Source organism: Pholis gunnellus, assembly GCF_910591455.1.
Source record: "Pholis gunnellus genome assembly, chromosome: 7".
Classification (NCBI taxonomy): Eukaryota; Metazoa; Chordata; class Actinopteri; order Perciformes; family Pholidae; genus Pholis; species Pholis gunnellus.
In genome coordinates, this window is record NC_136533.1 from 9,416,688 (window position 1) to 10,557,012 (window position 1,140,325).

At 41.4% G+C, this 1,140,325-nt stretch overlaps 84 protein-coding genes and 1 long non-coding RNA gene across 123 annotated transcripts in view; 40 read left to right on the forward strand and 45 right to left on the reverse strand.

Moving 5' to 3' along the window:
- Positions 1-47,939, reverse strand: part of reln (reelin) — a gene marked incomplete at its 5' end in the record, with an annotated part of 88,407 nt that extends 40,468 nt beyond the window's left edge. The window contains 4 exons of the mRNA XM_079162364.1: positions 3,264-3,334; positions 14,127-14,265; positions 29,564-29,671; positions 47,690-47,939. Of these exons, the coding sequence (XP_079018490.1) occupies positions 3,264-3,334; positions 14,127-14,265; positions 29,564-29,671; positions 47,690-47,939 (568 nt within the window). The remainder of the gene's footprint in view (positions 1-3,263; positions 3,335-14,126; positions 14,266-29,563; positions 29,672-47,689) is intronic.
- A 26,950-nt stretch (positions 47,940-74,889) lies between these two features.
- On the forward strand, positions 74,890-93,847 carry LOC306698990 (LHFPL tetraspan subfamily member 3 protein-like; the record flags this gene model as incomplete). The annotated part of the gene is made up of 3 exons (XM_079163491.1): positions 74,890-75,316; positions 92,172-92,408; positions 93,831-93,847. 3 exons carry the CDS (start codon positions 74,890-74,892, stop codon positions 93,845-93,847), a joined length of 681 nt encoding a protein of 226 aa, XP_079019617.1.
- Positions 93,848-98,557: 4,710 nt separating this feature from the next.
- Positions 98,558-103,782, forward strand: LOC306699210 (tripartite motif-containing protein 14; the record flags this gene model as incomplete). Its single annotated transcript, XM_079163752.1, has 7 exons — positions 98,558-98,801; positions 99,378-100,342; positions 100,469-100,564; positions 101,099-101,347; positions 101,463-101,485; positions 102,438-102,592; positions 102,755-103,782. 7 exons carry the CDS (start codon positions 98,558-98,560, stop codon positions 103,297-103,299), a joined length of 2,277 nt encoding a protein of 758 aa, XP_079019878.1. The 3' UTR covers positions 103,300-103,782.
- Positions 103,783-121,238: 17,456 nt separating this feature from the next.
- Positions 121,239-149,841, forward strand: tp53i11b (tumor protein p53 inducible protein 11b). Of its 2 annotated transcripts, XM_079163346.1 has the most exons (9): positions 121,239-121,327; positions 124,530-124,589; positions 139,256-139,395; positions 143,538-143,596; positions 143,761-143,809; positions 144,474-144,570; positions 146,416-146,517; positions 147,226-147,406; positions 149,324-149,841. In XM_079163346.1, the coding sequence occupies exons 3-8, from the start codon at positions 139,267-139,269 to the stop codon at positions 147,357-147,359; spliced, it is 570 nt and encodes a 189-aa protein (XP_079019472.1). In that variant the 5' UTR covers positions 121,239-121,327; positions 124,530-124,589; positions 139,256-139,266; the 3' UTR covers positions 147,360-147,406; positions 149,324-149,841. The 2 variants fall into 2 exon arrangements, with proteins under 2 accessions (XP_079019472.1, XP_079019471.1); XM_079163345.1 differs by having other exon boundaries at positions 147,226-149,841.
- A 1,881-nt stretch (positions 149,842-151,722) lies between these two features.
- On the forward strand, positions 151,723-170,681 carry cd82b (CD82 molecule b). Its single transcript, XM_079162401.1, has 9 exons — positions 151,723-151,784; positions 157,112-157,184; positions 158,318-158,390; positions 163,386-163,510; positions 164,767-164,841; positions 166,484-166,582; positions 167,787-167,960; positions 169,049-169,132; positions 170,259-170,681. Exons 2-9 carry the CDS (start codon positions 157,122-157,124, stop codon positions 170,334-170,336), a joined length of 771 nt encoding a protein of 256 aa, XP_079018527.1. The 5' UTR covers positions 151,723-151,784; positions 157,112-157,121; the 3' UTR covers positions 170,337-170,681.
- Positions 170,682-204,566: 33,885 nt separating this feature from the next.
- tspan18b (tetraspanin 18b) lies at positions 204,567-235,386 on the forward strand. Its single transcript, XM_079162503.1, has 9 exons — positions 204,567-204,846; positions 222,550-222,621; positions 230,458-230,553; positions 231,632-231,826; positions 232,122-232,196; positions 232,326-232,424; positions 232,665-232,841; positions 233,529-233,612; positions 234,491-235,386. Exons 2-9 carry the CDS (start codon positions 222,619-222,621, stop codon positions 234,536-234,538), a joined length of 777 nt encoding a protein of 258 aa, XP_079018629.1. The 5' UTR covers positions 204,567-204,846; positions 222,550-222,618; the 3' UTR covers positions 234,539-235,386.
- A 13,885-nt stretch (positions 235,387-249,271) lies between these two features.
- Positions 249,272-265,666, reverse strand: LOC306699198 (homeobox protein aristaless-like 4). The gene is made up of 4 exons (XM_079163729.1): positions 265,231-265,666; positions 256,429-256,742; positions 250,690-250,818; positions 249,272-250,099 (listed from the first exon to the last, which is right to left on the reverse strand). Exons 1-4 carry the CDS (start codon positions 265,568-265,570, stop codon positions 249,779-249,781), a joined length of 1,104 nt encoding a protein of 367 aa, XP_079019855.1. The 5' UTR covers positions 265,571-265,666; the 3' UTR covers positions 249,272-249,778.
- A 21,887-nt stretch (positions 265,667-287,553) lies between these two features.
- Positions 287,554-291,302, reverse strand: lmo2 (LIM domain only 2 (rhombotin-like 1)). Its single transcript, XM_079162522.1, has 3 exons — positions 290,840-291,302; positions 289,712-289,927; positions 287,554-288,800 (listed from the first exon to the last, which is right to left on the reverse strand). The coding sequence occupies exons 1-3, from the start codon at positions 290,878-290,880 to the stop codon at positions 288,575-288,577; spliced, it is 483 nt and encodes a 160-aa protein (XP_079018648.1). The 5' UTR covers positions 290,881-291,302; the 3' UTR covers positions 287,554-288,574.
- A 5,650-nt stretch (positions 291,303-296,952) lies between these two features.
- caprin1b (cell cycle associated protein 1b) lies at positions 296,953-306,813 on the forward strand. 3 transcript variants are annotated; one of them, XM_079163180.1, is made up of 18 exons: positions 296,953-297,082; positions 298,554-298,712; positions 298,904-298,966; positions 299,075-299,161; positions 299,264-299,502; positions 299,602-299,684; positions 301,923-302,153; positions 302,270-302,322; positions 302,404-302,487; positions 303,431-303,610; positions 303,686-303,794; positions 303,874-303,935; positions 304,026-304,118; positions 304,566-304,712; positions 305,054-305,207; positions 305,363-305,542; positions 306,039-306,145; positions 306,257-306,813. In XM_079163180.1, the coding sequence occupies exons 2-18, from the start codon at positions 298,554-298,556 to the stop codon at positions 306,341-306,343; spliced, it is 2,118 nt and encodes a 705-aa protein (XP_079019306.1). In that variant the 5' UTR covers positions 296,953-297,082; the 3' UTR covers positions 306,344-306,813. The 3 variants fall into 3 exon arrangements, with proteins under 3 accessions (XP_079019306.1, XP_079019307.1, XP_079019308.1); XM_079163181.1 differs by having other exon boundaries at positions 305,366-305,542; XM_079163182.1 differs by having other exon boundaries at positions 303,883-303,935.
- A 901-nt stretch (positions 306,814-307,714) lies between these two features.
- On the forward strand, positions 307,715-315,622 carry nat10 (N-acetyltransferase 10). Its single transcript, XM_079163178.1, has 29 exons — positions 307,715-307,801; positions 308,035-308,160; positions 308,282-308,373; positions 308,502-308,673; positions 308,764-308,886; positions 308,970-309,031; positions 309,121-309,235; positions 309,902-310,009; positions 310,162-310,295; positions 310,391-310,484; positions 310,571-310,669; positions 310,764-310,900; positions 311,336-311,460; positions 311,642-311,792; positions 312,588-312,684; positions 312,800-312,916; positions 313,129-313,230; positions 313,320-313,394; positions 313,485-313,601; positions 313,717-313,850; positions 313,936-313,984; positions 314,079-314,175; positions 314,271-314,378; positions 314,462-314,634; positions 314,725-314,844; positions 314,950-315,048; positions 315,152-315,225; positions 315,309-315,389; positions 315,469-315,622. The coding sequence occupies exons 2-29, from the start codon at positions 308,047-308,049 to the stop codon at positions 315,611-315,613; spliced, it is 3,114 nt and encodes a 1,037-aa protein (XP_079019304.1). The 5' UTR covers positions 307,715-307,801; positions 308,035-308,046; the 3' UTR covers positions 315,614-315,622.
- Positions 315,623-315,950: 328 nt separating this feature from the next.
- On the reverse strand, positions 315,951-318,620 carry mapda (N6-Methyl-AMP deaminase). Its single transcript, XM_079163189.1, has 10 exons — positions 318,534-318,620; positions 318,270-318,400; positions 317,964-318,024; positions 317,748-317,835; positions 317,569-317,650; positions 317,307-317,433; positions 317,079-317,159; positions 316,868-317,006; positions 316,698-316,798; positions 315,951-316,145 (listed from the first exon to the last, which is right to left on the reverse strand). The coding sequence occupies exons 1-10, from the start codon at positions 318,576-318,578 to the stop codon at positions 315,954-315,956; spliced, it is 1,047 nt and encodes a 348-aa protein (XP_079019315.1). The 5' UTR covers positions 318,579-318,620; the 3' UTR covers positions 315,951-315,953.
- Positions 318,621-319,492: 872 nt separating this feature from the next.
- LOC306698729 (tyrosine-protein kinase CSK-like) lies at positions 319,493-331,878 on the reverse strand. Its single transcript, XM_079163188.1, has 13 exons — positions 331,449-331,878; positions 325,823-325,920; positions 325,629-325,742; positions 325,349-325,461; positions 323,497-323,716; positions 322,837-322,930; positions 322,661-322,726; positions 322,129-322,228; positions 321,957-322,047; positions 321,800-321,873; positions 321,054-321,249; positions 320,857-320,943; positions 319,493-320,614 (listed from the first exon to the last, which is right to left on the reverse strand). The coding sequence occupies exons 2-13, from the start codon at positions 325,835-325,837 to the stop codon at positions 320,429-320,431; spliced, it is 1,356 nt and encodes a 451-aa protein (XP_079019314.1). The 5' UTR covers positions 325,838-325,920; positions 331,449-331,878; the 3' UTR covers positions 319,493-320,428.
- Positions 331,879-332,124: 246 nt separating this feature from the next.
- Positions 332,125-336,689, reverse strand: edc3 (enhancer of mRNA decapping 3 homolog). Of its 3 annotated transcripts, none has more exons than XM_079163187.1 (7): positions 336,558-336,689; positions 336,139-336,304; positions 335,822-336,048; positions 335,401-335,733; positions 335,138-335,291; positions 334,830-335,047; positions 332,125-334,716 (listed from the first exon to the last, which is right to left on the reverse strand). In XM_079163187.1, exons 2-7 carry the CDS (start codon positions 336,300-336,302, stop codon positions 334,382-334,384), a joined length of 1,431 nt encoding a protein of 476 aa, XP_079019313.1. In that variant the 5' UTR covers positions 336,303-336,304; positions 336,558-336,689; the 3' UTR covers positions 332,125-334,381. The 3 variants fall into 3 exon arrangements, with proteins under 3 accessions (XP_079019313.1, XP_079019311.1, XP_079019312.1); XM_079163185.1 differs by having other exon boundaries at positions 336,139-336,357; positions 336,558-336,676; XM_079163186.1 differs by having other exon boundaries at positions 336,139-336,661.
- A 6,041-nt stretch (positions 336,690-342,730) lies between these two features.
- On the forward strand, positions 342,731-344,531 carry LOC306698732. Its single transcript, XR_013767154.1, has 3 exons — positions 342,731-342,811; positions 342,912-343,067; positions 344,333-344,531. It is a non-coding gene; the product is annotated as an uncharacterized lncRNA (long non-coding RNA).
- Positions 344,532-351,199: 6,668 nt separating this feature from the next.
- Positions 351,200-361,797, reverse strand: LOC306698726 (AT-rich interactive domain-containing protein 3B-like; the record flags this gene model as incomplete). The annotated part of the gene is made up of 9 exons (XM_079163183.1): positions 351,200-351,339; positions 352,210-352,299; positions 352,396-352,665; positions 353,261-353,511; positions 354,229-354,412; positions 355,126-355,198; positions 355,288-355,362; positions 360,443-361,066; positions 361,771-361,797. 9 exons carry the CDS (start codon positions 361,795-361,797, stop codon positions 351,200-351,202), a joined length of 1,734 nt encoding a protein of 577 aa, XP_079019309.1.
- A 2,023-nt stretch (positions 361,798-363,820) lies between these two features.
- On the reverse strand, positions 363,821-366,895 carry LOC306698731 (cytochrome c oxidase subunit 5A, mitochondrial-like). Its single transcript, XM_079163190.1, has 5 exons — positions 366,762-366,895; positions 365,772-365,888; positions 364,734-364,855; positions 364,479-364,600; positions 363,821-364,383 (listed from the first exon to the last, which is right to left on the reverse strand). The coding sequence occupies exons 1-4, from the start codon at positions 366,832-366,834 to the stop codon at positions 364,487-364,489; spliced, it is 426 nt and encodes a 141-aa protein (XP_079019316.1). The 5' UTR covers positions 366,835-366,895; the 3' UTR covers positions 363,821-364,383; positions 364,479-364,486.
- A 1,232-nt stretch (positions 366,896-368,127) lies between these two features.
- Positions 368,128-368,790, reverse strand: LOC306698991 (ribonuclease P protein subunit p25-like protein; the record flags this gene model as incomplete). Its single annotated transcript, XM_079163492.1, has 1 exon — positions 368,128-368,790. The coding sequence occupies one exon, from the start codon at positions 368,788-368,790 to the stop codon at positions 368,128-368,130; it is 663 nt and encodes a 220-aa protein (XP_079019618.1).
- Positions 368,791-370,830: 2,040 nt separating this feature from the next.
- Positions 370,831-376,795, reverse strand: LOC306698992 (protein mono-ADP-ribosyltransferase PARP6-like; the record flags this gene model as incomplete). Its single annotated transcript, XM_079163493.1, has 23 exons — positions 370,831-370,948; positions 371,072-371,156; positions 371,266-371,329; positions 371,432-371,511; positions 371,617-371,686; positions 371,902-371,974; positions 372,080-372,192; positions 372,357-372,405; positions 372,484-372,551; positions 372,689-372,754; positions 372,859-372,980; positions 373,069-373,165; positions 373,249-373,344; positions 373,481-373,612; positions 373,766-373,901; positions 373,989-374,138; positions 374,308-374,374; positions 374,465-374,555; positions 374,929-374,989; positions 375,079-375,173; positions 376,092-376,169; positions 376,264-376,282; positions 376,767-376,795. The coding sequence occupies 23 exons, from the start codon at positions 376,793-376,795 to the stop codon at positions 370,831-370,833; spliced, it is 1,959 nt and encodes a 652-aa protein (XP_079019619.1).
- Positions 376,796-381,038: 4,243 nt separating this feature from the next.
- On the forward strand, positions 381,039-387,952 carry LOC306698727 (pyruvate kinase PKM-like). The gene is made up of 11 exons (XM_079163184.1): positions 381,039-381,142; positions 382,442-382,620; positions 382,737-382,828; positions 384,101-384,232; positions 384,368-384,554; positions 384,673-384,943; positions 385,029-385,179; positions 385,262-385,414; positions 386,307-386,473; positions 387,086-387,267; positions 387,425-387,952. The coding sequence occupies exons 2-11, from the start codon at positions 382,470-382,472 to the stop codon at positions 387,529-387,531; spliced, it is 1,593 nt and encodes a 530-aa protein (XP_079019310.1). The 5' UTR covers positions 381,039-381,142; positions 382,442-382,469; the 3' UTR covers positions 387,532-387,952.
- A 2,503-nt stretch (positions 387,953-390,455) lies between these two features.
- On the reverse strand, positions 390,456-404,130 carry LOC306698722 (potassium/sodium hyperpolarization-activated cyclic nucleotide-gated channel 2-like; the record flags this gene model as incomplete). Its single annotated transcript, XM_079163177.1, has 8 exons — positions 390,456-392,014; positions 392,941-393,105; positions 394,150-394,390; positions 395,105-395,251; positions 397,053-397,271; positions 398,217-398,378; positions 399,012-399,435; positions 403,481-404,130. 8 exons carry the CDS (start codon positions 404,128-404,130, stop codon positions 390,456-390,458), a joined length of 3,567 nt encoding a protein of 1,188 aa, XP_079019303.1.
- A 4,926-nt stretch (positions 404,131-409,056) lies between these two features.
- On the reverse strand, positions 409,057-419,188 carry LOC306698892 (neuroplastin-like; the record flags this gene model as incomplete). Its single annotated transcript, XM_079163387.1, has 8 exons — positions 409,057-409,117; positions 410,132-410,153; positions 411,728-412,001; positions 412,225-412,358; positions 413,466-413,560; positions 413,681-413,849; positions 414,798-415,145; positions 419,098-419,188. 8 exons carry the CDS (start codon positions 419,186-419,188, stop codon positions 409,057-409,059), a joined length of 1,194 nt encoding a protein of 397 aa, XP_079019513.1.
- A 6,539-nt stretch (positions 419,189-425,727) lies between these two features.
- Positions 425,728-428,804, reverse strand: LOC306698690 (UDP-glucuronosyltransferase 2A1-like). Its single transcript, XM_079163130.1, has 2 exons — positions 428,664-428,804; positions 425,728-428,282 (listed from the first exon to the last, which is right to left on the reverse strand). Exon 2 carries the CDS (start codon positions 428,261-428,263, stop codon positions 426,659-426,661), a length of 1,605 nt encoding a protein of 534 aa, XP_079019256.1. The 5' UTR covers positions 428,264-428,282; positions 428,664-428,804; the 3' UTR covers positions 425,728-426,658.
- A 2,625-nt stretch (positions 428,805-431,429) lies between these two features.
- On the forward strand, positions 431,430-439,591 carry LOC306698035 (ubiquitin-conjugating enzyme E2 Q2-like). 2 transcript variants are annotated; one of them, XM_079162181.1, is made up of 13 exons: positions 431,430-431,658; positions 433,790-433,894; positions 434,014-434,136; positions 434,232-434,288; positions 434,376-434,528; positions 435,186-435,270; positions 435,370-435,430; positions 435,523-435,613; positions 435,705-435,763; positions 436,092-436,140; positions 436,226-436,321; positions 436,971-437,037; positions 437,125-439,591. In XM_079162181.1, exons 1-13 carry the CDS (start codon positions 431,500-431,502, stop codon positions 437,154-437,156), a joined length of 1,137 nt encoding a protein of 378 aa, XP_079018307.1. In that variant the 5' UTR covers positions 431,430-431,499; the 3' UTR covers positions 437,157-439,591. The 2 variants fall into 2 exon arrangements, with proteins under 2 accessions (XP_079018307.1, XP_079018308.1); XM_079162182.1 differs by lacking the exon at positions 431,430-431,658 and adding an exon at positions 433,311-433,413.
- A 3,485-nt stretch (positions 439,592-443,076) lies between these two features.
- scamp5a (secretory carrier membrane protein 5a) lies at positions 443,077-446,085 on the reverse strand (the record flags this gene model as incomplete). Its single annotated transcript, XM_079163268.1, has 6 exons — positions 446,071-446,085; positions 445,795-445,914; positions 444,662-444,818; positions 444,466-444,567; positions 443,862-443,979; positions 443,077-443,265 (listed from the first exon to the last, which is right to left on the reverse strand). Exons 1-6 carry the CDS (start codon positions 446,075-446,077, stop codon positions 443,077-443,079), a joined length of 693 nt encoding a protein of 230 aa, XP_079019394.1. The 5' UTR covers positions 446,078-446,085.
- A 2,337-nt stretch (positions 446,086-448,422) lies between these two features.
- On the forward strand, positions 448,423-452,626 carry parp16 (poly (ADP-ribose) polymerase family, member 16). The gene is made up of 7 exons (XM_079162417.1): positions 448,423-448,474; positions 449,284-449,480; positions 449,913-450,050; positions 450,130-450,336; positions 450,419-450,590; positions 450,698-450,842; positions 451,372-452,626. The coding sequence occupies exons 2-7, from the start codon at positions 449,292-449,294 to the stop codon at positions 451,505-451,507; spliced, it is 987 nt and encodes a 328-aa protein (XP_079018543.1). The 5' UTR covers positions 448,423-448,474; positions 449,284-449,291; the 3' UTR covers positions 451,508-452,626.
- A 1,814-nt stretch (positions 452,627-454,440) lies between these two features.
- Positions 454,441-456,319, reverse strand: LOC306698672 (insulin-like growth factor-binding protein 4). Its single transcript, XM_079163103.1, has 4 exons — positions 455,885-456,319; positions 455,034-455,121; positions 454,745-454,940; positions 454,441-454,619 (listed from the first exon to the last, which is right to left on the reverse strand). The coding sequence occupies exons 1-4, from the start codon at positions 456,216-456,218 to the stop codon at positions 454,560-454,562; spliced, it is 678 nt and encodes a 225-aa protein (XP_079019229.1). The 5' UTR covers positions 456,219-456,319; the 3' UTR covers positions 454,441-454,559.
- Positions 456,320-457,417: 1,098 nt separating this feature from the next.
- ctdspl2a (CTD (carboxy-terminal domain, RNA polymerase II, polypeptide A) small phosphatase like 2a) lies at positions 457,418-463,913 on the reverse strand. The gene is made up of 13 exons (XM_079163724.1): positions 463,689-463,913; positions 462,294-462,505; positions 461,720-461,855; positions 461,441-461,587; positions 461,136-461,348; positions 460,636-460,714; positions 460,144-460,255; positions 459,959-460,045; positions 459,808-459,870; positions 459,620-459,699; positions 459,009-459,135; positions 458,818-458,913; positions 457,418-458,586 (listed from the first exon to the last, which is right to left on the reverse strand). Exons 2-13 carry the CDS (start codon positions 462,480-462,482, stop codon positions 458,521-458,523), a joined length of 1,395 nt encoding a protein of 464 aa, XP_079019850.1. The 5' UTR covers positions 462,483-462,505; positions 463,689-463,913; the 3' UTR covers positions 457,418-458,520.
- An 802-nt stretch (positions 463,914-464,715) lies between these two features.
- Positions 464,716-468,861, reverse strand: LOC306698445 (sulfide:quinone oxidoreductase, mitochondrial-like; the record flags this gene model as incomplete). Its single annotated transcript, XM_079162746.1, has 10 exons — positions 464,716-465,432; positions 466,119-466,237; positions 466,329-466,507; positions 466,597-466,664; positions 466,888-467,071; positions 467,337-467,546; positions 467,639-467,833; positions 468,119-468,172; positions 468,324-468,494; positions 468,667-468,861. 9 exons carry the CDS (start codon positions 468,859-468,861, stop codon positions 466,180-466,182), a joined length of 1,314 nt encoding a protein of 437 aa, XP_079018872.1. The 3' UTR covers positions 464,716-465,432; positions 466,119-466,179.
- A 1,147-nt stretch (positions 468,862-470,008) lies between these two features.
- Positions 470,009-476,863, reverse strand: LOC306698444 (sulfide:quinone oxidoreductase, mitochondrial-like). Its single transcript, XM_079162745.1, has 10 exons — positions 476,675-476,863; positions 476,078-476,276; positions 475,723-475,893; positions 475,518-475,571; positions 475,038-475,232; positions 474,737-474,946; positions 474,300-474,483; positions 472,250-472,317; positions 471,982-472,160; positions 470,009-471,890 (listed from the first exon to the last, which is right to left on the reverse strand). The coding sequence occupies exons 2-10, from the start codon at positions 476,273-476,275 to the stop codon at positions 471,833-471,835; spliced, it is 1,317 nt and encodes a 438-aa protein (XP_079018871.1). The 5' UTR covers position 476,276; positions 476,675-476,863; the 3' UTR covers positions 470,009-471,832.
- A 4,594-nt stretch (positions 476,864-481,457) lies between these two features.
- atp8b4 (ATPase phospholipid transporting 8B4) lies at positions 481,458-491,117 on the forward strand (the record flags this gene model as incomplete). The annotated part of the gene is made up of 25 exons (XM_079163494.1): positions 481,458-481,535; positions 481,633-481,746; positions 481,835-481,933; positions 482,026-482,087; positions 482,231-482,303; positions 482,538-482,608; positions 482,802-482,881; positions 484,052-484,210; positions 484,331-484,419; positions 484,504-484,700; positions 484,792-485,031; positions 485,539-485,714; positions 485,812-486,000; positions 486,272-486,387; positions 486,551-486,715; positions 486,801-486,912; positions 487,004-487,109; positions 487,264-487,393; positions 487,778-487,961; positions 488,167-488,390; positions 488,774-488,857; positions 489,234-489,479; positions 489,560-489,698; positions 489,784-489,914; positions 490,806-491,117. 25 exons carry the CDS (start codon positions 481,458-481,460, stop codon positions 491,115-491,117), a joined length of 3,576 nt encoding a protein of 1,191 aa, XP_079019620.1.
- A 528-nt stretch (positions 491,118-491,645) lies between these two features.
- galk2 (galactokinase 2) lies at positions 491,646-496,059 on the reverse strand. Its single transcript, XM_079163032.1, has 10 exons — positions 495,929-496,059; positions 495,752-495,840; positions 495,352-495,475; positions 495,146-495,239; positions 494,894-495,040; positions 494,577-494,675; positions 494,176-494,328; positions 493,329-493,539; positions 492,987-493,188; positions 491,646-492,754 (listed from the first exon to the last, which is right to left on the reverse strand). The coding sequence occupies exons 1-10, from the start codon at positions 495,976-495,978 to the stop codon at positions 492,547-492,549; spliced, it is 1,377 nt and encodes a 458-aa protein (XP_079019158.1). The 5' UTR covers positions 495,979-496,059; the 3' UTR covers positions 491,646-492,546.
- Positions 496,060-497,503: 1,444 nt separating this feature from the next.
- cep152 (centrosomal protein 152) lies at positions 497,504-510,182 on the forward strand. Of its 4 annotated transcripts, none has more exons than XM_079163581.1 (29): positions 497,504-497,599; positions 497,765-497,879; positions 499,399-499,508; positions 499,633-499,693; positions 499,779-500,084; positions 500,350-500,509; positions 501,116-501,256; positions 501,746-501,885; positions 502,248-502,448; positions 502,536-502,683; positions 502,854-502,945; positions 503,050-503,213; positions 503,377-503,578; positions 503,931-504,035; positions 504,117-504,247; positions 504,338-504,466; positions 504,553-504,667; positions 504,919-505,104; positions 505,205-505,465; positions 505,716-505,847; positions 505,934-506,584; positions 506,852-506,927; positions 507,080-507,139; positions 507,339-507,446; positions 507,525-507,609; positions 508,219-508,301; positions 508,488-508,644; positions 508,732-508,835; positions 508,914-510,182. In XM_079163581.1, exons 2-29 carry the CDS (start codon positions 497,793-497,795, stop codon positions 509,732-509,734), a joined length of 5,016 nt encoding a protein of 1,671 aa, XP_079019707.1. In that variant the 5' UTR covers positions 497,504-497,599; positions 497,765-497,792; the 3' UTR covers positions 509,735-510,182. The 4 variants fall into 4 exon arrangements, with proteins under 4 accessions (XP_079019707.1, XP_079019708.1, XP_079019705.1 ...); XM_079163582.1 differs by having other exon boundaries at positions 508,732-508,805; XM_079163579.1 differs by having other exon boundaries at positions 508,732-510,182.
- An 800-nt stretch (positions 510,183-510,982) lies between these two features.
- On the forward strand, positions 510,983-527,420 carry slc27a2 (solute carrier family 27 member 2). Its single transcript, XM_079163496.1, is given in 21 exon segments — positions 510,983-511,471; positions 512,938-513,138; positions 513,230-513,385; positions 514,044-514,168; positions 514,252-514,446; positions 514,538-514,628; positions 515,051-515,249; positions 515,331-515,428; positions 516,924-517,054; positions 517,154-517,325; positions 519,530-519,711; positions 519,713-520,190; positions 522,223-522,432; positions 523,779-523,937; positions 524,054-524,178; positions 524,282-524,476; positions 524,724-524,814; positions 525,032-525,230; positions 525,564-525,661; positions 525,762-525,892; positions 526,595-527,420. Coding segments are annotated over 21 exon segments (3,873 nt in total). The 5' UTR covers positions 510,983-511,011; the 3' UTR covers positions 526,772-527,420.
- Positions 527,421-529,519: 2,099 nt separating this feature from the next.
- Positions 529,520-559,276, reverse strand: tjp1b (tight junction protein 1b). 9 transcript variants are annotated; one of them, XM_079163211.1, is made up of 28 exons: positions 559,190-559,276; positions 547,707-547,763; positions 547,000-547,124; positions 546,780-546,882; positions 546,266-546,584; positions 545,792-545,895; positions 544,978-545,146; positions 544,740-544,884; positions 542,429-542,562; positions 541,665-541,770; positions 540,932-541,082; positions 540,310-540,418; positions 540,000-540,219; positions 539,428-539,612; positions 539,252-539,347; positions 539,055-539,137; positions 538,738-538,948; positions 538,552-538,652; positions 538,119-538,469; positions 537,594-537,821; positions 535,640-536,512; positions 535,121-535,212; positions 534,463-534,678; positions 534,212-534,348; positions 533,658-534,123; positions 533,250-533,467; positions 532,557-532,700; positions 529,520-531,287 (listed from the first exon to the last, which is right to left on the reverse strand). In XM_079163211.1, the coding sequence occupies exons 2-28, from the start codon at positions 547,752-547,754 to the stop codon at positions 531,193-531,195; spliced, it is 5,229 nt and encodes a 1,742-aa protein (XP_079019337.1). In that variant the 5' UTR covers positions 547,755-547,763; positions 559,190-559,276; the 3' UTR covers positions 529,520-531,192. The 9 variants fall into 9 exon arrangements, with proteins under 9 accessions (XP_079019337.1, XP_079019339.1, XP_079019338.1 ...); XM_079163213.1 differs by having other exon boundaries at positions 532,617-532,700; positions 545,792-545,898; XM_079163212.1 differs by having other exon boundaries at positions 532,596-532,700; positions 545,792-545,898.
- A 35,464-nt stretch (positions 559,277-594,740) lies between these two features.
- On the reverse strand, positions 594,741-606,660 carry duox (dual oxidase; the record flags this gene model as incomplete). Its single annotated transcript, XM_079163334.1, has 33 exons — positions 594,741-594,863; positions 594,957-595,085; positions 595,675-595,830; positions 595,952-596,110; positions 596,200-596,432; positions 596,574-596,727; positions 596,815-596,942; positions 597,039-597,088; positions 597,180-597,279; positions 597,390-597,620; positions 597,732-597,910; positions 598,350-598,391; positions 598,563-598,632; positions 598,729-598,904; positions 598,994-599,087; positions 599,457-599,682; positions 599,911-600,096; positions 600,390-600,592; positions 600,989-601,098; positions 601,206-601,347; positions 601,445-601,563; positions 601,691-601,866; positions 601,941-602,113; positions 602,354-602,459; positions 602,937-603,027; positions 603,250-603,346; positions 603,722-603,785; positions 604,061-604,227; positions 605,285-605,486; positions 605,636-605,823; positions 606,194-606,352; positions 606,426-606,509; positions 606,594-606,660. The coding sequence occupies 33 exons, from the start codon at positions 606,658-606,660 to the stop codon at positions 594,741-594,743; spliced, it is 4,584 nt and encodes a 1,527-aa protein (XP_079019460.1).
- A 438-nt stretch (positions 606,661-607,098) lies between these two features.
- Positions 607,099-609,584, forward strand: duox2 (dual oxidase 2; the record flags this gene model as incomplete). Its single annotated transcript, XM_079163497.1, is given in 11 exon segments — positions 607,099-607,130; positions 607,132-607,225; positions 607,231-607,270; positions 607,657-607,662; positions 607,665-607,822; positions 607,934-607,991; positions 608,080-608,214; positions 608,419-608,626; positions 608,731-608,945; positions 609,038-609,228; positions 609,573-609,584. Coding segments are annotated over 11 exon segments (1,149 nt in total).
- Positions 609,585-610,892: 1,308 nt separating this feature from the next.
- apba2a (amyloid beta (A4) precursor protein-binding, family A, member 2a) lies at positions 610,893-616,252 on the reverse strand (the record flags this gene model as incomplete). Of its 2 annotated transcripts, none has more annotated exons than XM_079162180.1 (11): positions 610,893-610,964; positions 611,786-611,926; positions 612,073-612,192; positions 612,523-612,735; positions 612,894-613,073; positions 613,231-613,416; positions 613,513-613,599; positions 614,158-614,303; positions 614,395-614,434; positions 614,694-614,798; positions 615,035-616,252. In XM_079162180.1, 11 exons carry the CDS (start codon positions 616,250-616,252, stop codon positions 610,893-610,895), a joined length of 2,508 nt encoding a protein of 835 aa, XP_079018306.1. The 2 variants fall into 2 exon arrangements, with proteins under 2 accessions (XP_079018306.1, XP_079018305.1); XM_079162179.1 differs by having other exon boundaries at positions 615,032-616,252.
- A 2,951-nt stretch (positions 616,253-619,203) lies between these two features.
- fan1 (FANCD2 and FANCI associated nuclease 1) lies at positions 619,204-624,780 on the forward strand (the record flags this gene model as incomplete). Its single annotated transcript, XM_079163598.1, has 13 exons — positions 619,204-620,350; positions 620,426-620,566; positions 621,256-621,457; positions 621,541-621,774; positions 621,852-621,983; positions 622,069-622,177; positions 622,289-622,408; positions 622,532-622,696; positions 622,807-622,969; positions 623,040-623,143; positions 623,233-623,427; positions 623,683-623,811; positions 623,959-624,780. The coding sequence occupies 13 exons, from the start codon at positions 619,204-619,206 to the stop codon at positions 624,094-624,096; spliced, it is 2,979 nt and encodes a 992-aa protein (XP_079019724.1). The 3' UTR covers positions 624,097-624,780.
- A 382-nt stretch (positions 624,781-625,162) lies between these two features.
- LOC306698446 (disintegrin and metalloproteinase domain-containing protein 10-like) lies at positions 625,163-638,317 on the forward strand. The gene is made up of 16 exons (XM_079162747.1): positions 625,163-625,293; positions 627,406-627,556; positions 628,888-629,006; positions 629,110-629,268; positions 629,787-629,881; positions 630,968-631,117; positions 631,218-631,310; positions 631,393-631,576; positions 632,254-632,417; positions 632,531-632,714; positions 633,336-633,486; positions 633,604-633,787; positions 633,886-633,994; positions 634,126-634,346; positions 634,443-634,569; positions 635,369-638,317. Exons 1-16 carry the CDS (start codon positions 625,227-625,229, stop codon positions 635,554-635,556), a joined length of 2,346 nt encoding a protein of 781 aa, XP_079018873.1. The 5' UTR covers positions 625,163-625,226; the 3' UTR covers positions 635,557-638,317.
- A 3,850-nt stretch (positions 638,318-642,167) lies between these two features.
- aqp9a (aquaporin 9a) lies at positions 642,168-646,126 on the reverse strand (the record flags this gene model as incomplete). The annotated part of the gene is made up of 6 exons (XM_079162321.1): positions 642,168-642,628; positions 643,386-643,603; positions 644,390-644,508; positions 644,621-644,758; positions 645,670-645,796; positions 646,025-646,126. 6 exons carry the CDS (start codon positions 646,124-646,126, stop codon positions 642,424-642,426), a joined length of 909 nt encoding a protein of 302 aa, XP_079018447.1. The 3' UTR covers positions 642,168-642,423.
- Positions 646,127-646,309: 183 nt separating this feature from the next.
- LOC306699201 (cingulin-like protein 1) lies at positions 646,310-658,381 on the reverse strand. 3 transcript variants are annotated; one of them, XM_079163739.1, is made up of 19 exons: positions 658,280-658,381; positions 655,540-656,538; positions 655,371-655,438; positions 654,411-654,468; positions 654,179-654,274; positions 653,949-654,097; positions 653,077-653,218; positions 652,761-652,973; positions 652,461-652,667; positions 652,259-652,363; positions 651,906-652,058; positions 651,571-651,741; positions 651,115-651,267; positions 649,678-649,767; positions 648,290-648,373; positions 647,528-647,652; positions 647,163-647,271; positions 646,891-647,054; positions 646,310-646,785 (listed from the first exon to the last, which is right to left on the reverse strand). In XM_079163739.1, exons 2-19 carry the CDS (start codon positions 656,509-656,511, stop codon positions 646,707-646,709), a joined length of 3,138 nt encoding a protein of 1,045 aa, XP_079019865.1. In that variant the 5' UTR covers positions 656,512-656,538; positions 658,280-658,381; the 3' UTR covers positions 646,310-646,706. The 3 variants fall into 3 exon arrangements, with proteins under 3 accessions (XP_079019865.1, XP_079019863.1, XP_079019864.1); XM_079163737.1 differs by having other exon boundaries at positions 655,371-655,465; XM_079163738.1 differs by lacking the exon at positions 658,280-658,381 and adding an exon at positions 658,179-658,273 and having other exon boundaries at positions 655,371-655,465.
- A 1,245-nt stretch (positions 658,382-659,626) lies between these two features.
- LOC306698657 (transcription factor 12-like) lies at positions 659,627-669,683 on the reverse strand. The gene is made up of 13 exons (XM_079163076.1): positions 669,545-669,683; positions 667,053-667,152; positions 666,414-666,559; positions 666,194-666,317; positions 666,028-666,098; positions 665,537-665,633; positions 665,345-665,418; positions 664,296-664,472; positions 663,418-663,529; positions 663,108-663,255; positions 661,656-661,891; positions 660,805-660,986; positions 659,627-660,600 (listed from the first exon to the last, which is right to left on the reverse strand). The coding sequence occupies exons 1-12, from the start codon at positions 669,608-669,610 to the stop codon at positions 660,844-660,846; spliced, it is 1,494 nt and encodes a 497-aa protein (XP_079019202.1). The 5' UTR covers positions 669,611-669,683; the 3' UTR covers positions 659,627-660,600; positions 660,805-660,843.
- rfx7b (regulatory factor X7b) lies at positions 661,806-691,709 on the forward strand. 2 transcript variants are annotated; one of them, XM_079163075.1, is made up of 11 exons: positions 661,806-661,927; positions 678,639-678,913; positions 681,019-681,052; positions 683,246-683,330; positions 683,719-683,758; positions 683,849-683,971; positions 684,058-684,174; positions 684,501-684,585; positions 684,674-684,881; positions 685,264-685,559; positions 685,657-691,709. In XM_079163075.1, the coding sequence occupies exons 2-11, from the start codon at positions 678,786-678,788 to the stop codon at positions 688,987-688,989; spliced, it is 4,449 nt and encodes a 1,482-aa protein (XP_079019201.1). In that variant the 5' UTR covers positions 661,806-661,927; positions 678,639-678,785; the 3' UTR covers positions 688,990-691,709. The 2 variants fall into 2 exon arrangements, with proteins under 2 accessions (XP_079019201.1, XP_079019200.1); XM_079163074.1 differs by lacking the exon at positions 661,806-661,927 and having other exon boundaries at positions 678,589-678,913.
- A 2,621-nt stretch (positions 691,710-694,330) lies between these two features.
- On the forward strand, positions 694,331-707,405 carry LOC306698785 (protogenin B-like; the record flags this gene model as incomplete). Its single annotated transcript, XM_079163260.1, has 19 exons — positions 694,331-694,397; positions 694,969-695,268; positions 698,230-698,374; positions 698,535-698,668; positions 698,765-699,061; positions 699,303-699,462; positions 699,561-699,808; positions 700,428-700,592; positions 700,873-701,178; positions 701,959-702,144; positions 703,962-704,057; positions 704,173-704,359; positions 704,624-704,751; positions 704,912-705,082; positions 705,492-705,674; positions 706,213-706,336; positions 706,453-706,591; positions 706,785-706,892; positions 706,992-707,405. 19 exons carry the CDS (start codon positions 694,331-694,333, stop codon positions 707,403-707,405), a joined length of 3,558 nt encoding a protein of 1,185 aa, XP_079019386.1.
- A 2,994-nt stretch (positions 707,406-710,399) lies between these two features.
- On the forward strand, positions 710,400-712,707 carry rsl24d1 (ribosomal L24 domain containing 1). The gene is made up of 6 exons (XM_079162748.1): positions 710,400-710,534; positions 711,502-711,615; positions 711,700-711,772; positions 711,873-711,936; positions 712,072-712,157; positions 712,286-712,707. The coding sequence occupies exons 1-6, from the start codon at positions 710,454-710,456 to the stop codon at positions 712,360-712,362; spliced, it is 495 nt and encodes a 164-aa protein (XP_079018874.1). The 5' UTR covers positions 710,400-710,453; the 3' UTR covers positions 712,363-712,707.
- A 1,168-nt stretch (positions 712,708-713,875) lies between these two features.
- On the forward strand, positions 713,876-715,888 carry arpp19b (cAMP-regulated phosphoprotein 19b). The gene is made up of 3 exons (XM_079162685.1): positions 713,876-714,009; positions 714,583-714,705; positions 714,796-715,888. The coding sequence occupies exons 1-3, from the start codon at positions 713,965-713,967 to the stop codon at positions 714,964-714,966; spliced, it is 339 nt and encodes a 112-aa protein (XP_079018811.1). The 5' UTR covers positions 713,876-713,964; the 3' UTR covers positions 714,967-715,888.
- An 822-nt stretch (positions 715,889-716,710) lies between these two features.
- LOC306698643 (unconventional myosin-Va-like) lies at positions 716,711-731,272 on the forward strand. Of its 2 annotated transcripts, XM_079163040.1 has the most exons (40): positions 716,711-716,870; positions 717,243-717,353; positions 717,915-718,086; positions 718,296-718,440; positions 718,562-718,718; positions 718,801-718,944; positions 719,359-719,440; positions 719,548-719,655; positions 719,786-719,892; positions 719,994-720,259; positions 720,344-720,425; positions 720,511-720,651; positions 720,778-720,903; positions 721,178-721,261; positions 721,516-721,644; positions 721,809-721,906; positions 722,025-722,111; positions 722,231-722,339; positions 722,425-722,636; positions 722,734-722,890; positions 723,590-723,829; positions 723,980-724,228; positions 725,165-725,258; positions 725,347-725,489; positions 725,691-725,801; positions 726,665-726,799; positions 726,878-726,934; positions 727,023-727,250; positions 727,370-727,437; positions 727,516-727,590; positions 727,677-727,875; positions 728,064-728,157; positions 728,261-728,404; positions 728,532-728,686; positions 728,772-728,861; positions 728,950-729,100; positions 729,212-729,491; positions 729,875-730,049; positions 730,135-730,215; positions 730,311-731,272. In XM_079163040.1, the coding sequence occupies exons 1-40, from the start codon at positions 716,844-716,846 to the stop codon at positions 730,461-730,463; spliced, it is 5,466 nt and encodes a 1,821-aa protein (XP_079019166.1). In that variant the 5' UTR covers positions 716,711-716,843; the 3' UTR covers positions 730,464-731,272. The 2 variants fall into 2 exon arrangements, with proteins under 2 accessions (XP_079019166.1, XP_079019167.1); XM_079163041.1 differs by lacking the exons at positions 716,711-716,870; positions 717,243-717,353; positions 717,915-718,086; ... (1 more) ...; positions 718,562-718,718; positions 718,801-718,944 and having other exon boundaries at positions 719,376-719,440; positions 719,580-719,655.
- Positions 731,273-732,126: 854 nt separating this feature from the next.
- On the forward strand, positions 732,127-742,151 carry myo5c (myosin VC). 2 transcript variants are annotated; one of them, XM_079163048.1, is made up of 40 exons: positions 732,127-732,246; positions 732,641-732,751; positions 732,860-733,031; positions 733,135-733,279; positions 733,351-733,507; positions 733,710-733,853; positions 733,935-734,016; positions 734,160-734,267; positions 734,352-734,458; positions 734,561-734,826; positions 734,926-735,007; positions 735,101-735,241; positions 735,325-735,447; positions 735,584-735,667; positions 735,842-735,973; positions 736,129-736,226; positions 736,329-736,415; positions 736,508-736,619; positions 736,719-736,930; positions 737,012-737,177; positions 737,276-737,422; positions 737,498-737,662; positions 737,779-737,872; positions 737,954-738,017; positions 738,118-738,392; positions 738,493-738,556; positions 738,643-738,723; positions 738,850-739,030; positions 739,134-739,227; positions 739,333-739,396; positions 739,481-739,649; positions 739,750-739,834; positions 739,915-740,013; positions 740,129-740,283; positions 740,610-740,699; positions 740,818-740,968; positions 741,064-741,349; positions 741,428-741,602; positions 741,679-741,759; positions 741,894-742,151. In XM_079163048.1, exons 1-40 carry the CDS (start codon positions 732,220-732,222, stop codon positions 742,047-742,049), a joined length of 5,232 nt encoding a protein of 1,743 aa, XP_079019174.1. In that variant the 5' UTR covers positions 732,127-732,219; the 3' UTR covers positions 742,050-742,151. The 2 variants fall into 2 exon arrangements, with proteins under 2 accessions (XP_079019174.1, XP_079019173.1); XM_079163047.1 differs by having other exon boundaries at positions 734,561-735,007.
- Positions 742,152-743,471: 1,320 nt separating this feature from the next.
- On the forward strand, positions 743,472-746,695 carry gnb5a (guanine nucleotide binding protein (G protein), beta 5a; the record flags this gene model as incomplete). The annotated part of the gene is made up of 10 exons (XM_079163029.1): positions 743,472-743,591; positions 744,166-744,302; positions 744,412-744,453; positions 744,975-745,051; positions 745,151-745,283; positions 745,599-745,742; positions 745,840-745,931; positions 746,188-746,236; positions 746,324-746,420; positions 746,523-746,695. The coding sequence occupies exons 1-10, from the start codon at positions 743,480-743,482 to the stop codon at positions 746,693-746,695; spliced, it is 1,056 nt and encodes a 351-aa protein (XP_079019155.1). The 5' UTR covers positions 743,472-743,479.
- Positions 746,696-747,979: 1,284 nt separating this feature from the next.
- ap4e1 (adaptor related protein complex 4 subunit epsilon 1) lies at positions 747,980-757,952 on the forward strand. The gene is made up of 21 exons (XM_079162256.1): positions 747,980-748,286; positions 749,345-749,416; positions 749,536-749,659; positions 749,860-749,933; positions 750,015-750,136; positions 750,230-750,389; positions 750,479-750,645; positions 750,727-750,800; positions 750,891-751,013; positions 751,117-751,226; positions 751,315-751,454; positions 752,131-752,243; positions 752,373-752,491; positions 753,013-753,315; positions 753,948-754,059; positions 754,139-754,277; positions 754,376-754,631; positions 754,884-755,441; positions 755,542-755,732; positions 755,813-755,973; positions 756,268-757,952. The coding sequence occupies exons 1-21, from the start codon at positions 748,146-748,148 to the stop codon at positions 756,426-756,428; spliced, it is 3,420 nt and encodes a 1,139-aa protein (XP_079018382.1). The 5' UTR covers positions 747,980-748,145; the 3' UTR covers positions 756,429-757,952.
- Positions 757,953-759,144: 1,192 nt separating this feature from the next.
- Positions 759,145-761,523, reverse strand: cyp19a1b (cytochrome P450, family 19, subfamily A, polypeptide 1b; the record flags this gene model as incomplete). Its single annotated transcript, XM_079163498.1, has 9 exons — positions 759,145-759,396; positions 759,475-759,713; positions 759,802-759,964; positions 760,040-760,154; positions 760,238-760,352; positions 760,482-760,658; positions 760,831-760,985; positions 761,066-761,216; positions 761,436-761,523. 9 exons carry the CDS (start codon positions 761,521-761,523, stop codon positions 759,145-759,147), a joined length of 1,455 nt encoding a protein of 484 aa, XP_079019624.1.
- Positions 761,524-763,470: 1,947 nt separating this feature from the next.
- On the forward strand, positions 763,471-772,632 carry LOC306698123 (uncharacterized protein). Its single transcript, XM_079162301.1, has 30 exons — positions 763,471-763,898; positions 764,676-764,727; positions 764,845-764,862; positions 764,947-765,018; positions 765,342-765,395; positions 765,835-765,954; positions 766,825-766,881; positions 766,991-767,074; positions 767,472-767,561; positions 767,727-767,813; positions 767,901-767,975; positions 768,124-768,204; positions 768,296-768,388; positions 768,475-768,549; positions 768,699-768,779; positions 768,869-768,961; positions 769,048-769,122; positions 769,272-769,352; positions 769,442-769,534; positions 769,622-769,696; positions 769,845-769,925; positions 770,019-770,111; positions 770,198-770,272; positions 770,421-770,501; positions 770,595-770,687; positions 770,770-770,841; positions 770,981-771,055; positions 771,349-771,474; positions 771,570-771,723; positions 771,816-772,632. The coding sequence occupies exons 1-30, from the start codon at positions 763,578-763,580 to the stop codon at positions 772,276-772,278; spliced, it is 3,090 nt and encodes a 1,029-aa protein (XP_079018427.1). The 5' UTR covers positions 763,471-763,577; the 3' UTR covers positions 772,279-772,632.
- Positions 772,633-774,398: 1,766 nt separating this feature from the next.
- On the forward strand, positions 774,399-783,880 carry clpxb (caseinolytic mitochondrial matrix peptidase chaperone subunit Xb). 2 transcript variants are annotated; one of them, XM_079163660.1, is made up of 15 exons: positions 774,399-774,604; positions 775,182-775,259; positions 775,969-776,129; positions 776,260-776,374; positions 777,631-777,785; positions 777,900-778,059; positions 779,078-779,119; positions 779,603-779,779; positions 779,913-780,077; positions 780,969-781,057; positions 781,229-781,393; positions 781,506-781,805; positions 782,119-782,211; positions 782,303-782,409; positions 782,544-783,880. In XM_079163660.1, exons 2-15 carry the CDS (start codon positions 775,205-775,207, stop codon positions 782,632-782,634), a joined length of 1,875 nt encoding a protein of 624 aa, XP_079019786.1. In that variant the 5' UTR covers positions 774,399-774,604; positions 775,182-775,204; the 3' UTR covers positions 782,635-783,880. The 2 variants fall into 2 exon arrangements, with proteins under 2 accessions (XP_079019786.1, XP_079019787.1); XM_079163661.1 differs by lacking the exon at positions 779,078-779,119.
- Positions 783,881-784,770: 890 nt separating this feature from the next.
- Positions 784,771-787,310, forward strand: LOC306698128 (uncharacterized protein; the record flags this gene model as incomplete). The annotated part of the gene is made up of 5 exons (XM_079162307.1): positions 784,771-784,893; positions 785,688-786,341; positions 786,431-786,601; positions 786,972-787,073; positions 787,176-787,310. 5 exons carry the CDS (start codon positions 784,771-784,773, stop codon positions 787,308-787,310), a joined length of 1,185 nt encoding a protein of 394 aa, XP_079018433.1.
- A 1,314-nt stretch (positions 787,311-788,624) lies between these two features.
- LOC306699252 (protein regulator of cytokinesis 1-like) lies at positions 788,625-793,830 on the reverse strand. Of its 3 annotated transcripts, none has more exons than XM_079163811.1 (14): positions 793,698-793,830; positions 793,116-793,248; positions 792,895-793,017; positions 792,567-792,800; positions 792,314-792,484; positions 792,057-792,206; positions 791,797-791,944; positions 791,569-791,705; positions 791,384-791,479; positions 790,865-791,011; positions 790,655-790,765; positions 790,424-790,531; positions 789,787-789,890; positions 788,625-789,118 (listed from the first exon to the last, which is right to left on the reverse strand). In XM_079163811.1, exons 1-14 carry the CDS (start codon positions 793,706-793,708, stop codon positions 789,070-789,072), a joined length of 1,722 nt encoding a protein of 573 aa, XP_079019937.1. In that variant the 5' UTR covers positions 793,709-793,830; the 3' UTR covers positions 788,625-789,069. The 3 variants fall into 3 exon arrangements, with proteins under 3 accessions (XP_079019937.1, XP_079019936.1, XP_079019938.1); XM_079163810.1 differs by having other exon boundaries at positions 789,720-789,890; XM_079163812.1 differs by having other exon boundaries at positions 789,720-789,890; positions 793,703-793,822.
- Positions 793,831-795,232: 1,402 nt separating this feature from the next.
- Positions 795,233-796,666, reverse strand: LOC306698823 (protein regulator of cytokinesis 1-like). The gene is made up of 5 exons (XM_079163304.1): positions 796,542-796,666; positions 796,298-796,415; positions 796,089-796,211; positions 795,756-795,989; positions 795,233-795,663 (listed from the first exon to the last, which is right to left on the reverse strand). The coding sequence occupies exons 1-5, from the start codon at positions 796,550-796,552 to the stop codon at positions 795,604-795,606; spliced, it is 546 nt and encodes a 181-aa protein (XP_079019430.1). The 5' UTR covers positions 796,553-796,666; the 3' UTR covers positions 795,233-795,603.
- Positions 796,667-797,391: 725 nt separating this feature from the next.
- Positions 797,392-800,142, reverse strand: spi1a (Spi-1 proto-oncogene a). Its single transcript, XM_079163407.1, has 5 exons — positions 800,009-800,142; positions 799,418-799,511; positions 799,146-799,333; positions 798,058-798,217; positions 797,392-797,952 (listed from the first exon to the last, which is right to left on the reverse strand). Exons 1-5 carry the CDS (start codon positions 800,033-800,035, stop codon positions 797,642-797,644), a joined length of 780 nt encoding a protein of 259 aa, XP_079019533.1. The 5' UTR covers positions 800,036-800,142; the 3' UTR covers positions 797,392-797,641.
- Positions 800,143-801,703: 1,561 nt separating this feature from the next.
- tmem276a (transmembrane protein 276a) lies at positions 801,704-803,260 on the forward strand (the record flags this gene model as incomplete). Its single annotated transcript, XM_079162263.1, has 4 exons — positions 801,704-802,094; positions 802,501-802,614; positions 802,726-802,863; positions 803,013-803,260. The coding sequence occupies 4 exons, from the start codon at positions 801,704-801,706 to the stop codon at positions 803,258-803,260; spliced, it is 891 nt and encodes a 296-aa protein (XP_079018389.1).
- Positions 803,261-806,910: 3,650 nt separating this feature from the next.
- fibina (fin bud initiation factor a) lies at positions 806,911-808,526 on the reverse strand. The gene has a single exon (XM_079163394.1). It carries the CDS (start codon positions 808,502-808,504, stop codon positions 807,875-807,877), a length of 630 nt encoding a protein of 209 aa, XP_079019520.1. The 5' UTR covers positions 808,505-808,526; the 3' UTR covers positions 806,911-807,874.
- Positions 808,527-817,717: 9,191 nt separating this feature from the next.
- On the reverse strand, positions 817,718-844,954 carry ano3 (anoctamin 3; the record flags this gene model as incomplete). The annotated part of the gene is made up of 25 exons (XM_079162875.1): positions 817,718-818,528; positions 819,037-819,254; positions 819,343-819,462; positions 820,043-820,195; positions 820,306-820,460; positions 820,743-820,840; positions 821,014-821,071; positions 821,343-821,454; positions 821,566-821,602; positions 821,828-821,992; positions 822,306-822,446; positions 822,608-822,690; positions 824,497-824,557; positions 825,595-825,691; positions 825,821-825,955; positions 827,289-827,410; positions 827,512-827,567; positions 828,342-828,448; positions 828,994-829,128; positions 831,634-831,678; positions 831,787-831,887; positions 831,978-832,133; positions 832,283-832,413; positions 835,112-835,318; positions 844,909-844,954. 25 exons carry the CDS (start codon positions 844,952-844,954, stop codon positions 818,346-818,348), a joined length of 2,922 nt encoding a protein of 973 aa, XP_079019001.1. The 3' UTR covers positions 817,718-818,345.
- An 8,249-nt stretch (positions 844,955-853,203) lies between these two features.
- Positions 853,204-856,619, forward strand: svip (small VCP interacting protein). The gene is made up of 4 exons (XM_079162880.1): positions 853,204-853,696; positions 854,010-854,060; positions 854,986-855,102; positions 855,282-856,619. The coding sequence occupies exons 1-4, from the start codon at positions 853,634-853,636 to the stop codon at positions 855,294-855,296; spliced, it is 246 nt and encodes an 81-aa protein (XP_079019006.1). The 5' UTR covers positions 853,204-853,633; the 3' UTR covers positions 855,297-856,619.
- A 337-nt stretch (positions 856,620-856,956) lies between these two features.
- On the reverse strand, positions 856,957-873,670 carry gas2a (growth arrest-specific 2a). Of its 2 annotated transcripts, none has more exons than XM_079162879.1 (8): positions 873,591-873,670; positions 869,813-869,974; positions 867,421-867,551; positions 864,104-864,245; positions 862,838-862,901; positions 862,493-862,703; positions 862,303-862,410; positions 856,957-857,991 (listed from the first exon to the last, which is right to left on the reverse strand). In XM_079162879.1, exons 2-8 carry the CDS (start codon positions 869,955-869,957, stop codon positions 857,782-857,784), a joined length of 1,011 nt encoding a protein of 336 aa, XP_079019005.1. In that variant the 5' UTR covers positions 869,958-869,974; positions 873,591-873,670; the 3' UTR covers positions 856,957-857,781. The 2 variants fall into 2 exon arrangements, with proteins under 2 accessions (XP_079019005.1, XP_079019004.1); XM_079162878.1 differs by having other exon boundaries at positions 864,104-864,248.
- Positions 873,671-874,359: 689 nt separating this feature from the next.
- fancf (FA complementation group F) lies at positions 874,360-876,039 on the forward strand. The gene is made up of 2 exons (XM_079162877.1): positions 874,360-874,407; positions 874,697-876,039. The coding sequence occupies exon 2, from the start codon at positions 874,751-874,753 to the stop codon at positions 875,780-875,782; it is 1,032 nt and encodes a 343-aa protein (XP_079019003.1). The 5' UTR covers positions 874,360-874,407; positions 874,697-874,750; the 3' UTR covers positions 875,783-876,039.
- A 7,366-nt stretch (positions 876,040-883,405) lies between these two features.
- slc17a6a (solute carrier family 17 member 6a) lies at positions 883,406-893,318 on the reverse strand (the record flags this gene model as incomplete). The annotated part of the gene is made up of 12 exons (XM_079162876.1): positions 883,406-883,735; positions 884,738-884,865; positions 884,957-885,067; positions 885,153-885,285; positions 887,523-887,672; positions 887,756-887,898; positions 888,515-888,601; positions 888,839-888,926; positions 889,906-890,020; positions 890,937-891,055; positions 891,497-891,752; positions 893,233-893,318. 12 exons carry the CDS (start codon positions 893,316-893,318, stop codon positions 883,406-883,408), a joined length of 1,746 nt encoding a protein of 581 aa, XP_079019002.1.
- Positions 893,319-894,427: 1,109 nt separating this feature from the next.
- On the reverse strand, positions 894,428-895,483 carry LOC306698998 (uracil nucleotide/cysteinyl leukotriene receptor-like; the record flags this gene model as incomplete). Its single annotated transcript, XM_079163499.1, has 1 exon — positions 894,428-895,483. Exon 1 carries the CDS (start codon positions 895,424-895,426, stop codon positions 894,428-894,430), a length of 999 nt encoding a protein of 332 aa, XP_079019625.1. The 5' UTR covers positions 895,427-895,483.
- Positions 895,484-895,962: 479 nt separating this feature from the next.
- Positions 895,963-914,808, reverse strand: ano5a (anoctamin 5a). Of its 5 annotated transcripts, none has more exons than XM_079162870.1 (22): positions 914,574-914,808; positions 911,700-911,767; positions 910,906-911,043; positions 910,591-910,632; positions 907,249-907,356; positions 905,581-905,649; positions 905,044-905,328; positions 904,620-904,739; positions 904,327-904,442; positions 903,840-903,974; positions 903,625-903,730; positions 903,416-903,476; positions 903,003-903,154; positions 902,125-902,199; positions 901,289-901,517; positions 900,976-901,148; positions 900,779-900,876; positions 900,104-900,234; positions 899,588-899,793; positions 899,294-899,493; positions 898,211-898,316; positions 895,963-897,984 (listed from the first exon to the last, which is right to left on the reverse strand). In XM_079162870.1, the coding sequence occupies exons 1-22, from the start codon at positions 914,641-914,643 to the stop codon at positions 897,754-897,756; spliced, it is 2,919 nt and encodes a 972-aa protein (XP_079018996.1). In that variant the 5' UTR covers positions 914,644-914,808; the 3' UTR covers positions 895,963-897,753. The 5 variants fall into 5 exon arrangements, with proteins under 5 accessions (XP_079018996.1, XP_079018995.1, XP_079018998.1 ...); XM_079162869.1 differs by lacking the exon at positions 902,125-902,199 and adding an exon at positions 902,572-902,652; XM_079162872.1 differs by lacking the exons at positions 910,591-910,632; positions 910,906-911,043.
- A 2,669-nt stretch (positions 914,809-917,477) lies between these two features.
- Positions 917,478-928,472, forward strand: LOC306698085 (anoctamin-9). Its single transcript, XM_079162254.1, has 25 exons — positions 917,478-917,615; positions 917,729-917,858; positions 918,941-919,015; positions 919,140-919,262; positions 919,352-919,488; positions 919,698-919,747; positions 919,836-919,894; positions 920,642-920,721; positions 921,438-921,572; positions 921,659-921,752; positions 921,836-921,896; positions 922,593-922,675; positions 922,771-922,875; positions 923,426-923,590; positions 923,672-923,708; positions 924,741-924,852; positions 925,094-925,151; positions 925,277-925,374; positions 925,470-925,666; positions 925,766-925,918; positions 926,011-926,158; positions 926,249-926,371; positions 926,757-926,850; positions 927,098-927,210; positions 927,930-928,472. Exons 2-25 carry the CDS (start codon positions 917,838-917,840, stop codon positions 927,943-927,945), a joined length of 2,337 nt encoding a protein of 778 aa, XP_079018380.1. The 5' UTR covers positions 917,478-917,615; positions 917,729-917,837; the 3' UTR covers positions 927,946-928,472.
- Positions 928,473-929,537: 1,065 nt separating this feature from the next.
- On the forward strand, positions 929,538-935,554 carry sigirr (single immunoglobulin and toll-interleukin 1 receptor (TIR) domain). The gene is made up of 10 exons (XM_079162629.1): positions 929,538-929,748; positions 930,397-930,666; positions 930,940-931,147; positions 931,240-931,367; positions 931,955-932,113; positions 932,212-932,355; positions 932,729-932,831; positions 933,010-933,160; positions 933,612-933,789; positions 934,785-935,554. The coding sequence occupies exons 1-10, from the start codon at positions 929,679-929,681 to the stop codon at positions 934,952-934,954; spliced, it is 1,581 nt and encodes a 526-aa protein (XP_079018755.1). The 5' UTR covers positions 929,538-929,678; the 3' UTR covers positions 934,955-935,554.
- A 250-nt stretch (positions 935,555-935,804) lies between these two features.
- On the reverse strand, positions 935,805-952,674 carry pkp3a (plakophilin 3a). Of its 2 annotated transcripts, XM_079162628.1 has the most exons (14): positions 952,520-952,674; positions 950,258-950,435; positions 946,118-946,209; positions 944,741-945,570; positions 943,530-943,653; positions 942,409-942,613; positions 940,790-940,964; positions 940,224-940,341; positions 939,974-940,138; positions 939,694-939,876; positions 939,439-939,592; positions 938,657-938,852; positions 938,384-938,471; positions 935,805-936,987 (listed from the first exon to the last, which is right to left on the reverse strand). In XM_079162628.1, exons 1-14 carry the CDS (start codon positions 952,520-952,522, stop codon positions 936,946-936,948), a joined length of 2,553 nt encoding a protein of 850 aa, XP_079018754.1. In that variant the 5' UTR covers positions 952,523-952,674; the 3' UTR covers positions 935,805-936,945. The 2 variants fall into 2 exon arrangements, with proteins under 2 accessions (XP_079018754.1, XP_079018753.1); XM_079162627.1 differs by lacking the exon at positions 952,520-952,674 and having other exon boundaries at positions 950,258-950,568.
- A 2,839-nt stretch (positions 952,675-955,513) lies between these two features.
- Positions 955,514-964,775, reverse strand: LOC306699191 (CD81 antigen-like). The gene is made up of 8 exons (XM_079163722.1): positions 964,623-964,775; positions 962,888-963,002; positions 958,303-958,400; positions 958,143-958,217; positions 957,928-958,041; positions 957,722-957,820; positions 956,514-956,597; positions 955,514-956,371 (listed from the first exon to the last, which is right to left on the reverse strand). Exons 1-8 carry the CDS (start codon positions 964,686-964,688, stop codon positions 956,306-956,308), a joined length of 717 nt encoding a protein of 238 aa, XP_079019848.1. The 5' UTR covers positions 964,689-964,775; the 3' UTR covers positions 955,514-956,305.
- A 1,966-nt stretch (positions 964,776-966,741) lies between these two features.
- Positions 966,742-973,988, forward strand: kcnc1b (potassium voltage-gated channel, Shaw-related subfamily, member 1b; the record flags this gene model as incomplete). Its single annotated transcript, XM_079163653.1, has 4 exons — positions 966,742-967,308; positions 970,622-971,537; positions 972,591-972,764; positions 973,849-973,988. 4 exons carry the CDS (start codon positions 966,742-966,744, stop codon positions 973,986-973,988), a joined length of 1,797 nt encoding a protein of 598 aa, XP_079019779.1.
- Positions 973,989-977,139: 3,151 nt separating this feature from the next.
- sergef (secretion regulating guanine nucleotide exchange factor) lies at positions 977,140-985,862 on the reverse strand (the record flags this gene model as incomplete). Its single annotated transcript, XM_079163719.1, has 11 exons — positions 977,140-979,162; positions 981,506-981,542; positions 982,583-982,749; positions 982,850-983,008; positions 983,564-983,626; positions 983,717-983,830; positions 983,913-983,973; positions 984,160-984,254; positions 984,659-984,811; positions 985,548-985,680; positions 985,779-985,862. The coding sequence occupies 11 exons, from the start codon at positions 985,860-985,862 to the stop codon at positions 978,969-978,971; spliced, it is 1,260 nt and encodes a 419-aa protein (XP_079019845.1). The 3' UTR covers positions 977,140-978,968.
- A 1,392-nt stretch (positions 985,863-987,254) lies between these two features.
- tph1a (tryptophan hydroxylase 1 (tryptophan 5-monooxygenase) a) lies at positions 987,255-992,363 on the reverse strand (the record flags this gene model as incomplete). Its single annotated transcript, XM_079162255.1, has 11 exons — positions 987,255-987,499; positions 987,606-987,739; positions 988,137-988,232; positions 988,327-988,453; positions 988,547-988,682; positions 988,799-988,995; positions 989,085-989,152; positions 989,247-989,347; positions 989,439-989,622; positions 990,052-990,186; positions 992,274-992,363. The coding sequence occupies 11 exons, from the start codon at positions 992,361-992,363 to the stop codon at positions 987,325-987,327; spliced, it is 1,443 nt and encodes a 480-aa protein (XP_079018381.1). The 3' UTR covers positions 987,255-987,324.
- Positions 992,364-1,001,134: 8,771 nt separating this feature from the next.
- saal1 (serum amyloid A-like 1) lies at positions 1,001,135-1,005,895 on the reverse strand. Its single transcript, XM_079162415.1, has 13 exons — positions 1,005,755-1,005,895; positions 1,005,443-1,005,645; positions 1,005,130-1,005,231; positions 1,004,660-1,004,743; positions 1,004,459-1,004,538; positions 1,004,304-1,004,363; positions 1,004,104-1,004,219; positions 1,003,604-1,003,778; positions 1,003,442-1,003,524; positions 1,003,101-1,003,286; positions 1,002,232-1,002,389; positions 1,002,044-1,002,136; positions 1,001,135-1,001,454 (listed from the first exon to the last, which is right to left on the reverse strand). The coding sequence occupies exons 1-13, from the start codon at positions 1,005,837-1,005,839 to the stop codon at positions 1,001,377-1,001,379; spliced, it is 1,503 nt and encodes a 500-aa protein (XP_079018541.1). The 5' UTR covers positions 1,005,840-1,005,895; the 3' UTR covers positions 1,001,135-1,001,376.
- Positions 1,005,896-1,009,276: 3,381 nt separating this feature from the next.
- On the forward strand, positions 1,009,277-1,028,888 carry muc2.1 (mucin 2.1; the record flags this gene model as incomplete). The annotated part of the gene is made up of 47 exons (XM_079163500.1): positions 1,009,277-1,009,352; positions 1,009,496-1,009,751; positions 1,009,849-1,009,963; positions 1,010,471-1,010,561; positions 1,010,655-1,010,782; positions 1,010,876-1,011,092; positions 1,011,537-1,011,662; positions 1,011,751-1,011,865; positions 1,011,958-1,012,108; positions 1,012,223-1,012,336; positions 1,012,436-1,012,505; positions 1,012,619-1,012,756; positions 1,013,241-1,013,405; positions 1,013,545-1,013,639; positions 1,013,728-1,013,854; positions 1,013,992-1,014,247; positions 1,014,388-1,014,440; positions 1,014,548-1,014,651; positions 1,014,813-1,014,964; positions 1,015,050-1,015,188; positions 1,015,823-1,015,933; positions 1,016,069-1,016,248; positions 1,016,612-1,016,851; positions 1,016,955-1,017,111; positions 1,017,530-1,017,658; positions 1,017,860-1,018,286; positions 1,018,464-1,018,746; positions 1,020,694-1,021,470; positions 1,023,505-1,024,138; positions 1,024,254-1,024,423; positions 1,024,517-1,024,694; positions 1,024,801-1,025,048; positions 1,025,219-1,025,405; positions 1,025,495-1,025,705; positions 1,025,800-1,025,975; positions 1,026,168-1,026,237; positions 1,026,418-1,026,518; positions 1,026,601-1,026,632; positions 1,026,725-1,026,902; positions 1,027,019-1,027,123; positions 1,027,217-1,027,257; positions 1,027,366-1,027,488; positions 1,027,618-1,027,716; positions 1,027,948-1,028,076; positions 1,028,165-1,028,204; positions 1,028,284-1,028,407; positions 1,028,542-1,028,888. The coding sequence occupies 47 exons, from the start codon at positions 1,009,277-1,009,279 to the stop codon at positions 1,028,750-1,028,752; spliced, it is 8,049 nt and encodes a 2,682-aa protein (XP_079019626.1). The 3' UTR covers positions 1,028,753-1,028,888.
- A 5,035-nt stretch (positions 1,028,889-1,033,923) lies between these two features.
- LOC306698384 (uncharacterized protein) lies at positions 1,033,924-1,057,953 on the forward strand. Of its 2 annotated transcripts, XM_079162667.1 has the most exons (41): positions 1,033,924-1,034,035; positions 1,034,169-1,034,207; positions 1,034,300-1,034,561; positions 1,035,861-1,035,975; positions 1,036,238-1,036,328; positions 1,036,415-1,036,521; positions 1,036,612-1,036,822; positions 1,036,915-1,037,040; positions 1,037,714-1,037,831; positions 1,037,915-1,038,053; positions 1,038,167-1,038,271; positions 1,038,400-1,038,469; positions 1,038,577-1,038,714; positions 1,038,806-1,038,970; positions 1,039,054-1,039,148; positions 1,039,271-1,039,397; positions 1,039,492-1,039,747; positions 1,040,500-1,040,549; positions 1,040,661-1,040,761; positions 1,040,856-1,041,007; positions 1,041,123-1,041,261; positions 1,041,337-1,041,444; positions 1,041,538-1,041,717; positions 1,041,802-1,042,041; positions 1,042,148-1,042,304; positions 1,042,501-1,042,629; positions 1,042,859-1,043,009; positions 1,043,571-1,043,614; positions 1,043,727-1,043,918; positions 1,044,012-1,049,522; positions 1,049,637-1,051,859; positions 1,052,506-1,052,735; positions 1,053,509-1,053,677; positions 1,054,704-1,054,796; positions 1,054,912-1,054,952; positions 1,055,194-1,055,316; positions 1,055,943-1,056,044; positions 1,056,149-1,056,277; positions 1,056,674-1,056,713; positions 1,057,055-1,057,178; positions 1,057,330-1,057,953. In XM_079162667.1, the coding sequence occupies exons 1-41, from the start codon at positions 1,033,957-1,033,959 to the stop codon at positions 1,057,502-1,057,504; spliced, it is 12,846 nt and encodes a 4,281-aa protein (XP_079018793.1). In that variant the 5' UTR covers positions 1,033,924-1,033,956; the 3' UTR covers positions 1,057,505-1,057,953. The 2 variants fall into 2 exon arrangements, with proteins under 2 accessions (XP_079018793.1, XP_079018792.1); XM_079162666.1 differs by having other exon boundaries at positions 1,044,012-1,051,859.
- A 1,637-nt stretch (positions 1,057,954-1,059,590) lies between these two features.
- gtf2h1 (general transcription factor IIH, polypeptide 1) lies at positions 1,059,591-1,067,245 on the forward strand. The gene is made up of 15 exons (XM_079162742.1): positions 1,059,591-1,059,739; positions 1,060,141-1,060,302; positions 1,060,396-1,060,588; positions 1,061,572-1,061,737; positions 1,061,892-1,061,985; positions 1,063,092-1,063,241; positions 1,063,343-1,063,422; positions 1,063,544-1,063,677; positions 1,063,754-1,063,841; positions 1,063,936-1,064,024; positions 1,064,658-1,064,775; positions 1,065,402-1,065,492; positions 1,065,733-1,065,848; positions 1,066,397-1,066,489; positions 1,066,588-1,067,245. The coding sequence occupies exons 2-15, from the start codon at positions 1,060,149-1,060,151 to the stop codon at positions 1,066,672-1,066,674; spliced, it is 1,653 nt and encodes a 550-aa protein (XP_079018868.1). The 5' UTR covers positions 1,059,591-1,059,739; positions 1,060,141-1,060,148; the 3' UTR covers positions 1,066,675-1,067,245.
- Positions 1,067,246-1,067,479: 234 nt separating this feature from the next.
- hps5 (HPS5 biogenesis of lysosomal organelles complex 2 subunit 2) lies at positions 1,067,480-1,079,103 on the forward strand. The gene is made up of 23 exons (XM_079163571.1): positions 1,067,480-1,067,608; positions 1,069,335-1,069,464; positions 1,069,582-1,069,692; positions 1,069,774-1,069,838; positions 1,069,924-1,070,116; positions 1,070,250-1,070,380; positions 1,070,706-1,070,924; positions 1,071,022-1,071,096; positions 1,071,294-1,071,382; positions 1,071,609-1,071,787; positions 1,072,225-1,072,383; positions 1,072,548-1,072,707; positions 1,073,726-1,073,843; positions 1,074,249-1,074,392; positions 1,074,521-1,074,589; positions 1,074,694-1,075,268; positions 1,075,648-1,075,768; positions 1,075,863-1,076,012; positions 1,076,105-1,076,224; positions 1,076,475-1,076,588; positions 1,076,677-1,076,783; positions 1,077,153-1,077,444; positions 1,077,840-1,079,103. Exons 2-23 carry the CDS (start codon positions 1,069,357-1,069,359, stop codon positions 1,077,898-1,077,900), a joined length of 3,360 nt encoding a protein of 1,119 aa, XP_079019697.1. The 5' UTR covers positions 1,067,480-1,067,608; positions 1,069,335-1,069,356; the 3' UTR covers positions 1,077,901-1,079,103.
- Positions 1,079,104-1,079,542: 439 nt separating this feature from the next.
- epx (eosinophil peroxidase) lies at positions 1,079,543-1,085,448 on the forward strand (the record flags this gene model as incomplete). The annotated part of the gene is made up of 17 exons (XM_079162756.1): positions 1,079,543-1,079,560; positions 1,079,647-1,079,734; positions 1,079,821-1,079,911; positions 1,080,021-1,080,196; positions 1,080,644-1,080,776; positions 1,080,884-1,081,013; positions 1,081,100-1,081,306; positions 1,081,650-1,082,016; positions 1,082,095-1,082,255; positions 1,082,338-1,082,596; positions 1,082,686-1,082,856; positions 1,083,176-1,083,413; positions 1,083,495-1,083,706; positions 1,083,787-1,083,951; positions 1,084,550-1,084,633; positions 1,084,772-1,084,868; positions 1,085,391-1,085,448. 17 exons carry the CDS (start codon positions 1,079,543-1,079,545, stop codon positions 1,085,446-1,085,448), a joined length of 2,655 nt encoding a protein of 884 aa, XP_079018882.1.
- Positions 1,085,449-1,086,213: 765 nt separating this feature from the next.
- On the reverse strand, positions 1,086,214-1,095,965 carry rab3il1 (RAB3A interacting protein (rabin3)-like 1). Of its 2 annotated transcripts, XM_079163337.1 has the most exons (12): positions 1,095,834-1,095,965; positions 1,095,164-1,095,489; positions 1,092,109-1,092,292; positions 1,091,885-1,091,980; positions 1,091,094-1,091,171; positions 1,090,635-1,090,853; positions 1,089,208-1,089,336; positions 1,088,557-1,088,669; positions 1,088,311-1,088,334; positions 1,087,821-1,087,920; positions 1,087,664-1,087,730; positions 1,086,214-1,087,517 (listed from the first exon to the last, which is right to left on the reverse strand). In XM_079163337.1, exons 2-12 carry the CDS (start codon positions 1,095,394-1,095,396, stop codon positions 1,087,432-1,087,434), a joined length of 1,329 nt encoding a protein of 442 aa, XP_079019463.1. In that variant the 5' UTR covers positions 1,095,397-1,095,489; positions 1,095,834-1,095,965; the 3' UTR covers positions 1,086,214-1,087,431. The 2 variants fall into 2 exon arrangements, with proteins under 2 accessions (XP_079019463.1, XP_079019464.1); XM_079163338.1 differs by lacking the exon at positions 1,088,311-1,088,334.
- Positions 1,095,966-1,096,913: 948 nt separating this feature from the next.
- best1 (bestrophin 1) lies at positions 1,096,914-1,101,070 on the forward strand (the record flags this gene model as incomplete). Its single annotated transcript, XM_079163618.1, has 9 exons — positions 1,096,914-1,097,068; positions 1,097,906-1,098,000; positions 1,098,122-1,098,355; positions 1,098,667-1,098,821; positions 1,098,933-1,099,010; positions 1,099,330-1,099,482; positions 1,099,576-1,099,656; positions 1,099,747-1,099,898; positions 1,099,993-1,101,070. The coding sequence occupies exons 1-9, from the start codon at positions 1,096,917-1,096,919 to the stop codon at positions 1,101,068-1,101,070; spliced, it is 2,178 nt and encodes a 725-aa protein (XP_079019744.1). The 5' UTR covers positions 1,096,914-1,096,916.
- Positions 1,101,071-1,102,819: 1,749 nt separating this feature from the next.
- incenp (inner centromere protein) lies at positions 1,102,820-1,110,616 on the reverse strand. Its single transcript, XM_079163679.1, has 20 exons — positions 1,110,457-1,110,616; positions 1,109,735-1,109,882; positions 1,109,493-1,109,603; positions 1,108,794-1,109,398; positions 1,108,644-1,108,686; positions 1,108,409-1,108,478; positions 1,108,204-1,108,318; positions 1,108,072-1,108,102; positions 1,107,869-1,107,956; positions 1,107,637-1,107,777; positions 1,106,009-1,106,118; positions 1,105,805-1,105,925; positions 1,105,607-1,105,717; positions 1,105,143-1,105,300; positions 1,104,843-1,104,957; positions 1,104,259-1,104,339; positions 1,104,134-1,104,169; positions 1,103,939-1,104,001; positions 1,103,673-1,103,820; positions 1,102,820-1,103,346 (listed from the first exon to the last, which is right to left on the reverse strand). Exons 2-20 carry the CDS (start codon positions 1,109,872-1,109,874, stop codon positions 1,103,171-1,103,173), a joined length of 2,463 nt encoding a protein of 820 aa, XP_079019805.1. The 5' UTR covers positions 1,109,875-1,109,882; positions 1,110,457-1,110,616; the 3' UTR covers positions 1,102,820-1,103,170.
- Positions 1,110,617-1,111,204: 588 nt separating this feature from the next.
- Positions 1,111,205-1,116,666, reverse strand: pgghg (protein-glucosylgalactosylhydroxylysine glucosidase). 3 transcript variants are annotated; one of them, XM_079163141.1, is made up of 14 exons: positions 1,116,559-1,116,666; positions 1,115,647-1,115,963; positions 1,115,349-1,115,559; positions 1,114,822-1,115,257; positions 1,114,603-1,114,722; positions 1,113,654-1,113,785; positions 1,113,464-1,113,575; positions 1,113,194-1,113,266; positions 1,112,980-1,113,116; positions 1,112,758-1,112,891; positions 1,112,501-1,112,596; positions 1,112,315-1,112,412; positions 1,112,006-1,112,229; positions 1,111,205-1,111,489 (listed from the first exon to the last, which is right to left on the reverse strand). In XM_079163141.1, the coding sequence occupies exons 2-14, from the start codon at positions 1,115,888-1,115,890 to the stop codon at positions 1,111,413-1,111,415; spliced, it is 2,094 nt and encodes a 697-aa protein (XP_079019267.1). In that variant the 5' UTR covers positions 1,115,891-1,115,963; positions 1,116,559-1,116,666; the 3' UTR covers positions 1,111,205-1,111,412. The 3 variants fall into 3 exon arrangements, with proteins under 3 accessions (XP_079019267.1, XP_079019266.1, XP_079019265.1); XM_079163140.1 differs by having other exon boundaries at positions 1,116,490-1,116,639; XM_079163139.1 differs by having other exon boundaries at positions 1,115,647-1,116,639.
- A 2,299-nt stretch (positions 1,116,667-1,118,965) lies between these two features.
- Positions 1,118,966-1,134,163, reverse strand: LOC306698695 (protein phosphatase 1 regulatory subunit 12A). 3 transcript variants are annotated; one of them, XM_079163137.1, is made up of 25 exons: positions 1,133,855-1,134,163; positions 1,130,660-1,130,790; positions 1,129,480-1,129,598; positions 1,128,613-1,128,769; positions 1,128,336-1,128,480; positions 1,128,159-1,128,233; positions 1,127,956-1,128,035; positions 1,126,461-1,126,642; positions 1,126,238-1,126,347; positions 1,125,940-1,126,137; positions 1,125,661-1,125,743; positions 1,125,417-1,125,506; positions 1,125,119-1,125,205; positions 1,124,938-1,125,042; positions 1,124,753-1,124,843; positions 1,124,518-1,124,652; positions 1,124,323-1,124,425; positions 1,124,106-1,124,209; positions 1,123,922-1,123,981; positions 1,123,793-1,123,815; positions 1,123,640-1,123,694; positions 1,123,435-1,123,539; positions 1,122,423-1,122,473; positions 1,121,259-1,121,309; positions 1,118,966-1,120,194 (listed from the first exon to the last, which is right to left on the reverse strand). In XM_079163137.1, the coding sequence occupies exons 1-25, from the start codon at positions 1,134,131-1,134,133 to the stop codon at positions 1,120,108-1,120,110; spliced, it is 2,706 nt and encodes a 901-aa protein (XP_079019263.1). In that variant the 5' UTR covers positions 1,134,134-1,134,163; the 3' UTR covers positions 1,118,966-1,120,107. The 3 variants fall into 3 exon arrangements, with proteins under 3 accessions (XP_079019263.1, XP_079019262.1, XP_079019264.1); XM_079163136.1 differs by having other exon boundaries at positions 1,126,461-1,126,666; XM_079163138.1 differs by lacking the exon at positions 1,125,417-1,125,506 and having other exon boundaries at positions 1,126,461-1,126,666.
- A 1,314-nt stretch (positions 1,134,164-1,135,477) lies between these two features.
- The window catches only part of pnpla2 (patatin-like phospholipase domain containing 2), a 6,504-nt gene continuing 1,656 nt past the window's right edge, over positions 1,135,478-1,140,325 (reverse strand). Inside the window, exons 3-9 of the mRNA XM_079163597.1 lie at positions 1,139,739-1,139,804; positions 1,138,698-1,138,907; positions 1,138,519-1,138,579; positions 1,137,887-1,138,114; positions 1,137,397-1,137,529; positions 1,137,083-1,137,205; positions 1,135,478-1,136,788 (exon numbers count right to left, since the gene is read on the reverse strand). Coding sequence (XP_079019723.1) covers positions 1,136,476-1,136,788; positions 1,137,083-1,137,205; positions 1,137,397-1,137,529; positions 1,137,887-1,138,114; positions 1,138,519-1,138,579; positions 1,138,698-1,138,907; positions 1,139,739-1,139,804 — 1,134 coding nt within the window. The 3' untranslated portion in view covers positions 1,135,478-1,136,475. The remainder of the gene's footprint in view (positions 1,136,789-1,137,082; positions 1,137,206-1,137,396; positions 1,137,530-1,137,886; positions 1,138,115-1,138,518; positions 1,138,580-1,138,697; positions 1,138,908-1,139,738; positions 1,139,805-1,140,325) is intronic.

A 1,140,325-nucleotide genomic window follows, 5' to 3' on the forward strand; every position in this document is an offset into this window, starting at 1 on the left:
TGGGTATTTTTCCGTGCTGGTTGTAGAATAAAGTAATAGGGTGTCGATCACAGCAGACTGGGAGAGAAGCTGGAGGGATGAATCGAACATTGAATGAAGGAATGGGGTGAAGAAGAGAACAGCAGAAAGGGGCTGTTAGAGCAGTGTGTCTGGGACCAGGCAACCCCCAACACCGCTAGAGAGATCATTTGACTTACACACACACACACACACACACACACACACACACACATCCAGCCTTTGCTTGTGTCTCAGCAGGATTTTAGGGGCACCAGCGTGGAAACATTACTACAAACACCTGTCTCTGTTAACACTCAGGGAGGCTTTCTGTTACTGAGAGGCAAAGTGCGGCATGTCAGACGTACCACAGTGAGTTAAAGGCTTATACTTCTCCTCTTCTTTCCTTATCCTTAAATCTCCTATTTACATTAGAATTCATATCTCCATCTCTTTATCATGCTAAGCTCAAATTCACACTCCAATGTCACCTTCTATTTCTATCTGCATGGCTAATGTGCCCATTTGTTCTTAAAAGTCTTGATCACCCCTGATTGCCTTCTTATTTGAGCAGCCTGCCCTGTTTCTCTCCATCCCTTCCTTTCTCTTCTCCTCCTTCCCTCCCTCCCTCTACTCCATGGATCATAACCCTGCTTTAGATAGCTTTCATTTCTCCAGCTTTTCAAAGCTTGAGTCTTAAGCATATGAACTTCTGAAGTGGCTTGAGCTGGCCCCCGTATATCTTTTATTCCACTTTGAATGCTAATGCCTAGATTTGAAGTAACTTTGCTCAAAGCAGCTTGCACTCTCTTTGCCACTCTGCTGCTGAATTTGGGACGGTAGCCTATTTGATCCCGCCGGAAGAGAGAAGTCTACAGGCCTCTGCCTCACCCGCCTGCAAGACTGCCTTTGCTGAGGGAACTAATACATATACTATACATGGTTTATGTATAGTTTGTCATCCTTGGCAGTTTCTACTGAGTTGGTTTCTGCATTATCTTCTGAGTTATACAGTTTGGGCTGCACCACACCACAATTTCAAGTTTCATTTTTATGTCAACAGCCCTACACATTCCAGTTGCATGACTGTTGTTATCGGCACAGCTCTTTTGAAGTTGCAGGTTTGGGTTTGGAAAGAGGAAGAGGAACTGACTACGGTGAATTAAGAGTAGAGTGGAGAAAAATGATGCTCGTCCCTGTTTGGAAAATCCACAACAGACCAGAAATAATCAGGCCCATTTCTGTTTACTCCTTTCTCTCATCTCTCCTCTGTCTACCTTCGTCTTCTGCTGCCCATGGCATGTTCATTTCTCATTTGTAATTCAGATTTCCTGGTGTAGTTCAGCAACAGACAGAGCAGAGCCTTATTGGCCGTCAGAGGACTACAAGATCAGCCACCCGCTCACGTCTACTCTTTCCCCACGTTTCTTTTATTAATGATGTTTAATCACCCCATTTCTCCCCCCAACCCTCAAATCACCTGCAATTTATGACCTTTAACTTTCTCATTATATACATATTATATTATACAATATCTTTTCATCTCTTTATCTTTGTCCTTCTATCCTCCCATCTGTCCTTCACCAATTAGACATAAATTGTCATTACCATAATTTTTGGTTTAATATTTTATTGCTCGGCTTTTGCTCAATTTTGTTTTATCTATCTAACCTTTATTTATCCGGGATAGTCCCATTAAGATTACAATCTGTTTTCTGCGGGCGTCCTGGCCAAACAGCAGCAGAAAAGTTTCACGCAGAAAAGTAATAAGAATAACCGACTGACAACAAACAGCAAATTGCATCGAACAATGAATTAGCAGTGTAGTTCAGTAACAGGATATTCAATGTTCAAATAGTCCTTAATCCTGTTTCTTAAATCTTGCATGACTATAAAATTATCTAGTTTAACGTGCCTTTGTAGATAACACAAAGATGAGGGTGCAAAAACTTAAAAAAGCACTTTCACCAAAAATAGTGCAGGTTTTAGGAATGTTTCCATTATCACTGTCACCACTGTCTCTCCCACCTGTCCTACCTCTCACACCTGCACTTTGTCTCTGGAGATTACATTTTTTTCTACATTACCTCACTGTTAGTTTCTCTGTTTGCTCCCATTCACAACGTGTCACCTCCAAGGCCTTGTAAGGTCTAAATCTCTGTTTTCCAGCTCGTCTGCTGTGACTAGTTGTGTGTTCGTGTGATACTGCAGGGCCTTGGCACTGAACAACTAAGTGACTGTTGCAGGCTACAGCTAATTCATTTGCAGAGGGAGAAGACTGGGGCAGTGTGTCAGCGGTGGTGAGAGGATGAGCTCTCGGGCAAGGAGACAGAGGAGAAGAGCCATGTCGCTCTCTCTCTCTGTCACTCTTCCAGGCCTGACTGAGGGCTCTGTGTGCCGTCTTTTCTAAGTGGCATTAGGCCATGAAGTTGAGCACTCTCTTCCTTCCATGTGCTACAGTCAGCGGTCCTGTCTCCAATGACCTGCTGAGGGACATACTTGAAATGAAGAGTCCTCAGAGACACGCCACAGAGGTTATTGTTTTTTTTTCTAAATGAAGACTAAGTATGTCTTCAAGCTGAAATGTTGTCGTTTTCCCCCTGAAACAGTTAGCGAAAAGACCCCGGCAGCAGTTGGTGTACTTCTCCACTTTCAGCATTAAAGTCACTCTTGATCTACAAGGAGGAGTTCTCGAGTGAGGTGGAGGCTTCTTTCCTGTAAACAAGCAATTATACACACTCAGCATGCAGAGTGGGACTACACTGTCTGTCAATAGCTACTTAAGGCTGTCACAGAAAGTGGATGTAAGAAGTGTCTGCCATAAAGCGTAAATCTCCAGCAGAGAGAGAGAGAGAGAGAGAGAGAGACAGAGAGAGAGAGAGAGAGAGGAGTAAAAAAGATGAGTTTAGCATAAGCTGAAATTAAGCTGGCAATATAGGACATCCAAATATCTCTGGCTCTGGCTGCATCATTAGGCAGAAAGAGAGCCAGGAAGTGCAGCAATGCCACTGTCGAGAAGAAGCAGCATATCGACCATAATGTGATAATGTGTCATCCATATTCTGACAATCTGCGCGTATGATGAACAGTAATGAGAGGTGAGAAGGGTGTTCGGAATGTATATATGTCGGTGCACATGTGTGCTTCAACATATATGTCTATCCACATATGAATATCTTCCTGCAAGTGCAGCATCTGAACACGTTTCTTTCATAAAGGGGGAAGAGGGGTGTATACTGTATGTATTCCCTGCTGATGCTACTCACCTCCTTGCTCACAGAGCTGTTGGGCCAGAGCATCCTTGAAAATGATCTGTCCCCGGTGTGTTGCTGTGGCTCTGAGAGAAACAAGAGAGAGGAAGAGAAGGAGAAAAAGAGCATTAACACAAACAGCACTTATGGGAAAGTTAACTAGTCTGTTCTAAATATGTGAAGATCAATCCAGCACAGATGGCGTCATTTCCCACGAAACCAAAATGTGTTAAGGCATCCTCCATAAAAGAGGACATGATGTGACTTTGAGGTAAAAAAAAACAACAAGAAAAAACAATCTGTCAATGCAGATGAGGCAAGGGACCGGCAAACCTGTTGATATGAAGTGCCATTTTTTAAGTTTCTTGTTAATCAGTGCGCCACATCAACGTGAAGATTAAAATTAAGATTAACTGTGATACCACGTCATGCAGCCCTCTCCAACGAATCTGTCATTTGATTCCATCCATATAGGTAACGTGCAACATTATTTATTAAAAGCATTTTCCTCTCCTAACAGGACATTGTAATTTGTATATAGCAGCACTATACAAGACGGTTGTCAGCCTTATGAAAACATCCACATCTGAGTTGAAATTATTGACCCTACCAACCTTTCGCCAATCCCAGATCATCTGGTTTTTATTATATTTATTATTATACAAGCATTGACAGGCACATTTCCTCAACAACATCATTTTGTGTGCTCATATGGTATCAAATAGAGTCTGGGTTATCAAATATCTTCCAATATCATCAGTTCCCTGCACTTCCATACTGCACTCTTGCATGCCAGTGTAAGTCTAACTGTACGTTGCGTGCTGAATGTATGGAATGCAATATGAACTTCCTTCCGGTGGCCATGAAATGAATTATTCATTTGAAAATGGAGAGATCTTTAACAATCTGAGAGGGTGAAATAGCAGGTGCAGTGGTATCTTTTACACAGACACTGAGACATGCTCTGCTGTACTGTGGCCATGTAGAAAGAGATCTACTTTTGCATTAGCCGATTCTAGTAAAGATGGACACTAACAAAGCAGCTCTCAAGACAGAACTGTCGTCCCTAACTATGATAATGATAAAACAACCACAATACTACAACTACTACTAATACTACTATCACTACCACTAATAATAATAATACTAATAACAGCAATAATATAGTAATAATAAGTTGTTATAATGTCAAAAACAGTAGATAATAGTAATAGTTTGAAGTGTGAACAACATGAAAATAAAATCCCATAACTCGGACACAGGGGGGAGATTGAGGTGGAAAGAGTATGGCATAAGCTGCAATTTTCAGAGAGTCCTTGAAATGAGTTATTGGAAGAAAAAAAAACGAAAGTTTTACAGCCCAGAGCCCTTGTAGCTCCTTCTAGTCAGTGGCAGCAGCAAAATGGGTTTTGTAGAGGCCCCATGGAGGAAGGTTCTGTGCAAGGGGAGACAACACTACGTTTTAAGATGGCTAGTAAAATCAGTATTACACAGTCCGACAGTATAACCTGCATTTTCCCCACATGATACACAGAGGGACACAGTGGGTTTGAGGTCAAAAACATAAAGCAGACATGACGTGTTTCCTCACTGACTGCTTGCACTGTTGTCCATAAAGGAGAGGAGAGCAGTTGGAGTCTTGTCTCATCTGTCTGGCTCCCTGACAAAATTCTAATGTTGTAATTTGGCTTTGCTATTAATTATGAACATCATCTGTGGCTTGTAAATCTGAGCAGGCTCATGCTAAAACACACACTGACACAGAGCTATGAGTGCCACCCACATCCAGTGAGAAAGTCCCTTTAAGGAGCACTTGTGGAAATTAAAGGCCTCTTTTCTTGGCCTCTGCCATGTAAGGACACACTTGTGAGACTCACACTGTTGTGTCAGTGCTCAGGGTAGTCCCTGGATCCAGAGGCATTACACAACATTTCCTTTTATCGAAGTCAAACCAATGAAATACAGCTCTGAATAACCTCATTGGGATTTCAAATTCACTGTACGTCAAGCTCTATGGAAGCAATCCAGACAGTTGTATGTGTGCTGTGCCACACCCAGTCAGTATATTTCACGTTACAACACGGACCAAGAAGATGATGAGAAGATTAAAAATGAGCGAAACTTTATACGCAACGTAGTGTGTGCCCGAGTCACTGAGTCCCACATCCATTTTGCAGACTTTCTCCTCCTCCTGCTGCTTCAGTCCTCTTTCCTTCTCTACAGTCTCATGTGGCTTTTGCCTCGTGCCTCCCAACTCCACCCCACCCTGGCCCACCATGCAGACTCAGGCCTTTTATGGGTGCCAAGGCATTTACACGTTCATCCCAGCCCATGAATAATGAATAGGCCACTCATCAATTAGTAAGGAGCTCTTGTGCCTTTGCAGCGCTGGGGAGAAAACATACTTAATTACGCTCATATTTCAGAATTGGGTGAAAACTAATTTGAGTTTGGTATTTATGAATAAAAGATGGCGCGTAACGAACAGCGGGTGGGGATGTAGGAACAAGGCTTTTAAATATTTACCAAACACAGTCTCAGCTCAAGTTCACTAAACAGATTCTGTTAAGTGCCAGGGGACAGGGGGCTCTGTCAAAGAGCACATTTGACCGAACACACATGTTTCTCACACACTAAATACACACACACATCTGTGACACTAAACTTTAATGGCGCAGAGACTCCAGTAAAAGTCCTGCATTCCATTACTTAAGTAATATCAACAAAATGTACTTATTACTCAGAATGGCTCGTCAAAATTATTTTATTAAATATTAGATTTTGGGATTTTCTCATCACTGATGCATAAAGACATTTGAATGTTGTAGCTGGTTGTGGTGGAGCTAGTTTGAACTGTTGGGTAGTTTAATCTGTAACAATGTATCAAATTTGATAAATAAAAAGTTTTGTTGGTAAAATCTTAATCTGAAAAGCAACTGTCTGATAAATGTAGAGGAATAAAAAAGAATACTCAAGTAAAGTAAAGGTACCTCAAAATTATATATAAGTAGAGTACTTCAGTGAATGTACTTAGTTACTATAACACACTATGCAAAAGCTGTGTTGTATTTTTGAGAGAGGTCTTTTTAAAATGCAATTATGCAGAATGAAAATACCAGAAGCACTTGTCTGTTTCTAATTATGTTGTTTTCTTTCCCTCCAATAAATACAAAGGCATCTTCTACACAATGACAGCAGAGATAATTTGAGTGGGAAAGAATGCTTTTCCTTTGAAAGTGTGTGTTTGTGTTTGAGTGGTTTGACTGCGTGTGACTTAATAACGTGTATGTCGTTAAAACAGTAGCCAGGAGAGGGCATTTAGTCTGAGCCGGAGTGTGTGTGATCATCGTAGCGCGACGCCAGCGTCTGTACTGCCATCACACTCCAGTGGCTTCTCAGCGTGTGTCTCTCATTACCGCCTCCACTCTGGGAGCCGCACGCGCCCACGCACACACACACACACACAGACGCACACACACACACACAGACGCACACACATACACACACACACACACACACTACCTGACGCACTCACATGACGAACAGCACTGATACACACACAACATTTATCGAACATCTAAATGTTAATTTGACTTTCTTTGGGGGGGAAAAAAGCAATTAAGGCCCTTAACGTGTTGGTGTTTTTTTTTTTCTTTTTCTCCTCTCTCCAATACTCTGAATCAAACGAGGGATCATTCATCTTGTGAAAATAAGTGTCATCCTCTACCCTCTCATTAGTCTAGAGGAGCAAATCTGAGAGATGGGAAAGAGGGAGGGATTGAGGAAGATGAAGAAAAAGAGGAGGATTGAGTGAGAGGTATGGATACATTGAGGGGGAAGGGAGAGGAGGGGGGTGGGGATTTGGTCAGTGGAGATAGAGATGGGGGTTAGATGGCCTTGTCTTTCAAAGTCCATAATCTGCTGTCAAATAGCGAGGCATACGAGATCCAGTCCACACGGACACAAACGCACACACACACACACACACACACTCCAAGCCACATATGAGCTTTAACATGTATGCAGATGGACAGGCTGTCACTCAAAGAGCTCCCGAAAGGCCCTGGAGTGGGTAATTACCAAGCATGTCTTCCATGTTAGATTACATGTTGCTGTCGGCCATAAGTATCCCTCAGGAGCAAGCTTGATAGTTTCCTGCTAACCACACACACATGCACACACAGCGGGGATGGTTGATTTACCCCAGAGCTGTATACATGCAGATAAATATAGAGACTGCTATCTTAAAGACACAAATATGCACTGAATACTGACCACACAGACCAACCTTTTTTAACTGATTTTATCCAAAGGGTGGTGAAAAATATAATTTCCTCGCTCCACACAAACCACTGCATCTGAGGTTTCTTGGAACACACACATTGCCTCGCTGTTTTTCCCTCGTTAGACAACTCTCTCCCATCCCGGTCTCCTCAAATCCCAATTAAAAGCCAATTTTCCCTCCCAGCTCACTAGGCTTGTTGGTAATCATGATTAATATGAGGAGCTTCAATGGGGTGCAGATCCAGTAGCCAGCACTGATTTGGTGCATTTGGACCTAGCCCTTAAAATAATACACCCTAATTGGTTGATTTATCTTCCGCGTTGAGGACCAGCTGTGGTTATGGCACAGCAATCAAGGACAACGGGTAAAAGAATGGAGCGGCGGGGAAGATGCAGAAGTGAAGACAGGACAATGAGAGTCAGAGGGAAGAATTCACTGCTGAAGAAAATCACTGAGGAGCTTCGATGAAATGTAAAGTAGTTTCTTGATTTCGACCTAGCCTTGATATTTTCACACCAATCAGTGCCTGAAAAGGCGTGGCTGGCTTCTTGGAATCACATTACTCTGTCCCCCTCCCCCCCCCCCCCCCTGACCCTAAATTAATTAATTGAAAAAGGCTCTTGGAGAACATGCAAATTTAATGAAGCTCCACAGAGGAGGGATTTGGGAGTTGTTTGGCAAATTACCTGCTTGTTAGCACAGGGTCATGGAGAGTTATTAGAGAGCTCCAAATACAGCCAGAAGAAGCGCAGTGACTGCTCAGTATACAGCCAGCAGAAGAGCAATTGACCTTGACTACTGTTATAGTTAGTAATAATTAGGGGATTAGGAAAACAACAGCAGATAGGAGTAAATATGTGAGGAAGGAAAGCTGTTAATTTTCTGTTCATTTAGCCCTCAACAACGACTACAAAAATTGATATCTGAGAAAATCAGCCCCTTCAAAACCTTTGTCTTCCTTCCTCACTTTGTCAGCGAGGGTCAGACTAGGACAAGAGGGGGAGAAAGAGAATAATCTACCATATTGACACAGAGTCAACAACAGAGAGATGAATCCCTATAACAAGTCATGTCTGTAATTTATCAGTCATATTTGCAGGAACAGACAGCGCAGAATGTGAACAAATTATTTCTCAAAGAATACATCTGGAGAAGACCCCCTCTCCCCTGAGTATGGTTCATTTTGCTGCATTCATAATCAAGCACCTTCTTTTTCAATCTCCACGCTCTATTTCATCTTAAATTGATAAGGAGGTCAACGTCCCAGCAGGTGGGATGGTGACCTCCTGATGAGAGTCTGCGGTGGTGGTGCAGCGCAGATGTGATGGGAGACAATTTGTGGCAGTATTGATCAGAGCGCTGGTGTGTAATATGGATATATATATATGTGTGTGTGCATGTGTGTCTCTGTGTACACAGGTGTATGTATTTCATTACAGGGGTCATGGACCGTCCCTGGGGAAATAAGACAATATCATGGATGCGGAGACCTTTAGGGTGAACAGCAACAGGAGTCTGTGTTGCGATCTGTTGAGCAGCGCACGGGGTTGCCTCTAAAAGTTAGATTTACTGTTAAATTCTGAAAAAAATGAAACATTTTAAAAGTTTAGGAGAAGTTAAAAAAGCGGGGGAATATGAGAGATATAAGAGTTGCTGTCTATGAACGTGTGATATATGAAAATTGGAATTATATGGGTGGGCCGTGTCATATTTGTAGCTCTGGTCGGTTTGTGGAGAAAAAAAGTGGACTGGATTTATGTGCTCTGTCATGCTTCACATTTCTACCTCATATTTCTATATCTACAATGCCAAAATGCGATCACCTTGAACCAATCATTCATGTTCCCTGGCCCGCTGTCTCCAGTGAATATGTCCCACAGCCACAGGCTACTGTGGAGCTTTAATGATGAGGGGAGCTCATTAACCAGTGATTTTATGTTAAAACGGAGAAGATTGACTTGAAAAATAGGAAATCAATGGAGAAGACTAATGCTCGGAGAATTGAGGCGCCGGGGGAGATAGGTCATCTGTCAGCCTGATGTCTGAACTCTGACCTTTCACCTCTGATTAATATAACAAGCTGTCTGTCAGAATCACCAGCCTGCATGGGCATAAGGACACATTATTGTCATGAAATGCAAAGGTCAAAAGGTCCAAGTTTAATTAATCACTTTATTTATGATTGAATTGTCATATTTCCAAAAAGGACACATACACCTGAAGCTATTGTGAGAGAATACATATTAACTGTTCTCATGGCCCTGAATGCTCTCTAGTTGGTGGGCTGTGACTCCTTAGCAGCATGGATGACGGCTGCCTGCTACGAGTTGTCAACGCACACGGAGTCATATTGACTGAGAGCGATGCGCTCTGTACAAAAGCAGCCAAACCGGGCTGTGTTCACATGCAGCAGTGGACTGTAGGAAGCCACGTACTATGCATTACCGTAGTGTGCATCTCACAAACGTCATGCTCACACAGACCTGCCGACTTTGAACAGATGGCAGTATCAACAACACAACAACAGTCGGCATAATTACGGCACAGGAACCATTCCTTTTTAATTACAGCTAACAAGACAAGAGAGTGTTTGAGTGCCAACCTCCTCTTCCTCACTCTATTTGGATTTCTCCTCCTAATTGCTCCTACAAGTGGCTTCAAACGGTCTAGGACTCCACACAGGAACCAAAGGTAGCAGAGACGTAGACAAAGAACAAATAGTAATAGTAGTAGTAAATAAGTATTTGCAAACAAATGCACATAAACACACTAAAGCATGGCATGCAATGACATAAAGGAACAGTGTGCCATTAGATACGCAGACAGATGTCTCCTCAGGGGAACATTTGGGGAAGGAGAATCACATTAATTAAAGCAATCTCCAACCAGGCAACTTTCTTAGTCTCACAGGGGGACAGTACAAAACACTAGAGCTCAAAAACACATCACACACACACAGACACACACACACATGCATGTGTGTATGCAAATACACCCATATAAACCCAGGTAGCACCCATCCACAAGAAAGACTTTTATACAGTGCTAAGAGTTGTTGAATATGTTTCTCTGAAGGTAGCTGTTGTAACAAATAAAATCCCATGGACGCATGGACCCAGACACACTCGCACACACACTCGCACACACACACACACACACACACACACTACGCTGACTGCCTTGGGGCTGTAAGTGAAGCAGAATAAAGGCAAAGAAAGGACGAGACACACCAGTGCATCTGTGCATTCGCCAGAGGAAGCTATTAACCATTCTCACCTCTGCTAAGTGCAGCAAAGCATTCAGTAGATTGTGTAGTGGCGTGGACTGTCTGTCTGAGCAGGAAGAATAAAAAGTGGGGCACAACTGTGTTTTATGCAATCATTAAAGCCTGAGTTAGTTTTTTAAAATGTTGTATGTAAGAAAAGGTTTGATCCGGGCCCACAGCTTCACTGTGATAGCTGCAGGTTTAACTTCTGAGTGTATCAAATTAGGGCAGCAACTAATGATCACTTTTATTACAGATTAATTCATTGGCTGTTATTCTTTAATTAATCATTTAATTCATTGTTAAGTTTGTAAAATGTCAGAAAATATCAATAAAATTGCTCATTACAATCTCCGATCTAAAGGCAACATGTTCATGTTGTTCAATATCTTTGAACAACAACTAACATCTTCAATTAACAGTGATATGAAACAGAGAAACAGCTTGTTGGTGTATTTAAGCGGATGGAACCTTGCTGATTCATTTTCTGTTGATCGCTTAGGTTGAGTTTGAATTGTTTTGTTGGTGTTTACTTATGTATGTACGTGTGTGTGTGTGTGTGTGTGTGTGTGTGTGTGTGTGTGTGTGTGTGTGTGTGTGTCCTCCCCGTTCCTTCGCTTCCTCTGCTCTCCTCGTCTTCCAAGGCCTCCCCTTCTCTTTAGGTGGCAATTTACAGCCCCCCAGAAAATGAGTTCTTCTGGATGCCAACGCCACTGCACTCTATCACACTCCCGCTAGTGATCTGTTACCAGGAACACTCCCACAATATCGCCCATAAAACTCCTCACAGGCCCTATATTAATGCAGTGGCGGACCAGCTCCAGCCCGGTGAAGGACATAGGATGTCTGCGCCGCCTTTAATTTAAACACTCATGGACACTGCCCGTGGAAAATGGTCCGTGTATCAATCAGGGCAGGAATACTATGAGCAAGGGCAGGACAATACATTTGCATTTTGTATGGTCAAGACGAATGTCCTTTCACTTACACCGATATTTTTAATACCTTAATAACTTCTTAGGTGATAATTTATAATAAAAAAAACAAACAAGAAGAAAATATGACAGGGAACAAAATTGAGAGTTGTCTGATCACATGTCGACCTCAAGAGGAATAATACTGAGATATCAGCGCTGGAAAAAAATAATATAGCACCCAACGTGGCCCTGGCTTTGGTCACAAGGGCCTCTCCTGTTGAATTCCTCCCGGTGTCAGGTCACTGAACCCTACTAGTGGAGACGGGAGCTGTGAACTGGAACAGGGTGCAGTAAGTGTGTTTGGGGGTGTTTGAAAGGAGCAGTCTCCCGCCAGCTGGAGTGTGACTGGCTGACTTTGATAAGGTCAGCCGCAGGGGCCCCTATTGTCATACAGTCGTGGCCCCCTGCCAGCCACACTGTCACCAGCACTGGCACACTGCCGCTCCATGGTTTACACTCGCAAGCAAACACACAGCACACGCATGGACGGCACACAAATACTGAGGAAACACACAATCCTCGTAAGCTGACACACGCTCAACAGTAAATGTGTTTGCTGGCAGACAAAAAAGCCAGTAAATCTGTTTGGCTCTGTGGATATTGTGTAAATGGCAGCTCCACTTCAACAAATTCCCCAGCTGAATCCCTTTCTGTCAGTCTGTCCATAAAAGTCTTTGTCTGATAGTCTATCGTTTCCCTCCAGAAATTCATTGAGGAATTTTTACGAGTACTGCCAAAATGTTGAGTTTAGTTGTTTTATTTTTATGAAACATTGATGTGCAATTTGCAACGTCTTTCAAATCTTGAAAGAGGATGACTGGTAATACAAAAAAAATAATAAATAAGGGATTAGTTTGCAGTCTGATTTGGCTATCCAAGCATTACAATTATATGATGATAACAATGATTCATTTCAGATTTCATTTTAAAAACACACTTATACTTAAATACGATACGTATGTGGGGGAATTTCTCAAAGAGTTTTGTAATGTGCTGCTGTGCTGCTGTGCTGCTGTGACTTTGCATGGGCAGAGTTACTGGAGTCCTCCCTTTTCCTCTACACTTCTCCAGCAACAGCTGCTAATTGCATTTTGACTAATTATCAGCTTGAGGCTGTAAATCACCAGCAAAGAGAACTAGAGGGAAAGACAGTTAGAGGATGTTTCCAACAGATAGAGATGGAGAAAATGATGAACAGCACGAAAAAAACGAAGGGGGGGATGAAAATGAAAAAAAGGGAAAGACCGAGGCTGTTCTCAAATGTGTGAAGCTCGATCTTTTCCAACTTGGGCCCATCAAACAACATGTAAGCTTCAGGTGAACACAGCAAGTCAATCCCCACTTATGCTTTTCTCTCGGATGGTGGCACTTTGATATTAGCTGAGCTGTGGAATTATGACAAGGAAACGTTTGGAGCTTTTATACTTTGTGTGGGGTTTCTCCTCGTGGCAATCAAATAATTCTCCCAAACTGTAGGGGGCAGTGTATCGAAAACGCATGTCTACAGGATGGTTCCCACCCACCCGTGGTTAGAAAATGACACTTATAGATGCATCAAGCATGAATCAGGCATACCGTGTGCACAAACAGACAGATAGAAAGCATATTAACCTCTGCAGTATCCCTTTAGTTTGATGCAATCTGCAACTTGACCTCTAGATGCCACTAAATCCTACACACTGCTCCTTTAAGACCCTAAAAGAAGGCATTGCTCCTAACTAATGCGTATGTGTAATGCCACAGAAGAAGAGCATCATGTGAACCAAAGTTTTTCTATAAAGTGAGTGTGTGTGTGTGTGTGTGTGTGTGTGTGTGTGTGTGTGTGTGTGTGTGTGTGTGTTTGTATCACACCCATCCTCAGGGAATGGGTGGATCTGTTCAACCACTCACATATTTTCCAATGAGATGAGGAACCAAGCCCATTGAATGAGAGGATGGGGATATTTCCCTTAATTGTCAGCAGGGTAAACACACACGCATTCACACCTACCACCGCACAGGCCATGTCACGCAAGGTAGTACTATCACACACATGTGTGTCCCCAGTTTAACCTCTTTCCAGTCATTATGCATGCTTTGTCTGCATGAGAGGATGGCCTTTTCACATTCTTTCCGTGGCTCTGACAGAGAAAACAACGCCCATGATGTCAGCTGATAAACCTCACTCAGGCTTACTGGGTCAATATGCAGCCACACAACATTAACGGATATTTTCATAACAGTTAACGACTTCCATGTCTGAGTAAGGCACGGGACAGCTGTTAAGGTCCTAGCCGGCATCTCATCTACTCATCTGTGTTATTCTCCCTTAGCCATTCTCTTATACACATATACACTCACACATGACTTACAGAAAGTTGACACAGCCGGTGCCAGGTGGCGGGGCGATCCAGACAAAGCTGAAGCTGGTGGAGGGCTGGTGGCTGACATGTGAAGCGACCACACTGCAAACAAACTGGGTTCCACCAAACTGGCGCTCTGGCATCACACCTGGAGGAGGGAGGAGAAGAAGACCAGATAGATTAATTGAGAGGGACAGAGAAAGTTACCTGGCGCAAATTTAAAATGTTTGTGAAGGGGATAAATGTAATGTAATTAGTACTAAACATTTGTATTATCACGTTTATTATTAGATACATTTTACATTATTTTAGTTTTTCTTGAAGTAGCAGCTCGTTTCCATTTGTTTTATTGTGTGTTATAGGTTAGAGTCATTAATCATAGTACATGTCATGTCTGCTATTTATCCATCTGCTTTAAATGTTACATTATCATTATTTGGTAAGCCCATCTAAGAGATTATTTTTATAGCCTGTGGTGTGGGTTAATCGGCCTTCCGAACAACATTTCCTTCATAAAAAGCATTTTCAGAAAGCCACACCCAACGGCAAACAATTAATAAAGCATGGGTGTAAAGTCTTATATTTAATTCATGGTCTCCTCTTTTTGGTTGCCAACTGTCATCGGTTTCCAATCAGCAGATTTAAATGTACCCACGCTCCACTACATTACTGCACACTCAGCAATACTTTCACAAAATGAAAACACAACAATGATGTTCACTGTGATGGATTACCAAAAGTATCTCAAGTAAGTCTGTTCGGGTTGGTGATGAAATGAAAGTCGTATAAAAAAAAAAAGAAAATGGTATTCTGTGAAAGGTGATTTGCAGCAAAGTAAAACAGCTTGTATGCAATTAAAATACTGCAATAATATTTGTTATGACACAGAGCACGAAAAGGGAAATACATCATAAAGTAACACCTCTTATAGACAAATCAGCATAAGTCTGAAACTAATGCATACAGTGACGAGCCAATCGATTTCAGATGTAAGATGTAAGTAAGAAAGAGCCACAAGGACCTGCATGATATAAGAGTATTGATATCTGTACCAATGTCTTGTTTCTTTCTCATTTCTTCCCTCACTCGTTTGATCTCGTGTCATTCTACTGATATTTGTTTCCCTCCACCGGCATCATACTTTTCTTTTCCTTCTTCATTGCTTCCTGCCTGACGCTCATCCATCGTTTCTACTTTTCTCTTTCTCCGTCTCTCCTGCTCTCCTTTCATTAGTTATTTTTTTCTTGACCCTCTCTTTCTTCTCTCACTCCCCGTGAGCTGATACTACATAGCGGTGCTCTTATTAATGACGGTCTGTGTCCGGCTATGATTGCACCGACGGAATGACATCATGTCACATAATCTTTTCTTCATCTCACAGAGGGCAAGGGCAGGACGTCGCCAGGCTCATCAATCACTGCGCAGACACGCAGGGCAGTTAAATAATTGACTGTAGCTAAACAGCAGTGTAGTGTTGGCAAAAACTGAGCGGTAACTATCACAAATGAAAACACAGCTCAACTATGAATTTGCAAAAACATGTGTGCATCTCCCAGACAGCAATCTGAGCATTTGTAATCATTTTAAAGCACTAAGTTAACATAGTGTGGTCCAGTGCTCATGGAGCAAACACATTCAGCCGGTTTAAAAATGTATGTGACGTCCCATCTGTGCATGAAGATGTGCTCTGAGCTGCAGCGCTCTGGTGGCTGGCCTCTGCTCTATACAACCTGCGAACACAATACTCTCCTCTCCTCTCCTCAATCATAACTCAGCTCACTGAAAACCTAATCAGCAATGATTAATAACATCGGAGCTTTAATATCCCCTGAATCAATGTGCAAATCAATATGTAAAGATTGTGTGTGCGCGCGTGCGGTTCAAAACTAATTATTTAAAGATAAATAATTCCGCCCATTTTCTGACAGTAATGAATTTGACCGCACAGATTGCATCCATAAATACACACAACGTCGACAGCACCATAAATGTTTCTGTTAAACTCTGCCAGCTGCTTGTGTGTATTTGTGTGTGTGCTCGTTTGTACCGTTAAATTAAATTTATGTTGATGTGTGTATGTGTGTGCCACGGGACAAACAAACCAAGTTATCATTGCTGTCGGACAAAAAACTACACGAAAAACAAGCTTGTTTTTTAAATTGAGCACCATGCATTTATGTGTTTATCCTGTGGGCTTTGCAAAGGTTTTCTTGTTCTCATCATGGGGAGACACATGAAACTCTTTAACTGGAGTTCAAACCGAATAATCATCAAAGCTACATGATTTAACAAAAGGTTTCGCATGACAAAAAACGTATTGTATCATTATGTTTGAGTGCATGCAGCGTGTGGGCCTCGTGTGTCAGATTTACGAGGTGTCGAGCAGAGCAGCCTTTTACATTGCTAAGGAGCTGCTGGTGTGCAACAACAGACCGAGATGTAATCACCCACTAATAGTGCTCCTGTTCTCCAATCACCTCTCGGCTACAACCTCTCCGTGTAATGACCACGATTTACTCTTAAGCAAACACATACACACAGACAAACATGCACAAACACACATAACTGTCTTGGGTTATTGCAATGTTGTTAGCCTGGGAAAGATCTCCTCAGCACCCTATCTTTACCGCCGACAGACAGGAAAGCAGAAATTGCTTCTGTGCTGTTCATACATAGCAGTCAGGCTAGCATGCATTGACATACCCATACTTCTTTCTCTTGCTTTAAGCCCCTCTGACACAAAAAAAGTGCCATTTCCAGAACAATTTCCTGGCTGTTATGTGCCACCCATTTACTGTCGCAACCAAGGATCTCAAGACGACAGATTTGGCACTAAATGTCCAATTTTGTGGCAGAAGAAGAGAAGGAGAAGCACTGTGAATCCTTCTCACCAAATTACCAAGGCAATCTGAGAATCCCTGCAGATGTGCATAATACAAGCTTAGCTCTCGTGACAATGGAAACACGATCTGGAAAGGCTGCGAGGACAAACAGAAAGAGAGTGTGGTGATGGAGTTGAGCAGGAGAATGAGCAGAGGGGATAGCAGACGCGAGACAGTAAACGGGTTGTGGCCGGTTAAACTCATTTAAAAAGGGATTCAGCGCTCATCATTGAGTAAAAGAGAAAGGTGGGCAGGGCACCAACAACACCTTCGGTGTTGGACAGGAGTGTTTTTTTCATTTACAATGATGAAACACTCTTGTAATACAACCCTAATCAATTCACCACAAGCTACTGTAACTTGAATAGGAAAATGAACTAATGCCGGATGAAGTGAAACCAAACACAGAATTCAATGTTTGAAACGAGAAAGATGTGCATAGCACTGTGAGAAAATTAGGAAAAGAAAAGAAAATAGCAGCAGACAGTGGGAGAGGTAGAGAGAGGGAGGAACTGAGGATATGGCTAAAGAGAAGCAGAGAGCAGTTAGACTAGGGTGAAGATGAAAAGGCAGACTGATGCACTCCAGGACACAGCAGCGCTGGGAATCGACACCGCTCACAGAATTTCTATTCCCACTTGAAAAATACACTCAGGCGTAAAAATGCAAATAACGAAACTATTCCCTTTCATGTCCGGGTGTGGAGAGAGAGAGAGAGAGAGAGAGAGAGAAAAAATATCACTATTATTCAACGAGATCCAAATCCCAAATGTTCCAGTGAAGCAACAAGCTGTAGTGAACCTGGGCAGAAGAAAAGAGACAACTCTAACATTCCTGGTTCTGTCCAGGGAGATGAGCAGAGAAATAAAAAGACATGCTCTTTCGTCATTGTGAAATCAAAATATATAACAAAGCCCTTCCTGTGTCCTTATTCACTGGGGTCACGCCAACTTAAAAAAAAACTGTTCATTCATTTATTCTTCATTCTGTCGACCTCTGAGTTATGTTTTTCGCGACATCTCTCACTGACTTCATCTTTGCTTTAAATGCTTGTTTTGTTTTCTGTCAATATAGTTTGTGCTTCCTTCTTCTCCTCTTTTACAATCTCGATCCCCCGACATTTTCTTACTCGAATTACAGTACTTGATGTGGTCTGTTAAAACACACAGCAACTAGGTGATCGATAGGAAGAACTTGCTACATTTTGGCGTGTTAACCTCTTTCCACAAAATGAAAGAAACGTTTAATTTTAGTGGGCACATTTTATGCTTCATCAACTGTGATTAGCAAACAATCAGCTGCATGCAGAACTTACCTAATGAGCTGACAATGACAGAAGTTGGGGGGGGGACTTGGAGGACTATTGCAACCACACATCCACAGTCACATGCACACATGCAAATACATGCAGGTCTTTCACATGCAGATTGGGCACTTATGAGCTGTCGGCAGTGATTAATGGCAATGGAAGATGACCTGCTAACTCCCACGGTGTGACTGGGCAGAGCATGTTTCATAAATACAACCCCACACAATACACACACACACACACACACACACACACACACACACACACACACACACATATGCACGCACACACACACACACACATGCACTCCACACACAAAACACAGACACACAGGAAATGGGTGTGTCAGGATTTTAGGGGTCATCTGTTGGTTGTAGGGCTGTCAACCTGACATCAAGCTCTGCTGTCAATTGTAGAGAATTTTTTAAGCACCCCAAAAAAAGGAAGTGCGAAGTTGTCGCCTCTCATGTATTCATATTCAGTCCATCTAGTAACAAAGACTTCTCCCCTCCGTCTGGTTTTCCTTCTTTTAAATATGTAAACACTTCAATTCACATCTGTCTGTGTCCTCTTTAACATCTCTCTGTTTGAACACAACATTTTTTTTTTTATCTGTCTTTGTATCTCACTTTGCAAAGCTAATGAGCTTTTCCACAGCCAAGCTCAAAACAAGTCAAATAGATGGAGTGAGAATTCTCCCCCGATGGAGCAGATGGGCAATCGGTGGCTCAGCCTGGCAGCGACTTCACACTGCAGGACCAGCAGGAGCCGGTCTAACTGGCATTAGAGCTGATAGTTAGGTTTGGTGGCAGAGTTGCGAGGATCCGAGAGGCACCATTCAAATTGATATGCACATTTACGAGAGTTATACACACCATTTGACATCTGGTCTAACAAACAGCTACTGGATTTGTCCCTCATTCCCCAATTGTCCTTCAGCCATGTCTGGCTTGAAGAGCAACAGAAAACTATTAGTTTGACTGATCTGTGTGTGTGTCTGTGATTCGACTGTATTCATTTCTGTTAAATGGTTTCTAGGATACATTCAGGGCAAACATGTTTTTCATGCGAGAGTTCTGATTGACAGGTAGGCAGTAGGATAATGCACTTCAGTCCTAAAGGTTATAAGGAATCTGGATGCTTGTTGCTTTTTTTCTACCAAAAGTTCGAATAAACTGGTCCAATTGTTGTTAATGAATTCATGTTCAATAAATTCCACTTCATTGCTAAAGCACATAAACCAGCACAAATGCACTTTCATGACCCTGCACGTCTGCACACACATACACATAATCAACCACAAACAGAATATTAAAATGCATGTGTATGCATGGCAGTTTGCCCGGAGCGTTAAAGAAATAAATCCCTATGAAGTAGCGTAATGTGCTGTAAGCAAATGAGGAATTTGTCACTGCTCACTATATAGTTTTTGATTAAACGCAGAAATGTGCTTCTCATTTAAAGAGCACAGATTAATGCTTATGATGCATATCTTTGCTTGTGGTGTGCATGTGTGTCTTCACTATGTGCACACTCAGATAGACAGATAACGGCCTTATAAGCAGTGATCATTCTCCCACTTGCTCAGACTTAGAAATCCAATGTCTACCACCCCAGATAATTTGGAGGGCAGGCACATTTTAGGCTCATATTTCATTTGGTAATTCTTAAAACCTGTCATAAACCTACTGGAGCATTAACATGTGTTATTAAAAGCCTGTGAATGTATGGGAATCTGTCAAAGGCCAGAATAATGCCTCCGTCAACACGTTTCAAGAAAAGGCCGCACAATGGCGACATAAATGATACATCACAACAGTACTGACAGCCTGAGTAGGGACCCCATACGCTTTGTGCTGCTGAATGATCCCATGCTACGTGTGTGTGCGTTTGTGTGCGACTGTTGTGTAGCATTCATCGCCTCTTCTCAACACCATCCTCAGCTGGTCAGCTGGGCCACTGCAGGGTCTCACGGCGCATGACAACCTGACTCTGATCTGCTACTGGCTCAAACGAGCATCCATCTCAGCATCTGCCAATCACGCTACCATGGAGACGGGTTGGCAGCGTTGGGGTGATGGCAGGGGTCCGGCACAGTGTTGCCAGAAGGAAGCTGTGTGTTAATATGGGTGGTGAAAGATGCCTGTGGCCAGGGGGGAAATGGGGTAAGAGACTCTGTGGGAAAATGTGTGGGGGAGAGGTTTTGCCATATGAATGAAGGAGAGATTAAAGGACACCTGGAGGTCTGTTGAGCCGTGTGTGTGTGTGTGTAGGTGAGCATGCACAAGCGTGTATATGAGAGACTTACTGTGCATATGTATATGTTTACATTATTATGTTTTTCCATGTGCGCACAGTACGGTCAATTGAATGTTCTGTGAAAGAAGCCATTTGTGTAGAGATAAAACGTTGGAATACATGCCCTGGCTCTCAGCACCAGACCAATTTTTGACCATATGCATACATTTACAGAACAACTGCTCTTTCATTTCGGCCTCCATTGTATCTCACAGCATCCACCATCTATTATCCATAAACTTCTGAAGGCCAGGCCACACACACAAACACACCCACACAACACACAGAGCCAAGGCTTATTGTAAGAGCTGCCACTATAGCTATAGCTAGCTGAAAGAGAAACCGCACTGTACACATCAACATATGGTCATACGTGAACAATTATTAAATACCCTTCAAATGTAATAATTGCTTATTCTTCTGTGATGAGTCCTATACATTATTGCATCTATCAAAACCAATAACTGAATAATACAAATAATAAAAGTATGAAGAAAATAAGCATTTAGCTCATTGCTTGAGGCTGTGTTCGGCTTCCTTTCAATGATCAAGAGCTACAAGCCACACAAGCGTAAATGATGAATGGAATACAGGAGCACCACCGGAGCATAATATACCCCCCTGAACTAATGTGTCATAATTGAAATGAATGTTGTTCTGAATCAAACAAGTGTTGTGTGTTTTGGAGCCCCACCCTGTATGATAAATGAGACTTCTACGTCTCTGCACAGCCCTGTAATCCATCTCAAAAGGCACACTCACATACTCGCAAACACACATATAGTGTACCCGAATGCATGTATACATGCATGTGCATGCTCATAATACATTGTGACGGTTAAAGGAAAATTCCAGTTTGTTACGAATTGTGTGTGGATTTCATTGTGTTGGCCTTCATTAAGTAATTGGTGAGAATACCACAACAAAGCATTACTTGACTGATCTGGGGGTATGTTTAAAACATATTTGATCATCAGACTTTTCAAGTTTTTGGCTGGGGAGGATTTCTTTTCAGTGATGGTGTCTCAGAAATCAACAATCAATTTGCTGAGCACAATATTATGGTTAATCATGGTACCGATGGCCAAAACTGCGAAAATGAGACCAAAGTTGTGTAAGAAATGTATTTTGGTTTATGTTTCTGATAGAGCTAAGCTGAGAAACAGGGGCCTGTATAAAACTGGGTTCAGTCCCAGGCTCAAGATGTGTGTGTGTGTGTGTTATGCAAACCATCAGGGTGAAATGTTGCTGAAAGGCCTAACTCGAGTGAGTGCTAGCGGTGTGAGGACTGTGGAGCAGCGCCCAGTGGAGGACAGCCAGCTCCGTGCCCCTGGATATGCTTACCACACTGGGTGGCAAAGTCACCAAACTCCCCTTCCCCCACACCTCCAGTCCTCCAGCACCCATTTCTTCTTCATCCCCTCCATCCATCCATCCATCCATACGTCCATCCATCAGTGAAGCCCATGAGCGGCTGGCTCCTGTGGGTGTGTGTCATTGTAGCTTGGCAGGCACACACCACAGCTTTAACGGCAGGCGCCAGGGCTAATTTGATTTTTAATTCAACACGACTCCTCGGCTAATAGTTTGAGCTGGGGATTAATTAATCTGATTTGACTTGTGCTAATTTCTTGCACCCACGTCCCTGCTCCCCACCCGTCAATGCAGCAAACAAACAAACTGGTAAGGCCGGGGTCTCGCAGGCTCTGTCCTGACACACATGTTGAGTGTGAGAGATAGAGACCTGGGGCGACAGGTGAGGAGCCAGTGGAAAGCCTGGGGAAGCTAGGCATGGTGCATGCGCAGCAAGTGCATGTGTGTGTGTGTGTGTGTGTGTGTGTACCTAGATGTGTTTATGGAGGAGGCTGGGGCTGAGCCTGGTCTGACAGAGGAGTGCTGGGAGGCAGTGAACTAATCACGGCAACAGCCTGGCTCTCGTAAGGAGGGCGAAACACTGAGAAGGTCACCAACTACTTTTGCTGCCAAAATATGGGTCAGATTGGATCTGGGTGAGTTGTTCACAGATAACTTGTATGTAATGTACAAAAATGGGTGAGGCGGTGGAGCATTCCTGTTCTTCTCTGAGGCTTTTAGAGGGTGTAGGTACAGATCCAGGCAGGAACCTACAGGGAGAAACCGGAGGAACCACTAAGCTTCCTCGTCTCACAGAGTCAGAGAGAGCACTTCCACTTTTTTCTAATACTCTCTGCAAGGGAACTTTAAAAATGAATAGACCTCAGAGTGCAGCCTGGATGGTATGCACTTTGTGGAGAAGGCTTTGTAATATCACTTTCTTGCAGTTTGCACACGAAACCCACAGATGCCCACACACTTGCAAGGTGCATGTGGAGGTATAGAGTATAAGGAGTTTTACATCACAACCCAACAAAGATACATTTCAAAGTCAGCTTGCCTCTTTGTTGAAATGATGCAAACCCACTAGTGTTCACAGAAATGTGTCAAACTGAGCAGTCTTCTAGTCAAAGCTCCTTCTGTCTTTATTCTATCTTTATTTCTCTCTCCTCTCTCGTTCTCTCTGGCATGTAACCAACCTCTCTGCATGGCAGAAAATAACATTGCTCTGCTCAAGAGAGACCACACATGGGAGGAACAGCCTACGCCTGCTGCTCTCTCCTGCAGGATAAAAAAATAAAATGATATTTAAAAAAAAAAAAAACTGGCCAACATCTCACACAACACTTTGAAATCTCTATCAGTCAGTCCAGCTCCTGCCTTCCGCTTTTTCTACTCTCCTGGTCACCCTGGACCTTTCTTACCATACATTTGGATGCAGCAAATACAGCGAAGAAAGGAAAAAGCACTCAAATGCTCAGCATGTACATACAAATACATGTGAGCTCCCACAAAAAGCAAATATAAACACACACACACACACACACACACACACACACACACACACACACTCACCGACACAAATAGATGCACATATGCATGAGCATAGGCACACATACTGAATACCACATACAAACGTAAGCACACCTAGTGAAGCCATGGGAGTTCAAAGAAGGGACGATGTTTTCCAAGAGAGCTAGCGGGCACTTAGTTAACCAGTAATTCCCAGCAGTAGTGCTCCAGAAGGTCTACTGTACCATCACACCTGAGACACAAGACCTGCACAGTTGGGATGTATGGCAAACACAAATGCACTCGTCCACAGTCTGCTGTGGGTTCACCTTAAATTAATAATGGATTATGTGGTATTCTGTTTGAATTCTTTTCAAATTGCGGTTGCTTTTCGCCTCTCAAGAGGCTTTGTGCGTGGAAAGAAGCTACATAACTTGTGATGCATAATCACCCAAGCATTCCTCTGGACTCTGAGAGCACCCAAATGCTTAGCCACCTGTTAGCAGCTCCGAGGCATTGTGAGATTGGTGGGGGAGGACTTGCCGGACAGTGTGAGGTTACAGAACAGAGGCTCAATCTGGGCGTGAATAGTGGGAAAGCCCAGTGCCAGCAAAGCAGTGAGATTTACAGCGAGCCGACCCAGCCGATCTCCAGCCTGATCTAACACCGTGCCGCAGAGAACACAAATCACCTCCCATCCATAACCCTGCCCCCGACAACTCATTTCATCTTCTGTACTAATGAATTCATCATCAGGAGGGATCTGCCTGTGGGTGCCTTTAGCTCTGAGCAGAGAAGGAGTAATGGCTTAGATAAGTCATCATCATCATTATCAACATCATCACCGCCAGCATCACCTTGCCTCTGTTCAGCCCACAGATCCGGAGCAACAGTTTGGGACAGTGCAATGTCCTTGACAGAGTGGCAAGAGGGGAACTTTGGGAGTGTCCAAGGTTATTACAAGGCTGGATGTCAGAGCAAATGCGTCACGGAAGTGCATCTTACATGAGAGAATCGGCATGATTGCGTGTATGTCAATGGAATTTGAATGTGTTGTGGAATGAGTGGATAAATCAGCGAGTGTGAGCGCTCTTATGGTAGCAAGTGTGTGTCTCTGTGTATCTGTGTGTATATGTGTGTATATGTGTGCGTGCATGAAGGAGTCTAAGCGGCGCAGTCAGGGAGCTGTCAGCAACGAGCCAGGGAGCAGGTTGATCACAGGGCTTCAGTGCGTTTGAAGTCTCCGAGGGACTGACAGCTTCTCTCCCCATGGGAACCCCTTCCCTCCTCCTAGCACCACCCTTTCTCTATATCATTCCTCTTTATCCTCCATCTCTCCCTACACAGTATCTCCAGCTCAGTTTTTTTCTCCCCATGCCATTGATGGAAGAGGTATGCGGAAGCACACTTGTGCTCCCCCGGGACCGTTGTTGCTTCCAAAGCAAGGCTTTGTTCAGCAGGAATCACACCTGTGAGTGTGTCTCTGTAAATACTGACATGATGAGCTGCCATCTCTCGTAGTCTGACATTCTGACTGACATTCAGTCTGGCTCAGTGGCAGCGGGGCACAGACAGCCGACCTTCAGCCTTGAGATGGATGAGTGTGTGGCTATCAGGATTTGAATGCATAATTGTGCACGATGAGAAGGAAAGATCATTCGTGATTGTGTGTTGTATTTCCATATGTTTTCTATTTCTGCATGAGTCCTGTTAAATATGTGTATGGTGTGATTACACTTTTGGCGGCGCCCTCTCTGGCCCCTCCTCCACAGGTCAAGGTGCAGCAGGATTTCATCTCTAATCGTGCTGTGTGTTAGCATGAGCCCATCCGTCATGGGGACGGAGTGTCGGCTGGATGTCCCTGTCACTAAGCTGTCCATTTTGTCAGACAGCCAGATCCATCATATTGAGATGGGGACTGATCCTTGCTAGCAGAAGCCAACCACCCGCAAATACATACAAATATGCAAATTAACGACAAAATAAACATCACCCGGCAAACGAGCCATCCATCAATGACCAGTTTCTCAGCAGCTCAGCATTGGCACAGCAACACCAATCAGCGACTTCATCAGAGGGAGTGATGGAACGCCATCTTCTCATCGTCTCTCCCTCCTTCCCCCTCCTTATATTATTCACATACTGTCTCCTTTTCATTGGTCCCGCTTTGCCATTTTTCATTCACACTTTCTCCAATTTTCTCTTCTCACTCACAACTCACACTCATTCCCTAAATTAATCTCAAACACTTTGTTAGCCCCATGTTGGCATTGTCGCCCATCCATTTCCCTCTCCTGTCCATTTTCAAAGCTCTCTCCTTCCTTTAAGTGCCTTTTCCCCATCATCGTAATTATAAAATATCTGGAGACATTAAGAATGAATACTTGTACTGCCTTAGTGTTTGAATGGATAATGATGTGATGGGAAACGTTTTGCCATTAAGGGAGCAATACAAATCAGACCACATGTGACAATTCTTTCCATACAGGCCCCCGGCCTGTGGAGTCCAATACGTCACCTCATTTTTGCTGTGCGACATACAACAGCAAACTGTTCTTTTTTTAAACCCCAACCAAATAAATCAAAATTATTATGACATCTTACAAAAGTCATTGTGTTCATCATAAAAAGTTTGAAATCTGTGTGAGTTCCTGGCAGAAAGGCTAGAGGCCGGAATGGAAAGAAAGTGCTCTTAATGGAATAAAAGTCAAAGGAGGGAAAAACACGAAGCAGAAGTTGGAAATCTCCAGCAGCTGAGTCAGTTCAGACTCATGTTCCTTTTCTGGCAATGTGTATATACATCCCCTTGCGCATGTTACATACACACACACACACACACGCGGAGTCTAAAACATGTTGCAAAGGTCTCTGGTGAGCAATTAGGTTGTCAAACTATGCTAGACAATGTAATGAAATGAATCACCTTACACACTCTACCTCACGCATTAACTGTATATTGTGACTGAGTGAATCCCACAATGACGTGTTTGTCCTTTCCCGCCAGCGCCTCACACTTTGAAACAGAATAATTGTTGTGACTGTGCCCCAGCCAGACTGGTTCATTGGGCCCCTTAAGGTCAGATTTATAAAAAACCACACTGAATTTACACTCCTGTGTTCTGCCTCTCTAAAGTGGGCCTGGCTCCCAAACATAACATTGTTTTTAGCTCCAGTTTGTCTGATTTTGCACTAGCCATAGCAAAGCAATTACAGCATCATAAAGGTTTGTGGTTAGCCACCCGGCGGCTAGTGGGGGATCCCCAGCCTTTAGGTAGTGGAGGAATGAGCCTTGAGCAACCGGAGCCACAGCTCAGCCCAGAAGCCAAAGATACGGCATTCCTTCGACTACACTGATAACCACCCTAATTGCTCCATTACACTTTGGTTAACTCGACAATGTGTGGGTGTTCTGGCGACGCAGTAAAAAGTCTGTCCCTCAAAGCTTCACATTTTTATTACTAATGTAGTGTAAAGTGTATTGTTATTCAGAGGGAGTGGAAGCCAATAAAATGCTCACTTCCCTGTCTCAATGTCGTGGTGTCTGTGTGTGTCTGTGTACATGTGAAGATATCTACATTAGTGCATGGGGCAGACCAAAAACAGAAGAAAACAAAAGACAAAGAAAGAGGGGGAACAGTGATAGAGCATGTGCATTTGCATGCGGTGTGGTCATGCACCGGTTTTATGAGTTTTCTGTAAAAAGCAATGAAGGGTGAAACGGAAGGCCGTGGGGAATTCTCTCTTTGGAGGCCGGCGTGCAGTCGTCCTGTCTGCAATAGCTCTGACCACACCAACCACTAGACATCCCCACAAAGAGTGTGCAAACACTAACCTCTCTGTCTCCTCTGTGCCCTGCCTTTACCTGTTTATTCTTCATTTTTCATACCATTTATGTTCACGATATGTCCGTCTTTGTCTTTCTCTACACTGACGTCAACTCAGCAGAAATAAAAGATCTACAAACTTAAAAGTCTTCCCGCTCTTCTTGCTAAGCATTATCCTGTGATTTCAATACTCAACGACATTCGGCAATCTCGATTTACCACTAATCTTCTCCCTGTGTGCGAGATCCTGTGGTGGCGGTGCAGTGAGGTATTTCCCCTGCTGGAGTTCATGTTGGTTCCCGCACTGACACATCTGTCATCCACATGTTACCCCAACCAGCCGCTGCTCTAGCAGCTTTATGCAGCTGGAGTGTGTGTATGTGCTTTTGAGTTAGAAGAGATGAGTATCTCTTTTTTTTTAATTCCCTGTGTGTATATGTCCATGTGTAGCTGTGTCCCCTACATGCCTCCAATAAGAAGGGGATTAGAGCCGCACCCTATGTAAGGCCCTCTACACTAAACACTGGGCTCGTGAAACTCCCTTATGGAGTTACATGACCCTCTTGTCCTCACAGATCTTTTTTATATTCGTCACAACACCAATGGACATCAAGCAGTGTCTCGTTCCATTGTTGTTCCACTACATTATCTTCAAAGCATTTTGCTTTGGCTCTCTTATGCACAGCATAGCCGGGTTTCCATGAGCTCATTAATGAAGCTCTTTTACTCTCCCTCTCTGTGAGCATCATTCCTCAGCCCTCCCAAGGCTGAAGAATCCTTCTCTCCACAGGTGTGACACCCTGCCATGGACCATGGTGTGCAGAACCAGCCAGGCTGCGTAGGGTAGCTTAAGGAAATACCATCTACCTTGAAGAGACCGTGCAGAGAGATAAAGTAAAGGAAAAGTAAAACTGTAATTGAGACAGCAGTCCCATCATGGGTGCTAAGAAGAGGACTTTGCTGGCACTAATGAATCACCCCACTGTTTCGCCTTTATGACAACATTGATTCTGTGACGCTCCATTGAGCCCTGCAGCCCACACTGGGAGAGGATGCAGCAGAATCAGAGCAGAGAGACACAGCGCAGCGAGCTCTTCGGCTGAGGACTAACTGACGCTGTGAAACCTGGACGGCATCGCGGCTCAGCAGATTACACATACTGTAACGGAAGGCTTTGCAGACTTATTTAAAAACATACAACATGGACTGCACACACTGATGGGCAGCAGCTCGTGAAACTGTAAGCTGCTGCCCATCAGTGTGTGCAGTCCCCTTCTCTTTGAAACTTTTCAAATGAATGAGAGTGTAGCAAAGGTGACGCAATCCTTGCTTGGATGCCTCCCCAGTAAGCAGGGCTGCCCAGAGAGAAGAGCTGCTCTGGCCAGGGTGAAGTCAGCGTCTGAAGAACAGTGGAGTTAGTCAGGATAAGTGAGCCCGCTGGGCAGCAGTTCTGGGCCAGTAGCCCTGTTCTCACAGGAGTTCTTTACGGCCGATCCATCACCCGAGAGAGGCCCCCACCCCTGCACACAGGGACTCCATCCGCACGCTCTTCATCAGAGTCCAAAAATCCTCATTGTACTGTACTGTAAGGTGTAAATTTAACTTTTGAGATAACACACAGCTATGCATGCAGGTGATGCAAAGACAAAATACTGATCATGTTGAGAAAAATAACAATAGCACTAAATAGTCCTCAATTCCCTAATTGTTTTCCAAATTCTTACTATTGTACTGATACAGTACGTAATCCAAATGCAATGCAACTGGACCACTGCACCTTTTCTTCAACTCAACATCTGACCAGCTGACCTAATGATCATTAATATTCTCTCCTTTGTTATTTGAAGTTTGGTTTTGTCTCTCAGAGGGCTCACATACTTTTGCTGATTTGTTCTCCAATGTCCTTTCCTCATCTCATATTCACGTTTCTGTTTTTCTTCCCTCAAGCATCAATGAAAACGCATCTGGCCGAAACCATGGTTACATCATCCCCACTCCTCATCCATCACGGCCTGTCACAACAGGAGAGGGGAAGTGGTCTTTTGCTCATTCTGGACACGGATGTGGATAACTGAGCTGGGTCGCGCTCACAGTGATACTCCACAATCTCGGCACTAAGATGCTATTTACATTATCTCAGAGTTTGTCGTTTGTGCTAAAATGCAAAAACTAAGTTGAGCATTTAAAGAGGGGTTTGTATTGGCACAAAGAGCATGGGTGGGGGAAAGCACTCTAAAAAGCCTACAGTGATATCTTAAGAAGACTTACCGAAGCCAAAGGCCGCTGGAGCAGGAATGGGAGCCGACTGGACTGGCGTGGAGGTGTAGAGGCCAGTCACCAGCAGACCATCAAAAGATACACTGGTAGAGATGGTTACTGAAGAGACAGAAAAAAGGAAAACATTAAACATTGGTGTTAACGTCAAGCTGCAATGTTACTGTTATTACACATACAGTTGGTTACGCCATAAAGCAATTGTTTTACAAATGTAAATTATGAAATATAATACACTATCCTCACATCTTTTAGAGACCTTTTATTGATAACTCAAAAGAGGACAGTGAGATAAACTGTAATTTAATTGCTGATAAGGTGTCAGAGATCGCAAGTACAAAGTTATGTTCACACTTCGTTTGCGAGCTACGCAGATAATTAGTTGGTGTGATGAACATTCGTGTGGACAGGAAGTCTGGAAGTGAATACACACTACAGCTCCCTGACATACTGCTGCTAATGAGCACAGAGATCAGGTGTTAACAAATGAAAATGTAAAGCGAGCATTTACTGGCAGGCCAATGAGACCAAACGCCCTGCAGGAGCAGAGGAGAGCGCACAAATGTGCAAGCAGGTGTTGAAGCAACAACGTCACACACGCCCACACACACCCACACAAAAACACACTGGAGCCGGCTAAATGGAGGTTTGAGTCACTTTCAAGTAATTGAACAAAAAGCAATGCAAAAACCTCACTGTTTGTCTCATGGCCATCAGCTCAAGAATGTAAACTAACTCATCCTGAACAGATCACTGTGCTTTAATCAAAGCCTGTTGACAACCATATTAGAAGAGACTGGTGAGCTAATCGGCTGTAACCTTGATAGCCTAAGTCTCCATTTATCACAGGTCATCACAAACAGCAGCAGAGTAGAAAACTGCCAGAGGTCTATTATCCAGCTGTACAGATCTACAGCTTAGTGTATCCAGCGGCAAGTTAACTATTGATCTACCCAGTAAACAAAGGCCCTGAGTGACGGGACCACAGAGCCAGCTACATCACTGGAGGAAAAGAGCTCAGCCACTGGACTCCTTCCAGCCAGACAGATCAGAGCACAGGGGAACAGACTGCGGCTCAAAGGAGAAAAGGAGAACACACTCCCACAAAAATACGCTTTTGCACTTTGAGGAAAACAATCCTTTCCAGTGGGGAAAGATGAAGGCATTGTTATTTCCTGATCCTGGAACCCCCCCCCCCCCCCCCCCCCCTTGCTTTTGGGGGGAAAAGTGGATGAGAAAAATGGAGGAGACACCCGCGGCGTTGGCGTGTTTTTCGTAAGAATAGCAACATGTCGGTTTGGTCTCGGGGCGTTCTTTCTTCTGGGCTTGGTGTGTTTCAGTGTGGGAATCTGGGCAGAGCAGACTCCTGTGTGGCCCAGTCTTCCTGCCTGTCTGTCTGTCTCGGCGACTCCATTAACACGTCCTCACACAAGGCGCCCAGCATTTGTGTGTTTGAATGTGTGTGTTCTGCATGCGTCGGTGTATATTGGATGTGCTACACCCTGTCATAAGTGCACAGTTCAGCCCATCTCTCCCCGCCCGTCTCTCCTCCATATCAAATCCTCAATAATTCATCCCACAGCTCTCGTTATTACTTCTCCTGACGCGGTTCTTACACAGAAATCCGGCTATATAGCGCTAATGCTGTATTTAACATGCTCGTTGCGCCACAAATCGTTGCGTAAATTACATATTCGTTCAGGCGGCTCTCTCTGAATATCTTAAAACTGCCCACTTAGGCCATGTGATCCAAGCAAAATGAGACCTGTTGAACAGGGTAAACAGGAGCTAATTGAACTCTCAGTTGACTTACTATTGTAAATTGTAAGTCAACCTAAATCTAAATGTCAACCAATCAAAAGGAGGAGCTGTTTGCAGTTGACTTTGGTGAATACAAAATATTCTACAACTGAATTAATATTAATATAAATTCTTAATTATTTGCAAATATTTCTCTTTTGTATGAATGGCTCTGTGAGAGCAACACGTGATCTATTCCTTTTGTTATCAGCTGTGTGCACTGCAATAGTGTCCCAGCATGAGAAGCGTGCACAAGAAGCTGTATTGTGAGAAAGAGATATTTTGCTTGGCAACCGATACATTATCATATTCAATCCATGTTCCCCAGTGCACCTCTAACACTGCAATACCAACAGAATGCAGAGAAAAGGCCTTTCCATTCAAACAAGCAATTATCATGCTCATGCTGGGCATACATGTGCTCCTCTTTTATGCGATTTCTGCTTCCCTGAAGTGAATACATTACCTATTCAACAAATCCATTCCACAGTGAGGTGACCCAGGTTATCAGTGTTTGCATGATGTCGTATTGATCCAAGGCCATGGCATGATACAGTAGTAATGGAGTAATGGACTGGATTTAATGTAGTAAGTTGGACCAGGCTTCACCAGCTTCCATACACACATTACTCTCATTTCTGCATTTCCACTCAGCTGCAAGGTTGCACACACTCCATTACTCTCCGCAGACACTTGCATATGAGCTACACACACACATACACACACACAAAAGATATTTTTCTGCCTCCACCATGGTATTTCTCTCTTTATCCACCGCTTACACCTCTCTCCAAGCCTCTTTCCCTCAGCCTCACTCCCGTATGAGGAATCATGGTAAAAATGCTCTCTCCTGCATTTCCCCCGCATCTTCTCCCTTCTCCTGCATTTTCTGCTCCCTCGGAGCAGTTTTCCTGCACTCTGTTTGATGTGGGAGTTGGGGGAAGAAAGCGTGGAGGGGAGGCAAAGCTAAGGGCACAAGGTTACAATCAAAAAACAAGAACAGGGGCGAAGAGGAATGGAGAGAGTAGTCGTAGTGGAGTGGCTCACGGAGAGCGGCGCTACCTGATCAATACAAATGCAAGATCTAAATTATTTAGACAGGCCTCTAACACCCCTCTCTCCCTCGCTTGCCGAACGCAACAGACAGATGAGCCAATCAGATGAGATGAGATCAGATAAGATCAGATCCAATCACCTGTGGGGGTACTTCACACACACATACACACACAAAAACACACACACACACACACAGATCTAAAGGAGGAGGCTGGCGGCCTTTGATGGTAGCCTTTAAAATTCTTGTCCATACTTCATTTCTGAGTACTGTTCACTTGGCTGAGGGGATGAGAAGCCACGAGGAGGGAACGGGGGTGAACTTTATTACCAACGCTCTCATCCAACACATTAGCAGGTTCTCTGTGTGTGTGAGCATATGCGTACACACACTGTGTGTGCACCTGTGTATAATCTGTTCACGTGTAAACACCACCAGGTGTTCCTCCAAACACCTGGACTGAATTTGAGCCTTTTCCTCAATAAGACTTACAAGAGGCCAATAGCTTTACATTGAAACATGATTTTTAGATAAGGACATACATAAAACTCTTCAAGTAACAGGAGGCTTTGACTAACAATAACTGTATGTGTCTCTGGAATGAGGTATTCTGGATATAATGCACTCTCTGGTTTGTGAATCAAGTACATGCACAAATGCAGCCAACTTTAATTTAGTGAAAATATCTAATATCATAATATGTTAACTCTGTCTATTTTGATTGCCAGGTTAGTATTGGGTGGTGGCAGAGTAAAATGTGCAGTTTGCAGCTGTTTGTGATACGTTGAGGAGCCAGAGCACTCTCTAGCAGTAAGGTGCATCTCGGCTGACCTACAGGTACCCTTTGCTCTGGATCCCTTCCTCCCTTCAACTCCACATCAGAACATCGACATGCTCCTGGACAAGTCTGGTGTCAGTAGTTGCAAGTTCACCTAGGTTAGAAAAAAACACACATTTCACTTGCACATGCACACGCTCATACTTTATACTTGAACACACCACAGAGCACCTCCCTTGGCCCTCAGTCGACATGTAATATTGATGATGCGATGTGGTATGCCTCATTACAGACACACACAACCGTGCTCCTACTCAACTATTGATGGGCTTTGGGCTTTCTTCACTTCCTTGGATCCACCAGGAGTGATATTAAGGCACAAAGTACCAGCCCACCACACAAGCCAACAAAACACACACTCTTTTGCTTATGCAGACACACAGTGAATATACACGGTGACGACTAATCAGTGATGGGAAATCAATCTTCCGTGACAATCTATTGAGCAAATGTAAATGTGATGTAAATAATTGCTGGCAAATTAGAAAGGTTTTCCATCCAGCTTTATCAATGAGCAGAACGGCATGCTACTTTTTTTGTCCCCCAAACTCATTTGAATTTGTTTGATTAATATTTCAGCTCGGATTTCCAAACTTCTTCTTACCACCTGTCAATCAGGATTCCTGCTATTACCAGAGTGGATCACCTCACCTTGAATGCTGTAAAAGCATCCTCGATATGAGACAAACAAGGTACTATAGGAGGTTAGGGAATAGATGTTTAACATTTTATAAGATACTATAGTACGGTTTTACACTAGTCCCAAAGAGGTATGCTGTTGCCTGTAGAAATGAATGCACCTGAGGTAGACAGAGAATCATTTTTTTACCCTGGTTGTTTGTTTCTTTCTTTCTAGTACACGCAGTGAAGGATCAGCCATGATTGATAGATGGTTTTGGCTCAAACAAGAAGCAGATCTATTAAACAGTGAAAAAAAAGACCAAAGTGTTGCGCACTGTGTGCTGGGTAAGCAATCTAATTAGGGACTTGAAAAATAGGGCCCAGTGGTATCCTAAAGGCATTGGTAATGTCTCGCTTCAGGTACAGCAAAGCATGGTCGGCACTGTGGTTGGCAATGCTTAGCGGCATGAGCTCATTCTTAAAAAATAGCATGACGAGGGACTAGGCTGGAGCTGGACAGGAAGTCTGGGAGCTATGAGGGAAGACCTGATTTAGACAACTTGCATTTTAAGTCCCTGTATGGTTGGCATGGCCTGAACAGCTCCTTTCTGCTCTTTGTGTACAAACACACCTGCCAGTTTTCACCACACCCACATTCATAACCTTTACTTTACTAAAACAAGTCTCAGAAAACATTTGGAAAGTCCCCAAGACTGAAAAGACATGGCTGCTACACAAAGAGGTTCTGACAAGATTGGATTTGGTAGCACTCACTTCGCACTCACTTAGCACTCACAAACAAAACAAGCATAGTCTGCAATGTTGCATGATTACAGCATACGGTAGAACGAGCCACATAGTGAGTCAAATTACTTGAACTGCAAGGGATGCTGTAACGGAAAGTATTATCAATGAAATCCCCGTTTTTTTTACAAGGACACCCTTTTTGTTTCCAAATGGATGGAGATTTTCCTGGCAACAATCTGGATAAAGATAGCCGACCATCTGACCCATATCCCACTGGCAGACACGCACGTGCCGCAGAGAGGACCAGGAAATGGAGACCAGACCATGGGGAAGCTATAGTTCCATCTGTTTCCGTGGCCATGCCAGTCTCGGGGTGCCACTTCACTCTGAGCTTCCTGAAATGGTCCAAACCATCAGTCACCTGAGCTTGACACCTTGAAGAATAGGCCGTTACGTCCTCCGATAGAAAGAAGGGAAAGACAGTCCCTTTAAAGTACAGGCAGCTGCAGAGAAACTGCAAGTATGAATGTCTCTCTACAGTTTCAAAAGATTGTGTGGGAAGTGTGTTTCTGCACATATATGTGTCATGTGGTGTTCTAGTCAGGTCTTAGAGGCATCATTCCATTGCGTAACCTTCTGGCACCATCCTGGCCTGCTGGCACTGCCATCTGCTGCTGACACTAGATCACAGACAACCTATCAGCCACTGAGCATCTACAGGTCTGCTTAACTGCAACATCTCTAAAAAATGTTTTTGCATCAATTCATCTCTGGGGACCAGTTTACCGTTCCTCTCATGATCACTGCCAGAGATCATAATGTGCAGCCTATTCTTGTTGTTGGTCCAATTTGATGAGGTTCTCCACTGTTTACCAAGGAGGGGAGTCGAAGCCTTACTGCCTGCCTAACTTGGCTTCACCCCTGCAACAGCCGTGGAGAAAAACAGGAGTGAAGAGGCAGTTCTGTCACAAACATCCTGTTCCTCACACATAATCTGCTTCAGAATCACACTTCATTGTGCGGCTCTCAAACCATGCAATGTATGCGTGTGTCTGTTTCCATTCATATGAGCGTGCGTGTCACATGCTTGAGCACAAACAAGCACAGGTGTGTGAGTTATTCTACACAAAAAGAAGCATCGGTTTATATTTTCCGAAAGTCTCCAGAGTATTTTAATCCTCATGCTTTGTGGAAATGTTCTTTCCTTTTGTTATGATTTCTGGGGTATATCACCATACGCATATAATCTGCAGGTAATATAAAAGTTAGATTATTCCGCACACATTCTCTGTGATGTGTCAAAAGGTCGACACTTGATTTACAAGGAAGGTCCCACCCCATTATGAAGGCACATCCACTAATCGACAAGGCCAAATCAGTTACGACAGAACATTTCTTCATAGTTCCTAACTGAACATTGCATGTTCAGAAGAAGCACATCCCGTTGGGACAACTCAAAGGCTATTCTCTTTACCGGTGAGTGGCTTTGATAGCAAATCATCTCTCTGGGCTTTTAACATTATTCATTGGTTCATTGTACAGAGGCCTCAAACAGCATGCCAATCCCATCCCATCATAGTACTGATCTCTGCTATGAGACTCTAAATGGGTTTTGATAATCTACAGTTCTGCTATCTGAACCATGTCTTCATCAATCTTGATGAAATCTTGATAGAAGAGACAGGGTAAGAATATCTACCGTACGTATAAGTCTAAAAGACACCTGGATAAGAAAAGAACCGAGGCCCAAAGCAGCAAGCAACAGCATCCTGAATTACGTATGAAAGACACCTTATAAAGCATTAGGTTTACAGAGCAGTCAGCCTAAAGGGAATATCATTCAGAATAAGATGCATAATTGGTGGTTGCTGTAAAGGGTTACATTGTAATAAGGTTCAGGAACACCATGATTCTTTCCCTCTGTCGCTTGGTGACTGCCAGGACTGGGGAGTGAGCTGTCCTTATGATCAACACCATGTGTTCTGTAGACAGAGAAAAGGCTTCAGCCATCCAGCCCTGACAAGCAAAGCATCTTCCTTTACTTATCAGTGCCATTCTGAACATGACAACACACAATGAGACCAGGTGTTTAACATGAGAATATAAACAATTACATTCTAAACGCAGGTTACGGAGGAAAGCCACTGTGTACGGCTTTGCCTTTCGAGACAGAATCAAAGGAATGTAGGAAAACACTAAAAGCCCAGTCAGCCTCAAAAACCGGGGTAAGAACCAAACCACAACTCGTTACACAGACGCACACATTTTTTTATATATATGGCAAGCTCAATGACACTAAACACATCCATCCACATGTGTAAAGAGACACTTCAACATCCCATGCAATTTCACAGAAACACACTCAAACAGACAGCTGTGAAAGTACGCACAGACAGAATCCAGACATTGGACCTGGACCAACACTGTTGCATAATTCTCTTTCCTTCTCACCTGCTCCATTGGGAGCTGTCCTGATAGGAAACAGGAAGGAGGTAATGAGGGCCTAGTTGTCAACCACAGCCTATATAACCCCACTGGCTTCTATGTCTCTGTCAGGGACACCAGCCTACTTAGCCTAAGTGACCTTCACCCCCCCCCCCCCCCCCCCCCCCTTTCTCACAGCTGGTCTGTCCCCCACAAACTGCTTCACAACTGAGCGAGCCATGACCGGAAGGCATCTGTCAAAGCAGGGCCTTGAGACTTTGGACAAGGCCCCCGAGAAGGCCACAGACACTGAGGGACGGAAGATCATGTCAACAAAAGTGACACTACCTGGCCAACGAAGTCATATATTTTGAACAACCAAACAATACATCACTTTGAACTAAAGAAAGCAGTTATTTCACATGGCAAGTGGAGCGGGGATCTCAGTTAGCCAATTCCAACCCAAACCTGATTGTTGGAGGTCTGTAGCACAATGGCTCACGTGCTATGAAATTAAAGAACCAAAACGCTCCCATCTTATGTTTTGGAAACTTGTCCCACAGGTCATCATATACTGCAGTTTTTATCCAGTGCTGATACTTCAATAAAAGAAGCAATGTCATTGATCCAAGGAAGGAGGGAAGATAGTAGGTTTGATAAGAAAAGATTTTCTTCTCTGCGTAATTAATTCTTAGTGAAGTCCTTTACATATCAAAAGCACAACACAATCTTTAATCACTTCCTGTGTAAAGCTAACATTCTCCTGAAGAAGAATGCCATTGAAATTAGGTGTTTCCAATTTGAGTCATTTTAACAGACTGCCAATTGGCCATTTGATGGCATTTAGTGACTTTACATATATGTTAAGAAACAAGTGGTCAATATCATAGATGAATTTGTAGCCACTGCAGAGATGTCACGTGTACAGTACAGGAGAAAACAAAGCACATACAGTGCTTCTATTGAATTATTTCCAACAGCGATCAAATATCCTTAAAAAGTTAATACTTTATTTTCATATTGTACTTACATTTATTTTTAAAACTCCTGCTTTTTTTGTGCTGATTTTCCACCTCTTTATTTCAAACATTGCATATTCCAGGCTCACTAAGGTCTATGAGATGAAAGAGAATAAGTGAGTAAGTTAGCACCAGGTGCACCTGCCCTCATCTTAGCCATCCTCATGGGCTGACACTTCAAACTGCAGTTTTTATCAGAGTATCAACCTGGACTTTTGAACTGTTTCAGCCTCGTGAAAAGTAAAAGACATGCTTCTCATTTTATGTTGGACAGCAACTATTGTTAGTGTTCCAAAAACAAGTCAGCTTTTCTGACATGCAGTATGCATGGCTTTTTTTAACAAATCAGAGAGTTTTTAACGTAAGGCAGTCATGGCTTCTAGGGGCCACACTTAAAAATAAATCCATCTACCTGTGCCTGTAACATGGTAACATCTGAGCCTAGTTTGGACCTGTCCACAAACATCTGGACACATCTGGACACATCTCCCTTTTCCAAAACCAGAGAGCTGCTGTGCCTATTAGCGCCTACTACTGTACACACATGCATATGTGCACATAGGAGCACATACACACAGCACAATCTCAGGCTCAAGCTGCCTACAGTGTTTCAGACTGACAGCAGTCCCCAACACGCTCCCACTATCATAGATATAATAGCTCTAATATGAATAATGGAATTGTCACTTTACACAGGGGTGTACTTTACATCCCCACTCTGTCCGTCCTTTTCAGCATTACTTCCGCACCTTCTTTATTCTCTCCTTCCTGCTCAGACAATGTTTTCATCATGACAGCACTTCTGCATAGGAGACTAGGAGACTATGTGCTGTAATGTGAGACTTTATTAAAAATAAATTAGGTACAATGTAATGCATTACATATTAATAAATGGCGTCAATAGATCAACTTTCAAAACTATTAAATTCATGTAAAAGTATGTAAAATAACAATAAGCCTTTAAAGATGAATGACCCATGGATCATGCCATTCGGTAACATTTAGTTTTCCACAGAAAACATCTGCAGGTCTCTCACTGATCCTAAAAATCACACAATTGCACACAGATGTAGTTGAAAGACAACATGATAATTGTTATTCAGCAAGTACATTTGATTTCAGTCCTCAATCTTCAAGCAATCTAGAGTTTGGCAAATTCTTTAAAGAAGTGAAAGACGTCCTGGGAGTTGGAAAGGAAGGCAGGATATTGTGCCTCACTATTTTTCTCTCCGCTCCCTGCTCTTTCTTGGCGTGAAAATTACAGATTATGGCCAACTAAGTGAAAAAGTACTGACATTAGTCAAAGTCAGACATGCCTCCATAGCTTTTGGGTATGAATGTTTGGGTGGAAGGAAATTGACACAGTGTTGTGGGGGGGGGGGGGGTTCATAGAGCAGAGGGGAAAGATTGATTTCTAATTAACAAACTGGTTGCAGTAATGAAAAACTAGATGGTCTCTACTGGCAGTGGATCAATGGGGAGCATTTCCCTTGACGTCCAGTCTTAATCACACCAGCTCAGCTTGGTAAGAATGCTCTCATTGCTGTAATTAACACTGTCACGCTCGCTCCATCACCCATCTCTCATCACCACCTCTTTTCTGTCTTAACCTCTACCTCAGACCTCTGCTTTCACTCGATAGCAAGGATCACTCAATGACTATCACTCTGTATCCTCTGCTGTCAAGACAAAGTGATATGTGCGCATAAAAAACTGTGTTGAGTCACTGTCACAGAATTGTGTTGTTGTAACTTAAACCTTGGCCGCGCCTCATTCATAGTCCTAAGTACACAAAAATGCCCCAGTAGTTGTTAGAGGTATACCAGTTTTAGGGTTTCTTAATTACTTTTTTGTTCTTCTGATACCTACCTTATCTAAACAAAAGGTTGAGTATACTCTCCTTTACATGTGACTTATTTAAATCAGGCTCTCTACAGTATAGTGAGGCACAAAGCAGAAGTCTCACTTCTTCTTGTTCTGAATTTCTGTTGTAAATCCCTCCCTGACACGCAATCAAACACCTGGTCCACTGAGGTGTAAGACATGCTGCTACAACTTAGTAGAAACAGACATTTTATATTCATTGATGACATATGAAAGGTAATGGTAAGCTTGCCTTTCAAAAATCTTTCTGATAAAGCCTCAAAAGCAAGATAAATGTACTAATCTTTATTTTACTGTGAGAATCTCTGGATTTTCTAATCCCGAGTCAGAGCTCACTGGTGTCACGTAGACCCGCGGGGGCTGGAGGTTTGATATGTGGGGTTTTACAACAGCGCATTAGGGGAATGAGGTATTTTCAGGGGCCCTGTTAACGCTAACCCCCTCACCCATGCTGTCACTTTCGGCAGCAATACGTGCGAGTTTGTGCATGTGTGCGGATGTGTAATCTGCCTCTGCCAGCCTGCCGTGCCTCTGTGGGCAGAGTGGGCCTGGTTGTTTGAAGGAGGCTGGAGCTGAATGGGGGGTAGTAGCTGGGGCTAATCCGCCCCAGCCACGCGACGTGTGCCCAGCACCCAGCCAGTTGCACCATGCTGCCTCCTCTGTAGTGGGTCCATTGGAGCGCTACAAGGCCCTCTGAATGCTATCAGCACAGACGACACACTGCCCCCCAAGCAGGGATTACAGCTCTCTCAACGAAGCCTCCAGGAGGAGGATCCAGAGCAAGAGGAGGAGAAGAAGGAGGAGGAGGTACACAATCCTCCAACAGGAGCTCCATTCTCTAAAAGGAAGAGGCCATAGGCAAAGCTGACACGCTAATCAACAGCGGCTGGGAAACCACCCTATGAGAACAACACATCCAGCACGAAGGATGGGGAGCAGGGAAGAAAGGTTTAAAAAGGATCCATCACTTTTCAAAATCCGGCTTAGAGCTACTTGGTACTCCTTAAGGAGAATGAACACTGGTCCATTGTTACGAGGTAGATTGGGATGGGGACATTAGCATGAGTTTGCATAGACACAAGGAGCTCTTAATGTTATATGTGGATCTGGTATTTGGGCTTTCTGTGATTAAAAAAAACTAAAAACCTTTGTAATTACATTTACAACCTGTTTGTAAATTGAAAGTAAACATCAAAGGGGCAGAGGAAAGGTAATGTGCCAATAAAATTGAAATAGACTGTAGAACGGTGCTTCCCTTGTGCTTTCTATTGAAAAACTTCGGAATACACTGTGGCTGGGATTCATCCTCACACCCTCAGGGTCTAGAGCATGTTGTGTGGGCTTTGTGAGCTGGGGTTGTTTCTCGCTATGCTTTACCATAGGGAGTGGTACAAATACAATGTGTTTTAAATACAGAATTCCTCACCAAACTTAATCTTCAGCAACAACAGGAATGTGAGTGAGTAACCCACGGAAATGCTACCAAATGCTTTGTGCTTCAGGCGTGGAAAAACAAAACCTAATAATGCCACCATATTTTGGGCGGTTTTCATATTGCTAAAGTTATGCCAGGAGTGGAATCTCTGTTGGTGCTTCTGCTGTCTAAAACTTAAACCTCCAGACACAAGGGAAACACAGCAAGCGAGTACATAGTAGGACAGCAGGAGCCCAGCATCTGCACACCCCAGCTTGTATTATCAACAGAGAGGCACTCCAAATCAGGCAAACCCCCAAAAGGCAAGCACTCACTCCAACATCCTGAAAATACTTACGCCCACTCGTCTGCCCACTCATAAAAGTTACTGAAAACACAGCTCACAATTGCTTGTTAAGAGCTTTCTTGTTTTGGCTGGAATATGAATCCGCTGAGGAAATTGAAAATAAAAAATGTAAGCGCTCATTGCCGCTTGCCCAGATAAGACTGGCACAGGCACACACCTCTGCTTGGCAGGCTTCCACTCACTGCCTTCATTTTTAGCTCTTTCTAGCACACCTGGCACCATGCTGGCATCACTCTGGCACCAGCCTGGCAAAGGCTAACAACGTCACCGTCATCGGAGTTGATTCTCCGTTCTCTGATGCAGTAAATCAATTTTCCACAAATGTGGCGCACAGGTGACATCTGGGCCGTCTCAACTATCTCGGCTTCAAATTCTCCAAAGCTGCTGCAGCTCACTGCCTCTTTATGAGGAAACACAAAGGCAGAGACACAACGCATCATTACAATGTCATAGGTTTATGCAGTATGCTATAATAGCGAGGGCATGTTCCTGTGACACAGCCATTTAGCTCCTGACAGGAGGAAAATAGTAACTTCCTGTTCACGTTATCATGTCATATTCTGTTGTAACATCGAAACAAAGAATCGTAATAGCCCCGCTGATCATGACATTTGTGGTTAGCCAGCGTAACATCTGACCTGTCTCAATGTCATGATGGATCACCCACTAAGAGCTGAGTGCTGTGTGCATGGCCGAGCGTGCATTTGTGACAAAGAGAAGATTCCCAATGAATATCTATTCTCATTTCTCGCCCATCTGCTCCTTCTTATAAAAGGAAACTGGCATATCTCGCTGGATACAATGCTCTTTAAATTGTTCATCATTCAACGTCCACAAAGACAGAACACCCAAACACACCCAGCAAGCCCATACAAACAGTAACACACTTGACACACTTCTCTGTACTCAGTGAAGTGACCTATTCAGACAGAGCAGCAGGAGGCAGAGAGGCTGAAGAGCTGGGAAGCTAATGAATGCACAGGTTTGGACCACTTGAGAGTGCTCGTGCTGTCTGCATGTTGCCTTTCCTTTGCTCACAAGAGATACATATTAAACCATTAGCCTCTATCCCTGTACTCCTCATTCACTCTTACCTCCTTTTCTTCCAGTGTCCCTACTCCCCTAAACTGGATGTCTGCATGAAAACTAGGCCAGTCTTTTCATGGTTCACTGTCCAATGCTTGCTGCACCGTAAGAAATACTTAAGAGTTTCCTTGGTCTTTTAAATAGATAAATATGAAATGCTACAGTTTAAGCTGCACAGATACACGAGGAGAACTAGATTGGTGGGACAGGAAAAGTAGGGACACCAGCCAAATCTAATCACTCGGTAGGAGCAGAGCTCCAAGCAATGCAGCACTGACAAGAAGCGGTCAGAGGTCAGAAAGCAGACCCGCAACGGTCCCCTCAGAGGTTAAGTGCTGCAGAAGGCGATGATGACATCCGACGGGCTGCTGAAGTCGCAGCAGATTGATGCCATTTTGGTATTCAATCTGGACGACTGTGAGTTTGCGAAGACTCTAAGATGGGCCCTGTGTTTCCATGGTGTCTCACTGTGGTGACCCTGTATATAGCGAGATAATACCTGCTTTCCTACAGCCTTACCGGGGCCACGCGTCTGTGACCTTCACTTTGACATGACTGTCTTGTTGTTCTACAGACATCGGTCAACAGCACACTCAGAGAAAAAAAAAAACCTCCCCCAACCACGACAAGCAATCAACTTTGCAGATAGATAATGGCCGCATTCCCATTGTAAGCCACATTGAGTTGTTTCTGGTGGTTGGCAGGAGAGCAGCTGAAGTAATTCACAATGTCTAATCTGATAGGTTATCCTGGGAAGAGCTGATGGCATTTTGTGGGGATGAATTTATCTCCGAGTTCCCATTAAGAATGTCATTTAGTGGCACCGTCCAAATCTCCTTGAAATGTTGATTGTTTCTCGGGCCTCTTCAATCATTTGCACATGAAAAGGTCCATGGAACCCGGACTGCTGTAGAGACCATTGACAGATTAGCAATGTCCATTTCAGCCTGTACTGTCAACTAGTTCTCTCAGCAGCTCTGTTGTTTTACCCTCTGTCCCTTTCCCTCGCACCGCTGTTTCTCCTCCTGTTTTTCTAATGTGGCACTGCTGCAGCCTACTGAATATTGCTTGGCTTTCAATAGTGCAAATATAGTGAGAGGGAGAGCCATGCTGCCTACCTGAACCTCCATGCCTCAGCATGGGGCTTGCGTTAGTGGCTCATTCAGTGCTTTACACTGACATCAATAACCTTGCACATAGAAACACACACAAAAAACAAACATACTGCCAGCCCAAGCACTCACTATGGTCAAATACCATAAAGATGAAAATCGACAGACAGCTGACATAACAATGGGTTCCATACAAACAAAAATGCAGTGTACTTGAAACCACTGCCATAAAAAATGGTTCAAATTCCTCGACACACAAAGGCACTCAATCAACCTCACTGGCCCAATTTCTGCTCATGCACCTCCATTTCTCCGGCTATTCTCTACGGACTTGCAGAGGACACCGCGCTGCCATTCCATTCCTTCACCAATCTTTTCTATCGTACTTTCTAATCATACTGCATAACACAGTCGATTGATGTCCCCTCTGCTCATGATTTGAATCAAATGTGCTTTACTGGAAAAGGCCATGTTTTCTGATACTAAAACAGTCTATTTGGAGGAATTTTGCCTCTTTCCTGTTTTCCCACTGCTGTGTAACCCTCTCTCCTTGAACACCGTTGTTCATCTGTAAAAATGAACATGCAACGTTTCCAAAGAAGAGGGACCAGAAACAACCAGAATGGAAAACAGCACTCGCTGATTGACTGTGTTTAGAAACAGAGCTCTGGGGTTTGTGCTCCTATAAACACGCGGCCGCTGTGTGGAGAACATCTCGCATTCCCACAGCAGTTAAAAGAGGTAAAGACTAAATTTATAAAAAAAATGCTTTGACATTGTTGAAATAAAGAACGGCTTCCTGAGTGTAGAAAAAGTGGTTCAAAGGGGTTGTTTGATTATTCAGAGGACAGGCTCAAATCCCAGTGTGACCTCAGTTCATTTTGCTGCTCTCGCTCCTCTGAAAGATAAGGCTGTATGTGGGCAGTATGTGAGTGTGTGTGTGGGTGACACTTGGTCTGCATTTGTCTGGTACAAGGATTGACCCTAGAGTCTGAATGGAAGCACACAAATCTTTTCATTTCCCCTCGTTCGGTTTCCCAGCAGTTCAGAGTGTCTCTACAGTATTTCTGTTTCCATTTTGTCCACTATGGCCCTGCCAATACACCCACCCTCTCAAACATGTTACACAGAGAGCAGCGCAACCTCTCTTGGTCATTTCATTCTGATAGCTAAACACAGTAATCTTGTCTACAACACACAACCACACACACACACACACACACACACAGAGTATGCTACCCACACATGGTCTTATCACTCAAAAGCAACAGAGAAGCGAGAGGCAGTGAGGTCAGGTCAGAAACCCAATTACTGTACGACAATTCTGCCACACAGAATCTTCCTCTGGCTCGGCACCGGATACCGAGGTGGGTCTTGGAGACACTCACCTCCCGTCTCCTAAAGAAGGGGTCATTTATCTCTTTTCTTTTTCCTGACTTCCCCTCCCTCCACTGACAACCTCTCTCCTTTGCGCTCTTTCTTCAGTTTGCTTTTCTACAGCCCCTCAACAACCACACGGCCAGCATCTCTAATGCCTTCCGCCCACCATTTCCACATGCAGCTCTTTCAGTGGTTAGATCACACGTTGCTTTTAGAAGATTAAACCAAATGTAATCCAGAACTAAAGCCCAGAGAGCATGTCGGAAACAATGAAAAAAAAACAAAAAAAACAACTGAGCGCAAACCAAATAGAAGAAGCATAGACAAAAAAAAATGGCACAAACACTTCCCTTGCCTTTTCCTTCACACCACCAGAATATGTGATTTACTGTTTCTTTGTATCTTTTTCTCTCATTCTGCTTTCAGCAGGCGGAGCAGGCAGATACATGTCCACCCTAAATTTAACACCTGTACATATATAGCCCTGAAAAACACCCAATTCTTGTCACAATGAACCTGGCAGTGGTAAGAACATGTAAAGATGGATATAATTATGAAGGTTTGAAAAGATGAGAGAGAGGTGGATAAGAGAGACAGGGACCGGGATTGCTCCTGATTGCACAACTAAGCACACAGCCAGCCACGTTTCTCTTGCTCACTTGCCATTCATCCTTCAATCTCCATACAAACTCATTCAAAACCCTAGAAATGTAACAATGAGGTGCCATCATGTGCCAAAACATGGGGACAGAGGGAAAAAAAAGTGAGCAGCTTGGAACCCTGTCATTTTTTCCGTGCAAGCCCCGCTGCTGGTATCTTATCAGCTCAATCCTCTCATCGTCATTTAAATCTCCCCCAACTCCATCCGATCCCAGCCGTGGCCCTATTTAAATCTCTCCCTCCTCCCAGTCCACCACATTTCTAATGCTAATTATTTAAACCTCTCCGTGCGCTCTATCCCTCCCATCCACCAGCTAGTTATTCAAATCTCTCTCCCCACCCACCCGCTCTCCTTACAAGCCCGGCCCCAGTTAAAAGGTGCTTGACTGAAGGGTTGATCCGGGCTGTTATTTTGAGACGGAGGATAATACTGCTTCTTCCAGACTTCTCTCCTTTCCTGCTCTTTTTTTCCTGGCCTTCTCATATCCTTTCCTTTCTATATACAATTACACAAACTCTGCTGCACAGATCGTTTTTGAAATGAAGAGGTTTATTTTCCATGATAATGGATCGCAGTTGTTAACAGCGCAAGAACATTGTATTACATTGTATCCACCGGCATATCAAATGAGATGAAAAACAACAAAGACAGGGTTAGGAAAAGATACGGGCAATGTAAACACAATGTGTTTGTATCTAGGAAGTTAGATAATATCAGTAATATACATAAAATGTGTATATATTTAACTCTAAGTGAAGAAGATAGCTGCATGGGAATGTGACCTCAGTCGGTCTGTGGTGGCCTGTGCGGGTCACTGTCCCCGGTGTTAAGTGAGTGGCGAGAGTGAGTGACTGAGCGATGAAGACACAGTTTGGGAGGTCAGAGGGGATCATTTTTCCAGGACCAGGTGCCAGCACATCAGTGTGGGGAAGGGGGATATTAATCTCTGTCCCCCTCTTACATGCTACGCATGGTTTACTAATTTCTAAGTCTTTATTTCAGAGCTTTCTATGGTGCTCCGTTTGTCCATTCGCACTTGTCGTTTTCCCACTCTCATTCTCTCGCTCTCTCTCTCTCTCTCTCTCTCTCTCTCTCTCATTCAGTTGGAGGGAACTCGCTGTTAGTCCTGTAGAGAAGCCACCTACACATGGAGCATCAGGATCACAGCTCAGTGAAACACCAAAGCTGCTCACGGCACTGAACAGGAGTCCCACTCAGCATCACTACTTATTACAGTTACATAAATGCTGGTTTCCAACAACAGCCACCCCACACAAACTGCACCCTCCCAAATGCACACGCCACAGCGGTACCTCGTGTGCGAAGCAAAACACCTGCAAGTAAAATGCATTTACTGTACTCGCGTGTGTGCCATTTTTGATCATGAAGTTGTTTTTTTTATATCTTTAATGTGAAAATGTACTTTAGGCATAATAACAATTTTAGCACATTTCAGTGATGTCTATTCATCAAGAAAATATAGAGAATTGTAAAGTGAATTTCTTTCACAAGAGGAAAACTATTTTCAATAACAGTAAAATGCATTGTATTTTCACAACCAATGAAATTTACAATCAGATCAATTGAACACATTTATTCTGTGTGTGATTCAACACTTATATTTACAAATTGCTAAAACAACAGATCTCATTCTCTTCAACATGCAGCAAAAGAAAAGAAAAAAAAAGTGGCCGCCGAAGGGGGTTTGCTCACCTTGGTACTCCTGTCCAGGGGTGTAGGCGATGGGGTTGCCTGTGATTTGGAGGGTGAGTAGCACCTCTCCCCCACCTTCTGCCACCCCGGTTCCTTCCAGCTCCCCATGGTGGGTGCACAGGAAGAAGAAGGGGTTGAAACGGGGGTAGAAGCTCGCGGGGGGCGCCCCGAAATCCATGCTGCTCCCCAAGACTAGGGCCAGCAGGGCACAGCCTAAGGCACCCCCGAGAGAGGCCCGCGCCATGGCCATCTGCCCTCACCAAGCGAGGGGCTGAGGGAGTGACGCTGGGCGGAGAGTTAAGGAGAGTGATGAGTGGGAGCGAGGAAGGCACAGGTAGAGTTCCAGAGGACAGCTTTTGGAGTCCACAGATGAGTCGAAAGTCCAAAAGCACGTGCGTGAGAATAAGTGCGTCTGTTGTGTGTTTGTATGTGCAATATTTATGTGCGTGAGTGTGTGGGCTTGGCCGTCAGGAAAACTGTGCAGCTCTGTTCTTCTGCTTCCTCTCCCTGTCCTACCTTCACTCTCGGGGAGTTCAGAGCTTCGCCTGTGCTGTCCTGCTCCGCCGTTTAAATACCTCACCCCCTCCCTCTGTTTCCCTCTCTCCTCCCACCCTCCCTCCCTCCCTCCCTTTCGCTCTGTCTCTCTTTCGCTCTAACACCAGCTCCACGCGTGCTGTATGCGCTCTATGAGACGGCCTCCCTCCTCTCTCTCATCCAGCTCTTCTCTCCTCCCTCTTCTCGGCCAGTCTATCACTCTGCTTTTTTTTCTTAATCTTTTCCTCCCCCCCCCTCTCTTCTCTCCCCTTCTCCTTTACCTCTCACTAAACCACTGTGTTACTCCACATTGCACTTCTGTATCCCTCTCCTGAGACCTTGGCTGTCTTATCTCTATGCATCTGTTAGTTTCTTCATCCCTAACCAGCTCGCTGACATATCCCTTTCACTCTCCTCTCTTTCCTTTGTCTTTTTGCCCGTCCACCAGACTGTCTCCTCCTCTCCCACCCACTATCACACCTCCTTTCTCCCTCCCTCTTCCGCTCTCTTCACCTCCCTCTCCTTCCCTGTCTCTCTGCTGCTCTCCCACTTAGTCCCCCTCCCCTCTCCCAATCTCCCTCTTTTTCCAACCCTGTACCTCGCCGTCTCTCCTCTCGTCCTCAGCAGCACTCAGATTTGTTTTTCTTCTTCTCCACTGTTGCTTTTTTCATGGGTTTTCCATCAGAATCTTCTTTTCCACAGGATTCTCCAACTTTTTTCTCCCTGTCAGAGCGGCGTGCGCTGCCTCTCTGCTCTAGATCAACCCACCACTACAGTGCAGACACCAGCCATAATGCTGCCCCCCCCCACACCCCCCCATCCCCCAGCCTCTGCTCCAGCTCAACAGATGATGGATAAGTATATCTCTCTAACACCCTGTGCACACACACCCTTCTCGCTCTCTCCTATCAAGGAATAAATACAAACAACATGGATCTGCACCCCTCACACTTTTCAGCCATACATTCCCTTCATGTCTCTCTCTCATCCATCTCTTGCTCTGTGTGTAAGTGATACACTATATTCTCTCAGCAGAGAAGGTCTGCTATATAATGTGGTTCTGCGGAGAAAACCACATTAGATAAATTATCACGGTAGAGGGGGGAACTTAAAGAACTTGCTGTTAACACCGCTGAGCATCTCCTCTGGCGTTTCTCTTTAGCTGCCTGCTGGGTTTGTGTGGTTAAGTGCCTATTACAGACATAAACACTCCCAAGCCAGCAAGCTGCACACACACACTCACAGCCACTTCACGTCCAAACAGCCTGACTGACCCACAGCAGGAGCACACAGCCAGGCCGGCAGGGCCAGATGCTCTCTCAGTCTAAACCCTGAATCTCTCTCACACACACACACACACACACACACACACACACACACACACACACATACACACACACACACACACACACACACACACAGACGTCCGTTCATGGATGAATAGGAAGATACACGCAGGAGTAAAATGCATGAGAACCATACTGTATCTCCGCCTATTACTTGTTCCTCTCTGCTTTAGTATTTAGTATGATTTATATATTTTTTCATACACCATTCACCTGCCAGGCCAGCTGCTGCACCTAGACCAGCTCAAATCAGGATGTGTATCCACAGAGCAGTCCAGACGTCCAAGAATGCTGGACAAAAAAGGGAAATGTTATGCAACTTTAAAGAGCTTCACAGCCTCACTTTGTGGATTTGTTTTATGGTGGTCAGACTGATTTATATGAACTTACAAAGCCAGAAAAGTCAGAAAAACCTACACAGCCTAGAAACTCTTCAAATACAGTAACTTAGAAGAAAAATTGAGCTCAACCATCTCTAATCCGCCGGTCTAAAAAAAAAAAATGCTCTGCCTTTCTCCAGTAAATGCCTGCTCAGCGCTCTCTTTGACATATGTCTCCACTGAGTACACTTTATGCCTGATGAGATCATGTGTTTGAGTTTTAGTTCAGTTTTTCACCAACGATCCTCCTCCGCAACATAAAAACCTTAAAGAATTAAGTCATCCCAGTTGCTCAAAAGAGAAAGCAATTATTTTCCTCAAATAGAGTCCACGGTAATACTGTGACCAGACCCCTGCTGCTTCGGTTGCCCATGGGACAACACAACATCCGAGAGCGGAATGAAGTGATGTGGAAAGCGTGACAGGGGCTTCACAAGGACCAGGTGTGTTATAATGTTAGCTTTAGTATGCCGATTTAAGACAATGTCGACGGTGTGCACTATAGCACGAAGAGAAAAGAACTGCAGAAGAAAGTACAGTAAAGAAACAGAGTAAGATCCAACTGAGGCAGTAACTTTTCAGAAACACTGAGCGTCCTCCCCAGTCGCTCTACGCGGTCACCTCGGTGGACCGTTCTGCTGAGACTGGAGAGTGAGGTCAGAGGTTATCGCAGTCCTCCTCTGTTGTTCTTCTCGACCAGTCCACAGCCACCCTCCAGCTCCTCAATGCCTTAATTAAGCACTTTTAATTAATCTAACTGCATTAACTCACCGGTGAGACTTCTTAAAGAGCTTAAGTCCTTACAGTATGTGCAGCTTTGATTGCATTCTACTCTGTAAATGTGGCCAGATTGTAGTTTAAGCCGTGGACCTCTTAACTTTTAAGTTTTCACTTGAATCCAGCATTAAACTTAAACAAGTGAACAAGACATTCCTTTTTGAGAAAAGGCATCTAAGACACTAGGAGGAACTTGTTTCAGGGTGGCAAATGTAGAATATGTCCATACTTCAAGGCTAAGCTCTGTTCCAACAGCGCTTTTTCTATTTTGAGTTGTCTTGTAAAATGTTCACACAAACAGATGGATGGAAATACACACAAATTGTTCCTTGTTCCTCTGCAATAAGAGGAGAAGGTGAGGCTGAGCACTGCGATGCCCCATTATTCAGAGCACAAACCACAGTTCTCTTCTTAAAAATGTAAACCACAATCCCTTTTTGCCTGTTAATTGGCACGGTCCTCCATGCAGCATGGAAGAGGCGTTATATCCAAAACATTGTTTTAACATTTTAGGGCAAATCTCCACCACCACTGGTCTGTTGCCACTTTCGAGGTTCTTTAACAACATCTGCCGCGAACCCCCGCGTCTCAAAGCGTCCTGTGCGAACAGCACAATTGGTTTACAAGGGCACCAATAGGAAGCAGGCAGCACTTCTCCAACATCTTAGTCTGAATTACTGAGTTGGCACAACACTGTTTGCAGACCCATGGAACTCAAGCAAAAAACTCAGGACTGTCTGGCAAAAAGCTGATCCTGACTCAGCTTTTGGCACAATGCGGCCCGTGGATGGATTGAACTGGTCCATTGAATACAACATAACATATTTAGAATAAACAATTTCACAAACTAACTGCATTTAATCCTACTGAGCAGGGACATAAGATGGGATCAAATTAGTAAGAATGTGTCACACAAAACTCCGGTCTAGTAACGGCAAAGAAAGTGACATCTAAAAAGGTCTGCAAAGATGGTAATTGTGTAATAGTTCATCATTACAAAATGTGTGTGTGTGTCTGCATAAGTGCACGCAAAAAATGTGTGTTTGTGTGTGACCTTCTGCAGCCTTCTCTGACCGGAGCTGCTGACAGAGATCGGTCACATCACAGTGTTTCGCCGTCTGTTCCACACACCGCTGCTGAATACATGCACCCACAGCGTTCAAACACACACACACACACACACACACACACGCTCGTGCAAAAATGCATGTGCCCAAAATGAGGACCCTTGACAAGGTGAGCAAAGTCAGCGTGAACGCCAGCACAAATGTTTCTGATGCAGAACAGGGAGAAAGAGAGAGAAACGGTGCGAGCCATCTGTGTTACCTGTAGCTGTCTTTAGTAACGGCAACACACCTCCCTGTACCATGATGGCCTCGGTGTTTTCTTCTTGTAGGCCCTTGTCCTACATCCATCCCTACAACACCATGGCCGTTCTGCAGCCCCTTCCCTTATGTGCACACACACAGAGACACTAACACACACTTAAACACACACACACACACACACACACACAGAACACATAGTGTGCGACTGGGGGCTATCGTTCTCCATTATGAAAACTAGGTCGGGGAGGCGTGGGTGAGGGGAGTGGGGCAGTAATTATTTTTATCATTATTAATTTCTACCTCAAGGTTGCGCCAGGGCTTTTTTGTCCGCTTCAATCTTCATTTCAGACCCCCTGCATCCACACACACACACACACACACACACACACACAACACCATCACTACCACTGTCTTTGAAAAGGCTGCGTGCCAAACAAGGCAGAACAGAGGGTGGGGGCACAAAAGAGGAAAGAGCTCAAAGGGACGGAAAGAGTGTGATGGCAAGGGAGAGAGGGGGAAAGCAGAGGCAGGAGGGGTTGGATGTGTCGCTTCATCACTCACTGGACCCTAATTTACACTAACAGGTTGTTTACTCGATATGGCAAATGATAATAAAAGCCCGGGTGTTGGAGGAGGAGGGGAGAAGGCAAGAAAAGAGAGAAAAAAGAAAGAGAGGCCCTGCGGGAGCACTTCAGCTGTGATGGCTTGCACACTCCAATTAGTCCCATGAAAAGCTTGTCCCCCCCCCCCCCCCCTGAAAGAAGTCAAAAGGAGGGGTGCATTACTCAAAGTGTAAATAAAACCAGCCAGGATCACCCCAAAAACTCAATGCCCTGACACAGAGGGAGGGCCGCAGTCACAAACATCGAGGCTCACAAGGAACAACTCCGATGGTAGTTGGGTCTCAGAAGTGGGCAAACACAGTGACTTGAAAGAAGACACTTGAACGTCTTGAGATCATAAATGACACAGACATTTAGTTATTTTTGTATGAGCTGGTTTAGTTACGAACACTGAACGCATTTCTACAGTACACATTAAGATTTTCAGACTTTTCAGAATAGGAGATTTTACTGAACACATCGGGACCCAAGAAAAGTAAGATGTAGTTATTATGAGTGAGTTTGCTGAGACACACGTCCACATCTGTGTTTTTCCATTGTACCCTAGCCCCAGTTGAAGCCACTTCACGTTTTTTCCATGTGCACTGCAGCCACAGTGTAAAAGATGAAATGCCAATATTCCAAAAGACAAACTGTATTTTGACTCCTGAACTACAGAAACAGTGGAAACAAAGTGCTGAATGGCACCAGTTATCTGTATGTTTTTAAGAAGAAGTTCTCTGTACAATGATTCTATGTCAGATAAAGAGAAGTTAATGATACAAGTTGTCCACAGTGATTGAAACATTATTCCACTTCTGATCCACCTGTACATACAAATATTGACTTGTAGATAAAAAAAGAAAACTGTGTGGGTCCATGAATGTGAACATGGCCCTTTTCTTTGGGTCCATTTAAGTTCTGCTCCAGTTGCTGCTGTGTCTCGTCGGGGGTTGGGTCTATGTTTATGTCTTCTATGGTTAGTCTTGTGATAATGTCGAGCCAAAACCACCTGACGTTTTCAAAAATGTTTCACTTCATTTTGTATAATGTTATCAGACTTCTTTGTCTTTGGTGCAACCGCTGAAATAATTATAATTGTTAATCACGTGATGAATTCTAATTGTTCAGTAATCTAGGGACTGATTCATGATTGCAGTTGGAACGGGTGATCTAATTGTACTTAACAGTTCCTAAAAACAGTGAAATGTTTACGTGACAAAGTGATCACAGAACGCTGTTGTACTGTTTGTTGTGCTCTCTCAGTGAGCAGCAGGTTGGTTCTCGATGTTTTGAGTTAATATATTTGATGTTTTTACGTTTTTCAGCTCCTTTCCTCTTTAAATGCGGTGCCTCTAAACGTGAGCATGTGATAAGAACCCTTTGTCTCCCATACCTTCAGGATTAGGCCAACAGCCTCTGGAAGTGGCCCCACTGACACCTTGACAAATGAAAATGTCCTCTAGACCAAGTGGAGTATCATCCTCTGAAAAACAGTAGGATCAACATTCCCCACATACTGTGGTCCTCGTCTCTCACATTAACGACTGAACACCAGACCCAAATCTGTTGTTTGGACAAGGCGATATAAACTGTCTTAGCGCTAAGTTGATGGGTAGTAAGTTGTCTAAGTGAAATTGTGTATGCTGGAAAACTTGGCAGACACATCTAGGTAAATGCTTCACAGTGCAGTATCTGTGACTGTGCGTCTGAGAATTTAGCCGAACAGAATTAATCTGGACGAGTGAGTCGGCTGTTTTCACCTTTCAGTTTTAGGCTACTGGAGACCATCGACATGTAAACTGAAAAAAAGCCTCTTAAAAGGTAACCAAAATAGTTAGGTTGTTTCATTGCTCAATAAAGAGATGACGCTGTCGCTCAAAAGATTCATATATTTTGAAGTTGTAAGGAAGACATTCATCAGGATATGCAACTACTATGAATTGTGTCTTTCAGTGGAGTTTTTTGCTGTGTTTTTTCCCCCCAAACTAATTATGTCTGATAAAAATGTCCCTAAAACTGGTCATGAGTACTGTTTAGCTACTGCTAGGAGGAAAACTGAAGAGTTGTTGCCTTTGCAATTGGCCTGTGAGACCAGCAGCGTGCCAAGACCATTTGTTACTCAGATGAGTTATACTCCTGAGCTATGGCTGTTTGGCACGGATCGTTCCTTTTTGCTTTGCACGACTAAAAACATGTTGATAAAACACAGGTATCGTTTTGAAGCAGAAAGAAATGTGTTGGATGATGATGCTTTGTCTAACATGCCTTTCATTCTTTTGCTGCCCATCATTTTGAGGGAACACCTGTCATGGCCGATCAGAATTCAACATTGGCCTTTGCGACCCCCCAGGCCCATTTCTCAGTTCCGGCTTTTATTGGGCATCAACCTCACATTTACACGTGTATTGTCGGGAAAAAAAAGACCTGAAGCCTAAACAAAAGGTTCAAGTTGCAGTCAACGCCCGGTAGACGAAGCTGAGAAGTCGTTGCAGACATCGGCACGGATCACGGAGCCAACTGTGAGTTATCTTCATTCAACCAAACATTACAGCAGTGGTCGTTGCAGACACACCTGGTGGAGATCTGCACTCTACTGAGTGCACCTTTGCCATGATAAGTGTAAGGTAAAGAATTGGGACAGTGCTACAGTATGTAATTAATGTGTAGTACTCAATTAAGAATAGTGTATGTACAAATATCCTTCTCCTGCTGTCTTCCTTGTATTCAGCATTCACTGCGGGGGGGCTCTGTTCCACTGAACACACGCAGAAATAAGTAGAGGTTAAACAAGTACAGGTGCACATTGTTGTCCGTCTGCCTTGTCACTCAATTTCACTTTGCACCAGGGAATTACAAGTGGGGTTCAAACAGACATCATTGTCTGCAGTGGCTACAACAAATGTGTGTGTCTGTATACAGTATGTGTGTGGAAGTGTAAATGGTGGAGGCACTTCATGGCCTGGAACAATTTAAGTGTGCTGCATTTTTCAATAGTGTGAGTCATAGTTCTTTCTTAGTTCAGACCCTGGCAAAGTGCGTTGCTCAGAGCTTACTGCGTCCACAGACTGTTGGCCTCGTACTGCTTGCATTTGCGAGACATTAAATCTGTTCTCCAAACTCCCCGTTTTCAGTTCAGCTCCCGGTTCACTGTCATGACAGCAACCCCCCCCCCCCCCCCCCCACCCCCCCACCCCACCATCCTGCAGTCATGGTAACGGAGCTGTGAAAGAACAAGCTGAGGAGTATGAGACATGGGAGATGACAGACACATGGCCACATTGTGACAGAGACAGACGGAGTGAACGCTGAGTGGTTTGACACCACAGACAGCCATTTCCCCATTCTAACATCCAGCACGCAGGCAATTAGAAAGGGCAGAAGTTATGTGGGACACGGCAGAGTCAAGACAAACAGGAATGCTAGTGTTTGAGTGGCATTCAAGAGCCGAGTGAGTGGAAGTAACCGCTGAAAACACATCTTATTGTTTAGAGGCACATCCATGTATTTGTGGTCCCGAGGTTTAATTTTCTCCGCTGACATGGGACTAGCTTTCTATACAAAATGAATCATGGGCTGACCTACTGACATGAACTTTTCAGTATTCTAGCTCCAAATCCCCTATGCTACTCTTTCTGCATTCAAGAGAATATAAGCTATCAGCGTGGCTGAAAATCAATGAGATAAATGATAGAGAAATGTCCTAACATCTGAAACCCTGCACGCACACTCACAAAAAATGTTCTGCGTTCACGAATAAAACTCTTATAGCCTAATAGATACAATATTGATTTTAGTGTGGTTGGTGCAAATGTCTATGAACTTGTAAAAAAAAAAAAAAAAAAAAAACAAAGACAAAAAGCTCTTGTTCTCACTCTGCTGTGTCCTGCATAATCTGAGCTGTTTTCAGGCATTGTGCTCAGCAACAGCTCGGGAGAGGTTGCTTCTCTTGTGTGTGCAATAGATGCCCAGCATGTCTGGCACACACATAATAAAACAAATCTATCCCAAAAGATACCATTCATCCCTAGACACCAGCTCAGGCTCTCACTTCATACAAGATAGATGGTGCATAAACACACATGCAGTGATAAAATGCTCATACACACTCATGAACACTTCGATACACACGAACCCTCACTCACACAACGCTAACACACATAGACACACTTGTAAAAAAAAAAAAAAAAAAGCAGGCAGTAGCAGTAGAGGTGTAAATGTGCATGCACACACACATATTTGCACTTGCAGATACGCAGAGGGAGGAGGGGGAAGGGGGCACTGAGGCCATGGAACATACAACAAAAAGCAAGCAGACAGCCTTGAGCTATGAGCTCAGCTAAATAAATAAATAAATAAGTGAAAATCTCATTTTAAACCAGTAGCTTCACACCCGTCGTGGAGCCCACTCCTCCTCCCTGCTCTCCTCCTTTTCCTCCTCCTCTTCATATCCCTGATGAAGGTTTCATTCTGGAGAAGCACAAAGACTGCCTACCCAGCATTCATCTCCTCAACTATCCATCCATCCCACCTATCGCGTGGCCTCCAGAGGCATGCACCAGCAGCACTACACTTGACTGTGTTTTCGAGGTCCACATTGTATGGGTTTGTGTTAATCTACAGTAACAAATTCAATTGGCTCCATTTCATATTCCATAGTTTTATTATGTTGAACTTCGTGGGTCGGTAGGATGGCGCCAATTAAAGGAAGACATGTCATGGATGTCATGGGAGCTTATGAATTCCACACCGAAGACCACAGCAAGCACACAACCTTCTTATTTATCATCTAGGTTTAGCCTGCTGTAACTCCACAGGCTAAACGCTGCAACCCACCACCTCATTTAAGCCGAGTTGTAGCCGAATCCATATTGTGCTACATTGTGTAAACAAGCAGAAATAAGTAGTGGCTGTGGGCATGCGGATTCTGTGGGTGTGGATGCTGGAGAGACACAACGGATCACGGCTGTTTTGGCATGTAAACCCCACACAGATGGATGAACATCCTGCCCTGGGCTGGGTAAAACCAAATGGATTTGGTCAGACATTACACAACATCTCTTAAACGGAGCACAAGATCGTACTCTCAAAAACCACCAATAGAGGAAGAAAAGGTACAGACAAGGAGAGGGGTCTAAGTGAAGACCAAGTGAGACAGATGACACAGATGATAATGTGCCCTTCATCTTTGGGGCTACAAATAGAAGGAGGGAGGCCTTTGCCCTTAATCATATGGGTCAGCGGACCAGGAGCTGGTGGTCCCACATGGTGGGGATCAACAAGTCAAACAAAAGCACAGACACACACACACACACACACACACGCAGACATCCAGTTGATTTTAAAAGGAAGTCAATCAAATATGAGGCCCTGCTTAATAAAGTGGCATCTACCAAAATGCTAAAAAAGTTGTATTCAGTGATATTTTTGACTGCCAAGAGAAAACCAAAACGTGAAAAGGAAATGCGATGAGAGTATAAAAGGACATCTAAGTGGAATCGGTTTCCCGACTTTATATTCAGTTGTAAATAAAAAGGACGCTGTGCACTTGCATGTTCAATCATAAAAACCAAGGACAATAGCTGTTCCACTACAGTGTCCCAATGACAAAGAGTCCCATGCACACCTGCTCCACCATCATCATGATGGTTAGAGACTGTAATTAACAGCTAGGTGCAGACACACACAGACACACCTTTACACAAAATAAAACGGCCGGCTGAATCCTTCACTGTAGGTCCTTCAGCACAGTGCTCCACACACTCATTTATTCAATTACAGGTCAAAGGTCACAAGACAGTCCCATCCTACCACAATATACAATAGGACCTCCCCCACTCACTTCTCCCCATCCTCCCACTATGTCCCTCATTTATTTATCCTCCTCTCTTCACACCCTTCTGCTCAGCTGTCATCTCTCACTTCGTCTCCTCTAAATGGCTATTGACTGTGCACACAGAGCTTTCCTTCTTTGTCTGTGTCCATCACAAATGTGTCTGCCAATCACAGGCTTATGCTCTTTGTATATTCACTTCCCTGCTCTGACCAATCATATGTCTCAGAGAAACAGCAAAGTAGTGTGCAATCTTTTTAAAAATCCAAAACCTCTTTCCATTAATTTGCTCTCCTCTTCTAATATTCCCTACCGTTCCAAGTGTTGCTGCAGTTGCTCGACTAATCTATTTTCTCTGTGGTTGCCCTTTTCTCAATCATTGCCCTCTCTCCAAGCTTTCTCTCCTACGCTTATCCACCGTTACTCACTCAGCCTCTCCTACTCTCTCCTTTATTCTCTCCTTATTCCCTCTCCCCTTCACACCGAAGTCTCTAGCTCTCGCCCTGAGGGAAGTTCTCCCTTTCAACTTGCTGGACCTGGAGAGAAGACAAATCTATTCCTCTCCCTCTGTGTCACTGCACTGTTTGTCTCTGGTTACTAGCCAGGGAAGTCGATCCTGCGTGTGGCAGTCACTGTGTAACTGTGTCACTGTGTCAACATATGGCTGCTTTTGTGATGCGGGGCTCAGTAAAATTACTCATCTTCACTCAAGTATTTGGTGGTCATTCACTAGTGCTGTTTATAATGGTGTGGGGCAAAGGGTACACAAAATATACTGTACTAAATGCAAACTGTAAAACCTAACATTAGAAAGAAAGCGATATATACAATACTTACACATATATATATATATATATATATATATACACACACACACCCCATATATATATATACACATACAAATACACATAATCCATATACATACATACATATAAATATAAACACATGTATAAACACATATATACACATACATTTATAACAACATACACATACACATATATGAATATATATACATAGATATATACACACAAACATATATATGTGTATATATATATATATATATATATATATATACACATATATATACTCCATACAGACAAGGCCATGCCTCATTAATCTATCACTCCAACAAGCACCTCCTCATAACCTTCTCCTCTCCCCCACTATGCGTTTGGAACTTGTCCTGCATGAGCCTGCCAGATTTACTACCTCTGTGTTCACCGGCAGAGGTTAGATTGATATACAGTGAGCAGTAAAAGAGGAAAAAGAAGAGAAGAAAGAAAAAGAGGAAGAGATTGGAACTGAGATTTTAGCACTCCGTGCCCTCAGCACCTCTGCTGATGAGTTTTGTTCTCCTGGCATCAGTCTAGTAAGAGAGCGGAAAACTCATCACCTCTCTGGGCAACAGCAAAGGTAATTATGACTAATGAAGTGCAGACTTTTACGGCCGTACATGGGCCTAGCTGCATTTCGTGGTCATAATAGTAAACAAAGAGACACACTCTGCTGCACTGCATAAACATTACCCAGACGCGGAATCAAGGTCACCTCAGCAGATTAGCACAGCCTGTAAATGAGTTCAATTAAACAAGTTGCTAATGACTGTCAGCTAATGACCAAGTCCTACAGTAGCAGCTTACACAAAGCAAAGCCTCTGTATAACCGACACTGTCACAATCCGATCACTTACAGGTGCGGATGGTTAGTGTTGCTAAAAATGTACTATAAATGTCTATCTGCTTTGAGATTTTATCCATTCAAATATTTCAAACGAATCATTTCTTTGACATGCTTTGTAGTGCTGGACTAATCCTAGGGGATTAATGAGAAGAGATTTTGTGAAAGAAAGTAATATTCAGCTAAAATGAAATCAGTCATATAAGTGGTAAATCACACAATGGAGTAATTTCACTCTCCACAATGAAGAGAAGAAGACATGTTTTGATCAGCTAAAAATCTAGTTGCAATAATTAAACATGAGTAATGAGCTCCCCCATAATTAACCTGCTCCCCAAGCTACGTTCTTCTCTATTAGAGAGAAGATCAAGAGAGCACCAGAGACAGAGAGATAAGAGTGGGATAGGAAATGTTCACACAACAGTGAGTGAGATCAAACCCCATTTGCTTGGACCAGGGTGGAAACTTTCCGCGCAATTAAATGGCAATTCCAATCATGAATTGGGAGAGGGGATCTCATCATCGGCAGAAGCTGATGGATTATGGTTATGAGTGTCTCTGTCACAGGGCCAGGCGAGGCTCACTCACCCCCACCGCCCCTCATGCTCATGTGTTTTGTTTTAGGAGGGATAAGAAAGCGAAATGTGTTTCGACATTCATCTGCAAGGCCCTTCACAACAAGCAATAAAACTCCAAATGCACAAGGGAAGCAACCATTAAATGAGAGGCTAAAGGTCAATCCAGACCCTAGACAATTGTGGCTCCTCTGCAATCTGGTCCTGTGCCGGGTTAAATGTTATATCTTCTTATCATATATTTCCCTTATTGGGCCACATTAAAGAAAACTAAGAATTGTTGTGTTTTGGTTGCCTTAGAATAAGCCATTTACATGTACATACGGAGTGGATCCTTATAACGTAGTCCGCCATGTTGCACCGTCATGTTTCTACAGTAGCCCAGAAAGGACAAACCAAGCACTTGCTCTAGATATGGCCATTTGTTTTTTTCCAAGTTTTCACATCAGCGACCTACTACCTGAAGTAGAAGTTTATGTTGGTTGCAATCTGCAACCTCACCACTAAATGCCGCCAAATATAATAAATTGAACGGGCTACCGAACAGTCGGGAACCTGCAGTGGAGCTATGCCAAGAAGAAGCCAGCACTTTTATAACCCCAGATATTTTGTTTCCAAACACATTTTAAAAGCATCAGTAGAAATGAAATTATTCAAGACATACAAGCCTGCTTCTTGACTATACCTGTATACACAATGAAAGAAAAATGGTAAAAGACAAACATCCTGACTGATGCCCCTTGTCCTATAAAACATCATGACGTGTTTGGCATCTCTTCCTCCCAGTCAATTCATTGTAGTAGCAGACAAACTTATCCACACAGTTTCGGTTTCATGGCTGTGGTGGTGCCAGGTTTCAATAATAAACTCCTTCAGGGAGATAAAAAGTAGTCCAGTGGCTCAGTGAGGCGGCTCTTTATGTGGAGTTTTGGGTCTCAGCCAACACCATACCGCTACCAGAGGTCTAACTCTATAAACAGCTGCCCTCCTTCCCTCAACCCACAAACCGCCATGGTCTCAAAGTCCCTCGCAGGGGGGAAATGTTTAGTGTGAATACGAATAAAAACCACAATCCCAACTTATTGTATCTGCACACGACATGTGAATACTGTAGAAGTGATTGAGCACAGAAAACTCAAATATAAAGTTGAGATTTTTCAGTGAACTTTCAATGACTGAAGCAGAAATGGACAGTATTTGGAGGAACAGGAAGAGTCACCCTGTGCTCTTGTCCTCTATGCTTTCTTCCTTGGTTGCTGATTGAGGCCAAGGCAGGGTTGCTGTACACTGGCTTAGCGGCGAGCCTCTCTGAAGGAGCAGTAAAACTAACCACCAGTGGGAGGTTAAGCTACTCCAGTGTCACTTTGACAACCCACAGTGATGCCGACACACTTCCTCTGCCAAGTTCTGCGGCTGGATCCTGACAAGGACAAAAATGTTTCCCGACTCGTCCATTGGGGTCCGAGTCTCACGCCATGGATGAACAAGCTGAATAAATCATACAAGTATGACTGAGAATGTAAAGCCAGAAAGCCTGAAGGAACAACAGAGTGGATTCTGAGCTTCTTTCATATTAGCAGACTGCCGGCCGCATGGCTGGGGGAGCTGAGCCCTTCGAAGCGCAGGCTGTTGTGAGAGAAACACTGAATTATGCATCTGAGAAGGGAGGGGAGATTGGCTGCTGGCTCCAATACCACCCCCTCCTTCTTCACCTCCTTTCCCCATTCACTGACAGATAGATGAGGGCATCTAGATGAAGTTTCACAGGAGGTCAGCGCCGCACACTCAGGATTGATAGACACTGTGGGGCGTGTCCCTCTTTCTCCTGTTTTCTGCACCATTTCACAGAATTGGGGGAAACGCCACTCTCCGCCCTCTCATCCAACAGGGTGGGGGGTGGGGGGTGGGGAAGGTCCTGTCGCCTCTGGCGCGGACGTATGCTTGATGACACATTGATGACACATTTGGGCCTCTGAAATCGGCAGAGGAGGGCTATGAGGCCTGCTGCATCGATTCTCAGGGATGAACACCATTCCTTGCCACACCGTCAATGAGCATTGGGGTCAGAAGGTCACAATCTTAACTGCCTTGCCTCTCCCTTAAAAAAAAAATCAATTCCTTATTAGAACTTCATCACTATCAGAGAGGGAATGGAACAGCGTTACAATGAAGACAGAATACATTCACCTTTGTCACATATGATTATAGATGCTCTCCGGTTTCCCTCTTGTTGTTACGGAGGATTTTCTGTGGTACACTCCTTCTTTCATTAGCTGGGCCTGTACTGTTCCTCCTCCTCATTTCAACCTTTTTGCTCCTTGTCTCTTGACAGTTTATTGCCAGGCTGTTGGTTCTATTTCTGTCCATGGCCACAGGCTATACATTCTGCATATTGTGCATGTACAGATGAAACCCGCATATGAAACACCTGCTTTTGACGCACACTATAAAACATTACATTCAGCATACAGTTGTGGTTTCTTGGCAATGCAGAGAAGAAATCTCTTCTAAAGTCTGGTGAATTATTGAGAAGCTAAAGTTCCCTGCTTGTGTAGCTCAAACACACCTGTGATTGCCTCCCTGTCTTAATTGATCTTTGTTTGTCTAACCAGATGCCTTGTAAAAACGGTGTAAATCACATTCCTGGTGTCCTTCAGTGCTGCTGCTTGTGAAAAGAGTACCTCTGGCTAAATGGGGTTCACAGAGAGACGATGTTATAGATGAGGGCAGGTCCCTTAATGGATCCTCCAGACTGTCATAACCACCCAAGGCCTGTGGCAGAAACATCGTCCTGCTGTCAATTTGACTCCTGAAACTGGAGCAGTGGGCCCCTCCCCGTCCCTGTCCTCCAGACTACCTCGCTCCCCCTGACAAATGGCTGTCAGTCAGTGATAAACTGGCCAAGGCTACTAGAGACAGCAAACACGCAATAAAAGCAAGCAACATTAGAGAGACAAATAAGAGGATGATACCCTCCGTCGCAGCCAACGCATAGCTCAATATACAAAGATACAAACTTTTCTAAACAATTCACACGATTGACAAGACAATTGCCTAAAAGGCCTCCCATAGCATTAACATGCCAAATATAACTATGACTGATCACACATTAATTCATCACTCTCTTGATCCATCAATTCATTCATTTGTATATGTGTTTGTAGGCATAAACCTAATTTGAGATTATGCAAGGTCGTAAAAGGGGGGGCATAGGGGTACTATTACATCAATTTTCCAGATTATTTATGAGCTACTACAAACTGTGGCCAATCTGCAGACACAAACAACTAAATGAGTGCATAAATATAGATGACATGCTCCAGGCTTATGGCAGGAATATACGACCCCCTCAGGCTATTGGTCCGTTTCTGTTTCTTCCCCCACCTTGAGCTCTGAGATGCATTTATGTATGGAACAGGGATGGAGGGGGACGACAGTGAAGCTCTTTCCAGAGTTAGATTTATGATCTGGATAACTAGATGAGGGCAGACCAGCCTGTCGCATCCACAGTGGTACGGTATATTTCTCAGAAAGCTTACAGAACCATATAGGCGTTGAATCCATTGCCTGAATTCTACTTCCCTTGCTTCAGGTAGCTCATCTCTTGTCTGACATACAATAGCGTCAGCTATTTACGCATCTTGCTAAGGCATGAATCACCTTCTGTAGTTCATGTTACGAAACATTAAAGAAAGGGTGCAAAATAGAGAGAAAGATGATGTAATGTGTACGCATGTAACATGCACACAGACACAACATTAATATCCCACCATATGCAGGGATATGTGGTCCAGACTTAATTTGTGGCAGTGTGTCTTTCTTGACAAAGGTTGTTACCATTTCACTGACCTTGACCTGGCTGCTGTTTGAAGAGATTTGGAGCATGCTCTGTGGCTGAGGTGAGGGGAGACTCGCCGGTGGGTTGGATGACTGGAGGGGGTTCTAACAGGTTTTCCTGATGCATAACTAACTCCCGCAAGGCAAGAGACTACAAAGTACCGTCCACCTTTGGTATTCAAATCATTGTAGGTGTTCACTGAATATGATTATCTCCTTTTTCTTGAGATGAAACTTCTCCAGTAAACATTTGAATCCACCTGACTTGCTCATTCTGACCACCTTCTTCTTTTGTGCTCCTTGTGCCTTTCTTGGCCGGGTTTGTCCAAAGTAGGAATGTGTGTATTTCTGAGACGGTTGTGGTCGACGATGAAATCAATCGGCACCTCAGCTTTTACTCCATATTTATCCATCTCATTTGATCCTCCACCCATGCCCTTCCCAAGCTCTCCACATCAGAGGCCAAGGGGCTTTTCTCCCCCTTTCCTCTCCTTGTGTCGCATCATCTCGTGACTCGGGGTGTTGTGTCCTGCTAAAAGTTTACCAGTTCGTATCGTTGAGAAATGACTGATGCTACATTTTTCATGTGGGGCATTAAAAATTCAAAAGATCCGTTCCCCTTCTTCATTCTGAGACTCAAGGAAAAAAAACAAGTCTCAATAATGTATGAAAGAAAGGTTTGCTAAGAAAAGAGAGCCGGTGTGGTGCGATTGAGCTGAGGGAAGAGGGGGTGGGGTGGGGGGGGTGGGGGGGGGTGGGGGGGGGGGGGGGGGGGGGGGATGGATGATGTACGGATGGACGCAGCGAGATAGATGGAGACGGACTGAGGGAAAAAGAAGTTGTTGACCAGTGTTTTTTGATTGAGACAGGGAGAGGAAGAAGGCGTGTTTAAGTTTCGGGATCTGACCTGGTGTGGTGAAATGTTTCTCTTCCTCGTGCAGCCTTTGTCCATGGGTGTACACAGCTGGCTGCTCCTGGTGCTCTGCTCTTAGTCAGTCACGCACAGCAAACGCAGCCTGTTCCGTCTCACAATGACAAACATTCAATATACACACATATGTACAAACACACACACACAGCAGAGAAACACACAGAGCTCTCATCAGCTGATTGCCACAGGGCATATATTTGTTACTATAAAACAACATTCATCACTCAAGAGCCTGTTTGTCACAGAAAAATGTTAAACTAGCTGAAATTCCTCATTTTTAACATTCCTGAAGGCTCAACGCAGCTATTGTGAGAGCCTTGTTGGATCGCGGTAACAAGTCATGGTTGGATACACTTTACTACACAAAATGCAGAGGACTGACAAACCATAGAAGTTGTTTCACAGGAATTCATGTACGTAGAAGCACAAATTATCACAGGTAATAAAACATCAGTAGTCTCAAAGCAAAAAACATCTCAAATAAAGGTTTGAAGTGCAATTTCCAATTCCCTTCACTGTCAAAAAGGAAATGCACAAGTAGGATTCCTGAGCAGGCATTCAGTTTTAAAAAGACTGCATCAGACTTCCCTCGACATTATCATGGTTGCATCAATAGCAAAAGAATAACTCCCAATCATGTTGCACATTAAAGGACAAAATAAAAAATGCTGCACAGGTTCAGAGGCGCAGAAACGGAGAATCAATATTAGACTCCATACATTAAACTGTCACAAAAACAGCTTGAAGTGCATCAAATACATTCAGACTGTTTGAGGCACATAGGCACACATAAAATGAATGAGATAAGCATTATAAAATATAATGTTCGTCTTGTACTCTGCCAACAAAAAGGAGCCGCTGGGGTGACAAGGCCTCTCTCAGGATGCCATCTAGTGGTGCATCATAAGACATACAGGGCACAGAGGAGGTCTGCACACTGTACAGCTCCAAATGAACAGTTTATTTCTCTTTTTCTTATTTCATGGCAACATTTCGATCGACAAGATCTTCTTCAGGCAAGTGTGAAAGTGAAAAACTATGTTTGCTTGGATGTGTGCACACCCGGTCATCCCACCATAAACACATTGTACATATTCATTTAGACTATAAGAATGTTGGGGACATACCAAACAAGCTTCACTGAGAGGATATGTCATAGATTTAGGTAAAACGGTAGAATATTTAAATTTTGGCTACAATATACGCTCACAGAGGTTAAAAACTGCCACATTAGCTTCGTGATGCTGATTTTCTGTGCCACTTGAAAGCTCTCAGCGTGTGATAAATGACATCAAACGCCTCAGGGTAGGTCAATTAAAAACCAGGTCATTGTGCATATATTTGTGTGCGATACAAAGACACGCCTTTGTACATCTCTAGTGATCAGGACCAGTAAAGAATGGACGACTACCCTTATCCTTTTTCAAGACATACAAATACATGCTTCATATTCAAATCTGCAAATATATTATCACACTCACACTTTATAACCAAACGGCACAGTCACGGACGTGCACAAACTCACAGATGTTACAAAGCTCATTAGTATGGTGCGAGGCGCTATCAGTCTAATGAGTGCAGTATAAACACTTCGATCAGAGGGAGACAGCAGAGCGTCAGAACTGGGAAGGCAGAGAATGAACAGATTTCCTGCCAAAAACTTCCCAGAAGAGAATGTAGAAGATTGCAGACCCATCAACACATCGTACAGCTGGTACATGTCATGATATGAAGATAGTCAGTCTAGTAGTCCCATGTAAGGAACAAAACCAACAATGTATTAGTCATGTCCCTCAATACAGTCCGACCTTTCCTGTCTGTGGCCCTCAGGCCCAACAGAAGATCCTTAAAAATGGGTGACAAACATAAATCTTTTTTTAAAAGGCTAAATAATTCCCTAAAACAGATTGTCACTGTAATTTATTCAATCAGGAGTAAATTGTGTATTTGTTGGAGCTACTAAAAATAAACGACAGTGCCTCTGTTCATCGTAATGAAGGGCCATGTCAGCCAGGTGATGGTCTTTTCATGGAATATCTCGGCAATGCAAAACATATGGAGTCACACCAGACACTAATATCTTTTGTGGCAAAATGATAATGTTCTAAGAGTCTTTGACTGAATTTCTATGGTTACCGATAAATGCCAAGACTTTTCCAGGAACCTTGTTTTCTAAAATAGACGCTAACTAGACTATTTGCCAGTTTAGGCTCTCAAAACATTGCAGATAATTCTACTGAATCGTAGACACAAAAACACATTGAGAGACACACACACACACACACCAACACACATTTCCACTCTGTAATCAACAAATTCCGACACCAGCCAACACACACACACACACACACACACACACTCCCGCCACTATTCAACAACCCCTCTCATTGTGTTGATTTTGCTCCCTCTCCAGCTTTCATTTGGGTGTTTTATCTTTTGTTTACTGGTGGGTTTTATTCTCAGCGGCTCAGGGAGGCAAAGTGTTGGCAGAAGCTCAGTTTGATCTGCGGTCGTGGTTGAAAAGCGCCACTGGGGGAAAACGAGGGCATTTTGGAAACATAAAAACACACTGCCATGTAATTACAATGAAAATACATAAATATGAGTCCTCTTGTCAGCGAGGGAAAGTGCCAGTGTCAGCATTGTGATGGTAAACAGTCTGCGAGGGAGTGTTTGTATGCCTCAGTGGGGGTCACCTCTACAATAGACAAGCCTGAGTTTCAACTGGGAAATAAAAAGTCCGGAAACTTCCTGACAATCCAACCAGCCCTTTCAGGCATTGAGGCTGTGAGTGTGAACACAGCAGGCTGGTGGTGATTTAGCATTAACAACACCACAAGACAGATTTCATGTTTAGAGGAAAAATAAATAAAGTACAGACGACAAAGAATATCAATTAACGGTTATACTCGTATAGAGCAGATAACATCTGATTTGATTACTATTAGAAGAAATAAAAGAGAAAATTACCATCGGCACTTTGTATATTTGCCAGATTTCACCATTTATGTTCTTTGGAAGTCATACAAATGAATAACATTTGATTTTAAATTAGGGCTGGGATGAAAATTCTACACAATGATAAATTCACATTTATCTCAATAACAACACATCTAGAGATGATCTCGAGAAATACATAATGACATTGTTCCAAAATCTCAGATTGGTGGTCATTGCCTCTTAAATGTGGGGATTTGTTTCTTTTCTTAATTAACTACTCAGAAAAACGATTAATAAATGAATTAATAATGAAAATAATGTGTAGTTGAGCCAGTTGGATCAGACACATGTATATTCAAAGATACAGCAACAAAATATGCAGTATATTTCCTTGATATTCCTTTTTTTACATATCTGTTGGCATGAACCTCTGGTTAAACATCACTGGTTGTTTTGGTTGTTCTTATTTGAATTATATGGGATTCCAACAATTCACTCAACATTGTAGAATGGTTAACTTTACTTTTCCAATTCAAAAGATTTGATTTTACTGTCTGGAGTGTACATTTTAGTCCGGCATAGTGAAATATATTTGATGTCCTCCTAGTGAATGAAATACAAATCAACAGATGGTCAAACCCACATAGTTCTGCCATCCACCATCACAGAAAAACAAATCTCAGCACAGGGTGCATGTGGTAAGAGTGAGTTGTGACTGCATGGCAGCAAGACATCATAAACAGGCACCATTCCCAGCACCAAGAAGATAAGAGACACTTTAGGCCACATTAAAAAACAACAACGTTGAAACACATAATCGCTCAATTCTGATGGAGGAAATGGCATTTAGGAAAAAGAGAACCAAGGAAAGGAAAGGAGACGCTTATCGAGAGTGGCGCCATTTAAGGTCAATATATATATTTGTATTGTGTTTAGTCCCAAATATCTACTCAACTACTAGTCACAACCATTATGTGCACACATAAAAACAATCCTTTACACACACTCACACACACACACACACACACACACACAGTGTGCCCGGAAAACACTAACCTCCCAACAACCCATGCTTATCTCAACACACCCAGGCTTTCTCTCTTTGGCATTCACTCAGTCTCTCTCTCTCAAACATATACACACTGACACACACACACACACACACACACTACGCACACAAGCCTATCTTTCATCCCAAAATTCATGGAGGCAGATTTCTCTCATCCTCTACCAACCATTCTTTCTCCACAACTCTCGCAAAGCACTGTTCCCTCTCCTGTCCCAGCATTGCCTCTAAAACCTCCTTGTTTTTCGAGAAAACATCGACCAATCCACTGTCACAGCACACAATGTGGCTGCATCCTTTCTTTTCTCTCGTCTCATCTCAGTACAGTGGCTTATTTCTCCTGAAATAATCTAGTTCAACTGAGGAAGCCCCAAGCAAGTGGGACAATACTTTTCTCCTCAGCCAAAACCAGCCAAAGCTAACTCCATATGTATCCTGCGTCACAGGTTTGCAAGGTTACAGCTTAGACATATGTTCTGAATGATGTTAAATAATGGTACATAGCGACTTAGTAATAACTTCAATTGGTTATACCATCTCTATCCACTCTGTGCCACTGGTCATCATCATGCAATACAACAGGAAAGCTAAAGCTGACTCCCAAATACTTTCTTTATTGCTTTATTTCTAATAAACTGGACCTCAACTCTCACAGGGATCAGACAATAGATTACAAGAGATTTGTAACATAACAAATTATCTTTCAGAGCATTTTGGGGTCTTTTGTACAACAGCAAAAACATTGTAACATAATGTGACACAACAGGACATTTCTTGTACATTATATTTATAGCGCAAGGAATATTACATGATGGCTTTGGTGCAGCACTATATATTTGTGAGTCATCCTTAGATCCTATCCCCTGGCCAGCCTGTGCCACAGTCTAATGCTAGGCTACACTGACCCTTGGTGGTCAGATTGAAGTACTACAATCACTGTGAATCAAGCAGGGATTCTGAGTTTAGGTATTGTTTCCAAGAAAAGCCTGTTGAAACACTCGCTCAAAATTCAAAAGAAAATCTAGAATCTACCAAAAAGAAAATGCGGCCATATGCACATTATATCTCTTCTGAAATGTGATGTAAGTTTATCACAAAATAATGAGATAGCACCATCTCCAGGTACACGAGAACTATCATTTCCACAAAATGACAAAAACATGTTTTTCTCCATCTCATTTTGCAGCATGCAAGTACAAATAAGCCGATGTACTAGATAGGCCTACAGTCAAAGACTTGACATTTAACTATTTTGGAGAATAATATAAAAAGCACAGATGAGAAGAAAATGATTGGGGTCATGAAACAGAAATGCGCAAGAACGAGTTTTACAACAGTATAACAAAAATGTGATACTAGGGAGTGCAACTTCCCACAGGAGCCGTCAGAGAGTTTCTAGAAGGAGGTAAAAGAGGAGCGCTGCAAGAAACTCCCTCGCAGTCTACAAGTCAAACTTTACACCGTAAAGGTTCAACACTTACCTCCGTTTTGAAAACATTTTTGGATTCCTAAAAGAATCCCCTTTACGTGGCTGGAACAAAAATTGACCCTTATGCTGCATTATTAAGAAATAAATTAGTTTCGCGTCGTTAATGTTAGTTTTCTTCCCAAGCTGCTACTGGTTGTAGCCAGAGCCGTACAAAGAGAGAGTTGCGTCAACGCATTTTCAAAGCTCTTGAACGTCATGTGATTCTTGTAGACTTCAGATAGTTACAGGAAGTACTTGGCGGGCAAAAAGCATGGAGAGATAGGCCACTTGATTTCTAAATGGCTTTTTAAAAATATACATATTTTCTATTTTTAGGAACAACGATATCACTGAAACCTTCCTTCTGAAAAATCTGCACTGCCCAGTGTTGGTAAATTCAGATTGTGACAGTAGTGAGGACAAGATGTCACACAAGTAAGGTTGTGATCGTTGACTTTGGAGGCCGGTTTGAAAAGACAAGATCTGCTGAGTAAAGAGCTGGATCTGTCAGAATGACCATGAATGAAGCCATGAAGTCCTTGATGATGACCTGAGGCCTAGTGGAAAACCGGTGGATATAAAGAACTTGTATATGATGGTACAACATTGTGGCAATAAATGATAAAAAGAAAAATATATGAGTAGAAATGGGTACAAAACGTAGACTGTACAAACCGAGAGACAGAATTGCAATTGTAAAAAAAAGAATCGATTCACAATATTTGTCTCACTATGAGCCAGCAGCAGCTGGCACCACCAGCCTCCTCCCTTTTTTTCATGACAATTTTTACAAATTAAAACCAAATCATTATTTACCTGGTAAAACCAAAAAAAGACAATCGTTATTACATTTCAAACCATCTATTTCAAATGAACATCGTGACCACGGCACAGTCTAAACAACTGACTAACAAACTATTCATACAAAGTATAAATATTATTTTTCACCTTGTGGTTTGTGAAACATCTCACTTCCTGGGAAAGCTGACCTGAGGCCAGGCGCATAAAACCCTCAAAACACAGCAGAAACGCTGCCTGATATTACCACATCAGGACAAGAGGCTGGACAGGAACTAGCCATCTGGAATTCACTTCTTGCAAGTGAAGTTGGGATAGATAAGGGGACTGGACCACTATGAACCGGTTAAAGCATAGAGCGATCAACATGACTTATGCCAGCCTTTATTGTGGCAGCGACTGCTTTTCCTGCACTTCCTGCTTCTGGGGGTCTCACAACCTAGTTGACTTCATGGGGCCTTCGCATCTTTGAAGAAGATCCAGAAAGATGCAGAGTTGTGCTATACAAGACCTGTGGGAGATACTCGGGCCATTGGTTCTTCTGCTCAGCTGATGAGATGAGTACAAGGTCGTGGCAGGTTCTATTAAAGCGCTCACACTGGTGGTTACCTCTGCGGATGACCAAGGAAAGAGTAGCTTTTTAAAGGGATATAAGGGTTCATCCATAATAATACATCATAATTTATAAAATGGTTTATATTTTGTCGTAATAATCTAAATCTGCAAAGTAATTAATGTTGTTGAATAAATGTAATGAGTAAAAAGACTGACATTGGCTTCTAAAATATAGTGGAGTAGAAGTAGCATAAAATGACACACACCATAATACTGAATGGCCTTCAAGTAACCATGGAGTGGAATCAACACCTCTCTGACCAACAAAGCTGGACACAAGTTTCATGAAAAGTAATTGCAGAGCTGTTGTATTGGATTGCATGGATTGAATGAGATAGTAAAGGAATAATTTAAACACTGATAGTGTCAGTTTGTATTATTTTTTTAATCAAATATAGGGATATTAAAATTTCAAAGCATCATCATGATGCCTGTTTCAACACATCAAAATGATTAAATTGTTATCAAATGTCTCTTGCGTCCATATAAATATCTGGATTACACTCATACATCTGTGTGGTATGATGTATAGTGTATTGCCGCTTCTCACGATGAATAGACTCAAATCCATCTGTGCTTCAAAAATCAGTGTTGAGCTCCAACAGTAAATCCTCTGTGCAAATCCACGAGCATGGGATCATGCAGAGTAGCCAGCCGACGGATGGGGCAAAAATAAGGTCAATGCATCTGACACAGAAATAAGACCATAGATTCATTTGAAGTGCTGGAGCAGCATCTTAGTTGAATAGTCCTGATTATCCTGCAATGTGGGGAGAAATAATGCGGATTCAACACATTTAACCCACGATAAGTCATATTTTGCTCCAAAAGTGGAAAATGTAGTTTGGTTTGTTTTACAAGCAACCAAAAGTCAAAAGTTATGTGCACAGTTCCATTGGCTATATAATACGTGTAATGGTGTGCTTTAGGAGGACTATAGGCTTTGTTTGTAATGTCATTTATACAACCATAATGTTAATGTTTATTGCTCATATGATGAGCTGAGGGTGATATTCTAAAATATCTCTGCTGACCTCTTCTGGTTGCATGACAAAAATAGTTCAATTGTGCTTGTAGTGGCAGAATATAAATGTGAAGTTTGGGTAAGGAGACAAAGATTGAATATTAAAATGTTTTATGCAAGATACCATATATTCTTTGCACCGCTGTAACAATAATTGGTGTCTTATGTCCAGGCTGAGCAATTGTGTGTGCATGACAGAAAATAAACAACAATCGCTGTTACTAGAACTGGAAATGGTGGCAGAAGAAGCATTCTTCATATGATGACTGTTTCCCTTCTTGCTCCTGAGAAGCGAGAGGAAGGAGGTTTTTTTGATAACGCCTTTGTTAAGACAGTACTCATCTATTTACGTCTGCAAAAAAAAAACAAGTATTCACTGGCCAGCGTATTCATCCTGTGCCTTTTGAGGTCAGCATGAGCAGTTTCGTTTAGTGTTACATAACCTCCTGGCAGCACAGCAGCGCGCTCCGTCGTGAAGCCGAGCACAGTGTGGGCTGCGCGTCTTTAACACGTCAGGTAACAGTGACACGGGGACGACACAGATTTGCCCTGCTGAACGCCCCACGATTTGACAGACATGTAACCTCTTTGTTTGTTTTCTCTTCAGCATATTTAAGATATTTTGTCACTTTCGTCGTCGTTGTTGTTGACGCAGCGTTACCCAGAGGGTGTGCGCCTCTGTGTGCACGAATAGACACGCGCATCACGGGCTGCCTCTGCGTCTACACCGTCACTGCCCCTCCCTCACTGACTGCCGGCATCACCAGCAGCCCGGAGGGTGCTGTAATAAACCGGAGAATAAATTCCCGTTTAATGATCGTGAAAGGGGGGCGCGCGTCGTCTTTTGTGTTAATGGTAATTCTTGTTATTATGGTTGGCTGCATTCATTTGTAAGTACATGCCTATAATGTTCCGTTTGGACACGACCCCATTCAGAGACGTGGCACAAACCGCTTCTTAGTCTGTTGCTATTTTTGTATTTGTATTTGGGCTTGGGAGGATACGTGCGTATCTTATATTCTGTGGCCGCAGTCGAGGGGTGAATAATACATCTCTCTCTCTTTCGCTCGGTTTTCCAAGGGCATCCGCGAGCGGCACGGTGCGGCAGCGATGTGCACGTCTGACGGCTAGACGGAGCCAGAGGGAGGGAGCTTGTTTTCTGCCGCTGTAGTCGTTGAGTTTCCAGAGTCCTCGGTCACATCCAGGGGTTCGAGTGCTCCGCTCAAGCTGTGCCTCCTCTCGGTTCACCGCCTGCCATTTAGGATGCGACGTCAAGAGTTGATCGCGCCTGACAGATGTTGCTGTGTTGCAGTTGCACGGGCATAGTTTCTCCGCGCTTGTTCTCGTTGTGTATCTATTTTTTTCGGGGGGTTATGATTCTGTAAAACGGTTCGTGCGATAAACGCCAAGTCCTCGCTCTGTGCTCGGACAGATCGCGACGCTCATTTAAATCTTCGGGATTCCATAAAATGATACCTGGATCCACCGCATCAATGCTACCGTCTGCAGAAGCTGCGAAATTGTACCAGACCAATTACGTCCGCAACTCCAGTGTCATCGGACTTTTGTGGGCCATCTTCACCATCCTGTTCGGCATCGTTAACGTGATCATCTTCTCGCAGCCTTACTGGATCGGGGATGGCGTGGATACGCCGCAGGCCGGCTACTTCGGCCTTTTTCACTTTTGCGTCGGGGACGGCATCGCCAGGGAACTGGCCTGCCAGGGTACCTTCACTGAGTTCGCCGAAATCCCCTCCACCGCGTTCAAGGCCGCCTCCTTCTTAGTTGGAATGTCCATGATGCTGATTGTCGGCTGCATCGGCTGCTTCAGTCTCTTCTTCCTCCTCGGCACCTCCACCGTGTACAAGATCTGCGGCTGGATGCAAGCGGCATCAGGTACGTGCCTTTCAGTAGCACCTACAGCGGGATACAAGGGGCTGGAGGGGACCTTGAGAGGAGGATTTATTTATTGTCACCGTATTCACAACATGTAGGGGGGGAGCATGCCATCTACACTAAACCCAGCTAAAAGCTAATATTATCTCAAATTAAATGTTGGGTCCAAGACACACTATCTGAAGTAAGGGGCCTAATTTCTTTCTGATAAGGTCCTTGGTATGAAACGTTTTGGAAAGCCTTAAACTGGTTGATTGATCAGTTGATTAGATAAATGAATTGTCAGTGCGGGGCAGCCAAAGATAAGCAGACAGTGTCCAGGATCTCTCCTGGTGCTGTCAGCCACCACTGCTGAACAGACAGTGCTGTCCATGGTGCTGAAGTGTTGCTGAGGACATTGCTCATGACAGGTGACGTTTCTCAGCTTAATTTCCTGTATTTCAAATATCTCAATCAAATCCTGTCATATAGCATTTACAAAAATGACTGATATAAATAAACCATCTGCAACTGAAAACATTGATTATTTTTCACTTTTGAGAGCGATAGCAGCTTCCACTTAGGCCGGATACTGACTTTAATAACCAGAGCAGGTGGTGGCCATGAAGTGACCAATCCACATTAACTATAGTTTATTTGTCAATGTCATTATTCAAATCAGTTACATTGTTACATTTATTTGCAGTTTTCACTGACCTCGCAATCCTAAGTGTAATGTTTCCACATGAAAATGATCCTAGTGACTTTCACACAGTACTGTATTCCATCGGCATACTTCACTAACCAATCACACTGGCATTGGATTGATATTTGCAGATTCACTGAGTGAAGGTTTGGGACTTGGTATCAGGAGAATAAAAAGTTGTACGGGTGCATTTATTGTTCCAGTCCTGTGTTTTGAATTTTGGTGGGCAGTGGTCCACTTGTTTACATTAGGAACATGTATTGTGCCTTTTAACCAGTCTGTGCTTCATATATCGATACAGAGACGTTGGTATCTTGATGTTTATTTATCACCATGCTTCTTTGTTTGTCACCATAACCTTTTCTCCTAATAAATCACAACAACATTAGTGCACAGATGAAACCTCTGAAAAGTGCACATTTCTTTTCATTATTGGTCAAAAATGATGCTCCTGCGCATTTTTATAATATAATGCAGAATTTACAATTGCGTGACCACATCAGATATGCACTTAATGCATGACATAAGGCTGGTTTTATAGCACCTAAGAGGTTTAGCTACAATACAGCCAATTAAAATGTGAACTGTTTCGTGAATGACCTGCAGTCTATCTGCTGCCAGCAGCTGTGTGTGTGTTTGTGTGTATAGAGTTAGGGGTGTTGAGGGTGTTGAAATACTGTCGAGGTCAGCGGTTCAGCGGATGGCAGCATTTTGTCACTGCAACTGTGAGCTGATGTCATCCAGGGTGAGCGGAGGCCTCCGTCATCTGAAGGTAGTCCAGACGTTGCCAAATATCGCATCTGCTCAGCTGAACCCAGTGGTCGAAGCAGTCGGCTTCCTATTCGCAATGATCACAAATGAGGGGGGATTATTTGGACCCGCTCCAGCTCAGTGTGTTATGCTGGGCTGAATTAATGCAATAAGCCTGTTTAATGAGGAGACCGCCAGGCTTTGTGCTTCTGTAGCTAAGAGATGAAAGAGAAAGCCGAGAGGAGAGACCCTGACCACAGCAAGCTGGCGGAGATGCCTAATGAGGGAGCCTTGCTGCTTAGCACTTTCAAACTTCATCACGCTTATAGCTGAAGGTTAAACTCCCGCTGCCTTCACTGGGGAGGACAGGTGGCCCAATGGCATCTGTAATGGGCCCCTTACTGTCAGCTGATGTTTTGATAGGGAGATACAAATCATCAATATTATAGTGATAAATGACAGGCGCGTGTGTGTGTGTGTGTGCAAGACAAAAAGAAAAAGGGAATGAGAAACCACTTATTTCTGTATTGCTCCCTTTACTTAGCAACACGAGGGTATGCCACATCTCATGTCGTTTTCTCATAGAAAGGCTGCATTTCTTTCCATATATGGTTCTTTCCTCGTCTTTATTGCAAAAGTGTATGGTATGAAAAAACAGCATATAACAACACCATGCCTCACTGAGTAAAGTGCTTTTTTCCGATACATTAACTCAATATCAAGGTCATATCTGTCGGCCATGTGTAAGGATGCACCGATCCGACTTTTTCAGTCCCGAGACAAAGAGCAATACCTGGGCTTTGGGTATCAGCCGATACTTGAGCACCGATTTGATACTTGTGTTTAATTAATAAGCTGTAGGCCTCACTCAGTATCATTCCTTTATGTGTAAGGCTACAGGCCTCAATTTAATACATCTTTACAAACTTTGTAAAACAAAATGTAACAGATAAATATACAGATATGAATTAACTGATTGTTATTTCTTATTGAATAATAAATCATACACCAGCAACTTGGTAAAGAATTTAAAGTGTATACCTTTTTAATGCAGCAACAAAATGGTAAAAACTTAAACAGGAATTTAGATTCCAGTATGTAATGTATATAGTATATAAACATAATTTAATTGAATAGTTCGGCCCCATTGTCTCCGATACCCAATCCAGCTATTGGAAGTGTTGGCCCAATATCCGATATCGGTATTTGTGCATGCCCAGCAAAATATATGTAATTTAAGTGATGCCACACTCGCAGCCGCTTTCACAAATCCCCTTGGGCTGAGGTCAGAAGGTTGTGTATAAACACTTAACAACATAAAACCAATTCACACCGTCAGAGAGAGCTCCTCTCCACTGAATCAGCCTGTGAGAGCATGTGGAGCCATCTCCAGGAAAAGGTTTCCTATGAAGCTCAGGTGAAAGAAAAAAAGCTGAATGTTTGATGAGAAAGCAAACCACCAGAAAATGTTTGAACTCTTGAAATGTCTACCACAGCCAAAGAAAGCTGAGTGCAAAAATGCTCCTGTGTCCATCCTGCCCTAGATGGACTTGTATCCAATTCTTTTACCTCACCAGAGCTATTTCCGTCTGTGCATCTGTTCATGGCATGCAGATGTAAGCATTTGTTTGTTTCCCGCTTAACCGAGCTCAGCGAGATGCATGACGCACCAGCTCCTTTACCTTATCTCTTTCTGTTACTTCCACACAATTTCCCCCTTCTGTGCATCTCATCTATAGTTTCTCCTGCTCATTTTGACCTCGCCGTATTTCCAATTCCACTCTCTTTTCATACCTTTTCTTTCCCTCAACTCCCCTCTCCGCCCCGTCTTTTCTCTTAATGACCCTGTTCCAGTGGGTACAGTATGTGCTGTCCATTTCTGTCTCCATCCTCTCTGTCCTGTAGCTGCAGTTTTTCAGGGGTCTGCACGCCAATTAACTAAGAAGACTTTGAGGTCAATGATAATTACTTCTCAGTCTTATACCCCGTCTGCATACTCTATAATGTCGTCTGCCAGCCTTTTTCTATATTCGTAGGATTCTGTTTCTTCTCAAAAACACATTAGTCATACCTGTGAAAAAGCAAGATTTAGGCTTTTAAAGTCAGTTTTAGAATCCTCTACATCCTCTGCTTCTTTGTTGATGATTTTGGTTGATACTTTAGAACATTTAGAACATTTGCATGGGTTTCTCTGATATATTTAAACATAAACATCCGTCTGATGGGCTGCTCTTGGCAAGTCTATTTCCGATTAACCCTTTGATGCAAAACTGATGGTAGTTTTTAAATAGATACACTTATGTGATTCATTTCATGGCGTGAGGGTCTAATGCTTTAACTCATTGTATTGTACAAGTATAAGATTCATTAGTATGGTCAATTAAATGACAATTGGTTTGTCAGAAAGTGCTGAAAATTCAAATTCAAATTACGCGTTTTGTCCGACAAACAGTTTGAAACCAAAAGATATTCTGTTTACTCTCACATAAGACAAATCCTTCACAATTGAGAAGCTGTAGTTAGAGAGTATTTGGCATTTTTGCTTTAAAAATGTATCAATTAAGACCAGTAATCACTGCTCTGACCTACTGACATTGGACTAATCTTGTGAATTGAGCTACTAGGCTGCTCTCAGTCAACGTTCAAACTGCATCCATTTTTTTTAAAGTAAAGAAAAAGTACAATTACACTATAAGTTCTTTTCATTGCATGTGTATGAAATAAATGAGTGAATATATACGTGTGTGTGTGTGTACCAGTATGCTAAGACGGCAAATAGAGCCTTCAGTTAAAATTGTCATTAGATAAAGGTGGATCAAACAGTAGGGATCAACAGAACACAACCTTGAACCTGAATTGCCTGACAGTGGTGAGAAAGGACATGTGGGGAGATAAAGGGAAAAACAGAGATGACAATACAGAGAAAAAGAACTGTGAGATAACATATGAGACAGAAGTACAAGGTCTGTGGGCACACAGACAGAGTAGATCAGATAAAAGAGCTCAGAGAAGACTTTGGATGACCTCTTTCTTTCTCTTTGTTTTGTTATCGCTGTTTCTGTAGCTGGCTATCACTCCCATGGTCCATTAGCCCCATTGAGAGGCTTGTTCTGAGAGGACCATTAAAGCCTAGTTGAATGCAGAGGTGGAAAGTGGTGGAGCTCAGCACGGAGCCGCTGTCATAGAGCTGCACTTCTCACTGCAGCAGGTTACCAGAAAAGTGTGTTTCGGCTCTCCAGAGTTCATGCTGCAAGTGAGCACTTTTGTCTGGAAACCCTATCTGACCCTTAAAAGCAGATTAGTGCTTGTCTGAGGAGAGTCTTGCTTTGCTTTGTGTGTATGTGTGCCTGCTTCAAATAGCAACATTCAGTTTTTTCGGGAGAGATAGTAGATGCACATCCTTTGTCTGCATGCTAATACGTGACCATCAGTGCCCAGGGCTTAATTAACTTTTTTGACAACGTGCATTTTTGTTGAATTACTTCCTCAAGTTAGCAATCCCAAACAACTTTATGCTACAGTAAAAATTAGCATATACATTAAACACATTTCTAATGAAATGCATAAAAAAAGTTGACTTCAATTTAATTAAGTGCTGTTAAGCTTTGCCCATAGTTGCTATAATCCCAAAGTAGTGAACAAAGAAAATATTTGTCCAAAACAAATATATATTAACTCGGAGCACAATAGGTCATCTGCAGCTTTTTTGTCATTCATCCTTGAATGAGCTTCTGCATCTTAACTGCATCGAGTTTACTCACTTGATCTCAGTGTGACCGATCGCAGCTGTACCTCAACTGTTTACCCGTAAGATTTAAATTCACACTGCGCTGCTCCATCAATGCCAGAATTATTATCTATCCATAGTTCAAAGGTTTGACTTTGTGGAGTAATTTGAGGGACAAAGCTGAATTCATAATATTAGTAACTTAAGAAAGCAATGTAATGGAAATAAGGTTAAGTGAATGGATAATGGGAGAAATAAACCAGTGACTACCGATCAACACTGCTGAAAATTTTCTATTTTCAGCAAATGAAAAAATAATGGTCAGATTTTGCTCTTTGAGGCCTACCCCCATCCCTGATTTTATCAATAAATTAGGTGTGGTTTTTCAAATTAACTTCATACGTGCGCTCTCTACAGTCTGTGTAGTGTGAATATGTCCAATTGTATGAATGGACGATGTCCTGAAACCTTCATGAATGCTACACTGGAACGTCTAAACCGCAGCCTGTGACGGGAGGAACGTCTTGTTATTCTAAAGCAGTCTGTGAAAGTTCGGGGGCTGCCAGTTACCAACATCAAGTTTGATGGATGCAGTCACTCGTGTTGCTGCAGCTGCGTAGAGTAAGGAGTAATGTCTCTCTGCAGCAGATCAAGTCAGATTCCCAGTAGGGGCAGAAATATGTAACGCCAGATAGTGAAACAACATGGGAGAGTGTTGTGCTGTTATTGAGGTCATCAGTGCTTTTAATACTAAGAAAGAAACCTGGTTCTGTGCCTCTTTTTGTCTATGAGAGAATTAGAAACCGGGCTCATATTGATGTGAGTGACACAACAAACAAGAATGATTTTAAAGCAACACAAATATGAATACTCTGCAGTTACTCTCAGGGAGAGGGATAGACTGCGGAAGGAGGTTGAGGGAGGAAGGGATGGAGGTCGTTGGATGAAGGGGGTATAGGGTAAGGGACGAGGCGATGCGGGTTGTGGTTGGAAGGATGGGGAGGAGAAAGGGACGTTGAAACTGAGTCAATGAGGAAGTAAGTGGGTCGGTTGTGCTTAAATATATTTGTGCGTATAGGAAATTAGATGTGTTAGGGGCGTGGTCTTTGTTGCCAAAATTCAGAAATCTTTGGCTGAAATCCACACTGGTCGTCTGGGGTGTACACATGGAAGTGGAAGTCAGATGGTAAAGAGAAGTGATGGCAACTGGTCCGGGATAATTGCAGAGCCGATCTGTATTCTCGCTGGGTCTTTTCAGAGCTGGAACTGAATGTGCTGACCCGCAACCTTTTCTCAATCAAATCAACCGAATGCACAACACTCGCCTTGTGCACTAATCCACACATGGGCACCTTCGCCCAGATAGGCGAGATAGTGATGATCTGTCGAGTACACACTCATCGCTGCGACTCTCTTTGACTCTATTTATCCCGTCTCACCTGATCCGCGGTCTCATTTGCAATCACGAAACGGAGAACGATCAATCACGCTTACTTGCCAGTTTTTCCTCGTGTCCACACAGGTAATGTGTTTTCAAATCACCCGCATTAACAGCCTTCCACTGCTGCGTTTTTGTAATTAGAAAAACATACAGCATGTTGAACCATCTAATTATAGCCAGCGGGAGGCATCGGGGAAACATCACCCATGAAGCTCACAGTCGCTGCTGATGGTGGACAGCAGGAGGAGAGGATGGATGATGGATCTCTACACACACACACACACACACACACACACACACGCCGCACCATCATACATATTGCACCCACACAAGCACAAGTCCATTTACATGCATGTACTCTCCATGTTTTTCTTTCCAGTAATCACATACCATAGCTTTCTAACACAGCAAGAGATTCCGCTGGATGGCAATGTGCTGCTGCTTTAAGAAGCCTGAGATCGCGTTTTTTGGACATTAAACCGTACAAATCAATGCTAATTAATGAGCCCGCACTTTGTGAGTTTGGGTGTAGCGCGGTGGAATACAAACTCTAAATGCCAGCCAACCCGTCACCGTGACTCCCCTGTGTTTTGTGTCCCTGTAGCCCTGCAGGGTGTGCACTATAGATTTGAGTTAATCCCTGTGATCTCAGAAGTGGCCTGCATGGCTCGGGCCAGAGCTCCGGCTGGGGAGGCTGTTGATTTATTCCACAGGCGGGAGGGATGAGATGGGGAGCCAAGGACACTGTGACCCACGAAAAAAAAAAAACTTGTTTAATGCTGCAGTGACAGTAATGCACATGTTCCTGTATGCACAGATTTGAAAAGTAACTACATTTAACTACGAAGTATAGTCCTACTTCCCTACATTTCAGAGGGCAATGTATTTTTCATCCCCATTTATTTAACACAGCTTACTGCTCATTTCAAAGATTTTAAATATAACACATGTGATCAGTTTATAGAACATTACATTGTTGATTAAACCTGCCAAAAGTATATGAAACATTTCAACGACAACAACGTACTGTTTACATTTCAATGTGTCAACGATAATGATCCAATAATATCACTGACAGGGGCCATTCTGCTTAATGAGTACTTGAACTTTTGCTACTTAAAGTCAATTTGGTTGCTAATACTATAATATCTACTAATAATAATTATTATAACACTACATTTCATTTAAGTAAACGTCTGTATTTTTAGGGGGGTGTTGCTACTTTTACTTGAATAATGTGAATACTTCTTCTACATTCATTTCTGTCAGCTACAGTAGTTTGTAGTCAGTCATTCCTCCTGATGCAACTTAAAGAAATGCACAGGAATGCACCACTGTTTTTGTTTTGTTGTTTGTCATTTCTATCTTCTGCAGCAAATTGTTCACAACTGCATGTGTTGCACAATGACAACAAATTATCCTTGAATCGTTATGTTAGAAAGTGTTTTCTGGAGGGAGCATTTATGAAATCTTGCATTTGAACTACATTTCTTCATTTTGTATTTTTATACATATTCACTGAAAATGTTGCTCCATCGTTGGTGCTTTGCCGCAGCCTTGCAGTACGTCCTAAGAGAGAACTGCCCAAGCCGCGGCTGTTTCCCTCCATCTTCCCTAAACCGGTTGCCAAGCCAGTATTTTCATAGATAATTCAAAGATCTCTTTTGATCCCCATTGCCCTTGCCAATCTTTATCCTCTGTGGAGGTATACGCTGCATCTAGACCTGTTACATAAGCCCCCCCCCCCCCCCCCAGTCTGCTCACTGCGGTTTACGCTGCACTCCTCCCTCAAATCCTCTCCCCCTTCCTCCACCCTTCGCATCCCCACCTCTGCTTTAACCTGAAGTGCTACATTTATTGAAGAGGCACATGTCTCACTCTTGTGTCGGCCTTATATCACTTGAGATGTAGTCACTCGATAATTTCAGAGCACACCGTGTCCCTCCTACTACATGTCCCGCTCCTCCTGGAGACATTTGCAGCTTGTTCTCCTTTCTAGCGCCAACTTCAATCAATGTGTAACAGCGAGGCGCCGTCTCACCGGATGGTCTGTGTGGACATTAAGAGTCGGAGCACACACACGCTGTCTATACTGAATATACACCATTTGGCCAAAGTCGGCATGATTTTAAAAAGAAAGAAACAAAGCTTCTACTGTAAAGATGACACGTCAAGGAAGATGAGATAGACCAATAGATGAGGCAAACAGACAGACAGATGGCGTTAGAGATGTATCCTAGCAACTACTTTTCTCTTTTTTTTGGATCAGGACACTTGTTCTGAAGAAAATTACATTTCTAAAGATTTCCTTCTTGCTGTGTTTTATTCCCTATTGTAAACAGTGAGAGCGCTTCACGCAGCCTACAGGTACGCTAAGACATGCAACACGTGCATGTGGGAAGAATATTTGCAGCAATGCAAGATGGTTTAAAAGTTTTTACAAGACTTGTCCCGGCAAAGAACACGGATGATTTGATGAAATAAGCCTTTTTGTTGCTCCTCCTAATCCTTTCAACTGAATTGATAGGTAAGCTGTGGGCATTATGTGCTCGTTGTGCAGAAAATTGCTGAAGATGTTGACAGCGCGGGATGCAGAGGATGCCCGGAAGCTTCTTGCTCCCCTCCAGCTAACACCGAGTTTTGCCAGCAACTGAAGCAGAAATAGATTTGGACTGCGGACAGCTCATCTCAAGAAGCATGATCCTCATCTCAGGGGAGATAGTTGGAGTCAGTTTTAAAAGTTGATCTTCCTCCACTTTCCACCGTATTGCTGACACTTAGAAAATATTCTTTTTAGAGAACTGTTTTAAATTTGTGGCCAGTCAGCTGTCCAAACAAACGTTTTTCTCCTGTCTATGCTGTGTGAAACTATGAAACTAACTTGTATATATTTCTCATTATTATTATCATTTTAATTTGTGTGTGTTACAACACTAACAAAGTAACACAGGAGACGGTTTCTATAGCTCACATGCACAACCCTCTTTCTTTCTTTTCTTACAACCCCATACACCCGGGAGAAGCAGACTTCAGTGGTGACACATTTTCACACTCCATTTAGTTCCACTATATAGATCATACCCTCTTAATTGCCCCATTTATCTGAATGCAATTACGATACATCACTGTCATTGTCTTTGGCCGTCTTCCTTTGGTCCTCATTGACTTGGCTTTGGAGCCAGTGTGAAGAAGAGGAGGTTGATGCTGCCCACGCTTCATTAGAGTCTGTACTGGCCATGGGAAAGATCAGATTAATCAGTCTCATTTTACGCCCTCTCCCATGACTACGTAAACCTAACAGAAGTAGCTCTCTAGCTGAAGCAGGAACCTTATTTGCTACATTGAGTTATGAGACTTATATAAGGAAGGGCAATCGTAGGCATGATTATGGAAGCCAACATAATACACAGCCTGCAAAATGCAAACAGAAGAATACCAGAAACACTGGGGAGCCTATAGAGCGTGAAGCACGTTGAAATGAGGATGGAAAAGGACAGGCTCCCTTGGTAGCAGAGAAAGATGAAAAGAATGCAGTCACTCCTAAATTGGGTGAAAAGTAATTTGTTATGTACGGACAGTATAGCAAAAACCTAAAGTTTGATATGAAACTGCGATAAAACGTCCAACTAGCTCAGGTCCTTTGGAGATAGTCCTTTGACTTTAGGCTTTTTCTCCCGCTCCCACCTTCCTCTCACAGTGTGGCGTTTGGGCTGCCTGTCTCCCGTCTCAGCAACATGAGTCATCCAAGCACCTAGCCAGGCTGTCACACTGTGCCTCAGCACTGGCAGGAGTCTCACTCTGCCTGGAGCTCAATGCTGGTGAGAGCAACGCAGACAACAGGCTCATCGGGGATGAACCGTGTCTTTAGGGGTTGCAGATTACATTACTAACTAATGAAGAACAGCCACAAGCTGTTATTTTGTTCTGTTTGGATGTGAGTCATAATAATTTATTTTTGTGTCTCATGAAAGATACATAAAAGACTGCACAAGGAACCCTTTGGACTGAGCAAGTAAGACTTCGCCCACATTCAGATCACTATTTCACCTGTGGGAGTGTAACATTAGCTCTTACATTAAAGCAAACTTTTGCATATTCATGGGTAAACCCCAATGGGATAAACACTCTAAGATGTTCCCAGAGCGTCTGTGCCGATTTTCTTTTCTGAGCCGACTTTTAGTTTTTACCTTAAATGCTACTTTGCCAGCCGTGGGCTCATTCACCAAAGAGCCTGACAGTTCAGTAAACACACTCTTTTGTTCACCAGCACCGATATTTGTCACTCTGAGCAGTGACAAATGATCCTCAGCACTTGAGTCACTGAGTGAATTTTACTCAGAGGGGCATGTTTACCAGTATATCTGTGCATGTGTGTGTGTGTGTCTGTGTGTGTGTGTGTGTGTGTGTGTGTGTGTGCAAGACACATTGTGAGATAGAGCAGTTTGGGATGTGTAATTCAGTTTGCCACAGCTAGAGAAGAGAATATGCGATCCACAAAGGACTGTGGGAGTTAAAAAAGAGCAAATCCCTTTTCATGGCTGCTTAGATGCACTGCAGATGTGTAAGTGATAGAAATAACTGTGTATTTCCATCTACCACCCAGTGCAATCAATGACATGCTGAAACACACTCAGCAGAATTGCAACTGCATTGACAGTGTTGTTGTAAAACATGAGCCAGATGCTATGGAGATAGATTAAACCCTTGTATTTCAAATGCAGTGTACAGTATATGTGATTCATTTCTCTTTGTCTGCAAAGAAGAAATGCAAATCCTATCAAGCTGCTGCTTTGGTGGTCACATTGGACCTCCGGTCACCAACACTACTTGCAAATGACACGCAGAGATTATAGGAGGCAATGGGATTCATTCGGCATCGATGGGATTTAGTTGTCTCTTTGGGAAAAAGCTAATGAGGCTTCTGACAGATCTGCTGCCAACGTACCATTCTGTACCATCTGCTGGTCTGCCCTCAGACTCTCCTGTAGAGCTGTTTGCACCTAATCTGCCCTACCTACAGTCCCCTTACAAAAGAGTTTCCACTCACATGGTCCCAGTGTTCCCAAGGAGAGAAAGAGACAAACGCAGAGAGGTGCGCGGCAAAGAGAAACGCTCAGTAAATGTGGAGAATAGCTTCGCTGAGGGGCTCCAGCCTATAGCCACTGCTCCTGACGTTAGCTCGGTGCCGGGTGCTTGCTGGCGGCCACACACGGGGCTGGAGCACGGCACCCTACATGGGCACCACCTCTCTCTTCTCTCTCCGTATCTCTGGCTCATCATAATCTGTCTCTCCTCTCGCTGCGCCTGTCTGCTGATCTCCAGAGAGAGAGAGCAGGAAAGAGACGGAGAGAAGGGCAAAGCCGAAAGGGTAGGATGATGCCGTCAGTTATTGTCTCGTCTCGGCTCCGACTGACAGCTGCGTTCTGTCAGGTGTGCTGCTATTTCTGTTGCCAGGATTTGGAGCACACCATTTATGACTGCAGCATGAAGTTCTGCTCCTCTGCAGTGTGAGTGGGTGAGCCCACTCACCCACAATTCATTTTCCGTTGATCACTTTATCGACTAATCATTTCTGATGAGCACAGAGGACATATGCACACACTCCCTCCGCCTGACTAATGTACTTTCATGTCGGGCACTGATTTGTTACAATTACCAGAATGACTTGTATGAGGTGCAACAAGGGTACAAGCAAAATCTGTTATTTACTGCGTTATGACGAGAGCTCTTTCATTTATTACAACTGGTTTTGGTACGAAATCAATGATTTTTAAAGAAGCCAAACGTCCTGACTCTGAGGAGCTAACAACATGATGTTGTTTACAAATGTTCTGTAGTGGTTTTTTTGATGACTGATGACACAAAGCCATATTTGGCTTGTTAACTGTGGTAATAAGAAAAACACCATGCAAGAAAATTGGCCCATCAATGCTGCTTATAACAGATATGTGTAATTTGCTGAATATGTTCTTTAATGTATTTATTTAGTATTGATTGGCAATTTGCATCTATGTTGATTTTTCTACTTTCGCTATACAGTAGTATATCCCTACTGGTATTTTAATTTCTGCCCCAGAGGATATTTAATATACTATCTCGATGCTATTTATGTATTCAGAATTCCCATATGCAGAAGAGTATTTTAAATATTTAAACACATAGGAATGCCATGCTGCTTGAACTAGAATATGATATTAAATTAAAGGTTTTTTGATTCCCTCTGTAAGTGTGAAAACCTAATGTGAACCATTCTTCCTTCTATAGTTTTGAATTTTCATTATGCTCCTCATTATGTAAGTGGATGCTGGAACCGGCCTGCTGGGCTGCGTTGTGTGGTTATGGATTAGTTGACTCCAGGCTTACTGTAACAGTGTTTAGAGGGGACATGTGCTCCTCCTCTACCCACGAGCTGTTTCTGGGAACAGGAGCAGCATATGTGGCATAATCCTGGCCTGTGCATTCCTCAGAGATGTCCGTCTGCAGAAACAGGCGTAGATGATTTATAGCATTCGTGACTGTGACAGATTTTTCTTCGACTCTCGTATCTCTTGCTCTCCGTCCCCTGATGCTATCAGCATTCGTCGGTGCACAACTGTTTTATTCTTCTTTATCCAGCACTCTCAGTCTCTTTCTCTTTCACCTGCCCCAGAGCAGTGTGCGCCTCTTCTCTCTCCTCCTGAGTGTCAATGTAATATTCATGACGGCGCTGAACCGAGCCGAATGCGTGCCGGAGATATACCCAGAAGGATCTGGAAAAGCTTTTGTTACCTTTGTAGTAAATGCTTCATGAGGGAGAGAGAAAATAATTGTGTATCGACAATATATAAATATCAAATGGCATTTGGTCTGCCATGGCACTCTTTCTGTTCAGTGAAAGCTGTTACATAAAACCCCATGATCTGCTTAGCATGTATGCTGTAAGGGAGAAGCACGGTTGGTAGAATCTCATTCGTCCGAGTTGAAATAGTTATTTGTTATCAACTCACCACTATTCAAGATTGCCCATTCCCCAAATTGCCACTGGAGGACAGCTTCACCCTTAGGTCACCCGATGACATAACAGATGACTGATGAGTTCAGCTTTTCAGAACCACCTCAGGCTGGACAGCTCCCCCCCAAAGAGCTATATCACAGTCAGTTCTATTATAATGTTATCTTTGTTAAAAACGTGTTATTGTTTTACTTGATCTCATATTCATATTAGTGTATTTGCATAGATTTTATTTAGCAGGTGTAGTTATTTTGTTTGAACCTGGCATTTCGGCATAGTTGCAGATCAAGATTAAGGTGAAGTGAAGATGAAGTTATCGGTAGTGAATAATATTATACTATTTGATTTAGATTCCAGCAGTGGCTGCGTAGGATTGTTTCTGACTCATGTGATCCAAACATTTCCAACAACAATACAACAACTATGCAGTTAAAGTGAAAAAGTCAAAATTTGAAAAAATATAGATTTAATCATTTCCTAAATTCATATATTTTTTATCTAACAAAATATTTTTGGTTCAATCCATATTTGTTGGCATTTAGCCTTTAAATAAAAACATTTTCACTGCACACAACGGGAGGAACGCACAATAAATCAACGTTATATTCATATTCACTACAAGTAATGCAGGTTTAGACAGAAAACTTTTAGTATGAAATTAAACAATAGAATCCTAAAACCAAAACTACATCAGTGCAGATTTGCAGATTTGTTTCTACTTGCAGCTATGGTGGACGTTAAAAATGTTGGTTTGTAGGTTACAGAGAGTCATAATTCAAGGACAAACCAAGGCAGCTTTGTTTCCTTTCACACTGAAGTTGAGCACAGCTATTGTTATAGTGTTAACTGTTTGTCAAATGCCTTCTATTGCTGAATAAACCAGGGTCAGACATTGAGGAAAAACACAAGGGCTTTCTCTTGAATATATTCTGGTTTTACAGAGAAGATTATTAAAAGGTGACACATTTTTGTAAATGTATTGTCAAATCAGGACCTGCTCTGCAGTCAACTGCTGTTTATGTCAGTGGAGACTTGTTAGCGAGATGTGGACAGGCAAACAGATTTGGTTTCATTTGATGCAGGTAGAAGTGGACCTGTTCGCTGTCACTTGTCACAATGTGCGTCACAGCCTCAGTGACACTCACACAGGAGCTGAATCATGTACTGGACTCTGGAGGACGTTTCACAGGCTGTGGCGCTATAAAGCGCTTGGCTGGGCTGAGTGACATCAGGCGAAGCCCTATCAGAACCTGTCAACGCCAAGTTCATTCTTTCTTGAGTGAAAAGGGTCTGTCGTTTGACTCAATGGAGACGGCAACAACTCTAGTCCTGTCATAAAACCAGGGCTGTAGTTCAACCTTAATGTTACTGTGACAGGAGATGACAATGATTTATGTTTCTTACTCACATGCTGTTTGCTCTCATAGCGACGTAAAAGAACATTTTCTGTTCCAAATGGCAAAGAAATTAGGAGTGTAAGAAAATATTGATTTACTTCAAATGTCACGGTATGGTTTTTTTGTGGTACTGTATCGATGCTGAACTCAATTTTTGCGATTAGCTATAGAGAATGAAGGCTTCTGTAACATGGTGAAAGCAATGCAGCGTCATCTTCATACGATCCTAAAATTAGATTTAAAAACTTGCACACAGTATCGCAATATATGGAAATATATTGAAGCATAACTCCCATTTCATCCTACGTATTGTATCGCCAGATTCTTGCCAATACACAGCCCTAATGGAAATGCTTGAAGTGGAATATTTCACTGCAGTACTCTTCCCTCTGTCCATCTGAGCCTGAATAAGTCGTTGCTTTCTGAACCTCTGTGTGCATATGAATTTGCTACGACAGTTAGAGCCATGGGGGGAAGGTAGAGGAGGAGTCGAGAGGATACTCTGCTCTGTTAGGTATGCAGTTTGTCTGCCGCATGTATTGCTCTGTAATTTCCCTCTTACTTACTTTCGCTCACTGAAATGTCTCTCAACACCTCCTGACGTCTTTCGGCACGATTAAAGACTGCAGCGTTACTGTAACAAACTGCAGTGTGTGAGCGCTTTCATGCGTATGTGTGGGCTGCTTGTGTATGCATACAAAAAGAGAGAATATGGTTCTCGGTTTTGGTTGTAAGACTGTGCTGAAGCCAGAAAGAAGATACAAATGAGGTCAATAATACGCAAGTTAAATACACACACATTTCTGTTTCAAAACGTATGCCAAGATGAGCAACATGCGGGTCCTTAAAAATGCAGATTACATGATTAGTAGACTAGAATAAAGTACAAAAGCCAAAATCCAGTATGCAAACAAGCACCATTCAGGGAGGAAACATTGCAAGCAAGTGTTTGGGGGGGATAAAGAAGTGGGAAGTGTTGCTCTATTAATAATGTGCAATGCACTGGGGATAATTGTGCAGTCAGCTTCTTTTTCCAGGTCATCTGCTGTTCTGCTGCAACATCACCTCAAAGGAGAACCTAATCCAAATTGAAGATGAGAGAGATTTTACCCCTCGGGCAAAAACTGAGAATGAGGAGAGCTTAGTTGAAAATCTAAAGAGTAAGAGAAAAGGCTGCAAGAGCTTTCGGGGGCTTTCATTTTTTCTTGCGCTATTCTGCCGCAGCATCACCTCAGAGAAGAATCTCTTTTAAACAGAAGACCCAAATTGCAGATGAGAGAGATTGTGCCCTTTGGGCAAATACTGAGAATGAGAAGCAGCGAGTTAAATCTAATATTACCACTATTTATAATACAGGAGGTGGAGAGACATCCGTGAGATGTTGTAATAAAACAAGTAAACTATGTGAATGTGAGTAAATCCCAGGCAGTTTTTCAGGACATTTCATATAATCAGAACAGCTACACGTTCTTATAATCTCTTGCTGCTTTTGTGTCCAGCTTTGACTGTTGCTGCAGTTGTTTACTGCTGTTTTTTACGGCTCTTCCACTTGCACTCATTGTGTCTAGACACCTCCCACCTAAGGGAGGGAATGAAAATGAATGTGATAAATGCAATAGAAACGCAGCAAAATTGCCAGAGAGGAGAATATTCGGCCATATACTTCTTTATTTCTCATTTCCCCTCAAAATCTCATTATCCTTGATTATCCACTTATTAAACTGCACTTTCCTCCCCAAACTCATTTTTGTTCTGCTCATACCTTTTGTTCCTCCTCCCTCTCTTTCATCCACCTTTCCTCCTGATGTTGCCCACTCTCTTGTCCTTCTTTAACCCTTTCTTCCCCCTCTCTGTCTCTCACTAGGTGTCTGTCTGGTGCTGGGTTGCATGATCTACCCTGATGGTTGGGACAGTGACGAGGTTCGGCGAATGTGCGGAGAGCAGACAGACAAGTACAGCCTGGGGGCCTGCTCAGTGCGTTGGGCCTACATCTTGGCTATTATGGGCATCCTGGACGCTCTCATCCTCTCCTTCCTGGCCTTTGTCCTGGGGAACCGGCAAGACGGACTCATGACAGAAGAGCTGCTGGCTGAGAGCAAGGGTGAGAATATCTAATCTGATCAAATGTGATATTTTATTGATCTCTTTTGGGAAATTCACTCTTCGCCCGTGCACCGTGCTGGAAGTCAGAGCTGAGTTCACAGTAGCACTCCAGGAGTATGTTGGGATGTAATAAATCATTTATTTTGGGTGTAGGACAGCTTCTTTAATCATTAGGTTACCTTTCTCATAAAAGTTAATTAAGTGAAATCATAAATATATCTCCACAATTATCACACACACAGTAAATGTATCTAGAGTGTTCACACACAGATAGTGAAAAAACATATACTAGTCTGGCAAACTTTATTATATGAGGTTTGTTTATGAGATCTGAAAGTAAAGTGTTGATGTAATGAGCTTTTGATAGAACCTCTATAAAAGCAAACTAAATTCAGGAGGCTATAAATGAATTTCAATATAACCAAGAGGACTGCATCTTCAACTAGATGCCATCCCAAATAAGTTAACAAACTGCCTTCCTGGTCTTTTGTTTAACACCCTTAAAATTACATTAGTTTATGTTATCTCTAACCATAACTCTTGCAAGTCACATATTTGCTCCTTGACTATGACTGCACAATGATCCAAATACTATCTGAGACTCCCTACCACCCTCACGCCTCACTTTCCCACCAAAGGTCTACCATACACTCAGGGGATGTGATGATTTAGTCATGGTAATGGACTGGCCTATACGCTGGTGTCCATGCATACGTAATGTCTGCATTACTATCAAGCATGAGTCCAGGTATGTCTCCCAGTGGGAAATGGGATTAGTTTGTCTGTGCACTGTAGTTAGTAAAGGAACCAGACAGGCATGGCCAACCAACAAGCCATTAAACAATTATATGGAAAAGAATGAAAATGAAGGAGAGAGAAGGGAAAAAAAGCCGATATTTTAAAGCGGCAGAAGACGCTTTGAATACCACTTTCTTATTATGATAGAAGTAACCATGTCACATGATCATGGTGTTATGTTTAATCATCTGTGCATGTAGCTGGCAATATCAGTCACACAAGCAGCAGATGAGATAAGTGCAATTTTTATTTTCTTGTCTCAAACTACCTTCAAATGACAAATATGAGCTAGGGAGACAAGATGAAAGATCTCAAGACAATCTCGCAGTAAAAGAACACTTGAATGGGATTATCTGTAGCTTTACCTTTCAATAAACAGCCTCACTTTGTACTGATGTAGCACTCCTACCATTTATGAATAATTCATAGCAGCTCAATAGTCTTTTATCTATCAGCTCATCCCTGGTGCCATCTACTGGTGTTTGTGTGCAATATAACCATATAAGTCATTGTGAGGGATGCATGAGTTTGGCATGTGTGAACGTGGGAGTCTAATAATAGCATGACCTTGAGAAACTGTTGTGGCAGTTTTATGTTTTACTCAGTGTTTTTGTTTTTGCAGAGGGAGGCAACGCCTAACCAAATCTTTCGGTAAGTATCTTGAACATCTATGTACAACAATCATTGTATGGCATTATGTAAGCCATCATGCACATTGTGATTGTACATCCGTGTAATGCAAATACATTTTACAATCTACGCTAGTCCTCATTCTTTGCCTCCTGTAGCCCCCATTAGCAAGCAGTGATGATACATTATTTAAGTAAAAGCAGCAATACCACAATGAAAAAAAACCTCTGTTACAAATAAAGGTCCTTAATTCTAAATCTTAGTGAAGTAAAAGTACAGTATGAGATATGTGCAATTTCCTTTGGTACTTAAAGTACTTAAAGGCCCGTTTCTGTGTCATATTATATCATTATTGTTGATGTATTACTTTGTAGGAGGCATTTTAATGTCTTAGCTGGTTGATGTTGAGTTAATTTTATTAACTTTAAACTGTTGGTTTGCTTAATCTAAAATAATCTAAATAAACAATGTCAAATTACAGTGTATGAGCTCATCACGAATTTAGTCTGTAAAAAATAGCCTTTGTGACATTATATTACAATATTTATTACATTATTACATTATTAGATTGTTTATAGTAGAAGTTTGAAGTAGCATGACGTAAAGTACAAGGACTTTAAAATTGTACTGAATTGCTTTATACTATACTTAAACTTTCCACCACTGCCTTCAGGACATACAAACACACTCTCTCTCTCTCTCTCTCTCTCTCTCTCTCTCTCTCTCTCTCTCTCTCTCTCTCTCTCTCTCTCTCTCTCTCTCTCTCTCTCTCTCTCTCTCTCTCTCTAAGGTTCCTACATTTCTGTTTTCATGAAGTACCAGTCAACCCTCAACATCAGCTTGGAGGAGGGAGGCCATCCAGGTCTGCGAAGGAGAGGAATACTATGGAAACAGCCAGCCTGCCTTTCACATTTTCCTGCCAAAACCCCCAGTGTAGCCTACCATCAATGCCCATCCATTTTGCTTGCAGTCCCCAAATCCTCCCAGCATTAAGATGGAGACCAATCATCCCAATGTGTCTACAGACCTCACCCTTCAACAACATTGAATAGACCATGGCAGGGGCAGAGACTGTTATTCCGTTGAGAAATGTATGGACTACCCACTACCTACCCGAGAAGGCACAGGGTTGACATTGTACACCTGCAGTATATGAGCACAGACACAAACACACACACGCACGCACGCACGCACCAACTCTCTCATATGCACAAACACGACTCAACACACAGATATTCAAACAAAACATTTACATACTCTGTAATTACAAGTATTAAACTATGTTAACACTTAGCTGTGTGTACCACCGTCAGAATGTGTGTCATGTTTTATTTGTGAAAAGAAGAAACTGCTCACTTTTAGATTATATCGGGTTGACGTAAATCTGTTGTGTTTCATTTGTAAAAGTTTGACAATGAAATGAAAAGTTTTAGTTTCTTTCTTTGCTCACACACCCCTTTGTTCCTCTTCATTTACTAGAATAAAAAAAGATATTTAAGATATTTTATAAGAATATTGTCATCCAAAAGAGAAAAATACTTAAAAAGTATGTACAGTGAATATTAAAGATGTTTTAACTAAATTCATTCAATATCCTGCTAGCTAACTTTGCACAGCGCTTCAGTTTGAGAAGAAATCTAATATTTTATAGTCTGTGGTATCTACACTGTGATGGAGGCTGAGGACTGTGTGCTGCAGGACTCATAGCTGCTGTGTGTGTGTGCGTGTGCGTGTGTGTGTGTGTGTGTGTGAGAGTAGGGAGGTCTGTGGTGTCTGAGTGAGTGTGAGTGCATGCACATCTGTGAGTGTTGGTGTGAATGTGTTGTGTGCAACAGTTGGCCTAAAGAACCAATATGCCAGCCTGACACACAACGGTCCTGCTGTTTAGCTAAATCTGTCCATCTCTGTCTTTGTCTCCAGCTCTCTCTTTCTGTTTTTCTCTCTTTGACTCTCTTTCTTCGCTTTGTTTTGTTGGGACATACAGGGTAACATGATGGAGATGGAGTATTATGTATAGTGACTGGTGTGCCTGAGGAGTGAACTTAAATGGTAATGGATTCGTAAAGCCTGTCCCAGCGTCACCTGTGGATATGTTCCTGTGTAAATAGATATTCTATAGATACCAAACAATTATCAAATATTGAGGCGGTTAACTTAGACCAATTAATGAGATTCCTTTAAGAATATATCAACACTTAATAAAGGTTTTCACTGTAAAACGTTGTTGTGTTTTTTTCTTCGTTTTGACAAAAGTACATTTTTGTTAAAGTGTCACTCTACTGATTGTTCACATGAAGATTAGATCACTGGTTATGGTTAGCAGCACTCAGCCTGTGAAAACAGCAGGATAATGTATTATCTACTATCTTCTATTGAGTTGCATTCTGGGATATGTGGGTTTTTGGAGTTTGACCTGTGACTAAACGTCAGAATATCTCAGCCTCTGCCATTGCCATTGAGTGGGAAATTTATACAATTATGACTTTGGTCTGTTGTAATATTGTAGAGAAGGTATCTGCAAAGGGACATCATTATGTTTTAGAAGGTTTATAGCAGGAAGTAGAATAAGATACAAATGGTGACAACACACAAAATACCTGCATATTTACCATATTTATGAATATTGATTTCAAAAGGACCACACATGCCCACACTGAAGAGTTTAGTTTTATTTAAAGAAAGCATACATTCTGTTGAGGATTTTGGTAAATCTCCAATATTATTACCAAAAGTTATGCAACCATATCACACAGACTTTATCAATGGGGGGAGTTTGCTGATGGATCTGTTGCAAGCTCGTTCGTCTGCTGATGAAGACTGTATTACACATTTGAAAGTTCCAGAAAAGGCTACTATGTGGACCTTGAGTTGGTTTTGTCAAACTGCTGTTTTCAAGGTCAGGGATAGATAAACTTTCATACTCCACAATAGTCACGTTTTGGTGAATAAATGTATTTGTTGGTTAAAGCATTGTTAGTATGATTGTGTAAAATATATGTCGCCACATTTAGTTGCATTACAACACCAACATTTACTCACAATGTTTGAGGGGGAAAAAAGAAGAAGGAAGTAAAAGAGAGCCACAAACTATTACTTAATGTGCTCCTCATTTATGCAAGACAGGCCCCTTAATGTTCAACACAGTCTGAAAACTTTGAAAAAGTTACATTTAAAATTGTGTCTTTGAGAGGAAGAGAAGAGTCTGCTGGGTTTAAAAGTAATCAAGAGTTTTATCAATTAATTTCAATGTTACATGTTATTTTAATGCTAGACTTCAATGAGCACACAATTTAGATACCGCTGTCAGGTGATAGGCAAAAACTCTCACCTTGTATTTCCAGGCAACACTAAGACGGAAACACAGACTCCTTGAGAGATAAAACTTATTTGAGATTATGAAAGATTAACCTCTCACTCACAAGACACAATAGCCTTTTGTATCCGAGTCACATGTCTAGACAACCATAAAGACAAGAATGTTGGGGGGGGGGCATGAGAGAAATAAGAAAATACCACATTTGGCCGTTATTAATTGCAGCTGATGCTTTAAGGTATAACAGCAACAAGCCACTTCTTGCAGCTCACAAAGCTTTTGTCATCGTGAATAGAAAATAATAATTAGAAGCTTAATACTCTGATTCAAAGCACTAAATAGGCTGCTGTCGAGACGGCTTCATGGCTCATTGGTTGTGTGTGGTTCATGGTCCTCATGGGAGTAGTTTGGGGTATCGTGAGATGAGGAATAACTTATTTAACTTAATTGCATTTCTTGGCAAAACAATGAGTGAGTGGATAAAATATTTGTAGCATTTTGACTTAAGATTCCATCAGCTAAATGTTTGTTATCAGCCCTTTTATGGTAAAACAGTTATGCAATTCTGTTCTAAACCACAATTACTAAATGTAAAATAGGGTGTCTCAGGGCAAACCCAAAGCTCTGGTACAGAAAAAAAGAGGAGGAAAATTCCAGAGCTCTTGAATTTTTGTGAAAAACAACTTTATTGTGAAGACACCAATGGAGTTCATCACAGTGTCCTCGCGCAACGCTGAAAGTAAAAGTCAACCAATCACATAGCGAAACCTTTGACGGATGAAAGTGAGTGACTGGAGTGTACCATTGATGTGATATAAAATACATGTACTCTGTACTGAACGGGCAATTTTAAATACTTTACTTGAGTTACTTCCACTTTGTGTGACTTTGTACTACTTTTTAAAAGGTACACATTGTACTTTTTATTCATGCATGCAATACAATTGACAATGAAGTAAGTCTGTAATTATTGATAAATTGATTTGTGGATTGACTATAAGTGTCTACGAGTGTTTTTAAATTGTGGTTTTGCTGATTTTACTTTATTGTGGGTTCATATTATCAACAGAGTAACCAAGTAGTATATCAAAAGTACAATACTTAGATATCTAAGTATTGTACTTTTGATATACTTTATTTGTGCATTTCCATTTTAATGTAACTTCAACTTGACTACATTTCAGAGCTAAATGATATGCTCCTACTTTACATACAGCCTATGGCTCCTACATTATGCTCTATTAAAATCAAATGCATGTAGAGTACTGCCGGCTTGGCGTGACTGTACCTTTAAAACACGCACTACCGGGGGTGGGGATTAGGGGGGCGGAGCTTGATTCAAACATGTAGCCCCGCCCCTTGCTGCTTGACTTTGCGGAAACAAATAAACGTAAGCCAAAAACAAAATGGGAGCCACGTTGGACACCCCTGCGAGGTGTCCCCTCTGCAACGAGCTGACCCGGGACCCCGTCACTCTCAAATGTAACCACCATTTCTGCCAACGGTGTATCGGGGACCTGTGGAGTATTTCCCCGAGCGGCCCGTACCACTGTCCGGAGTGGAGGTGTAAAACAGTGTACCAGACTCTGCCGTTTGACAGCAGACTGTCGCCCGCCAGCAGTCGATGGGCTCCGCCTCGGAGCGCTGCAGGTAGCGTGAAAGTTACAGCAACGTTGATGCTTATTTCTTGTGCAGTGGTCTTTTAAGTTGGTAGCTAATGTTAACGTTTACTAATGTTATCCCACTGCTAGCATTAGCTAGCTACTTTAATATTAGCCTTAGCAATTCTGGCACCCTAAACCTATCATAGTTTTGACTTCCCCACCGGAAAAACGCCATTCGATCCACATCCTTAACGGTTTACGCAAAAGAGCAAGTTAAAATCTTTACAGTGCATACGCTTTTGTGTAATTTAGTTAATAGTTATTTAGTTAGCAAATAGTCAGCGAGGGTAAAGTTTTAAGGATCCGTAATAAGTGCATCAGGAATCTGCCATGACGTGAACAAACCACAGTGAATCACAAACATGTGAGTCAGTTATGGTAGACTTAGTGACAGCTTTCCTGAGTGAACAAGTTAACTAGATCACTGCTTGAGTTGACTAAAGTGGAACTGCTCAGTTGTGCAGAAGGCAACTAGCAGGTGTTTTTGTGAAGTATTGCTCTAAAAGTGCTGAGTCAACCCTCCCTCTAACCAGTTTTGCTTTGTTTGTATTCTATTTTACAGGCACATCGGGTGATGATGAACAAAATACTTCTAATCCCACATTGGGGAGGCCCTCACTCACCGGCCGACTTCTCGGGAAGAGAAAAGCCAGCACACCTGTATCAGAGCAACCTGACACAAAACGAGCAACTGGGGAGTCTCCCCGCGAGCGCTTCAGCGACCCCGAGACTCCCACCACTTCCTTCTCGTTTAAACCCTTGCAGCCTACGGGTGTGGAGACATCCAAGAAAGCGGGGCACCCAGAATCCACAAAGTCTGAGCGCGGCGATGGCACGTCCTCCAGTGACACCTCTGCAAGCAAGGCAGTGCCTGCAAGTGATGTGCCTCCAAACATCTCAATCCAGCAGAACCAGCCTAAATCGGTAGACATGATCTCATTGGATGACTCTGACACCTCCAATGAAGTAGATCTATGTGATGCACCTGCTCTTGCAACTCCAAAGAAGGACGCACAAGTGACAGGAGTTCTTGCATCGCCAATGAAACCTGTCACATCTGCCAACTCTGATTCCTTTCCTGGAGTTTCAACTCCAGGTAAAGGTACGTCTCCGCTACACCATGGCAGCAAGTCTCCCCTGACACCCAGCAAACATCCTGCCGATGCCCCAAGATTTCCAAGTCATGGTGGCATCTTCCCCGGGTCAGAGAACAAAAATGCCAGCCCTGTGCCCTGCCATTATTGCCCTAAAACTAGGTGTCAGTCCGCCGTCAAGACCTGTCTGGTGTGCGGCGCTTCCATGTGTACGGAGCACCTGCGTCCCCACCTGGACTCCCCCGTCTTCCAGAATCATACCTTGGTTCCTCCCATGGAGGACTTTTCTCCCTGGAGGTGTCAGGAGCACCAGGAGATAAACCGCATCTACTGTCGGCAGTGTGCCGTGTGTGTGTGCACGGTGTGCACCGTCATTGGCTCGCACCGCGACCACATCTGCATCAGCATCCGGGAGGCAGAGAGAGAGTTCAGGGTAAGTGGGGGACCTTACAGCACCACATATAATATAAAATACACAGTGATCGTGGTCAAAGGTGAGATGGATGTTAATATTGCCATAACAAATATTAAGTCATTCCCTCCCCCTCTTCCCACTCAGGTGAACCTAAAAGAAGAAATCAAGCAACTGCAGGAGGCTGAACAGGAAGTGAAGAACAGGGTGACTGACCTCACTCAGAGGAAAGAGACCTTCGGTGTAAGAGATTTCGTTCTATATAGTGTCTGACCCAACATGATGTATATGTTTTCTACAGATCCTGAGACTTATCCACATGTTTTGAATGGGTTGATATTTCAGTATATATAATGTAGTTAATTATTGTTTTGTGGGTAAAGGGATATGATTAAGTTACTCAAATGAAGCATCGGTAGACTTGTCCTCGTCATGCGATGAATCTTTATTTACAAGTTTATACATGGTGGTCTCCTTAGTGCATCTTAAATTGTATTATGAGTTGAGGATATGGTTACACATGAAGTTAATTATACACTCCAGATTTATTAAATTCAGATTCATAAAATACTTTAGCGGTGTTTTAAATGTTTTATACTATTTAAAGTTGGTTTGATGCTCATATTGCTTGAGAAAACCTCTTCAATCTTCAATTCAGATATTCACATTTCTTTTCCGTTGGTGGAGTCAGAGTTCTCTGACTGCAATGAGAAGAGCCTTACTGGAATTGAGAGTGTTGCGTTGGATGACGTTTATTCACATTGTGTGTCTGTCCAGGTGGTTTTAAGCGAGGCTCGAGCAGGAGTGCAGCAGCAGTACAGAGCCATCAGAGAGGCCCTGGAGCAGGAGGAGCAATCGGCTCTCCAGTGCGTGACGAAGGAGGAAGGCAGAGTTGTGGGGGGACTAGAGGAGGAACTCGGCCACCTCCGGAGCTCCCTGCAATCCATGCAACAGGGCCTCCACACCCTGGAGGGGTTGGCTGATGCCAAAGGAGACAAACGCATTCAGGACCAGCTCTTCATTATGGTGCGTTGGATGTTAGAGAACTATAAGTAAAACATAAGATCAACCTACTTTTGGCTTTAATGATCTATGAACACTAACACAAGGAATCTTCTTTTTCTTCTTTCTGACATGACAGGAATACAGCAAGGTAGCCCAACTGTAAGTGATTTCCTTCTCAACTTGTACCTGGTTGCATGTAAAGAGTTTATTTGTTGAACATGTCAATAGCTCAGTGTTCTACCAACAAAGCATAGCTTCAGTAAACAGCCTGCGTTCCAACGGTTGTCGGTTCAACCTTATTCTCTCACTTCCCTTTAGCTATGCAGAAGTAAGTGTCAAGGTTTTGAGATCGTTCTCTGCTTCCAATCTCAATATTTGCTTGAATTTGAATTTAATTTGGTTTTGGGTGCTGACCAACAGTTACATTAAAAAAAATCAACAGCAATTCACCTACAAAGAATCAGTGCACCTGTAGAGCTGGATATCCACAGACAGGGTTCCCACGCCTCCTGGAACACCTGGAATACATTTGACTCATTTTCAAGTCACATTGAAAATCTGTGAAAAAAGCTAAATGTCCTGGGAAATCTTGTGGTGTTCTGGAAAAATGTTTCACATACATTCTCAGATTTTAGCTGAGAATGAACTACTAGTCTAACTACCAGAGCTCCCAAAAAATGGATAACTTTGCCATCTGAAAGGGAAAAGTTATGTTCAAAATAAAACAAAACCATCTGCATGGCTGGATACCACAAGAGGATAGTGAGGAACAATGTTCTGTTTTTATTTTTTATTGTTGGGAACCAACCCTTTAATGGTTTCAACACTGTATGAAACTACTCAAATACAAGTATGAGAATAAGTCAATAACATTGTTATTAACAAGATGTATTTTCTGCTACATTTATATTATAAACAAATGGAAATTGTTTGACAGGCATATTGTCTTATTGGGTCTTCTTTCACAGAAGCTTTAGCCAATCTCACTAGGTTTGCTAAAATGCTAATTGATAACTTTGTTTCTTCTTTTTTTCTGTGTAACTGTTCATATGCCTCCTCTAGAGAATAATAAAGTGTAATAGTCTTACATCTTTATGCTTTTCCTCACCAGGACTAGTAACATTGGGAGCTGTGTGGACCAGTTCAAGGCTCCAGAGGAAGTGGATCGGGCCCGGCTCAAATGTCTGCAGAGTTGTACTGAGAAACGTCTGGACTCAGTCGTCATCACTGTGCCAGGCAAATCCAGAGACCTCTACAGACTGCTCCGTAAGACATGTGTTGTTTTTTTTTGTACCAACACCTGTTCACTTGCCACTCACTGATGAATCACAGCTAATTAAACCAATGGACAAAATGCATCCAACAGGCCCAACTGTGATATATTCAATTAGTCTAAATTCTTCTTTAATTTCCCTTTTCTGTGTACAGATGGTATCGCCCTCTTCTTGGATGCAGATACTTCCCATCCCAAGCTGCAGCTGTCTGATAACAACAGGAGGGTGACCTACAGCGAAGCCCAGCAGGCCTACACGGATCACGAGGCTCGATTCAGCTCCTTTCCACAGGTCCTGGCCTCCCGTTCCCTGGAGAAGGGGTGCTGGTACTGGGAGGTGGACGTGCCTGTGGATGAGGGCCGCTGGAAGGTGGGGCTGTGTGAGGGTCAGATAGAGAGGAAGGGCCAAAAGGACAACTCTCGTCTGGGCTTCAACTCGCATTCCTGGTGCCTGGCCTGTGACCGAAAGAAGGTGGAAGCTCTGCATAACAAGGTGGCGGTTCCTGTGGATGGCGACGGGCTGCAGAGGGTGGGAGTGTTCCTCGAATTTGAGGAGGGCATTTTATCATTCTTTAATGTGACACCAGGGGGCAGTCTAGCTTTAATGCATTCCTACAAGCACAGGTTTACTGACCCACTGTACCCAGCGTTCTCTGTGTCGAAAACACACCTGGCCATCTGTGATCTGTTTGAGTCATAAACCACGCAATACTCGCACGTCACTTGTGATGGAAATGTACAGGGATACATGAAAGTGCTGTGCCTTTTTTATATGTGAAAAGCATTTGATCATTAAAAAAAATATATAATCCTTAAATTGTTAGGAGATGATAGGTATGCACTGCATATAATGCTCTACTTTTACAAAAATCCTCAAATGTGATTTTATATCATTATAATACTGGGCCCTACAAGGTCCATTCGTTGTACTCATTACATGCAGCATTCCAAAAAGTAGCAGCATAGTTTTTGTCACTGGATTTTAGATTTCATTTAAGATTGTCGATAAACAAATGTGTAAGTTTTTACATGAGATTGTGTAATCAGTGTGGACCAATACAAAAAAGAAAGTTGTCTTGGATAATGTTTCCATTTTCAAAATGTTTTAAAAATTCACCAAATCTTCTTTTGTCTTGTCTGATGTCTTTTTTTCAGTAATAAAAGTCAGAGTTTTGAAAGCAAAGTAAAACCTGCATCACGTCTTGCCTTTCTAACACCTGTTTGCGTTTAAATGGAAACACCTGTGTGTCAGGTGACAGTTGTTGTGCTAACTTTGAACTCTCGCTGCCCCCGCAGCCTTTGAGCTTTACTGACAACAAACACTGCTCTTGCCACAAACTACTTACAGCCCCACAGTTTGCAAACTAAGGCTCATTTATTCTGACTGGGGGTCTGTGTGGTTGACGTCATTGAGAGGGATCAAAGTGGTGTTTACATAAACCCCTTCTGGATGATTGGTAGAGCACCCGCATGCCAGTGGTTCAGGGACAGCTGGCCACCGATCAAGGTGGATCCAAACTTGTTGGTTAATTCAGTAGCTTAAAGTCCTCGGGATCGACGGTGGCAAATGTAATCTAACTGAAAAGGACTGAATAAAGGAAAGCTCAGGGGGTAGAGCTTTGTAAAGAGCAAGGTCTAATCAACGCACAATTTAAAAGCTACTTTCATCAAAATATCTGCTTCCTATTCTGAGAGACGAGATTTGAATCCACGCAGGTGCACCAGTTAACCATGGCAACAATTTCACACCATCAGCCACACGATCCAAAGGTAGTCAGACTTTTTTTTTGCTTTCTTTTTCTTTTCCCCAGCTGGCACAAGAAGGCAGATTACGAGACATGTCTGAGAGGGTAGAGGGGGAGAGGGAGGGGGCTTTAACGTCAGGATAATTAAATTCTCCTCTCCCTGTCCATCCAGTGGTCTCTCAAACTCAGCCTGTGTCTTACAAGCTTCTCCAGACTACAATTAAATTTAATGAGCTATGGGCTTATTCTATGTTGGCATGGAACAACGTGTCAGATAGTTATTTTGAAATCAAATGTATGCGATGGAAGTAGTGAAGGCACTGGACGGCTACATTGGCTAAAAATGGAGCATCACTGAGTCAAGCGACAGGGTCTTCTCTTTATTAGGGATCAAGTTAACAGCTCAAATGTCTACTTGTCAAAGCGTCCTCAGATAAGAGGATAGCTGCACTTAGGCATTTGCGTCTCGGAGGGATATGCAAAGAATCAAATCCCGAATGACAACGTGGCGGTGTACAGTGATACATTACTCACAGGATGCGGGCTTGTCTTGCAGCTGAAAAGCCTTTGAATTACAATGACAGCAAGCCTCTTATAATCCGTTGATTTACGGTAATATATTGTTCCTTTCCACTGGCGCTCTCGAAGGCATATAAACAGACAGAGTACAAAGGATTATAAAAGTCAGGTTATAGAGGGTGCTATTTGCTTTTGAAATCAATACTTAATTAAAAGGAATATAGACTTATCCAACTGTTGAGACTAGTCTTACATGAACCACATTTGTTCATGCAGGAAACGTCTTCCTCCTCCAGTCAATTCATACGGAACAATACAGTAAATTGGGTCAATGTGGGTGTCATTTGCAGCACTCTCCTTAAGAGTGCATGCTTTTACCTCTCCGTGTTGTCTGGATGGAAAGTGGAATGGCATGAAATGACCAAGGTCAGAGATTTTAAAACAGCAAGCCTTCCACTTAAACAGCCTTCTTAATGCCACAAAATGTCACTCTTCTTAAGTGCCAGCTTTTTGACTGGTCATTGACCTCGTGTGAGGTTGCTCAGACATTGCCGCCTTTTGATGTAGGCCACTGAACATCAAAGCCTCTCTGTCTTCTTCTTTTCTTGTGGAAGTAATAGTGGCTGTGCAGCACAGATTGCTGTTGCTCCTGTGCTGGGAACGGTAGCCAATTTCATTTGCATTCTTCCATTGGAAAACCCTGGAACAACCATTACCTTCTGGGTCAAGGTCAGTTGGAGCCACTGATTTGAGTCACTCAGCATGTAAAATGTTACATTTATATTCAATCAGCGAGACAATCAGTTGTCTCTATAGCCTCAATGTGTCCCTCTCACGTATTATTGCCTTTGCATTTGCGTCACAATGTCCGGATATTCTGGAAGATATTCACCCTGCAATCTTTCGTGCAACACTTGTAGCTGTTCTGAAGGCACTGGTTTTTCCAGAGTCCAACATATTCTGTCTTTTGCATGCAACCAATTTAACCTGTTCACCAAATTGCGACTGTATTTCCCAATCCAGGTAGCTGCAAATTGTCTTTGCTCTTTTTTGTTAAACACAAGTATAATATCAACACATTATTTAAATAATAATGGAAAGAAACATCAAAATGGGCCAATGTAATACCATTTTTGATTTTGGTTCATGTAATTTCTGTCTACAGGCTTTAATTGGATTAAAAAAAGTTGTAAAATAGGTTAAAAATCGTTTTTATCCTGCTGTGGGCATGATTTGTTTCTTTATTTTTGAATCCAGATGGTTAGAAAGAAAATACAAGGATTTTGTAAATGCCGTCAGAACAGCGTTTTCAAAGATTGCAGAGTGCATATATTTTTGAGAATTGTCTTTGTATTGTTCGAGATGACAGCTAACGTTGCTAACGGTGCTAACAGTGTAAACAACAGCAACAGAGCTAACAGTGTTTATCTGTGGGGACCAGAAGTTTGGATGCATGCAATAAAAAGCATGCGCGGCCGGCCGGCTATGTCAACTTAGCACAGAGACGTTCGGATTTTTGTAATTTTTTAATAGTTTTGGAAGTTAGCATTGCGCTGGTTTCTTCTACAAAAAGCCAATGGGATTTTTTCTATTGACATGGTTTCTTGTTTCCAAACATTACTGAGAGTGCACACATTGAGGGGGCATAACCACTTTGGCAGCCTTCTGTGGGTTTCCCCGGTAGATTTAGCCCAGTCCTAGTTGACAGTGAGTCGATGGGTTGACTGATTGCCACCGTGGTGCTCTCGACAGCTTCTCAACGGGTGCCGAACGAGTGCCGCTCACTTGCCGCTGTCCTCACGGCTGCCTGAGGCTTGGCCCCAGGCTTGCCAGTGGGATGCGACTCGCTTGCCACTGTCAGTAATTGCACTGGCTGGGCCAAGCTCCAAAGCCGAGATGACACAGAGTTGTTGGGCAGTAAACTGCGCCAACCACAGAAAAGATAGATGGAAAATGGTTAATATTCAAGGGGATCACGGGCCTTTGCTAAAAATAGAAGAAGATTATGGATCCAGGCCATTAAAAGGGCAGATTGGGGTTCCAGTGGTTCTATTATCCATCCAAAAAGTAATACTGGCTGTCATTACTTATACTTTTGTATTATCAACAATTTCAATTAGAAAAACTAATTTAACCAACGATTACTGTCTGTGTAGATGTTAGATCTTTATTGTTGTCACAAAATGAGTAATCACACCTAAAAGAGTCATTATCTTAATTTTGCTACAGATGAAGAGTCATTTATTGCTGAAAAGATTTTTTGTTGTTGTAAATGATCACTTTCATTTCATTAAAGAGTCATTCATAACCCCCCCAAACGTTTATGTCCATTTGAATGATAAAAAAGCTCCTTTAAATCTGAGAAGTTAATGATTTCTAATCTAAAGCATGAGATTATATGTGCATGTGTCATTCTTTGTCATCTTGGAACAACCAAAGATTGCCAAAACAGATCTGGTTGGATCACAAAACCAAAACCAAAAATAGTAAATGATACGAATACGTCAATCCAATAATCACTTATGATGGGCCAAAGCCAAAATAAAGCACATAATGGAGATACTGTGGGTAGATTTTGTTCTGTTCAGCCTACAGTTGTCTTTTTGAGGATGCAGCACAGTATGTATTTAACTCTATAAGAGTGACACTACACAAGCATAGCCAAGTATTGCCAGGGGTCGGCACAAATGCATACACACACACACACACACCCGTTGCGTCTTGAGGCCACATCTTCTGTTGGCATGGCAACAGTTGGTGAGCTCAGGTGAGCGGGGAGTCTCACATGTCTCACCCAATCACCTGCCATGCTTGACAGGGTCCTTGGAAATCGGAGACAGAAGTAGTGATGGGCCTATTGTTGAGTGACATGCCTATATTTTTTCCCTCACCTTTCCCCAGGAAAATTAATTTTCCCTCCACTGTTCCACATAAAAACAAAGGCCTCATGACTTTCACGAGCGACTCTATCTCTGTATCTGTCCAGCCAGCGCTGATAAAACCCAAAGTGATGAAAACCAAATCTCACATCTGTGTGTGTGTGTGTGTGTGTGTGTGTGTGTGTGTGTGTGTGTGTGTGTGTGTGTGTGTGTGTGTGTGTGTGTGTGTGTCTGTGTGAGGCTGCTCAGTGTCATTGGATTAAAGGGTATCATGGAAATGTATTATTTCTAAAGGAATTCTTAAAGCACCCTGAATGCATCATGCACAGTGTAGATTAAAGCATTTGAATGGCACACAGTTATACCTTACATCTATTTGTGTCTAATTGTCTGGTATTTAGTAGTGTTGCCCTTCAACTATTAACAAGTCAGCACATTAAGATTAGGAGCATCTGTTTCACACGATTGTCAGCTGTCTGGTGCCTGCCTGTCTCATCCCACATACTGCACCCCCACCACCAACCTCCCTCCGTCTCTTAGAATATCTGCAGTATCTTTAACATTATTTATTTATTTGTCTGTCCTGCTCTTTTCATTTGGCCCCTCTGCAGTTACGGTCAGAGTACAGGGTCAGGGTCAGACAGGGAATCAGTGTCCAGTTCACAGACTTTGAGAGTCAACACAGACAGATGCAAAGCAATGTGAATGCAATGCAAAAATAAAACACATTTCACAACTCTTTTCTACAACCATGAAAGAAAAACATACTCGCAGAGATAATTTGTCATCTCAACCCCGGGTAGCGGATAAACGGTTGACGCCCAGTTTTTTGTAACAATGCAGCAAATTATGAACACATTCAAACTCATTTTTAGACTATTGTGTTAAAACGGTCTCAAATCGCTTCCGTCTCTTAACATTTCACAGTCATTTCAAAAGGCAATATCTATTGTGCTCAACAGATTCCTGCTCTTTGAGAACAAAGCTGTGGATTCAAGAAAAATGTCTTCACAGCCTCATGTAACCATCTCATGCTCAAAGAAATCCAAAAAGCAACATCCCTTAATCTCTCCCTCTCGTTGTGAAAAAACACCTTTTCAATTCCTATATATTTAGGGACAAGATCTGTAAGTCACATGACTGATCAGTGAACTGTATATAAGGAACCCCAAAACAACCTCAGACACATAGCTGAAACGGTTTGGTGAGTATAGCCTCTGACAGAACGCAGTGAGGAAAACACCAGCTTCCAAGTTGAACACTTTTCTTTTGAAATTGGGTAAAACTATTCAGTGACAAGCCCCAACATTACTTGGAAGTTTGAGCTTACAAAGTTTCCCCTTCCACTGCTGGAGTTATAGATCTACATAGCAATGCAGCTTCACAAGTTGTTTTTTTTGTCACATCCTGTGATTGCATCTTTTCTTTCTGTGGCTTTATTCCCTCACACAATCCCTAAATGATGCTCAGATGATCTAGAGTGACTATTACTTCCAAATGATTCCTGTTATGATTGAATGATTCTTTGTTGGAGTGCCAAATGTGTTGGAGTTATTCCATGAGGCATGTTCAGATACACTTCATTAAATTGTCAAGTCTCAATAAAGAGACTTTTCATTTTTGTGAGCATTTATTTCTTAACTTTCAGCTGTCACTTGGGACTCCCTTACGGCCTCAGTAGGAGTAAATGAACTAAACTCGTCCTTGGCTCTATTCATCCTTCAACTTCCCTTTCCAGACAGACACAGCTGGGGCTTCTGATCTCTGACATTGTGCCTTGTTCTGGTGTTTCAGGTTGCTCACTGCTCACCAGAGAAACAGAGCTCTCTTTTTTAAAATCTTTTAACTTCACTGCATTTTCCCCCTTATTATTGTGTTTAAATGCAGAGCACGATAAGCCATTAACGTGATGGCCAAGGAAACGGTGTTTCTGCGTGTATCATATGAGCTTATTCATGCTGTAAGGGTTAGTTGCGTTTCACTCATTTTGTTCATGACTCCTGTGACCCTCATCATATGTAGCTTCTCCTAAACATGTCCGGTATTAAGAATCAGACCATGGAGGGATAGTTATTGGCATAACAGGCACAGACAGTCTCTCCTGGAAGGCGTTCATATTGTTCTACTCAGAAGAATTGCCTCAAATAGTTGTATAACGAATGAAAAAAAAGAGAGCTCAAACCCAGCTAACTTTCTCGCCTCTGCACAGCTGGCTGCTTGCTGCGTGTAGTGGGTGAGAATGTCAGATTGTCAGTATCAGAAAGTATCAGAAAGTCACAGGAATTATTGGACACAGCCCCCCGAATCAGACACACAGAAAACTGAGCTCACTGGCTGTAACTTCATGTTTAGTAGACGGGTGACGGCGGTATGAATCTTCTCACCTGTCTCTCAGAGGAGAGAAAGCAAATAATCCCCAACATTTGACACTGTTCTTTAAAAAGTGGGTTAAATTAAACCCTGAAAATGTGTTGCTGCATGACAAAATACAAGTTAAAAATACTGAAAAACTTAAAAATACTAAAATCATAAATGATAATCGGGGAAAATGAAACTCGTGAGAGTCAACAAGCCAACATCTCTTGAGGAGAGCGATGACTGGAAGTCAAACTGCCGACATTGTGGGCATTGATTTGCACAGTGTGGCATGAACAGTCAGTCACGGGTTATTTTGCATTTGGTTCAACCAGAGTGACAAAAGGAAAACCATGCAGTCATTATAATCCATTTGCAAGGATCAGTGCAACAACCTGCCTCACCGTGTAGATTTCATTGTTGCTCGTGACAAATGAAGTAGTGCAAATGAAATAATCAAGGCAATTAACATTGTTTTTTAATATGACTACACAAATGTTAATGGTGAAACCGGGAGATGTGTCATCAAATTTATCTTCCACCTACACCACCAAAATGTCAGCCAGGAGAGTTCTTGACCCCGAGCGGATACACAGGCGCTGAACTATTGTGAACGAGGAATCGTTTGGCATTTCTACTCGCAGCAGTTTTGACCTGGAGGACCTGGAGATGACGCGACCCGGCCAGAGACCATGAATACTGTCTAGCAATCAGGCCCTTCTGGAAGTGTGTTGAAATGCATCCTCAGTGTATTCCTCCAACATTTTCATTTCCCCTGCCTTCCTCCTGGGCCTACTTTCAGCTGTCTGTAATGTTTCTCTATCACTGAGGGAGACCGTGGCTTTACGGTTTTCAAGGTAATTGGTATGTGGCTGTTTGAGTCCGTGGATGGAAATATTCGGAATGAATCATAATGTTATTGCTGTCTTTATGAACACTTATCTCAATGCGCATCTTTGGTCCACACAACAAATCATTATTGCATTGGGTATTTTCATCGTCTTTGTAATGAGCAGGTTGTTATTTATGGCAGATGTTATTTCTATATGAAATATGATCTGCGCTGTTTTCTGATGAGTCCCCAAATCCCACAAATGAAGCATGCTCATTAAAAATAAATCTTCACCGTTCTCGATATTTCTCGTCTTTTTATTTGAACTTCCTTTTGGCCCATTATGTTTTCCCGCAGTTCACTCTCTTTATCTTCCTCCGAGTTTTTGTTGACTTGAGTGATTTATTCACAGCTCAGATTCAGTCTTATGTGGAAATGTGAATAACCCTGAGGCAGCAGACTGGTCATACCCAAATACACTTCGCTCCATCTCTGCCTACCATTTACATCCTTATTTCACATGGACATGGCTAAAGATTACCTCACTGGATGATCTACAGACAATAAGAGGGGCCTGACTAATGTTAAAATAAAATGTTCCAGGATTTCACTTAGTTTAGTTTTGCAGGAATATCAAAATGTTTTTGATTCAGCCTACTGTGTTTGACGCAATGGTCCATTGATATACCTTGAGTGGCAGGAAATGCATTAGGCAGGATATTTCAAGTAAAAAAGCACTTTGTAGCACTTACACAGCACTGTAATAGAGGGCTGTACACGCTGTAATAGAGATGAGTGTTCTTTCTTCCAGTGTAGGTGCTGTAAATGTGTTACATACTGTGTACTCAAATTAAATAGAGGTGTCACATATGGATTCTGCTTTGCACAAATAATAAAAGAAAAGAAAGCAGCTATTTTGTAAAAATGAATAAATTGTGACTCACCATTTTGTCTTTTTGGTAAATTTCCGTATAAAACAAGACCATGGCCGTGCCAGGCTGTACTTAGCTAAATGCTAACATCAGCATGTTAACATTCGCACAACGACACCTAGCTAGTGTGTCTGTAGCAACATCCGGCCGATCCAAAGACAAGGGTTGTAACCAATTAGATTTAATGATATGGTGACTAGGTCCGCCCACTTACTATCGAAAAGAAAAAGCAGGGGAAAGCTTTGTGAGAAGAAGAGCAGTGTGAGAAGGGCTCGCTAATCGTGCTCAAAGCATGGTTTTCTCCTTGCAGGCTACAATTTTGCTCACTTGAGCAGAGATATTCTGTGCGGAGTGATGTGAAAGCACTCGTGGAACTCATTTGTGCTCTGACATTGATGACATTGATTTGTCTCATACATGTCGCCTTTTACAGGCAGAGGCTCATGGACTGGAGTTCACTTTTGCTGATGATACCTTGATATATAACGTTATGCCAAACTGCTCCTATATGGAGTCAACGTGTGATGAGCGGTTCTCGGCAACCCTGCACTTCCTGCGGCCAATCGATTGGCACACTTCTAACGGCAGCACGTTCCAGATGGACAATGCACTAGAGTCATTCATTTGCAGGAATTTGGTCATAAAGCAAAGTGTTGGACACATTAAAATGATTACCTGATTATGTATATGAAATGTTGAGGGATCACCAACGTTATTACAATTCCTCCAACGGGGAACATAAATACCTGTACCAAATTTTTTGGCAATCCATCCAATAATTATGGAGGTATTTCACCTCATGGTGCTTCTATTGAAGACTCATCCTCTTGGGAACATGAAGGTCTGGACAATATCTCAGCAGCAGTCGAGATATTTCACTCTGGATGAAAGCGGAGGCCCGCCCACCAACTGACCATCAACATTGTCATCCCTAGAGCTGAAATACTGGTAAACACGAGTATGTTGTGTGCTTTTAACTACATGCCACATTGCTACCCGAAGCAGAGAGGTCTGAGTTTTCCAGCAGTTACTTTATGTCTCACTGCCAGTTTCCTAGCGTTAAATCTAGAAGTCAGAAAAAAGAACTTAAAAATGTACTGAGCAGCCTAGGAAATATTCCTCTGAAGATTTATTCAAAGACATGGCTGGTATGAAATAACTGCAGTAACGTTTTGAAGCAGCTGATCACATTGATTTTGCCTTTTGTTTTTAATGAAAGCACTGGAGGGAAGTGTAAGAGGAGTTGGCTATCCTTCTTTATCCCCACTGAGCAAAATCTTCTGTAAGAGACCAGAATCGGCAGGTCGGCTTGGCTCCTTATATGGGCAGACTTACACAATCTTGAAGTAGCTGATTGTCTCACGGTCAGTCTAGCTCCTGCTTGTATCAAAATAGGCACACGCCTGTAAAAAAAAGTCTGCATAGTTGTTTTATAAAAACACTCAAAAGCTATGTATTTCTGTTTAACCAGCAGCTAAATGTTGGATGTCAAGTATAACACAGAACAAAAAGTATTAGGACCCAGCATCAGCGTACAGCCACACAGGAAATAAGCTATAGACTGAGTGAAACTCAGTCTATAGCTATTTACACTGACAAACACCAGTCTTCTAGCAAATTGCTTTTTTCAGGCTCTGGTGATGTGTCTGCTCCTTACAAATATATAATGAAGCAAATGTCCTTATTTCATGTATGGGGCAGAGACTTCAAGAGCGTCAGCCGGGTCTCATTTTGTCCCCTGTTGGAGAGGAAGATACTCTCTGTCCTCTCTCTTCTCATCAATGCAACAACGGGCATGTCAGCAGGATACAGGACAAATCAATGTGTGCCTTTACATGAGAACATCTCTGATGAGTTCAGGTTGTCTATACCTCTCAGCTGGATATTGAGGCAAGAGACGAGCCTGATGCAGAATTAAAATTACTTCAATTTCACCTGCTCTTAAAATAGCCTGCTTTTGAGTTTTTTTATAGATATAAAAAAGCACAGCACAGCCTTCACGGAGCAAAGCAACAGAATTTGGAAGGAGGAAACTGGTTGTAGATGAGATTCAGAGGCAAACTGGAGGGAAGCGTGGATCCTGCACTCAACCGGGATTAGATTCATACTCAAAGCAATGTATGATGTCAATCTCCCCAAAATCTTATTAAATGGACTGATGAGGATCCAACATGTCCTTGGCTTGATATTCAGATACAACTTCACTTCGGCTCATGCTGTCAGAATGTAAAATAAAGCCAGTCTCAAGGGCAATGCACCTGGACACATAAACAAATGTCTAGTGGCATCCATTGAGAGCAAGCACTTACACTGAATGCAAAAAGGAAACAAGGTGGGATTTAGTTTGTTGGTGAGGCTGAACAAGGCAGCAAGCAATTTTGAACAGGCCAGGTTACAAGGTTCATTTATTGTCACTGTACAACAGGGTTGCGCAACGAAATGCAGTTTGTAATCCCATTTTACTACATAAGAAAATACACACAAAAATACACCAAAATAAATGATATCTGGAGGGTGGAGGATGAATTGAGGAGTCTCACAGCCTGAGGAAAGAAACTGCTCGGAAGTCTTGTGGTACGGCAGCTGATACTTCTGTACCTCGTGTTAGACAGAAGCAGGGTGAACAGGATGTGGCTCGGGCGGGCATTGACTTTTTATACCATGTTGGCTCTTCGCAGGCACCTCTTACAGTCCCTCAGGAGATAGTTAGCTCTAATCTAAGACCAGATCTTGGGTTGTGTGTCATTTTATTTTAAAAGGTAAGAATGGAAGGAGTGGATCTGGTTCGGCTGCCTTTGTCAAGTTTGACATGAATAATAAAGTTTGCTCTCTTGGCTCCGACTACAGAGCCTCTGTGTTAAATACATACAGTCGCAACTCAACGCGTTCCTGAGTGAATCGTTCGAACATGCTCACAATATGCTGCCAGAGTGGCTAAAAAGATTAGTGGCATTTTGGTACACACCGTTTTGTTTCAGCCTTTCTTTATGCTGTGAATACATACAGTTAATATACTTACTAATATATTAGCTTTTTTTAATTCAAGCCTTTTTTATTGTGAGGTGTTACATATAGAATAACCACTGTAGTGATACTACTGTCAACTCAAGCCAATTGCTGTGGTGATATCATGATCTACCCTGTGATTCATTCTTGGCCACAGGCACACTTGGAAGTCATATTGTGAGTACATGCTGTTCTAAAAAAGTTTCCTGCTACTAAACATTATAAATATCTCGTTAGATGCTCCAAGTCTGTGTTCCACCAGTAAAACAAAAGTGTCCTCATAAAATATTTAAATAGTGTTTCGGTGCTTGTTGCAGTGCTCATGGATGGAGGGTAAGCTCTCCCAAATCAGCCATGAAATCATTCACCTCGTACACTGAGCAGTTTTATTCCTTAAAGATGAAATATCATGTACATTGTGCAACCGTGTGCAAGAAGTCCTATATCTATCCCAGAGGGTGAAGAATGTTTTGATCCGGAGGGAAATATTGAACACTCCTGGATTTATGCCATCTGTTATGCAACACAAACATGTTGGTGTAATATGAAAGCCTTTGATCAATTATACTTTCATTTATTGGTTTAAAAAGGTTGAAACACTGTTGGTGTTTTCCAAGCGCACAGTCTTGTTTGTGCATCAAGTCTTTTAATTTCAAACCTGAATTCATTGTAATTAATCTTTTTTTATAAAACTATTAGCAATTCTTCAAGCTGAGACCTGTTGGCACCTTATAATAAACTACCATTTTCCTATATGTTTTTATTTCTTCTATGATACCCCTGGGACATCATTCAGCTTGTGAAACATTCAAGTTTCGTACATCATGCTAAATCTGATTTGGCTCCTTTTGAGTCAACTACTCAGCCTCTGTTGTCAAAACTGGAAGGTAAATTGCACTCAAATCTGATTTAAGGCTATGTTTGGGTTAATGCTTTTCTCCTGCATGGAGCAAATAAGGGCCAGGTTCCCAAAATAACTCTTGGGTGAGGCAAAGAGGAAATTTAATTATACTAGAAAGAGGGGGCACACCATTGTTTCTATAAGAGCTCAGGTGCTAAATATTTAGTTGGATCTCACAAAAAAGCACAATGTGCCAAAGCCTTGAAGAGCTCCTTCATATCAAAAGACTATTTCAATTTACTTAATTATTTTAAATTTATGCGGTCTGTATGCAGTGTTTAGGACGCAGATCTCCAGTGCTTTTTCTAACAGACAACACCTCGATTGTGTTCCACAAAGACATTGCCCTGCTCCTGTTTTCTTGTCTCTCATCGTTGACTTTTTGTACAAGTTCTTCGGTGGAAAGGTAATTCGGTTTGTGTCGTGATTATTATTGGATTAATGGGTTCAGTAATTCATTTTAGGATCGGACAGAGAAAATAAAGATTAATCTCAAAGTAAAGGATGAGCCAAGGAAATGATTAACTGGCTTGGCATTTGTCCGGTCTGGTGGAGGCCAGGTCAATAAAACCTGCATGCATACACGGTTGAGGGCAGACAGAGACCGCATTTAGCTAATACTTGACCTTTGCCTCATTTTGAGCAACTGTTGGGAGATTCCTCTGATAAATAAACAACCAAACCACAGCTGGCTACTGCTCAACGTGCACCCTCCGCCCCGCTCCACCTCGCCAACCCCTATCTTTGTGTTTTCATGTGACAGAAGGGGCGGCCACCGGGACAGTGGTACTCTAAACTAACCGCCATTTTGGACAATGTTTCCTGTAGAGGACGGAAAGCTTTATCTCACGGGGTAATACACACCCAACCTCCCCTATCCATTTGCTCAACAAAAATAAATTCACCCCTCTCCAGAAAACACCCCTCTTCTTCCTATTGTATAGTGTCTGCTTCAACACACCTGGCATTATTGGCTGTGGTCAGTATTGGCTGATTCTTGCTCTCTTCCAGGAAGCCACTGACCTCTTTGATTTCCCACAGCCTTCCTGTTGTGATGACTGGTTCCAGTTTTCTCAGCCCGCTGGCAACACGCCTAAATAATCCTTTCCTTCAGATGAAACAAATATCCCAGTCTTACTCATAAACAGCATATCCTGCTTTCTTAATGCAAGGGAGGATTATAAGAGATATGCTTTCTTAATACATTTTTAATGCCATATGTTTACCATATGCCAGAGATATCTCACGCTCTGGAAACATCCTGGAATCTGAGGATGTGAGGTGAGATGATGCACAGCAGGAGAATTTAAGACTAATGCCTGAAGGGCTGTCTAACACGATTAGCTGAAGTGGTGGGATGTCTGTAAGACAGCTGATAACAAGAGTATGAGGATTGATCTGAGGCTTCTCTTAAGTGATATTAAAGAAAGCTTTGTATTCTTTTGGAAAAGGGCAACCAGACTAAATTCATTTGGATCTCAGTCAGCCTGTTGAAATAAATGGCCAAGAAATCTTGATTTTCCTGCATTACGGCGGGGAAATGTTTTTTTTAGCTTCACATGGAGTAAACGTATTTGTTGCACTTTCATATTGCCTTGTTGACTTGACACCTTACATAATCCTATGAGAGTACAAAAGGTGTTCTAATGCTTCCCTCTCTTCATCCACAACAATCAAACACCTGGTTGGTTGCTGCAGGATGTGGGTGTAAGAAGAGTATTGTTCGTTTGACAGGTTTGAGTGTGGGTGTAGACAATATGCCTCCCACAAACCAGCCCCTTTCTTAGAGCCCATACTTTCTTGCTCATTGCTCAAATCTCATACAGCACATGTCAACGTCTCTGTGTCTGCAGGCTAAAAATGGTACAAATGGAAAAATGTCATAATAAACAAAATAAAAGTGAAAAAATAACCTCCTCAATCCCCCATGTCTTTCAACCCAATTCCATCTGCAATCTTGTCAGTATTGGATGTTGGCGATATGATTTGCATCCACACTCCACCACCTCTATGTTTTGCATCACAGCGCTCATCACTGTGACTTGTACAGGAATGTAGGTTGGCCCCTCTCTGTTAGTTAGAAGAGACCTGCACTCCTCAGAATACATTTATAAAGGGCTACCAGGAAAACAGGCAATTTACTTTCTACAGCACAGAGAGCGGCTTATTCTGGAGGTTCACACATGGACACCCATGCAAAACACAGTGGGCTTCTCTCACTTGACCACTCTGTATGAGTAAATGTTGAATGAATGAATGTCTTCTCCCTAATTATGTGCCCACACATCTCTTCTCACACCAGTTGACCAAACCTCCAACCCATGCCCATCTTACGAAATTGCCCCTTGCCTGGCAATCACCTGTAACATTCAACCACTGCGATCATGGCTCCCTCTCAAATGTCACTGTTTCTTTTGAATGTCCGACGACCTGATAAACCACCGACGAGTGGATGTCATAATCATGCAGGTGGGTGAAAATGTAACCAATACAAACGCAAACGGCCATGTGCACAAGGGCTAATCAACAGAAACATACCAGACAAACCAACAACATGCAGACAAAAGACAGGACTATAAATACACAAGAAACTAATCAGACAACAAGACACAGGTGGGCAGACAGGAGGGCAGACAGGAGGGCAGCCTGAAAGCTGATTGGTGGAAGAAACACAAGGGACCAGAGCAAGGCTGAGACTAATAATGCAGCGCAGGGATTACAGGAAAAAGGAGGGAAAAAAATCACAAGGACAGAAAGTCAAACTACCACAGGACACAGGAGGCAGGGAATTTCAAAATAAAACAGGAAATAAACTAAATCTGAAGTCTGAAGCCACTTTTTTTACAGACCTATATAAGAATAAGAATACTACCAAAGAAGTGATGCTCAAATGAAATAAAATGTTGAGCATGGATCATGTTGACATGTTCCTCAACAGGCTCGTAGCTGGATTTTGTGTACAAAATATTGTCTAAGTCAATATAAAATTCACATTTCATCTAGCCACTTTGTTTTTTCAAGTCTTAAGCTATTTTACTGATGCAGCAGCCACATTCACCAGCCATCTTGCTAGTTTTTCCTGCAATGAAGCAACTTTCCTAATAATAATAATACATCTCACTGTCCCTCCACTGAACACCTTCATCACAGTTCACCTCAGTCTGAGCAAAGAGTCATATCAAAATTCTGACATTCAAATTAGAAATGTGACACTGTTGCTGTCTGACTGTCTCAATATATAGGACTATATGAATGAAGCCTAAACCAGAACACAAAATTATGATTTAGTCATGGTGTCAAAATAGATCAGAGTCACATAGTATTTGGTTTGAACCTTCAGTTGGAGTATACAGTGCCGTATGATGTTTTTCAGAAAACTGTGTGTACAGTGAGTTATCGCCGTGTACCTTTACCCTCCCACATCTTCAATTTCGCTTCTGCTAGAAAACCCACAGAGTACCTTTTCTCCAACACCAACTCAGCACCTCTGTTCAAAGCTGGGGAGCTTGTTCTATTAGCACCTACATGAGCATCCTTGATGCTGTTACAAAAGCAATTAAAGACAAGTAACCCTGCCTTATCCACTCGCACTCTGAAGACAAAGTGTGGAAATGGAAGGCTGCAAATTATAACTGTGCAATATTAAGAAAGGCTTGATGTTGAAACACATAATAAGGAAGTAGGAGCCACTTATTCCACCAACTGTTCATTTGTTTTCTGAAAAGATAAACGGATGGAAAAAAATGAACTAGGACCATATTCTCTTACTCTATATACATACAACAAACGTACAGCAGCATGTATGCATTATTACCAGGGAAAGGTGCTTCATTTGAATAGCTTAACTGAGGAACATTATTAAGAATATATGCAATGAATCCAAATATGCACACATTTTTGCAAAGGCAAACACTGGTATGTACATGATGGTTTGCACCTCAGAGCTATTGTATGTTTGTGAAAGGGAGTGAGTAACACATTCAAGCCATTACCATAGAAGCAAATTGCTTAGTGATTGATGCCCGCAGTGAATACGACAGTTTTTCTCAGTTGCTTTGGCACAATTGAACAAAGATTATGATTCTCAAACTATTGTGTTGAATTCTTAAATACACAGCTCATTTTCTCACAAGAGTAATCTTTTTCATTATGTCTGCAATCTGGTGTCGGTTTTAGTTCAGGTGCCACTCATCAAGTGTGAGTTCTCTGCAGAAATGTGGACCCTTTGACTGAGATATTATTATATATTATGATAGTAGTTTGTTATTGCATCAGTGAGTGAGTATTTTTTTGCAGCCATGTTATTTAGTTTATTTCAGTGGTTCCCAACACAGGGAGGGGTCAAGTCCCTGCCACAGGGTCACAAGATAAATAGGGGATTTGTGCGATGATTATGGTACAAACAAAAAAAATAAATGATGTTACACACATTTACATTTGTTTTACAACTTTTCTATCGTCTTGGACTTATGTGAAATATTGTATTTTTTCCCACTTTTGTGAGCCTCCAACAGTTTTGTAAAATGGGACCATCTGGAAGGTTCAGAGGGGATATCACTCGTTAAACTTCCCAGAACTCATTCACCTGTTCACCTGTGCATCATGGGTGTGTTTGATTTAGGTCACTTAGCATGCTGGACAGGTCGTGCTTTCAAACAGGGATTAATTAAGGTAGATGTAGCCTTTTTTTTACCTTCACCATTACCCATAATGATCCTTAATTGTATTTCATTGGAGTGTATTTAGTTATTCCAGTATGTTACAGGGCTGATACAGCAAGGTTTTTTACTGTGAATACAGGGATACAACAGTGACAGTGAGAAACCTTGTCAGTGGCGGAATGTAGCAAAGTACATTTATTTACGTAGCTTACTGTACTTAAGTACAAAATTTGAGGTACCTGTGTTTCCATTTTATGCTACTTTATACATCTAGTATACTATCAGAACGTTTTGCTCTATTACATTTATTTGACATCATTAGTAGTAACTTTGCAGATTCAGATTATTAATATAACTAATAATATATGAATCCACTCATAATTTATGATGCATTATTATGGATTATTAAGATACCTGGCTGAATATAAAGCAGTAGAAATCAGCCCACCTTTAACAACATTAGAGTGATATAGCCTACATTAATGCATCAATAATCATACTCCAGTGCTTTTGTATACATTAATCTACAATTGGGCCGTCCTGCATAATGAGTAGGTTTACTTTTACTTTTGGTACTTTGAATATGTTGATGCTAATAACTATCATAGCTGCTTTTACTTAAGTAGGATTTCGAATGCAGGACTTTTACTTGTAACAGGGTATTTCTGCAGTGTGGAAAATAATGCCATGTATTACGGTATATATAATCCAATGTGCGCTTTTGTGAGAGCGCCGGTTATTACGGTAATGCCCAGCTCTTAAATTGTTTGCTGCTCCGGGGTTTGTGAAAAGCACGGAGCGCAGCGATGAGTCGCCACCCTATCCACGCTGCTCAACCACTGTAATATCGGCTAACGTTACTCTGAAGCAGACTCTGGAGACTGCTCCACGTCTATCTGTAAGTTACCCGCGCTTTGTGTGCTTTTAAAATATACCTACCGTTGTCTGTAACAACAATGTTACTTTAACACGCTTCAAGCAGTGTTTTGTATCTTGTCTTGGGAGGGAGCACATAAGTCATGTCAAAGCTGCGTTCTTAAAGATATATTGTTTTATTATCAAATCCGGCTGTTAAGTTTCTTTGTTCTCGTACTAGTTTATGTGAATTGTCGGTCACATATACAACAAACTGGAGAAGCGAAGTTGAGCGCGTGGTGGACAGCTCTGTCAAATTATGAAATTATTTCCCTTCTTGTCAACAGTATGTAGCGTTAAAAACGCGTGTTTTAAATAGAAGCCCCTTCATTTTTTAAGAAATGGTTTAGCTCTATAACCGTTTTAACGGCTGAGCTGCTCCACCCTGTAGCTGTGAAGTTATTTAATTGTGAAAGGTTAACATGAGTGATTACCATGCTTAAGTATCTAAATGACAGAGCTGAGCTAATGTGTCTTTATTTCATTAGTACATTTCTAGTTTCTATGTTTAAAAACAAATGGGTTAACACGTTGAATGAATGTTAGTTTTCAAAAGGGGGCGGCACAGTGGACTGGTTTATCGGTGAAAGTGGATTAACCAGTGTGGGAGCCAGACTGTCTGTGTATTTCAGTGATAGAATTTACCCAATTAGGGCAGCACCTGATGATGATGATGATGATGATGATGATGATGATTCCATTAAAAAAAAAAAATGACAAGAAATAGAGAACCTACACGGTAGTGTGCTGTAATATTTATGTAAATATGAAAGTAGGTTGTGTTATTGTACACTGTTTAATTTGTAATTGGGATTAAGTGATCAAATGCAGCGATCTGCTGGTCTTTCCTGGGAGAGATTGGTCTCAGGGTGTGAAAGTTGTCTTAACGCCTCACAGTTCAGGTGAGTGTTTGGTGTGTTAAGACTTGTCCCAAGTGGCGTTGAGCAATGCTGCAGCACTGCCATGTTGTCAGTGCTGTGAACGACCTACATCTCACTGTTGAGCAGTCTGCAGGGAAAGTCTCAATCCTATTTCCTATGATTCATCGGATTAGTGAAATGTCAGCTTAACTTCACTTTTTCACCTCCTATTTGTTGAGTGTTGTAGAAGGACAGACATGACGAGTTTTATTTTTCCTTTTTAAAATGACACCGCTGCATATCTCATGCTTGTGGCCCATGTTTTGTAAAGCTTAAAACCATTTCAACATAAAACAAAAGCCAATCCAAGATGCTGGCTTGGGGTCAGACCGAAGCCCACAACATGAGGGATGGGACACTGTGGCTCTTACATTCCTTCTATCTCTAAATGAAAGATAAAAACTGGAGTTGCAGGAGACGGATGAGAGCTATTATTGCCCCCCCAGCATGAAGCCTTTTAAATGGCTTATTTGTTCTTTTTCATGAATCGAGCCATATTCCCATGCCAGCAGTCGCACATTTTTCTTTTTCTTCTAATTGCCTTGCGAACAGGAATCAACATGTCATCCAGGCTCTCTGGGCGGGTGGGGGGGATTCTAACTGGCCGAGGAAACAGGACAGATGAAACAAGGCTTCCTTCTGTTTTTTTTTTGTGACTAGGTTTATTTTTTATTTTTTTAACCAAAGCAAGTAATTGAGATATTTTCGTTGTTAACATGGTTGAACTGTACTTTGTGAGTGCAGCGGTGTCTCTGGTAAATAGGTCAGATCTGGCCCGATGATGACCTTTTCAGACTGCTTGTGACTGCAGGATATCGTCACCTCAGCCGACTCTCAAGCTGCAGGTTTCTCTCGCTACGCAGAACAAAAGCACCAGTCTCGCTGTTGCCTAGAGGTGGTACGCATTGTCTTACGAGAATGGAAATATTACCCTCCTCCTCAAGGGCACAGATTCACTGTTGGCTGAAATAGTATACTGTACTATATTTACCAAAAAAAAAATGGTTGAAATGAACAATTGTTTCTCTTTGCGAGTTTAGAATGTGTCCCTGTGCACACCACCAGACTGCATAGAGAGCCTGGTCTCAATGGAGCTGAAATTATTCCCAGAGTCCAGCAGCAGCAGCAGCAGTAGCATATGTATATGCGTTTGTCTCAATGGAGTTTACATGAAGAGGCAGTGAGGCGGGCAGCAGCATCAGAGTACAGTCCCACAGGTCCCTCACACACTCTGGGCATGCTGTGTAGCCAAAGCAGATGGTGACCCCCTTTTTATTTTTTAACCCCTCAGTGATTTATTAATTCTTACATTCACATTACAGTCTACCAATTATACAACAAACTGTAAATATTGTAATTTGAATGGTTATTTTTAGCATGTGAAACTGTGCATTTGTAAGCCGCTGAAAGTGCGAGGGTGGAATGTCTACCGCCTGAGGCTCGGATGAGATACTGTAGCACAAAGTGATTTCTCTCTTAACAGTGGCTGTAAAGGCTATTTACCTCACGACTTAATCTTTATTATTTTTTTACAATCACAGCTCACAATGCGTATCTGTTCTTCTAGTGTTGTCTTGGTAGTTGTCGCTTAGATGTATTCTTAAAATAGCCATGAATATGATTTACCTCAGCAAAATGGTGGGAGCTATATTTAGTTTGGTATTTCTTCGCTGACTACTGATCCGTCTCCAGGGACTGCAGTGAACCAGCAATATTCCTCTGACAATGAGGATGGCTTTCTTTCCTGGCGTCATTGCTTTTAATTTCCCTCTACCTGGTGAGATGGTGGGGTTGCCAAATGCCTCATTAATGAGACCACAGCTGATGTGCCTCCTGTTGTTTCCAGTGGACGAGGTTAGAGAAGCTAAGAAGACCATATGTGGCTTTTCAGACTTTGATTGATAGGTTGCTGGAAGTCATTGATTACATCTGGGGAGACGGAAAAGCAATTCAGTTGTTGAGTGGTGTCAACACACTGTGGACTATTTCTGTGTATATTTGGCAAGTCATTTCCCTCAGGCGCTTCCAGCTGTCTGCATAAACTGAGCAGAATCTCATTTTGGATTCATTAGCTTTGGTAATCTCTTTACGTCATATTTGAATGTACAACGTGTGGCGCTATATTTTGTTTGACTTGCTTGCATCCTCTTTTGTTTCTGTGGCTTTTATGAGACTACTTTAGTCTTTGTAATTTGCTATCGTCCATTTTAAAGAATTCTCTTTTTGTTTCTTGTTTTTAAAACGTGTGCGCTTTTCAATCGACAGGTACGTTTGAGGGGACCCCACAGGACATTTGGAAAAGCCGGCAGCAGCATCATCATCCAGGTGTGAACTCCCCATCTAATAGTATCTGTTTGTAATCATTTTTGTTTCACTGGTTTTTGTATTGTTTAGCAGTTGGTCTGTGTGTGGTAAAAGCCCTGCAGTCACCCGAAATGAGGACTATGCCAGTGTGTGTGTGCTGGTCAGCTGTCCAGAGAGCGGTGTTGTTTTGGAGTCTGCATGTATTCACGCTCACAGTAGAGCACGAGCGCGCTTTGAGTTCTTTTGTTTTTCTAGTTTCACATTTCCCCGTTGACATTTGGACAAAGTCACCTTTCAGTTCTCGTCGGCAGCGCTCGTACATCACATCTAACGTTTCCTACCCTTGCATAGTATGTCTGCTTAGCTGACCTCCCTGCAACCTTCCACTATAAGGACTCGACTCTTGCAGTGTGATGGATGAAATGGAAATATTCCAGCTCCTAAATGTTACAGCGTACTCGTTCCTTAGGTTCACATAATCGCCTCAGAGCCCTATGCAGGTTGCTCTATCTAGTAGAAGAACAAAGCACAACCATATTTTCTCAGAGATGTCTAGATTGAAATGGATAGTTGTATAATAATCTTTACTTCCCAAAATACATGTGATAAGGCAGATACTGTTGCTTTTGGAGGAGCCTATATTTTGACTGTTTTGGTGAGGATCCAAATAAACTAATTTTGCAGTAAAATATTTTTATACAACCATGCATTTAACAAAACTAAAGATAATAAAGTTATGAATTGGGCTTATGTTCCTCTACTGATCCTACAGGTTGGTTTTTCTTTTTTTTTTCACTCACTGATTCCATTAAACAGTTAATCACTGATTATTTGAGTAATGTTGAGCTACATCTAATTTACAATTATGTTGATTATTTGCTTGATTAATCAGGTTTTTTTTTTTTTTTGCCTGACCAACAATGAAATATAATCAATTTGCTCTCATAGAAAACTAGCAGACAAGTTGAACCCAGAGCTGCTTTGTCAGCTGCTACTAGTCCAACTTAGTTTTGTTCAACATTCTGCAGCAATACTTCACAAAAACAATTTATAATGAAGGAGCCACACGTTTAATGAGTGAAACGGTTGTGTAAACCGTTATTTAGTAACAACATTGATAATCAGATAGTCTGTCTAATTCAGCTGATTCATCTCAGCATGTTATTGATCAATCGGATCGCATGAAAGCCCAATTGGTCACAATCGGGTGCATATGTGAGGAACACTCCTGCAGTGCAGATAAGACGCCGGGCTGAAGTTTGCTCACGTGTCCATCGCATAGTGTTATTTGTGTTAAAAATGTGTTATTGTTACCTGTAAAGGATGCTTGCTGCTCTGTTGATTGTTATTCTGCGTGACTACTTTTTTGGCAATTTAATGTTAGGCCAAGGCATACAGTTTGTATATTTCACTTCTTTAGGTTTACAATTTTACAAAATTGTATTTTCCAAATTACTTATTCTTAGCTAATTGCAATTAAAATCTTAGAAGCTGATTTAGGGCCCATCTATAGATTATTAAATTTTATATATATATATATATATATATATATTTTTTTTCTATATCATATTTTATTTTTGCTACAAAGTTTATTTATTTATTTATTTTTCTCTTTTTTTTTTTAAAAATTTCTATTGAAAATGTTTGCTTTATTTAATGCACTGGGGAGAATTAACATATATTTGTCATTTTGCTAACATTTGCCATAAATGAGTAAATATTGTATTAATACAATTATTTTCAGAACTATATTGCCAATCCTCAATAGTAGTTTGTATCTGGATGTTTTATTTGGATGCTTTGTTGTTGTTGTTGTTAAATTTTCTTTTAAATGTCTAAAAGATGAAGCGGTCACAACTAGGCTCTTGCTGAGGGAATAAACTGACGCTAATGGGGTCGTAGAGACGAATGCAATCGTTTGCCCCCGATTGGATATTTACCTCATCATGCTGGATCATCAGCCATCCTCTGCAGGCATTGATTTGCCGCTGGCTACGGGTGATTCCCTCATTTGTTTCTGTGTAAACTCAGCTGAGCCCTCATGGCATTTGTGGTGCTTGGGTTAAAAACCTGATTAGCAAGCTGCGTGGGTGTTTTCACATTTACCAAGAGGTGGCTTTGGCATATGTGGAGATAAGTAAACAATATTAAGGTTGACAGAAATGTGCAGTAATGGCCTTTTTCTGGACGTAAGTTTGAAATGTCAGGGTTTCGTCTGTGCAAACGTCAAGTGAATGACCACAAACGCATTCATGAGCAACTCTTTTGTTTACTTGCCATGGCCTTTCTTATCTTTTAATTTTTTTTAACCCACTGTGAAAATGAAATGCGATCCAATTAGCTTCAGGACTTGTCAGATTGCTGCTGCTGGGCTCATTTGGCCCACAACTTTAGTGATTCGCTGTCTGACCTTTTTTATTCTGGTTTTCTAATATGGCTCGAATGCTCTTGGGGCAAAAATGTGATCGCCCTACATAAAACCTGACAAACAAAGACTTTACTTGGGCCGGCCTGGCTACTTGATAAGTGGGCTGTGTTTACTGCTCCTGCTGCGCTGCGTGCCACATTCCACCTCCTGAACGAGGACATAACATTTCTAGAAAGATATGACTTCTACTGCACATTACGTTTCTGTCCAACAACAAACTATAGACTGCTTCTGCTGATGTTGAATGGCATGCTGTTTTAGATGGATTTTGCAATTTGAAAGTGACTGCCTTTTATTTTCTCCAGACGAGAAGGTTAAACTTTTAGTGGAACTCTACCATGCAATTTTCTGTCACAGGGAACCTTTTCATTATTTGTGCTCTGTCTGCGGTGTGGGAGACTCGTAGATAAACCAATCATAGTCTGAATAGTAACAAGAATGGTGCGTGTTGGTTTGGGTGCAGCTGTGTGTATTGCACTGTTTGAGGAAGATGCCCTGCTTACTGATGGGAGGAATTGATTAAAGTGTTTGTCATTGCGTCAGAGCTGAGCTAACACAGAAACTATGACAGTCTGAGGAAATGCTGGAATTAGATTCACTGTTTCAGACGGTGTGTTGGTTATAATCTTGAAAACGAGGGTCGTCTCTTATAGAAAAGGACTCGTGAGGGAAAGGGAGGGGAGAAATCGGCAAGAGACTGCTTGATTTTTAAAATGATCCAACCGAAAAGCCCGGCCCAGTGCTGCCAACTCTTTTCAAAGAAAGTAGCTAGCTAGCAGCACTGGCTCCAAAAACTCACTAAATCTAACGAATAAGTCCTCAAATCTGCAACACAGACATGTGTCCCTTCAGGTCTCCCTCCAATTTATCATTATGAACATAAACTTAATGACCGTAAACAACAAATGGCTGTTATTAGTACTCGCAGCTGGCAACCTGGCAGATTGTGTCTAAAGTACACAACCTACACTCTAATTTGATTATATTTTTGTACAATGTGAAAGTATTCAATCTAGCTAACTATTTAGCAATCGTGTCTGACTGTTTGAACAAGATCTAAGGCTGGTTTGTCAAATTTCTTTTTTTTTTTTTTTTTTTTTAAATCTAAAGACCATATCTTATTTAGGCAAGGTTCTATATTTAACAATGATGCATTGAGCAGTTTGGCATCTTTGGATAAACAAAGAAATAGGATGAATACATGTTTATATTTCCCAAACTAAAGCATGGAAAAGTATTTGTTCAGTGTCGGCACCGAAAGTCGGGTATAGTAATGGCGCTGATATCAGCACATTTCAACCGATGCCTAGCTACAGGTCATGAGGTCTCCGTGGAGTCTGTTAGTCTGGAGTCAGTAGAGGAGGAAAAGCAGATATGTCACAGAATGATGGCTAAAAAGCTCTCATTTGTATTTATCTTTCCTCCAGGCTATTGCTCTGTATTCTACACCCTTTTGTCTCTTAAGCCATTACAGTTTAGATTATAGTGTATAAGATCACAGATGATTCAGTTGCCACAGTCATTTCTGTCTCTTTGCTGCTTGAGAAGTCTTGACGGAGGTACCTTATCCATGATGATTATTGTTCCTTTGTTTGTTTATCTTTTCCTTGTTGCGCTTGTAGAACAAGGTGATTTGTCACACTGGCCAACCAGCAAATGAAATGTCAACATCATCAATCTGTTGTTCTTGGAACAAAACTTTAAATTAATTCAGTAAGCAGAAAGTTTAAATTGCTTAATCATTAAACACGGTGGAAAGCGGTGTTTGGATCAATAACACTAATCTAACCTGTGAAAGTCTGTCTGTCCAAGATTACAACATAAACTACAGGTTTGTTTCTTTTCTAAGTGAAGATCCCCTTCACTTATGTAGAGAGTGAGTCCATGTTGTTGCCCAATCTTAAAGTGTGTGTGACAACAAGATGGAAGTTGTTGTTCTTAATGTGGTGTGCCTCTGGCCTAATGCGTTAAACCTGACCAGCACTGACATACACACACGATGTTTCAGGCCGTTGCTGTAGAACCCTCTTGTTTGCTCATTTGCACTTTATAGCTAGTAGAAGTGTGCTCATTGCTGTGAACGTGTGTGACCATTACCGCTCTCGTGCCTGGAATAATGAGCACATGATTAGCGGTATACGATGAGCGCTCTTACATGTTAGAGGAGGACATGAGATAACGGATGATATTAACTACATCCTACTAGATGGCATTATTAATGACATCATGTAGGATTTTTAAGGCTCTCTTTTTCACCTTTTTATCTAGAAATTACTTCCAGCTGAAGAAATCCTGAAGTGACGCAGATTGAGTGCTCTTCGTCATCCAGCGGGGCTGCCTAGCAACCAGGTAGCGCTTCAACAAGGAAGACGAGCTGTGCCATCAGGGAACAAGTGGAAGGCTTGAAAGAGTCTTAATGAGACGCCTCTAGAATCAATAATCCGTGCAATTTAACATTGATTTGTTTACTGTGACAGACGGGGAAAACGCTTTTCCTTGGTAGCACATAATGAAGTATTTCGTTACTTTAACATTTTAATTAAGAGAAGGTATTTGTCCGCTGTTTCTGTTCAGTCGGGGGTCTCCAGGAGGTGGGCAGCCAGAAAGCCGTTTCGTTTGATTTAACACTCATTGACCGGGAGAGAAGGTAATTGTCTCCAGCCCTGTGGGTTTCCCCCTAAGAACACAAAAAACATGTCTGCTCCACTTTTACAAATTGCTGATTATCACATTTCCTTTTTAGTTCTTCAGCACAATGATCGACAAGATCAGAGAGGCAGAAGAATACAAACAGGAAGGTTAGAAAGATGGCGTACTGTTAAAAAAAGATAATGGGCTTTTATTGCGAACCAACATGGTTTTGCTTAAATTTACTGCTCTAAAAGAAATGTGTAGTGGTTTGAGTCGTATAGTACTGGAGGATCAGCATGCTTCAATCCCTGAGGCCCAGATTTAAACACCAGAAACCCGGACCAAGTGTGTACTACTGCACACAGCCGCAGCCCCAAGCTGTTGTGCAGTGCTTTTTTTAATATATTCTTTCAATCATTCCTGAAAATGTCCCTTTTTTATCTACAGGCCGCAGTGGCATGTAAGTCAAACTGGAATTGATACGATCTCCAAATGATTGTTAGTTTTAAAATGAACGTGCGGTTTCCCAGGGATCTACACAATAAGAATTTATTTTGTATGAAACTGAAAAGTGCCTATTTTTGATTCCACCATTTAGACTCACTCTACCACCTGCTTTACAGAGTTTCCCTGAGGATTTTTTTTTTTTTTTTCCAGCAGCTTTCCTTTCCTCACTAACCAGTTTACCAAACTCGTCTGAAAATTCCAAAATATATAATTTGACTCACAAGTATACAGAAATGTACATTGACTGCATTGTGGGAAAAAAAGTGTTATGTAGCTCTGGCAACATTGGTCAAAAATTACATTCAAATAAAGATTCTAAAATAAACAAACCAGTTGAAATATACTGGCATGTGGAGAAAACTATTAAACATTTATTTATTATAAGAAATTGAAGATTACTTTGATGTCCCTAATGTTAATTGTTGAACTAGCAATACATATTTTGAGATGCACCCACACGGGGTATCGGGTTATTAAACCATGAATTTGATCCGATCCGCCTGCTGCGATTTTGAACGACCAATAACTCTCTGCTAAAGGGTGTTCTCGCTATCCTGGCTCGTCCCCGACTCTGGCTGCTTAAAGTCGAGATAGCTAGCTCATGTTCGGGGATATTTTCATTTAGCAGCTGTGCTGTTTAATGCATGTAGGGGAAACACTGCGGGGATTTCAAAATGTCCACATTACTGATCATTACCCGTTGCAGTCTACTTATTAATCAGCTACTCGGCTTGTAGATCCAAAACAACCCCATAACAATAATACAAATGCTGTTCTCCAAAGCACTTTAAAAGACTCCACTGTGTCTTTTACGGTCTGCATTTTAAGCAAGTAATGATGCTCATTGTTCCCCACATGCGAAAAAGTACAGCATTCTTGCAGTATACGATGATTTTGTAGTGAAATATATTCTACAGAGTGCAGTTGAACAACCAGTTTTACTGTGATGGTGTTTTGTGTGGTGAAGGGTCCCTACTAATACTGAATGGTATTAAAAAATCTCCTCTAATATGCCAGCAGCCTTGATGGAAAAATATTTTTTTCACTAATAAGCATTAATTCTGCGTCATTAAAGCCTGCCTCAATGATCTTCATTAGTCTTGGCTCAGAATGACCTGGTACAGCAAGTGTTGGACATCTGGTATTTCCAGCTCTACGTCATTTAGGAGGCTGCAGTTTGTGATGCTGCTGGAATTGTAGTGAGTTCTACTGACGGGTGGATATCATTGTATATCTCTCTGTATAAAGCAACACTACAGCCTCTAGAATGATCATACAGTTGTATGATTCTGAAATTTCATGGCTTTGACACAACTTTAAATCCTTATTTGATGTTTCATAACAACAATTCCTCCGCTTTCTAACCTAAGAAATATTTACTGCATACCCTAAAATCATATTGACTGTGCAATAATATGCTGCTGCTGTAGCCACAATAACCCAAATTGTTAGTCACTGCATAATCGTAATTATAATGATTATATACCTGTAGTCCTGATTGCTGTTTACCGTTGTCCTACAGTGCACAGAGACTGAGCTTTGAACCTGTTGTGTACGGTCAAAGGAGAGGCCTCATTCTCGTCATGTGTGATGGATCCCTGCTGAGCTCTGATGGTTTTGCTCCTTCGAAGAGAGCGTTCACCGCCCAGCTGCGCTTGTGCACTAAGTGTCAGCGCTGGTTTACCTCACCACCTCTTTGCTCCTCCTGAGTTTGCTTCACAGTGAGCCTGCAAGTGTCAAGATGGCTCCATAGATGAAAAAACCAAACAATCACTAGCATGCCCCAGTGATTTCATACCCCCCCCCCCCCCCCCCCCACCCCTCAATAGCATGGCCCGATGTAACAGATGGTAACAATAAGCCACCCTCAAGCCATTAGGTTACACGCTGTCTACATCTCTACTCCAGTAGCGTGTACCAAACTTTCCCGTTTCATTCCCATCTATATTCTGAAGGGTTTGTTCATATATATATATATAATTCATAGTCTTGGTTTATAGGACTTTTCTCATTCCTCACAACGTGGCCAAAATGGATTTATGGCTGACAGTATTTTGTGATTTATGGAGTGATACAAAATTCCCTCTGTAAAAACCTTTGACTCTAATATGTTAACAAAATGAAATGAGAATTCTGAACCTGCCGTCATCCATGGTTATGATTTATGTTCAGGAAATGTGTATATGTGATACGATAATGCATATTTAAACATTTTCAGAAAACTTGTAATACATTTTCAACAGTGCTCAAACCAGGCACTGCTGGTGTAATGTATTGGAGTCCTTTATTTTCTTGTAATTGACTCATGGAGTAGTTGTAGTGCACTGGGGGGGGTGGAGGGCCGCCTCTGCTGGGACTCAGCTGGACTATAATTTGAACTCTGTCATTATCCACAATCCCTAGAGCTGAGTTCATAGGACAATGCTTGAAATTGTTGTTCAGAAATTCACATTCTTGAGCAGTATCTCACTTTATGAGGACTGTAGCTCTGATTCATATATTTTGAAACTGGGTTTTTCCTTCTCCTAATAGATGTAGTATTAACATCTTAGTACAATGCCTACTGGGATACTTTACTACTGGACTTTGTATGTAATTGTGACTCCCAAAAGATCTTCAGTAAACACTCTAGGCTAACTCACATAATCGTGTTGGAGTCAGTCCGTCAACAAGAGGTTCGTTTCCCCTCCTGCAGTGTGATGTAATAACCGAATATTAGGCCGGGAAACTCCAAATCCCAGGACTCATTGAGTTCATCCCATGGTGACCGTCCCCTGATTAAAGAGCATTAATCTGTTGGATTTAGCCCAATAATCCATTGATGGTAGCTGACGGAGCAGCAGTTCTCCCCTCAGACGGAGTGCGTGTACATATCTTCTCTGAGTTGTACAGTTTCCAGGGTATGCATTGGTGGCCTGTTCTGACTCGAGATAGGAATTCACTGCCTTCGCCATTGTCCTTTGTTTACCAGCAGCTGTCATGAGCGGCGCTTTTTGTGTTCATCCGTTTTCTCTGCCCTGTCGCCACAACTGAACCTCATTTGTCATTTCCACCACAGTGGGCAGCCGTTAGCCAGGGAAACTATTACTTAAGGTGGTTTGAATAAAATGCTCTTTCAACACCCCTGGATGGCTGGATACTTACAAAGGATCAATCTCTCCACTTGCACGATATAATGTGCTGATCGCGGGAATCCGTACCTACAGTCGCCTGAGCTCTACCGATGTCAGTCTATTAAATGTGTGATCGCACAGGCCACATGAAGAGAAAAGGCCCAATCTAAGACTCGTCATGCGTCGGTCGTTTTGTTGCCCCTGCATAACATCTCCTGTTTTCTATTTCTGATCTTGCAATTCAATATTTTGAACACTTGCACAATCTAATGTTCATGATAGTATAATTGGTTACAGTATATAGTAATGGTGTTTATTTTTGTTCAGTGGGGTGTGGGTTGATCAAATTTGAGGTTACTTTTTCGGATGTTGTATTGTAAATACTGTTATCCACTCTTGCAGGGAGACAATTATGTTTTTTTTTTTTTTTATGAAATGCTAACTAATAAAATATACTCTTAGACGCCAGCGCAAGGGTTTTCAGGTTATAACAGCCCAGATGTCAACACCTTGTATGAGTTTTAATCTACTTAGCAGTGTTTGGTTGGCGCTGTAATGACTTTGTGGAAGCTATAATGAGGTCCTAGTCTAAGTTGACTGTTCATTCACACCAGCACACAATAATAGCCTTTCATTAGTGCCTCCTAACACCTTTTTGTGGACTGGATATATACAATAATGACAGCACCATACAATGGTTTTATCCAAGTGAATGAACTGCTTTGACATTACATCAAAGAAATGTTTCATTTGTCACCAAGTTTTCGTACAGCTGACTGGCACCCGGTAAAACACTCGCTGTAATGCGCAAGTTGTATTTTGTGTAATTCTATATTTATTTTCTGTTTCATATCATAAGCGTGCAACTGGGGTATGAACCAAACTGACTCGTGTGTACTGTTACACTCCTATTCTCTAAGCAGTTTGCTGTTCAGTGGTGTTTTTTTTTTTTTTTTTTTTTTTTATGAGAAAGTGTAAGCTCACAGATTGGGACAAAACCTTGAATGCCAAACACAATGTCTAAATAAGCGAGGCCAATGTCTCACGCTGTTCTCGCTCTGTCGAAACAGCGTTGACACTTTCGCTTCTGATCACACTTGCTCATGGCGACGCAAATATCTATCCAAAAACAGATCTTGTGAACATTTCCTGGAGGGAATCAATTTGTCACGGAGTACTGTAGGTATCTGAGGTTGTTGTGGAAATGCTGAGCACTCGCAGACTTCAAAGTGAAGTCCTGCAGTATCTAACTCACTTGCCCTGAACACTAGACGGTCATGTTGGCCTGAGTCAAGGAAAACGTGTGCCTCAGTCTTCCCCAGTAATTGGATGTGGTCCTCTGGGCGCCATAGACACTTGTGCCAAATTAAATGTTGCTAAAAAGTACTTCTCCACACTTCATGGTTTACAACTCGAGCCTCAGCAGCAGTGGTGGAGGCTTAGTCTGTTTCACCAGTAAGACGACACAAACGAGTGATTGTTTTGGCACCATTTTGAAACATCTGGAATCCATAAAGGTCAATGATGCTTGAGCTTACTCCATCAGATCACAGAAGACTGGCTCTTCCTGTCCTCAGCTTAAAGTTGTACTGTGCCGAAGCTCCAGTATTTCTCAGGGCAGAAATCCAAACCATTACCACTAACTGAGAGGTAATGCATTAACGAAGGTCAGTGTTGAGTGGGCTCAAGGGACAGGCTTTTCATTGAGCATGAACTGCTCACGCTTGTTTCTAGAGTCTGAGGTGTTATCCGTGTTATGATGCTGCTAGATAGCCCAGACATGGCGGTGAGGGAAGACTACTGGGCAACTGTGTCTCATGTTAATTATAGAAAAGAGGAGTTGAGCAAGCTGTAGAGTCTGCTTTCTTATTTTGAGTAACACATTTGTTCACAGTTGCTCCTCATCACCCACACACTGCTTTGTTGACAATTATTTATTTTACAAAATGTCTTGTCATTTACCAGAGATCTCTCGGCGAGTTTGCACCTTTCCCACAATAGCTTCCTACTATGTTTAGCAGCTTTTCATTTCCACAGCACATATTTTGTTACAAAACCTTGACAAATAATCAAATAATATTGTTTGTTACTCATTTGATTGCTTGTGCTCTCAGGTTACAATTAATTCTTCAGTCCAGGTGGACTAACCTGTTCTCTTCCCCACACGCACAATTCATTGATATTTTGTTCTGTGATAAGACTATTTTCCCTCTTCCAGTTGGAGACACACACTCACTCACTCACTCACTCACTCACTCACTCACTCACTCACTCACTCCAACTGGAAGGTAAATGCATTGATATTCTGCAGAGATGATTACAAAGTGAAGAAAACCACCCCATCTCTCCAGACTGCATCAATGGCAGGCTTTCCAGCATACATCTCTGATACACCTCCCTCTTGAGGCTTCCTTGAGGGCATTATATGCCTGTTCATTATCACACATGCATGCCTTTTGATGAATCCGCGGATACAGCTTTTTAATGATTGTCTTCTTAATCGTCCTATTTTGTTGTCGGGGTGTCTTTAGTTTATCTCTTTATAATAGTTTCAGCTAATATAGCCTTACAATGGGAATTAGATTTTCCTGTGTAGAAATAGCCTATCTTCATTAAACAATTACTGCAGACCTGTTTACTTGAAATGATCCATTACAACATGGCACTGATGCTGCGGTAAGAGGTCTTCTGGCAGCATTTTTCACATTATTGCGTCTTAAATTATGATTTCGCCTTTTCTCATCAGTCGTGACAATAGTTTGTGTTTTTTACACTAATTTAATTTAATGCATCTTAATTAAATGGTTCCACAGAGGCACTGGAACACATGCGTTTGTATTTAAAATGTTTTTGTACAGAAAGACGTTCACGTCACCCAGATGAACAGAAACCCGCGCTCTATAATATAGCAACAACCTCACTGTGCTCTCACTGGGGAAAAAACTTGTTGGAGTTTGTGTAGAGATGGCAAGATGTTTAGCCATTTATAGCTGCACTGTAATAACAAACTAAACCACCACTGTATACAGCTCCTAGTCTATATATCTACTCTATCTGTACAGCATCTCCATACATCTTCTGTGAATGTTGACATTGTACACTGAGGGGCCTAGAAACGGACTGCTGTCTGTTGATCTGCTGTTAAATTCAGCTCCTTAAATATTTGTTTTACACAACTCGTAGCTTGTTGTTTTTACATTTGACCCCGCTATTGTCGTCCAGGCGAGATGTGGTTTGATTTACTAATATGTACGTTGCCCTTCTTAAGGGGAGATATTACATACAGCATATGCTCCTAGTCTTTTATGCCGACAAGAAGCCGCTCATTAGGAAAGCATGTCTTCTCTCCAGTTGACTGAACAGACTGACAGCGGAATCACTGGCGGCTCTCAGCAGTCTTCATCATCGAAGGTGCTTTCAATTGTAAAGGTGCTTTCAATAATTAAGAAGTGATTGGCCCATCAGTTGCTAGGCAACTGCATCAGCATTACTCTGGCAAGTCGAGGAGCTCTGGTAATGAGATTGAAGTGGAGACATGCTATGGGATTTTATGTGTGGAGAAATGTGTGATGTACCATGCAGTGTGCTCAGTCTTATTTACTGCTTTATCAGATTTTGATGGTGAACGCAGATCAACAATCAGGGGGCCAAAATGCCTTTGCTGTTAGTTTTTTCCAGCAATATAATTATTTTAGCGTCAACTTGGTCCTATTACGTGGCGACGAAAGCAGGGAGGATGATTAAGCTGTTTACTCCTCTGGGAGTGGAGAGGCTGGAGAAGTGGTCGCTTTTTATATCCATGAAATGAAGGTAGACGGTAGGGCTGGAGAAAATATCGTCTGTCTTGATCTAGATGCAAAGGCAATGAATGAACGCATCAAAAATGATAACCCGATTCACTTTATTGCAGTGTGTGTGAAGATTTAGTGAAGAGGAAAGAATACTGTACGTCTGGTCAAATTAGGTAACTTCTTTAGAAAACAGAATGCAAACTTTTTTTTTTTAACTGTATTTACAAGCCTATCAAAAGATGCCCTGTCCCAGTTGTGAGAACGAAGTCGGCCTGCACGAGTGCCAAAGTTTCCCTTCTACTTTCTTAATTATTCTGGTGGTGCTTCTTCTTGTTGGGTAGAGGAAAGGGAAAGTTTAGTGCCTCATGCATTGTGTGGGAGGTTTGAAAACATGCTGTGTAACCTCCACTGACCGCTCCAAGCCTATGTACGCATGTCAATACTGGGGATGTTGTTGAGCCTTGATGCATGTATAGCAGACAGAAATGGGCTCGGTTTAGAACGCTTTCTAGTTCCCACCGGTCTGTTCCAGCCAAACGCATAATAAAGAAGGGAGTGGGAGTTTAGAGCAAAGTTTTAGCAATATAATGCTGTGCAAGTATCACTGCAGCATGTGTTTGTTGACATTCTAAATTAAGCCAATTTTCACTTCATGATTGAGCAACGGCGTTGCTTCATATTGCACAATGATAAGCGGCAAATAATCACATTTGAGACACTCGAACCAGCAAGTGCTTAATATTTTTATTTAAATAGTAATTTACTGAATTGTTTATTCGGTTGGAAAAGTTATGAGTAAAACTATGACAATCAACTAATTGGTTTAGCAGAAGATCCAATAGAGCATCCACTAAAACTGTACAGCCTCATAAATTATATTGTATTTTCAATCAATAGCTCTCTGACTGAGCATCACTAAAATGGAATATAGCTCGCATCATTTTTATTGGAGAGCTTTAGTATGTTGGATGTTTTTACTTTCCTGCTCTAGCTGTGCAGTTTGTCCTCTGTAAGCAAACTAACACTTTGTTTATTTACTTGATGCCTTATGTGCTTCTAACTGTGATGACACACTATTTAATTAGTGGAAAACAGAGAGCTTTGTGTTTTCCTGTTAGTATTGATGTTCATTTTTTTTGTCCTTTCCTGAGGACAATGTCTGTTCACGGTGCTGTCCCCTTTTTTTACTTCTTTAGAGAATTGCCCCATGGAGTAGCCATGACTTTTTAGAAGAGCTGTCCCATTGTGTGTTTTTGCCTCCAGTTGAACCATGGAGGAGGTTACACTACTACACACTTGCACTACTGAGTCGATGATTATCTCTTCCTTTTGACTATTGCTTGTCCCCAGTGAATCCACAGGCACTATTCATTAACGCAGATCAATAGGACCACAGTGGATCCTGCTGACGGTTATCAGCCAACAAAGGCAGGAAAATAAAAGGCATGTGAATGTTTGTCATTTGTTCTCTTCATTAAAGAAGAGGTTGTCTGAATATATGGATCAGACATTTTGAATTGATGGGCTGTATTAACCAAACTAATAGCCCAGATGTCTACTGTTGATACCATTTCTACTAAAACAGATGCAGGAGTCACAGCTTTATTGTTACATTTTGTGAAATACATTTTATATTACTTGAAAAACAAACAAAGCTGGCTCTGCAGCAGTGTAGCTTTAGTCTGTTTTTAATCAAAGCAGCATGTGGGGATACAAATAAGTCATGCTGAGAGCTTAAAGCAGGAAACAGCCAAATTATAGAAAATGAGATTGTTGGAATACGTTGTTGAGTAATCATTTCAAATGAGACATAAATGTATCTGTAGCGAAGGTTGGGGCATATTGCTGTGTAGACGATACAATATGGAAACTGTGGCACTCTGGCCTAAAGGTCCAGCTCCGTGTGCCTGTGGTGCCTGTGTCACTATCGGATCCATTGGCTCTTTGAGTGGGGCAGATCTTTGATGTCTGACTTGAGCAAATGCAGGCAACCCATAAAACCTTCCTCTTGACTCATGTTATGTAATTATGTTGCATAAGTCAAGTCCTCATGGGGATTATTTGTATGTTGGTACCTCTTCCTGCCTGTGCCCTAGAGAGATGTGTTCTTCAGAGCGAGGGGTAATACCAGAGGGAAAAGCTCCACCGATGTTTCTATATATACATTTATATTTTTGTATTCTCTAAATCTGTTTATTTAATTTTCCACTTTGTCAGGTGTGTACACCATGGCGTCTAAGTCTCACCCTCCTCTGATGAAGAAGCACAGTCAGACAGACCTGATAAGCCGCCTGAAGAGCCGGAAGATCCTCGGCGTCGGCGGCGAGGATGATGATGGCGAAGTGCACCGCTCAAAGGTCAGATTAAGCTGCATGATTTTATATTCGTGTCATTTTTTTTTTTTTATTCAATATGTGCAGTGACTGTAGACGAGAGGCAAATAGCCAGTGCATTAGCCTGACAATCAACTCTGTTATAAATGCAGTAAGTGTTAAGCCACCATCAGTCAAATGGATATTGCAGCAGTGCGCAAACAAAAATTGACTCAACCACAGATGCATGCAAGTTACCTGGAGCAGAGCTATGGATTCCTTTTTAAAAGCCACAATCTGCTGCTAATTCTCTCATCACTCCCTTGTGCACTTGCTGCGTATGCATCAATGAATCTAGATTACGTAATCCCATGAGCTCCACTGAGATGTGACTGGCTCCCCCTGAGAGACTCCCTGCTGCTTGCATATCATGTATTATATTCCTGCCTCACATGTATTTGCACACTCTCATAGACGGTGCACAACGATGTGTATCCCAAAACACAACGGCACATATGCAGGTTCATGCCAGGAGACACAACATGTCTGTAGTCGTGCATGTCGAGCGGCACAGTTGCAGACTGACAGTAATGTCTTGTTCTGTTTCAGAGGACTCTAATATCAAGATTCCAATGATTTTTTTAATATATATATTTTTTTTATTAGATTGCATTTGAATGAGCATAGGCAGAGCTGACTGTTCCTCACTGAAATATTAATCAGGCAAGTGGGAGAAGGGAGCAGAAGAGTAGGGAGCGGGCATACGGTGGTGGCTGATAGAAGGGCGACATCTCATCACAAGCTGAGTGTTTGTTTTCTCTCTCAATGATTTAGCAAGGAGCCTAACCCAGACATCTGCCACTCAGATCCCTTTCACAAGGCGTACTGATGGAGAACATCATCTATGCCAATAAAACGTATTTTATTTGAGAATGATCATCTAGGTTTGCTACAGGATGTAATGATTGCAAGGGGATCCAGCAGTGGCAGGTGTCCCTATTTAGCCGTGGCATTGACCCTAATTTGGAAATGTAATTGTTGCTTTTACAATGTGCTCCATTGAGTCGTTGTATGTATCCTTGCCACAAGTGTTTGGTAAGAGACCCATGGGATCCAACATTTAACTGCATAGCAAGAGTTGGTTTGGAAGGGAAACTTTATCCTTGTGGTCCCTCCAAACAAAGGAGGGAAGTGTCTCTTCCTGTCTCTTTTACTGCTCGCAGATAAGAATAATGTTCCTATTACTTATACTTCAGTGAGAGGTGAGTGCAACTGTGCTGTTTTTTTTAACCCACTGGTACACTACTTGAGCGTTAAAGCCATGAAACAACAACCGAGCTTGAGCCCAGGCCTTCATAGATGAGACATCCCACGATGTTTTATGTACATTTGTTTTGTATCCCAGAGGATTACTACTGAGACGTCTGAATTTGGTGATCACTAGCTAACGTGACTGCACAAACTGACAACATGTTTAGTTTGGTGAGGAGATTCTTCTTCCTCTACGGCTCCTGAATACTTTTCACACCCTGTAGCTGATAAGCTGCCCTTTCTTTCCTGAATGTAGCTGCCTGATTGAGTGACGACGAGGTCGGACCATAGCGGCTGTGATTAAGCGTCTCTCTCCCCAAACGGCATTGTGCATTTCTTCCTGTTTCTCCCTCTCTCCCCAACTCCCTTCCGCTCTATTCCACCACAAGCCAAGTCTTTGCCATCAGTTGATGCTCATTTCCCTTTGAGTATTTCTCATGCCAGTCATGAATATTTATGTGTTCCTGTCAAAAACAGCCCCTGAAACCCTGGCACAGGAAGGCTGATTCACCTGGTCATGTGATCACAGCTGGCAGAGACCGATTCATGTACAGGCACTTCAATCTCAGAGTAAGGGGAGATGTAATGGGTGTAGACGGTAACTCTTTAGCTACCTTTTTTTTTTTTTTAAAGTTTAACTTCAAGGGTATGATTTTTTAAGGCCTCTGCTCTGATATGAAAGCTAGCAGCAGCCATGAGACTGTTGAAGAAAAATCAGGAACACTGATTACTTTTTTTCCCCCCCATTTAATTTTGAACACGATTAACCTTTTCATATCTTCACTTCTATTTTTGACATCATAAAATGCTAGTTCTACAAAGCTACCAAAGAGGTCATTGGTATCACTCAATTTGTGATTGGAATATGTAAAGTGGATATCAGAAATATGCAAAACGGTACCATGGAAGTTTCAGGTCTCATTGATACGATAATATTTTAGACCTTAAATGCTCTTGAACTCGTGAAGATATTGCTCATGATATGATTTGATGGAACACTGTTGTTCCTGATGCAGTGCTCAGTAATAAAAAGATTTGTATTCCAGGTTGTGATGCAACAAAATATGAAAAACGCCGGGGGGGGGGGGGGGGGGGGGGGGAGACTTTTGCAAGGCACTGCACAGTACCCGGAACTCATTGATATTATGGAAGTGATGAGACCTGAAGGCTTTTGATGAAGGAATAAAACCAACCATTGTAATTTCTCTGTGGCTTACTGTCTGTTCAGGCAAAACAAAAACCGGTTTGTTGTTTCTCTTGCCCTCTGTGTGCTTATCTGGGACAGTTTGTTTACCTCCGTGTCCTTAGGTATTTTAAGAAAAAACAACTGAATTATTTCTTTTTTCAGCAACATTTCTGACATCCTCCTCACATGCAAAAAGCATCAGTGCTCCTTCTCTCCAAACCACATCCTTTGTTTTCTATAAATTTACAGACCTTTTCATTGTAGATCATTTTCAGTATACACATTTCATACTATTTGCACTATAACAGACTGATTTGTGTCTAGAGATCTTGCTCATTTGCATTTTGCTCATTTTTTTTTTAGTCTACACAGTATCAGAAAATTGTGAAACTGACCATAGTTTTTAAAAGCTTAAGGCGATGTTTACAAATTGCTTGTTTTGTCTGGCTGATATTTAAGTTGACAAAACTCGCAAAAGAAAATCTACAATTCTAGAGGCTGGAACCAGCAAAGTGTCAGTTAATACACAAAAAATGTATCACTAATTATGAAATTAACTAATTTCATACTACATCAGACGTGCCCTTAGATAGTTGTAGACTATTGGGACGCTAGTAATATCAGACTAACAAATGGAGCCACAGATTATGACTGCATGCTTCATATTAGTTTTTTTCTGAGAGGTTCACATGAATCTATTGGTGCCTGATGGAGCAGAGTTGGAAAAACAAGTTGCCATTTACTAGCATCTGTGATGAGAGATTTAGAATGAGTATTGCGTGGTACTTGTGTTACTAGGCTTATGTTAGTTTTAGCTGGCAGAGACTTGGCAGTTGGTTATTCACCCAGAATTCACAGCAAGATATTGTGATGACTTAAGAGGGGTTTATACTTGCCGTAGTGAAACTGGTACGAGGTTCGTGCGCTTGGCCGTGCACCGCTGAATCTTTGTCACTAGGATTTTCAGAGATGGCTGACAATAATAGTTGATGTTAAGAGCACTATTAACTTTGAAAATGAATTGGCTGTCTTTGTAAAATCCTCAAATGCTTTCAAACGGGGGTCCTTTAAAATCTTGTTTGAGTAAAGATTTTGCCAATCAAATTGAATAGTTTGCAGGATATTCATCCTTTTCATTATACATGATTTAATACTCTGGTTTCTTTCTTTACAGAGCTTGTATAAAGGTGATAAAATGTGTCCATGAATATGAGATATGAGTCTAAACTTAACTACAATTCCTCCTCGACATCCTGTTGATGGCGTTTTGCCAGTAACACTTGTTGTTGTTCTTGCTTCCTCGCAGTAAATACTCTGGTTCGTTGTATTGTTCTCTGAAACACCACACATTGAGCGTAAGCGCCATCTGTGGAGGTCGCCCAAGTATAAATAAAGTTAAACCCTCTTAATCTTAATGGGGTATTTAAGGAAGTGAAGAAATGTACAGTTTAATTTGCAACTTCATCTTATTGACACTCGGCCTCTCTTCTTTTCTCTCCACTTTGTTTAATGTGCTTCTTTCCAATAACTGTGTCCAGATGTGTTGGCAACATGAAATACACCTGACTGGAGAGCACTTTATTCTTGGCTTTGTTGCAGGCTGTCATAATATGCATCCGTTGAGATGACATGATTGCTTTTATATTTCCCTTCTCATAACTCATTTCGTTTTGCCTTGTTCGCTTCACAGATCAGCCAGATGCTCGGAAATGAGATGAAGTTTGCAGTGCGAGAGCCCGTCGGGCTGAGGTGAGCTTTCAGCTGTTCAGACCAGCTCACAGTTAACACAGCAGACTGTGTGAGGTCATCCGTGTGTCTCTTCCTGTAAAGTTCAACATCTTGTAAAAACAAATGCTCAATCAGAATTGCTTACATAAAGGCTACAATAGGTCATGTAATGTCTCTCTTCTTAGGATGTGGATACTCATCTCTGCAGTGGGTTTCACAGTTATGGCCGTGATGGTAAGTGTTGCTTAAATCGTTTGATAGTCTCTAGCTAGAGTTGGCTGATATGTAGAGGACAGTGAAGTTGTAAATCCAGAGCAGGAGGAGGCTCATCCTTCATTTGAAAATTGCATGTCATATCACAAGGTAAACAGTAAGCAGATGTCTGGTAATTATGTAACCAGAGTTCTTCCCATTCTTGGGCTGGTTGGGATGCAAATCCTGCAGGAAAATCCAAGCCCGTTTTGCAAATGTGATGAAGTACGGTATGGTTATTTTAAAACATTTCTTAATTGACTTAACAGTATCACAATACAGTAATTGTTCCGTTAACGTGGTGTACATATACCATGATGGAAGATCCCATCTCTATCAATAAAGAGACTTCTGTGGAATTATTGAAGGAGAAAAAGCACTCCTGTCAAAATAGGAGATATGTCTTGCGAACCCAGCAGAGGTTCTTTCCCAACTCATCAGTCAGGGACATCTGGAGATACAGCTCCGTCTTTGTCAGCTATAGTTCCTAAATGCTCAATGTCCTCAGTGTTGAGGTCATACGCGGCGAGTCTAACTCGCAGACAGGGAGACTTTGTCAATGCTGCTGTATTTTGGGGGTTTGAGGGGAGGACCGAATGCTGTGGATATGACAGAGTTGTATTGTGCTTGTATTTTTCCTACACAGGCCCTAGTGTTTCCCAACCAGCTATATGAGGTTGCTTTTGAGGAGGAGCTCTCCACGACTAGCATCTCTGTTCGCCTTTACGGAGGGGCACTGCTTAGTAAGTCTTCATTCCTATTCATGCATAACTGCAGTACAGTGAATATACTGCAACTATGCATGTGGGAGTTCGTTCACTGTACTGCAATGATGCTGACACGCGGCCTTTTTAAGATTTATTTATACCCGCTCACAAAAATGTACACTGCTCCAACTGCACATGGTCTTTTGTGATAATGCACACATCACAGTTCACACGCACATTCAGATGATGTACAAAAAGCTCTCATGCTGCAAAATCATCCCTGTAGGGTACAAACGGAGGCTGTGCATTTTGATTCAGTTAGAGTACAGAGACTATTTCTCCAGAATGCTCTCAGCAAAGCCTCCAGTCTCCTCTGTTGCCGCTTATATGAGATGTAAATACAGTGGGAACAAAGTGAGGGATGGCAGGGCACTGTATGAATGTGTGTGTTGGTCTGGAACTCCAAAAGAGTTAGTGAATTGCTCTATATTAAAATGTTGCAGCTCACTCAAACGTTAAAGTTCAGTGTGGCTGTGCTACAGCACAATAACTATAATCCTGTTGGCGTAATCATCTTATTCTTCATCTTCCGTACAAAAGTTTGGCGCGCTTCTCCTCCCACAGCGTTGCAAAAAAATACATCAAAACGTGCAGCCTGATCGGGAATGGTGTGCTATGACTTTAGCCAGAGGTTCGCCCAGACGTTTCCACGAAAATCACGAACAACGAGAAATTTTCCACATAACGCACACATGGGATTTTGGCGTAAAGAGTTTAAACACAAGTTTAACCCATACTGACTCTCCATACTTTTACGAATGTAGTGCTTACTTACCACTGGTAATATTGGCGAATATATTGCAACGCATTGCAAAGTGTTTTTTTTTTTTAACCACCGGAGAGAACCGATGCTAGATATACCACTTAATTATGGTAGTTGCATAATTTCAGTGGCCTTATTGAAACAAGGATTTCAGCTAAATCTGTGAGTCAGTTAGTGAAGTTGCGATGGCTCTGTGGAGAGGCACAATGTGACCGTGGTAGAGAGGCAGGTGACTTAATGGGAAAGTAAGCAGGGAAAAGAAGAAGGGTGCGAGCAAATGCTTAGCTTAAAGTGACAACCTGTCAAAACCTAGTCAATGTATGTTAAGCCAGGCCATAGTATACGTCACAACGTCAGCTCCGGGACGTTATATAGACATGGGACCAGGACATATATCATCTAATGTGTTCCCTCCTCCACAAGATAATGTGAATACTAAAGAGAAACCTCATGCTGCACTCTTCAAGCATTGTACTCATTTCTCGATAAATCTGAACAAATCAAATATAACCCTCTGGAGGATTACCACATTGCCCGAGGAGAGATAAAACCTTAAACAAATGCCACTGTGAAGGAAGATATGAATGAACTAGCTCTCAATCTCACAAAGCCAATAAAAGGAGGACTTATGTATTTTAAATATCAGCAGGGCTGTGGGGGATTAGCAAAGAAAGAGGGTGATTTCTTCCAAGACAAGGAGCGGTGAAGAGGGTGAAGGATGGGGTCTCGTCTGCCACACTGATGGAACCTGGCAGGGAGAGGAAACAGTCCATCGACCCTCCCACCTTTCTGCCCACCCGTATCTTCCATTGACAACGTGTGTGAAATGATTAAACACAGAATCAATGAGTCGTAACATTCAACGGATCACCAATAGGCCAATTATCACAGTGTGCATGTTGCATCACAGATTAAACCTGCAATACAGCTACAAGTAAATGGTTCTCATACGTTGTAGTTGTTAGTTGAATCGCTCTTAGACATTTAGGAGTACTTTTTCTGTTTTCATTCCCATCCTTCTCAACCTATAAATTTCTTTTTATCACATCCTTTTCCAGGCCTGGCCCTTATCTTGTGGAATGGTCTGTACACAGTAGAGAAGACCGTCATCCAGTGGACTCTGCTCAGTGAAGCCTGCTACTTTGCTGTCCAGTTTCTTGGTGATTTGATTCCTCCAATACATTATCTTACAGTTTGTTTTTTGTCCCTAGTTGTTTATATTCATGATCTCACTTAGAGTTGAGACAAACTATACTTGTGTTGATACTGCCCTCTTGTGGTTGGAGTGTGGAGTCGCAGCCTTCATTATATTGAAGGATTGGTCACACTTAAGTCTTACACTTGCATGTCTACATGTACATTGTGGTCTTTATAACCATTGCTCAGTCTATACTGGACCCAAAGAGACCTTTACTAAAACAATTTCAATGCAAGTGATGGGGGGACAAATTCCTTTTTGTAGTTAAAAATACTTCTAAAGGTTAGCCGACACTAATGTGAGGCTTCAGCAGTCAGTTACACAAATCAAGTTGGTTTCTTTCAAAGTTGCAGCACAAAAGCCGTTCTTTGTGTTACTATCCCGCCAGCTCTGCATGGAAGCGCTGCCCGGGGAAACTCATAAAGGCACATTTTGTACCAAGGATTCATTTGAAATGATATCCACTTGATTTGTGTAACACAGACTGACAATTGCAGCAACAGAACTCTTTCAATGTATGTATGGGCATGCGAGTATTGTTGTTGTTTTTTTTAACAAACTTGAAAAAAATAGGAACCTATCCTTTTAAATCCACGTTCCAGAGACTAATGTCAGAAAAACATGTGCAATGAGCCTGTTCTGAGTACTAAATGTGGCTCTGTGGTTTCAGTGACGTCCTTCACCTTAATGGAGATTGGCATCCTGCCCAACGCTGCCATCCTCCTGCTCGTCAGTCGGGTGCTCTTCCTGGTGGTCACCATGGCGTACTACTACCACCTGGGCCGTAAGCTGAAGAAGATCTGAGCTGTCTGGTTGATGCTTCCAGCTGAGCACAAACAAGGGGTCAGAAGGTTTGGCATAATATTTGATTGGGACTCGGGAGCATTACTTTGCCAGTGGATGCCCCCTGCCCCCTTCCATGGGACCTAGCCTATTGTAACCCCCAGTGTTCAACAGATGAGCACAGTCTCACATTCCAGACTCTACAACAAGAACAAGAAATCTCTTAGTGAAAGTGAATTACTCTTTCTCTGGGCTGTGAGGTCAAGCCCCTCTTGACACACATCCCTCCTTTGTGCAATTCTGAGCTGTTTATAAAGCAGGAGCTAGCAGTTTGTAGTGCATTGCTTTCTTGTGTCGCCTAGTAGTTCTATGATTTGATTTGTACAGTGCATCAAATTTGTTCATGTACTGCCACGTGATTTCCTGATTCAGTATTTTGTGTTATATGAAGTTGCATCTTTACACCACTTAATTAATCACACTCGAGGACCAAAATGTGTGATCTGATCTGATTCCTGGTTGTTGATGTTAACTCATACTGTACGTTTGCTTAGTGAAGCTTGAATGTCTGTGCTCTTGCAGGCTTCTCTGACGACTCTTCATTGACACATTAAATGGGAAAAGCATCAACTTAGTGTAAATTCAGGGGCGATCAGATAAGCTAAATGCTGGATGAGTGACGAACCTTTTCTTGTAGTGCTGAAAGCTTTCTTGGTCAGCACACAGAGTAAACATTAACCTTTTTTTTAGGAGTTTCCTCAATCAACCATATTCAGATTTAGACTACCCAAAACAAAACGCTGAATCTAAACATTTTTCAGGGATGAAGTGATTGATACTTCAGGGAACCCAACAAAAAAAACAGTCAGTCAAGAAGTTTTACTAAAGTGAATAGCAATTGGATAGAATATTTACACTCCTGAGATTAACAGTAAATGGAATGGAATGTTGACAAATTGTCATGTGATCTGACTGTTAGAAGAGAAGGGATGTAGTTCTCTCCTTGGTGTGTGTGTGATGGTAGGCAGGACTTTAGCCTGAGTGATCTTACAAAAACATTCTGACCTGTAATGTCACAAGCCAAGCATGTCCATGTGCAGAGCAAACAAACCTGAGCTGGTTCCTCTTCGGTGATGTAGCAGTGTTTTTTACATACTCGTTAGCCTTAAAACTACTTAAAGAACAGTCAACACTGCATCCTATTTCTTGTATATATGTAAATTAAAGTATTGGCTATTTTGTGTTGTTCTTGTTCCAAACAGGGAACTTAAGTATTAGTTAAATGACTTTCAAAGATTGCTCTTTCTCTTGGCGGGTCTTATTTTCAGCTTATTTAATTGACATTTCCATTTTTTTTTTTGCCTGCAATATGATCCACAAAAGAAATGGCTCAAACTGTGTAGCAAGCTGCCACCAACTACAGCGTAAAGCTGATGAATGAAGCCGTTAATGGCGGTGAATGGATGGATGCGTTAGCTAAATATGGCCAAAAAGCCTAAGAAGAAACATTTGTGCATTAAAACGGATACAAGACACTTGACGGTTTCCACCCAATCGATATGTTCGATACATTTCTACCTCCCACTAGTTGGCACGCCCTCAGGTACGCAACATCCCAGCTTTGGAGCCGTGCCAGCAATGCTAATTTCTCAACTCAAACAGGCCAGTCAAAAAGAAACACTCACGCGGAAATGGTGGACTCACTTTTTAAATGTATTTTGAGTCGAACAAGAAACAGTCTGTCGGTCTCCTCTAAAGGTGGTCCATATTGTTGCAAATGACCACGTTCAGTCCTGCCCTAGAAGGGAGTGGTCCTGAGGTCGGGGTGATTGTGGGTTTGCAGTTGCGAGTCCAGCGCTGAAGGCAGATGTGCTTGTTACTTGGGTGAGCTTTCAGTTCAGATATGGGAAACATGAAACATGGGTGAGGTCTCCCTACTCCTGAAAAGTTGTAATTATACTTTTTTTTTTTTTTTTTTTCTCCAGTGTTTAATTAGATGCAGCTCTCCTGAGTGACATTGTGTGCCCCAACCTACTGCTCTGTCCTGACTAGCATGGTAATTATGGAGTTTGAGAGAAATGTCATTCCATTTCCGTCGCTACTGCCGGCCTCAAATCATCAGCCCTGTGGAATGTTCAAAGGTCTGTGAAGCAGTTATTTTAGGAGAGATGGGCAGGGGGGGGGGGGGGGCAGAAAAAGGGAGGCAAAGAAATGTCTTTCATCCTCCTGGTTCTGACGTAAATTAGACAAAATATTACATTGATTAGTTGTCCTTGACGTTTTAGAGGAATGGTAATTTAAACTGTTCATTCCCTCTGATGTAGATCCAACATACAATGTACTGTTGTGAATGGCATACCAGGTCAAACTGTTTAAAGTTGTAGCATTGTGTTTCTATGTGTGTGTGTGTATATATGTGCTATATTGTACCTCAAAAATGAATTGTTATGGATTTCCACGATTTAGTTTCAAATAAAGGACACTGCTGTATATTTTGAAGACTTCAAAAGCGATAATCCTTTGTTCCTTGTCCTTTCTAGTAGAGATATATATATATATATATATGTGTGTATATAGGTGTGACAAACTATTTTATTATTGAATGATGTGCAGATTATTTTATTGATTATTCATTTGTTTGGTTTATAAAAGTTTCTTCTTACCAACAGTCTAAAACCCAAAGCTATTTAATTTACTGTCACATATGGTAACGCTTAGACTATTTTTGTTAGATTACGCTGCAACTATTTTGATGATTGATATTAAGTACATTTTCAGTCAATTAATCGACTAATCATTTTAGCTTTCCTGCTACACAAGATCATCAAAATATAATGGCAATGGAAGCATGCAGGGATTTCTGATGTAAATTGTATCACTTATTTTGCAGCTAGGAACCTTAATTGTCTGCTGATATATACTTCTTATTTAAAAGGTTTACACTTAAAAAGATGTCAATGCCTAACTTACACATTGGAAATGTTGAGGTTCACGAAAGCCTTCCACTTAACGTCACTCATGTGCTCTTATGAGATAAGTTGGAGTATGCCTTCAACTTCCTGATGCCCAGCAGCATGAGAGGATGAGACACAGATATACATACTGAACAATCGGTAGTTTCATAGAGCTGTCTCAAACAGGATACTTTCAATCTACCTGCGGTAACCTGAAAGTGGAGAGCCTTCAACAAAATGCATCAAAAGAGCCAACTACTTTTATTCAAACCTGTCTCAACAAAGCAAACTACAGAGCTGTTGTGTAATCTCACGCTTTGTTTAGTGGTTCACTTGGAAGGTCAAACATGTCACAACATGATCAACATCAGGTCTGCATAAAGAGCTTATGTGACTGTAATTTATCTGACTGCAGCCTTCCACATATTCCTGCTTAACCGCCTCCCCAGTGCTCTCTCCTCTTGACGTTTGGCAAAAGGTGAAAAGAGGTATTGTGTCGCACAGGATGTGTGTGTGTGTGTGTGTGACTTGTTTATAGGCAAAAAGCTCCCATGTGTCCCTGTGTATGCATTCTCCCCATACTTTCCACTTAAAATACTGAGTCCTGGTTCTTGGGGCGTGGTGGTAAACAGTAATAGTGTTTTGCAATGGATCATTTAAAAGGCCGTTCACAGCATTTTTGTTTCCCAGCAACGGCTTGTTAGCGGCACATATGTAAAACTGGTTTATCATATTCTGGTATGATTTGCATTATGTTACAGTTGATGGGACAGCCATTGGATGTTTTTAACAAAACACTTTGGATAATGTCAACATAACTCAAACTGTTTTTTGTGATCATCAAATTAAAAGAGCACAAGTACTAGCATATAAATATATTTAAAGGACAAATAGTAAAAGTACTTATTGTGCAGACTGGCCAATTTCTTAATGTATATTATAGGATTCTAAATATTGAAGCATTGTGTACAATTTATGATTAAAGGTGGGGATAATTTTAAACTACTTTATACTTTATCTGCCGGGTACCTTGTGAATTTACCCCCAAGGTCTATAAAGTTATCTTAATCTATAATGCATAGTTTGCATTATAAATCTGATAATTCAATATAAAGTACATTGGTATAAAGAAGCAGAAAATACAAATACTGCCAAGTGCTCCACTTCAGAATTAAACTTGCTTTCCACGAATGACACATATTTATTACAATTTATAATAGTCTTGTAAAAGCTGCGAATTACTTGGTTATTAGACAATGCACCCGTGTGGCCTTTTAAGACCTGTGCATGTTTTTAACTTTTTTCCGGGCAGGAGAGGGTTAATGGAGCAGCACGGTAGGGGTGGGAACACACACACACACAAACGCGCACGCGCGGATAGACATACACAAGTCTGGTTTCTCACCAGAGACAGTTTAGTCATCCAGTGAGCGAGACCGAAGACTGTCGACCACTCCGCCAACTGTCGTCCACGTTTGGAGAAGAAGTCAAAGTAAGTTTTAGCCTTCACGTGTTTTACGTTGCGTGTAACTTGTGTCGTCATAATATAAGAGTATCTTGCACGAGAATCCGTGTCGGTTAGCTGCCACTTTGCCTTAAGAAAACTTTGTCTAGCTCCTAAAACAGCCTTTCATGACAAACTGTCTACTAAACTAACATGTATTCGCTGTGTGGACTGAAGACACGTTTAAGTTTAACGTTAATATAACAGCAGCCTGACGTTATGTTGACGTTCGTTAAAAGTCCACCTTAACCGAACTGATTACGTTTAACGTTAGATAAGGCAAAGTGTCGAAGTCCCCTGACACTAATGGACCACATGAGTTTCAATGTAACGTGTAAAAGTGTGACATTGTGTCAATCTTAGTGTTATGGCGTCCTCGTGGGTCAGTGAAAGAAGGACTAAGCTGTTACAGTAGCAACCGGCCTGCCACGGTCACGTCCATCACGTCTCAACTCTTTATTTGCCATCTGTATGTTTCGTGGCATGATCTATTGAGATATGTATATGCTGCTGGTCTTTAAAGAGTCTCATAGGTAAGACTGACGTTGAAGCAGGTGTCGAGTGGTCCCCCAGGACACTCTTTACTTCCACGGGGAAAGTGTTTCACTTAATATAAGTGTTAACCCTCGTAGAGACTGCAGCCCGCAGTCAGGATGACTGTCATCACGTGGACATTCGTCTCAACTTTGATGAGTGTTTAAGCCTCCCTAGAAAGTTTGTTTTAACTGTTTGATGGCGGCATTAAGTGTATTATCAAAAAAGTGTAAATGAGCATCAAACCACTTATTTTGGACGAGGTTTGATGAAGCCCCATTATTGCATGCTTTCAGCAAATGCCCTGGTTATGTGCATTGACTGTACAGCTATCTTCTGCACAATTATACTTCTGTTATTATTTTACATCAAAGCTGTCGGAAAGGATTAAGAGATTTAAAGTTATTTGTATTAGGAAGTGTGTGTGTATAAGAGGGCTTGACAAGAAAAAGGATGTAAGCTGTGCGGAGGCCTTCCTAAAACTGAGTAAGATGCCTACCCGCCACATGCGAGGCAACATCAGGTTGCAACAGTGCTCTTGCTTTATGTGTGAGGTTTTTCTGCAATATTGAGGTTTTACAAGCAGAGTTTCCTATCGGAGGGGACAGACCTACTCTTACCGCCCTTGTGCCATTTTCTCTATCTATCTATTTAGTTTCCTTTTAGTTTTAATGCAGAAATTCTAAGTAGATTCATCCATTCTTCAGTGGCACAGTTTGAAATGCTCATTTGGCAGCTGTGTCACGCTTCTAAACTGCAGTATACCTCTGGATTACGACGGTTTTTAAACTGCTCATATACCCACATGATGTGTCTTCACAACCCCACGGTAGAGCAGAGGTGTTTGGTGCGGTGTAGGACACCACAGCCTGAGGCTGTTGGTCAATGAATCCTCATATTGCTGGTTCCAGTTGATTGGGCTTTAAGAGGTTGATAAAGTGGTGTTTCCATCACATCTGAAGCTGGCTGTGAGGGAAACGCTGTTTATTTGAGCAATTTAAATCAGCCAAAAGATTCACCGTGTTGTTGATAGCCGATGCCTTCATTAAGCCACATCCTTATTACTCTTCTCTTTCATAAGATCAAATATTGATGTGCTTGGTTTAAGCTAATCGCACCAAGAAAGCAACTTTAAATAGTTTTTGCCTGTGGGAACATGTTGAGGAAGTCCTTATTTTGAAGGTGATCAGTAAGTATTTTTTTTTTTGTCTTGTTGCCACAGGTGCTTCATATTTTCCACTGGGTAGTGGGACATTACCCGGTGCTGAACCCCTTTAATGTGACGGTGAGCCGATCGATTGTAAATGGGGAAAATCCCCTTCATCCCACATAATGCGTTTAGCCTCGTCAACTGTTGAAGCAACCCAAGTAATGAAACATAATCTAGATTACAGATTTTGAATGACCCAGAGAAATAAAAGCCTTCTTAAAAACGATATGTTGATCATGAAAAATATCATTACAAAGCAGTCCTCCCCCTCGCAAACTGCAGTATTACGCACAGAACAGAACGTACACCACTAGCTGCGTAGAAACGTATACCTGCCGAAGCCGTTTCCTCCTACTCGAAACAAAAAATGCAAATGTTTCAGTTTAGTCACCGAAATGCCGCTGAGATAATGAGCGACATCCTGTGTCTGTACACACGGGGACAAACAACTTTGTTACAGATGTTAAAGCAGGATTCTGGCCTGGTATTAAGGGCTTAAGACCAGGCATGTTCGTGCCAGCGGGGTGGCCTCAGAGATGTGTTAATGGGTCATACATGAATGCAGGAAGGGGAGGTTGGCACATTGGCTTGTTTTGGGGCTGTAGTTGATCCATGCTGGGTCCATTACTGACACAGTCGATGCCATCTGCCACTAATGCTGCCTTCATAATGTCCTCCGGATCCCATGCTTGTGTATTTTTTTTTTTTTAAATAAACTCTAATTTCAATTTGGTGCACACCACTGTGTGATGATGATGACACATTATGGCTGTTGGAGGTAAATGGGGGCTACGATAGGGAAAGAAATGGCTGAATGAGGTCACAGAGTTTGGAAAGTTCAGGTGACTCATTTGCAGCTTTCTTTGAAAGAGTAATTTCTTTTTCTGCACATGGTTTTTGCACCATGAGCCTGAGCTTTAGAGGTTTCGCAGAATAGTCGACTATCGCAACCGCTAGTCGACACTTTGCCTTCACCTGTGGTTTTAGCGCGGCACAGTAATAAAGCAGTGACAGTACATCTGCAGTACAGCAGGTATATGCAGCTGTGTCGTCGTGCTCGGGGACTCTAACACCGTGCGGTGTGTGTGAGGCTAAAGCAGCAGACACGAAGAGGCAGACAGAAACGTAGCAGGACGTCCCGATGAGTCTGAGTCTTTTTCTTCTGTCCTATTTCAGTCAAACTACATTGTCCTATGATTTCTGCAGCATATTGAATACCAGCTGTTATATAACGTTACTGTTTCTTGGAATTGCCGCTTGGCTCCGCTTTGTATTTCCATTGCACTTTCCAGTTCTTATTCTGTGCCTCGGAACAGATTTGTCATTGACTTTCAGGGAGTCCAGTGTGATCGGGTTGGTCTAGGTACGCTCAGCAAAAATAAACCTTTTTAAATTTGCCCCAAAGTTTACAGTATCTGCTGCTAATGTGTGAGCTTGCGTGGAAGTTCTGCAAAAGAGTGTATTTATGGTTTTGGTTTGGCTTCGCTGCTAACCTCAATATGCTCAGTCAGCTGCTTCAGCATGAATAGGGCTGGTCCTGTTAGCCTACTTCATTTGTTGTTTGAAAAAAATATATAATAAGTAGCATTTAGGCATTGTTGGGAATTGTTTTCAGATGGACGGGGCTCAGTCAACAAACAACGGTTGTCATAACTAAGCCGTTATTTAATCTGCTCTGCTGCTCACCATCTAGACATAAAGACCAGCAATCTCCTTTAAGGATTATCTGCTCTGCAGGGGTATCTGCTGTGGGCTTTGCGCTGTGTACAGTGTTGTAAACATGAATTGTGTTGGCATTTAGGTTATCAAGTACATTAATAGCCGAGTATCTGTGGTGACTGATAGCAATATCACCCCCAGCCATCTTTCGACAGGCCTTCTCTACAGATTGTGTCTTCCAGCCAAGCATGTTGGATCAGATAGATATCATTATGTAATAACGAGTGCTTTCTGTGATGGTTCCCAGTCGCTCAAATTGTATTGCTGAGGGAAACTCAAACCCTCAGCGTTTTATTTATCCTACTGACCCCTGCACCTTGAAGATTAGATCAGTCAAAGAATTCTGTGAGAAGAAAATTGTAACAATGTGTTCCAATTAATAATTATTAATAGTACGTTGCCACTTAAATCCGCCGGCAGAGATAAAAAGAAGACACTAGTTCTAGATAAGGAAGTCTAAATAAGGAAGTCACCAGTATGGCATTATTTCTAGATGGGTGTTGAATACTGTTTAATATTTAAAGGAAGCTCTAACTAATGTCCTGTTGTTGTGATGCATGTATTAGAAAGAGATGGCAGCTTGGATGTGATTGCTTTTCTTTTCACTTGCATGTATATGAAGACACACCAATAAGCAACTGAAGGGGAAGATAAAAGTCACGTAGGCGTATGTGACTGATAGATGTCGGCAAAGTTATAATATGTTCCAATGTAACTGAAGTAATTTAAGAGGTAATGCAGCACATTAGTCTTTGTAGAAAGGGATTCTTCGCCATGATTTTCAGTCAATATACATCAAGTCATGGGTTTCTGCCTCCAGAAGTAGTACACTGTTTAAAATACAACTAAGTACACACTATTATAGTCCCAGGCATTGGGAAGAACCTACAGTTTTGATGTAAAAGAGAACAGCTTGTCATCTGATACACGGGGAGTTGTCTCCGTAGGGTATTTTCAGACTCAAATAACCACAATGGCCGGTTATATTTGCAGTGCTGCCAGTAAAGGAGGAGGTCTGGTTGTGGTAAATATATGTTCTTTCGACTGGTGGAGCCCAGGCCGAATGGTGCTGCTACAGACTTCCATAAAGTGTCCCCATACTGAGCCGCATGTGTTGTGCTTGCCGGGCCCACAGGTGTTTCCTCGTAGGAAAATGTTACTCACTGAAAAGTGAGTTACGCTGAAAATATGTGTAGGCTGTGTACATGGGAAACACACACATATCGTTGAGTGAGAGGTAAACTGATTGTAAAACAATGCAGACATCAGTGTAACGCGCCCAAAGCTAGAATATCACACCGGTCACTGCTAGTAAACACCGCCGTAGATTGGTTTGGTTCCTCTTTGCTCGAAATGACAATAGCATGTCTAACCACATGCTGTCATGGCCTCCACACAGTCATCATGACTTCACCACTCTAGACTTTGTGGTGGTCTTTCCTCCCATCCGTCTCACCAGGGTTTTTCCTCTTGTTTGTCAAGAATTAAACTATGTTGTTTTTTTTTGCTTTCAAAAGCTTACTCTACTGTTGTAAAAACCCAATATTGTAAGAAAATGGGCCAATTGTTGTCTTATAAAAACAGCTGAGCTTTTTAAGACTGGAGCGACATGGCCGTTGAAAATGCATTAGACCCAATGTTGTTGCTTTGAACATTAGAACCGTGTTTAACCAGTTAGTGTTTTGTGGCATGCTAGGCTATCTCAAGCCTATCTGTCTTTGTTTTATAATTGTATCTTTTCTCCATCTCTGTGTCTGTCTTCTCTTTTTATCTCACACGCCCACAGTGGAACGCAACATCTCCTTCTGATGTTTAACTTGACTAACACATTCTGTTTATTTCTGTCTTCTAGAAGCGCAGCCATGGGGAAAGGATGCATCACAGTCACCAAGTACTTTCTATTTCTCTTCAACCTCCTATTCTTCGTAAGTAATCCCATTTCTTTAATCACTGCCACATAAACTGTCAGGCGTGTCACATGACTTCCACTTTGTCGGCAGCTGTTATTTACCTAAAGATGGAAAGATAGCTATGCTGCGCTCCTTTCAGCTCAATCAGACACTCGTGACGCATTTGGAGCTGCCTGATGCCTTTTAAGCAGGACTTTTTATTTGACTAAGCCTCCTTATTCAAATAGCAGCGGAGATACAGGGGGAGATGTCGCTGAAAACTCTGCCTGTAGTGAGAGACTTTACGGAGTACCTCAGCACAGCAGATGGTTTCCGTTTGTTTCCTCCTCTCTCACACCGGCCACAACGTAAAGTCCAGAGGTTGATAAAACTCCAGACTCCTAAAACCAGCTCGGCGAGGATGTCCAGGCCTTTCCAATGAAACTGTGGCTGTAAACCTGACTTTGATGTGAACACTCAACTGGTGTCTAATGGGAAGCGTGTGTGTGTTTGTCCCTGTAGACGGACTACTGCAGGCTAGGGGAAGCCAGGAAGTGGTGGGCTAATGATGGCTGCCGGGAGCTCAACAGTACCTTTTAAATGAACAGCTCTTAAGCAGGGCTCTAATGACTGTTGTGGGGTTGGAGGAGGGGGGAGGGGGGGGGGGGGGGGGTTTCCCCCACTACTGTGTCCCGCAACTTCTAAACAAGTGCCCTCTTATTTACATAGAAGTTAATTTCCTCCTTACAAGGGTGTGCAGGGTGAAACTGATCATTTTCTGAGGCTTTCAGTCGCCAGTGACAAAAATGTTCTTGTCTACAGGTGATGATTCGTCTAATTTCTTCTTGTCTTGACCCCTTTAGCCGTACTTAACACTATTCAGTTTGCAGTTCTGATATGGGTGAGTATGATTTGTGGCTGGCTGGCTGTTAAATGTGAGGAGAAATCAGCAGAGTGGGTCTCTTGATCCTCCCCACATCCCCTTGCTCTCTGCACATTGCTGTGAGAGGAAGAGACAAGCAGACAGAGTGAAGAGTTAGGTCCTGATGAGTTCCAGATGTGACTGACTGATATACGGCACTCACTTTATGACACACCAGCACAGATTCTGTGTTTTATTTTCTCAGATAAGATCTGGCGCCTGATTCTTTTCTCTTTCCTCTCCACAGATCTTCGGAGCGTTGATCATGGGCTTTGGCCTGTGGGTCCTCTTTGATAACCAGAGCTTCATTGCTGTTCTACGTAAGTGTTGAAACACTCACACACACACAAACGCACAGTCCTGCTGCCACGTCCTTAAGTTTCGTGAAAACCCTCACGTCAGCAAACACTCAGTTCTTTTGACCCTTGTCAGTTCAGCTGGTCTGAACGCAGCATGTTTGGAAACGGAGATTGAAGAGTGTTCTTGTCAAATCCTAAAACCTCTGGCCTCCTCTGCAGAGCTTATGGTGCATGTATCCCCAAAGGACGCCTTCCCAAGTAACTATGGAGGCATTCTCGCAAACAAACCAAAAACACTACGCACAAATGAAACTTTATGACTTCCTGAGCGATTCAAAAGCTTCCCTGTCGACTCACACTGATAGACACATCTGTGGAGATCCAGGGGAGTAGGTGAGTCAGGGAAAGGTGCCAGGCTCACAATAACCGAGGCATGTCAAGTTGATTAATCATATGTCTGTAAATAGCAGGTTTATTTTCCCCACAGTTTCCACAGTTCTTTGAACTTGCCGACTCTCTCAGCTCCCCAGATAGCAGAAGTGCACAGATAGAATGTCCCACCTTCACAGATGTTGTCACAGATCTATTTGTAGACACTGCATAGTGAAAAAGAAACCAAGTCTCTGAATGGTATTCTCCCTAAGAGGCAAAGTTATCTGCTTTGTCATAGACAACAATATGTCTAACTTGGGTTATCTGCTGCGACGACTCTAGAGAATGCACAATGAAATCCAGTTCCAGCTGAAAAGAACAAGGAACCATGGATGGAAACTCTTAGTTGCTATGAATCTTGTTCTAAATGCTTTCATTGTGTTCATCCCACATGGAGCTTTGCCGAGAGCAGCGTTGAGGTTTTCTCCCAATCTAAAAAGAAAGAATTCTTACAATTTATTACCTGGCACCTGTTTGAAGTTAAAATATAGCGTTTCTTTCAATGGCACTGTGATAGCCCTTTCCTGTAGGAGATGCGTATATGATGCAGTGTGTACTACATATTATGGTACAATTTTCTAACATTTTATAAACATACTGATCAAGACAAGACGTTGCAGATTAATCAATGGTGAAAATAATCATAAGTTGCTGCCATAACTGGTATTAGCTTCTGTTTGCAGTCCGTGACTATGTAAAGTTTTCTGATGAGAAAGGCCAGTCCCTGAGGACCGAGCAGAGAATTCTATATTTAGGCAGGAGGTCTGTGCTGCTTTCACTAATGAGTTGTGAAGAAGCTGAAGTTATGCCGAAGACCAGCCAGAACTGACCTTGTGTCCCGAACTCGTCAGACGGACTCTTGTCTTCCTCTGGCTCATTTTTCATCTCTTGCGGTCACTTCAGAGGTATCACTCCAAGGTTATTACTGAGCCGAGTTCGCTTATCTCCAGAATGTAAAGGCAGTACAGTATCCATCATCCCCGCCAACCCCAGTCCTGTTGTTATGATAATCCAGCTGTTCCTCCCGAGATAGCAGAGATTTTGCTTCACTGATTCACCCTGAGGATATCCCTTCCTATGTGGGGCTTGATGACCTTCTCTCCTCCATATATTTTCGTTCCATGTACCCTGGGGGGGGGTCAACTTCAACTCCGAACTAAAGGATTTCTAACCTCACTGGAAACCTCTTACCACTCTGTAGAGGAAAAAAAACAAAGCAAAGCTGCAGGCAATGCTGTTTATTGACTCTGTGTTTTCCCCTCAGAAGTTGTACCATTGCCTGACCATAAACAGGATCTCTGTGTTTTCAGTTTCCATTCTTTATGAGTTATATTAATAGAGGCCTCTGCAGCTGAATGGCTTCAGGGAGGGTAACTTTTGGGAATGTTTTGGTTTCAGGACCCCTATTCCTCAGTTAAACGGGCATCTTCCCTCTCAGTGTACACCCCTCTGTATCGATACAGTGCTGTTAAGGGTTTACCTCAGGTACACGATGCCTTCAGTTCATCTTGCTGGCACTTAGCTTGTCTTATGTTTAAACAAAAGTCAGCTTTGGAAAGGAGGTCTGTGAGCCAGAGAGTGCGCCAAAGCACAGTTTGGAAATATGCTGCAGATTAATTCAGAAACTTTCCAAAGTCATGAACATAAAAAAAAAAAGAGAGAACTTGTTTGGAAAATGATTTTTCTTTGGGCCGCTTAAACTCTAGAAAATGAAGCGCAAAGATGATCTACTGCTGTTTACATTTTGAATCTGTACATAAAGTCAACCGAGCTGAATGTGTGGCCCTGCTCGTGTTTACAGAGGCACATACAATACCAGAGCAGTCCCCCATCCTCTCTCAGAAGCTTTCTCGAAGGGCATCCCAGCTCTGCCTCTTTAAGTGGAAAGTTCCATGGAAACCGCCCGAGTGACTATTTTAGAATATCTAGCAGAGACCTACATGGAAACGTGCCATAGACAGAGCAGCCAGGCGAACACATGCTGACTGCATGTGAAATTACCACAGAACACAGATGCTATAGCTTCACAGCAGGAAGGTAAACAAAGTACAGTTTCTGTTGCTCTGCGACTTTGATACACCGGACAGAGGGTCTGACTGGAAACACTGTTTTTAGTTTAAAAGACTTAGAAATAATAACTGAAATATAATGGTTAGCCAGAATATGTTTCATTGGTAGCTACTGATTCTACATGGTGTAGGAGGAGAAAGTCAATCCACAGATATAAAGATTACAAAACGGCTTCAGTTCATTACATTACTGTCGTTTAGCAGTTCAGATTCTACCACATTTCTACACCGTAGGCACAGCTATGGGAGCAATATTTTGGGGTTAAGTGTCTCGCTCAAGGACACATCGACATGCAAGTAGTGGAGTCAGAGCCGGGGATCGAACCGCCGATCCTCTGATTGAAGGACGGCCCCGCGCTCCACTTAGACACAGTCGCCCCAATTCACACTTTAGATGTGGTCATGGGGAGAATCGTTTTGAGGTTGCATTAGTGTTGCATGACATTTACTCTAACTCCAGGGTGTATGTTTTTACTGGAACAAGTGTTCATTTAATCACTGGGCTGAAGGGGAAACTACAAACAACATCTTTCTTTTCATCTTTCAATTATAATTCCTACTTGTAATAACCATAGAAAACTGTCTTGTGGAAAAATATTTTTAACATCCACAGACTAATTTAACAGTGAAATACTTTTGCTCCACATTGAGGCTAATAACTGTCAAGGAAATCATAGCATCTAGAAAAAACCCATGACCATGTATTATGCAGTACCAGCTCACACTGAAAGTTGCGTTACGGCTTCCTCTGCTCTAGATATCGATCTGTAACTAGACACTCTTCAGTGGATCTCGATAGTCTCGCTCAATCTCTCGACAGTCATTTAGGCCTATGCTTAAATGCATCTTCCCAAAATCTTCAGGTAGTGTAATTACGTTTTTTAAGGAACCTGCTGACATCTGTTGCTTTAGCAGCCACTGGTTGTGTGTGAGTGTGTGTGTGTGTGTGTCTGTGTTAGTGAGAGAGTATGAAATAACATGGTTCAACAGAGTGCTGGATATAGAACATACATCAGGCTTGTCTGCCTTCCTTTAAATGCTACCCTGTCGCCATACAAACAGTCCGCATATGTCGACTGATGTACTTTTAGCTTTCAATTATTCTTAAACCACAACATGTGTTGCTCTGGTAACCCATATAGAGTCAGCGATGTACATGCATGTAATCATTACATTGTAATGACGTCTTTGTGCCACGGCGTCTGTATTGTAAACTGGTAACCTAGTGTCTTAGTACACGGCACCATCTATGCACAAACTGTATGAGGCCGTAACAGGTTTCCCGTCTTGATTTATAAATCTCATTTGTGTTTACGTCTGTAGTCTAATGTCGCGGTTTATTCCCAAGAATTAGAGCATGGTAGAAGAAATGCACCGCCTCCCTACAGATTGCTTATTTATCTTTGGAAGAAACGCGCAGCTTGCATCCTGTGATAATGAGTGTACGTGATGGAATATAAAGACTGAGCCCGTCTGCAAAGTAAGGTGGTGCTATTATCATGAAGCAACTCAAGTCAGACTTGGATGTCAGTGTGGACAAATGTTGGCTCAGTATGTGTACATTAGGTTTTACATAGTGGAGTTGACAACTTGTTTTTACAGTATGTGGGCTAATTCATATTCACTGTGCATGAGTGTGTATACTGCATAGGATTATTGCTCCATGAAGCATCAGCAGCTAATGTGATAAGGGAAGCCAAGAGGCAACATCGCATTGTATTCATTGAACAGTGGTGGATGAGCTGCCGTGTCTGTCAGCTTCTTCCCCAAACGGATGGGAGGGAGTAATGTGATCGCTCTTTCTAGTTCGCTTGGCCCAGGAATCTGTCGGAGTTGGAGCCATTTCACAGAGCGCACAGATTCTGGCTTCATCTGCAGACCGAGCTCCGACTCTCTGGAGCTCCTCCAGCCCAGATAACACACAGACACATGGCTGCAGTTTATCTCCTCTCCAACCTTCCAATCTTCCATTTTAGTACCCCTCCCCCCACCTTCCTCCTGGAGCTCTCCCGCTCTACATACCAAAGAGGGAAATCAATTAATCTTGCTACACATTGTTCAGACTCTCTCTGGTGGCCTATTAAAATAATCTGTGGGAGAAAAGCACCCGCATGCTCTGAATTCACAGAGGTAGAGGGGTTTGCATTGTGAATCATTTTTGGCCATCTGTACCAAAATGACTTTGCATGTGAACGAGGCCTTCCTCTTGAGCTTTATTTGCTTGCCGACACACTGTGGTTAAAGTAGAAAAATAAGAGCAGAGATCTGGGCCCTGTTGCTGTTGTTCCATCGAGAGAAAAAACATGTGCGAGTGCATTTTGTGTGCTAGCTGATTCCGTTTTTTTGCTTAAAACAAGGAGTTGCATTCACAAAAAAAAAATAATTTATCTGCGAACTGTTGCTGTAAAAGATATTGCAGCAGGTGTTTAGTTTGTAGCACCCATGTAGGTTTCAGTGGTTGCGTGTACGTCTAACTCTTCCTGTGGTGTCTGTCTGTCTGCATCTGTTTCTCCAGAGGAATCATCAGACACGGTGAAAGTGGCGTCTTACATTCTCATCGGAGTGGGTTCCTTGTCAATGGCCATGGGCTTCTTCGGCTGCATAGGAGCGATCTACGAAGTTCGTTGTCTGCTGGGTCTGGTGAGGAAAGATATTCACTTTTAGCACCAATGCTAACGTGCTACAGCTCGGCCTCATTTTCTAAGAGGCGGTCACCCTAACCATGGCAGTGTACATGTGAAACTTATGTAAGAACTTACATCTGACCACAGTCATTACCACACAGGTAACTAAATGTTCTGTTATATGAAAAATAATTCTTAGTAGAGGATTCAGCACTCGATGGGTTCAATGTGCTGACCTCCAACATCACCCGTTACAGTCTGGCCCGGGACCGTTCTTTATCTCCCTCTCTCTCTTCCCACTCATTGCCTGTTATCTCACTAATGTTGAGTTTCTCAATAACGTCATTAAATACCTCAAAATAATACTTAAAAAACATCAGTTTAGCTCTATATTTTCAACCAGATCTGTATCTACAAGGTCTGTCAACTTTAAATGATTACTCATGAAATATTCACCTAAATGCACCTGCTTGAGATTTCAAGCTTGGCTAAGAACTCGAGATAGATTCCTGCTGACAGTAAAGCCCTTTCGCATTTGTGCTTATGTGTGGGCCGGGGCCTCGCAGCATGTGTGGATTTACAGAGGGGAGAGGGTGACAGGGATAAAGCCCGTGAGATGTAGGGGGTACAACTGAGGTGGGGATGGGTGCATAACCTCTACAGCGTTAAACCTGCTAGGGGTTAACTGAAGAACTGCTGTGACCTACTTCTCCCAGAGACCAGCTGGCAAAAGACCCCCCCCCCCCCCCCCCCCCCCCCCTCTCACACACACACACACACACACCACTTTTTCACTCAGGATCTTTAATGGCTTACATTATTCTTGCAGAAGGCTTTGGAGATTAGAGACTCTAAACACAGATTATCAACAGTTTAAATGAAAGGTAAAAATTGTTTTTTTCTGCTTGTTTTGTTATATAGTGTGGGGGTTTTAACTGATTTTTCTGGTCCAGAAACAACTTGTGAACTCTACATTGACATATCATTTTTTAAGATGTGCAACATTCAGCAGTTATGCTGAATTATTATCATTTATTTGGAATTTCAGGCCACCTGATGAATGCAAGTCCAATATTCGGTCTCCTTTTAACTCTGTTTTTGTTCTCTACCAACTCCTGAGGAAAAGTCTCTTTACCTTATTATAGCCACTTAAAATGTTTGTTTTTTTAAATAAATTGTTAAGGAGATAATTGATTTCCTGCAGTATTGACATTGCATTTTATTTTTGCTCATAAATGTTGTTATAGTGACATTTCCCTTCATCCCCCACAGTACTTCACCTGCCTCCTGCTCATCCTCATCGCCCAGGTCACTGCTGGAGTTCTCATCTACTTCCAGAGAGATCTGGTAAGACACTAGCTCCCGAATGTACTTTATTAATCTACTTTCATTTCTCAACTTCACCTCTTCAAAATGTCCCCTCCTGTCTTTACAGTATTTGTTGTCTTTATTGTCTTTTTTTTCCCTTCTCCATTGTTCTCTGTCCTAATTTGATCTTCTTTTGCCCTTTAACAACCCCCACTCTTCTTGCCGCTGGTAAAACTGGGGCCTGCTGGGTATTAGTGCTTTCCCCCCACACAGCTGTGACTGGCATTTAGGTCTTAGCTAAAGCTGTTAGGGATTCCCCTCCATCCTGTGATGAAACACAGTATTGTACCTCAACGGATGGAAAGTGACGTGGTGTCGGTTTGTGACTTATGTGACGATGAAGCGAGTGGAGTGAGGGAGATGTGTGACAACCGTAGAGGAAGTAGCCAGCAGGCTCTCAAACTGAATGTTTCCATCGTCGTCGTTCTTCGTTTTCCCTCCGTGTGTTTTTGTGTTTTGTGTTCATGGTGTGTATTGTTGCCATCATATGATGCTGCATTTAATTGGTATTTCTAATACTACCTCATCTAAAACAGTAATTATCACCCCAGGGACAGAAACCATTTTCTACTGGAGTATTTGATGAAACAGTGCCCTCTCCAGGCAAGATCACTACGTCACCATTTGTTTTAAGTGAGACCGGTCACAACAAACTAGATACCGTCACTGCTCAGTAAAACCATGTGATTTTTTTCATTTGGAGTATTTCATTTACACTGAAGTGTTCCTTGTGTTCTACTTCCTAAGATAAATAAATGATTTAAAAACTCACTGGATTATCTAAATATGAACTCATTATCAGACAAAGCTGAAAACCAGGATGTTATTCTGAACTCATTGTAAAGTTGACATTTTGGAAAGTTTTACAATTTCGCAAGTATGTGTTCCTAAAACCAGACCGATAGAACAGCCGCTACATATGAAGCCAACACAAACAACATCACAGCCGGAAGTACAAGCCTTAATAATAGAGCCTGAACCAGTGTGTTTGCACTGTGCACGTGAAGGGAGTGTTTTGTTTGAACACACAGACCTCTCTGACCGGTTTCATGCTCTGAACTTGGCCGTTATTTCCCAAAACATAAGTCTTTCCTTTCATAAGTCTCACACCTGTAGGGACTCAGTGTAGGCGCAGGCTGTCGTGGCCCTTTCAGCTGTCAGCCCTCCAGCATGTATGTATGTGTGTGTGTGTGCGCGCACATGTGTGTGTGCATCTCCGAGAGCGCGCGCCCTGTGTTTAAGGCTCACCACAGGGCAGGGTGGTGCCGTTTCCCAGAATAGGGAGAGGCCGTCCCTCGTCTCCTGCAGAGCTCTGAAGATACATCGCTGGCCACGCTCTGTGGTCTAACACACATAAACACAGCGTTGTGCTCCTACTATTTGCGCACTGCTTCAGCCCGGCATGGGACTTCACGGGGCAATACCACCCGAGGTGTTGCCCTAAGAAACATTAAGTTCAGATGTTGCCAGTACATTTTAGAGCGATTTAGCGTGGGCGTGTTTTTCTTTTTCTTTTCTTCAACACTGTCTCTCTACTCTGCACCAAAGATTGTGTTTTTTAATGTAGTATTCATGTGAAGCATAACTCTGTCTGATAATGTATTTCTTATCTCATCTGCAGTTAAAATATGAAATGTCCAGCATCATAAAGGGCATGATAATCAACTACACTGGGCAGAACAGGACCACAGAGCAGACCTGGGACTACATTCAGAAGTCGGTGAGTTCAACTCTTCAACCTGGTTCGAACAAGACACGCCCCAAAAGTCTAATTTAAGAGTAATAAACTAAAATGCACCAAACAAGTCTGTTGTGATAAAGTGTCAGTTTGAATTGCTGCTGCCATTGATACCGCTTTGGTTTGACACCATGATAATATTGTCATAAGAATATAATATGCTGCAGAGACCCAAGAACAGCAGCAGGTCGGAGTAACGGATGTGAACATAAGTGTCTCTTACAGTATGAGTGCATGTTTTGAGAGAAACAGTGTTTCCTGTGTGAATTGAACTCTTAACCTTTCAGTAAGAGTCTCATGTTCTTCTCATCGTAATGCTGTGTCCACACTTTACCATTTACCACACGTTGTGTTCGCACTTTTTTTATTATCCCGAGTGGTTACTATCTAGACATGCAGATAGTTTTGTGCCCAGGTTTTGAAATTAGTCTCTCAAGTTTTCTGCCTCCATCCCAGCATTTTGATTGCCTCTCAACCTGTCGACGGCGGGCCAGCTTTTTTGAAGGGCTGCTCAAAACATTAGAAAATGGCATTTACATGTCACTCACTCTGAGAACCTGCAGACCTCACAGTGAACAGTTTTAAATGGAACATTTTTACTGCAATCTGATTTGTGTGTTTTAAATGCTTCAAGGAGAACAAACAAAGAATTCCATTCACTTCTATTGTTTCGAGCTGGCAGCAGAAGTTTCAAAGGATATCTCAAAACCAGGGCACATAAAACTGAAACTATTTGCACAATCAAACCCTTCACGGGTAAATGAGTAATGTTTTGTTTATTTCTTTTGTACTTTGGATAGAATGAGTCATTAAACTAATCTGCCCGTTGCAAATAAAAAAAACATTTTGAATCAGGCTGAAGTCAGAGTGTTCCATGCTCTGATGAAGTTTATGTTTTCTTCACTATCTCCTTCCTCCTTCCCTCTCTCACTTTCCTGCCAAGCCTCTTTTCCCCTGATCTTTCTGAAAACAGCAGCCAAGAACTGATCGGTCTCAAACACCACCATAGAAATGCTCATTCATTGAACCAATGCATTTGCTAGTTTTTCCTTCGTCTTATTTATTCTATTAACATTCCTTTCCTTCTCTCCTCTCATTCCTCTGCCATTTTTTTCTTACGATTTCAATCCTTCTGCTTTATCTCCTAATAATGTATTCATATCCTCCCTTTCTTCCTTGCCACCAGATGGAGTGCTGTGGATGGACCGGTCCAGGCAACTGGTCTGAGAACATCTTGATCAAGAACAGCTCCCAGAACCTCTACTCATGTTCCTGTCGCAACGCATCCATGCCTGGCACGGACATCAGAGACGTAGGCCTGTGTGAGCAACTGTCCGCAGTAACACCCATCTATGAAACGGTACACGACACTAAAACCTGCTACGATTGAAAATGATTTAGAAATCGTGAATTTACTAAAGAAGCCAACAATTTGTGTGTCCAATTTTCAATGTGTCAATGCTGGCCCGGAAAACACGACTAAACAATGTGAGGGAATACATTTTTGTTATCGAGTAGCATAACTCTGTGATGGGTTGTAAAATCTTTACTGCGCCTCCTTGGTTCATTGGTTTTGGAGTCACTCACTCACTCAGGCACCGTGTGAAACTTCTGTTTAGAGCAGCTGCAACTCCGGCCGGCAGTCTGCCCGACTATTCTCACTACTTTATTTGAGATGGGACTATTTCCAATATTGCAGGTTTTTACTCCGCCACGATTCATTCACTGCACAGACGTGTTGGATATCACTCAGTTCTGCTGTTTTTGCTTTGATTCACAATATCTTTAAGTGATACCTCAATGGCGAATATAACATTCATTTGAGTGTATTTTAATCTTTTCCCATTTAATTGGCATAATTACGTCTTTTTGATGGGTTTTCTACCCAGTGTGACTGAGACTTACATGAAAGGTAACATTTGGGAAAGGTAACGGAAGTCTAAACTCTGCTCAGTGTTATTTCAGCTGGGTGACGTGTGCTGCAGCACGCCAGCCTGCATTGTTCTGACAGACCGTACACTTTTACTCATTACTTAAGTCGGTTTGACTGGTGTTGTGTAACTCCGGCTGCCGACTTAATCAGCGCAGTGAATACCAACAGCTGAGGCTTGTTGTTTGTGCTGTGTGATTTGATCAAACACCGGGAAACCTCTAACGTTCTGTTGTTTGGACTGCGTGTTGTCAGTAACTTTACTCTCTCTGTCTCTCTCTCTGTCTCTCTCTCTCTCTCTCTCTCTCTGTCTCTCTGTCTCTCTCAGCTAAGCCGTGTTATTCTTCCCCTCACTGACTCAGTCCAAACACAACAGTTGTGCTTTGTAAAGGCTCTGTTCATGTCCGGCTCAGATCACGTAGCCATTCATCTCTCCTCCACACTTTGGCCTGCAACCCCCCCTCTTTCCATGTCTTTTTTAACCTCCCTCTCTGCCTCCCTCTTGTTCTCTCCTCCAGGGCTGTGTAACCAGTGTGGAGAAATGGCTCCTGGACAACTGTGGAGTTATTCTGGGAATCTGTGTCGGTGTGGCAGTCATCGAGGTATCTATCTCTCCCCCAGACGAACGTTAAAGAATGAGTTCTGTGCCATATGCACCATACGATGAAACTGTCTCGTCATTGTTATCATCTCTCCTGCCCTGAATCTGGATCTAAAACTTAAGTCAGTTCTTACACACTTTTACTGTAATGCCTAATTTATATATATAAGTAGCGCAAAACAACATGGTTGCTAGTTTCATCGTATTTTTGCGAATTAGAAGCTGGCATCTTTACATTACCGTGTATACGTCACACACACACACTCGCCCACTCATTGTTATGAGACGGAGAGAGCCATAAGAGAGCGAGAGAAGCAAAACGCCAGGGTGTTGGCGGCTTTAAATAAATGATGAGACAGTTTGTGCTTGATGTTCGCGATATAGTCATTTACTACATCTCACGTAGAACAAGCAGCAATATATATCGAGTGTGTTTGATACACACCGACCCTCACGATTAAATAAAAGGGATAATAACATGTTAATTAGTCATCTATAGAGGTGCTGGTAGACAGATTCCAGTCCTCAAGTCTTTATGCTAAGCTAAGCTAAGCGTCTCCAGCTTCATATTTAAGCTAAAGACATGATCTTGGGTTTCTTGCCAAGAGGTTTTAAGAAGTTGAATAAGCGGATTTCCCACAATGTCTATTTATTCTTCAACAAAATCAAAACGGTGCCTTCCAGAGTGTAATGTAAGGAAAAGACTTAAACGCCAAAGAAGCAGCTTCCGCTCCGCTGAAGATAAAACATTTTGCAGATGAAAACGTCAGATCTGTTTGGAGCGATGAGGAGACTGTAACCTTCCTCAAATGTATACACAAGATGTTTAACCGTAACCTTCATAATCTTGTTGCGCCCTCTCCTCCTGCTCTGGTTTAATAGCACTTGTCTGAAGATGTAGCTCCACCTACTCTTTATCTCCTAATACTCGTATAACCACAGTGGATGGAATCCCACATTGGTTCAAATTTTCGTTGCTGATTTTCTTAAAGTTTGGTTACAATTTGCCTTAGATATGGATGAAAACCTGGCTGCTCTGTGTTTTAATTCTTTGGCTTTATGTTTGAGTGAGCGCTCCGCTGGTCAATTTCAACTGATAACCAAGTTGACAACTCCATTTCCTCCAGCTCCTTGGGATGATCCTCTCCATGTGTCTTTGCAAGAGTGTCGTCCAGGAGGATTATACCAAAGTACCGAAGTACTGAGCTGAAGACAGAGCCAGCTTCACACCACACACAGATGAATGGTCTCTTTCCCCTTCTCTCTCTCTCTCTCTCCCTCTCTCTCTCTCTCTCTCTCTCTCTCTCTCCTAGTCTCACATTCTCATGAACACACACACACACACACACAAATTCACTCAGCTGTCTCCACCATTTCAGCTTCTCCTGCCTTGACAGCTGCGCAATATTCTCACGCCTCATATGACACACACACACACACACACACACACACACACACACACACACACACACACACACACAGACACACACAGACACACACACACACACACAGACACACCTCTCAATCAAGTTTTGACATGCGTCCACAAGTTACCATTCTTGTCTTATCGTTTTGTGTGTTTTAAGGAGACATTTATAATGTTTTGGTGGAAGCCTGAGAATTTTGCGGTTTTGATACTATGCAAATGTTCATGTATGAGTTGTTTTGTTTTCCATGGCTGACCTCAATGAATCGCTTAACGTAGTTGGTAGAGAGAGCACTTTAGTGACATTTGGTGAGTTGAGAGCCGGAGCATCTTCTGACTCTGGGGCACGGAGATGAGAGGGAGACGGGAGGCTGTGGGTGGTGGACGTTCTCGAGGATTAATGACACTTTGTGATCGTGCAGCTGGTATTTTTGGTGCGGAGGGTGGAGGAGAGGCCCAGGGCTGAGCCGGGGCAGGGCTGCTGTGGTGGAGGTTTTGGCTTCTGTCATCAGCCCCTTGTACCCAGAAGCCCTGATATTAACCTCCATTTACACCCACCGCCATCGCCTCCTCCTTCCTCCATCCATCCGTCATCTGTTAGCGTCTCTGTCCTCCTCTCGGGTGTGTCTGACTGGTAACCAGTAGCTTTCCAAAATGACTAGTTTTGCATGAAGTAAGTGTGTATGTGTTGACTTGAGTTTTTTTTTTTCTTCTAATTTTATAGTCTCATGTCATCATGTTTTGTTTTTTTACACTTGTATATATGACTGGTAAGGGATTATGGCACTTCAGTGCTCGGTCAGCGTTTTACATGAGAAGGCTGTCACCCACATGCTCTTGTTTTAAGAGTCCTATTGTTCTTTGTTTCCTCTCTATTGTTTATGATGTACAGAATGTGGCTGCCACAGCGGCTCGTCAGCACTATTTTGGTCTGAATCAGAGAAATTGGATCCTTAGAGTGAATCTGTCTTCACTCTTGAAGCTGTATTTTCATTTCTTTAACATTGCATGAGTTTGTGAACAGACAACATAGCTTGCAGTGATTATATATATATATATATATATATATATATATATATATATATATATATATATATATATATAATACAGGCAGCTATGAACAGACATTTTTTTATCAACTCCTGCTCTTTGCCATAAATTCCCACTTCTCGTCATCTCAGTTCCTCCACTTCATTTTAAACACGCTATTATTGCTGAATTTATGGTTAATTTAGTTGATAGATTGCACTTTTATGTGGTTTATATCTGACAAGAGTCATTTCAAATTATCTTCAGTATGCTGCAATGACACGAGGGCAGAAAGTGTTCATAAAAGAAAATTGTGTGTCAGAATTACAGTCAGCCTCTATTTCATGACCTGCCAAATTGAAACGTTAACTTATCTTAATGAGAGATGAAGGCTTTTTATTGTGTGTTTAAGATATTTTTACACTTTTACAAAAAAAATGAATATTGTTTAAAATAAATATAGTAAGACATGTTTAAAAAGAAATGTTTCTTTTTGTTATTGAGGATTATTAATAAACCTGAACCCAATAGAATCCAGTGTGCATTTCTTTCATTTTGTGTTTTTTAGAACCAAGTTCTGTCAGACATGTTCCTGTTAGATCTTTCTCTTGGTCAGTCAGATGTTTTGCCTAAATCAGCCAGAAGATGGCAGTACATATTACTCAGAGCCACAAGCTCGGACAGCAATGCATTTGGACAAGCTGAGCAAAATGAGTACGTTCTAGTGTTTTAAGTGTAAAGGGAAATTCTTGGTCAGTGGATTAATTATGTTTTAAAAAGCTTGATTTGTAGAAGCTGCAGGTTTAATTATAAGCATAACTCTAAAGAAATTACTTATTTCATTACCTTCCTAGTTTTACACCAATCGCCTTATTCAGATATGTTGTTTGTGGTTTATTTCCCAGTGTAGTCTCGTCTTGATTGTATGTTCTTGTTCATTTAGTTTGACTTCCCTGTGGCTGAACAGAACAAAGAGCTCCACATCCATTAATTTCACTACGCTAACTGTATTTGTTTTTTTACAAAAGAGCTCCTCCCATAAGGTTTAAGTTCAATGACTCATATCAAGGAAAGGGAGTCTCGTGATGTCATGTCATGCCAGAAGCTATACCTCACCGCTGACCCATCAGCACTGCTTTTAAGTAAAAATAACACAATCACGGCACCGACCTTGCTGCTCTAACCCACTATTGTCTGAGACACTTAACCTCGGTGTAATAAATACAGCTTAGTGTTCTCTCAGGAGACTGTTTTCAAATAACTCAACAGATTCATATCTCATCAGGCAGCTCTGGTCATGCTGAGGGCTTCAAGCGGCAAATATCAGCTTCTCATTTAAACACAATATTGGACTTCAGAACAACAACTGTGGGCTCCAGGAAAAGATTATCCACAGTCTGGATTAAAGCTCCCAAAATGTTAAGGATCTTCATCTGGCAAATGGACAACTTGACAAAGAACAAGGTTTATTTAGGCACAACATTGATTACATCCCGTTGACATCATAGTCATGTCATGGTTAAGTGTAGTCATAGTCAACAACAATTACAATATGACCCTCAAGACGTCTTGTCAAAAAATCTAAATAGCTGCAAAATCACAAAATAAGTAATTGAGGGAGAAAACATGGTGAAGAATAAAATGGATCATTTTTTATATACCTTCTTGTTTTTTTGTTTCTGGATGAGTCAACGAGACAAAAGTTTACCAAGCAAATATGTCAATCATTCGCTGGCTCCAATATATAATATCAGTGTAAAATGAACACTTTTGGAGTTTGGATTGTTGGTAGAACAAAACAAACAACCTGAGAAATTAGGAAACTGTGATGGGCAATTATAATTTTAGTCTTTTTTTTTTATGCAAAATGTGCTCTTTCCAGTTTCTCAAATGTGATATTTTATGCTTTGTTTGTCATACATGATAGTAAACTGAATATGTTTGTATTTTGGACAAAGCAATTTCACTCTGACCCTAAGATATTTGTTTTTAGTATTTTTTGTCATCTTATAGACAAAAGTATAAATCAAGAGAATAATCTGCAGCTGAATCAGTGAGGAAACAAGTTGCTGCCTCAGTGCACGTGATATATTTGAATGGAGGCTGTGGAAAACTTAAGTAGGACTAAAGGCAGGATGCAGTGCTGCTGGGCTCATCACACACACACACACACACACACACACACACACACACACGCACACACGCACACACACACATCATCCAGTCCAAACGCAATGAGGAAGGAAAGCTTCCTGTGTTTTTTTCCACACAACTGTCAGTCAGTGAGTCCAGGGCAGAGGAAGTGGGACAGATGATGTTCCCTCTGAGACCGAATGAAATAAAAGGATGAATAATAAAGATGTCAGGTTCGCGTGTTCAGTAAAAGTAACCCGCAGTGAAACCAACATGCGGATTTGAAAAATATGACTCTTGTAAAACTTTCTTTTCTCAATGTATATACATGCATTGTATACCACTGCGCATAGCTCATGCATACAAATGAGATATATGTTTACCAGCATGTCCTCTCTGTAAGTATTTGTCTCCCTACCAGTGTGTTTTTGTTTCTGCTCCACTGGTGCTCATCCAACACAGATGATGGTGGGGGGTCTCTCTAACGGCTGCTGGCTGTGCTCTTCCTCTCAGCATCCTGTTCACATTGTGTCATGACTCATGAACATGTTCAGGCAGCACCCCCACATGCCCCTCAGTCACCCCACAATGGACGCCACCTCCACCTGCAGACTGACCCGTCTGCCTGGTCCCCTTCCTCCCGCACAGGCTTTCCTGTTTTTAATCTCTCTCAGGGATCATACATAAACAAACTGCGCGCACTCACTCACTCGCTCACACAAATCCGCCTGATAGATATGTATAATAACATACCTTTCAGGGTCTATCCCTTGTCTGGTGCAGATTACTTTAAGCCTGAGGAGCTCTAATCAGAAATGAGCAGTGTGAGTCACAGTGCCCCTGTATGAGATGGAAAGACAATCAGCCGAGTTCCATTAGCTGTTCAAATTGTTTCTGTGATAGGCTGAGAGGCGGCAAGTGGCTGCAGGTCAGTGGGTGTCCTCCGCCTCATTTCCTGCCCAGCGGCTTGTAGGGCTTCAGCACCAGAGAAGAATTATACCCTGGATCACACTCACCCACCTTCCTTTCTCTCTCTTCCTCTTCATACCTCTCTCTCCCTCTCTTTCCTCTTCTGGGCTAATCCAGTGTGATAAGCACAAGCTCTTCTCTCCATGTGGCCTCTTTGGCCCGCGGAGAGTGAAGACCTCTGAAATCACTCTGCTGCAGCTGCACTGCCCTGTCAAACGCCGGTGAACATCGGCAATATGAGTTTGTGAAAACACACTGTTTCCACTCCAGCCCGGAGAGATGAGAAGAGACTCTCTGTGCCAAGTGTGGACCGAGCCAGAAAAGTGCTGGGTGCCAGTTTCCTACAAATTCCACAAAACACCACACAAGCTGCAGCTTGCAAAGAAAGCCTATTTCCATTGGTAGAAGTATAATAAATACTCTACTTGAGTAAAATATTAAGGAACTTGTACTTCACTGATTTAACTTTTTTACGCCACATTACATTCATCACACAGCTTTCTATGATCGTAAAATGTATTCAGGACTGTTGATCTGACAAAACAAGACATTTGAATGTGTCACTGTTAGTTCTGGGAACCTGTGAAGGACATTTTTGACTATTTTCAGACATCTTACTGAAACTTGAATCAGATTAATTGATAATAAAAGTCATTAGTTACAGCCCTAGAATTTAGAAAAAGCATGCTAAGTTAATTAAAACCTCAGCTATCATCTTCATCAGGACTGTGTGGATGTGGCTTGATCAGATTTGATTGACAGTTGTGCGTCTCCCTGGCAACATAGTGCATGACATCTTTTTTTTTTTCTCCTGCTGACTTCAAAGCTGACCAAAGAGCACAGAAAAAACACAAATCTCTCCTGGGAGAACCAATCGTTTGGCTAAAGAAAGACACGCCTGTTACCCCATAAGAAGAGTCTGATTTTCAGGGCAATTCAAATAAAAGGTCTGAATCTGCTCCACCGTCTATTTCTCAGAGCGAACACAGACTCTACCAGCTGTAGTTAACATCTTTTGCGTATCACACCTGAAGGCTGTGCTTGAGGTGCTAATTATCTGTCATTGTGTCCATAAATACCTCATAATCAGACTGTAATCTTTTGCACCAAATTGAGACCATAATATTGTTGTATCAGTGTATCCCATAAGCTATGATGAGCTATCTCTGCGTTGAATACTCCGGGGTGTTTGTGTGTGTGCCTGTGTGTGTTGGTTTAGGCCCACTGTAACTTTGTGTGCTCGGTGCTTGAGTGGGAGTTTATGTCTGATCTGATTGATGGGGGTGGTAGTGGAAGGCAGGGCTGCCCCGACTGGAGCTGCAGGCAGCACTAGGCTTCTCATTAACCTATGATAATGCACCTGTCACCTTGATACAAAAGCCTCGCAGCACATTTGTTGCGGATGGCTGTTCTCGCCTCTTCTTCGCTTTTTTTTTTTTCTTCCTTCGCCTCCCTGCTCCATCCATCTCCTTCTCTTTCTATCTTCTCTCTCAATGTCTTCTGCACTCTGGTACACTAACACACACATAAAGTAAGCTCTATCGTTTGGAGAGTCTCGCTGACACCGTGCCAAGGCTGCCTGTAGCAGATGGAGGTTTGTGCATGTGTGTTTCCCCCCTCTTACCTCTACTGAACGCAGCAGCTACTGTATTTAATAGGATCTGTGTTCACTAATGCGCCGGGACCTCGACTGTTCCAGATTTCATGGGTTCATGGGCCTTGGGTTTTCAACAAGGCTAGCAGTCTGTGCGTTCCAATACCCATTCTACCATACTAATTATTATCCCATAAAAAGATTTAATATGTCCGAATTCATATGTCAAATGCAGTACGCCAGAAATACCAGGATCTCCACACTCAAAGACTCTCAGACTTTTGATGCGCGCTCCCGCAAAGTGTGTGAGGGTTTAGGATTGCCCCGCTGTCAAATGGTCGAGTGTTTGAGGGCTCTCACGCAGGCATTTTGAGCCCTTTATGAACCTTTTTCGTAAGTCCGCATTCCTGCAGACTTTGCCCAAGGGAATTACCCACAATTCATAGCAATGTGACGTTAAACACGGGGGTCACCAGTGGAAGCATGGAGACGTTAAAAAAAGCTAAACAAAGAGGACGGTTCATGGGTGTTCAGCCTTGCAAATTAAATTGACTTTGAAACATTACGGATTAAAGATGGAACATAAAAACACATGAAATCAGAGGAATGGAAGCAGAGATAATATTACACAGATTCATTCATCAAACATTTTGTCATTGAAGCTGTTTTGACAAAAAAATGAGTCAATAGAATATTTTAAGTTACCGCTCATCTTGGGAAGGAAAGAGCCTGGAAGACGTTCAAATTAGGGAGTGAATAGTTCAAATATATACCCACAATTGTATATAATATTTTTTGACGTTGTCATGGTAACGTGATATGTTGCAGCAAAGTGTTGTCCCTTTCGTATTGAGGCCACTTCAAGCCCTCACAGACTCTCACACTCAACCCTTTACAAGTAGCCCTGAAGGCCGCATGGGGACATTGGGATTGGGACTATGAAAGCCAGCATGCTTTTCTGGCTATTCTGACCAACAATCCATTGCACAGCAAATATATCAGCAAGAAGGTCAAAGCTCAAGGTGTCACCATGTCCCCATTGAATTTATACTGCATGCAACAGTACAAGGGCAGTACAAGAGCAGCTGCAGTAGAAAAAGTATACGATTCTCTCCGGTCAGTGTTTCATTTTATCATTTTAACGATTTGGTTGCACCAGCTACATCATTAGTGCGTAAAGTCCTTGCTGAATTATTTATTGTTTGTCTGAGCTAATAGAGACTATAGTAATGTGTAAATTAATTGCTAGCATATATTCATAGCTTGGTGTCGTCTAATGAAAAGCTGTGTAAACATGAAGTCAGTGTAGCATCACAGGTTTTAGCATGATATATTAATCTTCACTACCAATCCTTTGTTTTATGTATATATACTGTATGCAAACATGGAGAAATGTTTGCTAACAAGTCTACTTCTGGACATTACCACAATCTACTCAAATGAAAGTAGTACTACAATGCGAAAGTAAGAGTTTTGTATTAAATACAGTACTTAAGTTGAAGTAGGTAAGTATTATTAGGAAAAGGTAATTATGTATATGAACTAGTACTCATAATGCAGCCAAAATACTTATGTTGTTGTACTATACAATACATATTGTACTACTGCAATAACTTTACATTTTTGGATTGTTGTTCTGCTGATGCATTAAAGTCTAAGTAGTATTTTATTGCTGTAGCTGGTCTAGGTTGTGCTAAATATAGCTATTTGATATACTGTTAGGTTCAACTTCCCCTTAAGTACAGTACCTAAGTGAATGTATTTTCACCCCTGGCAGTTACTTGGTGTAAATATTTAGTAACAGCTAATCTTGGCAAACACATTTGAAAGGTTGAACTTTTGAAGAGCTGGTGTTACTGGCTCCAGTAGTCTGTGTCCTTTCATAATATCGTTCTATAAGTAATTTTCTCCTCACAAGAAAGGCTCCAGCTCGTCCACCAGATGTCTACTTTATTCCCCGTAGCTCGTTCCAGTCCGTTTCTCTGCTCTCCAGAGGGCCTGTGTGTGATTTATTTATCCTATCTGCACATTCAGTGCCAGGAACACACCCTGAGAGCACACAGGACTATGGGAACACTGCCTTGAGCCGCTGGAGAGTGTCGAGAAAGGGAGAGGACTTGGAGGACGGATAGTAAATCAGTCTGGACCTCAAGATATGTGTACGAACTGTAGAATGTAAAGTCGAGACGGCTTCAGAGGACGTAAAGCGAGAGAGCCTATGAGGGTGTTTAGTTTTGGGGTTTTTTGGGGGGGAGTGAAGCTTCAGTAGCCCCCATTAGTCACTCTGTCAGATGTTAGAGAGAAAGATGAGGCTGGCCTCGTCCCATTTGATGCCGAACAGCCTTTGGAATTCAGATTTCCCAATATTGGCAGGACTTGATCATGATTAAAGAATGAGCCTATGTGGTGTTATGAATGTCTCTGGCGTGAGTCTTCGCCTCTAACCTCTAATCTCCTCAGTTTCATCTTATGCCATGCAGAATTCTCCAAGGAGAATCAAATGTTACTGTTTTGATATCTCTGGACAATAGCCGGAGTTTGTTTACGAGCTGCTCTCATTAAGGAAAAGCACAGGACAAATAAAAGAGAGGAACACCCCTTCATGGGGTCAGACCTTCCTGTTTAACAACCAGCCAGCTTCCTGTTGGGGCCCCATCATGTGAAAACGTGTGACCGACACACCATTGACACCTCTTTGTCTGTGGGCGCTCCTCCTCGACCTTCACGGGGGAAACCTGCACTACATCCTGCCGCCCTTTTCCATCTCAGCCGCACATATATACAGATCACATCATGTGAAAGAATTCACAATTAAATGAAGTGATGTCAACAAATCTCAAAAGATAAAAGCAAGAGGACTCGTGTCAGCGTCTTTGAAATTACTGTTACCGTCTTCAAGCTACCTTCAAGTTTTCCCTGTCACCGTGACCAACGATTGGAAGTAATTTGGCTGTATTTAATGAGCTGTCAGTCGGAAAGGACTGGCTTTCAGCATGAGTGCCCATTTATTTCCACTGCTTATTGAGCGGGACTGAAATGGTGGAAAACAAGCCTCTCCTGATGTGACGAGCACAGAGTGGATATCCCTAACATGGCAGCCCGCTGTGTTTCACATGTAGGGACAGACCAATGGACGTACTGGAAGCCGAGGACAGCAGATGCCTCTTTGTCGGGGAGTTTCAATTAGGCTCCTTTAATGGAAAGGAAAAGAAAGTTATGATAAATTTATGCGTCAGTGTAATCAGAATGAGAGGATGGATGTGGGGAGCAGAGCGGATGGCCTTCAGTGGAATATTCTCGGGTTGCTGATTAGAGAAGCCATGTTAATGAGATTCATTGACGGTCTAATACGGAGAACAGCATGCCCCCTGCTGTGTCTGTCTGTGCCGTCACTTTCCTCGTCTCATCTTCTGCTCTTTTTCGCACTTCCTCTTCCAGTCGGTCCGTCCCTTCTCCACAGAGGGAACCATGTTTACACAGACGTGGGATCTCGCCCCTTTCCACCAAACTCTGACATCACACGCTTTGCACCGCCGTGTTGTCTCTTCTTCTTGAGGTGATTTAAGCAGGAGGAGCAGCCAGCCAACACACTCACACACAAAGCACCTTGGGATTCAGGGACGGGTGGCGCCGCCATGTGACAGGCAGGCAGCTGGGCCACATTAACAGGAGTCACGACAAGCGGGCCACTGCTGTTGTTTTTTTCCGCCTATAAGCAATGCATCACATCCTGTCAAGTGCTGTCACTCAACAGAGCGCTTCGGTATGTGTGTGTGGACACTGTATATGTGTGTTGCCCACCAGCCGAGTCCTGAAGGATCCAACTCTGGGCTCAGTGGAGAGCTGTGTATGGAAAGTAAGGGGCCCAGATGTTTTAGCTCAATAAGCTTAAGGATGAGTTCATGGGGAGAACATCTGAGGCTTTCAGCTCTGTTGACCCTAGGAAGAAACTTAATCCAGCCAGTTTGAGGACATATGTGTACATATCCTTTTCTCAAGAGAAAAAGCTGGAGATGTAACTTTTGTGCAAGTGCTTTCGTTCAGATAAACTGTGACCTCATTACTTTTTTTGGAATAAGAGCACTTAGGAACAAATATGGAAAGAGTAAAACATTGGCCAGATGCAGAAGCAGAAACAAATGTGTTGCAATGCCTGTTGGTGTGTAAGCAAGAGATTGTGAGAGAGAGGAAGAGATAAAGAGGCAGAATCAGTGCGAGGAAATAGTTGAGACTGTGATTGTGGACAGCAGCAAGGGGGGCTCGGGGTGTTTGCACCCAGACTAAAGTGGCCCCCGTTAAGTAGAAGTGTGTCTGTGTGTGTAGGTGATCCTGTTTCAGAACAAACAAAAAAAGTCAGGCCGGTTCTAATGGCTTCCCCCCAGGCCACACACTTCTTCTGCCCTGTTAGATGAGCGGCTGCAGCCTCAGCGTCGTGACGAAAAGGAAGAGGTCGGCAGGAGTCAGATGGAGGGATGGATCCCAGGGTGCTGCGTCTGCACTCTGGTCACAACACACAACTTCCCCCAGCAGAGGATAAACAAAGCCCGACCACAGACGTCCAGGGAAGTGTCCCCACATGTCGCTGTACACAACTTCTGTCCAGACTGGACTGCTACAGACTGATTATTCCATAACCATGGATATATACCATAATTTAGCCCTTTGTAATTATACTAACCTTTCTATTACAAACCATTACAGAATAAGACAGTCTATGTGTTGATTTGCGTTTATTGTTACTTATTCATTTGTTTAAAGTTTTTGTTGTTTGGTAAATGTTTTTCTGTCCACATGTCTGATGACTTTTTAGATGCACCTCTTTTTGCAATGCTGCATGCCAGATTTTCCACAAGGACAAAAAAGAACTGAACTTGACTGAACTGAAATGCCCTTAACTCAGCTCACAGTATGTAATTGTTTGTTGTTCCCAGATGGTGTGAGTGTTTGCCTGTGTACACTTAGGTGTGACACTACATAAGACTACGGTCATTAAAAATGGTCCAGGTATTAGCAGCATAGTGGAGAGAATTAAAGGGACTGTACTAGTCTCTAAACATCTCATTGTGGAGTACTTCTGCATATGTGGAGAAAAAATTATAAAACCTTTTGTGCCTCAAGTGAGCCGCACGAAATCTGATAAATTGCCTCAAGTGGTGTCTCTTGAGTAAAGAAAATTGAAAATGTAAAGGAAATCTGGAGGTGTGAAGTCAGAAAGAAGTGTTCTTACAGACCCCCGTGGCCTGCTAGTCATCTACATTAGCTACTAAATCAGCGGTTGAGTTGCATTATGGGTAATGTAGGCACCAAGTTTTGACAATGAAGACGAATGTGTGGTGTGAAAAAGATATCTCTGATTCTGCTGCATCACTTTTTATTTTTTTAATAGTTAGTTATTAATTGACATTATTATAGGAGTAGAATGCTACATTTGTGGAGTAATACTTTTTGAGTCTGTGTATTTAAACATTTCTTATTTCTTAATATTTTCAACCTTTGTCTCCTACGGCTCAGGCCCAGTTAATGTTTGCCGTCACGGAGGAAGGTTCCCTCTTCAGACTGAGCAGACAGCAGCAGGGTAGGATGAGCTCAGCAGTGGTCCACCTTGTCCTTTCCAGTCCAAATCCGTCCAATCACAAACCCTTGCTTCCGAGGATCCAGCCAATCACTGCACCAGTGGACAGAGGGGTCATGTGAGACCAGTCAAGTCTTTTATGAGGCCATGCCAGACAGACAGGGGAAAATGCGGCAGAGGAACACTGTCTTTTATGGGCTACTGGGGATAGTGTGCTTCCATCTCAAGGCTATTAAAGGTCTCCCCAGTATGTAGACTCTCACAGCCGGGGGGCGGGACATGGTGCACCTGGGCTCTGGATGGAGACCGAAGCTTAACCCCTTCTCTCCACAACCCTGCTTTTCACATACATGTGTCCACCTCACCTCATATCCCAGTAAGCTTTCACAGTGCCCAGAGACCCCAGTATTCTTTGGACCAAAGGTTTTCAAACTATGAGGCTGGAGGCGTGAAGGGAAGGACTTTGCCTTGTCAGAGTCATAACGTAAACATAATACACTTAGTTTTAGATTCAGAGTGACTCCCATTTTGATTATATCCGAAGTGCAACGTGAATACACTTCCCTAAATCATTAAGTCCAGTGTTTTCTTTACATCGATGGGTTAATAGTATTCAGACAAATACAGGCTAAAAAACAGGGCTCGATGTAGCCCACAGCTAACTAACCGACTCCATGGCATCATTATTCTTTCTGTTTACATCCCCAAAGCCTCCAAGTTGTCTTTATTTTGACTGCCTTAATGCTTATGATAGTTCATAGTGGCAGCAGAACTCAACAGTGAAGGCGAGCAGTATATATAGAGGACACTGTACCCTCTTGAGGTTAGCTTGTGGCTCTGGTTAGTTTTATACTCAACAGGCAGCTGCAGGGATAAGTGAACTCACTCGACTTTTACTGACCTTCCCTTCTCCGCTGACAGGCCTTTATGTGCACCCACAAGAAGTAAAAGCCTGTATCGGGGGAGAATACCAGGCCAATAATCTAGGATGTGATTAACTCCACCGCCAGGAGAGAGAGGTGGGGTTGTCGAAGCTGCACAACTAAATTAATTTTATTTTTTAAATTGAACTCACAATTCTCCCCGCTTGCACTCCTGTATCCACCCATCCAGAGAGTCAAGCAGTTTACTGCCAGCGAGAGAGAATTTTTCGCTAGATTGGCTTTGTCATTTTGATTCATGTGGGGCTCGCTAGTGAGTGTGTTATTGTGCGATCCTGAGCCTGTCCTCCTGCCACGGCGTGCTCTCCCCTCGGTGTTATTAACTTAGCATCTTTTGTGCCCTGTAAGAGATGAGTAGTCACAGGGGGTAACTTGGAAAATGATCAATGGTTAGAGGAAAGTTTCTTTTTGCTGATTGAAATCTCACCATCTTCTCTTATAGTATCCTCTGCTGTGAACTGTTGGGTGGGTGAAGTGGGTAACACAAGGGAGGGGGAAGAAGAAAGAGTGTGAGGGAGACGGTAGAAGGGAGGATATCGAAAAGGCTTGATTTGGTATGCAGTGCAAGACAGCCGTGAGCAGCCCATGATTGTGGATGTAACAGCCTCTTTTTCACCTCTCGACCTTCTCTAAAGTTCGATCATCGGCTGCCACTTGGGTTCTTCTCACCCAACACAGAGTTCACACAAAATCTGCTGAAAAATACGATGTCTGATTCATGAGAAACATGGTAAAACATGTCGTACAATAACATTAAAAGCGACTGGTTAGTTTAGCTTAGCATCTAGACTTGAGGTAAGGGGAAACAGCGAGCCTGGCTCTGATAAATAACCACCTGAAAACATTTTTTGATACACTTTTTGCACAGATTGAACAAACATATAACGTGTTATTAGTGAGCTTGTAGAACCCCGACAATGAATTATATTCATTTAACTCGAGTGCTGTAACAATTGGTCAATTAAAATGACTTGTCAACCAACAAAAGATGTATAAATATTTGAGAGTGAACTGGTTTGGTCATTTATCCAGCAAAAATACCAAACTTTCATTAATTTCAGCCTCTCAAATGTGAGGTTTTATATAAATATAAATGTAATATCTTTGGGTTTTGGGATTTTAGGTATAAAAATCATGCGATTGAAGACCACATGTGAAGGTTTAAGAACCGTTTTATTGTTTGACCAGATAATAATGAAAAATAACTGATCATTAATCGGCTTATAGATACAATCATTAATTGAAACAGACTTCATATTTTTTCATATTTTTGTTATTTATATTTGCCAAAGCATTTTCAAATAGCAATCCAGCATATTTAATAAAAGGAACAGTACACTAAACATCATCCGCTCTGCTGAGAGGGTGAAGCGGGCAAGAAAGATTGTAGCCGACCCCTCTCACCCGGGACCAAAACTATTCGAATCCCTTCCCTCAGGCAGGAGGCTGCGGTCCATCAGGTCCAAGACCTCACACCACAAGAACAGTTTATTCCCGTCTGCAGTTGGGTTAAATCAATAAAGCCCGGGACCCCCGGGACAATTTCTTACTTTCTTACTTTCTTTTGCACATTTTTTCCCTTTTAATATACACTTGACACTTTATAATATACTTGTTTTACCATACTCTTATTTGTTTGTTTGTTTACCATATTTTATTGTACATTTTCATATTATCTATTTTAAATGATGTCAAACGATTGCACTGTGTTTTACTGTAGCACCAATCACCAAGCCAAATTCCTTGTAACGTAATAAACAATTTCTGATTCTGATTCTGATTCTGAGATACAGCAGCCGGTAAACGTAGCTTAGCATAAAGGCTGGAAACCCTAACTCTAAGCCTTAACTCTTGCAAGACAGCAAATAAGTCAGATAAATGTTGAGTCAAAAAATCTCAGCTGTCTCCAGCCTTCTGCCAAGAGTCCAGCTTATCTTTTTCTCTTTCTTTCCCTCTCTGCCTCACTGCAGTCTGCACTTGTATGCCACGAGCTTTTGTGGCCTGTGGATCAGAGAGTGAAAGTGACAGGACGGGACGGCAACTGTCCCCAGAGAGACATGATGTCCTTCTGCCTCAGCGGCGAGCGAGAGCCAGCCGGTCCTAAATGAAAGCCTCAGCCCAAACTCACCGTGACAGAAGGCACGGAGCCTCAGCCCAACCCTGATGGCGACTGGACGCTCAGTCCGGTCTGATCGAGAGCCACGTTTATATCCAACACTGCAACCATATGTTTAGAACAAAGTACTGTTAGGATCCTGAATATGGGAATCCAAACCTATCCATAAAAAGAGAACATTATGTAAAACTGCTGTGATACTGCCGTATTCTCAACAGGTGCCACAAGTCTGGCTACAAGCCACTGCCCAATAGTCTGTGGTGAGGAGATAGAAGATGGCAGCAGCCATGGAGTGTCGTTGTAAATCACTCATAGAGGAGTTTTACTGGCTCGTCTGCTGTAGTGCATATGCAGACGTGCTGGTAAACCTCAGAAGTCTACGCTGTGATTGGAGAGAGAAATGACGGGCCTCTTGGTTAATGGGGAAAGCAACCGGCGGAGGAAGCCAGTGTTTTTCTAGCTCATCTGGCTTAGATTAGAGCACGCCTGCACTCCACTGTCACAGTGAGAATGGAGCGGAGATAGAGGCATTAGGAGACGAAGTGAGCAAAGCGTGAGGGAGGGAGGGAGAGAGAGAGAGAGAGAGAGAGAGAGAGAGAGAGAGAGGTGGGGGAAGTAAAAAACAATAATAAAGACAGAAAGCAGCCTGGGAGGAGAAAAGGCATTTGCAGAGGGTTTTAGGATTTGTGATGAGCTCTGACTCTGTCACCCCGAGTGCTTAGCACAAGTCAGAGGCATAAACCCTTTAGATAGGCTTTGTGGAACAATGCAGGAGGAAAAAGCTCTTAAGAGCATGAATGAAAGCAGAGGGTCTGGGCTCAGGGAACAGAGCCAGCACGCGACTGCTTGCCCCTGGCACGTCCTTGCCCGCTAACTGAGAGCCTGGCACAGGAGGACCACTTTCACCCTTCTCCACGCTCAGAACATCCCTCTGCCTCAACAACCGCCCCCTCCTCCTCTGCTAATGCACTCAGACGAGACCCCTAAGACTCAGTTCCTCCCTGCACTCTAAATGAAGTTCGGAAAAACACGGAGACTCAAAGATGAGGGTATCCATATCACTCACGGCAGGTCAGTGTTGTTTACAGGGTTTGCCAGCTTCCTCACAGCATGCAGTACCTGCAGAGTCAAAGAAAACAAGTTGCAGACATGCTGGAACTAATTGTCTCTTCTGCTGACAGCTGCACAGAAATCATTTTTCATCAAAGGCTTTATATTAGTTGGCTAATTGTGTTGGAACTCCTCCTTGTCTGTTATTTTTTTTGTCTCAACATGCAATCTATATGTGCCTCTCTGCAAGTTACTGCATCTGTAAATCAGTCTTGGGTTTGAAGAGGGTGTTTTTTTTTTTTTAAAGTGGCATTTTCTGTTTGGACGTGTGTGATTATGTTTGTGTGAGTTAATCCAGGCTTTTAGACAGTGAGCTGAGTGGAGGGATTTGGAGTGTTTTGAGTCTGTTTCAGCTTGTTTTGTAGCCTTCGTGCAGACAGGCTTTCTAGGTCAGGCCTAATTGACGACCTGTATTAATAACAGTAAGTGGCGTGTGTGTGTGTGTGTGTGTTCCTGTCCTGGATTTTGCTGTCTCACTGTCCTTAGGCACAGCTGAGAGTCCCCACCACACAGCCCCCACCCCTCCCAAAAAAAACACACACCCTTGTCTCACGCTATCTGGGGTTCCTGCTGCTTTTGGGGATATCAGTGGGACGCAGAGGGTGTGTGTGTGTGTGTGTGGTTGTGTGTGTGCATATGTGAACGTCCTGCTGTCACTGCAGGCAGGCCAGTCTCCCGCCCACACCCTTGTCTATTTTACCTCTACATGGGGTCTCTCTCTCTCTCTCTCCCACTCAGATAGGAGTGGGGGATGTTGGGGGTCGCAGTCTGAACAAATAACATCACCTCTAATGGGTAGACAGTACAAAGCAGTGTCAAATAGCAGGCATGTTTTGCAATGGACACTGGTTATGAATATAATAATCATAACTTTATTCATATAGCACCTTTCAAAACAAAGTTACAAAGTGGTTCAAAATAAAACATAAAAGCAAATAAGAAACAATCAAACAGGTAAAACAATTCATTTAAAATTAGATAAATAAATAAAATCTGAACAGATAGATGGAGCCTCTAATTATAACAAGAATTAACTTGTGCCCTCATCTCCAGCCGGGTGGACAACTGCAAGTGCAATGGAGTTTGCAGTTGAAATAAAAACATTAGACAATTTAATCACATTAACAATTTAACAAGAACCAGCAGAATTGAGCTCAACAGTAGTAATACAATTGTTCTCACCAGAGATCTGAAAAAGAAGTCAAATTAACTTATTTAGAAGACAAAACAAAGGCGACCTGTGACATTATCAACCCAAGCTGCCTGTAATGAACATTCATCACAGTTCCTGCTTCATCTATGACCTACTGTAATTGTGGGTGCACATAACAGCTGCCCTTTGAGTTCACTTTTCAAATAAAGTGGTTTGGATAATCCGTCCAACCTGTTAGTTTGAGTGATTGTCTGACTGCTTGTGTTTCTTCCCCAGGTCAACTGTATTGTAGTGATGTGGTTGCGAATCCTGATCTCTGCAATTACTTTGGTGAGTACAATCTTCATAAAACATCACAATAAATGGCCCAAACTGTGAAAATACAACCTAATGAGTGTTCTTGTTAGAGCTTTGGTTGCTGCCTTCTGAATGTGCTGCAGCTGTCTGATGGTCATTTTAGTGGACACCGTTTTGGGAAAGATGTAAGAAACCAGAAACAGACTTTAAATCTTTACACCGGCGTCAATGTAGTCTATAGAACAAATCATAACAAACTGCTCATTTATAAACCACTTTGTTGGTCTTGGGCCAAAATGGATTTCTAATTTGATTGAAGAATGTATACCTTGTATACACTACAGTCATTTAGCAGACGCTTTTATCCAAAGCAACTTACAATTCAGATTCTATCACACCTGTGCCTACGGGAGCAATTTAGGAATTAAGTGTCTCGCTCAAGGACACATCGACATGCGACTAGCAGAGCCGGAGCCGGGAATCGAGCCGCCGATCCTCTGATTGAAGGACGGCCCTGTTCACCACTTAGCCACAATCGCCCACAGTATTGCTCAAGTAGGACTATAGTCACTTTAAATGTTTAGGAAGCAGTCAAGAGCTTCAGGTTTAAACCAAAAACACAACAAAGCTGCATTTACACCACACACAAATGGAATACACTTCCTAATGATATTAAATACACCCAGACTTTAAAACGTTAATAAAAATGTATTTTGTTTCCTGTATAGATTGACTTTTTCAATTTCCTTTTTATTGTGTTTTTCATTTAATCTCTTTGCCGCATGTAAAGCAAATGCACTTGCCTCTGTGTAGGAAAGGTGCTATACTGTACAAATAGACTCATCTCATGTCTAGGCTGGAAAGTGAAAGTCTTTGAGGACAGCATGAGGGACAGACCGGCGTCATTACAAAGGAACTCTCATCGTGGGGAAAATGATTAACCGTATGATGCAAACCACCACCTCACAAGCTTTTTTCATCAAACTCAACTTTTCCAGCTCATTATGTCTTTTCTCCACACAATGACCAAACTTCCTTGTTATCAGGGACCAAGAGCCTGCGTGCGCATGCATGCTGATTCTGGAAGTGAAAGGTGTTTTACCTTGAAACGCGGGAGTCAGTAAGTTGTACTCTCAGAAGCAAGTCGCTCCTGTTGCTCGTCCTCCTAATCCCTCACGGAGCTGCTGTGTTCAACACACACTCTGATTACCCTCTGCTTCTGTTTTCTGACACACGCCTCAGCTTCATGTGCTTCCTGTCTTTCATTTATCTCCCATCTACCAGCTGTAGCTGAAAAAGACCCCCGTTCATTCCACATCCATCTTCCATCCCAGAACCGTCGCTGCTCCCAGAGGGGATGTCAGTGCAAAGAGAAATCACGTCCATGATCACAAAACCTCAGTTCTCTGACAGGCTAAAGCCCAGAGCAACAAGAGCAGCATGTGTGTGGGATGCAAATGAGTGAAGTAAGGGTGAAATTATTTGTTTGTTTATATGAGTGATAGTGTTCACATGTATGATTCTTTCAAAATTCCCCCTTCGACTAGCATCTGACAGCAGCAGGACAATAAATCTTCTGCTCCTTGTTAAGACAATGTTTTGGACTTGGACTCAGGCGCACATTGGCTTGTGGAATGTGAATGTGATAGCTTGTAATTCCTCACATCTGCTTTGCTCATAAGCGTCCACATCTTTATATGGTCAAAGTATTCTTCGGCTCCTGCTATTCGGTAACAATGTCTTAAAATGGCCTGAGATCATCATCTAATCATGTCCATATCCACATTTTGACATCTGTGGTGTAAGCCTATTCACAGAGGTAGCGTTGAAGCGTGTTGTGCACACGCGCTCTTGCTAGAAACTCGTGTCCTTGTGATGTTTAAGTAACTACAAGTTAACATTAACATGCATATTGCTGCCGGAGCGCACTTAACACGCACATTGGTTCCCCCTCTCTATGAGATCCATGCTACTTTTGTCTCAGCAGACTGATGGCGGTGTGGGGGGGGTTTGGGGGGGGGGGGGGGGCAAGTCCTGCATGGCTCGCTGAACTCTGTTGTCATGGAGACAGAGACATCGTGGCATTTGGAGTGCATCTCCTTCGAAAAATAAGACCAGCAGAGCATTATGCATCTACCCGTGCTGCCTCTTTACTATTAATGGACATAAATATTTATGTGGTTTGGAAGATATTTTTCACGGTGGAGGAGAGCCGGTGGCCTGTGGTGAGCGGAGACATGAGCTGATGAAGTGCTCCGTGTCACACATCTGTGACTTTGTGCTCATGCTCAGCACCCTTTAATCTCAAATGGTTATAAGAATAGTAGCGGAGGGTTTTAATGTAACACAGAAACTGTTTTTTTTTTTATTGTGTCGTACGTTTAAATCTCACTCCGGTGATCCTCTAAATTAGAATCATTAATCTCCTTTACAGAGGCCTGATACTGCAGGATATTATCAGCATTGTGCTGTAACAATTTGTAGATTATAGTGAGAAGTCAACCAAGATTCTTTTATTTGTTACAATTATTTTTTGAAGAAGTCGGTTTCACGGTTGATACACAGGCGAACAGGGACTGGACCCAAATGCAGACAGTTGTAGGCAGCAGGATAAAGGCAGAGCAAATGGCAAATGGCGGGCAGGTAACTCTTACAGGCAGACAGAACATAGCGTTGCAACTATCATGAGGATTACAACGGAGCAAAGGAAGTGGACTTAGATAAGGGAATGAGATGCAAGTGAGGAGGTGGGCGGGGAAGGCCAGGCAGAGCTGGTATGGGAAGTGGTAACAGGCGTATGGATGGGTGTGTGCAGTCAGGTGATGGGCAAATGAGGGAAAGTCCGCGGGCATCTATCTGCCAGACGGATGGAAAATATGTCAATGGTTTGATTTGGGGAACTAAAAACATGTCTGGAGAGGAAGGATGAAAAAACAAAGTGTGACAGTTAGGTAATGTGTCCAGGAAGAATACAAAATAGTCAATGACTCAAGCTTCTCAAATGTAAGCATTTGCTGTTGCTTTTACACTACTGTAAACTGGATATTTGTGGTAAAAGTCAGACAAATCAAGCATGTGGAAATGCCACTTTAGGGTATAAGAACTTGTAACTTGTAATGTAAGAACTTGTAACTTGTAATGTATAAGAACTTGTAATGTAAGCGGCTGTGGCTCAGGGGTTAGAGTGGGTCGTCTTTTAATTAAGCTGTATTCAACATTGTGACCATTAATAAAACATCAAACAGCTATTAGCTATGTAAAGATATAGTGTATTAATGTGTACCTGAGCAGAGAAGGAAGTCACTCTCTCTCTCTCTGTGTTGTTATCCGAGCTTCTTGTATGCTTTGAGTGCATGATGGTTCATGTGAGCGTGACCTTTTGTTGACCTCACGGCCGCCGCTCTGCACTACGCTCATGCGACGGTTACAGCTGATAATGCCGTCCTGACCAGCAGCGTCGTCATGGAAGAGTAAAATGCGAAAAATCAAAAATAATTGATGTATACCATGCGTGTGACAATTTCAATTCAAGAGTAACAGAGTTACAGACTCAAATGTTTTATAACTATAAAATATGAAGCTGGAGTCAAGAGATGGACAGCTTATCTCAGCATTAATACTGGAATCAAACGATCCCGATGAGGAAACCTGAGGAAGTCACAGAAATAGTCCTGCACGCAATCCCTCAAATGCCTTATAAAATCCCAGCACATTGTTTTTAAACAATAAGCATGTTAACAAGTGAGTTTTAGAGGTGCTGGTTATTTGTTAATTGTTTGTTACCTTTGGACAGGGCCAGGCTAGCTGTTTCCCCCTGCTTCCAGTCTTTAAGCTAAGCTAATTGCCTGCTGGCTCTCGCTGCATATTTATCGCACATGAGTATCAATCTTTACATCTAAGTCTTGGCATGGAAGTAAAGCTTATTTCCCAAAACGTTAACCTATTCCTTTCACAAAAAACCTGGATGATACACTTCTGACGTTTCTTACACTGCCACTAAAAGCCTACATACATTCACAACCAGACAGGAAAGTCATTTTGCTCTTGTTGTGACAGAAATTTCAGAGTCTGGAAAAACTAACTTGCAAAATGCTAAAACCAAACAATGTAGAGACACAGAGAGAGAGAGAGCAGGAAGAGTAATGTAGGCTGACATTAAATAAATAGTCCAAACGGACTGTATTCGCTTTTCCTTTTTATTCGTTTTTCATAAATGGTTCTCTCTGGCTACAAGGTCACCCTGTCACTTCAACGTGATGTCTGAGATCTATATTTTATTGGCCTCTGTGCCGTTTTTCATGCTCTTCGCTCTGCTCCTTCATTTTTCCCTCTCAAGCTTTGTTCTCTAACACACACATCTTCTTTTGTCTCTGCTCTTTCTCTGACGATTCTCTTGACGTTGTAACATTATTTCTGGTAAAGGTATAGGATAGGCGCTCCTCCTCGAGGGCTTGCCACAGTGGGCTCAGCTTTATAGCAGATTAAATCTTAAGTAGAGCCCGTGGAATCTGCTGGGAGAGAAGGAAAATCATCCTTTTTTGTATTTCATTTGCATGCTCTCCTCATCTTTCCTCCAGGCCTTTTGGTTAACATGACCCACCTCCCATGGCTGTCTCACAATCTATCCTCTCCATAATGACTAATTTAAATGGCTTTGATAATCCGTTAGTACTATGAATTAAATAGCCATTAGATGAGAGTTCACAGGGAATGACGTGAATGGAAGCCGTGGCCTGAGTCTCCTCTCCGTCTGCAGAGAAGTATATTTCTTTTATTTAAAGCATTAGTAAAAAACAAAAGGAGCTCTGCCAAAAAGCTCAAATAGTGTTTTATCATCCAAAGCTGGACTCATCCTGAATTTTCTTCTTTCTTTTTTTTTCTGTGAAGACAGAGTTCAGAGTATTTCACTATTTCAAACAATCAGTGGTATTGAGCAGCGAGTTAATAACACCACAATCAGACTTTAAGTGTTTCGTTCACTTCATGATTAAACATTTTTCTGTTTTTTAACAACCAGTAAGAGTACTTGTAAAACATATATTTGGTCTGCAATGTTTACATCTTCAGGTATTCCTCAAGTAGGATTTCCATTATTTTTTAGCTTCCTCTTTCCCTCAAAACTGGACAACCTGTGAAGATATAAGATAAGAATAGTCTCCTGTCATTCCACGCTTCCTCCAACATGCTCTAAAGACCTTATTAAATGTTTTAAAAAATTGCAGATAAGTCTATAGTTCCCACTTTTCATTCACATGTAAGTGTCTTTGGCTATATCAGCTAACACATCTTTATATAAATGGAAATTTCATGTTTCAATCATTTTTAAGTAAGGTGTTCTTATTTTATTTACTTTGTTGCCAAGAGTTTGATGAGACAATCATTACCACAATTATCTCAAATGATTATGCTATCACTTAATCTCATCCAGCATCCGTAGCTATACCTACAAAAAATACTGCTGCTAAACCTAACTAAGTAGGTTTGTTGTCTAAAACTACCTGAGTTGTTTCCTGGGAAGACAAAAGTTTATTTTGAAAAGACTGTAGCGAGCAGAAATTGACACATGTTGCTTGCTTTCATAGGAAAACAAAAAGTGAGGAGTAACTTTTTGTAAGATATCATACGAACCGTTGTGGACACGCTGACCACCGGCAGAACCAGGCTAGCTGTTTCCCTCTGTTTTCAGTCTTTGTGCTAAACTAAGCTAACCGACTTATCTTCTCATCTCACTCACGCCAAATAAGAGTATAAGCACTTTCAAAAATGCTTGGAAAGTCCCCCCCTCCCCTCCTCCTGTGCTTAAAGCTGCCAGAGCTATTTTCCCCTATAGCTGAATGCTAAGAGATCATTCTTTAGAGCTCACACAGTGCTGTGGAGATATCTGGTTATGCATGTACTCTATTCAGAATATTTCTTTTCACTCCTGAGTTTGACGTGTGGGTGGTATCCTTTGACCAGCGTTGCCCTACAAGAAAACATGCAGTAATCTGTTCCAGCTTAATGGTAGTGTGCAGTTCATCACATGAACATGCCGTTATTATTAAACAAGGCCCTCCGGCGCCGGACATTTGTATCGTTGGCGGTAATTAATGCACTTCCCTTCAGGGTAAACAGTTTGATAAAGAAACAGATAGCAGCTAAAGAGTTGGAAACTCTTGACACAAGGCGAGTGGTCTGAGCAGATTTACACGTCTTCCTGTAAAGCTCAAATGAGAAAAACTGATGGAGGAGGCTGTATATTAGCTGTATTCCCTGAATTCCCATCTCACGTTAAAATTTCATGTATCTGTCACTTTTGGAGCGGTATCACGGAGTCAGAGCAAATTGAACATTCATCCTGAGGGAATATAAATATCACATCAAAGAATCCTATCTCTTTTATTAAGAAAATGTACAATGCCAACTGACAAAGGCATCAATTCTCCCCTGATGGACTTGGCTCATGGATTTATGATTTAAAAATGAGCTTTTGAAACTCGGCAGTCTGGTGTTTCCCCTGAAATTGAAACCGCATGCTGAGTTTTGACACGAGGAAGAAAATAAGAGTCAACCTGTTCTGCTCTGCTTTTGCTATTTGCTTCCTGTCCCCTTGTTGCTTTCCCTATTCATTAAGTCCTCCATCTCCTATGATACGTGGCACTTATTCTCTGATGCTGCAACAAACGGATCTTGACGTAGGACTTTGATGTGACTATATTCCACAGCTCATTGGCTGAGCTTCGAATCACCACTGACGGTGATCCAAGGTTAAATGTTCGGTCAGACTCCCCGCCGTCACCTTGTCTTGTCCTTCAGTTGAATTAATTACACCATTGTGCCTCCATTTCTGCAGATAGACCGTTCCTATCCATCACCTGGATTATTCTCGTACACCAATCACATCACAATAAGAGTGAGATCGATCGGTAAAGTGATGTGTCATATCACTCAGACATGATGGGGATCATCTTTGCCCTGCGAACATATAATTGTCCATTTCTTATCCACACAGACTCATGGTGACATGATCTTCCCGTTTAAAGTAGGTGACCAAGCCATAACTACTATCTTAAATTAATTTCAATAATCTTAAAATGATTATTTATTATAGATATATATTTTAAATGTTTTATTTATTGGTCATAAAGAACGGTGTGCAGAGTACTGGTTCTACTCCTAGTGGCAATCTTCTGGAGGATGAAATGTTTGAATCTTCCGGTAAAATCAGCAAACAATTAAATTGAATTAATTTACTTTAAGTCCTGGCTGCAAATATTCACACTTCTGTTTTTTTGGCCCATTGATTGCAGCAGAAACCAGCTGTAATTGTATATTATCAGCTTTTAGCAGAATGTAGGATTTATAAAGGAAATATCTGTCTCTTTAGCTGCTACGTGCTCAACTATGTTCACCAGCTATAGTTGATTACTGTGTCTGTAGTTTTGGTGCTGAGCTGGTATTGCAGTGAACGTTAACTCAACAGTAATGTTTTAAACCCAAACAATTAGCTGAAAGATGCTAAAATGATCTGTCGGGTTTTAGAGTTTGGCGTTAATTCCCTGTTGATTTATTACGAGCGAGCCCTTTACAGTAAACATATGAAAACATACAAAGCAGTATAGTTTGGTGGGGTTTTTTCTGCATCAACCTGTTTAGCTGATTCCAGATGGCACCATGTTACTGAAGGCTGCTTTTGAATATAGGGACTTTCAGTAATTGAAAGCTTGTGCTGCTGACCTTGTGTGACCATTAGAGGCTGGTAGTGGAGCCCACTTACAGGAAGTTCTGTATGGCAAGAGGGAATCAATAAAGAAATACAGTGATTATATTGCTTTCTCCTCTAAGATCACCAGTGACCTTATAGGCATCCTCTGATGTTGAAGAACTGCAACTTGTTGTCCGTCGAACGGATATGTCCAACATAAAATGTCAACCTGTCTTTTTAAGCATGGCATCACCTTTTCTCCAGCCTGAGGTGTTTATTGATCTTTCCATAGAAACAGGGCCAAAATAAACATCCATTCAGTGCAGTAGGTTTTGTTTTGGACACAGATTTTGTCTTATTATCGGTCTTATGTGTTAGTCAATGGGAGCATGGCTGCAGCCCCTGTGCATGTAGAAACAGGTTAGCAAACACTGCTGTCACGGGAGGAGCACCTGATTCGTGTTTTATCATCTCAAATGAAATTATGCATGCGAGTTCTGGCACTTTGAACATGTTTGAACAATTTTCAATTTTTGTCATGGAGTTGTGTTTACATCCATATCTGATGACATCTGGAGTGCGATGAGAAAAAGATCCTTTGTTTGTATGCTCAGATTTCTGTTCGGAGTATATTGGACAGGTGTTTCCAAGGAGCTCCTTATTGGCCACACTGTGCACACACACTCGTAAGTCCCTGATGGTTGTCTCTGGGCCTGGTGAATCTCACTTGGAGCAGACAGTAATGAGAAAAGGGATAACTGTGTTCCATCAACAGCTGAGCCCTGCAGATACTGTCAGCATTAAATGCACACATATAGCCACTGGCCATTCAGTTGCCAAGGAAGTGTTGGTATCCAAGCAGGAGTTGGCAGGGAAACATCCCCAAAGTTGATTCAAGAGATTGGACGCCGCTGGAGTTGATTTCGAGCTGCATCCATATTTCATTTATGTATAGTAGCTCTCCGAAGGGAAAGAGGAAAATTACCTGGGCATCTGTAAAAAAGCTGCAGCGTAAAGTGTAGCAGGTCCAAAATAAACTCTGGCAACGTCATTATCGGCTTGTGGACATGAAGAAAAAATGTTAGTGGTGGAATAGGGCAGAGTAGACAGAGCTGTGGTTCTGAAAGTCCCCAGCTCAAAGTGTATTAACAGGTTTCCATATTAATTTTGGTCAGTGGGTCTCCAGCCGGCCAGAGATGGAAAAAATAGTGACCACCATGATAGCGTTGTTTCCACACCTGGTTACTGATCTCCAGTTAAAAGCCGTCAAAACCATCCAGGCCTCCGCAGATGTGCCGCAGAAGTGCACTGTAAAACATCAGACAGGAATAGGCTACTTAAAACCAAAAACTCCTCTTACTTGAGGTATTGTGACATAAAATGATGACTTAAATGAATGTACAGCTGAACAACTGAGAGCTCATTCAACTCATCTAATTAAGTGTCTAATGAGACATGATATGCATATTAGCAGACTTCCCCGTATGTATTTTTTTGTGGATTAACACTTCTGAGACAAATAAAAGTGATGTTTTACAATGCTGTAGATGTCTCAAGAATAAGGATCTACTTTTGGACCAATTCTGTTTTTGTGGCTTATTCAATATGCTTTACTCTCTTAAAGTTTTAAGAAATACAATCACTTATTGTTAACCTATAGTTTGATCTTTTTTCTAATAACAGTGTCTGTCCTGAGGTTATAGTTTTGTTTTGTGTTGTGTTTTATCTTGTTGTCTATTAGTTCTTGTCAGTGTATATTTTAAGACCTTCTTAAAAATAAAAAATAAATGTCCTGATATAATACATTTTACAGTTAGAGACCTTTCTTTCTTGTAATTTTCTGATAATGCTGAAACCAATAGTAACCTTGGCGAGAGTATGTATTCACTTCAAGTCTCTAAACCCATGTACTTCTTGGTAACAAACACTTGTCTTTATTCTAGCACTGGTACAATAGTTGGCTCCAACAGGAACAGCCAAAGCTCTAAGGACTTTGTGAGAAATGAAGAAAAGACACTTTGTATGGAGTATGTAATTGGAAAGCAAACATTGCTGTAATGTACGTCAGTGTGACAAAACAAATGTGGACTGAACTAAACATGTTAAACTCATTGTAGCTTTCTGAAATTGTAAATTACACATCACTTAACTGATTTGAAATGTTTCGTTCAGCACGGTAAAAATATCCAGTCACAGACTTTGTAGTATATTCAGTTTCTATGCTAACTGAATACATTACCAAATGCACTTTATGTCAGTAAGTGAACACATCACTGTTCATACGACTGCCACGTTCAGCACTGATTCTGACTGTCTTCAGTTCAGTAGTCATGTTCAGTATGTGGCTGGTTCAAGCTGTTAACGTTCAGTTCAGTACAAAACTAGGCCTGTAAAACCACTGTTTACAAAGGGGGGGGGTTCAGGCAGTAAGCAGTTCGCAGCAGGTCGTAATACCACCAATGCAGCGCCCAGCTGCCTCTGATAGCTGCTGCTATCCACATCGTATAATCCCATCACAGAGCTAAATAGAGTGGGTTGTATAGCCTAAAATAGAGGAAATGGCTAGCAATATGTCATGATATGGCAAGTTTTGCTAACTAATATCATGAACATTGTTACTGGCCCTGACCAGATTAACAATCTCACTAGTATAGGCCTAAATTACTCCAATACTATTTCTCTTAATTGGTCTGTTTGTTCTTAGCTCTTGTTTTGTGGTGTTTTCGGTTGCAATGGACACACAGCACGCTAGCTTGGCGCTGTGTAAATTATCCCCCAAGAAAATAGGCTTCTGGTTGTCCTGATGAGTGGCTAGCGCGACGTTGTACAACTCCGGGTATACAGACACCGGCAGTCTCACTCTTCTTTTCCGCCTCCTTCTATTTCGGTTAGCTCCAGAACTCAGAGGCAGAGCTAAATCTGTGCATGGTCACGTGGCAGCAACAACTTCACACTCAGCGTGATCAAAACCTTTTTGCCTCTGCCACCTTCCCCTCATTAAAATGACTCCAGGCAGCGCTGTAAAAGCCTTTTTACCACCTTCTGCTATTGTGATTACACTGTAAACAATGGAGGCGGCAGTTGAAACCACTCGCTGTCTGAAAGCACCTGTAGGTTGCAACAGAGTAGTTGAGCTTTTAGCCAGGAGGCTACTTTGTATAACTGCCGAGTTATCAACAATGCTTTCGTCCACCAGTGAGGGAGCTCCAGTGCTAAAAGCTACTGATTCACTAAAGCCAGTTCAGTTTGAAGATTTATTGTTAAAGACTCGGAACGCCTCTGTTCAGTTAAACAGCACGCAATATTTTACAGTGCACCAGGCCACAACACCTCAATCCACAAGTCATAATTCATTTTAAAAAAATCTTTTCAATCCCACATTTCCACCTTCCGAGCCTCCCAGACCAGAAAATGTGTCTCGGCTGGACCAACAACCACAGACCTCCATACTTGTGCTGCACACACAACCACAGTCCTCTGACAGAAGAAGTGGCTAAATTGAATTTGAATTGAAATAAACAGTGATGTCTTGTCAAAACACACGCTGAATGGAAAGTACACCTACAGCAACTGAGTGCATATGAGAAATAAATCTACAGAAGTTAAAAATGCATGTTTTCTCTGAGGTAAACGAAATCCCAGAATGAAACACAGGAGGAGAGAAATTGTGTGTGACAGACAAATGGATCTTTCCCTCTTGGTGAATCAGATTTCTGGAGGAGGAGGGGAAGCAGTGGTGGCTCCCCTGGCCTACTTTCCTCCATTCACCAGTTAGTACATCCTCCTGGGAACACTGGAGGTACAATATATGGAGGGAGTTAAGCACGCTTGGCTTGTCACCGCAAGACAGCAAAGAAATGGCTGCACTCAGGGCGTTGGGAGGGATGAGGGGAGTCAGTCTGCACACTTACTGTACATAAAGAGGGAACAAGTGCAAAAATGGTCCAGTCATTCCTCGTTTCCATCTTTACACTTTCCATTTCCTGTTGCTCCACTGCCTTGGTGCCTCCTGTGTGTGTTTTCAGACCCAGCAGATGTTTCTGCTGTGTGCATTCCTGAAAGAAGAGGTGTATAAAATAACAGATTGACATACATCTTTTCCCTCTACGTTCCCTCCCACTCTTCCTCCCTCACTATCTCTTGTATCCTCAGGCTCCTGTCACTGACTGAGCTACAGCAGGTAGACATCCGTAATTATTAAGGTGGTGGAAAACCTCACACTAAAGTGCCTACAGGTGTTTTTTCATGCACACAGCAACAGAGAGAAAGTCTAAATGTAAACCAGTACGGAACGGTCTCGATACTGAAAGCATTAAATATACTTCTAAAAGCTTTCTTACTCCAGATTAAGCATGTTAATACTCTGATTTTGTACTTTACGCCTCTTCCTACGGATTTGTCCAATTATTCATCTAAACAGTCGGGGCTTGTTGCTAGGTTACAGCCAGGTAACACGCACCATTACCAAAGGAGTTTGTTGAGATGAAGATGCTTCCAAATAAAGAAGATTCAGTACCCTCAAGCTTGAGAGTGTCATTTCTATTGTCACCTTCCTCGGCCCCTATACTCCGCCAGCCTGGCAGTGTGACAGATGCAGACTGGCTCACTAAGCCAGATGGAGATGCATGAATTCGCAGAAGAATTTAATGTGAAAGCACACGGATTTTGAATGGTGTCTCAGACATTTTCTTGGGGGGGGGGGGAATGTTTGCCACTTGCCTCACAAGGACGAGTTCCGCTTAAATATCTACATTAAGGAGAACTATTTTTGAAAAGGTTTGCCGCAAGACGAACACATTTTGAAGTTACATTCTGGAACACAGAATTATGACTCCGGCTATCAAATGGAAAATTAAAGACGGAAAAGCCTATTCGGCGGTAGCGTAACCAAATGTGTGTGTGGTTCCCCTAGAGGGAATCCAGGAGATGAGTCTTGCCGTCAACACAACGTCTCACGGTTTGATCGCGGTCCCGGAGTGGAGGGGGCAAGAAGCCACGAGACATGATGGCACGTTTCCCTGGGCGCTGGCTGATGCCCCCTGACAGATTGAGACTGCAATGGTGTGTTCGACATCTTACATCTGTGTTTGTGTACGTCAGTGTGTGTGGGTTTTGTTACATTTATCAGATTAATGGCAGGCAGATCGCACAGTTGGGGACAAAACCTCCACGGCTTAGCTTGTTTGTTCAAGCGAATGAAAAAGAAATTCCCCAAAAAATGTATCATAAATAGCAATCATCAGTGTTTTGTGACTGATCCTCCTAATGTGATGTCTGCTTTATCTTTGTTTTGAAGTTGCCAACTATCTTTTTAATTGCTTTGAGGAATGTGAGCACAGTGTTCAATCCCTGAGTCGGTTTCTAATGGCCACAATAAGTTTACATCTAAACAAACACAAGTTATCATTTTTACGAGGGGTATTACGTGGTGGAACTATTTCTTGCCAATTATTAGCGAATAAAAACAGTGCCTTCAAGGCTCGTCTTCAACGTGAGGTTACCAGGCAACAAGTGTAGACTCCAAGAAGTCTCTGCATCCAGCCAATTATTTTTATGCTAAATTAAGCTTGTCACCTCCTGGCTCTATAGTGTCATATTTGAATTGTCAACTATTTTGATAATCAGTTATTTATTTAAGTAAGTATAAGGCTTGATCTGTGTGAAAATGTGCTGCTTTTCCTTGTTTTTTATTATTATAAATTGAACGTTTCATGGTTTTGGATTGCTGGTCGGACAAAAGAAGGGCTCAGGGAAATTGTGACAGGTATTTTTCACTATTTCCAAACATTTTATAGACTAATCAAGAAAATAATCTGGACATTAACTGATAATAATTGTTTGTTGTGGTTAAAGAGAGTGGTATCAATCTTCTCATTTATAGCTCAGCAAGAAAGCAAATAAATGTATTTGTACCTATTCTTTTACACAATGCTATTCAGTGTCAGTAGAAAAGAAGCTGCTCAGAGTTTTTATGCCGTTTTAAACATGCACAAACCACATTCCAACAGGGGGAAGAGACTATTTTATTGTCGTGCAACAACCACAGAATGATGAAATACCATCCTGTGTTTATAGGCATTCTAAATTTACATAATAAAAAAAACATTTGAAGATAAAACAATCGAGCACAAAATACAATATTAAATTACTCCTATGCCGTTGCCAGGGAAATTCCTTAAGACTACATCCCCTGTGTGCATCTGTGTGTGTGTGTGTGTGTGTGTGTGCGCGCACAACAATGAGGCCTACTTTGTGAGAGCTTGTGAAGCATGTCCACAGCCTGTTTAATGAGATAGCATGTGGTATGATGCTATGTGTGTGAAATTGAAACGTGGGCTGTGTAAATTGAATTGAATGGGTTTGTGTGCGATAAGAATGTGCATGTGAGGATTGGCCTGTAAGCTAGCATAGTCCGCCTATCAGTGTGTGTGTGTGTGTGTGTGTGTTATGTGATTAACATGGAAACAAGACTACATTTTATTGCCGGCAGCATATATGGAGGAGGACCAAGTAGACTGTGCACCGAATAATGCTTGAAAAAGAAGGGTTTCAAATTATTTTTGCACACGTAATGAACACAGCGGTCAATTCAAATTCCCCGTGGTTCAACATCTGCATGGTCTCATTGGAAACTTTCACTAAATCAGTCCCCACTTTTGTAAAATCCTGAGTCAATTTAAAATGTTTTATTGAATTCTTGCAAAGTAAATGAGACCATCACTGAAAGGTCAAAACCAGAGGCTGTTTACTGATTTGACGGGTGTATAACGTCCCGGGGTGCCGCAGATCACTACATTTGTTGATCAATCACTGATTAGCTTAAGAGAAAACAAGTAATCTCTGAACTGAACTATGTCACAGCCTGAAGAGAGGACTTCTCCCCAACACCAGTGATCCATGTGAGCGCTCAAAGGGTGGGGGGGAGGAGGCGGTTCAGTCAGTGATTCACCTCAGCCTTTCTTTACTCTCTGAGCCCTCTGAAAATACCCAAGGAGCCAAAAAGAAAATACCTCACAGCTGTTCTCTCGGCAGCCAAGCCATTCCTGTGATACTTTTCTTACCCGGGCGGAGGCCCTGCGTCTGAACTGAGCTCCCGATGAGTCTTTGAATCCAACGTTTCTGTACGAGTCTCTGCCTTGTTTTAAACTTTACTTTAAGCTGCTTGTTGTCATTCTTTCTTGACTTCAGAAATGCTTTTATAATTGCAGACTTCCTAAAGGCCAATGAGAAAGGGATCAGGAGAAAACACAAGGAGGCTGGGGGTTGGAAGTATCACGTATGCCACTGGGAATGTCAGTGTCGCGACCTTAGAGGAGAAGGCAAAAAGATCAGTCTCTGGTGCGCTTATCTTGCTCTCCATCTGTAGTAGATTTTGTGACACGAGGAGCACAGAGGGATAGAAAACACTTCAGCCCCCCACTCTCACACCCCCACACCCCCCAAACCCGAAACAAAAGCACTCCTCTTGTTCTCTGGCTGTGAGAGAAGCACACAGCATGAATAATTAACAAGCAAACAAACAATAACTGTCAGCTGCCTATCTGAGATTTGTCATTCATCTGTTGATGGAATCAAAAACTGTGTTGAGCTCAAGACAGCAATATATATATATATATATATATATATATATATATATATATATATATATATATATATATCAGGCTACTTTATGCCTTATGATCCTCTCTGGGAGCAGTAAGTTGCTCTAACTTTTTAATTAGGCTACTTTCCCCACAAGTGATGTCTCATCTGTATAAATAAGATGTTGACTTCCACCACGCCTCTCCGTGTGTGTAAGAGATCATCACGATAAACACAATAACATGGGCGATTACTTTCTCATACACTTCCAAAGAAAAGGCTTTTCCCCACTGAGACGAAATACAAACCGTAAAGAGAAAGATAAGAGCCACATGAAAAAAGTATTTGAGTTCTGACTGAGATTGCTATCTGAGTCTAAATTCAAAGAAAAATATTAAAGTCAAAAGTCTGCTCAAAAAGTCTTTATTCTACAACTGAAGTAAGAATTTGAATTCTCACACTAACAAATTCTGACTTTATTCTTCAAGGCTTAACTCTGACATAATGACATTTTTTTTACATCACTCCTGCATCCTGCATTAAAGGGAGCAATATGATATATATTAACCAAACTAGTTCTACAGAGGGTATTTTGTGTTTTTACGTTACCTGAAGGCCACCGTAGTTTTCAATGGAATAGGAGCGGATGGGTATTCAGTTGGTTGCAATTTGAAACTTCCCCGCTAGATGCCACTAAATATTTCACACTGCTCCTTTATAGCAATAGTTTTGGGAATACGTATACTAGCCTTCTTATCCATAGATGCCTGAGAGGATCGATAGGCTACCACTGTCATATATGTCTGTTAAATATGAAGTGACAGCCAGCAGCTGGTTTGCTTAGCTTAGCACAAAGACTAGAAACAGCTAGCTTGGCTCTGCACCAACCAGCCTCGAAAGCTCCCTACATAACAAGTTATATCCTGTTTGTCCCCCCCCCCCCAACAAAAACATAAGGTTGTGTAGGCCTACTATTGTTTGTCCATGCAGATGCAGTAATTGACTGAAGTTTATGTTCGTTGCATGCACCTCTCAGGTGAAGACAAGACTTGACAAGAGAATAGACAGGAAGTTAGGATACTGCTCCAGGCAAAGAAATAATAAACGTATATAAACCTGTGTGAAACAGCAACTTGTTACACTTTAGGATGTACGGTGATCATTTTAAATGTTCAGACCTGGTAGACATGTTTGTTATTGTTGGATAGACTAAGGCTAACTGTTCCAATCTTTATGTTGGATTAGCTTCATGTTAAGATAAACTAGCTGGCTGATAACGTTGAGGTGGTATCTTCTAACTCAAGCATATCTTCCCAAAATGTTGTACTCCATTAATCCGAAAACCCATTTAATGTTCCTTCACCATCTATGGTGAAGGAAACAAATCAAGGAGAACTTTATGGACAAATTAAATTAAATTCAGAGGTATTACCGTTGCAAGTGATTTTTTATTTAAAATGTATAACGTTCATTTCTGCTGTAGGCTACCGAGTGTGTGTTTATTGTTTAAGATAACATAAAATAAAATAAAATAATCCTTTATTAGTCCCGCAGCGAGGATATTTACAGGATTACAGCAGCATAGTGCACAAGAGACATAGTAAAAACAAGATCAGAACAAGTATTATAAATAAGTAAATAATTAATAAACAGTAAAGAATATGAACTAAGTAAAAATCCACAATAACTAAAATATAACTATAACACAAAAAATGGACAAGCTCGCAGTACCAGTTCAAATAATACCGGAGTAACAAAGTAAACCGGAGGCGTGTGTGTCGGAGGAGAGTCTCCGCCCTCCGGAGCAGAGCAGGCAGCTGGATGAGCCGCTCCGCTTTCAGCGACTTCACAAAACTGTTTGCATACCAATCTCCCCTCAACACTGCGTGCTTGTCCAAATTGGGATCGCAGATCTCGGAGCCGTGGATTGTATTAGTTGGACGGTGCTTGGGCACGTTTCACCTCCGTGGACACTCCAGCTGATCGGCTTTTTGTTTTCATACTTAACCTCCAGCAGTCCTAGGCTTTTAAAATCGGCAGTTTTAGTGACATTTTCGCAGGTAAACATCTCGCCACGGACAGAGGTTTCGGCACCGAGCTGCGCATTGAGGTAAGAAACGTGTTACAACTACAAGTCTCCAACTTTGATGGTGAAATGAAAATGATTAGCAGTTGAATCCGTCGCTTGATTTCGTGACTGCCGTGTTGAACTGGCTCAGTATTTGCAACAGCGTGTCTAATGGGCGATGTTTGTTTGATTTCTGCTTACTTTGTTGCTGCAAATTATATGTTCTCTTCAGACGAGCTGCAGAAACCAAAAGAACATCTTGAAAGATAAATTAAATGAGGGAGAAATCTCACCCTAATTGTTTAACTCGTTTATTAAGCTGTTAGTTCATTTAAACTTGAGTTAACTTCAGGACAGCCTGTGTTTTATTTATTTGTTTCCTTCTGTGAATAAATAAGATTCGTGCACAAACACTAAATCTCCTCAGGTGACTGACTGTGCCCTGCATCAGTGTGTGAAATGGGGTAAATATGCATGCAGTCTGCAGATAATAGTGGGTTAGTATGAGAAACCGGACATCGGGGGGGGGGGGGGGGGGGGGGGGGGATCCGGGGTGATGTGTGTCAGTCTCCAAGCTGGCATCCTTCCCACGGGGCTCCAGCCATAACCGAGGAGGAGGCTGTCTACAGAGATGTATGGGGTCACCAGATGGATGTCTCTGACGGCGCTACCTTAGCTGTAGGGCAGGAGTTCACTGTCAGTTTGCATTAATCAGAGGGATACATCATCCAAAAACCACATCATCCCTGTCTCATCTCCAGTGGAGCGAAAGTGACAATTTAAAGAACTCTGAAAGAGAAAAGTCAATACTTCTGAGGACACTGCAAACATGCCCTTCTTCTTTTCTTCTTTACAGTAGCACTGTAAAGAAGAAAAAACGGGCGTTTGTTACTTTTAAGTCATTGGTGCGGTGAAAAGTTTGGACACTAACAGCTAAAAAGTTTAAGTTCTACTCACACTGATGAGACTTAAACACTTGTCTATACAGTTTCAGCTGGAAATCAGGTTATAATCAGATTTTGCCCAAGGAGATTGGCTCCATGGGACCCATTAACGCACACCAGTTTCCAGGTGAGTGTGCTGGGCTGAACCATTCACTCCTGCCCTCTATCGCCCTGAGGCTGGTACAGTGAGTTAGGAAAGAGGAGAGAAGAATCAAATCACACACAACAGCTTGGACAGAAAAATCAGCTCCTGTCCTGATTAATGAGCTGCGCTACGATACCGCTGCATCATGTCAAGATTTCTCTCTTTCTCTGTCTCGTCTTCTCTTTTGTGTTCCGCGCTCCTTTTTTTTCCCTCCCAAACCCGAGATGACTGAGGTGAGTTAACAATTTGTAGAGAGAGAAGCACACAAACTGAAAACAGAGGCGTGTTTGTTCACCATGTTGTGGGTGAACATTTGCCTTGTCAAAAAAAAAGAAAAAGAAAAAAAGAAACAGCAGTATTGATGCTTTTGGAGCAGCTGCCAACACAGATGACTAAACTCAGCCTGAAGCCTTTTCTCTCCTCTGCTCGATTCACACGACTGTTGGGAAATAGTTGTGTTGGTCAGACACACGAGTGATGTCTACAGGATGAGTACAAATGCAAACAACAGGGTTTGTAAACCTACAGTGTAATTTATACAGGGAATAAAGGTTGGCAGCAACAATGCGGAGAGTAACAATTAGGAGGGAGCGTGTTTCAGTGTATTCAAATCTCCTCCGAGCCAAGCTGGTATTTATTCCGCCTACAGACACAAAACACCTGGTCTGAGACTTGCCACGGGTGATCAGCGCACTCATTTTAATAGTCCCTCTGATAATGTGTTGCTCTTAATTACACATTTGCAGTGCAGGCGATGAAACGTACAGCGATAACAAATGAATAGGAGAGGAAGTTTGAGACAGAGACAATTTGTGTGTGTGGTGAGTTCACTGCTCCTCGGCCACCCAGTCCTTGGCAGAAAAAGAAATGTGTGAATTTCAGTGTATGGCAGCTCCTGCTGAGAGGCACTGGGTGACTGACTTGATGCCGCCTGGCCTGGCAGAGCACCGCTCATTAAAGGCTTGAAATTAATCAATCTGCGGTTCCACATGGTTGGGTGCCTCTGATTTCTCTCTCCTCTCCTTTCCCTCTCACACTTTCCCTCTTTCTCTCTTTCCTTAATAGCGGCTGATGTGCCTGCTGCCTTTTTGGCCGGCCATTTGATCACTGGCCCTGATTTCACATCCTTGATTCATCCTGCCTCACCACAACCTCCTTCCATCTCCTCTATCTGTCTGCCTCTATCTGGTCTATTATTATTTCTTCCTCTTGTACCCCTCGTTTCTCATCAGCCCTGTCTTCTTTCCCACCTCATCCAGTCTGCGAAGCACGTCTGTATATCCGTATCGATGGGTTCAGAGCAGCGAGGCGGAGGGGAAACGAGGCTGGGTCATCACTCTACACTCGCTTTCCCCTGTATCAGCCCCACTACGGCAGCAGCGGTCTGTAGAGAGCCCGGAACTAAATGGAGTATCTATTGGCTCAATGAGAAAATTGCTTTTTTCGATTGCTAGAGGACCCTTCATTTAATGTGTGTGATGCAGAGGCCTCGGCGAGTAATGGGTTCAGCATCTTTGTTGTCAGGAGACATGAGAAAATGAAATTTGCTTTTCAGCTGGCAGAAATAATTTACTCTCGGAAAGGTGTATTTTTCATCAGCTGTTTAAAAGCCATGAAGGTGTGTGTTATGATATACAGTATGTCTGCACTGGTGTTGTTTTTTCAGCGCTGAACCTGTGGTTTGATGTCGTCTGCTGAAGGCAGTTTTAGCTAAAGGTCACTTCACATAAAAAGTACCTGCTTTGATGCTTCCCAAAGCTGGATTTGTATTAGTTTGTGAAGGGGTTATGGTGTACCTACAAAGCATAAGCTGACATGCACCTCCTCAAAAATACAAATAGGGCAACATGCCGGGGCTTCAGGTTTTATGCTTGGAAGGTGTGGACAAGTAGGTTGTTTTGATAAAACAAAATGTAATAATGTTCATTAAAAGTGGACTTTGCGAATCGCTCAATCATGAAGTACTTTTACATTGTATGAGGTGACTTATACGTCCACTGAAGACAAACACATCCGATGTTGAGAGATGAGGAGACTGACCTCTAATGAATACATGAAACAAACATGAATGCCATATATTTGCAAAGCCATAATGTAGCCATCATTTCTTTTGCCGATTATCTGGAAAATTTGATTTGTTTGAACTCAAACTTGACTTGTGATTTGTCAACTTGGGCTACTTATTATTTAAGTTATATAGCATTATATTTAAATAAACTTTAATAAACATCCTTGCATGAGTACAAGAGAAAATGCTATATAATCCAGTAATGTTCACACATTCATGCATTCCTTTGCTCCTTTGCGTGTCTCCATATGGAACAGGAATTACTGAATGACCCAAGCGAGTTCACCGAGAGCAGGAAGCCGGGGGGGGGGGGGTCTCTCTCTGCCGACACTTCCTTTTTATCAGGAGGAAGCAGGCCGGCTGTTTGTGCTCAACCCAAGAATTCTTTGTGCTTATCATGCGTTCACCCTATTTCCCTCAATAATGGCTGTGCTGAGCAGGTAATGAGGTAAAACGTATGTATTTGACAAGCTGGGCTCGGCAGATAGCGGGCTTTGCACCGGGCTCACGGCTTGGTTGGCGCTTAGTTGAGGGTACACTCAGCCCCTTCTCGGGATGTTCAAATCACATCTATCTCCAAATCCCCCCCCCCAGCCATCTTTTCCTCCGCATAATGTTTTTCAGGACTAATAAACCGTGTCACTCAGGTGTCCATTAAAGGCTGCCGGTGACAACCCGCTGGTCATTACACAGAGCGAGCACACTCGGTAAATCCCTGTGCTTTGGCCGGAGGGTTTCTTCATCACCTTGTGCTCTTTTCATCCCCCCCAGATGTAGTCAAAGCTCAGAGAGGAGTTTAGGCTGGCCGGGGAGTCCGGCACTGATAGGTTTTTTTGACACGGGGCTAACTTGTGGGGAGATTACCTGCCTGCCTGGCTTTAAGCTGACGTTTAAGCACATAGCTGCCTGAAATAACGTCGAACAAAAGTGTTGGCAGAGCACCACACAGCGTTGTGCCTTATCTGTGGAGGTATTTGCTTTTTTGTTTGCGAGATGAACAACCAGTTCTCTGCTAAGTTCACACAATAGCGCTGGGTTGACTCACATTGTGTTCAGTGTCGGCACAATGGGCCGGAGGAAGCTGGGTGCAAATCAAGTAGCACCAGGGAGGAAGCGCTCAGTTTATGGATGTGTGATTGTTTCCCACACTCACTGACTAACACTGGAGCTTTTCACTATAGATGATATTTGGTGCCAATTTGAACATTTTGTAGATAAAGAACTCTTGTGAGACTTCTTGTTTAATTGCTTGGTTGCTGTTAAGGATCATCAGAGGCATCATTTAGCAACATAAATGAAGGATTGTATATTATCTGTGAAGCATTGTGTGGAGGATAAAGAAAATCACTGTTGGGTTTTCAATGGGCTACATGCTGTCAATTGACTCCATGTTTAGGCTGGAACATGCTGCACTCGTGTCATTCTGAGATGCTGTTGTCTTTTATACAGGTTTAGGGTACAATGTTAATATGTCCAAGTCTGTTTCAGTTTCAGAGATTTGAGGGTGTGATACTGCACATGTGCAACTCTCAATATAGATGAGAAAGAAGTGAGATGGCTCACTCGTTAGCTACTTCCTTCATTGATTTCGGACGATGTTGGAAGTAGCTAACGAATGATCCATCTCACTTCTTTCTCATGTCTGTTGAGAGTTGCACATGAGCAGCACCGATCAGGCCGGATGTACGGAGTAAGCTATTCATAGTCCAGCATTTTAGTCTGCACCGGAGGCATTTCTGATACTGGTACTGCATCAGCTGTAACATTTGCGGAAGTATTTGACGTCAGTCTTCATTTTGGGCCACTGTTTCTGCTTCTCTTTGGCCATTTTTCTGGGGGAAGGTACTGCGAGCCGACCTCGGCACAGACCTGTTTTTTCAGCCTCTCCCTGTGACTCATTGGGCCTAATGGTTCTCTCGTCTCCTGACTCAGGCATTTTTTTCTGATGAAATGGGACTCTCTCCCAGCTTCTGGTCTTTCTCTTTTTCTGTTGCCACAGCCACAACTGTGTCCCAACTCTCCACTACTCCACCCCTCGCTCCTCTCTCTCTCTCTCCCTTTTCTACTCCCAGGCTGTCCTCCTCGAGTGCTCCTGCTCTTTCCATCCACGTTTCTGGAATAAGAGAATATAGCTTTACAAGAATGCCCTCATTAGTCATCTTGGGCTTTCTTAATGTGTTATTACATATTCAGCTCTGCATTTTTAATGCCTCTGCCTAAAGCAGCCCCTGTAAATATCCTGTTTGTTTTTAATCACCGATGATGGGCTACACAGTATAATGTGATATGGTAATTGTTACTCGCAAATACAAACACACACTTGCTCTTACCACAAATTGATTTGGTAATCTAGAGCGCACAAATGATTGTAGGGATGGACAGTAGGTTGATAATGATGACCCAGATAATTAGCCTATTATAATTTTTAACTAATTAAATGCATGTCGTGCGTTGGAGCTGGGTGTTAGCTCATTAACTCACTTTCGCTTGATTGGAAGTTGTGATATAAAGAGACGGTGCGGTTACATCAGATTTATGGACTGTTAGTTTGTACATAGGGACGTAGTCTTGTTTGCCGTCTCGGCTTTTCCAGCGTGGCTGAATTATAGAGTACCTTCTGAGAGATTTATTTCGAGCGGGATTTGGGTTTGCGTCCCAGTCTGCTAATAACACTTTGCTGTTCCAGTCAGTGATAACCATACAAACCTCAAACACACAAATGAACATGACGCTCTCCCACACACACATCCCTCCAGCCTGAGTGCTGCTGGCAGAACTCAACTGGAAATGGGGTTGTTTCATATTTACTGTGGATCTCATATCTGCTTGAATCTAGGTTAAATGTGTTGCATTGTACTCGTAAACACAACACAGCAGAAATGACTTTATTTCGACTTGGAAGTGAAGATTGTGAACTTCAGTAGATGTAACTGGGCTAATGTGATTCTTCTTCTTCCTTCTTGCAATCTGATAATGTGCATTTGGTATTAAAATACCATGCCAATATGAGAGTAAGTACCATTTAAAAGCCTCAGGATTTTTTTTCTTCCACTATAGCTGGCTGCTTTTCGCTGCCTTTTGAAGCCCACACACCTTGTCCACAGCGCTGCTCCCTGCGGCTCCGGTAGGATAACAGCAATGTTACTGTCCCTCCAACGGGGCGAGAGTCGCCACAGGCCTATCAGACATATGGACTCCTTGTCGGCCTCCGCAGCATCAGGGGGACGAATCAGTGTTTGATTTAAAAAAAGAAAGAAGAAATCCTCAGCAGGGGCCAACTTCTACCTGAGGAAACTTGGGGGAAGGGCGGGCTAATGATGTCTCTCCTGCCAGGATCACAAGCCTCTGAGATAGAAGTGTGTTTTTCATTTCAGCTTGTTAAAGAACAGGGACTGGAAATCTTTAGAGCTCATAAACTAGCAGTGTAGGTGAGGGCCATCTGTCTGTTTGCATTTAGAGCCTCTACTTGTGGTTTGCTTAGCTTGAGTGATAATGTTATCTCACCTGTAGTTACGGCACATGAAGCCGTTTTGGTGAAAGGAGTTTGACACAGGTGTCAGGGTTAAGGGTCTTCTGCTAGTGTTTCTCCAGTGTCTTTCTATTTATTGCCCACAAGCACAGCATTAGACCCCATTTGGTTAAAAAAAGTGAAGCACAAAGGGGTGCTGAACTGTTACGGACAATGTAGAGTATCCTCCTGTGAATATTAGCAGTTTGTGTGAAGATTGCAGCGATGGTTCTTCTTGGACAACATGCCTGTAAGCTTTTTACGGTGATGAATTTACTTGTCCTGTCTACAGCCTCTGCATGTCTGACTGAATAATGGCCTTTGCCTTTTAACAGCAGATGAAATGTACACGCTGTAGACAGTTATTTTTACTCCTCAAAGGGGAAAACAATTAGACAGCAAAGACCGAGCGCCTCACTGCCTCATGATTATTTGATGGTCCTTTATGAAATTTTCAGCCCACCGCCACTTTAAAAGTGCGCTCCTCAAGACGGCATTCACGGGTCACTGCACTGAAACACGGTCTCTGTCCTTCGGGCAAACAGTCGGTCAATTCCGACTGATGTGTTACGGCCACAAGCAAACCACGCTACCATTACTGCAGCGTGTGCTGCATTTTATAAAAGCGGTGTCTCAACTTTAACAAGGAATTCTGATGGATATGGTTTTCTAAGAAGAGAAGAGCAAAAATAGATATGAGGTGGTATTTTCTTCGCTGTAACATTTCTTTGCTAATAGCTATTAGGTTAAACACATGCACACCGTGAAGCATAATTCCTTTTTTCCCTAATCCTCACTTTGCTGCATCTTTTTTTCTTTGAAGCTTATGGAAAAAGGAGAATCCACTGCATAGAAAAGCTAGCCTCTGTTTAACCATTTGAAGTATATGAAAGGAGTTTTATATTTTCATGAGAATGTATTTAGGTCCTTATTTCTTTCTGACGGTAGAATCAAGGGATCACTTTCACATGTGTTTGTCAGAGATAGCACAGGCACATCAGGCATCTCCGGTATGTGAAATGAAATTGGCTGCAGTGTTCATTGATTTAGGCGCTAAAAAAAAACCTATACAGGTGCTTCTGGGATTTTATTTTCAGTTGAACATTAGGTGATCTTGGATGGCTTCCCTCTGATTTGTCACCTGTCCCACGTCAAGACGGACTGGTCAGCACTGAAGTCATCCAACCTCATCTTGACCACCTGGGTGTGACGCTCTAAACTGTGAAGTGTTTAAGGAAAAAACAGCACACTCCAAGAGTTTGCGCCCCGTAGGAACGGGCCCAGATCATCTTTCCCGATAACACTTGGCAGGAGTCGGATCCCATGTGAAATGCCTCGGCACCAATGTTGAAGCCAAAGTGATTTTGAGGGTGTCTCTGAAAACCCGTGGATGTGAAGAGGTTCTTTTGGCTTTATCGGTCAAGCCATACACTTATAAAGCGTCCGTCTTCTTGGCTTTAATTGGACAGATGACAAAATAGGATTCAACACAGATAAAACAGCTTTTACACTAGTTTCTTTAATACTTCAATAAAATGTTATCTCAGTCAATAACCAGACATGATCTCATGATCTCCTCTCATTAAAATGATGCACAAAAGAAACAATGAAGGAGGATAAAGCCAATGTTTTGAGCAATTACCTAAACCACTTTTGCTTATCTCTGCAGGCAGTTTGGAATTGGAAAAGAGACTTTTTTTTTACGTAATAAGGAACAGATGTCCAACCTTTTCTTACTCACAACGTCTCTGAGAGAGCTTTCCATACATTTGCCACATCTAGAGCAGCCCCCATCCCACATGATAATCCAGTCTCTTCTCTGAGCTTTCAAAACACCCCCTTCAAATATTCGGCCAGCTCTTCGTGTGTATATATTTATTCTGTTGCTTTTGGCCCAAACCAAGGGTCTGTTGTGTTTCCAAGAAGCTTGAGACTTTGCAGACTGGTGGAGATCTTGCAAGTTAAAAAACAAAACCTTTTAATATCTCATACTGTAACTCCATAAACATATTATACTGACTTCTTCTGTAAGCGCCTCCTGCTATGTTCATATCTTCACCATTTGGTGGCTGGTATCAAAGTCTCATGTGATGAAAACTAATTAGTTGCATTCTTTCTGTGCTCTGTAGGCTCGTGTTGTTTGTTTGGACCATATGACAGAAATTATGAATAGATGTCAGCTTTCTGTTGACTACTTTTAACAATCTGCAACATTCAACTGTGGCAATTTGATGAACGCTGCTTTAGTTACAGCTTTAGGTGATTAGTACCACAGTCACACGGTGGCTTGGCTTCAGCTCACAACACTTCTGTGCGTGCGTCTCCTTGACAAGTGGAAGGAAGATTCCACATTTTATTTGCATTTTAAACTCAAGTCACTTGCAAATGTTTAAATAAGCAGAAGAGCAGTAATGTGCTTCACCATTACTACCCCAGCTGTGGTCACTCCTGTGGTCCTGTTACAGCAGTGGAGAGCACTAAATGGACTGCTTATTTATAGCTGTTTGGCCGCGGTGGGCTGATGGAGATATGCTACCCCGCTAACGCTGCAGTGCACGCTGCAGTGCACGCTGCAGTGCACGCTTGGGTTTACTCACAATTTCATCACTACACCCAATTAATACTCAAGACAACATCAGCAGCATCTGCTCGAGCGAGGCAGTTGTCATCAGTTCCCCAGAGTTGAGAAAATTGAAAGTACGCTCAGCAGTGGTGTTATTGCTATTCTGAACTTGTCATCTGCCTGTGCTCCATGAGCAGGTTCATCGAGAAGCTTCTGTATTATAATTATGGCTGTTTTCATAGTTTTGTGCGTTTTCAGTTGTAAATCAAAACCCATCATTTTAGATAGGTTTGACCTCACCGTGTTGCCAGTGTTCCTCGGACCGCATTCATCCCCACACAATTGTCTCAGATCCATCATGTTTTGTGGTGTAAACCTATTGACTTGTGTATCTTCAGGGACCAAATCTTGGACCGCCTCCAAGCAGCTCAGTTTCCATCCTTTCCCCATCTTTCCTTTGTCTCCCATAAATCAATGTGATGTAATTGCATAAACTCCCTTTCCCACAGCTCAGGCCTGGAGGCAGAGTATTCTCAGAGAGAAAGTGTTTCAGTGGGGCCAGTTAACCTTAACCCACTGACTCCCACAACTGCAATGTCCCTGGCTTTTCAAAGTTTTATTTTAGCCTTTAAATAGAACTGTTTGCAGAGTTTATTTCATTGGTAATGTTTGATGTTTAATAAATTGTTTTTCCAAGCAGCAGGGCCGTAGACGTTAACTTTCTCACAGCTGGTACTGACTGTTTACATCTGGCTAATACACTCTAAGCTCAGCAGATTAAATCTCATTTCTCTGAGTGCTTTTTGTGTTGAGCCAAGCATGATTTCTCCTGACGGCTCCTTCAGCCGATCGAAGGAATGTTTCTTAAAGCACTCCTGCATTTTCACAAGATTGTACCATGGAAAATGTCCAACCCATTTTTTTCCACATTTCAGTCCCTCCTGGTTTCCTCTTGGGACTCACTCACAAGCAGGATATCTCCTCAAAGGATATCTTTCAACTCCTTGTCCCATGGAGTGGAGCTTAGAGTGAACCCATGTAGACAGGAGTGTACCTTAAGGTTTTTGGAGTGGGCAGAAGTCGTACTCACACAGTTCAGAGTTCTTCTTTATCCTGGTTTCATCTTCCGCTGCTTCAGTAATCCTCATGCCACCAGTCTCGCCCTGCTCTCCTGAAGAACAGGAGTGATAAAACCATTTTTTCACCCATCGTGCACAAACACATTTCGGGGTATTTGTCCATTAGTGACAGCATATTTCACAATGTGAGAAACAAAAAGCACGAGCCATTTTCACTGCTTGTTATGTGCCATCACCGCAACCACATACAGGCTGACATAGATGAAGGATATGGGGGGATTTGGGGTTCTTTGGCACATGTGCAGCTTTATGAGGAGGTCCCGTTGTGGAGCCCCTCTGGGCTGAGGAAACAATCCAGATGCAAAGCTTCTGGGGCTCGTAACCCAGCAGGGCACCTGCCCTGCTGCTCCCGTACAGCCCCCTGCAGAATCCACAAAGATGCAGGCTACCATCTTTGTGTGTGCAGCAACTTTGTTATAAAGTGCTGTTTCATTCTGATTTCCTTCGCAGCTTTTATCATACATGTGTGTGTTGTTGTTTATTCTTGTGATGGCGCACTGCTTTGTGTGTTCAATGGAGCACAATTCTTGCTAAGATCAAGTCAAACAATGTTTCCACTCAAAAATGTCTGTTGCCTCAGTTCCTCAAATACACCTGAATGTAAACTCTTTACAAATACAATTTTCGGCATTACTGCATCACCAAGGTGAATAACTCTGAAACTGACATAAACATGACATATGACTTATTTTTTTACCCCAGGGAATTTATAGAAAGGAAAACCTGCTGGAGTACTTAATTTACATACAATTTATGCTTGTGTCTATAGGTGGTATGGAAAACTAAAAGGGAATGCAAATGTTTGATTTGTGTTGGATATCTTATGCACTTGTTTCAATTGGGGGATAATACAGTAGACGTACCTTCTTTATTACTCAATAAATTGGGGCACAAGAAATAGATTTTAGTGTGCACATAATTGCCTCTGTAAGATCAAAACTTCATCGATTTATACTGTTGACTAGTTAGATGTGAATTTGCAATCAGTGGGGACCACCTGATATAATATATGATCGATTCATAAGGTGCTGATTCCATATCTGCTACAGTTCTATAAGCGTTGCAGTTTTTTAATTTGTTTAATATTTATAATCCTTAGTGATTTCTGCTTAATTTTGAAACACTGGACTGTGACAGTTGATTGATACTTTCAGTGATGCTACTCTATAAGTAGGATTTCCCACATGAAATAGGTTAGCAGAGGTGGTAAGCTACTCAACACATTTCATCTTGTATTCGATTTAGTTAATCATTAATTGACAAAAAAATAGCTTGGCTCATTTAATATACAGCGCTTCTGCTCTTTGTCCCTGAAGGTTAATTCTTTATTTCTTAGGAGTGTATTGATTTTCAGGATGTTAGCGATGGTGGTCCACTATAAAACACTACAGGAAACTCCAAAGTAGCGTGTCTTTAATATGTTTCTGGTGTTTGTTGTCCAGATTGAGCAACAGGTTGCTTCCTGTCGTTTCCTTATGCACTAACCTCAACATGTGTTTTATAGAGAGACTTTGGCAGGATTACAGCAACAATGAACATTGCCATGACAAAGTTGTGAGATGCAAAATACCACCAGACTTTATAAACTGGGCAGCAATCCTGCCATCTTCCTCCATGTTTGGTTATACTTTTGTATTGTAATGTGAGCCACATGTTTGTACTCATAAACAAAGAAGGTCAGTGTGTTGTTTTAGCTCAGGCTTTACAGTGTTGTTTCACCTTGTCCATGGTTGAAAACAATTATATGCCTCAAATAGGCCAAATAGAAATATTTATTTTGGAATCAATCAATCACTGTTAGCCGCTACTATTATCTGAATTTCATAATTGTTCACCTCGCTTGGTGTGCTTATGATGATATGCTGTGAAAACCATCAGCGATTAGAACCGGACCCACTGGGCCCCAGATTTTGGGCTGAACCATTTCTTGGTCATGTTGTCTTTTATAGGGGTATACTTTATACTTTAATCCTAGTTGTGTCAAAGTTTTTGTTTTTCATTTGCATTGTCTTGTGACGTACAGGCAATTGCAAAGTGGTCATGGAGAAAAATTCAGATTAACAAAAGCAACACTATGAGAGGGAAGATTTGCTTGTGGAGGAGTCCAAACTCAAATGCCGTCCCAATGGTTTTAATTATGAAAATAAGTTGCATCTGGTCCCACTGAGCAAATAATCTGTTTCCATTTGTTGTGTGTCTTCGGCATTGGGATGTTTACCGCATTGTTTGTCAGCACACCAACAGCTTCAAGAGTCTAAAGCAGGCAGAATGATGAAGATGAGGGCATATTAAGGTCAGATATTCACAATTACAGGTAACGTTACAGGTATACGTAGGTATAGGGCAGTTCCCTCTGATAAGGACCTTGTGGTAATGATCATGGCTAAAGTGGTATTTGCTACAGAATCTGATTTCAACAAATATACAGAACCTACTGCTTTATGGTATTTTAGCAGCATTTAAATGAGGCCTAGAAATGGTTACCAGATGTGTTTTTAACACATGTTCAAGTGGCTGGTTTGACTTAAAGGACAACAGTGGCCACATATTTCTACAGTCAATGTCTTTTGGAAAGTATGACCATATGCTTCAGTACATAATATAGCATGGATTCCAACTGGTTTTTAAGTCTTTTCAGGTGTAGCATCATACAAAAACAAAAAAGTGTTATTACTTAAATACTTTGGTAAACCTACTTGTCTATTATTGTTTAGACTGAGTATGTTTGAGATGGGGTTTACTGACAATATGTTGTTACTAGAGCTGAGATGATGATGACAAAATAATCTGCACATTCATTTATAATGAAGACAATCATTTGTTTATACGAGTCCTATCTTTCTTTTATTAAAAATATTTGATTGTCTTGTCTTTCTTGTAAACTGACTTGACTCCAAATCGGGTGTGTTGTCTTTAGTGCACTCATATTGTTTTAGCTGATGAAAACATCCCGAGGGAAGACTTCCTCTTTGTGCTGGCAGCTTGGATCTTCATCCCAGCTCCTTTCTAAATTTGAGGCTCCGTAAGCTGCGCGATTCTCAAGCTTTACTGGGCTTTAGGTTTTAACTGGGATGGAAATGGTTATCGTGCGGCTGTTCGTCAGCTCGTAGGGCCTGTGGGTGGGGGAGACTTCGAACAAACTGACGAGAGTTTAACAGCCCCTGCCCCCTCTGTGTACGTAATGAACTCTTACCTTGGCTTGGAAGGCTGCTCTGCTGCTATCCTTGGTGTGTTTTTGTAACCCTCACTAAAAAAGCCTTGCTCTTAATTGTATCCCACGGGGCCCTGAGCTCTCAGTATTCACAGCCTTTCCTGTCCCTCGTACTGATCCTCCCCTTCTTCCAACCTTAGCCCCATCATCCCAATTCGACAGGTCTCTCTTTCTTTAATCGCTCGACTTCAAAGCACCGTTGTGTTACCCTCCAGGCCCCTGGCTCCTCAGAGACAGGGGGGCTAGCCTTTGGGGCCTGGGAAGTAGGGTGAAAGTGTGGTGGTGTACAAGGCGGCTTGTTACGTTTGACAGGCGTGGGTTAAAGAAAATAACAACAAGTAGTCCTGTTGCTGTTCTTCATCATGGTGTCGGTAGAGAGAAGTTGCTGTTGTGTAATTAAAGAAGCAGGTTGCAGACGTTTGAACGGATCAGTGAAAGACACTTCTCACCGTTCTTTGATGAGGGTATCTATATAGAGGCGAAAGATACGGGCGGGAGGAACCTGCTACAAAGAGTCCTGGATAATGTTTGCTGCCGACTTACCAAAGAGGTAGACACAGTGTCAGCTTTCATTAGCATCAAAATAGCACCCTCTAAATGCGTCTCCAGGGGCTGAAGTCTTATCAGGTTTCCATTTAGCACAGAAAACAATTAACAGAGAGAAAACCGATGACTGTGTAATGAGTTCAATCTGCATCTTTAGCTGGAAAAACTGTCGACTGCGAATGAGTGAACACGCTGTAGCCGGGCGTGTAACCCGAGAGCACCTACTGTAGTACGGAGAACTAAGAAAACAGTGGTTCATCTGTGGCCAGAGACAAGAGAGTGAGTGATTAATTGAGCGATGCCCTCTGATCAGAGTGGAGATTGTTTCTCCATCGTGGTGGTTTATCTTTATCTGGTAGTTGACTCACACTGTTAGATCAATAAATCCAGTTGAGGTGAGGTGATCATTTTGCCTCAGTATTGCCCTCATTAAAGCAGCCAGCCGTTCAGGAGATATATGGCTGCTGGCAATTAGCCTCCTTCTCATTTCTTTGATATTATCCCATGATGTATACGGACTTGGACTTGGAGATCACCAGGGAGGGCTGACACCCAGAACTGTAAATTTGTCCTTTTATTAAGTGTTTATAAAGGTTTGATTAAAGGCGTAAAAAGCCCCATAGGTCATCATCTCTAAATGTGCAGCTGCCTCTGCAGCTCAGAGGTTTGCTTTTATCAACACTGGTGAGAAATTGAGGTCAAAGCCAGCTGCGAGGTGTAGATGGAAGAATTGGCCCTTCCTCCCTTGTTTTCCTGCCCACTTCCTGTCCCCAGAGGAAGTGTCGCTGATCAAACTGCCTGCTGTTCTATGACCTCTGACACTCAGTCAAGGTTGCCCAGCTGATTGGCAGGATGAGGAGACATGAAACATAAAAGACGAGTCCTACGATATATGGTGCATATAGTGTGAAGGTCACGGTAGGCCCAAAATGATCAAGTTTGTGCAACATGTCATCAGATCACGTTTGACAGCAAAAGTGTGATTGGCTGCTGCAAACGGCTGCACTCTAAGACACAAAGAGTTGTGCAAATGGAGACACCTCTTGGTGTTGCACTCAGATGTGAAGTGTAATTGAAATAGTTGTTTGAAGAGTGAAACATTTGAGTTTGAGAGGGAAGTTGAAATATTTATTACACTCGGTACAGTCAGACTCGACTTGATAAAGATAATTTGACCAAAAACAGAGCCTAATACAGAGAGAGCACCAACACTGAAGCTTGAGGTTTCACCTCCTGCACCAACAACAAAACCTTCCGCAGCCAACTGGGCGAGAGTAAATAATAATTGTATAAAGTACTTTCATGTCTGTTAATCAAATTCCAAAAAGTAATTGTCATTTATTAGCTTAAATCGTATTAATAGGCTGCTGATTTTCTTAAAATCATGCTTTGATTATGATGTACCATGTGATCAGAGCTAATACTGAGTGTGCTAGGATGTTATTGACACACAGACTCGAGACCCGTTGCATTAAAATGAGACCCAACCCAAACTGATTGGACGGAGTATAATTTGGATCTAATCCAACAGCCCCCAATACTGAGGTCGGACACTGTTTGAAAATCGAAGGAGCAATTCATTTGAAGGATACTGACTCTTTCATTCCTCTTATTCCTTTACTGGCACTTCAGTTTCCTCTGCTATCTCTACTGTGAAAGGCCCTGTGGGAGATAACAGTACATCCTGTATGTAGAGACACATCATGTATAATGTTCTACCATCTTACACACTGGATAGATGTTGGTGATGCAATAATATTGTCAGAGCCTGAAATATCAGCACAGGCTAATCAATTAGTGGCTGCCTTGATGTTTAAATTGCCCACAGTGCTCGTGAGCCTAAATGTCAATGACTAGTTGGCGAGAGCTATCTATAAAAGGAAAGCCATTGAGCGGATGTAGATGAAACCTTTTCTCTCGTGTTGAGTCGTTCCCCGCTTTGTTGGACCCTCAGCAGCCTGGCCTTTCTGGTCTCCCTCGAGGGTTCGTCCTATTGTTGTGCTTTCTCAGCCGTCTGCGCTCGTCTCTCTTCTCTCACCCCCATAACCGATTCAATGAGGCTCTGCGATCCTATTGGTGCTCCACTTTCCAGTGAAAAGGGTTTCCATGGAAACCAAAAAATAATGCAGACCCTCACCACTGTTGCTCTTCAACAGCTAATAGCTCTCTAAACAGGGGTTCAGGAGAGACACCTCTGCAACAGGCTGCAGGGTAAAATTTGACCACTCTGCTGCTCAGCACCAGATTACAGGCATGATGATGCTCATATCTGCTGCTGTAGTAATAGACTCAAACTAGACAGAAAGGGTTTGCAGTGTTTTATTGCCTCATGGTTATGTTTTCTAAGCCATATGGTGAATATTTTGTAAATGACTGGCTCCATCCTTTGGCTCCACATGCAAGTGTTGCCACTGTGGAGCTGTTATTGATTCCCTCAGCTTGTGCTTTGTAGTGTCTGAATTCAAGGCTCTGTGATAAGGGAGTGTATCATTCCAGTGCATCTCACCGCTTTTCGGATTCGCCCGTTTCCTCACCCTGCCTTTGATTGCCTTTTCTAGATGCAATCCGAGCCCCTGTATTGTGTATGGGGGAGGGTGTGCTGCAGCCACTGTCAGTTTGGTTCAGCGTCCTGGCGAATCTGATGTCTGCTGGCAATATGGTGTGTCGGCGGGATGATGCGGCTCGCTCTATCAGCCAGAACACTCCTGGGATATTCTCCATCCCCAGCCCCTGTCAGACTGAGAATACCCTGCCTGTATTTCACCATCTAATGGCAAGAGCTGCATGCTGTTCATGTCTCCGTAGGCAGCTCTCGCCATATTTGATGCTATAGTTGTCTGTGCCAGGGCTTTGAAACCGGCTCCAAAGTATTGTCAGTCAAAACCGCGCTGCTGACTATTTTTGCACATCGAGCCTGGAATACCAGCGGTTTAATTGGCTCTCATTGCGATATCGTTATTTTCAGCTGGGAGACACTTGTGGCAAAGCAGTTTAGAAACAGGAGAAAGTTTAAAGCATTTACGCTCATTAGACACAGTTGGCAGTAAACGTATTGTACATTGACAGTTTAAGCCAGCAAGTAAGAAATCTAGGTATTCTTCTTTTTTCAGTGAATAATATATGAGTTCATATGCTCATCAAGCTCACGTCAGAAGCTGTATGAGGAGACTGTGGTGAGTTGGGTCTTCTAGTAAAGGGTAATTAACTAAGTAAGAAGATATACACATTCAAATACCTCAAGGAAGGTATTACAATGTTACCTGGCCGGAAAACAGACTAGGACTGCTACTATACCCTCTTCTTTTTTTCTTCTTTCCTTGTTAATTTTGCCTTCCAGCTGAGTGAAACATTCACACGTAAAACACTGATGCAGTCTTAAATTAGCCCGCTGCTGGGAGCGAGTGCTTCATACATAATAAATGCAAACTCTGTCATTTTAAGTGTCCTAGAATTTTATTTTCTGTGGGGGTTTTTTCAAGCTCACAGTCTTATTCTGCTGCTTAAATGAATTGTGCATACCAAGACAAATGTGCCACTTTTCTGCCTCCTGGCCTCACTGTTTATTCATCTCATTAGTTCTGTCCTAACCTCTGCTTCTACCTTTGTGCTTCGGTCCAACAGCCCATGAAAACAGGAGAGGAGAGAGAACCGAGAGAAGTCATCAGCTTCACCTGAACAAAGAAGATACTCATGGTATGAGACTGTTTTATCTATAAATAAGGCACAACTTTTATCTTCAGTGTGAAACATATTTCTGCCCTGAGTTTTCCCTCAGCATCTGTAATGCGGGGGTGTTGCCAGGAATGATTTCTACTAATTCAACTCCAGCAGACGCATGTTAAATCAGTGAGAGAAACTGCAGAAAGAGCTTGCAGACAGACTCTTTTCAGTAAGATGCTGACAGCACAGGCGCAAAGCCATTGTTGCCGTCAACAGGAGGCGCGGTGCTGCGAGAGCCGGTGTGTGAAGCTGGTCCTGCGAAGAGCCAGACAAGTGCTTTTGTCCTTTACCCACCACAGCAGGTCAACGCTGGTCTTTGTTAGACTCTGATTTGCATTGGCATTTGTAATATTAGTATTCCAGACACGGCTGAGCAGCAGACATGTATAGATTGCGAGGTTAAAGGGGAGTTTAGACCCAGACACATCAGTTGTAATCAGTCAGAGCGCTTAACCATAAAAGCAGACAAATAAATGTGTGCTACATGTGTAAGTGACATGTAAGATTATAAACAGAATATTTTTTATTTTATGAGAACTGACGTAAGGAATTGTTTGTCTTGTTTTTGGAGTTGTGGAAATAATTTATTGCTAAAAATAAGATTGCTGAGACGTGGGAGCAGAGCAAAATTGCTGAAAAAAGGACACAAGCAGTCAGATGACCATACCTTTGAAACGCAGTTCAACAAACTTGTTTAAAGGAGAAAAGAAAGGCTACATTTTAAAATGATTACATAAATTCAAGGTATGAAATCCAATATAGTTTACAGACTTTCACCAACAATTTGGATTCTCACATTCAATTTTACCTCCATATAATTTGGTTTAGATCATCGGCCTAAACTTTGGGATTATTGTCTGCTTGTGTTTTTTTTCCCCCGTTGTACTACTAGATAATTTATTCTGGGAGTGCAGTTAGTAACATTGCAACTCCATGGCAACTGAGCTCTGAAAGCTCGATGGAGTAGCAGCGGGGGAGCGGGCTTAGCAAAGGGTCAGTTGAAATATACCAAAATTATCCTTTTAATGCTTGAAGTTCGCACGATCTCAACCGATTGCTCCATAATCACACCGTCTCACAGTCACAGAGTTACATTAATAACCACACACACTACAAGGTGCCTCTGTTACAGCAAATAACAAGGCAAGATCAAAGAATCAAGATGTTTCATGCTCAGGCATGAACACACTTTTGGTTTATTTCTATGAAGTTGTTATTTGCAATGGGGCCTCCAATATATGTGGATATCTCTTTCATCTGAGCCACAAACATTCACATGCTTTATCCTCGGGGCTCGTGTTTTTAATCTTTGCATTGCGCTCGAAACTCCAGCCCGTACCACAAATTAGGTTACACTGTTCCTTTTGCTGTTTTTTTTTTTTTTTTTTCTTTCATTGAACTTTAGCTGACTGTATGGAGGTTCTGATGAGTATGTGTGTATGTGCTACACAGAGTCATCGGTAAGTGGTGAAACAGCTTCGAGGCCTTCTACAGAGGGGAACTAGCTGTATTCAAACCAACATATGGCCTTGCAACAGGGTGTGAGTGATCGCTCATTACACAAATGGCTGGCCAAGCTGTCCCCTGTCGTAAAGTGCTGGGCTCTGCTCCCCTTTGTTTTCTAACAGGAACTAGTGCTAAGTGGAGATGCCAAACACTGCTCTGCAGACAAAGGCCACTCTCACCACATTTCCGGGTTGCCGTGGAGACCAGTGTCCGTATTGGAGGGCTGGAGAGATTCCAACGTGTGCTAAAAACAACCCCAACAGATTTCACAAAATTGTGTATTTGAGCCATAAAAAAGCCACAATTATGATTATTAGTTTCGTGGTAGTGTTCATATTTCTGTTAATTGTCAGGATTTGGTGACGTACGAGCACTTGAGTGTGTGGCTCATGTGTATTTTGGGCTTCTGCTCATGTTTACCCTCCTAACTTTCCTTTTGTGTTTAGTCCCCTGAGGCTGAAAGCATCGTCTTTCCTTAAATCTCCCATTGTTTATTTCTGCCGAGGCCATCTGTGATGAAAACTCTTTTTTTTCTGGAGATTTGGCGAAGAAAACATCCTCAACTTGAACGGCATTCGCCCTAAAACAAGAGAGAACATCACAAACATTTGAATTGTCTCTTGCCTGAGGGTCAAACACTGGTCAAAGTAGAGTTGGTGATTTATTGATTAGATTTTTCAAACTTTTTGTCAAACTGATATTCAATCCACTTCACATGACCCAGACATAATAAGAGGATTTTGGCTAAGATTGTGGAAATTTGCACAAAAGAAGGCAAAAAATACAAGTAGGATTGCTGGGAAATAATTCCCACTGTTGCCGTCTTAGAAATGTTTGCGCATTTAGTTTTAAATTGAGTCATAAGTCATTTTTGTGGAAAGCCCCAATGGCATTGTGTCATCCTCCAAAGCACCTCGTGGGAAAAGCCCGAGCTGAGTCCTACTTCCAGGCGTTCCAGGCGGTAGGGTGCAGAAGTGTTTATGTGTTCATTGTGTTCTGCTACCACATGCCCTCACTGCCAGACAACTAGCGGACTAAGAGCTGGAACTCCAGGGGATCAATGCATCATTGACCATGTGCCTGGGCCTGGTATTGATCCAGCCCAGTCCAGCCAGTTTGTATCTTCACTCAGCCAGATAGAGGTGCCGACACAATTAAGTGAGATTCTCTGCTTTGAGAGAGCGAGGATCACACACACACACACTAGTGTTCAATAGAAACCAAAATCTGCTCATCTCAATCACATGTCCTCTGCTCGAGTTAACCAAGAAGCTATCAATGCCCTTCCCCCTTCCAATCTTTCTTATCTAAGGAGCTGCAGAATCGATTTCACTGTAGAAGTATGAGCAACTGTTAGTACTGAACTAACAGCTGGATGTGCACCCATTTGGGATGTCAAGAATTTGGCCTGCAGTGCTGTAGACAACACATGGTCAGTAAGTTTCTGGCTGTGCATTTGTTCATTTTAGTTAATCAGCCTTTTGTTCAGGAATGTGTCAGCTGCCCGGTCAGAGGACTTCTGCCCTTGGGGGTTCACGCAATCTCATTTCTAAACTGAATGGGTCAGGAGAGCGCCACTCACAGGCTCAGATAAGAACTGCTTTAGATTCACTGCACGTATTGCAACAATGGACTGAAATGATAAATGGCCTTCCAAGGCAGAGCAAATTCATCAGAGACTGACGACTTTTTTTGGGGGAGAACTAGCAATGCCCGTAATGTGCAGAAGCTGATAATGTACTCCAATCGTATATATGTACTGTGAAAGCTCATTAAGCTAAGCTTGCCTGAGGGTAGATCATTTGTATGTCTCCACCTGTGCATTTAACCAACATGAAGACCTTTGCTACAAGGCCTAGCAGTTTCTCCAACTTCCTAACCTGGCTGAGTTTCTACAGTGCGCCCTCTGTGTGAGCTGCACCCACACACGCACCGTGTGCTCGGTTGCCTTTGAGCTACTTTTGTACACTTTCTCTCCGTGGTTGTTCACTGTTGTCTGCAAGCGGCATGTCCTCTAAAGTAGCATAAAGTGCTATAGCTGCTTAGCATTCAGTACACTTCAAAGCTCCTCAGTGTGACAGCACAGCCTAGGGCTCATTCTCTTCTAATTGGAGGTTCATTAAGGGACATGGTGCGCCTCAGGGGAGCCCTGCTCACTGCCAGAGGAGCCTGTCTTTATTCGGATTTTGGGGTGTTTACTTGCTGCGGCTGATTTAGGGAGTCACGGAGAAATATGAAAATGGGTTTTTAATTGAGATAAAGGCTAATGTGGCATGTGTGTGGTCCCTCGGTGTCATTGTCAGAGGCTATTAGTGCTATCTGGAGAGAGCTTTAGAGTGGCATACATCGATGGGAAGAACACACCTGCTCCAGCTGAGCTCAGGAGCCAGAGGACGACATGTGCCGTCCCCAGGGTTGAACTACAGGTGATCATTTAGAGGGTCAATGACATTTAAACGGGTCAAGTTTCAAACCCTTATCGTCTCAACGGGGTTTCAGTATTAATGATAGTTTGTTATGCAGGCTCACACTCGCGATGAAGTGAACTGGCTGGTTATCAGGGATGGGTGGAGGGTGAGGACAGTTTGGAGAGCAGCAGACACAGTGTCCTTGTCGCGCTGATCCATTTGTCCGGGGCGGTGGCCAGTGAAGCAGGGGGATATGGACTCACTTCATTAATCGTGCCAAAAGTGTCAACTTCAAGGAGAACCACCCAAGGGTTGACTATTTATACATGCAGCACTCTAAATGCAGGTCTATGTCTTCGTTATCTTTTAACCACAGTCGGTTAACGTGACCATCAATGGCGGATAGTGTAGACACTGGCCAAACATGCCTTTAGGTTTTCTGAGTTGAGCATGAAAACAGGCCTCTAGAAATGTGTCAGAATTCCTCATCTTCATACTGAGCAGAATGTAGGTCAGATGGGTTTGCCCTCATTACTGAGCTCTGGCTTCTGTCGGCACTGTGAAGCTGATTTAGGATCACTTCTCATTAATCCACTATCAAACTTAACCATGCCGGGCTCCACGGCCCAAGCTGGCTGTGGATCGGTCTTTGCCAAGAGTAAACAATGGGAATCTTAGTGCCGTGTGGCATTTCATGATGTCAGTAACAGGAGAAGGAGTTGGCATTTACTGGATACCTCAGGGCAAAGACCTGCCACTTAGATTGTCAGATTGAGGACATACGTACATACAGTATTTCCAGGGAACAAACACATTGTCTGCAAATATAGCAGTGCAGTATTCCATACTGCTGTGTGTGTTGTCTATTTATAATGGGTGTTTTGTTTTTGCTGTTCTATACAAACGCAATGCAACACAACTCCTTATCTTGACACATTGTTGGTTTAGCAAAGCAGCACACCTGAGGAAGCTCTGCCTTTAATCTGGTAGTAATTTGTTGATGTTGTTGTAAGGCTGCAGCTTCTGGGGTGTGAACCACGTTTCCCTTGTCTACATAATGTACTCTGCAGAATATTCACAGGGACTTAGTGGTCTGATCACTATGGCTGGGCTGTGATCGATGAGGACCTGCGATCCCATGGGAGTCATGGGAAAGATCAGTTTGTTTACTCTGCACTTTCTCCAGGGTCTCCGTGGCAGTTTGATTTATACCATGCTGGTTTGCACCATAGGCTTTTTTTTCGGAGCCTGGCTAGGTCCGTACAGTCCACTTCATTCTTAAGCATGCATTGCATTTTAATGCGTAAAAGAAAATTGGCTTCAGATCTGACAGCTGGTTTGACCCTTACATGGGAGCGAAGAGCTAAAGGGTGAAGCTGGAAGAGAAATCAGATATTGTGTTTGGGAAATGAGATGTGAGCTGAGCCCTGAGAGTTTTTCCATTCGACCCTTTCCTCCCCTTCTTCCCCCTCCTTGTTCCGCCTCTTCATCCCCTTCTCCGATAAATACAGTTTGCACTCTTCATAGGAGCCCAGGACTAACAGTGGGATGAGAAAGGGCCTTTTCTGTCGCTTCTTTCTGTGAGACCGTAATGTATGCAAATCTCAATTAAGACCTCCTGTGCCCTCATTAGGCTTTTCAGTGGGGCTTAGGAAAGTGTGTGTGTGTGTGTGTGTGTGTGTGCGTGTGCGTGTGCGAGTGTGCGTGCGTGCGTGTGTGTGTGCGTGTGTGTGTGTGTGGGGGGGTTAATTAAAACCCATATCGGGCAATGAGGCTGTTGGTTGCTCTCAGAGTACCACTGGGAGGGTGATCAATACCTAAGCATATCATTATGATTTAGAGGAGGTGTTAAACCACAGCTCTAAATCAATTTCCCTGGGTCTGAGGAGGAAAAAAGAATAAGCCTTCAGGCTGGTGAGGGGAGGAAATGTTCTCATTCTAGCTCGCTCCCACAGCAGACAAAGACCGGCTTCACATCTTTAGTATTGTTCAATTTTATTGTCAAGGCAACTTAAACAAGCCTACAATGAAACAAAAAAATCTTTCTCCGGAGCTCGTAGCACATTGCAATTGGAAGCAGGAGAAAAAAACAAACCAGTGCCGGCACACCGCAATAAAAGAAAAACAGACGAGAAAAAGATATGGGTGATGACTTTCTGATTTGCACAGTTGCCATACTTCTGTGTAGAATAATAATTTGCAGCAAGCAGTTGAGCAGTTATTGTTTAAGACAGTGGTTTGGGGAGATTATGGTTTATTTCACCTGAAAATGTGAATTTCCGAGACGGAAGAGGCGTAAGGGTTCAGGCTGAATTGGAGCGACAGAAGATCCCCATCAAAGATGGCAGCACTCAAAGCTGGCGTCGATCATAACCCAAGCTTCACCGTCGCCTCAGAGAAGCAGACAGATCATAAGGCATTGGAAAAGATTATGAGATAGCATGTGACGGACATGCTGCAAAGTACAGACAAAAGAAGAGAAAAGAAGGCATGTTCACTTTTTTGTTTTCAATTAGAAGTGACAGTGTCTGGCTGCCTAGTTGTGTAAAGCTATTTACAATTCCTCAGAAGTTTCTTTTTAATCCGCTTGTTACTCCGCCTCAGCCCTAGCCTCAATCCTGGCTATCACTATGGGAGAGCAAATTAATAATCACAACTACAAAGCAAAGAGTGCCGGTTCGTTTCTGCCAAATAATTAATTTTCCTCCCTCACTGAGACTGCAATTATAACTACCCGCAGATTTTTTTTTCTACATCAGTTTTTGCAGAATGTGTAGAGATGATTCCTTAGACAATTCCTATCCTCCCTGAGGGGAGAATCTTTTTAATTTCTAGCTTAGTAGGTTAAACAAATGCCTCAATGAAGGCTTTGTGGTGCATCATGTATATATATATATATATATATATATATATATATATATATATATATATATATATATATATATATATATATATATATATATAAAAATATAAATATATACTCTATGTATAAATATATATATTTATAAAAAATATAAATATATACTCTATGTATAAATATGTATATTTATAAAAAATATAAATATATACTCTATGTATAAATATATATATATTGGGGTATACACAGACACATGTCCCCTAATGCAGGAGAGGCGTTGTTCATTAACCAGGAGTGCCTCCAGGACGGACCCTCATCAGGGAAAGTGAGTTTATGTCAGATAGAAGGTTGGCTGATGGGAGCACAGGGCTCCTGCCTCTCATTACATTAAGTAGAAGAGGCTTCATAGTAAAGGCTATACATGGTCGGTTAATGCGCATGGAGCCCCAGTCAGGACTCATATCCTTAAAATGCTCTGCGACAGACGGATTGACAGCCCCTTGAGTCACACTGAACCCCAGAGGCCCATCTGTCCAGAGATGGGAAGTGCTGATAGGGAATCAGGCCACCTGACCGTGAAAGCGCATTTTAAAATGACATAAGTTGTCACGGTGTGTGGTGAGATGAGTTGAGTCAGGTTGGGTTGACATCGCAAAGCCCAAACTTGTAGTTACTTAGAGATTGCTGAGAGACTAGAGAGTGGTACCGTGCGCCTGAGGGGATAATACAAGGATTTTCAGCTGAAACTGGACCAAATGAACTGACAGGCCGGTGCATGTGTGTGTTTGTGTGTATATGTGTGTGTGTGTGTGTGTGTGTGTGTGTGTGTGTGTGTGTGTGTGTGTGTGTGTGTGTGTTGTATGTTTGAGTGGCAGAACTCATTAGAAATGTGAGCAGGTTTTTGCAGAGTTTTATTTTCTTGGCACTTTCATCCAAATGCCTATCCAGAGAGCAGGATAACGGGAGTACTGTGAGCATTTTGCAGGATTCATTAAGTGGCACATTTTAATGTTTATGTTTCATGTTGTTTTCTTTCAGGGGCAGGGAGAGGTTTCAGCACGGGGGACAGCCATGGAGGGGGACTGTCTCAGCTGCATCAAGTACCTCATGTTTGTCTTCAATTTCCTCATCTTTGTAAGTATTTTTCATCTCTTTCTCAAAGACACTTAATCTGGCTATCTCCGAAGTCATTGTCAATCTAATGATTTCAGATGGGTTTCCGGCTGCCCCCTGCCCGACTGACTAATGGAGCCACATTTGCATTTCATTAGATGGAGGCAATCTTGATTCTATCAAATTCTTTTTTGATTAGATTTTGGTGTGCTGACACACATCTGAGCCGCACTGTGCCATGAAGAGTTTGTGACTGGCACCTGAGTTTATCAGTCTTGATCAGACAATCAAGGGTAATCCTGTTAGTCTGAGCCTGTAAAGGGGGGAGGGTCTGAGTAAGAAGGTTTGTCTCTTTTCCTGCTTTATTAAGCGCAACCAAACCGTTTAGAGACTCAACTCAGACGGGGTGCTTCAAGGCCGGGGTAATAATGCAACCAGCAGAGCAAAGAATGAACTTGACTGTTAGAATCACTCAATAACAACCACTGTTTTTCACAGGCATCCCTTTGTTTCTTTCTGTGGCCCTTTCACACTCATGTAATACAACAGCATTTTTCAAGCCCAGTGAGCTTTCAAAATGGCTACATCCTCTCCTCATTCCATAACCTCTGCCTCCGACATGACGTGGCGCCCATTTGCAGAGGCCCAGGTCTCTCCCTGTGACAGGAAGAAGGGGATTGTGGTAGAAGTGCGTAAGGCTCAGATCTCTTCCACCCCCTACCTCAATACCTTCTTTTCTTAATCACATGAGTCAGCCCACGGTGGCTGCAGATAAGGGTTTAGTGAAAGGGAGGTTGGGAGAGGATGGAGGCTGCAGTGCTGTGCATTTCTTTAGTAGGTTGGGGGGGTTAGTTGAAGCAGGGTAGATATCTCCACCCACCCCCCACCAAGGTATTATGACTCTTTAGATATCCAGCTTTTTAATCTGCTCTCAACCCAACGCAAAAAACATAAACTTATTTTTCATTATGTGACATCTTGTTGAATGTTTTGTGTGTCACTGGGGATACCAATTATCATCCGAGTTCCCATTAGTTTTCAAAATGCAGCCAATTTCTGTTTTGTCTAACTAGTGTCTTCTCTCCTTTTTCTCCATCAGCTGGGAGGCTCTTTCCTCCTGGGAGTGGGCGTGTGGGTACTGGTGGACCCCACAGGGTTCAGGGAAATTGTAGCGGCGAACCCCTTGCTATTCACTGGGGTCTACATCATCCTGGGCTTGGGAGGCATGCTCTTCCTTCTGGGCTTCCTCGGCTGCTGTGGAGCCATCCGTGAAAACAAGTGTCTGCTCCTCTTTGTGAGTCGACTGACAAATTTGAAATGTAGTTCCGTTACTGATCTTGTTTGTGTGCATATGTATTGATTATTCTGTCTGTCAGTTTTTGGACTGTCATGCTTGAAACAGAAAACCAAAAGAGCAAAATACCCTTCTATAAGCCTTCGTGCCTCGAGCCTCATGCATAGTTAATGCTGAGTGAAGCGGGCACAGCCAGAATGTGATTTTTACTGAGTGACGTGCACTTTTCCTGCCACTCATCCACCTTGTCCTACTCTCTCTCACTCTCTCTCTTTTTTCTGTTGTCTTATTGCAGTTCTTCATGCTCATCCTGCTCATCTTCTTAGCAGAGCTGGCTGCTGCCATCCTGGCCTTCATATTCCGGGAGCATGTAAGTTGCCTCAGTATTCCCTTCATCGACGAAGTTCCTAACTAAAACAATACCTAGTCCTTGTGTCCGCTGATCTTCTCTGGTGTCTAAGAAACGGATAATACACTAACCAGTGCTCTTTTTATTCAGCTGACCAGAGAGTACTTCACCAAGGAGCTGAAGAGACATTACCAGGGCTACAACAACACTGACGTCTTCACCTCCACATGGAATGCCATCATGACTACAGTAAGGCCACAGCACACATGGAAAAGATCTTTCATACTGTAGCTTTCACCAACGGTCTGTGGAAACGAGAGGGTTTGCAGCCTGGCGTCAGGGGGATATATTTAATAGATAAAATCCAAGACATTTAGGTCAATATTCATGCTGGATTGGTGCACGCATACAGTGGACCACAGACCAGTGCACAAATAGGCACTCAGGAATAAGGAATTCTTCTCTTATTCTCTCCTCTCCTGCCACCAGTTTGACTGCTGTGGGGTGAACAGCCCAGAGGATTTTAAGGACAGCCTGTTCAGGATGATCAACCAAAATCATATGGTGCCAGAAGCCTGCTGCCAGCGTGCCAGTCAGACCGGGGAGTTGGCCTATATCAACCAGGAGCAGTGCTTATTAGGCAATATGATGTTCCGCAATAACAAGGTAACTTCTGACATCTACCACAACACCTTCTCTCTCTCTCTTGCCCTCTCTCTTTCTCCCTCCGTCCAAACCACCTCCAGGTTTAATTAGAGCAGGAGACAGTTGAGGGGTGACATCCAAGCACTCGTGACTCCTCCTCCATGGCTGATTAGAGCTTTTTGGTGTCATGGGAAGCCATCTTACTGTGTGTTATAGTGTGGAGACACCAGACACATCTGAGCATGTGTGTATGTGTGCATACATTGGTAAATTGGAATTTCTGTGGAGCATACATGTGTGCAAAAGAAGAGAATAATAAGTGCATGAATATGTGAAAATAAGGTGTGCTTCACAGTTACACACATGCACACCCACATCCCTGCTTCCATGTGTGTAAAGAAAGCCTTGAAGTGAAATGTAATTACAGAGAAAGCTGATAGGAAGAGGTTTTTACCACACTCTCCACCTGCTGTTTTCCAAACCACTAGAACAATGCGAGATGTCCACAATGTTCCCTGTTCATTCACACAAAGAGTCCTCATTAAAAGGCAGTGAGGCTGGAGGCCCTGCTTCCCACTCATTCAACCAAGCCTTTGTTCAGAGCGCCACTCGATTAAAGCTGTGATGTTACTTTAATTGTCTCTGTAATTCTGCAAGTTTATAGCCCATTGATTGGCTGCTGAGCATCATGTCTTTGTGTGTCCTCAGGGCTGTTACTCTGCAGTAGTCGACTATTTTGAACTGTACATCTATGTGGCTGGAGCGCTGGCCATTGTGGTGCTGACCATTGAGGTATGAAGGTTTTTCATTTTGGTGAAATCATCACATATGCAGCATTTTCTTTGTCTCTCCTGTGATGTGAATATTCATTTCAGGAATGGGGAATTCTGCATCAAGCTGAGGATATTTGCCTGAGTGTGTGTAGCGTAGTGTTATCAGCAAGGTCTGTGTGTGGCAAGATCTCCATCTAGTGGCGGGACTCGGTGCTACAGGAACATAGATCAGACTTTACAACTGGTTGCACGCGCATCTCTGTACTGAGTTCAGCTCAGCACAACAGTTCAGATCACATCCACAATTCACTAAGTAAATCAAAACACTTCATGCACATCTCACTGAACTCTGACAACATTTGTCTCTCAAAAAGAAAACTGTGTCACTCATAATACAATGGCCTAAAAACTACAGTAACAACAGATAGCATTATAGCATAATGTGTATCACTTTTCTCTTTGAAGTAGCTTTTATTTAGTTATTTTTTAATATGGATAAACCAAGATTTTGTATTATAATACGAGGAATAACATCTCTTGACTGCATTGATTGTGGTACCTTCAGTATGTCTTACAGAACCTAATGAGCTGTGATGCAGTATGCTTCAAAAGGCTTTATTTTCCTAAACCAAGGTCATTCCAGTGATGCAATACAAAACAGTACATAATATATGTTAACTATGCATATGTGTAGGATGTATTTTATTCATTTATTCTCAATGTAGATGTTGCAGTCTAATTTACAGCAGTTAATTAATGGACTGTAACTATGCTCAGTGAACTCAGTGGGAGTAATACACTGCTGTTCTAGCTGCACATGCACGTCATCATTTTATAAAAACAACTGTATGTCTTTTGTCTGTGTGCTAATCATTTATTTGTTCTTCTTTTCCTCAGCTCTTTGCCATGGTCTTTGCGATGTGTCTCTTCAGGGGAATCCAATAGAGCTGCTCCAGTGAACTTCTTTTTTTTTTTTTTTTAAAGAAAAAAGGGAAATCAGGAGAAAAGAACAAAATGGACACTTGTAAATTTGTTGATCTCTTTTTCTATTGGCTAATTGGTAGAAAAAACTCTCAAACTCTTGTACTTCACAGCTGGACTTTTGAGGTACTGGGTGGCAAAAAAACAACAACGCGTGCACACACACACACACACACTTAAACCATAGAGAACGTGGGAGATCAGAAACAAAACTGATGTAAAAAGATTTGTGTGTAAAGTGGAAACAGTAATTTTTTGGACCAGGTCTAGCACAGACTGGGTGTAAAGTGGACCAGGTGAAGCCTGAGCATGAGGACCAGGTGAAGCCTGAGCAGAAGGCACTGCACTGACTTTTGGATGAAGAATATTTATATTAAGTGACGTTGGCTTAACTGTAAAGAAAAAATGTGTTTTATGTACACTTTGGCTGTTACCTTTTACCAGCTCATACTGTATACTGTAACACTCCCTCCCTCCATACGCCTTTTTTTTACAGCCACTCTTCTTTAATGCTGTATTATATAAGCTCTGTGTGTGTGTAAGTATGTGTGTGTGCGTGTGTGCGTGTGTGTGTGTGTGTGTGTGTGTACATACTGGATGCTCCTTTTGAATGTGTATAAACTAGTTTGTGAGCATGTGAGCTTGAGGCTCTTCATGACCCCTCCCAAGCTTGAAAGCCAACTTCCTGATTCTTTTTCTATTTGTATGGTGATGTTTATTGCAGTAGTGGTTATAATGTGGTTTTAGGTGGTGAAATGTATGTGTATGCATTTGTATTAGATTCTTGAAAAGTCAATGACATAAATGGCATTCTAAATGACTGTCCTTGTGTTTTGTTTTGTTCTGGTTGGACAATTCCAGGTCATATTAAAAAATATAATTACATTTATGTGTAGTGTTGCGCAAATAATCCTCACAATGCATCCTAGCGTAATGGAAACACGTACATGAGGGTTCTTTTTAAAGTCAAAGTGCGAAAGCAGTATATTTTTCTGAAGACATTTTTCCATTGCAGCCTTGTGGCATTGGTGATTGGTCTTTTTTATTAACCAGTCATTAATCTCTGCTGCACCTTTTGAAGTATTGCAACACAAAAGATGGATGTTTCATTTCTTTACAGATAATGAAATGCAGTTATGGGCCCACATATGGCTCTTGGTGTTATTGAGATAATTAACTCAATTTTACCTCAAATGCATTAGTGTATTGATTCTTCTTTTCCTTCAGAATCCATGATTAATGTTCACAACGTACAGTAAGAACCGATGAGATAAGGTACATCCTGTGTGGATCTGCCAGAGAGCGTAATATGATGTATTAACAGCTTGCAAGGTTCAGATGGACGTCAGAGATTGTTGGTTGAACAAACCTGTGTAGTTCTTGAATATTTTATGTTACACTAATGGTGTAAATTCTCTCTAAACTATACGGAGCTCCAGCATTGTTCACTTTAGCAAGGACATCTGTGCCTTCTGAAAGAATTTAACAGTCACAAAGACATTAGGAAAGGTAAATATAGGACCCTGCGGTCTGAGTTGGTCGGTAACAACTTATCCCTCTCATCAGTTGTTGTTTTTTATTTGTCAGCAGGTGGCTCTGCTCATGTGCCAGCAGGTGTGACTGATGCTTAAAAATGGTCTTCTTTCTTTGTGCAGTGGAAAATGCCAAATTAATGTTTTGCTCAACACTACTGAGCAGTAAACAAATCCAAATATGAATTTAAAGGGATGGTTTGAGTGCTTTAAAGTAGGATTGTATGAGGTATTCAGGATATCTGTTCTCAGTGTATTAAAGTACACTGCGGTCGGCCCCAGTTTTAAGAGGAAAACAGGAGTACCGGCGCTGGAGCAAAGCAATGTACTGCTGTGGACGGGGGCAGCAGCAATTTTAGCCAGTTTCACTTTCAGTTCAATTCAGAAATGATTCTAAATATAGAATAGGCAACACTTAACCTGTCTTTTAGGGTGCTAAAATACATTGTTTGCCCCCAACCACAGTAGTAGCTTACATTGCTTTGCTCACACGTCGCCACTCCTGTTTGCTTCTCCAAACTGGGGGCATGCTGACCGCCGTCTACTGGAGGTAATACACTGACACTGTGTTCCAAATTGCATACTTTTTGTTTTTACTCTTGGTACACACTGCTGCTGCTCTTACAAAGTATATACTGTTGCATGCAGTATGCATTCGATTGGAACATATATACTAATTCATAACATTGCACCTTGAACTGTGGCCCTCTTGCTCATATGCATACAGTATATCTGCTGCCTACACAAAGGATTTGGGAGAGAATAGCACACTGCAAAATGCAACCAGATGCAGTAGAACATCCTGGTACTTTTGTATTGTACCATAAGCCTGCTATGGTAGTATAGGTACTGGAAGGTGATTATGCATAAGTGCCTCCTACGACGTCCCACTTCAAAACATCCGACCTATCCCTTTAATGCTGAAGCATCATTGGCCACTAGGGGGCAGACAAACATTAAATCAAGATGGACGCTCTACTGTCTTCACCTGACCGCCTACAAAAGGTGTTTGGCTAACATGTTAACTTGTCAACGTTGCTTATATTCACATTAACTGGACACGGAGCAACATAAATATTCGTTTGGAGTCACGTTTCTGGCCACCTGATGCCTGTGAGTACAATGTTCACTCTACACTTGCTCTGTTTTGGTTTATCTTGGTTAGCTTTCTAACGTCAGGTGTTCAACGGGCCTGACTCAGTCATTAAACAAAACAAATAAGTTAAAAGAGTAAACTAAAAAACTCCATAGAGTTCCCAGAGTCGAGATTTCATACAAAGCAGTACACATTTAATGGAAAAACCAGTGCTGGCTACTTGTTTATCTTGACCAAAAAGTGTGAAAAATCAACATTTGGATTGTGGTAAAGTTACACATATTCCAAATATGCATAATCTCACAGCAACTCCAGTCAGACATGAATACATGTGACTCCTACCTGCTCTTGTGGGGCAGATAAAATGCCAGAGTTTAGAGCTAAAACAGCAGACAATAGATGTCTGAAATTTGACAACTGATTAATTAAGTTTAAGTCATTTATTTATGACAAATGCTAAACCTTCACAGGTTTTAGTTTTTTCATCTGTGGTGATGTTCTGCCCATCTTGTGAGGATTACTGCTTGTACATTATATATCTTTGGTAGACTGCTGGATGCTCTCAGCACTAAGGTTCAAAGCTCGGCCTCCCCAGCTCTCTTTTCATGTTGGAGAAACAGACCTACAGTTTAGGGTCAATAAAGAATGTAACAGTGAACGGGTGAGATCAAAGTGGGTGTGTGGGTGTGTGGGTGTGTGGGGGTGGGCATATCTGGACTGAGGTCCCCCAGTCAAGCCAAACAGGTGTAACTCTTTCCTTTTTGCCCTCCATCACTCGTCCTGGCTGGTCTCGGGCAGAGATATTTTCCATGTTTTTCCTCACCTCCCTCACACTGTTCTGTTTGAGCTTGCTGTCACTCATCTCTCCGTAGGAGTTCTTTCCATCTTGTTTTTCACTTGGTTCCCTCTGTGGTCGGTTTCTCAACGGCACACATTGAGTCTGGCTTAGATCCAACAAATAGTCAGATAGTCCAACAGTTGCAAAACACTGCTAAATCCTTGGCTATCCTCTGAATAGGACTTGTTTGCTTTGCATTCTGGGTAAATTGGGAATCTTTTCAAACTCCAAAAAACATCAGAGCGAGCTGCAGCTTCATGCTTGAGTTTTTTGCCAGCAGGTGACTGGTTGAAACGGAAACCCTGCTGTTATTTCTGGTAAATCTTTGCACTAGACTGGCTACACTTTTTAGCCTTATACATTATTTCTTTTTTTTAAACCGTCACAGTCATATTAGACTATTCTAAGAGCAACCATATATAACTTTATAGATTAAGCCAATATATTTGTGTGAAACCTGACTGGGGTAGATACGGCTTTCTCATTTATTGTCATCTTAGTTATTTTGTTTCCACTTTGTTTGTTCATATCAGGGAACTAAAGAACTTAAACTTGTTGTTTGGTGAAAGTGTGTATCTGAAAACATGGTGGACTAACATCTCTTCAACTTTCTCCTGCAACAAACTTAGATAAAGTACAGTAATATAATTTTAATTTAAGACCAGACTAAAATAATGTATATCCAGCAAATATATGGGCATGACTGTGAAACACAGTGATATTCTGTTTTTAAAATGCAGAGACTTGTCAACAATGTACACTTATTATATTGTGTTTCTCCAAGTAATAGTTTTTAAGTAATAGTGAAGATACAAAACGTATTTCTACTAACTACACACCTGAACTGTGATTACAATTTTGCTAACATGCTTATTAAGAAACGTTTAGACTGTTGGGGATGTATGACTTGTAAAGCTCAAGGTGAACCGAACAATGGCCGGCTGACTTCTTTTAGTTTTCCTGCCTCATTACAATAAACTGGAGCTCATTACTGTCACCTCAAATAAAAAGAGAAATCTGCAGCTCTGTTTCCTGAGCCATGTACGCCGAGGACAATCAATAATGGTCACAAAGCAGTAACCAGTGGTGTTAAAGGAATCAGAACCAAACTGAATCATTATTAATTCAAAAGCATATTCTTTAAAACTATTCAAAAACTGTTCTTGTTATCTTCACTCTGGCTCTTATCTATTAACTTTCACTTTTAGATTATATCTATTATCTCACTGAGGATAAATAAAACCTGACATTTGTCCTTTTTAAACTGGTTGCTGGAAATGTGAAGCTTATTATACAGTATCCCTCCCCCAGCTGTCTAAAATGTAAAACGATGGATGATGAATTCAGCCCAGTTTGCATCTTTTCATGTTCAGTTGCCAACACTGAATGTAATAATTAATTCACCACATGAGGGCAGTAGCATACTGCCACTCCTCCATCCACACCTTGTAAATGTATATTTTAGCATCAACAAGAAGGGACCCTTGTATAGTTTATACATGAGGATTTCAGCACGTTATTAGTCATTATTTTATATACGGGTAGTTTTTAGGTATTTGAAAATAAAAACATTCATAATTTTCTAATTTTCATAGGTTAAAAATGAGAAAATTAATATAATTTAACACACTCTGAATGCATACGCTCCATGTTGTCCTTTCACTGACTTTGTAAACATGAGCTCCAATTTAAAGAGGGCTGAGTTTTTGTTTTTTATCCTACAGACTCAAAGTGGTGACTGAAGCAAATCTGACATGACTAAAAGGCTGGACCCTCAAATTCAAACAGTGTGTCTTTGGTGTTTTAGGCACATTTTGTGTTTGACCTGCTGATCAGACGGCAAGCACCAGTAGCAGTCAATGTGTCAGACTGCCATTTGAAGTGTCTGCACTGGTTCAGGTCAGGATCTCACTGAGTATTTAACAGCTGCTAAGTGTTACCGGTGGTCAGCACGAGTAGCTCCTGATCCTGGTGGTTTACTCTCCCCAAGACGCTCTCCACATCACATACAAGTGATATTAACACAAGCCAGAGGTGTGCAACCCTGCTGGTGGCATCAGAGCGGACGTTTACTGTAACGCTATTCTGTAATACACCTGTTCAGCATCAGGGATGATGATGCTTGAATTCAATTTAGACCCATGAAATCAAACGGAAAGTTGTTGAATTTCCAAATCTGGCGAATATCAACCTGTGTTGACATTCTGAGGATTTGTTACGCAGTCATTCTGAAGAAGAATACCAAAATAAAGGAGTCAGTCTGTTCTGGTTTTGTTTATATGAACTGACAGTTTGTGGTAAAACGTCTTTTATTTTGTAAATATTTTCCATCTTAATTGTGGCCGCCAGAAAACATCCTTTCAAAGGCTTTTGGATCGTCTCCATATCAACAAATCTTAGCATAAGAGCATAAACTGATCATATAATCAACAACGCTCCTCTGCTGTCGTTTTGTTCCCGCTTACAGGGGAAGGATTTGTAGTTTACTGCTGTTAGAGGAACTTGTTTAAAAGCCCTTAAAATAATGTAGATTTCTTTTTTTTTTAGTTTTGGGTCACTGCGGAGGATTGAAGTTGTAGTATTTACCTCTTTGCTCGAGTGTAGCATTGCACCACTACGTCTCTTCTTTCCTCATAAAAATTCCAACAAGGAAAAAGGGAGACGAGAGAGAAAGAGAGGGACGGGGATGAGGGGCGACGGGGATGAGGGGCTCTGTGTTCAGTTTGTTTTAGCCCCCTGTTTGGAGAGGAGACTTTCATTGCTTGATGATTTATGAGTGGATGGACTCCCAGGGGAATTAAAGAGTTCTTTTTCCTGCATGTAATAACCCAACCCTCTAACATAAAACCTACGTTTCTCCTTTGTGTTGTGTTTATCCAGTGTGAAAGGTGTTAGGTCCGGTGGGGAGTTGAAAGGCCCAGAGAAGCCCCCCGAGGACCCTTCGACACAAACCATACTGGGGGCAGATGATTCACATCTGCTGCGATGTGCCTGCAAAACCCATTGTGAAAATGTGAGAATTAAAAAAAAAAATACACAGACAACCAAATAATACTGCGACCCGCAGTAACAGCCTTGCTATTGTGGTGAATAACAACTGAATTGTCCCACAGCCACACTGAGTCGCACAGAACCAGTGGCCTTAGGCTCAACAGGGTAGTCTTTGTGACGCACGGTACGGTGCCCATGACCCAGCATGAAACAGGAAGTGAGCCGGAAAGGCCAGGAAATGAGTCTGTAGGGATGGGTCTTGGGCCGTTTCTCAGGCCGAGCACCGCTACTGTCTTGAGAGATCTCTTGTGCTCTGTGACTCACTTGTGGAGCATGTGTTTTCAGTACACAGGACTTGGATTTAGATGATGACTACAAGTAGATGGCCCAAGCTGTCCCGTGTGAGAAGACCACAAAGTGCTCTATGGTTACAGAGCAGAAGAGTAATGTTTTGCGGCCAGCCGTCGGTGATAGTGACTGTATGAGGCCTCTTCATTTTTCCTCATTAGTTATCTGTGTTTTTCCACTTTCTCTGTCCACCCCCCTGTGTTTCTGTGTTACAAAGTTTCCTCACAGTTGGAGGCTAATGCAGCGCTTAGCTCCTCATTGCACGCCAGCTTTTCTCACCCTGTGGCCTTCGCTGTCGAGCCGTCATCCCTGCCTGTCAATCAGGTCCAGAGTGACCCCGTTGCACATGAGTCTGCGAGAGGTCAACTGTTGTGTATGTTTGACCCTTGAGCTCTGCAGCAGGAGGGCTTCTTGAGCAAATGCACCGAACAAGGCTGGACTTGAGTGCACAATAAATCAGAATGATGCCTCACCGCCCCCATATTCGCAAGATTCATAATTGGAAGCACATTGCAGAGAGGAGAGACAAAATGCTGCTTTGGAGCAAAGAGGTTGAGGGGGTTAGGAACACAGCCTGATAAGAAACCTGAAGAGTGTCAGGAGGAAATCAGTGGACAGGCTGCCGATTTCAGTGTGTTGATTTGAATTTTTAAAGAGCTGCACACTGGCAGAGAAAAAACTAGAGGAATCAACAGGGTGAGTCATTTCATTGCTACAGCATGCCAGCTGACAGTTGAAGCATGTTTTATCAGTCGCATTATTTATGTTCTACCACATGCGTCTTGTAAATACAAAAAAGAAAACTGCTTTTATAAACTTAACCAATCTCGTCTCATAAGCAACGCTTCTGCAAATACCCGCTTTTATATTTGCCTGTTAATGTTAACAGTGCTGCCGCTCTACAACAATACACGGGTGCTGGTTCAACCCATAACCCAGCGGTTAGGTCCACGCCGCTCACCTCAGCCTGCCCAAACCTCCACCCATGTGTCGGTACCACTTTAAATCCTTTCCCTCTCTGTTTATGGTGGCATGTCAAAAAGCCACAGTAGACATTTCGACTCTAATAAACTGGAGTTTTATTAGTGGGAGTCGGTGAATGATGTGAGGCTGTCTCCATGGTTACAGAACCACAGTGATGCCTGTCAGGCAGCTGGCAGGGCAGAGTCTGTTCGGTGGCGAGCTGATGGGGGAGAATGAAGACCGACCGCAGTTTAACAAAGCAAGCTAATGCCCTCTCAAACATGGGGATAGATGCTCGCTCTGATAGACTCACTTGAGGCCCGCCGTGAGTTTAGATTCTAGTCTTGCACAGTGTCGGCTAATTGCAACGGCACTTATTGGTTGTATTTTACGACGAGTTCAAACCTCTTGTTGCACCGCAGACACTTTTTTTCATATTGACAACTTTGTTGCACACACACAGTAGTAACACAAATACGCCTGAGATCAAATGGAAAAGAAAACATCGTGGTTACTTGCTAAATGAAGAAATAAATGCAGATAAGACGTCTCATCAACACTCGCACAGCAGCCTCCCAAAGATTGCATTGTGCTGCTGAATACTGTCAGGTGTTTATGATGGACTTGTTTCCTTGCCTGTTTAGTTCAAACTCAGTATGTTTCTGCAGCACAGGCTCATTGTGCAAAGTTCGAGGTAATTAGCTCAAAAATATAACGGCTCATGAGTACTAAATTATTTTTTTTACCGAATCATTCCTTACAGTTTGGTAGCAAATATACCTGAGGTCCAGTACTGGTCTGTTTTAAACATGTTCTAGCCACTTGAATGTTAAGTGAAGAAGGAGAGAACCACTAAGTCTATACTTTAATAAAAGTCATTTTGATTAGGTATGACCACTATATTTGCAAATTTACAACACTGCAGATGTGCTTCGCAGTATGAGCATCAAAAGAGATGAAACTGATCTCGTTGGGTGATAAGTTGATAGGACAGGCTGGCCCAGAGCCAGAGACCCCATTAGAAGGAGCTCGGGGAAGTAAGGTATCCATGCTCCTCTCTCAGTAAACCTCCACTCCGATCTTAAGTCCTCCTCCTACACTTAACTCCTACTGCAGCCACAATGGCCTGTCAGATCCTGTGATGCACAGACCTGGTGACATGCAAACACACATTTAGGGTTCGCTTTATTTGTCATTGTCAGTTGCATCCTAAAATGTTCATACACTGTCCCAGCGAGTATTGCTTATACATTTAGTACCATCCTGTCTCTTGCTCATGCTGTTTTTCTGTTTGCATCTTTACTGGGTTGGCAAATCTTGCTTAAAACAGATGTTACTACTTTTAGACCAGTTGTATAGTGACGCTGTTTCGCGTTGGTTTCTTATGCGTGTCAAAAGCTTCGCTAAATGTGAGCTGTTTACTGGCATTCTCAGCTTGTAATGAGGGACGTTTTACTGGACACAGTGATGTATGTGGTGTTCCTTCCTCATCAGCCGCCTGCTCCTCTCCACAGTGTTGTGTTGCTGTGCTGAGGGGCTGTAGTGCTGACTTATGGCCACAGCAGGAGACTGCTCAGTCTTTTATGTCCCTTAGGACAGCATCAATATATCAAGCTTCTGCTGGCTCTCTTGATTTACGTCACATGAAGTTTTTGAGTGAGGGAGACTTTGGTTTCATAGTAGCAAACTTGGCCTGTGTGAATTTACACATATGAGTCTGTTAAAAGAAGTTGTTTTTTTTTTACTGGTCAGTGTACTTGTCATTTTCCTTTGGCTCCAGTCCTCGACAGTTCATAGGAGTCCCTTCATTGGTCCAAAAGTAAGTGGAGAAATTTGATTTACAGTGCGAGCTTTATTACAGCTTTATTTTGAAATGGGGTCATTTAACAGTGTAAACCAAAGTGTCAGCTCTAAAATATGACCCATACGATTTTTTCTTTTTTGCTGAAAGCTGATATAAGCGCTGATTTACAACCTTAGCTTTGCTAACGACGGCTCTTAATGAGCAGCTCAAGGATCCACTTGTTTATGGAGCAGGCTGATTGACAGGCCGACCAATGGACAAATAAAGGAGTTAATGTGGAATTGGATCTGTGCCCTCTTATGCTGCCATATCAGCAGAGCACTAATGTAGTGGTGAACTTTGAAGTGCCCTAATGGTCTTCATGGTCCCTTAACCATGCAGGCTTCTATTAAGGGTGTCAGTGGAGCCTGGCTTGACCAGCGTGACCCATTAGATTTAATGAGTGCTGTTCAGGGCACAGTAGGCTGCTCTTCTTCCTCTCTGCGAGTCTTTATTCATCTCATCTACAGACAGAAGGGGAGTGTAGAGGCAGGGGGAATGGCTCTATAACTTGCGGTCCATTTTGTCGTTTGGGTCTCTGATTGTATCAGTCCTGCTATGACCACTGAACTCAGTCTGCGTCAGTTAGATGGTCTCACTGGGCTCATGAGCCTGTTAATCTGTCAGTGTATTCATATATCACTCCTTATCATAGGTTAATAAAGGATAAGTCTGGTGAAAACTTAATTTTTCCTAACAAGTATTGTGTCTAGCTAAAGTACGTCTCATTCCTCTGTGCCATAGACCTACATTGTTGTCCCAAAACTACTAAAAGCATATCAATGCTCACCAGAGACTCAATTCAACAGCTGAAAATAGTTCCTAACAAATGTACTATTGTTAAATGTGTCCTCCAACAACCTCAATTTCTTTAAGACTTCTCAGTTTTGTGAATATTTGTTTTTCTTGCGTGCCTCAACGGTGAAAAAAGTTTCCTTCAAAGTCACAGTATGAGTCATTTATATAAAAAGAATCGTTTTGTGGGGGGTAGTACTCTTTTTAATGTTGTTAACATTATTATAAGCATCATGAAGGACATAAAAGAGGAAAATGCTGTTGCATGTTGAGTATATTATTTGACATACAAGCCTCCACTGAAGCAGCTTCTCTTCTATTCATTCCATTTCCATTGCAGTAACTATTGATGATCTCCAGTTCCTCGACTGGAGCTGGAGGCTTTACTGGGTGACAGCAGTCTTCTTTTGAGTTTTCCCATTCTCGTGCGATCAGAGTGCTCCAGTTAAGCTCTTGCACAACTGTGGAAAAGACAGCTATTGTTGCTGGGAGCGAGCAGAAATGGGAGAGCTCCAACATTCTTCGTAGGGTGAAGACCACAGCGATGGCAAGATGTGAATTGGCAAGGGTTATCTTTTTCTGGTTTCCTGGCTGTGCCTTTCCTTTGTCTTACGTAAGAGTTGTCCAAAGTTGTTGTGCCTTCTGTGGATAATAATCAGCACACAGTTTGAAATAAAGGGTGGATTGATTGCAGACAGTTTTTGTTGTGTAGGAAAGATGTTTTGAAGCGATTAGAAATGTTTTTTTCTGAGGACTGTTTTGTTGCATGATTGAGCTCGTATTGCAAAAACAAAGAACATCTGTGTGAAACGATGTTGCATATTGTATTGCATGACAGCTTTCTCTCGCTCGGCCAAAACTACACTGTTAGCCAAAGACCACCTGGAGATATTTAAGGCCCATTCAAACTATTAGCCTTAACTTTGGGCCTAATGGCTTGGCCAGAGCGTCCCATCTGGAAGCTGCTGATGCGAGAAAAAGAATGAGATCACATATCATCCACCTTAAACACACACACACACACACACACACACACACACACACACACACACACACAAGCAAATACAATCATCTTGAGTCAGTGTTACATTAATTATTAATAATTTAATAATGTTTGGCAATGCATGTTTGTCATTGCATAGCATCATATGAATATCTGTGTACATACACTGGTCTTACTTTTCTGGTAAGTGGTTTGAAACTTGTTCTCTTTTTGTCTTGTGCATAATTCCCACTACACATCTTTAGCCCTGATTTTCCACTTAGCAACAGTAATATTCATGGTCTGTCATGTAGTGATTGCAAGACAAGTTCTGTAGTGTGAACAGTACAGCGATCTGACAACTTTGAAAGTCTCTAGTGTGAACTCTGCTTAAAGCATCATATTCATGACAAATTAGTCAACAATCAAAGCTTGAAGGAAGTCTTAGTTTGTATTTATTAAAGGAGCAGTTTGACTTTTTGGGAAGTTATTCACATTTTTGTCAAAAGATGAGAAGAGTGCTACCACTATTATATCTGTCTGTTAAATGTGAAGCTTCAACTGGCAACCAGTTAGCTTAGCTTAGCATAAAGAGACTGGAAACAAGGGGAGACAGATAGCCGGGCTCCATACAAAGGTAACGAGGTCACCACCTACCAGCTCCTCTAAAACTCTCTAATTAACACGTTACATCCTGTTTGTCTTGTCAAATCAAAAACTGAATTGTAAAAAATGACATGCTGTGCTCTCACTCTTGTTAAGGTTCCTAAAATGTTGAACTATTCCTTTAAAGGTATACGAATGTACAGTGATGACACAAAAACACAATGATTCATAAGTGTAATAAATAAATGTGAGACATGAGCGTGATCTGTATGACCTCACCAGTTAGAGAAGGAAGAGAAACTGAGAAAGTAGGTTTCAGGGCCTGTGAAGAAGAAACTTAACTTACGGAAAAAACAATCTGAACTCATTCAACCGTTGGAGATTCATTTATTTCAAAATCACATCAAAATCATCATCAACAAAAACAGCAAGTTACTTCTGTACAAACAAATGTCAGGCACCTTAAACAGATGTCAGTGATGCTGTTCGTGGTGCTAAATATGGACGAGTTTAGGAGACAGTTCTGGACTGTTGGGACACAAAACCACACGCCTCCGGCTTTAGCAAAGAGACCACTGTCCTAGTGGAAGTCAAAAATAATAATTAAAACAAACTTCTCCAACACTGTAAGTGCAATAACTTATTGCAATAACACATTATATAAAGTCACAATCAGAAGTAGAAATACTTGATTAATAGATAAAAAGCTGCTTAAAGCCATAAGAAAATTAGAAAGCAAATTCAACCTCGGTAAAAGTCCAGAGCAACTCTTCAGAATAACACAAAACATAATTTTAACATTTCTAGGCAATGTTACTGTAATACTTCAATGGAGGTCCATTATTTGTCAAATAAGCAAAACAAATGTACAAGCAAAAGAACAATATCATTTCTATTGTTCACATTCACACAATACGACATTATAACTATGGATTTCAATTGCTTCATTTCAGTAGTATCAACATGGACGGAGCTGCAGCGGAGTGGAGCTAGAGGGAAGACCAGCGAGAAGACAAACTCAACTCGACAAAGTAGGAATTCAGTCACGCATGTAGTCATGCAATAAGTTATTTTGACCACATCTTGTTTTTATCTTTTGACAATAATGTTTTGGGATTTTTAGTCCTCACACAAAGTCTATATTAATTCAAAATTTCTCTCCTTTATTGAAGAGTCATAGCTCCATTTTAGAGGCCTTTGTCTTCTCATTTGATGATATTTGTTTACCTACTGACAATAAAACCTCTGTGTAGAATATAATAACGGCATGAACACTTGTGTCAAAGTGATCCTCATGTTGTCACCTCATTTACTCGCTGTTGACAGGAAAACAACAATCTTTTTTGTCACTGGATGATATTAGGACCGGTTTGTTCCTTCCTTTGAAAAAAGAAAAGCTCTTCATTTCTTTATACAATTTAACAGAGGAATTGTAAAACTTCAACGATGGATTAACAGAAAATCAATCAACAACTGTATTCATAAATATTCTCTCGTTCCAGCCTTTAGCCTTTTCTTTATTTTATGATAGTAAACTGAATATTTTGGGGTTTGGGCTCACGAAACAAATCTTTTGAAGATTATTTTTCTGGCATTTTATAGACCAAGCAATTAATCGACCAATCGAGAAAATTAATCAGAACTGAAAATAGTCGTTAGTTGCATTTCTACTCTCAAGCAGGAGGCCGAGATGGACACTCGTATGTTACAATGATCAATCAGCTACGAGGAGCAGAAACAGACTCTTCTGCCATCATCCTCACCGGAGAAAGAAAACGGATAATGTAGCCCAGCGGGCGTCATAGAGAGATCAGCCAAAAGTCTAATGAAGCCTGTCTCTAGCCTCAGCCTGCAGCCCAGCTCTGGTGACAAGCTTATTCCGACGGGGTAACACACAGAGACACTCCTGCAATCACTGGACATATTCACCACATTCCTACAGCCCAGCTCTAAAGTCATCACATTACCTAAACATTACAGAATGCTCTTCGGGACGATTGGGGCCACTGATTTGGCCGGCAGTTTCTGGCACGTGACGGATTGTGTGAGCGAGCTACAAATCCGAGAGTCACCTTTGCTGAGCCCACGTCTGACGGTGAATTGATTGTTACAGCGTGTGGAACTTTGTGTGCGCTGTGATGTAGTACGGTGTTTGCGGGGCAGGACGGCTCACTTTAATGCTAATTAAGTGTGTCTATTCCTGTTGGTTGCTGATTGAAGCTGGCGTGGCTAGTTGGTGTTGAAGGCGGCTGCTGTGCGTAGCCAGGCCTTGTCTGCCAGTGGAGACGGTGTTTCCTGTAACCTGAGGCCTGAGCCTAGCAGGAGAACCTGTGGAGGCAGCCCTGGGGGAGGAAATGACACGTTGGTTTGAAATTGCTGCCAATCCAATTCCTGCCCTCCTCCCAGAATAAATTGGCACAGGCCATGTCTGCTCTCACTCAATTAGACTCTGTTCACTTATTGCATTCAACCTCTGTCCTTCTTTGCAGGGACATAAACTATGCACCGCAAGCTTCGACAAAATTGATGTTTTCTTTTATAACCAGTTATTGTGTTTTGAAAGGACCGTTTGCAATGGCAACCGACATAAACAAAAATCTCACTCACTTGTTACTATGTTCTTGAGCTCATGTACAGTATACAATATGAGAGACGAGTCTAAAGTAACACACATAAAATGAGTGGTGCAGAATGGGTGGTATAAAAAACAAGCTATGGGAAGTAAATAACGTGAATCAAGCTTACCTCTGTAAATTCAATACTGTATGCTATTGCTGGCTTTGACACTGCGTTCCTTTATTCTATGATAGTATTTTGTAAACCATATTTATTATATTGCTTATCTTACTGAAATCATTATCATGAATGATACCCAGTTTATTGAGGACTGAACCCATATTTCAACGCGACCTGAGAGATCAAGGAATCAAGAATGAACGCAACGTCTCAGTAACATCTTCTCCCGAGTCACACCTCTGTATTTCTCTCACTTTCAGCATCTGCTGATTGTCACAGTCACAGTTGTTATCTTGGTTGCGTTGGCCGCTGTAATGGCCTCTGTTATCTCCACAGTCTCTCCCTGTTCATTTGACCTGTGTTATCATTAGTGCTCTCAGGAAAACTCCCTCCTCCCCCACAGATGCTCAGCTCGCTGATGGCTGCTCCAGAGAAGAGGGCCATGAGGGGGCAGGGTGGAACTGGGCTGAGACCTCATGTAGCCCAAGAGATGGCTGCACTGTGTTCCTTGGCCTTCATACGCAGCGCAGCTATGCTGGAAGACTTGCGGTCTGGATCAAGGTTAAGATCGTAGCCATTGATTCCCCCGCCCATCCCGGGACCCCCAAAAAGGCTGCCCATGTGTGTCTGTCCCATGTGGCTGCTCCCTGGACTGGGCACGCCCAGGAACTCAGAGATGCCTCCAGGACCGTGAGGATGAGGCGGCATGCAGGAGGAGACGGAGTCACAAGGCACAACGCAACCCGGCACTGGAGAGGCTCCACTGCTGCTCCCGATCCACGAAGGGTTCTGGATCTGGAGGACAAAAGAAATCATTATTCGTTAAAGTGGCTAAAATTTATATTTTTATGCAAGTCGCTTGTAGTGATGCACCAACAGAGAATCATCCCCTGGATCTGCAGCAACCACATTTACGGAGCATTATAGCAAGTTTCAGCTCATTGTTCAGCTGTCCCGGCCCACAACTTCACTTTTCTTGTTCACTCTTACTGCTCTCATAACGTTAGCCGCAGCAGGCAGCTGTTTTCAGAAAAAAAGCACTAAAACCCTACTGTAGACATACCTGCTCAGCACCAAACAGCAGACAGACGTAGTAAGCTGCTAGCTGATGAACTCAGTAGCTAAAGAGACAGATATTTCCCTCAGAAGTTGGTAGAACGGAGCTAAAATAGATTGAACTTGTAATTAAGCTCGCCGTATCAACTTAAAGGGTGATGATATGTCAATGTTATGTACAACTTGTTTCTGCTGCCCTCAAATGCCCAGAGAAATATTTTATTGCGGGTTTCACAATTAACCTTGCTCATGTCCATTAATGATCCTGATATTTCTCTCAGATCGTGAGTAACTGTGCTGTTTCAGTGAGCTGACTCATTTTCCTTTACCTGTGCATAGTTCTCAGGCCGAGTTAGTAGAGGCAGCTCGTAAGCAGTAGAGAAGTGTGTCCGGACCTGCTGCATCTGTCCATAACGCTCCCTCTTCCTCCACTTGGCTCTGCGATTCTGGAACCACACCTGCAAAGAAAACAATCCATCAGGAAAAAACAGACCAGCCACTACCAAACAAAACTTGAATATATGAGAAAGCTCTCATATATCTCATATCCCGTGCAAAACCCAAGAACCTTTTTTTTTTTTTTTTTGCAAAAACAAGGCCATCCTTTCCCTAAACTGAACCACATAAAATAAAGATAGTGAAGGAAATAAATTTTGCAGCACATGAAAGTGCAGACCCAGGTTTTAAGACTTGACGTGTCTTTAAAGTGCCGTCCACACGGAGCTATTGATGTGAACATTTTGAGTCTCCCCTGGTGCTGCACGAATCAGCTCCTCCCTTTGATACACAGGCGTCTGCCTCCCTTCAGGCTGCCAGCGTCGACAGATCCACATCTGGGCCTGTAGCCATTCATAAATCACTCTGGGAGAGGTGTGCTCTCCCCCACATGTCAGCACCGCGGGATACAATGGGGAATCCCTGTGTATATTCCATGAAACCAAAGTTCAACTTTTGACCAAGAATATGCTTTTCTTTACCCATTTTGGGGATTATTAAGTATTGGATGCTGTATATGAAGTAGGTAGTACTTTCAGTACCTGCTGACAGACCAAGTGCAGGCTAAGCCTACTTCTTTCTAGCTGTGGAAGGCACTGGAGGAAAGCAGGACTGAAGGGTGGAAGACAGTTGAGAAATTCCCTCAAATATTCTACTGCAGTCTTGGTATAACTTCTTTGGTCATTTATGTCTTCTTTGTATACAGGACATCTAGTGTCTGTCTTTCCTAGCAGAAGGATTTCTCCTCTGTTGCTCCTTTTGAGATGTATTCCTCATATTTCCATGTTAAAGTTATTTAGGGGAGCTTTTCATTGACCCAGTCGAGGTTCTAGAGAACTTAGATGTTGTATTAATGTTGTACAGATTGTAAATCTTTTTGAGGTAAACTTGCTGTTTCGGCTGGATAAATTGACTTGACAAGTGTAAATAAAGATGAACATTATTGGATAAAACAGCTCCTAGATATTGATATTGTATAACCACCATGTAGACAATGGATTCCTTGGCACAAGCCATGTCTTTTGTTTGTTTCAACTTATATTGCTTTATAATTGTTGAAATATGAGCTATTTAGACACATAAGTAGCCTCCAAACTGCTGTAAGGCCAAACATTTCTGCTGCTCTAGAGCTGCAACGATTTGGAAATAAGTTATCTGTTCAGTTACTATTGCTACGCTTTTTTTCTACAATATTTTCTCACATCTATATGCAAGAGTTTGTAGGAGCAAAGGGGGGTACTGGATGTCTTCTTGTGTTTATTTGTATGTATTGTTAGTTGTCTGAATCTTATCCTCCCAAGAGGGAAAGGGAAACTTCTTCAAAGAGAAAAGAGAGCGATCCTGCCTTGACACAGGGGTTTGAACTTGGATTGTGGGTTGATTCCCAGACCAATCAGCTTGTGGTTTTCACAGTCCATGACATGCAATTTCCCCCTCAGTCAACCTCCTTACATCCCCCCGACCATGTCACTCTCTCCCCACTTCTCTGTATTAACTTAAACACAATAGAGTTTAGTGACAAACATGAGCAGTGTCGCACAAAGATGTTATCCCATACTGATTTTTTTTTCGGGACAGGAGTGGCTTTTTATCAAATGAGAGAAGACTAGCTACAAGCACTGCATCATGCACACAAACCTGTCATTTTTCTGACATCATTTTCAAAGAGAAGACCATACATGGGCTCCTGTGGCATATATAGCTGCTGCCTGTATTTTTGCGAGATGGTGACGTAAAGAAATGTCGTCTGACTCCGACATTCCTTGGGTCAGCTGGCGAGATTAGTGAATAGCTCACCCTGGCAAAGTGGTAAACTGATATCTGAGGCTGTGGCTGAACCCCAATGTCAAGGTGAGGGGTTGTTGCCCTTTGAATTATATCATATGTTTGGAGGGGGACTCGGAGTCTATGTTATGCCCCCCCTGAGGATTTGGGATCTATTATTGTTTTAGGTTCGTCATGTCTTGCCTTTGGTTCTTCTGCGGTTATTTGAGCTCATAACATCACAGGTTTCCAAATATAATCCTCAACACAAAAGGTCCTGATTGGACTGATGAGTGTGAAACTCGCTCATCAGTCTCAAGTTTCTAGAAAGTTGAGACACGGTTTGATCGGTCAAAGGTTAAGGGAGCCTCTTGTGTATTGCTATTACATTCAAGTCACAGAGATAAGCATCTGATTTTCCTCAAAAATAAACACACACCAACATTTAAAAAATCATTTAACAACAAAGGCAATCCACAAAGACTCTTCTAACCACCTGGATGAACGAATGTAAAGATTTTAAACTTGTTTCCCAAGTTGAACCTCTTTTCCTAATTCCAAACAAAGATGGTAGCCTTGCTCAATATGTGCAACCTGAACATAAATTAAAACTTTTTATTGTATTGGTTTATATTGATCTTTCTTTCCAATATTCTGTATTTTCATACAAAATAACGAGCCACTATTTTGTCTGAGCAAAAACATGTCATTTACGACTTCCTGGATTAGAAAATACAGTCACAACTTCTGAAAACCAAAAAGTATTTTTTATTGTGTAGCTGAAGGAGTACATTTTCATTCACAACATTATACGTCTTTTAGGATTCTGGAAATGCTTTCAGATCAACGATTAGTGATTTTAAACTTTCTGAGCTTTTGAAAGATCACCAGGAATTTATCTTGAGGGAAATTGGATGCTCCGCTCTATGACTAGAATGTAAAGGTAAAACATGAGAGGCACAAACTGGGGCTACGGTTAATGTCGGTATTATAATGTTGTAAAAGTATTTCAAAGTTTGACTCTCCTTTTCAAATGTAAAGTATTATCAGTTACCGAGCTGTCATCTTAATTGTGATGGATCAAGATAACCCAACTTTTCTCCTACTTTTAATCTCTTCGTTGTACTCCCCCCTGTTAAAGCTCAGCCTCTTCTCTCCCACTCCAGCCCCTCTCTCTCCCCCCACGCCGACCCTTCTCTCCTTGTCTTTCTCCTCCCTCCTCCCTTTTAAGTCAGCTAGGGGAAGTGGGGATATTGGAAAGTGAGATGGGAGAATGTTCAAACTGGAGCTTGTTTTCATTTCATGTTTAATTTCCTGACGCCTAAGCCCTTGGCTTTCCGCAGTTAACCACTCTGACCTTTTGGAGGCGTGCAGACGAGAGCAGTGGACACATACTCAGAAAACACATGCATTTACATACCATGATATGCAAAATTCAAAGTCAGTCATAAAGAAATGTGATCTTTTAACCTGGACACTCACACACTTAATGTAGCCTTTTATAAACAAGCAAACAATGTATGAGCACATATGTGTATATGCCCCTTGTCTTGGTTTTTGGGTACTGAGTGTGTCATGTTTCACAGAGGGTTCGCTCTAGCTTTGCCTTTGAACAGCAGAAGGAATGAGACCCAAGCCAAATAGTTTGGCAGGGAGATCATTCGGGGAACATTATGAAGTCAGATGTGTCCTTTGCAGCGACGCGTCCCTTAATCCCCAACTTCTAAGTTTGTTAGAAAGGAAAGCTAGTGGTGCTTTTGTACAAGCATAATTTCAATTAATACAAAGATTTTTTTTTTTTTTTCTCATAATGATCAACGGTGACCCATTTTATATATGAAGCCCAAAAGGATGGTATTTGCCAACTGCAAACATTTCTCTTCTTTATTGTATCTAGCAGACATCTGCAAGGAAGGTGGCTCAGAACTCTTGGTGCTCAAAGTGCTTGGCGGTGATACAGTAATTGCTAAAGACGTTGACAGCAAAAGGCAGCTTACAGAGCCATTAAAGAGCTTTATTTATGCTCCAGAGCCAGCAGGCAGAGAGAGAGAGGAAGAGGGAGAGAGGGAGGGCAGAGTGCATAACTCCAAAAGCAGGCTTTGAAGTCCAGCCGTCTCACCTCATCTCTGTCATCCAGGACCACTGCGATTGATAGACTGCCTCAGCAGTCACTCACACAGCCTCCCTCCCCATAAAAAGTAGGCAGTGTGGTGAAGTTCAAGTCTGAGGTTGAGAGCTAATTGTACTAAATAAACTAGTGGCAGCAGAAGTCACAGATGTGATTATGGAAAACTGCAGCCCGACTTTATGAAGACGTTCATCATCAAACAGTGGATGAAAGTGTAGGACCTTGACATTGGCATTTTGGGAGAAAACATCTGTACTCCGGATTTCAATGGCTGTTGTTTCGGAGATGAAAAGGATTCTCCGATCAGTTGCCAAGCTTCAAGTGCCCCTTGGTATTCAACAATTGGATATCCCTGGACTTTGTCTTGATAGACCTTCAGATGAAATTGTGGGGTTTAGTCTTGATTGCGTACATATTTAGGGTCTGATTTTAGAATTATGGGTCAAACCTCACAGTGACTCAACAGTCTGCTGTGTGGCTGTCAGATGAGAAAGTTAATTATAATCATCTGGGGAATAGATCGGTCTGTGTGAACACAACATGAATGTACTTATTTTACTGTACCACCACAAGGACCAGGCCAGGTTCTCTGTCCCTGACTATGTCTCGGACCACGCGTGGAAATTGAAACTGGCATCTCAAAGTATATCCTTGCTAAACAGCTTTGATGACTTCTTTTTCTCTCCATGTGTTTTTCCTCCCGGCCTCAAGAGTTGTGCGGTGAAGTAGTTTGAACATGGTAGTGCTGGGGAGAAACCCTTGGCCTCTGACCCTTCTGCAGAGTCTGCAGCATGTAAGAGCTATAAGAGCAGAGTATTCCCTTAGTCCCACCCATCCCACTCTGATCTAAAACTGGCAGGCAGAAAGAGAGATGAGGAACAATAGGCCTCGCTGTCTGCTGCTCCGAACAATCTTTGTCAGCATGCCAGTCTTAACTCTCCCAGCCCTCTCTGTCTTTTCCCTGAGTGATTATTAGCACGCTAACATTAACGACTGCAGTCATTCAACACAACTCATCGGGCTGTTCTACCAAAAAGGAACGACAGCATATGTTATTTCAGCAAGTGTCCCAAAACGCAGTACGTTTATGATGAAAAGTGACAAAGCCTTTAAGTTGTTGCAGTAATTCCGGTTACACCAGCACTGATATTGGTCCAACACTGACTCAAATGGCTGACCACGGGCCAATCTGGTATTGGATACCATTATTTTATTAAACAACAGTTCAGTATTATGTTGCCTCCACTTAAAAGAATGATCCCAGTTTCTTCCACACAGTGAAACATACAGTTTATTACTTAAACACTGGTATCGGATCGGTACTTGGTAGCAGCCGATACTCAAATCCCAGGTATCTGTATCTGGACTGAAAAAGTTGGATTGGTACAATTTTGATGGAAGCAAAGGAGGAAATTGGATGATTATAGAGTAACTATGGGGTCGAGGTGGATGGACTTTAATGTGGGAAAGCGCGGTTTGTTTTTTTCGTTTCAATCCATCAGTCAGTTTCTTTTGTTTTGTTTGTTGCATGATCATGATCAACCACGTGTTTGTGCTTAAATCTAACTAAAACTTGATCAGATTGTTTTTGTAATGGTTTTGGTCAATAGGACTTGTTAGCTCATGTCAATGCAGAAACTAATTTTTCTGGTGTAACCTGCCGTTAATCCCCCGTCCTCACCTGTACGCGAGCCTCCGTCAGGTCCGTCCTCAGTGCCAGCTGCTCCCGGGCATAAACATCTGGGTAGTGTGTCTTCTGGAAAACCTTTTCCAGCTCTTCCAGCTGGTAGCTGGTGAACGTGGTGCGATTGCGTCTCTTCTTGCCTTTGTTGCTCTCGGCCTCACTTTTGTCCAGAGGGCTGGAAAAGTCAGAGCCGGGCCGCTCGCTGAGGCCCTTCTCGCCAGGCGCCTTTAGGTTCAGGTAGCTGCCTTCCATCCCGGGAGCGTCGACGCTCGGGGGTAACTCGGACTCTGTCAGGCCGCTGTTGTCTTTTCCTGTAAGTATGTATGAGACACAAGAAGTGTGGAAGGTCACAATCAATCGTATTTTGTTCTTTTAAAGGAGCCCTTCGCCAACTTTATATATTAGTTTACCAAGTTTGATCAAGGTCTTAGCTTGGCCTTAAGTCTTCAAATTTTGAACAGAAAGCATTACAAATTGAAGGTGTGGGGGTTGAATTAAAGACGCTGAACATTTGCATTATGGGAAATGTAGGATCCAGGGTTTTTGGTACATTATAATCGGAACATCTCAGCCTCTGCTGCATTCATTTTTACCAATACATCTCCCTCCAATGTTATGTAAGTACAACACTAAATCACTGGAGAGACCCTTTAAGGCTGTGATGTGGATTGACGGTCCTTCTCAAAAACCTCATAAAACGTACTTTTTAAAGTTTAGACGTTACACTGCGGTTCAAATAAAAAACGTTAGAGCAATTTTGGTTTCGGTTGAAGTGTGCCGTTCTTCAGATTTTCATATGAAGCATGAAAAATCAAAATAACTTTCACAGTTTGTGTGGCTTCACATGTAACACAAATCATATTCTTACCGTGTCGTATTATTTTCAAGTAAGCTATTACAACCACATGTTGTCAATACTAGTCCTATAATTATAGTTACTACTCTATAATTGGAATATTCAGCAGAGCAATACTTTCTTGGTGCCTCACGTTCAAGTCAGGGAGTGTGTCTGCTCATCATCACGTTTCAACATCCACATTAAATGACATTTACTTCAAGCTTACGTCATCTCTGTAATGTTTTATTTGAAGGTGCAAAGGCCTTGTCTGCTTGCAACTAGAGAAGAAACGTCTTTCTCTGTTTGAAAGCTATGTCACTACACATTGGCGTGACCTGTGACACAACCCTTGAAGCCCTCTCCCTCGCATCTCTCAATCACGCCACCTAAAAACCCAAGCCACTTAAAACCTGCTCCCTCTCGAGCCCTGTATGGCGGGCCTTGTGTACGACCACGCTGGCCCCCGCCGGCTTGCCCCGGAGATGTAAACAACATTGTGTTTGTCACCTTCAATTTTGTGAGCGTCCATTTTGTGACAGACCACGCTCTGTTCCTGTCAGCGCTTGCTAGCTTTTTTGTTTCCTTTCAGGAGATGAAGAAAGCTGTCCCTTCTCCTTCAATAAACAAACAGCTGTGTGAATAAATAAGCTGAAGGGCTCTGGTTGCAGTCCAGTGAGAACAGTGTGCTCTGTCAGCCTCTCTGTTTGCCTTTCCTGTGACTGGGCATGGTGAGCGCCCTGTCCTAACTGTATTAGTCTGAAACCAGCACATAATGGTCTCTTCCACATAAACAAAGTATTGTGCAACACCAGCATTACTATTTTTTACATTTGTCTCTGAGTTAGATCAAGTTTAGGTGATTAACTTTAGCATTTTTTTCTTTGTCACTTTGGATTTTTGTTATGGGCAATGTCAGTAATGGCCTCCTGTCATCCTCAGAAACCCAGTGCAATGAGGGAAGGAGAGTTGACACCTCGTGGCACTAGTGACTCTCTGAGCCAAGTGTTCTAGTGGTTAGTTAGATGACTGAATAGTTTTAGAGTGATGAAGCTAGGCGGTGGCTGTCTGTAGCATGCATATTTGTTTTCATGGATTAGTACGCCTTTGGCTAGCGTGTCCCACAATGAGATGTCAATAGTCATCCTCTCGATATTGCAGCAGCCCTCCCCTGCTCGCTGGCTCAGACTTGCCCCGACAGAGACGCTAATGGAACAACACAGCTCGCCCAGCTGGAGTTCATGACCTCATATCGCTGTGGCCCACCTGTCAGGCCCTCTTACAGTCTCCACGCAGGCAGATGTTCTGACATCACCCACCCCTGCACTGGCCTCTAATGCTAAAGCAATGTGCAATATTTTCTTTCTGCCCCTGGGCAGCAGCATGGCTGCAATGTTAAGAAGTAAGACAGGTCAACTCCAGGTTCCTATTTTGCATTTGCATCTGTGAGAGAAAATGCCCCTGAGCAAGGCATGTATCCTGTAAGGCAACGGGTGCAGCTGGGGGATGGGAAGATGGTGGGATAGTCTGAGAAATTGTTTGAAGTTCTCAGGCTTATACAGCTCTACATATATCGACTACGTTTACTCTGGAATCAGCACTAATAAGAACATTTAATAAAATAGATTGACATTTTGGGAATACACTTATTTGTATTGTTGCTGAGAGTAAGATGAAAACAATAATACCACTTTCATGTCTGAATACTCTAAATACGCGGCTGCCTCGAGCAGCTGGTTGGCTACATTTAGCATAAAGAGCTGACAATTAGTTATTTCTTAGGGGTCATATGGGAATTGTTCACAACATCACCGTCTGTAAAATGGCAATTTGTTGTTTTTGCACCTCTGTTTTTATACAGACTAAACCAATAAAATGTGAATTAATTAGTGACGTTTAGAGGTGCTGGTAGTCTAATTTTGTTACCGTTACATAGAGACAAGCCAGCTGTTTCGGCCTATTTCCAGCAAAGCCAAGTGGCTAGTGGCGGTAGCTTCAACTGTAACCGCCGTATGAGAGCATTGCAGAGCGACATTCGTGAGCTAATCAGTGGGACAAGCTAACATGTGGCTATGTCAACAAAGCAAGGAGAAGCTCAGATTACAACACACACAAAGCGTGACTTTCTTCTATTCTTTGCTCAGGTAGATTTTACTCAACTATATCTTTACATTACACATAGTTGTTTGCTGCTATATTAATGCTCTGAATATCGTGTATCAGCCTTATACAAACTTATTTCACCACAATGAGCTCTAGAATCTGCTCTCATTAAAATCTTTCTCTGTCTGGTACTCCAAACGTATTTCTCTTTTCTCTGTCACGCTAACAACACAGAGTCTTTTGCCACAAACATCTTCCAGTATTCCCGCATGCTGAGCTGTGTGTTTCTGCACACTGTTCTGGAGAACACAGCCATCACACACTTTCTTTTGCGAGCCAAGATTCCACCGCGTTGACTGCAGATTTTTTTGGCATTCAGAGGAATGTGTTTTTGACTGTTCTCATTTCAGTATTCATCAACGTGTATGTAAATGCATTAATGTCACCGGCTGATCCCGCAATTTGCCATTTACTCTGTGACAAGCTGCAGACCTCTTCAGTTAGCCGAGGTCAGATGTTTACTAGGGTCAGCAATTTAATCACTGCTGAAAACAGAGAGAAAACATCAAAGTGTAATTTAACTGGTTGTAAAGCAACAGGGCACCCTCTCAGTTTTTATGGAATGGGATGGGGAGGGTCAAGTGAAGCCAAATAAAAGAAACACTATAAATTAGTAACCTGGGGAAGGGTTAATGACCAAACACTAAATGGGGAAGGGAATGCTTTTAAACCGAGCACTCAAAGTTGTTCTTTCAAAACACTCAAAGCTAACAGCAGTCTGCCACAATGGCGCTCCACTCATCACACCTTATATGGACCAAATAAAGTCAAATATTTTACTGGCTTTGGTGGCTATTAATTGTTCATGCATTGCTGGTTCGAAGACATGCTTTGGGCAGGATTATTTTTCCCGCAGCACAGTCTAAGACCTGATGTTGACTGTTGTTTCGTCGGTGGAAGGGAGGCTCCCAGATGTTCCTGAGGAGAGATCTATGCCAGCGGCTCACGCAGGAATGCAGATTCCCTGAGAAACCTAAAAGTATTTCTGTTCAGCTCCTGATAAATTGACACAATCATGACCTCACTACTGTCATAATACGTTGGGCTGAGGCTGTTACTGTCTCATATCAAAAAGCTCAGAAATAGTATGCTTTTTTTTTTAATGCAGGAAATATTGGTGACCGTTTACACGTTTTCTTCTGAAGGGAAAAAACTTGTGGAGCATATTGATAAAATTGTATTTTGGTAAAGCATTTCATTTTAAAAGGAGAGTTTTGAAGTATTTGCAACTTTAAGCAAGTTAAAAGTACAAACCTAATGTCATATATCAATGTAAACAGTATAGTGAAACTTTTAAACTTTCAAGGTCAAGATTAAATCATTTGTCAGGCATGTCTTTTTAATGCTGTGATTGTGTTTTGTATCATATAAGTAAGTTTAGGTTGGGTGATGAACATGAACTAAAAAGAGGACGAGGAATTGAAATCAAAGGGGATAATAGATTATCGATCATCAATGATCTGTTAGCCTCTCCCTCTTTTCCAGTAGTCTTGAATTCATTCCATAATCACATTTTATACTTTTCTAGATCATATTCAAATCCTGTTTTTAGGTATTTTTGCATCTTTGGAACATAGAGGAGCTAAAGAAAGTTTATTGTGCAGGCGGTGTCAGTAAATGGTGATTTGGGTTACTTTCCATCTCTGGCTTTTAATAAAATATGTATAAAAAAGACAAATTAGCTGTGTCTCACTGAAAAATAACTTTTGTTAATCATGGACCCATAGTGATCATCTTACTCTTGTGCTGCCCAGTAGTTTCCATCATTAGTCTGTCACAGTTGGCTTTCTTTACTATTTTGTATAACTTTCTTGACCATAGCACTGTGTGGCCAAATGTTTGCATTATTAAAGAACATACAGAGGTTAGATTTAGTCCATTGATAAGACTCAAGGAAGTCAAAGTAAAGACTCAGCGACAGCCTCAACACAGAAGGCACAGAGCAAAATGTGCACCAGCTGGTTAAGGTTTCCAAAGCATCTCTTTAATCTCGCCTACATGCGATTCCCAGGTAGTCTGTGTGGAGTTACCTTCCCCTGCAGGAGAGGTGGATGAAAGTAAAGGGCAAGCCATGCTGTGTAACAGCATAAGCATATTTCTGAAAAACTTTGAGAAAAAGTAACGCGTCATGAACCACAATTGTCCTCAGAGGTGAATGTCTTTTCATTTAATGGCGGGCAGATTGCTGCTGCTTCACACATTACATTTTAACAAGCCAGGACTTCGTGGTTTCAAGCATTCTCATTACATATTCTAATTTATTCTGGTTCACAGACAAACGGCGGCACGATCACAGGTGTCATTCAGGCTTATTGTTAACATCGACACAATGTGTTAGTCATCAGCACATGCATATCCTATGACATCACTTCCCAGAGCCTTCTACCAGAGTACTATATTGTGACAGGAGGCTTTTAAAATGCTGCCAGGACTTTTTTGGGGTCTTGTTTTGTTTTTCATGCACAGAGAAAAATGTTTTACATATCACAGGATGCTTCGATATCCCGCTAAAGGGAGAATGGGGTTGTTTGAAAGCACAGATTGAACAAGCTGTATGCTACACATGTTTTTATTAGCTTTAAACTGTTATTTTGTTAAAGGACAAAGAGGACGAGGCACAAACCGCCTTTAGTGAGTAGTGTTCCCTCAAACACATTGTACATCAACACTTCAGAACTCAACTACAGGCCGACAAACACAATGACTTTCAGTTTTAGCCTGAGCTCCACTTACATTCTCTCCAATATATAAAGAAAGTGTGAATATGTTTCATCAAAAGTTCATGTTGCAGCGAGCAATCTCTATCGAGGATAAAAACTGAAAATTAATAACAATTATGAAGCAGAAGACTCGTATATGCAAAGCGTCTCAAAGCCATAGAGTCAGGTAAAATACGTGCATGTAAACATTCCCACACGTTTGTGAAACCCTCTCATTTCTCCCGAGTCCCTCAAATCATTACCCAATCTCAATGTCCATTTTTGACTCGTTGCTTATTTATACAAGGTGTTGTTGACACAGGGTTGTGTAAACCAGTCCCATTTTGTCATCTCAGGCACTCTCTGAAGCTTTGGAGATCTGATGTTTGGGGAGTATGAATAATAACTATAGGAGCCAGTAATGCACATCTGCCTTAGATTAATGCGGACCTCTCCTGCAGTGCTGACCTGCATTCCTCAGCACTCGATCAGCTCCAAGGGTTTTATTTCATTCATCGCTGTGTGAGCAGGTAATGGCTCCATCCCTGTTCTCGCTGTGGGACAGTCTCACTGATTAACATGCACACAAGGAAACAAACCCGCCAACCTGAGCCACTACTGTGCAGAAATATGTTCATTCACTCCTCCAGAGACAATCTTGTATTAACACTATCCAGTGATTTTAGAAATGCATAGTAGAAATGTTCAATAATATCTAAATGTGCATTTTATAATTGCTTTCAAGCTCTTAAATGTTAATGTTGTTTACAGTTGAATAATAATGTGGCATTTTAAAGAAATATTCTGCCAAAAAGTTTGGAAGCCTTCTCAATTAAAAGAGGGAAAATGAGGTGTGAACATCTTGCAGCATATGCCAAAAATATTTCCCATTATCTTTTAACGGAATTAATGAAATAAATCCACATATTTGTCTTTTCTTCTATCATCAAATTTAAATATTAACATATTAAATATATAGCATATGTCTATACATTTTGTTCCTAAACAGTGTAAACAGTATTACAGTTGCCACACAGAAAAGTTCCTTTGGGTATGAGATGACTTTTGTCATGATGGAGATAAAGCATCAGCATTGAGCGATATATCTCCCATTGAGGACCACACAAAACACCAAAAGCCTGTTGACGCCTGAGGCTTTGGCAGGAGCCCAAAGCATCCTCCCCAAAGCCACGATGCATTCATCTGGCTGCAACATTTTCAATGATAATATTGCAGAGCTCTCCTCGAGGGAGGCATGTTGCATTTAATGATGCTGTTTAAATGGTTCTGTCAATGCACTTGCCAAATCAATTCACTTCAGTGTAGGGGGATCCAACCTGTGTGGACACATTGCTCCCAAACTCCAGGAAAAAAAAGTGACAGTTCAGCTTAATGTGAAGAGAAACTGCAGTTGTTTCTCAGCCAATCAGATTACTTGCACTTTGAGGATGTATTTTGGTAATGTGTTGGCTATGCACAAAAAAACGTAGGCCTTAATGAGCCGAAAGGGCAGTTCAATTGTATTTGTTACACCTAATGTTTTAATTTACTTATATGAACAATTAGCATTTAGTGTATTTAATAGTGTTTGGTATGTTTATTTATGACTGAATTATTTTTTCAGCAGGAATTGTCGATTGAAATGTATATTTATAGGTTATTTCAGCCACGATAATAACAGATGTTTTCTTCTGTATCATCATGATAAACATCTGGACCTGAAATATATGTAAGCGTCGATACTGATAACTTCAAAAAATATATAATTTGTATGTCGTTTTTCAGGGATATAATACAGTGTATAAACACCTTAACATAAGAGTTTATTTTTACACGTTATATTCTTTTTTAGGCTGTCGGTCCTCTCGTGTGGACCTGATGTCACACAGAGTCCACTTCTGCTCATTAACAGTGTTCCGTCTTTTTATTTTAAGCCTCCACGTCTCATAAAAGAGACAGTAAAATGGATTGTTTTCTTTAAACGGTACATTTGTAGTGCAACGAATTGTCGGAAGACCCTGTAAAGCGTTAAAGCTTTTGTTTAAAATGAATGCTGTTTGTCAGGACGTCCAGGCAGTCTCTACATTTGTCATTGACTGTTGTATTACGGTCGACAAAATTGTGAGGTCTTGGCCTGTAACTACTCCATTGAATAAATGTACAAATATGTTTTATCATCACATAATCACTTGTGCTAAAAATAAAACAATGCTATGAGCATAATACAATATGCTAAATAGTGCAGTTGAAATATTTAGTTTCTTAATTTTTACTAGGTCCTCGATTCTCAGTTTGGGCGTGCTTGCGTATGCGCGTGCCTCATGCCATGTACATGGCTTCATATTTGAATATGAAAATAATTCATGACGTTTTTACTTTTCAGGGATGACGTGAGTTTTACTGTCTAGACAGTGAGATCAGTGAGATGCTGCGGTTTCAGGATCAATTTATAAACTATATGTGGATATAAACATCCAATAAGTCTACACAAATGTACATGCAAACATCCTTTCAAACATACGTTTTCCATAACGTCTTCACCTCTCTGGCTTAGCACACATCTCCTATAAAGGAAACCAATTTCTCTATTTAATGCTACAATTATAGCTCAGCTTGCAAAATCTGACTCTCCCTCGAATATATTTAAAATCCATTAATCAATGATTACATTTAGTTCTCCTTTATACCAACTTGTTTCAGGCAAATGGTATCGGGTTTTCTAAGGGTTTTAAGGCAACTAAGGCCTATTCTGTTCCCTATAATACACACAAAGTTATTTTTTTTATTTTCATCGCTCCCAGTTTCCCACAATAGTTTGATAGGAAACGGCATTGTTAAATTAAATATGCATTTAATTTAGAAATGTACACAGTTGTGCTCAATTAAAAATATGTGTATATGATTGATGGGTGTCTCTGTGGGTTTACTCTCTCCTCCTCTCTGCTCGTCGCTCACACTTTCTACTGACTTTCAGATTCTGTATTACAGTCAATTCCCATTATTGCTTGCAAACCTCCCCGTTTGTCATGCATTTTCGTTGAATTCAATGCCGAATCTAATGCCTCATAGTTCGCACTGTGTGCCCGTCTCATGTGCACTCACCATAGCAGGGAATCAGCGTCCCGTTGTGTCCGCTGTCCGGGTGCAGCTTGTTGCCTTCGGGTGGAGTTTTGCAGGTCGGTCGCTGCATGAAGAGCTGGTATTTGTTGAAGGTGCTGTCCTCAGCGCCATCCAACGAGTGGCACTCCGGCTGGAAAGGACTCCGGGACTTCTCTCCATAAGCCTGTACTTTACCCGGAATGAACGTGGGGCTGTATTTGGGTTCAGTGGTCGGGAAAGTCCTGAACGGGTTCGCCTGGTGATCCCTACCTTGCGCAGTAGACGTGCTATAATATGAATCCATCGATGTCATATCGCAGTATGAGACGCACGCTGCGTTCATACCTAAAAAAGTTATATTAAAAAAAATCCAAACGGTTCTTCTTTCCCTCCCCTTCTCTAGACAGCAGATAAGCTCCCCAAAATTCTCATGCACTGACAAACTCACTCTGACGCGCTCATGCAAACACACTCTCACGCTGCCGCATCTGGGACTGGTTACAAAATGAATCAGATGTTTTCCAGAGACTGCAGACTGAACAAATGCTAAAAGCCCCCTGAAGGTTTGTCGGGGTAAAGAGAAATGCCTTGCTCAAACTGATGCCGCCTCAGTAGCCCAGTGTATCTGACACACACTCAATCACACACACACATACACACACTCCACACACACGCAGCACTCCGACCTTCAGGCTCCACACACATCTGAAGTATAGGCCCACACCGAGCTCCAGCCCGCGCTATTATGCAGCCTGTCGAAATGGGAGGTCAAGCTCAGAAGGGGGGAAAGCTTTTTTGGGAAACACGCGGGAGACACAACACATGACATTAATGTAATTAGAGGATGAATATAACGTCTTTGATTCCTGCTGCTATGACTGAGAACCCAAACCTCTGGCTTTCGTTTCTTTATATCAATCTTAAAGGCATTTAAAGTGTTGTTTCCATCTATGGAGCCACACTCTGTTATTGTCATGTGTGTGTAAGGAAAATCTAATTTATGTTTTCTTTGCCTCTTGCATGCAGAAAGAGGACCTTTAGAATTAACTGTAATTGAAAGGATCAAGCTGGGATTTTGAACCAAAAACAGCGCTTAAAGTAAACCGATGATGAGCTTAAAAATGTAATAAATATTTTCTTATGCTATTTGTTTTAGAGACCCACATTAAACCAAACGATTAACAGTCAGAGTCTGTCATTGCGGATATATCTACTTATAATGGTGGAAATTTAGAGCCCATCACAGCAACAAACTTTTAGCCTGCAATTTAAGAATTGGCTACATAATATTAAATTAATTAAAAACCATTAAGCCAGTGATACTCATTGAAATACTTGGCTTCGTGTTCACAATAAGACGCCGCGCCAGCAATTCGCCTTTTCTTGGCTATACAAATCTGAATTAAAGCGGAAATAGTTTTTCAGTAAACAATGAGCTTTTAGTAGCTAAACTGGATAAATTATCGCAAATCCTCGTCCTTAATTTTCTTAATTATTGAGATGTGTAGGTGATAAATGAGGAAATAGCCTGTAATTTTAAAGCTTTTGATTATTGTAGAATTGTTGTTAATTGCCACGCCTGAATTATATTTTAAAGGATGAAACGAAATATTTCTTTCACGTGTTTTAACTGTTGTCAGGCCTGAATGCTGCAGATTAATTCAGTATAAATGCTAAGTTTTCACTCCGCCTTCTCTCTCTCTCTCTCTCTCTCTCTCTCTCTCTCTCTCTCTCTCTCTCTCTCTCTCGCTCTCGTATTTTCCGTCATAATTAACTTATTTATTATGACTCGAGACATAACTCGTGTCTTCTCGCTGTTACCCAACATAAAGTCGGCCACATCTGCAGTCCAACTTCGCAGGAGGATGATTACACTTCTTAATAACAGATAAAAATGATACAAACGGTGAAAATCCTAAATTTTATTTTGAAATGCTGTTTTCCCAGAAGCAATACTCTTTAAGCACCTATTACGTGTCTCACTGTCAGGAGGTCACAATTTCGAAGTTTAATTGCTCAGTAAAAAATAAATAAATAAATGAAACAAATAAAAAACGTTATTTACGGTTTTGGGCCTAGTGCACGTGCACGTGCAGTCTCGGTGTAGTCTCGTTCACCGCCGGAACCTCTCTCGCTGTGAAAGTATTCGTTAACGAGACTTTTGACTATATTCTTCATTGTTTATGAGAACATGTCTGCTGTTAATAGCTATTTCTAGTACAACGTAATGAGTTTAACTTTGGCTGCGACCCCAACTTTTGTTTACTCATATGTTTTATGTTGCGGCTTTTATGAGGAGATGTTAGACATATTTTAATTGTATTCCCTGTTATCCGCTGCAGTTTATTTCATTCGATTGTATGCATTCATATCCGTTGATAAGTAAATGATTTATCTGTATATCAATATCATTATGTGTGATTGAGACAAGCAGAGACATGCCAGCTCTTTATTTGTACATTTTACTGTTTTCAAAGGAACTTAGTGAAACATTTCTATTTCTTTGCTTTAGCAGCATGTTGATATGGCCTTTGACTTTTAAATAATCTCTTATTATTAAAATGATAACAGCTTTCACAATGTCCTCAAACATTTGGTGTCGATATGATGATATTTATTTTCACTTGCATATCATATGCAGGCTCCAAAGATAAGAAATAAAGGGAGACTATGAATTGGAATTGTTTTGCTTCTTTCCTCCCTTGCTTCCTTTTACTGCAGGAAAAGCTGAGACAAACATTTTAAAATGAAAGTGTCACGGTAAAGAAACTATAAATTTCAAGTTGAAGGTTGTCACACAGCGAAACAATCAAGAATGACAGGCTTTGAGTGCAGCCTAGGCCTCCCTTAACATAAACCACTCCGCTGCTACAGGCTAAAGTCTCAGCTGTCACAGATATACATCACTCATGCATGGCATTCTCTCTAAAAGGTTTCCACTAAATGGCAACTTGTCTGTTTAGCTGCCAGCAGGAAGCATGTCCAGGTATTCACTGCTGAGGGGATGGGCTCAGCACTGATGCAGCAGCTCAGAGCCTCTGGGGTTTATGTTGGCACAGGCCTCCATGTGTATCGGCAGCAGGGTCCCTGAAGCTCCTCTGGCTATGGGTTTCTTATGAGAGGCGTGGCGGTGCGGGTAATGGGCTGGAGAAGGAGCTGTAGGTTAGACTTCATGTCTCAGCAATGCCATGTTCAGTTTGGTTGTGGGAAAGGCCAGGCATGGGAGATGGGAAACACGTAGCCTGTATCTTGTTGTTATGGGAACATTATGTTGAAATAGCATTTTTGTAAAAACAGCACATCAAAGTCTGTAGGAGCAAATCCCCAAAGAAGACTTGTTTTTTCATAACTTTGATATGTTTAGCTTTTGGAATGGGTGGTTGTATAAAAATATTTTATTGCAAAATACTTTTTTTTTGGTTGGTGTTTGGAGCCTCCTCAAAACCAAAACTAGTGACAATGCTTCTCCAAAAGGGACAGTGTCTGCTTTATCGCATGTATGCTACAAATAGGTTTTGTCATATGTCTGTCATTCTTAAAGTAAAGAGTACATGCAAAGACTGTTATCTTGGGAGTCATCTCTATACTATTTTTTTTATTAGTTTGTTGTGCAGATGTCAGTCAGCAGGGACACGTTACAGCAGTAAGAACCCTTAATAGAAACTGGAGTTGGACTTGAACCTGTTTCCTACAATGCCCAGTCTCATAGATGGGAATTTTAAGTAATCAGAGGAATGTTGGGAATTCATAACCCAACTTATCCCCAAACATCACAGCTGTGGATCAGAGCTCACTCTGTCATTTGTCCCAAAGTCTATTTCAGGGTGCCGTCTATCTGTGCCTTCTATGCATGGCTGCAGGAATCCCTGCAGTAGCAGTGTCCAAGTCCATCTTAAAACAACACTCACATTTCAATCACGGTGCAATCGCATCGATCAGTGTAATTGTTCCTAATCTCTAAACAATCTTATGTGATTTTAAGTGGCATTCAGACTTGAGAACCGATTTGTGTGTGTAGGATTTGGCGGCATCTATTGGTGAGGTTGCAGATTGCAACCAACTAAAACTTCTCCCTTGTGCTAAGTGTGTAGGAGAACTACAGTGGCCATTGCTAAAACATGAAAATGCGGATGTCCCTATCTAGAGCCAGTGTTTGGTTTGTCAGTTCTGGGCTACTGTAGAAACATGGCGGACAGCTCTGGGAAGAGGACCTGCTCCGTGTAGATATAAACGGCTCATTCTAAGGTAGCGAAAACACAATTCTCAGTGTGCATGTATTTGATTGGCCAACGCAACTCCTTGCTATGATGCTGAATTGCTTTTCCGCAACATTTTAGTCAGATTTACCCGTTTTATAATGTGAATTCCCTCCTTGAGTTTCCGTGGACAGTGTTTACTTACTGAGCCGTGGTGGAGACACAGTAACAGGAGTGGCCTTCACAAGAATCTCTTCACAACCAGTGTAGAGACCAGGAGCAACTTAAGAGATCAAAATCGGTTCAAATTTACATTTGTGTGTCGCTTCTTTTGACTCATAGCTGCGTATGAAAAATATAGCTCAGGGGTGTGACTTACTGATCACTGATTGTGGATGTGAAGCGTTGGATTTGTTGTGTATCTTTACATGTAAACAGAGGCAAAAGTCAGTCAAGTTCTTGCATTAATAAGATTATGTTACATCTCCGGTCTCAGCCTATACTCAGCTGGTCCCATCCACAACAAAACCGTTGCTCCGTTGCCATTGCAACAAAACAGTGAGCCTTGGTGATGTTGCCACAATATTTATCTGCATGCGGTATAAATGCACAATCCTCCAAACCACACGCATTTTTGTAAACGTAGCCGTACTCACAATCATTCCCACATTACCCGGAATTTAAAAAGTTTGGTCTCTGAATTTGAGAAACCTCTCACTGTCTCACCTGTGGACAAACCAACTGGTGTTTCCCACTGAGATTTATTCAGGCAGATTATTATTAGAAGAAGGTCTCTGCATCTCTGACTGTGTGTGTGTGTGTGTGTGTGTGTGTGTGTGTGTGTGTGTGTGTGTGTGTGTGTGCGTGTGCGTGTGCGTGTGTGTGTGTGCATGCGTGTGTGCATGCGTGTGTGCATGCGCGTGTGAGCGAGAGAGAAGAAGAGCGTAAAAGAGACACCAGATTTTTATGTGTAGCTTTAAATTGGTTTCACATGAGCCGGGCACACACTGCATCAGCAGATTCTCTGATCAAATTAAGTCGAGATGAGGGGAGAGAAAAAAGAGGCAGCGGTTGTACTGATGTATAATTCAATAAACAGGACCAAGCAGGAGCAGACAGAGGGGATGCTGTACTGCCTTCATCTCTCAGCTCTATATCTGGTTTAGCCAAGGACAGTTAACCCATGAGCGGGAGACACACAGGAGTACACCTCCATCCATCATCACTGCAACAGCAGACACACATATGAAGTGAATATAGATACGTAAAGGACCAAGGAGAGAGTAATATACTGGATCTTAATTTATTCACCCAAGCAAACTATTTTAAAACCTCTTGTAATCTATATTAACAGCGCTGAAAGAATTAGTCGATTATTGAGTAGTCAATCGACCGGAAAACTGTTTTTAATATTTGAATAATTGTTTTCATTATTTTTCAAACAAAAAACGCTACATTCTCTAGTTCCAGCTTTTAAATTGTGAGGATCGTCTGCTTTTCTTTGTCTTATGTGATAATATAGTGAATATCTTTAAAGGTTTTGGACTGGTGGTTGGACAAAACAAGCCATTTGAAGATGTCACTTTGCTTTTTGGGATCATTTTAATCAGCATTATTACCTATTTTCTGACACTTCCAGAAATGTATAATGAACTACCTTTTTAGCTCTGCATTTTTTTAGAATTAAGGTTTGGATTATTGCTACTATTATCACTCCTGAAGTTATGAGTTATTTATATAGCTGAAACAATTAGTCAACTGAATTTGCAACTTTAGATAATTGATTGTTTCATTGGTTTTTCAACTACAAATTCCAAACATTCATTCCTTCAAGCTGCTTAAATGTGGTGATTTGCTGCTATTCAAGAATTAAATTAATCGTTACTTGCAGTAGGATTATTATTACTATTATTACCATTATTCAAGTGATAGAAACAAATACCTCACAACATTGTTGTACCCAGAGAATTGTATCAATGTAGATCAAGCCAGATTCAGATTCTACTTGTGTTCTGCAAAATATAATCAAATAAACTTTGAGAGAAAGAAAGTCTTCTATCGCCTTCTATCGCCTCAGAGGAACACTTAATCAATGCACATTACAAAGGGAGTGTGCTAAAAGTAGATCAAACATTTTACATGTGGAAGCTTGAATGTGGAATATATTTGTCGCTCCACAGTGTTAACATATTCATGGAGGTGCCTCGCTCTAATAACGCAAAAATTGAAGCAGCACTCATGATTGTTCAAACACAAGACATATGGAAGACTTCAGAGGCCGAGGCTGAACAGTTGTGGACACATGCTGCAAATATCGCAAGAGATCACGTACACACAACAGCAATGTTTTCCAAAAGAAGAATCGTTCCAGCTCTGGTGTTAAATGTCTTTATGTTGAGCACTATGTTGATTATAGCTATAGGGGGCATCTTCGCCGTGAGCTTGTGGAGGATCAGTCGCCGCAAACGAACACCGGAGATAATGACGATAACTATTCTCTCTGTTAATGCTGTGCAAATTGATTGCAGACAGAAAATGAGCCACTTGCCAAGCATTCTGAAAAGATTAAACTAATATCCTGTAATTTCGACTTCTAATATAGTCGAAAAAGCCAGATGTGCTTTGTTACCAAATCATCATGCAAAGCAACGATAAAGCCATCGTACGCCACAATTGTACAAGTCTACTACTGAAATTATTGCATCCTAATATCTTCCTCATTTTGCTAGCAGTTAAATGCGATTGTAAACTATTTTTAGTGCCAGTAGTTGCTAGCTGCTGGACTACACCTTCTGAACGGTTTCTTACAAAGACTGACATTCAAGGATGGCCTAATGTGAGTCAAATGCTCTTGGTCTGAAAACAGCACTTGTTGCATTTCCATATACTAAAGTTTATTGTTTAGCCTAACCGTAAATATTCTTGAACATGGTGACTTTATGTCTTTTTTTCAACAAGGCCAAATTACCTGGACTGATTACAATTGAAACTTGCATCCTATCAGATCTTAATGAAATAAGCTTCTGAGGACGGCAGACCTCTCCATGGATATCGGAAGTGTCAATTATTATAATTAAGCCTAACAAGAGTATCCATTTGGGGTACATGTCAGGACAGTATTCCTGCAGAGAAATGGCTGTGTTCATCTAATTAGACGCATTACTGCTTGCATTGTATCTAAACAGTATAATTGCCCAATTACAGTTTACTTAAGTACTTGGTACATTGAACTAAATGAATACACTGATAATTACACTATACTATGAGTTTTAGTCTCTCCTACTCACAATATGTAAGTCATGTTTAGCTTGAATGTCTGAAATTAATGAAACTTTATTTATAGCATGCGAATCTACGTATATCAGCCGCTACTGTTATCTCAATAGCCAAAAATACGGCAACATTATTTTTTTACCCGGGCCTCCGTTTGATACAGTTTTAGTGAGTGTTTGGATTGTAACAGAACACCATGTGTGTGCTGACCCAGCCTGATCTTCCCACAGCGGTGTCAGGACCAGGCGAGGCGATGTGCGCAGAGATGCAGCACCAAAACAAAACAAACCGGTCTGAGGGAACATGTCTGTCGATCCAGGGTTCAGCACAGCCACACAGGGCTCAAGGAGGACTCCTATCTAGATGGGGAAAGACATTCCCCTGAAATGAGCTTCTCTGGGATGAAAGCTTTGTGTGAGCTCCCCAGATGACCCACGACCCCGTCTGTATTTGTGCAGGGGGGAGCCCTGATCCTGGGTTCTCTGCCTCCCTGCCGGGATCCTGGGGAGTCGGGTTGGGGTGGCCTGACAAGCCCACCATTCTGCCCTCGGGTGTTTTGCTTTTGGGGTAAAGAGAGATCCTCAGATGAGCCGGCACTGTCGCAGCAGTAACCTTTCACCCCAGGAGTTTCAGAGGTGGGCCATAGGAGGCCGTTCCTGGAGCGCTGCGCTATCCCATGACATGAGTTTGAAACAAACTAATATTTCAACAAATCTTGAGATCTGTTATCAGTGGTTTGCTTCAAAACACAGTTTGATGTTTTAATATTGTGTGAAAATCGTATGTATTTCTGAATTCAAATCTCAGTCATGTGATTTTAACATAATGCAGAGTCAGCATGATATCCACATTTTACTTGCCAGTAGCTGAGCAGAGCCTGGAATGTATCATCAATCTGGGGGCCAGCTCTGGAAAATCAAATCTGTGCGTGGAGGCGAGGAGAGAAGCTGTCATCAGAAACCTGTTTGCTCCTTTAATGTCTGCCAGCAACGGTGCGCTGACATCATCACACCCAATAGCCTGTGATAAGTCGCTCGAGGGACGAGAGGAGCAGAAATGCAGCTTCACAGGTCAGAAAAGAAAATCATACCCAAATCTGATATTGATACATTTGAAAAGTAAGGATGCTCAAAGTTCAACAGCAGCGGTCAATGAGACATGAGCACAGTGTACACATGGACTACGATGGCTAACCTCTGCCCTACCCCTTAGGCTTTGCAGGATGTCAGAGTCAGCCCCAAACACACCCAATTACAAACAAACACAGATGCCCCCAAATTCCACTTTCACTTGAAACAGTTGGCTGACCCCCCTTTCCCCTCTGTTCAGGTTACCTCTACCCACTCTCACCCTCGGGCCAACGTTAATCCAATAGAGAGCTCGCTTTAAAGGAGGTTGAACAGGAGGACACTGTGGGTGACTGGTTGACTAACCCAGACTCCCCCTCCTCCACGTGGAGGAGGGGGGACACAGGGATAGAGTCCATCTTGACCCGATTGTTACCATGACCCATCCCAGGTTACCTACACTTCCTTCCATTCCTGCATCAAGACAGTTTACCCTCATAATCAGTTCTATATTTTTCTCCTTGTAAGCGTGTTTCCTAGCTGTTCATCTGAAATCGCTTCATGGTCTCACCACATATATCTCAGAGCTTCTGACTTCTCACAGCACCAGCCGACCCCTCAGATCCGCTCAGGGCTTTTTCTGTAGTGGCTCTTCGGCTCTGGAACAGCCTGCCGGAGGCCAATAGACTCTGATAACGCTTTTAAGATGCACCTTTTATTCTCTGAGCTTTAATTGTGTTTACCTGTTTTTATGTTTTTATCTGATTCCCTGGGTTTACATTGTGTCTAAACTTGCTTCTATTTTTATCTTGTTTTATATCCACATCTATGCACACTATATGTCTTCATGCTTGTATGCGTGTACATATATGTCTTTATCAATGAAATAAACTCAAAACAAGGAATATAAAAGTGGCATTGTACAACCGTAAAATGTCTCACGATAAAAAAAGCGGGAAAAAAATATTTGAATTTCCATCTTTCCCCAAAACACTTTTTATACATCTTGTTCCACTATGGAAAATGTAGAGTGTTATTGATTGAGGCAATCTAGTCTAGAGTTTACATGCTAGAGGCTCTGTGAGGCTGCAGGCACAACAGGGTTTTAAGCTAAATGCTAACATCAGCATGCTAGCATGCTCATAATGACAATGTCAACATGCTGATGTTCAGCAGATAGGATGTTTACCATGTACACTATTGTAGCTTAATGTGTCGTCTTATACAAATTAGCACGAAACACAAATCTAAGTCTGATGGAATTGTCATTAAGTTTGCAGGTATTGATCTGATATTGGCATCATCCTCTAGTCTATAGGGACCATGAATGTGGAAAATTTCATAGCAAATTATTCAATAGTTCAATATTTCAGCATGTACCATGCCGCTAGCATGGCTAAGCAGGAGATGTGAGACTTTTTTGTGGTTACAAGAAAAGTACATGACTTGGTGTGTTTCTGCTTAGCTGGTCGGGCTGAACATATGTGTTTCTAGTGATGTGGAGATGAAGTGAGGTCACCATGTAGCTCCTGACTTAAAGAGCCCTCTGCCCTCAGTTGCTTGCACCTGAGGATTAGACCCATGACATGTTGGGGTGTTTGTGTCAGACAATATGTCATTCAGTTATGTTCCTTGTTTTTGCCTTCTTTTTCTTCAAACTACTCTTTTTCCCTTTTCATCTCTGAGGAACACACTACTTTTACTATCTCTTTTTGTCCTCTGTCACTCCATTGCTCACGTTGTTAGAGCCAGAGTGTGTCACTAAAAGCGTCCCAGGAGGCAATATCGGGATTTGGTTTTGTGGTTGCACCATGAAAAGATCCTGACCAAGTGACATTCCTATTTATGCTCTTTGGTTGGCTCTGCAGCTGAGCATAAAGCCCCCAGACCTGATGCACATTAGAGGCTACATTGGCCCAATAAACATGACATGTCATGAATAAATGAAAGTTTCTCTTTGTAAAACGGACTTATCTTTAACAATAGCATTTATTGTAATTGCTGTAAATTCAACCCTCTTGTGAATAGTAAGCCTGCTAAACAGATTGTGACTATTCACCTGCCATTTGGCAAAGGTGTCACTGCAGAACTGCATGCAGATAAATCACATGTGCATCTTCGACTTCCAGGTAGTCACTGACCCAACAGACAAGGTCGCCTACGAGAGACAAACAAAGCTGTACTCATCCTCCTAATTGCCTGGAATGTCCTCATTGAGACAAGAAAGAAGTCCATTCACATGGCGTTATAATCAGAGTCATGCTGCCTGCACTGAATTTTGGAGAACACTTGTTGAACAACTGCCTTGTCCTCTTTCAAATGGCTCTGTGTCTTACTCACCCCTGCAGAACCACCACAGGACAATGTTAGTTGACAGCCTTGCCCGTGTCTCCATTTCTGTAATGCAACATCCGTTCGCTGCCACTTTAAACAACATGTCCCCTTCTACTCTTGTGTTGCTTTGATTGTTTTATTTGCTCGTGGTCTGAACGTCTGGGGAAAAAACACTCTAGGAGAAATTACAGGTCTCCCAGAATAAGTTAATCAGGGTTGTGTTGGGTGGATCCCAAGGGCACATGTTAGCAAACATATTCCAACAGCTTGGCCATTTACCTTTGAAGGTTAGAGACACACAACTGCAAGTCAGTGCAGTGTGTAATCTGGTTTGTTCTGTTTTGGGGCTGCTAAATACTTCACTGTGTTCACCAGCTAGTTGCTGACTTTCTCTGTCTGCTGTTTGGTGTTGGTCAGAGTGGGTTTAACAGAACTTTTTCGCTGAAAACTACATTGATGTGAGCTGTGAGAGTGAACCAGAACAGTAAAGATGCGGGCTGTAAAACCAAAACAATGAGCTGAAAGATGCTAAAACCCCTGCGTAATATTGAGGGGAACTTCAGAGTCAAGTGATAATGAGTGTCTGTGTGATCATCACTAAAAGCGACTTCATTTGATCCATTGTTAAGATAAAACAATGTGAAGTACAGCTTTTTTTAAAAGTCCAAGTTATGGCTCATGGCAAACTTTATTTGAATGTGTTTCTAATGTATCTGGTTTTATTCAGTATTTATTTTCTTGTGTGTTTGCCCACAGTGTTATTTTGATATTTTTGTTTTGATTATCATTTTGAAAACACAGACCCTGAAGTGTACCACCCTGTACAAAAAATATCTGATGCTGACAGTATCAATAATGTAGGATTTTTTTGAAAAGACAATGAAGTCCTGTCTTTATTTAGCAAAGTAATGAATGAATATGATATTACAAATAAGTATGTCAGTCATAGATATGATGTTAGTGTCTGAGCGTTGATTACAGCCCCACTTCGCTATGCCAATTCAAACACCCTGCATGTGATGCTGACTTAACTGTGATTTGTGGGTTCAGATGCGATCTGAGTCAGCTGCAGTAGTCACCATTGTATCCAGGAGTCTGTAACAATTATAGTAACAAAGCTTTACAACATATAACTTGAGAACAGGGCCTCTGGCTGCCCCGCGGGCCTCTGCGATCACTGTTGTGCAGTGGGGTATTATTGTAAATCTATGGGCCTTCTTGGCACAATCCAAGAGGGTGTAGTCTATCTTTAACACTATGACAGTTGGCAAGTGGGCTGACCAAGCATTAAAGACACATGTTGGATAATACGAATGTCTACACACACGTTTGCCAAGATTGCTTCCACAAGTCAGCTCCTCGAATGGTGGCGAGAATTTTCTGACATTTCTACAATCCTGGATTTAAGATTAACATTTTCTTTTGTATTTTATAACCAGCCTTGACTTTGTAATCCCACTGAGGTCTTGTGTCCCTTTGGTTTAGTAATGAGCCATATTTCACAGACTTCAGCTCCTCTGGGGACTTTGATTTACTCTGAGAATTAGCAGACTTGAAGTAATTTATGGAACTATTTCACTGCATCATGAAGCTATGGAGTGGGCCATTTTCATATTCTTTATTATAATGCCAGCCATTTCCTGCCAAATTTGCATGAGCCGTGGCAGATTGACAGTAAACAGCTGTGTGAATGGGGGGCTAATGGGTCCACATGCAGGGGTAATGTTTCAAGCTGGGATAAGTTGTGTCACAATTCAGAGTAATTTCACAATCCTGATGTTTTTTAATTTAAAGCTTTCTTCTTTCAGTTGCTGACAGCAGTCAAGTCGATGTGAAAGATGGCTTAAGACTGAATATCGGCTTATGTTAGCTGATGGCAAACGTTCCCAAACTTGATGTATCTCAGAGTATCTCAGCAAAGGGATTTGTGGTAATGCTGCTTACAGAAAATAATAACTGGGATGTTTTTGTGTGGTTGATCCCAGTCTAAAGATTGCCTATAGACAATTAGAGTGGAGGGGTCCACAACGGGGTTTTGGCCAGAGGCCGATCAGGCCGCGTGATTTAGCCTGAAAGGTAGCAGCAATGATGGAGGGTCAAGGACAAAGGCTCCACTCACAAGTGCTCTTTTGCTTTACGCCTCAAACTCACGCGCATTGCCCTTCGATTGCTTATTGAATTACATCTAATCACTCAATTAAAGTCACATGGAGAAGCAGCATACGTTGTCTCACTGAGCCACTGGACGCTGGATAACGGGCGCTGTGTTGTTGTTCGTGGGAAGTTTTAAGACAAGATGTCTGAAATGTCTTATTCAGTCTTATTTTTTTGGGGACATCTTGGGAAAGCACCACCATATGGATCAAACGCAGGCATTTTTCTGTAACTACATCTCATTCATAGAACAGCTCACATAGAGTATAAATTCACATGATCAGTTGGTTCCAGATCTCTCAAATATATGCAACGTTTCCCCAAAACGTCTTCCGTATAGTTACAGAGTTATTCAAATGTATTTATTTATAATCACATAGATTTTGTTTCCAGACTGTACAAAGAAAGATGTGATCAGAAAAGATGATCCTGTTAGTGAGAAGAGTTAAGAAGAGAACTCAAAGGTTGTCAAACAAGATCTCAGTGGTTTAAAGAAGAACAAAGAATTATGAAGATTATTGTGTCTGGGTTGGAGTAGCAGACAACCTGTCTGTTGTCAAATAAAAACAATACAGTCAGGCTGCCCTGAGCAAGTGATCACCAACATTTAATAACTGAGGGGTGTAAAAGGGAATCTGTTGCAAATTAATCATGTTGATGTGGTAACATTTGGCATAAACAGCAGGAATCTATGCATCTTACCTACGTAGTGTTTTTAGCACTTTCTTGAATCCATCCATCAATTCTGGAGGTAACAGGTGTCCTAACAGGATCTGTAGAGGTGCATGTATAGTGAGTGCATATCTTTTTCAGTTAGTGACTATTGTCATTATCAGATAATCTGATTATTATTTTCTCGATTCATCATTTGGTCATGTATCATGTAAGAAAATGAGATGATTCAATTAATGTCAAATTTTCGTGTCATTCCATTTAAATGGTCCATCCTACATTGGATTATATAACACACAATTATACGACGTATGAATAACAGCTTTGACTTTCATGTTCTAAAGACAACAAATCATTGGTCCCAACCACATGCTAAATGTAGTTTGTGAATGGAAGGGGAGTACAAGTGTTTTCACAATTTCTACGTCCAGCAAATCTTCATATTTTAATTAATATGAAAAATGTACTAATTACTTAAGAGGGACTGCCAAAATCAACACAAAATGGAAGTTGCGCCACAGTAGCTTTAACGGAGTGTCACTCTCAGTCGAGAAATCAAATGAAGAAACAAGACTTTTGGGGTATTGGTCTCTTTTCAAGGCAGGCATTTTGAGTTGTCAAAGCAAGAAATGCACAAGTGTAAATAAGTGTACCAGTATGTCAGTGGTCGGTGAGTGAGTACGCGCAATTCTGAAACTGGATCACCTAAATGCAGTGGTGGGCAGTCAGGGCCTGCAAAGCCTTCTCTGCTGGCCTAAACAGAATCACAAAGTTATAGCTATTTTATAATTTAATATTTTTTCTTAAATACACTACATGTATTATAATTTATAAAAATATTTTTCCCATTATCTTATTTTCTCATTGCACAGCTACTGTCTTCCTCAGTTGCTCTGCTTCCAGTGCAGCTTGTTTTAAGTAGAGCTTTTATCCAATCAGATTTCACCTCTGTGTCTCTAGATAAGAAGAGAGGCCCGAGGCCTGCAGACTCACAAGTGAATCCATGTGCAGTTGAAGTGAATGGGGACAATATTGTTGATTGCCATAGTGTTCAACCAATCATATCTTTAGTTTGACATGTTGGGCGTATTCTTTGACGTGTCCGAGCCTGCTAGCTGGCCTAGCCATACGTGATTGGTCAGTGGGCTAGCGTGACATGTTGGGCGGTGACAATCCCAATATCTGCTGCCTCTGTGGAGCAGATGTTTTCAGCCCTCAAACGTATTAAAACGTATTCAAGAAATACAACTGGGGAGGCTCGACTGTCTTCACTGGCGTCCATGAATCGAGAAGGACTTAAACTGTAGTTTACATAAATAAATGTATTGCATATATTCAAGCATCATAAAACATTATTGTGTGAAATTACTTCTGGTAGAAATATGTATCTGTATTTATCATGATAACCAAACAAAAAAACAATTATTCACATGTTTAATTTTAAGTAAATTACACATTATTTGGAGAAATGAGTCATATTGGCATAGTTCCCTGTGTATGTCTAAGGCCTCATGCAGGGTCACTTCCAAGGTTTTCTCAATCTATACAAGTTCCATGTGGAGATCTACTGTGGCTGCAGCCGTTTGGGTGTTGAGAGGCAGCAGTGAGTGAGGAGGAAATGGGGTCTGGCATGTTGACTCAGGAGTAAATCCCCCCGGACTTCTCAAAAGGCTGCTATTAGAGTTTAATCACCCTGCGATCCTGGACACACTCTGAAGCCGAGAGGGATGACTGATGAGCATGCAGCATACAAACTGTAAGCATCAACTCATCCAGAAGCTGCAATCAACGCTTTGGATGGATGACTCCAAGCCAATGATGAGGACACACAGTAAGCTTTTAAAAAAAAGTGATGTTACATTCTTCTTTTCCACATTTCACGCTTCTTATTTCATCAAAAACTGTCTCTCTCTGAAGCCGTCAGATTATACTAAATTACACTTGAATGGCCATTTTATATAACCAAGTTATTCTTCCTCCTAGTTATATTTTATTAACTCAAAATTTTCAAGGCCCTCGCAACAGTGTTCTCAGTTTCTCAACAAGCCAGGCACTTAGTTTTCATTATGCACAGCTTATTTTTAGACAAAGGGCCCATTCTATTGTCTGCTAAAGGCAGAGCACCAGGGAATTGTTTCAAGGAAATTTGCATAATGCTTAGTGACTGAGTCTCTATTTTAAGCTGAATTTTTTCCAGACATGGTTGCTTGAGCTACCAGAGAAAAGAAGAAGTGTGGAGAGAAATGGACTATCAAAGGAAGGAACTGAGCTTTCATGTTAGGACACTTTGATTGTGTTACAGATTGGTTCCAGGTGAAGCAATTCTGAAAGGGAGGAAATCCAAGGGAAAAGAGAAATTCTTAACTAAGGATGGCATTGCCAGGATTTAAGCATTAAGGGAAGATTTGGAACAACAGGTGTAGAGAATCGATGAAGCTCAAATGTTGTGGTGGGTGGCAACTCCCTGCTGTGCTCCAACAGTTTGAGAAAGTGTCTTTTTAAATCATAGACAGTTTTGAGGTAATGTCCTTTGTGTGCTTTACACTTCTACTCCACTTTATTTCAGAGTGAAATGTTGCACCTTTTCTTCCACTTAATTTATTTGGTTACTACTTACTTTTGTTATATGTTATCAGCTTTAAGGCTATACAACTAACAATTATTTTCATAAATGATTGATCTTCTGATGAATTTCTTGATTTAGTAATTAATTCCCAGATCACAGGGTGACGTCACCAAATGTCTAATATTCAGACCAAAGAAAACTAAAATTGTCAGATTTGAGAACCCAGACCCATCAAAAGTCTGGCATTTTAGCTTGAAGTTAATCGACTCATCGTTTCACATGAAATAGATGATGCATGAACCTACCAAGGTTAAAGTTAAAATTGGCCACATCTCGACCAGCTACAACATTAATAAAGTGATGCTCTCTTGGAGTATTTTTACTTCTTCCATTACTTACAACAGCCATACAAAGTCTGTAAATGTGTTATTTAAAATCCCTGCCCAGTCAATTTTCTGTCCTGAAGTTCTTCATGGTCCGTCCAACTGTGGTCCACCATCCTGCCAGTGTGCCTGCTGCGCTGGCTCTCTGCAATGATTGGAAGCAGGCATTGCATGGGAAGTCCAATTAGAGACGGAAATTGCACATAGCCCGACGCTGTGTAGCCACAAGTTTGCCGCATGGTCACTTACCTGCACATCTGCACAGATTTTTTAAAAGCAGTAGCCACCTTTTTCCACCACCTTAATTGGAGTTTCCATCACTGATTGCTTGAAAGAGAAATACACTGCCACGGTCTGCTTGCCGGTAACGGTCTGGCTTTTTACTGATGTCTGATGAGAAGGAGGTAGAAGTCAGGTTTAGATTCATACCAGGAGTTTTTTTTATGCTCATCTAAATAAAGCAGGTCTAAATTGATGTGGTCCCCGACATGTGTCTGGATAAAATAAGATATATATGATAGTGTTGTGTTTTAATGAGAAGATGGATGAATTGTTGGCTGCATAAAAAGAAGAATCAATCACTAAATTGTTAACGGAAATAGCTTACTTATTCAGATGTAAATTAGAAATACTCACACATGATAACCATTTTTCTACTCAAGAGGACAGGTTTACTCTTTATAACGAGAAGCTCTCTCTGCTTGCAGCACAGACAAAGTTCACCTTGGACCCGTAACACCTTATCCACTCACTCATGGTCATACCGAACACGCAAGAATGTTTTTAGGTTTCATGTTAGTTCATTTTCTTGACTATTCATCCATGAAAGTACAACTAGTCAGTGGTTTTGCAGTTATAAAACACATAATACCCATTATTGCAGTTTCTAAACCACGCTATGTGGTCTTGACATGCAGCAGTTATTATTCTGCAATATTGCTGCTTGCCCGTGTCAGTCAGTTTAAGAAAAAAAAATGGTTCACCCAACACCCCACCCATACCATAAGGGAAGCATGTTTGATGCAGGCCTTAGGACAGAGCCTCGTGTGCTATGTAGCTGGTTCATCAGAAGCCAGGAACACTGCTCAACATGTGGGGATCATTTCAGGGGGGGTGGATGAGGTGTATGGCCAAAGAAACATATGTAAAAAAACACCCGCTAGATTGTCTCAAAACTGATTTACTACACTTGTATCGCATATTTTTGCAGATCTAAAGAATTTCAGCTGTGATAAATGCAATAGTGTGTCAGTGTATGCATGTGTTAAGACAAACCGCCTCAGCAGTGGTGGAATGTAACAAAGGGACATCTTGGGAAATTTGCCTTTTCACATTCTTACAGAGAGTCGGATGAGAAGAGGAGAGGTAGCAATCTCATGTTACAGTGAATATGAAGCTACAGCCAACAGCCAGTTAGCTTAGCTTAGCTTAGCAAAAAGGCTGTAAACAAAGGGAAACAGTTAGCCTGCCTCTGTCCGACGATAACAAAAGATGCACCTATACCATGGACGATGTTGGGGCCAGGCAATCAGCAGAGTCTCAGGAAGTTACTGGTCCCAGCCAGACCAGCTGTTTCCCCCTGTTTTAAGTTTGTGCTAAGCTAAGCTAAGATAACCAACTGCTGGCAGTAGCCTCATGCTTGCAGAGAGTGGTATCAATCTTCTCATCTAACTCTCAGTAAGAGTGCAAATAAGCATACCTCCCAAAATGTAGTATTCCCACTCATTCTACATTACATTTCCAGTCCACTACAGTTTGGGAGTGAGTATTATATTTTTCACCTATGTATCTGAAAGATATAGTTACTACAAATTAAGATTTTAAATACAAAGCATGTTTGATCTTATAAAATATGCTGCATTTAGATTATACATGAATGCATCATTAATACTAATTAAATAGTATTATATATAATAGATTGACTCAAACAGGGAGCTTTTCCTGCATTGAGTACTTTTATATTTCATACTTTGAAAACAGATTTTTTTTTAAATTATATTTGTTGAAATTCTCTTTACATCATGATAGCAATCAATACATCAAAGGCTCTGACAAACATGAGTATTTCTACTTTGCTACTTTTGTTTTAGTGGAAGATTTAAATACGTCCTTCCCCACTGTGCTCCAGTCCCTCTGCCTCTCTGTTTGACATTAAAGCCTGCAGGCATCCAGGCTGAAGCAGTAAACATAATAATAATAATCACAGAATCACATCACACATCTATACACAAGGCTGATGGGAAGGTAGATGAAAGAAGGAGGGAAATATTCTGTGAGGTTATAAGAGAGAAAATATAAGGGGACAGAAATGTTGAGATGGAGTTTTTCTGAGGCCCCAGAGGTCTCCTACATAATAAATCCTCAGCACATATTTAATCCAGTCAGAGGACAAGCCCGGTGTGGGCTAAAGGATGCACACTTATTACTCACCAATCCACCTCTGAATGTGCTGCCCCCCCCCCCCAACCCCCAAAACTCTACTCCCACAGCCTGTCCTCCATCCAGACTGCAGGCGCTACGGGCTATCAGAGGATCGGAGCAGGAATGTGACTCCTGACAGACACATCTCTCAGGACCACAGACTGAATATGTTCCCAATTAGCTCCATCTGATAATGTGTGAGTGCAAGTAAAACCCAAAGCGGGCATGATCAATAGCACTTGACTCATTTTGTCAGATGGGTTTGACATTGACAGGCCACGCTGTGATTAATCACCTTGGTGCTGCAGATAATTGTCCAACCACATCTTCCTTTGTAGGTGTCGTTGAACTCTCACGGTCATGTCTGTAGTGCTTTGAATATGGCTCGTCACTTTCAGTTCAATTCTAATTAATCTTTTCTTGAACTGGCATCAGTTCGAAAACCAGCTTTCCCTTAATCGGCCTGTCAGTTATTTTACACATGCACAGATACAGACTTTATTTTCTCTGTGTGCTTTTTCCCGTCCACCTGGACCAGAAGTGCCATCTGCTGTTCACACTGCACACTGCAGCAGAGTGAGGTCGATGCATTATGGTTGTTTCAGTGGGGTGAGCAGTTTGATAAAAACAAGCTGCAGCAGTTGTGGTTTCATCCTCAGAAAGTCTCCTTGGTTTCCATGCCCACAGCTGGATGTTTTTAGGTTTACCCGTACGGGACTGCTGTGACAAGGGCGCTGGAGATGAAACAGGCCTCCCTCGGCACACAAACACAGCACTACACTCCCGGCCTTGTGTACAGCTGGTAGGGATGACACAAGAGGCACAGGGCTTTATTGAGTCCTGCTGAGGCTGCTGTGCAAGTCAGGGCAGTGCTCTGGCAAAGCTCAGCCTGCAGGGCAACAGAGGAGAGCTAGCCGATGCAACGCAGGCCGCTTGGCCGATGCTGTGGGTCTCTGTAGACCGGTGTGTTGTGTGTGTCAATGTCGTGAGATGAGACCTGGCATCCCCTCAACTCTCTCAAAGTCTCATTAAACTCAGTGAACTCTTTGTAGAAAGAGAGCCCCAGATAAAGACAACATCCTCCTTTAAACCTCAAGTTCTGTTTGGGACTCCCAGCTTTACTTGACATCTTAAAAAAGATACTTAAAGTTGTTTTATCAGATTGATCTTTAATAACTTTTCCTACTTGTAGAAGACTTGCTTCCAGAAAGAGGTGCTTTACTTCTGTTTGAGGTCCAAGAGACCACCGATGTAAAAAAGAGTCTACAGTCATGCTAGAAGCTCTGTGTGAGGCTGTATACGGTGCTTTGAACTACATGCTAACACATCTCAGTTATAAACTTTTGTTATTTAACAGTAACCACCAAATACAGCTGAGGCTGATTGGAATGTAAATATTTTGCAGTTATTTGGTTGTAAACCAAAGTATTGGACAAATTAAAAGTTTACCCAGATGATGGCCCTAGATGAGAAGTTAAGGGGTCACCAAAGCTTTCAAAGGATTCAGTGGACTCACCATTACGGTTCATTATAGGGTTCATCCACCATGAGTATCTCTGATTTTGTGGAGATCCATCTGACACTTGTCAACTTGTCAAAAGTGTCAACCTGTTGGTGATCAAAATGTCATCTTGTCCATGCATTTGTTGTTGAGATATTTAAGATGTTTCAGCTGTTGAATATTTTAATGGACCAAAGTGGTGGACCGACCGACCAATAGATCGACATTGTCATCCATAGAGCCACGCTGCTAGTTCAGCCAAAATGGGTTATATACAATGCTACTGGGATGTCTGTTATTGGCATTATACAGTATAACAGTTTGGTATAACAGGGAACAAGAGTTAACTGGCCTCAAAACAATATCACTATAGGATGACCCATATTTCTTTGTCTGTAAATTACTTTTTCCACAAACAAAAAGAATAGATATTTGTTCATACTTTGCCTGAATAACAAACAGAACAGGAAATAGTTTATTATTAATAGTTTATTTGGTGTAATAAAAATGCTTTATCGTCATTTCTGTATTTGGTCACCTTCAAAGTTACCAAAGTTACCTTCAAAGTAACCTTTTTTTGAATATTGGGTTTTAATGCATTAAGAAGAAAAAAGTATTTGAAGGAAAGAAATTTGCAGGTTTTGCAATATTCATCATTTTTATTTTTATACGCAGTGTTGTGGTTTGTGAAACCCCAAACAAAGAGGAAATAAAGGTAACGTCAACAAAGCACAATGTAGTTTACTGAGCTGCTTCCAATATGTAGTTACTATGTTATTTATCTACACATATCTTAAGCCTGGTGTTCAATATGGAGCTGATTTGTTGTTGAGACCACCATGCAGCCATTCCTCTAGCATTACTTAATACCACACTGGCAATCTGCAGACCTCCAAAAGAGCAAAGGCCCGGCATCCCTCTGTGCGCCTATATTATAATCTCTATTGTGGGAAAACTTGTTAGTTTCCCTACAAGTATCTCTTTCAGCATAAGCGTCATGTCAGCCTGGGTGGGTTTTTAACTCTGCTCTTCACTCCTCCCTCGCCTATGAATAAACTACTGTCAGGCACGCTAAAGGCATCATCCTGGCGCTTCTGTGCGCTGCTATCTTACCCTCCTCTCCTCCTTTTCTCCTTTCTCTTTGTTGCAAATTCATTCCCTATCACATTCTTCACCCACTTTATAACGCCAGTAAAGGCTGATTCTCTCAGCCGCTAATACGGTGTGGTCAGGCGCCTTCGCTTCCAACCTCATACGCAATAGCAATTCATGGTTTCAATTATTGAATTTATGTCTGTAAAGATAACTGGGGATGGCAGGAGGTTGTGCGATGGCACTGCAGGAGCACGACTTGTGGCCAGCTCAGAGCGAGTTGACAGCTGGCAGACATGAAGAGAACACTACTGAGGGACACCAGCTTTGAAGACAGACAGCAATGAGGGAATGCAGAGACAGTGAATGTTACAGCCCAAAACATCATGACTTCATTAACATCAATTTCTTTTGTTTCTCTCTCTATTCACTCTCTTCTTGCCCTGCCAGGAGAATTTATAATGAGAAAAAGCTGCATCCCATAATAGATTTGCAATAATTAACAGAATAATATTCAGCAGCTCTCACTAACCATGGCCAAAACAACCCTGATAACTCATTCAAATAATAATTGAATGGTTGGAATTTATAGATCTTTTAGTGACCTCTTGTGGATAACATTATTCCTTTTAATGCCTGGATTTCAGGTTTATCTGTAACTCCCAGAAAGACACTCACGCCAAAGATTAACTGTGTTTCTCTAAATCGAAATTTATTTAATAGTAAATGTCCCAAAAGTCGTGGGTGCATGTCCAAAGAGGTGTAACAGTTACAAAAGACACACAGCTCCAAAGTCAGTAAAATTAGTATTGCATGGAATCCCTCGATCACTAGAGGGCGCCACCAGTTCAACCTGGTAATACAGCACAATCATTCTGATCAGGATTTTTCAATATGGACTTTGCATCTATAACTTGAACATGTCGTAACATTTTTGGTAACAATTTCTGTCTGTAAATTCCTAGTGAATTATAATCTTTTATAAATAATTCTGTTTTCCGATTAATTAACACTGTAATTTAGATACAGTCAGTCCAGCAGGTTAGCTAGACATCCAAAACGTGAAATGTGTCCGCAGGCAAACATATAATTCAACATAAATGGAGAATTTAAGCTTCAAATAATGAATGAATATCTACTTGGATTTTAGATGGAGAAACTCCTTTAACGAAGCTTTTATTTTCACTATAATTAATAAATACAAAGTCACATAGTTCTTCCCAGGAATTTCTCAGGAAATTACTAACCATAAAATAAAACCTTACTGAAATTCTCATTGACAAACTTTGAACACACATTGAACAGATGACTTTGAGGGGATGAAACAGTGTTTGACTAAAAGAAACTTGACAAAGACTTAAGTTGTGTTCATTGCTAAAGATCTAAAATTCCAGTGTATAACAAACAACTATTATTGCATGTTTAAGTATTGCCAGTATTCAAGCTTTTTTTCTTCGCATTTAAGGATGAAGCCTATGATGAAAAGCTTTCTGTTATTGCTGGTGCAGTCTTCATTCGTCTCCAGCAGGGAGCAATGCAGAGATGCAGCCTCTCATTTCTGTGTTAAAATAATTTCATATGAATGTCAGATGCATTATAACGCCTGCAGGCTGCAAAAAGTCTAGTTTATCAATGGTTCATTCCCTTTGAAGCCAGTGGGAAAAGGCAGGGTGACACCTTTCATTCTGCTAAACCATGTTGTTATTGTTGAGTTTGGTCCATTCAAAGATGTCCTGCTCGCACACAATGTCTGAGTTGATGAGCAGGTAGCGGTCACCCACGCAGAAGTGCTTCTGGCAGGCGGCACACTTGAAGCACTCCAGATGGTAAACCTTGTCCCGCACGCGCATCGTCATCTCAAATGCTCGAATCCTCTTCTCACAGGAAGCACATAGACCGTCCTGACCGAAAAGCCTGAATGGATGAGAAGATATCAGCATAATACTGAGACATACAAGGAAAGCATGAAACTTTAAAGAATCTCTTGAGTCTCTATTTCCCTTGGCCTTGTACCTATTCTAGAATAACACTACCTGACCTCAGGGTTTCTGTGATCCAGTTTGTGGTCGCTTGATTAAACACAATAGGCACAATATTAACAAAAATAATAAAACATCTTAAACATTTTGACATACAGCAAGACCGGGTCACAGGATTAGGCTATAATGCACAATGTATACATTCCTGCAAACAACTAATTTCCAGCCCTGCGGTTGTTGCCCACTTTGCCTCGTTAGTAATCCAGCCTGTTCCTGACGCATAAACAACACATGCTCCCCAAAGCAAGCTCTAGCATAACTTCAATCTCCACTGCTCATTTGCCTTTGCATTTTCCTGCAGACTATAAAGTCAAACTGTCCAGCAAGAAGGAGGAAAACAAATCCAGATACAGGGCCAAGCTGTTTCCCCATGTCCCTTATATATATGTATAACAATGCACTCATTAAACAATTAATAAACAACATATGATAAAATGGTGTCTGTCAGATTTTGAGTGTTTCCAACACTTCTTTATTATTTTAAATTTCTGTTATTGTCAAAAAAACGCTTGAAAACACCTAAACAAACAATGCACCCATAGCCCCAAGCTCACTTATACTGAAGCTGTAAATCGCAGCGCAGTGTATGTCGGATTGACTTAAATATAAACTGAAGTGCATAATGTTCTCTGTAATGAAGAAACATGTCACCCAGCGCAGCAATGTGGCACATTGATGTGTTTTTATGTACCAGGCGTTTGGCTGCACAGACGTTTACACGTATATGTCTCGCTAACTAACAAAGTGCTCGATTCAATCATGATGTTACGACACCATCGGACCAACCTGAGGTAGTCTCTCCGACACAACTTTCTTCCCAGCTTGTAGTAGAGCCGTCGGCCCACCTCCCCGAGTCGACAGCCACACAGGTCGCAGCTCAGGCAGTCCTCGTGCCAGTACTGCTCGATGGCCTTTAGGAAGAATCTGTCACCAATGCTCTGCTGACACCCGCCGCACGTCAGCAGAGACGGTGGCATCTGGAGGACCTCATCCACTGGCTCCCTGCATGAGAAAGAAGACTAATAAGAAATCAAATATACCAGAGATACACCAAATGATTGTTTCCTCAATTTATTTAATTACCTGGAAACCTACATTAGAATATGATTTCAAATATTTGTTAATCTGGTCATATTTTCAGCTCGAAGCCCAAACATGATCTGGATTCGCCATTTATTAGTCCACTGATTCTTAATTGTCCATCCTAAGTAACTTGTACATTTGCAGTTTGATGCTGTCCACCTGAGGGAGCCATTGGATATTGTTAAGTACAGAACTGTAGCCACACATTTTCCCATTATCTTTCCCAACAGGAAGCGTTAAGGTTGTTATAATCATCTTATTCATATGTTCTGTATCGGATTGTTCCAACTCTTCATTGAAACCAAACCCTTAAAGTTGTTGTGGCTACACCATATGTAAATAGTGTCTATCTCTTGTGCATCATCTCAAGGCCTGACAAATCTATTATTAAATTATTCCACTAGAATTTAAAGTACAGTTTTAAAGTGTGTTACTGATCAGGTAGCGGGAAGCTGCTTTTGAGGTGGAAATACCTCTTATAGGCCTTTTTGCCTAAGACAATGTAGATAAAATAAACTGTGAAATAATTTTATTTCGATTTATTTAGCCTGCAGAGTATCGTAGCCTACCTTTAGGAATCTTGTTCTGGGAAACACTGAACTTTTTCTTGCCAAGAGCTATCTTTCCTCCCTTACACATTTAACATTCTGCCCTTGGACATGAACGACATCATTTTTCTTGCTTATCAGCAGGAGATTCCTGACCTCCATGCTATCAGCCATATGCAGTTATTGTACGCGAGTCTGGCTGTCAGATAAGGCGTCCTTGTTTTTTTGCCCTAACATATCAGAAATACATCTGCCAGTTTATATACACCAATAAGCTACTTACTCATTTGCTTCCAGCGTCTTCCTCTCTATAGTGGATGTCATGTCTAATGATGTCCAGCCGGGATCCAGATAAGGTTTCAGCGGCTACCTGTGAAGCTGCCTGCGGGCACCCCGAAGCCACGACACGCTGCACCTGCTCCCACAGCCTCCGAGACGCCGGCTTGAGGCTTGTTGTGCGTTCAATTAATTGGCAATTGAGTCCCGTGGAAATGGCCGCAACACAAGACAATTTCGCTCTAAGCAGCTACGCTGATGATGGAGGACACTGTCACCATTTCCTGAGGCAATAACCCGCGGTGACACTTTCATGTCTCTCAAGTGTATTGTATCATCCTGCAGCGACTTTGCGGACCGTCCGTTCTTTAAATTAAAGCACCATCAATCCGATCCACACTTGCGGGGATCTCCGAGTCCGTGGGTCTTTTTTTAAGTGAGCGGGCTGCAGACGCGCTCCTCCGTATGAAGCCACGGTCACCGTTATTGTGCGGCAGCAGCAGCATCGTGTTTAAATACGTCGGGCCCCCCTCTCCGTCTCTGCTTTCGTTTCCCTCTTCCTGCTCACGACTGTTTGACAATGGGGGGAAATCGGTCTTAAAGCGACAGCTAAACACTGAACACAGCCCGCTCTGTCAGGCGGGGAGTTTTAGGGTCGTGACTGAGACTAATGAGGTCGTTACATGCTTTGCTTCACCAAAGTGCCGATAGGACAAAAGATAACGAGTGGAATGATATCATTAGTACGTGCCTTGTGTAGTTTCTAGGTACAGTGCGTCTCATTACTTCCATTGTAGAACATAAGTTACAAATATACCCAGTATTACTTTCTGTTCTTAGGATTTTATCCGTTGTAAAGGACTAACGTTTTTAATGACTTTATCGAGGGTTAATAAGTAATGTACTGTTGTTTTATAGATCAGTTATAAGACATTAACTAGAACAACTTTTAGGTTAACAGGTTTTGAAAAATCTCTGGCTGGCAAGTCATTAACAGTGGTGGAAAGCACATTTACTCAAGAAGTACTTCAGTACAATTCTGAGGTAGTGGTACCTTGCTATTTATACTACTTCACTACATTTCAGAAGGAAATGTAAAATATAATATGTGTATATTTTCCTAACTTGAAAGTTAATATTAGTATTTTTTTTTACAAATAAATATATTGATTTTAGAAAACAAAACATATGATTGACTTTAAAAGGTGGTGTATTGTGTAGCTGATTAGATGTATTCAGGTTGGAGTTGTGTGGAGTTGGGATTTATAAAGGTCATCAAGTCGTTACTTGTCCCACAACAAAACTAACAGGAAAGACCCTGAAGTCCCCAAAAGCCTTATTATATTTAATCTAATAATAGGAAAATAACTTGTGTGCACAAAAGATTGAAGAAACATCACCTTTCAACCTTAAAGGCTCATAATTTATGTCTAGTAAAGGTGATTCTACATTGAGTATACTTTTACTTTTGATATTTTAAGTTAATCTTTCTGGTAATGTGTATTTTTAGCCTACACTGTCTTTGTATTCTTTTTAATACAGTCATGTTTAGTCATGCATATTGTTTTAAAACTCTGACTTCAATCTCATCAGGGCGGAAATAGAAAAAATACCTGTTTTATTTGTATATACAACACACGAAATAAACATGTCATCACATCATGAAATGACAAGCAGATGCAGAGAAAACAGCAATCACATTACAAATGATATCACATATGAATAGCACAATTAAGAGTGTTGTTTGTCAAGAAAAGGGTTTATCATCTGTTTCTTCGTTAAGATCGTGTTGTCACTTAAATATACCTAACATATCAAAAGTGAAAGTGCCCTTGTGCACAATCGGCAGTTGTCATGTTATGTATATTATGGGTTGTGTGGTTGAAGCAAGAACATTTCGAAAGTGTTGTGTGTGAATTCATAATCTGCTATTTAACCAGTAACTACAGTTTTCAGATGAATGTAGTAAAAAGTACAATATTTCCCTCTGATGTAGTTGAGTGGAGGGAGAAAGTAAATAAAAAGGATATACTTAAAGTAATAGTATAGCTTGTACAGCTCTTGAGTAAATGTACTTTCCAGTACGGTTAAAATGGTGTAAGATAAAATACAGTTAATGAATTCTATAGTTTCCTATTCTTTTATTTTTTCTCCTTTTATGAGTTTGTCTTCTTTACATAACTCTTGGATCACAAGATAGACCGACAGACTTGACAACTGCAGAAATACCCCCGAAATAAGCTGTTTTGAAAGTCGTCTCTGAGAAATGAATGGAATGATATTTCTACATAGTTGGTGTCCTCGCGGCCTTTCCTTTTTCAAACCAGAGCATGCTGTGGGCTCTTCCTCTTATCTGCTGCCAAAGCCTCGGGGCTGCCTGCAGGAGGGAGGGACACAAACAGCAGTTGGACTGGGCCAGGAGATAAAGCACCTCAACTCCAGTAACCACAGTCAGCTCCTCAGCCAGATGCAACAGAGGAAGATTGCAGGCAAACTCTAAATTCAGCCTGAATGCACCCTTGGGCAGTTGTTGGACTGTGTAGGCTCACTGGATAGATACCAAACTGAGTGGGCCCAGGAGCAAGGTGAGCATGGCACTGTGTTCTGCCAGCTACACAGAAAGCAGAGCAGCTTGACAGAGATAAAACTCTGAATTATCACTAAATTGTCCTTCAAATGAAAAATTTCGCATAATGTCTTTGTACAACAAAACAACTCGGTGCAAAAGCTATGATGGCTTCCTTCTTATAAATACAAATGTCCACACTCTTAAAATCACCCCTTTAACTTCAAGGTAGCTGATAAAAACAATGTCACCACAAGGTCCACTCAGCAGCTGATCAGCTCTCCATATCACACTGTTCCTCCACCCAAAGAATTTGCACTAGTCATGGAAATGTTGCCCTTCCAGCATGTTTTATTAGCACTTTAAGGACATCTAATCCATGTTGGTTTACAAATTGAGATTTTAGGTTAATTCTTCAAAATCTCTCCCCATGTCTTTAGCATACTTTTTTCTTTGAAAATTCAATAGAATCCTTGGCATCAGCAGGAATTTAAAATAAAGTTGAGTGGGTTTGTACAGTGTTTGTTTGCACAAAATGTCGAGAAACAAGAGAAGAGAAAGTCAGTACTGATATGACACCCAAGTCATCCACTTCTTCCTGTGGGGTTGACTGAGGAAGCCCAGAGGATGTGCAACTGGCATGTACAAATGAAGCTTTCCTGGGGGGTTGGTGCACTTTGCCCCCCCCCCAACACACACACACACACACACCCTTGCATGATGGTACCTCTCACATGGTTTCCCCGATAGACAGGTTGACTCCAGATGGTTCAGTATGATAGGAGTAACACAGCTTACCATAAAAACTAGCTTGTTGTCATTCGGCGATAAAACCCTCGTCTGTGTCTTCAGGCTTCCTAAATGTCACCAGAATGAGAGCGCAAGCTTCATGTCTAAATTTGAATTATTGAAATAAGATTTGTAAATATTTAAAAATTCATTTTATGTCATGGCCAAAACAGGCAATCTTTCTTTCTGCTTTTATTACTATAGTGGAGTTTGGGGCGCAAACAGTTAAGAATGTAGACGACCTTTTGGGAAGTGGTGTCACTCATGTCCAGCTTCCTGTTTTGCCTGTTTGGTACTGAGAGCATTATGGAGTTGAAAGCAGTGTGGAATTCGAGGGGCAGCTGGAAAATGAGTGTCAGCACTAAGCAAACAGCTGAATTCTACTCAACAGCTATTTCTTCCATCATTCAGCAAATAATGTGAATTACTACAAGTCACAAGTACTCTACTAAATAGCAAAGCATAGCAAGGCTGATGCAGGATATGCAGCCTTTATCTACCATCTTGCTGAATCATTAGAGATTCAAATAGATCTATTAATTAGTAATGGAACAAAGATGGTTATCTATACATCATGGACTATCTGGACAGAAACTTGCAGACCCATTTCCTGAAATAAAGGCATCGTGAATGTGCTGTTGACACTCTGATAGCACGAACTCTGGAACCGCAATAGCAAAGCCGACCACTTCCTGCCTAATCTGAAGTGAAGAGATAATTGGCAACTGTTTCAAAGCCCTCCTCCTAAACGGTCACAGGTCTACTGAAGTGGAGATGTTTTATTGTTCACTGTTTCCACATGGGTTTAAATTACTGTGAGATTCATTGTAAGTTTTAAAATGTCAAGGTGTACAGATCAGAGGTCAGACGGGGAAACACCCTGGAATTCTTTTAGAAAATGGCCGGTAGACAGTGTTGTTGTTTGATTGAAATACAGCAGGCTGCGGAAATGAGTCACTCGTTGAAAGGGAGCATCGCTTACCCTCGGGATCCTCCTATTATCAGTATTATCCCAAAAAGAAAACACTTTCAGTGGAACAGTGCAATCAAAAAGCTGTGCTGCCATGTTAACTGCTTCCTGTATTTGGCAAAACAAAAGAAAGCTGGATTCACATTCTTCCGGTCAGTGTGCTCCCCTTAAAACCCTGATAAAGCAAAAACAGAAAAATATAAATGCAGCCCCAAATATATTGGAAATGTTAGATACCAAAAAGTGTTCCCTTGTTTTCAGCATTTATTCCATGTATGTAGAAGTAAGCAAATGTTTTGGTCTCTTAATAGTATATTTGTCAGTCAATTCATTAGAAAAGGATTGTAAGTCTACATAATTCAGAGTCAGAGGATGCACATAAACTGAACATTTTCTCTAATCAATTTCACTGCATCAATTTTTGTTGTTGAACATACTGCGAGCTTTACTGACACCTATTGGTTTAAGGTGGCAGTACAGATAGCAGCATTGGCCCGATGTCTGGAACCAGCTGTTCATTTGAGACTTTACATTGACTTAGGTGTTTGCACAGATAATTATATGGTTATGAATTCACAGGATGGGATTAGAATTGCATCTTTAAATTATTTCCTTTTATTTTTCGGGAGTTTGTCTACTTGGAGACAGGACAACAGGGATGCATGAGATGCAGATGGATTTGTGGTTGTAAAACTGGCAGATTGACATTTCTTTGATATGTTCTAGATATAAACAACATATTAGAAAATACTGTACATCAAGATTTCAGCAACATATTTTTGTGCACTTCTCTCATACAGGTGTGCGAATTTAAACTAGCAACCTTGGGAGAATAATCTTTCAATAGTGAATGTTACATCCATCTGGATTAAGAACACATGGATACATTTCTCCATAAGGGACAGACCACATGGTCAGCACAGGACAAGGAGTGTTCAATAACTCTCCTGATGAACAAAAAGGTTAACTTGTTATTTTATGGAAAAACAATTGTAACCAACCATACAGACAATTTCTGAGCATAATTAAACTGAATATGAATGAACTAAAGAGGTATTGTTTTATTCCATTTACAGATGTATTACATTTGTTTTACAAAATTATCTGGACAGGTCTGGCTGACTTAGGGTGACTCAAAATAACTTTTAGACTCGTCTAATGTAGTATTGTGTTGCTATGATTATTGTTGTTATTGTTAATATTATTATTGGTTCATGGATGAAATCTTAAAATATCTATATTTTGGTTTTAGTTGTGTGTTTGGTTTCTGGATTTGGAATTAGACATTTGCCATATGCTTGCAACTTTATACTTTGTAAAGCAGTTACTCAAATTGAATGTTGAACTTGAACTTCCAACTGATGTGCAAAAGATAATACAGTCATGTATTGTCTTGAGTAATGTGTGTAATTAGGCAGCTGTGAACCATGCCAGCACATGCTTACAGCGGGATGGGACAGCTGCTGCAGAAAGAAATACTGTCTATGGCAGAGAGAGATAGAACAGAATAGCCTAATCAAAGCTAATGATTGTGCAGATTTTCTGCCAAGCGGCTGTTAACTTTTTTGCCTGATCACAAATAGCAACTTCATAATGTTTAATTGCTGGACAGTTGGCCTGTACTTAAACAATTAATTACATATTTCTATATTATAGATGAACATATTGATATCAATAAACATACGGTTTATCGGAGTTTGTTTTGATTTTTCTTCTGTACAGGTATATCTGCGACAGCTGAAAATGGACCTTCGCCTTTATAAAGAGTATCTCAGTCTTTCGTACCGTCTCATTTGTCGGTGAGGCCGGCGGGGCGGATCCCACACTAGAGTGAAAGAGAAAAATAAAACAACACAACAATAATAACAACTTGGCCGTTCCGAACAATTCGCTAGCAAGCTCCCCTGTGGATACATACCATCAAGGTGGGTGAACCCGTAGTCGCGCTACCGAGATAACGCCGCTTATCGTTCGGCTTCTGGGTTAGCACGCGTCGCTGTAGCTACCAGACAACCAAGCTAGCAATGCGTGAAGATGCTACCTAAGTCAATGGTCTGTGCTAACGGTTGTGCGGCAAGGGCCATTTTACCAAACCTCAGAGATAACAACGACGAGTTGACCACACTGTTGGAGGGAGTGTTAGCCACACTGCTGCTGTCGAAGACACAGCTTTGTGGCTGCAGTTGTAGTGGAAATATGGAGAATTGCGGGGTTAAAATCCGTCCTCTCCTCAGGTCACACACAGTTCAGACCAAAGTTAGCTAGTTGCCATAAAGAAATGGGTTTTGGGGCTTAAGGGAGGTCGTAAGACTGGACTTGTTTAGTTATGAAGCTATATTTCATGTCTATATATCGCTTACAGTTGTGCACCACCTGTAGTACAAAGCTACCACAGTTGTTACTTGCTGTTGTTCTTGTGCTATTAATTCGCACTTCCGCCGCTTCCACCACTTTCGTTATTCCGTATATTACCACGTTTTCTGTTGTTAATACATGTGTAATCTCTTTGTCATTTGATTCCGTTGACAGTCATCTTATCTGTGAATCTATTCGTCTTGGCCCATTGTGTCACGCAATCTGACGCTATCTCATGTAGAAGTGACTGTTCATAACTCGACCAATAAACTGTAAGGACATCAACCAGCAACACATTTTATAAACAGTAGTAAAAGTTATTGTTTAAGAAAAATGGCCAAAACATCTTTTTGCAGGTTAAAGCTTCACTTGGTGGTTCGTCCATGTTTTTACTTTGTTTTGAAAAGACTGAACTCTTACCTTCAGATTTCTGACTGTTTTTAAATTGAAAACAAAAAATATTTGAATGTGTTGATTTGAGCTTTTGTAAACTATGATGGACGTTTTAAACTATCTTCTAGGAATACAATGATCCAACCTCATCTCTCCTGATATTGGTATCGATACCTCAACTCGGAGTAACTGCAGATAATAAATGCTAATCCAAATAGCTTTTGCTTTCTATTTCACACATTTAAAAACTGTATTTTTCGCTGCATAAAGTTACTTGTTTTGAAGTACACATAACTGAGTTGTGCGCCTGCCGGAGCTGAATTGATGTAATGTAATGACATTGACAAAGAAACTGCACTGATACTGATCTGGAGTGTTTGATTGGTGCATCTTCCACTATTATTGACCGTTTACAGACCAAGTGATTAATTATACTGAGAAAATAATCGACAGAATAATCTATATAGAAAGTAATTAGTTAGCTGCAGCCTTAATCTCAAGATATCCTCCACAATAGTCGTCATGTATTTAGTGGCTTAAACGTCTTCAACAATTAATCCTTTGTTTTTTTATGTATATGATGTCTATATGTGGAGGCCTCTTTTTATTACCTCTAGAAGTTAACCATTCACACTTTATCATTCCCAGATGCCCTCAGCGATGAATGCAAATAGGACGGTGCAGTCCGCCAGCCCAGATGTGGGATCCGCTCCAGGGTCAATGGGCAATTTTGGCGGACAGCCCGAAGTTATGAAGCAAGTGCTGGTTGTCCTCGACAAGAAGGTCCGCAACATGGAGAAGAAAAAGGCGAGTTCAGTCCAGAGCCATTTGTTTCCAGATCCTTCCCGATAACGACATTCCCACGTCTCTGTTGTGTACATTATGAGGCATGACGGGTGGCCCACGCAGAAGCAATCCATAGCTGAAGGGCCTTAAAAAACTAAATTGGTCTCTATTTTTAAGCTGCATTAACATTTAGAACATGTGTTCTATTACAGGGTAAACTGGATGACTATCAAGTCAGGAAGGATAAAGGGGAGCGTCTCAATCAGGACCAGCTGGTGGGTGCATTGAAGCCTTCATCATTTTGTACATAAGAACAAATAATCCTGTAATTCTTTAAGCGTTTTACAACCTAGTAATGTGACATGTTCCTTTTGTCTTTCTAGGATGCACTCACCAAATTCCAGGAAATCACATATAACTTGGAATTTGGCCGCGAGTTGCAGAAGCTGTTCATCACACTGGGACAAGATGTAAGGGTGACTGTTTTTGTGTGTGAAAATGTTCCCTCTGAGTGTTTTCCACCCTGACTTTTAGTAACTTGACTTTATTGTGGCTGATAATATTATCATTAGATCCAGAAGATGGTGAAGAAGTCTGCACGGCGGGAGCAGCTGCAGCGGGAGGAGGCAGAGCAAAGGAGGCTGAAGACAATTCTGGAGCTGCAGTTCCTTCTGGACCGGCTGGGAGAGGACAATGTGCGGCAGGACCTGAAGCAGGGAGTCGGCGGCTCACCGCCGCTGACGGACGCAGACCTTGCAGCTTTTGATGAGTTCTACAAGCTAGTGGGGCCAGACCGTGACCGAAACGTCAGGTAGGTCAGAGACGTTGACACCTGGGTGAGGTTGAGATGCAAAAGACTTGATTTAGTTTTTAAGAATGGGATCCGTACAACTTATCTCTACACTTGCAGGTTGGTCGACCAGTATGAAGAAGCATCTGTGCACCTCTGGGACCTGCTGGAGGGGAAGGACAAGGCCGTGCTCGGGACAACATGTAAGTGAAATTGAATTAGGAGCCTACGAATGATCGCAAGCAGTAGAACTCAATATTTTGGTAATGATTGCTTTTGCTTATTCTTTTCAGCACACGCTGCAGTTATTTGGCAGAAAACTATTTGGCAACCGTTTTGATAATCAGTTAATCATTTAAAGGGAATTAAAAGAAAGATGTTTTAAAACATCACTGGTTCCTATGTTTCTGGTTGTCTTATTCCGATATGGTGTTAGACTAAATATCGTTGTGTCTGGGGCTTATGAACAGACTAAACAAGCAATGTGAAGACAATAGCTCAGGCATGGATAACTGGTCATGGGATTCTTGACATTTTATAGACTAATGATGAATCAATTCATGGACAAAATGTCTGTCAGATAGATCAGTGTTGAAATTAATTATTAATGGCAGCCCGACTGTAATTCATAGCAACATTAAGTTGACATAAAAGGGGATTCATTATTTCAGTCAAACTGGCTTTATGTTGATGAGCTGGTGGTGAAGGTAGTTGTCGAATGGTCTGAACATAACCTTCTCGTCATAAGGCACTGCAGGCCACTAACCAGTCTTAATATGTCAATGTTAGCATGTGCATTGTATTTTGTTAATGCAGCTTGTGTGCAGTGTTGTGAAAAACCAGGGCTCGGGGATATGGGCGTACTGCATTCTCAGCGATCCGGCCTCAGGACTCGCAGTGCTGCATTCTGCTTGGGGGGGCTGAGCGCTGTGGACTTACCCTGACTCAGCAGCGGGGCAGGGTGCCAGTGGCCCTGCCGCCTGTGGTTCCACTGGTCAGATCTCTGGAGCCACTTTAGGATACTGGTGACCCAGTTGACTGTAGTGACACCGGCCAACACTTTCACCTCAGTAAGGAGGTCTCACTTGGGGACTCGGGGTGATATTTATTCAGGCAGCAGCAGACTTCTTGGCCTGACGCCTGAGGCAGCAAAGGAAACAACACTGACCTGCTTACTAAAGCTTGAGCGAGCTTAAAGGCTCTTATAGTACTTTCTAGTGAATCACAAGTCACGATTGTTATAGTATCATATTTATTATCTGGTCAGTCAACAGTTTAGGACATTTTAGCCCATTGGATTTCCTAAAATCATAGATTGATGTTCATGCTGCCGTAGTTTTTAGGTCATTATCAGCGGTCCCGGCCAAGAAGAGTGCAGTGCAGAGAGGCGGCGATTAGCTATCCAGATGGGCAAAACAGAGAGACTTGTATGCACTAAAATGCCGATCTATGTAAACAAAGCACAGAGAAGCTCTGATTCATACACAGAGAAAGAGAACTTACGCCACTATACCTTTACATTGCAATTAGTTGTTTGCTTCTATATTAATACTCTGTGTCCTGTACATTGAACCTTTTTAAGCTTTGATTATTGCTTTTGCTGATTTCATTTGAAGTACTGAATTATATAGATGATTATGGAGATTTGAAACAAAGTTTTCAGAGGCCTCAAAGTGGATATTTGATTTTTGTTTTGTGTCATGCTCACAATGTTGAGTTTGGGACTAAAAAACGCTCTCTATTTAGCTTTGATTGCTGCATTGTGCAGTCCGGCTGCTCGCTGAACTTAAATGATCTTGTGCCTTCATTGACCTTTACACTGTGATCTGTAGGTGTAGTGGCAGCTTATTTTTACCATCCTTCTTGGCCACTTCTTGCAGGATGTAAAGGGTTCTGACTCGCGTAGACCACCATGTCCTCTTGCAGGCTAAACTTTGCTTGTTAGCTGTCCAAGGATGAGGCTCGTCACTCGTAGTTAAAAGTAGTTGTATTACATGTAAATAAAACACAAAAACATACATTTGAAGCACATTTTACAACATGACCAATTACCTTTACTAATTACCTCTATTATATGGTAAACATTCTAGAGGGCAAAACACACATACTATTGCAATAAACATAAAATACAAAAAACTGTTAGGAATATAAACTGGCTCTTACAGTAGGCTTTTAGCTTTTCATTTAGTTTTTTAACCGGTTTTCACTGCTGAATCAGTTTGACATCCTGGATATTTACCCTTGTGTTTGCTACTCTCTGAAATAGTTTTTTACGTTTTTCCAAATATTAGATATTTCTTCAGGGAGAGCAGTTGGTGACAGTGTGGGCTCCACGGTAGCTCTGAAGCTTGACGGAGTAGCAGCAGCTAACATCATTTGATTGTTGTGATTCGTATGGATTGCTTTCGATTTAATTGCTCACTTTATTATTCCTCTCCTAGACAAGGCACTGAGAGAGACTTTGGACCAGGTTCTGCTGAGTGGGTACTTTGACCGGGTTCCATCTCACCAAAACGGAGTGTGTGAGGAGGAGGAGGAGGAAGAAGAGCCAGCCTCAGCGGTGCCGGCGGCGGCGGCGGCTGTGACAGCAGCAGCAGCAGCAGCAGCATCAGCCCCCGCTGTAGCAGCTGAATCGTCAGAAGCAGAAGAGCAGAGTCAGCCTGCTGATCCAGGTCCTGATCGCTCTCTGAAGTCATGACATTAAACTTGCTGTTTTTTTTAAATGCTCATGTAATGAAGCCGTCACGATATCGGCTCTGCGTTCTCTAAATAGTTTTTCTCTTTACAGAAACTGAAATAATTGAGGAGTTCACAGATTCCATTGCGGTGGAAACAACAGAGGTGAGATTAATTTTCCTCTTTCCAGTGAAGTCTTGGGGCTGATATTATCTTTGTGCTGATTTCTTATTTTGTTCCCTCCAGTTTATAAACAGACAGTTCATTCCAGACGGCACATACAGCGGCAGTGAGAAGGAGCAGGGCGACGAGTGGACCACGGAAAAAGAGGTAAGCTGCAGGGAACAAAATGTTTCATTAAACAACTAAATACTCTTTGCTCAAAGAAGCAATGTGGCTGCTGCTGTTATCATGTGACATCTGCCTTTTCATGTTGAAACTGGTTATGTGATGTTCAGATTAGATTCATTCATCGGTGCATCATATCAGACTCTGAAAGAATTTAAAAATATATTTTGCCTTATTTGACAGTGAAAGAAGAGACGCAGGCTAGAAAGTAATTTTCAGATGTTTTATCCATTTGGCCGATTTTGTTACTGGCAATCGGACCTGTAGAATCCTGCAAGTGATTGTTGTGGTAGCTGCAAGAAATGTCGTGTCCTGTGATTTATAAGGCAGCTAACTATAGGTGACGTAGTCATGAACATTTGTTGGCAACCTTTACATAATACCCGGTCAACATTTATATGGAGCTCCTTTATCACTCTTAAACTCGGGGACACTACGGCACTAACGAGGCGCCCACTGTGCAAATACTGATCAAAGCAAATAACTTAATCAAGAAAAAGAGTGATTCATTTTCACTTGTACTATGTCTCAGGAGAAAGACAGCCAGGTAGCTCTAAATGCTTTTATTTAATTTCAGTAAACGTTTCCAGCTGAATCATAATTTTTACAGGATATTCAATCTTTCAACCTTTGTTTCATTATAATATATTTGTTGTTCCAAATAATTAAAGCCTTAATACAATCCCTGTAAAGTAAGAAGTCAAAGTATGTCTATGGATATTTGATATGAGATATGAGTTTAGAATATTTTGTTGTACACCCCCTGGCGTTTAAGAGAATGCTGTAAACACGTTGAGCATAAACACCTTTGTGCATGCTCGTAGCTCGTTAGTAACTAGCATCCAAAAAGCTTCATACCAGTTTACAATTACACCTCGTCATGTATGTTCCTTATTAACCTGTTCTGCCGGTCTTCCGCTCTCAGGCAGTCGGTGCCATTCAGCAGCAGCAGCAGCAGCCTATGCAGCCTGCGGCTTCACCTGTTGCTCTGGAGACCCACCCCTTGAACTTGGTGTCTCCTGTGCCGCCCTCTGACCCCATGGTCAGGAAGCAGGTGGTGCAGGACTTAATGGAACAGATGCAGGGAACGTACAACTTCATGCAGGTGGGAACTGTGTGCTAGTAGCGACTGTTTACTGTAGATAATTAAGCACGTTGCTCATCACATCTCTGCTCTCAGGACTCTATGCTGGAGTTTGACGGACAGCCCATCGATCCTGCCATTGTCTCAGCGCAGCCGATGAAACCTGCTCAGAACATGGACTTACCACAGATGGTGTGTCCTCCAGGTATGTTCTATAAACAGAAACTTAGTTCTGATGTCTTGTGTTGTGTTAACATCATACTACATCATACTGATCTTCTTAGTTCACCCAGAGTCCCGGCTATCGCAACCCAACCCTGTTCCTGTCCAACCTGAGCCCACACAAGTAAGCAATCAATCTTGAATGGACAACACTGATTGTGGGGTTAAAGACATTTTGAGAGAGAATATGTTTAATTTCCACTTTTGTCTTCAGGTTCCTATCGTCTCCCCAACTCCGCCCCCCATATATCAGACCTCACACACGCCAGATCCTCGACCCTCAACAGAAGCTATCGACCCCATCCAGGTAAACATGCTGCTCTGTGAAAGAGTCTCTTTGTGTGAAAAAGTGTCTTAACTTGAGACATTTTTATTTGGGCAAAGGTCTTATTTAACATTCATATTTTTTTAATTAAAGAATGATCAAATCATATTAATAATCCTCAAAGCAAGGTACCGCATAAGCGTACAAACAGACAGTATTTAGTAGACTAAACATACTGGAATCAGCCTGTAGAATGCCCAACTTATGCACGTATTTAGTTAAAGGTTGCTAAATTATTTAAATAGCCGGGGGAAATACCAAGGACATGACCTCAGTTAACGACATAAATCATATCTTCATCTCGTCTCTTGATCCTGTAAAAAAAAAAAATGTAAAGAAATGGAATTTAATAGTGAAACTGCACTTAAATAATAAATGACGTTGAGAAATGTTTCGGCCTGCTAAACTCGTGTGGTCCCTGTTCGACAGACCTCCATGTCCTTGTCGTCGGAGCAGCCTCCGCCCTCTGCAGCTCACCCACCCGTCTCTCAAACGCAAGTTTTCCAGCCGGTTTCCAAAGCTCCACACGGCAGCGGCATCAACGTCAACGCAGCACCATTCCAGTCAATGCAGACAGTAAGAAACTTGCATTACTGAAGAATTGCCCACGTTATCAAATAATATATATATTAAAAGTATTTAATGTGACTATTTGACATGTTGTGCAGTTAAAAAAGGTCTCTACAGGACTTCGTGCACCACTGTCAGTGGAATTAATTTAGAAAATCACTAATGACTTCCAGTAGGAATTGCTTGTGGAGTCCTCAAGTGCCCTCTCGTCACATTGCAGTTGTATGGGGTTGTAGTGAAGCGGCTATGTCCAGGAAATAATGAGTAACGGCCTTAACTCCTAATGAGCCTGTGACCTTTCCTCTGGTTTTGGCTTCACCACAATGTGGCCCTTGTTCTCCTCTCAGGTGTTCAACCTCAATGCCCCGGTCCCACCAGCTAATGAGACGGAGGCTTTGAACCAGGCCAGCCAATACCAGGACAGCTACAACCAAGCCTTCAGCAGCCAGCCGCAGCTTCCTGTGGAGGAGGCCGAGATGCAGTCAGAACAACTGCAATCTGGTGGGCTGACTTTTAAGTTTCCTTCATTATGTACATGCTGGATTGATTGTGCCAGATTTACCTTCCTGCCTTTATGTAAATACAGTGTGTACAGCTTTGACTGAAGGTTAACTTGTATCTCTTCTGGGGCAAACCAACTCTGTGTTTCTTTTTAGTAGTTGGTGCCTTCCATTCCCAAGACCAGTCAGGAGGCCATCAGCAGCCTCCCCAGCAGGGCCCAGGCTTCGTCAGGCAGGGTCAGTCCTTCTACAACAGCAGAGGCATGTCTCGCGGTGGACCTCGCAATGCCAGAGGCATGATCAACGGCTACAGAGGCTCATCGAACGGATTCAGAGGTGAGCTCGCAACCAAGTTGCAACCTCTGGTGCTGAAAAATGTAGCCAACGCCAAAGTGCCATGAACTGCCGTTCCCGGAACTGCTCCAAAAGCGAGTTGTTGTGCAGGTGTTTTGATTTGACCACCTTTTGAGGTACGATGAGGGGAAACGCATGAGAAGAATCTTTACACCTTTTCAACTATTAAATGTTATTGTTTTGCATTTAATGATAAATATTAGTGCTCTTAAAAAATAAACATGAGGTGCATTTAATTCCTCTGAGTGTATTTAACCTAATGCTGCTGTTGTCTTTAAGTTAATTTTAAGATTCTGATTACATTTTGAATATTTTTATGGGTTTTTGTGAAGTTGATACTCAGCAGTGACTTAGATTAAAGTGACACATGTGCTTGTTATGTAAAATTGCATGCATGTCTGAAAGGGGCTAAAGAGCCAGAGTTTGTATTGTTAATTTCAAGAGAAGCATTTTAAGTGTTAAACTCTTCCTATTTTAGGTGGCTACGATGGTTATCGCCCTCCTTTCGCCAACACTCCGAACTCTGGTTATGGACAGACTCAGTTCAACACACCTCGGGATTACTCAAACGGGAATTATCAGAGGGTATGAAAGAGCCATTCAGACCTCACACTGGATGTGTTAATGTCATCTTTGCCGTCTCTAGGAGTAGTTTCTAAAATGTCTTTTTCCCTTTCCCCTTTTTTGTTGCTCAAGGATGGTTACCAACCAAACTACAAACGCGGAGCTGGTCAGGGACCCAGAGGAGTGTCGAGAGGCAGCACTCAGGCGATACGATCCTGAAAAGGCCTTTCATAATGACTGTGACTGATTAACTTGCACCACACTGAAAATTCAAAATTCAAGATTGCATTTGCCCAAGCTCACTCATGTTCTCTCTTTTTTTTTTAATTCTTCATCAGTGGTATTTTTCCTGTCTCTTTAAATCAAAGTAATGCCTGCTTTGATATTTGGAAATATTAAATCATTTTAAGTCTGAAACACAAGCTGAGTTGTAAATCCAATCATCGATTTACATAAAACCATGTGTTAACAATATTCCTGTAAACTTGAAAGATTTCATAAGTTATTTTTTGTATAAAAAAATGCACCTGCCACTGCTGGTCCAACCCCTGGGAGTTTATTCCCCTTCTCGGTTCTTTTTCTGTCATTTTGGTTCTAAAAAAAGAAAGCGTTTTATGTTCAATGAGCTCCCGTTTCCTTGTTTGTAAATTGATGTTGCTTCAAGAGTTTCAATAAAGTTGTGTTGCATACCCCATGCTTCAGCCTCAGCTCTCTGCTGTACAGTAACAAGAGTCAGTGAAAATGTCTGTTCCATTGATTACTTTGTACTCTGGGTTGATTTATTTCTGCTGTCTCTTTATTTTTAATGTTTAATTTATTGCATTACTTTTCATCAGCCTGTGATACAGAAACATTTTGCTCAAATGGGGCTTTACATTTTTTATTATTTATTATTTAACCACGACAATAAGCAGTTTTAAGTTAAATTTGGCCGTTAAGGTAAATGTCATTCCTTGTGTTAAATTCCCGACAAACTGCTTTGAAGAAAACAAAAATGATTGTTCACGCTGTTTGAAAGTTAAATGCTGCCACAGACAGCCGCGTGCTCATGAGAGGATGGTTATTATCCCCCGGAGCAGCTGCTCGCAGGCAGAATTCAGCCATAGTTTGCCTCCGTCGTTGGAATTACCAGTCTCGATTTAAACCGTTATTCTGGATCCGCGTTACACCTCTTAAAGCATAAATGTAAATGAAGCAACAGGCCATGGTCGATTGGTTCGTTGTGTTGCTCCTCGACAAAAATGCTGTCAGAAAACGGAACCATGGTTGAAAGTTTTGAAATTGTTCTCGATGACCACTCAATCAGTCAAACCCCGGAGATAAACTACTTACTATCATACTAAAGAAACTCACAAATTATTCACATTTTAAACATGATAACCGGTTTATGTTTTTGATACAATTGCTTAAAATACTTAATCAATGTATCATGATAACTGCAGTTTAAATCTAATCGTTTCAGTTGTAGAGAACTCCACCCGTCAGACTAAATTCAGGGAATCAATCGTCTCCTACCTGGAAACCGTCGCGCAGATATGACGTTGTACCTGGGGTCCTCCATGAACCGATGTCTCCACGTGAGTGTATCAACAGCATGATGGCTTGCATGTAAAATTCAGCCCTGGACTTGTTTGAATTGTATGAAGATTGAACAACAACCAGTTTGTGTAACAGAAGGTAACTTTATTAGAAACGAAGTGTTTCATTCTGTTTCCTTCATCGCTTCGTGGAAGAGTTTGGTTTCCTTGCTGCCATTAACTCTCCATTTGTTTTGGCATCAAGTTAGCTCAAGTCGATCCTTCCTCACCATTTCATTTTGACATAACTTTATGGGTGCTACTACAACGTTTAATTTCGTACTATATCTCTGATGTTTTCTTCTACGTATGTTTTTTTCTGACTTCCCTCAGTGGTAGTGAACTATGGCGACAGTCCGCAAGAAGGTGGACAACAGGATTCGTGTCCAGATAGAGAATGGTGTCGCTCTGCACCATCGGACCATATATGTGGTGGTGGGAGATCGCGGGAGAGATCAGGTAATCCTCCCCTCTCTGTTCTTTTCAGGCACATTTACCAGTTTAAATGAGCTTTCAATGCATGTGTACATACGTCTCTTTACACGGGGAATCAAACCTATTACATCTGTCTCTGATCCAGGTTGTGATTCTGCATCACATGCTGTCTAAAGCAACCGTCAAAGCACGACCGTCTGTACTCTGGTGCTACAAGAAAGACCTGGGATTCAGCAGGTGTGTGTGTGTGTGTGTGTGTGTGTGTGTATGTGAGACTAAACTCATCTCAAGAGATTTAGCTGTTTGACATGTATTGTGTCAAAAGGAAGAAAAGTGTTTTGATTTGTCAAAATTGTCTGAAACAGCAATCGGAAGAAGCGCATGAGACAGCTGCAGAAGAAGATAAAAACTGGCACTTTGAACCTGAATCAGGATGACCCGTTTGAACTCTTCATCGCGGCAACCAACATCCGATACTGTTACTACAACGAGACGCACAAGATCCTGGGAAATACCTACGGCATGTGTGTCCTGCAGGTGAGTTACGTGAGGACAGATGTTGGGAACCACTGCTGTAGAATACATGTATTTGACTCCTAAACTCTTTTGTTTTTTTGTGCCACACAGGACTTTGAAGCCCTCACTCCCAATCTCTTGGCGAGAACCGTTGAGACGGTAGAAGGAGGTGGTATAGTGGTGATTCTGCTCAGGACAATGAACTCCCTCAAGCAGCTTTACACTATGACTATGGTAAGACCATAACCTGTTCCATCTCCATACACGTCAAACTCTGTTTGCTTGTCTTAGGATGAATGTTGGTTGTTTTCATCCAGGACGTACACTCTCGATACCGGACAGAGGCTCATCAGGACGTGGTGGGACGGTTCAATGAGAGGTAAGTGCTCCTCTGACTTTCATGGAATATTGGTGCGTTTGGAGTCAACGGTTTTACAATCATTTTTCATTTTGTTCCACTGTTTCTAGATTCATTCTGTCGCTTGCATCCTGCAAGAACTGTGTTGTCATCGATGACCAACTCAACATCCTGCCAATCTCCAGCCACATGGCGAACATCAAGCCTGTCCCTCCGAAGACTCAGGTAATTATATTAGAGTAGAAACAACTATTTGTTCAATCAGTTAGTTGATCAATACAAAATAATCTATCGTTTATATGTTTAAGTAATTATCAATTAAATGTGAAGAACATTTACTGTTTCCAGAGCTGTGAATTTTCTGCTTTTCTCTGTTTTATATTATTTTTAAGTAAATATTACCGGGTTTTGGACATTTGTTTGAAGAAAACAAAATGTTTAATAAAGTTGTCTTCGGCTCAGGGAAATTGTTGCAGGCATCTTTCACTTGTCATTTATCGTTGCACCGCTTATCTATATGCACAAATGTAGATCCACAACAATAACATCAAAAAGCACAATTCACTGCTTGTTTGTACAAAATGTAGATTACACAGGTTTTTGCTAAAGGTAGCTACCGGGGGGGGGGGGGGGGGTAACTATCCTCTTCTAGTTACGAATGGTTGACTCGCTGCCTTTGTGCCGTAAATTGGGCCTTCATCTCCCAGAGAGAGCGCGCCTGGTGGCAGACAGAGTTGCATTGTTAAAGTCAAGCTTATAGGGAATCAACCTTAATCGATCAACATTTACTTCATAACAAGTTAAAGAAAAAAAAACCTATCCTTTATGAAGTTTGCTTACTTGCTGGCTACATGCTCCTTGATGTCTGACCCGTTGTCTCGTCCCCTTCAGGAGGAGGGTTTGTCTCCACGAGAACAAGAGCTGAAGGATCTGAAGGAGTCCCTTAAGGACACGCAGCCTGTGGGTGTGTTGGTGGATCGCTGCAAAACCATGGACCAGGTCAGGACCTCTCACTAAAGACATTTACCAAGTCCAACTTTGAATGAATGCACTAAACAGCACTTCACCGACAGATCACAACAATGCTCCATAGACATTACACCTCAGAAGCCGCAATATTAACAACTTTCGATGTTTGTGTTGTCCTCTAGGCTAAAGGACTGCTGAAGTTCATTGAGGCGACCTCGGAGAAGACTCTGAGGAGCACCGTGGCTCTGACTGCTGCCCGTGGTCGAGGCAAGTCTGCAGCACTGGGGCTGGCTGTGGCTGGAGCGGTGGCTTTTGGGTACAGATTAGTTTTATCTCATTCAAATGATCAGTTTTGTCTACATTACATTGTCTTACATGTTCTTGCTAATGATGGTTTGACATTCTTAACAGCTACTCCAACATCTTTGTAACCTCACCGAGCCCGGACAACCTCCATACCATGTTTGAATTCATCTTCAAAGGCTTTGATGCGCTCCAGTATCAGGTAACTTGCCCGAGATGCTTCTCTGGATCAGCGGCAGTACATTCATGGTGTTCACAATAACCAGTTTATATATATTCCATTTGTAGGAGCATCTTGATTATGAGATCATCCAGTCTTTGAATCCAGACTTCAACAAAGCTGTGGTGCGGGTGAACATCTTCAAAGAACACCGACAGACAATTCAGGTAAACCAGACCGTGCGGCTCTTCTCCGGTGCTTGTTTGTGTTTACAGTAGTTGGTGAAATACTCATATCCCTTCCTGTTCATGCGACCCACAGTACATCCACCCAGGTGATGCAGTGAAGCTGGGCCAGGCTGAACTGCTGGTCATTGACGAGGCGGCGGCCATCCCGCTTCCTCTGGTTAAGAAACTGCTGGGGCCTTACCTGGTTTTCATGGCTTCCACCATCAACGGGTCAGTAAGGGGGCTGGACGATATCGCAGAATCAAATGCGTCATTGCTTTGGTCCAAAAGGGATTACACACAGACATGTGGAGAAACTATTTTGAGTAATATGGATTTTATGACCAGTGATGTAGAAGCAATACTTATTAGTAATATTTGTACGGCTGCAAAAGATATTCTCGATACATTGTTTGGTGTATAAATTGTCACAAATTCACAATTTCCTAAACTCAAGTTAACAAATTTAGATTTCTTGTTTTGTTTGACCAGAAGTCTAAACCCCAAATATGTTCATTTTAGTGTAGTAGAATACTAAGAAAACAATCACACTTGAGAAGCTGCAACCAGTGACTATAATTAATCAATCACTGAAATAGTTCATGTTTCCGTTGATTCGTGAATTGCTTCTTCATCTCAGCTCAAGCTATTTGCATTTCTCTGCAGGTATGAAGGCACTGGTCGCTCTCTTTCCCTCAAACTGATTCAGCAGTTGAGGCAGCAGAGTGCCGACAGTCTGCAGAAAATGTCAGCCGAGAACAGGACCTCCAACACAGAGAGGCTAGCAGCCGGTAAATATCCCGGTGTTTTTTATTATGTGTGTATCTGTGTAACTGCCGTGTTTCTCTGAAAACGGTGGATTGCTCCCTCTGGGTTGGGAGGGAGTTTCTGCCCGAAGTGAAGCAGTTAAAGTATCTCTGGGCAGGAGATGGATGGATGGACTGACTGCTGTTTCTCCGTCTCTGTTCACAGCTCGCACTCTCCATGAGGTTTCTCTTCACGAGTCTATTCGGTACGCTCCAGGGGATGCAGTTGAGAAGTGGCTGAATGACCTGCTCTGTCTCGACTGTCTGAACATACCCAGGCTCATTTCTGGCTGCCCACTTCCTCAGACGTGTGACCTGTATCCTTCATGCACTTTAAAGGCTTAATGTTAGCCCAGGTTTAGACCAGGCCTGTCACCGTTATCTCGTACTCCGGAGTGTGTGTGACATGTAGACAGACTATACTATGACGTTATTATGACACACTATACAATGACTCTTCATCACATACTAAACTATGGCATTTCTATTACATATTATACTATTACTTTTTTTATCGCATACTATACTGTCACATTTCTATCACATACAATGCTATGATCTCTTCATGACTATACTATGGCATTTGTGTCACTGACTATACTATGTCTTTACTGTCTCATACTATATGTTTTTAAATTTAAAATGAATTCTACGTACAATACTATGTTGTTTTCTGGCGTTTGCTATACTACAGTATTGCTTTTTAACATGCGCTACTATGATTTTTTTTTTTTAATGCATTTTTTGACTACACTATGACTACATTCTGGCTTTTTATCAACATTCTATATACTATGAGTTTTTTAATGATTTATTTTGACATTGTATACTATGACTTTTATCAAGCTTTTTTCAATGTACTTTACTTTGACTTTTTTATTACTTTTTATCGACATACTTTTTTAACATACTATACTATGACTTTTTTGCAACATACTTTACTATTCGACAGAATACATTATGGCTTTTTTTCAACATACTAGTTAATACAGGCATTACTTTTTTATGAAATGATGCATGGCTTTTTTTTATGACACAATATGTCTAAATATATAGTCTAAAGCAAAACAAGTTTTAGTTTCTTCTGTTTGTCCTTAATCCACACGTTTCAGCTATTATGTGAACAGAGACACGCTCTTCTGCTACCACAAGGCATCGGAGGCTTTCCTGCAGAGGTTGATGGCCCTCTACGTGGCATCGCACTATAAGGTGATATTATTAGTTTGTATTCACATAACTTGCTTTCCCTCAAGGAGCACAATGTCCTCGACACAGTGTGAAGTTGTTCTCGTGTTTATTCACTCGAATGATTTCTTGGGTCCAGAATTCACCAAATGACCTCCAGATGTTGTCCGATGCTCCGGCCCATCACCTTTTCTGTCTCCTGCCACCGGTTCCTCCCACGCAGAACTCACTACCTGAGGTCCTCGCTGTGGTGCAGGTAAGACACTCCAGACCCCCTCATGAAACCAGAGCGAAGGCCATGACATTACTTTGAAAGCAAACCTCTGTGATAAGAGGCAAATTAGTCAAGTTCAGAGGAAAGTCCTCCACCAAATCAGACATTCCTTATTTTCTTAAAGCATTCAAAAACTTTTCATTCGTCATGTTTATTGTCTTGACTCACTATATTTGTTTTTCTTTGTCCCTCAGGTGTGTCTGGAGGGAGAAATATCTCAGCAGTCCATCCTAAACAGTCTGTCCAGAGGAAAGAAGGCCGCTGGTGACCTCATTCCCTGGACGGTGTCAGAACAGGTGCCCACTGGTCATGAATCATAAATCACAAAGTCGTTACAGCTCACGTTTCCAAACATGCATCAAATCCTCTGCTCCTTTCGTTGTAGTTCCAAGACCCAGAGTTTGGCAGCCTCTCTGGAGCCAGAGTTGTGCGAATTGCTGTTAATCCAGACTACCAAGGGGTAAGAGTTTGCCTACCTCAGCATGTTAGCCCACCTTTTTCATTAAATCAGGATGTGCTGTATATAACTGGTTTTCAACCTGTCCACTAGATGGGCTACGGCTCCAGAGCTCTCCAACTGCTGCAGATGTACTACGAGGGCAAGTTTCCCACCATGGATGAGAGCACACACTCAAGTCACAATGAGATCACCTCCGTCAGCAGTGAGGTAATACATTTAAGTGTATTCAGCTATATTTAAAAGACTTGCATGAAGTGTAACTAGAGTAGAAACACAATTCATCGATTACACGAGACATTGGCTGGTTGTTGTGTCGTGACAGGCGGTCAGTCTGCTGGAGGAGGTGATCACTCCACGGAAGGAGCTCCCTCCTCTGCTGCTGAAGCTGAGTGAGAGGAGAGCAGAGAGACTGGACTATCTAGGAGTTTCTTATGGTCTTACTACACAGCTACTCAAGTGAGTTTCCTTTTAATAAGGGGAAGGGGTTCTTCATTTTTTTTTTGCAGATTATTAAATGTCAAATTCTTTTGCAACCTGACAGGTTCTGGAGGAAAGCAGGGTTTACTCCAGTCTACTTGAGACAAACCCCTGTGAGTATAACAAAATAAAGTTCTACTATGTTTATGTACATTGTGCTGTTGTCACCTGCTGTAATTATTGTTGTGTGTGTGTGGTTGTCTGTAGAATGACCTGACAGGAGAGCACTCTGTTGTGATGCTAAAGGAGCTGAACACAGATGAAGTCACAGAGCAGAGCCAGTGGCTCTCTGCCTTCTGGAAAGGTGAACTTCCACAACTTTTCCTGCACTGCCTCTGGAGATCTGGTTTGTTTAAACTTATTACAGTTTGACCGAAGAAGTTTCTTGTTTCCTTTTAGATTTCCGTCGGCGCTTCCTGTCTCTCCTCTCCTACCAGTTCAGCCGCTTCCATCCAAGCCTGTCACTCAGCATCCTGCAGAACAAGAAGTCCAAGGAGGAGACGAGCAGTAAGTCTCTTCTACTAACTAACCCTGATCACATCTCCTCTGCGTCTCACAGACCCGATCTAACTTCTCTTTGACCGTCACAGTTCTGACTAGCTCTGAGCTGGCCTCCCAATTCAGCCCTTACGACCTCAAGCGTCTGGAATTGTATTCGAGGAGCATGGTGGACTACCACCTCATCATGGACCTGATCCCCACAGTCGCTCGCATGTTTTTCCTCAAGCAGCTGGGTGACGTCTCTCTCTCAGCCGCACAGTGTGTAAGTTTCCCCCGTTGGTTATGTTGATTTCCTTGTCATGAATAGTTTTCTTGCGATGGTTGTTTATGTTCCCTGTTTATTTTCTTCTAGGCGCTACTGCTGGGTATAGGGTTACAGCACAAATCGGTAGATCAGCTCGAAAAGGAAATTGAACTCCCAAGCTCGCAGCTCATGGGACTCTTCAACCGCTTGATCCGGAAATGTGTGCAAGTAAGTTCATCTTGAAGTCATAATCAATTGAAAAACATGATGTAAAAGCTGCCTTTAAGACTATTGGAACTACATTAATACTTTTTAATGCGTTTACTCTCCTAGGTCTTCACCAGTGTCCAAGAAAAAGCCATTGAGGCAGAGATGGCGACCACAAAAGATGTTTCCATGGAGCCGACTGTCAGAAGCCTTACAGATGATCTGGTATGTGCTGAACAATGACTTGTTGTAGTTGTTTATCAAGCAAAAATGCAAAACATTTTGCTGTTTTCAACTTCTCATGCGAGAATGAATCTGTTACTAACAGAAAGAAGCAGCTCAGGAGTTTGATGAGAAACACAAGCAGGATGTAGAGAAAGTGAAAGAAATGGACATGGAAGAGTGAGTATGAGGTTATTTGTTTGAAGCATTATGAATTGGCAATATTTACTGCAGCTGTAATGATTTCCTTTTTGTATTTACAGGTACAAGATCCGTGGAGATGATGAGGAATGGGACCAGGTGTTGAAGAAAGCAGGAAACCCAGCTGTTGTTAGCATCAAGAGGTATAGTGTTTTTTGGGATCTTTGGCAAAAGTGTGTTTGTTGTAAAAACATGTTTGTAATGATATACTGCTCCCAACAGTGACAAGAAGAGGAAGTACGATGAAGGAAACACCAAAGCAAGCAACGGGGCTCCCGAGCACGGGAAAGTAAAAAAGAAGGAAATGCAACACGGCAAACTCAAGAAGAACAAAGACAAGCGTGGCAAATTTGGAAAGATGCCGTGAGCGTAAACACAGCTGCGCTGATAGGACTGTGTGGCAGAATATCTGTTGATATTGTGTTTTTATTCTTAGTCATTTTTTTTACTTTCCCACCAGGAACAGCTGTATTTCTACAGTATGTCATGACAAGTTTGTTGCTTTGATTTCTGATGTGTGCACAGACTCTGTATATTAGCAGAAAATAACACACTTACACTTGTTGTACTAAATAGATATCATTTACTTTCAGTTACTACAAACATTTTCTGCAGTATGTTAAAGGTTTTCTTGTAAAAACATTATAGAAAAGTTTTTCAAACTGAAATTTGAGGTATATGATTGGCTGTAGGTTCCACTGAAAGGGTCACTTGAACACCTGAGGCTTTATAGCAGCCCACTTCTGTTTGAGCTGCTGTTTCACGGTGTCGGGTGCAAAGATACAGTCTATCGCCTGCTGGGAGAGTTTCCATACGTCTTCACGACTGAGCCCGAATGTGGAAGCTGCCAGCTGATATTCTTGAGACAAGTCTGTACTGAAGACTCCCTTATCATCAGTCTGTAATGTGACAAAGAATAAATCATTATTCACGTCAACCATTAAGTGTCAGTCATTCAAACTGTGTCACAAAAGTCTTGCATAGTATGCCATTACTTCAGTCATATTATAGTATGTCGAAAATGTCAAAGTATAGTATGTCATGAATAAAGCCATTAAAATTCAGTTTTTGTCAAAAACCATAGTATGTGATCAAATTGTCATAAAAAGTCATAATATAGTATGTTGAAAAAGATTTTAAAAATTCATAGTTTAATATGTCATAAAAGTCCTATTATAGTATGCCATAAAAAGCCGTAATATGTCATGAAATGGTATAGTATGTCAAAAAAGTCATAGTATATTATAAAATACAACAAATTCATGGTATATGTCTAAAAAAGTCATAGTACAATGTCGTATAGTAAGTCATGAAAGAGCCATGGTAGATTAAGCCATAATAAGCATAGTATTGCTTTCACATCTTTAGATTTTTCAGAGAAAAACGTTTAATACATATTCAAAGTAAGGTAACAAATCACAGACTGTGAGGTGTAATGGAAGGAAACTTACACAAATGATACTTGGATGTCCCATCTGGTACCAGTACTTGAAATGATGTTTGGAGTAACACGGTACAGTTTGTCCTTTGACGTTTGATGTCAGGCAAAGCTCTACAAGAAGAAAGACCTCGTCAACTTACTGCGCACAAACGGAAGATAATAATTTCATCTCACTCTTACCCAGCGGTATGTTGTTCATCACCACTTTGTCAACAAGACTTTGAGATCCACCCACTTCAGGATGCAAGAAGGTGCCGTGACCGATCCTGTCTGGAGGAAGATTCAACAGCAAATCGGACTCCTCCAGCTGTGATGGTACCTGCAACAGTTGTTGTAATGTCAGATCAACAGATAATGTGACTACAGATACTGAATAACATTAAGGTCATACTTCTGAGAGGTGCAGTGACAACTTCAGTCCACAGTTCTTGGCCCTCTGCAGAGCTGGAAGTAGATCTTTGCCATGGCCAACCTTAAGATGAAAATTACAATAAGATCCACGTCTTTGTGTTTGTTGTATCCGTTTATCTTGGCACACTAAAGAGCACTTGAGCTCCACCACACTGGGATAAGTCACAGCTACTACTACTGATGCATATATTATGCAATATTGGCTGACCGTTGGATCTCCACTGAGGTCAAGTCCCACCACCAAACCGTCAGAGGACAGCATGAACTCCTCAGCAAGCTTCACGGTCTCCATCGCAACGTCAGTCCCATTCCTGCGGTCAATTGCCACCAAAAACCTTCGAGACAAAAAATGTCACTCAGACACTATTATCACTAGTGAATGATGGTGGGTGAGTGTGTGAAACATCTCACACACCCGGAGATACATTCGTGGACTTGTAGCAAGTTAAAATAATACAGACTTTGCCTACCTGACATCAATGTCCACTCCCTCAATTTTACACTGTTTGATGGCCTTGATGACAGTTTCAACATATCTCTTTTTTGTTAATCCTATAGGAAAAACACAATACAACTTGTAAGCCTAATACTTTGATATAACAATCCTGACAGTAAAACACTTCATCAAAATATAAGTTGACATCTTTACCTGTGTTTTTCTCCTCCCTTGGTGTACTCCTCAGCTCTAAATATTTGACACCATCAGCTGCAAACTCCTTGATAACATCTGTAGCCACCTGGAGAGAAAGAAAAGAAACACCTGTCACTGATATATTGGGCCCCCCCAAAAAAAGACCCTCTTCCCATTTCTGCCTAAAAGACAGAAAAAGACGATTTAAATTTGAACAAACAGCCAAAAACTCACCATCAGGATGTCCTCCTCCGAGTCCACCAGCTGATGAATGACTTTGAAGACCTGAAAACACCTGCGGACACACGCGCCATGTTGTTATAACGTTTAACAAAGACCCTCTTCCCATTATCAGTTCACTATTGTCAGCATGAATTGTTTAGCACTGTATACAAAGAAACAAACCTACTTTAATGCCAACTGTGTTGTTTCTATATCACTAGTTATGTTTTTAAACCGAATGATGTAACGACACATTACACCAAATGATGGATTCGTCAATAACACTCGTGTTACACTTTTTATTTAAGTTATACTCACTCCTCCAGCGTCCTCCGCTGGCCTTTACCGATAGCAGTCATGCCGTGCTTGATGTTGAGATGCGGTTTTCGGCTGATGAGTTTCTCTATGGTGTGGAAGCTGACGGAGCCGTTGAGGTGCGCGTGAAGCTCCTGGTGACAGTTGAAACGCTGACGTTAGCATGTGGCTATAGCTACAAATGTTAACTAAAATACATGTTACCGTCTTTAAACTCCTCTGACTGCCTTCTCTTACAAAAGATGGAACAATACTTTTGTGACTTACCACTTTTGGCAGCTCCCGATAAAAAACATCTGCTTCATTATCCATCACTAAATTGAGCAAAGCTTGCGATAATCCGTGAGCCCTGAGTTGTTGTCTCTGCAAACTAGCCACTGTTTTCAGTCTACATTTTCCTGTTGCACCAGAGTGCAACACAGAAATAAGCCCCCCCTCTTTTGGCAGGGGACTCCCTTCGTCAAGGTTCCGTTTTTTTATTCTTTATTGAACAAAATAACACAATAGAGATTTAGTGTACAGGGGATAGTACATAAATAGAAGAATAACAAAAGAGCCAGGGATATATCACACTTTACAATATAGTAAATATAATAGTTTAAAACGTACTGAAGTCGAATTAGAAAGTAGTTTTATATATTGCGCCGCTGAGCAACATCCTTCAGGAAAACAAAATAATATATATTTCCTTACCGTTATTGTTAAATTTGCATTTAGGAACATCTTTTAATAAAAAATAATCAATAGTTTGTGTTTATGTTCTTTTAAATGTCTGCATGTAGTGATTGGCAGGGTAATATTTATCAATATGTTTAAAGGACACTTCCTTAATCTTATTCACGATTAGGTATTTGTGAGGAAGCCTCCAGACCTTAATCTAGTTTTTTCTTCTTCTGCTGAAATAAAAGCTTTGCAGTCTCTCTTTAGAAGTTTAAAAATGTAAACATATGTAATGCAATACTTTCCCTTTCCTTCAAAGATAGTATATTTTGTTTCTTTCAACGGGATAAAGACAATGACTCTTATATCCTTATAATGTATTTCTTTTGTGTAGCAAAATGTACCTTATATATATATAACTCCAAATTGTTCTGATACCAATTGTAAGTACAGTATTAGAGGAACATTATTGTATGCTTTCATGCACAACTTTATTGCTTTCATATAAAATAGCTGTACTTCAACTAATTGACTAATTGATGAGAAAGGATGCTAAAAATAGTCGCTATTGCAAAAAAAAGGAATTCAAAATGTATTCTTTTTTTATTGTTGAAAATGGCAGCACAGTAAAAATATTAACATTCTCTGTTTCTCAATACATACAAAATCCCCAACATTTGGTCAAATCCAAAGATTCCAAAATTAAAACATTTGTTGATGTCGGAGGGAACATGGGAATTATGTCTACATGACTGAGCTGAATGCTGTTATTATATCAGTAGTAAAAGTGAAAACTTGTGCTTCCTTTTTTGACTTGCAGAGGGATCCAAACACATTTATAAACATATGGCAATGCAAACATAAAAATGCATAATCAAAGTTATTTTAACTTAGTCCTTTTAACTAAATAATTCAACATTTTACGCAAAAAGGTGTACCTGGAAGCTGTAAAAATAATACAGCGAGTAATGATGTATCACAACTGTACTCCTGCTTTTGAAGCGTCTCTCCTCTTTAAACGGATACCATGGATTTGGTCAACTTAGTCAAATTATGTTACGGTCTACTCTACATGTTCATAAAATGTAATGATGCCACCAATATGACCAAGGATATCAACATAAAAGACATAACATATTTATAAAAAAAAAGGTCAAGGCACTGTGGCTCGGAGGCAGCGGTGTGTTCTAAGGAAAGACTTGTCGATATGACAGTTAATCATTCACTCTTGATAACCGAGCACAGAAAGACTCACTCGAGCGACTGAGTCATTAATTAAGAGTTGCTGCAGTTTAAACAACCTGAGGTGAGGGATGATGCTAAGAAACATTATGTTGACAGTTTGACTTAACTGTTCATGGACAATGTGTGAAAGCAAACTTTGCCATGAACTTTGGAAGAGAGGTCTTTTGAAATCTATTTTTTCCTCCTAGGTTATGGTCCAAGTGGTCAAAATGAAAGAAGAGAAAAGTCACTTTTTGTGTTGGTTTCTGTGAGATGTCTCATTGTGTTTTTCTCATCCCTTGGTTGATATGTTGTAGCCACTCCTTCAACATTTGAAAGCTTGGTCGAGCAGCAGGATCCAGGTTCCAGCACTGTTTCATGAGGTTATACACCACTTCAGGACAGCCATCTGGACAGTCCATTTTGTAACCTTTCTCCACTCGAGGCACAACGTCTTTTAATGGCTACAGAATGGAAAAAGTTGTTGGTAGACAGATGTGTTGACAGCAAACATAACTTACTTTAAAAAAAACAGTGAGATCTGTGTATTCTGTATCACATGGAGGTCGATTTGAGGCTAATAATGTGGTTCGTAAAAAACAATAGGAACAAATCTAGAAGGTAAATGCATTGCTAATTAATCTCTCTCCTAAATCAAAGCCCAAATGTTCTGTATGCCTACTTACAAAAATATATTGATACTTACAATTCTTGGGTAAGGCACTCGGCCAAAAGAGTAAATCTCCCAAAGCAGAATACCGTAGCTCCAAACATCTGATTTGGTGGAAAATTTCTATTGAGTAAGAGAAAAACACACACAAGAGTTTATTTCAGTCAGTGGGACCGACACATGGTAAAGCTCACTACTCCACATGGCAACAGTCCTTGTAAACAACGGTTTACCTTTTCTCTGAGGGCCTCTGGCGATGTCCACTTCACAGGCAGCTTAGCAGTGTCCTGAGTGGAAGAGGCCTCCTTAGTCAGACCGAAGTCACTGACTTTGGCCGAGTTGTCGTCTGATACAAGAACATTGCGGGCCGCTAAGTCTCGGTGGACAAAGTTATTGATTTCCAGGTACTCCATTGCTTCACAGACATCTCTGTAAAAGTACAAGAAGTCGAAATTCAAAACCTGAAGGATTTTTCTCTTTACACTCTCAATCCTGGGATCAAAAATATGTAGCACAAATGTCTTAATAATCCAACGAAACATGGACAATCTTAAAGTCAATCTTGAGTCCTGCAAATAAGCATGGCTTAGTTTACATTCAGTGTTTCTCAACTACAATATGTTGCATGCATCTCCAACTCTATGAAACATTTGCTTTCAATGATTTTTTCCCCTCCTTTACAATTCTAATCATCAACAACTGTCAATGTGTGGAATTGCATGAAACAGAGAGACATGATACAGCTGTTCTTCTCCCCTATATTTGATAATATTGATCTGTTTTAGAGGTCGGCGGAGGAGGTAAACGACAAGTTTATTTTAAAGACACATTCAGTAGTGTGACATGCAGAGCACGAATACAAACAATTCGGGGAGCCGCTCCTCAAAACAGCTCCACAGCCCCACAGATCAAAAACTCTACAGTCTACCTTTAATACAGTATAATTGTAGATATGGTAGAAAACTGCAGTCATACGCACAGTGCAAAATTAAGGAGAGCATCTCCACCAAGTACTGTCCGGCCTCTGGAACGTAAGTAGTCAACCAAACAGCCCTGAAAACAAACAAACAGACATGAGACAACTTTATAAAAGTACTAAAGATGTTAACAAATGAATCAGGCAGTCTGCCACCTACCTTGGCCATGTACTCAGTAACTATAAACAGACTCCCGTTCTCCTCTACAATCACTCCAAGCAGCTGCACCAGGTTATCGTGCCGTAGTTGCCTTTGGGAGGAGAGTTTACATGTTACTTGTTTATTCATGTTTCTAAAAACAAAACAAAGAAAAGTATTTTTATTTCCTTACGTCATGACGGAAGCCTCTTCAATAAAGGCCTGCGCTGTAGCATCATGTTTTATGCACTTCACAGCTACTTTAGTCCCTCTATAGTCTCCCACCATGACATCTGGAATGATCACAAACGATAACAATTGACTGTTAACTCAAATCTAACAATGTCTACTCATTAATCACCCTTCTTCCTGATACAACACCAACAACAAAACCAACAAACCCTTCTCTTAAACCCCCCCTGTGCATGGAGGAATTTCACTGTTAAAAGTTAATAACTTGGAATTAAATTTAGTTAAGCTAGTTTGCATGTTTTTACTGGACTTTTATTAAAATCTGTGTACAAATGTTTTACAGAAAAATGTAACGTTAATGCTAAATTTTCCCCAATACTACAATGTACTTTTTAAAGTAAAACCAGTCATGCTCCATCTCTACTCCCTGTTAGCATGTTCATAATGCATATTTGATCCCCACCACATAAACGTAAACGATTAAATAAAAGTGCGTCACTTGTCCCGTGCAGTGTAAACTTGAAGCTACTTGCCTCCAAACTCTCCTTTTCCAATAACCTGCTGCAACTTGAGATCTTTCCTGCACATCGACCAGCCACCTGTTGGTCATTTAAAGACAACATAACATAACATAACAGGCTCATACATGCTTCGCATGAACAAAAATGCTAAAATGATGTGGTTGCCTCAATTGTAAAGTGAGACTTACCCCTGGAAAACTCATCCTGAGCGGCCACCGTCCCCTCCTCCACCTTTGGCTTTATTAGACTGGTGCACAAGCCGTCTGCATCTTTGGTGTAGTGCTACAAAAAAAAACTGGCATTATTTTATGGAATATTTAAGCATACAACTGTATCACCTGTTGAAACACTCACATAGCTTCAATAAAACTTCATATGACAAAAAAAACGGGGCACTACAACTCAGCGAGCAGTGTTTCGTAATGACCAATAGAGGGCTGTATAATCGAATTAGCAAAACATATAATGGACGACTAACAAGGTTTCCTGTCAAATAGGTCAGACTAAAATTATTCCTCCTCCTCTATTTTCCTCTGTAGAGTATATATAACATGCTTCTGTTCAAAATAAACATGTTAATCAGTAAAAGGAGTCATTTTGAGAGTAAAAAGCTTGGTGTCTCTTGAGGTTAGAACTCTGCACCTCAGCATACTGTTCACTCTTCCTCTTTGACACTTCCTGTTCATTATTTGTTCCAGGAACTGTATGTAGACTATGAGGTAGCACAGAGAAACGGGGGCTCTATAACAGGAAAATACACCAAACATACAGTAGACGAAAGCTCTACATAGCACCAGAGCAAACGTCTTGTTTTATTTATAAAATAAAACCAAGTTTTAAAATCTTACCTCAACCAGCTGCATGAGGTTTTCAAAGAACGCCTCTTCATCGATAGTGAGCTTGCCGTTGGTGTAGACGATGCGGTAGTGCTCCACCTTGCCGTCGCAGCTCACACACAGGGTGTAGTCGCCGGGGAAGTTGGTGCTCTCTCGCACCAAGAACAGGCCAGTTTCAGGAGGGTTAAGCAAATGCTCGGCCTCATCCCGCGTTATCTTCCCATGAAACCACCTGGAAGTAGAAGAACCAGAGAGGTAACAGAGCATCCAAAAGAAAAGAGACAACCACAAAAAAGGAGACCACCAACACTAATCTAATCATTGTGAACTCAAAAAATGTTTTTGAAATGTAGCACAACAACCCTTACTATGACTACTTGGATCCTTTCTGCAGACTTCCTTCTGTTTGTATCAATCAGTACAAAGCATATTACAGGTACAACCAGTAGCCAGTTTATTAGGTACACACATCTAACTCTAATGCAGTCTAATACAACAGTCCTGCAATCAATCCTCCCTTCGTGAAGTTTATAATTTATAGTTTTTGCTTAACTGTTCAAGCCGTCATTTTCACGGCTACACTTATAGCGCTGTTGTATACATCTCTTCACACTGATACAGAGAAGTGTTTCTAATATTTTGTACAAGCATATAAGTAATTAAGTATATACTCTGACAGCACTGGAGGGGATGTTTTAAGAGGTGTCAATCAGAACAATATTAGCGTGTAACAGCAGTGAAGGACAAATCAGAATTCCTGCCGATTACTAAGGAAAGTCTGCGGGGATCCATTTTGGGCCTGTGTTGCTGATTATTTTCCATTAGCCTTCGAGAAATGTTCATCTTTCGTTGTTTTGATGCAAATTGCAAATAAAACAAATACTGTTGTGGGATCAAGAGGTATAGATTACAGTCATTTGCATATCCACTGTGACCAGTTCTATTATTGAGAGGATCACAGAATGTACAGTACATTCATTTGCATGCTGCATCCACTCAGATAACCATAGATCCCTTTTACCATTGCCCTCTCAACTTCATGACTGGTCACATTTTAAAATAATGACAGCAGCATTTCATGTGATAAGATCAGTTAGTGTTCCTCAACTTGAGTCTGTTCTTTTAGTATTCTTCTTTCAACAAGATGTTGCTGTACAGGAGAGTGGATTCTCAACCATAATATTCTGTATGTATAAATAAGACATTATACTGTATGTCTGTAAATATACATGTAGATAAGTGATGACTTAGGATTAATGGTGGGTAGATAAGGCTAAGAGTAGCTAAAGTATGTCTTCCTTATGGCTTTATTTTTAAATTTTATGCTTGGTATTACCTTCCTTTGTTTGTTTTTTTACCATGGGTTGTTGTTGTCTGGTAGATTTGGCTTCATGAAGTCATTCGAGACACAATTTTGTGATTAAGGGCTCTATAAATAAACCTGTCACGCTCTCGTGCCTGCACACAGACCAGCCATGTGGACAAACGGGGAGATTTTTTAGATTACTTCAGTCTGAGATAGAAAGGAAACAACAGGAAACTACGCAGCACAAGTTCAAGCAAAGCTGAGCTGGAAACAGAAACAACTGTGCACTGCAATTACAACACAGCCCGACCCAACTGTGGTCCCCATTCACATAACTACAGCGCCACTGCCACGACAAATAGCCCATCTGCCTTCAGCAACCACACAGCCAGAGGAAGAGGGCAAAGACGAGTTATTTTAGCCGTAGCTGCGAAAGCCACACAAAGCTGGTGTAGTGGCAACTTTTGAGTTAAAGACAGCAAATAAATAAACCTAATCCTGTTTGAAATATTACATTGGGCATCAAAACTAAGTAAACCATGGTATTGTTGCACTCACTGCATTAGACTCAGCTTCCCTCCAGATTTCACGCCTTCTCTTTTCTGAACATAGTTGGCTGGAATTGTTCCCTCGCGACCTGCAGAATTTTTTGCTTTGTACCAGTTTGGATCCTGAAACACAAAATGTCAGAAATGGATAAAATGAATAAATTAAATATTAATGTGTAGCAGGAAACACAAACATGAATTCATTCCATGTGTTTTCATATCTACAGAGACGCTGCATGAGTGCAAAACTCTATATTTATAGGAACATAAGTTAGGCCATGAAACATTACCTTTGTGACAATAATAATCGACAACACATCTCCTTTATTGAAGGGCAGGTCCTGCTCTGATGTGCCTTTAAAGTTGTACCTGGCCACACACTCTGTGCCCTGTGGCCATGGAGTCTATGGAAACATGGGCAGATCACTGATTAGTAAACAATTGTCTCATCTGACATGTCATGATGTGTCTCTGAATATCTTACCTGGCCCTCTGTCATGGTGAGGTAGTTCAATCCTCTCACAGGTGATGTTTTCTCGCTGCAACCATTAGAGCTGATAGACACACACACACCTACAGTACCTAAGAAGGAAAACAGAATGTAATCAGTTTGACATCCTCAGTTCAAAAGGTATTCACTTAACCACAAACTAATTATCAGGAAGAAATGTTGTGGTTTTGCTGTTTAGGTGCGCATGTTCATTCATAGTAAACAAGTCAGCTATTATCAGAACGCACAAGAGTAGTTTTAGATCACACAGTGTCAGTAAAAATAACCCGCTGATAAAGAAAGCAGAACTAACGAGTCTTTTTTTAAATCACACTTTCACAACTGGGGCAGAATGTTTCCATGACGCATTGATACATAAAGACGAGGCTTCTGTGTGTTGATGGATAATAAAACTGTAGAGTATGTTTTGGGATAATATTCTAACTGGTGAATAAAAGGCATGAAACTTGATCTACTTTGTACTTTTTATTCTATATGGTAAACTAGTTCATTTTGACCAAAAATGGACACACACTGGTGCTAAGCCCCAGTGACTGGCCCTTGTACGAATCAAGATAGCTCTCTTCAGCGCTGGAATGCAAACTTGTGGTGAGATCTGACCAGGCCCGAGAGACTCATCCAGCAAAGCGTTTCTTTACGTCAATAAAGCAGCCACTGCGGCTGTAACCGTGGGTCTGAGTCACTCTGGAGCATTGTTTCCATGATACATGCACAACGTTATAACGAAATGATGACCTATGGGTCAAGTCACACTCAACACCCCCTCCTCTCAATCCTCCCCCAAAAAAAAACACTTCCTCTCTTCTTGTGTTAGTTCCCATGGAGAAGAGGTGGGGCTCAATGGTCAGAGCTCAAGGAAAATCCTGGCTTTGATACATCTGCCACTTCACATGAGGTCACATCCTCCGACATGTCGGTTACTATGCAGTCAACGTCCTGTATGTGTTGGGGGGGGGGGGGGGGGGGGTTCAGATACTTCTATGATATCCTCATATCACTCTCCAAGCTCTTCCTATTAAAATGATCTTTCTTCTATTGCAAATATAATCTCGCGTTTCTGCTTTGTCACACATTTTAATAGATGACCAGCCTCGTCACAACAAGTGTTGGACTAAAAACTGCCCTGCGTCCCAGAGAGGACTGTCATCACTCAGTATGATGAGGGTGAGATGGACGTTGTCCCCCGTGGAGCACTGCAGCTGTCTATCTGGACACATTTCCCACAACCATCAACCCATACAGGACACCCCCATTTTGCATCTGCTCATCCCAACCCGTCTTTTATCTACGGTTACACTTTGACATTTCACACTGCGCAGACAGTCATAACAGGAAAAGAAGTCTGAAGCCATGCTAGTGGTGCTTTGAGGCTGTAATGCTCATTGTGAAGGAAGCCAAACTAATGGTACACAAGTCTAACATGCCTGTAAGCCATGAGCAGTTAAACCAAAGACATTTTGCCCACTCTATTTTTGTTTGTTTACATATTATTTAGAGGTAGGCTAAAGGTATCCAGTATGTCATTGAAAATAAGTCACAAAAAAGTTAAATTGTGTTGAAGAAATATTTTTGATTATCTCCTATCCTGTACTTACAAGTAAGTAAGTATATTTACACAATTCAGTTGTTATTTGTACTTCCTTTGATTTTAATTTGAGGGTAATGTATGCTCTTTAGTCCCCTACATTGAATTATTTGGTACCGATAGTTGTTACTTTGTAAATTAAGATTTAAAAAACCATCAAACAGTTGTTGAGACATTTCACTTTGAATCCCAAATGTCAACCTGCTGTTGATGCTGGAGGTAAAGTGAAGTCAAGGGATCACTAAAGTCAGTAGTATTCATCATGTGGGGACCATGAATTGGCAATCTATCCAATTGTTGTTAAGACGTTTCAGTCTGGACCAAAGTGGTGGACCGACTGTCAATCCCTAGAGCCATGTTGCTAGCGTGGATAACAATTCATTGTCACTATAGGTAATCCATTATTCTGACTAAAATCTCTATGAATCATAATTTAAATTTAAATTTGCAGAATCTGTCACGGCAAAGTCCTTGGTAAAAGAGCAAAGTGATCTCACCAAGTGTGGATCAATGGGGCCAAGGCCGACACACAACAGCACTTTTTTATTCATCTCTTTTGGGACAGTGAATGCATCTCAGCAGCAGGCCACCAGCAGCCGACTGAATGGGACAGAACTCAGTCTGTCATGGTGTCACATTGCCATTTCCAGAGAGCTCCACATAGAACCACAGCTTGCTCTTTTCAGGAAGCGGACAACGCTGTCATTGTGAGTCGGTCGAGTTTCTGTTGACCCCTGTCTCATTGAGAAGTCCATCATCATCATCATCATCATCAGCCTGTCCAGTGAGTAGCTTTAGGGGCAGCAATGATTTAGTTCTGCAGGTCTGGAGATATGAATTGTACTTCATATTTTGTTTCAATGAGCACAATCAACTTGTGTCTGCTGGTCTGTTATCATCAATTATCTTTAAAACATAAGCATAAAAAATTATCTCATGACACAAATACTTTATAATGTGATACATGATACAGCCATTGCTCCGGTGAATTAGTACATCCCATTGAGAGATATTTTCTGTTTTAGGAGAAGCCAGGCATGACCTAAGCTACTGAAGGCAACAGGAAACCAGCAAACTCGGTGACAGACTAAACATGAATGGAGTCAGGAAAGAGCTAATCTAACTATTACAGTCCAATTTGGCATAAAATTGGCATCCATAAAAATCCTATTGTTGAAAACAAACCGGTTGATTGACATTTTGTCTGGTCTCTCTTGTCTTTAGCAAGTAAGTCATAGTCTAAACTGTACAAATCAGTGGTAGTCTGAGCGCACAAAGCAAGACAAGACAGGAATGTAGTAATATCTCCTTTGGTGTTGTTTAAATCTGCCACTCCCTGGTCTATCTGCAGAGGTAAAAATGTGGATCCTGCAAGGTGTTGCAAAAGCTGCTGGGATACAGTGAAGTGACAATGGCTGGAGGTCCTGTGGACAGATCTGCAAATGTGTCACTCAAAAACAGCATCATGCGCTGGTCTTTGAAAGCGTACTCTTAAGAGTAACAAAGCCACCTTTGAACAGATCTCCCTCTACTACTCAGTCGTGGAAAGCAACAAAGCACTTTTACTCAAATACTAAGTGGCACTTTGAGGTACTTGTAATTTGTACTCTTGTTTGTTTGTTTTGTTTGGTTAAATCTTTGCACTATTGTTTAATTAGTTCATTTTAATATTATTCTATTTCATTGTATATATCGTGCATTTTTATATTTAATATGTTTTACTCTGTTATTTGTATTGCTTTACCTCTACCATAAATGCAGCTGTAACGAAACAAATTCCCCTTGAGGGATTATTAAAGTAACTATCTATCTATCTATCTACTTTTTCCATTTTAGGCTATTTCTACTACTAAGAATCCTATTCCACTATTTCAGAAGGAAATATTGCACTCTTCACTCCACTACATTTATCTGACAGAACATCTAACAAAAGATATAACAAACTCATAGAATACAATGCCTTGGTAAACATTAAATCAATGGTCCCAATTTTTTTGGGCTCGTGACTCCTTACAAAGAGGCAGTGTCTACTTGAGGCCCCTTGTCACATTTCAGATGTCTATGAGTTGTTAGCAGTTCCACCAAAGAGACATTTGCCCTCTAAACATTAACAGGCAATAGTATTTAAGTAAAATGCTGCTCAGACATTGATGCACTAGTATTAACAATCTAATACTATAATATATCAGTCACATGGACCATTTATTTGTGTAAAGAACACTTTACGTATACTTTGCTGATCATGCCTCTGTGATTTTACTAAGTAGGATTTTGACTGTGTGCTCCTGCATCCCTCCTCTATTTGCAGAAGGGGGGCTGGGTGATATGCCCCTCGTTCTGGACCTCCAGTCTCAGGATGCTCTGCGACTGCTTTGATGCTGCTGCCCTGTTATCATCACCATTACAGCAGCAGGGTGGCAGGGCCAAGTGCAGAGAGAAGGAAACAATGATTTTTGTCCACATCCCCGGAGCAATCATCTGGCAGGTATACAAACCAACTCACCGAGCGGTGAGAAATGTACAGAAAGAGAAAGAGTGCATGGCATGCCAACAGTTCACCCAGCTGGCTTTGACAGCCTGCAGATGTTCTTGAGGAAACCTCAGAGGAGGAAACCCCCTCTGGCTCTGGGACAACAGCTGGACTGTGGTGCAGCAGCACTGCTCACTGAAACTGAGGTCTCTCTGCAGGAAATAAGACAGGAAGTACGAGTCCAGTGGTAGGCCCTGCAGCACAAGCCGTCATTGTATCACTGTAATGATGGTCAGTTTTGCCTATGAGGCTAAGTGATAGAAGGTATGAAAGCATACTGCTAGGGTATACATGTAAAACAGCATCCTGTTTATCAGAGATAAATATAAAATATAACCCTGAAAAACAAGGCCGTCTTCATGCTAACAGGAAGAGAAAAGCAATGATTGACAGTCAGGGGAAAATCCCCCATAATTTGGCATCCAGGCATTACAGTAAACTTTGCATTTTACTGCCTTCAAAAGTTCAAACAACACAATGAAGGCATTGACACTTATGCCACTTGGGGTAATTGGTGCTTTTACTAAGAAAACACGTAAAAAAAACACCATGTAAGGCAAAGCTGCCATGCCTGAGCAGTGAACGGACACTTCCTTGCTGAGGTGCGATGCAAACCATGCAGTGCAATGCTGCTCTGCTTGACAGAGTAGCAGTCTGCTGTGGTTTCATAAGCTTGTTTCATAAGCTTCATCCTTCTTCACAGTTTTGTTCCACTCTAAAAGAGGAATCCTCTGTAGAAGAAGCTCTGAGGCTATGCCAGCAGCACCAGACTTGCTTCAGCCTTGTGTCAGAGAGCCAGAGAGGGGCATCACCCCTTAACAGACCCAAGAGGTCCTCAGTTCCTCCTTCTGACAACAAGCCTACTTGTTTCATTGAGCTGTTTTTCTGTTTGGCACTTAGTGCATGGGTGGCTTGTTAAATTTGCTTGATTGTTTCCTGAGAATGTGTGGGGGGGGGGGGGGGGGGGGGGAGGGGGGAGCAATAGTAAACCGTTTAATAACAACCCATCTGCAAGTTACACATTCCTGCAAGTGCAAACAGTTTTGCAAAGTCAGTAACAGTTTCGAAAAAGTTCTGAAACAGTCCCGATGCATCGTCTTGAGTCAGCAGAATACAAAGATCACTATCATTATCATTAGCAGAACAGTTTTCAGAGCTGCATGATGCAGCTTCTGCACCCCAAAGGGCTTGGAGGATTAGGACGTAAATAAGGAAATCACACATTTACTATGCCTTCCTTTGTTTTACTGTAAAGCACTTTGAGCAACACTCATTATATAAAAGATAACCGATTATTATTAGTAGTATATCACAGGTCCCAAAGCCCCAATGATTTCTGATGATCAGAAGTGTCAGTTACTGTACAATAAGACAACGGAAGTGTGCAAGCAGCTCTATTCTAGAAATGTGGGCTAGTTTTACCACAACATAAGAGCGTCACTGCATCTACAAGCCTCAGGCTCTTTTTCAAAATGAACTCTTACCTGTTTGCAGGCAAAAACCCGATCAGTTTGAGGCAATAACAGGTGATTCAGCTACTGTCCTCTCAGCGGCAGCAGACGAATTCCCATTCACGAAATAACTGACAGTTGATGTCGAAACGCAAAACGCATCAAGTCCCGATGAGGAAGTGAACTGTGCCTCAGGTGACTCGAAACTTCAGCAGTCCAAAATGATCTAAAAAAAACCAGCGACGACAGTTGTTGGTGCGTCTCCTGTCAACATCATTTGGGGGGAAAAGTCGCTACAAATTATGGAAAAATAAACGTTCTAGAAAAACGTATTGCTGCAGTCTCGACGGTCCCTGTGTAGGAAAAAGTCAAGTGAGTGAGGAAAAAACGCGATAACTCAACTGGTGAAATGTCACAGCGATGAAATGAATGCGATTCAGATCACTTTGAGTCTACTTCACACTGCCCCACTCCTTTTCCCCTTCAGAAAAATTCAAGTTTTTTGCCCCACCTTGATTTTGCAGTGCACATGCGCGTTAATAAGAAAAAAGTCTGGTTAAAAATAGATCACTGGATTCATTTCTGTCACTTTGGTGAGGGAATTTGATCATCCATTTTTACACAAAGTCCACAAAGATGACGCAAAGGTGAATGTTTTTTTTAATTTTTTATTATTGTCTCAGTCTGCAGACATGACACAAGAGGACAGCACAGTACTTTAGCACAAGACGCCCGACAGTGAACTTCGCTCCCGAAAGATAAACAGTTGTGCAGTCTAGACAAAACCTCCCACTGGCTGTTTAATGCGATTTTCTTTTCTGAACTGCAAAGAATTCTCGCATGGACTAAACACCCCCAGTGCAGATCTGAGAATGTGAAACCAGTGTTTAAACGAAGTTACTTTACAAACAGATCAAACAACAAACAGATCACCTCATGGTTTCTGATCACATTTCGTAGAGAAATAACACTTTTGAATGAGGAAATAGTGCATAAAGCTGAATTACAACAGAATAAGGAAGAGACATCAGACCTGTGGTTTAATGGCCCCCTGGCGGCCATAGTTAATGTAAACTCGTCCCAGTCAGTAACGCTGGCTGATGTTTCCAGACTTGTCTCAACAGATGAGACAGAACGCATCAGGCCGGAGGAATGTCGGAGAAAAGGACAAACCCTTCGCGTCATTTTCACTGAGTTACTGTCTGAACCAAAAAAACAAACATGTGAGATCTGTGTGTGAACACAGTATCACACAATACAATGTTGACGTAAACAATCTGCAGGTCCAGTAAACTTTATAAAGGCGTCTCTGCTCCGCACACATTTCAAAGTGAATGTGATCAGGCAGAGGGTTTCACTTCCATTGTCAAAAATATCTGGCAGTAGAGATACAAACATCAGCTCAGTCAGCACTAAATCAAGCAGCGCTGATATTTCACCGTCTGTACTTTAGAAACACACAAAGCATTACTCTTACACCTGGAGGGGGAACTCATGAGAAGACATGTTGAACGACTTCTCATCACAAAAAAAAATAAATATATTTGGTTCAAAGATCTTGATGAAACTCTACTAGGACATTCTTCAAAAAACAAACACAGAAGATGCTACGTATGCATTCCTCTGTTAGTGTGATGCAGTGTACTCTTCAATTCTGCGACTAAACGACATCACCACACAAATATTGAACTACTGTAGACTTTGTGTTCACTATGATGGATTTGTCTCATTATTACATTGTTATATACTACACAGTAGTAATGAATAACCAATAGAAAAATATTAAAATGTAAAAAATAAACAAATGATTTGTAATACAGGAACTGAAAATTGCAAACGCACTGGTATTGTCCTTTAACAGTTACAATAGAGAGCCAAAGTAGAACTGAAACATCCGGGTTTTGTTCCAGAGAAAATCTCTTTGACATTTGTTACCAAACAAACTAAAGATCGAGCTTTGTAACAGTCAGTGTGTCGCCTCAAGTGTTTTTTGAAAAACAATCTAATATCTGTTCAATATTTATGTTTTTATTGGCATTCAGCGAACACCATTTCCTATAAGCCTTTTACATATGGACTAAACCAACTGTCCATATCCGTGCTTGTAGTTTTTACATGGGATCTGTAGTTTTTCCTATGCTCACAAAATAATTGTTTAACAACGGTTTGGCTTCATGTACCTGCTGTAGATGGACGCCGGATTGCATCGATTTACAGAGGCTCACATCATGACTTTGGCTCTATATTATCACATTTAGTTAGACTTTTCCCCACCCTAAAAAGCTAAATTGCTGGAGGTCTTGCAGGCTGCGTAATCCTATCAAAGCCCTTATTGTGACTGCCTAATTTACCATGAACAAACAAAAGTGCTGATATCTTGATTCTCTGCAGAAGCTGCTCCATTCAACACTGGCTTAGATTGAAAATACAAAATAACTCACGTAAATGACAAACATTCGATCAGACGACAGCAACAGAGTGCTGTCGAGCATGGCAGAATATAAGACAAGCCATTATTATTATCCAGATGAATGTAATAACATCACCGTTGCATGTATTATACGGTGGATCTCCATTTATTCACCAGACGGCTTTGGAATGAGGTTCGATTACAGCGACATTCAGAAATGTTTCCACGTGAAGTTAGAGATTGTCCATTCAATCTAAAAACTACTTAACACTATGCTGTGTTTTCGAAAAATCTACCTTCCAAATATCCGTTAGTATCATGTAAATACAATGGTGTCTACATGATGGCTGAAGCCTCTGATGGTCGACACATTTACTTTTTCAATAAAGCTCTTCACGATCCCACCCATAGAACTTATTCGTTGTAGAACTAATGCACTAAACAGTGGTCCCATTCACATGTTGAAGAGTTAGAAACTTAATGGATGAACTCTGGAATATAAGGTGCCATAACCTTGTGCGTGGTCACGGAGGTGTCTTATTTACCACTAGTCCCATTATGCAGAGTGCAAGGGGATGACAAATTTGCAGCCAAAAGGAGAAATGTACTTGATTCCCACTTCCTGGAACACCTGGCAAGGAATACCTATGTCACACAGGTAAACGCTGCCCGCCCCTTCAGCCAGGGGAAGGGGGAGGCAGAGAGAGAGGGACCACTTGGCCTCAACTGCCTGTCCCTTTCCACTGCCAGGAGGGTCCAAGCTGAGCACTGGTGCTCGGTTCTGGTTAGCCCAGTCTGCAGCTGCTCGGTACCACGGCTGGTCCATCAGGAATGTGTTCTCGTGGCAGTCCAGGCAGTTTATGATCAAGTCCACGGGAGTGTCTGGAAGGTCTGTGGAGTCGGAGAGAAAAAAATAATAAACATGACCTCAACTAGAGTGCAAAATATAAAAATAAAGAATAAAAACAAATAAGCAAAATATGAAAGTAAAAAAATATGTCCACCTTTGATACTCGACACCTGTTTGCCACCAGTTTTGTTGAAGAGGGTGAGCTCGCTGGTGACCGAGTCGAGCATCTTGACAAAATTGGGCAGAAACAAGATGACCTCCACTTCATGATTGGCCAGGTGACGCCCACAGCTGATGCCCTGAGCTCCCTGAACATGAGGCCCACACAGCAGAGCAACCGTGGGACGCTGGTGCAAATTTTTGGGAGTGAATCTGAAGGAAACATGGAAACAAAACTAAGTTGCTTTTCATTTAGCTACGGCTTTTATCGTCTGTGCTTACAAATCCTCACCGCATGCTTACCTGTTGGGCCCACCCAGCAATGTAAGGGCCATCTGACTTGCACACACTCCAGTCATCTCAAGTCTTCGCTCCAGTGAGAGACCATGGCGCTCAGCGACTGACAATAGACGCTGGTGTAGTTCATAGGATATACTGGGCACAACAAGCCCAGAATCTGTATGGGGGGAAAACAGCACAAATATGTATATATATTAAAAAAAACAGTGCACTTCAGATAATTTTCCGTAACTATAATTTGCTTAAAAACATGTGACTCAACTTACCGGTGCAATACTCTTTGGCCCCTGGTTGCGGTACAGTAATCTGTCTGTACACCACAGGTTTGGCCTCCAGGATGTTTTCATCGTGACGGTACCGTGTGGGTATCTGATCTTGAGGAGTCCCGCGTGACCTGGCACCATTACGTGATGTATCGATTTCTGAGAAAACGGCTGCTTTGTCAAAAAGCGCCAAGTTTCCTTCAAAATCAAAGTCTGTATCCAGCCCGTCGTCTATGGCATCCCCGAAACACTCGTCGTCTCTGAGCTTCATCTGACCATTCTTCACCCCGTTCTTCTTCGGTGTCACTTGGTTTGCCCCTCGACTACTCGATGACCCTGATGGGGAAAAAATACACATTAACTCTCAGCACAGCAACAATCAGAAACAGTATTTTCTGATCGAGCTGCACTACATTGCACTTACAGGAGTTGTGTCTTCTACGAAATGCTTTTGGCTGGCCGGGTATGTCCTGGTGACGTTCTCCATAGCTTTTGGAGCAGTGCTGAGGAGAGTTCAGTTTCTCCACAGACCTGGGATCACCCTTTGGGACTGCGACTGGAGCACTGCCTACCTTTGTAGTTGCAAAAGAGCTGTTCCTAGCATTGCCATTTGTGATATCTAAAATCTTGAGTTCTTTTATGTCAATGGCACTGCAGGGAAACATAATATATTTAGTAACAGGAAGAAACGGTGGTCGTCAATCAACCCAATTAGTGAAAATATATATATACACACATTACCTGAATGTGACCTCGGGAACAGGGCACTTGACTCCATTGTGGAAAGGTTGCCTTAAGGAGATGGTTTGGCTGGACTGCTCCACAGACACCACTTCTCCTTGATAGACTCCCAGTGTTGGCCCACAGTTAATTGACACCAAACTACCCAACCAATCCGCTGCCATGACTGCACAACGTTGGAGAACAGAAGTTTGGTTTTCGCGTTTCTTGTCAGAGAAGCTTTGTAAAACAAAACAAAAAAAAAACAGATTTTCTGTTAAAATAATACGCTAACTTTCTGGCAGCAGGACTTCAGACACCAGCGTGGTGTTACCGAAGTTATGCTAACTGACTAGCATTAGCTTCGGCCTGTTATCTAGCGTTAATTCCAAGACGCAAACGCTGTATTTGATTAAAGACGAGAGGTTAAAGTGTTGTACCTTTCCGGGGCTGACGCGAAGCACACACTTCTCAATAACTCAAATGAATGAAATGTCAAATTAAGTGCTGAAAGGAAAATCGTAGCTCATTTAAACTGCTAGCTTTTAGCTTATTGAATGGTCAAAAGATACTGCTGCTAGCTTCAAGATGACAGCTTCCGGCTTCCGATATACGGCGTTTTTCACAATAAGAGCTTATCAACATGAACATTTGCGAAATCTGAAATACTGCGATTTCTATTATCCAAATGGGTTTGGTTATCAACTCTTTTGTTTTGCTTAATTTAAAACACTGAGTCACATGTAACGTGTAATATGACTATTTGAGCATTCATTGAGATGAGCAATATTCTTGAGGGATAGAGCTGAATAATGGTCTGACTGGCCCATGCAAAGAAACAACTTTGGATTTAATCAGTTGCATGCAATATTTCACACAGAGCTGTAGAGTATTAGCATGCGTACATACCTATGGTACTATTTGACAATTCATCACATGCTTGCTTTTCCCTTTAAAAACCCTTGAAAATCACCTAAGAACATTCTTTATTCTTTCTGTGTTCCCAAAGTAAATAATAATTAATCCAGACACATTCCCTGTAATAAATAATTAATCAGATGTAGGCTATAAGCTATGAGTGTTATGATCACTGTTTGTGAGATGTTCTTAACAACCAGTCAGCAGACTGAGTGAGATCATGTGGAGACTATCCCAGAAGTGTTAACACATGACACACCCACCTCACTGCCTCCTGTGTACATAGGTTACCATGGAAAAGCTTGCAATCAAAGCTGTGTGAGTCGTATAGGCAGAGCGTGGAGAGGAGAGGATTGCTGCACCAGGTAAAGTACGAGAATACACTTTTGTATATACATTGTATTTAGATATGGCAAAGGGTGTAATTAACCCATTTATAAAAACAGAAAATAAATCTGTAGACCACAAACACATTGTAATAATCATGCAGTGTTAAAACTAGTTGTTTACCATCAAGCAAACAGTGGAAATATGAAGACACATGATCCAAGAATAGCCAAACACCTCAAAGTGTCACCTTTGTGTGAAAACCTATCCCTGAAGCTTGGGCTGACACGTGGGCAGATGAGGACTGTAACCTCTCCCATACAAAGGGAAGAGATAACTCAGATCTAGGAAGACACCCCAATATGTTTAGACCCTCATACAGAAGTTCAAGTCCATTTTCCCTTACCTCGGACCTTGATATGTGGGACACAAACTCACGCTTTACAGCTCAGGTAAGACCCAGATATCCTATTTTTTTCCTGGTAGAACATGTTGATCAAAGTGTAAATGTTTAATTTATTTGTTTTTTCTTTCTTAGACCTCAGCATGGTGTGGTATGGCAACTGTCTCTGGGACCGAGTTCCTGTCCAAAGTCAGCACGAGGTGAGGGGGAGATTTATAACGTTTTTAAGTGACAGAGTCAATATTAATTACAATTTAATTTCAAGCAAGGGTGTTGTAAGAAGTTCTTGCTGATGAACTGAATGTATTCCAGCACATCTGGGAGTGCCGGTGGCTTCAGACAGAATGACCCAAGTCTGAGGAAGTGGCAGTCATTGTCCCATCTGGTGCCTGAGGGTGCTACACGAACCTTTCCTCCATATCCACGGGCTGAATTAAGGGCTGCCAGAGGTGAAAGCAGCTTTAGACAAGCAGAAGGGGTGCATTGGCTGCAGGATGCTCATGAGCGTTTAGACACTCTGGACCGGCTGAGGACCCGAAATTCACAGCTGAGCTACAACACAACTACTGCACAACTGCTTGACATGAAACACAAGGTAAGTTTAAAGAGAAAAGTAATTTAAAATGTCTATGTAAACAAATTATATAATCTATTCTGTGATGAAAAGAGGTTTGCTTAGTGTTTCATGTGACCACAGCATCGGGTTCTTTTTGCACTGATGTGTTTCACAACAGCTGTCAGAAACGATTGGTGCTCTTGAGCAGGAGAAGGAGGCAGCTAAATTATCCCAGTTTGAAACGGGCCGGAAACGCGGAGAGCTTCATGATAAGTAAGTGCCGATAAGTAAAAGACAGGGAATTTTAAACACTTAAGAAAATATTGAAAGTCCTTCTGCAAAATTCACTCACAAGGGTCCTACAGCTGGAGAAGGACCTCGTGCAAATGAGATGTATTTTGAAGGGCGGAAGCAGTGATCAACCAACTGAAACATTACCAATGAGTCAAGAAGACTTTAACAGACGGGTGTGTAAGCGTCTTGTTTAAGAAAATAGATCTATGTTCTAAATAATGTATTATTCTTCGTGTTTGTTTGCCAAACACTGCTTTTACATTTAAATTCAGGAGAGGCAGACGGTTGACACAGAGCTGTGCAAGCTGAGAGCGGCTCTGAGAGACGCTGAGGCGAGGGCAAAGACACAAGAAGAAGAACACAACCAGGCTCTCCAGAAACTCCAGACTTCTACAGAGGTCAGTTTAAAAATATATAAGGGAAATCCTGAATTTACTGTTGACTCTCTTTCGACAAAATCACAAAGTTACACTGCAGTTGTCTGTTGTACAGCCATTTTCGTTTTGTTCCATACTTACATGTTAATGCTCTGTGGTTTTGTTTCTGTGTATTAGACACAGAGGATGCTGTTGAATCAAATAGAGGAGATGAATCAAAGAAGACAGAATCACTCTGAAGTGCAAGAACAGCTGAGTGAAGCTAACAACAAGATCGGTCAAGCATGCCTGGTCAGTTTCCTGTCTCTGACTCAGTATTACCTTATCCTACAGGTACATTTAAAATGTTGTAATAGGAATTACATCTTGGAAATGGTCTTTCAATCTTCCCAGGATAAAGCCATCTTGTCGACTCAAGTGCTTAAGCTGGAGGATAATGTAAAGGAACTGAAGGCCAAGCTGACAGGCGTTCTGTCTGACAAAGATCACTTGATCCAGGTATCTTATATATAGTCTTCAACTACAACATCTGACATATCTAAGATCAAAATACAATGTATTGGCATCATCACTAGCTTATTGTTGCACGTGTAGGAGAAAGCAGATCTGCACCAGAGGGCCCAGGTCCTGGAGTTGCAGCTGCAGACAGCCCAACAAAGTTCTGAGGGCTGTAACACTGAGCCTCAAAACAACAAACAGGATCAGGAAACTGTCATGATGAAGGGAGAAAACAAGGCTCTCAGAGAGGTTAAAAGCTTGAAGTGGACATATTTTTGTTAAATTTCACTTTTTATGAATTCTTTATTAAATGATCCCTGTTGTGTCTTTACGCCAGGCAAATGAAAAGCTGACATGTGAGCTGGAAATGATTAAGCAGGAACTGAAAACATCACAGTCTCAGCTACAGGAGGTAACGGCAGAGAGGGTCACCAGCTCCAAACAGATCATAGCTGTGGAGGCAGAACGATCTCAGCTGATAAGAGAAAAAGAAGAACTGTTGATTAAAATGAATGAAGGTGGACATGATGAGTTAAAGATGATGAAAGAAAAGTGCAGCCAGCTTAGGTGAGATGTTGAACAAGCACTATTCTTCAATATTTGAAGAAAAACTAATTATAATATTTTACAATGACCTTGTCTTTTTTTAAACTGAAAAATGATCTAGGGAATCTTTGGGAGCTGTGGAATTAGAGAAACAGAAACTGCAGGATCTGTGCCCGTGTTTGGAGGCTGAGGTCCTCGAGAAGAGGAAGAAGCTACAACTGCGAGAGGAAGAACACCGGAAACAAGATGCAGTGAGAGTCCAGAGCATCGAAGAACTAAAAGCTGCGGCCTCACACTGGGCAGAGAAATGGCAAAAGGTGGCTTTGACGCTGCAGAACACACAGGAGGAGCTAGAGGAACTCAAAAGGAACAACTCCAGGAATAAAGTAAGACCATCCCTTAAAAATAACTGTACTCTACATCAGTTCTTTTAGACGCATCTACATTCAAAAATGAAAAAAAATCTACTTTCAGCTCCAAGTAGAAGCCATACATCTGGCAAATGGGGTTATTTAATATTATGTTTTTTGACAGAAGGAATCAGACTCACTCCTACAGACTGAGCTTGATGCATGCAAACGAGAGCTGGAGAGGAGCAGGAGTCAGGCTCTGCTTCACAGATATAAAGTTAAAGGTAAATGCACTTCTTTCTTAGCAGTCTGTGGCACCTGCAAATATTCTCAACAAGATTACTCTTTAAGCATATATGTCTTTTTATTCTTAACCACAAGGGGGTGTTAAAGTGCTGTGACCTTGTATTTGCAGGCGGTGAAGCCTCAGTACAAACGGAGGACACAGAAACACAGACAGCGTGAGTGGATTTTGATGAGATTTTCATTTTCAAAATGCACCATCAGCAAAATGCTCAAAATGAAATTCTGTGATCTTTCTCTTTATCGTTTGCACTTCATCAGCTTATCTCAATCCTCTTTGTTATGGGAGCCGCCATCAGACTCCCACGGCAGCCAAAACAAAGCCCCTCAGGTAACAACATGTTCCTCTCTCACTGAACTGAATTTGAACTTAATAATAAGCTGTGTGTGTGTGTGTGTGTGTGTGTGTGTGTGTGTGTGTGTGTGTGTGTGTGTGTGTGTGTGTGTGTGTGTGTGTGTGTGTGTGTGTGTGTGTGTGTGTGTGTTTGTGCGTGTGTGTGTGTGTGTGCGAGGGGGGTATTTTTATGTAAACATGTATTTGGAGTAAATATTTTGGGTATGAAGTACAGACAGTGAACGTTAATTATTAATAGGTATGTATACAGAGCAGTGAAGGTCAAAGGCTGAAGCAAAAACTGTCAGAAAGAGAAAAGCAACTGAGGGGAAAGTAAGACTTCTTTGAAAAATGTACAAATGATTAGTTGTTTTAAAGACTAAGAGGTGTGAATGTGGACAGGTTTTCATTGTTACTGTTATAGGGAAGACGCTTTGAAGCGTCTAGAAAGGCGGAGAGAGATGGGAAAAAATGAGGCTCAACTCAAGATTTCTGCTCTCAAAGTACAGTCACTATATACCCAAAACATGCAATCTCATCAATGTATGAATCAAATCCAACATAGATCTGTGCTTAACCAACTGTGACCCAGCAGGTGTATTGAATGTGGGATTAACCAGCACATCTCTTCTTTCTTCATTATATTTCTTTCCCATGAACGCTCATGAAAAAGGCCTCTGAAGATGATCAAGATGATGGAGGCCAAGCAAATGTCTCAACCACTGAGTCACTGAGGGCCCAGCTGGAAGGTTGGACCCAAAAACAATTAAATATAGTGTGTTGATTTTCCTCTCTGGCTCAGCTCTGAAACTTCTTTCTCCACATGTTTTCAGAGAGCAGGAGAGGGACGAACAAGCTGCAGGAGGAGGACACACTGCCAGTCCAGAAGCTTCAAACACTGGGGCAGCTTTACCCGGTAAAGTTTGTAAAAACAACACCTCTAAAGAGGGCCTCCTTTACTGGTGATGAACATAATAAAATACTCCTCGTCCACAGGTTAAAGACGAGAAACCATCTGTTGAAGGCAGGAAGGATACAATTAATGTAGAGACGGACCAGCAGAGGAGGATGGTCACTGAGCAGGTACATATTGATACCAACATGATTTCAGGTTTTCTTTTAAAACAACGGCTCTGTGGATGTTAATGTCCGCCTGTCGGTCTGCTACTTTGGTTCAGACTGAAATATATCATACGAACCGTTGTGTGAGGATACGTTGATGACTTTGCTGAAATTCACAAGCAACCAAGAAGTAAATAAAGTAATTAAAATCACCACCTTTACCAGCTGTACTATTGTGATGTACACATTAATGCATCAATAATTATAATTAATAATAATATAAATTATTATGAAATGTCCCATTCTGCATAATGAAAAGTTTTACTTTTGATTCCTTAAAATATTTCGATTGTAATATTTGTACTCCTCCTCTTTTACCACAGCTATTAAGCTAATGTTAGCATGCTAACACATTAAACTAAGAGGGTGACAAAGGTAAACATTGCATCCTCATATTGGCATTGTCACTGTGAGCACAGCTTGCATTAGCATTTAACTCAAAGCACAGTTGTGCCTGAGTCTAGTCCTGTAGGGCTTCTAGAGTTGTTTTATACCTGTTGTAAATGCCTCGGAGGAATGTACTGTATCTTATAATGTGTGTAGTTAAAGAGTCTGTTTAAGGGGCAAGAAAGAAAGGAGGTGGGACAGGTTCACAACAGATCAGCAGCAGGTCAGACTGGAGCCTCCGCACCTCAAGACTGGTCCCAAACATCTAAAGTTGTGAGGGTAAGGAACCTCTCAGCACCGACACAAACTGATAAAGATAAAAAGCTTTCACTATTTTGTGAATATGTGCAGAAATATCTTGTTTTTCTTTTTCATTCAGAATCCAGGGGACTGGAGGATCTGGCAGCAGAGCTCTGGTTTGATGCCAGTGTTTGAGGAGGACGAGGAGGGCAGTGACTGGCCAACAGGGGAGGAGGGAAAGCAGGAAGAAAAGGCTCATGCTGAGGAAAACTTCCACAACCAGAGCCAACAGGTTGTAAGGGCTTAAAATGGCACTAAGTGGAATGGTTACCTAGTCGAAACTCCAAAAACAAACAGTCGAAACAGGCTTTATACGCCACAGCTAAATGACTAAAACATAAACATTAAAACCTCCAGCCACCACACCACCTCAAAAGACCATCTGTATTTGCCTGTCTGCATGTTTCATAAATAACATATTAGCAATTGCAACTGATGCAAATTAATATCATTGATGGCATAATCGCGGCACACAGATTATATCACAAAATTAGCAGACCTACCCGAACATTCCTTCATTACACACACGGATGTGCACTAATCCCAGCTTCTGCTTTAATCAGGAAGCAAACGGCACACAGGGAGGGGTGTCAGCCTGGCTGCATAACCACTTAAACTATGTAAAACGTAGTTCAGCTATAATCTCACATATGACTCTTTCTACTCTAAATAATCAGATTTAAAGATGAGGAGTGAACCGGTCAGCTGGAACATCTATCTCAATGATAAGAGGATAGAAAAGAGTTACAGTCTTGTGTATGAGAACAGACATGAGAACAAGTCAGTAACATCCAGACACAACATGATAAACTCTGTATCAAAGCCATTCAAAAGTCTTGATGGTATTAAGTGCTGATAAAAAACGAATGGCAAATACTACAGACTGTGCGACAAAAGATCAAGGTCTAAATGCTAAACAAAAAAATTAAAAAAAATGATGTTGCCCTCTTTTGCACTTCTTTTTTAGCTGCTATTTGAAAATGACGTGACAAAAATCTACTATAAAAAGCATTCATTCAAAAATAGAGAATACATCTGTCTTATCACACAGTATAAAGATGAAACGAGAGATTTAAAACCGTTCTCTCCTCTGCCAGATGTCATCTTTGAGTGCAGAAATCTGCAATCTGAAGGCAAAAAATGAGAATCTGCTGCAAGGTGATGTTAAACATGAATCAGTGTAATATTCGTTTGTGTAGACCTGTGCTGTGATCTGTGTCATGTTTATGGTTTGGAGCCTTTGGGAAAACCACAGGAGTCATGTATTTATCTCAGACAGGGACATATCCACAAATACCTAAGTGGACTAAATAATATGGAACACATTGTTAAATGAACTAACAAGCTACTTTATTGGTGGATAAGTCCCCGATCTTAATTCATTTATCTTCTGCTTTCCGTGGCCTTCTGACTTCTGCATGTGTAAAAATACAAAATGTATATGACATTTTGAAGTATTAATCTGTGTATAATTATTTCCCCCCATTTTTCCTGATTTAGCCACACTAACGTGCAAACAACCAATTCAGGACTGCTCTCCTACTGCAAAGAAACTATCAGACAAGTCTCGTCACTTTTCAGATGAGATTGACCTGCAGCAGAAAAGACCACCGTCCCTCTATCCTGAAGGAATATTCCTGGCTGAGCTTGTAGATATATGTAGCCCTGATGAAGATGAAGAGGAGGAAAAGGACAAATGATGTGTTTTGTTTTGTTGTTATGTACTATAAAGTGCAATAAAGTCATAGACCAGTAATTACAGGGCGCTGCACCAGCCAACATTGTGCCTTATAACCTTTTATTCAAATACAATTTAAGAACTTCACTTCAACAATTTAAACTTGGTGGATGCTTTTACCTCAGATAAAAGTTTGAATAAAAGTCACCAAGCCGTCATAGACAAAAGTGTGTGTTTATTTATATGATGGGATATGGCAATCATTACAGATGCACATGAGAGTATATGTATATTTTGGAAAAGGAGGTTGCTCTTCAACAATGAGATAAACGGTGGAGTGCTAAACCAAAAATCCAATGAGCATGTTAAAAAATGAGCATCATGTGATGTTAGAATTTGAAGTACATGTGTGTTTTATGTGTTCAAATTAATGACAGAGTGTATTTTAGTTACAAAGACTGAATACTGGAGTGACTCTTCAGGATTTATAAATAAAGATCAGTATAATCATCTTTGTTCAGAGACCAAATATTTAATATATCACCAAAATTGTAAAAGATGCATTAAAAAAATTCTGTTTTACAAATATATTGTCCTTTGATATGCCTACAAATTATGAACTTACACTTACACTTTCCATTTACCTTTCCATACACAGGTTGATATATATTGAAATAAGGCCATTGTCAAGAGTTCCCACATATCCACCGATTGGAACTGTCAGTAAACGCATCATTTGGTACACAAAGTGTACACTTCATGGTAGAGGTGACGTATAATATCTTACTTTGTTAATACAGTACGTCAGGTCCACTGGTCATGAAATAGTTTTTACAACACACCTGTCCGATCTTTTAGAGCCTCAGGTTGTACAGTGTGCCAGCGTGCCTGCTCCACCTGAAGGCTGCACATGTCTCTCCAGTGAGCACGTCCTGCATCTGCACCCTCAGCTCCGATAAGGACTCGACCAAGAACTTTACCTTCTGAAGGGACCTGAATTTGAAATTCGCAGGGTTACAGAAATGCATTTTATGCTGAGATTGTGAGCTCCCAAAGCAATCTGTACCTGCACGATTATGAACTCGAGCATGAGGGGCAGCTGACTGATGTCTCCTGGAGGCAGGTCAAAAAGGACAGACGTATTCCACACAGTGCGGGACCCTCCTTCAGTTTCTCTGCTGCTGATCACAACTCCTTTATGATGCAGATTGATCACCACCTGGTATTCTGTACACAGGTATACAAACATGATGAAATCTAATGTAGAATAAACAATTAGACATGACTACTAAGATTCAAATGGAAGCTTGAAAGAGAAAGTTTCCCACTGTTATAATACGAGTAAACTAAATTTGAAACAGTAAATGGCAGAACAGTATATTGTATCATAAGATCATAAGTATTAAATTCAAATGTCCTGATTTCTTGCTGTATTATAAGCTGCCGACCTCACAGTTGCAGACAAGCACATTCTAATCCGAGTTTATGCATTAGTTATTTAGATCTATGACACACTTATCAAAATCCCATCACACAAAAATGTTTATGCCCACTGCCCAGTTATGAAAGAAATGAAAAATGAAATGAAATGAAACCAAAGATGTGTTTACTGTCCTCTTCTACTGTGAAGACACAATAAAGTATGATCATGTATTGTAGGTACTGTGTGTGCGTGCATGTGGACTGGCGACAGTCTGTGTATGTACTGTATGTATGCACTATGTTATCTTTGTATTTTTATAACAGCAGATACTGTATGTGTCCAAGACAAATTTCCTTCGGGACAATAAAATCTCTCTTATCTTATCTAATCAAGTAAAACATGGAGCTAAAATGCAGAAAATACATATATTTTCCCTGTCTTTATCCGTAGAAATGCACTTTGCACAAACAAATACTTTTTGAATCTGATATTAAACAAAAAGAGATTATCCAAATCACATTCATGTGACATAATGCATATGAAACAGATATCATAAAATCTAATGGCTCTTTATACAGGACACGTTGTCTGTAATAAAAGTAATGCCTTGACAGGCTAATGCAAACATTACATCTGTCAGATCAGAGATCCAGAGGAGATTGGAACATTTTCCTGAGGATTTTGAATAGTGAGGGATTAAACGACAATGTCATTAAAAAAGGGATGATCTCCTGCTGCATTCGAGTTCTGTAAGACATCATTTAATCCCCTAAACATTAAAAGCAAACATAGGGAATTACTTTACCTCTGCCCCCCTGAAAGGCAAAACTTGGTTTTGCCCACGCATGCTTGCATAATGCCTCTATATGCATGATGTCCTTGTGGGATCTCCAAATCAAATACACACTTTTTCAAATTCAAGTGACATTAAACGCTGGTCTTACCTGTTGCTGTGAACGAGTGAACGAGGTTGGCTAAGTTATCTGCTCTGAGGACCGTGGCTTTGATGCGATGGGCCAGAATCTGATACTGAAGCAAAATGAAGATTTGTGGAGGACAGCTAAGCCCCTTACGCATCAGTGCATCCTGTGAGATCAGACTCTGCAGTCAAAGAGCAGAGAGGGAAAACAAAATAAGCAGGAAATGAAGCATGAAGCTTGTTGTGTACAAAAATCACATAAATCACCAAAGGGGGAAAAAAAAGTTTCATTGCACTGACCACAGAGACCACATAAAAGCAAAACAATATAAAAACAAATTATGTCTCCATGTGTTCCCCTTTTTGCTTGTTTCAGCAGATATTTTCAACTGGTAACCTTTCAACTGGATTACAAACAACCTCATTTACACATCTGGTTTTTAAAACAAAGTCGTAAAACTGCTCAAAGGAGGGACCAAAATGGGCCCAGTAACAGATTTTGGCCATCCCAACAGGTTAATCCATGTATCTTAAAAATAAAGTCAACACCTGCTCACATATGTTAATTCAATACACCAATACCTTTTTTAGCTTCTCCTTGTTTGTGGTAAGCTCTTTTGTGAGGTGAAATGGATGCTCTGGTCTCCAGTCGCTTCCTCCACATTCGGCCTCCAGTTCACCCAGCGTGGTGCCTCTCGCGCAGGGAGCGTCTCGTGTGTATACGGCTATTCTCAGGACACACTTCTGGAGCTCCTTCACAGAGCTCACCTTCAAAAGCAGCACCTGTGGGTTGTGCGTCTCAGAACTGAGGCTGCTTTGGGCAGAGGCCTGTATGGGACAGGGGTACAGAGGCGGCAGACTGCCCAGCACAGACACATCCTCCAGTCTGTGGAGCATCCCAGTCAGGTTCAGGACAGTGACTGCCAGGGTTTGCTGCTCTGGGGAGAAGGCCATAGTGAAATGGAGGCAGGGTTTCTGTGATATTGGCATTTGGCAGCTGGCACTGGAGCCATAGCTCAGCGGAGCCAGTGGAATTGGTTCTTCAGACATAGAAGGAGAAACAGCGCTGGGGCTGGTGAGCCTGCTGTGTTCATCATAAGATATTTTATCTCCCGTCAGCATGCAGCGCCTCTGCAGAGCCTTACATGTTTTGGACAACAGACCCAGTTTGGGAAATGTAGGCAGGGAAGCATGACTGTCATCAATGGGTTTATAAAGGGGTGATGTTGGTGGTGCTGTGCTGAGGCGACGCAGGGAAGAATAAGACTTTGGCTGCTCCTTCTGTTCAGCCGCAGCTCTAGCGTGTTTAGAGAATGGCAGAGATGCAAATTCACGCTCCAAAGGCGCAGGGCTGGTGAAAGTGGAGGGGTATTCCACTATGTCAACATCCAGCTCCTCGTATTGCTCCATGGACGCTGTCGTCGCTGCTGAGGGAGGCGGGTTCTGGGCAAAGGTCACAGGTTCAGCAGGAGCTGGTGCTGATGTCACAGGATGTTTGTCTTTCCCTGCACACATCTGACTTGTCCTGCAGCACAGAATACATCCCAGGACCAAACTCAGACAAAAGACTATCAGGCCGACCAGAAGAAGAATTTGGAGGTGAACTGTAGACGTAAGAGAGAATAATAAGATCAATCAGTTGGCACCAATTTAAAAACAGTTTACCCTTCAGAACATATACCATTTTACCCCATTTACCTGAACGCATAGACCCAATGTTTCATATCAAAGTACTGATAAAGGAGTGTTTTAAATCACGTGTCCATATGTACATTGAAAACAAACATTGCACCAATAACTCTGTTAATGTAAATATGCGCCTGTGCGTATTGTTTTAGACCCCAAAAAAAATGAACCTATCCTTTAAGACCATACCTTCTAGTTGTTTGGTGAAAAGGACCTGCACCAGAAGCCAGAAGAAGAGTATGAACATGATGCCCTCAATCATACCCTTACAGCAGAAGAGCAGCACAGACTGCCACAGAGGCTGACCTGGGTACTCCTCATCATGGTAAGGCATGGTGCCAACAGTGTGCTGAAGGTTTGTCAGAGCCTATTTCAAAACATCCACCAGTAGAAACCCAGAGGTCCCAGCGGAGAAGATCATTAGTTTGACTTATGAAAACATATTCTGGCTTTCAGTGCTGGAGATATATCCCCTCATGATTCTGCGTCAGTCAATCAAAGCCATTGTTTTGGAGAGAAAAAGTCACAAAGGCACAAAAACATCTTGGATATTTTGAATCACACATTTCAGCTTGGAGTAACAAAATGAGTAGCAAAACCCTGCACACTACTTCATTCAAAAAAATGATTTCTCATATAGCTATAGTCAAGCAATGTTCAGATGTCTTTCCTGGTTCAAAGTTGTAAAAAAATCATCCTGCTGTCCCTACTTGCATGGAGTATATTCCAGTCTTCATCCCAGTACAGTGACCTCCTCATCTGCAGAGTGACTTGACCGGTATTATTCCTCCCAAGCGGGCAGGAGCTGTGGGCGGAGATATCATCTCATAATGCCTCTAAATTGTGCTTGAAGCATCTTTTTTCTACAGTGTTCCAGATGCCAATCCAGCAGTATCACAATAGAATAACTATCCCAACGGTAAATCCTGCAACACATGCCCCTCCCTCATCCTCTGGCCCATGAGCTCTTATCCCTATTAGCATAACCTCTGTCATATCGGTCTGCTGCAGAGTTCAGGAATTACCTCTCAATATGGACTCTTCCTGTGCTTCCTTTTCCACACACACACACAATATGTTGACATTTAATTTTTTAAACTTAATCTGATATACAATAATACATATTGTGAAAACCACATTTACAAATTTGCTTTGTCGCCGATGTCAAAATTAGGAACACTATTTAGATGACACAGAGCTCTCCTCCTCTCGTCAGAGCTTACGACTGCATGTCGAAGGAGGCAGCGAAGACGGATCTGGGTCTGTCTGCGGTGGGCTGGTCGCTGCTGGAGGCACCGCTGCAGTCTGAGCTGAAGGAATCCAACCCGGTGGAACCGCCGACAAGCATTAAGAATAAATATATAGCCTTGAGGGATTCACAAAAGGTAAGACTGACTGTTTGTAAGAAAGGAGCAGGCTTTCTACAGCACACAAGATTGTTTTATTCTTCATGACTATAAGTCCAAGAAATACAGTATTCAAAGACCAAAACAGAGTTTAACATAACCTTGATTTTTAAAGTTCACAGTGACATTTGTTTGCATGATTGATATGTCTACTTGATTGTCCACATACAAAGTATTGCATATTTCTCGAGAAGAGTGAGGTAGAACTGTTTCAGTGTTCACTTGTCAAAAGCTTGAGGTCATTAGTGATACATTCTCGGTGTATATGCAAATACAACACTGCAATATATAATGAGATACAGTTTAACAATGATGAGTCCAGAGAACATTCCTGAGTCCAGAATAAATTCCAGAGAAACTTACCAACATGGAAAGTCAATTGAGGTAAATGTTGAATCACTTCCATCCTACATACAATTCCCAGCAAAACAGTGTCTCTATTTGTTTGCCTTTTTCAATTCAAAGTTGAATTGAAATAAAAATTCTGTAAATTTCATGCAGAGACAAATGATTAAATAAGAGTTAAATGAAACACAATACAAAACATAAAAAAATCCAACCAAACTGCAGCAAATTTCTCTAATTTTTAAGGAAACCGATGGTGTACATAATCCCTGAAAGCTGCTATGAAAAGTATAAACTATGAACTCGGGTTAAACCAAATGTTTACTTAGAGGGATACAAAATGGCTTCAGAAAAATACAGACAGGAGCTATGACACTGAACTAAGGCTTTTTGGTCTTCATTAGCTGCACTTTTGGCAACCACACTGTTCTACTATGGAAAAAGTTAGCTACAGAACGGTTCCATAATTAGCTATAAATGCAGTTCACACCCAACGAGGCTCTATAGACACTTCTGAACAAACCTGGTAAAGACCTTTAGACATGAATCCCACTACATTTTTAAACAGAAAAGCTTCTAACAGGCACAAAAGGTAACTATGATCTGAATCTATATTATGGTAAATTTGTAAGCCTTTCAGGTGAAATATCAATGTCCCCTTGACAAGACTCATTTAAAGTACATTACGTCGTCAAAATGGAAAAACAAATGCTAGATTTCCTCATGTGTTACGGCTGAGTTTCACAAAAAGACTGCACTGCTTGAGTGAACAGACAGGAGGTCGACTAGTAGAAGTGTGCAAGCAAACAGCAGTATAGTTTACACACTTCTTGCCTGACAAGAGAAGTATGCGTATCGGAAATGTATTATTAATTATTTAGCTAAGAACAGATTTAAAGACCAGTGAGGCTTAATGTGGTCCCTTTGAGGAGGCGGAAGATGAAGAGGAGGGACTATGTGAGGAGGACATGGCACTGAAACCATTTGTTCCTGCCAGAGTTACATTCTGTGACGCCACAGGAGCAGCTGACTTCTGGGCAAACAGCATTCCTGCAATACAGAGATCAGAATGAAGTTAAAACATGATGTAGTGAACGATTAACTGGTCATATTTGTAGAAATGACTGATTCCAAGGTCAAGTTCATTAAGTACTTAATATTCAGAAGAATAAAGGCTTTAGTGCTGCAGTCTACACAATAGAGAAACAGATTAAAAACAGTAAAGACAGTAAAATACAGTAGTATTAAAGGAATGATTCAGCATTCTGGAAAAGACGCTAATTTGCTTCTTGCTGGGAGATAGATGGGCATATTGAAACCATTCAGGCTAGCTTAGCTTAGCATACAGAATAGAAGTGGATGGCCTAGCCTCGCACTGTCGAAAGGAAACAAATCCCATCAATTAACAAATGACATGTTTGTTTAATACGTACCTAAACAGTGTATAAACAACACATTGTGGAAGGAAGTCACTGCTCCAAGCCATGAAATAGTCTGGCACACAACCCCCTCTAAAACCACAACTTGTGTTTTTTTTACACTGCTTTTGTACGGATTAAAATAAACAAGATACAACATGTTAATCACTGAGGTTTACAGGACATGTTTTATCTTCTGACAGAGCCGGGCTAGCTGTCTTTAAACTTAAGCCTGCTTGCTAAACTATTCTTGTAAACCGAGAACTATGAGAGTAAACCGAGATTCTATTATTAAAGTGCGATGTATTGTAAAGTGAAGTCTCACATCTCACAAGAATGAGCGTTGGTTTCACAATGTACATTAAAATTGACTCCAAAGATAACAGAAGATATATATGAATAAATAAAATGATATAAAACTAAATTATAACAAATTTCCTAGCTGCTTCTTTTATTTTATAACACATTAAGGTCAAAACCCTGTTAAAATGTAATTACTCACCTGAGTAAACGGTGCCATTGACCTCCACAGATACACTGATACCGGCTGCTCCATTAGTGGAGATACTCAGAGACAAATCCTGTTTGCTCTCTGTGGGAGAAAAAGAAAATACTCCAATTTATGGACTTTCCGCAAATCATATTAAGCGATGACAGGCCATGCATCATCCCAGCGAAGGCCACTCACCATGTCCATTGTTAAGTTTGAGGTTCATGGGGTTGAAGTGAGACGCAAAGGCCAGGAGGTTTTGTTGGAGGGCCTGCTGCATGAGGCGTTGCTGCTCCTCCGCCATCCGCATCATTTTCTTCTCTGGACCATCAGCTGCAGCTCCTCCGGCTCCTCGCTCGAGCCTCTCTCTGAACTGCTCCAACGTCACAGCTTGTGCCAGCTGCTGCTGCTGCCCCAGGGCCAGAGCCATGGGCAGCCGGCTGGGTAATACAGGGGTTGGCATCTCATCTGATCAGTAAAAAAAAACACAGCGAAAATTATTTTAAACACATTGTGTAATGAGAAGGACAGCACAAAGAAAAAGCAAAGGAAGACAGAAGTTCAAAATATGCCTGAAACATCATCCTGCCTATGAAACCTACATTAATACTGGAAAAAAAAGAAGATAAATCTGCTAAATGTGCAGTAAGATTTAAAGTATTGTAAATCCTGGTTTCTTCTAATTTATTGGTATAAAACAATATGGAATCCAAGGTATTTTTATAATGGTGATCAAAGTACCAACAGGGCTTTTTTGAGACAAGAATGATTTACACACTTTGTTTACGTTAAAAGCATTTTTCGGACGTTATTATTTTGTAATTTGCCCTCATTTATGTACTTTCTTATGTTTTTTTCTTTCATATCAAAAGGCTCAGACACACACACCATTCTCCCATACACTGACTATATGATGTTAGCTGGCTTGTATCTCACTGGTCTTGTTGTTATCTCTATGTATTGTCTCTTGTCTTGCAATAAATACATTTTAAAAAAGAATGATTTACAAAATAAACAAAATCAGGGATACCAGTTTTCTTACACGGCACACAATGCGTCATACCTGCGTTTCTCTTCAGATTAGCGCCAGCGGATGTATTTAGGCCGTTGTGTCCAGTCGGGGTGGCTTGCATGATGGGTGAAGAGAGGAGGGCATGTGAAGCGGAGCTCGGGGAGGTAGAGTAGCGGTATAAGCTGTTGGTGTAGCTGGGACGTCGACCTTCTCTGCGATTACTGTCGATGGCAGCCTGCAGCTCTCCTGGAGAACTCAGACCCTTCTTCTCACACTCAAACGGGTAAAGGTACTTCATATACCTGCAAAAGAAATTTTAAATGTGTCAATTGATCTGGTGCAAACCAGCCCTACATTAAAATAAAGATAATCTGGGTGTAAAAGATCAAACGTTTAATGCATCCATGAAATAGCTTCCCTTTTCCCTGAAAATAGACTTTTTCCACTTCAAAGAGAATGAAAATATCTGTGTTATGAAATGTTTGTGTTTTACTTACTCAAGCTGTGTTCATGTTTAAGGTAACATATATTCTTTAATTACATGTAGAGATAGACACAGCATAAAAACAAGTATGAACTAATGAACTACTGAAAGAAAGATATCAAAGCTGGGCGATTTACTTTACAGAAATTATTTTTAATTATTTTGTTATTTTGCTGCACAAAATGAAAATGTTTGATCATTTAGTAGATGACATAGCTGCCTTCAAGATGAAAAAAAAGTATGGCAAACATAATAGCAAATAATAATGTAACAACTACTAGATAATAAAATAATTTCTCAAAATATAGTCAATATCTCTCATATAAGGTTGAAAATATGTGAATATTTATTAATGTGATAAACTGAATACTGTAATGCAATCATTACCCACATGGCATAACAATACTGAAAAAAAGAATACACCTAATTTATTTGCCAATATTATAATAATTATTGTTCAATCAATTCAAAATAGTATAACCTGTCAACGCAACAGTTTTGGGGCTTTTCTGATAAAAATGAGAAAGACACGTACTGGGTGCGGAGAGTGAAGGCTGCGCTGGTGATTGATGTGGGGAGGTTGAGACCTTTGGTGATCTCCCTCCAGATCTTCTTGTTAATAACCTCCACAAGGCCTCCCTTCTCTGTCACAAGCTTATAAAGCTTGTACAGGTCCAGCACCTGCTTTGCCATGATGGGGATGCGGTTCACAGGAGTTCCTGAATGAGAGAGAGGAGGACACAGACATTCTTTAAATCCAATGAAATGAGTTTATTGTCTTTGACTTCTACTTCTGAGAAGTTGGCATGCAATAAGAGAAGAGGACAAAGGAAAACAAGAACATACTCTGATTTACGCCCCGTAGTCTCTGAGGTTAATTTTAAGTAATATGGCTTAGCATGTATAATCTGCGTGGACTTCTCTAATGAAGCTTATTTCAGATGGATGGGGGTGGGGACAATTCCACAGCAGCTCTGTTGCTGCATCGATTTGAGCGCAGGGGGGGAGGGGGGCTTTAGAGCCAGCAGTGCCTGCCAATCACAGGGATGACAGCTAACCCATGCAATCCCTACTTGGAAGTAAAGCCAATTAAGCAAGGCGGCTAACAGCAATTGTAGAAACAAGATGTATTTGTGCTTAAGATAAACACATGTTACAGACACACAAACATTTACCATGACTGCATCTACTTCTGTTTGACCAAATGTATCTGCACAACTGCTTTAACACATCGGTTAAGACAGTGATGAAAATCTGTTGACCAAGTAATAATTAAATCCATCAGTTGTATATGGAATTTAAAGTGTATATTATTAAAACTAGTGAGTGTTGTTGCATTCACTTGCAGTCATTTCTCAATAGACCAGAAAGATGTCCCACAGCTCCTCACAAAAACAAAAGGATTTGAACGGGCTCTAACTCTGAATCTTACCACGTTTCTGCATAAAGACAAAGAGTTGATCAAGGAACTCCTTCCGTTGTGCGTCATTATCCAGTTCATACAGCTGTAAGTTAAAAAACAAGCTAATCACCTTTTACTCTGTGATTACTTCAGCCATTTTCTCATGTACATGCATCTACTACATCTTCTTACCTTGGCAAAGTCCCTGGACGGTTCTCCTCTTATTTTTCCTCCTTCATTTTCCTCAGCCCAGATGGCATTTCCTCTCTGTAAATACACACATACAGAAAAACATCAGTCAAATGCGTGTCCTCCAGATTGTCCCGCTTGTGCATTATATGATGAGTTTAATGGAGAGAGCATTGCAAAAACACTGGCACGTTTTGTTAGTAATTCCCAACTGCTTATTTCAGACTAAAGCAGATATGGACAATGGATGGTGTTACTTTGTGTGTGTATATACAGTATACATATGTATATATATACACACACAGTATATAAACACTCTCAGGTGTGATAGCATTCCTATATAAAGCTTATCTTCTTTTGTCACATTTTCCTCAAGGACTCTGGACTTTGTGCTTCTCACCGCATGTGTCCAAGCCTACTTTTTTCCCAGCACTGAAACCACTGTTTACTGACAGTGAGACGGTAAACAGCTGGTGTTGTGTACAACTTAAGGCATACTATACTACATCACATTGTGTATTCTATGCTATATTACTGTACTATACCATATGCACTGTATATATCATATCATTTAACTACATTTCAACTTGTATATCATATTGTATATACCATGCTATAGTTGTATATTAATACAGACAAACACTCATTACTTAATCATATTAAATATCATTTTGATGTTACAGGCGGTATCATATTACTCATACCGTTTCCCACTAAAAGTAGCATGTAAATGCAGGGTTTTTAAAAACATGTCTGACTGGAGTCTGGTGGCTTTGAGGAGAGCATATTAAGTGACACATAAGTGTCACATAGCCATGCGCCAGAAATGGGGCAAAAACTAGCTTGTCCAACTGGATCTCATATTTCCATCCCTGCTGATCGGAGCTGGAGCCGATAAATCCCCATGACTACTGCAGAGTCATTAATAGCAATTGTAACCGTTCCCACTAAAAGACAAAAGCCAGATGTTAGTGGGTGTCAGTGGGTTTTTGTCAAGTGGGAACGGGGCTTTGCTTTGCTGACTTTGCAGCTATTAACCACACCTCTGTGTCACTTCACTCGTACTGAACTAGTAGTTTACAGTAAATACTGGATGTGTATACTGGATGCCTTGCAATTTTGAGTTTGCTCTTGTGTGGTTTCCATTTTTATTTCTAGTGTTATTTTATATACTTCTAATTATTTAACTTTTCTCCATTTATCTACTTATATTTCTCAAAGGGAGCGTCCGTTTAAAGAAGAAAAAAGAAAGGTCTCACGCTCATTAGATAGTTTAATGTGACATGTTATTCCTTCATCTCCTCCCCCCTTTTACATGGCAGTTAAAGGTTAAACATGTGAGTGGAGGGCAGTGTGTGTGCAACTGTGTGGAAAAGCCTGCTGAGAGGTTATTGTCCTGCTAACGCACACCGAGAGCTGCATGATGGTATGAAAGTATGAAAATTACACATGGTTGGTAGAACATTCTAAAGAATGGCCTGTCATTACAATTCATTTATTATCCCTTCTATCCTTATTCCAAACTGACATTACAAATAGTAAAAATTAAGGTCTATTGTTGATCTTGTTGCAGCTTATGAAATGTCACAGTTTTCTGCTGTGATATCTATCAGCGGTTTGCTTGCTGAATGCTTATGAGGGCTCACACACCCTTCTGTTCATGCTCTTGTTTTACGTGAATAATGTTATTAAAATAAGCATGTGCATTATCAAAAACAAAATATGTGTTTGCATGTGACAGGATCAAATGCTTGTTTGTCTGTCGTTTTTGTCTTTCATTGTCCCTCATAACAATTTTACTTGATCCTTGCATTTAAATGTATCATGTTGTACTTAAAACGCATTAGCTCATCCACTAAATGTTTGTTGTGGCAACTTAAGTTCACCTGGGGATAATACCAATCACGCCCATTGCATTTAACCTTTTGAGCGTCAAAATACATTGGAACCAATAACTTGTTGGATTCAAATCCAACTGTAACTCTCCTCTTGTTTAGAGTAAAAACACTATTCAAACAAAATGCTGACACACAAAGAGCTACATATAATTCTAACGCAGATGTTCCCCCTCATAAGAGATCATTTGAATATATTTGAAACTATCACATTTTAACCATTATGTTCAGCCAACTGTTTCAGCCATGTATACATTACTTTTAGCTAACCGTTTTAACCATTTATACAATACTTTCATCCAACTGTTGCTTTCACACACTCTAAATCACAACACAGGTTATACAGCTGACTGATGAAGATATTCTGCATTTTCTAAATCGTTTTTTTTTTTATTACTTAATTTAATTTCTACCAATAAATACAGAAGTAAGTTGCTCCTTGGGCTGGGAACCACTGTTTTAATGGACCTCTGTAAACACCAACATTTCCTCTGTAAAAAAAAAAAAAAATTCTGTTCCTGTTTTTAGTTGTTGAACAATATGTAACTGTTTCCACTTAACACATACAACTGCCTCTGTGGTGGCACAGCTGTTGACACATCTAATGGCTTCAGCTTAGAAATGTCTGATAAAAGGACTTCTACTCCCCCAGCAGAGAGCTTATTGAGGTGAAGGTAGATAAACATCCCAGTCTTTTCACCATGAAATGGAAATAAAACCCTTCCCCCTCTTATTGATGAGCAAGTGAGACCTACTGTGGCTCTATTAACAAAGAGCTTTCAGTTAATTGCTCACACATTTTTCACACATTCAGCCCTGGGAATCCTGATAGTATTCAGTATGTAGGTCAGGAAAAGGTTTCTTTTGTTTTGTTAAAAAAGGCTTGTTTTTATTGTGTTTTAAGATGGTGTTATATATTCAAATGACAAATTATCCGGTTAATGCATATTACTAAACACACAAAGCAGTTCTCTAAAAGTATGTCTGTTCAACCAGTCAAGATAAAAACCCAAATAAATGACACTGTATTTGGAATTCCCTAAGAAATACAGAAGCTGCGTTTTATAATGAGCTTGATTAAAATCATTCAGCTGCTCCAGCAGATCAGCAGTGTAAATGTATCACTCTCGTACTGTCAATGTAACCACAGGGGGACCAAAAGTTTAATCCAAATTAAATGATTTGGCCTTTATTCAAACCTAACAAGTCAAGATAATTTATCTGGCCCCTTGCTGTGCGGTAAACTGGGACTGAGAGCAAACAGGGGCCCCTTTCCCCGCCCATGAGACATGTAAGGGTGTACAGTGAGACCGCACACAAGGAGTGAACAATGGCTACCCCGCATGGTGAGGCATGTCCACATCTTCAAAGATGTGTAATTACTGAAAGAAAAAGCTAAAGAAGTTAGAGAGCGAGCTGATTTTAGGATGGAAAGAGAGTAACAAGAGTAAACCTTTACAATAATTTCAACCAGCCACCATTAACTTGCAAGAAGACCCCATTTCAAGCTAACAAAGTGAACATATTTACGTGCATGTCACAAAAACAGCTTCATGCAAACCACTGAAGGAGTCCCGTTTTCAAATTCAAACCCAACAATACCAAAACAAACACAAATGCCATTTAACAAAAGCTAAGCTCAATAATGTTTCCTACAAACTAGTTAGCAATGATAATGAAAAATATAATGCTATTCAGCTAAACTGAACACGTAGGAAGTTAAATAACACAAGCAATCTCTCCTAAATCTTGACTCAAATGGGCCAAAGCAAACGCCTCTCAAACATTATGGTAGAGATGTTTCCTGTGCTTTAAGCGAGGTAAACACAGAATCCAAACTGTGACACACACACACACACACACACACACACACACACACACACACACACACACACACACACACACACACACACACACACACTTTACAACTCGTCACTGTGCTTTCATTAACAGAACAAATGTTCTTCATTGCTCTAGGTGTTGTGTGCTGGTTTGACAAAAGGAAATGCAATTATCTGGCCATATAATGTATTGATTACTTGCAGTTGAAAAAGGGCTGCCATTAGGTGTTGCCAAGCGACGGCTAAATTATGCGAACCTATCCACTGAGCTACGTCAGCAAGGAGGTTTCTGAACGAGCGAGTCGCTCTAAAAGAGCTTACACATTATTTAAACTATTAGAGAACCAGTAACTTTTCCCTCCACATGTTACTTGTACCAAAACACAGGCAACAGAGAGGAAAGAAAAAATATGAGTAACTCTAAATAATGAACGTGAGATGTGTAAAACTGATAGCATATACCAACAGCCCATTCTGCTCCACTGAAAGTATACTGCGAGTAAACTTTATGGGTAGCTGTTTGCTGGTATACTGTGAGGCACTAACCCAGCTGTCCTTCTGGCCACAGGCCGCATTAATCATAATGTATTGTATTGAAGTGGGGCCTTTTTAAGGGTAACGCACACAGAAGAACCAATCAGACTGGTCTCCGTAAAGAAAAAAACATCTCTGAAGGGACCCTCTGTTTACTATCAGTGGTCAAACATATCTGTTGGAAAGCACTCGTAAATACTAACTTTGGGTCTCATTTAAAAGGAGTGCTGTCTGATACAATGAGAAAAGGGTTAATTACTGAAAGGAATCGCTGGGTAAAGGGGCAATTCCTTACAGCAATTAACCCTTGAAGCCAACCGTGTCCATAAATACACGCTTGAGGCCATTTCATTAATCCTTTGCTCTCATTTTGACTTCATCTCTGTGCGGCCTGAACCTGTGGCTTTGAACAGTTAGGATTGGACCAGAGCCAAGACCAATTAGCTCGGCCAGTGGCGGGGTCGCTTTTTCAAGAGTGTGAGAAATGAGGTGCAGCATAGCAGAAGGGGAGATCTCTGGCCTGGCCAGTAATTAAACACTACCAAGTTCGGGCATCTTGCCAAAAGGAAACGCTCCTTCACCCCACATGCGAGAGGACAGGAGGCAGGCCAGGCAGCGGTGAGCCTGACTCTCAGCAGGAAGAAGTCAACAATTAATAGTAAGAGTTAGAACACACACCAGCAAACAGGGAGAGACACAGATGTTCAGTTCTTGAATTGAGGCTCTGGCTACTTCAAAATAAAGTTATAATCACTTTAATATATCTAAGAGTGGACAGAGATATTACAATGGGATTTGTATATGTAATTTAAGAGAGGAAGCGTTCACTATGAAAGATGGAAAACAAAACAGGGAAGAAAAACAATATGGCTAACTTAGATAACTTACTTGTTTCAATGACTCGTCATAGCCCCAGTCAGCGAAGCCATTGGGTGACGTGAAGTTGTGTTGGCCTGCAGGAGACAGAAGCTCCTTCTCCTCATGCTCCTGTTTTATTGCTAAAGGCGGAGACTCTGACATTTGCTTCACAGCAGACGAGAGAGGTGTGGAGTACGGAGTGAAAGGGAAGCCTGCAACCTGCTGGAGTACAGGCTTCTTCTCTTGCTGATGAGGCCCGTCCCCCACATCCTCCTCCTCCTCATCATCATCTTCCTCCGCCCTGTCGTTCTCTTCAGGCTCCACCATTTCCTGTTCCTCCTCATTAGAGTCTTCATCTTCCTCATCTGGATCTTTTCTGCTGAGATGGCTTTTCAAAGCTTGTTGAGCTGCTTGATAAGTCTGTCCATCTGCTTTGCCAAATAATGCGGATTCTAGTCTGGCGCCAGAGGCTCTCGCTGCAACAGCGTGTTGAGCAAACAAGAGCTGGGCGTGGAGAAGATGTTTCTCTTGCAGGTTCATCTCCAGTTTAGCCCCATGTTGTCTCTGCAGCTGCTCCATCACCGCCTCCAGCTTCACCCCGGCATTACTGGACTGTGGACAACCAGCTGAACTGCCCTCCTCGGAAAAGTTTGACTACGGACAAAAACAAAAACAAATTTAAATCACCAACTTAATGAGGAAAATGTCTGATTTTGTGTTTTTGCTTTTATACTAAAAAAAGATTATCCAAAGTTATAAATAAAATAAAAAGGCATTCAACAAGTATAAGAAGGATAAAAGAGACACAGTAACCTAATGTGTTGATTAAATACTACGTATATTGTCTGAATAAAGTTATACATATTTGTTTTAGAATACAAAACACAATGCAAGTCATATAAAGGGAAACTTAAAAAAAAGAAGCCGTCTGGAACTCGGAAAGCACAGTTATGGTGGATTAAAGTGAGACAAAGCTTAATGGCTTGAGACAATAATTACATTGATTTAGTTGAGAATAATTTAGTAGCAGGATAAAAGAATGCTTCTCACCAAGACTTTCTGTATCTTCGCTTTTGTTAAAAGCTACTTAAATATGAAAGGATTAAGAGTTAGGTTATTTCACAAGTATTTTTTTTCGGTTTTAAATGGAAAATTAATTATTCCACAGTACAGCTAATGTGAAAACAAGGCCTACACTAATAAACATGGAAAACGCTTAACCTAATTCGAAAATAAAGCGAAGTTCATTAAGTCTATGAAGGTCAAATGGTGCTGAAAAAGTCTAGATTAATCGCCATTTGCTTTGTTACTGTAACAAACACGAGTAGGCGCGTTACCAGAGAGTCGTCGACACTCACCATTTGCGCCTTCGAGTAATCCATCATCGCCAACAGGTCTTATATCTAGTTTTTCCTTCTTCCCTCCGGCAGAAATGAATCGCATCGCATAATCAGTTTCTTTTTAAACGGAAAAGAAGAGTCCTCTGATCAAATGTGATTTAAAAGCCCCCGTTGTTCGGAGGCCTGAGTGTTCGGAGCTAGAACTGGAGGAGGGGTAAAACTGCTCTGCGCTTTACCTCCCTGGTCACTGCGCATGGAAACTCAAACATCTTTGATTGTCTTTGGCTGAGTGGCCTACACACCCAACTCGCATGAATGAAAGGCCCGCCCCGTGCGTAAAGCTCGTAAAGTGGATTTTCTTTCTGGCATATCTGTGGAACTATACCCACCCACTTCACAAAGATATCCCACCCACTGCTATTATCCTACTGGGTTGGTTATTGAGACAACACGATCTTAACTTTAAAAATATGAAGAAAAAAAAACATTTTAGTCTGGAGCTGCTTCATTCACATTGTAACGCGGGTCTGACCTCAACAGCCACACGACACGTCCCCCCCCTTAAATCAGTTACATTTCACGGCAGAAACATGTTAATTCAGTCTATAAAGTCATAGTTCAGTAGTCATTGTCCTTTTTTTTTTCTTTGGGGGCAGGATTAGGAACATTTCACAAAAGGTGTATAAAAGAGGCCGGCAAAGGTCATCTGTTGGAGGTACTGCAACGAAATGTCCATTTTCATCTCGGTCATGGTGGTACCATCAATGTATGTGCTGCAGTCAGATCAACTTTATCACTCAGTATTAAATAGTTTCACGGAGCTCAAACAGTGCTTGGCAACAAAAACTATTTTAAGGCAACTTGGGGAACATCTCACTTTGTTCACCAAGAGTAGCCCAATACTATTATGTGACAATACTGGAACCGTGCTTATAATAACGCCTCTATATAAAACCCAAGGTAGATGCTGTTGACATGACTGAATAAATCAAAAGGTTTAGAATAAACTACTTCTTGTTGTAAAGAATTCTATTCATACTTTCATTAAGCTCAAGATGTCTTTTTCTGAGTGTTAGGCAGACACTTTACTTACATTGAGAAATAAATCATAGTTCATTAAAACAAGCTGTCAAATGGTGAATTCTTTGAATTGAAAAGTGCAAAACATACTAAACTAATTCCCCTCAAATAAGTAAAATTTGATTAGAAGTGGCCTCATAGCAGGAGCAGAATTGTGACTAATTGAATTAGCTGTTACTATTTTATTTTTCCTGGTTGTCTATAGATTTACTTGCAGGGTATCACATTCATGTTTTTTTTTCCTTGCCCAAAGTTCATTTTTAATTGCCCCTTTAAAAATATTTTAACTGTTAGGAGTTCTCAAATACAGACCACGGTTATTTGTCATGTTTAATCCTTAAGTAATCAATCTGGAGTTTCACCCACATCCGCTGATGCCTCCCAACAAACATCCTGTTTCCAATAGAGTTTAAGTGCTTGCCTGCACTTCAGCTCATAAACTTTCTTTACCAGCCGCCATTTTCTCTTGACTGCCTGATTGGAATTGCACATGTGCAACTCAACAGAAGGAAGCAAGATGGCTCACTCCGTAGCTATTTCTATCAGTTCTGGAGATAAACTGAGCTTAATTATGTTTTACCACTTGCCCAACGTGGCATTTTAGTTGCCACATGCATGTGGACAATGCGTATTGTTGAGCACTGAATGGTACAGATTTATATGTTGAAGTTGGCAAAAACAGCTTGCTTTATCAAGTAATTGTTTTCTAAGGACAGTAGAGCTTCCAGGCATTAAACACATTTAAATACCGTTGACTTGTTAATACCCCTTTAAACTGCACTGCAGTTTTGCCAAATAGCAGAAAATACATGCAACAGTTACAGTAAAGAAAAAAAGGCTGAAATATTTACTTAAATCAGGTTATTTTAACAACAAATAAATTGCACCATTGAGTACATCTTGTTTTAGATTGTTAGTTTGAAACAGAGGTATTTTTTGTTCATCTCAATAAAAAAGTAGCATTCATGGTAATAATAATACTACGCACAACATTCCAATATTCTTTATCTTTTAAATCCCGAAATGTCCATGAACTGCAAGTATTTCGTACAATCCCAATCTAGTAAAAAAATAATAATATAAGCTGTCATATTTAGCATGTCTTGGGGCAATATTCCATTTATGTGTCAATATAATAACATTACTTGAACACATTTATTTTACAAGCATGTACATTTTCCGTGAAATTAAAACTGATGTAATGTAGAATGAATACAGTAAGATGATTTTTACATTCGTGTGAAAACACTGCTCCCTGGTGGCAAAATGCGACTCTCACAAGAATGTCCAGACACAGACATGATCCATACAAGTGACGCTGCGCTTTCCATTTAAACAACTTATAATTAACCGAGTGTATTGTTTCAAACTATTTAAAATATCACAAAATACTTGCGACACTCAATAAAGATACTTTCCTTTATCATGTTCATCAATATTTTACAAGCAAAAGAACTTAATAAAGGCCAAATTAAATATCACACGCAGCATATGAGGCAAACAGTAAAGTACAAGGGTTCTGTGTCCTGGGGATATCCACCGTCATTTGGTCTGAAACAAAACAAGCAACATTTCGGTTAGATTGCCGTCCAATGACCAACCTGATGTGGGAAAAACACACACGACTGATCAGAGAACACCATTACCTTCTAACCTATACTTTGTCAATGCCGAGCTCTTCGGGTGTCGGGATGCCGAGCTCGTCTAATGTTGGCTTCAGCTCTTGGATCAGATACGGGTAGATGTCTTTGTGAGGGCCGGATTTATCCTGAGGAAATGACAAATATTAAAAAAAACACATTAATCATTAACTTATGACGATTAACAAGCAAAGATGCTGTTTGGCAACATTCCCCGAAAAAAATATTACCAAGCTCAGGAGGGGCTGTTTTTCCTCTTACCTTCACAGCTTCCAAAATTCGGATGGCGCTGGCCAAGTCGTCTAACCTCCGACAGGCTCTCAGTGCTGCCTCGAGAATCTTTGGCTCAGGTACCAGATCGTAACCAATTAATGTGTTCATCCCTGAAAGAAGGAATTACATCTCTTAAATTGGAGAACAGAGACAGAATTGAACACTTACTTCATTTTCTCTGTGGCTTATTTTTACACTAGGACTGCCTACTGAACAATGTCCACAAGTATCTGGTCTCATCATTTGTCACCTGATAATGAGCTTTTCACTGGTGCGCTCTCTTTTTCTGTAACTCAAAACATTTCTTCTGTTGTGCTTTTTTTCTCTTCACTCAGAACACTGCACAACTGCTAAAATAGCTTTGTAACAGGATTAATTCTTCTCTGGAAAGCTATCACAGCAACATTGATCTTACAGTGAGGTACACAGTAGAAATAAAGTCTTCATGTTACAAAATATTTACCAGAAGTGTGTGCTTGCACACATTCTTCACACAGTGCAGTTCTCTGTCTGAGTGTGGCCTTAACCAAGAATGGCGCTCTGAATATCAAACAGAGAACCTTTAAATGACAAAACAAATTGGCACTGGTATTGAAAACGTCCCAATAAAACCTGGCCCTGGTATTGAATGTAGACGGAGCTTTTCACCCCCATTAAATTATACAGAGACAGACGTTATCACGACAACACTGATCCCATTTACAGACAGATCAGCTATGTCACCCATTCAAAATTCAGTGCATGTTTTATGGAAAATAAAATTTGCATACTAGTTCAATATTTTTTTTTATACATTAACCGTGTTTGCATTTGTGTAATCTTACTACGAGACAGTTTATAGTGTACTTCCTTAAAGTAATGTCCCGTGAGTGAACAAAAGAATATCAACAATCTCATCACAGCAATGCAACGTCCTCATGTTAACCCCTGCGATGACGGCAATGACCGTTGGACCTTATGTATCGAGTCTTTAAGTCTCAATACATACACAAGTCTTAAACCATTGTCTGACATCCACAAACATACCTTTTCTCAGCTCCCATGCGTCAATGTCTTGCTTGTTGAAATAGGTGACCCAGCGGGCATCAAACTCCTCATCTGTCTCTTGCTTCCCATGAGAGTAACACCTCGAGGCCAAAAGAGCTGCATGACGAAAACACAACTTTTAGTTGGACGAGCGATTCACCAATAAAATGCAGCATTTACAATGGCGCCTAGTGTCAGGTAGTGAAGGACAAGAAACAGTCAAGGGTGAGTTCTCTACAGTGAGTGACGTGGGTAAGGACAAGTGCTGTCTAGTAATGCAATGTATCTGGATCATTGCCAACGTCCTGATATGACCTACCTACTGCACCCAGCAGCTGGAACACACACTGGCAACCAGGAAGTTTGTATTTCTGGTTTGGTTCTCGTAATATATTGAAGAGAATGTGGGAATCAGACGATTGGCATTTAGTTTACATAACGTAATTGTAATAATAGCTACATCTAACGTTACAGCTGCACTTCCCTGACAAAGATAGTGTAGCTACGTGTTGGCTAATATATATATATAGAGAGTTACGTGTTTCCTGTCAATTACCAAACTATAACTTGATGTAAAGAGCACACTGGCGACTAGCAGTTAGTTGGCAGAACACAGTTAACCGACCTAGTTAGCATGCTAGCAACTAGCATCAGCAGCAGAAACACAGGCCGCATTTGGAGCCTCTGAACCGGGTCATGACAAGGACACAGACACCAACGAGCTCCGCACGGAGACGTTTTCAGAACAGCACACATCCGGGTTTTACGGGTATTCGTAGTATTTGTCACAAGTCTACATCATTTGACTGACACACATACACGTTTAACAGTTAAGCGTGTTATTATACACGATAGGATACACTGGCTAAGCTAATATCAGTTAACGTTAGCCATGTGCCGACAGCCACACAGGATTTCCGTTAGAACTTCGCTCAGTCAGCTTCAGGAGCAACCAAATTACAAAAATAACATTCAGAGGTGAACACATACCTTTACACCCGGGCTGCGTACGGGTTAAACTCCGGACCCCGGAGACAGAGAGTCGGACGGCGGCGCTGAACATGATGTGGGACAGCCAGCTAACACGACACGAACCGGTGAGATTTTGAAAGAGGAAGCTAGCGCTCAGTTGCCTAGACCGTCACGTACGCGATCTCCGTTCTGCGCATGTGCAAACTTCTGATCTTCTGATCTGATTTGGTTTTGATCTGATTTTGACCCAGAAATAGTACAATGAAGTGATTTGCCTTTTTTAAATATGTGTTCTCACAATATTTTAAGAAGAGTTGCCCCAAAGGGAAACTGGCTCAACATGTTCATACATATATTATTATTCTCACTGAAAGTTCAGTAACCAAGAGATAGTTTACATACATGTATAGGCCCAATTAATATCATTATGACATTACTTGTGAATAAAATGTGCTGTAATTATCTTACCTATGAACCCAATCATTATTACTACACACACTAGTACCTACACCAATATTAGATTTATTGATCTTTTGGGTTTCTTATTGGATATATTCTGTCAGGAGGAGAATGAGAGAATTGGAGTTAAATAGACCCAAAGCTTGTGGCGTTGGATACTATTTTTCCGTTTCACTGTGTTGCCTTCCACTATAACACAGAACATAAGTTCTGCCAGATGACATGTTTTGGAGGACAGATTTAAACCCCAAAATACAACAAACTTGGATCAAAATGAACTGACTGCGTACAGGTAATGTGCATAAAATAGGTTTGTCTCTGTTCAAATTTCCAGATTTAGAAGTTTAAACTAATTCTACCGTAGGGGATTTTATTCAAATAAAAGATGTGTACACACTCTCCTACACAGAACAAAACATCAAAGTTGAAATGCAGTTAATTTATTTCAGTGTTATATCCGTAAAAAGGGACAGCATCATTATGAAAAAAAATCCTCAACCAAAACATTCTGGTCCTATCATGACAATGTACATGATTTCAGAATAAGTAGAAAGTAGAAAACAGAATAATGATACAAACCTTGATGTTTATATTTACAATGACTATGACCAACCTTGCACATTTATTGTTACAAATCATTCAAAGTATCCCCTTTATTTATTCTCAGTGGAGCTGTGTACTGACTGCAAATTGTAGATTATGAATTGAGAGAATGTCTCTCGTTCTAAGAGCAAAAAATTGTAAATTAACATTAAAATATAAAAGTTGAAATTCAGAGGTGTTTCATATTTTAGGCAAAGTTAATGCTGCATAAAGACATGATAAAATAACCTTCAGTTCCAGCCAAATATAATATATAAGACATATAGTATATGTTAATTGTATGGTCTTTCACATGCTGTAGTCAGATGTTCATGGAGAACATTCAGTCATTCAGGTCATCCAGACAGACTCTCTTAGCTGTGTGCTGTGAGGAGGGACTGTGAGCTGGCCTGATCAGACCTCTTCGTCTCTCTGTGTCCTCTGTGGGAACACTCAGGGTCTGGGGGGCTTGATATCCAGGCTCCTGGGGATCCAGAGGGTCTTTAGAGAGCAGGATACAGATAGCAGGAACTGTCCTCTGCATGGTTACACCTGCTGCTCCCTGTTGTGGACTCTCCCAGACCTCATTCACTGTCTTGTAGTAGAGCTTGGACACCTGGTGGAGTTCTCCCACTTTACGTTTCAGAATCTCTACACAGGTGACGGTCTTGGTGACTCCTCTTCCTGAGCCAGTGAAGACCACTTGTCTCATTGATGTCCCATTGCTCTCTCTCCCCTCCCCTTGCATGCGAGCTGTTGCAAACCGCAGCAAATTGCGGATCTTGCTTCCTTCTTTCACCCGCATGTGCAGGATGTCTGCTGCTAGGCCGGGGATCGGATAGGGACTGCTGTCCTCTGTGCGGCTGACTCTCCTGAAGTTGCTCTGGTCAACTTTTGGAGACAAAGATGAAGATGGGACATCAGGGTCGAGTGAAACAGACTGCAGCTCCATCACAGTGCTGCTTGTAGCATCTGAACTCTTCGTCTGACCCCTGGGTTCAGTCATTGTTTAGAGAGCGGTGGAATAACAGCGCAGGATGCGGATTCTGAGCCTGCAGCCTCGGATTATTAGCATACCTCCCTTAAGATCAGAAACACGTTTCTTGTTAATTAAGAAATTAAAAACTGATCAGCTTTGCAATCAAAAACTGTGACATATCCTGATCTTCTCTCTGTTCTCTGTACTGCATTTCCATTTTGTCTTCTGAGCACTGAGATGAGAGCCAGCAATATGAAGAGGGTATTTCTTCCTCTAATCCCATTGACGTGAAGGAAAGGATGTCCTTGCTCTATTCAGCACTGAGGACAGCTGATGCCAACAAACACACATGAGGCTCAGAGAGAGACATGTAGAGTGGGACAAAGTGCTCTTAAAGGCACATGCAACATTTAATAATGTCACATTGTAGTTTGTTGGTTTTGGGGGGTAGCTTATGTTAAACCCTAAAGGGTTCAGAGATTGTATTTGTCCATGTGGATGCTTGAATTATATGGATGAATTAACATTAGTTAATGAGATCTAACAAGGCGTGCAGTTGAAACAACCCTTTGTTTCAACTGAATTGGTTTCGATTGTTGACATTCTTAATGCGCCTTTTTCCCTTATATTGCACCAAACTACAGTCTCACTGGGGTGAAGATATTCAGAAATAATATATTAGTTATGTCAACATATCAGGGCTTTCGAGACAACCCTCCCTCTGCACTATTATCAGAGAGCCATATGGTCCTTGAAAAATGTCTTCCTTTGGGCTACCACAGCAACTTTACAGTTCTCCTCCCTTCAGTCCATCGCCTGCTGGGCTGACCCAGAAAATGCTTGCTCCCTCATTTGTGCCTCTTTTGAGTCAATGACATTTATGAGGACAATCATACCTTGGGCTTTTCTTTTGCCAAACTTGCATAAAACCAGAACTTGTAAGAATATATTCTGTATCCAGATGCAAACAGAGGTGTTTTCCTAGAGGCTTTCTGTAGCGAAGCAGTCGATGGAGGAGGTCAGGAGGCAGCTGTGGGGCTCATATGGAACCAGTATACTGTTATAATGGTGCATTTCTGCCTCACAGGATGGGATGCACCCCATGGTATTCACTGACTTGAACAATGAGCACAAAGATGTGGTTCTCAGTGGTGTCAATATTGTTCAGAACAAAATACATTTGGTTCCCAGGAGAATAAGCCACTGTCCATGAATGTCAATAAGATGCATGTTTCAGTGAATTCACATCATGCAAATTATTTGTAAAACATTTGGATGATATAGTTGTGGAACACTGGAGTCACTGCATGTGCCATAAAATGCATTTTTTTTTTAAAGTATATGATTATTTTTGTGTGTGACTCCTGTGACACATCTGGTGTGTTTGGCAGTTTTCTGTTGTTTTTCCTAAATTGAATATAACACCGGATCATATCAACACCCAAGTTTTTAATGTGATGAAAATGCTTTCTAATTGAAACATCTGTGGCAATATCTACCGACAGACATTTTGAATTATAATCATTATGGTGTTTTATTGGCTCTGTGTGCAAAGAAAAAAAAACCTTTAGTTGTTTGTGGTTACACTTCCATCTTGTGGTACAAAACAAGTAACACATAAATAACAAAGTGGCACTTCGAGCTGTAGAAGTAAAATATTTGATCTGTTGAACAAAATTAGCAGATATTGAAAATATTTATTTAAAAAAAATGCATGGTGCAAAACGTACAAAATATAAGTTTATAATACAGAGACGAAGATTTTAAACGACACCAGACTGTAAATTAAGTTATAAGGCAAATAAGCTTTTCCAGGTGCATGACAAAACAAACAAGCTTCATCAATCGAATATTATCTCAGTTGAAAGAAGAGATGCCCTCTTCATTTTTGGTATTTTCCCTCCTTTGAGTTAATGTTTCTCATTCAAACAAACAAAAGCTGATGAACGTAACGTAAAGCATTGTTTTTATGTTGACTTGTCAAACCATCAGCCATGTTTAACCACAAAGAAACAAATCTATTTTCAGTTTGTTTAAAAATAAAAAAGAAATCTGCACTTATCATGATCATAAATCATTCTTTGTTTTCTCAGCACGGTTTGAAGCCATTACTTGTAAAATCTCCCTGTGGATCCTGGCTTCCTGAGTGTCGATGTGGACATCTCCTACCTGGCCGTTCTCATACCTGAGAAAGACACAAGCAGAACATTGTAGAAATCTGCAATATAGTCAGGCAATGTATCATTACACTGAGAGGCAGACAGGTTTCTCCGGCATCCCTGTCTTTGCTGCTTTATGTTGTACTCACACAAAGAGGAAACGTGTGCACACGTGGTCGGATATTGGACACACCCAAATGTTCCTGTGTTTTTTAAGGTTCTTCGAAGTTACGACTGTCAAAACATGCAGACAACTTTTATAAAACTTTGTCAAAAAAATCATTCCTAATGTTATCAAAGCAAGGCTCTTTGTAACATGTATGTATTTGTATCTCAAATGTACCTTCACAGAGAGCAATGCAGTTCAGATTCCTGTTTTGCAGAAACCTGGCTTGCCCATGCTGGTCCTAAGACAAGGAGAGCGTACAGGATGAGATTTAACAAACAAGAGAAGACGTCCTACAGAGTGCAAGTAGACACATTTTGGACAAACGTTAATGATGATCTACCTGTTTGATTTTGTTTATTTGGTTGTGTTTCTTTATGAGTTCTTCTTTGGTGGGCATTTGGTGTCTCCCTTTACCCATCTCTGCACAAACAGGAAGGATCAGTTTAAAAAGAAAAGATGCTAGAATCAATAAATAATAGTCATTTTTGTATACATTTTGTGTTGAATTGTGTTGTGCATTCATACCAGAGTAGCCAAATGATATGCTTGAGATAGGACTCAGATAGATTCCTTTCCCATATGCAGCTCCATGAAGCTTAAAGAAGATACAATGTGAACACTAATTAATGATATCATTTTAAATCCTAAATGTTTCATAGGGCTAACTGTACACTTGATCCCAGTCTAACAAGATAAACTCCAAACTCTGTTCAAATCTCCACTGTGACATGACAATTTTTTTAAAAGGCAATGAGCTAATTTTAACTTAGCTCAAGGAATACAAACTCCTTTTGTATTTACATACTGTACCTGTAATTTTGTATAAGAGGCATTTATCAGTCCATTTCTCAAAATAGAGTGCCAGTTTTCGATGTGGGAACCACTGAAAGAAGAGACAATAGAGGGTCTAAGCACATGAAGCAAGGCTCATATTCCGTTTGTTGTATTGATATGAAGGTTTTATATTAGTGGCACAGCTTTTACTCACTGGAAAGCAAAGGTGCTGCCATACAGTTTCTTGGCAGTTTGAAAATGAGCTTCTTTGGATGGAGGGCTGCTGATCAACAGGAACTGATGGGGTGTGTGCATGAACTTAAGGTGCTAATGTGGAAAAAAGTGATCAAAAGAGAGCACAAACAAAATAAAATTAAACTGTATAAAACTGCACAAAGCACAGTTTATGATATAATATTTTGAACTACTATTGCTTTGAAACATGCAACTACTAAGATGTCATTATCTAACTGTGAACTACTCTATCATACCCCATTCAGTGGAAGCTTGACAATGTGTGATCTGTTGCTTGCTAAAATCCTGTTGTCAAACATACAAACACATGGGTATGAATTTAAGAAACATATAAACAAAATGTGTTTAGATTGAGACACTCACCATTGTAGTAAGGGGTGAGCGAGAGGGTCCATCTTGTCCATCTCCTTCTTTATTTCAGAATAAGGACCCTATGTATGATAAAAAATACAGTTTTACCCTTTTGATATTAATGCAGCTGTCGAGGAGACATTCACCAGCTTTCAGATTATTCTCAGATGAGGACAACCAGTGTCACGAATGTAGGATTTATTTAAAAATCAGTCACCTGTGACATCCTCCTGATTAACAAAACACTGTCCAGCGCTTTTTGCAGCCTGTCGTAGCTCTTTCTCTGCCAAAACAGAACAATAGATTATTCCTTCAGAATAAAATAAATATGACATATTCATTAGTTCATAACAAATGAAGTTTTTATTAAATTAGTTCAGCTGATACCTTGGGACTAAAGGTCAGGGTTTTGGGGTTGCCCGGATCAACAACCGAGGGGAACGGTTCAAATATGATGCTCTTGCGTGAAGACTGAAGGGCAGCTCTGCACATGGCCACCAGCAGGTCAACTACCTGTAGGACAGCCATTACTGCAACACATCAATCTTACATTTTGATCACCAAGACTACCCTTTAAAAAGTGTGTTTGTGTGTTACAAACCTCTGCACCGGTGGCAACCTCCTCAGTAGCTCCAGACATAACACCCAACGTATAAAAGGAAAACACACAAAGCTCCCTGGTGCAAACTGCTGGCTACAAACACATACAGGTCATAACAGTCAACATCTGCATTTTGTTTTTGTTTTCACCCAATAGATTTCTTTGTAGGAGTGTACCTTTAACATAGGTTCATTCTGAAACACATGTCGCTCATCACAGAGAACACAGTATTCATTCAGCGTGGGGAGTCTCTGCTCAGCATACCTCATTATCTGTGAACACAATGAAAGACATGATTTAAAAAGCAGATTATAACCGCTAGTTGTCAGCACAAACTGGATTATATAGTTACTCTTTAATTTCCCCCCTCTAATAAAATATAACGGTACTTGGGTTCTTATTCTTTACCTGCACCAAGAAGCCGTGCTGCAGAGTTGGGGTGGTCTTACAGTGTCTGATGGCCTGGGAGGAGAAAAGCAGCTCCATCAGCTGTTTGGTACTAAGCTGTGCTGATGACTTGACTGATGACACCGCAACCCTCTGAGGAAGAAGGAGCACAAACCTTTTTGATTAAACACTTACAGAACTTATTGAGTAATCAATGAGACAAAGACTTGGAAACGATTTTTGCACACACAGCAGCAACCATAAACTCTTTAAGTGAACGTCACAGAGGTGTTTTTTTTAATTCACCTTTCCACTGGGTGTGTAGGTGAAGAGCTCTCCTGTGGGATTCTTGATGGCGTAGGACGTTGTATGATTTGTGAAACGGTTCATCGCTGGTGAAATGATCCTCGCTTTCAGAGTGGGTTCCTCTAGCACACTGGACCTGCTCACAGTGAGTGAGGGAGCAGTGAATAGAGACTTCAGACTGAATCAGCAACAAAACTGCTGGATTCATTAGATTGTCACATACTTTGATGGTGGGAGCCAGATGCTAAGTCTTCCACGAAATTTCTTGATGGTTCCACTTGGCCTGAACCAGCAGTGTCTTCTATTCTGTCGGACAACGACGTTGTCATTGGTCAGATGTTTCCACTCGTGAGATAAGAAGACTGTGAGAACACTGAGGGACAGACATGAAGAGTTAGTCTGAGCAACACGCTATGAATACCATAGATAGGGCTTCAAATCTTCATCCATATTTGACCTGAAAAGTGTATCATCTAAAAACTGACATCTGTAATAATGTGGAGGGGAGCCTATTACATGAAAATGACACTATTAACACTCACTTCTGTAATTGTTTCCTAAGACTGAAATTATCAGTGTTGGATGGTTGAAAGACTTTGACTGAAGGTGCTGTGGAGTAAAAACATCACTTAATCAGGTGTCACATTCATTTAGGGAATTTGAATAGTAAGACTGGTTGGCAGCAGTGTTGTTGCTCACCAGGTCCGTCCAGATACTGAAACGGAGAAAAGTTGAGACGGATAACGATGGGCTCTGATGGGTTAATGCTCCAGGCCTCGGCCACTTCCCCCTGTAGACACCGCACAGCACAATCATTGTACTAAACACAATAAGAAGCCACGACAGCAAACATATATATTGTACTTGAATTAAGTGTATAGTAGAGCTGCCCCCTAGTCAATCAGTCGTCTAATCAGTCATTTTGGTTTTAGACAACTAAGATCTCCTTCGATTAGTCGCTCTTTATCCTTTATCATCCCGAATGACTTATTTCCAAGAAACCAATGAGCACATCAGAGGTACACTCAAACTTTTGCATGATTCTCAGTTTTACAAATCTGTTTAATAGATCATTTAATCCTTTCTTCAACAAAAGTTAGTCGACGAAGATTTTCTTTAATCGAGGACAGCCCTAGTGAGTTGTATTAATGTATTAAACTTACATCCAAAACGCTGCCATTTATGTTTAAGTCAACATCCACATCATCAATTGACCCATACTCCCTAGAAGAAGAAAAGGAAGTGGAGATTTAACAATGTATAAAAGCAGCAGCAATCCTGTTAAGATCATGAAAAAGACAAGATGTTCTGACCTGATGGAGGCTGCCGAGTCCGAATACAAAGTCCTGACTGCCTCAATGTCAGTCTCCAGCTGAGGGTGGTGAGTCATGTCGGTGGCACAGCTCTCCTGCCGAGACAAACACTGACACACTTGCCTTATGGTCCAAGCAGCTCAGCACCACAGAGGGCTGAGGGATCAAACCAGTCACATATTTTTTTACAACAATGGCTAAGAAGATGGGTTTTACTCCTCCTTAAGATACAAAACGTGGGTAATACTTTATTTCCATCAACCTCTATTTTCTATTTGGCATGTATACGCAGCATATAAACAATTAAAAATGCTTTATAACTGTATGTTACAGTAACACACCATAGTGGATACAAGGAACATTTAAGTGTTGTCAACTGTATTTGCATGAAACCTATGCAGCTTAATACATTATTAAAACACATAAGATTAGTACTGTTTATTATATAAATAAATAAAATATGTATTTATCAATTTATAAATACTTTTTTATTTTCATACAGTCTATTTGCTGATACAGGCCAGGAGAAATCTAGAAACACATTTATGAAACCTGATTGAAAATGATCTGTACGTGTGTATAAAGAGGTAATAAATGTTTTATAACACACTGAGGATTGTTTGAGTGTAGTCATATATAATAAATATTTTATAGTGTGTAATTGATCATTTATTCTCTGTTATGTATGCCAGAAATCATAATCATTTCCAAATGCATGATACAAACTTGAATAAAAGGCCTTATAGCTGTTACTATATTATAGTGTTATAAACAATTTATTAAGTATATTCTGCTTTCACGTGTCAAGTATGATTTGAATCCAAACTTTACTCCCCAACATGCAAACCAAAGGGATCAATTGCCATTCCAGTATCCAGTAACCATATGATAACTTTTAAATCAAAACATCATACGCAACCGTTTCTGTTGGTATAGGTGTCTTCACTCAAGTGTGTGATGATAACTGGGATTGTGCTTGAATAACATTCAAACCAGCACAAAGTCATGCTTACAGGGATTCTACACAGGATCTCCTCCGAGTCACTGTCCTCATCAATTTGGCTCTCTGTCCACTGCTGGCTCTCCGTCTCCTGTCGGGTTAATGGAAGAAACTGTCAATCAAAAGATCCTCTTATTTACACCACTAATTAGTTCCTTCTGTCCACACAAACAAAGTCAACTAACCGTGCAGCTGAGACTGCCGCTGACATATGAAGGTCAAACAATTGAACTATTATCAAAATTGTTGCAAATTAATTCTGACCAACAAATCATTTAATTGGCTGATGATTCCAGTTCTAAAGATAGGAGCTGTATAGCTTACTATCTAAGAATGTAACAGGAATATTACAGGAATAGGAGAAGGATATTAAACTCACCATGTGTTCAGTTCTTTGGTACTTCTTCAGCAGCAATCAACAGTCTTCTTCCTTCACTGTGACTGACACAATTAAACACATATGTGACCTAATTAGTTCAGCTACCTCTACATTATACACATACTAACACATGACTGTCACTAGTGTCTTCACAATTTAAGCTACATTTTCATCAACAAGATTCTTCTTATTTGCCTCCCTTTATCTACATTATTGAGAATGCAAATAAAACAATTCAAAAGACGGGAACATGTTTTGTAATAATGTGTTAATGATGTCAGTGGCACAAAGACAAAACACAGCGCTTACCTTTCCTTCCTGAGAAGAACTTTCAACATATTCCAAGTGAACAAACAACTTTATGGTACATATAAAAATAATCTCATCTCCACATTTGACGCTGCAACAACAAAAACAAGGAATATTCCTGTTCGTTGGCTTGACTGGCTGCCTGTGCTTGGCTGTCCTCTCTCCCTCTGGTTTTGAAAAGCAGGAAGTCCCACATGTTCAGTCTCGGTCTTCAGCGCCACATGATTGGCTGCAGATATACGGACGACCTGATCAGCTGAACCTGGTCCTGATACAGGAGAGGCAGAGGAGGAGACCGGCAGCTCCAGGTTTAGCCAAGTGTATGCTTTTATGCACACTTAACAGTATCTCTGTCCTGTTTGTATGCTATGAGTGCTGTCCTCCCAACAGCCTATATTCCTTTAGTAAAAGAGGAGAAAAACTAAACAGATCTGTGTGTCATACGATCATCCAGACCAGGAAAGTCATGTCAATGCATCAGTTTTAAGACTGCAATGAGAACAAAGATCCCTGGTGGCACATTTGAAAGATGGTGATATGTGTGACGTTTGGCATTTATTAGTCTTCCTATCTGTCTGCTTGTAACTGACCTTAATCGTCAGTTACCCTTGTTAGCAGTCGCCTGCTGCTCTGCAGTCTGGTCAGATTACACACTTCTAGGACTGCATACATCTATTCAAGTTGTCTCTCAACAAGTGCTTTTCTCAGAGTAATCCACTTAGACATGAGCGGGTGTTATCTGGCCGTGTTTATTTATAGTGGTTGGGCACAATAGCATGAACCCCTGTACTTTACACTGTAAACTTCATTTTTTTTTAAGGCTTTGCATGAACAGTAAGAAGATGAAGCAACTGAATACAAAGCTTCTGAAATTTCTGCAGAGGTGAGTCATCACATCTCAGACACAGTGACAGCAGACATTATGAGCTCCTCAAAGGTAGTATTTTTTTAGCAGATATATTGATTTATATTGTCTTATATTAGTTAGTTTTTGTGTTGCATCCATCCCCTTCTCATTCGATACACCCACTGTTATAACTTTCAGGCCTCATCTGTCCTTCCCACAAGATAAACAAACAACAGGTTCACAATGAGTAATACAGTAGTCAGATTTTCACAGCAACCAGCTCTGTACAATATCTACTGATCTCATAAAAAACATGTACAATAACTTAATATCAATTTCACAATTCAGCACATTTCAGTTGTTCTGCAGTTTGACACAATCACCTAGACAACCCTTCAACCAATCTTCCACAAGAGGGAGCTGTTGTTGTAGAGAGGGAGACAGAGATAGTATTGTACTTTGTGTACTAATATTGAACAGAACTTGCGGAAAGTCCCTGACAATTAAACTTTATTCATCAAAATGTTTCCCCACTTATTTGATTATCTTAATTTGAGTTTTCTTGGGTGTTCGTAGCTGTTTTAACTAACATCTACAATTAGTTGTAATGATTCACAGACTGGGAGGTAGGCTGGCTTTGAGTAGGCCAGGGTGCAGGCTGGTGTTGAGTCGATTGGGCTGGGTTGCAGTAAACAGTTTTTCCCGGATGGCATCGAGGTGGTGAACAAAATGACTCACCCTCTCCTTGAACCACTGTTGTTTTGCCTCAGTCAGGTCAAACTTACAAACCTTCTTGGAGAAAAGGCATCGCTCTGCTGGGTTCGTAATTGGTCAGTTTGTTTCGTCACAGTTCAGGAATAGCAGGTTTGGTCTCAGAGGCAGAGAACACTGATGAAGCAGCAGGTGGTGTTAAATGATTCAAATGGGTAATACACTTACAGCGTGCAGTCTAACAACAGGCAGGTAACAGAGCCAAATCAAAAAAACAGACCAGGAACACTGAAACTAACTTTCATGAACATTACTTGACACAAGGTGGGATGACAAACCGGCACAAGTAGAGAGAACCACTAAATACACAAAGACTATTTAATTAAATAATGAAACACAGGTGTATAAAATAAATTGAAAAATACAGGCGGGAAAAAGACAAAAGCAAGAAGTAAAACACACAATGGCACATGAGGAGTGAACCTTCAAAATAAAAGGGAAACAGACTAAACAAAACCCCAGGCACATGACATTTGCAGTGTGAACACACCACAGACTCAAAATCTGCTTAGAATTAGTACATAGTAGGAATTTAGGAGATGGATAGGACGTGTAGTTATCAAGCACAGAATATACCTGAAAATGTTGAAACTATGATAAATATATTTATTTAATTTTGTTAATATTATGCGAAATAAGAGGGGAAATCAAAACCTACTGCACTTTGTTTTTCAGTGAATTGCTCAGACAATTCATACATTTTGATGCCAATTAACACAATTACTTGCATGTTACTGCTGTGACGTAAATATGTCAAATTGTGTCTTGACCAGGATTCCCTGGAAGAAGAGATCTTGTATCTTGATGAGAACCTTCCTAGCTAAAGAATAGATTAAAAAAAATAAAGGATAAATAATTTACTAAGACTGAACACATGCAGTTGAAGTGCAAGTGAACTGAGAACTTTGGTATGTCTCTGCCGCCTGTAGCTCTACTGGCCTAAGCCCATCTTTGGGTTGTACATTGGCCCTTACATCGAGGAGAGGAGGGTAAAAGGCAGTTTGGAGTCAGATGTCCTCCTCTTGAAGGATCACAGTATCCACACGTTCCAAGAGTATTTAGGAGTCATACATGATGGATAGGTCCATATGATATGTGACACTATAATATTTATAACAGCTGTAAGGGCATACACTTTTATAGACAGTATGTCATTGTTTAAAAACTTTTCTATCAGGACTCACCACATGTCCCTGGTCCAGCTATGGATATTATTTAAGCTTTGTTTAAAGCATTTTTTAGTTCAGGATAATTAGCTGCCTATAGTCAGCAAATGAAGAATCCAGTCTCTCTTTTTTAACAACTCCAGTAAAGCCTTTCCATCAAAATAATGCACAGTGACAAATACTTTTTCTAAAGAATTACACACACAGAGAGAGACTAATAAAATGGGGTACCCCTATCATTACATAAAATAATTATTGGATTACTAAGCAGGGCTGAGAAAGCACATTTTAATTGTATTGAATAACTTTGAGGCGAGCTTACATTCAAGTTGAGAGTGCACTGTGTGGATCTAATTTTATCTTTTTGTACAGCATGTTCCAAATATGTTCATCATGCATGGAGCCGGGCATGGCTCAACTATATATAGACCTTTACCATAATATACATTGGCAGACACATATGGTGGGGTTACAGTTATGCTGTACTCTTTAATAGATGTGTGACATAGCTATACCTGACTAAGCATGCATTTGTGCATATGTGTATGTTAGCAGGTTGATATTAAGTTTGCGTCTCTGCAAGCATTCACTGTTGTTTTTGACTCATCAGCTGCTATACCCTCCAATGCATGTAATTTTGGAACATCATAACTGTATATCGTATCATGGTGCAGGAATGCTGAGACGACCCCACCCCTACTGAGCTCATGAAACAACCAAAAATGATGCAGCCCTGCAGATCCAAGTATAACATATGAAAATAAAAAATAAAGAGAAGATTTGTCAGCTTCAAAATGAACGATCATAGGGCAAACAAAAAAAAAGAGGTGATTTATAATTTATTTTAAGTAAAACATAATTGAAGTAAAAAATAAAAAATAATATGTAATTATAAATAAATTCTTCTTCTTCTTATCTATACATCCTTTAGGTGTCGCATGATATTGATGGCAATGTATTCTGGAAAGGAAGCTAAAGGGGAACAAATCAAAAGTATGTTAATTTTGTTTTTCCCACTCACAAAATGTCCTCAAAAGAACAGAAAACGGATAAATACATTTCCAATACACTTATATAAAGAGCTTTAACATATTTACAGATTGTGTTTAATGTTCAAGTTAAAATTGGGACTATAACTTAGTATAATAATTGTGTTTAAGCATGGGTTGAGAAGTTTAGGGTCAGAGATCAGGACAGGAAATAGAGGCTGGTCCTGTGTAATACAAAATATTTGCAACGGGTCCAAATTGACTTATGTTCGGTAGTCAGCGGAGAGTTCTGGGATTGGCCAGGCGAACAACACACGCACCTGCGCTGTGTCCTCCCACATTATTTGTACTTCTGTGATTTTATCTGGAATTTTGACATTCTGTTTATTATTAATATTTAGGTATAGAAAACAACTTCCGTATGAAAAACATACGTTCAACTCGCTGTCAAAACGGCAAACGATACTTTAACTCTCGCGCCCTATATCCTGAGTCACTCAAAATATAGGGCACAGGAAAGTAGTCCCGGTTAGTGAGGCGAATAAAACCTGTCGCTCCTACTGAACCAGTGGCGTCTTGATCCCTGCAAAGTTCACCCAAAAGGTGAGTAGCAGCAAGAAGACTCAACTATATGACTGGAGAGGAGATTTTTAATTTAGTGGAAATTTAGTTTTAAGTGAATGTCTGTATCAAATTATCATTCTCTAACAGGTTTTTAAAAATTACTGATTTAACGTTTTCTTTGATAATTTCTACAACATTATTAATATATTTGAAGTTGTTGTGCATTATCATAATACATAATAATAATAATAAATATGTAACGAAATGTAACTTTGATCTGAAATATGAGGAGAGTGCACTGGTTTGCACTTACAGTTCCTTTACAGTAGAAGGGTAAAGTCCCATACAGCTCTCTAATTTTGATTTATTTGTTAATGTATTATATCTATTTATCAGTATCCTGTTCTGGTAAATCTCTGCTTTGCTTCTTCTACATACAATTTGTTTCTACTCAAACTGCATGTTTTCTTTAACTTGTCTTTCTTAATGAAATGAATAGCAGCCTAAAGTATGACCTGTGACTATGTAAATTCTTCAACACATTTTTTTGCAATTATCTTTGTTACACAAAGCTTCTGAAGGCAGCACTAGTCACAAATACCTTGAGGTGGCTTTGGCCTTGTCTGGTGTATATTTATATAATAACACTGCCTTTTTCTCATGTAATTATGAATACGGTCATTTTCCTGATGTGTTTTTTTCTGATATGATTCTAAAGTCCATAAATGCTCTCAGCTGCCCGTGATATTTTAGGTTAATGATAGAGACAGGAATGGATTCCCATGCACTGACTGACAATACACATATGTCATGCATGTTGCATACCTCTATCATAGTCGACTGTAATCTCAATCCTGATAACTTTGCTGCTGTATACTTTTTAATCTCCACTGTTTGGCTTCTCAATAAGGATTACAATGTTTTTTAGCTTCCTCCTTGAGTCCTGGAGTTGTTCTTTTTTTGTGTAAATTACCTTTAGCCTCTGTCAAGTGACCAGCTCCTCTTCTTCAGCTGCACACAAACTCCCGTTGGAATGTGGGAGAGTGCAGTCAGGCAGGCACATACTGTTGTTGTTTCTCTTTACACAGGCTGTTCGGTCACTCTGGAGAGGTCACACCTTCTTATAAGTGTACACTTTCCCATTTAGATATTCATTAGAACCTTACCATAGTTTCTAATTTACCTTTCACACTCTTGCAATATCTATGTGCTCACGTTTATGTGATCATTTATTATGTTAATGTTATGTTACAAGGGCTTGTTTTCAGGAGCGTTTGTGTCACCATTTAGATCAAGACTCAAAGTACCGATCATCACGTGTTTCTTCTGTCTCCGCAGGACATTTCCTCCAGACACAGATCCAGTCATGTCGAAGTCAAAGGATATGGGCTCTTCCATCATTCACACCCAGCAGATGCATGCTGCCATGGCGGACACTTTCCTTGAGCACATGTGCCTGCTGGACATCGACTCTGAACCCGCTGTGTCTCGCAACACCGGCATCATCTGCACAATTGGTCAGACTCATTAAGAAACTCTTCTCTTGTTACACACTCGTGACAACAAAGATTATCTCATTGTCATTTACAAACATCATATTTAGCCTCGTATTGATTCACCCGTCTTGATGCAGGACCGGCCTCCAGATCTGTGGACATGGCCAAGGGCATGATCAAGGCTGGGATGAACATTGCAAGAATGAACTTCTCTCATGGCACACATGAGGTGGGTCAATTATTGCTTTTTAAACTATTTGCATCTCCAAAACGTCACCATAGCTGTGTAGCCTGCTGAGCAACACAATCCCAAATGTTGAAATCACACCAGATGATTTAGTCAAAGCCAAAAACGCCTGCTGTGACATCACTGATTCAAGTTTGTGCAGCGTTGGAACCCAGATTGAGCAGTGCAGCAGTAGCTTCTTAACCCTCTGCAAGTAATTCAGTGGATTTGCCCTTTACAGCTGCAGCCGTCAGTGTGACATTTCGCTTGGCCTGGTAGCTGTCTGTGGCTGTAATGTGATCTATGAGCTTGTACTTGCCCCTTCAGTACCGGGTCTGTGTTGTCGCTTGAGATTTGGTGAGCCAACTGCATCACTGCCAACTGTTTGGCCGACCTTATGCTACTGCCCCTTCGCCTTTAAAAGTCATGCCTCTTTACCTTTTTCACTGTCACCTGAGTGGATGAGCCTTCAAATCTATCCTCAGCTGTAGTATGAACACCCACAGTTGATATTTGGATTCTCAAATGTTAAAAGCAGTGCTTTTTTTTCAGTGTAGCACAACTCTCAGAGTTGCTTTTGAGTTGTCTGTCCAGTCTGTGTTTTGGTCAAAAATAAAAAATATACAATCAGAACTCCAGAAAATCACAACTAAATCGATATATGATTTGGACAAAATAGATCTGACCTCTGTCTCATTGGTGTGTCTGTTGTCAGTTTAGCTATAAATAGTTCTTCTGTGAGAGTCAGCCTCGCAACAACAGTGCGAGTAGAAGGCATGTAGCGAAACCACAGAGAGGCTTTCATTATTGACTGACGACAGTGGTATTGTGCGGATTAGACATTGAACTTGTTGCTTTTGCATGTATTATGCATTTACTCGATCCAAAGCTGTAGGCAGACACATGAAGTGGAAGATTAAAAGTATTGGGTTTTTATTGGATTTGTCAAACACCCCGCTTAATCAGATAATCAGATATTTTGGAAAGTATTCATATAATCCCTGGCAGCTATTTATGCACAGTAAAACTGTCATGAGCTAAAAATGTGTTGCAGTTGTCATTCAAGATTTACTGCATACAGTTATGTGACCGTGCTGCCCTTGTGACTGCATGACCATGTTTGTCCACCTGTTGTATCTGCATTTTAGGAACCTAAATAAAACAAGGCATTATCACTTAGGTCACTAATATAAATTCTACCCCTTTTTTATGCTATTATCGATCTATTGAGGTTTTCAATGTGATAACATTTGTTTAACATCTCACGTCATGCAGTACCATGCTGAGACCATCAAGAATGTCCGTCAGGCTGCTGAGAGCTTTGTAGCCGGATCTGCTGACTACAGACCATTGGCCATCGCTCTGGACACCAAGGGACCAGAAATCAGGACTGGACTTATCAAGGGCGTGAGTTGTTGCCAAATTACCAAGACTTCAATAAGGCCATTATTGATTAATTTCACAAACAATTGTATGAAGGTTTGATGCAGAGGTTTTCATCCTGAGAACAAACAAACTCTCTCTCTCTCTGCTCTCGTTTAGAGTGGCACTGCTGAGGTTGAGCTCAAGACGGGTGGAACCATCAAGCTCACACTCGACGACCAGTTCATGGAGAATTGTGACGAGAAAGTTCTGTGGCTCGACTACAAGAACATCACCAAGGTTGTGCAGACAGGAAGCCACATCTACGTTGACGATGGTCTGATTTCCCTCAAGGTTAAAGAAGTTGGTAAGCACACAAACAATCATCTGTTTGGTTCATCTTTTCTAGCTTTCATTAAGATTTTGCTTTCGCCTTTCTGCGTAATGGTGGAAATTAAGTTTTGCTTCATTCCATGTGTCCTAAGGCCATGACTTCCTGATGTGTGACATTGAGAATGGTGGACTGCTGGGAAGCAAGAAGGGCGTCAACCTGCCTGGAGCTGCCATTGACCTGCCTGCTTTGTCTGAGAAGGACATTAAGGACCTGGAGTTCGGCGTGGAGCAGGGTGTTGACATGGTCTTCGCCTCCTTCATCCGCAAGGCTGCTGACGTTCAGGCTGTCAGGAAAGTGCTGGGCGAGAAGGGCAAGGACATCAAGATCATCAGCAAGCTGGAGAACCACGAGGGTGTGCGCAGGTGGGGGCATTACCAACGGTCACACTTTAATCTGCACAGGTCTGAATCTTTGAAAGATTGTTAAACTGATTTTTCTGTCCGATAGATTCGATGAGATCCTGGAGGCTAGTGATGGTATCATGGTGGCCCGTGGAGACCTGGGCATTGAAATCCCAACAGAGAAGGTCTTCATCGCACAGAAGATGATGACTGGCAGGTGCATGAGGGTCGGCAAGCCCATCACCTGTGCGACACAGGTCTGTGACATCAGGTGGACAAGTGTTTTGTTGAATGCATTTTAAAAAGAACGGTTTATCAGAGAGTCTTGTTTCTCCTCAGATGCTGGAGAGCATGACCAAGAAACCCCGCCCCACTCGCGCCGAGGCCAGCGATGTCGCCAACGCCGTGCTGGACGGCAACGACTGCATCATGCTGAGTGGTGAGACCGCCAAGGGAGACTATCCCCTGGAGGCCGTGCGCACACAGCACATGGTAAGAGCTCCATTGCCCATACCAGTGTTTTTGCATGGTTTGATCAGTTTTCTTTTACTTATTATTTGACATTAAAATTGTGCCAACACACGTGTGTCTCATCTGTTCATGCGTTTGAGGCTGTGAGAAAGCCTGCATAATCAGTATTAAAGTTGGGTGCCAAACAGCAATGTTTTTAATGACAAAAGCTACCAAATTAACATGATCAAGCAACACATTGGTGCTGGTAACTTAATGGCTTTGCCCTCTTTGGCTTTATATGCATAGGCATATATGTTTTGTGCAGACCTGAAGCCACTTTTTGCACTTAATAAATAATAATTTTTTTTAGCTCTTTTACTCGTCACATCAGTCTAATTTGGTGTAATTTTGGTGGTATAGTTCCATATAGGTGCATGATCAACATCATGAATAATACAAAATTTGATAAAATATGTTGAGCTAAAATGTGCTACTCACGACAGTAAATATAAATACTAAGATTCTAAATTATGTAGAAGGAAAAGAAAATTGGCATTTACATCATTGGTACCAGCTTGGGTTTCAAAACTAATAGTGTTTGATTAACTTGCTTTGTGTATCCCTGTTGCACCACCCCTCCCTCTGTCCATCTGCAGTCGTCTCGCATTGTGCTTCAACTGTGTGTGTTTAATTTACTCAGTTAGCATGTGTCTGAGGATCTGCAGTGCACAGCAACAGTCCCTGGACATGACAGCCGCCGCTGTTGTTTAGCTTCATGTCTCAGTGTGTTTTCAGGTATGAAGACCTCTGCACTGAGGTTAACTGCCCCTTTGTTTTGTCCTTCGAAATACAAACTAACTCCTGCAGTTGAAACTGGCTGTGTGACTGCAGCCTGACTTGACTGTAATCTGTTTGCTTTTCTCATGTTCAGATTGCCCGTGAAGCCGAGGCAGCCATGTACCACAGGCAGTTGTTCGAGGAGCTGCGTCGCACCTCCCATCTGACCCGTGACCCCACAGAGTCCGTAGCTATCGGTGCCGTCGAGGCTTCCTTCAAGTGCTGCGCCAGCGCCATCATCGTGCTCACCAAGACTGGCAGGTGAGATTTGAAAAAGAAGAAGTCCATCCTCTAAATCTCCTCTGTAAAGCTCTGACTCATAATATCCTACACGGTGCCCACTGTGAGCAAAGAAAGTGGTGCATTATAACATCTTTCTAGCTCGCCGCCTTCGCTTCTTCCCTAACACAAGCCCTGTGCCAACTTTCACAATCTGTGCTCCACTTGTGACCTTTTGAGATCTGAACCCTGACATTTTACAAGTTAATTTTAACTCCCTGTTCATTCCTCTCTACTTGAGACACACAACACATGATACAGAAGGCATATTGCTGTCAGCTGGATGGATTTCCTAAGGATAATTGATGGCATGATTAAAACAGCTATAATCAACATTTCCATATTCACAATGGATCTCGTGACTACTTATATGGAAAAGAAGTGGCACAGAGAATTATTACCCATCTTGACTGTTTACCTTAATACTAAGGAGCATTATAACGTCTTTCAGCTTATTGTTCAGCTGCATGTGTTCTGTGTTCGTTCATTTTCTCTGCCCTTATAGCATCGTTTACATCTGCCAAAAAGCTATAAAAACCCAATATATGTTTTCAGTTCTACGTATTTGAAAAAACTTGTACCTCCTACCTGCAGGTCTGCTCACATGCTGGCGAAGTACAGGCCCCGTGCCCCCATCATTGCTGTGACCCGCTGTGGCCAGACCGCCCGCCAGTCCCACCTGTACCGCGGTATCTACCCCGTGCTCTACACCAAACCTGCCAACGATGTCTGGGCCGAGGATGTTGACCTGCGTGTGAACTTTGCTCTGGAAGTTGGTGAGTGTTTTTTGTTCAAATTAGTCTCAAAATAAAGGATTGTAAAACTGTTATGGAGCAAGAGGTATGGGATAAATGTGATAATTGACAAGACTTTATATATCTAATTAACTGAGTTCTTATTTTCCACTAATGCCTCTCTTTCCTCTATCTGTAGGCAAGCACCGCAAATTCTTCAAGTCTGGAGATGTTGCCCTTGTTGTGTCTGGCTGGCGCCCCGGTACCGGTTACACCAACACTATGAGAATTGTGCTGGTGCCTTAAACTTCATCAAGGGACATTAGTAACCGCTCCCCCTCCCCTCTACTGTAACCTGGCATGCCGTTTTGGACTTTTCTTTCCTGTCGGTCTTCATCCTCAACAGAAAATCAAAACCAGGCCACTCCTTCAAAGGAGTTTTGAAGGTGTCGTTCACAGACAGTAACTCCTTGCTTCCTTTATCCATCTCTTCTGCCGTGTCTGTGCCGACTCTGTTTGCATGTTGAACACAGTGGTAATCAGTGTTTCTCTGCATTCACTGTAAAGTACATGTTTTGTCATTTCCTTGTTTTTTGGTTCATTAATTATCCAGGGATAAACATAAATATGTACTAGTATTGTCTTGCCCAGTGTGTCATGCTGAACTGACAGTTGGCACAAAGTCATCTGGTGGCTTTCAATCCATTAAAAGGAATTCTGGGGTCAACTGTGTTTGTTTTCCTCTTGTCATCACCGTCACATTAAACTAGAAAAGTCATTTTTTCATTCAGTATTTTTAATGCTAAGTATTACAGCGAGTCATATTTGTATGCCTCATACTGAATAAAAATCTAGTATCAAAATCTACCTAAAGTACAAAGCGTAAATGGTAAATATGGGGCATATTGTTTACTATTATTGCCAGGCAGCGTGCAAATTTCATTAAGTGATCGATACATTTTATTTTCGTATTTATAATAATTTAGCTGATGATTATATTTTGTATTATTAATCTGAATCTGCAAAGTAACTAGAAAATAACTAAAAGGTATCAAATAAATGCAGTGAAATATAAAGCACAATATGTCCCTTTGAATTGTAGTAGAAGTATAAAGTAGCTGAAAATGGAAATACTCAGGTAAAGTTTGAGTATCTCAGAATTGCACATGTGCTTGAGATGTACAAGTTCTGTCTGCTTTGGATCGACCTTAAAATCTTAATCAATTTTATTTTATTCAAACCTTGTAGTAGCTGTAAATACTCATTAATCCAGCAGTTATCAACCCCATGAACATAGCAGATCATTGTTTTACTGACGAGCCGAATATCTGGCAGATTACAATCCTGGCTATTTTCATGCAGTTCTCAATTCATAATCCGGTTTAAAGTCTGAAACTTCACCAGGGTTTTATCAGATTCTCCTTACATTCCACACTCTGCTCTTAAAAAGAAATCAACAGCTAAGACGAGCATCATTTACCATGTTATTTTATTGCACTGAATTCAGTAGCTAAAATAAAATATGCCTAACATACATAGGTGGTGGATTCCTCACATTTGTTGGTTGAAAGGCAGCAAAATGAGAAATAAATATATAAATAAATGAATGACACGTCCTCTCCTACACAAATTGAATGCACTCAAACTAGCACTCACACTCAACCCGAGCTGATGCCTCTGGCTGGCGGTGTGGTGGTGCGGGGTTGGAGGAGAATAGTGATGAGGAATTGATCCAGCCCATTGGCAGTGACTGGCTAGTGACTGATAGTATCTCTCTTCCCTCGGGGGCTCAGAGTCACAGCATTCCTCAGGTTCAATAACCAGGCAGCTAAAGCCACTGGACAGGATCCTCCGATGGTTTGACCTGCTCACAGTTCCTCGCCGGCAACAGGTCCACACACACACAGAGAGAACAAAAAGGTATCATCTAAACACATGAACTTATTAACAAGAAGAAGGATTTAAGAGTCTGGTTTTTAAAAAGCAGTCTGTGATACATGTCTTATTGATTCAGCATAGCATCACAAAGCAGCAATTGTTCAACAACAGATGTCAAAACTTACAATCAAATAATGTAAAATGAAAGAGGTAAATATGCAGCAATATGTGACTCATCAGGGCTTCTCGTTAACCACGTGTCCAAGTAACTGCTTTTAGCCCTTTGACTGGTGCAAGAAACATTCAGATCAGTCTTAGTGCATTGCTGGTTTCAGGATGTTTGATTATCCACAATTGCTTTTATTCCATTGAATTCCCTTGTTTTAATCTGTTCTAACTAAAAACAGAATCTCACTCATTGACTCAAGTGCTTCTATTCACAGTACCTTTTGTATACCTATAAAAAAAACACAGATTATTGCATACTATGCTGATGGCACACAAACAAATGTTCTGTACCGAAGTTAGTGTCAGACTGAAATTAGTTGGCATCAGTGGTGCGTCTCGGAGCGGCTGTGGAAATGTGTGTTGTCTCTTAAACTGGTTGCACCTTCCAGTTCTCTACAGAACCCCGTAAGCGCCCTCGAGTTCAACACATTCATGAATTAATCCTACTTCTCCCACTCAGACAGACAAACATTACATTACATTCATTACTTCAGGGTTTTTTTTTTGAGTGTGATCTGATTTGTGTGACCCATTTGTGTGTGCAATATTGCTGAAAAGCTATCTTGGAAGACATGGCGTCATCAAAACATTACATTAGGTGATCTCTGAAACAAGCAAAGTGCACCGTCTCTCTATCCTCTAATCTCTTAGTAACTTTGCATTCACACGATACACTCTGTGGTGGGAAAAGACATAAATGAGGACAATCATTTTTGGTTTCAATCATAACGGGATACAGCTGTGGACAAATTTTCAACGAAAGGGTTGTAGCTAAAAGGTTACACAGAATTGGCTGAACAATGGGGTTCAAACAAAATACTTAATAACTAAGTGTGGTTATAATATAATACACAGAACAATTTATATTTTAATGAGGTGCTATATATACCCATCAATAGGTTTTAGGATTTTATTACTATATTCAAAGATGCAATATCATGTAGAAAAAATATCCATCATTGTCCATGATTATCCCCGATCCATTCAGTCTGATTAAAAATTAAACCACCAATCTCCAGTCTAAAATAACACACCCTCCTACTTTAAAATGTGACAAAGTAGTGGTTAAAACAATGCCAATAAGGAGGTGACCTTCCTTTTGTTCAGGAGGGTGTGTCTGAACCTCACAAGTTAGATGGAAGTTTGGACTGCTTGTGTTCGGTCTCTAAGATCTTAGGAGGGGATCTAGCCTGGGAAGAGTGAACACCAACAGACTGGTTCTGAGGTTCAGACCCTGAATGTGTCCGACTTACAGGAGCAACCTGACCCAGGATTGGGCTGTAGGGTTTGCTGACAGCCATGGGGGAGGAGAAGGGGCTGGTTCCCCCTGCTACCCCTTCTGGGGAGCCGCTCATGGCCAAAGGCCTTTCCTGGTGTAAAGAGCTGTAAGAGCCTGAGATAGTCTTTATTTCCTGGGTAAAGAGATCCACCGAGGACTCTGCCCTCTCTTTGAGGGTACAGGCCACCCTGGCAGGGCATGAGGTCTGAAGGATTAGAGGGCTACGAGAGCCCACAGCGCTGGGGAGCTCACTGTGGTAAACTGTCCTTCCCGTCACAGGACTCTGTATGCTAGGACTATGGACTGGAGGTGTGTAGCAGGGCGAAGCTTCGGCGGAGCCATACTGGGTCAGGGAGGCGAGGGCCGAGCGCTCGGCGAGAACCTGGGGGAGGAAAACAGACTGGAGACCTGCAAGGCTTTGCTGCGCCAGGGAGGCTGCGGCCCCAGCTACAACTGCAGACCCTGGCTGAATAAATCCAGTGGGGGACTGAGTGCTGGTGATGAAGGGAAAATGTGGGAAGTTCAGACCACTGGATGTCCTGCCTGCTCTGTCATAACTGTACCCCATCTGCTGCACGGTGGCGTGAGAGGGCTGCTGCAGGTGGCTTAGTATGGGGCTGACTGAGCTGGAGATGAGAGGGCTTATGGTGGAGGCAGAGGGGGCTGGGAATCTCACTGCTAGCCTACCCGGCGCCCCCTGCTGGAGAAAACCTATCGGGTGTGGCGGGGCGGTCATAGCACCGTGGAAGGGCTGAGAGTGGAGCTGAGCAGAGCAGGTGTAGGAGACAGTGGTCTGGCCGATGGGGTAGACTGAGGCCATGCCAGAGTAGGGAGGGTGGTGTGGGAGATGGTGTGAGGGCAGAGGGGCCAGAGGCTGCATGCTGCTGGTGAAGACGGGCTGGGACGTCAGTGTGGGTGACACGGGCCCAGCTGCGAGATGCTGTGCCCTGAGCGACGCCAATGTGGGAGTCTCAATCCCCAATCTGATTATGTTGGAACTGACAGGAGAACTGGGCCCTGAACCACAGCTACTGGTCATGTTCGCTCCAACATGGACTTTCTTTGGATGGCCGGTGGGGTCCTTCAGGGAGCCTGGAGCCAGAGGATGGTGGAAGAGGATGGGGGGCAGCTGGGAGTGATGGGCTAAGGCCAGAGCCAGCGGGGTGGTGGCAGCAGCAGCCTGAAGCGGGGCCTGAATCAGCGGGGCCCAGATGACCGGGGTGGGTGATGGGGGAGCGGGGAGAAGGTGAAGGCTCTGTGGGCTGGTCTGGATCAGCTGCGTGCATTGGGCCATGTCACGGTCATGTTGCACTATTCTTTGGATGATCTCGGTCTCTTGGAAGTTTAAAGTGCCAGAACTATGGTGATGCTGGACTTTATTCTGCAGAACAGAGTTCCTCTTCCCTGTTAAGAAAACACAAATAAGGTCATGCAATAATCTTTTTCATTAATGAGAGCATATACTGCAAAATATGAGGACTACTCCCCAGCACCATAGCCTTGCGGCTTTAAACTACTGAGAGTTTAAATGTGACAGCATAGCATAACATACAATTTCCATATATCAGCAACCAATTTACATGGATGTCCGGTTCTACAAACCATGTACATGCTTCTTATTCTACACACACTGCTCAGACAACTCCTCCTCTAAATGAAAGAAAAATGTTTATTAATTAATTGTAATTAACTTGATAAAAACACTTTCAATGGAAAATGGTGACATTTGTACTTATGTTTCACAAAACATTTGGGAAACTGTGGAGCTCAACTCTCATACCTGCAAGCACCTAACTACCTGAAAGTGCGTGTTAGGTGTAGTAAAATGACCACTTGGCCTCAAATGGGGATGTATGCATTTCTTTTAAATCACCACAAAAAACAAAAAACAAAGACACAACATCTGTGAGTTAGATTATGAACTTTCATATTCAGAATCTTATTTAATTAGGCTAGTTTGTCATGGATTTGTATGTATGAGTATTTTATTGTTTGGTATTGGATTCATAGTAGGTTCCTGTCTGAAGAAGATCGTTAATCCAAAGATTATGGATTAATTAATTATGCGAGAATAATCTGATTTACATGAATGAATCGTGAGTGGTATGATTAGTAATATTTTCTTTGTAATATTTCATTTTCGTGTCCTGAAAATAAATTCAATCAAACCAATTAATGCTTGACTGCTATAAACAATTTGTTATATAGCCTTGTTTTTAAATGTAATATATGAAGAAGAAGAAAGCAAAGCAAAATATCAAACTTATATAATTAATAATATTTAACTGTGAAACATGAAACTAGCTTCTATGTACAGGCAAATGACTCACCGATGCGGTCCAGGCGGTCGAGAGCCACGGTCTCAAAGGCCCTCCTCATCATGGGATACTCCTCCAGCACCTCGTTGAAGTTGTCCACCGACAGAGAGTACAGCCGGCAGTAGTTTTCGGCTCGCACGCTGGCCGTCCTCCTGCCTCGGGTGAGCAGGCAGATCTCTGCAGGGGGGAGAGGGCAAAAAGTTGAATTATTTGTACCATTTCTTTAAAACACGTCCTGCTGAGTGAAAGTCAGAAACATCAAGGATTTTTTTTAAATGGGTAATTAATATGAAGTATTGTATGAGGATTTTCCACTGTGATACATTACAGACACGTGTATATTTTTTAGATCCATTCATCAAAAGGAAATGCAAAAATAGTATTATTAGCGTGAGACGATAAAACATGAAACGGCCGATGCCTCTGAACCCCACAGATGGAGCACTTAATGCAATTTCTGCAGCTTACAGTTTGTCCTGACCTCATCTGTCGTGCCAGAGATCAAAAAAATAAAATAATGCGCCATTAAAAAATAAAAGTGGACATATTTTTCAGGACGGACATATTGAGGATATAGACACAAACACACACACACACACACACACACACACACACACACACAGACTCACACGCTCTCTCTTTTAAACACATTTCCTGTCCTCATTTACCATTATCACATCAGTGTGTGTGTGTTCAGCTGTGTTGAGTAGCTGTAAGCCAAAATATGAAATGTCTTGTGATTACCATATCATCAGGTTGTATCAAAGTGTAAATATTAGAAATAATTGCTTGAGTTGTCAGATCACACCGCCTTAAAAGTAAATTATACATTTATATTTCCTGGTAGATATTTGATGATGAAATTTCCCTTTTCTACACAGCCGGTTACAGACAATGAGACTGTGTAACATGGGCGACAACAAATTGAAAGTTCTGGATTTCAGCTTTAAATATGGCATTAACAATGGGGAAAACCCCACAAATAGAATCAAAGATCACCAAGCTTTGCCCCTCTTAGTCCCGAGCCCTTTTAAGGAGATGATGTGGACAATTTTCCCCATCTGTAATAGTCAGGGAAGTTAATCTGCTGAGTGCCGGAGCAAAATAAATCAAAACAAATCACACTATCAGCGCTCCTTCACATACATCCATACTGACTCAGTGTCAGCTACACAATATATTAGCATGCAGTCCACACAGCAGGTTGTGTGCAGACATTACCTCCAAAATAAGAGCCGTCAGACAGCTTGGTGTCATTGCTGTTCTTGGTCAGGACACTGACGACACCGTGCTGGATGAAGTACATCTTCTTGCCGATGGTTCCCTCTCTGATGATGTAGTCGGCCGGCTGGAAGACCTCGAAGCGCAGTTTGGTCAGCATGGAGGTGACAAAGTTCGGATCAGCGTTGGCGAAAAGAGGCATGGAGGCCACCAGTTTGCGACAGTTAAAGTTGATGATCTCCTGCAGAAGACACAAAACTGTGTTTTAGCTGTTAAGGCGAGGCCTTCGCATCAGAAATGGCAGTATAACTACATGTGTACATTTAAATCACAATAAAAGTAGGGCGGTTAACGGCTTAGTGCTCCGTTAATGAGGTTCTCTGTCTCATAAAGGCTCCAGCCATTACTAATCAGATTACATGACGATTAACATTAGCGTGCAAAATGAGGGAGGCATATTAGATTGAATAAATAACTAACTGTAAACCATTTAGATCAAGCAGGATCACTTCAAACAAAAATTCTATTTAGCCTTTATAAGCTGTATGTACACATGTAATACATATTTTAAGTGGATATATAAGGACATTTGAAGTGGTGGTTAATACACAGTGTTTCTCAGGAATTATAAATTATCCTATGAATAATAACAACTATTCTTTACTATATTGTCATTAATTATCTGTTTATACAGCAGCCTCCATTTAAGGGTACCAACAGGAGGAGTTATAGTTGTTGTTAACACTTCTATCTGCTGACATCTCCATAGCATTGTGTTATAAACCATTTACTTGTGCTTTATACTGCTTGTAAATGCTAAATAGTAAAAGTAAAAGTAAAGTGTTACCAATCTTTTCTTTAGTCGTGATACATGTTGAAGCCAACATTACGATGACTCAGCAGTATTATCATCATCAAGACAACAAAAGCAACAACAAGTTAGATGACTTCTGACCTCTCGCAGTGGCTCATTCAGCTCCTCCAAAATGCTTTCCTCGTCAAACATCTTGCCCTGATAACGGTGTTCGTAGTATTCGTGGATCCTCTGCCGCATGTCGGCAGGGAGCTTGTGGAAGGACATGTACTGCTCCACCTGCTTATACTGCAACAACAAAACAGGTATTACAATTATAAAATAATAATACAAATAACAATAATAACACTAACAATCACAATAATTATTATATCACTTAAATAAGTATTAAAGTAAACAACTGCAAGAGAAAATGCAAAGTCATGTCAGAATGAATGTATTAAAGTGATTGATGTGTTGGCTCAGAGGTGGACTGTAATGTGTCTCATTATGTTAACAGTCAACTGTCGGGCCATCTGTGAAACCTGCCCACAGAGCGATGTTGTGCCTCTGTCCCATCTGACAAATACAGTTGCGCTCTGCAGGCTGCAGCTAATAACATTAACTACTGTGTCCTTCAGCGGTGTACTCTACCAGCAAAGCACCACGAATGGTCCGTGTACCAATCTATGTTTTGTCCTAAGTTGCTGTTTAGCTTTTATCAACTAGCTCTTTAACTCTCCCAGATGTCTCTCTGTTTTCTATGTTAAAAATCCCCAACAGCAGCTCGCAAACCTTTCAGTGATCACTCGTATATGTTGCTCATCTCATCTATTTATAGTCTCCCTCTGTGGGGCTTTTTCTCACTTAAATGTCAAAATATTTATGACAGGTGGGTTAAGTATTCACACAAATACTTTGTCACTCACAGTGTAACTTATCATTGTTACCATTAAAAGGTATAATATGTAACAACCAAAAAATGTATAGAGACCGATACAAAAGATAATCCCTCTCAATCATCCCTTCACTTGTAGTGCGTGGCAGTGTCTGTATCTGCAGAGACCCTGCCCTCTGCCCGTATTTTCTCTTTTTTTCTTATGCTGCATGTTTTCGGGACATTTCCGGGCGTCAGCAAAGAGCATTTGGACCCCAAGTGGTGGCGTAACCCCCAGCCAATAAGCAGGGTGTGCAGCCCGTTCTCATTCCAAGGTGAAACACCGCCGCTATGTCACTGAGGCTCACAGAACTAACAGGCCTGACTGACAGCAGGATGAAGCGTGCCGTGGGCTGCAGTCATTCCATATCCGGCACCTTCCCGCAGCTTTGTGTAGTTCTGTTTTTTTAGTGCTTTGGAACATAACCGCCGTGAAAAATCTGAAAATAGCGTTTTATTCTTTTGATTCAGGGCTTTGTTCTCACTAATGCCGGCCCCGTCTCTTTATTCACTCTCTAGCTCACGTAACCACTGCTGTTACTTACTCACGCACGCACTCGCTCACTCACTCGTTGAGCTGGAGAGGAGGGGCGATTTTCAATGCAGTATTTACAAACAGCAACCAATAATGTGAGTACTTATTATACCTTTAAACTGCATTTAAATAAGTATTCAGATCCTTAACTTAAGTACAACCAGCAGTACCCCAATTGAAGAATTACTTGAAAGTTATAGTTACTTAAAAGTAAAACACCTGCATTCAAAATCTTACTCAAGTAAAAGTATAGAAGTATTATCAGATGATTGTACTTAAATTATTGAAAATAAAAGTAATCATTAAGCAGAAACTGTGGCCCGTGTGACTGATGTATCGGTTTGGATTATATTATTGCATTATCAATATTGATGCATTAATGTATACGCCAAATTTTAAATAATTCATACTGTTGGGTAGTTTAATCTATAACAATGCATAATATCATATAAACTGATCATATGTTTTATAAAAAGTAAATAAAGCTCTTAAATAAATGTAGTGGAGTTGAAGTAAAAAGCATAAAATGGAAATACTCCAGTGGCGTACAAGTACATCAAAATACTTTCAACTCTCTTGGACCTAAAGAAAGTTGATTTCTTTGAACGATATCAGCCATGCAGAGAGCAAACACCGACCTTTTCTTGGTACTGCCTCCTGGAGGAGTCCAGAGACTGAATGAGTGCAGTTGCATGCCCCACAAACATGGCAAAGCAAGTTGCGCCCACAATCATGCTGAGGATGGTGAGCCACACGTCAGCCATGCCGATAGGGGGGTACAGGCCGTACCCGATGCACAGCATGTGACTCATGGCCTTGAACAGGGCGTAGGAGTATTGCTGACCCCAAGTGTCATTCTGTAAGAGACGAAGAGGAGGAAGGAGAATGTTTATCACCACAACATTAATGCTGCAGCAAATCTATGTGAGCCTATTCAGTTTAAGACTGAACACTTATAAAATGCATGTTGACTCTTGTATTGACATACCTGATTTATTCTTTGGTGTAAGTCTATTTCAGCTACTGGTATACCTAATAATATATTTTGTACGTAATACTGTAGATTGAATATGATGCAACTAATGATTATTTTCATTATCAATTAATCTGCAGATTGTTTCCTCAATCAATCGATTGTTTGATCTACAAAAAGTCAGAAGATTATGAAAAATGCTGATTATAATTTCCCACAGCCCAAAGACATGCACTAAAATATCTTGTTTTATTTGACCAACAGTCCAAAATACAAAGATATTTGGTTTACTGTAATATATGTCAAAGAAAAGATTCACACTCTCACATTTGAGAGGCTGAAACAAATGTTCTAATAAATCGATAAATTGAATCATTGCATCTCCACACACACAATCAAAGACATCTGCAATATGTGCAGTTGCCTTGAACGCTAATCTCTTTATTGTTCTTCTTATCTCTTTATTAACCAACAAAAATATTTTTTTAGGAACCTGAAGACTGGGTTTCTCAAAAGATTTAAAGTATCCACAACTAAATAAGTTAGAGTTTGGAAGGAAAAAATACCATTAAATATTATTTATTAAGATTACAATTCAAAAATGCTGTCTTTGGACTGTGATCTGATTTGATTAACAGCAACCAAACAAGACCCACAATTACATCAGATTATTTTGATTTAAATGTTGCTAACTCCTGATTCATGGAAGCATGAGACATCTTTTCCTAGCTGAGACCCACCTACGTCTAACCAGCAAAACGAGCACAGAAAAAAAACAAAAAAGCTTGTGTTCTTGCAGAGGACCCCATCGACTACTTGGACCACTTACCACCATCTTGTTTCTAGTGACCCAGCAGTCAGCAGGGAAGTCCTGCAGCATGGGGACCAGGAACTGCAGACAGCCATCCCAGTGACACAGCAGCAGCATCATACCGATCAGGTTCATGATGCGCACCATGGCGCTGGCCAAGTCATAGGTCATATGGAAAACCTGTCACACAGATTATCAGCATTAATAAAACTGAAACAAAAAAATGTCACTTCTCTGTCATGCAATCAGAGGATTTTAAATCTACAATAGGTGCTTTGTGGGCCGATGTACACAGTGGTCCTACATCAGACCATACTGTTCTTAATCTTCTATAGCTCACCAGTGGCTCTTGCGTAACAATCTGCAAGCAACATTAATGGCCTGTGGATGCAGCCTCAGATGGAATTATAAAAATAAGATAATGCAGGAAAATATATGTTATTAAGTCAGTTGGTTGTGTGTGAGCCTCAGAGGGAAAGCAACAAATCAACTCTACAGCTTTAAGAACATGCACATTTGTTTTTACAATACTCAGTATCAAGTATTTACCTTGAAATAGAAAAAAAATAATTTAGTAATCCAGACGAGATTACAAGAAAGGAGAAATCTGATAATGCAAGGGAAATCTCACTATGTACAGCACTTTAGTCAGAGGACAACATTATTTTGAATGAGAATTGAATTTGGGGGCATTTTGCTTCTAACACAAATGAATAAAATGATGAACAAAATTGCTGCCTATTAATTTGCTCTATTAGCCGGTGTAAAGTCGTGTATATGAAGATCCAGAGAGCCTTTCCAGGCAGGATCTACCTCTTCCCACTGGTGGATGTAGCGGATGAGTCTGGAGAGGCGCAGCAGCCGCAGCAGACTGAGGATCTTGGTGAACCGGACAATCCTCAGGGCTCGGGCCGTCTTGTAAAAGTCTGAGTCGATGCGTGTCTCCACGATGAGAAAGATGTAGTCCACGGGTATGGACGAGATGAAATCCACCACAAACCAGGTCTTCAGGTATTTGACCTTAATCTGATGCGGGTCGAGGATGATCTCCGTGTTGTCCTCCTTGACGATGCCCGTGCGGAAGTTGAGGACCAGGTCCATGAGGAAGAAAGTGTCCGAGACCACGTTAAAGACGATCCAGGGCGGCGTGTGCTCGTCCTTGAAGAAGGTGATGCCCACAGGGATGATGATGAGGTTCCCCACCATCAGCAGCAGCATGGTCAGATCCCAGTAGAACCTGTAACACACGGCCACACACATGACTCACGGTGTAGAAAACAGCGGGGCCAAGGTCCTTCAGGTTCACTCCTACCTTTGACAAAATAACTGCGTTGAATGTTTTATGCGTGGATTAATACGTTATTTTTGTGGGTTGTTTGTCATTTTTATGACTTTCATAGAGATTAGAGCAAATATAAAAACATTTGCTGGTTCCAACTTCTCAAATACAAGGATTTAATGCTTTTCTTTGTCATGTGTGATCGTAAACTGAACCAATTTGATCAATGGTTGCCGTTCGGTTCACACAGGGGACTTTTTAAAGCCAGAGTCTGAATGTGTGTGTGTGTGTGTGTGTGTGTGTGTGTGTCTATGTGCATACTAAATATGTGCTGCATATTCAAAGCAATTCTGGACAACTCTGTGCAACTTGAGGTCTAATTCTGGAACTCAAAATCCAGTATATTAGAGTAGATTTAGACTGTTCAAATGAGCAGAAACAATGCAAACAAACAGTTTGAGCATACACAGTAACAAAGAAAGACATGACAAACAATCTCATTCAGTTCAATACTGGGTTTCTGGACGCAGGGATGGAGAGGAAAATGAGTTATTGGTATTCATCTGAATTGCTCATGAGGAAATATTGATTTTCACAACTAACTTAATCCTCACGTACCAGCAGCAGAGTGTTCGATTTCATGAGGAATTGCTTGAAAAAAGGCTTATGTTAAGTTTTTGTTCACAGTTAAGTCAGCAAATTGGATTTCAAAGTACTACAAAATATTCATATTCAAATTCATAGCTTCATTAACAAATCTGGCAAATATTTGCCAACAGCTTAATATCTAGTTGTTTCAATTACTCTGTTTACTATCGTGATATTTGTTATTGTCAGTTGTCTTTATTATTTATCCTTTTAGACTGCTTTAGCAGTAGCAGATGTATAACAGAGGACGCTATCAGAGCACTTTACAATTCACAGGAAACATACAGCCATGAGCAGCTCGGCCAATCAAATGAAAGCCAAGATACACAGTGTTTTGTTTACCAATTACAATCGTCAGGGTGTATGTGAGATGAGAAAGCATGCATGCATGTGATTGCATGTCTGATTTATTTCCGAGACCTTATTAACCACTGATCGATCCAGCAGGAGCCTGACACACCTGCACGGCCAGCACAAACTGTGTCAGGGGGAGGGGGGGACATGCATTACACCAATTAACTAACTAAGGCCGCATACAGTAATCACACTGTGTGAGCCGGATTAGAGCGGCAATCAATTTGTTGTCAACCATTAAATAAAAATTGCCAAACGATTAATCAGTTTGACTATTTTTAAAAGAAAAAAGTCCAAGTTCTCTGTTTCTAGCTTCTTAACTGTGAATATTTTCCTCTGTGACAGTAAACTAAAAGCTTTGAGATCTTTAAGTGGATAAAACAAGACTATTGAAGATGTCATCTTGAGCTTTGGGAAACACTGATGACGAGGGAATGCAACATTTTCAAAAGTGTGGATTGGATAATCACCATCTTGTCAACAGGTATAATTCAAAACTTCAGTTCATGATTGACTGAGATAAAAGCATTTGACTAAATGTAAGTAGTGTGCTATAATTATTATGTCATTGGATGTTGCAGTTAAGAGCCACAGGGAGCTTATCTGTGTTCCTGTCAATTTGGTCAATCTGGGCTCAAACGGGATTCCAGGAAGTACGCCACCAACAGTAGAGATGTGAGCAACATAGTGTTACCTATTCTAGTTAATCACACCAAAGCTTGACAGGCGAGCATCACGAAAAAGAGGGAACCAGTGAGGACATTGTGGCCATTTGCTCTTATCAGCTTTCCGTTGTTCTCTGCCAAACAAAGCATTTGCGTTCCTCTCTTCATCTCCCTGTCTCTGTGGTGACACACCGGTCCTAATTGCACTTCCCCTCTCTCGCTAAATCCACCGTTATCTCCTGGGAATCCATGTCATCTCCAGAAGTCAGCTCCCATCAGCCAGATGTTGAGTAGTTAGCATTACCGCTCTGCACACGTCACCGTGCTGCAGAACCCTGGAACAGCTGGACCAAACAAAAAAAAAATAAAAGGCCTGCACAGGGGACAGTGCATTACTGCCCCTGCAGACCATTTCACTGACTGGGATCAGCTGACTGTACACACAGCATTCAGGCCACAAAGATCAGACAACTTGTGGGTACAATCTGGTGTAAAATAAAGCTGACAGTTATGGGTTCTCAAGACCTCTACTGGTCCAGAAAGGAATCTTGCACTATTTGGGTCAGAGTACAACTATGTTAAAGAGCATGAGAGCACAAAGAGAGGGGAGTTACAAGCAAAGTGAACACAAAAAGGCTTAAAATGGTGAAAGGAGCTTAGATCAATCAGGACAGCTGAAAAAGGGATCACATTTGTACTAGAGATACTTATCTCTTGATGCCAGAGCGCAGCTGAAGCACAACAGCCTGCATGCAGCTCAGTGGCTTAACACACACCTGTACTGTGGCTCAGGCCCACCAGCAATCATATTAACCATATTTACGCAGCGTGCCAGTTCAGTATGTCTGCTGCTCTATCCACGGACAGCTTTACTAAAAGACAGCAGTTACTTATGCTACAAACAACACAGACTTTTTATAAAAGATACAAGGAGAGGGTACATTGGTTTGCTGAGCCGATGCACAGTGGTCATGGAAACAGTGAGTGAAGATGACTGTTTTTAGGATTGGATACATCAGTTTCTCGGAAGCTAAAAAGACCCAAATAACCTTTAGGTTACCGGTAACTTAAAATGGAAACAGGGGGATGAAGTGTCCTCCTTAAGAGGCACAGAACCCTGCTATCTAAAGCTCAGAGTGACCCAAACTGAGCTTTAAGTAATGACACCTCATAACACATGTAACAGCTGGATGTCCTGATTCCTCTCAACATCATTTTCATTTCAACCTCTCAGTCTCTGTGTGTTCGGTGTTTTGTGGTGTGTCCCCTCCCCGTCCACACCATCTCTGCTCCATTAGACTAATTGTACTGTAATAATCTCCACTGATGTGTGCTTCTAATATCTCGAATGGTCATGTTACCCTATTTTGATTACCCCTTTTCCAAGCCCCTGCTGCACTCTCTGTAATCCATTGCCCTCGCTAAATGATCAAAAAAAAGAAAAAAAAGTGTAATTCAGATGAGTGGAAAAAAACCTGCAGTGACACACATCGGCATACAACTGGCCAGTGAAAATATGATGACAGTGAGCCTCAAGGTTAAATGTCATGAAAATCCCTTGATGGCGGTGATGAACAGAATGCTGGTTTGCATGCAGCGTTCCATGAAATGTAGAACATGCATGTATGCATAACACAGCACAGAGTGTGTGTTAAATTACAGAATACAGGTTGGCTTAGTTTGTTGCACAAATTTAATTTACAGGCAGATATAATTGGTTTGTTAGATTGTCATAAAGCCTATACTTGTGGGAATGAAATCATGCACACAAACACTCCCATAGGCCAAACAAAATATCGATTTATATTCCACATCTGTATGATTTAATTTGACTGTCATCGTGCTAATAAGAGATTTTGTATGCCAGTAAACTCCTTTACGATACATTCTTACAGATGTTTCCCTGTAAGAATGGCCTGTACAGTGCGAGTGATTATGTTTTTAGAAAAGGATCATTTTTTACAAATGAAGCCATTTATCTATTTAAGGCGTGTATAAGGATCAGCCTACCGAGGCACATTTAGCTTATGATATCTATTCTGCACAGGCTCACACACCTGATTATCATGTTATCATAACATCATCACAGTGATGAAAGAAAAAACAGTCCTTTGTAAAGGGGATCAGTGTGTGTATATGATATTAAGTTAATAGTGACATTATCATATTTGATGGCATTTTCTCATCAACATTTGGCTGTTCTAAAATGATCTCTTTTTCTACATTGTTAAGTCAAACAAGCCTAAAAATGTGTGACAGGATCACTGCTGCACTTTTTTTTTCTTCTTCCTAAAACTGCCCTGTTTGTAAAGAAAGGTTTTCTGCACACAAATTACCTAAAATCACTGTACGGATGGATTATCCAGAAGCCAGCAGACTTTACTCGCTCCCTCTCATGCTCCACGGCCCTCTCACTCCCCAACATCCGCAGGGAGAACTTGTTGACACCCGGTTGGAGCATCGCCCCAAACTGCCGGTGCATGAAGCCGGCTTGGTACAGCCGGTCGTCCTCGGGTATGATTTGCTCGATGCCCTCCAACTTAATAAAACTTGACTGGTCAAACACATATCCTTCCCCGTCTGGGCCACTCAGACCACCCGTTGCTCGCTGCTGGGCCCCGGGGCTGTGCTCACCGGGGTAACTCTCTCTGACGCCCGCCTCGGGGATGAGGCGCTGCTGCTCCGCCGGATCTGACCCGGGAGGATGCCGCCCGGTGATGGAAGAGAGGCTGCCCCGAAATAAGCGACAGTCCCCGTTCAAGTTGGTCTTCACAGTAACATTTCTCTCAAAGTCTTCGCTCCTGGCCTCCTCAATACTCTTGCAACTGCTTGCAGGAGACGGAGAGGACAAATGTTTTAGCCGAATACTTTTCCTCTTAGTGTCCTTGTCGCCGTTGTCTCCTTCGTCAATCACGATGGCTTTTTGCCCAATGTTTTGCGGCAAGCTGTACAGCCGTTTGCGCATGGAAGACTGAAATATTTCCATTTTGAAGAAAGAGAAGAGATGCGCTCTAAGGACAGCCCGTGAAAACAGAGGGATGAATCATGAATCTCGTAAGGGTGCCACTGGAGGCAAACAGTGACGGCGCATCCGCAGGACAGGTTGTATCTTATTTGACACTTGGGACGTGCCTCTCTCCCCCGGTTCAAACATTGAGATGCGTCAACGATATACGTGGCCGCTTCAATCCGAAGGTCATGTGAAAGCGGTAAACGGGAAACGCGTGTAAATCCAGGTAAACCCACAGCGTGCAGACGAGAGCGCATCAGGATGCAACATGCTGAGTGTCGGACGTGCCGGAGTGGGAGAACGCTGCTGCTGAGTTCCTCAATGACAAAGCATGATCTCCACCTCCCCAAAATATCTGAGCTCTCTGTCAGTGCGAGGTGATGACACACATGCACGCAGCCAGCACCGGCGTTCAAAGAGCGCTGACATCACTGATCCATCAGCCTCCCGCTTTCTAATAACGTGAATATCGATGGAGCTGATCCATCGGGTTGCCATACGAGCCTGGACGGTACATGCGCTCACCCCGCCCAGGACAGCTGGAAGAGGAGGTTTCAAGGATGCGATCCAGCCATGGAGTTGATAGTTCACTCGCTGAGAGAAAGCGACACGCCAGAGAATATAGTCAGATCTTTATGCATCTAACAAATGATTGTCGACAGGCCCTGCACACTGAAGAAACAATAATCGTGCCATAATCTGCCAGACAAATTATGTTTATTATATTATTAATATAGTTTTAAGCTTTAAAGACACATTGCGATATAATAACACCATTCAGCCTACAAGTGGTCATAATACTCAATATAGTCTCAGAACTGGTTCAAGTCCCAGACGAGCCCACAACTCTTTAGTTTGACTGCTGTCGTATATTTATCAAGTATCAAGAGCTGTGCTGGCAAATACCCACAAAGTGTTGTGTGTAGTGCCAGTGATTTAACACTATTTACATTATTTAAATCAGTCATGTACTCTTTTAAAATGGGTTTTTGTGGGGAGTTTTTCCTTTTGCAAATCGAGGGTCTAGAATAGAGGGTGTTCTATACTGTACAGATTATAAAGCTCATTGAGGAAAATAATATTGGGTTATATAACTAAAATTGACGTGACAATATACTGCCTTTCTCCAGTGACCCTATAGAGAACATATTTTATCCATGGTAGCATGAAACATCTCCAATAAACTGAACAATGTATTGTGTCCAAATTTACATCCCCACATCTTCTGATGAACTTTTGAACCCACAGCTTGAGGAGAGAAGTCAATGTGAATAATGTCCAATACTTTCCTTGTTAATGGGGGATTTGTTTCAACCTTCATTACTTACTGTGATGATAATACATCGAGGTACAACCTGTTTGGCCAACTACTCACGTTATTATGGCAGATGTATTAATACTCTCAGTGTCTGCAGTGTTTCATTTTTATTCCCCGAAGAAGACATTTTCAGTCGGGTAGAAAAGAGATGAAATCCTTCCTGACAAAGACCAATACTGCAAATTAATTTGGTGAAAGGTTGTTGACAGCTGGTTGCATTACTGTTGTATGATTCAATACAAACCACGCAGCAATTTAATATGGCCTAATGCCATAAGGAAGAGGATAGTGAACAGTTTGTTTCTGCTGTAATAATTCCTCACGATACAGTAATAAACTAATATAAATGTTAATCTATCACAGGTCAAGAGTCTGCTACTGTATGCAACAGATACTATTTTTCTTTCACCTATTTTATTTATTTTCATCAGTGGTCAAACAACATGGGAAGGTAAAATGACATGAATTGAATAGAATACAATAGAAGTAAGAAAAAAGGGATTTGCCCTTATTCAAAAAATGAATGTAACCATCTCTCTCTTCATCATCAGCACTTCAAGCTGTCAGTCTCCTGATCATGAACTACAGATTAGAAGTTCACACTCTGTGCCCTGAGCACACTCCAGTCATCACTCTCCATTATGTTTGCAGGCCCGATTACCACCAAGTGTATAGGACGCCATCTCAGATCACATGGCAGATTTGCACACAGTTGACAGTTTTTTTAGGTACACCTACAGTAAAACCAATGCAGTTTTTAAACAGTTGTAAGAGGGTTGAGTCAGCTTTAAGGTCATTTTGGATTGTTTGTGCTGTTGAACTGTGTTGCGCCATAGTGTCATGTATTTTGTCCACCCCTTTTATGTCAATGAGGATAGACTAAATATTAGTTTTAGCTACGAGTACATAACAAACTGGCCACTGAGTGTACATGTTATGTTCCATGCTTTTCTTGTTGTCATGAACTACATAGTTTGAATGATTTGAACACCATCATGGGATTTCTATTTACAAAATACCAAATGGGAAACACACACTGTACAGTAGTGACTCTCAATGCCCAGGTGGTGAACTGGTAATAGTCCTCACAATGTTGGGAACATCTGACAAGAACTGATTATTATGTTGTAATATTGCAGCTGTTTGGTTATGTTGTAAAACATGACCAGAGAGAATCTTTTAAAGTAGACTCAGTCTGGTCACAGAGGAGGTTAAGTATAGAACAAGTCCAAAAAAAGGGCTTTGGTGAATTCCTTACAAAGTCAACTATAAATATTTCCAACAAAGTTTGAAATACACACTCAATTTGTTATTAAATACAACCCACTACTAGACCATCAGATTTATTCAAACTTCACCTAACATCTCATCACCGGAATTAGAGATTAAACCACACAGACAGAAGTACAAATCATTTTTCTCCGGGTTCACAAAGTCACAGATGTCTCTTTGCTTTAGAAATGGGCTGTTCTTAGTACTGCTGGAATCCCACTGACATATTAATCGAGGTCACCATTACATCATGGGAATCAGATCCAGATAAATGAAAGACCAGCTTACAAAAGGTATGAAAAACACATCACAATATTTCATTACTCTCCAGCTGTAATAGTTAGAAATGTTGATGAAAGCCCAACAATGAGACATTCAAACAGCAGCCACAATTAAACAGTGCCTCCCTTTGCTGTGCTGCTGCAGTTTCCTACATAATGTGTTGAATGTGCTGCCCACTACTGTTTAATAATAACACAGGAGAAACATACACTCAGTTGGCAGTTTATAGGTACCGGGCTCAAACAGCCACATAGATAATATTGTGTCCAACCCATTTGTAATGTCTATCATATACCAGAGTTCTAAATATAAAAAAACACCATATAAACAATTCATCAGCACCATAAACTACATTCTCCAAACTAACCATAAAGTTGAATCAACACCTTTATATAAAAGTATGATTTATAACTATTTTAGACTGCAGTAGTTTTAGCTTGGTGGACCTGATAAACTCAGGTATAGGCAGTGTTGCCGTCTTTGTCAAACATTAAAATGGCAAAACTCCTCAGAATTAGCAATACTGCTACAAGTGTTTAAAACATTCTAAATTGCAAATGGAAATCTGTTCCCGTGGATAAATTGGGATCCATATTCATATAGTACCTGCACTAATAATCACACATAGCTACTGATAGCGTTGATGATTTGTGGGATTGTTCATCACTTCAGGCCCAAAGTCAGGATTTTAAATAATCCTAATGTAAAAAAGTACTTGTGTGATTTTCCTTTTTTTTGAATGATGTGAAGTCCATCATCATATTTGACGAGCCTGAAGTGAGCAACTCAAAACCTCACTAGATGGCGCTGTTCTCAACATCCTGATGGGACGGCCTGTTTGCATCATTGATGATGGTCCAACTGAATGTCTACTGTGCTCTACAAGGAAACCAACTCAACAGACACACTTCCTTTTTTGAGATATTTATTCTTAAAAATGAGTCGGGGATCTTTGAATTGCTTCACATGTATCAGTCCTGACGTTCGCCACCTCCCACGTCAGAGAATTCATGCAGCTGTGTAGTACGCCATCAACGCTCTACGGTGATCCTACTAGTTTAAAGCTTTGTCACAGAGAAATCAAAAGCTGCGATGGTTTTCAATATATTGATATGGATAATAATTGCATAGGATAATAGCCATGCTGTACAATACACATGATTATAAAACAATATGTTAGAATGGTTAGTACATATTTCCTAAAGTCGGTCTAAACAGTTTTTCATTATCTTCAACATTTAAGTGCATCATATCATATGAATAGTCTTTATATTATTGGTGATCTGATACATAGTTATAGAGATGTAATACATACAGTAAAGAAAATCTTATTCAAATTTAGAGGGACATTGCAAAGCCCTTAAAATGCAATAGATATTTTCTGATAAAATGATATGCAGTGGTATGATAAAACTGTACACAACTGTCATACCCGCTTATGGTGGCATTTCATTTACATTGCCAAGTTTTGTTTTTCCTCTAGAACACACAGTACAGATTATCTAAATGAAGCCACTCCCAGAGAAAAGAGGGAAAAAAAAGCCGTATCTGTATCAAACAGAAGGTCAACATCTTGCATGCATTATTCTAGAAGTAGTAAAAATGTAAAATTAGTGGATAAGAGGGAAAAAAAAATAATCTCTAATGTCACAACTGCATGCAGCAACAATGGTTATAATGTTAACAATTTCATATTCCATATTCGCACCCTCACACAATAAAATCATAAGGCATGCCTCACTGAACTCCTCCTCAACCATACTAGTAGTGGCAGATACATCCTCTTTACAACCGGTATGGATTCCCTTCTTGTTTACCTTCATATGGTCGATACATGTGTAATGAAACCTGCAAATAAAGAGAACATTCAACTCATTAGAGCAGACTGACAGTAGTCTTATTTTGGTTGAGCGCTCAGTGATAAGATCATATGGTGGATCATATTGTAACTTGTGGCCACAGGCTTGTCATACATATTCATCATCAGGCATCCTGTAAATAATGTAATACTTACTCAGCAGACAGGCTGCTCAGTTTGTATTCCTCTGGCGGAGATTCTTGTCTTTGTGGTTGTTGGTTGAATTAGTTTTGCTTTAGCAGGAAGAAAACAACACTATCAGTTCATACCTCAAATAAACTATATTTATCAACTAAAAACACAAAAGATTTGCTTTCCTCTGTTTTACGTCATTAGGTCACGACACCTCGTGATGGACTTTTAGCCTAATTTCTGTCATTTTACAGCGTGCATACTAATTCAATTTAGAAAAAAAAGAAAATCGTTGATTAAAGGGGCACTTCACTGATTTTACACACAGTTATTCAGCCAGTGAAAACAGTTGCATGTCTTCTGTGGCTAAGGGAGCTTTATAAAGTCTGAGAAAAGTATCGGGTGGAATGCGCCTTTAATCAACACTGGAAAAAAATACTTTGTTCGGCTTTAGTGTACACTGAATGAACACAAATTAAACTTTTCACTCTGGGGGAGTATAGCAGACCTATACACACTATAATGTAGTTGTAAGCAGCTATAACAACATTTCTAAATGTTTATTAATGTTAAGTATTTGTCAACAATTATAAATTCTCCTTTGAGATGTATTTTATAATTACTACAACTGTGTTTTACTACATCATCATTTATTTTCTTTTTATACACCAGCCTCCTCATGGGTGCCCATGGGAGGAGGTATAGTTGTTGACAAATATATTAACACTTATTCCTGCTTACAACTGCATTATAAACCATTTATTAAATGTTTGCATACTGCGTATGTTCAATAACATGGTAAGTTAAAGAAGTCATTCAAACTTTTTAAGTCTTAGAGCATCATGGGCAGGGCTTCACTCATCAGGACAATTCAGATGATAACTTGTCATTGACGGCAACACATGTCCGTGCTTGACTTTTTATATTTCCCTGGGATTTATATGAAGGCAGCAAAGCACTATCGCATGATGCTCACAGATATTTGGGACACAGATTTGGGGTGTACTGCACACTGAGCTCTATAGACAGTAGGGAGTGGATGCATCATGACAACAAAACACACGTTATCAAGTTAAACACAGATAAGTTATTGGAGGTAAATTGTTTATACTTACACTGGACCTGAAGGGTCATCATCTGAGGCAACAAGGGAAAATATGGAGAAATGAAGACCAAAAAATAAAATAATCGCAAGAATGTTGCACACGTTGATGAAGTGAAACTGTTTTTTTTTGTTTTTTTTTACAAAAAGCACAAAGCATTAAGAACAGCAAGTTGTGACTGACACATGATGCCCTTCAGGTTTACACAACGTTTTATGTTAAACTGTACTGCATGTGCAGATCGTGCTATAAACAATAGGCTGTCATGCCGCAGGAAAAAAACACCACATGATGTCACTCACAAAACACAGAGAGCAGTTAAATCCAGCACAAGACCACATTAAAACAATCACATACAGGCAAAATTCAAATTGAAATAAATGCTGTTGTCATGCACAGACAGGCAGCGTTCACAAAGAACAGCTGTTCACTCAAAGAGATTAGTGAGGAGCAGCTCCATTAATATCAGGTAATAACGTCATTAAAGCAGTGTCAAGCAGTGACAGCAGAAATGACTGATTGTGACTTGCATGCCGTCTCACTGCTGCGGTTTGATGCAAAAACATGAAGTTACCGTTTGTAAATAAAATCTTAAAAACTGAAGATTTAGAAGGGCATTTGACACTAACATTGAGGCTAAACAGAACCGTGTACTGTCCTGTGAACTGGAAAAAGATGAGGCTGAATGCTTATTAATATTCATGAAGCATGCAAAGTCTCACACTTACCACAAACATGGTTTTAGGTTATGCAATATGGGGAGAAGGGGAACAATCTGTTAAAATGTTTAACAGCCTAAGCTAACCTACGTAAAATATGAAGAATCAACATTTCATGTAAGAATTTGCTGAACGATTCACGCCATCCACATCCATTTTGTAAGACTGTGCGGATTCTCAAGGTGACTTAAACACCCTGTAATGTACCATAATGACAATATATTTCTCAAACTGACTGAATGTCACAGCTCTGAGCTGTCAGTCATTCGCTGCACATTGCATCTGATCAGCATGTGACAACATCAAAATTCAGTTTGGGAGGAAAAGGTCATCTAAATACCATTGATCCATAATTTATGATATAGCTTGACTCAGTAGTATTAGAAAATCCCCAGGCTGGCATACACAGATTGTATAGCTAAATGACGTGTCTCGTGGTTAAGCTTGCAGCAGCTCGGGTACGGCACGAGGTCCCTGGAAAGCCGTTAATAATTGAAACTGTACTTCACTGCAAAACTGCAGTATCGTATTTCTCATGAATATTAAATGCATGAAATTGTCCTGACACGGTGCGACCTCCTGCAACAGTGTCTGCCTGTTGGGTCAACCTCGTCCAGACTGAATTATTGAATGCAGGCACAGCACAGTGTCAGGTGACTCTGTTAGTGTCTCCTGCTAAAGAATGACTTAAGCACACAGCTAAAAATAAAGTGTGCCTTCTTTAATGGTCGCCTGATTGCCAAACACCGCACCGAGAGGGGTTCGGGATGAAAAAAAGACTTAACGGGAGAGATCCATGTCAACTCCGAGCAATAAAACCAGTTTCTCCTCAGATATATTAAAAACACTGGAATAATAACAGTCCTAAGCGCCACCGCTGGTGACTCACCGTCTTGTAAATCATCTGGCTTCTTACGCTTCTCATAAACAACGATGATGACGATCAGGATGATGATCTCGGCCAAAACCCCCAGAAGAGGCCATAAGAAAGCCAAGTGGCTTCGAACCCTCAGCACGATCTTCTCGTCACGGCTGCCGAGCATGTTGGTGGCATTGCAGTGGTACTCGCCTGGATCTAAGGCAATGTCCAGGTTCAGAATGTGGAGCTCGGTGTAGTTGTCTCTGCTGCTAATGAGGAAACGTCCGCTAGAGTTGTCAATTTCCTATTTAGGGAGAAGAAAGGAATGTACTTAATAATGTTTAGGATCGACAGTGGTTGTTTTTACATGGAAACTGTTGCTTTTATATTTAGTTAAGGTCATGAGGTTTAAATACACTACACAGTATTTCATGCTATATTACAGCACCATGTAAGGACTTCATATACTGGCTCCTAAATTTCATTTATGTTGACTATATCAGGGAGTGTATATTCGTGTCACATACCCTGGGAATGCCGTTGTCTAACTTACGCCAGGTCCAGACCGGGTGAGGATAGCCCACAGACTTACAGTAGAGAACAGCAAGTTGGCCCTCGTTCTTATTCTCACTGCGCTTGTGGCCTGTAATGTCAGGAGCAGCTAAAACAAAATAACAAAGATCAGATATTATAATACATTCAAGAAATTCACAAAATAAAGTCTTACAGGTCAACTGTGGATTCAGTGATTCATAATTGTAGGTATAGTAAAGAGATTAAATGGGTTACAAATGTGTGCTTTTCATTATTTTAAGTAGAAACGGATAATAAATATTATATATATTTTTATTGCAGCTATTGTTTATATAATAGTTAAGTAAGCAATGCTTATGGAAAACTACATTATCCAGGCAGTGAAAAGCTGCATCACTGTGTTGAGATCATAAAAATGATTAAGATAAGTTAAAATAATCCTTTATTAGTCCCGCAGAGGGGAAATTCACAGGATCACAGCAGCAAAGTGGACAGTGCCACAAGATACAGAGTAAAAAACAAGAGCAACAAGTAACATAAATAAGTAAATTATTATTTACTCATTGAGTACTTTTCAAGCCAAATGCACAAAGCACTTCCCCGATTTAAGAAGATGACAGAAAATATAATTGGCATTAAAACAGCTGCAGGAGGGTCAAATATTGCAGCAAACTATATTGTAATAAGTAGAGAAACACAAAAGAAATAAAACTCACAACTTTTTTAAGCCATGATCAACAAAGGGAAGACCCACTAACTTCTGAGCGAAAAGAGGTGAAATATAAATATTTCATTCACAACATTTCATCAATCAGGATCATGTGATCCAATTTAACATCGAGCTGCCTGTAGTAGTCTGTGTTTTCTGTATATTATAAATCTGCCTGGTCTGTAAATCTTGTTTCATAAAATCCAATTTTCCTCCATAGCGATGCGTGTAACAGCAGAAAAGGCTGACCAGATTCTAACGTTGAGACATAATCCCTGGCCATCAGACAAACAAGACACCATCTGCTGCCACTGAGCCGGGCATTGGTTGGATGGAGGTGTCAAGGGCGCAGGCTGCACCCCCGGGCAGCTAGCAGAGCCGTTTGAAATCACAGGTCCTCACATGACAGCGCTGCTAGTGCTCAAGGCCATTCGGGGCCATTTTTAAATCAGGGGCATCTCTAATGTGGCCTTGAAACTGACAACAACAACAAAAAACGCCTGCAGCTCACAAATCAACACCTACATTTAACTTCTATGGTGGCGTTTGCTGGAGGAGCCATCTCGAAGGTGTAGACACACATGTACCATCCGGCGGCATCTCCTCTTGGTTTCTTCAGCCTGCAGAGCAGAAACACACCTCACGTGAACCCACAACAGGCTTAACTCTGTGTTTAACACACACACACACACACACACACACGCACACAGAAGTTGTATAAAGTTTTCCGTGATGCCTACTTGTACTCAGTGTTCCTATTTGGGCTGCGTGTTTCCGGGATCTCCTCCCCGTTCTTGATCCAGTAGCTCTCCTCGTGCACACTGTGGGCGCTGGTCAGGTTGCACTGCAGTGTGTAAGAGTCGCCTTCCACAGGAAGTGTGGCGTGTTCAGAGGTGGAAATGGACGGCTCTGTAAGAGAGACACAGATCAGCTTCAGGACAGAAGTGATGTTTGCTGGGACGCGTGGGTGGAGGATGTAAACGCACAAAGGGTTCGGACAGACGCCACAGACAGCCACACTTTATACAATATCGCACAGGAATAGAGTTGTGAAGTGGGAGGAATTATTTCGGGCATCCAGGGTTCCTTAAGTAGAAGTAGTCATTTTCTGTGTTGGTAGGTGACTGGGAAGTGGGAGCTCTTCCAAGGTTCGGCTGAAACTCCCTCGGTTGAATCATCAGTACAAAACATGGCCATCTGTATTAGAAAATATCTGGTTCTTTAATAACACATTAAGCTACAAGCTTGTGTGCATTCAAATTTTGATACTTTGATACAGAAACAGTTTGGTCAGTGCCAAAAAAGTGTTGATTAAACACCCAAATTCAAGCATGTTTTAATTTTAAATCTAGATTTCAGATTCTGGTACAGAATAGTTTGTGGTGAAAGAAACATCTGTATTAATATAATTATACATTATAGATAAGCATGACACTGATTGTTTGCTGCTGGTGAGCAAACAACAAACAAGTGTTAGAAACACAGAAATAATGCAGATTAATACAATAAAAAATAAGAAAATGAAATTGAATATAATGTTATACAGTTCACAGAAATTAGAGGATGAGAGCTAAAGGGAGAGAAAAGTAAAGTAAAGGGGAAATGGAGACGGGGAGGAGACTGAAGGTTGAAGGATGTACTGAACCAAGGGATGAGGACAAAATACTACTCAGCTCACTGCTGGTAAAAGTACATAAAGACTATTTGGTGGTGTTTTTCTTCTGGTGGAGGATGGTACCGATGGAGGAAGCTACAGACCCTCTGGAGAGGTTTGAGGGAGGCTGGATCACACAGGAACTGCAAAGTTTGGTTGCTAACGGAAGGGAAGAGGGTGTTTCCTCTACAGTGACCACTCACTCTGCAGCACCGTTATAGTGGCCTGAGCACGGATCCAGGTGGTGGCTGGATTTTGGTGCAGGTCGTTACGTCGCGGGTCATTGCTGGCTCTGCACTCATAGGTCCCAGCATCGTCCAGCGTGAGATGAGAGACACCCAACACGCTCGCGCCGTTGGAGCCGTAGGCCGTGCTGATGGACACCCGCCGCTTACGGGCGCCGTCCCACAGCTGCCTGAAGGAATCGACTCGGTTGATCTCAGAGTACCACCACTGGATTTCTGGGGTGGGGTTTCCCACCACGTCACAGTACAGCTCAAAGGTGTCGCCCGTGAGCTTAGTCTCAGAAAATGGGGATTTCACAAAGCCCGCTAGTGGAGGTGGTGGAGGTTTAGGGGACAGCATGTCCAGAGATAAGCCCCCCCCCCAAAAAAAAGGAAAGCAGGTGGAGGATACAAAGGCAAGACAATAACAGGGTAAATTGAATGGGAAGAAGAAAAGGAAAGACAAACAGAAAAAAAGATAATATGAAATAATAATGCAAAAAAAACACTGACAGACAAATTATCTTAAAGTGAAACAAATGTTGATTTAAGTAAAATGGAGAAGAAGAAAAAATAGTAGAAAATGTAAAAAATCTTAAACCCCAAAGTCCCAAACTCAATTAGGTATCATAGAAGACTTAATTTACAAAAGTGGAAACAGAACATTTTGGCCATTTTTAGCATTTAATTGTTGCTGATTAATTTTGTTTTCAATCAACTAATAGTTTCAGCTCCAACATACAACACAAAACCGTCAAACACAAAACAGTGAAATCTGCATCAAACCGTCCATCAGGAACGGCAACATCAACATTTTTGGTAAGAGAGAGAAAAGAAAGGCAACCTCAGATCTGCCTAAATCATTATTGCTGCTATTTCTAGGAAGCTTTCATTCAAGTCCGCTGGGACGTTGTACCGAGGTGGCTCTCACTTGATTTTGTCCAATTAATGACATCGTATAAATTTGTGTCGGGCTCGCACAGCACTCGCATCTAAAAGTCCTCCAAGTGACCGTGTCATTTTCAGTGCATCTCGCCTGTATAATGAAAACAACATTAGTGCTTGTTTATGTAACATAAAGTAATGGGACACAGACACCGGGCAAATGTATACTGTTGATTTTACTGGATTGAAATGTCTCCCTCTCTGAACTGAAAGCAAGACAATTGATCACGGCTGCACAGATTGGACGAGGAGGAGGAGGAGGAGGAGGAGGAGGAGGGGTTGGCTGTAATCATAAGCATGGTCTATATGCACATTGAGAGGAGATTTATAGAAACTGCAGCTTTGGGTCTCTGGGGAGCGTGTGGGCGCATGGTGATGGACCCCCTCCGTTTCCATAGAAGCACTCTATGGCAACAAAGTGGGAAAGAGGAAGAGACGACCAACCAGACCAGGCAGATCATCACGAGGCAGAAAGACATCATAACCCTGCTGTACAGCCCAGAACTGGTACATCAAGACCAGAACATCTACTGTCAGCACAAATAGATTCCTACATACACACTCAGCTGCCAGTTTATTAGGTACCCCATATTAAAAAACAATGCAGTCTGATACAACAGTCCTGCAATAAATCCTCCCTTCATGAAGGCTATATTGTTGAATCATTGCATTATACTGACAGGTGTTCATTATTTAGCCTCATTGATACTGTTGTGTGTGACTGCATCAGTCTTAGCTAGGTGTACCTAATAAACAGGCAACTGAGTGTTTGTAAGTAGCAGTAAACAACCGGACTGGGTCTGAAAACTAAAACCAAAACCTCAGCTCTTAACACAGAACTGCTGAGAGACGGTTCCTGCCACCTCGGATAGTGTGGATGTGTTAAAAGTGCTGAGCGAGTAGCGTTGTACTGCGCACACACACGCGCCTAAATGACATCACTCATGTCAAGTTGATGTTAGTTTAGCGTTTTGTTGTGCGTGTCTCACGTGTGTGATCTTAGAACTATGAACGTTGCATTGCACTATTCTTCTTTTTAATACTTAATTAATCTTAAATCGTCAACATATTGTTAAGCTTTGAATGTGCTGGGCTGCTACTAAGTGATCATTTTCTTTTTTCCAATTCATCCATCAATTTTTTAAAAGCAGGCTTAAAAACCTGTTATTTTCTGCTGCCTTCTTATGCCGTTCATCACTTTTACTTTTCATTTCTATGTTTTCTTTTTTTGTCCACATGTCACACTTCATTAATTCAATATTTATTGTTTCCAGATTGTTTTTTGACGTTTAAATGTCTGTAAAGTTTATTCATTCTGTGTTTCTATATCCATGTTTTAAGCTGGATTTTGTTTATTTTCTTGGTGAATATTTGGAAGTGTGTGTGTAATAAAACCAAAACCAAAACCACACAGTGTTATTTTCACCACCTTAAAGCTCTATCTAGTGAAAATCATTTGCATCATCATTTATAAGACTGTAAAGTACTTCTCTCCAATCAGACACTTTGATGTTTTCGTGAGGACCAATCAAAATCTGCCTTTCAGTCAAATGACACATGAGAGCTTATCATTTAAAGCTTCTGCTGTATGGTGTGTTTTATATACTTCACTTGATGAACTCTATGTTGATTACAGAACGACCTAAAACCTTTACGCCTCAACTTTATTCTCATTCTATATTATTGAATAACATATGCCCTTAATATTTAAATTATAAATGTAAGTAACCAATTATTTGTCAGGATAATTGCACTCTGACCTGCTTAAACAATAATAGGAACACAAGACTGATCATTTCCAAAAACTCATTAATGGAGCAACAAACTCCTCGGTTTGCATTGATCCGTTCATTAACTGAGACCTGCATTTAGAGAAGTTTTTGTTGTGGCTTGTGCGTGAAATTTCTAAATAAAATAGTTTGAATGATGTAAACTGCCTCCTTGGTAAAAGCCACCCTACTTCAGGTCAAACTCAAATCCTTAGGGAACTCTGGCGGGAATAGCTTCACAAGTGAGCAGCCATTAGCAGATAAAAATGGCTTCTGTGATGAGGCTGCGCCGCTGTGCTGTTATAGCCTTACCAGACTCAACTAATAGTATCAGTATTTAAAGTATACTGTGGCATTCTCTGAGCCATCCATCCTCTCTGGAGTTGAAGAAGATAAGACAAATTCACACTTAGTGTCAGATAAAAAGGCATTACATTTAAGCAGAACTTTATCCGCTGGCGTGCTGATTGAAGAAGAGATGTAATGAGTGGGTGTGCAGTATAGGAGATGTGTAATGCATGGTCAACTCAAGAGAAGGCCCGGGCTGAATAAATTCTCACTTACTGTTACACAATGTTTGCTAATCAGACTTACAGCATCCACCACCGAAGACTCAGCTGAGACGGGTTTACACTGTTTGGTGTCTGTGGTGGGGGGGGGGGGGGGGGGGATTTATGAGCAGAGGGGTCAATTGGACAAGTAGAACCGTGCTGAGAAATCAATTCCATTCTGCAGTGCAGTACATCTCAGCGAAGAGTTAACAGATTCACTGTTGCAAGAGGACATTAAAGCCATGGTGTCAGTGCAGCATCTCCGCTCTAAAAATAGAAGCATGCAGCAAAACGGACCGGTGCCATTTACAGCACTTCTGAGGTCCTACATCTAATGACATGTTGTGCTCGGTCACAAGGGCCTGGGCTGGTGCAGGGAATGATCTCACCCTGTAGGAGGGGAATTTGGTGCTGGATACTGAATTCCTGAGCCACGTACATCCTGACATACCTGAGCCGACCCACGCGTGACAAACAGCATGATCATTGTGTGAGAACCAATCTCTAAGGAGAGCAGGGCAGGTTTTGAACTTCAGTGTGACACCATTTCCCTACATCCACCTTCTGCTATCCCCCCCCCCCCCCCCCCCCCGACCTAATGAGCAGAACTTGTCCTTGCTGCAATCAGCAACCGCTCATGTACATGCAGCGCCACACTTCAAAGGACATTTTAGGGACACGGGCCTGCGCGTGGCCCACTTTAGCCCAACGAATAAACCAATTATGCATTGACACTTCATTTCAAATGCACAGAATGCCAAACAACAGCGCTTTATTCGACTAATAGCAGTTTCTTACAGTGCAACGTTAAAGGGATTATGTAATGAAACCTGGTTGCTGGTGCGATACTCGTGATGGACAACGTTCTTAAGAAAAGACACGTCTTGCAATGATTAATTAGAAATGCCCCACTGCAGAAATGCAGGCGACATCCCTCCCTAAAAGCCCCGCATTTTCGCCATGACGTGAAATGAACCACCGTGTAGTTTTCTCTAAGAAGAGCTCGGTTCCTACCGTTCTGGGAGGAGACAGACTGCAGCATCAGGGCTCCAAATATCGCCACCGAGAAGGACATGACTGCAGCTCTTCGTTTGCCAGGTATCATCTTCGGAGACTGGCGGGGGAGCTGGAAAATGCCGGTAGGACCGAGCGCTAAGGTGACCTGAGCGGGATGCGATGATGCGGGACGTGGATTCACCTCAACACACTCCAATGGTATCACGCAGAGACAGAAGTGTCGCTAGGTAGACTAGCGGGAGCCCGTTACTGACTAGTTACCTGTGCGGCTCTCTGCTGTCAGCCCGGTGCAGCAAGGGAACCACCTTTTTTTTTCTTTTTCTTAACCACCCGTTTAATCTTAAATCCCGCGAGATCTTGGAGGAGCGCAGAGACAAGCGGTTACATTCACACAACGTCCCATCATAAAGTAGAGCAGAAATCAATTATATTAAAACAGACAAAATGGACGCTATTATTTCTCCGCCAGGTTTTTTGACATTTAACAATTAAACCCCAATCAGGAACGAGTGATTCTCAGGTAATGATACAGCTGTAACGGCACGCAGAGCTTTACAAACCGCTATGGGCCTGAAGCTGTGGGTCAAGCAGTCTCTCAGTCTGACATAAGCCCTGACCTTAACAGCACCGAGAGCTTTAAGTAGTAATCCTATTTCTCTTTGAACTAATGTAGGGTAATGACAGCCTCACGCACCTTTGACACAGTGTTACCTTATCCCTAAACTAAATTGAGCCTGTTAAGTGGCCTAAACATACTTTACTGGTGGTTATTGTCATTGGAATAATTTCATACTCATCGCTGTGATTCTTATATGGATTCTGTGCAACTCATTGTAACAACACACATCATATGTAACATTACAAGGATCATCAGACAGGATAAAGCAAAGTGAACAAACTGGAGAAGAGGCCACTGATACTGCAATACTGCATCCGTTCCACTTAATTGATACACCGAGGTACAGAAGAAACACAAAACGCAAAGGTATATGGAGGAGGCAGAAGAACTGCAGTTGTATTGCTTTAAAAAGTGGTATCTAAACCATAATCATCCTTTGCTTTTTTAGTCTCTTAAAGAGCTTATGATGTTGACCACTCCTGATTCAGATATTTCTGTTATTCTAAAATTGGTTTCGTATCGTTAATTAGAGTATATATTTTATAGTTCTGGAGAAGCTTTGGGCCAGCTCCTCAACTGAGTTCATAAAAAAGTTGTTAAAAGTACTTGCTTTTATGTCATGATTTTGGGTTTAGATTCCATACATTTTTAGATCAGGTTCTCTTATTCTTTCTTGCAGTTAATTTACCAAGACTTTTCCAGATCAGATTCTCATTTCCCCTTGCATCATTAATTACTCAAATTAAAACATTTAGCTTTAGCCTTCGTTATGTTTCTTTCTATCTTATTTCGAAGGGATGTAAACGGTGCTTGTCATTACTATCTCGCGCTCTCATTTGTCACCAGAGGGCGTCATTGAGCCATGGTAAAGGGTTCTTTTGTCTTGGTTTGTATTGCACCTTTTTTCTAAAGGAGGACTTTACTTTGTTAATGGTAGTTGTAGTGACCCCGTTGCTTCCCAAAAAAAGGTCACCACGGTTACATTGATTCTAGTCTTGGTGAATTCTCAGTATGAAGTGGACTCGTTGAAGACACTTGAAAACATAATTCAGCAGGACTAGGGGAGTGGCGTAACCATGGGAACGTGACATCATGTTGGGTTTAAAGGAGGTGATGGCAGTGTTCGGGATGAAATGTTTGTGAGAGTTGAAATAAACGACGACAGAGGTGAGCAGCCAAAAAGAGACACTTGTCGACTCGGTTAATCCCTGCACTCCTACAATATGATGATTGTTTGGCTACATTACAATATTTGATCAATTAGCCAGTTAATAAGGCCCATTTCTATAATGCCAGATTAGGCCCAGATTTCCCAGATTTCGCCAGATTAGGCCCAGATTTCGATGGAAGCTCGTTGCGGTCGATGGTGGCACGGTGATCGTCTTGCCATCGATTGAGGCTCGGTGCGGTGATCGTCTGGGCATCGATGGAGGCTCGTTGCGGTCGATGGTGGCACGGTGATCGTCTTGCCATCGATTGTGGCTCGGTGCGGTGATCGTCGGTGCGGTGATCATCATTCTATCAACCTCATCAGCCACCATCACCACCAGTGTCTGGACTCCACGGGGGGATTTGTGATCGAGTTGTGATTGCCCTGAGCGGCAACAATATGAATCCCCCCGTGGAGTCCAGACACTGGTGGTGATGGTGGCTGATGAGGTTGATAGAATGATGAGTTGATGAATCTGATGAAGATTGGGCGGAGATGGGGAGGTGGAGGGTTACGTAACAGCAGCTTGAATAAACTGAAGGTAGAAAGACAATCACATTTAAGAGACACAGCAGCAAGATGATAGGCTAACGATGTCCTTGTGTCGTTGTGCTATTGGCTAGAGAGACCAGCTGATCTAGACAGCTGATATGATTGACAGCCCCGAACAATAACAACAAGGAAATAATGAGTGTGCCTGCATGAGGAGTGATGGCAGATGTATGGTAAATAAGCTATGGTTTAGGCATGCAAGAGTATAATCTTCCTGTCTGAACTTACGCTAGAGCTTCATTTCTATAATGTCAGAATGGGCCCAGATTTGGCAGCCATCAATCAATGGCAAGACGATCACCGTGCCACCATCGACCGCAACAGGCCTCCATCGATGCCCAGACGATCACCGCACCGAGCCTCCATCGATTAGGGGTGGGGGAAAAAATCGATACAGCATAGTATCGTGATATTTTGCGTGGCGATATTGTATCGATACACAGAAGCCAAGTATGAATCTTTTATTATATAAACTATTAACTTTTTGGTACTAGAAAAATAAAATCTATTGCTTTTTCAGTCCACTAGATCAGTGGTTCTCAAACTTTTTTCAGTGATGTACCCCCTGTGAAATATTTTTTCAGCCAAGTACCCGCGCATAGCATTTTTGGTTGAAAAAAAGATCATCAGTGTCTGACTTATTAAACTGTCAACACTGAAGATTGCATTGTTTAGGACAGGGGCCGGCAACCTTTACTATCCAAAGAGCCATTTTGCCCTATTTTCCACCAAATAAAATTTGTCTGGAGCCGCAAAAGCTATTTGATATCACAGTTTATAAAGCGTTATATATAGTTATATTATATATACAAAAACTATAGTTTGTTGTATTTATGAAATTATAGAACAAGAATAAAGACACTTGTTGACATTTTGTTGACATTTTATTGCTATTTTACGTGTTCTAACAATATCAAACTCTTATGAAGAGGAGAGTTTGCAGTTGCAGAATTGCTCTTTTTCGCTCATCTCCAGTGTGATACTTTCCAGTAAATGCTGTGTGTTGGTTCTGGAAGCGTCTTTCAACATTACATTTTTTGTTGTTTGCAAATTTCTCGCCACATATCAATCATACAGGTAAGCCAGCATCGTTTGCAGTGAAAGCAAATGAATACGTCCACGCAGAATTAAACTTTCCATTTTCCTCCATTTTCTGTTTTTGGATTTATCCATTGATAGTTTACCGAGGGCGGGGGTCTGCAGATCATGATTAATCAGCGTTAGGGAAAGGCGATAGCGACGTAAGATGCAAGTGGCGGATCGCGTAGCGCGGCCATTTTTGAATATATTACTATTTTGCTCGACAGAGTTCGAATCCAGGTTGATGCGATCTTTCGATAAATATATTTTCTTCAATGTATTTCTTCATATGTGGCTGTGATGTAGTGCTCAGTGCTGAGTTGTTTTCTGGTGAGGTCAGCAGAGGTGCCGGATCAGCGTGATTGGTAGGAAGTTGGTCAAAACAAGGATGGGGATATCGGAGAAAGAAATCAGAAATGCGCCGTCCGCGTCGGACGTTTGCCACCGTGCTTCTGTTGAAAAAGCTGGTTACGCGCCGCACTCTCCCCATGAGCCTGGCTGCTGTCGGCAGATTTAACGCCCGTTGTGAGGCCAGATTGAGCGGGTGAGCGAAACACTTCACACGAAGGTATCCCTCTAACTGAATGGCAAAGCCCATGTTAGAACCATTGTCGGTTACAACCACAAGGTTTTTGTCGGCAATCCCCCATTCTTATGCTGCATTTTTTGTACAAGTTGCATTGTTAATACCTGTAATAGTACAGCTGTCCTCACACGTTTGCATTCAGTTAAGTTGGACTATGTAGACTGTAATACAAACAGTTCAGTTTGTCAGGTGCATGCAACATTTATGACAGTGTTGGTCAGTCTGTCTGCTTGACGATCCCATTTTGTGGCAATTAAAATGATTGAAGTGAGATGAACATACTGAAAACTTTATCTTTAACTTTATCTAAAACATAATTTGCAGTTCAAAAAGGGTAATAAATTGCAATATATCGCAATATGTTATCACAGTATCGTGATAATATCGTATTGTGACCTAAGTATCGTGATAATATCGTATCGCGGGACCTCTGGTGATTCCCACCCCTACCATCATGCTCAGACGATCACCGCACTGAGCCTCAATCGATGGCAAGACGATCACTGTGCCACCATCGACCGCAACGAGCCTCCATCGATGCCCAGACGATCACTGCACCGAGCCACAATCGATGGCAAGACGATCACCATGCCACCATCGACTGTAACGAGCCTCCATCGATGCCCAGACGATCACCGCACTGAGCCTCAATCGATGGCCGTACGAAGGGTTAATCTGCACGTGCGAATGCACGGCATGTGCAGAATGACCAGATTTTTTTAAACAGGGAAGTTGAAGCCTTTGACGGTTTCGCAGGAGTTTCTGAAATCGGAACAACTTTATTGTTTATGCATTTCGGAAACATCTTCCTTTTGGCCAGTGTCTCCCCTCCGCGCTTTGAGTCCGTGACGTCCGCCTTCCCTTCGCGCTTTGAGTCGGCGAAGTCCGCCTCATCTCTGCACTTTGAGTCGGAGACGTCCGTCTCTCCTCCGAGTTTTGAATCGACGTCTGCCTCTTCTCTTGCTTCTCTCTCTTCTCTCAGTTCTCTCTCTACAGACATTCGCCGGCCGTGAAAAAACTCTGCCAAGTACTGCTTAGTTTTTCGCTGAGTGTAAGAAAAAGCTGATGATTCATCTTTTGGTTGAGATTTTTCCTCAATCTTCCACCTGGCGATGTTCTGCATCAGCTCGTTAACATCACGGTCAGCACGCTCCATTGTTGCTGTTACTTGTTCGTCTATCTCATCCATTATAATTGTATTCTGTTGGTAAAATGTAAGTTCCTGCTCTGTTGTCGCTGTTACTTGTTCGTCTATCTCATCCATTATAATTGTATTCTGTAGGTAAAATGTACAACCGCTCTTTCCGAAGTTAAGTTAGAAGTTGGTAAAAGTGGTCAAACGTTGCTCCTATACGCTGATCCTTTGAAGTTATGACACACAATCACGTCAGAGGAAAGTGGGCGTGGTCACACGTGCACACGCCCACTTGCCTTCGATGCTCCATTTGGAACCATTACGTAACTAATAATGCTCGGTCATGCTAGCTTAGTCCATGGCGCTAGCTTAGCCGCAAGCTAACGTTATCATGTGCAGCCTCGAAGAAGGATAGTGAGGGGGGCACAATATAAATTGGAGTTATAGGTGACAAGATGGTCGGGTGGGTTGCCAACATCGGCAAGAAAAAATATTAGCGGCTGTGTGGGCATCGACAGGGTCTTTGGGGTGACGTGGGTTTCCTTAACTTTATATCACCTATGCGCAGTGCTTATGTTATACGTGATTTTACAGCACCCTCGCTTCTGTGGTAGAGACAAGGTGAGGTGACGTTAACGTCAACTTGAGTATGCAGTTGTAATTTCACATCCACGGTGCACCGTAACAATTGTTCTACCTCTTGCTCTGTTTTTCTTGGCCTGTGTCTCATTATTTTCTTTCTGTATCTTGTGATGTTTCTCCATCTCTCTCTTGGTCTCTCTCAGATTGAGGAGGAATTTCGGAGGATCGCACTGAAGCCAACGTTCCAATAGAAATTAACTTAAAATATTGATAAAAATGATCGTGTAATGTTTTCAGTTGATTTAGTGGTGTTAAACTTTAGTTTAACCTCGTACCTTTCGAACTAAATATCGTTGTAATTATTAAAGTTTGCTTTGCCTTTACCAGAGTCGTTAAAAGGATGCTAACGCCGGTGAATTAGCCGTGCGCCGCTATTGGCGTAATCCATCCAAACTTCTATCCTCGTTGTGAACACTGGGTGCTGATGGTTTTTCGGGGATATTCGCTTGTTACAGGGTCGCCAAAATGACCATCAATGCTGTTTACACATCCGGGAACGTAGTTCTGTCCTTCACAATGAGATATCACGCTTCAACAACTCCAAATTGTGCAATAAAAGCTCCTTAATTTCCGTCTGAGTGTATACCACCACCTGCTGGATGTTTTGTTAAACTCTTCTCATGTCAATCACTGGCAAAACACCAGCTGATGCATGGAATTTAACAATTATGTACACATATATTGTGTATAACAATTACTATCATAACACACAGTGCAGAGTAAGAGTTCTATTACAACTATTCATGATTGAAAAGCTATATTGTTAAAGGGAAAGACTAATAACTTGTGCAAATGATTGAAAAAATGATGCAAATATTTATTTAAAAACAAACAAAACAAAATTAAATAAAAAATCCGGACACAAATGGCATTTAAAATAATCCTCCTCATCATCCAGCTCCTCGTCCCAGCCCACACTCACAGTGTGACACCATGTGTGGCAGCACTAGACCCACGACTTGATATCTGCAGATACCTTGTTTTATTCCCTCTTTTACATTTTTAGAGCACTGAAGAGACAAATTGATCCAGGATATATCAAGACTCAAGCAAAGACTGATTGGAGACACGTGTTTAGGGGACCACAATGAATTCAAGTAAGAAAGATATTTCTATTCAAAAGTGATAACCCTCAAGATACACTTGAAGGTCTTACGAGAGCGACTGTTGACATGATTACAATTCCTTACACATCATAGGACCAGTAAAACAGTCTCCACGTGTCTCCATAAAACCAAATTATAATATTTATATTCCTTCAATATGGAACGGTCGATGTCGCATGGTCAAAAACTGTTTGCTCCCTGCCGAATCAGCAACACCTGTATGAAATGACCCAACTGATTATGTACCTGTGCACTACGCCCCCATGTGGTGGGAGGTTGTACAAAACAAAAACAACAAAAATGGCTGTTACAGTAGTCAAAAAAGTATTTCTATGGTTATTCTTGTTGGTCCTTGCACCAGTTGAGTAAGATTGAACTGGTCTGTTTCTGACGTTTCTTCCTATCTAATGGAATTTATTCTTCAGAATTTCCTGATTGCTGGGTTTAGCCCCTTTGATTTCTGTTTGGAAGGATTTTGATTGTCGGAACTCGTATTTTCATTAGTATTCCCAAATGACTAATTGCACTAATGCTGTCAACTTCAGCAACATCACACACAGAGAACTGTTGGGTTAATGTTTGGTAAATGTTGAATTTTGCACACAAAACCAACATTTTATTTTTCATGTCATTCATGTTTAACCTTTTTCCCAACAAGAATAATTCTCCACAGTAACATTACAATTGAAATACAGGTGAATGTTACAAGCAAAACAACTGCCAACAAAGCAGCAATGACATCAATAGAGTTGTAAACAAACCAGGACATTTTGGTGGACTGAGTCTGCAGATGACGGGCTCCTTTATGTCTGATGACATATTCTATCCAAAACACTGCCTGGTCCAGTGGTTTCATGGGCTGATCTCCGTTCAGCCTTGAGAGCCTCTGCATGTTTTCCCTGTAAGAGGAATTGTAAAGAGTCGTCTTGAGGGCATCTGCAAAGATGTGTCTGTCAAGTTCGGCAATATCAACAATCACAGCTCCTCCCTTTGCTCTGATTCTGGAGAGGTTATCAGGCTGGTCAAAGAATAAAGGAAGTCCAACTACAGGAACTCCGTGATAAATTGCCTCCTGAACCCCGTTAGTGCCTCCGTGGGTCACAAACACTCGCGTCTTGGGATGTCCTAAGAGGTCTTTCTGTGGCAGCCAGTTGACCATTAATGTGTTGTTGCCTAGGTTGGCTGGCCTTTGTCCCATATACCTCCATACGACCTTCTGAGGCAGCTGGGCGAATGCTGCAGCAATCTCCTCAGCGATATCTTGAGGGAGCTTCCCGACCAAAGTTCCTAAGGTCATCATAACGACCCCGTGATCTCCAGAGCTCTGGACAAACTCCTCCAAGTCTGCAGGGAGTGGCTTTGGGGGCTTGCACTGAAATCCACCCATGTAGATTATATTTGGCATTGTTGGACGTGGAAATTCAAAGACAAAATCATTCCTCATAAGCCAGATGTCTGCATCCAGAAAAAATGTTGAGTAATCCACATCGGGACCAAAGTACTTTTTAACTACTGGTTTGTAATGAGGTTCCGTGATTAATGACATTGTGTACATCCCTAAAATATAGCTCAAAACATTCTTTATTCTTTGTGGGAAGGTCATCTTATCTGTCAACTCTGTTGCAGTGAAAGGAATGTATGACAAAGGTGAGGGGGCCATAAGGAAATGAGCTTCACCTTGAATGGTCCACCTGACATTAAAAACAAGAGGAACTTGGAGCCGACGTGCCAGCATTGCCCCGGTACCGACACCAGGGTCGGTCAAAACTACATCATATTTGGCTTCATGGAAAGACTGCATCAGGTTTTCATCTTCAAACATTTGAATGGCCACTTCACTCATTCCCTTATGGAGCTGAGAGAACTGTCCCACAACCAGCCGCTCCATTTTAATTCGATTCCAGATTTTAGACCAAAAAGATGCATGCCTACCCTGAAGCCGGATCTCCAGCTGTCGAGACAAAAAGTCTTCAAAGTAGTTTTGCTCAAATCCACCAGGACTAGGAACAGTGACAGAAGTGTAGAGCGGAGACTTTTCACTGATGTACCAGCTATCGGTCGCCCGAACCACAGTGATCTCGTGGCCTTTGGCATGCAGCTCCTCTATGATTACTTTCATATTTAGCCAATGGCTTCCGTCCAATGGGAACACCAGGATTTTGCCCCCAGATGCACTGGAGAGTTGAATCAAGAGTATAGCAAAGGTGATCAGAGACAAGGAAAGCACCTTCATAGTGGAGTCCCTCAGAGACCTAAAAAAAGCACAAAAGGAGATCAAAATGCAATTGTTTCCCTTTATAACATGAAATACAGTGGTGGGTAATAACTAAGTGTTTTAACTCAAGTACTGTTCTTGTCATTTGTATTTACTTTTACTTTAAGAAACATTTCCCCTCTATGAACTTCTGAGATGGCCTCATTTATACAACAGTTTGAGGCCAAAGTACACAAAACAATAAATGAAATAACATTTTCAAACTTAAGTTTAAGGGTCTAATATTATCTTTTGTTAAACTTTACACATACAGTACACGCAACTACCAAGACTTGCACTGACCATGTCTCAACAAAACACACATTCCATGGCTGTTTTACTTTACGTGTGCATAACAGAGCTTTTTATTAACACTTACCTAAATCAAGAGGTACAGGAAAGACAATCCAACTTCAAAGTGTCAGTTCAACAACTGTATTTGTTATTTGATAAGTTGTTCTGTACAGTTGGAAAGGAAGAAAGGTGAATGAACCTCGTAGTGTGCCAAAGTCATGACCGGCTGGCATGTAGTAACACGTAGTGTACTATGAACAGCTCTGTTGTATAAGAAGGTGTGTACTGCTGCAGAAAACATCCCTGTTATATAATATGTGTTCTGACCGCAACAAGAGTTCATATTTAGTTGTAAGCACAACACGTTGATCTGTTGGGCCATCTAGTGTCAAGTTAGTGTATTTTATGTTAAATTGCTCTTGATTGTTTACCTGAAGAGAGCAGTAATAAAAACCAGTACATTTTTTCACAGCCTCGTTTGGGCTTCTAACCCTTTAAAACTAAGTTACTTTGTGGACCTCGTCACAGGTTGCATACAGGGGATGGCCCAGTCTAACAGAGAGTTTTCCCTCCCATAATGTTTTATCTGAATACTTCTCAGGGACTTGAAGATGTACAGTTACACAATATTCAAATGCAATCAGCAAAGAAAACATGAACATTTATTAGGTAGAAATATAATACATTGTGCTTTAATGTCCTGTTAATCAATTCAAGGCCCCTAAGATTCGTCTTGGGACTTTGTTGGGGGGTCCTGACCAATAAAGATAAGTAAAGTAAAACATGTTTTACAGTACTGTATCAGTAAACATTTGGACGGGTCTGTCTCCTATGACAGAGTGCCCAGAGTACGCTCTGCCGCTCCGAGTGTGGAGCTCTGAATAACTGAGCGGTGCATTCCAACAGCGCTCAAAATGTATGAGAAAAAGAATATGTTCTTTGAACTTTAAAGCATGTGAACATAGTCTACTAGTAGAAATGGAAATACAAGTATACTTGTGTAAATTAGCATCCTCTTTAAATAAAAAAGATTGTAAAGAGGCTGCATTCCAAATGTATGTGTGTTAGGAAACCATGACATATTAAGGTGAAACCTTATTTTGTGAATCGAACAAATCTCATTATCATAGAGTATTTATACTAATGCTGTCAACGTTAGCAACATCACACAGAGAACTGTTGGGTTCATGTTTGGTAAATCTTGAATTTTGCACACAAAACCAACATTTTATTTTTCATGTCATTCATTTTTTTCCAACAAAAATAATTCTCCACAGTAACTGTACAATTGAAATGCAGGTGAATGTTACAAGCAACACATCTGCCAACAAAGCAGCAATGACATCAATAGAGTTGTAAATAAACCAGGACATTTTGGTGGACTGATTTGCTCTGATTCTGGAGAGGTTATCAGGCTGGTCAAAGAATAGAGGAAGTCCAACTACAGGAACAGAAGCTCTGGACAAACTCCTCCAAGTCTGCAGGGAGTGGCTTTGGGGGCTTGCACTGAAATCCACCCATGTAGATTATATGGTAACAGCTCTGTAAAGGTTATTGATTAATCAGCTCTCACCTTTTTCTCAGTAAACTCAATACAATTTGCATATTGCTGTCACATGATACTCTGATCCGTTGGAGTGTTTACCAACCTTCTGGGCAACACTACATTACTTTTGACCCCTCGTCACAGGTTGCATACAGGTGATGGCCAGGTCAAAGACACAGTTTTCCCTCTCAGAATGTTTTACCTGAATACTTTTTCAGGGACTAGAAGATGTACACTTATACATATGTATAATTATACATATCATTATTTACAATTGTACATCTTCAAATTCAAATGCAAAAAAGCAAGGATTAAAAAACATAAACATAATTATGTAGAAATAAATTACTCATGACCCCTCGGATGTATTTTGGGACTTTGTTGCGGGTCCTGACCCTCAGGTTGAAAACCACTGCTCCAATCTTTGCTTAGTTGTAATAACTTAAAATAAAATAAAAGGGATTTGAGGTCTTCTGCTAAAGTTAGGATTTAGGTGTTTATAGAATCAGTATCTGCATGACAAAAGCGTAAAGGTAAATTGAGACCTTTTTATAATGTTCTCTATAGATGTGGCACACACATGCATTTCTTTTATTTGTTCTGCTTATGGTGAAAAAGAGAACACTGAATCACACACAACTACAAAAGGGACCAAGGTTGATCTGAGAGCTAAAAGAGGAGCTTTAATTATACCAAGCGAACAACTTGCCTGGTAATCAAGCCTTTTTCTGACTGCTATTTAAGAAAGGCATTTGATTAATCCTGTTTTCGGGGCCCAAAGGCAAATATTTGCTACTGGGCCCCTGTTTTCCTGCAAGTTCCCATCAAGTACAGAGGACACTATAAATGGTATAGCTTTTAGCCCAGAAGCCATCCAGTACTTAATAAAATAATAATTGTGTCCGTCAAGCCATGAAAACCTTGCACTATAGAGAGCACTATAAACTAAAAGCATTTAAAAGTTCGAAATAGGACCACACAGTAATGTAGTGCATTTCATATTGTTCTGTTGTGGTAAAAAAAATTGCAATTAATCAAATATTCCCCCCCAAAAACGCACACACTGAGGCCCTGGGGTTTTTGAGGCCCCTGGAGGTCTACTGTCCCCACTCACTTCCAAATAAAATGATGTCATGTAATAATAACAAAATAACACAATCAAATAAAACATAATTAAGTTCTTTCAAATTGTAGTTGTACACTGTCAGTACTGTCAGATTCCTGTGACAGTGTTCACCAAAGACCTAACCCTCCAGCCCTTTGTTGTTGTTCTCACGCTAATGTGCGAGATCCGTAGACCCGACTCAACTGCGCGGTCACATTCCGCCCCGACTTCCCTTCTGCCAGCGGCCTGGTGGTTTGAGATGAGTAGAAGATGTCGGTTTCGGGGCTGAAGGCCGAATTGAAGTTTTTGGAGTCCATTTTTGACCCAAACCACGAACGATTCAGAATAATAGACTGGAAACCAGACGAACTCAGTTGCCAATTCAACGTAACAGGAGAGAAGCCGCTGATCATTCACTGCAACATCACGGTAAGTCCAGGCCACAAGCTAACCACCGACTATCGACTGGAACCAAATCATTCCGCGGAAGGTTCCGTGTTTACAAATTAACCACGATTTCAGTGTTCACTTTTTATTTTCATGTCGTGTTCAAAGCCACCAATATTCAATAAACCGTGTGGATTAAAGAAAACAACACAGCACTATAGTGCTAAATATACTTTGGAAAAGTGTAGAAGAATACGTCGTTTAGGAACGACGCTGCGGTAGCTCTCCGCTAGCCTGTTAGCTCGCCTTGTTAGCCTAAATAACTGCTACTGTTTGCTACAGCTGCTAACTTTCTAGTTACTGAACTGAACCCTTATCTAATTTAATGTTAACATTATTTAACGTTTCACAATATCATGGCTGTTTTAACAAAAATAAATTTAATAAGAACGCATTTATCTACACAGGCATACGGCTGAATGTTCCCGTTGATATATATTAAATAGAGGCGGTTTAATGGACTGTTGTTCCACAGTGTTTTTGTGCTTTTTCAGTAAATAGACGGATCCCTGTGGCGAACGTGAAATAACACTGACGTTAACGGTTCTCTTTATCAGGACACCAAACTATGTAGAAAGCGACATAATGACGACAACAGCTAGTGTTCACTATATTATACTTAACTAAGAATGTGAGCTTAGCTGTAAACGTATTATGATTACGTAGATTTTATTTTTTTAACATGTATTTCAACACCAACTCTTTGAAGCGGTGTGTATACATTATCAGTATTGTAAATAATATTGGAGCGTGTGCAGAACGCATTAAGTCAACCGTGAGGTTGTGTAGGTGATGTCACTAACAACCGAGGCTCACTCTTTGTGTCACTGCAGCTGTATTTGTATGGTTCAGGGGGTGCAGATCACTCACACACACACCATCCTAACATCCTGACCACATCCTCCTCTCCTCCACTCACGCAGTTACACTTCTGCTCGATTTTTGAGACACACAGACACGGCCTCTTAAAATGATTTTATAGGCCATGTCGTGTCGAGACTTAAGCTGTGTCAAGTCGTCCGCATCTACGCAATCTCAAAGATGCCAGAGTACATTAAGTAATCGCGATATGAATTTAGGAAATAAGAAGTGAGTAAGTCAGTCAATCCGGTACCCCAAGCTCTGCACATTTCCCACGTCTGATTAGCTGGATCATGTGTGGTCACCACACACCTGATTTAGACAATCAGTTATAAGGAGAGCAGCTAGAGATGCACCGGGTTGTATGGGGCCTGAATTTGGCTTTATGATGATTAGTGCTGATAGAGAGATAACTGAAATGTTGAATAGCGCTCACTTCAACACACAAGTCATGATTATGCATCCACTTTTTCTGAATGCTCTGATACACGATGCATGGCGCTTGACAACGCATACGTGTCTCTGAATACCAAACAATGATGCCACAGTCGTCATACGAGGTAATTAAAATCAAATTAAACGGTTATTGTGAAGTACTTTAAACCCTACGTGACTAACATCATACTTATACAACTACGTTTAGTTGTCAAATTACTTTTGTTGGAGAGTTGTAAAGATGGGAGTCTTTCCTGTTTCTGACAACTGGTCCTTATATAACATGACGCTGTATCATACACTCCCACAGTCATGACCAACCCATCTGTCACCATATACCGAAACATCACCATTGCTGTATAACTAAGTGCAGTATTTTCCATTCTGGAAATTGGACTTGGGATCCTTACCTCTAAAATGATTACCAGTACGCTACTTACCGTACGTACCACACACTTGATGCACAAATATATATATTTTTAACTCCATTTTACCATAATCTCCTGGAATGAAGAATTAGCCCTTTATCATTCATTCTGTTGCATCTTCAGTCATCAACTGACGGTTGAACATTATTTAGGAAATATATTAAGATTGAAGATGCAGCACTCAGCCGCTTGTCGTCCAGCACTGTCCTAAAGCTGGCAAATCATTTTGTTCAGTGGGTGTCTATGTGGGCTACGACATGCTGTCTGAAATCATTTATAGCTTTAAGATATTCCTGGGCAACATTTTGGTTTGGTGGTTCTCTGTTAAGTGTTAATATACAATGTGTAGACAATAAAAACCATTAAATGTCCATGTCCCGCTGTTGCAGGAATCTTATCCCTCAACGCCCCCAATATGGTTTGTTGACTCCGATGATCCGAGTCTGGCCGAGGTGTTGGAGCGCTTAGAGGATGTGAGAAAAGGCAGCACATTGGTAAGTTGGCTGATGTGGATCCAGCTTCAGAATGAGAATGAGAACGTGGACAGTGGAAACTTGGTGGAATTGTTTAATCGCAGTAAATTGATGTCTTGTCTTCACGATTCCACCCGCAGCTCCTTCAGCAGTTGAAGCGCCTCATCTGTGATCTCTGTCGGCTTTACAACCTGCCACAACATCCAGATGTGGAAATGCTCGACCAGCCTCTGCCCACTGGACCGATTACCCAAGAGCGAAAGGTACTCACTTGAACAAGAGTCAAATGCACTGTCGCATTTGTGTTGCATTTTAAAACTCAGTGTTTGTCAACTCACAACGTTTCTCATCACTGCAGCATGGGCCGTCAGATGAGGTGACATCTGAGGAGGAGGAAGAGGAAGAAATGGGAGAGGTACCTATGTGTATTAATGACAGTTCATAGCTTAAAGGTGCACTTTGTTTTACATCCTGTTTCTAAACACAATTGATACGCTAACAGCAGGACATTGACCTGGACCAAGACCTGGACCATTACGACATGAAAGAAGAGGAGCCAGTTGATGGGAAGAAGTCAGAAGATGACGGGATAGAAAAAGAAAATCTGGCCATCTTGGAGAAGATTCGTAAGAACCAGAGGCAGGATCACTTGAATGTAAGCGCTCATTTGGGGTCTTTTCCTTTCTTTATTTAGTTTTGGTGACCGTAACGTAACACATTCTGTTTGCCGAGGAGTTCGAAACACTGTACCTCAGCCCGAATAACGTTCACAAACTGTAACTACCACCTGAAAATGACACGATGGGAAACGTTGATCGCAGGACATAAAGTCTCATTCGTTATTCCTTCTGTCAGTTTCATCGTGTTCAGATCAACACTAACACTGCTTCCAAAATGCAGACTCATCGTTCCTTTCACTGCTGACACTGTGCGGCTGCTGCCGCAGAGAGAAAAGCACGGCCGGCCAGCAAAAAGTTTAGTTTGCATCGGGCAACGCAGAGGATAAAAGATGTCAGCTGAAATCAGGAACAAAACACCTGGCAATAGTCGGTTAAATGATCCAACGTTAATGGCTGAATTTATTCAGATTATATGAAGGTCAACATCTTAAAATAGCTGTTATTGGAACACTTCATGCTCTAACGTTTCTCTTATGGGCTCATAGAAGAAGAGTTTAGTAACTTAAAAATGCTCAATTGTAACATTGTCGATTGACAGTAAATGCACAGGACCTCCACCTCGGGATGTCTATAGTATTCTGCGTCTTCTTTTTTGTCCCGGTGTCTTACCGTCGGGGTGATTTGTGTTGCAGGGTGCAGTGTCTGGCTCTGTGCAGGCCTCAGACCGCCTCATGAAGGAACTCAGGGAGATCTACAGATCACAGAGTTACAAGACAGGTGACCACAGTGACACGTTGCCCCGCAGTGATGACTTTTAACGTTCGAACATCTCATCGGCAGATTGAAGTAAAGCTCTGTGTTCGTGTGTTTCCGCAGGTATTTATTCATGTGAACTAGTCGGTGACAGCCTTTATGAATGGCACGTCAAGTTAAGGATGTAAGTGCCCACATTCATTTGCTTTTACATTTTCAAATATTGTGTTAAATGTTGTTTTCCTGTTAGATTTGACTTGTTGTTCTGTATTACAGGGTAGACCCAGATAGTCCGTTACATAGTGACATGCAGGTCTTAAAAGAAAAAGAAGGAGTGGACTACATTCTGCTCGATTTCTCTTATAAAGTGAGTCCTGTAACAATATTTGTCAATCGTTTTATTCGGGGAAAGAGTTTTCTCGAGACTCAAGGTGTGTTTTCTTTTCTTCACATGACAGGATAATTTTCCTTTTGACCCACCTTTTGTCCGGGTTGTCTCCCCCGTGCTCTCCGGAGGGTGAGTGTGATCTCCTCTGTTTGCAAATGAAATGCGCTGATGAAAGTTCAGTCACTGGGACTTGGTCCACATTTGTTGTGGGCACAATTTAGAGAGGCAAATGTTTTGCATTTTGCAGATGTGTTGATAGGGTGCTTTGCTTGCTTACAGCCTAATGCGAAAATCTTTGCGAAAATCTCTCCCACAAGGCAAATCCAGATATTGTGAACTCAATGTGAAGCACAACAAATTTGCAAAAAGTCAAGTGATCTAATTAACATACCTGGTATATTCGTGTATATCATGCAACACTCAATTTTTATGCTGAATCTGTATCTTTTCATTGCAGTTATGTTCTAGGAGGAGGGGCCTTGTGCATGGAGCTTCTCACAAAACAGGTTTGTAAATGACTTTAATACATGGCATCACATCATTTTCCTCAACTTACAACAGCAGAATGAATGTCTTTCTGTGTGTTTTCAGGGCTGGAGCAGTGCCTATTCCATAGAATCTGTCATTATGCAGATAAATGCAACTTTGGTGAAAGGAAAAGCCAGGGTGCAGTTTGGAGCCAATAAGGTAAGTGATGTCGTTAGTCCGGTCTCTATCCGATGTCACTCTCCCTCTGTGTGCGTTGTTATCGGAGCTGCTTTTACACAGCCGGGCTGGCCGTGCATGTGTTTAGTCCATGTGAGCGTGCCACACTCGTTAGCTCAAAGCCAGTCAGCAAAGCACAGAGAAGCTCGGACTACAACTCCCACAAGAGAGAGAGACTTCATTCTCTGCTCAGGTAGACATCATTAGGATATAATAATGATATGCTGCTATATTTACGCTCTGAATATTGTATGGAGAGCTTTTCAAATGAACACGGTGGCACAACATGTTGTTTGACCGCCTCTAAATTTCAAAGTGTGTATAGCTGTTTCAATTGGCAGTGAGAGGCCGTGAGTCCTATAAATGGTGATACTAACGCGCACACTTCAGGACAGTTTCTCATTTACGGTTGTCATGATGCGGCACACGGTTACACATGACGAGTAGTTTTTATCATAGTTACATTGAATCATAGTTACACCCATCATTTGTATCTTGAATCCAGAGGATTTAGCTGTAGAGGAAATTCCATCAGACCGCAAGATGGCGAGAAAGAGTTATAGGAGAGAGAGAGAGATGTCAGACACCAACCAATTTCTGTGCACCTAACGAAACATTGTTTGTTTTTCAGAACCAGTACAATCTTGCCAGAGCACAACAATCGTACAAATCCCTTGTGCAGATTCATGAAAAGAATGGTGAGTACATGTTACCGTTGGGCCTCAGTAGACACACACAGTGGTTTGGATCCATCGGCAAAGGGGTTTGTCTTTCTGTTTCTACAGGCTGGTACACACCACCTAAAGAGGACGGATAAGGAGCTGCTACCACTATGCACTGGGAACATGTCTTTGGGTCAAAGTATCTTGTTTTCTTTGGAACACCTCCCCCCCTCTGACTGAACTGGGAATATATCATCTTCCTGGCGGAAACCATCTTGTTGGCTCATCTGACAAGTGTTCCTTCGCCCCGGTCCAGTAAAGACTTTATTCTGGTGTCACTTTGCTTCTCCCCTCAGTGTTTTAGTAAGGAGGAGGCTGTGAGGATATCACGAGTCCTTCTAAATATGCTCATTTGTCTTTAAAAAAAACATTTCTCCCTTTAATTTTGGGGAAGTGCTTTTTCTTTAGCTGCTTTGACAAAGTGGGCTTCACGACGAGTCAGTTACCCCTCTAGATGGGAGTTTTAACGGAAGTCTGATACTGAAGCTCTCGGTGTGGCGCCTCCCTGCACCTGTTTTTATCGGCCACATCACCCCCCCCCCCCCCCCCCTTTCTTCCTTTTGCAAACTAACTGGTACATAATTGCAAATATAAAGATATTATTCAGCTATTGTTTTTATTATTTGAGCATCCTAGACAATAAATAAATTTCATATTTTGGAAGCTCATCTTAAAACTGAGATGAACTACCACTCGGTGTCTTTTAGCTCTTACTTTTTAAAATATGTGAAGAATATCGGGCCGAGCAGAATTAAAATGCTGGGATGTTGTTGAACTAAGATTAACTGTTGTCTGTGAACAAATCCACCAGTAGTTGATAATAAAACAGGGCCAATGGGCATGAAATATCTCAGATTCTCCACGTTACATATCTTGGGAGGAGAAAACCAGATGTTAAGATGGCCGTTAAGCCATCATTTTAGAAGTTTTAACGCATCTAAAGAGCTTCTTTTTTGCCTCATATCTGTTACTCCCAACAGCCCCGCAAGCGCTCAGTTTGGTTATTGGTCTTTTAATCGATTAAAGCTGCAGAGGTTGATGCTGAAAATGAAGCCCTGTGTGTGTAAACAGCATATTGCAAAGGGGCCTTTTCTCAACCGCTGTTATAAAAGGTAGTTGAATTTCCAGCAGAATCGCACTGGGATTGGCTTTACAGAAGGAATAAATGAAATTGTGTTTAGATGTGTTTTGGATTTTTTTTCCATAATATTGCTCCAGTTTAGCAGCAAATTAGTTTTTCATATCTTCCTGACATACATGGGTTGTAGTGGTTTGCTCCCCCTGCCCAGTTTAGATTTGAAACTGATTCCCTGTTACATGACGTCACTCGCAGCTGGCTTCATCTCCGCTCTGCTGTTTTCTCAGTCAACAGCTGAACATCCACCATTTGCAGGGCTTCCTTTGCCCCAATAATGTACTTTTTAGAAGTGAACTGAACCTCTATGATATTGTACGTTTCAACTTTGACCATGCAATATACAGCAGTAGTACTTCATCACTACTACTGTTCCCCATACTGCAGGACACACTGTATCTATCAATCTGTCGGCTCTTTGGCAGTTTATTTGTTAACACTGTCTGCAAAAGTATGTTTGAATGGCAACTCAGGTAACAAACAATACTTAGGAGGGGAATCAGTACATGTTGTGTGTGTGGTTATTTCTTTGGATTAATTATCGCTCTGTACTGCTGACGTTTAGGCTTACACACACACACACACACCGATCTGATGTCAAAAACAGATGAACTTTACAATTATATGGGCCACGTGTTTCTTTTAATTCAAGCAATGTTAGCGGAAGGACTTTAGCAGAAAGATGCCATTTTAACAGGATTGCAGTAGCATGACGACCACCCCATGTAATGGCTCAATGATTTCCCACTGTAGTATTTAATGCTTTTTTTTTTTTTGATCCCAAATACTGAATTAGATTTGATTTCAGCGTCTGATTGCTGCATCTTTAAATATTCCTGATAAAAAACATTTGCACAACTGGCAACAAGGTGCCTGTAGAGGTCAAATATAACAACAAACACATTCTGAGCTAAATATTTCAACATCGGGAGAAATCTTTTTTTTTCTCAGCACACATCTCGTTACATGTCTGACGAAGCTGAGCGGGGACGAATCGTCAGGTCTCAATAACAAGAAGTGTCCTCGTCTAAAGGGCCAAGACTCCCGTCAGATACCAGGAGACCATTCAGAGACTTGCACGCTTATCAAACTGGGCTGTGTTTTGAAAATCTTAATTTATCTCAACTGTCAATTCATTTTTCAAACAAAACATGAACAAGTCTGGCACCGTTGGCCTGCTTTGGTTTTCTTTTCTTTCTCATTTTCCATTTGAAGACATTTTGACCATGTACAGTAATTTGTAAACTTGCATCAAGTTTATGAATAAAGAATTTTAAGAGTATTGCTGTTTTACTGGTTTCCCTGTGTATTCTTTTTCACTGTTGCTTAATGGATTGCAGATGTATTGGGCCGATGTTGATATTTTATTTAATGAATAAAATAATGTACTGCTGACGCAAGTGTCATACTGATTTGATTTTGTATAAAAGTGTTGTTTCCTGTCTGACAGCCTTGCAAACCTGCATCGGAGACTTTCATCGGTCTGAGTTTCATTGGACATTTGCATTTACATGGCTGACGAAGCATAAGAAACAATTGCCATTCATGCACCTGAAATTGAAATTAATATGCTATTAAATAATTAGAATATAGTTGCAATTAGATAAACATCCAACTCCACAAACCCTTGATTAAATATATATATATATTATTATTACTTTATTTAAAAAGTTGCTCCTCATTTTTTATTTGTTTTCCCTGGAAAGTCCAGCAAGCAGAAGTCCATCCTCAGCTTGGTGAAATGCATTAAGTTACTGGATACATTAAACCTGCCTGAGTCAAACTACAACATGCAACATGTTTATTTTGAGGGAAAACACTTTTTGAATTATATTTAAATCAGTATTCATCAAGAGTATGAGCCACTCGGTTCAGAGTAGCTCACACTGTATCTGACTTTCTGTCGGTTTTAACCGAAGGCACAATAAATAATTCAAATGTGGTTGGAGGGCAGATGAAGCTTAGAAACATTTTAAGAATATTATTATTATACTTATCTGTTAATTTTTTAAGCTTTGTGGCAGGTTTTTTGTGTTTTTAAATTGTTTTTTTCATTCATGAAAAGGTCAAAAATCAGCTAATATGGAGGTTCATGTTCCTTCAACATCTATAGCAACGTACAAAAGCATCAAATAAACAGGATGCAACAATAACTGTTTAATATCTATTAGGGTAAGACCAAATAATACAAAAGTAATACACAAAAATGTATTTCTCATTTACTTCACTCATGGAGACACAGCCTCCTCGAACCATTCATTCACCTAATTACAACATGTTTCTATTGAATGTGTTTATCCATGACAAATATTTACCTCACCTCAAGTCATCATATATTTATATCTAGTTATGATATAGTACATGATAATACATATCAAACAACATACAGTACATGTGGGAACATGGAGGAGTTCATGGGAAATGGCTTTCAGAAGCGTTGATACAGCAGCATGAAATGCAGAGTATTAGTAGTTGTATCCAATATGCACTGCAGCCCCTGCTGCATGTTAACTATACAGCTGTAGTTTCCATAATCACATAAGATGTGCTGTATGTACATATGGCAAAAAAAACAACAATTATAAATAATGGATAACTCTGTTCATCTTTGTGCAGACTTCACACTTAATTTATAGAACCGATCAGCTAAACGTTGTGCATTTGCTAACAGAAGAGCGTGTGGATGCTACGGTTTACAGGGTTATACTTCACTGCGTGTGCATCTGCTGGTGAAAATGTTATGCACTTGTTAAATTATACTCGTGGTGTCCAACTTGAAAACAGAACAATTTTCAAGTCTTAACAATTTATGTTATGGTCGTTACTATTCACGTACAGGACCCCACTTGATCCTAATTACTGTTTAATACATTTATGTTTAGTTTGCACTGATGTCAACAGGTCACCCAGAGCAAAACATTATCCATTTATTTTTTTGATTTATAAAAAAACAAAACGAATTCAAAATCTGTTACCCACAGCCATGGAAAGACACAGAGGACATGTGCTTCAAACTCATCCACACATCGTCCAAAATACACAAAATAATAATAGATTGGTACAAAAAACAACAAACTAAAAAGTAAAACAACAGCCTATTGAATACCACATCATCACAATCGGACAAGACGACTCACAGGTTTTGAAGTAACGAGCCTTCGGACACGAATCTTAACTTCTGTTTCAAGTCTAATACTGTATTACTGTAATAACCATCTACTGAATCTTGAGGACGTTTCCAAAGAAGACTTGAGTGACACTGATATCAATATGACACTGTCTCTGACTGACTGGCGACACATAAATATTCTATCTTTCAATTTCACTTCATAAAGAAATGATTGGCTTGGATTTTATATTTTCTGTTATATAAATATCATATCACACCTACTCATAGAATAACACCAACAGCCACGAAATGACACACTAAGGCCTGAAATCCAGAGCTTCAGGAACAAGTAGTCATTAAGCATTTACACGTACGGGTAAGTGGGAGAATTTGCCAAAGGGGTGAAAATATCCATCACTTCATACAATGCGATGACCACCGACAACAATGATTATTAATATTTACTGCATGTCCAACCTGCAAGTGTTTTGGTTTTCTTTCATTTTTAACCTGTACAACGTTGATTTGGAATGTTTTATCCAATGAACTGAAATCCTAAATACTGCATGTGCTTCACTTTAACATGTAATGAATATTCATTTCACTGAAATCAACTCGCTAAACACATAACCGATGCACAATGACTAAATCAAACAGAATGGTTGAATAAAGGTGATTAAAAGGAGACAAATGCCCGACATGTTGACACTTTCAGGGCTTTACTGGTAGAATTTGAAATCAGCTATCACATCTTTCCTGAGAATGTAACAAATATGCTGAATTTAATGGAGAGGTTCACTGATGCAACTTCTCATCAGTGAAGAAAACAACAACCAGGTCACCAAAGCATGAACATTTCCAAGATTCTTTCAAAGATTCAGATTAAGAGTTGTGGAAATACCTGCTCGATACATTTTGTGCTAGATATCGCTTCCAGCAAATGTCTTCTGATTTAAATTATGTTTGAGACAACTTATTTGATTTTTTTTTATTCATCTTACTGTTAAATCTTATTATTTTTATATTTTGAAATGCTACTTCTGTCGTCAAGATTTTTCTTTTTCAACAAAAAAGTAACAAAGTTTACATACAAAGTAAGAAAATGATTGGCCGGTAACAAAAGGATAATATGCTCCTAAATAATTAACTGAAGGTTTAACTGTACCCTAAAATTAATGGACTCGTTTGACATAGAAATCAAAGAAGTGTATTTTGTTGACCCATCCCTTTGACAACACACATCAGCTGAATATTAAGCAGCTACAGTGCATCAACTGAGGGTGGCAAATATTTGTAGCATTTGGTGACCTTCAAGGCTCATGAAAGTAATGACTGTTGACAATATCGCTACTACAGTACATGAAAAAACACATTAAATGTAATCAAAAGAAGTTTTAAAAGTGTGACTCAGGCAGAGCGGTCACTCTGATGACCACAGGTGAACCTACCTGAATAAACTGATGAAGCTCAGGGGATTGTTTTTAGCTATATTATGTGTCTCCGTTTGGAAAGCAACACACACACCGACCAGCTAAAATTGAGCAGCATAAGAGATACAAAAAAGAAAAGAGCCAGCTTAATAGCTGGCTGTTGATTTAAATGTGAAGTGACTTAAATATTAACTCCATGTATGTCAGAATTCAATAAGAGTACACTTCTGGTTGAATTCAGCGTGTACAGTGTTATAATGAAGGGCACCTAATTCTGAATTGTGTTCTTAATTGATCCCTTTTTATCTCTCCCACTCGGCAGCCCGGCCCCCTCCTCTGCCCTACATCGGCTCGTCGTAGTTGTAGGTGGGAGCTGCTGAGTATTGGTTCTGCTGCACGGCTCCCTGCGCGGCTCCCATGGCCGCCTGCTGAGCCGCCTGCTGGACGTGGGGGTTCTTCCAAGCCCCGCTGGCCCACTCCTCCTGGGCCTTACCCAGGCTGCCACCAGTGCCACGGTAGAAGTTATGAACCTGCAAAAGAATTCAAAAATACATTTTCAGGGGGGAAAAAAACTCTCTATGGTATTAAAGTCGAGCTCAAATTAAAATACGTGTTTGCTAAGAAGTGAAGAAGAAACTTGTTTTATTCATTTTCCTGCCGTGATAGTGCCCCCTACATTAGTTCTCCAGGTGACATGCATTTTTCGTAGTACCACTGATGATGTCAGGACTGTAATTTGATTGGTGCATACTTCAGACTGCATACATCATGTTGCGCTCATGTCATATGGTTTGGGTGGGAAACATTCCAATGTTAATGACTTGCAAGCGTGCTAACATTAGCAAGCTAGGTTAATTAGCTTTCACTTAACAACTTGAAGATAGGTAGCCTCGTTTGCTAGCTTTGAGTGGAATACAAACTTAACAGCATGATGGGTTCATAACCAACGCCAATATCGGGGCATGTTGGCTACAAGTCTACGACACAGGTTGTGTCTGAAATTCCATACTAACATGCTATTTAGTACGCTGAAACAGTATGTGAGATTTTAACAACGTTCATAGCAGATAACGGCTCTGTAACATCACACATTTTTTGCTTAAAGAAGTAGAAATGTATAAGTCACCTTTGTCAGGGCGATGAAGGAGAGTACAGCCACCGCAGTAAACATGATGGTGGGAATCAGCATCACCACAGCCGAGCCAATGTTGGTGCTGAAGAAGGTAATGGTAGCCAGCCAGCCACTGATGGGAACAACAAGAGAGTTAGTAATATCTCACACCAAAGCCAATGGCACTCATGACCTATGACAATGCAAAATTGTTCGAAAATATGTGTGATCATTGGTTTACGGCAGAGGTTTTTTAACTGTGCGGCGCGAGTTTGGGAGAGTTCAAGAGGGGTACAGAGGGAGACACTTCAGGCAAAGACATTGCATGATGTGAAAGAGACAGGAGACTGGTGCAGTTACGGTACTTTAAAACCCTTAGCACCAAAACTCACACTCCTCACACTCACCTGAGTCATAACTCAGTCAAATCTGAACACTCAGATATGATAGATGTGCTCTTGGATTCAGTGTGACTTACGCTTCCCCAAGATAGCATTGTCTCTCCATCGAAAAAATAATCAAAAATCCAAATATATTTTAGAAGAATGGTGTTTTTTTTTGTCACCCATCTGTATTTACGCTTCATATCAAACATATCTGTGTTTGTCAAAGCTCTTACCACACTCCCCAGCCTGGAATGCCAACAGTCTGGATAATACTGATCACCACCTGCGCCATGAAGACGAAGAAGAAAGCCATGAAGTTGAAAGAGCTGTCGGTCCTGCATGGAGAGAATAATAAACATCAGGACTGATGTGGTCCAGCAGGACAGCAGGTAAAAGATGTTGAGTAAGCTCAACGTGGAACCAGCTCACTTGAAGGCCTTGTAGATGGGCCTGAACCAGCACACGTAGGAGCAGGGGGTGAAGAGGATGAGCCACAGGAAGGCCATGCCGAAGTTGGTCGCTCCACCTCCTCCACACATCCACGCCAGACAGCCAATCAGATTAAAAGCCAATGTGACGCTATTCACTGTCAACATCAGAGAGAAGGAGCGAGGATGACCAAAACAAGACAGAGTGAAGACAACAGCCTCCATAATGAATATCCCACAGGCTGCATTAGTCATAATCCAGCAGGACTGACTCACTATGAATCTCAGCTAATACTCAACACCAGAAATGCAGTTCTATACTAAATGTAGCACACACAGCACACGGTTTCTACTCTACAAGTACCAAACAGTTTGTTGAGACTAATCTCCTTTTTCATCAGACTTACATTCCTGTTTTCAATTGGCAGAACCTATGAAAAAGATACCACGATGCTCACATGAATACATTTTGACACATTACTGTACTGTTACCACTAAGAGCTGTAACTATCGTTTGTTTTCTTAATCTTAATCTTGATCTGCCAATTATTTTCATTATTAAGAGATAAGTCATTTAGTCAATGTAATGACTGAGATGTCTTCAAATATCTAGTTTTTCTTTCAACCAAACCTTAAGGATATTCAATCTTCAGTGATTTTCAACAGAGAAAAGCAGCAAATTCTCACATTTAAGAAGCTGGAGCCAGAGAAATGTGCTATACCTCAAAAATACCTCAAACTAGTAATTTTTTGCAGATCAACTTGATACAACTTAGATTTGTAAAGATTTTGTTTGTCAAAAGAAAGAGCAAAACGCAAATGTGTAAAACTAACTTAGACACAATATTTCAATCCATGCATAAAAATGCACAAGATAACGTAAAATATATTCTCTGTGACAGTGAGACTGGTCAATCTGGTCTCACAGCTTTAGCGGAGTGTTTGATGTTTGGCTCTCACGATGTTTTGGGTAAAACAAAGTGACACGGCATAAGAAACCGTGGACAGGTTAACAGTTTATACCACGAAGCCAGCAACACACATGAAACTTGAGTTGTGGTAAAAGATGTTGTACATGCAATACTGTACTGCAACTTAACAGTCAACACAAACGTTCACTGCAGGTGCACTCACAGATCCATAGGTAGTAGAGCCTCTTGCACATGGTGCGATGCTGGTCTGGGATCTCATTGAAGTCTTGATAAAAACATGGCCTGAGGGGGATGAATCGAGGCAGGGGAGGGAAGTTGTTTTCTAGGACACAAAGACACAGTTCAACCCAGCGTCCCACACACTAAATTCATAAAGAAATCAAGACAGCTGCATGAAGGATTACAATTTATAAATGGGTCGTGTTTGTGCAGAGACTCACATGCACACTATCTAGTTGAACAGAAAGGAAAAGCTTACCTGCCATGATGACTGTTCAGTATTTTCCTCCACAATCACACAGACTTTGATCTCAGCTGCCTTGAAAAGCAAACTGCAGAGAAATAACAGAGCTGTTTTATTAAGTGCAGCATCACTCACTCACACTGCTCTCCTTGTGGGCTACAGGGCCACAATCCTCCACAGGCCTTCCTGTGGATGCATGCACTCACTTCACTGGAATAAAAGACTTTATATCCCTGCATGGATATATTAGAGGTGGTGCCCAGCCCTTTTGGTGTATCCACCCCTATTGAAGCATCATTCATTAAATCGACAGACAAACACGTTTTATTGGTAGCATTTACAGCTGTGTAATCCGCGCGGGTGGGGGTGGTGGGGGGACAGTGTGGCCTTGTCGCGATTCCTAAAATGAAGGCTATTCATAACCTGAATAAATGAACGCAAAATAGGCGTTACAGGCCTACAGAGTTTACAGATTGGACTATTTATAACATAGATGTTTGTCTGGCTCTTTAACCTGCAAACACGCTATAATGAATAACCCTAAACGTCACTGGAGTGGGTCTGTAAGCCACATTTCAATGCATATGATGGTGGATGGGGAGCATAGCTCTGAAGGGCATCTTTCGGCCACAGAATAAAGCAATCTCTACTGCCAAGAAAAACAGACTGATCCCGGTTGCTTTAAATGCTTTTACATCTTTAAACTGTCCGCGTTGTGCATTTGTTCCCGCGGATGGCAGTGATGCTGCAGTAGGGCACAGTGCATCGTGATCACAGGCGGCGGAGGAGCGTCCTTCAGCCTGTGCGACACGGTGCATTTGGTGCTTCCTCTTCATCCCGACGCCGAGCAGGTCAAGCCCAAACTCCCCACAATAAACCACACAGGATACAGATTTCTAGGTTTTTCTCAAGCTAGAATCCTGTTATTTGAATAGCCTATACCCCCCATCCTGTAATAAATGAAAATGCCGTGATTAAAGCCTTACCTCCAGTTTAGTCAGTTTAGAATCCCTCCGTTCGTTTAAATAGCATACTATGGATTAATCTGCATTAAAACACATTGGAGGAAACGGCCAGATCTGCAGCTGCTTAGACAGAAATATTTTACGTTATTCCTCAAATGACGGGTTTGGGAGTAAGGGGCGGTCACGTGACGTACTGTCTTTTCTTTACGCGCATATCTCCCCTCCTCCCCATCCGCTGGTTTTACCCGCCCGGGCAGGACCAGGGCCTAGAAAACAAGGGGTTGTGTTGCTGGCCTGATCCGACCAATCAGAAATCAGGAATATTCCACCAAGTACCGCCCCCTGATGCTGTCCACAGTGCTGAAAATCAAAGAGGGCATCACACAATCTGATGTGATTGGCCGCCTGTTATCACATTATCAAATATACGAGGCATACTAATGTCACCGATACAAATAAAAAGATATATGACAGTATTGCTCTGAGGGAAAATAATAAACTTAATGAACAGGATGCATAGCCTACAATAGCAGAGTATACATTTACTACTTTTTTGGAATTTCTTTCTACCCAAGTAAGCCATTTAAGGGAGGTGTATTTTTGTTGCACATTTCAAAAACAAAGGCAATTCAAAGAACTTCCCTTGATGCATAAAACACTAATTAAAAGTAAAGCAAACATTTTGAATAAAATAGGTAAAAACAACTAAATAAATACAAAATGCATAAAGATGTCAGTGCAAGGTGGAAAAAAGATCTGATGTCAGCTTTAAAATAGTCTTCAGGTGATGTGTCAGCTCTGGATCCAGTAAGGGAATGTATAGCATGCCCTGTTTTGTCGCATCTTGGATGCAAAAAAATGAATTTAAGGTGTAAATTAAAACACACACACACACACACACAAACACACACCTACAGACACAGCGTGTATCTACATCATGGCTATAAAAAGAGTGATGCAATGATACAAATGTTGCCTGAAGGTTTGTGCCTTCTTTCAAAAAATGTACCCTGCACTTTTTGGCTTATCAGTTTTGTTTGTGATGCCCCTGCACCTGACAAAGCCCGGCTCTGAGCAGCTGTTTTTGCAGGAGGAAGAGTGATATTTTGTTTCAGCAGTGAAATGTAAAAGCCTCTCTGGACATATGTTGAATGCTGCTTTCAGCTTTCCTCGTACATTTCTAGTTATAGGCTTCCGGCACATAATAGAACGAAGATGAAAAACTCACACCAAACATGTATTGGCATTTTTACCAAAGATAGTTGTGTGCTCGTCCTCTGTCTTTACTGACACACCCCTTACGCCTTTTCACTTGCTTAAACTGCCACGTCTGTGCTTACACTTCTCACCTATGCACAAAAATGTCATAATTCCTATATTTCTACGGGTCATGAACGCAGCAGTTTGTTAAGCTAACGTTAGCGCTTCCTGCTATGAGTTGAGCAAGACTGAAGGTAAGGGAAACACTGATATAAAACTAGTGTTTTTACTGTGAAATAGGTATGTGTGTCACGGGGATGTATGCTTCATATGTTCAGGCTCCCACAGCATTCCGGTAATGCTGTATGTGTCACCAGTAACGTTATTCAGCGACAGATATGTTAGCAGACCTTCACTTGTTGTAGCGTTAGCTCAGCTAATGTTAGCTAGCATAGCTTCCTCACACCCTGCTACACTAATCAAGAGTTAACTTTAACGTTACTAGATAACCTAACGCAGGACTCATCCGGGAACTTCCGTTATTTAACGTTACAGCTCAGGTAAAAGAACTGTAGCCATTGTTGGACTTTTTGTGTTCGTGTCAGTTTTTGTTTTGATGTTGACCTAAAAAGTTAAAGGGACAGCAGACTATTGATACAAGTAACACAGCTTAACTTGGCACGAGCTTATCTAGGTGTAATGCCAAATTTAGTTTCTCTGTCAGAAAATATCTTCCTTTGAAAGTAAAAGAAGATGATCAACCGAAAATGAATCAGTTGTCATTTTTGATATTAACAAAGTATTTTGTCCCTTCGAAATTGTGATTTGCATTTCTCACTATTTTTCAAAGATCATTCAATTGATCAATTCATGAGGAAAACAATCACCATTTTAACTGATAATAACAATAACAGATTCTAATGAGAGTGCACAGTTTGGCACAACACACCAGTGTTTAAACCATTTCTCTTCGCCCTCACACACGTTGTCATGAGGTGCTTGCTGTGCGGTTAACACCTAACTTATTTTCTGTCTGTGCTATCCTATCACCTCTTGTCTTCAGTGCTGGGAATGCAGCCGCCGGTCCCACCTGAGGCAGTCAGAGAGCTGGTGTGCTCCTGTCTGCACAGAGACCCAGTAGCAGCAGACCTCCGCTGCAGCCTGTTTGTTGCTGCTGCACAGAACTACAAGAGGGACTCTTTGCTCAGACCCTTCCCCCCTCGATACATAAGTGGTGACAATAAGAACTTTGAGGAGCTGGTGAGATATAGATATATATATATATATATATATATATATACTGACAGCCACATGTTTTTAACACTCTGCATTGTAGCATTTATGCTTAATGTAAGCTTGTATTACATGTATGTTTAGGGGTATTCGCAATGACCACGTCTCCAACATTTGATCAAAAGGTGCTGAGACCATTTTGCGTTGCAGTATACATGTACTGTGTATTACAGATTTGTATCTTGGTTTCTGTGGGCATTGTCATGATATAGAATGACGATGCCCACATTGACATGAACGCAGAGATTACCGCTCTGTTTCAGAGAAATACATGGTCCAAAGACAACACATGCAGTGAAAACACATGCAGTGAAAGGGAAGACAAGACCTTCATGGACAAGTGTGACTACTCTTGTGGCAACAAGATATAAAAAAATAAAAGTGAATTTTCTTCTCTAGTTGGCAGATGTTCACTCTTTGCCTGGTGTGAGAGAGTTGGTGAGACTACGACCCAGAGACGGAGCTCATCATCTGGCTCTCACACACTGGATTCTCTCTTCAAAGAGCTTTGCTGTAAAGACACTACAGAAAGATGAGGTACACGACCACAAGTATGAACACAGATATGTCTACTTCCTGCTTTCTTTGTTTACAGTGTGTCTTTAAACTCTACCAGTATGCCAAACTTTGTAACCTGACGGAAAACGATGGGCTTTCTACGCCTGTGCCTGACTTCCTGTTTGAGTTGGAGTACTGCGATCAGATGAACGCCAGGTTTGAGAAGACGAGGGAAGGCAGAGACGTCTTCTATGCATTCCACGGGAGCCGCCTGGAAAACTTTCACTCCATCATTCACAATGGGCTGCACTGCCACCTCAACAAGGTTGGTGCAGTCATCACTGCTGTTGAGATGTTCTGTTGCTTCTGCCCAACATTCTGGTTTATTGTCTTCACAATGTGTGCAGAACTCGGTGTTTGGAGAGGGGACCTACCTCACCAGTGACCTCAGCATGGCTGTCCTCTACAGTCCCCACAGCAGCGGCTGGAGAGAAAGTCTTCTGGGCCCACTGCTCAGCTGTGTTGCCATGTGTGAAGTCATTGATCACCCGCATGTTAAGTGCCAGGTGAAGAAAAAAGGTGCGTGAACTGTGTGACTCGCAGAATAACAAAACATTTTAAATCCCGCAACACTGATTTTGTTGAATCGCTTCATGTCAAAATGAGCCACTCATTTCCTAATTCAGATTCTGAGATCATCGACCGTCAGCGCTCAAGAGCAAAGAACAGCGAAGGAGGCGACGTACCGCAGAAGTACTTTGTAGTCACCAACAATCAGCTTTTGCGAGTCAAGTACCTGCTTGTGTACTCTCAGAGGAAGCACCTCTCCAGGTAAGAATTTGACAAATTACAAATTACACATAAAAACATTTTTTTTGAGGGCTGGTCAAACGTCTACGACACTTTTTCATACATGTAAACATTGGAGATGTGTCATGATGTTATTCATTATAAATTGAACAACATGCTTGTGCTGCCCAGCAGGACTCAAATACTTAAAAGGCACCCAGCGACACGATGTGGGAAAGCTAAACGTTTTAAGTTCAACTTTATGTAAATGGCACAAAGGCATGATGTTGATTTCTGCTCAACGACGTAAAAGTAACTCGAACAAGATGAAGGAAAGCTTCTCATTGTGGTCAGCGGTGACGATAATAATTCTCTTTGACATAACAATACCTCTTCTAAAATGAGTGATTATTGTTTGCTTACTGTCACTAAGGCTCGAACTGAAACGGGCGAACAGGCCGAGTATATTAATGATGTACTTAATGCAAACACACTTGTGATCGTCAGGCTTTTGACAGACAAGAGTTGTTGCTGGTAAACAAAAGGTTATCTTTGTGTTTTTCTTCTTCAGACGTTCCCGCAGCACCTCCTGGCTCCTCAGACACCATTTTGCCATCATGATGAGTCTCTACTTCCTGCTGCTCATCTTCATCGGTGCCTTTAACTCCACCACCTTCGTATCCTTTTGGAACAGACTGTTTAGGTGACAAGAAAAAGGGTTTATTATCCACAGTGCCTTCGTGATCAGAGACGGACTAGAGGCTGGAGCAAAGATACAGTTTTATGCACCTTTTATACTGACTTCTCTCTACAATCATTCTTACGTCTACAAATAACCATAATTGCTGTTATTCTGTTATATGCAGTTATAGCATATGTTTTCAAATAGCAAATATTGGGATACATTTTTTTGAAATGGATAATAAGACCATTCTGCATTATGAAAATGTTTATGCAATGTTTCACCTGTAATTTGTTTGTTTTAGTAAACATCCTGTGTTTTAGATAAGATCTGTTGCTGTGTGGTCTTACTAAACAACGTGTTCAAAGAAAAAATACAGCAATTTGTTTTAATTACAAAAAGCAAACGAGTCGAGCGATAAGATCTCTTTTTGGTTTATCATGTGTTAAAGGTGCAGTGTGTAGGATTTGGCGGCATCTAGTGTTTAGGTTGCAGATTGCAAGCAACCGCAACTTCTCCCGGCAGCGTGACGGGTAACTTCGGTGGCCGACGCAAAAACACAAATGGCTCTATCCAATGTTTGGTTTGTCCTTTATAGGCTACTGTAGAAACATGGCGGACGGCTCCATGAAGAGGGCCGACTCCGTAGGTAGATATAAACGGCTAATTCTAAGGTAACAAAAACACGAAACGATTGTTATTTATACTTAATAATATTATATTCCATTTCTGCCAATAGATTCCACCTACATGCCGCACACTGTTCCTTTTATGTACTGAGAATCTTTAGCACATTAACTGATCACAGTGACTCATTAGTGTCGGTGATGCAGTCAGTTGGTCCGCCACTAATGACCCAATTTAAATTCTTACTTTTTAATGATATGATTATGCATCACTCAGTTATGGGTCGGGACATTTTTTTTTATAACTCATGATTTTAGTGTAATTTTGAGGTTTTGAATATATCTGCTAGTCTTAATAGAGAAAAGAATATATACGGTGGCCATTTTGTTTGTGCTGACATACTGTATTTATAATAATGGATCATAGAAAGGCCACGGATACCCTCACTCATAATGATTTAGGTTATGCTTTTATATCCTTATATTGGTACATGAAATAAACTGTACGTCCGCTCAAAGGCATGAGGTTCTGAACATTTGTTACACTAATAAAGCAATACTTGATTTCATTTATTTTCAATGAGGTTAGTTTGTTTGAAAGTTGACTTAAAGATCTTAGTGTGTTAGTGGTTGACTTTAAAGATGTATCGCACATTATTCAGGCCCACAGAAATCTCTGCAGCTGCATCCCGTCCATCCAAATTCTACTTGAAGGTCACTCTTTCATAATTATCTCTTGTACTTTTCTATTGTTTTGCGTTGTATTCAAACTTTAACATGGGCTTCTTCTGACGGGGGCACATTTATTACCGCTGGCACGCAGACAGTCCTTTGTTATATGTTTTTATCAGTTAAAAGAAAGTGAGACGGCGATATGGGATTGATAACGGAGGCGGCCTGCTTTGGTGTCAGATCCTGTCCTTTTAATCGATACCTGATATGCGGATTGGTTTCCACAGTTAGAACAAGAAATGTACCAAAAGAAGAATTGTAATTGTTTTTTGTGGTTTGCCATAAAACCTAATAAGAGGACAACTAATTAATGAAATTAGTACTATATTTACAAATTTCACAAACAGAAGCATTTGTGAAATTTTAGTATTGAATATTTTATATATATTCTGGTCGGCTGTTGTATCCAGATTTGTAAACTATTAGAGTGCCTTGTATTTCACAATGATTTCATTAATCTAGTCATAAAGCTTGTATTATACTGAGAGAACAGACACAGGACAAGGAGCTGCACATTCCTCTCTTCTGTCCGATTAAACGCCAGATATTATTAAGATGTCACCGTACTTTAGTGATGCAAGTGACTAACAAGTTGAATGAAGATGAAAGAAAACGCAAGCCTTTGTTTTGGTATAAAAAAAATGATTCCTTCTTGCGAAACTCTTCAGATAAACTGCTTCTCCTCTTTAGAAATGGCTCACTTTGGAAGGACACAGAACAAACTGTCCATTGTTGGTCCACACTTTATTCCCTTTCTGTACAAGCTTCATTATTGCTGCCTCATAAACCGTCTGTTATTCAATAACCATCAACTGTGAGGGGGGCAGCGATGGCAGAGGGGACTCGAGACGCTTCCCTTCTTCTGTGAACCAGAAAAACTCAACTTCAAACAGAAGAGCGGCAGCTCTAGACTGATATGATTGATGATGATGGTTTCATTTACTACATTGTTGTACGCAAATTATCCCACTTCATTTCTCAGCCTCAGTAGTTCTTTTTTTGCTTTACTTGTTCCAATGCAGGAGTCCAAATTGGTTCAATCATTCGTGGTTTAAAATTCACTATAAAGGGAGTTCTTTGTAGAAGACTAAACGTGAGAAGAGGATGCTCTGCTTAAAATGCTAATACAACCAACAGCTAACAGCTAACATGCTGCAATGGCAATGTGCCTGATGCTAAGCAGGTATAAGGTTTATCTTATTTACCATCTTAGTTTTGCATGTTAGCATGCTAACATTTGCTAAATTACACTAAACATACAGAACAGCTGAGGCTGATGGGAATACCGTTAGTTGTGCAGGTATTTTGGTCATAAAAGTATTGGACACATTGATGGTTCTACATGAAAAGTAAGATGACTAATCCTAAATGGGACATGAATGTCTGAACTATAGACAAATAGACAAAAGGAAATATGTCTTGCAAGAAGGTAAAAACATAAAGCACACACAGATACACACAAAATACACAAAAGATGTGGTGTAAAAACTATGTAAAAACCCTCAACCCAATCAAAAACATCGCCATTGTTCCCTCTTGATAATGAAATCAAATTAAGAACAGTATGACATCTTTTATTTTCTCATGATTTAATAATACATTACATTTCTTTATTCAGGTTTACATTGTATACAACATGTTGAATAAAGACGTGTATAGATAGCTGCCCTTTTCTGTTTTGCTACATGAACTGAAGATGTCCTCTCTCTACATAGAGAACTACTTCGCTGTGTTTGGGCAGGCTGGCACCAAACACAGAAAATGCCCCTCAGGATGACTCTACAGAAGGAAAAACAGAAAGACAAAGTGTTGGATTAATGGGGGAAGTGCTTCGAGGCACTACAGCGTAATGAAGAAACACAGTTTATTGATGTAGCTGTCCGGTGCTTTTCCTCCCAAAATACCTGCAGGTTGTTGTGGCATACGGGATTATGAGTGGCTCTCAGGTGATTGTGCACACACTTTCCAAAGCGTTGCAGACAGGGGGAATCGGAGGGGGTGCAGGTCTGAGGGCATGATGGGGGCTTCAGCAGCAGACAGCTTGAACAGGAGGTGTGTTGGCAGGAGCCCTGGCATGCTGTCTTTTCCAGAGACACGGACCTAAAGAGCAGGAGATTTAGATTTCTGTTAAAAAAAATGCAGCAGGAGAAGATACTAAGTGTAAAACGCCTTTCTTTCTTATTTTTACGTCACCTGGCAGAGCAGATTTCAGAGGGGTTGGCCTGACAGTATTCCCTGGTGCACTCTGGGTGACAGCTCTCTGGATCCAGCGATTCAATCACTGCACAAAACAACAGTTTCAAAGACACAGAAGATGTACTTGCAATTCACAAGCCATATTAGATGTTTGAAATATAATATTAGCATCTTTTCCCGAGCAGCAACACATCATGAACATCTCTATAATCTCGTACTACGTCTGATACCGTATCTAAAACAGTGCCCACTCTGTTCCCCATGAGGAGATAAGAGGTGTAATTATGGCTTAGCTTTCAGCACAAGCCTTTGAATCAAAGGAAGCCTTGACCACACTATCAGTCTCCACAGCTCATAAACAAGATTTACCACATTGGCAGCGTTCCCTCTGCAATGCTACTAAATAATTCAGCTTTTCAGAGGAAAATCTTGTACTTTTTACTTACTTACATTTATTTCACAGCTATAGTTATTCACAAAACAGTCTGTAATATTAGTACGATGATATAATCAATGTAACACTAACAGAAGCAATTCTACTGCATGATGGGTACTTTTAGTTTTGATGCTTTTAAGTACATTTCTCCCACAGTGCTTTCACATCTTGACTACAGGACTTTCACTTGTAAGGGAGTATTTATACATTGTGATATTGCTGTTAAAAACATGTGTTTTTGAGTTTATATTGACTTGTTATGATTTCTGCATTTTTTAAAATACATTAAATTCATCTGGTGATTAATTTAACAATACATGTGGCTCACTGTGGCATAATATACGGATCAATGATGAAAAAGTCATCACATTAACCTGCTCGGTGCTGCTGAGGTTATAAACCATAATCTCACCTGCTCTGCAGATGCCTTTGCGCTCTGCGTCTGGTTTGTCAGCTGCTGCGTCCTGGTAAACACACACCAGACCCTCATCACACTTGCCCAGATAGTCCCACGTTCCTCCACAGGTCTCCCCCTCTGCTCTGGCACAGACGGGGCAGCAGCCACACACACCTGTCGTGACCCCCCCTTTACACTGGAGCTTCAGCGCCCGTCGGGAGGAGCAGTGTATCCGCTCGCAGGGCGGGCAGTGGAGAGCCTGAAGCTGCTGAGCTGCTCCGGAGGAAGTTTCCTGTTCCTGTGACCCCAACGCCCCCAACAAGGCACTCAAAAAGAAGAGCATCCACATCCTCTATCAACCTGTTATCCTGAGGTGAGAACACTCGACAGCAGCTTTTTATATATAGTTGTCTCTGCCTCCTGGGATAACGCAGCAGCAAGGCTTCATAGTTTATGAGCCACAACCTCCACCCCCCACCAGCAGCCAATAGATGAGGCCAGAGGGGTTTTTCCCCTCTAAATACACAGTTAACTATCCCCACGTCTTATCTTCACACTATCAACAGTGTGATTTTGTTTTGACATAATTCTTCCTTTTGAACACCTGTTAGATAAGTCTGATGAAGACTGGCCCCCTTTGTATTTGGAGTCACGTGACCTCTGGAAGGGGCAATTCAGTGCACACCTACAATCAGGTAATGACCTATTTCTTGAAAGAACAAAAGGATCAATTGTGTACACAACAGTAAAAGATGACTACTGTCACTATTGAGTTACACTGGAGGTTTTAACATTCTTCTTTTTATCTGGCTTCCTTCGTACAGGGCAGCACAGCGGGCAGCTGAAGAGTGTATTTCAGGCATGAGGGGATCATAATGTGATCAAATTACCCCCTTATTCAACATAAAAAAGGTACATTAAATATGTTTTTATCTCTACAGTAACTAGAGAAAATGCTTTACACTTAAAGAATAAAGCAAAGTAAAGCCATAATATTACAAAGTGACCATAATATTACAAAGTAACCACATATTTGGCAACATTACACTATTAGATAAATAGAAATGTTTAAGGTTTATTAAAGTCAATGATTGTGTATTGTAGTTTTTGAGATTATATATTTGATGATGCTCTTGAAACAGGCAGGCGAGCACCTGCCTTTGTTTTCACTGTGACTATACAATACTTTTTTCTATCCTACTTAAAATTTTTATTAATATTTGCAAAATATGAGCCTGTTTTTGAAGGTCACATGAGTTAAGAATGTTCCAGAAAAATATTGAAAAAAGTAATAATTCTGAAAGCGTTTAATGGATTTGAGCTTTAAATAAGTGGTTTGAAGGAATAATAATCAAAAACAAATGAGTGGCCTTTGAGTTGAGGGTTTGTTTCCAAGGTTCAGATATGTCAAACAAACTCAATGACCTTGTTTACTTTAATTACCGTTTTGTTAAACTGGAATAACCTAAATTAACACCCATTTTAATATAAATGTTCATAAACGTAAACCAATGTTTTGCATTTAAATTATTGGTAGGATGCTCAAAGTCGTATAAAAATGTATTTATTTTCAAGGAAACCATTGAGTAACACTGAATACAACAGGAGTGATCATTCAATTGTCAATAAAACGTGTAACTCCTACATCATAAAGATCCCACATACAAGACGTCTTGGAAAACAAGATTTCAAAGCAAACATGTTGGCAATTTGCTGGTGCTACAATTTCATTCTCCTCCACCTCCACCCCACATAACAAATCGAGGTGATTCACACCTGTATAGAAAAGTGACAAGATTTTACATCAACTTACAAAGGGCTGGATGTCAAAGTGCAAGATTCTTGAACCCCCCCCCCCCCTCACCAATGGACTGTCAAATACAAATCTCCAAATTTAAAATTCAGCCATTATGGCTTTGTATTCAGTTGAGACATAAGTCTAGCTTACATTATATAACTTTAAAATATTGTTTCAGAAACATTTCCCCCCCTCAAAGATACTTCTTTTTTCTTTTAAACTGCACCTTATTACAGACATCTGCATGTAATGGAGTAAAGCATCACAGGAATAATGCAGGCAAACAACAGAGAAGCAGCTGTTTATCAACAACTCCAAACAAAACTCACTAACAGTTTGTTGGTTTATAAAAGCAACCGGATCAAAAGAATACTAAAATCTGAAATGAAAATAAAATGACTTAAAACCCCCGAAAAAAAACAACAACCTATGTACATATATTTACAAGTAAATAGAGTGAATATTATACAGGTTTGACTGTCCGTTCATGGTCAGGCTGAAGCCACCAAAGGTCCATATGATCCAACACTGCATGACATTCAGTTTCGTTAATCCAAAATGGTTCTCAAAAGTCAAAAGACCTTCCAGGAGGCCGCCTTCAAAGTCGCACTAGAAACAAACGAATGAAAAGTCTGCCGCAGCGAGCGCATCTGCTTTTTTTTTTTCAGAATCTGGCGTGTATAAAAACAGCCAGGGCTTTTTGACTCAATCGTAACTTTCAATGTTTTGCATAATTTAAAAAATAACAATGGCAAAGTTTGCAAAGGGAAATCCGTTGAGTATATTCTTCTGGGAGTCATTTTATTTTCTTTCCAATGTTGATACCAGCTCCAACTGAGAGACGAGCACACGGTCAGTCTGGAGGAAGGAGGTTGTGCAAACGAAACTGCTCTCGGATGTGCGGCCTGACATCTTCATTCTGCGATAAAGAGAGAGACAACAGATCAAAAAAAACTACGAGAACATGAACATTTATGATGTATTTTACTCTTATATCTGCCGAAGCATCTGTATCATATCACAGGCACCGTGTGTCTGTGCATCCAATCCTCTCAAAGGGAAAGAGTAGGTCAGATATTCACAACACACCAGCAGCAGCAGCGTCGGAGTGTTTCCTTCAGTCTAACTAGACGCAAGTCGAGATACGTACCAGCTCCACAAGCCTCTCCAGGAAAGGAACGAGCTTCAGAAGCTCGTTGTCACCTCTATCCATAAACCAGCTCTCAATAGGAATTCCATTGGAAAGCTACAAAAGACACAAAACCCCATGATCCATTACACTTTACCACAGAAACACGATACGACAGAAATAGTTCACTGGTTGGTGTGAAAGGGTTTTACCTGATAGGCAAAGGCTTGGGGTGAGTTGTCGATTATTATCGTCTTGGAAAGATCCCGTCCGAGAATGTTTAGGTCTTTAATATAATTTCCTTGAACACACACACAGTGCTCACGAAACAGCCTGTGTCTAAAAAAAACGCAGAAAGAGAGAATGTTGGTGAGGTTACGTGCAGTAATACGGCTTTTCAACAAGTTCTTGGGATCAAACAAACTGGGAACATAATAATCATAATCTGGAGTGGAGTATTTAAAGAAAGAGTGGTGATAATGTTCATTCATTTGAAAAAAAACAAAACAGCACAAATACATTTGACTGAGGGTTACAGGTCAAAGGACGAGTACACTTCTAATGGCGGAGAGAAGAATGCTTCTTCACCTATCCGTACAAACTTGAAAAGCAGCATTAACCAGTCGTCACACAAAACACCAATTGGACTTCATTTTTTACGTTAAGCAGCATTTTCTTCCTCATTTATTTGTGCGATTGTTTAAAACGTTCTTTGTCCCACTGACAAACTTAATATGTTTATAGCTTTACTGTAGTTGCACAGGCTGTTGAATCAATATCGTTTATTATAAAAGCTGCTTCAGAGTCGCGTTTTGTCACTGACCTGACCAACTGTTTTTTGGGATCCAGGATGTTGAGCAACTTGTCGGCGTACACTTTCTTTGAAGCCGTGAAGAGAATAATCTGAAATTGTAATGACAGCAGCAATAAATGAATAGTAAGTACATTTAGAGCCGGTCGGATTAAACAGATACGGTGTTGAGTCTCTTGGAAATAGAAGTTGCATCTCACCTCATACATTTGAGACATGCGCTCAAGAAACTCTCGGAAAAAGGGCCTCAACCGAACATACACCTTCAGATTGAAAATGAAGACATTTAAAATCACAGCAGCAGGAAAATGGAGACCGTTAGATGAGAGAACGACTTGTAACAGTCTGTACCTGGTATATGACATCTTGGAACAGCACAGGGAATGTCAGGGCTGCGTCTTCTAGCTCATTCAAACTACAGTGGACCAGAGTTTCATCCTGACAACAGAAAAAAAAAGAGAAAATCTTTAGAAAATCCTTTGAAGCCTACTTACTTCTAATACGAGACACGGCGCAAGAAACCGCTCACTGCTTACCAGATCCAAGACGAGAGAAAACTCTGGTGTGCTGCGTGTTTTCAGAGGTAACGCTGGTTTGCGCGTTAACTGCTCTTCTGTCAGTGGAGGCACGTGCTTGATGAAGAAGTACCTTAAAGCAGGGAAAACATAAAAAGACCCTCATTCAACCAAAACTAAGAAGAAGAGGTGTCCAAACAAACAGCAACACATTTGGAACAACATACAGTGCATGTCATCCAGGCTGAAATGGGAACTCGAACTGTTTTCTTTACACCACCAATTTGTTTTTGTCGCCATCTAGTGGTTGAAAATGTCACATTGTAGCAACATGCAATGTCACCTTGGAAGTGAGACTATATGGAGGGTACTGTCAAAAGCGCTGAGTTAAAACTTGACACAAAATCAGTCTTAATTTACAGTTCCTTATTTTGTATTCAACAGCTACTTTTTATTGTTGTTTTCAATCTATAAAACCAAAGAATATCTCTTTCAAAATCAAATTCAACTTACGGATCAAAAACTTCCCATTCCTCTTCGTATGTGGTTTCTGGAGGAGCTGACGGTAGCGCATGAGGGTAACAACCAGGAGCTGAAGAAGACAGAGAGATGGAGAAAGAGTTATAATATTATATATATATATATATATATATATATATATATATATATATATATATATATATATATATATATATATATATATATATATATATATATATATATATACATACACACACACACACACACACACAATGACGAGCCGGGCACACTTCTGTTCCACGAGCTTCTGTAAGTCAATCTCACATTCAACATCTCAGACGTCGGTCTCTCTCAAAAAATGAAGCCCGTTCTTGAGGTTGACTGGTCATATTCTAACACAAATCAGCAAATCACATCAAACATATTAAAATAAATAATCAGGCTGTCTGCAGTTAGTATTCGTCTTCATGTGATGATGGTCAACAAAGTTTCCCAGACACAAAGAACGAGGTCTAATGTGAAAGTGTACGTACCCGTTAATGGTGGCATGTCGGTTTCAGTGACTATTTGTCCTTCTTCTATGGTTGTATCGGAGGTCATCTGAAGCCTCTGCGGTAACACCGGGGCCGTGTGATACTGAGTGATGCTCTCACCTGTGGACGCCAGGGTGCTGCTCGGCATTTCTTCTGCCGGCTCGATGTCCTCTGCCTCCACCGCTTGGCCAGGAGAGTCTGAACCAGGAGTGGCTGAATACGAACGACAGGTTCAATTCACATGTCACAAAAGGATTTTTTTTGTCTTTTAACCAATCAAAAAATATTAAGACATTTTGTTTTACCAGTTTTAGTTGCTGGTGAGAAAAAGTTGAAGACCGGAGAGAAGATTGTGCCGAGCAGGGTGGTGCGTGGTGGGCTCATCGTTGCCTCAACAGGGACGTCCAGTTTACCGTTCGGCTTAATGGTTTTACTGTTGCAAGTCATTGTGTCTGAAAAAATACAACTCTTTAAAAACAATTTCAAAAGAAAACATCTGGGTAGATTCTATGTATAGATTTCTGTATATGTTCTGTTACTTTGGTTACGCTGTTATTTCTATTATAACAGTTCTTTCTCGGTACCTTTCTCTGGACTTTTCCGGCAAACTCTGGAGACCGTTTTGTTGGAAAGGCCTCTAGTCTGCGGTGTTGAAGTAATTAGATCGCTCTCAGGATTACAATCAATACGACTCCTCTTTGCGGGGATATCCGGCTCCACCTGAGACAAAAAAATAAATTAAAAAAATCTCCAATTTATTATAATGAGAAATACAATTAGTAGTGTTGAAAAAATAAGTTATGAGAGCATATTTTGTCATAACAGCAATTACATAATGGCACCACTGTGTCTCCATCTACATCTAAATACATGTACTAAATGACCATTTATAATGTATAAAAGCTGTAAGAATGAAAATAAAGTCCACAAAAACTTAGGAAACAGTGTTGGCTGTTTGAAGACTTTCTGTTAAGTGTCTCAAAACACTACGAGCTATTATGTGTGAGTCACTGTTTCAAATTACCAGCACAAAATGCAGCTGAGGCACCGCTTTCTCTGCATAAAGTAAGAGTGTGTGCTCACACACTGTATCAATATGTTACAGCAGCAAAAACAAACTTGTGGAAAGAGCAGCTGGGAATTCTGATGTAAGCCCACCTTGACAGCATTTCCACGGATGAATTTCTTGATCGTGGAGAAAAGGCCTGTTTCATTCTTCTGCATTTTGCCTCGACCTCTCACCGGGGACGGCTCCACTTCACGGTGTTTCCGTTTGGCCTGGGACGGGTGTGTTCGACGGCCAAAGTTTGGCTGCTGAGGAGCTTTACGCACTCTCAGCTTCATCATGCTCCAACGTCACATAGAAAAATCTGACAAGAGGGTAGAACAATAAGTTAGGAAACATTTGACCAATAATGAAAACAACCGTACTCTGAGAAATATAAACGTGGGTCTCTACAAAACCCTACAAAAGAACAAAGTTGTTCAATGTTACAGGTTGCTCAACCACAAGCAGCTTTACAACAAATGTAACTGAATAAAATAGTCTAAAACTGGCAAATTTGGATTAAAATCTGAAATTATATCATCAAATAAGTAAACAAGATTATGTATATGACTGGATATTTGATGACAACTTACTGTAGTTGACAGTTTTTGACACTTGGTGCTGCGTACAAATTTATTTTCAATTTTTTTTGTCGTGTAAAATACTTTCGTACACGACTATGGGCACAAGTTGCTATCACCACCTAGTGTGTGTCAGTGGAGTGGGCGGTGTAACGTTACGTGATAAACATGAATGGTGAACGGAAACGCGAGGCCTTTTAATACGTTCAAATTGAGCGGGTGTTCATTACAAAACGCTTAAATAAGACACGTTTGGTCAATTAAGCTGCAGCTTTGTTAGCCATTTGTTGCTAAATTAGATCTGGTAGCATAACAGTGTCGCTGACTGTTACGTAATGTCGTTGTATAGCTGTAATAACACCAACGACAGAAGCTATCGCTAATGATAGCCAGCTGCTGGTGTTTAGCATGAAAAGCCCAGCGTACAGCCACCACTGGTTTGACGCTGGTGTTCCAACTAAGGTGGGACATGACTATGGTACAGTGTGGATAAATACAAATATGTCTGCTATCAATCAGAAATAATTTAAACGTAACTTAAACCAGATGCGGTCAGTGGGTTCGTCGCTAGTGAACAGTGTGCTACAGTTAGCTACAAGTCTACCGTTAGCCACCAAGCTACCACAACGCCAATGGCAGTAAAAGCAAGGCCGTGACATTATTCACTTCAGTTATTATGGCACTTCTTACATGTGTCCCCGTACACATAGCTTTGTTTAACATGGAAACTATCCGCCAAACCATCGGTAAAATAAAACAATTAGTCGGTTAGCTACCGCGTCATTTTGTTAGCTTCCATAATTATTTTCAGCCATTAGACTACGCCCCCTAACGCTAGCCGCTAGCTAGCAGCAGTAAGGCTATCAGTTGGGGGGGGGGGGGGGCAAATCTTTTTTGTTTACATGTTGACGTTTCGTTACTTACTGATGATCTAGGAAGCTCCTCAAAACTAGCCGCAGCGGCAGCTCTCGGCCGCGACCGTGGCGGCCACCGGTAGAGGTCGGCTCCGTGGTTGTTGCTGCCAGCTGTTGTGTCCGTCGCTCGGTAGCTAGTCACAGACCGAACATGTCTGCGGACGCCATTTCCCGCCTCATCACAAACATAACGTTGGTGATGCGCAGTGGAATGCGACACACACACACACACCTACGGTACGGGTAACCAACGTGGCGGAGAGCGGAGTCAACAGAGAGATGGCTTTGGTGGTGAATGAGCGATGCGATGCGCAGCTGGATCGAGACTCACTACTGCACTTGATCCCTGCTGGTATTGTTGTGCAATACCAGCAAGGAATCTAAAAAACACAATATGTAGACTGGTGCTCGTATAGATGTTTTTACAGCGTATTCCGTTGCATTGTTTGTTAATGTAGTAGCTGACTTGGACCAAAGCAGAATGCCAATGAAAAGGTCTCTTTTTGCAGCTATTGTTTCAACTTTAAAGTGTACTACTAGAATGACACTGGATCACAATAAACTTTACTCAGTTCAGTTATTGAGCCCTTGTAGGAGAGATATATGCACAGTGACAATGATGAACTATGTTGTTGAAAACTAAAACAGGGATTACAAACAAGCAAACACAGCAGGTGGGACAGGTGATCTGAATTGTATGTATTTTAGGTAGATGGCCTTGGATCAAGTCCTGGATTTCCAAACTGTGAACCACCAATGAAGAGCATTTAAAACACACTGTGCATTCAGCTGCATGAGCAAGAAAACTTAATTTAAACAAATTCCCAAGCAAGTTTCAGGTCCTAAGGCATTGACTTTCATACCACAGTGACGTGAACTGCCTGCCCAGAGAGATAACTGTCAATAACACACTAATCTGTACAGGGTACTAAATCCTGAGAATCAATAATCTACGGATACAGTTTTTCAGTAATGTAAAGTGCAAGAAATTGTGCAGCTAATGAGCAAACACATGTCATTGACCTCCCTAGATCCCTTTCTGCTACAGCACCATCGCAAAGTAAACATGGTATGTATTTACAGCTAATAGAGTGAACACTTTTGCATGCAGACATTGTGGACTCTGCAGTTGTACATAACAATTGTGTCCTAAGCCCTCCAAAAAATGTAAACAACAGTATACAGAAATCACAGCAAAACTAAGTCATAACATTCAATATTTCAGTAAAACAGTTTGATGTAAAATAACAAAGTGCAACAAGTTTGAAACTATACAGAGTTTATTTTTTTATCAGCTATTTTAGGTTTTAATTATCACCACCTTTTTTCATCTACGTAACATTTAAAAAATCTGGCAAATCCCGTCTCAAAGCGATGCAAAAAAATACATACATTTGTTACTTCTAGACTAGATTACTGCAATTCCTTATTATCAGGCTTCTCTAATAAGTCTTTTAAATCTCTCCAGTTGATCCAGAATGCTGCAGCTTGTGTACTAACAAAAACTAAGAGAAGAGATCATCTTACTCCTATATTAGCTTCTCTGCACTGGCTCTCTGTAAAATCTAGAATATAATTTAAAATCCTTCTCCTCACCTACAAAGCCCTAATTGGTCAGGCACCATCATATCTTAAGGAGTTTATAGTACACTATTACCCCACTACAGAGCTGCGCTCCTTGAATTCAGGGTCACTTGTGGTTCCTAGAGTCTTCAAAAATAGGATGGGAGCCAGAGCCTTCAGTTATCAAGCTCCTCTTCTGTGGAACCAGCTTCCAGTTTCAGTCCGGGGGGCAGACACACTCACCACATTTGAGAGTAGGCTTAAAACTTTCCTTTTTTATAGTCCTTAAAGTTAGGTTTGGATCAGGTTTACCTTGGTTCAGCCCCTAGGTATGCTGCTATAGGCCATAGACTGCCGGGGGACTTCCTAGGATACACTGAGCTCCTCTCTCCTCTTCTCTATCGCCTTCTGTATGAATTCATGTGACATTAATGCTCATTACTAACTTTGCTTCTTCCCTGCAGTCTTTGTGCTTTCTCGCCTCACAGGTTTCCATGGATCAAGGACACACTTGGATAGTGGTCGTGCCTCCTGCCGTGGCCCTGCTGACACCCACTGCTACCATTATTAGTCACATTACTATTACTGATACCATTAATGCTTTTATCATCATTATTATTCGACTATATCCACTAATGCTAATTGTATTAGTGGTCGTAATGTTTGCATCATTATTCTGCTTACTCTCATGTTATGTTGTTCCTTCTGTACACATGACATCTATTGCACTTCTGTCCATCCTGGGAGAGGGATCCCTCCTCTGTTGCTCTCCCTAAGGTTTCTTCCTCTTTGTCTCCCTGTTAAAGGGTCCTGGGACAGAGGATGTCGTATGTGTGCAGATTGCAAAGCCCTCTGAGGTAAATTTGTGATTTTGAGCTTTACAAAATGAATTGAATTAAATTGAAAAGTTTATAGAGATGATCACTGACAGTGAGGTTTCATTTCATTCCAAGATGAAGGAGTTTCCTGTATGGTCCTGGTCCACCCCACAGGCCCCTGACACAAGACAAATACAGAACATTAATAAAATGTGGTATGATTAATTACTATCAACTATTAACATGCTGTTATTTAACTTTATACATACCGTAGAAGCCCATGCCAATAGAGGTGAGGCATCACATCAGCTTTCATGTAGTACATAAGTCTTCTTTCTTTCGCTTGGTTGATGGGAAATGTTTCCAGTGGTTGTCCATTGTAGTCAAACTCTGCAAGAATCACTGTGTTGTAGCTTGTAACCAAGGGACACGAGGTGTAGCCATCATACTGTAAACAAGGAGGTTACTGATTATGTATTTGCATAGTTTTCAAAATTAAAAAAGATTAATCAAGATTGATGTTTATGCGTCACTTACTATCTTATCTGGCTTCTCATTTTTCAGTACTTTGCTGATGGTTCTGTTTAAGATAGCAGTCTGTGCAGCTGAGAGCGATAAAAGAAATGGTACACTTTTATAATACATGTGTAAGTTCTCTTTTTAATCACTAAGGATGTGACCCAAAGGAGGAAAGAACTCTCTTCAAATTACAGAAAAATCACAAGCAGTTAACAATAAATGTAAGTGCATGAACTGTATGCATCAAAAGAGTGCATTCCAGAGTTACGTTGGTGCAATGTTGAAACTAATGGCACGGAAATCACTTACCGACAGCCGCAGCCGTTCTGACTGTGGGCAGGTTGGTACAGTCTCCAATCCCAAACACGTTTGGATATCTCTTATGTTGGAGGTTGTCCTTGTTGACATCCAACCAGCCAGCCTCATCTGCCAGAAGACTGCCTTTAACCACCAAATTGGGTCCCATTGGTGGTGTGACATGAAGCATTTCATACTGATAAAGAAAAACAAAAAAGTTTCAGTTAGTCACAGGAGTCCCTTTTTCTAATTTGGCAAATATTTAGGTGCAAAGAGTGAAATAATGTACTGTGTATTAGGTTGTTCATTACATAAAAGGCACAATAGACGAAACCTTTTTTTAAGGATTTAAAGAGGAAGGAAATGACATTGCACACAGTGTAACAGGTTGTCCAGTGAACACAGCAGTCATTAATATACTGGATGTAAAAGCTACTGTTCAGGGACAGTAACACAGTTACCTCAAGCACTTTGGTTTCGCCCGGTTTGTCAAGATTTTCAAACACAGCTTTTTGCTTATCTGCTCGCACTTCAATCAGGTTTTGCCTCAGGTTCACTTGTAGGTCTCGTTCTTTCACAATGTCCCACAATGAGTCTGCATATTTCTTGATCCCAAAGAGCACAGGCAGCGATGTATTGTATATGATATTGGCTTTTGCCCTTTTTCCTGTCTTGGATAGAAATATAAAAACATCTTCCTTTACTTTGGAGAACCACACTTCAAAATGTACTAAATTATCATTACATTCTGAAATGTAAGTACCTTTCTGAGATAGGCATCTGTTAGGTACATAATCTTCTGTGGAGCTCCAGCACATTTCACAGGAGTATTTGGGAAAGTGAACACAGCGTTGCCCTCTTTGAAGTCCTGCAGTGCTTTCCACGTTTTCTCCACAGTTTGGACCGAGTAGTTTGACCCAATCTTTGGATGTTCAAATCCTTCAGGCAGTCCTTTGATCTACATACAAGAAGAGTGTACATTTTCTGGAATATAATTCTTTAAAATGAGATTAAATGGACCTTTATTAATCTAGAGGAAAATTCTTCAATAAAGTAATGAATAAAAAGTGTATAAGAGGTTATACTAACACCAGTATAAAATAGAATAGCAAGTATAAGATACATTTAGTAAAAAAGAAAAGCAATGCATGTGCTTGATATTAAGAGTAATATTGAAAATGATATTGAAAAAATAAAAAGTTATATTGCACATGATATGGGAATGAACAAAGCTTTACCTCACCTTCTCAAAATGGATTTGTAAACCAAGAGCCACAATCAAATACTCGTAGGAGATCTGCAATGTGAAAGAAAGTCCAAGTGGGGCAAGATGCACATCGATCATAATCATTTCAGAATAATCTATTTCATATACTCCATTGAGTCAGTAAATGACACATTATTCAATATGCACACTGTAAGACAGCAGTTCCCTAAAGCAAACGTACTTCATTCCCGTCATCTGTGAGGACAGTATTTGTGTCTGGGTTCATTTCCTGAACTTTAGATTTCACCCACTTCACTCCAGAGGGCATAACACTCGCAGTAGAACGAGCTGATGAGGTTACCGATTTTGCACCGGCACCAACCAGGGTCCAAATTGGCTGATAGTAGTGCATCTGTAGAAACAGAAAAGCTGTATGACACACTGGGAAAATACTCGTTTCTAAAAATGCAAACATGAATTCACAGCTGGCTGAATGAAAGCCAGCTGTGACAATGAAAGTTGTCTTCTAGTGATGCACAAAGAGAGGTGGGGCAAATAATAATCACAATCCACTGGATCCTCACCTCACTGGGCTCCACAACAGCCACATTCTCAGCTCCCATCATCCTCTTCATTCTTGCACTCATTGAAATGCCTCCACTTCCTCCTCCTCCAAGCATTTTATAGTGCAGTTTGGCAGAGGCACGGCTGCTCGTGTGAAAATGAGAGATGGCAATGCCTGTGGAGGGGCACTGCCTCAGACGACGCAGTGCAGCCATCCTGTGTGAGAAATAACAAGGCATTGTTGTGGTTGGCAATAAACTAATTTGTACTGTCTCAGACTGAAATGTACAAATCTGTCAACGACCTGCATTTGTGTGATATATATATATATAGATAGATACTTTATTAATCCCGCAAGGGGACATTTTTTCGCTCCAGCAGTATTTATGGTACAGATAAAGCAATAAAAATTACAGAGTAAAAAATGTGAAATATAAAAATGGAAATATAAAATTGCACAGTATATACAATAAAAATAACAAAGTAAAAATATGAAATATAAAAATCCACAATATACTGTATACATTGAAATAGAATAAAATTAACTACACAACAGTGCAAAGATTTAACCAAACCAAACAACAGTGTAACGGAGTTATAGTCTTGTGAATGATTTGACTAGAGGGGATTTATTATAAAGTCTTATTGCAGTGGGGCAGGAATGTTCTCCTGTATATGTCCTTGTGACAGTGGAGCTGGATCAGTCTGTTGGAGAAAGTGCTCCGCTGTCCCTGCAGTAGGTGGTGGAGAGGGTGGTCCGAGTTATCCAATATGGATAATAGTTTCTTCAGTGTCCTCCTCTCCACCACCTTTTCCAGAGTGTCCAGTTTGCAGCCAATGATGGGCTGCAAATAAACACCGGCCTTGCCTTACCTTGAACAGCACTACAGCTCACCGCCCGTTTAACGATCTGTCTGACCGGTTATTAAGACACAATCTGGTTGAATTAAGTCCGACCTACCTCGACTCTGCAAAGACTGCGGGACTTTTACAGATGTATGACGAGTCACACGATGTGAACTTTAATAAACCACCCTTTCAAGGGGACGGACGAAATGCGGTTGGAGTTCAGAACATTCGTCCCGCCTCCTCCATCATTCGACCAATCAAAAGTCTGAACAGTCTCACCTGTCATTAGGCTTCAAACAGGTGCCGCAGAAGCTCTCCAGCGACTGCAAGAACAAACACCACGTTTTGTTGAAAATCCTAAATTTCTGTGTAATTATATTTAATGCTCGATTGTTGGCTATTAGTCGCATGTTGTGCGACGAAGGTTTAATGTAAAAACATATCTTGTGTGATTGATAATAATAAAGCTTATTTATACAACACATATCAAAGCGAGCATCAAAGTGTTTCACAGGCACACATACAAAGAACAAAATATAGCATACAATGCAGACACACGCACTTTCCCACATAAATATATATTTACAAACATGAATAAATCCCAACAGTCTACAAACTACAAGTAGCCTACAGAGCAGATATAACCGGAAGTAACCGTGTCTGTGACTTCCGGTTAATTTTTTTACGGCTGAATACTGTCCGACTTGACCACAGTTTTTTCCCCAACGCCCCCTGCTGCTGCCGCCTGCTCTCGTCCACTTTCCAGGGAAGGCGCAGAACGAGTACATTAACATACTGCGGTCAAGTTGAGTCGGATAGTCAAATATAGCATTCAATATTTCAGTAAAACGGTTTGATGTAAAATAACAACGTGCAACAAGGTGGAAACTATACGGAGTATATTTTTAAGTTTTAATTATCACCGCAATTTATAAGTCTGAAGTCATTTTATGATTAAAGAGCAATTAATACAACAATGAATTTAGCACCGACCAAGATGATATAACCACCAAGATGTTTATAACTCAGTTAAGCACTCATAGAAAAATAATGCACAAAACTCTATTTCCAGAAGGTATAAGTGTAAGAAAAGCACTGTGTTGTTTGCATTGTAATGGTCATCTCAAACACAATCACTGGTATAAAATGTTTGGTAGCACAAATGATTAACAAAAAAAAAACCCATTGTGTAACCATCTGAAAAAGAGTAGGCCTATATTTGTATACTGAAGTAATGACTACTGTCAATACTGTTTTTAATGATTGGTTGACAATAATAACAGCTGTAGAGTTGAAAATCCCTCTAATATCCTGTAAAAACTCATTATAATGCAATTGTACCAAAACACAACATTTTTTGTTCATTTAAAAAAAAAGAAAAAAGAAATCAGGCTAACTTGGCTCAGCTTATTGGATGTTCGAAGGCAACATGAACTACAGTAGATACTCTGCAGCACGAAAGTGAAATTTGTTTTTGGAAGAGACTGGTTGACTTCAGTTAGGCTGTGGGTCTTAGCTGAAACCTACTGGCTAACCTAGGGTTACAAGTCAAAGAATGTCATACAAACATTTGTTCTAGTCTCCTTGAAAAATCTCACCGTTGGTTGATGACAGCAGCGAGACCTCACATTGAATGTGCCTCCAAAAGAACCAAATGATTGACGTATAGCAGCTAAACGCTACATAAGAACTGCAGAGATGAGTGTCAATTCTCGAGAGTTTCTTTTCTGCACGCTTTCTCATTTCAGGAAGTCATTTTATTTCATGGTAATAACAATGCAACTCTTACTGCAGGTTGAACTAAACTTAGATATTTAAATATTCACGATGACTTCACCAAACTTGTGATTAGTCATGGTATTATCACACTAGCATTCGTATATGTAAACGATGAATCCTCCATGCACACCAAAGTTAGTCACAGAGTTCAACAAGGTTCAAGTCTAATGATGAATTTTCTCTAGACGGCATCGGCCTGGCATCCAGCACCACCGTAAAGAATCTCCCAGATAAAACAAATGTCATAGCCGCCTTTTTTAACCTACGTAATATTTCAAAAATCAGGCATATCCCGTCTCAAAGCGATGCACAAAAATGTGTTCATGCATTTGTTACTTCTAGACTAGATTAGTGCAATTTCCCTAAGGTTTGTTCCTTTGTTTTTGTTTTCATTTTGTGGGGGGGGGGGGCATTCACACCTTTTCCTGTACGAATGCGAGGGTCCTGGGACAGAGGATGTTGTATGTGTACAGATTGCAAATTTGTGATTTTGGGCTCTACAAAATGAATTGAACTGAAAAGTTTGGGGATGATCATTGATAGTTTCATTTTCAGTTTTCATTTCATTCCAAGATGAAAGAGTTTCCTGTATGGTCCTGGTCCACCCCACAGGCCCCTGACACGAGACAAATACAGAACATTAATAAAATGTGGTATGATTAATTACTACCAACTAATAACATGCTGTTATTTAACTTTATACATACCGCAGAAGCCCATGCCAATAGAGGTGAGGCATCACATCAGCTTTCATGTAGTACATAAGTCTTCTTTCTTTCGCTTGGTTGATGGGAAATGTTTCCAGTGGTTGTCCATTGTAGTCAAACTCTGCAAGAATCACTGTGTTGTAGCTTGTAACCAAGGGACACGAGGTGTAGCCATCATACTGTAAACAAGGAGGTTACTGATTACGCATTTGCATAGTTTTCAAAATTAAAAAAGATGAATCAAGATTGATGTTTATGCGTCACTTACTATCTTATCTGGCTTCTCATTTTTCAGTACTTTGCTGATGGTTCTGTTCAAGATAGCAGTCTGTGCAGCTGAGAACGATAAAAGAAATGGTACACTTTTATAATACATGTGTAAGTTATCTTTTTAATCATTAAAGATGTGACCGAAATCCATATTATCATGCAAGATGTCGGGGGACTGAAGCCCTTCCCGGCACACACTGAACAGGTCAACTTATCACTGAGCTGACAGACACTCCCATCCAGGTACAATTCACCTAACAGGCATGTCTATGGACCCGGAGGTCCATAAACAGGGCGACCATACAAACGTAACATCAGCGGCGTATCACAAAGTTTGGGGCTTCATACATTCAATGGGCCTTCATCAACGCCTGTACAGAAAGTCCCCAGTAGATTTGAGCCTGAGATTTTCTTACTGCGAGGCCACAGTGCTAACCACTAAACCAACACGCAGCCCTGTCATGCTTTCACCCAATCAAAAGTGTATCCTCTGTGTGGAAGCCACAATGCTGTCAGACTTGAGTTGCATTCGATGCAATTACTGTAAAATTGGAGTACAACGTTCCTTGATTTGAGAGGTAAAGTAAATTTAGCCTACAGCATTTTAATATTTTAATCAGGAGAAGTCTGTTATTGGAACATGTCCTAATGTCAGATAGCCGTTTGATTTTAAAAAGGTGCTAACACTCAGCCACTAGAGGTCTCACTCTCCCCCCTGTTCCATTGCATTCACTTCACAACAAGTGGTTGGCAGTTCTGGCAAGGATGTATGTGGGAGTGTGCATCTTTACTTATAACAGCTATGTTGTGCATCCGGGGTTTGACAGGATTGTTATTTACTGAACTGTCAAACTTAGCCATTTATTTGTATTTTTAACTGACAACTTGATTGCTGACGACACAGAGATACCGCCTGATACTAATTATACTATTGGCTCACAATCCTTGTTAGAAGCGGCAACCAAATGTCAAATATCTTCCCCAGAGGGGATCATGAATGTCTGCGCCATAGGTCACAGCTATCACTCAATAACTAACTGCTTGGATGTCTGAGGCAGTTGTGTCATTAGGTGATTACGATCTATTTTTAGATACATTTCATGACACATACTTTAAATCCTGACACTTAAAACAGTATATGGTACCATTTTGAACCCATGAAATACAGACTTTTATATATTTGGAAAGAACTGTCAAAAGCATTGATGTGCATCATCACAGTACAGTCATACCATTTAGTTTACATCTTAAAAAATAAGTTCAGGAGTGTAGTACCTCTTTAAACTAAATTCTTTACTGCCATTAGATTGCAGTTGGACACAAAGTGATACGTTTTCATTGATTTACAACCAGATATCATCATCAGTAATGTGAAGTTGCCATAAACTTCCCATCATTTAAGAGTCAACAAACAGGAAAAGACAAACACAGGACATGTAAATTAGCTAGGCACAGAGAGTTACTTTGGTAAATCACATGTGCAGTCAGGGTGGGGTCAGATTACTTTGAAATGTTGTCAGTTATTGAATACAAATTACATTGTTTTTGAATTAGTAACATAATTAATTGGATTACGAAATAAATGTAAACTAATCTGAATACGTTTGGATTAATGTAATATCAATTATTACAAATATTGCACCCTATACTAAACAAAAATGGACGCATTCCCAAATTTTGAGTTCCACAAATATTATTATTCTTTCCTCTAAAACGTCTCAAAACATTTTCAATGCAAATAAAATGCATTTTGCATAGTCAGCATTTACAGTTGTTCAGAACAAACTATTACAAAACATATAATGTGTGTGTTCTACAACATGTGGGATGTGGTTTCTTTGGTGAACATTTTCTGTAATATGATTGCATAATCCCGATGACACGTAATCAGTTATTGCTTAACCTTGTGTGCAATACACTTACTGAGGAAAGAACTCTTCAAATTAAGTTAACAATAAATGTAAGTGCATGAACTGTATGCATCAAAAGAGTGCATTCCAGAGTTGCGTTGGTGCAATGTTGAAACTAACGACACGGAAATCACTTACCGACAGCTGCACCCGTTTTGGCTGTGGGCAGGTTGGTACAGTCTCCAATCCCAAACACGTTTGGATATCTCTTATGTTGGAGGTTGTCTTTGTTCACATCCAACCAGCCAGCCTCATCTGCCAGAAGACTGCCTTTAATCACCAAATTGGGTCCCATTGGTGGTGTGACATGAAGCATTTCATACTGATAAAGAAAAACAAAAAAGTTTCAGTTATTCACAGGAGTCCCTTTTTCTAATTTGGCAAACATTTAGGTGCAAAGAGTGAAATAATGTACTGTGTATTAGGTTGTTCATTACATAAAAAGCACAACCGTTTAAGGATTTAAAGAGGAAGGAAATGACATAGCACACAGTGTAACAGGTTGTCCAGTGAACACAGCAGTCATTAATATACTGGATGTAAAAGCTACTGTTCAGGGACAGTAACACAGTTACCTCAAGCACTTTGGTTTCGCCCGGTTTGTCAAGATTTTCAAACACAGCTTCTTGCTTATCTGCCCGCACTTCAATCAGGTTTTGCCTCAGGTTCACTTGTAGGTCTCGTTGTTTCACAATGTCCCACAATGAGTCTGCATATTTCTTGATCCCAAAGAGCACAGGCAGCGATGTATTGTATATGACTTTGGCTTTTGCCCTTTTTCCTGTCTTGGATAGAAATATAAAAACATCTTACTTAATTTGGAGAACCACACTTCAAAATGTACTAAATTATCATTACATTCCGAAATGCAAGTACTTTTCTGAGATAGGCATCTGTTAGGTACATAATCTTCTGTGGAGCTCCAGCACATTTCACAGGAGTATTTGGGAAAGTGAACACAGCGTTGCCCTCTTTGAAGTCCTGCAGTGCTTTCCACGTTTTCTCCACAGTTTGGACCGAGTAGTTTGACCCAATCTTTGGATGTTCAAATCCTTCAGGCAGTCCTTTGATCTACATACAAGAAGAGTGTACATTTTCTGGAATATAATTCTTTAAAATGAGATTAAATGGACCTTTATTAATCTAGAGGAAAATTCTTCAATAAAGTAATGAATAAAAAGTGTATAAGAGGTTATACTAACACCAGTATAAAATAGAATAGCAAGTATAAGATACATTTAGTAAAATAGAAAAGCAATGCATGTGATTGATATTAAGAGTAATATTGAAAATGATATTGAAAAAATAAAAAGTTATATTGCACATGATATGGGAATGAACAAAGCTTTACCTCACCTTCTCAAAATGGATTTGTAAACCAAGAGCCACAATCAAATACTCGTAGGAGATCTGCAATGTGAAAGAAAGTCCAAGTGGGGCAAGATGCACATCGATCATAATCATTTCAGAATAATCTATTTCATATACTCCGTTGAGTCAGTAAATGACACATTATTCAATATGAACACTGTAAGACAACAGTTCCCTAAAGCAAACGTACTTCATTCCCGTCATCTGTGAGGACAGTATTTGTGTCTGGGTTTATTTCCTGAACTTTAGATTTCACCAACTTCACTCCAGAGGGCATAACACTCGCAGTAGAACGACCTGATGAGGTTACGGTTTTTGCACCGGCACCAACCAGGGTCCAAATTGGCTGATAGTAGTGCATCTGTAGAAACAGAAAAGCTGTATGACACACTGGGAAAATACTTGTTTCTAAAAATGCAAACATGAATTCACAGCTGGCTGAATGAAAGCCATCACGTTCCATAATCTGTGGTTTGAGTTGTCTTTTCTAGTGATACACAAAGAGAGGTGGGGCAAATAATAATCACAATCCACCGGATACTCACCTCACTGGGCTCCACAACAGCCACATTCTCAGCTCCCATCATCCTCTTCATTCTTGCACTCATTGAAATGCCTCCACTTCCTCCTCCGACAACAAGCATTTTATAGTGCAGTTTGGCAGAGGCACGGCTGCTCGTGTGAAAATGAGAGATGGCAATGCCTGTGGAGGGGCACTGCCTCAGAAGACGCAGTGCAGCCATCCTGTGTGAGAAATAACAACAAGGCATTGTTGTGGTTGGCAATAAACTCAGTTATAATGTCTGGGACTCTGTCAACAACCTAGGAGGTAGAAAGGAACCAGTTAGTACTGTAAATAACACAAGTGAGGTTGGGTGGGGATTAGATTAGACATGTCGTGTCCTCACATGCACTGAAGACAACACGATCATGGATTTGATAGTAGCTTCACCACCCATAGCTAATGTAAGGGGACCATCCCAGATAATTGACCCGACAAAAACACACAGACACCAGAATATCTTCTATAACGTAACTTTACTTGACACGTTGTAGAATAAAAGTTTGCATAATAAGGCTGCATGCTGCGTCACAGAGCCCCTGTAATGTCGACAGAGAGACAGGACTTGTGTGATATTTACCTTGAACAGCACTACAGCTCACCGCCCGTTGAACAGTCTGTCTGACCGGAAATTTAGACAAAATCTGGGAGAATTAAATCGGACCTGTCGCGACTCTGTAAAGACTGCAGGACTTCCACAGATGCATGAAGAGTCACAAGATAGGAACTCTAAAACACCCCTCGAGGAGACGTGCGAAATGCCGTTGAAGTTGAGAGCGTTCGTCCCGCCTCCTCCATCATTCGACCAATCAAAAGTCTGAACAGTCTCACCTGTCAGTTTACAGACGCTGTGTTCACACTCACGGCGTCATTTTTTTAGGAAAGTCGGTAACATGATACCGTCCCTTTGACTGCCACTTTGACGGGCGTGACCTGCAGCAAGTTGAATTTTAAACTGGCCTCAACTTTTATTCAACGCTCCAATGACGCGGAAAAGCGTTAACCAATCATGTGTGTTATCCCAAAAAGTGCAGTTAACCAGTTAGCCACTGAGTTTTTATTTTAGAATTCTGACTTTAACCTCAGAACTCAGACAAACATTTTTCAGGCATGGCCCTGATTCTCTCAGCTAGTAGTGAAACGGACATCAAGCAACTAATCAGTGATTGTCAGATTTTCCAGCTTTACATTAATGCAGCAAACTGGACTATAGGCATCAATCTAATTATTACATATAGCCTCATGTCTTGATAGTTGTATATGATTCTGTCTCCAATGTAAAAAATGTTAACTGTCACAGTTTCCGCACACATACTGTAATGCAGAGTAATTGGAGAATGAGCCATTGTGCAATAAAGAACAGACAGTCGCGCCCTTTGGAACAGTTTAATGTGTTTGTTACAAGAACATCAGGTATTTTTATATTCCTGCAGGCTCAGCCTCACCCTCTGCACACCTGTTTGTGTATTAAACAGTAAAGGAACACTAGTTCTGTTTTTAGCAAACAATGCACAAGTTATATTCTAAATTGGTGCTGAAAGTAGAGACCCCTATTTATAATATACGCAGGCGTTACACTGAGTAAAAAAGTACAGTTCGAGATAGTTCCACATTTAGAAATGAATCTTATTTTGCATAGTATGCATAACTTGTACTTTTTAAGAGTCATTTTGTTATTTTGAAAGGTGGACGCTGTGATCAAAAACAAAATGGCAGCACCTGCAGACAGAGATCTGGATGTGTGGCCATCATAAGAAAAACGAGTCTTGCCCAATGTTGTTATCTGGTTTACTATGGTGTCATCTAACAGATAAGACTGTGCAGCTGTTAAAATGAGAATACTATAGGGAGGAGCCCAGCTTTTGGAAGTATGACCTGGTATAAATATGGGTCTCGTTCTTCATGCCTGTTGTATTGTGGGACCACACTGATAAGGTGTGGCTGAAGGACAGATCAACTGACTCTGTCTCCTCGATATACCATTTATATTATTCAAGGATCTATGAAGGAATTTCAGTATAGTGGTACTGATATAGATATATTTGACTGGGTTAGTGTTTTCTAGAAACAAAATCCATGGTTCATAACAAACAGTCTCCATCAATTCATTTAATTTTATATCAGAAATGACAAAATAAAAAGACTTGTAAATAAGAACCAAATGATCTTAAGATAACAGTGTGTTTAATAGGGGATTGAGAGGGCGTTTATAGACAGTGGAGTTGATTAAGATAATATTTAAAAGAACAATTCATACATAGATATAAATAAATAGAAAGAAGAAACAAAAAACAAATATCCTAATTGCTAAACACATATGTATAACTTTTAATAGCATTCGAGGGTTTTAACCTCAGATGACTTCTCACTATTATTTCCCACAGTGAATCAGCATATTTGTGTTGTGTTATGTACTACATTAATCTTTGTCCTTATCTCCCATCTTAAGTATGGAAGTCACCAAGTGTTTGCAGGAATAACAATCTACCTCTAGCTCACCCGGTCAAGCACAATGCTGAGTCATTGGCAGCGGCCCGGGTTCAATTCCGACCAGCAGCCCTTTGCTATGTGTCTTCCTCTGAGTCTGAAGCATGACAAAAGAAACAATTGACCAAACAAAAGACACAAGTGGGGTAACACATGAGGAATGACACAGAGAGACACAACCTGATCATGATACTCAGTGGTGAAGAAGTACTCAGTTGTGTACTTAAGTAAATCTAGCAATACCACTGTGTAAAAATAATAAATAATAGTAAATACAAGTAAAAGTCATGCATTCACAATTACTTAAGTACAAAAGTATCAGCATCAAATTATACCTAAAGTACAAAAAGTAAAAGTAGCCTATACTCATTATGCAGAAACCCCCATTTCAGAATAAAAATGAATAATATTCATTGAACTATGCATTATTATGCCACTTTACTTTATACTTTTTCAAGTAAATGTAGTGGAGTCGAAATTACTATATTCCCTCTGAAATGTACAGTCCAAGCATGTGGACAATTTAAATGTTTCCACAGCTCATCATTTTAGCATCATCAAGTGTTTGTGAAGGAATCAGTTGGGACATTTTTTTCATATGGAGAGAGAGAGAGAGAGAGAGAGCGAGAGAGAGAGAGAGATATTCATTGCAGGCAGCGCACACACACACGCACACACACAGACGCACACACCATGTCCGTTTCCAGCCTCAGCTCCATATCGCCGCTGTCGGTGTGTGATCATCAGTTGACTGATTTCTCTTGGAATATCGTTATTGCTTATTGTTGCCTGCCTGCAGCTATTTTCACAGCCTGCACCGTATACTGTCTTTTTCTTCTTCTTCTCCCTGCAGCTGAACAGGCTTTGTTGTCTCAAGTACATCCATGTCTATTCATTTTTTATTCGAAAGTAGGATAACAGCGTTGAAAGTGAATACATCTGCGAAATGTGGTGCTTTAAATAAATGACAGGATACATGGAGACAAAACAAGACTGCGGCTGTGACAAACTTATGCAAGGTAAGAAACCAACATTTATTCTTTGCACAAACATTTAGTGTATTTCTTTTGAACATGAATTATATATTGTTAAGGTTAAACTCACAGGAAGCTTTGTGTTGCCCACCTGGGATCTTTTGCTAAGGAGACACTTCACTGGGGATTCACTGCTGCTGCTTGCACCAATACTTTAATTAAATGTGCTTCTCAGAACTGAAAAGAAACAAGACACCACTTGGTTTTGTGTGTTGCCTCAGATGTAACACCAAAGTAGCCCATTTATTACACACACACTTTGACTTAATCCTGCACATTCACTCCCTGCAATATACTTTCTGTCACCCTGCACTTTTTAATGTAGATGGTTGATAGTGGTTTCTTCCGGTGGCAGAAATATTCAGATCCTTTATGTAAAAATATTATAATTCGCAATGTTCAATATAGCCACATTGAACATGCCACTAAAGTGAAGATATGTAAGTATTATTTGCAAAATATACTTACGAATCAAAAGTTAAAGTACTCATAAGAATAACAATGGCTCCTGTGAGTGCTACTATACATCATATTACTGGATTATTTTTTACTGATGCATTCATGTGTAAGTATAGCATTCTATTGTTGTTGTTAGTCGATGTGGAGCTAATTAGATCTGTTTTATATACATTCAGAAAAATACAACAACAAAAAAAGCATCAGATTTCATTGAATCAATTCAGGATAATTTGCATGTACATTTTCCATCTGTAAAGTAACTAGCAAAATATCTAATTAAAGTAAATTGTACTAAGTATACAGTACTGCAGTAAATACAATGATGCAGAAGTACTGAGATCCTGTAAAAATACTATATGAAAGTCCTGCATTATTGTGCTGCATATTTATTTAATTTTTTGTAATGCACTTTGCGCTTCATCTCTTGCATGATAATTGCTCTATAAATAAAGTTATTTTTATTATTACTTATGAATTTAATTCCACCTCTGATTTTCTCACATAACATTTAGGGAAACTCTCGGGGGAGGTCCCTGGTGAAGATGGCATTCTGGAGGAGAAATACTCACATTGGTAAGACATTTAGATCTAAAATGCTGTGGAGGAGAACAACAGGAACAATTGATTTGATGTGCAACAGTTTGCAGGGTTGAAGTGTACACAATACATTGTAGAAAAATGTCCTGATCCTGTCCTGGTGCACTGCACTGGTTTAGAAAGATACAATTCAACAGTATAGTTATACATATATTTCCTCAAAAGAACTAAGAGGGCACTTTAAATCCAATTATTGTGTTGCCATTTTTTGGCAGAATGATCATCTAAAAGCTTCCTGTATTGATGCTAGACTCAGGAGGAATGTGGTTGGAATTATTTGCTGAAGCACTAAAGAATCATTTCACTGTAAGCTGCTCGAACTTCTAATCTTCCTCAAGAAAAAAAACAGTAAAAAAAAACGTTGTGCTTTATTAGAAAAACTAAATTACATTTACACATCTTCTAATTATATGTTTAAGCAGACCAAAGGCTTTCTTAATAATTAATAGTCATAGTAGCTGATAGCAGGACGAGGCCAGTCTGTTGTGTGAGAAGGTCTATCCTGTTGCAGCTCTGTGCATGTGCGTTATGCATAATTCATCAAGGATTTAACCTCGTTTGGAAACAACAGATCCAGCAGTGTGCTGGATCTGTTGTTTCCAAACGAGGTGTTGGAAACTCTCTCTGTGTTTGAGAGCTTTGATAAACGGTTGTGTCTTGCAGATGATTGGCATTTATTGTGATGTTTGAGAGTGAATATATTTCTTGTTAAACAAAACAAAATAAGTACTGCATTTTTTTTTTAATGTATGTGTACTTTAATTATCCTGTCACTTGATAACGACCATGTGTTCTCTGTATGTAGAGAAGGAACGCCATGTGAGAGCCAACATGTGGGACTCCAATGACAAGTTCTCTTATGCTGTAAGTAGACCTCAGAATTACACCAGTTTTGCTGTACTCACAAGTGAAAGCTGTGGAAATTTCATTAATGCTGTTTCTGAATATGTCTGTTCTTCAGGACAATCACATCAAAACCTCAAAGTACAACGTCTTCACCTTCCTGCCCATAAACTTGTTTGAGCAGTTCCAGAGGGTGGCAAACGCTTACTTCTTAGTGCTGTTGATTCTGCAGGTAGGAGAAGTTATATTTGTGTTTATGAATGTAATGTTTTAGAGGGAAGTTGTGTGAGAGTGAGCTAACCTGCTTTCCTTTTCTTTAGTTAATTCCGGAAATTTCCTCTCTGTCGTGGTTCACAACCATCGTGCCTTTGGTGTTGGTGCTGGTAATCACAGCTGTGAAGGACGCCACAGATGACTATGTTAGTGCAACTATTCACCTTTTACAGCTCTTCTAAATGCTTCTCTTTTTACTCACATGGTGAAATTATTACCCCTTTTTAAAAAAATTCAGTTCAGACATAAGAGCGACCAGCAAGTCAACAATCGGCAGGCTCAGGTTCTCATCAAGGGAAGGTACTTTATCCTCTGTCTTTCTCATTTAGATGCTTTTTCTAAGTGCTAAAAAGCCAAATCACATGCACAAATAATCAAATGCTGTGTATTTAAGGACATTTATGAGGTCAAATGATGATTTTTGTATTTTTTTGGTGTTAAAGTTTTCAGAATGAGAAATGGATGAACGTTCGAGTGGGGGATATCATCAAACTAGAGAATAATCAGTTTGTTGCTGTGAGTAAAAGTAATGTGTAAATTGAATGATTTTGTGCTTCTGATTTATTTTGTTTTAGCTCTTATTAGAAGATGTTTGATTATGTCTCTCATGTTCACATGTAATAGGATTGAGGTCAACAATTAAAGGTTTCTTCTGGGGGATTCAGTAGCTGCTGACTGCTCTTGCAGGTTCAGAGTGCAGAGATTAATTCATTCATTTTTCTCCATGTTTCATATTGGTTTTACATACAGGCTGACATCCTCCTCCTCTGTAGTAGTAAGCCCTATGGACTGTGCTATATTGAGACTGCAGAGCTAGATGGGTAAGTGCTAAAGCAAAACTGAAGAAATCTAAAAACTGCAATCACTTATAGGTGTGAGGAAGGAAACTCTGAGACTATGATTCTTGTAGTTGATTGGTTTTGCAGAAATGTAAAGTGTATATTAACAGTAAGCTTACTTTACTGTTACATTTCTACATCTGCAAATTTACTTTTTACATTTCTCACCAAACAGAGAGACAAATCTGAAAGTTCGTCAGGCTTTGACCGTCACCTCAGATTTGGGAGATATTACCAAACTGATGGACTTTGATGGTGAGATGAAACTCCAAAAAATTAATTAATCACTTGTGGATGTTGTGGTTTCACATGAATGGACCCAAACGCAGGACACTGACACAGAAGTTGGTGAAGTTGTAACAAGATTAATTGTGAGAACAGGCTGGGCGAGGATGAGTGATAAAAAGGAAAGCCTAATCTGGCGAGGAGTGGTCGACAAGTCGGGGCAGATACACTGCAGGCCGATGAGAAGCAGGCACGCGTGCAAACTGGGAGGGTTAATTAGCTGATTGCAAGCAGGTGTGTATGACGAGCAGAGAGCCTGGAGGACCACGCCCACACAAGGAGAGACAGAAGGGAGGTGCTGGAAACACAGGAGAGAGGGAAACACGAGAAACACTATACCTGCGTTCCAAACTGCATGCTTTTCCTTTTTCCTTTTAGTACATATTGCAGCTGTTCTTACAAAGTACGCACTGTTGCATGCAGTATGCATTCAATTAGGACATACTTCTTTTTCATTACATTGCACTTAGAACTTTGACCCTCTCGCTCATACATCAAATGCACAGACAATTTTCTGTGCGTTCCAATACCCATACTACCATACTGGCATAGTGGGCCAGAAAAAGAATTAGTAAAACAAAATAAATAGTATGTTAAATGCAGTATGCCAAACATACCAAGATGTCATACTGCCCGGTCAGAAGTTTGCTATTCTGGCTATTCTTACCCACAATCGTCTGTGCAGCTGATATCTGACAGTCAAAGTTAAAGGTGCAATGTTCTGAGGAATTAGTATGTCTCAATTTAATACGTACTGCACGCAACAGTACATACTTTGTAAGGGCAGCTCCAGTATGTACTAAAAGTAAAAAGAAAATGTGATTTGGAATGCAGCGTGTGGGTCAGAAAAGCCAGAAAAGCATGCTGGTAAATGCGACCGGATGCAGTAGGACATCCTGGTATTTTTGTGTATCGGGACATACTAAATCTTTTTCTGGCATACAAAATAGTATGGTAGCACGGCTATTGGAACACACAGTAGGAAATAAGCAGTAGTACGGCCGTGACCATGACAGTGGACACTTCAGGCTTCTTGTATGTTGAGTTGTGACTTTGTTGAGTGAATTCAAGTCCACTGTATGAATTTTCTCCTGCAATGATGACTGGTGTGGGTAAGACTGTATTTGCTTCATTCCTCAGGAGAAGTCATTTGTGAGCCACCAAACAACAAACTGGATAAATTCGTAGGAACTTTATTCTGGAGAGACAACAAACACCCTCTGGATAATGAGAAAATGCTGCTGCGAGGTTGTGTACTCAGAAACACTGAGTGGTGCTGTGGGATTGTCATTTTTGCTGGTATGATTTTTGTATTAATTTGCAATCTCCAGAACTTTCAATACATTAGATCCATTAGCCATAAACCACCTTATTGTTAATGTTCTTTCAGTGCTAATAGCTGCTTCATTCCTCCAATAGGCTTGCAAACCAAACTCATGCAGAACTGCGGAAAGACTCAATTTAAAAGAACAAGTATTGACAAACTGATGAACACTTTGGTTTTGTGGGTAAGTTGTTTGATGCTTTTACATGAAAGCTATAAATATACCAATTAATTTGGTAAGATCATGAAATCATGATCTGTATTTCAGATCTTTGCCTTCCTCTTTTGTATGGGAGTTATTTTGGGCATTGGAAACACTGTTTGGGAGAGCTGGGTTGGCAGACACTTCCAGGTGTATTTGCCGTGGGATGAGTTTCAGAGCAGTGCTGTTTTTTCTGGCTTCCTCACCTTCTGGTCCTACATCATCATCCTCAACACTGTTGTGCCCATATCACTGTATGTCAGGTAAGGACAAAGTTTATTTAAAAAATGTTACATTTAATTTCTAAAATTACCACTATTTAATAGCAAGGAAACAAACTGTATGAACTTTCAGTGTGGAGGTTCTGCGGCTCGGCCACAGTTACTTCATTAACTGGGACCAGAGGATGTACCACAGTCTGACGGACACGGCGGCAGAAGCTCGCACCACCACCCTCAACGAGGAGCTGGGTCAGGTAGAGTTCATCTTCTCCGACAAGACGGGCACCCTCACCCAGAACATCATGGCCTTCAGCAAGTGCTCCATTAATGGACATACGTACGGTATGGAGCTTTTTAGAAATTCTTTAAAACTGTAATAGGCCTAGTAATATATTACTGTTCTAAAATCAGCCTTTTACTAAAATGTAATTAGCTTTATATTTAGAAATAATCAAATCTGACAGAATAATTATACATATAAATGAAATGGAGAAAACTATATTAACCATAATACCACTTGAGGACCACACCCACAGGTTGATATCCAGGATAACTCCATGAAATGTGACAATCATAACTCTGGCAAATTATGTTTGCCAATAAAATTATCAAAGTTAATTCATTTGATTTCAGGGCAAAACTTGATCAGCGGTTTCACTCTTAAAACATGGTGTTAGTTTGAACTTCACAACATGATCCCCAGTATAGAACTAATAACCCATCACAGTGGCATTAACTGATATTACTTAATTGTTTTTCTCTTAGGTGACATCTATGATGAATTTGATCAGAAGGTGGAAATTACAGAAGTAAGTGAGGCTTACACATTTAAAGCTATTTAACAATAAAATAATAAAACAATAACCCCATGGTCCATGTTCATGTACAAGAAAACCGCCTGTGTGGACTTTTCCTTCAACGCTCACTGTGACAGAGGCTTTAAGTTTTACGATGGCAGCCTGGTTGAAGCCGTTAAACTGGAGGATCCTGCAGCGCACGAGTTCTTCAGACTGCTGGCTTTGTGCCACACCGTCATGCCAGAGGAGAAGAGCGAAGGTAAACTGTGGACACGATCCAGAAGTAGCAGTAATAACAGAAATAGTCGATTTAAATGGAAGTTGTGGTGCTGATTGATGTTTCTGTTTACATGAAGGACATTTGGTGTACCAGGCCCAGTCACCTGACGAAGGAGCTCTGGTCACTGCTGCTCGAAATTTTGGGTTTGTCTTCCGGGCTCGAACCCCCGAGACCATCACACTGTGTGAGATGGGACGAGCCGTCGCATACCAGCTGCTGGCCATACTGGACTTCAACAACGTGCGCAAGAGAATGAGTGTCATTGGTTAGGTCTTCACTTACAACAGCAACGATTCATTTAGCCAAAAGTAGTCATCATGACATTATGTGTAAATTAATCATTTAGAAAACAAGGCAATTGACTTACTATTTAACAATTTGAATAATACCCGGGACTCTTAGTAATACATCTACAGCATGAAGTTAACAGCTTTTATGTTCATGCTTCTGTTTGCGTTCTGCAACCCATGCATACTTGTGTGCAAATAGGATTTGATCAGAAAAGTAATGTTGTGTTCTCTTTGTGTGTTTTATAGTGAGAAACCCGCAGGGCCAAATTAAACTATACTCCAAAGGAGCGGACACTGTTATCTTTGACCGCCTGGATCCATCCAGTGAACACCTCATGTACACTACCTCAGAACATCTCAGTGTAAGTGTTGTTTGATTCAAAACATCACTCAGTCACTACATATTTAATATGCATTTGTAGCATTTTATTTAAAGTCTTGTTAAAAAGAAATGAACCAGCCAAAGCACTAAAAACATCAGTGCAACTGTTATCGGTGTTTGTTTTTCGATCATTTTCCGTGCAGGAATTTGCTGGAGAAGGGCTTCGCACATTAGCTCTGGCCTACAAAGATCTCGATGAAGATTATTTTGAAGTTTGGATGAAGAAGCTTGTGTTCGCCAGCACTGTAATTGAGAACCGTGAGGATCAGCTGGCTGTTCTCTACGAGGAGATCGAGCAGGGCTTGAAGGTAACGTTCACATCCTTTTGTTTACATCCTTTTAAGCGATCAAACTAATAAAGCCTCTGCAGACTGACTGCTGTCCCGGTTGAAGCTTCTAGGAGCCACAGCAATCGAGGACAAACTTCAGGAAGGAGTCCCAGAAACGATCGCCTGTCTAAATCTAGCCAACATCAAGATCTGGGTCCTCACAGGAGACAAACTAGGTAGCATAATTTACCTTAATTACCTTTTTTGACCAGAAAAGCTTGATACTGTAAAAAGCTAGATAGATGCAAATTGTGCAAAACATTTCAGAGACAGCGATGAACATCGGCTACTCCTGCAACATGCTGCGAGACGACATGAATGAGGTGTTTGTCATCTCTGGCCACACACTGCTAGAGGTGCAGCAGCAGCTCAGGTAAGTTTATGTGTGGAACAATCTCGAAAATTCATCGCCTATAAGCAATATTTTATCAAGTTGACTGTGATAATTCTGTCATTCAGTACAAGCTCGATAAAGCTTTTACAAACATGCTAAAAATGTATTTTAACTGGCTTTCCTTTCTCCTCAGGAGTGCTAAAGAGCACATTGTCGGCCTGAGTCGAGTTAGCAGTGCAGGAGATGTGGAGAAGGCAGATGACTCAGTGTTTGAAAAAAACATTATTGCAGAGTACGCCTTAGTCATCAATGGACACAGTTTGGTAAGATACTCAAATGTGTTGCATTATATAGCTTTTTCCTCAGTTTGAATGATGATTTTATCCTCAACTTGTTTTTATTTTGGTACTGATGCGAGCAGGTTTGTTAATAAATGGTGGTTGTGTTGCTGCCTGCTGAGTCTGGCGTCTATGTACCTGCTGCTGACTGTGCTGAGTCTCTAATGAGCCGCTGAGGGCCCTCGGCTCTATTACGGGTTTTCATTGACATCCATTTCCACAGAGAGGAGCTGCTCCCTTGCTGTGCAGCAACAGCTTGGTGGGAATGTTACATTGAGCTGTCGCCCGGCGTTTCCTCTGCAGGGGGTTGACGTTACAGGATAGTAATGATAGCTTTAATAGCTGGGATGTATGTGTTCTTCCAATAAGGCTCACGCTCTGGAGCCACAGCTGGAGCACGTCTTGCTGGACTTGGCCTGTTTGTGTAACTCAGTCATCTGCTGCCGGGTCACTCCGATGCAGAAAGCCCAGGTGGTGGAGCTGGTGAAGAGGCACAAGAGGGCCGTCACCCTGGCCATAGGAGATGGAGCCAATGATGTCAGCATGATCAATAGTAAGTCTCACTTATTGACCCAAAGCTAAATAACGGAACATGTTTAGCTTGATGTCAGTCCATGTGTCTGTCCACCAATTTCAAAGTGACAGTTGGAGCACAGTTTGCACTTTGAATACACTTCAGTATTTTAAACAATGTTTTAATATTTATTTCAATTTTTTAGTTTCAAAGGGCAGTGATCCAATCTGTGTTTCTTCCTCAGCTGCTCACATCGGTGTCGGCATCAGCGGCCAGGAGGGGATGCAGGCGGTTCTGGCATCAGATTACTCCTTCGCTCAGTTCCGGTACCTGCGGCGGCTCCTGTTGGTGCACGGCCGCTGGTCCTACTACCGCATGTGTAATTTCTTGTGCTATTTCTTTTACAAGAACTTTGGCTTCACGCTGGTGCACTTCTGGTACGGCTTCTTCTGTGGTTTCTCAGCTCAGGTATGAATACTGTAATATATGGTGAGCTAATTATGCATGTCAACAACCCCATTGTACATTTGTCCGCACACTGACAACGCTTCACCTGATGGAGAACTTCTCTTGATCATAGGGGTTAGTCTGTCTCTTTTTATGTCTCTAGAATTACATGGTCTGTAAGCTCTGCTGACAGTGTGCTTTGTCAAATATTTCCCACCTGTTGCACATTAAATGAATTAAGAAATGGATTCTTTGTGCATCTTAAGAGCCTCATCTACTTTTTCTGTCAGTGTGCGGGCAATTGTACTCTGAAATGGGACTGTTGATTTTGGTTAAAGCCTGGATTTAAAGGCACCAACCCGTTCTTTCACATTTTTTTAAATCATACTGTCCTCTGTCCACAGACTGTGTATGACCAGTGGTTCATCGCCTTCTTCAATATAGTCTATACGTCTTTACCAGTCCTGGCGATGGGACTTTTTGATCAGGTAACATTATAAATCACTGATTTACTCGATATAGTCCACATCAAATTACCTAATTATTTTGTAATAAATGTATTTCCTTTTTTTTTCTATTCAAGATATTGTCAAGTCATACAGCTGAATATCTTATTACTGTAGAGCTCACTAGTCATGATAGGTACCTAAACATTTACAGTAGGTACTACACTTTATATAACTTAGTGTGACTAGAGCCCTGAACCTTATCATCCCATATCAATATACAATATTGTATACTGTTCATCTGTCATACTGAATTTACTATTTGCCAATCAAGCCCTCTACCCTATCTCTATATTTGTATATATATATATATATATGATAATATCATATAACAGTCATGATATCATTTTTTTTACAGGACGTCAATGACCAGATCAGCCTTCGCTACCCGAGCCTTTACAAACCCGGCCAGCAAAACCTTCTCTTCAACAAACGTCAGTTTTTCCTGTGCACGCTGCAGGGAATGGGCACATCATTCCTGCTCTTCTTTATTCCCTACGGAGCCTTCTCTGTCATGGTGAAAGAGGACGGTTCCCACTTTTCCGACCAACAAGCGTTTGCTGTTACGATAGCAACGTCCCTGGTCATTGTCGTAAGTGTTCAGGTAAGAGTAAAAACAGACAAAAATAGCCCTGCTGATTTAAAAAAGAATACACTGTTTATGATGCAGGTGTCTGTTCTTAGATTGGACTCGACACACACTACTGGACAGCTGTCAATCACTTCTTCATTTGGGGGAGCCTGATCGTGTACTTTGCCATATTATTTGCAATGCAAAGTGATGGCATATTTGGCGTCTTTCCAAGCAAAATCCCATTCGTAGGTAAGCTTAGTTCAGTTTAATACGTGTGATGAAATCATACTGATGCATGGAAATTGAGGCTCGTTAAATGTGTGTGCGTCCTCAGGCACGGCAAGTACCTGTCTGTCAGTGAAGAGTGTGTGGTTGGTCATTCTGCTCACCACTGTGGTCAGTGTTGTGCCCGGCTTAGCCGTCAGCTTCCTGAGAGCGGAACTCTTCCCAACTCTAACGGATAAGGTACCATAACTTTGATGCATCTACAGCGTTCTGTGCAAGCAATAAACACCTCATTAAGGCTTTATTTGAGCGCTGGAAAGAAGTACACTTTACTAGTATTCCATGCTACTTTATACTTCTACATTACATTTCAGGAAGAAATATTGTACTTTTTTACTCTACTACGTTTGATTGACATCTAAAATTACTTTTAAGATAAAGATTAAAAAGATGGTCAGCTAATAGGATGCAATTTAAGAAAAATTATGAAAGTACACACTGTTAAAGATTAAACAGCGGTTCCCAACATTTCTGACCGGTGACCCCTTACATAAAAATAATGTAGAGTTGGGGCTCGTTGTCATGTTTCAAATATCTGAGTTGTTAGTAGTTTCACCAACAATCATTTTAAAATTACTTCATTAAAATTACTTTTTAAGACCTAAAGATGTCAAATTATCAAATATTTCCCATAAAACAAAGATGACTAAAAAGACAAATAAATGGACGCAGATCTGTGCCGAAGAACTTTGTTTCTTTCCTGCCCCAATAAGCATCTCTACAACCCTTCAGATTTATCCTGTGACACTTTGAGGGGCCCGACTCCAAGGTTGGGAACCTGTGGATACCTAACTGTGTATATAATGTAGTTAAAACTAGTTCTGACTCAACCTTGAGACCTACATACACATTGATACATCAGTATAAACAATCTAATAATGTCATATGTTATCAGTCACAGGGGCTACTTCATGTAGAACAAATACTTTTACTTTTGATTCTTTAAGTACATTTTGCTGATGATACTCCAAAATATTGACTTGTAATGGTGTATTCTTACATCGTGGTATTGGTACATTAACTTAAGTAAAGGATCTAAGCACATCTTCCACCATTGCTGTATTTTGACAGGTTCGTCGTCTCCAACAGTCCAGAAAGAGACAAGGACCTCAGGAGCAGAACCTGAGGAGAGTACGCAGGACGAGCTCCCACCGCTCTGCGTACGCATTCTCCCACCAACAGGGCTACGGAGAGCTGATTACCTCAGGCAAAAACATGAGGATGAGCACAGTTTCTTCTGTTTGCTCCCCTGGTGGAGCAGCACACAGCTCCACCTGGATAGAAAATATGTTGAAGAGAAAGAACAAAGTCTCTTGTGTCTCTGATGAAAACACAGGAGCACCAGAAAGCAGCCGCAGAGCAAAAACAGACTCAACAGACTGAACTCAACCTCTGACTAACAGAGAAAGTGTGTAAACACTGTAGGATACGATAAGCATGGCTGCAGAGGACCAAGCGCAAGGTATGAATCCAACTAGCGTACCTCAGTTTTTTTTAATTATTTGTTTAATGTGCGAACTCAGCCGGTATATATTTTCCAACAACATTATGCAAGAGTTGAAAGAATTATCTGTCCTCCTGCGTCAACTGATCCAATTCGACCTTTAAGTAGTTAGTGCCTTTATTTAACGTTATATTAATGGCATGTCCTTTTCTGATTAATTGATATTGGAACATTTCAGTACCTTGAGAGGAACCATAAACCGTCACAAACAAACTACTGTCCACATACATAAGTGACATAAGCAAGAATAAAGGTAGCCCCGAGCACCAGCACAAACATTTCTTAATAGATTTTTGATTGTAAGCCTATGCACTGAAATTCTCCTCTCAGCCTACGTCCAAAGTGTTAAAATACATGCTTCTGTACATTCTGACATAAAGCTGCTGAAAATGATAAGCACAACTCAATTGATTTAAAGGATTTTTACTGACTCCATATTTTGCCAATATTATACATTTGAATGATTATTATCAAACACCAAATATGATTTAATTCTTGGGCTGCGTCGCAAAAAGACCTCAAGCATTTAAACCAACAATTACATCCCATCTTATCAAGTTTGTAGTTGATTGACCAAAAAGAGTGGAAGAGAAACCTGTCTGGGTGAGCTCTGATGTGATAAAAAATCCCTGAACAGATATAAATGCAGAATGCTGCAGTTACATTCGTCACAGTACAACCATCACTTCTGTCTAATGAAGTGAAAAATTGCTCGTGTGCAGAAGTGTGCGATCGTTTAAGCACGACTTCTTTGCGCCGATTGCTCCGTGGCTCACACAGCTTTAACAAAAACACAAACCAGACACATTTTAACAGCCAGAAGAAACATGTCTGAGTGATGCTGCTCCAATGATGACTGCTTCAAACTATTCACTTTATTTAATTATTCTGAATTTCTTGCCCTTGTTAATTAATGACATTATGTTCATGTATAAAATGTAAAAAAAGGATAGATGAATGAATTTTATACAGCAGCACAAATTAGATGCGATTGTTATATTTGTCATCTTTTCTGAGCTTAACAATGTTGAGCCAGTGATATCGCTGCACAAAATACATTTATTACATACACCTTTGATTTAAAACACAAAGTATATTCCCTTTGCAAGAAATAATTCATCCCTGTAATCAATGTTCAGCCCTTATATTCCAGAATAATCTATAAAGAGTAAAGAGGTCAAATGAAACATTGAAGTAAGGTTTACATTTTGGTTTCCTGTCATTTGTGAGTACCTTCTGAATCAAATGTAAAAAAAAGAAGCAGCAGTGTATTTGAATTAATTATTGTTGTACAAACATGAATACATTTTACTCTGTGAGGAAAATTGCAGCTCCCCCGCCTGGCTTTGACACAAACAAACTCTGTTTTTCCATCGCTGCTCTGCGTGGATCGGGGAGGTAGTAAGCCTCGCTCACTGCTTGTAAGTAAGACTCAACCTTCTCACCAGGAACCATTGAAACAGCACAGCCGCCCCAACCTGCTCCTGTCAGCCGGGAGCCCACTGCCCCCGACTTCCTGTCACCGAGAGATAAAAGAAACGGCTGTTAAGTCAGTATTTCAGTAAAGACAATCATTCTCTGCTTTATACAATACCCACCATAGCAGCTAAATGCATTTCAGCCACACAACTTGAAAATTGGTCTAAAGTTGGTTGTTTGTCACTTTTTTTTTATTGGTTAGGTCTCCAAAACTGCATTGGCTAATATTTTGTATTTTGCCATCTGTAATAGCTGTGATCTGTACTCACAGACAGATGTCCACCAGTTGATCCAGTTCAGGGCAGCTGCACTCATACAGGTCTCTGCAGCTTGCGTGGCTCTGGTTCATCAGGTCTCCCAGTAGCCGTACGGATTCGGCAGGTTCAGAGTCGCACACGCTCTTAAACCGCAGCACGCGCGCAGCTTCACCGTACACGTGCTTGGCTCGCTGGTGCAGCTTGAAATGCTTCACTGAGAGAGGAGAAGAAGAGACGGGTGTTTGTCAGGTCAAATATCTGCTCAGAACAAACATCCTGCTTGTTTGCTAAATTGGACATGATTCAGTTCAGAGATGTCAACATACAAAGATGTTTCTGTGTACTGTTGCTCACCATGCTGAGTGTTGGCGCTCAGCAGCTCTGTGGAAAACTGCTCAGAGGTGACGCCCAGCTCCTTGCAGATCTCTTCTCGGCTGTAAGGCTCAGGATGCAACACCTCGTCCACCAGAGCCAGCATCTCCTCCAGGGAGACCTCCAGCTCTGTCTGAACCTGCACCAGCTTCAACAACCGGCTCGAGTCCAGACCTCGTGCTTGTGCCAGTATCTGAGTCCAAACCCGCCAAGACATTGGAATTTGAGATTATTTACTGCCCTCTCTTCACTTGAACTATATTGATATTCACACATATTTGCTGAAGGTCTGTCATCAGGATTGTCAGTAGAAACAACAAACTCTCCTGTTTCTGAGTACATTGCTTCACTTACATGCTAAATCTTTTAATATATCATGATTATAATGTTACTAGGCAGCTTAATTAAATAAAAAAGCTGGACAATAACTCCCGTTTTAACTGCTTAATAACGTATGGTGCTAAAGTTACATAATAATCCGTTTTATAACATTTCTGTTGTATTTTTCAGTACTGTGCTTCTCTTAAATTCAGAACTGCACCAAACCTTAATGCTGTAAAAGAACACCCTCATTGGAGATTTATCAAAGTGTTTATGAACTAAACATTTGTTGTTGACCGGATTTAAAAAGCACAAGGTCCTACAGATTACTGCTTCTAACTCTGTTTGGCTAGTGATCCCTGAAAACAAAGTCAAGCCTTCACATTACTACCATCATAGGATGTACATGCAACATAAAGTGTAATGAAGGTAAAACCAATTGTTTTATTATTATTTACTCAGTTTGTTTGATTTGATTCATTTTAAGTGGAATGTTTAAGATATTGACCTTTGTGGCGATTCGACACTCCACCACACGGATGTTGAAGTGAGAAGAAGCAGCTTTGTTCATCTCAACGCAGCAGTTGGAGATCACAAACACGGCGCCATCTGGGAGCTTGACATCAGTGGCCCTCAGAGGCTGGAACTCTATCAGCTTTGCCTGATGGGTTATTGAAAAGAAGTAAAGTAATAGAACAAGTGGTAACTGTTGAATACGTGGAAAATTGAAAACAAAGCATTATTCAAGTCACTACTTATATAAGGTACTTTACACCAATCAAACATACATTTCTTCTTGCATTATTCTGGAGACATTTATTTTCTGTATTAATAGCTTGGATGAAAAAATGACCCCGATCAACTTGTACCACTTGTTTGAGCAAATGTACTGAAAGGACAGCGACATACAGTTCCTTTCTCGGCCAGGAATGAGATGGACTGGTCCATGCCGCCTCCCTCTGTGCCAATGTAGCGCTCACTTTTGGCACAAATCTCAGCCAGTGCCACCTGGAGGATTCAGAAAATAATGAGAAAAGGACTAAATAGAACATTTGAAATAACAAATACTCTCTTATATTGACTACTGGCATGAAAGTGAAGCACGTTATAGGTTAGCTCAGAAGTTTACTTGTACTATATCACACTTTTTCCTGCATGAATATATATATATATATATATATATACAGTGTTTTGAAATGATATGCTTGTACTGTAAAGCGTTTGACCTTGGAGAGGGACTTTTGATTGGCCTCCACTGTTACGAGCCCGGCACAGCAAACTAAAGCACTAGAACTGGAGAGGCCGGAGCTCGGAGGAATGGTTCCATCTACGACACATGACATCCCTGATAACTGAGCAATGCCAAACTTCTCCTGTAAAAGAAACACAACGGGAAGTTTACTTCAGTAAATTTGCAGAAAGTATCACTTTGATATTGCATACCAAATTGTCACGAATGAAGAATATGTTGATCTTACCTGAATACCTTTTACTCCACAGAGAAAGTAATAATGCCACTTTGGATTATCTCTGTCTATGGCAATGTCCTCTGAACATGACACAGTGAAATCCCTGCACACACAGTTGATGATAATGTACATTTGCGATTTAAGCTCCTGAATCAACTACACAAGCACAATGTACTGTTAATATTCAACAATGATCATGGGTGTTCAAGCCTTACTTGTACTGAGGATTTGTGTTGGCCAGTGTGATTGTCCCTGAATTGTTCACTGAGACAGCCGCCAGGATATCCCGTTCAATGGCCATCGGAAGAACAGAATAGCCACAGTAATCGATATGCTCTCCTATTAAATATGACACATTTGAAAAAGGGGTTATCGTTAGTAGAAGCCACTCGTCTAACTATTAATACAAGCATTTTATTGAGTTTATAGAGTATCGAGCAAATAGCGAAAATGTATCTGAAAAAACTTTTTCTCAGCGTTTTCATAGTGTCACTTGTCACGTGTTCTTGTAGTCCATTGTATCTCGTGTCAATACAGCAACATCAGAGTAATATGTCAGAGTTGACAGTCCGTTGTTTTGAGTCAACTACATCCTACAATGTAAATTTAAAGTACCTATTAGATTGACCCTTCCAGGCGCACATGCATAGAAGAGAGGAGATTCTCCATACTTTGTTTCGAAGGTGTTTTTCAAGTTTTGCAGCCTGTATAAAAAAATACAAATACAAAATGAAGTGAGTATCACATTTGTTTCCTCTCATTGACAATCCGCATGTAGCTGCTGCTACTCACCTTTCATTGGCAGTGATTGCAGTCTTTAACTTGGGTGGGTTTGTAGCCATTTCGACTTCTTTAAAAACAATGAATGAATGAGAACCGAATGCACTTCTTTCCGTCGGACAGGAGAGCTCACAGCTTTCTGCAGATCCTGGCCGCGATCAGCTGACTGTCATAAGATCCCGGATCCTGAACCGCTGACCTGCGATCAGTTATACATTATGATTTCAGCTCAGTTTAGAGGTGCTACGTTCCAGTTTGTGACAGCTGATCTGATTCGGAAACAGTTGAGGCCACAGCAGCAAAAACACGGAAGTGTCTGGAGGAAAGGGGGCGTGGTCTAAGGTGTTTCCACACGTACTCACCAATTTATCATTTGTTTGTATGACTGTTATGTTGTGAATAAGATACATATCTTAATTTTCTATTTTGGATTAGTTTACATTTTTTTGTGATATGTTATGCAATTAAAATTAAATGATGTGATTTCGGCTAAGTGTTGATTTCCCCAATTTTGAGTGCAGGATAATGGTTCAATGCCACTTCACTAAAGGAAACTGCTGCCATGTCACTGTTGTACCACAAGATGGGAACATAATATTAGATTTTAAAAAGCTATTTTTAAGAAACCTCAGGATTTGTATTGCTTATAAAGTGACATATATGCTGTTTCTTAGACAACAGCGGTGTAACCTACAACAGCTACTAATTACATAATTTGCTTTGTGAAGTAAACTAAAGCAATATAGATGTCCCTCTTATTAGAGAACATACAGAGGTTATGCACATCCTGTTTCCCTGATTCTCTGATTATTTTCACACGTTGTGATTTCATGTGTATGTATATATATGGCCAACAATAGACTGATTGCACGTTTATAGAGACATATTAACAAAATCATACTGAAAATGTTCGGTCTGCGCTGTTTACAGCCATTTGTTTTTAATATCACATTTTTGTTGTTGTTGAAATAACAGATTGTAAGTATGTCTATGCTGATTTAACATGTAACCTATTAATCATTGTTTAAATTAGTACTTATTTTAGTTTTGTCTAGGTCGGTCAGTTCCCTCGTGTCGGCTCGCGTAAAACACAACAACTACACTTCCCATAATTCTAGACGCGCTGTTACCATGGAAGCGTGGATAGTTTCCACTTCCGGGTTTGGCAGCGGCAACACAAATATTTACAAAATAGCTTCTACCATGTATGTTTTGTTACAGTGAATTTATATTGAATTAGTATATGCGTCTGTAGGGAACTAATGTATATCATGTAGTTGTATATTACGAGTTATCTGTGTGTTTTACATTAAGACACGCAGTGGTTTGCCGCTGATAATGCGCGCGAGTTTTCAAAGTGGGCGAGTCTTTAAAATGGAAGAAGAAGAAGCTAGCCGGAGTTTGCTAGCTTTGCAAAGTTAATTTTTCTCACAACAGTTAAAGCCAGTGCTCTACCAAATTACACGTTAACTGGTACTGGTTTTTCGAAGCCTGGCCAGGCGGTTTTTAAGTTGTTGGGCTCGTTTCTAACATGACTCTAGTTACTGCTAAGCTAGCTAGCTTCGTTGCTTTTCAATGTAAACAGTAGTTAATGTGGCGAGCAGTTAGTTAGCTTATAACGTCCCCCACATTAAGAAATAAGTAACCCAACAAAAGAAACAACGGTCCCATCCATGCCTACAGGTAAGCTGGCGTTTTGTGTTTATTTGTACTGGTTCATATTAGTGCTTTAAACTTTGAGCTAACTTGTAACGTTAATGTTAGCAATGTTAACGTCGACCATACTCTATGTTTCCTGGTTGTTTGTGATGTCCCTCTTAAGTGTGTTTTCTGCACCTCTTTTCGCAGAGCCCCCTACACCAACAGGCTCTGCATCATGTCTATTGATTTCGATAGCGCTGCTCTTCAACCCCAGCACGATGAAGAAGAATACGACCAGGAGGACTATGCAAGAGAACAGGAGGTATCAAATGCATACAACACTGTGAAGTTGTTGGGAAAACGTTTTTGTTATAGTGACGTTTGTGTTTAGTTGTTGAACCCTCTTGTGTCACGTGTCAATGTGATTTAGTTAACGGTAACATACTGTAAATGTTACCGTTCACGTTGATATTTTTGATTATACATATCCAAAACATCAGTTATCCAAAATGTCTGACGACCTGAACGATCAAGGGCATGCTTGGATTATAAAACAGTGACTGGTGGTTTTTGCATCGCTACTAATGCAATAACACAATTATTATCACCTTTTGCTCTCTAATTATGCATATTGATATATTTACCAAAAAAATAGTAATGCTCCTTTTTAGCGTTACATTTGCCAGGTCCCTGAAATTATTATTATTTATTTTCTGAGGCATTTGTGTGCTCTGTTGAATTTCACAAGCACCACTAGCTTCACAGCTAGACAGGCATTCTAGTAGTTACTCACGCCTACAACCTGTTGCACCATGACCCTGAGCTATTATTGGCTAATTCCAGGTGTGTCACACAGAAACTAGCTCTGCCCTGTGGTTTCCCTACTTTCTCTCTATTCAGGTTACCTTGAGTCTGTGCTTATACTTGACTAACTGACTCAAGCATGAAGAAACTGTTACTGCATGTCTTACCAGTGGTCTTCAATACTCAGAAGAAAGGGACTTTGAATATTAATTCTAAAATGGATTTTCTTTCTTTGGTTTAGCCTATTTGGTATACATAAGTTGGTCAAGTGGAAAATATTTGCCACCGGTAATTGGAATGTTTCTGCTCCAGTTAACCTTGCTATAGGTTTTGTCTAAACAATGGAGTTCTTTGGGAGCAAAAACACACAGCAATACCGCAGGGAGCCTCGGCCAACAACATGCCAGGCACGCTTTGGATGTTTCACACCGAACGTTTTCTCTGCAGTAAGATTAGACTAGGAGGTCATCATGTGGCTCCACTGCTGAAGCAGAGGCGCCTCTTCAGTCTTTGTTAAATGTGTCAGCGGGATAACATGGGTCCTTCGGTTGTGGACGCAGTGGAGGATTTGAGGAATATTCATCGGTCCTTGGGGGAAGTAAGTCCAGCTGGCGCTGCTTGTTCCATCACACATGGCCGGTTGTAAAGCGAACCTGGTCAGTCTGTTACTGACGCAGACGTTGATTTGACTTGTTGTTTTTGTGTCATTAAGTGCTAAGATGTTTTGACAGCACAATACATTGTTGTTTGTGTTTAACAAATGACTTGAATGATTGACACGTATAAGAATAAAAGTGATTATAATCACTAAAAACTGATTTCAATGTTTTCATTGGCTACATTGTGCCATAGTCCTCTCAAGACAATATCATTTTGGTTGAACTTGTTTTCAGATAACTGTGGACCCCCCCCCCGATGCATTCTGTCTCTCAGGCTGTCAGTGATTTCTTCTCTGCTGTTTATTTTGTCTATCTGCAACACTTTATTACTCGGTTTCGCAGCAACCATGGTGACTCATTGGTGCATTTTTTCCGCAGCTGCACAAATTGCTCACCGACCTGCCCGATGACATGCTGGAGGACAGCATAGACTCCTCCTCCCCAGAGCTGGTGTACTCCACCTGCAGCAATAAAAACACTGGCAACAGGTGAAACATACATTGCTGCTGACACTAGTAATCTCAGATTTGGAGAACTGTGGGTGTGTTGTAAACAATTAGACATACCTCATTGCATTGTAATATAGTTCAGCTTTTTGCCCTCTCCACTCAGCCCACAGTCCGCATGGACTCAGCAATGGTCAGATCATCCAAGGCCGACTTCTCATGAACAGGTAGGTAGTTACTTTGTTTTCACTGATTTTAGATTTTTGCCTTCTGAAAAAAAAACTATCATTATTACTGTTGATGTCTCTGAAGCACCGTGAAGTTGACTATGATCAACGCTCCCATGATGAGTACGCTTATGAGGATGGAGCTGTTCACAACATTGGACATCACCCTCAAAGTCAACTGCTCCCCAACACCTGGAACCAGGATCATCAGTTCACCCAGGCAGATTATTCATACACCAGCATAGTCTCAGACAAATCTACAGAGACCAATGATTTCTCCAGAGACGAGTATGAGTCTAAACCGTATCCTCAAGGCACTGATAACGCTGTCATGTATGATGGAGAAGGAGGACGCAGAGACATCCACAACAACGGCAGAAACCAATTTCAAGTGAGTAGAGTTTTAGGTTTTTATGTCTATTTCATCAACGCAGATGTTTTTGTATTATGTCACACGTGTGATTTGAAAATGTTCTTCTTTGTGTGTATGGAATACATTTGCTTTGCCTTTTTCTTCTGATACATTTAAAAAAACAAAAAAAACATCTTATCTGGAAGTCCACCAGTTGTGAGCTTGTTGTACAGATTTTATAGTTTTTGAACACGGTAGTGTTTTTATTTCAAACATACTGTGTTTCTTGTGTTTCTGTCTTCAGACCTTAAAGTCCGGAGTGGTGGACAGAGGGGTGGATCAGCACCGGGCCAGCTACAGTCCTCACCATCCGGCCCATCAGCCAAAGATGTTTAACGCACAGGCCGTTCACCAAGAAGCTCAATTTGAGCATCTGCAAAGAGAATTCCTTGACTCGACACAACGTGAGTCTTGACAGTCTTGATTTAGTTTGTGGATTAATAGCACAGGAGTACAGTGACATGTCCATCACAATAATACTTGGAAAGGGACCCTGTTACAAAGAATCTCAACGTATGAATTTCCTGTACTGGCGAAACAAATTAGCATACAAATTAGCTCTTATTCACTGGAAAGGGCTGAGAAATGAGATGTGCAATGTCCATGTACCACCCAAATACACTATCACACTTTGACAGTTTTATTTTCAGATAAGCAAAGTTTCAGTTTAACATCCTTATGTTGAAATAACAATAATTAGCTTACGTTTATGCCTATTATTATATTTCTGTGTCATAAATGAAATATTTAGCCATACCATAGGAAAAGTGTAATTAATATTTAATTGTTTTAATATCCTTAAATCAACCCTTTTGGGATTTTATGATCTATTAAATGAAAAGATAATAAGCCCTTGGTTGACTGAGCCTGTTTAACAAGAGAAGACTGGATGCCTAACCTATCATTTTTTAACATACACCCTCTCAAATCACATTGCTGAAAAATAGACTGTCTCTGCACTTTAAATAAAGGATTCATTTGTTGAATCTAAATGTTGTGCTGTGTTCCAGAAACTGCTGATAGAGAGCAGCTTGCCCAGCTGCATATTTTGAACAAGGCTCAGCAGAGGCAGATTGAAGACTTGGAGCGAAAACTGGAGGATTCAAGGCGTAACATGAGATACATCGAGCATCAGTTTGCGATTGCCAAAGGTGTGTTTCACAGTTTTTGCTTTCAGAATGAGGGGTGGGACTTTCTGTTTACATTGCTGCAGCACATCGCACATGTTAAGTAAAATGAACTTTAATGTTGCTGTACGTTATGGTCTATTCTCTTTTCTTACATGCTTAAAAGCTAACATTTAAGCAAATCTGTTGAACTTGGAATTAATAAATAATTCACTCTAAGCGGCCTTGAAAACTTGTTCTCTTTTAAAGAATAGTTTTTCATTGTCTGACCATTGTGTTTCATACTTTTTTGTTGATATGCCATTAAAAGCCAAACGGCTTGTTATCTTATTAATCTATAGCGTTGCTTGATGAAGGGAAATAAAATGGGATATGTCTTCACTCACTTGTGTGTATGTATGCCCCCTTGTGGCTGTTGAGAGGACTCACACTATCCCCAGATGAACTGGTCCGTGTTTGTGTGTCCTTGTTTTCTCACTGATTGTGGGACATAACCTCATATTTTATCAACAGACGCAAAGGATGGCCTAGCAGTAAGCCTGAAGGAATCGAGTCAACTGGTTGAAGATGCCAAGGAGAGAGAGGTTCAAATGCAAAACAAAGTGAAGGCAATGGAGCAGCAAGTACAGGTCCTAACTGAGAGAGACCACGAGGTGAATGTGCACACACACACACACACACACACTGCTGTTTTACTCCTTCTCATCTTCTTAATTGTATACAAGACAGTCTGCAACAAATAAGGTTATCTATAATAATAATAATAATATTATACAGGATTTATTCAGTTTATTCAAAAGCAGTGTAAGCTTTACAGAATTAAATAATCTGATATGATATAATGTAGAGGCCTCACTGAAAAGTTTTGTAATGTGTTCTTAAACCGACCCAAAGTGATTCTGCTTCTGTCGTTGTCTGAAACACACAGACAGCATTAATATCTTCATTGAAAGCTTTGATATGAGGTTCATGTTCTATTAGTCTATACAGTAGTTTTACGTTGTTTTCTCTGCAGAACTTGAAGAAGCAGCGGGTGGCAGAAGCTGCCGTGGACAGCTTGAAGCAGCAGATGTTGGAACTGTGTCGCTCCGACACACTGTCCAGGACGCGGCAGCAGCATGACCGAGACCTTGCTGTCATAAAGGAGCAGCATGAGAATGCACTGTTGACACTACAGCAGCAGCTGGACTCGACCTCTCAGGCCCTGAACGAAAAGGTCTGCGGTGTTACTGTCACAGGAGGTATAGTCTTAAGTCGCCTGCATACGTACTAAATTCCTGTGTTGTTGTTCTGTTGCTTCCAGATTGATGTTGGTCAGAGGCTACGAGAGCAGGTGAAGCAACTGGAGCGCCAGAGAGAAGAAGAGCAACTGGAGAGAGCCCGAGTGGTCAATACCCTCACTCAGCGTCTGGAGGAGAGTCAACAGCAATGTGCCAAGCTGCTGCAGACATGTGAGTGACTGTGGGGCTTCCACCACCGGCTTGTGTCTTATGTACTTGCTGAAACTAAGTTGAGAAGAAATCCAAGAACATTAAGTAGCAACTTCTTTGCATGTTTTTTATTTTTTTTATTTGCTCAATTCCAAATATTGTTTTCTTCTCTTTGGCTGTTTTTTCTTCAGGTTCAGTGCAGGAGATGAGTCAGATCCAAATCAAGCTACACCAGGCTCAATCAGCCAAAGCACTGAGTGAAAACATGAACGAAGGCCTGCAGGTTTGATCTCTGATGTTTCTGCTCAACAATGGAACCACTCTGAAAACATTACTTCTTAACAAAAGATGTGCTTAAACGTTTCATGTTTTCTTTTTATTCTAAAGGAGGATCTGGCTGAGTTGAAGGAGCAGATCACTCTGTATGAATCTGCAGTGAAACACGGTGTTATTGCATTAGACCCGAGCAGTGAGTGGGAGAACCAGCTGTCTGACTCCTGTGTGGATTTAGGATTAAAGAAAACAAACAGGAAAAATGGCTTTCTTCACAGGTACATTGTGATTATAGAGCAGAGTCATTGTCATCAATACAATGACTATGAGTGTCTTTCTGTGTCACAAGTGTTAGTATTTACTGTGTCAACTGGAAATATTTCTACTCATTTATCACCACTGCCATCGATCAAAATCTAACTCCCTCTACTGTTTGTTCAGTGCTGCCCTGGCTCACCTGTCAGACTCCAAGCTGCCCAAAGATGAAGCCTTGCGGCTGCTGCGAGAGGAGATGCAGCGCTGCCTGGGCAGTCTGAAGGGGAAGCGGCAGAAGATCAGTCGGCAGCAGGAGGAGCTCCAGCTCTGTCAGGGTCGACTGACCGAGCTGCAGACCCAGTTGGATGAAGCCAAGCTCTGCTCTTCGGTGAGGACTGGCCTCTACACGACCAGAGATGAGCTTAAATGTTGCATTGCTGAGCAAAGCATTTAAAACTGCACTGGTATACACTTTCTGATAGATATTATTCAGCTTAATGTAGATTGGCCAATTGGATTTCTTGCTGATGAAACAGAAATGGAAAAAATATGCAATTGGTTCAGGGAAGATGACAAAACTATTAAACATATGGGCCTGATAGGGTTAGAATATTACATTTATGCATGTTTCATACCAAAACTATCCAGTTGTGTTGGCGTGAAAAGAAACAATGCATGAATAACCGGTAAGAGATTAAATGTCTAATTCCAACAGTGATCATAAATATAACTGTTCACAGGTCAGAGACAGCAGCCAGATGAAACACCTCGACATAACTGGAGAGTCTCAGAAAGAGTTTGCGAGACTTCAGGAAGACGAACATCACTCGCAGGAACAAGTGGAGGTCGGTTGTAGATTCATCAAATTAATTATTTGGTTTTAGACTATTTCATCAATCACTGGTGGTGTTCTATTCAAACTCTAGGTGTTGGAACAGCAGAATATGGAGCTGAAACAGAGTGAGGAAAAGCTGAGGTCTGCCAACTTGGAGCTGTGCACCAAGATGAGGGAGATGATCCAGGAACTCGACCAAGAGAAGCAGGAGGCTTCTCAGAGGTAAGGCCCAGGGGAGGAAAATAACACCATGTTTTCTTCGCCTTAAATGATCATGTATTCATATATATATGTTTCTGTTTCTTCATGGAGAGACGAGCGGGTTCATCAGCAGTACAGGGACGACGTGGTGGATCGGGTCAGAACGGAGCTCATGCTGGAACACGATGCTCAGGTTGAACAGCTGACTGCACAGCACCAGCAACAGCTCCAACAGTTACAGTACGTGCTCTGCACCGGTCACTGAACATTGTTGTTGTCTGGAAACCTTTGCAGCTCATTTCTCAGCATGCATTACTTCTTCACAGGGCCCAGCTGTCTGAGGCCAACGATAAGATGTTGGCGGTGCAGGAGTGTTACATATCTGTCTGCAAGGAGAAGGACATGCTGAACAAGGAGGAGGCTTTGATCAGAGTAAATGAGGTATCAGATCCGTAAATATGTTTACAATACCAGAAGCAGTTGGACATGGTTCCTATGCTCATTAAACCATTAAAAGGGAGAAATGAACAGATTTTAAAAGATCAAAATACACAAAGATAATAATTTGACAATTTCTTAACTGTATCGCTACATGCTTCAAAAATCAGTTTCTCACTGCTGCTGTGGCCAGTATCTAACAGAAGATGACCTGCGGACTGAGAATGATTTATGATTTTCATTATTATTTCCAGCAAAAGATGAGAGATGAGAGTGGCACCGCTGTGGAGAAGCTGAGGGCTGAGCTCGAGGCTCAGCATCAGGCCTCAATAAACCAGCTCACGGCTCTGTGGTCCGAAGAAAAGGAGGCTGAGATCCAGCAGCAGGTGAGCGCTCAGGTAGCCTTGGCCAAGGCTGCCTGGAAGGAGGAACTACAAAAGGTATGATTGGCTGTAATCACCGTCCAGCTCCCTCAACTCTGTAATGGTGATTTTCTTTTTTTTTACATCAGAGTTGAAATAATTTACTGCTTCTGTGCAGATGGAAAAGACCTGGGTCCAGAGGCTGGAGGAGGCCAGCAGAGAGAAACGCAAAGAGACTGCTGAGGCAACCTGTCAGGCACATGAGATTGAGGCCAGCAGTGTGACGATTACTGTTGAGGAGCTCGACTCCAGGCTCAGCGCCCAGAAACAGCAGCTACAACTGGAGGCTGACAAAGTAAAACGCAAAGCTGTGGAAGAAGCCCAGAAACAAGCCCAGAGAGAGCTCCATGAGAAACACCTGGAGGACATGGCCAAACAGGTCAGTTTGATACTTTTTATACGCGCTAAGGCCTTTAGACTGGCTAACGCTGTGTTATTCACACACAGTTTAGATTTCCCAGCTACATGATGATTTATCCATCCATTATTTAAAAAGAGCAAATCAAGTAGTGGTCCATCAAAATGAAATGTTGCACAACTTTTCTCCTACATACCAAGCTCTATCCCCCAAACGTTTTTGGTTATCTTGCCCTCATCGGAGATTGACAAATGCAGTGGTGGTGTTTCAGGTTGAAGGTGCAGTAACCAGGGCCTACAATCGCTGGATGGAGGATCTGACTTCATTACCAGAATACCAAGCCTCTCTCCAAACAGAGAGGGAGAAATGGGAAGAACTCCAAGAAAAATGCACAGAACAACGGGTATGATATTTCTTTGCGTGTGTCACTCCCGTCAGCTGTTTTTTTTCTTTTCTGATAATGTATATTCCTCAATGTAAACGTTTCAGGTGTCCCAGGCGCTGAAGGAGGCAGAGGGGCAGTGGTGTGATAAGAACAAGAACCAGCTGGAGGAGCAGAGCTCTGGGACGCAGAGGGTGGAGGATCTCCAGGAGGAGGTGGCCTTTCTCCACAGTCAGCTGGAGCAGGAGAGGAGAGGGCAAGCGGCCCTGCTAAAGGCTGAGCTGGCCGGAGCTAGAGCGGCCTGGAACCGAGACAAACAGGAGATCTCTGTCCTGCAGCTCCGCAATGAGCAGGTTTACCAAAGCAAGTTGCAAGAGCAGCGCAACAAGCTGGAGCAGGCTTTGCAGCAGGCCAGAGAGGATGGCGATCTCCATAAGAAGGAGCTGCTCCTGCAGATGGAAGCCAAGCTACAACAGACTCTGAGGGCCCGAGAGGAGGAGTGGAACTGTCGGCATGCAGAGAAGAAGCAGGCTCGGAGACAGCAGATGAGAGAGGACTTACTAGCAGAGCTCCAGGCTGGTCTGGCAGAGGTCCAGGCACAACTTCTCAGGGATCCCAAAACAGATCAGCAGGGCACTGAAGACACCAAGAGGACCAGCGGGGCCACATCAGAGGGCACAATAACACACATCCTCCAAGCATTCTGCAAAGACCTCGTCAACAGAGTCGTATCTCAAGCCAAGAAGGAGTGGAAGACGGTGAGTTTTTATCATGTGTTCTCTAAAGTTAAACAACCTGAGTCTGAAGAGGGCAAAGGTAACACAAGAAGTAATCAAAACAATACAGGAGAGTTGTGTACACTCATGTAACCACAGTTGCAGGACAAAGATACAAAGGAAAAGGAGAAGTGCAAATTCCAAAGAATTTATACATGTAATGTTTCAACCTGAACGGTCTACCAAGTCCCTACAGACTGAGCTGCTGAGTAGCGTTTTCCTTTTTATGGTTTTATTTCTGACCCACAGGTCGACGAGGAGAAACTGAGCCGAGTGTTGGAAGAAACACGGGAGCAGCATGAGAGAGAAATCCACAAAATGCAAAGTATGTAACGCTCCCTTATTGTCTCTTCACTAAGCAGGGCGTTTGGAAATTCCACTTAAATCCATATGAAGTGCAGTATTCATTATTTTCATTAGACTATAGTTTAGTGCCTATAAAGACATTTACTGAACAATATTTTCCACGGTTTCCAGATGTTTTGTCCCAGAGAAAGGAGCAGGCTCGCTGCAGGAAGGAGTGCGCTGAGACGTTAGGTAAAGGGACAGTTCACCCCAAAATCAAAACTACATGTTTTTCTTCTCACCTGTAGTGCTATTATCAATCAAGTTGCCTAGACAAGCCGATATAGTCCCATTGTATTGGAGAGAAGGCAGAGATCTCTACGACCTCCAAAACTGGGCAACTCACACCTAAACATTGTAGATTGATAAATAGCACTTACTGTGCCTTCAGGGAAGCTGCAGAAGAAGAACCAGGAGCTCCAGAAGCACTTAGAGAAAGCCTGCCGACAACTCCAGCACAGCGTTCGCCAGCACAAAACTGCCATGCAGCATCTGAAAGGTATTTAATGCATCTAAGATGTTTCTTTAAACCATTTCAAGCCATTTATTCAACAGGCAATGTATCTGTGTGTTGTAGATGAGCATGAAAGCAGCTTGCGAAAGGCAAAGGAGGGACATTTGCAGCACCTTGAGGAGGTGAAGAGAGCCAAGGAATCCTCAGGGTTTGTGTTTTCTCTTTTATCATTTCTCTTTATCTTTAGTTTATCTTAAGTCCTTCTAGACATTACGTCCAGCCCCAATATCACGATCCATTCAGGAACCATATCGAACTAGAAAGGTGCAGCTCTAAGTCCGGTGTGTCTGCAACCACCACTGCTGTAATGTTTGAGTGAATGAATACAAACCACAATTCCCCCTCCGTCTAGACCGCAAGCATGTCAGACGTGTTTCCATTTGAGTCAATGCAGCTGTCTGCACCTGCTCTGTGCATCTAAACTGTCTATTTAAAGCTTCCTCTGAACAGTCGGTCCTGCTGGTAATTTACTTCCATCAGCTGTGAGGTCAAACACACCGTAGTGCTCCCATCAGCCAGTATGTGTCTTAATGCCCCATGAGTTTATGTGTATACAAACCTGAACTGTAACAGATTTTGACTTGTTATGAGTGAAGATTTGAGGTTATTGTTCTGGACTGTTTATAGTGGGGGAAATATTTAAAAACAAACCAATGTTCAGTGTTATGAGTGGTGACAGTGCTCTGAAAACATCCATCTGATCTACTGTACATTATTTTCAGACATTTATGAAAAAATGAGTTGTTCTTGCTTACAGGAGTTCTGATCACAAACAAAATGTTCAGCAAGGCCTCGAGGAGATGAAGCAGCAATACCTGACGACTGTGGAAAAGATCAGAGGTTGGTAGTGGTGTTTAGATCTTTCTGAGTTTAAAATATTCTATAAATATTGGGAACACCAGAATTCAATGTCGCATAACCTTTAATTTAAATAGGAAGTCACATTGAGATTAAAACCTATTTTACATGAGAGTAAAGACGGGGTCAGATGGCAGCAACAAAGCATACCTGTGTTGTTCATGGTAGGAGACATGCTGCGTTACCTCCAGGAGAGTCGGGAGCGAGCCGCAGAGATCATCCGCATGGAGGTGCAGAGGGAGAGGCAGGACACTGCCAGAAAGATGCGGCGCTATTATCTGACCTGTCTGCAGGAGTTACTGGAGGACGGAGGACAGACGACGGGGCAAGAGGCCATAATTGTCCTAAACTTGTTTGCTTGCTTCATCGTGGCTCCTCGGGCTAATTGTATTGATCTTCCTGTCTTCTGCAGGGCTGAAAAGAAAATATTGAATGCTGCAAGCAAGCTGGCAGCCATGGCTAAAGTGCTAGAGACGCCCTTAAAAAGTAAATCGGGAAAGAACTACAGTTTACAAAGTGAGTGCGGAAATGCTTTACTGTTTTCTTTTTCGTTTCAAAATATCAATGTGGTGGGAATCTGTTTTGTATTGACAGGTTGTTTGACGGCTGCGTCCACCGCTGACTGCCTTCCAGGTAGAAACGCAAGTTTTAGTAAGAACCTGTCAACACTTACTGAGACCCCTGACATGAGACCAGAGGAGAGAACCGACAGGGAAATACAATCAGCTGATTCAGCGCAGAAACTAACCGCTGCAGCGAGAACTAAACCTTTGAGTTACCAAGACATCTCTCCGTCTGGGAAGGAGGAGGCCTCAGTAGATTCAGGGCTGACACCCCAAACTGCCGCTCACTCACACCTCCGCTCTTACAAACCCTCTCAACAGATGGCATCTCCATCCCAGGTGGATTTGGCCAATGGGTCTGTGAGGAGTAAAAGCAGGGAGCAGTACTTGCAGGGAGTTCACTCCAGCAAAGCAGACAACCACCCCGACTCAGAGCGACGGAGCAAACCATTCCTCATCAAGGAGGCTCCTACCAGAGGTGAGAAACGGACTGACTGGAGCGTGAGCAGCAGTGACTCGGACGCAGGCTTCCGTGTTTCCACCCTCTCCTACTCGGGGAGGAGAATGGAACCAGTGAAGCCCTTTTCTGTCTCTGCTGCGTCGGCCAGCGACTCAGGAGAGTTTGGCGACCTCTCATCGAACGTTTCTGACCTGACTGTCTATAATGAATTTGCCAAAAAGAACTTGATATTTCAGCCTAGAATGATAAGCACACACAGAGAGCCCACCCCTGGCTCTGAGTGTGAGAAGCAGCACGGAGTTGGTTCCAGTCCGTTGTTCTCTGAGCTGAGACAACGGCAGCAGGACAGCGGCTTCGACAGTCCATTCAACCAGCAGAAGCCGTGCCTCTGAGACAGTGGATAGAGTTTACACCATGTACAACCTTTGCCTTAGCTGTTTACAGTGCGTTTGTGTTTTGCATCGACATTGTTAAAGGAACAGTAACATATTGCGAACTGCACTTAAATAGGATAAGATTGAAGTGTGAAGCTACAGCCAGCAGCTTGTCAGCTTAGCATAACAACTTGAAAACAGACATAGTTTTTAGTTCATTGTCCAGTGTTAATGAAACACTGGTTACGTTTTGTAACCGTCTGTTTTGTTTGTGTTTTAGGTCAAAGGTCTGCCCACACTGTAATATTTAACCTGTGATGCCCTGAGTGACTGCTGATAGCTTCCTGTACCCTGTACTGTGCCTGTGGAGTACTAGATTAGACGGGTTTATCCAAAGGTCACCTCGCCATGTGGCATGTCTGTTTTTTTAATATTTTAAAATATTTTATATCGCGTTAATGAGATATGCTGTGCATAGATTGTAAATGTTTTTTACATGTTGATTTAATTTGTTTTAATAAATCTTATTATTTTATTGCATATTGAGAGGGAATAATTCATTTATCTTGAGAGTGGAGCTTCTTCAACAAATCCTGTGAAAGTCTTCTACAGGACTGTCTCAGAAAATTAGAATATTGTGATAATCCCCATACGTGTGATTTAGTTTACTGAACCAAGCTGAGTGTTTTTCAAGGCTCAGGAAACCCTTGCAGGTGTTTCGAGTTAATTAGACGATTCAAGTGATTAGTTGAATACCCTACTAGTATACTTTTTCATGATATTCTAATATTTAGAGATAGGATATTTGAGTTTTCTTAAGCTGTAAGCCATAATCAGCAATATTAAAAGAATAAAAGGCTTGCAATATTTCAGTTGATTTGTAATGAATCCAGAATGCATGACATTTTTGTTTTTTTAATTGCATTACACAAAATAAAGAACTTTATCACAATATTCTAATTTTCTGAGACAGTCCTGTATACCAGAGATTACTTTTGGTTATATAAACTAAATGCAGCCCTATTTTTACTATTATATTTTACATTTTGTAGGCTAATCAATAATGAAAATAACCGTTAGTTGCACCTTGTTACTGTCTATCTCTAGCTGCTGTTCGGTGTAAATCATTGATGAGGCCACATAAATTAGTTTTCTTCTTAACTAGAGTAGTAAAACTAACTAACCGTTTCCCACCCTGAATATGATGACTGTGCTCCACCTACATATTTCTGCTCCGACCATGTTCTCCTCAGTAGTGCAGAACTGGTGACTGAAGTATACATCCACAGATAAACATGATATTTTGGGTAGTTTTTGCAGCTGGGCTTTCCCTCGCCTTTTTATTCCGACACCTGCACTTTTTCCAGGATGCCCGGTACGTGTGGGACAAAATAAAAACAAGGGACCGTATCATGAAATGCATGCAGGCTAATTACTCCCTCCTGGACCGGTTTCTGGACTTGGTGAAGGCGCAGCCACTGAAGCCGTTCGTCCTCTTTAAAGACGAGGCTTTCACCTACCAGGACGCGGAGGAGCTCAGTAACAAAGCTGCGCGGGTTTTGCTGCAGAGCGGAGTCATTAAAAAGGGAGACACGGTTGCGCTGTTCCTCAGAAATGACCCTATGTTTCTGTGGCTGTGGCTCGGGTTGAGTAAGATCGGATGTTCCGCTGCTTTTCTCAACTACAACATCAGATCCAAGTCCCTGTTGCACTGCTTCAAGTGCAGCGGAGCCAAGACTCTGGTGGCAGCTGAAGGTAAGGTTTGCTGCTTGTTTAATTTAAACTACTCTCTGTACTGTTAGTGACTCGTTATGAACCAGTTGCTCTTATAATAGCCTACCTATACTTCAAATGTGCAGTTTTTGAAATACTTTACGTGAGTGTTTCCATTTTATGCTACTTTATATTTCTATTCCACTACATTTCATCAGGAAATATCAAAGCATCATTTCTTGAGAGTTTTAGTTTATTGTTACTTCAAAGAGTTTTTACTCAAATGGATGTACAGGACTGTCTCAGAAAATTAGAATATTGTGATAAAGTTCTTTATTTTGTGTAATGCAATTTAAAAAAACAAAAATGTCATGCATTCTGGATTCATTACAAATCAACTGAAATATTGCAAGCCTTTTATTCTTTTAATATTGCTGATTATGGCTTACAGCTTAAGAAAACTCAAATATCCTATCTCTAAATATTAGAATATCATGAAAAAGTATACTAGTAGGGTATTCAACTAATCACTTGAATCGTCTAATTAACTCGAAACACCTGCAAGGGTTTCCTGAGCCTTGAAAAACACTCAGCTTGGTTCAGTAAACTAAATCACACATATGGGGATTATCACAATATTCTAATTTTCTGAGACAGTCCTGTAAACTTCAACTCGACATGGTTTTGTGGAGGACAGTAGAAAATAAAACGTGACACTGAGCTTTCGCTCTGCTGGATGTGGATCAACTCCAGCATCTACTGACAAACTTAAGCATAGAACCTGTAAATAATAAATAACACTCCGCTGCATCAGGCTCATTCAAACTGGCTTCCCCACATTTCCTTTATGCTATTTGTAGTATGGCTTAGGCTATGTTTGTTCTTTAATGGCAGATACCCTATCACTCTGAAGTTTCTTGCATGAGCCCGGAGTTGAAACTAAACCTGAACTGAGAGACGAGATAATAATAAATAATTGTCTTAAAATGATGTGCGCCTATGAGGAGGGCCTTCACGGACATATATTTGTCTGCAGCTCTTCACACAAGAAGGAGTTTTAGCACTGCCACCAAATGATTATTTAGATGTGGTCATTTAGATAACTGTTTCTGGTTCAAAGAAGTGGAAGTATCCATTATTTCACAAAACAAGTAAAGATTAAATAACAAATAGCCAACAACTGATAAATTAATCATCTCACAACTCCTCAGATTTATCTTCTGACCTTTTGAAGGGGCCTAGTCAAAACTAGCTCAACCAACCACAACATATACATATATCACCAACACATCAGTATTAACAATCTATCTTTTGTACATTTCACCGATACATGTGTACTTTCAGTACAGTTAATGCAGTTGAATGGAACATGTTTACATTGTTGTACTGATACCGCTGGTGTGCCGTGAAACCCTGCCTCAGCCGCAGGGGAGCAAAAACATCATTTACTAAACAAAGTCAAATAAATTTCAGCTGCAGTGAAGATGTTCCTTCGGTTTCATATCCAGAGCTACAGGATGCTGTGGAGGAGGTGCTGCCCAGTCTGTTGGACGAGCAGGTCAAAGTTTTCATCCTGGCTGACCGATGCAAAACTGCAGATGTGGAGAGCTTCAAAGAAAAAATGAGCCAGGCCTCCTCTGAGCCTCTCTCCAAAGATTTAAGGTCACATTCAATTCCATCAGTCTACATTTACACATCCGGGACAACAGGTGAGCTACTTCAGGTGTTAAATATTCAGGGTTTAACAGGAGAATAAATGGTTCCTGCGCTATATGTACCTTTTGGCTGCTCTTTCAACAGGTTTCCCTAAAGCAGCGTTGATCACTCCGGCCAAGCTGTTGACCATATCTGGCCTTTATAGTCAAGCAGGAATGAAATCTGACGATGTGGTTTACGTTAGCCTCCCTCTCTATCACACCGCCGGCTTCATGGCATTCGCTGCAGTTATTGACAGAGGTAAGCACACTTTTGGGTATTTATTTGATAAACTGTGTGAGAAAGGTTTTGTTGAGGAATAAGGCTGGTGTTGTATGTTTCTCACCAAACCCAATGAAAAGAGCAAAACCATAAATGCAGTGAGTCTCTCAATACTCTCCAACTTCCCTACCTTGTGTATATATTTTCAGCTGCGGAATAATTCACATTTGGTGCACTGATTTCCAACACGGGGTTATAAAAATGGCTAATCTTAATCTAAAGATTACATTTATTGTCACAATAACAAACAAGCTGTCACAGGCTGACTGCGACCAGACTCGCATCCCACCAACCTGCGTCAGCTATAACACCATTTGCTGCAACTGCAAATGAGTGAGAACTAGCATGTGTCCTCGATAAATGATTGAAACAAGCAGCTTTGATTGCTAACTTGACCAAAAGTCAAGGCTTAGACATTCATTTGTCCTGCACGAGTGTTTCACTTTTACGATCGATAGTGTTTCAGTTTAAAATCTTTCTGTTCAGATGAACGGATGGGAGGGAGGAACTGCTATAAGGCTTTGGCTACACAGACGATATTTGTTTGTAGATCAATCGTTTTTTGGTCTTTTCATGGATAAATATCACCAATGTTATACGTGAAGATTGTTATTTGTCATCTTGTTGCTGTTTGTAGGTTCCACAGTGGCTTTGAGTGCCAAATTTTCTACATCTCAGTTCTGGGATGAATGCAGAAAACATAACGTCACTGTCATACAGTACATAGGAGAAACTATGCGTTACCTCTGCAACACACCAAAGGTACTGAGTGTCACAGCACTAATATTAATGCTCACCAGAGATAAAAAAAACAACCAATACAGCTGTTGGTTTCTCCCCGATAGAAACCCAATGATCAAAGACACAAAGTGAGGCTTGCGGTAGGCAACGGGATCAGAGCCGATGTCTGGAGGAACTTCATCAGCAGGTTTGGAAACGTTAAAATCATGGAGTTTTATGGAGCAACTGAAGGGAATTGGGGTGCGTTGAATTACAGCGGTAAGATCGGAGCTGTTGGCCGAAGCACCTTCATCTACAAGGTAAAGGTCCTTATCTCATTCCACATTATGAAGTTGAATCTGTCAATCAATAACAATGTTTTACATTTTTATTTCTTTTTATGTCTTGCAGTGGTTTTTTCCGTACGCTGTGATCAAATTTGACGTAGATGAAGGACTGCCTGTGAGGGATTCTTCTGGTTTGTGCATAGAGGCTGCAAAAGGTGTGTTAGTACTTGGGTGGTAGCTTGAGGAAAACAGAGATCATGTCCTCAGTTTTCTTCTTTTGTTTTCATCCGGGTAATATGGAGACCAAAAGTGCAGTTTACATTTAATCACTTTATTTCTTTTAAGGGACTCAATGTCCTGTTATTTGACTCTTGGAAAAAATGTACATTTAACCTAATTTACCCCTGGTAGAGTACTAATCTTAAAACAATTATTAGATTATCATGTAAAACTGAGACATACAACTCTTGTTTATATAAAATGAACATTACAATATATCCAAATTAATAGAGTTGTCAAGAGTCTACAGCCATGTTAGCGGAGCTGTGAGATGCTACTTGAGCTAAATACTTGTGTATCTGCAACAAACTATTGGACAAAATGAAATTTGGACCTGTCCTGTACGTCCTTTCCGCAGGAGAAACTGGACTTCTGGTATCTAAAATAGCAGTCAGGTCTCCGTTCTTGGGTTATGTGAGTGACCTGCAGCAAACTGAGAAGAAGAAGCTGCATGACGTGCTCAAGAAAGGAGACTTGTACTTCAACTCTGGGGACCTGCTGCGCATTGATGAAGATAATTTCATCTACTTTCAGGATCGAGTTGGAGACACTTTCAGGTGAGTTCATCTTTCAGTGTCAGGTTTTTAAGCTCTGCTTTAGCCTTAAACAGTTTTTTTCTTCATTATTATTTTTAATAGATGGAAAGGAGAGAACGTGGCTACAAATGAGGTGGCTGACGTCATCACGCTGGCTGACTGCATTAAAGAAGCCAACGTGTATGGAGTCGAAGTGCCAGGTAATATCCTCTGTACATCTTCTTCTCTTCTCTTTGTTCTTTCTTGTTAAGTTATTTTCTAAATTAATTAACTTTACAATAACATTAAACATGGGCAAGCAGCATATCTTTTAAGCTCTGTTAAACGATATGCGCGGATAATTACCTCAAAATAAGAATCGTCGCGTTTTCGTTACCTCACAATGAGGCGTTTATATCCACATATGAAGCACGTCCTCTTCACGGAGCCGGCTAACCATGTTCCTACAGTAGCCCAGAAAGGACAAACCAAACACTGGCTCTAGATAAGGACAATTATGTTTTCACGTTGACCACCGTAGTTCTCCTACACGCTTGGCACACAGGAGAAGTTTCAGTTGGTTACGATCTGCAACTTCACCACCAGACGCCGCCAGATCTCACACACTGCGCCTCCATTCCACTCACTTTTTATTTGTCTCATTGTCTTAATTTGAAATTATTTCCTTTCTGAGGCTCAGAGTGAATAAAATCCAAACTGAAACCCATGCTAATTGTTTCCTTCGCACTGATGTTAGGTCAACTGTTAATGTGTTGGGATTATTTTGTAACTGAAATAAATAAGTTGATCTGTTTGGAGCAGCTCTACTCCCATTTATTGTTTATTTGAGGATGCGTTTCTTGACTGAGTCTGTCCAATTAATGCAGCCTTCTTATGCCAAGATTTGCACACAACCTGTGAGGCACCTCTCCATATATAATTGAATTGAATTTCCCCTTGTAGAATGAATTAGGTATACGTCATTACTATGTTTAGTAGGTATTTTGCACTCAGATGGCTGTCCAGTTGAACTATAGAACCATAAAATGCAGGTCAGTTATAAACTGCACTGTTTGCTAATGTTTACATCTGGATATGTTGCAGATCAAAGAGCAAAAGGTGAATACAAGTTTGGATACATTTATCATTAACCAGACGCACTGTTTGCCAGGAGTCGTTCATGTATTGAAGTAAAATGGTACTCGTACCATAAATCCAGGCATCATGGCACTTGCCCCAGTTTGTCAGTGGTATTTGCACTTCGTCGATCATTGTCCTGGTCATAAACTTTGGCCGAAATATTTTATTTTTCGCGTAGACAGGGAGCGCCTGAATGTATAATTAGTTTTAGGCTCGAGACCAGAATTAAGACGTGGAGCAGGTTCATCCTTCCCTTCACGTCTTCTTCACGATCCACTTTTGTTGGTCGTGTCTCTCTGAGGATCCCACTTCTGAACTGGGACGGGTTATGTATAGCGGCAACCAGGGGTGACAAAGGACAGGCGGGCAGCACAGAGGTGAAAAACCTGAACTAGTTTATTTCAACATGCCCCAGCCTTTGGTCCCTCATAATATGTGTCAAGCTCCAAAATCAATGGATCCTACATTTCCCAGAATGCATTGAATAACTATCACATCCGCTTTGTGCACCACATGTTGATTCAATCAATAGCGTGTTCCATCAGGAAACTATTGTCTTCTGATTGAACTTTCCAGGTCAGGAGGGGAGAGCTGGAATGGCTGCCGTTATTTTAAATGACGGACAGAGATTTGACTCTGCAGGTGTTTTTAAACATGTTGAAAACTTCCTGCCTTCCTACGCAAGGCCACGTTTTATGAGGATTCAGGTATTTTTACTCTTTTATTTAATATTTTTTTACAAAGCATCTCGTAAAAAGCGTCACATTTTTCCTCCCCCATAACAATTCATTGTATTGTGATTACAGAGCTCCATGGACGTTACAGGCACCTTCAAGCATTTGAAGAGGAAGCTGGTGGAGGAGGGTTTCAACCCTAATCAAACGACTGACCCGCTCTACTTCCTGGATGAAAATGACAAGAATTATGTCCCACTTACGGTGGACATGTTCAACTCAATTACATCAGCGAAGATCAAAATTTAAAGTTGCTTTCGTTGCCTCTGTGGTAAAGGAAAAATCCACCTGCCTGCTCTGCAACACATCAGCCACCTGCAGTTCTGTGATTGCATTATCTGTTCATATCTGTACTTGTCCTTCTGCAGTAATTTCATACATATCCTATATGACTTTAACTCCCCTACAGAGAACATGTTTGAGCTTGTCGCACTGACACGTGAACTCAGTTAGAGGAAGAAAGCTAGTTTTTCCAGTTGAGAAAACTGAGAGCTCTGAGCTCCTTATTCAAACAGGGACACACTGCGTACCATTCTGATCTATTGAGGGTATTGTCAGTGTAGCAGCTAGAATCTCTGCCTTCTAAACAATAGATTTCTTGTTTGTTGTTTGGTTCCTCCCTCTCTGTAGGACTGAGCAATAAAAAATGAGTTATTCAGATATTTCTAATCAATGTTGTGAATAGAATTGCTCTTATTTTCTATAGATTGAACTCTTTATTTGTGCTCATAGTTTCAAACAAAATATGATTGTAGCAATCACAAGCACAAATTGTTATTTAGGTCCTCCAATGTCATAAAGGTGAATAAATAGCCAGGGCCCTTACACTGTGCATGCCGGCACACTAACATGGCTCCATTCATTGTTAACAGTATAAATAACACCTGTGCTTCTCCTTAAGTTATGTAAGTTGAATTTAAAGATAACTTAAGTATTTTGCTTAAAATATCCATGTGTTTTTTTTATGGTGGACAGTAATGTGTAATAAAAAAGGTGTAATTTTATGTATCTTGAATAAATCATCTGGGTTTTTTTAAGCACAGCAAAGTGTCAATATGACAGAAACTCGACTTTCACCCTCTGGTTGGGTGCAGGGTGACCCAGGCTGTGCTGCCCTTGGAGCTGACCAGGGATCAGCAGCATGGAGGACACCTCGACAGGCAAAGACACACATGGGGAATGAGTTTGGGCAGTTCAGGCTTAAGGAGAACAGGTCACAGGCTTTAAACTACTGTCCAAGAGTGTAAATGGTAGTAAGCATATGTGAGGGGTCCCTGGCCCCAACAAGTTTGAGAATCCCTGATGCCCTGAATTTGGATTATCAATGAATCACTGATCAACAAAAAGGCCAACATCTGCAGGCTCCAGCTAGTCACGTTTTAAATTAATCGAGACAAGTCTTTGAGGGCAAGTGATCAATAAATTATCAAGTCTTTGAATGCCGACCATCTAAGTGTTATTGGTGTTTTCATATAGCTGAGACGAAGAAGCGGACCTAATTAAAATTGTAGTTTGTGTGTGTGTGTGTGTGTGTGTGTATGTGTGTGTGGCAATGTCTACCTGTTGCTGTCTTATCTATTCTTCCAGGTTTTTGTCGGGTCAAAACTTGAGACTTAAGTTGTTCTCTTTGAATTCTCAAGTCTTGTTAAGTCTTAACGTATCACGTCTCACAGCAGTCGAGTCCAAATCAAGTCAAGTCTGAAGTTATTTTTGTGGTGTAAATGTGTTTCTCTGTGTCCATCAACCTACAGCTTATTTACCACTTCACTCTGGTTCAGATAGCTTTACATTTGATATACTTGGAATTAGCAATTTGAAGACATCATGCTAAATTATGGTAATTGGCATTTTCTGCAATACTCTGACACATTCAATTGATTTATTGGGGGAAAAACAGCCTACAGTGATGCAAATAATCCGTAGTTGCAGCCCATACATGGGACAGCTACAATAACAAAAAGAAAGGGGCCACCCTCACCACTTGATATTTCTGACCTATGGCGTGTGAGTGTGTGTGAATTCTAGCTATGCCCCTCCTCATAAATCAGCGGACAAATACAGCTCAGTTTAAGGAGTGCACGCCTACCGTTTGCTCAGATTGCGTATTTATTATTCGGGTTGCCATTTGCAGAGTTATGTCGTGATATATAACTTTTCTTATTTATATATTGTACCATAGAATCATCAGACATTCAGTCTCCTTTCTGCTGCTGGCACTTTATATCCTGTAAAAAGTAATTAGCAGGAAATAAACTGCAGTTAAGTGTTTCAACCCGACGCAGAGTTTTTTTCTTATTAATGTCCGTCAGCTAATTTAATCACTTTTCTCACTGCTTAATGGAATCCGGTTGAGCCACATAACAGGGGAACTATGCAAATGCAACACGAGGATAACCATGGATATAACATATATACATTTGGGTAGAAATGAGTGTAAAATCCGTTCAGAGTGGATGAGGAAACACCCGGTCTGGCAACCAGAAAAACATTCCGGAATGAAGGAGGGGTCAGCGGGCCACAGTGGAGCACCGCCCCGGGCTGGGTGGGTGAACTTTGTCACAAATCTCGCTGCGCTGCATAACACTCGCCTCCTCAGGGACGGATGCCAGCTCCGAAGTGCGCGCTGCAAACATGTACATCTGGTTCACCGTTCTAGCCGGGCTGGCTATTCTCTCCTTCTCATTCCTCAGGACATGTTTCCCTCACTTAGCCGAGGACTGCGCGTACATCCTGGCGAGCGTAAAGCTCGGCTTCAGGCTCGTCAAATACAAGAAAAGCAAACCTTTTTACAGCGTCTTGGACTGCTTTTTGGATGCAGTGAAGAGGCATCCAAGTAAGATCTTTCTGCACTTCGAAGGACGAGAATATACTTATGGAGAGGTGGATAAACAGAGCAACAAGGTGGCCAGGGCTCTGCAGGCTGAAGTCCGGCTGAAGGAGGGGGACGCGGTTGCCTTGTTTCTGGCCAACGAGCCCAGTTTCGTGTGGACTTGGCTCGGTTTGGCCAAACTGGGTTGTCCGGCTGCTCTGCTCAACTTTAACATCAGATCCAAGTCTCTGCTGCACTGTTTCTCCTGCTGCGGGGCCAAAGTGATCATCGCCTCTCAAGGTGAGATACAGAACCGTGCAAACGCACGAGTCAGGGGCCCAGAGGAGGCGAGTAGGGGTCTTCAGCTCTCTTTGCTTCTGGGCTCTTCCACCAAATCTTTACGCATGCAAACACGTGCAAAGTACAACTATGAGGTACTGGTACATTCAGTATTTCCATTATGTGCAACTTTCAGTGGTGCATTTACTTATTTTTTTTAGATCCTTGTACTTCTATTGTATGTTGTTTTATTCTACATTTCGAAAGGTAAATATTGCACTTTTTACTCCATACGATTTATTTGACAGCAGCTACTGGTTACCTTTCAATAAAAATAAAAACACAACCATATGATGAACTTCTATAATGCAGCACAAAGACCAGTGGTTTCCAAACATTATGCTTTTTTTTTTTTTACATCTAACAAGGATGCATTGTCTAGTTGGGGCTCACATGGTTTAATTTAAGTAACTGTTCAACGCTCAAAGGGATACAACTGCTAAACTAAACTACCAACAGTACAGTAATTAAGCTCCAGCTCGCACAGCTACAACAGTGAACTGCTGCTTACACATCGATACTTCAGTATTAACAGTCTAGACATGTTATACAGGACTGTCTCAGAAAATTAGAATATTGTGATAAAGTTCTTTATTTTGTGTAATGCAATTTAAAAAAAACAAAAATGTCATGCATTCTGGATTCATTACAAATCAACTGAAATATTGCAAGCCTTTTATTCTTTTAATATTGCTGATTATGGCTTACAGCTTAAGAAAACTCAAATATCCTATCTCTAAATATTAGAATATCATGAAAAAGTATACTAGTAGGGTATTCAACTAATCACTTGAATCGTCTAATTAACTCGAAACACCTGCAAGGGTTTCCTGAGCCTTGAAAAACACTCAGCTTGGTTCAGTAAACTAAATCACACGTATGGGGATTATCACAATATTCTAATTTTCTGAGACAGTCCTGTATTTAATAATATATCAGTCTTAGTACATTTAGTTGATAATTCACCTCAAACTATTTTGCATAAAAAACTAAATGTATGTGTTTTTTTCTTTTTTCTTACTTCAATATAATCCTTTGACATCTGTATTCGCCTTACAGGTAATGATTGTTGAGGCGTGCAGTTTACATACAAAGCATTTGATAGGCTAAGAACATAATCGGTCACTATCTGCCAAGAGGCCTCAAAATTAACTTTTGCCCCAAATATCCCGGTTCGTCCCACTGTCTGTGCCACTTTATGGTCACCTTCAAGTGACGATCAGGCACACAGCAAACAGCAGAGAATACACATTGTGCATTCTTTATTTTGTCTTGAGGTTTGTGTAGGTAACAACTCTGATCACTGAGTACTAATCAGCCTTCATTAACAACCTTTACCACAGATTAAAGGTCCTTTGATTGCTTCAGTCTGCACTAGATCTGATAAAACACAATGAACAAGATTAAAACTGAAATATGTGTTTACTGTATGATTGGAATTGTTTTTTTTGTTTGTTTTCGTCACAGTATGATTACATGGAAAGAGAACAACTGATGACATTGAGTTACATGTCACCCAGGCCCAATCTCCACAGGATAAACCAAGGTTTCATTGTGTTCTAGATAATACAACCATTACAAAATCATATCAGTTCAAATGTTTTGTCTCTCTGTTTGAAGAACACAGCAGTGTGATTTTAAAAGTAGTGGACTTTAGCGGGACAGTTGATGAGTCATCTTAACTAACTGCTTTCTCAGCAAAAGTGATTAATAGTGATGAAAAGTTTTATCGCCCCCCCCCCCCCATGGTTTCAGTCAGTGTGCTGTACATTCAGTCCTGATGTTAATATGAAGCACTCTGAAAACTTGTTTCTCCACTCTTCCCATTTTGGCGCTAGAGTTTCACCCCAGAGAAATGCACACATTTAGTTTCCTGCAGCATGTGCTTGTGTCCCAGTGGGATGGGAGGTAACATGAAGCCTACATGTGCTGCATTGCGCAACACAGCGCTCTTGACATATTGTGTGGAGCTTGAATGCCTCTCTGTTTGCAGAGCTGCAGGACGCTTTGGAGGAGGTTTTACCGACGCTGAGAGAGCAAGGCATCAGTGTGTACCTCATGTCCGAGACCTGCAGCATCCAGGGCATCAACACTTTGTCTGACAAGATCTCACTGGCCTCCGATCAGCCGCTGTCCCAGGACCTCAGAGCCAACGTCAACATCAGGAGCACCGCTTTGTACATCTACACGTCGGGCACCACAGGTACACCAGGAACACCCAGCTAAAACCAATGCAGTCTAACACAACAGTCCTGCAATACATCATAATGTTTTGCTGAAACTGTTTTTAGAGAGATTCCACTTCATGGTGACTATGAAGGCTCATTTTGTGGGGCAGTTAAACTGTATTTCCTTCTACTGAGAGGTGTGTGTTATATTTTATCCACTGCATTCATACCAATGAGGGTGGACATTGGATTCTTCTCGGGTGCTCGCCAATGAACTGTCTTAAACTATTCAGTGGGAACTGAAACGCTTCTTAAGAGGCTCATAGTTCTGTGAAGTGTTCATGTATGTGAGCTAGTAAGATTTTAAATAGCTTGTCTACTGTTTGATAGTTTTTACCTGAATAATGTTAGCAGGTTAGGAAAAAGACTTGCACATCCAGTGTTTCTCACGCATGTGTTGAAGAGGAGCGTGATATCTTTTCACACACTGTTCTTGTCGTCAAGGCAAGACTCTTAACTCTCTCTGTAGAAACCGAAACGTTTGATGTACTCTGATAATTCTGCTCATCTTAAAGTGATGTTTCCCAAAATACTATGAACTTGAAAGGTGGCTGTAAAAAGTTTGTATTTAGCAAAAATGTTTCAACAAACAGTGGCTGCAGACAGCATTGAGGGAAAAAAAACCCCTCATCAGATCACCTACTTGTGAGGTCAGCTGAGTACTACATTCGGTCAAAGCAGGCAATCAGACTCTGACCTTTTGGCAAACCTTGCCCATCCAGTCTACATGTGCTTTGAGGTGAGAGTCAGTACCTCCAAGTATAAGGCCGTGGTTCTCTGACAGAAAACGGTGGGAAAACCTCCGGGTTGGGAGTGTGTCACTGCCCCAAGCGAGGGAGTTTAAGTATCTTGGGGTCTTGTTGATCGGGGTGCCTCAAAAAGAGCTGGGAAACCTTGCTGGAAAGAGGGATGTCAGGAATACCTTGTTAAGCCTGCTGACCCTGCTACCCGATCCCGTATAAGGCGTAGATAAGATGAGTTTAAGCTAACATTACTCATTTACAAATGCAACAGATGAGGAGCAACACTTTCAACACTTTTTTCAACACTCTTGAAGGAAATTTCTGGCTAACCCAAACAATGAGCTGAATGACACTAGAACGTCCAGAGTCCAGTGATGATTATCTGTGTGATGTCCTTTCATACTGCACATAGTCATTTGATAAATTGTTTTACATTAAAATGTTGATTAGAGCAGCTTTAAAGAAAAGATTCAGCAGAGAATTGGCTCATACTGCAGGAGTGAGACGTTTCCTTTCAAACCGCATATACCCAATACTAGCTCTACCCGATGATGATTTATTGTCTTTGACTTTGGAAGGTTTGCCTAAAGCGGCCGTTGTCACCCATGAGAGGGTTTGGGCCGCCTCCTTCCTCCAGGCGGTATGTGGAGTCACATCAGAGGACATCTTCTACATCAATCTGCCTCTCTATCACAGTGCAGGCTTCCTCATCGGGATGGTCGGAGGCATAGAGAGAGGTAATATAATCCTCTCAATCCGCCAAAAGTATTCACACTCCTGGTTTGGGCACTTAAGAAGATGCTGTGTACATTGACAGTAAGATAAAAGCTGCGTTATATGATGTTTATTGCAGGTCTAACCATTGTTCTGAGGAGAAAGTTCTCTGCCTCTCAGTTCTGGGACGACTGCAGGAAGTATAATGTGACAGTGATGCAGTACATCGGTGAAACAATGCGCTACCTCTGCAACTCGCCCAGGGTAAAACGAATCTCCTGTTCAAATAATAAACTATTGTTCTGATGGAAGATGTGAAGCTTTGCATGTCTCCGTTTTGACCCGGAGTCAAACTCGCCTTTTGCAGAAAGACAACGAGAAGAACCACAGGGTGAGGATCGCCATCGGCAATGGAGTGCGAACAGACATTTGGACTGAGTTTCTGAATCGCTTCGGTGACATTAAAGTCAGAGAGTTGTACGCTGCCACAGAGGGAAACATCGGCTTCGTCAATTACACGTCCGAAATCGGTGCAGTTGGGCGAGTCAATTTTGTGCACAGGGTAAGTAGAGGAAAGTGTCCGCTGTCATCAGCCACGGCTGTACTTTGTGTTTAGTGCTAATGTTAGCATGCTATCACGTTAAACTAATATGGTAAACATTATGCCTGCTAAACATTTAGCTGTACTAAGACACTGTGTTACTGTGTCTTAGTACAGCCTCACAGAGCTGCTATATGGCTGTAGTAAAAGTCATAGTGTATAGACTCATTTAACTAATTAACTTTTTCTATGACTTTCTTCCGTCTAGTTTTTCTTCCCGTACACTTTGATCAAGTTTGACACTGAGAAGGAAGAGCCTGTCAGGAACTCTGAGGGTCTGTGCATCGAGGCAGCCACAGGTGAGTCACTGTTACAGGTGGAAACACATCTTTGTGCTCTTATTTCTCTTTCTTTGACACAAGAGCAGCAGTACACATGTTGATAATCTATTCATTTTTTTTTATCAGTTTTATTTATTGTAAATTTAATATGATTTGGATTGTTGGTTGGACAAAACATGCAACCTTAAAGCGTCTCCTCGGGTCCAGTGGAAACTTTTTTTTTTTTTTTTGTCAGGTGAGACGGGACTTTTGGTTGGAAGGGTTACTCTGAGGTCGCCCTTTGTTGGGTACGCTGGCAACCAGCAACAGACAGAGAAGAAGAGACTTCGTGACGTGATGAAGAAAGGCGACCTGTACTTCAACACTGGGGATTTACTTCGGTTTGATCACAACAAGTTTGTGTACTTTCAGGATCGAGTTGGAGACACTTTTAGGCAAGTAGTGACACATTTGTGTTGTTTTTAATTCTCTCAAAGGATAGGAGGTTTTCCATTTGTTTAGGTGTTTTAACATGGATATGTTAGATTTAGACGGCTTAGTGTGGTTTTCACATCATAAAAGACTGGCAGAATTGGGGAGTTTCACTTTAACTTCATCATTTCTAAACTTTGCACGGCTCTCATTTTCACTTCATAGGCACAGTTTTTTCCAAAAGATATCTTTTCAGTTATTTGTTTAAATCTGGTGCCAGTCAGAAAGTCATTTGGGATGACATCTTGCACAAGTGTTTTCTTATTGTAGTGTCTGTTGCTTGTTTCTTGTTGCAGATGGAAAGGAGAAAACGTTGCCACATCGGAGGTTGCAGACATTCTCTCAATGGCTAACAGCATTTTGGAGGCAAATGTCTACGGTGTTAAAGTTGATGGTAAAACCACTGACTATGTCAGAAATTATGTTAAAATGAAATGCTGTATTCTCTGCTTTTTAATATTTTCTATATGTAACCAATTTAATTGTCTGATTAGGTCACGAGGGTCGGATCGGCATGGCAGCTGTCACTCTGAAAGAAGGAGACGATTTTGACTGTTTGCACACCTACAAGCAGGTCGTGAACTACCTCCCGGCGTACGCAAGACCTCGATTCGTCAGGATTCAGGTAAAAAAAAATAATTTGCTTAGCATTTTTTATCTTATTTCATGCACCTGCAGCCTTGAGGCATCCGATTATGGTAAGATTGTATGGGTTTTAAAGCAGTAGCAAGGGATTTGAGGACTTTCCTGCGCTGGGTTTTGCATCTCAGCCAGAACACAAGCTGCCCTACTTGTTCGGTGGAGGTTGTTGGGGCAGCGTGTGACTGAAAAAAGCCTTCCAACTCCTCTGCACTGTTTAGATAAAAAATATAATCATTCAGCTGTTTTTTTTTTTTTTATTTACAGATTATTTTTATTTTTATTACAGTATGATTTTTTTTTATTTTTTATGACATACTAGCTTGTCTATTCGTGATGTTTCAGTTTGGGTGCTTGGCACAAAAAAGCCCGGAATTCAGCAATAATTTGATAGTTGATATACCAAGTAAAAATGACTGTCTGTACTGTATTTTACATTATGTCCACCACTTATACACATTATATATAACATTATAAAAACATTATAAACCCTTTTATAAGTTGTCATGCATGAGTATAAACATTTAACGATTTATAAAGCCTAATAAATGCATGATAATATCTTATGAATGTGCTTATGATGCATTATAAACATGACCTTCATATTAAGTGTTACCAAATTTGATCCCAAAAACATTTTTCAAACTTAGATTAAAAAAAAAAGATTCATAAAATGTTTGTTTTGTAGCCCTGCCTGGAGATGACGGGGACATTCAAGATGAAGAAAGTGAAGTTGGTGGAGGAGGGATTCAATCCAGCTCACATCGATGATCCTTTATACTTTTTAGATCTTGAGAAAAAGATGTATGTTCCCCTGACTGAAGACATCTACAGAGCAATCGCTTGTCGGGAAATAAAACTCTAACACAGAAACTTTAATTTAGCAAGTATTGAACCAGATAACACCTCATTCTAGGAAATTAACAGTCAACTAATCTCAGGGACAGACTTTGACACATTGCATCATGCTTTAACCTGTTATCTTTTATCCTTGATGGTCAATTGGACCCCCGGAAAATGATTGCAATTCAACCTATTACCCAACTTGTGTCTGGTAGTTTGTGATAAAACATGACCCCAGAATCGTCTGCTGGTGTTTGAGAGGCGACAGGAAGGGGCAACCTCAAGGGTCTTATTCTCATCGGAGGAGAAATCCTCACAATCAGGGTCCTTCTCAACATTCTCCTCTGTTTCAGACACATTCGCCTCCAACTCACTGTCAGAACCTCACTGGCACAACATGGGACATATCAGGGGTTCTCACACTACTACAGGTATGTGGTATGGCAGGCTAGGCCCCTAAAGATTGAAACATTGCATAGTGACCTCAAAATCAGCCAAAACAATGTCTTAAGTGTTATTATACAGCTAGGGAACACTCATCATTTAGAGACTTTAAACACTGAACTTGACTTGTTTTTGTAAATGTGTCCTTAATGCTGACAGTATTTGATATACAGGTATGTCTTACTGCCACTGTTGTACTTTCAATAATTAAACTCTGGTTGTCTTTTTTTCTCCGTGGCTCCTATTTCATGATTGGCCAGATAAATGGTAACATTTGAAGTTTCAGTTTGTTTGCATTAGATTGAAAATAACTCTGGTCAGATATTACACAGCTGTACATAAGCTTTAAATATTAAACTTTTAAAACCTACTTCTGTCACATATTGGCACAATCCCTCCTGGTTTTATCAGTGAACCTTTGTACTGTTATGTACAGCCAGCCTTTAGTTTATCAACGTGTGTGTGCACTAACATCATAGTGTTAAACTAACTACTGCTATGTGCTACTGTGACAAACATGGAAAACATTTTGAAATCAGCTGGTTTCAGAGAAATAAGTTGTGTTGAACTTAAGTCCACTTAACCACTGACTCAAATAAGTGTTTTTCTTATTGTTACTTCCCTTAAGTGTTTGACTTTCACAACTGGGTTATAAGTCAAATGGTCCAGACACTCGTGTGATGTGGAAACATCAAACTTTTACTTTTACTTTCCACCTAAGCAGACTTTTTGTATCTGGTTAAACTTATAAAAAGATATATTTCTTTTAGATTTTGCATTTGGAGGTAGAGGGCCTAGATTTGATTTTAAAATATATATATATATATATATATATATATATATATATATATATATATATATATATATATATATATATATATATATATATATTCTTTTTAGATAGTTAGCAGAAGTTTTTTGTTGAAACACTACCAGACATATTAAAAGCAGAGTAGCTTTATACATTCAGTTGTAAATTTCAGAAAATAAATCTGAGTATAGTATGCAATAGAATGTCATAAAGTAAATAGTACAATATGTCATAAAAGGTGAATGTTATTAAAAAGTAATTTTATAGTATCTCAAAAAAAGGTCTTTTATATGTCAAAAGTCTTGCTATGTTATAAAAAAGTGATCGTATAGTTTCTCATAATAAAAGTCAAGTCATAGTATAGTATGTCATGAAAAGTCATACTAGAGTATGTCAACAGTATTAAACATATAATTGTTTGAGAGGCATAAAATAGTCAGTATAGTATGTCATAGAGAAGTCTAACGTGCCACAGTATAGTATAACATTAAGTCATAGTACAGTATGTCATCTATCACAAACTGGCTCAATGTAACAAGGAGGAAGACCACGCAACGTTATTAAACTAAGGCTGACACAAAACAAACAATGGAGTGTGCAGATCAGCAAAGTCCGTGATGAAAGCAGTGCATGTGTGTGTGGCATGTGTGCTGTGGAGGTGCTGAAGGTGCAAAACCAAAAGAAGGACATGCAGTGTGGATGTCGGCTGTAGGACGGGAGAGAGACGACGTGGATCAGTTTTTATAGCCTGGAAGGCCCAAGTGAGCTTCAGCAAGCTGACGCCAAGTGCCTGCTGAGGTTGGCCAGGACAGCCTTCAAGACAGTGGGAGGGGCGTAACACATTAAAAAACTTGTATAGCATGGCTGTGAAGTATCATAAAAACCTTTAGTTAATAGTACACCGTTAAAATGTCATAGTATGTTATAAAAATAAATTGTAATCAGGTCATCCTTGTGTCCAAGTGGAAGTTTGTCCCAAATTCCCAGAAATTCCCTCGCAGTGTTCCTGAGATATGAGTTCAAGAGAACGGCTGACACAATATTTAATGTTTCAACCTTGAGTCCAAGTAGACGTTTGTGCCAAATGTGAAGAAATTCTCTCAAGACGTTCACGAGTAGCCTATGGGCCGTAAAAAGGAAACTATTTCTGCCTTAAAACAGCCAGTGAACTGGTTACCAAGCAAAAACCAATAGGATGCGTGCCAATAACTGTTAATCTTTAAAAGAACACCGTCAGCACTGGATTTATATTAGTGTAAGCCAAGAATCCACCCGACAACTCGATTCACTGAGTTTACATGTGGAATGAATTGTGAAGCAGCTGTGAACGTCAGAAAGCTTGAATCAAACGTTGAACGCTGACAATACACAAACCGCAGAGGAATCCTTTTGAGCGTCTGGCAGAACAACGGTCCGGGTGTGTCGGTGTGTAAAACATCTGGAAGTTTAGATCAACACACTAATACAAGCAGCAGTTACTTTAAAAATGAATTTATTTATTAATACAGTGGTATACTTAGAAATGTGACGCAAATGAGAAACAAAAAAAAAAGTTGAACCAAATAAAAGTAAAAATAAATAGAAATGTCAGCCACACGGGAAAATAAACTAGTGTTGGGTTGAAGCAGTGTTATCATATCAAAAGAAAATAGTACCGATGTGCCATAATAAATTGTCTATTAGTACAAAAATACATTTCAGGGCACACAATACAGCATCCAGTATCACAAATAAAGGAAGGGACCACTCTTCACAGCAGACCCCCTCAAGTACATCTTTTAAAATCATTTAAACCAAGCACTTCTCTATTTTGTAAATAAGAATAAAAAGTTTTCTGACTGTTAAAAATGCCTTAAGTAGTGTGTGTGTATATGTTGGTAGAAAAGTCAGACTTATTACTGCTTATGTCAGTTCCAAGGCTCAGGGGTATAACCAGAATACAAACATAACCAATGTAACCGCTTTCTCTTTTTAAACAAACGTTTTCTCTTTTATACAAAATAACAAAGATGTACAAAAGTTCATTTACAGAGAACCAAGGCCATATACTAGCAATATGTACAGCAACAATTTAATCATCTTCTAGCTTTTTGAATTTCCTCAAACTTCATATGCATAGCAGTAAAAGAAAGCATACCTTTTCATCAGCCTCAATTATTCTCGTGTGCTAAATCCAAGTTCACCGTTTGTTTATGAGAAAATGCAGAGACAACTTTTTCTTTCCGCAGTGATCGCGATAACTGAAGGAACCGATGTTTTAAAGTTTCACTGAAAAGTTAATATGCAGATAAGGCATCACTGCTTGCAGTGTACGATGGGATTTTCATGTGTTGAACTTAGTAGTAGCAGGCTTCTGGACCTGAGTCATAGCACATGCATAGATCTCTAGACAGCAGGAGTTTGTAAAATCAAGTCAGTATATTTATCTACGGTAAAACATTGCTACAAAACATCAGTTTTAAACAGAGAGAGCCCCGTCACAACAAACGGGCATCTGATACTAATACTTAACCTTCATTCTTCTTCTTTTGTTTTTTTTTTCATCTTTACGACGCCGACGTCTTCCTTCATGAGTCGGGCTCATCATTCCTCAAGTCCTCAGAGATCCTTCATGAGTGAAACGCATGACCACAGAACTCACAAACAAAAGTTTTGCATATACCAACTTTGCTGTTTGTGAGTGTTACTTTTATTTTTTTTCCTTCTTTTTTTTTTCTTCTTAACAGTACGCAAAAAAATCCCATTGCACTATTAAATGAGTTTCCAAAATTCTCCTTTTTCCAGCACCGCTCTGACCTTTTACAAAATTAGCTAAAAAAAAATAAAAAAAGTCAAAACGAGATTATTCAGTCTGTGGCACTGGTCATGCATTCCAACTTCAGTTCCTTTGTTTGAATAACTTGTTTGAATCTTTATTTTTTGCAAGCCTTGAAAGCACCGAAAAAGAAAGAAAGAAAAGAACAAGAGTACAGCGTTGGGGATGCTGGACTCCTTTGACTCTCCTTGTGTGTGTTTGTGTCGATTTTTTCTTTTTTTTTTTTACATTTTAGGGCACAGTTAACAACGTGAGAGTATCAGGTTCATACTTCATCGAGCATCGTGCACCCTGCCACGGGCGAGGGAGCCCGGCAGGGGCAACTGAGGTCCCCTGTTTATCACATTCAGTAACAGGCCAGCTGTTGCCCTCTTCAGAAGTGGTCAATGAGCACAGACACACAGTTTGCTCCCACCAGGTAGTTTGGGTCTCCAGGGAGAGATTTGTTCTGCCAGGTTTTGGGATCACCTGCAGGAAAGAGAGACATGATGTCAGCTGCTGGAGCCTCCCTTCCTTTGTTTAAATACAGAAAATAAACTGGGGGATGCACCGGTGTGTACCTGTGGTATCGGAGTACAAATCTGTGTTAGAATGAATAAACCTTTATGTGTAAGGCATCAGGCTTGACTTTAACATTGCTTTCCTAACTTTGGAAGACACAATGTAACAAATAAATCCTTAGATATCAATTGACTGAACTGTTATTTATCACTAAAATAAGAAATAGCGCACCAGCAACTTGCTTAACAATCTTCAAATTTGACAGGAATTACAACTCCAGTATATAATGTAACATTTACATGTAGGATTGAATAGATCTGTCTCATTGTCACTGATACCCGATGCAGCTGTTTGAGTGAGTATGGGCCCGATATCCGGTATCATATCGGTGCATCCCTAACAAAAACACAACAGATGCTCAAAACAAAAAGGGATTATTCTGATAGATCATAAATAACACAAGTCTCAATGAGAACACGTACGACTGATGATGATTTAATGCGTACATTAAAGCAGGAAATTAATTCCTGCGGCCCACCATGAGTTTATGTGATTAGTTAATGTTTAATGGATCATTCAAATGTAATTAGTGTTACCTCAGTTACTTCATACAGCTGTATGAAGGTGGTCAGATGCAAACATCTACATATTAGTAAATGACAACAGTTTATTCGGCTGGTGGCCCGATGCTAATTAAGCTACTAATTGCTTAAGGTGACTTGTGTTGCATTGTGGGAAATGTAGGCACCAGGTTTTGAGAAGGAAGAGGAATGTGTGGAATAGAAAAAAGATGTTGTTGACGTGTTTTGTACTCTTACTATAAAAAAATGCAACTTAAACTCCACAGACATTCAGTTTACTGTCTGATAAGACAAAAACAACCATTGAGTAGCTGGAACTTATGTAACATTTGGCAATTTTGCTCAAAAAAGGTCTTAATTATAAAACTGGTTTCTGTGACAACTCTAATAAATTGACTAAATGTTTCCGCTCTAGTGGCGCTGAAGTGATTTTTTCTTGTTATAACTGTCTGGAAGCCTTAGATTTGAATAGTCAAGGCACCTCAGTTCATATTAAGCCAACACATCAAATCTCCAAACAGCATAAGCATGAAGAAGAAATGAGGGGAATATGGAAAACAGAGGACATGATTTCAATGAGTCAAGACACCAAAAACTCTCTTCTCTAAACACAAAAGCCAGCCCAAAGACCCCAAAAGGACAGAGGACAGCGTACCCGACGAGGAGTCGGAGGATTTTAGAGCAAAAGACCAACCATCAGGGGTCATAGACGCACAGTGAGGTAAGCGCAGCTCCACCGGCTTCAGGAACTTGAGTCCATGCGGGCCACACATCACCAGCGGACTTAGCAGCGTTTCTCCTGCACGGACACACAACAAGATTTAAATTCCACAAATTAAACCTGCAGGAATTAATCAGCACACTGGATTATTTATTACCTAATCAAGAGGCAAAATGGAGTTAGGCCTTCACGGTGAATGATAATTAACTGTTAACTGACTTGCCAGATTAATTAAATGACCACACCCCCTCGGTGCTTAATGTTAGTCTAAAGAAATCCTCTAAATATCACTGCTGGGATGTTATTTTATGTCAGAGCTCATTTCTAACTGTGTAACCACCGTTTTGCCTGTACATCAGCTATTTATTTTGTTTTATCTTCTTTTATGTTTATACTTCTTCTCATAACATGTAGAGGTTTTTGCTTTTGTCGTCAGTCATAAATGTATAAAGTCTTAGATAAGGTAGGAATCAAATCTACAATTATCCAATAAAAGGTACTGCTGAAAGTAAAACTAAAAAGTCTCAAACTCCCGTGTTTACTGCGGTTATTGTATAAGTGTTGTTTTCCTCTGAGTGTAGTAAAGTTTGTTCCTTGACATTATTCAGACATAAAGGAAGGACTGACCTTTCTCCTTGTCGAGGGGGGGCAGGATGCTGTTGTCCCGGCACACCTTGAAGTAAATCTCCTGCTCCACGTTCTCGGGGATGGCACCCTGAGGGATGATGATGCTGACGCCCGTCTCGATGGAGCTCAGGACCCCTCCGTTACAGTTGAAGATCCCCCGGGCGGTGGCCACCACCGTGTGTCCTTCATCCTCGTCGTCATCATCCAGCGTGCTGGGGCTGAGGGACGGAGCGCAAAAGTCAGCATCATCAGTCAAAACCGTGTCGGTAGAGAAAGTTGCACAGCAGAGGACACAAGAACAAACCCCCTGTGAACAAAACATGTCTCTCTATGTCTTTCAGCAGCTCCGTAATTACCCTCGGAGAACTTCCTGCTGCTGTTCAATGTGAAAACGTACGAGTTGCTCACCTTACAGGGATGGCCTTGGGAATGGCGTTGATGTTATTGTGCTGGTATTTGGGCCTGTTGTCCATAGTGCGTGTGAAGGTGTCCAGACCACTGTCATGGTCCAGGGGCTGTGGTGACAGCGTCGGCTTCCCACTGCTGTTGTTCACCACACTGGGCTTGCTGAGGAGGTCCGTCTTCACCTGTGTGTCGTTGGGCAGCAGGTTGTGGTTGAACTTGGGGCTCTCGAACTTGCGCTCAAAGGGCCGGGCTGAGCTGGTGTACGGCTTGGGGACGTAGCGGTTATAGCTCGTTGGAGCGGGAGCGCCCAGCGTCTTTGCCGTTTCAGTGCCATTGACTGGGGATTTGTCGGGGAGGCCCCTCGGGGGCAGGTAGCCGCCAGGAGTGGGTTCGTCTCTGCTGGCCGGCCTGAGAGCCGGCAGCTCGGGTTTGGGATTGGGTGAACTCAATGGCTCGGGTATGGAGTTCGCTGGAAATGGTTGAAGGAAAATACAATCACTTAAAACACAGTCTTTGTCACATTATTATATCCTCTCACTTTAGAAGAGAGAGCTTACCGTCATTGGGGCTGAGCTTGAGCAGTGCGTTGGGTGGGATGGCGGATGCTGGGGGCCCATACTGTGATGATGGGCTGATCTGGGGCAAGGGTTCATATCTTTTCTCCACTGGACTCACCTTCTCTACAGACTCAACCCTGCAGTACACAAAACAAAAACGGTTAACAAAATAATTATGATTCAGCAGCAGGTGGAGTTAAAAAGGCGTTTTGTACATCAGCCAACAGTGCTGGCATGAGGTGCAGTTTTACCTGTTGTATGGGTAGGACAGCTGAGCTGGTTTGGGCAGATCGTGGAAGCGGTTGATGCCAGGACTGGGTTGGCCCATGGCCTTGCTGTCGAAGCTGCGGCGATCAAAGTAGGACAACTGCTTCCTGTAGTACTCCTCATCCTCATCTGGGTCATAGTGGTTAGAACGCATTACATCATCCAGGGGTTTAGGATGGGGCTTCTGTGGCTCAGGGGCCCTGCAGAGGAAGCAAAAAAGAAACGAGTAAAACAGCTGCAGAGATTTAAACTGCAGGGAAAGACGGTAGGATCGGCCTAAAGCCCGCTGGACAACGTTTTGATGGAAGACATCCTGACTGTGAACAATCAGGACTTCCCAGACGGGGTGAAGAGCTCCGGACAGCAATGAGTCTGGAGCCGACCTTCTCACAGCAGGGAGCAACGACATTCCTAATGACCCTGTGAACATGCAGAACTGGTCGTCTTGGTAGAAAGACACTCTTTTGATGCCTTGTGTGTCTTTGTACACCACTCCAGAGTCTGGCTTGCTACACGGTGACCTGTGTCCACTAGGTGGAGCTCAAACAACTATAATATATTTCCAAGATGCCTTTGCAAGGATCTCATAGTTGTCCTTCACCCACCTACTTTGCAGCCTGGGGTTCTGTGAGGACTACATACCTATAGGTGGATTTCTCCTGCTCCAGGTTGCTGAGGGAATTGGCTTTGAGGACTGGGCCAGGTGCAATCACAGGTTTAGGAACATCTGCAGGCTGAAAAGCAAAGCGAAGGTGTCTCTTTAGTGCTTCCTGCATCTGATCCAGATTTTTGTTCACATGAACGGATTGCACGCACATGGATATCTGTGCCTGACAGCTCACAGCTTGCAGTTTGAAGCCCGTCTATTCTGCAGTTTTTGGACTGCAGTTTGGGAAAAGATCATTTGGCCACAGTGGGGCATTTTTGGTTATTTTGTGCTGCTTTAAAATACTAACAATCTATCAAAGTACCAATTCTTAAACCCCTTTAATAGCTAACAAAAAAATCTAGAGTAACAATATGATCCTAGTTGTGTGTGACCTGGCTGCAATTTTCCAATTAGTTCTCCAACTACATAATCTTTCTTTCTTATCAATGTTCATAACTGTGGTGAAGTTCTTTTAGGGGTTAAAATGTAGAGTTACGAGGTGAGGAACTCACCCTGAGAGCTGATTCTCCTCCTTCTTTAGCCCTGTCCATAGAAACAGAGCGTTTGTTCTCAAACATCTTCACTCTGTTGAGCACCGACTGTGGCTTCATGGCCGGGTCCTCGTCCAGGTCTTCCCGTGGCGGAGGAGGGAGGGGTTTGGAGCCCGGAGTGACCGCTGGCTCGCCGGGAGAGGGCAGGGTCTCTGGTTTAGGAGGGGGAATTGTGGGTTCAGAGTTCATCATAGGGTCAAGCATCCCTTGCTTAAAGCCACGGTTTGCAGGCCCAGGAATGTAGGTGGGCCTCAGACCAGAGTCACTGTAATACTGCTTTGGGGGCTCCGGCGATCGAGGTGAATTAATGGGGAAGCCGTGAGGTTCTGCCTCATAAGGGGAGCGGGCGTCATAGCCAGCTGGGGGCGGGGGCTCATCGTAACGAATGGGCCCAGGTTTACTGTGCCGTCGTCTGCCGTCGTAGCCCACTGGAGGGGCCTCATCGTACCTCGGCTGGGTGGGGCTGTAGTCCCTGCCTGGTCCGTCGTCGTAGGGCGACCGGGGGCCGTAGCCCATGGGTTGCTGGTGGCCCGGCTGGTGGCCCGGCTGGTGGCCCGGCTGGTACCCTGCGGGCTGGGAGGACGAGGTCTGCTGGTCGTAGGGGGGCCACTGTTCGTTGTAATGAGGCACACGGTTGTCGTAGTGCAGGTGAGAGTCAGTGTTGTGAGGCTTTGGATCGGTGAAGCCGCCTCCATCGTATCCGTAAGGCGGGTGGTCGTAATCGCGGTATGGCTGTTTGTCCTGGAACGGCTGGTGACAGTAGCTCAAAGACTGCTTCAGGCCATGGTTGATTCGCACAGGGTCCTCCATATTGTACAGATCTTTCTTGTACATCTGTGAAGAAACAACACTGAATGAATTCATCCATTACATCGTCGTCATTTTCAGCTTTTAACCAATCACCGTGTTGGAGGACAGAAAGCAGCCGGGGAAAAATGCTTTCCCAACACCAGATTGAGAATAATTAAAAAGATTACATTCAATACTGGAATATAAACTGAAACCTTGAGGAATTTAACATGAATAAAATGAACCAAATCATTCGGAAAAAAATCCCTCTACTGTTTAATTAAACAAAAATCAATTCAAAGTGCAATTACACAAGCAAACCTTTGTCCATTATTCAACAGTTCTGAATGCCTGTTTGACAAGATGCCTCTCAAGAATGATTATAATCCATATGGACACGAGGTTTTACACATTAACACATTTTATAAATAGTGAACTAACAAGCAATTTGCACATTTCTGAAAGGCCTCATTTCAAACAAATGATGTGTAGCCTGTAGACAGCAAATCTAGTTACAGTACTTCTTATTGAAGAAGGTTGATTTGTTGTCATCTACTTCGTAAAAAACTACTCAACGGAAGACACAACACAGTGTGTGCTGACGTAAGTTTGTTTTTAGATATGGAATATTGCTTGATGGAAATCATTACCAAGAGTACTGTCTGCAGGTTAGCTTTCATCATGCAACCAACATTCAGTTTGCATCTAATGCAACGTCAAACTACTGGCACTACAACAGACGACACATCTACCACTATGATGCCACTGTAAGTGCTACTATCGTTCATCTACAGGAGAGAGTTAAAGCTGAAAGGAACCCAAAAAACATTAGGAGCCATGCAAAGGAAGTAAGAGGCAACAGTTAGGGCTGGTTGTGGATGTCTTCCCCCTGGTCAAAGACTCAAATGCACCAGTCCTCCTGGTCTCCCAGCCCACTGTGGTGCATGTGGACTAGTCCGTCGCACATTTTCTCTGGGAGCCAGAGGCACACAGTGGGCTCAGTGAGTCACACAGTGTGGGCGTGTCATGCAGAGAGCGAGTGGAAAGCATGTGCGAGAAGACAGGCAGTTAAAACAGCAGGCTGTGGCCCAGGCCCGGTCCGAGTGGCTGGAGAAACAGCGGGTACCTTTGGTTCTGGACCAGGCGGTCCAGACGGGTGGGGTTCATGTGGTGGTGGGGGCTGAATAAGCTCAGGGGCAGGGCTGGGGCTGCTAAGTGAGTCCGCCTGAAGAGCTGCGGCTGCAGCAGGCGGCTCCTCTAGGTGCACACCCTCAAGCTGTACAGGCTGCTCAACAGCAGGGGGCGCTACCGCCGGCGGAGGCAACGAGGGCATGGGCAGAGCAGCCTCATCTTGCTGTGAAGTATTGTTAAGAGACATTTATAACACAGCCTGCCAAGGGCACACAAAGTACAGCTCACCCCCAACACCACGAGCTTCTTCCTTACACTGAATGAGTTTTACACCAGCCAGAGAATGTGGTTAGAATAGATAACATACCAGTAGCTTCTAAAACAGGTTTATTACTTAGCAATGGGCATTAAATCTTAACAACGGTCAGAACACAAAGGAGCTATTCCTCAGCTCGCCAGTACTTTTAGCCATCACCCATCTCTGACGGGTGCAGCCTGCAAAGCTAGATGTGAATTTTACCTGTTGCGGAGCGGCCATCTTGAACCCAGCAGGGTCTATGCGACTGGCTGGGTCGGGCTGCACAGGGTGCTGGTATCCAGGATAACCAGGGGTGTCCTGAATTACAGGCGGGTCTTCTCGCACAGGCTCGGATGAGCGGGTGATGGCGGGCTCCGTGGGCAGACCCACTTCGTCGTTCAGCGTCTCGTCCAGCTCCTGGTCTGTGTACGCTCCGCCCTCCGTGTCCGTGTCCTCGTAGTCAGAGGTGTGGCGGCTGTCCGTGCTATACATGGAGTATTCACTTCCCGGCGCAGACAGGTAGGACAGGCGGTCGTCGTGGATGTCCAAGTCATCCTCTGTAGTGCCGTCCGCCTGAGCAGGGAAATGACAGTGAGACGGACAGGAAACCCCAAAATATTGTGGAGGGACGAGGAATGACACAACAGTCTCTCACCTTGCCCTCTGACACCCACACCAACTGGTTCTGCTGCTGCTGGATTGTTTCTTTCAGAGCTCCGTACCAGCCATCATTCATATTGTTCATGTTGATGGTGGCTAAAAGACAGTATTGTTTTGATCACTATGACTTCAAGAAGAATAAAACATGTGAGAAGAGACACTATACACTCTGCACACTCACTAGTGAACAGGTGGTGATTATTCTTCCTCAGTTTGATGGCTCTCTCATAGAGCTTCCTGGCGCTCTTCCTGGACTCTGGACACAGTCTGGTCCTCATGTTCTTCACACCCTGCTTGGTATCAGGATTTAGGAAGACTACAATCGGGTACCACTGAGCATAGTTCAGCCTGTCCACAGCGTTCGGGGTGATGTCCAGGACAGCATGTTTGTCCTTCATGAGATAAGGGCAGGAAAGAGGAGGGAGGAAAAATAAATCTGTTAGGAAATACTCTAAGAACCTACAATGCTGTTTATACGATACAAGGAGGCCTACTCACTCTGTCAATGATCTGCTTGATGGTGTGAAGACGAATGATTCCTGAACTACGCTGGTCTGTTCCTGCATCTCTCGGTTCACTCTCTGGAAAAGAGATTAGAGGGATTTATGAGGAGAAATAAATCTTGAACACTAATAAGTTTACTGTCAGTTGATGTTTTCTACAATATGTGTGCAGTAAAATGTAGACAAACATACTTGCAAGCTCAAAAAGATCTGGCTCTTCTCTGGAGAGTTTTTCTCGAGCGGTATCAGCGATCGGCCCAAATATAACCACAGGTCTCAGGAAACCAGCTGCACAGAAATATAAATAAATATACAAAGACTCAAGAAACATAGGCTGTAGGCTAGCAGACATTGTCAAGAGTCCTCACCCTCTCTCAGTACAACTCTTTCATAAGCCGGGAACTTTGTCTGGACAGGCTGAGAAGAGAGATCCTCTCTGCTCTTCCTCAGGTTCCTCTTTGAGCTCCGAAGACCACGAAACCTCCAGAAGTCAGCCCTGTCGCCACCCGCCGTCTTGGGGAGAGTGTATTGCACGCTGGACAGCTGCTCTGCTCTGTTAACGAATGACAGAAAGACAGAGACGGTTCTTAATGTAACACAAGCTAATGGATGTGTCAGAAATTTGGCACCGCTAACCTAAACACTGCCAACGCCTAAGGACGCTACATGGCAATGACAATCATAACAAATGTGATATTAATAAGGGAACTGTTGTTGCAAACATTTATCAAAGCATGTCACTCTTTGAGCAGACACATGAACCTTTTTAACCCGCAGCTAAATTTGGCTTATAATGGTATTCTTATATACTTTATCCTTTTTATTATAATGGGCTGTTTTTTTATGTACCCTCTATATTTCAGCATCTCCTATTTACAGCTCTTGTGGGGCTCTATAAATAAAGTTTCTCATTAAACCCATAATATGTCTCTCAGGTCACCTGTTTTTGTTGGGGATGATGCCCCTCTCCACCTCTTGGTGATTCTTGCCGATGCGAATGGCCAGCCAGGAGCCCAGCTTCCCGTTGTAGAGGGTGTCCACCACACGGAACACCTCGCCCTTGTTGAAGCTCAACCCATACGGAGATTCCTTCTCATACTCAAAGTGCGTCCGGATGTAGAAGGAGTCGCCGACATCCGACTCCACAATCCGCCGATACACTGAGCAGGAGACAGCGAGTCAGACACATTGGGCTAATGTGATCAACAGAACTTAATCTCTCATTTCATCTCCTTACTCACTTCACTTACCATCTTTCTTCTTCTGGGCCAGAATGGTGACCTCTTCACCCTTAGGAAGGTCTAGGAGGAACAGCACCGCCTCCTCTCGGATTATGTTCGCAAAATCGACATTATTTACCTGCAATTTGGGAACACAGAGATTACTGCTTCACGCTTACCACAAAGTGACGTCACTGTTGTCGAGTACTTTAAAGTTTGAGTTAAGAAGTAAGCTCCATTGTTAGGAGGTACTAACAGGGAGATATATGGCTTTGAGGAAATGGGACAAACACAGCGAGAGGAAACACAGCTTTTCTTTTTGTGTGTGCTCCCTCTGGGCCATTGCTAAGAGACCAGCATGGAGGTACAAGAATTTTGGAGCAGCTAATGTGTAAAACCATGAATATCAAGAGGAAAAAGCTTGTGGACGCATACCCCATAAATCATGTCTGTTTACAGACACCATCAGGTACCCATTGTTAAAACAAGGAGAAGAAAAAACACAATCCTTTGTGACATAGAATAACAGCTCTAAGTTCTGGACATGGAACTTTTTTGCAATTTTTTCCAACACCTCTTAAGTTGAAAAAGAACCACTTGGTTGTAGCGGTCAGGTTACACACTTGCTGTGGTAAAAAGTAAAGCGTCTCACCCTGAGAATTTGGTCGCCCTCCTCCAGGCCCTCGTTGGAAGCTGGGCTATCCTCCAGCACTCCGGCTACAAAGATGCCCACGTCATTCCCCCCGGCCAGCCGCAGCCCCACACTCTCCCCTTTCCTGAACTTCACCAGCTTCATGCTTGGCCTGAGGATGGGGAAGACGATTGTTAGGATGATTTTCTTTGACATGACACCATTTGATGGCATTTCTGTCTTTCCAGAGAAAACTTCAATTTATGAATAGTTGAGTGACTCTTGGATGTAAGCCAGGTTTTCTCTTTTTGCTGAGACCGTTTTGTCTTTACCGAGCGTATAAAAGCAAAGACGTACAATTGTTCTGTAGGAAGAGAAAGGCACAGTGATGGAGAACATTTGAATATATTTCAATAATTTTGCTCAAAGAGAAAAATAATCAGAGTAAACGGTCTCCCACAGAACAAACCAGTGTGTTCAGAAAGACACATTTCTTAACAGCATTAAAATCGTTGCCTTGTCGCAGCCAAAATGCTTCGTACAGATAACATTTTCAAAACTGTCAATTGCTACTCCAAGATGTGCTGTTGTTATATACTGCAATTAAAAAAGGTCCTCACTCTTGCCTTCTCTTTTTATAAAAGAGAACTGAGATTAATGGAGTGAGGCGCTCACAAAAGGTCACTTTTTGTTTTGTAGATTTGAATAAGACATTCATATTTGATGGTGTGAATTTGTTCACTCTTATTATTACCGTAGGATGCTATCGTCATGGGCAGCACTTGGCACAGGGGCATCAGAGGGACTGACTGGCAGGTCTACATCTGGCTGACCAGGCTGAGCATACACCGGCTTGGGCTCTGAACCAAAACACATCCTCAGGTTATTAATGCAGACAGACGCTGAACAGGTTTAAAAACAAAGAAATACTCCCTCAAACACATTCACAACTTCACAATACCGCAGATACATGTGTTAAAATAACACACAATTACAGTAATTAAAAAACACAACTGTTCAAAACCACACAGTGTCAAAGTGTCATCACAGACGCTTGCACACACACGCGCACGCGCACACACACACACACACACTCACTCAAGGCACATAGTGTCCTGAGCAGGGAGGTCAAACAGAAAGGCAGCAGAGCGCTGCAGGCTGGGGAGGAACGTCAGACTCGATCAACTCATACGGTCTATTTTCATTTGGCTTCAGGCTAACTCAGCCAGGCTCAGCAGGCGTCTGGATCTAACTTTTTTTCCCGGTAGTTATGCTCTTAAAAAAGGGCAAAAAATGACTGGTTCGAAGACGATTTCATTTTACCGTCATGAAATCGTTTAATAAAACAATTAAATGACTGCTTATGATGGACGGGGACACCTCATATTTGCTGACAGGTACAAGAGACAAATGATGGGTGTACTTACATGTCTATCCGTTAACTTCTGATTTACAAATCGCTTGTCTGACATGTACACACTATATTCAGGTTTAATGGCCGATTGTGTCGTAACTGACCTGGGAGTGGTGGGAGCTGTTTCTCCTCTCTAGGAATAGCCGACTCCTTCGGTTTGGGCAGAGGAACCTCCTCCGGTAGCTTCACTGGAGTTGAAGACGGCTTTGAGATCCGTTCGTCATCACGACTTCTGTGACTGCAGACAAAAATACTTTGTCTTTAGCGAAGGAATGCGTGAGATTATAAATAGTGCATTCTGGAGATGTAGAGCTTGGAGGTAACAGGAGAGCTTTAAGGCTACATCTAGAGTACAAGCAACAATACCAAGGCCGTATTCGACTCAACACAAACTTTTCTCCAGCGGGCACGCACTGGCTGAGAAAAGGAAGAACAGGTGAAAAGAACGGCTCGGAGTCTGAGGCTGCATGGTAGTCTTGAAGGTCACTACTTTGTCTTTTTTACGCTCTATTTTTAGAGCAGCTTATCTAAGGTGTCAGAGTGGATTCTTTCCTCCAGGTGAATTTCACAGTGTGACACTGGCTGTAGACCAGCAATGGTTTGACTTCAATGCCAGTTTTAAAAGAGTTAGGCCGTCTTAACTGATACACAGTGACCCTGGTCAATTACGAGTCAGTAAATGATGAAATGAATACCCTGCGTTTCGCTGCTGACATTCTCGATGTGTTTCAAATGCAAAGGAGGCTTTATGGTTCCGTCTCCAAACTCCTGGTCACATGGCTGCTCATTGGCACAACTCTACTGGCACAATACTGCTGCATTCACAGGCTGAGTGACCGAGTAGCACGCAGGACCCTGTTTGAACTGGCTGGAGAGGAACAAAGCTCTTTTTTAATCCATCCAGGAGGAGGCCCTCCTTTTAAACTGCCAATTTTCTGAACTGAGAGAAAAGGGTCACAGGTCACAGATCCAGGTTCAGATAAACAGTAACATCCTGTCCCAGCATCTCCTTCCTGCTAAATACGTAAATGACTTGTGCTCCAGTAGCCTAGATGGGTCATAAATAAACCAATGCAACACATTGTTGGTTTTACACATACATAGAGAATATTGCACACAAAACACAATCTATTAAACCAGACATCCACCGATATAAAGAAAGATCACAGAGAAGCTCAGCAGCTAAAGGGGAGACAGTTGACACTGATGGTGGGCGACAGCATTTTGTTCCTCCATTGTTGGAGCCATATTGTCCTCGTGCCAAACTTGCGGTTTGCCCACAAAAACATTGAAGAGACAGGAGGATCATGTGACTCAATCATCTCAAGTCAAAATAAGACTCGCTGAATAATTGATGTTATATAACATCACGACAGCGTTCTTCCTTTGCGTAATAATTTGCTGTTAAGAGTCATCTTTGAAATAAAGAAAGAATGAATTTGTTCCAGGAGAATCAGCGCTTCGTGAGAGTTTAGGGTCGTCTATTCATCTACATTAGATCTATTCAGGATTTACTAGCACTACTATTGGTAACTACTCATACTGCATAAAGGTGATAAACTTACGGTATTCTCCAGCTGTTGAGTCGTATTAAGGGAATAAAAAGGGCAGAGAAATCGTGTTACGTGAGACTGTACATATAAGCATCGTTGCTTTTTGCTAGTGACGATTTTCTGTGTCTCTTAAAGACTTTTTAAGTTCCCATATTAAATAAATTAGCATTTCCGTAACTGATGTATCAAAAATGCTCTGTTCCAAATGGCAGAGGACGTTAAATTCCAGACACACAGTAATATAGGTTGAGCACTGAACTTTTACACAAAGTAGAGCAGAGTTTTGACCCTAATTGACCAAGATTGTCTCTTTTGCTGCTTAACAGTTGACTTTTATTTTCCTCGGGTCAATAAGCAGCGTGAAAGGGGAACAACTCCGGTGCTCTATTGAGTTGAAATGAAGAATTAATGAGGTACTTTCAAACAAGGTTACAGTCACAGAAGTGCTGAATGGGTTGATGGCTGGTATTAACTCAAACATAAAATCGAAAGTCCTTCACAGCCAAAAAAACCCCCCAAAAACCCAAACAAGTCTGTTTCAATAAACATGAACAGATAGAAGTTCATTACGACCAAATCAGAACTTTTAAAATATTAATAAAGGGCTAAAACTAATTATTGTTTTGACTATTGATTAATATGCTTATTATTTTCTTAATTCATTATATTAACAGTTTTCTAAAATCCTCGGGTGACGTCATCAAATTACTTGTATTACTAAACCTAAAAAAAATCCAATTAGACAACAAAAAGCGGAAAAAATACTCAAAACTATTACTCGATTATCAAAATAGATTGCAATTATATTTCTGTTGATTGATGAATTGATGAATTTAAAATATTAAGTTGTGATGATCTTTACCTGCCATTGCTGATTTGTGGGGGCGAGTTTCTGGAGTGGTCTGAGGGTTCAGATCTTCTGTCTGGAGAGCGGGAGCGGCTGCTACGATGTCTGTCATGCGATCGATTGGAATGGTCGGATGCCAGAGAATGGATATCTGAAATGTCTGATCAAACAAAAGCCACTGTTCAACCACGGCGGTCTGAAACACACACACAGACTCTTTTCAGCCGAATCCAACACTTAACACCGCTCTCACCGTCTCTGTCGGAGGCGTTGGCTGAAGCAATGCTGTCATCGAGGTCAGGGATGTTCAGCAGGGTCGCCCTGTCGTCCCTCTGCACGACCATTTTTAGCTTGCCCTTTGACCTTTCTATCAGCTTCTTGGCGTCTATCAAGGAGAGGTTTTCTGTCACTGTGCCATTGATCTATAGAAAATCAGAGAGAGAAGCTATTAGCCATGACATGACAAAGAACAGAAGTTAAATTTAAAAAAAAAAGAAAATCACATTTTTATTGCAATAAAATTGTCATATGAAAAGCTAAGTTTAGGCTACAAATGCATAGTCCTAAAGGCACGAGATCACATGCAAATTAAGTGCAAAACTGATGTTTGTCAGGGTCAAATGAATTTGTAAGCTTAAGCTTGGGCTGTGCAGTATCAACTACATCCTTTTGACAATTCTTTCCTTTAATCATTTGCTGAACCTTTCCTTCCTTAAGTGCTAGCATTCAAAGAGAGTAAAATGTGAGAAACGATTGATTCAGAACAGCTACAGTTCAAAAAGCACCCGTCATGCACAAAGAGCTATTTTATACTTTCATTTATTTCAAACTGTCAAACGTATTGAGTAACATCAAGCAGATAAAGCTGTAAGTGCCGTTATGCAACTTTAGATGGACAGAAAAAAAATAGATTAGTACAGCAGTGAGTACTCTTCTCTCCATCAGCACAAAAAGGGGAAAAATAAATCACAATATAATGTAATTTCCAATTGTCTCGTTGAAGCTTAATATTTCATTATGTATACATATTAAATGTTCACCAGGCTTCACGAAGTCGTATGCCTCACCTTCAGAACAACATCTCCTTCCTGGATGTTGCCGTCTCTGGCTGCCAGGCTCTCGGGGGAAATGTCCTTGACAAAGATGTGGCTGGCCAGGCGCAGGCCATATTCTGCTTACAAAGTGAACGACAGCAACAAAGACCATGTTAGCACAGAGCTCACGTGGCCACACCGCACTGACCACACTTTGCTGTCAAGCCGCTGCTCCCACTGGGATTAACAGTACCGATTAAAGAAGATTAATTGCTCTTTTACTTAGATTTACTTGAGTAAACTTGGATTTTGCTGCGGCTGGCAAGTTTTGTTTGCTCTGGCAGTTGACCAATGCTGATTTGGAGGTCTTATTCTCTCCTTAAAGAAGAGAATCAGTCAGTGGCTAATAGTTGGATAAATAAAATGGCAGGTGATTTCCTGGATTACCTCAGAAAGCCTTCTTAGTGCCCTTCCGTCTTTTTTCATCCCCGACTTTGTGAGCCTCACCTTCATTTTTGCGAGATTTGACAAGTGTGACTTTTGCGGGTCGCGGGGGCAGATTGTGCGAGCGGCGGTCTGAGCGCGGGGAGAGACTCCTCTCCCGCGAGCCGCTGCGTTCACGCTCCCTGTCCCGTCGCCCGCTGCTCCGCCCACTGCGCCTGCCCATGGCCCCGCCCACACCGCTGTAAGCGCCGCTGCGTCCGCTCCGCGTCTCGTATATCTCTTCATCGTAACTGTCGTCCTCCTCTTCGTCATGCTCCGACATAGTTTCCCTCTCCCCAAGACGGCCCATGGGGACGTGCACCTTTCTCTTCCGCCTGATTGTCTGAGAAAAGGAAATACGATATGAGATCAGTTACTCTCTCGATCATGTTCATTTCTCCTACGAGTCCGTTGCGAAAGATATAAGAAATGTCTAAATGACATACAATTTGATAAAAATGTACCAACATTTTGTCGTGACTGACATAAGTTTTACCCAAAGTTTTGGAAAGGAATTCACAATGGGCTGTTGACTCACAATTTTGGCAATTTTCCCACTTTTACGAAGCTGCTGGACTGCATATGCGTGCTCCACATTGTCCATGGAGACAGCATTGACCATAACGACTCTGTCATTTTCCCTAGAGAGCGGACACAAAGACGTGAGACATGCTGGAGTCTCTCTGTAGCCGGAAGGGTAATTTAATACTAATAACTTGCAATTTGACCGGGCTGCCAATAATAGAACAAAATCTTACTGCAGTAGGCCTTCTGCCGGGCCTCCTTTCAGCACATCCGAAATGACAATGGAGGTCTCGCCACTCTGAAAATGAGGGTTATCCCGACCTCCTGATATGGCAATCCCGAAGCCAAACCCTGGTGCCTGCATACAGAGAAACATAGATTAGGATGTGAGCATAGCTTTCTGTGTAGATCAGAATACTGGACATAATGTAAAAGTCTGGATACAGATAGACAGAGCTGACTGACTAAGAAGTGCATATATGTGCATATGCCATTGAACCATTTTATTAGACAGTAAACCAAATCTACATTATTACAAAACATACACATCATCAGTGTTTTTCACTGCCAGCAAGCACATAAACTCATAGCTGTAGCAAGTTAGAATCTGCAGTGTAGTTTGAATGCAAAAGCATGCACAACATGCACTTTCTAGTGTCTGTTATTCAGGCTCCCAAGCCAAACATGTAGGAGGGAATTATGCAAAAGAAAAGCACTGTGATGACTGTGATGTTTTGTTTGTTCCACCTGCAACTGTGTACACAGTAAGCACACTTCCTACATGATGTAATCCTGGAAATAGGAGGGAAGAGAAAATGCAGGGATGGGGGATGGAAGCAAAGATAGCAGAAGCAGGAAGGGGAGAGAGATATGTGGACCAGGACGCGTTTCAACACAGGCACAAGTAAAGAGCATCAGAGGGAGGAGAACAGATTCCTACCCTGTGTAGTGTTACCGTGTGCTGTTCCCAGATGACAGTCTCCTCCATTGCTGCACTCTGGAAGACAGAAATACAGTACTGTTGTTGGCCTGATCGTCTTATCACAGAGGGGACACCCACAGATAAGCAAGTATGGCAAAAACTCACCGGTTCAAGAAGCTCAACTGTTAATAGTCACAGGCTATGCAAAAATAATCTTTCAAATTGATGAATTGTAAACATGTCCATGTTCAGCACAGTTTGCTCCTGAAATGGATTTACACTGCAGCCGGAACTGTGACTTTAACCTTTATCTAAGTCAGCAGGATGCTCCTTCATCTTTTCTGAGTGAATAATGTGGATGTTATCAGCACAATCGAGCTAATTGCCTTCTTAATGTGTACACTTCAGCTTCCAGGCACAGATGTACACCCAGTGCTTCTGCAGTATACTTAATAACTTTAAATTATGATGTGCATAAGTCCTGCACTGGAAAATAAAAAGGAGGAAATGAACAATCGTAAAAGCCTGCACCGTCAAATGTAGAGAACGAACGTGCACACCGAAAACATCAAGTAAAAACAGTCTAAAGCCATCAGACAATAATAACATTTGACTGAAGTCAATTTCCACTTCATCCCCTCTACTAACTTAAGAGGTTCTAGTAGAAGAGGACAGTCTCAGTGGGCTCTTCACATGTGAGATCTAATAAGGAGCCAAACTGTCACAGCCACTATACACATCCAGGGCTGCACCCAGCAGGTTATTGAGTTTTGCTTCACTGTTACCTATTTACAGTGAGGCAGATAGCACTGTGCTTGGTTTTTATCTGCAGTGCACTCACACACTGCACAAACAGACCACACACACAAGCAACATACTCTCCTGGTATCACAGTTTGAGGGCCCATGTTTACCAGGCATTTAATACAATCACACAATCCGATGATAAAAAAAAACAACAACCTGCTGAATACAACGAGGCCACGCGAACAGTACGTCTTTAAATGTAAAGCACATCCTCCGTCACATTAACGACCAAAGAGGATAAGATGAAGGTCACCTCCTTCAGCTGTCAGGTCAGCACTGTCCTCTGCGCCTCACTTCTTATCTTATCTCTTCTTCTACATCATTCCACTTTCACCACAATCTCACGACACATTAGCTATTCAATGACTGCATATAAAATACTACGAGGTTCATCCCTTTGGGGGCAAATTACAACCCGCAGCGCAGCACCTAATGCCAATAACCCACATTTGTCATGTAAATTGATCCTAAGAGTGTGACCTTAATAGGTGAGACGATCACACACCTCCCTCCCGCTTCGCTGGTGATTTCTTTTGACACCTGGAACACTTACAGTACGCTCGCCTAGGCAGAGGACTCATTGGGAAGAGGGATCTCTCATGTTGCGGCACATTAAAGTGTGATGACAGACGAGCGACGGGACATGAACCGTGCATTAAAAGCAGCATCGGTCTCAGTGCTTGGACATCATTGCCACCTTGTTGGCAGCTTCATACCCGAAACGTCTAGCGAGTGTCAGTCCAACTTCATGCTGAAGAGTAATCTGCACCACATCAGCACGACAACCTGCTCATGGTACGGCTAAAGTCATAAAGAGCCACAGGCAAACATCCTTTGTTTTTGTACGATAGAAAAGTCTGAGGAGGTGATTTAGCCGACTGTCTGTGCTGCCGTCCCGTTTTATTGTTTTACCACCCGGGCTTCCTTCCACACATCGTCCTCTTGTCTGTCACCACCTGTCAGCCAAGTGCCAACTTTAGCGAGTGTCTGGCAATACAGGCGGCTGAATAAGTCGCCACAAGTGGCCCCAGTCACAAACTCCTCGAGCAGCTTCTGGCGGGACTCATGCGGGGAGGGGGAACAAAAGGATTGAAGAGGGGAACTCCCCCTGGCCTTTTTTTACATTGATTAAAAAAGAAAAAAAGACATCTGAATATTAACAAGACTGCTGCAAACAGAGGAGTGAATTCTCACTGGAAAGTTTGCTCTGGAGGAGGATTTATGTTTGTGTCTTCTTGATCAGCACTGTGGAAACGCTGATGCAAAGAACTCCAACGTTTCGTCTAAATTTATGGTTTGTCCCTAAACTGCAAAGTTACGGGAGGTACTTGTTACCAGTGTACCTTCCTACTTTCAGAAATTCTGTATCTGCATTCATGAAGCATAACACAAACATGCACACACATGCACATGCACACACACACACACACATCACTTTGAAGGGATGTAATTTTGCTTTCTCCTCCTGCAGAGCGTGTTGCTCTGGTAACAGAGGGGGAACAGTGTGGTGTTGTGTCTGAAGGTTCCTCTGAACCATGGGAGGTTTAAAAAAGACACGGCTGAATTCATTTAGAAACAAAAGCTTTTTTTGAATTTTAAACTAGCACTGTTTTTTTGGTCGTCCCTAAACACAGTCTTCACTAATTGCAAACATGTTACCTCAGAGGTGCCGTTCTTTGTAGGAATGCTTTGCAGTACATTAAAACCAAAAACTACTGCACGGTTCTCTGTGTTCAGTCTCACAAGCAAACGTCTTGGTGTCTATTCAGAGGCACTAATCTCAAAGGTCAAGTAAACATGAAACGTTTGAGTCTCCTGTGTAGTTTGTACTAAAGTCGCCTCAGCGTCCAGTGACTGGGGAGTTTTTGCGGCACCGTTGTGTTCGCCCTTTATGGCCACAAACTACTGGTGCCAACCGAAGCTTCAAGCCACAAGCCAGAGCTGGCAGCCGCTCCACAGCAGAGACACACCATGTTGGTTTGGGTCATGCTTGGGGGATTACAGCCAGCACTACAACACAGATGGACTACACCACAGAGGGATCACACACAGCTGAGTGGAGAACGGACAGGAAAGCTGTGGGCAAAATGGACTATGTCAATATCTAAATAGTAAACGACACAATTGTTCAATAATCCTAGTGTGGCTTTATCCTTCGGCAGAACAAACTATTTAAACCTTTCAAAGAAACCAAGAAAAAACAGGAAATACTCACGTTGAAGAGCCTGGTATATTTGCCTCAAATGGCTTAGATGATTAATCTATTAGCTAACGACTAATCAAATAATTGACTTATCATAGCAGCTTTAATTTAAGACAAAGTACTTGTGTGACCTGGCAGCACAAAGGGATATCATCAGATTTTGGCGACTGTTGGCGAGTCTCCCAGACACTTTGGCAAAGAACCCGTCTTTTGACCGTTCTCTTCTAATCAATTTGACAAAAAAAAACTATTTGGCCGGTAAAATAGTGAAGAGCAGCTGATCTTGGTGCTTCATCGCAAGACAAATAGAGAATAAGTATATTTATGTAACGGCCAGTCAAAATATCTCATACCACTTAATATGAGACACCTAAAGTCACATCTCAGTGAGGAAGAGGGACTTGCTTTTAGACAATGCATCTTGAATATCTTGTTAAGTGAAATACTACTTTTAAATATCGCAGACTTATGACACAAAACACTTCTTAATACTAATGAAATGTAGCTCAAAATGAGTTTTTCCAGCTGATTTTCAAAATATCTTTACCCACATTTTACATCATATTTCAAGAAGCTTTGTCAAGCTTTGTACTATTAATTGTTTTTTTAAACTGATCTATTTCTTCCCTTTCCAGATTATGTACTGTAGCTATACAGAAACAGAGAACAGTCAACCTTTACCCACCTGAAACTAAATGGTGGAAGCAATTGCTTTGCTATGTTACAAGTAGTAATCCAGATTCTACTGATCCACACTTTGAGTCAAGTATAAGATCTGCACCAAAAAGGGAAAGAATCATAATTTAATTTGGAGACAAAAATCCTTAAAACCAACAAGTCCCCACAATGCCAGCCCAACACGAGCCGAGAGGAGGGAAGCTGAGATGGTGTTTCATTTTGTATTCACTTTGGAGAATCATTAAAATTAAAGAGTGCTGGCTCCCCAACTCTCTATTCAGCAGAAAAACAAAATCATATTTCTTCCAAAGAGGGAACTTGAGGCAATATGGTGGGGTGTTCAATTATCTGACTAAGAGAATAGATTTTGTGCTGTAGTGTGGTTTAGGGGTGAGGCAGAACCTTATTCAATTTTGACCGCTCTGGGACAAGAGGGGCTAAAAATAGCTCTCATTAATTCTGCCGTTGTGATGCTGCAACAGAGTGATTTAAGGGAAACTTGCAGCATGAACACCAGAGAACGTTTAATAACCTCTTGTTATATTAAATGCCACGGACTCACTGGGACAAATGATGCATTACGGCATAGGAAATGCATTCACTATCTCTCTGGTGCCCATTTGTTGGATTTGGCCTGAGGAAAACAGAGGGGCAGATCATGTTCACAAAGCCTTTACAGCGCCAGCGCAGTGAAAATGTGGCTATTCAAACAACGTCGATGCTGGGACACTCAGGGTACACAGAGCGGCACAAAAAGGACATTTTTAGCATTGAATTATGATGATTAGCTGAAACAAATCCAACTTAGCAAAATGACTTCTCAGTATTTTAATAAAACGTGATAATGGTGCGATACACTTCTTCCATTCATCTTATGTATTCATTCTATTTCTAGTATCAGTTTGAGATAAGACACCGCTTTTTTTCAGATCCTTATTTGAGACCCAAATGAGCTTCCACAGTCCTACAAATACAACTCCCCACGTGACGAGAGCAGCAATGAAGCTGCATGTGTCTCCAGCAGGGAAAGAAACGTCTCTCATTGGTTCCAAAGTTCTTAGTCCGTCAGAGCCGTAAGATCATTAAATCAAACGAATGACACCGACACAAAAAGACTAGCAGACAAATTGCTAGAACAAGGATACTTTCAGGACAGTGTGCGAGTTGCACTGCGGCCAACGACAGAAAAACAACAACAGGATCACACTCCACTGTGGCTGCTGGCAGCGAAGCAGCAAACAAGTAGAAATCGTATGATTGATCACTTTAGAAATTGAAAACGATGTTCTGGGGAGTGCTGACAACTGCTAAATCTCCACTGCCTCGGAGAACATACTCAAATGCCGATGAGGGCCCATGCCTGAGCACCAGCCAGGGGGTCCCCTGAGAGGTAAGTGGCCCCGTGCACACACAACATGGTCAGACACTGTGCTGTGGAGAGGCAGCAAAGCACAAGTGATAAGAAGGCTAACAGATGGAACCTATTCGCTCTGAAACAAAAACTTAACTGCCAACCATTACATCCATGAGAAGACACACTAACATTATCTAAAAGGCTACAGTAAAACAAAGTTCCACCTCATCTTCTTGATGTGTTGCTTAAGTATCCAGATGAAACTGGATGCATTCGAGATCAGGAGGTACTTACATCACTTCATCCTGGTCACTACAGAGAACACAAACAGAAGCGACGCCAGCCTCCAGCTCCTCCTCAGTAAATCCAGCAGGAGATTCCTGCAGACGCACATCAGCAGCCTCAGTGCATAACCGCACCAATCAGTGCTAGGAGGGACGAACCCCCGCCTTCCTTTCCCTGCTCTTGGCTCTGGAACAACTGAAACTACGACCACAGGTGAGGGGGATTGAGAAACGCCCGCCACAGCTACACCCTACTGCTTCCTCTTGCCTCCTCTCCAAACATCTTTTCTTCAAAATGCATCCCTCACTCCCAACTCTCTCTTCTCCACACGCTCATGGGATCGAAGCAAATCCCCTCTGGCTTGGCAGCAATCTGTGTGGGATCTGCAGTTCCGCTACAGCATGGGACTCCTCTGTACTAGCGAACATCCATCCGCAGTGTAAACTGCTGTATCGGACTTAACCCCTGAGGTGCCGGGTTGAGCCAGAGCAGAATTCTTCAGTCCTCTCATTGCATGTGGATCATTGTTACGCCCCCCCTCTAACCCAGGTGTGCTGCATTGCATGCATACATTATGCTCAAGTATCAGCGGCGTCCCAAAAAAGGATTACTGATAGTTAAAAATAAACAACGCATTAGGACATTTTACTTTGTTCGTTATACTGCAGCTGAAGACAACACAAACAAAAATCACCATTAAATCTCACCTCCAACAGCAACTATAAGCAGATAAAACCAAATTTAACAATAAAAAAGGGAAATCTAAGAGGTGCAGGCAGGATGAGAGGAAAGCAAAGAGGCACACGTGGCTTGTTATTATAGACTTCTTTATTCACTTTTCTCTATGTGGGACGGCTAAAACGGTCGTAGCATACTACTAATCATTTAGTTTGCCCATCTTTCAAAGTAGTTCAATAAGTTAAACTATTTTATGGGGAAACTAACTCAACGGCCAGCACTTAAAAATCGCCAAAGGAAATGCTCATTATTGTACAGCCGAAATTATGACAGTGTTTACAGCGCGGCAACTGAAACGGCGTTATTAGGAAAAGAGCTCACTGCATTGCAGGTTCCAACAACTGAGAATATTGTTCTATCCTGTGGAAAACATCTTAGTGAGTGCATCTAATCAAGCAGCATGAAGAGGAACTTTTTACATTTGTTTGAGTAGTTTAATCATTTTACCCCATTAAGACGTCTGTGTTCTCTATGGACATGTGAATTCATTCTAAGGCCTCTTCAAGCTTCTGCAGTATGTTCCAACCACATACATACTGAGGACTGCATCTCAATACGTGTTCCCCTTTTGTACATGGTGGTACGGGGAAAATATAAATAGGTGAATCAGTAATCACAGAGCAGGTGTGTTGTTTACCGACAGAGGCGCACAGTTTTTGACTTTTGTAGAGGCTTGACTTGAAGAAACCCTTGAGCCACTGGGCGGCTGCTATACCGGTACTTGCCTAATTGTCGCCTTAGTGTAGCATATCAGTTGACTAACACACATACCAAACGTCCGTATAGCAATAACGTTACTCAACGTATTTATTTGTCATGAAGTCCATCCACAGTGTTGATGGTGATTCACGTGCAGAAACTACGATACTTCTGTATCAGACAAATGAAGCGACATTTCACTTTGCACTCCAAACATGGATCTAACACCATTCAAAGGCCATGTGGGTCATGACTTCCCACTTCTCAGTCAGGGAATGATTGAGTTGGACAAGCCTGACGGACACCCAATCACCGCTGGTTAAATTTACATCCCTCAGAGCAGCGCCTGAGCGTGGTGACAGATTCCACACATAGTCTGCTCTCTCCACCAGCTTCTGCCTACCAGCCTCCAAATTAATTATTCCTACATCAACTTAAAGAGGCATTTAAGGAACCCAAGCAGCTAAACGCTTCCAAGCCTGCAGTTTAGCCGCTACTACGTCTTCTTCTTAATACCTCATTCGTGACGACCGAATGCAAGGGTGTAATTAAACTCTGCAGAATAAATCTTAGAAATAAATAAAATATTTATTTTCCCAGCGCAAAAATGGTGACGCAGAAACGCAACTTGTCTCGTACGAACGAACAGTTCTCTGTCCAGTTCTGTTTACACCACGATTACTCCAGCGTTCTGTTACATTCCCTGTTTCAGTTATGGATACTTCAGCAAATGTCCGGTGTGTTGATTTTAAATACTTATATTGAGTTGTAGCAAATATTAAAACAAATATTAAAACAGAATCAATCCAGTGACTACAGATAGTTTCCGCAACTGCCCATCTTAACTAGACATTGTTTCTATACTTGCACCTGTATGAATATATTCTTAGTAATTTATTTAGAGAATAACATTCTATCCCGCTCTTAAAGGGGTCACATCTGAGGAAGAGACTTGACATAAAGTTACTGGAGTGGCAACAATTTCGGTGCGGGATGAGTCTCAAAGGCAGTCCATGAGACAAATAGACATTGAATAAAATGTCTTTGTGATGGTTTGAACACACGGAAACCTACGAGAACTGTCAGATACTTATAACCAATGATTGGGTTTCAGTTTCCAAAATGGAGGAAGCCAGCAGGCAAACCTTATTTGATGTGCTAAACACTGAGGATGGCTGTCAACACTGTAATTAACAAGTGATCTCGTGTAATTTGTTTCGACAGCATGATAATGAGCGGTTATTACTTTGATATCTGTCATAATATTGATGCTGACACGAGTTGTGTACTTTCTGTCCAACAGTGAAGACCCGGTAAACGTTCTCCAGCGGAGAGGAGACACACAGTGAACTGCTGGTTGTCGGAAGAGAAACACCTAACCCTAACAAAAAATGACTCCTGAATTGAGTTTGGGATTTCTTTACACCATTTTGCACAAAACAACATAACAATAATAAATAAATGAAGCCCAAACCTTCTATACTCGTCTCAGGGACAGTGGCTCAGGAGAGTCTATTTTCAGAATCCACAGCTCGAGTCAGTGATCATAACCAGAGCCACAGTGTGTCCGGAACACATGGACCAGGAAATCAGCCCTGTGGAAGTTATCAGCGCCTCACAGAGAGCCCATAGGAGGGCAGGAATGTGCTGATAAGCTGAGCCACTGACCTGCACCCTGCCTCCTCTCAGTCACAGGGAGTGAAACGAGGACAAAGGAGACAATGACAAACACTAATGATAAGGGATGTTTCTGCGCTAGAAGAAAAAGGAGGTTCACGTTGTGTTGTGATTGACGAGAGATTTGCAAGCCTCGTCATTGTGATGGCTTCACACCCCTTTCAAATTTACGACGGACTTGATTTATATAAGAAAGCTTCTGTACAACCGGAGCTACGAACAGAACATAAACATGGCATTTGCCAACACAGAGACTTACTGTTCGATGGGGAAGAGGACTTTAACGTCACAATTCTGAGAAGCGTTTGCTAGAAAGTCTCAGCTTGGACGTGTGTCAAAGCAATGACCTTTCAGTGTTCACAGCACCCATCAATCAAACGGCCAACAACTCGTACAGCTCCAAAAAGTAGCCGAAAAACGAGATAGTATAAAATATGTAAGGAGCCAAAGAAGATAGACAGATGACCACTATTTAAAGCCTGACCCACAACATGTCAAGTGGTATTTGTAAGTATACAGCAATCTACGTTGCATTATATTTTGTCCTTAGAGTTGGTTGTGACGGTTGACACAAACATTATTACAGTAAATGATCTATACATGCTGAGGTGTGTGACTTTTATGTTTAAAAACCTCTCTATTGGCACCAGTTCTATTTAATTCATCTTGTGCCAATAAAGCATGCAGTGCAACATTTGAGTGCACATAAAGAGAGGCAGGATTAAACTAGGCTGCACTGCAGAACAGAAAATCCTCCTGTATTAAAAAAAAAGGATTAGATCTATTAGCTCAGGCAGCGAGAAACAATTAGTGTCAAAAGTCCATCTCACCTCTCAACGGATGAAAATATCACAACAATGTTAATTGCACAAAATAATCCATGGTGTAGTTAGCAGAGATATGATACTTAGCTCATTGCAGGTTAACGCATTCAATATGTTTATAGTAGCACCTCTAGGCTAACACCAACACTGAAACATGTGCCATCTTCACAGTCTCCCACCATTTTTGTGGCATTGTTTTCCAGCAGCCCCTCTCTCCACAGCGAGACCATTAAACCCCTTAAAGAGGTACCTGAGGACATTTACTTTGATCTCTTTTATATCAATAAAATAAGCCATTTGGTTTGGCATCAACATGTGTGCATAACTAAGGTTTAAAAATATACAACGCGTCAACATATGGTATTAACACAGTAATGCAGTCTCATTGGTGAGTCTGTGGTCACATAGGTATGTTTCAACCAGAAAGAGCTGGTGAAAAAGCCCCTCATACCACAGAGTGTCCTCAAATACACAGGACTACACAACTCCAGTCAAATCTAACTTAGGTAGGCAACATATCAGATACATCTGTCCTTCCAAAACCACAATGACTCAGATGACTGCTGCTCCCATGACAGCTTAGGTCAACAAGATTTACAGGGCAACATGTATGGCTGCCCTTGAGCAGCTATTCTCTTCTCCTCAGGTGACATGTTTACCAGCACAACACTGCCAAGTGAATTATTAAAAAGAAAACTGTTAAATCAAGCAATGAAACATCTAATGGCTGCCACAAATATCATCTGTATTGTGCTTCACCCACTTCATTTGAAACGTCTGTTGACTTGCTTTGCTGCCATTTCATGTACCCATTCCTATCATGAGGCCAGTGGTGATGTTACATAGCACATCAACACACAGAAGTGCAGTAATGAATCATCATAATTACATTGACAGATACTCCAATTATAGATGGCAATGTACATGTGCTGTAGTAACAGAAGACATGTTATGTTACTGAATGCTATAAATGACAGCTTCCTTTAAATTCAAAGACTGTTATCCATGGACAGGACCAACTGATCACATACCATTCACAAAGTGAGCGAATACAACCCAAATGTACTCAAGAGCATACTTATTAGCTGATTTTGGCCACTATTAATGATACTTTCATACATTATGTAATCTAAACAGAGGTTGTGAAATATGGTGGCCATGTTGGCTTCAGGGTAGGTTAGGACATGCACATTGAATCACAATATTATGATTAAAAGTCGGTTACTTTTATATCTAAGATCATTTTCCTATACTCGAGTGATTAAACGTGAACGTGTAAGGTACAGCGTTATCTGTCCATATTCTAGCTGTAGTTATGACTAGTCTAACTTAATGCAAATATAACAAACGATAACAGTCAACAATAGAGTCCAGCTTTTATAACATTCAACAGGTGATGCCTGGTGCTTTGTGTTCATGTTACAGCAGGCTATCCCTTGTTATGGAAATGTAAATAGTTAGTTAGCTTATAGCATGAGCGATGCTAACCAAGCACCAGCTGTAGCCCACAGGAAAGCCCCCACACACAGCGGACAGGGCATTATTATGACAGCTGGTAACGTGACAGACACCGGGGACAGGCAAGCAGGTATTCTAGTGTCACCAAAACGCTAACGTTAGCCAACTGCTACCTAGCCTCACCAAAGACCCACTTAAGTTTGACTAACGGACCATCACAACAAGGTGAGCCACCGCTTGACCTTCCATGTTATTTCAAAACCCCGATGTCATATGTGCAGCAGCTGGCCTCACGATAGCGCTCCCTCCTTGCCTCTAGCAGTTTAACACTTAATTAATCTTTTGCCCCCTTTTATACCCTCTATGGTCAAATCAACCCCAAGCTGGCCGACATTTTGTTCCAGCAGCTAGGCTAGCTCATCACAGCTAGCGTTACCTGGACGCTCCGCCCGATGACAGCTCAACCGCAATGCATTTTGTCAGTTAACGTTATCGCTTATGCAAGCTCCACGGAAACAAAATAGGGCAATGAACACCGTTATTCATCCTTGCAGCTAGCAGATACTGTTAGCATGTTTGGGGCAACTAGCTAACCACTTAGCATAGCACGTAGATACAGTTTGTTAGCAGAGAGGTGGCTAAGTTACCTCGGCTTGCACCGTTATCGTTCGCTCGTGCCCGCAGAGAGACACACACACATCCAGTCAGCTCCCGCGAGCTCGAGCGAAATGCGCTCCCCCAAATAACGAACTCACGGACAGAACAAGAAAACCATTCACCTTTAGTAAAAGCAATGGTCCTCACGCCGTGCTTGTGAAAATCTTACAGAAAAAAAGGGAATGGAAAGGTCTTGCTGGTGTGGCTCCAGAGCAGCAGCCGCCGCACTGCAATGGCAGGCAGTGGATGAAGCCTTCCTTCTCTTCCCCCCCCCCCACACACTCTGCTCTCACAATTCGGCTACCGTCACCGCCGCGGTGACAGTGACAGGTTCGCCTGGAAGAAACCATTCCGATTTGTCCGCGCGCGCGCGGGGGGGGGGGGGGGGGGGGGGGTGCAGAGAGGCTGTCCTCAGCAGCAGCCGCAGCAGCAGCAGCAGCAGCAGCATCAGCAGCAGCTATCCAGCAGCATCAAGCGCCATTCCAGCGTGAGAACGAGCGGTCGTCGATGAGGGTGAACACACACCGAAGAAGCTTCGTGATCACAGCAGTGAACACTTCTCATGTCGGGCTGGATGCCACTCGTATCGCCTTGTCATCTATTTCAAATGCATCAATTATTAAGGAACCAAATAAATACTAGGAAAGTCCCCATGGCATTCTCACTTCACAATGTTTCATATTAGCCCACACAAATGTTAAATAATACTACAACGCTATTCTTCACAGGGTATTATTAGTTTTTTCAAAATAATTCCCATCTGAACTAAATAAATACCAAAAAAATGTAATTTGATGGACTGATGATTCATATATGTTCAACATTATTTATCTATTTATTTTAAAGGTTGACATTAACTAGGCCTATTTTAAAATGAGAAATAGATGTGCATGGTGTATGTGGCTACTAAAAATGTGGTATTTTTCACTGGCCTATTTTTAGCGCCTATAGACCAAAACACCAACTGTGTTGTGTTAATCTGAAATTAGAGGTATTGACAACAAAATCTCCAAAATGGGTTTTGATTTTATTTAGGTCTAATGGTTTTCATATTTGTCCATACAACTTATAGTGGATGTATTTAACAAAATGAAAATACTAAAGATTTGAGAACCTATACTGCAGCTAGACAGCTTAAAAACTGGCCAGTTATGGCTTGTTTCAACTTTTAATGTGCTACGAAATTAGCTTGCTTTTCCAGGTAATATAATTTCCCTATTGCACCCGTGGTGCAGTAGACTGTTCCAGGTATACAGCAGAAGGCCTAACAGACCTTTGTGCACACAAAGCACTGTAAGCTTTCACTCTGCTGCATGTGATGTAAGGGTTTAATTTATCTTAAAGAGCTTTTAACAAGCATCCCGATCAAACAGAGCGCAAATAAATCGGTATGAGATGAAAGAGCTACCGAGAGCCATGTCTGCAGTGAGAGTGAATCTACATTGCCCTCATGCACCTTAAGAGAGGCATCTTTAAAACTGTCATATTAAAATGTTTGCTTTATTAGATTATGTAAATAAACTGTTTGCACAATACATTTCAACCAGGTGCTGAACAGTACTGCAGTACTACAAAAGACTTTATTAAATAAAATCATACAATATGTTTTGGTTTTTTTTACGCCTGGTATGTGACCACAGCAAGATGCAGTAGATATCTTGTTATTGTTATAACCTACACACCCAGAACTTAACTTCCAGGTGCATATTATATATGCCAATGAATGAAATAACTTTCTTATGTTAAGCAAGCCTTAATATTGATTTGACAGATCGAATTTAAAAAAACAAGTGGTTTGATTGATTGGGCATCCTTTGAAACAAAGGACTGGACAAGGACAAGACGGTTAATCCCTCATCCCTTTCTGTGTGTGTGTGTGTGTGTGTGTGTGTGTGTGTGTGTGTGTGTGTGTGTTTAGTGCACAACCAGGAAAAACAGCTATTTATTTTGAAATGATAGCGTTCTGTAAAATATGCTGTAGAAGATGAAGATTAGAGGCCCTTAATGTGGAATATATTTCACTTTGATGTTGTATTTTTTTTAATGCGAAAAATCCATTTGGATATCACTTTTAACTACCGCAAACATAAAGTCTTTACAGGGAAAGCTGAGGCAGGCTACTTAAGTAGTAATGACATGCTGCATAAAGCCATTTAAAATGCAAAGGATAGAACTAAAATCCACCCTACAGTCACGATGCTCAATACTCCTTCCCATGGGGTATACAGATTTAATCAATATACAGTAGAATGTAAATTGTGCACTGCACCAAACTCCACTCTTAAGACTCCATTGCATGCACTTTAGTTTTTGTGCTGGCTTCTCTAGAAGTATAGCTAATTCTCTGCAGCACCTTCTGTTGTGCATTTTATCACTTTGAGATTGTGTGACCGTTCTTGTCACCTCTACCTCTCTAATGAGTGTAGGAGAAGATAGGGGCTGAATGTAATGCTGGAGGAGCACAGAGGTCCTGCAATGTTGCTGACGTAAGGAGACTTGCCGCAGATTCCATTGGAGGATTTGAAGGAGAGGGGGGGGGGGGGCATCTTGAATGGAAGAATGCGAGTTGGACAAGGTCAGAAGAATTAGATAAACAAGGGCAGTCATTTATACCCTGTGGAAAAACAAAATATGGTGAACAGTAATATAGGAACAAAAAGAAACTGCTCAAAAAGCAATAAATGTTTCCGTGATCTGCACCTCTACAATTTAGTTGAGTGTCTATTGATAGTGATTACATGCAAACCTTTGGCAGTATTTCAGGATAGTATACTCACTGAGAATGAATGACAGTTAGATGGCGGCATCAGTTATCATCATGCATTACGGTATTTAAACCAGCTAAAGTATTGCAGCAGAAATGTAATCAAGCTATCAAATGCATGCATGTAAACTTCTTCTGCATGTGTTTGAATTCGCTCTGATGTGAGCTTATGCTGTTTAATGTATCTCTGTTGAAGCCCTTGAAATACCCTCTGTTAATGCTACGACAGTGTTTGCATCACTGGCTCCAACAGCACAGAGGGAGGTTCACATGCCGTGCAACAGAATTATGCAGCCCCTCTCCCCCATCAGCGCATTTAGGCACACGGACAGGATTCAAACCAAAGTATAACTGCAGGAACAAATCACACGAGTGGAAAAGCAAATTACAAATTCACAGCAGGTTGGCTTTTAGAGTGCACTGCTCCTGTCGGTGAGTGAGTCACCTCTCAGCTGCACAGGTCAGGAAAACAGCCTACTAAGCAAAGGATGGCGTGGCTATCCATGAGCTCTAATGACTGCAGCTATCAAATGACATGACAGACGTTAAACATAGCACTGCAGCAGAGGAAAATAAATGCATTTGTCCGATGTGAAAGAATAGATGATAATATGTGACGCCGTGTTGCCAAGGCGGCAAGATGATACTCAAAATGCTGTGCTTCTCATCTTGTTATCCAGTCTTTGGTTTTACAAATTGGAATACATCAATGTAATCTCATAAGGGAATGAGCTGGCTTCTGTACAGAGTCTTGTATTTCTGTGATTTCCGTGTTGTCCTCTGTCAGTATCACTGACCTCTAACATGAGAAAACAGCACACTGACTTGACAGCCAACCCATTTGTTTAGGACAGAAAGTCCTTACACAAGGTGTCATAATGCCTCACGATTACGTGGCGAAGCAAGGGCCCATAATCTAGCAAGCGTGAGATATCTTGTAAAGTCAGCAGTCAGAAAAATCACTTATCAGAAGGTGCTTTATAGAGGAGTGAAGCGTGAGCTCGCTGAGGCAGAGCTGCGGATGTGCAGCAGTAAAATGCAGCTGAACCATGCAGGAGACAGATTTTGGCTGCAGCCTCCTGATCTCTGTCCAGCTTATTAGCAGCTAATTTTACAGTATGTGATTGTAACACCTGTCCCACAAAAGAAGGCATATATAATATTCAGATTCTGCATTAGAATATGGATAATAATGCAGCCGGCTTTGCTCTTCAGTGCACTCAGCTTTTATGTAAGGGCCAACTAAAGCAATTAAACAACATATTTTGCAGTTCTTTGTGAATTGCTTCCTTGCAGTTCAAATGGGATTAACAGTTAATATATTTCAATGACAATTGGATTGTCATCTGCAAGGAGATACATGTTTGACAATCTTTGTGTTGCACTAGCTGCAGTGGAAATGCTGCAAGGTAGATATTATATGAAAAGTGGCATTCAGTAATGTTGTTGAGCTACAGGCAGTAACAAAAGGACACTGTGAACATACAGAATGTGATTGACAGAATGTGATTAAAAAAAAAACAGAACCCATGTACAGGGAGGAAATACATATCTTTCAAGATTCCCAAAATGAACCTATAATCTCCATCTCAATTTTTTCCCACCAACAGCTGAGAGCTGCAGACATATCAGGTGACGTGAAATGACCTCACATACCCGGCCCTGCTGATCATGTGACAACAGGCCACCGACATCCAAATCCTCCCTGGATCAAACTACAGCATCATGTACAGTTGCAAAGAAGCAATCGCCTAAGTATGTTTATCCCAGGAGGGGAGCACTAATGCCAATAAAGATGAACAATTCCAATCAGTTAATGTGGATATGTGTATGACAGAGAGGTCTTCAACAGAAAAATGGTGAGTTAGGAGTTATTTTGCTTTTTAAGACAAGAGATCAGATTGCAGTGCTAGATCATGAAGCTGAATTCCTTGAAGGGAATGAAAGCTTTTAAAGCAGCAAGATCCTGATCAATCCGATTGTGATTTCAGAGACAGCTGGAAATGATGACGGCAGATTAATTATCTGTTAATTAACCACAAATACGCTGCTGCTTTTCTGACATAAGCCCATGGAGACTTCTCTAAAACCTATAACGTTATCAACCAATGTTTATTCAGGCTAAATTGACCAAGCATTATGCTCTTTTACAGCAATGCCCTGAAACCACACAATGTTATGATAATGTCAAAAGATCTGAAAATCTTTTACCACGAGGTGTAATCCCCTCCCCCTGCAGTGTGACCCCTGATGTGACCTACCAGTTAAATTATTAATGAAGTGGTTTTATTTTTTATTTTCCATTTACCAGACCTTTAAATTAGTTTGGATTATACATGAATAAGTCTATTCATGTCTTTTTCCCAGGAGAGCATCCTCGCTCAGGATGAGAGTAAAGCAATTAGAGGCCTCGGTGGTGTGGGATCAGGTGCTCCCTTCGGACCAGACTGAAGGGGCATTGTGGAGGGCAGGTGATGGGGGTAACGGTGACAGGAAAGAAAAAGGGAGAAAAATCACCCAGGGGTAATTTACCGCACTGCGGAAAAGAAGCGAGACAATGCTATAAATCTCCACCTTCTTAATTCAACTGGAAATGCATTTTGATCACAACTACAGGTGGACTCATTGATAAAAACAAAAAGAAATCCCAATTATTTTTCTTTTCACAGAGGGAACAGTGCAAGGTTGCCCCCTGTGTAATACATCAGATGAGTGGGTGGTTAAACTATGCTTTCCCACTTGATTTCACCAACCACATGAGCATGAAGAGTCCTCATACCAACAACTCTTCCCATTCTAGCCGCTGCACTGCCACCTGTTTTTTTTAAATATGTGTCTTTGCAACTACAACAACATTTCTATCACCACGTATCAGAGCTAAACATTCATCCAAATCCAACATCCCAACTGCACATCCAACCCCTCCTTCTTCTATTGCATCAGCTACACAAACATGGATGTTCACTGTGTTACTGTACATATAGATAGTAAAACTCTGCCCTCTGCAGGACTTCAGCTGAACACTATGCGTCGAGCATGACCGTCTCCCGCCTTAAAAAAGAGGAAAAATCTATATGAAGAATTATTCATGGTGGCGTGAAAACAAGCATGAGGAAAGTGGATCCGCGTGATTTCATCCCCTGCTGGCTGATGATGCATGCGTGAGCTGATGGAGGGAGACACAAGAAGGAGCTGGGGTTGTTCACCCACGGGTCCGCCGTGATGGGATGCTCCTGAGTCTAAACAGCATATGGTGCCTCCCTGGGCATCAACACACATCCTACATGTCCAGCAACACAGCAGGCTGTGTGATACATACAGACACACACTCTCACACACACACACACACACACACACACACCACTGACACACACACTTCTAAATACATTTAAAAAATGTACACACACTTCTTCCTTTCATTCATTCTCAAACAAAGAATAGACATTTTAGCTTTATTTAGAAAATTAGGATAATTCTTTCATCATAAATCGAGCTCTGTTGTGTTGAATCTCACATGATTTGAACCCATATTGTGCTATTTGAGACTAATAACAGTCTTATCACAGTGCATGTTGCTTTATTTCAACCATCAACAGACAATGTAATCTACAGAGCGTCCAAAACTGTGAGCATCAAATCCTGCGATTGATTAACTTGTCTGGGGACAACCTTTCCCAGTGTTTCATTCTTCATGCTTGACTTCCCCACCATGGCTACCATCTTGATTCCTACAAACATTACATCATTCTGCTGGTTGTCCTTCACTTGACCCCACACTCAAGAGCTCAAAGGGGGGGGGGGGGGGGGGGGGGAATAACATGGACATCAAGTCCTCCTTGAAAATAAGCCAAAATTATAATGAAAGCTTGTTATTGTGGTATTAATAGATTGCATTTTTCGAACGGAAAATATTGTATGTGATGTTGGTTTAGTGCTACATTTTCACTAATCCTCGACTGCCGATGGCGCTTACTGTCCAGGTCTGCTGACATAAATCATGCGGGAAAGTCAATAGAGTTGTTCGGATTTATGTGGGTTTGAGTCTTGAGTCTCTTCAAAATGATTTGTTGTATATGAGGGATACAAGCACGACCATAAAAACAAATCAGAAGCACGAGTCATTGTCTTCAAATCTTCCACTGACAACCAAGGTCTCTGCTGTTTATAGTCCCAGCATCCTTTGAAGAAGAAAGGAACAAGAGGGTATTCTGATCCAACAGTGTTACTGAGAGCTACAGGGAATCCATTTGAGGTCATCCTTAAGTATGGATGTAACATAAAACTGAACAGTTACTATGAAACACTATTACACATTACATTTGAACGATTATCTAGCTTATCCAGTTTCAAATGCATTTATTTTTGCTGCTGCTGTAAAGTCAAATAATCGCTACAAGATGTGTGATAGTACACACACACACACACACAGTGCATGTTGCCTTCAGTGACCTGCCATATGTCCCATCAGAGGAAACGTAGGCAGGCCTCCTGAGTCACAGCCTCCAGAAACATACCAACATCTGCCATATCCTCCACGCAGCCTGTGGATGACACATGCAACCTTCGCACGCATCATACATGGCCAGCTCCACCTCAGTGTCACATACAAACCCCCTCAATCACCTCCAACCGCCCCCCTGGGCCCATCACCTATAGGTTAAAAAAAGAAACGTTCGACTCTCTTCTTACATAACAGACCTGTCGTACCTAAAAGAAAATCAGCTGCTACCCCAATCACAGGCCCCCGCCTCGTTCCTATAAGGCTTCCTACAGTAGTCGTGATAAACCCACACACTCTGCTCCTCCCTCTGTCTCTTCCCTCAGCCCTTGTGGTGTGTCTCACTCAGGTCCGACCCCCTGCACCCACATCCACGCCTTCAACACACGGGAGCAATCTCCCTCTAACAGGCCCTGAATATGCAGATTGGTTAATTCAGCTGCAGTTGCTCTCTCCGTAAATGCATCTGCAAGCACTTTCCGAAGACTGAGCAGCGAATAAATGCTTACGCTGGGGCTTTTTTTGGTGGTGGTTAGGGGGGAGTGCCTCTGTCCACGGTAGACTGCAGCCAAGGATGAGATTTTAGAAGTGGGATGGGGCAAGCAGAACTAATAAGAGATTAAGACTTTAACCAAGGCAAAGCTCAAGGCCCAGTTGGTGACTGATCCTGATCTGTTAAGGAGTAATTAATTTAATTGCGCTTTTCATCTTGGCGTAGTTGCATCTGCTCCTGCCGATACCCTCTTAGTTTCCCTGCAACTCACCTGGTTATATAGCCTCTGCAGCAAACATTCCTTTAACATTTTACAAAACAGCTGAGAGGGCAGGAAAAATACTGCATTAAAAACAGATCTTTCCCCAAATCAAGGCACATAAAACAGAAACAACACCCTCAGTTTAGCATCCACACTGCACCAAGGACATAATGTAGGTTTTGTGTATGTAAAAAATGTTTTTCCCATTGTCATGATGAAACATAATGCACATAGGAATAAACTGCATATTCAGAATCATCTCAACATTGATCCATATAAAACACACATAGCAAGGACAGCGTATCCCCTGGAAAATGTTACAGTTTACTATTTCTTATCATTAATTCCTGTCTTTTCACAGAGAAGAGCGATTAGTGGTGTAGATAATAAAGAGAATCAGATTGTGTGTAATACTAAAACAGATGTACTAATGCATCTCCCTAAAGCATTAAGAAATGCTGTAGACGCTGCTGCTTTGAAATAGGATGAGGTGTTGTTGATGAACGGAGAAAAATAACTCCTGCTTTACACAAAGGCATCGGGTGCATAAAAGGCTGTAGTTTCCCCCCCTCTCCATCTCTGTTGTGCTTTCTGCAGCCTTAGCACTAAAATCTGATTCAAGCTTTCTGTGAACAAGTGCGATGCTTGCCAACACAAATGACAGCGGGAGTGGGCGACGTGCCAAAGTCCTCCCCTGACTATCAAGAGAGAAAAGCAATCAAAAGAAACAATCGATATAAACAAAGTCTTAACCACTATTGATTATTTTGCTCTACGCTGATGGGCAATGATAGTTATGGAACTAAGTTCATACACTCAGTTGATTAATATCTTCAGTTTTCTGTTGAAACAGCCAATCAGGCGAGATTCTTTTGTTCGTAAACGACCGCAGATCACCCAACGGCTCAGAGGCAGTGTTGTGTCTGTTGTGACATTTTACTAGGATGCAATGGAAACTGCTCCTCAGCTCAGCATCCTGCAGTCTCATCACTCACTGTAAGGCGGACCGTTACTTCCATCAGCTGCATTTGAGTTTGGGCAAGTCAGCAAGTTTTCCTCCAGTGCACGCACAGCCTGTACAAAAGAAATATACCGTGGAAAGGCCAGGAGCCCTTAGCTGGGCTCGCAGTCTCTGGTGAGATAGTGGCCTCTTGAGCAATGTGACGCGTCCTCTGAGTGGCATGCCATAAAGACAAATGACATCGATGTGGTAAGTCACTCTCTATGACTTACAGAGCAACAGAGGATATGAGAATACAGTGACACTATACACTGTCTTTTCCCGTTCAGATGAAGGCTTATGATTGCTGTGTGTGGCTCAAAATCAAGGCCAACACTAATCTGTCAATTACAGCCTAAAAGCATCCACTGTTTCCTGGGTGGAAACTGAACACTGATTTTGTAATCATTTTTAAAATATAGGTCTTTTGTTCAATCAGTCACGACTATTCTTTATTTTTTTACTGAGACAAAGCAAATGTTCTGTGCTGTCATATTTTTACAGGTTTCTTTTAACCTTGCTAGTTGCGTTGCTTTAGGTATGGCAATGTCAGTCTGTCAGTTCACCACTTCGGATCAGACTCTTATATTAATATAATATATAATAATATACTACATTTTGTCATCCTCTAGAGACATCTAGAGACCTCCAGAGGATGAATCCAGCAGTAAAGACTTTGGTGACCCGCCCAAGATTAATAGCAATATCAAATAACGGGCCAATACTGGCTCAAGTAGCTGAATAGGGTATCAGTGACAGTATTACATTGGAATATGAATTCCTGTTTAAGTTTTACCAAATTCGTTGCGGCAATTAAACGTTTTTCACTTTAATTGAATACTTTTTTTGATTTACCAACTTGCCGGTGCACAACTTTAATTTAATTTTAATAATAAATAACAATTCAGTAAATTTGACTCAAAATATTTATTTGTTACATTTAGTTTTACAAAGTAAGGAAAGCATTGTTTATGTCAAGCCTGATGCTGTCTTACACATACTGGGAATGGTCCCAGTCTCTTCTACACAGTGAGGAATACAGCTTATTAATTAAGCTCTGCTATTGGATCGGTACTCTGCATCGGCCGATACCCAGAGCCCAGCTAACGCTATCGGTATCGGGATTGAAAGAGAGTTTTGATTGAAGTATCTTGACAACTATTGCCTTGAAATAATATTTATTGACATTGACGTAATGATAACTGCTCTGACTTTTCATCTAGGGCCATCATGAGGCTAAAAGATTTAATGTGGCAAATACTTTGGTTTATGACCTGCACAAATAACGACATCCCCATCAGCCTCAGCTGTAGTGTTTAGTTGCCAATATGAGCATGCCAGCAGGGTAAAATGAAGAACATGGTAAACATTACAACTGCATTACATCAGCATGTTAGAATTGCCATTGTGAGCATGCAGCCTCTCAGAGACTCAAGCATGTCTGCAGACTCTTGGTCTCGTTAATAAATCAGCATGTCAGAGTGACTGTGTCACACAGCAACACTAAGCTGAGAGTCTTTACTTTCACAGGTGTTAAAGATGAACCCTCGAGGTACACTAAATGGTATTTCAAAGCATTTAAAAAAACAAACATACAATAGTAGTTCAACGTGGTTTTAAGCTGCTACAAATCAGCATAAACAGCTTTGAAAAATGTAATGGATGAGTTCAAAACTCGCATATTTTTAAAAGCCCATGTTAACATTGCTGACCAGTACTTATCAATAACTCAACCAGCTCGATGATTCTGTGATATCCTTTAATGAGATGGAGCGTGTGAGCTGAATTCACAGTCAGATCATAGCTGAGCTGTCAACACGATACAATTCCCTGGAGGCTGAGGCCCTCCAGCAGTTTGCTCTGTGTGGAAACAACAAAGCACACGTGTGTTTTAAAATTGTGTCTGCTTTGATTTATGCTCATCAGATCTCTGAACTTAAAACACTGCTTTGTGAATTAATATGTCTTTTGTTTCATAAACACTCAGCAAAGGGTACGTCAGGATCAATTAGTGTGACTATAAAGACAAGAAAGTGTTTGATCCACTGAAGGATTGAGGCATCTGTTTTCTGAATGTGAATATGGATGAAAGGTGTGTGTGTATGTGTGTATGTGTGTGTGTGTGTGTGTGTGTGTGTGTGTGTGTGTGTGTGTGTGTGTGTGTGTGTGTGTGTGTGTGTGTGTGTGTGTCTATAAATAAAACAGCAACCTTGACGCTCAAACCAAATGTCTTCTTGGAAACCAATATAGAAAATCTTGAGTTTAAACAGCTGTCAATATGATACATTTGACATTAAACTTTAATCTTAAATCAGATTATAAACGGCTGAGTAGTCAAAATTAAAAGAGATTAAATATCAAACTCTGACGGTGGTGATATTCAGGATTTCCCCCTTGAGTTAAATGTGGAAGTAAACACATCTTTGTCCCACCCTAAAGGAATGGTTCGCCATTTTGAGAAATACACCTTTTCACATGAGTTGTATTAGTATGAAAAGATTCACACTACTCTCATGTTTGTGTGGTCAATATTGTACTAAAGCCAGTAACCGGTTAGCTTAGCTTAGCACAAACACTAGAAACTGGCGGAAACTGCTAGCTTTGCTCTGTCCAAAGGTATCAAAATCTGCCTTCCAGCACCTTTAAACTCCCCAATTAACATGTTATATCTATTTTTTTTAATCTAGAAAAAGTGTAAACACTCCAATAAAACCACGTCATTGACTGTTGCTCCATATTCAGTGTTTCATTTACGAACCCTTTACCATCATCATCATCATCATCATCTTCATCATCTTTAATGTAAACGTGAATCTGTTTCAACAAATTTGCAAAACATGCAAGCTGCAGTTTGCAACATTTATTTTCCTTTTGCTTACATGTTGACGAATTTCACTCATCAAAGCAAACTCCATACCTGCAGCCCGTGCATGAGGATGCAAAAGCACTGTAGGACTTAATAAATGATCTGCAATTTGCGAGAGACAATCATTTGTGAAATTTGCCAGCATTTGTGACCTGTGTGTTTTCACAGTATTGTGTGTGGATCATATCCCTGCTTTCATGTTTTTATCCAAGACAAATAGATCCTAACTTGCTTTGTGAAACCTTTTTTGGTGTTAGATTTGGGTGTATGGTTGGGTTTATTTAAACAATACATTGTGTGTGGTTTCTTCAGTCACTCACTTATCAAATAGAGATAAAGTCAAATGAATTTTGCTGCACAATACCTGAGTCCTAAGAGACCCCTTCACAACTGAAACACATTCCTGAATGACATTTTTGTCTCTCTAATGTCAGTATGGTGAATCATTTGTATTTTAGTCATTACAGTGTCTGTGGTTTTGTGATACAGCTCATTGATGCGTTGCCTTTGAGTCATTTTACTTACATTGGAGTCAAGCAGATCAATGCTGTCGAGGCTCTTGCTCCTGTGGATGCGGCCCTTGATGCGGCGGAGTGATGGTTTGCCCTGAATGGTGCTCACTGAGGAGGCTGCTGTGATGGAGCCAGCGGTCGGGCTGGGGTGTATCCTGAGGTCAGCGCAGAGGAAGCGGGAGGAAGAAGGACAAAGAAAAACAACAACACTACATCAGGGCAAGTAAGTACACATCCAGCATGGTTGTGTCACAGCAGGACAAAGTGCCACAGGCAAGACGGAAGAAGAGGAGGAGGAACACAGTGGTCATGTTTCTGCTTCTCAAAAGGCCACAGCCCCCCGCTGGATAAAATGGCATTTAAAGAAATCTATAATTGGATTTAATGTCACAGAGGCCCTGTAGGGGAGCTGGTTGGAGCTCAGGAAGCACTGCAGCTTCAAACACAGAGAGCCTGTGCAGCTCTGTGGGCCACACCAGCCAGCCTGCAGCTGGGTCATGGTGAGATGTGAGGAGGAGGCACACTTGGCTGACCCATCACCAATACTCTCAGGAAAGGTTTTACCCTCCACAAATGACATACTTCAGCAGCACTGCTGGAACCCTGCTGACCACATTAAAACCCTCCGCCTCTCATTTCCTTTGTGTTTCTCATGTGCGTTGCTTAATTGCTGTGCAATGTGCTGTGTTTGCCACAAAATGAATTGTCCCTGCAGGGATGAATAAAGCTGCACTGAACTGAAAGTTTATCAAGCCATCTACAGCAGGGTTATCTTTTTAAAACCAGCCACATCTGCGTCCTAAACATTAGGCATATAAATGATGTTGACAATCATGTTCATACTCATTATATCTATAATTCTTTAGGATTTCTTTCTAATGTGCCGCAGTCAAGTCTACAAAGTTACAAATGTTAACAAGTTGGTAATAACTTGATTTTGGTCCAACTATTTCCAGGAGCTAAGTGGTCCATTAGCTGATTACTTGAAGACTATTCTAAAATGACATGATAGGTGTCCTTATGTGACACACCAACTGGCAACTCAAAAGTGATTCTACAATTATAAAACATGTATTTAAATGTTTTATGAAATGTGCCCTATTAGAAAGTGGTACCACTAAATCACTGACGTTGATAGTTAGCAAAGCTGAAACATTTAATCGACAAAAAATGAATCATCAACTATTTTATTATTATTTTTTGGCAAAAATCTATTTGGTTCGCTTCTTCAATTTTAAAGGATAACCTGCTTTTCAGTATTCTATATCATTGTAAACTGAATATCTTTGAGTTTCAGACTGTCGACGGACAAAACCAACAATTTGAAGACGGCACTTTAGGCTTTAACGACACAGAATCTTTAACTATTTACTGACATTTTGTAGACCAAACGACAGTTCCTTATTACTTCTAGTGGAGAAGAAGCTGTGTCCCATGAATGTACAGTGCTCATACAGCACAGTGTAGCTCAAATTAGTACTATTGTTACTGCCCCCTTCTCTTTTCTTCTCTCAGTTTTCATGGAGAACAGTCACTTTTAATGAGGATTTACCTAACACAATATTCAATGAGGAGAAATCCTGTCTACACAGTGCGGCTCAGGGACAGTAGATATCCATTAGCGTGCTCAGCAGCAGGCCCAGAGGAGCTCCCGGGGTTTGGAGACTCAGCGAGGGGAAATTAGAAGAGAAGGGAATGAACAAAGATGGGAGGAAAGAGAACATCACCTTCCACTTTCTCTCTGCATTAAGTCAATAGTTGCCTGAAGCAATGTAACGTGCTTACTGGCTGGAAGTGCAAGGTAAAAGGCATTCTGCAATACGTGCAGTCAATTACAAGCCACCTCAGATTGTTCTCATAAACAATACAGCAAACATGACTAATGAGAAGAACAGCTTGGACTGTATCACAGGCCCGGTGCAGTCCTGCGCATTCACAGGCTCATTTCGTGGATGTTGATTTTTAAATGGATTTCTGCCAAAACACTTCAGGCCACAAAGGCAGAATGTAACATAGTGCCAGCAACTGTGCCGACTCAGATATAAAGGGGAGTGAACGATTTCACATCGCTTTTGGGATGAATTTGTCTTCTCTATCAAATATGCATGTATCATGTGTTTCTCTTGAGGTTTGAGAGAATTAATGTTAACATTTTTGTTTCACTATATCACATTAATAGGTACATTTTAACCTACACGTGGATGAACGCCATATGACCCCAAGACATATTACCGGAGTTATGGAAAGTCAAAAGACCTTTTATGACACAATTTCATGAAATAAGACATTATCTTAAAGGAACAGTTTGACATTTGGGAAGCTATCGTATTAAATGAGAAGATAGATACTTTCATGTCTGTACGGTTAATATGAAGCTACAGTCAGGAGACAGTAGCTACATATTAAGCGTACTTGAGGAAACAGCTAGCCTGGCTCCACCTAGCACCTCTACAGCTAGCTAATAAACACTCTACACCTTATTTCTGTAATTTGTACAAAGTGTAAAAACAAGGGGGCCATGTGCCGGACTATTTCTTGACCTGTGCGGCGACTTCAGAGAGTCTTGTCATCACTGTTGTGACTGCTCCCAGCCAAGAAATATTTCCAGCAGTAACTCACACAACTTGTCATTTTTAAACTTTGGTTTATGGACATATATGATATTTGGAGCATTTTAATTGCCTCTCAATGGCTCTCAAGATGGCCACGCCTGAGCAGGCGGCTCGTAGCTAACGGCGCTAACAGCACAAACCACAGCAAACGTGCTGACACAGCTAACAGTATTTACCTGAGGGTGAACCAGAGGTTGGGTGCTACACTTCGGTAATGATGCTGTTGGTCAGAACGGCGTTATCGGCTGTAATTGCTGTATGAGCGCAGTGCAGAGCAGCGTTTTCTGGGCTAACCAGTGGGACACGCTCACATGCAGGAACATGCACTAAAAGCATGCACGACAGGCCCGGCTATTTCAACAAAGCAAGGAAAAGCTTGGATAACAGCACACAGAGAGGGAGAGACTTAATTCCCCGCTCAGGTAGACCTTACTCCACTATATCTTTAGATAGATAATAGTTGTTTGCTGCTACATTAATGCTCTGCATGTCGTGTATTGCTCTTTAACCAAAAAAGATGTGTTAAATAGTGACCTTTAACAGACACATAAAGCAAGAAAGCAAATAAGAGCATTTTTCCAAATGTCAACCTATTTAAGGTTATGGTGTATTTACAAGACAATTGTAAAGCAGAAAGTAATATATAAAATGTGAAACACTTTTATATTTGAATTATTGTATATTCTAAAAGGCCAGTGTGTGATCTCATTTTACATTTCTGCTCTGTTGATTTCAGACAGCGGTGTAAAGACTGAGATTACGTTATCTTGATCAGTAATGTGCTACACAGAAGCTTCAATCCTCTCTCCTCTGTTTTGTCTCAGCAAACAGGTCAGGTTCTTGATGTGTGGCAAGTTCACAGCACAATAAGTGTGCGCGACCCTGATATGACGTTATTGGAGTCGCTGTGAACAAAGAAAAATCCACTTCAAAAGAAAATGGAATAAGATCAATGCAAAGAGCGCCGATGGCCCACACTGACCACCACAGAGTGTGATAATGTAGTTCACAGATAAGGGAAGGTCTGATGCCTGATGCTTTTACAAGGAAAGGATGAGAGACACACACATGAATCTGTTGCAGGACATTATGCTGTTTCTCTGTTCCCTGTCTGCCTGGAGGGGCCATCAGGTACGATTAGATCGAGCAATAACGGCTACTGCTTAATCAGCAGGTCAATAGGCAATGTTACGCTTCATTCCTCCCATCTTGCCCACTGCTAATATAACACTTAACAAGGAGAGCAGTCCTGACCAGTGTCTGGGACACATAGAAACACAATAAAACAAATTCAGCAAAACGCCCTGTAAAAGACACACAATTTAATTCAACATTAGTGCTTTAATGAGTTACAGTATCTCTACACTGTGACCACACCATCTGTCTGCTTTTGTTTTGTTTCTTGGAGAAAAGGTGCAGGTTAAAAATAAGAGGAAACATTACATAAACACAATAGACTTATTGTAATATCCCTGCAGGCTTGCAACAGAGTGTAAAGTTCATTAAACCAGGTTAATGCTAATCTTTGGCTGTGTGCAGAGGGGAATGGGTTTTTAAGACTGCAGGCAAGAGGAACATCTGTTTGCAAAGATTATTCCTAATTTAGAGAGCTGCTATACAGTCTTTATCAAAGGCAAGCGAAGCTGCATGTGCCTCCTCTAATTTTAGGAGAATGTGATGCACATGGCATACTCGGTCTCTGCTCAGTGGATGGTGTAAGTGTTGGGGCAGAGCGGTGTGTAATCTCACCACCACACGCTGAGAGATCAGCAGAACAGGAAGCAGCTCCGACCATTTGACCAGAAATGGGACAGAGTTAAGGCTGCAATTATGTAAAGAGCAACCTTAAAATCAGGATGCTTGAATTCTGAACTCAAATGCAATGAGTTGTTTTCCTCTGTTTAAACCTGTGTGTCTTCCAGTGATGTCACATCCTGTTGTACATCTGTATGCTAAATGTATTTGTGATGACAAAAATATGATCCAATTCCAAATACATACAAGGCATTGCCTTTTATAGTCCTTGAGTTGAGTTGACAAATACAAAATCATAATTCCCTTCATGGAGGCAATGTATAATTTATTATTAATATAATTATTATTAGTTACAGTAGAAGTAGTATTGGTTATTTTATTGCACACTTCATTGTTTTTCTAGGAAGTAAAGTATAAGGATAAATGGTGATCATAAGAATCTTATCTTAAAATGTAACACATTTTACAATAACATTAAAGAAGAAGCGGATCCTCTCATTTTGGAGGCTTTAACAAGACTTGATCAAAATTCATCAATTATCATGACTGCTATAGATTAATTTCCATCAGTGGAGTATTTCTTTTTTTTCCACATTTCTGAGTATGGAGACAGTGTAAATGGGTATGTAGCAGTATTGATCTAAAAAGTCACGTTTATCAAGTTATCAGTAGAGCATCTTTCTCCAAAATACCTGCAGAAAAAAGATGACAAATATGAGGAACTACACTCTGCAACCCAAGGCTTTCAGTTACACCGTGCATTTATCATTATAAAAATATTTTCTGTGCTTCATGTCTGATGACTAAAGAAACTTGATATGTGGTTATTGGCTTTGATGAAATACATTTTGTATTTACTGAGTGTTTATGATTCATGAGGTGTCAAAACCTGCTGCTGCACTTCACCTGAAACGTAACGCTACAATGTCACTGTGCTGCATTTCAGTCAGGTGGAAAGACACTACATGTTTCACGAGGTCTCCATCGACACAGAAATGTCCAAAAACACACGCCTATTAAATGAGGACACTGCGCACTACATAGCATTGCATTTGATCACATCCATTTGGTGTTTTGTCACATTTTCTTGTATAATATTCAGTTGAGAAGGATGAGAAAGAAGTGGAAGATCAATGACTCAGATTCACACATTCTGTAAAAGGTGCTTGGCAGCTAGAGCCACAAGAAAGGCAGTGTATTAGTACTACGACTAGTACCGTTACATTTACAACTGAAACTACAACTATTATTTTTACTACTACTATTACTTTTAATGATGATATTAATGACAATTATAAAGCAGAGGATGACAACCAGGATAATCATTTACCATGAGTATTAATCCTGGATTCTTTGTTTCATGTATTATTTAGCTATCACCATGTTGTGTACTATCAGGTTAATATGATATAAAACAAGCTGTAGGTTTTGGCGTCTCCTTGTTGCCGACAAGTCTTTTTGATATGTGTTAGTTCTTAAACCATATTAAGAGCTTTTGTGTTTATACCAACGCTAATTATTGATTTTAAAAGGGCCACACCAGTGTTTTTGCTATTTTTATTTTCTTATCTACATACTTTACTGTTGACAATTTTAAATTAGCCTACATGACATGATTTTTACACTTTAAATAAACATTCTGCAAATTACTATTATAAAAGTGTCTATGATATTACAGAATTAGTGAATTAGCACAAATAAAAATGAGCAGTCTCTTAACATTTTCTACAGATGGGTAATGTATCACAATTACTATCAATACAAATTCTGCAATATTTTACTGTCAAAGATCAATTGTTGCTAAAGGTAATGAACTTAAAATGGAGATTGGTTTGAAAAGACTGCACTGCATTGCTCATAACACTGTGACTTGTAGACGTGATATTCAGTGTGATAAATTACACAACTAACAGGAATTCCAAGTATTTTTACGGTATGGGAATTAATATAAAGCAACACCTGCTTGAAAGATACAAAAACATTTAGACATTTAAACATCCAAACCGCAGCAACATGATTAGCAAAATGATTGGTTGTACCCAAACGCCGGGGCAGTAAGTGGAGTAAAACATGCAAAATCCTAGTATGGTCCTCTAAGTGACATATAATGATAAAACGTTTAGACACAAAAATACCACTTATGGATCAGTCAGTGTTTTTTTACTGGATTATTGGAGGTGCATGAAGAACTCAGCATTTTCACTCCATATGAAATAAGCTGGGGCTGCTGCTTTTCACTCTGGTGAAAAGAAATCATTTTAACAAGGTCAGAGCTTGCTCTAAGAGTTACATAAGGTTAGCTTTTTGTACAAGTGCACTGCTGTGGATGAGACAATAAGAGCTCTTTCTAAAAATCTACTTGAATATGGAGATGGAGGTAGCAAAACAACAATGGCAGAAGAAACATGAAAGGAGTCCTCTGTCTCAGTGAAATCCCTCATCTTCTCCTCGGGGGTGCAATTAGGCAAATAAGAGGATGACTGAGCTATATGATCCGCCAAAGACACCAAGAGATAAACAAAGCTGTATGTGATAAGCGTCTGACCCCTGATGAGGTTACAGCAGCACTTCGTTGGCATCGCTCCTCTTCTCTTAGAGTCCATAACAGATGGTGGTCATGTTCTTGTAAAACAGTGAAACACCTTATTACACCGTTAATAACTACAAACTGTAAAAACACCCCACTGTACACACACTATTTGCATAATGTAAACTTTGAGGTCATTTCACATGTTATAAAAATTCAAGTTTGTAAACCTCCTTTGATTATGATAGTCTTCTTCAAGACAATATGACGCCCAGAGATTTTCAGCACCAGTGTTTTGTCCTTGCTTGAAACATTTTGTGGTTTAGTTTGGCTTTGAAGAGGTGATGATAATAGTGCAGCCTCTCACACACTGGAGCCACACCGATGTAACTACTGCATTATAAAATGATCCCCGCCGTGCGATACATTTTGAGCTTGTGCGAGACACTTGGCTATCAGAGTGCCATTGAGCCTATTGACTCCTAATTAACCGTCTTTGCTTTCAAACAAGATGGTAATCCGGCTGTAATTAGAGATACTATGTCACACACGTTGCAGGCTTGGCGGCAAACTGCTTACAGCGAGGAAAAGGAATGAAAGTCTGTCTTAAAGTAAACAAATGAACGAGGCCGTCGGAGGAGAAAAAGAGAGACAATGAGAGGTGGTCACTGCAATAATATGTAGCATACAGGCACACAGAGTAATGAGGACACTGACGAGGTGGATACAAGACAAAAACACACATGCTGAGAGCAGAGTATGAAAATGTTTAATAGACATGGCAATGAGGGGTGTACAGAGGCCTGGCTGCAGCACATGAAATAAAAACAGAAGGGGATCATGTTTCATGCTTTACATTTTATTGATGAATTACAACACAGCAGTTGGGGTTAAGAAATGGCTTTTGAGGAGGAAGGGTAATGGTTTACCACATGGTTAGCTTGATGGTGACATTTCCAGTGACAGCGGCAGTGCAGTGGAGGCCATATAGTAGTACATTAAAGCACATGAAGTTAGAGGCAAGGAAACAACGATGAGGCTATGACATCATCCCTACGCATTCAACTTTACAAACTGGTGGAGAAGATCGGGACATAGCTTGAGCCACTGGGTGTCACGAACGCGCACAGGCACGCACGCACTCACACAAACTCCAAGCATGCGAAGCCGTTGCCTGACCTACCGTGTATCGACCACAGTAGGGTTTGTGATGCTTGCAACATGGTGCAGACTGGCTGCAGTGGCTGAACGGAATATTATGTCATTTTGGAGAGTGAGCGGGCGCACTGTGGCTCCGTGACCCGCTCATCATTTGACACGATGTGGGAGGTGACAACTCGGCTCATCGAAGCCCCCCTTTTTTTTCTGTTTTTAATTTTTCTCCCAACCTGTATCATAATCATTATCATCATCATCATCATCATCATCATCATCATCATCATCATCATCATCCGCACCAAGATTCATACTCACCACATACGCTTCCTGGGTGGAAGACAATGTTCTTTGTTGGAGGCGGTCACCCCCAGAGCCAGCTGCATAACAGTAATGTATTTCTGGTAATTCACCATGGTACTGTCCACCGCTACTAAAAATCCAACCCAAAGAAAAGCACAGGTGATCATATACTTCTTTATTCCCTGGCATCCGCCTCCGCTGCGTCTTCCATGCTCAGCATCACAACGCCATTTCCAGCGCTGAAGGACTGACAGTGAAAACACTCCCCAAGGAGCTGAGCGAAAGGTGCCGTACCGCTGCGACCCATGTCTGCAATGACACTCTGACCGTGTTTTAGCGCTCGTAAACAGATCGCCGATCCATCCGATTTGCAATGTCTTTCTTTCTTTTGTTTCTTTTTTTTTTTGGAATACGGTCAGGATTCGGACATTATCGCCTTCCTCCTGCCTCCTGCCTCCTCCCTCCTATCCAGGGCTGGAAACACTCTCTTAAAAAACGCTGCAGCGTCCAGGCGTCCGTGTGTGTGAGGTAGGGGAGAGAGTGTGTGTAGTCAGAGGGGAGCGACTGGGAGAGAGGGGAGGAGGGAGAGGAGAGGAGAGGAGGGGAGGGGGGGGAGGAGGAGGGGAGGGAGGTCGAGGGACCGATTCATTTGGAGGGGCTCAGTTGTAGCATCTGTTTAGGGAGTCTACAGTTTGTCTTTAATTACTTGTTAACTTGGAGCTTATTTAAAAAAGGGAGTATCTTTGTGTTACCAGTGCTTCCTGGAACAAGGAATGATTTACGAGGGCGGAACAAGATAGTGTGAGCCCCCTTCCTCCTTTTATTGGAGGTGGGGGGATATTTTTGTGGGCATTCCCTGTTCTGTGTGGTTTTTCACAGAGGACATTTTGACATGTCATGGGAGGAAAAGCACAGGTGCAAATAATACAATTCATGACGCTTGAATTCCATTTAGCTGCCTCAGTTTCTAGCACAAATTTTAACCGAATTTCCAGAAAATGTGCAAAATAAAATGCAAATGATTGGGCATTTGCGTCCAGTATGAGAATATTATGAGTTGGTTCTTTTAAATAAACAGTAGGAGGCGTTAATTCTCCAGTCATGTGCCTTTAAACCGCTGCGGAAGATCAGGGTGCAACAAAATTGCAACACATTTTTCGAATTTTGCTTTTATTGATACACCAACTTTTCCTCAGTGAAACGTAAAAACGTACTTTGCATTATTTTTATTTATTTTTTAATTGTGGGCATTTCCACTCAGATTTTTTGAGCGCAAATAAAAAATGTACCTTATGAAAGGTGGATAGAAATGTATCTACTGTCTTATGACAAGTCAACATGTCTGCAGTCAATAAGGTTTAGTAGCAGTTACTTAAGAATATCTTGGCTTTATTTATGTATGACACAAAATGGCAGATTGTAACATGAAACAGTTGGGGTTAATTCAACTTAAAGGTCATGTGCAACAAAATTGGGGAGCAGATTATGAAAGATGGTCAGGGATCCTTCTGGGATCTGAATGAATGATGTGGCCGGGATAAGAATATGTCCATCACACACATGATCCAGTGTTACTGGACTGAGCCTTTCACAACTCACATTGAACATTAAAGTGCACTATAACTTATATAGACAGACGGGCAGTTTTCAGTTACCAATTTGCTTCACCTGCGTATGTTTTTGTTGTCAGGAGCTCCACACACAAATGCAGCACTTCTTTTATAAAATATATGATTTGGTCCAAGCAGGGCACATCAGGGTGTATCTGTTTGTATGTCACATGCAACATCTTGCACTATTTGTCACGGGGTGTGGAGGTGGACCCAAACGCAGGCACAGACCAGGGAGTATGGGTGTAGAGGTTTATTAACCAGGAATTCAAAGGGGGGGAAAACAACCAGGGCGCAGCAGGGAAATCCAGGGAGGGCGAGGGTGGAATCCAGGCAGGAGGAGGTAGGGCAGGGCAGGGCAGGCAGACTGGGGAACCAGGAGGATGAACAAAACTGCTGGAACAGGAAGACAAGGTCAATGCAAAGATATACACTTGGGGAAAAAAGCGACTAGCTACCACATGAGTTGCAACAACGATCTGGCGACGAGTGGATGAAGAACCAGGGTAGATAAACTGTTGAGTGATGAGTTGCAGCTGGTTTGACTGGGCAGGTGAAGTGAATTGCAATCAGGAAGCCGGGAGGAGACCAGGTAGGAGACCTGCCCATACCACACACACACACACACACACACACACACACACACACACACACACACACACACACACACACAGGACAAGCAGGCCTGGCCGTGACACTATTGGTACAATCCATTACCTGAAACTGCATGTGTTCCAACATTATCATGAGCATGAGCCGAGTTTGTTTTAACTGTACAGTCATAAATTCGAGAAATGACAATACACAGAGAAAGTAAAAAAGAAACGTTAGCCTGTCTCTTTAAGTTGGATGGGTGAGAAAGTATGAAAATGATTCCAAAATTCAAGTCTCCTCTACCTGACACCAGCTATTGGATATTTGAATGGGCTTATTCTACTTAAGTAATTTCGGACAATATATTTTCGTAACTGTCTTTCCCCCATTTGCACAATAATTCACACTTACATATTTTCATCCCCTGTTTCTTACACTTTCAGTCAGCTTGGGCTATGTTGGGAACTCTTGATATTGTATATTGTATATTGATATAAATTAAGAATGTCTTATTGGTGATGCTGAACATATTTCTCCCCATATCAGGAAGAACAAAATAGTATTATACCTTGTCCATAAGAAATGTAAAGTTAATGTGACAAATTTGTATGCTTGACATAGAAAATATGCTTCTCAGTTCCACAGCATGTTATACAGTGACTTGGTGTTTTTTAAATTCATAGAGGTGCAGTACACAGCAGCTCTGTCTCAGTGGACTGTGCCCACACCGCCTGTCATTAGCAGAAAACAGAGGTTAGCGTGGGTTGTTTTTCGGTCAATAGACTGACACACTGGTGCCGTTCTAAGCTTCTGAGGAAGTCGATTAGTCTAGACTTTGAAGTCTTAGAGGAGTAGAGAAGTGCTCACCTGAGTAGAGAGGTGCACTTCTCACGCTCACTAGACCAGACGGACTTAACGAAGATGCTGACAGCACAAAAGGTCTGAGGAGGCCAGATAAATGGAAACTGAGGATCTTGTATTTATCTGCCATGAGGAATACAATAGCACAATAGCTGTTATACGCATTATGTGATAAAGGGATTATCTGGTTTGTTAATTAGGAAAAATCAGACTGATGCACATGCTGAAAATGAACTTGAGCAACGGTGGTGTCCTCCAGCAGATTTCTACCATACAGCTAAAGAGGCAGAGCATGGCACTGACACCGCCAGCGTCAGGGGAACGAATCCCTCTGTGGCTTTCGTTGCTAAAAATGTATGCAGCTATGACACTGTAGTGCTTTATGGATGGTGAAGTATCCTTCACATAGTGTATGCGTTATGCAAACCTATGGTACAGCCAGTGTAAACCTCTCTTTAGCAAGTGTAGGGTAAACATATGACTGCATGTTTAAATATGCTACAGTGTGTGGTTATGTGAAATAAATAAATGGTAAAAGCCCCGATTTCTAAAATAAGCATTGAAGTCTGTATAGCTTTAGGTATTTTATAAATTAAATTTACAGCAAAGTCAAATGTAATACGCAGAGCATGAGCATCAGACATTTTCTGTTATTTAAAACAGCTCTTTTTGTGGTTGCCAGTTAGTTACTTCTGGCTGACTGGAAGCAGAAAAGCCTTCAGGGCATAAAAGGAACCTAAATTTATCTCGTCCTTATATGTCCAAAAATTCTCCCATGCAGTATTTGCAGATGAGAAGCCCCCTAAGAATATCTGTGTAGCAAGAAGAAATAAAAAAAAATATTTGAAATAAACAACAACATGGATTCTCCACAGATCTCTGGGTTTGAAACAGAATATGTATAATGGAATCAGTACCATTCAAAAACATGTAATTTATTAAGCTACCACAGACTTTTTCTGTGAATTTGGGGGGTTTGGCAACTTCATGACACATATTTGAATATTTTTAGGCTGCTATTTTTTGACTCAGTGTAAACACCCAAATTTAATAATTAAATTCATGCCATGGCAACGGCAGCGCACGTAGATGCTTTTCGTGTTTATTAGTGGATGCACGTAAGGCACGTGACAGAGATACTTAACATCAAGATCAGAGAAGGAAGCGTGGGGATTGGATAAAGTGTAGCAGAGCTCAAGATGATCACCGTCCACTGCATCCTACCATACCCAGCCAAACCAGCTAAACCAGCCGGACCAACTCCACCAAAAAAATGTTCCACCGCCAAAGAAGGAGAGGGAGGAGAGTCCAGATGGATGCTAAGCTAACCCAGCTAGGGCCTAAGACTACTCCACTACCCAGCCTAGTCCTGGTTAATGTCCAGTCGCAGAACAATAAGATGAAATAGGACTTCATGCTAGCCCAGCTACGTGAGGTCGTTGACTGTCGTGTCCACATCTTTACAGAGACCTGGCTAAATAGTGCCATCAAGCTGCTCTTGACGGTTGGACCGCAGGAGAGAGCGCAGGACTCTGGTGGGACAAATGATGTGTTTACATCGTTGAAGCTTTGTGCTTAAACATTGTCAAGTTGATGGACGATGTTTAACATTTTTAATGTTAAGATGTCGGCCATATTATCTGTTCAGAAATTATTATTTTTTTTTGCAGCTGCTTCCATTTCTTCTGATGCAAATAAAAAAAATGGTTGTCATGTGTTTCTTCTTGTGTAAAATGTTTCCACAATTTTCTGTATCCCTCATACAGAAAATGTTGCTGCTCCCTGTTAGTAGCCTTTTTGTATCCAGTCAACACTCCACTAATACACCGCTAATGTAATCATCAGAGCAGCAACAAAACTACCAGCAGAGCACTCTGTCACCTCCCATTGACTAGGATGCCATTCAGATGACTCTCCTGATTAATCAGACGCTAAGGCTCGTCATTATCAGGCATGTAAGACACAGCAGTCATTAGTGTAAGGGGAAACTCTTAGGGACACACACACACACATACATATACACCAGCCTCCTCTCTCTCTCTTTCATAGACGCACACACACACAGTACAGGGAGCGAGTATGGGAACCAGTAGTAGTGTGTCAGTGGGGAAACGTTGAGACAGCAGTGGGTCAGTGGTTGTGCTGCAGTCTGAAGCCCGCTGCATGCAGCACTTTGATTTCACATTGGCATCCCCCCTCTGCATCTCGACAGTAATGGCTGGGAGCAGCCTGCCCCATCATTACCCTTCTCACATGAGAACCCACTGCTGACATCTTTTTTTGCATGCCGCACACAACAGCACGTTCACACAGAGATGCACTGGCAAACGTGTGCGCTAATAACACACTAAAGCCCTTTTTATTCTTCCTCCAAGCAACTAAATAGGACAGACGGGGCTGCCCTTCTTTCTTGTGTCCTTAGACTCTCTTGTCCACTTCATTCTGTACAGCAAAATCAAAGCTGGTTTGTAGGACTCAGAGGCTGCTCCCAGAGGAGACAAACCTGGACGAAAGCCCTGAGAATCACTACCGTGATTTATTACTTTTGCACCAAACAGAGAGGAGAAGTTCACAGAGAAAGTCCTCTTCACATGAATGCACTGCACCAAGAAGAACAAGAGTAATGAAACATGCGCGCACACACACACACACACACACACACAGTCACACCTCAGTGCTGTCGCAGTGCTTTCTCTCTATGTGCTGTGAGGTGAGTCATCAGCACAGAGAAGCATAACCTCACAGCTCCAGCTAATCTCTCCTCTCCTCCTCCACCTCCTCCTCGACCTGCCAGCATCTAATTTTCTCCACTTATGGATGAAGGCACGGTGACTTACATCATCGCTGCAGCCTCACATATACATATAAGGCCACAGATCCGAACACATGGCCAACACATCCTGGTGAATCATGCTCAGATCCTCTGTAGTGATATATCCTGCAGCTATAAAAAAAAAAAAAAAAAAAAAAAAAAAAAAAAAGCCAGCTATCCAATCAATAATTCTGCGTAATCATGCATTTAATGCACTTAAATCAGCACTTTAATTTGAGACGATTCCTCTTGATGTTTTATATGCTGGTTTCAAAAACACTACAACAGTCCCCAATAATATCGCAGAGTACGGCCCTTAAACTGGATTCAGTCAGCCTCGCACCAGTTCCCGCGCTGCTCTTATAGTGATACACAGGTCCTTTGTGTCCTTTAAGACAGAAGCCCAGAGATGTGATTAAATGCTGCATGTTCGCTCCCAGTCAGCAGGATTCTGACCAGAGGCGGACACGAAAAGCCAAAGTAATAAACACAGTGTCTCTTTGAACCCACACAGCTGACAATCAATCTGCTCTTCTGCTGTGGATCAGAGAAAGTGGGCAGATCAGAAAGGCGAAAGCAAACACACAAACACACACCTTCGTGTGGAGAAACAGTTTGCCACGAGGTCCATATTCCCAGGTTGTTTCCACATTTGTAACGCGCACGGTGGCAGACATGCTTCACTCTGTCACACAGGGACACATGCTGGCACACAAATTATGAAGCTGAGCATCCATGACTTGAGGCAATTTCTGTCCTACTTCTCCTGAGAGTGAATAAACAAAATATTATGCCGTTTATATCTTGACATACATGCAGTCAACCTTCCCCATCACTGAGTCAAAATCAGCCTGTATTAACAGCTAACACACAAGCAGGAATACATAAAAGACAAAACAAGAAGCGACAAAAATCATCCTCCCTTTACACCAACAGATTATCATCAGCATCATCGCTCACAGCTGAACTCAAGAGTCTTTGGCATACGTTCAAATAAAGAATCTATCTCTGAAATAAAATTTCAAGAGGACTTACATTATCTTGTTAGCGTACTGCATCTTCTGTGGAGGCTCTGTGACTATTCTGACTGTGTGTGCAGCTATGCTGTGTTGTGTGTGTTGGTCTGTTTCTGTCAGCCTGTCTGTGTGTGTCTGTGTGTGTGTGTGTTTGTGTGTCAATGCCCAGGGCCAGACCACTGGGATAGCTGTCTCCATGCTGACTTAGCTGTCATACATTAAAGAGGCCTTCTTAACGGTCTAGGGAGCATATCAGCTTGTCTGTTCCGTCACTTCAGGCATCACATCCAAGCAAGCAAGCACTCACACACACACACATACACGTACAAATATATATATATACACAATGTCAACTGTTCCCTGCTTCTCCCCTCCCCCTGCTGTGTTAGCTGGGCCAAGGGTACTCTCCAGGGGTCCACGCACACCCAGAAAGACACCAACACTCAGTCATGATGCATTCACGGGGCCTGACACACAGTGACAAACGCAGCCTCGCAGGACTCTGCACCAGAGTACTGGACTGCTGCGGCCGGCATATACAAAAGAATAGCTCAGCAGATGTCATTTTATGCTCCTCTTTTCTGTCATTTCATTTATGTACTCAGTTATGAATCACCATTTTAAGACTTGAATATAGTGCTGCAAAAGCCTTCACTTGTGCAAGATCATTTCTGCCAAATGAGTCCAACTGCAGATGAGGTCAAATTAAAGAAACAAACAACATAAAGTGTCTTAGTGTTGGGGGCACCGCACGCTGCTTGTACCATTTCTCGGCATTGATTGTTCAAGTGTCTGGAAGCATTCCTCCTAAATATCCAATACATCTTTTCACCACTTCATTTATTTATATATTTATAAGGGCAACACACAATAATCAACATTTCTGTAAATGTGCCAGTGAGAATCAGCCAGCTAATTTTCACCTGCAGTCCGTCGGCATAATGTTCTAAAACCAAAGCAGTGAGAGGTAAAGGAATATAAGACAATAAGACACCGGCATGATAACAAAAGCAACAACATCAGCATGCACAGGACAGTGCAGAAATCATGCAGCAAAACATTGATGCAATGATACAACACATCAACAACATCCATCATTCATGACATGCTGCCATGCAGAGCAGCATTAAGCATCAGAGCACAGATGAGCAACACTGTTAGCAACCACATTTTGCTACACGAGCCATGCAAAGCAATAAAACATAGACGTGGTTTGGAAAATGCCGGGCAGACTTGATCAAGACTGGACAAAAAAAAGTTGATATTGCAATGTTCCTTGAGATTCAGATGAATTGATGACAGTAACAAAAGATAATTTGACTGCACCTGTCTGTCACCCCAGGAGTTATGATTGTAATCAATCATAAAACATTTGTAAAGACTTTAAAAACACTAAAGAGGATACATTTCAATGAAAGCATAAACCAAAGCTCTTAAAGGGGCCTTTGATTTAACCTCATCACCAAGATTTAGTTTATCTAAGTCTGACTTCATAACACAGGGTGGATTTGATCAACTTATAGAACATGAAGCGATCCATCAGACATTAAAGCACTCTATAGTGGACACCTTTTCTCAACTTCAGTGAAATGTAAAGTTGCTCTCACCTGGAGTTAAACACGGGGTCGGTGTACATGGGAGGGGAGCACAGAGGTTGCTCTCGTGGACTGTTAGGGGGCACTGGGAGTCCCCCGTTCCTGCCCTGTCCTGGGGCACCATCTGTAGAAACAGATGAATATATTAGACACTTTTTATGGCTCTGCTAATCTACACAACTTCCCCTCTGACTGGGTAAATACGTAAGAGGATTCACAGGTTTGTAATTGTGGGATATTATTCACAAATAACACGGAGCTGTAAATGTGGGTCATTTTTTGGGAGTATACAGTTTTTTGTAAAAGCAATTGAAGCATATTAATTTGGAGTAGTGCAGCACAGACAGGACCCTGCAGACAACAGCCACGTTGAGGCCATATGTTGTCAGAGGCTAGTTGGGATCGCTGGCGGCTCAGTAATCCCCTCAGCCATCAGATTTAAGAAGCTATTTTTGCTGGCTCTTAGTCTGTGGCGGTGGCTTACTGCAAAGTAGTATTCTTCTCTTTATATTGTTTTTTGTTTGTTTTCATTTTCTTGCAAAAAATGAAATGCAACACAAGATAATACTTGAAAAGTAAATGGAAAGCAGCTACAGAGCTGTAATGCTGTTTTGTTCTCATGCACACTGGACTGTTTTTCAGAAAGCACATCAGTGCAGGAACTAACGCAGCCCTCTATGACCTTAAGCTTTGGTGTTGGTCATCAACGTAATTAGTGGCTAATCAATGGTTGTACCTTTTTCATCCAGCAGAAAGGAAGTTAGCAGGTGAGGACACACTTCCTCCAAAACAGAGCAGAATGAACAGAATGCAGCAGGCCCCTTAGAGGACAGATGGTCCAAGAATATCTCCGTCCGTTTCTTGCTGGACTCCTGTCCCAGTATTTCCTTGTACTCCCCCAGTGAGAAAACCTTATCATACACCAGGTAGGGAAGCACCGTGCTGACATCCAGCTCGCTCAGGATCTTTTGCCGGTGCTGTTTGAGGATCTTAGACGCCCATCTCTTCTTCTTCCTGGTGCATGGCCTCCTGCCAGACCTCTGCTGCTGCCTCTTCTGCTTCTTCACAAACCACTTCTTAGTTCCGCTGCCAAACATCTTTAAGTTGAGGAGGCCCACCAGAACTTCTTCCACGGCTCTGTCAACACATTTCCCAATGGAGAGGAGGTGCATATTTCATGCCAGTGAAGTGACCATGCCACATGTTTCCTCGAGCCTCGCTTTGTTATTGTCTGAGTCGTTTATCTGGGGCAGGAAGAGACAATCTGGACAGTGGCTGATTTCTAGCTGGGTACTTACCGACACTAAGAAGATTACCAGACTAAGCACACCAATGCAAACTGCTCACCACTGTGCAGACAACACAGATTATTTTGGCCTGTCTTGTTGGAAGATTTGAGCTACTTAAGTTGTCATTTAATCACATTATGTTTCCATTAATTAAAAAAGTGTCAAACCTCTTTTCTGTTAGTTCCTTAGAGATAATTTAGAACAACCATGTCACAGGCAGCACAGTTATTTTGGGTAAAAGTCATCAGGGAATTTCTAAAGGAGGCTTGTGAGGTTTGAATCCGTTTCCCCATCTTGAATGAAACAAGCTGCCTCTCTCTGAGCAAGGCACTGAACTGCTCCACTGACCAGCTCTCCAACAACTCACCTTCCTGGTGATTGCTGTGAATGTGACACCTGATTAAAGCAAGATGAAACCATTTTGTCATGGGCATTGACCCGTTACACGATGTCAGGCTTGCTTTAAGGAGAAGCATTAACATATAATAGAACGGAACAAGGGCATCTAAAGGGGAGCTTAATGTATTGTATAGAAAATCTAAAAGAAAAAGAAAAGTAATGCGGCACAAACCAGCATGACCTTGAATCACATTTTAACCAGCTGCTGTATAAAAGGATAGAGGATGGCCTGGTCTTTACCAGAAGAGGGTGCCATTTGATCAGTGAGTATCACATATACAGTAAATCATGTGGTGACATTTTTATATGGAGATCAACTGACCAGTACAACCAGTCGGCCTCAGAGACATTATAGTATTGTGAACAATGGAGGAAAGAAAACAAACCCAAAATTCAAAAAAATGTGAACGAAAGTAATATCTGAGTGAGTGAGCGAGAGCTGGAGGTCAAAAGAGATCACTATCATGGTAACGCCAGATCTGAAATCTGTGATCGAAACTCAAGCACACATACAATTTTGGAAAATTGTCAGATGGCAAGTAACCTGTCATATGTTTAATGACATATTTATATTCATGTAATGTATAAAATATGAAATAAACATATACGGAGCCTCTGACCTCACTGTATTGTGTTATAAGACTCAAGATACTTCTTATGAGCACATGAAGACGGGGTCTACGAGATTGGTTTTATTTCATGTTCACTGCAGATAATCATTTGTTTTATAAATTGGTGTATCATAATCACTATTTCTTTTCATTTTCCTTATCCACTATTACAAATGCTATTGCATGTCATGGCAATAAAACAAATGGAAATTGAAATAGTTGATTGTTGACTGAAAATGGTGGTTGCATTCAGAAGAATAAAACAAAAAAGTGAATGATTCACGTCCATACAATCATATTTTAGTCAGTACAGTTATTGATAATTCAGTATATTTTCTGAGTTTCCTTCTACGCTGGGTGTGCATGTGAACTAAACCATATACAACGTTTTAAAACAGTCTTTTTAGAATTACATTTAAATGATCTATTTATGTTTCCCCAGATACTATTCCCTCACTGAGCTGCAGTGGAAGGAGTAACACAAGGAGGATCTTTTTAAATAAAAACACTGTATTTTTGGGAAATGCCTGCTTGATTTGACTAACTGCTGAAGCGTTATGTTATAACGCATACAGAGCGAACGGTGCTGCTCTGCCATTCGGAGTAAAGTGCCATTCCACCAGGAGTGTCTCCACGTTGTTCCTCTGCTTTAGCTCTATGAGGTATGCACTTTGGAATCCTCGCGGCTCTGTTGATATAAGTCATCCAGCGTTAAGCACGGCCTCTGGCACTCAGTAAGGATGAAATAGAATGAAAGTTAGGTATGTAACTACGGTTCTATGAACCCTGGATGGCCGCCAGAGTTCTTGGTCACTCGGAATCCTGTGAACTCGCGAGAAGATTCCGTAGGACCGATCTCAGGGATGAAAACGTCTACCCGGCTGGGGTCATCCGAGGTCACACGTGACTTTGTTGATATAAAGACTCGACCTGCATCAGTAACATTCGTTTGATGTAAATTGGAAAATATATGAGGCTTCTGAGTACGCGCCTGTCTGGCTGAGTGTGTCAAAGATCAGCAGAGATGATGTAACATAAGCCTGAAAGTTGTTCCACAGATTGGGTTAGTTATTTGCCATGAGCTTGTTTAATTCAAGAATAAATGCCTATTTTTTTTTGGCAGTGATTATGAAAAACACATAAAATGAAATATGTTAATCACTATTGATCCAAGAAAAGCTTACTAGCCTAGCTTAACACAGTAGCAAAAACTGCTGACTCTGCAACTTATGACTGTAGAATGAGGAGATTTCAGACGCTACTTTAAATCACATATTTAAATGTATTTAATTCTAAATGTATTTATTAAACTACCTAGCTTGTTCAAATGGACAAGACGAATAAAGAAGAGTCCTCGTTTTGTTATCCAAACATAGTATCTGATCAAGGTTTTATGTGAAGTTTGTGATAATGGTTAATCAGCATAAAAAGGCAAAACCAATACGGTTTTACAACTTACATATCTATTACAAAGTTTGGCTTTCAAGAGGATTTGACTCCAAATCCTTTTTTCTCTACTTCACTGCCTTTCTAAGGAAGTAGGTATCATTAGGTTGAGACTGATAGTTGAAAATGCAACATGTAGTACAGTTAGGACCAGTTTGAAAGCAATGTATGCACATCTGAGCTGTAACAATTCACAGCAGACCCTTTCTCATTGGCCCTTGCCAAATATTCATAAATCCTAAGAATAAATTGCCTCTTCCAAAGCAGGCAATAACTGGCATACAGTGTGAATGATGTAATCCCTTTGATGTCGGTCTAATTTATAAATGATAAAAAAAATCCTTTCCGTGGTAAAATAAAGAAAAGGCTTATCAAGTATCGATAATAAGTTTGATCATGACTTGATTGTTGGAATGAGGCTCTCCTGTTTGTTCTCCCATTATGTAGTTGACTGAGAACTTCTTGATCTCTTTCAACTCTTATCAGTTTTCTCACTGCTGGCACACAGACATCTACTGAAGTTTTAATTTGATTGTTCTGTCTCAGAAGTTGAGTCATACGGTTATGTCAGCAACTTCCTGTTCTTATGACTAAACTTCTGTTTGACTTGTTATAAGCACAATGCCAGAACATTTGTGTGACAGCTGTACAAGAGTTGGCAAATAAGTGAAAGTGACGAGACAAAAAAAGGATAGGTAATTCAGGAGCAATGTCACAGTATAAGCGTCTGCTTTTGTGATGTGTCTAAGCCCTTTTATTTACATTTTTTTATGTAATTTCTGGACCAAATATTCAACAACTGTAAGGATTACAGATACTTGAACCCAAAAGCACAACTCAGAGACAAAAAATACAAGTTAGTCTTTTACTTGTGTTCAGGCAGGGTCAAAAGCAGGAGGTCAGTACTCTTTTATAAGTGAGTCGAATAATTTGTAGTGTTACAGAATCTTCTAATTAATCCAACTGGTGATGAGAAGGTCACCAGTTGGATTCGTACAAACCTTCGTATAAAGGTGTCTATTGTCAGTTGTAGATTTGCAGTAATTATTTTCCAATGTATGAACCTGTTGCAGTCTCTGTAACCACTGAACTACAAAACTTTTGATGGGGATCATGAAATAGCAGTGCTTGTCCGTCCCTCAGTACAAATGCTGAGTCGCTATAGATCGAGGCATCGGCCATCAGACGATGGTTGAACTGGGCTGCCAGGTGTGAATGTGTGTGACAGGAGGAGGGCGTTCCTGAAAAAGCTCCCATTGCTCTAACTGAAACAACCCTGAGTAAATAGAAGTAAAGGAAAACGACATGGTTCCCATCAGCTTGCAGGCTGATTCCTGTAATTGCAAAATCGGCATGATTATAACCTGATAACACACCCTTTTGTCACACATGTCCTTCCTTGATGCCTCTCAGATGAAATTCAAACAGAACACACAGCTCCCTTCCTGACTGAGTAAGCTTGTTACTTTTATCCTGCTCGGGAAGTTTCACTAGGCCTCCATGATATCGACTCGGTTCTTTAATTCTTTAAATTTATCTTGGGTGTATTCGATAAGCAAACAAACGTGTACAGCCCATTGTTTGTTGCACTTATTGTATTTGTATTAGTTCGTTGCACTTATTGTATTCCTTTGTTTCTGCACTGTACGTTTTCTCTGGTTTATGCTCTTAGATACTTGTTTAACAAAGGAGATGCACATATGACTTCTGGTGACTAGTAGTTCTCTTGAATACCTATGTTGAATACACTTATTGTAGGTCGCTTTGGATAAAAGCGTCTGCTAAATGACTGTAATGTAATGTAATGTAATGTAATGTTTTGGGACTGTGTCGTAGTAGCACCCAATTTATTGTGCAAATATCAAACACTTAAATGTGAAAAATGCAGTTAGTCAGAGAATGATGGCCTAGAGCTTTAACTCATGAATAATAATAACTCGTAAATTCATCTGGCACCAAGAAAAAAATGCATCCGCCTGTGGAGAATCCACATATTTACTTTATTATTATCATTCTGGGTGGAGGAGCTGTCTGGCGTATCACTCAACCAACAAATCAAATGTAGGAGTTTGCGTTAATTCAAGTATAATTTTAGTCCAAAAGCTAGAAGCACCAGAAGGAGCCAACGGCAGAATCAAGAGAACTTCAACTGCACAGGTTCCCACAGGTTCTTATATAATCTTATGTACTACAAAGACAAGACATTTACAGCTGCTGCTATGAATGTGGTAGTGAATGTAGTCCTTCTGACATGACAGTGTTACAAATCTATTGTAAAATGGGATTTTATTTGTTACACATATTTCAAACAAAACACAAGAAATCAATGACATAAAATCAATCGAACAAAGTAATGACATGACAGAACAAACAGCAAATAAGAACTCGCATGATGATTAGAAATGATTTGACATATCTTGTCAATATTGTATATTTTTGTGATATAAGAAATAAAGAAATCTCATCCTTGACTGACTGAAATGAATGTATAACAATAATATTCATGAATAGAGGATATAGATGTAAAGAAGAAGACACATTTAATCGGTAGACATTACATTAAATCAAAACGTCCGACATTGTTTCTGTGATTGTGTGATTTTGTCATTAACTGCTTTAGTAACTTGCATTCTTCATTGTAAAGTGTCTCATCTTTCGTTCTGCAACCATGTAGTCCAATGCTAAGAGGCAGGTCAGAAGTTCTCATAGTGATGTATAAAATGGGCCTGATCCCTCTTGTTCATCTGCTGGCAAGCTTTCTCCACGTTCTTGGTCAGTCCAGGTGGTCCGCAGCTGAATACACCGATTTTACCCACCTACAGATAATAATACAAGTTGAAAAGTAAGCCGATGCATTGGGCAATGTTTCAGACAAACACGAGGTAGCTGAAGATGGATGAAGGACTGACCTCGGGGTGAACTTCCTGCAGTGAGCTGAGAAAGGAGACCAGGGGCGGCCGGCCGAAGTGAGTGACGGAGCGCAGGCCGGTGAAGAGGCTGCGGCTCCACACCTTCTGAAAGTGGCGCTCACACACGTACTGTCGAAAGATAAGGGTGAGGGATCATTGGTGGATTTCATTACTATTGAAAGAACAGTTTGAGAAAATATGTTATTATCTTTCTTCACGAGGGTTTGATGCAAAGATTAGTGATACTCTGCTATGCTGAATATGAAGTTACAGCCAGCTGCCGGTTAGCTTAGCTTAGCATTAAGACTAGACAAAGTGGAACACGTTATATCTTGTTTATCTTAATCTGCAAAAACAAGAAGTTGAGGTTTTATGTGGCGTTATCATGTGTATGCAACTATTTCTTAGAGCTGGTAGGCAGATTTTGCTATCTTTGGATGGAGCCAGGCTAGCAGTTTCCCTCTGTTTCCAGTCTTTATGCTAAGCTAAGCTAAACAACTGCTGGCTGAAGCTTCATAATTATCGTACATTTGAGAGTGATATCAATCTTCTCATCTAACTCCCAGCTATAAAGAGAGGGAGTTTATTTCCCCAAATAGTGAACTGTTACTGAAATAAAGCACCCTTTTGGAAGTAAACATTAAAATGAATTGATACGTGTAATTGTTAAATATTTCAGAATTTCCGTTGACTTTTTCTTTCTACACTTGGATCTCACCAGCATGGTGGTGCGGAGGTCGAACTTTTCGGCCACCTGCGTGATGTAGATGTGGACTGAGACTAGCTCCTGGGTGTCCAACTCCTCCACCTCCCTGATGATGTCTGACACCCACTCAAACTGACGCTGTGTTCGTGTCACCCAGATGAAGTACACCTTCAAACAACCAGTAAATGTTTGAGAGAGAAAAGAGAGAAAGAGTGAACTTCTTGCACAAATCAATAATGCCTCAGGGGCACATTCAAGACAAAATGTGTTGTAGGTTTTTAAGCACTACCTTTTTACACTGAATCTTGGACTTGATGGAGGACTTGAACACCAGGTCTTTCAGGATGGAGGTGAATGGGGTGACTCCAATTCCTCCTCCCACCAGAACAGACACCTCAAAATCAATCCACTCCTGATGGCCCTCACCAAACGGGCCATCCAAGTACAGCTTCGGATGAAATAAAATATGAATATCAAAACAAAGAATGGAGAACACGATGAAACTATTTCCACACACAAAATAATGCTTTAACCTGCCTTTGGATAGGCTCCGAGCTCGAGCAGGCTTTCTTCGGTGTAGAGGTCTCTGAGCTGGCTGGTCCAGGGCCCCACAGCTCGGATGTGCAAGCTCAGCGTCTCTTCGTGCGGGGCTGACGTCAGTGTGAATGGGTGGTACTCATCTGTGTCCAACATCAGGCATGCAATACGAACCCACTGGCCTGAGCGATACACGAAGCCCTGTGGTCGCTTGAACTCCAGATGTGTCACACCTACAGGTAGGAAAGCCGAGGGAAGTGTGAACTTGAATGCACGCAATCATTACGTGATTTCAGTGAAGACAATGGAAAAGTTAAATTTAGTTAGCGAAGACTAAAATCAAGGAGAGACAGAGAATAACAAGACATTTTCACCTGAAGGCAGCAGCTCAGCTCTGAGCACCGGGATCTCCAGGTTCTTCCTGCTCAAGCTGATCAGTTTGTCCAGCAGGAAGAGCAGTGCAGGTGGAATTAAGTAGATGTAGAAACGGGGCTCTTGGATTAGGGCGAAACTGCCATGAACAACTGTCTGTTGACAAAGCCGGCATCACATTATTCGTAAAAACTGCATCATGCAAGCCACCTGACTGCAGAGTGCATTACTGCGAGTACTTACTAGAATGTACACAACAATGTAGAGGTAATGTGTGATCCAAAATCCACGGAAGCTGATGCGACGGAAATAGTGTGAGGCAAAAACATACATAAATGCCAAAGTAAAAAGAAGCAATACACCAGTCATTCCTAGGAAAAGGACAAAAAAGAGTAAAAAATAGGATTAAAGCATAATATAACACGCATGTACCACTGGAGGTCGTAAAAATCAGTTTCCTATAATACCTGGAACGGTTTGAAAGAACCACCACGACCACTTCAGAGGAAGTTCAGACCTAACATGAAAACACACTGTGAATCAGCAACGTAGCTCTCCACAAAGTGTGCAAATAGCTGATGAAATCAGGCAGATATTTCAAACGTTACCCGTTGTTGAAAAAGACTTTGGGGAACAGACAAGACAGGATGCTGAGGTTGCTGATGGAGAAGATGTAGATGTTGAACACATGGCCCAAACTATGAACAACTACAGTTGGATCAGAAATAGGAGTGAGCTCACACAAATAAACAGGTGAAGACATCAGAACTTAACTTTCCACCATCGCTCTCTGCTTTTATCTCCTCCGGGCTACCAACCTGAAAGAAGGATGGCGGTCATGGCCATGAAACGATGAAAATCAATGGCTGCGTCGAAGGGGATGTAGCGGTTGAGGAATGTCTCTCGGCACAGCGTGATGAGGTTGCGACACACAGTGAGGAGCATGTAGGGAAACAGGAAGGAGATGGAGGCGGCCGAGCCACGGGAGACAACGATGCCCACCAGGGAAGTCTCGGGGATACCCGTCGAATCGGACTGCAAACCGTAGTCTGAAAACAATGTTTTTAATTAGGTCAGAAAAGAAATGCATGAGGGTCAAAAGAGGACTATAACATATTAACATAGTGAGGAAGCTGAACAAGGAGAGGATTTCTACTCACAGTAACATCTTTCGAGTGCCACGCCAGCTGTGATGCCGTACACGACGGTGAAGCAGACGATATGACGGCGATAATTCTCAATGAAACGTTTGAAGTGCTGGATCTTTTGTTGGATTGGGTTCCTTATGTACTGCTCACGCTTGGGCTTCACATAGACATTTGGAGTGTTGACACCTAACCTGAAAATATTCAAAACTATCATCCATTTTTACTGAGAGGATACTGCTGTGGAGCTTTTGATCATATTGAGGTCACCCAACCACAGAGGGAGGAGCGTGTGATGCTTTAACTTTCTACGGTAGTTAGAGGGACTGAAGAGCAGTTGCATCATATCTGCAACTTCATAAATTCATAACATTTTGGTAAACCACAGGCTGCCATGGTTTTCCACACAACCACCGTTTCCTCAATACATAAACACTACTAAGAAACTTGTGCAAAAGGAACTGAAGTAGTTTTTTTTAACTTGGGGGGTTGGGGGGGGATACAGTAAATACTTTGAGACGACAATCAGAACTTCTAATATGTTTAACTTCTCTATGGTGAGTTATGTTTGTTGTCATATTATCTTTCCATCCAGTCATTTGCGGGAGCAGAAAAATCTAATATTGAACAAACTTTTTCCGTCTTCGTAACTCCAGCCCATCTGTCTTGTAGCTGCTGCAAACAAAAACATGATTGTAAGCTGGGACACAATGCAACACTTGGGATATATAAATGAAATGAGTGACAAAGCTACAGCGGATCGTTGTTTTTATCCACAGTGACAAGCACCAGTTGTTACATTTGTGATCTGGATGAGTGATCACAGCCTGTGTCCTGTTCTCTGACCTGTTTCCTGGACAGATGAAGGACACTCTCTGGTCTCGACTCATCCGCTTCTTGCCCTGTTTCTCCATCCCTGCACACACAGGAGACACATTCATTTCATCAAATATGGTCAAGAGAAATGAGGACTTAAAGAAAAGATCTTCTTAGACAAGACTTTTTTTCCAACCTTTGACATTGAGTTGGGCAAACTGCAGCTCCTTCTCGTGGTCCCGCAGGAGGAAATGGAAGTCCTCCCAAGTGATTTTCTCCTTGTCATCAAAGCCTGCTGCCTGCATCATGGCCTTGATGCCGTCCTCTGCCTGGCTCTTTGACAGAGCACCATTTGAGATTTCAATGAAAGACCTGCAGCACATCAAAAGGGCAAAGATGAACCACCAGACAGAAAAAAATACTTGGTGCAGTCATGAAAAAAAAGGAAACATTGATCAAACCTGAGCATCCTGGCAAATTCCTCTTTTGATAAGAAACCAGTTCCACCGATGTCGTTCATGGAGAACATCAGTTTAGATTTTTCCTCAGAAGACCCTGATTAAATACAAACATCATCAATGACATAATGTAGGACTAGAATGATTCATGACATCAATCTTTTTATCAAACATCAGACATTGCCCGCTCCTGTAAAGATCAACTAAACCTGTACTTTACTTTACTTGATTTATTGATTTTCTTATCTGATTTCACAAAGTGTTCTGTAACTGTATTTTTATTGGCAGCTGGACAGTCGGAGTAGATCATCCACTGGAAAGTTTCAAATGATGTTCTAAATGCTGTTTCATAAATTCATGAATTCTGTTCAGTTGAATTGTTAGGATTTTATAATACAACATGTCATGCTCAAATTCTCATGATTTACATGTTATGCACTGTTTAGATAGCAGCCCTGCATTTTACCTTTCATAAAGATAACCATCACATCAAGAAACTCTCGGAAGGAGAGGTAACCGTTTCCATCTTTATCAGCCAGTGTGAACATGGAGTCTACAAAAAAGGAGTCGGGCTTGAGGCCGAGAGCATCAGCAAACTCAGACGCTGTCAGCTCGCACTGGAGAACCTCTCTGGCTTTCTTGTGGGAAACGCCACTCATGTCCCCAGCGTCACACTTCTCTATCTCCAAGACCTGTGCACCAGAGGGTACGTCATTAGTAATATCACCGACGTTAACTGAGGTTACCGTTTGTCCATCACAGATGAGGTCACCATCAAGACCAACAATTAGTTCTTTTGGCTGCAGGTCAGACCTAATTTGACCTCAAACAAGGGTTGACGACATTTTGTGGCCGAGCTTAAATCTGCCGCCGCTGTAACGGAGCGGAGGATGAAGTAAACAACCAGAGGCTGGCGGTACCTTTGAGAAAGCGTGTCGAATGAAAGTTTCCACAATCTGAGCCCTCTGCTCTTTGGTTAAAGCCTCCTTCAGCAGTTCCCTCTCTCTCATCTCCATCACTCTAATCTCCTGCACGAGGTCTGTCACCCCCGGGCGCAGATGCTTGATAAACGCTGCACGTTTGCTCTCGTCATCAAAAAACAGCACCTGCATGTGCAGACAGGAGAAGACAAACAGGACTGGAGTGAGATAAAAGTGATTTAGATCAGGTACATCTGCAGAATCATGCTCATTGATTGAATGAGGTGTAAAATAACTCCTCCGAAAGGGAGAAAGCATTTGATGAATTTTATGTTTATACTTAGACAAAATGAAACAGCAGCAACATTAAAAAAGAAAAGCCTTTTTTTTCCTATAACTTGAATCACACTGCAGCTTTTTTTTTCAGAACCTGAAGGTATAAATCCCCCCCCACCCCACTCCCATCTCCAGATGCTCACCAGGTCGTACTCCTTTGATACTTTGAGCAGCAGAGCTTTCTGGTGCCGGTCGTTGGAGAGAAGGATGACTACGTAGTCCTGGTTGCCCAGATTGAGACAGCGGTGAGCAGACCCAGATCTGTCAAAGACCTGCAGCCTTCTCTTCTCATCGAGCTCCACGCTGACGGGTTGCAGAGGTTTTTTATGGCCCTGCCACTCGTAGGCTGGAGAGCAAAAGCAGAATGGCGTAAGACAGGATTCTGGATGATGATTAGGACTGCAGGTGTAAAATGACATAAACCAGTTTGGTTTCACTGTCACCTTTGAATAACTTACTATCAGTTCTAGTAGAGTTTATAGGTTGGGTTCTGTAGCTGACAGGATATATAACTCATGAAAGGTCATAAATGCATATAATCAGCTCAGTTTTATAGCTGTGTTCATACCATGTGACATACGCTGCAGTAAATCACAGCTGCTGATAGTCAGCTGATGTTTATTAGTGATTGACATTGAGTCAATTGTAAAAACCTGACTTAATAAATATATTCTGTTTTCACTAACATTGGACACTATTAGAAGTATTAGAAGTATTTTTTAAATCTCCAAGGATTACGTACCCGTGACTTCCACAGCTGGCTCCTTTGTTCTGTCACCAGCTTTTCTTCTTCTCTGGAACTTCCTGTACCTGTACTTGCGGAGATACGCCACCATGCAGGCCACCAGAAAACTAACTGTGAAAGTAGAATAATCAAATTGGATTATCAGTTTCACAACCAAACTGCTGAAATTAGTATTATTGCTGTGCAAAAGGAGATGGATTTGTGGATGTGGTACTGACCAACAGGAAAGAGGAACAGAATAATGATACATATTCCAAAGCCAGCTTGGCTCCCATCAAAGTAATTGAGTTTGGTAGCATTAGTGCAGGGATGGAGCATTGATGCGTTCAGTTGCGCTGGCTGAGGACAAGGGTCACCTATGGCAAAGGAGAGTTTGTTTATCCATCCTTTAAATATTATATCACTGATTCGAACAAAATCCATGTTTTGTTTATTAATCGAATACACGTTTACCATCCTTCCAGAAGAACACATTATTTTGTATATCAGAGGTTTCTGCACTTGTGACTGCGATAAGAATGTCATGAAAGGTCACATTGCGGATCATCTCGATCTCCTCATCTGTGAACAAACTGGAAATCACCCCAAAGATCACAGCTGTAGTAAGATGATCGGCATATGAGGTAAATCACACAATACTGTAGGATCAGACACTGTCACAACTATTTTCTATTTTAAGTCTTTCAGAGAGGAGCTTACCCATTCTGTTTGTTCTCGAACCAGAAGCGGTCTCCGTTTCTGATGCGTTCAAACTGGTCCAAGATGATCGCGGAAAAAACTGGACCCGGACCATCAAGAGACTCCAGTAGTCCTCCAGGGAAGAGCTCCAGCTTTGAGATGTCTCTGCTGTGCAGTTCTGCAATATCGTTGAGCAACTGTTGGACACAAGAACACAATTTAATTCACTGTGTTAATGCGGGTGGATCAATCTTTGTTTAACAACTTTTACCTGTGGGTTGGTGCTGTTGAGCTCAGGATTTATGTCTTCAAATGTGTTGACAGGAGGCAGATCCAGAGCTTTTCTGACCTCAGTGTAACTACGCAGGCCAAAGTCTCTTCCTCTTTGGATAGTTAAGGCCACCAGATCTGTCCGGGTGAACCTCAGGGGTCCGTACATGAAGTCTGTCAGGGTGCAAATCAGATCAGAGCTGTGAATATTAGTTTATAACCTGAAAACATGTTAATGAATGATATGCAGAGTGATTTTATTATAGATTCCCCATTTTATATTTATGATTGTTTGACTTATATTATATTTACTCATATTTTCTGCAACACAACACTAAGACAAAATCGACGCCTTGCATTTGAGAATCTGTTTGTGATTTCTGATACATGCAGTGAATGAGGATGATCAATCACCTCTTAGGTCCTCCACGACAACATTGTCTTCTCTCTCTGCAATCTGCGAAGCCATGCCCATGAGGAGGTCGTCTATGTCCTGGCTTGTTGTCTTAACATCGTCTGTCTGGAAACAGATTGACAAAAGCATTAAAAAATATGATGTGTGTATGTGTGTATGTGTGTATGTGTGTATGTGTGTGTGCGTGTGTGCGTGTGTGTGTGTGTGTGTGTTTGTGTGGCATCAGGGGCCATTTCAAATACACAAGCATATTAGTTATATTTGCTCGCTCTATCTCCAATTCAACAGATCACAGACATCCATGATATTCATTACACAAACACTAACTTTTAAATGAAAAACATAACTGAGAATTCATAGACGAGGATTTAAAGAAATACATGTAAAGTGATCCGCAATTAACTCTGGCGAAACATGTCTACAGACAGTTTCATTCGAGCTCAGAGACCCACATTGTTGTTTCCTGCCTCTGAAGCCAGATTAAAATCCTTCCAGAGCTTCTCTGCTGTTCTCCCTCAGTACTTTTCTACTGTCTCCATACATACACGAATATGAAAATGCAGAAGTAAGATCATAATATACCTGACGTTTCCAAAAGCTGTTACAAAGACGCATTGCTGGTGATGAGCTGCCATCTATGTTGACAAGCTTCCTAAAATGGCAGGTTCTGTTTCTGTAAGAAAAAGGAGAGCCGATGCGGTGGGTTTAGTTTAAAAAAATGTGTACATACTATTTTTTTTTGGTCTGACACTGTTCACAGCAGCCCATAGAAAATTCACACTCAACCAAAGTCCACTAAACACAGTAAGCTTTGATTTTTCATAATGTGTTTACCGAATAGTTTAACAAATGTCCCCCTGGGGATGAATAAAGTTTACAGCTATCTATCTAGTACCTCATGTAAACACCAGGTGGGGCCATAGTGATGCCAAATCGAATGGCAGCAACCTGAAACTCAGGAGAGACCCCCGGATCAACAAACTTCTGGTAACCTGCATACAGAAAAATAAAAAATAATTACAAACCAATACAAGAAGAACAAAATAACTGGCAAGCTGAAACAATCCTCATGCATGCAAACACCCTATATCATCATCCAAATGTTCAACCCGAGGAAACAAAAGCAGTGTGAATATGAAAATTAAGAGTGAATGGTCAGTGATGGGCTCATCTCACCATTGTCCCTTTAACTTTCTGAAGCTGCGGGTGCTTATTCAGCAGAAGAAGGAGACTCAGGGTGATGCTTTGCTGACGGAGCACATTTTTGTCAAACACCAACGATAGCTCACCTGACCACGGCTTGTGGTCACCAGTGCATTACCTGTTCCCCTCCACTTGCACGTACACGCACTCTGGCTGAGTCTTACCTGGGTAAGGAGGGAGCTTTTTGTCTCCAAGATATCCAGGCAGCCAGTCGTAGAGAGCAATATTCTGTGTGGAAAAACAGCAGGGATCAAAGTTACTGCAGCTTTTCTGAATCCACTAAAACTGTATTTTCCTCCTTTGAAGGTGCAGTTTTTCTTGCTATTTTGGGTTTGCTATGACAAAAAACACAGTTGTTTTCAATAGAAGAAGAAAAGGTAATTAGCATGTGTGCAATGCTGTTCAGGACAGTTTTTGCAGTGGACAGACTCGACTAATCAAACAAGCAAATAAAATCAGCAGCCTGAGTAGCGGGAGGATTACATGGAGACTTTTCTTCCTACCTGGAATGTGGCAACAACGATCTTCCTGGCGTTTTGAAACAGCTTTTCGTCTGACCACTCTGGGTGTTCCTCATGCAGTTTGGAAGCTACATAATTGTGGTAGCGAAACCAGATAATCCCCTCTGCTGCTGTGAACATGTTCTCATTGGCCCAGGCATTTCCCAACTCTGGACACAGAAGATGGCACAAATTATAGGGAATTCTGCTCTTCCATCATGTGAATCAGCATCACTATACCTTCAACACAATAAACAGAAACTAGGCTGTTTATTTAACGCATTTTTCATATAAAATGCTATAAAAACCGTTTCAGTAAAGTGACACGCTCCCATTACATTTATTGATGAGGATCTCTGACCACAAATGTTATGATAATTTGGCTGTTTGTTTTTAAGGACGTGACAACAGAGCGGTGACAACATCAGAAGATCCTCCGCCTCCACCCCACATAATAACTGCACACCTTTTACAAACACAAGCAACAAAACACTGGTTTCATGACACCTGTACGGCATCCTCTGTGCTATAGAGAGAGGGATTTACTGTGGTGAGTGTGACAAGCCATTAACGCAATAATTAAAGAGTCATAACTCACGTCAGGCAGGGCCTCTTTTGACTAAGCCTCACAGGCTGCAACCCCGATGAGTGAAATAATATTTGCAAGAAATTCTTGCCGCTTGAGTTCAGCTGCTTACTATTACCACATACAGTATACAAAACTGTTCCGGTACCTGATTGTTAAAAGGTTTATCTGTGCCACCAGATATCTTTGGATCAGATTTGCTGAGATTTGGAGATCTATTATGTGCAATTTCAACTAGTTTGTGTAATAATGACCTCCTCTCACTGAAAAATGAATTTTCACAGGCAGAGCAGTGGATTTTTGGGAACTTGAAAAGAGACATTGCTGTTGAGTTTGGGGCTTTAAAGGCCATACATTAAATGTCACTGAGCTCCATTGTTTTGGGTTGAGCTCCAGCCAACATATCTTGAATAAATCAACCATAACTATATGTTTGGATGTACTGCACTCCAGGTACAGAGGAAATAATGTTTGACTGCCTTTGAGTAAATCAATGGCATTCCGTCTGGAAATAACAGCTTTATAAAATGCTCCTGATGATATAAACATCAGTGTCTGGTACTCAGTGGATAATCAAATTACCTATATTGCAAACAGTGTTTCAGGTCACATCTGAAGTATTAGGGTATAAAATGTCTCACCAAGCAGCCCGTGAGGTCCGTGGTCTCCTGTAGAGGGGTCAGCGGCACCCCACATGAAACTGTGTCCTGTTGCCTGATTTGGCATGTTCCACTCAGGGCCTGAAGTCAAGAGCCCTCCAGAGAAGCTTCTCAGGGAGTCAGACCAGGATGTGGAGGGGCCATAGATGGAGCTGCCATCTATCCATGCGGTCACCAAGTTCACCTGCATGTGATGTATTTGTTTTTTCTAAAATGACTGCACTTGAAGAAAATTGAAATGTCGGGTAACATAATGCAAAGGGCCTTTCGGAGCTGCAACAGATCTGGATTTACTGTTCACATGCACTGTTTTTATTTCATCAAGATTGATACCTGTGTGCGAGGATTACTGGGGCTCTGGCCGGACTCTTTGTCCCACGGTCCTCTCTGGAAGGGCAGCAGGACTTTTCCAGTGGCAGTGGGGTCAAAGACAGGGTCACCTTTTGGAACTGGGATGTTCATGAACTCAGGTGGACACCCAGGACTTCTTGAGTCAAACATTTCAAAAGAAACATGATAACCTGAGAAGTAAAAAATAATTTTAAAAAACATCACTACAAAAAACATCTATTTGGCTCTCTTGTTTGATTTTTGGCTCCGTGAACATATGATTGGTTAAATATCAGCCAATATAAGTTTTAATTTGCAATATGCATTTGTAAAATCTTATCGAGGAGTTGGTTAATATAACTTGTACATGAGTAATAGTGAAAGTATTAAAATCTTGTAGATAAAATCTTGCACCTGCATTTCGGTAAGATATGGGTAAAATATCAGTGCGCCATATTGGTGCACACTCACAACAAACGTTCAGTTTGGGTCAATTCTGCCTTCTGATTTCATATTTTTTCATCGTGCACTTCAATGCAACACACTGCCTGATATATTTACCAAAGAACAGAGAGAGCACGGTCTGGTTGCGTGTTGAGGGCAAACCGGAGGGGCCCCCGGCCAGCAGGCTGCTCAGTGTGCGCGGGTTTGGCGGCTCCTGGACAGGTTGGTAGACTCCGTCCCAGTAATGCGCGGGCACGAGGCGCACAAGGCGAGAACCTGCGCGAGCAGAAGTACAGTGTGTTGGCAGGCTGTGAGCGTCTGATGGTGCTGCTGCAAACTTGAAACTTACCGACAGCTCCGCGTCTGGGATATCCCAAACTGTTGTACCAGCCGTCGAAGCGAGGAACCTCCCAGTTGTTTTCACAGCGTGACTCTGTTCAAGACATGTCGGGTTTAAACAGCACTTTTATAGGTTAACCGAGTAGCTGACTATGAAGTACACTTGTTGGGTACTTACGTTGACTGACTATGAGCACCAAGCCAACCGCTGCGCAGATACTCCAAACCCGTTTACGCAAATCCATTGATGCGAGAGATGCTCCTCAGCTCAGTCTGCCGCCGAGAGGAGTGAAGGACTTCTGGAAAGTAAAGACAAGGTGAAGGTAACATACATTTCAGAGACAACCTCATATTTCTATTAGATTTGTATGTAATACTCTTTGTTGGTTTGCAAGAAAGACAGGACGTTTAATTCTACAGCTGACACCTTTTGGGATGACCACCAAAACGTTACCTATAAACTGCAAGACATTCAAAAAAAACGTCCTGTTTCCTGAATCAGTTTGTGTTTGAAGGGAGAAGATTAAATAGTTGAGTCTTACCCACTGGAGAGGCTGAAGTGCAGTAGTGCAGGAGGAGTTGTAGTGCAGGAGCATAAGTGCAGGTGAGGGATGGTGCAATAACTAAAGTCAACTTGCATTGCACAGCTAATCACAAACTGCATGAGACCTGTGTTGCCAAAAATGGGAATGGTCATTACTTCTGGATCACACCTCTTTTCCACAGCATTCCAGTCAATGCATCCTCCTCCTCGGTGAAACAAAGGGGGCACGGGGTATAAAAGAAGTGTATGTTCCCTCAACATTCACATTTGACTCTCTTCTACTTCTGCCGTACTCGTCTTTCAACTTGCAGGTAAGAAAGATCTTTTGGATTTCCTCTGTTTCATTGATGGGTTTTACTTGAAACTTTTATTTACATTTACGTTCAAATGAGTGAATTAAAAATCAAGAGCACCTATTTACATTACACTAAGTGAGGTGGTCAGTTGGATGGGCTTGAATTGCATGCTTTAGTTGCATTAATTTATTTGCAGCAAAGATAGGCTGTGTCAGGGAACACCAGATGATATTACGTCAGTCAGACGTGGTTGTGCGTCATCGTGTGCCATGATACACGGCAGTAATATACGTCCCGTACCTGCTGTAAGGAACAAGTGCTGCTATGTCTGCCTCTGGAGGAAACTGAGAGCCCTGCCACTAACACTGTCTTCTCTGTTACAGAGAACTGTTACTGTCTAGTCTCAGCTAAGGAGCTAAGATGACTTTCTACGATGACATTTACCCATTCTACCCTCTACAAAGGACCTCCTTCATCTTCAGTGGCCGCTTGCTCACCATTATTCTGGTCTTTCTTGTGCTAGCGGTCAGTCTTCTTCTCATTCTGCCAGGGATAAGAGGGAAGTCGGTGAGTGCAAAGCATCACATTAACTATTACTCACTGCAAAAAACTCAGAATTATTGTCTTCTTTTTGATTTAATGCATCTTAAATAATTTAGCCCTTTATGTTCCTATCAGAGGCTGTTCTGGATGTGTCGAATAACTATCAGCTTGTTCATAGGAGTGGTGATAGTGGGTGAGTTTTGTATTCTCGTCGTTGAATAAATCACAGATTTTCCTTTTCCTGCCAACGTCATTCATCTCTTTGTGTCTCCTCTCTGTAGTGCTCAACTTCACCAATGACTGGGCCGAGGCCAGAATGACCACTAATGCCACCTACAAGTCTTTCAGCAACGCAGTGGTTAACGCTGACATCGGCTTGCATGTTGGACTGTACGGCATTAATGTGACACTAAAGGGTGAGTCACTGTTGCTGCTGTTGTGTGCAGATATGTTGATAATACACTCGTACACCGCCAGCTCTAATGCTTTGAACAACTTAGATCTGTAAGATGTTTGCTCAGTCGTCCGATCCTGCAAGTTCTGTCATTAACACTATTGTGTGGGATATGTGTGTTTTAGGTGCATCTGTCATAAATGTGTGCCTGTTTTCTCTCTCACAGGGAATCCTGTTGTACAGTTCAACGAGACCATTGACTACAATGAGATGTTCACCTGGCATGACACTATGGAGGAAGAGTATGAGGAAGCTCTGGAGAAAGGTTTACCCAACCCCATCCTGTACATCGCTGAGAAATTCACCCTGAGCAGCCCATGTGGACTCATCTTTCAATACCGATACTCTGGACGATATGCCTCTGCAACCCTGTGGTAATGATAACTACCAACAGTTTGAACTTGTATTAATAAACCGTCGGCTTCAGCAGATGAATGTTAAAAGTAGCGGACATTAAAATGGCCGCACACTTTCACAGGACGGCATTTTGCTGCTGGATGCTCGCCAATATCCTCTTCTCCATGCCGGTCGTTCTGTACGCCGGGTACATGATGATGGCCACCGCTGCCTTCATCTTCTTATCCATGGCCTCCTTCTCCACCATCATGAACGTGCCGCAGTGTGTTTTCTCCATAGGAACTGACTCCTTTGAAATCGAGTACAGCCATTCATTCTGGCTGGCTCTGGCTACAGGTAAAGATGAGAAGCTGCACACTCATGTCATATGTTTTGTACTGTAAACTGGCACACAGAGCGATATTTCTACTAACTGAAATGATTTGCAGGTGTGCTGTGCGCCGTCATCGGGATTCTGATGGTGACGTTGAACTTTCTGATACCAGAAAAAATGAAAGAGGCTTTCAGTGTTGGCGTCGACAGTTATGAAGACGAGGATGTTTCTTATGGGGAGGGCTACCTGAATGCAGTTTTTCTTGATGGAGTGACAATTTCACCACTGACATCAAAAGTCATGGCGGTAAGTGGCGACACTGAGAGGGTAATTCTCCCTTTTGACGCGTCTAGTAATGGATTAGTCTTTTATTTACAAGCAGCAACAGTGCTTTATTCATTGTACTTGAATTAATCTGTTGAAAAATTTGACTTTGATATGCATTTATTGTTGCAAAATACAGTTCAGTTCTGTGACCAATGTGGTATTAATAAGGGATGCAAGATTGAAATGAGATGAATCACTGCTATTTTGGCCACCACACCATATACGTCATGAATCCTGCACAATAATGTCCATTATAGTATTTAAGGAAGTTATATCCACTTTTTCTGCTTGTTGACTGACATGATTTTGTTTCTGTGTTTTAGGAGCACGTATGAAGCCGTCCTGGTTTCCCTCAGGGAATCCAGCTAATACTTGAAGATATTTTTGCTGAATGTGTTACAGGAGTGTCTAACTTCACACCTGTCTGAATTATCTATGAGAGCCTGTTATGTGTTATGCAGGATGTAACTGTAAATAGTTGTGTATGTAAAGTTCATTGTCATGGTGCAGTAGTTGTAAGTACAATATGTACATTTGTATGGGATCCATACACTGTGTATATACACCGATCAATACGGATTATAGGTCTATCGTTGCTCAACTCTTTTTTCATGAGGAATGAAAGATGAAACAAAATAATTTATAGTTTAATATTGATTACATTTTGATAGCCTCTTCAGGACTTCTTGTGAGGCATGCACGTTGCCACGGCAACACATGGTCTAATTTGTACATATTTTCTGAGCAGCGTCATTGGTTGAAGCATCCTTCCATAACAGCTTCTGAGATCCAAATAAATGTGAAAAAAACGGGAGGAAGAATGAAAACCAAACTGCTTGGATTAGAGCAATTGATTCATTTCAAATAGAGGAGAATGTACTTTACGTCTTTTCTTTGCAGTACCACCATCATGAAATAAAAACAACAACAAGCATTAATCTGTGAGATTGTATTCTTAGTGTGTTATAACATTACATTCATTCAGTAATGTATATTGTGATACATTCTTGTACTGTACGCTCTGGTAAAGGTAATGATCACCCATACTGCATGTGAAAAGTAGGTGTGTCTTTGGCCTTCAGCATCACCATAATACACATAGTTTAGTGCCTTTGTACAGCATATTATTATCATCATTTAATACTTACTGTTATAGATTATATTATTGGATTGAGAATGAATCCCTGGTCAGTAATTCTTCATAATAACATGCATATACTGTAGGAGTAATATGGCCTTCCCAACCAAGTCCTTGAGTAATCCAAAGTATTTACAGTAGAAGTACATTGTTAAACTCCATACACATTATAAAAATGACTAAATAAAAAATAAATGTACTAATTTATCTCTTCATAAGAAAATAATCATGACCTTAAAGCTACTTCTCTTCAACACCAGAAACTCACGCACAGTACCACAGACAGAGTATTCACATTGTAAGGCCATTATGACAATGTAATTCAAGATAAAACCTGAAAATGAGAACTGGATGTTCTTTACAGCATTGCAACAAGAGGCCGAGAAAATAAAATGATAGAAAAATAAATTCCCCTCGTCCCACTGAGCCACCTGTCCATCATCTGTCCATCGGCTCCACACAGCCAGACATGCAGAACTACAGTGGGCTGATCCATGCAGGGTCTCTATATGTAGATAGGCGTCTCCTGACCCGTCAGCAGTCTGAACATCACAGCAGGCATCGTCTTCATGTTGATCTGGCAGAGATGAGGGGAGGGGAACAATTACACTGTCAACTTAAGAGGCACAGTCCTAATCACATCACTTGAAACCAGGCCTAATTTACTCCCTTCAGTCAGAGGAGACCTTGAATCCATTAGTGAAAAATAATATGCTTCTTTGGCTTTAAAGGAGACATACGCTGGGAGGAATTGGGGTAAAACACACACAAAAACAATGGTACTGTGTGTTAACAGCTGGTGAAAGCTGAGTAGAAGGTGCACCTTGCTCACTAACCTGTTGTATCTTGCATATTTAATCCCTACAAAAGCCGAGGTGTAAAAATGAACGTCTTTAAATGAGATTTAGAGGTGCTAGATTTTGTACCAAGCTAGCTGTTTGCCCCTGTTTTAAGTCTTTATGCTAAGCTAAGCAGCTGCTGGTGGTAGTTTCACATGTACCGTACAGGCATGAGACAACTCTCGGCAAGAAAGCTAATAAACAAAAAAATCAGTATGTCAAACTGTTCTATTGAAACTATTGAAACTATGTACTCGTTTGTAGATTTGAGGTAATTAGGTTAGGTTGACATTGAATGGAATTGCATATTTCTTCATTTCTGACCAGGCAAGTTTTCTCAAACAATCATTCCTCATATGCTGCAGTATTTTATCAGTGTTTACGTCATAACAATGCATGCAGGATTACAATGAGGTAGGTAACCAAAAGTCTGTGCCTTTAACTAACCCAAAACGGATCTAATCTCTAGGTATGACTTTAAAAGGCCTGTATGGTACAGTGATTTGTGTGGTGCAGTAATCAGTGAAAATTGCTATCTTGTGGCATGATGTCTTCTTACCTCACCCACTGAGACAGACAGGGTTTGAACAATCTTCTCATGTGCCATGGCCACAACACTCTGACCATTTATTTCAATGATTCTGTGTCCAACACGAACACCGCCTCGTTCAGCTATGCCACCTCGCATCAGACTGCAGATCTGAGGATGGGAAAAAAAAGACACTTTGCATGTAACTGCATAGTACATAGCAAACCCCTTATTTCTTAAAAACAGCTGCATCCTTTCAAATTTAGCCTCAACACAAAGTTTAGTGTAATGATTCATACGAACAAGGGCTTACTCACAATGCCATTCTGCACACTGAAGCCAAGCTGGAACTTGAGATCGGGTCTCTTGATAAGGACAGTGGTGACAGGAGGGCAGCTCACAATACTCAGCTTCACCGTCACCTGATTCTTCAGACCCTGGACCAAAAACACATAAAAACACATTCATCTTGCAGTCATTTTTAAAGGACAAGTCTGTGGATTACCTGAAGTCAAAGTCTTATATAACTTATTCCTCCATTAGTGTCCGAATTAATATTAAAAACGTGGGAGCAGCAGCTCTTTTTGATTTGTTCCTACATACATCTTGTTCAAAATATTACCACTGAACTAAATCCACAGCTAAAATAGTCTGCAACAAAGCAGCATTGTCTAACCACCAGTACATTGTTTATGTTGTGTTATTTCCTCAGAAGATTGAATGAAACACTGCATATGTGACAACCAGAGGTGCATGACGCTGCGTACTTTGATGATGCCCTGGCAGGTGGCAAGTGGCAGCCCCACTAGGCTGGTGTCATTGATGGACATAATCTGGTCCCCAACACTGAGTCTTCCAGAGCGAGCTGCAGGGCCGCTGTTCAGCATACTGGCCAGGATGACGGTGGGCAGAATGGAGCCCCAACCAGACTCAACGATCACCACACCGAGGATCTCCCCTTTCTGCTTCTCCACATTCAGCTGGAACAAAGAGGAAGCCTTTCTTCATCGTTTTCAAGCACATTTGGAATGTCAAGGTTTAGTAGATTTGTGAGGTTCTGGTACAGGGATTTATGTTTCGGGAAATCCGTCTGTCATCATCCACAATTCACCTGCAGCCAAATAGAAAAATGTCACACCTCTTTACAGTTGTCTGAGTTTGAGAAATGGACGAGGTCATCGTGGTACATTTCCTGGGAGTTGATGATGTCACTGTATTGTTTCTGGCTCAAGTCGGTCGGGTTGATGCCGTTGGCTCGCAGGAACTCTCTGTAGGCCACGCTAAAAGCCTGACCGATGGACTGTGCAATGAGCTGTGCCTGTGGGAAGGGGAGAGTTTGGGGAAAACTACTCAGCAGAGAGGCTATCCGAGTTGACAACAGCAAGGAGGTGAGACACATCACAATGTTTTAGTGACCATAGAACAAATATCTAAAACCAAAAAAATGTATGAGCAGTTTAGCAGCAAACACTCACATCCTCCGACTCAAAAACATAGCAGATCATCCTGTACTGATTCTTCCCTTCGCTGGCAGTGTCGGGAGATTCTGAGAAGTCCTCTGATGAGGCCTGAGACATGCGCCTCCGTGCCATCAGAACAACAATACTGCCAATGTCGGCTATATAGGAGATGGTCCTCAAGGCACTGTCCATCATTGTCTCCTACGGAGCAAAAACAATGACAAGCTTTGCTCATTATTTCTGAAAATAGATTCAACACAGAAGGGCAGCTCAATCAACACACAAAGAGGTCCTAACCTGTGTGTCAGCATTCAGCACTTTGACAGCTTTAGTGGAGATGAACAGATCCACCTCTGTCATCATTTGAGATTCTTCATCTTGGCTCTTTGAAATAAATGACGTATTGATTTAATCAGACGTTCAATATTTTTGTACTTTTATCTCACAATGCAAATGTTCAGCTCATGTGCAGGTGAGCAAAAAAGGCATGCAACAGCTCCACCGTGTGGTAGAGAAGTGACCCTGCTGCATGTCCTTCACAAATAAATCTGCTGGCAATACAGGTATACCGATATATTCACTTAAAATTCCATTAAAATCCTAAGTAAAAGCTACTTTGGAAGCCCAGGCATCTGCCAGTGCTGATTAACCTTGTTATTGTATCCAGAAACATCAATTGTGATTCTTAAACCTGCAAACACACAACTAGGATAGGAAACAAAGTCTCTCTGAATGTTACTTGTAATGGCATAAAATCCCAGATCACCATCAACTTTGAATCAATTTTTCTAGACATAAAGTCGTGTGTTTGCTAAAAGTGTTGCTACATTCTCGAGACATACACACAGGAAGATGGTATGCAGCAGCATCTTTGGCAGACTTGAATATATATAAACTGAATCAATGGATGTTAACGACTGTCTCCCTGAGGAGGCAGATTACCTTGATACGACTGACAGCTTCATGGGCCTGGGACATACGGACAGACTTGGATGGGTTTTTATCAGACAACACCTGAGTGCAGCCAAGGTAGTTAGCAGCAAAGATGATCCCATCAATAAGATCCTCTGGCTCACAGGGACCTGGGACTATGCAGCAAAACAAAAAGCTCTCATTGTAAAACATTGCAATGTGCTGCAATGAATTAATACATTTGTCAGAATATTAAGAGATAATTACCATCCTCAAAGCTGGGGAAAGAAGCAGCTTCCTGTGTGTTCTTTAAAAACAAGTTATCATGTCAATAAGTTAGACTTCAATGGACAACTTTGTTATGGCAATAATACCTGAAAAGACAGCCACATCAATTATCAAAGCAAATATTTCTCTGAGTGTTGTGGCCAAATCATTCTCCAAACGTTAGTGGGAATAATAAAAAACTAAATTATAAAGATGGAAAAAGACTCCATGGTCATACATCAAAAGTGGTTGGATCACATCTTTGACAAGATATCTTCTGTTGTGTAATAAATCTTTACCTTGGGTGTGTTGCTGTCCTCTGCAGGGACAAGCTCTGGACACGGAGGCCTCCTCACCTGCTCTGGCATGACCTCAGGTATCACAGCTGTGCTTGGCTTCTCCCCCTGTTGTATAAAAACATCTGCTTTAACTTCAGCAAGATTGTTTTAAATGTTTCGTATTACCCTGTGTAGATGATAACCCAATGGGGAAAAGGAGAAAAAGACTATTTGTGACAAAGCATGTAATTAAAATCGTACTTAATTCACTCTGGGACACAGAGACGGTAGATTGTACAGAAACAAACACGTGACACAGAGAATGAGATCTGACAAAGGTTTGCCTTGTTTGCATTGACTACCTGCTGGGGTTTCTCTGGCCATCTCTGCCTCTCCTCAAGAGGCTCCCTCTGTTGTTCCGGTGTGTGATGAGGAGCCAGGGATGGCTTGATAACCCTGGGTTCACTCTCCCGGCTGTCAGCAGAGGAGGGGCTGGGTCTGGGAACAGGGGGAGGCTCTTTAAGAGGCGGGGCCTTCTGGGTGTCAGCAGGCGGCTGAGCATGGGAGTGACGAGGTGGTGGAGGAGGGTGTGGCTTACTGGAACCAGACCTAGCTCTGGTCCGCACAGTGGCTTTTTTGCAGTCCTTTGACAAGGTCTTTGGACGCTGTTCATTGCTGTTGGTCGTGCATCCTTTGATCCCAGAAACAATATGCTCCATGTCATCTCCTGTTGCCTTCCTCCCTCGTCCTTTACCCTGCCTCTCCTTCTCTTTTGCACCCATGTGAGAGGACTCACACTTCTTACTGGCTCCTGGGATATTATGATTTCTTGTGACTCGAGTGTCGTCTTCTCTTTCCCTTTCATCACCTCCCTTTCTAATTATTTCATTCTCATTGTCCTGATAAAGGCTAGTCTTCCTTGGAACACTGTTCTCCATCTCCTCTAAATCCTCTATAAATTTGGCCCCATCCAGCACCTCTTCTATCTCATCTCCATCACTGAAGAAGAACCTGTTCTCATGGCCTTTTCCCACCTCCCTCTTAGCTTCATCCCCTGCAATCAGAGCACAATGGGACCTAAAGCGATGGCCTGTTTTGTGAGGCTTAGTGTCTGATCGTGATCCCTCACATCTTTCTGTGCCGTGGCGAGGCCTGGGAGCGATCTGGTCAACAGCAGTGCTGTTCTCATTAATATTATCACCTACTGCATGCTTTATATAGCCACCGTCCTCAGGAGAGTACTGTTTGTAGTACCTCGTGTCCACAACGCCCTCCTTGTTTAAATGCAGCACCTCATCATAGTCCTGCTCCACATCAGAGCCCACGTTGTCGTACTCAGAGCAGGTGTCCTCCATGTCCTCAGGACTAGGGTCACAACTCATGTAATAGTGGCTTGCAGGGACAGGAGGAATCAGCTGGTCGTTGTTCTCATCCTTGAAGGTACACAGTGGTTTCTCAGACGCCTCCCTCACCAAACCTTGCTGCTTTTCTTGGCTCTGTTTAGTGAGTCCTGGACTGGGGCACGGAGGGCTGGGTGCCAATATTTTGGTAATGGTTCCTGGCGTTTTTCCATGAGCCATAACTGGCCCTGTAAGCCCGCTACCCTCAACCCTGCGAACATTTATAGAAAATCAAAAGTTAGATTTTTTTAGATGCATTATGCTCTTTGTATATTTTGACTTGATACCTTCAACAAAACATTGCCTTACTTTGTAGAACGTTTTAAAAGAGAATTTGCACAAAAACATGTCATAATTCTTCACCGTAACCAACATACTGTAGAAATGAACTGCCTGCAGATTATGCCTCTCTTTATCATAAATACATACATTATTTAGCCGTTAAGATTTTGTATCAGCTACAAAACCAATTATTTCCTGGTTTACTTTTCAAGCTATTACAGTAAAACCCAACAATACATTCCCAGAGCATCTCCCAAGCACTCCACTCGATACAAGATTTAAATAACATATGATCAAAGATTTGTTTCCACACTTACACAAACATTTGGAATGAGATTATGTCAGAGTAAATGTCTGTTTCACACTTTAAACAAACCCAATACCCACGAACAATGTACGTATTACTTCCACACCATCTGCTGTTGTTGTTTGTTATCTGTTATCTTGCTTTGTTGCATCTGCTCTAATTTGGTCTTGATGTCCTGCAGAACAAGAAACATGCAGCAAAGCCATTTTGAGAGTCAGGCCAGCAACAAGGCTGTTTTTCTTCTGTGACATAATTGTTACTCTACAGAAATATACCCTCACTTACAAACTCATCCCTGAAGCATGCAGTGTGGTTAGTGTGAGTGCCAGATTTATGATCCATGACTTATGTCTTCTTTGGGAAACCATTTGTGGAATAGTATATCATTGTTTTGACATCTGAGCAGCATCTCTGAAGGAATGTTTCCCCTGGACTAAAGCACAACACAACATCATATATATGGGCAAATGAACGGATAATGCAATCATTTGTTTAGTCACAAAAAAGAAAATAATCCAATCACAACACAGTTAATCAAAGTCAGACTGATACTGATCAATTAATAAATTAGTCGATTGACTGTTAATCTGCAACTATTTTTATAACCCCCCCCCCAAAAAAATAATTGACTGGTAAATGAAAATAATAGTTTATAGTCATCAATTTAAAATATCAAAAAAAAATGAAAACAATTTTACATTTATTGAGGAATAATACAGTGGTTTAGACTGACTATTCCTCAATAAGACCCCTAGAGACCTCCCTGGGTCTATTAAATCTATCTTCATTTCTATCGTGATTTTAAACATAAAGAAAGGAAAATGTGATAACGCTGTTCACAGTCTGGTAATAAAGGCCTTGTGACTTGATTTGTACTGAATCTATTAGAGCTATCACACTGAACGTGGTCTGATACCCGCCCAGTCTAAACATGTCAACACCCTCATCTAAACATGAATCGTGTAAACTTGAGGCTGAAAGAAAAAAAAACGGTGCGATTGCGCTGTTTTGGGCACAATCATTTGGAAATGATTCTGGTTTATCAAACAAAACTAAAAAAATCCCAACCGTTCACAGTGTTGATCAGGTGATAATGCAAATGGGATTATGTTATTATGAGTAGGTACACAAACCTAATCCAGATCACCATCAATACAACAACTCGCGGACCTAATCATGACCTCTCCATGGTGCTGAAGTGGTCATTAAAAACAAGGCTCAGTCTTTATGATTTCACGCATTTCGCCCTGCCCTTGACGTATTTGTGGTGGTATTTTATAAACCCCATTACGCTGAACTTTTGCCGCACCTGCAGAAGTGGTTGTTGTGGCTGCTCCGGTTTCTACACAAGTGGACGCCGCATTCCCATCTGCTAAAATATCGATAACATAATCAGATGTATGGTTTTCCTGCGTAGGCTATATAGCACGCAGTGATGGAGCTGACATCCCTGCACACACACCGCACACACACACACACACACACACACTCAGAGACACACACACTCTCGGCTGGTTTCACCATCTGGAAGCAAATATTATCCCGCTGCTGCATTCACATCGACCTTGATTTGAAGCATCGAGACTGCACCATGCTGACATCCAGCTTGTGGGCTGATGTTGTACCAGAGGAGCACATCCAGCATTGTCTACAGCTCTGTTATCGCAAGCCGAATAGGCCCACATGCATTACTATTACATGTTTACCCACATCCATACACAGACAATCCTACGTGCCACTTACCAACATCAGTGCTGTCGGCGGCCCTCCTTGTAAAATGCCCGTGTGCTGATCACATCAGATTGCTCTCCGGAATGGTGATTTTTGAATAAAAGCCGCACAGCAGCCCAGGAACCTGTGTAGAAAATACGCCCCCCATCATGTGCTCACTGCTCTGTCCCTCAACAAATAAAACAGAGGCATAATAAACACATGTAGTCAAACACACGCCTTACTAATTGACCCATATCATTTCAGTTTAAAACACGTATATAAGCTAATAGTAATGTCTTATTTAACAGTGTACTGAAGGTGCCATTTATGTAAAAGAGGATGGTAAATAGTTTGCATTATATTCACATTGACTTTCATATAAAAAAATATATATGCAAAAAACATATATTCTACATCAAGTACAATATTTTTTTAATTTATTTTAACTTGTTTTTTTGCGAAATATCGATGAAGTTGGGATCGATTAGTACACCCTAAAAGGCATTCTGCGCTCTGCTGGTTGAGCCTGAGAGGCGGGATCCTTATTATCAAACACTGCAGCTCTTCTCCCGGTATGTTGTCTTGTGTTTTAAATTGACAGTCTTTAAATTAATGCTTTGGGCGTTTTTCCAATACATGTGTGAAGCACCAAAAACTACAAATGTGTGACAGTTTAAAAGTGTCTCTTTCTGAGCTAAGTTAGCCAAATAGATCCGTAGCATTGTCTGTCCATCGACACTGTCCACACCGCTAATTCTCCTCAAAGTATGCGCCAAAGAAAAGCTTCTAAAACACAGAAAGGTTTGCATTTACCACTTCCGCCTGCATCATGACCGAGAGAGCCAACAAAGACAAACTCAGACGTAGTTTGTCGTTGTCCAAGAGTAAGAAGAAAGGCAGCGTCAAAGCTGGGACATCTCCAATCACCTCGTTCTTCAGCAGCCAGCCTCCACCTAAGCTGGCCTGCCCCCTGTGTGGCCAGTTTGTACCAAGATTCAAGATCAATGAGCACATTGATTTGCAATGTCAGAACTTTGAGAGAGGAGACAGCAGTGCCGCCTCAGCAAGTAATAGTGTTGTGCCAAGCAACCAGCTGTCACCCACAAGGAATCCCCCAAAGTCCCCAGAGCCGGATCCAGAGAAGGAAGAAGATGTCAAAGAGACAAGGACCAGCCCGTATTTCAAAAAGAATAACTCCCAGCAGGCACCACGGGAGGTGAAGAGTAAAAGTGTGGTCAGGACGATTGACCTGGGAAGTCTCTCCTCCAAGTTATCTAGGATAGGTCATAAGGTACCCGAGAGGACACAGACGGAGGATAATGCACCAATGTGTCCTGAAAAGAAGATACATTCTTCTGAGACACTCGGGAGCTCACAGAAAGAAAATCTTCAGAGTCTAGAAGACAACAAAGATTGTGTGACAGTCATTGACCTTACAGAAACTAGTGCCGATACTCCAACTGCACTGGAACATCCATCATGTTCAGATAAAGGACGTAATCTCGAACAGAAAGCATCGAAATCAGACACTGTCCCAAAACGGGTTGCTCCAAAGCGGCACTCTTCTTCCTCCAAACTCTCAAAGAGAAAGAAGGAAACAACTTCCACTGGCAAGGTGTCTGATTTCAGAAAGAAAGCCAAATATGAGGGTAGCAGCAGGGAGCCAGATGAGGTGTTATCTAGTGACAGTATAGCAGACACAACTGAGGTACCTTCTACCAGTACTTGTGACGGCCCTTTGAGTTCAGAGGAAACATGTGAGGAAAGTGCTGCAGCGATTAATCGTGATTCACAGGCCGAGTCTGGTCCTGAGAACGCCGCTACTAGTGACCAGGAGAGCTCTCAGCCCACACGGCTTCCCTACTACCTCCGTAACTTCAGGACTGTCCTTCAAGCCGTCCTGGAGAATGAGGACGACAGGTCGTTGTTCAACCAGGATGACATGTCGCTCGTGCATGCATTTGAGAAACTCTCAGGTATGCGTATACATCGCTCATTCATTGTTATTGAATGTATGGTCTTATCACTCACGTGTATGTTTCCTCTCAAAGTCATGGGGCAGAAGCTGTATGTGAGACTCTTTCAGAGGAAACTGAAGTGGCTCCAAGTAGATAAACTGGATTATGAAGAGATAAGCACTGCTCTGGGACCTGTGGCTCAGGAGTTGGTTCGAGGTGGTTTCCTACAGACAGGTAAATAAGCCCTCATATATTTTGACATTTTGAGAGCATCTTTGGGGAAATTAGCACAAACCTCTGCAATTATTTGCATATGTATAATTATGCTGTTAATGTGTTGGTAACATCTTTACACTTTTAGCTACGAAACACAATAACATCTTGTTTGAATGATGGAAATCTGTCTCCACTTCCTAACACTTTTTCATCCCCCTGATTTGTAACTGCTGGTCCTTAAAGGTTGTACACATCGTAGGGAGAGAAGAGCTGTCCTCGCCCAAAGAAAATCTCCACAAAGAAAGACACAAAAGGACGAATTGTCTTTAAATCTTGTTTTCCAGAGATGTGCTCATATTCTTTGGGGGAAATAAGTGATTCAGCATAAAGAAAGAATAAACTGACTAAGACCAAAACAAGCAGGTAGTCGACTGACTGCCCAAGAGGGGGCAGCCCTGAGCTCTATTCTGCACAAAAACCTCCACTGCTTAGACAATAATTGGAATTTTTTTATCCTGGCATTTATACATCAGTTGGTCTCCATGTGCCATGTTGCTTTTGACTAATACTTTGTATTGTACCAATCATTTTTGTAAAATTGTATAATAAGGAATGTAAATCATCCGGCTGAAAGACCACATCACCCAAAAAATGCGTATTTTCTGTCTCTTGTTCATCCCCTCCTGTGCTATCCTTGTTTATCAAAGAGAGTGATCTTCAGGATGTGGGGGAGGCTCTGGATCTCCTGCCTGCTCCTGAACTCAAAGCTCTGGCTAAGACTTTCCATCTGGGCAGTTCTGGGACTCAGAAACAGCAGCTAGTGGACGGACTTCTCCGTCTGAGCAGACAAAAGTGCCTCTTCTCTCTGACTCCTGCTCGGGCCAACATCGGGGCTGTCATCCTCAAAAGGTGAGAAGATCAAATCCTTTGTGCTCATTCGCAGCGCTCGTATCGCAGTAATGAGCTCACCCCTGTGCTCTCGAACCGTAAAGGGCGAAGCAGCTTGCGAGTTCCTGTGTGCGCCTGTGTCGTGGTCCTCGAGCTGTCTTTTCTCGGATCCTTCTCCTCTTCTCTCTGACGGACACCATGGAGGAAGAGGAGATGGCGGCTGGTGGGCAGAGCCAGCTCTTCACCATCCTGCTGGTTAACTCGGGACGCCTGGCCTTCCCCGACTACACGGTGCAGCGGAGAGCCAAAGTGTTCCAGGACAGAGACGATCTTATCAGGTCTGGCAAAAGAGTTAAATGGAGTTATATATCTACGCAGGATAGCCAGGAATAAACACTAATGACTCCGTCTACAGGTATGAAGCATCCATGCGAGCTCTGCAAGAGGTAGTCTCAGCTATGCAGGGAGGCCAGTGGGAAGAAGCCATGGAGCTTTACACTGCTGCCAAAAGTGTCTGGCAGGAGCTGAGGAAAAACCATGACCTCAGGTGACATAACTATTTATTTTCTTCCATCTAGAACAGAGATACAGAGTCCCTAGATGTTGTTTAATGTTGACATTGTGTTGGATAGTCACCAGGAGGAGCTGCCTGTTTTCCTGCGCAGCTTCACCACGGGATGGGCTTACACTCGGATCTTATCCAGAGGGGTGGAGATCTTGCAGAGGCTACGTCATTACGAGGTTTTCTGACCTTATCACACTTGCACTCTGACGGAAATTCAAGTACTTATGAAGGTAAAGTTGTGTAAACAGTGCTTTAAAAGATGTTGTGGGTCTACTTCTGTGTTACAGGAAGCAGTAGAGGAGCTGCGGTCTTTACTGTTGCAGTTTGTTTACTGTCCGGACAGCCGAGGGCGATGGTGGGACAGACTGGCACTGAACCTTCACCAGCACCTAAAGAAACCCGAGCAAGTGAGCACCAGTGTCTGTGGTTACATTCACCCCTGTAAGACCATTTGTTTCCCTTTGTGTGACAGTGAGCTTAGCAACAGCTGTCGTGTTTTCATCTATTTAATGTGTCCCCGTTGCTCCCAGGCTATTTGCGCTATCAGAGATGGGCTATCGGACCCTCTGGTGCGAACCGGACATAAACTTTCTCTTCACCAGAGAGCCGTTAGGATGAAAGAGTCGGCCAGCTTGAAGAAGTATCGCCTTCAACTCGAAGACCTGCCCACTATCCAAGTCCAAGATGTCCCGCATGTGAGTGCAGCACAATATGTCAGTATTTGGGTTCCTAGGAAAAAGTGGTAATTGTTCGGTGTATGTAAAATAGTAGATAAATGAGTTAATGTTTGTACTTTTGTCTACAGGTGACCATCCGGGGACAGCTGTTCCCTCATGAGGGGGGCATGGGGAAATCCAAGTTTCTTTTACCAGCACATGGTGAAGGGGAAGAGAGCTCTGAGGCCACTGTGATATGCTCTGTGGAAGAGCTGTCTTTAGCACATTACCACCAACAAGGCTTTGACCAAGGTATGCAGCTTTGATTCACCTATTAAAGATATTTCGATATCCGTTTAACACCTCGTTGTTGATGTGATAGGGATCCATGGAGAGGGCTCAACATTCTCAACATTGTTTGCTCTTCTGCTTTGGGACATCATTTTTATGGAGGGTATTCCAGATGTTTTCAGGAATCCGTATCAGGTGAAGTAAGCTCTGCCTTTATAATGCTTGTGGGATTTCTGTGCGTCTACTTAATACTAGTGGAGCTCATCCTCCTTTTCTTCTCACAGACATGTCCGCTGGATCTTTACACCGACTGTTTCTATGAGAACAGAAAAGAGGCGATTGACTCTCGTGTGCAGTTACTCAGTGAGTCATCAGTGGAGACTCTGCATGACTTGTTGGGAGATGTTTGGACCTCCCAGGAGGGTAAAGTGTGCTCACTGGTCAGCTGGGAGCGTTTCTCATCCCTTCAACAGGCACAGGTATTTACTGTCACTGTAAATATACACTCAGTGGCCACTTTATTAGGGACACCTGTAAAATAAAAAGCAATTCAATGCAACAGCAAGGGGGGGAATGAATATTAGAAACACATTTCAATACGTTACAACACCACCACTAATTACAACCTCAGTAATAAACGTTACAGCACATTATAGTTTATAGAACTGTTACAGGTCTTTGTCTACATGTGTTACAGTGGGTACTAACATGGTGCTGATATACTCTATTTGCAGTCCCTCGTGTCATGCCTGGGTGGAGCTTTCTTAGGAGGGATAATAAAGCGAATGTCCAAAGACTACAGACATTGCCGTGGAGGTTTGCCCGATCTGGTGGTGTGGAACACCTCAAACAACACCTACAAGGTGAGATCACATCCTATTCTGGCTCTTTGAACTAGACATCTTCCTGTGCGTGTGGATTTATAAACTCCGTGGTACCTGATTGAAGTCTGGTCACATGGGGGTGTACTGCATTTGTGCAATGTGACAACGGGTGTCTTGTTGTCGTAGCTGGTAGAGGTGAAGGGGCCCACCGACCGGCTTTCCCAGAAACAACAAATATGGCTGGAGGCGCTGCAGAAGCTGGGGGCTGATGTGGAAGTGTGTCACGTGACGGCGACCGGAGCCAGAGGAGCTCGTCTTGAATAAACAGACACGGAAGAAGTGACTGATAAGACGTTGCTGCTAATTCACCGGTGTGGTCCAAAACGAAAACACCAGCAGATAGAAACAAAAGTAAAGATCTGGGAAGCTTTTCTGATTTTGGTCATTTAGAACATGTTTACATCAAAAACTCTTATCTTCCATAAATCACAAATGTAATCCTATTTGAGTATAGGAGGGAGAGGTGCATCCTGAGATGAAGATCAGGAATACAGATAATCAGAGCGGATACATGACCCCAAAGTGATAGCGTTTCCTTTTCTTTGGCAGCGCTATATTCTCAGGATCTCAGGTTTCCAAGCAACGAAGACTCATATTTCAGTTGGCTGCTTATGAATTGTATGACAGCTCTACAAGTTTGTAATGCAAGTAATACTATGATACTATGGCTTTAAATATGCTGCTCTGCCACTACTCTACCAGAGAATGGAGATAATAGGGATGCAATCAATGATTTAATTGCTGTTTGTTCTCTCCTTTAGCATTTGGTCTGTACATTTCAGAAAAGTGTGAGAATTACAATTCCCTAGAGCCAAAGTTGTCATCATCACGTTGCTTGTTTGGTGCGAAACAACAGTCCAAAAAACCCAAATTATTCAGCTTACTACAACAGCCGTCACATTGGACAAAGACAGGCAGCAGCACATCCTCACAGTTAAGAAGCTGGAACTTGGGAATGTTTTGGCTTTTATTCTTATTTTTAAAAAGGCAAAAACAAATTAATTAAAAAGATAAATAAATTAAAATGCAATGGTATTAACTGTCACTGAACTGTCTTGAAATGTAAAATGTAAATGTTCACTCTGAAATATTAAAAGAAAATTTTGATATAATTTTCTAATGGTCCTGTCATGTTGGGGTGAAAGCTGTATACATTACATTAGATTACATTACATTACACTGTGATGGACGCAGACCTGGATCATGGATGCATTTGGGGGGGAAGGGATGCCAAAAGCTGCCGTGCGTCTGACGTCATGACGCAGGAGAGAGAGAGAAAGAGGGAGAGAGAGAGAGAGAGAGGAGGCGATGAGAGGAAGGTGCAATAAACACACAGGGCGTCTGCGCCTATCGAAGTAGGACAATAAAGTGAAAACGGTATCAATGTTCTAACAATGGATTTGTCAGACATGCTTCATCTTAAAGTTTTCCTTGTCGTGTATTTACTGAACCACACCCAAGGTGAGTGAGGCGTGTCATGGAGAAAACGTTACAAGTTGTGTTGAATCCATGAAGCTAAGAGAAAGGCTGCTAGCCCGTTAGCTAGCAGGAGGATCACCAGGGCCTGCTTGTTATGAAGAGGACTGCACCCTTTTTGCCGTATTACTTCTAGCTAAATAAATGACACACAGAGTAAAAAGCTGACTTGGATTCGTGCAGTTGACTGAAATAAACCGATATTGATGTGTTATTTATGCGTGTTGTCACCGTTTTTATTGTCAGGTTTGGCTCGGTTTTGTTGTTATCGTAGCGAATAGCGCCGACAGCCATTGTTATGGGAAGATGGAGATGCCGACTGGGTCAACGAGCCGTTAGCCTTATGCTAACTGACGCTTTAGCCGCTAACGTTGCGTCAAAAATAATACACGTAGCCGTTCTGTTACCTGTGCCAGGGTTTACAATGTATATCACTGACAAGTGGTCAGGTTTGTTTCTGCTTTGGGACTGGTCAGTGCTGTATCTGTATGCTAATGTCGTAATGTAATGTAACGGTATTGTCTGGATTCAGTATCTTATTTTGAAAAGCATTTGTCTGTGTGATTTTTATTTTGAAAACGAAATTGCCACTCTGTGAAATGCTGTATTGACTTGTGATGAACCCAACATTTCCTTATGGCATCACATGCATCATATACTGGTAAAATAGTTTAACAGTGAAATACAATTAGCTGCATATGACTTCTATGAACATGTCAAACAGTTGTAGGGTCCATATTTATGTTATATAAATATAAATATTTTACATCTCATACTGGTTCCCTTGTCAAAGTAGCAGACTCAACTTTCTCACTTAATAGGGCCACCTAGTATTTTTTAAATGTGAATGATTTGTTTGATCAAAGACATGCCTACTTAATGCTTATTATCTTATCTTTTGTAGGCCTTGAGTAATTAACATATTTCAGAATATTCATGGCCTTCTCTTCTCATAGTCACCCCAATGAAAAATTTAATGTTGGCACCTAAATATTTCATACTTCACATGAACAGAGAAGTAGCTGAAGTCTGGTCGGTCTACTTACGATGTTTCTTGCATAGTTACCCTGAATCCTATAATTTATGGCTCTCTAGTCAGGCATAATTACCTGTCAGACAGTACTAATTACATATGTTGTATTTACTGAAAAAACTTTCTCTTGGTTTAAATATGAAGTAAAAAAAGAACAGATCTCAAAGACTTGCCAGTATGCTCAGTTTACTGTCTTAACTTTAAAAACAAAAACACTTTGTGAGTGGATTAAATGGCCTCAACAAAATGACTGTTTGTCTGCTTTTGTGTGTGTGAAGCAGTTGGTGAAATGGGTGGAATCTCTTTCCTTTCGAGCTCACCACCCACTCTTCTGGTGGCGAAATAATAATACTGTGACGCTGGAGGCTGTCGTTAAGCACAGCTCCAAAACTGGCATCCAGTTGACTTATAGCATATTTAGCTGCATTTTACAACACAGACCATACAGGTTTGCTGTCAGTCTCCATCATTTTATTCCTGCCTGTCAAACACATGTCCCAATTTGATGGGCACTTCAAAATATCCTAATTAAAGTCCATGCCTCAGTTACTTACTATAAAACGAAGCTGTTATACTTTGATGTCACCTTAAAGACTGAAATACCATCTACGCTTGAAATATATTGACTAACAAACAAAACTAGCATTTCAGGTTGTCTGCCATCAGCTAGAAATAGTCGATGTGATAGATCCAGTGTGGTATCAAGGCTGTTACAAACCATACTTTGGTCTTCCATTTTCACCTTTTTCTCTTAAGATTTCATTAAACTTACTTTTTTTCTTTTTACATTCGGTAGTGTACAATTTTATATTTATATTTCTATGTTACCTTTTTATAAGCTTTAATTTTATTTCTGCGTAATGAGCCGTCAGGCGCATCTATATTCACGTTATGTTGGCCATTTACATATTGTACATAAATATACAACCCAGAATAAATGACAGAGATTATATACACCTAGGATGGCTGTGTTATTTACTTTGATTCTATCAGGATATGCTTTTCAAGTTAATGTATTTTCCTTGTTCTTGCTGAGTTCTTGTTCCTCTGTTCCTTTTACACAGGACACTATAGGAATCCCCTGAACAAGTACATCCGTCACTATGAAGGCCTGTCCTACGACACAGAGCTTGTGCACAGCAACCATCAGCGGGCCAAGAGGGCGATCTCGCATGAAGACAAGTTCCTTCATTTAGATTTTCACGCCCATGGAAGGTTTGTCAATTTGTCTCTCTGTCTATTTGTAATGTCTCCTCAGTTGTGATGATTTCCTGCTCTTCTTTGTCTTACGACACAGTAAACTGATTATTATTTGTTCTTGGGACTCTTGGTTGGACAAAACAAGCAATTTAAAGACACAACTTTGCCCAAACAATGAATTGATTCATTGATAATAAAAATGATTGTTAGTCGCTGCCCTGGTTTGGGTTTGTTCTGATACTCTTGTCACAGTGTAAATACATGCAGGTGAGGTAGAAACTGTTACTGCGTTGGTGTGTGTGTGTTAGTTAGCCCTGTGAGGGATCAGGTGTTTCCAGGGTGTCTCTGTACACCTGATACCTGGGTGGGAACCCCTTCTAGCTAAAGAAGATGGATGAATGGACACACACAGTCTGTGTCATGCTACTTCATCCAGCGTTTTGAAGAGGTGGTGTTGTTTGATAGAAAGTGTCCACACTCTCCACGACAAAGTCAGGACCATCTGGCTGGGAGCTTGGCAAAGGCTGTCCATCGTCCTGCCGGCTGTTCCCAAACTCTGACGCTGCTCAATAGAGAAGAGAACGATGAGAGCCGAGCAAACAAACACGGGGAAGGAAGATGTCTGTTCCTTTTATAAAAAGCAGGAATATGTCGGCTTCTTTTCCTTTTTGAATTCACGGCAACGCTCGAGATACAACTCAAATTCCTACATTTGCAGCACCCCATTAGCGAAGTCATAACAGAAAACAATCGTGGTACAAACGGTTCTCAACATGTACCAGATTCCTGCGCAATCAAGTGAAGTTTGACCCTCACTTTCTGATCCTAATACTACAAAGACCTCTGTTCTCTCACGGCCAATTTAACTGCCGTGTCCGACCCACAGAACAGTAGCTTACACACAATAAGAGCAGTGTGTAGTTGTTACATGAAACCCAAGATTTACTCTGGCATCTTTGTTTCCCTTCCATATATTTGTTAAACCAAAAAAAAAAGCACCATTGTTTCAAGATGTCCTCATTTTCTGTTCCCTCTCTTACAAGATAAGACTTCGGTTTCCCCTCTGCAACCGAAACCGCTTAGACTTTTTCTCTCTGCCAAACTATTACCTTCCTTTCACTTTTTTCCCCTTTCATTTCCTTTTTCTATTTTCTCAAACACCGGGGGAGTATTCCTTACCTACAAAAGTAGTGCCAAATTCAGATCCACACCCAAACCCATTGGCTCGCGCTGTGTGACATGAATAGTATCAGCAGATGGTTTTGGAAACAAACTTCTCGCAATATAGATAACACCGTTGCCCCACGTTGTAATCTTTGTCATCAAATTCCTTTCTTTGATTTCAGGCATTTTAATTTACGAATGAAGAGAGATACAACCTTGTTTTCCCAAGATTTGAAGGTAGACGTTTCAGGAGACGAGGTTCCATTCGATACCTCTCACATCTACACCGGAGAAATCTACGGTAAGACGGCCCTTTCTCGTTATAACATACCTGTATTAATGCATCGCTGCTCGATCTAGTGTGAATCCTCTGACATCTATACCGCTGTACTTTGGGTTCCCAGGTGAGAAAGGTACCCTGACTCACGGCTCCATTGTGGACGGTAAGTTCGAGGGCTTCATTCAGAGCTACCATGGCTCCTACTACGTGGAGCCTGCTGAGAGATACCTGCAGGGCAAAGACGTGCCCTTCCACTCAGTCATCTATCACGAAGACGACATACGTGAGTCCCCGGCAACTTTCAGCTACACAAACACTTTGACACGCTGTGATCGTCGCGTATGTGTAATCGGATGCACGCATTTATAAATGTGTGATCGGGGAAGTGTACGGTTAGACTGGTGTGATCGGCCCCCAGGGAGCAGAGATACCTGGGCTGCTTGTTGGCTGAGTAACAGGATCTTTCTCCCGGGCTGCTGGCTCATTTTAGCAGCCTTCCCAATGTTGATACTGATAGTGAGCACCAAGCGTACTTCACTACACTGGCAACCCCTAATTTCAATTGATCTGTGTACACACTGAATGTGGCTGAGGGGCAAATTAAACCGAAATGTGAGAGGAATCGCTAATGAGAGCGACAAGGAAGTAGCAGCTCACATAGCAAGGCTAGGCTCAAGTGGCGCGTAAGTACATCCATTAGCCGATCATGAAAAGCGCCAGAAATAGAGAGACTCAGGGGGTTAAGCAGCTAACATTGTCTCCCGTAATCCTAACTGTGTTGTGTCTGCCTCTCTCGCTCAGACTACCCGCACAAGTACGGCCCAGAGGGAGGCTGCGCTGATAGCTCAGTGTTTGAGAGGATGAAGAAGTACCAAGTCTCAGCAGAGCCGCCCAAGGTGAACATCACCACACACCACAGTGAACCCTCACCGTGTCTATTAAAGAGATGGTTTGGTTTTTGGGGGAAATGTACACTTTTCTATCTTAGTCGGGGTTAGAGATACGCTCGGAAGCCTTTTTAAGTCTCCGTGTGCCTGTTGAGGTTCTATTTACTGGTGAGACTAGCCGGTCTCAGCTCAATTGATGGATCGTCTGCGTGATTAATTAGTAGCTCATCACAATAGCATGGGGAAAAAAACACTATATTCTATTTTTCTCGCCAACGCTTTCATTTTCAAATTAAAATTCGATACAAGTACAGCTGCATCGCAAGTGCATTGGTCCATGCTGCTGTCTGAGAAATGAATTCAATGTTGAAATGACAAAAGCTGCAGTTCCTCAAACGGCCTCCTGAGGCCGTCTCCAAGGCGACTCAGTCTCTATAGACGGGGAGTTTTAGGAATGCCGACAGCCGAATCCCCTTTGAGCTTCACAGCAGCTCTTCAGAAAGCTGTGGGTGACGTGTCTGTGGTGTTCCACAGAGAGGAAGGGAATCTGAGGGTTGATAAATTATACATTTACATACTATTAATGTATACATAATAGCATGTTATTTATTTAAACCGGTCACAAGTTTCACGTTGTATTTATTTTCTTTTGAGAGGAGTTGTTACTGAATCCCCAAAGATTCCTGTCAACAACTATATGAACACATATTCAGTCTACTGCACAATAACAAAAGATTTTTCTAATCCAAACAAAGTTGGATCTCAGAAATGAAATATGTCGTTTATCAATTTGTACCCCGTGAACCAGAGATACAAATATTATGATTTGTTATATAAATATGTATTAAAGTTTCTTTCCAATAAATGTCCCCCAAAGCATTCCTTTTATGGGACACTTGGTGCGCTCTTATTTTGACTATTTCTTCCTTTCTCAACCATATTCTTGTATGCAACATAGATAGCACAGCAACAGAGGTGCAGTTCATGAACATACTGCAGCCTAAAAATACCGGACATTATTTATTTAGCCTCTGTTTGGTTGAAAATGCTGTATATACATATATGTTTTATTTAACTCTCATCTCCTCACACCAGGAGCTCCACACCGAGGCGGGCTTTAATGACCCCGTGCTGCTGAGGAAGAAGAGGATGGCCCAGGTTGAGAAAAACACCTGCCAGCTGTTCATTCAGACCGACCACCTCTTCTTCAAGTACTACAAGACCAGAGAGGCTGTCATTGCTCAGGTACTACTCAGTCCCAGTGGGAGGTGGACAGAACACAGTAGAGTATAGTGAAGCACACGGGTAGTTGAAGCTTTTTTTGTTGTTGTCACGACCCCTTCAGATCTCCAGTCATGTCAAGGCCATCGATGCCATCTACCAGGGCACAGACTTCATGGGCATTCGCAACATCAGCTTCATGGTGAAACGGATCAGGGTACGTCTTGTGCTGGTTTTAAAGGCTGTGTGGGTTTTACATTTCTTCCCTCTGAACTCGTTGTCATCGTCCTCTTGTACAGATAAACACCACCAGCGACGAGAGGGACCGGTCCAACCCGTTCCGCTTTGCCAACATCGGCGTGGAGAAGTTCCTGGAGCTGAACTCGGAGCAGAACCATGACGACTACTGCCTGGCTTATGTTTTCACCGACAGAGACTTTGATGACGGGGTGTTGGGCTTGGCCTGGGTGGGAGCCCCTTCAGGTACTGAAAGACTGTCATTGGTGGTCAGAAACTAAATATTCTGTGCTTTTCTAAAAAGCATTATACAGAGTTTAACGTAATGTAGAATATTCTTTGTATTTGGGAGGAGGCACATTATCGTAAGGGACACACAGTGTCTTAGTGATTATGAGATTATTCTAGCAAAGCAGCCGTGATTTACAGCTTAAGTTAATTGTGATTCATTTGGATTACACAACAAGGAAGTGTTTGTGGTATTTGGTTTTGCAAATGCGGATTGATTCAGACTGTAGTGAGAACCAAATGCAGCTTTAAAATATCAACTCAGACAATAAGCAGATGTAATGATTCCCAAAGGTTTTCATGATGGCCCTGGCCATATATTTATTGCACTCTGTAACTGTTACTACATTCTTAATTTGAAGTTTTAAAGGAAGATGTTGCACTGTTGAAATCTTTAATTTACTGTGGAAGGTTACGTGTCCTCCGCCTGCGATGACGCACAATTTTAATTTACCATCTTCTGTAAACATGTTGATGAATCCCGCTCATTATGTTTTGAAGTAAGACATTATGTCATCTCGAAATTAATGAAAAAAACTGTCACAGCATGAATCAGATTCTCCCTCTTTAATGAGAAACATTCTGCATGTTTTGTAGCTGTGGTTTAAAATACATTTCCAACTTTCATTTTGCAGGGAGCTCCGGAGGCATCTGTGAAAAAAGCAAGCTGTACTCAGACGGGAAAAAGAAGTCTCTCAACACCGGAATCATCACTGTACAGAACTATGCCTCCCACGTACCTCCAAAAGTCTCCCATATCACTTTTGCGCATGAAGTAGGACACAACTTTGGCTCCCCGGTGAGTTACTTAGACGTGCCACATTAATGCACGGTGAGAATGAATTCGGCTCCCACACTTTGTACCCGTCTTCCTTTAACTTGTGAGTATTCGTTTTTCTCTCTCATTCTCAGCACGACTCTGGATCCGAGTGCACCCCGGGAGAATCCAAGAGCCAAGACAAGAAGGAGAAGGGCAATTACATCATGTATGCAAGAGCTACGTCGGGCGACAAGCTCAACAACAACAAGTTCTCCATCTGTAGCGTGCGCAACATCAGCCAGGTGCTGGAGAAGAAGAGAAGCAACTGTTTTGTCGGTGCGTTTCACTGTTTTCATCTTAACGGTCCAACTTGAGGTTTTGTAAATTCAAACCACGACATTATTCTGATTCTGATGAGTGTGACATTTGAACCCCCCGTGCCCATATTAGTGATTTTATTCAGGCTGCCTGAGAGGCAGCAGCATGTTGACTGGTATCAGCTTTGAAAAGCAGTCTTGGCATTCATTCAGTGCTATTTTTACTGACAGTATTTGGCAATTTCTTTGTGATGTTTCACACTTATTTAAAAGCTTAATCTATTTTGCACATGCTGTTAGAAGCCCCATGCCTACATATGACTGGGAAATTATTAGATTTTGGTGTAAGCTTCCAAAACTGTCTTGGTTCTCCCGAACTGTTTTAGCTTTCTGGCCTTTTCTCGCACAAACTGACGAGGAGTGTCTGTTTGAGTTCCGTGTTGCATTTGGTTTCTCTCAGGGGTGAAGGCTGTGATTTTGTTCATTGCAGCACCAAATTCTCTTCAGAACAATATTTGTTTTCATAGTAAACGTCTGATTTCTCGTACACGTTTAGCCTTCAGTACAAGAAGTCAAAATATGAAACATATTCCAGTTTTTGGGGACCAGACTCGATGTTTATCTCTCCTTCCCGAAACAGAGTCTGGTCAGCCCATCTGTGGTAACGGCCTGGTGGAGCCGGGAGAGGAGTGTGACTGTGGCTACAGTGATCAGTGCAGAGACCAGTGCTGCTACGACGCCAACCAGCCTGACAACAAGAAGTGCAAACTAAAGCCCAACAAAGTCTGCAGGTAGACGTGGATGTTGTCTATGTGGTTTTGTTTGCCTGAGCATTTTCAGGTCTCATAAGGAAGATCTTGCAGCTCATTTGTGATAGTTCTTGACCAAACTCCTCTCTGTCCCACCAGTCCCAGCCAGGGTCCTTGTTGCACTTTCGAGTGCTCCTACAAGGGTCGCAACGAGAAGTGCAGAGAGGAGTCGGAGTGCGCTCACCAGGGCATGTGCAACGGAGTCGCTTCCCAGTGCCCCACGTCTGAGCCCAAGGCCAACTTCACCGCCTGCCACGGAGAGACTCAAGTCTGCCTCAACGGGGTAAGACTTCACACCTGGAAGAGCTGGTTGTTATAGCGACTTAATATTCGCACCAGTCGGCGTCTGATCTCGCCTGTCCTCGTGCTCCTCCCCCGCAGGGCTGCTCCGGCTCCATCTGTGAGAAGTACGGACTCGAGGCCTGCACCTGTGCCAGCCTCGATGGCAAGGACGAGACCGAGCTTTGCCATGTGTGCTGCATGGAGAAGAGTGAGTCATTTACCTTCTCTTTTTTTTTTTTTTCTGCCTTGAGAACTATTTTCTTTCTAAATATAACGTGCCTGAGACTTCATCTCTTTCCTTTTTGAGTTGTGTTGACTGTCTGTGATCCGTCTCCGCAGTGAATCCCAACACATGCAGCAGCACAGGATCGGAGGGTCTGGCTCGTTTCTTCAATAAGAAGGTGACCACGCTGCCAGCCGGCTCGCCGTGCAACGACTTCAAAGGCTACTGTGACGTGTTCATGAAGTGCCGTCTGGTGGACGCGGACGGACCGCTGGCCAGGCTGAAGAAGGCCATCTTCAACCCAGAGCTCTATGAAAACATTGCGGAGTGGATTGTGGTATGTATCACCTTCCTGATTCTGATTGGATGATTAGTCGTGAGGTCTTTTTGTTCTTTTGACCGTGTTTGATTTGTGCTTCATTCTCTTCTCTAGGCCCATTGGTGGGCAGTGCTATTGATGGGCATTGCCCTCATCATGCTCATGGCTGGCTTCATTAAGATCTGTAGTGTGCATACACCGAGCAGCAACCCCAAACTTCCTCCTCCCAAACCACTTCCAGGTGAGTCCAGAGATTTACAAAGAAAGTTGACTTTGATTGACACGGTTTACCACCTGACTGACAAACCATGTGTTTGAAGTCCTGTTGTTAACATGCCTCAATAAATAGAAACATGAGGCAAAATTACAGTCAAGCTTACCAGGTTTCACACCAATTTGCAATTTAAATTCTTGGGTTTGGTACAAACACTTTTAAATGAACAGACGTTGAGTTTCGTGAGTTTCTGGTTAACATGTGAAAACCACAAGCTGTGTTTGGGCTTATCTCAGAGGAACGATGACAAGTGTGAGAGAAACCAGTGGTCCTGGGTCACACTGTGAGACAAGACGAGAGCCAACCGGACCATTTAGAGCTTCAGCAACCAAAAGAAGGCTATTTATAAATTGTGATGGAGTCTGATATTTAGGACCAAAGTACCACTGCTGCTGTGCACAATTGCATTTCACGTTCCAAAGGGGGCGGCGCCGTGGCGACACTTGGGAGCGGTGCAGAGGAATGACTCAAGTTGATGACGTGTGTGCTTGAAACCCTTTTCTTCAGTTGTAATTCTACGATTCACCACGCTCCAAAAATGCCTCGAACTTGATCTCGTACAGTCTGACACAGACTGGAACCACAATTTTGTTAGACCCATCTCTCACAGCGTGACATGCGATGAACTTGCGACATAGTTGTTATTGCAGTGTAGGCATCAGTAGCAGAGTGTCAGTAGGAGCGATTTTGTTTTGGAGGAAAACCCCACAATCTGTCTAATAACGAGCTCAAATAACTGCCTTTTTTTTTTTTTTACCCCTGACAGGCACTTTGAAGAGGCGGCGAGCGCAGCAGCAGGCTAACTCCCAGGTGCAGAACCAGTCTCAGCACCCGCATGCCCACCAGCACGGCGGCCAGCGGCAGCCCCAGAGGCAGCCTCAGCGGCAGGCGCAGCCCCAGAGGCACCACCGTCAGCCCCGGGAGAACTATCAGATGGGCCAGATGAGACGCTGAGACACCTACATCCCGCCCCCCTCTCCCCCGCCCCCCTCCCCCCCGAATGCCTTGGCTCCTCCTTGTGCCTACAGTGGGAAACAAAAAGCGTCACTCCATCCAAAGAAAAGCCTGACATGGTTGTTAGTCGTCATCATATCCTCCATTTACAGACAAAGCGGATGCGTGAAAAAGAGAAAACACTATCTAGCAACTCGATTTGGCTCTTCGTGGAGTGGACTCAGCCATCAGCCATTTCCAATGCAGTGCGATCTAGCATCTTTTTCCACCATTTCTGTTTCTTTTTTGAAGGAGTGCCAAGGAGTTAAGGATCATGTGTAGCTTTAGTACATTCTGTGATGTGTGTGTTCGTTTTTTTTTTTTTGTTCTATTGCAACGTCTTCTTGAGCGACACGCCCGTGGCTGCTGGTGAATTGTTCCGTGATTTTTTTATTTTTTTTTTTCGCCATTCTAGCCGGGAACGAGAGACACTCGGTGGGGATTTGCGGCACTTTTGTGATTCACACATGTCAAGCGGCAAAAGACACAGGCTCCGGTCTCTCGTGCAGACCGTCTTCTGCATGTGACTGTACATATTTAGTGTATCATAAGTGAAAACAAACTATTTCTTCTACTGTAAATCTGTAATTCTTCACTTTTTTTCTTTTATTTTTTCGGTTAGTGCTCTCAGGACTCTTAACACATAATTGAAGGACTGGTGGTTGTGATGAGTTCCTTGGACGTTGCAGTTGAGGATTTGGCGCCATCAAGTTCTCTGCGCAGTCGTCCTATCAGGTGGATCTCTTTCACTTTCGTTAGATTTGCTAGATTTCGAATTTGAACAACAAGGTCACCATATCCCACTTTTCAGGCCTTCTTCGTTCAAGGTCCATTTTTCATCTTTTTTGTTTTTTATTGTCTTGCTAACATGTTTTTCTTAAGTTGTGTAACAAGCTAGATGAGGTCATGGAAACAGAAAGGGAAGATCACCTAGTTTGGGACACCTTTTTATTGTCTTAAGAATGAAAAACCACTAACTGAAGCTGAGGATGATTCTACCTGTTCACATATGAAGACGAGGGAGCGTTGAAGGCGGCTGTGGCTTAGTTTAGAAGTGAGAGTGTATCATGTTACAGAGTTAGTTTACATGAGTGTGGAAATAAACTTAAAAATGACTCCGGTGTGGATGTACAAAAAAAAAAAAAGTAAGATTAAATCATTCTATTATTCTTCAGATAGCGAATCTAAGAACTTTTCAATGTGGGCATGCGGACACATTTATTAAATGTGACTATTAATTGACAAAGGTCTGTAATATTTGTATGTCACACAACACTATTTACTTTGACAGCTATTAATGTTAGTCTTAAAACAAGTGGAAGGAGCAGCGTAACGCAGCTGTCGCACTATTCACACATGTCCTCAGTGTGTTCACTAGTTTCACAAGAGACAAAGCTGCTGTTTTTATTTTATTATTTTAAACTCACCAGTTATCTCCCGGTCAGATTTCATCACGGACGAAATCCCCTGAAGAGCGCATGAGTGCAGGCCTCAGTGTGAGTTAACGTCAGAGTGACATACACGTGTACAGCTGATCTTTTTCCACGCAGGTTTTTATAAAAGTCCAGTAGACACTCGTTAAGTTTCTGAAGCCACTTTTAAAGGAAGAAATAAAGGAGGACGTGATTGTTTGACCTCGGATGTTTTCTTCCTCCCCTTGCTGCAACACGGCATGAGGGGTGATAACACAAACGTGATAACACGAACCATAATCCGGTCATGATGCAAGCATTTCACCCACCAATAGGTTTTGGGGGAAGTGGGTGAAAAGTTTGGCACAGCATTATATATTCAGCAAAGTACATTTTGTGCTCTGATTTTATTTTATTCTGGCATTTTTTAATTTATTTTTTGAAAGCATGCAATACTATTCACACCTAATATCTCACAGCACAGTGCTGGTGGTCGTAATAATCACACCTGTGCTCTGGAGGGGATATGAGAAACAACGTGTCTCACGGCTAATGGTTTATTTCACACGGCAGATGAATTAGGCAGGTCGGCGGTCGCTATAACGTCTCATTTCTGTACAAAATGGAGCTCTTTTTAAATTCCGTCTTCTAGGCTGGATCACGCCCGCTTAAGCCTCGAGAATTTACATGTAAACTTGTACAGTACTTCGAAAATTTGCATTTCATTTGAAAATGGAAAAATTACATTTTGATACATCCGTTTCATTTTTTGTATTCTAATTCCAGAGTAAGTTGTTCAAATATGTGACAAACCTTCCTCTCCTCTAAGTTATTTATGTTCTTATATGTGCTAGTTGAACTCTGCTTCTGATACTTTTCTCCACCGTCATCAAAGGTAAAAACAATTCAGGGTGATGGAGTTAATGTTACATTCTCATTTTTGTCTCTGTTCTCCTGTGGCATGGTTTGGGGTAGAAGAGCAGAAGAATAATGCCTGTAAATTTACTTTCTTTTTAATTTCGTAGTCTTGGTAAAGTTTTTAGATAAACGTGCACTGAAAATGTCCAAATTGAGTTGAAAATGTTGTAGGTGATGTAGGCCGAAAGAACACAAGATTAAAAAGTAATACTACTGTCTGATTTTAATGTTCACTGTGTTTTATACAGTATCGGAAATTTTTGTTCACTTTGAACATTTTTACTAAAAAAAAATTTCAAATTGTATTGTGCAAAGAGATGTAATTTTTGGAGTACTTGAAATGCATTAATTAAAAGACTCGTTCAAAATAAAATAGACCCCTGTTTACTGTCTGTGACGCGTGCTCTCTTTTTCTAATCCTCTTCTTTAATGTTGTACTACAACTACAAGGATGGGACGGGTCCCATTTATTGCGTCCATGTTCTTTTATCCTTTTTTTAATTCTGCATGATAAGGATGTGTGGTGTTTACAAAAAAGAAGAGACTTTAGGATGGATTTGATTGTATTCAGGTGAACTGATGTGACAGAGAAAACACAAGAAATGTAACATCTGCTTGTTGATGTGCCTCTCCTCTAGTGGTGGGCCTAAGTAGCTGTGTCCTGAATTTGGTAACTTCCTACATATTGTCAACTAAAGCTGCTCACTCAGCGGTTTGCAGTAGAGGGGCGTCCACAGCAGAGGGAGCAGCTGTTTGATCAGATGCTGAAGTGTTGGGAGCTTTTGCATCCTGTGAGTCACCAGCATCAACACCACAGAGCCACACACCGCTTCTCGTCGCCTCTATTTCCATCAAAGAGCACTTCAGTTATCATGTACTACTTCAACTGAGGAACTGCAAATATTGTGCATGTTCAGCCATGCTTTATTTATGTGAGTAAAGTGGGCCGAAGGAATTTCATGCAGCTGCTCAAGACATTTTTTTCCTCAGTCTATGTGTTTGTTACATACTTTATTTACTCGTTGCTTAAACATAGTGATGACTTTCTCCTCACGAGTGTGTTTGATGATGCAACAACCAGAGGAAAGCACGCATTAGCACATGCAGTGGAATGTGGCCTGCTATTGATTTTCAATGTGGATTCTCAGCTGCAGCCGCTGGTTGTGACATGAACAGTCACCCACAACGAGTTCAGGCTCAATATTTTCTATGTCATGCAGGCGGTGAGTTGAATTTAAGATTTAAATTGTTATTACTGATGCTGTAGTTCACTTTCTCACAGCTCTCTGCAAACTGACGTCACTCACACACAATTCCCCCGCAGAGTGAACGACGTTACTGGTCAATGTTCTACATTGAGAGTTTCAGCTCTGTGCAAGGAGCTGACGCCACAGCCGGTGAGCGAGCAGCACCGTTTGTCTCTCCTGTCAGTGACAAAGCATGATTGTAATAGTGGCACCGGCCTGCTCAGTGTCACCCAGGCTGAACTGAGTGGCAGCTGACCCCGAGCACTACGAAATACGAAATGGAAATACAATATGACTCCCAGTTCATTGTGCAGTATCAGATAATGGCCAGAGATTAGATTAGATTTTAAAGGCGTGGATTCAGTTTGTGTAATCTCGTGGAAACATTATATGCTGCAAGAAGTAAAGCGACTGATCGTTACAAAGTGCTGTCTTCTTTTATTATCAAATTGTACCAGTATTCACATTCTTTACTTAGTAAAACACTAATATCACACTGTAACAATGCTAGTAAAAGTCTAGCATTGAAAAGTAAAAAAAAAAATATTAAAGGATTAATCTGTTGAATAATTAATTAATGGTTTGGTTAGTAAAAATTAAAAGAAATAGCAATTAATGCCTTCACAATAACCCAGAGCCCAAAATGACGTCTTCACAATGCTTGATTTGTCCAACCCTCAAGATTATTAATAATACATTCAGATCAAAGTATATTTGCAAAGCTGAAACCATGAAATCATTTTGCATGAAAAGAATCCTGAAATGATTATCAAAATCCTCCAATAACGTTTCTCTCAATCAGTGAATCCACTAATTGTTTCAGCTTTACATGTAAATTCAATAATTTCCCTCTGTAGTATAGTAGAGTAGAAATATATAGAACGTGAAGAACCTTAGAAGTACATGTACCTCAGATTTGTACTTAAGTACAGCACTGTGTCCTTTCCGTTATGTGATGATATCAGTTTAGTTGAAGGTAACAGCTGCTATGGAAAACCAGGGACAATCACATGCACCTGCACATGAAGCGTTATTAAGCTGCCAGTTAGTCTTTACAAACTGATTTTCCTCTCTGCTCCATGTATGAAATGAAAAATAATGTGATTTGTATTTTGACCCTCAGGCTGGTGTCAGATGAACTCGTCCTGCAGCTCTCTAATTGGTCCGTCAGATACCTCTCCAAACTTATTTGGTTCTCCTGCTGCTGCGGTTTCCTGCTCCAGTCTGGCTCAGCAGCAGTACCACTGTACCTGTACTGGTCTGCACCATGTCTCTGAAACTTAGATGGCATGAAGTTGACTTGTGTTGTCTGGCCAGAGCTTCTTCTCCTTGAGTTTTATGTGTCACTGAAGGATAAGACCCCCTTTTTCTGCATTTGCTTGCAGCCAAAAACCAATACTGACCCAAAGCTGGTGGTGGAAAGTAACTAAGTACATTTAATCAAGTACTGCTTTAGTGAAATTCAGGAGCACTCATATTCTCCTTAATTTTATATACTTCCACTCCGCTCAAGACAATAAGCAAATACTGTCTATAGTTGTCATCTTGATTTTGGTTTAGTTTGTTTCCTGTTTTATTTTGTAAGTTCTCTCCTCTTGTTTCCTGTCTGGTTTCACTACCTGCCTTTGTTTGGTTTCAAGCCTTTTTGTGTTAGTCTGACCTGCCCTCATTGGTGTCCGCTGTCTCTTGGCAGCCCTGTGGTCACCTGTGCTCTAGCTCAGCTCTTCCCACTTCCCACTTGCTCAGTCTCTATACCAGTTCATTTGTTCTTGGTCGGTTTGTCCTCTGCTATGTTGGGAGTTCTGTGCCAGCTGCCTTTGACCTCGCCTGCTGTTAACTGCCTGTTATGTTGGACTCCTGCTTGAAAGCTTTTTTTTTTTATTTAATCATTGCAATGTTTCTGCTGCTTCCTCATTTTGTCCATCCCCAGCTGCCTGCTCCCCAACCTTGATAATATACACGTAGATATATATTTGCTTTTTGTTACTACACTTGGCTCTCACTTTGCACAATGATGAGTGTGACACTCAAATTCTCCACTTTAAGGGAGAAATGTTTCTCTGCTGTGCACAGAACTGGTGTCTGTCGTGTCATGGTCTAATGTGCAACTTATACAAGGACTTCTAACGATAGATGACTGAACTTTGGAGGGGGTCTTTGAGTAAAAGTTTGAATTCAGTACTTTTACTTGTAACAAAAGACATTGCATGGTGGTATTTATAATTTTACTCAAGTAAATGGTCGAATACTTCTTCCACCGCTGACCAAAAGGGTGAAGAGTCTCCACAGAATGACAGGATGGCTAGATTTTCACTTATTTGCCATGTGTTACCACCTTCCTGTTGTTTCCACGTGTTTAACTCTCCAACAGTAGAGTCACCGCCTGAGGCTCTAATTCAAGTCAGACGTCCCACTTTGATATGTACAAAGACGTTAACTTGAGTAATCAGCTCACACAGGAAATATTTCACAGCATAATGTACTGAGCTGACACTGAGAGGTGTAATCATACTCAGCAATCTTAACAATGAACAACAAATAATCCGTCGCTTGTGTCGGTCCAATTATAGTTGAAGGTGTTCAATCTTACACCAGGAAATGTACTCGTCTGCTGGTGAGGTTTACGGCAAAGATTCGTGCCTGCCATTACTGTCCTCGTTCACTTCATCACACAAGCCTATACAATAATCTAAAGCTCAGTTTAACTGCAGTTTTCAGTAATAAATGTAATAAATGTAATATATGACGGCGTCTCATCCCCTGAAGTTGAATATATCTCTTATGAACTCGATATTTGTAGAAACTTTAATGTTGACAAAACATCACAGAGTAAAATACGAATATTAATAAAGAGCAGGAGGGGAGGATTCCTCGTGGTTTGCAAAATCAGAAAACAATTATAAGTTACAACAAAAACTTTTTTTAAGTGACTATACAGAGAATATCATCACGACCACTTAACTAGAAGGGAGCAAACGTAAAGGAGGCTGGCAGTAATGTAAAACTATTAGTCCAGTACCAGTTGTTGAATATAGCCAAATAAAGGGTCTAATATCTATAATACAGTATTTACAACATATATATGAAAATTAACAACAATGTTAAGCACACAGGACTGAGATTTTCATGTGTTTATGAAACATAAAACGTTAAATTGGAAATGAGACAGTCCAATATCGGTGTGGACACTGACAGAGGAAGCCTGTCGTTACAGATGGAAGGGTGTGAATGTCTTTTTGTTTTTGTTTTGTTTAGCTCATCGTGATCATCTCATATTTGTCCTTCAGACTGCTGTCGTCCTCGTCCTCGTCTTCCTCCTCCTCCTCTTCCTCATGGGGCTTCTCGGGCGCGTCGCGGTGGTGGTGCACCTCGATGAGCAGGTAGTAGATGACGGCTGCCACCACGCCCCCCACCATGGGCCCCGCCACAGGGATCCACCACCAGTGGTCTGCAGTGCTGCGAGCAACAAAGTGTAAAAACACATCGGCAGAAAGAGTTAAATAAATCTCACACGGAGGCCCCTGTGGATCACCGGGGCCACCACTGGATCATTCACAAGCATCGACTGCATCTGTCGAGTGCGTGTGACCTTATGTAACACTGTGGTTCATGTCAGCTCAGGTCCTAATGAGTTAACAGGATGACAATCTATCAACTGTTTCTTTATTATTGGACTAAATTAATTTGTTAATAAATGTGCATTTCTTTGAATAACCAAAATCACTTATCACAATTATATAAAATAACATCTACATTAAGATAGACAATTAAACAAAATGATAATTAAGCAATAACATCTCTTTTTGTTCTCGATTCACAACATTATGGACACAATTTAAAATGTTTCTATAATGTAGCTGGATTGCATTTCAATAGGCCACATCTAACATTATAGGCATACAATCCAAAGGCTAACTAAGAAATAGTTAAACTACAGAATTGATATAGGTTGATAAAATAAGAAAACCTTTGCGTCTATGTGCTGGTTATGAAAACTAACATCCGTCTGGAACAAAACCAAATCGAAATCTAGTCCTCATTTTCCCTGGTTCTCTTCATATGGCGGTGCTCTAATAAATAAATAAAAAATAAAATAAATGATGGTGTTTTTGGACATAGTATTGCCAGTATTTGGTTCAACCCAGGTAGATCAGAGAAATCACACATTAAACGTAACATAACATCCTGATCCGTCTTCCTCTGCTGCAGTTACCTGAACACCTCCATCCCCCATCCTGCTGCAGCTGTGAACAGTCGGGGTCCCAGGTCTCTGGCGGGGTTCAGGGGGTAGCCACAGTTCAGTCCCATGGACACACCGATGGCCATGATGATCAGACCTATAGCCAGCGGCTGCACGCCTTTGGGAGCTCCGATGTTGTCAGTATCAATAATAGCCAAGATACACAGGACCAGCATACCTGTCCCCACCACCTGCGGGAGTGGAACATTTGTTTGGTAAACTGCAGAGTTTAGGCAACACAGTACGCGTATGTCGAGTAATTCGGTTGTCTTGACTTAAGAGGTCTCTGCGCTTTCAGCTTCCTACATCTCCGGCACAGGTTTTTTGAACGTTACATTTTTGCATACAACTTTACGTTCATGTATATCTAAGTCTGTTTATATGTGAATGTCTTTGTGCACATATGTCTTTTAGAATAATGAGAATAAAATGTGTTGATTTAACCTGTATAGTGGTCAGCTGCATTGGGTACATTACATCCTTCTAACTGTTTTAATGTGTAAACAAGTTTAATCTAAAGGGTTGAAATCTAGGTTTTAACTGCTATTAATTATTATTAATGATTTAGTATTTAGAGGCAGCGCCCTGTACAGCATTACTGTTACACATTCAAAATGAAACATTAACATGAGCACAATCACGCTGATTAGAGTTTAGTTAGACTTATCTCAGTTGTTCACCTGATGTGGTTTTCAACAGTTTTAAGATGGTGGATGTGTTTTTTTTGGATCGCTGCACCGACTAAAAAGGTGGAAAATGGTGTTAAGTATAGATTTGACTTTCCAGTGACTGCCAGGAAATGCCAGGAAATGGGTCATTCGACCCCAAGCTGAAGCAATAGAGGGGATATTCTCAGACTAAATGGGGCAATCAATTTTGCATTAGCTGCATTTGCCAGACACAATTTAAAGGCTGAATGAGAGCGGCGATGCACAATTTATTTGGGAGGTCATTAGGTCACCGTGACTAGAGCTCACCTGATCGATGAAGCCGCCGAGGACAGACAGGTGTCTCGCAGGGTAGGAAGCAAAGATGTGACCTGTCGCGTTGATTCCCGTCACTGACAGAATCCCACTGGTGAAGTCCATGAAAGCATCTGTGAGGAAGACAAGTAAATGGTTGTAACCATTAGTATTTAATTACTATGAACATGTAGCTGGTATGGTTTAATATGCAAGTGTAAGGGGATAAAGTTCAGGTGTATTCACCATAGTATAATCCAAAGACTGCGGCAGCTCCAGCAAAAGCACCAAGAAACTGAGCAATGACGTAGAAGGGAAACTTCCAAATCTTCAGTTTGCCCAGAATCACCATGGCCAGAGACACCGCGGGGTTCACATGGCCCCCTGGGACCAAAGACAAAGCAGAGAGTGAAAGAGGCGTGCAGTGGGTGGGGGAGTCTGGCATGATATCCTCTCCATCATTAGTGAGGCTGTCACATTTACGAGGGGCAGCAGAAGGAGAGCGGCCCCCGGGGCGGTGCTGGGTTTTGTTATGTATGCTCACAGGCAAAGAGGCAGAACAATGGTCACATATTAGAAATTCAACCACTGAGTAAGAAAAAACAAACAAAGGGGAGCATTGTTCTGTTCTGCTGCGCTCACATCCTGCTAATTTTTATATATTTTTAAAACATCTGTCGTCCGTCAGAGATCTGTCTCCGTGAATTCTGTTTGGACCTTTTTGTTGGTTAAAAATGGAAGTAGCTGCTGCTCAGATGAGTCGGGCAGTCTTGTTTGGTGTGATGAACGTAGCCTGTGATCAATGGACTTTGCAGGACATTTAGTGCCCAGGGATATGTATGACCCTGGAAAGGCTGTGCACCAACACTAACAAATCGATGGTCAGTACACTTTCATTGGATCTGGACAGAGAGCTGGCACGACCCTGGCCGGACAGGACGTCATAAAGTTATGTACAAGCTGCAAACCTCATGTTTACATTACAACACATACAAGAGAACTGTTTCAGGTTGTTTGCATCAACTATAAAGTATTTTAATGGAGTCTGTAGCGCTAAACAATATATTAAATCCAGCAAAGAAGCTAAATATGCAGAAAGAATTATATTATTAGAAACTGATGATATTTCTTCAGTTGATTTGACAGGAAGCCAATACCCAGCAGAAAGAGTCACCCAATAATTATTATTGATTTAACTGCATCACACATGCATTACATTCAAAGTGCCATATCAAACTTGTGGGGAGTGGTGGCTCATGTGAAATAAGTTCTACTTGAGTGGAAACCACATTTACCTGAGACTCCACCGGCCACGTACGCCGCCATCATCAGTCCCACGGAGAAGCCGATGTGGACGGTGAGAGGCTCGCCCAGGCTGTTTCGACTGAGGACGGTCTGAGCGACTGAGCCACAGCCAAACAACTGACAAACGAGAGAGGAAGAGAACAGCAGATTGTCACTAACATCATAGAGGGACATGTAGATTTCTTAGCATAAGCAGGAGCAGCCTGGAACTCATCGAACATGAACACATATACAAGATCTCAGACTAAACAACTTCTAAAGCAAAATATATTGTGTAAAGTATTGCACTCAATTGGAATTAATGTGAGAAGAAAACACAATTTTATAATGCAAAATGCTACTTACAACCAAGACAAATGTCCCCAGGAATTCTGCCAGGAATTCCTTGAGTATTCCATGTTTGAGGGCACAGTGTTGCCTCATGCTTCTCTTTTGTTGTATTTCCATGTATCACTGTCCCTACTGCTGTTAAAACTACTAAATTTCCAGCAGTGTGAACCTCTGGAGTTGTCAAATCTCCACCTCTACTCGACCGCAGCCACTCAGAACAGACCATTGATCCGCTGGCAAAACCATCACAATCCTCTTATCGGCCTCGGCGACACACAAAGTTTCACGAGCTGTGATTTATATTTTATTTCCATTTCTCCATATTTGTTTTTGCCGTCGCAGCACAAACAAGCTGCTTCTTTTAAGAGTTTCTTGAGATGTACAAACTTAATTTTATTTATTCATTAGTTTAAGATTCACAGTTGTAAATAAACGCACACTGGAAAGGAATAACTTATGAACAAATTAATGAATATGAGTACAGGTAAATAAGTTTATCTGCTGCATTGTAAAACATCAGTTTGTCAGGTATTGTAGTTATACATGTTGCCACAAGAGGTCAGACTTGACAACTGGAAACATCATGAAATCACACCTGAGTTTGTTAAAGGGGTTATATTGAATTATGATATCAATTTCTTCCCTGTAAGTCCAACATTTCTTAATAAAGTCCAGAAATGACAGCATGTCATGCCAGTCAATCAGATCCAAAGTCATCCGCGTCGTTCCCCTCGTCCTCCACGGTCCTACTGAGAGGAGGAGATTTCCTCTTACGCCTGTTAATGCACAGAAGTGAAATGACTAGAGTTAAAGAACAACTTGATTTAAAGTAACACCGCATATTAAACGCAGAAACTCAGGGGCAGAAGGTGAGCGGTCACCTCATCTCGTTCCGCAGTGAACTCAGTTGGCCGAGAAGCTGCTCGTTGGCCTCGATCTGCTCATCCATTTCTCTCTGCAGCTTCTTTTTGCCGTGTTCCAGACGCTCGATCTCCTCCTCCGCCTCGTCCATCTGCCTCTTCGCCGTCTTCAGTCTCTGAGTCAGCTGCAGAGTTCACAAAAGTGAGATATGATGAGTCACGAGTCAAGTCTGCGGCGCCTGACTACTTAATAACTACGTTTTTTTTATCTCTGCGGTTAAAGACGTGTCTACCTGGTCTCTCTGGCTCTGCAGGTTGACGTGTTCCTCGTCCGTCTGCATCTTCATCTCCTTCACCTTGCGTTCCAGCTTGCGGTTGGCTTGTTGCAGGCTGTTGTTGTCTCTGAGAGGAAAAGGCAACCAAGAGATCACGTCGCTGCTGCAGCTTCCTGTAACTCAACACCTTCCTAGTGTGTTTCAGACCGGAGATACTCTCACTCTTACAACCACAGGGAAAGTGATATGAGTGTTCACTGCTCGACAGCTACCATCAAGTATCTGATGGAACCATTATCCCGCGCTGGTAAATACAAGCTCTGTCCACATTTACTGTTTTGTTAAGAGACATAAAGGTCATTATTTATTGTGCAGGCGATCACCTCTCTTCTCCTTGCAACCTTTCCTCAAGTTCCTGGATGCGACTGTTAAGTTTGGTGACGAGTGAGTCCTGGTTGGTCCGCTGCGATCCTTCCAGATGAGTCACTCTGCTCCTCAGGTCTTTATTCTGACAGAGGAAATGAAACAGAAGAATGTCATTCATTTGACAAAATGTAAAGGGGGAGTTTTTGCTGTCAAAGAACAGGAAGAAACGAATGGCGCGATACAAAGTCCAGCCAATGGTTTCGCATTATTCCACTCATCTACAAGAAATACAGCATTGTGCCAGAAACTTTGTTTGTTTACAAGAACATTTAGATGTCCGCAGAGAGTAATGATGCTGGACTATCTGTGCTGTTGAATGTCCTCCAGATCTGATGCCAGATGTCACGTCCCGCTCTACCCAAGGTTATGTTTCTCTTATTTTCTGTTTAATTTTGGTGTACTCAACTTCTGTCTCTTGTTTCAAAAATTTCCTGCCCTTATGTGTTTCCCACCCGGGGGAGGGGGGGGGGGGGCTTCTGCAGTTACATCAGGAAGCACATCTGATGCGAAACCTAAGCCAAATCAAATATGCGTATCTTAAACAACATTTCCATACCGGATCGGTCGGGGCCCAGGTTACCCTAACGGGAGCAGCCGAAACAGGAACAATGACAGGTGATATGACGTCTCTCATGATGGTTTCCATTGTCAGTCAGTCTATCTTTTTCAATATATAATATTTTGTTTTCCAGGCGTTGCATGGGGTCAGAGGTCAGTACCTGTCTCTCCAGGCTCATCTTGTCACACTCCAGGTCCTGCCTGACTGCTTTTTCCTGCATCAGCTCACTCCTCATCTGATCCATCTGTCACAGAGAGGAGGAAAACAGTTTACCTTTCAGCAGGGGTGAAATATAACATTTAAAAAAGTACTGTGCTTAAGTACAATTTTGAACTGTCCCTTTAGAGATTAGAACCGTGTTTCCAAGCCTTTATGTCTTGTGACCTTGTCAGAGTATGGGGGATTGTTTGTATCGTGTTTCCTGTTTCATTTTGATAGTGTCATGTCTTGTTCTACTTCCTTCCTTTGTTTTATTCCCGCCTGTTTATTATCTCACCTGTGTTTCATTAGTTAATTAGTCCCTTGTGTATTTAGTCTGTGTGGTTTCCCTCTTCTCAGATGTCAGGTCGTTTGCCTTAGTAGCTTTATTTCTACGTTTCAGCCTTGCTTTTAGTTTTCTTCAGTGTTTGGTATCTATGGTTCGTGTTGGATTAACTTCTGTTACCGACCTGTTTTGAATCCAAGCTGTAAGTATCATTTTTTGTTGTTGTCCTAAACTAATTCAATGAAACTCTCCCTGCTGCCTCCTCATCTCTTCATTTGAGTATAAACCTCTTGATCCCAGATCTGTGACAGACCTTATAAAAAAAGAGCCTCTTGTCCTGTTTCAGATATGAGTTGTTAGCAGATCAACTGAAGAGACATTTACCCTCTAAACTTCTCACTTAGCTTCATTTCAATAAGTGTTTGTCACTCAAAGAGGTTAAATGATCCCATCTTTCATAAATATCAACATGAATTAGATTATTTATGCCAATGTCTAACCATAGAGCTAAATATGGGCTTGAACTCTATGCGCACTGTTTTCCATATTGACTGAAAACATAACCTTATTAAAAAAAACAGCACCCGTTCACAGGCACTTTCAGGTTAAATTAAAAGTGTTCAGCTTAGCTCCTAAAATCAGAGGAAATGCTGTCTGGTCTGAGCCGCCATATCCGCTTCTTTCCTCTCTAACAACATCCAGAGGCCCAGTGAAGGGAGTGTGAATAGCTGCTCACAATAGTTTGCTGTTTTTTTTGTCTTTGCACTGTGTTTTGTGTCAATTAGTCTGCACCACATTGCTCCCATGAATGGTGGCCTACTTCACAGGCAAACTGAGGACGTGAGGCTCTTCTGACGCCATCAGAGAGGATATAAACATATATGAAGTCAGTGCGGTTCAGTCTTGTTTCAGGGCTGTTACAAAGTGAGCGTTCTGAAATCTGAGTACTCTGCCCAAAATCTGTTTATAGTGAGAACAGATGTAGGGCTGGGTCTTCAAGCTGAACAGTTGGGGGAATTATGATTGTTAGCAAATGCAAAACAAGAGGGAGGGAGTGAACCTGCCTGCTCTTTGGTTTTGTCTAATCGTTCCATCAGGCGGTCAGCACTGCTGCGCTCATCATTAAGATCCTCCTCTAGTTGGCTGATGCGTCCCTGAGAGAAGAGGAACACATGAAAAACGTGTCATACCATTATCAAGTTAATGTGCTGCATTGCGCTTTAAAGCACAGAGGGCATGATGAATCCATGTCTTGAGGCTGTGGATAGAAAAAAAGGGTATTGGGTACATGAAGAAAGCTGTGGAAAGGGGGAAGGGTGAAAGATGATTCCTGAGAACACCCAGACAGGTCTGATAACTCTGTACAGTAAACATGAGCTTCCTCGGTCGATACGCAGTGTCAACAGTGATCGCGCTGGTGTCGTCGTGTCATGTTTTGTCATCAGCAAGACAAACATTGCTGAGCTGTGAGATGTTTGTTGCTGTGGCTCTTTTCAGCGCCCTTATAGTTCACAGGAAAAAGTTGAGTGCAAATACTGGCACCTGAACTGATTCAAAGCATGTGAACTGAAGCATGTTGGACTGAGTGCTCTGAGAGTGAGTACAGTTCCTAATGGACAGCTCCAGATGATCATCAGTTTAGAATTGTAGCTTTTTAGCAAACATATATATACAGACTATTATTATGCCAGGAAACGTTGCTGTTATTACCTAAACTTATAATAACTCCACTTTGGGAAGATTCTGTTTCTAAATGCGACTAAAGGACGAGATCTACTGTGAACTCAGAGATATTTTATTTCAGTTGCACAAGTTGCACAAGTTGTACAAGAACCTGTCAGATTCAGATTGTTTTCACCTTGTGAGTCTTTGTGTGTCTTCATGGCATAATGTCCTGGAGACACTGGGACTACCACAGAAGCAGTTTTGAGTACTTTACCAGGTGTTTATATGTCTTTGGATGGATTTCGTCACAGCGATAGTGATTTTGCATTGTCAATGGTGTGATCGCACCTCAAGATGGTCTCTAGTTATTCTATTTATTTCTCTTTTCATTCATAAACAACAATTGATAAGTGTTCATGTCGATGTATCTTCATTTCTACATCCTGCACTGGGACAAAGTATACCTATTATTCGGATGCCTGTTTATGTTACTGACAGCATCTTAAAGAGGCACTCCGCTGATTATACCTTGTATTCAGTTTACTAGTCATGGTTATTATTCAGGCTGTGAAGTTGTGTAGTGTCCTCTGTGGCTCTGGAGGGAAGTCTGAGAGGTCAGCTCGGACTTGAATACCACAGATATATAACAAAAACCTTGCATTGCAAAGTGGGGATGGCCAGTCAGAGAAGGTCTAATGAAAGATGAAATTTAGGTCCCAGTGTTTTGACCCATATTAGGAACTGAAAGTCAAGATATCTGTCTTCTTTTTTTAATCTGTCTCTTGCGAGTCCCCCGACATTATGGAAGTGCAATACTAAGCTGCGTAGACTCTTACCTCCAAGAGTTTGACCTGGCGCTCTCGCTCGCCCACCGTGGCTGCGTTCCTCTCCTCCAGCTCCTCCGCCCTCTGCTCCAGCTGCCGGCCCCTCAGCTGGGCCTCCTGCTGCTCCCTGCGACACCGCCGCAGATCCTCCTCCAGAGGAAGCAGCTGAACTCATAACAGACCACAGAACAAACACACCGTAAGATAAGGTAACATGCAGCATCTGCTATTAGGTAATGGTCCATCAGTCTTATTCAAGTCTTGTAACACATCTGTGACTACTTTGCTATCTCTGTTTAAACTCGCACTAAAACTTGAATTGAAAATGTAAAAAATAGTTTTAAGATCCATTAAGAAGAAGAAGAAAAACAAACTCCTTTCCAACCTCGTGTTGACATTTTATTTTATTGGTGACTCGGGCAGTTAAAGCCACATGCTGGTGATTCAGGGAGACAATGAGGACCACACCTCTTCCTCAAGTTTTTTGGCAGCCTGACGGGATTTCTCCAGCTCTGCTCCCTTTTCCTGCAGCTGTCTCCGCAACTCGTCCAACTCCCTCTGACTCTTCTCTCTGGCCTCATCAACCTGGTCCTGAAGTACTTCTGTAGACGCGTCGCACTCCTCCATAATGGTGTTCATCTGAGGATTAACAAAGGGTTTCTACAGTGAGATAAGTGGACCTCTTTGGGTGCATGGACAAGACTATCCGAGCACAAGAAATATCACCTGTTTCGGCTGATCTTATGGGGTTGAGATGACAGATTAAATAAAAGCTGAAAAAATAGTCCAGGTACACCTCTCACCTTCCTCTGCAGTTGCTCCACGGTCCTGTCCTGCAGCCTCTTCTCATCCTCCAGCTCAGTTTTTGTCTTCCACAGCTCCTCTATTTGTTTCCTCTCCTCCTTGAGTTTCTCCTTCAGGTCCCTGTGCTCATGATTTAGCTTGGTCAGCTTACTCTGGGAAAGAAAACACAAAAAGAAAACGGCGACAACTGTGAGCTTCTAAGCATGGCTAAGAAAGGCGGTTCATGGTGTACAAACGTGTGAGGAGACGGGATGGCATATAACAAAGTAAAAAGCAGTTATATGTGATGCATCTTAGACCACGAGGACACCACTAAGCGGTTTCCTTAAAGCTAACAGCAAACTGGCGTTACCTGCGCGTCCTCCAAGCGAGTGAGCAGCAGGTGGTTAGACTGACACATCTCGTCCTCATTCCTCCTCACATCCGTCAGCGCTTCCTCAACTTGCTGCTTTTCCCTCTGGGAGAATAAGGAAAACCATGGCATATCCAAAGAAGATGGCAGAATAGAAGAAAAGAACATCTATAAACAAAGATAAGGAAATCAGTTGTCTCACCTCCAGCTGCCTTGCTCTCTGCTCCAGCAGTCTCTCTGTGGCGTTAGACTCTTGAGCTGTCAGACTCAGCTGATCCACCTTGTTGTGCAGCTCCTGCACCTTTCCTCTCAGCTGATCTCTGTCCTGGCTCAATTCCTTCAACTGCACCTGAGCTGTGCCTCTCTCCTCCTCTGCTTCGTCCTTGTCTCGACCCAGCAGGGCACTGCACTGTGAGACAGGACGGAGGAGTCAACGATGAAAACGTGTTTTAGCTTTTGGAAATAAAGAGAGATAGTACAAGATCCAAGTCTTCACTGTTACCTCTTTAGCCCTCTCTAAATCCCTGAGCAGCTTTTCAAGCTCATTTTCATATTCATCCTTCAGAGCGCCCATGTATGCATCGTGAGTCTCCACCTCCTCTTTGAGCGCCCCCTTCAGGGCGCTGAGCTCCCTCTCCCTGCGGTGCAGCACCTCCTCCTGCTCCTCCTTCACCTGTAGCATCTCCTGAAAGTCCCCACGCAGCTGCGCCATATCCTGACAGACATCCATCAAGACACTACGTCACTACCTCGTGTCCCGTGGGGGAGCTTTACAGCTGCTGTTCATTTGTGTGTCTTGTTCATGTGGTTTAATTTACCTCCAGAAGGACTTCTTTATCTGCATTAATCACCTCGACCTTCTTGGCCTGGTCCAGCTCATCATGCATCTCAGAGAGCTGCTGCTGAAGGTCTTTCATCTCCGTCTTAGATCTCTCTCTCTCTGCCTTCATCTGGTTCAGCCTTACAACGCGCACAAATATGCACGAAAGACAGAAATATGACATATATTTTAGATCAAGAGAAGAAGGCCGCTTCTCATGCTTGAACGTTTTAGAAAGGTGCTTGATGGGACTAGATAACAAAAAAAGTATATCTGCACGCTTAATCCAAATGGTATTTGACTCTGCTTTCAGTCAAATGACCTCCGTCAGATCATTCATCAGTTCACTTGAATAAACTTCAAGTATTAGCAGAAGTTCTGTATTTAGTTCTGTATTTAAAAACGTTTTCATTTGCTATCCCTGGAAAAAATCAAACTGTTTGACACACTTTGTTTTGCGACACTAGAATCATTTAAAGGAATAGTTCAACATTACGAGGTAAACATTCATTCGCTTTCTTACTGAGTTGAAGCTGATTAGCTTAGCTTAGCATAAAGGCTTGATTCAAGGGGAAACCGCAAGCTAACAATAACAAAATCCACCTACCAGTACATCTAAAGCTCAATTGTTTACACTTTATACCTCATTTGTTTAATCCACATGTGCTGGACTAGGCCGGGTGCAGTGACTTCCTGAAGCCAATCAATCGCTAGCCAATAACAGGCTAGTCTTTATTGGAGGACATTTTGGGGGATTCAAATTAGACACCATTCTTTTTGGAAGCCCTCATTAAGCTGATAAGACTTCCATATTTGTACATGGCAGATTCATTGTAAAGTTTGTGAACGACCTGAAGGTCAAATCCTTACTCCTGTTTGGTGGACTGAAGTTCGGCCTCGATCTCAGCCAGTCTGCCGCTGAGTTTGTAAAGCTCCTCCTGACTGTTGGCCAACTCTTCCTGAAGTTTCTTCTTCTCTGTCCTGGCCTTTTCACAAGCCTTGGCTAGAGTCTTTTCATTCTGCCCAACCAAAACAACATCATCAGTCACTGGAATAGTGAATGTTTCAGAGGTGAATCAGCAGGATGGGACTGCACTGACCTTAATCTCTGTTTCCAGTTTTTGCTTTAATTCAGACACTTCTTTCTCCAGCGCTGCCTGTTTGTGCTGCAAAAGCTTCACCTCAGCTGCATAATCCTACATGTGTGAAAAAGGAGACGCCCAACATCATCGTTAGTTTCAGACAAAAACGTTAAATCAGGCCGACTGGCAAACATCTCATTCCAACACACGCTTTCTCCTCCTCCACATTTTCAGCAGCTTTCCACTTGACCTTTTCAAGCAGCAGGGAGACTTTCTTCTGATGAGTGGTGGAGTCATCGTCAGCCGTCCTGAGAAGCAAGACAAATATTTCACAAACACTCTAACAGTACTGACATGGTGTAGTGATAACGTCTGATTTAGTCAGTTGCTATTCAAAGACATGGCGGTGGCGTGACCCGCCATAGGTATACGGCGTGTTTTTTGTTTTTTTAAATAATAGCTCTGCTTCAGCACATATTTATCAAAAAGCCACTGATGGATCATAAAAACATTCCATGTGAAGAAGTTATTTTATCAGTGGAAACTAGTACATGCTCTGCATTCCTGACCGCTGCGTGAGCACACGCAGCTGGAGCAGAGCCCCCTTATCTGACTGCACTGCATGATCACAACTACAAGCTAATCACCAAAAGGTGTCTGTAGGTTCCAGAAGAGAGATTGTGTTCAAGAAAAAGTTGTTTATTGGAACTTGCTTTATGTTAATTGGAAACAGATTGATACAATCTTGTATCTGTACTATAAATATGACGCTGCAGCCAGTTAGCATTGCTTAGCACAAAGACTGGGTACAGGGGGAAACAGCTAGCCTGGCTCTGTCTAAAGGTAAAAGAATCTGCCTTCCAGCACATCTAAAGCTCACTAATTACCACGTTATATCTTTATTTGACTCCTGATGATTACTGCGCCCGGCCACGAAATAGTTCAGAACAACTCCTGGTTTTTTGTCTGTATAAACAAAGAAAATTAAACATGTTAATTAGTGAGCTTTAGAGGTGCTGGTACGTTGCTCTTGAAGCCATAGTCTTTTTTTTTAAATAATTCTATTTAACTGATGTTATATAGCTTTTTGTTAAATCTTGCACTAATGCTCTTATACTAATCTAGCTGCAGCCTCTTGGCAAGAAAGCAACCAACCATTTGTCCACCTTCCTTTAATAACTAAATGAAGTCAGGACCGAGGGGCACTTACCCATCCTTGAGGTAAGTGAACAGCATTTGTTTTTCTGTGTCTTCAGGTGGGTCCACTGAGAGTTCTTGCTGTCCTTTCAGAAGATCAGGAGTCACCTGGTTAGGAGATATACAGCAAATAAATACACACCTTTAAATGGCAACTGTACCTTGGCACAAATCTCTTTTACCTGTGTATATCTTTCATCGGATTCATCAGTCTGCTCACTGAATGACCTGGAGATGGAGGGTTTCTCTGCTCTGTGAAGTAATTTTGCAGCATGTGGAGACATCGTGTCGTTTCCATGATGTCCTTTAAGCAGTGGGCTGGGCTTGTTCTCCTCTTTTGGCAAAGGGGCTTCTCCGCCGAGGAGTCGAGCCCTGGCTGACCCCGGAGGATACATCCCACCTGGGTTCTCGCCCCTGACGCCCTTCAGAGACGACGCTCTGCTGGAGGAAGAGGACGACGACGAGGAGTCATAGTTTCGACTGCTGTCCACGCTGCGTGACCTACGACACTGCTCTGGTTGCAACCTGTTCCTTGGGCCTCCCCTTCCCCTCCGCTGGCTGCTGTTAAACTGGCTTATTAGATTCCCAACAGATAAGAAGGACTCCTTGTCCACTGAGTTTGGGGACCTTGCAGGGACTTGTCCACCTGAATAAGGGGTCTTGTTCAAGGCCACCTCACTTTGGTCTCCCACTGGGCCCTCGGCAGGCAGAGGGATCCTGGGTGTGTTCGCATTAGCAGTCTCAGGATGAACGCCGACGTTTAGCTGTCCAGGTCGAGCGACTGAAGCTGTTGAAGGAAGGACTAAGTTCATGTTATTACTGTCAGGGTCATAAGGTCTCAGAATCTCTGGGTGTTTCTGATAATGCAACACGGAGGAGGTAGCAGTCCTCTGTGACTCAGAGGGAGAGGGTCTTTCCTCCACAGACCTCCTCACCATGCCAGGATTGTACCCCGCCTGGTGAGTGATAACTGAGACGTCCCGGTGGGTCTCCTGGCCAGAACTGTTCAGAACCACGTAGGGTTGGCCTTTGATCCCTTGGATCTGCACCCTGACACCAAACATGTTGTCCTGGCTGCCTCTGGGACCGTGTTGCTGCGTGTAGCCCATCTGCATCCTGACATCCGGAGAGCCGCTCAGCCTGTGAGACTCCATCGTGACTCTGCTGGATTAACGGATGAACTGGTGAGAAAAAAAAAAAAAAACGGCATGTTAAAAATGACACTGAAGGAAATTGGAGAATGATGCATCGGGTTGGTCAAGCGGAGCCTGGTGTTTACACAACATTGGAGCAGGGTCAGAGCCACACTGGGACACAATGACAGGCATCGAGGGAGCTCCTCACACAGCTGCACTCAGCCGATATAAAGAGAATAAACGGACACTGACGAGAGCCAGATATTGCTGTGCAATGAAAACAGCTCCTTCTGTGTGCTCATGACAGTGTACTATTGTACGACTGCATGACGACTACAACTGGCCGGGGTCTCCGAGGTGTCGTCACCCACTTCATGGTATGACACTCGAGGGAAATGTTTGTCAACAAATATGTTACTGTGTGGCTGAAACACATGAACACAGGAGGCGTTGTGCAGCGGACAAAACGGTTTCTTCTCAAGAGCACCATCCCTGAGTGTGGTCACTTCAATTAATAACTCATTTATAATAATTCAGAAAAAATATATAAGTACTACTTTTTAATAAGACACCCTTTATAAATGGTTCTGTGACTGCTTTAATTATGTTAATACTTGATTGACGAATGCTTTATTGGTTAGTTGTAAGCCATTAACAAGAAAAGGTTTTGGGTTGCCAGGCTGTGCTAATCTTCCTCCAGCATGAATCTCGTTTTGTCCTTGAAGCAAACCATTGAATTCTTCTGAACCAAAAGGCCAGTTTGACCTCAGTTTAAAGGTGCTATGTGTACAAGTTTGGGATCATTTTGATTGCCTCTCAACGGCTCTCAACATGGCGACGGCTTAGCCGGCGGCTCACAGGTAATGGTGCTAACAGTGCAAACTACGCTAAAAGTGGTGCCAGAGCTGAGAGGGTGGGCACTCGGTTCCACGGCGATGCTCACTAGTGGGGCACGCTCAAATGCACGAACATGCACGAAAAACGTTCTTGATGGCGGGCCGGCTATGTCGAGAAAAGAATGAAGAAGCTCAGATTACAACAGAGAAAGAGACTCTGATCAGGGAGACATTACTCGCTGTACATAACAAGTTGTTTGCTGCTATATTAATACTCTGAATATTTAGTATAACACCTTTTAAAAGCTGAAAGGACAAAGTGTGTGGATTTTTTACAACCTGGCAACCCAAATGTTCTCAAATAGCTTATAACTGTTCCATGAAACATTTAAAAATGATGTATAATCTATTAATAGCACCATTTTATCAAATGTCCTTTATTAAAAAGAGGGGCATATTTGTCTAAATTAAGTTCCTATGCATTTTGTACAATATATTACAGGGATTTCCTTTTGCTTCACACGTTTTTAGCTTATTCTTATCAGACCTATAAACTTCAAAGTGTCACTGTTCATGTGAGTCAGTTAACGTTAGACTGTGAGCAAGTAACTGTTACTGCAGATCTGCGTTTATCCGGTTTAACTTGATGAATTTAAATTCACACCTTTAGCAGCAACGTTAAACTATAAGTCCAACGTGATAGTTTGTGAAAAAACATACAATGTCAACCGACAGTCACATTAAGTTACGTTACATCTAGGAAACGTCAAAAAGTCTACCACAACTTGAGCTTTACACTGACAGATGGAACAATAGCAGCAACCAACATTATGAGGACCCTAAACTCACCACTGAGCCCCGCAGAGACGCTGCAAGTCGCCGTAGAAGCAATATCGCGTTGTTTTACGAAAACGTGCGTTATGAAGGCATCGATCTGAGCTGAAACTCACCCGCTGAGTCTTGAGTGTCGGACAGAGTCCTCCTCCTCCTCGTCCTCCTCCTCCTCGTCCTCGTCCTCGTCCTCCTCCTGTTCCTCTAACACTGTCCCGCTCTGAGAGGCGTTCACTGCCGGCTCTGTGTCAGATATTCAATCCATATGATTGCTGATTCAAAGTGCTTAATACCACGAAATGTATTAATTTACAAGAAACTAATATTGATATAGAACAAAAGGACAATTTATCACACTGTACTATTGTGATCATATCCACTGAATGGTTTGAAGTGGGAAATATGACTAACGAAGACTGTTAAAGGATTTAAGTTCCCACAACATTTTAAGGACAACTGGAGAGACGATTGCAGGAGTTTGTTTGGTAGTGTAGCTAGTGGTGGAAGAAGCATTCAGATCTTTTATTGAAGTAAAAAGAATACCACAATGTATGAATAATCTGATACAACTAAAAGTCCTGCATTCAAAGTTCATTAATAAAAGTACAAAAGCACCCAAATGAACTTACAGTAGATACATTAAAAGTACTCATTATGTAGATTGGGCCAGGTCGGCATAATGCTTATTATATGATTGGCTGTAGTTATGGATGCATACATAGCTTTAGTGTTGCAGCTGGTTGGCTATTTTTAAACTATAATGCTGGGTAGCTATAGTGAATTTCAAGTCTTATCTTTAGTTATCCATAATGATACATCATAATTTATTTGATTGTGTTTTGTATTATTCATTTGAATATCTAAAGTAAGGTGATTGTAACCGAGTCAAATAAATGTAATGAAGCAAAAAGTAAATTTTCCCTAAATGTGGATTCTAATGTTCTCAAGCTTTACTAATTTTACTAACACTACGGTGTGATTTTGGTTTTATGACCGATAACTACCAACTATGTTTTTGTCTCTTTTAGAACTTTGTTTCTTCAAATTCATTACTTTGATAAATTAAAAAACTTAATTTATACTTCACAATTCCCCAGATGTATATTGTGACCCTTTAGGTTGGGAACCACTGGATTAAACTAACAACTGTAGATAACATAGCTAAAACTAGCTGCACCTGGACCAGCTGCAATAGTTAAATAACAATTTAATGAGTACAACCATCAAATAATATAATATCTTGTTATTAAGTTCTTTCACATTTAATACTTTCAGTGCATTTTGTAGATTTGTTATTTTCTTTACACTTTTGAATGCACTTGTAATGTTGTTTGTTAGATTGGTACTTTCACCTAAATTAAGGTTTTGAGTACTTATTCCTACACTCTACTGTAGTGTATATACAATAGGTGTGTGATTTACTCTTCTATAAAACATAGAACATACAGACTCAAACTATTTGAAAAGACATTTATTGCTACATTATCATTTCGACACATGCCTGTAGGCTATTTCCAACTGTACACATACTGTACATGTTATGATAGGAGTATTACAGATTGTTTTTGATAATTATTTATTATTTGTTCAGCAGAGTGATAAGCAAACAAGACATCAATTATTCTGTAATACTGTATTGCTCAGAGCATGACATGTGGCTACATCTAGTAAAACGGCACACAAATGTGTAAAAGTAAATAGAGAAATTATGAAAATCACAATATTTGTATAAAAGATAAGTTACATAACTTAGAAAAAAATGTACTGTTCTATGAAAAACTTAAACATGCAAAGAGCTTCGACTACGTATGAAGAACAATAATTACACTGAGAAGAGGATGGATTCTTTCCACCAGTGTATCATTAAGTGTAATCCTGTTAACAGTGCTATAACACAAATTTGTAACAAATATACAGATAACAGATGATGCCCACGTGTTAAAAGAACATTCTCGGAGATCTGTTCATTCACAGAATGGTCAAACTCCTGCAATACTCACACAAACACAGACGCTCACACACTTACACACACGCACACCACAGGACAAATGAAATCCGTTGTCTGGACACACAGATGTGGGAATGTCGGTCCTCTGAGCTCGGTGGAAATCACGAGTGTACGTGGTGAATAGTGATACACTGTAAAAATCTGTCCGAAAGTTAATACGGCTCTGCCAAAAAAAATCAAAACTGCAGATGACCCCTCGTAACTACTGGGTTTCATCCTTTCAGATATATTGAAAACGGACAGATAATCAATACATGTACAAAATATGTACAAAACATCTGCAGCTTACAATGCATTTGTCTGTTACAAGTAAAGTTTAGGCACAAAGTTAGACTGATGATTGTTTAACGGAGAGGTCGACCTCCGAATTCAGAAGAAATGCTGGACCTCCAAAACAGCTGGATGTTTCCTGGGATGCTCTTCACTCAACATCTGAGACACAGAGATAATGACAACATTAGACCTTTCATCTAAACATTATTAATGTGGAGTTCTTTCCAAATATGGTTTAGTAGCATTAACATTTGGTCAACAATATTAAAAACATAACATGCATGCCTCATTTTGGCAAAGGATTAAAGTGTATCACAGATGTATGACTGTATAAGTGTAACTGTGTAAGTTGATGGTATCTACTTTATGCTGGATTTGATGCAGTTGTTATCAGATCAATAATCAGAGGTGGCCCATGGGGTTCGCTGCGACTGTCACGCCGGGATTGAAAGCGAGATGCATGGACTGTGGATCGGTCATGAGTGCAGACGCCTTCTCTTCCTCTCTCCTCCGCAGACACGCTGCCTTCGGGTTCAGGTTCCTCTCTGTGGGATTCAACAGACAATGAGTTAGCGTTTGACTGAATTAAAAAAAAAAGAAGCTGAAGATGCGTGGTAGTGCTTGGACATTATTCATTTTCATCCTCTCTGTAGTGCAAATTCAGGAATTTTAGCTCTGGGGAAACTGTTGAATTCTGCGTTGGCTGTTGACCTTTCAGTCATTATAGCTCTCAGTGTATCACCAATTATTGTTGTGACAAACTTCTGTCATGGTGGCTTTAAACCTGCTCTAGTAGTAATAGTAACTATTTAGGTGGCAGAAGTGGAAATGAGTCATCAATCAATTAGTAATTTGTTGTGTTTTGTCAATTAGATACAAAATGGAAAACGATCGCAAACTATCACGTTTGTCCCAAATTAAGGACAGATTTTTAGGCAAATTTTTTAAAAATAGTGCATACAAGAAATATCCCTGGAGCAGAGGGTTAATAAAATTAATCAGAAATATGACCCCAAATAAATGATAATAAATTGAATTGACCTAAATGTCTGGATAAACTGCAGCTAAAAACATGTTTAGAGTCTATAACCAGCTGGTTAATCTGCTACACTGACTCCCAACCCCTTGTTGGAGGCTTCTATCATATTGTCTCACTCTCCTTTACTCATTTGACTTTACAGAGACACAAGGGCCCATCTAAAGAAACCACTGACCTCTGACTTGTTGTTCCAGGCTGAGGATCACTGACACGGCATGGTGCAGCACCAGCAGCTTGGTCTGGGGCTTCTCATTGTTCAGGTGCACCTCACACATGTGCCCCAGCTCCTTGAAGGCCTCGTTGATGTCCCGCACACGCAGACGTTCGCGGGAGTTGTTGGCCATCCTCCTGCCGCGCTCACGCTCGGCCTTCTGCTCCGGACTCAGATCTTCATCCCCATCCTCATGGATACTACAACACCAAAGAGACATACACGAGAAGACGCTGGTAAGGAAGCTCATTAATCTATTGTCTGATTCTTTTAAACATTCATGTTTTTAAAGTTGATATTCAAGCTTAAGCGGGTCTAAGAGCTTCAGTGGGTCACAGTTATACGGTGGATCTCTCTGCCCTCTGCTGGTCACTGAGCGAACCTCGCGTTGTTGATTCTCCTCAGGTTATTTGATATATCTTCATTTGTTCTGTGAAAGGGGCTTATAGCATTTCTTTTTGAAAATATTTTTTTTTAAGATGATCCTTTCTCAGTCCACTGACGGTCAAGAGATGCACTCCCGTTTTAAAGAAATCGTTTTATTTTCAATCATTGTCAAATTTTAATAAGAATCCTAAACAAAGACAAACGTCCAGTAGAGAAATTGTTGCTGGAGGATTGTCCTCATATGTCGACATCGATTTCCCTCAACTAGATAATAGATATAAATAAAAAGAAAAGATGTGCTCAGGCATCAGAGCTGATGTCCTGAAGTGACCTCTGAAACTCGAGACACCAGAACGAACACTCAAATTAAACTGTGAGACTCTCAAGATGTTCAATCTGGTTTCAAATCACTGGCTCCAAATCACTGGCACATTTAAAATCGAATAACATTCTCCATCATCAATGATCACGAAACGATCTGATGACAAAAATAAGGCTGAAACAATTGTTGATTAATAGTTGAGCAACAGAATATTAATGGTAGACTCATTTTGATACAGAATTAATCATTTAATTAATTAATAATAATAAAAACACTTACAATTAATAGTTAGTTCCACTTAGTAGGTACTAAGGGCTGTAACTCTATTTTAGTCTTAATGGCTACCATGGGCAGTGGTAGGATACTAAAAATATAACCCCACTACCAAAAATACACCATTGATGTCTCTGCCGTTTCCTGGCAGCGCCTCTTTTTTCCCCTCGTTTAATTCACTGTAACATGAAGAAGAAAGATGAGGCAGAACTAAACGGGCTCGCCTGGACACAGCTGCCCTTCACATCAGGGGGTCCGACAGCGTTTTAAATTGGTGAAATAAGACGTCTCTAAATCTTGCCTTTTTACTACTTTACCGTCACAAAATACATTCTTTCTCAATTCATTTTAACAAACAGTTTTTTTTGAATGGGTGAATTCTGTTTTTTTTAAATATATATATATACACTTAGCAGGTAAGTGGGACTGTTTACCTGTTACTTCCACTGTTTTCTCCTTGTGTTTTGAGTTCGCTCTCATCATCTGATCTCTGGCTGTCAGAGCTGTGACTGGTGTGCATCATCTCTTCCCTTTCCCTGCTTTCCATCTTCAGCTCCAGATTATTCTGAACTCCAAGACCTCCTGTGGGAGATCACACAAAATATAAAAAAAATATATATATACAGTATATATATATATATATATATATATATATATATATATATATATATTAAAGCTTAAGTATTTATGGCTCAAAGGTTCAAAGGTTGAGATATAGGAGGTGAGATTTGCAGCAGCCTCTACCTCCACTTTGCATGGGCTGAAGCGGGGTCCTCTGCCTGGCTGAGTACGGATGGCCATTTTGTGTGCGACTCTGGAAGGCTGAGTGGTTGTTGTTCATATTTACAGCGTCAACCTTTACGACAAACAAAGAAAAGGGATAAGATAAGGGAAACATTCATGTGTTTATGAGACAGCAAGCCTGGCTCAGTCACATACAGTAGGTTTATACAAGTTTTAGATCCAACCAATGGCAAAGAAGTCACAAAACCGACATCTGCCTCCTTGTTTCCGGGTAGATCTCCCGCTTTACAGAATTAATTTAATCTCAGACAATCTTAATCCTTCCCTTAAAACTACTGAATACTCTCTACACATACCATTAATTCTCTTTAGGAATGATGATTCACTTCTAACAGACACATCATTTGGAAAAATAAAAGTGAGTGAATTTAATACCCCCAAAGGATTAGACTTAAAAAAAAAACATTCCCCCGCATATACTTCCACTCCAGCTGGGTCAAAATCCCCTGGTCTGCTGAAAACATACTGGAACGGGAATTTTTACGATGCATGCGACCCTCATCCACCCCACAGTGGAATTAGAGTCTGCACATACTGTACGCTCTCCACACAAGGGCAACGCGGCACAGCCCTCTCCCATTGTGCTCAGTTTCCTATTCCAAGGACGACAACCTTTATATGAGGAAAACATGCAGACATAGCGGGTGGAAAATTCCTGTAACTCAACACCAGCACACACACACACACACACACACACACACACACACACACACACACACACACAGACACACACACACACACACACACACACACGACATGGGGTTTCCATACAGGCTGCCCTCTCCTTCCATAAAAACTTCAAAGAAATGGCCGTTTACCATGGCTGAAGTATGGCAAGGGAGCGGCAGACTGCTGGCAGATCCCAGGTGGCCGTGGTGGTTCTGGTTTAGCAGGCCGTGGATGTCAGAGGGCAGGCCGGCCGTGGGGCCCACGGCGTGGTTCCTCAGGACGTGGATCACATCGTCCAGTCTGTCCAGTCGGTCCTCCACCTGAGACTGCAAACGCCAAGACACAACAAGTTATTGGTGGTATTTGCCAATCAGGACACAGCTTATATACTCTGAGTTAAAGAAAGATGGGACCTTTTTGTTTTGCCAAATTTCAACTCTAAATTAATTATTTAAAAAAAGAAAAGGCTGTTTTTTGAGCTCAGTTGTGACAAAAACAGTGAAGTAAGTCACAAAGAAAGGTATGTTTTAATTTGAATGATAGAAACCTCAGGGAAATAGTACATTATTTTGGAATTATTCACATTCTTGGCTAGAGCGATCTGACAAAATGGATATCATATGTGTGTGTTAAATATGAAGCTACAGCCAGCAGCATGTTAGCTTAACTTAGCATTAAGACTGGAACCAGCTAGACTGGCTCTATTTCTTGGCCAGGTGCAGCGACTTCCTGGTCTTTTATCAATAAACTATGTGTAAGATTACTTTTTACTTCAGTTTGCCCTCATTTGAAGTCTCTTCTGGATGTAATTCTTTTTGAACATGGTATTCTCAAGCCTTAAGACTGGTTTATTCAGCAAACAATGTTTACTATAATTATTGTTGTTATTATTGTTGTATTTGAATTTTCATAATGGTCCAAATTTATCCAGGTATGTGAACATACCAATGCATTTATTCATTATATGTTAATTATTGGTTTTAATACACTTAAATATATATATATATATATATATATATATATATATATATACATACACTCTAGGTATTCTATATTGAATATATTATCCTTCTCAGTCTTACCTCATTATATTTGCTGCAATGTTTATATATATATATATTCTCATGTTCTCTATAGGACACAACAATAATTTAATCTTAGACTTTAGGCATGTAATAACAACTTATTAGATCTTTACCAATGATATAAGTGAAGACTCATAGTGCGGTGACACTGGTGCCTGAACTGAACCCCGGGGCCACATGTTGGTACCTGAGAGGAAGAAAACAACCATATTAGACCATAAAAGGGTTAAAAAACCCAGAATGTACACACAAACTATTTCACTCTGGGCAGCAGCCATATAGCAGCACGTGTTACTCCAGTTTACCTGCATGTTCAGCTGCGTTCTGCAGCGGGGACGGAGACCTCACTGGTGTAGACGAGCTGGAGGGGAAGTTGCTGCTGGTGTGATCGGGGGAATAAATCTGGCAGCAGACAGGGAGAGAGAGAAGGAGGGGGAGGGGGAGGAGTGGGGGGAGGGGGAGAGTCGGGCATGGATCATTTTGAAAGCACAACTTGTCATTTCTGCGTGAGGTTTTACAGCTGCTGCCACAGCCTTTGGAGCAGGCTCGTAACATGAACTAAACTCATCAATTCTGGTCATTTTACTAGTCAGCAGGCAATAAAAAGTCCAGCAGCAGGAGCTTAGCCCTTCGTTATTATGCACTGGTCTGTTACAGGCGGGGACAAAGCACTATTTTCCTTTTGCATTATAACACTGGGGCTCTCGGGGCTTGGTCTGACGCTCTGGCCTGACTGTTTGAACATAACACGGCATAGATGAGCCGTTCTAATTGGATTGAGGTGGCGCATACTTACAGAGGCCAGAGCTTTGCCCAAGGTATCGCCTGTCTGTGACCCTCCTGACACATGTCCCTCGGGCCCTGAGACTGAAGGAAAAACACCCATTGTAAATGATCACAATAGAGAGCAGACAAACGTGAGTTGAAATAAGCACTGACGACTATTTTCTCCATTTCCTCACCTGTTGAATTCTCTGAGGTGTTGACTGGCGGAGTGCGTGACGCTGTATTGTTGCGGTGAAAAGTGGACATTGGTGGGAGACCCCTGTTCATGTCAGCAGCCATCACGGACTGTGGAGAGTAGTCCTGAACAGTAAGCAGACACACACTGTTATTATGATCAGCCGGGGTGAACGGGGCGCTGTGCTGTCAACATCCAAGGTTCCTGGAGGTAAATCTCACCAGGTGACTGTGTTGTAGGGGCTGCAGGCTGCTGTAGCTCCCCGGCTGTGTTTGGTGGTTTGTGGCTGCTCCCAATGCACCTTCATAGCCCTGCTGGTTCAGCCCATTTACAGCGTTCCAGATGTCAGGCGAGTTGCTCATCCCCTCTAAAATAGGCAACAATATGTTACAGCCTGCACTGGAACAGCATCTCAAGCAGCCAGTCGAGTCATGAAGCTCGATGGAAACAATGAAGCCCTATCTGTCAGTCAATACAAACACCCATGTCCCCCTGAGGAGGAATTTTACTTTGTTGATCTTCTGGCTTTTTGTGTAGCGCCATCGTCAGGTCCAATTTGAATCCCTTTAGTTTTTGATTAAATACTTGAACTTACTGGCTGTATTGGTATCCTTGCAAAGTCATAGTACTAATATGTGTATATGTCCTTAGATGCTACTGGGCAATATATCGATATTACATATAACTAGATACTTGAGAGACTGTACTGTTTACAGTAAAGTGATGTAATTCTGACATTATCAGACACTTCGAGCTGTTCTATTGTGTGTCTTTACCCACTGAGTCATTATACTCATATAACCGATGATTATTCACCAAAAATCTCATTGTGTGAATATTTTGGATTTTCTTGAGCTCACCAAAGAAGGTGCTTGCAAACACATTGCTGTGGGCCTTGTTGGACGGATGTGAAGATGAGTTCTGGTTGATGTCGTCATTAGTGGGAGACTGCCCATAAACCTGAAGAGAAGAGAGTATTTAAGGCTTTGTTGACTTTGAACCATAACATAATGTACACAAACAATTATTTTCTACGTGTCTGGAACACTCAAACCAATCTTACTGGCACAACCGCGTGAATACTGCGAGTGTGAGTTGAAGCAACAGTATTGTAAAAACAAAGCAGAGAGCTGATGCACACTTAAAGCTATTGCGATAATCCATAAGCTGCAGATCCCTGCACCACCTCATCCGGATTTAGGAACCATTCACCATGAGAAATCCCAGCCCTAATCATGATCAGGTTCGGCTGGCTTCAGAAGACTGGGATACAATTCCCTCCCAAATATAAATTAAATTACAGACCTTCTCACACTTTGTCCTCAGAACGAAACCAAACAGTGAACCGAGTGTCTCCCTAATGACGCCCTTCTGGAGGAAACAAAATATTGTAAATAGCAAATAGATCTAAGAACTTACCGTAAGATACCATTGGGTTTTAATTGTAAAGCACAAGGCCAGAAAACCGCACATATGCACACAAAACACACCAACACATGCTCACTCACTCAAACACACCAAGAGGTCTGGGCTGCACCTGCACCTCCCTCCATTGCTTTGATGTGCCCCAGGAAATGAAAATAAACCTCCCTGCACAGCATCAATGGGGTGTCAGTTACCCGGACGACAAGTTCTGTAAAGCAGGCTATTAAAGACTCTCTTGAGTATGCTTGTGCAAGCACACTCACAGGCTCACACGCACACACACACACAAAGACACACACTCTTAAGCCCACACACACACACGTACGTGCACACGCACACACACACAGCCGTGACCCTGGCTGGCATGAGTCCCATGGTGATTGTGGGCTAGGCCAAACAGAGGAGCCCCTGCCGACACTGGGCCCCATCTAAGCCGCCATGGGCAGCATATGGTGGAGGATAAAGCCAATTGTCCTCCTTACCATCAGCATAGCAGGCGACCCGTTAATAATGGTCACACCCCCGCCCCAGCACGCCCTCTCTGGCCCCCGCTGGAGAGGGGCCCGTCACCATGTCATCTTCTTTTAACATAGCATTGATTTAGGAGCCATCAATCACTGCATCACAAATGATAAGGGACTCTTTTTAACAAATAGAAAGCACAATTAATAGAGGATTGAAATACTATAAAACCTTCATATTTGCTTGGAGTACTCATTTGTAACACGAGTCCTTTTTGACAACCTATTAAATGCATTTTAAAAGTTATTTTAATCTGGAAATGTGTAATGTGTGTAACAAACAGCTACACTGTTTTCCCCCATTGTAAATACACAGAGCATTACCGTGCTAGATGAGTGAAGTATCAACTTGCTATTCAGGGCCTATGCTGTGCTCCACCATGGCCAACTCCAGCCACATGCAACCAATTTTCTGCCTCTGTGATCCACGATGTCTGGATATGGTTAGTCTCACAGAGATCAAAGCTGCCTTTGATAATGGCAGCAGTGGTGGAGGGACTGCACTGCTCCAACATAGCGGGGTTTAAATCAAATAGAAATAGCAGCAATCTGCTTCATGTCAAGATGTGTTCTGCTGCTAGGCTTGACTACACGGCGCTTAGAGAACAGGAAGCACGAGTCTCAGCGGTGCATTTTAACACAAGTTTGTTAAAAACCACACGTGAGAGAAGTGTTACTGAACGATACGATTATTCTAGGTGCTTTTCGTGCTTCAAGTATTGTGATTTGTGAGTAATCCCAATTTTAATTGTTATGAAATGCCATTCTTATGTGGATTAAAAGCTATTAAATAAAGCCGAACACACAAGTGACCAATGGGCATCCTAGAGATTGTTACCTTACAATGTTACACAAACTCTTGTCCTGAATTAACTCTGGCAAGTTGCAACCGCTGAACTTTAGAAAAGAATAAGCTTCATACCATGTGCTCAACTCCTGACGGAAGTGACAATGATACATTCAGCACAAATCATTGACATCAAAACCTCTTTCCCACTGTTTCCCACTCTCTCTCTCTCAGACACACTTACACACACTCTCACACACACACAAACAGAGAAAGATACACACACATGCAAACCAGATACACGAAACAACGTTATATCCCAACAAATGTTATGTGCCGAGTACGAAACAGCCCCACTAAATCGGAAATGCCTCATTAAAACGCGAATATGCTAAATGTGAATATGTGAAGTTATAACACGTTGGGTGTCGGTTAAAGAACATTCTCTTCAACCGCTATAAACAAAAGCAGATGAAAAAACCGTGTTTCACTGTTCAAGTCAACAAACAAGCCGAACATCTGAGAAGACAATCAAAGAGTGCAACAGCCGCGTCACACGGTGTCGTTTACCCTCTGAACAAAAAAACACGATAGAAACATGGAAAAGAATTGTACTCACTGGTTTGTTGTAGCAATACATCAATGAGTTGTTGCCTGTCCCTGAGGCAGGATGAGCACAATACATAACTCCGTCTGGTTCAGTGCGAGGCTCTCAATACAGTCCACAAGCAGCTCGTCTGTCCGTATCTTTACTCATGTGTATGGAGTCCACATGCACTCCTTCCCCCCTAACGTACCCCTGCTGGTCATGGAGCTACCCGCAGACAACTTATGCAAATCCGGGCTGGACCATTGCAGGCAGCAGAGAGGGGTGGCCAATGGTTGATGCTATTACTGTCCTTACAAGCCTGTTCCACAATATTATAAGCAGTGTTTTTTTATTTTATCAACCAAAAAAGAAGAAACATAGTCAGGTTGTAGTTTTTAGTGTTTATTGTGTGTTGACTATTGAGGAATCTGTTTGTGCAAAATGGCATAAAGAAAATATCTTGTTATAATCCGGGAATTCCCCCACCCACGCATGATCAAACACCTTGACCACACCAGATAAAAGAAGAGGAGGGGGGGAGCCATCAACTGTGTGTGTGTGTGTGTGTGTGTGTGTGTGTGTGTGTGTGTGTGTGTGTGTGTGTGTGTGTGTGTGTGTGTGTGTGTTGTTCAGCTGTTAGCCTCCTTATATGACTCCCTATGTTGGTGCAAGCTCAGAAAACCCTGTAAGCAGTGACGACGCCATGAAGATTATCTCCTGTTCGACAGGTAGAGGTTTCCAGTAAACAGAGGCTAACACACCCCAGTCTGACCTACATGCACAAATAGATCTTTAGTTTGTAGGCACGTGTGGCGTGCTGACCTCCTCCAGCGGCCGGGTTAAAAGTTATTTTTACTGTAGCCTGTCTGGGTGATGTTGATGCTGTTCATGTAAAACACTTATACAGTGAGACTTCCTGTGTGAGATTAAATCCACTGTCAGCTGACCTGGTGCTGAAACTGCCAGTGACCTACTGCATGTGCAAACAAACCCCTCAGAAAACCGTCATTAGGAAGTGAACTGCCTGAACTGCTCATGTTTAAATACTTGAACAGCCAGAATAGACGGTGTGTAAACAGTACAAGAGGCTGGCCTGCTGTATTTTCGTGCAGTATTCAGTGTGTTACATAAATACGGTTCGCCAGAGAGGAAAAAAACAACACACTGCAGTTGGCGTGATGCTCAGACCTGTGCCATACTTTCCTGGCAAGGCTTTTTGTCCTAGAGAGACCTCACAAGAATCCAATCAAATAATTCCCACTGAGACAGCAGCACAGTCTTTATCGTGACCCTCCAGTGTTTACACTGAAGCCACACGACTGTGTGAATGTGGAATACTTCCTTAATACCTATTTCTGTTTAAGTCTGTATGCTGTGGTTTCCCAGGGTTTTACTTTTAATGCATACTGGGTGTAGTTTAAAAATAGCCAGCCTATATTTATAAAAAATGAAAGCACTGATATTGTTGATGAAAATATCCATCCCTAAATTATAAGAAGACTATTTAAGCAGCATGGAAGAAACGGAAAGCAGACTAACGTAAGAGCAGAAAAAAACGACCTATTGTCTGCTGGTTTAAATCTGTCTGAAGGTGAGCTGCAGTCCACTCAGCTTCCTTAAAGTCAAAGTCTAATCCCGACTATCCACGCTGGCGTAAACTGGGTTAGCAGGTCACTCTCTTCATCTTCAACAGAACAATCATTCGTGGACATTTCCTTCTTCTTCTAGTAATAGTGTCTGTCCTAAGATTATTTTTTTCATTAAGTTAGGATAGATGATATTAAGAGGAAATGTTCTTAATGCAGGTGTCTTATTCAGGACTTATACAAGTAATAGTGTTTCAGGAACACCAGTGGCTGCTGAATGACCTTTTCCTCTGACAGAGATCAGTTCTCCTATCTGACACACTAAGCATGCAGAACACACACACACACACACACACACACACACACACACACACATCTTGGGTAAATGATCCAAGAGCAAATATATGCAGTCCCCTAACCCTGAACTTTGCATCAATCTTAGTTAATTGCAGTCTTGTCAGGAGTGCGATTATTCAAACAGGTAATGCAAATGTTAATGAGTTCAGATTTGCATATCTTTATTTTCCCATGGTTGAAATGTCATTGGTTATGACGCTCTACAATGAAGAATGTCACCGCTGATGGCCCCCTGATATGTTGTCGGCCATTAAGAGGCCAAAAGAAGAGCAACTGAAGGGGATGGAGGAGACATAGAGAAGGAGCCGGGCTCAAAATACAAGAAAGGAAATGGAGACTTTGTCATGCCAACAAATGAAAACACATGCAGGCAATCACGTCATCATAGCAGCCCAAGGTTATCAAAATTCATTTTATCTGCAGAATATATTAGTGAGTGGCATAAAATCTGATTCTGTTCTATTTTGATGTGGCCAACCAATGAGAACAAAAAGAAAAGCATTCACCCCTTTGAGTCTGAAGTCATGGTTGTCCTTTTACTGTAAGAATCTTACAGTATGCAACATCATATTCCTGCAGTATTATGCTCTTGTGCATCCTACGCCTGCAACACACATTTTTAGTGTTGCCGGCATATTGCTCATCGTCATGCGCCTGATTTGACATGGCTTAAATAACTATCTTCCTGCCAGTGATTGGCATTCACACAAGAAGGGGTGAGTGGGACTGGGGAGCAGATGGTGACATTCCACATGACCAAACTGATCAATCAGCATGCTGGGACGCAGGTGCAGCACAGGCAGGCAGCACCACACCATCTATTTCACCATCTACGGGGCACAAACACATGGGCACCAATCGTGGCACCCTGAGGGTCTGCATGCTCCTGTGTCCTGCTGTGCCAAGGTTGATGACATCAGAATTTCCCATCCGCTCTTCCACAGGATGCCAAGAAAATGGGGGAGAAGAAGAAGAAGAAAAAAAACGACGCTGTATAAAGTCTGCAATAACAGCCCGGCCTGGGATAGGTTGCGTAAGTGACGTCAAAGCCAGGGACTCCCATACTGCACCCTGGTACTGAATAGATGAACCAAAAGCAAGCGTGGACAAAAGTACCGTTGCATTTTGGAATTAGCAGTGCTATTTTTGGGATATAACAGTATTTGAATTACAATTTCAAACATTTCTTCCTTGTTGCAGGCACACAGTGGATCCTATTTGTTAGGTTTGGTTTTTACAAAAAAAGACAACAATACCGTTGGTTACTTTTTGGATTGCAACTGACAATTATTTAATTTTTATTATTCATTAATCTGCAGGTTGTTTTTTCAGTTAATCAATGAAAAAAATTGTCTCTAGAAAAATAAGTAAAAGTACTGTTATCATTTACCGTAAGCCAAGTTGATGTATTCAAATTGGTTTGTTGGCCCAATAAGCACATCCTTATATTTTAACAGCTGGAACAATAGAATGTTTGCCAATTTTCCTGAAAACATGATTCAAACAATTCATCTGTTATCAAAATAGTAACCAATTAATGTTCTTTTAATGGACTATTTATCGACTGATCCTTTCCGCTCTAGTTCCTTTCCTATCAATTTAAACAACTAATTCTTTCGGTGAGCACTTGAGTACCTGAAGTAGAGGTTGCCAGGTTGGTTTACACTGTACACTAACCATATGATTTGCTTACAGTATTTAGTTTCTTCTGAAGCAGTTCAAACAGAAAAATATCTTTAAATATTCTCCTTTAGAGGACATGTATGTGAATGCATTTTAAAAGCAAAACTGGCCAACTATACACATGCATGTGTGTTGGCTGTGGTGTTTGATACCTGCTGGCGTGACTCTGTACTCAGGATCTCCTGCATCTTCGGGATAAGACCTGAGCACGGCAAGCTGATCTTATAGTCTGGCCTGAGTCCTGGAAGAAGTGGGGGTTGTAAGAGGATTGGAGCAGCCATGGCTGCCTGGTGCACGTAAGAGCCCGACTCACCAACCTCTGCACCACGGTGACCTCGCTGTCCCACATTCACCAGAGTAAAAGGAGAAGACCGGTAGCTTCAGGACACTGACAGTCTAAACCTGCTCGATTTCCAGGGAGCAGCTAATGAAATCGACAACAAACAAATACGTCATGTTTGAAGACACGTGTTTAAGTGTGCTAACCTGGACTGTATATTTTAAACTACAATATACAGCAAAATGTACATGATATAAGCTGTAATTGCATTTCTCTTCGAACATAATAAACTGAAAAAATCAAATCTAACGTTGATTATTGCAGACTGGATGGTCCTTGTCAGCTTTGTCTGTGTATATTTATTTTTATACAATATGTGTTGTTCTATTTGAGTTCTATTGAAGTAGTTTTCCCTGCACGTGCTTGTTAAATATGGCACAGCGTGACGTGAAATAATTCCTCTAAAAAGTAAGTCGACACATGACTATGAACGAAGTAAGCTACATCGAGGAGATCTTGTGAATTGGTCACAAAAATGGCAGCAACTTTGTAAGAGTGTTGTGTAAATCTTAACATTCGGAAGAATGAGCAAGGGCAAAGACTGCTGAGATGAGACCTTCCAGTCCAAATCAGTAGTGACAGGAGATTGACAGTGAAATAAATCAGTCCAGAATAGCCAGCAACCGAAGGTCACAAATAGAGTGAGAAAACAATGACTAACAAGGAAACAACATTTTCTTGAGATTTAGATGAAGTGTCACTGTTCCACACCTCCGGTGTTGCTAGCAAATGATGAGGTTTGAGGGATGTGTCTGTGTGTGTGTGTGTGTGTGTGTGTGTGTGTTTGTGTGAGAAAGATACGTTGTGGAGAGAAGAAGAAATTGTCAAGAATATCTAAATGTTGAAGCAAAGACTTATTTGATTCAATTACATCAGCAGTAATAAAATAGACATTTTGGTGGTCCGATCCTATAATTGAAGCCTGTTATTATATGAGGAAATGTTTTACAATTTCAGAGACGATTCCAAAAACACCCAATGACTTTTATTATAGTTTTCATGTTTAAAAAAATATAAATTTCTGTTGGCCTTTAGTACGATCAATGAAAGCTTTATTTGAATGTCATACACCAGAGGTTGCAATGCACATAAGACCCTAATTTCTGATTATAGAAGCGTAGTATATCATATCAAATATGTGTAATATTTATAGCCGCCCATACAAACCTCATGTCTCACATGGCTTCCTCCTCATATGTCCCATAATTTGTGACCATTTGTTCTGCTCTCCAGGAAACAGTCATAGTTCTGTTCTGCATAACATCTCCTATTTGTTTGCGATCCCCCAACACCACAGATTATTTTAAGATCTAACACAAGATTTATACACTTCAGAATGTAGGTATCAGTGTAAAACCAAAATGTACATTTTTTTTTTTGTCAACTTTCTCCTAAAATATATGACTTTTTTCGGAAAAAGTGTATGATCACACCACCAGTATAAAACAACACTTAACATAATCCTCTGGTCTTTTTATGTCTCAGCTAAAGAACAATATCATCAGCATAGTGAGGAATAAATACCAGCTGTAAGATTGGGGGCTCAAATTCTGTAAGCAACTATCAGTAATTCATTTTCATGCATTTTATTTAAAAGATTCATTCATATTAAGCACATCAACCTGCATCACTATACAGGGTGTTGGAAACAAACCGATTATCTGATCATTAACCTATACACGTTAATGAATTCTGAGAATAATGTCCTCATTCACACATTAAAGAGCTTTCTGAAACTCTAAAACGCTGCACAGTGGATGGCCCCGCTTGTGTTCTAGCATTAGTTGTAGATAGCAAGTATTTGTGGCGCCATTTCAGTTATCTTCTAACAGGCCAGAAGTTTCAGAATAACGCAAAAGTTTATTGGAGAATATTTTAAACACACCAGTTAAAAGACTCTCCAATATAAAGGGATCTTGTGTCATTTTCAAGTATGAATCAGCTTTGAAAACGGATTTGTGCCAAACAATGAAACGATATGATGAAGATTATGCATGATAGAAAAATTAACGTGGTGTAATACTGGCATTTAACTGATTATAGAAATATATAATATGTATTATTTAGAAGTAGGGTGTCCTTGTAAGACAAAAGCACACCCAATTGGACAATTATCCCCACAAAATAAATCATATTCAAATAGAACTCTCTGTTTTAATACTTCCAGTCTCCCAATTGTTTTTCTTAAGCATTGTTTTATATCTTGTGTCCTCTTATTTATATCATTACATTGTGTGAGGTCAAATTACTGACAATACTTCAAAATGTAAGACGTTACCATTTATCTATTCTGACTGTTTTGGTGCTTTGGTGTATAAGAGACGTTTGTGTAGCGAAACATTAAACCAAAAACATTCGTCACACTTGTTTGTGAGTGTGGCTTCTTCTTGGTGTGTAAGCAGCTGATACAACTGAGCATGAGTGACTTCACTTAAATCAGGTTCTGACCTGTTCTCCCCTAAACCACACACAAACACACACACACACACACACACACACACACACACACACACACACACATACATGCACGCTTAGTCCTTTAAAATCTAAAAGGTGGTCAACTATAGTTCATTATTTTCAGCAGTGGTGGAAGAAGTACTCTGATCTTTATTTAAGTAAAAGTAGCAATGCCACAGTGTAGAAATACACATTGACCAAAAGTAAAAGTACTCAATATGCAGAATGGCCCATTTCAGAGAATTATGACATTATGAAATGTGATGCATGTGTGTAAACATGTTCAAAATGTCAAAGGCGGGTGTGATTTCAACTGATTGCTGGGTATTTAAAAAAAATCATATAATATTTTAGGAGCTTTTATTTTGTTGAATCTGCAAAGTAATCTGTAAGTAAAATGATCCCCCAACAAATGTAGTGGAGTGAAGGTATAATAGTATTAAAGTATTATAAAATGGAAATGGAAAAAGTACAAATTCATCATAACTTCTGTGCACTAAAAAAAACGCCTCCTCACTGCAGAAGACAAACACGAAATTAGTCACATAATTTGCTAAGAGACATTAAACAAACAAAACTGGAGCAGAGCAACTACACGCCCTGAAACTGAACAAACTGAAACCAGGAAACAACATATACATTATTCCCTCTCGTTCCTGTTATTCTTATCTTAACGGGTATTAAGTCATCCGCGTCACTGTATACTTGTCCATACATGCCTTTCACACGTGTGTGTCTGTGTGTGTGTGTGTGTGTGTGTGTGTGTGTGTGTGTGTGTGAGTCTATTGCTGTCTTGCATTATGTTTCATGTCCATGGCGTCAGTGGAGTAACATTACCTGTTTCCATCAACAGATGGCGGCATAAAATAAATCACGATGAAAGAAATTATTCAGGTCTTGTTTTTCTTGACCTGGTGGCTTCATTCTTCTGACTTTCTGTTTTCACGAAGGAGATATAAAAACATCACTCATATGTTTAGTAGGTCAATACAGTGATTATAATCAAATTAATACTGGACACGTGTGTAGCCTAATAGCTGTTATTTTCAAGCAGGTTCACTGGTGTGACATAAGTGAACGTTATATGTATATCTGGTACAGACAGCCTTGATCCAAATCATCCTCTCAGGTTATTTTTTTCTGCCAGCTGTGTCTCAGATTTCAGCCGAAGGAAAAAATAGTATAGTCTCAACTGTGTGATGAGCAAAGAGACATCTTGGAGTAATCTGTTTGATGTTTCAACATTTCTTTCTTCACCGAAAGTCTGATCAGATGATCATTTGATTGAAACATATTGGTGGATCATTGGATCGATAATGACCGGTGTACATGGTGAGGTGATATCATCCTGGCTGTTTACCCGTCATTGTCACTATCTGATCAAACAGCTTCCTGCAGCAGCGCCCCTGGCGGCTGATGGCAGAACTGCAGCACACAGATCAGCGTCAAGTTAGAGGAAACACAATACAAAACTTAAATCCCCGTCTGGATTTTAAAATTAAAACTCTGTTAAAAACACACGCACAGCAACTGGAAGAATAACAGTACAAGTATGCATTTGTTTATCAACAAGTATTTGCCATTTGACAGAAGAGGGAATATTAGTTACCTCTGAAAATTAAACAAAAGGATTTACTTTCAAATAATTGAAATTGAATAATCTTTTCTATCAATTTTGCAGAATATATTCCCAGAGCCTAGGATGACATATTCAAACTACTGTTGTATTGTCCAACCAGTCCAAGTCCAAAACCCAAACATATTCAGGTAATATTCATATTTCTCACATATGAAAAGTGTTTTCATATTTTTACTAAAGTAACTAAATCGATTAATAGACTGTCAAAATAGTTGCAAATACATTTTCTTACAAACAGTCCTGGGTTGGCTTCATTTGAACATTTAGACACTGCATTTAGTCCCAGCGGGTCTTTTTAGTTCCTGGGTTGGTTGAAAAGGGCCAGTAGTCAAAGGGAGGACTTTCTGTATTATGTATACAGTATAAGGGGTGCCTACAGCAGGTTCATTATTTGGCAATTCGTTTCAGGTAATTAGATTATTGCAGAATAACAATATAAAGTGACATGTTGTATTCTAGCATAGGAACTCTCCCATAGTGGGAGGAACCACGGCTCAGTAGGGGCCCACAGCTCCTTTCCTTTTTTGACTGAGGGCTCCGAGGAGTTTTTTCTGGACCTGGTGCACACACTAACACCACATCACTCTGTGCAGGTTCATGGTTTATCAAGTCTGTCTTAAAACAATAGCCAGGTTCCAATGTGTACATTGAAAGAGTGTTTGCTTACTATAATCATTACTCCTGTTTATACTGGTCATTAAAATGTCCTTTCATGATGTGCTTCCAATGTAAGTGATGGGGTGAAAACAAATCGACAGTCCTTGTGCTGTGTTTTTAATACTAAATACTATTTGAATGTACATCTGGTCATGTGGTTATTATACGACACACATGTAAAACTGTCCTGTAAACAGTTAAAATCGTATGCTTTTATTTTGAAGGCAGAATCCCCGCCTACTTCCGGGCTTCTTGTGCGTAACTTGACGCAGCCGAGCTCGTCTGTAGCTGCTGCTGGCTGCTGCAGGCGTGCTATTTGCGGCAGCGGAGAGAGACCTCTGCGAAATGCCTTTTGTATTCCCGGGTGTTATTTTTGGTTTAATTTTTAATTTTTGCGCGGGTCAGATCACAGTGTTCGTAGCCATGCTCTGCGGTGGATTCAGCGGGCTGTCCTAGCTGACTGAGCCGCTCCAGCAGCGGTGGGTCCGGTGCAGCGCACAGCCGGGGATGAGGCCTACTTGTTAAAGCTCCCCCACCAACCCCTCCATCGCGATGGCTGATGATCAACAACAACCTGGTCAGAAGCCTGCCTCGGGATTAGGCTCTCTTCCAGCGCTGGTGCCAGGACTCCAGGGGCCCGAGGCTAACGCGTTACAGTTCAAAATAAAGAATTCAATTTGGTAAGGAATGCAAACGATTCTCTCGAGCAGCCACACTGTCCTTTTACCGCTAGCTGTAGCCTCGTAATTAGCGTATCTAGCTGTGTGGAGTGGCAGGGGGGCTGTGTGTGTGTGTGTGCGCGTGTGTGTGTGTGTGTGTGTGTGTGCGCTGCACAAAAGCGGCTGAAAAAAACAGTGCTCTCCGTGCAAACCGGAGACATTTAACGGAAATGCAATAACGGCGAGGAAAGATGTGCAGCCTGCTACCTGTTCGTGCACCGATAAGACGGTAACGCCTGGTTATTTACACGGTAGTAGCTGTAATCATTAGCATCGAGCCGTAGGAGGCCATGTGATAGATGATACTAAACCCACCGGTGGTGCTGATGCTCAGGATGACAGGTGTCAAACCAGACCGCTGCACAACAGAGACGCTCTCACTGATTTAATATTGCTAATAACAACACGAGGTGTAGTATTGGTTTAGTTTCTACGGTGGCCTTTGGAAACGATTAAAGCAAAAATATGTCCCGTTTTGTTTTCATTATTGTGAGTCAAATGTTATTATCTATATCCGCTCAGATGTTTGGAAGGAATTCAAACCCCACTCACATTTTGCACACTTTATGTATTTAAAATGGATTATATGTCATTTGACTATTTTAAAAGTGAAATTGCTCATTTACTCGGAGTCTCTGCTATGCATCCATTGGTGCACCTGCTTTGATGTTCTCCTTGTGAAACCTCTAGGGATGTGTCTGAAATCTCCGTTATCACCTATATGGTGCAGTATATGTTCTGTCCACACCATATTAAATGAATTACACCAAATTATGAATTTGAAATGTATAAAATATAAAGTGGCCTAAAAAACATGTTTTTTGGCAGAAGACATTTCCCCACCTCCCAGTAGTAAAAACACAGGTGTAGACGATGACAACAATGGTGGCTGAATTCCATTTAGCTTTCTTCAGTTTCAGGGTCCTGGTATTGTGTGTCACACTCTCATGGCTTACTAGGACGCCTAAATAGAATAGAGCCATTGTCGATGTTTGTATTAACTCCTGGGCTTTTACCACCATGACAAGTTATAACGTGTGATGTGGAAAAAAAAGGCCTTGGGAACAAACGAGCAGTGTCCATGGCATGGATCCCACAACGCAACTCACTGCATTTCACAGATGCTGTGGTGTGACGCTACACCTGCCAATGATGACGCAAAATGATGCTAATTCATAAATGTCACAAATCTCCATTTACTTACTCTACAATAAACTAGTGAGGGTCCATTGGGAGTAGTGAATGAGGACACAGCATAGAACTTGATTGGCTAATTAAAATGATTGGGGATGATTTTAAAAAGGCACACACGTGTGTGTGTGTGTGTGTGTGTGTGTGTGTGTGTGTGTGTGTGTATATATATATATATATATATATATATATATATATATATATGGGGTTTCACAACGGGTCAACTGGGTCGTGGTCAGGGAGGAGACAAAGAAGCCGTTGGAGAACAGGTAGAGGGTACCGCTGGTACAACAGCCTGGAGCAGACGGCCAGGCCAACGCTGGAGTGGCTTTGGGACAAGTCTCTTAATGTCCTCGAATGACCCGGCTGAAGCCCCAAAAAACATCTGTGGAGAGACGGCAGTTCACACACTCCTGTTCCAACCTGAGCCTCAAAGTGGCAACTTCTGCCAAAGTTGATTCTGAATTCGTATGCAAATAATAGAGAAAAAATATGCAAAACGTTCTGAAATATATTTTCACAGATTTAATATTGTTTATTTAAACACAATAAAGTGTGCAAAAAACAAAATGAAGGTCTGAATACTTACCAAAGCCATCACTGATGCAGTACGTTTTATTAACACATCTGATTGTGTTTAAAAATATTTATATATTGTGAAAACTACAGTAATACATTCTAAATACCGATACATTGCCTGACTCAACTGTTCATGTCTCGTTTCTTACACTTTAAAACATACAAAGAAAACAGGTCAGCAGGGAATGAAAACAAAGTTAGTTTAAATAAAGTGGAAATCCTGCATGTATCAATGTTCTATTAATCCAAGTCGTATTTATTCACAATTCTGACTTTTGCTCTCTTTCATGTTGCAGCAAATCTGTACAATCAAAAGTGGACAGCATATTGGTGAGTATTCATAACAGCTGGACAAACCAAGTCTGTGTTGTTGCCTTATTATCAGAGTCACATGTAACCGTTACTTCATGAGAACAGATGTGCAGCTTATCTTTAGTTGAGAAAGAATTTATACGTGTTGCATGCTTAGGTGTCCTCTTTTATATAACTTACTCTTATTAGGTTTGACTGTTGTTTATATTGGCCTGTAAATACACATAGATCTTTTTGCAATATACAAAAGAACAACTTCTTTTTGGTACTCCGCCACATGTGTATATGTAAAAGATTTCTATTTATGCACAATTTGTCGTGGATTAATCTGAGCTGAAGTGGCCCACATCTAGTATTCAGCAACAAAGCCAAGTCAGTGACATCAAAGCGACACGATAAAGCTTTGTCATTTTGTTGTTGCTAATAGAAAATACAGGCCGTTAACAGTTTCTATTTTAATTTCCACAAGTCTGTCCGGGGTTTGACAGATTTCAGAAAGCATGTTCAGTCCCTTTCAATGCGTAAACGCATCAGAGGCTTTCAAATGACACTGTTGGACACAGCATGTCAGACTGGGGCGAATGAAAGACCTCCTCTACACCTGACAATGACATGTGTCTCACACATGGATGGTGTCTAAATACGGTTGTGGGGTAAATATCAGAAGCAGCATATTCTACAGTAATATGTGCATAGAATGTTTAGGTCAAAATAGTACGAGATCTTAAAGTAATACTTAGGGGTGGGGGAAATCACCATAAATTTGATCTTATATCAAGATGTCTAGAATAATATAATACATTTTAGCGAAGTTGTATTGAAAAACTGTCTGTTTTTGGCTTATCCAGGGAATTAGGTAACTGACGAAGCAGAATATTGTGGATGAAAAAGCATGGGAACATTTCAAACCACATTAAGTGGTGAAATATGATGTCCTTGGAGACTGGGATTTGCATGTCGGGTCTGTTTATATGGCTGTAAAATGAACATATACCTCATGTATAATCTTATTATATGGACCCTGCATTATAAAACGGGTAGCTCAAATCAAGCAGTCTGATTGACGTCTTAACGACGAGGTTTGACGATGTTGCCCAGAATATGAAAGCAAGCAGGAATACTCACACCACTCCCTCTGCAGCGCCACAATTAAGAAACTATCCAAAAAGTGATCGGACATGCAACATATAAAAAATGTAAATGCACCCATAAAAAAACAATAAAATCAGTGATTAGTCATTACTTTTTGGAAAAGTGACAAACCAAAGCAAATTTATATTTTCCCAAAAAGTGTAGACTTAATCCATATCTTATTAAACCTTTTTATTTTGAACAAAGATCAATAAATGTATTCACTGAAAATGAAAGAGAATCTAAATGTTTGTATGTAAACTCCATACACACAGTAGTAGTGTTCATACCTCGGTTTTATTTTCGATAATCATTTTATTTATAAATATTTTTTACACATTTTTCTTTTCAATTCCACAAATGACCTTCTTTGACTGTAAAACATCTTTGCTTTGCATTTGTTCGCACCTTTGTTTTTTTTAACATGCAAATGTTTGTTCATAATAATCATGTCATTTGGACACAGACTGGAAGCATCTTCTTTTGTACTTCATACGTTAAATGTGAGAGCATGCGAGTTTCTAAATAACACGTTTCCTAAGTTATCTGTATAGTTTCTGTTGTCAGGTGTAAAAATCATCCTAGAAAATCCAACATGTTGGCAACATTTTAGGGGATGTTGCCAAAAGATCCAACCGTGGCAGACTATATGCAGAGGAGGACGGATTCGCTCACTCTGCTCGTAGCAGTGGAGTGTAGTAAATAGCGTTTTCATTCACTGCTCATTGGCTGACAGCTCTCACCTCATTCATTCAAGTATTGGTTCCCTTAGCAACAAAGAGGCAAATAGAAAAGATGAGTCCACTCTTAGGAACCAATTGAAAAGCAGTCGGGATGGAATCAATATTAAGGAGGTTGTGAGCAACTGTCTCACCTGTGTAGCATTTACAAACCGGCGCTAAATTCAGATTTGTTTTGCGGACGTATATCTATTTGTTCAGTTGTGAAAACCACTTTGATCAATGTCTTCATTCTCTATTCCATATTCCTCTCATGAGGATTACGTTTAGAGCTTCTGATTTTAGTTTTATAGAAATTATATTTTTTCCTTTTTTGTGATCATTTTATTTTTTTTTACAGCAAGATGTTGAGAAGTTTACAGACATCGAAAAACTCTACCTCTACCTGAAGTTGCCTTCTGGTCCCAGCAGTGGCAATGATAAAAGGTATGTCACACACACACACACACACACACACACACTCTGCTCTGTGGCTTATCTTTTGTCTCTCACACACACGGCTGCTGTGTCGTGGCTCTCATTACATTATTGGCACTGTTGTTTCATTGCTTGTCAAAAACTCCAGTCGCTATCCACTGAAGGTTTAGGCTGCTTGCTCATAAAAATGAAGTTGAATTTCAAGTTTTTTACATTTTTGGTCAGTGGTGAGTTTTTAAAAATATTAAATGTATCTTTCATTTTTCAGCTGTATGATCGATTCTCATTATGAAGCAAACCACTGATCTGTGTAGATTCTTGCTATACCGAGCTGTCTGTGTTTCATTTGTTTCCTCATATCTATTCATCACCCCAACACCCCAATTCCACCCATTTGGACTGAGAATGAGAGGGGGTCCTCCACTCCTGGATTATGGTATTAAAGTTTCTGTATTAACAAGAAATTATGCATAAAAATCGAGGACACTGCCTCACCACATTTATTTTGCTTCTGCATTAATTTCAGTGACCAGAGTTCCATGTCGTCAAGCCGCACTCAACAGATGTATGCATTCAACTGGATACGGAATCACCTAGAAGAGCACCCAGAGACTTCCCTCCCAAAGCAGGAGGTGTATGATGAATACAAGTGAGTGTCACAGAAACAGGGACGCAACAACAGCATGTACTTTTTAATATCCATACTTTCTTATGGATGATGCTCTTCTCTTGCAGGAGCTATTGTGACAATCTCGGCTACAATCCACTGAGTGCAGCAGACTTCGGAAAGATCATGAAGAATGTCTTTCCTAACATGAAGGCACGTCGACTGGGCATGAGGGGCAAATCCAAATATCCTTTACATGCGTCTGTGCTTCACTTTATTCTGCTTATATAGTCTTCAGATTGGTGAGCAAGTGAGTTGATGCTGTTTGTTGATTGCAGACGTGTAGTGCTGCCACTTGGAAGAGGCAGGTCATGTATTTCTTCTCGCAATGAGTGCAACAAGTTTTACGTTCAACGTTGCTGTGATACGCTAAAATGTTGGCATGCGTCACCACAGGAATCTTAAAATTCCAGCTGTGAATGGATTCTAAAAACTCAAGAAAAGAAAATCACATTATTGGCAAATCACATCGCATGCAAATTATGTTTCAGGCTCCTTAACTCCTTCTCACATACTGTTATAGCGGGTTAAGGAAGAAAGCTTTTGTTCACATGCCGTCCTTACCCAACCTGGATCTGCAGAAATCTGGTGATGGGGTAAGTAACTCTTAAAATAATAGTGAATATGTAGCTAGACGTGTGAAACTGTCTTGATGCTCGTCCACCTGCTGCTCTCTACTTTAAGTGTGAGCTGATGGAGTCGACTGGCCAGTCCCCGAGCGCTGAAGATGAAATGAGATCTGCAGCCTGTGGACTGGTGTGTGAGTGGGCCCAAAAGGTCCTGAGTCGTCAGTTTGACCACGTGGAGGACCTGGCCCGCTTCCTGCTCAATAGCCACTACATTGGTACTAAGTCCATGGCTGCACTCACTGTTATGACCGGAACACCCACAGGTAAGGAAAGAGGTCCTCGCATCTGCTGGTGCTGTGATTTTACTGTTGTGTTGTTGGGTAACGCGCAACAAAAGTAATCCTGGTCACTCATGATCAACATAACGGAGCATCGGCCATTGTAAATAAATATGACGTAATAAAACGATGTAAACCGTCAAATCACACTTAAATTCAGAGTTTATTGGTTTATTAGTCTACTGGTTTATTAAAAAACATTTAAAAAAAATGTATGGTTGGTTTGATGTTCTATTCCAGATTTATATAGGCTATTTATTTTGGTATTATTACTATAACTTAGATGTTTAGTTCAACAGTTTGCTCTCACTTACACTGTGTCCTTACTAATCATAATTCTTCGCTTTCCATTTTCTTCTCTTGACAGGAATGAAGACGCCAACTCCAGCGTCTGCGTTTGTGCCAACAGCTGAGGCAAACTCTTTCCAGCCCCAAGTGAAGACCCTGCCTTCTCCCTCTATCGATGCGAAGCAGCAACTGCAGCGCAAGATCCAGAAGAAGCAGCAGGAGCAGAAGCTCCACTCACCCCTGCCCAGCGAGGGCCAGATCAAGAGAACGGAGGCCAGTACTCCCGGCCCCACCATCCCCTGTGGCAGCCCTGCTCTGCTCTCCCCTCAGCCCACCATAGGCATCGTGGTAGCAGCTGTCCCCAGCCCAGTCACGGTATGAAGCTGAATTTTTCCCCCTCCAATTATGCTCAGATACGTTATAAACAAATGTGCCTAAATGTAGGTTTATATTCTCACATTTCTTCTCCCAGGTACAGCGGGGCAGGCAGTTGATGACCTCACCCAGCCCTGTGGGGCCTTCAGAAGGGAAAGTGTTGCCTGTGAACTTCCAGGTGGTCACTCAGTCTCTGAAACAGTCGCCCAAACATCCTCAGAATATCTCAGCCAGTCCTGTGAGTGACCGGCTGGCACGACATGGTACACGGTACGCACAAATTCTGCCCAAGCCCTCTGCCACCAGTGCCATCACGCTGCGCTCACCCCCCACCCTGCTCATCACCAACAGCCCCATTAAAACTGTGATGCCAACTCCCCACGTCAGCTCAGTTAACGTGGTGAAGATGACGGCCATTGCTCTGGCTCCCAGCAGCAGCAGCAGCACAACCGTGCGTCCTGCCTCGGCGGGTGTGAATACCATGGCCGCTCTGGACGATTCACAGCATCCACACGGTTTCAGCTCATTTGCCCCTCAGTCTTCTGCAATCAGACCCAGTGCCCTAGTCTCCACCTCAATCTTCTCCACTGACTTCAAAGTGGTGTCTGAAGCTGGAAATGACAATAACCCCGCCCATGGCACAGAGAAAACTGCTTTTGGGGCAAAAGAGGAGAGAATGGCTAAGTTCAGGGCTGCCAGCGAGCCAAGCTTCCTGATTAAGTGTTCACCTGGACCTGACAAATGGTCAAGGGTAAAAACTGACCCCACATCCCCTCCCACCTCGGTAGCTGTAGCTGGGACTCAGGACAGCAATAGCAGTAACTGCCATGGCAGTACTTTGTACTTGACTGTTGATAATCACAACTCCAACGGCAACACTCTTACCCCGACATCGAAAGATCCCTGCCTCGATGTCAAGAGCCCAAGAAAGCGCACAGGCCCAGGTGGGGAGTCCCATGTCATTCCTGTGAAGAGGGTGTTTATTTCCCAGCAGCCACTGACTTTTATTGACAATTCCAAACCTGGAGTCAGTGCTGGGTTGAAGAGGATCCCCAGACCGGGAACCCCAGCCAGACCAGAGAGTGCTCCCTGCAAAGTGACTGTGAGACACACCTCCATAGGGCCCACACAGATCTTTGCACTCTCTGACTCGCCCATCACACACAATGAGGGCTCCCAGACTGTTGTCAAACCCTTGGCCTTGCTGATGAAACGCGAAAACCATTCTCTCAGCACTGATACAACAGCAGCTGGAAACAACACGCCGGATCAGGCGTTGCTAAGGCAGATCACCAGGGACCCTCTCACCATACCAGCCAACTCAGGAGCACACGAAGCCTCTGTGATGAGAGACTTAAAGAGCACAATATGGGAGGAGGGACAGCTTGATGAGCTTCGGAAGCAGGCGTTTGCGCAGCAGATACCAGCAGAACACAAACAAGCCCCTTCTGACCAACTTTCCATTATAGCTCAACCCCCCGAGGCCTCGGGCCAGCTCAGCCTCGCGCAGGAGATGGTCGACTTTGCAGGTTCTCAGCCCAACATGGACTACTTCCCGTTCAATGACGATGACATGACCCAGGACAGCATCGTGGAGGAGCTAGTGCAAATGGAGGAGCAGATGAAGCTGAAGGGTCTGTTTGGTAGCTGTGTGGATGTGTCTATACAAGGCCAGTCAGCCAGCAGTCAAGGCTCTATCCTAAATGCTCACCAGGCCGGCAGTACTTTCTTCCACTCTGCCCACAGTAGCACCACTCCTGTCCAAACTCCCACTCCAACACCGACTCCAACTCCGACACCCACCCCCACCTCTGAAATGACGCTTGGGCACAGCATGACGCGAGAGAGCCCCTGTTCCCGCATGGCTCCCATCACCCCTGTGGATGGAGCCATGGGTCGCCACACCCCCATCAGCACACCACTGTCCAACTGCAGCAGCAGCGTACCCCCAAGCCCGGTGGAGTGCAGGAACCCTTTTGCGTTCACGCCTATCAACTCAAGCATCACAGGGTATCACGATGCCAGTATTGTCTCCAGCAGCCCTGTTAAGCCCATGCAAAGGCCAATGGCAACGCACCCTGACAAGGCCAAGCTGGAGTGGATCAACAACCGCTACAACAGCAACTCTGCAGGTCCTTTGCCCAACCACAGCATTGGCATTCTGCCTAGCTACCTGGTAGATGACCAGTTTCGTAAGCCACATGCCTTTGCAATTCCGGGCCAGTCATTTCAAGCTCAGTCGAGACAGGATGCTGCTCACTTTGGCCGTTTGACCCCCATATCCCCGGTGCAGCAGCAGCAACAGCAGCAGCTGGTAACAGGTGTAACTACTCCCACTAAACAGGAGAGTTTTGCGGTGCCTGCACCGATGGACAACAAGGCATCAACCTCATCTGCGTCCAGCACGTTCCGTTGCCGGAGCGTCAGTCCTGCAGTGCGCCAGAGAAACTTCAGTGGCAACACCAACCCTCAAATCGCCACCAATACCACCACCACCACCACCACCACCCGAGCTGTAGTTTCACCCTTTAACTCCCCCATCACCTCTGAGGTGCTCAGCATCCTGTCCAACAGTCAGACGGTCGCCTCTGTGCACAGCATGGTTCAGCGTAGCCAATCTGTGCCCCTGAACATCATGATGCAGAGTGAGATGCTGCCTGTGCAGGGTCAGAGTAACGCCTCCAAAATCACCAATGTTCTTCTCAGCAAGATGGAAGCCGACGGGGATGATTCTGTCCGTGGCCTGGGCATAAACAACCTCGCCTCCAACTACACGGCTCGTATGAACCTCACGCAGATCCTGGAGACCACTCCTGGCTTCGCTGGAGGAACCGCTCACCAGACTCAGCTGCCTCATAGCTCCAGCCCTGCTGCCTTTGAGCTCCAGCAGCATGGCTACCTCACCACAGGCAGTGGAGAACAGGTGAGTTTCTCCACCGGGGACAGCCAAGCACAAGCGGGTCCTGGGGACCAAGACCAGCAGCAGCAGCAGCAGCAGCAGCAGCTCCGTGAGAATCCTGTGCAGACACAACCACAGCTCCTCCTCCAGAGCACACAGCAGCCGGAGGCAGAGGACGAGCAACAACAGCTGGATTTCAACAACACCGTCAAGGACTTGTTGGGGGATGACGGCCTCAACCCCAGTTCCCAGTTGGTGGGTCAGGTAGCTTCCGAGCTCAACGCTGTGGCGTCTGACTTTTCCAACGACATGAGACTGACCTCAGATCTGTCCAGTAGCATCACTGACCTTAACACGTTGGACACCAACCTGCTGTTTGATCCTAATCAACAGCAGGAACAATATGAAGACTCAACACTGGAAGAACTGAAGAACGACCCGCTTTTTCAGCAAATATGCAGTGATACTGTGAACTCTTTTGACTGGCTAGAAAGCAAAGACCAGCCTACTACAGTAGAGATGCTGGGCTAAAGTCATCTTTTACTCTGTATGATTTCTGTTCTCTGTTGTTTGTTTTGTGCGTATGTAGTTTATCTGTTTTTAAACTATCGTTTGTTGGGATTTGTCTGGACTTTGCCATTCGTTCTGTTAAAAGTGCCAAGCTTACCAGAAAATCACTCCTACTGACGTTTAGTTACTTCTCTCCTTTTTCATTTGTCACCCAGAGATTCAGTACTTGACCACTTTTTCTCCCTCATCTGAAATTAGAAATGTAAGCATTTCAAGTAAAAAGTGTGAGTACTTGGTGGCAGCATGCACTTACAAAGTGCAGGTTTGTATGGTATGACCATTAAGAGAAACATAATCTTCCTTGTTATAACCAATCAATAATGCAATATTTGTATTCAAGCGAACGCTTAATGAAAGAAAGAGACGGACAGGAAATTTGGCACAAAAGACCAAAAAACGTATGCTGTTGTATACTATTTTCAGTGTGTGCGGCTCAAGTTCAACCAAATGGAGACCATATTGGGATTGTAGTATATGCACATAATAGTTGTAGTACATTTGCCTGCCATATCTGAATATTAAAAAAAGGGTAGCATCTTATGCTGCCAGGTGCTGAATTCAAGACATAATCTTTATACTTTATCATATACCAAATCAGTGGAAAACTGATTCACATCTGAGCATTGTCCAAGAGTGAAAATTTCTCAAAGCCTATACTTCTTGTACTGTTTAATATCTTATAAAGGGAGTCGATGAATCAGGAGGGAGAAGATGGGACTTCAGGCCACTTTGTGGAATATAGATCGAAAGGAATCAACAACTGGTTGCCTTAATCCCAAAGTCCAAGGCCTTATGCCATCTGTAGAGAGACTGTATATAGTATAATGTTAAGACTCTTCAGAACCATCCAGAGCTTCATCATATCAAGGCAGCTGTTACTCTGATGTTTTCAGTACTATTTCTTATTGTTTTTGTTTTGCAGTGTTACAATATAGATGCGTATTGTATAGGCTAAAAACTACACTGTGTGTGCCCTTATCAGTAATGGATTTAGAGGAATTTAATATGCTGTCCATAAAACATGGCAGGCACACTTTTAAGTCATGAGATTCTTTTTTGGCATGCTATACTCCCAGCTTGGATAAGAATATCAATGGTATGGAGAAGGCTTAGTTACATAGAAAGCTAGAGGCTGACATTTATGTTTTGATGTCATCTTGGGATCAAGAGGAAATGAAATTATGTTTGTGGAAAATCCAGCCTTATTTCCATACCAAAGATGATCTGTTTAAATAACATAAGAGATTATTACACATAGACAGTCCTAGTAGACATTAACAGCAACAAAAAAAAAAGGGTGACCTCGGAGATATAAAAGAGTTTTATTGCATTTCAAGAGAAGGGTTGAGTTGCGTAAATCTTATGTACAGTATGTAAATTTGTGAAAACGGTCACTGTCCTATGTTTTATAGGTAACCATGGACCTGAGAGCATGTTGAAACCATCACTGCTAGCCAGGTAGGCTATGTGATACAGTAGGATGCTTGCTTGAGTTTCTGGCTATTGTCAATGTTGTATAAGTCATGTTTAAGCTCCATCTGTAAATAGGATAGATACATAGAGATTTGATGTATCAAGACACTATATTATGGCCATTATTCTAGCTAAGTATGTGCCATTCAAAAGAGAAAAAAAAAGCTTAACAGATCTATAGTCGGCAAGATACTGTATGTTGTGTGTTACATTTCTGGCTCAGTGTGTCGTAAAAGTAATGCTGTCTGGTCTCGCTTGCTGATTTTCTTTTACTTTTTTTCTATTCAAAGATAATAGGTCTCTGCAGTTGCAGAAGTGGTGTGTGCTTTGAGCAGGATCAATAGCATGGTATATTGAGAAAAAAAAAAGTTGTGATACTGTTAGCTGGTTGCAAACATCTCTGTGACAGACATTGTGCTCAAAGCCTTTCAGCAGACACTGGAAAAAAAGAAAAAATGACTCATGTTTCAACAAACTTTGGAGGTTCACATTATTGCACTAAATTTGTATGACACATTGCTTTGCCACACCTTTATGGACAAATGTAATGATGGATGCCCACAAAAAAAACAAAAAAAAAACATTTTTTTATGACAAGATGAGTAGGGAAATTAACTGTCAGAAAATGACTAATTGTCTTGTAGCAAAATGTGCATTAATCTCAGTGAGATACACATTTCTTACTCATTCTCATACATGAGAATATAAAGCATTGAGGGGTAAAAGTTCAACAACCTTTTAATCCTACATGCTCATTATGTTGATAAATGATTGTACGCACGCATGTGTGATGACTTCTGTTGTACTTTGTATTCTTGGTAACCACTGTCTTCTGTGATTTGGGCAGGTTCTGTTAACCAGACTGGCAGTGCTAGTTTCATAAGTTTGATTACTTTTGTTGTGTGCTGTTTACTAAGTTAATGTTGTTCTATATGTTATGTTCATGATGACTGTTTTCTGTTGATTTTTACATGTTCTTATTTTGCAAAACGCATTTGTGAAGAAATTTAACATTTTCTCGTAATCTTTTCTTAAACAATAAGGCACTGATATTTGAATTTGAATGAAGGAAATGCACCTCTTCATGAGTACAGGAGCTCCATCAAGCAGTGACTCTGATTCTTTACCTTTGACTGACCCAGAACCAACTCTGTTTGACTATCTTGTCCATTTCTACCAGTAGAAAAAAAAAAAAAAACCTCCTCCGTGGTGTTGTCTGGTGTACTGCTTAATGTACAGTAGCTTGTTAATATTGCAATCGCGTTGTTTCTTTTTTCAATGGAAAGTACTCACTGGTGAGATTTTTAAAGTGGTTTTAAAAGCCAATAAACTTTTTTAAAGAATCTTCTTGTGTGTTTATGTGCTAATGATTTTGTATTTTACTGTAGTGAATAAAAAAATGCTTCAAGGCATTAGAGAAAGGACTTAATGTAGATTACAAATAATCAGAATGAATAGTTGAACTGGTTGTTAGCTAAACAATTATATTATGTGTCACGACCAGTACTGTTGAAATGTCACCGGGTAATGAAAGAAATCTACGACCCGTCTCCAAAACAAACTTTGCAAGACAAAAACACAGTTTTGATTGGAGAGATGCCGGTTTATGGCATGACGCTGTTGATTTTTTCAAACATGCTAATACTGGGTGTTTATTTGCTTCTGGTCACACACCACACACGTTTTACTATTTTAGCAATCAAATCTATGCAAACCTTTCCGTCACCCTCTTGGCTTGAGGTTAGAGGTCTTCAGCTCTTCAAATGACCTCTTGGGTCAGCGGGGGGTGGCCTCTCCTAGCGACTCGCTCCAGCCAATCGGAGCCCAATTCGTTGGCCCTCTGCTCTGCTTTCCCAGGGCCTCATGATATTCATAACATGTTAATGACCTTAACCCTATTGATCATGGCCAAACAGCTGAACCTTTAGCCATGTGGAGCCCAGCGGGAACCGCCACAGCACAACATTTGGCAACGTGAGTCGACAGATTTCACAAGCAATGCAGAAATGTGTTTCCTGTTTGTATACAACATGCCAATGACAGGAGAATGTAAAGCTTACAGATAGAGTGAGGCAGCAACACAGACATCTCATGTTTAGTTTATTATATTTGCCATCATCAGTGGAGGTTTTGTGAGGGTTAAAGACATCTTCTGTGTGCAGAGAAACAAAATATTAACTATTTTTTTTAATCTATGCCTAAATAATATGTCTGAACACAAAAAGCACACTTTATATCAGTGAATTAGTTGATAATCATCGACGACTAATTAACAACAATGTGTGTTTCCTAACAGACGGTAATTTAAATACATATTGACTCATGAACAAAGTAATTTGAAAATATAAACTATTGAGTAAACACATTACAGGATGCTATTAATCTAACCTTTGATTTGCTGTGTCGAATTATAACCAAGGCTTTGGATGATTAAATCAATAGGTGTAATAAATACATAATTACACTCTGCTCTCCTCATTTGATTGGATATTGAAGTGTGGGGGTGCACGTTTGTGCAGTAATTCCTTAAAATCCTTACACAACAATTCATAGACATTGTTGAGAATACAAACTATATAATATCTATTGGAATAATATAATATCTGTTGGAGGGCACAACACAGTCCCCATCCTGAATGTGATGACTGCATTTACCTGTATCAATGGATGGGTGTTTTGCTGATACAGCATGGCCGATCTCACAGCTGGAGCCCATTGTATTGCTAGTGAATGAGGGCTGAGAGACGGGAGGGTCATTGTCAAAAGGCACGGTCGCTGGATCAATATCTGAATTCATTAGCCGGCTGACTTGCAGCCATCAATATCTCCTCATAATTGCAGGTTTTGTGGTAGAAGCAGATGCTGTTCAGGGTGACCTCATTACCAGTGGCCTTTTGTAACTGATAAGTCACTATGTTCACCTTGTTTTGTTGTCTAAAATATATGATGCACAGAAAAGAAGATCTCACAAGGCTAAGTTGCTACATGGGAAATCAGTATAGTTGATTACTGATAAGTTTGTAGTTTGAAATGGACTGTATAGTGATGTAGTCTATGGACCTAACTAGAGCTTGACATGTAAATGCAACAACTCAAGATAAGTCTAGTCAATTCTAAAGCCTACACCGTTCCTCCCTAGTCATTAGACCCTCCTTTTGAAGAAGGAAAACTCCACTAAAAAACTGTATAACGGGGAAAATGTATAAACGTAAGGGACAGAACATCAGCAGAGGAAGGATCCCGCTTTCAGAACAGACAGATATGCAAAGCAGAAGTCATGTAACAACATGGAGAAAGATAATGACAATATTATCAATAAAGTATGAGGTCGTGAAAAATATGGACAGATAACACATAGAAGAGGCAAAACTAAAGGGACAAACGTTCAAGCGTATCTGCCAAAGTGCAGAGTAATGTCTGACAAATAACCAAATGTGAATATAGATACATAATATCAGCCAACACAGGACCTTCTTGGACATCTTTGCTGCCGCTGTCACCTCCAGGTGAGGCTCTAGAAAGCAAGAACCACCATCTCTGATCATCACATCATCCTGTAGGTGCAATGAATTAAATGTTTCTAGTTGCTGTCTTGTGACAGTTCCACCTGGAGGCCCCTTGGGTCCCCAGACCTCAGTTGTTGGAGACACACTTGCTTCTGGTCCGTTCTGTCTGCGCATGCGTAAAGAGGCGAGGGTGGGGGCCCCTCGGCACCCCTGGAGAGCCGTCGGTCCTCTGTTGCTGGCAGAAGTGCTTTTGGGGATATACGGACAGCACGCAGGGCAGCGGCGGATCGCGGTGGGAGAGAATGACACACGAATCCGGATGAATGGCGAAGTTTAAGATGAAGGTCCACCAGCACTGGCGGTTTATTGTTTTGTTTCTGCCTTTATCAAGTAAGTGTTTTGTTTTTGTAACTGATGTTATCGTTGTTATAACCTATACGTGCTGACCTGATATGAGGTCCGCGCACGGACTGTTGATGGCATAACGCGTATTGTTAACGTTAAATGCGTAAATATTTTTTGTTTAACGTCATTGTTCCTAGCAGACATATGCAACTATTTAGTTAATTGTTTTCGGAGCATTGACTAAAATGAGATTACTGAACAGGTTGTTCAACTTTAACTGTATTATTTCTAATAGTCCTGTGTTTCTCTATCATTAGAGATAACTTAACCAAAGCAAATATTAAGACACCATACCAAACTATTACATCACTGTTTCTGAGAGATAAATTATGTTTTTTTTTTAATTAGGATAGCACATTATATATCAATAGTAACCACCTTAATACAGCTGCTTTCCACCGTGTCTGTCATACTAAGACATTAATATCGACAATTCTGTGTGCTTTTTCTAAAACGTTTTTTTTTATAACATCAATGTAATTTTCTTGTAATATTACATGATGTGTGTAATCTGTATTTTGCACTCTTTACTAATGGTCCCATTCTTTTCCTCCAGGTGTTTTGTGTTTCAGCGAGTTGTCCTTCATCACAGAGCCCAGTGATGTTACCTTACTACCACAGGACCCTGCTCTCTTGGACTGTCAGGCTCATGGGTTGCCTCCAGTCACCATCAAGTGGCTGAAGAATGGAGTTAAGTTGGCAGAAAGTGAGCACATACAAATTCTGCCCAACGGCTCCTTGTACATACCAAAGATAAAGCATCCCAAGGAGGATTCAGATGAAGGATTCTACCAGTGCCTCTCCCAGAACAAATATGGAGCTATCCTAAGCCAAAGATCACGTCTGACTATCGCAAGTAAGTATGGAGCTCAGAGTGAAAGGGATTCTCTGAGGCTAACATGGACCTTAATCCTGTTTTCAACTGTAGGAAGGATGAGTTAAACTTGTTGGTGATATCCACTTTGTGGTGTCAACATGCAGGCATCAGAATGGCAAGTTCATGGTTATTAACCTGGAGATGGGAAGCAGATGTACCCCGCCCCTCTCTTTTTTTCTTTACTGAGGAAACACCTCTAAAGTCTGAGTTCCAATGTTATTGGAGGTTGTTCAGACTTAGTCATGCTTGAGTTTAAAGCTGTCGGTGCAGTTATAGGATCATTTTAAGAGACAGTTAAAGGTAGATGGGGAGTCAATCTAAAAGCTCATAAATACTCCATAAACATGCCCTGAGTCTCAGTACACTGTCTGTTCCCTGTTATGAGGAAACACAACACTTGCACACTTATGGAAGTACCCAGGAAACATTGGCAAAACGTTAGAAAATTAGCCTTCTCTCTTCTTATGTTGGTGGGATTGCATTGTCACTGCAGACTGTGGCTCTGTGTAATTGCTGAATGGTCTGCTACACAGAGGAATCTCTGAAAGGTCACTTGCCTTTTAGCTTTTGTTTGGAGTAACCCCGACCGCACCAGAAGAAAAGGCTGGCTTTTCAGGGCATTTGTTTGTCCACATATCAGTGGACAGGACAGCTGTGTCTATTCAATGGGCCTGGTCTACCATGGACACTTTTCACCGGTCTTAGAAGGGCCATCCCTTGACTGGTGTCATGGAAACTAGCATTGCCTTCTGAAATATACAGATTTTGACACTGAGGTTAGAACGTTTGGGGCAATATGTCCCAATACTCAACAGTACAGAACTATTCATAGGCTTATAGACACACCAAGTATGCTCTGATAATTTTGCTGTGATTTTTGTCAATCTTTTAAAGGGCAACAAAAAAATAGGATGACCACATAAAATCCCTCAAAAGTCAAGTTTGGCCTGGCGTCCAGCCTTTGTTACTGAAAGGGTTCAAGGTTTTTTTGGTCAGTTGTAGGCAGGGAGTGGATGGGCCTCCTCTGTGCTCCCCTTCTGTCCAGAGGTCCTGGGGGTCAGGGGTCAGCAGGGAAAGCCTTTGTGATGTCACAGGCCTGCTCTGGCTGGGCTGCCCTGCTGTTCCTTCTCACAGCCCACAATCCCTTTCACTGGATCAGTCCCTCTGTTGCCCTGTCAAGCAGAGCCCTTTTGTTAAAGAAAGCCCAGTTTGTCATGTGGTTGAACAGGCCTGATATTCCAGTAAAAAGAGATGATCATTCAGGAGGTATTTCCCTTGTTGTTCTAGGACTACATCACTAGTTTCAGGTGTCAGCTATCTGTCATATATATCTTACAATATCCTCAACATAAGTACACATGTGCTTTGCCACTATAATTGTATACTATTGTAGCATTTGATATGGGAGATACACATATATACACAAAACATACAGATTACAAGATCCTCTTTTGTAGACTACTGGTAAACTGACTTCGATCTGGCTCCCAGCTTGGGTTAAAATTAAATGGACAGGGGGTTGAAGCAAACTTTGACCTCTTTAGAGTGACCTTTGTGCTGTTTGACCTAGACATTGATTTGTTCTTTACAACAGGGGTGACCATTTTAGCAGATCAGTCTGTGCAGGCCACACCCACCACCTACATCACGGATCCCAGCGCGAGTGAAGACGGTTATCTCCCAGTGGAGAGTAAACAACTTACTGTTTATAACTTCCTACCTGGTGTTGAGGGCTTTTCATGATCACCAGTCAGCTGTGTTGTCTTAGACAGAGTAAAGGGATCATTCCAAACTTCATCGAAATGCTGACCATTGGAACATCATTTGGGATTTTGTTGTCATGTGTTCACGCTAAAGCAAACCTACTGCCATTACAGAGGAACAATTCACCAACAAACCCTAAAGGATCATTTGCCCTGGTTTAGGCCTACTCCCTAATGCACTTCACATATGCAGGGTCTTCAGTTTATTTGTGTAATATTGATGAAATTAGGTCTTGAATTAAAGGATTGCTCTTTAATTTGGATGTCCCTAAGCTGAGTATTTAAATGTAGAGCTTCAGTTGGACAACAGGGTATTGATTTTCTTTAACATGATATTGACTTCCTTCCTGTGAGTGAGGGGGAAGGGAGAGAGTTACCACCTTAATGAATATAGGTCATTGGTCATATCTTACAGAGTATTCTGGGGACAAATGCAGATTGGGGGTTGTTACTTGTGGTGATTATTGAAAGGCCTTTTGAATACGCATGAACAGAATGTGACTCAGCAACTTCATCACAGTTGTTTAAAGCAAGTATACTTAATCCGTGTCTACATAGCAGGTTGTAAGCATAACATTCACATATGCACAGATAGCTGTAAAATATGTACAACATGAATCTGACAAAATGGCTTTTTTCCTGTGTGTAATTATAACATCCCTGACATCTGCAAGAAAGAAAAAAAAAACTTTTTAATTTCAACATTGTTTTTGATAGTTTTATGTTCCTATTGGTTGCTGGCAATCCTTCTTATGCAAAGGCAATTGATTAGTTTTTATCTATAACAATGCATCATTCATTGTCATTCTTCCATTGATCCATTGATTGGACCAGCTGGTCAGTCTGGGAGCTGATAGCTCATCTGCCCACAACCAAGATCATGGTGTCTTCCAAAGATCAATTATTTTCATACAATCAGTTAACATCCATCAAAGTCAGGGCTTTGCATGCATAATGTATAATGCTTTCCCAAATATTGAAAGAAAATGTTATATTTAGTGACAAACACAAATAACCGCAAAACAAATTGCTGTGAATAATCATATTAGAATATTTGATTCAGCAGCCAACAACTATAACTGCTAGTTGATTTCATAATAAGCTAATGAATTAAGTTTTAGTTGAAATATTCCACTGCTGATATTTCGACCTCGATTGATCATTTTTTGTTTCACAGGTATCTCAGAGTTTGTAATGCATCCTGTGCCTATGGTGGTGACTGAGGGCTCATTGGCACGATTCTCCTGTGCTGTCACCTCTCGCCCTCCTGCCACCATCACCTGGGAGCTCAACCAAAGCACACTACCACTACAAACAGACAGGTACCCGTCGGCACGCCTCGAGTCATTTTAGACACCATCGTATAATACACTTGTTTTCTGGACAACATGTATTTCTAATCTAGAAGCATCTCCCAAATTCTGTTGCTGTCTACATTATACCCCCCAGTTTGAGCCTAACGTTACCGTTGTTTGTTCCCAGAATAACAGTTTTGCCCAACGGAGTCCTTCAGATCCACAATGTACAATCGGAAGATGCTGGACAGTATCGATGTGTGGCAACTAACATCGGTAGCCGTTTGAAGAGTAGAGAGGCCACACTGACTGTCAACCAAGGTACAGAGACTGCATTAAATGGATTTTAGAAATGAGCATTAAACAATCATATTATATAGGCAATTGATTATTTAACATTTTCCTTTTCTTGTGAAGGTGCAGGTCCTAAACCACTTCAGAGGCCCAGAATCATTGCAGGACCTCAGAATGTCACAGTTTATCTTCACCAAACTGTGGTGCTGGAGTGTGTGGCCACAGGCAATCCCTGGCCCATCATCTCCTGGAGCCGTGCTGACAGTAAACCCATTGATGTGTACAACGCCAAAGTGCTGGGCAATGGAAACCTTGTTATTACTGATATCAGTTCCAAGCACAGTGGAGTCTACCTCTGCAGGGCCACCACCCCTGGAACCCGCAACTACACCATTGCTGCAGCCAACCTCACAGTTCTAGGTACACTAAACTCTGAAGTAGTTATACAGCACTGGTTCTTATCGCTTCTCACATTCCATATGCCTTAACACAACAAAAGCTTTTGCAGATGGAACTCATTTTATACATGAAGAATAAGTCCATGCCTGCTTGGAGAGAAAGTGTTATTTGCAAGATGCCACAAAATGTGTGTTTTGTGGGCTAATAAATAGAAAGCGATAGCCTTTGTTTTCATCACTTTTCTCTTACTCCTCTGCTTTAGTGCCACCATCCATTGTCGAGAGGCCTGAGAGCCAGACCCGTCCAAGAGCAGGCACTGCCCGGTTTATATGCCAAGCAGAGGGAGTGCCCCCGCCACGCATCAGGTGGCTAAAGAATGGAGAAGAGGTTCACTTAAATGGGAGGATTAAGATGTACAACAGGTATTGCAATCAAACCGGAGTACCGTGAAAATCATCAATTACGATTGAATTTCTTGAGGTTAGTGCTGGTTGTTAATATTTTGTTTATTGCTTCACAGTAAATTGGTGATTACCCAGATCATCCCTGAAGATGATGCCATCTATCAGTGCATTGCAGAGAGTGAACAGGGTTCTGTGCTGTCCTTGGCTCGCCTTATTGTTGTCATGTCCGAGGACAGGCCCAGTGCACCAAGAAATACTCATGCTGAGACCATCTCAAGCTCTGCTATCTTACTGGCCTGGGAGAGACCGCTCTACAATGCAGACAAAGTCATTGCCTACTCCATCCATTACATGAAGGCTGAAGGTGAGACCAAAAGGAAGAAACACTTAATTCTGTTAAATGTTTCATTTAAGCTGTTGTGAACTGGGGAGCTGTGAAGGTGTGAAAAGATACAAGATCACAGCTAACCACAATAAGCTATCTCACGCTCACATGTGATAATCTTTCCTTGGTGAAGGCCATCTGTTGGTGCTGCACAGAGCAGAGGTCAAGGAGGACTCAGAATGGCAACTTCACTGAAATAACAACAGGTTTAGCCAGCCCATTGTCCACTCCCCAGCTCATTCTGCTTGCAGTTAAAGGGACAGGGTAGCTTTTTAAAAGCCTCACAGTCTTGCAAACCAGAAGGCATTTAACCTAAAGCATTAACGTAACAGTTAAGTGACTCTATTAAGATAAATATACCTTTGTAGTAAACACATTTTTAGATGTTTAATTAGGTTTGCTTTAAGACCCCTGGAGGAAGTTATGTGGCAAATGTTTATAGAAAAGATGAGTGACATTCAGGAACTGCCGACATCAAGCCTTTCAAAACACTGACTGTTTACATGGTACATGTCGGACAACCTTTCATAGAAGTCTCTTCTTCTTTGGATAATCTTAACCCATTTCCTAACCCACTTTATGATCTGTTCCATGTCAGGTCTAAACAACGAAGAATACCAAGTTGTTATTGGCAACGACACGACCAGTTATATCATCGATGACCTTGAGTCAGCTCGAAACTACAGCTTTTACATCGTGGCGTACATGCCAATGGGAGCCAGTCGTATGTCAGACCAAGTCAGTCAGCATACCCTGGAGGATGGTAAGCATAGAGCATTGAGTATCCCAACATTCCTTGCAATAAATCACTCTGGTAGTTAAGCTAACATGCATGCTAGGGATGTGTATACAGAGCACATTTTGAGTGGAAATAAGGGGGATGGGTATTCTAGTGTTAGCACAATTTTCTACTCACTAACAGCAACAATTTGTCAATATATAGATACATGACAGTTTGTTTGTTGCCATTCATGTTTGTATTCTAAAGAAATCCATCACCACATCAGAGTTAAGTATATTTTTATATCCATGTCCATCCACAGTGCCGTTGCGTACCCCAGAGCTAAGTCTCATCAGCCAGAGCTCCACCGACATTCAGGTGATTTGGCAGCCGCTGCCCGCCAAGGTGAGCCGCGGTCGGTTGTCTGCATACAGACTATCCTATCGTACAGCTGCGGACAGCGCTGTCACCTCTGTGGAGTTACCTCAGAACAGCACCGAATATCTGCTGGAGGGCCTGCAGCCTGACACCATCTACCTGCTTCGCATGGCTGCAGCCACCCGTGTGGGCTGGTGTGAGCCTTCTACGTGGACCTCGCACCGCACACCTAAGACCTCCAGCAGCAAAGGTACACCTTACAGAAGGATGAAACAGAAATGTTGTCTGGTTGTATAGAGCAGTTTTGTTCACTTGTGTTTTTGCATTTGTCACTAAGTTTTCATGCATAATTGAATTTATTCAGCGAGGTGAGAGGCAAACATCAGGGTGCTGTAGAGTAATAGAATCACGTGGTGCCAAAATTGTAACTGACTATACTTTGCTTTTGTTGAGTCGCTGTTTTGCTGCTCTTAGAATACCAGGAGGATCACTAGAGCTCATGCAGAGTGGCTGGCTTATGAGTAGAGTTTGCTCTTGTAGCATTGTCCCACACTCTTTGTGTTGGTTACCCAGGAACCTTTGCCCTTCGCTGTCAGTGATGTTAGAGTGGCCTCAGTCACGGGTCATAAAGAGAGGGCCTCAGGCATCTATGTGGGGGAAAGAATAGCCTCTTTTCATGGCCTGGTGTGTTGGGGGAGGCTGTTTGTCCACCAAAGCTGGACGTCTTGTTTTCAAAAGTTTGGTTATATATTTAGGTGTTGAAGAGCAGCATAGCCGACAGAATTATACTTTTTATTTGAGAGCAAGATCTAAAACATGATTGCTAGTGAATGAAAACCCAAAATGTAATGTGCAGCTTAGATAATAACTAGCTCACACCCAAACCATTGTGTTAATGAGATGATCCTCCATCCATCCTTTTTCAATACCCAATGTGCTGTTGTTTTTTGTTTAGTCTTCCTTTGTGTTCAGCAATTGTTTTTGAAAATGAGAGTGTATAGATAACATTTTCGCTGTCTCTGCCCCATAGTGCCTTCAGCTCCTACTCTTCAACTTGAGCCGCATAACTGCACCTCCATTGTGGCCCGCTGGCAAACCTCCCCACAATCTGTGGTTGTTCAGGGTTACCGGCTGTGTTACCATGAGGAAGGCCAACCGGAGCAGCCCATCATCCAGCTGCAGGCTCAAACCTATACCTACACCATCAGTGGCCTTGGTGAGTGATGCACTTGTCATAGCCGTCTATTTGTGAGATGATGGGATAGTGGAGGGGGATGAGAAACATACAACGTGTATATTTCACTATGTTTCTACCATCTAGACCTGTACATTTGGTGTAGAGACAACAGAGAGTGACCGAAGGGTTCTCACTCAATTCGGTCCCAATTTAATTCAATGGACAGTTGGAGGCTATATTTGCATTTTGCCCTCTGTCCTGATCAATATGGGCTGACCCCTCTTGCCTAACCAGTAGCCCCTCCAGTCTGGCTGCAGTATTGTGTGAGACCAGGCTCCCAGGGTTATAGGTCAGCATCCAGATGTCCCTCCCTCCACCGTTTCCCATCCGGAGGCTTGCATAATTATCCCTGGCCATTGTGTTCTATCCAGGGCTAGACCTGCCCTGTAAGACCCTGGCCACTACCCCTTTTAGCTGGACACTGAAGCACACAAACAAAGACCCCTGGGACGGGCCAAAGCTGGACCGAGCCACTGACCTCTAGTCGTTAGACAGCAGTCCTGGCTTAGGACCCTGCCCCCACCGGTCATCTGTGCTGTCCATGTCAATAGCCCTCAGCAATCTATGTGCAGCATGAACCATGGCCATCAAAACTGTTAACAATATCATTTTGTCTGATGTGAGTCTTTAAACACAGTGCACTTCCTAAGCAGTTCCTATGCAAAAAATTAAATTAACAATGGGTACATTATGAGGAACTGTTTTTGATGAAGATGTTTTTGTAGTAATACTTTGCTCGATCTGTAAGAACACTTCAGTTTGATTCTATATTGATAATCACACAAGCTGTGATTGGTTCCATATCACTAATCTCAATACAAGTTCTGTTCTGGAGCCATGTTTTTTTCTGCGTTGCTCCAAGTTGAAGGCTATAACACAAGGCCAGTAGGAAGGACGTAAAAGGGGGAACAAAAGGGGCCCAGCTCCTCTCCCACAGCCCTGCGCCCAGATTCCTTCTGTTCTATCTTGGCCTGACCCGGTGACCCCAGTCACAGCCCCCCAGTCCCATGGGCCTAGGATCCCAGCAGCTGAACGCTGCCCCTGGCCCTGCCCCCCACAGCAGGCCTGGACACACCGCCTTCACTGGTCAATACCCAAAGGCTGACCTTTCACACCAGAGGCATAAAACAAATCTTAACACTCACGTTTCAAACAAAAGTTTCCCAACCCCAGGCCCCAACGAGCTTGCTGATGTCTTTCAGCCAGTACTTCATACAGCCTTGTATTTCCCATAATTACTTTATTTTTTCAGGTTTTACCTAATCTCACCTCTGTTGTTGTCCTCCATTTTAGTGATTTGTTTGTATTGTTTTTGAAAACACAACCTAGTGCTGATAGGGTTTTATAGAAAATATATTTTTTGTGATAATTTTTATTGAGCTTATTGATCATGTCACCATATTTACTGGGCCTTGGGGCTGGTTGATTTTTTTCTCATGCTCCTTACACATGACAACACATGATAAATGAGAGGTTGGGGTGACTCAGGAGACCATGCATTGTCCATGCATAAGGAGTGGCCATTTTATGACCTACAAACGTCCCCTCCTGCAGCTAATTGTCAAAGTGTCTGCCCTTTTCTTTTTTAAAAGATGCTGCTCTATTTGTTAACCATCAACTCTGGTATTTTAATGGATATATTTTAGAGTTTGGAATTCTTGTTTGGCCTCTATTGGACTATTCATTTGAAAAAAAGCTGCTCTATGCGATTATTGTAACGTCAGTTTGACCAACCTTCAGTTGTAGTTTAAGCAACATGGGCAGAAATGGTTGAAAATTGATTATTTTTGTTTCAGACCCAAGGAGAAAGTATCATGTCAAGATTCTGGCTGTCAGTCAAGCTGGAGATGGCTATCAGACAGACCAAACAATTAGTACCTCGGGATGTGTGTGTAAGTACATTTCTCTGTTGCTTGTTTCAAAAGTCGTACAACTTAAAATTTACTTTAAACCTTTTCTCAAATTGAGGAATGTGACAAAAATATGCATTTTGCTTGCATTGTTCAGCGGCTAGAGACCAACTGGCAGCAGCCCCTCCGCCTCCAGGTCATGTGACTGTCTTGGCCAACAATTCATCTGCAGTGTCTTTAAGCTGGAGCCGTCCTACTTTCCCTCCTGGAAAGGCTGTCAGCTATACAGTCCGTTGTACACCTGTGGGCACCCACAACGCCTCTGCCATACGCTACCTTCAAACGTAAGCTGAGAACCCCCCAAAAAATCTGTCATAATGAATAAAACCTCCAAAAGATCTTTTGGTTATTTTGCATAAGTGGTAACGTTATGTTATAGTGCATGTTTATGAATTATGTTTGTGCCCTTGTAATTTAAATAATTTGCTGTTTGTAATGATGATATAAGTATTTAAGCTTACCCTACATTCTCACATTTTATAGCAGTCAGTATCTCTGGATTATTGTCTGCCAAATGCCCATAATGTATGAATGTTGTCTGCCCACAGTACCAGACAGAGTGTGATGGTTCAGAGTTTGGATTCAAACACTCGCTATGAGTTTGTTGTGCGTCTTCATGTGGACCAGATGTCGAGTCCTTGGAGTTCTGTTGTTTACCGTCAGACTCTGCCAGCAGGTAATAATATCAATTACTGTAACATCATTTTATCATGACTATGTTGCTGTTTGTGTATCCCACCCCTCTGCCGTCCGGACTCAATTCAGATAATCGCGTATTTCTCACAAAATGTCTTAGCAAGTGTTGTTTATTGTGAATGTGATTTCTCTGTGTGCAGCACCTAGCCACCCACCAGCAGGAGTGCGAGTAAGTCTGATCGAGGATGACACTGCTCTGGTGTCCTGGAGGGAGCCCACAGAGCCCAATGTGGTGGTTACGCGCTATACCATCCTGTACGCTTCCCAGAAAGCCTGGATGGCGGGACGCTGGCAAATATTGCAGAGGGAGGGTGAGTAGTTGACTGGATCGTGTTTTCTAAGATATACAGTAACAGAACATTACATAGATGGATAGTGAACACAATGAGGTAATGTCATAAACGAAATGAAGAAATTCCCTCTAAACGCTGAATATATCTAAGGCACTTTTATCCAACATAGGATGAGTGTTGGAGTGCTGTAGGGCAAATGTATACATATAGGAACATTTTATTTTGAGGAAACATTTCAACATATCTTACCCTGTAGATTGTGTTTCACCAACCGCATAGGAACCTTCTGTCACCCCAAGTTATAGTGGGTTTTGTATCATCTGAACTCCCCAGCTTCAGATATATGCTGTAAAGAGATATTCATGCAACATTAATTGCACCAGTATCAGTTTTCTGTATTTCTAATCCTTGCTGCTTCTGTTTACAGGGAGCCACACAATGGCCCTGCTGGAGAAGCTGGAGGCCGGGAACATTTACCTGGTGAAAATCTCTGCCTCCAACCAGGTCGGTGACGGGCCTTTCTCTAACATCGTGGAGCTGGCACTGAAGCGGGGAAAAACCCACCGCAACAAGAACCCCAGGCACTCTGACAGCTTCCCCGATACAACAGGTCAGCATCATCAAACACTGGAGCATACATGATAGAAGTGTCCCATCTTGATGAGTTCATTCATTTGTTATATCAAGCTGCTAGTTATGTGGCAGGACGTTTATAATGATATGAAAGCAAAGCTATACTCTGATGCTAGTATTCTTAGCTTGAAATGTAATGGTTTGAATTTCTCTCAAGGTATAATGTAATATTGGGGTTTTGATACCACTTAGTGCCTCAAATTAGGCTTCATTTTATTAAGTTGCTTAGTAAAATCTATGCCAGCTTCATTAAATCTATGTATCTTGTGCTGAAAAAGTGCATTTTTACTGTGAGGTGATGTGCTTTGACTTCAGTATGGATTCATAGTCATTAGTAAAACTGGTCTATGGGGAGTGAATGAAAGTTCCTCTCTGGTAGGGAACAAACCACTAGGAGGCGTAGGTCAGCAACGCTTGACAACCAAAAACAACTCTCCTGTTTATTAATTGTCTTTAAATAGTTTTAGGTCATGTGTAATCATTTCTAATCTGAAACACTGCTTTTTATCTTCCAGTCTTATCTGATGGTCTCTACCACATAGACCAGAGGTCTATGACTGGAATCATTGTTGGCGTGAGCATCGCCTTGGCCTGTATTGTTATGTGTGCCTTAATCCTCATCAGTAAGGGCAGACCAAGGTACTGATCATGATCATTTTGCAATAATGAAAAACTGTTGACAATTACTTTAGAAAACGTAAACAATCTTTTCTTTCGGACATTTGTTTACATTGTTATCTTTGAATGACTCATAGGAAATCCTCCAGTCACAAAGTCATTGCTGTGGGAGCTGCTGAAGGTCCACATGCTGGCTTGTCTCTGCCCAATGAACACCACAGAGAGAACGTTGAGGCCCTTATACCCATGATAAGTCACCACTTTCTAGATACCAAGGTGAGCCAAACAAAGAGAGAGAGAGTGAATGATCTTGTGATGATGATTCTTAATTGAATTCATTAAGAATGATGGCTCAACATTAAGAATGTTGAGCCATCCCCTCTAATTGAATTCATTTTTAAGTTTCACAGTTACATGTTCAATGTTCAAAAGAATCTGCGTTTCTCATATGTTTTCTCATTTGTCACAGGATGAAGCTAATATGGTCTTGAATAGTGCCGGTGCTATCAGCAGCAACAATCAAAGCAAGAGGTGGCTGCTCCTCAAGAGGGAGATCACGAATCCAGCTGTAAGTGATGTAAGTGATGCAACATTATTCTCGTCAATCAGCTTTTTTTTGTCAGTCAGATTTCTTTTTTTAATCTTCAATTAAATGCGGTCGTCTCTATCCCATCAGGCTGAGAGGAGAGCCAGCTTGTATGAGGCTGGCAAAACAGTTTTGAGGTATGAGGAGCAGTTGGGTTCGGCGCCCTTGCCACCTTCGTCCAGGGAGATCATCTATGGGCCGTATCACTCGGAGAGCTCTCACACCAGTGAGGGCAGCCAAGAGACGGGAGACTCTGGACACTACTCCAACGAAGAAAGCAACGAAGAGATGAGCAACCCTTCGACCAACCAAAGCTCCCGACCTGAGTCTTTTGGGTCGGACGATGGCCCCACTGCCGCTGAACTGAAACAGTCTTTTGAAGTGGAAAATGAGAAGATGTTGAGCCATCCCCTCCATCACTCCGCCCCTGATGCTGCCCGCTTCTGCTGCATCTCAGAGTGCTCTCATCCTGCCCTGCACACGTCACAAGCAGTCGTCTCCTGACATCACCCAGCCTAGAACTGCTCTTCAGCAGCCGAAGCTACGCCACTTCTACCTCGTTCGCTTCCTGAGATGAGCCCCTCGGTTATTTCCAGAGGCACATGGGATCAGGAAGCCAGCTGCTGCGATGGACGAAATGTGCTTTTGCTTCGGATCTACCTCAGGATTTTGTATGAATGTTTGTTATAACATTTAATTTCCATTTTACTTTGCTTTCTACCTGTTTGTCTTTTTGGCGTTGTCTGTCCTAAACCAAAGCTCACCCATGATGAATGTTAAAAAGAATGTCAGAAATGTACTGTGATACATTTTCATTATATTTAATTTCTTTCCACTGGAGCAGAGGGTGAAGTTGGGCCCTTTTGACCGATTATCTACCTCCTGTATTCTGTTCTTGTGTACACGTTACTACCTCCTTTTCACCACATATTGTGCAGTATTTCTCAGACTCAGGGGACAAGGTGAAAACATTTTATTTGCCATGTCTAGAAACCTCTGTTGGGACATTATTATATAGAGATCCTCACTTTTTGAATTTTCGGAACTTTTATTTTCATGGTTTTAAGAGCTTTTGTTTCACATTGTTTGTCTTTGAATGGTGTATGTTGTGAAAATAACAAGTGCTTTAGATATTGTCAAGCTAATTGAGCTTTATCATACAATATCGTTTGGCATTTCCAGTGCACTGAACTCAAAGCTTTAACATGGCCTTAATATCGAAAGGGCTTTGCATACTATAGAAGATGAGATCCAAAGATGGGCAGAATTGTACCCAAAGAGTTTTTGATAATACAATAGATATTCTAAGGCAACCAAAAATATAGAGAATATACATTAAGGGTGCGTTTGCCAAAATATTGTTCTTGCCAATGATGTAAATTTCCCTTATAATGGTGGTTTGAATGCTTTACTCAATGTACATTTTCTTGATGCTTTATTCTGGTGAAAGCTTTAGCACAAGTCTCCCCGGCTTGTGCTCCATTTGCCTTCTAGACCATTGCTAGATGCAGCGGTGATGCCGATGCTATTATCCAAAGAGTTGTCTCCTTCCTCAGATGGGTAAGGCTTTTCATTCAGTTGATCCTTGGTATTATGAGGTGGAAATATTTGACACAAGACCAAAGATCCAGTTTTCCTTGCCAGTGATAGATGATGATATGCATTCTTTGTTTGGAGAATCATCTGTTACCGATCAACAGTATAGCTGTATGGGGAAGAATTCTCTTTCTCTCTCCATGATATTTCCTGTCCAGGTGTGACAATGAAGGATTCAGACTATCAAAATGGAAACCCAATGTGTGAAGAGCAACATAATCATTTTTTTATATCTTTGTAATACAAATAATGCTAACCAAAGAAATTGGAAGTCTCTGTTATTTAGTGATTTTCTTTGGTTTTCATTTACATTATTTGCATTTAAATGTGATATAATTTCCAATGGTTTTGATTGCTAGAGAGGCATTTTTATAGTTTTTTTTTAAGCTTGAGATATCAAACTGTTCTGCTGTATTTTATCACCATGGTGTTTTACCTGAATGATATTATTGGACATTTTCATTTAGATTGTCTTTTTAGCATGATGTCGTAAACAAAAACATTTCCCAATTTAAATGTGACATTATTTTCTAAATGAATACGGCTGGTTTCAAGTTCAAAGTTTGTCTGTGTTATGCATTATTATAAGAGGTTCATTTGAAAGCCACAGATAATTTTGCTGACTTAACTCAGGTGCCAAATGTAGATTTAGAATGTAGACTTAAATGTTAATATTTAAGTTATGTTTTTGATTTTATTTCTGCTTTTAAATACCAAAATACATCTTTTAATCCAAAGTGAGCAACAAAACAAATTGTTTTAAGAGTTGAAATGTTGCAACAGACTTTTTTGATACTCAAGATGATCGTAGATACTAGATAATAAAATTGTTCTTGGAAAAATACCAGTTTGTGTTGCACTTTGTCTCTTTGTGTTTGTGTTTGTTTTCATGAGCCTTTTAATATTTATTGAAAGGTTAAGATGGTATGGAATATTTTGAATAACAGTGTAGCCTTGAGAATAGGTGACAAACAATGAAACGGTGCCAGATGCTCAACACTGAGTCAAGATTTCATCCGAGGTTCTCCTCACACTTTTTAAGCCTTTTTAATTATTTTTGACCCCATAATCAGTATAAAGTCATGTGTGAACACCACACTCACCAGCTGGATGAGAAAAACAGCTGTGGAAGAAACACAGCTGGAAGACACACTGTAGGGATTTATGATAATTAGGTGGGAAAAGTGTTCAATAATAATTTTGTAAATATAAGAAATTATGAAATACTCCCAAACATTTGTCAATATTAAGAAATCAACTAATTTTAATGATTTTTTTCACTACCCATCTCCTGAAAGGTAAAGTAGCAATGATATGTGGAAATATGCTATTATGAAATATAAATTGTAGAAAGAGAAACATTTTTATAAAAGGTAAACTCCAATAAAACAGAACATCAAACAATATTTGTTCACACTGGCTATTTATTTAATAAAATCGTATTCTTATTCTAGTATGGAGATGTCCTAATGGACATTAGGAGGTTATAATATTATGTGTTGCAGCAGTTTGGGAGAGAGTCCAAGCACATCTAAGAACATAAATTATCTTCCTACTTACTAAGATAAGATAAGATAAAATAAAAGAATCCTTTATTAGCATACAGTGTAGTGCAAACAAGAGACATAATACAAATACCAAGATCAAAACAAGTATTATAGACAAGTAAATAAGTAATAAAACAGTAAAGAATATGAACTAAGTAAAAAATCCACAATAACTTAAATATTATATATACAGACGGAACCAATCGTCAATGCAATGTGTACTTTTTTCACCAAGTTGAATCCTATATATGACAAATTGAAAGTAGAAACGTTGTTTGACAGAAGGTCCAGCAGGGGGCAGCACATTCCTACCACGCGCTTCAGCGGCCAGGATAGAAGAAGACGAAGAAGAAGACACGGGGCGGTCTTGTTTTCATCGTCTGTCGCACGCAGCAGCTCTGCGGCGACAATGCGCATCGAAAAGTGTTACTTCTGCTCGGGGCCAGTGTACCCCGGGCATGGGGTTCAGTTTGTAAGGAACGACTGCAAGGTATGATCTCTTGTTTCACTCTGAATAATCCTGTAGCTGTAACAGAAGCTCGTGTTTGACTGTCAGGGTTCACCACGTAGCTAGCTGGCTAACGTTAGCATGCTAACATAACGTGCTGTTCTCGCTCACGTGGGACCAACATGGGGTTTTAGTTTACACGGTAAACAACTCAACGTGGTGACCATCTACCTCCCGTGTTCAGTTATTTACATCGTGGAGTTGAGGTATACTTTCTAAAATGTTAGAGAAATGTTAAATGAATTCTGCTTTTGACAAAATAAATCACGTTGTTGAATAGCTGGACATTTAACTAGCAGGGCCTCGGGTTTGGCCTGTGGAGTAACTGCGCCCTCTGGAGGTGACGTTACACTGTGAGCAGAATTATAAACATCCCCGCAGTCATCTGTGGAGCTTAAACTGGTTCTTGAGATTGTGTCGGCGATGTTTTTAATCTTTGTATTAATGTTTAAGCTCCAAATGTGTGGTACGCCCTCAATATTACACATAAGCACTTGTGTTTTTAACAGTCACAACAAAGATGGAACAGGAGCCTCACAAGGGTTCATCTTTTCATAGTACATTTAAAATGTGTACATTTTCTAAAACCCATTAGCTTATAAACTATATTATGTTACTGTTTATTAGTTTCAATAGTGAATAATTCTAAACATCTGTTACATTCATAAGTATTATATAAAACGCATATGGTGTTGGAAACGCATGTATTTTATCGGCCCTTTTACGCACTAAATCGTCTTTTACATAAGCTTATTTATATGCATTTTTGTGACAGACATACTTAGTAATGGCAACACTGTTTTCTAAACTACCTCAAACATGCCTTGAATATGTAGCCCATAAAGATAGTTTAGAGAGTGTGTGTGTGAAGTTTGACTAATATAATGTAAAATCTTCTTCTACTTGAGTTAAACTTAAGATAACTTTCCCTCTTTTTAAATGTATGTAGTCATTCAGATTCTGCAAATCAAAATGCCACAAGAACTTCAAGAAGAAGCGTAACCCAAGAAAAACCAGATGGACCAAAGCATTCAGAAAGGCAACAGGAAAGGAGTTGACCGTGGTGAGTTGGTTATCTATAGAGAACTATCTCTGCGTCGTACATTTGTTTTATTGTTCTTTATCTAACAAACATCCTCTCTTTCAGGATAACGCCCTGGAGTTCGAGAAACGTAGAAATATACCTGTTAAATACAACAGGGATCTGTGGGACAAAACAGGTAATGTAGAAATGTTTTTCTCACTTGTACTTGCGGTAAATTTAGTTTTGTCATTTGATTTTTTAACTAAAGAGTTGTGCATCGCTTTTAATTTCTACAGTGGAGGCCATGAAGAGGGTGGAGGAAATCAAACGGAAACGACAGGCAAGATTTATCATGAACAGGTGAGCAAGTCATTCATATTTTGAGTTAATCTTTTTGCATCTTATGTTAAACAGTTTTTATTTGATAAATATGGTATTGACGGGATTTTGAAAACCATGTTTGCCTCACCGCTGCTGTTTGTCTCCACTCAATAGATTAAAGAAGGGCAAACAGCTGGAGAGGGAAGAGGACATCAGCGAAGTGAAGAAAAATATTCACCTTATCAAAGCACCACATGCAGGTAAGATCTTTTATAGTCACTAAATAGCCAAGTTATACAAAAAGTATACTATGCTGAGTACTTACGAATGTACATAAGATGAGTCTGTGAATTCAGCATTGTTAAAATTGTGTGTTTTGTTTTTACAGGAAAGGCCAAACAAATGGAAGCCAAAATGGTGCAGAAGCTACAAGAGGACGTGGACATGGCGGCTGAAGATGACTAATCTTATACCCCAGGGATTTTGTTTATGTGACGACTCTCGTAAACAAGTTGACTTTGTATTATATTCTACTTCTGTTTTGGAATTTAACATGTCCAAATGGCTGATGATCGACACAGTAATGGATTCACTTTTAAATAGCTGTACGATGATTGAAAGCATTGATTTAACGAAGACCTGCCTCCAACGCGGTATTTAACCACATACCTTCCAGTCATTTTTTTCCTGTGTGGTAGTTGGGATTGAAAATAATTAATTCTTATCCTGTTGCAAAGTAAAATGTATTTTAGTCATGCAGAAAATGTTTAGCGGTAAACAACAAAAATGTAATAAACTTCTGTTGGGTAATGGTTTGTTTCTTTTTCTCTGACATTGAACGCACAATAACCATCGCTAAATTAAACATAAATTGCTGCCACAGCAAGTATATATAATATATTTGTCAGCAGTTTGAAAAACCAGGACAATTGAGTTTGTTACATGTGGATTTTTGCTGATAAAGCTGTAATTTCTGGTTATTTTTTAGTGTGAAGACCGTTGTGTAGGAAGAGAAAGTTGGCTGCACTTAACTACACTGCACACAAATGATGTAGATAATGTAAGCACCTCACTGAATGAGATTCACCTAACTAACGAGTGTAGCCTATGCAAAAAATACAATTAGGCTATGTTGATCATTAACTACAAGTTAACTGAACATTGATTTATCAAACAATTCTACCTCCTGTCTATAAGGGTGTGGGATAACGGGTATAAAAACTATATTTGCAAGTATAGGCATAATATCTTTAGGCTTTTTTCCAACACAATTGTTTTCCTCCAGAAATATAGTTTAAGATGGGTAGACTAATGTTGAGAAAGGTTAGTCTTATCTTTTACCACCTGTGACAGCAGGTAGATTTACACTGAAGAGAGATTTGATTCTTGAAATGAAATACTATGACAAATAAAAGCATACTCTTTTATCTTCCAGGCCCAAATACATTTTTCCTTAAAGATTCCAACGAATTAATTGGTAAATTAAAAAGATATTGTTTTATTGAGGTGAAGATGAGTATGGATACAATACATACAAATACAAATGTATCCGTATGTAATGTTCAAGTTGTGAAAATCGATTTATAATATTTTAATATTTAAAAACATATTAAAGATGTTGTACAGATAAAAGCTTAGTGTTCCTGCTGCACTTTCAAAGCATGAATTATTAAACGCAACTTCTACATATTTAATGCAAATATAGTGTAAACGCACGTATGACATCACTTGAGCCCCGAAGCTATTTTCTCCTCTTTTTAAAAAAAAATCGCTTTCTACTGAACAGATTGTAAACCGCTTGTATAGCCGGACACTTGATAAGGTACCATTTAAAAACAGATTAATGTGATGATCTGACGGTACCAGTCTGTTTTCCCATCTGCATCTCTGGCATCGATTCACCGGCCTGTTGCTGGACAGGCTGTGCATGACAGGCTGCTGTCCTCGCCCGCCGATTCGTCTCCATCTGCCTGCAGCCTGTACCACCTTCCATCTTCCAGAAGAGCTGGTTTAACGGCTAACGTTTCACCCGCGGTTTTGCGAGCAAAGCAGGGATTCAACACAGCAATGTCTGAGGAGGTCGAAGGAACGAGGACTTCAGAGGAACAGCAGGTTCGTTCTAACGACTAACGTGGCTGCCAATTTAACTAACGTTCGCCCGTGATGTGCGCACGTCGAGCCTGCTAAATTAGCAGGCGGTTAGCAGCAGGCTAGTTAGCAACAGGCTAGTTAGCCTGTAGCTACGCCTGGCTAATGTCACCGATGATGCTACCGCCAAGTCACTAGCTAATGAGCTCGCAGCGATTTATTTGGTAAAGCAAAACAAAGATATTGTCGTTTTGGGGACTGACGTGTAGCGTAGATGGCCGCAATTACGTGTAAATATGTGGATAGCTTAGCTTAAATTGGTAAATGTTGTAGCTTTAATATGCTAAGTTAATTGGGAGGATTAATGCTAACGTCAGTGCAAACACTAGTTTGAATTTTTCCCTCATGGCGGCGTCTGCATATTTTGAATTATATAAAATAAATTGTAAGCACAGAAGCTGTAACTGCTTTCGGAATGTTTATTGCAGTTTCCTTCATCAATAATGTCTTGTGTACTTTTAACGACATTTCAGTTTTTCTCCCATCAAGTCAGCTTAGCGGAGCATTTACCGTCCATACATTGTGTTCTTTCTGCAGGAAATGGAGGACAAAGTAATTAGTCCTGAAAAAGCAGAGGAGGCCAAACTTAAGGCCAGGTATCCTAACCTGGGAGCCAAGCCTGGAGGCTCAGACCTGCTCAGGAAAAGACTTCAGAAGGGGGTGCGTTTCATACCTAAACTTGGCTAGCTCCTTTATTGCCTAAATACCTGTCTTACAATATTCTCACATTGCATCTTCTTCTGTGTCCAGCCAAAGTATTTTGACTCTGGTGACTACAACATGGCCAAGGCAAAGATGAAGAATAAACAGCTGCCATCGGCCCCAACAGAGAAGACGGAGATCACCGGGGGGCACATCCCAACACCTCAGGACCTGCCTCAAAGAAAGACTTCAATTGTGGCCAGCAAACTGGCTGGTTGATGGTGTCGTGTTTTACTCTCTTGTTACCATTCCGACACCCACTTCATATCTACCTGCTGTTTACGTTTTTGTTCGTTTTTCACCTTTCTATGTATTCTCCAAGAACAAGTAATGTACCAAGCCAAATTCTTGAGACAAAGGCACTGAATTTTGAGTGGGTTAAATCAAACAAAAAGAAGTAGCTGAACATGTTTCAAGATCTTAAAAAAAGAGTGAATTGTGATTGATTATAAACAATATTATAAAAATGAATGGACGTTAATGGTATCTCACATAACATTTTCACCTTTTAGGGATATATATGCCTCTATACAAATTGCTTGTCTAACAGAAGTTGAAGAGCCTGCGCAGAGGAATCTTGTTCTGCCATATTACTGATAATTACTGAGGCGAAAATACTTGAGTTATGACCACAGACAGTTTGCATTGACGTATGTATGAAGTAGGTGTGACAGATATGCCTTTCAGTTTGAGATATAGTATTCAGCTGCTCATGTGGAGGCATATCTGTTTTAAATAGTGAAGTGATGTGATCTTGCTTTGTTTGTGTCCCCTCTCTATGAAGCCGTTTGATTATCTGCTTTCAAAGTACTGACAATTAGACCACACACACTTTATAGCCAGCTGTATTTTAATTCATTTTAGTGACATTCGTTTGCAAGGACTTGCTGCTGGTGTCCATTTCATCCTAACCTCTAAAATGGCCTTAAAAGTAATGAACCGTTGTTCCTCTTGAGCAATATTTGCTCCCTCAGTGAGAATCTTAGTTATGAATTTTGCCTGAAATGTCTGTCACTGTCTGACTGGAATCACTTAGGATTTTATGGAAAGAAACTCCCATGACATGTCTGGAGCGTGCATGTGCATTTACTGTGCAGTCATACTGTGCCATTTGTTTTGTAAATAAAATAGTTTTGCATAATATGTCTCATGTTATTTAAACTACCCACACAAAGAAGAGCCCAGTGTATGTTGTAAGTAAGATGGAAGCCTAAGAGGATACAAATATGCAAATATAGTATAGACAATATTTGCTAAAATATTAATATTTTCCTATTAAGGATTTAGATATTTGATTATAAAACACCAGATGAGCACAAAACATACATGTTAATGGCAAAGTAAGTGAATAACAACTTTTATGAAAATGTAGAGGTAAGTTAGTAAGAAGTGAAATATACACATTTATGATTGTCTTGACCAATAACTATATTATTGTGGAGGTAAACTGCTCCATATTCTGGCGTGGACTCGAGTCACACTTGTCTATGTGTGTATCTGTATCAAGCGGTGTAAAATTAAGTTTAACAAAAAAGTTCTCAAATCAAGGAAATTGCACATTGAAATATGTATTCAATAACAGAATTTCTAGCTAACATTCACCATATTCACATTTCTGTTGGAGGACTGTAAAACATTTATATTTTATTCTCATTGTAGTGTAGTTAATCACACTTTCTTTCATGATAAAGCTGTGTTATTAACGAGTCTCAAATTACAGAATATGTTCAGATAGCAATATTCTGATACCACGTGATGTGCGTACTAGGTTACACTCCCTTTTAATGTTAATTCTGGGTAAACTCATTAAAATGATTCTTCATACATTATGATCATCGTTTGTCACGAGCGTGTTGGCCGCTGGGCGGCGGGCAAGGCGCACGAGAGCAAAACGTGTCGGTGCAGGCGCAGCTGACTGACACATGTAGCAGCAACAGTTCAACTCTCCTCCCCGGCGGAGAGCACCGAGCCCAGGAAGAGGAGCCCAGACAAGTTCACGTCTTCTAATCTGGAAGTCGGCAAAATGTTTCATGTTTCCTCTGCGAGCGGAGAAAGTTTCTAAAGGTTCACTGAGCTTCTTCTGAGACTACTGAGACATGGCAGCCTCTGAACTTTACGCCAAGGTAGGCATATGGACTCATTTATCGCTGTGCGGCACATTTAACGTGTTTCTTGAGCTAAAGTTATGCTAGTTTATCTGTCAGGAATGGTGGTTTACTCGTGTCAGTCACATAGAGGTGTTTACAGAACAGTTAAGGGTTTTTAAAATCGTAATATATTGCATTTTTGTATCTGCCTGCCACTTATAATACCTCGTATCTATCCACGTTACACGCATGACTGCTGTCTGCTGACTTCAAGTTAACGTTAGCCACTCTGCTCACTTTCCTGAGCTACACGTGTCACTGCTGTTTTGTTGTAGTTTTGTAAAAGACTGGGTGACTGTGAAGTGGTTGAATGGCTCTGACCCGGTTTCCCCCCACTGTGTCCATCAGTATGCCCGTGTATGGCTGCCAGATGCAGAAGAAGTGTGGAAGTCAGCAGAGCTCACCAAAGATTACAGTCCTGGCGACCTGAAGCTGAATCTGCAGCTGGAGGATGGCACGGTAAGACAAGGCAAATGCCACAAACACACATAATAATAATAATAATAATAATAATAATAATAGTCACGTGCGGGGAGATAAAAGAGGCACTGAGGCGGAAATGGGTGTGACATTCTGTCAGAGAGTCATACACATATTTCTCTGCAAGAACACGTAAATCTGGGTGTGCAGTGGTGATCGGTTAATGCACGTGCAGTAGATTCCCAAGACACCTCGAGCCTCTGTATGCAACTATGCAACGTGTTCAATGCAAGAAGCCTTTTGTTACCCTGCGCTGTTCCTACCTGCAGTTGTGATGTCAAGTTTGGGCATGCACTTCAGGTATGGAAATAAGGCCGAAGTGTTATCTTGAGTGAACATGAATAAGCCAAGCACAGTGGTTGCTAGTTGGCTTTAACATGAAGAAGGACAGATGATAATGTTTTATTGCTTAACCATCTATTTCTGCTTAATTTGAACTCGTTGACCTGACAGTTTTTGCAGGTTTTTATTGTAAGCAACTTACTTTTTTTAGCCTCATACTGTGGGTACTTATAGCTAACGTCTTGTGTCTTTTTTTAGGAGGTGGAACACCAAATAGACCCCCGAACCAACAACCTGCCACCGCTAAGAAACCCGAACATCCTGGTAGGGGAGAATGACCTCACAGCTCTCAGCTACCTCCACGAGCCTGCAGTGCTACACAACCTCAAAGTGCGCTTTATCGACTCCAAGTCGATTTACACATACTGTGGTAATAAGCTTCATCTTCCTTGACTCACACTATCACTGTCACGCTAGACTTTGGAGCCCTGCTCACTGAACACTCTTGAGATAATCTACAGTACATCATGCTGATTATTGTGGTGCAGGCCGCTCTTAAAGGAACACACATTAAACTTATTAAATGTTCATTATAGATAACATACGTTTATGCTGAGTCTAACAGATTGTGGTGTTTAGGGATTGTCCTGGTCGCCATCAACCCTTATGAGAGCCTTCCCATCTATGAAGCGGACATCATCAACGCCTACAGTGGACAGAACATGGGAGACATGGACCCCCATATCTTTGCAGTAGCAGAAGAAGCGTACAAACAGATGGCCAGGTTTTGGAACCTCCAAATATATTCCATTGTACATTTGAAAGCAAATGTCTACTTATGATGATACTCTAAATTGCTTTTAGCTGATATTTGGTCTTGTATGTCATCCCATCCTTTGAGACAGAGATGAAAGGAACCAGTCCCTCATTGTGAGCGGGGAGTCGGGAGCTGGCAAAACCGTCTCGGCTAAGTATGCTATGCGTTACTTTGCCACAGTCAGCTGCTCCTCTAGTGAGGCCAGTGTTGAGGAGAGAGTCCTGGCCTCCAACCCCATCATGGAGGTAACACTAACTCTGCAGGAGAATGAGACAAAATTATAAACTGACAAAAGTTACTGAGAACCTTTTTGTGTGTTTCCTCTAGGCTCTTGGGAATGCCAAGACGACAAGGAATGACAACAGCAGTCGCTTTGGGAAGTACATTGAGATTGGCTTTAACAAGAAGCATTGTATAATCGGGGCTAACATGAGAACCTACTTACTGGAAAAGTCCAGAGTTGTGTTTCAGGTAAATTTCATTGGTTTGGTTTCATGTGACTACTGTAAATGTGTCCGTCCCCGTCTCTGTTTCTTATGTGCATCTCCTTGCAGTTAATTGATTTAAGACACTATCATGAGCATGTAACATGTAACATGTGTATATCTCAGCAACATCATAACAAACAACATTAACATCACTCAGTTTAGCCCGCCTGGGCCTTTGCTCAGAAAGATGGCAACAAATTTGGTTTTGTAAAGAAACTGTGAACTATTTTCAAGAGAGAATTTGATGGTATCATTTGAAGCCTGGGTTTAGCAATGTGCTTACAGTTTATGCATGCGTCTATAGTTGAAAGAGCTGTCGATTTCACAGAACGTGCTTCACGCATTACTCGTGTTACTTACTTGGCTCCCATTTCACATATCCTTGCACCACTCTTAGGCCAACGACGAAAGGAACTACCACATATTCTACCAGCTGTGTGCCTCTTCACATTTACCGGAGTTCAAAGCCTTCAAGTTAGGTATGACCAAAATATCATATGTCATTTTAACAAGCTTTAGAAAAAAGAAAAAAAAATGATCTATCCGGTCTATTTAGTACAATATTTGATATGATTAATGTTTGAAGGTTGCGCAGATGACTTCCACTTTACTAACCAGGGTCAGAGCCCAGTCATAGAAGGAGTGGATGATGCCAAAGAGCTGTGCAACACCAGGAGGGCTTTCTCAATGTTAGGTCAGTGCTGGTTGCATTTCAATAAGGTTTGCTTTTACATCATGTTGAATGGACGGTACTGTACATACAGTATATGTTTATTTTAGTTGGATTTCCTTACATGATCAAGTACTTCTTTTTTTCATTGTAGGAATCAGTGAAAGTGATCAAATGGCCATTTACCAAATTCTGGCAGCTATTCTTCATCTTAGCAATGTGGAGGTGAAAGATCAGTCAGCAGACAGAAGCAGCATCTTGGTAAACGCACATTACCGCCGAACGAAGAACATTTTATGGAGCATACCTGGTTGATTTTATGTCCTTCCCGTATACGATCCTTATTGTTGATGTATTTCCAGCCAGACAGTGTCCACCTGATGGTGTTTTGTGAGTTGATGGGTGTGCCCTGTGAAGACATGGCCCACTGGTTATGTCACAGGAAGCTCCAGACGACAACAGAAACCTACGTCAAGCCCGTCTCCAAAATGAATGCGGTCAATGGCCGAGATGCCCTCGCCAAGCACATCTACGCCAGACTCTTCAGCTGGATTGTGTGCGGTATTAACAATGCCTTGAAGTCTGCAGCAAAGCAACACTCCTTCATCGGTGTGCTCGACATTTACGGGTATGTGTTCATCTCCAGGTTTTTTCATTTATGTTCCCTAGATGACCAGACATGTTTTAATTTAAATATGTATTTTTCCTTTAGGTTTGAAACATTTGATGTCAACAGCTTTGAACAGTTTTGCATCAATTATGCCAACGAGAAGCTTCAACAACAGTTCAACCTGGTATGGGTCTTTTCTTGCTCAACTTGTTAATTGTTTTTAAATCAAAACGTTCGAGTTAATCATTTCCAGCTGTCACTCCCTTTAGCATGTCTTCAAACTGGAGCAAGAGGAGTACATGAAAGAGGAGATCCCGTGGACGTTGATCGACTTTGACGACAACCAGCCGTGCATCGACCTGATCGAGGCCAAGCTGGGAGTTCTGGACCTTCTGGATGAAGAGTGCAAAGTAAAATGCCAGTTTAATTTTTTTTTCTCTCTTAGTTTCCACTGGAGGAGTCTCCACCGTGCTATGTTTGGAGCTTATGAGTAAGGCCATGACTAAATGATGTGTCAGCTCTTCCTGTTTCCATAGATGCCCAAAGGCTCTGATGACACATGGGCCCAGAAAATGTACAACACCCTCCTGAAGCAGAATGCTCACTTTGATAAACCCAGGATGTCAAATAGAGCTTTCATCATCCACCACTTTGCAGACAAGGTAAAGCATGGTTGTATGTCCCGTGCTGAGGTGGCATTACGGCTCAGTGGTTGGATGGATGACTCATGTTTATCTAATCTGAGAGTACCAAGGGAGTCAAGTGTGGAATTCTAATTACTTTGTATGCAAATTCAGAATTGTATGTCTTCACCACTAATGTTTGATTCTATTCATTAGAGCAGTACTAATCGGTCCACTTCCAACTTTGAATGGTGATTATGACCGTTAGTTTTTTGGTGAAAGAACACTGTGTGAGCTGGTATTTTGTGCCTAGGTGGAGTACCAGTGTGAAGGTTTCCTGGAGAAAAACAAGGACACAGTCAACGAGGAGCAGATAAATGTGCTGAAAAAGAGCAAGGTGAAATGGTTTATGAATAGTTAGTTGTATTGACACTCCCTAGTTCTTCTCTATTAGTTAGTGTTTGGAGCGCACAGGGATTCTATATCAACTCTAAATATATTTTGTGTTGTAAGTCCCATGGCACACAGCCTAGAACCACAACTATTGGAGGAAACGCACCAACATTTGAATCTCTGACTGAAAACACTGCCATCTGCTGTTCAATGGTGACTTTGTGTTTTGTCTCTGATCTCTGAAAATGATCTTTTAAGGTTGATTGGCTGCTGAAGCTGTTTGAGGAGGATGAGAAGGCAACAAGTTCGAGGAACAAGCGTAAGCCTGCTGTCACTGGAAGGGCTGGTCAGAGTCAGCGGGATAACAAGAAGACTGTCGGACTTCAGGTGAGAGCACAAAGAGCAGGCGACGGGACATTTATGATTGGATCCTTTCTAAGTGAATCTATCAAAATCTGATATCGGATATTTAAACTGAATGTTCAAGCACTTTTTACAACGTATCTATTTTCATACTTACTTATCAAGGATTTATCGTTGTCTTTACTCAGTTTCGTCAGTCTTTACATTTGCTGATGGAAACACTAAACGCTACAACTCCTCACTACGTACGTTGCATCAAGCCAAATGACGACAAGTCTCCATTCATGTGAGGATAATTTCACTCTTCCGTTTTTTTATGATTATCTGCAACAAGCACAGATGAAAGAGAAGTACACACATTTTAGTTACCGGTGTTTTTCATGTTCTTTACCTTTTTTATAAAGCATGGATCCTGTGCGGGCAGTGCAGCAGCTTCGAGCATGTGGCATCCTCGAAACGATCCGGATCTCAGCAGCAGGCTTCCCTTCTAGGTAGAATATCAACAACAGTATCTGGTACAGCACAGAGCCATGGGCAGGTTATGTGTTTATAATACGCAGACCTATACAAATAATCCATCCGACTTGTCTTATTAACATGAATATTGCAGATGGACCTATCAGGAATTCTTTCGCCGCTATCGGGTCCTCATGAAGCAAAAGGATGTGCTTCGTGACAGAAAACAAACCTGCAAAAATCTCCTAGAAAAACTTGTAAAGGTGTGTCTGAATTGTATAAAAGCTTTCCCGTAATGTCAGTAACAACATATTACATTCGCTAATATATATTCTGTTTGTTTCCTAGGACCAGGATAAGTATCAGTTTGGCAAAAACAAGATCTTCTTCAGGGCCGGTCAGGTGGCTTACCTGGAGAAGCTGCGTTCTGACAAGCTGCGAATGGCTTGTGTCCGCATCCAGAAGACGATCCGCTGCTGGCTGGCCCGCAAGAAGTACCTGAGGATGAGGGAATCTGCTGTCACCATACAGAGACATGTACGGGGTCACCAGGCACGCTGGTGAGTGGAGACGTTAAAAAACAGCAGAAGAAGAAGAAGAGGATCTATTACATTTCTTACATGTTTTTTCTTTTTTTTTAATTATTTTTTCTTTCAGCTATGTTAAGTTTCTGCGAAGAACCAGAGCCGCTGTTCTCATTCAGCGGAATGTGCGTATGTGGGTGACCAGGAAGCGCTACCAGCAGCAGCGCTCTGCAGCTATCACTGTTCAGTGCTTCTTGAGGGCCTACATGGCTAGAAAGCAGTACTATAAGGTAACGCCATGCTTGAAGAATTAGATGTGTTATAATTCAACACTTGTAAGGTGTCCGTTACTGGAAGGTTTGATAATCAAAGTTAGATTTTACTGACAGACTTCCAAAAGCCTTGATTTTAGCTTTTTGAGTTTGTTTCTGGAGCGGGTTTTAAAGGGTATTTTCTCAACCCATAGAGGAACTTGATTGTTCAATATTACATTAACCAAACTGGATTTAGTAGGTGCCACTGAGAAAACAGGAATCAGTGCCTCGTGAATATAATGTGGAAAAGTTCCCAGCTCAAAGGAAGCCCAGATGTGACGGGTTCCGTTAATAACATTGTTGAGGCAGTGACGCCTTGGAGCAGCAGATTGTTCTGCACTTCCTAAACCTTGATCGCTGTGTAAGATTCTAAAGGATTAAGTCACGAATAGAGATAGACAATATTCATACTGACCTTGTTGACCTCATTTACACTTTAATAATACATGTTGTATTGAATTCATACAGAGTTTCAACAGCTTAGGTCCATTTACTTCCAGTAAGCAACTAAGGAATACATATTTGTATAAGTTCCTTGCACTGCAACAAAAAATGTTTTATTTATTTATTATTATTTTATGTAGAAATATGTATACCATCAAAGATTATTGTCATTATCATTTCACTTATAAACTAATATAAAAGTAATTAAATATTTGTTTCTTTTTTTCGCAGTTGGTATTTGAGCAAAAAGCTCTTGTCATCCAGAAATGGGTCAAAGGCTGGCAGGCTAGACGGCGTTACAAACGCACCATGGCAGCCATCGTCCTGCTGCAGAGCTGTGTGCGTCGCATGAAGGCAAAGAAGGAACTAAAGAAGCTGAAAGTGGAGGCTCGCTCTGTGGAGCGTATCAAGAAGCTCAACATTGGCATGGAGAACAAGATTATGCAGTTGCAGCACAAGATAAATGAGCAGGTGAGTATTACGCGAATATAGGAATGTAGTTTGTTTGTGTTAGTTGGTGATTCACTCTGAAATCAACCAAATCAAAGCTGATTGAAGACATTGGGTCATTGGGAGTTGTCATATCACATGCACAGCATGTGTGTGTGTCTCCCCCTGCAGCATAAAGACAACAGAGAGCTCAGTGAGAGGCTGAATGTTTCGGAGAAGACCCAGACTACAGAGAGAGAGAAACGGAACAGAGAGATTGAGAACCTACGTAGATCCGAGCAGGAGGCCCGAGCCAAGGCAGTGACGCTTCCCTCACTGCTGGAGCAGCTCTCCTTCCTTCAGCACGAGCTGGAAAACACCCGCAGAGAGAAGGACGACCTGGAGGAGCAGGGAAAGGTCTACAAGGAGCAGACACAACAGGTCGGCCTACTTCATCTACATTTATCCAACTTGACTGCCGGGCAACTTCTCTATAATTTCAGCGCTCTTTAGCTATCTGGATGATAATGGGTAGGAGTAGTGACATAGCATTTGGTAGAAATACATAAGTACCTTCAATGACATTTAGCTATTGTAACACACTCCTAAACTGTTGTTTTACCACACTAAGCTGTACAGCCGAGGTTTGTTCATTTTCCCAAAATCCTTTCATAACTCAAAGAACTTTTTTTTATACATGTCTTTATGGGGAGGCTGGTTGTGTGATCCCATCGTTTTCTTTTTACTTAGCCAGCAATTGTTTTATGATTTTTAAGTTTGCTTCTGGAAATAATGGAAACATTTGAGTTATAAAAGGGGCTTATGAAATGCAAAAAAAATGAACCTTTATTTGTTGCCCCCTTTGGGCATTTAATGAACTTATTTTGTTCCACTTTTGTCGGTCTCTAAAAGGAATAGGTTTAAAGACTAAGGCCCTGGTCAGGCAGAGCGTGTTTTATCCCCCTGGTGCAGCTTTTTGTAATTTTTTCCAGTGAGCGTGAAGCATTTTGCCCGCTGCTTCTGTGTTGCTGAGCGCCTCGCTGAGCGCCCTAAACGCCTCGAGTTTAACTAAATTGATCTTGCAGCAGAACGCCCAACGTCATTACTGTCTTTCTCATTGTGGTGACCTTTGTTGGATACCCGGAGCGATGTGACTTCACCAACTGTAGTTACAAAGATCAGAACACAAAACATCTGGCCTGGAGGCAAATTAGTTCAATACTTGACATTTCAGGGAAGTTGTTTTTCCTGTACTGTCAACTATTAGGTAGCGTACAGTTCGTGCTTTTTGTTAAGCTAACACTAGCACTCGTAAAATAAACCACTCTCTCTGATAAGGGCCTAAGATTGTATGATTTTGCCTCCTCTCACGATCAGGTGGTAGAAGACCTTAATATGAAGAACAGCTTGCTGAATAGCGAGAAAGATGAACTGAACCAACGAATCCTGGAACAAGCAGATCAGCTAACAGGTACTGAGCGGTTCACTTCAAACCCACACAGTCCTGAAGTAATGGCTGCATTCAGAATAAAGGAACAAATAAAACTGTTTTGTTTCAGATATCAAAACCAACGTTGAGAATGCAAAACAGCTGGAGAGGGACTTAACTGAAGAGCGCTCGCGCTACCAAAGTCTGCTGAGTGAACATCTGCATCTGGAGGAGCGGCACAGAGACGCGAAGGAAGAGATGAATCTCAGCATTGTAAGAAATACTTCAAGTTCAGTAGTTCATGTAAACCTTTTTACACACTGACGATATCTTACAAAGATACAAAAAACATTTACCTGTAACAACATGTAACGGGTGTGTCAGTGTACACATTATATGTGACATTAGAAAAATGTTTGAACAAGCAAACAGGTCTGGCAGCTTATTCCATCAGTTTTTTTCACACATAAACAGAGTACAATCAAATCTGGTCACACGAGGACAGACTCCAACTACAGCAGCTCATCTGAGTTCAGTCATGGCTTAGGCTCCACTGAGGGGGACGACGGCTCCATACAAACAAAGGTAACGTCAAAAACTACACAATAGTGCAGTATCAGAAATGCCTAAAAGATATATATATATACTACCGTTCAAACGTTTGGGGTCACTTAGAAATGTCCTTATTTCTCAAAGAAAAGCACTGTTTCTTTCAATGAAGATAACATTAAATTAATCAGAAATACACTCTATACATTGTTAATGTGGTTAATGACTATTCTAGGTGGAAACGTCTGGTTTTTAATGAAATATCTACATAGGTGTATAGAGGCCCATTTCCAGCAACTATCACTCCAGTGTTCTAATGGTACATTGTGTTTGCTAATCGCCTTAGAAGACTAATTGATGATTAGAAAACCCTTGAAAACAGTTATGCTGGTGAGAGAAGCTATAAAACTGGCCTTCCTTTGAGCTAGTTGAGTATCTGGAGCATCACATTTGTGGGTTAGATTATACTCTCAACATGGCCAGAAAAAGAGAACTTTCATGTGAAACTCGCCAGTCTATTCTTGTTCTTAGAAATGAAGGCTATTCCATGCAAGAAATTGCGAAGAAACTGAAAATTGACACGAAATTGTCTGGGTGACCCCCTGTACGCTTAAAACATTTGTATTGTCTATAAAGGAATAGCAGCTGTGGTGTGAACACAGTGAGTTACAACACATTAATTGTGGGAAAACTGGTTTCATGTTCAAAAGGCAGCTTTGCTGACCTGTCGGTTACTATGTTGGTGATAAATGATCACTGTGAATAATTAGATCACAAGTGGCTACAAATACTGGACACTCACTTCTTAGAGCAGCAGCTGTGGTATAATCCTATTAGTGCAGCATTCTACTTAGTTAGTGAAGAGATTCTATCACCCAATGCTTGCTGTGTTTTGTTAGAGTCCGACGCAGGCGACGGTGGACCTGCAGGTCCTACTGAAGCTCCAAAGAAGAGTAAAGGAACTGGAGCAGAACAGACAGTCACTAAGTCAGCAGCTGGATAACAGAGAGGAAGCCCAACAAGAAAAGGCAAAAGTAAGGACGGAAATTTATGGCGATATTAGTTATGTTTTGGTTAATATTTACACTATGTAACTGTATCTTTCAAAAAAGGAGGTGGAGGAGCAGAGGACTGTTGGCAGAGCAGAACTGGACTTAGAAACACTGAAGGTATGACTTTATCAGGTACATACGGCGAATAGAAACAAAAACAATTTGTAGATTGTTTGACTTGTTTGTGTTCCTCTGAATGTCTTAGCGGCAGGAACTGGAGTCCGAGAACAAGAAGTTGAAGCAGGATCTGAATGAGCTGAGAAAGTCTCTGACCAATGAGGATAGTGAGTTGGCGCCCCCTATCCCGGGCTCTCTACCCTACAACATCCTGCTGGAACAACTCGGTTCTTCCAATGAGGAACTGGAGATGCGAAAAGAGGAAGTGATGCTCCTCCGGTCACACATGGTGCGCCAAGAGGCTCTTAAACATAAGGTGAGAAAGTAAAACACATTCTTGCATTTGTTTCTTGTTATTTTTGCATTCCTATATATATATATATATATATATATATATATATATATATAATTAATCACATATTAACTGACTTCTAGGACTCTCTGCTCGGGGAAGGTCTGAGTTTAAATCTGAGTGATATTCCTTCATTTCAAGATGTTGACAGGTGAGACCATGTGGCTCAGTTTAAATCCATCAGCTGGTCCATTAAGTGTTGCTTACATTCTGTGATGCCGTTTCTCAGGTCCACTGACATCCATACACTCAATGAAGATGGAGAGCTGTGGCTGGCTTATGAAGGCTTGAAAGAGACCAATAGGTAACGAAATAATATTCTGTAATTGGTTTGCGCGTTCGTGCGTGACCAAACCATATCGAATTGAATACTATACGTCCGTCTTCCAGAATTCTGGAGTGCCAGATGCAGGAGCAGAAACGTGCTCACCATGAGGACAATAGGAAGCTGCTCGAGGAGGTGAACAAGTTTAAGGGTGAAAAGGAGCAACAGCAGAGGCTGCTGGCCCAGAGCCTCCTCCTGCCTGAAGATGCCCGTATCGAGGCGAGCCTGAAGCACGAGATCACGCGGCTCACCAATGAGAACCTGGTGAGTCACTGCCTTTCATCAGTTATTATGTCATTCCATCCACGATGCAGATCTGTTTTTATGATTTAAGACTTTTTAAGTGTTTCTATGGGACAAAAATAATTCTCACCATGTTGCTATTTACAGATGTTTGTAAAGTTAAATTTGGTTTGCCTTCGCACTAATCTTGTATGTTTACATGATTTTAGGATCTCACGGAGCAGCAAGAGCAACAAGACGAAACTATGCGCAAGTTGAAAAAGCAACTTAAACTTTACATTAAAAAAGTGGGAGATTTGGAAGGTAACCACATGGCTTTGAGTGTGTTCACACGGTACATTCACTCGACGACATTAGTACAGCGTTTATCCTGTGATTTCTTATGTTGCGTCTCTGTTGTATTCAGCGAGTGTTCAGCAAAAGTATAAAGCCCCTGTGACGACTGGTTCCGTCAGAGCGGTGAACATCACCCGCAAGGAGAAAGAGTACCGGGGCATGTTGGAGTACAGGGAGGGCGACGAGGCCCGCTTGGTTAAGAAACTGGTCATAGGTATGTCGACCCTATTGTGCTCAAGCAAATCATTTTCTCAACTGTTTTTTTAGAATTGCATCCAAATGTTTTTTGTAGATCAAGGACACGTTTATTCGTGGATTTTTAAATGCTGTAATCTTCTCAGATCTGAAGCCTCGTGGTGTGGCAGTCAGCTTCATTCCTGGGCTTCCTGCTTACATCATCTTCATGTGCATACGGTATGCAGACAATGTGAACGATGATCAGCGAGTCAGCACTCTGCTCAATTCCACCATCAGCAGCATCAAGGGGGTCATTAAGGTGAGGTATACAGCTAAACTTTGACATGTGTAAAACAAAATGAATGACGGATGCTTTTATTTTGAATTCATTTTTCTGTTTCTAGAGGAGAGGAAAGGACTTTGAAGTGGTGTCTTTCTGGCTGGCCAACACATGCAGATTAATGCAATGTCTGAAGCAGTACAGTGGAGATGAGGTAAGCTTGAGAAGGCTTTGATACAAGAATCACGTTTACGTCTGTACAAGTCCCGTAATTATGTCTGTAAAACCTCTATTTACTGCAGGCCTTCGCAACGCACAACACTGCCAAGCAGAACGAGCACTGCCTAGCCAACTTTGAACTGTCTGAGTACCAGCAGGTTTTTGGTGATCTAGCCATCCAAATTTACCGCCAGCTCATCAAATGCATGGAGGACATCCTGCAGCCCCTGATTGGTGAGAAGAAATAATCTCACCACACATAGTTGTCTTCTTCTCCCGACTGCAACGGAACCACATGAAATGTATTTGTCCTCAATTTGTACCGTTTTTTTTTTTCTTGTGTAGTGGCGAGCATGCTGGAGCACGAGACAATCCAGGGTATTTTGGGGTCCAAACCGACAGGCCTGAGGAAGAGAAGCAGCAGTTTCTCAGAGCAGGCTGTTACAGTGGAAGTCCTGCTGCAGCGACTTGGCGGCTTCCACACCACCATGAGTCAGCACGGGATGGACTTGGACCTCATTAAACAGCTCGTCAAGCAGCAGTTTTACATCATCTGTGCGGTCACGCTCAACCACCTGCTGCTGCGGAAGGACATGTGCTCCTGGAGTAAAGGCCTGCAGATCAGGTACTGTCATCAGTACGGTCATCAGCCAGTTGTTATTGTGCTTCATGCAGTGAGATTAGAGGGGCAGAAGAGTGTGGATTGAGGTGTGTTACATACATGCATCAAGCAAGCTTTCTCAGGCAGTATCTCAGAGTCTTAACATTTTATACTGACAGAAAGAAACCACACTACTCGGATAATATTTGAAAAAAATAAGGTGAATAAAAACATCATGCACGGGGAACATGTTTAGTGTTGTTCTATTAAGCACAAAATAACTGTCATACAAGCAGCCCTTTCTTATTCACCATGAGCCTTACTCTGGTGTCACAGAACAGATTGGACCTTGCTAGACGGTACTTTTGGTTCAGTCTGAATTGTTTGTCCAATGCCTCCGGCTTCAGGTACAATGTCTGGCAGTTGGAGGAGTGGCTGGCGGAGAGGGAGCTGGCAGACTGCGGTGCCAAGGAGACTCTGGAGCCTCTCGTACAGGCTGCACAGCTCCTACAGATCAAGAAGAAGACCGAGGCGGACGCCCAAGTTATTGGCACCATGTGCTCCGCCCTCACCACAGCTCAGGTATCAATCAGTAAAGGTTCGGCCTTCTTCATCAGCAGACGTGGTATGCTGCGAGTGCGTTGATCATGTGTGTTTCTCTTTGCAGATTGTAAAAGTGTTGACCTTGTACACCCCGGTGATTGAGTTTGAAGAGCGAGTGCCGAACACTTTCGTCACAACTGTTCAAGTGAGTAGAGATTTGCATGTAGGGCCGTTTTATACTCAGTCCTGTGTCTAGTAAGGCTATTGTAACATGTTTTTTTTTTTTTTTTTACATTTTAGAACCTTTTGAAAGACCGAGTTGAGTCAACCACATTGATGATGGACACTAAGAAGATCTTTTCCATCACCCTCCCCTTCACACCCTCCTCTGTGGCCCTGGAGACCATCCAGATCCCTGCTAGCCTCAATCTGGGCTTCCTCGCCCGCATCTAGACCAGAGTCCACACACTGACTGACCAAAGATTCTGCTGTGTTTTCACTATCACTTGTTGTTGCAGCGCTGCATGTAAACAATGTTTACATTTATGTATTAACTTTACAGCACTGCATAGCCAAAGACTAATAACTGTATAAATTATGAATTTCTAAAGTTTTTAAAGCCCCCCCCCCCCCTCTAATGTATTGCTAATACAGGTTTTGATAGTATTTAGTGAATTCATGAGTATATTTTTTTCCTAAAATACCTGAATTCCAGTAAGGAAATCCAACTGAACTATTATGTGCATCTGATTTAAATGTTTAAATTGTCTCATTGTGAAATCCTGTTTTTATTTCTCTACTAATACCAGGTGATGGTATTTATGTCCGTACATTGGAAGGAACAGAAAATAATTCAAGTATGTTTTAACCGGTCTTAATGTTGTCGGTCATATTAAAGGCTGGCCTTTCTGTACGATGGGTTGAAGTGCTACAGAGTTTCACAACCTCACAAGGTCTTACAAATCTGTTATCTCAAGCTCAGTGTTTTCAAAGTAGAACCACCAGTGAGTCCCTAAGAATATGTGGAATTTAATGTGTGACACTGACTGACACACTCACTGTTGCGGGTATAGAATTGGTATTTAGCAGGAGATATCTGTCATGGAGGGAATATATTTAAACGGAAGTGCACTCTGAGCCTCGCCATGGAAGAGTTTCTGGATCTAGGATGTAGATATATGCATGTAACTGATGTATCTAACATCTGCCTTCAGTCTATAAGTAACATCTGGGCCGTACATGCTCACCATGTTAGCTCTTTTCCTTCCATGTTCAGTATTTCTCTGTGTTTCCAAATGCTTAACATACGAAAATACATAAAAAGTTAATAACTGATTAATCTCCTGTGCTCACCAGGAAGGTGATGGTGTGTTTCATTCTAAAAGTCTCGGGCATTCACACTTTTTTCCCTCACTTTTCCAAGTGCAGTGATATTTACTTTTAAAATATTTCGTTTTAACGAGCTGTGGTGAAGTGCTGGCTGAAATGCCTTCACACAGGGTGAGCTGGCTGAGGTCTGTATCCGGTTTGTTTGTTGTCAGAATCCTTGATCAAACGAGCACACCCACTCTGTCAAGCTGCTGTCACGAGACGGGAGGGCGGAGTCAACCAGGCAAAGTCCGCAGCAGGTGAGCGTCAAGGAAGACGCGAGACGCACCTGGGACATGAGTGACGAGACTTTCAGAATAAAAGCGGCAGGTTTGTCACTATAGAGAGGATGATTCTTTACAATAGTCCAATATTTTGGGTGGTGACCCCTCAGAATTCAGCAATGTCTATCTGCGACTTCACATCATGGTTTTGAGTTGGAATGTCTTTCTCCGAAAGTTTAAATTAAATACTTTTAATCCTGTTAATATTTCCTCAGATCTGGTCAATTAAAAGTAATGAATATACAGTATTTTATTATAAGTACGTGCACATGAAATTGAAGCACACAGTAACCTGTAAGACTGACCCTTGGGTGAACATGTCAACTAATTCATACAGTGGGAAATTATTTCACATTTCTTTCAACTTCAGAGATTTTTAATCAGTGAGTATTATTTTGAAATTGACAACCGGTAAAGCGATGTGATTGTGTCTGTCTTGATGCTGGTGATTCTGGCATAGTTGAGGTGAAGGAAGAAACTCGTTGGTAACCTGAAAAGTACGGTGATACAAGAGCTGGAAACACTGACAAGAGAAGTCAAAACAATTATGCATAAACATGGCTTTATTGGAACTGTACACCGAGGTAAGAGAAAAGCGACATATTTTTTATTTCAACAGAGAATAAAACCTTTATGTTGTTTTACAGAAACATATGGAAACTTTCTCAAGGCTCAGTCAATTTGCAGAGATGTAGAGGAGGCTGGACTTAAAGTCTAAATGCTCAACTGTTTACTCTTACTCAACTTTTTAAATGTAAATCTCTATGACTTGTTAATATAAATATGAATTGTAATAACTTGCTGTTGAATAGGATATTAAGTATAGTTTAATTAATAAATTATAATTAAATCATGGTTTATTAAGTAGATGTTCACACGGGGAATTGTGTTACATTTACAGTGTTGTATGTTTGAACTATAGGCTATAGATAAATTGTTAAATGGTTATGTTGACACTACTGAAATCTTCTCCCTTAGTACAACAGAGTGTGGATACCAGATGCAGAACATGTGTGGAAATCAGCCGAGATTATGAGAGACTTTAATCTTGGGGAGAATGTTCTTGAATTGCTTCTTGAAGATGGCACTGTAAGTAAAACGTGAAATAATAAAACCTTCACATGCAGCTGCAATGGATTTATGATGTTGAGAAGTAACAGCTGACCTGTCTCTTTTCCACAACCTGTCACTGCACAGGAGCACCACCTCCCTGTTGACCCGTCAAAACCACAACTCCCTCCACTTCGCAACCCGGACATCTTGGTGGGGGAGAACGACCTCACCGCTCTCAGCTACCTGCACGAACCTGCAGTCCTGCATAATCTTAAAGTGCGATTTGCGGAGTCCAGAATCATCTACACCTACTGTGGTACTGTTGAAACAAAACCATTGACTGTCAAACTGTATCTTACCTCTGAATTGTAGTTTCTTGGTGCTCTTGTCTCAGCCTGTGCTGTTTCCTCAATTTGCAGGTATTATACTGGTGGCTGTAAATCCATACAAACAGCTTCACGTCTATGGAGATGCAATCATTCATGCCTACTCAGGCCAGAACATGGGAGACATGGACCCTCATATATTTGCAGTAGCAGAGGAGGCTTACAAACAGATGGCCAGGTAAGTCAAAGACAAAATGATCACATAAAGTACAATATACAGTCAACTTATAACTGTACACTTTCTCTCAGAAACCAGAAGAACCAGTCTATCATCGTCAGTGGTGAATCTGGAGCTGGGAAAACAGTGTCCGCTCGATACGCCATGAGGTACTTTGCTGTTGTGAGCAAATCTGGAAGTAAGACCCACGTTGAAGACAAAGTCCTGGCATCCAACCCGATAACAGAGGTATGATTTGACTGGACCAGGAGCTCTGTACTCACAAGGCAACACATCGCCGCTCTCGCCACTAAACTGGCAAAATGGTCAATGTTTCAGTACTGTGACAACATTAAACCAATATAAAGCATGCAGAGCATTAATTAAGACAACTTATATCTGTGTGATAACTTAAAAAGACATCTGATGAGCTGAGGTGATTTTCTCTCAGGCAATAGGAAACGCAAAGACCACCAGGAACGACAACAGCAGCCGTTTCGGGAAATACACAGAGATCAGCTTTGACAAGAGGTACCGGATCATCGGAGCGAACATGAGGACCTATCTCTTAGAGAAATCTAGAGTCGTCTTTCAGGTAGTGCATGAGATGAAGGTGTTGTGTTATTTCTTTCTTTTAAAATCGGATACATAACAATGATACCCTTGTTTTATTCAGGCAGACAATGAGCGAAACTATCACATATTCTACCAGATGTGTTCCTGCGCTCACCTGCCAGAGTTCAAGAATCTAAGACTGTGTGAGTGTTTCTCCTGAGGGTTTATTGAGCAGCGACGGTTCTTCATCAGATTCACTTAGAACACACATCGAAGTCTTACAATCATACATATGTTTGTTATTGTATTGTAATACTGCCTGATTATATATTCCTGTCATCTGTAGTGAGTGCAGATAAGTTCCGGTACACCTGCATCGGCGGTGATATCAGCATTGAAGGTGTAGATGACAAGAAGGACATGGAGGAGACTCGAAAGACCTTCTCGCTGCTGGGTAAAAGAAAAACACCTTATCTGTCAGACTGAAACTTGTTTTTAGGGTGACGTTTACGTTACCGTCCTCTCCCTTCCTCTCCAGGGTTGAAGGAGGACTTTCAGTCAGATGTGTTCAAAGTTTTGGCTGCCATTTTGCATTTGGGAAATGTCAAAATCAGAAACTCTGGAGATGGAAAATCATCAGTTCCTGTGAGTCGCACCTCTCCCAGCCTAAATGGCTTTTTGTCCGCTCGGTTAGATCTTGAAACATTAACCTGGTTCAATACACAACTTGATTTGCATATCTTCCAGCCCGGTGATCCACACCTGGCGGTCCTCTGTGAGTTGCTGAGTGTGAGTGCCGAAGAGTTGGCGCGTTGGCTGTGCCACCGGAGGATCGTTCTGGTGGCTGAGACGGTTGTGAAGCCGGTGCCCGAAGAGCGGGCTGTAAATGCCAGAGATGCCCTAGCCAAGCAGATCTATGCCCATCTGTTTGACTGTATCATTAAGAGGATAAATACTGTACTGCAGGTTCCAGGAAAGCAACACGCTTTCATTGGTGTGCTGGACATTTATGGGTATTGCAGATACAGCAATGTTTTTCTTTTCAGCTGCTTGATGTTTCTGGTCTCTAATGAGGCCATCTGTGATGTGATCCTTGTTTCCTTTGTCCTCAGGTTTGAAACGTTTGACATCAACAGCTTTGAACAGTTTTGTATCAACTATGCAAATGAGAAGCTTCAACAGCAGTTCAACTTGGTATGCTTCACCATATTCCTAAATCATTGTGAAACACTGCATACAAACCTTTGTCAGCCCAGGGGGTTATTGTGTTGTCTTATTTTCAATCAGCACGTGTTCAAGCTGGAGCAAGAGGAGTACATGAAAGAGGACATACCATGGACGTTGATAGATTTCTATGACAACCAGCCGGTCATTGACCTGATTGAAGCAAAGATGGGGATCCTGGACTTGCTTGATGAAGAATGTTTGGTAATTGAATGGATGTGATGTGAATTTTTATAGTGAAAACTTTTGCTGTGCCTCCGATACATATTTGTCTTTTTACTTTACAGTTTCCTCAGGGAACTGATCAAAGCTGGCTGCAAAAGCTGTTCAACTACCTCGATGCCAATCCTCTGTTTGAGAAGCCCAGGTTGTCAAATGAGGCATTTGTTATTCAACACTTTGCAGACAAGGTGCAGTCTGGTGACCTTTAGAAACCCATTTCCTGCATAATGTAACACAATTGTTACTCCTACTATTATTCACTATTGCTTTTGGATCCCTGACAGATACCTGTTTTAAACTATGCAAGTCTTTTTCCATCAACAGGTGGAATATCAATGTACAGGTTTTCTTGAAAAGAACAGAGACGCTCTATATGAAGAATTGGTGGACATTTTGAGAGTCAGTAAGGTAATCAAAGGCCCTGTTTTATTTTGGCTTTTATTCTTTTTAATATATCAAAGTGGTTAAAAATAACAAAGTTAAAGTTAACAAATCAAAGTGTCTGTATCATTACAGCCAATCCATGCAGCTTTGTTTTTTTTCTAATTTAAACACATTTCTCCTGCTTGCAATTGTTGTCAGTTTCCTTTTCTGGCCAACTTTTTCCGAGAGGAGAAGCAAAGCTCTGTGACCACTAAAGGTGTCAAAGTGAGACCTGCCAGACCTGGAGTGAAACCAACCAATAAACAGTTGAGAACCTCAGTGGGAGATAAGGTGAAAATGTTTGCTTACTGTCGCTGCTCACTGGAGATTAAACTCCCAACGAAGTTTCTATAATATCCTTTATTTACCAATGATTATAGAATAAAACAGAGTTGTATTTTTGCTGTATTTTTATCCTCTGTCATTAACTTTGTGGTTGACTGTAGTTCTGCAGCTCCCTCTCTTTGCTGATGGTAACACTGAATGCTACCACCCCTCACTATGTACGCTGCATCAAGCCCAATGATGAGAAGCTCCCATTTGAGTGAGTGCTGGTGAAACTGTGACAGGTATTTGTATTAGCCTCCCATCATTCGTGCATGTTTGAGTCTGCGGTTTAAGCGAGTGTTTCATTGTTTGTTTTTAGGTATGACTCCAGGAGGGTGGTGCAGCAGTTGCGAGCGTGTGGAGTCCTTGAAACTATTCGTATCAGTGCACAGAGCTATCCGTCCAGGTGATTCTCCATTACACCGTCTATATAAGCCCCCCAAAAAAAAAATCTCCATATGCTCATGTTGTAACGGTTCACCTGTTTTTTGTTAACAGGTGGACATACAATGAGTTTTATGGCCGATACAGTATCCTGATGTCACATCAGGAGGCGGACCTCAATGACAAGAAACAGACCTGCAAGAACGTGTTGCAGAGGTTGATTCAGGTTAGCCGCCTCTTTAATTGCCTTTTGATACATCATTGTCGTGCATTATTGTGCACTGCATGTTTGTGCATAACTTCCGCCTCGTGGCTTGATCTCTAGGACCCCAATCAGTACAAGTTTGGCCGGACAAAGATCTTCTTCCGAGCTGGTCAGGTAGCTTTTCTCGAGAAGCTGCGTCTGGACCGCCTGAGAGGAGCCTGCGTGACCATCCAGAAACACGTCCGCGGGTGGAGCCGGAGGAGGAAGTACCTGCGCATGAGAGAGGCAGCCATCATCATCCAACAGTACATCCGTGGAATAAGGACAATCCGGTTAGAGGCATTCACTTGCAGTTTTGTTGTCCTCTGTTGTATCTGTCAGGGTTCTGACAAGTGCGCCCTCTCATTCTGCAGCAAAACAGTGACTGCTGCAACACTGAAGCAGGGCTGGGCTACAATGGTGATCCAGAGATACTGGAGAGGTTACCGCATGAAACAGATCTTCAAGATAGTCCGTCTGGCTTCCATCACCATCCAGGCCTTCACGCGAGGTTGGATGGTCCGTAAACGGTACAAGAAGGTCTGTGAAGTTGATTAATTAGTCATTTGATGATGAAATTACAAATTGTAACCACATGTTATTCATGCTCTGCTGTTTCTTTATTAATTAATTCTCAGATGGTGAAGGAGCAGAAAGCCCTCATTCTACAGAAGTATGCCAGAGCATGGCTGGCACGGCGGCGTTTTCAAACCACGCGTCGGCTGGTGCTCAATGTTCAGCTCTCCTTCCGGGTTCAGAAGCTCAGAAAGAAGGTTGAAGAGCAGGTAAATATGCATCGAAGGTTACTTCAGCTCTGGCTTTTATGTAGAGGACGTCACTAAATCCCTGTATCCCTACAGAACAAAGAGAACCGTGGATTGCTGGAAAGACTGACAGGCTTGGCCAACTCCCACTCTCACACCGTGGACAGGCTTCAGGGTCTGGAGACACAGCTGGAAAAATCCACCAGCCAGAAGGCATCTGTGGAGGCCAGAGAGAAGAAAGCGAAAGAAGATGCAAGACTGGTCAGTCTTGAAGTTAATGCTAAAAATCTGTTGTTACAGATTGTTTGTGTCTTCTGTTTGCTTATGAAGCAGACTGTATGAGCCCTTTAAAAAACACAATTGTATTCTTGCTCCAGACAACTGCTCAGCTTCAGAAGGAAATAGATGCACTAAACCTTGAAAAGCAGAACTTGGAGAGCAGGTTTGAAGCTTCCACCAAAGAGGCCAAAGGTGAGAGGAGGCAAGATTTCTGTGTATGCTACTGTTATTGGAATTTGCACCAAATTAGTGACTGTTTTTTCACTCTTGCAGAGAGCTTTGATCTGATACAGAGGACCCTCCTGGAAGACAAACAGCATGAAACAAGGTTTAGAAAGTAAGTAATGGAAATATACAGTCTACTTCCTTTAGAGCATGGAGCAAATATTTGTTTAGCATTCGTTTATTCAGTTGGTTGATGAGATGATTTTTGGCAGAATTGCAGAGAACAACACTGCGATCCAGAGACAGGACCATGAGAAGGAGGTGGAAACTCTGAAAGAGGAGATTAAGCGATTGAAAGAAGAGAGAGTCAGTCTGCAGAGAAAGATCGAGGAGGGGGTCCAGGTGAACTCTGACCTCCAGGAACAGGTCATCCAGCTCACCAAACACGTCAAGGTTATTCCCGAGCTCCGCAGAGATCTCAACAACGTGCAAAGCCAGAGGAATAACATGGACCGAAAGATGAAGCAACAGTCAGAACAAGCGAGAGGTACATGCTTTTACTTATACCTTCAGTTGTTAAAATGATATGTTGTTATACATAAATAAAGACAATATTGTGCTGATGATACCTGAATATCTTTCTGCAGCTAAAATGAACGATATTACGAGACAACTTCTTGGTGGTGTTGTTGAGGAGGAGGTTCTTTTGGGGTAATTCAAATATTTTAGGTGTTTCTCTCACATAGTTGTTTCATATCTCATTTAGTCATTTAATCTCACACATTGTTTCTCTGAAGGCTAACTCCAGACGACTCGGAGAAGATTTATGAAGTTGAAGATTTGCTGGTAGCCTTTGATGGCCTACAGAAAGCGATCAGGTGTCTATTTCTACTGACAACCATAACAATCCCTTCACTTAATGACATTGTTATTAGTTTTTTTACCTGCGTGACAAACTTGTTTACTCTTGATCCTGTTTAACACGGTTCCACCTTTGACGGCAGAATAATAGAAAACCGCCAGAAGGAGCAGAGGGAAAGCTACGAGACACAAGTGGAGGGCTTGAAAATGAAGGTGGACCACCATCAAAATGAGAACAGCAAGTTGCAAAACCTGTTCCACGAGAAAAGTAATCTCAACGAGAATATTTGCAAAGAGGTGTCCAGGCTCAGCAGCGAGAACTCAGTACGTTATTGCATCCTCTGTCCCATATTTCATTCCTTTGGATAGATGAGGTGCAGAACCTTCCGTAATTTCCCTTATTTCCCTTATTTCATGTGATCCACAGGTGATACCGGAGCTCAAGCTGCAGGCTTCAGAGCTGCAGAGACAAAAACGAGAATTGGAGGCCCACGTCGAGGTGCAGGGCAGAGAACTAGCAGGTTAGTCTGTTTTTCCTCAACTATTTCACCATGAAGCTCTTTTGCAGATTAGAATCTCACCTGTTACTTTGTTGTTGTTTTTTGTTTGTTCGTGTCATTCAAAAGAAAAAACTGAGGAGGTCACAAACATTCTTCAAAAGAAGATTAAAGAAGAGAGCTCCCAACGCAGGTAAAACACCCAGACTGGAGTCTGTTTCTTGATTAATGAAGTGATGGTCATTTCTGAGTCGGCCTGATTTTTGTTGCTTTTAAGGCACTTTGAGGAAAAAGCTGAAGAGCTGGAGGAGTTGAAGACGGAGCTTCAGAGCCGAGTTGAGGAGCTGGAAGACGAGAATGCTCATTTAAAGAGACAGATGTTTATGGAGAGCGAAGCTAAGAACAAACTGAGACAGGAGACTTCACGCTTAACCTCTGACAATATGGTGTGTGTGTGTGTGTGTGGATGTAGAGATTTCAGTACGATTGTGTGCATATATGTCTTGTCTGTATGAAAGACAGAAACAAATTGTGCTTTTCTTTCAGGACTTTGAAGAGCAGCTCGACCAGAAAGACCGAATAATAAAGAAACTCCAGAATCACATAAAGAGCCTCGAAACATCCCAGAAAGGTAGTGCTGTGGTTTGTACACACACATTACAAGATGAATCCACCTGATCTATGTTCATCACTTTAACGTCTCTCACACAGCCAAGCAGACGCCTGAACCTTCCATCCCCAAAGATTACCTTGGCATGTTGGAGTACACAAGAGAGGATGAATCCAGGCTCGTTCAAAACATCATTCTGGGTATTCTTCTTCATTCATTTTGTGACTTTGTGTGTATGCTAGACGAAGCATCTGCGGTCCTCTGGATTTTGAGCAGGAATACATGATAATTAAACTTGCCATATTGTACTCACAGACCTAAAGCCCAAAGGTGTGGTGGTCAATGTGATCCCCGGTCTGCCAGCTTACATCCTCTTCATGTGCATCCGCCATGCTGACTACTTGAACGATGACGACAAACTCAAGTCTCTTATGACTGTGATCATCGGTGCTGTCAAAAAGGTCATCACGGTGAGGTTGATTCTCATTCTAGGAGCCTTTATCTCAACTGTAGATTTGCTAAATAAATAATAGTATCATAATATAAGTAATAGTAAAATTCCAAAAGCTATTACTCATGTCCGTATTTCAGATTAGGTGGCCTGAACGTTGGCAGCAGTGTAGTTTACTTTCATTATCTTACTTTGTGATATTGATGGTTTTAAAAGGATAAACAGCTGGGAAAAGAAATGTACAAGTTGCATGAAAAAAATAAAATGTCACATCAATGAAGAATTAGAAGTACAAACATTTGGTTGCTGAAAAGAAATGAAAGCAAGATGACTTTCTTTTTTCAGAGTCACCAGAGAGACTTTGAGTTGCTGTCATTCTGGCTCTCCAACACGTATCAGCTGCTCAACTGTCTGAAACAGTACAGCGGGGAGGAGGTCTGTATTTACTGTATTTACCCTGGTTGCACTATTATTGTTTTTGTTGAAAATATCGTATACATAGCAGGCATATTTTGACATTCTCTTGTCTCTTTGCTGCTTTCTGTTACAAAAGGAGTTCCTGAAACAAAATACTCCTCGACAGAACAAGAACTGCCTGCAGAATTTTGATTTGTCTGAACACAGACAGATTCTCAGCGACCTGGCCATTCAAATCTACCATCAGTTTGTCTCCGTCATGGAAAGGACCCTAACTCCTGCAATTGGTATTTTATCATCACCATTTTCACATGCAGATTTTGATAGTGTTCATCTTTTATAAGCAACCTTAACTCTGCTGCTTGGCTTTCTCGCCCGACAGTGCCAGGTTTGTTGGAGCACGAGAGCTTACAGGGGATTTCTAGCATGAAGCCGACGGGCTTCAGGAAGCGCTCCAACAGCATCTACGAGGACTCACAGACACACACCGTCTCCTCAATCCTTCAGCAGCTCAGTGTCTTCCACTCCACCATGAGCCAGCATGGCATGGAGCAGGGACTCATCAACCAGGCAGTCAAGCAAATGTTCTTCCTAGTTGGCGCGACCGCCTTCAACAACATCATGCTCCGCAAAGATATGTGTTCCTGCAGAAAGGGAATGCAGATCAGGTCTGTGGTTGGTTTTATGAGAATAAAGACGATTTCTTTACACAGACACAAATGAGTTCATAGCTTTTGTTTGTTTAGGTGTAACATCAGTTACCTGGAGGAATGGCTGAAGGAGAAGCAACTGCAAAGCTCTAATGCTATAAACACTCTGAGGCCGTTGTCTCAGGCCGCCTGGCTACTGCAAGTCAATAAGTCCACTGACGACGACGCCAAGGAGATCACTGAAAAATGCACTGAGCTCAACCCTGTTCAGGTACTTGATGCATGCCACACATGCTGTATTTTTAATATTGGAAAAATCCAGCTTAACACTGAAACAAAACTTGCAGATTGTCAAGATTTTGAACTCCTACACTCCCATTGATGATTTTGAGAAAAGGGTGACGTCATCATTTGTTCGCAAAGTTCAGGTGAACCTGATTGTTTATTTTTCTAATTTGAATGTAACACACTTTTCTAATTTAAAGTACATTGTAATGTCATGAAATCACCTGCCAGACGTACTTGCACTTGACTAAATATGCCAAGTTTCTTCTTGTTGCAGTCATTACTACAAGATCGTGAAGGGTCCAGCTCACAGATGATGCTGGACTCAGACTATCATTTCCAGGTCACGTTTCCTTTCTGCCCGTCCTCGCAGGCTCTGGAGCTGCTGCAGGTCCCGAGCAGCCTTCACCTGGGCTTCCTAACCAGGGTCTGACACAGCCAGCCTTCAAGCTCTCACTCCTCTTGACTGATTCATAGTCCGGCGACTTATGACTGCAATTTACTGTATATATAAACACTTTAAATAAACACAATATATTTAAAATTGAAGGCTAAGATTTTTGAATTACAGAGGCAATTTACCCCCAACGCACACACTCCAAAAGGAAAGAATTTTTATTTTCATATTTTGCAAATTAATTGATTAGTCCATCCACAGAAAATGATCGTAACTTTTTTTTTTAAATTGATTAATAGCTGCATTTTTACAATCAAATACTTCATCCGTTCTCTGGTTTAATTAAGTGCCAGTGTGAGGATTTGCTGTTTTATAACATTAAAAACTAAATAGCAGTTAGTTTTGGGCTGCTGGTCACATCAAAACAATCCATCTGAAGAATGCAGACCAAAACATTTAATTTCCCAACATCAAGGTCTGAATGCTAGAGAGCGTTCTGGTGGGGTAAAAAAAATGTCTTTGTTTGATGGCTTAAAGGTAGCCAAACTTAAATATAATGTGTGAAATACAGAAATATGATCCAATTAAATACCCATCAACTAATTACATTACCTCAGCATCATCAGTGTGATCAAACAAGAAAGTGGAATCAATTTCAAACTCAAACGTATTCTGAATCATTAGCTCAAAACAGGAGATTATATAGGATATTATATATCTGTTTAAAAATATATTTCTTGAAACAGCTGTTTAATTTGAAAACACGTTTACTGAATAATAGACTCCTTAAAATAACTGTTTTTATATGTTCTCTTCGTTTATCTACTGTGTTTTTGCATTACGGTCAAAAAAAGGCCACCAGGGTTGCTGATTGCTTTGTTTAGACGCGTGCAAAAAATGACGAAATGTCATGTTTCCAAAATAAAAACAATGTATTACTTATAATCGCAGCGTTTCCTAAAACAAACAGAGCACAGTGCACTTTCTCTATTGCTAAATTCTAGACAAAAGAAACCATATAATCCATCTGTATTCATTACTGCACGGTCTACAAACTGTTTGGTTCCGCAGTCAGCCGCACCTGTACCAAGTAACCCTCCTGATCATCTTTAACCTCTTGCCTAATTGAGAGCGGCGCTACGCCCCCAAGTGGTGAGAGGTTTACCAAAACAATAACAAAATGGCTCTTACAGGTAGTTTGCATATAGCAGTATTGTGTTTTCCATATCGCCAGTATTTAAATGCATTATTCATCAGTAGAGTAGTGAGGCTGCTGAGGATGCAGCAGCATCACCGGGATGCAAGATCCTCCTCCTCCTCCTCCTCCTCCATCTGAAAACTGGAGGAGCATCTTCTCCCCGTGACGTCATGACAGCAGCATCAGCTGTTAGCTCTGCTTCAAGCCTTTTCGCTGCCGATCGCTGCCTGCACGAAGGAAATATATGAGATCCCCTCTAGTCCCTGAAATGGCGACACAGGAGGTACAGCTGAATGAGACTCTGTCCCATCTCAAAACGGAGTCGGACACGCTGAAGACGAAGCTGGAGGAGGAGAGAGCGAAGCTGCACGACGTCGAGCGTGAGTGCTGCTGAAAATGGAGCGGCCTCGAGCCACCGCTGCGTTTACACTGTGACGAGACAAATAACAGTAAATGTCTCTGTAGAGCCAAATGTATTTTAGCGGGAGGACAAATGTTGCCCGTTTTACAGGGACGTGAGTGTGTCCGAACTGATTATTGACCCGATTGGCTCGACGTTCCAGATATTTAACAGGCGACCTAAGCAGTGTGTTTGTTTGCTTCCCCGTTTTTAAAGCCCACTGCTTCCATCTGAATTTTATTCTATGTAGTGGTTTAGTCTAATCACATATGGCAGATGTTGGAAAAGAAACCTAAAACCAACCTTTGTAATGCACGTTTGTTTATGAGAATACATGACATAAACAAAAAGATTAATTTTAAAATATTCCTGTATATGTTGTAGGCCCACTTTAATCCTTATTGCTCATGGGAATATTAATCCAGTGTGTATCCAGTAATGGGTTTAATGTACATTGTGTGTGTGTGTGTGTGTCTGTGTGTGTGTGTGTGTGTGTGTGTGTGTGTGTGTGTGTGTGTGTGTGTGTGTGTGTGTGTGTGTGTGTGTGTGTACAGTACATCAAGTGGCAGAGAAGGTGGATGGGTTGGGTCAGTTTGTCATGAAGACCAGAAGAACTCTGAAGGGACATGGCAACAAAGTTCTGTGTATGGACTGGTGTAAGGACAAGAGGAGGATCGTCAGCTCCTCACAGGTCACACACTCTACGCTCCTGCTGCCTTAAATGCTTTTAGCCCAGTGTATGAGTGCATGATTTACAGTAAATGTGTTGTTATATTGTACTTGTTCTGATCTCTTTGCAGGATGGAAAGGTGATTGTATGGGATGCTTTCACCACCAACAAGGTATCTTTCTCTTTTCTAACATACATGTATTTTTATCACAAAACCATTTTTGTTGGTCAAATGCTGAGATTTTTAAAAACATTTTCACATTTTACCCGTTAGTGCATCCTCTTATAAGCTTATATAAACCAGTGTTTCAGCTATGCTCCCTGACACCAAGTCAACCTTCTCGCATCTTTAACTATTGTCTAAACCAGCTGTTCCAGTTGTTGTACATTTTAGGCTTGTAACCATTCATAAGGAAGCAATCGGCTACTAATAGCTACTTCTGACCCCTCATCAGAGATTACGGACATACAATTTGTTCAACCTAGTTCAACCAAAGAGTGGTTTTGCATCTCAGATCATTTTATTTTAAGTATTTTATGAATAATAATATAAAGTTTCTGCTGGTGGTGGTTACACCGCTGATGTGTAACAGCCTAACGCTTGTTCTGCTCTAATTAATTGATTCTAATGAATTTGATTGATCTTGGTGTCCTGATGCGGCTCATGCAGCTTTGCGTTTTGATATGTATTAGGAGCACGCTGTGACAATGCCTTGCACCTGGGTGATGGCCTGCGCCTACGCCCCCTCCGGCTGTGCTGTAGCTTGTGGGTGAGTGTCCTACTGTTCGTGAGGATCCAAATGTGGCGTGTCATCTGTTTGGGGTTTCTGTTCTCTTTTTGTAAACTTTGGTCATTTTCTTGTCACAAGGGGCCTGGATAATAAATGCTCGGTGTATCCTCTCTCTCTGGACAAGAATGAGAACTTGGCTGCCAAGAAGAAGTCAGTGGCCATGCACACAAACTACCTGTCAGCCTGCAGCTTCACCAACTCAGATATGCAGGTGAGATCATCGACCAAACAGAAAAACATGCACCAAAAGCAAGTTTCCCCCAATTTGACACTTTAGGCTCTTTTTTTTTCTTTTCTATTCATTACCGTCTCTCATTATTAATCAGAAATCACTGCCTTCAATGTTCCCCTGTAAGGAGCTCTCCCACTTTGTTAATAATTCACAGTTGCTCCTTGATGTCCTGGTCACATGATGTTTCACACGGAACAGACGATCCATTTATAGCCGTGTGTTAGCCCACATAGACTTTTACCGATCTTCAGAACAGACACTATTCTTCCTCCTCATCGTCTGCTTGTGTTAAAGATCCTGACGTCCAGTGGGGATGGAACATGTGCATTATGGGATGTTGAGAGTGGGCAGCTGTTGCAGAGTTTCCATGGACACGCAGCAGACGTGCTCTGTCTGGACCTGGCCCCCTCTGAGACTGGAAACACGTTTGTTTCAGGGGTGAGGACCCCTTTCACTACAGCTTATTATTATATTAATTCCGCTAGTTTATGTCACACATTTGGGTCATATTCTGCATCATTCTGTATTATTACAGGGCTGTGATAAGAAGGCCAATGTGTGGGACATGCGTTCAGGACAGTGTATTCAGTCCTTTGAAACTCATGAATCAGACATAAATAGTGTGCGGTAAGTTACTGACAATTGTACATTTTAAGTGGAAATTATAATATTTTTAATTCATCTATCAGTGAGAAACATGCTGATATTTTAAACCCTCTATGTGTAAAATGGTATGTCTTGTAACATCTTTCAAGTTAATCTGATAGTCTACTGCACAGTGTCTTTCTTCATGCCACCACTGAGAGTCGCTAAAAGTCAGATACAATCAAATGCTACACAAGAGAGCTGTTTGTTCCTAACTGTCTGTTTCTTTTTTTAATAGATACTATCCCAGTGGAGATGCATTTGCGTCTGGCTCAGATGACGCTACAGTAAGTAATCAGATATTTACCACATGAAGTGCAAATGGAAACATATTGAAAATAACTTTAACATTCAAACAATGACCTTTGTTACAGTGCCGGCTGTTTGACTTAAGGGCAGACAGAGAAGTGGCTATTTATTCCAAAGAGAGCATCATATTTGGGGTCTCCAGTGTTGATTTCTCTCTCAGTGGTAAGAAATATACACCATCTGGTTATTCAACCAAACAGCAGTTAATGACCAATCAGGGCATAAAATAAAAATATTTATGTTTTTATTTTTTTTATCTTTCAGGACGGTTACTGTTTGGCGGCTACAACGACTACACCATAAATGTTTGGGACGTTCTCAAAGGAACACGGGTCTCTATTCTGTTTGGACATGAGAACCGTGTCAGTACACTGCGTGTTTCTCCAGATGGGACGGCCTTCTGCTCAGGTTCCTGGGACCACACTCTTCGGGTATGAGATGTCTGTTCTTCACTTTTCAAATGTGCAGTGACCTTTTTGTTGATATCTTGTAATGTCTGCTGTTTGATTTTTCCAGGTCTGGGCTTAATGATGAAGACACAGAGGATTAAACGGTAGACAGACCTACTGAAGACACACCAACGTTTCTGTTTGCTAGAGTACAATCACAGAGATAGAGACTCAGTTTTGGTTGTACATAGGGCATATCAATAGCATTGTATATACTCCAGTCTCATGGCCACGGTAGATTTACATATTTCAGAGAGTAATTAAACCAAATGGCACGCTTGTATTACAGTATGGTTGAAAGAAAATTGCACAGAGGTACTTATGGTTACAAGTTAAGATGTAAAATGTATATTGCAGAACAAACATTGGTAGTGACTAGCATCAGTCTAGGATAGAAGTGACACAATAAAGTGATGTGTTGTATGAGCCCACATAAAGGACATTACTTGTTCATTTATTTGTTGTTGTTTTTTTTGCACAAAAAAATAATGGAGGAAGTGCAGACTGAAGAAGAAAATAGGATACTCAGAAGCAAAATACTTCTGCAGAGGAAGCAGTAACATTTTTATGAAGGCCTCAGCTTCACAATTAATCAATAATAGATAGTTTGAAGCCATATGATGGAGCACTGGCATAAATATTAATGAACAAAAGTACAACTTTGTAGTTTATGAGGATGAGATAAGACAGATATGGATTTAATTACATATTCTGCGCACCCAACAAGCCTTGACAGCAACTCACCTGCCAATATTATTCTAATGCAAAAAGAAGCACATATTTAAAGGTAAATCTAAAATATATGATGTTTATTTTCCCTCCCAATGATTTGAAAAGATGGTTTACCTCTCATCTGTCTATTTCCAGCTGTGGGAGCCACTTACTTCTCTATGTGCTCACTGCATCTGAATCTGTGGTCCCTTACTAGATATACAAATACTAATGCATATGAATAAAAAAAAAACATGTACTCCTTTTCATGCAGTTGTCCAATGGCTGTAATTTAATATTTACTGTAAGTATTTTATTGTAGTTTAGTGTACAGTTATTAAAGGGACTGTTTATCAAAGTATTACAAACATAATAAACTGAGTTTTGAATACCCTTGTACTCTCTTTTTTGTTCTTTACCTGATCTTATAATTGTATTGTGTTGTTCTGAGCCATTTAGACTAGAATAACAGCCACTGTTATTGTTTACGGTTTCTAATAAAGTTTCCCAATTATAAGCGGAAGTGACGTCATTGGTCAGTCTGCTGATTCAAAACAATGGCCGACTGGGAAGCTAATATGTTACCTGTTGTGATCTTTTTAACCGTTTAACAATTAAGTTTCACTTGCTCTGTTTAAGAGGCTGTTACTGGGATGGATAGATGATTTAATCAGAGTGTTTTTAAAGAAAATAAAACAGCTGGCAAGCCCAGCTTTTCGTTGCCAAAATGAGCGATGTTGTGGAGAAGACCCTGACAGCTCTGCCGAGCCTGCTGTCTTTCGACTCTCAGTCTGGAGCTACAAAACTGTCCTCCACCTCAAAACTAGGAAACCTCATCAGAGGGATCACCGAGTTAACGTCCAAACATGTGAGTCCGTCCTTAAAATGGAGCTTAGGTGAAATAAGACGAGTCATCTGTGGGTGATGTGCTCTAACGTTAGCTTGCTATACTGTCTATGCTAACTAAAAAAAAGGTGTATTTACGTGTTTTAACCCGCGTACTATATTCCATGTATTCCCTGCATTACCGGCTATGTGTTGGACTGATTTACAGGTTCCTGCTTTGTTATTGTCACGAGTTAATTTAGACGTAAACAGAGCTGGGACTATTTTTAAAACGTGTTCTTGTTGGTGCGTTCATGTGCTTGTGATAAACTCAGTTATTCGAAGTGTCGAAGAATCAGCTGACAATATGCTTTGCGTTCACAAACTGTGTTGCAGAGAAGTAAAGCTTGGAAGGCAAATATGGACATTGTGATAAATGTTGCTGCTGTTCTTCAGCTAATTCTCAAGTCCCACTCTTTAGTGTTGTAATATCCCGTAAACACGTGAATGCACCAATCACACATTGTTTGAATGGTAAATATTACTGATGTTCTCTGTGATGTATTGCCTTTCTATAAAGTCTCTACAACTTGATTTTCAGTGTATACTTGCACGGTATACTGTGTAGGCAATGGCGAAGAGCAATGTTAGGTATATTATTGTTTTTTGTTTGGTTTATTGACATGTTTTTTTCACTGTACAACAACCTTTGTCAAGCTCATCACTTTAAGAGTCTTACCTAAGAAATATGAGAAAACAGGAACTGAAAACTAAAACATTAAATCACATCAACAAACAATCATTTATTTTCAAGGAGCAGACAAAGTTATCCAAAAGGCACATCATAAATAGTATAATAAACTAATAATACAATTAAACAGTTGTAAGACATTATTTCAAGGCATGAAAATTAATAGATTGATAATCATAAAACAATGCATTATATATCCACACGCTGTGTGGTTACTGGGCTGAAATATGTTCTTTTAATTAACCTGACACGACTATTGACAGCAAACCGAGCGTGGTAGAGTCTTATGTTAGCAGGCATTTTGTCAGTATTTGATCTTAATATCCTTAAGTGTGCTTCTCCTTTTTCAGGAAGAGGAAAAACTTATTCAACGTGAACTCGTGTCTATCAAAGAGCAGGTGTCCTCCCCGAACACCTCCATGGTACGATTCTCCTGATTCTCCAGTTTGGTTTGTTAAGAAAGCAGAGGAGTCAAATAGGTCCAGTGATGCCTTAAATTATTGATGTGTTTACTTCCTCCCTGTGTCATAATCTCATCCAGAGGCAGATGAAGGAGCTCATGGTGAGAGCGATCTACTGTGAAATGCTCGGTTATGAGGCTTCGTTCAGCTACATTCATGCCATCAAACTGGCTCAACAAGGCACTGCTCTGGAGAAAAGAGTCGGTATGTTTGTTTGTGATGAGCTGGACAGCTTACTCATTCTTCAGAGTCCTCATTGACTCTTCAATACTCACTTTGTCTCATTATCAACAACAGAGCGTGATTAGTAGATTACAGCGTTTAAAGCTTAAAAACAACTTTAACTCACAACGTCTTCCTGAACTTCTTTGAGCAAAAGATGAGTTTGTGTTTCTGAATTGTAGGTTATCTCGCCGTGTCTTTGTTTCTGAACGAAAGTCACGAGCTGCTTCTTCTCCTTGTGAACACTGTATTAAAGGTGGGCGTTATGTTTTTTACCGCATTTGTCATCTGGCTGCTTATTGGCAGAAAGGGATGTTGATGTATTTTGTGTTTTCAGGATCTGCAGAGCACAAATCTTATTGAAGTGTGCATGGCTCTAACTGTTGTCAGCCAGATGTTCCCCAAAGATATGATTCCTGCAATCCTTCCTCTGGTTGAGGAGAAACTTAACCACCCAAAGTAAGAAAGTCTCTTTGAATTTCAAGTCTAAATAGTTAAAAAAATCTGCTTGAATATTATGACTTATAAGCGTTTTTTTGAACATATTTGCAGAGAAATCATTCGAAGAAAAGCCGTCCTGGCACTGTACAAGTTCTACCTAATAGCACCAAATCAAGTTCAACACATCCACAACAAGTTTCGTAAAGCTCTGTGTGACAAAGACCCTGGCGTCATGGCAGCGTCACTACACATCTACTCACAGATGATCCAGGTAATTAGTTTTTCTGGACTCTGGACTTTCTGGTTTCATCTACTGTGATGAATCCAGTCTTATCACACGTTTTTTTTCTTTTGTTACAGGAGAATCCAGAAGGTTATAAAGACCTGACAGCAAGTTTTGTCACCATACTGAAGCAAGTGGTGGGAGGAAAACTGCCCATGGATTTTAACTATCACAGTGTTCCGGCTCCATGGCTGCAAATTCAGCTTCTCAGAATACTGGCTTTTCTTGGGAAAAATGATCAGAGGTGAATATTTTGTTCAACAATTAATCTTTGTACTCAAATCCTTGTGAGTACATTTTTTTGAGTCTGTTCTTTGTTTGACAGTTCAAGTGAGATCATATATGAAGTCCTCGATGAGTCTTTACGAAGAGCAGAGATTAATCATAACATCACCTATGGTACGTCCAATTTAAAGTATCATTTCTTTGCAAAGTTGGTTGTCTAAAATCATTTTAAGTATTCAATTCAACCACTGTCTTTATTTCCAGCAATATTATACGAGTGTGTAAAATGCATTTACACAATTCATCCCAAATCTGAACTTTTGGAGAAAGCTGCAAAGTGCATTGGCAACTTTGTTCTGTCTCCAAAGATTAATCTCAAATATCTCGGTAAGATTCAAATACAACATTTTATTTAATTAATTTTTTTACATTGACAATCAAGACTTCGGATATTGACTGTAGTCATTTGCTTTATTTGGTGTTACTGTAGGCTTGAAGGCCCTCACCTATGTGGTCCAGCAGGATCCTAAACTGGCCCTGCAGCATCAGATGACCATCATAGAGTGTCTCGATCACCCCGACCTCATCATAAAGCGTGAGGTGAGGCAGATACTGATGTTTCTGGATTTTGGTGTCATGGAATTGTTGGTTTGTAGCATTATGGGACTTCTTCTGATTGTTCTCGTAGACGCTGGAGTTGCTCTTTCGGATCACTAACGCACAGAATGTCACAGTCATCGTCGAGAAGATGCTGGAGTTTCTGCGAGTCAATAAAGATGACTACACTACCATTGACCTGGTGGGGAAGGTGGCAGAGTTGGCAGAAAAATATCCTTAAATATATATTCATACACCTCTGGTGGCCCGCTGCAAATGGAAAATTAGAAAACACATACAAAAATGTGCAAGAGTCGTATAATTAAGCTGCTATAAATATTGAAATAAGAGCCTGCAATGCCTGCTGGAGTTGTGTCGCTGATCCAAAAAGCAAATTGTAGAATAAGTTTATCATGGTGGTGAAGCAGTACCTTTCCTGAAACATACGGTACCTGTTTATGGCAGCTTTAAGTCAAACACAGTTCAAAGATGCAATTGTTCAGGCCTTCAATAACCAAGATATAGTGTGTTTTATATAACTGGAAGCTCACAATCTTGAAAATCAAGCCTATTGGTGACAGTTAAACTGACAATTAAAAGGGTCACAAACTTTACTTTCTGTGAGGTTGAATGGGATTTGTTTTACACAACTTCCTGCTTCCTTCAGAGATCCTGATAATCCTGGTAGAAACCATGGTTAGCGACACATTTTTTTTAAAACAGCATAACAGCATTCAGTCTCTGTTTCTCAATACTAGAACTACTGGTGGTGTATACATTTAATTTAAATAAGTTATGAGTTATAAAAAACAGAAAACCAGTCCTTTAAAACCATGCTGTTGTATTATTTATACCTTGTTTGTTCCTATTTATTGTGTTGATTTAGTTTTCCTATGAACCATTATACATATGCACCAGACAATGAATGGTTCATTGAGACCATGAGCACAGTGTTTTCAGTGGGTGGAGACATGATGCAGCCTGACATCCCAAACAGTTTCCTTAAACTGCTGTCTGAGGGTGAGACACACACACACACACACACACTCAACTTATAGTGTAGTTGTTCTGCTGTGTTGTAATATTTCAGTTCAGTTATTTACTACTGATGCTGATTCCTAATTGTGTAATGTCTCTTTAATGGCCTAGGATTTGACAGCGTGGAGGAAGACAGGAAGTTGAGGCTGTTTGCTGTGGATTCATATGTTTCTCTGCTGCAAGGAGAGCCTGGCAAACTGCCTCAGCGCTTCCTCCAAGTCATCAGCTGGGTGAGTGCTGTATGCACAATAAGCAGTTTGTATAATTGTTATGTAATACTAATGAGAACAAGAAGCAGAAGAGGGAAAATGAAAACAAGGTTTGGTTTAAAGCATTACTTAAGAAAAGAACAGTAACATTTTAGAAGAGAATACAGAATGAAATACAGAATTAATTTCAGTGAAAATTGGGTAGGAATAACTACAGGAAATAGAGGCGATAAAAGAGTTTAAACATGGCCAGTAAGATCCTAATGTCAATTTGATATATACATACAGTATACGTATATCTGGTCCCGTGGTGGCCTAAAAATGGACACTTGTGAATTAATTTTTACAGGAATGACACAAAAATCCACAAAGTCACCGTAGATAAAACAAAATAAGTTCTTGAACACATTTTTTACAGATTAAAAACATTCAATGACACTTTTGCTTCAAAATGTAACCGACAACACACCATATATGGATACTATGCAGGACATAGACAGAATAACACACTAAATGTGTGGCCCTTTCTCTGCCGTACACAGGTTCTCGGTGAATACTCCTCTCTGAGGGAGGAACTTGAAGCGGCCACCGTTCTGAGGCTGCTGGCCAAACTATTGGACATGAAGAGCACCAGCAGTGAAACCAAGAGCTGGGTCCTCATGGCAATGACCAAGCTCTGTGAGGGCGGGGCAGGTGTTTCTGTGGCCCAGGAGGTTTGTGAAACATACAGCAGCTCCCTGGACACAGTACTGAGACAGAGGGCTCAGGAGCTGCAGCACCTCAGCCAAGACTGTGAACTACGAGCCAGGGTGCTACCTCGAGACGCCGGCCTGGAGCCCCTGGAGGTAACATGCGTACGCAGCAGGATTACAATAATTATGTTTAAGTGTGCGGTATATTGTCAATGTAATGTTGTTACCAGTCAATACTCATGGAAACCTGGTATATTGGAGACCTTGAAAGTCCGTTGTTGTTGAGACTTGTGTAAGAAAATGATTACGCTCTGTGAACCTCAGCAGATCTACTTTGCAGTTCCTCCTCTGGCTGAGTAAGTGCTTATTATCTGACAGTTGGAAAACAAAACCTGCCTAGACTTGCCCTCCATGACACACAGTATATTATACTAATTACTTTATTTATCCAAATCATGGGAATCATCATATCAGCCCCAATCAAAGCCGCTGTTAAAGCCTGTCTAGAGTTGTCTGATGGGTCAGGTTTACTACAGAACTCCATTCAGTATCCGATGGGAGTAGAGAACAATAATTATATTATAAATACACAAATGCTTCCTCTGGTTGTTTAAAATGTCATGATTTTGTGACAAAAATAGTGTAAAAAATGATCTATATAAGTTATATTTGCAAGCACACACAAATAACAGTTTAGTTTAGTCCTGCAGAACTTTGTCAAATGATCTTCCCATTTCCACCAAAGGAGAAGTTTAAACTTTGTTGTTATTGATGTTGGTTTCCAGGTGGATTCCTCTCTGTCGTTTCTGGATGGATTTGTGTCGGAGGCATTGGCTGCTGGCGCTGCTCCATACAAGCCTCCCCATCAACGGCAGGAGGAACTAGCTCAGTCAAAAGGTAGAAGATTGAGGTTTAGATTTGGGCAGATTTGGGCCACACATGCTTTGATTTGTTCTGACTGTGATTTTTGCCTCAGCGTTGAGCCTGGAGCCATACGGCCTGTCCCTGCCCATCAGCATGTCCTCGTGCAGCATCGCAGACAGACAGTCTCCTACACTGTTGTCTGTAAGCTCCGGTCTGTCAGGCGACAGCCCCGACCTCTCTCACAAAGGAGGGTACGTGGACACACACACTTATGCTGTCTGATTTAGACAGCATAAGGTAGGTCGCACACAAATGCACGGCTGGCTTAGAACTTTGTTTTTTGTTTCAGCTCAACAACTCTGAAGCTGGACGGTGTGAAGAGGGTGTGGGGGAGGGAGGGCTACCTGTCGCAGAGGGAACCTGTGGAGGAGTCCGCCCAGGTTGAGGTTCCCAGTCCCCTCCGGTCACCCAGCCAGCAGGGAGAGGCTGACAGTTCCCACAGCCAGACTCCCGCTCCGATACCGACCCCTCAGCCCGAACAAGAGAAACAGCAGCTGGCCTCTTCGCTGTTTGTCGGCCTGGGCTCCCAAAGCTCTGTGTGTTTGGTGAGCTTTTTAATTCTTCTTTTTCAGTTTGAGGTGGGGATGCCCAGTCTGAAGTAAAGATGCTAAGTGTGATAAATGCGTTTGATTGTGTGGAAGTTGAAAAAAAACTATTAATCATTAATCAAAATAGTTGGCAGTTATTGTTCTGTTGCTCTGTTGAATTGTTTCAGCTCTACTGGCTCTGTGAATCTCATCTATTCTGATGTGGTATTTCATGCATATGTTACAACTAAAACTTTTCCTTTTTAACAGATGGGAAAATCTGAGCCGACAACCCAGCGATTCAGAAGAGAAGCAAAAGGTCCGTCCTCGTCCTCGGCCTCGGCTGCCAGCGAGCAAATATCCAACTCCCTCGTCTCTACTCCGAGCACAGCGAATAACTTGCTGTGTAACAACCTCCTGGACTCCAACGTCACCTCAGAACTGACTGTTTCTTCACTCGAACAGACGTCCCAACTCTCTCAGAGCCCCGCTGCTGCAAACGGCACCTGTGATGTCGAGTTAACGGACGGTGACATGAAGGAAAGTAGCCCCTCTCTCGTTAGGGATAACGGTGTGGTAGCTGCTGATCCGGCTCCACATGAAGACCCAGACAGACCTGAAGACTTGTGTCTCAATACTCATCTTCCTGCAGAGTTCTCTGGACTCTGTCACTCAGAAATCACTCCCCTGTGTTCAAACCAAAGCCTGGATCTCTCGGCCTGTCATGTGCAGAAAGAGGATTCTTTAGCGCTGGTTGTTTTCATTTACAACTCCTCTGACTCTGACATTCAGCAGATACTACTGGAGCTTGACTCAGATGAACTTGAGGTACAGTAACTATTGAGCAGAGCATTATTAGTGTAAGTCTTATACTCTCCTTGTAGGACTTTTCACATTAAATGTCATTTTGTTGTTATGCTTGTTCCAGGTATCCTGTGTGTGTGACAGTGCAGTGCAGGAAGCGAGAAGCCACAGCGTAGCAGTGTGTCAGTATTCCCTGACTGTGAAGAGGCCTTCAGTCCATGTTGAAGTGGTTGGGATGGTGTCTTACCAGTTTCCTGTCGGGACGCCTCAGTCGCTGCAGTTCTCGTACAAACTGCCTCTAACCAGCTTCATCAGGTGAAATATTACTTATTTTTCAAGTGTGATCTTGCAGAGAAGATTAGTTGCTTACTGTAGTTTCCCATGTTTCCTTTCAGACCTTTGACCGTGTCCACAGAGGAGTACGGGACAATGTGGCTGGACTTCTCTCATGATACAAAGCAGAAGCTGACACTGATAAGTGATGGCCAAGAACCTCTCGCGGACACTCTGAATGTGCTGAAGAAGAAACTTAAGCTTCATGTCGTGGAAATCATTGGTGAACAGACATTTGAAACATTTATTTATTGTGGTAACAAGTTAGATAGTCTTTAATGTCCCAGAAGGTTTGTTTGCACATGTTCCCGTCTCACAAGAAAAACATATACTTCCCTTAAAGATTCAAAATGAACCATCCAGGTCCAGTCATTAGTTTTGTTACTATTATTTCAGGACATGCATACCTATGTGAAAGGTGCAGTGGCACAGTATTTGACCAATAGGTCGATATGTGTTAAATGCAGCCTACTTTGCCCATGTATTTGTGATTAACCTTCATTATTTCTCCCCACAGGTATGGAAGGTATCATAGCTTGCCGGCTCCTCCAAGATCAGCCGTGTCTGATGCACTGTCGTCTGCATGCGGGAACGTTGTCCGTGTGGCTGCGCTCTCCGGTCCCCGACCTGCCCGACTGCCTGATGTACCACTGTCAAAGAGCTTTACAGGAGCACTGAGCCTCCGACTGCAACTCCTCCACTGACCCCACTGAGCAACCACTGAAGAAGAAGAAGAAGGTACACAAAGCAGTAGCGCAGAACATCTTTATATTACAGTGTTGACTATTTGTTTATCTCTCCCACGAGAAGTTACAACAATTTGTATTTTGTCCTCGAATCATTTATTTTTCGACAGTTAAATTGCTGGAATAAATCACAGGCTCACAACTGTTTGAATGTCATGGCTGGAATAAACCTCAGGGCCAAACGATTGTGTTTTTAACCTTCTGTGGGTGTTTGACCTTTCAGAATAACAATAATGTCTTAAAATGATGGCAGGGCTTCACTTGAAAACTTGAAAACTTCAATGGGTTCAAACATTGTTGAATGAGGTGAAAATCATGAATTCCCACCGTTATTTTTTGCACCCCTGGTCTGCAGAGAGAGAGAGAGAGAGAGAGAGAGAGAGAGAGAGAGAGAGAGAGAGAGAGAGAGAGAGAGAGAGAGAGAGAGAGAGAGAGAGAGAGAGAGAGAGAGAGAGAGAGAGAGAGAGAGAGAGAGAGAGAGAGAGAGAGAGAGAGAGAGAGAGAGAGAGAGAGAGAGAGAGAGAGAGAGAATGTCCTGCTTTTTAATTTGTAACAGGATTTTTACAAATCAACCACATTTTCTAGGCTAGAACGATCATAACAGTGAAGCCCAAATGTGTTTTAATCAGACAAAGACAAAAAGGTAGTTTGGGTTATTTTCAAGTTCATCAATACTGAAAAGGAAAGAATGACATGTATTCTTGCGTTGGACTGGTTGATGTTAGTTATTAGGTTTTTTTGGAGAAGCACAGGGAAAATATTGATGTTTTAAAATGAATTGTTCATTAGTTCTGGTGTGGAAACAAACCGTTGCTTTTCGAGGAGAACCTGCTCGTCTTACATCTCTCTTTGTCTTTAGGATGACATCATGCTAACACTCACCTCTGACTGCAGCAGTTCCACATATTTCTTTCATCTATGATGAGAGCGTTTTGTCTTAAATAAGCAACAATGTCCCTCTGTGATGTTCATATTGTCCATTTGTCATTGTGATGAGGAGCATTTCAGGTCTTCCTCCTGTTTTGTGTGATATGATTATCTATGCACTCATGTTTCAGTCAGTTTTGGTGAGAGGTGGATTTTAGTGGTCTTTTATTATTATATTTTTGTATCAATGCAGTATTAAAAACATATTTATTGGATTTATATTCTTACAGAAAATATTTTGTATTCATTTTTCTGAAAGAAAGAAAATCATCGTGCTCCATGTGCTGTGTCAGATTTGACTTGCTCAGCCTGTATTATTTAATCCAACCTGAAGGGAGAGTTCGGTCTTTGTTGCCTGTGTCCTTGTCTGAAGCACAGCGTGACGCTAGCAATGTGTCGAAAACTCAACTTTAACCCAACGCCTTACGTTCTAATGCCGAGGTGGCGTGTTTGGTTTGTGCCTGTGGTACAGAGGAAATCCTTGTTTCTTACAGTGCCTGTCACTACATTCTGCTAACTTATGAATAAATCCAACACATGTAAACTAACGTGATTTTGACTCAACGGTTATTCATTAAATAAACACAGATGTGCTGCACTTGAAGCAAAGAGGGACATTATTACAGTAAAGAAGAACATTTCTGATGATCTTTCCTCTCATGTGATATTTGCTTCATGGAAAGAATACGATTTGAAATATTTATTGAATGAGTATTGTTTACTTACAACAAACATAAAAAATACTATTATCATTTGATTTGCAGCCTTTATCATATGGTCCACATTTCCATTCACTGAGACCCTAAAAAGAAGTTATCTCTGTTTACTACCAACATTTTTTATAGAGATTTAACATGAAAAAAACAATATAAGATAATGAGGGTTAATACGTTTTTATCTGGATTCATCATACTAATGCATTTACACACAATATTTGATATATATATATATATATACTTGTGTATATAACACTCCTCACTATTCTACACTTTAACATTGATATTTTAACTTTATTAATGCTTAAAACAGTAAACCTAAACAGTAACGCTAAAGGAAACGGATACTGTCTGTAAAATATGTCATTGACATGTTTTAACATGTTTTAACTTCATTAACAGGACTGAACTCGGATCAACATTACAAACTGAAACACTGGCTGATTGACTCAGTCCAGGTCTGAAACAAAAGCAAGTTGGAAGAAGTAAGATTATTGCAGAAAGTAAGATCCGTGGCAAACGCAGGGTTATGATACTTACACGTTTTGTTCAGCAAGATATTCTTCACAAATGAACACCACTTTTTTTTTTTAAGCATTAATGCAATCAGCAGAAGTAAAATGCTAATGTTAGGCTACAAAGTGACGTTTTGTGGTCTCATTTAGCCTTTTTTAATACACGTAAAAACTTGTGAGAGGGATTTACTGAAGTATTTAATGTTGTAGAACAAATTTTAAAATGTCTTTAGCTTGTGTAAGGCCATATTTCAGGCAGCTCACCAAAAACCCTTTTAGATAACACATTGACTTTGCGACGAGGGAACCGTGTCCTGGTTTTAGGTCTCATTCCTGCAGCACTCTATATTGAACTATGAAAACCCAAAGTGCCAACGTTTGTGTGTTTTTGCACATTTGTACAATCAAGGGAATATTTTTGTATCAGTTACATACTTCACAATATGCACTACCAAGTAGTTTCCACCAATATGTGACCCCTGCACGTGTCTCAGTGCTGACTGTGTTGAGTTGATGTTGTTCGAGGGATGAAGCGCATGGCCAGGCTGTGCTCGTCCTCCACAGGCTGCTGTGACAGGTTGTTGGTCTGCCGGATGCTGCTGAGGGTGCAGCCACGGCGAGGACACACGGTGTAACGGGACAACAGAGTGACCAGGATGGCCTTCATCATCACCATGGCTATGTGTTTGCCCACGCAGGAACGAGGCCCGCACCCGAATGGCTGGAAGAAACGACTGGGCACCTGCCAACCAGAGGAGGTAAAAACTGAGCTGCTGTTGTATAGAGCCACACGATGTTGCACAACATTCACCAGACTTACTGTTTTGTCAAAGTTCATCAGGTTGAACTCTTTTGGGCTTGGGAAGAATTCGCTCTTATGCATAAGACCAATGTTCAGAATGATGTTGGTTCCTTTTGGGATTTTAGTGCCTTCGATGTTGTCATCTTTCAGAGCTTTTCGCATTGTGAAATCAACCACCGGATGAAATCTCAAAGACTCATTGATGAAATTCTCCAACACTGTTAAGCTTTGATAATCAATGTTTTCACCTTTTTCACCTGGAAATGAAAACACAGCATTGACGGAATAGTTTTGTTTTTAGCTGTCAGAGTGTAACAGAGAATAATACAGCACAAAGGCTCTCACTCAAGACAGCGTTCATCTCCTCCACTATACTCAGCTCCACATCTGGGTTTTGTTTCAGCAGCATCAGCATGAAGAAGAGGCTGATGGAAAGTGTGTCGGGTGCTGCAATCACCATCTCCAGCACGCACTGCCTGACGTTATCTGCTGAAAGCTCTCCGACATTCTGTTCAAACACATGACACGATCAGGACGGTACCGCAGGTACCTCTGCGGTATAGATTTATCAAAAGGGACAAACCTGAGCAAAGATGAGCTCTGTTGCAAAGTCAAGATCATCATCCAGCTTCTCAGACTCATTTATAATCTTTCTTTTCATTTCAAGAAGGCTCTCCATCACGTCCTGCAGCTCTTGGCTGTTGACACAAGAAGCCACGCATAGATTAGGTTGAAGAAATCAAGCTAAATGTTGAGTTGCTGTGATGCGTGAGGATCTTACGCTGCTCTCTTGTGCTTGTTGTACAGCCATCCAATCTTGAAGAATATATCAGGCTTAATAAGAACTGTTTGCCAGGTCTCAAAGTAGTTGTGGATTTTCATCAGCAAGTCCTTTTCTGAGTTATGAGGAACAACAACAAAAAGCAGGAATCAGGAGCTGCAGTGCAAGAATTTGAAATATTATTTGCTGGCAGCAAATAAGCAGTTTGAGTGCAGAATGTGCAGACAATGACAATCCAGCTGACCGTTGAGCGGCACCCTCAGGAAAAGCCTGTTGGAGATGTCCACCACTACGACTCTTAGCAGATTGAGTGCGTCCACGTGTCTGGAGGGGTCGGTCATCTTCTGCAAGTGGTCCAGATGTTTGGCTGTGGAGCTCGCACAGATTCGCACCGTACGCTGGAGGCCTGGGCCTGTCAGAGCTGTAAAACAACCATGAGACAGTACAGTCGTTAAAATACAAGAAAGCAGTGTTTCAGTTATTGCAAGACTTCAATGTTGCAGGAGTTGGAAAAGAGAGAGAGAGGGAGAGTGGTACAATAAGGCACCACAGTACTCTGACTACATACTCTCTTGTGTAAGGTTATTGCTCACCTTTAGAAAAATATGTCCTCACTTTTCTCCAGAGCAGGACATCGCTGTTGAAAATGATACCCTTCCCTTCCATCCCAATACACTCCAGCCCTTTTTTGCTCCCAAATCTGGCTGTGTAGTGGGCGCTCCTCAGGACATGATACACTGCTGAAGACCTGGAACAGTAGCCAGGCTTTGACTCGCTACAGATTCATGGGATAAGATAGAAGTTTTTTTATTATCTCAAAAGACTTGCCTGCTCAGAATGAGGGTCTCCTCGCCGTTAATCCAGACCCGGACAATGCTGCCATATTTGTTGTTGTAATAGTTGCTCGCTGTTCCAATCCCCGTCCAGATGAATCTGCCGTAGGAGAGGATAGGACCGAGTCCTGCCAAGAAGGACGGACCTGGCAGGAAGAAACAGGTGTTGACTGAAGACATAATAGACCCCAGGCTGCTAATGTCCAAGTGAAAACAGAGGTCCTCCTGTATGGGAATCAGTTACTGTTTTCATTATCAATAACGTGATGCAGAAACATTTACTTTTGGCTCACACCTGCAGTCCCTTGAACATGTCGAAAAAACCGTGCAACGTTTGTACAAGAACAGAAGCTGAAGTCTCTTACCGGGTATGTGTGACCGTTTTATTTGGCTCCAGGCCGTGAACAGCAGCAGTAACAGCAGTAGAAGCAGAACAGTGCTGACTTCAGACATTGTGTCGACAACCTTGCTGCCAACGGTGAGTGTCTCCGGCGGCTGCATCCCCATCTAAACACACACACATGAGCAGGCTCACTGTGTCCTCTGTCTGTCCTGTGCTCATATAGCTTCTCCTTTAATAACCAGCAGACAAAACAAGCTCACCCGTTTGTTAAAACAAAATAGAGGAACCTACATCCGTGGACATCCCTTGTAATTCTCTTGTCCTTGTGTATAACACAGCAATGGAACACATTAAAACCAAAACACACCCACACGAAGCTTTAGGATGAACGGTTTGTTACTCAGACAGCTGCTCGTGTGATATGTCAGTTTATGTGTGGGTGACATCTTTTAATGGTATTACAGGTTTATCATTCTCTTAATATTAGGGTCTTCTCTTGAGATATCATGTACATTGTGTTCCAAATATTCCTGACAGAACTCATCCAAATAGAAACATGTGAGAGTTAGTTTCAACTGAATTTCATTACTTAACATTTGTGTTTGACTTTAGTGTACTACAGGAGCTAACACAGTCTCTCAATACAGGAACAAAATCCACATAATTCCATTTTTAAATTGAGTAAAAATTGGGTTAACATTTGCTCAGATTTCATCTTTTATCCTTAAGAGTATCTTTTTGCCTTTTTTTAATTGTTCATTAACAAATGATCAAAGAATCGTACTTACTTCTCTTGTTCTTTTCGACCACTGACGAGTTGCAGTGCAGTTTAAAGTGATGCAGTTCTTCCTCCACCAGTTGTAAGGATGACCAACATGCTCCTACCAAATAAATCACAGTCATTCAAGTGTTTATAAATCCTCGGTTAAGCCCTCATTTTACTGGTTGCTTAGAAACACTGCCACTTTGGGGTTACAAGTACCATTAGATGCACAGTGCACAGGCCAGATAACGGTGCACGTCTAACGAACAAAAGAAAAGTGTTTTTTATTCATAAGAATGCAAAACCTGCAGGTCTTTCATCCCTTTTACTCTGCAGCACTTTTTTTGATGGATTTACTTCACATGTAGCTTTGTTCAAAAGAAAGAAACCCCACTGTCCCTTGAGGAGGCTTTTCAACTAGAAATTAATTAGCTGGGTCAGGCTGACCCTTGCCAAAGGGAGTAGGGATTTACTCAGCAGTTCAGAATAAGAAACACCAGAAAGAGAAAATGTCATCTTTATTATTTAAGAATTTAAAGTCTTATAAATGTCATGAACTGGTGTCAGTGCTCCTCTACTTTAAAACTGAGAATGGATGCAAAATCTAAAAGGGGAAACAGTGTTCATGCAGAGTTTGGGTGCTTCTGATGAGCTGTCCTTCAAGCCTAGTACCTGAATAGCTGGTATTCTGTTGATAATGATGTTGGCCTCAGATTTAAGGGTTTGGGTTCGGGCTTTTCTCCAAAGTTGGCTGAAAAACCTGCTCTCCTGATTGTTGTAGAGACTAAACTGGATAATAAGAACTTTTTGGAACTGGAGAAACTGTACTGTTACTTCTCCACCGACACAAGTGGAGAAAAAATATGTAACTATACTATCTTTGTAAATGCATTATACAATAACTGAAAAACACAAAATTACATTTATTAAAAGGAGATTTTGGTACACACCCACCCACCCACACACACTCGGTCTTTTATTGAAAGCGCTCTGAAAGCTCTTTTGTAAATCCAAAGAATGCTCCACTTGTTCACAACTTATTTATTCCACTTCCATGTCATTTTGTGTAGGACGGACTGGTGGCAATATTGAGAGGAAGAGCATCAGAATGATGAGAAGCACGAAGGCGTGTCATTCTGGGAATATGTCCATTAGCTGCTTCTGAATCATAGGCCTACAGATATTTACTGTTTCCCAGATTCTTGTTGTTGCGCAATGCATCATGTGGTTCTCCAAAGTTACTGACGAAACTCAACATGTTTATGTCTCTCCAACAGCTTGAGCGTAGTTTCCCTCTGACGTCTCATCTGTTGGCAAGTGGTCAGATATGTGCTGCATGTGCTTGTGAATTTCAGAGCTCAGATTACACTGCAGTGGAGGAAGAACGAGCAGGGCACAAACATGGAGATGAGTGGAGCTTCTCTGGCGTGCAAAGTGCTGCTGGTGGGGACGTGTGCGTTGCTGCTCCTGAGCTCAGGAGGTTTCGTGTTCCTGCTGGTACGACAGAAAGAGCTGACGGAGGAGCTGGTGAGGTTGGACGCCCAGGTGCAGTCGCTGTCACAGAGCTGCAGGCTGCAGGCGGGAGTCCTCCGGCCCACAGACCCCGCAGAGGCTGGAGAGCTAAAGAAGCTCCAGCGCAGCAGAAGAAACCAGGAGGGAGAACCAACACAAAGCGAGGACGAGAAGGATATGATGATGCTGATGACATACTCCATGGTTCCTGTAAGACACCTAAATGCTTTGAAGTGGGCTCTTTATATGAAATTGGGAATATTGCAAACTGTTTACTTCTGTGAAACACATGAAAAGAGAATTTCTCATTATGTTATTAGAAGACTGAAGAGAGCAGCGATTAACATCTCCTTGCTTTCATCTTTAATAGAAACATTTCCTCTCTTCTCCCTTTTTGGGAGAAGAAGTATGTCCGTGAAATGCAAAGAATCCAAGAGTCTGTTGCACTGATTTGTTTTTCCATTGAGTGTTTCCAGGATTAATTGTGTAGAGCAGCGGTGTGTGACTGCTCCCCCCTCAACAGTTTTCACATCTGATGGGAACTGGCATTTCTCCAGAGGGCGCTACTGTATCTTTTGACAGCACATTACTCATTCATTACGCACGTATTTAACCAAAATAAAGGATAGTTTTATTATTGGCATGATCGATTAATAATCACCAATAATAGTTAAGGCTACATCAAGCATTATTCTATCTTTTATTTTCCGGATTAATTGATAAGTCGTTTAAGAAATGTCAGAAAATTGTGGAAAGAACGCTCAATGCAAGTTCCCAGAGCACAAAATCATTAATCCATTATCAACTAGTATTGTGTCAACAATCAATTTAATCTCTAACAATAGGAATAATGGGAAATTAAAATAATTGTGTCACAAGAAAAGAAAAGCTGTTTGTATCATAGTGATTCATAAAAACAAAGTGTGTAGCATTATAAAGCACAATAACAATCAACACTGACTTCAACGTCTGTTTTCTTTATTTCAGGTCAAAGCCTTCGTGGATCTGTGTAATAGCTCCAGAGGACTTTGTTTCACAGGTGCACTTCTCAAATACTGTACATTCCAGTGCTGTGGTTTTTATTGTTGCTGGTGCTTCTACTCTTTTTGGTTTGTATAAAATATTGATTTATCCCCCCCCCCCCCCCCCCCCCCAGGCCCAGCTGGACCACCAGGTAAAAAGAAACACTTTAATTAACTTCATCAGTTATTTATACTAAGCTGAATTTGTTACTGCAGCCACAACTTGTTCCTGTCAGGTTTGCCTGGTAGAGCTGGTTCATCAGGACCCCAGGGTGCGCCCGGGCCGGAGGGGAGACGAGGAAAAAGAGGTGAGAGATCTCAGAAAGTCAGTCACAAGTTTCAAACAGTCTTCCCGTTGTTCAGCCATCGTTGCATAACATGACAACCCCACTCGCTTTTCTATCGCTGCCACGTTAGCAAAGCATGTGAGATTGATTCAGTTGAAAACGTTTACTGGACTGATTAAACCTGAATTATGCTGGTTTCAGGTCGGCTCGGTTGTATTTAGCGCTTTGAGACTTCCTATTTAAAATGTACATGTTCTCAGTCCTACAATTAACACATGATCATCCTGTTTTTAATTTCCATTTTCAAACTCATTGGTTTAAACTAAATACCTGTCAATGACTAGGACGCCCTGGACCTCCCCGACTGAAAGGAGAGACCTGCAATGAGATTCTGATTGGTGAGCGATAACGACATGTTTGAACCTGATATGAATAACGTGATTAACAGAGAGGAAGTCAGTCACACTTCAGATTACATCTGAAAAATCTTTTATTTCTATGTTATTTTGGGAGTGAGTTTCTTATAGATTATAAGAACAAACTGAGGCTTGATGTTTGGCTCTACTTCTGGTGAGGTTTCAAGAGCAGCTACATGGCCACCTATGTGTTCAACACTTTATCCTGTTGTGGGATGTAATAAACAAAGTGAACTTGTTTTTGATCAAATCTTAATTTAATGATTCTTCTTTTCTCCAACTTCAAATTGGAAATCAATGTTTTGATTTAAAGTTTCCCTTTGAAGGTTATTTCAAACGTGCCTGTCATTGATGAGCAGTATTGTTTATTCGGCTATGTTTACATGTCTGACATACAGCCACTGCATTTTAATATTTGAAGGTCCTCCTGGTCCAAGGGGCCCAGCAGGCCCACCTGGTCCACCATGTCCTGCTTGGTATTCTAATGAAGGGAGAAACAAGACCATCGAAGAACACAGCCGTCAAAACAACATGCTGATGGGTGAGAAGAACAGAATCATTAATCAGTGAACCAGCATGTTTCGAAGGTTTGAAGTTATATCCTTTGTTGGTTGTATTCATGTTGTTTACTGTTTAATAGATTCCACGAACACTTTTTTGGGGGGGGGGTTTGAGATAATAGATTAAAGGTCACCCTCCTCTAGACAAACATTGTGACCACGCACCTTTATTTGTTAAAGGACCAGCATGCAGGATTTAGGGGAATTTATGGGCAGATATGGAATCTAACTATGCTTTCATTAGTGTGTAATCACCTGAAACTAAGAACCGTTGTGTTTTTGTTACCTTATCAGCCTTCATATTTACATAGAGAGCGGGTCCTCTTCACAGAGTCCGCCATGTTGCTCTAGTTCTTCGACACGCTTGTGAAGGGAAGGGGTGAGGAAAGGAATCTGCAACCTCACCGATAGAAGCCACTAAATCCTGCTCATTTCTGCTTTAAATTAACTGACCAATTATATTGTCTGTAAATTTTATTCTCCAATGTCTAAATACTTTTTCAGAGGAATCTCTACACCGCCAGGAATACAATTCTGGTTGGGAAATATTTAATCCTTTATTCATTTATTATCCCCAAAAAGTCTTAATTTAAATATATTGAGTCTAAAATACTGAAATCAGCCTATAAAATATGCACCAAATGTTGTTTCTCAATAGTGAAGTAACTGCGCCAGTAAAAAGGTAGCAATGCCCGCTGATCACAGATATGCTCCATGAGGGCTTTTCATGACTACAAGGGGGGACATTTGTCAGCATAAAGTGTTGGCTATTCATGTTTTGATAGTTATTAATTTTAGAAAAGTTTGCATAAAGTTAACCTTCCATTTCTTCTCTTACTCTACATACTTAGAATCATCTCCTTCTGTGACCGATGCAGACAACCGCAACTCAACAATGAACAAGAACGGTAGGAAGGAATTCAGAATTTACATTTAGTGTACAACAATTAGAGTTAATGATTTAGATTATAGGCTGTTTGTGACTTAGTAATAATAATGATGTCTTTATTTCCACAGAATTACCACATCCAGTAAATGAGAGCAGAGATGTTTTCAATGTTATCGCCTCTAAAACAACTCTCGACACAAGTACGGACTCTGGTAAGCAACCGTGATAGGACAACTTTTTAAGTTTGTAAACATTACATCATTTTATCAATATTATTATATTATTATTATTTATAAAACCATACTTGTGTACATAAAGTAGGCCCATTCACTTTTGAGTATAAAGCACAATGGTGAGTAAATAAATCTCAGATAACACTACCAGCTTGTAAAGACAGCAGAGGCATTCGTGTACAACTCATCATCATAGTCAATGAGGTAAAAGACTTGTTTTAAAAGTAAACATACTGGATATGTGCCTTAAAACACAAGTGGTCATCAATTAAAAACCCAACTCAATGTGTTGATCATTCCCGGTAACAATTTTCATGTTAACTGATTCATTTTACAGCCCCTGTACTACTGTACTCATCTTATTAAATCTCCACAGTGTTACCAACACCACATCCAACTCGTGAAGCCCCAGAAGTTTTCAATGTTACTGACTCTGAGAAGCTGCGAGAGACAGATAAGGAATCTGGTATGCAACCGTTGCTGGAAGATGTCATTGACAGATCTCTTTACTGATCTGTTTGTAGTGTATTGTTTGTATTCATTTACAAAAATGTGCTTAAAGAATCAAGTATCTGCAGGAAAGTGCTCCCTGTGACCGTGATGATGAAACTCAATACCTTTTATTTTCTAGAGTCAGTATCATTTCATAAAGACTACAGCCATGACACCCTGAATAACACTGGGAATGTTACAGACGGACCAATACAAGTATTAACAGGTAGGAAACACTTTGTTTTGAATTATGAGTAAAGAAAGTGACCATAACTTTAAAAACAATATATATATGTTTCATTTCATTCCACAGTTCCTCTCTCTGTGGACCAAACCAGTGATTCATTCAATAACAGTGGAGCCATTATTGATGCACCCATGAAAAGTGGTAAGAAACTGTCTATTGGTATCACTGTTTGGTATCAGTGTTGATCAATTCACACATTTAGTATTAGCATTTTTTATCTTCCCTCAAGAGATGTGCATTTAATATCTGTACCATCTCTTCTAGTTGAATCTCACTTTTCTTTCTGCAGATTCAGCAACTCCTCGTCCAACTGAGAACAGCAGAGATGTCACTGACTCTGAGAAACTTCTAGACACAAACAAGGAAGCTGGTAAACAACCAGTTTGAGCAGCAGGGAGACTTAAAAACAAACTTTATTTATATGAAAAAAGTTAAATCCAAAACTTTGTTTTATTTTCTAGATTCAGTATCATTTCATCAAGACGACGACCGTGACATCTTGAACGATACCAAGAGAGAAAATGTTACAGACAGACCGATAACATTATTGACAGGTGGGAAACACTGTGTTTTGAATTATGAGTAAAGTCGTGACCATAACTTTAAAGCTTTATATTTAATGTTTCATTTCCTTCCACAGTTCCTCTCTCTGTGGACCAAAACAGTGATTCCTTCAATAACAGTGGAGCCCTTATTGATGCACCCATGAAAAGTGGTAAGAAACTGTCTATTGGTGTCACTGTTTGGTATCAGTGTTGATCAATTCACACATTTAGTATTAGCGTTTTTTATCTTCCCTCAAAAGAGCTGCATTCAATATCTGTACCATCTCTTCTAGTTGAACCTCACTTTTTTTCCCTGCAGATTCAGCAACTCCTCGTCCAACTGAGAACAGCAGAGATGTCACTGACTCTGAGAAACTTCTAGACACAAACATGGAAGCTGGTAAACAACCGGTTTGAGCAGCAGGGAGACTTATAGACAAACTTTGACTACATGAGAAAAAAGTAAAACCCAATACTTTTCTTCTCTAGATTCAGTATCATTTCATCAAGACTACAACGATGACATCTTGAACGATACCAAGAGAGAAAATGTTACAGACAGACCGATAACATTATTGACAGGTGGGAAACACTGTGTTTTGAATTATGAGTAAAGTCGTGACCATAACTTTAAAGCTTTATATTTAATGTTTCATTTCCTTCCACAGTTCCTCTCTCTGTGGACCAAAACAGTGATTCCTTCAATAACAGTGGAGCCCTTATTGATGCACCCATGAAAAGTGGTAAGAAACTGTCTATTGGTGTCACTGTTTGGTATCAGTGTTGATCAATTCACACATTTAGTATTAGCGTTTTTTATCTTCCCTCAAAAGAGCTGCATTCAATATCTGTACCATCTCTTCTAGTTGAACCTCACTTTTTTTCCCTGCAGATTCAGCAACTCCTCGTCCAACTGAGAACAGCAGAGATGTCACTGACTCTGAGAAACTTCTAGACACAAACATGGAAGCTGGTAAACAACCGGTTTGAGCAGCAGGGAGACTTATAGACAAACTTTGACTACATGAGAAAAAAGTAAAACCCAATACTTTTCTTCTCTAGATTCAGTATCATTTCATCAAGACTACAACGATGACATCTTGAACGATACCAAGCGAGAAAATGTTACAGAGGCACCAATAACATTATTGACAGGTAGGAAACACTGTGTTTTGAATTATGAGTAAAGTCGGTGACCATAACTTTAAAGCTTTGTATTTAATGTTTCATTTCCTTCCACAGTTCCTCTCTCTGTGGACCAAAACAGTGATTCCTTCAATAACAGTGGAGCCCTTATTGATGCACCCATGAAAAGTGGTAAGAAACTGTCTATTGGTGTCACTGTTTGGTATCAGTGTTGATCAATTCACACATTTAGTATTTGCGTTTTTTATCTTCCCTCAAGAGAGGTACATTTAATATCTGTACCATCTCTTCTAGTTGAATCTCACTTTTCTTTCTGCAGATTCAGCAACTCCTCGTCCAACTGAGAACAGCAGAGATGTCACTGACTCTGAGAAACTTCTAGACACAAACAAGGAAGCTGGTAAACAACCAGTTTGAGCAGCAGGGAGACTTAAAAACAAACTTTGACTTCATGAGAAAAAAGTAAAACCCAATACTTTGTTTTATTTTCTAGATTCAGTATCATTTCATCAAGACTACAACGATGACATCTTGAACGATACCAAGACAGAAAATGTTACAGACAGACCGATAACATTATTGACAGGTAGGAAACACTGTGTTTTGAATTATGAGTAAAGTCGTGACCGTACCTTTAAAGCTTTATATTTAATGTTTCATTTCCTTCCACAGTTCCTCTCTCTGTGGACCAAAACAGTGATTCCTTCAATAACAGTGGAGCCATTATTGATGCACCCATGAAAAGTGGTAAGAAACTGTCTATTGGTATCACTGTTTGGTATCAGTGTTGATCAATTCACACATTTAGTATTAGTGTTTTTTATCTTCCCTCAAAAGAGGTGCATTTAATATCTGTACCATCTCTTCTAGTTGAATCTCACTTTTCTTTCTGCAGATTCAGCAACTCCTCGTCCAACTGAGAACAGCAGAGATGTCACTGACTCTGAGAAACTTCTAGACACAAACATGGAAGCTGGTAAACAACCAGTTTGAGCAGCAGGGAGACATAAAAACAAACTTTGACTACATGAGAAAAAAGTTAAACCCAATACTTTGTTTTATTTTCTAGATTCAGTATCATTTCATCAAGACTACAACGATGACATCTTGAACGATACCAAGAGAGAAAATGTTACAGAGGCACCAATAACATTATTGACAGGTAGGAAACACTGTGTTTTGAATTGAGTAAAATTAAACCATGCATAAAACATTATATATAAATGTCATTTTTCATTCTACAGCTCCACTTTCCGCAGACCAAAACAGTGATGCTTTCAACAATGCTACAGAGGCACCAATTAGATTATTAACAGGTAAGGAATGCTTTTCCAAATTATATGCAAATGTAACAATGGCCTTTAGAATATTTGGTTATGTCTTTTGCATGATTTTGATGCTACACTATCTCACCATTAGTGTCTATGTGCACTTATGTTTCCTTTCATGTTTCAGCCTCACTTTCTGTAGATCTGGAGACGGACGCCTTCAACATCAGTGGAAATATTATCGAAACACCCATGAAAAGAGGTAAGAAATTGTTTTGTGTCCTATGTTTTGTTTTAATAATAACCAATAATCTTAATTTATTAGATTTATCTTTTCTCTCAAAGCCCATCAATCATCTTTGCCACAAAATTGCCACAGATCCCCAGTTATATTGGCTACATATCTATCTATCTATCTATCTATCTATCTATCTATCTATCTATCTATCTATCTATCTATCTATCTATCTATCTATCTATCTATCTATCTATCTATCTATCCATCCATCTATCTGATAACTTATTCAAATACTCTACCTATCTTCTTTTACTTAGAGGGCAGAATTAGAATTATTAAATGTCCGGAGAAAGCCACCAAAATGCAAAGCACATTTGGAGCCTGGATGTCCGATGCATCCCAGCAGGATGGAGGCCGATACTGGCTGGCCGATCATTTTTCAGGTATATTTTTATATTTTTAGTCTACAAGTCATTCATCAAAGAGATTTGTGAGTTATTGTGGATTTACAGTAATCACTGAAACATTTATTTCCCAGGTCGAGTTTTGGTGGAGCACAGCAACGACATTTCGATATTTAATGATACAAACAACAAAATGATAGACGTCGGGAAGTTGTTCCAGGGCTGTGGTCATGTTGTTTATAAGCGGTCATTTTACTTTCACAACGCAGGAACAAACAGACTTATGGCGTAAGTGATTGTATTACCTTGTATAAGACTTTGTCCCTGCCTTATTAACGTACTCATTCTGACTTTTTTTAACTTGTGTAATATTTTTACAGATTTGACCTGAACACCGGGAGAAGAAACACTCTGATCATGGAAAACAGCAGATATCACAACCTGGCTTATCTTTTCTGCAACTCAAAGACGTATTTCAAGTTTGCTGTGGATGAAAATGGACTGTGGGTCATTTTTGCATCAGATACAGATGATGATACGATGGTTGCAAAGATTAACACTGATAGATTCTCTGTGGAGTCAGTCATTAACACTCACTACCCTACATCTAAAGCAGGAAATGCTTTCATTGTATGTGGGGTGCTATATTTTACAGATGACAAAGACAGAACAATTACACATGCCTTTGATTTAAAGAAAGAGAGTCCTCAGGATGCAAGTGTTGATTTAAGGCCAGCCAATGGCATCTTGGCTATGCTGTCATATTATCCCAACAGAAAGCTTCTGTATATGTGGGACAACAGCAGCGTGAAAATATGCAAAGTTAGACTCAAATGGACCTAGAAATAACCACAAAACTTGTAAAATGAGTAATAAAGTTATTTGTAAAGGCACTTACCACTGACACTGACCCGATTTCGACACAGGAGGTTTAAGTCACACTGGACTTGTTCACAGTAAATATGTTACTCAAACTACTGACTGCTAATCTTTATTTGTTTATTCCAAGATACCTCAATTTTGGATTTAAACAGAGTCTATAAAGAAAATTATGCCACATTTGTTTAATTTGAATTATTATGTACAACTGCATTTCCAATGCCACTATTGAACATGAAGGCCATTTCAACTTTCTAAATAATGTTGATTTATGTATTTATTGTCATTAAACTACAAGGACAAGACAAGAGGACATGATTTGGTCAGCACCAAAGCCTTATCTGTTATTATTATCATTGCTGCTAATGTATAACAGATGTCTGAGACTTTTTCCTGCTATTTCTTATGATATCTCTGATTGTTTACATAAGAATCAGAATCAGCTTTATTGGCCATTTATGCGTAAGCATACAAGGAATTTGACTGTTTTTTTCCCGTTGATACTACATACGCAAAAAAAAACAAGGACAAAAAAGTAGAACAGATATAAGCATAAACATTTAACTACTATGTACAAATATAAATATACAAATACAAAAGTATAGATATGATAATAAAAAACAACAACAATGATCATGAAATGGAGGTAATAGTGCAGAATGACTGATTTAATTGTTCATCAGAGTGACGGCTGGTGGAAAGAAGCTGTTCTGGTGTCTGGTGGTTTTAACATACTGCAGTGCCTTATAGCGCCTACCAGAGGGGAGGAGTTGGAACTGGTTGTGTCCAGGGTGTGATGGGTCTGCAGTGATGTTTCCTGCCTGTTTCCTGACTCTGGAGATGTACTAGTCCTGGATGGAGGGCAGGCTGGCACCAATGACTCTCTCTGCAGACCTGACAATCCGTTGTAGTCTGTTCCTGTCCTGTTTGGTGGCCGATACAAACCACGCAGTGATGGACGTGCAGAGAACAGACTGGATGATAGCCGAGTAAAAACAAATCAGCAGCCCTTGAGGTAGGTTGAACTTCCTGAGCCGGCGCAGGAAGTACATCCTCTGCTGGGCCTTTTTCCTGATGGCGTCGATGTTGGAGGCCCACTTTAGGTCCTTAGAGATTGTGGTTCCAGGAAACCTGAAGGTCTCCACAGCATACACAGTGCTGTTGAGTATGGTGAAGGGGGGCAGTGTTGGGGGGCTCCTCCTGAAGTCCATTGTCATCTCCACAGTTTTGATGGCCTGGTGCCTTCCTAATCTTCTGTCTGTGAAAAAGCAGACCCACATCCACTCCGCAGATCCTCAGTGCCGGTGGGGGGTCGGTTGGGAGAGGTGAGGCGGTGACAGGGGGTGGTGGTTGTCTGAGGTCAGAGCAGTTGGGGGGGATGGGGGGGGGGCTTATCAAACCTGCAGTACAACACATTCTGGTTGTCAGCCAGTTGGTGAGTCTCATCAGTGTGGGGGGGGTGGTCTCCTGTAGTTGGTAAGGTCCTGCAGGCCTCTCCACTAATGCAGGGTCGTTGGCTGAAAACCTGTTTTCCAACTTTTCAGTGTAGCTCCTCTTTGCTACCCTGATCTCATTTGTCAGTGTGTTCCTGGACTAGTTGTACAGGTTCCTGTCCCCACTTCTGTAGGCCTTCTCCTTGGCCTGACGAAGCTGCCTGCATTTTGCAGTAAACCAGGGTTGCCGTAATGACAGGCATCTCCTACTCCAGTAGGCTACATCATAGTTGGTATTGAAGGTAATTACAGACCACTATATGATTCCACGAACAACTCCGGTAATAAATATGACAGTATTGTTAATTTTACAGTGAATCTTCGCTTCAGGACAGCGTTCCACATTTACGAGGATCACCCAAACGTAACACAAACCGTACATTACGAGGACCATTTGAACGCACCAGTCATTCCTGTAAACGCCTCTTGTGGATTAACTGCTAGATCTCCAAATATCGGGATGGGTGTGAGCTGCATAGACAGAAGCTAAGCCTCCATATTGCTTACGCCGTTCACACGGGTTAACTCACGTCTGTTAGCTACTGTACCCTGAGAGAAGGCTAGCTAGCAGCTAACTGGGTAACCGACCTAGCGCACAACAGCGTTACATCACTTTGGGTCGTGTCCCACCTGGGAAATATCGGCCTAGAGAAGCCAATACTGTATGCACTGTGACATTAGTACGACACACTGAGCTTTTTAACTAAAACAGGGGGGCGAAAGCTGCAGTGACTTTGAAAATTACTGGTTTTTTTCCGAAGGGGTTGTCAAGACTCGACTGGGTTTCATCGTGCCCTGTGAGTAAAACGAACTAGTTACATGCTGTCTCGACATATGCTGGTCTAACGTCACTGTTATAATTAATAAGCTAACTTTAGCATTTGGTTAGTCACGTTAGCCTGCGTGCCAAACGGCTGACGTTAGCTAACACTAGCTGTTTGTTTCAGGGTAACTCATATTAACCACTGCGCAACAGACTGGCTGTATGTCTGCCAGGGGTATTTGTCATTTCTACCAACAGAAACACCAGGTAGTTCTGGCTTGGGCCTAGCTTACGTAGCTAGCAGTTACGTATTGATATAGCACAACCAGCTAGCGTTACTGTTTATTTTGCCGTGTATTGCTGCCGTTAGATAGCAGGAGGTAGTTGACCTTGGTAGCCTAACAATGTAATACATTTAATGAATCATTTAACCGAGATTTATTTCTACAGTTGCATTGCCACCCTCGCCAGTAAATGACCTGCTAATGCTAACTGTGACGTTGAAGTTATGACATGTTTTTAAGGCTAAATGGCCTCTCTTGTTTGCTACTGCTGTTTGTTAGCCTCCATCTTTCCTCAACACACAGTGTTAACTTTATGTTCATTTTCAGGATATTGAGCCAAACGGGGAGTTATGTCCTGTCCATGCACCTCGGCTGCCAGGTTGTTCCTAAACACTGCCCACAGAGGTAAGAGTGAAAGTACACCTTGTACCAGCTGGCTAACAGCTGCATGACATTGTGCTAACGTTAACTTGTTGCTGTTTGAGAAGTAGGTCTGCAGCGAACATATAACGGTGTCGGTCCGTCACGTAATGCCCACTACAGGTGGGAAACGTGTTTGAGTAGCTGTAAGAAAGCTGTAACGTGAGTCGTAAACTTACACCACCCAGCTTTTCATAGAGTTGTACTGCTGTGACTTAGCTTATAAGGAAAACACACATAACTTGTTATATATCAAAACAGAAAATAGTGTGAAGTAGCAATAGCTTACTTGTTACGTCAGCCAGAGCCCCTCACACTTGCACAATACAAAATGTTCAGCGACAGCACATATAACTATGGACTCATTGCCCCAGACCATGACCTGCTGCTCTAGATAATATGCTGTGTGTTCACCTGATATCTATAGACAGAGGCCATTGTGTTGCTTTTTAAAAACTCATGTGTTGTGAACTAATTAAGTTCCCCCAATGATGCATGTAGGGTGGCAACTAACAATTATTCTCATTATCAATTAATTTGCGGATTATTTACTTGATTTATTTATTAGTCTTTCAAGTAAAACAACATTGTGAAACATTTAAATTACCATAGTTATTGTCATTCATTTGAAATATATGTTTATAAAAGACAATGTTTTTTTTAATCAAAGGGAATGTTGTTGTTTTGTTTTCAGGGTTGTCCTGCTCCCGGATCCAGTTGTTTTCTCTGAGTCGTCAGGGATCTCGGGAAACTCACTTACCTCCCAGGGTACGAGTGAGGTCGTTTTCAGAGACCGCTGTCTGCTATGCTGCTAAAGACGGGACAACAAAGGACAGTGGAAGCGATGGTGGAAAGGTAATCTCTTGGAGGAGAAATCTCATGTGTAGCTGTCTTCCATGATAGTGTTACGCATTACTCTGTAAATGGAAGAGATGGTAGTGATGTATTTTAAAATATGCCGACCCTGTTGTTTGTTTTTACACAGAAAAGCGTCGGTGAGGGGAAGAGACTTTCTGGCTCTGGAGGATCAGGCAAGGGGGGAAGCCAGCTACGCTGCCCTAAATGTGGAGATCCCTGCACACATGTAGAGACCTTTGTATGTGAGTAAACTTCTTAATATTCAACAACCAGGTTTACCAAGACATATGATCTGATGTGTATTTTAGGTGCAAAGTTTATGTAGAAACTTAAAAGATGATTCCCCTTTCCCACTTACTCAAGATGAGTAAGGGGGGGAATATGTCACCAATGTTTTGTTGAGTTCGCACACAAAGATCCTCACTAAAGAAACAAAAGAAAATGTAGAGGACAGTTTACGAGAGAGGTTCTGTTTTATGATTATGTAAACGAGGCATCATACAGCGAACATCCGGCATTATTAGTGCGAAAAGAGATCTGGATTACATCGTTGAATACCATGCAACATGGAGGAGGCGGAGAAAAAACAACTGAGGAGATGGTTTGTGCATTGGCTGACTAAAAATACAAGAAACAGAGGGGAAAGTGCAGCCGCAGCAAATAGACACATTTTCATTTTTGTCCACAATTCGGTGTTGAAATGTTTCTTTTGTTGTATTTCAAACAAAGCATTGGACCCGGGTTCACATTTTGCTGTGGTACAACCTGTAGTGGTGGACTGCAATCGCTATAAACACAAAGCATATGATTGGTACACCACAAACAACCATCATCTGTCATTTCCTGGCACAAACTGTCAAACTACAAACCTGCAAGTAAACACTGAGGGATAGGTTTCATTGTTGTCAAATGAACATTTTCACTATGAGTTTATATTCTTCAACTAAGAAGTGTTGTTGAGATTGTTTGAGGTGTAGGAAACCTTTCAAACATTCAGATTTTGTAACTTGTGAAACTTTATGACTTTGTAAACTTGTGATGGACCAGCGCTCCGTCTACCACTGTCTTTGTGACTATTCAACCACTCAGACCACACAATCTGATGCATACAAGCGGCAATGTGCTGTCATCTCACTATAATCCAGTAACCAAGTGTCATCTAGCAGTGTAAGTGCAGCTTGGTCATGGACTGCTAGGTGTCCAATTGAAGTTCATTGTAAAAAGAGAATTCATTCAAATATGTTGAAAACAAATGTACCTGGGACAATGGTCGGCGGCATGTGTAACACATTTATCCTGCTGCGTCATGTAGATAATTCAGCAAGTTTCCCTGCAGGTCAGGACCAGCAGCAGACAATTTTTGGCCATTTCTACAGTTCAGCACTATGAGCCACCTGTTGTTGTTTTAGTGTGAGTCAGCTTATTGATATGCAACTTTGAACCTTTTTTAACCAGGTTGTGAAATGTTTCTGTGTGTTGTGTGTTTATTCTCTTGTAGCATCAACACGATTTGTCAAATGTGAGAAATGTCATCACTTTTTCGTGGTTCTGTCTGAAACGGATTCTAAGAAGGGACTAAACAAAGAGCCGGAATCTGCTGCGGAGGCAGTGAAACTGGCTTTTGCACAGAAACCTCCCCCGCCTCCTAAGAAGGTGAGAAATTCAAGCAGGAAGTCAAAATATGCTTTTAATCATGTTGTAATAGTCATGTTGTAATAGTCAAGTCTATTATCCTGTTATGAAGTATACATTTTTTTTTTTCTCCAGATATATGCTTACCTCGACAAGTTTGTTGTTGGCCAGTCCTATGCAAAAAAGGTGTTGGCTGTTGCAGTGTACAATCACTACAAGCGCATCTACAACAACATCCCTGCTGGTAGTCGACAGCAGGCGGAGGCGGAAAAACAGCCGTCTCTAACACCTCGTGGTCAGTATTACTGCTGTCTGTAGATATTAGTTCATTCTGCAGCTTATTGGTGGAACCCCCCCCCCCCCCCACACACACACTCTTTCATTAGAAAACGCCCTTTTTAATGTCTTCATTTTAAACGATTGTTACGTACATGTTGATTTGGGTTCCTCTGATCACTTGCAATAATCAATTCACCGTTGCTTTTCCACCTGCACACCAGACCTTCATCATAGTCTCATAGCTGATGAATACTGCAGTGCTTAAAAAAGCAAATGGGAGTTTTGAAAGAAAAATGTTTTTTTGTCAATCAAGTGAATTTGAAAAAAGGTCCATGATCTTTATATAGTAATATGTATATATAAGTATATGTATACTTTAAATATATAGTGCTGAGCTTTGACCTACTTCTGGGCTACATTTTTGTTGTCATTCCATTCTGGACAGCAGAGACAGACAACTAATATGAAGCGAGAGAGTGAAGTGAAATGGTATGCGCCAGGAACTATGATTTTAAATATAAGAGTTACTGTTTATGCCACTGTTTGGTTTTGAATATGATTCTGGGATTTATCAAACACTATTTCAAAATTAAACTTAATCATGGAATTAAAGCCGTTTTCATTAACCTCCTGATAAAGTAAACGCAAAAGAGATGCAGTTCTGCAAAATTACAGTAGTATTCGTTAATAATAACTTTTTCTTTACAGGAAAGTGCTGAAAAACAAATACATTTCCAATTGTTCAAGTTTGTCACAGTGAAGCACTGACATTTTTGGCACAATAGCTTTTATTTTATCGAGATGTTGCATCATCAAGTCATCATCAAGTCATTTACTCATAAAATAACTGATAAGAGGTTGCAGCTGTGGCCTTCATTTATAACTTGTCTTGGATCCTAATCTAGCTTATTTGGCATTTGTTCAATACCTATCTCACTACTGTATAGACGTTTTTTCAGGGCTGTAGTGATAATGTCATAATGGTAGTGAATAATTATAATATTGATTTGGGTACTTTCCTCCTCTTCCTGTAGAACTAGAGATGAGAAGACGAGAGGATGAGTACAGGTTCACAAGTAAGTGATTGGTCCTCCTTACTGTTGTCTCCATCAGAGGACACTTAGAAAATCACAACACTTGAACTGCAATTTCTGTCTTTATTGTCATGAGTTGCACAAATGCCAAAATGTAGAGACCGCTGTGGCTCCTCAGAACTTTGTTCCGCCTTTTCCAGGCAGATATTTCTAGTCATGCTCAACCTAAAAGATTATAACATAGTCATGATTAATGCTTAATCAAAACACCAGATCATTAAGCAATAACCCAGATGATGCAGTTCATTTTATTTGAGGAAATACAGCTCCAGTTGAGCAGCGACTTTCACTTCACCATGCACACAAATGAGCTTATAAACTGAATCGTTGACTGACCGGAGAATATAAGATACGTTGACCCACTAGCATTCAGTCTTTATAGTGATTTTTTAAATATAGTTTCTGGAGAAGTTCTTACTTTTCAGTCACAACGCTAACCCCCTGTGACTTTTCTTGTTGTTGCAGAACTGCTGCAGATTGCAGGCATCAGTCCTCATGGAAATGCTCTGGGAGCGTCCATGCAGCAGCAGGCCAGCCAGCAGGCACCTCAGGAGAAGAGGGGCGGGGAGGTCCTGGACTCCACACACACTGACATTAAACTGGAGAAGAGCAACATCATACTTCTAGGTCCAACTGGCTCAGGTTGGTGTTTAATATATATGACAGTGACACTCGGATCATTAAGATGTACACCGCTACATAGGCAGTTCACTTGTAAATATGGACCTGTCTTGTCAAAAGAAATGTTCTCATGATTTTTTTACATTTTTCACAGGTAAAACGTTGTTGGCGCAGACGCTGGCCCGTTGTTTGGATGTTCCGTTTGCAATATGCGATTGCACCACACTCACTCAAGCTGGATACGTGGGAGAAGACATTGAGTCAGTTATTGCCAAACTGCTGCAAGATTCCAACTACTCAGTGGAAAAAGCACAACAAGGTGGGCAGAGGGACTAACTTAATAACCTACTGTAGATGACGGCCAGCATGACCCCAGTTTAGAGAAACAGACAGGAGTACCGGCACAGTAGCAAAGCACTGCTGTGGACGGGGGCAGCAGCAAAACATATCTTACCACCTAAAAGAGAGGCTCACCTAGAAATCTCAATACCAGTTTCTGGAACTGAAGTTGTTCTTTCTTTTAATGCTTTCTTTAAAGCCACAAGACTCCGATGACAAAAACAGTGATTTTTACTTTGCAGAAACGGGAGTTTCTGATCTACTGCTGCCTCGATCGGTTCGCTTCTTTGTTACTGTGTAACTGGTGAATCCAAACTAACCTTTAAAACAACAGTCACGCAAGAACACAAAAAACCGAACCGCTCGAGGCAGCGGTAGATCAGCAACTTCATGTTCTGCAAGGTAGAATTTGAAAAGTGGTGTACTTGCATGTTTTCTCACCTTTTTATATGATGATCAGAATACACAAACAAGTCAGATGTAAATAGAAAGGCACAAATCTCAAAGTTAAACTAATTCAGTCACTACGAACATCACGACACAATGAGAAACATGTTTCTGTCCTATGCTCGATCTTGTTGGGTATGTCATCAGTAAGAAATTTTAAAAAAACAGTCGAGGACAAAAGTAAACATCAGTTTCATTTTTACAGAGGTGACTTCGCTGCTCTGCAACTGTTGAGTCTCAGTGTTTTCTTCACATTTGAGCCTTTTTCAAATAACTAAAAGTGAATTATATTTAGTATAGTGTAAGCTGAAGTAAACGATGTATACATTTATGCACAAACTGTTTTTGTAGAGAGTGGAACTGTCTCATGTTATTGTGAGAAGTGAAACGTAAACATGGCGCTGTCCTTGTATTTCATGTGCAGGTATTGTGTTTCTGGATGAGGTTGATAAGATCGGCAGTGTGCCTGGAATCCATCAGCTGAGAGATGTAGGAGGAGAGGGAGTCCAGCAGGTCAGTATTCAACTTTAATGTGGTTTATTTATAGACATTAATCTCAGAATAACATTGTGAGAGTTTGAATTAAGAAATACAGCAGCAGATATTTACTGCTTTTTGCCCTGGTTCTATATTGTTTGACCTAAACTTGTGTTATTAACATTTATTTCCTTTTCCTCTCATCAGGGGTTGCTCAAACTCTTGGAGGGCACGATCGTCAATGTTCCTGAGAAAAACTCCAGGAAGCTGAGAGGAGAGACTGTGCAGGTGGACACAACAAACATTCTGTTTGTGGCGTCTGGTGCTTTCAACGGACTCGACAGAATCATCAGCAGAAGAAAGAATGAAAAGGTACATTTAACACGGCTCATATGTACCGACTGTCGGCAGACACTCCGTCTCCACTCCTGTTTGTCTTCATTCCTGCCTCTAATGTGATCCTTTTTGTTTCGTGACTCTTCAGTATTTGGGTTTTGGAACTCCCGCCAACATGGGGAAAGGGCGGCGTGCAGCGGCTGCCGCAGACTTGGCCAACTCCAGCGGTGAGACGGACACGGTGGCGGAGATCGAGGAGAAGGACAGGCTGCTGAAGATCGTCGAGGCCAGGGACCTCATTGAGTTTGGAATGATCCCAGAGTTTGTCGGTCGTCTTCCCGTGGTCGTGCCTCTGCACAGCCTGGATGAAGAAACGCTAGTCCGAATCTTGACTGAACCACGCAACGCCGTGGTGCCCCAGTACCAGGCTCTGTTCAGCATGGACAAAGTAAGGTTCTCCTATAACGGGTACTATAGTCCAGTGTTAAGCCGTGTTCAGACAGGCAGAAGCCCACTGTTTCTTTTGAATGAGACCAACGAGGGGGCTCTGGCTCAGCTGTTGCCACAACGCCATGCAGCGTTATCTAGTCAAATGCCTGCAAGGGCACATTCCTGGTAGATTACCGTGTAATGTCAAATCGCCACAGTATTTCTACTGATACCGGAAAGGCAACACCTTTTTCTTGAATCAGACCTACACGTTTGTTAAAAACAACTGGATATTTGGAATTGAAACGAATCTGCTGTGTGTTTCGTCTCAGTGTGAACTCAACGTAACTCCAGATGCCCTGAGGGCCATAGCCAGGATGGCTCTGGAGAGAAAAACTGGAGCTCGTGGGCTCAGATCCATCATGGTATGTGATGATTTTTGCCATGGTTCTCACAAATCTATCTATTTCTATGTTGATGTAGCACAATATTTAAACATGTCCTCATTTTTTATAGGAAAAGCTCCTTCTCGAGCCCATGTTTGAGGTGCCACAATCTGACATCATGGCTGTTGAGCTGAACAAAGACATTGTTCTTGGAAAATCCCAACCGAATTATATCAGGTCAGTATCTCTCCGCTCACAGTGCATTGCTACAAGTGTATTATGTTAGTGATCCGATTCCTGTAGCCGAGCTCAACAAGTCTCCAACGTTGTGTTGTCTGAAACCTGAGCTAAAGTTTCCATTTGAATTCCAGAGCCCCCGCCAAGGAGTCTGCAGAAGAGGAATATGACTCAGGCATTGAGGAGGAGAACTGGCCTCGGCAGGCGGACGCTGCTAATAACTGAACCATGCCGCTCATTTCACCTAAAGACAGTCTGTGAAATCATTAGATCATTATGAACCTTTTAAATCCAACGCTGGATTTGACTATAGCCTCTGACAAATGAGCTGTGGACACTGTAGTAGAGGTAATAATGAAGTCTGGTGGTTTTCACTGAAGAGTGTTTTCCTGATCAACAAGTTAAGAGAGTGTAACAAACTTTGGTCCTGTGCATCAGCTGTTAATTCTCTAGCGGTGCACTCACGGGGTGGACCTTCATAAAATATTTCAATCTCTGGGGATTGTTAACATTTTTATCTATATAAAGATAATGCAATTTTATTCACGGAAGGATTTGTAGCTAGTTTATTTGTTTTCTCTTTTTGTGGTGATGGGCTGTAATAGCAAAGGAAGCAAATGGAAAAGATGGGATTATACTGAACACTTCAAATGAAGTGGAGCTGAGTATCGATGTGATGGAAACATGTCAAGTATTGCCTTACACCATAAGGGCATAATATTCCATACGCACATCAATATTTCAACGTTTTCTTCTTCACCACCATTGTAATAATGGTGCTCGCAGCAAAACTGGTCGCTGCTTAGGTGGCATTTGTAAGCAGTTTTTATGACATGACCTTTAATTAGGAGCCCACATTGTGAAGTGTAACGCACCAGCAAACTAAACAAAGCAGGTGTTAAACAATGGTGACCTTTTTAACAGCCAGAATGGGGGTTTTTTTCAGTGTTTTGCTTCCACTGGTAGCCCACCATTTAGGGAATGTATCTGTTCACTACTGACCCGATCATCACAGGACTGGATCACACGGCTGTCTCTCAAAGCAGGATTAGCAGGTTGCCAGATCACTTCGAAGTGTTCTATAATTATCCTCTGATACTTTGTTTTGTAGTAGATATCCTCCGACATACAGTACATGACTGAGTCATATTTTTTATTTTGATATTGAACCTTCATTATCGTGATTCAAATCATAATTGGACAGGTCATCTCTTCCACAGTTTTCTGAATGCCGCTCTAAACCCGTTTTGTCAGACGCCCTTAAGAACGACGCAGGTATTTATTTTCATTGTGCGTGCCCCAGCGTTGGAAACCCACCTCAGTGTTAGTGATGTAATATCCTGTTACTAAATGGTATCTCAATACACACGTCTGTAATCAAGCCTAAATGCTCTCTGACTGAACCACGCTGCTGTACTCTTTAACATGCTGTTTGTGCTAGAACATAAGATTAAACTAGATCTGTTCTCTCTTTGCTTTTAAGTTTCCTTTTCCTTCAGTTCAGTTTAAAAACTGATTTTCTGTTTTCAGAGGTCTGTTACAGAACCTGTAAACTCTTGTTTGTGGATCTGAAATTATTTGTGATTGTTGAAAATATATAAATAAAATGTAAATCTCTGTACAGAATTTTAATTGTTCTTTAAGTTTAAACTTGTCAACAGAACGTACACTTTAAATTGATTAGGTTACCAAAGTCAGTGTGACACAATCCGTCAGATATTCTCAACACACAACAAATGAATGATGGAGGAAATTAATATCATAGACGTCACAATGTTGTTCCACCCTGTTACGCTGCCACCTTTATGTAATCGGCTAATCTCTGGAAAGTATGGTGCCATTCTTTATTTCTCAATCCCTCAGCGATCCCTAATCCTCTTTCAGGTCCAGATTGAATTTACAAAGTCACACTGTCTGAAACGAGCCTTTGAACATGGAAGGAAAAAAGTAAAAGATAACACATTGGTAGCAAAGCATAAAATAATTAAAACATAATTTATATATTTGCTAATTTAGAATATTTTTAGTATTTCTCTGGTAAATATTTGTATCTATATATGTTTCAATACTCCTTTGTACTGCACATGTGCAGGTAGGATTATAACAGGTGTCTGTGGGGTGATATTAATAAACAACTCCTCAGATGATGTCAGAGGCTTAGTGATGAAGAGGCTTATCACGGACATCATCTTTGTGTTAGTCATTTACTCCAAACGCCCATCAATGCTTCAGAGGGCTGTGAAGAAAGAGAATACCTGACACCGGTAAGTTTTATTACAACTACGGTGAAGTTCTGGTTTAATAACTTTGAACTCAGGAACTCTTTGTTTTTTTTCTGATTCAGTTTATTTGTTGGAGAATATGAACTCTCTGGAGGATGTCCCATTTCTGAGCGTACTGGGTCCACTGGAGGAGGAAGTGCAGCTTGTGACGGCTCCAGACATCACTATACCAGACTGCCATCGGATCCTACGAGACACCGAGGTCGCACATCCATTTCTTTTCACGTTCACAAGTTTAATATCTTTCTGGGATCAATACATTAGCAGTGATCTGTCTGACTCGGTGGCTTTCAGCTTTCCTCTAATTATTAATCTGTTAAATTGTTGGGAATATCTTGTACTTCTTTTTTTTAGAAACACTTATTTCTAATACCTAATGCCTGTTGGAGTGCCACTGCTATGTAGAACTACATTAGATTTGTCACAGCCCAGAAAAGAATCAATATGTATATCACCTTATATTTTAAAGTTAACCCCAAAATCCATATTTTACCTCTTACCTGAAGTGCTATTTATCAATCTAGAATATTTTAGTGGGAATACAATGGAAAGAGACATTGCTACTGAGTTTTTCAAATGAATTTGTGTGTCTCTTTGAGCACCACAAGCCGAGTGCCATACAGTCCCATCATATTTGAGAGAAGGCAGCTCACATCAAAACAATCTAGATTCATAAATACCACTACAGGTAAGAGGTACTTAATTATTAGTATTACCCTCATAGGTGTTTTTTGATGTAAGATATTATTTTGGCATGTGACAAAGGGGCTAAATAATATCATTAATCATGGCTGAATTCCATTTAGCTGCTTCAGATTCACAGTCCTGGTATTGTTCATGCTGGCTCACAGTCATGCCTTACTTAGACACTTGCATATAATGTAGCTATTGTAAATGTTACCAGTAACACCTGTGCATTCCTGCTATGACAAGTCAAATTCTGCTGTGTAAAAAAGTGTTTTGCTGAAGATCTGTTTTGGTTTGTTTTTACTGCAGTATGGCTTCAACCTGGAGAAATGGATCTTAACTGGGCAACAGCATGTCTGTCAGGCCCCATCCTGCCCTCCCTACTGGCTGATGTTCAGCAGCCCTCAGGAGAGCCGCAAGGCCAGTCGCAGGAGCAGCGACACATGGTCCCCGGGCCCCCGGCCCCGCAGTCACAGCCTGAACTCTGCAGACACTCGCTGGCTGCACTATCGCACCGTCAGGTTCGTCATATCTGACTCTGAGGATGAAGATGGTTACCACGAGGATAATGAAGCCTCCTCTGCAGAAGATGCACCTCGCTCCATCAAGAGCAGAGAGCGGCCCCGGAGCGCGGCACCCAAAGACCAACTCTCCAGAGTCAAAGACATGCACCATGGTCCTTCCACTCACCACTATAAGCCTGCCTCGCCTCAGAGCCTCAGAGGCCACAGAGGCTCTTTACTGGCTCTTCAGGACTGCAGACAACCTCTGCGAGTAGTGGAGCAGCACAGGTCCCAGCAGGCCAGCCCCCTCCCCCATGGGCAGAAGAACAGCAAAAAGAAGCAGCGTTCACAGGGCTCTGTGGGCAAAAAGTACTCCCTGAACGCACCACCCTCTCCACCCAGGCTGCAGCAGCAACGACCCTCCTCTGCAGGGCCCGTCGTCACAAACTACAGACAGAAGGTTTTCTTTCTTCTGTTAGTGTCTCTGAGAAAAATATCTATCATTTATTTTCTTCCACAACCCACTATCTGTTCTTCCCCTGTCACCAGGCACTGAGGACCGGTGGCTCTCGTGGGGTTTTCTTTGACTCAGCAGCAGAGTTGCTGTCAGCACTCAGCCAGGAAGAGAGGGAGCTACTTGAAACCATCACAGAGAAGGGCTACCCTTTACGTACAGCTATTCTGGCTCTGCAAAAGACAGGCTATCACAGCCCAGAGAAGGTAGGCACCACTTTCAAACATTTTTGGCAAAGACAAACATTAAATGTCGAAGATTTGTTCGTCCTCTTTGGTGTCACTTAATGACCATAAGCGGTAATTGGTGTGTTTTTGGCACTCACTCCGAAGATCCAAAAAGTTGCAGAGAAAATGCACCAACAAAACAGATCCTTACTTAAATGTTGGCTCACAAGTTGGCAACCAAGGGTGTTAGCTTACTAGTGACCTGTCAAGCATCGATACTCAAGCATAATTCATTTGAAACCCTATACACAAGACTTTTCTTTACAATTATCTAGAAATCTAACTTGTGCTATTTACTTCATCAAGACCCAGCATGTCATTCTCAATTATTTGTCCCTTTTATCAACAGATCCTAAAGTACCTGGTAGCCAGTGATCGTCTGTGTGAGCTGGGTTATGATGAAGCTCAGGTGGAGGAGGCCTTGGAGATGTTTCAGAACTGTGAAAGCAAGGTGATTACCGCTCGTCGGTGGTTTCTTGCCAAAAGGTTACAAAAAAAGCAACACCACAGCCATACCGTTATGTGTCATCACTTACTTTGAATTCAATTTCAGGCTGCTGAGTTCCTGCGCCTTCTGACTCAGTTTAATGAGATGGGCTTCCAGCAAAGTGCAATCAAAGAAGTGCTGCTTGTTCATGAAAATCACCGTGAGAGGGCTCTTGAAGAACTCATGACACGCATGGCTTAAACAGAACATCTTCTACGGTGTTGTGGCATAGTTATATGTATATACTCATTTTGAGAAACTAGTTGTCATGTGTGAAGGATTAGAATTTTTAAATGATCTTTTCATGATTCACTGCTCGAATAGAAGAATCTGGTTTATGTACTTATTGTATGCAATGTCTACCACCAAGATTTTAGATACAGAATTTGTTTCTAAACATTATGCAGTCAACGATGATGCCAAATGGCGGAGGTTAACTTTGTAATCCTACAGACTTGAAGATAGAATATTGCTGTTTGTGGTACTTCATGGTACTATTGTAATGTCATACAAATCCTAGTAGAGTATGTCATTAAAGCCATAAAGTATGTCATAAAAGATCCAATATAGTATGTTGTAAGAAAATAAAAAATGTCAAATTATAGTATGTCATACAAACGTCTTAAAAACTCATAGTATAGTATGTCATAATATAGTCAAAAAAGTAATTGTATAGTATGTGACGGCCTCTGGCTTTCAGCAGGGCCTGCTGTGGGCGTCCATGTCTCTTGTCTGTGCTGTCTTGCAGGCGGAGCCTCTCTGTCCAATTGGGGGCGCCTGGCCAGTCTCCCAGGGTTATATAGGACCTGCCCGCCGCAGTCGGCGAGCTCCTCTGTTCCTGCAGCACCATGCCTTTGTTTTGTTGAGGTATAAATGTAAACTTTCCATCCAACTACCCGTGTGTCTCCCGTTTTGTCATGGCTCAAGAGCCGCGTTGTGACAAGTATATCGAAAAAAAGTCATACCAGGTCATGAAAATGTAGTAAAAATCATAATATATGGTATGTCAAAACAATGTCATAGTATATAGTATGCCATAAATTCTCAGAAAATGTTATTTCATAAAAAATGAAAATATCTTAAGTCTAAAAAGATTAAAATTGCTCAATGATTTATTCTCTAATCAAAATATCCTAAAATACAAGACAACCAGTGACCGGTTATGATGACGCTCAGGTGGAGGAGGAACTGTGAGAGAAAGGTCATTCGAGATTGTCCGCCGTACCTTTAACGTGCATCATGACTTACTATAAATTCTTCCAGGCTGCTGAGTTCCTGCGCCGTTTGACACAGAGTTTAATGAGATGTATGCCATGAAAAGTCCTAATATGCCATAAAACTTATACTGCAATACAATACATAAACAGTATGTAGTAAGATACAGTATGTGGTCAAAACATTTCACTTAACAGATATGCCTTCTGACTGGGACTCAGAATGTTGTGCAACTCAACTATACAAGCTAGAATGAAAACAGTCACGTACAATTAGAAATGACAAAATCATAAATAGGTATCATAAACGTTTATTTACAGCTTGATTTTTGAAAAAAAAAAGCACACAAGAGCAAATGTAGCTGTCATCCCAGCTGGAGGAATAAAACCATGGTGCTTCGGCTAGCTGCTACAGTACTAAAACAAAGTAGTTCTCCCGATATGGTTAAAGTCATTTAAAAAGATGTAGCCCTAAAATAAAAATGTGAAATAAAAACCCACAACTGACTTGGTACAATCATCAATAACACATACAGCAGACGAAACAGTCGGGCTAACCCTGGAATAAAGATTTAGCAAAACAGAATGGTTCGAGACTCAAAATATTTACATGTTTAGTAAGAAGTTTACATCGATGTTTCCGCTTGTCCACCATCTGAATATTACACCAAACTACATCAGAGCTGGAGGACTTCTGGTGCCGGAGCGGCCCACGGGACGCCATCACTGATGGCCGACAGTGGAGTTCAGCAGTCCGGACTTTGCATTTGATTTAGACGCCGTCGAGAGGTGCTTCTGTGGAGAAAAGGGAAAATGACCGCCGGTCAGGATCTCTGTTCACATTGAAGGAGACAATATGTTGTGGCACGGTAACATGAAACGCTAAATGTTAATATTTCTCGGTGGAGATAAACGGTCGCCTTTTCTCATGATTCACTGCTCAAAAACAATAACAATCCGATACGTGTATTTGTTGTATCCATGGTCTACCACTATGAATTTTAATGCAGATTATCCGTTTCCAAACATTATGCAGCGTTGGCAAACATTTGCTTCATTTCATAAATACCCACATTTTTTACCGAACAGCTAAAATACAAAAATCGACAGACAGACAGACAGACAGAGACAGACATAAAAAGGAACAATCTACAGATTTACTAAATATATTTTCTGGGACTTAAAGTTCCTGGTCCAACAGCTGTTAACAGAAACTCTGCCGTTTGGCACCATTAAGCTAAAACAGAGGTCAACTATATAATCCTACAGACTTGAAGATAGAATATTTGTGGTACTTCATGGTACTATTGTAATCCAATTAAATGCAGTATAACATTGTATGTCAGTGGATTTTTTGGCGGAGGGATGAACTAAACAAATGTAAAACTACATTTACCGAAAATTCCGAATAGAAGTCAGCAACAGAGTTAGAGGTGAAGGTGTGATCTTGAGTATCCTGAGACCTTAGTGGGCCGCTTGGAGTGTTTCTTAGATGGGAGAAGTTTTCCTTGTTTCTGTCTAGTGCACGGGGAGTTTTTCCTTGTCCCGGGGGTCGCAGGCCAAAACCCTACAACAAGACCATGATGATGATGATTATGTGCTTTTTTTGCAAGCTTTTTCATTTGACTTAATTTCAGACTACAGGTAAAAAAAAAAAAAGAATTGGAAAAACACACTTGCAAAAAATATCTATAGCATCACACATTCACAGTACGCTCCTGCAAAGCCGCCACATCCAAGTATCACAAGTGTAGCTTTTGTTAGAGTTTTGCAGAGCATCATTCACGCTGATAAGTATCATATACAATGGACAGATGGGTTAAGATACAGTGCAACAGTTTAACGAACGAAGGGATTCCTTAAGTATGAGACTGAGATAAGGAGAAAACTTTAAGCGAACAATTCAAGGAAAAGGTTAATAAGGAGCAACCAATTACATTTTAAGGAATCCTTAACTCTGACTCTAAGGAAAATCTTGAATTACGGGATGTTTTTGTGCAACCAGCCAGAGATAGAGAGCGTAGCAATCTAACCTACAGGGTCCGTCATAATGTGAACATGAATTTTGTCCATGAGATGAGTCAAAGGGACTGAATATACCTTGCTGGCAGACAGAGGTGGTTTCTGGATGGAGGACTGGCACATGGTTCCACCGAGGCCTGAACTAAGGAAGCTGCTAGGAGTGGAGAAGGTGGAGGTGCCATTGAGCTGAGAGGACAACAAAGAAAAAAAAACATTTGAAACTATTCATTCACCACGGTACCGTCAGTTAGTGTTACTCTGCACATGCAATAAAGAAACAAATCTAACAAAACTGAAGCACCAGCTTACCTTTCTTACTTTCCCAGGTGTGAGAGTCCCGGCTAGCCGCCTTTTGGATGGCGTTCTCATTGAAGTCCCATACAACATGTCCTCCTGTGTCTGTTTTGTTTTCTTCATTTGCTAATTGAGACAAAAAGAAGAATGTAGTCATATTGACAATCCTTTTGAGACAATTAAGACTGAAAGAAATGCATTTTTTTAATCTAAGTAAGAACACACCCTCTCCAGTTTCTCCTTCTCCTTCTCAGCATGGTGGTGATCCCACTGCTGCTGCACGTACTCTAGAAATTGCTGTCCATTGACCTTGAATTCGTTGCCATGCTCCTCCTCCCAAGCATCAATTTGGGCTTTAAGACTCTTTTCCAGCTGCAACAAAAAAGGGAAACACTGATTTGACCTTGTGTACATGTTCACATTGACAGCGGACTATCAGTCTACATTACATAACAGTCACAATTTCTAAAATGCCATATTTGTCCAAATCTGGTGGCTACAATTTTGCACCGGAACTACAGAGTGAGATTATTCTAGTATGAACATCCCCATCTGTTGGCCAAAATCAGTAACGCACCAACAACCGTAGAGCTGTTTCCCCTCTCACATGCGGATCCCTTGAGCTCATTTGTCCTTTTATCCCCACTAACAGCTTCCCTTACAAACATAACATGTATTGAATGGCAATCATGTTTTTGTATAAACTGAACATCTCAATAACCACCATATTTAAACCTTCCTCACCTTAGGCAAACTCTTCTGCAGGTCAGCTCTTTGCTTCTCCTCCTTCAGAAGGTTCCCACCTCTATTGTTGAACCTCGAGGGGTCATTTGCCCTTTTCTGAGATAGGTACATACAACCACACGTTACCACACGAGAAACGTTTGTTTTAAATGCTTCCCCGCTAAATTCAAGAGGATAGTACTTACGTCAAGCTCCAAGTACACGGTCCAGTTCTCTTGCCACTTTGTGACTCCCTCAAAGAGTTCCCTGTGGCCCTCGAAACACGTCTTCAGGGTCCTGACCTCTGCCTCGTGCAGGTTGAGAAGCTCTTCAGTAAAATCATCTGGGGAAATAAAACACACATTGAGAATACACTCTTTGCGATTATCAACGGCATATATTCGGTGCAAGGGCATTGTACAACAAATATTCACCGTCATGATATGGAACAAAAGCTTGCTGCTGTTCTTGGCTGTAGAAGCACCGTTCCCAGAAAAGAGCGATCTCAGCTCTGATGGCCTCGACGACCGTCTTCATGCTCTGCATTTTCAGCTCCTCTAGACGCTGGGCCTCAGCCTGGAGCTGGAAAGACAGAATAGTGATCAAAATGTTTTACGCAAGTGTTTGGTGAAACAACACACCAATGCATTGCCTGAAATCGGTTCATCTGAACCACATGAGGTAGATCTCTTACTGTCTCGATGTTTCTTTTCTTTGACATGAACATGTGCTCAGAGAGGGCTTCCCTCTCCTCTTGGGGAGTGCGAAGTCTTTCCCACAGCTCCTGGATCTTAGAACGGAGAGCTGCACAACGGTCCTCGTTCTTAGCCTTGCGTTCTTTTAACTGGAAGGAGGCATAAAAATAACACATCAATTATAATACATGATATCGTAGACGTAAATCATAAGGTCGGAAAAACAAACATCTAATGGCAAATACTACAGAATTACCTGACTGAGGAGAAGTTTGAGAGCAGCAATGTTGTCATTTGACAGACAAAATGCCTCCTCATCCTCGCACATCACATCCGTCTCAAAGCTCGTCTCTGGGTGTCGCTCCAGATCATCCATGAATACGACGATCTCCCTTTTGAGGCCTACAAATTCACCATGACGTCGCTCCTGAAAAAAACGAGCCAGGTTAACTTACAACCCTAATAAGAAAAGGCACTAATAATCAAGAAAACCAGAATGTCAGTTATACCTTCTCTTTGGTGAGATCATCCAGGTAGGCATGGTACGTCTCAAGTTGCTCCAGTGAGGGGACGGCGTCATGGTCGATGCAAAATGGGGAAGTGCACAAAATATCGCACAGCTCGCTGTCTTTGGCAATGAGGCTCTTAAGGTCTTCCATTCTTTTCTTCTTGTGCTCCATCATCTCCTCTAGACGTGTGCGGCTATTATTCTCCAATTGCAACATGGAGCAGCCATCTTCCTCCTTCGCAGAAATACAGAAGGTTAGTCCAAACATATTAGTAATTTTCCCTGACAGGTTTATGAAAACCACATATTAAAAAAATAAACGACCGTACCTTAAAGGGGGGCAGCTGAAGTTCACTGCACAAGTTATTGAGTTTCTTAATACATGACTCTATGCTTTTCATTAATCGCTTCTTGAGCTCCTCCTCTTCCTTAATCATTAGGTCCAGCAGAGCCTGCAGGACAAGAGAAATCAATAATACGGGTCAATTTGCTAGCTCTGTGAGGTCAACAACCAGACTTTAAATCTAATCTAAATTGATAGGAGACTCACTTTAATGTGCTTGTGAACATCATTTGTTCTCTGGACGCGCTGTTCCTCTGGGATCCCAATTTCATCCCAAATGTCCTGCAGCCTGATCTGGGCTCTGTTAAGGTACGCACCACACTCTGCTGCGTGGACTTCACTGGAAAGAAAAGCATTGGTGCGAGTGAGTCAGTGTCCTATAGGTTCAACACCTGTTGCCAGTAAAACCAGACCAATATTAACATTAGCGCGAGCGAGTCATTTAAAATCCGGTATCGGACTGTTAGCTCTCTGCAAACTTTACTAACGATAAATGCCACAATCGTTTCAGTCGCTGAGCAGGCTAACGTTAACTAGCTTCCACGCGCATTAGCGTTCGTTGTAAAGCTAAATAAAATACCAGATCGATCATGAGTGATTACCACACACTGTGTCATTGCAGCACCCGCAGACAGAAAATCGGTCCCAAAGCGACACAAGCTGTGTGCGTCTGCTCACAGTAGCTAAAGCTAGCTAGCTAGCTTAAGCTAAGCAATCGACAAGATAGTCGGGAAATACGTTAGCCAACTGATTGCCATTGTTCCATAATTAAAATGTTACGTTACTAACCTTACTCTCATATTGCTCGTCAAACTGAAAAAAAATATATTAAAAACAATCTTCGTTCACGGGTTAGTTATCAAAATCGGTCTTTCAAGAAAAACAAATCAACGTCGGTGTGGCTACGGTTGACGGGACACCAGCTCGCTTGTCGACTCGACGGGTTTGAAAGCTGCACCGAAACAACGCCTGGGCTCCGATTGGCTGATTTGACTGATGACGTTGGCGGAAGCTGTTCTGGGGGGCGGTACTTCAACGTTTAAAATTAATCTGTTTTGAAAGTGATGTCCGTTATTTTAATATTGAAACCACGGAGCATAATTTTCTTTTCCTGTTGCTGTGTTGGAAACAAATGAAAGAATAGACTAAATGACCTGTCGGACTCCAACCACATGTAGATGTAATGTGTGGGTGGTAAAATATTATATACACAAAGTCAAATTTATGAAAACTCCATTTGTATCGCTTTTTGTAATGCATTTGAACTATATTGTAAATCCCTGAAATATAGGCCTGTATGAAATCTGCAAAATAACTGCTAAAAGACGTAAGATTGTACAAATCATTAGACCTGGAATGTACCAACCTTTAATGGAAGACCATTTGTAGTTATGTATTGTGTTTATTTTCATTATTTACAATTTATGCACTTACATGTATTGTCATCTAGTCGCGGTTTTATTTGGGATATTTTATTTGATCTTTTACTACTCAGACACAACAAAATATGTTATGTGTTCATGTTCCACATAATTCAATGCTTGATATTAGGAAAAAATGAATAAATATATTCAAGTAAAATTCTTCTAAAGGTTTCTACTAATGTTAGAGTCTATCACAATGCCATTGGTTCCCCTTTATTTTGTGAGGTAGTTAAAATGAATGAGCCTTTATTAAGTTAATATAATCACAAAGACTTAACTGTAGACAGATCCATCTATAACTCCTTAATTTTTCTAAGGTCTAACTTTTGGTTTCAGACCATGACTCCGGTTATTGCTTCCCAGTCTATTCCTATCTGGGTCTGTCTCAGCCCTTGTTTGTGCCGTTCAGTTTCTCATATCCGTTTTTGCTTAAGGTGAGGTCTATGGATAGATATATATATATATATATATATATATATATATATATATATATATATATATATAAAAAAATATTATATGGTTACTCTTGTGTGAATGGCATACTTGACTTTTGCCTGTGTTTATCGGTTATCTTTCCAGGCTGGCATGGACCACAACAGATTGTGGTCTTGGTCAGGCCCTGCCAGCAGCAAAATGCCTTTTTCGTAGGTAGGCTACAGACGCCATACACAAAGCTCTGCATTTAAAGTTTTTCCAGTTATCTGGCACACATGTCTGCTACTTTTTCTTGGTTGAATGCTTCAATTATCGGTCTTTCCACTACTATTTATCTACACTGTTTTTTGCGCTCCCCTCTTTTCCCATTTGGACCAGGGTTTAAAAAAAAAAAGTGACAATAATTTGCAGTCATGTTGCTCAGCACTCAAATTTCACTGAATTAGAAATAGGCCACATCATGCTCTGGACTAGACACAAATCCACAATAGGCTAGAACATAATTTGTGATTAAAGATGGATTCAGTTCATTTGACAAAACAGTGATGTTTTTTTTAGTTGTCCCTGATGTTGAATAATCCTTTAATCCTTGTACACAAACATTAAAATTTACAAGCACAGACTCCATTTGAGTCTAAAATGAAGATGTTTATAGAGGCAAATGGCATAGTAGAAGCTTTACACTGTCATCAAAAATAAATTATGTAAGAAAACTTTGTAGAAAAACAAAGAGAAATTGCATACAGGAAAAACACAATCTTGGCTAGTTTAGTGATTTCAGCGTAATCAAAGACAGCCTGTGTTCCCTCATCAGTGAGGATACTGGCGTAAATAAATTAACCCATGAATACGTTGCTCTCCTTTTTGACGCCTACAAATTCACCATGAAGAAGTTCCTGAAAAAAACAACAAAAAACGAGCCAGGTTAACTTACAACCCTAATAAGAAAAGGCACTAATAATTAAGAAAACCAGAATGTCAGTTATACCTTCTCTTTGGTGAGATCATCCAGGTAGGCATGGTACGTCTCAAGTTGCTTCAGTGAGGGGATGGCGTCATGGTCAATGCAAAATGGGGTAATGCACAAAATATCGCACAGCTCGCTATCTTTGGCAATGAGGCTCTTAAGGTCTTCCATTCTCTTCTTCTTGTGCTCCATCATCTCCTCTAGACGTGTGCGGCTATTCTTCTCCCTCTGCAACATGGAGCAGCCATCTTCCTCCTTTGCAGAAATCCAGAAGGTTAGTCCAAACATTAGTAATTTCCCCTGACAGGTTTATGAAAACCACATATTAAAAAAAATAAAAATAAAAGACCGTACCTTAAAGGGGGACAGCTGAAGTTCACTGCACAAGTTATTGAGTTCCTTAATACATGACTCTATGCTTTTCATTAATCTCTTCTTGCGCTCCTCCTCATCTTTAATTAATTGCTCCAGCAAAGCCTGCAGGACAAGATAAACCAATAATACGGGTCAATTTGCTAGCTTTCTGAAGTCAACAACTAGACTTTAAATCTAATCTAACTCACTTTAATACGCATGTGAACATCGTTGATTTTCTGGACGCGCTCTTCTTCTGAATAGCCGATTTCATGCAAAATGTCCTGCAGCCTGATCAGGGCTCTTTTGAGGCATGCGTGGACTTCACTGGAGAGAAAAGCATTGGTGCGCGTGAGTCAGTGTTCTGTAGGTTCAACACCTGTTACCAGTAAAACCAAATACGTTTGCTAACTGATTGTCATTGTTCCATAATTAAAATGTTAAGTTACTAACCTGACTCTCATGTTGCCTCCTCAAACAATCTTCGTTAACGAAAACGCGGTCTTTAAAGAAAGACAAATCAACATCGGTGTGGCTCCGGTAGAAAGGGACCCCAGCTCGCTTTTCGACTTTTGAACTTTCTTTTCTTCTTCTTTTTTTCAGTTTATTGGCAGACTACAAGCCAACGTTTGAGGTGAATGCCGCCACCTACCGTACCGAAGTGTGTAACATCATGACTTTATGACAGTTATCATTTAAACACAATAATAATGTTATTTATAAATTACCCCCCCCCCCCCAAAAAAAGAAAGCCCTTCATATAGAAGTTATATTCTGGATATTAAACCCGTTCCATTCAATAAATTAAATAAAGCCCCTTTAACCTGAACTTGTTTGTCCCCTGTCTCTAACAGTCCTTTGATGCTCCACTCCCTTCCTATATCTACCACCTTGCCCTTCATTCTCTCTCTTTTTTACAATCTGCTTGCAATTGCATTTAAAGTTTTTCTATTTATCTTGCACGCACGTCTCTACTACTTTGTCTTTCATGTTTGAATGCTTCAATTATCTGTCTTTTCACTACCATTTCCCACAGTGTTTTACCGTCTACACATCTGTCTTTTGCTCTCCCCCCTTTTTTCCCATTTGGACCAGGGTTAAAAAAAAGTGACATGAATTTGCAGCCATGTTGCTCAGCTCTGCCACTCAAATTTCGCTGAATTAGAAATAGGCCACATCATGCTCTGGACTAGACACAAATCCACTATAGGCCAGAATATCATTTGTGTGTGTTTAAAGATGGATTCAGTTCATTTGACAAAACAGACATTCATGACAAAAGATTATGTAAAAACAGTTTTTAGTTGTCCCTGATGTTTAATAATCCTTTAATCCTTGTACACAAACACTTAAATTTACAAGCACAGACTCCATTTGAGTCTGAAATGAAGTTTATAGAGGCAAATGGCGTAGAAGAAGCTTTACACTGTCATCAAAAATAAATTATGTAAGAAAACTTGGTAGAAAAACGAAGTGAAATTGCATACAGGAAAAACACAATCTTGGCTAGTTTAGTGATTTCAGCGTAATGAATGACAGCCTGTGTTCCCTCATCAGTGAGGATACTGGCGTAAATAGAGGTTCCTCAGCACCTCCTCACTGAACTGGTAGGTAAGCTTTTTCTTTACTTTTTTAATCTCTCCAGATTTACCATAGTTCCTCAGAGCTCGAGCCATTTTTTGGTAGGTCATTTTTTTACGGTTTCCTTTCTGAGTACCCCAGTGGCTGGCCAGGACTTCTTTGTGTTTTGTGGAGAACTGAAAGATACCCTTGTCTTGGTCCACCCACCAGATACTATCAGTCATGTCACCGTTTCTTAGCAAGTCCAAGAGGAACTGGTACAAGCGGATTTTCTTCTTGTTGCCTGGATTTGAAAATATGAGACTCAGTCAAGCAATTTAGTTTAGCAGTTTCCTCAGGCTTTATATGTATGTGACTTGCAGTAGATTTATGCATTGGAAATACTCACTAATGTCTTTCCTGAAGGAGTGGTTGTGGTCTTCAAGTTCCTCCCCATCTGATACCTCGAGCGGAGGACTGATTCCTCTTTGTTCCTCTTCTGAGTAGTAATGTCCAGGCGAGGCAGAGGGTTGGTACTGGTAGCACAGGGATGGGGTGTAATATGGGATCTGTAGGTGAAATTTAAAGCACGTCGTGGTTCAAGTTTACACAGAGGAGTGATAGAACTGCAATTTTCTTTTGTTTTGCAATTATCCACCGTCTGACATTTTGCTTCAACATTTAACAGTCATTGTGCTAAAAGAGGAAGTAACTCTGCCAAAATAGAATTCAATGCTCTGCAAGACCATGTGATGTAGACAACATTTCAGAGAAAATATCCCTGACTGTCCACATCATGTATTTGTAGAGATGAAATTCCTGTTTCTTTTTGGATTTCATTGTATCTAAATCCATGCTGTTTTCGTCAAAGTATTTCCTAAAATATGTATTGTGTTGTTATTATGGTTATTATGTTGGCAGCAACAAAAACCTTTCTGTTTGACCTTTTATTCAACATGTATATAAATGTATAACAGCAACAATGTTGTTCATTGATTGTTGGTCATTTTTCAACAGCTTCTTAACTATACATGTTTACTGATTTGCTCTGTCTTAAATGGAATAACTTTGTGTTTTAGACTGTTGGTTGGATAAGTCCAGCTGTTTGAATAAGTAAACTTGGGCTCTGAAAATCAATGATGGGCATTTTATACATTTCTTTTACATTTTATGGACTAAATGAAGAATTGTTAGTGGCCTTGTTAACATCTTGATTTGCAATAATTTCACTTGAAAGGGGAACATGCTGTATTAAATTAGTACCGAACTTAACTAAAAAACAAGTAGAAAAAATGAACAAAACCCTAGTTTGTCTATGTGCTTTAGCTCCTGTCTTTTCAATAAGATCAAGTTCGAAACTGACCTGGTATATCCTTATTTAGGCAGCTTTTTCCTGCAGAACATCAATATGCTTTAATTTCAACATTTCAGGTCACATGTGTATAGATTATGTCTCTTCACACTAGAGCCGTCATTCATTTCTACACATGGACTTACTTGTGGCGACACAGAGAGAGGTACGAGTGGTGGGTCCAGGTGAAGGGGCATAGACTCGCTGTTGTAGCGGTATGTTGGTTGTACCAGTTGTTGAGGAGACACAGACTGAAGCTCAATGAGGTGATTCACTGGAGAATTCTCAAAGTCCGTCGGCTGGACACGCTCTGAGTGGAAGGTCCATCGATGGTCTGAAAAGTGACAGAAAGTACTGTAAGGCACTCAGTCGTGCAGTGATTCGTGTTCATTTCAATTGTTAAATCCAGTCTTCTCACCTTCATAAATCTCCCCCACAGTAGTGAGATAAGGGTACAGCTCTGCAGGTGGCCGATAATTATCTGGTTCATTTGGAACAAGTTCCTCTGATGCCTTTGGAGGGGAAAAATTAATTTTGTCACAGAGAAAGTAAAGGTTTGAGTCTCTTTTTCCTGACAAAATTAAGTCAAATATGTCCATTGTGTTCTTCTAGAAGTACTTTTATTTATATATTTGATTTGATCTTCATTGCTTTAATAGAAGATAAAGACAGGAAATGAATAGATTAAATTAACAGAGCAGACACAAGTTCATACACAAAGGTCTGTTTAGTGTAGGTTACTCTCCCAATTCTCACAGCAAAAACAAATACACATGTCCTAGTTAAACACAAACACAACGCCCAGCCCTCATCTTCTTCTCAGATAATTAATCAGCAATGAGAATGTTTAAGTTCTACCTTGATCACTAGAATTACTTTCTAGAAAACCTATTTTTTTCAAACAGCTAAAGAAACAGAATAAACAGCATGACAAACAGGAACATATTATCTCAATGTCACAAACTCTGAACAAAGGTCAGACATGAAACAATAAAAGAGCAACACTTACAGATGATATTCCATATCCTTCCATCATGTAAACAAGGCAGCATGAGAAACTTTGTTCTTGAAGCTTGTGTTGGATGTTAACTTTTTCTTATTGCTTCACTGAAACACGCAACCTCGCTGAGCTGACTTCACCAGACAAATGGGAACTGAAAGTGAGAAACAAACTGGACTCTATAGAGCCTGCGTTCATATCATCCAATTGTCAAATTCATACGATCAGCTAGTTCCTGATGGCTGAGTGTCATGTATGAGCCAATCCTATGTACCGTACATGCATTTCTTGCATATTTAAAGGTTATTATCGTGCAAGGATTCACAATACCTGTTTTAATAAGCAGTTATATATATATATATATTTAAAACATTTTAGTATTGGTCCAGAGTAAAAGTAATAGTTGTATATTGCTGTCTAAAAAGTGTTTTATCCTAAAACCATAACAATAGTAAAAATAGATGCATGTATGAATCCTCTAAAGATATTTGTAGAAACTGTCACACTGTTAAAATAGACATTTGTTATCACACATATAATGGCCTGCCCTTGTATGCTTCAACTTCCCCCTTTGTCAGTCTAAGTGCTGCAGTCATGTGCCCTTAAAGAAAGCTAAATAAAAGGATATTGATTTAACATATATCAGGCTTCCCTACACTTGCTGTGCAAGAAAATGTGATTTACCTGTTTCCTTACCATCAATCACAACAAATCCCCAGGCAAATGTACTTATAGGGATTTCTTTAAGCGTTACTGCACACAGGAGCCGAAACCAAAAATGAGTTTGGAATCAAGCTTGTTCCTCTTTAGTTTGGCATTATGGTTTCAATTGAGGAAGTATTGACCATGAGAATGAAACCAGTGAAAACATGTTGGAAATGTTTGGAGCCACTGTGTCCCTGAAACTTGTTTGTATTCCTGCTAGAGGTAGACATTAGCTGAAGAAATAATACTTGAAACATATGCTGTGGCTAAACAACTATTTGTATTTTTATTATTTTAGAAATGTATGATTTTGTATAGCTTCTCTCAGAATATTACAATGAACCAAAAGATATTCCATTATGTTGTTGTTGTACTGATGTGTGTAATGCGTTTGGCCATGTTGAGATGGAAAGTTACCAGAGGCAATCTGCTGGATGTGATGAAACAGTTTCCTGTACACCAGACAGAAAAAAACGAGGCCCTCTAAGGGGTTTAACGTGGTCTGTTTAACATGGACGGTGTTTCATAAGTGAACGCTTTAGACAACAGCAGCCGAGGTGATACAAAATGTCAAAACCTGAGGGTACTTCCTCTAGTATGACTGTGTCAAACTTCGGCTATTCTTTCAGATCATGAGTTACTGTAACTGCAGGCCTGGGGGCTTGTTGTGCTTTCAAATATTTGCTCTGTCTCCATCTACTGGAAAGAAATGTTGGACTGACCAGTATCTAGGCTAGACTGAGTTCAGAGGCAGCGAGGAGACAGCCAAAATAGCTCACCGAGGCCCGAATTTATTAATCCTGCTCCTCGGAATTTGGTTTATTTCGGCGGTGGTTGACACATTTAAGACATGAGCGTCTTGGGGATTTTATCAGCTTTTCAGATTTCCATGTATTGTTGAATTTCCTTCCCACCTCAAACACTGCCAGCAGCAGCCAGCAGCAGAGTACTGCTGTCCCGTGGAATTATCACGGCACCGAGGCGAGATACGCATGGAACATGGCTGCTATGAGGACTTTAACCGTGGCAGGTCTCTTTTTGGCATTTTGCGCTTTGGGACTGATAGCCGTGGCTATCAGCACTGACAACTGGTACGAGACCGATGCGAGGAGGCACCGGGAACGCTGCAAGAATTATTCAAACAAAAGAAACGACCCCGGCTACATTTACATCTCCAACAACAACCTTCCACTTCGCATGTTGCCCAAGGAGCGACATTTGGAGAAGATGAGCGGCGAAATGCTGCTGCGGGCTAAGCGGCACTTCTTGCCTCCTGCCCCGGCCATGGAGTCCCTCTGCAGTCGGCAATTCAACTCCACCATCACCGGACTGTGGAAAAAGTGCCACCGTGGGGGATTTGACTTGGAGATAGAGGATTTGATCTTTAAAGGTTTGGTTTTCCGGGCTCATATTTTGTGCTATAATGCGTTTGTTTTGGACATTTGTGTTGTGTGCGAGGCGCCATCGCGCATATACTTTGTGCACGAATGCGCTATCCAAGGTGCTGATGCTGCGCACAGACCCTCAAGGCCTGTACGCAGTATAACGCGGAGTACGGTTACAATTCGACGTGCTGTGTTGTTTTCAGCATAAAAGGGCAAGCTGTAGTAACAGAAGCCTCGAGATGCGTACAATAAGCTACTCTACAATGGTGTGGGTGGATGGGTGGTGGTGGAAGGGGGTTGGGTGATTTTTTTTTTTTTGGGAAGGGGGTGGCAGCAGAGAGTCTTGTGATATGCTCTTCATCTGATCTCAGTGCTTTTGTGACATCCTCTTTGTGTTGTTTACATCCACAGGATTGGTTCCGCGCTGCACACCAATAAAATACTACTACTCATCATCAGCGTTGCCCAGAAATCTGCCAATCAATCTGACGAAGACAATAAGGCAGGATGAGTGGCACGCGCTCCGTGAGTTCCCCAAACCCCCTTCTATAATCTGATAATCTGATGAATAAATGTAGAGAAACTTGTTCAGCGCCCCGGCTGATAACACTGTCACTTCCCTTGTGCGCTTTGCAGACCTCCAGAGGATGACTGCAAGTTTCGTAGGCATGGCCATATCCATCATCCTGTTCGGCTGGATCATAGGCGTGCTGGGCTGCTGCAAGCAGCATGATTTGATGCAGTATGTGGCTGGACTTCTCTTCCTCATGGGAGGTAAGATGTGATATACATAAAGAGCACTACCTCGAATCACCACAGAGGGGCAGTGATGTCTTTGTTAATGAGAGAGTGATGAAATGATGCATCAGAGGAGATGAAAATGGACTGCTGTCGTGTGACTTGTTTTTCTTCCTCTCTGGCAGGGACATGCTGCATTATCTCCCTCTGCACATGTGTGGCTGGGATCAACTTTGAACTGTCCCGCTATCCTCGCTACATGTTTGGAATACCAGAGGACATCAGTCACGGTTACGGCTGGTCCATGTTTTGTGCTTGGGGTGGACTGGGCCTGACGTTGCTGGCTGGCTTCCTGTGTACACTCGCTCCTTCCCTCTACCCTCCGCACACCCCTGTGGTGCACAAGCCCAGGCAGGAGAACGGCTGTGTGTGACAGGCCGCCGCACATTTAACAGACACCCGTCTCCTCCTAAAACAGTGACGAGCCCTGCTGCACAGACAGTTATATCCAGGGACTCAGAGCAGAGAGCGCCTTCACACAGAGAAAGCACAGGACACTGGCTCTCGCTCACGTGAAAACGAAAGAGAGGTGACATTTGACCGAAGACGATTTCAGTCCCTCTGGTGCTTTTTTTCCTATCCCTCTTTATGAATGAACTGTTCAGTGTTAATTGCTTGCTCTTCAAGAGGAGAATAGTTATACAAATTTTCTTCCTGTAAAATCTGCTAGTATGAGAAGAAAAACAAAAGAGAAAAAGAATCACTGGCAGACAATCAATAGCACAACTTTGAAATATGTATTGAAGATCAAACTATGGATGTGTACTGTCACATTTCAAAGGGCAACTGTGTATCATTATGTACCCATTCAAAACAAGATATGTACATGTACTTTTTGAATTGTATGTATGCAGATGCATTTGTGTTTATTCAAGGAAAAATATGAAGATTAAGACCAAACTGTGTTTGAGGGAAATGTTTTGTTGTTCTTGAGGTCTTACCCCCATCAAAATATTTTTGAAAAATAAAGCAGCCTTGCAGAACTATTTTTTCTTCCTGTGTGACACACTGAACAGACGTCATAACATCTTTGTGGTCGTCTTTTGTATTGCACAATGAGATCACTGGTATGTAACCAGAGTAAAGTTTCAACACCATTATTTTTAAAACAGCAGCTCTTTGTATTTATGTTTGTGTTACAAGCAGTCTGTTTTATTTAGCCACCTCTGAAAACTTATGAGATGATGTCAGCGACCAAAAGTTGAGTAAGTAGTCAAAGCTGAGTAACAAAACTGACAAAAATAAAACAATTCAACAATAAGAATAGAACGGAAAAAGTGAAGTAATTGTCTGCTGTGCATTACGGTGAAATAGCAGCTCCTTATTTAATAAACATCACTTATAATAAGAAATGAAATCCAGATAACTACATTAACTTTATGATCACTTTATTCTGACAACAGCACAAACATTTGATTACTATTAGTAATTATTGTCCATTGACAGCATACATACCAGCCACTGGAAGCTGTAATTACTTGCCCACAACTTTTATGAGAAATAAACATTTTATGACCTCCAATTCCTGGCTTCACTTACTTCTTGAAGTTTCTCTACTCTTTAGCAACTCCTCTTTACTGTTGTGTTTCTCAAATTATTCATTATCCTCATGGAGTTATTGTGCTGCTGCAGCCTTTAAATAAATCCTTGTTGTTGGTTAGAACCACATTGGCCACCGGAGACTGATTTTGTAAGTAATTATATGTTCATGATAGAATGAATATATAATGTACAGTATTTCATAAACACAAAAAAATAAATCTATGATCAAATTATCTGCACTTTGTGACAAGCTAAAAGATGAAGAGTGTTGAAATTAAACCATGATATGAATTGTTTTAGCATAGAGCAGCACTAATCCCCTCTGGCTTACTGCTCAGGAATGACTTGTAAGTGGGAACAAGTTCTTCTTTACTCAAGTAAAATACCACCCTGTAATAATTATTATAATAATAATAATTAAGTATTTGGTGTAACATGTATTTACATAGCAAAGCTCACTGTAATGGTTTCTTTTGCAGTGTTGCATCGTTGTTACAGTGACACAGAAGACCTGCACCGTTGGTTTAATGAGGAGAAAATCCTGCATGTCCTATATGTGCCCACAGCATTAAAAAGTAATTTAATATAGTAGACCAGCTAATTTCTCCACATACTCCCTGCTAGTTTGAATCTAACAATCCATTTTATGACCTCAGTCACTGGGTTGAATGTTTCACTCAGCAAAGACCATAATAACTGCAGCTGTCAGATAAAAGCATGAAGTAAAAAGGCCAGTGCTTCAAAGGGGAACATAGACTGTCAACAGCAGGTGGAACGTAAATACATCCTCTCAAGTATTGTACTTGATTACAGTTTTGAGGTACTTGTACTTAACTTGAGTATTTCCATTTCACGCAACTTTGTTCTTCTACTTCATTACATTTTAGAGGCAAATATTACATTATCAGCCCTTTTCACTTTTTCACATTTATCCAATAACTTTGGTTACAAGTTATGTATTTATTTATTTAATAGAAAATATAATAAAATATGTTTTTATAGATTTTAGCCACCATGCAGTATTTAATGTTACAATTAGCTCCACCTTCATTAGCTGCAATATTAAACGTGATGTACACATTAATGCATCCCTCATTATTATCCAATAACATAACACAAATTGAATGGGTCAGTCTACAGAATGAGTACTTCTACTTTTGATACTTTGAGTATATTCTCATGCTAATACTTATGTACTTTTACTTAAGTAACATTTTGAATACAGGACTTTCACTTGTAACAGAATATTTACACACTGTTGTATTACAGCTGTCGACATAAGTAAAAGATCTGAGTACTTCTCTGCCACAGTGTCGGAGTAAATATTAGACTATAGATAGAAAAGTTTAACAAACTAATCTTAACTCAAGGTCAACTTGCCGACGTTGTCTCCGGCCTTCAACCACATCTCATTGTCCTCATCAGAAAATGGAATTTGCTCAGTGGGAGTTTTCTCAGTTCAAATGATTCTCATGTAAGTGTGAGCAGTGACCAGTTTCTCTTTCTTTCAAACATGTAGTGGCCGGTGTAGCTGACGGACGGTAATATCATTACTATTTGTAGTAAAAGACAGTATCCATTGCAGTAATAATAATGGTAGGACTAGTAGCAGCTGTAGTATTCAAATAGCTCTCATCTTTCTAATAATAACACTATGAGGCATGTGGTTTTGGGGCTTTGTGCTCTGCACAGAGAGGGATCAGTGTGTTCTCAAGTCAGCTCCACTCTACATTCCTGACGTCTTTGTTTGCTCTTCAAATATGTCAGAGAGGAGAATTCGTTCTTCTAACTGCGTGCTTGACACCCAGGCCTTCCTCCTCCTAAGCATCAGGGACCTGAAACCAATCTGCAGAAAAAATATTTTCTATAGGTGGAATTAATGATTAGAGCCAAAAGAGACAAATTAAGTAAGATGGTGGGATTGTTTGCGAGTTTTCGTGAGCCGCTCCTTTTACTTACACTGTGGAAATTTTAACCAAATCTTGTGTATCCTGTTCTGTACCTCATGGAAATTAAGGGCCATACAGACATATAGGGTTTCCATGCACATAAAGCTCCTGCAGCTCTGGTTTGTTTTGACGGGGTTGGCCCGCACTGTGCTGAGCTACAGAGAACTGTTTTTAAAAAGGGGGTCCCTCAGGGGAAGCTGGACTGTGAGGAAAACCAGACAGAGGAAATCACACCCAGTTGCGCCCATGCAGCCCATCTGGCTCCCTCACATCTGCACAGACATGATCTCTGTAAAAAGTGGGCACACTTATGGCAGTAAAATTGCGGTTGTTGCAGACTTTAGCTGAAACAAGAGAGTTTTAAACGGTAGTTAAAGACAGAAAATACACACATTTCTACCAAAGGCGTTCAACATGTTAAATCAAAAAGCACTGCAAATTAAAAACGCCCCTGTGTGTGTGACCCTGCAGGGTAGAGATGAATGCCTTCAGGAAGTAAAAAAAAATAAGATGTTGTATGTTGACACAGCAGAAGAGCGAGAGAGAATTTATTTCTCAGAGATATAAACAAGCTGTATATCATTTATCAAGTCTATTTTAGTAAAATGACATCATCCAAAATCATACATTTCAAACAAACCACACATTTTAAAGATCATGAAAGACAAAAGAGTAGATAATGACAACAGTGGCCACTTTTCGACGAACATACTTCATACTTGAATAGATGACTTCCAGATGGAAATGGGAGGCAATGACAGACTTCAGACGCTTTAACCAGTGACACTTGACGGGATGGTTGAGTCTGCCACAGCCAACAACAAAACACGGTGACGTAACGACATGACTGCCGATGAATCAGAAGTTCTGATTTTAAAAGGTTTTTACTACGTATGTAAACCTCAAGCTTCAAAGAAGGGAGATGGTTTGTAAAATACACCACTGTATGGCTGTGTGTGTTTCTCAGGACAAATTATTAAAATATGCAATAAAAAAACATGTGAATATGACATGAAACACGCCTTATGTGATGAATAATAAGCATTTATTGAATCAGTAATAACCTACAATTTTATAAACAACATAATTCAAACAGACACAAAATATATAGCCATAATATTGATTCAGAAGCTGAAAGTTTTACTTTCACACTTTTCAAACTCTTCTTCTTCGGAGGTGGCACAGAGGGCTCCACACAGAAATAATTAATGTTCACATTTCCTTTTCCCCCCCTGACTCAGAGGAATGTCTGGATGTTTGTGTTTGAGCTTTAATGACACATGTCCAAAGAATGGGGATAGCTGTAGGTCAGATATATTCAAAGATAGATATTCATAAGTCACAACTAACTTTCCAGCTGTTTCTTGAACTGGAGGGTCACACGCGCACACGCGCACGCGCGCACACACACACACACACACACACACACACACACACACACACACACACACACACACACACACACACACACACACACTATCTCTCTCAATAGCCCACTATGAGCCGATATTAAGATACTCTGTCTTCAGGCGGCTCAGTCTGCTGCCATGACTGCGAATGATGAGAGACAGCAGCTCGTGTTTATCTTTCAGTCCCAGAGAGATGTCTGTAGTTTCCCTCAGAGTTCCCCGGATGTCGCTCACTTGCTTCATCACATGGCCGTTCAGCTGTTGCTCCTCTCTCAGCTCGGTTTCTTGACTTTGTTTAAACTTCACTTCCAGCTCCAGCAGAGATGTGTCCACGCTTGTGAAAGCCTCGCCGATCTGTGAGATCTCCCGCTGGAGGAACTTGCCGTAGCTGTCCTCTCCGTCCAGGTCGTGCGCCACAGTCCGGCCGATGCCTTCCAGCAGCCGCGCCGCGTCCTCCGTCTGCAGCTTGGTAATGATGAAGTCGTCCCTCACAACGGAGTCCCTCTCTTCGGAGGCCCCACATGGATACACAGCCGAGAATTTAAACAGCATCTGGCAGTCCTCCGGGTCTACAGTCTCTTCGTAATCCCCGTCCGGGACAAAGAAGTGATGGAAAGTGCCATTGGAGATCTCCGGTTGGAGGGGCCCGGTGTAGACGGCCGAGCACAACGGCAAAGATGTGACTATGATGAGCAGCAGTGGGACGGGATCCATCATGCACCTCCTCTCTCTCTTTCTAACTCTGACGAACAGCATCTGCACTGGCAGCCGGATCCGGCGCACAGTTTTCATCCCGACTCAAGTTACACAGTCCCCCGTCACATAAAAGGGGCAGACCGCTTGTTTTTAGTCTGGAGGGCCCCCGGTGGCCCCTGCCTACTGCAGCCACACTTTCCAGCAAAAGACGCACGCAACAATACAAACTTAGGTTTCTTAGAGCCTTATATTATTTATATTTAAACATAAATTCAGTGAAAGCAGGATTCACAACGTTTTGTAAATGTTGGCTCATAAGAGCAAACTTTGTATATTTTGTGTCTCATCCAATTTAGTATCAAAACAGACCCACTTTATGGATTTTACAGCATTATAAGTTATCATTAACTTACAAACATGTATAGTTGTTTTTAATGTAGCCCTTATTAAAATATCTGTAAATCACGATAGCAGTAGTTTGTGAAGATAATCAGGAGCTCAACTGGCATATTACATTACCTGAAACTGTCTCTAAACTTTTGAACAAGTTTATTCTATGTTATTTGGTACAAACAAACAAGACGATTTAGATCTCATATTATGACACTAAAGCCAGGGCTTGTCTTCATAAACAAATTGCAAGTTACAATCTCAGTTTTTCAAGATCACCAAATGCTAACATGACATTTGAACATGTCCTTTATATACCATTTAAAAATGTTTAACCAAGTTCTTTCATTAAATAAATACTCAAGGCCTGAATGCAATCCATCTACGTCACACAGCAGCGAAGTTCATGGCTAGTTTTTGTTATCATTCTGAGTCACTTGTATAGGTTTGACTATAAAACTGATCACATATTACAATAAATGAATCAAACATCCCTCATATTTAATATTTCAAGAATGTTGCCATTAAATAAACTACAGTTCCAAACAAAAAACAGATCAGTTATTTTAGTAACACATTTTGCAAGCCAAAAACAACTACATGCAATAAAAGAACAGATGGCCTGTTGTTTCTTCTTTTAATAAACAATACACAGGAATATGAGGAATAGGTTTTCAAAGATCTTTTAACAATATGTAGTGATGTAGTGACAGGGGCGATGCGTTTCTATTCTGTGAGAGTGTAGTTAGAGCTCACTCTGATTACTTCAGGTGATTGCATTACTGCACGGAGGGAGCGTCCCCTGGGCTACATCCTGTCTTGGGTAATTACATCATCACAGGGTGGTCTCAGATACGGCTCTCAGCATGTTTGCAAAACTCACACAAACTGGAAACATATGGAAAGCTATAAACACAAGACTGGGTATGGCGTCCTCTGTTTGCTCCATCCATTCATGTTCAATATTCAATGTTTGGTGCAGCAGGGGGTTGAGTTTTTTGTTAGTACACAACATAGACACGATATAAAGAAACAAACGTTTTGGCAATCGTGTATGAAACATCTGATTTATTCAGAATGTTTCATTATGTGTTGATGTTCAGGAGTTGCTGTGTATGTTTCTTCCCTCTAACAATTCTGGATTGAGAGCCGCGGCAGACTCCTCAGACAGCAGCAGAAGGATAAAAGCGGGATTTACCTTGTCAGGATGAAGGTCGGCAACAGGTCTGCAGTCAGCAGCGAACAAAACCAAGAGACGGAAATCCAAAACACTTGCTGGGATCAAAGACTCAGAAAACAGGAAGCCAGATACAAGACAAGAAAGCTGGAACACGCTGGCCACAAGGCACAATCTGTCAGGAAACAAGTGCTAAAGGGCAGATTCAGATTAATACTGGGAGCTGATGAGGGAATTGGAGGCAGGTGTTCGGGTGGGTGTGGAGGTTAGACGATGGAGGAAATGGTTAGTTTTCAGAGCGGATATTTTCAGTGTCACAGCAGGTGTATTAACAATGGCTCTGCTTCATTTTAGTATATATTTGAGAGAGCATACACAGCAGTTGGGAAAAACTAAATAGAGTACAGCCCTTATGATATCATTAATGACAGCGTGTCAAAAAAATATCTGCCACAAGATCAGGCCAAGATCAGGCCTCTGACAGCAGAGTTTAGTGGAAAGAGGGTGATTAATCAAATCATCATAGTAAATAGCTGCTAAATGTTCACCAGTTAGTCACTAACTCTGCCTGCCTGTGGTTTGGAGTTGAGCAGGTAGTGGACAGTTTCACAGTGGGCTTTTTCCACTGAGAACAGCTGCTGCGGTGGCTGGATTTATATGACGCCAATCAGAGCAGCAAGACTGAACCCAAACAAAAGGTTGCAGATCAAACAACCAAAACACTGAGCTGAGAGATGTGTCAAGTGAAAACCTCTGTTATACTGCTGTTGAATGAAGAATGCAAGCAAAGACAACTTGAGGTTTCCCGGCATGCAGCCTTTCTCTGTTTCTTCTTCAGCAACACACCTGAATAAATACAGCGTCTCTCTCAACATAAACACAGATAGAGTAAACTGACCGGCTCGCCAAAGCAGAGCGGGGAACTGCAGGGCAAAGCTGCCTCAAGCAGATGTAGCAACAAATATAATTTAGCGGAGTTGGGAGGGATGTTGTTGTTGTTGATCCTCGACTGTATAATGTTGCATCTGTGTGTTTGTTTGTATGTGTACGGAGGCCTGAAGGCTGTAGTTTGGTCAGATGCCTTTCAGATGGTGGTAATGTGTTTCTTCACAAAGCTGATCGGAGGGAGCAGGAGGGTCGAGGCCCTGCAGGCTGTGTGGGAGGCTGCAGAGACGAGAAGCTGACTCACAGTCTCACAGTGAACTTTAATGACCCAACTTCATTTCAGACACGTTTTTAGTCATGTTATTAGCAGTGAAGCAAGGTTTATTCCCATAGCCCTTCATTAAAACACGGTCCTAATCACCAATCAATTTAAAAAGCACCCAGAGAGCTCAAACGTCTTGTTTTAATTTTGATATATGTTATATATTGTAAGAGAATCTACAGTTAGACCTGACTGGTGGTGGAAATATGTTTTGGAGAATATTTGCCGTAAATGCTGTTTTTTGAATTTCAAGTGAGTAATATCCAATTTAAATGTATCATGTAGCTCTAGTGCCACTTATCAGCAAAATGCTAATTTTGTGGGATTGCATGGTATGTCTGAGCGCTCTTAAGTTTTGCTGTAACTGCACGATATAATCAAGAGCAGGTGTCAGTTTTGTCAAATGAGCAACTTTGCAGCCAACATTTCTACACAGGAAAACACTAAGATAATATGATGATAATAATATGAGGAGATGCAATCAGAAAAAAGCATTTTTAAATATAACTTTGTGCTATCTTTTTTCTCTCTCTTCCTACACACATGAACCACAGCTGAATGATGACAGAAGGCCACACACACACACACACACACACACACACACACACACACACACACACACACACACACACACACACACACACACACACACACACACACACACCATTGTTCAAAAGCAATAAGGTCTCCAACCTTCTAGAAAGTGGGAGCAATACAAATGGATCTACTGGAAATGAATCTGCCGAAGGTTACAGATGTAAATTCAAAACTGCAAATGAGAGTGGATGTTTTTCACCACGTACCTGTTATTAAATGGACAAATGTTGATGTGAAAATTACTCTCTTTGCTCTCAACTTTGACACCACCTCCGAGAGACTGCGTGTGTGTTGGACTCTCTCCTGTGGAGAAATGTCAACAGTTAATGTTTTCAATCAGCACATAATCATGCTTAGCCTCTGAATCTGCTCATACACACTGACTGTAAAAATATGCAGAATTGTCTTCAAATGAAGTCAGAATTATAAAAAAAACTGTGTTTATTATGAGGATAGTTCTCTGTTTGCTCTTCACTTCTCAGGATTATGTCCCTCAGCCTCCTCACTCTGCTCATCATACTGTTTTGCATCATGTTGTTTGCTCTACTGATAAATTATTCCTGTGCAAAATGTGCAACCTTTTCCACATCTGTTGACATAAAGTGTTTTGTTGTCGTTTAACTGATGGTTTCAACTTCCCTGGCTCACCAGTTTCCAGGTTTTTGGAAATGCATATGGTTTTAAGTGGCTTTTCTACCCGAATTGTCATTTAAAGTGAGGATGTTGATGACCAAACAAAGCACCATGGCTGTTAGCATCAGTGTCCTTACATCAGCGACCTCACAGGTGTGTACTTTTCTCCAACACCTGGACTAACAAATATTTGTGTAAACACAAAACCTGCTTCATTCTATTTACAGAATAATCTGCACTGCAGAGCACAAACACAAACCAGCAGCACACGTCCTGAGGTGGATCAACTTGCAGGTGTTTACTCTGAAGCCGCCTGCACTTTACTGGCACTGATTGCATCCGTGGGAGGAGAAATTGTAAACAAAATTAAATCTTTATGATTTCCGAAGGAACAGATCTACATAAATTAGGCAGATGTTAAATGATTTTCTACAATACTTGTTCCAAGATACACTAGCACACAAACTCTTACAGCATTACTATACAGCTAACAATAATAGCAATGATGGTGTTGATAATTACTACTAGTTTCATTAGTAGACCATGGCTAGTTTGTGTAGAAGGATTAATGTGACTCTGCTAAATTGTTTGATTGCAGGTTTTTGCCTTGACCCTCTGTACAGGTGTCAGTTCCTTCATCCATGCAGCTCTGCAAAGTCGTTTTAGTCGGCTGCTTCTCAGTGCAGGAGGCTTTACTCAGGTCAGCTCATCTGTCACTGCTGTTATGCTTCACATCTGAATCTCACCCCTCTTTCACCCAGCTAGACATTTTACCACCGTGCCTGCTGCGCAGTTATCTGCACCAGCTGCTGTGCAAAATGCCAAAAAAAACGAGACATTTTTATTGCTTGAAATTTTGGAGTTTATGAAAGCAGATTTTTGCGTTTCCCTGCTCTCTGAAAGGCTTTCTACATGTGCTGTCAGTATAAATGCTTAAACCTGCTCTTAGATGGACCTCATAGGAGCCAGTATAGACTTAAATCCACTGAATTGATGAGAAATACGCTGACAGCCTGATAACAGGATGCAAGTAAAGTGTATTCATTTAACAAGATTTGAAAAGTCTACAGACATGCTAATGGCTCTGTGAGGCATTACTGAGGCACAGCGGGGTTTAGAGCTAAATACTAACATCATCATGCTAATGCTGATGTTAAAGGGCACACCACCTAAATTAAAAATTCCAGTGTTATTTCCATGGCCTGTATTTCAGTCTGTATTTATGAACATAGGCTACTCTCTCTCAAAGCCAGGAACCAGAGAATTAACTGTCAAACTTATGGGAATGGGACACTGATTTTGTGGACCCACAAAATGTTTTTCTTTTTCATACCGAAATTATATTCATTATGTTGCGCCATCCTCGTGAATATCTACAAAATGTCATGACAGTCCATCCAATTTATGGCAAGACATTTCATTCAGAAAATCAAATGTCACTGGCACGGTATGAAAAGGGATCAATAAAGTCAGAGTCAGTGGGGTTTAACCTGGGAACCATGAATGTCTGCACAACATGTCAGAGCAGTCCATCTAATAGTTTCTGAGATGTTTCAGTCCAAACCAAAGTGTTGGCCCGACCAACAGACCTGCAATGCCAGCACTAGAGCCACTCTGCCATTTTCTTTAAACTTGTTTGGTCAAGAATGTTCTGCTTCTGTTATTCAGACATTTTTTTGGAAACCGTTTCTTGCACACAAAACTGGATGGTTTTGTGTGGACATCTGTGACTCCTTTGTCCTCTGCTGGTCATCATTGGCTCCCTGTCTTGTTTACACCTTGGTGCTGTTGGATTTATGGCCACAGTCTCAGCGGGCACACTCATTACCTTTCCAACCTGCACTATAAATCTGCGCTGCGCTATATGAATAACATCAGTCAGCTGGACGTGCTCCTAGAGACCAAGAACTAATGGCTGCAATATGTATGAGAGGAAGAGTGGTTAACAATACTGATAAATGAAGCTGTGGTTGGAATAATGTCTCTGGAAAACTGCTCTGTTTAAAATGTAAATAACATTGCTTCTGATTTATTGGTAGACAAACAGCTTGAACTTTGGTGCCCTGCAGAAAGCCCCAGACTGCTGCATTCCTGCATTCCTACTTTTACTCAAAGAAACGGTTTGAGTACTTTTTCCACCCGGAAGTGGCAGCTTTTTGTAATGTTGCAGATATAAGCTTTGTGTGTTGTTTTTTGCCTTCATTTAATTATTTTAGTTTTTAAGTTCCATCTTTTGCACATACTTTGCCTACAGATATACTTCTTTAGCATCCCCTTCATAGTTTTCCAGTACCACACAACTTCCCTTAATAGGCAACGGCAGCACTACAAGATAGAAATGCAATAGATAGATCACTTTTTAGGCCAGTATGTTACATCTGGTGAAAGGAAATATTCCTTGGTGTTGGAATATTGTGTGTGTGTGTGTGTGTGTGTGTGTGAGAAAGACAGAACACAGGAAATAATGAAAGTATTGACCATTCGTCATCGTAGCTCAAAGTAAACCATTTCATTAATGTTTAGAGCTCATGACATGGAACAGAAAAGCAGTTAGAAGTGAAAGATGAGCAGCGGTGGCAGTAGACGGTCATAACATAGTGGGAAAATCCTACATTACTCAAATAGTAGGTTTGTGATAGAAACCCAATTTTTTTAACAATATGTTATATGAACGGTCTTTGGCAAGAAGATTTGTGGTTTGTAATAATAGCGAGGCAAAGAAAGAAAGCCCTCTCTGCACTCCTCTGTGCTCTGGTTTGTTTCCGTCTGCAGATTTAGTTCAACTTGAATAGTCATGAAGATGATTTCAGCCAGACCCAGAGGCTGTTTGTCTGTTGTTTATATCATAAGAGTAACACAAATGAGGAGAGCATTTAAAAGATACAATCCATGATTTAATACAGAAAAGAGTGATATCCAAATTATTTTATGTTACATTATTTTCATACATTTCAATATGTTTTTACATGTAAACAGGAACGAAGTAAACAATGTTATTGATACACTTCATGTCACGACTGATACCACCCTATTGTACAGTTAAATATACGGTCTAACGTCACTGTGCTTCAACGTCAAGTACACCACTTGCTCAAGCACAATCCTATTAGGAGGCATAGCATAGAACAGAAAGCTTAATCCCCTAGACTGCTATATTTTCAGAGATGTGCAAGGTCATGCCATTATTACTTATTATGCAGTACCCATATTGTGCTATCGCCAACAGCAGACAGCATGAAGGCAGCCTTTTAATAAACTGTGCAGCATTTTTGCTAGTGAGAAGATGAACCATTGCTCTCAGAGAGAAGAAGATAACAGGAAAAAGATTAGTAGCTGGTTAAGTATAACACATCCAAGGTCATATTCATTCATAGAATTATCCCTATCCCATTAGGTGAAACAGAAGTCAGACAGTTTTACCAGACTCTCCTTGAAATTCACTCCAGGCCAGATTATATAAATCAGTCTGGAGTCCAAGCTCTTACTTAGAAAATACTCTTACAGTTTAAAATTCGGTCACATCAAGAAACATCATGTCTTGTCTGGACCTCCGAAAAGGATAAACACTGAAAAGGGGAAGTGATATGTTTAAGACGCTGTTAACTTGACAGAAGTTAGCTCTGCTCAAAGCAGGTGTTAGGTCATGCATACTCTACAGTACAAATGTACCAGTACATTAACATCTGCAACATGCATAGATTTTCAATGTTCACATAGCAGGGAAGATATTCTGAAAACCTGCAATAGTTTGCAATTGGAATGAGATTTAAAAACAAATATCTCTCTCATGTAAATGAAATGGTTATGATCAATGGATTGAACAATATGACCTGAAAGCATCATTACTTCTTAACCAACGACCTGCATCATTATGTCTCCATAATGAAGTGTGTGATTTCTGATCCGCTCTAATACACTTACTGTGATTATGCAAAGAAAAGTTTAAACATGCTTTTAACTGTGATTCTGCATCATAGTCATGCAAATGCACTGCAGTGCAAAAATATATATCTTAAAAAGCAGGACACCTTCGATTGCATCTTAGAAAATATAAAACATTCAGAGGACACCTGAGAAATGTGGACGTTACTTTGAATATCTGAGGGTGAAAACAGGTGAACTCATACTGGTAGCACAAAATGAAAAGTATAAAAACATCACATACATCATGAAATGTGTATACAAAGAACAGAAAAATAAATAAACAAACACATAAATAATGCAACATTTTTGTTCAGTGGTCTGCAATGCATTCAGGTTAGCAATGTTCTTTATCTTCAGTTGTTAGATTGTTGTAACTCTCATGTATACTAAATCTTATTTACTATCATATGATCAACGTGACCTGTACTGAAGCCCCCCCCCCCCATTAATGCTGTTCATTCTACAACTCTCCATCTCAACATGAATGAAACAGGAAACTATTCGGATTCTGACTCAGCCTCACAGATGGATACGTCGCTCATGCTGCCTGTTTTCCTCAAAATCATGCTGTTCCATGACATCATAACTGACCACAATGAAAGGTCCCGACTCTGCGTTCAACAAAACCTAACTTCTTTTGTAGTATGTTGGTGTTCTTTGTGACTGAGGAACAGTGGAGCGGTGTTTTTTGCAAGCTGAACATCCAAGCCACAGGTATGTCTAAGTCATCCAAGTTTCAACCACGCTTCAGGGCTTCCAACAACAAATGAAAAACAGGCCGCAAGCGCCGAACGGAAGAGTAGATTTGCGGCTCCTGCATGCGAGTGTATACATTGTTCATGAGGGGAGTCACATTACAACGTGTACCGTGTTGCAGAGCCATTAGCAGAGACCCGAGTAGGTAGTGTGGCGTGACTCACATCCAAAACAAATCCTTACCGGAGAGTTCAGGGAGTTTACAGAAGATCACACAGAAAGACGACGAGAGAGAATATTTCTTGCACTTGAAAGAGCACGTGCAGCACAAACAGGCACACGTGATGTTGGTGACACAATTGTGATTTGCACAACTGTAGGCACAATCAAATCTCACTAAGTTCACATTTTCTCAACTCAAGACAGCCAAGCTCAGCAGTAGCACAAACAGAGATTAACACACAGCTCACAGCGAGTACAGACACACGTGAACCAGGCATCAAGACAGGGTTGTCTATCAAAAGGTACAAAACAATATTACCATGCACTTTATATAACGTCATAGAGATTTCTTTGTCAAATGTACTGAATGGATGTTGACATCCTCCACAATGAATGCTGTTGTTTTTCTTTTAGTTTTTTTTCTTGCTGCAAATATTAATCAGCATGCTTTATTAAGGGCAATATACAGTCGCTTTGCAAGAACAGTGTCCATTGTATTTGGTAGCCACATCACCAGAATCTCTTTTGCAACGAGAAACGCTTAGTGCCAGTAGCTCCATCACATATAATCGGCAGAACGGTGGCTCTGCTGATGCTCACGTGAGAAAAACACGGCCATGCTGCGAGCTGTACCAAACAGAGTCAAAGCAGGAGTGCTAGCTGCCACACAGAGAGAGTGCAGGATGGGTGCCAAGAGTGAACAGTGGTGATCTGCAGCCCTTGATCTGCATAGTAAACATTACAATTGCACAGGTTTCCCCCAGTGAAGCCATGAAACAGCACAGACCCAATGTGTATGGATGTGAAACAGATGGCGAGGGAGTGGTCAAGTTCAGAGCCTGAAGCCAGACAGGTTTTGGGGAAGATCTGGTTACAGAAGAGGGTGTCTTTGGTGTACAGTATCAGCCGAGTGAAGCTAGATTCTCAAAGCGAAAATACATAAATAAGCAGGCAGGGGGAGGTTGTGCCTGTGAGTTGAGGGCTGTGCAACATGAGGTGGAGACACGGGGTAAAAGCTAAGGCCACTCATGGTGATAACGCCGTCCGTTCTTCTTCCTCTCCTTCTGCAGGTGCTCCAGTTCTGCTTCGTACATCATCTCCTGCATCAGGTACTTTTCCCTCCTCATACGATCACAGAGATCCTTAGGCATGTCGGGAATGAGGTACGCTATGAAGGACTTGATCCCATACACCAGGTGCTGAGGGAAGCGTAAATCATTTATGAGTTACCTTCCACAGAACTACGCTTTAGTTGCCAGTATTTATTCAATAAAAATGCAAAGGTTAACACTGTGTGCACCACAATAAAGAACATTATGTGCCCTGTAAGGTTTTATCGGGGCATGGTATGCCATACAAATGATTGAAGAGGGCAGCGTTGTCAGGGGAAAATCTTGTTAGCTTTTTAAGGAAAGAAGAAGAAACATAGTGCCTTTTTTTCGGCTGGACCACCATGTAATTTGGGATTTTTTGTTTTTGTGAAATTCCTCAACCTTCTGTAGCAGAAAGATTCAATTAAAGCATTAAAAGCACCTAAATCAAGCTTGCGAGGTTTTCACTTACCAAGGACAGCATATAAATCATTACAAGTAAAAAAACAAAAAGAGAATCTTCAAAACATTCTGCAGTTTCACAGACTTTTGAAGACATAGGGGATTTAGTTTTAGCAGTTTGCCTTGCTGGTAAAAACACAACAAGAGAATTTACCTCAAAGACGATGATGAAGGCCAGTCTGGCAGCCAAGACGTGCCAGAACTGCAGGGTGAATTCGTACGGCATTGAGCTCCAGGGCGGCGCTCTGTAGTCTCTGTACCTGCAGTACCTGAACTGGCTGTTGTTCTTTATCTCCCTCATGTCAAACACAGACAGGCTGCTGTTCATGTAGCCTCGCAAACACCTGAGGGAGGAAAGGAGAATATTTAAGACTAAAACGCCACTCTGCCGGAAATATCTACAGCTTACACATTATATTAAGTGCTTACTCATCCTCGTGGTGGCGTCCCTTGTCCATACACGGGCCATATTTGAAGGCGTAAACAAAGCGGGGAATGTAGTCTGAGGTGATGGCGATGACGAAGGCGTTGGTGATGACTGCAAGCACGCCGATACCCTCGAGAATTCCATGCCAGATACCTGACAGACAAACCACAGGGGAATTAAGATTTTTCTCTACTTTATAAAGTGAAAAACTGTAATTGTTTTGGCTTTCTTGATTTGTTAACTTTCCTTCATCGTGCTTCATTTGCATGTTTTTTCGCTGCATTACAATAAAGTCGATGAAGGCTTCTGTACTGTCAGAAAAGAAAAATCATCCCTCTGCCCTTTTTTTGCATTCGATTAATCTCTGTATGATCCGTGAATGTCAGCTTAAACCAAAAAGAAGAAGAAGAAGAACTGAAACATAATGTGTTCATTACAGTTGAAAATGTTTCAGGGTGGATTGTTCCTTTAATTACAGGGCAACATGCCAGAAGAAGCAGTTGGTCATATATCACATGTCGGTTGGAGGGTGCTGTGATCATATGGGGAGATGGGCTGGCGAGGTGCAGAATATGGTGGTACAGACGCAGAGGATATGGGAACATATCTATCTCCATAGGATGGATAATAGAAAGTGTTTGTTTCCCATAATGTATTGCTGTGATCTAAAAATACAACAGTCACAGTGTGAAAGACACAGGGGAGGTGTGGAGCAGTCAAAGATCACACTGACCTATGTCAGTGGCTCGGGCAGGCATGGGTCTCCTCCACTGAGTGACAAACTTGTAGGCGTCAAGACGAATCTCAATAATGTTGTTGAGGAGAGCCAGGAGAGGAGCCAGCGGGAATGCTGCTACAAAGATGGTAGTGAAGCCAAACTGGAGAACTGCAGAGGAAAGATCGTCTCAACTTTGGCTCAAATAATGTACATACTTTGATTTATTTACCTTCCCTCTTCAAAGAAATATAATACTCAGAAAGAATGTAATGTTTCACCCATTTCAAGGTATTCGTCCACCAGTCCATGGGCGTTCATCGGCTGCAGATTCCAGTCTTTGTCCCACTGTGGAAGCTGGGCTTTATTCTCTACATTTTGCCCTCCACCACCTCCTTTTTTCATCTTCCTACGAGACCACCAGTTCTGCAGCAAACTGAAAATGTAGCAAGTAGCTAACTGTCAACTCAAAGCAATTATTTCTGACAATTCACTGAGCCCTGCAGGAAGCCTTTTACTAAGCCCCACACAAGATGATTTGATGCGTTTCTGCAGGAGAAAAGCTTTTTCATCTGCTAATCAGCTAAAGGACCAAAAAATACAGAAATTACATAAGGTTTGTAAAATGCCAAACACATCAATTTACAGCATTAAGTAATAAATGTGGCATTTCTAATAGTTCATAGAGAGAGAGTGATTATAATAAAATGTTACTCACGGATAACCGAGCTCCATGAAGTTATTCCAGATTTGTTTGAAGAACATGATGACTCCCATTTGCAGGCAGAGATCAATCAAACAGCCACTCGGGTGACACTGAGAAAGATGTTTAAATAACAAAAGTGTAACATCCAAATGTGTTTTATGAGCATTAAATTCAAAATCCCACTAATTATGTGGGAGATTAATGGTTCACATACAGGCAATCATGTAAAAGAAAACAGAAGGCAATAATCAGCCCACTTATGACGATGCCTAATTGTACTCACCTCCTCCAGTCTCCATCGATTAAAGAGTTTATTGTATTTTCCAGGCCTGCCAGCAAACCTGAACAGATTGACATTGGCAACATTAGCAGCGAAATTCAATCAGAGAAAAACTAATAAAGTCTACGTTGGAAAGAAAAGGAGACACTTAAGGTGCTAATTATGTCCGATAAACAACAGCTTGGTTACATTTCAAGTAAAAGCAGCTGAAACATGAGGTCCAAAAAGGAAAAGAGTGTTGGCAGAAACATGAGAGTTTGAAACAAAACATCTTTCCACAATCGCTCATTAACTGTAAACAGGAACTGTCAAGTTCATGGCAGGCAGCCTACCTTCCAAGAAAGAAAGCGATGTAAAATGTGGAGCTGTTCAAATTTACAAACTGGAACAGGAACATCTTCAGAGAAAAGCTGTTCTCCCACTCGGAGTCTGTCCGTGGGTGCTCTGAACGAGGACAAACGGGGGTTGTTTGGGGTGGACAAGGGAGAAAATCAATGCTCGGGAGCCAAGAAATAATGAAGGTATAGATGCATGCAGCATGTGGACAACGCTCACCTAAATTTGTCAGCAGATAGGCCACCTTTTCATACACCTGGCAAGATGATAGTACTCGTAAGCATCAACAGGGAAAAGGTTGAGGAAGATAATGATCATGAACAAGAGAAGAAAACAGGAATCTCAGCAAAAAAACCCACAAAACGTCTCTCTGGCTGTGGATATGAAATTTCCTGGAACAAAGTTCTAAGTAAATGTTTCATGAAACATTTATTGGACAGAATATGTAAACGTGCCAGATGATGCTTGTCCAGACACCCACCACATTGAGAGACATGATGATCATGAAGTTGATGCAGACGCCAGTGAGAGAGGTGGCAAACTGCCAGTTCTTCTTCACAAAATACCAGGTGACTGAAGCAAACTGCTCCATCGCGATGAGACGGAAAACCACCACGGCAAATACTGCGGTCAGAACGAGGGAAATCTAAGCAGAGATGATGGACAGAAGGAAGCATAAAATACAGGATGTCATATGCATGTGTAGAGGTTTCTATCTTATAATGAACTACGGTGCTACCTACTAACTATTCAGGTAAACAAAACACTCATCATTTAAATGTAATCAGTCAACAGAAGCAATTACACCATCAGAAACGCAAAAAAATGTTTTTCATCCAGCAGGGGGAGATGTTAAGCCACTGCCTGGCACTCCAAAGGTGGCGCACACAAAAAAACAGTGATCTCACTCTGAGGCTGAATCCCAAAAGGGGAGATTATTCAAAGATCAAAGGGTTTACCATGAAGAATATTCCGGACACAGACACCAGGAGCCGGCTGAGTTTGTCTGAGAAGGGCTGGAAAGGCTCGGGCTTGCCAGAGATGGGGTTAACTCTCTCCACCCGGGAGTACTTGGCTTCAAACTGAGGCCTCAGCTCCTCCTGATTCACAACACACAATCCAGTATGAGCGAATGAGCTGTGTATTCTTCTTCTTTTTTATATCAGGTAATAAGTGTCAAGTTTAAAAGACGTGCTGCAAGAACTAAAATTGTGTGGTAATGAAATGATGTCGGATCTATTTGAGGATATTGCCGACGTACCTCCTCTTCCTCCCAATCGATGAGATCCCAGTCATAAGTCAGTTCTGCCCTCCTCCTTTTCCAGAACTCCAGGAATACTGTGGCTGCAGAGGGGATCAGGAATCAATCACATTATTGTTCAACTTTGATATGTATCACGCCGTATGATTGATAATCATGTGACTTCAGAGGGCCATTCACTGTGGACACAGTGCAGAACCAAACACCACATTGCGGCCAGATATTCTGAATGAAACACGGTTTGCAGTGACGTGCGTGGCCCATTATGGAAACTCATTACAGCCATCAGTTCACAGACTGCTTAGTTTCTGTTAAGGAAGTAGCAACAGTAAATTGGCTTTACTTGTTCAATGCATCAACCCAAAGTCATGTCTTCTTCGTCAGGCAAGCTCCCTTTTGTGTTAAAAGACTTCAAAAGTGAAACTTTCTGTGGGCAGAATTCACTCTGGAGGCAGTTTCCTTTGTGTCTGACTCTATTGTGACTTGAGCTGCCCACTACTCCGTCATTTTTTTTAAATTATGCATGCATAACACCAGTAAAAAAAAAATGCTTTTATTAAGGCTGAATGCCTTCAGCGGTCCAATATATGTAGAAAAATGTGTCTTAGTAGCATTAGTGCAAACAGGCGGACCTCAGTGGGAAAGACCAGTGCAATCATGTATGATCTGTGATGGACAGCACACTGTAACATGATACTACTGACTCAGTGCTTTTGTCAGTTCTCATTAGATGTACATATTATACACATGTATGATTTTGCAGCAGAGGGAAGAATGTATAATGAAAACTGACACGAGTCTTCGAACAGTGCTGTGCAGCCTTCACACGGCTCTTATATACATCTGAACATATTAAATACGTTTCAGCTAAAATAATTAGTTGATTAGTCAATGAACAGAAAATAAACTGTTTTAATAATTGAGTAATTTCGGAAAAAAGAAAAAAACCTGACAAAGAATCCTCAGCTCCAATTAGTTATGAGAACTGGCAGAATTGTGGTCTTAAAAAGCACCAATGAATACTCAATCAGAACAACTTCGACTGCTGTTAAAGATGTTCAAGTTTAATATAGCTCGACCCACTTTTGTTTTAAGAGAGAGAAAAGCAGCCTTCTCAGATGCCTACATTCGGTCCCCTGGGCTAACCAATTTTTCATCTTTATCTTGCACACACACGCTCAGACACAGCAGACCTGGAGTGCACTCGCTCAGTGGCGCAGTACAGTTACTTTTGGTCCACATTGCCAAAAGCCAGAGTTACAGACCTCATTCTGCGAGGCTGGCTGGACTTTCCTTGGCTCTACGGCTCTACAGCTCTATGGCTCTATGGCTCTATGGCTCTCCTTGGCCTTCATTTAGCCCAGACTCGGGACACAATGTGCCAAATGTTCCCTCTGGGCGTAGGTGTTTATTTACCATGCTTGCACACAGATGAACCTTTTCCAGACGTTGCTCTACTTTACATTGATATTGTAGCCGTGGGAACCATCGCTATAATATTATTATACCGCTATCATGGTGCAATTCTGCAACGCTGACAGCCGAATGATACCGTCTCCCCTGGTGAAATGTTTAATTATCTGACTAATTACATCGGGATGACACTGGGAGTGTATGTGCAGACGCTCAAACAGTGAAACCTGCCCACGATTTATTCGATGACGAATGTATTACAGAGTGAAGATCTTCTGTATTTGCACTGCAGTGTGTTTACTGTATGGAATTGTCGGTTGAAAAGATGAATGTGTTTGGAGGAGTTGAGTGGAGAGTGGAAGCATGAGCACTGACACACTATTGTATAAATAGATTTGAATTCCAGAAGGGTTTGTATCAAGTTAAGCATATAGCTTCACAAAAAGGGACAACAAAAAAACCCAGCCTCTACCTACCCCAAATAGCCATGAAGATGGCAAAGAACACAGTGCCGCCATTATCAAACAGATGGGTCACCTAGAAACACAAGCACAAGACGGGCTGCTCTGAAAAAATGCTTCATTAAATAGTAGCTTCACAGATGAAACAGAATTATGACATGGATTTATTTTTTATTTCAACAGCTTGAGTTTGGGGCCTCACTTGAGATATTTCTAACAGGAATAGTTTGGCATTTTGGCAAATAAGCTTATTTGCTTTCTTGCCAAGAGTTAGATGAGAAGATTGATTCTAACCTCGAGTCTGCACGATAAATATGAAGCTACATCCTGCAGCCAGTTACTGGAAACAGGGAGAAACAGCCTGGCTCTGTCCAGCGAATACATCTGGCTAATAGCACCTCTCAAGCTCACTAATTAACACGTTGGATCTGGTTTATTTAATCTGTACAAACAAATGTAACAGTGTAAAAATGTTGTCGTGTAAAAATGATAAATAATAATAAAAATGGGGTTTTACCCTTAGACAGAGCCAGCAAGCTTGTGTTTCCAGTCTTTGTGCTAGAGCTGCTGGCTGCACCTACATAGTTCAGTAGGGATGAATTGATCCGATACTGATATTGGGCGGATACTGACTCAAGTAGTCTATTCAGTTCAATTCTATGTTTGCGTCTGATTACATATGTGCGTATTACATCATGTGTCAGCGGCACGCCAGTAGAAGGAGCTATCAAGAAACATGTCAACTGTTTGGAGGTGTCTCTCTCTTGCTACACCAAGTTCTACGATTACTATCTGGATAGTCAATGTTTCAACGTTTTTACCAATATGTTGCTGCATTTAAAAAGGTTTGCACTTGCATTATAATTTCTGTTAATTTAAGATTTTTTCTACCAATTTACTGGTGTACGATATATTATTTAATAATAAATAATAATTCACTAAACCTATATCTACAGTATGTATTTATTTGTTACATTTTCTTTTAAAAAGTCAATGTTAAATCAAGCCTGATGTTGCCTTACACACAAAAGAATGATCCCAGTCACTTAAACACAGTGAGGCATGCAGCTTATTAATTAAACACTCTAACATGAATACCAGAACTGCACTGACCTTGGCGTAGACACAACTGTCACTAAGCTTCCACGGCTCACAGGTGTCCTCACACATAGAACACATGATGGTGGTGTTGGCTTCACAAATCTCTTTACTGGTGAGAGAATGAATCAGGAAAGCAACAATCAAGAATATACATGTTTTAAAATACACATTCTGCATTCTATCAATTCAAGGGAGTATTTGCATCTTATCTGGTACGCTGACGATTCTGTGAACTGACCTGACTTGGCTGGAGTCCATAGTGAAGAGACCATAAAGGAAGACAAAAACGCCGACCAGGGCGGCAGGGATCAACATGCCGGTGTACCAGCCCAACCACGCAAAGTAAAGACCGATTTTCTCACCAAAGTACCGCCTGGGAAAGAGACAGAGAGACAGTGTGGTCAATATTCACCAATGAACTGTGTTGACTGTTAACTGAACCTGACCATATGTACTTGTGTGTGTAGTTAGCGTACTGTGAGGTGGTTTTAGTAGCCTAATGGAGAGAGAGAGGCTGCTGGGCTGACAAGGCACACATATAATTACACGGTATAATGCTGTGGTGGGAAATGATTCAATCTGCCTCCTAAACCACAGTCAGGGTGCCCTTGAGCAAGACACTTATTCCACAACTGCTCCAGTAAAGCAGCTCAGTGGCAATTAGCTGGATCAGGCAACTCCCAAGTGTTTATTCAATTTTTTTATCAGCATTCAAGGACATGGTTGAGGAAAATAGAGTCGGTATGTTTAGATGCACACCAGTATTCCAGTATTGGTTCCTGGTTTTAAGGATCAGGGCTGATATACACTTGGTTTATCACTACGAGCTCTTTCACACTGTTTTCATATTCTCCTTTGATAGATTGTCGTTATAAAAATATTGATTATAGCTACTGTTAAAGGGATCGCTACCTTAGTGTGAACAGTTCCATCTCTGATAGTTGACAAATTCAGATCATATCAGGAGGCAATTAGCCTAGCTTAGCATAAGAGTTGGATTCAGCAATGTACTTTGCACAAGTGGTATCAATTTTCTCATCCAACTCTTGATGAGAACGTGAATGACTGTATTTCCCAAAATGTCACATTTTATTACTTGTCGGTGGAAGATTAAAACACAGAGGTGCAGAGAAAGCCAAGCAGTTAAAGTTAAAGGTGCATGTTACGAGATTAAGAGCATTTCTATTGGCTCTCAACTTGGCGACGCGGCTCACGGCTAACGGTGGTAACAGCGCTTAAAGTGCAAACTACAGCAAAAGTGCTGACAGTGGTAACAGTGTTTAACTGAAGTAAAAATGAAGGGTGGGTGCTACCATTCCGCGACGACCTTGTCTGTTGGGATGGTGTTGTCAGCTGTAACCACCATATAAGAGCAGTGCAGACCTGTGGCCATGGGCAACCCAGTGGGACACGCTCACATGCACTTACGTGTACTAAAAGCATGCACGGCCGGGCTGGAAGCTCGGATAACAACACACACAGACGCGACTTCATTATCTGCTGCAGGTATACTTTACTCCACTATATGTTTACATAGCAAATAGCAGTTTTTTGTTCGATACACAAGGCAGCAGACTGTGATCCGATACCTGGATATACTTTATAATCAACTGAGTCTATTCAAGCAAGACACAACAAAGCTCATCGCCAGGACACGAGAGCTCATGTTAGTGTCCAACAACAGCTCATGATGCTGTATTGATTACCTGATGAGGTCCAGAGGCTGGTATTTGTACCACATTCCCCAGCGGGCCCAGCGCTCATACAGAAGATGCCTGTGGTTCTGGGCTCCGTGCGTCTTAATCGGGTGTCTGCTCTTGTAACCACCCTGATGAGATAAAGAGAAGGAGACTCTTCACAGAAGGAATTTTACAGTTTGACAATATGTAAATCCCTACAGCTTTTCAACACAACAAAAAATCTTCTCACCTCATGAGGAGGAAACGCAGCCTCATATGTGTTGTTGCCCAATAACCGGTTGATACCTACAGTAGAATAAACCGTGTCACGTTAAAGGATGCAGCCAGTAAAGCACAAGGACGCCACATTAAAAATGCAGTACCAGTCATGACTGAGAAGAGGGGTCCAATGAGATATTCATTTAAACCCACTTTTCCACAGTCATAACAATTTACTGCATTATGTAACTGGCAAGCTACATTAGACAAGCCCATTAGAGGCTTATAACACTCAGGTTAGAATTTAAAATAGCTGCAAACATTTTTGCTGGACCATAATTACTTGGTGTAAAATTACTCAATGCCATAAACTGACTGAATTGACTGCAGCTACTTCACTGTATGAGGCAGTAGTGAATGAAATGTTATGTATCACAGGAAAATAGTGCATTCGTTTGTCATCCCCTGGGTGAAACTATAGATAGTGAGAGCACACGCAGGGAGGGGGTGGATTTGAAAAAGATTTTCCACTCTTGTGGCGGAGCTGATCTTATAAAATATTAATGTGGAATCCGTTCCAGCCCTTCAAAGGCCAAATTTTAATCAGCAAAACATATCTGTGGCAGTCAGACAACAGTAGATGTGGGAGTGGACGGGCAGTTTGGTAAGAAAAACAACAAAGGATAGGAGGGATCCGCCACAAGTTGGACGACACCAACAGCTCAGTGACAGCTCACATTTGAATTATCCCACAGAAAAAACAAAGGCATAATACCCCCAGAAACTATAATGGGACACAACTAGAAATATTGTTTACTACGTGAGGATCAAGAGGAGAAATCAGCTAGCGTGGTGCCTTACCCATCTTTGGTTTTCCATCCTCATACTTGGTGCGCTGTAGCACATGATGAACTATTCTGCTTCTGGTGGAATTGGAGAAGAAGGTCCCTCTATTGTTGATAGTGAAGCTGGAAATTAACAGCACAACACAGTTATTCATCATGTAACAATCGATATCATCCAGTCACATTGTTAATGAGAGCTGAGCCCATAACCATGCAAAGCTCATTTAAACTTAATCTGTGGTGTAAGGTTTGTGTTCATTCCAGCATCATTATTTTAAAAAGAAACGTCAAGGCTGACAAGCGAAGGAAAAGGGGAAATGATTCACTGACGAATGAGATTAGATGAGGCCTTTCATCAAAGTTTTATCAAAATGAAAAAGAAAAAAACAGGTATACAAGAGAAAAAGAAGATCAAGAGAATCTGCTGCTGTATTTCGATATCTTATTTATGACCAGCTTGTCTTTATCGAGTTCTGACTCAAAGCTATAAAATATACAAGACAGCCGGTTTCTAAATTCCACACCCCGAGCTCAGGACATGAATGGATGTAATGGATAAGAAGGGGACTACGGATACAGAGCAGGATAAATATCATCTAACACTACTGGTACAGATGCTGTCCTTATGCGACACTCCGATCATGTGCGCGAGTTTCTGTCCTCCTTACTGATGCATGCGAACTCTGCTGAAGGGGGCTGTGTAGCAGTCGGTTTCCTCCAGGTCAGGCAAGGCCTCTTTGTCCAACTTCATGGGATTTCTGGGAAGCCAGCTTTTTATCTGACGACATCTCAGATGAAATCTGCTGCACGGATGTACAGAGAAAACAGGATTAACAGCACAGATTAACATGAAGATTGTTTTCTTTGATGTGGAACACTGGCTCCTAACCCCCCCCAACACAACCCTGACAAGCTCGCACCGCCTCACACCTACTAAAATGCACATGTACATGTACACGCACGTATTAAAAGCATCACGCTGCAGACTCGTTTTTTATTTTCACTTTGCTCGTGACTCATGAGCCTGAGAGTCACTGATCCAGTATAATAGCTTTCTAAATTCAATTCAAAGGATAATACACTTTTTTTGATACTCCAGTCATGATTTAAGACTAGTTGAAGTTTGAAGGCATGCATTGATTTCCTAAATTGTATCTACTTTTAATTTTATTGTCACAGTCTGTCTCTTTCTCCCTCCTTTCCATCCAACTTTCTAATTCCCCAGGTCCCCTCATAATCAATTAATAGAGACAAGAATAAGAGTCTGCAGCCATGTGAGGCTTTACTTACACTGCAAAACCGAACAAGTTCACAATACTCAAAACTTTTGTGGAAACTGATTACATCAAAATATTTAAGTCAACTAACTTAATTTTGTAAGTAAGTAATAATAATAAATGACAATTTCTTCAAACTTAAAAGTTTACATTTAGGCATTCATAGGCACAGCGGTGCTTTGAGCTAAATGCTAACATTTGCATGCGAACATGCCCACGATGTCAATGCTAACGTGTTGATGTTAAGCAGGTATAATGTTTACCATGTTCATCATCATAGTTTAGCATGCTAGCCTATCAAAGTTTGCTTATTAGCACTAAACACTAAGTACAGCGAAGGCTGATGGGAATGTAATTAATTTGGGTTTGGTCACAAACCAAAGTGTTAATTAAAATTTTGACTTGATGAAAATATAAGAGATCACCAAAGTTATTACAATTCATCCTGCAGGGAACATGAATGTCTATACCAAATTTCAAAGAACACACTAGTCCATAAAGTCAGGGGATCACAAAGGTCAGTAGGATCCATCCTCTGGGTACCATTATTGTGTGTCCAAAATGTCAATCCATCTATTAGTTGTGGAGATATTTCAGTTTGGAACAACGGAGTGCACCAACCAACAGACCAACATGAACATCCCTCGAGCTAAACATCACTTGACTGGGTAATATTTTCCCACTGCTTCTCCAGACTTAGGGGAGAGGTCTAATTTGTCAGGCTGTGCTCTGATATGGATTAAATCAATATAAATGGGAATTCTGGGTGAAAACAGAAAGCATTTGATGAATGTTGTTGTGAAGGGGACAGGTACAGAAAGTAATGATATCAACCCAGCAAGCTGTCACTATCTGCACACGGTCCATTTGTTCAGCTTCACGGGGACGTGAGTTAGTGACGGACCATTAGTAAACACTTAAAGACTACTTTTCCTTTTAGAGCAACAGCTTATGACTGCAGGAGCTCGGAGGAAATCATAATGCTCCTCATTGTTCACAATGACTAAGATCACTTTCACCAAAGTGCTTTGTTCTCAGTTGGACAGGTGGGCGAGTGATTCTTGTCTGTGTGAATTTCGTCTGCTCTGTGTGTGTAGGTGTGTGTGTCATCCAAGCACGAGCATTAAAATGTGCGTATGATACTGTATGTCAATAATAACAATATTAGCAATATTTAACATTATCCATGGTGTCAACTTCTTCAACTTGTCTACTCCATAATGTATTTGTGATACATAGGTTATTGATAGAGTATATTAATCTGCATGTATCATAAAACACAATTACATGCTGATATAAACATATTTCCTTGATTTGTTGTTAGACTGTTTCCATCTGCATTCCAGTGAGATTAAGAGATGGAAATGTGGAGTCCTGTGCAGAGCTTGGTAAACTCTTGAACATCACATCAAAGCGCAAGTGCGTCTCTCTAAAAATAGTATGCTAATCAGCCTGTGCGGCTCCATTTATTTGACTGAAAGATTACAGGTTTTTCATAGAAAAGCACTGTCAATGCTACAGTATTGTACTCTGAACAATGTGCCTGACTTGCAGGATGCTGTGCTTTTTTTCAAAGGTTGGAAAGTTTAATTAATAAAGTACATTTAAACAAAAAGTGCAACAGTCAACTGCACTTAATTACTGATTTTTTTAACGAATTTCCAACCATTTCAGTTATTGCTACTTTTCAGTGCTGCACATAGGGGGTGACTTTTTAATTTAAAAATATAATCCAAGACTCTCTACATACTGTTTATTTACTCACGGTCTGTGTAAAGGGTTGATCAATCCTGGATTAATTAATGCTCATTCAGCGGTTGGGTTCAAAAGGACAATGACGGTTTCATTTAAACATTCTCTTCTGAGGTGACTGATAACTTAAGTATTGAAACACCCTCCACAGCTCACATCACGACTCAAGCCTCGCAGCTTTGCCACTCACGTATTTCATTAGAGGCACTGAAGCATCCAGCTTCCTGCCCCCACAGAGCAACACAGAAAAAATAATCCTATACACCTAAATCTACTTACCTGCCCAAGGTTTTGCTCTTCCAGTCCGTAAAGTAACATTTTTTCCTTCAAAAATAAAAAAAGAAGACATGTTAGAGAGCCTGGTTGAAGTCGCCAGCCACTGAAAAAGAACTGAGAGTTAAAGCCTCAATCTTTTTCTCTAACTACGGTTACCTGAAAGGCATTCGGATGTTCATCTGCTCTGCATATTTGCAAAGCGTATCCCAAGGAGCGTGGACCTTCACAAACATGATGTCGTTGTTCGTCAACGAGGGCTTTCAGATTAAAAAGAAAAACAGGGGTTTGAGAACTGAATTGAGGAATCAAGGAAATGTAAGTCTTCTAAAACCAAACATGTTTTTTACCTCCTTCTCCAGCATTAGACCCTCAGCACGTAGATTCTTCTCAAAGGTGCACCTCTTTTCCACCTGTAGACTGGACTTCTTGTAAACCAGAATGTAGTCGATACGCTTTTTCCCATCTCGGAAAAACAGTCCAGAGGACCCAGCTCGATTCTTTCCCTGTACACAATGTTTCATACTTGAATTTGAGATGTAGGGATGATAAACACAGGCCTGCTAATGTTTGAAGCTTCTCAGTGCTAAAACAACTACAGTGTAACAGTATGAACAGTTGTGGTAATACTTGTGGATTAGTGGGAGCGCGTTACCTGAAGTGAATCAGTGCGGGCCTCTAATTTAGCCCGGGTGACAGGCTTTTGGAGCGGGACTGACTCGTCTGCCCTTGTTTCACACGTAGTCACCTCTGACTCCTCCACGTACTGATCCTTTGCATCCTCCGCTGCACACAGACACAGCCACAACAATGGGACGGTTATTGAACTGGTAACACACCAAAAAAAGGATCCTGTCTGCATCGAGTCTTCTGTTGCTGGTTAAGTCAATATTTTCCTTCATCCAATTGCCAACATTGAAATAAGCGAAATCAAATCTAGTTAAATGTGGGCGCCTGCTTGAGAGCAACACCTTGATGCAATTTAACAGATCCATGCACCGATTTTGAAAGAAGGCCAATCCTTTTTCCTTCCTTCCGGAATCTTTTTTCATCCCACTGATGTGCACAAACAAAATAAAGTTTTATTAAACCCACACTGTAAAGAAAGACATAACTGCAGAATGGACTAAGAAATCCTTTTCTAGACGCCCAGTGTTTTGAAACCTTATCAGACTGCCTGTCTTTGCAACAGACAAGAAGTCTGCCCAATTGACGAGCAACACAACATATGGAGGCTTTTCCATTGTCAATGTGGTACAGAATGTATAGCTTTTGTGAGGAGGAAAGTTGATTTAGTGGGTATGACAATCCATCTCACTCATGGCTAAATCTCATAATACATGCACTAATGGCATGATAGTCTACACCCGATAGCTATATGGAGATTCACTTCACAGCACAGCACATGTTATGTGAGAGCTTGGCTCATTTCTCCAGTCAAATGAGTCTAATTCATCGGCAGTAAGCTTGCTGTTTCTATATTTAGAAGATCTTTATAGTGCTGTGCTGAAATCAGGTGTAAAAAATCAAAATCATTCAAACAATATCAGTGACTAACATTTTTTATTATTGCAAATATGTGTGGAAAAAAAAGCTTTATTCATTTGCTTTTTTCTTCGCACTTCATTTAAAATCACGGAAGCACCAAGACTTAACAGCTTCATTTAGTCACTGAAGACAATTTCGAGCCTCTAGTCTAGATAACAATGTGTTTTAGTACCTGTTAGAACATTATCGGGCCTTGGACAGAATGTTTTAATGCAAAATCACTAGCTGTGATGTTTTCTTTTTTTTTCTTTCTTTAGCTTTATTTTAATCAGCATTTTCCCTGATCCAGGCTGGGATTAAGAGAACGCTGTCCTCTTCTGTCTATCTGGAGATCACAACTGATAATCTTCACAATAGCTAAATCGCCACAGAATAGTGAAAAGTCACAATAGCAGCTTGCTATTAATGTCATTACAATAAAGTTGAAGACTATATCTATTACTCGCCACAAATAATCCAGAACATCAGAATTAATGATGAAAAAACATTTAATTCCGTACAACTAATATGAAAAGTGCACAGCTTTAGTCCAGAAAGTTGTGAGCAACTGCAGTGATGTGTCTTGTTTTCAGACATCAATGTGAATTTCCTCCACACTGAAAGCCAACACAATCCATTTTCATTTGGTAATAAAAGTGTCAAAAAAATGACAAAGAACTTTTGGCAACATGAGGCGCTGCAAAGAACCCAAAGCAGTCTGAATTTACGCTGCTGGATCGTGCTGTACTGTTTACACAGCAAGGAGCCATGCAATGTGAATTTATTGAAGCATTTTCAGTTTACAGTGCATAGTAACATAATTGTAGGCTACAGTTAATCTAGTCAAATTAAACCTGTGTCACATTTTGGGTGAACTCTATCGGTGCACACAGGGGGGAGGCCGGTTGGTCTGTCTTCACTCTCTCCTTCTGTCTCCTCTTTTTCAGGCCAAGAGAAAACCTGTTCCTCAGATGTCTATTTTCAGCACAATGACAAAGAGCCACGCTTCACCAAAATAGCAACACTTCACCTTGTGCTACCTAATCTGCATGAAACTGCATCTCCATTCTCACTTTTGCACACCACACTCAGCAGCGAAATACCAAAGGGTTGGGCAAAGGGTGTCTCAAGGTGATGGAAATACTAACACGTGGAAGTGCTGTACGTGCTAGAGCCCTCACTGTCAATGGCCTTTGAATATTCTTGAAGATATTAATATGACTGAATAAGTTTCCCTCTCCAATAGGCATTTGGTTTTGTAGTCCATACTGTGAGGTTTTGTTTCCTTGAAACGGCTTTTCCCCACACTTTCTCACTGCCTCTGAAAGTGCATCAGACGCACGTGACTGCGTTTTATAAATCCTCTGCAGCATTATCACAATCTGCCAAATCAGTACTGTGCATGTGCCGTAAATGTCACCAACATTATGGCAATCTGTGTTGCAACCAACTCTGTTCCTGCATATCAACAATACAGATTTGTGCAGAGTGGCGAATGATGGAACACGGCATACAGACAAAATAAACAGCTTGCATCACAGACATGATGTTTATTTCCTGAAGGCTTCCTTGTAGGTAAACATAGTAGAAAACTCTCTGTTTTAAAACATGAAAAATACATCATGGAAAAGAACTTCAACTTTGGAATGCCCACATGACTGCTGTGTACAAAGCTGATTCATATATATGTTTTTAGATTTAGCATTTGCCAGGCGTAGGAGGCCATATAGACCAATCAATGTGCAAAATCGTTCTTTTTTTAGGTCAGTATAAGTCATCTTTGCATAAGCATAGAAGAATAGAAGTCGCAGTATAAAGTCCATTGTTACATTGACTATCCACTGACCTCCATGTTAAATTTTAAAATCAACATATATCAGTGATGCAAACTCAGGACTGAAGCATCTTATCCACTAAGAGATTTAGAAAGACGTCAGTAGGTTCCTCTCACACTGACCTGTCTGCGGAGGCAGGAGGCTGCAGGAGGTGCTGATGCTCTGACTCAGACCCTCGACTTCTGGTTTGGGCTCCGGGCTCAGCGGCACAGACAGGAAGTGGTTGAGGTTGATTGGATGAGTCTGACTCTGGACCAGGCAGGGCAGGCTGCGGCGAGACGGCTTCAGGCTCTTCTCCTTCAGGATCTCGCTGATGCTGGTGTGCATACCTGAGGACAACAGGGACAGAGGGAAGGTCATTTTAAAAAATGCTTTCACTGAAAAATAAAAACACATACAAATATAATTTAGTCAGAGACACTTGCACTAAGGGATGGATTGGATTGGGCTCTGCTCGTTGGTGAAACTCCGCTGAAGTCAGCAATATAAAAACATTTATTACACAAGGTGGAGGTTGGGGTAGCGCTGCGACCTATGGCAGCAAATGGCATTGATGCCATGAAAGTATGACTGGACGTCACTAGTCAGCTGGTGGACACACAGGAGATGAATGAGCCAGTGATAGGGAAGCATGAAAGGGGCGCAGCACGCGTTTGTGTTAGGCAGTACTCAGCCTGTGAAAGCAGTTGTATGAAGCACCGCTGTAGCTCTGAAGTGAGCTGTATTATGTATAATGTAACAACCATGATGATGTCTTCAAGCTCGTCTCCGACAACACATTCAGAACAGAAAACCCAAACAAACTCAGGCATTTTGAATCTTGTTCCTTACTAGGCACAAACAGGATGCCTCAGCCTCTGCTGCATTCATTTTGACCATTCTTTTAAAAAGCTCGCTTGTGAGCCAACTTTATGAAAGTGAAACACTAAATCACTGGAGTACTACTTGAAGCAGCTGATTACATAATATTATAAATACTCAATACATTTAATTTAATTACTTAATAAATAAAAAATGTCAATTTCTTAAAACAAATGCCTACATGTAAGTTATGTTTGGCTTGTTGAAGCTGCAAAAGTAAAAAGTATTTCTCGTCTTTACTTATTAAATCAGAGAATGACTGAATCGTCAGCAGAAGAGAGAAAAATAAATTGTAATGAGACTTTTTTACGATCTAATGCATGAACTGGAAGAGGAGGGAGAAATCACTTCGGTCATCAACTGGTCCATCCTTTTATGGGCTACAGTGGTGATAATGTCCATTAAAACCAGCAGCACTTCTCCTCCATTATCACACAGCTCAATATCCCAAGAAAAGCTGCATGATGCTGCAACCAATTTCACAAAGAAGCATGTAGTAACAGCATTCATGCGCGCCGTTAGCTTTCTCATCAGCAAGTCATTTTGTATTAATACCAGCAGAGGTGATTTTCAAGGTTACTTCAGCAGTAAAAACAATATGGTGATAGTGGGGCTGACAGATTGTTGAATGATTAATTTAACAATGCTGTAATGATGTATTGTAACGAAAAACTCTGAGGTTAACAACGATAATGAACATCCAGTGCTTGAAGCAGGTCATTGAAGCCGACCGTCACAGCAGGCAGCAGCTCCACCTCGGCAGCTCCTCACGTTTATTCATGAAATGGTAACGTGACTCCAGTGAGGAATTCTCCCAGTGACCTTCCTGAAACGTTCAGCTGCATTGATAATTCACTCTCCGCATCCTAAGGGTCCGCGCTGCAAGATGTGCAATAACTCACTCTCATGACATTGATACCAATGGGATTTCCCAGCGCTGTTGGGTGAGAAGGGAGCCAGTTGAAGATGTAAGCTGGAAGGCTCAGAGGAACCACTGATCGCGCCGTTTATTTCCTGTTCAGCCCCACAGATATGAAATGAATGAAAGTTGTGAGCACCAGCTAACAGCGACACAATGAATTATTGAAAAAATAAAAACTGTAGAAATCTTGCTGTGTAAACTAAATTCAACCTGCAGTTGGATTTCACTCTACTTAGGAGACAGATTCAGAAAAAAAGTTTGAAATAAAAGTATTTTAAATATAAAAGTATGATTACTCAGCACACATTAAGACAAAAGTCAACTTTAAATGAAGCAATCTCTCCATGTAAGAAAGTTAATTTCTCCTCAGGCCAATAACAAAGCTTTATTTCCCAGTGCTTTAATTATTTCTACTCAGTGTACAAGCATTCAGTCCACCTTCATTGCTTTTCAACTCAATCAATGTCATTGAATACAGTACTTCCAATCAATACTGAGCCGCAGGTTGTCAAGCTATCAGAGAGTCATATTGTGCCAATTAGATCTGCAACAACATTTCAGAAACCAGAGATTTCATGGTCCAGCGGGCAAGGTCTGTTTCTCCCAGCAACATGCTTTATGACTGGCTGGAAAATCCAAGCGAGCTTCCACTCAAGAGGCCAGAAGCCTAAAGTGCCATAATTTCACAGCCTCTGCATCGTCTCCTCAGACCAATTCACATGCTTATTTTATATTCCTGCCTACTTTCTCTCCATTATGCTGATCGATACATAGAGAATGGCTGCTGTGTGTATCAAAAAAGTACATTTACCGGACGCTAGCCGGTCTAGATAATCCCAACAGACATCGGCAAGGCTCAACATGTCTGAGATGATACATAGGAGCAGAGCCAGCTAATGGGCCTGTAGGGGTGAGGCTCGGTGGTCCCAAAGGACTCTCAGAATTTAAAATAGACCCACAAATTGGACGGAGTTGGTGTTGTGTGAAATTGCTTCCATGGAAATTTGAGAGCAGGTGAAGTTTACAAATACATTTACTGGTCAAATCTCTCAGCCTCAATGGATATAATAATGGTTATCTGACAATCATCGCCCTGTTGCAAAGCTTTAGCTTAGTTTTCTGATGCTGGCAGACCCTGAACTTTGTCCTACAGTCACATCTGTGCAGTACATTGTGAAGACAGTGCATTGTGTGTGTGTCTATAAAAACATATAAAGGGTTCATCCGATGTGAAATCCTGTGTTTAATCTCGCTGCGCTCTGGCTAAAACTGGTTTATCAGGAGAAAGTTAATCCTGTGTGTGTGTGTGTGTGTGCATGGCCTGCATGTGCATGTGTGTGTGTGTACCAGTTGGTATGTTAGTCTGTGGGCTGATACTGAGTCCTGCACAGAGAGCATCCATAGAGAGGAGGGATGCAGGAGAGCAATAAAAGAATAAAAAAGTAACGGATCACCGCTGTGATGTGGTGAGGGAAAAAACACCTCCATTTTTTTTATGCATCAGCATGACACGGGGACATGGCGACCATCCATGGGTGTGCTCTCACAAATGCCCACTCAGGCTCATCTGAGGGGGAGTTGGACGAGATTCAGGGAAGGTCGTGATCCGGGATTTGGATCCCTCCTGTGCAGCTTGTCCATGCTGGTCTTGTGAATCGAGATTAAGAGGATTTTTGATTGGTTCGTGCATGTGTGTGGGTATGATATAATATTGTGTCTGGATACTCGTCTACAAATTATTCTGCTCGGGACAAACATCGAAAGTAGAGGTTGTGTTTATTTGTAATAAGATTGTTATGCCCCTCTTGATTAATTCTGTCATAAAAAGCGAGCATATCGCTGTCGCAAACCTACACTGAGCCAGCTGGAAGAACAAACGAGACATTGTGAAAGACATCAAGGATTTTTTCCGATCAATTGCTTTTATACATCAGAGGAAACAACACAATGTTGTGAAAATAAGAAAAATAACTGTCCAATATGTGTAAAAACTAATTTTCTAATTTTGCTTTCAGCCAAAACTTAAGAATCGAGACATTCTCTGCGAGGATGTAGTGCAAAGTAGCAAACAGAGAAAACAGGTCAGTGGGCTGTTTCCCATCATGCCTCTGTCTTTCCTTATTCTATACCTTCAATAATTCATCCATGTTCAGCCCATAAAACTTTCAGTCAGGAACACTCTGCATCAGGACCTTTTTAAGCACAACAAACATTGTTAATGCCTTCTATTTACATAGAGCATTTGGGGATCCCTGCCATAAAAGAGTGGGCAAAGAAAAACATTTAAAAAATCAAATCAAATCACTCTTTCTCTCTCTCACACACACACACACACACACACACACACACACACACACACACACACACACACACACACACACTTAAGAGAAGCAGGTCCAAAAGACTGCTGCGGTGCGTTTATAAAAAATTATCGCACAGAGGCAGGACTGAGGCGAGGCCGGCAGCCTCTCCTTCAGAAACCTTCTCTAAGCAATTAGAGTGCGTTTCATTCTCCGCCTGGCATCATATCAAAGAACACAGAAGAAGAAGCTGAGTTCACAGGGAGTATTTAGAACGGTATCTTTAGCAGCCACTGAATATGCAGCTCTTTTTTTTTTTACATGGTGAGTACTTGAGGCACACCGATAGTTCTTGCTGACCAAATACAAGTATGAAATGATGAGTGATCTCTGGTATGAATCGCACGAGTTCTTCAGGCAGAAAACACGAAATTAAACCACAAAACACTTTTGTACCCGATTTTCTATTTAGAACAGGGAAAAGGATAATTTGACATAAAACATGTACAGGCATTTCTGCATGTGGCTTCAAAATCTATTTCCCCACGTCAATGTTTCAGTGTGATAATTAAATATCAGTGATTTATGATTTACCACAACATTATCTTATTCACTCAATTATAATTATGTCTGCTTTGTTATTCATTCATTTATTGAAGATAAATTATGGTTAACTACGCATATCTGATAAAGTATTGACTTTAGACAAGTTATTGACTTCAGTGATGCCATTCAATAAATTGTAGCTAATTGATGCAGTGTTCATATCACAAAACTGCTTATTGACATGAAACTTATATGTGATTTGAACATGAATCATCAGGAGAAGACCATTTTATCAAACGGCGAAGAAAAACATTTAATCCGGCGACTATAAAACTGTTCACCTGCTTCGACAATTTCATGTTTTATATTTTACAACATTGAATCACAGTGGATGTATAGGATTTTTGGACACTGATCAACAGAAAACAAAACTTCGAAGAAAAACTGTCTATAAAAAATGCGAATAATTTGCTCCACAGACACCGTTGCAAACTGTTGTCTGTCTATGACGAGCAGCCGGAGGCCAACAGCCTGACTGTGACCTCCGAGCAGCAGGCACCTTTTAACCTCAGTTTAAACGGTTCAGCACCGTATTATACAATCCTGGCACTACCTCTGGATTGCATCATTTGAGCAGATTAAACATCTTCCTTCTCTCTCTCTCAATCTCTTTATTACCCCCGCCCCTTTAACGTCACACTGTGGTCACAGGTGGTGGACCACCACCTCACTGCATGGATCCTGGACTATACCTCACCAACCGTCCACAGTATGTGCGGATACGGGAGTGTGAGTCTGACCTGGTGTCCTGCAGCACGGGGGCTCCACAAGGAACCGTTTTAGCTCCATTCCTCTTCACCATCTACACCTCAGACTTCACACACAACTCTCCTAACTGCCACCTGCAAAAGTTCTCAGATGACTCTGCAATCGTCGGCCTCATTTCCGCCGATGATGACAGGGAATACAGGGAACTGAACCAGGACTTTATAGGAAGGTGCCAGCAGAACCGCCTCCAGATCAACTCTGGTAAAACCAAAGAGCTGGTGGTGGACTTCCGCCGGGGTAAACGCTCTCCTCCGATACCAGTGAACATCCAGGGAAAGGACATTGAGATCTTATAAGTACCTGGGTGTTCACTTGAACAATAAACTGGACTGGACTGACCACACACATGCACTTTGTAAAAACGGTCAGAGCAGGCTCTATCTGCTGAGGAGACTCAGGTCTTTTGGAGTGCAGGGAGCACTCCTGAGGGCCTTCTTTGACTCCGTGGTGGCATCAGCCATCTTCTATGGAGTGGTCTGCTGGGGCGGCAGCATCTCTACGGTTGACAGGAACAGACCGAACAAACTTATTAAGAAGGCCAGCAGTGTGCTGGCCGGGGTGTCCACTGGATACGGTGGAGGTGGTGGGAGACAGGAGGATGATGGCTAAACTCTCATCCCTGATGAGCAACACCTCCCACCCCATGCGGGACGCCCTGGCAGCTCTGTGCAGCTCCTTCAGCCACCGGCTGATTCACCCCCCGGTGTGTGAAGGAGAGGTACCGCAGGTCCTTCCGTCCTGCTGCTGTCAGGCTGCACAACCAGCTGTGCTGACCACACAACACAAACAACACAACACCAAAAAACACGAATAATCTGTGCAATAATTACACTGTGCAATACAAAATACTCTGTCTGTATATATAATATTCTTTATTTTTATTTTTTTATTTTATTTTTTGAGTTTATTGTGAATTATTGTTTAATAGTTAGTTTAATATTTATATTACTGTTGCTCTTGTTTTTTTACTATGTATCTTGTGTGCACTGTCCACTTTGCTGCTGTGATCCTGTACATTTCCCCACTGCGGGACTAATAAAGGATTATCTTATCTTATCTTATCTTCTTATGTCCCCTGATTGCTTGTGATTTTCTACTACGTCACAGGATTTTCCGCAAAGCCTCTGCTGTGTCCCTGCGTACACACCTCATCAGGGACTATAAACCATACTGTCGTCAGTACTAGCAAGCATAAAAAGGTCACAGCAGAACACTTTCGTTCCACCAAGAATCGCCAAAGTCAATGTGTGTTTTGCAGACGCGATTGAACTGAACAATAACTTTGGGCTCCAGCAGAACTTCTGCCTGTATTGTTCTTATAACCTAGCAACAAAAGAACCGCTGACTATTTAAAGACTGTGAAAGTGTTGACGCTGGTAACTGTAAGACACACACATGCAGAACAAAACAGCCTCTTTGTCTTTCTGTAAACTCTTTGTCTACTTGGCAAGCTACAATTTAGTCAGACTGGATCAACTTCCATAAAACGGATGTCTGCCTAATATTCTACAGCAGACCGTTTAAATCACAGCTGATACCGTATATGTGCTCTCCCCCAATCTGCACTGAAATTAATGTCTGTATCCATGAAACCATCTGCCTGCTTGCATAAGAGGACAGGTGGCCTGCTTAGGACTGTGCAACCAAAGGTTTACACATGAACACACACACACACACTTGCTGTATTTGCACACACACACAGTTAAAAAGTGTAGTCTAACAGAGAACAGGACTCTCAGTCCTGCAGCCACTAGTGAACCAACCTACAGGCAAACAAAACACACACACTTTTATTAAAATAAAGAAATAAATCACTAATCCATAAAGTGTTTCCATGAGGAATATGGGCTGGATATTGTTTCATACTAAATATTGATTCTTTAGAAACTATAAGAGAAGTTGGTTGTTTGTATTGTAAATACCACTTATGACAGTGCGGGATATAAACATACTATAGGGCTGCAACTAGCGATTATTTTCATTATCGATCAATCTGCCAATTAAAATAAAAAAAAATAAAAAAAATGTTGCTCTCTAAAATACCATAAAATAGTGAAAAATCCATCACAATATCCTGCAGCACAAAATGACATCATTAAATGTCTTTTTTTTGTCAAAGCAACAGTCTAATGACCCCAAATTATTCAATTTGCTATTATTTGATACCAAGAAAAGCAGCATATTTTTGTCACATTTGAGAACCTGAAAAAAAAGAAAAATGATTTTAATGATTATTAAAATAGTTTATTAGATTTATTTATTCAAACGACTAGTTCATAAATCCAATAATCGTTGCAGCTCTAGAATAATACATGTCAAAACATGAGCAAAGCTTTGTTTAAGACTGAAGTATTCAATTGTTAAACCAGGTTATATTTAAATGTCCATATACTTAAAGCGAATACATTCTGGCAGATATTTCGTCTGTCAATAAGTTTCAACAACACACGCATGAGTAGTCTGCCAAAGAACATTGAAATTCACTCAAATCCTGGAGAGTGATATCAGATGGTTGTGAGTCATTTTTGTCTGGAGGACCACAGGGAGCTGCATTTTCTAGGTTTAACCAACTGAGTGACTCGTTTATTTTAATTAATCCTTTTTCCAACTCACCGTTCTTTCTTCAATCAAAAATATTTTCTCACCTTCAGCTCAGCGAAGAGCTTGAAGCGAAGAGATTTAACTCCCATAGAAACTTAACAATCTTGACTTGCAGTTGATTTAGAATCAATTTTCAGATTTTATGGATTACCAATAAAGCAATAAAGGTCTTGGCTCCAGCAACACCAAGACAGCTTTTCACCTCCTGGGTACAGAAACACAAATGCTCTCACAGTGTGCTGCTGATTGTGTTTGAGGACGGGCTATATTATTTCAAAATGTTTGTTTTTGCAGGACTTCGGGAGCCAACACCCTCTTTGCCTTCAATTTAATGGTGCACTTAGCAGTTACTGAAATATTGAGTGGGTCTTCAGGCCCGATGTCAGATTTGTACATAGCTCTGATATCATGTTGTGCAATGCGTTTCCTGAAGCCAGGAGAGTGGATCACTCCATCGGGTACAGTATAATGTTTAAGATATAGAAAGAAAGAATTACAATTCATGAGATTAAACTAAATCCAAAACATAAAAATAATAGAAATCAGTTTAGATTATCATACAATTTCAAAACAAAGTCATAATGGATTAATGTGGTTCAGTCCATTTTTTAATGTAATGGCAGAAGACGATAACGTTTATTGTCGGTGTACATAACCATTTTTTTGTAAAAACTCCCTCAGTTTGTTTTCACACTCAAAACCAGCAAAGAGACATGAGCTCCAGCAGATAAACTAACACCTTCTTCCGCAGGGCATCCCCTCACTCTTGAGATTATAGCCTCTCCACTCATCAGAAGCCAGAGGATGGACCCTTTCATCCTCCTCAGCCAGGTGCCTCAACAAAAAGAGGTCATCGCTCCCAGTTTATGAGCCTGTCAGCATGAAAACAAGAAGATTGTCCACCATTTTTCTTCAGACAGCCACCGCATGAAATATTAACACAAAGTAAAGAAGCCCTACTTATGGTTCAAAAACAATACTGCCGCATGCAGTGTAATCAAGCAGAATGAAAGACACTGATTGATGACATGAGAGGGGTTTATTTATAGATCTAAAGACATTTGTTCCAATTATCTTGTATTCACTTGATACAAAATGTTATTGCCAGGCAAAAATGTGAATGTGTCAAATGAACACCAACATGAGTCTGATGCTTTTCACAAGTTGCTGATTGACAGGAACTTCTAACAGCAGCAAGTCATTTTTTTCTATTACTGTCAAAGCCTGAGTGCAGCTATTCTTGGCAAGCTACTTCTCCTTTAGCACAAACTATTCTGCTTGCTCCTGAACAGATTTGTATGGAACAGTTTGTATCTTTTCCACAACATAATGCAATCAGTGCTTAGATATAGCCCACGTGTACACCCCGCTGAGCTGATGCATAAGGACACGACTGAGTGCAGTTCTAATCACGGCAAGTACAAAACGACACAAAAAAACCAAACCTTTCAGAGATTTCAGTTTGTGAAAAAAGGTAATTGTCTTGGTGCAGAATCAACAACAATCATCCACTGTAACAAAAATGGCTTAAATAGTAAAAACTGATCAATGTAAAAATATTTAAGGTAATAACATGTACTTTAATTGGTTTTATGAAGCCTCCAGACTAACAAATAACGACCTAAGTCAACGTTACATAAACTAGTGGAGAGACTATGAGAGGGCACAAGGATCATAAACAGGAGGACGCGGCAAGACCTCCAACTCTGCGTCACGCTCACAGCAAGTGGAGAGTCCGATGCCTCCGAGTGTCATTTAACATCACAAACTAACTAACTGGAGAAGAAAAAGTCAACACCCGACACGCTCAGCTCACAACATGAACCGTAAAAACGCGTAACTATCCCATTTAGCGACCAACCTTTCTGCTGCTTGAAGGACTGGATGGAGCCCGAGTGGTGCACCATTGCGACGTTCAGTTGGTCTCCGGCGTTAATTGAATTCCGTATTACGAGGAGCAAAATTGCAGAATGCATGGGAAACTGTGGTGGGGAAGCGTCGGTGTTCTCGCAGCTCCCATCCTGCCAAACGATCTCGCGGCCGATGCGCAAACCCCAGCAACACCTGTCTAAGCCCCCCCCCCCCTCCCTCCATCCACGGCTGTTGTCATGGTGACGGGCGGTAGGGGAGGTCCTGAGACGGACACGTCCCCCCCCCGGTCCTGATTTACTGACTCCAAATAAACTGCGGGAAATTGGCAGCGCATCTCAAACGCACCGACAAGGGCATGTATTCATTGGGTCATCAATCATCCGTTTTTTACCTGTGCTGGAGCCTGCAGCATCACACAGTGTAATAAACTATCAGGTAGGAACAATACAGTTAGGCTACAGTGATAACTAATATATATATATATAATGCAGTCAGTGCTGGTTCAAAATATAGGAAGATCATGTGTTCACAATCCACAACACTACAAGCCCCTTTGGGATATTTTCATCAGGTCATTTTGCTCCTGACTGAAATTTCAACATTTAAAAATCTTTGAAAATGAATTCTATATATTCTTTCAAAAAAATAAAATCAAAAGGATTTCACATTCAATTTTCCATTCAATTTATTTTTGTCTAGCCCAAAATCACAAATTACAAATTTGCCTCAGAGGGCTTTACAATACACACACATACGGCATCCTCTGTCCCAGAACCCTCACTGAAACAAAGGCCTTCAGATGTTCTAAACCCATGAACATCATGTAAACATAAGACAAAAAGAACATAAGAGTCCATGACGTTTATGTTTTCTTATAAGACATAAGCATAAAACACATATGGCATTGTCTAGTGTCACTGTACCTTTAACCAAACAAAAAAGAAAACATCAACAGAGGCAATATGGACCATTTCAAGGCTGAAGCATTTGCTTTGGCAGGCATTAAATACTGTGAGGCTGTGAGAAAAACTCAGAACAATCAATAGTTTACTACGGAGCTCAGCTGCACTGATACATTGCTGCCTGCCGTAGCGTCACGGCATCCCTCTAACAGAACCAATGTGATAGCCTATCAGTCATGAACAGGGTGTTAAAATGGCTGCAGTAGTTTGATAGCCTAACGTTAAAAGGGTAACTTTGTCATGCTGGCTTTATTGCACAAACAGGACTTTTCGGGAGGAAATTCGATTTAGTAGGGTATTTTAGATTTGGGGCAAAACATATATACAGAACACAGTATTATTAGTTTTGAAAAAACAACAATTTCTTACTTAAAATAATATATTTTTCTCTGAATTTCTCTCCCTTATCACCTTGTTTTCATTTATTAATTTGAATGCATGGTTTCTTTATTTACTTAGTTAACTTAAGAGCCCTGATGTGCGCCTGTCATCACCTGCATCATTTTACTGTTGTTTTTGACTGCTTTTATATGCAAAATGGAAGACAATTGAACAGGAAGCATGATATTATTATTGTTTATGTGGTAAACCTGCACCAATAGGAAGCCATCATACAATATAGTCTCCTTATCACTTTGCCTTAGGTCTTCAATTGCACAGTATCAACCAAACCGAGATCTTATCGTGGTTTATCTGCAAGGACATGCTCTCATCTCAATGTCAACCACACAGAGTTACAAACCAGCAGACCTCCATCCGGGCTCTGAAACCCACAAGAGGGATTCCCTGTGCTGCTCGTGTTGTTGCCATGTGAGCAGACACTGAAGCGACTGCAGTGATCTGGTCAGTCTTCAACGGGTCACAATAACACGGGTTGCGGTTTGGTCTGTGGTCCTACTTTTGTGTATCAATCTCTGTTTGCGCTGGTATTCTGGGGAGTAGTCTGGCATCTGTCATAGATGCAAATACCATCTGCTTTCTTGCCGCTCAGCATGCCTCTCCTCCCACTGCTCTGATGTTTATCGAGGGCTGGTGGCAGGGCTGTGCGTGCCAACCCCCATAACGTGTCATTGAACTGCGAGGCAAATGCACTTCTTCCACTGGGCCGATAAATAAATAAGTAAGCAGCTCTTATAAGGTCGGTCCATTTAAATTTGATCTCCTCTATTCCTGCCTGTTAGTTTAAAGATGTAGGTCAGATGACAGAGCTGCAGAGAAACCAAGGTTTTTAGAGAGATGAAATACTGCCACCTTGTGGGTAAAAAGATGATTGACTGAGTAGTCAGCACTCTGCCCCAAGAACCACATACTGTTTGTGCATTATTCACCTCAACCAATGCATGCAAATATAAAATCAGGAACTATGTTTGACAAGATTCAGGTCTTCCAGCCTCCAAAGAAAATGGCTTACACAACATCTTTGCATCAAAAGCTAAACAATAATTTTGAACAGTCAAAACATGTCAAATCTAAATTTGTGCTGCAACATGCATTCAATTTTAGGAAGCTATGTTAGTTTTCAGCTTTTTTGTCTGTCAACAATGAGAATACAACTGCTAAATGAGTGCAGTTTGATCATAATGGTAATAGGCTACTTAAACAAATACTAAAATTAGATATTTCAGTCAGAGAAGAGGTCATGTGAAGGGAGATAAATAATCACATTCGGAAGCAATCAAAGCTGTACTTTCCCTGATAATCAACATATCTGTCGTCACACAAGTGGGCTCAATATTCACCGAATCAAAGAACTCTGCTCCTGATGAAGAGGCTCCTGAATGGCAAAGAACTAACGTCTCTCAGTTGTTACAACGTTATTTCAAAAGTTCAGCGCACACAGTTTAGCTGATGGTCTATATTCCTCCTCTTCATTCTAAAGTCAACCCTCAACAAACTATTTTCACTATAAATTATTCCATCAATTATTTCTTTTAGAAAATCAATGAAGAAATTAGTCAGAAAACTGAAAATGGTAAAAAAAAAAAATGCAAATAACATTTTCCCATAATCCAAGTTGAAATCTTCAAATTACTAAAACTCAAAGAAATTGAATTCAAAAGAAAGACGAGCAGTGGATCCTCACATTTGAGAAGCTGGAGCCGGAGAACATTTGGTGCTTTTGCTCGATAAAGGGCCTTAATGATAAATTGATAACCACAATCTTTGCCAATTTAATTTAACTAATTGAGTAATGGATTGATCCTAAATTCAACATGGTCCATATTCATTAAGGAATCAGCTTAAATACTCAGTGTTACCCTCAAACTTTATATACATATTAGGTGTGCAGAAATATCCGTAACAAGTGTGGGCAGATCTCAGATGGATGCACTGCATTTAAAAGCCTTAATGCAGTGCAGCTGGCAAACTCACCGGAGAGTTGGTCGCTGTCCGTCTCGGTGTCTCCAGAGGGGAAGCTGTTGGCCAGCGAGGAGCTCCAGGACACCGAGTGGCTGATGGCGGTGGGATTGACAGGAACATGCCTCTCCAGCAGAGGCAGGAACATACAGTTGTCCTGGTGACATGATCCTGCAAAAACACACACACACACAACGTGATCAAAGTGTGAGTCTACAGTGCTCATATCATGTTATTAAAGTATCTTTATTGTTGCTTTTATCTTGAAGAGCATCCTGTGATAAACTCACACCGTGATACCAGTTTCTCAAGTTATCAGAGGGAAAATGAATTAGCTTGTTTCAGTCAAATGTGGAGGTGATCACAGCAGACCAGCTCCCTACTTAAGCCCTCTCGTGTTACTGCACTCATACATTTTTAACACATCTTGAAAATTCTCCTTTACCGTCTGACACTTGACACTAATGGGGAACAATAAGGCCTCTGGCTTTAGCCAACCGTGCAACTCATCTGATCAGGTTAGATTTTGTTTTTATTGAAAACAGAAATGTGTGACAACAAGTACAGACTAACCAGACACTGTTGAGGGATACCTTTTAAGGATTTCAGGAATAAACAATTATCTAAACTGCAGTTTTATTAACATGAGGTTTATTTTCCAGCTTCAGCTTTTTTCCATGCGAGAAATTGCGAAGAAACTGAAAATTGACACGAAATTGTCTGGGTGACCCCAAACTTTTGAACGGTAGTGTATACTTAAGTCATTTTCTGTCCTCCATACTTGGAACGCATGCGAATGGAAAAAGATCCAGACCTGGAAAAATCCATTAACATGGCAAGGCAATCAGAAGAGATCAAAAAGCAGCAACACACACCGAGTGATTCCAGTGGTATAAAACAGATTCATTGATTTTTTGATTAATTTTACTCGCTTTCTGTTGGACAAGTAATAATTTGGGCACTCTGGTTTCTACCTACTGGCCAATCCTATTATCATTTGATTTTTGAGCATATTGTGCCTGTATGATGTGATGATTATGTATTTACTTTGTAGAGTGATGCAGGTGTGTCTACATACAGTGTATGTGTGTTTATGTACATATATGACGTCTGGCACAGTGAAATGAGGTGACCTTTTTTATTTATTTATTTTTCTGTTCTTCGAGGTGGGTGTACCAGTGGGTGGGACAGGTTTGTTGTTTGTTTGTGTATGTTAACAAAAAGCTGAAAAACAATGGAAATATTAGTCAAAGTACATGCTTACTGTAATGTATTCTGTGTCTGCCAATATTTCCACATTCTAAAATAATTTTCTTCGCGGTCTACGTGGGCCGTGACCTTTGAGGACTGCGTAGTGCGGTCTACGAAATGAGATGGCCTACGCTACAGAGGACTTCCTGTTTGCATTAACAGGATTATATATAAATATATATATATTTTGAGCTCATTTTCAAACACGACAAACTGTCAACCTACACAATTGGAAATGCTTCTCTAACAATGTGGATGTTTAGAAGGGAAATAATCAGCACAATAAGAAAAGAAATGGCTAAATGCACATTATAGATTCATATTTACTCTTTTTGCATAAAGCATTGAGCCATTGTTTCGCAGTAATTGCATTATTATATAATGTGGAGGCTACCATTGTGAATCTTAAATAGGTCACTGCCTAGATTAACCAAGTTGGCATACAATAATGCATTTTAAATTTGTTTACAATGGAAAAATAACATCTACAGTCAGTCTGTGCTCCCTCCCTCATGTATGCATGAGGTACCATTACGACGGGGAGGAAGGGCCGCGGGCTGCACACAGAGTCCAAACAACATGACTCACCAACATTCAGAAGTACTTTACATCTCAGAAATGATTATTATTCCACAGGTTCAACAGCAACATATCTCTTCAGCATCGCTTCTCAATGGAGCCCATAAAAAAACAACAATCTGGTGTATATATGGAAAGTTATTGAAAGGCTTGATTTTCAATGTGCACGGTTTCCTTTGTGACTGTGTACCAGAGGACTGTGTAACACAAGCATGCAAGAATGGAGCGTGTAACAGTTGAAAAGACCATTAACAGCGATTATTACACGTCAATAGTGACAGGGAAACGTCTTTGTTTAGGTTACAAGAGCCCTGAACAGCTGGTCAGAAAAAAAAAAAACTTTCCCTAGAAGTGCTTAGTCCATTACAGACGTGTGGTCTGAGTGCAGTAATATACTGTCCAGAGGACTTCAAAATTACTACTAGGTAGATCGATTGATGAGTTGGGACTTCCTGCTTGAACTTCCTGGCACATTGATTATATATTCAAACAAAACACATTTCACATATTTCCCCTCTCAAATCATCTTGGATGTATGATGAGATGTTGAGGAAAGTGTGACTCCATTAACAACGTATTTGTATAATCTATATCAGAGCATATACAATATACAAATACTGATTAATAACCATAGGAGATGGAACAATATAATCAACGTGTGTTCACAAACACTTTACAATATGGAAATATGAACAGCTGATGGACTAAATGTATTTAGTGTGAGTGCAGCCAGGTGGACATCTTCTCCAGAAACTTGTTAATTGAATAAAAAGGGCATCAGTGTTTATCACCTTATTACATATAAGCTAAAGGGGCATTTATACTGCAGTATTTCCATTACTCCAACCTGGTCTGTGTGCCTTACATCACTTAAACAGCTTATGTTAGTCAGCACCGATCACTCAAGGCCACATAAATGTCTCCATAAAATCAAAACACACCTGTCTCCTTCGCCAATTCATTGTGTGAAGAATAACATGTTCTTTCAGGTGAACAAAATGTTGAGCAAACATTACAGCCTTCGAATACAATTCTAATAATAGCCTTGACTGTAAAGCAGCAGGCAGAAAAGGATCATGAGAGCTTTTGGTTATCAGAACTGTTTAGACAGAATCTTCTTCAGCTAGAAAGTGAATATTACTTTTCTAAAAGAAGTCTCTAATGTTATACACAACTTATTTTCAGCTGTGAATTCTTTTATTTAGATTAATACATTGTAAGAAAGTAGAAGGAGAAATACCATTAAACAAAGCTCACTACAAATTAGTTTTTAAAATTAGGATTTTCACTATTTTCTTCCCAGAGAGTTCCCACACAACTCTTCCATTAGTCCAAAGGGAAAGCACTCCGTTTAAGAGTTGACATCTCTGCTTTGTGTACATTAGTCACAACTGAAGATTGAGCCAAACACATGGGGTAAGGAGGCACAAACTAAAGGATCTGAACCAGTTTCAAATGCCTGATGATTTATACTATGGCAAACACTTGACCATGCAGCTTCTAGCAGAGCCACGTCACAATATGCTCCCATGCCCCCTCTCAGAGTCTCTGTATCCACATGGCTCTACACAGATGAAAACACTTTAGCTATCCGGACATAACCACAGTTTTGCAATTTTCATCATTGCCTGGGGCAGTGATGATTTAGAACAGCTAATAAAAGCCACAGCATCCATGCATTAGATAGCTCATTAGACTGAATGATGCTGGATTTCCCTTGAACAGTCACGCTCTTATTCCTTCAGTCTGTGGCGGACCACAGATGTTTCAGCACAAGAATACAATGTGCTTTCCTGACCTGTCACTGATCAAATAAAAGACACACACCCAAAAGACACATACATTGCAATGTACTTATGACCAATTAATCTATTTCTCATTTATGGGATTGACACTTCATAAATAAATAAAACCATCATGATGATGATGGTGAATTCTTCTGCACTCTTACACATGTAGATTTTACTGTATAATGAATAGCCTGTAAATATAATGGTCAACTGCTAAACAAGACTGTTCTCTTTCTATCTCTGTTGTCTTTTGAATAAGTTGCCTGCATACACACTTGATAAAAAAACCCATTAAACAACAATTGTAGTAAGAAAAAAGTACACCCTAATAACAAATCAAATTCTGTATTAAGTTGGTATTTGAAACCTACCTGAGGAGCTGCTAAGAGCCTGTGACACCTTGACTTCCATTGCATGAACGCCTTCAGTGCAAGTCCCTCTTCAGAAAGTTTCTGAATGACAACTTGTAGCCTGAAAAAGCTGTGCAACCTCATGAACCTGCCATTGCCACAGTGCAGCACTTACAGCTGTGAAGTAGCCCGGGCGCAGCAGCGAAGATGGATGGGTGGAGTTTAACATGTTGACGGGTTAAGCGCGGTACAACATTAAAACTCTCAGGTTTATTGATTGTAGAGTAGAGACGGAACTGCTGATTCACCACATGGAGCTCTCATTAGTCTACACTTTACGTGATTGAGAACATAACCAGGAGAGCGCAGAGCCAGGTTTGCTTTGAATTTAATGGCTTACTTTGGCAAAAATCTGCTACCATGAAGGCTAATTAGCATACACTTCAGAATCAGTTATTTTTGTATTGTAGCTAATGTTGTCGGGTGGAAGTCCCATATTCACTTTTCTCTCCTTACTTTTGATTTAGCCTAGTATAGCAATTATGGGAAACCAGGAAATGTCTCTAACCGGCTATATTCTGATCCCCTCTGCATGTATTGTTCTAGTCGTGAGTAAATTACAAACCAACCATCAGAATGTAGCAATGGATGCATTGTATTGTCATTGTCACGTTTGATTTGTCCTTCGCCACCAGGTGGTGCTGTTGGACCAACTAACAGAGGACCGGCTTTAAGCGTCACTGATCACACTGAGCTACGTTCAAAATCCCACAATGAACACATTTTAACGCAAAAGGTTAACTAATGCGTTTTGTAAATATGACCACTGCACAACTCATTACGATGCATTAAGTATTAAAAACAGTAGAAGTCTCGTTATGTTTTAATCCCTGACATGAAAGTAAACGCTAGGTTAGCTGTGTTTGTGTTTATAGCATGCTAGCAGAAAACTGTGTGCGAGTTCTTGAACACACCCTTGTTGCAGATTCGTCAGCCAGCTGAACTGAGACCAAAACAAACTCAGAGGGATAAATATTTGGCTTTGACGCCTGACTTTCAAACAAGATATTTTCCAAATGCCGATGCGGTTAAACAAGAGGTGCGAGGAGACATAATTAATTAGGTGGCTTGGAGAAGTAACAGGGCTTGCAGTGGTAGTTTATGCTAGCCGTTAGCTAGCATGCTAACGTTACCGTGAGCTAATAGAAGCCGCTAGCTAACGGTAACGGTTATTATGCCGGTCGACCCAACATCAGCCGCTTGGAGTAGAAGCTTTTGCCTCAGTTGCCTTAACAATCAGCCCAGCAATCTGAAACTGGCTCACCAGCTAGCCAGGTAGCGTTAGCTGCTTAAGTTAAATCGACACAGTGATAACTCTTCTTCCACGTTGCCTTTTTTTACTGCCTGGAATAACAAACTCCAGGATGGGGATGTGCTTACCGTGCCTTGGTGGAGCAGCGGACGACGTTGTTGTCACTCCAGATCCAGTAAGTTAGCTGAAATTCACTAAAACTTGTATTACCAGCTGTGTCAACAGGTACACCAGAATGCCACACCTGTAACGTGACATGTGACGCAAATTAATTGAACTTAACGCTTCGTGGATGTGATTCATCACCAAGGCCCTGTGGTAATGTTCAGGAGGCGTCGACCGTGTTTTAGCCTTTTGTAAACACTGGCATGTCAAGTATGCTCGAGGCCTAGCTAGCTAGCTATATACTATATGCTATATTATGCTATATGCTACTGACTACTCAAAGTTGTAGCTTACACGTTACCCATTTGTTTGTGTTTTTACAGGAGATAAGGAGACGACAGTTAGCTGAGGCCGCTGAGAAGAGACAAAAAGAGGTGGGTTAACTTACAATGTGTCTACACCACCAAGACAGGGTTTTAATACACTTCGTTGTCATATTATTAGTTATATCAAGCTAAACGTGACTCTAATACAACATATCTGCTTTAAATCATATCATTATGATAGTGGGGTCATTGTAAACTGTAATGGCGTTGAATTGTATAAACATTTCTCAGTTCAACACTTTACAATTGAACAGCAAAGCACACCACAGCCTCCAAAATATACAAAAAAAGTCAACAGTTCTCTAAAACAGTGTAATAAAAAAACTGAACAAACACAGGCTTTATTTTAGGGTTGGTCAGGCTGCATTGGTTTGAGCTTGATGTACCTAACAATCTGGTAATGTAGTGTATAATACCTTCGTAGCCTTCTATTTCATATTTGCACCCATTAGAATGGTTGATGCACATGACAGAGTGGTGAGTGGTGTTTTTATGATACAGAAAAGCCACTTGCAAACCCGTAAGAGCCATGCTAAAGTTGTGTCAAGGTAAGAAGACATGGACCAGAATGAGAACTTTTCTCGGCCAGATACATCTTTTGGATTGGCTGATCACCTACCACATGTTTCTGCTATAATTCACTATTTTCACCTTTTAATTCTCCTGACACACTGAGGATTTCACACTTTAAAGCACTGAGCGCTAACCCACAGCCACGTTTCAGTTTGCTGCTCCATCGTTCATCTATTTGGCAGCTGAATGCCCCTTTGCTACATGTGATTGAACTTGTGCTTTTATTTAGTTAGTATTTTTAACATATCAACAAGATAAAAACACAGCTTTAATGAAGATATGACCTTTTTATATAAACACGACTAAAACACTTTTTAATGAAGCCATTGCCTGTATATAAAAACACTTTGTTAATGAAGCCAGTGTCCGTTGGTGCTTGATATATTCCGCTCTTTTTCAGACAACATACAGGGGCGTTAAAAATCCAGAAGCTGTCGAGAGGAAAAAGAAAAAACAGGAAGAGATTGAAAAACAGGAGATGACCACCTCGGTGTCCGGTGGTGGCGGCGGGTTGAAGGTGAGTTTTTTGTCTTGAAGGATGGTCCTCAATGTCATTCATGAGGTTCATTCATATCTTTGAGCACTCTCTTTTTCTGGTGAATTTTGAGATATTATGCAACATACAGTTAAGTTATAATGTGACGGTGTTAAAAGTTTGAGACTTGTTCTGATGATTTTTCCCTCTTTGTGTTCTAGTGGCAGGTGGGCTGAAAATGAAGATGGTAACAGCTACAGTCTTGACTCAACATGAAGTATTGCGGCAAGATGACTTGAAAGATGTTTGAACTGCTTTTTTTGCCTAATTTATGATGTTATGAGACAAACGATTACAGTTTTCTTGCTTTATGCAAAACAATCTGAAGGGATTACTGAACGAACGGCAGGACTTGCCCCCTTGTTGCCAAGTTATACAAGTCGTTTTGACCTTTTGGACGAGTCAGGGAGGACACAGAACATGTGTCAGTAAGTACAGGTCCTACTGTACTAGTTTTATTTGACCTTTGATTAGACAACACAAGATAACACCAAAGAATATGATTATTCTTATCTGGTGACAGCTGTCCTCCAACACATTTCACATTTTTCACTACACTGCTTTTGGTTTTCATTGTCATGGATTTGTAAATTCACCTTGGCCACATTACTTTTTGTATGACTTCTCCAAAAGTCAGTTATGCAAATGACACATTTCACAAGTGGAACACAGTTTATGTTTACAAAACATGTAAGTGTGCTTATTGCATGATTAGAATATAGTAACACTCATTTCACTTTTATTTTATTGCGGGCTCTATTTGTTGGCAACACAAAGACTTGTGCAGACGGTGCTATAACTTGTAGGTATTTATTGAACTTGTAATGCACTTGGCCTCTCCCTGATGTGTCCTTGTTGTATAATGTGATGAGAATATGTTTGTACTCAGTGCATCGCCATTTAATCAGTAATTTGGTGATTCAGTCACGAAGTACAAACTACATACTTGACACAATATGCAGCAGCAATAGAATACTGCAGAATACTATAAAACAACACTAAGACATTTTCCAGCCAGTCAAAATGAAAATGAGGTGCAGTAGTCCTATTGCACTGTGCGCTGGTCTTTGCCTTCACTTCTTTATAGAGCCCTCTTTGTTTTTCTCTGCACAATTTTGAGTTTGTTGCATTGAATTTTAATGTTTGCAGAACATTGATGTGATGCCTGCTTAATTGAATTGAAATGATGTTTGTGAATTGCCATATTTCAAACAGAAGCTTTCGTTAAACATCTATTTGCATGCAGTTTGTCTACATTTGGTGAACAGCAGACATGCTCGCTCACACTCTTAAGTTGGGAGAGAATCATGTCACAGAAAGAAAGTGAAGGAAAAGAACAAGTGAAGTGTGTACAGTACGTAGTGAAGTATTTACTTTGGCTTTCCTAACTGAGTGCATTTCTTACAGCCTTCACTTGATCCAAAAATGCTTCCGGTGCTCTCGACATTTTGTAGAACAGGAAATCCAACCGATGTTATTTGCTACAATAAATGACATTTCTGCTACTCTTGTGGAATTTATTAAATCTCAGTGCTGGTAAGATTTGGTTGAAATGATCAGTGATATAATTGCAGCATACTATGGTTGAGATATATACTTGCTAAAAAATGTACACTTAGCTGTGGACTTAAGTCAACAGTTGATGTGTTGAACATGTACCAATATTATTTAGTCTTACAAATATTTAAAAGGTTTAAATCCAAAAAGCTCCTTAGTGTTTGTTTTTTCAGTCAGAAAAATGACCAAAGATTTACAGACGAAGTAGACATTTCAAATTTTGAAGATTTATTAAAAATGTACATCTAAAACATAAATTTGACCAATTATATTCACATACAAGCCTGTTTGCATCGCTCATGATCTCATGTCAAACCTACTTATTCATTTTCCAGGGAAAAAGTTGCACAAATTAATATATTGAAAGATAATGTAGTTTATCTATTAATTGTAAAAAAAAACTAAACAGATTATCAAGTATAATTATTGCACTACCTCTAGAAATGAGTAATATGCAACAACTCGAAGAATTGCAGAACATCAAATCTTAATCTACGGATTAATCATAAATCAATGAGGTTCTGTTTCACTACATACTGCATCTTGTACAGGTGATTGTCCATATTCTTACATTAGAAATGATATAACACAGCAGCTATCCTAATAATGATAGAGGAATTTAAAAAAAATGATTATAGTATAAAAATGCATTTCATAGAATAGGTATTAAACATGTTAACAGTCTAAGCATTGCTTTAATTTATTAGTCTAATAATACAAAAAAAAGCCCAATATTTGGTTTCTAGGGGAGATTTGGCAGGTTTTACAAGCAAATTATGCAGTGAACTATAAATGTAAAAACTATGTAAAGATTTGGTAAATTACATTTCTTTGGACAGTGAAGTTTCCACTTATTCTTCTAATGTCATAGTTAAAGCCACCAGTGTATTCCATGTAAGGCAGATTAACGATATCACAAATAGCCAAATGGCAAATTAAGAAAAGGGGGGAATTGCCTTTGTGGAAAATGTCTACCTGCCAGGTTGCAAAAGAAGACTAGCTTCTTAAAGAACAGATATGTTATATATATATGCACGCTCATTAGGGAGTAAACAATGGCAACAAGCCATCCTGTTATGAATGGCACGTTTCAGTCTCACGTCCTCACTTTTTGCTGCGGTAGTGGGCTGCCACCACCAGGTAGCTGTCAGGGGCGAGGTCCTTGATGTTGGGGGACTTGCAGCTGATGGGGGACATCTTGCCCTCCACCCGGGAGACTTGGAGCATGCGACACGGGTCGTGTTTCAGCAGGTAGCTCTCAAACGTCTCCCAGCCTCCACCAACACGCACCATCACATGCTTGTTGTGCAGCATCTGCAGAGAGAAATAGCATTATAGTGTCACTTCTGATGTCACCGTGTCAAAGGAGAGCTTAAAACGGGTTGCTGAGCCCTTCCCTCAATAGGACTAATGTAATTTCACTGATTGAGGCTTCGGTTCAGAAGTTGAACGAACAGTTAAGCTTGGCTTTGATGTCAGAGGTTGTTGATTGATTCTGGGGGGGCCTCAGACTGGTTGATGTCCCTGGAGGGAAGCTCTCTCCATGTCTTACCTGCCTAATGCCATGTTGAGCCAAAACAGAATGATTGATTCATCTCTGTTTGATTTATGGAGATACATGATAAAGAAGACTAAGAGTGGCTCTGTCAGACTAGCAACGTTTTAAGCATGCTGACATGCTCACAATAAAAATGCTAACAAGTTAATGCTAAGCAGATATAGTGTTTACCACGTTTACTATCTTTTGTTACCATGTTAACATTTGCTAACGAGCACTAAACACAGTTGTGGTTGATGGGAATGTCATCATTAGTTGTGCAGGTAAGAATAGTTTTTTCTTTCTTTCTTTTCTTTTTTTTGTGTGCTGATAATCGCGCTAGATTAAAGGCAGGAATGCACCAAAGTTATTACAATTCATCTTTTGGAACAAATTTTATGTTCACCCAATAGTTATACTTCACTCAAAACCAGAAATACACCAAAAGTCAGGGAATCTAGTCATTAGGAACAATGAACATCTGTACAAAGTTTTGCCAATCCATCGAGCAGATGTTGAGATATTTCACATGTGAAAACTTTGACCTGCTGCTGGCCCAAGAGGAGTCAGGCGTCACCAATGTGACCATGTGGGGAACATGAATATACCCACATCTAATATAGATGCAATCAATCAAATAGTTGTCAAAAACTTCTGAAACAAAATTGTCAACCTCACGGAGGCAGGAGAGAAGAAGTCAGAGGATCACCTAAGTCAGTGAGAATTCATCCTCTGGGGACCATGAATGTCTGAACTAAATTTCATAACAGTCCATGTAGTAGTAGTTGAGATATTTTAGTCTTGATCAAAATGGAGGACTGACATTGCCATCCTTACAGTCAGGCTAAATAATATTCACACAATGGCTAATTCATCACTGATAAGCACAAAACCTAAGAATTACAGTATACACTCTGCTTAACCAAGAAATTAGATGCAGTGTGTTTTTTATCGCTCAGTCTACAACATTTGCTTCATATGATGCCACCTGCCACACATTCTCAAGGTTGGGTACCATGGCAACATCGACCATTACAATAGAGAGAAGAAGATAGAAGGCTTTGATATATTAGATGCTCAGACACCCACATTCCCCAGAGGCTGTGCTCATAAAACGTGTCAGCTTCACTATGGAGCCTTATCACCTCTATACCTCATTAACACAACATTACACCTCTAGTAAAACAAGCTCGTTTACAGAGTGCCCTCCTCAGATGAAATAGTACATGAACAGCTTATTATCAAGACTATTAGGATGCTATGTTTGTCTTCAAAAACACAAACAGTAGGAGAATCATTCAGACAAATGCCAAACTAAATTGTTTGATAAAAAGGGTAAACTACCTCATGACATTGTCCCCTCGGTCTGGCCAGATACGAGGCTTTCTGCCCTCTAGGCAGCATAACATGCAACATTTATAAGCCTCTTAAGAGAATCAATCAAGAGGGCACCGGTGGGGCAGTGCCTCCAATCATCAGCACCAGGCCTTCAGGCTTTGTGACTGTGGATTTAATTGACCTGTGTGATGCAGAGGGGTTTCAATCACGCTGCTTTGGGACAAGACCCTTGTTCAAGCCCATTCCCTCTGCAGCCCAGAGAAGGACAGAGGCCCGGGGCAGAGCTTGGACAGCACTTCTCACAAACACTGTGATGTTACTCTGCCCCCTTGTTGAGCCTACAACCAACTCATTTATTCCAGGAGCTGAGAAGGTCAGTCTCTCGGGCATGGACGGATAATTGTGGTGTACACTCTTATATGGGCTGCATGACACTGTTGTCCTCGCTGCCTACAGACAGTGACTTGACCTTACTGTCCTCATGCCTTTTCAGTGGAAGCAGCTGCTGCAGGGTACAACCATTTGAGGAATTTTAATTAAAGCATTTTGACTGTGAAGAGTGCTGGCTGAGAGACAAAGGAATAGAGGTTTCTCACTTGCTTCGGTCTGATCAAACAAATGTGTCTCACGTACAGTAACTGTGAGTACACACGATAACGCATGATCAGAAGCGTGTGTCATTTTTGTTTTGTTAATTCTGACTCCTCTGTGCATATTTAGTGCATGCCTGTCCGTTCTGGAGGAAGGATACTAATTAAAGGTTGTTGTGGGGGAATATCAAGGGTCTGCACATAGAGAGAGTGGTTGAAAAGGCTCAAGGTTCAGCTCAAGGTTTTGCTCTGTTGTTCAACATACAATGCAGGATTGTACAATGAATTGCAGTTGTGGTCCCCTTACACACTACACACACAGAACATATATAAACAAATATTAAAATATTTTAAATTAGAATAGAATAAAACAATGAAATAGGCAATATAATAGAAGTAAGTACTCTATGTAAAGAAATAAATAAAAGGGGAGAACTAAATTATATTCACGAGGAAGAGATACGGCCTTTCGATGCAATTTTGTGGTTTTGGTCTAAATGAATAAGACTGACTTGAACAGACATGTATGGTGGTCTAGATTAAATACTGTGCAGCATCCTGCATTGGACCAACACTGTGAGCTTCTCACCATCTGTCCTTGGTTGCTCAGCAACACAAAGAAGACTGAAGTATCAAAGCAAAAATCAAAAAAGCATCAAATGAAGATAAATATTCAGATTCCCTCATGTTATTGTAGCAGGAAATTCTTATGGTCCTCACTAATATTTAAAAACAGCTTTGTTCATCCACACCCTACAATGACTGAGACTTGTTTGATATTTGACAGTAGTTGCAGTATAATGGGCTGACAGCAGAGGACATCCAAGAGTAAACTCTCTTTTGTGCGTCTCCTCATCAGAAGCATACCGTCGGCATGAATCACATTCTTAGAGGTGTGAATTCTGGTTGTAGGTTGCCAAGTAACCAGAATCCCAAGGGGACCAATGCTACTTCTCTATTCTGTGTTAGCCTCCATTTATCCTCCTCCAGTATCCCTCATCCCTCCACTCAGAGAGAGTCCAGTAACGTTTCCTGGGCTGATAGATTCAGTGTGATTATAAGACGTAATTAACGGGCGATAAAGCTGAGTAAAATATTTTCCAAGCATTAACTTCAGATCATATGGAAATGTGTGGGTGTTATTTTCCCTTAATAGCCAGTGAGCCACATTATGTTTGGCTGAAGACGGAAATTGTCGGAATACCACTACCAGTAAATGAGACCTCACAGCAAAGGCGGGCTCTCCAGACACAATGGTTTACTTTCATCCCAAAGCCAGTCCCTAGCATCAACATACTGCCATATGCTGTGTGCATAGAGAGGGGTTTGCACTGCAGGGTGAGACCTTATTGTTATCCACCCCAAGCTGATTTGAAAAATGTATAGAAATGTGATTATCACAAATGTGAACTTTTTTCTCTGTCCTTGTGTTATGTTCTAAAATATATATCAACCCAATAAAACACAGACTAATAAACCATGAAAAGAAAATGTCCAGTACAGTGTATAGATACCAGCACTTTGCTTGATTATTATCATCTTTGTATTTCTTTCCTTTACTTTACTACATTTATCCAGCACAGAAAGCAATATTGTACCTTTTACTCAACTACGTTTATCCAGCATTTGCAGTAACTCATTTCTTTGCAGAACAGATTTTTTATACTTCTAATAATATAACTAGCAAACAGTATATGAAGCACAGTAGGAAGCAGGAAGAAGTATTCATTTAGATTTAGATTATTAGCAAAATGTATGAAGCCGGACACATGACATAGTTTTGTATGTAAAAGTACTCATCCTGTCAGTGTTTTATCACTTAATGACGTATACAACATGTCATGTTGCTGCTGGTCAAAGTGAAGCTAATTTGAATTTATTTGAATGCTCTTGGATAGATTAATTGGCTAAATGATTAATTAACTGAATTTAGCCTCTAAAACAGTGAAGTACAAGAAGCACAAGTTTGAGGGACTCAAGTCTGTATAAGTACCTAAAATTGAACTTAAGCAAATAAGACACTAATAATATGAAACCAAGACTTTTAATCTTAACTTCCCATGTGCTATTCTTACGTTTAACTATGCAAAGGATTTGGATGCTTTTTCCATCACTGTTGGAAAATGAAACATTTTCTAACACCAGATGCTGCATACGTACCCGGATAAAAAGCATCTTCTCTCCAACACGGTATCGACCCTGTGAGTGTCTCTCTACGCAGAATTTGTTCAGACATCTGCAGGGGGGATCATCAGCGATATGTCTTACCTGTAAAACACACAAATATATTAAAGATATTTCCCTCCTGCTAATGAAAAGTAGAAGCAGGGGTTAATTACTGCTAACTTACGGTATCGTCCAACAGCTTCCCTGTACTTTTCTTGCTGGAACTGAGTTTGGTAGGAGTCGGAGATGGGGAAGGAGACGGGGAGGGAGATAAAGATGGAGTTGGAGAAAGGGGCTGAGCTGGGGATACAGGTGATGGAGGTGGTGGAGGTGATTTTTCTTCCTGTTCAATCTCTTTCTCCAGTTGTATAAGGCCAGGAGGCTCCACGTTGTATCTAGACCAAGGAAACAAAGAGTAGTGTCATCCCATAAATGTAGAATTACGATATAGAAAAATCTGAAGAAGCATTTTGAAAAATAGTCATGTGTGAACTAAAATATACAGATTAAAGGAAAAGCAAGTCCATACCGTGAAGCTATCCGTCCCAACTCTAAAAGACAGAGGCAGACCTCTCGTGGCTGCTTATGAAGAACTACAGGAAGAGATTAAGTTTTAGCATTCAGTATACAGACATTATATAGTATCTGGAAAAAGGCACTGAGTGAGAATGAGTGGCTGTGTGATGGTAAGATGAACATAAAAATGAACTCGTGAACTTCATGCATTCAAATGTTCCTCTCCTCTCCAACCCTGACTGTCCCAAATGAGTATATTATTCAGACTCTAGGTTTTCTATATTCTAACCTCTCTGAATATATGACCAGACAGTGAGACAAGATGTGTGATATACATGTGACACACCACATCATGCATTAAAGACAAAATATCCACTCTATGATAGCAAACCTGTTGTTGTTTCATCTACTGCTGAACTGATAAATCCATCCAGAGAAATAACAGAAGAAAGAGAAAGAAAGAAGTCAGCTGTTTTCTAAAGCATTTTCACAACCTTTTATTTCACAATTTCATGTCCACTGCATGTGAGGGTGCAGTGTTGATAAATGACTGGGTGTGTGTGACTTGGCCTTCAGAAATGATTTGCATAGTTGAAATTGCTTAGCGATGGTCGAGCGGCCATTAGACAGAAATTACAGGAATGTACGAATATTCTCGGTATTTCCGTTACTGGCACGGTCACATCAGGTATATCTAATTGTAAGGAGAATATTTCAGTCCAGTCATATCTTAACTGCGAGTATATTCCAGTGACATAATGTGCAAAACATCCTTGCAATAGATTAGAGGGATATAGATAACACAGTGAGTGTGTGAATGAGGAAGAGAGCAGAATGTCCCCACTCTGGGCTGAGGAAGACATTTGCATAGCGTTGGCCTACTTTCTCTCTAACTCACACCCTTCTGTCTGTGCTGCCTTTGTTTTACTCCAGACGTTTTGTGCATGAGCACTGTATCCGAGATGCACATGTCCTCATCGTCAGGTGGAGCTTCTCCCAGCAGACCGCTGCCCTAGTGAGCTTTGTGTGAATGTCAAAAGAGTTGAAGAGACGCCTGGAGATGTGAGTCCTCTGAGCTTCAGGGGGGAGGAGAGAGAAGCAGTCCAACCTGTGTGATACTCTATACCTGCACAATCACGCCATTCACGGGAGATAGAAACCTGAGTCCACCAGATGCTGGCTGTGTTGTATCTAAAGCCTGTTTACAGACTCCCCTGTTTGTCCAACATTATGATTCTCTAGTGTTCTGATGTTTATAGCAGAAAAAGAGTACTCTCACCTAAATCCTCTGACTCAAACAGACATGTTTCTCCAACTCCAACCTTACGACACCAGGCCAGGAAGTTAGCTGTGTTGTCTCGGGCAAAAAAGGAACCGGAGGGAGCGCTCTGCCGGCATGGTATCCTCCGATAGGGAATACTCTGCTAGAGACATTGAGAGGTTAGTAGATGTCTTCATGTACACTACACACAAATGAACCTGGGATGAAAATAATTGAATTGATGAATAGTGCTTAGACACAGAACTGAATGTGAACTTCTATTCTGTGTTTGACGAAGCAAAAACAAATATCCAATAGGGTGACTTGTCCAGAAAACCCCCAGAGTTTCCACCAAAACATAGAGTCACACACTTTTTTATCGACACTGATTTCTTCTCCATCTGCTGCTTTCGGCTCAGGATCAAGACCCTTTTTAACAAAGATCAATACGGTAGATGGTGGGTTACAAAATGAGGCTACTTTACCAGGCCTTCTATGATTTGGGATCAAATTACATGCAGGTTTCAGCCCCCACACGGTCTGTTCGGAGAGATTTATGCGCCTCGCTGTGGTTTTATACAGGATATGTGCGTCTGTGCTATAAGAAAGGTGCAATGAGCTCATGCTGGAAATATGCAGGCTTTTGTGGGTATTTTTCTTTTCTTTCCAGGCTCTCCTTTTGACTTTTTCTGGGATCCTTTCTGTTGTTGAATTACTTTGCATTCCTGGAGCAATAATGTCGACCACATTGCCAGTTTCGTTTGATCCAACAATCAGAATGACATGTTGTTATTTCTGTGGTGCTGGTCTGCACCTTTACGTATATAATAATTACACAGAAGGTGCAGAACTTTTATTTTTTATCATTATGTTTAGAGGAATAGGAACAAATAATAAGGATAAGGGAGTACTTTGAGTTAAAAATCACGTCATTTTCTTTCAACCAGAAGATTATACTAGAAGATTATAACTGATTTATGTATCTCTACCTTCATGGCTGTACATGCACACTTTAAAGGAATAGTTCTACTTTTTGGTAAATATGCCTACGCTTATTGGCTTTTTTGTTTAGAGTTAGTTGTGGAGATTATACCACTGCAGCCAGTTATTTTAGCTTAGCATAAAGACTGGAAACAGCTTGGTTCTGTTCAACGGTATTAAAATCCCCCTACAGCTCCTCCAAAGCTTGGGGGGGTTATGTGTCAAACTATTTCCAGCGCAGTAACTTCCTGGGGTCTCTGCTGGTTGTCTGGCAACTAGTACAAAAAACCCCATTTAAAATGTCATTTTTACACCCCGGTTTTGTGCATATAAAATAGCTAACCCTAACCAAGCTGTTTCCTTATTTCCATTTTTTGTGCTGACTGTGGCTTTACATTTAATGGACAGATATGGGAGTGGTTAGTAATTGAGCATATTTCCTTTACATTTTGTTAGTGTGGTAATAATTTTAACAGTTGGTGGTACTGAATCTGGCACATGACAGTAATATGACGAGACAGAAATATCATCTTCAGTCATATGCAGTTTAAATTGATGTAAACACGTGGGACGATGTGCAAGAGACAGCATCTACAAAGGGATTTATTGTTTCCCTCTGCTGGAATCATTTAGTCCCACTCCACCCACAACTCATAATGAGTTTTAAAGCAGATGGACGTTCTCTTTAAAGTGGTCAAAAACAGTAAACATCTCAGCTTATTACAAAGTGCCATGATAAGCAAAGCAACAATTGTTTGAGTCATAAATTTGAAATGACATAAGATGACGTACATTGTATCAGGCGAATGCTGAAAGTGCACAATGTGAGCTGTAAGTATAACATAAAACATCATAGTGCAACTTTGTTTGATTTGTTGAGTTGTAGGTCAGGGTAGACCACGCTCTCTCTCTTTTCCAGGACTCCGCCTCAGGAAGACTCTCTCTATCTGTTGGCCTACATGATCAATAGACTATTTCAGTGGATCCTCTGCCGTCCCGCGGTCACTGACCTCAAGTATTTCCTCACATCTGTGCTGCTACACTCACACTGAGATCAGGAGACTCACCGTCATCAGCACAGTAATGCCTCAGTGCAAACATCAACAACTCTCCCTCCAGTGCCAACACAGGAGTCTTTAGCTTCCTTTCCTCTGAACAGAAACTAATCAGTGTTTCCCTCCATTAGAGATGTATAATCCCACCGAGCACCAGACAGTACAGAAAGTACAGATACTTATAGAAACTACAGATATTATTCATTTCTGCAAGATAAGGCTTTTGTCATATTCAGCACAATTTTTTTAAACTCTTATGAAGCCACATTTTAGGTTTGAAGGCTAATCAAGAAAACTTTAACAAAGTCAATGAAACTTTGCTCAACACTGTAGGATGTTTCCATGGACGTCTATAGACTGGGCACAAGTGGAAATACATGAACAACATTTATATAAGCTAAAGACATCAAACCTTCTTGCAGTAGCTCTGAAGCAGATCCAAAGTAAAGATTTGCACCCCGATCGGTTTATTTTCTGGAGCAGTCAGCCAGTAAAAGAAATACGATTACGACTTGCAAGGTACCCTTTAATCTTTTAAAATTCATTAAAGCCTCACTCATGGCTCACAAGAAATGAACATTTAACGTAGTTCTGCCAATTCTCACAGGGGATGTGGGGCCCCATCAGTTAATGTGTCCCTGCCAACCTTATTATTTTTTTCTTTTTTGCCCTGCTGAAGGCTGCAGGCCCCCATCCCCCATCCCCCATCCCACCCTTTGTGCACTGCTTTCTGAAATTATGGAGCTCCTTGCTAAGTTGGGATTTATGGTCGCTGCTGAGCCGAGAGAACCAATCAACAAGTAAGAGCTATGGACGGGTTGGATATCAAATATAATTCTAGAGGGTCTCTCTGTGTTACCTTTCAAAAGTTATGATGTCTATATTTCTTTGAGGTGGGAGGAACTCTATTAGTGTAGCTTTTATTGATATAATTGATGGAAACCTGATACCAGCTGTTTCCTGTCTCAGGAACAGTCAATACAACTTCAATACTGTTTGTCTTTAAGCAGTTTGGTCACAATTACCTTTGCAGAAATAACAGGATTTCAAGGGATAATTTATGTGGCAATGCAGAAAACTGATATTAAATGTAATACTACTTAGTATGTCTGGATTTCACACTTTTTTAAATCATGCAGGAGGATTGCTCATATACTTGTCAGTCAAAATGATCATATACGTTTTTAGAATCGATTCTCAGTCAAATCATTGAACACTTTAACGGTTGGCTCCCAGATTAGTGTTTCCACTGTAAACGCTATCATGCCACACTACTGTAATCCTCAGGTTTCTCGCTACCTTGCTGTTGCCACAGGCAGACATGTCTCCATCATTTTGCCTGAACTTCTCCTGTAGGGTCTCAGCCAGCTGGCACAACAGGAAGCCATTGTCTAAGCGATCCATGAAACTCTCAGCGGTGATTTCCAGACCTGACCAGGGGACACATAAAGAAAGCAGAGAACCCAGCAGTAAATTCAACATGCAAAGGCTCATTTTAAAATATATGTGCAGTATAAGGAAATACAATTTATTCTCCACCCATTCCCAGTTGAAGCTGAACCTGATGCAATGTTATTGACTCCCAGAAACTGCTTGGCTGATTGAGCGTGGCTTGTGCTGCTGGGTTTAGGCAGCTCTGGAGAAGCCAAATGTTCACATATTACAACATGATTTGGGGGAATCTGGTGAGGGGGGCGGGGGGGATTTTCTACTGTGGGGTGGCAAAGACAAGATCACAAGAAAAGGGGGCGTCTGATTGTGCACAATATGTCTCATTATCCTGCACATTGCAGAGATAGATTGGTGATCAACATGTGGTGTCCAGTTGACTGACTTCCAGAGGACCATTCCTTCATAGTTAGATCATTGTGAAATAGGAGGTGGTGGCAGGGGGGTGTCTGTGGAAAGAAACCGGAGAGATTTTTTTTATCCTTTTTCTGTTTCTTATAGGAGGAGGGGTCTTGGGGGTTCGACGTTTAATGAGTTCCAAATGTTGTAATTGAGCCCAGAAAAGAGAGATTGAAATCTTGAGAAATACTCAGTGAGCTCCCGTCTTATATGCTCAGACTCTCTCTCGATCCCCGTGTGAGGAAAATATATTCCAGAGGGCTCTGAGAGAAACAGTTCAACTCAAATACTCACTCCCATAAATTGCTTGGTTCATTCAACCCCCCATCACAACAGCAGTATGACTCATCAGTATAAGCAGGCATCCGCCTCCCACTCAATCAGTGGGCTCGTTATGCCGCATCACTCCTCCCACCTGAAACTATAAACCCTGCTGAGCATACCAGCACCTTCTTTCTGAGAATTTTAAGGTGCTGAACACCTTTAAACCAACAAACTGGTTCAACATTTACTGCAAATATGTGGATGCTCTGAAGTCTCTTATTGTCTTTGATCCCAACAGCACACCAGAGGTTTCTAGCTCAGCTGGTTCCAGCGCAAACACACAGACTGCCAGAGATAACAAATGAGATACTGAAGTTGTTTTAAGTAGTTCACACACACACACACACACACACACACACACACACACACACACACACACACACACACACACACACACACACACACACACACACACACACACACACACACAGACACACACACACACACACGCACACAGGAGTAAGTTTCAGAAACTTAACCGGCTTCCAGTTGATTTGAGAAATTATTGTTGGACTGTTTACAGTCTGCAGGATGTCCCATGGAGTAACTCCCAGACATCAGGTGAATACTTTTTACCGTATCAAGTACAGCTACAAATATTTCAAAAGAAATTTGGAAGAAAAGCTTCAAATACTGAGGTGCATCAGCAGACTGCCTCACGTCTTAAAGACTGTACACTCGTTAACAAAACTTGAAATGCTGATACATAAAATAATAGTAAACAGACTAGCCTCTTGGACTAGGTTAGCCTCTTCGAAATTCAGCGAACAATTGCTGAATTCTTATATTGTCACCAACTCTGGTGGAGGAGGAATTGTAAGAATCTGGGTTTTGTTAACAAGTTGGTCACTGCTGCCTCAGTTAAACCTGAATATTGTCTTTTTCCCATTATAAACCATACTGTATAAACTATACGGAGACTATTATGTGTTAATATGAAACTCAAGTTTCTGCATACACACCCAATTAGATTTGAGTCTCTAAATTCAAATCAGATCCTCAGAGTGCTCCATGCATTTGTTTTGAGACTGCACTGTTGAAGAAGTACACTACAAAGGGTGATTTATTATGCAATAGCAACCTTGCACAAAGCCTCTGCTGATGTTCCCTCTGCTGCTTAATCTCCACCACTGGCTGCGCATTATTCGAGAACTCGTAATGACGGCCATTATTCAATTAAGGAAAATCTATGGGAGGGTGAACAGGGAACTGGTTCACACATTCTAGTGACTTTAAAAGTGTTTGTAATGAGGTTCAGATTGATTCCAGTCCACAGCAGAGGTGTTTGCATCAGCAACACCAGTTCAATTAATGCTGAAGGTTAAGCCAAGCTATTTCTAGGACAGTGCTTTGTATTTGTTAGCAAAAATAGCAAGATTTGTGGGAAATAAATAACTGAGGCACAATATATAATTAAAATGTATTGAAAGAAATTACTACCATACAACTTGTTTATGACAAATACAGAATTATTATTAGTAGTCAGACATGTCATGTGATGATTATGAGTGTTTCCTACCGAGGATATTAGTGAGCCACAGGGCCAGGTCTTCCTTCATGGGCAGCAGGCTGGCTTCATGTCGACTGGCCAGCCACTGGTGATACTGCTGCATATCTGTGAAGCCGGGGCCACTGGGCTGTTTGGGGCTCAGGAAGCTGCACATGGTTCCCTTTTGACGGCCTGAGGAAGGACAGGAGGACAGGACACACAAAGACGATGATCACAACGACGTCAGTGAGAGTTTGCAAAGGGAACTTCAAACAGGTGTGCTGTCTGGAAAATCAATATGGATATGTGTACAAGAGCAGCTCTTCAATCAATACCTCATATGTGAAGCTTATAATGTTTTTTTTTTTGTTGAAACTGTGATAGGTGTTGATTCAACAACATTTTCAGGCTACGCTTCGTGTGTTGGTTAGAATTAAAACGGTTATTCAATTTCATTGTGTCTAACCTATGCATACACATGTATGGGTATGTACCATGTGTATGCATGTATATAGATGTATGTTTGTACATACAATATGTGCTTGTGTGTATGCTGTATACCTAAATGCATTTACAGAAAATAATTTCCAGGTTGACGATTATTTGCATTAACGATTCATCTGCAGATTAATTTCTTGATTAATCGAGAATTAGTGAAACATCCTAAACATCTTCAAAGGTCTAATTTTGACCAACCAACAGTCTAAAAGAAACCATCACGTTGTTACAAATATTATGGTATATTATGATGATAGAAGGAATCACTCATGGAAATGAAGAACGTCTGAACATTTTGTTCTAAATCTAAATTATCATGACAATATTCTTCAATAACAGCTGTCATCCAGGCCCTAGAGGAGGCCGATCAAATGAATACAAGAGAAGAGGGATCAGAGTGCTTTTGTCCTCTTGGCACGAATGGTTTTCAGTTCACCTGATGATCTGAGACAGTGAGGTTCCTGTCCACCTCTTCACTGGACAACAGACACTTTCATACCAGCCAGACACATACAGTAGGACTTCTATTCAACACACAGCAGCCACAGACAAAGAGCTCCTTCAGATTACAGAACCAGTCTATCATAGAGTCTAAATCAATCCAATCGAGCCGACACCGCAGCAGGCCTTACATTGCAGCCTGATGGAGAGACTGGATTTGACATCAATATTCAGAGCGACATTTTAACAACTACTCACTCCCTGCAAAGGCAAGTCAATAAGTAAATGAGACATTTCTCACAGTCTGGTGCAACAGTGTGCCAGATGTTCACAGTCTAAGCTATAATGTAAAAATCTTTTCACATTTCAATCCAGTGTCACTCCATTAGTGCATTTGCTGATGATGCAAGTAACTGACATAACAACTGGGCAACAGATGTAAGCGCTGACATGGAAAGAGAGAATGTGCGGACATCATTTTAAGAATTAAGAAGAAAGAAACTGAATAAATAAGCAAAGACTCTTTTAGGATTGTTTGTAATGCCTCTGTTTTCTGTTTCTTTGTCTTCACTAAATTCTTCTTTCAGGCGTCATTAAAGAAACAGAAAGTGGGTTGAGTACAATCCCCTCCTTGTAATGAAATCAAGTTGTGGCATCTAAAAAAGTTTTGCCTCCAGCTTGGACACAAGCAGGAACATCTTACACGCTAGGCAAATATCAACAGGACATTTGATGCAAATTAGAAGAAGAGCTCATTCAAACAAGGAAGGGAAGCTTCCATGAACAATTAGCTCATAGTCTGTGATGGCTGAAAATGTCCTCTGAATACCGAGGTAGTGTAACACAATGTGAGGAATCTGACCTTTAAAGCTCGGTAACATGTCAAGGTCCCTCTTGAGTTGGCTGTAACCAAATCACACTGTGGTGCCACGCTGGACATCGGGCCCTTGATGTCCGAACCAAGGTCGTCTTATCTTCCTGAAGACAAGAGCTCCATGTTGCTTACACACACTAAACTCTGGAGCTCAGCACTCACACGCAGGTGCTACATTCACACGTCCACTGGGACAACTTCTCATGTCTCGCAGCACAAGCACCATTCACTGGTGTTTATATTTGTATTTGACATATCTGTCAATGGGTAACATAGCACAGTGAAGATGTATCTTAAATATTTTACACTCGTTGTTTTTGATATTCAGTGTATTTTCATCACTGGCTAATGAAAAGCATGTATCCAACTTTCTCATTTGATTCTTAAGCCACATAACTAATTTTAAAATGCAGAAAAATGCGTTGGAGTTCCGCTGGGTAAACACCAGTCAATGAACAACATACCTAATTCAAAAGCTGTATTGTTCTCAACGGGATCATGAAGAAACATCATACTCGGTTTTCTTCTCTTTTTCCCAGGAAAGTTTGCTAAAGAAACAACGAGGTGTTGTTAAACATACCTGGTTTCCTCTCACCACACTGTAGCCTGACCTCTTCCACTGCAGGCCAAGAACACAGCCAACTCCACCACTCTGCTACGTCTGCTGAATTTGCTGCTTCATGTTATTTTTCAGAATCGGACTCAGAATCTGACAGTACACCCAGGTTCAGAAGCAGAACAAAATACATCTTATAGCCCAGAGATATTCGATGAGAGATATACAATTTATTTTTCTCAGTCTGAAAAGCCTCATGACTTCAGTAAAGCCGTCATAACCTGCCACAGTTGGCTGCAGACTGCTCCGGGAAAGGCATATGGATGGGAATTTTGACTGCTGAATCACATCAATGAGAAAAAAAACAAGAGTGGCTCTGTCCTCCTAACTCTCACAGCCCTTCATGCCTTTCTCCACTACAACAGTAAACTGATCTGAAGACTGACTTGTCCATTCAAACAAGGAAACTCAGCATGTTTTTACTACAGATAAGTACTGTGTGTGTGTTGTGAGTCAGTATCGCTTTCAGTTATCCAATTGTATAATCGACTGTGGTTAGTTAAGTACGAAATCTGCAGCAGATATCAATAAAAGTAGATTTTTTTTTACTTGTGTGATAACATCAACAGTACAATAAGACAGCACAACGCGTGTTTATTATCATATCACACATTCCAATAAAATAGTTATTGTCTTACTAGTGAACCACATGGTGTCATAAATCCTGAGTTGTCATCTTGCTTTGATCTATTCAAGACTAAATCATTTCAAAATGTAACAGGCAGCATAGGCCTGCATTTGAAGACCCCCGTGTTGTTTCCCTGTATACAAGCAAACTGCACTTCAGACAGACAACATGTCTGCATAGCACACTTATTCTTGCATTATCTTTTGTTGCTCTGAATTTAGTGCAATAAACTGGTTTTGGACTGTTGCATCGGCCTCTTAAAACACTGCAGCACATTTTATTTACAACTGTTATACAATTTTAACGCTGCCTCCTCCTTTACAACTGTCACAAATAAAAGCAGCCACAACAGACATTTCACCACTCTGGAAATAGGATCAAGGGAGGACGCCTGATGAGTGATGACTGAACTCCAGCAGAGCACCCGCTAATTAGAACCAATGAAATGACTGAACGCTGCAACTGAACAATTAATTCTGTGTAATTAAAGATGCCTTAAAATTATTTAAAAAAACAAGAATGAACAGCTTCTTCACTGTCAAGAAATAAGACTGAACTGAGCCCCAACTTTTAAAAATTGAATATGACATTTTGCAAAGGGCACAACCCCCCAGTGAGAAGAGCAATGAGTTATAAAGTACAAGTTACACCCCCAACCTAAAACAGATTATACATAAAGACATTCTAAAGTCTGTCATTCCACAGTTAAGCAGCGCAAATGTCTTTGCATGAGTCCTAAAAAGCTCCTTACCTGTGCTCGCCCTGAGGGTTCAGCTCGTTAGTGCGCACCTTCCTCTCACTCGTCCTGAGAGCTGCTGGATCCCAGTTTTCATGCTTTTCACCGCGGTGCACCGACCCACAGGTTAGGCTCCAAAACGCTGAACCAATGTGGACCGCTGCGCAGGATCTGAATGCACTCACACACACACATAAACTCGCGCTGCTGCTGCTGCTGATGGGAGGGAAGTTTGATCCTGCTGGCAGTGCCTCTTTCGCTCCGCTTTGTGTTGCCTCAATATGACATTTCTGGACTGCATTCAGCAGGTCAGCCCGAGAAATTCAATCCTTCGATGATTAAATGGATTTCCATTTTTTTTTTCTGTGTGCCCATGTAATCTGATCCAACTGACAGACCCTGACTATATCAAATCTGTTAGTCATGAATACTAAATTGAAATGACACTGTTTTTTAAATTTAGTAAATAAATAATAATGAAGCGGACACAACCCCAAATAAATATAATAGGTAATTGCTTTGTTGTCAGACATGCATTCATTCTCTAATTAGATGGATTTTGTTTTTACAATAGTATTTATGTAATATAAGGAATGAACTACATGAATATGTTTGTTAGAACATAAACCTTAGAAACAAAATCCAAATGTGTGTATACTGAGATTCGCTTCCCTCAATTCTGCACTTTTTGTGTGCGTGTTGCTGGTGTTACTCTGCGGCTTTTACTTTGAAGGAAATACATTTGCCAAGGCTTCGCTCTCAAGGACGCATGCGCAGTAGTACAAGCGGGACAAACAAGCGGCCGGCGTACGCGAGTAAAGGAAAAACATAAGTATGTTCATTTCTACTAAATATCCCTTTGATAGTTTGTCATACTCTCATTTCTGCGTAACGCTGGATATAATATGAAACAGCATTCGTTCCAAATAATTTTGTTTTGAAACGTGTCACCGGAAGCCCTAAACTGTTGCTCGAATCTAAGTTATGTTAACTGTTGTTGTTGTTAGCTAACCTGCTGCTAACCCGCTAGCTAGCCTATTAACGCTAACGTTTTGCAGTGTGTCGGCGGCAGAAGACAGTTTTCGGTGGATGTGTAGCTGAACTGTGTGTTTCTCTCTCAGTGAGCGTCCGCCAGCAGCGCTCAGGGGCTGACCTGTGGACGCGGAGAGCGCCACATGGAGGCGGTGCTGAAAAACGTGGCGAGCACGACGGAGCTGCTGGCAGTGGCGGCGTTGAGCGGGGAGGTGCAACGATGGGATAAACAAACTCTGTCCAGAGCTGTTCAGTGGGCCCGGTACTGCGAACACCTCTTTTCCAGGTTTCACAACAACCCCGCGATACGGATGATGATGGAGAAGCAGCTGCAGCTCACAAATCAAAGTTTGCGAGCTGCCTTTGCGGGATACATTGAAGTCTCCTTCTCGGACCTCTCCCGGTGTCAGCACCTGTTGCTTGTCGGACTGTTGAGAAACCCCGAGCTGCCCATCTCCATCATGAAGATACTCTTTGACACTGAGGGTCCTGTAAACACCCAGCAGAGTGAGTGCCAGGACGTCACTGGCTTCTGCAGCCACATAATTCAATGCAAATCTGCTTGTAAAGTCCTGAGTCCTCTCACAGACCTGTCAGCGATTGGTGCTGATGCTGAGGTGCAGGCGGCGATGCTGATGGAGAGGTTGGATGCTCTGCTGAGCCAAGGCAGTGAAGCCTGCCGCACAGAGCACATTCTAGACTCCGTCCTCCGGGGATTTGAAGGCGCAGCAGGACATTTCTGTCTTGTCATCGCTGCAGCTCTGCTGACAAAGAAGAACTCTGCTGCACTGTGCGCTTCACAGGACGTTCTCTTGGACTGGCTGCAGAAAGAACAAAGTGTGCTGCAGCACATGTGTTCTGCTCTGCCTGCTACACTTATTATAGAGCTGACCAAAGGACACCTGAAATTTAGACATGCATACTGTGGTTTGCTGAAAAAGTGGGCATCCGACATGGAGTACAGCATGAGTGAGGGTGAATGGGTTCAACCCAGAAGGAACCGAACAGTGTCCTTCAACAGACTGACCGAGCACTTTCTGGGCTTGTTTGAGACCTGTCCCTCTTTGAGAGACGATGTAGAAAAAGAGCTAAATGCTTTGAAAATGTCCGATGGAGACTTTGATGTCGGAGGCTTGAGTGTGTGGGGAGACCTCCTGTCAGCTGTAAGCAAGTGACTGTCAGTCTAATGATTATTTAGAGGACAAAAAGATGCCCAAATGTCTAAGTCTGTTTATATCTTTATGCAATGTATGACTATAGGGCTGGGTAATAAACCTCAGTACGTTTTGTTACCAAAGAAAACGTCCATAGCACAGATTTATGTAAACTAATGACTGAAAGCTGGCATCACATGACACATTGACACTCAACATTAAATGATTTTTGTAGAAAAGTGTTTATTTTCAAGCAGACGAAGGTGTCATAAAGGCATTAGTACGCTCACTCCAGTGGATTTTGTAATATTTTATCCATGAACCTTGTAGTGATGGGATTCATTTAATACAATTGGATATTTGTTAAAAGCGGTTTGGGCAGATGGTAGAACCACACGCTGCCTCGTAGCAGCACGTCATCTGACTCAATTAAATTAAAAGTAGATTTCAGGCAGTGAATAGTTTACACTTCATAAATTAGTCTCTGGAGAGTCAAGGCTTTATTTGGCCCCATAAATCCCACCTCACTACCAAATGATATTATAGATGTGCTGTTTAAAAATCATTCTGTTGCTACTGATTTATGAGGTCCTACAAAATGGATTTAAAGGACAAGATGCTACAAAGAAATTGCCAAAAGACATTGCGTAATCTAATTTACCCTTTTCTAACTGTACACACCCTAAAATCATTTTCACTTTCTCACACACCATCTGTCAATAATGCCTCCTCACAACAAAGCTGCACTCCTTCTGAATCCAAACATTTTGATTGGCTTAATGCCAGTGATGTGACTCGACTGCCAATTCACACATCTCCCGACCTCGCCCATGTGTCGGAGCACCTCTGCGGCGAGGGATCAGTTAGTCGGATCAGGCGTCGTCAATCAAGCCCTCCACAATAGCTGGTGTGTGTGTGTGTGACAAAACCGCGGCAGACAGCGGATTAGAGACCCGGCCGCCGTGCGGAGGGAAACACCAACACGACCACGGCTCGTTTAACACGCCGCAAAAGCAATTCACGTTGAGACAGACACGGGTCACCGAGTGAGGGGATGCGTGTACACAACCAATTTATTTCCATCCAATGAAGAACATATTCATCTGGCTGGATGGAAACCAACAACAATTGAACGGATCTCACCTGCTCCTCGGTTATAGATGTATGCAAATATAGTTAATTTAGATTTTCAGCATGTTAGATCAGATTTAGGTGAAGGAAATAATTAAATGAGTTTATTCAGCAAAGAGGTTTCATCCTCTACATGACTGGGATTGAACACTGACGGATTTTCTTTCATTTTTAGATTTTGTTTCTCACTCTTCTTCACAGCCTTACACATATCTGGCAGAGTGTCTCAGCAGCCATGGCGATGATTCAGATGTGTTAGTCTCACTCCAAATTAGAAGCCTACAATTAAGTCCTTTGCCTGTATCTCTATGAAAGGAGAACATGTTTTACCGATTATTTATATGATGCCCATGTCTGACATCTGATAACAAGGAAAGACGGTGATTTTCAATCTCTTTATGCCAAAGAATCTTTGGTATTCTTTGACAGGGAGCTGCGATATTTAAATATAAATAACTGTTTTCACTTTCGCCGGATTAAAACCCTAATAATATAAAGCAGCTATTCACTAACCAGTTTTTTTGTCTCATGAATGGGAGCAAATTGCCCTCTGCTCTTAACCTGCAAGGTGAAATTACAGGTTTTCTTATTGTATCACTTCAAACAGCGGGAGGTCGACACAGCCCCATAATAACTGCAGCAGCCCACTTTAAATGTGTGAGGTTCGCTACGAGACGTCTCTTAAATCTGTTCAAGCAGCCACTAATCCCTTGAACAATGAATTTAGTATTTGTGGGAATACAGTATGTAGCATTTCTGTCTTTTATTTTTTTTTTTAAAAACACTTTCCCCCAAGTGAGGATGTGGAATTAGAAATGAAACGCACAGCATTTCCTGCTCTCACATCTTATCCTTGGCTTGTTTTTTGATTCTGTCCAGTGTGTTATTGTTCTGTGCCAGCGTGGGGTAACACACTGCAGTGTGACATGCTGAGGGCGACTGTTGTTCTGCAGCTTCTAAAGGGTCGTGAAGGATAGCATTCATTAAAACTCAGATCCAGCCCCCATCTGGTGGCGTGAATAGGGAGGGCTCAGAGGGGCGGGGTGGAGGGGTGTAGAGCCCTCCCTCGGCACGTGCCTAAGCCGCTCCAGCCTGGCCCTTGTTCCCAGAGGCAGGAGGGGCCCCTCCGCACACCTGTGTCCCACTCAGAGGACGCTGATCAGTGGCCATCACCGTCAGGCATGCGCCGAGGAAGAGGGAGTGTCGCTTTGATTTGGGGGTTTTTTTCGCTGTGAGGAAGAGATGGATGGAAGTGTAAGGCTTCCACAGAGTCATATGACATGTTGGTGCAGCTTGTGAAGAACAGAACGAAAGAAGTTCATGTTGAAACCATCCCATAAAAACTGTGCTGTCAGACACTACAGTGAGGTGCTGTGGTTGCAGAAGCATGATTGTAGTTTTGCACATAAGGACAGAGAGGGGACTGAGTTGAAGAATAAAAGCCACAACAAAAGAAAGTAGAGCTGCAACGATTAATCGATTATGACATTAATCGTTCGATGCTGCCATAAAAGAAACACTACTGTAAATTGTACCTATTTTATGGTCATGGAATGCCCCTTTTTTCACGACAAGCAGGAGATTAAAACACAATTTAAGCTGTAAAATATGTTCCCTTGTCAGCAAATTCATCATCGTCATTCCATCCAGATTTCAAAGCAAAGCACTGGCTGCAACGAGAATATCGTGTGAAATCTTATCGGCCTCTCATCCTTTGTCTCGAGTGTGATACAAGCTTGATAAGAGCATGCTGTAGAGAGGAGGGTATGAAGCTGTCAACGTAATGTGATATGGGGGAGGGGAACTGGAAGGACCTGTGATAGATTACCTCACATGCAACTGTAGGAAACCAGTTTTGTGGAGGAAAAACAATTGGGTGTTGCAACGCCCCTCCTGTTCCTCGGATTGTGGAAGATGCAGTTCTCACTCCTCATATTGCGGGTCGGGAAATGTTGCTCTTAAATGGCGTCACTGTGGCCCCGCCTCAGCACTGTGTCAGTAGTTTGGTGCTAATAAATGTTTTAGTGCACAGATGAAAATAATGATAGCACACAGTTCTTGTTGATTTCGGGGGCGCTTCACAAGATGGAGATATTTTACAGTGGATTCCATTTGCATATCATAAAAGGGAGGCGTTTTTTTTTTTTTTCCAAGTTGAACATCTTAGGCAGAAGCTCTTTGCAAAAACAACAGATTTAAACATGTAGAGGAGATTCAGTAATCTTATTTCTGAACAGCAATATTTAAAAAAATATATATTGGTTTCAGTTTGCACATATGTGGCAGTGGGAGCAGAGCAGAGACGTATAATATGTCTGGTGAGACAGACTGATTTGGGCTGTCGAGCTCGCCATTAATAAAGCAATTGGCAAGGGAGGAGAAGGAGGCGTTTATAAATTCAATTGCCCCGCGGTAGTGTAATGTCATGCTGGTGCCATAAAACAGTAATTACTGCAATACTGCTTTGAAATTCGGGGTTGTAATTACTTGTTCTTTTTGCATATGAGGGATTTGAATTTCTGATTGTGAGTTAAAGGATATTCAGGCAGCGGTTTGTGAGAGATCGCTGTGTACGATTTGAACTGCAGGCTACACAAGAGATCGGGAGGATAATTGCATGCTGGCTGAGTCCCAGGGGAGGAGTGCAACCCCGTCATCAAACACTCATTCCGGCTGGGCCTCATCCCATTACAGTCCCCCAGGAGCCACGCTGCACCTGCCCCACAGACGGACAACTACTCAATCCCCCTTCACTTGCCTACAAGATTACACAACCAGACAAACAGCTCAACATCTCAAAAACTGTTTTGAGTTTTTATAATGCTGCAAAAACAACAGAGTGGGTGGAGGTTAGAGGCAGGTGAATGCTGAGAAACTTCCCACCGATAAATGAAATGCATCGCAAGATTTTGTCCAATTATCGCGCGCCCCAACAGGCACGTCACCGGTGCGACAGCCATGACCACTCCGGCTGGTTAGGCATGTGAAAACATGTTCCACGTGGCTGGTGACACAATTGTGTTTTCTGTCAAATTAACATGTGCACCGAGGAGCAGGCGGTAGTGAGCGTTAATGGTTTCCCTCCTCAGCCGGGCAGATAATCGGAGGAGAAACTGAGATTTACTCTAATTGCTGCCACTGCTGCAACTGGAAGTGCTTCGGACATGGAGCTGCTTCCTGTGATCGAAGCATCAGTCAACACAGAGCAAGGCTACTGTAGAGTCAATGCTGCTGCTGCTGCACATTAAATTGATTCAGAGTGTCCATCATGTGCATAAAGCTGACGGTGAACATGTTAACCCCCAACCTCACAAACTTCATGCCTGTCTATCATTTCTTCTGAAAGGGAGAGCAGAGCTGCAGAGGTTTTTTTCCTGCTTATATTCGCCCCGGCCTCAGGAGGAACACATTTAATGGCTACCTGTTGGTCACATTGACATCATGTGTAATGAGGACCTTCAAGAAGCTGGTCAGACCTCTAATGATGAACTGCTCTCATATTCTGTATCTGCTCCATATGACTCATTCCCACCTGCAGACGCTGAAAGGCACAGTCAGAATCACGGTCTTTGATTCATCCAGACTCGCACACACCATCGAGCCCTTCCTGCTCTAAGGAGATGCTCTGAGTGATGCACGTGGACGGATGGACGCCATGTTTTCCTGAATTAGTTACCACATCGCTGACGCGCTGCAGTTCGTCGGCCTCCAGAGCAGCGTGTTTGACACACTGCAGAGCAGCACAGAGGCACCACAGAAGGTAATATTCCCTTTCTTGTTCCCTCTGTACACCGCTGATTTCAGGTTTAAGTGTGAGTCATAAGACTTCACGTTCGCTCACGACTCCCTGAACGTGGGGTTCATTTTGTTTTTGCATGTAACAGTAACTTATCTATTGACGTTCTTTAAGTTAAACATTTTCTTTTCATAACAATTTCTTTAGTCAAATGAATTTTTTTCATGCAATCGTTAAAACCTAAACTAAGTCCTTCTGATATTTCAAATATGAAATAATGCTACTGATTTTCATTGGATGGCATCACCAAATCAGGAAGTTGCAAGGAACTAATGTTGCCTTCAGTTTTCACCTTGTAAAGTCAGCATTTCTGTGCTGTGTATTCAACCTTTGCATTTCTGTCGAGTGGTCACTTGTAACATTGATAATGTAGGAATCGATCCTCATTCTATGACTGCACTCATTGCAAGTTACATCAAGTATTTTATTAAAATGTAAATTAACTGTCTAGGCAATGTGATGAGCATTGATGTGTTTTAATTCAGTGTTTTTATTCATTGTTTTTCTAGCAAACATGAAATACGAATAATTCTTAAATACAGGTAGCAAAGGTAACCTGACTGTGCTTGTCACCAACATTTATTCTTTTAATTCAAACTTTCATTAGAAGTGTTTTTGTTTTAAAAGTCCAATACGCTCTGGAATTAAACAGTATTGATTTGGCAGGAATTAATGCAGGAGCTGAGTCAATAGTTGAATACGTTGCATGTAACACTGTTGACCTCAGTTGTGTAGAGGACGACAGGCTGAGGAAACAGGATAGTTCATATTCCACTTTACATTCTCACAAAGTGTTTTCTTTTTCGGTCATTCCTCAAATCTTTCTCTTTCTTCTACAACTCAGAGAAATGTTAGATGCCGCTGAGAGGTTTAATGTGTTCATCACACTTCTTTTGCACCTATGACACATATTCATCCTCACTGCATATTAAAGACAGGACTCTTAGGGAAGGCAGACAATAATCCTGGTTTGTAGGAACATAAACTCCAGTAATAGCGTAACATTGCTGTTTTCCTTTTACCAATTACCAAGCTACAGGGTCCAATACTCTCCCCGGGACTCCAGAGACCTCCGACATTGATTTACTAATGAGAAACGTGGAGAGAATTGGTGATGCACGGCACTGACTGGAGAAGGTGGTTAACTGGTAAGGTAGTCTGGCTCCAGTCTCCGAGGACCACTAACCTTCAGATAAACAGCTGAAAGTGCTGCAGTACATCACGTCATCAACACACACGATGAAAAGATGACGAATGACAAAAGTATTACTTTTGGTTGTTTTTTTATAAAATGATAGTATTTTTTATACTTTTAACACTTTTGACATCAACATACCTCTTCATTAAACACAATATTAGAAGCCATAAAATCACATTTATCTGTTCACATAAACTTCAGGCACAAAGCCGTAATAGCATCTTTTGGTCGTCTTAAACATTCTTAAATATTCATATATTTTAAACATCCTTGCAAATTTCATACAGCAAATTAAGACAATTTTCAAATAGCAAATAAATTCAGGTGGAAGAGCAATCTATTAACTCAAGCAGTCCACTCAAACGTGACAATATCAAAGTGTCAACAAAGTACTTTTGGTGACAATGAGAACAATCAAGAAACACCAAGAGATCACAACAACCTGGTTGTTCACATACATTACTGCATTCCTCGCTGTCAAAATGCAACACGTCCTGCATCATGAGCACTAAAGCTGGATTCTCCAGACACTAGTAATTTGTTAAAACACACACCTTAATGTTGAGCATCACATGACTCCAAAACAATTACAGTTAGATACAGCAAGCCAGTGTTACATTACAAAACAGAATGTGATGGGTGGCGGCTGGTACACAGAATTTATTGCAGTGCACACCAAACATCAATAAACAATGCCTTCTGAGCAATCGCCTTCAAAACTTTTTTTGATTTGTCTCACATCACGACTGGCACCTGATTATGAAAGTTCATCTTATTATTTATGATGGCAGAAGACGCTTATCTAAGAACAAAGCAGCGAGCCGAATGAGGACTATCGATGACTGTGAGGCGGCTGCATCTGAAACATTGATCTGAGCAAATTCATGCAACAAACACACACTAAAACTCTACGGTTCAACTTCACTCACGCTATTTTTGTCTTATAGTGTATTATAGGCCTCGCTCGAGGAGACCTTTTTTTGCAAGCAGACATCTCCCTGAAAAGGTACTGTCCATGAAAAATATGGCCTTTTATATTAATGTTAACACAGATCAACGACCCAAAATCCACAATAGTCTCACAGAAACAGTATACAGGTATATACAGTACATAAAACACATTTGAGAAACAGAATAAAATCTTGTTTTAGAATACTTATAGTTTCAGTGCAATCAGAGTGGTATTTCAGAGAAAGACCCTATACGATGGTCAACTGCAGTGTCATCTGGTTCATGTTGTTCAAGTAGATTGATGAGGTTTGAGTGCCTAAGAAGTACAACATAGGCCTGCAGTTTTCTTTGCTCTCTTTATAGTGAAGCCCTACAGTAGGTAGATGTGATGAGAGACGTGTCAGAATCTAATGAGGATTGTTCTGCATTGCAATAAACTATTTGTTTACATTGGCTCTTTGAAACTAGTAACCGTTTTACTTGAATACACAGAATGGATTTTAATATCTAAGTGAATGTTGTGCAATCCGTGATGGAGAGTCTGTTTCTGTAAACGGACTAATCTGGTTTAAGAGTAGCCGCGCTCAGCATATATCTTTCCGGCCGGTTCCTGTACATACTCCTCCGTCTTATCCCAGTCCTGAACCCAACCTCCGTTGAGCTGTGCAGTGGCTCCGTAGCTTTTAGCCGGAGCGGCCATGGCGCCGTAGCCCTGCGTGATGTCTCCCGTCTCTTCGGCCAGCTCATCCTCATCGATGATGCCACACTTCTCTTCGCTGGTTTCTTCAGGGTCGGCCCATGGCTGTTTCTCCCCGGATGCAAAGATCCCATAAAACACCACTCCCCCGTAATGCACCAGGGCAGCAATGAGGAAGACGTACTGCCACTCATCCCGCGTCTAGAGACAGAAAATAGTTGCAGCCAGGCTAAGTCACTTCTTTAATAAGGCTCAGATCGTGTGTTTTTCTCAACTGACTTCTTACCATGAGCAGTGGGCTCCGAAATGTTCTGCCACAGTCACCGAAGCTTTGGTTTCACATGAGAGATTCCTGTATTTAGGTTTTTGTCTAATGACAGTTGTGGGGTTGTCTGTCAATATCAAATGTCAAATATGATCAAACTACATCCACTCAGTCCTGATGAAGCCGAGCTTTTGACTGTTATAAACAGTGAAATGAAAAATAGATTCACCAATTTATAATCTTGTGTCCCTGTGTTAATTTTTCATGTATCTCTTGTTACATGCTAAATATGTCTATTTTATACATTTAAAAAAATTATATTTTTCTCTCTAAAATCATAAAAATCTTCTTGATGACTCAGCAGTTACATACATTTATCCAATCAAATGTGATTTGGAGCAACTAGCTAACTCTGACCATCATATGAACCGCACTTGAATGTTAGCTTGTGGATGGATAGCCAGCAGAGCAACAGAGCAGCAGAACAATAGTGTGTTTTGATTTCAGCAGGCAATCACTTGGTTCACATTTCTACATAATGTGGTTATCCTACTTTTGATCTAATGACACGGTGAAGGAAGTGCAGCTAAAAGTGAACAGTCCACAGCTCTGTATTGTGCTGTATTTGCTGTATGCCACTGCCAAGTTTGAGTGATCGTCTCATATTGACGAGGGTGAGTTTACATTGTAGTTGGTTGAAAGCACAGGGCGTCCCTTACACACGCTAAAGGGTGCCTCCATACGTCGGTATTAGATGCTGAGGGACACTGACCATCTGTCAGTATTTGGTGAGTTGGGAGTGAGACCGGGTTCATTTCGTGACTTTAAACTCTTTGAATTCAACTGTTGCACATTTCGTTGAAACCACTCTTTCAGGGGCTTTAAAAGTTCCTATCTGCATCAATATTCACATCGTTGAATGAATAAAAATGACTCACCTTGTTCTTTGTCATTGCTCCCACTATTAGAGGGCAGACCATCCCTGACAGGGTACCCACCCCGTTGGATATACCCATGAGGATGCTGGCATAGCGAGGAGCGATGTCTAGATGGTTGACATTGAAACCTGCAGCAACAAAGAGTGAGTATTCTGAGCGTGGTGCTCTTCTGAGTAGCGCAAAGGAATTTGAACTAGAATCCATTGCTCTGAGACTCACCTGATATTGCAAATCCGCTGAAACCCACCGCCAGAACTAAGAAAGAGATGGCCACCCCCTTACTGTGAGAATAACCAACCACGAGCAAGAAAGTGGCCTCCATACCAAACCCTAAAAACAACAAGAGAGTTACCTGATGAGAAATACTTCTATAGTATCACGGCAACAGACAGAGAGCTGATTATCAAAGCCTCACCTCCACAGTTCATGATTTTCCGGACCGTGGTGGTGGACATGATGTTGTGGGTCCGCAGGTAGTCCGCTAGCTGGCCTCCTAAGGGCACGATGATGGTCATGACCAAGTGAGGGAGCGCTGACACTATTCCAACCTGAGAAACCATCAAACACTTGTCTGAAGCAGTTGTGACAACTACAAATAAACTGTCAAAACAAAAGTGATTCTTCTTCTATTCTCAGAACCAATCTTTGTGTCTGTTTCAACCTCCGACGGCAGTGTCACGTCTGAGCAATAATTCACCTGCAGCAATCACAGCAGCCCATCCTGAAGCTGAATTACAACTGCCAAACCAGCTTGATTCATGCTTCACGCTCTCCAGGGAAGGTAAAGATGATGAAATATTAAGATTAACTGGAATCTTTGTCTGACACATTCACTCATGGACAGTATGATCAGAAAAGTACCAAAACACAGCACCCAAACTTTCAGAATGCTATCAATGCAAAAACAAGACACATTGTTGGACACAATAGAGTGCTGCAGGAATGACGTAGTGTGGTTCCCTCGACAGAAAAACAATGGCAATGTTTCACTGGATTTTGGATTATTGCAGAAAATAAGCTCTATGGCAAACACAAGTGTATGATACTTGCACATTTTGTTCAGCAAAATGATCCACACCAATAAACACCACTTTATGATTTTTGCAGTGTGAATGCGAAAGTAAAACGCTATCATTAGGCTATAAATTGACGCATAATACACAACGACGCTGTAAAGGCAGACTAGTCCGCGTGATAACGTTTTGTAGTCACATTTAACCACTTGTAAGCAACCTCCTTTTTTAAGATACTTACAAATTCACGAGAGGGGTATTTATTGACGTATTTCATACGTAGAACTAAACGTTTAAATATCCTTAGCTTTAGACCTTATTTGAGGCATCCAACTGAAAACGGGAGGCATAAGAGCAACATTTTAGTTGTAGGGCGTATTCCTCCAGCCCTCTATGTTTAACACAGTAACACCTGTTGTCAAGCAGGGTGCACATTCAAAGAGAATTATATCAGAGTCTTTAATATCAGCCATGAAGGGTGGAGCGGGTAGGCCTTTATGCAGGAGACTGCAGGCAATAAGAACTCAAAGAAAATAATCTTTTGTGGTTCGTGCAGAAAAGGCAAACTGATAATCACAAAACAAAAAACACAGATCTAACAAAGACTGAACTGAAAACCAGGACGTAAATACAAAATAATCTAATGAGGGGATGAAGTGCAGGTGGAGAGATGGGCGGAGAAGCTCAGGTGAGGTGAATGAGGTGATTGGGCAGGAGAACAGGCAGGGACCTGATTGGCAGGGGGAAATAATCTTAGAACAGGGAAGGAGCTGATTGGTTGAGAAGAACAAACGAGGCTGATTCAGACCAGGTGTGTAGATGGGCAAAGATGGGAAAGGCAGTACAGGAACACAGGAGGAAAAACACAGCACAGAAAACACAAAACAGGCTGTGCGTTCCAAAACCCATACCGCCATACTATTTAGTTTGCCCGAAAGAGATTGAATATGTCGCAATACATAGTGTGTCAAATGCAGTGTGCCAAAAATACTGTACAAGGATGTTCTACTACATCCGGTCATGTTTTGCAGTATGCAAGCCAACATGCTTCTTTCTGGCTATTCTGACCCACAGCCCTCTGCACAGCGGATATATGAACAAGAGGGTCCAAGTTCAAGGCTCCATGTTGAATATGGAAGTAGTAGTATGTCCCAGTTGAATGCATACTGCATGCAACAGTACGTACTTTGTAAGGGCAGCTGCAGTATGTACCACAAGAAAAAAGAAAAGGTATGCAGTTTGGAACGCAGTGTCAGAAAACAAGTCTCAGGGTATCTGGACATGACAGCCCTGGTGCATGCTGGGAGGTTTCCTAACTAAACTCATACAAACTATATATTTTAGGTTGACTCGAATAAAACATTTTCAAATTTGAACTGATTTATGGAGCACTTTTGAGCAGTTGAAGTTTTGAACAATGCATTAACATGTCGTCACCTTTTAAGTTGAGATGATGAACAGTTGCTTATTACGCATCCGGCAGTTATATAGCAACATTATCCTTCATTATGAATTGTGTTCTGTGTCACATGATGAGTCACGATGAGTCAAACTCGTTTAGCTCTGTTTTTGGTCTCAACCAACTCCTGAGGTAAATATCTGTCTCTTTAATAGCTGCTTAATTCTCCACTATGTTCACCAGCTATTTGCTAACCGTTAATAAGACCGATCATTTTATGGCTGAGAAAATCTTAGTTTGTAATCTTGAACGTTAAATCACACGGTGTTAACATTGTTTGGCTGACATCAGTCATCATGGGGGCTTTCTTTACCTTGCTGATTTCAAAGCCAAACACCTCCTCGAAGTATGCAGGCTGGCTGATGAGGAGCAGATAAAAGGTCCAGCTCCTGCAGAAGTTGGCCACGATGATTGCATAGACGGGCATGGAGGTGAAGAATTTCTTCCAGGGGGTCTTGTATTTCTGTTAAGACAAACAGAGAATCAGCCGGACATACAGCACCTGTCGAGGCGTTACGAATCGATGGATACAGATTGGGAACTCACTTCCATTGCGCCCATCAGCTGGGCACTTTCACCGATGCTCTCCTCAATGTAACGGCGCTCCTCGTCGGTGATGGTCGGGTGCTCCGCTGGGCTCTCGTAGGACACCAAGACCCAGAACATGTACCAAAATATCCCAAAGCATCCTGAACAGATCATCACAGTGATGGCGTCAAGAACCAAACATGTCCGTCATTACAAACTCTGACCCACAGAACATTTTCTGTTAATTCTAGTGGAGATGCCAACGTTTTCGAAGACACCAAATATATCAGTGGAAATCTGTATAAAACAATGCACAACATATCTAGAATATTTCTATGTGTTAAGATGGTGCAGCCATAACAAACAGTGAACTCACTCAGTGTCAATATCATATAACAGCTTCAATGAGGAGCTAATACAAACTGATGTATACAATATGTGAGAATGTGAGAAGATGCTTTTTTTAACTTCAATGAACTGAAGAAATTGCCCAGTTGATTGCTTACATTAGGACAATTATTTGTTGTCTGATATGTTGTGTTTAAATATGCAAGTGAGGCACTATTAAAGCTAGATTTTGGTGATTTTAGAAGAGTCTACACTACAGATGCAAATAATAAAATAAAAAGAAGATATGTTATGGAAGCAAAATAGCCCAACATTTCAAAATTGACGATGATGAGAAACAATTTGCAAGTGCCTTCATCATTCCAAGTGTTGATTGTAAAAATAAATGTTATTTCTGGCCTTAAATCTACTCATGACAGTGATACTCACCATACAGATAGAAGACACAGGACCATCCATAGTACTGGACCAGGATCCCAGCCAGAGGCATGGCTATCACTGCACCAGCATAGGATCCTGAACAAGACTAAATATTATGAGCAAGCAGAATTTGATCCCGGGTGCTTATTCAGACTGCAGTGTTGTGCAGTGTTGTCCCAGTGTCTAGTGACAGAAGTGTCCAGTGCACGTTCACACACATTTCAGGAGCAATATTTTGTCATTCTAAACCTACATTTCAGTGTATGAAGTAATCTGATTTAAAAATCGATATGACACTAATGAGTCAGTCACAGAAACGTGTAGATTTTGTACCACAGAAGGAGATGGTTGCCAGACGACTTCTTTCCAGCGGCGGAGCCCATTTACTCCAGATCCCGTGGCAGGCTGGATAAGTCACTCCCTGCACGGTGACAAATGACGTTACAGTCACAGTCTGAACACACAAGGATCATTTTCCATTAACCATAATGTGTTTTTTCTCAATCAGAGTAACCTTCCTGCATCAACACATTTTACATCTATTTTTCCACTTTCACTCAATAGAGTTTACATATTCTGATTCTACCTGATTGACCTAGTCTGTTCTCATTTGCCGAAGACATACAAGACAAATTGTATTTAATAACAAACAAACTGACATGCATTGTAGCTGACCTTTTCTAATAGAGACTAATGGGTTAGGTGTAAGTCAGTGCAGATTCGGGCTGACCACCCACTTCATGAACAAAAAACTGAATTGTTCCTATTAAATCTTCATTACACACTAAGTGGCATACAATCAACTATTGATAGACACAAATTGCTGGGGCTTGCAGCGGGAGACACCCTGAAATGCTAATGTTTAATTTGCAGTAATAAGTCGATGGGCGCTGAGCACAGGCGGCTCGCTCTCTCAATGGTCATGAGCTGCTATTGAAAATACAGCAAAGCAAAATTACAAAGGAGAATAACCTTCAGTCTAATAATAGCATCTCTCGCTCTGAAATCTTTTCTGTTGCGCTGCGGTGCCGCCCGCATCAAGTGGTTTTTATGTCTTTTGTTATGCATGTTTCTATGTGAACATGGAGCCGTTCTGGACAAGTAAACCAACATACACAAGCCCTGCTATTCAGGGGTTTATGATGCTTGTGCACTAATCTGACAATTATGTACAGTATAATAAATGGAACCTCTCCATAATGGGGCTTCATTTTCCAGTGCAAATTCTAATAGAAAGCCTGAGGATCTGTGAGAACAAGAGGATTTCTGTAAAGCGTGGTCAAAGACAGAATGTCAGGACAATTTCATTAGGGTCGAGTTTAGCTTTCAGCTTGATAATGAGGCATCATTTTTGAGTATTTTAAAGGTCAGGATCTGATGTGCAAACTGTGCATCCGTACCTCCACCAGCCCTTGTAATATCCTCACAAAGATGACACATCCATAGTGCGTCCGGGCGGCAGAGGGAATGAACATGTTCAAGATGGATGTCAGCACAATGGCAGCACCGAAAACTCTGGATAAACAATGTGTCGGGATTATTTGTCAGAATATCATCAAAACAAGATCATCTTATTCAAAGAAGATACACAGTAGCAATATTGATTCAAGCATAAAACATCAGATAATAAATACAACATATCAAAACAATGTTAAACTGTGGGATTCTTTACTGGGACAATTATCACTGATGAGGAAGATAAATAAATCCTAATTGGATGGCACACACACACACACACACACACTATTCATACAGTGGAGCGGGGACAGGAGGTGTTTGCAACAGAAGGCCTCAGTGGGCTCAGCTGACTTGGCATGATGAAGCTCTTCAAAGATTTGCATCTTATTTAGGTTTCATTTCCCTCATGAGAAATCTAACAACCTTATGATGTGGATAAGGGCTTATACTGCAACCTTATCTTTATAACTTTGGTTGCTTTTTACAGCATCCTCACGACTATACTGTAGTTACATGGGTTTCTAATGTGCTATTGTTATAATGTGTTACTGTTCTACAGTTTTTACATATTTGTTGTTCTTTTTCTCTATCATTTTGTTTAATTGCAGCTGACTAGTCAGTTGTTATAGTGAAATAATGTGATTATAGGCGGTATGGCCATTGAAATCATACTACAATCATTACTTAGAGCCACATTTCACAGTGCAGGGCTTTGGCTGATGTGGTTGCCATGCCTCTGAACATAAAGGATTAGACACGGTGGTCCCATGGGAGCTCATTAACAAGAGGAGGCACGCCTGGTGGGCATCAGCCAAATCCCCAATATCTGCTGTAAGGTCAGGCTCCTTTCTTCAAACCATGTGACCGACATCCAAATAGTACACCTACATTTCCATTATAAATTATAAATAGAAACATACAACTGATATTTAGCCCCACCCACACTATCCAGTCGTAGATTATTTCCAGTTACCTGTTTGCAGCCAGTCTTGAGGAGATATACCCTCCTGGTATCTGAGTCACTATGTAGCCCCAGAAGAAGGAGCCATGAATCATCCCCACGGTTTCTGGGCCCCAGTTAAATTTCGCTTGCTTTCAGAAGAAAAAGATAAAGACACATTTTAATTACATCTAAGACAAGTGTAACGTGGTGAAATTGTTAAAGGTGTAATCAAAATGCTTCGATCTAAGTGTGTCATTGTGAAAAACATTATCAGTAAGATATCAGATCTATTTTATTTGATGCTTCAATACCTTTGTAGAGATACCAGTAACAGTCGATCAATTAATCAAAGCACACAATAAGCAGATTTTTAAGGAAAATTACATATAACGATAAATAAACCTATGTGTTCATTTCTACCTACTATATAATAAAGGCCCAGCACAATAAATACAATTTAAAAGTACGTATGAGCTCAATTGATGTTCTCCAGGTGTGTTTTAAAACCTATCGATCCGTCTATTGGCTCTGGCCCTCATCACTTATTAAACACGTGGGGTGGGCTCGTGCGAGGAGGAGTCACCACGCACCTCTGTGATGATGATCTTGCCGTTTTGGTGGATCGTGCTGTTATTGACCATGCTGACGATGGCCACACCCAAGTTACACCGGATACCGAAGGAGATGCAGAAGCCCATCCCGCTCAGCATAGCGATGATGTATCTGCGCGGAAGCCCGAAGCAAGTGCAGTCACACAGGGGCTTCTTCCGCTCCTGGTCCGCCGTGGGTCTCCCATCCTCCGTGAGCTCGATCCCCTCACCTGTCTGCTGCCGCTTTTCCAGCCTCCTGCACGACACGAGCAGATTATATATTATATATATATATATATATATATATATATATATATATATATATATATATATATATATATATATATATATATATATATATTAGATTCAATTCAATGTCGACACTTCGGTGTATGCATTCAAATATCCAGGCACATTTAGCTGCATTTAAAGGAGCGAGAACTATCAGTGGAAAATGTGTGATTTCGTTGATTTTCTGCAAAAACAAAATTGACACTTTTATACTGATGTATTTATTCACATGCATCTCACATGCTGTTTGCAGCTAATGCTACAGATTAAATAAACTGGCATCTTAAGTACTTCGTGCTCTTTCAACGACAGGCCTTGACAATGTCTTTATTTCCATCTTTTAATTTGGCTCAGGCCATTCAAAACCTGCTGCCTTCTGAGGTAATCTGCTTTTTTTCCCCGTTCCCTGCTGAAATTCTCTATGTTTCTGTGAAAGAAAGACTCGTTGACAAACGAGGAAAGAATTATATTCATACCGCATTGCAGCAATATCAGCATCATCGTTGTCAAGAGTTAATTTTGCCCTTATCGTTTTTTAATTAGCTATCACAAATGTGGGGTTGGCATCTTGCTTTGGCTTCCACTTAAAATGTGTAGAAAGAAATGTGAAGTTAATAAAAAAAAGACAACATTGAAATGTGTAGGCCTCATCCAGAAAAATAAGGCCTGACAGTTTAAATGAAACCAACATCTTTTTTCTGAAGTCACGTTTCTGTGTTGCAGCTTGGAATCAAGTTCAAGAACAAAAAATACATGTTGTGTGCCTGAACAAATAATCATTTAAAATATGTGTAATTTATAAACGTTACGTGTTTCCAGATGATTTGTGTAAGTATTGTTTTTTTCAACCAAAGACAATTTTATTCGCATTCACAATCGGAATTGTCACATTATTAAATTCCATACATGTGATTTATACATCCTGCTCCCTTACTCTGATTTTAAATTGAAGAGCTGTTTTCTTTCAAGTCAGTTATCAGTTTTCCTTTGCATTACATTTCATTTAGGTCCTCCTGACAGTATAACGAATAAAGGAAGACACTTAATATGAAGTCCATCGATCTTGGATTAATACAGATGGATACATAAGGTAATAGATATCCTCCGACCTTGTGTCACGACTCGTTCTGTTTCATTAATTATTAAAAAACACCCACGGCAGCTGGTGGAGGGGATCATCCTCCAGGGAAATAGCTGATCCTTAAATATTCGGGCCACACGACTCTGCTTTCAGCATCCTGTCCGTGATCCAACTCATAAAGAAGAGATTTCCCTCTTGATTTCAATGTAATTCAGTAATAAGCACATTTAAAGCCAGTGCATGTTTTATGTGTGCTATTCTTATGTGTGATCGTGACATCTGGATATTTCCTATTTTAATGTATCATGACAGATATTATTCTGTAATCAAAAGACGTGCAGAAATGGGGATTTCTTTGCCTTACCTGTAAATTTTCCCGAGGGCCTTTCCTGCGATCTGTTTTATACCCTCCTTGGTGGTAGGGGCAGCTTTCTCCGCGCCCGGCTCCATATCCAAATGAGCTATGAAATTCTACAATACTATAACAAATGGAAGTGCTGCATTAATGAGCATATTGCTAAGATATTAATCCAAATAGCGCGCTCTTGTCTTTTAAGCAGAAAAACGTCTCGATGTCCTGAAGAGATGAGCCGGAAAAATGGAGAAGAGAGGGAACACGTTCAGTCTGAAAGGGCTGGTTTCACAGTCACAAAACAGCAGTCAAGTAACTCCGCTTTTGCCTTGCGCAATGTTAATCCATGCAGTGCCATTTTAAGATCCAGGCAGCGATTAGAAAATAGCATCACAGAAAATAGAAAGTTGTTTTTTTAGGAGGGGGGCTGGGGGATTTCTTTTTTTTTAGAATTCTTCGAGAAATCGAGGTGGAAAAGTGAAAATCTTCAGCTGGTGCAGGTCAGCGGAGCTCCGGTCTAATCTGAGGTGAAGATCTCCGGTGAGGCAGCAGCCGGAGGAGGTTTCAGCACCGTGGACAGCGCACAGCTCATCTACCTGTCAGCAGCTCCGCGCAGCGCCCCTCCTCCCTCCGCTTCCGACGCTCCTCTCCTCTAATTCAATTACTACGTAAAATGTGTGAACAGCGACAGTTGCCACTTGCGTAACCTCTCTCCTTCATTTATATCTAACTAAATAAAAAGGATTTCAGGATGAGCTCCGACCACTCATAAATCACTTGCTGCAGCAGGCACAAAGCATTGATTCCCCCCCACACTACCCTCCCTTACATCCGGTTATTGCTTGGTTTTAGGTTGACCTGCTGCGCGTACAGACACTGTTCAACCTGGACCCATTTATAGAAACATTTGTTTTCACTAAATTGAATATACTGAGGATTGTAAAAAATGTTTTCACTGAATGACAGAAACAGTATTCACACACGTGGAACCAGACCGTGAAGTACAGTATGCAGTCAACCACGGAGAGGCAGTGTTGTGTAAGGAAGTTAAGGAGACCAAACTGAGATTCAATGAGATAAGGGAGACATTGTTTCATATAGTGTATTTATCTTGTTCCTCCAATCAAAGAAAGCAGTTGATCAAACAGAGGACATACAGAGGTTTTCTATACAGTTTCAAAGAACATTATTGAGTTATTTATACAGCTCATTGGGATCCAGGTGCAGACAGTGCGCACGCAGGTGTGACAGTAGACATCCGCGGCCTTTTCCTCACCGTCATCCGGGTCCGCTTGGATATCATTGAGGCCACCTGCGTGCCTGGACACTGGGAAAACATGGCAGCAAAAGGGCCGTTAAACTCCTTCCTGAACTGGCGGCCTATGAAGCAGCTGAACAGAGGGTTCACGCAGGAAATTAGGCTGCAGATGCACATCTCCAGGGCGAAGGCCAGGTCTGCGCGCCGCCAGGAGGCGGGGCTGTGAGGATAGACCGCCCGCATCACGATGGCCGCGTTGCGGCTCATGTGGTAGGGCAGGTAAAACAGGGCGAAGAAAACCAGCGCTGCGCTCAGCACCCGCCGGAGCCGCCGCTGCTTGTTGAGCGGGTCGGGGCGGCAGGAGCGGTGGCGCAGCTCTCTGACGCTGCGCAGGCCGCAGTAGCAGATGGAGAGCAGCGGGAAGAGGAAGCCGACGATGGAACAAAAGAGGGAAAAGGGGAGGCTCCCCCCGGTCTCGCTCAGCAGTGGGTACAGGGGGCAGACGGTGCGGTTGCTCCCGGGGCAAGTCTGGATCACACTCATAATGGCAACAGGTATGCTGAGGACCAGAGAGGCCACCCAGACCGCCACACACAACAGGCAGGTCTGTCTCCGGCCCAGCAGCACCAGAGAGCGCAGCGGGTGCACGATGGCCAGGTACCGGTCCACACTGATGCAGGTGACGAAGAAGATGCTGAGGTAGAAGTAGTTGTGGTAAAACATCCTCACAGCCGTGCAGAGCGGCTGCCCCAGCTTCCAGTAGAGCTGGTCCAGGTGGTAGTTGATGAGGTAAGGCAAGGCCAGCAGCCACGAGGTGTCAGCTAGGGTCAGGTTGAAGAGGAACACCGTGCTGCGGGTCCAGCGCTGCAGGCGGTGGAGGAAAACCCAGAGGGAGAGCAGGTTGAGGGGAAGCCCAAGGATGAGCACCGCCAGGAAGAAGGACGGCATCACGTAGAGCTGGACCACCTGTAGACTTTGATGTGTGACCAGGTCGCAGAAGGCTTCCTCTGGATGCTGGATGAGTTTACAATGCAGATGTATTACAATATAGTTTATGTCGTCTTATTCTTCATATAAAGCTGCATTTCATTGTTAACACTTTGGTTTGATTGCACAAAACATTAAAGATATGAACATGATATCTGCCCTGAGCTTATGAACAATAATTTTTCCCTAATTACAATGCTGTTAAAATCTATATTTAAATCTTAACCTGATTGTGTAAAATCACGGTGAACAGTTCCAGCTTACCTGAACCTGAGTGTTGCCCATGTCTTTATAACAGTGGCTTCGTGGTGTGCCAAGCGAAACAACCACGCCATCATATTTTGGTGTAACACACACCCACCAGTGTTAACAAACACTGAATAGTTATCAGTGTTCTCTCGGGCCATCTGTTATGTGAACAGCAACTTTCATGTTCTCAGCGGAGGAGCCGGTGGGCTACAGTATTTAAGACTGATCCAAACATGTCCAACAATTACTCAAGATTAACTGGTTCTTTATTTTGGAGATTTGTCTTTGTTTACCATACACATTTGGATACAGGACAATTACAAATATTACAGAAAGAAATGGTTGAAAACATAACTGTAATTTTAAGCATACAGTAAACAGGTTCACCTTTTTACAAGCATAGTAATGGTATAAAATGAAATAGTATTACTAGAGCATAACAAGAAGAAGACATAAGAGAAGAAGTATACAAGGAAATAAAATAGAAAACACAAGTTTTTAGATGTATTAAGGCATCAACAGGCAGAGTTCAGCTGAGCCCAGAGCATGAAAAAGGCAAACTGGATCAGTCCAACATTGCTCTCAGCTGCTCACATCTACATGCATCTCAAACAAACAGATGTAGTTGCCCAAGTTTGTGGCACAGCCAGCCAGCTATTGAACATAAAATTCAACCTAAAATTCAAAATCAGATTCTTCTCACATATTAGCCAAATAAACACAAATTGTCCTTCATATCATTTCAAAATAAAAAGCTACATCTTTCTCCGTGTTGTCATTTAAGCTCGATATAAATATCAAATAGACAGTTCAACTCTTGTCCCATTTAAATAAAAACAGATTATCACACGTTGCTGCTTCAAACTACTGATTATGAATATGTAGTGTCATGACAACAATTAAACTGACGTGTTTATGTCTCGGTAGTTACGTTTCATTAAGTGCTCGGTGCAAAATAAAAAAATGAGAACGCGTTTCTTTCCTTCACTACACGGACACAGCTAAGGAAAACAAGCACACGAACTGGGCGATGGCTGACATGCTTTGTGTGATGGAGCAAACATAGTTCAGTAGGTAGGGGCAGGCTTTCATTAGCTCCGACGTGTTGGTAAACAGAGGCACATTAAAAAGGGATCTCTTCACTCACTGTCGACAGTCAACATGCACCACCTGCTGCTGCTCCACAACTGGCCATTGCAGGACAAAATCTGCCCTTCCTCACAGTACTAAGAGCTGCACAGATTTGTCATCATAAAAAGCTACTTCACATGTCAGACATTGGCCTTGAGAAACGGCTGGGCTGTTCTGAGATGAAAGCGTAAAGCAACCCGCCTATTAACTGCCAGTGGAGTGAAGAAAATCATTTGGTAAAATTGTGTTACATCTGGGCTATAACCTCAATGCAAAAAAACAATGCTAGAATGTTTTTGCTGTAACAACAACCAAAACAAAAATATAATTATACATAAACTTATAGTAAAGGGAAATACTTAAAACCCCGTAATAAGCAAGTTCTCAGTTTCTAAATGATACAAATTATTATTCTAATGGCAGATGGAACCAATGCTAGGTTTGTATGTAAGGTATCAAGTATTTGGTTTATCATAGTGGCAATTAAATAAATAGACTTACACTACAATAACAGTAAGTTGTCTGGCTTAGACACAGTGTATACGATTTTCTTTTTCGTTCCTTACAGCAAATATTGATTATCATCAGCCCTTTGGTTACAACATCGAGTGAAAAGCCATAAATATTACATGTGTTTCAGCATGCATGGAGACTTGGTTTTTCACCCGTGAGCACTTATATTATCAGCAGATTAGTAGAAGAGGGATGGCTTTGAATTAAGGAAAGCTCTAGCTCTTTAATAAAATAAATGTCTGTGAGAGTGTGTGCGAGTGTGTGTGTGTGTGTACTGGACAAACAACACAGGCACTACAGCACAGTGGTGGTCAGTATCACAATACACAAGCAGGGTAATCTACACCAACATGTCCTCCCATCATGTCCTGCTGATTGACCAGCAGCTCGCTGGGCTAGAGACACTCGGACAGCACCTCATGTTTGGGCATAGACGGATAGATCATGGGCGTGCAGGTACAATCACTGTTGCCGTTTTGGCTGAGTTGGATCTTCAGTTTCTCCACTTCGTAGTTATGGAGATACTCCTGGACCAGGTAGCGCTCTCTCTTTACCCGAGCCCTCACATCAGAGGGAACATCAGGAATCATCCAGGCCACAAAGAACTTGACCAGGAACACAACATGCTGCGGAGGAAGAAGGCACGACAGGTTAGTTTTACTTACTTGTGTCAACAAGAGTTGCTGAAAAAAAGCTCTGCATGGATTTATATTCTATCTGAAAGATGTGTTTGTGGGAGAAGAGGGGTTACTATTAATGTAACAATTGACTACAGTCCAAGGTAAGAATGTGAGGCTCAGTTCCAGTGGTCAATAAGCGGTGGTGGTGGTGGTGGAAGCACTGCAGCCTTACCTCCACGATAATGATGAAAGCCAACTTGGCAGCCAGAATATGCCAGAACTGCATAGTGACGGAGTACTGCTTCTCATGGCCAGGAGGGTAGCGGTAATCACGATACCTAAGAAGAAGAAACAAGATTGTAAAGTCTTTCACTCAAGATTGTTTAATGACATTCTTCAGTCCATTCTGCAAAGGAAATGGAAGTAATAATTACTCTGGTATTATTGTGCATGCTACATAATAATACCTATAAAAGGAATAAAACAATTAAAAAAATAAATACAATATTAACAACACAACATTTAAATCTGAAGTTGAATAGTGGTTCAGTATCTCTGTGGCTTTACTATATTAAAATGTCTTAAATTTGCTTAAAAATAGAAAACTATTGTATGTATATGTATATATATATATATATATATATATATACATCCACTTGTGGTAAAAAGTAACAAAGCTCATTTACTTAAATACTGTATTTAAGAACAACTTAGAGATATTTGTACTTTACTTTATACTTCTACTCCACTACATTTCAGAGGGAAGCATTGTGCTTTTTACTCTGCTACATTTCAATTAGTTAGATTTTACATACAAAACATTTGATCAATTTATATATTGTGATACATCGTTATGGATTGAAGGCCCTGCACACCCACACCGGTGTTTTTAACTATCGTGGCTCTTTAGACCTTATCAGGTTGGAGTACTAAAAAGAGTGATACACTTTTAACAATACTTTGGGGGTGGACCATGGTCATGCAAGGTCTTTGAACTACCCAACACAGAGTTATAAAATAGTTCAGTTTAGCTTCACTCATCTAGCTACATTAAAATGCTACCCACATTTTAAAGCACCTATAAGACTAGTAATCCACTGATGACGCGTTACAGTTTGATGCGTTAGAAATGGGTCCTGACTAAGCGTCATCATGTGATGAGTTGGGAATGAGAGTGGGTTGGGTATTTCTACTTTTACTTAAGCAAATAATCTGAGTACTTCTTCCACCACAGCCATATTTTCACATGGAAGTAGAAACATAATCTACAAGGATTCTTTCTCTCTTATGCACAGAGCCTCACAATCACACAAACCTGCAGGTAGTGATGGAGCTGTTGAACCAGGAAGGGCTTTCGCCGTCATCAGGCTTGCTGTCCAGTGGGATCGCAGAGATGTTAAACACAGACAGGCTGTTGTTTATGTAGCCTTTCATATTCATCTCACCGTCTGGCTGGTAGGCGTACATGTACACAAGCCGAGGGATCATATCAGAGGTGAAGGCCACAATAAACGCCTAGAAAGCAGGGAAAGAACCGGTGTGAGGAAAACTAGAGATACAACTAGATAATGAGCAGACACAAAGCACACAGATGATGTCGATCACTCACATTTGTGACCACAGAGAGTACGGCCATCCCATTGAGGATTTCCTGCCAGGCTCCGATGCTGTGAGCCTTTGATGCCACAGGACGTCTGAATTGAGTGGTGAGCTTCCAGGCATCCACTCTAACCTCGATGATGTTGTTGATAAGTGCCAGCAGGGGTGCCAGTGGAAAGGAGGCGACGAACAGAGTGATGAAACCAAACTGGATCACTGGGACACAAAGAGAGAGGTTAGTGAAAGACAGTAAAATGAAAACAGCACCATCTACAGAATCTCAGCAGACACTGCATTTATCCATCCATCCATCCATCCATCAGTCTATCTATCTATCTATCTATCTATCTATCTATCTATCTATCTATCTATCTATCTATCTATCAATCTATCTGTTTGTCTTGGTTTTGTTGTAGGCCTGGTCTGAACTGAAACTGGACTTCACTAAAATGGTCTTGAAAACCTTCAAGTGGTTCTTTATATCTTGTTCTTTGTGTAATGGATTGACTATGCAGTGAATGTTTACCCATTTCCAGGTACTCGTAGAAGAGGCCCAGCTGTCCAAAGCCCTGCAGGTCGTGGTCCTGCTCCCAGCGGCTGTACAGACTCTCTGGGTGGTTTCGAGCCTTCCTGCTGCCCCACCAGTTCATCAGCCACCTGAAGGACACAAGAGGGCGATAGAGAGCTGTGAGAGTTCCCCTTCGAACAGCCATATTGAAGGCTCTAATAGAATTGTAAACATGAATAGATGACTCAGTTTCTAAACATAGCACCGGTCTATCTGAACTGAGCATAACAGTCAAGGTTCATTTCAGTATTCGTTTAGAGTGGAAACGGATTATGCAGCCACTGATAACAGGCCTTTTCAAAGCAGACATTTGGACTTCTCATTGTAGCAAAAGCACAGATGTAAGTAATTAACATTAACGATGGCTCGGATGCCGTTACTACATTACTTTGAGTACTTTTCTAAATCATCTTGCAGCAGGAACTGACTGACAAGGTTTTGAATGTCTAAAAAGAAACAACTTTTACGCTGACTTCTAAAAAGATCAATGATATCAAAATATAAAACAAAGCCCCAGCCATGGTTGATGTACTGTATCTATGAGTTATGTGATGTAGCTGCAAAGCCTGTAAAGACTGTGTGAGTTTTTGTATCTTTTCTTGTGCTTTGAATGGTCGGTTTCGTTTTACTCACGGGACCAGAGCCTCCTGGATGTTGCCCCACACCTGTTTACCAGTCATCACTATCACCAGCTGGGTGGTCAACTCAATCAAACAGCCCCCAGGGTCACACTGGATGTAGACAGGTAAATGGGAAAGAAACAATCATTAAAGATCCAAGTCGAATAACCGGGGCTGATCCAATAGAATGTAATGTAGTTATATCTCTACCTCTTCATTCCTCAGTTTGCTGCCAAACATATACGCATAATCTCCAGGAAAGCCGACAAACTTGCCCTTAAAGAAAGCCACGTAGAAGCAGGAGGAGTAGTAGTTTACAAACTGGAAGAGGAACATCTTCACCGTCAGTTTGTTCTCATACTCCAGGTGAGTCTTGGGAATCTCTGCCACATTGTAAAAGATGATAACATATAGATTTTGAGTACATAAACGAAAAAGGGAACACATTTCACACTTGTGAATGGATACATAAAGACACAGAAGTTTAATAATCTTGGACACGCTCTCTCACTCTGACCCTCACCCATGTCAGTGATCCAAACAGCCACTCTCTCATACATGAGGTTGAGGATCATGATGATGACAAAGTTGATGCAGGAGGCTGTGACAGAAGTGGCCAGCTGTGGCGTGATGTAAGGGCCAACCACCTGTATGTGGGTGGTGGCACTGTCCTTCATGATGCTGGCGAAGGCTGCGTATACCGCCAGGCGGTACGCAATCACCCCAATGATGCAGGCAATGATCAATGAGATCTTCAGGACAGAGACAACAGAAACAACATGAAAGACAACTACATGGCACAAGACAAAAGTACAGTACACAGAGAACACCATACAAAATGTGATGCAAGTGCAAAAACCAAAACAAATTTAGACATGTGAATAAAACAAGGTGAATTATAACAAACATACATGTTAGGAGGAACTGTCATGCTTAAAGTGTGCACACATGTCCCATGAAAAGAAATATCCCATAATCTTCCTAGCTCATGCACATGTTACAGCTTGTTATTAAGAGTCAGTACAGTAATACTCTGGGCCAAAATGTTTCAAACTGCAAGACTTTGGTCCTATATAGGTCATATTTCTAAGAATGACATAATTGTGCTCATATTTTTAGAATTTAAAGTAAGTGACATAAATATAAACTATTCTGACTTGGTCTCAGCTCCCACATTTTTAAAGAGAGGTCCATTTCTTAGGAGTTTTATACATACTGGCCCTGGTCACATGATACTAGTGATGATGATGATGATAATAACCAGTATGATGAGAAAGACAAAAAGACACAGAGTGAAGAAGCGGGTAGAGGATGAAAGTCATTTAGATTCATCAAGTGTACCAAAGATACAATGCTCACCCATAAAACGACCGTGGCTCCAGACAGACATGTGCGTGCACACTTGCTTGTTATGGGTAAGTATGGTTCCATTTCCTATATCATGAGCAAGCAAAGCATGGACACAGGAGTCAGTCACCCTTTGTTATATCCTGAAAAGACAGCTCTAAAAGAGGCCAGGCTCCTTTAATTACCACTAACTGGCCCCAGATGCAAGGCAGAGCGCGGTCGCCCAATTACAGCTTTTTGGGTGTAGGTGTTTCGGTCCAAGTCCAATTCTTTCATCTAGCGGTCTCCTAGTGAAGCCAGCCTTTCAAGATACTGATCCACCAGACAAACAATAATGCAGTACAAAAGCAAACTCGTGCCTCTGAGTCTTTCCAGAAATGTCTGTTATCTACACAAACTACGCCACACCAAAACCAATTCCTCACCAATGTGGCATTCCATGTTAGGTGCCACCCTTACCCAGAGTGTCACTGTGGCCCAGCACAGCAACAACTTCCCCATAAAATCTGTTGCAGTCCTGTGAAGAACCCACTCCATTTCCTAAAGGTGGGTGGGATGTGGGCAAGGCAAATTATAGCACCCTGCTTCTGTTCATTTTACACATCTGTGTCTGTCACTATCCACAACTATGTGTTCCTGACCCCGGAAAACACAGATGGTCAATTTTCAGTAATATTGTTTTTAATCAAAAAGTCTCCATCTACAAGAGTTTTTTTAGTTCATGAATGACTCCAAACAACTGAAAAGTTTTCAAATCAATAAAACAGTTATTGTAATCTGACCAAGCCTACCAATCAGTATGTGCGTCTGGTAACGCCTTGTGGAAGCTAAGCAGACCTAAAGCTAAAAGTATTAAATAGCATATTAGTATTTAATAAGCACACAAACACCTGAGTGATGCGGTTCAGCTTTCGGTTGGAGCACTTGGATTCGTACTCTGGCCGAAGCTGAAGCTGCTGTTGTTCCTCCTCAAAGTCGACCAGATCCCATTCGTACTCCAGACGAGCCTGCCGCCTCTTCCAGAACTCCAGAAACAGCGTCACTGTAGAGCATACGGCGCAAAAATTTAATTTTTCAGTGTTTTGACCACCATGGACCTCCATCTTATTGGTGTGGTTGCAAAAGTAGCAGATCTCAGCACCTCAGTAGATGCAAATTAAGTGAGAAAATTATTTTTTGTGATTTGGATGATCAAGTCATTTAAATACAGAGCGAGTAACTGTGATTTAAATTCATCAGCTCCCACTAGGTGGTGCACTGGGTTAGAAATTACAAAATGCAGAGAGCAGACATTTTTACTCACCCCAAATCCCCATAAATATGGCGAAAAACACTGTTCCCACATTGTCAAATAGGTGCGATTGCTGAAAGAAGAACATGTTGGAGAAATAATGAGATAATGAATCACGGATTTGTTGACATTTAGCTGCAACCACCCTTTAAATGTCACATATTGTAGGTAGAACATAACTCAGGATGAACAAAAACTGTCACAAAGCCAAGATGTCTCACCCATGAGGAGTTGCATGTTGTGTTGAGTTTCCAGTAGCCACATTTCTTGTCGCACAACGGGCACATAATAATATTCCCTCCGACCTTCTCACTACATATTTCTTTACTGTAGGGCAATGAGACAAACAGGGAGATCGGTCATAAAACAATAGCTAATAAAACAATGACATCTGGAAGACCTACAAAACAGGCTGGTAATTAATAAAAAAAATCACCTCCAATCGTTGTCATCGTAAGTGAGTAATCCATAGACGAAACAAATCGTCCCAACTATTGCAGCAAACAACAGCATCTCAGTGTAGAAGCCCAGCCACGCAAAATAAATACCTATCTTCTCCCCATAATACTTCCTGTTGAAGGGAAAAAACAACATGTTTGCAGTAAATTCTTTAATTAAGATTTAGATTTCTGCTAAGTCACATCTAATACCGAATGAGGTAACACAATAGGGATTGGACATATGGCCAATTGATGAAAGCCCTTGCATTTGCAGTATAACAAACTGGACGTCTGTGGCAATATAACCAAAAATAATCACAGGTGACTCTGTATATCAGGGAGGTGGGAGCAAAAAACACACCTACAATTACCACTTATCACCATAGGTACTGCCAAAATTAAAGAAACAGAAATCTTCGAGATTGTAACTTTAATGTCGAGTAAATACACATCAGGTGTGAGCACTCTGTTTTAAAGTGTTACCTGATAAGATTGAGGGGCTGCTCCTTGTAGAAACAGAAGAATCTGGCCCAGTGTTTGTGGAGATTGTATCTGTCACTTTCGCAGTTAGCATCCTTCGATCTTGACCAGTATCTGCACTGCTCGCACAATTGAAAACACAGTCACATTCATATTGCAAAGTTATTCATCCTCGCAAATGCCATATCCAACACTGCCTCCAACAAGAGGTTACTGAGGAAAAGTAAAGAGTGCAAATTTCATTGAAGTCTCTGTCTTTTTCCAATGAAAAATAAAGTTCCCCAAAAGAGGCTCACATCATGCAGGGGGAAGGCAGCAGTGTAAGTGCCATTGTTGAGCAACCTCTTGATCCCCTTCTTGTCTTTATCTCCACATTCATCCCTGAAGTACAAACAGCGGGACAGGATGTAGTAGAGCTGGGCACAGGGAGATATAGGATATAAGGATATAGTTTTGTTGGATACAAACAGAATGATAAAGTTGCTTCTGTATTCCCAATAGCTTAAGATAATGGACATAAAATAAGATATTACCTACAAAATGTATAGGTTAGTCGCTAAAATAAGCCTTTTAAAAATGCAACACACTTGGAGGCCTGCACACAGAACTGCAGCGTCTGTAGTATTTAATATTGCAAATTCTGATTTGATGTGAATGTCAAAGGAAAGTTTCAAATTTAACATTCACAAACAAGACAAAAAAAAGTAAAAGTATCCTTACTATCCTGTTGCGAGTAGAAGGCGAGAAGAACGTATCTTTGTTGTCGATGAGGAAGAAGTCAGACTTGCTCTTGTCAAAGGGAGCTGTGAAATAATCTGGCTGGGGGTGCATGATGTGCTCCGGTAGACGGAAAGGGGTGGACAGCCAGTTCATCGGCATGTCGCTGTTGTCTGGGATGTCGTTGGCCTTGAATGGGACCTTAACCTTCAGCACATCTGCGTAGGTGGCCAACACTTCCCATGGAGCGTGGATCTTCACAAAATAAGTCTTTCCATCGTCTGACTCCTGATGTGAGACAGGTGTCACAGTATAAGGAGTGTAGGTCAACTGATTCATAAACTAAAATATAAATTCAGTAAAAAAGATTTTTTATACAGGTCATATGTAAAAGACACTTTTGTACTGGTTTATTGTTTTACCGCAATTATTGTCTTTGTAAAAACAATGAATAAATAAAATACACACATACCCCTCTTTGTGAGCCACCTAATATCCTTTTACATGAGACACAATCAATAAATAATTGGATGCTCTTACCGATTTATCTTCCGTCTCCAGCTCCAGGCCGACATTCACTAGATTGGCCTCATACAGCCTTCTCCTCTCCTTAAGAGGGAAACAAAGCATATATGCATATATTTATTAGTTTTTATATAAATTCCTTTACTGCCATTGCACAACAGTGAAATCTATTGTCCAACAAAATAAAGTACACACAAGCTCTGTGCAAAAATGTTAAACACACGCTTGAAAGAAAGGAGCCTGAATACTGTACACATAAAATCAAGGATCATTTAAGATTGTGAAATGTATAGATATATGTATCAATAATGAAATATAATGTGGATCAAGGGCTGCACGGGGGTGTAGTGGCTAGCACTGTTGCCTCACAGCAAGAAGAGGGACCGGGGTTATGTGTGGAGTTTGCATGTTCTCCTTGTGTCAGCATGGGTTCTCTCCGGGTTCTCCGGCTTCCTCCCACAGTCCAAAGACATGCGGTTTAGGTTAATTGAATACTCTAAATTGCCCGTAGGCTTGCATGTGAGCGAGACTGGTTGTCTGTCTCTATGTGTCGGCCCTGCGATAGTCTGGCAACCTGTCCAGGGTGTTCCCTGCCTTCGCCCATTGTCAGCTGGGATCAGCTCCAGCCCCCCGCGACGCTGAACAGGATAAGTGGTTAAAGTTAGCGGACGAAAGGAAGGAAGGATGTGGATCACATTGCGTGATGCACAACTGAGAATATACAACTGAAATAAGGTTGAATAGTGCCGAGGTAAGTAAATCAAGCCAAAAAACAAACAAACGTGAAAAAAATAGTAAACGTGGAGTCACAGTCATTGCAGCCGGTGCGAAAATAGTACAAAATAATTACACAACTACTATTAAAACAGTTGTGGACAAGACAGGACGTAACATAAGATTCCATAGGGCACCTGGAATTAGGTTTCATGTCCAATTGTCCATATCATCAATAATTCCAACAAAGAAAGGTACCTCCTTGTTAGAGCTGAGATTTACTATCACATTTTACAACACATGTGGATTCTACACAGGAACTGGCCTCCTGACTGCCCTTCCTCATTCAGTGGAACAAATGAGAGAGTTCCTGACCAGCACAGAGGTCTGAGTGTTGACTCACTGACGAGGATGTGGGTAAAATGTGAGTCGGCTGTGACACACTGCCTCATAGCCGAGTGGTAACACAGAGATGTGAAGACTAACAGCCGAGTATCAAACACAAGTCTCTCTGCACCCAACAGCTGACAAGACACAAAAACAAATATGGCCAGCTACAGTTTGGAAATACTTTAATGCAGTTTTACTAAAAGAAAAAGGGGGCTGCCAGTCTACCGCTAGATTTGACCTTCTCAGAAAATTCCTCAAGAGGATTACTTACACAAGCTGAGAATAACAGTGTATCTAACGTAATCAGTGTTGTGGTTTTTGGGGCATGCTGCTGACGCACACAGTGAACTTTGAGGATATCCTGTGAGAAACAGCTCTCACTGTGCAAATCAAAAAGTGGAAATAGCATCAGCTGTTCTTTTGTGGGATATTTTAGGATTTCAAGATACTCAATTCTGGAATAAATACAACAATAACACTGAATAACAAGTCATCAAGAAACAATCATCAGTTATTACAAACACATGCATGCAGCTAGGCTAATATTTTGGACATACAGTCTTAGAAGTTGTTTCTTACCTGTTTTCTCTCCCCATCTTTGTCGTCTACATAGGACAGGACAAAATCAATCATACGCACTCCATCCCGGAAGAACACAGAGTTTTTGCTGTGTTGTTGTTTGTCAATCTATAAACGAGATGGAATAGAGTTATCAGCATTTAAACACACACGTACAGTATCAGCTCAACAAGTATCTGGATGCATTCAAACACAGCAGAGCAGAAAGTGAAACCATTTATGTGTCAGTAGCTCTAACAGCAAAACCCAGAGAACGAGGCCGCCACACCACTTCACACACGACTGTTTTTTAAAAACAAAAATACAGATTATTATATTTTCACTCCAAACACAAACGGTATGCTAAATGGAGGGGAACTGCTATGGCTAAGATGTTTCATGGCGATCATGTCCCTTGTATATGATTTACTGAAGATGAGAATAGGCATTAACATAAATCTTTGTTGTTTGACATAATTTCATCCATGAACAAATCTATGAAATCGAATGATTTGACTTCAGGTCATCTGAACTCATCGAACACTACCTCAGATTACATGTCATAGCAAAGGATATGTGGAAAGGACAACACATTCACAACCACCGCTCTCTACACAACAGGGACATTCAGCATCCATATCGGGCTCAACACAACCAACACTGGTGCAGTTCACTTGCTTTTCTGCAAATCCTTCAAGCCATAGCGTCTAAAACCTGTATTGGTGGCTAAAGAAATTCCCAAAATGTGCTAGCCAGTAAATGCTAGCCTTTCGGCAGCCACAGGGCAGAAGAGAATGCTTCAAGAGAGGAAAGGAGGGCATGCTGCTAGTTCTGCTTCAGCTGTTCAGAGAGCTAAATATAACCGAGTAACAGTTACTTCGGTCATCACTACAGTAGCTACCTACATTGCACTGCAGACAATTTAGAGCACTCAACGTTGAACATCACAAAATACATTGCACTCTACTGTAGTTCTGACTGAGCTGGCCCCGTCCATCAGCACAAAGCTGCGACGGTAGGGAGGAAAGGAAGAGCACATTACCTCCATGACCCACTCCCTTTACGGCTATGATGCATCAGCGGAAAGGCTGGCTGTCTGATAGGCAAATTTGCCTTTCTCCAGGGAGCGCGATCCAGCTCTGAAAGCCTTGTTTCTCTCACTCTCACTCCACTGATCCCCGGCTAGAGGAGTTCCATCTAGTCAGCCCACCTCCCTAAACAAGCCCTTACTTGCTCAGACATCTAGCAGAGAGAGAGAGAGAGACACGAGGAGGGATACTAGGAGAGAAGTAGAGGAGACTCCTAGAGATGACATCAGCACGGGGATAGCATAGCTGATGCCAGATAGCTAACTAATGTAATGAGAGCACCGCATCAGGAGAGGTGATATCACTGTACTGTACAACACTGACCATCAGGGGAGCAAAAGTCCCTCAAACATGCCGTCTAATATTTCAGATCAGCAAAATTCTAGCTGAAAAGCTAACACATAAGGTCAGTTTGCAATCCAGAGACCTTACCACAATGGTGTTAAGTGCAAATGGGACACTATCAGTGGTAAATGCATGCCTCAGACAAGTAGTGATATACTACTATTGAGACAGCTCTACAGCTGGATCTTTCACCCTGATTCCTACTATACCAACTTATAAAACAATTCCTGTCCACGTGTTCAATCTTTTTTTACTGTTTTCTTATCCCAATACGTTGTAAGTTCTGCTCTACACTACCTCCCAGACTAGATTGGACCATGTTGACCATGGCAGGGTTGGGTGCTTTCTTTAACTGGGACGTCGCTGCAAAAACTCTCAAATTTGCTGTAATTACAGATCAGCCGTATGGAATGAGTGCGTCTGCTGGGACCTGCTTCTGCTCAGTAAAGCTGGTAGAGGCCCCACAGCTCTATACATTTACCAGCTAACCTCTAAGTACTGGGTGTTTAGACATGTGTGTCTTTTATCTTAATTAAGGAGGGTAAATGCAGAACATGCTTAAGATGAATAGACTTCTAATTTCAGGGAGGGGTTTCTTTAAAATATCACTTTCAAAACATTTCTGTTTTAGGATGCGATAGTTCTTCAAACAGAACTTCAATGAACTGGTCACCTTTTTAAATATATCACAGCCGCTAAATTATATCATAATTTAAAATCTTCTCTCCATCCAATGACTCTCCTGTCTAGCTTTCTTTTCTACACTTCAACGTCATGTAAAGTAAAGTAATGCACTGTGATAAGTGTCACAAAACCTAATGGCAAGGTTGCAATTCTCTTCTCTTTTTCTTTGGTATATAATTTCAACAAAAGAACAGAACAGAGTTCTGTATTGTTAGACACATTTAGTTTATGGTTGCCTGCAGAACTCTGGGTTATTTCCTCATTGCAATCCTGAGACTTGCTCTAAACACAGAGAAGATTTTGTTTTTTTATCCAGAGCTAAAAAAGGTCAAATGAATATGCAGGAAAATGTATCTGGTTCAGTGAGCCTCCCTAAAAGTTCACAATGAAAACCCTGCTGAAAAGTTGCATGCAGCTGAAAGTTCTTGTAAGAGGACTTTACACTCAGCTTTTGTTTCCATTCTCCATTATAAAGGCAATTTATAGATGTGCAGCTGCCTCCCTCTAAAACTCCTTCATGCGAACTTCCACTCGGCTGAATTGCAGGATTTAGTCGGAGGAAGCCTGATTATTAGAAACGCTTGTGGGCGGTTTTTGTTCTTTAAGATTAGCAGCCGGTAAAAAAGGGTAATGATTCCACTTTCAATCAAAATGGCTTTAACACTAGTTAAACAAGACCACATTTTAGAGGATTCCAAAGAAGAAGCCGACGGTAGACTTTATGGCTAGTTAGCCACAGCCGAGTCCAGTCCTGTCATGAGCACAGGGCAGGGCTATGATTACAGTAAAGACTATATATACTTAAAGTACACAAGCACACATATATGCGCGCACACAGAAACAGCTAGGCAAATGACAAATGCGATGCATGTGCAAATGGGCACTTTGTAATTATGCTGTAACACCACCAGGCTGTTGATCTCTCTTCAGTGAAGCGGACGGTTATCACAGGTGAGAACAAAGCAAGGGAAAAGGACTCTTATGATGCATCAACTCATGCCAGCATGTTTCCATCACTCTTTGCAGCCAAAACAAAACTTGCTCTCTAGAAGCCACCATCAGCTCTCTACAAAGAACTGAGTATTGATTTCATCTCTTATGTCCAAGCTTTTTCTCTCTGACTAATGCCGGTGGAGAAACTGAACACTGAACAGACATTTCTCAAGAAGGAAATAAAGGCTGGCAGGCAGAAATATGCATAAAGTTGCGTAGCATCACATCACAAGCCTGTTTTACCATGCCATACCCTGGAACGAAACTTCAGGAATAGCGCCCGCTTTCTCGAGAGCTGTGGAGGAACCGATTGAATAGTGAGGGAAAGCCTAACAACACAACAAATTCAACAAAACACAGCTAAAACTGTAGCAGCAACCTTACAGAGGTGATCAAAATGTCAGACACTCAACACGTGCGTTACGTCAACACATTACAGATTATGTCCAAAAACACTTCATAAATGTTAGAAGTAAAGTTACGTCTTGAGTTCAGAGGTGATGCAAAATTACACAAACAAGCACACTGACACAGCGGCATGCATCTGTGCCCCCGACTGGTGTCTTACCCCAGTCAAATCACTGATTCGCTCTGGGGTCTGAGGATCAGACTGTGGACTGTCGCTGTGGTCAGAGGGGGACAGGGAGGCCAGGCTGGTGTTGAGAGAATCACAAGTCTCTACACACACATTGGGACTTAAAGGAGACTTTAAGTACAGTGTGAAAGGGCGGAGGGACAGACAGGAGAAAAAGGGTTAACCCTGACTTTCCCATGGCATGTACAGGTTGTAAACTAGTAAACGTTTATTGGAAAAATTGATGTAATCTCAAAACTAAGACTATAAATTGTGGGCAAGATAGGCAAGTTAACCCTTCTACCACATGTTGGCTGTTGATTGGAGGGTGATTTACAATAAGAAAATCAGTGTGACCGATGGGGAAATCTGAAAGCATTTCACTTGTACACAATGAACTTCCCGCTACCATGTTTTTAGGAGGTGAAGATGTGATACTGTTGGACAGAAATCTTTAATTTATCTGTCTTGGGAAGCCACGGTTAACTCAAATGAACAATGGAGTGCGTAGATCAGCGATGTCAGCAAAACGACAATAGTGCATGGTTGTGTGGCATGTGCGCTGTGGAGATGTTGAAGGTGCAAAACCAAAAGACAGTGATGCAGGGTGGATGTCAGCTGTAGGAAGGGTGAGACCGAGTTAACACGTGGCTTTTATAGGCTGGAAGGCCCAGATGAGCTTGCTCAAGCTGACGACCCTCACTTGTCAGCCGGCTGCCTGTTGAGGTTGGCCAGGACACCCTGCAAGACAGTGGGAGGGGCGTCACAATTAACATATGGGTACATACCGGTGATTGTCCCTGCTGGAGGGATCCTGTGCTGGTTGAGGCATGTTGGTTGTAGCCATTCATATCATCTGCAAGACAGTAACATAAGAAACACTAAATCAGCAATAGAATTACCACTGCTAATCAGGACAGTATTCTCCCATTCTAGAAGAATAATAAGTAGCATATCAAATCTCAGACAGGCAGGTTGGAGGCGGTAACGTTTCAGGCATATGAACAGCTGCCTCAGTTATTAGAGGAGCACTGACAGACCGCCAATGTTGTGGTCTATATTTGTACAGCATTTTGTGGCAGTGTTCCCAAAGGCCAGATAGCGTGACTCAACTGGAACACTGTGAAAGAATACAAACAGCCATGTTGCTACCGCTACGGGAGTGACTACAGGAAACGAGACTGAGAAGTCCGGTAAACTCCCTCCATGTGATTGAAAGCTGCTTGTGTGATGAAACATGGCTTTAGCGTGCTGAAGTTCTGCTCTCACCCTCCATTCTGTGCCCGACAAAAGCAATTACAACCTTCTAGTACATTCAATCTGAGTAAAAATATTTAAATAAACAAATAAACAACAAATAGCAGGGCAGATGGAAAAGCACGACAAACATCAAGTGCTGTCAGCAGCACTTTCGCCAAGAAATCTCAAGGTTTTAGTCTCTGTGTCTGTGTTTAAATAGAACCGTCCTAATTGATGGTCTCTCCGAGTTATATTTAGTCTGGACTCAACACACAAAATGTGCTTACACAAACCTGAAACAAGCATTTAAACCGTGTAATATGTAAACCTTCTCTGTCTCTACATTATTACACAGTAGGTCAGCAAAGTATAAGTTAGTGGTTCGAAACAAAAATAAATTACATTTTTCAGAACTGGCATTTACCACTGCAGACCTTTGTTTTTAGTATTTGTTATAATAAATCACAGTTTTTCCCACAGAAACAATGCAACAACTAAAAGAAATTGGAATATGAAAGTGAAGCTTGCTGTTATCATTTGCATACACAGCATGCTTATTGATACCTACTGTATATCTTTTGAGTTATGGCAGGATGTGGAGGTTTAGGGCGGACCGTTATCCACCAGTAGTGACCCTTGAAGAATCAGTTCTTTAAAATACAATTCACATGTGGCCACCCTTTCATGGCAGACTTTTATAGTGCTTCAACAACAACATTAAATCCAACTTCTTGTTTCATCTTCCTTAAAAACACTTGATGATACCGACTTTGATGAATAGTTTGCTGTCATTTGTTCCAAAATATGTTTCTTCCACAACATATGCACACAGCTGAGCATATTTTTGCACAGTTGGACTCAGTATTAGAGCACTCGGTATAAAGCCTCTCTCAGCGAAAGCCAACAGTCTTTTCCCACCTCAGAAGCCTCCACAGTTAAGGCCTTGTTGAAGACAGAGCAGCTGATCACAGTGGAAATGCCACAAGGCTGCTTCTGACTCTGTTTTTATTACCACAGCAACTGACCAGACTCCAGACCTCATCTATCATTTACAACTCAGCTACATCGATACAACAAATAGAGCTGGTTTATTGAAACAACTGAGGTATGGACTACTTTTTAGCATATCGCTGGATCAAATGTTGTACCCATAGTTTTTCAGGGTTACCGTCTGCCACCTAGTAAGGGTGTTAAAGTAAATTCAGCAGCCTCATGTTTTCAAACTGCTTTATTTGTATATAAAATGAAACTGTAAGACTTTCACAAATCTGAAAAATCTGAAAAAAATGACTTTTTGCAGTGTTTATGCAGTCCGATTTACCATTAAATGACATTTAAAGACTCTCAGATTCTATATTTATTCATTTAGACTATGATTGTGGTGTCTAGAAATACTGGCGGTCTGGGGATATGCCAGGTAACAGTAAGACTTTCAATGAATTGTTGTTGGCCCTACCTCATACAATACGGTGAGCATATAGAGGCTGTTTTCCCATCAGCAGTCACCATTGTAGAATCTATGCACCTCTATATTAAAGTAATCACGATTTGGAATACTGTGTTATCTCAACACCCCATAAACACACAACACCAATGTAAGAGTAACAATAGATCACGATCCTGTAGTGATCGGCTATAATACGATTCTCTCTATGTTGCAGATAAAACACAACACTGGAGGGTATCCAGGGTGAATCCTCCTCCATTCAGCAACACCATAAAAGGCAAAAAGCCCAATCATCTAAGCGTTTGTTTGGAATGCACAGGAGGCCAGAAGCAGGGAAGGGTTTGGGGTTTGTGCTGGTGGATGAAGAGGTGCCTGTATGTGACCGAGAGTTTCCAGTAAGCAGGCCAGCTGTCAGAGGCTGGCTGGCTATATGTCACTGCTGCTTGCATAGAAACACAGATTATGAGCTTGTTATGGCGGGGGAAAGAGGAAATGTGCAGGGTGGGTACATCTTAAAAATAGTTGAGCAAAAGTTACTTAAATTAATTGTACAAAATGTCCTGTGTGAAGGTGGTACAGGTTGTTTTTATACTGTACACTGCAATGTGTCAGCTGCCCCACTAATTTTAAAGTGTGCTGTTTAACTTTGTTGTCAAATGTGAAATGTTTTCGTTATGTTGTTATGGTCGTTAAAAAGTTTCATATAATATATTTGTCCATAATATTCATACAAAGTCATTTTTGAAGGGCTGTTGTTTTAGTGTAAAATGTGTTTAGTAGTCCATGAAAAGTTTTTTAAAAGTTATTCTTAACAGACTGGGGAATACCAACCTCAGTTTAGTCTTAATTGATTTCCCAGCAGGTCGGTATCTAAACACTAATGGAGCACAACACAGCGATATTTTGAATGTAAAACTACGGAACCGCAAGCTAACGGCAGACCCCGGCCGGCTGGCTTCGAATTTGAGCTACTCACCATTGAAAGAGTCAGTTGGGCTCATCTCAATCAAACTGTCCCCTCCTGTTTTCCCCGTTATTCTGTGCATGTTGAGTCTCTCGTGTACGCGAGTCGTGCTTATCGGTCCTCATGTACACCAAGATATCCCCCGACGGACGACTTCTGTCCCGCCTTCCCACGCTTTAGACTCCGAGCTGTTCTCCTTCACAGTGGTCCTCTTCAGCTCCTACACCGGGATAGTCGCCCAGGCTGCCCTCCTTCACCAACTGACCGCCGAGTGCTGCATCACTCCGGCATGGAGGGAGGTCCGTGTGGGGAGTGGCTCCACACCACAAGCCAATGAGCCCAGCGGTGAACAGATACTGCAGCCTAGTCGCACGTCTTATTTTAGGTTGGCCTATGTAAGTACAAATGGACGAACACAAACGGAAAGTTCAAATAACATGTAGCTATCTACCTAACATGCTAAAATACAGCGACAGAAGCTAACGTCAGGTAACGGTTCTAAAACAAATGACGCATGCCAGCCAATCAGGAACGAGTATTCTCCAGCAGACGTTGTCATGAAATGATGATATGTCAATTAAATCAATTAAAGGCAATGTATAAAAAAACAAGTAGACTATATTTAGACTGTGGGTTATCTCTTTGACACTGTTTTGATGTGCAGGGTCTTTTTTGTCACGTGGTGGTTGAAAAAGTAGTAAGTGAAACCAAGTAAACACGACCGTAGCAGCAATTACCCACACAATATCATCTGCAATCAAAATCACATACTTTGTTAATATACTAACGATTTTGAAAATACAGACTAGGTTACAAGGACTTATGTTTCTTTGATTGTGATGCTGTTGTCACTGTTCCTTAGATAATGTATTTGCTTAAAGGGATTAATTATATTTGTTTGGCAAAATGTCCAGAGTTAGAGCTTCCAGGAACTCCTTCACAACCAACCACATGAGCTTATTAACTCGTGCCTTTTCCAAAACTGTTTCATATTAAAGATCTTTAAAACTAAAGGTCTTTCACCGGAGAAGATGCTCAAACAGTTAAAGATCTATGGGAATGTTCTGTTCCCATAGTTGGAGCGTGAACCCACAGTGATGTTTTTAGGCTCAGTAAATAAAACATAACATGTTATTCTCTGCCGAGGAGCACTTTCCAGGACTGTGTGAACTCTATATCAAATCTTTCAGCAATCACGCGGATGTTTATTCTGGTGTTTTGTTCTGTTTTGTCTAAAGCAGCGAGATGTTTAGCTTATCTACCCAGTCGTTCACCTCATCTGTTTGTTTCTTCTATAACAGGGAGTTCAGGAAAGGTTTCTGCAGCTTTTCCCTGTTCCTCCCATCCACCTCTCTACCCTGTTCTTCCACTCCGGTCGTTTTTAGCCGCAGTGGCCCCCTCTGTCGCCCTTCAAGTGGTTCACACAGTCCTGCTGGTGTAATTATGTCGTGCTCCTCTGCGGGGTGTGGCCGTGTACAGAAATACAGCATCTTATTTTCGCGACCACTTTTTCTTTAGCCTCACAGCGCCTCTCTTCCTCATGTGGGTCTTCCTGGGTGTGCACTGCTTTCCAAGACTAATGGTGTAGCTCATCTTTAATAACAAGGCACAGAGGGCCACCCGTTTGACATGTTAGTTTTTCTTTTTTTTTCTACAGTCAAAGAGAGAGGATGGGAAACAGAAATAGGTCCACAAGACTGTGCGATAGGAATCACATGTAAGTTATAGAAAAACACACACACACAAGCTATACGCCCACTAATATCATGTAGGCCTACTGCATAATACTCCTATGTCACTATAATTTAAAGCAGATAAAGATTTTTACAAATATCTTTTAGAAATATGGAAACAGTATACATTCAAACAGCAAAACACAAAGAGAAAACTACTGTGCCAGTCGTTTAAATTAGCTCCAAGGAACATTAAATATACTTTAAGTATGGAAGTTATTCATTAAGATAATTTACCTTTTAAAAGCATAATAATATTTACATCACATTACAGGATTATTACTAGTGTCAAGCAGCATTGGAATGAAGTGGTTAAAAGGGGGAGTAAAGTTTGATAGTTTTAATCTGTCACACTGCATCATTGTTTAATAGGTTGGTCACATATTTTGTACTATACTGTAATACGAGTGCAATATAGTGTACAATTGAAATTCTCAAGTAAAGCACAAGTTACAGTACAGCTACTTTCCTCCACTAACAACTTAAAGTAGCAGTGGGTCAATCTTGTGCATTTTTCAATATTTAACTGTTTTATGACTTTTGTTTTGGTACTTCCTGGACAAGTTGTGTTTGTTTTCGAAAGAGGGAAATTTGCAGTTGAAGTAAAGCTGTGCTGAGGAAGTAACTTGGAAAGCTACTGTAAACACTAGATGAATGAGTAAGCTTTACGTTTGTTACATATTTAATAAATCAAGCTCCCACCATGGAACATCTAATAAGGTCAGTTTATGTTGTACATAGTCAGATAGTCCTACTTGAATCAATTCAGCTTGCGTTTGCTTATTTGCAGTTTAACTAGCTCAATGGATTCAACATTGATAATATAATATAATATTAAACACTAATGATGAATTTAAGCTGTAATAGTTGTTTTGTGTTGGTTTGGTTGATCAGGGCTTAATTGCATCTTTCTGCTGTGAATGATAGTGGACTTGCTCAGCCTATACTGTCCTTACTGTCTTCATTTCGTGACTCAAAGTGTAGAGGTGAGGCGCTAATGTATTTTTCACAAATGTCACAGTCAGTGCTGACTGGTGTGTGTAGGAAGAGTCAGTCCCAGCCTGTGATTTACAGGCTGTTGAAGCCACTGCTTCCACCTAGCGGTGGATGCATGTTACATCGGTGAGGAGGAGGCAACAAGAAATATACCATTCCATTGCACCTGACTAACCGTATCGAGACTATCTCTGTCTGCCTGTAGCTGCTGAAACACAAGGTAAACCCTGTTTGTTTGTGTGTCCATTGAACGCACCGCTGGACTGACTGAACTGAGAGGACAAGGTGGAGGCGATACAAATAAACGCTGTGACACCAGCAACAGGTAGAGTCGCTTTTACATTCCTTAGCTATACTGAAACAATCAACACGTTTGTTCCTAGAGGAAGTACGGAAGTTGCCTTCTGCCTGTTCAAGTGCAATCATGTAATTTTATAGCTGGGCATATCGGTGAGCGGACAGAGAGGCTCTGGGATCAGCTTCTGACTGAAGCTTTTTTTTTTTTTTTTATCCTGGAAGTCGCATCTGCATTCAGTGCCCACTCATCATGCCTGTTCACAGGAGGCAGGTGGGTGATCTTATTCACACATAACATATGGATTATATATCGATTCAGAATTAAGCTGTTCTGGGCAAGCTGCTACTCAAACATTATGTTATGTTATGTTAACTGCCAATCCTGCACTGGTCAGACTGAATAGCCCCAACAGAGGCTTATTCCAGTGTTCGACAAGGCCCGCCTGTGCATAAATCAGGACTTTGTTCAGGATTGAATGGGATGCATATGTGCTTCCACTGGTATCGCGCTGTTCACATTTGTACGTCTCGGTCTGCCACACCTTCACTGTGCTGACAGTGGAAGTGAATAGCATGGATCGGCATGAGGGTGTCAGTATATCCACATGCCATGCGGTTCAGTCAGGTTTAACTAACCGACTTCTCTGACAGCCACTGCAGGTGAGTCAGGATCACAACAGTGGCATTCACTGTCCCTGACACGTCGTCCTCACGTCATTGTTAAACAGGACTGTGTTGTAGATGACCTTTCTGCATATTTTCACAAGCTTTTTTTAAATTATTATTAAAGGGACAGTTCACACTAAAATAGAAAAATTATTGATTTTTCCTTTTTACCTGTAGTGCTATTTATCAATTTAAATTGTTGTGGTGTGAGTGTTTTGGAGATATCAGCCTTATAGAGAGATCTGTCTTCTCTCCAATATAATGGGACTATATGGCACTTGGCTTGGGGTGCTGGAAGCGCCCAAAATACATTTGAAGAACTCAAAGGCAATGATAGTTCCTAAAGGCTCACAACAAGGTCTGTGTATTATCTTTAGTACCGGGTCATGATTTCTGAAGAGACTTGATGCATAGTGCGATACAGCCCCATTATATTCAAGAGAAGGCGGACATTTCTACGGCTCATATCTCCAAAAAAACTCACACCAAAACAATCTAGACTGATTCATAGCACTACAGGTAAATACAAATATATATATTTGTATATATACAAATATATGTATTTGTATTTGGGGGTGAACTGTACAGTGTAATGATGAAACCCAATTATCTCTTTATTAACGATGTGTGGAATTCAACATAACTTTGTGAATGACTTGTATTCTTTTTCAATATTTTGTTGTATAGCCCAGTATTGAACTACTGGAATTCATGGGAGTGGTAAGAGAGAATGGCAATGAACAGTCACCACTCCCTCCTGTGGTAAGATTTGAATGCGTCCCCTTTCATAATAAGATAACTAGTCCAGGCCACCTCCTTCCCAGATTATGATGTATCCATATTAATTCTGAAAGTCTGACTTTGCCATATGATTATTGCCTCTCAGCACACACCTCTATCATATGACTACGTCCTGGTTGGCAAAACAATTGACAAACAGGAGAGAGAGGCTTTCAAGAAGCAAACTGAATACATCGAGGAACTGAAAAAAAAGAACTTGAAAGTTACTGTAAGTCTTTAATTAAAATCAAAAAAAGTTTCTGTTGGAAAGGTTACATGCTTTTTTTCATTCATCTGGTCCTAATTCATCCTATTTAGAAAATTATAGATGATGATCTCGTCTTCTATGGGATTCAAGCGCCTAAAGAAATTTTTGAGAAGTACAGGTATCTGCTCAAAGTGTCTGATGCTTGTAACTGGAGCTCGGATCAGAACATTGTACCACTCAGCACCAGGTAAAACATGCTGCCGTACAGTAGCTATCTTTTGTCATTTTAAACAATCACAAATGCTAATTAAAGCATCTGTGATTGTTTATCTGCTCCCTATAGTCTTAATACATTATTTGTTTCCATATTGGCTGTATGAAAATGTGACTTAATTAGGTTTTTGCTGTCTCTTGCTGCAAGTTCAGCTTTATAAGTGACACTAGTCCTTGTTTCAGGATAAGGATTGTCCACTTCATCTTGAATCACACCCCTATATGTTCAGGAGGTGAGAAAGACTAACTGTATTTACAATCTCCATAGGTGACCGGTCACCTAATCTTTCATGTTATTCACTCACCTGTTGTTCTTCCCAGAGAGTTTGCGGGATCTTATGAAGATGAAGGTTTTTGAGGCAAGGTTCTGCTTGCATGAGGTAAAAATCCGAACATACAATATTAGCCTCGTTCTTGTACGGCATCTATGATTCATCACGATTACAGATTGCAAGATAGTCACCATATAGGCCCCGATAATTGTGTTATTACCAGGTTTCGAACATGAACTGCAGATTATACAGATTGTATGAATAAAGAATGAAAACACTAGACTGAATCAACATTTTCTTAAGGTCAGAATGATACGATTAAACCAGTATCTTTTCTCCACGTGGATCCACACAGCCTCATGCTCAAGATAGTGCCACTATTTTCCACTGTTAAATCTCTTCCCTTCACGTGGCCACTAAAGTGTTTTACTTTTCACATAGAGCATCTAAAGTTATGAAGGGAAACTTGGCAGGAGCTTTCCAAAACAAAACATTGCTGCCAGAAAAGTCTTTGTTCACAGAGACCCAATGGGAGGGATACTAATGCAGCGAGTCATTCAGAGCTGGGAGTATGTGGGCATGTGTGTGAACATACATTGACACACTGTGCGCACATGTTTCAATAGCATGTACATGAGTGTTTACTTCGACACTGTGGGAGGTGAAGACGTTGAGATTAAATGTAAATACATTTCTAAAGCTTATTCAAAATATGAAGCAGCTTTATTCGTGGATGTTTTGTAATTGCATTTATAAGCCAGTTGATTGTGTTTTTACATTGTAGTGTATGTTGTGATTTCCATGTACACAACTCTTCTTCGTGTTGGTGATTTCATGTGATTTTGATTTTTTTAGAAAAGGAAACAGAGAGAGCTGAAGGAGAGCTGGGCACGATGGACAGCCTGTCTCCAAGGGCAACCCATCACTGCCGTCAGGTTTGGACTGCAACACAACAGCCTAGTCATTTTCCTGCTCGATTTTTAGAGTAGCAGTTATTGCAGCATTATTGTTTTCCATGTCATCCCCAGACAACAAGACAACAGCAAACATGTCGTCACCCACGCATGAAGCAGGCATTGTTTGGACTCATTGCTTAAAATCATGTACAGTACTTATTGCTGGTACAGATTAGAGCGGTTGTCTTTAGATTCACACTATGCAAACATGCATCATGTCTCCACTTTTAAGTGAAAACAGTAATTGGATATGTGTAAGCTTCATGTCAACATGTTAACTGTGAGATTTTAGCACAACCACATTGGGCCCGTCAGCAAGCAAGTGACAAGATACACTGTACATCATCACTGTCAGTCGAGTACTTGTTGTCCTCAAGAGGCTTAAACACACCCTTATAAATATAAGTTGAATTTATGTTGTGAAATACAAAATACATTGTCTTTATATGTGTTACTTGATTGATTAAGTCTATTTCATGCAGATTTTATAGATTTTATACACTTTGACAGTATAATTTGGGAAATGTTGGTTAAAAACCACATTCTGTTCTTGAATGTATGCCTCAAACAGCACGATAAGTACATTATGTGTATGACACATAGGAAACATATTATAGACATATTATTAAGAATATTTTGTACAGTATTCATGCATTTCGTCATTTTCTCTTTCTGTGTGTGTGTTCTCATGTCAGGAACTACTTTGGGGAGAAGGTGGCCTTGTACTACCTCTGGTTGGGCTGGTACACGTATCTGCTCATCCCGCCTGCTGTCATCGGGGTCATTGTCTTCCTTTATGGCCTCGCCTTCTTCAACACCTCACCCCTCATGTATGTTTTTCCACAGCTCCGCAGTATCTGTGTCATCATAAACTAGCATTTAGACTGAGATAGATAAAGTGATCATTGTGTTGCAGAAAGGAGGTTTGTGAGGCTGACACGGTCATGTGTCCCCTTTGTGACAAGAGATGCAAAGTGTGGCAGCTCTCCGACACCTGCACATACGCCAAGGTACATCAGTGCATTTACATTAGACGGCTGAATGGGGTATTTGTCTGTTTGTGCTCACCAATGGTCTCCTGGTCTACCTACAGGTGAGCCTGCTGTTTGATAATAATGGCACAGTGCTCTTTGCAATGTTCATGGCAGTGTGGGGTGAGTTTTGTGTGTCTATGTGACATAATTATTCTTGTGTTGATAGACATAATCATGCATTTGCAATATTCAGTTCCCTGTTTAAGATAGATTATTGAGTCCTGCATTGCAATTTCGCTTCATAGCCATTAAAACCCATGCAGATTTATTAAAAGATCATTTAAAATCAGGATGCAGAACTCTTATCCAATACTGTTTATTCGCCTGAAGACGTTTGGCTTTACATGACAACTGGTACAAACATGCCTGGATATTTTATGGTCACTGAGATATACACTGCCAAAGAGATGCCACATCACCGAGAGAACCTACTCGTCCTGGCTTCTCACATCTTAATCAGCCCAGGCCATCTGGCCGTGGGGGTGGTCAAGCAGCCATCTATAAGAACATGAATGCTCTTTCACAGACTTATTCAGCTTTTTGCTTTTTGTGGATGTTTAAATATCTGTTGGATTTAGGCTAAATTAAATGTCTTAGCACAACTGTGGGAAGATGTCAAAATCAAAAAAAATGTCATCAGATGTTAAAACCTTGGATAAAGACATATTTTCATACATTGAGAGAAAGATGAATGCAAAACGTATACCAAATGTGGCAATGGGTATTACCACCACAGTGGATCTTTGTTTTCATTTCTACTTCATATTGTTGTTCCAGTAGGTTTTATGTACTCATAAAAATCCTTGATCTTCCCAGCAACACTGTTTTTGGAGTTCTGGAAGAGACATCGGGCTTCCTATGTGTGCGAGTGGAAAGTGTCAGATTGGTGTGAGGAGGAGGTATGATCAGTTTGATACATGACATCCCATTTCAGTAATACCTGGTCAGTGCTCACTGGAACTATGACTCTGCATATTTTTCTATTTAACTGTAGGAGGAACTGATACTGGAAATTGTGAACAACGTTCACTGTGAACCAAAAGAATACAAGCACTCCTATCTGCGCAGCACTCTGGTTTTGATCTGTGTCACAGCTATGGTGGGTGACTTGTCCTATTACCCTCTTCATATATATTCTTTAAAGATGCTATTTATGATATTAAGTGCATTTTGATTGCTACCTGAGGGGGAATTGGTGGGTGGGTGCTACTCTTCCGCAACAATGCCATCGGTTGGGACGGCGTCATCAGCTGTAACTGCCATATGAGAGCAGTGCAGAGCACATGCACAAACATGCCCTAAAAGAACACGCCGCCGGCCCGGCTATGTTAACAAGGGCGCAGAAGCACAGATAACAACATACACAGATAGAGAGTAATTTCTCTGCTCAGGGAGACATTACCTCACTACATCTTTACATAGCTAATAGTTATTTGCAGCTATGTTATTGCTCTGAATTACGTATATATATTGCACCTTTACATAGCTTGTACATCTTTAGAGCTCTGGTTGAAATAAGACTGATGTAAGTTTGATAAGGTTCAGGTGTTGGCATGAAGAATAGTTGAGGGTATTTGTGTTTTCCATAGTTAATGGAGGCTCTCACAAGTATAGTGATACAAGTGAGTGTTTTTTTGCTTTTTTTACAGATATTGGTGATCATTGGCCTCACACATGCCTTGGTGGTGTTCAGGGTGATCACAGCAGTGCTCTTGGCTGAGGGATCATGGGAGTTCCTGAGCAACCACTCCAGCAGCGGAGCGATGATGCTGGGGGCCGTCCTCCATTACCTCATCATCACTGTCATGACACGGGTACGCAGGTCTCACAATGTGCATCTCCGTCTCCTTTTGGTGGTATTCTCCATAAGTATAACGATGTCTTCGTTTTTCCAGATCAACAGGATTGTTGCCATGAAGCTCTGTGAAATAGGTGCGTTTATTTTACCGGTATATTATATATATTTATATATATATATTTATATATATATATATATATATATATATATATATATATATATAAATATATATATTATTTTTTTATTCCAGTTTCCAGGCAGAATTAAATGTTAGTTTAACGGGTTTACAGTTGTCAGTGTGGTGGGTAATGAGAACAAATGCAGGGGGGCTGAAGTAGGAAGGCAGGTAATCAGAAAGGAAGCAGATCAGAACACACAGATAACAAGTAATGTCTGGAACACGACAGCAGCTACAGTTGCCCACATTTTGACCCAATCTTCTAGGGAGAATTACCGACACATCTGTATTCTTTTGTTAAAAAAGAACGTCAGGGGAAACCTAAAAATATATATAAAATTTAAACTGCCAAGGACGAGTTTACAGATAAATAGCATTGAAGCACAATATCTTTATTACATGAAGGCATTATCATGTTCATGAACAGCTCTCCGAGTGGACATGGGAACTGGGCCACCATGTACACTGATTGGGGAAATAAGTGTCAGCTGTAAAGAAACGTGATAGGTCAGGTGGTATTCAGTGGAGCAAAACTCACTGAGGGAAAATAGAAGGAAGATGAGACATGACAGGATGAAAACTGCTGTAAAAGTCTTGTCATGTAGAGCTAAGTCAGAACCCCAAACGGCCATAAGACAAATCTGAAGTTTTGCAAGTTGAATAACAAGAGGGGGTGAAATATCACATTTTTGCTATTTTAATGGTAAAGACAGGAGAGTTGTGTCTTTTCAGGCCTCTAAAAACTACCCACTTAGACACCATAGACAACTTTGCAACTTGCAACATGTGACAAGGGGTCATGAATCGAGTAAACATGCCTTCCATTTAAAGAGTCTCAAGTCAAAAAAGGTTGTGTGTAGAGTACATCTGAGCCGCTCTGCGTGTCGTTTGTTCTGGGTGCGTGGTATATTTGTGTGTGAGATTGTGCCATCCACTGACGAAATAGTGAACTGCATGAAAACTAACATGTATAGTCTGTCTTCACAAGAGGAAACAAGATCATTTGCTGCCACAGAGAAAAGCTTCACTGTCAAGATGTTCACCTTCCAGTTCTTCACCTATTTCTCCTCCCTCTTCTACGTGGCCTTTTTTCTTGGCAGGTAACAACAAGTGGACCATACTTTATTCACATCAATATTCACATTCGACTTCTAGTGGTGTCATATGTAATGTATATCGTTATATCAAAATTCAGCTCTAGACTCCAAACCCATACAACACATTGTCATAACCTAAAGGACCCTAAATGAATGTCCAAATAAAAGAAACTCATTGTTCTTAATTATTAACGCCCAATGTCCCGACCTGACCAATAATGTGTTTTTGTAATACTCATGACAGGATAAATGGCCATCCTGGTGGTTACGTCCGAATTTCAGGGAAATGGAGGCTAGAAGAGGTGTGTGACATAAACATGCATCTCATTTAGCAACACTGAATGTCCATTTTTAAGTAAATATTGTGGTTTTACATTTAACTATTGTATCTGATTGCATTTCAAACATGATACTCTTCCCTGTGCAGTGTCATCCCAGTGGATGTCTCACAGATCTGTTCGTCCAAATGGCCATTATAATGATACTCAAGCAAACCATCAGCAATGTGTTTGAGTTCACTGGGCCGTGAGTATGAATCAGATTTGTGATTAAATACTGTATAACACTGTGAAATCCACTTTACTCACACTGTTTTGAACGCTGTCTTTTGGTTGCATCAGCTGGTTCTGCAGGTGGCTGAAGAGACGAAGAACCCAGAAGCTGCAGAGGAAATGTGCCCACTGCTACCTGAAAGATGACTCAGAGGCCAAACAAGGAGCTGAACTGTGTGATAACTGCAAGCTTCGAGACTGGGTCAGCAACTACCGTCTCAATGATGTTGACTCCTTCAGCCTGTTCCATGAGTTCCTGGAGATGGGTGTGTACTCCGCTGAATGCTCCAACAGCAAAAACAGTCGACACTAGACAAACGCTGGACTGGTTTTGGCAAATAATATATTTCTTGCTTTCTCCTCAGTGATCCAGTTCAGCTTTACCACCATATTTGTGGCAGCGTTTCCTCTCGCTCCTCTGCTAGCCCTCATTAATAATGTCATTGAGATACGCCTGGATGCCATTAAAATGGTCACTCTGGAGCGCAGACTGGTTCCCAAGAAAACCAACGACATTGGTGAGCATCACTTTTGACTGAGAATAAAAATGTTGTCTGCCTGTTTATATTGTAGATAACGTTCTCCTCACATCAACGTCTCCTTTCCTCAGGCGTGTGGATAGACGTGTTGGAGGCTATTGGTGTCTTAGCTGTCATTGCAAACGGGCTGGTCATCGGTGTATCTTCGGACTTCATCCCTCGATTGGTGTACCGCTACCAGTATGGCCCATGTGCCAACGGCACAGTGACGGATATTGAGTGAGAATCCTCCTAGAAAATGTTTATGTTCTGTCATGTGATGTGCAACACTCACTATACAGGAAATAACTTCTTCTTCTTCTTTTCAAGCTGCATGGCTGGATACATCAACAACACTCTCTCAGTTGCACAAATGGATGACCAGAACATAGAAAACGAGTTTTCAGCGAGTCAGATGATCACTCCTAGTGGCTTGAATGTCTCTCACTGCAGGTTTGTTCCCCTTTGATGTTATTTGTCTTCTATGGCTGAAAAGTTATTAGGTCAGGAGTTATTATGAGGTCAGAAGAAACCAAAGTCAAAACATATAATTTGAGTAACAACAGAGTCAAAAGCATTGAGTTGTGTGAAGCACTTCACACAACTAGTGTTAATAACTGCTATTCGGAGTACACTCAGATATCTTGGTAGTATTGTGCTGTCATTGTTGCTGTAAGGACAGCCTAACCTCAGGTGATAGAAGTGCTTTAAACAAACACATTTTACATTCTTCTTAAATGTTACCATCACTGCAACTGGTACCTGAATCATCAACTCTGTGATTAAAACACGACAGATGAGAGGGATAACATCCGCATTCTCTTGTTTTTCTTCATAGGTATAAAGACTACAGGAGCAATGAGGACTACAGTTTTACCCCACAATTCTGGCTAATTTTAGCTGTGCGTTTTGCCTTTGTCATCCTGTTTGAGGTAAGTCTTTATTATGACCAAATAAAAAAACGCCAACCACATCTTACACTGATTTCTTTGAGCAGTTTTTTTTTGTACAGTAGCACCACATAGACCACAATGCCATCCCAACTGTTTGTCTATTTCTGTTTCACAACGTTGATCTCGGCTATAACAATATCAGGGACTGTTATCTTTAATGAAACCACATTGTCACACATAGAAAGGGCGATGATAACATACCTAACATTTTCCTCTCTGCTTGCAGCACGTTGTTGTCATATGCAAGTTTGTTGCAGCCTGGTTTGTGCCGAGCGCTCCCATGCAGGTCAAGAATGATAGACTCTTTGATAAACTCAACAGGCTAAAAGAGGAACTCAGGTGAGTCTCAAGTAATATGTGGTTACATTGTTGTGACAGCCGGTTGCTCAATGAACCTCAATCTTGCTCATTCGGTTTTTGAATTGTTATGCAAATACACTGGCCCGGTATTGGAGCTGATGCTGAGCTTATTAGGTGGATCTGGTATCGGCCATGACGTGACCCATTACTGCCAGTTTTAACACACAAAGACACAAGGTGCTCCCGTGATATTTGCGGTGATCTCAGGAGCAAGACAGAGTCCTTCGTATTTTGAATTTAACAGTACGTCTTTTTCTGTTAAAAGTCTGTCTATCTTGTGTCTTACGTGACATTCAGCAGACATTCTGACTTGTGGAAAATCAATGCATTTAATACCTTTGAGACACTTCATCCTGACCTTGCTATTTAATCCCACTGTATTAGCACTTGCATGTGGCTGTGTTTACTTTACAGTTTATAAAGCCAGAATTCATCTTCATGAATGAATTCCAAGAGTATACATTGAAGAAATAAATATTTCACCCAAAATGGTACTGGAATTTACTGAACCCTAATTGCCTAATGGATGATTTATAAATACAAATGTGACATTTGTAGTGTGCATCTCTAATACATTTGTATTATATATTAACAAACATGATATTTGTTTTGAAGATGTGCTTTGCATTGTCGTGCAGCTCTCAGTTTCCTTGACATAGATGCTGCAACTAACCAACCTTTGTTTTTGTTTCTTGCAGTTCATTTGAAGCGTGACCCCATTCAAACACTTACAGTTTACACATTTCCCCCTGAGCCCAGTGTTGCCTTGTGCATTAAAGTGTCCAGACTATTACAGTGTTGAGTCAGCTTCGAAGTCATTCATCATGTTTCTGAAGAGTTCAGACGGTGGGCTCTCACTCTCTTTTATTGTTTGCAGTCAAATGTTAATTGCTGGCTATCTGGATACTCATCTATGAAACGGACTTTGAAGTCAGACTAATCTTTCTTGTACAGTAACTGATTTTACTGACCACGAGATTGTTCTTATTCTATTGTAAGAATGCACTGATAGCTTACTGTTGGATCTCTATATTTGTGAGATGCATGTGAGTGTTTTTATTGAAAGCCTAAAGATAATTTATACTGCTACTGCACATACAGTACCGATTGTGTTTTACGATGTTGCCTTATTGTGTAAAAAAGCGCTGTGATGATTGTCATTACTGCAGACAGAGTCTGAAGGTGTCTTTTGTAAACCAGACACAAGAATGTTTTGCAAAATAATATTTTATATTATTGAATAAACGAGGAAAACTTTGACCTCTTATACTGAAATGTCTTTTGAATTTAAGCTTGTTTGTTGAAAGGTGTGTCAAAGGTGATTTTTTTGATTTGCCAAATGACAGATTTAAGAGCATAAACATTACGATATTTAAGTAATAGCTACATTTATGTCAGTATTTTCTTCATGTCATCCCTATACATTGTTTATGGCAATTGTGGGGATTTAATGACCCGAGGGGATTTTACATTCTATATTAGTCTATGTAAATAGAAGTCACACATTGTGTCTTTAAAGAGCTGATGCTAATATTTCTTAGTCTCAACATCTTTACATTTAAGAATTCTAAGCTAAAAAATATTATGATATATATTATGTATCCACTTGAGATGTATTGAAACAGCATTTTGACCGTCATATACAGTATGTAGATAAAATGTAAACAAATATATACCATATCACTCACAAGGCACCATTATAAGGGGATTATAAAGTTGTAACTTTAATAATGGTAAATAAAAAATGTAGCATTATAAGGACACTTTTTGGGTTGTCAGGTCGTGAAAAATCCCCTTAACTGGTTGGACAGTTGGACGTACTTTCTGGAAAGGGCTGCTGAATATCTATTTATTAACAATTTTTTTTACAGTTACAGCTGCAGATTTGATGATAAAACATTTATCTCTCACGTATAAACATTTGAACCTCAAAATGATGAGTTATTATAAAGTATGTTATATACTGAGTATTACAAAGGGAAAAACTCATTAACCTTTATGAATAAATTAAAAACGTGCAGCCAAAAAGGTTGATAACGACCTCGAGATCTACTTATTATTTATTTATATCATGTATAAAATGTGCCTCATAAGATACTTTTGAACACTGAAATGAAAACAAACTTTATATTATATTATATTAAGGGGGCACTAGACGTAGACGTAGATTTTAGTGAGTTTTCTGTCTCCTCCCAAGTTTGTGTTGGTGAAAGCCGGTGCGAACGCCACGTGACCACGGGGAGCCAATAGCCAGCAGAGTTTCAGGTATCTCCAGGTGCACTTGATCAACCACAAGGCTGCGTCTCCGTAGACATATCGGCTGTACTGCTCCGCGCAATGTAATGAAACTGTAATAATCAGTATTTAATAGAGTGATGTAGGTTTACAAAACTCTTCACTCGGCTCACTTGTCACCTGAGGAAGGAGGAAGAGAAAGACTGTGGCTCATGGCTCTGATTTTATTCGCTTTAATATTGGTGTTTGCCGGGAAATGGGACAAGTCTGTCCTTGCAGAGGGTAAGGATGTAGGAAATTACATCATTATGCACTTGAATTTACTCATATTTCATAGGTTTACACTTTATTGGTAAGTTCGGTTTGAAATAAACTGCTTTTGTTGATAGCTGTAGTATTTATTGTATTGTTTTTGGTATATTTGACCATTAAAAACTGTCACAGTAAGGTTTATGCCGGTCAGTGCTCATGTGGTCAGTTTGTACAGGGTCACAGTATCACGTAGTAGTCACGCAGTCACATGCTGTTGCCTTGCAACATGAGCCGGACTTCGGACCCGGATGAGTGTCACTTTGTTTGAGAAACTGTCAAAATAATTAATAAAGCACTAGGGAAGTCACAGAGGAACCAGAGCGGGCAGTTGTACTGGTTTAGTCATAGTCCTGATTAGCGCGCATGCGCAGCGTATGTTGAAGAACAGGTCTTCTGAAGCGCAAACTGTTAACATCCACATACGGTCGGAGAACTGTTTTCCCAAAAGAAAATTAGGTCACTGATAGGTATTTGCTTGCTGAAGTTATTTGATCATACAACATAGATTCAGTTTCTTATGTCATACTTAAAATTCAATTGAGAGATCAGAGTCTTGTTGGCTTGTTGTGTCCGCAATGTAAAGGCGACTGTGTAAACCCCCTTTCTCTCTCTTTGTAGCTCAGTTTTGTGTGGATGAGAGCAGGTTTAAGGAGCAGGTGCTCTACGTGGGGCAGCAGGGGCCTCCGTATCGGCTGAACTGCCCTCTGGAGCCCCAGAGCTCCCTACGGCCCCAGCTGACCTGGCAGAAGGACTGTCAGCAGCTCCCTGCTCAGGTAGGGAAGGCCTACCTGGAGTTTGACAAACTCACCTTGCAAGATCAAGGGAATTACACCTGTATGCAACAGAGCAACAGCACAGCCTCGTTCACTGTGCGTCTCATAGTTAAAGGTAAGTGTTATTTCCACACGTAATGAAGTCATCTCAAACCTGATACTGTGATTATGTGGCTCTCACAGTAAGCTAGTATCCGTCCCTGAAGTAAACGTAGAGTTTGTAGGTGGGGTTTGAAGGGGCTAGTTGAACGACTACACCTGCAAGGACGCATGTAATTCCATGTCTTCCAGCTGCAGTCTCAGGCTGTACCTGGCAGTGCACATGAAGGCCTCCATTGTCTGGAGCTCCTGCAGTGAACACAGATAACAGTGGTATGACTTTCCACAGAGTCTCAGTGCTCCGAAGCCCCCGAATTTCAAACGAATGGGGGCTCGAACGGACTCCGGATGAATGTGGAATGCACTGTGACATTGAACTGCACTGCTCTCCTCCAATGGGACCCAACAGAAGAGCACTGTGACAGCACGCTGCAGTGGAGTAAAGACGGCCATCCACTCACCAATCACACACATTACACGCAGAATACCTCCTCATGGTGAATTGAAGCTTTTTTTTAATAAAATATCAGTTACATGGCACCTGCAGTTAAAATGTATTTCAAAGTGAGTTTCCTGTCCTGCATGTCAGGTCTCCTGTTGCCGGCCAGCTGATGGTAAACAGTCTGCTGGTGATCAACCTCACAGAGCTGGATGCTTTTGGGCTCTACAGCTGCACAGTGAGGAACATTTCCTCTGACTTCAGCCTGCCGTACTCAAGTGAGACAACTAGAGACACCTATATATGCCAGGTTTCTTACATTCTGTCCTGCATCTTGTTTTATATTTTGTAAAAGATTACCCACCCAAAGATGAAAGAGAAACACAAATGTGACAACGAAGATCGGAGAAAACAGTGAAAGGCCAGACCCCATAAATATAGAGGAGCCGCAGTTATGTACATTATCTGCATCAAACACCATATGAAAGTGTATTGTAGACACGATCAGTGTGCTATGGAGCAGTAGAAAGCCAGCCAGCTCCACACACATTGTCAACAGTCACACGGCTATTTATACCACAGACGCACAGATACATGAAGTCTGTATCATTTTACAGCGCTTTGGCAGGAAGCCTGGCCCAGCGTGTAATCAGTCAGCCTCGTGATTCACAACACAAATTGATTCTGATTAATGTTACTTCTCCCTGATTTCACTGCACATTGAAAACCTGTACAGTACTTAACTGTTGCAATGATCCACATGTAAAGAATCACTCTTCTGACAAAATCCATATTCCGCAGTTTAGGGTTATCAATTTCAATCCAAGTATTGATTGTTTATTTTATGCTTATTTTTGGTCTGCAGACACTTTCCTGTGCTCATACGGCCCCAACCACACATCAGCTGTTATTGCAGCCATCGTTCTCCTCCTCCTCCTGGCTGTAGCTGCTGTTGTGTACTCCAGGTGTCACTTGAACATCAAACTCTGGTACAGGAACTCCTACGGAGACTATGAACTTAATGGTGAGGCCTCTGAAGTGATATAAGGTTGCTATAATCATGTATAAGACGTGTGCAGTAGTATTAACACCGCTGGTACGTTTGTGTCTCCTTGTCTTCAGATGGCAAAATATATGACGCCTATATCTCTTATGTGAACAATGATCATGACAGGAAGTTTGTCAACTTTATTCTCAAACCTCACCTGGAGAATAAAAATGCCCTCAAGGTGCACCTCAATGACAACGATATTCTACCTGGCTCAGGTAAGATTTCTGTCTGTTGGTCGTCATAGGAAGCAAAGGGAGAACGGAAAATAGTCAATCCATTTTTGTATGCAGTTTCTGTTAGTTTTAATCTTCAAAATCCAGGATTTTCTGATTCTTGTTACACTGTCATTGCCTGCAGTTTGCAACTTGAGTTAGTTTTCTCTCATGATGATCTCGAGACGTTTCTCTAATGAAAACAAATCTCTCAGACTTATACGTTTGCAAATGCAGCTCCAATTTGCATATCATTTGTGTGACCGTTTGTGATGTGTGTGTAAGCACTTTCTGTGAAACAGGCTCTTGGGTAAACAAATTGTAATGTGAAGTTGCCCATTTTTTAACAATGCACAACATTATTATTTGTCTCCAGAACCTTCTGCAGAGCTGCTAATGAACATAAGTCGCTCTCGCCGTTTGATCGTGTTGCTCTCTCATGCTTACCTTGAGCAGGACTGGTGCTCCAATGACTTCAGGTCAGACGAATTTAATGTATAAACGATTCTTTTGAAACAACGGCGCTTTATATACTGTATATTTCTTAGTAAAATGACTGTGGCACCATTACAATACACCACTTGAGGTCAGTGTTGCTGCACTTTAGAGCAGTCTCTCCAGTATGTCCTATCACACTGTAGCTGTGTGTGTTTTCAGACAGGGCCTTCTGCACTTGTTGGAGTTGTGTCAGCGGCCCATCCTCATCATGTTGGAGGGTCAGTCCAAACGCATGAGGCCTGAGATCAAGCAGCTGCTCAGTGAGCACCAGCACTGCCTCACCATACTCACCTGGAGGCACAACTCTGTGGTAAGATCCACAATAATACCCATTAGTGCTTTCTGAGCAAACAAACATCAGTTACAAAACAAAATACAGTATGAGTCATTCAAAACACCAGTATGTGTCTCTCTGGATTTCAGCCAACTTGCATGGGATGAATATATTATTGTAAACATATGTGCAGAATATCTTTCATGTTTATAGTTAGTGTCTGGACTCGACTTGTGTTTCCATTGAAGCAACATGACACATTCATACTACAGTGAAATAATCATGTGAAAAGACTTCGCTAAAGATCATTAAAACCAAAATTATCAAATGTAGAAATGTGTTTCAATGTAAATGAACAAATATACATAACATTTCAAATTCGAAATGTAAGCATATACAATGTACGATGATACACGCAAGTAAGGCTTCTGCAGTTGAGACTTTAATGGCGGAGTGTTCGGTTCCTGTGTGTCTTCGGTTCCCACAGACTCCTTCCTCAGTCTTCTGGAAGGAGATGGCCTTAGCGGTGCCTCACAGAGTCGTCTTTCGCAGTGAGGCTGCAGGCGACCCTCAGACTGTGCTACAAGATGACAAGGACCCCATGCTGACCCTCGACTCAGACTACCTTGACAGCCGCTCAGACACGGACCCTGCTGGAGATCTGGGTAAGAAACAACAGCCACAGGACTAGATACGTCCTCCAGTACTGATGTTTGGTTCACTCTTCACTCTATTTGCACATGCAAATAAAAGAAATGCGTATTAAAGCTGCGGTACCTTGCATAAATGAATGTGAGGTGTGTGCGACTGTTTGGTTTTTTAATATTGAGTCAAGCACGCTCACGTAAACAACCGTCTCGTACTGACTCTACTCCAGGGATGTAAATGCTTGTCAGCTGTTTGGTGTTTCATGTACTTTTGTTGCATGAGAATGACAATATAAAAAGTTATGGCCAATATGCAAGTCTCAACCTGAGAGAGACTCTTTTCTCTTTTTCGACACACAGTGTGCATTGAAACTGACGTAGTTTGAGACTAGTTTGAATCTACAAACACGGGTCCATCTACAGTTAATCTTTAACTTCAATACAAGGAAATCATGTCACATGATGAGCTTGCACACATTTTCCATGCCAAGCAGACATGTGAAACAAATGCTTTCAAGAAATAGCTCTGCGTTTGCTTACTTGCTGAAAGTTAGATGAATAGATCAATACCAATGTAATATGCTTCACCTAAATATGAAGCAACAGTCGTTTATCTAGCTTAAGCACTAAAACTGGAAACTGACCATGTCTGACTCTGTCCAAAGGTAACAAAATCCACCTATGCCTCTAGAGCTCACTAGTTAACACATAATAGTTTGTTTAATCAGTTCAGATACAGACGTGTATAGACTACAGGTTGCCTCGCGGTGACTAAAGCATTTTATAAAGCTACTCTGCCTGGACAACAAATAGTCCAGAACCTAACCCCATGTAAAACACAACCTGGTGTTTTACAAGAACTATGAGTTAGCTTTACAGATAATGGGAAATCAATTTTGTTTATTATTAAATTACGTAAAGCTCATGTTGCAGCCCAACGCTTTAGCAGTGAATAATATATGTCTTTGCTTTCATTTGGGACAGATGTTTCACCTTTGCTCTTTCTGCTGCAGGGCTGCGCCTCCCTGTGTACAAGGCTCTGGCCTTTAAAGCACCTGTCCTCCCTGCTGCCCCCGTCACTGCAGCTGAGCCCAAATCCTCCGACATCGACGTGTCGGACCTGGGATCACGCAACTATGGAGCCCGTTCAGACTTTTACTGCCTGGTCACTGAGGACATGTGATCCACACTCCCCTCACCGCTGCTGATCTCTACACCTACATGGAGATTAGCATTGCTTTATAGTTATCTAGTAAATATGTTTTTCTTTTATGTACAGTGTGTTGTTGAAGTCAAAATGTTACCTTTTTCTGTTTCCACTTACCAAAGACTGATTTTTATTGTTTTTGTGTATTTTTTTTTACTGTTGTGTTAAATATTTCGTGAGGAATTGTAGAAGAAATTGTCTGAAATATTTGTGTTAAATCGGGGAAAGAAGTAACTTTTGATTTGTCATTTCACTGCCAACATCTCTCATAAAGTCCCCAGCAGAGGGCGGAGTGATGTCAGATAAGATGAAGGAATTCTGCTTTTTAATTAAGCACATTTTTTTTATTATAAAACTGAAAGTACACAGAGGTTCAGGAAAATTAATATAAGGGAAACATGAAGTCAGATTTGACCAGACCACTGGTATCTGTTTGTACACCAGTCAACTGAAGCAGGACAACGCCCATGACTGAAGAACTCATAGTTCTTGACATTTCTGTGCAGGTAGATGTCTGTGTGTAATGTAAACAGACTGTTATCACAGCAATCACGCTAATAAAGCAGTTTGACGAAATACCCGGTTATTCCTCTCTGTATGGGCAGATGATCTTTGTCCTCACCTAATTATGATTACTGTACCTGCAATAAAATAAGAGCCTAAATAAGGGTGCAGCGGGGAACGTCTGGTATTGTTCCTGTCGGAGCAGGAGCAAATATGTAAACAGGGAGTGGCCGACATTTCACCAGCTTAATGTCACTCTATTATAGTCACAGCATACGCTGCAAGGCACACACGCGAGAAATGCTTAAAAATTACATTTCACTTCCAAATCTGTAACTTTTATTAGCTGAAAAATATCCAGATGATGCATCTGCATGTACACAACTCAAAAGCAAATATAAAACAGTGAGAAGCCACACAGAAACACAAGGTCACCATTTATGCCTCAGGACAGTAATGAATTGTGAATAGAGATTTGTATGAATACTTACAAGTTTCATAAAATAAAATGAAAATATTAAACTTGTCAATCTAAAAAATGTTCAATGGGGTCTAAATGTGATGTGATATATCTAGCAATAAGACCTAAATTACAAAACAAATACTGTATCTATTATGAAATTAAAGTTAGGATTGTATCTTTGTCACCCCTGGTGAACTCATGGTACTCCATGAGTTTTGTTTGATGAAGCGATTACAATTGTTACTCATCAGCAATTTGTATGAGAAGATTAAAAAAGTTTAAAAAGCACATAACTAGTACAAAAGTCGACTTTAGAGGCATAATCATTAACAGATTTCTGAATCAAAGATCCACATTTATATAAATCTCCTGTGGTTTACATTCAATTATAACTATGTTATAATTTTGACTCATTTATAAACACATATTTATCCCTCCAAAATGTACGAATACAAAATGCAATATCTAAAACATTTGATTTCTGTGTAAAATAAGAAGCAATATTTACAAAAATACACTTGTTGGTGTTTCTGCTGTGATCGAGGTGCAACCGTGAGAAGACATGGCACAAGTGTCCACCATAGTGTCCATCAACAGCTGCTCAACTGGCAGAAACAAAAAGTTTCATCTGAATAAATGTTGCTCTGACAGACAAGACATCCCTGATTCCAAACTAAAACATACAGTGTTCAAACAAAAAGAGTAAATGGTTAAGGTGCACACATTCTGCATCTATCAGAGTCCATCAATAGTCCAGCGTACCAGATCCACATTTCTTGAACTGTCCGTCGAGTGTTAAAAATACACAAGAAGTCCTTTTCCATCGGGTAGATCCTCCATTACTTGTGTGTGTCCATGGTGTCATCATAAAGTATGGCAGATAAGAACTGAACCTATGCTATCTTTGAACAATATAAACAGTCTATTTACTCCACAGGTGGCTGGAGTGCAGGCATGATCACTGTTAAAGAAGTGAACTTGTATGGCGTTCATTTTTGTTTTACATCATCGTATCCATAAAATCTGGTCTTGAAAACCCTTTCTGTAACACAAAGAAACAAAAAAAGATAGTGTTATGACAGTGCATGGACATGAAACACATAAAAAGTGTGTTCTTATTCAAACATTAATTATAATGTACACCACAAAGGTGTAAACAAAAGCTTTTCAAATTTGATCTGGAGTGACCTCTGAACTCCCGACACAACAAAATCCATTTTCAGAGTTACGCAATTCATTTTGATTCTTTCAGTTTGAATAGCTTAATTTTCGTGACTGTACATATTTATTTTGTAACAGTTGGTGGTGCAGATATCTTGGAATTCAATTTAAAAGTGTATGCAAGACAAGTTTTTAGCCGTTTTTTTGTTCTGTTGGGACTTGTACGTTAAGAAATAGGATGAGCACCACACCCTTGGTAGGGGCAAGTCATGATCTGCAAAAGACAGAAAGTGTACAACACCTGGCCCTTCCCAAGACGTGGACACGCCTTTGTGTGTGCATGTGTGTGTGTGTGTGTGTGTGTGTGTGTGTGTGTGCGTGTTGTAGGAGCAGCAGTGTGAACTGCCAGAGATGTATGGGTTTTGAAATTGTGCCAAGCAACTGACGAGGGAATTGCGGAGAGAGAGGAATGTCATCCGTCACACACACACACGCACACACACACACACACACACACACACACGCACGCACACACATACACACACACACACACACACACACACACACACACACACACACACACACACACACACACACACACACAATCTCTGTCACTCCCACTCTTTTTCACGCTCAGGCACAAATACGCAGATATAAGAATGAGGGTGGGGCTCCATGAAGGGAAAACGTTTCCACTGAGCTTTGACTTTTGATCGGCAGATGACATACAGAATGCAACTTGTTGTTCTTGCCGTGTTCGAGGTCAGGAGACTCTCGAGAAAGAGATTTTTGTACTGAACTGAGTAAACTGTCATTTAAAAAATATGCACAAAGTTACTCATGTTTTATTTAGTTTTTGTTTTAAACTGAATTAAATACAGTAATATATACTAGTAATAATACTATGTGAGGAGAACACTTTTATTAAGTCCCTCAATGTAAAGTGCATTATAGTCATACATTGATATAAGCTGGTAATGCTTAAATACATTTTTAAAGTGATTTTATAACAGTGCCATCTGTGTTTTCAGCATAATTATTCATGTTTAAAATCTGCTCCTGTGTTATTTGATGGTTCGGTAATACACAATAACTTTAATTATGATCCCTTCTAAAGTATCTTGGTATTAGTAACACTTAAGAACGCTGCTGAAACTCACACTAGACTGATAGAAAACAACTACTTTCAAATCGGATGCTTTATCTTTGATGTATTATTGATTGATTGGCGATCTCAGTTTTCTTTGATCATGCAGAGCTCGATTTCAGTCTATTACCTCTTTGTAGTCTTTGTGCAGTTTCTTGTACTGGAACATGTTGCTGAGAACGGTGGCTGCTGCTTTGGACGCTCTTACCTTCCCAGAGCTAGTGAAAACAGATTCATCCAAGGTTAATGCTTGGTACAGATAACCTTGTTTCAGAAGATAGGCAGCAATATCCTATGTAACATTTTACATCAAATGTCATGGAAATGTGCAAATGTCTGTATCAGGGTAAGTACACAATTAACTAGTTCGGCATGTTAAATCGATTCCACTTCAACCACTCACCTGCTGTCATGTGAGTTCTTGATGCCGCACAGTTTTTGCAGGCCATCAAAGTAGGTGATGTCTCTGGCAGCTACAGTGCTGCTGGTCACCAAGTTATTGAGAACACCACAGATGTTGACCGTCACTTCGCTGGAGGGCGTCTTCTGCTTTCCATCATCAGGCAGCTTGGTCACCAGGCTGTTCACCACCTTTGTAGCTGGATAAACCAATAAGTATGGTTAAGATTTATATTTACACTCAGATAATTCCCGTTAGCAATGAGATCACGCATTTACGCCAAAGTTCAAACAGATATTCTGCTTTTTGTTTTTAATTATTCAAATTGAATGTTATAGACAGATGATTGCTTAATTCCATTCAGGCTTTATTTGTTTCTCCTGGATATCCCTGGGTATCTTAGATGTTGGTGTCTGAATTTAACCAGTTTGTAACTAAATTATTTCTTTACTTGACTTGAATTATTCAATCAACATTTGACTGATCTGATCTTTCTTTTATTTGCATGTAAACTAACTAAATTTCAAAAAAGGAATACCACATAAATTCTGATAAATGCTTTTCAAAGTAAATTGAAATGCTATAAATTCAGTGCTATTTACGTTTCAACATTAATATCGTGATGCAACAGTGGTGAGCAAAGTATTTTAGACCATTACTGGAATTAGTCTAAAATGTGATAAAACAACACATTTGACTATGTTATTAAAAGTATACTCTGTTAACAGGTAGCTCAGCGCATAATGTTATTTATATCTAACAAGGATTAAAAAAAAAGAACTGACCCATGTCATTCTTATCCTTGGCATGGCGGGACAGATTTCGGAGGAGGCCTGTGAGAGAACGCAGCTCCAGATCATTGCTGTTACGCAGGAGGTCCAGCAGCACTGGCTGTATGCGCTCCTGCTCCAGAGCCACCCGGCTCAGCACAGAGGCCCACTGCAGGGACAAAGAGGGACCAAGTAAATATTGGACAAACTTATAAAAGATTGTTGCATTTGAATGCTTTTTACAGTGGAACTGAAAAATCTGCTGCTTACCCTCTTGTCTCCGGCTGTGATGTTCTGCAGCGCTCCGGCAGCTGCCTCGCGGGTGGTGGAGTTGATCTCACAATCCTGCAGCACACGTTTGTACACCCCAACTATCTGTGGGTGCCACAGCCACTCCACGCCCTTTGGCACCCGAGCAACCTCGGTGAAAGTGGTGAGATCCTGGTTCGTTCTCTGTCAGGGGAAGGAAGAGACAAGGAGACATTGTTGAGACAAATGAATCTGGTCTGTACACACAAAAAGCTGAGGGATAAATCTGACGTATGCTTACATTTTTGGCTTTCCGGCTCCGAGGTGTAAAGCAACCAATGGCTTCGCCCTTCCCTGAGTCCTGACCTCTGGTTGGTCCGTCCAGGCGCCTCATAGCAGATGGAGGCATCTCACTGTAAAGCTGGTAGGAGAGGTTCCTCAAGACACACACTGAATTTTCCAGCCCCTAAGAAAAACACACACACACAGACAAATAAATACACAAGCCTTAGTGTGAAACAGCAGCTTGAATCCATCTGGTCTTGTCTCACCTTGTCTTCTGTCTTGCTTTCTTCAAGGGCGGCCTTGATGTAGCCCACCAAAGAGTCCACCAGTCCAGGTGTATCTCTCATCTGCTGACGGGTCTTTTCGTTCACAGAGCTCATATTCCTGAGCACACAGAGCAAGTGTGGGGTCAGAGAGATATTTCAGGTAAAATCCAGTCAGGAATCATGCATGTTTTTACTTTAACCAGAGGGTGCAAATAGAGAATGGCATACAGTTTGGCTTAGGAGTGAGTTTCTACTCAAATATTATGCAGAGAGCATTGCAAACAGTAGTGATTAATTTGGAGATAAACACCCTCCAGTGCGCACATAAACAAAGCCGAGCCAAAGCAACTGGAGGCTGGAGTGATGCAGGCTTTTTTAAACAACAGTAAAAAGTGATGGGTATGCTAAAAGCTCCAATGGCTGTGAGCTGATGCTTGACTTAGTGTGTCCTGCCAGAACAAGTTCCCAAAATGCAAATCATGGGAGAAAAAGCAGATGCAGAAATGCATTTTAACAAAGGAGCATGCTGCAACCACAGAGAGAAGACATGGATATGTGAGATGCACCTGAGGCATCCTGTGGTGTTGTAGAAGATGTCTGCCTCAGAGGCAGACTGCTGGATGCTCTCAGATTCTCCACCGCCTGTCAGAGGGATGAGGATCTTCTCAGTCAGCTCATGAAGAGTCTCCCTGGCCAGTTTCTCCTTCAGGTTGTCTTTGGATGAAAGGTTCCACAGGATACCTGCACACATACACAGCAGTGGACAGTCAACAAAAAATGTATGCTTCATTTTGCATATGTATGTTGCTTATTTAATGTTTAATATTGGATATTTTAACTTTAATCTTGGAGATATTTTACAGTAACCTCCGTTTTAAAGGAGCAGTGTGTGGGATTTAGTTGCATCTAGTGGTAAGGTGGCAGATTGCAACCAACTGAACAACCCAAGTGTGTCGGAGAGCTACGGTGGTTTTTAGGTAATGTAAAAACGCAAAAGGCACTCTCTAGAGAGGCAACGTTTGGTTTGTCCATTGTGGGCTACTGTAGAAACATGGCAGTGCAACGTGGAGGATTCCATGAAGAGGACCTGCTCTCTATGTAGATATAACAGCTCATTCTAAGGTAACAAAATCACAATTATTCTCAGTTTCAGGTGATTATACACTAATGAAAACGTAGTTATGGCTATTAGTTTAAATTTGTGCTATTAAAACCCCCTACATCCTACACCGTGTTCCTTGAAGACATTTTGGTAAGTTGACTTAGTCGCATTCTTGCTGAGAGTTAGATGAGAAGATTGATACCACTCTCACACAGAGTGGTATCAATCTTCTCATCTAACTCAACGCAAGGAAAAAAACAAGTGTACTTCCCAAAATAATGAACTTGGACATCTCTGTCACCTCTGAGAGAAGTGATAACATATCAAGATAATGTCACATTTTGTTATTCCCTCTTTGACCCAGCTGATACAAATCAAGGTGTAACGGCTCAAAGGAAAGAGTGACAAGGCCATCAGTCATAAAGGGAGTGGATATACTGTTGACAGGCCCAGACAACTCCCACACACTCCTTTATCCCTCCTTCTCACACACCCTATAGAAAATCCTGCAGCTCCACCTCATCCACCTCTGACTCTGCGTACTCAGACACACTACATGTCATACAAATCTCCACACTATGAGGTTCTTGCAACATCGATTTTCTAAATTTCAGCGTTCATTTTATGAGAAAGTATGTTTGCCGGTTCTGCTGACAGCAGATAATTGTGAAGGGTGAGGGGGCCGAGTCGACTGCAAACCTATTTAGACTTGAACTGTGAATGACCAACTGACATTAATGTCGAGTACTGAAAAACAACAACACTCTACTGAATAAAAGAACATCTCTCACAGCTCCTCTGAAATTACGAAACGATCTCAAACTTTAATTCAGTTACAGTAAATGCTCATAATCTGTGGATTCTTTTAAAAGTGACTAGCTTACAGCTTGCCACCGTCCTCCTGTTTGTTCGCTGCTAAATAATATCAATCTCAACGGCTACCGTTTGCTCAAAGAATTTCAAGGACACTGCTGTCTAGATTATGTTGCATTCAAATATTGTGACCAACTAATTTACATTAATTTCTACACGAGGAAAAAAATCCAAAACATGCAGTCTGAGACCAACTCTGCCAACTCCTACCAGTGATGTTTTTGTGGAGCTCGTCATCATTATCTTTGAGTGCCTCGACCAGCTGTGGGATGCCGCCCTCCTCGATCAGGGCCACCTTGTTGTCCATGTTCTCATAGATGAGGTTGCGTGTGGCGCCAGTGGCATAACGCTGCACTTCCTGGTTGTCGCAGTTGAACAGCTTCACCAGCTCACCGATGCCCTTCAAGCGACGCACCTAGAAACAAAGTGGCAGGAAAAACATTCTGCTTAGGATATATAACTCCAGTGGTTAGGTGATTCAAACAAATATGATGGATTGAAGCCCCTATGTGTAGAGTATATATGCGATTATAGCATCTTTCAAATTATCGGAACTTTAGGCATTTGTTTGTAGAAAACATCATTGTCCCCTGGGTCGGATCCATGGTACATAGGCATGCATTGCCGTTACCACTAGGAGTTGCCAAAATCTGCCACAGGGGCTTTAAAAGGAATAATTCAATTTTGGGAGATACACTTTTTTGCTTTCTTGCCAAGAGTCAGATAAGAAGAATATCACTCTCATGTCTGTATGGTAAATATTAAATGAGGTGCTGAGACTATTTTGTTACCTTTGGACAAAGCCAGGCTAGCTGTTTCCCCCTGTTTCCATTCTTTATGCTAAGCTAAGCTAACCGGCTGCTGGCTGTACCTTCACATTTGCTGCACAAACAGTGATATCAAGCTACTCATCTACCTCTCAGCAAGGAAGCAAATGTGTTTATTTACCCAAATATCAAACTTTTAAATCATCTGGATCTCTTTCCGTTAAACTCTTTAAATACTCGAAACAACGTCACAAGGCACATGGCCAAACTGTGAGCAAATAAGCTGCCTGTCACATAAAATAAGAGTTGTAATCTCTATATTGTATGTCTGCCATTCAACACCTGTACGGGGCAGATTCCAGGTATGTTACCAGTGATGATAAAAATGAACAACTGGAGCACACCAGAACAGAAGACACAACTGCTTCTCTATGACACCAGAACTGGAGAAACACCCATTGTCTGAAGGAAAACAGTTTTCACCACTGAGTTTCTCAATAAGGGATTGCAGAGCAGAAAAACCCAGAGGAAACCTAACCACACAGTTTAATCAGTTTGAGCTACCTCGTCTTTGGCCTCGCTGTCATTGTAACACTCATGTTGAATGTAGGCGGCACCCAGGACCTGCAGCTCAGGGTCGGGCTCTCTCAGGTTTTGCACTGCGCTGGCCATGTCCAAGGAGGTGATCCTAGCGAAGGAGCAAATGAACAAATTCAACCAAACAAATCTAAAACATTTCAATTACCCCCCGATGACAAGTATGGTATTATAAAATATGTCTTTTGGATGTTTGAATGAAAACTAACAGTAATTATTCATGGCTGATTTGATTCTTGTCTGCAAAAATTCAGCTTGTTGTATTTCTTCCAAAACAGACAGTGGTCTGTGAATCTGCTTGGCTCACTACACGCTGTGGGATGTGTGAAATGTGAGGCCTGGGACTGAGCTGCCACACCCAAAACCAGTCCTGCAACTAAGGAGCCACCTCCCAATGCACAGCTCTTATGAAATACACTGCTCATATCACTAAAACCTCCTGACACATGAAAGAAGTGACTCCATCATACTGGTGTATCACATTCACTAGAATATCACTGATCTCTGTCATTGTGTATTTTAAACTAATTAAAGGATAAGAACGGCATTATTCCATATTTTTCTTTTTGTCAAGAAATCCAATGAAAAGACTCAAAGTAATGATGTTTTTGTCTGTCTCTCAATACCTTCGTATCTCTGTACCCTGTCTTTGCTTCACAAGCACAAACCCATTTGTTCCTATTGAAGACATGAAACTTAAAAAATACACAGCGACATCAAGTTTAATTTTGACGTTTTTAGCAGGCGTCACTCAAACATTTTCAGCAGCGGATAACTACACATTTTGTGTGCTAGTGAGCGTCTACCACAGCTGGACGGTGAATGTGGGACTGACTCAAGATAAACTACACGCCCATTTTACGTGTAAAGAAGGGACATGTCAGTACAAAAGGGTGGCTCGTTGCTGCGTTTTCAGTAGTTTTTGGACAATGGAGGGACAGAGGATTAAGCTTCTGTTTATCAGGCTTTGCCTCCACAAACCATACTCATTAGTAGGATCAATTAATTGTTGGTTTTAGTCTTTTCTTAGGATTTGTTGACGATGGTAACGTTCGAATATATCTACCCTAAATTACACACTGAAGATTTGATTGTTTGAGGACACGCAAATGAAAACATCTCTGTTGTGAATGTGAGCAGAAATAATGGGTGTCTTTGGTGTCATTTGAGTGTCTCACCCGCTAAGGTTGCCCATGCTGGCTCCCATCTCCATCTGCCCATCGAAGACGTCGTAGCCCCTGCCCACACTCTTCATGCTTCTGACTGACATGGCCCGGGACATGTTGCCCTTACGCTGCATTAGGTTGGCCTGGGAACCAGAGGACACTCCGGACACCATGAACCCTCCTCCGTCCCCCCCTCCACCATAGGTGCTCCCACCTGAGATTATCTGCTGCCCAGAAATGGAGCCCATGCTTGTCCGGTTTCGGTTTGTAATCCTGCTGATAGTGCGGTGGGCTGGGCCTTTGAAGGAATGTTGCTGGCTGTACTCCACCTCTCCTCCCGTCATCCCTCCGCCGCCCATCATCCCTCCGCCGCGGGAAAGAGTGCCACTAAGAGATCGGCGCATGGGTGACGTCATGGCCATGCTGCTTCCTACTTGCCTCACCTGGGTAGTGTAACCGTTGACAGCGCTCTGACCTTGTGACATCTGCTGGGAAGCGTAGCCGTTGACTGCGCTCTGAGCGTACTGGCGGTTTAAAGTGGCGTCACGGTCGGAGACCATACTGCCGGCATCGCTGCCATCCATCATCCAGGGATTCATCTGCGCTGTATGCTGCCGCACTGCGTGCATGGAAAGGGTCTCTGGGTCCATTCGGCTGTGTTGCCTGGCGCCCCCTTGGTAGCCGCCCATGCGTATGTCTTCTCGGTAAAAACCGCCCCCACCACCACCACCTCTAACACTTCCAACAACATTGCCACCCCCGACACTGATCCTGTGCATCTGGGCCATATCTTGGCCAACAGATTTGCTGCTGAAGCCTGCCCTCTGGGATACGCGTGGACCCTGAGAATTTGGAAGAGGAGTAACTGTTAAATGTGTAACCAGAGCTCAGATGAACTGTGTATGAGTGGGTGAATTTGTTGTGAGTCACAGCATATTGCCGAAAATGTTTTCTAAATTTGATGTGAAACAAAGGTAAGTATTAGTATAAGTAAAGGTAAAGGTAGTATTTTTTTCCTATTCATTTCCATTCCTCATACATTTGTTCAGAAGATAAGGGCATTATTAGTGACTCAAATGTCAGATATGGACACATTGAAAAGCTTCAGCTTTATCTTAAGTTCAGAGCTCAAACATCTGTGGCAAAATGCCAATGTCTTCCTGTTGAATCACTAAACTGGAGGAATCTAGAGGGTGGACTTGAAACCCTGAGCTGATCTCATCACAGCGTACTGTGAAATACTACACATGCTGTGTCCTGGGTGACCCACTGTGGCACTAGCAGAGGGCCAGTGAAAGTGTTTAAATGGCACATTACATGATCAGCTGGATATGTCCATGACCTGTGTGAATAGATGCTGAAACAGTGACATAATGCTGCAGTACTCACCATTGTTCTGGAGCCCGAGTACATGTAGGAGGATTTAGAGCTGTAGTTTGGGTTATAGGTTTGATATTTCATAGCTGAAGAACCGCCGTAGTCTGGAAGCAAGCAGGGAGACAGAATAACAGGTGAATACCACGTACAATATCACATTGTTGAAAATATAAAATGAAGCTTTACTGAAAGACTGGTTTCCATCTTCAATACAGTACAAGGTAAACTATTAATTAAAACATACAGTGAAGTCTTTGTACTTGTATTTGCTTTTTTCTAACAGGAACATGTCAAGCCTTAAAGGATAGCTTCACAGTTTTTCAAGTCTTTTCTTAAAACAACAATAGAAAGAGAGCAATGATTACAACACTTATAAGAACAAGCAGTCTATTTGTCACCTCTTTAAATTACATCCAGCTAAAAAGTGGATGGAAGCTCTTTGATTGGAAAAAGTGCCGCCTCGTTGTGCTTGAAATGTGTTGCCCACACACCTGAATGTAGTGTGAGAGCTACTCTATTCAGCTTTTGTTCTGTGTGCACTTTTGTTGAAATGTATGCATCAGAAGTGGTGATAAATGGTTTCACTTTTTGCAAGTAAAGAATTTCCATTTGTCTTTATTCTGGAAGTAGACTCAGCTGACAAATGCCTATTTCTGTTTCATACTTGTTGTGACCTTTCAGCAATGACACATGTAGGGAGTTACATTTCTCCCATTTGATCATCTATTTGTCATCATTTTACATTTCTCAACACACTGATTAATGTCATCACTTGTAATCACGTAGAAGCAGAACACCTTTAATGTTACTCATGTAAGTTACTTTGAATATAACTGAGACTGACTTTTTTGTGTAAAAGGAGGCAGATTTAATCACAGCAGGACGGGCATAACGAGGTGTAGTGCCTCTTTAATTTACGACAAGGATGTGCATGAAAGACATACAGTTTAAACAGCAGACATCTTGTTGCACTTAAACCTCATTAAGACTGAGGTTTCAATTGCACACGCAGTCTGTAACAGCAGGACCGGACCAGTCACCAGGTGTGACGTCTCTGGTTACCCTTCACTCGGAGTGAACGGTTCACATACACAAAGACGCCCTCGGCTCGCTTAGAGTGTGAGCGTGTTTGCTCTCAAACCAGAAAGTTACCTGACAGGCGAGTGAAGAATGTGACAGCAAGCATGTGATGCTTAAGTCACAATTGATCAAATCAAATATCTGCATCAACTAAAAGCACAATATTACACTGTATTTACCGATTTAGGTGTGTACTTTCTTATCATTAGGAATTAACTGTACATCCTGTCATTTAGTTTCAGAAAAAGTGTAAAAACCTTCCGAGAAGTACTTTGTTGCTCCAGGTACAATGCAAACAAACAATAAAAAAAGACGACAGCCATGCTAGGGCCTCTACGCTAAATGCTAAGAGGAGTTTAGTGCGTTGATGCTAACATTTGCCGATTAGCACTAAACACAAAGTTGAGCTGAGGCTGATGGGCATATCATTAGTTTTGCAGGTATTTAGTGTAAGAATTGGACAAAATAAATTGACCCGACGACGAGGCAGAATGAAACGTTATCACCAAAGTTATTAGAAATCATCCTCAGCGAGATATAAATGTCTACAGTTTACAAAAAAACACTAAAATGTCAACTTCCTAGTGGCGCTAGAAAAAAAGTCAGAGAGTCCCCAAAGTCAGTAGGATTTACCCTCAGGGGACCATGAACGCTGTACAACATGTCACTGCAATCCAATGGATAAGGTTCTAGACTGACTACAATTTTTACAGCCACACTGCTAGCATTCAGTGTTTGAAGATGCGTAACATGTCCTGACACGAGGCTCGAGCCAACGCTCCCGGCTGCACTGATAATGGTTCAAAACTGACTAATTCCTTTGTCTCGGTGGAGCGCGCACACTTCACAACCTCAGACGACCTTATCTTCCGGGAAAAAATAACTAAATAAATATGAGGAAACAAAAAACAAAGACTGGTTCATATGTGTGACTTTAACCACACTATTGTGTGAGTGTAGTGCACATGTGCACGTTGTATGTTTTACATTTCCCATGTGAGCAGAGGGGAGGGGTGAAGTACGCACACACACACACACACACACACCCACACACACACCAAACCAGTTGGTGCAGAAGAGAAAGAGCCAACTCGGCAACGCCCAATACACCTTTGCAGCACACGGAAGACACACCCTGAAAACAGATATGTTTGTTGTCTTTACACATTATTATCTGCTCTCACTTTCTGCCGAGACGTGCCCATTTGTGAACACAAATTAGTCCATACATGGACTAGCATTTAAATCCAGAAGAGGAGGCATTCCCTTGCAGAATCCTCTGGTTGCTCTCCTCATGTGTGCATTCATTCATAATGAGCTCTTCTGAAGCCACAAACCACTAACGTGGCAGCGTTCCCTGTTGAGTTGTTAGCGATTCTTCTCTGCCTCTTGTACAGGTTTCAAAAGACGATGAATATGACGTGGCAGCATTTTGTGACTGTTTGTTTTACTCCCGGCAAAGGACAGGGCAAAAGACAACAGTGTACAAAATCGAGCTCAGCCTATAGTTTTTCATACAGTGTACGGCCATGTCTGGCTGAAGTCTTTGACAAACATAGTGGAGGTAAAGAACAGACAGTGAGTCATTTAGCACACATGTATGTCCCACTGCATTCCCACATTTAAAGCAGCACGAAGAGTATGTTTTCTTCCTTTGAGACAGTTAGCCTACTGGGGGAAATGCTCAAACCAGACAAGTGAGAACAAGATTCCTCCTCACAACCCGGAATTTCAAAGGCCATAAACACAAGAAGCTGACGTTGAGCTGTCCCCTGCAGTCAAATATGAGACGGGAAGGAAATGTCATTATGCATCAAGAAGGTACTGGAAACTTTTAATTTCATCTGAGGGAGTCTCCCTGTTGCTTACATAACAATCCCATCTTGGCTGACTTTGTCTGCGCGCCAAGACGACTCAGACAGACGCCGTTTGACAATGCGTCTGCTTTGAACGGTCAACACAACAGCATCGTCTCTCAGGCATCTCTTCAACCCTCACCTCTTAAAACTGAGTAAGACCTGAAACCCAATCCCACAGAGGGAGGCTTTCACCTTGGCCTGCTATCAGGGAAGTTCATGAAAGCAGCACTTGTTTGAGCCTGTTACACATTAACCCTTTCTCATGTGCATGTTCACCTCATACAGCGCTGTAAGATCACCACTGAGGCTTCAGGTTCTTCTGCTGAGCAGCTGAGTGGACAAATTCCCAGATAAGCTGACAAGGCCCACAGGAACGCAACAGGGACAAACATGCAGGAAAAAACAGCACACAAACCTGGCGTATTGATGCATGCACACTCGTCGAAGGTAAAAACTACCCTGATATGAGTCACTTCCGGGGAATGCTGAAATTGGTTATCGTAAAATAAACGAAAACTTTTGTTATAGCTGAAACAATTAGTAATCAATTTGTCAGGCAACAATTGTTAAGCCATTTTTAAAGTGAGAATTACTTTGTCTTCCAGGATAGTGATCTGAGAATCTTTGGGTTTTAAACTGACTGCAGGCTGCTCTGGATATTGCACCGACTGATTTATAAATGAATAACGAAAATATTCTGATCAAAAGTTAGTTTTCTCCATGTTATGCTTGTCTGCTGTGATTCAAAAAGGGAGAACAAAGGAGGGGCTTTACATTTTGTAAACAGGTTATAAACAGCACTATAACAGTTTTGTTATATGGGGTATCCATTGATTGGCGCTTGATATCGCAGTTCCTCACTGGAGCCCAATCCAAAAACTCACCCAACATTTTAGTTCAGCGATTTTGAGTATTGGCCAAAGGAAACAGGTCTGACTGAAGATATTCGAGTTTCAATTCCCCGCCTATATAACTCTAACAGATAAGTGATATGTTATCATTAGGCTATAAACCCAGCACTATATTGTCAGACACCTGCACCTGAACCTGAACCTGTGTGGGGGCTCAGACTGGTTTTTACCCTACTGAGCCCAAATCATTTGTCCGCTCATGCTGCGCTCTTCACGCGGAAATACTTTCAGTGAAGCAGAACTTACAGCCGGCACAGTTCCTCGCGAAAGTGATACAAAATACAACACTTTTTGATGTTTACCTGACGTGGCGTATTGCGAGGCCGATCCATTCTGACGCGGAAGTGTGGACTTCTCCGCCATTCTCATCTGGACCTGCTGGTGCACGCGCCGCGCTCTGGCCACCTCGTCCGACATGGTGCTCCCGCTCCCGAGCTGCATCTCGGACGGGAGTCCATAAGTGGTGACCGATGTGTTGGGCTGTATAGCGGACAAAAACACGTTCTCTGAGGTCATGACACTCATGGTGTAAAGTTAAGAAGACGGCGCAAAGTAGGGCGCCAGGAAAGAAACCGTGGTGCGGGCAGGTTGATTGCGCGACTAAAAGTGTCTGAGAGGCGCACGGGGAGAGGCGCACAGCGCCCAGAGAGAGCTGCACATTAGCAGGAGGTGGAGCCTCAGAGTCAGTGAACCCTGACCACAGCACCTACCTGACTCACAGGTGCTCTTTTTCTTCTTCTTTGGGGTTTTACGGCAGTCCCTAAACGTTGCATAACTTCCTGGATTTAGTCTCTCTAAATGTCTTTTTTTAATTTGTTAAGTTGTATAATTAGTCTGCCATAGATAGCTCAATAGAAATTATAAAAAATAAGGCTTTAAAATGGACTTCGAAATGTTTGTGAGGGTTTATTCAATTGGGAAATACCTGAAAATGTTCTTACTCAGTAATAATATTAATTAAGTGTTTTCTCCTTGCATTACATATATTTAATTTTAACAGACGACCTGAAAACAATGGTGTTATGTAAAAATGGTTAAAATAAACTTTTATGGAACATTGAGTAGATTTTTTTAATGTAAAGTTACATTTAAAAAAATAGTTAAATACATTAATGTATCATCACCATTAAAATAGATTATAAATTAAGATCCATCATGTAACAGAGTTAAACAGGAAATGACAGTGTGGATAAACCAGGTCAAATAACAGCTCTACTGCGTCAGTGGAGTCACACAAGTTAATAACAGAGTTAAAAGGGACAGGGCTTATTCATTAACACTATGATAACACATGTCATCCAGTGTTACAATTCTTCTGTTTACAGTGGTGGAATGTAACATACATACAAGTACTGTAAGTATACAGAAGTTCAGTTCTGAGGTTCACTTGAGTATTTACGTTTGATGCTATAGGCTCTACTCTTCTACATTTACCCCAGCGGGTTTGAATCCCGTTATGATCCAGTGACATGTTTTATTCAGAAATGGGCCATTCTGCATAATGAATATTAGAATTTGAATTACTACTTTCATTAAGTATATTGTTATGCTTCAACTTATTTTTATAGCACTTTTAGAGTATTGTTACACTGTGGTATTGCTACTTCTTCCACCTCTGGCTGTTTAGTTTTATATATTAGTTTATTCAACAAGGTAATTGCTTATCTTTTTGAATCTGTGATACATAGGTAAATACAGGTACATCGCATACACTTCATGCTTCAGTACGCAGCAGTAAAGGCCTTTGAGCTTTACGTAGTTAGAGAGTTTAGTCCATGATGTTTTAACAAATGTACCGTATATTAGGTTCAATCTAGATGTTAGGTTGGAGGACTGTAACAAGGTGTGGCACAGCCTCACTCTGTTATTAACGTGGAGCCACACCTTTGTTTTATCTGTTTTGTTTTATTTGAGCTTAGCAACTGTGAGTCACTGCAGCCAATATGAAAGCAATAGAAACCGTGGGAAGAGTACATGGTACACGGTGCATGTCTGTATCTACCTGTGAGGCTAGAACAAGTCACCATTGGAGCAGATTAAACACCTCTAAATGGACTCAAGTATGACTAAATATCTCTTCTTATCTTTATGAGAAGCTGATTCTGATTATTTTCTGCCTGCCTTTCTTTGTTTGGGTGCATCTGAGCAGAAAAAGATGAACCACAGTCTTTCTAAAGGTTATTCAATCAGCCAATCATTTTCCCTTGTTTACACTGAATCGGATGCAGAAGCAGATAGAAGCATCCTTCCTCTGCTCATCTGCTCCATGTTTAACTGAACAATCACCTTTTACTTTTGCACATATTTCTTCACAGTCCTTCCAAAAATCAGTTCACACTGACTTCCCCTTCATTGTAATGGCATGTTTGTGAGTAGAAACAATCAATCACAGCATCACAGCTTTACAATCAATCACAGCTTCACAAGCCGCCACTAAATGTCTCAGGGAGTCTGAGATGGTAACTAACGTTCTCAGTGAAATTAATTTTACTTGATTATTAAAAAAAAAAAAAAAGTTCAATCTTGCATAAATATGAAAAATGAATTCACATATTTTGACTCACCATTACCACGCTGTGTCGACTGTAGATGTTCTCCTCTGGGATGAAGTGCACCGAGTGACCTGATATGATGGGATATTAGAAAGTATCAAAAGATATAGCCACAGTCACCGCCCTCAAATTGACAATAACCCTTTCCTTTGTATGCAGATTACAAATCAGAGAGATGAGTCAAAGGGGAGGTTGACACCCCAGGGTGTGTACAGAGGGCAGTCTGACTGTGACCAAAAGGACGAGTCAGAAAGACGAGTTCAGTTGTGATTCTGTGATTTCTTTTCTAATGAAAATGTCACCGTGGGAGGGTTTTGTATTATAATTTTGCACAATACATTTTATTAATGGCGTGTGATTCAACATCAGTGCTGTTTGTGTTTTTTGCATGTTGCAACATTTCGTTGGTGATTCATTCAGTCGAAACAGTTTAGGGCATCAGAGCAGCTGTTTTACTGGATTCCCAGCCTAGTTCAGAGACACACAGAGGGACAGACATCAGCTTAAAGGTTGACTCAGATCAATCAGTGTGTGTGTGTGTGTGTGTGTGTGTGTGTGTGTGTGTGTGTGCGTCAGAGAAAGTGATTGCGCCAGAGAGCGAGAGTGACACCCGTGCTCTGTCTAACGTCTCGAGGGTAAGGAGCCAACCGTCTTTCTGTGAGGTAATGTCTGAAGATACAGTACAGTACAGTAAAGTTGGTCACCCAAACATTACATTACAAAAATATTACTACAAAATAATATTAAGTAAAAGGATTTTTTTTTAATGTTCGCCCAATAAACAGAAAGAGATACAACACACAGTGGTTTCAGTAGGTCTAGACGGATTATGAGACAATAGGCCCCTGGGCACAGACATATAAAAGAACCCCCACTGAAAGAGACGCAAGACAGCATTCACGACTTATAAAGCATCGTTATTAAACACAAGGAAATATTTAATTTGTTATAGTTATGCGCTAAATATAAACAAATATATATTTCTTTGTTACTTATGTTTGGAGTCAGTTATCTCTTTGTTAGACCTCCAAATAGACTTTATTTTTAGGTTTAAGGTAATGTTTCATACTGTGAACACCAATCACAGATATAGAGCATTTAAAACCCACTGTATTTGACCATGTTTTTAAATTAAGTAAGTATGTTCTTTTTCTGTGCCAAATTTCTTGTAAAAGAAGAAAAATATAAAAGAATCAAGATGATGAATATATGTTCGGTGTGTTTTTCGAGCTGTTATAGAGGACCAAGTGTCTTCATGGCCCCAATCAGAACATGAGGGTAAACATCAGATGAGTGATGCCGTGCTGCAAAGAGCTCTTTCACATATAGATATTTTAATATAAATTGAATTTGGATATTAATATAATATGTATACAAGTATGCCCAAGTAAACACATGTATAGGGTAATAAAATAGACTACTGGCTCCAACTTTATTATCATAAAACTATTATAATTGTAAAATCTTGTAAAAGGGCATCGTTGGCATCCCCCCCAAGACCCAGGGAAGATGCCCCTGTAGGTACCAGATGTGCTCGGCCTGTCAGATTGACTCTGAGTCTGAAGTTAGGCTACCTGGTCCGAACATTTTACAATTTTCATTTGCTATTTCATCATTGAATTAACTTCTGATATTAGTAGTTTTAAAATGTATGTCCAATATAAAATTTATTTTAACGTTTTCGGAGTAAAGCCGCTCCACAAGACCTTGGACCCGCCGACCTCTCTCTGGTTCTCTGGTGGGGGAGCAGGGCATAGTGATGCTTGCTGGAGGCTGCACAGGGTGTGTGGGGTATAGCCACGCGTCTAGCCAGCGGGAGGTCAGCGGGGTGCCCACGGCCGAGTGCCCGCTATCGGCTGTCCTCCAGTGTCCACGCACCCCTGGATGTGGAGCCTCTCACACTTTTGCGGGCCCTGGCTCTCCTCTCACCCCGATAGTACTGCCTCACCAGACCCGGAAAATTCTCCAGATTACATATTTACACACAAATCATATATGAGCATATAAACTATTATTCTAGACTTATTTAAAATGATAATATAAGCAAGTCTAAAATTAAATTAACAGGCAGTCGAAGCTGGACCATAGCCCTCCAACCTCTTTTCCATTCGACAGCAATTTCTTGGCTCACGAGCAAAGAAACTCATGAGTCGTTTTGATATACAAACTTGGTATTTGTACGAGATTAACTTTATGTTCAAATTTTGATGTTGCTCTTATACATCACCAGGGCAATCTGGTACATGGGTACATCTAGCTATATACAACAGTCCTGCAATAACTTCTGTGTTCATTGAGGTTATAATGTTAACATTAGTTAAAATATTTTAGAAAGGTGTTGGTTTTGGATTTTGAGCTGCTGTTGACTTGCAATGTGTTTTACAGAGAAGCGAGAGGTGTTTCTAGTAAGAAGGAATATCATAGAAAGAGAGAAAATAAGAGGATGTCTCATTTTTAGGTACTGCGTCATTTATCAAATAATTTGGTTTGATTCCAAAAATCATGACATCATGACACGAGTGTTCTCTGATGAGAAAGTAAGCATGTTGATTGAACAAACAAGAGTGTTCTGGGTGTGTCCGCTGCCACAGTGCCAGAAATACAAGTCAGATGAGTTTTTAATGTGTTCAAAGTGCTGCAGGGGGGACAGATTGTGGCGATTGAGCAAGAGGAGCATTGATAGCACACTGCCTCCCTGTGGTGACTCGCGGAAACAATACTTTTGGCATGTTGAGTGAAAGTTGAAGTGTCAGGCGGAAGACGTACAGATTGCGTCAGATTGTCAAATAGAAAGCTTATACAGTATGTGTTTCAAGGTCCTACATTTAAAACAATCTCACAGTGAACGAAAGAAGGGAAACATCTGTGTAGTGCAGTGGTTCCCAAAGTGGGGGCCTTGACCTTTACAGGGGCTCACAAGAGGATTCTAGTAGGTCAAGAGATGGTAGGAAATAACAAAAAAGTCCAACTCATTTGGATACACAAAATACTTTTATTTTCCTGACTTCTCTCAATTCATTGAGTGAATATTCCTCTCTGATTGAACTGATTACAATTTATAGACATTGAAAGAGAATTTGCTTCATCTTAAGGAGTCACAAGCAAAATAAAAAAGTTGGATAACACCAGTGTAGTGTCTGCTCCAATAAAAAAAAAAAAGGAAGGTGACATAATTTATTAGCACTAATAAAAAAAACAGGTTGAGTAAGAAGACATAGCTGTATATTTATAGATGGGTGTTTCACAAGTTAATAAAGGAAAGAGAGCATGAAGATGGCCCATTAGGCACAAAGAAGAGACACACAGTTGACTGACAAACACACAGGCTAACTCGTCATCTGATAATCATTAGAGTAAGACAGTACATCACCTTAGACCACTGACACCCTGCTGCTTAAATTATATTTGAACACTAATACTGCAGCGAGATGCATAACAAACAATCAATCAGGGAATACATGCACTATCCTAAGTGTTATTAACATATGACAAGTATATATACAATTTATACATCCATAAAAACAACATTATGACCTCAGAGAAATATTTCACAACATATCGCATGTATAATAGATTCATATGAAGTGTTGTGTGATAAATAAAGAACGTCTAAATCATTGTGTAAGAACAATGAGCGTTTATGGATTAGCAATATCAAGAACAAGATGCATTTTCTAATCTAGAGTAAAAAGAAAGATATCCATCTTGTTGGAAAATCATAAGGAAGAGGAGCTGATGCATAGAAACACATAATTAAAAAAATCCATTAAAGGCTGATGTTGTTTGTTGGCTGGTCTCCTAATATACTCCAGGGCTGTTTCGGATGCCACAACAGAGCACCATGGTGAAGATCATCTCGAAGATCTAAATGGGAAAAAGGACGGAGCGTCTTAATTCAATACGTTTCATCGTGGCGGATTAAAGCAGTTTAGTTTCAGGGAAATGTTTCGCCATGACTTGAGCCACATCACAGCTGTGTGAAATAACCATCTGCATTTGCACTCACCATGATGACAGCAACCACTAAAGCAGCCAGACCAATCAGGTAGAGCTTCTCCGAGAACAGCTCGATCAGTTTACTGTGACAGCTCTGGAAGGAGGCACAAATACAGACGTTGACCATGCCGCTGTGATTACGTTTTCACCCCTCAAACCGCACACACACTGTACTGGATTTCATGTAAAGGAGAGCGTCGGCTGTCAAAACAAGTGGCTCAATATCAGCTGCTTCTGACCGCACAATTCTGAATAATTAATTATGTACCATGGTATCTATTAGCAACACAAATACTAGCGAGGAGTCGGAAAGAATAAAAGTATTTAAGGCTTAGTACTTTGGGTCAATATATCACCAACACAATACCGAGCAATGTTTCTATCTGTAAGATCTTTCTCAGGCAAGTTTGAAAGAGAAAAACAGGCATTTCCTGTAGAGGCAGTAATCAACTCAAATCATTATCACCTGCTGGTGTCAGCAAACCGCTTTAACACTTGCCTGAGGAAGATCTTACAGATTAAAACATTGCCTTAAAAATAGAAAAAGAGTCTAAAAGCGTGTAGACTTATTTTGTGCCAGTTAAATATGGTTTTGTTTGGCATGTGAGCATCTTTGCCTGGATGTGCGCACACTTAGTCCCTCTTCTTTGAAACTTCACCCAGTATCCACAGGCAGAAAACCACCAAGCCAGTGTGGTATCTGGACCCAGTGTTGGTGTTATTGTTTTTATTAGTGTTTATTTCCCCGAAGTAAATATGCTTGTGAACTCTTCTCTTCTTAAATGCAAATGTCACTATGTGTTACTGATTGTTAATAATATGTGCATCCTTTGCAGTTTTGAGTGTCAAATGCACATAGCTTTGGACGACTAACAACACATAACCTAAAAGTTATGAAGGAAATCAACACTAAAAGTGAGTCTAAACAGCCCATTGCTGGTTAAATAAAACTACAGTTTCATATTCAGCTGTATTTGTTGAGCGTTCGGTTCGATGTTCTGATCAACAAAAGTTCAAGTTGAAATTTCATAAAACCTGAAATGTATAATTCTCCCTCTTTCTAAAGATGCTCATAAATGATGTGTATATAAAGTATATTTCACGTCTATTCTGCAACTTTACCACTGTATTCCAAGGATGGCAGATCATTTCCAGTGAAGAACATTTCTCTCCCAGGTATTGTGTTCATTGTGAGTTTTAGTAAGAATTTGTGTGTACCTGAGATTTCAGAAAATCTCCTGGAGACTTTCTGGGACACAAGGTGCTGGCGACTTGTTTGAAGAGAGCGGTGTCGTCTCCTTTACCACAGCAGTCGAGCTGAAGGGGACACAAAGAAACAAGAGGTCACTTACTCAACAAAATACACGATCGAATAGATTTGTACCTCTCGTACACATATTGAGTGATTGTGCATCGTGACGTACCGTAGTGTGGAAAGCATCCAGCACCTTGATGGCAGAGTCTTTGCTGGGAGACCCTGAGACGTCCACAGCTTTGATGTAGGCGGAGTCGTAGAAGTTGATCAGTTCTTTGGAAATCTGTGTTTCAGAGACAACAGAGCAGGTTCACCATGGAGCAGAGGTGGAAATCAATGTACACATCAAATATTCAGTAGCAGGCTTGTGTGTGCGTTGCTTACTGTGTCCTTGTTCATGAAACCCCACATTGCTGCGGCCACTTCACAAGCAAAGAGGATCACCAAGAAGAAGAAGAACTAAAGAAAGAAAATAAGGAAAGATTATTCATGTATTCAGACTCAAATGATCCTAAATGAATGAATTCAAACGGAAGATACTCACTGTTCCCAACAGGCACTGAGATTCTTGAATGGCACCGTAACAACCGAGGAAGCCCACAAGCATCATCACAGCCCCAACGGCTATCAGTATGTACACACCTGTAAACACGGGGGCAAACAGGAATCTGTCAATCACACATGGGAATTTAAAGACAAGTAGTTCATCATGGCGGCGTTGTGTCCTGAGCACCACTAGGGGGCAGCAGTGTCAGAGCAGTGTGTTGATTCATTGATCCACATGTTGTAATGGACTGCCTGCATGTTTCTCTTGCCTTCCCTGTAGGATGACATGACATTATTGACATCCTGGAGACAAACAGCCCCCCAGATCCTGAGAGAGAGCGAGAGACAGTCAGAGCTGACTCTGTTCAGCTGTCAGGCCAGGAAATAGCTTCCAGGCACCCCCAACCCCCCACAAAACCCCCCCCGCCCTGACCCCGAGCATTATCCTTCCCCGAGAAACAGGGGGAAACATGTGAACACACAGACACACACCCATGTATATTCACACATCTTTGTGTAATTAAACTGATATAAAGAGGAGTCCAAAAAAGACAAATCTACTGAGAGCTTGAGCAATGTATTAACCTTTTATATAAAATATATATAAATAAATAAATATATATTTGACCATTTTCCATAGTAATGAATTGGCGTGCAACAGGTAGTCCTGCTGCTGAAAAACGTAAATAAATAGCAATAAAGCTCCGATTACAGCAGAGGTCTGGCTTATGTTTAACGTAGCTGAAATGAAAACGTTCAGCACACAAAGGTGAAAACAAATATCTATTGTACTGTCTGTATGGTGAGTTTAATTAAAAGTACTTGGTGATTTGAAGGCATTCATTACTGGCTATTTGAATGCCTTACTATCTGAGCCTTTCTCATCTTTTTGCACTTTGTGCTGATTGAGACCATGTGAAAATATTGAAACAGCTACTAAATGACTAAGTTTTAAAACTCAGTTTTCAGCAATAAATGTGGATGTATTAACAGGCCAAGATACTAATTCCTTCAATCAGGTCCTTTATCTTTCTATCAGAGTGATTACAGGGAGTGACTTCACTAGTTATTCTTCAGATCAGGTTTTGACATAATAAAACGCATTATTAGTTTATAGAAAACAATTACATAATACATTATTAAAGATTTGACCAGTTTTTGGTCCTGGTCGAAAAAAGCCTTGTCATGTTTCTGACGTATCCAAGATTGTTAGCAATTCCACCAAAAAGAGATTTCCTCTCTTCCCTTCTGAAATGATTTAATTAAAATAAATGAAGACCCAATAATGGAAAATTATCAAATTTGTCATGGAAAAAACAAATATTCGAGAAAACGTTTGTGTTGCAGCACTTTCATTCCCTACCTATAAGGTCTGAACCACTGAAATGAACCACCTGACAGTATTTAAAGCAGTGCATCGCTACTTTTACTGAAGAAAAGGATGTGAATGCTTCATTACACCACTGCTTTTAGGAGGACTGTCTAGGAGTTTTTCTATTCTTCCACACACACAAATAAAACACAGACAGGCTTGAACGTATGGCCTGATGGTGCGATCTAAAAACCGCAGACAGTAAGAGACTCAAACACCTCACACCGTACCTTACATGCCACGCATAGTCCTCATACTCACATCTACACTCTGTCTCTTTCTCTGTTTCAACTCAATGCCCCCCCCCTCCTCCTCCTCTCTTGCTCTTTCAGGTTTTCGTTGCAGTGAGAAACAGCTACCAGGGCCAGTAACCCGGCAATGCGGCAAAGCAGGCATTATTTCCACCGCCTTCCATTACTATGACAACACCCTTTGAGGTTTGAAGGCTATTGAGACTTTAAGGGAGACAGGCAATTTCATACCACCGGGGAAGTTCATTTATTTCTTGTGTCCCAGTGTTATCTCCAGAGGGGGAAGAGGGGGAGGGGGAGGTGAAGACCAGCTAAAAGCCCCACTTGGACTTTTTCTCATCTAGCATATTGAAAAAAAGAGCTGTGAAGTCATGTTCACACGGTCGGAGTATGACATCAATAAACTGAGATGAACCCAGTCGTACTGTGAATCAATGGATAAATGATGAGAAGAGGATTAATTATTAAAAAGGCTCTGTATAAACATTTCCTCCTGTCATCTTGTTAACAGAAAGACTTGGAACAAAAGAGGCAGAGCAGACAGGAATCGTGTCTTTTACAGCTGACCTCCTGCAGGGAGTATACATATGCATATACCTATACATTATGCATATCATTTATTAAACTGTTCCTTTAAATATTAGTTGAGGTGAGATTGAGAGTCAATTTTGTGCTATTTACCTTCCATAACATGTCTTCTTTCAGAGTTGTGGAAAGAAAAGATCCCAAATACACATTCAGGTGTTTAAATTTACTACTTTGTCTATTTGCATCTTTAGATTTCTCCAAAATTCACCAAAAGTTAGCGCTCCATAATACCTCATTGCATATTTGAACAGAAAATCTCAGAGAACTTGGGGAAGTTTCATTGAAATATCTATTGGTTATTTTTTTCACATGCAGCGTCTTACAACATGTAAAGGTTGTTTTGTGTAAATGGGTCTGAGCCAGAAATCTCCACTTCATTAACACTTATAAACACAAAACTTCAGACTTAAACAAAAAATGTGCCTAAAATGTAAGTAATCAAGTGGGGAAGTTCAGTGGCGATATCTATTAGTTTCATATTTTATTCACCAGGGAGTAGAAATGGGTTGAATTGTTAGTTGACGTGCAGAAAGGGAAAGCAGTTACATTTTCAGTTGAAGTGAGAGAGAATCAGAGCTACTGTATCCCCTGTGTACCTCTCTGGTTTGAACTTTGATAAACAGCATTATTACTGAGACTCGGAGCAAACAGAGTTGCAATAAATACGACTTTAAAACGCAAAAGGTCTTTGTTTATTGCCATTTCCATGTGGGAAATGTTGGAAATTTCCTGTTCAGACAAAACAGTTAAAGTATCAACAGCTGTGAGGCTTCAGGAGAATAGTTTGTCTTTGTGTACATTGATGTACACGATTGTATATGAAATCCCTCCTTCACAGCCTGCTTACACGCAATGCAACCGTCTTCTTTATTTCTTTTAGTTATGAAATAATGCAGAACAGTTATTCAGGCTGAGGTTCTGCATTATACATACTGGTCAAAGTCTCCCACAGCAGGCTGGAGCACTAACCACACCAGACTACATACAACTGCCACCAATTATGATTTCAGGCACTGGTTAAGAGGCAGGAGAAATGTGTATTCTCAGCCTTACATAAATACCACGTTGGTGCGCCAACATGCTAAAAACATCCACTCCAAACTCTAATTTGAAGGGTAATGTGCAGATGTACAAGGTTATTTGAATTATGCAAGGGCGTGTGTTCAAGGGAGGGTAACATTAAAAAAAAAAGAAACGCTCCCTTGATCTTGCTTGGGTGGGCCTCGCTTGCCGCCCTGCCTTTAAAATCACGAGTGTGCCTTTAACTCTATAAAAAGCACGGGCTTGCATTCACTCTGTATACTTACCGAGGGGTAAGTATGGGACAGCAGCAGGAGCCCAAATGTGAATTAATGGGCTCACTGGAGTTCACCACCACAACTAACCAAGATGACGGACCTTTGAACTGTTCATATCATGTATTGCAGGTTTTAGGGCCAATCTGTGGATTGCTGAGAACAGGGAAAGAGACGTGATTTAAGACTGTAGTGCGTGTAGTGAGAAAGACCTGAGGCACATATTCCTGATTCTTTGGAAAACTTTTACAAAGACATACAGAGGCCATGCTGGACTGCATGCCGTTTTCTCAGAGTCCACATGTGTCTCAAAATCTGTCTGAGGCATCTGGCCTGTCTCTTGAAAGAACCTCGAGGCTGAAGTCATAAACATATCTTGAGTTAGAGAAACATCACCTTCAGTGTGTGGTCATTAGTGCTAGAGTGACAGCCGAGTAACAACACTGGAGTGAATACGCCGCCTGTCACGCTGCGGACTTACGCAGGTCCTGTTTCCTGGTCTTGGCTCAGAGGTCACACCGCTCCTACTATTTCTAGCCCCTCATGGTTCCAGCTGAGTGTGAAAGACAGGTATTTCTGTCAAATAGTTACATTTAATCACTCTGTTAACAGAACAGTGAGCTTCCTGTCAAGTGGAGAACGATGAATGAGGATAAGGAGTACGAGAGGAAGAATAACTAGTGTCCCAAGGAGGATGCTTATGAGGAAATAGGAGGGAAGCAATGATGACGAAGCAATTTAAAGGAAGTGAATAGATTATCAAGAACAAATTGATATAGTGGCCCTGAAATTAATGTTTATTTTGTGAAGACTATATTCTCTGCTGGGTTGGCATTTATGGTGCATTCTTGAGCCCATAATTTGTTGTGTTGTAGTAGTTGATTGTATTATATTGTAAGATGTCCTTGTTATTTTGTCCACTCTGAGGCTGCTACACTCAGTGTACATTTAGCATTGATGAATGAAATGATAACAGCTTTCCAAACGTTAAAAAATGTGGAAAACTACTTTCCAAATCCACTTTCAAACAGTGTATGACGTGACGGCGAAGCTCTTGTGTTGATGGAGTATACTCACTGATGTAGAAGGTGCCTGGTGCCTGGTGGCCTTCAAACTGGAGTATGAGGAGGTTGCTGGTTTGACTGTCATGGCGGAGCCACAGGGCCACTCCTAAGATCACACCTCCGGCCAGCTGTCCCCAAAGAGAAAATGGTTTTCATTATTTTCTTTACTTTTTCTTTACTTTTGTGAAACCTCTGGGAGGATCAGAGCCTTTTAAAATGTTCGACATTCAAGAGAGATGTTACCATGAATATTAAAACATCCTGTCATTTAAGAGTTTTTTAAGAGAGTTCACAAAGCCTGACTCTCCAAAGATGAAATCAGTTTCAAAACCTTTCAGCTAATGTTTCTCTGTGTGGTTAGCTCTGCCGTGAGGCTGTGAACTGTCCACTGTCCTTCCAGAGAAGTGATAAAAGGACATCCTGACAGCTCAGTGACCTAGGGCACAGACCACGTCCTCCCTACATTGTTTAAAAGCCAACTCAAGAACTTTGTTATTCAACTTTATCTCCCTTGACCTCTCCTCTATTCTGTGTATCCCGATAAAAGTGTTATCATGTGAAAGCTGATGGCGCGTAAACTATACTAACCGATCAGTGCAATTTATTGTTCACATGCTGATGCTCTTTTTCTTTATGCCACTGTTTATTTCAAGATATCTGCACATTTAGTGCCATGACTGCACTCTATTGTTCTCCAAGAAACAGGAAACTAAACCCTCTACATGACAAATAGCAAAACGAGGAAGAGAGGGCTTTACAATGACAAAACCAACAGAGGAAACACTCCATCAAGTGCGCTGTGTCCAGGATGTGGTGGCTTATCTAAAAAAAGATGACTGTTATGTAGAGACAAACTACATTCCCAAAACAGTGATCAATTCTGACTGTGCAAGGCCAAGAGTGAACAAATTAAGTGGACGGCACATCTGCAGGAAGTCTGACACGATGTAAGAAAGTGTAAACAGCACGGTGGCTCTTATTACTGAAACAACTTTTCAGAACACAAGAAGGGTGGATGCACAATAAATGAGGTGTTTCCTGAGCTCCTCAGAGGTTCAAAGGCAGCAAATGCTACAGTCTGGTGACCAGGTAGGAACAAAGGAAATGTCAAAGGGAAAACAGCTCTCCCCTCCCCCAGAAAGCCCATTACCCCTGTTCAATCTACCTCTTTATGTGTGTTTAATCTGGGGAGAACCAGACTGCTTGAAATAATAAGAAACCATCCAATAATGAGAGAAATCTGGTTCACTTATACATCAGAAACAACTTCAGAAATCAGACCTTCCTCTCTGGAGTACTTGAATAATATAAACAGGAGTTGAATCAATGAAATGATTGATCTAAAACAGCAGTACTGTGAGAGAAAAACTGTATTAATCCCTGTGGGAGGACTGAAGCCCACCCAGTTTGAAGTGCTCCTCACAGCCATGCAGAAAGTAGCTGTTGATGAAGAGCATTTCAACTCCTGCCTGGACAAGGTTTAGTGTGCTCTGCCTCTTCTACTGATGCTGCTCTCCTCTCAAAGACACAGCAGCATAATGAATAGTCCACAGCAGGGCGGGAAACTCTGTCCAGGACTTGTAATCTATTAACTTTAAGCCTTGAGCTACACAGACCAGCCTAAACGTGCAGCCACTTAATCAATCAACAAGAAGAGGAAAGAGCAGTTGTTTTTAAAAGCAGAAGTTAATCAAACATCAAAGGCGCCATGTCAAAACCAACTTCAGAGTAAAATATGTTCAACTCACCCAGAAAATAAAATTAAAGAAAAATAACATATATTTTATGCATTTCGTGCAGCCCGCCACAACCATGTTGCCAGTTTTTGTATCAGCTCGTCCTTTTGCCCAAATCAAAAACTAGTGAAGTCAGCCTACTGTCCCGATTCACACAGCCAGAGTTTATTCAGGCCAGTTGGAGTATAAGCGCCTCTGTGCTACAAACTCCTCCTTTATAATCAAGAGTGAAAACCGAGACGGAGAACTGCCCACCAAGTGAAGCGGACAGGAGGAGGAGAAGGTTGGGGGAACAACAAGCTCCCCATCCGCAAGAGCGAACATAAAGAGCACTATTTGTTCCTCTGCCAGTTTAAAAATGGGTTATGGTCAGATGAAGTGGAGGACAGAAATCCTCGTTTCTTTCCTGAGGACAAGAAGTAGAAAGACAGAAAGGAAGGAAGTAGACCTACAATTTCCAATCTTTTAATAATAAAACTATGTTTTAAAAGTAAATCTCCATCAAAGACATCATCGCAAAAGCATGTGTGAAATTGTTTAATTTGTTGTAATTCAGCAATGAGGAAATGCGTAAAATAAGCTATAAATATGTCAATGATAATAAATCCTTAATCCGCCCCACAAACAAACGGGTCATTTTTTTTCCCACATGCCTATTTTTAATCTGTTGACAATCATTTACGATATCGCGATAATTAACGGACATAAATGAAGGGGACAAAAAAAATTGCACTTCTTTGCAGTGAGCAATGTCTCCCCCTGGTGGCAGACCAAACACAGGTGGGGGCTAATTATAATACAGATGAAGAGCAGCACATAAGAGTTGCGCAAACAAACAAAAAAATCTCTCAACTCTTTGTTTCAAAAATATCCCCGCAGTCACTGCAGAGACATACACGAGCAGACTGTCCACAACTAACTGACTCTCACATCCGTAAATCACTGAGCTATAAGAAGGCATACGATCAGACTCTTTGATGGTATATGGGCGGATGTGCGCGTGCATGGCTCCAGGGTCACACCTTCTATAACCAGCTGTGCATGAAGACGACGAGTCCCCCCCCCCCCCCCCCCCCCCTGACAGTCACAGCCGCTGACCAATAACCCTCCGAGTGACGACGTTAAGTGACAAAAATTGGGCAGCGATGACAATTTCAACAGCTTTTAATTGGAGAACTTGACAGCGTGTTCTAACAAATGCACGGTCCACTGGGCATGCTCCATCTGATCTGAGAGGAGAGCTGGGCACGGTGTGAATAACAGGCAGTTTGGGCGTTTTTTTTTTTGGGGAGGGTTTGACGCCTTCTCATCTCCGATTCTCTTGATTTTGTTCAACCACGCAGCACAGACAACAACATTTTCCCTCGCTTTCAAACAGACCGGGTGTTTTCTACCCCAGCGACGCGTGAAGGCGAGGTAAAGTTCCTGAGCAGGAGAGCATCTCTGTGCAGAGACAAAGAGCTGCCGTGTGTCGTTAGGCGCAGAAGAGGGAGCGGGCTGAGCGTCGGTGTGAAGGAGGTGAGTCTGTAGGCAGACTGGAAGCAGCGCCGAGCCTCCATCAGGAGCTGGCGGACAGGCGCTGTCCGCTCAGCACCACCGCAGTCACCTTGCTGTGAAAGTCACAAACCTGCTCAGGATCAATCTGATCAATTACCGCAACTTGGGGAGTCCAATGAGCCGGACTTGTTGTCTGCCGGCGGGAGGGGGGCGGGGGGGGGGGGACATTTGTCAGCGTTTGTCCTTTTTATCTCGACATCTTGGATTTACAGACGATATGACGTCCATTCTTAATGTGATGCCATTGGCTGCAATCATTTTGGATTTCGATTTTTACACCCTCCAGTGAGTGTGGCAGCTATAAACGTTTACGATCCTCCAGTTGCATGACAGGTGCTTGTAGAACCCCCCCAACCCCCCCCCCCCCCCAACCTCCAGCGCTTAGAGTGAGTGTAGCCTGATGCGCGGCGAGCACATTTCTTTCATAGTTTTGTAAGAAACGACAGGTTGTTCTGCTTCCTTTATGTAATTGTTCTCCTCGCTGTATTCACTGCTGTGCGTGGTTGCACGGGGTCGCCTTAGACTTAAACTTTGCGATGAAGGGAACTTATTGGAGAAATGCCTAAGGGACGCAATGGGCCTGAGCGACGACAAGGATCGCATTGTGATAAACGTGGGAGGGATCAGACATCAGACATACCGCAGCACCCTGCGCACTCTACCTGGCACTCGCCTGTCCTGGTTGGCCGAGCCTGATGCACCCAACCACTTTGACTACGATGCCAAGATCGAGGAATTTTTCTTCGACCGCCACCCTGGCGTGTTTGCACATATCCTTAACTACTACAGGACAGGTAAACTGCACTGCCCGGCCGATGTCTGCGGGCCTCTCTACGAGGAGGAACTGGCCTTCTGGGGCATCGATGAGACAGACGTGGAGCCATGCTGCTGGATGACCTATCGCCAGCACCGGGAGGCAGAGGAGGCCCTTGATAGTTTCGGCGGGGGGGGCTTGTTAGACCTGGGGAACGACGATGCGGAGCCCGAGCAGGAGCATGCTGGCGAGGATGATGTGGATGAGATGACGAGGAGGCTGGCGCAGGGAGACACTCATGATGCCAGGAGTGGAAGCTTGTGGAGCCGGTGGCAGAAACATGTTTGGGCTCTGTTTGAGGACCCTTACTCCTCTAAATATGCAAGGGTAAGTTGCCTTTAACTCTTAATATGCTTGTCATGGTTTCGTTTTTCTTATTGAACTTAAGATCTGAGGCCTGAGTTATCACGGGCACATTCTGAGCTGTAAAACACACCAACGTGTTGAACTTCTGGTATGAAACAGTCAAAGTTACATGAACAAGAGTTTAGTTTTGCATGCTTGATGGTGTAACAATGATTGATGGTTCTGGGAGGTAAAGGAGCTTTTGATGACCTTGACATTGCCCTCCCATGGGTCGCCACAGCAGGGATGTGCCTGTACAGATAAGAAGTGGCGGAATCGTTTACATGCAAATGATCACTCCCACCCTGCTCCATCTCGCAGGAGAAGATAAAGGGCGGTTGTGACTCTCACCGGTCTCTGGATTGATATTTCCAGGACACAAGAGTCCCCGAGCAGCCTGGCTCTTTGGTTTAATAGGTCAGATACACGTTAGGAAACTAGATCTTTGGCACCACCAGGATTTCAGTGGCAGACCTCCAGACAGCAATTGGGTTGCTGTCCAAGGTGACATTTTTTTGTTGTGGGCATTTTTCCATCTGGGCGTTATGCCTCTTGACGGTGACAGTGAAATGACTTTACACCTTCAGATTTGTTTTGTTGTTTTGTTTTACCACAGCCCCCTAGAAAGGCCACTGTGCAGCCCGCTGGTTTAACAGCTGCAGCACTGATTGGTGTAATTAGTTACCAGGCCCCATTCCAGTAAGTGTAAACTGTATTGACATGTTCTCGCTCTTACAGCACGCATCAGCGGAAGTGGTTTTACCAAACACACACACCCACACACACACACACACACACACACACACACACACACACACACAGTCTCCTTTCAAATTCCACCTTCTGCATGCAGGGGCATTTCCCAAAGCGGAAAACAATGAGGATGGGTCCCACATTTAAGATTGAGAAAGACAAAGCAGGGAGCGAAGATTGACAGAGCTCCACTAAAAAACGGCAAGAAGATTAATTAGAAGTGAGCCTCAGAGTTAATTACAGTCTCTATTCACAGTGGATACATCAGTGGAAAACTATTGTCGCTGCATATCACTGCAGGCCTGTGATTTGCCAGTAACAGTGAGAATTGGCCAACACAAGGAGCAAACAATCTTCGCCTGTCACCCTCCCTCCAAGCCACACTGTTCCCAACTGTCACAAAGACACATCATTTACTGTAAGAGGAGTTCTAATAAGATGCCGCGTTTGTTTAACAGTCTGCAGGGTGGGATGTTCGGAGGTCTGAGGAAGCCAGTGCATCAGGAGGCATGAACGTGGCTTATAAGAATGAGGCTTTATCACACTGAAGTGTGCTGGCAGTAATGGGGATGTTTTATTCCCCAACTCCATTTGATAACTGATGGCTGGACAAAATAACAAGCGCACCTGTCAGTTAGGATTATTTTAATCAAACACATATATGACAATTATTTTCTCAATTAATTGAATAATGAAATATTGAAAAATGCCCATCACAACTTTCCTCAACCAATGTTGACGTGAGAGAAGAAGAAGCAGCAGACAGTAAATCTGTGGCTCTTGGGGCTCCTGGTGGGAAGTTGCCCGCTTTGCCCAGTCGGTAATTGGAATGTTGATTCCAATCTGTTATTTTCTGAGGTCGTAGTTTTCAGTGTGGTTGACTTGTATTATATTCTTGGGTGTACTTTGTTATTTTGTACAGTGCATACTGTAGAGGGGGTGGACAAAACAATATTATGCAATCCAATACAACACCACATACTATTGACTTAAAAACTCACACAATCTCGTTCTCACACTTTATCAACAAAAGCTGTACACTATTAGCTTGACAACGGCTCATTTCTCAGTCATTTTGTAGCCGATTGCATTCAAATGTACGCATTGAATTTAAAGAGTTTAAAAACTTACAGAGCAATTCACATGTCATACTGTAAATGGCAAGTAGTCTCCATCTTCATTAACACTGGCGTGTGTCTTCTTTGCTCAGCGTGAGCCGTCTCGCTGAACAAAGAGGACAGCCCTGCCGACTGAACAGAAGCCAGCATGCTGTTGTCTCTGCTAACACGCAGTTTCCCTCCGGACCGTCGTACTAACATGGATGGGAAGCAGACATTCATAAGCGGCAGTGATTTCCTCAGCACAATGCGATGAATTGCCAGTGATGAGATGTTATGATGAGGGCCTGTTTTCCATCTCGTGCTGCGGGCCTGCCCTAGAGACACACAGCGAATGGAACCGATTAAGAGGCGGTCTCTTCTTTGTTCAGCGGACTATATATATATGTAAGACGTCCTCGTACCCAGACACGTCCACCTCCAACTCACCTCCTCCCTGAAGCTGTTCACTACTCCTCCCAGCTACTTAACAAGGCTGTGCATTAGTCTATGCAGCACTAACGAGCCTCGCTTACTCTTATAACGACGTCTTCATGCACGAACACACTGCTATTGATCACATTTTTTTGTGATTCATAGGATGATTAAGTATATCTGCTCTTCCTGTCTGAATCTTTGTCAAGCAATTCTGATCCATTGACCTCCGACTCCCATGAAGATAAAGCAGTTTTTGTCCATTTCAACTACAGCGAACACATACTGTAAACCAGTACAGGATGATCAGAGCAGGCTGACATGAGGACAGGGCTGCAATCAATACCCAGGAGAGAATACTGTATCGGTTACGCCCATGTAGCATGCATTAGACATATCACAGCTTAAATGTGATTGTCTAATCAATACATAATAAAGACTAAAGTACACGATTGCCATTAAGGGAAATATAGGTTTCTCCTACAAGTTTGTCATCAGCTCAGCGAGCCTCTCCGCTCACTACGATTCCCGAGAGTTTTTCATCTGGATAGTATGACCTTGTGTAGGGAAAACCTAGCGGTGGTGCTGAAGGGAAGAACCCCAGCTAATTTTAGCCATGTGGGTTGATGTCCTGTCCGCTGCGGACTCTAAGTAATTCTAATGTAGCATGTTCCTGAAAATGCCTTGACCTTGAGATACAGCAGAGGAAAGAGAAGCAAGAACGCTAAGCTCGCATTGATTGTCCGTTTTACAATGACACTCCTGAATCAAGCCACATAGAGAGCAGAGATAGAGGAAGGGGGAGTGAGAGAGTGCCAATGCCACTGTCACTGTCAAACCAGACGGCACTGTCTCTGATCATATATTGAATTGCATTGTGTGCTGCTAAGAATGGCTGCTGGGTGTTGAGCTTGATTATATTGCATGAATTACTGTGCTCCTCTCTGTCCTTCTCCCCTCTCCCTTCTCTCTCCGTTTCCTTCTGCACCCTATATGTACTCCTCGCTCAGTGGGTGGCTCTGGCCTCGCTGTTCTTCATTCTGGTGTCCATCACCACTTTCTGTCTGGAGACCCACGAGGCCTTCAACCCGATCATCAACCGCACCGAGGTGGAGGTGGTGAACAACGTCACAGTGGTGCACACCTACCAGGAGACCGAGACGGCGCTCTACCTCACCTACATCGAAGGCGTTTGTGTGGTGTGGTTCACTTTTGAATTTCTAATGCGAATAACTTTCTGCCCGAACAAATGTGACTTCATTCGGAACGCCCTGAACATCATCGACTTTGTGGCCATCCTGCCCTTCTACCTTGAGGTCGGCCTCAGCGCGCTCTCCTCCAAGGCGGCCAAGGACGTGCTGGGTTTCCTGCGAGTTGTCCGCTTCGTGCGGATCCTGCGTATCTTCAAGCTGACCCGTCACTTTGTGGGCCTGAGGGTGCTGGGCCACACGTTGAGGGCCAGCACCAACGAGTTCCTGCTCCTCATCATCTTCCTCGCCCTCGGTGTCCTCATCTTTGCTACTATGATCTACTACGCTGAACGGATTGGAGCTAACCCCAACGACCCTCGAGCCAGTGAGCACACACAATTCAAGAACATCCCGATCGGATTCTGGTGGGCTGTGGTGACCATGACCACCCTCGGCTACGGAGACATGTACCCTAAGACGACCTCCGGTATGCTGGTCGGAGCTCTGTGCGCCCTGGCAGGTGTGCTGACCATCGCCATGCCCGTCCCTGTGATTGTCAACAACTTTGGAATGTATTACTCTCTGGCTATGGCAAAACAGAAACTACCAAAGAAAAAGAATAGGTACATCCCGCGGGCACCCCAACCAGGTTCTCCAAACTTCTGTAAGTCAAGCATCAGCTCCCAACAGCCGAGCCCCATACCCCATGACGACGTTTTCGAGATAAAGTTTCAAGGTAAGAAACAAATACTGTTGTCTCATCACTTCTCTGTCCTCCCTGAAGCAGCCACATCACTATTCAGCTATTCCATTGTTTGTCTGTTCCCACACTTCAATCAGCTGATGATTCAGGCACGAGATTAAACAAATTAGTTTCCCACCGAAAACAATCAATAAAATATGTGATGAAAAGCATGTTTTACTCTGGCTAGGAGAACAGAGAGATTGAGGCAGACCGTGAGTGATCTCGCTACTGATTTTACACTTCTTAATGCAGTGACTCACTCCTCTCTCTTAAGACTAACTGAGAGTGTAATCACCATGTATTTGTAATGTTAAGAACATGTAAGTAGATGTGGAAGTCACTTGATATCCACTTGAATTCCTCTGGTGGTATTAGTGCAAAGACAAAATTACCTCTAATACAGCTTGTGCTCAAGAAGACGTAGAACTGACGAGTGCAAGGCTAACATTAGACAGCAGGAAATTGTACACTTTATTCCTATGTGCATTTAGAGAGTAGAATGTGAAAACTGAAGGTATATTCAAAAATGGAAAGTCTATTTAGACCCAGATGACAATAGTCACTCAGCAGCTATTCATCTATTTATACCCGGCCAAGTTGAACATGTTACTTAATTTAACAATGATTAGCTAGCCGAAAGCCGAAAGCTTTAGAAGTAGTAGTAGTATAAAGAGTGATAAAGCATGTTTAGGGAGTGGGTGGTAATGGATGAATACGTCAAACTCAGGAGACCACTGTTCAAAGAGTGTGACAAGACTATATCACAGTTGACCAATTATTTAGTGTTTTATTTATTTGATTTATAGTTTCCATTTGCAGTTTAGTCAAATGTAGGCAACAAAACTACTTGGTTAGGTTTAGTAAAAACATGCATAGCCTACAGTAGGCTACATATACACAATCAGTATCAAATGTGTGTCGATAGCATTGTTGGCTACAGATATCTGGGTTCTAATAGCATCAGTCATTTAAAAGTGTGGAAGTTAAATTCTATAAAATGCTGGTGTATGAAACAAGATTTCTTCTTAATTGTTTTCTGAAAAGACTCCAAGTTGAACGGTGAGGCAGCTAACGCAGCGCTGGCCAACGAAGATTGCCCTCATATAGACCAGGCCATATCTCCGGAGGAAATCTTCAGCCCAAGCGAGAGAGAGCGGCCCTGCTTCCTGGTTACCACTTCTGAACGCCCCAACCACACAGGGGGCAGAGTGAGGAGGGGTACGTACAGTAACAGCCAATCACAGGCCCCTAAGACACTGACACCCTGTAGACCGTAGACAGGACACGCTCTTTTTTTCCCTCTTTGCTGAGTGTTACGTCTCAGTTTTCACAGGCACACACACACACACAGAGATACACACGCACACACACACACACGTACAACAACAACAAACCTCTAATTACACACTCTCACAGCAGCTGCTTCTCCTCATTCCTCCCTTTGGGAATTGTATATATACCAAGTCACACTAACATCTGTTAAGGCCAAGCACAATCACCACAATGTCAATAATAATTATCCACATCTACATAATATATTTTTTGATACGATGCATAATGTAATACCCCTATTTATTTACGAGCAAGAAAGTCATTTTCAAGATTTATACGATCTAGAATGTGTTGCCTTACATGCCTAAGAAAGTACTTACGTGCTCTCTGTGTACCATGTATGTATATGTGATTTAATGATAAATATCATGCAGGATCCTAACTTACGAGTAGTACATTGCCCTTGACCACAACGGTGCATGAAGTGTCTTGCTGATGGGTGCTATCAGTATGGTGAAGGAGCACTACACAAACGGAGGAAGGCTAATGTCAAATATTGCTATTGGTGTTCTTCAGAGCCAAATTCTAATTCACAGATTTTTACGCTTTACTACCGGGGTTAAACCCTTTGTTTGTTTTATTCATTTAGTATTAATCTACAAAAATTTCTCTGAGAAAGTCGCGTTAGTCTGTGATCGAGCCAGCACATCAACAGTAAATGGCGTACAGTTTGAAATTCTACCTGTAGCTGAGAATACATTCCCGACCTCGAGGTGCCTACCTTTTCGAGTCTTTTGTAGTGTTACACTCCAAACCATTCCAGTACCACCCGGTGCATGCTGTTCTACTCCTGATGCACTCAATGCATGGAGAAAAAAAAAATCTGTCTCGAGTCTGTGTTGACCTGTTTATTTGGAGACAAAAACAAGAAAGCAACAGGTGTAGTATTACCAGTGAGGAACAACCAAACCATTGGTAATGGATTCAGTGCTGCAGTGTACTCAGAACGTTCTCTGTTTTTCAACTGAAGGTTATGAAAAGCCTTGGAGCCTTAACAGCATGTCTGGCATGAGCGGGGATGCCTCTGGAGTGTCCTCAGTGTCCGCCCTACCCTGCAGCCCACCTTGTCTAATGCAGCACTCACATTCTCCCATCCCATCCATTATGTAGCATGGTTGAGTAGCAGACACAATGCCATTGGAAGGCCAGTCCACCCTTACCTGTCAAATTTTGCTTTTACACTTGCCTTCACTCTTGCTTTTTTTTCATTTTGATTTCATTTTTTTTCTGGAAAAACTGTATCTTAAAACTGTGTCTAATACTCAAGCTTTCCCAAGTGTTCTCCTTGGGTGTGTCATCATATGCTAAACTAGAAAAAACATTGGCACAGGCCACTCTGCATGGGTCACCTCAGTTGCAGACAAAGCACTGTTCTACTTCTACCACAGGCTAACCCCACTCTTTCCCTGTGTTTACATCATTGCCTGTTGCTCTGTTGCTTTTGATCTCACATACTCTTCTGCCAATAACTTTTATCTCATCTGCTTTTTACAATTTTGTGAAAGAAACTTTCATAAGATGTAACCCCTGCAAATAATATGCTGGACATTAACAATACACGGCTCTGAAACATATCCAAAAGGTGCCATTGCCAGCTGTTAAGGGAAGTCCACTTTAGTGCTTTGTACGTTGCAAAGTAGAGACGTTATTCTGAACGTGCAATCCAGACGAGGCTCAATGTTATCTGAGAGGCCATTATAAAAAAAATGAACATGACGTTCATGATGACAACTTCTATGATTATAGTGATGAATACATTTAATGTCAACAGAACTAAAACTGTTTTGTTCATTTGCATGAACTGCATGAAAAAAAATTATGTTCAACAAGAAGCTAACTGTATCGCAGTACCTGTAAGAAAAGAAAATCTTTTTTTTCTTTCAAAAGCTTCTCAAGCTTTGTCATTTTTTCTTTATGCATTTTGAGACAGCTTTACAAGGGACTCAGTCATAGCAGAGATTTTTATGTAGCCGCCACTCTTTGCCTTTCCCCAAATTCATAGATTTATTTTCTTGTATTTATTTGACTGGGGCCTCCAATTAAAATAGCGTGATTTGACTTGAACAATTTGTAATAAAGCCAACTAATGCTGTTATGAGCATAAATAGGTTTTATACAAATATATTTAATGGTAGTTATTAGTTTTTAAACAGTATCTGTAGTCTGCAGCAGCTTCTAGAACTGCCGCGATGCCTAAATTAAGGCACGACTCAAGAATTATAAAACAATGGTGCCTTCATACCTGGTGAGGCAAAGTAAAAGAGAGTAATAAATTGACAAGACGTAGTCAGTGTTACCAGTGTAGCATCAGTACACTTTACCATGCTCATAACAGTGTAACGAAAGCTTTATTTTATAAGGTGCACCGTGTACCTTTTGTACCACACTCGTACCCGTAATCACAGTAAATTGGTTATTATTGTTACACCATCAAACACATACTAGTATTTAACCCTTATGGGAATACACAGCTCCAAGAAGGAAAAAAATAACAGCTGAAAATACTGACTCTATAGTCCCCATCCTAAGAATTGTTTTTGTATGATAAAGCACAAATTATTAACGGGGACCAGGCAACTCTACATAGCCGAAATATATCCAGAGATGTCCCGATGACTTCGGCAGTACGTATATCTATAGATTTAAAACATCAATACTGTTACATGTATTGATGCTGTCCCAATAATTATGCACAGTTTTTCAGGGCACTTTAACACATTTGGTGTTGACCAATCAGAAATGTTAATTTCTAGAAGAAGATATATAAGTATAGCAACTCATCCAAGTTTTGTTTTTATTCTGAATGAGCAGAGCATTTCAAGTCATGTCTATTGTGGTAATTAATGGACGTTATATATTTAAGAAAAAAAAAAACTTGTGAAGATTTGATGTGAAGAGATGCAGGTGAATAATAAGTGAAAAAAAAAATACAAAGTACAATACGACACAGCATGGGATGTGGGTCTACTTGGGGAAAGGTAAATGCATGTATTTTCCATTTATGCAACAGAAAAGTATTCAAATAAAAATATGTAAATATAAGTCCTTGCATGAAATAAATTTTATACACAATGAGCATTTAGACTGCGTTTTTATTCAACAGCACATGCATACATACATCTTTCCTTTCCTTCTAGCTTACAGCTAGTGCTTTGAACTGCTGTTTGACCCTTTACCTGTGTCCGGTTCAAAGAGAGCATAAAAAAACCCCAAAACCTAAGTGACTGCAAGAGCATGACGCAAATTATACAAACGCATGACAATGACCGAACTACTGTACATCAACCTGTAAAACGAAGCATGACTGGGCATGTTTATTAACCGACTCAGAGTGTAACCTCAGACAGAACCTCGTTGTCTGACGCCTTGGCTACGCATGAGAAATACATGGTAAACCTGTTGTTTACCATGAGGAACTAACGGAGCACATTTTCTTTACTCTCCAAGCTCGTGTCATGTCTCACCTCTCGCAGAGGTATCCGTCATCGCCATCATTTCCACCATTATACATCATTTGTGTAATAATTTACTTTTGTTACTGTTTTTTTATATGTTCATAGAGACCCAGCGACAGCACCGGAGCAGACAACCAACAGAGTCAGTTTGTGTTATGAACCACGGTGTCCCAACCACTATGTGTATGACCCATAAAGGCCCATCACCCACCTGATAGTGCAGTAGCATTGTTGTGTGTATTACTTAGTCTTTTTAAATGGGTGTGACAGTGACAACCTGCACATCACAAAACTCAGCATAGATGTAGCACTGAGGAAGTTTTGTTGTCAAGCCTTATGTAGCTCAGTATCTGTGAATGGTTACTGTGTTGTAATCTGTCTGCCTATTTTTGGTTTGTGCCAGTGCTGTAAATATGCTTTTTTCGTGTGCCAAAGTTGTGTGTACCAATGTTTTTGAGTGATCATCAAATATCTGTGTGCTTCTTCTGTTGAAAGAAAAAAAAATGTCGCTCCGATTTTAAATCACCCAGCAAAAAAACTGTCACTTGTCATATCAGCCAGACTTAACAGTTGGAAACAAATCGTGAACTTTGCACTGTCATCGTCACATTTTTGTAGTCTTTTGCACTGTTTTGCACCAGTGAATTTTTCACATTCCTTTGATATGTTTTCAGGCATCAAAGAGATAACATCCACAAAAAAAAAAAGACTGAATAAGGTCACGCTTACCACTCTTACCTTGTATTAATGAGGCATTAAACTGGCAGGTGTGCTGTTAAGAATTAGTAAATAATTGTTTGGTTAATCAAATCTTATATAGGGTTATTCAGAAAGGAATAATGGATTTTCAACATTCATTGAATGTTGATATATCTTCATAGCTCCATTTTGAAGCTTAGATCTAAAATACATTTACTCACATCACAGCTCAGACATTCATCATTACTCTGGAGTACGTTTTAATTGACAATCATGTAGAATTGGGTTATTTTTCAGCACACATGCAAATTGGCATTAAGCAGTAGTATGCAATACAAACTAATGCCAAAACATTACACACATACTGGACAAGTGCCTCTGTTATGCAAATCATTCAGGAGTATAGCTTCACCAACATGATGAATTAATGTACATTTCATTTGACATTAGTAATCAAGTCACCAGCCATTGAAAGCATCAGTTCAGTACTCAAAAAGCACAAAGATACAATAATGACCCCCACAAGGATCAGCTTCTAAACAAGAGCAATGAGCATACCTAATTAAAAACACGAAGGACAGCCATTGAGTACATAGTACAGCTTAATTGTTTGTGTAGAAAAGTTAGTGAAAGGGGACCAACTTTTTACCAAACAACTGCCAACACACTGCCAACAACCTTCTGAGATCTGTGTGAGGTACAGCAGCCTTGAATCTGGCATTAGAGCTGAGCACAAAGGGGGGTGTACAGTGTGCTGGTCATTAGACAGAATAAATAACAACAACAGCCTCTGTTATTAAAAGGAAACACAACTAAGAGGCAACTAAAGTGCCGTTTGGTGAGACTTGATAGAGAGTGCGTTTTGAACACCGTGCATTTTGTGGTTGGTTATCTCAGTAAGGTGTTCAGTGGTCGTTTTGATTGGTTTGTTGTTTTGGGATTTTTGTGTCTTTTTTGACCGATACAGTTCAGGCTTGTACAATAAATAGTGATAAATAAATAAAAAACCAAACCACAGAAATGATCATTTTTCAAAGAGTGTTGATGTATTTTTTCAAACTAATCCAGGTATAAGCACATTAGCTTTCATTAATGCATGTCTTTTTTTAATATATATATAATTTGCATAAATCATAAGGATAAAATAAAAAACTTTTAAATAAAGAAAAAGTGAATAAATTGCATCAATGAGCCATTCTGATTTCTGCCATTGCCCTTGACCACAGCCCCGGCTTCAGACCTGCAGTTTGGTCCCCGGGTGCTGCACTGCGGTCGCCCACAGCTTATAAATATGTATGTCGGGTCAAATGCAGCGGACAAACTTCCCCCCAAGATGGATTAAGTAGTATACAGTATGCAAGTGGTGCCAATGAGACAAAGAATATGACACAGACTACCAAGAACTTCAAGGAGTGACAAACAGTAGCCAAAGAAACATTTACTGTACTGAATGTGTAAGCGTGTAAATCACGAGGTTTTCAGTATGAAGTGTAGAGATTGACTGCTTTCTGACACTCGAGAGATCACAGCAATAAAACTGCTGCCATGGGAAGATGGAGCGATAGCAACAGTCTAGCCCATTCCTCACGTTATCCATGACGGCTTCCTTCTGGAAGACAAGAATGGACCAGGAGCTATAGGCGTGGCCCTGTACTGCAAAGCCCCAATCACGTTCATCAAAGTAACAGGCTGGTCAGAGACATGATGGCCACCGCCCACATGAAACATAACTCAGTCTGTGTCCAACCGACCCCACCGCAGTATTTATGACAACTGCAGGAGCTGAAGTAGCCTATTAGAAGGTGAAAGTTACAGTGTCAGGCACTTAGAATCGTCATATGTGGGCTTTGCAGAGCACCAATAAGCCACTTAATCAGTCAGAAGTTTGTTAATTCAGACAATTCGGTTTTGATGAGTAAATGTTCCTGCTCCGAGGTTAGTGAGGTGGAGTCGTCGCAGGGTTTTGTCTTAAGTCAGTCGTCGCAGCGCACGTTGCCATAGAGTGCCCAGCTCCGCAGCCAATGAGAAGAGGTCTGAGACCAGAAACGAGCCGTGGCTGACAGACGTCGCTCTGTGAACCGTCGCCACACATCCCGTGTTCGTTCCAGCCCCAGGAGAGGAGACAGCCGCCTGAAAAGGAGAGGGGTCACGGGTCAGTGGAGCCGACAGGAGAGAGGGACGGGGCTGCAGCACTCCACCATGTACGCTGAAATTAGTAGCCTGAAGAAAAAAGGCTGGGTACCAAAAAAAAAACAAAAAAAACAGAAGGCATGTGTCTCTCTCTCTCTCACACACACACACACACACACACACACACAAACACTTTCTCTCTCTCTCTCTGTCCCCAAACACTGCCACTCAGCCAGCAGTAAAGCCTTCACAGCTGGTGAGCTTGTTAGTGGGTGTGGTCAGGTCTGCATCACCGAGGACACAAGTGCCATGGCAACACAGTTACCTAATAGGCTCCACTGCCATGGCAACAGAAGCGAGCTTGCCTTCTCAAGGGTAACACATCTTCCAGCGTTCCCCCGTCCTGCAGTTGTGTGTCTTTCATGCCACCTTTTCATTTTGTTTCATCGAGGGGGGTTTCTTTTGTCTTTCTGCCTTTTCAGCTCGTCCCTGAAGACAACCGGTGGCGCTGAAGATTTGGATTCGCCCGAGTGACACACGATACGCTTTTAGACCGAGACATCGTGCCAGCAGCTTATGCCAGTGTGACATTCTGCCAGATACGGCTTATACATCACGACACACACTTTAAGATTATGTATTTTTAACTGGACTGCATGTGTCTCCATCTTTGATTAAGGTTATCCAGTAAACATCCTGGTTCTCATTTATCAGTGAGCTCAATGTGTTGACATGGTGCCTTCACTGGGGGGGGGGGGGGGGGGGGGGGAGCCTTATTTTGGTGCTGTGCTTTAGTTCATGGACTCACTGACTGGAGTACAGTGTTTCCATGGCAACAAAGTGCCATGGAAACTATTCAGCACAACAGAAAGGATAAACATGGAGACGCTCGAGCCAAAAGCCATTTCCTTGTAAACAAATCGTGTCATTTGGTTTTGCATTAGACATTAATATCTCACAACCTGCAGGACGTAGATCACACGACTCAAACAGGATAACACAGGATGGGATCTCAGGTGTTTGTCCCCAATACATTCATGTTAACTTTAAAATGTTCACATTAACACAACTCTTTCCTCAGGTTGGATGAGCTGTGGCCTGTCTCCCACGTCTGACCACGATGATGAATTTCATACATGAGGAGCGCACTCAGGTGCAAACGGGCAGAGGGCTGAGCGGGCAACAGATATCATGAGCAGCATGCGATGCTCTCCGTTCCTTTCCACCTGACCTACTTGAGCACCAGAAATAGCAGCACTCAGGTCTCTGCTTCCAATCCTGTTTTGCTGTTTCACTGCTCCTGCCACGGCGCTCCAGACAGGAGGAGGAAGAGAGGAGAGCGTGGCACAGCAACAAAAGGTGCAGGAGGTTCACGTGAGCTCTCTATTTACTGGTGATGCTCTCTCATCACATCACCGAACTTTGTTGAAAACTGCCGTTATGACGGACACTCGCCGTTAACAATTGCCTTATAATAGTGGCATTTTCAGTTAACTGTTCACATTTGGTCAGAACATGAAAAGTGGATGTGATGTGCAGCAGTTCCTCTCTAATGGAACCCCGTGCTTGTGTTTCAGTGTTCATCTGCAGTACTTATATTCAGAAGAAAAGTGGGTCAGTGTTAAAAAATTTATGGAAAAGATTTCACTTCCAAAATGTTTTCAGGTGCTAGGGCGCTGACCTTTGGAAAGCCCGGAAAGAACAAAAGCACATTTAATCTCTTTGTGCCGCCGATGAGGAGCCCAAATGCGTCTGTTTGTTTAGTATCATTTCATGTGTGCAGCTGCAATGTTCTTATGTGGACAAAGGGAGACTGCTCGCCAAACACTATGGAACTGGAGGAACATGCTTGTAAATGTGTGTGCGTGTGGTAGATTCGGCTCTTTTGCAGGCCTGTTGGGGTAATTGCCTGTCAATGATACCCATCTATCCATGCTGTAATTACTTCCTGATGCAAAGGCCACAGAACAATGAGCTGACCTCGGAAATCCTCGGCAGCATTACCAGAAGGATTAATATTTCACACTCATGTTAAAATGTAATGTATTAGACAGTTCCCTTGCTCGTTCTTTGATTCAATGTGTATTCCCATTTCTTATTTATTAGTGAGAGCCAGAGTCACGTCAGGACACAAGTGGAGCCTCTTGTTTCAGGCACCAGCACTTATTGAAACCAATATTCTATTTTTAAATTCTTTCTGCTGAATTTCAAAACGCTCCTTGATGAATCTTTCCAATGCAGTCGTGTGTTATGTTGCTTATGCTCTTTGAAAATACCATACAAAAAGAAAATGAGAAGAAAAGCCAAGAAAATGTAAGATTATTTTTGAGAGGATACACTCACCTACAACGGCAAGGCTGTGTTCAGATCCGCATGCAATCTGTCGAGAAAAAGATTTGAAATGTGTTTTAAAACGTGTGATGAAAGCAAACAGACAATTTAAAGACTGTAATAGCCACATGTTTTTATGCCAACATGGATACTGAGATACTTTGTACCCAAATCTTCTCTGAAACTGTAATAAAGTTCAATGTGTCAAGATGTAATCGTCCAACTTTAATTCAAAACTGCATACAACACGAGTGCACCAAACGCAAAAGAGCAGGAGTGAGGATTGTGTCTGTAGCAGGAAACTATAACAAAGACAGCCAGCTCATTCAAAAAAGTAAAATATATCTAATATATATCCTTGCTAATACCGCTTGAACTGCTTTGATAAAGCGATGTTTTTGATAAAGCCTACAACTGAGGCAGGCCATGAATAGAAACAGACCCTTTGATCCCTGAACCACTGACAGGTTAGAATTTGTTACTCCAGTAATGTTCATAGGCCTCGTAAAGAAAGTGACAGTTTAATAAATATTGACTCATGACAGTGTTAGGAGGACTAACATGGCGGGCTGCAGCTAATCCACCTCGCCTTTAGCTTTACACACTCAAGGTGACTTCGCCTTGACCCACGCCAGCGCTGCTGCAATGATCATCCACGTTATTGGCAACGATCTCCTACAATACAGCTGCCATTTAGGCTTCAGGTTGAACTGCTGCAACCACAACGCTCTCACTTAAACGCCCCTATGGGAGAAGAGATCTTTGCCTTCACTAAATGTAAGTGGTCCTCTGGCAGCATGTGTGCGCTCTACGCGATAGATGTTGTGATGCAAATCATAACTACGCTTAATGGGCTTGGCTCACACACACATCGTGTTTCATCTCCCTGTTTTCTTTGTGGTTGCCTGCTGCCCCCTGCTGGTGTGACATTGACACGTTCTGCTAAAACAGGAGGGCGACGGCCACAACAATAAGAAACAATACGGTATATCATTAATATTGATAACACTTTATCTACAACACACTGCATGTATAAACGTTTGTCATACGCCTCTTAGGTTTTTCAGTCTGTAGGTGTCAAACACTTACCTGCGTCGCTCCACGGAGGACTTTAACCTCGGCAGGGAGGCAAGCTTCCTGGTTCGGACCTTCTGCTGAAGGATCAGTCGACGGACACTTTGAGTTCTGACTGGTTGGTGCTTGTCGGCCCAGCTGCCCATAATCTCCTCTGCCCCATGTGAACACTCTCCCACTCTCTGAAATGAATGACGACCGTGTTCAGATATGACAACGGTTCTTTAAATCCTGTTAGAGCTAATGAGCATCACAGACATAATACGCGTTATTATGCTTCACCTGTTTGAGCAACAATGTGCGTCCAGCCGCTGCACACATTGATAACTTTCTCACTGCCCAGCAGTGAGCGCTTCACAAGAGTTGGAGAGGACAGGAAGGGCTCTGTAGCGGTCAGCTGGCCGCGCTTGTTGCTTCCCCACAGAAACAAGTCACCGTCTCCTAAAAACATGACCGGATCGACATTACTCTTCATTCAGCAGAGGTTAACTAATTACAGCACAGATGGGAGGCCAGACCTGATGTATGAACATGAACCTGAAACTGTACGCTATGCTAATGCGCCCTCTGGGGGGAAACATGCTTTACATATCTGCTTTTACATTATAGCCTCACTTATGTTTGTTTGATGCTCTTCAAGCTATTCAGTGAAAATATACACTTCTCAAAGATCAATAAACAGATAGGACCACTGATGTGTTGAAACATTGATCTGTTTGCACTACTAAAGGCTGTAAATAAATCAGTGTGCTCTTGTGCAGAGAACTCCTTGATAGAAAGACGGTTTCAGGCTTGGAAGCCAACATCTTTCAGCAATGCCTACATCCAATAAAGCCTTATTTTAACCTTGGGGCTGCTAAAATATTTGGATGTGCCGACTCATCTGTTTGCTATGTTAATACCTTTGGAACCTACATTCCAACATGTTGGTAATTATGCTAAATAACCCAAATGTGACATGAACACAGCATGAAGTCATATACGCAGGTGTCTTACCTGTAAGGCACACACAGTGCGCTGAGCCTGCAGTTACCTGGTGTGAGATCTTCTGATCCAGACCTGCAACATATGCAAACTTATCAGTGTTATTGTAAATTCACGGAATGCCTGAAAACGTCCTTTTCGGTAACTTTTTCTAGTTTCGCTTACCTGGTACCAGAGAGGGCACCGCAGAGCGGAGGTGTGGTGGGACAGGACGCGGACCGAGTGCTCTCTTAGCGTGAGTGAAAAGACCTCTACCCCACTGATATACACGGCCTGAGTCTGAGGTCAGAAGAGACAATAAGTGTGTGTGAGATGACTGCTAAATGAAAACACACTAATAAAGTTTTTGTTTCAAACTTACCAGTAACAGCTAGTGCATGTCTGAGTCCTGCTGCTACACTCACCACTGGCTCCTCCAGACTCTGAGAACAAGCAGCACAGTGACATCTGCTTACAAAAGGAGCTGATCAAACCGATCACACGGTGAAGTTGGTTTTACAGCAATTTTGAGTACTCAGGATTGATTAGAGTGGTAGATCAGACACATTAAAGATTGGTTGTATTGTGTTCTTTGAAGTACGTAAAATACACGCTGCTCATGTGCTCACCTCGATGGCCAGTAGATGTGCAGAGTGTGCGACGTTTTGTCCAACACCTAGTTGTCCATAAGCATTGGAGCCGCATGCTAGTAGTCGACCACAATCTGTCAGCGTGACATAAAAAGAAAATAAACTCTCTATAAATAAAACATTTATTACATAATATTCAACAGTTAACTCAACACAGGTGTATGACTGCAGAGTCAGTTACAGGAGAGGTTAAAAACACTATGCATTGACACTATAGACCTGTATTTTATAAGATGTGGGTTATATTACCTTTAAAAGTGGAACTGGCACACTCTATTGTATATTCTTACATATATTTCTGTCTTTTCTCATTATTGACTGCTGTGACATCCAGATTTTCCCTCATGGATAAATGAACTGTCATTCTATCCTCTCCATAATCCCTGTTTAGGAGTAAATGCTGAATCATAGCTCATGAAAGGTATCCTAGTGCTTGTGTAAACTAGAGCACAACATCCTGGTGTAAAAGGGTTCCCACCGTTGAGAAGAAGAGTGAAATCCCAACCACAGACTACTTTTGTGACCCTCTGATTCAGACTGGGGCAGAGATGAAGAGTTGAGACGTCTGCATTGTGGCCAAGTCCCAGCTGGCCTCTGTGATTCTGTCCGCACACAAACACCTCTCCATCTTCTGTCCAACACAAAACACACCACAAACATGTGGAGACCACACAACTGTGTTGCTATTCATGTATATAAACAGGCAATGGATTAGATTTGTTGTTAGTTTCCCCTTAGCCTTGCACCTACATGTGATGATAATATAGTACACTCCTTTTAAGATTAGGAAAAAAATTGGATAAAATTGGTAAAAGCAATTTCCTTCTTTCTTCTTCTATTTAATGAACCTTTTATTTGGATTTGTGTGTGAAACGTGCAATCTGAAATGATGTAGACATGCATGTCGTGGTGTTTTTCTTTTGACTGTTGCATGAATATGTCTTGCTGAATATTTGTGATGTCTGACATATACTGTGGTGTGTTATATCCCATGTAGAACTGGCACTATCAGTCAACATCAACTATAAACACTAACCTACTCGGCCCGGAAGAGGGCGCCACATACTCTCTGTTGCATTCACATGGAATCAGGCAGAGAGTTGACGGCAACCCGGATATCATGTTGTGGGTAGTGGGGAGCGGGACGGTAAACTTAGGTTATAATCTTATTTTATTCCATATATTTACATATATGTATATATTTGGCCGTCCTGCTGTTTGTTTCCCCCATGCCGTCTGCAGTTTATAGTCTGCCTGATTCCATGTGAATGCAGCATTAGTCAGACTTGGTTCACATCACCGGAGAGATGTTTTCATGCTTGTACTTTAAAAGGAAAGGTGCCGTTTAGGTGCAGACAGTAACCTACCGGTGACAGCCACGGTGTGGCCTCCACCGCCGCTGAGAGCCCGTACAGCCCGGTCTGTTAGAGCCGTGGTGTCCCGGGGCTCCGTCAGGTCCTCCACGTGTCCCTGTCCCAGCTGCCCGTAGCTGTTGGCTCCCTGACGGACACGACATCGATCACGTTACTACTAGTTTACTACTAGTTAAGGAGACATACACAACTGTAACACTTAAATGTGGAATACAAAGAACTTACCCAAGAGTGTAAACAAAACTCCGTCCGCCGGCTCGTTTCCATGAGTAACGTTGCATCATGCTTTGCGACACTGTCGTGAAGCATGCTGTGTAGCAGCAGGCTGTTTAGCTATCGAAATTGAAGAATGATATAGCTTTGACAAAATATTAGGAACACCTCTCAGCACAGTTTAACAACACCACAAACTGAACCATAATGTTGAATTAACACCTCTCTAACTGGTCTTAGAGCACTTTTAATGTTATTTAGATTGCATTTGTTTGAACAAAGTGTAACAGTAACCTATAAACTGGCAACTGGGTGTCGAATTCAATAAAGTTGTATTAGTAACATTTTTAACATTACATGTTTTAATGTGTGAATTGGATCAGGTTTCTCCTTTTTTAGATGGACAGAAATACGTAAGTGATAGCATGGACATGGAGGTGGAGATTTTCTATTTGGGATGTTATGTATCCCAAATAGAAACGTAACAAACATATAGAACCAGTCACTCATTCAGTGACCAAGACACCAACACCAAAACATTTCAGTTAGTGTCATTCAGAATGGATTTTTACATGGTCCTTGGGTCAAAGGGATAATTATTCTTGGATACACAAACTCCAGCCTGAACATAACTATATCGTCATCACTTTCAGGGTCCTTGCTGTCGTCGTTCTGCTTCTCCATGATCATCATCAGCATCTTCCTCAACATCTAGTATCCATAACCAAACCACCACCATAAGGACATACATATGTAATTAAGTCTACAGGTAACAAACTGTTTGACACACTGTGAAGACAGAATACATTTTTTATATTTTTTATTGTTTTCATACATAGCCTACTCATAGTGTATATATTTCTTTGCAGTAGAAAAATAATGTTTTGATTTCAGGAGCACTACAATTATTTTCACTTCCAAGAAGAGGTATTCAAAATCATCACTGTAAAATAAAATAGGTCAGGGTAAATGGGCAATGTCAAGAAAACATTCTTATAACACCAATTTTCACTTTTACAATTACCCTCAACACACAAAAAAGAACATGATACATACACCGAAGGAATACAAACGGTACATTTTATACATATTCACTGACGTGAGGAAGATTAAATGTGAAGAAGAATTAAATTAAAGTTCAAAACAATTTACATGATAATATACAAGAGCAAAGTTAACAATAAGGATGGGGAAACCACATCTGTGTTTGTAACAGCTGGGGATTTTTTTTTTTTAAAGGTAACAAAGTACCATGAAAGCGTGTTGACTGTTTGCAATTAAGAAACCGACTGAAGCAAAACAGCGTCTCGGGTTCAACAGCTCCTCTAGGTTTGTGCAACTTACGGATATCAGTGGCTAAACATAAAATGCACCTCTGTAAATTGTATAAGCAATACACCTTGTAGTGGGGACTATGGAGCGTTTTAACAAAAGAAGTGCACATTCATTGTACTGACGAAGGGCGATACACAAGCAGTATCTCTACAGCGGTGCTTGGGGGTGACACAGTGAGCGTTGATGGACCGTAGGTGGATAACTTCAACTGGAACGTGGGCAGTCAGATACCCAGCTGCTTGTTCAGCCGGATGAGGGCGTCGCCGACAATGTCAAGCTCATGCCGAAGCTCCTCCACCACGCTGTTGATGCTGGGAGTGTCTTTCAGCACATCCACACTCTGGGTGTAAGGGTTGTATCGGACTGTGAAGGGACGCTTGATGGTCTTGGCAAACTCCCTGAAATTAACATAATATCATTATTGAATTATGTGTAGTGGATATTTAGGTAGTTTTCGTCTACTCATATCGTTATGAATATATCGTGTTACATTTCTGAGCTCACCTCATCTTGACTTTGGCCTCCTCAAAGCTGTCTGACACAAAGTAGACATCCTGAAATGTTGTGATGATGCATTCTTGTTTGGATGTAACTTTGGGGTCAAAAGGCATTATCCTTGCATTGCCAGATAGTGCATGCTGTAATAGAGAAACATAGTTCAGATGATCATGCTGTAATAGAGAAACATAGTTCAGATGATCATGCTGTAATAGAGAAACATAGTTCAGATGTTGCAACCATTGCATGTACTGTAAACACTAGCACACATTTGGGTCATTTGATTGAATGCAAATCAGTCTGTATTTAGCTGTTTCAAATGAAAGAGTGGTTCTATTAGAGAAAGAATGTAGTCTGTTATCAAGTATCTATAATGACGAAATTCTAAGAGACACTTTAGGATTGAAATGCTCAAATAGCCAAACCTGTATAATGACTTCTCCATTTTTTAAATATAATTATTTAATGGGTTTGGCTGGTTAGAAATACCAGGAGGAAGACTGTTAACATGTCCGCAGTGTGGTCCAAATGTTTTACCTTAAGCTCACTGATAGACGACAGCAGTCCTGCTCCATATGCTCGCAGCTGCCCTTCCTGCTTGCATAGGCCAAACTCCACCGTAAAGAAATAGCACTGTAACACAAGAGTCCATAAAACACAAACAATTATGAAAATGACCCTAGATTCAGAATATGAAATTGAATTTGATTTGATCAGCGTCACTCACTGTGGCTAGTTTCTGAACTGAGTCATCTGAGGCCCCGAGTGAAGCGAGACCGATCTCCTGAGAAAACTGGGCGAAGCTGGGCTCTGCTAGCAGTGGGACGTGGCCCAGCAACTCATGGCATGTGTCCCTTGATTATGAAAGGTAACCAAATATTAGGACCCCATAGCTTTATATGAATATTCACGTCCCTTTTCTAAATATAGTACTGCATATCACTCACGGCTCTGGGGTGTATAAGGGGTCGGAGCTGTGCCGCACATACTGGGTACAATGGAAAACCCGGAAGGCCAAACCAGCGAGGAAGTCACGAGGGGACAGATAACCAGCCACAGGTCTGATGGTGAATCCAGTACGTTCTGACAAGACATTTGAAAAGGCAGATGAGTGAGTGACTACATTTACTAAGCTGAAGATATTTATATAAATTACATATCCAATTTTGTATTTGGAGCAAAAATTAAAAAAAACCTACCCCTGAGGAAGCGTGACACATCTTCCAGCTGAGGGATGTTGTCCTCCCGAAATTCACAGTATTTGGACAGCAGTGGCAGGTTCTTCAAGTATTCCCGGCAGGCGTGGGTGGGGTACAACTTGTTCAGCTCCCTGTACACAACTCCCCAAGTCTTCACTTCTTCCTCTGTGAACTCAATACGAGGAATGGGATCCCCACTGCAGCAAGAGAGAATAATTCTATGAATATCAAGTAAAAACAGCACAAATTTCCAAAAGAACCAGTGAAATGTACAGCAAGCACTCACTGTTTGTAGGCCATGGCGAGATCAGCAAAGTACTTTCGCCTTTTGCGGTAGACGTTGTCCTTGAAACCCTGATGGAGAGGAACATAGAAGGAAATGAGAAACATTCAATTGATGAGTTTACATTTTTTAAGTCAACAAGTTATCTGAATTGTGAGTACATACCGGGTGATCAGCATCCAACTCAGAGCCATACATCAGGACACGGTTGGCACACTTGTCCAAGTCTGAAATCTTCTTTGGGAACCAAGGTACATTATACATATCTGAGGCGAGAGAGAAATTAGTTGTTTTTTGATAATACGGTCAAATATAGTTAATATATTTCTTATAAAGTACCTGCAGGATTTCGTTTACCTTCCTCATCTAGGCAGGAGTTATCTGGAGGCTCCATATCCACCACGCTCACATGCTTTCTAAGCAGCTGGATTATTTCATTCAGTTGTTCGTGGTTGCTGTCGCAGTCCACAAAAATTTCAAACTCAGAGTTGCGCCGTTTGGATTTTCTTGACTCTATGTGTACAAGGTTGACATGGTTTTCCTGCAAGAAACATGGAGAATCATGTTTGTTATCAACGGCAAACAAGTACTGATAGACATATATATCATATGTATGACATAAATATGGTATGAACATGTTTGTTTGAAAAATATTACTCGACACCTGGTGTAAAAATCATTAAACAGGACATTTATTCTTGCAAGAAGGAACATTTATTCTTGCAAGAAGGAACAGAGTTGAAACACAAACTGGTTATGCATCAAGTTGCTGCTCAAAGGTCTGTCTCTGAGTCTCTGATATATATACACTGAGGATAACACACAAGTGCGTTGGAACACACGAGGGCACAGACCTTAGACACAGAACATTCTGTAGTTTTTCCAACAATGTTGTATATTGAAGACACTGTATTCCAAATAAACACATTGATAGGAACAAGAGCCATGATTGTAAAAACGTTGTCCATACCTGAAAGAGTTTGAGCGCCTTAACTAGTCCTCCCACTTCATTCTTGAGGGAAAAGATGATTGTTGCTCTCCCTTTCTCTGATGTATTCTTCTTTTCAGTGTTTTCTTCAATTTTTGTGAACGTTGATTTGTTTATCTGTAATGAAACACAGATTTTTTTTTTTTTTGAAACACAGATTTTCATTTGTGTAACCGCAAGAAATCCTCCTCATTCAACAAGCAATAGTGGCTCTCCTCTGATGGTCATGTGAGGAGATGTTCAACTATTACCAACTTTTTAAATGTATATGTGATTATTTAATATCATCTAAAATGAATGGAAATTCCCCTTTTTTTTAGTTAGTGTTAGCCCCTAAAAGTAAATAACTAATTGCAAATGGAGAACTCCTATTAGAAATGTGGCACCAGCATCAACAGTAGTGTGAAATCAGCAATTTATTAGCATATTCTGTGCTGCTAACCGTTCAACATTGCAATTAAAGAACAATGCACTGGTACCTAGTTACTTGAGTCAATGGCACACAATCGATTTCCCTCGTGACTGAACCCTAACTCAGGGCAGGTAATGACGTGAATGCACAACTTCTAATCCCTTAAGAGCATCTGTAGCAATCCTAAAGAACATCTTATACTGAACATGCAATACCCTTAACAAGTAGTAAGTAGGGTCAGAGTCACAGATAAGTGCTGCGGAATATTTCTGTCCCCCTGAAAAAGAAACATGGGTTGTTTCTTTACATTCATGCGGATGAAACAGCTAACAGTAATGCCTTATTTACATAGAGACAGGGCTGAGATTAGTGACCTCAGGACCAACCCCTCGAGTGTGTTTCAGCACCTTGAACAGCGCTCTCACGTTGATGCATGGCTGCACATGCGGAAAATTCATGTAATCCTGCATGAGATTTTAGAAGCAGGACTGTAACACACCAGCGGCACAGAAAAGATAATCTCTTTTGATTGGATGCAACGTTTTCTCGTTGACTTTAATAGGATACATCTGATTCAGACACTATATTTTATTCCAATCGTGTAACTACAAATAACACTTTCGAAATATTATATTAAAATCCTATGGATTAAGCTGATTGTGGGACAGGAATACATCTGTTCAATTCATTCAGTTGCTGCCTACCATATTCCGCCCTTCGAGCATTGTGTAGACAGCGCGGCAGACTTTTCGGAGGACCCTTGTCGTTAGCATCCCTGAAAGCGTTCGTGTATGGAGACTGGATCAGGACGCACGGACAACTCTTTGCGTCTCGGTTTAACACGTCTCTGTCTCAAAGAATCGCCTTACTGCAATCTCATTTGGACAGCAGGGAAGCCTATCAGCTCCCTGCGTTGAGATCTCACCAGTCATTAGACAGCGTTTAATCACTGCAGCGCGCAGGTTCTAGGCTGCAAAGTGCGATGGTTTTACGCGCACGAGTTCATCCTCAAATACTCATTTCCCCTTCCTTGATGTCAACATTTATAAATGTAACTTAGACACTGCTTTGCATTTGTTTTAACATACATATAACAGTTCATGTGATTATTCTAAATTGTCTTTTGGTTGCTGCTCCATTTAACACATTTTTGTGAGACAAGTTTTTCAGAAAAGTCCCGGAATTCAGAAAGAGCAGCTGTGTTTCAGATGTATACAAGTTTACAGGTGAAGGTCACAGACACAATCGGATTGCCTGCTGAAGCCACAGACGGTTGGTCACAGCTTAGAGAAAAGAATCCTCGTCGATTAATTTTTGCAACATTGAAAGAGCTAGGCAAGCATCTAACGAATATTACAAAATATAATAAATGTCCGTAGGCCAGCTATTAGGGAAATTTATTTTTTATAAATTACTTCTTTCAACATCGCTTTAGAAAATGTCTCATGTTCCGTGTGCGCAATAGAGACATCACAGCATATGCAGGTTGATCGGTTTATCTTTAATCTCTTCTGTCTTTTACTGTGAAAATCAGTGAATGGTGTACAGACTGAGCAATAATGAGCCTCTTATGACAAATTATGAAATTCGGAGGTATCTCTCTTTAACCCTGTTAACCCTTGACGCAAATTACACTACAACAAAACGGCTTAAATTAATCTGCGCTGACGACAAAAGTGAAGGCTTATTTATTAAGACAAACCGGGCCGATTAAAAAAAGTAGTCTTGAAATATCACATGCAAGCAAACCTCTTCTCAGTTGCCTCACCGGACAGAGAAAATCAGGTCTTACCTCATTGTTCAGCAGTTTTTCTTCAAGGCCAATGTTCATGGAGTCAAAAGATCTTCCTCGACGTGGTCCTTCGTTTTTGTTTGAGTACATGTTAAAGAGTTGCTAGATGATCTACCTTTTTATGTACTGCTTACAGGTGAATAATCTAAATAAGCCAGCTATGTAAAGTGGGCTGTCTACCCCGAGAAGCAGCGCGCTTTGCTATTTAACTGTGGGGAGCAAGAGGAGGGGGCAATAATCTCACTCTGAGCAGCAAATGGAAAAAGAGAGGCACGGCCCACGTCATTAGAGGGAAAAGGACTATCTTTTATTTCAAGTAAATGCCTGAAACAGCTTCAATGAGATGAGTCATAAATCCTGATTTTACTGAAAGAATAAAATACCAGATTGAACATTTTTTTTTATTGGATATATCAAAGTGTTTGATAAAAAGCACAGCAGTCCTCATTACAATATAATACAAAGCAGGATTTATCTTTATATTTTGTTATGTTAGACTCACCTGCAAGCATTTACAAACTAGAACCAAATATAGATAAATGTGCCATCATAGTGACACTGAACACATTTGCTCATCATGTTGACATACGCAGTTAATTCTCTCTGTTTGTTGACACCTAAGACCACCACTAAGAAGATGTCAATGTTTAAGAGGATTCAAGCGTAGCCCTCCTTTTCAAAATCCTCTGCACTTTAAGCACCTCTAGGTTCTTGTGCGCATAACACAAATAACCTGCATGTTTTCCTGCTTTAACACCATGAGCCTTTTAATATGATCAAGACAATCGGTGGGAAAAGCTTCGGAGGTCTCTGTAAGCAGAATCAAGATGAGGGAGCACTGAACTTCAGAGGCCTCATTACTTTAAACAGATAACACCACTGTTCTCTCTAAGCTTCAGTCACCTCACAAGTAGGACAGGTGAGATGTCTTTGTCAGTACCTTTAGCTCCACATGGCTCTAGTGCAGTGATACATGTGATACTCACGCTGTTTGTCTCAGGTGGTCTCAGCCCGTGTCCCTCGTGACATCGACAGATGCTTTACACAACAAAGGAGGCAGTGAAGGGAACTTCCTCCTCTCTGAAACTGAATCCAGATCTGCTCTCAGATGTTGTGTTAGAGCTGTAGCAAGGCCAAGCTTTCATAATGCAGCCATGTTTCAGAATAGTGAAGTGCTGTTAACTTATTATGCGGCCATCCAGTCTGTTTTGGTGGTCGGTAACACTGGGTCCGGACCCTCAGGTGGGTCGCAGGAGATTTAATTTCTTATTCTTTAATTCAACATTTATAGTACCTTTCAGCCACATGAGGGAGCTTTAATGCTTGTATTGTTCTGATAATTGTAGCCTACTTATAACATTGAATCTAACATAAAAGGCGAGCATACATTCTGTTTGTTTAACTGGTGAGCGGAAATGAAAAGAGCTTGTTTACTCTGCGTAGTGCATTTATTCAGTATTTGACATACATCTTTTCAATATCACATTCAGAACTAAGTTATGATTTTTCAAAACACATTTTTCATAACATAATTCAAGTATGTCCTTGAATTGGCTGGTTTTTGGTGCAGTAAAAATGGTCATGAAAATTCATGTGGATCCCCAGATGTTGAAAAAGTGGAACCCCAGAAAAAAAAGTTTGGGAAACATTGGTCTAGGCCATTTAAACACACCTGGCAGCCACCATTCATAATAACAGAGACATCAGTCTGACAGTAACTACATCTATCAGTATTGCTCATTAAGGTAACCCCCTTTAACATTACCAAAGCATGAGTGAACATTGTAAGAGCCATATGAGACTTAGTAAGATGTCTTATTAAGTGATTTATGTAACAAAAATGTGGAAATGCTCCTTTAGTTGCGCTACTGACTAGTCACAGCCAATAGCCCTCAGTTGAGGTTAATCAGTTAGTTTTTTGACCGTTGTGCCAACGCTGTGACAAGTTGAGCACACGATGTTTCTTGTAACTGTATTTTTGTTGAGTAAACCTTTTTAAATGGAGTTACTGCCTCTGAAGAATCGTTACGCGTCAAGCTTATTGCCAAACACAGACTCTGCCAATAAATCTGGCTCATCTGCTAGCTGTAGCTTAGTAGCTTCATCTGCACCCACAGGCTTCTCAGTGCGCATTAAGGAAGAAGCAGAGCATGCAGCACTGATTGCATGTTCAGCTGCATTGAAAAGGAAGCAAGCGCTTGAAATGGAAACAGTGCAGCTAAAAGCTAAAATGGAACAACTAGAAATTGATACTGCAATTGCGGAATCCAGTGCAAAGCTCAAGGTGTTTGAAGAATATAATATAACAATATAAGTGTTCTCAAAGTAAGAAAAGGGAAGAGAGAGATGAGGCTAAGCCAACTTTAAATACTGCTGTAGGAAGACAAGCAGCACATGTTCCAAGCATAGCGGTGCAGACCGCACAAGACACGCAACGCGTCCAATCTCATGATAACAGTCACTGTCAGTCTGGAAACAATGAAAATGGGCTGTATCAAGTCATGCAGAGACAAAATGTGATCACTGAAATGCTTGTGAAGCAGCAGACTATGTCTTACCTCCCTTGCAGAGACATTCCAGTGTTTAAAGGTGACCCTCTTACTTACAAATCTTTCATTAGGGCCTTTGAACATGCTGTGGATAGCAAAACTGACAGTTATCGGCACAAGCTTTACTACTTGGAGCAGTATAACAGTGGGGAAACACAAAAGCTTGTTCGCAGTTGTGAGCATATGTCATCAGAAAGAGGCTACTCAGAGGCCAGAAAGTTACTCCAAAAGCATTATGGAGATGAGCTGAAGATAGCCAACGCATACATGGATAAGGCATTGAAATGGCCTCAGATCAAACCAGAGGATGGTAAAGCATCAGAAAGAGTTGAAGAGAGCAATACTGAGAGCAACGCTATCTCAAGTGCCTTTGCGTCAATGGGTCAAGAGTCATGTGGAAGCCCTGGGGCTGGAGAAGGAGAATGTGTTCTAGTTGTGGTACAAGTAAAGCTGAAATCCAGAAAGAGTGAAAGGTAACCTCAGTTGAGTTAAGCTTATTGCCAAACACAGACTGTAACAGTAGACTATCGGACTATCGGACGGAGGAAAGATTGCCGCTGCAAACATGTTCTTCTTTACCACCTCCACCTACAGAAGGCAAACATGTCTGCTTCATTGTGCAAAAAATATATACACTGCCTGAGCTACAAAACACAACAAATGAACAATGTATAATTTGTATAGTTGAAAGGTCAGCTGAAACATGTTATGTCTCTGCTAAGAATAAGGAGCAGTGTTAGTCACATTTAGCAACATTAACCACAGCAAACCAAAGACATCTCAGTACATAGGCTGGTTTCTGTTGGCATCATATTATGAAATCAAATTAATTGGCAATTATTTTTATTAGCAATTAATCATTTAAACTCAAGTAAAAAGTCCAGACATTCTCTGGTTTTAACTTCTCAAAATGTGAGGATTTTTCACTTTTTCGCTTTTCTGACATTTTATAAACAAAACGATGAGAAAAACGAAAGCAAAAATGAATAGATGAATTCACAATGAAAGTAATTCTTAGTTGCAGCCCAAATGATAATGATAATAAACCTTTTATTATAAAGCACACATTGTATCATTATTATTATTACAAAAATAAACTTAAAATGGTATAAAACAGTAGAATTATTGACTATTAAGATGATAAAAAAGCCTTTTGATCAAGACTACCGAACTGACAAATCTAAGGAGATTTGCTCTTTCTTTGGCAGCATTGGTAACAGCATCTAACGAAAACTACAATAGCAGTGAAATTCAGCATAGTGCAACATCTTTATTATACAAAGCCAACTGAATGGTATGGCCATGGTATTGTTCGTGATTCAGTAATGAATGGTTCCTTTCATTAAGCTTCTACATAGCAACAGCAAGCACATCCAAATCCATTTATAAATACATTTTCACAGACAGCTCTTTTATGCTGTCACATGCTCTGGCCATGTCTTTGATCTCCTTGTGTCTTGACAGCTCCTGGATCAGATCTACTTCATTTCATGTCGGAGTCAGAGGCACACAGGTTTACGAATCATGCATTTTATCTGCTAACTGATATGTTCTGCAGCACACCCACTATAATACTAGCTTTTTATTTTATAAAGGTATGTTCAAACAGTTTAAACTCTTATTGATAATGTGATATGGCTCGTTACGTGTCTGCCCCGCTTTTCAGAGGGTAATTGACACTGGAGCTTTGAGATGCTTTAAGCCATCAAGTACCTTGACAGAGGTCAGAGTGTGCAACATGAATATAATGGCTCATTGTGGTTCGCTCTCCTGGCCTGACCTTATGTGTTTATAAAAAATCGTAAACACCAGTAGTCCGTCTATACTATAGCAGATATATACTTTAACATTTTATTCTATAAATTGGGCAAAACATACTTTGCAAAAATATTTAAGGTTAGGCAGTATGTTCTTTAAAACAGTTTTATTTGTATATTTATTAAAATACATGTGCATGTACTGTAAACCTTATAGTCATTTTTCTTTAGTTATAGCTGAACTCAGTTACAGTCAGGAGGAGCTTTCCTGCTCCTCCTGACTGTAACTGAGGCTCACATGATCTATTGCAGTCAGTCACACACATGTCATTGGTGAAACATAATCTACTTTTTAGGAAAACCAGTCTTGGAAAGGCTGTTGAAGGGCTGCCAGGCTGACCAGGCAACCAAACTGGAGGAACGGGAATAAGTTACAATTATTAATTCCTAGCACGTTTTATTTTTCTATTTTTAAAACATTGCACAAGCTCGTATTTCTAATCACTCTGTAGGTTTGTGTAGATGCTGCGTGTAAGACATATCCGAGCGTGTGAGGGCTTCACCGTGTCTGCCAGTCTGTCCCAGTTATGTTCACTTCAATCAGAGGGATTTACTCACAGTGTCTGAGTATCAAGCTGCAAGAGATCTCTCTGGCTAATCTCACCCCTGGTACTAAGAAACTGCCCAACATGAGCATTAGGATGTATTAAAACTGCTCTACATCTCACTGGGCATTTGGGAGATACATAAATGCTACACTAATAGTTATACTTGTGTTGTCTGTGTGAAGCCATATTAGTTTAGCAACCAAGAGCTGAAGTACTGAATGACATTCACACTCTATTTTTATAGTTAACATACTTTAACATTAATGCACAAATTAATCTATGATAGTAATTAATTATTATTTTTTTAAATATGTTTTATTTCTACTAAAGAAAGGTCTCAGTGGTTCTAGAGTGGGACGTTGTCTCCCTTTCCATTCCAAACTGGTGTTATTGAATTTCCAGGGAATTCAAGGTCTTCTAACAACACGTTATCAATAGAGTTACAGTCTTTCACCTGATCCTGAACCTTGTTTGATCAACTAACTCATCAGAGCAGTGAATGGTCTGCTTACGTACACTTCCTGTGGCAACACTACGTCTCTTTAATTAGCTTCAATTCTGTCATTGCAGAGCAAACAACAGCATATGCCACTTGGTGACAGGCGTCAACGGTACACAAGGACATGGACAGGATAGAGCTGCGCCCATAAACACCTGCCACATTTAAAATAGAAACCTGATAAGTAATGACATTTTTTTAATAGAGATTTAAAAAAGGGCACTGAAGGTCTTTCAATTTAATCTGGATTAATTTGATTATGAATTAGGTTAGGGGATCATTTAAGAGGTATGTTATTCTAGTGCATTTATATCTTATTACCATATGATTTCCTCAATACAAGCAATTGGAAACTCAATTTAAGAATATATTATAATCAGTTTTAGTGTTCTTTATGAAAAGCAATTTTTTTTTTATTAATAATGCAGTATAATTTTATTAGAGTTTTTTTTTATCAAAAGTCACGCTTGTAACATTTAAAGAGAGTTTTGTTAAAAATCTTACACATTGAAGGAAGCAGTTTAATTTAAGGCCTTCAATGCAGACAAAAACGTAGATTCAGTTAAACATATGATCACATTCATTCATCTTTCATACTTAATAGTATAATTAGTTAAGTAGTCTTTATTCCACCTTTTCTTTATTTGGGTATTAACAATAATTCAAGAAGATTTTTAATCAACACTTTTATTGATTTCAGGATGTTTTATGATATTTGGTGATAAACAACCGTTCTACCTCGGCATACATGAGATTGCTAAGGTCACAATGTGAGAAAAATGTTTCACAGCCGTTGACAAAGATTGTACACTGTATAGCATCCTTTCTGTCCAGTTTATCATTACAACGTCGTGACAGATAAGGCGGTTGAAGAAGTAGAACAGGTAGTTAAGGCAAAACGCAAACACCAACGTCACCACATCACTTTTTGCGAGCAGGAGACGTCAGTGTCTTTTGATATTCAGGGTTCACGAAGAGGAAAGTTTCATTGTGATTCTGTTGACAAGAGATAGAAAGCCCGGAGAACTCAGGAAATGAGCTGAAGGGGGCTTTGATTGCACCCAATAGCATCATGCGTCTTTATGAACATGTCTTGACCAGGTGGTTGTGAATGGGCCGGGCCTTGGAATCAAAGCGAATGTGACACTGCACACGCATTCTTCATCCCTTCATTATTCCTCCTGCTCGCCCAGCAACAGGTACTACATCAGTGTTTTTTACACACTCGAGAGGGCTTCATTTAGATGATCCAGCCAAAATTATACATGAATTTGAAGGCCAGTCCCCGTCTCGGAGCATGAATACGTGAGAAAACATTCTGCTCATGTTGAATGACAGACTGTCTTCCAGTTCAATTACTTTTACTGCTTTTTAATCCTACTTTATCAAAGGTTAAGGTTTTCCAAGATTTTCTTCTTCTTTTTTTCTTTTTTTCTTACAAAAGAGTTGTTTATTTACCTCCAAACCCCTAGACGAATGTTAAAATTATTATACATTTATCCAATTCATGGGTATGTCAAGTGACAATTTATGTAATATTATTTCCAAGTTACAGAAGGACTTGTGCCAAATATGAATTTTCACACAAATGTGAGACAAAAATAGAAGGCATTTCACATAATGGCAACATGTCAGGTCATCTACAAGAACAGCGAGTTGTGTAGGCGGAGGTAAACAGAAAAAAGAAGGAACTGACATCCAGCATCAGCGTCAGACAGGCGTGACATGCGTCAGCGCCTTTCAAGTGTACAGAGCGCCGACCGCACGAGGAACGACCTGCCGTGTCGTGTGCATGGAGTCAGATCATATCAAGCTGCAGTGAAGACTGGCAGACTGACAATGAAGTGTGGCAGGGCAGCAGGAAACATCTGGGCTTCAACCTCATCTCTGTGACATAACACGCCTGGCAGCGCGGCCTGAAGACAGAGCACCCAACAAAGTGCAAGTCACTGGCCACGAGCAATCTTGAAAGGCCAAGCATGATTACATCGACATCATTCTCACCGTTTACAGCACAAACAGGACGTGACTCTCAGATTAAGGCACTGGCCTTACTATGTGCATCACAAGTCTAGTCAAGGTTCAGATCGTGTCCAGAGATAGAAGAAGGAATAAAAAGACAGGGTTTTATTTCCCCCATAGGGTGATCTCTCTCATGCGCTCTGACCATCTCGGGATTTCCATTAGAAAGAGTGTTCTACATATCAATCCAAGCTTTAATTAAAAAGCTGCTATATTCACAGAGCCTTCGTAAGCATGCAGGTTGTCCTGCTCTTCTCCATGAGTGGGCGAAACGGTGCATTTGGAAACCAAATGAGATCGTTGTTGCCAGGCTCGAGCCTTTCATCTAATTTTATTGTCGTTACCGAGTGACTGTCACCCTCTGGTAAACACTTGATGTTGTCATCAGCATTGGTACCATTACTCATATGCTTGGAAAGGTGACTCAATACACAGTCAATGGAGTTTCATCTGATATAGAAATGTACATTTTTATCATACAAAAAATAGGAACAAATAATATTCATTGTGATGGATGCATTAAATGATGAAAGCATTCACCGCATTGACATATGGTGTATGTGTGACGGAGACATTGAGAAGGACAGAAGAAAGGTACAGCAAAAAACTAATTATCAAAAATATATAAATACATAAATTATTCTGTAAGTATTTTATGATAAAATGTACAATATTCCCGTAAAATCTTCATTTTTATCAGTGTTTCATGTCTTTAAATAAATACAAAGTTACATGTAAATGATCTTTGGATACCCAGTTGTGGCCTTCGACCAAAACGCTGACTTTGATGATCTTAGTGCCAAAACAGAACAATTAGTAAGTTTATATATTATGTCGATATTATCATACACCAGGAAGACTACATTTTATATGGCAATGTGCATTAGTGAGAACATTCTGTATCAAAGTCGTGGAAATCCTGGGTCACTGTTTCAACAATCCCTCTGACTTATATTTCATTAATTAGGAGACAGATCTCAAATACTAACTATATCAAAATGTACATGTTCAGTGAGATATGACTAGTCTGCAGAATTATTTTGAGTCATTGGACAACAGCTTCAACTTAAGTTAAAGGCTGAGTACATGCAATAGAAGAGATTGTATCCGAGTCTATGCTCAGTAGATTAAAAGGTATTTTGGAAGATGGGACTTCCTGCTGGGGCCTTTTATGGGCCTATGTAGAGATCAATGGAGGGTTTTTTTTATTGTGGACTAAAACTCTCATTTCGGTAGGTGTTACTTATTTAAATTTATTTAACGACATTTCATTTTCCAGAAATTACATAAAAGCCGTCTAGCTGTTTTGTACTAACCCTTTCTTCAGAAAGAAAACTTAAATACCCAAAATGCATTTTGTCAGCGAGGACTTTAGTAAGAGCAACTAATCACAAATGAGAAAGAAAGATAGTTTTTTATCAAAAGACTGTAAATTGTTTAATACAAAAATAGCATACACAGAATAAAACACTTTAAACAGAAACACAATTGAGTGTGACTCGAATAAACAGTCTCCGTCACTCTGTCCGTCACTCGTGATGGTGTGACATCCTCGTTTAGACTTTCCAATGGAAATCCAAAAATACGACTTTGGAGGGGAAATAGAGGCTGCTATAAAAAGCAGTGATGAGAGTCTGGATGAGTGCTGAACACTGATATGCTGCTGCCTCAGACAGGAAACCGTTTCCTCACCATGTCTGCCATTTGGGGATCTGTCTCTGACAGCATGGACTGCAGGTGCTGAAACTGTACAAGAGGAAGAAGGGCGGGGTGGAAACATGATGTTTATTTTCCACCGGAGCTGCTGGTCGATAGCAGCCGGCAGTCCATCGCGCGTCTTTACCTGATAATAAATCCTAAACCCTTTTATGAAACAATGGCACAGAGGGCAGCAGTTTGCACAGGATTAGGCTATTAGAGAAAATTCAAGGTGTAATCAACTTGAATCAATTAATCTATTTGTCAAAGAGTCTATAACAAGTTTAAAAACAAGCCTGATATTTTAAATACATAGAACTCAAAAAAGCTGCGAAGAAGCTTCAACCATCCATCTGATAATACAGGACTTCTCGTAGAACATAACATTTCCTGTCGATTTACTTTTTTCAACTAATCACATCAACAGTAATAACATAACATGATACATTATTATTTTATACTGGATTAACAGGTTTAAACTATGTTTTTATGACACTTCTGTGGGAAGAGTTAGGATTTTACAATAACCAATGAAAAGTAAAAAGCAGACAGGATGATTGAAGTTGCTCCATACGCGAGTGCGATACATATCTGATTAAACCGTAACCATTTGGGAGAAAGCAGAGAAAGCACTTACTGAAGTCTTAAAGTTGGGAAGTAAACTGCCCGCAGCTGTGAGAGCCGTCTTCTCTGTGAGGTAACCGTTCTTCAACAAATCTGACACGGTGGCCTGCGAAGAAGAAGAAGAAGAAGGATTTAATTTGAGAATCTCAGTGAAACAATCTGATCCAACAGGAAAGTTAACAGTTACTTTGGTATTATTACCTTGGGAATTTGAATGCAGATGTCAGCTAGAAACTCAGCTGTGATCTCTGCTAGAGTCTGTAGCTGTTCATCTTTTGAGCCTTCTTTGCTGGGACCTTCATCTTTGTCCTCACTGTGGTACTGAAGCACTCGCAAAACAGTTCCAATAAGGGGAAGACCTGGAGTCAACAGACACAACGTATGTACACAAAACACTTATATCGTCATTATATTTATATCAGATTTTTCCCTGCATAATGCAACATTTAAAAATGCTTTGACTGGCCCCAGTCATGATCCTGTGGGTCAGCTTAGAAAACTACTAGTATATCAGAAAATTGCATCTATTGAAAATACCAGATATTCTACACCCAGGGCAGCAAATAAGGGGGGGGGGGGGGGCCATGGAGGCCAGCAATTATCAAGTTCATCCGAATAATAAGCAATGATAACCACATTCTATTTTTAATCAAAATATTTACTTATTAAAACAACAAAGAGTAAGCATTGGATGTATTGTTGCTTTAGTAAAGTGTAGCCTGTTGCATAATGAAAACCCCTCTCCTGAACATTAAGCCTTTTTTTTTTTGTACGAAACTAACCTTCGGTCACATGACCTGAGCTATTAGCTAAGGTTGGAGTGAATGTCCTTGCCATGCTAAGCCCGAGTAAGTCTCTCTCAGTTTCCATGTATGTGTTCAGTTGGAGAGGGAGAGGGAGAGCATGCTCATGTGTTGATATGAACGAAACAGATTTTCGGGAGGCCCCATTTCCCTTTCAAGGGGCCCAGACATTTCTGTGGGTGGGGCCTGTCTACAGCCACCACTAACTCAACATTCACTGTGCGACATTCAAAAAGGCACGTCTCCGGGCTCTGTTACAAAACGTACTTGTGTCGCTTCTGCTGCACCACTGATCCTGGCACCTATAAAGGGCCTGCAGCACAGCAAACGCCTGAACCAAAATGCTCTTCTGCTCTTGCAGGACACCGGGAAGATCAGTTGGCTGGCAGAGGTCCTCACACACAACGTCGCGGACAAAGTCCCACACTGCTTTGCCGGGTCCATCGGGGGCAGCTGGAAGGCACAAATGAACAACGCGTTGTCTGTTGAGAGGTTCCTTCAATCTTCCGTGTCATTTCACCGAGCCGAGAACTACGGTGGCCACCTTTAACTTCTGAAATGATGTGCTAATCGCTGAACTCAACATTTATAGTGCCGATCGCTCTTACCCAAAGTCTGAACGCCCTCATCTATGGTGGTGAGGAGCTGGAGGGCGTGAAGGTAAACCTCTAAGCCGTTCGGACTCTCTGATCTGTGAGAGCAATTTGATACTGTTGAATACTGAGCATCAAATAAGTAAATCACCAACATCAGAAGCGCCATATATTTACCTAAGCTGCTTCGCTGCCTCGAGAAGACACGGGGCCACATCCAGACGGCTTTGGCCGTCGTCCTCTTCCTCCTGCTCTTCCTCACTTTGTTGATCTGTGACCCAACTCTTCATCAACTCTTCGTCGAGGTCAAACAGTTTGTCAAGCAGCTCTCCGACCTTCTCCAGCAGGTCAGCTGTAAAACACACAGGGTATTACCAATTAGAACCATTTTAGAAAGCAGACTACAGTGAAGTGGTTAAAGGTGGTTTGATTGTTGTAAACAAGCTACAGGTATGTTTTCATTAAGTGTTACTCAACAGAGTGTAGCCTTGAGCTCTAACGAATGTGCTGAATGCATTTCCCTTGTCAATAACGCCACAGGGAGCCTTTAAGATAAACAGCTTACAGGGACTTTGACTTAATGTAAGTCATCTTGGTATGTCAAACAGAGGTTTCCTTTTTCTACACAAGTAACACGTTATCAGCTTATTCAAAGGTTTTGAGTAAAAGCATGGTACTGTTGGTAGAACTGCACATGATGAATAACAGGTTGGAGCGCACAGACGTCTGCTGTCGTATTCGCTGCAGCCACAGGGAACAGACGTCTTTCTGAGAGACGCAGGTCAGCAGCAATCTGCAAACATCATCACAAAAGATGAAGACTTGTCTCTCTCTCTCTCTCACACACACACATGTCTGCAGGATAGCAAATGCAAACCTGCTCGTTTCCAGAAGGGTTGGAGGATCTGTATCTCCAAGCAGAAGCAACAGCACAGCACTGTGGACACGCAGGGAAGTTGCATTAATGAAAACAAAAACACAACAGTGAACAAAATCTATTACAAAAAACGACAGATGATGACTTTTGCCCACCCTAAGTCTTCATTTTGGCTCAGAGCCAAACAAGTGTCAGGAAAGCACGCGATGTTTCCAAGGATTCCCACACAAATTTCCTAGAGAAGCAAAAGAACAAACTGGTGATGGGAATGATGAAAGCCCACAAATATATGATCAAAAATGAAATACATAATATAGATATATATATATATATATATATAAAGGAATTTCACTCACTGTGAGACGTGGACAACGAGATTTGGCTATCACCCCGAGGAGGACATCCGCAGCTTTGAACTCCTGCAGAAAACCAGCCACATCCTGCACACAGGTGGTGAATAAACACTCATTAGTAATCCCTGAGTGTGTTTTAGAGAAGTCCAACCAGTTGAGTCTGGACAGAAACACCCGTCAGTGTAACAGCCCCACAAACTACATCATTTAATTAAACAATACCAGCATCGCAACATGTTGCCAGTCAATAATGCACAACTTTGGCAAAGTAAGTTACTTTGCTGATTTAGATTATTAATACAAAATAAAATCAACTAATATTTGATGATGCATTATTGTAGATTAAGCCTCCAAGCAGTATACGAAGTAGTTAAAATGAGCCCAACTATACCCGCTGCAACATTAAAGTGACAACGACAGAAGACACACAGGGTGGCAAATAAAACCCTGACCGATGGGACACAAATAAAGACCTTATCCATGGCCATGTCCCAGACTCTGCACAGGTCTTCCTCATCCTCATCGGGGAGCTGCATCACACCTTCAGAGTTCACCTCCGAATGCTCAGTGACCATCTGGAAGACATGACCCAACACATGACTAGATGTTTAATCACCACTGACTTGATTTGTGGTCTCTAATCTAATCTTGGCTGATCAGAAAGGCGATTGTCAAGTCAAGAAAATAATTGCACATCAGAGTCAGTCGTCGCCGCCTGATCTCCAGTACAGATGCGATTTGAGACATTGCGTGCAAATGTGACATGAGTGATAACAGCCAACCAACATGGATGAGACGAGTCAGCGTGCTGAAAAGCCAGTGCTTGCTGTAAACGGTGTCTCCAATCGCGTCCACGTCATCGCCGCCACTCTTTCCATCGCCTGCTTCTGGGGGCGGTGATGGGTTACGGTCCATTGCAGGACTCTGTATTCCAGTTGGAGAAGAGGATCTCTCATTCTCCGCTTCTTCAGCACCATCAGCTCTACAGTCTGGGGGGGGGGGGGGGAGCAACAAACAAGTGGCACAAGCTCGTTTTAGCATCAATGCAAACTCCTCTTTTGTTGCTGTTTAGCTTTCACACTCAAACAGTCAACTCACCCATAGTGACCGCTCTCTGGAAACGTAGCTCACTGGTGAATATCAAATGCAATATGTCACGGCATGCGTTGTTTTTTTCCAGCATGTCACGGCGCAGTTATCAGGCGACATTTCAAACAGCCTCCATTTAGAACGAGTAACTGGATGCGCATGCGCGAATTGTGTACACTCTGCGCGATCTTCTTCCTGTGGTAGACCACCTCGAGTTAAAATGAATACTGCCACCTGCAGTGCGTAGCGGGGACGACAGAGCATCCGTTGCTATATTTATCTTTTTTACGAGCCATAATCCAGGGCCACTATCTATCTGACCAATCAATTCACACACACACACACACACACACACACACACCCACACATACACAATTTGTCATGTTTTATGCTCAGATGTGGAGACATCTGTCACCTCCAGAGGTGAGGTGAATGGAGGAGTTGTAGTAATTAATTTGCCATGTTTGTGTTAACGCTAAAAACGTGTGAAACAGGATTGGACTCAAGGGCTAGAAATAGGAATTCCAAAATATAATAATGAAAATAATTGTTAGTTGAATCCCTTATGTTGACAATAGTATTAGCATCAGCTGCTAATGATTGCGCAACTAATAATGCACTAATGTTTTTTCAACCAAACCATCTCACAAGGATGCCGACTGTAGACATTGGTGGGTACTGTGTGTTGTCACACCACACACAATGTGTTGTCTTTGCATGCTTTCCAGAGAACAGAACCTTTCCTTCTCCAAACAGTTAGAGACAGCTCTTGTTAGAAAAGTCATATTGATCAAACTTTTGAGTGTGTTTTAGCCCATAGAGAAACTATCAATCTTGCAAATTAAAACTAGAATTTATTACAATATGTAATTGAATGTGTAAAAAATAGTGCAGCAAATGACTGTTTTTGACCACTTTGTGTTTACATTTCAGATATCCCTCATCTTAAATCCTGTTGTGTATTCAGAAACACTGTTCTATGTCAGTTTGCTGTAGGAGAAATGATGACAGTGTTGAATGTTAAATAGTTTTATGTCAACACGGATCGCAAAATGTCCAAAGGTGTCTCACCTCTGATCATAACTGCCTTGAGATAATTTGTCCTCCCTGAATCAACACGGTATGTCAGCCAGGAATAACACGCTTTACTCATCATGCAGCTGTCCCCTTGTGGGAGTGGTCCAAAGCCCTGTTTGCACTTGGATAAGCGTCTACTGAAAAGGTAATTGAGTACATGTGATATAACTTTCGTTTCCAAGGAAAAGATAAGACAAATGCCACATGCGTAAACAGATGTGATGAGGCTGAATAGATCAACCCACCAGCTTGAAGTATTGCTAAAATTCTGAGTAATCTGTGCAAACATCCGTTGATGAGTGATCATAATCTGTGGTGGAGTAATATTGTCTCTAAAGGAGTTTCCAACTTTTAAATGATGTGAACAAATGTACTGCCCCAACACAAACACTAACACCTTGAAACGTCAAGTTTGATTGACCGTAAACAAGGATGTAGTCGGACAGTCAGCTGCATATCCTGTTATTTATGACTCAGATGCAATTTAGATAATTAAAACAAACATTTAAAAGTTCAACTAGGAGGCGCAGACCTCTATTAAGGTCATATCCTATATGACAAAGTGAAAATATAATTTGTGTATCCACCTCCGCCCTGTGATTTGGATCCGCTCCAAAATTAACGGGTATTTCGTCGGCCCATGTACACATAACCTCCTTGGGGAAGGTAAATATAGGACATTATTGGGTGACATTGCCCTACAGCTATTGCTCTTTTACAAAAGTTGAAATGTCACAGACTTCTTCTGAAAGTTTAGGTTTAAAAAAAAAAAATGTTGGTGAAAAAATAATAATTCATCTCTTTGGACATCTCATTGTGTCCTGTAATATATTCAGAAATATACAAATGAATGGATTACAATTCAGCTTCACCCTAATATCTCTGATGACCAATGTTCAATGTCAAATCAAATCTTGTTCATTTTACAATAGTTCTAGAAAGCATTCATCAATGAATCAATGAATACATTGTTTTGTTGAACTCAAACACTCCCTTCATCTTAAACTAATATCAGAATTCTGTAATAGTAATACCAGGTTAACATTATAGCATCTTGTCACAACATAGTAAAAAATGAAAATCTAAAACAGCATGAACATATTTCATGGTTTTACAAAGCAAAGATTAGGATTATTAGAAGAACACCTTATATATTCGACGGGAGTGGAAAACCTTTGTTGCTGGTGACCTGTAGTGTTAAGGCTTAGTCTGTCAGTAGAGCTCTAATACCTCACCTGTAACAACATGTTATTCATATTTGTCGAGGACATCATGGTTTTTTTTCTTCCCTGCAACATTACAGAATCTGACATGCTCCAGATTTTTTATTAAACACCTGCTTCAATGTTTCTTGAGGATGATTCTGAGAAGTAGACTAACTGATAAAGATTGTTTCCCCCAAATCAGTGTTACGTTAGACCTTCAAACACGTGTAGACTGATGCTGTCTCTAAATTTAACTCACAAGGTTATGTTTTTGACTTCATCCAATATTGCAAAACTACTTTTATATTGTCCCAGAAATGATTGCAATAAACAATATTATTGTCATTTTAAGACCATTTAAGGACACCGATGTATGATAATATAATAACATAATAATGCAAGTACACCTTTTCAAAATCAATGAACTTCCTAAGAGTATTCAGACTATTGAATTGGAATGTGTATTTTCTTATTAAATAAATAAAACATGAATAAAATAAAACCATATAACCAAAACAATACATAAATGGTCTCTCAGGCTCTGTTAATAAAGATTGCAGTAACTATTTAACAAAGGGGTATAGAGAATCATATCATGATCATTATTAGTTATTATTATATCATTATAAAGTGCAGTGTAATGTTTTCATTGTTTACACTGGGGCTGTTCATAGTCATACAGTACCTGTCTATCCCGTGCAGTGTTGTGTGCTCAAGCATACCCCAGCTGATGCTGGGTGTGGCACGGTTGGACAATAATCCAATAATAAAAAAACCCATCTATTTCCTGTTCGACACAGTTCTCATATCAAGGTATCATGGCTGCTAAGTTCTATTCATTTCATTAAAAAGTTAAATTTGAATGAAATCTGTGTTCTCATCTCTGATGCTGATTTATTACAAATTTCATCCAGAAGAAACTACTTATTACAGAACATGTTTAATATAATAAAAGGAGCACACTGTCATCGAAACAGTTTTTATTGCAGCCCATTCCTCTAGGAATACAAATTCATAATCAATGTGCATATTTGTTCAATCAAGCGATGAGGATGTGGAATGATTATATTGGACTTGTGAAAGGCGTCAGACATCCATTCAGCACATGTTTCCCATGTCTTGGCAATAAAACTTAAGTTCAAACTACGACAGAAGACGTGAGCAAAAAAAAAAAGTCTCTATATAAGGGGCTGTCAGGTGCAGTAGAACTATTACCTTCTTTGGTGACAGCAAACCAACAGTGGCAATGATGAGGTGGAGATGCGTATGGTTGTGTTTCCTTGCTCTGTCTGTGGCCAGTGTCATCGATGTCCAAGCCAGACTGGGTAAAACTCTGATTGTTTTAAATACTAAGTGGATGGATCGTTCAGCTTTATACAAACTAATGAATAATGTATTGTCTCCAATATCAGTCGTGTAGAACATTTAGTAACTCAAACTGTTTTCTAAACTTAAAAATCTTCCTCAGTTCACAACCATGTCAGCAGCATCTGCAGCACATGGGGCAGAGAGCACTTCAAGACGTTTGACGGTGATGTGTACCAGTTCCCAGGAATGTGTGAGTACAACCTGGTCTCCGATTGCCACGAGTCCTACCAAGAGTTCTCCGTGCACATGAAGAGGAAAGACAAAGATGGAAACCCTACAGTCAGTCACGTGGTGGTTACCATCAATGACCTTTTGTTCTACCTCACCAAGAACACGATCACTGTGAATGACGTCCCGTAAGTAAACCACCATACAGCTGTGAAAACAACTGTGCTTCTCTTTTCTATGATATTTACACATCATAGCTAAGAAAAAAATCTACTTTTTTCCCAGTGTCCAAACGCCATACTACAATGGAGGGGTACAACTGGAAAATAATGCCGTTTACATCAAGCTCCAATCCAAAGTTGGCATCACTGTCATGTGGAACGGTGACGATGCAGTCATGGTATGATATACCGGGCAGAAATATTTCTACATAGCTCTCCTCAAAGTAGTTTGTATGAAGCTACTTAATAGATCTAAAGGAGTCTATTGTAACATAAGAACAATTCAGTTAAGACTCCTTTATGATGATTCTTTTGAATCTGTGGTTCGATAACTTTTTTCTTTTAATTAAGATGGAACAGACCGACCTCCCAGAAATACAATCATGTTCATTATTTTTCTTACGGATCTTATTCAAATGAATTCCTATGATTCTTGGGAAGAAATGAATTACAGTGACTTGTCTTTCAGTCAATTGTCTTTCTTTAATGAGTTATACTTGACAACACAAGAAATATAGTAGTGGTAATGAAATGATATAAATTATCAAATCACAATCTTAATATATATCCTATTCATGTCATGTTTCTGAGGCAATTACACTTCACTGGTGTTTTTTTTAACTTTATTTTAAGTATTATTTGAATTGTGAAAAAAAAACTTGTCATAACCACTTGCTATGTTGTAGGTGGAACTGGATGCTGATTATGTGAATCGTACTTGTGGACTTTGTGGAGACTTCAATGGTGTTTCTGTCCACAACGAGTTCATTCATAATGGTATATATGGTTATTCACTCTATGTATTAATGCATTTCTACAACCATCCACTGTATCTTTGATATTTGACATTGTAATAACAATTAAATACAGGTCGCAAAATCAGCCCCATTGAGTTTGGAAACAAACAGAAAGTCCATCGTCCAAACGATGATTGCGAGGACCCCTTTGAGGAGGAAGATGAATCACTCGAGCCTGTGCTGGATTCATGCAAGGAGTTTGTGAGTTCATTATCCACCTAGTGTTAGCAATAGTGATATTTAGTTATATACTCAGCATTTGCAGAGTAACATTTTCTCCTTTTTCTTTTTTAGCAAACCACCTGTAACCAGATCCTGCGTTCAGAGCCCTGGAGCTCCTGCACCAAACTGATTAACCCTGAACCTTACATCCAGGCCTGTGTGCAGGACATGTGTGGCTGTGCCAACAGTACAAATGACTTTTGTGTCTGCAGCACACTGTCTGAGTTCTCTCGACAGTGTTCCCACGCAGGAGGGCAGCCTCCTAACTGGAGGACACCTCAGTTCTGTGGTACGTTCTCCTCTCTTTTTCTTTTTACAATCTTTACATTTCATACGGTACAGGATGGAGAGACTATACCAAAGCAATGAAAATAGCTCAGTGAAAAGCAACTCATCATAATTGTCCTTTGAAGATAAGTTACTGTGTTTCTATCTGAACATGATAACATTTTCTCATGCTGCTCTGCAATGAGAAAATGAATTGTATTCTATACAGAAAGAAAATCAGAAAAGACATTTAAAAGCTAGTAATTGTCGTGATTTAAAATGTAGCAAAAACACATTAATGTAGTTAAAATAACGTAAGTACAAGTAAAATAAGTACACAAAAAATATTTTGTTACACTCAAAAGAAAAAGTCTATTCATTTACGTCCACCCTTCACATACTGTTGAATAATTTTCACAAACTCACACCTTCCTCAATGTATTTCAACTGTACCATATTTTCACAGCTAAACAGTGCCCGTACAACATGATTTATGAAGAGAGCGGTTCCCCTTGCATGGATACATGTGCACTTCTAGACACAAGTTCACTGTGTGAGGACCACAAAATCGACGGCTGCTTCTGTCCTCCTGGTCAGTGCCTTTCACACGTTTCATTCTTTCAGATTTGAATTTCATAGTCTGTGAATGTTCATGATCATGTCACTTGTGTCTTCTTCAGGAACTGTGTTTGATGATATTTCCATGAGAGGGTGTATCGCTCAATCTGAATGTCAGTGCAAACACAACAAAATCTATAACTCTGGTGAGGTTTACCGACAGGACAGAGAGGAATGGTATGTAAAATATGTCATCAACATAACATTTCATGTGGTCGGCATAATCGTTTGTTGTTTATTGTTAACTTAAATTGTTTGTCTTCTCTCAGTACATGTGTTGAGGGCAGATGGGCTTGTGAGAGCCTTCAAACACCTGCTACATGTGCAGTTGAAGAGGGTTCACACATAACTACCTTTGATGGGAAAGCCTACACCTTCCATGGAGACTGTTACTACACTCTAGCCAAAGTGGAAAGCAAGGTGAATGAGCCATAGCTTTGTCCGATTAAATGACAGAAAATGTACCGTGTAATGGATCTGATGTAAAAAAATATATATATACATATTGAATTGCTCTCACTCTGTATATTTCAGGATCATGCAAGTCCGAAGTTTACCATCCTGGTTCAGTTGATTCCTTGTGCAAATCAGGAATTTGACACTTGTATGAAGAGCCTTAAAATCCTGCTGAACAATGACAGAAACAATGTGAGTTAAAGTCTGTCAGGAAAGAAGGCTGTAGTCATTTATAGATTCACACTGATATCTGCAACTACAACTCAAATGATTGATTCTGTTTTAATTCAGGTATTAATGTTCACATCTGATGGCACAGTCAAGCAGAACATGCAGACCATCAGTTTGCCATACCACTCAGGTGGGTCCGACAATAGGAAACTCATCAACAAACATGAAACATGATTTTGTCATCTGTCATTCATGCAATGGCATCAATGATCTGACTGTTTTTGTATTTATCTTTATCCAAAGGTGACATCAACATATTCCATGCTTCATCCTTTCACATCATGCTCCAGACCAGCTATGGGTTGCAAATTCAGATCCAGCATGTGCCTGTTATGCAAGTCTATGTCAGCCTGGAACAAAGCTACAGAGCAAAGACACGGGGTAAGTTTTACCTTGAAGCATTGGCATCATTTAATAGTTTTTATTCACTACTGTAATTACTAAAGAGAAATTCGATATCCATGGCTGTTACTGTCATTGTCTTCCCAACACCCCTGAATCCCTCCAAATAAACGAACCAAAACAATACACATGAAATGTGAAAATACATGATAAAGTGCAATAGGTGGTTTGGGTGGATTTGGCTTCAAATATACACCCCATTGTATCTCCTACCCTCTTCTTAATCTCTCTACATAAATACAACTGTGGAATTTTAATTATAACAAAACACGGCAAACCCTCAATTCTCAGTGTATGATATTTCTTTGTTTTATCTCATTTCATTTTAATTCAAATAAATTAAATCAATTCCTAGTTGAGTCATCATATAATCATATTCATTTACACTTTACACTTTCCTATTTTACCAATACTAGTATAAGATACAATTCTACTGTAATTCTAAAATATTTGGTTTCTTCAGGTTTATGTGGGAACTACAACATGGTCCTGTCTGATGACATGAAGACTCCTCAGGGGATTGTGGAGGGAACAGCAGTAACCTTCAGTAACTCCTGGAAGGCTAACCTCATGTGCCGAGACAGAGAGGAAAGACTTGAGGACCCCTGTTCGCTCAGTGTGGAAAACGGTAAAAAGCACTGCTTGATTATTATTCAACTGTTTTGTTTTTTGTCTGTACATATATATCTTAGATGGATTCTCAGCTGTCAACACTTACTCCTAGTCAGAATTTAGACATTTAACATAAAAAGTTATTGTTTTTCCAGAGTGGTATGCTAAACACTGGTGCGCCTTACTACTGAGTCCAGACAGCGATTTTGCGCAGTGCCGTTCAGTGGTGGATCCTGAGATGTATTACAAGGTAATGCAAAACCTTTCTGTTGGTCTTTCACTGAATTACATTTTGATTTTGACTTTAGTTCTCTAAAAGTGTTTGCTATCTTCTGCAGCGATGTACTTATGCTAGCTGTAACTGTGAGAAGAGTGAGGACTGCTTGTGTGCCGTGTTCTCGTCGTACGCTCGGGCTTGTGCATCAAAGGGAGTGTTCTTGACAGACTGGAGAGAGAATGTGTGCGGTAAGGATTTCTTTCATTATTTTGTGTTAAAGTTGATTGTTGACATCTGGAGTTTGATTGATATCTTCCCTTTCATTAGTTAGTCATAAAACTATTAAGTAACCACTGTGACCATCCTCCTATTGTGCACAAAACAGATAAATACACAAGGAGCTGCCCAGCATCTCAGATCTTCTCTTACAAGCATCAGAGATGCCAGTTGACTTGCAGATCACTGGGCACAATACAGCAAAGTTGCACATCTGACTTCTTGCCTGTGGATGGCTGCTCCTGCTCTGAGGGTCTCTACCTAAATGAAAATGGCATCTGTGTTCCCATGGCAAAATGTCCCTGCTACCATAATGAAGTCTACGTCAAGTCAGGAAAGTCCATCAGCATCAAAGAGGAGCACTGGTGAGTCAGTTGCTTAAATTATCCTAGGATTTCACATGATTGTAATGACGGCAGTATTTAAGATTTAAGATAACTACATTGTTAGTTTTTGAGTGCCTTTTTATTGCATTTCATCTTATATTTTTGGTGTCTTTTTCCAGTGTGTGTACCAATGGAATGCTTCATTGCCATTCTTGGAGAGCCCGCTCATCAAGTGTGTTTTTTGTTTTGTTTTCTTACCACAATACAATAACTTGATACTGATTCTGTACTTGTTGATAACTAATGTGTTTATTAAATTAGTTTCTACTTCTGTTACAGCATGCCCCTTTTCAAAAGTGTTCTACAACTGCTCCGCTGCGGGCACAGGAGAGCTGGGACTGCACTGTGCTCGAACTTGTTTAAATCTCGACAGCGATGATTGTGTGAGTACTAAGTCTTAAATATCTGGATCTGTCTATTTCCTGATTTTAATGGTGGACATTGTTTTACATGGAAGATGTAACACACTGTGTTTAATTACACTAGTTTCTACAGCAGTAATGTTTTCTCATTTTCAATCACTGTGATCTTTCTAATTTCACAGGACTCCACAGAGTGTGAATCTGGCTGTCGGTGTCCAGGTGGCCTCCTTGATGATGGCAAAGGTTCCTGTGTGAAAGAAAATGAATGTCCATGTCAACACGATGGGCATATTTATGCCCCTGGATCACAAATCCCTGAGCAGTGCAATATCTGGTATGACCTTAATCAGATGTATAATATTGCATAAATATGATCATATTTTAAAACGCTGTATTATATTTAACCATTTCTGATCTAGTACCTGCAAAACTGGAAGATGGGAGTGCAGTCAGAACAAATGTCCAGGAACTTGCACTATTTATGGCAGTGGTCACTACAGTACATTTGATCAGCGAACATATGCGTTTCAAGGACATTGTGGCTATGTTGCTGTAAAGGTAAACAAAGCATGTCAAAATCTTCCAAAAGACAGGCTGTGTCTGAAATCACTCCCTTCCTCACTCATTCATAATGCCTATATAATGGACACTCAATAGCCAGCAGTAAATTGAGATTTTGTACACTTATCATAATTTTGCATTATCAATAACAGCTGTTGAGTTATTCAACTGCAATTTTCATATTCAGAATTCGGACACTCAAATAAAATGTCTGACAGTAAATGTAGTGTACTATTTAGTAATTAGGAAGTGACTTCAGACAAGCTGAGCTTAATTTATACTGTTGTAGGCCTATAGGGTTTTAACTGTGAAAGTCACAGAATTTGGAAATTTTAACTTATTGCTATTCTTGAACATCAATGTTGAAAGACAATAGTTGGTATGCTTACCTACATTCACTTTAGGATGATTGCTTGTCATAATAAAAAATATAAATGAACAATGCAGATAACTACATAATCTCCCTCTCCTGGGGATCAATTACACTTTCATTTAATGTTCTAGCTTTTCTTTAATGATCTTAAAGCATTGTGGACTAGTAAAAGCCAAGCTGAAGTTTGATTTGATCACTGGTCTCTGTTTACTATAAAGGAAACAAGTTAAAATGTTTAACAAATCTCTCTCTTTTAAGAACAAATGTGGCAATAAAACAGTGCAGGACAATTTCGGAGTTATCACAGAAAACGTACCATGTGGATCTACAGGCACCACTTGCTCCAAAACTGTCAGAATCCAGCTGGGGGTAAGAACTCATACCAACACCTGATATACATTATGTGCCTAAAATATTCAACATAATCAAATAAATTATGTCATATATCAAACTGCTGTTTTTACATTACAATGAAAGCAACAAAATATCTCTTTTACATTACAGCGAATGGAAGTCAAACTGTCAAAGGGTAAATATGAAGAGACCAAACTGGGAGATGGTGCTGAGATTCAGTACAAGATAAGGAAGGTTGGCTTGTATGTGGTGATAGAATCTGCCATTGGTCTGGTAGTGATGTGGGATGGCAAAACAACTGTTCGCATCATTCTGGAACCACAGTACAGCGTAAGTTACAGTAATTATTTAAATGATGATGACTTAAATCTGTTGAAGGAAGAGTTTGGAGCTAGAGTTTTGATATGATGTACCATTTTTTTGTCATCTGCGGTCTGGCAGTCTTTGCGGATCATTTTCTTACACCACTTATAAAGCTTTGGTACGCCAATGGTATTGATGTAAAGTATATAATTATTGCAGAAGTCGTTATTACTGTACAATATACAATATTCAAAACAAATTCTGTCCGTCAACATAAAGCAAGTATATTCATGCCTGGAAAATGTGTTTCTTGTAATGCCAAAGAGTATTAATATGGAATATTATCTTTCTGTGGAAAAAGTCATTGACTCCTTTTGTTTGGCTGTACAGGGAGAGGTATGTGGCCTGTGTGGAGATTTTGATGGTGATGGACAGAACGACTTCACCACCCAGGGTCAGCTGGCAGTGAGCAATTCGTTAGAATTTGCAAATAGCTGGAAAGTGTTAAGCCAGTGCCCAGATGTAGATATGAATGTTGATCCTTGTGGAATAAGACCCAATCGACATCACTGGTCAAAAATGATGTGCAGCATTATAACTGGAAATACGTTCAAAGACTGCCACAATAAGGTAATAAGACATTTGTTTCTAATTTATCATTATTCAAAGTTTGATAGTTGAAAACACCTAACACATTTTAAAAAATCTATTATATATTTTGATAACTGAACAGGTAGCTCCTCTCCCATATTATGAAAATTGTGTGAAAGACTCGTGTGCCTGCGACTCTGGAGGAGACTGCGAGTGTTTCTGCTCAGCAGTTGCAGCTTATGCTCAAGCTTGTAATGAGGCTTCTGTCTGTGTGGCATGGAGAACACCAGATATCTGTCGTAAGTAAAAAAAAAAATTACCCTCAGAATAAACAGATTTTTTTTAGATCCTGATTTTAGATTCTGTTTTTAGATCCCAAAAGTTCTTATGACCGCAGCATTTAGAGATGTAGAGATTTGTGATGTTTGTATACAAGTATGGTTTGATGTTCTTTTCATTATAGACAGGGCATCTAATATTTTATTATATATTTAATATGTGAATGGACACCAAATTGAAATAGGCATCAGTGCATTCTGAGTGAGTGAATGATAACATCCTTACTATAAATACATAAAAACTAAATGCAGGGGCAACCCATTAGCTGAGTAATTTCCTGTATCCTGTGCATAAAGTTCGAGGTCTCTTTCACTGTATGACAAACCAACATTTCCTTTATTTACAACATAACATACCTTGTACTTTTTTTCTTTCTAGCTGTCTTTTGTGATTACTACAATAACCCAGATGAATGCAAGTGGCACTACAACCCCTGCCACAAACCTTGCTACAAGACCTGTTTGAATCCAGGAGAAATTTGTAGCGAACCTTTACCCAACCTGGAAGGTAAGAGGTTAACTCACAAAGTCTCACCTTACCTTATTAATATGCTAGTTAAAATCTTAAGTTGTAAACGGATCCAATTTGGCATACTTTATTTGGCAAAATGAGAAGAGACCCATACCACCTACCCAGCTTCTGTTTCCAAGATTTAAAATTAATAATAATAATAATAATACATTTTGTTTTATGCTGTGATTTGTACAGGCTGTTACCCTGTATGCCCCGAAGATAAGCCCATATTTGATGAGGAGACGGGGTTTTGTGTGGAGGAATGTTCAGGTTGCTTTTACAACAATACTAGATACGAGGAAGATGAAGTTATTTACAATGTGACTGACAATTTAGGAATGTGCTACTACGCAATATGCAGAAATACAACAGTGATATTTGAAAATGAAACTTGCTCTACAATTCCACCAACTGTACCTACTACTACAACCCAAGAGCCAACCACAACCACAAAATCTACAATTCCACCAACTGTACCTACTACTACAACCCAAGAGCCAACCACAACCACAAAATCTACAATTCCACCACCTGAACCTACTACTACAACCCAAGAGCCCACCACAACCACAACTACAGAATCTACAACTCCACCAACTGAACCAACTACCACAACCCAAGAGCCAACCACAAAATCTACAATTCCACCACCTGAACCTACTACTACAACCCAGGAGCCAACCACAACCACAAAATCTACAACTCCACCAACTGAACCTACACCTACAACCAAAGAGCCAACCACAACCCCAAAATCTACAATTCCACCAACTGAACCAACTACAATCATTACTACACCTTGTATTCCAACGTGTGAGTGGTCAGAGTGGTATGATGTGCATAACCCACTAGAGGACAAAAGTGACTGGGAAACATATGAGAACATCATAAATAGTGGCAAAAAAATATGCAAAAGTCCAAAAGAAATTGACTGTAGGTCAACAGATTATCCTGACAAACCCTTCAATGACTTTGTGAGTGAGACCGGCCAAGTTGTTTCTTGTGATGTGGGGCAAGGTTTAATATGTAGACGAGAGGACCAGAAAAGACCTCCACGAAAATGTTTCAACTATAAGATCAGAGTATGTTGTGAGGTAATATGTCAAACACCATCACCTACACCCCCTACTACTACTACTGAAGAGCCAACCACAACCACACAATCTACAACCCCACCAACTAAACCAACTACTACAACCAAAGAGCCAACCACAACCACAATATCTACAACCCCACCAACTGTACCAACTACCACAACCCAGGAGCCAACCACAACCACAAAATCTACAATTCCACCAACTGAACCAACTACCACAACCCAGGAGCCAACCACAACCACAAAATCTACAACCCCAGCAACTGAACCTACTACTACAACCCAAGAACCAACCACAACCACAAAATCTACAATTCCACCAACTGAACCAACTACTACAACCCAGAAGCCAACCACAACCACACAATCTACAATCCCGCCAACTGAACCAACTACTACAACCAAAGAGCCAACCACAACCACAAAATCTACAATTCCACCAACTGAACCAACTACTACAACCAAAGAGCCAACCACAACCACAACCACACAATCTACAATCCCGCCAACTGAACCAACTACTACAACCAAAGAGCCAACCACAACCACAAAATCTACAATTCCACCAACTGAACCAACTACTACAACCCAGAAGCCAACCACAACCACACAATCTACAATCCCGCCAACTGAACCAACTACTACAACCAAAGAGCCAACCACAACCACAAAATCTACAATTCCACCAACTGAACCAACTACTACAACCAAAGAGCCAACCACAACCACAACCACACAATCTACAATCCCGCCAACTGAACCAACTACTACAACCCAGAAGCCAACCACAACCACACAATCTACAATCCCGCCAACTGAACCAACTACTACAACCAAAGAGCCAACCACAACCACAAAATCTACAATTCCACCAACTGAACCAACTACTACAACCCAGAAGCCAACCACAACCACACAATCTACAATCCCGCCAACTGAACCAACTACTACAACCAAAGAGCCAACCACAACCACAAAATCTACAATTCCACCAACTGAACCAACTACTACAACCCAGAAGCCAACCACAACCACACAATCTACAATCCCGCCAACTGAACCAACTACTACAACCAAAGAGCCAACCACAACCACAAAATCTACAATTCCACCAACTGAACCAACTACTACAACCAAAGAGCCAACCACAACCACAACCACACAATCTACAATCCCGCCAACTGAACCAACTACTACAACCAAAGAGCCAACCACAACCACAAAATCTACAATTCCACCAACTGAACCAACTACTACAACCCAGAAGCCAACCACAACCACACAATCTACAATCCCGCCAACTGAACCAACTACTACAACCAAAGAGCCAACCACAACCACAAAATCTACAATTCCACCAACTGAACCAACTACTACAACCCAGAAGCCAACCACAACCACACAATCTACAATCCCGCCAACTGAACCAACTACTACAACCAAAGAGCCAACCACAACCACAAAATCTACAATTCCACCAACTGAACCAACTACTACAACCAAAGAGCCAACCACAACCACAACCACACAATCTACAATCCCGCCAACTGAACCAACTACTACAACCAAAGAGCCAACCACAACCACAAAATCTACAATTCCACCAACTGAACCAACTACTACAACCCAGAAGCCAACCACAACCACACAATCTACAATCCCGCCAACTGAACCAACTACTACAACCAAAGAGCCAACCACAACCACAAAATCTACAATTCCACCAACTGAACCAACTACTACAACCCAGAATCCAACCACAACCACACAATCTACAATCCCGCCAACTGAACCAACTACTACAACCAAAGAGCCAACCACAACCACAAAATCTACAATTCCACCAACTGAACCAACTACTACAACCCAGAAGCCAACCACAACCACACAATCTACAATCCCACCAACTGAACCAACTACCACAACCCAAGAGCCAACCACAAAATCTACAATTCCACCACCTGAACCTACTACTACAACCCAGGAGCCAACCACAACCACAAAATCTACAACTCCACCAACTGAACCTACAACTACAACCAAAGAGCCAACCACAACCCCAAAATCTACAATTCCACCAACTGAACCAACTACAATCATTACTACACCTTGTATTCCAACGTGTGAGTGGTCAGAGTGGTATGATGTGCATAACCCACTAGAGGACAAAAGTGACTGGGAAACATATGAGAACATCATAAATAGTGGCAAAAAAATATGCAAAAGTCCAAAAGAAATTGACTGTAGGTCAGCAGATTATCCTGACAAACCCTTCAATGACTTTGTGAGTGAGACCGGCCAAGTTGTTTCTTGTGATGTGGGGCAAGGTTTAATATGTAGACGAGAGGACCAGAAAAGACCTCCACGAAAATGTTTCAACTATAAGATCAGAGTATGTTGTGAGGTAATATGTCAAACACCATCACCTACACCCCCTACTACTACTACAGAAGAGCCAACCACAACCACACAATCTACAACCCCACCAACTAAACCAACTACTACAACCCAGGAGCCAACCACAACCACAAAATCTACAATTCCATCAACTGAACCAACTACTACAACCAAAGAGCCAACCACAACCACAAAATCTACAATTCCACCAACTGAACCTACAACTACAACCCAAGAGCCCACCACAACCACAACCACAGAATCTACAACCCCAGCAACTGAACCTACTACTACAACCCAAGAACCAACCACAACCACAAAATCTACAATTCCACCAACTGAACCAACTACTACAACCCAGAAGCCAACCACAACCACACAATCTACAATCCCGCCAACTGAACCAACTACTACAACCAAAGAGCCAACCACAACCACAAAATCTACAATTCCACCAACTGAACCAACTACTACAACCAAAGAGCCAACCACAACCACACAATCTACAATCCCGCCAACTGAACCAACTACTACAACCAAAGAGCCAACCACAACCACAAAATCTACAATTCCACCAACTGAACCAACTACTACAACCCAGAAGCCAACCACAACCACACAATCTACAATCCCGCCAACTGAACCAACTACTACAACCAAAGAGCCAACCACAACCACAAAATCTACAATTCCACCAACTGAACCAACAACTACAACCAAAGAGCCAACCACAACCACAACCACACAATCTACAATCCCGCCAACTGAACCAACTACTACAACCAAAGAGCCAACCACAACCACAAAATCTACAATTCCACCAACTGAACCAACTACTACAACCCAGAAGCCAACCACAACCACACAATCTACAATCCCGCCAACTGAACCAACTACTACAACCAAAGAGCCAACCACAACCACAAAATCTACAATTCCACCAACTGAACCAACTACTACAACCAAAGAGCCAACCACAACCACAACCACACAATCTACAATCCCGCCAACTGAACCAACTACTACAACCAAAGAGCCAACCACAACCACAAAATCTACAATTCCACCAACTGAACCAACTACTACAACCCAGAAGCCAACCACAACCACACAATCTACAATCCCGCCAACTGAACCAACTACTACAACCAAAGAGCCAACCACAACCACAAAATCTACAATTCCACCAACTGAACCAACTACTACAACCCAGAAGCCAACCACAACCACACAATCTACAATCCCGCCAACTGAACCAACTACTACAACCAAAGAGCCAACCACAACCACAAAATCTACAATTCCACCAACTGAACCAACTACTACAACCCAGAAGCCAACCACAACCACACAATCTACAATCCCGCCAACTGAACCAACTACTACAACCAAAGAGCCAACCACAACCACAAAATCTACAATTCCACCAACTGAACCAACTACTACAACCCAGAAGCCAACCACAACCACACAATCTACAATCCCGCCAACTGAACCAACTACTACAACCAAAGAGCCAACCACAACCACAAAATCTACAATTCCACCAACTGAACCAACTACTACAACCAAAGAGCCAACCACAACCACAAAATCTACAATTCCACCAACTGAACCAACTACTACAACCCAGAAGCCAACCACAACCACACAATCTACAATCCCGCCAACTGAACCAACTACTACAACCAAAGAGCCAACCACAACCACAAAATCTACAATTCCACCAACTGAACCAACTACTACAACCCAGAAGCCAACCACAACCACACAATCTACAATCCCGCCAACTGAACCAACTACTACAACCAAAGAGCCAACCACAACCACAAAATCTACAATTCCACCAACTGAACCAACTACTACAACCCAGAAGCCAACCACAACCACACAATCTACAATCCCGCCAACTGAACCAACTACTACAACCAAAGAGCCAACCACAACCACAAAATCTACAATTCCACCAACTGAACCAACTACTACAACCCAGAAGCCAACCACAACCACACAATCTACAATCCCGCCAACTGAACCAACTACTACAACCAAAGAGCCAACCACAACCACAAAATCTACAATTCCACCAACTGAACCAACTACTACAACCCAGAAGCCAACCACAACCACACAATCTACAATCCCGCCAACTGAACCAACTACTACAACCAAAGAGCCAACCACAACCACAAAATCTACAATTCCACCAACTGAACCAACTACTACAACCCAGACGCCAACCACAACCACACAATCTACAATCCCGCCAACTGAACCAACTACTACAACCAAAGAGCCAACCACAACCACAAAATCTACAATTCCACCAACTGAACCAACTACTACAACCAAAGAGCCAACCACAACCACACAATCTACAATCCCGCCAACTGAACCAACTACTACAACCAAAGAGCCAACCACAACCACAACATCTACAATTCCACCAACTGAACCAACTACTACAACCCAGAAGCCAACAACAACCACACAATCTACAATCCCGCCAACTGAACCAACTACTACAACCAAAGAGCCAACCACAACCACAAAATCTACAATTCCACCAACTGTACCTACTACTACAACCCAAGAGCCAACCACAACCACACAATCTACAAAACCGCCAACTGAACCAACTACTACAACCAAAGAGCCAACCACAACCACAAAATCTACAATTCCACCAACTGAACCAACTACTACAACCCAGAAGCCAACCACAACCACAGAATCTACAATTCCGCCAACTGAACCAACTACTACAACCAAAGAGCCAACCACAACCACAAAATCTACAATTCCACCAACTGAACCTACAACTACAACTGAAGAGCCAACTACTGTTTCGACAACTTTAACAACATTTGAATCACCTGAGACTGGTCCCACATTGCCGACATCAGTGGCATCAACTCTCCCCCTTATCTCTTCCACTACTGAATGCTTCTGCATAGTTAATGGAAAGCATTATAGTCCAGGTAAGAAAAAAATACAATAATGTATTTGATTGTAACAAGATAAATCAGTTTTCAGTCTTTGTTTAGCAGCTTACCACTGTTTAATCTTTTTTTTTTATCTTTATCTCACCTCTAGGGGATGTAATATTAGACATGGAACACATTGGATCAGGTGTTTGTCTCACAATGATATGTTCTGATATTTGCGAGATTCACAACAAGACTGTCCTTTGCGGTACCACGGCCATTCCTACACCCATACCCACAACTCCTGGAGTACCTACCTGTCCTGAATGGGATGTAGCTGTAAGAATGTTATTGTATCTTGCACATAAAAAAATATAATTGCATTTATTGCAAAATACATTAAATATTTCCCCTTTTTTCTCTTTACATCAGCAAAATGAGACCTTCATATTCTGCAACTGCACCATGGCCAGATGCATTGAGAATAATACAATTGAAATAATTCCATATGAGTGTCCACCCCTTAAGAACATCACTTGTGCCAATGGAAAGAAACCAGTTCTTGTCTGTGATGATGAGTACTGCTGCTGCCAGCGTTACGCTTGTGACTGTAAGCCATTCTATGGATAAAAGGGTGTATGATATATTTATTCACTTTTATGTTTCTCTTATGAGTACATTAGTCATTTTTAACTGATTGTTTTGTTTCTTTTCAGGTGTTTGTGAAGGCTGGGGAGATCCTCATTACATCACATTTGATGGATTCTTCTACAGTTATCAAGGAAACTGTACTTACGTCTTGATGGAAGAAATTGTACCAAAATATAATTTGAACATTTATATTGACAATGTCTATTGTGATCCCACTGAAGATGTTTCTTGTCCACGATCAATAATTATATCGTACCAATCGGAAGTTGTCACACTCATAAATCATAATCTTCTTGGAGCAGTGCAGTTGGAGGTAAGACAATGTGGGATCATAATAAAGTTTAATTGTATGTTCAGAAAATCTCACTGGGCTAATTTAAGTAGATTATCAATGTCAATGTTGATGGAATAGTTTGATGAATCCTTTTTCATAGTACAGAATATTGTTTCTTATTACATAATGTATTACTTTTATCTTTGTAGGCACTGAATGGAAATGGAGTCCGTCTGAAACTACCTTATTCACATCAAGGTGTTAAAATCTTGGACACTGGCATGAACTTGGTTTTGGAGATCCCTCGCCTAAAAGTGGTCATTACATTTGGAATAACTGGCTTTAGTCTCACCCTTCCAAATCATTATTTTGGTGGTAACACACAGGGCCATTGTGGTAAGAACATATATTTCACCTGTGGCCATATTGGAAAATCCTTTATTTGAAGTTGATTGTAATTTAAACTGCTTTGTGACTACCATCAGGAACATGCGATAATAACCAGGCTAATGACTGCATGCTGCCTGGAGGCAAGCTAGTAGAAAATTGTGCAGTGATGGCTGACTATTGGCCTGCAAAGCACATTTACCAACCCAACTGTCACATACCATCTGTACTGCCCACCAATATACCTGGACCTCAACCAACCTTTACTCCATGCAATCCAGACTCCATTTGTCACATGCTTAAGAGCAGGTAGAAATGATCTAATCTATTGTAGTATTACACATTTATCCCCATAAGTTTAACATATTAAAACACAATCTTTATTTTTGTTTTACTTTCACAGTCTCTTTGAGGCGTGCCATCCCTTTGTCTCTCCTGACAATTTCTATCAAGGTTGTGTATTTGATAGCTGCCATGTTTCCAACCCAGCAGTGGAGTGCACAAGTTTGCAGACTTATGCTGCTGCCTGTGCTCAGGCTGGGGTTTGTCTGCACTGGAGGAACCACACAAGGCTGTGTGGTAAGCAACCCCTCATTATTTTTAACTGTAAATGCTGAGATCAGTGGAATCAAAAGGGGTAACTCATTTAATTTACTTTTGTTACATCTAGCACACTGTAAACAGACTGCTGTGCATTTTATTGTATACAGTAGGTAGGTAAGAAGTATGTATTTTCAAAATAACTAACTGAGTTCTTTGCTTCACTTACAGCAAGTAACTGCCCGTCAAACAAAGTTTACAAGCCATGTGGTCCTGCAGAACAACCAAGCTGTGAAGACAAGTAAGTTTAAACAGAAATGAGGTGTATACATTTTGCAGTTCATCGTGCACATTAGCATTTCCTGTTTTCTTGTTAACAATAAGTAATAGTGGAATACATAGTATTGAATTAGCTATGTTTTAGAGATTGGTAAGAAAAGCTATAAACTAACTGTTATTTCTTGACAATTCAATATTACAGTCCTAATGAACCAACCATGAACTACACTACTGAGGGCTGCTTTTGTCCTGATGGAATGAAACTCTTCAACAAAGAGTCTAGCATATGTGTTGATAAGTGTGGTAAGTGTGGTGCATATTCTGAATAGTCTTATCATTGAGCTGAATATATCATATCAATCATGAAGTGCTCATTTTCCAACAGGATGTCTTGATCCTGAGGGCATTCCCCGTGAGGTGAGTCTTCTATTCATGATCAGTTAAAATCCTAACCTGTGCTATTTACCTGCAAGAGACAATTGAGTCACAATTATGATTTATTCTTTTAGTTTAATGAGAGGTTTGAGTACAAATGCCAAAACTGCATCTGTGAGGAGTCCACGAAGACTGTGACTTGCAAACCCAAGCCATGCCCAACACCACCAATAGCAAACTGCGCTGTCCCTGGGTTTGTCCTCGTCAACCAAACTAATCCGTCAGACTCCTGCTGTTCTACCTTTGTTTGCCGTAAGACATGTAGTATCAATGCACATTTGTCCTCCAGAATTTTCAGAATGTTATACATTGATAACAATCTTGAATGCTCTTAATTATTTACTATGAACCTAATATTATCTCCACAGAATGTCAAAGCAACACTTGTCCAGTCTACGACATGACCTGTACGGTAGGATATAAGCCAGTTGTCAGTGTTCCTGAGGGAAAATGCTGTCCAGAACGTATATGTGGTGAGCTCATTAATTCATAGTTTGAATTCATATAAAACCTAATGATGATAGTGACATGTTTTACATAATTCCCAATGTTTTGCTGTTTTCTAGAGCCTAAAAGAGTTTGTGTCCACAAAGACACTGAATACCAGGTAAATATGAAATTTATGAAAATATCACAGTTTTGTTTTTCATGATTTCTGCTGCACAAGTTCTGTATAAAAACACAAGTATGAATACATTTCTTCTTTATCTGCTAGCCTGGCTCTTCAGTTCCTGGGCCTCTATGTCAGGATTGTGCCTGTACCAATAAGGTGGACCCTGGTAATGGTTTATTCCAGATAAGTTGTGAGTTTCAGAAATGTAAAGAAAACTGTGACATGGTAAGTGAATTTTCAACCATTATGCTCATACACACAATGCAATACAAGTCGTTGTTCTCAGAATATGTTTTCCAGGAAGGTGAACATGAAAAAATGCACTTGGCAACTTAATCCCCCATTTTCTTTCAGGGATATGAATACATGAAACCCGATTCAGATGAATGCTGTGGGAAGTGTGTACAGACACACTGTGTTGTCAGTGTTAATGGTACCAAGAACCTCTTGAACGTAAGTTGGATCATCTCTGTTGACTGTGAACTACATGATAATATTAAATAGCCTAAAGTATCTCAGTATGTACTGTATTTTGATATCTGTCTGTGTGTGTGTGTGTGTGTGTGTGTGTGTGTGTGTGTGTGTGTGTGTGTGTGTGTGTGTGTGTGTGTGTGTGTGTGTGTGTGTGTGTGTGTGTGTGTGTGTGTGAATTGATGTGTGTACATCCATCTCACTGCTTTCCAGCCAGGAGATACCTGGTCACCACCGGAGAATAAGTGTCAGCATTACGCCTGTATTAGGGTCGGTGACACTTTAACAACGTTTAATTCACACATTGTCTGCCCGCCATTCCAGCAGAGCAACTGCCAACCAGTAAGTATCTCTTATCTCGTTTAACAAATGGATCTGGATTGTCTGTGTACGTGAGAACAAATGTTAAAAACATGTTTTACCTACTCAGGGCACAATTCAAACTGCAGCAAATGGCTGTTGTAAAATTTGTGAGTATGACATTTTCTTTACTTTTGGGTAAAGGGTACTTAAATGAAAACAAGCTAATTGTGGGTCTCTTTTGAAAAGGCGTGGAGAAGGAGAAGGCCTGCAAGGTAGTATCGATGAAAATGCATATTATGCACAACAGCTGTCAGTCTTACGAGGAGGTAGATATGCCATATTGTGAAGGATCCTGCAACACTTTCACCAAGTAAGGATATCATTAATATTTGTCATTCCTCTGAATAGTCGCAAACCTATTAAGATGTGGAAACTTAAATAGGTTTATGTGTGGTTTATACAGATTTTGAGTTTATTAACCAACCCTTCCTCTGCTTTCTTCAGGTACTCCGAAGCAGCATCTGCTTTGCAGCAGTCTTGCGCCTGCTGTAAGGAGACACGCTCCAGCAGTCGCACTGTTGACTTGCACTGTCTGAATGGAGATGTGGTCCCCTATTCATACACCCATGTGGAGGAGTGTGGCTGTGGCCACACAGAGTGCACCAGAGCTGCAGTACAACCTGCTCGCAGGAGGCGAAGCTCCACACTGGTGTAATAAAACATCTATCATCACATTAATGAATTTGGGATGTCAAAATGTCTTCCCATATTGTCTAAACAATCATTACATCTTTTACAAAGCAATTGCCTTTGTAGAGAGTATATTTATCAAATAAAATTATGCAACACTGTTTATGTCTCATCTCTTCTATTGCATTTGTGCCAACTTCTATTGTTTTACTTATTGTTTCAGTGTTTTGCTGTTGATACTTAAACACACAATTGTGTTACACAAAACAAGGCGATTCAATCCTTGCTGGGTTAAATGCAGAAGTCAAATTTCGTATATATGTATTTGTATATGAATAAAATCCTAACTTTAACTTTTTTAAACTTCTTTTTGTAATCATTACTATTCAAATATAGTTGTATTCAACTTTTATATATTTTTTAAAATACATGTATTATTTATTTTATACAGGCCAAAAAGATCATTCTTAAACTATAATTTTGTATTAAATAAAACATGGCTGGTGTTAGGTCCTGAACCTCTCAGAACTGTGAAAGGTTAAATGTTGAAATGCAGCCCACAGAGGAGAAGAAGCCACCCCCCCCCTTGCTCCCGTTCTTAACAGGGCAGGAATCAGCAGGTCCAGATCAAAATCACTAGATATTTAATAACTACAGAAGCCAAAACAACTGCAAACTGAAGTACACCATGAATGATAAAACAAACATAATATTCCATGAAATATGAGACCCCGTTCAGGCCACCCAGCAAACTAGTGTGTTCACTGAATGGCCCCAAGGAAGTCTGACTCTCTCTGTCGATCCACACCCTTTGTCCCCCCAAAGTTACATTCTTGAGCCCATCGATCAGCTCCCACAATTGGCTCATCCAATAAGCCCCTCCTGGGCCATGCCTTTTGTTCTGTTCTTCACACCTAGGCCAGCCAGCTTCGTTCCAACCCCCACTGGCAGACACCTGCTTACATTCTTGGGGCCAGTGTCTTTGTTTGGTTCGCCAAACCCCCGCTTCCAGTACACTCCTCACCCCCTCCTCTTACAGCATGAAATTACCTCCGATGATGAAATAGCCACACTTCTTGGTTTAAACTCGTACAAGTAAACACACTGTAACATATAATATCCAGCACTAGGAATGCTCTAAAACTTAAATTCCTCACAATTCCCCCCTTTCTCACTGTTCACAGTGAGAATATTAAACAGTTGTATCTATAAATCTACTCATAACTGGTTGCCCTGTATATTTGTTTCACTAATTGTCAATTAATCTCTGCAGGAATCCACTTGAACATCTGCATTAACAATTCATGAGATCAATACATTCAAAAGCATCTCTAACAGTTCTTGTGTAACATTTCTAAAATAAGTACAAGCTGTGGAGGGGAAAGGATCATTCTTTACATATAGGTGTCATCATGATGTGTATGCAGAATAGGTGTTACAATTTACATGGTAAAAAACAGTAGACAACACATTGTGTCTGTTTTCAGCTATGGGGGCCTTCACTATTGGAAACCATCCGTTCTTTTGCCATCTCTCCAGATATTTCTTCATTTCTTTCCATTCCTTTCCCGTCTTTGGGCTTCGTCTTATCCTCCATCCTTTCTCTGGCTCTTCCCAGCATTTCCTGAGTGCTTAGTCTAACCATCATGCAGCCTAGGAGTGTTCACTGACCTCTCAACTACCCCTAGAATCTCTATTCTGACTGTAGCTTTTTACAGTGAAAAATAGCACTGAGTACAGCAGGATCAAGCATCTTGACTGCTTTTGGTCAAGTAGATAAGATGGCTATAGGTAGAGCGTGAGATGGGTGGAGTTTTGAACTGTTGACCCAACCTGAACAGCCTGTGCGACAATGTGAGAGTGCTGTCCAGGGTGCTGAAATGGAGAGGGCAGGTTATCGTCTTTCGTCAATAATGTCAGCTGCGTGGGTTTGATGCTCCTATGTTAATATTACATTGTTTGTTAGATGTGTCAAGGAATTGACCTTTGAGAGCAAATGTTTGTACAGTTAGATTGTCAGCAGTGATGGTGAGAAGTGTCAAGGGATTATGCTGTGCTGCTTGAATATATAGCCGCGAATGAGCCAATGTTTGCGTAGTATGAATGAAACTGTACATGTCAAGAAGTGTTTGAATCATCAACCTGATTAGCAAAATAGCATGCAGACGACCAGAATACAATTAGAAGACAGACAGATGCATAGAAACCACACAGCAGACCTAATTGCCAAACTTTCTTTAAAAAAAACTTTTTTTATTTCATCTTAATTCATCTATGTTATATGTCATTGTGGTGGCGTGGGCGTGGTTGTGCTCAACTGCAGAGGGGACTGAGTGTGGGGAGGGAGTGGTTCAGGGAACGGGGCCGGGGAGAGGACTAATCAGCCTCAGCTGTGGACAATTAGTAATTGTATCTGTCCCCTTTAAAACCATCAGTAGGGACGGAGGCAAGGGAGTCACACACAGGCGGGCCGAGCGACGCTGGGAGCGAGAAGACTGACGAGGAGGACCGCTCAGAGCTGGGCGCTGGAACCCACGGCGGCAGAGCGCCCAGCCGAGACCAGCGTGAGCGGTGAAATAAATAAAAGATATTACGATCCACTTCCTGACTGTGCTGGAAACAATATATTTGTTTTTTATCTAAAATAAAGTTGAATTGGGCCACATCCATCTAAAAGCGCTGACACAGTTAAGAATGTATGAAATCAATCGGTCTCAGAATTATTTCACAGTTACCCCTCGAACGGAAGAACCAGAACCAGGATTGAGCGGACAGACTGTCAGACCCTGCTGCAGCGGATTGAGAGGTTTTCTAAAGGGAATCCGGTGCTCGGAAACACCATCACTTTCGTCCACAGGGACCGCCAAACTCAATGCAAAATGAAAGTTCCTTGTAGTAGCTTTAAACGTTGCTTTCTTAACCTTGTTGAACAAAATGTAACAAATAAATACATACAAATAAATGTGTTGAATTGATATTTATTAGAATAATGGAATTTGATACCGGATCAGCAGATCATCACCGATACCCGATCCAGCTGTTTGAGTCAGTAACGAACCGATATCCGATATCAGTATTGCTTTCGGTCCATCTCTAACAGTCACTGATTGAATCAGTAACCCTTCGTAGGGATGCATTGTGTTACTTCCTGGTTAAAAGTTAAAAAAACTGTGCAAAAGCCACAAAAACTATTATGATATAATAATTGTTTCAAATGGGTGGTTGCGGAGCTATATCTTCATAAACAATGCTTGTATAGGCCGTATTTTGTACTGAACTGAATGATGACAGACAGAATCTGCAACAAAGTTTACGATGTTATAAACTGTGATGTGTTCGCTTACTGATGTACGCACTGAAGTGCATTTGAATGGTGATGCAGTTTCTTAGTTTAGAAAAAAAAGGTGAACAAACTATAGTCAATAGTCATTTTAATCGGCAAGTGATTTGTAGTTTCCTTTTGTTTACTGAATATTCAAAGTACATTTTGTATATTTTGATTTGCGGATCTTCTTCAAAAAGCAAATGTCAGGAATATATTTTTTACATTGAAAGAATGCAATATTCCTTTGTTATTGATTGTTTGGCAGTTGGTCAATTGAATTAGTTTTCAAAGGGGTCACTGCTCCATCCAAAGGGGGACAATAAACAATACAGTGAAAGCTCAAGGACTGTAACAATATGATATTTGAAAATTACAAGAATTGATATGAGGAAATTATACATTTTAAGAGGTTAGAGATGGTGGCTTAACTTCTCTCCAGAAATAGAAAGTCAACAATTATGTGGCATAAGTCATTTTGGTCTCAATCTCTAAATTCAGGTTCTCCAGTTAGTGTGCAGGTGCATTAAGGTGTTAAGTATTGCTGTGTTAAAGATATTGTAAGGCTTACAGAAGCCTTTGATGTCTGCCGTGTGACGTGTTGATACATCTTCATTGTTTGCTCCAAGTTCTTTGGAAGCATGGCCCAGTTTCTGTTGTGACAGCCTCTGAGCAGTGTTGATTAAAGAACGTAGCCATATTTACCTTTAAATGCAAATATTGTTATTATATTTTCATTTTACAGGGTGTGATACTGTAACTGTATAATTCTATCTTACATTCTGTATGAAGCCACAGTGTAATACAATCCAGAAAGGAGAGTAACACAACTAAATTGATAACATTTCAGCAGAAGGTTGCTTGTTGTTTGGATCTTTTAATGATTGCATGTAAATCTAACTGAAAAAGCTTTCACACTGCATGTTTCTCTGTTTCACTAGATGATCGAGCCAGGTCATGGCATAACATCGAACAGATGCATACTGGTGTGTGTAGCATGATTTCCTGTGTACCTGACCAGGTGTCTTCATGGTGCCAGTCAAAAGACTGCAGACATGCAACAGCTGATGGAAGAAGGTTGGACCCACTGACGATGGCCTCTACTCTCACCACAAAACCATCCCCTCCTCCCGACGTGAAGAGTAACTGATTTTGAAGTTATTTCATGAAGCAGCCATTCCTACAATCTGATAATATGAATGATAATACATTTGCAATGACCCTGGTTTCAGTTTATTTAAGTTTACTAACTAACCCAAAATACTTAAGGGATAAGGGCTTTCATTCATTTGACATCAAGATCTCAATAAAAACGTTACTTGCTATGAGCAGCATGCCACTCTCACTTCTTAATCTTGAAAAGAGAAATACTGCTCCCACCAACCCACAACTCAGAAATGAATAAGTTTAAGCAAGTGAGTTATGAATTTACTCAACACACACAAAGGTTCCACCCACCGCTTAAAATGATATGCATCAGTGAGAAAAGTACACAATTCTTGTTTAATTAAGTGCATAAATAAACTAACCTTCCCCTCCCACGAAACAGGACATGGATACAAATAATGATATAATAATGAAATCATACAGTGCAGTGTATCAACAACTGAAACTATGGCAGTTGACTTTAAAAGATTATTCTTACCTACAGAATATGTGTCAGTGTTTATTAAAGATTAACACAAATAGAGCTTTGAGTGAGAGTGATAGGATGCATTATGAGGATGAAATGTTGTCATAATCAACCTCTTCATGGGTGTGAGCTCAATGGAGACAAAAACCACAATGGTTGACACACAAAACCCCTCCTTAACTGCAAACACCTTATGAAATATATAACGTGACATTGGTAGTGCGGGACCAGTTAACTCAACCATCCCTGTCAGGGCAGGGACTATTCAAGAATCATGAGAACAGCCAGGATGCTACTTGAATGGGTAATACCATGGCTCATCCTCTACCTTGGACAACCAGCAGCCAGCACTGGTATGTACAGTTAATGGCATACAAAGAGAGCTGCATATATCAAATCCAACCTTATTGCTTGTACTGGATAATACCAATACAAACAGTCTGCTTTTGTCTGATATTATTGATAATGTGTCTTTCTTTTTTTCAGTCACGGTTCAGACGGTTTCCAAAATATCTGTAATTAGAGGTAATTTTTCAAAGATGAAGGATAAAATACCTAAAAGTCATGTACAGTTTGAACTACAGTGTAATAGATGTTTATTTTTCTCCTTAATCAAGAAGTGAGACCCGCTCACAATGACCAGATCTGCAGTACATGGGGAAACTATCACTTTAAGACTTTCGATGGAGATTTCTTCCAGCTTCCCTCTACCTGCAACTACGTCCTTGCGTCCCAGTGTAAAGGAACCTATGAAAGTTTCAATATTCAGATCCAACGGAAGGAGATAAAGGGGGCCAGCGTAATTGAAAAGGTCACTATGAACCTGGAGGGGGCCGCTGTGGAATTAGCCGAGACTTCGATCAAAGTCAATGAAGAGCTGTGAGTCTGTTTTTGCTTTTTTATTTATTTATTTATTGATGACGATTTGTCACATTATAAGAACAATGAGCAAGAAGCAAATAAGAAACAAAAAAGCAAATAAATAAGAGGTAATGGGTTGATCAGTAAATCAAGGCAAAGTTGCCAAATATAAAATGAAATATAGCACATGGTACCTCAAATGATTATGAAAGATCTGTCTCATTAGTTAATTAAATAAGCACACCACCGTTGTTCTCCCAATTGTTTTTTGAGTCGAATGTAGTAGGTCAGCTGTTATAGAAGATGTAGGTGTTTAATAACATTTACAAAAAGCCAGTATTTTGTCATGTCATTTTTACTTGCTGCCAGCGAGACCTACAGGTGTTAGGTATCATCTTTTCTGAGCCCATCAGGGATATGTCCAAGAAAGAGGGATGTTAATGTCAAACTGAACTTAGGGTCTTTGAGATGATTGTTGCTACATCCTTCCAGAAAGTCTCAATAGTGGGACAAGACCACAAAACGTAACAAAAAAACAAACAAATTTCTCTATAGTCCCTCCAGCAGCATATCTGAGTGCCAGTTTATTTGGACTTCTGTTTGAAAGTGATATAAAAGTGAATACAGTTTTTCCATCAGAAGTCTTCCCAAGTTTTGGAGTTGGAGGAGGACTACAGTGTTTTCCAGTCAGTTAGCCACATGTCTTTGGTCATTTCAATGTCCAGATCTTTTTCCCATCATTGTTTCCCATAATCTGTAGTGTCCTTTTTCAGTGCATGGATGAATATATGAATAACATTTGGATTAGAACTGTCTACTCTTTTACAAAAATGATCACAAAGCTGTAAATACCTGTAAAAGTCCTGCCCCCTCAACCCAAATGTCAAACAAAGATGACCAAAACTATAAGGAACCCTTTTTTTAACAATCTTGCATCATGGAAGTGATACCAGAATAGACCCCTTGTTGGTGTCTCTTGCATTGCTGAAGTAAAATCGGGGTCATATACCGGCCATCTAGGTAATTTAATCTCTTTTTGGAGTTGGAAACATTTCACCACTTCCACCCATACTTTCAGTAAAACAGTCTGCAATATTTCCTTCTCTTTACCAACACATGTATCCATTAAATATAACTCCATAGTCTTCCATTTGGCTACACAAGATGGGTTACACCCAGAGGTCTGAATTCTGTCGTATTGCTTGGGCCAGAGGTTTAATAACTGAGTCGGTGTTGATAATGTGACTTTTTATTACCAGCTGATGATCTAGTTCCAGTGATGGTTAATGTCTTATCCCCCTCCCCCTCTCCCTATAGCATCACTCTACCATTCAGCCAGGTTGGCATTTCGATTGAAAGAACCGTGTCCTACGTGAAAATCGTGTCAAAGCTGGGTTTGGTCGTCATGTGGAATGAAAAAGACTCCCTCTGGGTATGTGTATTCATTATGTCCACATACATTGCACGTATAAATAATATCTAAATATTGCTTTGTATTATTATTGATAACTTACACTTATTTTGTTTTACTGCTGTTTGGGAGATCAGAGAATTGACTATGGGGGCATAAAGATTAATCCATGTTAAATCAAAGGGAAGCAATTTTGAAATAAAGTGCATAATATTAACACAGTAGTTACGAGATTTCTTAATTGACTTATTTATTTCAACTCAAATTCTCACCTGGTTTTAAGGTTGAGCTGGATAAAAAATACAAGAATCAGACCTGTGGCCTGTGTGGTGACTACAATGGAGTCCAGGTTTACGACGAGTTCATCAAATCAGGTGAATACTTAACAATAAAGCCAAAAGAATCTGTGCTCAAAATCAGTCTTCACATTTGCTAAAACCTCGTTTTCCTCTTGAAACAGGGGAGTCTGTACCTCTTGAAGATTATGCGGAACCTTCGATAGTCAATGGTCCTTCTGAAGGGTGCGATATCGTCTCCTCTCCCGTCACACAGACCTGTGAAAATCAAGTATGTAAAAATGGATCTGCCTTTCACATAATTCTATACATAACAATAGTCAAGGTACATTTTGAATACATCATATACTTTGCCCCGCAGAAAAAACTCTGTGAAAACCTGCTGACAGGACCTGCATTCCTCAGCTGTCAAACGCTGATTGCTACTGACTCCTTTGTCGAAGCCTGTTTGAAGGACCTGTGCCACTGTAACAGTAGCTCCTCATGCTTGTGTTCAACCACATCAGAGTATTCTCGTCAGTGCGCTCATGCAGGCGGGGAACCACAGCAATGGAAGACAGCAAACCTGTGCGGTAAGAACATTAACGTTTGAGCTTAGATGTGTTTTACTGTAGTTGAATCAGAATCACTGTTTCTAAATGTTACTTTTTTGTGTTTTGAATAGCAAAAACATGCCCTTTCAACATGGAGTATAAAGAATGTGGTAATCCCTGTACTGACACCTGCAGCAACACCCAGCGAGGTCAAGAGTGTGAGGATCACTGCTTAGATGGATGCTTTTGTCCAAATGGTAAGTTTCCTGATATTAAAAGCAACTCAGATGATGTTTGTAGTCCAGTAGATATCAGAGGGTTTACTTCCGTTCACACATGATTAATGTATGCTCTCTAATTACTTTATTTGTACTCTTGACTTTTGCAATTAGCATGCAGCATGAGTAATTCATGCTATTAAATTACCATCAAGTTGTTATAACAACAGAAGCAGGAGTTATAGATTAGGCGGCAGGCTAGGACCTGTGTGTAGGTATTTAGTTGCCTACAAATACTGAATCAATTACGTCACGTTAATATAGTGAGTTTATCACATTCATTACACTTGTCCTTGTCCTCTCAACACTCTTCTTTGTACAGTTGAGATGCTACATTGTACATAACTTTGGCTGCAATCAGTTAGGTGCACTTATACAACTGTGTAGCCTAATGTACCGCAAATTCATAGAGAGAGTTGTCAGGCCATGGACAATGAAATGTAAATGAGGTGCTTGCATTTTATGCAGTTTTGTGTTGATCTTGGATGCAGATAAACGATGTTGTTATCTTTTACATCCCTTAAAAATATGTTAAAATGGCAAAAAATAAAGGTTATGTTGTTAATGCATATGCACACATTATTAATGGGGTTTGCATTGTGTAGAACACTTTACTTTACTAGACTAATCATGTCATTATGTTTCTCTCAAGGGACTGTCTTTGATGACATTACACAAAAGGGGTGTGTTGCTGCTGACACATGCTCCTGCTTACACAATGGCAAGCCATACAAACCAGGGGAATCATACTCAATTACGTGTCAAGATTGGTAATTACTCACTATTTTCAATATAATATTCATAACGTGTGCATTTAAGGTGATCTGTTGGACTGACTGAACTCTGTTTACAGCACCTGTTCCCAGGCTCAGTGGCTCTGTAAGAATAAAGACTGTCCTGGTATCTGCTCCTTGCTGGGTGGCAGCCACATCTCCACCTATGATGGCAAAATGTATTCTTTCCATGGACAGTGCTCTTATATTCTCTCCAAGGTGAGTCGTTTCAAATTAAATTAATTCATCCTTTAATCCACATACAAAGGTACAATGCTTGTTAATAAGCACACTGTTTGTAATTAAGTGCATTTTTATCTTCTGGACTTTAGGGAACTAATGGGACTTTCAGCGTCCTTGGTGACCTGGCCAATTGTAAAAGGTCAGATAAGTCGACTTGTCTGGCTGCAGTCACCCTACTACTGCCTAAATCCGTGGTAAATTAACAGTATATTATGGTTTTCTCTTAACAAAGATAACTCTTTAGGATTTTCTCCATTTCACATCTGCTGGAAAGGTTTACCCTAAGGTTTTTTAACATATTGTCCTTTTTTTCCCACTGCAGAAGGTTGTAGTTGGAGCTAATGGACATGTTTCCTATAACAACCTGAACACTCCGCTGCCTCTTATCACGGGTAGGTTGGTTCTTGTTAGTGCTCATTCGCCGATGATATCGCAACATTTAACTGAGTTTGCTCAAATTAAATCTCTTTATTCAACGTGAAAATATGTTCCCTTGCAGATGACGTAACAGTCTTCAGCCCATCGACATTCTTCATCGTAATCCACACCAACTATGGGGTTGTTCTCGAGATTCAGCTTTCCCCCATTATGCAGGTCTACATCAAAGCCAGTGTTTCCAATAAGGGAAAACTCAGGGGTATGTTTCACTTCTCTTGATTATAGTGTAAATTATCCGCCTTTTGCAATAAGTATTGTAGAAAGTATTAAGTACCATTACCATTATCCAGGTCTTTGCGGAGATTTTAATGATGTGGAAGCTGATGACTTCAAGACCACAAATGGACTGTGTGAGGGAACGGCTGGGACATTTGTCAACACATGGAAGGCCAAAACATCCTGCTCCGATGTGACAAACATTGTTGGGAACCCCTGCATTTCGAACATAAACAAGGGTAGGTCACAGTCATCGTACTTCATATCTTGATATCATTGTTTTTAACATTTTACCAATAGACATGTTTATTTGTCTTTGTAGAGAAATATGCCCAACACTGGTGCGGCTTGCTGTCAGACCCAACAGAGATATTTGCAAAGTGCCATTCTCTAATAAATCCAGAAGATTATCAAGCTGTAAGCAGTGATTTATTTTTGTATGCAGTATAATGTATGTGTGTACTGTATGTATTTGTGTTATTTTACCTATTTAACTATTTAACATTTCACCTATTAATTGAGCTTGTTTCTCTCTGCAGTCTTGTACTTATGACACCTGTGCCTGTGAGAACAGTGAGGAGTGCATGTGTGCTGCTATATCCTCTTATGTCCATGCATGTGCTGCTGAAGGTGTCGTATTGAATGGATGGAGGGACACTGTATGCCGTAAGTTAAACCTAAATTATCAAATGTAAAATAAATGAAGTCCATATTCATTGATAATATTTAAACACTATGTGAACCTGTTTCCTTTCAAAAGTCAAATACACGACTGGCTGCCCTTCTACTTTTGTGTATGGCTACCAAATGACAAGCTGTGGTCGCACCTGCCGCTCTCTCAGTCAGTCAGACTCAACATGTGAGGTCGAGTTTACCCAGCTTGATGGCTGCGGCTGTGCTGAAGGAACTTACCTCAATGAGAATGGACAGTGTGTGCCAGCCTCAGACTGCAGCTGTCATATGGGAAACCAGGTGATACGCCCCGGGCAAAACATTAAAGTCAATGCACGAACTTGGTGAGTTTTTCAATATTTCAAGTAAAATGTAAGCAGAACAATAGTTTTTAATAATTATTATTGGGTTATTTTAGACTTTTATTTGTTAGCTGACGAAAGCGAGAAGAGAGAGATGAGAAGAGAGAGAGATGGGTTATGACATGCATCAAAGGTCCCGAGCAGGAGGAGAACAGGGAATATTGCGGGTCATAGTCGGTGCCATCAGGGCTCCTCTAGAGCATTTCATTTTAACTGAACAAAATTATCCTGGATTAGTGGGTCTCAAGTGTGGGTCAACTTTGTCAACTTTTAAAGTGTAATGTTTATCTGGGAGAGTGTTTTATTTTTATTTTGATGTCACGATTCCTACAAGTGCACATGGCTTCCCTTTGTTGATTTGTATTTTTATTTTAAAAGTATGTCACATTGGTTCAGCGGAGAGCAAAAAGGTTCTGGGTTTGACCTTCCGGATTATTTCCCAAGTATTAATTGATTGGAATCACTAAACTGCCCACATGAATCTGTTTGCATGTGTGATAGACCAGTGATCAGTCAGATGTACACTGCTTTTCGCTTAGTATGTGCTAAAAATGTCACCAGCTCCCTGCAAACCGTCAAGTAAGCCTATCTGTGTATAAAATGACTTAAAGAGAACTGCAGATCTAAAGGCTAGAAGTTGGGAGACACTGTCCACTGACCACTACTTTTACTTTGCAAGAAATTGAGCAAAAACTAGTAAGAATTAACCTTGCATGTCTTTCTATGTATTTCAGCTCATGCCGTAGTGGAAAACTAGAATGTACAGGAACCCAAATAACTAAATGTAGGTACAAAGCACTCAGGTCCTCATAGTAATCCTTCTATAACAAAGCACAGTAAGACCAACACCAAGCATACAGTCATGTCCTTTGTAACACACTATCATTGTCATCAGCATGCACAGCGCCAATGATTTTCTTCAACTGCTCAAGCGCACAGCCAGGTGACAAGGGGTCCGAGTGCCAAAACAGCTGCCAGATACTGGACACAGAATGTGTAAGATTGAGAGACTGGTTCATAACTGTTGTTGAATATTCTATACATGTATATTAAAGCACTATGTTAAATTATTTGCTGTTACACTGTATAGGTCAGCACAGAGTGTATGTCAGGCTGCGTATGTCCCGATGACCTGCTGTCTGATGGTAAAGGAGGCTGTATTAAGAAGGAGAGCTGTCCCTGCACATATAATGGAGATTCCTATAATTCTGGACAGACTGTCACTGTGAACTGCAATACCTGGTAAGCTCTTTATTCTTCCCATACTAATGTAGGACTGTGTCAGGTCACTGTTGTGTGTGTTCATTTTTTTCCGAGGATAACTGACTTGACATCACTCAATCTATTTAAATCATAGCACCTGCAAAAGCAGAAAATGGGAATGCACAGATCATGAATGTGATGGAGCCTGTACCATATATGGAGAAGGGCATTACATCACTTTTGATGAAAAGAAATTCTCCTTTAATGGAGACTGTGGCTACGTCTTCACTCAGGTACAGACTTATATACAGTAGACTTTGTGATTCTTCAAAAGTCAGTGTTGTAATACTGACATCAATATCTTGCAGGATTACTGTGAGGGCAATAAGAATGGTACCTTTCGGGTCCTGACTGAGAGCATCCCATGTGGAACAACTGAAAGCATCTGCTCCACTGCTATCAAACTCTACCTAGGGGTACATAACACTATTATATGCATTTAGAATTACTTTTTTAATGCTGAAAATTATATTTCAGGGTTACAAATAAGCATGTTTTGTTTCTTTCAGAACAATGAAATTGTTCTTTCAGAGGAAAATGTCAGAGTTATCAAACACAGCAAAGGGCTGGACATACCCTTTAAAGTCCACACTATGGGCATATACCTTGTCATTGAGGCAAAGAATGGTCTTGTTCTCATTTGGAATAAGAAGACAACACTCATGCTCAAACTCAAGCCCACATTCAAGGTGGGTGAGGAGATATACAGGCATTCAGATACATGTTAATAAGGTTGCCATTTTACAAATTAACTAGATCTCATTTCATCCCAGGGAAAAGTATGTGGTCTTTGTGGGAATTACGATGGAAATATCAAGAACGATTTTACCACCAGAAACAAAGAAGTTGTTGTTGAAGCCCTTGACTTTGGAAACAGCTGGAAAGTGTCACCTACCTGCCCTAATGCTAAAACACACAAAAATCCCTGCAATCTGTACTCACACAGGCAAGCATGGGCATTAAAACACTGCAGCATTATCAATAGTATAGCATTTGCTGGTTGCCATTCAAAGGTAAGAAATCTGCCAAATAACAGTCTACTCAATTACTGTCTGTATAATTAGCAATCAGAATATAATCCAGACTCTACTTGCATTTACAATGGTTTCTTTCAAAAAGGTGGATCCACAAAACTATTATAATGCTTGTGTGAAAGACACTTGTTCCTGCAACACAGGAGGAGACTGTGAATGTTTCTGCTCGGCTGTAGCAGCCTACGCAGCTGCCTGCAATGAGGCCGGAACCTGCGTGAAATGGAGGACTCCCACAATCTGCCGTGAGTGTTTTATTTCTGTTTCTGTAAGGACATAAACCAAAAAAGCAATGTGATTGTAATCACCATCTGTCATTAGTCATTTAAAATATAGAATTTACAAATAAAGTCTGACTTGCATTTTATTATGAAGATTTGATATATGATTAAGCAATCTTATATTGTATCTTTTTAATATTCCTTTCTTTTGTTTCATCAGCTCTGTTCTGTGATTTTTACAACCCTGATGGCGAGTGTGAATGGCACTATGAGCCCTGTGGAAAACCATGCATGAAGACATGCAGGAATCCCTCAGGAGCATGCTACAATCACATTCCAGCACTAGAAGGTAGAAATGACATGAATGTAATAGTGTATGTATTTTTAAGGTTTTTAATCAAAGAGTTAACCATGTTTGGTGTTTTCTAGTAAAGCCCACTGGTTAAGCACAAAAGTGCTTAATGTTAAGGATTTTTCTTTCACCGCACAGAGATTCTCACTTGATTTAGGCTAGACTTCCTGTCTGTACCTTTTGGGTGCTAGTTCTACAATTTACAATAACATTTCATTTTTTTAAGGTTGCTATCCAAATTGCCCGCCTGAACGATCTTATTTGGAAGAAGATACAATGCAATGTGTGCCTCAGGAAAATTGTGGCTGCTATGATAACGAAGGGAAGCATTATAAAGAAGGGGCGCTCATGCCTACTAATGAAAGCTGTCACAAGTGGTAGGTCACTTTCCATCTTAATAATTATATTTATATCATACAATATATATTGATGTATAAATATATTATGAAATAAATTAAGGTAATTGTGAAAACCAAACAAATAAGACAATAACATGAGACATAAGGGCACCACTATTGCAAATGCGTTGCGCAGATCACAGTTAAGTGCAGATTGGGCAGTGCGTCAGACACGCCTGGCGCACCTTAGGCACACTTTGATACAGAGTGGAATAAGCAAGAATACATTATCATACATTCTAGGTGGGCTTGTTAGAGATTGTGCCAATCATGGCCAATCATATTTCTTACTTTCATCCCCTTTATACAGAAGCATCTCCCCGTCATTTTGGGAATGTTTGTCAGTTTGAGAACCCTTTCGAAAGTTTCCCTCAGAGGAAACGTGTTGATGTGTGGGACCTGCAGAGCTTCATATATGCTTACACAGAAATCCATCGTGTTATCAAAATATAATAATATCATAATTCTAATTATTTAGACAACTAAAAAAGGCCCACTGTGTAATTGCTTTTAAATTTTCCCTCTCTTGTCTACCTTTAGTAATTGTTCTTCAACAAAGATGAAGTGCATCTATGACACCAAAGGTAAGTATGGTTATGACCATTTCTCTGATGTGATCATAACACAAGGATTAATTAAAAGACAATAGAATGAATCTATGAAAAAAACGATTCTTATTAATTATTTATTTTGCAGCTTGCACTTGTTCATACAAAGGAAAGTTGTACGAGTATGGAGATACAGTCTATGACACACATGATGGAAATGGAACATGTATCACAGCTTTTTGTGGAGAAAAAGGAAATATTACAAGAGTCGTAGAAGCTTGCTCTACAACTGCACCCACCACGAGACCAACAACAACAGTCTTTACTTTTGAAACAAGTGGTAAGAGTAAAAAGCTATAAAAATGCATAAGTGTGTATTATTTCCAAAATATGCAGTGTCTGTGACAGTTTGTTATTTTTTTGACAATCATAGAGAGATCGACCACAACAGCAATCACAAAAGAATCTGCAACAACAGAAGAACCCAGCACCCCAGTAACACCCACAGAAAAACCCACCACAGCAACCACAGTCACAGAAAAACCCACCACAACCACAGAAAAGGAACAAACTACAGCTGCAACAACAACTGAAGAACCCAGCACCCCAGTAACACCCACAGAAAAACCCACCACAGCAACCACAGTCACAGAAAAAACCACCACAACACCCGGTGACTGCTATGTTTGTGAGTGGTCAGATTGGCAAAGCAAAGATTACCCTGGTGGTGAAGATGGTGGAGATAATGAACTCATTGAAAACATTACTGATCCGGATCTGAGTCTTTGCAGTAAAACTCTGGAAATAGAATGTAGAGCAAAAGAATACAAGGATATCCCTTTGGAGGACTTAGGTCAAATTGTAAAATGCGACCAAAGTAAGGGACTAATCTGTCTTGACAAAGATCAAAGTATACCTCCTAAATGTCATGACTATGAAATACGAGTGAAATGTTGCAAAAACAAGTGTATGTCTTCAACCACAACTGCACCCTCAACAACAACAACCACAGTCACAGAAAAACCCACCACAACCACAGAAAAGGAACAAACTACAGCTGCCACAACAGCTGAAGAACCCAGCACCCCAGTAACACCCACAGAAAAGCCTACCACAAAGACAACCCAAACTGTAACAGAAACACCCACAATCACACAAGAATCCACAACAACCACAGAAAGGCCCACTACTTCAACAACAACCGAAAAGGCAACGTCAACGATCACAGAAAATCCCTTTACTACTGCTGTTACAACAACTAAAAAGCCTGCCACAACAACCTCTGAAGTTGTAACAGATACAGTGGTTACAACAGCACCATCAACAGGACCCATGGTCAACATTACAACTACTAAAACCACAGAAAGAACGACAGTGACAACAAGATCAACCCCCACAACCACAGAAAAGGAACAAACTACAGCTGCCACAACAGCTGAAGAACCCAGCACCCCAGTAACACCCACAGAAAAACCCACCACAGCAACCACAATCACAGAAAAACCCACCACAACCACAGAAAAGGAACAAACTACAGCTGCCACAACAGCTGAAGAACCCAGCACCCCAGTAACACCCACAGAAAAACCCACCACAGCAACCACAGTCACAGAAAAACCTACCACAACACCCGGTGACTGCTATGTTTGTGAGTGGTCAGATTGGCAAAGCAAAGATTACCCTGGTGGTGAAGATGGTGGAGATAATGAACTCATTGAAAACATTACTGATCCGGATCTGAGTCTTTGCAGTAAAACTCTGGAAATAGAATGTAGAGCAAAAGAATACAAGGATATCCCTTTGGAGGACTTAGGTCAAATTGTAAAATGCGACCAAAGTAAGGGACTAATCTGTCTTGACAAAGATCAAACTATACCTCCTAAATGTCATGACTATGAAATACGAGTGAAATGTTGCAAAAACAAGTGTATGTCTTCAACCACAACTGCACCCTCAACAACAACAACCACAGTCACAGAAAAACCCACCACAACCACAGAAAAGGAACAAACTACAGCTGCAACAACAGAAGAACCCAGCACCCCAGTAACACCCACAGAAAAACCCACCACAGCAACCACAGTCACAGAAAAACCCACCACAACCACAGAAAAGGAACAAACTACAGCTGCCACAACAGCTGAAGAACCCAGCACCCCAGTAACACCCACAGAAAAGCCTACCACAAAGACAACCCAAACTGTAACAGAAACACCCACAATCACACAAGAATCCACAACAACGACAGAAAGGCCCACTACTTCAACAACAACCGAAAAGGCAACGTCAACGATCACAGAAAATCCCTTTACTACTGCTGTTACAACAACTAAAAAGCCTGCCACAACAACCTCTGAAGTTGTAACAGATACAGTGGTTACAACAGCACCATCAACAGGACCCATGGTCAACATTACAACTACCAAAACCACAGAAAGAACGACAGTGACAACAAGATCAACCCCCACAACCACAGAAAAGGAACAAACTACAGCTGCCACAACAGCTGAAGAACCCAGCACCCCAGTAACACCCACAGAAAAACCCACCACAGCAACCACAATCACAGAAAAACCCACCACAACCACAGAAAAGGAACAAACTACAGCTGCCACAACAGCTGAAGAACCCAGCACCCCAGTAACACCCACAGAAAAACCCACCACAGCAACCACAGTCACAGAAAAACCCACCACAACACCCGGTGACTGCTATGTTTGTGAGTGGTCAGATTGGCAAAGCAAAGATTACCCTGGTGGTGAAGATGGTGGAGATAATGAACTCATTGAAAACATTACTGATCCGGATCTGAGTCTTTGCAGTAAAACTCTGGAAATAGAATGTAGAGCAAAAGAATACAAGGATATCCCTTTGGAGGACTTAGGTCAAATTGTAAAATGCGACCAAAGTAAGGGACTAATCTGTCTTGACAAAGATCAAACTATACCTCCTAAATGTCATGACTATGAAATACGAGTGAAATGTTGCAAAAACAAGTGTATGTCTTCAACCACAACTGCACCCTCAACAACAACAACCACAGTCACAGAAAAACCCACCACAACCACAGAAAAGGAACAAACTACAGCTGCAACAACAGAAGAACCCAGCACCCCAGTAACACCCACAGAAAAACCCACCACAGCAACCACAGTCACAGAAAAACCCACCACAACCACAGAAAAGGAACAAACTACAGCTGCCACAACAGCTGAAGAACCCAGCACCCCAGTAACACCCACAGAAAAGCCTACCACAAAGACAACCCAAACTGTAACAGAAACACCCACAATCACACAAGAATCCACAACAACGACAGAAAGGCCCACTACTTCAACAACAACCGAAAAGGCAACGTCAACGATCACAGAAAATCCCTTTACTACTGCTGTTACAACAACTAAAAAGCCTGCCACAACAACCTCTGAAGTTGTAACAGATACAGTGGTTACAACAGCACCATCAACAGGACCCATGGTCAACATTACAACTACCAAAACCACAGAAAGAACGACAGTGACAACAAGATCAACCCCCACAACCACAGAAAAGGAACAAACTACAGCTGCCACAACAGCTGAAGAACCCAGCACCCCAGTAACACCCACAGAAAAACCCACCACAGCAACCACAATCACAGAAAAACCCACCACAACCACAGAAAAGGAACAAACTACAGCTGCCACAACAGCTGAAGAACCCAGCACCCCAGTAACACCCACAGAAAAACCCACCACAGCAACCACAGTCACAGAAAAACCCACCACAACACCCGGTGACTGCTATGTTTGTGAGTGGTCAGATTGGCAAAGCAAAGATTACCCTGGTGGTGAAGATGGTGGAGATAATGAACTCATTGAAAACATTACTGATCCGGATCTGAGTCTTTGCAGTAAAACTCTGGAAATAGAATGTAGAGCAAAAGAATACAAGGATATCCCTTTGGAGGACTTAGGTCAAATTGTAAAATGCGACCAAAGTAAGGGACTAATCTGTCTTGACAAAGATCAAAGTATACCTCCTAAATGTCATGACTATGAAATACGAGTGAAATGTTGCAAAAACAAGTGTATGTCTTCAACCACAACTGCACCCTCAACAACAACAACCACAGTCACAGAAAAACCCACCACAACCACAGAAAAGGAACAAACTACAGCTGCAACAACAGAAGAACCCAGCACCCCAGTAACACCCACAGAAAAACCCACCACAGCAACCACAGTCACAGAAAAACCCACCACAACCACAGAAAAGGAACAAACTACAGCTGCCACAACAGCTGAAGAACCCAGCACCCCAGTAACACCCACAGAAAAGCCTACCACAAAGACAACCCAAACTGTAACAGAAACACCCACAATCACACAAGAATCCACAACATCCACAGAAAGGCCCACTACTTCAACAACAACCGAAAAGGCAACATCAACGATCACAGAAAATCCCTTTACTACTGCTGTTACAACAACTAAAAAGCCTGCCACAACAACCTCTGAAGTTGTAACAGATACAGTGGTTACAACAGCACCATCAACAGGACCCATGGTCAACATTACAACTACTAAAACCACAGAAAGAACGACAGTGACAACAAGATCAACCCCCACAACCACAGAAAAGGAACAAACTACAGCTGCCACAACAGCTGAAGAACCCAGCACCCCAGTAACACCCACAGAAAAACCCACCACAGCAACCACAATCACAGAAAAACCCATCACAACCACAGAAAAGGAACAAACTACAGCTGCCACAACAGCTGAAGAACCCAGCACCCCAGTAACACCCACAGAAAAACCCACCACAGCAACCACAGTCACAGAAAAACCCACCACAACACCCGGTGACTGCTATGTTTGTGAGTGGTCAGATTGGCAAAGCAAAGATTACCCTGGTGGTGAAGATGGTGGAGATAATGAACTCATTGAAAACATTACTGATCCGGATCTGAGTCTTTGCAGTAAAACTCTGGAAATAGAATGTAGAGCAAAAGAATACAAGGATATCCCTTTGGAGGACTTAGGTCAAATTGTAAAATGCGACCAAAGTAAGGGACTAATCTGTCTTGACAAAGATCAAAGTATACCTCCTAAATGTCATGACTATGAAATACGAGTGAAATGTTGCAAAAACAAGTGTATGTCTTCAACCACAACTGCACCCTCAACAACAACAACCACAGTCACAGAAAAACCCACCACAACCACAGAAAAGGAACAAACTACAGCTGCCACAACAGCTGAAGAACCCAGCACCCCAGTAACACCCACAGAAAAACCCACCACAGCAACCACAGTCACAGAAAAACCCACCACAACCACAGAAAAGGAACAAACTACAGCTGCAACAACAGAAGAACCCAGCACCCCAGTAACACCCACAGAAAAACCCACCACAGCAACCACAGTCACAGAAAAACCCACCACAACCACAGAAAAGGAACAAACTACAGCTGCAACAACAGAAGAACCCAGCACCCCAGTAACACCCACAGAAAAACCCACCACAGCAACCACAGTCACAGAAAAACCCACCACAACCACAGAAAAGGAACAAACTACAGCTGCCACAACAGCTGAAGAACCCAGCACCCCAGTAACACCCACAGAAAAGCCTACCACAAAGACAACCCAAACTGTAACAGAAACACCCACAATCACACAAGAATCCACAACAACCACAGAAAGGCCCACTACTTCAACAACAACCGAAAAGGCAACGTCAACGATCACAGAAAATCCCTTTACTACTGCTGTTACAACAACTAAAAAGCCTGCCACAACAACCTCTGAAGTTGTAACAGATACAGTGGTTACAACAGCACCATCAACAGGACCCATGGTCAACATTACAACTACTAAAACCACAGAAAGAACGACAGTGACAACAAGATCAACCCCCACAACCACAGAAAAGGAACAAACTACAGCTGCCACAACAGGTGAAGAACCCAGCACCCCAGTAACACCCACAGAAAAACCCACCACAGCAACCACAATCACAGAAAAACCCACCACAACCACAGAAAAGGAACAAACTACAGCTGCCACAACAGCTGAAGAACCCAGCACCCCAGTAACACCCACAGAAAAACCCACCACAGCAACCACAGTCACAGAAAAACCCACCACAACACCCGGTGACTGCTATGTTTGTGAGTGGTCAGATTGGCAAAGCAAAGATTACCCTGGTGGTGAAGATGGTGGAGATAATGAACTCATTGAAAACATTACTGATCCGGATCTGAGTCTTTGCAGTAAAACTCTGGAAATAGAATGTAGAGCAAAAGAATACAAGGATATCCCTTTGGAGGACTTAGGTCAAATTGTAAAATGCGACCAAAGTAAGGGACTAATCTGTCTTGACAAAGATCAAAGTATACCTCCTAAATGTCATGACTATGAAATACGAGTGAAATGTTGCAAAAACAAGTGTATGTCTTCAACCACAACTGCACCCTCAACAACAACAACCACAGTCACAGAAAAACCCACCACAACCACAGAAAAGGAACAAACTACAGCTGCCACAACAGCTGAAGAACCCAGCACCCCAGTAACACCCACAGAAAAACCCACCACAGCAACCACAGTCACAGAAAAACCCACCACAACCACAGAAAAGGAACAAACTACAGCTGCAACAACAGAAGAACCCAGCACCCCAGTAACACCCACAGAAAAACCCACCACAGCAACCACAGTCACAGAAAAACCCACCACAACCACAGAAAAGGAACAAACTACAGCTGCCACAACAGCTGAAGAACCCAGCACCCCAGTAACACCCACAGAAAAGCCTACCACAAAGACAACCCAAACTGTAACAGAAACACCCACAATCACACAAGAATCCACAACAACCACAGAAAGGCCCACTACTTCAACAACCGAAAAGGCAACGTCAACGATCACAGAAAATCCCTTTACTACTGCTGTTACAACAACTAAAAAGCCTGCCACAACAACCTCTGAAGTTGTAACAGATACAGTGGTTACAACAGCACCATCAACAGGACCCATGGTCAACATTACAACTACTAAAACCACAGAAAGAACGACAGTGACAACAAGATCAACCCCCACAACCACAGAAAAGGAACAAACTACAGCTGCCACAACAGCTGAAGAACCCAGCACCCCAGTAACACCCACAGAAAAACCCACCACAGCAACCACAGTCACAGAAAAACCCACCACAACCACAGAAAAGGAACAAACTACAGCTGCCACAACAGCTGAAGAACCCAGCACCCCAGTAACACCCACAGAAAAACCCACCACAGCAACCACAGTCACAGAAAAACCCACCACAACCACAGAAGAGGAACAAACTACAGCTGCCACAACAGCTGAAGAACCCAGCACCCCAGTAACACCCACAGAAAAACCCACCACAGCAACCACAGTCACAGAAAAACCCACCACAACACCCGGTGACTGCTATGTTTGTGAGTGGTCAGATTGGCAAAGCAAAGATTACCCTGGTGGTGAAGATGGTGGAGATAATGAACTCATTGAAAACATTACTGATCCGGATCTGAGTCTTTGCAGTAAAACTCTGGAAATAGAATGTAGAGCAAAAGAATACAAGGATATCCCTTTGGAGGACTTAGGTCAAATTGTAAAATGCGACCAAAGTAAGGGACTAATCTGTCTTGACAAAGATCAAAGTATACCTCCTAAATGTCATAACTATGAAATACGAGTGAAATGTTGCAAAAACAAGTGTATGTCTTCAACCACAACTGCACCCTCAACAACAACAACCACAGTCACAGAAAAACCCACCAAGACCACAGAAAAGGAACAAACTACAGCTGCCACAACAGCTGAAGAACCCAGCACCCCAGTAACACCCACAGAAAAACCCACCACAGCAACCACAGTCACAGAAAAACCCACCACAACCACAGAAAAGGAACAAACTACAGCTGCAACAACAGAAGAACCCAGCACCCCAGTAACACCCACAGAAAAACCCACCACAGCAACCACAGTCACAGAAAAACCCACCACAACCACAGAAAAGGAACAAACTACAGCTGCCACAACAGCTGAAGAACCCAGCACCCCAGTAACACCCACAGAAAAACCCACCACAGCAACCACAATCACAGAAAAACCCACAACTTTAACAGAAACACCCACAATCACAGAAAAACCCACCACAACAACTACAATCACAGAAAAACCCACAACTTTAACTCTTCAGTCTTCAACAACAGGCGGAACAACTTCATGTTCCTGCAAGTACTTGGAGCAATTGTTTTCTCCTGGTAAGCAATTGGTTATTGCATCACTTGTTGTTCATTTTATCATTATTAATATCTTGGTCATGGTTACACCTGTCTTTACAATGCAACTTGGCACATCTAATTCAAATTGCAGCTTCAACTCCAAGGTATTCATGCTCAAATCCTGTTTGCATTGAGATCTATTATCATAATCCACAGTCTGAGTTACCCTTCATTCCTTTTGGATCTTGTACAAAACTCGATTTGGTAAAATGTATGTACATGCGTTCCAAAAAAACCCCAATTCTCTTTATTCTCTTCACGGAAGATGTTTTTCATCTTTTTCCATGCATTAGCAGCTGCTTCTAGTTGGTTATGGCACCTGCACAGTGAACGGATAAATTACCACTGGAACTGGAAAGTTCAGTCACGACTACATTCCTTCTGATGTCTATTGCCAAAATGGGGCAATTAGAACTATTAATGATAATGTACAATTAAGTTAGTTCTGATCATGGATCCAGACTTATACTTTATATTGTAGTGTCCATTTAGAAAACTTTAGTGTGATTACTCGTATTCACAAATGTTGCATTATAAAGACAGCTGTAACCCTGGCACTGTAACTTGTTTTTCTCACATCATTAGTCATTTTGGATTTAACGGCCTGGGTTTTATTTTCATATAGGTAGCTTCATGTACAATAAGACTGATGGAGATGGTTGGTGTTTCACTGCATATTGCAATTCGACATGCAATGTTGAGAAGCTTGCTAGACTATGTCACCATACGACTCCACCAACTCCTACCACCACAACAAGCTCTGGCACTACAAAAGAAATTGGCTCTACAACTGCCAGTACAATTGCTTTATCCACAGTGTCCAAAAACTGTTCATCTCTGGACCCACCTCGAGAGGTATTTGAATTTAACAAGGAACAAATCATTTTAACTGGCATTGTTTACAGAGAGTCTATTCTGAGAGAGCGCCTGAAACAAAGTCTTTGATTCCTTTGGATGAAAAGAAGGCATTTTAATGGGTATTCTGCACACTCTCATTTGTCTGTCAATGAAACCATCAACATTAAAGTGCAACCGTAGTCGATAAATTCCACATGCAATTACTGATTCGTTTGAAGAGCCTCAAATACGTCCATATTATTGATGGGTGCTTCTTAGTTGATTTTCACACCTTAGGTCTTCCCTGGAAAACATCTCCAGTAGAGTAGAAGTATCTTATATCATTAGATATTTTCCCCCAGTAGTTGCAGAATATTGGAACAAAGGTCAATGGATTTTTAATATAATTTAATGTATTAGTGTCCCCATTAGCTCAATTAAAACAGAGGCTAATCTCTTTAGGATCTAACAAACCACATTAACATACAACATAAAAACACTTTCAAACACACCATAAGACCAACTCACAACATACGAAACTAGAGAAACTAACAGAATGAGATATTGATACATAAACAAAACAAATAGCTCCATAAATAAAATGATTTACATATAAGTAATATAACTTTGCTGTGTACCTCATATGTCACTACAAGTTACATCTGTATTTTCACAATGTTGTTAGACAATAGTGACATTTAATTTGCTGGCCTTTATATGAAATACAGCTAAGAGTTTGCATTTTTTATTTGTTGTTGACACGTTATGAACTTTGTTCTGTCTTAAAACAGCTTGGTGAGACTTGGCAGAAGGACTGTGAGCAGTGTACTTGTGATAAGGACACTCAGAGTGTTCAGTGTAAGCCTATCACATGTCCCACTCCAGAGCCAAAAAACTGTACTGGGGAAGGTGAGGTGTTGGTGAAGCGCAAAGTGGACTGCTGTGAAAAACTGGACTGTGGTGAGTGATTCAAAGTAACACACCTTCATCTGCCGACAATTTTTAATGGAAGGATCTTTCGATGATTTAGGGGGAACTTCACTCATTTTATACATAAATATCAGTTTTCTCATAATAAGGAGTACTACTCCTTATTACTAGTTTGTGAAAACAGTTGCATGAATCTTATTTCCTCTTCTGTATAATAGCTTTCTAAAGCCAGAGAAAATACACTCAGATGCCAGTTTATTGGGTTGTCTTTGCTAAACCGAATGCAGCCTAATACAACTATCCTGCTATAAATCCTAAATACCTCAATGTAGGTTAAAATGTTCTGTTTTGTAGAGAGTTGATTGAACTTCATGATCATTTTGGAGGATGTAAATTGTGGTGCTGTTGAACTGTATTGCATTATACCGACATATGTTTCTGTTATTTAGCCTACCCCGAGTGATATCTGATATAATTTGCTAAGAAGGCACTTTGAGTATCCTGTATAATACTGATAAAGTATATTCACTTCATACCGTATTTACAGCAATGCTACATGTATAACATTCTGTAAAGAATCCAGCACCTCTTTAATAAAGCTTCTGTACAGTTATGGTTACAGACTCTCTCTCTACCTCCCTAAACTCAATTTTTGAGCATAATTCATTTGCCAAAACAAAGACTAAACAAAAAAGATAGGAACTGATAGGATTATTATTATTATTATAGTTATTATTATAATTATTATTTCACAATTATTATCACAATAATATTGTTATCGTGAATTGTTTTGGCCACAATAATTGTGAAGTAAAAATCTGATATTGTGACAATCCTATGTGACTGTATGATTAAACTTGGCAGTGTCTGCTGGTGTCTATAATGAGTTAGTGAATCACTCAGTAAAGAATGGTGCTTGTTCAATTAGGAGATCCGTTTTTATTTTAAGGTATAGGTAGCAAGAAGTAATTGTCTATTTTCCAGGAGTACCTGTTAATAGTTCATTTTTTTGTCATACTTACCAGCCTTTGAAATGTCTTTCCTTTTAACCAACAGCATGTGATAAGAACCTCTGTTCGTCGCAAGAACAGAAGTGCAAACTGGGATTTGAGTTTGAAATGTTAAATGCCTCGTGCTGCCTGTCTTGTGGTAAGCTTTCCATATACATTTTAGTTCCATATGCTTAGTGTTAGTGTGTGAAAGACTTCAAACTAAACTATGCATAAGCCTTTAATGTAATCATATTGTCATTATTTTAATCTAGTACCCAAAGGCGTCTGTGTCTTCAATGATACTGAGTACAAGGTAAGGAATAATATTCATCTGAAATGTGCACAAATAAGAGTATACTTGTTTGTTAAAGTGTTACTAAAACGCTGCAATCATAAAATGAACTATACGATAAATTAAGTATTATCTTAGTATTTAAGTTAAACATAGATCCCCAGTCTTCTGTATTTTCACAATGTTGTTAGATAATAGTGACATTTCATTTGCTGGCCTTTATATGAAATACAGCTAAGACTTTGCGTTTCATTGTTTACAGCCAGGTACGGGTTTCTCCAAAAGCCCATGTGAATCATGCAGCTGTACTAAAACTCAGGATCCCACAAGCAAGTTGAACACCATTGAGTGTGTTGTGATTCCCTGTAACCCAAATTGTGAAAAGGTACGTTTGTATGTAACTATCAACAGCATTGCAGTTTTTAATTAAATAGGAAGTAAAGGTATATAGTGTACAAACATGTTTACCATGAGAGCACATGCATTCGTGTTGATCTGTTTACCATTTGCAGATACATTGACTTTGCTGTTTATGTGCACATGACGATAGGTTTGAAGATGTCAGTGTTTTGTTCGAGTTTAACAAAAAAAAAGAAAATTAACAAAACTACAAGATCTTTGTTTTTACTTATCCGTGTTATATATAGTCTCTAGTCATGCAAATGTTTTGGTTGTATTTGCACAGGTTTGAGATATCTGTCTCTGAGATTTTGCCGCCTTCCAAATTTAAACAAAAGGGGAATGTAATGACAAAAAGTGGTAGTGTTTTGAGCACCACAAACTAAACTACATTCACCCCAATTTGGGTGTCAGCAAGAATCTCAGAGATGATATCTCAAACCTTTAACATCAGAATGGCTTGATAAAACTTTTGGGGTAAGTGAGATACAAGTTCTTTATGTAATTTGGATGAACGAGACAGTATAGTCAATACTACTTATTAGTTATTATGTAGACATTTAATTGAATGAAGTTGCACACTATTTTGATTTGTGCTTTTTTTCCTAATAGGGCTATGTGTATGTAAAGAATCCTGGAACATGTTGTGGAGAATGTAAGAGAGACAGCTGTATTGTGGAGGTCCCAGGCTTCACTTCTGAGATAATTATTAAAGTAAGTACAGTGTAATGGGAACATCTTCAGAAATCTGTCACCTTAAATGTTGGTACCAGTCAATGTTTATTTTCACTAATTGACCTCTTCTACACCTCTGACAGCCTTCTCAGTCTTGGTCACCGCCAAATGATAATTGTGTCAAGTATGGATGCGAAAAGGTGAAGGATCAGTTCATAACCTCTAAAAATCTAACAACATGTCCTGCATTTGATCCAGCAAACTGCGTTCCTGTGAGTATAATCCAGTCCTGAAACAAGCAGAAGTTCTTATTTCTGTCAGCTATAATCTTTGTAAATAACTCTGAACTGGGGCTGACTTACTGCACTTTACATCCAAATTGTAGAATATGGGGTTAGTTTAGCTATTTCTGCTACCATGCACAAAAAGGATTTCCATTTCTGATCGTAGACTTTTGGTAAATGGGAAAAAATTAGATAAATGGGCAATGTGAAATATGAGAGACATCAATACATAAAATGTGCTGAAATACACAAATACATAGTGAAGAAGAAATTGCATTATATATTGCAACAGTAATACTGTACACATGACTCATAAGAGACTCTATATCAGTCGGTGTTGTTTATCTGCATATTTTACTACAATCCATATTGTTTATATTACAGGGAACTGAACAAAGTGATAGCATCGGTTGTTGCAAAACTTGTAAGTATGAGTCAATAAAATTAATTCGAATGACACAATATCACTGTCATCCTCTGTTACTCATAACGTGCGTCAACAGTGGTAAAAATATTATTCAAAGACTATTTTCATTATTGATTAATATGTTGATATTTTCTGAAAATGTTCATAATTCAGAAGCTGGATTTTTTTCCTTTTTAATTAAAAGTGAACTCAAATTATTAATCGATTACCCATAATGCAGTTTTTGCATAAAAGCAGAGCCTAAAACACCACATATTAGAGGCTTTATTTTATTTTGCCACTGAAATGACACCATTTTTTGCAGCAAGATGAAAAAGATGTTCATTTGCCATTCACAGGTACTCCAAAAACCAACTGTCAAATAAGCAGGAACACCACCTATCTGGAGACAAAGGACTGCAAGTCAGTTGAGCCAGTGGAAATCACAGCCTGTGTAGGACCTTGTGGAGCGTCTTCATCAATGTGAGATTTATAACAAAATATCTGACAAAACTACTTACTCAATCATGCGGAAATCAACCGTTTTCATGTGTAGTTTCAAGATATATGTTTTGTTCACATTGAACAGCAAGTGACTGACACTGATCCTGTCTGAAACTGCCTCTATTTACAGCTACTCTGCGGCAAAAGAGCATTTGGTGCATTCATGCACATGCTGTCAAGAAATGGCCACCAGTAAGAAGGAGGTGGAGATGAACTGTGTCGATGGCAGAAAGATAAAGCACACCTACATTTCAATTGACAAGTGTGGTTGCGAAGTCGCTAAATGTGTGGACAAGTCAGACTAATGTAAACATTTAGCAAGACAAGCACATATCTGTGTCCTGGTGTTTCTTTTAGCTTTTGAAGAGGATTTTCCTTTTAATGGAAACTTAACAATGTGGTGTATTTAATAGAGGGTGTTTCTCTTTCTTTTACTGTAAATTACTTGAGATATAAAAGACACAAGAATGGCTCCAGATATTATAGAACGCTGTAGCAATATTTTCTTTTGGGGAAAGGGATTATATTAGTGGTAAAATGTGAAAGATTTGAAACATGGATTTGAATTTTTAATGATTATTGGTCATTATTTTAAACAGCTCCATCTATGTTGATGAATTAACTCACAACCGATTGAATATATAAATAAAAGAAGGTAAGAATACTCAGGCTATCTTTGCCCTGCATCTTATGTGTCAAACTTCTGCAAATATGAATGTCTTTATTGTCATTAAAATCGAATGTTTACTCGCAATTCTGTGTTGTTGTTTTTGTTTTTTTCTCAGGTATTTTTTTATGTGGATTTGTCTTGAAGTGTTTGCATGATGCACTGTTGGTAGAGAGAAGAATCTCTTCACTTCAATAGAAAATATATTTATTTTGCCTATGGCAGTGCACCATCATTTATAGTTGTATATGTATTCAATATTATTTTTATATGTAGTCAGTCACCATCAAACACATACTTTGAGTCACAGTCTAATTTCAATAATGAATCAACTCAAGAAATATATTTTTTGCAAGTGATACTTTTAAAATTAAAAAAAGCATAACTTTTCCCCAATATAAAGTAATCAAAACATTGTATTTACTAGTGTACAGTATTGTATTCTCTAGTAGTCTTGGCACTGGGTGCACAATCAAAACTTGGGGAGCATTAGTTATTGCTAACACATTGTGTTGTCTTGGTTGAATTAACAAGGTTGCTGTCAATAAACTGCACTGGACTGAACATATTTACAAAAAGGGTCAGAGCAGACTCTATCTGCTGAGGAGTGCACGAAGCAATCCTGAGGACATTCTTTGACTCTGTGGTGGCATCAGCCATTTTTGATGGAGTGGTCTGCTGGGGCAGCAGCATCTCGACAGCTGACAGGAAGTGACTAAACAAACTTATTAAGAAGGCCAGCAGTGTGCTGGGGTGTCCACTGGATACGGTGGAGATGGTGGGAGACAGGAGGATGATGGCTAAGCTATGTGGCAGCTCTGTGCAGCTCCTTCAGCCACCAGTTGATTCACCCCTGGTGTGTGAAGGAGAGGTACCGCAGGTCTTTCTTTCCTGCCGCTGTCAGGCTGCACAACCAGCTGTGCTCCCAGTAGACCACCCAACACAAAAGATCTGTGCAATATAAATACACTGTGCAATACAAAACGGATTCTGTCTGTATATATTACATTTTTAGTTATATTTTAACTATTGTTGTTTTTTACTTAGTTAATATTCTTTAGGCTACTCTTTATTACTTATTTACTTATTTATAATACTTGTTTTGATCTTGTTTTTACTATGTCCCTTGTTTGCACTATCCACTATGCTGCTGTAATCCTGTAAATTTCCCCGCTGCGGGACTAATAAAGGATTATTTTATCTTATCTTATCCGTAAATTAAATACACTTTATTCAGGAATATACACCTAAATAAGTATAGGGCCAAAAGATTATGTAATTTATACTCAATGGTAGAGTAACTAAGTACATTTACCTGGAATCAGTTGCAAGTATTTTATATTATCCAAATTTACCCCAACTTTTTTTCTGCCAGCATCCAATCGTTTGGAAGCAAAATTAAATAAATTAAAATAATGAATTAATACTATATTAATTAATTAAATACAAAGGCAATACACTGCATAATATTACAATTCATATTAATAAAGACTAATATGTACGCTTGCATCAAATTAACCGAATTATATTGCACCAAATTTGACCAAAATAGGCTTTTTTAAACAAATTTAACATCATCGTTTATTTTATTTGATTATTAGTAGAATTGTTAATATGGTTAAATCGTTCAATACATATATTTTTTTGACGGAACTGATTCTTTATCCCGTTTTCCAATCGGAACGTTTTGAATGAAACACACCGCCTGGCAGTCATGTCGGCGGTGAAGTCGGGACGCTCGCTGTTAGAGTAGTCCAAATTCCGTTTGAAATAACTCATTCAGTTATTTTTATATTCAAGAATACATTAGTTTGAGATTATGTGTTGAAGAAAAGCCAGGTGTCCGTTGCAGTGTCCATTTATTAACGTTAAAGTAAGTTTATTGCGGACTTCTCCGACAGGTTTCTTCTTCTTGATTGTTAACGTTAGCTAACCTAACGCTAGTTAGCTAAGTTAATATGATAAAACCGTCAACACATCAGTGGCTTGTATGGGGTTAGATTACGTTACCTGGCACGACATTTATTCAGGACGTTGTGGTGAAATCAGCTGAAATAGTTTGTGCTTGCATCTCATACAAAGTGCTTGATATCTAAGTCATGGTAACGTTACTGTTACTGCAGGTCAAGTAACGACTAGGTGGGTTAGTCATAGCGGTAAATACTTTGTTAGTAAGGTAACACGGTTCTTTATCCTTTTATCTGAGAGATTAATTAGATTAAATCCGTATCTCTGTGCAGGACATGATTATTAATGATGAATAACTCGTTTCAGTTGGAGCCATGGCATCATTATCAGAGGAGGTGCTGCTGGTGCTGAAGAAGGTTCGCCAGAGGAAGCAGGATGGCACACTTTACCTGATGGCTGAACGGATAGCCTGGGGGCCAGAGGGTAAAGACCGCTTCACAGTCAGCCACTTGTACGCCGATATTCGCTGTGAGTACTTGATACCATCCTATTACAATGAATGCTATAATAATGGTGTGTTGGTGATGTCCTCAAGCGTCACTTCATGTGTTCTCTGTACAGGTCAGAAGATCAGCCCAGATGGTAAATCCAAAATTCAGCTGCAGCTGGTGCTTCACACTGGCGAGAGTACCACATTCCACTTTTCCAATGACAGCAGTGCACTCAAAGACAGAGACGCCGCCAAGGAGCTGCTGCAGCAGCTGCTGCCCAAGTTCAAGAAGAAAGCCAACAAGGAACTGGAGGAGAAAAACAGGTGAGACTGAGGTGTTTCAATAGATCCTCCTTAAAGGATACGGCTGGCAATATTCTGTCATTAAATTGCATTAAAAGACAAAAAACAGCAACTAATGTATCATTCTGACAAGTGTTGTCTGTGTTACTGAAAGGAAAAAAAAGTGTTATTGCGTGTAAACAACACAGATGAGCCACACTGTTGCACTGGGTGATATGTCCCTTCATTGTACTTTATTTTGAGTCAGTCCCACTCGCATGCATTGTTCTCCTGCATTGTTCTCCTGCATGTCTAACGCAATAGGCCACCAAATCTGACCACAACAAAAACACACTTTACTCCCTTTTGAGTGAATCAGAAAAATTCATTTACATGTTCTGAACAAATAGACTTGGGTCTGAGAGCCCCAAACTGCGAAGGGGAGTCGGGAAGTATATGATGTTCAGGTTGTTGTAACTTGAGTATGAGAGTTCAATGTTGACTTTAGGGACTATATGTGTGACTAGATAATCTAAACTCAAGTTCCTCCTACTTGATGCTGTTTTTGAGAGGTGTTGATTAAACCTTTTGGTCATTTTGGAGGCTGCAGTTTGAGTTATATCGAGAAGTGTTTCTAGTGTTCAGTCTCGTCTCATTGGTGTAAATGTAGTCGACAAAATACAGTTCAACAATATCACAAACTCCAGCCTTTAAAATGACCATACAGTTAAGCCAACAATGAATATTAAAACCTTTATGAAGTAGGACATATTGCAGGACTGCTGTATTAGACTGCTTCAGAAAGCTTCTGGGGTTTCCTTTTTTTTTTTTTGAATACTATGATTAAGTCTTTTCCTGGTCCTGGATGTGTTACAGCAAATCAATACCTAGCAGGAAGTTATAAATCAATGCCTTCCTCTTGATGTCACCAATGAAGGTTTTAGGCATTCATTATTTACTAATGTATTAATCTATTCATTAATAATTTACTTCTTAAAATATTGTTATTGTGTTTTCTCCTGTAGGATGCTTCAAGAAGATCCAGTGCTTTTCCAGTTGTATAAAGATCTGGTTGTGAGTCAGGTGATCAGTGCAGATGAATTCTGGGCTAACCGGTTAGGAGACACGAACCACGCAGACTCGTCTTTATCCAACAACAAACAGGAAGTCGGAATATCTGGAGCCTTTCTGGTGAGTGCATCAACTCTGACACAACTAGACCTTACATTTTGAAACACGATATTATCTTAAATTTCATAATTGATTGCGCATTGACAACTTCCGCAGTAACAACGTGGTTTTAAATGTAATTTTTGGTTTTAAATGTAATTTTTGTGCATTACAGGCAGACATTAGACCTCAGACAGATGGCTGCAATGGCTTGAGATATAATCTGACTGCTGACATTATTGAATCCATCTTCAGAACATACCCTACAGGTAAACAATAACATCTTAAAGGAACGGTGTAGAGGATATAGGGGAATTTATTTGGCAGAAATGGAATAAATTATTTGGAACTATGTTTTCGTTTTTGACCTCAAACTAAGAATCGTTATGTTTTTGTTTGCTGAGAAAGAGTCATTCGTATCTACATAGTTAGCGGGTCGTCTTCCACAGAGTCCGCCATGTTTCTACAGCAGCCTAGAAGGAACAAACCAAGCACTGGCTCTAGCGAGAGCCTTTTGTGTTTTCATGTTACCTGAAGGGAGGGATGGGTACCAAAACTCAGTATTAGAGTGGACCCCGCTGCTGAATTATGAATTATAAATCCGGAGTATGGATAAGCTACGAAGTCACCGCTTCTTTTATCGCTTCTTTTTAATGTTTTGGTGTAATTTACTATCTCGCTGCAGCATTTATCTCCTCTGCTCTCTGGGTCGGGGCTGAGCTCCTCCAACTACACGCACATGCACACGCACACGCACACACACACACACACACACACACGGAGCAGAGAGGCCGAGGTGAACCAGGTGATGTGAAGAATACTCGAGTTAGTGACAATTATGCTCGTTAATGTTACGTTTAATAAAACATTTGCGAGTAAAAAGCCAATATTGCAAGCAGTTATTAAGTCATGAAAAATAAATGATAAGACTATCGATTAAAGTAGCTCCTAGTAGAAATTATATCCTAACGATACCTGTAGGCCACCGTAGTTCAGCGACGCGCTTTGAAAAGGAGGGCTGAGTGGAGGAGTATTCAGTTGGATGCGACCTGCCACCTCATCACTAGCTGCCACTAAATCTTACACACTGATCCTTTATGTTAGCGAAGTTAGTTATATTACCAGATGCAAAAGTATTGATAGACCAGGAAAAGGCTGCTGCAAGCTCAGATTTTAATTTCAACTAAGAAATCCAACAGTGATTTCACTGCCAGAGAGGAAGAATTGTTTTGTGAAATCAGCTGTTACCTCTTTAGATAAACAGTTCAGTGCATTCCTGGTCACCTCAGCCACTGATCCTAAATATGCAGCTAGTGTTCCAAAACACTGCAAATACATTATAATATATTCATGTCGACTTACGTTGTACTTGCAGTGAAACAGAAGTATTGTGAAAATGTGCCTCATAACCTGACGGAGAAGGAGTTCTGGACCCGCTTTTTCCAGTCCCATTATTTTCACAGAGACCGCATCAACACAGGAACACAGGATATCTTCTCCGAGTGTGCCAAGCAGGACGACCAGGGTAGGAGCTTTTAAAGCATTTTCACATGCAAATCTCCCATTTTCTAGCGATGTCAGTAAACCGCTAAGTCACAAATCTGTTTTTAAATCTGTCCCATGCAGGGTTAAGGTCTATGGTGGTTCAAGGAGTGAAGAATCCTTTGATGGACCTCCTGTTGTTAGAGGATAAAACATTAGACGAGGTGAGTTTTAATGATTAGCCAATCACAGCGACCGTCATACTACTCAAACGTTATTTACTTGCATAGCTTTCTTTTTCGTCTTTCTCCTTGGACCTCAAGACTTGGTGTTTTTGTGACGCAGGGTTACGGAGTTTGTACAACATTTCCCTCAACTTCCAATTCGAACCGGACGGTGAAGGAGAGCAGCAACTCTGCCATCATCAAGCGCTTCAACCATCACAGCGCCATGGTGCTGGCAGCCGGCTCACGGAAGGGGTAAAGAAATAGCTTTAGAAAAAGCATAACTTGCTTAATCGCTTAATTTTTTTTGCTAACTTTGTCATTTTTAAAGGGAAACACCAGCTGACCAAGCCAGTGAGACGAGCAGTACAGATGGAAACTCGAGGGATTCTGACTTCTTCCAGCCTCCTGTAAAGAAGGTGACGATGGCTCTGCAGCTTCAACAGACGTTTTCAAAATGTGTTACTCTGTAACAGACTGCGTCACTTTTTTTCTGTTGGCAAACTTCCTTAGGTTAAATTACAAGAAGCCATAGAATATGAAGATCTGCAAAGGGAAAACAGACCGAAAACAGTCGCGTTAAACCTCAAGAAGTCCGACAGGTACAGTTTGTATTCTTTGTTCCGTAGAGGGCGACTCCGAATGGCAGCGATTCATGAAACACTTTTTGTAGATTTATATGTTCATCTAACACCTTTTTAAAATCATACATTTACAGGCGGTTGATTTTTAGAAACTGTTTATGTTGTTTGACAAACCGTCACAAAAGTTAGTATTCAATTTATAATATATGAAACAGAAAAAAGTAAATCGATTTTGTACTTTATAATTGACTTTAAAAGAAGCAGTTCAAAATCTATTTTGTTATCAATTTTCTTTCGATGAACCAAAGAGAGACTAAAAGAATCAATTGATAAGTTGCTCCAGCCTCTGTCTCATAAAACATTTTGAGGTTTCAGTAGCCAGCAATCAACTGTGCACTTTGAACTGATTAAAAATAGATTTGGTATTTATTTTTTAAAAGTCAGATTTATTGCTTCCACTGTGTTAAGGTTCCTGCCAGTGGCTATAAACCAGAATGTCTCTTCAGCACATGAAGTGAATATATGAATTATCAAGTAGAATTATAAGATGCTCTGCTGTTTCGTAGACCCAACTTTATGCTTTTTAAACAGCCGGATTCAGGGTGACGTGTTTTAATATAATGCTTCTCTCTCCATCTTTTTATTGATAAGGTATGCTCATGGGCCAGTGCCACTTCAGTCCCAACAGTATACGACAAGCCAGGATATCATCAACTCTGTCAACTACATCCGGCACGAGATGGTCAATTACAAACCCAACCTCACTCAGGTTAGATCCCACAGAACACACAGCCGCTGTTGTGAATCAACAATCACTGAGTTTTTCTCTATTCATTCACGGTTCACAAGTCCACAAGTTAAGATCAGGAAGGCTGGTCCTCCAGTCAAAATACCTGCAGGTTTCCCACTTCTTTAAAGCTACAGCTGGTAACTTAAATAAAATAAAAAAATACTGTCACTATATCCTGACAGTAGTACATGAAACAGAAAGTCTGGGGAAAAAAAGTTCACAAACGTTCTCATTTTACAGCTAAACCGTGAACTAAAATATGTTTCTGAAAACATTGGAGGTGAGAAAGGGGCAATACATTTAGCCATTTAATCAGCGCCGTGTAGTCCGACAGTTTGATCGGAGCTTCACGAGCATTGATTGACATTTTGTTCGTGACTCCTCGGCTCTGATTGGTCGTTTTCTTGGGACGTGGTGCCATCAGGAGAACTCAAAGATGGTTCAGACTGTGACAAATTAGGATCTGCTGATTCCCACTCCATCTTTTAACAAATATATCAAACTGTTATCAAAAATAACCCAGAGTTTTCCTAAAAAGTCAAGAATATGCAATAAAACTATGAATGGTGCCTTCAAAGTGTTAAACACAGAAATACTCTCTGCAGGTGTTGTCCAACACAACCGCTAGTTCTGCCATTGCAGCACTTTCTTCAGGTGGCGTCCTCATGCAGGCAGTAACGCAGCAAGCCATAAATCGTAAGTGTGTCATACAATTGTTGAATATCATTATTATTATTACATATTGTGGACGTTGGTGATCAGTGGGTGAGTGTAGCACATCTGTAGTGTGTTTGATTCCATAAGACTGTGCCTGGGCCTTCTGTAGAGATGGAGGGATTCTAATCTCTTAATTTGCTTAAACCGGAACCAATCGTGACAGATGTTCATTTAAACTAGCAGTACTTTATACTGTATTTGTTTCTCTTTTCTTTTCAGAGATGGTACCTTCTGAGATTCAAGGAGAGCTGAGGCATCTTTATGCAGCTGCTGGAGAGTTGCTGAGACACTTCTGGTCCTGCTTTCCTGTAAACACACCATTTTTGGAGGAGAAGGTGACTGATAATAACTTTATTGAAAGGATGTCACATTGTTATTGTCCCACACAGAAACGTATTCCCTCCTTCCCTGTCTTGACCACCAATGACTTTAACAACAACAACAAAAAAATTGGCACTTATACTACTGGTCTAATAGCACATACACATTTAATTATTCACATTTATGTGTGGTTTAAAGGAATATAAACCACGGTTGCCCATAACAGTGTAGGCAACAGAGAGTAAATTCATAATAGAAAACATAATGCTGATCAACGTATTCAAGCCCCTTGGATCCTGTCTTGTTTTATTGTTTTACAACATTGAATCAAAGAAGATGTTAACAAAACTTTCCGACACTAATCCCAGTGTTTTGTGTATACTTATACATTCATTTATAGATAACCAAAGTGGCTGTCAATAAGCAGTATAATAACTTATAGTAGAGTATATAGCTGATGTATAGTTCCTCACCAACACTACAGGGGCCAGTCTCTCTCCATAGAAAGCAGGAAGGGTTTCTTTTACCAGATTGTCCTGATGTTTTTTCTTTTTATATATAGGTGATGAAAATGAAGTCGAACCTCGAGAGATTCCAGATGACCAAGCTTTGTCCTTTTCAGGAGAAGGTTCAGCGTCAGTACTTGAGTACAAATGTAAGTCTCTGAGCTGTAAATGATGACGTGGTGTCTTGTACCCGGTGGGCCTTGTATTAACGTCTTCGTCTCCCCCCCCCCCACACACACACACACAGCTCACAGGGCATTTGGAGGAGATGCTGCAGACAGCCTATAGCAAGTTCCACGTCTGGCAAACCCGTCGCATGTTGAGGAAAACCTGAGGTCCGGTGTTTTGTCAAAGAGAGGACAATGAAGAGATCACAGGATATGGACAAAGTGAACTGAGAGGGTTCTCTACTAAGAGAAGAGACCACAGATCACAGCCTGATGGGACGAGACTCACACGGGTTTGATGAACGCTGCTACATCCCAAACTGTTCAACCGACATCTCTGTCACAGATATCTATCATTTGTTTCTTTCTCTTTTGTTCTCAACGGTTGAGCGATTGGTGCTGATAATGGTTAATGGGGACTTTTTTAAAATGGTGTAACATGACCAATGGTGTAAGCAGAGGATTGCCAACATGCGTTTCATCAGTTAGCAGAGCCGAGAAAGAGAGCTCGGCCGCACAAGGAGCCCCTCTGAGCCCCGGGTCGATTTCGTAGGAACAAAGTTCCAGAAAATCCGAAGCAAAAAAGGTGACGTGAATATAGCAATACTGTAAAGACATGTCGCACCGAGTGCATTAGTGTATGTGTGTGTGTGCCTCAAATCACACTGTCACTGGTTTGTAATGTCTGCACCTTTTTGTTTGCACTGAAGACAAAAATGTCACTGCATTAAAGTGAGCTTTTTGTTCATGCCACTTTCTTTTTGAAACGTCAGTATTTCATTAAGTCCATGAATTCATTTTTATTTCAGGTTTTAGCGATAGTTTTTCTGCTGTGGTGCTTTTATAAACCTCAAGAGAAGCGTCAGATGTTGCCTCTTCTAAATGCGTAGCTGCTTTGGAGAATATGGACGATATGTGTCGTTGTGTCAAAGTCAGGCATTCAGCCAGGAAGTGTCCTCACATCAGCTGAGTGGAGCCGTGACAGCTCGGCTAGCTGCCCGCCACAGAGGCGTGAGAGGGACCGCAGAGCTTCTCCACACAAAAATATAAGTGAAGGAAACCAGCCATGTAAACCCACGGTTGGGTGTGGATTTGTAGTCGGTAAGTGTCACGCGACCATTTGGTGAGTTTTAACGGCTGAAACGAATAGTCAATGAAAACACCGCTGTCTTAGCTAGCTAGCATGATTGCTAACGTGTTATTGTAAACATAGTGACACAGAGGCGCACAGTCCATAATTCGAATTACCGTAATATATATTTAGCATACCCATGCCCTGCTACTATTGTTTGTAAAGGTTTCCGAGCTGTAGTTTTGATAGAAACGCGAGCATCAGTGTCAGCTGACGGGTCTCGTGATGCAGACTGATTGAGTCGCCCCTTTTAGCTTTAGAAACTTAATATTACTGATGTCAATGTGTATTATCAACTAAAACTATAACCATGAAAGGGCCTTAAAGGCTAAGCACGAGACACCGCTTGTTTACGGTCATGAACGTTTACTCTTGGACGTTATGTTAACGGTTAACGATCATTACAGCGTATGTTTTAGTACTTTTAACGCCACTCAGGTACTGTATGTAGTAGAGTCATGTAGGACATTAGGTACTTTCATTGGGTATTTCCATGTCGTGCCACTTTATACTTTTACTCGACTCCACCAACTACTTGTGATTGACGTATTGTACATTTTAATCATGTATTTTGACTGATCGAGTCACTTTAACGTTATACAATTTTACATATAGCTAGAAAACTCACGAGTTTTTTAAATATGGTTTACACTTTTCAACAGTATGAAGAATAAGATTTAAAAATGCTCCACTTACTAAAACAATAAAATGCTTATTAAATGGTTTAACCATCACATAAGTACGGGTTTCCTGTATTGATTACTTTTGATACTTCAAGTAAGTTTGCTTTTAACTTAATTTTTTCAATGTGGTACTTCAACTTTTTACAACTGTAGTATTTGTACAGTGTATTACTTCTACTTTTACTCTCAATTAAGGGATCTGAATACTTCCTCTCCACATTACAACCATAGAGATTACAACTACATGTTAAACCTGAGGGGCTCTGAGAGATGACCAGTAGTAACCCACCAGGAGAACGGCTTTCTAAGAGATCCTCTGGTTCAACATGTCATAATGTCATTAAGGGCAATTGTGTTTGTCAGAGAGCAAAATTCAAGCACAATCATTTGCAATAAACAGCCTTATGAGTGCCTCTCCGTGTGCATTTGTGCCCTGGTTCTCTTCAGCAGGACAATTCAGCTGTGTTAACGTTCCTGTTGCGGTAGAGTGTTAACAAATAGAGGAAGAGAGGTCAGAGTTGACCGTTACTTCTTTTGAGATACTTGTGTCAACTACTTTAAAGCTTAGAAGCAATTATGTTCTGTCATTTAGTTTTAAAACATTGTTGTTGCACACACATTGGTGTATTTAGCCAGCTGTATCTGATTATTCTAATGATCTGCTTAGTTTTGCTTCTGCTTCCTCATACGTTCACCTAAAACCAAAACAAGTAAATCAAAGACAAACTACATGCTGCATGAATGGCGTCCTCCGCTCCTGTGGAAAAGGTCTTTCTAGGTAAATGAAATGACAGCTCCAAGACATTTGAACAACCTCGAACGGTACACTGGAGATGATAACATGTTTAGTTTTTTTTAACCAGAGTGGAATGTAAAGTGAAGTCATGACTGGTTAATTTGAGAGGGTAAGTGAACTACTGAAGGTCATGTGATGCCACGCGGCTGAGGGCCGTAGTATGCGAGGAAGCAGAGTAGGGACTCTTGACGTCGCTGAGTGCCATTTCTCTCTCAGTTGTAGAGGATCACCAGTGAACATGCCTCTGATACCAGTTGTGCCAGAGAACCACAGTCACGTACTGGCGGAGTTTGACTGCCTCGATCCACTCCTGTCTGCTCTCCGGTTGGACTCGGGCCGGCTCAAGGTAGGTTTCACCATCACACGACGGAGTCGGCCTTGTAATTGAATCACACATGGATGATTTATAGTGACTTATTATTATGTGAACAGATGATTAAATACTGTGTCCTCTGTGTTACAGTGTACCTGTTTGGCAGTGTCAAGGAAGTGGCTCGCTTTAGGAACATCAGCAGGAGGGTTGCACCTGATCCAGAAGGAGGGCTGGAAGCAAAGGCTCATCCTCACTCACAAGGTAACATGCGACTATTGTGTTCTTCTATCAACCGATAAAGCTGCACATAGTAAGGGACACCCATCATGCACTCTTTTTCAGGAGGGATCTATCGCTCAGGTGGCATGTTGCCCTCACGACGAAGACTTTATCGCCGTTGCAACAAGGTTAGAGTCTCTCCAATAAGGGAAGAAGTCTATCTATGTGTTCGGTTTTGTTGCCTGCGTGTTCACATTGTTGTCTGTGTTCCAGTCAGGGTCTGGTGGTGGTGTGGGAGCTGCAGCTGGAGCGACGGGGTCGTCCGGAGAGAGTCAGTGTGTCCTGGGAGCACAGAGGTCAGGCCATCACTGCACTCTGCTGGGACACCAGCGCGCTCAGAGTTTTCGTCGGGGACACGGGAGGCAAGGTGTCCTTCCTCCGGGCAGGATCCTCCAAGATGGGCAAGGTAGTGACTGCTGATTCAAAGTGGAGATAGTTTGTTTCCTCAATACTATTGTGTATATACACACAGTATGTTATATGTCTTTTTGTCTTTTTAGTAATTACTGCATGTTTGATATTGTTTTCTTTGTGTCCAGGGGTCATCATTCGTTATCTTCCCTGTTCAGACCGTCACCACTGTGGACTCCAGAGTGGTTCAGCTCGGGTACCAAGATGGTCGCCTGCTGATATCTTCCCTGAGCCGCTGCTACCTCTGTGACACAGAGAGGTGAGTACCAGCTGGCTGCGTCTCTATATGGGGAGAGACTCTCACAGAGCGGATTAATGCCCGCATACTGGTAAATATTGTCCCTGCTAAAGTGTTCTTTAGCGAGATAGTGAATCCATTCTCCAATTAAGGATTCTTCACTTTTAACAATTAGGTATTCTTATATATTTTCTTATTCAAAAGCTACAACTGATTCCGTGTAAGATATTCATTCTCTGTCATTTGTACTCGTAATTAATGAAAGAAGAAAATGGTATTTAAATCAAAAATGTTCCCTGGACTACTCTCAGCAGTGGTGTCTTTTTCCCTCTCTACCTGCCTTCAGGGAAAAGTTCTGGCGTGTTGGAAATAAGGAGCGTGATGGGGAGTATGGAGCATGTTTCTTCCCTCAGAACAGGGGATTATTAGTTGGTCAGCCCCCCCTGCTGTACTCCGCCCGGCCGGGGTCTCGAATCTGGGAGGCCAGTTTCAATGGTGAGGTTCTGAGCACCCATCAGTTCAAACAGCCACTGGCCTGTCCTCCTCTACCGCTCATCACTTACAGGTACTGATTGTTCCCACTTTTAGATACTCGTCTTTAAAAGGCCAAACTCCTAATTTGTTTTTAAATTTGTCTTTTTTTTTTCTTCTGTTACTTGCAGAGATGAGCCACAACATTACAACCCAGTGCCGAAGAGCCCCCAGTCAATCGCCTTCCAGAAACTGCTTTATTTTGGGTAATATTAGTAATAATTTATGTCTTATTATCTGAGTTTTTAGGCCCGTCAATCACTATATTAATCATATGCACATTATTGAATAAAAGGCTAATATTTTGATTGCAAAAGACAAAAAACATCCCTTCATTTTTATATAACCTCTGCAAGCGAGCCTGTTTCTTGACTAACTGCACACTCTCTATTTTGATGTGTAGAGACCAAAACTTGCTGACTTGGACTGATTCAGCTATTTATATCTTCACACCTCAGAACGGACAAGTGCTTCTGTGGACTGAAGTCAAAGGTGTGTTTGTGCTGCTTCCTCCCAAAGCAGTCCTTTGGAGTACTTCAGCAAACATCTTATTCACAAACACACACAAGCTGTAAATATGTTGGTATAGGACCACTAGTCAATAATAATGGCATGGAAAAGGTCATAATATTTAACCATTTTATCATTGCTCATGCAGCCCTTTTGTTCCTGTTTGATTTACTGTAAGTTGATCCAAACCGGCTCTCTGGTTTTGCAGACTTGGTGGACATCGCTGTCTACCGCAACGAGCTCTTCTGTCTCCACGGCAGTGGACGTCTGTCCCACCTCTCCCTGTTATCTGCTGAGCGCTGTGTTGAGCGTCTGCTCCGGAGGGAGTCCTGGCCTCTAGCTGCTCTGGTCTGCTGCATGTTCCAGCACACAATCGCCACCAGCAGGGTAAGATGGCCACTGCCTTGCTAACTGGCCTCGTCTCTGTGGTACCGGACTTATCTGGGCTGAGATGTTCGTGTGAATTTCTGACTTCCTGTTTTGTTTTTTTTAAGGATAAAGCACATCATATACCTGTGATCCTGAGATGTTTCACCTTAAATGACCAAACCATAAAATGTGCAAGAGCTAGATATGGCTCCTGCTAACAGTATAATACATTCATTACATAGGTAGTAACAAGTGGTTATCTCAGTTCCTAACATCATGATCTTCTTATCACAGCAGGTACATAGCCTGACGTTATTGACCTTAGTAGTTTGTGTTAAACATTTCTAGTTTGAAGTAAAATCAAGTGTTTTAGAAATCAGGAATCTTAACTAGATTTCTCATGATCTTAGTAAAGCATTTACAAAATCCTTGCTCATCATTCCTGTTTAATTCAGGCCAGGAAAGCAATTCCCATCGACCGCCTCGAACATCTCAGGTCCCAGCTCAGCTCCAGCACACACCTGGAGCTGAGCGGCCAGCTGGAGGACGTCATCGCTAAACTGGAGCCTTTGGACTCCGCCTCCAGCAGCCGAAGAAGTAGCATCTCCTCACATGTAGGTTTAAGTAACTTTCTGGAGATAAATGCATCACGCTTTGAATACTGGTCATTCAATACATGTATAATTCTATGAGCCCGTTGTAAGTTAAGCACACCGCTTCTGTAAATCCTTATTGTAACAAAAGAGTGTGTATTGATATCGGACATATCGTCATCCAGGAGAGCTTCAACGTCCTGGACTGTGGAATCTATCGTGTGATCAGCCGCAGAGGAAGTCAGTCAGATGAGGAGACGAGCTCGCTCATCAATCAGTCCATGTCGGAGGAGGAGCGGCTCAAGGAGTTCAGCTTTGTGCAGGAGGACGATCAGGTGGATCCTGGTAAGAGATTGTTAGCTGTTAAATGAACAAATGCTGTTCTTTAAAATGACTGCAATTCAAAGATACAAAATTATATTTCCAATTTTAATAATTACCAGATGGAATCAATTTTAATCGGTTGATACTTTATTTATACGTTAATTTATTAAAACATCACAGAGAAGGAATGTTGGCAGAATTAAGTCTGAATTATTAGGATATTTTTTTATATGAACTAATTTACACAAATAATAATGAAAATCAACACCTGTTTTGTACCATCTTCTTCTTAAAAAAACTTTTTGTTTAATCTGCAGACGAACAAATGAAACCCCAAAATGCTAAAACTGCGCCAATGCTAAAACAACAACTAAAGCAGAAATATACAAACCAGAAACTATTCAAACACGCTGTTTCTTTCTTCACTCCTTGCTTTATACGTGTGTGTGTGTGTATCAGGAACAAACTCCTTTTCTGCCTCTTCTGAGTTCAGTGTGAAGAGAGAGTGACGTTATTTTCTATTTCATATCTCGCACTCTTATTAAAACACCTGAATAATCAAAAACAAAACATGAAGAGGAGCATCTATACATGTGACAATAACTTGACTCTTTATATACTCTTCTTAATCTTTATCTCTGTTGTCATACTGATCATATGTACCTGCTTCTGATACTGATACTGTAAAATTAGTTTTTGATTTGAAAAACATAAAATCCTTGAATCCATAATGTTGCAGTGCTGTATCAGTGGATTTGCTGTGAGAGCTGAATGATCACTCTGACAAGTGTTGCGACTACAATGATCTCTTTGTCCCGCTGTTAATGTCAAGTTTCTTGTCTTTTTCATTGTATCACACGTATAATCACCATTTTGGTTCTGTTTTTTTGCATCGTGCAGCATTTAATTTTGTCGCGATAGTGGTGTCTGGCACCTTTGCTCCATCTGCTTGCATTTTGTCCTCTGCCTTTCATCATTCCCCTCCAGTACTCCATCCATCTGTGTTTGTCCTCTGGCTCTTGCCCCCATCTTTATTCAGATCCACAGAGCAGTGAGCGTATGGAGGCTGAGCGATCTGAGCAAGGCCTGCCGTTCCACCTCCCCCTCTCATTCCGTCCCAAACCCCCTCGCATCGCTCTGCAGGCTGTCAAAGACAGGTGAACATCCAGAGAAATAGAGGACGAGACAAGACTGTGTCACAGCAGCCATACAGGCGTGACGCTGTCATCTTAGATAGCTTTGAGTTTTATTCAACACCAATGAAATTATTTGTGGATTGTGCTTCATTTTTTCTCGGTGAAGATTGAAACTCCTACAGTAACTATAATTATTCAAGTGCAGCTGTGCTTTTAGACGGCTTACTTCCCCTTTCCACTGAAGATCTACATCTATTTTTTACCATGGGTTCACATTGTTCATCTGTGTAGACGCATGTGGCAGGTTTCATTTCCAAGCATCACATTCAGTCATTTGTCACATGCAAATGTTAATAGATCTGTTTGCCTGTTCAGGTTATTAGATCTAGTGTGATATCATTGGGTTTCGATTTTTGTTTCTCTCAGTGTTTCTAGTTTTGTTAAGAAGACAACAGAGAAGATCAACACCCTCCAGATGAACTCTGAGCTCTGGCAACGGCCTGACTTCAGGGACAGCGGACATTCGGAAATGTCAGCCTCAGCTTCCTACTCGGAGGAAATGGACAACGAGTAAGTACAGACCGGTAAAAGTGGACTAAAACCCTTTTTTACTGTGAGCACATTTTGGGCTAATATCTTGTTTTGAATAGATTATTAAAAGTAAATCGGACAAAAGTGAATTATATTTGTCGTCACAGAGTTTATGATGAAATGCCAAACTCAGAGGCCGACATGCAGGAACTTCGATCAGCGACAGAGCGAGCTATGTAAGTGCTGTGCACCGTTTTGATAGAATCCTGACCGTGAGATTTCCCTGCCTTTTTAATCGGAGCTGAGCTTATATTTACACCTTACATTTTCCCAACATCAGCTCCCAGATCCAAGATCCTTTGGTGCTACTGGATCCAGTCTGCCTGGGAGACACTCTGCAGGACTGGCTGGCGGTGCTGGAGCGAATACTCGGACCTGTAGAGCACAGGTCAGCTGGTGCGGGTGATTCAAATGTGGATGAACCAGGAAAGGAGAGGTGGGATTGTCTAAACTCCTGCTCAGAGCAACAAGAGGAGTCTTTGTTCTCGGCAGGAGAACAAACAGAGAGCATCGCAGAGGAGAAGAGAGAAGAGTCTCGTGAGCTGGAAGAAAAAGAGGACCAGTGTGACTCCACTGAGAGGAAGCCGGAAGTTTCTAATGGGAGCCCTCCAGACCCTGTCCGAGTGGAGTCTCCCAAACCTGTACCGTCGGATCTACTGGCAAATCTCACCCAGCTGGCAACATTATACACGGAGATGAGCTGCTTTAGAAACCAGGAGAATAAAGTATTGGGTTGCACAACTTTCCTGCGCCCTTACTTCTTTCTGCTGGACCAAGAGCGTGTGAGGAGAATGTGTCTGCTGTGTTATCGGGATCAGCCGGAGGTGCAGAGCTCCTTCATCGAGGCCATGCTAGGTCAGAAGCTTCTCCTTAAATCTCTGTTTTCATCTTTTTTTTTCTCCTGTATTTTATTTTCAGATTTCAGAATCATAATCACAGGTGTCTGCTGTTTGAACATATAAATATGCAGAAGTAATAAGATATTTTAAAACAGGATCACAGTTCGTCAGATTAGCCAATGAAGGATATTTAAACACCTGAAACGCTGATGAATTTAAAAAAAACATCACATTCATTCATCATTTAACCATTTTAAAAACATTTCAAATATCCAACATAAATACTTGCATCTCATCTTGTAACTGTAATTTTAATCAGAGGTCCGTGCATCTCTGATACTCTACTTGTTTAATTTCAAATGATTTGAAAAATCAACTCTTGTCGTTCTCTGTAGATCTCACTCAGTCCAGTAAGGTGGTGGAGGTTCTTCAGAGAGGTGATTTACTGAGATCACTGCGCAGTCTGAGAGAGCTGCAGCCCTGGAGTGCCCCTCCCCTCCTTGCTCACTTACACAGGTCAGTACACCTGTTTCTTTCTAACACGGTCAGTATACTGATATCACAGTTGTGATTGGACCTTGTGAAGTGAGTTTGCTACGTTATTATCCAGGCTGTATCAGAAGCACGGCGAGGCGGCTGTGCGCTCATTTACGCAGTTCTATCCTACGATAACTCCTGCTGATGTAATGACCATGGCTCAACGAAGCCACTTCCTGGCGTACCTGGATAATCTGGTCCAATCACAAACTGAGGAGCACAGGTACGTCCTTAATTTCATCTATTTGTCAAGGACAGAAAGATTCTTTGAACTCCTCGTGGTGCTGATTTTTACATTCTTCATTCTTCCACTAGGTTGTCATTTTTGCAGTCCCTTCTTGAACCAGAATCCCTGAGACAGGATTGGCTGGAGCTGGCACTTACCCACGATGCCCCTCAACGCTGTGATACGCTGAGCCCTGATGGACAGCCCAGGTCTGGTCCTGCTGGTGTGGGGGGAAAATGCAAAATTAGATTTATGATCCTTTTTAATTCATTTATTTTAAGGCCTAGAGAGTTTTGAGGTTATAAAACTAAAAGTGTGTCTGAATAGATGTGAACTAAGATACTATCATGGGTGCATTTCACCTCTGGATTCTATTTGGCCACAACGAGGTCAAATAATACTGTGAAAGTAAAGTATGAGAATTAATGTAACTGTGAATTCCTGTGACTCCTGCTGCAGGTGGCATTCTCATTGTTTCAGTTGGGGTTATGGACGCCTCCTGTCTCTCCTGATTCGTCTTCCTGCAGACCTGTCCTCCAAGCAGAAGATGGCAGAAACTTGCCGCAGTCACGGGTACTTCTAATTTTGTCTGACTCAAGTTCTTTTTTTTTTTTTACTGTTTATGTTTGTGAGTTTACATCTGTATATTGCGTGTGTGCAGGTATTGGACGGGCTACATCTACCTCTGCTGTGAGCTGCGGTGTCGCAAAGAAGCGTTCGCCACCATCTGTCGGCTGGATGACATCAGTCTGATGGAGGAAGCTGATGGTAAAACTTTCACACTTTCAGGCAGAAGCAGAGTTTAAATCTCTTATGTTCTCAGAGGAGAGTTCATAACAGTGATGTAATGTGAGTCAGGTGTTACTGAGGCAAATACTAAAATGTGTGCGGCATGGAAATCCAAGGTGCACTGCTTGCTTAGTCCAAACAATGGTTCATCCTTTTACACTCGGCGTGTAGTTAAACATCAGTAACATTCCATGATAATGATTTACCTTAGTGACGCTGTCTGCACTCACTGGAGTGGCCTGAATCACCCAAATACAACACAATCAAACTAAATGACACTGGTTTTAAACGTGTGAAAAAAACACCATCATAGTCTCGTGTCTGTGCTGTCCCTTTGTTGTTTTCCAGGTGTTGTGCCTCAGACCTTGGAAGAGTGGAAGCTCTTGATCCAGTTGTCTCAGCAATGCAGCAGTGCGGCAGACTCAGAGCAGGTCACCGGTGTGAATGGGAGCAGCCGGTCCAACGGCTCGGCAGATTGTGGTGGAAAGATCAGCCCAGAGAGCCTGACCCTGATGCTGGCCCGAACAGCCGGGCCTGACCGCGCCATGGCCGTCCTGGAGGAGTGTGGAGTGCAGTTGGTCCTTTCGCCACACTCGAAACTGGTCTGTGAGCTTCTGAGAGTCACTGAGAAGAGGCAGAGGTGGGTCAGGGTGCCAATTACCAAACTTTAATGAGAACACAAGTATGGGAAGGAGTTCCCGCTCTCCCATTATCAAACTTATTATCTCTGCAAGGAGATAATGAGATCAATCGTGTGCACCTCTGCATTGATTTAAATGAGTGTTTTTGTTGTGTTAGCCAATAGTGGGTTGTGTTCATTCAATCAAACATTACAGCAGTGTTTGCTGCAGACACCCCCTCTACTGAGGGCACCTTTCTAGCTCAATACAAATCAACCAAACACAACATTATCCATCAGAACCAAAATGTGTGAATGAAATCTGAAATGTCTTTTAACATCAAAAATAATCTGTGTAATATGAATGGACTTCATTTGCAGGTATTACAGTTCTATTCTTTTGTTTTCTGTTTCAGAGCAATGATCCAGACGATGCTTGAGCGCTGTGATCGCTTCCTCTGGTCTCAGCACGCCTAAAGAAAGATCAGCTGCAGCTTCTCGACACCAAATAACAGAACTAACACTGTATGTAAATCTCCCCAGTAACTGCTGCTGTAGCTGCAACTGAAGTTGTGCACTGTATTATTTATAAAACCTTTCCAGTTTAAATTAAAGTACATATCCTTCCAGTGAAAACAGTATTATCTTATTAACATTTACTTTTACTTAAATGTGTTTTTTGCATGTACAGGACAAGAATCAAGTATCAACAATTACAGTGAAATGTCCAACCAACTGATATGTGAATATAAGTTCTGTATTTTTATTTTTTGTTTGTTTGTTAAAAGAACAAAATGTTTCTGTTGGCATGATGATAGTCCAGCCTGGTAAATGTGTGGTTTTCCCCATCTATGCACGTCAATAACATTGGGGGAAACGTCCACAGAACGAGCACCCAATAAACACAAGAGTGGCTCTAATCCAACCTGCAGTTTCCTTAATATTTGTGTGTTTTTGTTTATTTCTGCACAGCAAAAGCTTAAATATTTACTTGAAATGATAATGTAATCCCACGTGTCCCTAGTATCCAGTCACATAGATAGTTGGGGTTTATTTCTTAAGGGTTGTGAGAGCATTAAACCTAAAACAATCCACATAACTAGAAACCATTAAAGAGAAGTTGGAAAGGCCGGTGAAATGGCCTTTTATCTGCCTGTATTTCAAGTATTCGCTTGTATTTTCTTCAACAGGACATTTTGGCAAATAAAACATTTCTACATTTCAGATCTTGAATGTCACATAAAGTGGATTGTGGGTAATGTGGTTTAGCAGAGATAATATTAATAACATCGTAATGAAATGGGACTGATGACTCATTTGATGGTATCACACACCTGGAGCATCAAAGGGAAGACGCAGACAGCCTGGTGCTTCACGTTTTGAGCTCTAAAGCCACCGGACACAACCAAACTTTATGAGTCACGTCCTCTACCCTGGTTTAACTGAGACCTTTCTGTTCCTTGTTTCATCCTCATCCCTGTTTCTTCAATCATTTCCCAGAATCCTCATCTTCCAGCTCACCCACCTGTCTGCATCACTGGCACAGGGACGATCAGATTGAATGTTTTGACATGTGGCAAAGACGGACACACTTGTAATGAAAATGAAAGATGTACTTTTCATGTCATTGTGAAATTCCATTTGGCCGCTAAATAATAATAAATGAGCCTTTTAAAGTTTCCACTGCCTGTATTTGTTTGTTTGATTGTGTCCACTTCTACAATACTTCACTACAATACTCTCTTGAGGGATGCTGGGTAGAATTGTTGATTTGATTGAAATGATCCAAATATGACAGAAGGTTGTCATCATGAGGACAGAAGTAAATTTGATTTGAACGTTATTAAGTCGAGGCAGAGAGTCCAGTGTTTGATGTTGCGTTGCTGTCACCAGGAGGACAGATAAGGGGGATTCTGCACATACCTGTTGGCTCTGCTGCCAGTGTATAAATGGCAACCTGGACGCTCGGGGACGAACCCATACTGACACACACACACACAGGTTGGCTGTCAAGATAAGTCATGGCCAGTGCAGTGGCAGAATACTATGAGCGTGATTAGTTTTCTAAACCTGAAGCTAATCCTTTCTGCACGGATTGAAGTGAGTTTTAATGTTCTAGATGGACGCAGCACTCATGGTGAGTTTCACTTCTTTCCTTCTTATTTTAATAGAATAAAGATGCACATTTCTTGAAATATTCAGTTAGGTGTGTTCTGGTTTTAGGTGTCCGTCTCTCTGCTTGGACTGGCTCTTGTTCTGCTCTCCTTCCCTGAGCGTGCTTCTCTGAACAGGGCATTTGACAACACCTCAGGTAGGATTTCTGTGTGATTGTTACTGATGAGGCCAGATACTGAGGTTTTCTAACCGCATCTATGTTTTCCTTTGTGCTAATGTCAGGAGCTGTGTATCCAGGATCTGTATTTGTAAGGGAGGCACTTCAGAGGGCGATTGAGCTGACGGATGCTGCTTACGCACGCACAAGTGAACGGTAAAGATGACTGGGTCACCATGGAGATATTTCAGACCCGCTGCAAAATTTACATCATCATTTTACATCTGTACAGCATTGTTGTACTAAACGCTATTAATGTTTCCAGGGTGAAGAAGTCTCTGTCTGAAGGCGCTCTGAGACCCAGTGACCTGCTGGCTCAGTTTAAACAGACTGAAGCCGAGACCAGGACTCAGATCAGGGCTGCAGAACTGTTGGACAACACAGTGGAGCTGATCAGAGAGATGGTCTACACCCACACAATGGTGCAGCCCGACCATCAGGGTACAGAGCAGCAGAAAAACACAACACATCACATTTATTGGCTACTAGTACTACAACTAGTACTTATCTTACATGCAAGGCCCGCCATACATTGGCTTTCAGTTTCGGACTACAGATAACCATCGGGTACTTTTTACGCTGTCCTTTAATTTATCCTCGTATAATGCAACAAACATGTTCCCAGATTCACTGTCGAAAAAGCGAAATATTCGTAAAAGTGAGCAAAATATAATAGTAAAATAATCAGAAGGTAAAAGGTACAAATTCACAGAAAATGTCGGGAGCCCGTTGGTTCAAATAGGTTTGTCTTCTTCTGACATAAGGCAAGAGCAAATGATCTGATCACCCACTCCAAAGAAGTTACAGCCAGCTGTTGTTTTTTCTTCTAAATATTATAGTTATTATTTGTACGACTTAGATGTTTGTGTTAACTGTATGTTCCCAAAGAGCTGCTGAGTGAAAGAGACATGGAGAATCTGCTGCAGGTGACTGGCTGCTCCGCTGAGCTGCAGAGACCCAGCTGTGACACCGACTGTCTGTCTGAGCGCTACAGATCCATCACAGGAGAGTGCAACAACAGGTTATTGCTTACACAATAGACAACTTGTAGCCACAGAGCAGTGCTGACTTATAATAGATTTAGATGTTTTTTGATATGTGTCTGTTATGTTTTTTTGTCCTGTTAAGACATAATCCCAGATGGGGAGCTGCAAACATCCCATATTCCCGCTGGCTGCCTGCAGAGTACGAGGATGTGTGGGGGATGCCCAGAAGCTGGGACCCGGAGCACACCTACCATAACGCCAGTCTGCCTCCAGTAAGAGCCCTGCAGCAGCCCCCAGTCGTCCTCTTGTCCCGTCATCTGCCGTGATTTAAACCCTCCTGATTTTGTTTGGTGTCCAGGTGCGGCTGGTGTCTCAGGAAGTGCTGTTCACTCACAATGAAAACATCTCCTTGGACTCCACTCTCTCCCACCTGCTGGTGGAATGGGGTCAGTGGATTGACCACGACGTGGTCCTGACGCCTCAGAGCCCCAGTACGTCCTCATTCAGGACAGGAGCTGACTGCGCACACACCTGCAGCCGGGACACGCCGTGCTTCCCCATACAGGTACACTCCTGCATCTTTGATTTTATTCGGTAATAGAACTTTTATTTGTCTTCAAAGAAATGTGTGTGCCTAAGACGCTCGATATACATACTAAAATCAATATTTAAATTGTTTGAATTTTCCATATGCATAAAGTACATAGTACACATGCAATATATATAGTAAAATAATGAAGGTGCATGGCAAAAATGAACCACTTACAATGTTGTGAATCACAAGCAATGAATAACTTGGGTATTTTATCACAATATTATTATGAAAAAATACTTTAATAGTTAAAACAAGAATATTTGTTTTCCCCTCATCACCCACTATAAAAAACATATAACCTCTCTCTCTCCAGATCCCTCTGTCAGATCCTCGCAGTGGCGTCCAGAGTTGTATGCCTTTCTTCCGCTCTGCTCCCAGCTGTGTTGCTGGAGTCCCGACTCATCGCCACCGAGAGCAGCTCAACGCCATCACCTCGTTTGTAGATGCCAGCATGGTGTACGGCAGCTCCGCTGGTATGGCCTCGACTCTGAGAAACCGCTCGTCTCCTCTCGGCTCAATGACCCTCAACTCCCAGCACTCAGACCAGGAGCTGGCCTACATGCCATATTTGCCACGCCAACAGCCTCACCTGGACCCCTGCGGACCCCGAAACTCCATCACCTCAGGGTCGTTGGAAAGATCCAGGCAGCAGGAGAACACCACATCCTGCTTTCAAGCTGGTGAGCGAGTAAATGTAATGAGTTGACTGTTCGCTGCAGGCTTCAGTGGAGCTTTCGTTTATGATTTGTGTTTCACAGGTGATTCAAGAGCTAATGAACATCTGGGTATGATCGCGCTGCACACACTCTTTCTGAGAGAGCACAACCGGCTGGTCAAAGAGTTGCACCTGCTCAACCCTCGCTGGAGCCCTGATACACTTTATCAGGAGGCCCGCAAGATCATGGGAGCCATTCATCAGGTATCTCTATAGCAGCTTCTATCTGTTCACTTCTACCTACATGAGCATACCAGACACTCTGACCTTCTTTTTATCTTTCCAGATCCTAACATGGGAGCACTACCTGCCGCGGGTCCTCGGTGAGCGTGCCATGTCTCGTCTGATGCCTCCTTATAAGGGGTATGATCCCGAGGTGGATCCCAGCATCGCTAACGTCTTTGCAGCTGCTGCTTTCCGTTTTGCCCACGTCACCGTGCAGCCAGTGGTGACCAGGCTGGGGCCAGGATACACCACCAACGCCCAGCATCCCCAGCTGCCTCTGCATCATTCACTGTTTGCGTCTTGGAGGGTCGTGCAGGAAGGTAAAACTTCGAGGATGTGATACATTTAACTCAAATTGCATACAATTTCTTATCTGCTTCTATCTCTCTTTTTTCTCCTGGTGTGTCAGGTGGTATAGACCCTGTGCTGCGTGGCCTGTTGCTGTCTCCGGCAAAGCTGCAGACTCCAGGTCAGATGATGGTGGAGGAGCTGACAGAGAGGCTGTTTCAGGCACAGGGAGGGATGCCTCTGGACCTCGGGGCCCTTAACCTCCAGAGGGGCCGGGATCACGGCCTGCCTGGTACCAGGTTTCTTTGTTCTGGCACAGTACAGTGTTTTACCATCACGGTAGCTTTTTACATTACAGCTCAGTAATAACATGGTTATAGTGTAGTAATAGTTTGAATGTAAAGAGGTTGTAATTAACCATGTGATCACCAAAGTAATAACTCGGTAGTAAGACTAATACAGTCTACGGTATGTTTGAGTCTTTTGCCACAGGTTATCAGTGAACCGTGTTCATTTATTCTGATGTTTAGTAAAGGTACTTTTTGTCTCAGGTAATTGAAACCCGGTATTTAATGCTCCCCCTCACTTCCTGTCCCATCTCACCCCATAAGGATACGGCTCATGGAGAAAGTCCTGCAGCCTCTCTGTTCCCAATACTACATCAGAACTGGCCGAAATTCTGGCTAACTTCACGTTGGCTCACAAACTCCAGCTCCTCTACGGCACGCCACACAACATCGATGTGTGGGTCGGGGCCATCTCTGAGCCCGCTCTTCCAGGAGGCCGAGTCGGACCACTGCTGTCCTGCCTGCTGGCGAAACAGTTCATAGCGCTGAGAGACGGGGACAGGTGATACCAAATCCTCCGATGTAACATTATGACCATTAAAATGCAAGAAGAGACATCTGAAACTGTCTTTCGTCTCCCCAGGTTTTGGTGGGAGAGAGAAGGAGTGTTCACCAGCACCCAGAGGAGACACCTCCACGACGTCTCTTTGTCTCGTATCATTTGTGACAACAGCCACATCGCTCATGTCCCCGCTGACCCGTTCTCACGTACCGAGAGGCCAGAGGACATGCTGGCCTGTTCGCACCCGCTGATCTCCCACCTCAACCTCAGCCCATGGAAAGAACCAGACACAGGTGAGGAAGTTGAAAAGAAAACAATGTGATATCAGGTCTGTCTTGTGTTTTCATACGGACATGTCTGCCCTCTCTTTCAGATCCCAACTGTGGTCCGATACCCAGGATTCAATCTGGCTACTCCCTGCTCTGTGACTCTGTGATTCTGTATCAGTGTCACTCTGGCTTCAAGCTGCTGGGAGCGTCGTCTGTCAGCTGTGATCCAAACAGCCAGAAGTGGAGCTCCACACCCCCAACGTGTCAAGGTACGAAGACTAAACTAGGGCCTGGTGACAAGGCTCGAATAGATGAAGATTCTTTTTAAGACCAGCGCAACAAATTATGGTTTATGTGTTAAAAATCGAATATAACAAAATCTTTCGATGGTGATCTTGAGATTCAGACGTGAAGCATAACTTTCCTAGATCTTGGAAACCATAATCAGCAAAACAATCTTCCAACAAGGTCCATTCATAAGGTCTTCTGGAGCTTTTGATCTCATCACATGAACTTCCTTAGCAGATGGGAGTTTTCCCAGATGTCAAGAAATTGTAGCTGTTAACATTTCTATTTCTCGGAGTACTTTAATGGCTTCTTATCTACATAAAGTTAATTATTGACTTTGGAAACAGTCGACTAAATAATCTCAACACATGGTTAAGAGTGAAGGTTCAATCTCAACATGTAGGAGACAAAACCTCAAATGCGATCAAAAACTCCAGAAGAGCTTCTCAATTAATCTTGAGGTGAAATTTCTTTGTCAGCTATTATCAAACTATAATTGTTTGATTTTGTGAGAAACCGGCGATTAGCTACAAAATGCACGCGTCATTGATATCAGTGTTTTTTTCCTGATTGTTGCAGATATTGATGAATGTAAAGAACAAACTTCTGTCTGCCCACAACATCTGGAGTGTCTCAACACACCAGGTTCCTTTATTTGCTCAGGTTGGTTCAGAGTATTTGAAGATTATTTTAGCACATGTTCTGTCTACTTACATTGCTGAGTCATTTAACACATGCACAGCATAAAAACATCTCTTTACTTCTGGTCCTGGACCTTCATGTCTGTGTGCACTGATCCAGAACCCTCCACGCTGTCCGTCGTCTCCGTCGTCACTGCAGTGGTAGTCGTGATCTGTGGTGTGGCGGCTCTGCTGATGATCATGTTCTGTTGTCGAAGGTGAGACACTGGAGGTACAAATCGACTTAATGGTTCCAGGTTTTTTTGTTATTTCATACAAATACTAAAGGACTGCCTATATAATCTGTGGGTGGCTCAAATCCGATTTTAAAAACAACGACTAAATCCTTAAGAGTGTAACTTGCATCGGTATTTTTCAACCTGGAACCTCCAAACAAGCCGAGATGGCAAACTAAAAGGTTCACTGAAAGTGCTTGTTTTTGCCACTGACTGCAATAACTGCAATTACGAGACAAATTAAGAGTAAAAAGTACAGAATTTGTCTGATATATAATTGACTAGAAGTGTAAAGTTGCATAAAATGGAAAAAAGGTAAATTAAAGTACACATACCTTGGATTTGTACTGTACTTAAATGTAATGTACTTAGTCACATTCTACCACTGCTAAAGTCATACATATTTAGTAAATTGACATGTCCCATGAATTGTTCATTCGCCCCTGTAACATAATAAAACATAATAGTTTTTAAGTTAAATTTGAATAACTATCTCTGTTGCAGATATTTTCCGAAGAAAGAAGAGTTGGTCAATGCCGGATGTTGCCAGGGGAAAAGTTAAGAGTTTGGTCAAACGTTTGTTTTAATGTTCCTCTAAAGCATGTTATTTGATTATCTTACTGTCTTCATTATTTTAAGTTGCAAATGTATTGATCTTTGCACTTTCTGTCTATAGTAGTAGAATATTTTGTCTTGTTAATTTATAACATTAAGGCTCGACTAACGTTTTACATTAATAAGTATCCCTGTTGTAGATCATTGTAGAGAACTACTACTACCCATAAAGCATGACCTGCTCATGTGATCACATGTTTTGTCCTCTGACTACACATTATGTCACCGACCAATCCAAGTCAAACTATTTATTCAGGTTGTAATCTGTATGATGAGGCCATGAAAACAGAATAACAAGCTTACCAAAGTCCTTTCAATCCGGAAACGAAAATCTTACTGGAATGTCTGCTCCAGAAACAGATTTTCATACCATAAAGCCTCTCTGAGCGGGATATCGTCTCTGTATCCCTGTGCCTTATTCCTGCTTACAAACCCGTTACGTAACTGTGAGTTTCAGAGCGTTTGGTATCGGGGTAACCATGTTCCTAGTGACGACCTTAATCTGCAGCCAAGTCGGCGTCGTGGCCTGAGACAAATAGGTCTCTGATTCAAAATGAACTACAGTGATGCATCATCTTTCTCAAACTTCAGCGTAAACTTCACAAAAGGCCACAAAGAGCCGACGTCAAACCAGCTGATTCATTTGTCTTCTGTTAGATTTTGCTCTAACGAGACCTCTAAATCACACACACACACACACACACACTTCGAAGGAGATGTAGTGAGGCTACAATGCCTCGTCTTTAATGGAGTGTTTTCATTATCAGTACACTGAGGTTAGGAACCCCAAAGCCCAAAAGAAGGCTAAGAAGCAGTTATTGCACTTTCTGACACAATATTCTTCACTTTTACCTTCAACGGACTGTTTCTGTACAAATTGGACATTAATAATAATAATAATAATAATAATAATAATAACAATAATTCTATACTATGAAGTACAACCAATATACACTGTATAATATGGCTATGCACTACATTCATGCAAAGTAATTTATGGCTTTAACATGTACACACTCTTCATTGCAAACATGCAAAACTACAGTTGTGCATATTGCAATCACTTCTATTGAAGCGTGTTCATTTTTTTTTGACTATATTGTAAAACAGTCACTATTTTGAGTGTGGAGGTGTCATAACTAAGTTATTAACATTATTTTGGATTATGAAGTTCAGGTCAGGCTTACATGAAGCGGTTTCAATTACGTGTTTGTACAAGGCATCTAGAACAAGTAGTGCAAGAGTGCATCAACAAAATGAAGGCCATGCTGAGACATGTTTGAGCCGATAAATGAAAGTAACTAAGAGATGCTAGCGAGCATTATATTTATGCAAGAATAAAGAAAACGACCCAAATATTTGTTCTGTGGAAACCATGTGGATATTGTCAATCTCACAGGAGAATGATTACATTACATAGTTATACAAGTATGTAATACTTGAGGTAAGAGACCAACTAAACTCTCTACACTGCTTTTATTCTTTGTGCTCATCTTTTCAACAGACTAACGCCTGGAACATGAAACTTAGAGTCTATGTGTATCAACATGAGAAGTTGTGTATACTCCGCCGGGGAGGTTCAGAAAAAGTAACAATTCTCCTCACCGGTGGAGAGAATTACTGGAGGCCTGCAGTATAACAGAAAATATATCTTACACATCTGGGAATACCACTATCTTTAAAGTCATGTTATTTCACTTCTTTCTAGCTGTGCTGTTTCAACTCTTTGTCATATTGCATAAAAGTGGCACATGAACATTTTCTGCTTCCCTTGTTGATCAACCTCTGCTGCAGCACTAATTCTGTACAATCCCTGCTACAAAAACTGATCCAAGAACTGTTAGTTACCACAGTTTAACCCTGACCTTGAATAATCAAGGTCCTGGGATCACGCTGTCCCGTCGGGTGTTTCAGTGGACCGTCAGGTCCTCTAGCCCTGGTCAGTGAGGTAGAAACCTAACTTGGCCACAGTCATCTCTCTGCGGAGACGCATCACCTCCCAGAACATCTGCTCCGCTGGACGAAGGCAAAGAGACGACAACAAGAAAAGATACAACACGTCAGCTGCCTGAATAAAACCCTTGTTGGCAAAGAAAGAGGCAAAACGGATTCATACGAAGAAAACAACAAGATGTTTAAAATACACGTTAGTATTAACTTACCATCGTGTCTCACCAGGCCCTGCTGGATGTAGCGGATATAAGTACAAAAATTGCAAACAGCCGTGATCTAGAAAGTTGAGATAAGGACAAGGTCACATGTAGCAACACTTATCAGCTGTGCGTCTAATGAAGGTTACAGAGATTAGGTGATAGTTACCCGTGCTCGGCTGGAAGGAGAGATGTAATAGTAGCTCCCCTTGTCGCCAAGTTTAATGCGATGTCGGCAGAGGCGCGACATGCCGCTTAATGCACATTTTCTACAAACCGAAAGATCAGTTGTCAGACAATTACAGCTTCAACACGTGAATACACACGGTCACTGTTTAATCACAGCAAACACGAGTAAAATCCCTTCCGGTATTATTAACAACAGAACTTGGGCAACTTTGAATTAAGACTTAAGTGAAAACACATTCCAGACACAAACGTTTTAGAAGAGAAACAGCATAAAACAAAAATAGTAGTGCACAATCAGAGAAAGTTAGTCACTGGAAGAGGAAAAGGTTCATTAATATATATTCAGACACATGCAGAAGTCATTAATTTACAGATTTGTTTACAACCTTTCAGACGCCTGGATCGGCAGACTTCATGCTGCAGTAATTCGTGTTAGTGAAAAGCAAGTGATTGTTCCTGAGAGGACTTACGTCTCTATTCCTGCCCTAAAGCCACTGGAAAGAAAAGATTATCTTAAATCAGACAGTGATTAGAAATGTGCCTGTTAATTCAGATACGAGGGAAGACAGTGAAACACCTTCTATGACCACTAATCATCAGGGGGAATTACAAAACCAAAGAACAGTGGATTGTCAGTGCCGATTTGGCCATTGTTTAGCAGTGAATGGTGAAAGAGAGGACACATTGACAGATGATATGTCGTCGTGATAACTCACTTCGGGCCGCCACACTCGATAGCGGAGGCTTTCACTATCGGTAACGCCGACATGGCCACCGGCTCGATAGTCAAAGAGTTGTTTTCCACTGCACTCTGCACCAGCTGCGACAGCTGTGAAGAACAGTTATCAATAATGTTAACATGACTTTAAACTAGGAGTGTCGCAATATACCGGTACTTTGACAACTGATATTTAAAAAAGGAAATATTAGTATCCTGCTAACAGTCTAATAAACATATAATAATATTATGTAAATAATCCAGTGCCTCTGAAATGGTTACAGAGTCTCTCTCCACATCCCTATACTCGCATTGAGTGTAGGCTTAATTGCAATGGTCTGTTATTCAGAGCTGCTCTAAAGAAGGAGGTAGGAGTGTCATAACGTGCAAGTAATCTACTCTCTCCCCACATCGCTACACAAAGATTTTGAGTGCAATTCATTTGCAAGAAAACAGACTAAACACACAATAAACACAGACTGATGGCATTCATTTGCATGGGTTTAAAAAAATAATAATTCTGTGGATATTGCAATAATATTGTCATCATGAATTCTTTAGACCACGATAATCGTGTCGTGAAAATGTGATAATGCTACAGCCCTACTTCAAACAATGAAATATAACAAACGCAGTGGTAGGTTCTGACCTCAGATCTCGTGAAGGAGAGGCAGGGTCCGATGTCTTCTCCGTAGATGCGACTCAAGAAGGCAGAGGAGCGCTCTACACTTGGATTCTCCTTCCACAGCAAAAACTCTGCGTACAGAACAGAGTCCATCTGAAAGAAGAAAACTCACTTATTAGACCGCTTGTCTTATGAGTCACCCAATGCCGCCCCCACCCGAGACAAACCCTGTTAAATTACAGAAGCTTGCAAGTGACACGATAAAAATCACATTTTCAAAAACAGAGACAGGTGATCAGGCTAACTAATCCAATAAATATGATATTCACAGTCAACTCTTTTGACCAACTCTTTCCCAAAACAGTCAGAAGCCATAAACATTGTTAAGCTTCATATTGTTTTGTCAATCCTAAAAATAATTGCTATAATTATCAGAAATCTGAAAGACTTAAGGCCCATACACACTGAAAGCATTAAATGACACGCTCAATCTTTTAACTTGATTTGAATAATGACATTCCTGGTTCAAAACTACAATGTGGAAAAGATCGAATTTTTGATAGATGAAAGCTTAATTAATGTGAAATTGGCGTCACACGATCCACTAGATGGAAGAACGAAGAAGTAAAACTCTGCTGGAGTTTCTGAAAGTACAAAAACACCCAGTCAATTCGCTCTTGTGTTACAGAGTGAAGCCTCGATACCTCGTGAACAATCTTTGGCTGAGAACAGACATTGTCCTGCAGAACGCAAACAAACTGCCATCAAGTTACAAACGTAGTGACAGCTGATGTGACTTACCGCCTGAGAAATGTGTCATTTTAACCAGTAAAAGTTAGCATACTACAACAGTAATATTATTACTAACTAATAATGTATTTCTTTAATTAAATATTGTCCTCTGTGGAAAATGTGTTAGCATTTCATTCCTTCTAGCTCTCTCCAAACAGCTACTGCTGCTGCAGCTTTGGTCGATGGGTTCTTTTATTTGACGTTTCAAAATCTAAAACAAGGTTGAAGTCGTTTGGCATGCCTCACAACGCTTTTGGTGCGTGTACGACCATTTAAATCTGTAGGTGTACTTAAAATTAAGAGCGCCAGGCGTTTTTTAAAGGCGTTTGGGCTCTTAAGAGGCCTGGTCGAAGAGATGCAGTTACCTGTCTGCTGTCAGTGCACAGCCTCTCCCCCCGCTCCTGCGAGTAAGGGTCAAATGTCACACTGACAGATTGGCCAGGAACAAGGCAGAGTATCAGAGAGAGGAGAGCAGGAACAGCAGGCTGAGAGAGGAAGAGCGACCAGAGACAGAGAGGAAGAACAAGTCCAGAGAGGTTAGTACTGGCAGAAAAGAAAAAAGCAAAGAGAACTGGAACTGGAAACAGAGATGAGGGGTAGAAACAGAGAAACACACAAAGAAGAAGAAAGGGCAAATGCACAAACTTCCTCAAGGTTACCTCTCGGTCCTCTTTGGCCGCAGTGGAAACTGAGGAAGGTTCTGGCTTTCCAGGTGAAGACGTGAAGGCACCGCTCGCGCTCTTATTGCGGACGTGGCGTGACGCTCCCCTGGTTCCTGACGGCTGCAGCTGTGGATGCAGCTGGCGGTTCGGTGAAGAAGGTGTTGATGTCAGCACCAGAGTCTTGAGTGCCGTCACCTCTGCTTGCAGAACATCGATCTGGGAGCCAGACGCAGGAAAAGTACAGAAGAAAAAAAGGAAATGGGGAAAGTGACAAAAGTCTGATGATGGAAGGAAAATCAATAACAGTAACTTTATTTTCTGACATCAAACGTATCTAAAATAAAAATAGCATCTGCCAATTTTTAAGACACATCAGTTCAATTCAAAAGTAGTTCAGCTGCAGTGAATGAATTTAAATGACACAAAGTACAGAAACAGAGAAACGTCATCACACACCTTTCCCTGAGCCTCCTTCAGTTGTTTCTCCGCTGCTGCTTGTTTGACGTTAGCTTCATTCACCATCTTGTGAGCTTCCTGTTGCGATGAAGATTGAAACATTATCACAAAGTCTGTTATCCATTTGTACTGTGGTTTTGAAAAAAGATGTCTGAAATCTTTGATTTCGTTTACTTTAAAGTCATGTATAACTGGGTATATGTAGGTAAAAGTATATGTGAAAGTCTGTGTACATTTCATATTTTAAAATACACAAATAGATTTTGTGTAATGTGCAAGGAAATTAAATAAAACAAATATGCATTGTTTCCCGTGTCTCTAAATTGAGGATTTGGTGCTTCCCTCTAGTTATAGAATTGTTAAATTAGCGTCCTATGATTTCTGCGATGTGGAAAACACAAATGCAATTGCGAAATTTGATGATACGCATAATGCTTCTCTTCTTTACAACTGAGCCACAGTTGGGCAACTGTGGAATTTTCTTTCTCAACCACATTATTAAACATGTGCTTAGATCATAAACATAAAAAAACATTTAAAAAACAGATTTAATAGGGCCATATAAATGGATTATGTCTGGGTTTCAGACAATCAGACAAAACTAGACATCTGGAAAATCTTGATGAACATTTCACTAATCTCTGAAGTTTTAAGGATTCATTAATTACTGCAATTCTGGGGCAAGAAAACCAAAACAATGAACCACAAGAGGCTAAAACGTTCTGTCGAGCTGAAGAGTTGATAATTGATGAGATGATTGAAATGCGTCACATCACTTGATTATTGCTTACTTCAAACAGACTGGCAGTCAGCTCTTCCAGCTCCTGCTCCAGTTGGATCCTGACCTGTGACAGGCGCTCACACTCCTTGTCCTTTAGTTTCAGTTCCTGAATTGTGTAAGAGAACAGTTCACAATCACATTTGACACGGAAGGACATTTGCATCGTCAACGTTTTTTCAAGTCACACAACGCGTTGTGTGTCTATGTGCAATAGCATAAAGTAGGTTACAACACCTTCTTTGCAGCGTCCAGTTGTTCCCGGAGGATCTCCGAGCCCTTTTCTCTAATTTCTTTTTCTTTGATCTCCAGCGAGGAGCTACGAAGCCGGGAGAGGCTGCCATGGTCCCTGCCTGAGATGGACCCAGCCTTGCCTCCGCCCTCCACTCTGGACTTGGGCTCTGGATCCAGATCTACCAACCTAACATAGAGAAACATAAAGATGTCATGTCCACTCCTAAACCTGAGTTGTTATAAAGTCAGGGTACTATGATATTAGGTTGATGTAATGATAATGACCCACAATTCATCTTTCCTGTAGCTCTGTGTTGGAGGTCATTGAGTGTATGTCTTACTTGTGGGTGCCAAGGAGCTACAGATATAAATACATTTTTAAGATTTTACTTTTAACTTTCAGATTTATTTTAAGATAACTCTTGTACACATTAAATACTAACATTAGATGTCAACCTTAGTGTTGGAGTTTTTCATTCACACATGGATAAACAGAAAGTGACTCTAACAAGGAACATGAAACTATGAAGTCATCATTTTCATGTATAGGACTGGGTGATCATCAGTAAAAAAAATACATATATACACTAATTGGTATTCATTAGGTGCACCTGGCTAAAATAAATTAAATCCTTAACCTGACAGTAAGGTTATATTGTTCAGTTTTTGAGAGGCTGTAGTTTTCTGTTAGTGTTTCTAATATTTTGTCTACCTCATTCATGTATAGCCAATGTTTCAACAAAAGAAAATCATGCAATAGGAAAATATTGGCCAATTCATGAGCCCAGATAATTATTATTAACAGGATTTAATGCAAGGCTGTTTTTGTTTTTAGCAAGGCAAACCTAACAAACCGAGAACTGCTAAACCTGTGAAATACACAATAGGTTTACACTTTAAATATAAATATAAAACAAAACATAAAATGATTCCCCCTTCAGGTTTCAAACATTGTTTTCTTATCATCAGTTTGAAATAGACAGCAGGATTGTGTCTGGCAACATAAACATATTTTCATTCACAGCTCTGATGAAGAAACATTTCCCCTCTGAGTCACTGTCAGTGAAATCCCTTGAGACCTCTGAGAGACCTCTGAGAGACCCCGGACCACAGGTTTAGACCCTCTGCTCGTGCATTAGCAATCGCAACATTCAAACGTTTGAAAGCTTAAAGCTGCAAAAACGACCGTGACCCACAAACATTAACCGTTGCTTTCAGCCATAGACGTTGGTTAACAGTTAACGCTGCAACTTTTTACAGCGGGGTAGGTCTCCCTCAGTATCCGCCCTTACCCTGTCAGTGTCCCGGGACCGCAGATCAATCTCCCCCCCTGGCTGTGTATCAGTCAGCTTCTCCCCTCCAGCGTCCTTCAGTTGTTGTTGTTATCAAATTAACAAATGCTGTACTAACTGAGCTAACCGTAGCTGCGTTCAGTTAAAACCTCAGCTGTTTTAAATCAGCGGAGGAATGCGGACGCTGACGTAGACGACCGACCGACAGCAGCAGCAGCAGCGATCTGCTGAGAACAAAAGAAACGATTTAAAAGTGTAACGCACACTTTCAAAACACTTTTACCAGCCGCGGTCGACACGGTTTCGCTTCTCATCCCCGCGTCCTTATTTCCAGGCAGAAAAAAAACAAGTGAGTGTCTCTCCACTCCGTTTCTGCCCCTTTACGCACCGGTCACATGACAGCGCATCCACTCCCAACGCCCTCACCGACAAACCCGGGCCGGTCCTCTGCCGGAGCACAACAGTGCGCACCGCCCAATAACCTCGAGCCAACAGCCACAGTAAACTAACACCTGATACGCGTACCTGTTTATCTGTAAGTGGATGCACGTGCGGCTCTAACAGTTAACCCCTTAGGGAAACGAGGGGGGTCAAGCCCTAAACATTGTTCAGTAAACATCAAATCATTTCAAAGTGGAGTATCGTGGCCTGATTGTCCTGCTACGAATCTCTAAGGAAAGAAATGTGGAGCTGCACCCCACTGTTTGTGCACATTATGTATAGTTTTTCTTTACTTTCTGTGCTGGAATACCTGGCGTCAAATCTGCTGTCTAGTGTGAAACATAGAAACAGAAGCACATTACTAAATAAAAATAAAAATAAAAATAACTGAGGGACAATCTTCAAGACAGGGGTCGAGATTGAGTAATAAAGCAGGAGCAACTTTCAGGCCCTATCATTGCAGATGATATCATGTTCAATTAAAGCACAAGTCAAATAACACACAAGCCCAAGTTTAGTTTCCAGCTTTGCACAGTTGGAGGTCAGAGTAAATATATCATTTAAAAAATGGTTTCTATCGTTTCCATATGTTTTACCTTTGCAAACTAATTCACATATTCACACATAAAAAATCATGCAACATAACTAAAACTAAAAGCTCGTTGATTATAGTGAACTGAAATCAAAATATATTATAATTTATAAATCTAAAACCTACAAAATGAAATCTCTTGAGTTCTTTGCCTACAGCCAGAGACTTTTGTTTCACATCATCCTTCATCTCTTTCTCTTCCCTCATTTCCTGTCAGCTCTCCACTGTACCCTCTAATAAAGGCAACACAAGTTAAAAAGTCTTGATCTGCCCTCGCAGGAGACCCACGGACTGAAAACCTGAATGTGAGCTCAGACTATGAACATGCTGCATGGAGTCTGATGGCTTGTGACGCAGAATAAGACTTCATGCAAAACAAGCCTTAGACGACATCATGTATTGTTGAAGTTAGTTGTAGTCATATGACTTCACCTCATGGCTGCTACCTAAATGTGATGGTCACCATTCTAAAAGAATCAATCTTCACGAATGTTCCACTTTACATCATGTCTAATTGAACCACATGTGGGACGTTTTTGTTGTTGTTGTTGGCTACATAAGATAATCATCTCTTCTGCAGCTAAAGGTGGTACCAACATGGCAGAGAGGGAAACACTTGGATCCTTCATGTAGCGCCATTGTGCTCAGCTTTACAGGGAGCTCGTCAGAAGTGAAATGATCTAAAACTACACTTCAGAATTAGAACGAACCAACTCATCTTTTTGACACTCACCGTCCAACAATGCAGCCTTCCTCCTCGGTTTCCCTGCTGTACTTGTGTCTGGCGGCTGGCGGTCCCAGGGCATCAGATGTGCCGAAGAACACTGCAGAGGAATATACTGCTATTCCAGATCTCCCTGCTCTGAGGACTTCATATCCTGGACTGGCTGCTGTTGAAGACGGGGGAGATGAGGAAATCTGGACGCTGTGAATTCCCTCTAAAGCATCCATGTCTCTCTCAGGCATGTGCAGAAGGCTCCTCGGAAACTTGTAGACGTCTCCACTGAGGTTACAATCGGTTTGTCAAATGCTTTTAGTGGTGTTTAGTGATCCTGATACCTGTGGGTGCCAAGCACAGACAATTCAGAAAAGAAAGAGTTTCATACTGGAATTTGAAATCACATGAAAACTAAAAAAGTTTCACTCAATAAACCTCACAGTCTTTCAGTAGCCAGTGGACGAGTCATGACCTCGGCAGTGTTTGAATAACTTACACACGTGCCAGAGGAGCTCAGGCTCTTTTATTTGCCGGTTCTCATGCTAAAGGAATGTGTTTCTTTGTGAGATATCCAGTGTAAACACTACTTCAACTTAAGTTAGGAAACAGTGTCATGCCAGTATCATACACGAGAAGCTTAATCCAGGATGATTTAAGGACAGAAAAACGCACAGAATATACTCACCATAGTGTTCAAAATTGATCTCCAGTCGTTGCAGGAGCATTAAAAATCTGTCAAAACAGCCGAAATCGTGCTTTAATAATCTCAAGATTGAACTCTGTCCGCACTTCTCTCTGCTTTTGGTCTCCTGGTTAGACAGGAAGGGTTAATCACTAACACCCTCCGGCCAGTTAGAGTACAGCTGTACACATTTCTTCCAGCAGAGGACACACTGTCTCACCTGATCAAGAGTTTTCCATGAGGAAAAAGCGAATGATACTTCAAACAAAAATGGATCAATGTTCCCTGTAGGTGTGAACTGAAATCAAGAAATGAGAATACGTTCAAACGGTTGTGTGTTCACCAAAAGCCAGAGATAATTAACTGCGTGTTAAACTTTGAGTAAAATGCTTTCATAGAGTTATATTTCCAAAATGTGAACACAACTGCTCAGCACTCATGCCTTTGACCAACCAATTTGTGGCAGTGTGGGCGCTCTGCTGTCCTCAGATTTGTTCAGATTAACAGGACCTGGCCTCACAATGCAGCTTTGTTGCTGAAGCAGATTAACACATCAAGTGACCGGAGGTGTAGGAGTCCCTTGCTCTCTCTTTCTTTCCGGCTTCCTTTTTTCCCCCAACATCATTCCAAGGAACGCTGCGGCTACACATCTCGGGCCACAGTGACTCCGATGGACAGACGTTTTCATATCGTGTGGTAGGTAAAAACTTCACAGCTTTGTGTTTGAGGCCCTCGCATATTGCATTTGGCTGTTGTAGCCCTGCGGACATCTCTTCAGATGTATTGGTGTATTTCAGATCTATGAAATAAGGAAAAATATCATTTTAAATGGTTATTTAAACGTGCAGAAAATGGAAAATCAGTATCAGTTGATTAAGAGAAACCAAAAATATAGTAGTTAAGAGTAGTAGAGAAAATATATAATGTTTTTTTTTATTTTATCATTTTAGATTTGTGACCAAATTGGCCTTATGAGATCCAGGTTGATCGCTGACGTTGAGCTGAGACGAAGCACAGAGAAAACAGCCACACTGGTTTGCTTCATGTCACAACACAGTCACCCAGCAAGTTGGCCAGCAAGCAGCAATGACTGTAACGTACTCTCGCAGGGTTGCTGATGCAGGTCTGGGGACCTTCTTTCACCTGCTTCTGCGTTGGAAGGGCAGCATTTATAAACTGCTCTATAGAGAGCTCATCATCTTCACTCTTCTCTACTACTTCTTCAGTATTGTTTATAGGTACTCTCATAGCAGAACTTTCATCTTCTTATATATATTTTTTTTAACCTAAACATCTTTGTTACGGGTCATTTACATTTAGTTAACTGAAGAGTTGTGACCAAGGTACTAAGGAGGACATTCTGTAGTTGAAACTTCAAACTACGTAACAGAGACACGGAAACATTTCTTGGGCATTTCTGCATTGAAATTTTGTGTTAGCCGCCGATATATACGCCCGATATTGACGATAAGTATCGGCTGATATCAGAACCTGAACCGATTTATCCGCTCCAGTGGCAGCGTTACTTAAAGGTGCTATGTATACGAGATTGCGAGCATTTCTATTGCCTCTCAGCGGCTCTCAACATGGCTGAACAATGCAATGTTCTCATTTTAATTTGAGATCCACTTCATGTTCTACACAAGATGTTTATTTTTTATTAAATGGCTTTACTTTATTATAACATACCATCTTTTAAAAGTTTTAAAATAACTTTTTCTCATTTTGCTAACATACGGAAGTCATTACAACATGCTTATGTTGTTTGTTTTAATAAGATAAGTTTGTATGTGATTTTAGCAGTAAATGTTTCTTGTTTTAAAAGATACAATCCAGTTTGTGATATAACATAAAAAATTGATGTAACAAGAAAAGTTTTATGTAAAAAACGGATTCTTTTGGGATGTTGTAATGACAAGAAAATATGTTCTAACAAGAGGCAGAGCAAATATTTAGTTGGGAGCAACATGCTGCCTGATTTCTATAGCAAAGTTATGTTGGACCAGGAAAGTGTCACAGGGCTCACCTCCCTGTGTTTTAGTTGTAATGGACTCAATAGATGTTTCCTTCTCCAGGTTTGTGTTTAGCGATGACCAGAAGAGGCTGTTTGAGAAGCTGTCGATATACTGTGACCGCTATGCAGAGCTCATCCCAGTGTCTTTTGTGCTGGGTGAGTTGAGGCTGACTGTTTCATAAATCTAAATCTCAATCTAAGACCATTCTCCTGGAAGCTATCACAGGAGGTTGGCATGCAGTACTGTACTTGCAATGTTTTTGGGTTTTTTTGCCAGGTTTCTATGTCACCTTGGTCGTGTCCCGCTGGTGGGGCCAGTTTGAGAACGTCCCCTGGCCGGACCGCTTGGCAGCATTAGTGGGTGGTCATGTTCGGGGAACTGACGAGGCCTCCAGGCTGACCCGACGAACTCTGATGCGATACGCCAACCTCTCCGGTGTGCTCATCTACCGCTCCGTCAGCACGGCCGTCTACAAGAGGTTCCCCACCATGGAGCATGTGGTGCGGGCAGGTACGACGTGGCCATGAAACCACCAAAACTCACTGTCGCTGGTCCTGCCAGTCTTAAGACAACAACATAAATATCTGCTGAATCTGTTTGCACTATTTAAAAGTGCTGAAGAAAACTGTGTAAGGTGGTCCAGCATGGCACTGGTTCAGACTCAGTGTATTTCCATCTGATGTGGTTGAACTATTTGTATGCTACATGCTACTGCTTGGTGATGTAACGGCTGAGTAAAGAACTACAAACATGGAAACAAACGTCTTAAATGCTTTTGTCTCTTCGTGCCATTCCTTCATTTCCGTGCTTGTGTCTCTCAGGTTTGATGACGTCAGATGAGCTGAGGCACCTGGAGGACTTGCGCTCTCCTCACAACAAGTTCTGGGTTCCCTGCATGTGGTTCGTCAGCCTGGCTCTGAGGGCTCGGACTGAGGGTCGCATCAACAACGACGTGGCTCTCACAGCCATTCTCACTGTAGGTCATCAAGTGCATCTGCCTGCAGGCCGAAAGAGTTGAACATCGAAACGTTCTGAAACATTTTAAAAGATTGCCCCCCCCCCCCCCCCCTCTTTTTCCTCTGTTCAGGAGTTGAATAGTTTACGGGCAAAGTGCATGAAGCTGTATGGTTACGACTGGATCAGCCTGCCTCTTGTCTATACTCAGGTTTTGTTGATATACTGTGTTGTAACTGAAATATAGTAGATGCATCTGCGATAGAAAAAATTGATTTAACAGTTCTTATGTTGTGATAAATGTGCAATGATTAGGTGTCTAAAAACACTGCTAATGAGGATGCAGAGCTGATATTAGGCTGCTGGTGGGCTATAGAGAATGAAACTTAGTGCGTTACTGTAATCCTAATCATCGTGTTCCTAAAATCATTAACTCAGTTTGTCAAATTAGACATCTGACCGAGCAAAACACAATCAGTATAGAACAATAATGCAAAGACTTGACAAGAGACTAGTGTTTTTTTAACCAGGTGGCGACAGTGGCGGTCTACAGCTTCTTCCTGGCTTGTCTGATCGGTCGTCAGTTCTTGGATCCAGCTCAAGGTTACTCCGGTCACGATCTGGACTTCTACCTGCCTGTTTTCACCCTGCTGCAGTTCTTCTTCTACGTCGGTTGGCTGAAGGTGAGGTTCAAGTCACGCTGAAGCTGCACAACGAAATGCTATTAATTTGTCCTTCTGAGCTGTATTGTGGTGTCTTTCCGCTCGTGCTCTCAGGTGGCTGAGCAACTCATAAATCCTTTTGGAGAAGATGACGATGACTTTGAAACCAACTGGCTCGTCGATCGCAATTTACAGGTTTGGATTCAAACTATTTGGCACTTTTACATCAGCCGCAGACAGAGGCTGTCTTGTTCTTCCTGCTTTGACTTATGTTGTCTCTCTCAGGTGTCCTTGTTGTCGGTGGATGAGATGTACGACAGCCTGCCGCTGGTGGAGAGGGATATGTACTGGAATGAGTGTGAACCTCAGCCTCCCTACACTGCTGCCAGCGCTGAACACCGCAAACCCTCCTTCATGGGCTCAGCCCTGGATATCAGGTTCAGTAATGTTTTTTTTATTTTCTGGCAGACAATTCTAAATACCGAAAAAATACTCTCCGAACCATATAACCACCTATTTCATCTAAACTAGTGTTCCCAAGGAGGAGATGGAGTTTCAGTCCAATCTGGAGCAAATTAAAGAACACGAGGAAGCCAACTACTCCACCCCGCTGCTCGGAGGGCTGGGTCGTCTCCTCGGTGTCCAGTCTCCTAGCTTTCCTCGCTCCTCCCGCGTCTCCCTGCTGCGCCGCCGCCCTGGAGCTCCACTGAGCCGCTTCCCCCTTTACCTGCACCCAGAGGCCTCATTAACTCCAACTCAAAGCCGCCAGCCTTTGAACCACGAGCGAGATCCGGACTATGCCTTCTCCACCATGCCCCTGTATGAGAGACCGGGTTTCTACAGCTGCCCACAAACACCCATCCACTGTGTGCCCCCCGCGGTGCCTCGCCCTCGCCCCGCCCGGCGAACTCAGAACGAGTGGAACCGCAGCTGCAGCTCCCTGGCTCCTCAGATGGCGGGCTCACAGCCGCTGCCCCCCGACACCCCCAACCACGTCCCCCCACCGCCGTCCTCTGCTTTCCCCTGGCTGAGTGAGGATGGGGAGGTCCAGAGTGCCCCTATGTTCTCGTTCCCGGACCCTCCGCCTGAACTCTGCCCAATATCTAAACTCAGACCTGGACATGGCCTGCTGTCTCGCCGCCCTCCACCTCCCCGCCTCACTCTGGACACCCTCCCCTCAGCTGACAGCCAGCCCGGGCCCCCAAGTGCTCGGACTGCAGGAAGCGGAGGAGAAAGGGTGTTCTCGTTCACTCCTCCTTCCCGAACAGCAGCTACAAATCCCCATAATCCCAACAGCAGCTCTAGCAGCATTAATGCAACAAGCACCAACGGCGCGGGCATGACGGGAAGTCTCTGCAACGGTACAAGTCACACTAATTTTAGTAGCCATGGGAATTTCAGCACCAACATGAGATCAAGCAACGGGGGCACCAACGGTGGGCTGAGCAACAACATGAACACCGTTTCCACTTCGGCGCCATCGCAGCAAGAAACCAATCAGCAACACTCACCCAATGACTCAGGGATCTCATTGGCTGACGGGGACCTGCTGGGCGTTTTGGTGGACGGTGGCGTGAAGAAGGCGGCAGGAGGGAAGGAGCAAGAATGAGAAAACAAGGTGCGACAGACCGTTTCTGTATGCATGTGGCATTCTAAGTATTTCACACAAACATGCACTCATTCATGTTACATCTGAACTGTATTAGTCATCTGGAGCCCTACACACAATTGCTAAGTATTTGTCGCAAACACAGTAGAGTTAATCTCTACTTTGTGTTAAGCTCTTACAGAACAATTAACCTATTTGTAAGACCTTTTGAGATTTGACCCTCAACATGTGAAGGAAAAATAAACTTTCTAGTTACTTCTGAAACTCAACGACAGGAATCCAAAATGTGTATATTGTAGTCTTTTCAGTATTGTTTCCATCAGTGTACTCTTTAATAAATCCCATATGTATCATGTGTTATGTTTCGTTTGTTTTTTCAATAAAAAAAATGTAGTCTTGAAATTATTTATTGCTATTTTATTGGATTATATAAAGAAACTATGTACACATAACAAATAGAGAACCGACCACTTCACCCTAAAAAACTGTTTACATTTTTAAGATTCTCTTTTGCCCGAAGATATCCTCAATAACGGACTTGGACTGTGTATGGAAGAACTTTACAAAATGTGGTAAGGTTTTATCATCCCTATCGAAATAGAATGCCTATAAATAAAGAATGAAGACATTTTATGTTTTAGTAATCTGAGTTTAAAAGGGACACAAAAAGCAAAGCAGTGAGCAAAGGGCCAAAAACAGATGCGCCTTGCATTGCTGGGAATGAAAGGCTCTCTTACCATAGAGAGATACACAGAAGAGGCATAGAGCTCCATGTTTATCCGCCTGTTAATGAAAGACTCGCAGTCCTGGTGGAAGTTTTGTCGGATTTGCGAACTAAAATAAAAGACTTGTTTCGCATCATGAACCACTGAATGGCCACCAGAAAAAGGGCAAATTTTACACTTTAGAGCGCAGTTGATACCGTTAGCAAGTAGATCTCCATCAATTCATCTTAGGTTTTGCAACGAGGCACGTGACGATCCACAAGCTGTGAGTGAGCATATCGACCTCTTATGTTTACAGTTTAGAAAAGGTATATTAAAGAGCATCTTTGATTTAAATTGAGCAATATCTTACATGGAATTAAACCGAACACTAATGTATACTTTATGACATGTGACAGTTTCCTTTTAGGATACAGTTGACAAAACTATACCACAAGGTTCATTTAGTCGCTGTTCTCAAGCTTTCGATCAAAGCAGCAGATCTTAGATTAGACCCAGTTGTCGTGGATTTTTAAAAGCAATTCCGTTTTCAGAGAAGTCCTGGTAAGTCATCAATTAAGGACTATTTTTAAGGTGAAATAAAACCATGGGCTGCTAGGTAAGATCATTTTAAAGCAGACCCTTTAAAGCCAGATAGTTTGACACGCTTTAGTAGCAAAAACACGTGTTTCAGTGATCATGTGTAACGCATGCTGCCTCACTGTCAGTGTGTTGATACAGCTCAACCAGCTGGCTGAAATAAAAGACTTTCTACATGCACACAGGCGATCTCATTTAGACTGACTAGACCTCTTCTCGGGTCTGTCGACTTTAGCTTTTGGCACCTGGTGGACGGGACAAAGTAGGTTTTTATTTGTCTTAGTGAATGCAGGAGTCCACTGACCCAAGCGGTCCAATCAGCTAAAATAATGTAAAACCAAGTGTGCACTGGCCTTTACAGCGACTAAATCGTTGAGCTGCATAAGCTTTTATTAGGCGTCAAATCAAAAGCTAAAAATCTACACAAGATTCTGTTTTTTTTTGTTCAGCCATTTTAATGTACAAGAATAAATCCCAGACATATCATAATTTACATTCGGTAGCTACACGCATTATACAAATGAAAGCTCTTGTTGATCACTTGGCAAAAACTTCCAAACGTTTACATCCCACTGGGTTATAAAGCACCCATGTTCAAGTCTAAACCCACACATGAAGCACCAATCCCACAATTCACATACTAGAGAGAATATTTGCTAAAACCTTGACAGCTTAAAAAAAAATATATATAAATCTTAAAACATGGAAAAACATCCAGAAAAATGTTACTTTATTGAAAACATTAAAACAATGAAACTTTATACAGCAATAGAATATGTGTATCTGCATACAGACATCACTTGCCTCCAACGGGAGGAGAGTGCCACACAGCAGAGCTGGTCCGTTTGAAATAACGAGGCTTGCTCTTGTAAAAGATATTTTCCAGTTTTGGTGGCTCAATTGTTCCAAAGAAAGAGTCTAGATCAGGAGGGTTGAAGTACTGCTTCATCATGATCTGCTGCAGATTGGGACCTGGAGGGGAACAAGTTTGTGATTTAAGACGACACAAGACTGACATCACACTGTGCAAACCCAAAATAGGTCTGGTAAAAAGTATTAATGGAACCAACTCAATTTGGAATAAGTCACAATATTACAATTGACTGACCTCAGCAGACCTGCGGGGCCTAGCTATGGGTGCTAAACTATGATTGGACAACTGAGGACTTGGACAGTCAATTTCAGCATCGTGCATTATGAAAAATAATGCTAAACTGGATTATAAACAAACGCTACAGAAGGTGAGGTAAATAGTCTGACCATCATAATAAATGACGGTTATATTAAATCATGCCTACCCTCGGCCCAGGATGGAATGGGCTTCCTTGGGGCGGACTCGTCATCAGTGGAGTCGTCACTGTTTTGGTCCATCCCGTAATCGTCCCCACATTTGGGCAACGGTTTGTTGCCGCCCTTTGGAGTGATGGAGTAAGATTGTGGCGATCGCTGCGGAGGATAAAAACGCACGTTTAAAAGCTTTTCTCTGGCGAGAAACCGTTTCCATAATGTTCAAAGACAGGAACCGATTCAAAACATCTGCCAAGAATGCGTTATTTAAACTTACCACAATATCCACAGTCTTATTGAGGTCAGCACCTTTTCCTACAGGCGTGCCCATTACGGAGCGCTGCAAGAATTAAGAAAAGTGGTAAATATGCCCTTCACTGTTGCCTACAGGTTTCTTCGAATATTAAGCGCTATGAAGCAGTTATTCAATGAGTGGGTTCAATTCCCAGATGAGGCCAGTTTAGATTCTTACCTCGATATCCACAGTCACATTCAGGCAAGCAGCCGCCTACAGAGGAGAAAATCAAGAGGTACATTTGACTCCACTGGGGAGAGAATTGACTCATGTCTAAAGTAAATGTCCCCCTGCTGGTTTACCTTTGCATTAGCGGCCTTTTTAGCAGCAGCTTCTCGCTCTCTGGCAGCTCTCTCTTCTGCAGCTAATCTCTTCTGCTCCTCCTAGTGGAACAGAAAGCGTTCTATTAACAGCCAAAACATTCAGTCAAACAGCCAGTTTGTTTATTTCATTATGGATTTTCCAGGAAATTTATGCATTTTGACTATTAGCCTGCCATTGGCCGGCCGTTTCAGCTGACATTTTCCTTAGCATCGGCTATCTATTATGCAAGGTCACCACTACTGCATTCTGTGCCATTCTTTAATGCTGACACAGCACTGTGGAGATAGGATAGAAATATCATAACATTTAGATAAGAGGTAAATTAAGGTACTGAGGAATCTTTCCAGATCTGAAGTTACCCTGACCAGAGATATATACATTTCTACACTTTCTTGACTTTAAAGCTCTTTTCTACCATCAGGTTCTCTGTTGCCCTTTGGCCGTCACTAGAAGATCAGTTTTATTGGACAGTTCTCAGAAGTCAATGCGTTTGTTCAAAACTATTTTTAGGCAGCTAAATCAAACACCGTTTGACACGCGTTTAAGACATTCAATTCCTCACCAGTCTTTTCTCAAGTGCCTTTCTTTTCTCCTCCAGTTCTCGCCTCTCTTTCTCTCTTGTTGCTCTCTCCAGTTCCTGCGGCAGAGCAAGAGCGTTTTCTTTTTCCACCCGCTCCCTGAAAAAAACAAACAGACATCAAGTCAGGAAAACAAACACTAGAGTAAATACAAACTCATGTTTTAACCAACGCAGCCTTCAGTTTAATACACCTTTACCGTGTTGAAAAGCTAATCTGATTACTTAGTGTAGAAAGCAGCTAGTATGGTACTATTGATAGGAGCATTAAAGGCAATCAATAACCTTTCAGCAGCAGCTAGGCGCTCTCTCTCCAGCTCCCTCTCCCTCTCTTGCTCCCTCTTCTGCTCCAGCACTCGGCGAGCTTCAGCCAGCTTACGAGCTCGCTGTTCCTCCTCCTCGGCCTTCTTAGCCTGCAACTCCTGCTGCCGCTTCTCTTCCTCCTGAAGTTAAAACAAAACATGCACAACATTTATAATAAAAAAAAAAAAGCAAAGAAAAAAAAGCCTGATCGCAAAATTTGATGTCAAAGAAAATTAAGTTACTTTAAAAAAACACAACTTCCCGCTACATGACAAGATGAAAATTTGTAACGATGTCTCGAAAAATGCACCTAAATGGTCACAAGGTGACACCCTGCTATGCTACATGTAGTCTGTAGTTCTCAGCTAAATTCTTTGCCGTTGCACCGACTTGATATACGCCACCAAACTAAGCCCAACGCAAATGACGAGACAGTGCCGTCTCACCGCTTGCTGAATCTTCTTCCTTTTAGCGTCTTCCTCCAACTTCCTCTTCTGCTCGAGGTCGTCTTGACGTTTAATGGCCACCTTCTTTTTGGCCTTGTCTTCTGCCTGACGCTGCACCAAGAGGCACAATACCAAATGTTAGATATAGGGGGTCAATCTGTTATGGCGGTGAACAAATAGAGTGAAGTTGCTGCATACCTTATCATTCATCTCATCAATCTGAGCCATCTTTTGCTCAATCTTCTTTTTCTTCTCCACCTCCCTCTGCTCTTCTTTTTCTTTTGCCTCAAACACTCTTCTCAGCCTCTCATCTCTCTTCCTGGAACACACAAATTCAAAGTTGAATAAGAACAAGAACAAACTACTGTTCAGTCAGAGGAAGTAAAGATGTTGAGTGTTAACCTTTTGAGATCGTCCAGTTTCCTTTTCTTCTCCTCGTCCATTTTCTTCATCCTTTCTTCCTCCAGCTCCTGCTTCTTCTTCAGTGCTTCCAGCTTGTAACGCTCCTTTGTCTGAGAAAAAAAGAAAGAAGACAAGGGTTATGGAAGTGTGTTGTCAGAAATCAACCAACTCTAACTCATTGTTAATAGGCAGCAAATGTCAAAGGAATACAAGGAGCAGGTGGAGCTCATGCATGTGGAAAAAGATTACCATACCAGTGGTGTTGACGAATGAAGCAAAAATCCACCTCGACAGACTTTGTGATTTATTTCTACTTTTTTAAAGCGTTAGCTCAAGTTTGTGCTCACACTGCTGGACTGTCCTGTGATCATTAGTCTCTGTGCGGACAATTCAACAGACTAAGTGAAGAGAAAAGACCTTGCTGGAAGTTGCCGTTAAAATAAGAAGCAATCTTTAAAGACGGCTGTAAACGGATGAGTGATGGTCAAGAAGACAGATCTTGTCTATTTTTAAATAAGCTATATCACTAAGCAATAGTTGGCTATCATCATATCTAAGGTTTCTATTTATTCTAACAGTTTACTTTGACACAAAGAAGAGGAACAAATTATTCGTACAATAAGACCCAACCCCCAAGAAGTGGACAAAGACATTAATTCCAGTGTGATCTTCTCACCCAACACATCAGAATCTGCTGACACAAATTTTAAGAACAACCAAAATAGTGTCACAGCTTCTTGCTCAGATTGATCTTTACTTCAATTTTTATTTCTGACTAAATTCATTTTAAAAAGTCAACAAACAGTGAAGCTACCAAAGCTGTTTTATAGGATTCTTGGTTCAAAAGATTTCAAAGAATGAGCATCGTTGACCTGAGGGATCAGAGACGCCATCAACCAACTAACTAACTAACTAACTAACTAACTAACTAACTAACTAACTAACGCTGTTTGGGTTGTTGAAAGCAGCTCATCTAAGGTGCGTGTTACAGGAGACATTCAATCAAGGTCCACGATGGGATGTTAGCCACCACAGAATGCCCACAAACATTCAGTACTTCCACACTACACTTACCACTATACCAACGCTCAACTGAGGAGAGAAAACGCACCAAAAAAAAAAAAAGATAGATGTCAGCCACAATATTTCAAAACAACAATTTGTAACAGGTTTTCCTTGTTTATTTGTCCAACAAGATTTGGGCTTTAGGGGACGTACACAAGTAAGATTATAATTCAGTTCCCATGGAGAGTTATGCACGGCAATACAACACGCATGTTTAGTCAGTAAGAGATGTTGTGTCCGGTATCGCTGCAAATCCAGACACATTTTAATTACGACTGCAATCAAAGAAAATTTAAAATAGACTGAAATTCTACCTACACTTCAACCAATCGATTGGTCAAAAAATAATTGCATGTTATGTCCAGATTGACCAAATCGGCCACAGTACACTCTACCTGTTGGCCTAAATGAATTATAAATGAACATAAAAGGCTATTAGAAATATTGATACCCAATAATGCCATCCCGCAGAGCACCCACCCTCTGGTAAACACTGTTAGCACAGTTAGCTACAAGCTCAGGCATGCTACCAGTGTATGACAGAGTTGAGGTGTACAGCTTACCTTGGGGTCAATCCTCAGAGGAGTGGTGTGTTTAATGAAGGACTTCATGACAGCAGTCCGGCCGAGGGAATTTGGAGTCATCATCAGCATCTGATTCTTCTGCACAGTTTGCAGAAAAGACCTCATGTTGGGTTTTATTGCCTATGTGTTCATAACAAAAGAGAAGTTCCATCAGATTTGATCCACTTATTATTTGAACACTTGGCAAAACCTATTTTTTCTTCCATCTTACACTTTGACTTTTCTTGGGAGGAGACTGCCTCTTTGTGGGACTTTCCGCTACAGTATCTGGTGCTTTGCGTTTGGTACTCTGGCGTGACCTTCACACACACACACACACACACACACACACACACAACAAAGAATTAATTTAACAACAAGTTGACCAGTGCAGTTATTAAGTGCAACACACACACACACACACACACCACTCACATGCGACCGGAAGTCAGCTGCTTCTCAATAACTGAAACACAAACAAAATTGTATTTAGCACATACACGTACCATTAAATATCAATTCAAGTTTATGTTAAACTACAACAATCAGATAAGTCAGTTTGCAGACCTGTTCTCTTGTTGGGAGTGTTGAATGTCGACGGGGGGGCCAGGGTGGCAGAGTTCGCAGCCACAGATCGAGTGATGCGTCCAACAGATGGACGGGAGCTCTGGTTAATCTGGATCTACATTTGTTTTATACAAAACAGTTGAATAATAACCAAAATACAAATTCAATGATTCTCACTTAAATAGACAAAGACATGTATTCATACCTCTGGTGTTTCCTTCCATTCTTCAGCTGGAGCATTATCCTCTGAGTCTGCACTTACAGCATCTAACATGCTACAGCAGTGAAGACATTTAAATGTTTAAGAAACATTTCAAAACACAAGAACATTACATTCATGTACAGTCACGTGTGACTGAGTAATTAACCAGTCACTGTTACAAATAGTTTAAATTATAGATTCAAACATGATTTTGACATCAATATAGGTCATTACTCACGCTTCTCTGCCCTCTTCCTCTGCAGAGTCCATGCAAGACTCATCTACAACCACAAACATAATATCCAGATTAACAACAATCGCAGTGTGATAGAATGTCTAATGGTTTGTGTTTTATGTCATTATAAACCAAATACGGGTCATTTCTCACCATCAACACTGCTGCTACATGTGGAGTTGCCCATGCGAGCCACCTTCCTCTTAAGCATGGAGCGGCGCGAGGCGCGGCGCACAGACTCCTGAGTCATACTGTGCCGCAGACCGGCCAGCGAGTGACGCAGCTTGAGGGAGCATCGCACGGAGCTGCGCCGCGAGCTTCGCGCTGCGCCAGCGATTGCAATTTTAGCAGCGGTGCGGCCGGGAGAAGGCTGCGGATTTTTAGCACACTCCGCAGACAATCTGTCCGAGGAAGAGATGCTGACGACGATCTCGGGCGAGGGTATCGTAGGTGGGGTCGGGGCGGGGTCCGGTTCGTCTTCTGCATCGCTCACCTGGTTATCTTTGGCCATCTCTTCCTCCTCTACCAGCTCTGGCTTCTTGTTCTGCTCCTCCTCGGTCTTCAGACTTCCACATGACTGGCTCGCATCCTCTGCCGCCTCAGACACCGTTTGTTTGTTTTTGCGGGTGGTGCGTTTGGGCCGCGCGATGTTGTCGGCGTCAGAGGTGGACGCTTTGGGAACGGTGTCTTCCTCAGCGATGAAGTTCAGTGCTTTGACAGAGGAGCCACGGAGGTTACTACGCCTTCCCTTTGAAAATCTGGACAGGAAGAGTCAGAAAGGCACCCTTTAAAAACCCTTCACAATTAAAATGTGAAACTTTTACTTTAATAAAACTAATGAGAGCAACAAACCTTCGTCTGGCTTGATTTTCTTCTTGATGCCCAATGGACACACGCTTCCTGCGACTATGCTTTTTCTGTGAAGGTGTTTTTGGCATCAATTCTGGCTCAGCAATGAAATCTCTGAAAGAAAAAGAAACAGATTAATTTGTAAAACTTTAAAAGATAATTTTAGAGAAGAACAGATTTCTAAAGATGGAATCTTGTGAAAACAAATAACAGAGCTCAAATGTTTTATATTCCTTCAAACCTACCCTGAAAACATGCGGTTGGCCTCTTGTTGGATCTCCACAAGCCACACCATGTGGACATTCTCGATCTCATCGGTGAACTCTTTTACTTTCCCGTCAAAGTGTTGATTGAGGGACCGTACAGATGACCGGACGGAGTTCATGTTGACGGCTTGAGGGAAAGATTGCACAGTTAAACCACGAGAAGCTGGATCAGACTTGAGGTGGAAGTAAACAATGATTAATTAAAGCGTCGCCATAAAGACCCAACTAGCTGTTCATGTTTTAACAGTCTTTATTTTCCTTTTAGCATAACCATGCCAGATCCATTTTGCGCAGCTAAATGGTGCACATGCGCAGTGTCTTCTATTGTCGCGGTCGAGTTGGTCTGAGTTTTATTGTAGAAAGTAGCTATTCAACGACAATGTGGTCCACAACAAAAACAACGCTTACTGTTTTAATGTTATTAAAATGAGCTGCGTCGTAAAATTAGCCCAACACAACCGTTAGCTTAGCTAACATGAAACACGAACAACGAACATGCAACACCAAAACATGCTAACCCAACGTTAATACCGTGGTAACCGCTAACGTACTGGAAGAGTTTAGTTATTCAAACTTAGTTGGTTACAAAGTTATATTTCATAACTGCTCTGTAATGTTGTAAATGGCTCGTGTTACGATGTTAGTCAACTAACGTTAATTTAGCTAACGCTAGTCTTGGACGTCAAAATAAATGGCGTTACCTTGGATGTCCGAGTCTCTGAAAGGGGAATCGGATGTTCGTTGCTCCGCTTGTTTAAACAGCTAAATCGATCGCATACTGAGGTGGCGATAAAGGTGCTAAAATAACAAGAGTTCTCATGTGTAAACTCTAAACAACCCGAACCTAACCGCAGTCCTCTGCCACTGACCCGCTGAAACCGTTTGACTTGTTCAAACCTTTATCAGCCAATCACAAGGCATAGCTCAGTGACGTTGGAGAGGGGTTGTTCGATTTGTTGTTTGGGATTATCCGCAAGGGCGGGCCCTGCGGATCGGAACAATAGAGAGCAATGGCTCGAGGCGGGTAAACCGCCAACATGTGCAGACAAATCGAGCGAACCCAAGGAAAGATTTAGGGCGGAGTTACAGCTTTGATCAGATTTAAATCAACCAACCGATATTTGGCAGGCTTTGCTCCGCCCCGTCAGTGGTACTCAAACATATGTTTGACAGCTTTATTTCCCGTTCTTTAGTCATTTAAGTTTGAGGGACACAAATAGTTTTTATGTAAGAAAAATAAGTGTTTTTCTGTTCTTTGTCACATCCTCTCCTGCTAAACAAAGACACCGGGTATCAGAATCAAACACAATATTTGAAGTCAAACAACAAAGGTTTTTTTAGGTCCAGCTCACCAAGGTGAACATTTCTAACTGCATTGGTTTACTACTCAAATCCTCAAGAGATGGAAAGCAAAAAGGACAATTAAGCTTTGCACAAAATGTAGTTTTATTTGAATATAATTAATTTACAATACAACATTGGTTTTATAACACCGATGGCATATCATGAAACTAACACTATAAGAATTTCATACATTTTGTCCATGAATGCTCCAGTGAATGGGAACATACAATTTAACGGCAGCTTAGATATGAAATAACTGGCTCAATATATTTTTAATTGCTGGTAAATGATGAGGAGGGTCGTGGTCACTGTTTCAGAGAGGCCAACAGGAATACGCCGAGACCACTTTACAAACATACCCGGGCCCTCGAGGAAAAGTAACCGGCTTCCCTGAAAATATAGAAGTATATTAGTAAATCAATGATAATCTGTGACTGCATCAGTGCCATTTAAAAAATATGAGGTATGAAATCAAGGAGCAAGGTTAAGATAACACAGTATTAAATAAAATCACATGAGATTTGATGCAACATAATAATTAACAGAAGAATACATGCACATGAATTCAAACAAATAGGCCACCACTCTCCAGATTCACTCCAACATACAGTCTACCGAAATAACATTGTCTTATTCTGACAAATGGTATGTCACTCTGTATTACTGACAAACTCTGGAGCCTTTATGTCATGCATGCAGTTTAAGACTGAATTTTCCTCATTAATGCACTGTTTCTTACATACTGTGCCATACCTGTGAACTAATGTACTACTGTTGTTATCATTATTTTGTATTGTATCATTTTCATATTCAACATTTTTGTGTAGTTTGGAAGACTAAGTGTGTTTTTTAATATTAACGTGCACATTTAAGGATGAATATCCTTTGCTTGTGTGTGTGTGTTACCTGGCGTGAGAGGGATTGTAGTTCCTGATGCCTTCAGGACCACCTGCAGATCACAGGACTTAGTGTTGCCAGCACTGTTGGCCTGTTCCCTCAGTATGATACAAACTTCCTCTTTCCTCAGCAGCCAGTCCATCTGACTGCCCAGGTAGTTCACACCACGGACGCAGAGCTCAGAAATGTCATTGGGAAGAAGTGGGGAAAAGGCCAAGCATTCCTTCTGAACTCTAGAAGAAAAACACAGCATGTCACTCTCTGTATCTCTGCCTACATGCTGTGTACACATTGAGGTGTTTTTCATTGTTAACTGACCTAAAGCCAGTATAACCAAACAGCACAGCTTGCAGGAATCCCCCCATCCCTGTGAGAAAGTTGACTGCACCAGAGCCATCTGATGATTCACTCCATACCTGTGAGGGGAGACAATCACACATTCACAGGATATCCAGTAAACAGGCATTTATTAGCATGATGTGGCTGTGTGAGTCAGAAGGACACCTGGAACGGTCCCTGGATGTTTTTGTAGCACTTCTCAAGTAAACGTTGAGCTCTCTCAGCCTCCCCCAGTTCCAGCCAGCCGATTGCAAACATACCCTTACAATGGAAAGCAAAAGCATTGGTACAAACTTTAAATTGTGTATTTTTTTACATTGTGGTTTGGCTACTTTTACTTTAGTAAAGGATCTGAACACTTCTTTAAGTGCATGTTGGCAATAAATCTCTGATACAGTCACATACAACATGCTGTGTCTTACCCACGTCATGGCCGGACCATTCGGGTCCGTTACTGGTTCATATGCTTCAAGGTCATTTCTCCTGATCTCTGGGGACATCGGCAGTCCAAGAGGATAGCCCAACATCACCGTGTCTGCCTGTTTCACTGGATGACCTGTGAGAAGTACAAATTATATTCCCACATCATGTCTTGGACATGATTATCTTATGAAGGTCAGCGTCCGAAAGAAACAAAAAGTAACCTTTGATGTAGCCATCGAACTCAGGATGGTACTGGGATTCCTCGTCAAAAGGTATTTTGAGGTTTTCGGCCACTTCCTGCCATTCTTTAGGTGCCGGGTGCTGTAGGAGGTCAGCCAAATCTACAGCGAACTGGAGACTGATGAATGAGAAACGTTCTATTATTGGTAATCAACAGTTAATATTCACTGCAGGGAAATATTCAAATACTAGTACCTGAATTTGGCCACCGCGTTTGTGTACACAGAGTCGTTGACATCGTAGTAATACTCATCAGGTGGCATGACACCTGAACGGGAAAAAAGGGAAATGCTTCATACTATTTTAGTTCTACTTTGTTACGTTTTGTGTGATTTGTGAGTTTTTCCGTAGTAGATGAGAGAGGTCAGATGTCTTTAATTTAGCTTCTATTAAATACTTTGCCTGTTAACCATATAAAGCTGAATGTATTCTGTATAATAATCCGTCTAATAAAGTTATTTTTACCTAAGAGGTGATACTTCTGGTCCTCGGGGTTCCATGATGCTCTAGAAACCCAGTAATCTGCCACACCGTAGATCACCTCTCTGCCCTGGCCCTCTGTGAACATGGACAGGTCCTGCAACAAAGAGCTCAGTTAATATCCTCACACAGGCCAGGGTGAGACACTATGATGAGTGGGGATAAAAGAGTATACCTCAGTGAGGTAGAGATAGTGTTGGAAGGCCAGGGTGACATCTCCATTGATGTGAATCTCTTGTTGTCCATAAATGTCCTCTGGACACACCTCCCTCCCTGACACGGCACTCTCCCATGGGAACTTCAGTCCCTGTATTGATAACATCTTTTCTTTAGAAGACTCGGGCGCAGTTTCATGGTTATTGTTAAAATGTAGAACAAGAGCACGCAGAAAAAGAGTAACAGTATCAGCACCTAAATTATATACAACACTGTTACCACCAGTTGGCTTCAGTTGATTATTCTGTTTCAGTCCCTCAGCAGCTTAACTGACACTAATATAATATCAAACAACAACGCTCTCGTTTACTCTTATCTGCAGATACTCTATTTGTTACAGCTATTAAATACGCTTGAGGCTAAAGTGTTGCTAATACAACATTCTAGGGAAAGTTAACTGTAAATGTTGAATTACTGTTGGGCTGACTGTGGATGTAATGTAGCTCGTTTTAATATTTTGATGATTTTATTTTTACAAGCATAATTATTATTCTGTTGTCTTTCCAATGGGGACTTAAAATAATAGTTTAACATTTGGGTAAAATACACTTTTTTTTGCCAAGATTTAGATCAGAAGATCGATAAAACTCTCGTGTCTGCTAAATTAAGCTGCTTAGCTAAGCTAACCTCTTCCTGGTTCTGCTTCTGTACAAAATTCATTGTTGCGTGCTCTAACTTTTGTGTATTGTATCGCATCCTTTTCTGATTTGTTACCACTATCATTGAGTCTCTCATGTGTTGTCCTAAAGTTTTCACAGCTTCACAAACTGCTCCCAGTAGAAAAGACCAACTTTTTCTCTTCAACTTTGTTAGGAATGTGTTTAGCCCACTGCATAGCTGTGCACCCATAGTCAGTGAGGGTAGACGAGCTGTGATGGGACACCTGAGTATCCCACTGATGGTCATACCTTGAAGCCCTGCTTTTGGGCATTGTCTTTCGCCCCGTCAATAGTCCCCACCCGGTACTCCAGCACAGATCGGGCTAGCTTGGGATAGAAGAGGGCTATGGCAGGATACATCCAAATGTCCTGTCACAGGAAGGTGGGATCATTGTGTGATACATCATACAACCCAAACCAACAACATGCAAATAACATAGCTAGACATCAACGGACACCAGGCCTTACCTGGTCCCAGAAAATGTGTCCCCAGTAGTCCTGACCATCCCCACCATTAGACAGTCCACCTGGACTGACTCCACCAAAAGAGCTGGAGGTGTCATGTATGGAGGCGAAGGCGCTAAGGAGGTAAAACATGCAGCCTATCAGAGCCTTGCAGAGGCCCTCTGACCCGGCCACCTCCACCTTGCTCTGCAGCCACAGTTCTTTCCAGGCCTTCTCGTGAGAGGGCCGCAGGTTACCAGAGGCTATCAGACTCAGGCCCTCATCATAATTGGCCTCAGCTGTCTCTAAACTGTTGGCCACAACCAGGATGAAGGCCCAGCGAGCCTGGCTCTGTTCTGGAAGCAGTGTCAGGGTGGGGGGTTTGGGGGTCCAGATAAGGTGCACTGACGGACAGGAACCTCCTGGGAACTCAGCAGTGGTCACCTTTCCTTGGATGTGACTGAGGGAGAGTGGGATGTAGACTGAGTAAGATATCATATTCATACTGCAGTCCAAAATGTGCATTTTACAGATGTTTTTGTTAAGCGTACCTTCCTCCTTTGTAATCAGGACAAGACTCGAAAACAATGTCTTTGCTTTGAGGTGTGAATGAGCTGACCAGATTCACAGTGATTGGCTCCTCTGAGGTCACCTGACGCACCATCAGAATCTCCATCACCATCAGGTTAGGGTAGTGTCGGTGTGAATACAGAGACTGTGAGACCGTTACACCAGCTGAGCTCAGGCTGTGGGTGAAAATGCCTGGATGAGAAAATGAGACAATTGGTCATGATAATTCTTCACAGCACAGATTCCTGCAATCAGACGGTCAAACACTGCAGAGACTACCTGTGTGGGTGTCCAGGCTGTAGGTGTGCTGGGCTGGTGCGTCCATCTCAACCTTCACAGCAAGAGGACAGGGGACGTCTGCACGGTGACAACGTCCACCCTCCCCGTTATACACACCACCCATGTGCATGGTATTGTTGTACACCCTCCATCCCAGCAGCCCATTGGCTAGTGGAGGGAGGAAGCGGCGGTCACTGGGTAGAGCGTCAGTGGAGAAGATGTAAGGGTCTTCATCATAGGACATGGTGACGAGGTGGCGTTCAGTTGGAAATCTGGTTTCCCCGATGCAGTCAGGGTTCGTTGAGAGGGTCCCAGCTCTTCAACAGTGAATAATTGTTTCACATAATACAAGTTAGCGTGGTCTGACAACATCTATATTTTGAAATCAGTGGGAATAATACACTCCCTCATTGAGATTATTATGGTTATGTGCTGTATTTATGCAATATTACGAAACTAAAATATCTCAATATGCATGAGTATGAGGCATGGGATCACTGCTGGAAACCTTTACTGTGGAACCAAACACACACTTTTCACAGGTTCCTGCCTGTAAAGGCTATTTGTAGTTTGTGAACTTTGACACTTTTGTGTCACAAGACATGTGCCATCCTAAGACATCAGGAAGCAATTAGGTGAACAGAAAGTTTAAAAAGGAGCCACTCATCCAACAAAACTAAAACAGACTCAAATTCCTCAGTGATTAAGCAGTAGTAATTCAATTGAAGGCAAATAAATAAACACACAATCTCAGAGCTTAAGCTAAACCACTCCTGAAAGTTAACCAAAGTTGTTGCATTCAACAGCCTGCATACATGTCCAGCATAAATCCTTTCAACATACATTAAACGGGAAGAAGCATCTGTTTCTGCAACAAAGAGGAATGTTGAAAAAGCAAATTGAAGATAAAACCTGCAGAAGGTCCCAAAGCGCTCGTTCTTAACTGTTTAACCTACAAAAGAAAGAGCTCATGTGCTGTAGTTCCTTTTGGAGTCCATGTCTACTGAAAGCAAAGGACTCGAATGTTGTCGACAAAGTGGGTCCAAGTTAGTAGTGTCGTATTTAAAACTGTAGGAGGAGGAGGAGGCCATGTAGCCCTCTGTGCTGCAGAGAAAACCTGGACATGACTGGGGGTCTGCTGGAAAACATGGCATGGATTTCATGCAGAGGATAAGGCAGAGTATGTGTAAACCCAGCAGTGCAGTTTTCACTGGATCAATAGGTGGCTCACCACTAGATTTTAACATGCTCATTAGATTTTAGTGAATGTCAAGAGCACAAGTATTAATGGTGTCAACTCCCAGCTTTAAGAAAAAGGTCTTAACGATATAAATATACACTTTAGTTGCAGTTGGTCAGTCTTTTTACAGGCTGTAACTACAGCCACATGCGCGCACATATTCACAATTAAAGCATCAGGACCACTTGGCTGAGACTGTAAAAATACTCGGTATAGACTACTGTTACAGTGTTTATATTTCCATCCCATCTATTCTAAGAAGTATCACGTCACTCTCTCCAAACTAAATCATGCCATCTCCACCAGACGCTCTAAACTCCCTTCTTACCTTTTTGCTGTTGGCTCTTTTATTTTACATCTCACTCAACCAATTTACACGATCATTTGCCAACCAAGAAAGGCAACATCCTCCGTTTGCATATGTAATTTCTCTCTTTACTCTAATTTCTCTACTGTAAAGGCAAAAATTGTTCAGGAAATGATTAGGCTATTATTATTATTTTGAATGGGATAAAAGCCACGGTACAGCCTATTAAGAGATGTGGGCCCCTGGTAAACCTGCTAGAAGGCCGCTATTGAGGGTCTCTCTGATGAACACCACCCAGTATTCCATCATGGACATTACTGCTGAACCTGTGAGACAACTGTATGATGTTGTGGGAGAATAACCCGTCATGTCAGGATTCAAAATTTGTGACAGAAAAGGATACAAAATATGAATGTGGAGTTTGAAAGTGTAGGGCATTGAACAGACAAGAAAGGTTTAATAAAAGACTTAGTTGCATTGTGGGAATTGTAGGACCTGGCATTTGTAAGGCTTGGCACATACCAGAGGTTAAAAATCCCAACCACTCAAACCACAAGGCCACATAAGTCAGCAGTGACATTCAAAGCTTAGTAACAAATAAGAAGTTAAAAAAACATGAATTATTAATTATTTAATGATCTGTTGTAGCCACAGGCTTATGTGAAATCTCTGAATAGTTGGGGAAAAAAACTATTTACTGACTTCTAATGCCACCTGTTGACATTTCAATTCAGCACTCATGTGCCACAATATTGTATGTTAATAGTTAAAGTATCTACATTTGGGGGATTTTCCAAACAAATATTGATATATGTGATTGTTTGACAATCAGGGTATATATACATATACAACCCTGCCACTCGGTAAAGTTTCCATTTCACCTACGGTTGTCTGCCTCACTCCGAGCTCAACTGTAGCATTTCACTAGTTGCACCACTTGGTTGCGCTGAGGAGCCGTTTGTGTAACATCTGGCAACATGCCGGGGGTCAGAGCCACAAACCCTGGGAAAAGAAGTGCTTTGTCCATATAAGGCTGCAATCCATCCGCTTCCCTCTTCCTCCCCAGCTCCCTTCCTCTGTCTTTCTCAGACCTGAGGGATATTTACAGAGAGAGCGCCTCGGCCAGCCTGCCCTTCCTTATTAGGAGCGCAGCTTGTTGTCAGTACTTCTACCCTGCAGGACAGTGGTCCATCTTCTCTGCTCTCAGATGAGACAAACAGATAGATGACTGGTGTTAACTACACTTTAGTCCAAACGGACAAGAGCTCAAAACACAACGGGGACTCTCACAGCTCTTTACCCAGACGTCTACTGAGCACTCATCCAGCATGTAATGACTCTCATTTCTCTCATGTCAGTAAAGCAAGTGATGAACTGTCCACCTGGGAGCATCAGCAGATTAATGTAACAGTCTGAACATACTGTAAATACATCTGTGATGCCCTGTTATGCTCACTGTGTTGCAGCTGTTCTGTTACTCTTTTTTTTTGTTCTTCTCCCCAGTGATGAAGGACATCTGGCTACCAACTGTCGGCAGGGACGATACAATGTGGGTGAAGCAGCTAAATCTGGCGACTCCATCGGTCACAACACATTACTAATACGCCGGGAATCAAAGTAGTATTCAGTGTGGTGGAGGGAAACACTGTTTAGGATACATCCTTGTCAAAGAGTAGTGTAATATTGAATCAACATGAGGCAAATATGATATTCACGTGTACACAATAACCAGGAAGTCGCTACAAACACACTTTTTTTTTTTATTAGGGTGCAGACGTCCATTCAATATATTAGAAAACCAACATGTGAAGAAAAGCTACATGGAATTTTACTTCAAAAGGGGGGTAATTATTCAAGACTAATATTTATACACATATAATATACATTACCATGCTCCACTGCAAGAGAAAAATTGACAATGAAAAACTATGAAAATAATATCTTTATCAATGGTAATATTTAAAACCATCCGTAGCATAATAGGCTTTGAGCTGTGGGTAACTTCTCCCTCCACTCACAAGCAAGAGGGTGCTGCTCTGAAATAGGTCCGTCTGTCTGGAGGACGGGCGAAGCGTCGCACATCTTTTATTGCTTTGCAGAGAGTAAAGTGCTGTGGTCGACTGACCTGCTTCTGCGGTCATTTTTCTTAAGAGCATGAAGTGTGTCTGTGGTCACAAAAATAAAAATGGATGTGGGGAAGTGCATAGGTGGAGAGGTAGGTGGGTTCAAACACTTGCATGTGGAGACCAAACAACCCAACAGAGTTCTGTGGACTTCCCCCTTCATCAGGACGATGCTGAATGTAGAGACAGAGCCTGAAACGTGACTAAAAAGAACTACAACAAAACCTTTACTGCTTGACAACACGTTAGATTTGAACTGTGAGTAGGGTAAATTCGTGAATTTGTGACGTGAGTGTGTTCACAAAAAAAATAAATACTAAGTGGGAGCTTTAAGGCCAAAGCTGCCTTGTGCGCTCGTGGAATGTGCATGGAGGAAGTATGTGATGCACGCATAGGAATGTGTGTGCACGTTAGTGTTCCCCTGATGCACAGTCGTAGTGGATGTGTTGCACCAGCCGTGGGCATTGTGGCTGTTGTTGCTGCTCATGTTGCTGCTGTGGGAGCCTCTGACCAACGCCACAGGCCTTCATGCTGCAGGTCTTCCTGTGACAAATGGACTGTAAAGGCACACAAAAGCCACTCCAGCTGTTCTCATAGAGGCATCACAATCCAAGTCAAACTGTGGTGTTCATGTACAGAGGACATTCTGCTGCTTCTCTCCCTCTCTCTCTCCCTCTCTCTCTCTCTTTGGCACTTGGAGGAATGTGTGGAAGCAGGGAGGGATGGATGGATGGAGGGAGGGGGAGGGGGGGGGTTCCCTGCTCTTCGTGTCTCTCTCTCTCTCTCCCCGTCTATTTGGAGAGTTTGCTGATGACACGGATCAGTGCTCCATTTTCATCTTTAAGACGCTGGTTGTCTGCTCTCAAATCAACCAGAACCTGGTGGTAAAAAAAAAAATGATGTTTGGATTAAAACAAAATATAAAACCAGTTTGATGATTTTATTGCTTGTTTTCATATTACTGGATTATGAGATATTGGATGTTAGGATTATATATTACAGGCAGTTTCCATTGTAGACCGTTTGACAATTTATTCATATCAATGCAATAAATATTACTAACAAAACTGTCACCATAAAGTTTAAAAAGGAGGCCGGATACCTAATTCATGTAAGTGGACGACAGATCAGTTGGTTAAAAACAAACAGCCTAAAAGAGGAGGAGCTAAAAAAGGAAGGTGTCAGAGAACTAGAAATAACAGCACAGAATTTATACATTTTATTTAGAATAAATCTGTATTAATCCAAATATTTTTTGCATTCTAACATTTTTACATTTTAACAAATAGTTTGACATTGTGGAAAATATTTTCATCTGCTTTGTTGCTGAGAGTTAGATGAGAAGATCTATACAACTAATTTCTGTACGGTAAATATGTAGTGAATATGAATACCCAGGTGTGACTGACTGCTCCCTCTCATATTGGAGGCCTGATAAACTATCTTGCAACCAGCAGAGACTTTAGTCAGGAGACTGAAGTTACCTTTAGACAGAGCCAGACGAGCTGTCTCCCCTTAATTCAAGTCTTTATGCTAAACTAAGCTGAGCTAGGCAGCTGCCGGCCAAGTGGAATCAATAGCATATTTCCCAAAATACTGAAATATTCCTTTAAAGAAAAGGACTTTACCTATTCATTCTGTATTACTGGAGACGTCAGACAATTATGAGACAAAATTGTGAGAGCGCAGAGATCAGATGGGTTCGAGGTAGTTGTTCGGTAGACAAACAGAAACATCCATTAATGTGGAAAACAGCCAAATCAATGACATGTAACAGAATTCAATTACAACACCGCCTGAACAAAGGTTGAGAGAAGGTGCACGTGTCAAACATCTCTACAGTGTACCTCCACAACACTGCTGCCTGCACAAGCTAAAGCCAAGCTCATCAAGCAGAAGCGTGCAAAGTGTCTGCGGCCATGAGAAACACTCGTCTCCTCACCTTTAGCTCTTCCTCCAGCTCTGCCATTCGCCGCTCCAACATCCTCCGGTCCTGATGCCAGGGAAACGTGAGGGAGAGTGGTGGTGGTGGTGGTGGTGGGGGGGGGGGGGGGGGGGGCACAAAGGAGGTGACGTAGAGAGGAAGGAGGACCACAGAATGGGAGTGAAAGAGGGTGAGAAAGTGGTTCAAGTGGGGAGAAGAGAGGAGAGAGCGTCAACAGATAGCAGGGGTGGCAGTCGTGAGGCAGTCAAAGCAACTCAGTAAAGTGCAGATCTCCGCCAGGTATGTCTGCAACGACCACTGCTGTTCCGTGTGATTGAATGATTACAAACCCACAATTGGCTAACACCCCGTCCCCGTCCCGTCCCCGTCTAGACACCAATGGCCTGCCATAAAACACACTTCATGCAAAACTGCCCACGTAGCAGCGGCTCAGGTACAGCAGTGTGTACCAGTAGTTGTGTCAGTAGTTAGCCAAACACACCGCACAGAAAAATAAGAGTGAGCCAACTTACAACCAGTAATGTACGCAACCAACGGTTTGTAAAGAGTTGTAAAACACACTTCATTCAAACAAGCGGCGATGTATGCAAGCAAATGGCTCGAAGTCGTTGTATAATACACTTCACAACATCTTGAATTGAACTCACCAAGCTGCCTGCCCGCGTAGCAGCGGCTGATTTTTGGTCATGTACTCAGTAGTATGCGTCTAGCTAGTTCCATAAGCTGTTAGCAGTTAGCCAAACACGTCGTCAAAACAATAAAAGTGAGCCGCAGAGCAGCGGCTGAGACGTACGCAGCAGTGTGTGCACTGGTAGTTCCATGAGCTGTTAGCCAAACACACTGCAAACTGTCATTCCCCCCCCCACACACACTGTTAGCACAGAGTGGCAGATGTCGGCGATGCACTCAGCTGTGTTATCACTAGTGGCCCCAATCGTGGCTGGTTAATAGTAGTGAGTGAAGAGTCAGCAGGCAGTCAATGGCCGTGTCAAACAATGAATAAAAAGCGTGAGTCACCGCAACCACATGCGGCCTTAACTGGCCTCCAAAATACCACGCAGTTTGCTAGTGGGGAATGCGAGATTAGCTGTGGACGGACACAGAGGTGCACACTCCTGGCGGAGATAACAACAGGTAACACCATCAGTAGGGATGCATTACCTTTCTCTCCAGGTCCAGCAAGGCTGAACAGTCAGTGAAGCGCTCCTGTCTCTGTTGGATACAACAAATCAACAACATTAACATCATCATCACCACAACAGTAGGATGTCCCTTTGCTAATTCATATTTACGATTAAAGCAAGACACCAACCACTACGTCCACAGGGACAGGACGATGGTGAAGGGTAAAACATGGTGTAACATTAGCACAAGGGGTCATTAAGTTGCCAAAAGTCAGTTCCACAGCATTAGTTCTGTTCGCCAACACTGGCTAACTTCAGCCACCATCAGCTACTGGTCATACCGGACCAAGTAATGCTATAGAGGCAGAGCCCCTGAGTGCACAGATGAAAGCAAAGCTGCATTTTATTGCTAAAGCATTTCACTTTTCATTTGTGAGAGGATGACTAGCTTTCTTTTAAAAGATGTCACACAATAGAGATTAAACCAAGATCAAAATCTTGAGCCAAACTAGAATTACTGCCTCACGGTTCATTTCTGTACGGTAAATAAGAGTCTTTGAGTCAAAGTTTTGTGCAAAATTTGAAGAAATTCCCTCGATTCCTTCGAGAGATATTGCGTTCACAAGAATGGTATGACGTGCGTACGGACACACAACCCGGAAACATTATAGGGCCACGGCTGTTGTTGCTGGCACAGAGAAAGATATGTTTTTGTTTGTTTCCATCTTCAAAAAAAAGTATTTGGGATAAACAAACTAAGGTTTGAGGAGTCAGCATGACAAGTGATAGCCACCATAACTGAAAAAAGAAACTGGAATTCTAAGAAAAAGGGATGTCGATACCGGTCTTTAACAACACTGTTATATAACCTGCTGATTACTGGTTCTACCACTTTATGACTTTGCATGCGGAAGATTACAATAACAGTTTGTGTTAGGATTAGGCTGGTAGCAGTTATGATTAGGACAAGTTTCCAGGAAAGGAATGTAAGTCAATGTGCCCAAAGGTCATGAAAACACAGCTGTGTGTGTGTGTGTGTGTGTTGTCACCTGTGTGGCCTTTTCCAGATCCAACCTGGTCTGACTGATAATCCTCTGGGTGTCCTGCAGTTGAGACTGGAGTTGACCATTTTCTCTGGAGACATCCTCGAACAACTGACACACAAACACACAGAGCAGTAAATAAGTGGGACAAACAAGAAAAAACTATTTTTCTGATTTTTGAATTTTCTCAGTATCAGTTCTGTCTGCTGACCTTCTTAAAGTCCTTGCTGTCAGAGCCTCCTCCCTGGGTGTAGTCGTTAAAGGACCTGAGTAGATGAGCAGAGATAAGAGACGTCATTCAAGACTTTGCTGACAGACTGAAGATAAGAGGGCAAATAAAACAGGCCAAAGGCTGAATTCATACCTGGAACTCAAGTGTTGGTTAGTCTGTAAACAGAGAGGACAAGAAAACAAGTTACGTCTTAGGTTACAGTCCACTGAAACCAAAAATAAACCCACACACACACACACACACACACACACACACACACACCTGTGGATCCAGCCCACTGCCTGAGAACTCTTCCTCTCCACTGGGATCATTGTCATCACTCTGCAGATGACACAAACAACACAATGTGTTCTTATGAAATACTGAATTCACGTTACATCATTAATGTTTTATGTTTTTATTCCTGCATTCATTTTCCAGATGAAACGATGTTTGTGTTGTTTACCTCCCCGGTCCTCTGTGCCTTCCTTCTGGCCCGAGCTTGTCTCCTCTCCCTGCGTTCCCTGGCCCATCGCTCTGTCTCGCTCTCCCCTGTGCTGGCCTCCACATCTGGAATGAAGCCAGACAGCAGTCGTTTAAGAGCAAATCAAATGTTCCAACAACACCCACATTGTCAAGCTCTACGTTTTTTTTTGTTAGAAATGGGAAGTGGTGATGTGTACCTCTCCTGTCAGACGTCTGAGGGCGGGGAGTGCCAGCGGGCTGTGTGAGGCCCAGCAAGTCAGACTTCTGCAGACTGGCAATTCGAGACCTCCAGCTCACTTCCTGTAAACACAGTAGCCCCTGCTATGTGATGTCACATGACATTATATAAGCGTAGCCAATGCAGGCCTATAACTCTGATATATGGCTCTCACCCCCTCCTCTCCCTTCTTCGCTTTTGCCTCCTTCTCTTTCTCCTTCTCCTTCTCCTCCTCCTCGTCCTTCTTTTCTCTCCTTTTGTTGTCAGTCATCGTCTTCTCTGCCTCCTGCAGATCTGTTAGCGTCACCCCCTTGATTTAAAAAAAAGAAAAAGAGAGAGAACACCGTCTTATGTACCCGACTGACAAATACAAGTACTTCTGTGAACATCTGAACGTATGAGGCTTGTACCTGAGTGGAGCGGCGGGACTGCCGTGCATGTCTGGAGCGAGCCTTCCTCTGTGCCTCCGCTTCCTCGTCCCGCACTGGCGTCAGATATGACCTACGCAAGGCACACACTTTTAGATTGAACGCAGCACCACAATTTACAAAAACATGAGCCCTTGGTCATCCACAAAAACACAGCCTCGACCCACTTGCGCCTCTGCTTGGCCTCCTGCTCTCCTGTGCTCGTGCTCCGAGAGTTGGAGGAGGTGGTGACAGCAGAGCGATCCTTCTTTTCGGTCTGTTCCTGAGAAAGTCTTATGGAGAGAGGGGTAAGAGGTGACTAACAGATCTTTCAGACAAGGGAGGAAAATTAATGTAAAAATGAAATACCTCTGGGACGAGACACTATTAAGGCGGCTGAGTCCGGTGCTCGCTGAGGTCACGGTGGGGTCATCCAGTCTCTTTCCATAAGATGAGCTGAAAAACAAGGCAAAGTCCATCGGAAACAAAGACATCTCTCACAGCCACACACACACACACACACACACACACACACACACACACACAGACACACACACACACGTTAGTATTCACTGCTGGGGGAATGTAATAAGCTGTGACACAGCAAAATCACACGCAAACAGGGGAGCAAACAAATACAAGACAGGCAGTGAGCAGCATGACTGACCTGTGAAGCAAAGAGGGGGTGGAACTAGTGAAATCATTCCCTGATTGACTATGAAGGCGCCGGGTGTAAGAGGAGCTACGACTTAGCCAACTGAGAGAGCGAGAGGGAGAGAGAGAGAGAGAGAGAGAGAGAGAGAGAGAGAGAGAGAGAGAGAGAAAGGGTGACAAGGGCACATATGCAGTGACTTCAGAAACACAGACTTCTGGTTTCACAAGTGCGGAGGCATTCGAAAGCACCGGCCCACCTGTTGGAGTTGTCAGGGCTGCTGTCTGGAATACTGAAGAGTCTCCGTGTCGGGATGGGCGGTACCCGAGCGAGCCTCGGCTCCTGAGGACAAGGGGGGGGGGGGGGGGGATATGGGTTCATCAGTAAATTTTATGCGACTCAGCGAATGGAAGCTGTGAAAGAAGCCTTTATTTCACGTTAGATCTAGAAAACAACAACTGGTTTCATGGGTGTATAAGTCATTGAATCATGCGAGTAGCTGTGGCGACTAGCTGTGGCGAGTAGCTGTGGCGTGTACCTTGGCGTCGGCCTCAGAGCTGAGGCGGGGGCTGGAGGCAGAGCGGGTCATGCCCAGGACAGTCTCCAGAGGTCTGCTGGGGTCCTGGCTGGTGTCAGACAGTCCAGCTGAGCCCAGAGTCACCGAGCTGCCCGCCTTCCTCAGAGACGTTCTCCAGGAGCCCGGGGCCTCGGGGGCTGGGGGCTTGCCCGGGTCCGGCTACAGAGCCAGCAGAGGTCATCATCTCTATTGTTCAGTATTGTTGTCGTGCAGCTAAAGCACACACTGGATGTTTTCCTACAATATCTCTGTATATTACCTTTTTCACTTGGCTGGCTGCAGTACTCGTTGGCATGGAGGTAGGAAGCAGGCTGGTGGTGTTGCGTTTGTTGTTCAAGTTGTTAATGATCTCTCTGTTTTTGGCTTTCTCTGCAAAGGTCAGCAATAGATAAACATGTCAGTCCCTAACTTATCTCTTAAATATTATTAGTAATCACAACCCAAACTCCCTTCAAGATACAGGCAAGAGCAGCTCCTCTCACCCGACTCTGCGTCGCTCTCCGACTCGCTGTCCTCCTCCGAGCTGGAGCTGCTGGAGGCCTTCCCCTGGCTCTGAGGCTGGCTCGGTCCCGTCTGACCTTCCTCCTCCTCGTCCTCGGCCGGGCTGCTCTGCAGGGCGGGAGGCGGGTGCTTCTCCCGCTCGTGGAGGCAGATCTTCTCCTTACTGCTCATACGAGAGATAGAAGTCCTGCAGGGGCGGGGCCAAGGTGGGGTGGAACAACAGGTGGCATGCAGGGAGCTGATCAGTGAGGGCAATCATTCCACATGCAGCCAATTAGAGCGAGCATGCGCTGATCAACACGCCAGTGGGTGAAACAGTGGGTCACTTCCTGTGATGTGCCGTGTAGAGTGCTGCCGTCTTGTCACTACATCACTTAAACCTACAGCTTTTTACTCCATTTTCTACAATCTTTCCTCAATGTATGCAAACTTTGCAGCATCTACACACAGGTGTGTCGCAGCTAGAGCTGCTCCCTCTCCGTCGTTTAGTCGTTTGGTCTTAATTGGGTAAGATTTCTTAAATCGATTAGTCAATTTTCAATATTTCTTTTCATGCTCAATGAGTTTATGAACACAACGTATAAAGTGGTGCTTTTTTATCCGACCTATTAAATCACCTAATTGATTAGTCAACCAAATTGAATGTGTTTGTCGACAAAAAAATTATATTTCAAGGAAAGCCAGAGTCGCAAATGACCATATGCTGTTTATTGCAAAGTATAAGTTTTGCACTAATTAGTGTATTATTTTGGCTTTCAGTGTGCAAGAAATTCACATGTATTGTGCTTAACGCTCTAAACTACTGCCAATATAAAATGAGGTAACTCAACGGCAGTGAGCATTGTGTAGAAGTATCTTCATTTGTCACGTCATGTAATTTGCTGGATTAGTCAAAAAATTACTGTCTTGTAATTTAAATCTTAAAACAGTTTTGCAACGGATTCTCCAGACAATTCGATGCATAATGATAGATTACACGTACCGTATCCATATTGCAAACCTTGAAGAGCTATAAATGCTCTTTCAAAATACATTAGTTTATTTATAATTTGATTTCCTTTTATTTGTTTTTTTTCTTCCTTTTATCATTATTCTTTGTGACGGCAGAGATGCATCAGCCAGAGTTGATTACTGTTTTCTGTGTCTGTTGCAGTGTAGGACAAAAGTATCCATTAAAAACATGTTGAACTTTGGGTATTTATTTATATATACGTTTTTCCCTAAACTAACATTGAGTATTCAGTATGAAACTGGGACACATTGTGTCGCTGCCTGCTACATCTACCCAGTGTAATGTCAGTGGATAGATGCAACGAGGTTCAAAGGAATGCTGGGACTGTTAACATCATACCTGCATGCAGACTACTGCTACTGGGATTACTGGGATTCAGCTGAGGAACAGCGTAGCGTGTGCCCACACACACACACACACACGCACACGCACACACACACACATGCCCACACACTGGCACTGACCTGCGTGGACGAACTGGTACCATGGAGATTTGCGGGCTGGTCTCAATAACAGGAGTCTGTTTCTCTTTCTCGCTGCGTAACTGAAGAGAAATAATAAACACGTATAAACACAGAGAACATTTGCCGCTGTAAAACTATCAATCATATCAGGTTTATCTAACTTAGTGAGATAGTTGTGGAGTTTCTGGGGAAGGCAGACTCACTGCGTTCTGCTTCTTCTGCAGCTCCTCCAGAGCGTCCGCGAGGTTCTCATCGGCAACATCTAGAGGTGTTTGGCCCTACAAGGACATTCCCAGGGCATCATTAGTCACGCCGCAAATAAAGGCGTCAATTTATACAACAGCTTAAGCGGAGCAAAGGTTGTTTGTCTCGGCGCTCACCACGATGTTGACGGCGCCCATATCGCACATGTTGTCAGCCAGCAGGGAGCACACCTCCTCCTGCCCCCAGTGAGCTCCTGCATGCAGAGGCGTCCACCCGTCGATGTCCCTGCTGTCCACGTCCATCGCGCACTGTAACAGCACCCTGGGGAGAAGATGAGGAATATGCAGGAGGAGAGGCTTTTGGATGAAAGCGGTTTTGATTCTGGTGCGATACTAATAAATTCAGGACAAAAGCTAACAAGCTTGTGCTGTGGTGTGTAGACTTGATTCTCACTTCAGGACTTCGATGTATCCTTTGGCAGCAGCGACGTGCAGAGCGGTCGCCTTGGTGTTTGGGTGAGGTGTGAGGGTGCCGCCTCCCGCCAGCACCGCCGTGGCGTCCTGGAGCATGACCCTCTCCTCCTCCTTCCGGGCCTTGTCCACGTCGATCGCTGTGACGCACATGAGAAACAGTGGTAATTAAAAAAAAATGCAGACACACAAATCGGATTTTAGACCTTTGAAAGCTCACTAGTGAGTTTATTCATAACAAGGTGTAAGCTACAGATAAAAGACTAAATTTCATAATCATTTATCTTAGATTTATCATCTGTGCTTTCAGCTGGATGATGGATCTCTGCAATGTGTGCAGTTGACGGTAATAAAGATATAATCCTGGACCCTCGGTACTTATGTACTATGTGGGACACAGTGACTCTGTCCTCATTTTCTTTGTCTTCTCTGATCACGACGTGTGCTTTAAAACGTGACCATTTGTAAAAACAGAGCAGAGCAGGTTTTTGGGCATTTATGGATATGATTTTAAAGTACCCTGAGCTCTGTAGGAGCTCCTAATTTATAAACAGTAAAGAAATACTGCGAAAGCCTCGACTCATCTACTCATCAGGGAAACGACTGAGTTCTCAGTTCATTTGGCGTAATTATTAACCATGATGAGAAAATGAAAAGAAAGGAAAATACTGGCAGCAATACAACAAAACACAAAAGTTTCAGTTCGCAATGATCAGAAGGTGATCAGAAACATTAGAGAAGCATGAAGCAGCAAATGTTGAGATTGTACTAAAGTCCAATGCGATGTGTCAACAGGACAAACAGGATGCAGCATTGGAAGTGTTGCCGTTGGTATGGAGCGGTTCCTCACCTTGTTTCTTGATTTCCCCTTTGAGGAGTCTCTCCATGGCGTCTTCAGTGGCCACGTCCAGAGGAAGCTCTCCTTCACTGTTCACCGCCCCGACATGAGCGCCGTGTTCTATCAGGTACCTTCAAACCAGATAAGAAGGTATAAAAACAAAAACACATTCCAGCAGACCGTGCAGAGCTGAGAATGACTCAGTTTAACTATAAATGTTATGATACATATTACATTTCTTAGATGTATAAACACCGACATCAGCATCGTTTATACAATGTCCTGCGATATTATACATATTATTCACAACTATAGCATTCTAACACTGACTCAACCTCGATGCCTAACACTTTGGGGTATTTACAGTGTCTCGCAAAAGTATTCACCTTTGGTGTTTTTCCTATTTTGTAGCATTACAACCTGGATTTAACGTGATTTTTATTTCTATTTGATGTAATGTGCCTACACAAGACCGTCAACATTGAATAAGAAAAAAATAAGGTATGTGTATTATGTAAGAGCTGGTTCTACAAATGACCTTGAGAAGTCACATAATTAGTGAAATAAAGTCCACCTGTGTGTCACATGATCAGTCACATGATCTCAGGTTATACACACACCTGTTCTGAAAGACCCCAGAGTCTGCAACACCATGAAGACCAACAACAACAACAACAACAAAAACAACAACAACAACAACAGCAGAACATCTCAAGGTTGGGTTATAAACAAATATCCTAAACTTTGAACATCCCACGCAGCACCATTAAATCCATTATTACAAAAACAAAAAGAGAAAGATAATAGTTCCATAAGGCCCAAGACAGTGTGGCGTAAAACAGGACTCACTCCTGTGAGAGTCTCTCAGCAGGTTTGTTGTGGTGCCATATTTTCTTTCATTTTGTTATAATGGAGTTAGTGGTGCTCTGTGGGATAATCAACTTTAGGGTATGTTTTGTTTAAATCCCAGCCCTGATCTGTTCTTCTCCAGACCTTTGACCTGTTTGGAGAGAACCTTGGTCTTCATGGTGTTGCAGACTTTGACAACAAGTTGCTTTTTTTACAATTTGTTTTTGGTCCATTACATAAATTCAAGGTTGTAATGCAACTGAAATAAGAAAACACTACTGCACGGTGACTACTGCAAGTTAAATGGCGGTGATGCGTCGGTGTGCGGCCGGTCAACCCTCACTTAGTGATCTGGATGAAGCCGCAGGAAGCCGCAGCGTGCAGAGGAGTCCAGCCCTCGTTGTCCCCTCTGTTCACGTCACTCCCGCTCTCCACCAGGAACTGCACCATCTCAGCATTCTCATCGATGCAGGCCTGCCAGAGGACACACAACCACAGGACGGACTGTTATCAAGTGAATCCCCACAACGCACATTAGAAAATACAGAAACCAGACCACGCAAGTCAGCCAGAGCTTAGACCCACTTCATCTGGGTTTGTTGTGAAAGTCAAAACTGCAGACACTTCCAGAGATCTATTAAATGTATCTGAAGCAGTGACTACTTGTAATGACTGCCTGTTAAGTGGGCTGCTCAAAGCCCTCAAGTACTTTCCAAAACAAGTCATTTTGTGGCGCGAGTGAAACAGCGGATCTATTTAGCTGCTTCTCCTGGAGCAACGTCGTGCTGAGATCCCGTTGTGATAGAACACGAGTCCCGAGATGAATCCCATGAGAAGCTCGTGGGACTATGTTGTGGTACACTGGTTTGATTTCAGCTCATGCTTATGAGAAAGAAAACTTCAAGAAAGGGTATATCTGCATGTACTCCCTTTTCAAGTGAACTCTTGTTATTAAATTATTCTTTGAAAGAAATTGTAAAACTTGCCGGTGGGATATGATTATTTTAAGATTATTAAAATACAAACATATTTCAAGAACTTCCTAGAAATAAGAGTTAAAACTAAAACAAGACTGAATGAGGCAGGTGTCTGTACTCTTATCAAAGTAGGTTTATTTGTACAAAAAAAAAGACCATCACTTCTTAAAAAAACAAGTTAAATTCTTTAATTATTGATACATTTACTTTAAAAACATACTTTTTGCAGTGTACATTAGCAACTAGCTCTAAACATATGAAGATCAGCCTAAATTGAAAGAATGTTGAGCCTCCGGCCCATATGAGAAACAGACTACCGCAAGATATTTCTAATTACTGCAGAAAATTATGTGACTGCCCAAAACAATTTCCCAGAGCCCCAGGTGATGTAGTCAAATAGCTTATTGTGTCTGAAAAACAGTCAAAATCCAAAAGATATTTAATGGAAGTTATATAAAGATAGCCAGTAGTGCAGACACCTTCCAGCCCTGGAGTCCTGTCGCTAACATGGCTAAGAATACTTAGCCAGCACGCAGCTCTAAAACACAAAGAAATCAGCAGGAATTTAGTGTTAATAACCTAAATATTAGTGACTCTAAGATTAATCTGTAATAGAGCAGACACAGACCGTACTATTATTTTGACTGGTGAAACAAATCAATGATGTACTGTGATAATCCCTTAACAAGGACCATGTTTCTAAGTCAGACTTCATCACTAACAGCTGATGAGATAACATCTGCTCGTACAAAGACGTTTCAAGACATCAGTTCACTCTGCAGGACGTCACAGCAGCAAGTGTCTGTCATCACACAGGACCGGCTTAAGCCTCCTAAGAGGCTTTGCTTTTGGGCCAATCAACTAATCACAAAGCTGCAACAAGTCTCCACCCTCCTCTCCTAATATAAGATAATTAGCCGGGCAGAAACGTGGCTGTTTTAAGAGCTCGTAGTACAAAGCAGAGCCAGGAGCAGCAGAGGGGGGATCCCTCTGAACAAGCAGGCACTCCGGGCTCCATGAATGAACAGAGGGCACTTCTCGCACCCTCTGCGCCAAGAAGGGTGCACACACACACACACACACACAGCCTCCCAGCAGACTCCTTCACTGGGTCATCAAGTGACTCATTGTGGAAATCGCCTTTGACAACAGCGGTTTGAGGAATGTTTTCCATTTCTTCATCCGAAAATCCCAAAAGTCCCCACCATGGGGAATTGGCAAAGGGGGGGGAAGGAGAAAGGAAGGCAGAGAAGAAGAAGAGGAGGAGGAGGGGCGAAGCATAGTGAGGAAGACAGAAAGGCTTTGGATGGAGAGGACGGAAAGTTTGGAGAGTGTGGGCCTATATTTAATTCTGGCTGCCAGGCAACCAACGAGCAACAGGGAGGGGGGGGGCAAGAGAAGGGAGAAGGGACCACACCGGGTGATGGTGGTCCAACATGTGGATCAACCAAAGGAGGGCAGGAACATGCTCACCTCGTCATCTGAACCGGTTATGGGAAAGTAACTTCATCTCACACACACACACACACACACACACGCACGCACACACTTGGCTTTAAGGGAAAGCACCAATCATCTCTGAGCATGACGTCACTGCGAACACACAGCTGAACCACAGTTTTAGCTCCAATGGGCAGGAAAATTAGAAGCACAACATCTTTTTATGTTGCCATGCTTGCATGGATATCAAAAGTGAAATCCATGTGACTGCGAGTTCAAAATGAAGAGACAAGCGGTGTGTCACGGCATCATAAAAAAGCAGAGGAAACACTGCATCAACGAAGGGCTTGTGTGACAGTGATGTTGTCCAGCCTGTTCCTCTGTGTTATTACTGAAGAGGGAGGGAGGGACCTGAAGGCTGAGCTGCTTTAAGGCTGTATAGCATGCTGAGAAGAAGAAGAGCAGCCACTGTGGGACACGCAAAAGCAACAAAAGTGAAGGTTAAATCCTCTTTGATTCTGCCATAGAGGCCCTGTTAAGAGTGGTAGTCAACAGGCTTCCATTTTGCTTCTTCTTTAAGGAAAAAAAAACACTAAAGACCTGTTGATCAGATGATGAAAATGACCTAACAGTTAACTGCTATTTTACTGAGACTCCAGTGTGTCACAAAGCCTGCCAGTCAGAGCCTATAAGGGCTATAAACGATCCCACAGGTTTTTATCTGTCTCCACATCTCTGCATTGAGTGCTGGAGAAAGAAGCCTGTAACTCACTAAACAGAGCAGATGGCCCAGCCTACCAACTGGATAATAAACTCACACACAGGCCAGGAAATGCTGCTGCTGACTATAAACAAATCTAACGTTAGAGGATAAAGTGACGAGTTCCGTTGAACATTAACTGTTACTAACGTTAAAAGAAACGGGAACAATTGGCTTTATTTTTATTTTTTGTAAACGTTAACTCCACGTAAGTTAAGTTGACTTAATGCTTCTTCGCTGCGAGGATAATTAACGGATAAACCGCCGCCGCTACTTGAGCGACGGTTAGCAGCCGTTAACTCGTAAACACGTGAAATCCACACAGCCGTTAACTGCTCGAGAGTAACGTTAACCATCCTACCTGGTGAAGCGCTGTCAGTCCATCTATGTTGGCGTGGTTGATGTCGGCTCCCTGCCGGAGTAGCACCGCCACCTCCTCCCGGTCTCCGGCGGAGCAGGCGGCCATGAACACGGCTCCTTGGGCGAACCGGACTTTCGCCCGCCGCGTCCCGGTGGAACCGCTCAAAGTCTCCCGGGTCTCCCGTCCCGTCTGGTCCGTCTCCGAGCCCAGCCATCGCTGCAGCTGATCCTGCCGTCGCTGTTTGGCAGCTTCGGACCGGGAATGGTCAGTGGCCGCCATCTTCCCTGGTCTGTCCCGGACAGATTCAGCTCATGGTACGAGGTAGAAGCGGAGTGCTTTGGTTTGTGTTGAGCCTGCCCCGGACTGCGCCCCCTGGTGGAGACACACTCGAAATGAATCGGTGAACTTCACAGCGAACTTCTGACTGAGTGGCAGTCTTATGCTGCCTTCATGGGCGAGTCGGAAATTCCTGTATCATTGGGAGGGACCGTGTATTTTCGTCATAAAACACGTCTAAATCAATAAGTGTGACTTTAAAATAACAATGCACTGACTAGTCTGCATGAAAACACACACATACACAAAAAAACATACACGAGCGACAAATAAAACCTTTCTATGCAACATGGACCATGGCGAACGTAAAGGTCTGTGTAACGTAAAAGGCCATTTAAACAATTATTTTGTTATTTTGTTCACTTGTTCACTTGTTTGGTGCCAGGATTCTCTGAGTTGATCGAGGACACAAACAGCTTTCACAACAGACCGCTATAAGACAGAGTGTGATGAGTTTTGTTACACTAAAATACTACATCTTCATAAAATCTTTTATCCTATACTATACTGTACTATAGGCTATTATAGCATATTGTGTTATCATGTTATACTGTTTTATTAGATTACACTGTATATTTCTATTACAATTCTGTATTAATACTGACAAACACAGAGTACCATTACTTACGGATGACTCTGCGTCTATTTATCACACCACTGTCACTTTAACCTTATAGTTTATGTCTTTAATTGCTCTTACATTTCTGTTTATCTGTAATTGTTTTTGTCTTTGTGCTGCTGCTGCAACAACCAAACGGCCCCAGTGGACATCAATAAAGGCTTATCTGATCTCATCTTATCTTATGCATTTTTCCAATATCTTTCCAATATTACTATATTCACAAAACCAAAATTATTACAGTTTTTTTATATGGCTTTTATAGTCGCAGCTTCTCCTTTTTCAATGGAGGATTTTATGAACAAAATAATAAATAAAATGTAATTAATGTAATAGCAAAATGAATCAGGAACCAATTTTCATACAAATATAATTTGTTTTACATTCCACAGTTACTGACCTGCAGTTGTTTAAAGAGCCACCATATTCCTGTGCTTTACACTCACAAGTTAGGGATCAGCTGTAACTATCTGTCATTTTGCTGGGAACATTTGCATCTGGAAGCCTCCCAAGAAGTTCTCCAGCCCTTGATTCACTGTTTGGTTACGGTTACTGATGTATACTGTTCCCTGCTCTGTGCGCACTTTTCACTGTAAGTCACAGCTTTTTCTGGGAAACTAAGTTCACAGCAATGCAACACAACACTCATGACCTTCCGTTAATGTTAAACAATACCAGTTTATTTAATGATCACATAAATATTATTCCCTGCGACATATTTTGACAATGTGCTAGATTCAGCTGGCAATTATTTCATTGAAGTTCAAGGCACAACAGTTATAATTCATTGTAGTACACAGTATAAGAAACGTTTTCATACAAGTAGGTTAATACCTAGGAAAGTGCAATTCAGATTATATTCTTTGATTATAAAAATATAATCTTTTTTAAATGTACTGTTTGAATAAAATGTAACATTTTTAAGCAGAAATTCAATACTGTGTGGATTTAAAATGAAATCTGAAAGAGTTGTAACTTACATGTGAGTAAATCAAGATGAAACACTTTTCTATGATTAGGGAAACAGAGCAGAGCTGTATTTTTCATACAAATACCTGTAAATTCATGCAAACCAATGTTTTTTTTCCACAATATTGACACTTGCATCAATAAATGGAGTTACTACCTAACAAACTACCTAACAAACAGATTGGTGCGTCAACTGTTGGTCCGAAGTGACTCAGAGCTCATAACGGGATGCAGGAGGAACGCTGTGCTTGAATAATAGTCACTAATAGTCTGACTACATTCCACAAAAACATTAACATTCACCTGTTTTAAAAAATGCTACTTCAAGTGTACATTTATGTTTGTAACGTCCTGGAATTCAAGTTTGTACATGTTTGAGCACATATGCTGCGTTTCAATGCACATCTGTAGACCGACAGACACACTGCGTCTATGGGCTTGCCTGGTTATAATGTAGCTAAAGACTTAAAATATTTAACACACTAAGTGTACATATGGTAAATTATTACCATTTCCATCAACTGCACAAAGGGGCTCTTCGATTACAAATGTCTTCCTGGCAAAAAAAATCTAAATTACTGGGTGTAAACAAATGTTAACGTCTGATTAAAATTCTTTAAAAATGTCCCTGGGTCTAGAATAAGTACGTCTGAACATCAGTGCTGAAGCATCTGCAGCAGAAACCCGGCAGAAGCTCTTAGGAGCTGCTGGTGGTTTCTACAGAGACGACAGCAGGTGGAATATCAACCACAACCATTGTGAGGCCTTCAGGGGACAAGGCGGAGAGAGGGCTCTTATCTGGTGACATCGGTCCTGTTTTGAAGGAGCCTTGCAGGTCCATGTTGATGCACAGCCCACCAGACAGCAGCTGCCTCTTGTACTGTTCAAGACGCATGAAGATGTCCAGAACTGAAGAACTGCTCTCATTAACCCAGTTGGGAAACAGGTTGGTGGAGCTAAACTGGGATGGGAGGGACTGGTAGTGGTGCAGCTCCAGCTGCCAGTAAAACCTAGAGCAAGACATGGTAAAGGAGTCAGCTGTAAGTATTTCACATTATTGTTATTAGAGCGGCTATAATCAATTATTTTATAAATATGTATCAAGTGACAATGATACAAGTGGCCAACCATGTTCACGTACTCTAGATTACAGCTAGATCCATCATGGAGCGTATAGACCTGACATTTTCATGTATTCTGGCATGATTAGTTGTTAAGAATTCCCCTAAAAAAACAAGTAACTGCCGTCTCCGTTCACACATGACATACAAGTTATGTGTTTGTGCAACTGCACTGTCACCTACCTGGCAGATACATTCTGGGAAATGCTTTTGGAAGTCTGGCGAAGGACATGCTGTAGGACTTTTAACAGCTGATCGCGAATCCATCCAACATCTTCTTGCACATCTGGCAGCCACTCCAGAAGTCTACACGTGGGATATGTCGCTGTTAGTCGATTGGCACAGAAGGCAAGTCCAGTATTTTTCTGCTATTTTAATGGATTTATAGCCACAATAATATTCGCCGCATAATGCGCTATAACTTTTGCTGCACATGTAAGACCCAAGTACACATAGAAAAAGTAGTACTGTACTGTTGTGATTAAGTCGTGCAGCACCTGAGAGTCAAGGACAAAGCAGACTCCAGAGGGAGAGTGTAGGGGACCATCATGGCTGAGGCCATCCTGACAGGGAGCAGGTTGCTTAGCGACTGCATCAGGCTCCTCCTCTCCATGCAGGCCTCAACTAGAGCTGCAGAGGGAGGCAAAGATGACCACAAACAGTGACCTCAAAGCATTCATAGACGTAACCTGCTTTATTCATCACTGTTCATGAGCTAAACACTGACATCACATTTAAAATGGCAGCACAATGAACATAACAGTCTTTTATTAACTACCATTCGCTGCCTATAAAGTGGAATAAAATACCTTTCAAGACTTTCAACACGCTGTGAATGTAGTCATATAAAGTACAGCGTTGTTTAAGGGTGAATGAATGTATCTTACTTCTAAAGATAAATACTTTAAAAACCCATTTCATTATCTGAAAAATGCACTTTCACAAAGCTCAAGCAGGACTGTTTTGTATTCCTTCTGTCATTGTTACCTTTGTGCAGAATGGGCGGAAGGTGTTCGAAGATATGCTCCTCTATTGAGGAACTGCAATGAACCATGACTGCTCCCTCTTCCACGTGTGGCTTTTCCTCCTCTTCATCACTTTTGTTGCCCTCCTCCTCCTCCTCCTCCTCCTCCTCCTCCTCATTGCAGTCCTCATTTTCTTGACCGTTAGCCAGCAGAGGCAGCTCTCTGTGAGGTCCGTTGAAATTAAGCAATCCTGCAAACACAACCAAAATGTGAAAGTAGTATTTTTTTTCTTATCTGTGATCAATGGTGGGTTCATTTCTGAATTAGTTAAATTACTCAACGCATTTATAATAATCTAGTTATAATGATAATAGTGTTAATAATGCGCTTACAAATTGCCAAAAACATAAAAACAATAAACAAACAAATAAGTAGCTGTATAAGGAGGAACAGAAGTCTAATCACAAGCAAAAGCAGCCTGTTGATTTGTTGACATGTGCCCGTTGTGATAGCGTATCAGGATGATACTGTGTCTTCATACTAGCATGAGGACAGAAAATCAATTAGGCTCGTTATTACTCACCCAATTCTTCTAAGCAGGGCAGAACATGATTTTGAGAAGGTTAGAAAAAAAAGTAAATCAATGTTTCTTACCATTCCTCTTTAAAAAGTGCAGAGCGTCTTTATATCCCTGTTTACACATGGATTTCATAACCTGCACTCAAAAACAAACACATACAAGAGGTCCAATGAGTTCACTCCTGTTCAATTAATCAGTGTATGTGTGTATGTGTTTGTGTGTGCATCAGCAGGGTTGTAATCAGGTGACCTACCATTGGGTCTGGAGGGAACAGGGCCCTGGAGACTCTGTAGAGGTTGGTGAGAGTGAACTGGATGCTTGTGTTGGTGAAGCGCAGCTCGTGTATGTTGGCCGAGGTGTCTCTGGGGCAGATGTCGCTCTCTCCGGAGAACGGGGACACAGTGATGGTATTTTTCAGCTCATACTGAGGCAGGTTGTCTGAGATTCCTCCGTCGACATATCGCTGGACAATAAAGAAGATAAATATCTGCATCAGAACGAACAGAAACCGATCACTATAGATCGTATTTGGCCACAGAGCAATGATGATGATGGTGACATCATATCCTGTGTATTGGTTGAAGTTTGTTTTTATTGAAGCTGGTGAACTTTTAAACTAAGAGGTGGGAGGCATGATGTGTGTGTCAACAGATGAGATCAGGGTGACACATTTTTTCTAAATTTGAGCCACTGCGAATCTGAGAGGACAGAACAACATTGATGCCCGAGCCAACTCTCACATTGTGGCCCTGCACACACACACACACACACACACACACACACACACACACACACACACACACGCTCCTAAAACCCAACCCAAAGGCCACAGAGGGAGGGTGGGAGCGCTGGTATTACTCAATCATATTGCCCAGAAGACCTTTGCTCTAGAAATGTCCAGCAAAAAAAATAAAAAAAATGACAAGTTGTGCTTAAAATACAAGTTCTGCTTTCCCCTTTAGTTCTGAGATCTCTGACAAACACAGACCCCTGAGGAATTGCATTATCATCACTTCCACACACATGTCATTCAGAACAAACACATTCTTGGGGGAAGTGGGGAGCTTCAGATGAAGAAAGTGCGAAATGCAACAACAACAAAATACAATGAGAGGAAATGAACGACATGCAGCATGGTAGAGTGCTCAGTAAACCTCGCCAGCAGCAATAAGGCGAATGCCGTCATTTAAAATCCATTCAAGCAATTAAGCTAATTTCTTTTCATTAGACCAAATATAGGATATCGACGACATAAGGACCCGGCACACATACTGAATCATTTGAATCTACTCACCACTCCTTGCAGTGTGGGGGGAATGAGGCCACAATACACTGGGATGTAGGCACTGCAGACGCATGCCTGGTTAACAAAAGAGATGGTACAAGAAATTTGTTGGAGGTGGAATTACAGTTGGCTGATATACTGATATTATATAGCGTAAGACTATAAATGTCATGATATAACTTAGCTTTGCTGTCTTTTGCTGATTTTAAAGAACGCATTACAGTTAAATTACATTTGCTCATTACACTCTGTCACTGCCTATCATCAGAACTGCAACTAACAATTATTTTCACTACTGATTCATCTGCAGATTAACTGTTTTGTCTATAAATTGTCAGAAAATAGTGAAAAATGTTATACATTTCCAGAGCATTATAATGTTTCGTCCAACAAACAGTCAAACACACAAAGATGTTCAGTTTACAATTATATGAAACGAGAAAAACAGCGAAAACCTCACATTTGAGAAGCTGGAATCAAGTGACTTACTTACTGTGTCAGATCTAAAATCAACAATCATATCCATATTTCTCATGACCATTTCTCAAAATATGCTGCTATGGAAATGGCTTGAATACTAAAACACTGTCACATAA

Excerpts from the sequence above, each read along its gene's own strand:
- ap4e1 (XM_079162256.1), top strand. The coding sequence starts at position 748,146 with ATGAGCGATGTTGTGGAGAAGACCCTGACAGCTCTGCCGAGCCTGCTG. Across the intron at positions 749,417-749,535 it reads CCTCCCCGAACACCTCCATG|AGGCAGATGAAGGAGCTCAT; the intron begins GTACGATTCTCC and ends AATCTCATCCAG. Across the intron at positions 750,646-750,726 it reads CTTGGGAAAAATGATCAGAG|TTCAAGTGAGATCATATATG; the intron begins GTGAATATTTTG and ends TTTGTTTGACAG.
- LOC306699198 (XM_079163729.1), bottom strand. The coding sequence starts at position 265,570 with ATGAACGCAGCGTGCGTCTCATACTGCGATATGACATCGATGGATTCA. Across the intron at positions 256,743-265,230 it reads GACGCTGATTCCCTGCTATG|GAAAAGACAACAGCGGCCTG; the intron begins GTGAGTGCACAT and ends ACATACTTACAG. Across the intron at positions 250,819-256,428 it reads TGACGGAGGCTCGCGTACAG|GTGTGGTTCCAGAATCGCAG; the intron begins GTGAGGACGGGG and ends TTTTCTTTGCAG.
- LOC306698643 (XM_079163040.1), top strand. The coding sequence starts at position 716,844 with ATGGCAGCCTCTGAACTTTACGCCAAG. Across the intron at positions 720,904-721,177 it reads TCCACCACTTTGCAGACAAG|GTGGAGTACCAGTGTGAAGG; the intron begins GTAAAGCATGGT and ends TTTTGTGCCTAG. Across the intron at positions 721,645-721,808 it reads AGAAGACTGTCGGACTTCAG|TTTCGTCAGTCTTTACATTT; the intron begins GTGAGAGCACAA and ends GTCTTTACTCAG.
- LOC306698035 (XM_079162181.1), top strand. The coding sequence starts at position 431,500 with ATGTCGGTTTCGGGGCTGAAGGCCGAATTGAAGTTTTTGGAGTCCATT. Across the intron at positions 435,614-435,704 it reads TGCTCGATTTCTCTTATAAA|GATAATTTTCCTTTTGACCC; the intron begins GTGAGTCCTGTA and ends TTCACATGACAG. Across the intron at positions 436,141-436,225 it reads TGGAGCTTCTCACAAAACAG|GGCTGGAGCAGTGCCTATTC; the intron begins GTTTGTAAATGA and ends GTGTGTTTTCAG.
- LOC306698690 (XM_079163130.1), bottom strand. The coding sequence starts at position 428,263 with ATGAAGGTGCTTTCCTTGTCTCTGATCACCTTTGCTATACTCTTGATT.
- hps5 (XM_079163571.1), top strand. The coding sequence starts at position 1,069,357 with ATGCCTCTGATACCAGTTGTGCCAGAGAACCACAGTCACGTACTGGCG. Across the intron at positions 1,070,117-1,070,249 it reads GATCCTCCAAGATGGGCAAG|GGGTCATCATTCGTTATCTT; the intron begins GTAGTGACTGCT and ends CTTTGTGTCCAG. Across the intron at positions 1,075,769-1,075,862 it reads CTCCTTGCTCACTTACACAG|GCTGTATCAGAAGCACGGCG; the intron begins GTCAGTACACCT and ends GTTATTATCCAG.
- pgghg (XM_079163141.1), bottom strand. The coding sequence starts at position 1,115,890 with ATGTCCTATGATGAAGACCCTTACATCTTCTCCACTGACGCTCTACCC. Across the intron at positions 1,115,258-1,115,348 it reads CCTGATTACAAAGGAGGAAG|TCACATCCAAGGAAAGGTGA; the intron begins GTACGCTTAACA and ends ACTCTCCCTCAG. Across the intron at positions 1,114,723-1,114,821 it reads GACACATTTTCTGGGACCAG|GACATTTGGATGTATCCTGC; the intron begins GTAAGGCCTGGT and ends TTCCTGTGACAG.
- LOC306698657 (XM_079163076.1), bottom strand. The coding sequence starts at position 669,610 with ATGTATTGTGCTCATCCTGCCTCAGGGACAGGCAACAACTCATTGATG. Across the intron at positions 666,318-666,413 it reads CCCTACAACACAGTCACCTG|GACTACTCTCCACAGTCCGT; the intron begins GTGAGATTTACC and ends CTTACTGTTCAG. Across the intron at positions 663,256-663,417 it reads TCAGCCCATGCAAAGTGGAG|GAGGTCTTGGAGTTCAGAAT; the intron begins GTAGAGGCTGCT and ends GATCTCCCACAG.
- tp53i11b (XM_079163345.1), top strand. The coding sequence starts at position 139,267 with ATGGCGTCTAAGTCTCACCCTCCTCTGATGAAGAAGCACAGTCAGACA. Across the intron at positions 143,810-144,473 it reads TCACAGTTATGGCCGTGATG|GCCCTAGTGTTTCCCAACCA; the intron begins GTAAGTGTTGCT and ends TTTCCTACACAG. Across the intron at positions 144,571-146,415 it reads TTACGGAGGGGCACTGCTTA|GCCTGGCCCTTATCTTGTGG; the intron begins GTAAGTCTTCAT and ends ATCCTTTTCCAG.
- tspan18b (XM_079162503.1), top strand. Across the intron at positions 230,554-231,631 it reads TCTTCAATTTCCTCATCTTT|CTGGGAGGCTCTTTCCTCCT; the intron begins GTAAGTATTTTT and ends TTTCTCCATCAG. Across the intron at positions 233,613-234,490 it reads TTGTGGTGCTGACCATTGAG|CTCTTTGCCATGGTCTTTGC; the intron begins GTATGAAGGTTT and ends TCTTTTCCTCAG.
- fancf (XM_079162877.1), top strand. The coding sequence starts at position 874,751 with ATGGAGGCGGTGCTGAAAAACGTGGCGAGCACGACGGAGCTGCTGGCA.
- ano5a (XM_079162869.1), bottom strand. The coding sequence starts at position 914,643 with ATGCACAGAATAACGGGGAAAACAGGAGGGGACAGTTTGATTGAGATG. Across the intron at positions 905,650-907,248 it reads AAGATGGGGAGAGAAAACAG|GAGAGGAGAAGGCTGTATGA; the intron begins GTAAGAAACAAC and ends TTCCCTCTTAAG. Across the intron at positions 902,653-903,002 it reads AGCTGAACCGCATCACTCAG|GAAATGGAGTGGGTTCTTCA; the intron begins GTGTTTGTGTGC and ends ACCCACCTTTAG.
- gtf2h1 (XM_079162742.1), top strand. The coding sequence starts at position 1,060,149 with ATGGCATCATTATCAGAGGAGGTGCTGCTGGTGCTGAAGAAGGTTCGC. Across the intron at positions 1,063,842-1,063,935 it reads TCCAGCCTCCTGTAAAGAAG|GTTAAATTACAAGAAGCCAT; the intron begins GTGACGATGGCT and ends AAACTTCCTTAG. Across the intron at positions 1,064,025-1,064,657 it reads AACCTCAAGAAGTCCGACAG|GTATGCTCATGGGCCAGTGC; the intron begins GTACAGTTTGTA and ends TTTATTGATAAG.
- rab3il1 (XM_079163337.1), bottom strand. The coding sequence starts at position 1,095,396 with ATGCCTGAGAGAGACATGGATGCTTTAGAGGGAATTCACAGCGTCCAG. Across the intron at positions 1,090,854-1,091,093 it reads TGAAGGAGGCTCAGGGAAAG|ATCGATGTTCTGCAAGCAGA; the intron begins GTGTGTGATGAC and ends TCTGGCTCCCAG. Across the intron at positions 1,087,731-1,087,820 it reads CTCCTTCCAGCCGAGCACGG|ATCACGGCTGTTTGCAATTT; the intron begins GTAACTATCACC and ends TCAACTTTCTAG.
- incenp (XM_079163679.1), bottom strand. The coding sequence starts at position 1,109,874 with ATGAACTCCGTCCGGTCATCTGTACGGTCCCTCAATCAACACTTTGAC. Across the intron at positions 1,106,119-1,107,636 it reads CTCTGAGGATTGACCCCAAG|ACAAAGGAGCGTTACAAGCT; the intron begins GTAAGCTGTACA and ends TTTTTTTCTCAG. Across the intron at positions 1,103,821-1,103,938 it reads ATAAGACTGTGGATATTGTG|CGATCGCCACAATCTTACTC; the intron begins GTAAGTTTAAAT and ends TATCCTCCGCAG.
- LOC306699191 (XM_079163722.1), bottom strand. The coding sequence starts at position 964,688 with ATGGTTGTGGCGGGCTGCACGAAATGCATAAAATATATGTTATTTTTC. Across the intron at positions 963,003-964,622 it reads TCTTTAATTTTATTTTCTGG|CTGGCCGGAGGTGTGATCTT; the intron begins GTGAGTTGAACA and ends CTTTGGGGACAG. Across the intron at positions 956,598-957,721 it reads GAGATTTTCTGAAATCTCAG|AGCTGTCACAGTAAACTGAT; the intron begins GTACACACAAAT and ends GCCTCCTTCCAG.
- clpxb (XM_079163660.1), top strand. The coding sequence starts at position 775,205 with ATGTCCTGTCCATGCACCTCGGCTGCCAGGTTGTTCCTAAACACTGCC. Across the intron at positions 777,786-777,899 it reads CTCCCCCGCCTCCTAAGAAG|ATATATGCTTACCTCGACAA; the intron begins GTGAGAAATTCA and ends TTTTTTCTCCAG. Across the intron at positions 779,120-779,602 it reads GGATGAGTACAGGTTCACAA|AACTGCTGCAGATTGCAGGC; the intron begins GTAAGTGATTGG and ends TTGTTGTTGCAG.
- LOC306698123 (XM_079162301.1), top strand. The coding sequence starts at position 763,578 with ATGGAGATGAGTGGAGCTTCTCTGGCGTGCAAAGTGCTGCTGGTGGGG. Across the intron at positions 766,882-766,990 it reads CTCAACAATGAACAAGAACG|AATTACCACATCCAGTAAAT; the intron begins GTAGGAAGGAAT and ends TTATTTCCACAG. Across the intron at positions 767,976-768,123 it reads TGATGCACCCATGAAAAGTG|ATTCAGCAACTCCTCGTCCA; the intron begins GTAAGAAACTGT and ends TTCTTTCTGCAG.
- LOC306698731 (XM_079163190.1), bottom strand. The coding sequence starts at position 366,834 with ATGTTCAGCGCCGCCGTCCGACTCTCTGTCTCCGGGGTCCGGAGTTTA. Across the intron at positions 364,856-365,771 it reads CGCATGGGAGCTGAGAAAAG|GGATGAACACATTAATTGGT; the intron begins GTATGTTTGTGG and ends TCCTTCTTTCAG. Across the intron at positions 364,601-364,733 it reads GAATTTTGGAAGCTGTGAAG|GATAAATCCGGCCCTCACAA; the intron begins GTAAGAGGAAAA and ends TCATTTCCTCAG.
- LOC306698695 (XM_079163136.1), bottom strand. The coding sequence starts at position 1,134,133 with ATGGCGGCCACTGACCATTCCCGGTCCGAAGCTGCCAAACAGCGACGG. Across the intron at positions 1,128,481-1,128,612 it reads GGATACATCGAAGTCCTGAA|GGTGCTGTTACAGTGCGCGA; the intron begins GTGAGAATCAAG and ends TCTTCTCCCCAG. Across the intron at positions 1,124,426-1,124,517 it reads CGAAGAAGGGAGAGGAGGGG|GAAGTGAGCTGGAGGTCTCG; the intron begins GTGAGAGCCATA and ends CTGTGTTTACAG.
- myo5c (XM_079163047.1), top strand. The coding sequence starts at position 732,220 with ATGGCTTTATTGGAACTGTACACCGAG. Across the intron at positions 739,031-739,133 it reads GGCTCAGCAGCGAGAACTCA|GTGATACCGGAGCTCAAGCT; the intron begins GTACGTTATTGC and ends TGTGATCCACAG. Across the intron at positions 739,650-739,749 it reads GCTTAACCTCTGACAATATG|GACTTTGAAGAGCAGCTCGA; the intron begins GTGTGTGTGTGT and ends CTTTTCTTTCAG.
- tjp1b (XM_079163208.1), bottom strand. The coding sequence starts at position 547,754 with ATGGAGGAGACTGTCATCTGGGAACAGCACACGGTAACACTACACAGG. Across the intron at positions 542,563-544,739 it reads CCACAAATCAGCAATGGCAG|TCACAGAAGTCGTGATGACG; the intron begins GTAAAGATCATC and ends TTTTGTCTGCAG. Across the intron at positions 538,949-539,054 it reads TCAAGCAGATCATTGACAGA|GACAAACATGCTGTCCTGGA; the intron begins GTGAGTAGGCCT and ends TATCTCATGAAG.
- LOC306698727 (XM_079163184.1), top strand. The coding sequence starts at position 382,470 with ATGTCGAAGTCAAAGGATATGGGCTCTTCCATCATTCACACCCAGCAG. Across the intron at positions 385,180-385,261 it reads CCATCACCTGTGCGACACAG|ATGCTGGAGAGCATGACCAA; the intron begins GTCTGTGACATC and ends GTTTCTCCTCAG. Across the intron at positions 387,268-387,424 it reads GAACTTTGCTCTGGAAGTTG|GCAAGCACCGCAAATTCTTC; the intron begins GTGAGTGTTTTT and ends CTCTATCTGTAG.
- spi1a (XM_079163407.1), bottom strand. The coding sequence starts at position 800,035 with ATGATGGAAGGATATGGAATATCATCT. Across the intron at positions 799,512-800,008 it reads AAGGATATGGAATATCATCT|GCATCAGAGGAACTTGTTCC; the intron begins GTAAGTGTTGCT and ends TCCCCTCCAAAG. Across the intron at positions 798,218-799,145 it reads CTCTCTCTGTGTCGCCACAA|ATCCCATATTACACCCCATC; the intron begins GTAAGTCCATGT and ends TTTCACCTACAG.
- caprin1b (XM_079163180.1), top strand. The coding sequence starts at position 298,554 with ATGCCCTCAGCGATGAATGCAAATAGGACGGTGCAGTCCGCCAGCCCA. Across the intron at positions 299,685-301,922 it reads GGCCGTGCTCGGGACAACAT|ACAAGGCACTGAGAGAGACT; the intron begins GTAAGTGAAATT and ends TTCCTCTCCTAG. Across the intron at positions 302,488-303,430 it reads AGTGGACCACGGAAAAAGAG|GCAGTCGGTGCCATTCAGCA; the intron begins GTAAGCTGCAGG and ends TTCCGCTCTCAG.
- parp16 (XM_079162417.1), top strand. The coding sequence starts at position 449,292 with ATGCAGCCGCCGGTCCCACCTGAGGCAGTCAGAGAGCTGGTGTGCTCC. Across the intron at positions 449,481-449,912 it reads ATAAGAACTTTGAGGAGCTG|TTGGCAGATGTTCACTCTTT; the intron begins GTGAGATATAGA and ends TTTCTTCTCTAG. Across the intron at positions 450,051-450,129 it reads AGACACTACAGAAAGATGAG|TATGCCAAACTTTGTAACCT; the intron begins GTACACGACCAC and ends AAACTCTACCAG.
- LOC306699201 (XM_079163737.1), bottom strand. The coding sequence starts at position 656,511 with ATGGAGTCTCACAGGCTGAGCGGCTCTCCGGATGTCAGGATGCAGATG. Across the intron at positions 652,364-652,460 it reads AGAGAGCAAGGCAGCTGGAG|AGGGAAAAGCAGCAAGTTGA; the intron begins GTGAGACAACTG and ends TTATTCTCCCAG. Across the intron at positions 647,272-647,527 it reads AGGTTGCAAGGAGAAGAGAG|AGACAACAACAGCCTGCAAC; the intron begins GTGATCGCCTGC and ends TTTTCCTCTCAG.
- cd82b (XM_079162401.1), top strand. The coding sequence starts at position 157,122 with ATGGGGAAAGGATGCATCACAGTCACCAAGTACTTTCTATTTCTCTTC. Across the intron at positions 166,583-167,786 it reads GGGACTACATTCAGAAGTCG|ATGGAGTGCTGTGGATGGAC; the intron begins GTGAGTTCAACT and ends CCTTGCCACCAG. Across the intron at positions 167,961-169,048 it reads TAACACCCATCTATGAAACG|GGCTGTGTAACCAGTGTGGA; the intron begins GTACACGACACT and ends TCTCTCCTCCAG.
- saal1 (XM_079162415.1), bottom strand. The coding sequence starts at position 1,005,839 with ATGCTGGAAAAAAACAACGCATGCCGTGACATATTGCATTTGATATTC. Across the intron at positions 1,004,539-1,004,659 it reads CTCGTTGTCCACGTCTCACA|GAAATTTGTGTGGGAATCCT; the intron begins GTGAGTGAAATT and ends TTGCTTCTCTAG. Across the intron at positions 1,001,455-1,002,043 it reads TTCCCAACTTTAAGACTTCA|TTTCAGCACCTGCAGTCCAT; the intron begins GTAAGTGCTTTC and ends CCTCTTGTACAG.
- LOC306698672 (XM_079163103.1), bottom strand. The coding sequence starts at position 456,218 with ATGTGGATGCTCTTCTTTTTGAGTGCCTTGTTGGGGGCGTTGGGGTCA. Across the intron at positions 455,122-455,884 it reads CAAAGGCATCTGCAGAGCAG|TGATTGAATCGCTGGATCCA; the intron begins GTGAGATTATGG and ends TGTTTTGTGCAG. Across the intron at positions 454,620-454,744 it reads TATGCCACAACAACCTGCAG|AGTCATCCTGAGGGGCATTT; the intron begins GTATTTTGGGAG and ends TTCCTTCTGTAG.
- LOC306699252 (XM_079163810.1), bottom strand. Across the intron at positions 791,945-792,056 it reads AGAAAAGAAACATCGAGACA|CTCCAGGCTGAGGCCCAGCG; the intron begins GTAAGAGATCTA and ends CTGTCTTTCCAG. Across the intron at positions 790,766-790,864 it reads AGAAGGAGAAACTGGAGAGG|CAAATGAAGAAAACAAAACA; the intron begins GTGTGTTCTTAC and ends TGTCTCAATTAG.
- LOC306698085 (XM_079162254.1), top strand. The coding sequence starts at position 917,838 with ATGCCTGTTCACAGGAGGCAG. Across the intron at positions 919,263-919,351 it reads AAAAGAACTTGAAAGTTACT|AAAATTATAGATGATGATCT; the intron begins GTAAGTCTTTAA and ends CATCCTATTTAG. Across the intron at positions 923,591-923,671 it reads TCATCACTGTCATGACACGG|ATCAACAGGATTGTTGCCAT; the intron begins GTACGCAGGTCT and ends TCGTTTTTCCAG.
- galk2 (XM_079163032.1), bottom strand. The coding sequence starts at position 495,978 with ATGGCTACAAACCCACCCAAGTTAAAGACTGCAATCACTGCCAATGAA. Across the intron at positions 495,841-495,928 it reads GCAATCACTGCCAATGAAAG|GCTGCAAAACTTGAAAAACA; the intron begins GTGAGTAGCAGC and ends TTTTTTATACAG. Across the intron at positions 493,189-493,328 it reads GAGCGCCAACACTCAGCATG|TGAAGCATTTCAAGCTGCAC; the intron begins GTGAGCAACAGT and ends CTCCTCTCTCAG.
- LOC306698444 (XM_079162745.1), bottom strand. The coding sequence starts at position 476,275 with ATGGCTGCACTGCGTCTTCTGAGGCAGTGCCCCTCCACAGGCATTGCC. Across the intron at positions 474,484-474,736 it reads GCGAAACCAAAGTGCTTGAG|TATGAAATGCTTCATGTCAC; the intron begins GTAACTGTGTTA and ends TTTCTTTATCAG. Across the intron at positions 472,161-472,249 it reads ATGAGAAGCCAGATAAGATA|TATGATGGCTACACCTCGTG; the intron begins GTAAGTGACGCA and ends CCTTGTTTACAG.
- mapda (XM_079163189.1), bottom strand. The coding sequence starts at position 318,578 with ATGGATAATGAAGCAGATGTTTTTTATCGGGAGCTGCCAAAAGTG. Across the intron at positions 317,836-317,963 it reads CGGAGGAGGACATCCTGATG|GTGGCTACAGATGTTATCAA; the intron begins GTGAGTTTTTGG and ends CTTTCTCTCCAG. Across the intron at positions 316,146-316,697 it reads GACATCCAAGTATCATTTGT|ACTGATGATAAGGGAGTCTT; the intron begins GTAAGTTTCCTT and ends GTCACATTACAG.
- cep152 (XM_079163579.1), top strand. The coding sequence starts at position 497,793 with ATGTCTATTGATTTCGATAGCGCTGCTCTTCAACCCCAGCACGATGAA. Across the intron at positions 497,880-499,398 it reads ACTATGCAAGAGAACAGGAG|CTGCACAAATTGCTCACCGA; the intron begins GTATCAAATGCA and ends TTTTTTCCGCAG. Across the intron at positions 499,509-499,632 it reads AATAAAAACACTGGCAACAG|CCCACAGTCCGCATGGACTC; the intron begins GTGAAACATACA and ends CTCTCCACTCAG.
- sigirr (XM_079162629.1), top strand. The coding sequence starts at position 929,679 with ATGGCTCTGATTTTATTCGCTTTAATATTGGTGTTTGCCGGGAAATGG. Across the intron at positions 930,667-930,939 it reads TGTGCGTCTCATAGTTAAAG|AGTCTCAGTGCTCCGAAGCC; the intron begins GTAAGTGTTATT and ends GACTTTCCACAG. Across the intron at positions 931,148-931,239 it reads ACGCAGAATACCTCCTCATG|GTCTCCTGTTGCCGGCCAGC; the intron begins GTGAATTGAAGC and ends CCTGCATGTCAG.
- LOC306698384 (XM_079162666.1), top strand. The coding sequence starts at position 1,033,957 with ATGAGAACAGCCAGGATGCTACTTGAATGGGTAATACCATGGCTCATC. Across the intron at positions 1,051,860-1,052,505 it reads GGAGCAATTGTTTTCTCCTG|GTAGCTTCATGTACAATAAG; the intron begins GTAAGCAATTGG and ends ATTTTCATATAG. Across the intron at positions 1,053,678-1,054,703 it reads CTGTGAAAAACTGGACTGTG|CATGTGATAAGAACCTCTGT; the intron begins GTGAGTGATTCA and ends TTTAACCAACAG.
- LOC306698823 (XM_079163304.1), bottom strand. Across the intron at positions 796,212-796,297 it reads ATGTTCACATGCGTATTAAA|GCTTTGCTGGAGCAATTAAT; the intron begins GTGAGTTAGATT and ends CTTGTCCTGCAG. Across the intron at positions 795,664-795,755 it reads ATGATCTCACCAAAGAGAAG|GAACTTCTTCATGGTGAATT; the intron begins GTATAACTGACA and ends TGTTTTTTTCAG.
- gas2a (XM_079162878.1), bottom strand. The coding sequence starts at position 869,957 with ATGTGCAGCTTCCTGAGCCCCAAACAGCCCAGTGGCCCCGGCTTCACA. Across the intron at positions 867,552-869,812 it reads GTGGCTCACTAATATCCTCG|GTCTGGAAATCACCGCTGAG; the intron begins GTAGGAAACACT and ends TCCCCTGGTCAG. Across the intron at positions 862,411-862,492 it reads GGAAGCTGTTGGACGATACC|GTAAGACATATCGCTGATGA; the intron begins GTAAGTTAGCAG and ends TGTGTTTTACAG.
- rfx7b (XM_079163075.1), top strand. The coding sequence starts at position 678,786 with ATGGCTGATGATCAACAACAACCTGGTCAGAAGCCTGCCTCGGGATTA. Across the intron at positions 683,331-683,718 it reads CAGCAGTGGCAATGATAAAA|GGACTGAGAATGAGAGGGGG; the intron begins GGTATGTCACAC and ends TTCCACCCATTT. Across the intron at positions 683,759-683,848 it reads TCCTCCACTCCTGGATTATG|TGACCAGAGTTCCATGTCGT; the intron begins GTATTAAAGTTT and ends CATTAATTTCAG.
- fibina (XM_079163394.1), bottom strand. The coding sequence starts at position 808,504 with ATGATGGATCCCGTCCCACTGCTGCTCATCATAGTCACATCTTTGCCG.
- LOC306698446 (XM_079162747.1), top strand. The coding sequence starts at position 625,227 with ATGGATTTGTCAGACATGCTTCATCTTAAAGTTTTCCTTGTCGTGTAT. Across the intron at positions 627,557-628,887 it reads GATTTTCACGCCCATGGAAG|GCATTTTAATTTACGAATGA; the intron begins GTTTGTCAATTT and ends CTTTGATTTCAG. Across the intron at positions 633,995-634,125 it reads TGTGTGCTGCATGGAGAAGA|TGAATCCCAACACATGCAGC; the intron begins GTGAGTCATTTA and ends CCGTCTCCGCAG.
- ctdspl2a (XM_079163724.1), bottom strand. The coding sequence starts at position 462,482 with ATGATGAAGCTGAGAGTGCGTAAAGCTCCTCAGCAGCCAAACTTTGGC. Across the intron at positions 460,715-461,135 it reads CGACATGCCACCATTAACGG|CTCCTGGTTGTTACCCTCAT; the intron begins GTACGTACACTT and ends TGTCTTCTTCAG. Across the intron at positions 459,871-459,958 it reads TCCAAGATGTCATATACCAG|GTGTATGTTCGGTTGAGGCC; the intron begins GTACAGACTGTT and ends TTCAATCTGAAG.
- lmo2 (XM_079162522.1), bottom strand. The coding sequence starts at position 290,880 with ATGACATCCACTATAGAGAGGAAGACGCTGGAAGCAAATGA. Across the intron at positions 289,928-290,839 it reads AAGACGCTGGAAGCAAATGA|GGAGCCAGTGGATGAGGTCC; the intron begins GTAAGTAGCTTA and ends TTTCTCATGCAG. Across the intron at positions 288,801-289,711 it reads TGTCGGAGAGACTACCTCAG|GCTTTTCGGTCAGGACGGTC; the intron begins GTTGGTCCGATG and ends TCATCCATTCAG.
- nat10 (XM_079163178.1), top strand. The coding sequence starts at position 308,047 with ATGGCGACAGTCCGCAAGAAGGTGGACAACAGGATTCGTGTCCAGATA. Across the intron at positions 310,296-310,390 it reads GCTGGAGCGGTGGCTTTTGG|CTACTCCAACATCTTTGTAA; the intron begins GTACAGATTAGT and ends CATTCTTAACAG. Across the intron at positions 310,485-310,570 it reads TTGATGCGCTCCAGTATCAG|GAGCATCTTGATTATGAGAT; the intron begins GTAACTTGCCCG and ends TTCCATTTGTAG.
- edc3 (XM_079163187.1), bottom strand. The coding sequence starts at position 336,302 with ATGGCAGCGGATTGGTTGGGTAGTTTGGTGTCAATTAACTGTGGGCCA. Across the intron at positions 335,734-335,821 it reads TCGTAGAAGACACAACTCCT|GGTCATCGAGTAGTCGAGGG; the intron begins GTAAGTGCAATG and ends TTTCCCCATCAG. Across the intron at positions 335,292-335,400 it reads GGCCAAAGAGTATTGCACCG|ATTCTGGGCTTGTTGTGCCC; the intron begins GTAAGTTGAGTC and ends CCCCCCATACAG.
- pkp3a (XM_079162627.1), bottom strand. The coding sequence starts at position 950,480 with ATGAGTGTCATGACCTCAGAGAACGTGTTTTTGTCCGCTATACAGCCC. Across the intron at positions 943,654-944,740 it reads AGCATGGGCAACCTTAGCGG|GATCACCTCCTTGGACATGG; the intron begins GTGAGACACTCA and ends CTCCTTCGCTAG. Across the intron at positions 938,853-939,438 it reads CAAGGATAAGAATGACATGG|CTACAAAGGTGGTGAACAGC; the intron begins GTCAGTTCTTTT and ends TGGTTTATCCAG.
- arpp19b (XM_079162685.1), top strand. The coding sequence starts at position 713,965 with ATGTCTGAGGAGGTCGAAGGAACGAGGACTTCAGAGGAACAGCAG. Across the intron at positions 714,010-714,582 it reads GGACTTCAGAGGAACAGCAG|GAAATGGAGGACAAAGTAAT; the intron begins GTTCGTTCTAAC and ends TTCTTTCTGCAG. Across the intron at positions 714,706-714,795 it reads GGAAAAGACTTCAGAAGGGG|CCAAAGTATTTTGACTCTGG; the intron begins GTGCGTTTCATA and ends TTCTGTGTCCAG.
- rsl24d1 (XM_079162748.1), top strand. The coding sequence starts at position 710,454 with ATGCGCATCGAAAAGTGTTACTTCTGCTCGGGGCCAGTGTACCCCGGG. Across the intron at positions 711,616-711,699 it reads CAGGAAAGGAGTTGACCGTG|GATAACGCCCTGGAGTTCGA; the intron begins GTGAGTTGGTTA and ends CCTCTCTTTCAG. Across the intron at positions 711,773-711,872 it reads GGATCTGTGGGACAAAACAG|TGGAGGCCATGAAGAGGGTG; the intron begins GTAATGTAGAAA and ends TAATTTCTACAG.
- LOC306698729 (XM_079163188.1), bottom strand. Across the intron at positions 322,048-322,128 it reads GAAGAGGCTTCCGTCATGAC|GCAACTACGGCACGATAACC; the intron begins GTAAGGAAATAA and ends CTCCTCCCAAAG. Across the intron at positions 321,250-321,799 it reads GCTCTCCTTAATTTTGCACT|AGATGTCTGTGAAGCAATGG; the intron begins GTGCGTATGACT and ends GTACTTTTACAG.
- svip (XM_079162880.1), top strand. The coding sequence starts at position 853,634 with ATGGGGATGTGCTTACCGTGCCTTGGTGGAGCAGCGGACGACGTTGTT. Across the intron at positions 853,697-854,009 it reads TTGTTGTCACTCCAGATCCA|GAGATAAGGAGACGACAGTT; the intron begins GTAAGTTAGCTG and ends GTGTTTTTACAG. Across the intron at positions 854,061-854,985 it reads CTGAGAAGAGACAAAAAGAG|ACAACATACAGGGGCGTTAA; the intron begins GTGGGTTAACTT and ends GCTCTTTTTCAG.